The sequence below is a fragment of the Hemitrygon akajei genome, chromosome 1, assembly GCF_048418815.1.
Source record: "Hemitrygon akajei chromosome 1, sHemAka1.3, whole genome shotgun sequence".
Lineage (NCBI taxonomy): Eukaryota > Metazoa > Chordata > Chondrichthyes > Myliobatiformes > Dasyatidae > Hemitrygon > Hemitrygon akajei.
In genome coordinates, this window is record NC_133124.1 from 165,943,891 (window position 1) to 167,064,257 (window position 1,120,367).

Sequence of the window (1,120,367 nt, forward strand, 5' to 3'; positions counted from 1 at the left end):
AGGTGGAGGAGCAGGTAGTGTTGAGGAAGCAGGGAGTCTTCAGAAGAACTGAGACAGATTGTGAGAATGGGTGAATGGAGAGGCATTTGCAATTTTCCAGTCCTCCATAACCACTCTAGAATCTAGTGTTTCTTGACAGATCACGACTAATGCCTCCACAATCTCATCAGGTACCCTTCTTCAGAACCCTGGGCTCCAGTTCATCTGATCTATTTGATTTATCTACCTTTAGACCTTTCCACTCCCCATGCACCATCTCCTTACTAACAGCAACTACACTCTCTCTTAGTCCCTGACACTCTTGAATTTCTGGCACACAGCTAGTGTCTTCCACTGTGAAGAATGATGTAAAATACTAATTCAGTTCATCTTGCGTTTCTGTGTCCCACATTACTACCTCTCCAGCATTATTTTCCAGTGGTCTGATATCCACACTTGGCAGTCTTTGACTCCATGTATCTGAAAAATCTTTTGGTATAACTGTTATATTCTTGGGTAACTTATCCTCAAATTTCATCTTTTCTCTCCTTATTGCTTTTTCAGCCATCTTCAAATGATTTTTAAAATCTTTCCAATCCTCTAACTTCCCACTGTTATTCCTATATTATATGTCCTCTCTTTTGCTTTTCTGCTGACTTTGAATTTCCTTGTCAGTCATGGTTACCTCATTATGCATCCACCACAAACCATTTTTAGAAAGCATCTTCCACATTAGGATGTAACTATCCTGCACCTTTCGAATTTCTCCCAGAATCTCCAGCCATTGCTGTTCTGCTGTCATCACTGCTTGTGTGCCCTTCCAATCAACTTTGGCCAGCTCCTCTCTCATGCCTCTATAATTCCCTTTACTCCACTCTAATACTGATACATCAAATTTTTGTTTCTCTATTCTCAATGTCAGGGTAAATTCAATCATATTATGAACTCTGTCTTTGTATGTGTCATGGTCCCGATCATTCATTCCCTATTTTGCTCCTAATTTCCTTTGATGATGCCTTGATTCCAAACGTTAATTTCCACTTTGATGACAGCACACCTGGTTTCCATCAAGAACTGCAGTATATAAACTCTAGCATCACAGCCACTAGTTGCCAGTTTGTTTATCTTTTTCCTGTGAGTAAACTACGTTTCTCGACTGCTTAGAACCATTTGTTCTAAGTTAGCTCCAGTTTCAAGATTTACCTACAAAACTCCATCTCTCTGAGTCAAGGCTCTGTGTCATGGTGCCGTGTCAAGTTTCTGAGTCCAAGCTCTGTGTCGAGGCTTGATATCAGGACTCCGTATCAAGATCCCTCCTGTTTGATGCTCAGCATTTACGCCCATGTAAGTATCCAAACACAGTCTCTGTGCCTGTGCCCTGCACTTAGGTTTGCTTCCCCCACTCACTGCAACAGAACAAACTGGCCATAATGAAACCAGCGGACATGAAGACCCTGCAAAAAGCCCTCGCCAGCCAGGGCTCCCTATTGGGCCTACCCGATCAACTGCTCCAGGATGTTGTTGAGAACCTCCGTTCCCTGTCTGATAACATAACAAAGATCAGTGACCAGGTGGACTGTGTATCTACTAATCTTACCCCATCCATTCCTGGGACTCTGTCTAACCAGTCCAGACAGTCTGTAGTGGCAACCCCCTATGTGTCAGCAACACCCCCACCAAGAGAGCCACATGTACCTGAATCTGAATACTACGCCGGGGATTTGGGAAGTGCTGGGCTTTCCTTCTGTAATGCTCCTTGGTGTTCGATCAGCAGATATCCACTTACTTCATGGACAAGTCAAAGGTAGCATATCATGGGGTTTTTGCGGGGATGTGCCTTAGTGTGAGCTACAGCTGTCTGGGATAATCAATCGGATTTTTCCCACCTTTATCACAGAAATGAGAAAAATCTTTGACCGCCCCGTCCGTGGTAAGATGCCGCTAAGTGTTTACTCTCTGTCCGTCGGGGCTCATACAGCATTACCGAGTATTCTGTGGAGTTCCGAACGTTAGTGGCCTACTCGGGGTGGAACGACGAGGCACTCCATGGGGTATTTTGGGATGGTCTCAGTGACAGGGTGAAAGGCAAGTTGGTGGCAAGAGATGAAACCAACAGCCTGGATTCATTTATCTCCCCAGCTACCAGGATGGACAATCGTCTCCAAGAATGCCAAAAGGAAAAATCTGGTTGTCTACCACTTTTGGCCACTCCACGGCACTCATTTCCGCCTCCCACAAAATCAAGCCTCTTTCCTCCTCCTGCTCCTAGGGAGGACTTCATCCCTGGTGGTCAACCTAGCTTTGGAGGAATGGAGGCACGGTCTGGAGGGAACAGAACATCTGTTTGTCATCTATACAAGACAGCCGACCTCCTTGTTCATCATGTCTTCTGCCTTCACGGGATTCCTTTGGACATTATTTCTGATCGGGGTCCCCAATTCATCTCTCATGTCTGGAGATCTTTTTGTCAAGCCCTTGAGGCCTCAATAAGTCTGTCATCTGGTTTTCATCCACAGACGAATGGTCAAACAGAACGGGCTGACTAGGATTTGGAAGCAGCACTGCGCTGCGTCACCGTCAGAAACCCGTCTGCCTGGAGCAACCATCTCCTTTTGGTACAGTATGCCCACAACTCCCTCATCAGCACCGCCTCCAGAATGTGTCCCTTTGAATGCTCGCATGGTTACCAACTCCTTCTGTTCTCCACTCATGAAGAGGACATAACATAACCCATTTGTTCAGGACCATCTCCGCCAGTGTTGCAAGAACTGGAAAGACACACGCACGGTCCTGCTCCGCTCGGCCGACCGCAACTGGAGGATTGCTGATCGCCATCGGATTCCTGCACCTGATTATTGGCCTGGGAAAAAGGTTTGGCTCTTTTCTAAAGACATCCCCCTCAAGAACGAGCCCAAGAAACTCGCCCCCCCCCCCACTTCCTGGAACCATTCGAGATTGAGAGTATTGTCAACCCTTCGGCCAAAATCTATGCACATCCATCCTACATTCCACATTTCCCAATTGAAGCCTGTATCTGTCAGCCCTTTGTGCCCTCCTGCCGAACTCTGTCCACCCACCTGAATTACTGACGACCATCCAGCGTACAACGTCCAGCGAGTACTGGATGTGCTCCACTGAGTCAGAGGCCTCCAATACTTGGTCGATTGGGAAGGAAACAGCCCTGAGGAATGCTCCTGGATTCCCTGCTCCTTCATCTTGGATCCTTTCCTTATCCGTGATTTCCATTGGGAGAATCCAGACAAGCCTGGTGGATTGCTTGGAGACTCCCGTTGGGGGGACAGGGGTACTGTCATGGTCCCAATTGTTAATTCCCTACCTTGCTCCTAATTTTCTTTGACTATGCCTTGATTCTGACCGTTAATTTCCCATTTACTGCTAATCTGCTTTGATGACGGCACACCTGGTTTCCATCAAGAACTGCAATACATAAACCCCGGCGTCACAACTACTAGTCGCTAGTTCATTGGTCTTTTTCCTGAGAGTAAATTATCTTTCCTGACCGCTTAGAACCAGTTGTTCTAATTTAGCTCCAGTTTCAAGATTTACCTATGAGATACCATCTCTCTGAGTCAAGGTTCTTTGTCAAGTCTCTGAGTCCAGACTCCATGTCAAGGCTCGATATCGGGACTCCGTGTCGAGATCCCTCCTGTTTGATGTTCGACGTTTACGCGTGTGTAAGCATCCAAACACAGTCTCTATGCTTGTGCCCTGCACTTGGGTTCACTTCCCCTACTCACTGCAACAGAAGGTTCCTTTACCTTAAAACTCCCAAATCAAATCCAGTTTATTTCATAACATCTAATCATGAATGACCTTTTCCCGAGTGGGTTTAACCACAAATTCCTCTAAGAAGCCAAGTTGTAAGCATTCTACAAATTCCCTGTTCCTTTCTCTGCAGATGCTGCCTGATATGCTGAGTACTCTACACGTAACTGCTCTCTCACACCAAGACTGTCCTTTATTAATTTGATTTCTTCGGTGAACTAGAATGTTGTAGTTTGAAAGGGGAATTCAGAGATTTAAACACAGTAATTCAGGTCAACATTGCTGGAGTCAGAATGTCTCTGGGTCTGTATACCAGGGATTCGTCTGCCTTCTCTGGGAAATGTAATCAGTCCCACGACAGCAAGGGAAGCAGAGTTTCCTTGTGTCATGAGACATTATGTAACCGAGAGAAGATCAGGGAGATCTCCCACAGACTGGGATGTCTTATCACTGAATGAAGAGCAAGGAGTCCTCCCGCAGATTGGAATGTCCCATCACTGAGGGAAAAGCAGGGAGTTCTCCTGTGTCCCATTGCACATCCTTAGCCATCCGCCAGCAACACACACCAGATCCTCAGCTGATCACCATTCTACTCTTTATGGGATTTTGGTGTGTAAATACTGTCTGCCTTGTGTTCTACATTACACAGAACTTCACTCTCCATGAAAGGTGTCATACAAAAAAGGTGTCATAAAAGGCCTCAAAGCCCTCTGCTAGTTTCTGGACAATAGACCTCACCAGTTCCCCAACACCACCACACTCCTCAGGTTGGTGGAACTGGTACTCACACTTAATAACTTCTCTTTCGGCCCTTCCCACTTTCTTCAGACCAAGGGTGTAGCTTTGGGCACTCGCATGGGCCCTAGCTATGCCTGACTGTTCGTGGGTTATGTGGAACAGTCTATGCTCCAAATCTATACTGGTAATGCTCCCCAACTTTTCCTTTGATACATTGATGACTACATTGGTGCTGCTTCCTGCACCCATGCTGAACTCGTCAATTTCATAGACTTTGCCTCTAACTTTCACCCAGCCCTCAAATTCACTTGGTCCATTTCGGAAACTTCTCTCCTCTTTCTCGATCTCTCGGTCTCCATCTCTGGAGATAGACTGTCCACTGACATCTTCTATAAACCCACTGACTCCCATAACCACCTTGATTATACCTCTTCCCACCCTGCCAAATGCAAAAATTCTATTCCCTATTCCCAGTTCCTCCGTCTCCACCGCATCTGCTCCAAGGATGAGGCTTTCCATTCCAGGACATCCCAAATGTCCTCTTTCTTTAAGAACCATGATTTCCCTTCTGCCATCATCAATGATGCCCTCACCCGCATCTCCTCCATTTCCCACACTTTGGCCCTCACCCCATCCTCCCATCACCACAACAGGGACTGTGTTCCCCTTGACCTCACTTATCACCCCACCAGCCTTCAGATCCAGCATATTATCCCCCGCAACTTCCGCCACCTTCAACAGGACCCCACCACTAAGCACATCTTTCCCTCTCTACCCCTCTCTGCTTTTCGCAGGGATCATTCCCTCCGCGACTGCCTGGTCCACACATCCGTCCCCACAGATCTCCCACCAGGCACTTATCCCTGCAAGCGTAAGTGCTACACCTGTCCCTATACCTGCTCTCTTACCACCATTCAGGGCCCCAAACAGTCCTTCCAGGTAAGGCAACATTTCACTTGTGAGTCTGTTGGGGTAAGCTATTGCATCCGGTGCTCCCGATGCGGCCTACTCTACATTGGTGAGACCCGACGCAGATTGGGGGACCGCTTCGTCGAGCACCTACGCTCCATCCGCCACAACAGACAGGATCTCCTGTTTGCCACTCACTTCAACTCTCCTTCACTTCCCCATTTGCATATGTCCATACATGGCCTCCTCTACTGCCATGATGAGGCCAAACTTCGGTTGGAGGAGTAACATCTCATATACCGTCTGTGTAGTCTCCAGCCCCTTGGTATGAACATCGAATTTTCCAACTTCCGGTAATTCCCTCCCTCTCCCTTCACCCTTCCCACTTTCACTCTTGTCTCTTCTTCTAGCTGCCTATCACCTCTCTCATGATTCTGCCTTCTTCTACTACCCATAGTGCTTTCCCCTTAGATTCCTTCTTCACCTCTCCTGCCTATCCCCTCCCTGCTTCCCCTCCCCCACCCCTTGATCTTTCCTCTGATTGGTTTTTCACCTGGCACCTTCCCCCCTCCCCCCACCTTCTTTATAGGGCCCCTGCCCCCTCCTGACGAGACAGTGATTAGTCCTGGAGTAACACACAGGAACACAATGACAGTGATTAGTTCTGGACTAACAGATAGGGACACAGTGACAGAGATTAGTCCTGGACTAACAGATAGGGACACAGTGACAGAGATTAGTCCTGGACTAACAGATAGGGACACAGTGACAGAGATTAATCCTGGAGTAACACACAGGGACACAGTGACAGAGGTTAGTCCTGGAGTAACACACAGGGACACAGTGACAGAGATTAGTCCTGGAGTAACAGATAGGGACACGGTGACAGAGATTAGTCCTGGAGTAACACACCGGGACACAGTGACAGAGATTAGTCCTGGAGTAACACAGAGAGAGAGTGACAGAGATTAGTCCTGGAGTAACACACAGGGACACAGTGACAGAGATTAGACCTGGAGTAACACACAGGGACACAGTGACAGAGATTAGTCCTGGAGTAACGCACGGGGACACAGTGACAGTGATTAGTCCTGGAATAACAGATAGGGACACAGTGACAGAGATTAGTCAGGGAATTCCGTACCACTCTCCCTGGTGTTTCACTGTCAGTTGTCCCCACCTCACCTGCCCTCTACACATTGTTGGGGCACGTTGAGCTCTTGTCCAAGTGAAGGAGGACTGAGTGGTGTGCTGACATCCTCCACATGATACAGGTCAGCAGACGGAGCAGTGATGGGGAAATATATCAATACCAGAAACACATGGCCCCAGCATCCGCTCCACTGATAGTGAAGGTCACAGGGTCACCTGCCCCTATGATGGTCAGATCCCTGCTCCAACTCACCTTGTCTCCCACCAGTTGCTAGCATCTCCCACCAGGCTGGCATCCATTATGAGCCAATCTCTCCGCCATGTGGGGTTTGATGTTGGAATTTTGTGTATGGCCAAGAGATCACATCTTACATCTAACTTGATGTGAAAACAGACACTCAGGAGTCAATGGCCATGGGTTAACAGAAGAAGGGTGTTGAACTCCAGGCTAGATCAGTTCTGCTTACTAAATTGGAGGAGATGGCTGGGGTTAGTGGGGGGATGGGTGGGGTGGAGGGGGGTGTTTGCCTTTGTAGGATTTTGTGAGTAAAACATGTGAGAGTCGTTTTATGTACTTAACAAGATTTGCAGTTCTTTACTTTCATTTCAGAAAAAATGAAAACAGTCACATTAAACTAATGTCATTATATCAGACACAATCTCTGAAAGTGAACACTAACTCAATTATGGTGTTTGTGAATCATGTAGAACAGTTTTTATGATAACAATATGTGCCATCTGTCACCCATTACATTCCCCTGCACTCTGTTCCTGTTCCTGTTCTTATCTCTCTTCATTCGTCAAACCCACCATCTCCGGATCAGTCTGGTCAGCCATTGCTGTAATCCTTCCTTGGGTAAGGAATCCTGAACTGTGCATATGCCTCACCGGGACCCGAAAGAATTGGAGCAGGTCGTCTGTACTACTGTGTGACACAGTGATGGAGCAGTTAATAGTGCTGCCTCACAGATCCAGTGATTCCGATTCTATCCCAGCCTCTGGAGCTGTCTGTGTGGTGTTTGCATGCTCTTCCTGTGATGATGTGGGTTTCCTCCCTGATGATCCTGGTTTCCAGCTCCCACATCACAATGACGTGCAGGTCATTGGGTCAGTCTGCTGCTGTCATTTCCAGTGGGTTGTCAGAATGGTGGGGAGTTGATGGGGAGGTGAGAGAAGTGTTAACTGACTAAGGGCTAGCATAGACTAGCCTGGCAGAATGGCTGAAGGGAAATAACTTGAAGAAATGCTTACTAAGTACCTTGGTGTAACCTACTAACCTGGATACAATGCACATGATTGTCTCTCCCATGTCACTGATGGAGACTGAACAGCTCACACTCCTCAGGATTAAATTTCCCATCAGTTTACACACTGACCAAACATCTGTATCATCCTGCAGTGTGAAGGACCAAACAGTTTCTGAATCATCTGCAAACTTTGTTATCACATCCCGACATTTAGGGAAAAATGTTGATACATTATGCAGAGGAAGGGACTGATTATTGAAGAGCTCAGAGCAAATTCTGAAACAGCTCGTGGGGACAGAGGGGACCCACAATGAAAGGAACTGAGAAGTAACAGTGAACTGGACAGAGCAACATTCCCAGCTGGAGATTGTCAGGGGCAGAGACACCCCACTGATCCCTGAAGCAAGAATGAGGTCAGAGCCCATTTGGATCTCAGTAGATCAGTGACTGTGATTTCTGGGCTTTGTCTGATGGGACTGGTCCCTCCAGTCAGTGTTCAACTCAGTGCTGAGTGTTCGTGATCATCGGTGTTTTGCTGCTTCCTCTGTAACCAGTTCTTCATTGTCTCACTTAGTTACACAATTTCAACCCTGACTCAGATGTTTCCAACTATCCTGTTATTCCGGAAATTGGAGTCGCATTCATATTGAGCATCAACACCACAGACTTGATCAGTGACAATAAAATGTTCAAGTTTCAGGAGTTGCAGACTATCATGGCAGAGAAATGTAAGTGCTTTCTTTTGGTCTGTGTAACCATTGTCACCTCAGCATTGCAGCTTCATATTGATATCTGGATCATCTCTCTTTTCCAGATGTTCACAGGGTTGTGATTGGGACCAAGTTTGAATTATTGGGGATGCCAGAGAAACACAGTGCATCGATTTATCAATATAGTCACTGCAGCAGAAGGTAATAATCAGTAGAATTCAGAGAAGTGATATCAATATAGTACAAACTTGTATTTTTACAGTCTAATGGTCCCACTTTGTGAGGGTGCAAACACATCTACCATTTATTATCCATCCATGATCACACTTGGATGGGTAACAGTGAACCATCATTTCCATGTCATTATATTTATAGCCACAGGAGAAACCTTAGTTTAAAGTAAATTATTATCAAATAATATAAATATCACCATATACAACCCTGAGATTGATTTTCCTGTGGGGATATTCAATAATACATAGAATATTAATCATACCAGGATCAGTGAAAGGCAGCACCAACTTGGGTGTTCAACCGGTGGCAAAAGGCCATAAGTATAGTGCCTCCATCAGTCAGAGTTGACCATGGATATTGCGTCCTAGCTGTCCAGATATGCAAGCCTTGACAGTACGATATGGAGAGCAAGCTGTTGCCCGTGTAGCAATCTTCCCCTCTCCATGCAACTAATAAACCCACAGGAATACCAGAGAACAATACAGATAGGTACCAGCAGCATTGCAGGAGTTTCAAATCAGCATTGAACTCAACGTAGGACTTCCTTAGGGACTTCAGCTCCAGATTTTTCACAGGAATTACTCCTGAAGCCTTCCCCGTTAGTGAGTATAGCCTCAAAGCTGTGAAGCTAGAGATCAGAGTTTTCCTTCTTCTAGATGAGTTGCCAGCCATGGCTGATGAGCCCCATCAGCCCAAAGCGACTGGTTTTAAGGTGCCAGTAACCCGCCTTTTTCCCTTATTCTGATAGTAGAAACAGTTCTGCCACTTTACGAGCTAAGCCACATGTGAAAGCCAGGAGCTGGACTTGTTTGTCAGAGGCTACGAGGCACACACCATTAAGAGTATTTGATAGGTAGTGTGAGCCTGGCCCCATTACTACCCCTGGCTATAACAACCTTAAGGAACAAAAGACAACAGACTGTGCAAATACAAAAAGCAAGAAATAATAATTTAAAAAACTAAGCAATAAATATCAAGAACATGAAATAAAGAGTCCCTCAATGAGTCTGGAGGGTATGGGAACATCTCAATGATAGAGGCAGGTGAAGATGAGTGATGTTATCCATTTTGATTCAAGATCTTGATGATTGAGGAGTAAGAACTTCCTGAACATGGTGGTGTGAACCTTGGGGCTCCTGTTCATTCTTTCTGATGGTAGCGACAAGAAGAGAGGGTGTCCTGGGTGGTATGTGTACCTGATGACGGATCCTTCTTTCCAGTGACAGCACTCTACCTAAATTTGAATCAATCTTTTTTACAACTGCAACTCACCGACTGTGTGTCGTTATTTCAGCGCAGTGTGTAGCACACCGCTACAATACTAGCCATTTTCTTTTACTTCCTCTCACCTTCAGTCTTCCTTTCTTCTCATGGATATCTTACAATGGGGAATCTGACTATACACCATAAAGACAGACTAAATACCAGAAGCCTAATCACTTTATATCCTTCACTTAGGTCAGCCTTTACACTTCTGCTCTCCAAGGAAAACAGGTCCACCTCTTCCTATCTCTTCCCATAACTTAATTTGTCTAATTGTGATGATATGAGTGATGAACAGACCTGATGGACAATGGACTACAGTTAACCATCCCCCCCCCCCCGAGAACCATGAACTATCGCTGTTGCTATGCTGCTCATGATAGAGAGAGACGAAACACAGGCATAAACATTTGCTACAGATAAGAGGGAGAGAGAGACTGTTGATTTATTGCATTTTGACTCTTACTGGATTATTTAACCTTTCACTGCAAGGACTTTACTTTGCTCGTTAACATTCCTCAGGAGACAGCAGGAGTGGCCTGATTTGATGGACACTGTCATTTAGAGTTGATGGATAGCTGAGACCCCGTTAGTAGGGATTAAAGACAGGTCTGTGGAGACACCCTTCAGACACACCAGTGGACACTGACTGAGTGGTGTGGAACCCACAGGAAGGTGGGGGCTTCGGAGACCGAATCAGGAGATTGGTCAGTAAAGCTCTCAGTGTAACAGCAGGGCCGGTGGGGACCTGTGTGTGTGTCCACTCATGCCAGAGTGACGAGTCCATCACAGAAGAACAGTCTAGCTGAAGGATGGAGGGGTCGTAACTGAATGACCGCACGAATTACGAACACGATGAATTAAGAAAGCCACAGAAAGGTTTGCCTGCTGCAGCTGTTACATCTCGCTCTCTCTCTCTCTCCAGCGATTACCACACAACAACTATAGCTACCTCAGCACGCATGAACTGAACTGAACTTTATACTCTTCTATGACAATTCATTTACCCTTAGACATCGATAGAGCTTGTTTATTATTGCTTATTATTATTCCTACACTTTTATGTTTGTATTTGCTAACTTGTGTTATATGTATATTTGCATTATTGGTATTGTTTTGCTTATTTTACTAATAAACACCTTTGAATATAGTACCACAAGACGCCAACGGATACTTCTATCTTTGCTGGTCTGACACCCAGTTACTGAGTAAGTAACAAGTTGGGGGCTCATCCGGGATTTGATTACCATATTTGGGGGGTCAGTGAATCGGGCTAAAAGTCCCTTATCTGATCTGGTTGTGTGGATAACCAGATGGGAAACCAGCAGAGATGGAAATTGACACATTTTAAAAAGAACCAACTACGGGGGCATTAGAAGATGCCCGAAAGTTGGAATTGGTGAGTGTTGCGAGATGATTGAATCTCTCGGCGGTGAAACCAGCGATGAGGAAATTGGAAATACAGAGAGCAATAGCTGAGTATTATGCATCCCAAGATGTGTTTCCGTTGGGGGTATTGGACCTGTTCCCTGAGAGGAAACCAGCCGAGGGTGAGGTTCAGTTACAGATAGAAAGTTTAAGGTTGGCTGCAGAAAAGGAGAAAAGGGAGCATGAGTTCTAGATAAGACAGCTGGAGACAGAGAGAGAGAGAGGGAGGTGGCTGCAAGGTGGAAAGAGGAGGCTGAAAGGGAGAAGGAAGAAGCTGAAAGGCAGAGAGCAGAAGCTGATAAGCAGAGGGAGGAAAGAGAGGCATCATGAGCTGGAAATAGAGAAGTTAAAGGCATCGCAGGGAAGAGACCGGGCAGCAGACACAAATGAGGGGTTCAAGATTGGTCCTGAGATCCAGTTGGTACCTTCATTCGAGGAGATGGATGTCAATAAGTTTTTCCTCCATTTTGAGAAAGTGGCTTTGAATCAGAACTGGCCTAAGGAGAAATGGGCTGTTCTGTTACAGAGTGTACTTAGAGGGAAGGCTCAGCAAGCGTATTCGGCATTGTCCATGGATGAGTCTAAGGATTATGAGGAAGTAAAAAGTGCTATACTAAGGAGTTACGAGTTGGTGCCAGGGGCATACCGGCAGAAGTTCCGGAACTTGAGAAAGCCATGGAACCACACGTATTTAGAGTTTGCCCATTAGATGCAAATGTATTGTGAGCATTGGTACACCTCAAAAGGGGTCATTGGAGATTATGACAAACTACTACAGTTAATGCTGATCAAGCAATTTAAAAGTTGTGTCCCTGAAAGTATGAAGATGTACTTGGATGAGAAGGAGACAGTGACTCTGTCTGCAACTGCCAAGTTAGCAGACAAGTATGCTTTAACCCACAAGACAAAGTTTTCCTCAAATAAGAGCTACCAGAGAGGCAGTAGGGACAGTAGAGAAAGCCCACTGGCTAAGGCAGAGAATAAGCAGGGAACTAGTGGAAAAGGTAAGGAGGAGGAAAAGCAGGCTGGCAGGAAGGTTCCTAGCTTTACGTGTTGTAATTGTGGGAAATATGGTCATATAGCATCTAAGTGCTTTGCTCCGAAGAAGGAGACAGGAAAAGGGAAAACAGCAATCCTGACTGGTTGCATTGAGCTGGTCAACAGATCAAAGAGGAAGGCAAAGTTAGATAGAGCGCAAGAGGGGCATGGGAAGTTTATCTCGGAAGGGACGGTGTCTGTGAAAGAGGGTGAAACCCCAGTTCCAGTGTGGATCTGGAGAGATAATGGGTCTGGTCAGTCATTGATTCTAACGAATGTGTTAGATTTTGGTCCTGAGACTGAGACTGGGAAGGCTGTGTTAAGAGGTATCGGAAAAGGGACTGATGCCGTACCTTTGCACAGGATATTTCTGAAATGTGACCTGGTATCTGGACCAGTAGAAATAGGGGTGCAGTCGAAACTACCGATGGACGGCGTGGACATCCTACTCGGTAACGATCTGACAGGTGGTGACGTTTATTCAGCAGTGAAGCTGACAAGCAATCCTGTAAGTGCTGAGGACCCGCCCATAGATTCCAAGATTTATCCCGCATGCGCAGTCACTCAGAGCATGCCTAGAAAGGCGGCTGTAACAGGAACCCGTTTAAATGAGTCCAGTGTTGATTTAGCAGAGACGTTTTTACCGACCCTGTACCAAGAGGGGTTAGAGGATGGTAAAACGGAGGATAGTGGGGTTAAGGAGAGTAAAGGAGAGGAGGTGGATCTATCATTAGCAAGGAGGGAATTTATAAGGGAGCAGAGACGTGATGAGAAGCTTGTGGCGTTGAAAGAATCAGCTCTTTCTGAGGCAGAATTTGATAAGGAACCAGAGGGCTACTACCTGAAGGAGGGAGTGCTAATGAGGAAGTGGAGACTGACCACGGTGCCAGTCATTGAGGACTGGATGGTGGCACACCAGGTGGTGGGTCCGAAGGTTTATCGGGATGAAATTTTGAATTTGGCTCATACGGGACACCTAGGTGGACATTTGGGAGTAAGGAAGACAGTAGATAGGGTTATGAAAGATTTTTACTGGCCAAATATGAGGAAGGATATTGTTGACTATTGTAAAAGGTGCCATACTTGTCAGGTGGTAGGAGAGCCAGATCAGGTTATCCCTAAGGCACCTCTCAGACCAATACCCACCTTTGAGGAGCCTTTTTCCCGAATCATCGTGGATTTTGTGGGTCCTTTGCCTAGAACTGCGATGGGCAGCAGTACGTCATGACCATGATGTGTGCTGCTACTCGATTCCCTGAGGCAGTGCCTCAGTGCCTCAGGGGAGTACATTTACGTCCCGTGCATTTCAGCAAATGTTGGCTCAGATGGAAGTTAAACAAATTCTAGCCTCTGCATACCACCCGGAATCGCAAGGAGCATTGGAGAGATTCCACGCGACTTTAAAGACCATGATTAAAACTTGCTGTCAGGAAAACACTCGAGACTGGGATGATGTATTACCACTTCTGTTATTTGCAGTGAGAGACACGGTTCAGGAATCTCTGGGGTTCAGTCCATTTGAGCTCGTTTTTGGTCACAGGCCCAGGGGACTCTTAACCTTACTCCAAAAAAAATGGTCTAGTCCGAATGTGCAAGTCAATGTGATTGACTATGTTTTAAAGTTCCATGAAAGGCTCCACAAAGTATGCGACCTGCCAAAGCAAAATCTTAAAGACTCACAGACTAAAGTGAAACAATGGTATGATAAACGAGCCCGAGAGCAAAAATTCAAGTGGGTGATTAGGTTTTTGTCCTGTTCCCTGTAGTTACCAACCCCCTACAGGCAAGATTTCAAGGGTCGTACAAAGTGATCAAGAAAATAGACTCTCTAAATTATGCGATCGAAACACCTGATAGACAAAAGCCGAGCCAGTTGGTTCATGTTAACATGCTAAAAGGTTATCATGACATGACCCCCATGGTAGTCGGTGCTGTCACGAAAACTGATGAGGCAGAAAGGATTGATAAGGAGGGGCCCAAGTGTTTTGAAAAGATAAGCACAGTACCCACCAGACTAGAGAACTCTATTATTTTAGCCAACTTTGCTGATAAAGTCAGTCATTTGGAACCTGAACAAAGAGAGCAGTTGACACAGCTAATTAACCGGCATGCAGATTTATGCCCAGATGTTCCAAGGAGGTGCAAAGGAACAGAGCATGATGTTATTGTTACCTCGGCCCAGCCTATTAAGCAATTCCCTTATCGGATGAATTTGGAAAAGAGTAAGCTAGTGGAAAAAGAAATTGAGCATATGCTAGCTGTTGGTGAATCTTCCTCTGCATGGGCATCTCCTTGTATGGTTGTACCGAAGCCGGACGGTAGCATAAGATTCTGTACAGATTACAGAAAGGTGAATGCCGTCACACAAACAGATGCTTATCCTATCCCTAGGGTGGATGATTGTATTGATAAAGTGGGTAAAGCTAGATACATCACCAAGATTGACTTACTCAAAGGATACTGGTGTGTTCCTTTAACTGACAGGGCTCAAGAAATTTCAGTGTCTGTGCGGGCAGCGGAGCGGGAGCAAGGAGTGCTTGAGGTCGACAGATGACTGGAGATCGGAGGATCGGAGGATTAGCCGTTGTAGGTAGGCCGAGACCGTCGGACCTACCTGGACTACCTGAGGAGGAAGGTAAAACTGCACAGGCGCAGGTGATGTCAACGGCGACCGGAGATTAAAAAGAGGCCCACTTTCAGGAGCAGGCAGTGTTGGTGCGGGCAGTGGAGTGCTGGGCTTTGGCTCAGTGGGCTTCAGTGCAAGGGGTCTTCGGTGAGAGGAAATCAGTGAGCCTGAGTACGTGCTTGCTGAGGTAAAAAAGGTAAGGCCGGTAGATACTTTTTCCATTTATTCTGACTAATCTGGGATCAGGTAATGGGGGAGACAGTTAGAGCAGTGGTGTGCTCTGTATGCAGTATGAGGGAGGTCAGAGTCAACACAGTTGTCCCTGATGACTACACCTGCAAAAGGTGCATCCAGCTGCAGCTCCTATCAGACCGAGTTAGGGAATTGGAGCAGGAGCTGGATGAACTACGGATCATTCGGGAGGCAGAGACAGAGATAGATAAGAGTTATCGGGAGGTAGTCACACTGAAAAGACAGGAGGTAGGCAAATGGGTGACAGTCAAGAGAGGCAGGGGGAGCAGACAAAGAGAGAAGAGCACTCCTGTGGCCGTTCCCATCAAAAATAAGTATACCGTTTTGGATACTGTTGGTGGGGATGACCTACCAGGAACAAATTGCAGTGGTTCTGTCTCTGGCACTGAGGTTGGACCCTTAACTAGGAAGGGGAGGAGGGAAGAGAAGAGAGTGGTAGTGATAGGGGATTCTATAGTCAGGGGGGCAGATAGGAGATTTTGTGGGGAAGATCAGGAGTCTCGGATGGTATGTTGCCTCCCTAGTGCCGGGGTCCGGGACATCTCAGATCGGATGCAGGTTATTCTCAAGAGGGAGGGCAAGAACCCAGATGTTCTGGTCCATGTCGGGACCAATGACGTGGGTAGGATGAGTGAGGGGGTCCTGCGTAGTGAGTTCAGGGAGTTAGGTGCGAAGCTGAAGGGCAGGACCTCCAGGGTAACAATCTCAGGATTGCTACCTGTGCCATGTGCGAGTGAGGCAAGGAAAAGAAGGATTATACAGATTAATACGTGGCTGAGAGGATGGTGCAGGAGAGAGGGCTTCAGGGTTTTAGATAATTGGGCTTTGTTCCGGGGAAGGTGGGATCTGTTCCGACGGGATGCTTTACACCTGAACTGGAGCGGTACAAACATTCTTGCAGGAAAGTTTGCTAGTGCTGCTCGGGGGGGGGGGGGGTGGTTTAAACTAAATTTGCTGGGGGCGGGGATCCAGAATGTGAGAGAGGATAACGAGAGGAAGAATAAAGGACAGGTGGGGACTACATGGTTCCGGAATATTAAGTGTGTAGTAGAGAGAGGTGGGGCGGAACAAGTGATAAGGAGGGCACATGTACAGAGGGATGGTCTGACGGAACATGGAGTTAAATGTGCAGAAAGAATAAGTAAATTTAGGAAGGACAACAAAATTCAAGGGGCGTATAGCCCGATGGGAGTTCGGGGAGCTGGGTTAAGCACAATAGGCAGCGATTTAAACAGAGAGAGGAGAAATGGGCTAAAAATTCTATATCTGAATGCACGAAGTGTCAGAAATAAGGTGGATGAGCTTGAAGCTCAGGTGTGAATGGGTAACTATGATGTTGTTGGGATAATGGAGACATGACTGTAGGGAGATCAGACCTGGGAAATGAATGTACAAGGGTATACGTGCTATTGTAGGGACAGAAATGTGGGCAGAGCGGGTGGGGTGGCCCTGTTGGTGAGGAATGAGATTCAGTCCTTTGCAAGGGGGAACATAGGATCAGGAGAAGTAGAGTCTGTGTGGATAAAACTGAGGAACAGTAAAGGCAAAAAGACCCTTATGGGTGTTGTCTACAGGCTCCCAAACAGTAGCATGGATATTGGGTGCAAGTTGAATAGGGAGTTAACATTGGCATGTGGCAAAGGTAATGTCGCAGTAGTTATGGGGGATTTCAACATGCAGGTGAACTGGGAGAATCAGGTTGGTGCTGGACCCCAGGATAGGGAGTTTGTAGGGTGCCTACGGGATGCATTCTTGGAACAGCTTGTACGAGAACCGACCAGGAACAAGGCTATTCTGGATTTAGTGTTGTGTAATGAACAGGATTTGATAAGCGATCTTGAAGTAAAGGAGCCATTAGGAGGTAGTGACCATAATATGATAAGTTTTTATCTGCAATTTGAGAAGGATAAGGGCAGATCAGAGGTGTCAGTGTTGCAGTTGAACAGGGGAAACTATGGAGCCATGAGGGAGGAGCTGGTCAAAGTTGACTGGACGGATATCCTAGCAGAAAGGACAGTGGGACAGCAATGGCAGGTATTCTTGGGAATAATGCACAAGGTGCAAAATCAGTTCATCCCCCGGAGAAGGAAAGATTCAAAGGGGGGAAAGGGGCCCCAGTGGTTGACAAAGGAAGCCAGAGATTGCATAGAATTAAAAAAAAGAAATATGACAGAGCTAAGGTGAGTGGGAAGACAGATGATTGGGAAATTTTTAAGGAACAACAGAACTTAACTAAAAAGGCAATACGGGGAGAAAAAATGAGGTACGAACACAAACTAGCCAGGAATATAAAGGAGGATAGCGAAAGCTTTTTTAGGTATGTGAAGAGAAAGAAGATAGTTAAGAACAATGTTGGGCCCTTGAAGAATGAATTGGGTGAAATTGGTATGGGAAACAGAGAAATGGCAGAAGAATTTAATAAGTACTTTAGATCTGTCTTCACTAGGGAAGACACAAGCAATCTCCCAGATGTATGGATGGGACAAGGACATAGGGTAACAGAGGAAATGAAACAGATTGACATTAGGAAGGAAACGGTGATGAGTAGACTGATGGGACTGAAGGCTCACAAATCCCCAGGTCCAGATGGTCTGCATCCTAGGGTACTAAAGAAGGTGGCTCTGGAAATTGTGGATGCATTGGTAAGCATTTTCCAATGTTCCTTAGATTCAGGATCAGTTCCTGAGGATTGGAGAATGGCTAATGTTATCCCACTTTTTAAGAAAGGAGGGAGGGAGAAAACAGAGAACTATCATCCTGTCAGCCTAACATCAGTAGTGGGGAAGATGCTATAGTCCATTATTAAAGATGAAATAGTGGCATATCTAGATAGCAGTGATAGGATTGGGCTAAGCCAGCATGGATTTACCAAGGGCAAATCATGCTTGACTAATCAATTGGAGTTTTTCGAGGATGTAACCAAGAAGTTAGACAAGGGAGATCCAGTGGATGTAGTATACCTCGATTTTCAGAAGGCATTTGATAAGGTCCCACATAGGAAATTGGTGGGTAAAATCAGAGCTCATGGCATTGGGTGTAAGATATTGACATGGATAAAAAACTGGTTGGCAGATAGAAAGCAAAGGGTAATGGTGAATGGGTGTTTCTTGGAATGGCAGGTGGTGACTAGTGGGGTGCCACAGGGCTCAGTATTGGGACCACAACTGTTTACAATTTACATCAACGATTTAGATGAAGGCATTGAGAATAATATCAGCAAGTTTGCTGATGATACTAAGCTGGGTGGCAGTGTGACATGCGATGAGGATGTTAGGAGAATTCAGGGTGACTTGGATAGGCTGGGTGAGTGGACAGATACTTGGCAGATGACATTTAATGTGAATAAGTGTGAAGTTATCCACTTTGGGAGTAAGGACAGGAAGGCAGATTATTATCTGAATGGTGTAGAATTAGGTAAGGGAGAAACATAAAGAGATCTAGGAGTCCTTGTTCATCAGTCGCTGAAGGTGAATGAGCATGTGCAGCAGGCAGTGAAGAAGGCTAATGGAATGTTGGCCTTTATTACAAAGGGAATTGAGTACAAGAGCAAGGAAATCCTTTTGCATTTGTACAGGACTCTGGTAAGACTACACCTGGAGTATTCTGTACACTTTTGGTCTCCAGGGTTAAGGAAGGACATCCTGGCTGTAGAGGAAGCGCAGAGTAGATTCACAAGGTTAATTCCTGGGATGTCTGGACTGTCTTACGCAGAGAGGTTAGAGAGACTGGGCTTGTACACGCTGGAATTAAGGAGATTGAGAGGGGATCTGATTGCAACATATAAGATTATTAAGGGATTGGACAAGATAGAGGCAGGAAATATGTTCCAGTTGCTGGGAGAGTCCAGTACCAGAGGGCATGGTTTGAGAATAAAGGGTAGGTCATTTAGGACAGAGTTAAGGAAAACCTCCTTCTCCCAGAGAGTTGTGGGGGTGTGGAATGCACTGCCTCGGAAGGTAGTGGAGGCCAATTCTCTGGATGCTTTCAAGAAGGAGCTAGATAGGTATCTTATGGATAGGGGAATCAAGGGATATGGGGACAAGGCAGGAACCGGGTATTGATAGTAGATGATCAGCCATGATCTCAGAATGGTGGTGCAGGCTCGAAGGGCTGAATGGTCTACTTCTGCACCTATTGTCTATTGTCACACCATTAGGGTTCTATGAATACAATGTTTTGCCGTTTGGGATGAAAAATGCTCCAGGGACGTTTCAGAGAATGATTGATGCAGTGATTAGAGAGTTAATGAACACAAAGGCTTATATTGACGATGTAGTGGTCTGGAGTGATACATGGGATGAGCAACTTGAGGCTGTGGAGAAGCTGTTTAAACGAATGTCTGCAGCCCATCTCACAGTGAACCTTGCAAAGAGTGAGTTCGGCCACGCCACAATCACGTACCTGGGGTATGTGGTAGGACAGGGGCAGTTGGCTCCTGTGCAGGCTAAAGTACAGGCTATTTCCAAGGTTCCTGTCCCAACAAATAAGAGGGCATTGAGAAGGTTTTTGGGCATAGTTGGGTACTATCGGAAATTTTGTAAGGTCTTTGCGGATATTGCCCTCCTGCTTACAAAGCTCCTACAGAAGGATGAAAAGTTTGTTTGGAGAAATCTTTGCCAGGAAGCTTTTGAGAAATTGAAAACCATACTGTGCCACCACCCTGTGTTGAAAGCACCTGACTTCTCGAAACCTTTCTCCATGGCAACTGATGCAAGTGATGAGGCTGCGGGGGCAGTCCTATTGCAGAAAGCTGGGGATGGAGTGGAACACCCAGTGGCGTATTTCTCTCGAAAGTTCAATGTGCATCAGAGAAATTATTCCACCATAGGAAAAGAATTGTTGGCACTTATCCTGGCGATACAGCATTTTGAGGTCTACATTTGTTCAGCACAGAGACCCTGAATTGTTTATACTGATCACAACCCCTTGGTATTTTTGGCTAATATGAAGAATAAAAATAGGCGGTTATTAAGTTGGAGTCTGTTGTTACAGGAATTCAATATTAAAATACAACATGTAAAGGGGAGTGACAATGTAATTGCTGATTGTTTATCCAGATGTTAAGTTGAACGTGTATCTGTATTATTCTTGTAGTTAAGACCACTTCCGTATTTTTGTTAAATTCTGTAATTCTGTAATATGCTTTATTAGTTAATTTTCACCTTGGTGAAAATTCCTGGAAGGATGGGGGTGTTATGAGTGATGAACAGACCTGATGGACAATGGGGTGCAGAGTTAACCATCCCCCCCCCCGAGAACCATGAACTATCGCTGTTGCTATGCTGCTCATGATAGAGAGAGACAAAACACAGACACGAACATTTGCTACAGGTAAGAGGGAGAGAGAGACTGTTGATTTATTGTATTTTGACTCTTCCTGGATTATTTACCTTCCACTACAAGGACTTTACTTTGCTCGTTAACATTCCTCAGGAGACAGCAGGAGTGGCCTGATTTGATGGACACAGTCATTCAGAGTTGATCGATAGCTGAGACCCCATTAGTAGGGATAAAAGACAGGTCTGGAGAGACACCCTTCAGACACATCAGTGGACACTGACTGAATGGTGTGGAACCCACAGGAAGGTGGGGGCTTTGGAGACCGAATCAGGAGATCGGTCAGTAAAGCTCTCAGTGTAACAGCAGGGCCGGTGGGGACTTGTGTGTGTGTCCACTCATGCCAGAGTGACGAGTCCACCACAGAAGAACAGTCTAGCTGAAGGATGGAGGGGTCATAACTGAATGGTCGCACGAATTACGAACACGATGAATTAAGAAAGCCACAGAAAGGTTTGCCTGCTGCAGCTGTTACATCTCTCTCTCTCCAACGATTACCACACAACAACTATAGCTACCTCAGCACGCATGAACTGACCTGAACTTTATACTCTTCTATGACAATTCATTTACCCCTATACATCAATAGAGCTTGTTTATTATTGCTTATTATTATTCCTACACTTTTAGGTTTGTTATTGCTGAAAATGAGAAGATTAAGAACTTTCTGAAGATGGAAATCAAGTGTGCAAAGAGAGCTATGAATTGCACCCGGCAGGTAAGGTTAAGAAAGTCCCAAGAGTTTCAAAAGCTGTGTAAACAGTAGAAAGACGAAAGTGAAGAGTGCAGCTTCCTTTGACGAGTACGCTTATCTCTAAAGACATGAGAGATGAGTGTTAGTTTTATCGAATATCTCTTCCAGATGTCCAGTGAGTAAATAATTGTGGTTCTTCAAGGGATAAGAGAAGCAAGTGGAGGTGATCTGGAAGACACTTGTACTTTATGCCTTACTGCGCATTAGGAAGGATAAACCCTCAGAGCCTGGGTGCAGGCAGGGACTTTGTGAGAAACTGGAGAACAAATTGTGGAATTCCATCTGGATATGTTTGCTCTTTTTGTTAGACACTGATGATGTTCCCAACGAATGGAAGGTAGCTAATGCCATTTCATTGACTAGAAAAGGAGCATTAACAAGCCATGGAACTGTTGGGCTTGAAATTCTGCCCTGTGTTCGTTTTGGAAGAGAGACAACCAACACCGGATTGTAATGAAGCGTGGCTTTATTTGCAGAATCGTATCTGGTACAGCGAGTACACGGCGTCGCTGGAGAAGGCGCGTTCTGCCTTCCCCTTACATTCTTCTCTTATTTATACCCCTTTTCCCCAGCCCAACCCCTCGCAACACATATTTGGTAAGGCCGAACTTTGTTGTACATATTAGGTAATATCGGGCACTTGTGTCCTCCTTATTGGCCCGATGCCATTCACTCACGAGTTACCTGTTTCTTTTGTTTACTGAATCGCGTGACACTAGCAGTTTCGGTGCAGCGGAATCCTCAGTTTCGCTCCCTCCCTCCCTTGCACTCCTGTCTCCTAATATCACGTGAGCCACTCCTGACCTGTAGTGGCAGTCTCGAATTAACCCTAACATTAACCCTAACAGAACTAAAGGCCTTTAAGCACGACATCTGCAGGGGGAGAAGTTAATGGAAGCAATTCAAAAAGGCAGGATCTGCCGGAATTTGGACAGATGAAGTTGGATTAGAAAGATCACCATGGGTCTGTATTTTGAAAGTCGTGCTTGTCGTACCTGTTTAGATAATTTTTGAAGACAGCTCATATGTCTAGATGTTGTCTATTTTGAGTTTAGTAAAGCATTTGTCATGGTTCCACATGGTAGGCTGACCTAGTAGGTTAGTTCCCATGGTATCCAGGAAGAATGAGTTAAGTGCATTAAACAATGGTTCTGAGGAAGGGAACAGACCATGTGGGTTGAAGGATTTTTGTAATGGAGGCCAGAGATTTTTGGTATGCCACAGCAATTGGTACTCGTGCCCTTGTTAGTCATTATTGCTATGACAAATTTGGAACATAATGTACGAGATCTGATCAGTAAAGACTTGATGTAGAGATAGGAGGAGGAGCAAGTCATGGTCAGGAAGCAGGAAGTTTGCAAAAGGATCTGGACAAATTAGGAAAATGGGCAAAGAGGTGGTAAATAGAACGCAGCACAAGGAAGTGTATGGTCACATACTTCGGTAGAAGCAATAAAGGAAAATACTGTTTTCTAAATAGCAAGGGAATTTAGAAATCAGAGGTGCAAATGGACTTAGGAGTCCAACTGTAGGATATACTTTCGAGGTTGAATTGGCAGTAAGGATGGCAAATGAAATATTAGGAGACATTTCAAAGGGATTGGAATGTAAACACAAGAATGTAATATTGAAACTTCATAAGACATTATTTAGAACACGTTTGGAGTATTATTACAACAACAACACACACAAAATGCTGGTAGAACACAGCAGGCCAGGCAGCATCTATAGGGAGAAGCGCTACAGCCTGCTGTGTTCTACCAGCATTTTGTGTGTGTTGTTGTTTGAATTTCCAGCATCTGCAGATTTCCTCGTGTTTGGAGTATTACTAGCTGTTTTGGATCCTATATTCCAATATCTAAGTCAGGATGTGCTGGCATTGGAGGGAGTACGGAGAAGATTACATGAATGATCCTGGGAGTGAACATTTGATGTCTCCTATTCTCGCTGGAATTTACAGGAATGACCTACTGAATACGGAAAGGCCCAGACAGAGTGGACGTGCAGAGGATGTTTCCTGTCGTGTGGGAGTCTAGGACTACAGAACAGAGACTGGTAGGAATTTCTTTAGTCAGAGAGTGGTGAATCTGTGGAATCTATTGCCACAGAAGTCTGTGAAAGCCAAGTCACTGGTTTTATTTAAGGCGGATGTTGTAGCAGAAGACCACAAACATACATTCAGGAGGTATATAATAAAGTGGCCACTGAGTTTACATAACAACTAAAATAAAGATAGTAACTCTGTAAAATTAAAGGTGTTGTGGGTGACAGAAATCACAGTATCTTTAAAACTCTGTAGCAGTTACAGAGAACATAGAATACTACAGCACAGTGCAAGCCCTTCGGCCTATTATGATGTGCTGACCTTCTAAATTATTCTAACATCAAGTTAACCTCAGACATAGTGCTCCATTTTTCTTTTTATGTGTGTACCCCACAAACGTGTGAACTCATTCTCTGTTGCCGCAGCTGAAGAGGGTTGTACACTAGTCATTGTATTTATTGTTGGTTTTTATTTTTGTCACATAGACTTCTTACTCTAAACTTCTTGCTTAGAACATTTTTATAACAGCTTCCATACAATAAACTAATCAGACTCTGAATCTGAATCAGTCTGAAGAAGAGTCACCCCCACTCATCCAATCTTCTAACCCTAACTTTATTCTCAGCCGTTTCTTCACCATTCCCTCCAACATTCCCCTCTCTGTGGTGGAGTGTTCTGTCCTCACTAAAGGCCTTACCTTTGTCCCCAACATCTGCACCTCAGTGAGTTCCACACCTGCCATGATGTTAAGATCTTCTTCTGTTGCTTCCATCTCCGAGCCTGTTTCTTTGAGAAAAATTCCCCACTTTGCACCAATAACCTCTTGTCCCAGCTCCAACCCTAATGCTCTTCTTGGACACCCCACACTTGTTCTTTGCCTCCCTGTATCTTTTTGTCTCTAACTGCTGGTGTGATATCAATCAGCTCAATGCCAGCACTCCTCACTCCTCCCCGAATGCACTAGACTCCACTGTTGCCGCATCAACCCAAAGTTACCATCAATTCCACAGACAAAGGGCATGCTAATCTGATGTGGCAGACTGACATTTACCTTACTAAAGCAAGGCAGCAACTCTCAGATACCTCCTCTTAATTACACCTTGGAGAGAACCACACTCTGGATATCACAAAATTGTCTCCCACACTATCAATGAATCAACTCTGGGAAGCCCTCATTCACTGCCACCAAACTCATAGTTCCCTTACTCCACAAAGCTGTCTTCTACATCCTAACCAAGACCCACAAACATGTCTCTTTGGGTAGACCCATTGATTCTGTCTGTTCCTGTCCCACTGAACTTGTGTCCTCATACCCCTTAGTTCTGTCCCTTCCCACCTACATCCCCACTACTTTGGATGATCTCGATCTCTTCACTAACTTTCATTTCCCTGGTCACGACTGTCTGATTTTCACCATGGATGTACGGTAACTATACATTTCCATCCCACATCAAGAAAACCTTAACGCTCTCTGCTTCATTCTAAACAAAAGAACAAACCACCACCACCACTCTCTTCTGTCTGGTAGAATTAGTCCTCAAACTCAAGAATTTCTCCTTCAGCTCCTCATACTTTCCACAGGCTGCATGGGCCCCAGATATGCTTGCCTTTTCTTTAGCTGTGTAGAACAGTCCACATCCCAAGCCTTCCTTAGCAATGCTCTCAACATGTACTTCACTACATTGATGACTGCACTGGCACCTGTACTGAACTCGTCATTGCGAAAATTTGTCTCCAACTTCCACTCTGACCTTAAATTCACATGGTCCATGTCTGACACATCTCTCTCTTTTCTCAAGCTCTCTGCGTCTATGTCTGGAGATAAACATTCTTCCAATGTCTTTTATCAACATACTGATTCTCATGGCTACCTTGACTATACCTCTTCACACCCTGTCTCTTGTAAGATCAAGCCAAGTCAAGTCAAGTCAAGTCACTTTTTTTTTGTAATTTATTTTTTATTGAAGTTCATCAAACAAACATTTCCATAAGATTTATTTCAGACATTGTACATATATATCATATAATCATATATATCACAAAATCTTCACAAAGTATTTATCTGGGGTATACACTTATAGAAAAGAGTGGAAAGAAAAAACAAGCAAAAGGAAAGTACTATGTACAAGTAGATAGATAGATAGATAGATACTTTATTCATCCCCATGGGGAAATTCAACATTTTTTTCCAATGTCCCATACACTTGTTGTAGCAAAAACTAATTACATACAATACTTAACTCAGTAATAATATGATATGCATCTAAATCACTAACTCAAAAGCATTAATAATAACTTTAAAAAAAGTTCTTAAGTCCTGGCAGTTGAATTGTAAAGCCTAATGGCATTGGGGAGTATTGACCTTAAGTAGGCAGTGATCTTTTTTTTTAACCAACAGATTCATTGATCTGTGAGAATAAAATCAGGCCTATGAGGCGTTATGTAGTTAAACCATTTTTCCCAGTATGAATCAAATTGTTCCAGCTTATGATTAACAGATGCTGTTAACTTCTCCATTTTGTAAATGTCCATTGTAATTTCCATCCATGTATTTAAAGTTGGGCTCTCCTGTGATAACCATTTCCTAGTAAGAGTCTTTTTACCAGCCACCAGCAGTATATTCATTAAATATTTATCTCTTTTCAACCATTCTTGAGGTATATATCCAAAATATAGAAGAAAGAACACTGTTCAGTTTTGAAATGCTTAAAGAGAAACATTTATTAGAACAACAAGATTTTTATCGGTATTTACAGATGCGACAATATGTTAATAAGACGCTTAAAATGTAACCAAGGCAAATACATGCTTGATAGAGCTCTTTAGGAAAGCATATAATTCAGATAATAGTAGTAGAATAATTTCAAGCATGTATAAGGGGTTGTCAAATCTTAAAACACATTTGACTTCATACATTAAAAGAAAATGGGAGAAGGAAGGAGGGATAATTATATCTGAGGAAGAATGGACAATATCAATGGAAGTGTACCAGTTCACAGAAATGAAGGGAGTTTAGATGGAAAACCTTGATAAGATATTTTATTACACCCTCTCAGAAATCCCATTATGATAGTAACCTCCCTGTTTGCTTGAGAAATTGTGGAAATCAAAATGCAAATTATTATCATATTTTTTGGGACTGCCCTGTTATCAAAAACTATTGCAGGGGGATACACAATGCCCTACAAGATATCTTTAAATGTGAAATACCCTTGGAGAGTCAAGTCACTTTTTATTGTCATTTCGACCATAAATGCTGGTACAGAACACAGTAAAAATGAGACATTTTTCAGGACCATGGTGCTACATGAAACAATACAAAAGCTACACTGAAACTATGTAAAACAACACAGAAAAAAAATTACACTAGTCTACAGACCTACCCAGGACTGTATAAAGTGTACAAACAGTGCAGGCATTACAATAAATAATAAACAAGACAATAGACTCAGTAGAGGGCAGTAAGTTGGTGTCAGTCTAGACTCTGGGTATTGAGGAGTCTGATAGCTTGGGGGAAAAAACTGTTACATAGTCTGGTCGTGAGAGTCCAAATGCTTCGGTGCCTTTTCCCAGACGACAGGAGGGGGAAGAGTTTGTATGAGGGGTGCATGGTGTCCTTCATAATGCTGTTTACTTTGCGGATGCAGCACGTAGTGTAAATGTCTGTAATGGCGGGAAGAGAGACCCCGATGATCTTCTCAGCTGACCTCACTATCCGCTGCAGGGTCTTGCGATCTAAGATAGTGCAATTTCCAAACCAGGCAGTGATGCAGCTGCTCAGGATGCTCTAAATACAACTCCTGTAGAATGTGATGAAGATGGGGGTGGGAGATAGACTTTTCTCAGCCTTTGCAGAAATTAGAGATGCTGCTGGTCTTTCTTTGCTATGGAGCTGGTGTTGAGGGACCAGATGAGATTCTCCGTCAGGTGAACACCAAGAAATTTGGTGTTCTTAGCGATCTCTACCGAGAAGCCGTCGATGTTCAGTGGAGAGTGGTCATTCTGTGCCCTCCTGAAGTCAACAACAATCTTTTTGCATTGTTCACATTAAGAGACAGGTTGTTGGTTCTGCACCAGTCCGTTAGCCGCTGCACCTCCTCTCTGTATGCTGACTCGTCATTGTTGCTGATGAGACCCACCACAGTCGTGTCATCAGCGAACTTAAGGACATGGTTCGAGCTGTGTGTTCCAGCACAGTCCTGGGTCAGCAGAGTGAACAGCAGTGGACTGAGTATACAGTCCTAGGGGGCCCCATGCTCAGTGTGATGGTGTTGAAGATGCTGCTTCAGATCTGGACTGACTGAGGTCTTCCAGTCAAGGAGTCTATGTTACAGTTGCAGAGGGAGGTGTTCAGGTCCAGTAGGCTCAGCTTTCCAATCAGTTTCTGAGGGATGATTGTGTTGAACGCTGAACTGAAGTCTATGCAGGGTCTTGATGTGCCTCATGATTAGCATCTCGAAACACTTCATGATGATGGATGTAAGTGCAACGCAACAGTAGTCATTGTGGCAGGACACAGAAGACTTCTTCAGCAAGGGGACGATGGTGCCGGCCTTGAAGCAATTTGGAACGATGGCACTGCTCAGGGAGATGTTGAAGATGTCAGTGAGAACATCTGCCAGCTGGTCTGCACATCCTCTATGCACTCTACCAGGAATATTGTCCGGTCCAGCAGCCTTCCATGGGTTCTCCTCACATCGGCCACGGTGAGACAAAGCACTTGGTCATTTGGAGGAGGGGTGGACTTCCACGCTGCCATGTCGCTGAATATGTTCCCAGGATGGGGCTTTCATTTCTAGGCACCAGAGATTTGTTCCCTCTTCAAAGAATGGGTTTTCCCTTTCTCCACCATTGATGCTGCCCTCACCTGCATCTCCTCCATTTTCCAGACAACCACAATTACTCCATCTTCTGCTACTTTAACCAGAATAGAGTTCCTGTTATTCTCACCTATCAGCCCATGACCCATCCCATCCAACATATCATTCACCACAACTTCCGTCACTTGCAACGGGATCCTAACAACAAGCACATCTTTAACACTCTCAGCTTTCCACAGGGGTCACTCTCTCCATGATCCCCCTTGTCCATTTGTCTCTCCCCACTAATTTCACTCCTGCCCAAAGGCGCTACGCCTGCCCATCCACTTCCTCCTTCATGTCTACTCAGGGTCCCAAACCGTCCTTCCAGGTGAGTCTTCACTTGCAAATTTGCTGGTGTCCTTTACTGTATAATGTGCTCCCCATGCAGCTTCCTCTACAGTAGTGAGAGACATCATAAACCACTTTGTCTAAAACCTCAGTACAATCCTCCTAAAGAGGAATTTCCCAGTGGCTAACCATTTTAACTCATACTCATTCCTGTTCCGTCTTGTCTCCTCTTGTGCCATGATGACGCCTCTCTCAGGGTGGAGGAGCAACACCTCATATTCTCTCAAAGCAGCCTTCAACCTGATGGCATGAACACTGATTTCTCCTTCCAGGTAATTTTTCCCTCCCCCTTCTCTCTTGGCTAGCATGGTTTGCAGAGGGATTTGCTGGAAAAACAGGAAGAAAAATGGTAGATGGAATTTAATGCAGGTAAGTGCAAGATTTTGTACCAGGACCAACCGGGATAGGACACTTAGTCCTTGTTTAATGTCATGTAGAAATGCATGCATTAAGAAATGATACAATGTTCCTCCTGAGTGACATCACAAAATAAAAAACAGGACAAACCAAAGATTCACACTGACAAAACACATGATTATAGCATATAGTTACAGCAGTGCAAAGCAATACCATAATTTGATGAAGCAGTCCATGGGCATGGTTTAAAAAAAAAGTCTCAAGTCCCGATCGACACCGATAGTCTCGATATCAGGCAGCAAAAGGAGAAACTCTCCCCGCCATAAACCTCCAGGCACTGACAGCTAATGCCTCAGAAGCACCCAACCACAGCAGATTCTGAGTTCGTCTGAAAACTTCGAGCCTCCAATACAGCCTCCCGAGTGCCATCCTCTGCCAAGCACCTTCAACCATGTCCTGGCCGCCAAAACAAGCAAAGCCGAGGTCTCAGAGGCCTTCTCTCCGGAGATTCCGGACCGCACAGTAGCAGCGGCAGCGAAGCGGGCATTTCAGAAGTTTCTCCAGATGTTCCTCCATGCTCTCACATCAGTCTCCATCAAATCAGGATTGTGCACGGATCCCTACTTAACAAGTAATGGATATCCATTCTCCAGAGAGGCCGCACGCGCTGAGTGGCCGCCATTTTCTCCTCCCTGAACAGTAGTGCACTGAGGAGTGTGGTAGAACAAGGAGGTTTGAGGATACCTACAAATTCATTGAAAGTGGCATCACAGGTAGACAGGTTCCTAAAGAAAGCTTTTGGCACATTGGCCTTCATAAATCAACGTACTGAGTACAGAAGATGAGATGTTATGTTGAAGAAACACACACAAAACGATGGAAGAGCTAAGCAGACCAGACAGCATCTAAGAAAAAGATAAACAGTGAACGTTTTGGGCTGTAAGAAGGTCGGGGAGGGGAGGAAGAAATACAAGGTGGCAGGTGATAGATGAAACCGCGAGAGAGCGAGAGATAAAGAAAAGAGCTGGAAAGTCAACTGATGAAAGATATAAAAAGCTGGAGAAGTGTATCCAGATAGGAGTGGCAGAAGGCCATGGAAGAAAGGGAATGGGAGGAGCATCAGAGGGAGGTGATGGGCAGATAAGGTGAGAGAGAAAAATAGGAATGGGGAATTACCAGATGTTCAAGAAATCAATGTTCATACCATCAGGTTGGAGGCTACCCAGATGGCTTCTTCAGCTGTCCATCGACTTTCGATGATGTCTGAGGCCTGGGCAAGGTTGCATGGAAGACCTACAGTTTCCCATGCTGCAAGTCTCCCCTCTCCATGCCACCGATGTTGTCCAGGGGAAGGGCATTAGGACCAATACAGCTTGGCACTGGTGCCGTTACAGAGCAATGTGTGGTTAAGTGCCTTGCTCAAGGACACAACATGCTGCCTCAGCTAAGGCTCAAAGTAGTGACCTTCAGATCACTAGATCAATACCTTAACCATTTGGCCATGCACCACACTACCCAGATGGAATGGGAATAAAAATGGGAGATCCACTGGGAGATCCCATTTTTTCTGGCAGATGGAGCATAGGTACTTGGAAAAAGAGTCTCCCACTCTACGTTGGGTCTTAGCGAAATACAGGAAGTCATACCGGGAGCACTGGGTACAGTAGATCACCCACAGCAGACTCACAGGTGAAGTGTCTCCTCACCTGGAAGGACTGCTTGAGGCCTTGAATAGTAATGAGGGAGGAGGTGTAGGGACAGGTGTAGCACTTGTTCTGCTTGCAGGCATAAGAGTCAGGAGGGAGATCAGTCAGCAGGGATGAGTGAACAAGGGAGCAATCCCTGCAGAAAGACAGAAGTGGGAGGAGGTGCTTGCTGGTGAGATCCCATTGGAGACGTTACGCTGAAGTTGTATAAGATGTTGGTGAGGCCTAATTCGGAGTATTGTCTGCAGTTTGGTCGCATATCTACAGGAGAAATGTAAACAAGGATGAAAGCATGCAATGAACATTTACAAGGATGTTGCCGGGTCTGGAGGACCTGAGTTATAAGGAAAGATTGAATAGGTTAGGTTTGTATTCTTTAGAATGTAGGAGATTTGATAGAGGTATCCAAGATAATGAGGGATACAGAGAGGGTAAATTCAGGCAGGCTTTTTCCACTGAGGTGGGGTGGGGGCTACAACTAGAGGCCATAGTTAAGAGTGAAAGGTGAGAAGTTTAAGGGGAAGTTGAGGGGAAACTTCTTCAGTCAGAGGGTCTTGAGTGTGTGGACTGAGCTACCACCATGTGGTCCACATGAACTAGATTTCAATCTTTAATTTCCTTTCCTGCTGACTTGGCTTCACCTATCAGCTTCTAGCTATCCTCCTACGCCACCCTCACCTCTTTATTCTGACGTCCTCCTCCTTCCTTCCCAGTCTTAAAGAAGGGTCTCAAGCCAAACATCAACTGATTATGCATTCCCATAGATGCTGAGTTCCTCCAGCACTTCGTGTGTGTGGCTTTGAATTTCCAACCTCTTGTGTTTATAATCTCCAAAATTTATTATGTGTAGAATTTGAATCTGTAATTATTCTGTAAACAGCATTGCACTGGAGGAAATAACTGTCCAGTTAATTTCCAATCATTTTCCAGAAAGTTTTTTTTTGTTAAACTTGGAGTGTTTACTCCCCTGAGGAAAGAATGTTGATCTATCTGATGGATGGGGTGATGCAGCCAGTTGCTGTTTGGCGAAGGCACTGTTCGTGCCAATGTCAACTGATCCATTAGTAGAGGGGTGGTAAAAAAAATTGCAGGCCTTCCACTTTGTTAACTTACACAGAGATAATCCCATCGACAGCACCAACCACATCTGCGATCTCAGAATCAGAATCAGAATTAGGTTTATTATTATCAGCATGTGTTGTGTAATTTGTTAACTTAGCAGCAGCAGCAGTTCAATGCAATACATGATAATATAGAAAGAAAATCAATCAGTTACACTGGACAACAAAGATTTTGCTTCCTGAATACCTTTAGGTGTATCTTATGAACTTTGGGCCACTGATCACGAAAATCACCATGAAATTTCCCTAACATGCACCATTTTTTAATAAACTTATGTTTATTATTTCAATTCATATTTCAAGTCAATTAAAATGTTGCCTACAATGTAAGCTGGAAAGTTTCCCATCTTGTCCAGGCGTGCTTGGGCATGCTTAGGCGGCGTGGCTGCTGCATGGCAGGACAGGTTTCAGTAATAATTATTGGGTTCAGGACTGAAAGGATGGAATTTGCTATCACAGGCACAAAAATTTTGATGAAGGATCTTGATATTTGAGACAGATGCTTCCTAGAATAACTGATGCCAAGATTAAGGAAAGCATTTTTGTTGGCCCACAAATCAAACAGGTCATCAATGACAGGGAATTTGAAGAATTTCTAGTGGGACTGGAGAATCACATGGAAGGCATTCAAGGAAGTTGTTGAAAATTTTCTCGGCATCGACAGAGCACCAAACTACATGCAGCTAGTTGAAAGCATGCTTCAAGCATATAAAACCATGAAATGCAACATGTCACTAAAGATTTATTTTCTGCATTCCTGTTTAGACTTCTTCCCTGCAACTCTTGGTGCTGTTAGTGACAAGCATGGTGAAAGGTTTCACCAGGACATTGTGGTCATGGAGAAAATATACCAGGGCAATTGGAATCCATCAATGCTGGTGAATTATTGTTGGACACTTAAGGAGAAGCCTCAGATACTGAGTACAAATGAAAATCATTAACAAAATATTTTAACTTAGTTGAACTATTGCAAAGCATCAGCACCATTATGCAATTAAACACATTATATTCAATAAAAGTTAATTTGTTGTTTCTCCAAATTCCTACATGATACAAGTAGTCTGAAATTATATTTGTGATAATCTTCAAGCAGTCTATAATAAACAAAAAAAAATTCTGAGGAAGCAACCCCTTTGAAAAAATTTGTTGTCCAGTGCTTACAGTAAGTATAAATATGTATATTGAATAGATTGAAATAGTGCAATACAGAAGTAATATATGTTTTTTTAAAAAAGTGAGGTAGTGTTCACGGGTCCAATGTCCATTTAGAAATCATCTGGCAGAGGGGAAGAAGCTGTTCCTGAATCGCTGAGTCTATGCTTCCTCCCTGACGGTAACAGTGAGAAGAAGTTATGCCTTGGAAGATCGGGGTACTTAATAATGGGCGTCGCCTTTCTGAGGCACCGCTCCTTCAAAATATCTTGGATACTACAGAGGCTAGAATCCAAGATGGAGCAGATTAATTTACAACTTTCGAGATTCTTTCGGTCCTGTGTGGGGCAGGCTCGATGGCCTACTCCTGCTCCTATTTCTTATGTTCGTATGTACCCCCCCCCCCCCCATCCCCATAGCAGACAGTGATACAGCCTGTCAGAATGTTCTCCACGATGCATCTATAGAACTTGCCGAGTGTTTTTAGTTGACAAACCAAATCTCTTCAAACTCCTAATGAAATACAGCCGCTGTCCTGCCTTCCTTTTAGTTGCATTGAGATGTCGGGAGTAAGTTAGTTCCTCAGAGGACTTGACCCCCAGGGACTTGAGATTGCTCACGCTCTCCATTTCTGATCCCTCTACGAGGAATTGGTTCGCATGCATTCCCTCGTATTTACCTTCCTAAAGTCTTTCCTCTCACTGATACTGAGCGCAAGGTTGTTGCTGCGAATCGAATCTGCAGAATCGTTTTTAATATTCATTCTCTCTCTCCCTCTCTCTCTCTCTCTATCTAACACACACACACACACACACACACACACACACACACACACACACACACACACACACACACACACACACACACACACACACACACACACACACACACACCAGGAAGTTCATCCAATCTTCAGCCCAAAAGGACTACCCCTGCGATTTTTATAGTTCGCGGCACCATTGGAGTTTCATGCCTGAGTGGCAGCTGAACTGGCCAATAGGGCCGCAGGACTGCACAGTCTCTTGGGTTCGTCTTTGCAGCCGTTCAGCGGTGTGGTGGTGTGACAGTTGTGAGAATGGAGTCGGTGGAGTCGGCTGATCCCCTCGACCTGAACCACACCGAAACAGGCTCCGGGGATTATTTTCAAGACAATTCTTGGAGATACGCCTTTCTGGTGTTGGCTATCATTCTATTGATCTCACTGCTCCTCAGGTTTTTGTGTCAGATTCGGGTCATCTCCAGACTGCGATCCCTTCTCACCGACCGATTTACACGCTTAATCGGGGCATTCCGGAGGAGCCTGCCCTGCCAAGGTGGGTTACAGCATTACACGGCCGGTGTCAGTCGAATCAGGGGCAACTTTAGTGAAACATCTTGAACACTGAGGGTACAGGTCAGGAGAGATGTGGAGATGTTTCCCTCAGCGGGAGAGTCTCGATCCAAGGGACAGAGCTACAGGACCAGCGCGATGAGAAACTGGGGCAGAAGGAGATGAGATCCGGGGCAGATTTTACTTAATGTTGAGGCAGGTGAGAAGGACGGAAAAGCGACTCGTGTTCTCAAGAAGCGAAAGGTAACAGGAGGACCCCGAACACTAGAAAATCTGCGGGTGCCGGAAACTCAAAACAACACACACACGCAAATGCTAGAGGAAATCAGCAGGTCAGGCAGCATCGACGCAAATGAGCAAACAGTTGACGATTCAGCCCGAGACCCTACATCGGGACTCCAGATGAATGGTCCCGGTCCGAAACGTTGACTGCTTAGTCTTTTCCAGGGACGCTGCCTGGCCTGCTGAGTCCCTCCAGCATTTTATTTCTGTTGTTTAGGAGCTGGACAGTGGCCCAGTCAGAATGGAGGGGATTGGGATGGGGTGATGTGATGTGTATGAAGGTGACTGTTGCACATTTTGTTTTGTACCAGTGGAGTGTTACGGTAAAGGAAACGTCCACCTGTATATTGAGAGAAAACTAAACCTTTCCATTCTCCAAAAACAAGATGCTCCACTTGTCCTCTTTGTCTACAAAGTGACCCGTGAACTTGAGGATCTCCGCAACGCTCTGCAGTGGATTGAAGGTAGGATCTTTATCAGAGCCTTTGGTGATTTCATTGCCTCTTTGTCCTTTTGGTAACAATCATTTGCCATGGAGCATTCCCTGTGCAGCACTGGGATATCCTGCTCTTTTGAGTAGCTGTTTGTTCTCCTGGTTGGAATGAAGATCTCGTTGTTCACATGCAGCTGAGTTATCCCAGGTCTCTCAGGTCAGTGTTTATCCCAGACCCAACACTTCAGAGAGTTGTGGAGTTAATGGTGCAGTCAGACATCCTGAGATGAAGCTGGAGGTACCTTTCCTGGAGACGTAGTCATTGTGGGCCAGATGTCCCACCAGCGATTAAAGTTCCTTTGAACATAGAACAGTATGGCACATGAACAGGCCCTTCGGCCAAGAAGTCTATGTGGATCACAGTGCCAAATTAAACTCCATAAAAACCCAGCCCACACATCCCCTTTAAACGTTACCTCTCTCTCTTTAAAGCTGCATCTTCGACATTTCTACCCTGGTCTCAAGATGATATTTTACTAATTCAAGTTCAAGTTAAAGCTGCAGTTTATTGTCATCAAGCTGTACATAAACACACCCAATCAAAACAACATCCCTCTGGACCACAAACACACACAGCACATAAACCAAACTATTACCATCAATGAGTTAATAAAGACTAATGCAAAATGTATGAGGTGTGTGACACAGGTAAACAGTAAATAGTACAGTCAACAGTAAACAGCTCACTCTCCTGGTGATGAGGCCTTAGTGTTGGCAGGGTATTCATTAGTTTCATAGACTGAGAGAAGAAGCTGTTATCCAGTCTGGCAATCCCAGTCCTGATGCTTCTGCATCTCCTTGCTGATGTTAGTGGGTCAAAGAGATAGTTGATAGGGATCCTCGGCAACTTTTCAGGCCCTTTGTCTAGAACCCTCCCAGTAAATGTCACATATGGGGGGGGGGTAGGGGAGAGGAGACCTAACTATACTACTCATAATTTTCTAAATATTTCCGATCTCCCTGGGCCTCCATCACACCGGGGAAGGCAATCAGAGTTCGCCCAGCCTCTCCTTCTAGCACATATCCTTTATTTCAAGCAGATGACATCCAGAGTGGCTTCACAGGATAGATGTTCAGATGTTTTCACTAGATTGATAGGCTGGTAGGAATGGATTGTGTAAAAATACTTTTCACAGCATTATGTGAATCTCTTTACTTCTCTATACAGAAGGAAAATAGTAATCGATATATATTTGCAAAGAGGATGAATCAGGAAGTACAGGAAAGAGATGCAGAAAGGGAGTTCAGGCCAGCATAGCTCACTCATGACCATATTGAATGACAGGCAAGATTCAGGGTCCTAGAAATCTATTCCTGTTTATACTGCCCTCTGTTTAATGGAGGCTAAAATGCCCAAGGTATTAAAAAGTAGTTTGCCTGCTTTGTTGGGGAAGACAAATCTTATAGAAAATTGTCCACTAGGGGTTTAAATAAACAATGAATTTGAGGGGTGGGGGACTTAGAATCACTTAGGAGATGCTTCAAGAGGAACTCAGAAATCTGAAATCTGAATCAAAATCAGAAACAGGTTTAATTTCATTGACATTTGTCATAAGATTTGTTGCTCTGTGGCCGTAGTAGGGTACAATACATAAAAATAGTACAATACATATATTTCTTTGCCATTAGGAATATAATAAAAATAAATACTGCAAAGATAGCAAGTAGATCCACTCAGATGTTGACGGCAAGAAACATGAAACTCTCCTCATCCTTTCCTCGGCTGGCCCTTTTGATGTGTTCTCCCAACTTCCCATTTCTGAAGTCCACAATCAGTTCCTTGGTCTTGCTGATGTGGAATGTGAAGTTGTTGTTGTGACTCCACTCCATCAGCTGATCTATTTCACTCCTCCTCACCACCATCTGAAATTCTGCAAACCAATTTATTTGTGAAATAACGGATGGCATTTACACTGTGCCTAGCCACACAGTCATGAGTTATGAGAGATTAGAATGGTGCATTAAGCATGCATACTTGAGGTATGTGTTAATTGTGTGCAAGGAGATATTACAACCTATCTGTGTCACACTCTAGGGGGGCAATGGTGCTGGAGGAGGACCCAAATGCAGGACACAAACACAGTTTTGAAGGTTAACTAAAATAGAGTTTATTACTCTTTACAAGGAGAACCATGACGCAAAGATAGAACACAGAGCTTGGACTTGGAGACTTAGGGGAACACAGACCTTGGACTTGGAGACTTAGGGGAACACAGACCTTGGACTTGGAGACTTGGGGGAACACAGACCTTGGACTTGGATACATGGAACACCACAGCCAGGAGTTGGACACTTGGATCACCACAGCCAGGAGTTGGACACTTGGATCGCCACAGCCAGGACTTGGACACTTGGATCCCCACAGCCAGGACTTGGACATTTGGATCGCCACAGCCAGGACTTGGACACTTGGATCCCCACAGCCAGGACTTGGAGACTTGGATCCCCACAGCCAGGACTTGGACATTTGGATCTCCACAGCCAGGACTTGGACATTTGGATCCCCACAGCCAGGACTTGGACATTTGGATCCCCACAGCCAGGACTTGGACACTTGGATCGCCACAGCCAGGACTTGGACATTTGGATCGCCACAGCCAGGACTTGGACACTTGGATCCCCACAGCCAGGACTTGGACACTTGGATCCCCACAGCCAGGACTTGGAGACTTGGATCCCCACAGCCAGGACTTGGACATTTGGATCCCCACAGCCAGGACTTGGACATTTGGATCCCCACAGCCAGGACTTGGACATTTGGATCCCCACAGCCAGGACTTGGACACTTGGATCGCCACAGCCAGGACTTGAAGACGAGGAACACAACAGCCAGGACTTGGACATTTGGATCCCCACAGCCAGGACTTGGACATTTGGATCTCCACAGCCAGGACTTGGACACTTGGATCTCCACAGCCAGGACTTGGAGACTTGGATCCCCACAGCCAGGACTTGGACACTTGGATCGCCACAGCCAGGACTTGGACACTTGGATCGCCACAGCCAGGACTTGGACATTTGGATCCCCACAGCCAGGACTTGGACATTTGGATCGCCACAGCCAGGACTTGAAGACGAGGAACACAACAGCCAGGACTTGGACATTTGGATCCCCACAGCCAGGACTTGGACATTTGGATCTCCACAGCCAGGACTTGGACACTTGGATCTCCACAGCCAGGACTTGGAGACTTGGATCCCCACAGCCAGGACTTGGACACTTGGATCGCCACAGCCAGGACTTGGACACTTGGATCGCCACAGCCAGGACTTGGACATTTGGATCGCCACAGCCAGGACTTGGAGACTTGGATCGCCACAGCCAGGACTTGGAGACTTGGATCGCCACAGCCAGGACTTGGACACTTGGATCGCCACAGCCAGGACTTGGACACTTGGAACGCCACAGCCAGGACTTGGACACTTGGATCGCCACAGCCAGGACTTGGACACTTGGATCGCCACAGCCAGGACTTGGAGACTTGGATCCCCACAGCCAGGACTTGGACATTTGGATCGCCACAGCCAGGACTTGGACACTTGGATCGCCACAGCCAGGACTTGGACACTTGGAACGCCACAGCCAGGGCTTGGAGACTTGGATCCCCATAGCCAGGACTTGGAGACTTGGATCGCCACAGCCAGGGCTTGGACACTTGGAACGCCACAGCCAGGACTTGGCACTTTGGACTTGGAAAACCACGGCCAGGCCTTGATACTCAAACACAGGACATGAAACACTGAGCCAGGACTCCGCCTTCAGACACCAGGCATGGATAAAGGCTGATAATTACATTCCGATAATTTTGCCAAATCTTTTGGCATAATGATGCTCAAATATTTGAAAGACTCTGTGTGCCATGCCCAGGGGTACCGACTTTCAATTTCTCTATGTGGGCTATAGTAATATGAAAGTAATTGGGTTTGATCTATGTTGATCTTGTATACTGATAATTGACCATATTGTCCAAATGATTGCATCAATTAAGGTAAAGAGTATGTTGGTTGCCCTAGATAGATCAAAATGTCATCCACATAACAAGCCAATTTATGCTCTGTCTCTTTAATAGTAATTCCCCTGGTATCTTCATTTTGTCTGATGTATTAAGCTAATGGTTCCAGATATAACACGAAGAGTAGCGGTGACCATGCACAACCCTGTCTCGTGCCCTTTTCTAGGGTAAGACTATTTGATAAATATCCATTGATTTTAATCCTAGCAGTAGGATTGTCATATAGTGTCTGTATAGTTTTAATAATTGTGTCTTGGAAACCAAAACCAAATCTATGTAAAACTCTGTAAAGAAAATTCCAATTAACCGAATCAAATGCTTTTTCAGCGTCCGCGCTTATCACTATTGCTTCGATTTTATTTTTTGTATATGATCCATAATGTGAAGTGTCCTTCATATATTGTCTTGTGTCTGGCATTGTCATATAAAACCTGTCTGATCGTTACGTATCAGTATGGGTAGAAACTCCTTTAATCGTTTGGCCATGATGGAGGTAACTAATCTATAATCTACATTAAGAATGGATATTGGTCTAAATGACCTGCATTCCATTTTATCCTTGCCTTCTTTCGGTATAGCTGAGATTATCGCTTCCTTCCAACTGGGTGGCATCTGTGCCTTTTTTAGAGCCCAGTTCAGTGTGGGGAGTAAAACAGGAATTAACACATTTTTTAAATTCTTTGTACCACTCTGCTGTATACCCATCTGATCCTGGTGACTTGCTTAATTTAAGCCTACTAATTGCAGCTTTTAATTCAACTTCAGTTATGTCAGCAATCATCGTTCTATTGTGTTCTTCGCTTAAAGTGGGTAACTCTAGAGAATTCAAGAAGGTGTCAATTTGGGTTATGCTTCCCCCAGGAACTTTGGAATATAGAGTTTTGTAAAACACTTCAAAAGCTTCTTGAATTTCACTTAGCTTATCTTTTATCGTTTTCGTTCTTGGGTCTCTAATTTTATGAATTGTATTTTCTGCTATCATTTTTTTTCAGTTTGCATGCCAGTATTTTCATAGATTTTGATCCACTTTCATAATGTCTCTGGTTCAGAAACATTAAGTTTTTCCTGATTTCTTGTGTAGCCAAACTATTTATTTCATTCCTAATTCTTTTAATTTCCCCTAATATATCCTGTGCCAAATTCAATTTGTGTTTTTCTCTAGTTCCTTCAGCCTATTTTGTAATTCCTCTAATGTTTTATTTCTTATTTTTTCTTATATGAAGATATTGCTATAATTTTCCCTCTTCAGACCACCTTCAGAGTATCCAATAAAATCGGAGGTGAATCCTCTCCATTATCATTAAATTCTAAGTAGAGACCAATTTCTTTTTAAATTTGTTCCTTAAAGCATGTATCATTGAGTAGACTTGAATTTAGTTTCCAAATAGTATTCTTTGGTTGTAGGTCAAAATCAACAGATAAATATATAGGTGCAGTGTCACTTACATCTATTGTCCCAGTTTCACAGCTGTTTATTTTGTCTTTGTCTTTTTCCAAATGTTATGAAATAGTCTATTCTTGTATATACAGAATGGGGAGCAGAATAATGAGTGTAATCCCTTCTGTCAGGGAAAAGGTCCCTCCATATATCAATTAAACCAACATCCTCAAAAAGTGTATTAACTTTCTTATGTAAAGATTTTGTTTCATAGGCTTTTCTATTGGAAGAATCTAAGTTTGGTTGTAAATTTAAGTCTCCCCCACATATCAGGAGACCTTCTGTTTCTGTTACCATAATAATATCAGTAATTTTCTGAAAGAAACCACTATCACTTCCTGTGGGTGCGTATATATTCAATAGAGTAACTGAATTTCCGTCTATATTCCCCCTTACCAGAATATATCTGCCCTCTTTATCTCCCATTTCGAATACTCTTTCAAAATTTAGCTTACTTCAGATAAGAATAGTAACTCCTCTCCTATGTCCTGATTTATATGAGGAGAGAAACAGACTAGTGAAGCCCATTCTCTTTAGTTTTTTATGCTCATTATCACTTAAATGAGTTTCCTGTAAATATACTACATGGGCTTGTTCTTTCTTCATTCTGGATACAATTCTCTTATGTTTGATTGGATTTAATAGCCCATTGACATTAAAAGAAATGAATTTTACCTTGTCCTTGGCCATCTGTATTTATCTGTCAATGTATCATTGAAATTAGAATAAAACTTAATCGATCTACTCCCTGAACAAATAAGAACCAAGAAACGCAAATAATAACAAAAATGGCAACAAACGTGTGATTCCAAGGCTGAGGTCTCTAGTAGATGACTCTGTGTTGAGCTAGAGAAAATGTCTAGCTGTGGGGGATAACCCCTCCTACTTGTGAGTTGAGGGCCCCCATTGCAGAATTCATAAAAGTCAGTGAACAAATCCATTACACAGAAAAGGTTTCCCTGTGTACCCCTCCTATATATATATATATATATATATATATATATATATATATATATATATATATACACACACACACACATATATTACATACACATATATGCACACATATATTTATTCTCATTTTGGTGGGGGAAAAGGAGTGAGAGAACAAATAAAGAATAACAACTAAGTAATATAAAATCCACATTATAGTCAGTATTTCTCAAGATAGGTATATCACCGTGTACTTTTGCTTCCGTTTAGCTTATCAACATTTTTAAAGTTAGCCAAACCTTATGGCTCTTCTGAAGGGGGTGAGGACTGTCTTTGGGAAACTCCCGGTCTCTTCCTGATATATTTCTCTTGGCCTCCTCCCGTCTCCTGCCTTCTCAATTCTCACACTATTTCCCAAGCGGAGCGGGATAATTCCTCAGCCAGGCTTTCCCTCATTTTGGTCACACTGATAGGAAACTCTCTGGCCTTCATGTCTGTAGTCGCCTCTTCCATTGTCTGGTACAACCATGTCCCGTTGTCATAAAACACTCGTAGTTTAGCAGGGTATAGAGTTTGAAATCTAATCATTTTTGCTTTAGTACTCTTTCTTTTCTTTTTACAATATTTTTATTCAGAAGAAAAAACACAAGATTTACAGAGTGCAACACATAGATACATCTCAACATAACTTGTGTACATTCATATATTGTGATAAAATTGATCAAAATGTTATAGCATAACACATGTATGAGAGGTATACCACTCTGTAATCAGAAATTTAAAGTCATACATCATAAAAAAATTATATATAAAAAAAGTCAACCCCCCTACCAACTACCAAAGAAAAAAGCTGATGGATGATAATGGATAAATTAGAAAAGAAAACATATTCGCTTAAGAAGAGAAGATAAAAATATACATAAAAGTCTGTGCACTGTTAAACTTTATAAATTGGAAAAGTAATTTAGGAAAGGTCCCCAGATATCATAAAAAGATTGTTTCGAATTTAAGAGTGAGCAGCGGATCTTTTCTAAATTTAAATAAGACATAATATCATGCAGCCATTGAAGATGTGTAGGAGGGGTAGACTCCTTCCATTTAAGCAAGATTGCTCTCCTTGCTAAAAGAGAGGTAAAAACTAAAACCTGTAGGTTAGAAGTATTTAAAGTTATATTTTCATCTGCAATAATACCATACAAGGCAGTAAGGGGATTTGGGTCAAATTGGACCCTAAAAAGTTGTGAGAAGGTATGGAATACTTCCCGCCAAAACTTTTCAATTGTAGGGCAAAACCAAAACATATGAATTAAAGAGGCATCAGCAGAGTTGCATTTATTACAAAGTGGAGAAACATTTGGATAGAAACTGGACAGCTTCTGTTTAGAAATGTAAGCTCTATGAACCACTTTAAATTGTAGAAGAGAATGACGAGTACAGAAAGATGATTTAGTAACCCGTTTAAGAATTTTATTCCATCTATCATCAGAAATCTGACAATTTAGGTCATCCTCCCAAGCTTTTTTTATTTTATCTAAAAAGTCTTGTCTAGATTCAATCAACAAGTTATAGATACCACTAATAGAACCATTAACAAAAGGTTTTAAATTTAAAAGATCGTCCAGTAAAGTACTCGCATATTCTTTGCGTTTCTGCAGGACCGCGGTGAGGGGTGGGGGTGGGGTGTAACCGTGGTCGAAATATATTAATTTATTGTCAAAAAACACTCTCTTCTTACCCCAGGCCCTTTGTAGAATCTCCGCCTTGGTGCTGTACCGAAGGAATTTAATTATTATTGAGCGTGGCTTTCTATCCTGGGTTGGTTTCAGGACGAGCACCCGGTGGGCTCTTTCGACTTCCAGCTCCATAGCCGAGGGAAGATCCACTGCGTCCCGCATTAACTTTTCGACAAACTCCATCATAGTTGAACCCTCTGCCCCTTCGGGAACGTTGTAGATTCTGATATTTTTCCGCCGTGATCTTCCCTCCAGATCAAGCAGTTTACCTCCTTGGTGATGTAATATTTTTATTGTCTTACTCAGTATCCGTTCCACGTTTTGAACGCGATCTTCTTCTCAATTCGAGTCTCTGCCACCGCTATTTTTTGATTGACGCTGGTGAGCTCTGACTTAATATCACAGAGCTACTGTTTTATATCTTTCTGGAACTCCATTATTTCTTTCAGGATTTCGATCACATTTGCCGCTTTGCCTGAACAAGGCCCAGCGTCCACCTCGCTAGCACACGGTCGGGTAGGAGAGCCACTCGCTGCACTTCTCTCGGACGCAGGCTCCGCAGTGTCGCTTTTTTAATTCCATTCCTTTTCCCCATTCTTGCCCCTCTTTTCAGTTCAAATATTTTTCAAAAAATATTATATTTGATAGGTTAACAGGGCTTAATACGCATATTTCTGGAGGAGCTAGTGACTTAAGCTGCCATTTTCGACAATGACGTCACCAGAAATTGACTCTTAAAATATGGAAAACTACTATAAAAGAATATAATCTAGAGGGAGATATTGCAATTCTTAAATGGTGTTCATATGACTCGGATTTTACACCAAATAAATTGGATGCTAGATTTAAGGACTGGACAGCTAAAGGAATAACAGTTCTTTGCAACATAATGAAAGAAGGAACACTGTTCAGTTTTGAAATGCTTAAAGAGAAACACTTATTAGAAAAACAAGATTTCTATCGGTATTTACAGATGCGACAATATGTTAATTAGACACTTAAAAATGTAACCAAGGAAAGTACATGCTTGATAGAGCTCTTTAGAAAAGCATATAATTCAGATAATGGTAGTAGAATCATTTCAAGCATGTATAAAGGGTTGTCAAATCTTAAAACACATTTGACTTCATACATTAAAACAAAATGGGAGAAGGAAGGAGGGATAATTATATCTGAGGAAGAATGGACAACAATTTGGAGGTATGAGGACACAAAAATACAACTGCAGATGCTGTGGATCAAAGAATACGAACACAATGCTGGAAGAACTCAGCAGGTCAGGCAGCATCTGTGAGAAAAGTGTAGCCAACGTTTCAGGCCGAGACCCTTCATCAGGAATTGGGGGGGGGGGCGTAGAAGAGAGGACCGAAGCCCAGTAATAGAGATAGGGGAGGGGTAGGGCCTAGAGGCGCCAGGTGGAAAACCAATCAGAGGAAAGATAAAGGGGGGATGGGGAGGGGATAAGCATGAAAGAAATGTAGAGATAAAGATGCAGAAAGTTGAAAGGGGAGAGAGGCAGAGAGGGACCTGGGATACAGGAAGGGGGAGGGGGAGGGGGAGGGAATTACCAGAAATTGGAGAATTCAATATTCATACCACCAGGCTGGAGGCTACCCAGACGGTAGATGAGGTGTTGCTCCTCCAACCTGAGTTTGGCCTCATCATGGCAGTAGAGGAGGCCATGTATGGACATATCTAGATAGGAATGAGAGGCAGAGTTGAAGTGGGTGGCAACTGGCTAATGTTCCATAATGCTCTCACCCCAAACGGCTGAAGCCAGGGGCTTATAAACTGCCAGTTTGGTCGAGAGTAAATTACCTTAATCACCAAGCTTGAGGGACACGTGAAACAGGGAATTAAAGGGGAACAAGGAGTCAATGGTCTGGATCATAACACAACCTAGATAAATTTAAAGGTAAACCGATCTGGACCATGACCATCTGTGCCCTCAGCAGAGGAGAAACCTCCTGGTTCATCCATGGCTTATGGTTTGAATATTTTCTCAAAGGCACACACACACATCCATGCAGTTTCTTTTTAAAGTTGGTGATGACTGTGGTATATTCATTCGTATCCCAAAATGAATCTCTGTATATGATACCGTCGACCAATTCAATGTAGTCATGTAGGCGTTCCTCACCTCCCCGATCACACCTTTGAGGTTTTCACCGGTGTTCCTGTGGCCATCAGTGTCCGCCTGTATGTGGATAAAAGCCTTTGGTCTGCTACCAGTGTTGACTCCAGAAGTCACGCATCCAATAGTGTACCTCAACACTCCACAATTCCGGCAGATTGGAATCTGGCATGTCACATGCTGTTGCTTGAGGAAGCAGAGATGGGGGGAAATGAGAATATCTGGACATTTTCAGACTGAAAGGCTGTTACAATTGGAATAAAATGAAGTTTATTCTAGGGCCATGACCTGATATTGTGGAATGTTCCAGATTACATTTCAGCCATACGTCCAAATTCACTAGAAGAAAGGCCAGCTGAGTTGTGGGATCTGGTGGTGGGGATGACGTTATATGGCAATGTAAGAGGAATGGAGAAGGAGAGAGAGAGAGAAATTCCAGCAGTGAGAAATTGCCCAGTGTTGATACACTGGTGGGGGAATTGGATTGTGAAAGTAACCACAGGTCTAGCAGTCAACCAGTAGGGGGCAGTGTTGCTTCTTATTGCAGAGGGTGTGAAGGACCGGGGGAGAACACCTACCTGTAGCTATTCAGTCTACATATGAAGCACTTCAAAGTTCAACATTCAAAGTGTATTTATTATCAAAGTACATACATGTCAGACACTTTTTAGAATCCTGAGATTCATTTTCTTATGGGCATTCAAATAAAATGCCAGAAAGACAAAAGAGTCAATTAAATCATAGAGTCACACACAATGGGACAGCACTCAGCTGGAACGATGCAATGAACCATTTCCTGGGGTGAGGAGATCTGCCTAGCAGGGACTGAGGAAAATTGACTGGCATATTCTGGAGTTCAGAAGAAAGATATCGTCTTACAGAGAGGTGTTTGGAAATTGGAGATACTCGGAGAAGGTGAAGAACTAGAGGAGTGAGGGGACAGTAGTGGTTGTGGCGAACCAAGAGAAATTGGAGAGATTGTCCACACAGATAGTTTAGTTTCCCGGTATGGCATTGTGCATATGTACAGATTTGGTAGGAATAACTGAAATTGTCTCAAAATGAAGCAATTAAATTGTGTTTAATTTGCACAATAGGTGCTCGAGGGAGGAAAAGAGAAGAAATCTGTGCTGTGATCCTGCTGGAAAAGTCTTTGAACAAATTGAATAAACCTGTGGAAGTTGATCATCAGGGAATATTTGATGACAAATCTGAAGTTGTGCGAATTCTCTGGGATGCACCAAATAGGATTCAGGAGACTCGCAGCAATAAGGAGGCAATGGACAAAGTGGAACGGATCATCAGTGAATGTAATTACGAAGAAAGGGTTCAAAGTAATGCTTAGAGCACTTGTTGCTCCCTGTGTGTGATATGTGTGTGGTGACGATGCCCTCTCCCTGCTGCTCTCGGTCTTCTTGCCATTTTCCTTTGTTATCCTTATCTGCGCTTCTTTTACCTCACTGATTTTACCCCCCATTGCCCTTACCCCCACTGCTCTTGTCCCTATGGGTGATGGAGTTTTGGGTTTGGGAGGTGATGTTGAAAAATGCTTGGTAAACTACAGGAGTTGATCATGCAACCATGAGACTTCTCCACCCCATGGCAATGTGGGTGCAACACAACTCCAAACCCACTCCATCTCGTACCCAAAGGTTAGGTGAATGTACTGGCTGGTGTAGCATATGTTCTGTCATCTCTAATGGAAAGTACACCTGATGACCCCACCTGGTCTGGTCCATAGGTGACTCCACAGATGCAGGGATCAATTATTGTGCTCAGAGGTATGTCTCTGTTTATGCTGTTGCACACTTTGTCCAGTTTCACAGTTTTACCACTAATGCCTGGATACCGACAGAAGAATCACAACCCAGCATGCCTTGACATTCCATTGTTTATGTTCCCAGTTTCAGACTGTACTACGTCTCCCCACACCTGATGTAAAGATCTACAAGCACATGCTGTAATCACTGTGTGTGAATGGATGGACAGGATCGGATGGAGCAAACCCACTGGTCCTAGATGTTCTCTAGCTGTTGGTCATTGCTGATCAACTACCTGAATCTTCAGCGACACAGTCCCACAACCCGCTTTGGAGAGTGTGCAATGGACAGTGTACACAACAGGGAATCAGGACACTACGCCTCACTGGTGTCTCTGTCCAATACCAGCTTCCTCTGTCTCACCCCTCAGTGTATCCTTCTCATCATTTATCCTGCCTCTTCCAATGGGACGGTGTTCTACCTCTCTCCTCTCTCTGAGGAAGAAGTTTCCTTGTCTTCTGTCTGATTTCTCAGTGACTGTTGCATTGAAGAACATGTGCATTTCCAGCCAGGTGGAAACATCCTCCCGTCGAGCCCTTCTGTAATCATGAGAACCACTCCTAAGACATCCCTCAGCCTTCCCTTCCCCAACCTGTTCAGAATTTCTGGGTTGTGACTGCTCCTTGTAAATCTTTAATGTGCCTTCTCCAGAAGTGTGTGCCATTTCACAGTGTGTTCTGACCAAGGCTCCTTACAAGGTTAACATAACCCCTTCTGACTCTTTACTCTGTCCCACTGGACAGAACTTCAGCATCCAGTTTACTTCTGGGTGAGCCTATTAATCTCCAATGGTGTTGGTGTCACTGAACACAGGGGATACAATGGGTAGGCTTGGGATGAGGCTGTGTGCATTATTTCCATGTGCCCACACACCATTGAAGTGTGGTCCCACTCCTGTAAGGTTGAGGGGGGGAGCGGAATATCACTCTATGGACAGCTGATGGAGCCCTTTGTGTTTCCTTTCCAGGGAATCCTGCTGGAGGAGACTGGTGATTTCCTGATCCACCCACCATCTGGGAAACCTGATGTCTCGACCCTGCCTGAAATGCTTTTTCCCCACTTCTGACCTGATCTGCTCCGGATGTTTTCAATGAGAACTGCCTCGGTCTTGAAGAGGTTCCATAAATAACTTCAGACTTCAGATATTCCCTGAGTGTGAGTGAGTTTGAAAGTGAATGTTTCGTGTGTGTGTGTGTGTGTGTGTGTGTGTGTGTGTGTGTGTGTGTGTGTGTGTGTGTGTGTGTGTGTGTGTGTGTGTGTGTGTGTGTGTGTGTGTGTGTGTGTGTGTGTGTGTGTGTTTATACTGATCAAGGGTCAAGGCTTGGCTCTGGTCCTCTGTATGCCTCTCTAATGAATTATTATTAAACACTGCTGAACCTCACATAATGTGTCCTACCTCATTGTCAATACATCCCCGTCTCAGTTGTTATCCAGTCGACTTGGTCTTCCAGTCAACAGGCAAATTCTCATCAATACCGGGGCCCCTTTGGAGTGACCGCAGCTTCCTGTAACTGGCCCCAGCCCGATGTGACATTGTAGGATCTTGTTTCCTCAGAGAAGCTCAGAGGTGAAGAGCCGATTATCGCCGAGCTGCAGCCTGATAAGGTTAAGTAAAGAAACACCCCCTGCTTTATCATCTGGTCTTGCCAGGAGACATTCATCTACTCACATCTTCCCTGCATTCTGAGTGATTGACCTGTCGTCTTCCCCATTCCTACTCCTCAGCGTCATGATGGCTGGGTGAAAATCAGCAACCAATTCAGTCCTGTAGTTACTGCAGACATGATTGGGCTTTGGGACGTGAGTCTAATTGTGTGCACATTACATTAAGCCAACTGCCCACAGACTGCAGATTTGAAGAAGGGAATTTTTTTTGGAGGGTTTTTCCTGTCAGTCTACACATCCCATAATCTTATAAACCTCTGTCAAGTATCCTCTGATCCTCCATCACTCCAAACTTTCCAGAGGAGACATTTTCTCTAATCCAGGTAGCATCCTGGAAAATCTCTAAAGGTGGCCACACCCTTTCTATATTGGAGCAACCGGAGCTGAACACAGTACTTTAAGAAACACAAGAGATGCTGCAGATGTTGGAAATCTTGATAAACATGCACACAATGTTGGAGGAACTGAGCAGATCAAGCAGCATCTTTGGTGAACAGTCGAGGATTTGGACCGAGGAGAACACCCTGGGGTTTTCCTCTGTCTTAGTTGCCAAGGCCTTTTCAGGTACCTTTCTAGCTCTCCTAACAACTGGCAACATCAGACAGCCAAATGTGGCCTCCCAGCAGTCAAATTCCTGTAATGGCCACAACACTTTACTTCTGTCTACCAATCCATGTGTTATATCTGTCACCATTATTCTGAATACTTACAGAATATATTTCAGCCTATCCACCGTAGCGCACACAAAATGCTGAAGAAACACAGCAGGTCAGACAGCATCTACAGAGAACAATAAAGAGTCAATGTTTCACGCTGGGCTGGAAAGAAGGGGATCGATGCCAGAAAAAGTAAGTGGAGGGAGGGGAGGAGTGCATGCTAGATGATGATGTGGGGAGGGGGGGGTGAAGTAAGAAGCTGGGGCATGATAGGTGGAAAAGGGAAAGGGCTTAAAAAGAAATCTGATAGGCAGGGAGAGTGGGCCATGGAAGAAAGTGAAGAAGGAGGGGCACAAGGTGGGGGTGGAAGGGATTGACAAGTGAGGAAAAGAGGAAATATAGGGGATGTCAGAGGTGAGTTTACACACAGAGCGCAGTGGTTGCTTGGAACGTGCTCCGTGGTTTATGGTAGCGAATAGATTAGAGGCATATCAGAAACTCGTAGATAGGCGCATAAATGATAGTAAAATAGAAAGGATGGGTTATATCGAACTTAGAGTAGGTTAAAACATCGAGGGGCAAAGGGCTTGTATGGTGCTGTGATGCTCTAAGTTTCTATCTTCTATACGTAGATCAACTGCATGGAGTATTTATGGACACATTCGATCTCTCCATTCTGTGGCCTGAGTTTCCTACCTGCTTCAAAACAGGCATCAATAGTACCTATGCCCAGGGCTGTCTCCATCAGTACAGGAGAAACAGTAGACTGTTCCTCCTATAAAATGTGGGAAGTTAAGTAATCTCACTGACTCCCCGATGACTACATCTGCAGGAGGTACAGCCACTGACAAACTAGATCAGAACCTGAAGGTGTATTTGGAATCATCTGGATTTGCTGAGAGCACCATAGATGAGACTTTGACTGAAGTTCACAATTAAGATAGACAGACAAAGTGCAGGTGTCTCCCTGTGGCTATTCCCTCAGTAACAGATGATCCCTTGCTATTGTTGAGGAGGAGAACCCTTCACTGGCCAGCAGCTGTATCCCTGCATTCCCTGCCTGTTAGTGTTTGAATAACACCATCTTATACACTACTGTGGCGTCTGCATTCGCTGCCTCTCCTGGCGGTGAATTCTGGGCATCCATCACTTTCTATGCAAAGAATAATTAATTTGAAAAGTAGATACTACTTATCCAATATATCGTGATTAATTATAACTTGTCTCTCCGTAAATGAATGCCCTATACATTTTCCATTTTCACACAGGAAAGGTGACATGGTCTGACTTGTATATCCATCATTCTCATAATTGTCTAAAAAGTCTGACCTGTCTCCCCTCAGCTTCTGGTGCTCCAGGTACAACAACCCAAGTCTGTCCAACTTCTCCAGTAGTATGCTCTCTAATGCAGGCATCATCCTTGTGAAGCTCTTCTACAGAATATCCTCTCCAAAGCTTCAGTATCGTTCCTTCAAACGAGCAGTGTACACAGAGCTCAACAAGTGTCCTGAACACAGTTTTATATAGCTGCAATTTTTACATCATTATATGACGGGAATATTGTAACACGCTCATTTACTACATCGTCAAAGAGTTCTTCAAATTCTGTCTGCAACAACACTCTATAGGAAGCAATGCTCTGTTTGAAAGATCTCCAATGATGGTGAAGGAGGCATCGCTCACCACATTCCTCTGATCCTCCAACCGCATTCCCAACTCGAATCCAAAAGCCGCTGCAATCTTTCCCAATTCCCCTTGGACCAGGAGTCAGTTGGACCCTAGAGCACAAATGCAGAGGAAAGAATTGTGTGAAGGTGACAACAGATAGAAGGAGTAGATCATAATTGGGTATAACTTTGAAGTCTGTGCCAGCACTTACCGATTTGGGTTTAACCAATCAAAGTTCAGCCTCTAGTGTAGGCCACATCTTTACTACTGTCCTGTTGCATGTGCTAGTGAGGCAAATGTCCTCAGCTGCATCTATTTCAATGCAAGTAGTATTGTAGAAAGGTGGATGATAGTCCTGAAGATGAGGTAGCTGGTTTACAAACAGAGGAAAAGTGTACTGAGGAGAGGCTGTTGAGAGGGCAAAATTGCAGTCAACAGGATGAGTTGCCCACATAAAGGATGGACAAAACCAAAAAGGGTGAATACAGAACTGAAAGTGTTATATTTGAATGTGTGCAGAATAAGGAACAAAATGGATGAACTTGCAGCAGAGTTGCAGATTAGCAGGTATGATGTTGTAGGCATCACTGAATCATGGCTGAAAGAAGATTATAATGTCCAAGGGTACACAGTTTATCGAAGGGACAGACAGGAAGGCAGAGGGGTCAGCGTTACTCTGTTGGTAAAAAAAATTATTAGAAAGAGGTGGCACAAGGTCAGATCGTGTTGTATCTTTGAGGATTGAGCTAAGAAACTGCAAGGGTAAAAAGTCCCTGATGGGAGTAGTGTACAGATCCCCAAACAGTAGCAAGGATGTGGCCAACAAATCACAACAGGAGATAGAAAATGCATGCTAAAAAGGCAACGTTACAATAGTCATGGGGGACTTCAATATGCAGGTAGATTGGGAAAATCAGGTTGATGCTGGATGCCTGAATATCTGCTTTTTAGAGCAAGTTATGGTTGAGCCCACAAGAGGATCAGCTATTCTGGATTTCTTGTTGTCAATGAACAATTAGAGAACTTAAGGTAAAAGAACCCTTAGAGTCAAGTGATCATAATATAATTGAATTCACCATGAAACTTGAGAAGAAGCTAAAGTCAGTTGTATCAGTATTACAGTGGAGCAAAGGGAATTACAGAGGGATGAGAGAGGAGTTGGCCAGAATTGATTGGAAAAGATCACTGGCAGGGATGATGGCAGAGCAGCAATGGCTGGAATTTCTGCAAGCAATTTGGAAGGCACAGGCTATATACATCCCAAAGAGGATGAAGTATTCTAAAGGAAAGATGACACAACTGGGTCAAAGCCAACATTAAAACCAAAGGAGGGCATATAATAGTGGGAAGTTAGAGGATTTTGAAGTTTTTAAAAACCAACAGAAAGCAAATAAAAAAAGTAATTAAGAAGGTAAAGATGGAAACTTTAAAAGTAAGCTAGCCATTTTGTTATGTACCTCATAATGGGTTAAGGAACCAGCAGAAATGGAAAACAGCTGGAGTCTGGTATTGCTGTTAACACAAGCTATTTTATTAGTAACTATGCAATATATATAACCAGATAAATTTAACAGGTTAGCAAAGTTCATGCATATATAAGTGTGGAAATATATAAAAGCCAAGCTTCTTCAAGCTTAGGAGATAAATGAATACAGTCTTACGATGATGGGTAAATGAAATCAGTTCGTGTTATTGAGTTGAGTAGTGATGGAGAGAGAGAGAGGTGTGGTGGTTGTCCGAGTAACCTGATGCCGTTGATCCTCTGTTGTCCTCCGAAATCCTTTAAAAGTCACTGAAATAACAGTCTGCTTTAAAAGCAGACTGTCTTCTGTGGTAAAGTTTTCAACCCAGGCAAGGGTTGGAGACACTGATAACTTCCCACCGGTCACACCTTTTCCACACTGCGAGAGCCACTGATCGATTCTCCCAATCGATTCTCCAAAAACTCACCCTTCTGTGGGCACAACAAAGCTCATCCAGTGTCCAAAACCACGTGTGTCCGGCTAACAAACAGCTGACCTTGTATTTATCTCAGCATGCTGAACACCAGCCGTCCATCAAATAACACCCTCGGTTACCATGACGACTCGCGAGCTGCTCATTGCTCTCTCTCTCTCCGTCAGTCGCACACTCTCTCTCTTTTTAAAGGTACATTCCATAAGGATAATTCAGGATCCCATCACAATGTTAAAGAGGATACCAAAAGTTTCTTCAGATACATAAGTGTAAAAGAGAAGCAAGATTGGTATTGGATGACTGGAAAATGATGCTGGAAAGGAAGAAATTGACAAGGAAATGGCGGATGAACAGAATTTCGTATCAGTGGAAGGCACTAGCAGAATGGTGGAAGTTCCAGGTGCTGGGGCTTATGAAGTGTGTTAATTCACCATAAATAGAGAGAAAGTTCTTAGGAAATTGCAAGGTCTGAAGGTAGATAAGTCACTTAGACCAGATGGTGAACAAACCAGAGTTCTGAAAGAGGTAGCCAAAGAGATCTTTCAAGAATCACTTGATTCTGGAATGGTTCCAGAAAAATGGAAAATTGCAAATGTCACTGCACTCTTCAAGAAGGGAGAGAGTCAGAAGAAAGGGAACTATAGACCAATTATTCTCAACTCAGTAGTTGGGAAGATTTTGGAATTGATTTTTTAGGATGAGGTCTTAGGGTACTTGGACGCACATGACAAAATAGGCTGCTGTCAGCATGGTTTCATCAAGGGAAAATTTTGCCTGACAAATCTTTTGGAATTCCTTGAAGAAATAACAAGCAGGATATACAAAGGATAATCCGTTGATATTGTGTACTTAGATTTTCAGGAGGCCTTTGATAATGTGCCACACATGAAATTGCTTAACAAGCTACAAGCCCATGTAGGAAGGAAAGATTCTAGCATGGATAAAGCAGTGGCTGATTGGCAGGAGGCAACAACTGTGAATAAAGGGAGCCTTTTCTAGTTGGCTGCCGGTGACTAGTAGTTTTCCACAGAGCTCTATGTTGAGACTGATTCTTTTTGTGTTATATGTTAATGATTTGTATGATGGAATTGATGGCTTTGTTGCAAAGTTTGCAGATGTTATGAAGATATGTGGAAGGGCAGGTCATTTTGAAGAAGCAGGGAGGCCTCAGAAGGACTCAGACAGATTAAGAGAATGTGCGAATGGAACACAGTGTCAGGAAGTGTATGGCCATGTACTTTGGTAGAAGAAATGAAAGGGAAGACTATTGACTACATGGAGAGAAAATACAAAAATCTGAGGTCAAAAAGGTTTGGAGTCCTTGTGCAGAATACCTTAAGGGTTAATTTGCAGGTTGAGTCTGTGTTGAAGAGGGAAAATGCAATGCTATACTCATTTCAAGAGGACTAGAATATAAAAGCAAGGGTGTAAACAATAATGCTACTGTGGTACTGAGCTCACCAGTCCTCCCATCCCGTGACTGTTCAAAGGACCCTCTCCAATCAATACTAGATGTCATAATCTGTCCCAGACACCTTGAGAAAGGAAATGCAAATGGTCACCAGAGTTAGCTGCACATGGGCAGCAGAGGTACAACACTGTGGAAAAACCATCAGAATGGGTTGGAGCAGAATTGGAGCTAGTGTGTTACGATGTTGAACATTCAGCAGAACAGAATCTGTGATATCTGACTCTGGTACCACTGAAGGCGGGATTGAGACAGCTCACAGTCTCAATTCTCTGCTCCTGTGTAGGGAATAGCTTCACTGCTAAAGGAAAGCCACCACCCTGAAAGAATTCTTCCAAATCCATTTTCAGGACTCCTCCCGTGATAAGCTGTACAGGGTAATACAGGAGTCACATCACTGTTTTATCATCCATTAGTAGGTCTGAGTAGTGAACATAGATACTTCCTGTGCATTAGATGTGAGCAAAAGCCCACATTCATGATGAAGTTCCACAGTTTGTTTCTGGAGTTGGATCTGTTCTGAACAGATTAGGTGTCTTCACTGATAAGTCCAGAGGACGTCAGGGCAGAAGCAGGGAGCAGCATCAACATTTCAGGCTGGGTCTGGGTAGCAGATTCCCCAGACTGTGAGTGGGTTGGGTGATCACTGGCCTCATCCTGCATGACACCCTGGAATGGGAATTACAGAAAGGCTTCGTCAGCTGCATACAGCCCAACATTGATCCTTGCAGGACTGAGAGCACAGTGCAGGAACACTGCAGTGGTGTGTAAGAGGCCCGAATATACTTGACCACTGCTACACAGCAGTCAAGGATGCCTACCATTCTGTCCAACGACCTCACTTAGGAAAATCGGACCATCAGGCCGTACTCCTCCTCCCGGCTTACAAACAGAAACTGAAGCGGGAGGTCATGGTGTCAAAAGTGGTGTCACATTGGACAGAGGAACGGATGAGATCCTCCGTGACCGCTTTGAATCGGTGGACTGGTTATTATTCAAGGACTCGGCAGCTAACATCGATGAGTATACCTTAGCTGTCATACACTTTATCTGGAAATGCACAAAGGACTGTGTGTCTCGCAAGACAATCTGGGTATTCCCTAACTGGAAACCTTAGATGAATTATGAGGTCCAGTCCCTTTTGAAGGCTTGAGCGGTGGCTTTTAGGTCTGGAGATACCAGTCGCTACATGGAATCCAGGCGTGAACTCTGGAAAGCCATTAAGGGTGCCAAGAGGCAATATCTAGCCAAGTTGGAAGCCCAGGCTAACCAGAGGGATGCCAGTAGACTATGGCAGGGTCTAAATGAGATCACTGGGCGCAAAGAAAAGGCTGGGAATTTCAATAACTGTAGCACTTCTCTTCCTGATGAACTTAACTTATTCTATGCAAGATTCGAACAGATGAGAAGCATCCCACCCCCTCTGGATGAACCAGACCTGGTGGCATCAAGATTCATCATCATTGAGGAAGATGTTAGAAGAGCCTTCCTGAAGATAAATCCAAGGAAGGCGATGGGCCCAGATGACGTCCCAGGATGGGTTCTCCAGGCCTGTGCAGGCGAGCTAGCTGGAGTGTTTGCTGACATCTTCAACTGCTTCCTGCTTCAGTCTAAGATCCCCTCTTGTTTTAAGAAGGCAACAATAATCCCGGTGCCGAAGGAAAGCAAGGTGGCATGCCTGAATGACTACCGACCTGTGGCTCTAACATCAATTGCTATGATGTGCTTCGAGCGATTGGTTATGGCACACATCAACCATAACCTACCGGTCAACCTCGACGCTTTGCAATTCGCCTACAGGAGCAACAGGTCAACGGCAGATGCCAACTCTCTGGCACTACATTCTTCTTTAGAACACCTGGAGAATAAAGATGCATATGTAAGACTCCTTTTCATTTACTACAGCTCTGCCTTTAATACCATCATTCCAAATAAACTGATTCCTAAGCTCCGGAACCTGGGTCTTAGCACTCATATCTGCAGCTAGATCTTCAACTTCCTCACAGACAGGACCCAGGCTGTAAAAATAGGGGACAAGCTCTCCTCTACAATCACTCTGAGCACTGGTGCCCCACAAGGCTGTGTACTCAGCCCCCTGCTGTACTCACTACACCCATGATTGTGCAGCCAAGTTTCCATCAAACTCAATATATAAGTTTGTTGATGACACCACAATTGTAGGCCGTTTCTTGGGTAATGATGAGTCTGAGTACAGGGAGGAAATTAAGAACCTGGTGGCATGTTGTGAAGACAATAACCTATCCCTCAACATCAGCAAGATGAAGGAATTGGTTGTTGACTTCAGAAGGAGTAGCGGACTGCACGACCCCATCTACATCGGTGGTGCGCAGGTGGAACAGGTCAAAAGCTTTAAGTTCCTCGGGGTGAATATCACAAGTGACCTGACTTGGTCTAACCAAGCAGAGTCCACTGCCAAGAAGGCCCACTAGCGCCTTTACTTCCTGAGAAAGCTGAAGAAATTTGGCCCATCCCCTAAAACCCACACTAATTTTTATAGGTGCACCATAGAAAGCATTCTTCTAGGGTGCACCACAACCTGGTATGGAAGTTGTCCTGTCCAAGACTGGAAGAAGCTGCAGAAGATTGTGAACATAGCCCAGCACATCACACAAACCAATCTTCCATCCTTGGACTCACTTTACACCGCACGCTGTCGGAGCAGTGCTGCCAGGATAATCAAGGACACGACCCACCCAGCCAACACACTTTTTGTCCCTCTTCCCTCCAGGAGAAGATTAGGGAGCTTGAAGATTTGTATGGCCAGATTTGGGAACAGCTTCTTTCCAACTGTGATAAGACTGCTGAACGGATCCTGACCCGGATCTGGGCCGTACCTTCCAAATATCCGGACCTGACTTGCACTACCTTACTTTCCCTTTTCTATTTTCTAATTATGATTTATAATTTAAATTTTTATTATATTTAATTTGATTTGTACTTCAGGGAGCGCGAAGCGCAGGATCAAATATCGCTGTGATGATTGTATGCTCTAGTATCAATTGTTTGGTGACAGTAAAGTAAGAACACGGGGATGATGCACACTTCTCTACTCTAAGCCTGCCCACTAGGATCCCCTGTGGTCAGTGGACACCAGCACTGATGGAGATTAATAAGACCATAAGACCCCTAGGAGCAGAATTAGGCCATTCAGCCCATCATCTTCTCTGCTATTCTGCCACTTTTACTCTGAATTTCATTCTCCTGCCTTCTCCCGGTAACCTTTTGTCATGGAAACACTAACTAAGAACTCCAGAGTGCCTTCAAGTTTCATTTTAAGAGTATATTAACATGATATCATGGAGAGTCTGCAGCAGTCTCCACTGCCACCAGAACTCTGATCTTTAGGTTATACTGAGCAAGACAAACAACTTCACATACCTTTGTTTGGCATCCCATGGTCAATATATGATCAATCGCTTAAAAGATATGCCAGTCCTCGGAAACCACTCAAAATACAGTGAATCTTGAAAGATCATTACTAATTCCTCCACAATCTCCCCAGCTACCTCTTTTAGAACCCTGGGTTGTAGTTCATCTGATTCAAATGACTTATCTTCCTTCTGACTTGTCAGTTTCACAAGCACCTTCTCCTGATTAATAACAATGACTTTCACTTATGCCCCTGACACTCCTGCATTTCTGGCATTCTCCTTAAGCCTTGCACACAGAAAACTGACTCAAAATACTTATTGTCTATCATCAGTACGTCTCTAGCGTCATCTTCCAATGGTCTGCTGACCATCTCGTCTTTATCTTATTCCTTATATATCTGGAAAAAACTTTTTGTATCCTATTTTAAGTTATCGGCGAGCTTACCTTCATATTTCATCTCATCTCTCTTTATGGCATTTACTTGCCTTCTTTTGGTTTTAAAAATCATCCAAATCCTTTAGCTTATCATTAATTTTGCTCGATTATATGCCCTCTCTTGCACTTTGTGCTGACTTTGACTTCCCTGCTCAGCCGCATCCTCCCTTTAGGATATTTCTTCAGCTTTTTGCATCTATCTTTCCTGTGCCTTCTGAATTCCCCCAGAAACACCAGCTTGTAGCGGTGTGCTACACACAGCACTGAATAACGACAGGGAGTTGGTAAACTGCAGTTAAAAAAGATTTTATTCGAACTTCGCGGCCTCGCTTTAAAGCCTCCCTGATCCCGCCCTCCCCGGGCGCGGATGCTGTAGGGGGCACGTATTCACAGTCCCGCGCGGGCTTTTCCCTTTGTTGGTGAAGCAGACCTGGCGCCCTTTTGGGACTGGCCTTTGTGCCGGCGCGCTGGCTATTTGTGAGCCGGTTCGAGTGCGCTAGGAAGTGGGTCGCCAAATAACCCCCCCCCCCCCAGAATTGGCGATACACCCCCCAACGTCCACAGTCTGGGCCGGACCCTGTTTGAGAGGTCGGCCTCTGCGCCGCGGTGCCGGAAACTCGACCGGTTGCGCCACGTCCACATGGGCCGGTTTGAGTCGGTCCACCGTGAAAACCTCCTCTCTCCCCCCAACGTCCAGCACGAACGTGGACCCGTTGTTCCTGAGCACCGTAAACGGCCCCTCTTAGGGCCGTTGCAGTGGTGCCCAATGTCCGCCCCGTCGTACAAACACAAACTTACAGTTCTGCAGGTCTTTGGGTACGCAGGTCGGGTGCTGCCCATGCTGTGAAGTGGGTATGGGGGCCAGGTTGCCGAGCCTCTCGCGTAGTCTGCCCAGGACTGCTGCGGGTTCCTCGTCGTGCCCCCTTGGGGCTGGTATGAACTCCCCGGGGACGACCAGGGGTGCGTCGTACACCAACTCGGCCGACGAGGCGTGCAGATCGTCTTTGGGCGCCGTGCGGATGCCGAGTAGGACCCAGGGAAGCTCGTCCACCCAGTTAGCTCCTCTCAGGCGGGACATGAGAGCCGACTTTAGGTGACGGTGGAAACGCTCCACCAGTCTGTTCGACTGTGGGTGGTAGGCAGTGGTGTGGTGCAGCTGTGTCCCCAAAAGGCTGGCCATAGCTGACCACAGACCGGAGGTGAACTGGGCGCCTCTGTCGGAGGTAATGTGGGCCGGTACACCAAAGCGGGACACCCAGGTGGCGATCAGTGCCCGGGCGCAAGATTCAGAGGTGGTGTCGGTGAGTGGGACCGCCTCTGGCCATCTTGTGAACCGGTCCACGATAGTCAGGAGGTGCCACGTTCCTCGCGACACTAGTAGGGGGCCCATGATATCCACATGAATGTGGTCGAAACGCCGGTGGGTGGGGTGGAACTGCTGCGGCGGGGCCCTGGTGTGTCGCTGCACCTTGGCCGTCTGGCAGTGCATGCACGTTCTGGCCCATTCACTGACCTGCTTGCGGAGTCCGTGCCAAACGAACCTGCTGGAGACCATCCGGACGGTTGTCCTGATGGAGGGGTGTGCCAAGTTATGAATGGAGTCGAACACATGTCGTTGCCAAGGTGCCGGGACGACGGGACGGGGCTGGCCAGTGGCGACGTCACAGAGTAGGGTCCTCTCACCTGGGCCTACGGGGAGGTCCTGGAGCTGCAAACCGGAGACTGCGGTTCTGTAACTAGGGATCTCCTCGTCTGCCTGCTGTGCTTCTGCCAGCGCCTCAAAGTCTACCCCCTGGGAAAGGGCGTGAATGTTAGGGCGAGAGAGCGCGTCCGCCACGACATTGTCCTTACCCGAGACGTGCCGGACATCCGTCGTGTATTCAGAGATGTAGGACAGATGGCGCTGCTGGCGGGACGACTAGGGATCGGACACCTTCGTGAACGTAAAGGTAAGCGGTTTGTGGTCCGTGAACGCGGTGAAGGGCCTACCTTCTAAGAAGTACCTGAAATGCCGGATTGCCAGGGATAGCGCCAACAGTTCCCGGTCGAAAGCACTGTATTTGAGCTCGGGTGGTCGCAGGTGTTTGCTGAAAAACGCCAGGGGTTGCCAGCGACCCGCGATGAGTTGCTCCAGTACCCCACCGACTGCCGTGTTAGATGCGTCCACTGTGAGGGCGGTAGGGACTTCCGTTCTGGGGTGCACTAGCATCGTGGTGTTTGCCAAGGCTTCTTTGGTTTTAATGAAAGCGGCGGCGGACTCCTCGTCCCAGGTAATGTCCTTGCCCGGACCCGACATCAGGGCGAACAGGGGGCACATGATTTGGGCAGCTGAAGGGAGGAAGCGGTGGTAGAAATTTACCATACCCACGAATTCCTGAAGGCCTTTGATTGCGGTGGGTCGGGGAAAATGGCGGACTGCGTCTACCTCAGCAGGCAGAGGGATTGCCCCGTCTTTAGTAATCCTGTGGCCCAGGAAGTCGATGGTGTCGAGTCCGAACTGGCATTTGACCGGGTTGATTGTCAGGCCGTATTCACTCAGTCGGGCGTAGAGTTGACGGAGGTGGGACAGATGCTCCTGACGACTGCTGCTGGCTATGAGGATGTCGTCCAAATGGATGAATGCGAAGTCCAGGTCGCGTCCCACCGCGTCCATTAACCGCTGGAACGTCTGTGCGGCATTCTTCAGGCCGAACGGCATGTGGAGGAACTCGAAAAGGCCGAACGGGGTGATGAGTGCCGTTTTGGGGACGTCGTCCGGACGCATCGGGATTTGATGGTATCCGCGGACGAGGTCTACCTTGGAGAAGATCCGTGCGCCGGGCAGGTTTGCTGTAAAGTCCTGAATGTGCGGCACAGGGTAGCGGTCCGGTGTTGTATCCTCGTTCAGCCTGCGGTAGTCGCCGCATGGTCTCCAGCCCCCTGTTGCTTTGGGCACCATGTGCAGGGGGGAGGCCTATGGGCTGTCGGACCGCCGTATGATCCCCAATTCCTCCATCCTCTTGAACTCCTCCTTCGCCAGTCGGAGCTTATCCGGGGGAAGCCTTCGAGCACGGGCGTGGAGGGGTTGTCCCTGGGTCGGGATGTGGTGCTGTACGCCGTGTCGGGGCATGACTGCCGTGAACTGTGGTGCCAGAACCGATGGGAAATCCGCCAGGACTCTGGTGAAGTCGTTGTCGGACAGCGTGATGGAGTCTAGGTGTGGGGCCGGCAACTAGGGTTCACCCAGAGAGAACGTTTGAAAGGTCTCGGCATGGACCAGTCTCTGCCTCGGCAGGTCGACCAGCAAGCTGTGAGACCGCAAAAAATCCGCACCCAGAAGCGGTTGGGCTACGGCGGCCAGTGTGAAGTCCCACGTGAACCGGCTGGAGCCGAACTGTAGCTGCACCGTACGGGTGCCGTAGGTCCTTACTGTGCTGCCGTTCGTGGCCCTCAGGGTGGGTCCCGGTGCCCTGTTGCGGGTGTCGTAACTCGTCGGAGGTAAGACGCTGATCTCCGCACTGGTGTCGACCAAAAAAAGGCGACCGGACTGCTTGTCCCAGACATACAGGAGGCTATCCCGATGGCCAGCCGCCGTAGCCATCAGCGGCGGCTGGCCCTGGTGTTTCCCGGGAACTCGCAGGGCGGGCTACAGCGGCGGGCTTCTGCGTCCCACCGCTGGTGGTAGAAACACCATTGTTCGTTGGTCTCCTCACCCCTGCCTCTGGGGTTAGCGGGCTCTGTGGCCGGGCCTGGTCTGGTTTGCTGCTGGGAGCGTGGCTTGGTGATCTCTGAGACGGACGCCCCACTCACCTTCTTGGCGTTCCACAGCACGTCCGCCCGGGCCGCCACCTTCCGGGGGTCGCTGAAATCCGCGTCGGACAGCAGCAGGCTTATGTCCTCGGGCAGCTGCTCCAGGAATGCTTGCTCAAACATGAGGCAGGGCTTGTGTCCTCCGGCCAGAGACAACATCTCATTCATTAAAGCCGATGGAGGTCTGTCCCCCAAACCATCCAGGTGCAGTAAACGGGCAGCCCGCTCGCGCCATGAGAGTCCGAAAGTCCTTATGAGCAGGGTTTTGAATTCCGTGTACTTGCCGTCCGCTGGGGGAGACTATACGAACTCAGCAACCTGGGCCGCTGTGTCCTGGTTGAGGGAGCTCACCACGTAGTAGTAACGTGTGACCTCCGAGGTTATCTGCCGAACGTGGAATTGGGCTTCTGCTTGCTGGAACCATAGGTGAGGTCGCAGCGTCCAGAAGCTTGGCAGTTTCAACGAAACCGCATGAACAGATGCGGCGTCGGTCATCTTCGGCCCAAATATCGTTTGGGCCGTCGGGGTCACCAATTGTGGCGGTGTGCTACACGCAGCGCTGAAATAACGACAGGGAGTTGGTAAACTGCAGTTAAAAAAGATTTTATTCGAACTTCGCGGCCTCGCTTTAAAGCCTCCCTGATCCCGTCCTCCCCGGGCGCGGATGCTGTAGGGGGCACGTATTCACAGTCCCGCGCGGGCTTTTCCCTTTGTTGGTGAAGCAGACCCTTTTGGGACTGGCCTTTGTGCCAGCGCGCTGGCTATTTGTGAGCCGGTTCGAGTGCGCTAGGAAGTGCGTCGCCACAAGCTGGTCGCCACAAGCCAGTCATCCTTGTCTGCTGCTCAGCGCTACCCCGCGTCCAGGAATCAGTTGTTGAGAGATATTCTGCCTTGGAGCATTCCGGATGTGGTAACCCTTGGACCCTCAACAGTTGAGAAGAGACGCCCTCACACTGGTTCTCCCGTCCCCTGCAAGAACGGGTAACACAGCGTCTCCCTGTCTGACTCCCGGATGGACCTGACGTTCGCGTCTTCCAGTACCAGCTCCTGGACAGTCTCCCACCATCGTCAAAACACTGTATTCCCCTCTTCCCGAAGTGAAACCCTCCTGTATACGCAACACACACACAAACTGCTGTAGGAACACAGCGGGCCGGGCAGCATTTATGAAACAAAAATACAGTCACCTTTTCGGCCGAGACCCTTCCGCGGGACTATTCTGACACTATTGGCTGGTCTGTTCTGAGTGGCAGGTTAGCCGCCAAACGGAGACTCCAGTCTCGGGGACTTCCGGGTATGCTCTGCAAACGCTGGCGGTGTGATGGGTGTGGTGCCACGGCAGTTGTCCGGTAACCGGGACTGGACTCCGAATTTGTTCTGGTCCTGGTTCAATGGCATTTACCGGAACCATCCCTGCACCATCTTACTGGTTCCGGGGGTTTGTGTATTAGGATATTATTTTTGTCGGAGGTACAGAGTCTCTCTATTAGACATCTTCAGACAAAATCTTTGTCGGCTGCTTGTCCGACTAAACTATTGCTACCGGTATTTTTACCCGCGGACCCTCTACTGCCAAGGTGAGACACAGCAGGGGAAGTTCAGGAATCAGGGGTGACCTCAGACCCTGAAGACACAGGACAGGGGAGACATGGAGATATTCCCAGCCCACGAGATCGGGGGTCATACCCCGAGGTGGATGGGAACCTGGAAGAGAGTGAGGAATCTCGGGAATTCCGTGCACCCGAGGGAGATAGAGGACGAATCGTGTGTTGGGGGTAGTGGGTCAAAGATCGGGGGATTGAGGCTACTGATACGGAAGATAAGGTTTGGGGAGACCATATTGAATGGTAGAAAAGGTTACTGTCCGACACGTGTTCTTATGACGGGAGAGACAGGATTGGGTTAGGGTGGTGTGTTTCTGGTTCAGTGGCATTTACTGACCATCTCCATCTGCTTCCAGAGGAAGGTATATTGGGATAATATTAGCAGGGGTGTAGAGTCTCTGTGTTGGCGCGTGGCCTAGTGGGCAAGGCATCAGACTAGTAACCTGAAGGTCACTGGTTCGAGCCTCAGCTGAGGCAGTGTGTTTATGTCATTGAGCAAGGCACTTAACAACACATTGCTCTGCGACGTCACTGGTGCCAAACTGCATGGGTCCTAGTGATCGGTGGCGTGGAGAGGGGAAGGCCTGCAGCTTGGGCAACTGCCGGTCTCCCATACAACCTTGCGCCCTGGAAACTCCAGGCGCAGATCCATGGTCTCTGGAGACCGACGGATACCATCACCACCATCACAGAGATTTCGCCAAACTGGCTGTGTGCCTGCCGTTGACAAGATACAGGAACCTGGAGTGCCGGAGGGATAAAGGGTCACTTTACTGACCCATTTCTGACCCTGAGCAGACCAGACAGAGGAGATATGGAGAATCTTACCCAAGTGGGAAAGTGGGAGCATCTAGATCGAGGGAACAGAATTATAGGATTGGGTAGGGCACAGATATTCAACATTGGGGTGGCTGTGAACTTCTGGCAGAGAATGGAGAATCTCTGGAATTCTCTGTCATGGAAAGAGGTAGAAGATGGATTATTGTTGGGGAATGTTAAAGAGGAGGGAGAAGGAGGAGACAAACGTTTGAAAGTTCAGTTGGGCTACATTGTATTATATGATGGGCAGAATAAAGAGGCTAATTGGATAACCTGAGTTGTTGTGAAGCCACAGGTAACAGGAGAAGCTGGGAAGTGTCTGGTCAGGGTGGAGGGGATTGTGATGGGGAATTGTGGATATGAATGGAGGTGATTGATGAACATGATGTGTTTTGTACCAGTGGAGTGTTATGGTCAGGGGAAGATCCACCACGTTATTATGAGACAACTGAACATCACTGAAGGACAAGAGGCCCCACTTGTTCTCTGTCTACAAAGTGTCCCGTGAAACTGAGGATCTCCGCAATGCTCTGCAGTGGATTGAAGGTAGGATTTCATTCGAGCCTCTGCAAATGTCAGTGTTTCTTTAACCCTTTGTGCCAAGGAGCATTCCCGGTACAGCACTGAGGATGCCCGGCTCTGTCACAGAGCTGTCTGCTCTCTCAGTGGGACTGAAAGTCCCATTCTTTCCAGGTAGCTGAGTTTTTCCCATCTTCCAGAGGTGTGTTTATTCCTGATCCAACATTTCAGTGAGTTATGGAGCTAATGTCTCGGGTCAGGCAGCCTAGACGATACCGGAGATTTTGCCTAGAAGCCCAGTCATTATGAACTAAGGTCATTTGAGCAAAGATTTATTTCAAGCAATGAGTTATGATATGGAGTTTGATTTCTGGAAGACAGTGGAAGAAGATTTAACAAAACCTGTTAGAATAATAAGTGTGTATATAGATCTCTTCAAGTCAGAGGGGCTAAACAAAGCAATGAAATTCTTATTCAAGCATAAAAGGTCTGGAGAAGAATTTATTGGTCAGTTGAAATGTTCCACTCACGGGAGGGTCAGCAACAAAGAATGCTTGAGCACAGACTGATACCATGAGTCTGTGCTGGTACGAGATCTCGAAGTCTGGTGATGGTTGTATTTGAGCAGCTCAAGTGCAGTGAACCAGTTACTGGGGTGAAAGATTGTGCTGAGTAGAAGCCGAGGAAGTTCAGCTATTACATACCGGAATTGAAAAGAGAAGAAAGATGTCACTGCAATATCAAAGAGCTGGGAATATCCAAGGCTGGGCGTACAGGGAAGGCAGAGAGAGGAGGGAATGCTGGGAAGGATTGGTGCAGGTTCATACTGCCAAGACAAGATTAGTCTCCTGGTCTATGTTTGTCCTTTTGTAGGAAAGTCTTAGATGAGAGAGTGGGTGATAATATAAGGACTCAAGGCCAAACAATTTAAATGTGGTTTATTTATATTATAGGCAGTCGCGGGAGAAAAAGAGAAAGAATCTGTGCTGTGATCCTGCTGGAAAAGTCATGGAACAAACAGAATAAACAGGTAGAGGTTGCTCACCAGGGAATATTTGATGCTAACTGTTTGGTTGTGCAAATTCTTTGGGAACAGCCATGGAACTCACCTGCCAGTGCTCTGGAAAATCCCAGTAACCGAGAGGTGATGGACAAGGTCAAACAGAGGATTATGGAGTTGCAGAGTGAGTAGTTTCAAAAGAAACCTTAGAACATTTATTATTTGTAGTCCATGCTGTGGAGGTGGTGATGATCCCTTAAGGGTCCCAACACCACCTTTATCCCTCTGGACGATGGAGTAGTGTATTTGGAAGGATATATTGAACATTTTTTGGGGATATGCTGTCAATCATGGCCAGAGCTGATCATGTAATCCTGGATACTTGTGGCATTGTGAGTGGTCCTCCCCTTCCTCTGTCTGATGAGTCTTACTGTAACCCTGAAGTTATCAATTAGTAAAGACTCACCTGGTTCAGTGATGTCCTTCAGAAAGGACAAGTGCTGACCTCACCTGCTGTAGTCTGTAGGTGAACTTTGGTCCACAGGGTTTGAATCCTCACCCTGCTCTGAAGTGCCCATTCAGTTCAGCAGCAGAGAGGGGCACTGTCAGTGCATTGACGATCAAGTTGCATTCCAGCTGTCCCTATGGTGCTGTGGTAGTGAAATCCTCAGGGAACATGTTTAACAAGTAGAGCACTATCCTCTCTCTGGAAAGTGGATGACTTTGTGATCTTATCCTCACAACTAAATCGAGCACTTTCCAGAGAGCTATAATGACAAGGAGTAACCAGAGATTCCCTGTTTCTATTCTTCTTCCACATGCTGTATAGTTCTCAATGGGCAGTACTGCCCCAAGTTCAGGAAATGGTTTGTTCAGTTTGAGACCAGTCTACATTTCTTCAGAGAGGTTGCAAAGCTCTGGATTGTGGACCAACACCCACTCTGTTTCTTTGTACACTTTGCTCTTCCAATCCAACCCTGTTCAGTGTTTCTGTGGGGTGACCACTCATTGTGAATGTTTAATGACCAACCGTGTAGACTCTCAAGAGTTGTCTGACCAAGGTGCTTTACAAGGTTAACGTAACACATCCACTTTCCACTGTTCCACTGGACAGGATCCCAGGGTTCTGTGTATTTCTGTATGACCTTATTAATAGCATGTATTGCATTGAACTGTTGCTGCTAAGTTAACAAATTCCACGATATATGCCGGTGATAACAAATCTGATTCTGATCCTGATCTCCATCGGTGCCAGTGGACAGGTTTGGAGGGAAGTGTGCATTATCTCGGTGTTCTCACACACCACTGCAGTGTCCCTGCACCACACTCTCACTCCTGTATGGGGGAATGTCAGGCTGTGAACTGATGGAGCCCATCTGTGTTTCCCATTCCAGGAAGTCCTGCAGAAGGAGGCCCGTGATCACCTGACCCACCCAGCGTATGGGGAATCTGCTGTCAGACCCAGAGAGAAATGCTGCCTCTGCTCACCTCTTCTGCCCTGGCCTACTCCGGACATCAGTGAAGACAACTGATCAGATTCTGAGAGGCTTAGACAACAGAACCAAACTGTGGACACTCATCCTGAAAAATGGCGTTTGATCACATCTATTGTGCTGAAAGTGTCTTGGGTTCCCTGCTCCAGCCCCTTGCTTCACTACTGATGGATAATGAATAAAAAGTGATGTGACTCCTGTAATGTGTCCTGTCACTGTCGATGAAAATTATCACGTGTAGTCTATCTTAGCAAAGGTCTGGAGAATGATCTTGGTAGGACTCTTTTGTGGCCTATGTTTATCTTTGGCACAAAAAGTATTTCATACACAGCCTCAGAAAATTGAGATGGTGATTTGATAAACCTGTATTGGTACTCCCAAAGGCAAATACACAGGTTTTGGTTGTTTCTGAAAGTCCATCAGCATGACCCACTAGCTCTATCTGGCCTTTCAACTCGACTCTCCATGAACCCCTTTTCAACCCTCATTGTGTCTCAGACAGCCAGTATTGACTCGAGTTGGGGCATTGAACAGTTGACGGAAGGGTGAGCTCAGTGTGACGGTGCTGTTCAATGAATATAACCCTCTGCCTGCCCGCAGCTGAGATTTAGCTAAACGTTCAATAGCGTTACCCAACATTTCTGTTTCAGTCCCTAATAATGCTGAGAATTCCCAGCACCCTCTGCCTTTACCCGCAGCGATTTATTTCTGTTGTCTTCTCCCTGTCTCCATAACCACCTCTAGAATGAAGAACCCACAACCCCATCTCTGTCACCCCTCCTTTAATATCATGCATTCAGCCCCTAAACCATCGACTGTACCTGTGAATTCCACCAACCCCTACACTCCTCCACGTCCTTATGAACCCCCCAGTCCTTTCAGACCTCTTCATCTCTGTGAGCCCCTCCTGCAACGACACACCGAGTCCTTTCAGACCTCTTCATCTCTGTGAGCCCCTCCTGCAACGACACACCGAGTCCTTTCCAGCATCATGGGTCACTTCTTCCAGTGAGTCTATGAATGGAACAGCGTTTCCTCCCAACACGCACCCCGGTCCTGGGCTTTGCTGATCCGAGGTTCTCGTTGTTTCCGCTGCAGAAGCTGAGACTGCAGTGACTGAGGGGACAGCACTGAGGGAATGCCATGCTGGAGGATTGATTTGTTTATTTAGAGATACAGCATGGAAAAGGTCCTTCCGGCCCAGCGAAACACGCTGCCCAGTAACCCTCGATTTCACTCCAGCCTAATCAATTTACTATGACCAATGAACCTAGTAACCTGTACGTCTTTAACTGTGTGAGGAAACAGGGGAACCTGGAGGAAACCACTCGTTCCACCGGAATTTCAGACAAACTTCTTATAGGGGATGCCGGGTTTGAACTGCGAGCTGTAAACACGTCACGCTAAAGCGACGCTACGCTACTGTACTGTTGAACCCTCCGCAGTGGAGACAGGGTTACTGAGGACACCACCGCCATGGTTGGTCAGGGGATTCCGGGATTTCTTTTCACTTTGGGAGGGGTGATGTCTGGGTTTGTCTGGTCTGTGTGAAGGTGGAAGTACTGTTTGATCACCTGTGACTGTGGGTGGGTGGGTGGGCACTTTTATATTCGCTGATTCCAATGTTAGGGGCCACGGAAGAGACGCCAGGACGATGTGTTGCCCTCTGAGCACCAGGGACGAGGATATGTTGGAAAAGCTGCTAAACACTCTCGGGATAGGTAGCCAGAATTTGAGATGAACCAATGACATCAGTTGTTAGGGAGGAAGACGTCCAATGCAGTGAGTATAAGGAGCGAGGAAAGAGGCTGAAAATCAGGACCTCAATGAAAAGACAGAGAGGGAGGTAAGGGGGTGGAATTGCATTATCTGGAAAATATCACAGCAGCAAACAATGGGGGCACAGTAAAGGTCTTTTCCACTGAGTGTGTATCGGTAGAACTCAAAAAGTAAATCAGTCCCACGCGCATCCTGTTCTTGTTCCCACCCAGCTGGGTACTTGTAGCATTTGCGTTTTGATACATTTGCTGCAGATGTGATGGCACCCGATGCTCTTCATTTTCCAATGGGTGGAGAGTGGGGACGGATACATTGGAAGGTGCTTCCACAATGATTTTCCTAGTTTCAGGCTTGCTTAATAGTTTCTATACAGAGCACCAGCCATGGGGACGGTATATCTCGCACACTGTGAAGAGTTGCATTGTCTGTAAGAGACTACATAACAGAACATCTATTTCCCCTGTGTACATCTTCTATAGGTGTATGGTGTAGAGTATATTGACTGGCTGCATCACAGACTAGTATGGAAACACCAATGCCCCTGAATGCAAAGCCATAAAAAAAGTAATTGATACAGCCCAGTCAATCACGGGTAAAGCCCTCCCCATCACTGAGCACATCCACATGGGACACTGTGACAGGAAAGCAACATCCACACCAGGGACACACACCACCCAGGACATGCTCTCCCCTCACTGCCACCATTAGAAAGAAGGAACAAGGGCCTCAGGCCTCAGCCGCCAAGTTCAGACACAGTTATTAAACCTCAAACATCAAACTTCACTCAACTTCATTTGCCCCATCACTGAACTGTTCCCACAAACCATGGACTCACTTTCAAGGACTCTTCATCTCATTTTATTGACATTTATTAGTTACTTATTTATTTTTCCATTTTTCTTTTGTATTTGCACAATTTGTTGTCTTTTACACATTGGTTGTTTGCCTTTCATTAATTGTATCATGGAAATTGGAGTTACTGAGTATGCCCACAAGAATACAAATCTCGGGGTTGTGTAGGGTGACATACAGAGTGTATACTTTGACAATAAATTTACTTTGAACTTTGAACACAAATCTTCTGTACAAGCCTGGGATATTCACATAAAGGTGCTCCGTGAGGGCAATGCTGTTTTGTGTTTCCCGTAGCGGGCAGTACAGGACCAGACGTCCTTTCCGAACAAAGATGAGGAATTTGATTAGCCAGGGATTTGTCAATCTGTGGAATTCATTGCCTCAGATGGTGATGGAATCTAAGTCATTGGGTACATTGATAAGTCAGCCATGATGGAATGACAGAGAAGATTCAACAGGCTGAATGGTTTAATTCTACTATTATGTTTTATGGAATTTTATTCTTATGAGTAGACAGTTAAACTCTTGCTAGAGCTGGTTTGTTCCTGATACCTGGGTGGAATGAAGTTCACTCACCATCAGCTGAGGCCTAAATGTTGGCATATGGGAATGAGCTGTTCCAGTGTCTGAGCAGTTGTAATTGTGAGATGCTGGAAGATGTTGTACAGGAGAACTGAGAGCAATATGCAGTGGGTAGGCAAATGTTCTTTTCACGGTCACTGGGAGAGAATGCCTCATACTTGGTGTAAGTACAATGGGAGAACTATGGACAATTTGACCACGTGACACAAGAAACACAAGAGCTGCTATTGACGAATGCAACAGAATTCAATGGCAGGATTATCATACACAGACGCCTAGTGAGTGAAAGGGGATCTCAACAAGACGTACACAATTCTGACAAAACTCAGCGTACTGGATATGTAGATATTTGTTCTGGCTGGAGAAAGGGTGGCTGCCTAGAACCCATGAGAACAGTGTCAGGAAACGGAGCACATATTTGCAGTACAGCTGACCACCAACTGAGTGGGCAACAGAACTGTGAAATTGCCACCACAGGGGTTACAACAGACATATTTAACGTGGGGAGAGGGTAGAAGATGTCTAAACGCTGTATCATTGACAGATCTGGGGATGGAGAGTATGACACTTGAGATAGAGGATTCACTGTCGTTGTGCTAAATGGATTGGCTTTAATGATCTCACATAGCTCCAGTTTCACTATCTACGTTGTATGTTTATTGTTGAAAACCAATGTTCAGCTTCAGTTTCTGATCCCATTTATGTGCAAAGCAAAAGAAAAAATAAATCAGCCTTTGCTTGTGTCATTTTTAGCCCGCCATCTGCCAATACTGTTCATAAACACAAAGTGCACTGCTGATGCTGGGGTCAAAGCAACACGTACAAACAAGCTGGAGGAATTCAGCAGGTCGGGCAGCATCTGTGGAAACGAGCAGTCGATATTTCGGACCGAGACCCTGTCCTGACGAAGGGTCTCCACCCGAAATGTTGACGGCTTGTTTCCACAGATGCTGTCCGACCTGCTGAGCTTCTCCAGCTTGTTTGTACGTGTTGCCAATACTGTTCACTGCTGCATGATTCTTAGCGTTCAGTCTCGGAGAAAAGTAGTTCTTTTGTTGCTGCTGTTTACGTTGTTTACTTCTCCACAGTGAAGAACGGTTGAGCACTTTGATCTCGGAGCCTCAGCCTGAGTTTTTGCCATTTGAATTCCCTGACTCCCACATCCTGTGCATGAGCATCTTATCCCAGGAAATCTCAGGTGATGTACCTGGGCTTTTCATTCAGTGTTTCTCCTTTTCACCCAGCGCCGGCTTACTGAGAAGCACAATCCCCATCTGTGACAATGCCTTAATGCCCCCACTCAGCTCATCTGCTGAAACCTTCCCCCAACATCTCCCAAAGCACCGTGACACAGTTGCCTCATTACCCCACGTACAGTACATTCAATCTCTTTCAGGTATTCAAACTTGCAGCATGCTGTTCTGCTCAGTCCGAATCCCACCGACTCCTATCCCCATGCTCTGGCGGGGATACTGTACTGTAAAATGGATGGGATGGAAATTTTCAATTATGAATTCTCGGTCAAATTTGGAGACCAGATAAAGGGCAATTAGTAAAGAAATAGTTTTTCATCCTTTGTTAGGAAATGTAACATCGTAGCAGATTTTTGGGGGGAGAAATGTATCAAATTAGAACATAGAACAGTGCAGCACAGTACAAACCCTTCAGCCTACATTGTAGTGCCATCCTATGTAAACATGCTCCATGATTATTTCACCCCTTCTTCTGACACAGCCCACAATCATCTATTTCCATATATCTATGTGCCTATGTGACAGTCATTGCAATAACCCTATTGTTTAATACTCCACCCGCAGCATGCATTCCATGCACCAGCACTGTCTATGCAAGAAAGAAAAGCTACCTTGGACATTTAACCTATACGTACTTCGACTCACATTAAATAGATGTCCTCTTGCATGGTCTATTGCCTCCTTGTTTAAATGGTGCTGACTATCTACTCTCTCTATGCATCTCATGATCTTATACACCTCTATCAAGTAACCTCTCACCCTCCTTTACTCCAAAGATAAAAGCCCTGGCTACGTCAGCCTTTTATCATGAATCATGCTCTCTAATCCTGACAAATTCCTTTTGCACCCTCTCTTAAACTATCACATCCTTCCTGTAACAACTCGACTAGAATTGGATGCAGTACTCCAAACTGACCTTTATAGAACTGCAACATTACCTCATGATTCTTTAACTCAGTCCAGGAATCGTGTTTAGCTCAGTGCTCTACATTCATGATTGTGTGATTGTTTGACATAGCTCAAACACCACTGACAAATTCAGCAATGACAGCATTATTGTTAGTAGAACCTCAAATGGCGACGTGGAGGTATGCAGGAGTGAAGTACATTGTCTGGTTGAACTATGTCACAGCAACAACCTTTCACTCAACGTTAGTAAGACCACTGAACTGATTGTGAACCAGATGAATGGAGAGTTGGGAGAACACACATTGAGGGGTCAGTCGTGGAAAGGATGAGCAGCTGCAAGTTCCTGGATGCCAATATTTCAGAAGATGCTCCATATTGTATCTGGTGCTCTCAGTGCACCATCTTATACTTTAGTGAGACACGGCATAGGTTGGGAGAGTAGAGAATATGTCAAGCATTTTTGCTTTGTCCAATGTCTGGGTAGCCTCCAACCTAATGGCATGAACATCAATTTCTCCAGCTTTCAGTAATTTCTGCCTTTACCCCCACCCTTCTCATTTTCTGTTCCCAATTCTGATTCCCCCACTTACCCCTTCTCTTTTCCTCAATTGTTTATTTCTCCTTCCTGAAGCCCCTGAAAATTTGATATGCCACCAAAAAACTCAAGCAAATTTCTACAGATGTACAACCTAAAATTCTGACTGCATGCATCACTGTAATTGCAAGATCTCGCGACGGTGCAGGCATTGCAGATGAAACCAGTTTTATGGGCTCCAAAGGTTGTCATAGCCGAAGGGTGGTAGTGGGGATGAGTTCCCACTGCTAAACAAATGCTCTTCATGACGTGCATCTCAAACAGCCTATGACATCCAAGTCCAAGTCCTGGCCTTTATGTGTGGCATAGTTCGTAGTGCTGTTCTCACTGACAGGAGAAAGGGCAAAGGCGGGCCACTGGTGCCTTAAAACCAATTGCTCTGGGCAGATGGGGCTCGTTAACCATGGATGGTAGCTCATCCAGGAGAGGGAAAACTATTATTTCAAACCTCAGCTGCCTTGCGGCTATACCCACTCATGGGAGAGGACAAATCCGGAGTCGGAGTCCTGAAGGCAGCAGACTGCTGTACCCATCACCGGCACGGTAACTCCTGCGATGCTACTGGCACCAAACTGTATCGATTTTCTTTGTTCCTTTGGACCTGTCATCAGCATGGAGAGTGGGGTCCCACTGTATGGGCAACAGCTGGATCTCCATATCAACTCTGCCCTGGCTTGTGCCCTGGAGAAGCCACTCCCAGTGACTACCAGAGGCGCAGTACCCATGGTCGACCACGACCAATGGAGGCCACACACACACGGGCATAAACCTCCCCACCATTGAGGACATCTTCAAACATGCTTTCTCAAGTGAGCGGCATCTATCATTAAGACCCTCACATATTCACTACTCTCATTACTACCATCAGGGAGGAAGAACAACAGCCTAACAACGCACACTCAAATGTTTTGGGAACACTAATCAGAGAGTATTGGTGAAAAATCTGTTCCTAAACTTCACCAATTAATTTTTGTTTGTTAAATTATTTATTTGTTAATTTATTTACTTATATATTTATTTGTTTGTTATTGCATGTTTATTGTACTTTTTGATATCTGGCACTGTGCTGCTGCCACAAAATATTTCACAATATATTAGAAGGTACCTAATAAAATGTTTGTAGTCTTGTGCTGCTGTAGTTCATCCACTTCAAGGTTCAATGTTCTAATATACACCACTGTTGTATCATGTGGTTATTTATGTTACTGTTTCCTTCCTATAAGCTTGAACAAGTCTTGCTGATCTCTTCTGTCCCCTCTCATTAACAAGACACTTTTGCCCACAGAACTGCTGCTCACTGGATGTTTTCTTTATCAAACCATTTTTTGTAAACTCGTGAAATTGTTGTGGAGATCAGCAGTCAGAGCTCGTCAAACCCCCCAGTCTGGTGAAAGTTACTTAGATCACATCTATTACCCACTCTGATGTTTGGTCTGAAAAACAAGAGAGGCTCTTGACCATGCCTACATGATTTTATGCATTGAGTTGCTGCCACATGAGTGATTGATGAGATATTTTCATTAATGTGCAGGTATTCAGGTGGAGCTAATAAAGTGACCATCGAGTGTACGTTAGTGAATATACTCCTGATTCTGATTCTAATGAAGATCAGCACAACACCAACTGCCTTAACTATCCCATCCATTTCAGCTTTGCATAGATGCCTCCATGTGAGGGACATGTGGATATGGACATATAGATCCATACTACTGAATATGCTGCTATTAACCTCACAATCTACTTTCACGTTCAACCTTCCAAAGTGGTGTATCGCTATACCCTTCTCTGGAGTGAACTCCAACTCCATCTGGAAATTCTTCGCACAGCTCTCCATCCTGTCTATGACCCGGTGCAACAGATCACAACTCTCTATTCCTTCCACAACAACTTCAACCTTCACATTACCTGCGAAGATAATAATACCCCCCTCCACTTCCTCATCCAAGTTATTTATAAAAATCAGAAAGCACAGGATCAGAACAGACTCCTACACAACACCACTAGTCACTGAACCCCAGGTAGAAGATGCTCAGTTTACTCTCACACAGTTTACTCAGTTTACTCTGTGAGCAACCCAATCCCAAATCCACATAGCCAAGTTTTCATGAGTCCATTGCATCATTATTGTCAAAGGCCAGAATTTGAAGAACAGAGTATACAAGGAAGCAGAATGATCCTTGGTCAACTTCCCAAAGTTTTCTAAGCATCAGTGATTAAATATGAACACGGTCTTAAATAACCATCTCCTTAATTGTTGAATGAGTATTGGGAAGTAGAGTGGAAACAGGGAATTACTGGCTAGTCTGCATCACTCGGCCTCTCAGGGAAACATTGGATCTGTTGTGAAGACAGATGGAATAATGATTGGAAAGAGTCAATATCCAGGTTCAAAAGGTAAGTAATATTTGGGAAGCCAGTCATCTGTGGATATGACCACAGGAACATAAAATGGAGAGCTGGAATGTAACTGGATCTTTAAACACACTGACAGTGTCTCTCTCTACTGAACTAAATGCTTTCCCTAGCCAGTACAGAGCACAGTGACAAATTGATAAGCAATGGTGTGGAGTCACCTATACACCAGATTAAGCGAGGTCCACACTTGTACTTTCCAATGGACATGAATTTTTACACCAATTAATACTTTCATGGTCACCTTTGGAACAATGAGATGGAGGAAGGGGAAGACTACCCACAATGTCACAGGAGGGAGTGGTCACAGGGTCACATGAGTATCCTCTAGGATACTCAACATCACCTGCGAAACCCACAACTACATCACATAGAGGGATGATTGTACACTGAGGGCATCATCACCATCTAGGTTACACATCACACATTGAGATTTAATAATCACTGAGGTTTGCTTTGAAATGTTTTTTTCAACCTTACACTCCATGATCCTCTTTTTGACTTTAGCCATTGCGTCCCTGGTATTGGGACTATGACGAATCTTAGCCAATGAATTCCACTGTTGTTCCCAGAGATTTCGCACAACTACAGTGTTATCAGCAAATGTTCCCTGGTGAGCAACTTCCACCGACACCTTCTGTTTATCCGAAGACTTTTCCAGAAGAATCACAGTACAGATGCCATCTCTTCTCCTCCCTTGACTGCCTATTTGTAAACAAACCACATTTAAATTGTTTGACCTTGAGTTTTTACATATCAACTATCCCTTCTCCTAAATTCGATCCTACAAAAAAAATCAAACCAGGAGACTGACCTTGTTAGCCTGACTGTATTACCCAACTCCAACTTTCCCACTCCTCCCTCAGCTACTGTCTACCAACCTTTAGATACCTCAGCAAGACCTTATCTCTTCCATCTAAACTCCAGTGTGTGCCAAACATTATTCCACAGTTGCTCACCCCAGAAATCAGTTTACTGCACCTGGGCTGCTCAAGGATACCCAACCTTAGATTCTGCTGGTCTGTACTTCCCATAGGCCATTGATTTCCACTGAACTGGAAGGTTCTTTATTCATGTTGGTGGAAATGTCTCAATGCCAAGCCTTCTCAGGATCTTATACCCTCATGGCTCTAAGCTCCACAGAATACAGACCCAGAGGATTATCTCCATAAGCAGCCTGGGAAATCTCCTTTGGATGCCCCAAAATAATTATTTTAGGTGAGGGGACCAAACCTGTGCACAGTGTTGCATGTTTGCCCTGATTAACAGATCTGTACAACTATACACAAGCCTTTTTTTCAATGCACTGTCATTGTAACTACTTCTTTGTGATTCATGCTTAAACATGTCAGCCCTTAAACCTCAAGGAATACAAATACAAGGAGTGCAGGCTCTCTTGACAGGACAACCTACTCATTCTTGCAATGAGATTGATGTCAGGACATGTAGAGGAGGCTTGACTCAAAAGCAGAGTAGCAGAGAAGATTCGGCAGCGAGCAATAAATTAATAACTGAACACAATATCAATCCACGAGGGGCCACAAGGAGAGAACAGAATCTAATCACTATGGGGTAAACTTTCAGCAGGAGGAATGAAATCTAGGATCAACTGTTTGAGACTGGTTTGCTCCAGAGTGAACAAGGACAGTGGATGAGAACTGGGGTTAAATAGGTTGCAGGTGATGAGGGTGGCTCAAGCGGCAGCTGAATCGTATTGGCTGGGTGGAGACTGAACTCTACCTGCATGATTGTTGTCTAAATGGAGTCAGACTGCAAATGAGTGAAGAACAGGAAGACCTCCATTCTAGGGCATGAAACACAAACTTTGGTGGCAAGTGCAACAAGTAATTAAGATGGCAAGAGCTTTATTGGACATTTCTGCAATATTGGATATCTTTGGAGCAGCCCTGACTCTTGGTGAATCTCTTTCTGATGCTACTCTAGTCCTTAGGTTAGGTGGGAGGACCAATCTGTGCAGAATCTAAGTGTGTCCCCCACCAGCACCTTATGAAAAAACAATGAAATCACACTGTTCTTAAACTCCAGCTCATTTGCAGAAATTTCCACTGTAGCACTCTCTGTGCTTCCCTGATTTGGTCACCAGTCTGTGTCCATGCCTCATGTCTCTGGTACATTTTTTCACAAATTTAGCAGTTGCAACAACTGTCCCATCACCTGCTACATCACAACCAACCAGGGACTCACCAACCCCTTCCAGTTGAGAAAGATTCACCTGCACCTACTCCAACCTTGTTTGCTGTCTTTGATGTTCTCCATGTGGCATCCTACAAAAAGGACAGGTTGCACTTGAATCAGGGAGACCAATATCCTGGCTGGGAGGTTTGCTCAGGCAGTTGAGGAGAGGTTAAACTAGAATGGCTGGGGGGTGGGAACCGAACTGAAGAGACGGAGAAAGGGGTGGTTGGCTCACAAATAGAGAAAGCTTGTAGACAGTGCGAGAGGGATGTGCTCAGACCAGTTGTTTCAGATGTGTCTATTTTAATGCAATGAGTATTATGAACAACGTGGATGATCTTAGAGCATGAATTTGGAGCTGTGATGTTGTGGCCATTACAGGGACTTAGATGGTTCATGGGCAGGAATGGTTACTTAGAGTGCAGGCTATAGATGTTTCAGAAAGAACAGGGAGGGAGGCAAAAGAGGTGGGGGCATGGTACTGCTGATCAGAGATAGTGTCATCGCTGCAGAAAAGGACAAAGTCATGGCGGGATTGTCTACTGAGTTTCTGTGGGTGGAAGTTAGGAACAGGATGGGGTCAATAACTCTACTGGGTGTTTTTGATAAAGAACCCAATGGTAACAGGAACATCGATGACCATATTGGGACACAGATTCTGGAATGGTGTAATAATAACAGGGTTTTTGTGATGGTGATTTAAATTTCCCAAATATTGATTGGCATCTCCCTAGATCAGTGAGTTTAGATTGGGTTGAGTTAGGTGTGTTCAGGAAGGTATCTTGACACAATATGTAGATGAGTCTACAAGGGGAGAGGCTGACCTTGATCTGGTATTGGGAAATGAACCTGGTCAGGTGTCAGATCTCTCAGTGGGAGAGCATTTTGGGGATAGTGATCACAGTTCTATCTCCTTTACCATAGCATTGGAGAGGGATAGGAGCAGACAAGTTAGGAAAGTGTTTAATCAGAGTGAGTGGAAATATGAGGCTATCAGGCAGGAACTTGGAAGCACAAATGGGAAACAGGTGTTCTCAGGAAAGCGGCAAAAATGTGGCAAATGTTCAGGGGAAATTTGTGTGGAGTTCTGCAAAGGTACGTTCCAATGAGACAGGGAATGGATGGTAGGGTACAGGAACTGTGGTGTACAAAGACTGTTGTAAATCTAGACAAGAGGAAAAGAGAAGTTTATGAAAGTTTCAAAAAGCTAGATAATGATAAAGATCTAGAAGATTATAAGGGTAGCAGGAAGAAGCTTAAGAATGAAATTAGGAGAGCCAGAAGGGGCCATGAGAAGGCCTTGGCAGACAGGATTAAGGAAAACCCCAAGGCATTCTACACGTATGTGAAGAGAAAGAGGATAAGATGTGAGAGAATAGGACCAATCAACTGTGACAGTGGAAAAGTGTGTATGGAACCAGAGGCGATTACACAGGTACTTAATGAATACTTTGCTTCAGTGTTCACTATGGAAAAGGATCTTGGCGATTGTAGGGATGACTTTCAGCAGACTGAAAAGCTTGGGCATATAGATATTAAGAAAGAGGATGTGTTGGAACATTTGGAAAGCATCAAGTTGGATACGTCACCGGGAACTGACGGGATGTACCCCAGGCTACTGTGGGAGATGAGGGAGAAGATTGCTGAGACTCTTGCAATGATCTTTGCTTCATCAATGGGGACAAGAAAAGTTCTGGAGGATTGGAGGGTTGCAGATGTTGTTCCCTTATTCAAGAAATTGAGTAGAGATAGCCCAGGAAATTATAGACCAGTGAGTCCTACTTCAGTGGTTGGTAAGTTGATGTCAGCAAGGCATTTGATAAGGTACCCCATGCAAGGCTTACTGAGAAAGTAAGGAGGCATGGGATCCAAGGTGACATTGCTTTGTGGATCCAGAACTGGCTTGCCCACAGAAGGCAAAGAGGGGTTGTAGATGAGTCATATTCTGCATGGAGGTCGGTGACCTGTGGTGTGCCTTGGGGATCTGTTCTGAGACCTATTCTCTTTGTGATTTTTATAAATGACCTGGATGAGGAAGTGGAGGGATGAATTAGTAGATTTGCTGATAACAAAAGTTTGGGGATGTTGTGGACAGTATGGAGGGATGTCAGAAGCTACAGCAGCACATCAATAGGATTCAGAGCTGGCTGAGAAGTGGCAGATGGAGTTCAACCCAGATAAGCGTGAAGTGGTTCATTTTGGTAGGTCAAATATGATGGTAGAATATAGTATTAATGGTAAGACTCTTGGCAGTGTGGAGGATCAGAGAGATCTTGGGGTCTGAGTCCATAGGACATTCAAAGCAGCTACACAGGTAGACTCTGTGGTTAAGATGGCATACGGTACATTGGCCATCATCAACCATGTAATTGAATTTAGGAGCTGAGAGGTAATGTTGCAACTATATAGGACCCTGGTCAGACCCCACTTGGAGTACTGTGCTCAGTTCTGGTTGCCTCACTATAGGAAGGATGTGGAAACCATAGAAAAGTGATTTACAAGGATGTTTTGGATCGGGGAGCATGCCTTATGAGAATAGGTTGAGAGAACTTGCCCTTTTCTCCTTGGAGCGATGGAGGATGAGAGGTGACCTGATAGAGGTGTATAAAATGATGAGAGGCATTGATCATGTGGATAGTCAGAGGCCTTTTCCCAGGGCTGAAATGGCTAACACAAGAGGGCACTGTATTAAGGTGCTTGGAAGTAGGTACAGAGATGTCAGGGGAAAGTTTTTTTAGACAGGGAGTGGTGAATGCATGGAATGGGCTGCCGGTGTTGGTGATGGAGACAGATATGATAGGGTATTTTAAGAGACCCCTGGAATGTTAAATGGAGCTTAGGAAAATAGAGGGCTATGGGTAAACCTAGGTAATATCTATGGCAAGGATATGTTCAGCACAGCTTTGTGGGCTGAAAGGCCTGTATTGTGCTCTAGGTTTTCTATGTTCTATCCTCTACAGCGGTGAAACTAGGCCCAGACTACAAAACTACTTTGCTGAGCAGTTGTGCTCTGTCCATAATGACCACATCAATCTCCAGTTGCATTTCACTTCAGCTTCCCTCCTCATTCCAGTACTGACCTCTCTGTCCCCGGACTCCTGCACTGTCAAGGCAAGGTTAGATACAGACCTGCACAGCAGCACCTTGTCCACAAACAAACGGTGTCGGCATTGAATGTTCCCTTATGTTTCTTTTCTACACCCTCCAGTCCAGACCAGTCTCAGTCCTTTTCTCATCTTTTCCAACTCAGCCACCTCGTCACCGGAATCATTACCCCTCTGCCCCTATTTCCATCTGCCCAATGCCCAGTTACCTACCCACCTGTTGCTCACATACTTTGATTCATCTTTCTATGCTCTTCCCTCCTCACACCATCCCCTCAGCTCACCCACTTCCACCTCTTACCTACCTGCCCCTCTCTCACCCCTCCATCTCACCTCTTTGTACCATCTACCTTTCCCTGCACTCCAGTCTTGATACAGGATCTCGAGATGACACCAATAACCTTGAATATAAACTCCTATAAAATATAGTAGATAGAGCCCAATCCACTCAGCTAAAATCCTCCCCACTATTGAGCACATCCATTTGGAACAGGATTCTTGGGAGTGTGGAGGAGCAGAGGGATCTGGGGGTACACATCCACAGATCCCTAAAAGTTGCCTGACAGGTAGATAGGGTAGTTAGGGAAGCTTATGGAGTGTTAGCTTTCATAAGTCGAGGGATAGAGTTTAAGAGATGAGGGGTAATGATGCAGCTCTATAAAACTCTGGTTCGGCCACACTTGGAGTACTGTGTCCAGTTCCGGTCGCCTCACTATAAGAAGGATGTGGAAGCATTGGAAAGGGTACAGAGGAAATTTACCAGGATGCTGCCTGGTTCAGAGAGTATACATTATGATCAGAGATTAAGGGAGCTAGGACTTTATTCTCAGGAGAGGAGGATGAGAGGAGAAATGAGAGAGATATAGAAGAGTTACATACTCCGTGGACTCACTTTCAAAGACTCTACACCTCATGTTCTCGATTGATTGATTGATTGACTATTTCCTTGTCTTTGTATTGCAGGGTTTCTTGTCTTTTTTATACTGGTTATGTGGAATCTTTCACTGATTTCATGATGGGCATTGGAATTATTAAATATGTCCTCAAGAAAATAAATCTCACGTTTTATATGGTGGTATATATCTACTCTGATAAGAGCTCTATCTAACTCTTTCTTGAAAGCATCCAGAGAATTGACCTCCACTGCCTTCTGAGGCAGAGCATTCCGTAGATCCACAACTCTCTGGGTGAAAAAGCTTTTCCTTAACTCAGTTCTAAATGGCCTACCCCTTATTTTTAAATGGTGGCCTCTGGTTCTGGACTCCCCCAACATCGGGAACATGTTTCCTGCCTCTAGTGTGTCCAATCCCTTAATAATCTTATATGTTTCAATCAGATCCCCTCTCATTCTTCTAAATTCCAGTGGAACCAAGCCCAGTCGCTTCAATCTTTCAACATATGACAGTCCCGCCATCCTGGGAATCAACCTCGTGAATCTACACTGCACTCCCTCAATAGCAAGACTGTCCTTCCTCAAATTTGGAGACTAAAACTGAACACAATACTCCAGGTGTCATCTCACCAGGGCCCTGTACAACTACAGAAGGACCTCTTTGCTCCTATACTCAATTCCCCTTGTTATGAAGGCCAACATGCCATTAGCTTTCTTCACTGTCTTCTGTACCTGAATGCTTACTTTCAGTGACTGATGAACAAGGACACTTAGATCCCTTTTTCCTAACTTGACACCATTCAGATAGTAATCTGCCTTCCTGTTCTTGCCACCAAAGTGGATAACCTCAAATTTATCCACATTAAACTGCACCTGCCATGCATCTACCCACTCACCCAACCTGTCCAAGTCACCCTGCATCCTCCTAACATCCTCCTCATATTTCACACAGCCAGCCAGCTTTGTGTCATCTGCAAAGTTGCTAATGTTACTTTTAATCCCTTCATCTAAATCATTAATGTATATTGTAAATAGCTGCAGTCCCAGCACCAAGCCATGCGGTACCCCACTAGTCACTGCCTGCCATTCTGAAAAGGACCCATTAATCCCTACTCTTTGTTTCCTGTCTGCCAACCAATTTTCTATCCAGGTTAGTACCTGGCGGTCTAGTGCAGTGAGGCCATGTAAGTAAGGCTCAGAAAGGTGCAATTATTGTAATGGGATTCACCTCCCCAAGAGCGAGTGAGAGACAGGGGGACAGATATACTGGCATATTATGGAAAGATGTAAATGTATTATCCAAGCACAGCACTTTGATCAGTCACTGAAAATGGCAATTTGTAGTTGAAGTCAGTTTGAATTGTTCACAGTCAGCCAATCTACCACATCATCTGACAGTTCCATTGTGGTCTTGCCTCAACTGGACGTGGGCTGAGTCTATAGCTAGCTACCATTGAGAAGGTCGTGATGTGCTGCCCTTTTAAACTATTTCAGTTCTTGCAGTGCAGGAATACTCATAGTTCTGTTACGGATGGAGTTCAGGGACTAAGTAACAATGTAGGAACAACAATATGTTTCAGAACAGGATAGTGTGAGACTTGGAAGGCAACTTCTAAAGGGTGAGGTGGTACTCCATGTGATCTTGCTACTGTTGTCCTACAGATAGGTAAAGGGAATGAGTTTGGAAGATGCTATCTGAGGAATCTCAGTGAGTTGCTGTAGCGTGTTCTGCAACAACTCATCCAAACACCTCAGACAGGTACAAACTGGTGTTACTGTACATCAGTGGTGGAGTGAGTGAATGGTTATGGATGGGTTGCCTGTCTAGTGGTCTGCTGTGTTCTAGATGACGTTGATATTCCAGATTATAGTTGAAGCCTCGTTCACCCAGTCAAATGAGACATTCCATCATACTCTTGACTCGAGACCTTTAGATGGTGGATAGGCTTTGGGAGATAAGAAGTAGGTTTTACACCACAGGTTTCCCAGTTATGAGTGGAGTTTCTGCCCTGCTCCTGTAGTCATGCTGTGTACACAGATACTCCAGTTTACCTTGTGGTCAGTGTAAACCCAGAATATTTATATTCGTGGATCGTTCCATTGACTGTCAGGGTGTGAGAGTTGGATATGTCATTATCCAGATGACATCGTTATTGTTTTGACACGGGCGGATGATTAGTAGGTGGAAAGTATTATTTGTGTTACTGAGTACACCAAGTCTGGACACTGCTGAGATTTAATACATTTCAATGTGGACTGATTGATGTGATGGGTCACAAATGATGCCAAAAGCATATGGTCCCCTCCCTCATCCAGTTTCATCTGTCCATCATCTTTCCAATTATCACCCATGAGCCTCTGTCTGTACCTCGCCTTCCATTTGCCCACCTAGCCTCATGGGCCCAACATCACCTTCTTTACTTTATCCCACCACTTACCCATCAGCCTCTGTCTCGCCCCTACTTTCAGCTCTGTGTACTGGCTATCAGTCCTCTACACCCTCAGTCCTGATGCAGGATCACCGATCCAAAGCATCAACCAGCCCTTTGCCTTCACAGATGCAGCTTGACCCAGAGTTCCTCCAGCAGTTGGGTGGAGATGGACTAGGATGAACCAGCCAATCAACTTGCCCACTGAAGGAGGCAGGACTGGACAGTAGCACCACTGCTGTACAGAGCTTCTGCTCCTGACTTCTGGAGCTGCAGTGACTACGGTCAGAGGTCAAGGTCAGGGACATGGGGACAGTGCTGTGATTCAGGATAGAGTCGAGGGTAAAAGGACAGGGTCACTGCTCTGGGGCACTGTTAAATTCGGATGTTCTCAGTGTGTTGATGTGAACTGTGAATAATCACAACATGGTTGCTAGGGTTACTTAAAGTTGTTATAGCCAGTGTGTCATGGTCCCGGCCATCCCTCCCATTTATTCCTCATGTTCTGCTAATTCCCTTTTCCCCGTGTTTCTCCTGCTCCCCTGAATCTCATCTAACCTGCAGCATAAGAACCCCGGATTTCCATCCACTCATCGCCAGATCGTTGCTTCAGCCAGTGTGGTAGTTCACGTTCCAGGCTGCTTAGAGTTGTGTATTCAAAGTTTTGTTTCCACTCTGTTGGTTGACTGTGTTAACTCTGTCTCTCCATGTCAGTGTCCTGCATTTGGGTTCACCCGTTCTCCACCACAGCACGATTTGGCCAACATGGACCCAGCGGACACAAACACCATCCTACAAGCCCTCTCCAGCCAGGCTTCCCTACTGGGACAGCACAATCATCTCCTCCTGGAGGTCATGGAGTACCTCCATTCCCTGTCTGCTTACATCACACAGATCAGTAACCAGGTGGACCATGTCTCCATTCATATCATTCAACCAATACCTCCGCCCAGAGAGCCTCATGTACCAGAGCCAGAGCACTAGGCTGGAGACCTCCTTCAGTGCTCCCTGGGGTGTGAGCAGCAGCCATCGACCTACTCCACAGATAAGTCTAAAGTTGCTTACCTCATGGGGTTGCTATGGGGAAGTGCATTAGCATGAGCCACAGCAGTCTGGGACAAACAACCTGATATCCGCTCCTCTTTTGCCAGTTTCATTGCAGAGATGAGAAAGGTCTTTGATCACCCAGTCCAGGGTAAAGACACCACTAAGAGCTTACTCACTCTCTGCCAGGGCTCCCGCAGTGTTGCTGAATATGCAGTGGAGTTCCAGACATTAGCAGCCGACTCAAGGTGGAATGATGAGTTGCTCCGGGAATATTTCTGAACGGACCTAGCGATCTGGTGAAGGATGAGTTGGCGGTGAGAGACGACTCTGACACCCTGGATTCCCTGATCTCCCTGGCCACCAGGTTGGACAGTCGCCTCTGAGAGCACCATTAAGAAAGAACCGGTTGTCCACCACCACTGGCCACTTTTCAGCACTCTTTACTGCCTCCCGCCAGAATAAGCCTCTCGCTCTCTCCCTTCTGCACCTGAAGTGGCTCCCTGCCCTGCCATTTTGACTGCCCTGGGAGAGGAACCCATGCAGCTAGGGTGGGCCCACCTTCCTCCTGCTGAACGACTCCGGAGAATGGGAACGGGTGAGCGTCTATATTGTGGTCAGTCCAGCCACTCCCTTGCCACCTGTCCCCTTCGGCCAAAAGGGGGTGGGCTCACCAGTAGCAGTGGGAACACTTGTGAACCAGACAACCTTCCTTTTCATCCCCCGACCCCAAATGCAGCCTCAAGCCACTCTGTGTCATCAACAGTCCTTGCCTCTGCTAGCACGAGTGGACTCTGGCACAGAGGGAAACTTTCTGGATGAAAACCTAGCCCTCCAAGCTGGTATTTCTCGAGCCTCTGTGTACCCCCCGGGCACCAATACACTGGACAGTGGACTCCTGGCCCATGTCACGCAATGAACGGAACCATTGCTTCTCCTTCTCTCCGGAAACTATCAGGAACAGGTACGGTTCAATCTAATCTCCTCTCCTCAGGACCCTTTAGTTCTCAGCCACCCGTGGCTAAGCCGTCATAACCCCCACATTGACTGGTCCTCCGGGAAGATAGTCAGCTAGAGCTCATTCTGCCATTTCTCTTGCCTACAATCAGCCCTTCCCCCAGTGGAGGTCACTGCTACCTCGTCTGCCACTGAGCCCCTTGACTTGTCCACCATTCCCGTAGAGTATCATGATCTTGGAGAGGTGTTTAGTAAGCCTTTCTCTGCCTCCACATTGCTCTTACGACTGCGCGATTGACCTTCTCCCTGGAGCCTCATTACCCACCAGTCGTCTGTATAGCCTGTCCCACCCAAAAAGAGACGCTATGGAGACGTACATAAATGTTCTGGTTTCTTTTTTGTGGGGAAGAAATATGGCTTACTATGCCCATGCTTTGACTACCGCGGCCTGAACAACATTACCATAAAGAATAAGTATCCCCTGCCCCTGACCAACTCATCATTCGAGCCCCTTCACAGATCCACTGTATTCTCTAAATTGGACTTGCGGTACGCCTATCACTTGGTCAGGATATGGGAGGGAGATGAATGGAAGATGGCCTTCAAACCACCCTCCTTGGCCATTTTGGACACATTGTGATGCCTTTCGGCTTGACCAACACTCCTGCGGTGTTCCAGGCTCTGGTCAATGATGTCCTTAGGTACTTTATCAACCAATTTGTCTTTGTTTATCTGGACGATACCCTAATCTTCTCCCGTAACCTCCAGGAGCACACCCTCCATGTCCACCAGGTTCTTCAGAGGCTCTTGGAAAACAAACTATTTGTTAAGGCTGTGAAATACAAATTCCAAGCCTGTTCCGTCAGTTTCCTGGGGTACATCATTGAGTCTGGGCAGGTGAGGGCGGATCCCGAAAAGATCTGGGCGGTGGCAGAGTGGCCAAGACCCACATCAGTTAAGCAACTCCAGCGATTTCTGTGATTCACCAATTTCTACCGTTACTTTATTAGGGACTAAAGCCGGGTGGCAGCATCCCTTACTCAACTCACCTCTCCTGCGACCCCCTTCCACTGAACTCCCAAAGTGGACTCAGCCTTCTCAGAGCTTAAGAAGCGTTTCACTTCTGCTCCCATCCTGCTCCTGCCCGACCCATCTCGCCAGTTCATAGTGAAAGTGGACACCTCTGACACTGGGGTGGGAGTGGTCCTCTCTCAGCGTTCCATCGTGGATCAAAAGCTCCATCCCTGTGCCTTATTCTCTCGCCGTCTATCCCCACTGAACATAACTATGATGTTGGGAGCTGTGAGTTGCTGGCCATCAATCTTACCTTGGAGGAGTGGAAACACTGGCTGGAGGGAGCAGAACACCCATTCATTGCTTGGATGGACCATAAGAACCTGGCATACATTCATACAGCTAAACGCCTTAACTCCCGCCAAGCCCAACGGGCACTATTTTTTCGCCGTTTTAATTTCACTCTCACCTGGCTGCCCTTGGACCCACATAGCTCTCAATTTCATCACTGGTCTACCCCCTTCACATGATAACACAGCTATACTCGCCGTGGTGGACCGTTTTTCCAAAGCCGTGCATTTCATTGCCCTTCCCAAACTCCCTACAGACTGTGAAACTGCCAAACTCCTTATTTATTTATTTTTTATTAAATATTATTGAAGATTAACAAAAAAAAGATACATTAAGTCAATATGTCATTATGTACAACAAGGAATTAAATCAGCAAATAACTGATTAATGAAGCTAAGCAGTATATACATAATAAGAAGAAAAAATAAAGTGTTAAGAATATTTTTTGAAAGACAAAGAATGAAAAAAGTACCCCTACTAACTAAAACAATTACCCTGACTAACTGAAAAAAAAAACTATTGGGAGCACAACCCCGGAGCTATACATCATAAAAGCTTCCATAGGAAAAAGAAACATCAATCCACCAACTCAAATCCATGTAAAGAAAAATTGGAAGGAAACCATATTAATTCATTCCAATCAGATGATAATAGTGGGTGAAGGAACCCACCTTTTCTCAAAATCAAATCTAGGATCAAAAGTTCGACTTCTGATTTTCTCCAAACTAAGACATAACATCACCTGAGAGAACCATTGTATCAAAGTAGGAGCAGAAGCATCTTTCCATTTCAGCAAAATAGCCCTTCTGGCCAATAATGTAATGAATGCAATTACATGTTGGCCTGATGGAGAAATACCATGAATATACTGAGGGATTATACCAAATAAAACTGTCAATTTATTACGTAGTAAATTAATTTTTAAAACTTTAGAAATTGTAGAGAAAATAGACTTCCAAAAATGTTTTAGTACAGAACACGACCAAAACATATGTGTTAATGTGGCTGTCTCGGTTTTACATCTGTCACACTGACTATCAACATTAGGAAACATTTTACACAGTCTCTCCTTTGTCAAATAGTAACGATGTACAATTTTAAATTGAATTAAAGAGTGATTGGCACAAATCAAAGAAGAGTTAACAACCTTCAAAATCTGCAACCAATCTTCAGTTATCAGGGTTATGTTAAGCTCTCTCTCCCAATCTTGCTTAATCTTAACTGAAGGGTAATTGTGGTGTTGTAACAATAAATTATAAATTCTCCCAATAAAACCCTTCACTAAAGGATTCATTTAAAAAATAATATCTAACAGGTCAGAATCTTGTATATGTGGAAAATTACTTAAGTATTTTTGTAAAAAGTGTCTGACCTGAAGATATTGCAGGAAATGTGAAGAGGAAAGAGAGTACTTAATTACTAATTTCTCAAAAGACATCAATTGGAACAGATACATAAAGGCATATACGCCTCTATTCCTCAAAAGAAGAAAGGTAGGATCACATAATGAAGCTCTAAATAAATAATTTTGATAAATTAAACTAAAAAGTTTAAATTTTTTGAGATTAAAAAAATTACAAAACTGGAACCAAATTCATAATGACTGCTTAATCACAGGATATAAATTTAATTTAGTAATTTTGGCCAGTTGTACAGGTAGAGAAGCTCCTAATAATGAGGTTAAGTGAAACTGTTTCATAGCCTTCAATTCCAAATCAGCCCAAGGTGGTCGTTCATTTCTATCAGCCCAATATAACCAAAAACACATATAACATATATTAAAAGCCCAATAATACATTGTTAAATTAGGCAAAGCAATACCTTAATCTTTTTTTAAATTTTTGTAAATGACATTTACCAATTATACCAAACAAAAGATAAAATAATAGAGTCAACATGATTGAAAAACTTCTAGTTAAAAAAGGGATATTTTGAAATACATAATAGAATTTTGGTAAAATCATCATTTTAAGTGCTTGTATTCTTCTCATTTATAAAAATTCCATGAATATCTTTAGCTTCACGAAGTGCAATAGTCAAGGGATCCAGCACCAAATTAAATAACAAAGGACTTAAAGGACATCCTTATCTCATACCCCATGAAAGCTGAGAAAAGGAGATCTGCAATTATTAGTTAAAAAAGTAGTAATAGGGCTTTTATATATCATTCTAATACACATATTAAAATTAATACCAAAGCCGAATTTCTCTAAAACATTAAATAATTATTTCCATTCAACTCTGTCAAATGCCTTTTCAGCATCAAGAGAGACAAAATTTTGGGGAGTCTTAGAAAAGGATGAATATATAACATTTAACAGTCTCAGAACATTAGAGAAGGAATAACGGCCCCTTACAAAACCTGTTTGGTCTTGAGAGATAATTTTAGCTAGAATGTTCTCCAGCTAAATAACAATTATTTTTGAAAGAATTTTAGCACCCATATTTAATAAAGGAATAGGTCTATATGAAGCACAGTCAGTAGAGTCTTTATCTTTCTTAAGAATTAAAGAAATGGAAGCTTCATAAAATATGGGAGGTAACTCTCCTATCAAAAAAGAATCTTTAAGCATTTCCAACATAGATGAAGAGAGCAATTTTTCAAAATGTTTAATAAAATCCTACAGAATAACCATCCAGTCCAGGAGCTTTACCTGATTGCATTGAAAAAATAGCTTTCTGAATTTCACTTTCAGTAATAGGGGTATCAAGAGTTTGTTGATCTTCAACAGAAAATTGAGGAAAATCGATCTTTAGTAAAAAGACATTCATTTTAGAAGAATCAACTGGAAACTGAGATTTATAACGTTCAATATAAAAGTCTTGAAAAATCTTATTAATATGTTAATAATTACATGCTAAACTACCATCTCCCTTATGAATTTTTAAAATTTATCTTCTAGCTGTAGCTGCTTTTAATTGAAATGCTAATAGCTTATTATTTTTTATCTCCAAACACATAAAACTGACTTTTCAATTTAAGCAAATTTCTTTCAATAGGATGAGTTAATAATAAATTTTCAATAATAAATATTCAAACTTCACTGCACTGGCTATTACGCAGTTCCATTCCCAACCACACCGGGCGGAAATGACATCAGAGGTGTACTACAAAAGTCTTTTCCTGCGTGCGGGCTTTCTCCCCTTGCTGGTGAAGAAGAAGGCCCAGCACTATTTTGGGGCTGGCCTCTCTGTCGACGCTCATGCCATTTTGTGAGCCGGTTCACCTGTGAAAGAAGTGAGTCGCCACATAACCTCCCCCCCCCCCCCCCCCGATCCGGTGATAAACCCCCCAATGTCCACGGTCTGGATCAGTCTCTGTTTGGGCAACCTGCCTCTGCGTCACAGTGCCTGAACCTTGACCGGCTGTGCCCCGTCCACATGGGCTGGATTGAGTCAGTCCACCATGAGAACCTCTTCCCCCCCCAATGTCCAGAACATACGTGGACCCGTTGTTCCTGATTATCTTGAACGGCCCCTTGTACGGCCGCTGTAGCAGTGCCCGGTGTGCGCCCCTTCGTACAAATAGAAACTTACAGTTCTGCAGGTTTTTGGGCACGCAGGTCAGGATCTGTCTGTGCTGTGAGGTTGGTACGGGGGCCAGGTTGCCGAGCCTTTCACACAGTCTGTCCAGGACTACTGCAGGTTCTTCCTTTTGCCCCCTTGAGGCTGATATTCCTGTTAGGGAATGAGATAGGTCAGGTAACGGACATATGTGTTGGGGAGCACTTTGGGTTCAGTGATCACAATACCATTAGTTTCAATATAATTACGGAGAAGGATAGGACTGGACCCAGGGTTGAGATTTTTGATTGGAGAAAGGCTAACTTTGAGGAGATGCGAAAGGACTTAGAAGGAGTGGATTCGGACAATTTGTTTTATGGGAAGGATGTAATAGAGAAATGGAAGTAATTTAAAGATGAAATTTTGAGGGTACAGAATCTTTATGTTTCTGTTAGGTTGAAAGGAAAGGTTAAAAGTTTGAGAGTGCCGTGGTTTTCAAGGGATATTGGAAACTTGGTTTGGAAAAAGAGGGAGATCTATAATAAATATAGGCAGCATGGAGTAAATGTAGTGCTCGAGGAATATAAAGAATTTAAAAAGAATCTTAAGAAAGAAATTAGAAAAGCTAAAAGAATATATGAAGTTGCTTTGGCAAGTAAGGTGAAAATAAATCCAAAGGATTTATTAATATTAATAGCAAAAAGATAGTGAGGGATAAAATTGGTCCCTTAGAGAATCAGAATGGACAGCTATGTGTGGAGCCAAAAGAGATGGGGGAGATTTTGAACAATTTCTTTTCTATGGTATTCACTAAGGAGAAGGATATTGAATTGTGTAAGGTAAGGGAAACAAGTAGGACATACATCGTAAATGGTAGGGCATTGAAGAATGCAGTAGAACAGAGTGATCTAGGAATAATGGTGCATAGTTCCCTGAAGGTGGAATCTCATGTGGATAGGGTGGTGAAGAAAGCTTTTGTATGCTGGTGTTTATAAATCAGATCATTGAGTATAGGAGTTGGGATGTCATGTTAAAATTGTAAAAGGCATTGATAAGGCCGAATTTGGAGTATTGTGTACAGTTCTGGTCACCGCATTATAGGAAAGATATCAACAAAATAGAAAGAGTACAGAGAAGATTTACTATTATGTTACCTGGGTTTCAGCACCTAAGTTACAGGGAAAGGCTGAACAAATTATGTCTTTATTCTTTGGAGCGTAGAAGGTTGAGGGGGGACTTGATAGAGGTATTTAAAATAATGAGGGGGATAGATCGAGTTGACATGGATAGGCTTTTTCCATTGAGAGTAGGGGAAATTTAAACAAGAGGACATCATTTGAGAGTTAGGGGGCAAAAGTTTAAGGGTAACACAAGGGGGAATTTCTTTACTCAGAGAGTGATAGCTGTGTGGAATGAGCTTCCAGTAGAAGTTGTAGAGGCAGATTCAGTATTGTCATTTAAAGTAAAATTGGATAGGTATATGGACAGGAAAGGAATGGAGGGTTACGGGCTGAGTGCGGGTCAGTGGGACGAGGTGAGTGTAAGCATCGGCATGGATTAGAAGGGCTGAGATGGCCTGTTTCCATGCTGTAATTGTTATATGGATATAGATAGATAGATAGATAGATAGATAGATAGATAGATAGATAGATAGATAGATAGATAGATACTTTATTCATCCCCATGGGGAAATTCAACTTTTTTTCCAATGTCCCATACACTTGTTGTAGCAAAACTAATTACATACAATACTTAACTCAGTAAAAAATATGATATGCATCTAAATCACTATCTCAAAAAGCATTAATAATAGCTTTTAAATAGTTCTTAAGTCCTGGCGGTTGAATTGTAAAGCCTAATGGCATTGGGGAGTATTGACCTCTTCATCCTGTCTGAGGAGCATTGCATCGATAGTAACCTGTCGCTGAAACTGCTTCTCTGTCTCTGGATGGTGCTATGTAGAGGATGTTCAGAGTTTTCCATAATTGACCGTAGCCTACTCAGCGCCCTTCGCTCAGCTACCGATGTTAAACTCTCCAGTACTTTGCCCACGACAGATCCCACCTTCCTTACCAGCTTATTAAGATGTGAGGCGTCCCTCTTCTTAATGCTTCCTCCCCAACACGCCACCACAAAGAAGAGGGCGCTCTCCACAACTGACCTATAGAACATCTTCAGCATCTCACTACAGACATTGAATGACGCCAACCTTCTAAGGAAGTACAGTCGACTCTGTGCCATCCTGCACGAGGCATCTGTGTTGGCAGTCCAGTCTAGCTTCTCGTCTAACTGTACTCCCAGATACTTGTAGGTCTTAACCTGCTCCACACATTCTCCATTAATGATCACTGGCTCCATATGAGGCCTAGATCTCCTAAAGTCCACCACCATCTTCTTGGTCTTGGTGATATTGAGACGCAGGTAGTTTGAGTTGCACCATATCACAAAGTCCTGTATCAGTTTCCTATACTCCTCCTCCTGTCCATTCCTGACACACCCCACTATGGCCGTGTCATCAGCGAACTTCTGCACATGGCAGGACTCCGAGTTATATTGGAAGTCTGATGTGTGGGAGGAGCAGGGGTGCGCCGTACACCAGCTCGGCCGACGAGCTGTGCAGATCCTCTTTGGGCGCTGTACGGATTTCAAGCAGGACCCAGGGAAGCTCATCCACCCAGTTAGGCCCTTTCAGGCGGGCCATGAGAGCCAACTTCATTGACGGTGGAAGCGTTCCACTAGTCCATTCGACTGTGGGTGACAGGCAGTTGTGTGGTGTAGCTGTGTTCCCAACAAGCTGGCCACAACCGACCACAGGCTATAGGTAAACTGGGCGCCTCTGTTGAAGATAATGTGGGCTGGTATCCCGAAGCATGCTACCCAGGTTGCAATCAGTTCTCGGGCGCGGGAATCGGCGGTGGTGTCAGTGAGCGGGACCGCCTCTGGTCATCTTGTGAACCGGTCTACCATAGTTAGGAGCTACCTCCTCCGTGCTCCTTGCGACACTGGCACGGGCCCCACGATATCCACATGAATGTGGTTGAACCTCCGGCGGGGCTTTGGTATGCCACTGCACCTTGGCTGTTTGGCACTGCGAGCACGTTTTGGCCCATTCACTGACCTGCTTGCCAAGTCCATGCCACACAAACTTGCTGGAGACCAGCCGGATGGTTGTCCTGATAGATGCGTGCCAAGCCGTGCATGGAGTTGAAATCTCGCCGCTGCCAGGGACAGGGGCATGGGCAGGGCCAGGGGTGTGACAATGGGGCGAGGTTGGCCAGTAGCCACGCCACACAGGAGGGTCCTCTCACCTGGGCCTATGAGGAAGTCTTGCAGCGGCAAACTCAAGACTGCAGTCCTGTAGCTGGGCATCTCGTCGTCTGCCTGCTGCATAGTCCACCCCCAGGGACAGGGACTGAATAGCTGGTCTGGACAGTGCGTCCACCACCACAACGTTGTCCTTTCCCGAGACATGCTGGCTGTCTATTGTGTACTCGGAGATGTAGGACAGATGTTACTGCTGGCGGGCCGACCAGGGATCGGACACCTTCATGATTTGTGGTCCGTGAACACGGTGAACGGCCTGCCTTCTAAGAAGTACCTGAAATGCCGTATTGAAATGATATAGTGCCAACAGCTCCTGGTTGAAGGTACTGTACTTGAGTTTGGGTGGCCGTAGGTGCTTGCTGAAGAACGGCAGGGGTTGCCAGTGCCCCTCGATGAGTTGCTCCAGCACCCCACCGACTGCTGTGTTGGATGTGTCCACCGTGAGGGTGGTTGGAACATCTGTTCTTGGTTGCACCAGCATCGCGGCGTCTGCCAAGGCTTCCTTAGCTTTAACGAAAGTGACCGTGGTCTCTTCATCCCAAGTAATGTCCTTGCTTTTACCCGACATCAGGGTGTACAACGGGTGCATGATACAGGCTGCGGAGTGGAGGAAGTGGGGGTAGAAGTTCACCATACCAACGAACTCCGGCAGGCCTTTGACTGTGTTGGGCCAGGCGAAGGGATGGATCGCGTCTACCTTGGCAGGCAGAGGTGTCGCCCCGTCTTTGGTAATCTTGTGGCCCAGGAAGTCGATGGTGGGGAGCCCGAACTGACATTTGGCTGGGTTGATCGTGAGGCCGAAATCACGCAGGCGGGAGTAGAGCTGGAGGAGGTGGGACAGATGCTCCTGATGACTAATGCTGGCTATGAGGATGTCATCCAAATAGATGAACGCAAAGTCCAGGTCACGTCCCACCGCATCCATTACCCACTGGAATGTCTGTGCAGCATTCTTCAGGCGGAAAGGCATTCGGAGGAATTCGAACAGGACGAATGGGGTGATGAGTGCTGTTTTGGTATCCCCGGACGAGGTCTACTTTGGAAAAGATGCTTGCCCCGTGCAGGTTTGCTGCAAAGTCCTGTATGTGTGGCACGGGATAGCGGTCTGGAGTTGTAGCCTTGTTCAGTCTGCGGTAGTTGCCGCCTGGTCTTACTATCTTTCCTTTCAGTTAGTCTGGACGAAGGGTCTTGGCCTAAAACGTCAATAGTGCTTCTCCTTATAGATGCTGCCTGGCCTGCTGTGTTCCACCAGCATTTTGTGTTGTCACGTACCCCGTGACCGGGTTACTAAACCAGCAGAAATGGAATGATACATTGGAGTCTGGTGGTACTGCAACTAAAGGTGTTTATTAGTAAACTAAGCAATACAGTATCAAAAATGCCAATATACATATAAAACAGGTTAGCAACAATAAAAACAGAAGTGTAGGAATAAGAATGAACAGTAAAAAAAAAAGCTCTATCAAAGTCTAGGGGTAAATGAATTGTCATAAGAGAATATAGAGTTCAGTTCAGTTCATGCTGAGGTAGTGGTTGTATTGCAATGTTGGGGAGAGAGAGAGAGCGAGCTGCAGCAGGCAAACCTTCCATCATCTTGTTCCGTTGTACCGTTGGGGTCACCGGTTATGACCCTTCCGTTCCAGGCTAGACCATTCTTCAGTGATGGACTCATCACCCAGGCAAGGGCGGACACACACACACGTCCCCACTGGTCTGCCTTCATCCACCGTGCTGCGGACCGATTCTCCTGAACTGATCCTCCAGGCCCCCACCTTCCTGTGGGTGCTCAACACTCTTTCAGTGTCCACTGGTGTGTCTGAGGCTGTCTCCCCAGACCCGTCTTTTATCCCCACTGACGGGTTATCAGCCATCCATCAACTCAACATGTCCATGTCCATCAAACTAGGCCACTCCCTGCTGGCCCAGCAAGAATGTTAATGAGCAAAGAAGTGTCCTCGTAGCTAAAAGATTGTTTACCTTTCCATCAGTGAAGAAGCCATAATACTTAAATCAGTTGTCTCTCTCTCTCTGTTATCTGTAGCAGGTGCCTCTACCTCTGTTCTTCATCTCTCTCTCTCTCATTAGCAGCATAGTTCCCGGGGGGGGGGGGGGTGTCAGCACTGGACCCCATTTCCAACTGGTTTGTTCATCACACATAATAGTGTGTGTTGCTTGAATTTGCAGCATCTGCAGATTTCCTCATGTTTGCTCCAGTCCCCGGCCAATTTGGGCACCATGTGCAGTGGGGAGGCCCATGGGCTGTCGGACCCCGCCGTACGATACCCAATTCCTCCGTCCTCTTGAACTTCTCCTTCACTAGGCAGAGCTTGACTGGGGGGAGCCTTCGTACGCAGGCGTGGAGGAATGGTCCCTGGGTCAGAATGTGGTGCTGTACTCCATGTCTGGGCATGGCTGCTGTGAACTGCAGTGCCAGAATCGATGGAAAGTCCAGCAGGATTCTGGTGAATTCGTTATCAGACAGCCTGATGGAGTCCAGGTGTGGAGCCGGCAACTTGGCTTCACCCAGGGAGAACATCTGGAAAGTCTCGGCATGTACCAGTCTTTTCCCTTGCAAGTCGACCAGCAGGCTGTGAGCTCACAAGAAGTCTGTCCCCAGGAGTGGCCACGGCGGCCAGTGTGAAGTCCCACGTGAACCGGCTGGTGCTGAACTGCAGCTGCACTGTGCGGGTGCCGCAGGTCCATATCGTGCTGCCATTTGCGGCCCTCAGGGTGGGTCCTGGCTTCCTGTTGCGGGTATCATACCCCGTCAGGGGTAAGAAGCTGATTTCCGCTCCGGTGTCGACTAAGAAGTTGCGTCCCGACTGTTTGTCTCAGACGTACAAGAGGCTGTCCTGGTGGCCAGCCGCCATAGCCATTAGCAGCGGCTGGCCCTGCCCCTTGCAGGGCGGGCGACAACGACGGGTTTCCGTGCTCCACTGCTGGTGGTAGAAATACCACTGTTCATTGGCCTCCTCACTCCTGCCTCTGGGTTCTGTGCGCTCCGTTGCCAGGCCTGTTCTGGCCAGCTGTTGGGTGCGTGGCTTGGTAATCTGTCCGGTGGACGTTCCGCTCTCCCTCTTGGCTTTCCACAGCATGTCTGCCCAGGCCGCCACCTTCCGGGGGGTCACAGAAATCTGCGTCGGTCAGCAGCAGATGTATGTCCTCGGGCAGTTGCTCTAAGAACGACTGCTCAAACATGAGGCAAGGCTTGTGTCCTTCAGCCAGGGCCAGCATCTCGTTCATTAATGCTGACGGCGGCCTATCTCCCAGGCCGTCCAGGTGCAGCAGGCGGGCACCATGCTCACACCGTGAGAGGCCAAAGGTCCGTATGAGCAGTGCTTTTGAATGCTGCATATTTGCCTTCATCCGGGGTGACTGGATGAAATCCTCAACCTGGGCAGCTGTCTCCTGGCCCAGGGAGCTCACCACATAATATTAACGCGTGGAATCAGAACATTTCTGCTGAATCTGGAACAGGGCTTCTGCTTAGTCAAACAAGACGCGTGGTTGCAGCGTCCAAAAAGTTGGCAGTTTTTTTGAATCTGCGTGAACAGAATTTTTTTAGATTAGATTATGAGGACGCTCAGTCCTTGTTTATTGTCATTTAGTAATGCACGCATTAAGAAATGATACAATGTTCCTCCAGTATGATATCATAAAAACCCAAGACAGACCAAGACTAACTGACAAAAACCACAGAATTATAACATATATTTACAACAGTGCAAAGCAATACCGTAATTTGATAAGAGCAGACATGGACACGGTAAAAAAAAAGTCAAAAAGTCCCCGATAGCCCATCATCTCACGCTGACGGTAGAAGGAAGAAAAACTCTTCCTGCCATGAACCTCCAGTGCCACAACCTTGCTGATCCAGCCCCCTGGAAGCACCCGACCACAGCCAACTCTGAGTCCGTCCGAAACCTTCGAGCCTCTGACACCGAGCACCATCTCTGCCAAGTGCTTCGACCCCGACCCCGGCCGCCAAGCAACAGGCAAAGCCGAGGATTCGGGGGCTTCCTTTCCGGAGACTTTTCGATTGCAGAGTAGCAGTGGCAGCAAAACAGGCATGTCAGTAATTTCACCAGATGTTCCTCCGTGCTTCTCACATCCATCTCCATCAAATCAGGATTGTACACGGCATCCTACTTAACAGATATTCATCCTGAAGTGGCTGCACGCGCTGCCGTCGCGCCGTCATCTTCTCTTTTACTGAAGAGTCGATCATCTTTGGTCCAAATTCCGTTTGAACCATTGTGGTCACCAATGTAGCGATGTGCTACACACAGAGCTAGAAATAACGAATCGCAGTCTGTAAGTTGCACCAGAGACTAGTTTATTCAAACTTCGTGGCATTGGCTTTTACACAGTTCCATTCCTGCCCTCACTAGGTGGAAATGATGTCAGAGGTGCATTACAAAAGTCTCTTCCCGCGCGTTGGCTTTCTCCCCTTGCTGGTGAAGAAGTCCCAGCACCATTTTGGGGCTGGGCTCTCTACCGATACTTGCGCCATTTTGTGAGCTGGTTCGCCTGCGCAGAAAGTGGGTCGCCACATTATATTGTGATTAGAATTGAGCTCTTTGTTTAAATAAATCGATGTTAAAAGAGATTGCATAAATATTATCCAAATCTTTAATTTGTTTAGAAATCTTATCTAACTCTGTTTTTGTCTGTTTCTTAAGCTTAGCTGAATAGGAGATTATCTGACTGCGCAAATATACTCTAAATGTATCCCATATAATCAATTTCAACACTTCTTCCATACTATTAAAAAGAAAAAAAAATATTTCATCTGAATTGCAATAAATTTGACAAAGTCCGGATTTTGTAATGAATTTTCTGGAAAACGCCAAGGCAAATTTGCATTCAATTCAAAAGCTAATCTTAAAGGCGCATGATCCGAGACAGCTATAGCATCATATGCACGTTTCTGGACTTTGGACAAAAATTGTGGATCAGCTATAAAGTAATCGATCCTTGAATATTTTTGTGAACATGCGAAAAAAAGAATAATCTCTATCATTAGGATGTAAATGTCTCCAAATTTCAACCAGGCCAAAATCAATTAAAAAGAGTTAAGTGATGCAGTGCAACTCCTAAGCCACTAATTGGTTGAACTCTTGTCATTCAATGGATTTAAACAACAGTTGAAATCACCACCCATTAACAACATATATTCATTTAAATCCAGCAATAAAGCAAACACATTTTTTAAAAAAGGAAGGATCATCTACATTAGGTCCATATAGGTTAACCAGAACAATTTTTGTATTACAAATTTTTCTTTTTACAATTAAAAATCTACCATTAGTATCTGACACAATGTCTTCTTGGATAAATAAAATATTAGATTTAGTAAAAATAGATACTCTCTTTGTTTTATTTTGACAAGTAGTGTGAAATTGAATGCCCTTCCACATTTTAAAAAATCTATTTTGATCGCCTGTTTTGATATGCGTTTCCTGAGCAAAAATTATATCAGGTTTGGAATCGATTAATGATTTTAAAAGTCTTCTTTAGCTTAATAGGATGATTCTAACCACGTACATTCCAAACTTATAAAGTTTATCTGTTTAATTGCCATAAAAATTTTATTTTATTTAACACATAAATACACGCATACCAGTGCAGGCTAATCAAAACTGGCAATGATAAGTATAGCCATACACAAAATGTGCATGCTCTGGAACTCCGAAATGGGAAAAAAAATACAAAAAAGAAAACGAAAATTAATCTTACAATTAACCTTACAAATCAACCCTAATCCTCCCACCACCCCAAACAGCCCAAACTTCGGCAAAAAAAGCCGAAATGTATCCCTATACAGTAAAAAAAGAGACTCCGCGAGCTGCCCATTTTATAATAGTGGTGTTAAAAAACTTGCCTTAATTCCTCTCCCCAGTTACAAAAAAATCAACATACGGCCCTAAAATAGAAAAGGCATGCAAAGGAAAAAAATATTTTGCTAAATATAAAAAGCCAAACACAGCACCATATCAGGTCATGTTAACTGGTTCTTCTGCCCACTTACAGGCCTTGCTTCTAACTGATATATATGCAATTTAAATAGCAATTTGCTTTGTTGTCTTCCATTACTTTACAGAGTATTATTGTGCAGGAACAATGGACACTGGTGAGGCTGAGTAATCATTAAAACATGGAACAGATTCCCAACTGAAATTGTTAATACAAGAGGGCACAATTTTATGATGATCAGAAGAAAGTATAAGGATCTCAGAGATGTTTTTTTCATAGAGCAGGGGGTATGTGAAAAGATATACCATGGGTGGTCATAGAGGCAGACACAACAAGGACATTTAAGAAACTCCTAGACAGGCTCATAGTGAAAGATGAATAGAATTTTCTAGAGGACAGAAGCATTGGTTTGATCATGAAGTAGATTGAAAGGTGAGCAGAACATCATGGGCCAAAGGGCCTATACTGTGCAGTTTTTTCTCTACAACTTCTGGCTCCCCATATCCAGCATAAAAGTTCAGAGAAAGAAATGTTTATACTTAATCCTTAAAAACACGCTAGGGAATGCAAAAACAATCTCTGAAGACACTAAAAACAATAAAATTAAACAAAGAGAAAAATGCCTATGTAATCTGTAGTGAACTATGGAAACTATCACTTAATTAATAAAAAAAAGAGGATAAAAACAAATAATCAAACAATCTGTTCATTGTGTTAATTCGCTCAGTAGACCAAAGAGATTTTGGAAAAGTCATTCATCATTCACATGAAAAAGTTCACATTGTAGCGGTGTGCTACATGCAGCGCTAAAATAACGACACGGAGTCGGTAAACTGCAGTCAAAGACTAAGTTTATTTCAACTTCACAGTCTTGCTTTAAAGCCTGTCTCCCCCACCGGATACCTCGAGAGGCACGTACTGAAACCTCCTCAGGCTTTCTTCCTTTGTGCCTGCACTCTGGCTAATTGTCAGCCGGTTCGAGTGTGCTAGTAATTGGGTCGCCACATAACCCCCCCCCCCCCCAGAACCGGCGATACACCCCCCAATGTCCACAGTCTGGGCCGGACCCTGTTTGGGAGGTCTGCCTCTGCGCCGCGGTGTCGGAAACTCGACCGGTTGCGCCAAGTCCACATGGGCCGGTTTGAGTCGGTCCACCGTGAAAACCTCCTCTCTCCCCCCAACGTCCAGCACGAACATGGACCTGTCGTTACTGATCACCGTAAACGGCCCCTCGTAGGGCCGTTGCAGCGGTGGCCGATGCCCGCCCCGTCGTACAAATACAAACTTACAGTTCTGCAGGTCTTTGGGTACGCAGGTCGGGTGCTGCCCATGCTGCGAAGTGGGTATGGGGGCCAGGGCACCGAGCCTCTCGCGTAGTCTGCCCAGGACTGCTGCGGGTTCTTCCTCTCGTCCCCTTGGGGCTGGTATGAACTCCCCGGGAACGACCAGGGGTGCGCCGTACACCAACTCGGCCGACGAGGCGTGCAGATCGTCTTTGGGCGCCGTGCGGATGCCGAGTAGGACCCAGGGAAGCTCGTCCGCCCAGTTAGCTCCTCGCAGGCGGGCCATGAGAGCCGACTTCAGGTGACGGTGGAAACGCTCCACCAGTCCGTTCGACTGTGGGTGGTAGGCAGTGGTGTGGTGCAGCTGAGTCCCCAACAGGCTGGCCATCGCTGACCACAGGCTGGAGGTGAACTGGGCGCCTCTGTCGGAGGTAATGTGGGCCGGTACACCAAAGCGGGACACCCAGGTGGCGATCAGAGCCCGGGCGCAAGATTCAGAGGTGGTGTCGGTGAGTGGGACCGCCTCTGGCCATCTGGTGAACCGGTCCACGATAGTCAGGAGGTGCCGCGCCCCGCGCGACACTGGCAGGGGCCCCACGATATCCACATGAATGTGGTCGAAACGCCGGTGGGTGGGGTGGAACTGCTGCGGCGGGGCCCTGGTGTGTCGCTGCACCTTGGCCGTCTGGCAGTGCATGCACGTTCTGGCCCATTCACTGACTTGCTTGCGGAGTCCGTGCCAAACGAACCTGCTGGAGACCATCCGGACGGTTGTCCTGATGGAGGGGTGTGCCAAGTTATGAATGGAGTCGAACACATGTCGTCGCCAAGGTGCCGGGACGACGGGACGGGGCTGGCCAGTGGCGGCGTCACAGAGTAGGGTCCTCTCACCTGGGCCTACGGGGAGGTCCTAGAGCTGCAAACCGGAGACTGCGGTTCTGTAACTAGGGATCTCCTTGTCTGCCTGCTGTGCTTCTGCCAACGCCTCAAAGTCTACCCCCTGGGAAAGGGCGTGAATGTTAGGGCGAGAGAGCGCATCCGCCACGACATTGTCCTTACCCGAGACGTGCCGGACATACGTCGTGTATTCAGAGATGTAGGACAGACGGCGCTGCTGGCGGGACGACTAGGGATCGGACACCTTCGTGAACGTAAAGGTAAGCGGTTTGTGGTCCGTGAATGCGGTGAAGGGCCTACCTTCTAAGAAGTACCTGAAATGCCGGATTGCCAGGCATAGCGCCAACAGTTCCCGGTCGAAAGCACTGTATTTGAGCTCGGGTGGCCGCAGGTGTTTGTTGAAAAACGCCAGGGGTTGCCAGCGGCCCGCGATGAGCTGCTCCAGTACCCCACCGACTGCTGTATTAGATGCATCCACTGTGAGGGCGGTAGGGGCGTCCATTCTGGGGTGCACTAGCACCGCGGCGTTCGCCAAGGCTTCCTTCGTTTGAATGAAAGCGGCGGCGGACTCCTCGTCCCAGGTAATGTCCTTGCCCGGACCGGACAGCAAGGCGAACAGGGGGCGCATGATCCGGGCAGCTGAAGGGAGGAAGCGGTGGTTGAAATTGACCATACCTACGAATTCCTGAAGGCCTTTAATCGTGGTGGGTCGGGGGAAATGGCGGACCGCATCTACCTTAGCAGGCAGAGGGGTTGCCCCGTCTGTGGTAATCCTGTGGCCCAGGAAGTCAATGGTGTTGAGCCCGAACTGGCATTTGGCCAGGTTGATTGTTAGACCGTAGTCACTCAGCCGGGCATAGAGTTGTCGGAGGTGGGACAGATGCTCCTGACGACTGCTGCTGGCTATGAGGATGTCGTCCAAATAGATGAATGCGAAGTCCAGGTCGCGTCCCACCGCGTCCATTAACCGCTGGAACGTCTGTGCGGCATTCTTCAGGCCGAACGGCATGCGGAGGAACTCAAAAAGACCGAACGGGGTGATGAGAGCCATTTTGGGGACGTCGTCCGGATGCATCGGGATTTGATGGTATCCGCGGATGAGGTCTACCTTGGAGAAGATCCGTGCGCCGTGCAGGTTTGCTGCAAAGTCCTGAATGTGCAGCACAGGGTAGCGGTCCGGTGTTGTAGCCTCATTCAGCCTGCGGTAGTCGCCGCACGGTCTCCAGCCCCCTGTCGCTTTGGTCACCATGTGCAGGGGGGAGGCCCATGGGCTGTCAGACCGCCGAATGATCCCCAATTCCTCCATCCTCCTGAACTCCTCCTTCGCCAGTCGGAGCTTGTCCGGGGGAAGCCGCCGAGCACGGGCGTGGAGGGGTGGTCCCTGGGTCAGGATGTGGTGCTGTACGCCATGTCGGGGCATGGCTGCCGCGAACTGCGGTGCCAGAACCGATGGGAAATCTGCCAGGACCCTGGTGAAGTCGTTGTCGGACAGCGTGATGGAGCCGAGGTGAGGGGCTGGCAACTGGGCTGCACCCAGGGAGAACGTCTGAAAGGTCTCGGCGTGAACCAGTCTCTTCCTGGGCAGGTCGACCAGTAGGCTGTGAGCCCGCAAGAAATCCGCACCCAGAAGCGGTTGGGCTACGGCGGCCAGTGTGAAGTCCCACGTAGACTGGCTGGAGTCGATCCGTAGCTGCACCGGACGGGTGCCATAAGTCCTTATAGTGCTGCGGTTCGCGGCCCGCAGGGGGGGACCCGGCGCCCTGCTGCGGGTGTCGTAACTCGTCGGAGGTAAGACGCTGATCTCGGCACCGGTGTCGACCAAAAACCGGCGTCCCGACCTGCTGTCCCACACATACAGGAGGCTATCCCGATGGCCAGCCGCCGTAGCCATCAGCGATGGCTGGCCCTGGTGTTTCCCGGGAACTGGCAGGGCGGGCGACAACGGCGGGCTTCTGCTCGTTGGGCTCCACCCCTGGCCTCTGGGTTTAGCGGGCTCTGCGGCCGGGCCTGGTCTGGTTTGCTGCTGGGAGCGTGGCCGGGTGATCTGTGTGACGGACGCCCCACTCACTTTCTTGGCGTTCCACAGCAAGTCCGCCCGGGCCGCCACCTTCCGGGGGTCGTTGAAATCCGCGTCGGACAGCAGCAGGCGTATGTCCTCGGGCAGCTGCTCCAGGAATGCCTGCTCAAACATGAGGCAGGGTGTGTGTCCGTCGGCCAGAGACAACATCTCATTCATTAAAGCTGATGGAGGCCTGTCTCCCAAGCCATCCAGGTGCAGTAAACGGGCAGCTCGCTCGCGGTGGGAGAGCCCGAAAGTCCCTATGAGCAGGGCTTTGAATGCCGTGTACTTGCCGTCCGCCGGGGGAGACTGTACGAACTCCGCGACCTGGGCCGCTGTGTCCTGGTCGAGGGAGCTCACCACGTGTAGTAGTAACGGGTGTCCTCTGAGGTTATCTGCCGAATGTGGAACTGGGCTTCTGCTTGCTGAAACCATAGGTGAGGTTGTAGCGTCCAGAAGCTTGGCAGTTACAAGAAAACCGCATTAACAGATGCGGCGTCTGTCATCTGCGGTCCAAAACGTTTGGACCGTCGGGGTCACCAATTTTAGCGGTGTGCTACACGCTGCGCTAAAATAACGACACGGAGTCGGTAAACTGCAGTCAAAGACTAAGTTTATTTCAACTTCACAGTCTTGCTTTAAAGCCTGTCTCTCCCACCGGATACCTCGAAAGGCACGTACTGAAACCTCCTCAGGCTTTCTTCCTTTGTGCCTGCACTCTGGCTAATTGTCAGCCGGTTCGAGTGTGCTAGTAATTGGGTCGCCACAACATCTTCTTTAAATGGTCAATCGATCAAAGGACATCTTAAGCAAATCAGGAATATTCGGAGCTTATCTCAAAGCTCGGCTACAACCGGACCAGAGTTACCATAATCCAATGCCTCTTTGGGGTCCAGAAAAACACGTGGAGTCGAATCTTTGGGAAATAATTTTAATCAGACTGGATATTGAAGTGATGGGAGTAATCCCTTATCATAGGCTATCTTCATGTTTGGAACGAATTTAGACTGCATGTCCATAACTTCCCGTGGATGATCTTCATAAAAACAAATCTCGGAACCTTTAAATTTAAAAGCTCTGTGTTTCCTTGCATACTTTCTCATTTGGTCTCTAAAACAAAGGAAGCAGACCAAAACTGACCTTGGTTTATCCCAAAATTTTGCGGTGAAAATTCTATGTGCTCTGTCGATGTCGGGAGGTTGAGGTAAAATACCCGGAAACCGAGATTAAAACAAGTTAGAAAAATAGTCTAATAAATCTCCAGTCTCAGATCCTTCCTTCAATCCAACAATTCGAATATTATTCCGACAAGATCTTGCTTCCAAATCGATAATCTTATGTTGAGTCTTTTCCAAGCGAGCTGAAATCTCCGCAATTTGACGCTTCGCCTCTCTAAGTTCAGAATTCTGAGAAATAATATGTTCCTGCACAAATTGAAAACTCTCTCGTAACGACTTCATCTCAGAAGAGGTAGCATCAAGTTTTACCGTGCTTTTGTCTATCTTATCGAGACCCATCAGTGAATTTTCTAGACGCTCTGCCAAGCTGGTGTTTCCTCCGACTTTTTCCCCTTTCCAATGCTGGATTCAGGAGGCTGCTTTCCACTTCTTAAAGATTGTGACATAGAAACAACTATTCCTCTCTAAGATCCGACAAATAAAAGTTAAAAATTCAAAGTTTAAACTGGGGAAAATGAAGAATTAATTGCAGCCGGACAAATCTGTGTGTCACTCCATTAAAGAGTAGGCGGAGTCTCTCCCTGACCTCCTTGTCCAACACGTCTTCCGCCTACATGGAATCCCCCCCAACATCATTTCTGACTGGGGCCCCCAGTTCATCTCCCGTCTGGAAATCCTGTCAAACCCTCGGAGCTTCAGGAAGTCTGTCTTCCGGTTTCCATCCACAGACTAACGGTAGAAGGTGCGAGCCAATCAGGACCGGGAAGCAGCACTGTGCTGCATTTACACTAGTAACCCATTGTCCTGGAGCACACATCTCACTTGTATTGAGTATGCCCACAACTCCCTGACCAGCACTGCCACCGGAGTGTCCCCTTTCGAGCGTTCCCTAGGCTATCAACCCCCTCAGTTCCCTGCCCACGAGTACGACATCGCTCTGTCTTCAGTTCAGGCCCATCTCCGCTGGTGTCACGAGGTCTGGAGGGATGCTCACTCGGCCCTGCTCCGCTCCGCTGACCGCAACCGGAGTATCGCCGATCACCATCGGATTCCAGCACCCAACTATCAGCCTGGTCTGAAAGTTTGGCTCCCTTCAAGAGACATCTCCCTCAAAACTGAATCCAAGAAACATACCCCTCGTTACATCGGACCATTCGAAATCGAGAGCATCATCAACCCCCCGGTGGTCAAACTCAAGCTACCCCGATCCATGCGCATTCATCCCACGTTCCACGTCTCCCAACTGAAACCTGTGTCTGTCAGCCCTTTGTGCCCTCCCGCTGAACCCCCTCCACCCGTCCAGATCATCGATGATCACCCAGCTTACACCACCCAGCGAATACCGAACGTGCACCGCCGAAGCAGGGGTCTCCAGTGCCTCATCGATTGGGAGGGATACGGTCCTGAGGAGCACACCTGGATCCCCCGCTCCTTCATCTTTGACCCTTCCCTCATTCGAGACTTCCAACACTACAATCCGGGCAAGCCTGGTGGTTTACTTGGAGGCTCCCGTTGGTGGGGGTGGGGGGTGGTATTGTCACTGTCCTGGCTGTTTATTCATTGTGTTCTCCTAATTCCCTTCCCCCCAGGTTTCCCTGTCTGTCTGTCTCTTCCTTTTGTTCTCCCGGGCTTCCCGATTGCGGTGCACCTGAATCTCATCTAACCTGCAGCATAAATACCCTGGCTTTCCATCCACTCATCGCCAGATTGTTTTTTCAGCCAGTGTGGTAGTTCACATTCTAGACTGCTTAGAATTGTGTTATGTTTTGTTTCCGGGCTGTTGTTTGCCTGTGTTAACTCTGTCTCTCCGTGTCAACAGGAGCGTTGCATGCAGCCTGCCTTCCCGTTCATCCTCCTGCCTGTCATTCTGCTCCAGCCACGCTCACACCCTTGTCTGCATCCCTGCTCTGCCTCGTCCCGCCGTCCGCCTATACACTCCGCTGGCTCAGTGGTTAAATGCCGCACTCTCACCGCAGCGATTCGGGTTCGATCCCTGGTCAAACCTCGCTCACTCCTCTGCTTTCCTCCACCTAATCCTTACTCCCCTGCCTCCCCTGCAACCACTAATAAACATTCTTCAGATTACTCTACCTCCGTGTCAGTGTCCTGCGCTTGGGTTCACCCGTTCTTCACAACAAATCTTTTCTGTAATGCAATGTTAAGCAGCCTCATCTGTGGTTCCTTGTCAAAAACCATCTGAAAGGCCAAGTACACAACGTCAACCGATTCTCCTTTGTCTACCCTGCTTGTCATTTCTTCAAAGAATTCCAACAGATTTAACTATGGCCTATTTTATCATGCGCCTCCAAATATCCTGTGACCTTGTCTTTAATAATTGACTCTAACATCTTCCAACCATTGAGGCAGTTTAACGGGGGCACGACTGCAAAAGTGCATGTAAGTCGGACCGTGAGGCAGCGGGAGTATTTAAAGAGAACAGTAGACGGAGCGGGCGACGTTGTAGCGGGTGACGGAGTAGAGGGGGACAGAGTAAGAAGGTTTTGTCTCGAGAGGCTTCTGCGAGCAGAGACTGAGGATGAGCTTCACGCCAAGTGAGCTAAGGCCGGGTAAGTTCCTTTCAAAGGAGAAAGTTTCAAAAGTTGAGGCAAGTATTGGGTAGGTCATGGCAGCTGAGATCAGCCCCGTGGTTTTTTCGTCCTGCAGCATGTGGGAAATCAGGGATACTTCCAGTGTCCCTGACGACTATGTGTGCAGGAAGGGTGTCCAGCTGCAGCTTCTGGCAGACCGCATTGAGCGTCTGGAGCTGCGATTGGATTCATACTGGAGCATCTGCGATGCTGAGAAAGTCGTGAATAGCACGTTCAGTGAGTTGGCCACAAAAGGGAAGGGGTGGCCAGTAGAGGGCATAGCAGTAGGCAGGTAGTGCAGGAGTCCCCTGGGGTCATCTCCCTCCTAAACAGATATACTGTTTTGGATACTGTTGGGGGAGATGTCTCATGAGGGGAAGGCAGCAGCAGCCAAGTTCATTGCACCATGGGTGGCTCTGCGGCACAGGAGGGAAGAAAAAGAGTGAGAGAGCTATAGTGATAGGGGATTCAATTGTAAGGGGAATAGATAGGCGTTTCGGCGGCCACAAACAAGACTCCAGGATGGTATGTTACCTCCCTGGTGCAAGGGTCAAGGATGTCTCTGAGCGGCTGCAGGACATTCTGGAATGGGAGGGTGAACAGCCAGTGGTCGTGGTGCACATAGATACCAACAAAATAGGTAAAAAACGGGATGAGGTCCTACAAGGTGAATTTAGGGAGTTAGGAGATAAACTAAAAAGTAGGACCACAAAGGTAATAATCTCTGGATTACTACCAGTGCTATGTGCTAGTTAGAGTAGAAATAGGAGGATATTTCAGATGAATACATGTCTTGAAAAATGGTGCAAGGGGGAGGGATTCAAATTTCTGGGACATTGCAACCAGTTCTGGGGGAGGTGGCACTGGTATAAACAGGATGGTCTGCACCTGGGCTGGACTGGAACCCATGTCCTAGGGGGAGCGTTTGCTACTGCTGTTCAGTAGGATTTAAACTAAGGTGGCAAGGGGATGGGAACAAGTGCATAGAGACAGAGGGGTGTAAAATGAGGGTAGAAGCAAAAAGTAGTAAGGTGAAAATTAAAAGTGGCAAGCAGGCAAATCCGGGGCAAAAAGCAAATGGCCACTTTTCAACATAATTGTATAAGGGCTAAGAGTGTTGTAAAAACAAGCCAGAAGGCTTTGTGTGTCAATGTGAGGAGCATTTGTAACAAGGTGGATGAATTGAATGTGCAGATAGTTATTAATGAATATGATATAGTTGGGATCACAGAGACATGGCTCCAGGGTGACCAAGGATGGGAGCTCAACATCCAGGGATATTCAATATTCAGGAGGGATAGACAGGAAAGAAAAGGAGGTGGGGTAGCATTGCTGGTTAGAGAGGAGATAAACGCAATGGAAAGGAAGGACATTAGCCTGAAGGATGTGGAATCGATATGGGTAGAGCTGCATAACACTAAAGGGCAGAAAACGCTGGTGGGAGTTGTGTACAGGCCACCTAACAGTAGTAGTGAGGTTGAGGATGGCATTAAACAGGAAATTAGAAACGCCTGCAATAAAGGAACAGTAGTTATAATGGGTGACCTCAATCTACATATAGATTGGGTGAACCAAATTGGTAAGGGTGCTGAGGAAGAGGATTTCTTGGAATGTATGCGGGTTGGTTTTCTGAACCAACATGTCGAGAAACCAACTAGAGAGCAGGCCATTCTAGATTGGGTACTGAGCAATGAGGAAGGGTTAGTTAGCAATCTTGTCATGCGAGGCCCCTTGGGTAAGAGTGACCATAATATGGTGGAATTCTTCATTGAGATGGAGAGTGACATAGCTAATTCAGAAACAAAGGTTCTGAACTTAAAGAAAGGTAACTTGGAAGGTATGAAACGTGAATTAGCTAAGATAGACTGGCAAATGATACTTAAAGGGTTGACAGTGGATATAAGTTGAATATCCTCTTTAATATTATTGGTTTGCTTCATTTTGTATCCCATATTTTCCTTCTGTTGATTTTTAATAGCTTCCCAATCCTCTAACTTCCCACTAATATTAACTCTATTATATGCACTCTCTTTGGCTTTTATATTCTGTCATCTTTCCTTTAGCATACTTCTTCCACATTGGGATTTATATATCCTGTGCCTTCCAAATTGCTTCCAGAAATTCCAGCCATTGCTGCTCTGCCGTCATCCCTGCCAGTGTTCTTTTCCAAACAATTCTGCTCAACTCCTCTCTCATACCTCCTTAATTCCATTTACTCCACTGGCATATCTGACCTTACCTTCTACTTCTCAAATTTTAAGGTGAATTAATCATACAATGATCAATTTCTCCTGTGGGTTCTTTTACCTTATGCTCTATAATCAATGAATTTAGATTGAACTAGATATATAGAGATGAAAGGAGAAGACAGTGTCCACAGATGTAAGAACCACTTCCTACAGTGAACCCATTCTCCTGCCTTCTCCCCATAAACTTTGACACCTTGGCGAATCAAGAACCTATTAATCTCCATTTTAAATATACTGAATGACTTGGTCTCACAGCCATGAGGCAATGATAGCTGGAACATCTTGGACTGTGGGAGGAAACTGGAGAATGAAGAGAAATCCCACACAATCCATGGGGAGGATGTACAGAGTCTCCTCACAGAGGAGGCTTGGAATGAACTCCAAACTGTGTTGACCTGAGTTCTAATGGAGTCACGTTAACCACTATGCTACTGTGGTACCCCAAATAATTTATGATTTCTGGAAGACACATCTTTCGATTCAGCGATATTTGCACTCAATGAGTTCAATAATTTCAGATCATAACACTACCCCAAGCATTGAAGCCACCCTCTCTTTGTTTCCATCAACTCCATGACCACTCCCTATTGCTTTTTGTTTATTACTTTTTCCTGCCTTCCATCTGACCATGTCTTCCCCCCATCCTGCCTTACACCAAGTGTGAGGAACCACTCCGACAGTCTCATTTGATGAAACAGCCCCCTTCTCCCGTCAACCACACTGGACGGTGAAAGGATGAGAAAGAAGACTGTGGCTGATACACTGTGATTGGACGAAAAGGTGAAGAACTGAAGAGGGCCATGGGCATGCTGAAATTTGGCCATAGCCACATGGTCAAGTTCAGGACTGGATCACATCTGGGGTCTGTGTCAGGGACCCAGATCATGGTCAGGATCAGTGTCAGGGGCAGAGAGCACTTCAGGTCCATGTCAGTGAATTGGTCCCTACAATCCTCAACGTACCCTTCATGGTCTTGATCATCCCCTATTTTGCCATAATGAAGCCAGTGGACACAAATCCCATGCAACAAGACCTCAGCAGCGAGGGCTCCCTACTGGGCCTGCATGATCAGCTGCTCCAGGATGTCAGGCAGAACCTCCGTTCCCCGTCAGTGAACAGGTTGACCGAGTATCTGCTCATCTTACCCCGTCCACTCCGGGAACTCTGTCTGACCAGCCCGGACAGCCTGTAGTGGCAATGCCTTACGTGTCAATAACATGACCACTAAGAGAGCCGCATGTACCTGAACCAGAAATCTACACTGGGGATCTGGGGAAGTGCCGCGCCTTTCTGCTGCAGTGCCCCTTGGTGTTTGAGCAGCAGCCATCCAGGTATGCCACTGACAGATCAACCTTAGTTTACATCATGGGGTTGTTGCGATGAAGTGCCTTAGCTTGGGCCACCGCGATTTGGGTTAATCAGCCAGAGACCTGCTCTTCATTCCCCACCTTCATCTCAGAAATGAGGAAGATATTTGACCATCCCTTTCATGGTAAAGATGCCTCTAAGCGTCTATTCACCCTCCATCAGGGCTCATGCAGTGTGGCCGAATACTCTGTAGAGTTCCGGACACTAGCGGCCAACTCAGGGTGGAATGATGAGGAACTACAGGAGGTATTTTGGCAAAGCCTCTGTGACATGATAAAGGATGAGTTGGCAGCTAGGGATGACACTAAAAGCCTGGATTCAGCGATCTCCCTAGCCACCAGGCTGGAGAACCGACTCTGAGAATGTCAGAGGGAGAGGACCGGTCGTCCAACGCCTTTGGTCACCCCACAGTACGCTTTACCATCTTCTCCCAGCCCTAGCCTCTCTCCTCCTCCCGCTCCTAAAATAGCTCCTGCTCTGGCCATTTTCACCACCCCGGGAGAGGAACCAATGCAGCTGGGATGGAACCGTCTTTCTCCCAAAGAGCAACTCCGGAGATTCAGAGCAGAGGATTGTTTCTATTGTGGTCAGTCTGGCCATTTTCATGCTACCTGTTCCCTTCGGCCAAAAGGGAGGGTTCACCAGTAGAAAGGGGGACACTGGTGAGTCAGATTACATTCCCTTCTGTCTCCCAAACCCAGATGCAGATCCAAGCTACCGTAAGCTACCACCAGTCCCTGTCCCTGTCCGCCTTGGTAGTCTCCAGTGCTGAGAGAAATCTATTGGATGAAGACATAGCTTCCCGGGCTGGAATTCCTCAGGAGCCGTTGAGTACCCCTCTGGAAGCCCAGGCACTGGACGGAAGACCTGGTCCGAGTTACTCACTGTACACCACCGCTGTCTTAGATCATTGTAGACCATTGGAAACAGGTTCAATTTAACCTAATTTCCTCTCTTCGAGCTCCTATAGTTCTTGGGTACCCTTGATTAAGTCGCCATAATCCCCACCTTGATTGGTCCTCTGGGAAGATAGCCAGCTGGAGTCCATTTTATCACTTGTCTACAGTCGACCCTTTCCCCTGTAAAAGCCACCATGACCTCGTCTGCAGCTGAAACCCCCTGACTTGAACAGGGTTCCAGTAGAGTACCACGACCTGTGACAAAGGTTTAGTAAACAATACGCCCTTTCCCTGCCTCCACACTGACCGTACGATTGTGGTATTGACCCTGGAGTTCCTCTACCCACCAGTCGGCTGTATAACTTGTCCTGACCAGAGAGAGAAGCAGTGGAGGCTTACATCAGTGAATCTCTCGTGGCAGGCATTATCCGACCCTCATCCTCCCCAGTGGGCGCAGGGTTCTTCTTTGTGGGGAAGAAAATTGGTTCACTATGTCCCTGCATTTACTACTGAGGCCTAAATCATATAACCATAAAGAACAAGTATCCACTATCCCTCATAAACTCCGCTTTCAAACCACTTCACAGAACCAACATCTTCTCCAAGTTGGACCTACGAATCATTCGGCCTCACCAAAACCCCCGCCGTCTTCCAAGTCCTTATTAACGATGTCCTAAGAGGCTTTATTAACTGTTTTGTGTTTGTTTATCTGGATGCCATCCTAATCTTCTCCAACAGTTCCCAGGAACACACCCATCATGTCCGTCAGGTTCTACAGAGGCTTTGGGAGAAAAAATTATTTGTTAAAGCTGAGAAGTGTGAGTTCCTTGTCCCCTCAGTCTGCTTTTTAGGGTACATCATCGAGACTGAGTGAGTGAGAGTGGATCCCAAAAAGATCCGGGTGGTGGCAGAGTGGCCAAGACCCACGATACTCAAGCAACTCCAGCGATTTCTGGGGTTTGCATACTTCTATCGTCGGTTCATCAGGGATTATAGTTGGGTGGCGGTGCCCCTTACCCAATTCACATCACCTATGACCCCTTTTCATTGGGACTTCGAAGCTGACTCAGCATTCTCAGAGCTGAGGAGGTGTTTCCCGTCCGCTCCCATCCTGGTCCAACCAGACTCCTCTTGTCAATTCATTGCGGAAGTCGACACCTGCGACGCCGGGGTGGGAGCAGTCCTCTCCCAATGTTCAGACCCAGATCAGAAACTTCATCCCTGTGTCTTCTTTTCTTGTCGTCAGTCCCCCGCCGAATGTAATTATGATGTAGGGAACCGGGAGTTACTGGTGGTCGAATTTGCTTTGGAGGAGTGGAGACACTGGCTGGAGGAACCGATCACAAGAATCTTGAATATATCCAAACCTTAAAATGCCTGAAATCCCACCAAGCCTGTTTGGCATTATATTTTGGCTGGTTCAGGTTTACACTCACCTATCATCTGGGTCCAAGAACAGGAAGCCCGATGCTTTCTCCTGTTAATACATTTCCGAGGAGAGCCTTCCCAACCCCAAGACTATCTTCCCCATTCCTGTGTGGTGGCTGCCCTCCTGGGAGATCATGGCCATAGTCAAAGAGGCCCAATGGGCCCAACCTGACCCAGGCAACGGACCCTCCGAGCGCCTTTTTGTGTCCGATTCCATTCGACTTCAGGTTCTCCAGTGTGGGCACACGTCTCAGTCTGCCTGTCATCCTGGGATTGATCGGATGCTGTCTCTTCTGAAGAGGCGTTGCTGGTGGCCCTCCATGGATGCTGATACCCATTCCTTTGTCTCTGCCTGTTCTGTCTGTGCCCGTGGAAAAGCCTCCCACCGACCACCTGCTGGTTTGCTTGCCTGTTCCTAGCCGTCCTTGGTCTCACATAGCACTGGATTTTGTGATAGGACTACTTCCTTCAACTGGGAACACTGCCATACTCACCGTGGTGGACTACTTCTCCAAAGCTGTGCATTTCGTAGCCCTTCCCAAACTCCCTACAGCTCAGGAAACAGCCAAACTTCTCGGCCATCACATCTTCCGCCTTCACAGGATTCCTTTGGACATTATTTCTGACTGGGGTCTCTAATTCATCTCTCAAGCCCTCAGTGCCTCAGTAAGTCTGTCATCTGGCTTTCATCCTCAGACAAATGGTCAAACACAATGAGCTAACCAGGATTTGGAAGCAGCACTGCGCTGCGTAACCGTCAAAAACACGTCTGCCTGGAGTACCCATCTCGCTTGGATAGAGTACGCACACAACTCGTTGGGGGACTGCCACCAGAGGGTCTCCCTTTCAATGCTCCCTTGGCTATCACCCCCTCTGTTCCCTGCTCAAGAAGAGGACATCGCTGTGCCTTCTGTTCAGGCCCATCTCCGCCGGTGCTGCAAGATCTGGGAAGACACATGCGCGGCCCTGCTCCACTCAGCTGACCACAACGGGAGGATTGCCGATCGCTACTGGACTCCTGCACCTGATTATCCATGTTCCTGTGTGGTGCCTTAGTGATCCAGATGCTTGACAAAAAGAGTAAGTAGGGTCTTCTCCCCACCAGTGGTTCAAGTTTTGAGGTGTTGGCAGGAGATCATAAGTGGCTCTGATGACAAAACTTAGCCGAGATCCCTCCATCTCCCAGATGTCACACCAACTGAATTTCCTCTTTTCCAGGCTCTCCCAATTAGTCCATTGGCCCTGCTTGGCCATTGAGGGCTCTGGCGTGTCACTCTGCCTCCTCCTGTCTCCTCACTTCCTTCACCATGAGCCGTCTCTTCTGCACTGATGTTGCCTTGTGCCACTGAGGAGCCTTTGGGATGAGCCCGAGACCAGCTCTCCCATGTTGGACTTGGCCAACCACATCCCTGAAGTAAAGAGCAGACTTCGCACTCTGAACGGCTTCAGATGGGGTCCACTTCCTCCCCATTGCCACACGGGGGGGGGGGGGCATTGTTCGAATAACAGTATCTTTGGATTCAGTGAGGGTAATGACCAACCTTGCTTTGGTGCATTTGTATTCTTCCACAAGACTTGTAATTGGTAATTCCAATTTGCCGTTCCTGTACAGTCCAACAGGACTTAAGCATCGTGAAAGTCCAAGCCACTGTTTCACATGTGTGCTGATCACTCTTTCGAGCTTTTACATGTTGCTGATGGGGATTTCATACACTGTTAAAGGCCACATGTTTAACTATGTTAACACCAGCCAGCAAATGATATCATGAATGCTATTGTTTGTTTTGTGCCAGTACTCACGCAAATGAAGAGGGGCCTGGGCATGTTGAATTTCAGCCACAGCTGCATGGTCAAGTTCAGCACTTAATCACGTCTGGGGTCAGTGTCAGGTTCCCTGATCAGAGTCAAGGGACTCAGATCACTTTCAGGGTCCGTGTCAGTGATCCATGGCCCCACAATCATCAACACACCAAGCAGCAACTATGAAATGCAGTTCACAAGTCAGAAAGCCTTTTTAACAATTCTTCCCAAACCCAGAAACACCACACCTTGCAGGTTCAAGAGACTTGTTGACCCATCACAAAAAGATCTTAAATCAGGCAATTCACAACAACTCTGAACTTATAAGTTAATACCAGCCAGCAATTGATGCCATGAATGGTATTGTTTGTTTTGTACCAGTACCCATGCAAACCACAACTCTAATTTATAAAACTGAGAAAGGGGATCTCCCATTGGACAAATGACTAATCCCTCTCCCTGGCTCAGGCATGGGGTGTGGGCTTCCTTGCGATAGTTACTCTCCATGGTTCTTACACCTTGACACCCACACATCCCAATTCCTATTTTCTTTCCTTATTAGCTGACACCGTTGTATTTTGGTGTTGCTGTCCAGGATCTACCTGACTAACAAGTGTCAGATTTTGTTGGCTCTCATCCAAGGCAGCATTATTCTTCTGCCCTTCGTATAAGTAATGACTTATAATTAGTATCTGTTTCTTTGTCCTACCTGAATCAAACTATTTCAAACCAGTTTAACCAGATCATCCAGTTGCTGGGCTCAATTTCTATATTGTTAGGCACTTACCATGAAAGGTGTGAGTCCATGATGGGCTTTCTCTTACTTTGATGGCTGTGTTGGTGATCAGCAATATCTGAACTGGTCCTTCAAACTGAGGCTCCAAAACAGTTCTTTCTATTAGATGTCCACACCACCATACAGTCTCTGGGTTCAATGCTGTATGACTGGTTGCTGGGCTTCTTTTCCCTGTTGATGATAATTAGTGAGGCATTTTGTCAAATCTATACAATAATTCAACATGTTCTCATCCAGGTTGGGAAACTCCACTTGTTTACTTCCTCATGGTGCATCAGATGACAGATACAGTTCCATTATCATTTCATGTGGGGACAGGCCAATGGTCCTATTAGCAGCGGATTGAATTCTCATTAGAACCAAAGGCAGCTCCTGTTTCCACATTAGCCCAATTTCCTCACACATTTTGCTCAGTTCCATTGCATTTGTGATAAAGTTATGATCGGTTTTCTCAAGTACTTATATTTCCATTTTAGACAGGTGGGATTTGACTCACCAACAGAGTATTAACTGGCTTAAGACTCTGGTATCACACAGTATTGAGGAGAGCAGAAGATTGTGTGAAATGTTTGATCCCACAGATCCCACACACACTGAAACATGGTTTCTCAGAAGGATGAAATGAGAATCGGAGAAGGAAGGGAGAAAGGTACAATGGAGGATAAGGGGAACCAGGGTGTTGAGTGGCAGAATGAAGGGAGATGGGTATCTATTAGGGTAAAATGCTGCTACGCTCAACAGCACCACCTATTAGAGGGGGCAGTCAAAATGTTTACTTTGTTCCATTTATAAATACCAGATCCCCATAGAAATATTTCAATTGTGGTCATGAAGGTCATTTTACTAGGGTCTGCCTAAAACCCAGATGGGCTGGGAATGATTAGGATGTATGAAATGCTTCATTATCCCTGGAAAGTCAACTACATTATCCATAATGTAATAATCAGGGTGCAGAGGAGAATCCAGGACTATATCTGGATTTACCTGCAGAGACTTTGGGTGCACTATAACTGTACCAGGTTGTTTCGCTGGAGTTCACTGCAGGGTGGGATGGTGCATGGAGACCCCTGGTGGAAACTAGAGTAGGATACTGCCCCTGTAAAGTTTCGTTGGGACACAGGAGGCTCTTGAAACACCCTAAACACATCCACATTCAGTGCACTATTGGAAAACACAAGATACTCTTATTTTATCTGGATTTAATGAGCATTTACAGTAGGGTGGTTGACTACACCACTGAACATACAGTTGGGAAAACTGAGTGGGACCCAGTTGTGCTAATCAACTTGCCAACCATTCAGGACATATTCTGGGGAATGATTTTATTAGAAAATTAATTTTAATTTGTGAACTGATTAACTATATCCTGTGCAAAGGTACTTGGACCCATAGGAAGACAGTGGGGCAGACTAGGAAAAGGGGATTTTGCTTTACTAAATTCTGAGGCTGTATCATTATATGAATTTCTGAAATCACTTTGATTACTGTATTCTAAAACAGAAGCTTATGAAATTATAATGATGTCATATAATTACAAAAAGGAGGGAATATATTCAAAACATTGAGATATTTTTATGTATTATTTTTAATATGACAGAATTCAACCTGTATAATACCAGAGTCCTTTGCTTTAACCTGTGTGTATGTGACAGGAGGCATGTAATGTCCTGATCATTGGTCATTGTGTAACAAAGGTGATGTTGATATATGATGTAGCCTTGAGTACTCTAACTGCTAAGTGGAGGAGCTGAGATTACAACCACAGAAATACTTGAAATCTTGTTTAAAAATGCACTTTATATGTAGTAAATGTGAAGCAGCTTGTCTTCCATTGAAGGTTAGTGGTGCTTCTCCTTGCAAGTAACAAACATGCTTTGAACAGATCCACTCTTTTTAGGTTCTTTGCTATAGGCTTAGCAAAAGGTACATGGCAGAGATGATCTTTGAGAACACAGCAGCAGAAGATAATTCACAGCTTAGATGACGTAAAGGAACAAAAGATAATCCTTCTGTGTCTAACATCAGTGTTGCACTCAGTCCTGCTGGAAGAATAGGCAGCTGTGATTTACAGGATGCTATATTAAAAGCTGCAGAAGCTCATTGAGGTAACCAGGTGGAGTCTCTGCATTAGTGTAGACAGTTGAAAGGAGAGCATCCCTCTGCATTTGTGATAAGGTTATGGTCAGTTTTCCCGAGTTTACATTCCCATTTTGGACAGGGGGGATTTGACTCAACAACAGAGTATTAACTGGCTGAAGACTCTGGTATCACACAGTACTAAGGAGAGCAGAAGAATATGTGAAATGTTTGATCCCACACACACTGAAACATGGCTTCTCAGAAGGATAAAATGAGAATGGGAGAAGGAAGAAGCATGGAACATGTCCCAACTACATACCCGGAATATTATGCAATATAATTAATACATACTGACTTTGTATGCTAAATAAATTAGCTTTGAACTTAGTAGCTAATAAGCCACTCATGAATTCCAGGACCTGGACTTGGTTGACAGAAGGTGTTTGAGATGCACTCAAAATTGACCATTCCTGAACCTCTTTTATAACCTTTAATTATTTGGATAGAGGAGCGGAGTTATTGACACTGCTGTTCATATCTGTTGTAATATAATAGCCCAGTTTTTTTTTCTCTCAGTTTATTTTCAAGTTAGTTAGTTGCTTTTTTAATTTTTTTTTCAATTTGGGGGTTTTTCTATTCATTATAAATACAGGATGAGTTTGGGAGATTTGGCACATTTGTGTTTCTAATAGTTGTTATTTGTATATACTGTTCTATTAACTTTGTATTCCCAAACTCTCTGCATCTCTATTGTTATTATGTTTTGTTCGAAAATCAATAAAAAGATTTAAAAAGAAAAAAGAGATGCACTCCATTGTGAACATTTAATAGGTAGTGGAAGCTTATCCACATTACGACTCCCAGCTGTAATAACCTTATCAACCACTATGTGGCACTAGATGAATCAATAATAGTACATTTATCATGCAAGAATACCTCACACTTCACTGCAATGTCAAGCAGAGGAGCTGGAAATCCCCTTGAGTGTGTGTGCTGTAACAGGAAATCTGAAATTATTTACATATTGCTGATGAACTTAAACCTTCCGGTTATGAATATAGCTGAAATTCATAAACATCTTACCTATCCTTTCTTATGTGGAAATCATTGGGTGCTGTTCATATCCATGATTAACTCTAAGTTGGAACTGTCTTTTGAAAACAAAATTGTATTTTATTTATTTAGAGATACAGCACAGGTTTGGTTCTTCCAGCCCTTCAGACCACAACACCTAGCAACACCCAATCTACCGTGATTTATCTCTAACCCGATCACGGGACAACATACAATGTCCAAATAATCCACCAATAAGAACATACATCATAGGAGCAGAATTAGGATATTCCGCCCATTGAGTCTGCCATTTTCCATCATGGCTGATTTATTATCTCTCTCAATCGCATTTTCCTGCCTTCTTCCTGTTAAACTTTGACACTGACTAATCAAGAGCCTATCAACCTCCACCTTAAACATACTCAATGACTTGGCCTGCACAGTCATCTGTTGCAATGATGCCTGGTACATTATGGACCTGTGGGAGGAAACTGCAGGATGCAGAGTAAGCTCAAACATTCCATGGGGAAGATGCTGGGATTGAACTCTGAATCCAGCGCCCTGAACTGTAATAGTGTTACACAAAACTTTGTGTCTTACAGAGTGAAGTCTGGTGGAAATTTTTCAATTAATGTAACACACACAAAGTGCTGGAGGAACTCAGCACGTCTGGTAGCATCTATGGAAATGTAGATAGTTGATGTTTCATGCAAATTTCAGGGGAAGGGGGATAATGCCAGAATAAAAAGTTGGGGGGGGGGTGAGGGGAAGGAGGCGATCTGGAAGGTGATAGGTGAAGCCAGGTGGGTGGGAAAGGTCAAGGGTTGGAAAAGAAACAATCTGATAGGAGAGGAGAGTGGACCATAGGAGAATGGAAATGAGGAGGGAACCTAGGGAGAAGTAGTAGGCAGGTGAGAAGAAGTGAAAGGTCAGAGTGGTGAATAAAGGAAGAGACCTGTTGTAAATTGGGGACAATTTCATCAAGCACCTCCACAATATCCACCACAAGTGGGACCTCCTGGTGGCTCAGCATTTTAATTCCAATTCCCATTCCCAACCCAATGTGTTGGTCCATGGCCTTTCATTCTGCTAAGATGAGGCCACCCTCAGGGTGAAGAAGCAACACCTTATATTCCATCCGGGTAGCCTCCGATTTGATGGCATGAATATTAATTTCTCCTGCTGATAGAAACATTTCACCACTTTGACATTTCATTGTTTCTCAGCCTATTACACTCCCCCTGGGTCTCCTCATACTTCCTGTGTCCACATAACATGTCCTTCACAATCCTTGTCAAACATGAATTGCTCCTCTTCCTGTTGGAATCACTCTCTGTGATTGGGATACAATTCTGTCAAGAATTATGGGGCAACTGTCTGAATATCTGTCATTGCCCATCTACTGACCTGCCATTCAGCTGATTTACTCCGTCCCCCTTTGCAACTGGACTGTCACATCATTATCATTGTATTTGTTGTCATTTGTCTTCATCTTGGACCTGAGTTCTCTCTCATCTGGAACTAGAATTCTACCATGTAGCAGTCACTACTTCCTCATGATCCTTTACCACACATTTCAGTTTAATTCTCCCTCAATACACATCGTCTAATGTAAAACAGCCTGTGCCTGATAAGGTTCTGTAATGTTCTGCTTAAGAACCCTGACGGGTATCACACATTCTTCTACTATACTTGCTTGTCCTTTTGCTATAATGTGTATCCTTGGAAATTCAGCTCAACATCATACAAGCCCATCTGAAATGGTGCTACAAGTTCATCAACCTTATTCTGTATACTGCATGCATTCAAATATAACACCTTCAGTCCTGAATTCACCTTATTGATTCTGTTCACCTTTTATTTTACAGCTCATCCTGTTGAGTGCAATTTTGCCCAACAGTCTCTCCGCACTGCCCTTTGCCTCTGTCTGTAAACCTGTTCCCTCAGCTTCAGCACGTTTATCCACTTTTCCCACAACGCTTCTTGCACTGAAATACATGCAGCTCAGGACACTAGTCACACCATCCTCAACCGTTTGATTATAAACTTTGTCTGAGGTCTTACCAACATCTGCCTCCACATCCACTCCACTAACTGTTCTGGCACTCTGGTTCCAATCCCCCTGCATTTCTAATTTAAACCCCACCATGCAGCACTAATGAACATTCCCGCAACATTATTCGTCCCCCTCCAGTTCAGGAGTAAACCATCTATTTCCTACAGGTCACACCTTCACTGGTAGAGAGCCCAATAGTCTAAAAATTTTATGCCCTGCCTCCTACACCAACTCCTTAGGCACATATTAAACTGTATAATCTTCCTAGTCATAGCCTAACTAACAAATATCATGGGTAGCAATCCTGTGATCACTGCCCTTTAACTTGGCAGCTTGCTCACTGTACAGAACCTTGTCACTCATCCTACCCATGTCATTGATACCTACATGGACAGGACTTCCGGCTGTTCACCCTCACACTTCAGAATGCTGAGGACTCAATCAGAGATATCTCAGAACATGACACCCAGGAGGCAACACGTTATCTACGAATCTCATTCTGGCCCACAGAGCCTCTTGTCCATTCCGCTGGCTAATGACTCCCTATCACCACAGTGTACTTTTCCTTCCTCCTTCCCCTCTGAGTCACAGAGGCAGACCCAGTGCCACAGACCCGACCACTGTGCCTTTACTCTGTGAGGTCACCCCCCACAACAGTATCCAAAGTGATATGCTTGTTGTTGTGGGGGTTGGCCACAGGGGTATACTCTGCACTTGTTCCTTGATTCCTTTCCCCTTCCTGACTGTCACCAGCTCTCCTGTGTCCTGCACCTTGGTTGTAACTACCTCTCTCTGTGTCCACTCTATCACCCCTTCAGCCTCCCGAAAGATCTGGAGTTCAGTTCATGCTCCAACTCCTTAAGACAGAGTGCAGCTGAATGCACTTCTTGCAGTTGTAGTTGTCAGGGACACTGGATGGCTCCCTGCCTTCCCACAACACACAATCAACTAGCCAGCCTGTCGTTTCTGATCCTAGCTGAGCAGAAATAAAGAAGGGGAAGAAAATAACCTAACCTAGGGGTTTTATTTTCTTTGATTTCTTGAGCAAAGCTTGTCTTCACTGAAGCCTCAAAGAGCTAAAATGTCTAGCTCGCCACTCTGACTCTGTCCACTCAGACGGCAGCCGCTATGACGATGGCCGCTGCACTTGCCCCTGTCTTCCTTTCATTTGTTCTTGCTAATCAATCCCAAATGTGCCTGGTCACTGGAGAAAACTCTTTCTCGCTGGACCAACCTACTGCAGCCTTTTCTACTCGGGCAGTGGATCTGATCGAAATACACTCCTCTTAAAACTTCCGATGTCCAGACTGGCTGCTGGTCAAAGCTTTTCACATGAGCTCTCACAAACGTGCACTCCTTAGAGGGAACATTGGTTATGGGAACAGTTTGGTGATAGGGCGAATGAAGTTGTCCTCACCAGTTCATGAGCCTGATGGTTGAGGAGTAATAACTCTTGAAACTGGTGGTGTGGGGTCTGAGACCTTTGTACCTTATTCCTGATGGCAACAGCAGGAAGAAAGCATAGGCTGGGTGGTGGGGCCTTGAAATATCATGACCAATGCATCCGTTATCTCTTCAGTGACCTCTCTCAGAACTCTGGATGTAGTCCATCTGGTCTGGTTGACTTATTCACCTTAAGGCCTTTGAGTTTGCCTGGCACTTTTGCCTTTGCAATAGCAACAACACTCACTCCTGCTCCTTGACACTCACGGATCACTGGCCCACTGCTAGTGTCTTCCACAGTCAAGACAGATGCAAACTAACCATTAAATTCATCCGCCATTTCTTGCCCCCATTATTACCTCACCAGCATCATTTTCCAGTGGTCCAGTATTAACTCTGAGCTTCATTTTACTCCTCATATAACTGAAAAGTACTTTTGATATCCTGCTTTATATTGTTGGCTTGTCTGCCCTCATATTTCATCTCTTCCCTTCTTATAGCTTTTTTCATTGCATTTTGGTGGATTTTAAAATCTTCCCGATCATCTAACTTCCCACCCACTTTTGCGACCTTATATGCCCTATCCTTGGCTTTCATGCAGTCCTTAACTTCCTTGTCAGCCATGGTTGCCTACCCCACCATTTGAGAACTACTTCCTCCATGGGACATATCTATCCTGCACCTTGTGAACTATTCCCATCTCTGTCCTGCCGTCATCCCCGGCAGAATTGTCCTCCAATCCACCTGGGCAAGCTCCTCAATGCGGCCTCTGTAATTCCCTTTATTCTGTTACCATACTGATGCATATGAGTTATGTCTCTCCCTCTCAAATTGCAGTATGAATTCAGTCATATTACGATCACTGTCTCCTAAGGGTTCCTTTACATTAAGCTCCCTGATAAGATCTGGGTCATTACACAACACCCAGTCGAAGATAGTTTTTCCCCAAGTAGGCTCAAACACAAGCTGCTCTAAAAAGCCACCTCGTAGGCATTCAACAAATACCCTCTTTTGTGATTTTCCCAATCTCCTTGCATATTGAATTCTTCCATTAAAATTGTGTCATTACACTTATTAAATGCCGTTTCCATCTCACTTTGCAATCTCAACCCCCACATCTTGGCTACCATTTGGAGGCCTGTATATGATTCCCATCATGACTTTTTAATACTTGCAGCTTCATAACTCCACAGATAAAGATTCAACATTCTCTGACCCTACGTCACTTCTTCCTAAAGATGTAATTCCATCTCTTACTAACAGACACACACCACAGCCTGTGCCTTCCTGCCTGTCCTTTTGATACAAAATATATCCTTTGATGTTAAGTTCCCACCTATGGCCTTCTTTCAGCCACAACATCATACCGACCAATCTCTAATTTCACCACGACTTCGTCCAACTTCTTCCGAATGTTACGTGCATTTAAATACAGCACCATCAGTTCTGCATTCTTTGCTCTTTTGAGTATGCCCTCTATGGTTCAATTTAACTCTTTGTTTTGTCTGCATTTGTACCCAATCATTGGCTTTTCCATCCTTAAAATCATATTAGTCCCATCACCTACTTGTAAGCCTGCTGGCTCATCCTCAGCTCCATCATCCTGGTTCCCATCACCTGTCATATTAGTTTAAACCACTCCCAACAGCTCTGGTAAACCAGCCTGCAAGAATATTGGTCAGCTTCAGGTTCAAGTGCAACCAGCCCCTTTCATACAGCTTCCAATTGCCCCAGAAGAGTTCCCAATTCTCCAGAAATCTGAATCCCTGTCCCCTGCTCCAATTCTTCAGCCATACATTTATCTGCCACCTCATTCAATTCCTATCCTCACTGTCACGAGATTTCTACCCTTGAGGTCTGGCTACTCAGCTTCCTTCCTAACTCCCTGCATTCTTTTTTCAGAAGCTCCTTCCTTTTTCTTGCTATGTCACAGGAACCAATACATACCAAGCCTTCCGGCTGCTCAGCCTCCCTTTTCTGGGTATCCAGAAACATCGCGGACCCTGACACCTGGGAAGAAAACTACCATTCGTGTTACCTTTTCCTACCCACAGAATCACCTATCTGACCCCCTGACTATAGAGTCCCCTATTACCATCACCAGTCTCTTCAGTTCCCTACCCTTCTGAGGCACAGGGCTAGGCTTAGTGCCAGAGGCACTGCTGTTGGTGCTACCCCCAGGTAGGATTCTCTCCCCTCCCCCCGTCCAACAGTGCTCAAAATGGAGTACTTACTGTTGAGGGGGGATGGTCACTTGTGCTCTCCACTATCTGATGTTCTCCCTTCCCTCTCCTGACAGTCACCCACTTATCTGTCTTCTGTAGTCTTGGGGTGACTACCTCCCTGCAGCTCCTGTCTATCACTGCTTCACTTTCCCTAACAAGCCAAAGATCATTGAGTTTCATCTCCAGTTCCCTAGTTCGGATTCTGGTGCAGATGTGGCAATTGGGCAGTCTGGGAGTCTCCTGAAATTCTCACATCTGACACCCACAACAGTACACTGGCTCTGTAGACATAACCCCTATTTTGTCTCGAGTTAAATAAGATATAAGGGATGAACTTATCTAGCCTCTGCCCTGTTCTTGTCAAAGCCCTGTTGAGGCAAAGGCTTACCACTCTGACTCAAGACTACTCCGACGACGACCGCTCCCATGATGACCACTCTGCTACGTGGCATCTCTGTCTTATAGAGACCGGGATTTTAAAACATCTTTGTCGGACTTGCACAGGAATGTTGCGAATGCGCTGTACTCTGCTGAGTCTTTATAAGATACTGGTGTAGCATCAGCTTGAGTATGGTGGACAGTTTTGGGCTCCTGATTTAAGAAAAGATGTGCTGGCACTGGAGAGGGTTCAGAAGAGGTTCACAAAGTGATTTGGGACTTAAAGGGTTCTCATAAGTGGAACATTTGATAGCTCTGGGTCGACTCACTGTAATTTAGAAGGATAAGTGGGTCTCTCATTGAAACCTTACAAATGTTGAATGTCCTAGCCAGAGCAGATGTGGAAAGGCTGTTACCCATGGCGAAGAGTCTAGGGCAAGATGCCACAACCTCAGGGTAGAGGGCATCCAATTAAAACAGAGATGCAGAGAAGTTTCTCCAGCCAGAGGGTGGTGAATTAGTTATCACGGGCAGCTGTGCAGGTCAGGTCATTCGGTGTATTTAAGGCAGAGCATGATAGGCTCCTGATTGGACATGGCATATGGTAATAAGAGGGAGCATTATGGACTGTATAATTGAGAATCATTGCTTTCTGAGAGTCGACTCTCACATGGCCAAGGAAATAAAAGACTAATATCTGGGTCAGTGTTATTTTGAATTCCTCGACAATATCAATATTTGATTCTGAATGTTATTTGATTTGCCCTTACAATTGGACATCAGAAGAATGAGGGGTAAACTTATCCTTCCTGCCCACTTACAATCCGGCAGCATGCTGAGTGGCTCCCACTGGAGCCAATGGCATTGAAGCATGGAGAGGTGGGTCCAGCTCCCAAAGGTTCGGAGAACACAGAAATAACAAGAGCAGTTCAGTGAAAGATTGAGAATTGATGGAAAGGTGCGTCCAGGGGCAGAGTAATGAGATAAGATAAGGAAGGATGGAGGGGAAAGATGAGTTGGGAAGGAGAGAGTGGAAGGTAGGTAGGGAGAGGCAAGCAATGTCCTCTTCTCTTCTATATGACCCTTCCGTCTACAACTGTCATGGTCTCGTCCATGAAGTCCGTGTTCCGATTCACGGTCCGGTCCGTGGACTCCGGACTCCGGGTCTTCTGGCTGTCTGTTGTTTCATTTGGGCTTAATCACAGGCACCTGATTCTCATATTAGGGCTGGAATATAAGTGGCCCAGGTTTCGCGTGTGGTTGCTGGTTCATCTCATTCGTATCCTGTCCTTGCCTCTGTGGGGTAAGTCAGGCTGTCTTTGCCATTACCCTGAGGCTGGACTGTTCCCTTCCTGGCCTGTAGCCCTGCCGGCTACCCACTCCTGAAACCTTGCCAGCAACCTCTCCTGCGTCCTCGCCTGCATCGTGGTCACGTTCAGCTGTTGGAGTGAGACCAGTGCCTTGCCACACCAACAGAAGGAACTATCTAACTTTGAGCTTGAAACTGTCTCTTTGTGTCCCTGTGTTTAGTGTCTGTGTATGAGTCCTGGCCCTATGTCCTGTCCCCAAGGAGGGGTCCTGTCTCTGTGTAAAGCCCTGGCCCTATGTCCTGTTCTGAAGTAGGGGTCCCGGCTCTGCATTCCTGTGCTCCTGTGCTCCAGTCCCAGTGTTCCTGTGCTCCAGTCGAAGGCCCCAAGAAGGTTCCAGTCCATGTCCGAGGTGCCGAGGAGGTTCCAGTCCGTGTTCAAGTCCAAGGTGTAGCCTAGGCCTTGAGTCTTGGTCTCGTCCAGGGCTAGGTGTCCAGCTACACCTCTCCCCACTTCTGCTTTGCTCTCCCTCGACCTAGGCTCTGTGTTCCTGCTCTCCCTCGACCTAGGCTCTGCGTTCCTGCTCTCCCTCGACCTAGGCTCTGCATTCCTGCTCTCCCTCGACCTAGGCTCTGCGTTCCTGCTCTCCTTCGATCAAGGTCAAGTCTGAGCTTCATCTCCTCGTCCAGCCCTGGAGTCCCGCGTCCTGCCCCCATGTCCAGTCCTTACCTGGATCCAGAGTCAGAGTCCGAGTCAGAGTCAAGACCCAGGTTCCATGTCCCTGTTCAGTCTCTGGCTCGGAGTCCTTGTCCAGGTTCCCAGTTTCTAGTTCCCAGTTACTAGTACCTCATCCAGGTCCCACTTTCCTACTCTAGTCCTAGCCCATGCCCTGTCTCCTAGTCTTGTCCAGGGCCTATGTCTTGTCCAGTGTCATTTCTTCCCCACTTCCCTTGCTTTCTTGATACACCTAGTTCTGTCCCTAGTACTTCAGTGTCTGTGTCTTTGATTTGGGTCCGTTCCCAATGCCCACCTTATAACAAAAACATTCTCCCTGTTTCTGTCCAAGTGTAGGGAAGGGGAGAGGTTTATGGGACTGGAGCAGGTATGTTGGGTCAGTGTGAGGTGGATCTCTAGGTATCAGTCCCTCCACTCTCTAGACCATACATTGTTAAATACTTGCCCTCAGTCTCCCCAGTGAAACATTGCAAGGTTGTTTCCTGTGGTAAAATCACAATGAACCTGTTATGTTCACATTCCTCGGGATCTCTCGATCCGAGGACAGAGTCTATCGAACCATGATGGTTGCCATCCATCTCCAAGCTCCAGTGGGTCACAGGTCAACACTCTTGTTCTGTCTCTCTCTGACTTGATGACCTTTTCTCATTGGAGGCTGTGCTGAATTTTGCCTCTTCTCTGCTATCATTCAATAACTGTGGAGCAGAAAACAACCTGTGGCGTGTGGAGGAGCTCAGCGGGTCGGGTAGCGTCTGTGGAGGAGAAGGGATGGTCAATATTTGTAAGGATATCCTATTTAGGAATGTGATATGTCACCATCCCTCTATCTGCATAGATCCTGCCTGACCCACTGAGTTGAAAATTAGGTTTATTAGCAATGAGAAGAGGGATTGTATCTTTAATCATGGATGTCAACTTTTTGAGACAATACCTTTTGAAGATGTTCTCAGTGTTGGGGAGGCTCGTGGCCACGATGGAGCTGGCAGAGTTTACAACTTTCTTCAGCTTTTTCCATTTGTGTGCATTGGGTAACTCCATACCAGATGGTCATTCAAAATTCAAGTGCATTTATTATCAAAGAATGTAAAAATTATTCACCTTGAGATTTGTGAGATTACAGGCAGTCACAAAGCAAGAAACCTGAAAAAACAATTTAGAATGAAAACATAAACGAGAAAAAAGAACACATTATACAAACAACAGAAGCAAACAACAGCATCCTGAACCAAACTGAGTCCTTAGATCCACTCCTCAGAGCAGTCGGAGTAGGCCCAAGCCTACTCATAGTAACCGCCTCAGTTCATCATGTCAGCGGGGTAAAAATTCTGCAAAACTCAGAGACAAAAGGTGATTATTTCTAATGCTTTTAGTTGTTCTTCTCACCATCTGAACTACCAGTAAGCTGTTGCACAACTTTGGTTGAGCCATCTTAACATTCTGACTGGACAATCAGTCAGAATACTCTTCACAGCACATCTGCAGGAAATTGCAAGAGTCTTTGGTGACAGTTCAAGTCTCCTTCAAACCCCAAATGAAATCTAGCCACTGGTGTGGCTGCTTCATAACTCCATCAACATATTGGGCTCAGGATAAACCTTATGAAATGCTGACAGACTACCAGCTGTAATAACCTTATCAACCACTATGTAGAACTAAATGAATCAATAATAGTACATTTATCATGCAAGACTACCTCACACTTCACTGCAGTGTCAAGCAGAGGAGCTGGAAATCCCGTTGAATGTGTGTGTTGTAACAGGAAATCTGAAATTATTTACATATTGCTGATAAACTTAACCCTTCCAGTTATGAATATAGCTGAAATTCGTAAACAACTTAAATATCCTTTCTTATGTGGAAATCATTGGGTGCTGTTCATATCCATGTGTAACTCTAAGTTGGGACTGTCTTCTGAAAACAAAATTGTATTTTATTTATTTAGAGATACAGCACAGGTTTGGTTCTTCTGGCCCTTCAAACCACAACGCCTAGCAACACCCTATCTACCATGATTTATCTCTAACCCGATCACGGGACAACATACAAAGTCCAATTAATTCACCAATAAGAACATACATCATAGGAGCAGAATCAGGATATTCCGCCCACTGAGTCTGCCATTTTCCATCATGGCTGATTTATTATCCATCTCAATCGCGTTTTCCTGCCTTCTTCCTGTTAACCTTTGACACTGACTAATCAAGAGCCTATCAACCTCCACCTTAAACATACTCCATGACTTGGCCTGCACAGTCATCTGTTGCAATGATGCCTGGTACATTATGGCCCTGTGGGAGGAAAATGCAGGATGCAGAGTAAGCTCAAACATTCCACGGGGAAGACGCACAGAAACACCTTACAGAAGATGCTGGGATTGAACTCTGAATCCAGCGCCCTGAACTGTAATAGTGTTACACAAAACTTTGTGTCTTACAGAGTGAAGTCTGGTGGAAATTTTTCAATTAATGTAACACACACAAAGTGCTGGAGGAACTCAGCACGTCTGGTAGCATCTATGGAAATGTAGATAGTTGACATTTCATGCAAATTTCAGGGGAAGGGGGAAAATGCCAGAATAAAAAGGTGGGGGGGGTGAGGGGATGGAGGAGATCTGGAAGGTGATAGGTGAAGCCAGGTGGGTGGGAAAGGTCAAGGGTTGGAAAAGAAACAATCTGATAGGAGAGGAGAGTGGACCATAGGAGAATGGGAATGAGGAGGGAACCTAGGTGGAAGTAGTAGGCAGGTAAGAAGAAGTGAAAGGTCAGAGTGGTGAATAAAGGAAGAGACCTGTTGTAAATTGGGGACAATTTCATCAAGCACCTCCACAATATCCACCACAAGTGGACCTCCTGGTGGCTCAGCATTTTAATTCCAATTCCCATTCCCATCCCAACGTGTTGGTCCATGGCCTTTCATTCTGCCAAGATGAGGCCACCCTCAGGGTGAAGAAGCAACACCTTATATTCCATCCGGGTAGCCTCCAATTTGATGGCATGAATATTGATTTCTCCTGCTGATAGAAAAATTTCACCACTTTGACATTTCATTGTTTCTCAGCCTATTACATTCCCCCTGGGTCCCCTCCTACTTCCTGTTTCCACTTAACATGTCCTTGACATTCCTTGTCAAACATGAATTGCTCCTCTTCCTGTTGGAATCACTCTCTGTGATTGGGATACAATTCTGTTGAGAATTATGGGGCAACTGTCTGAATATCTGTCATTGTCCATCTACTGACCTGCCATTCAGCTGATTTACTCCGTCCTCCTTTGCAACTGGATTGTCACATCATTATCATTGTATCTGTTGTCATTTGTCTTCATCTTGGACCTGAGTTCTCTCTCAGCTGGAACTAGAATTCTACCATGTAGCAGTCACTACTTCCTCATGATCCTTTACCAAGTGTTTCTGTTTCATTCTCCCTCAATACACCTCACCTAATATATAACAGCCTGTGCCTGATAAGGTTCTGTAATGTTCTGCTTAAGAACCCTGACGGGTATCACACATTCTTCTACTATACTTGCTTGTCCTTTTGCTATAATGTGTATCCTTGGAAATTCAGCTCAACATCATACAAGCCGATCTGAAATGGTGCTACAAGTTCATCGACCTTATTCTGTATACTGCATGCATTCAAATATAACACCTTCAGTCCTGAATTCACCTTTTTGATTCTGTTCACCTTTTATTTTACAGCTCATCCTGTTGAGTGCAATTTTGCCCAACAGTCTCTCCGCACTGCACTTTGCCTCTGTCTGTAAACCCGTTACCTCAGCTTCAGCACGTTTATCCACTTTTCCTACAACGCTTCTTGCACTGAAATACATGCAGCTGAGGACACTAGTCACACCATTCTCAACCGTTTGATTATAAACTTTGTCTGAGGTCTTACCAACATCTACCTCCACATCCACTGCACTAACTGTTCTGGCACTCTGGTTCCAATCCCCCTGCATTTCTAATTTAAACCCCACCATGCAGCACTAATGAACATTCCCGCGACATTATTCGTCCCCCTCCAGTTCAGCAATAAACCATCTCTTTCGTACAGGTCACACCTTCACTGGCAGAGAGCCCAATAGTCTAAAAATCTTATGCCCTGCCTCCTACACCAACTCCTTAGGCACATATTAAACTGTATAATCTTCCTAGTCATAGCCTAACTAACAAATATCATGGGTAGCAATGATATTTGATAGCAATGTCTCAGAACGTGACACCCAGGAGGCAACACGTTATCTACGAATCTCATTCTGGCCCACAGAGCCTCTTGTCCATTCCGCTGGCTAATGACTCCCTATCACCACAGTGTACCTTTCCTTCCTCCTTCCCCTCTGAGTCACCGAGGCAGGCCCAGTGCCACAGACCTGACCACTGTGCCTTTACTCAGTGAGGTCACCCCCACAACAGTATCCAAAGTGATATGCCTGTTGTTGTGGGGGTTGGCCACAGGGGTATACTCTGCACTGGTTCCTTGATTCCTTTCCCCTTCCTGACTGTCACCAGCTCTCCTGTGTCCTGCACCTTGGTTGTAACTACCTCTCTCTGTGTCCACTCTATCACCCCTTCAGCCTCCCGAAAGATCTGGAGTTCAGTTCATGCTCCAACTCCTTAAGACAGAGTGCAGCTGAATGCACTTCTTGCAGTTGTAGTTGTCAGGGACACTGGATGGCTCCTTGCCTTCCCACAACACACAATCGACTACCCAGCCTGTTGTTTCTGATCCCAGCTGAGCAGAAATAAAGAAGGGGAAGAAAATAACCTAACCTAGGGGTTTTATTTTCTTTGATTTCTTGACCAAAGCTTGTCTTCACCGAAGCCCCAGAGAGCTAAAATGTCCAGCTCACCACTCTGACTCTGTCCACTCAGACGGCAGCCGCTATGACGATGGCCGCTGCACTTGCCCCTGTCTTCCTTTCATTTGTTCTTGCTAATCAATCCCAAATGTGCCTGGTCACTGGAGAAAACTCTTTCTCGCTGGACCAACCTACTGCAGCCTTTTCTACTCGGGCAGTGGACCTGATCGAAATACCCTCCTCTTAAAACTTCCGATGTCCAGATTGGCTGCTGGTCAAAGCTTTTCACATTGGGCTTGTCTGTGGTAAAAACAGGAGGACCAGCATTATGCGGACATGAGTGGCTGAGAAAACTGATACTTAGTTGGAGATGAAATTGGAATTGCATATGAAAGCAAATTAAGAAATACACTGGATAATCTCACAACTGTCCCAACAGAGGGCAATCAGGTGTTGGTGCCAAACTCTGATCCTTTGGTTGGAAAGTATATCAGACAAGGAAAGACCACACCATGCTGCTCAGAGGAAGCGTGGAAGTGTGGAAAGCAGGGGTCTGAGAACAACAGTTCATCAGGCTGCTGCTAGAGAAATGTGGCAATATTTTAAGCAGGAAGAGAGTTCAAAGAGCTTCAGGAAAGCGGCAGGCATTCAGCTTTTGTGAGTATATAGAATCTACTCCACGTGCATTAAGGTTATTGCAAGAACTTCAAGTGGGAGACAAAACTCCTGAACCTCAGGTCAGCAACGCTTGTTTAAATGTACAGAAGGGACAAACAGGGCAGCCGAGGGTTTCTCAGCTTTGCAAGGACACAGAAGTCATATTTTCAGAATATGTATTTAGTGGTTTCATTTTGCATTTTCAACTTTCTTACAATGGAAGAGAGTGTTTAATTTTGAGAAATATTTATCAACAGAAAAGAATTTCACTTATTTGAGAATTTTTGACAGAAAAATGGCATATCTTGGCATCAAAAAAGGATAGCCCTGGGCTTCGGGCTATATAATTTCCACACCCTACACGTACGTGGTGATAGCTGAGAATGTGCAAGGCCTGATACCAGCTGCAGAGTGATATATTATAAGAAGTGAAAGCAGATTAGGTGATAAAATCTGATTAATATGTTGAAACTTGAAATATGACTTGAATGTGTTGAAATATACTTAACGTGCCAATGAGGTAGAGGGTGACAATCTTTTTAGCACCGTTTAAATTCCTTTGTGTGCTCGTAACAAAGGACATGAGCACTCACAAACGTGCACACCTTAGAGGGAACATTGGTTATGGGAACAGTTTGGTGATAGGGCGAGTGAAGTTGTCCTCACCAGTTCATGAGCCTGATGGTTGAGGAGTAATAACTCTTGAAACTGGTGGTGTGGGGTCTGAGACCTTTGTACCTTATTCCTGATGGCAACAGCAGGAAGAAAGCATAGGCTGGGTGGTGGGGCCTTGAAATATCATGACCAATGCATCCGTTATCTCTTCAGTGACCTCTCTCAGAACTCTGGATGTAGTCCATCTGGTCTGGTTGACTTATTCACCTTAAGGCCTTTGAGTTTGCCTGGCACTTTTGCCTTTGCAATAGCAACAACACTCACTCCTGCTCCTTGACACTCACGGATCACTGGCCCACTGCTAGTGTCTTCCACAGTCAAGACAGATGCAAACTAACCATTAAATTCATCCGCCATTTCTTGCCCCCATTATTACCTCACCAGCATCATTTTCCATTTACTCCTCATATAACTGAAAAGTACTTTTGATATCCTGCTTTATATTGTTGGCTTGTCTGCCCTCATATTTCATCTCTTCCCTTCTTATAGCTTTTTTCATTGCATTTTGGTGGATTTTAAAATCTTCCCAATCATCTAACTTCCCACCCACTTTTGCGACCTTATATGCCCTATCCTTGGCTTTCATGCAGTCCTTAACTTCCTTGTCAGCCATGGTTGCCTACCCCACCATTTGAGAACTACTTCCTCCATGGGACATATCTATCCTGCACCTTGTGAACTATTCCCATCTCTGCCCTGCCGTCATCCCCGGCAGAATTGTCCTCCAATCCACCTGGGCAAGCTCCTCAATGCGGCCTCTGTAATTCCCTTTATTCTGTTGCCATACTGATGCATATGAGTTATGCCTCTCCCTCTCAAATTGCAGTATGAATTCAATCATATTATGATCACTGCCTCCTAAGGGTTCCTTTACATTAAGCTCCCTTATAAGATCTGGGTTATTGCACAACACCCAGTTGAAGATAATTTTTCCCCAAGTAGGCTCAAACACAAGCTGCTCTAAAAAGCCACCTCGTAGGCATTCAACAAATACCCTCTTTTGCGATTTTCCCAATCTCCTTGCATATTGAATTCTCCCATTAAAATTGTGTCATTACCCTTATTACATGCCTTTTCCATCTCACTTTGCAATCTCAACCCCCACATCTTGGCTACTATTTGGAGGCCTGTATATGATTCCCATCATGACTTTTTAATACTTGCAGCTTCATAACTCCACAGACAAAGATTCAACATTCTCTGACCCTACGTCACTTCTTCCTAAAGATGTAATTCCATCTCTTACTAACAGAGCCACACCACAGCCTGTGCCTTCCTGCCTGTCCTTTTGATACAAAATATATCCTTTGATGTTAAGCTCCCACCTATGGCCTTCTTTCACCCACAACATCATACCGACCAATCTCTAATTTCACCACGACTTCGTCCAACTTATTCTGAATGTTACATGCTTTTAAATACAGCACCATCAATTCTGCATTCTTTGCTCTTTTGAATTTTCCCTCTGTGGTACAATTTAACTCTTTGTTTTGTCTGCATTTGTACCCAATCATTGGCTTGTCCATCCTTACATTCATGTTACTCCCATCATCTGCTTGTAAACCTGCTAGCTCATCCTCAGCTCTATCATCCTGTTTCCCATCACCTGCCATATTAGTTTAAACCACTCCCAACAGCTCTGGTAAACCAGCCTGCAAGAATATTGGTCAGCTTCAGGTTCACGTGCAACCAGCCCCTTTCACACAGCTTCCAATTGCCCCAGAAGAGTTCCCAATTCTCCAGAAATCTGAATCCCTGTCCCCTGCTCCAATTCTTCAGCCATACATTTATCTGCTACCTCATTCAATTCCTATCCTCACTGTCACGAGATTTCTACCCTTGAGGTCTGGCTACTCTGCTTCCTTCCTAACTCCCTGCATTCTTTTTTCAGAAGCTCCTCCCTTTTTCTTGCTATGTCACAGGAACCAATATGTACCAAGCCTTCCGGCTGCTTAGCCTCCCTTTTCTGGGTATCCAGAAACATCGCGGACCCTGACACCTGGGAAGAAAACTACCATTCGTGTTACCTTTTCCTACCCACAGAATCACCTATCTGTTCCCTTGACTATAGAGTCCCCTATTACTGCCACCAGTCTCTTCAGTTCCCTACCCTTCTGAGGCACAGGGCTAGGCATAGTGCCAGAGGCACTGCTGTTGTTGCTACCCCCAGGTAGGATCCCCCCTCTCCCCCCGCCCAACAGTGCTCAAAATGGAGTACTTACTGTTGAGGGGGGATGGTCACTGGTGCTCTCCACTATCTGATGTTCTCCCTTCCCTCTCCTGACAGTCACCCACTTATCTGTCTTCTGTAGCCTTGATGTGACTACCTCCCTGTAGCTCCTGTCTATCACTGCTTCACTTTCCCTAACAAGCCAAAGATCATTGAGTTTCATCTCCAGTTCCCTAGTTCGGATTCTGGTGCAGATGTGGCAATTGGGCAGTCTGGGAGTCTCCTGAAATTCTCACATCTGACACCCACAACAGAACACTGGCTCTGTAGACATAACCCCTATTTTCTCTCGAGTTAAATAAGATATAAGGGATGAACTTATCTAGCCTCTGCATGTTCTTGTCAAAGCCCTGTTGAGGCAAAGGCTTACCACTCTGACTCAAGACTACTCCGACGACGACCGCTCCCATGATGACCACTCTGCTACGTGGTATCTCTGTCTTATAGAGACCGGGATTTTAAAACATCTTTGTCGGACTTGCACAGGAATGTTGTGAATGCGCTGTACTCTGCTGAGTCTTTATAAGATACTGGTGTAGCATCAGCTTGAGTATGGTGGACAGTTTTGGGCTCCTGTTTTAAGTAAGGATGTGCTGGCACTGGAGAGGGTTCAGAGGAAGTTCACAAGGTGATTCAGAAATTAAAGGGTTCTCATAAGTGGAACATTTGATAGCTCTGGGTCTACTCACTGTAATTTAGATGGGTAAGTGGGCATCTCTTTGAAACTTTTCGAATGTTGAAAGTCCTAGCCAGAGCAGATGTGGAAAGGCTGTTACCCATGGCGAAGAGTCTAGGGCAAGATGCCACAACCTCAGGGTAGAGGGCATCCAATTAAAACAGAGATGCAGAGAAGTTTCTCCAGCCAGAGGGTGGTGAATTAGTTATCACGGTCAGCTGTGCACGTCAGGTCATTCGGTGTATTTAAGGCAGAGCATGATAGGCTCCTGATTGGACATGGCATATGGTAATAAGAGGGAGCATTATGGACTGTATAACTGAGAATAATTGCTTTCTTAGAGTCGACTCTCACATGGCCAAGGAAATAAAAAACAATCAAATATCTGGGTCCGAGTGTTATCTTGAATTCCTCGACAATATCAATATTTGATTCTGAATGTTATTTGATTTGCCCTTACAATTGGACATCAGAAGAATGAGGAGTAAACTTATCCTTCCTGCCCACTTACAATCCGGCAGCATGCTGAGTGGCTCCCACTGGAGCCAATGGCATTGCAGCATGGAGAGGTGGGTTCGGCTCCCAAAGGTTCGGAGAACAAACAAATAACAAGAGCAGTTCAGTGAAAGATTGGGAATTGATGGAAAGGTGCATCCAGGGGCAGAGTAATGAGATGAGATAAGGAAGGATGGAGGGGAAGGATGAGTTGGGAATGAGAGAGTGGAAGGTAGGGAGGGAGAGGCGAGCAATGTCCTCTTCTTTTCTGTATGACCCTTCCGGCTACAACTGTCATGGTCTCGTCCTTGAAGTCCATTTTCCGGTTCACGGTCCGGTCCGTGGACTCTGGACTCCGGGTCTTCTGGCTGTCTGTTGTTTCATTTGGGCTTAATCACAGGCACCTGATTCTCATATTACAGCTGGAATATGTGGCCCAGGATTTGCGTGTGGTTGCTGGTTCGTCTCATTGGTATCCTGTCCTTGCCTCTGTGGGGTAAGTCAGGCAGTTCTTGCTGTTGCTGTACGGTGGGATCTGTCCCTTCCTGTCCTTGCCTCTGTTGGGTAGTCAGGCTGTCTTTGCCATTACCCTGAGACTGGACTGTTCCCTTCCTTCCCTCTGAAGCCTGGCCTGAAGCCCTGCCTGCAACCTATGCCTGTAGCCCTGCCAGCTACCCACTCCTGAAACCTTGCCAGCAACCTCTCCTGCGTCCTCACCTGCATCGTGGTCACGTTCAGCTGTTGGAGTGAGACCAGTGCCTTGCCACGCCAACAGAAGGAACTATCTAACGTTGAGCTTGAAACTGTCTCTTTGTGTCCCTGTGTTTAGTGTCTGTGTATGAGTCCTGGCCGTATGTCCTGTCTCCAAGGAGGGGTCCTGACTCTGTGTAAAGCCACGGTCCTATGTCCTGTTCCAAAGTAGGTGTCCCAGCCTTGTGTTCTGTGCTCCTGTGCTCCATCCAAGGGTCAGTGTTCCTGTGCTCCAGTCGAAGGCCCCGAGAAGGTTCCAGTCCATGTCCGAGGCCCCGAGGAGGTTCTAGTCCATGTCCGAGGCCCCCAGGAGGTTCCAGCCCATGTCCGAGGCCCCCAGGAGGTTCCAGCCCATGTCCGAGGCCCTCAGGAGGTTCCAGTCTGGGTCCAAGTCCAAGTTTTAGCCTCGGCCTTCTGTCTTGGTCTCGACCAGGGCTAGTGTCCATGTCCAGCTACGCCTCTCCCCACTTCTGCTTTGCTCTCCCTCGACCTAGACTCTGCATTCCTGCTCTCCTTCGATCAAGACCAAGTCTGAGCTTCATGTCCTCGTCCAGCCCTGGAGTTCCGTGTCCTGCCCCGCGTCCAGTCCTCGCCTGGATCCGGAGTCCGAGCCCGAGTCAAGACCCAGGTTCTGGGTCCCTGTCGATTCTCTTGCTCGGAGTCCTTGTCCAGGTTCCCAGTTCCTAGTTCCTCATCCAGGTCCCACTTTCCTACTCTAGTCCTAGCCCATGCCCGGTCTCCTAGTCTTCTCCAGGGCCTGTGTCTCATCCAGGGTCTGTGTCTTGTCCAGCATCATTTCTTCCCCACTTCCCTTGCTTTCTTGATACATCTAGTCCTGTCCCTAGTACTTCAGTGTCTGCGTCTTGCATTTGGGTCCGTTCCCAACGCCCACATTATAACAACATCCTCCCTGTTTCTGTCCAAGTGTAGGGAAGGGGAGAGGTTTATGGGACTGGAGCAAGTGGGTTGGCTCAGTGTGAAGAGCGGTCTAATATAGGGTCAAGCCAAAAATTAAAGTCTACACCCATCACTAAGGAATATCGATTCAAATCAGGCAGAAAAGAGAAAAGACGTTCAAAGAACAAGGAGTCATCTGTATTTGGAACGTATACATTCACAAATATGATTAGCTTATTCCCAAGACTACCCGAAACAATAACAAAGCGCCCATTTGTATCCGAAATTACATTATGTTGAATAAAGGATAAATTCTGATCAAACAGGATAGAGACGCCTCTCGATCTAGATTGAGAGGGTGAATGAAAATGTATACACTTCCATCCTTTGAAAGAACGTGAAATATCATCTTTATGAATATAGGTTTCTTGGAGAAAGATTATATGAGTTTTAAGTTTCCGGATATAAGAGAAAGTAAGAGAAAATCTTATTTCGTTTAACAGGGTTATTTAGATCTTTCACATTAAAACTGAGTATATTAATAAAAGAATCCATCAAGTATCCTTTAGTAATGTATAAAAGGTAATCACAGACATGTAGATAGTGAATAAGTAAAACAGTAAAAACATCCAATCAGCTTTATAGAAGAACCCATTTCGCCCCTCCCTCTCCCCAAAGAGAGAAATCAGCCAAGGGAGGCTGGAGACTAATTCTAACGTTCCCAACCCAAAGCTCCGGTGGCTCCAGAAAATATATATGTATAGCTGTGCTGAATAAATGATTGTAAATATATATATACAAAAAAAATCAAAGTAAATAAGTTTGCTAATTACGATTAAAAAAACCATGGGAAAATATAAGTATTAGTCTCGGTAAAAAAAGGAAAGACAGATTAGGAAAATCAAATATGGAAAATCAATAAGTAAAACAACATATACTCGCGGGTGCAAAAAAAGAGTAAAGAAACAAATAGATAATTAAAAAGGGAAGTGGTTTAGATAGCTTCCTACATAACACTGAGAGAATATAAAGTATTGTTTGAAAAGAGCTGCGAAAAACAGCAAAAGAGAAAATGGATGCAGTCTGCCTGCATATTTTGCATAGTTTGAGAGATAACAAGGCACCAGTTACTTAGTCAAACAAATGAATAAAACGTTGTAAAACCAAGAAATCTTGTTATCAACAAAATGCCAATTACTGGATTGAACACCTGAAATTAAAACATTTAACATAAAACAACTCAAAGTTGAATTTAAGGATGGATACTTTGTAAAAGTTTCTTAGCTTCTTCAGGCTTCGTAAACCAAGAAACCTTATTATCAGAAGTAGTAACCTTGAGTTTACACGGATCTCTGAGAGAAAGGCGACAGCCAAGCTTAAAAAGATCAGACATGACCTCTTTAAAAGCCTGACTAGCTCTTAAAACTTCCGGTGGATAATCTTGAACGATCCGAAACTGTTGATCATGAAATTGTAATATACGTTTCTTCCTTGATTCATGAAGGATCTGTTCTTTAATCTGATAGTCATAAAAGCGAATGATAATAGAGCGAGGTTTAGCAGTGTCCCAATTAGGAGGGGTAATTCGGTGAACGCACTCGAATTTTGGTAGTTCCGATAATATATCAGGGAATAAATCTTTCGGCATTTGAGCACAAAAATCGATAGGTTGATTACCCTCCAGTTTTTCAGGAAGTCCAAGAATTCTTATATTACACCTTCGGTTCCTGGTCTCCAGATCTGTAAGTTTCTTCAGTAACGCGTCGTATTTTTTAAGTTGTTCCTTAGAAATTCTCTTGAAACCTTCGATATCCTTCTGCAACACCGGCAGAAATTCTTCGTGTAGCTTAATATGAATTTCGTGGTCATTCACAGTCTGCTGTATACTTCCAAGTTTCCAATTAAGCGTTTTCAGTTCAGATTTAACCAGGTCGAAGGAATTCTGTAACAAGTCAAACTTGGATTCCGAGTCATCCAGTTTATTCAATTTTTCAAGTTTCTCTGACATTTGTTGAATCATTTCAGTCAAAGTCTCTAAAGTAGTCTCTCTTTTTGACAGCTTTCTACTCATGGTGCTCTCACTGAGATAGGTTTAAACAGCAAAGTAAGCAAATAATTTTGGAGCACATAGCTAGTGCAACCTACTCCATTACAGCCACCGGAAGTCTCCCCACAACAGCATCCTGAACCAGACTGAGTCCTTAGATCCACTCCTCAGAGCAGTCGGAGTAGGCCCAAGCCTACTCACATTAACCGCCTCAGTTCATCATGTCAGCGGGGTAAAAATTCTGCAAAACTCAGAGACAAAAGGTGATTATTTCTAATGCTTTTAGTTGTACTTCTCACCATCTGAACTACCAGTAAGCTGTTGCACAACTTTGGTTGAGCCATCTTAACATTCTGACCGGACAATCAGTCAGTATACTCTTCACAGCACATCTGCAGGAAATTGCAAGAGTCTTTGGTGACATATCAAGTCTCCTTCAAACCCCAAATGAAATCTAGCCACTGGTGTGGCTGTTTCATAACTGCATCAAAATATTGGGCTCAGGATAAACCTTATGAAATGCTGACAGAGAGCAATTTGAAACCACTCACCCTATACACAACTGAGCCCTTGATGAGGACTGGTGTGTGTTCCCCAGATTTCCCCTTCCTGAAGTCAACAATCAATTCCTTGGTCTTACTGACATAGAATGCAAGGTTGTTACTATGATACCACTCAACCAGCTGATCTCTCTCAGTCCTGTACATTGCCTCGTCAGCATCTGAGTGTCATCAACAAAATTATAGAAATGGCCTTTTATATATTGGTAATGTAAGTAGAACGATTGCTACACCTGCCCTTACAATTCCTCCCTCACCACCATTCAGGGCCCCAGACAGTCCTTCCAGGTGAGGTGACACTTCACCTGTGAGTCGGCTGGTGTGGTACACTGCGTCTGGTGCTCCCAGTGCAGCCTTTTATATATTGGTGAGACCCAACGCAGATTGGGAGACCGTTTCGCTAAACACCTACACTCTGTCCATCAGAGAAAGCAGGATCTCCCAATGGCCACATATTTTAATTCCACATCCTATTTCCATTCTGATATGTCTATCCATGGCATCCTCTACTCTCAAAATGAAGCCACAATCAGGTTGGAGGAACAACACCTTATATTCCATCTGGGTAGCCTCCAACCTGATTACATGAACATTGATTTCTCTAACTTCCATTAATGCTCCTCCTCTCCTTCTTAATTCATCCCTGATTTATTTATTCCCCCCCTCTTTTTTTTCTACCTTTGCCCATCACTTATTGCCTGTTCTCCATCTCCTTCTTGTGCTCCCCTCCCCCTTTCTTTCTCCCTAGGCCTCCCGTCCCGTGATCCTTTCCCTTCTCCAGCTCTGTATCCCTTTTGCCAATCACCTTTCCTGCTCTCAGCTTCACGCCACCCCATCCTGTCTTCTCCTATCATTTTGGATTTCCCCCTCCACCTCCTACTTTCAAATCTCTTACTATCTTTTCTTTCAGTTAATCCTGATGAAGGGTCTCATCCCAAAACATCGACAGTGCTTCTTCCTATAGATGTTGCCTGGCCTGCTGCATTCCATCAGCAGTTTGTGTGTGTTGCCTGAATTTCTAGCACCTGCAGATTTCCACGTGGAGCCAAAGAAAATATGGTTGAGAGTGAGGACGAGTCCTGTTAGATGGAGGTTGGAGCAGAGTGGCGGTGGAGTGGAATCGAATGGTTCATTTGTTAAAAGAGAAGTGGAGAGTTTTTACGCCTTCTTGATGGGGGTTAGAATTGCATCAGGGCTGAACATCCATGGTGAAGATGAAAATCCTTCTGTATGTCAATGATTTTTGGGGTCCTGTCTACTGTCTCTTTATATTTGACTTCCCAAAGGGCATCAGCTCAGAATTGTCTGGACTAAACTCTGTCTCTAACTGTGACCATTCTAACTGTAACTGGCTCTAAACGTGACTGACTCTAACTGTGCTCACTCTGACTCTGACCTGCTTTAACTGTGACAACTCTATCTGCGACAGGCTCTAACTGTGACCAACTCTAATTATGACCACTCTGACTGTGACCAGCTCTAACTGTGACCAGCTCTAACTGTGACCGGCTCTAACTGTGACCGGCTCTAACTGTGACCGGCTCTGACTGTGACCAGCACTAACTGTGACCAGCTCTAACTGTGACCACTCTAACTGTGACTGGCTCTAACTGTGACCACTCTAACTGTGACCGGCTCTGACTGTGACCGGCTCTAACTGTGACCGGTTCTAACTGTGACCACTCTAACTGTGACCAGCTCTAACTGTGACCACGCTAACTGTGACCGGCTCTAACTGTGACCGGCTCTGACTGTGACCGGCTCTAACTGTGACCACTCTAACTGTGACCGGTTCTAACTGTGACCGGTTCTAACAGTGACCGGCTCTAACTGTGACCGCTCTAACTGTGACCGGCTCTAACTGTGACTGGCTCTAACTGTGACCACTCTAACTGTGACCACTCTAACTGTGACCGGCTCTAACTGTGACCGGCTCTAAGTGTGACAGGCTCTAACTGTGACCGGCTCTAACTGTGACCACTCTAACTGTGACCAGCTCTAACTGTGACCGGCTCTAACTGTGATCTGCTCTCGTGACTACTCTAACTGTGATGGCTCTAACTGTGACCGGCTCTTACTGTGACCACTCTAATTGTGACTGGTTCTAATTGTAACAGACTCTAACTGTGACTGGGACTAACTGTAACCAGGTTCAACTGTGACATGCTCTGACTGTGAATGGCTCTAACTGTGCCGGGCACTCACTGTGACTGACTCTAACTGTGAGCACCCTTACTGCAAACGGCTCTAACTGTGACCGGCTCTGTTGTAATGTGAGTATTATTAAAAGTAAGTTAATTGTTTTCGGGAAGCTGTTGGTAACAAGAGGCTGGTTCTGGGGTTAGCGGCGTTTTACTTTTGGTATGCATTGTATATAGTTCCACCTCCCAGGCCGGGTGAGGTTCCTGAAAGCCTCTGTATAGCAAATATCATTTGTCATCCAAGATAAAGACGTTCTTTTGACAATGAAATTGTGGAGTGGTCCTTTTTTAAAGTAAAAGTTACCACAGGCTCTAATGGTGACTGGCTTTAACTGTGTCAGGCTCTAACTGTGACCACTCTAACTGTGACCAGCTGTAAAAGTTACTGGTTTTAACTGTGACTGCTATAACGGTGACCTGCTTTAGCAGTGACTGACTGTAACTGTGACCACTGTATCTGTGATTGACTGTAACTGTGATTGACAGTAACTGTGATTGGTTGAGAAGTGACCAGCAGTACAAGTGACAGGCTGTAACTGAGGAGCAGTAATTATGACCGCCTGTCACAGTAATTGGCTGTACCAGTGACCGACTGTAACAGTGACCATCTGTAACTGTGACTGACTGTAAATGTGACAAGCTTTAACAATGAATGGCTGTAACTCTGACCACTATAACTGTGACTGTCTGTAACTGTGACCAGTTGTTACTGTGAATGCTGTAACTGTGATTGATTGCAACAGTGACTGGCTGTAATTGTGACTGCTGTAACTGTGACCATCCATAACAGTAACCAGTTGTAACTGTCATGGGCTGTAACTGTGACTGCCTGTAGCAGTAACCGGCTGTAACTATGACTGTCTGTAACTCTGACTAACTCTAACAGTGACTGATAGTAACTAAGGACATGGTTTGCTTTTATTCTGCCAAGTGCTCTGGGCCAGCTATCCACCTTTCAGCTTTACAGGGAAAGAAACTACAGAAGAATGAAACAATTATACAAGTTACTAAAAGTCTACAGACAAACAGGTGATTGTACAAATATATATAAACAAGCATAAAGAATGCTAAAACTACAGGGAAAACAATAAAAACATCAATCCCACAACAGTGTCCATGCTCCTGAAATTGGATTGGATTCACAGCACTGGACAAGGTCATCTGTGATCATTGCACTGTTTTGAGAAATCGGTCAATGTTTCTGACCATATTATCCAGAACATACAGGGCCAGGATGCATCTTATCATCTCGATCTGATCACCTTTCCACTGATTCGAAACCACAAACATGGAAGGCCTGTCCATCCCAGTACTTTCCGCCAACTTCTCAAACTGAGGGAAAGGAAGGAGAGAGAGGGTATTAATGGAATTATAAACTCCACAAGCTTCAGATTCATGGGCAATGGTAGCAGTAACAGAGACGGAGAGAGCTGTTCGATTGGGATGGGCTTCAGCTGAACTGTGTTGTGGCCAGTATCCTGGGGAATGACGTGGATACTGTGTAGACCAGGCTTCAGACTGGATGGAAAGGTGAGGGTTCCAAAGGCAGAATGATTAATAACTGAAGAGGAAGTGAGAGAGCGGTGGCACAGAGGAGTGAGGGGGGATTTGACAAACAAAGTGTGGCAGGAGGGGGCAGAAAATGTCAGTAAAACGAGGCTGCACAAAGTAAAGCCCGAGTAATAGAGTTTAACACGTGGCTAAGGAGATGGTGCAGGAGGAGGAGGGCTTCAGATTATTGGATCATTGGGCTCTCTTCCAGGGAAGGTGGGACCTGTACAGATGGGATGGTTTGCACCTGAACTAGGGGAACGAATATCCCAGCAGGAAGGTTTGCTAGTGCTGCGAGGGGGGTGGGGGTGGTGCTTAAACTAGAACCACACAGGATGGGAACCAGAGCACCTGAACAGATAGTGGAGTGGTTGTGGGGAAAGATGTTGCTGAGCCTACACACAAGGTCAGGAATCAAAAGTTTGACCATGGTGGGACTAATGTTCTGAGTTTTGTATATTTCAATGCAGGGAGTATTGTAGGAAAGGCAGATGAGCTTAGGGCACATTCAAAGTACATTTATTATCAAAGTATGCATAAATTATACAACCCTGAGCACCTGGAGTAGGCCCACAGCCTCGGTCTCAGTTTGTCAGACAGTAGGACAAATCACCGTGAAGCTCGCACACACGAAACGCGAAGCAGCCGGAGCAGTCTCACAGGTTCAGGGTGAGATGTGAAAAGTTTAAGGGAAACATGAGAGGAAACATCTTCACTCAGAGGATCGTGAGAATGTGTGACGAGCTGTCAGCACAAGTGCTGCATGCAAGCTCGATTTCAACATTTAAGAGAAGTTGAAAACAGATGCAGAGGAATTTCTTTAGCCAAAGGGTGGTGAATTTGTTGCCACATGCAGCTGTGGAGGTCAGGTCGTTGGGTGTATTTAAGGCAGAGATTGATAGGTTCATGATTGGACATGGCATCAAGGTTACGGGGAGAAGGCCGGACACTGGGCTTGAGGAGGAGATAGAAAAAAAAAGATCATAGAAAAACATACAAACACAGAAAATCTACAGCACAATACAGTCCCATTAGCCCACAAAGATGTTCTGAACATGTCCCTACCTTAGAAATTACTAGGCTTACCTATAGCCCTCTATTTTTCTAAGCTCCATGTACCTATTTAAAAGCCTCTTAAAAGCCCCTATCATATCCACATCCACCACCATTGTCGGCAGCCTATTCCACGCACTCACCACTCTCTGAGTAAAGAACTTACCCCTGACATCTCCTCGGTAACTACTCCCCAGCACTTTAAATCTGTGTCCTCTTGTGGCAACCATTTCAGCCCTGGGCAAAAGCATCTGACTATCCACACGACCAATGCCTCTCATTATCTTATACACCTCTATCAGGTCACCTCTGATCCTCCTTCGCTCCAAGGAGAAAGGGCCGAGTTCACTCAACCTGTTCTCATAAGGCATGCTCTCCAATCCAGGCAACATCCTTATAAATCTCCTCTGCACCCTTCCTATGGCTTCCACATCCTTCCAGTAGTGAGGCGACCAGAACTGAGCACAGTACTCCAAGTGGGGTCTGACCAGGGTCCTATATAGCTGCAACATTACCTGTCAGCTCCTAAATTCAATTCCACGATTGATGGAGGCCAATACACCATTCACCTTCTTAAGCACAGAGTCAACCTCCCGCAGCTGCTTTGAGTGTCCTATGGTCTTGGACCCCAAGATTCCTCCGATCCTCCATACTGCCAAGAGTCTTACCATTAATACTATATTCTGCCATCATATTTGACCTACCAAAATGAACCACTTCACATTTATCAGGATTGAATTCCATCTGCCACTTCTCTGCCCAGTTTTGCATCCTATCAATGTCCCACTGTAACCTCCGACAGCCCTCCACACTATCCACAACACCTCCAACTTTTGTGTCATGATTGAACAGACTCGATGGGCCAAATGGCCTAATTCTGTTCCTATGTCTTATGGTCTAAGTTTGGATTGGTACATGGGTGGTCAGGGTTTGGAGGGCTATCGTTCAGTTGCAGGTCGATGGGAGTAGGCATTTTAAATGTTTTGCTGCTGATTAGATGGGCTGAAGGGTCTGTTTCTGTGCTGTATTTTTCTATGACTCTTTGAGTCTAAGCCTAATTTGGAGTATTGTCTGCAGTTTTGGTCACCTACCCACTGGATAAGTGTTTGGAAGGTTGGGGTTCAAGAGTGCAGGGATCTGGGACAGAAGGAGATGAGGTCTGAAACACATCAACTGAATTCTAGTGACTGGGACAAGATAGAGAGACCCAGTTCCCTCCTGCTACCTCCCATGTTTACCTTCTGTGTTTACCTCTCTGCTGTCCATGGGATTATCCAATGCACAGATGGGTGCTAAGTTTCCCACACCTACAGTGGCATGCAAAAGTTTGAACTTCCCTGGTCAAATTTCTGTTACTGTGAATAGTTCAGTGAGTAGAAGATAAACTGATCTCCTAAAGTCATAAAGTTAAAGATGAAACATTCTTTTCAAGATGTTAGGCAAGATTAGTGTATTATTTTTGTTTTGTATAATTTTAGAGTTAAAAAAATACACTTTATGCTGTCCAGTGTAGGTCTGTAGTCTAGTGTAGCTTTCTCTGTGTTGTTTTTTTTTATTACGTAGTTCAGTCTAGTCAATACAATGGCATGGAAATGATGGTTCACTGTTACCCATCCGAGTCTGATCAAGGATGGACAATAAATGGTACATGTGTCTGCACACTCACAAAGTTACACTGTAAAAATACCACATTGATATCATTTCTCAGATTCTACAGATTATTACCTTCCTCTGCAGTGGCTTGTATTCATAAATCCATGCATTGTATTTCTCTGGTATCCCTAATAATTCAAACTTGGTCCCAATCATAACCCTGTGAATATCTGGAAAAGAGAGATGATCCAGATATCAATATGAAGCTGCAATGATGTGGTGACAACAGTTACACAGACCAAAAGAAAGCACTTACATTTCTGTGCCACAATCATCTGTAACTCCTGAAACACTTTCATTTTATCGTCACTGATCACGTCTGTGGTGTTGATGTCACATATGAATGCGACTCCATGAATTACATTTTCCAGAATAACAGGATAGTTGGCAACATCCGAGTCAGGATTGAAACTGTGTAACTAAGTGAGACAATGAAGAACTGGTTACAGAGGAAGCAGCAAGAACACCGACGATCACAATCACTCAGCACTGACTGGAGGGACCAGTCCCATCATACAAAGTCCAGTGGTCACGGTCACTGATCTACTGAGATCCGGATGGGCTCTGACCTCACTCTTGCTTCAGGGATCGATGGGATCTCTCTGACCCTGTGAACCTCCATCTGAGAATGTTGCCTCCCCAGTTCACTGCTACTTTTCAGCTGATTTCATTGTGGGTCCCCTCTGTCTGCACGTGCAGTTTCAGAATTTGCTCTCAGCTCTTCAGTACTCAGTCCCTTGCTCTGTTAAATGTCTCAACATTTTTACCTAAATGTCAGGATATGATAACAAAGTTTGCAGATGATTCAGAAACGGTTTGGTCCTTCACACTGCAGGATGATACAGATGGTTGGTCAGTGTGTAAACGGATGGGAAATTTAATCCTGAGTTCAGTCTCCATCAGTAATGTGGGAGAGACAATCGTGTGCTTTGTATCCAGGTTATTGGATGATAGTAAATGATACTTTCAGCAGCTTTTGTTCATGTTATTTTCCTTCAGCCATTCTGCCAGTCTAGTCTATGCTAGCCCTTAGTCAGTTCTCCCTGCTGTCTCATCTCCCCATCAAGTCCCCACCATTCTGACAACCGACTGGAAATGACAGCAGCAGATTGACCCAATGACCTGCACGTCACTGGGATGTGGGAGCCAGAAACCAAGATCATTGGGGAGGAAACCCACATCATCACAGGAATATCAGACTGATCCGGGGATGGTAGGTTTGACGAATGAAGAGAGATAAGAACAGGAACAGAGTGTAGGGGAATGTAATGGGTGACAGATGGCACATATTAATCATCATAGAAACTGTTCTACATGATTCACAAACACCCTCATTGAGTTGTGTTCACTTTAAGAAATGGTGTCTGATATAATGACATCAGTATAAGGTTACTGCTTTTGTTTTTTCCTGTGATGGAAGTAAAAGACTGCAAATCTTATTAAACACATAAAATGTCTTCCAAATGTTTTACTCAGAAAATCCTACAAAAGCAAACACAGCCCACCCCCTCCCATCCATCCTTCCACTAACCCCAGCCTTCTCCTCCAATTCAGTAAGCAGAACTGATCTAGTCTGGACCTCAAAGCCTTCTTCTGTTGGCCCATGGCCATTGACTCCCGAGTGTCTGTTCTCACATCAGTTTGGAAGTAAGACATGATCTCATGGCCACACACAGAATTCCAACATCAAACCCCACACGGTGTCGAAAATGGATGCCAGCAGAAGGCAACTGGTGGGAGACAAGGAGGAGCTGCTCCAGGTGAGTTGGAGCAGGGATCTGACCATCATAGGGGCAGGCAACCCTGTGACCTTCACTAGCAGTGGAGCAGATGCTGGGGCCATGTGTTGCTGGGATTGATCCATTTCCCCATCACTGCTCCGTCTCCTGACCTGTACCACGTGGAGGATGTCAGCACACTGTTCAGTCCTCCCTCACATGGACAAAACTCAACATGTCCCAGCAACGTGCAGAGGACAGGTGAGGTGGGAACTGCTGGGGCTGAGACTCCAAGGAGAGAGATAGGGAACTCGCCAACCAACCTCTGTCACTGTGTCCCACTGTGCTACTCGAGTACTAATATCTGTCACTCTGGCCCTGTGTGTTACTCCATGAATAATATCTGTCACTGTGTTCTCAAGTGTTACTCTTTGTTTGGTGTTTCTGAATAACTTCTTTTACAGAGTGCCACCCTCTCTCAATCTACATTGTAGCTTCATCCCAATTGGAATATGGACCCACTCTTCTGACCATGTCTGTGGCATCAGAAACTTGTATTGGAGCCATTTCTCCCTCTCTCTCTGAAGTTGTTCAGTGTTTACTGGCTTGTGGAAATCAGGAGTGTGAAGTAATGGAGGAAACTCACAATCATTCCTTTGGGAACTCTCCCTTCCAGGATCATCTGTAACACCCTCTTTGTCCGATCGGTGTTCGCCAGAGCATGCCATCCAGCTGAATCCCAAAACTGTAAACACCCTGCTCTGTAGCACCTGAGCTGTAAATTTTCAGAAAGATGTAAATTTCTATGACATCTTTCATGGAAAGAGAAGTTCTGTATAATGTAGAACACAGGACAGACAGTGTTTGCACAGTAAGATCCCATAAACATTAGAATGTTTATCAACAGAACATCTGCTTTGTGTCATTGACTGATGGCTAAAAACATTCACAGGGACATGGCAGAACTCCCTGCTTTTCCCTCAGTGATGTGACATTCCAACCTGCGGGAGATCTCCCTGATCTTCTCTCAGTCACAGGACATCTCATGACAAAAGGAAACTCCACTTCCTTTGCTGCCCTGGGACTGTTTACATTCCCCTGAGAGGGCAGGTGAATCCCTGGTATGCAGACCCAGAGACACTCTGACTGCAGCAATGTTATCCCGAATCTCTGGATTCCCCTTTCAAACTGCAACATTCCAGTTCACTGAGAAAACCAAATTAATAAGGACAGTCTTGTGGTGAGAGAGCAGAAATGTGGAGAGTACAGCATATCAGGCAGCATCCATGGAGAAAAGAACAGGGAATGTTCTCAAGAGAAGGAATTTGTGGTTAAACCCACTAGGGTAAAGGTCATTCTAGATTAGGTGTGGTGAAATAAACTGGATTTGATTTAGGAGTTTGAGGTAAAGGAACCCTTTGGAGGCAGGGTTCATAAGATGATTGAATTCACCTTTAGGCTTAGGAGGGAAAAACAAAAAATGGTGTATCGATTTACAGTGAAATAAAGGGAATCACAGAGGCATGAGAGAGGAGCTGGCCAAAGCTGATTGGAAGTGGACACCAGCAGAAATGGCAGCAGAACAGCAATGGCTGGAGTTTTTGGGAGCAATTCAAAAGGTGTAGCATAGATTCATCCCATAGTGGGAGAAGTATTCTAAAGGGGGTGGAATCGTAATGAAGTAACCATGTCAAAGGAAAGTCAAAATACAACACTAAAACAAAAGAGAGGGGATATAATGAAGCAAAAAGTAGTGGGAATTTAGAGTATTTGGTTTATTTTAAAAACCAGCAGAATGCATCTGAAAAATCCAGAAGCAGAAAAAATATGAAATTTGAGGATAAGCTATCCAAGAATATAAAAATTATACCAAAAGATTTTTCAGATACTGTATATAGAGTCAAAGAGAGGCAAGAGTGGATATCAGCCCATTGGAACATAATGCAGGAGAGGAAGTAATGGGGAACACAGAAATGGCAGATGAACTCAATAAGTAGTCTGTCAGTCTCCACTGTGGAAGACACCAACAGTATGACAGAGAGTCAGGGACTAGGAATGAGTGTAGTTGCTGTTAGTAAGGAGAAGGTGATGGGAAGTGGAAAGATTTGAATTTAGGTAAGTCACCTGGACCAGATGAACTGCAGCCTAGGTTCTGAAAGGGGTTCCTGAAGAGATTGTGGAGGCATCAGTAGTCATCTTTAAATAAGCACTAGATTCTAGATTGGTTCTGAAGGACTGGAAAATTGCAAATGCCATTTCACACAATCATTCTACCAATCCGTCTGTCCTTCTGCAAAATCCCTGCTTCCTCAGGACTACCTTCCCCTCCACCTATCTTCGTATCATCCACAAAACTGGCCACAGAGCAATTAATTCCATCTTCCAAATCTTTGGCATACAATGTGAATAGAAGCATTCCCAATATCAATTGTAATGCAACTAGTCACCAGCAGACAGCCAGGAAAAGCCCCAACTATTTTTACTCTTTGCCTCCTGCCAGTCAGCCAAACTTCTGTCCATGCTAGTAACTCTCCTGTCACCAGCATCATCCATGGGCTCTTAACTTGTTCAGCAGTTTTATGTGTGGCTCCTTGCCTTCTGAAAATCCAAGGAAACAACATCCACTGACTCTACTTTGTCTTTCCTGCCTGTTATTTCGTCAAAGAATTCCAACAGAGTTTTCAGACAAAATTTCCCCTTCAGAAAATCCTGACTTTGGCCTGTTTTGTCATGTGCCTTCAAGTGTATCGAAACCTTATCCTAATCAATGGAGTCTAGCATTTTCCCAACCACTGACCACTGGCCTATAATTTCTTTTGTCTCCTTCCCTTCTTAATACGCCAGCAAATTTTTCACTGATATCAGGGACTTGGATTTAAATGACCTCCTGACTGCTTTCCAGCCAACAGATTGGATTGAGGTGAATTCTCACTGTGTCTGATGTGGACATCAGGAAGACAGAGAAACGGAGGTGAATTCACAGTGAATAGAGCAACGTATACTGTCTGTGTGTTTATATTTAAATGACGACAGTCTGTGTACCTCTAGTGCGAAAGACTGGGGATCCATCCCTGTCGGGACACAGGTCATGGTCACTCCTTGTGGATCCAGAGCCGAGAGGAATGTGTTGATGGTCGATGATTTCCCAGCCCCCACCAGGCCGACCAGCAGGATGTTTATACAGCCTCCACAGCACACAGGAGGGTTGTAGTTACGCAAGTTGTTCCTCAGAGTGTCCAGATTCCTGACAAAGACCAGGGAGACAGACCATCAGCTGACTGGGTAAAACGGGTTAATGAATTAAAACCTTGATTATGGGAACCTACCGCTTATCCATGGTTGGATAGTGAAAACAGCCGTCCTTTGAAAACTCTGAAATGCAATTTGAAAGAATTAATTTCTTTGTTTTTATCTTGAGAATTAGGGGTGGAATGGTCTCAGTAACGGATTGAAGATATAAACTCACTGCTTCCCATGTTTGTCGTTGTGTAAACCCAGTGATCGGTGCTGGTGTGCTGACTGCGCTTTAGCCCGCGGGGATCAAAGTCTGTTTCTTGCTTGTACTTTCACTGTGGCTTGCGGCTGCTCAATATGCGAACTTGGGGAGAGAGATCAAGTGAAACAGGAACCAATAAAGAATTTTACAGTGAGATTACATTCATTCTGCCTTTGCCATCGTCTGGATTCAGCGACTCCACCCAGGATGTAAACGTTAACTCACAAAAAGAGCCCTTCCTGTTTGGAGTACAGTCACCCACAAACAGGAAACATGACGGGACTTTCCACAGGGAAAATTCTGTCGCGTTGTTCCACCAGGGAATGTAGCTGACATCCAGACCCTAAATACCACCAGGTGAATTCCCATTCCTTCACCTTCCTTTTGGGTCTGTGGACATTGTGCTCAGTTCCTTTGAGCCCCTCCCCTTTCCAACACGTTGGCTTCATCTTTGCTCCTTCATCAGCTGATGTTGTCATCGTTTCCCATACCACTCAATTGCAGATGAAGATCCTGCCTTCCCATGGGTGCAGTGGTTTACCAGGATCGTGTGCACATTGCCTGTGAATGGCTTCAGGAAATGGAGGTGTTGCTTCAAATAAGAAGAGGGTGAGGACTGTGGGAATGGACAACTCCAAGGGCTTTGCTCTTGTCTTTTACTGGAAAGAATATGAGATTGTTCTCCAACCTACACTTTGTGAATCATCTTGTTTGAAGCTTTTTCTCAGGAATACATGGAGTACAGCACAAAAATGGGCCCTTCAGCCCATCTAGTCCATGCTGTAACTACCTAAACTGCCTACTCCCATTGACCTGCAGCTGGACCATACCACTACCATCCCTGTACTGATCCAGACTCTCTTAAACTTTCAAATCAGGTTTGCATGCACCACTTGTGCTGGTAGCTCAGTCCACACTCTTACAACCCTCTGAGTGAAGAGGTTTCCCCTCATGTTCCCCTGAAACTTCTCACCTTTCACTTTTAACCTATGACCTTTGGTTGTAGTCCCACCCAACCTCAGTGGAAGAAGCCTGCTTGCACTTAGCCTATATATACCCCTCATAATTCTGTATACCTCCATCAAATCTCCTCTCAATCTTCTACGTTCTAAAGAATTCTGTTCTAACCAATTCAATTTTGGTTATAACTCAGATCCAGCATCATCTAGATTAGTCCATATTCATTCAGCCTTGTTTACATCATTCCATCATCAACATAGTTGACCAAAACAACAAGCAATACTCCAAATTAGTTCTCACCAACACCTTACACAATTTCAACATAATGTCCCATCTCCGGTATTCAATACACTGATTTATGAAGACTAATCTGCCAAAAGCTTTCTTTATGAGCCTATCTACCTGTGATACCACTTTCAATGAATTATGAACCTGTATTCCCAGATCCCTTTGTTCTACCACACTCCTCAATGCCCTACCATTCACTGTGTAGGACCTAGCCTCATTTGTCCTACCAAGATGGAAAACTTCATACTTATCTGTGTTAAATTCTATCTGCCATTTTTCATGAAAGCCTTCCTCACTGTCCACTGGACCTTTGGTGTCTTGAAGTCCTCTGCAAATTTGCTGATCCAGTTAACCCTATGATCATCCAGATCATTGATATCAATGACAAGCAACAAAGGACCCAGCACTGATCCCTGCAGCACACCACCAGTCACAGGTCTCCAGACAGGCACCCTCTACCACCACTCACTGGCTTCTCCCACAAAGACAATGTCCAAGCCAATTTACCACCTCATCCTGAATGCCGAGCAACTAAGCCTTCTTGACCAGCCTCCCAAATGGGACGTTATCAAATGCCTTACTGGAATCCATGTAGACAACATCCACTACCTTGCCTTCATCAACGTCCCTGGTAACTTCCTCAAAAAAACTCTATAAGATTGGTTGGACTTGACCTACCAAGCACAAAGCCAAGCTGATTATCCTTAAGTAAAACATGTCTATCCAAATACCTATCTATCCAGTCCCTTGGAATATCTTCCAATAACTTTTCCACAACTAATGTGAGACTCACTGGCCTATGATTTCCGGGTTTATGTTTAGAGTCTTTTTTTTTAAACAGTGGAACAACATTAGCTATCCTCCAATCCTTTGTTATCTCTCCTGTCACTAAGGATGTTGTAAATATCTCTGCAGAATCAAAAAAAAAACTTTAGGAATAAATATAGGTAAAGATTGAAATAAGTTTAAAAATTTAGGGAGAATATACATTTTAATTACATTAATTCGCCCAATTGAAGACATGGACAGATGTGACCACTGTGCTAATCTCAGTTTTGTAAAATTTAAAAGATTATTGAAATTCTCATTGAACAGTCGATTATAGTTCCTTGTTACAATAATACCAAGATAAGTAAAACAATTGTTTACTACTTTAAAAGGGAGATTGTGAAATTCTAATTCTTGTGCTTCCTTATTTATCGGAAAAAGTTCACTCTTATGTAGATTAATTTTGTATCCAGATAGCTGACTAAATTTATTGAGAAGTGAAAACAACAAAAGTAAGGAGGTGGTCGGGTTTGATATAAAAAGTAACAGATCATCGGCCCCTCCAGATCCCATTCAGTTCAGTACAACTGTGAAATGCAATTGCCAATGGCTCGATAGCCAGATCAAATAACAGAGGGCTTAAGGGGCATCCCTGTTGGGTGCCATGTTTAAGATCAAACGGTTGAGATTGCTGGGAATTAGTCAAAACTGATGCAATTGGATGGGAATATAGTAACTTAATCCACAATAAAATTATATCCAAAATCAAATTTTTCTAAAACCGCAAATAAATAGTGCCACTCCACCCAATCAAATGCCTTTTTGGCATCAAGAGAGATAACACATTCAGGGGTCCCTGATGAAGAGGAATATAGAATATTAAAAAGATGTCTAATATTGAAAAAGGGAAGGCGATTTTTAATAAAGCCAGATTGATCCTCAGAGATAATTAAGGGTAAAATAGTCTCCAGCCTATGGGCCAAAACTTTAGTTAAAATTTTAGCATCTATATTTAATAGAGAAATCGGCCTGTATGAAGCACATTCCAATAGATCCTTACCTTTTTTCACTAAAAGAATGATACAAGCCTCATCAAATGATGCAGGCAATTTATTTTGTTTAAAATAATCAGAAAAAACTAAACTAAGTTGGGATAAGAGAAATGAGGAAAATGATTTATAAAATTCTGTAGAGAACCCATCAGGACCAGGAGATTTACCAGGCTGCAAAGCAGAAATTGCAGAGGATATTTCCTCTAAGGATAATGGATCATTCAATTTATGTTTAAGATCGGAAGAAAGTTTAGGAATATTTAAACTATCTAAAAATTGCATAACAGTAGTATTACCATTAAAGGATTCAGAGGTGTAAAGTTGAGAGAAAAAATTCCTGAATGTATCCTTAATTTCAGACTAGTCCACACTAATATTCCCATTACTCATTTGAATTTTAGTGATGTGGTGTTTTGCTTTTTTTTTGATTCTTTAGATTCTATTATCTCGTCATACCTATGGAAGGGTAAACAGCCCAGATTCAATAAAGCTCATCTCCAAAAACCTAAAAGAGAAGGTGGCTTGGCATTGCCTAATTTTTGTTCATATTATTGGGCAGCCAATATTCATAATATTATCTTTTGGTCCTACTTTTATAATCAGTCTGTTTGTCCAACATGGGTGGCAATGGAATTAAACGCTTATAAGAAATTATCTATTCCAGCTTTACTTGGATTTGTTCTTCCTTGCCAATTGCCAAAATCTATTATTAATCCTGTAATCAGGCATACTCTGAGAATATGGGCTCAATTTAGAAAATACCATGGTCTTTATAGTAGTTCCCTCTCTAGTCCTATTCTATACAATCATTTATTTCAACCGTCTATGCAGGATTCCACATTCCAAGACTGGTATAGGAGAGGTATCAGACATTTTGAAGATCTTTTTATAGACAATCAGTTTGCTTCTTTTGAACAGTTGTCTATAAAGTTTAATTTACTGAATACTCATTTTTTTAGATACCTTCAAATTAGACATTTTATTAGCCCTTTAATACCACATTTTCCTGAACAACCTGATAAAAATGTTGTAGACTTGTTTCTTCAAATGAACCCCTTGGGCAAAGGTGTAATTTCTACTATTCGTGTTAAATTTATGATTCTCAGATGAGCCCCTTGCGATAAAATTAAAACTGCTTGGGAGCATGACTTATGTTTTTCTTTGTCCTACAAGGTTTGGGATTCAATTCTTAAATCCGTCAATTCAATCTCCTTATGTGCTCGTCATTGTCTCCTGCAGTTTAAAGTTGTCCACAGGGCTCATATCTCCAAAACCAAACTGGCGAAGTTCTATCCTGATATTAGTCCCTGGTGTGACAAATGCAAAAGAGGTGAGGCCTCCCTTTTCAATTTGTATTGGGCCTGTCCTACTCTGGAAAAATTTTGGAAAGATGTTTTTTTAACTTTATCTTCTATATTAAATTGTCATTTGGAACCTGATCCTTTGATTGCTCTTTTTGGTATTCTTCGAGACTCTGACAAGCACTTGACCCCAGCTAAACAACGAACATTGTCTTTTGCCTCTCTTCTAGCCAGATGAGCAGTACTCCTTAAATGGAGAGATGTAGTTCCCCCTACCCATGCTCAATGGCTTAGGGATATTATGTCTTGTTTAGATCTCGAAAAGATTCACTATTCACTTTCTAATTCAGACATAAAGTTCCATAGGGTGTGGGGATCTTTTCTCGAATATTTTCATAACTCTCACCTAGATTGACAGGTGTTTCTTCTTTTTTTCCCTTGATAATTGGACACTACATTTCCAGCTTTTTTTTTACTTTTGTTTTTTTCAGATCAGGTAGCAGGCTGCCCCCCACCTTTTTTACTACAATATATAGTTCTTGGGTAATAAAAGTAGATCTCATATAATGGTTGGCTTGGATTTGGATAGGTGATGGATTGGGTGCTTTTCTTTCTTTTTCTCTTTTTTTTCCCTTTTTTACTATGGGTGACTTGCTCATTTGTTAAGACATGTATTATTGTTATTTTTGTTTATATGGCAATGATCCTTCTATATATATTATTGATTTTCCTTTCTTCGTTGTAGTTTGTAGAAAATTATAAATGAAATATTAAAATATATATATATATATATATATATATATATATATATATATATATATATCTGCAAGGGCCCCAGCAATTTCTGCACTAATAGGGGCCAAGGAAACACCTTGTCAGACATTGGGGATTTATCAATCCGATTTGCCTCTGGGTAGCAAACACGTCATTCTCTGTAATTTGTAAAGGCTGCATGAAATTGATGCCTCTTTGCTGCACTTCTATAGACTTTGTCTCCACCTCCTGAGTAAATATAGATGCAAAGAATTTATTTAAGATCTTCCCCAGCTGTTTTGGCTCCACACATCGATTACTATTGTGGACCAGTTTTGTCCCCATGGATAAAGGCCTTAAAGTTGGACACTGTGATCTGCTTGAATGGAGATAAAGATCTGTAAGGTTGATGATCTTGTAGCACAGTGAGAGATTGTTAATTGTGGGCATCACTAAGTCATAGCTGAAAGAAGATCTTAGTAGAGAGGTTAACCATATAACCATATAACAATCACAGCATGGAAACAGGCCATTCCGGCCCTCCTAGTCCGTGCCGAACTCGTAATCTCACCTAGTCCCACCTACCCACACTCAGCCCATAACCCTCCACTCCTTTCCTGTCCATATACCTATCCAATTTTACCTTAAATGACACAACTGAACTGGCCTCTACTACTTCTACAGGAAGCTCATTCCACACAGCTATCACTCTCTGAGTAAAGAAATACCCCCTCGTGTTTCCCTTAAACTTTTGCCCCCTAACTCTCAAATCATGTCCTTTTGTTTGAATCTCCCCTACTCTCAATGGAAACAGCCTATTCACGTCAACTCTATCTATCCCTCTCAACATTTTAAATACCTCGATCAAATCCCCCCTCAACCTTCTACGCTCCAATGAATAGAGACCTAACTTGTTCAACCTTTCTCTGTAACTTAAGTGTTGAAACCCAGGTAACATCCTAGTAAATCGTCTCTGCACTCTCTCTAATTTATTGATATCTTTCCTATAATTCGGTGACCAGAACTGTACACAATATTCCAAATTTGGCCTTACCAATGCCTTGTACAATTTTAACATTACATCCCAACTTCTGTACTCAATGCTCTGATTTATAAAGGCCAGCGTTCAAAAAGCCTTCTTCACCACCCTATCTACATGAGACTCCACCTTCAGGGAACTATGCACTGTTATTCCTAGATCTCTCTGTTCCACTGCATTCCTCAATGCCCTACCATTTACCCTGTATGTTCTATTTGGATTATTCCTGCCAAAATGTAGAACCTCACACTTCTCAGCATTAAACTCCATCTGCCAACGTTCAGCCCATTCTTCTAACCGGCATAAATCTCCCCGTAAGCTTTGAAAACCCACCTCATTATCCACAACACCTCCTACCTTAGTATCATCAGCATACTTACTAATCCAATTTACCACCCCATCATCCAGATCATTTATGTATATTACAAACAACATTGGGCCCAAAACAGATCCCTGAGGCACCCCGCTAGTCACCGGCCTCCATCCCGATAAACAATTATCCACCACTACTCTCTGGCATCTCCCATCTAGCCACTGTTGAATCCATTTTATTACTCCAGCATTAATACCTAACGACTGAACCTTCTTAACTAACCTTTCATGTGGAACTTTGTCAAAGGCCTTGCTGAAGTCCATATAGACTACATCCACTGCCTTACCCTCATCAACATTCCTCGTAACTACTTCAAAAAATTCAATAAGGTTTGTCAAACATGACCTTCCACGCACAAATCCATGCTGGCTACTCCTAATCAGATCCTGTCTATCCAGATAATTATAAATACTATCTCTAAGAATACTTTCCATTAATTTACCCAAGACTGATGTCAAACTGACAGGTCTATAATTGCCAGGCTTACTTCTAGAACCCTTTTTAAACAATGGAACCACATGAGCAATACGCCAATCCTCCGGCACAATCCCTGTTTCTAATGACATCTGAAAGATCTCCATCAGAGCTCCTGCTATCTCTACACAAACTTCCCTCAAGGTCCTGGGGAATATCCGGTCAGGACCCGGAGATTTATCCACTTTTAAATTTCTTAAAAGTGCCAGTACTTCCACCTCTTTAATTGTCATAGATTCCATAACTTCCTTACTTGTTTCCCACACATTACACCATTCAATATCCTTCTCCTTAGTGAATACCGAAGAGAAGAAATCATTCAAAATCTCTCCCATCTCCCTCGGCTCCACACATAGCTGACCACCCTGATTCTCTAAGGGACCAATTTTATCCCTCGCTATCCTCTTGCTTTTAATATAACTGTAGAAGCCTTTCGGATTTACTTCCACCTTATTTGCCAAACCAAACTCGTAACTTCTTTTAGCTTTTCTAATCTCTTTCTTAAGTTTCCTTTTACATTCTTTATAGTCCTCGAGCAATTCCTTTACTCCATGCTGCCTATATCTATTGTAGACATCCCTCTTTTATCGAACCAAGTTTCTAATATCCCTTGAAAACCATGGCGCTTTCAAACCTTTAACCTTTCCTTTCAACCGAACAGGAACATAATGATTCTGTACCCTCATAATTACATACTTCCCATAAAAAAACTTGACCCAATCCACTCTCTCTAAATCCCTGCGCATCTCCTCAAAGTTAGCCTTTCTCCAATCAAAAATCTCAACTCTAGGTCCAGTCCTGTCCTTCTCCATAATTATATTGAAGCTAATGCTATTGTGATCACTGGACCCGAAGTGCTTCCCAACACATACATCTGTCAGCTGACCTATCGCATTCCCTAACAGGAGATCCAACACTGCCCCATCTCTAGTCGGTACTTCTATGTATTGTTGCAAAAAACTATCCTGCACACATTTCACAAACTCTAAACCATCCAGCCCTTTTACAGAATGAGCTTCCCAATCTATGTGTGGAAAATTAAAATCTCCCACAATCACTACCTTGTGTTCACTACAAATATCTGCTATCTCCTTACACATTTGCTCTTCCAACTCACGCTCCCCATTAGGTGGCCTATAATACACTCCTATCAGTGTTACTACACCTTTCCCATTCCTCAATTCCACCCAAAATAGCCTCCCTAGAGGAGCTCTGTAATCTATCCTTCCAAAGCACTGCCATAAGATTTTCTCGGACAAGCAATGCAACACCTCCTCCTCTGGCCCCTCCTACTCTATCACACCTGAAGCAACTAAATCCAGGAATATTTAGTTGCCAATCACACCCTTCCTGCAACCATGTTTCACTAATAGCTACAACATCATAATTCCAGGTATCAATCCACACTTTAAGCTCATCCACCTTTCTTACAATGCTCCTAGCATTAAAATCTAATATCTAAGAATACACATCGTATGGAAAGGACAGGCAGGTAGGTAGAGGGGGTAGTATGAAATGCATTGTAACGTGGAATGCCATGTTGGATTTATGGATTTATTGACGGTGGGCAAGGTCGGGTGGCAGAGGGGATGTGTGGCCTCAGTCATAGCGAGAACTTGGCCTCAAGCCAAGATGTCGCCTGTTCACAGCCGACTGGAGAGAGGCATTGGAGCCATTGCGCTCCACTGGGGGCGCTGTTGTGGTGAAATGCTGGAAGTGGTGCTGCCCCCTCCCCACTCCCCAGTGTTTGCTCAGCAGAAGACAAGCTGTGTTTGTGGATGATGGCAGATTTCAGTGGCTTCAATGGACCCAGAGCTTCAAGCCATGGTGTCACCAGTTTACAACCACCAGGATAGAGGAGTTGGAGCCTGGGTGCCCCACCGAGGGAGAAATGTGGAGGAGCATTCAGGCTGGAGTTGCCCCCACCCCCCCCCCCCAGGTGTTCACTTGGCAATGAACTCAGAGTCAGTACTAAATACATTGCATGGTGATATTCTACTGTGATGCTAAATGTAGTTGCTATCTTGTATGTGCAAAGACTGGGCCTTAGGTCATGGTATCACCTGTTACAGTCACCAGAAGAGAGGTGTTGGAGCCAGTGTGCTCCACCGGGGGCAGTGTCGCGCAGTGTCCATGCTGGAGTCGGTGCTGCTCCCCATCTCACACTCGGTACGAGACACACCCTGTTGTGGTCGTCTGCTGATTGCAGCAGCGTTTGGTGGCTTGAGCTTGGACTCTTTTGTAGAGTGGCTGGATTGTTCTACCCTCTACACGCTACGTGTGCTTTGTGCTGTGAGTGACTGTTGCTGCTGTGTGTTGCACCTTGGCCCTGGAGTAACACTGTCTCATTTGACTGTATTCATGAGTATTCTTATACGTTGAATGACATTTAAACTTGAATTTAATTGAATTGGTTGGGAAAATCAGGTTGGTTCTGCATCTCAAGAGATAGAATTCACAGGATGCATATGATGTGGCTTTTGAGAGCAACGTGGTTAAACCCAGTAGGGAAAACAATATTCCAGATTGGGTGTTGCATAATTAACTGGATTTGATAAGGGAGCTTAAGGGAAAGGGGCCCTTAGGAGGCAGTAATCATACAATGATAGAATTCCCCTGCAATTTGTGATGGAGAAGTTGAAGTCAGATCTGTCAGTATTACAGTGGAGTAAAAGGAATTATAGAGGCATGAGAGAGGAGCTGATTGGAAGCGGACACTACCAGGGCTGATGGCAGAACAAGGACAGCTGGAGTTTTGGGAACATTTAGGAAGGCACACAGTAGATACACAATCTCAGAGAAGAAGTATTATAAAGGCATGATGAAGAAACTGTGGCTGACAAAGAAAGTCAAAGACAACATTAAAAACAAAAGAGAGGACATATAATAGAGAGATATTAGTGGGAATATAATGGATTATGACTCTTTTAAAAGCCAGTGGAAGGCAACTTAGAAAGCCATAAGGATGGAAAAGATGAAAGATGGATTTAATCTGGCCAACAATATCAAAGATGATGCCAAAAGATTTTTCAGATATATAAAGAATAAATTAAAGGTGAGAGTACGCATTAGACCCTGGAAAATAATGCTGAGAGGTAGTAATATGGAGCTAGGAAATGGTAGATGAACTGAATAAGCATTTTGTATCAGTATTCACTGTGAAAGACACTAGCAGTATGCTGGAAATTCGAGAGCATCGGGGGCAAAAGTGAATGTAGTTGCCATTGCTAGGGAGAAGATGCTTCGGAAGATGAAATGTCTGAAGGTAGATAAGTCACCTGGATCAGATGGACTACACCCCAGGGTACTGAAAGAGGTCGCTGAAGAGATTGCGGAGACATTAGAAATGATTTCTCAAGAATCACTAGATTCTGACATGGTGCTGAAGGACTGGAAAATTGGAAATGTCACTCCACTCGTCCAAACGGGAGGGAGGCAGAAGAAAGGAAATGAGAACAACACACAGAGAATGCTGGAGGAACTCAACAGGCCAGGTAGCTTCTATAGAAAAGAGTACAGTAATTGTCTCTGGCCAAGACCCTTCAGCAGGACTGGGGGAGAAAAGTCGAGGAGTAGAGTTAAAAATGGGTGGGGGGGGAGGGGAGAGAGAAACACAAGGTGATGGGTGAAACCGGCAAAGGGAGGTGTGTGTGGCCTCATGGTGACAGTAGAAGAGACCATGGCTTGATCTGTCTGAATGAGAATGGGAAGTGGAATTGAAATGGGTGGCCACTGGGAGATCCCACCTTTACTGGTGGATGGACCACCTACCACTACACCTCCTCCCTCACCACCATTTAGGGCTCCAAAGCAACACTTCATTTGTGAATCTGTTGGGGTCATATACTGTGTCCAGTGCTCCCAGTATGTCCTCCTGGTGTATCTTGCTCCTGTATGCCCTCTCATCTCCATATGAGATTGTGCCAATAATGTTTGCATCATTAGCAAATTTATAGATGGTATTTGTGCTATGCCTAACCAAACAGTTATGGGTAGATGGTAGAGCTGTGTGCTAAGGCACACATCCCTGAGGTGTCCCAGTGTTGATCATCAGCAAGGAGGAGTTACTAATCCCAGTCTTCACAGATTGTGGACTTCCAGTTAGGAAGTCAAGGATCCAATTGCAGAGGGAGGCACAGAGAACCAGGTTTTGTATTTTATCACTTAGGACTGTAGGAGTGATGGTGTTAAATGCTGAGCTACAATCAATAAACAGCGTCCTGACAGAGAAGTGAAAACACCTGTTGACATGGCTCAGTTGAGTGCTGTAACTATGAATATACCAAAGTGCGGGATGGGAGACGATCCTCGAGAACTTGTCCAGCTCACTCAGCGGAACAAGATAATTCACTGTTTAGATGGAGCAAAGGAGCGGAAGTTAACCCCGTCTGTGTCTAACTTCAGTGTTACACTCAGCCCTGACAGAGGAACAGATACAAGGCCAAGGAACACTGTGTGATTTAGCGGGACGCTCTATTAAAAGCTGCAGGAATGCATCGAAGTAACAAAGTGGAGGCTCTGCATAAGTGAAGACAATGAAAAGGAGAGCACCTCACTGCATTTGTGATAAGGTTATGGTCGGTTTTCTCAAATGTTTACGTTCCCATTTTGGACAGGTGGGATTTGACTCAACAACAGAGTATTAACTGGCTGAAGGCTCTGGTATCACACAGTACTGAGGAGAGCAGAAGAGTGTGTGAAATGTTTGATCCCACACACACTGAAACATGGTTTCTCAGAGGGATGAAACAAGAATGGGAGAAGGGAGGGAGAAAGGTACGATGGAGGAAGGGGAAACAGGTTCTAAAATGTCCCCGATAAGAGAACAAGGTGTGTAGTGGCAGAATGAAGGGGGACGGGGTTTCTAACAGGGTATGCCATCGTCACGCTCAGCAGCACCACCTACTGGAAGGGGTGATCGAGGATGCGGTCAGAATGTCTTCATTCCTCCTGTTATGTATACCATGTCCCCATGGAAGTGTTTTGCTGGGGTCTGCCCACAACCCAGACGGGTTGGGGAAGATCAGGATGTAACAAAGGCTTCATTGCCTCTGGAAGATCAACCACATTACCCACAATATAATATCCAGGGTGCCGATTGAAATTGACAAATGTATCCAGAGTTACCTGTGGGGACTCAAGTACACAGTGACGGTGTCAAGCCTCAGTTATATTGGAGTGTATCACAGGGTGGGCTGGTGTGGGTCAACCCCTTGTTGAAGCTCGGGTAGGAGGCTGCCCTGTAAAATTTCTTTGGGATACAGGAGGCTCTTGGTCCACCCTAGTCACATCCACAAACCAATGTTGCAATTTGGGAAACACAAGATACTATTATTTTAACTGGATTTACAGGGTATATCTCAACTGTATACATAGTGTACTATATAATATGTGCCAATTGGGAGGTTAATTGTTCATTGTAAGTTGCTCCATGATTAGGCAATAGTTAAATCAGGGGTTCTTGGTGGTGTGGCTTGAAGGGCTGAAATGGCCCTTTCTGTGCTGTATCTCAGTAAATAATAAACAATGACCACACACACACACACACACACACACACACACACACACACACACACACACACACACACACACACACACACACACACACACACACACACACACACACACACACACACACACACACACACACACACACACACACACTTTAAATTGACCCATTCAGGCTTAAAGATTTAATCACTGTGGAGGCTTTCTTACTCTTCTGAGATAATGTCTTTCCTGACAACGAGGATCACTCTGCTTGGCAGGTGAGTCTTGTCACGGTAAAACAATCTCAGTTTTTGGGGCCTCCTCCATAGTGGTTGTAGGAATTGGCTCTGGGAGTAGGAAGTGGTTACAACATCTCTGGGCACCTTTCTTCTCCTGTTCTCTCGCTGGATCTACTTTGATCCATTGGAGGAATGAAAACAGGTGATATTGTGGAGGAGGAAGCCAAGAGGAGGGATTAGATCACTAGCAGGATTAATAAGAAAATACTCCAGTGAATTGAATGCACCTTTCCAAGATCAAGATGTACAAACTGGAATAAGAAAAGTGGCTACCACAGTCAGAACTACTTCCTGCAGTCTCAGAATCAACTCCCATAACCACCACGGAGGAAGCCCCAGAACCTGAGATTGTTTCACAGTCTCAGTTGCCAGGCAGAGTGATCCACCCTGTCAGGAAAGGTGTTATCCCACAAAAGTAAGAAATCCTCTACAGCGATGAAATCCTTAGGCCTGAAAGGAACAATTTAAAATTTACTAGGCAGAGAATATCCGTATAACATAGTTTATGCAGGGTTTCCCTGAGACCTGAAAAAAAGGTTTCCTCAGGGCAAAAAGGTTCAGAAAGGCTGTTCTAACCTGATCACAATGTACTAACTAATGGTGTCCAAGGTCAAGTTATATCTAAAATTAGCTCCGGCAGCTAGCAAAGTCAAATGGTGGATAGAAGATCCAGTGCATTGGGCTTCTTCAAAGCTCAGTGTCAGGTCTTCTGTATTTGCGATAGATGTTAATGATTTTATTTTAAATGAAAGGTGATTGAAAAGTTTGTGTATAAAGCAAAATGTCTGTGTAGGCTGCAAATAAGTGATAGTAAAGTAGTAAGTGGAATAATCTAGTAAGTGTGGGGAAAGAATGTAACAAGGCAGGTTGTTAACCCAATTAACAAAGCATCCGGGATCTCCATTCAATAGAAAAGGCAAAGAAAACACAGGCAACACACAAGGTGCTGGAGGAACTCAGTAAGTCAGGCAGCATCCATGGAGAGGAACCAACAATCGATTCCTCGGCCCAATATGTCGACGGTGCATTCCTCTCCACGGATGCCCCCTGACCCGTTGAGCCCCTGCAGCATCCCATGTCTGCTACTCAAGATTTCCAGCATCTGCAGAATCCCTGGTGCAAGGAGTTATTGGAAATGGTATAAAAATTAGCTGAGTCACAGCTGGCATACAGCACTAATTCTGCTGACTAAATTACTGCAAGTCACAGTAACAGTGAACACAATTAGAGGAAATCAATATAACGTCTTCAGAATCAGAGCATTTCAATGATGTGGGATTGCTTTCTGTACAGCAGGGAAGGCAGAGCAGATATTCAATGCAGGCTTAAAAATTAATAGGTGAATGGAAAGGATTTATTTCTCTTCATGGAGAGTTTACTGTAAATTAACACTGAATGGATTAAAATACTTTGAGCAAAAATATTTTCTACTGGAAGTTTAGCGTACTCATTTCCTGGAAAGTGAGGAAAAACTCTAATCACATTCAGTGCTTGGATTCAGAATTGAAAGAATTTCCTATATTACACAATTGTCAGTAAGGGAAGTCTCAATTCAGTTATGCCACTGTTTCCATACTGAAACCATTGCCAGAGTCATCCTTACATCTTCATTACACTAATGGTTCATTGATGTTTCAGCTCAGCATGGATCAGAAATATCTTCACCCCTCTTGTACAATAGGTGACATTCTAGCAAAATACACTTCTATAGCTGAAAAGGTACAGTACAATTTGAAAGTCTTACTTTTGTCAATGAGGAAGAGCAAGAAGTTCTGTCTTAGTACTTGCCTCAGTTTAATTGATTGTTTTATTCCTTTGGAGAAATATGAGATAGGTACTCCAAAAAGAAGTCTATAAGCAGGGGAAAGCACATTTGTCTATTTTTCATACGGCAGGGAAACAAGCCATTAGGCTCATAATATCCAATGACCAGTGAGAATCCACTTTGTTTTAATCTCATTTTTCAGCACTGTAGCCTTCTATGTTCAGTGATTTAAGTGTTTCTCTAGTCATGAGTTAAATGTTGTCAGGGACTCTGCTTCTTTTACTTTTACAATAACAGCAAAGTTCACTTCTGATGGTTTGGCTGGAGCAGTCAAACTTCAAAGCAAACTGTCTGCCTGTAAACTAAATGCACTTAGCAAAATTCTCACTGGCTTCTCATTGGCTACTTCACTTGTTTCAAAATATTGTTCCAATAGTTCAGTGTACATGAGCCAGTTACTGTTGTAAAATCAAACTCATCAATCTTTCCATTGTAGCCAGGCATTTCTGATCATTTTCAGTGATTATTATCACCCAGTACTCACAGTTTATTAACCCCGAATTCTTCCATTTTTACCCCTTTTTCTTTAAAAACTTGATCAGGTTTTCCCTTCTGAAGACACAAGCTGCTCTGTTTCGCCGTTCCTCTCTGCAGTCTTTCTTCGTTCGAACATTTCACTCTGCTTTAATACGTCAGTACCATCCTGGATTTGTTTTAAAATTAACTCATCACCGGTGTTATGTTTTGTAACTTCAAAACATTAAAGTAATTCAAGAAAGACACAGGAGTCCGAAATATGACTCTGACTTCGCCTGTACCTTAACCGAGGTGCGCACATATCACATGGTAGAGTGATGACATATGCAACTACACATAACCTATAATTAATTATTTAAATGAACAGGAATGATTAATAGAAACATAGAAAATAGGTGCAGGAGTAGGCCATTCAGCCCTTCGAGCCTGCACCGTCATTCAGTATGATCATGACTGATCATCCAACTCAGAACCCTGTACCTGCTTTCTCTCCATACCCCCTGACCCCTTTAGCCACAAGGGCCATATCTAACTTACTCTTAAATATAGCCAATGAACCAGCCTCAACTGTTTCCTGTGACAGAAGATTCCACAGATTCACCACTCTCTGTGTGAAGATTTTCCTCATCTTGGTCCTAAAAGGCTTCCCATTTATCCTTAAACTGTGACCCTTTGTTATGGATTCCCCCAACATCGGAAACAATCTTCCTGCATCTAGCCTGTCCAATCGCTTTAGAATTTTTTACGTTTCAATAAGATCCCCCGTCCTCCCGCTCAATCTTCTAAATTCCAGCAAGTATAAGCCTAGTCGATCCAGTCCTTCTTCATATGAAAGTCCTGCCATCCCAGGAATCAATCTGGTGAAGCTTCTTTGCACACCCTCTATGGCAAGAATGTCTTTCCTCAGATTAGGGGAAGAAAACTGCACACAATACTCTAGGTGTGGTCTCACCAAGGCCTTGTACAACTGCAGTAGAACCTCCCTGCTCTTGTACTCAAATCCTTTTGCTATGAATGCCAACATACCATTTGCCTTTTTCACCGCCTGCTGCATGCCCACCTTCAATGACTGGTGTACAATGACACCCAGGTCTCGTTGCACCTCCCCTTTTCCTAATCGGCCACCATTCAGATAATAATCTGTTTTCTTGTTCTTGCAACCAAAGTGGATAACCTCACATTTATCCACATTAAATTGCATCTGCCATGAATTTGCCCACTCATCTAACCTATCCAAGTCACCCTGCATCTTCTTGGCATCCTCCTCACAGCTAACACCGCCACCCAGCTTCGTGTCATCCGCAAACTTGGAGATGCTGCATTTAATTCCCTTGTCTAAATCATTAATATATATTGTAAACAACTGGGGTCCCAGCACTGAGCCTTGCAGTACCCCACTAGTCACTGCCTGCCAATCTGAAAAGGTCCCGTTTATTCCCACTCTTTGCTTCCTGTTTGCCAACCAATTCTCTATCTACATCAATACCATACCCCCAATACCGTGTGCTTTAAGTTTGCACACTAATCTTCTGTGTGAGACCTTGTCAAAAGCCTTTTAAAAATCCAAATATACCACATCCACTAGTTCTCCCCTATCCACTCTACTAGTTACTTCCTCAAAAAATTCTGTAAGATTCGTCAGACATGATTTTTCTTTCACAAATCCATGCTGACTTTGTCCGAAGATTTCACCTCTTTCCAAAAGTGCTGTTATCACATCTTTGATAACACTACTCTAGCATTTTCCCAACCACCAATGTCAGGCTAATCGGTCTATTATTCCCCGGTTTCTCTCTTCCTTCTTTTTTATATAGTGGGGTTACATTAGCCACCCTACAATCCTTAGGAACTAATCCAGAATCTAAGGAGTTTTGAAAAATTATCACTAATGCATCCACTATTTCTTGGGCTACTTCTTTAAGCACTCTGGGATGCAGACCATCTGGCCCTGGGGATTTATCTGCCTTTAATCCCTTCAATTTACCTAACACCACTTCCCTACTAACATGTATTTCCCTCAGTTCCTCTATCTCACTAGACCCTCGGTCCCCTACTATTTCCGGAAGATTATTTATGTCCTCCTTAGTGAAGACAGAATCAAATTAGTTAATCAAACAATATATACAAGCTTACTGAACTATCAAATACACAACACACCGGCACTGCGTCTCATGGAGACTCTTGACAAAGGGTGTCAGCTCGAAATATCGACTCTTCATTCCTTTCCACAGACACCACCCGACACACTTGAGTTCTCCCACACCCTGTGTGAGACTGTATCTGTGCCCCTCCAAGTATAATGCTCCTCAACTATGGAGCCTCTTAATCTTAAAGTCATCTATAGCTCTGAATAAGTACACCATGCTCATCACAGACTTTATTAAAACAGTTGTAGATGAGTGTATCCCCTATCACAAGCCCTGGATAAACCTTGTGATCTGCAAACTGCTGAGAGCCAGATCAGAGATCAGAGACATTCAGGTCTGGTGACCAAGAATGTTACAAGACGTCCAAGTACGATCTCTGGACAGCCATTTCTTGGGTGAAGTGGTAATACCAGACTAAACTTGAATCAATGAATGATGCTTGACAATTGTGGCAAGGCTTGAATACTATCACCTCTTATACAGTTAACACAAGTGACATAAGTGACAGCAAGGCTTCACTGCCAGATGAGCTCACTGTCCTCTATGCTTGCTTTGACCATCACAAACTCCCATTGCCCCGATGATCCTGTGATTTTAGTCTCTGTCGCTGATGTGCAAACAGCATTCAGGACAGTGAACCCACAAACAGCATCTCACACAGACAGGATATCTTGCCAAGAAATAAAGACCTGTGCTGATGAACTGGCTAGAGTGTTTACTGGATCTTTAACCTCTCACTTTGGCAGTCTGAGGTACCCGCCTCACTTATAACAGTACGTAAGAAGAACATGGTGACCTGTCTCAATGACCATCATTGAGGAGCACTTACATCCACAGTGATGAAATGTTTTCAGAGGTTGGTGATGAAACATATAACTCCTGCCTGAGAAGCAATGTGGATAAGCTCCAATTTGCCTCCTGAAGCAACAGGCCCAGAACAGACTGACTTTATGAGCAGGAAACCAGAAGTCCATGAGCCAGTCCTCATCAGAGGATCAGAGTTGGTCAACAAATTTAAATTCCTCCATGTTATTACTTTGTAGGACCTGTCCTGGGCCTGGTATGTAAGTGCCATTATGAGAAAGTATGGCAGTTCCTCTACTTTGTTAGGAGATGAGTAGATTCAGCATGATCTCCAAAACTCTGGTAAATGTCTATAGATGTGTAGTACTGAGTATATAGACTGACTGCATCACACCTTTGTTTAGAAACATCAATGCCCTTAAATGGAAATGGAAATAAGTAGTTGATATGGTCTAGTCCATCACGGGTAAAGTCCTCCCCACCATTGAGCACATCTACATGAAGCTTTGTCACTGGAAAGAAGTGTCCATCATTAGAGACACCCACCACCAAAGACAAGCTCTCTTCTCAATGCTGCCATCAAGAATAAGCTATTGGAGTCTCAGGACTCACACCACCAGGTTCAGAAACAGTTATTACCCCTCAGACATCAGGTTCTTGATAACTTCACTTGCCCCATCACTATGATGTTCTCACAATCTATGGATTCAGTTTCAAGGACTCTGCATCTCATTTTTCAAATATTTATTGTTTATTTACTTTTTAATTATTATTTCTTTTTGTATTTACAGTTTACTGTCTTGCACACTGGTTGAATGTCCAATTTGCAGTGGTCATTCATTGATTCTGCTATGGTTATTATTCTGTGGATTTATTGTGTATGCCTACAAGAAAATGAATCTCAGTGTTGTATGTGGTAACATAAATGTACTTTGACAATAAACTTACTTGGAAGTTTGAATTTATAACTCTCTGCTCTTGATAGAAAAAACCGAGGCTCTCTGTTCCATGGTGGAAATGCATGATCTTGGTGTATCTCATCCTTCAACAATGCTACCTCTTTCTCACAGTGTGTTGACACAACTTCATGTCGATCCCCACTTGAAGTTTCATGAGTATCTCAAAACTCAGAGACATAGAGCACTGCAATACAGAAAAAGGCCTTTCAGCCCATCTAGTCCATGTGAACTACGCACCTACCAGGTTCCATCGACTTGCACCTGTGCCATAGACCTTCATACTCCTCCCATTCACATATACATCCAAACTTCTTTAAATGCTGAAATCATCCTTCCACTGGCAGCTCATTCCATACCCTTTGAGTTAAAAAGTCCCCCCTCATGTTCCTCTTAAACATTTGACCTTTCTCCATTAACCCTAGACCTCTAGTCTCTAGTTCTAGTCTCAACCATCCTAACTCAATAAAATGTCATCAGACAGACAGTTAAATTTTCACTTGCCCCAGTTTTGAGTGAAAGATGAAGGAAATATCCAGAGTAAATAAGACAACATGTCTTGCCTGACTTTTTTTTTAAATTTTTCAGCAATTAAGAAAAAGAGCAAACAAGTATTCACACAGAGCTTGGGTTCATAGCAGACAGATGTACAGTCTTTTCCAATTAGATGATTCTTCATGTTTTAGATATTAGCCACAGCAAGTTAAAACACCATAAAAACATTGTTAAACAGACTTCCGGTAAGATGGCGATTGTTTAGCTGCTCCGAACTTTTGTTCCGTTACGGTCGCTATCTTTGCACTAAATGTCTCCATTTTTTAAACCATAATTAGGAACTTTTTCGGTATCTCTTACTTGCCTGTGAACACATCTAACTTACAATGTCTAGCAAGAGTTCTAAATCCGGGAGAAAGGAAGCTATGGCTCCCTCAGACGAGACCTGGGCTGTGCTCGGTCAGCTCCGAGATGAAATTTTAAAGGAATTCAAAACCGCTTTCCAACAGTTGGAAGACAAACTGGATCGGATCAACGATAAAGTGGACAAACATGCTGAACACTTATCTCACATCGATTCGACTTCTGAAGATTTAGAAAGCCGTGTTCGTTACTTGGAGACTCTGTTCCAGCTTAGAGGGAAAATGTAACAAACTCCTTTCCAAAATGGTGGATCTCGAAAATCGCAGCAGACGCTGCAATCTTAGAATTCTTGGATTACCAGAGACCACCGAACAGGGATCAACAGTGAAGTTTTTTCCCAAGTTTCTCTGTGAGATATTCGGGAAAGATTTGCTTCCCAACCCGCCTGAGCTCGAACGGGCACACAGAGTTTACGTTCCCCCCGGAATTCTGGGCTCCCGCCCGCGACCAATAATTTTGTGCTTCCATCAATACCAGGTAAAACACAGTCTGATTGTGGAGGCATGTCGCAGAGGTTCTTTTTCTTTCCAGGATACAACCATTCGCTTTGTGGAAGATTTTGCACCCCAGACCTTAAAGATGCGTGCTGAGTTTAAAGGCGCAATGAAAGTGCTTTTTGATCGTGGATTTAAACCCTCTCTTCGTACTCCTGCTGAGCTACGAATCAAGCTTAATACTGGAAAATACAAGTGGTTTAAATCAGTGAAGGAAGCTGAAGCATTTGTGGCAAGTCTTCCGGCTATCCAGTCATCTTCGGAACCCGATCGGACGTCCTAAAACGGTGGATAAGTACTTCTCATAGTAAAATTACTTTTTCTGGACTCAGACTTTAAGTGAATCATTCAGACATTATTCATTGAAACTCTAAGGGCTGTCGACAATCTCTCCCTGGATTTGGTGTGTGTGTAATCGATTTTATTCTTGTATAACTTTATCTACAGAGTTCTACAACTGACTCTAACTTGTCTTGGAGGTTTGAAGTCTTTAGTGAAGGCCTCCCTGTTTGTTGGTTCACAGTTTAATTGCTGATTTATTTTTCCTTTTTTTATATTTTTTTCTTTCTTTTCTTCACCTTTTTTTCTAATCTCTGAATTTTTTTCTCTCCTCTCTGTAAATGGATGATAAATACTCATCTTGAATTTATAATTTTCCCTTTCTTCTCCTTTTTTTTACCTTTTTTTTTCCTTTCTCTTACTTTATTCTTCTATAATTTTTCGTGGGTAGGTTAGTTTTGATTTTCTCCCTATTTTCTCTGTATTAAGTTTTATATTTCTGCAGAAGGTGTTCTAATCTGTAGTTATGATTTCTAGTGCGTAAACTAGTTACTATTTGCTATAGTATTTATACGGAACTGCTGTTAATGACACAGATCTGGAAGTTGTATTTGGGTTAATTTTTTTGGTAGAGCTAACTACTTGTTTTGGTAGCCATCTAGTTTTGGGTTGTGTGGGCGGGGTGGGGTTTCCAGTTCCAACATCACTCACTGTATTTATTGTTTCTCTTTGTTGCTCAGGACATGTATATGTTTTGATTTTACGAATCTATGTTTATATCTCTGCTCCCAGACTGCTACTGTACTGCTTGACTTTTTATATGCCTGCTGCCTTTTATGCATTAGTAATTGATAATGGCTAGTGCACTTAAATTCGTGAGCTGGAATGTAAAGGGATTGAATCACCCTGTTAAAAGGAGGAAGGTATTCTCACATATCAAACAACTCAAAGCTGACATTGCTTTCTTTCAAGAAACTCATATTCGGTGTGTTGATAACTCCCAGCTTCTGTCAAAGTGGGCGGGCCAGCATTTTCATTCATCCTTTGCCGCTAAAGCTAGGGGATTCTCCATTCTTATTAACTCAAATATTCCTTTTGAACTCCATAATAAAACTTCTGATACAAATGGCCGTTTTATTATTGTTTCTGGTAAAATATATAACACTAAAGTTGCACTAGCAAACCAGTATGCCCCCAACTTTGATGATGTTAACTTTTTTGAATGGTTTTTTCCCTCACTACCAGACTTAAACTCATACTCTCTTATACTGGGTGGTGACTTCAACTGTTGGTTGGATCCTAATCTGGATCGATCGTCCTCTGTTACCAGATCACCTACTAAATCTGCCTTAGCTATCCAATCATTTCTCTCTAATTTTGGTATCTCTGATATATGGCATTTCCTTCATCCTACGGAGAGAGATTATTCTTTTTTCTCACATGTTCACCATACCTTCACTAGAATTGACTATTTCTTACTTGATACCCAACTTATTCCATTTGCCCACTCTTGTGACAATCAGAGTATACTGATTTCTGACCATGCCCCAATTACTCTCTCTCTGAACTTTCCTGGTCTCCCTCAGAGGAATAAACACTGGCGGTTTGATTCAACTTTATTATCGGATGATGATGTTTAAAAATTCATTAAGGATCAGATAACCTTTTATTTTATCACTAATACATCACCTGAAGTGCCATCCCAGATTGTCTGGGATGCCATGAAAGCATATCTGAGGGGTCAAATAATCTCTTACACAGCAAATCTCAACAGAAGATCCCGTGCAGATCGACTAGATGTCATTAACCAGATTAAAGAATTGGATCAAATATACACCCAAACTAAGAACCCTGAATTATACAAGAAGCGCATTGAACTCCAAACTAAATTTAACCTTTTGTCCACTCAACCTATTGAACGCCAACTTCTCGAAAGCAAGAGTCGCTTTTACATTCATGGGGATAAGTCTGGTAAACTCCTAGCCAATCAGCTGAGGCATTCCAAAGCCAAACAACATATTACACAGATCCGGAAGGAGAACGGAGACTTTACATTGGATCATTTAGAAATTAATGACACATTTAAAAATATCTATTCTTAGCTTTATTCCTCTGAATCTCTGAATGACAATATCTCTGTTGATCAATTTTTACAGAATCTGAATATCCCCTCACTTTCATCTGATTTCAAAGCCAAACTCAATGCACCTATATCATCAGAAGAAATATCTTTTGCAATTTCTGCACTGTCCTCAGGGAAATCTCCTGGACCTGATGGGTTCCCTGTAGAATTTTATAAATCATTCTCTTCACTTCTTTCTCCTCAGTTACTTTTAGTATTATCTGACTTGTTTAATTACGGCAAATTGCCACCCTCTTTCAATGAGACATCTATTATTCTTCTTTTAAAAAAGGGCAAAGACCCAACAGAGTGTTCCTCGTATAGGCCGATCTCTCTGCTCAATGTTGATGTAAAGATCTTAGATAAAGTTTTGGCTCATAGACTAGAAACCGTTATTTTCTCCATTATCTCTGATGACCAAACAGGCTTTATTAAAAACCGTCTCCTTTTTTTAACATCAGATGGTTATTCAATATCTTATACTCACCTCCAACTGGGATTCCTGAATGTGTTATTTCCCTCGATGTGGAGAAAGCATTTGACCATATAGAGTGGAACTACCTTTTTGCAGTCTTAGAAAAATTTGACCTCGGCCAAAGTTTCATCTCCTGGATCCAATTGCTGTACCTGTGTCCTACTGCTTCTGTTTTAACTAATTTTCAGAAATCCCAAGTATTTAATCTCAAACGTGGCACCCGTCAGGGATGCCCCTTAAGTCCCTTTCTCTTTGATTTGGCTATAGAACCTCTGGCGATAGCATTTCGAAACAGTCCTGAAATGACCGGGATTTGGAGAGGGGGTGTTGATCATAAAGTTTCTCTCTATGCTGATGACTTATTACTCTTTCTCTCAAAGCCGTCTACATCCTTACCTCTAATGTTTTCACTTCTTGACCAGTTTAGCCAGATCTCTGGCTATACACTCAACTTACATAAGAGTGAACTTTTCCCAATTAATAAAGAAGCACAAGAACTAACATTTTGTGATCTCCCTTTTAAAGTAGTCCATAATCAATTTACTTATCTTGGAATTACAGTCACAAGGAAGTTTAAAGATCTCTTTTGTGAAAACTTTGCCAATCTTTCATATGCTATAAAACAGAATCTGGTACAATGATCACCTCTATCTATGTCTTTGGTAGGTCATATTAATGTTGTTAAAATGTATGTTCTCCCCAAATTGTTATACTTATTTCAATCTATCCCAATTTTTATTCCTAAATCTTTTTTTGATTCCTTAGACTCTATTGTTTTGTCATATTTGTGGCAGAATAAGCATTCTAGAATTAATAAAATACATCTCCAAAAATCTAAAAAAGAGGGTGGCATGGCTTTACCTAACTTTCGCTTATATTATTGGGCAGCTAATATACATTGTACTACCTTTTGGTCTTTCTTCCACAGCCAACCCGAGTGCCCTAACTGGGTGGCAATGGAGTTGAGCTTCACTAAAGAATTATCTATCTCTGCACTTCTTGGCTCTGCATTCCCTAGTAGTCTTCCCAGATCAATAGCTAATCCTCTTGTTAGACACACTTTGCGTATATGGGCTGAGTTCAGGAAACGCTATGGCTTCCAGGGGTTCTCCATTTCCAGCCCTGTCGCACATAATCACCTTTTTTTACCTACTACGTACGATTCAGCATTCCATGTTTGGTATAAGAAGGGCATTAGACATTTTGAAGATCTTTTCATTGATAATCGCTTCGCCTCTTTTCAGCAGCTCTCTGTTAAGTTCAATCTGCCTAATGCTCATTTTTTCAGATATCTCCAAATCCGACACTTTATTGCTCCTTTAATTCCTAACTTTCCTGAAATGCCTGCAAAAAATGCTATGAACCTATTTCTTTCCATCAATCCACTAGGTAAAGGTTTAATATCAATTATCCGAGATAAACTAGCAGCCTTACGATGGGCCCCTGTGGATAAAATTAAAATGGCCTGGGAGCAGGATTTAAATATCTCCTTATCCAAGGAGAGCTGGGACTCAGTTCTCAAATCGGTTAACTCAACCTCTCTTTGTGCTTGCCATTGCCTTTTACAGTTTAAGATTGTTCATAGAGCCCATATGTCTAAATCTAAACTATCTCGATTCTACCCTAGCATTAGTCCGCTCTGTGATAAATGCAAGAGGGGCGTGGCCTCTCTCATCCATATGTACTGGTTCTGTCCTAGTTTGGAGAAATTCTGGAAAGATGTCTTCACTACGTTATTGTGTATTCTGAATCAGCGCCTAGAAGCAAACCCCTTAATTGCTCTGTTCGGTTTTTGGGGCGAGACAGATTTATCTTTGGGTCCGACCAAATGCCGAATATTATCCTTTGCCTCTCTCCTGGCTAGATGCTTGATCCTCCTTAGATAGAGAGATGTTGCCCCACCCACTCATGCGCAATGGCTTAACAACATTATGGCCTGCTTGGACCTCGAAAAAATTCATTATTCAGTTCTGAATTCGGATCTAAAGTTCCATAAGGTCTGGGGACCTTTTATCGAGTACTTTCATAACCTTCCTCTTGACTAGGGGTTTTGTTTTTTTTTCTTCTTCTTTTCGGCCCCTTGCTTTCATGTCCCTTTTTTTCTGGTAGTAGGCATTATTATACTTTGTTGCTAAGTGTATTCACAGTCTGGGAGTTTGACTGTTCTGACTTATACTCTCTATATTGAGTTGCGGTTGGTCTGGAGTTGTTGTTGTTTTTTCTTGTGTTGTGGGGCTTGGGAAGGATACTAAGCTTACTTGTCTTTAATTTAGGTGCTTTTTTGTTAATTCTCTTCCTTTGTAGCATATTGTTATTGTATGCTTAATTTTGCACTGTATTAATGTTCCTCATTGGCATTTGAGGTTTTTAATTTGTGAAATGTTTTGAAAAACTAATAAAAAAAACTAATAAAAAAAACATTGTTAAACATCTAGTTATAAGCAAAGTCAGAAACAACTCAGCTGAACTCAGATATAATCTTTGGCCTTCTGAAATTAACATTGCAGAGATGTGTGAGACCAGGGAGATGATGCACACTTCCCCCTTCCAAATCTGCCCACTCCCACTTGATCAGTCCACAATTGGGAGGAGGCTCACTATATTCTGGTTCCCTGTGGTGGTGAAGAAGATGCATTAAAATTTACAAGGAGTGGTCAACACTGTCCAGTTTGGGAAGAGGAAGTCTGAGGGTCGTCCTGAGGGAGGTGCTCGCTGTTATGGGTTTGTTGGGAGAAAATGCTTCCACTTGTGGCTGGAACGGGACACAGGGTCATTCATATAGGACAATCATTGAGAAATCATAGAACTCATGGGGAACCTTCCGTCAGAGAGAGGAGAGAAGGTGGAACTCCTTCCCACTGGGAGAAACACCAGCATTAACCAATGTGGACAAATGTCCCAAATCCCTGCATAAACACTCTCCATGAAACACTACCCAAAGCAGGATGTAGGACTGTGTCATTGAAGATGCAGGTAAATGAGCAGCAGGGGAATATCTGGGTCCAGGGGATTTGCTCCATCAGCTTTCCCATCTACCCATCCACGTACAGGGACTGCAGCATGTGTGTGTAGAACTGTACATTGAGTGTGGGAGTGACGTTATCCAGTCTGACACTGGGAACTTCAACCATGAACCAGTGAGGTTGGGCAGGTAACATTTCTGTGATTCCTTTCTCAGTTTGTAATTGGGAAAATAAATAGAGTGTAGCATCATAAGGAACAGTAAACTTTTAGTGATCAACCTGTGGGTGTGGAGTTACCTATGGACCAGACAAGGTGTGACGAACACCTGTACTATCCAAAGAACATCACTGAACAGGTGAGTTATTATATGCCACTCAGTACTTCCATGGTGTTACATACCTCATGGGTATCTTGTGACTGTGTTATGACCATGATGTAATTGAGTATCTGGTGAAAATGATATAATGGTCTTGTGATGGTGGGGTGATGTAATTTCCCACCAGTGTGAGGACACATGATGTAATTTTCCCACCAGTGAGAAGTCATATGATGGCCTGTTTCGACAGGTATAAAATGGGAAAGCCTTTCTGTGACATAGGTTAGTTCATGGTTTAATTTGTCAGTTACTCCATTATGCTGCATATTCGTCTCATGACGCAGTTTTATTTTAAAGTGGAGTTTTAATTTCTATCTTAAGTCTCAAAGGTTATTGCCGGCAGTCTCGCCACAACGCTGCCAGTTTTAGTCCATTCAGAGAGTGAAAAATTTACCAAAGTATGGAAAACCGGAATGATTGAGAAAGTTGGTGTTGTCGGCAATAATACATTTTTGAAGCCTCGTGCAAGGAGGTAGTAACCTGCATCCAAGATAGCCCCGGCAATGTGAAAGCAGAAAGGGCTGGGCACAGCATTATTCACCAGGAAAAAGGTTAGTACCTCTAAGCAATTTTTATTTCCTTCATCATAAATCCTTTGGGCAAGGCATATTCCGGCTGGGATCAGCAGTAACGTCATGTCATCAAGGAATTTGTTACTTCAGGGAAGTCTCTCCTAACTGACTGTGTAAATCATTTGGACCTTTGCATTTACCACTTATAAGAACTGTTCTCATTTATCGCTTTAAGAACTGTTCAAGTTGCCATATAGCAGTTAACTTCCGGTTAAGTTAGTCATTTGTTTATTTTCCATTTGTTGTTGAGCTGAGTTAAATGAATGTTTCTTTGTTTATAAAAACCTGTCTCCATTCTATATTCAATGTTTCCGTATTATAACAATGGTCAATGTTAGACCAATGAGATGGAGGAGGGATGGGCCACCCACAATGCCACAGGGTAGAGATGTGCTAGATCACATGACCAGCCCCTGTGCTAATCTGCAACAACTCAGCAAGGATTATTCAACGTCAAGCCCCACCCCACCTCCAAACCCACAACTCAATTGCCCAGAGGGGCAATGGAAGGACAGTCAGGAAAAGGGCATTGTCATCACCAAGAATCTTATCAGGTGAATTCCATCATTGTTGCCAGAGAATTCACACAACCACAGTGTTAGCGTCAAACATTCCCTGGTGAGCAACTTCCACCGGCTTCTTCTGTTCACCCAAATAGTTTTTCAACAGGATCACAGCACAGGTGTCATCTCTTTTCCTCCCTGGATTGCCTGATTTACAAATAACCCATTATTTAAATTGATTAACCCTGGAATATTACAACTTTTCCTCCAGCCCACCACATTCTGATGAAAGCACAATACCACAGCAATCCTGACAGTCGTGACTATATGAATGAGATCCCCAGTTTTCCCTTCTCTCCTATAGCTCTCCATCTTGCATTCTCTGTAGATCTCCAACCTCCATCTGCCTCAGTCCAGGAGTTTGTCTGTTCTGCTCAAGGACACTCTTCATTGGAGTGCTCCAAATGTGGTCTTGCTGGGGCTCTGAACAGCTGCAGATAGGCAATCTTCCCTTTGTCCTTCATGCTCCATGCAAGAAGAGGCAACATTGGATTTCCCTGCCCAACTGCCTGATGGACCTGAGGTTTCTTCATGAACTAACTCTATTAGGTTCTCACCATTTGAAATGTTTCTCTCTCCCCGATCCTCCTACATTCCCATCCAGTAAACTTGGACACATGGCTACAATGTCATCTGAATCATTGGATGGTGACCAGGTCAGGGCGTGAACTAATCCACATGTTATTCCATTTGGAACAGCAGACCAATCAGAAAGCAGTTAGTTGTTTCCCATTTCCCACATCTCTGCTTCCCTGAGCAGCAACACATTACATGCTAGCTTAACATTTGCAGGGACTGTTCCAGAATTACAAAATGTTTGAAAGACATTCCTGGATGTGTTGCCTCCAGAATTATCACTCCTACACATTATTAAAGAACAGGGCTTTTGTCTGCTTTTAGCTCTCCTCCAGAGACATCTCCTAAATGATGCTGATCTTTCCCAAGTTCATTAAATCCCTTGTACCATTTTTTCTGCCATGTTCCTGTGATCCACAAAAGAGCAATGCAAACTGTTTGTTTCATCCCCCAGCTATTCTTAGACAGCATTGAACATAGGACAACATATAGGTCCTGAATTTTCCCCTTCAAACAATATTGCCATGGCCTACCTCAACTCTACTTATGTGTTAGTTTCCGGTACTCCTCAATTCATTATTCTTTCAAATATTTCTCTGCCTCCACCGTCCTCTGCTACAGAGACATCCAGAGATTCACCTCCTTTTGGGAAAAGTCATTTCTATGCAACTCTATTGGCCCAGTATTTTGTAAATACTTGCACTCATTTGAAACTTTCAAAATAGTGAAAACCCCATCATCTATCCTCTAAAGCAGGGATGGCCAACCTATGGTGCATATGGCAAAGGAGGCACATTGGATGATTAGAAGTGGCACATTGCACCCCAGTGATAATAATAAAAAAGTAAGCCTGCTCAAGCAAAAAGTATTAACCAAAAACTGATTTGTAGAATAAAAACTATAACAGGAATTCAAGTAGCTTAGAGCTAGAAATTGGTTTTACTGAGAATAAATCTAAAACTTAGCAATTATTTTCAGCGGTTTTATTGTTTCATGCATACCTTTTGGTTAATGTTATCTTTTTTCACATTAATCTGTTTTCAATTTAAAAAAATGTTCAATGAGTCAAACTAGGAAAGAAGGACTTTTGTTCTTCAGTAGTTCCATAACTGTTTAATACACGTTTGATACTTGTTTGATCCTGAGGCACCAGGTGTCTGCACCAGTGGTGCATCGCAGGTTTTTGCCAGTCAGTTTACAATTGACACTCGTGCGCTACAGCGTTGTGCTTTGTTCATCCTTTGTGAACATTGGCAGTTTCGTACTTTTTCAAAAATTAAGCCCTGTTTTTACATTCAGTTAACCATCACAGTGCAAAAGAAAAGCAGAAAGTAATAGTAAGTGTGAATTCAATGAACAGTGGGAAAATGAGTTCTTATTTATAGCGGGTCCATCAGGAAAACCGTTGTGCATTGTTTGTGAAAACATTTTCTCACTTAATAGAAGACATGATCTTAATAGACACTATAAAACACAACATCAGACTGCATTAGAAGGAAAACTGAAGCTAGTGCTTGGGTCTGAGTAACAGAAAGAATATGTGATTAAGAAAAAGGAAGAAATCAAAAGAAGACAAAATATATAATATGTTAAAAGAAGTTGTGAAAGTTTGGCTATGGCAGAAGCGTCCTACAAAATTGCTTTAGTGTTGGCCAAAAAACGGAAATCTTTCTCTGATAGAGAAGAAATTGTTAAGCCTTGTCTCCAAATATTTGCAAGGTGTCTTGGTGATAAAAAGATCGAAAGGAAAGTAGATGACATTGCTCTGTCAAAGCAAACAGTTATGAGACGCACCGAAGAACTCTCTCATGATGTATCTGAGCAACTGAAAGACCTTGTCCATGCTTGTACTTACTTTTCTTTAACTTTGGATGAACCTGCCAACATATGTGATGTAGCCCAGTTAAGCATTTTTATAAGAGGAATTGATGATAATTTTAGCATTTTTGAAGAACGTATTTGTCTTGAGTGGCTTCATGGAAAAACAAGAGGATCAGACATATTTGACAAAGTAAGATCAGGCCTAGAAAATCTACAACTAGATTCTAGTAATCTCATTGGTGTTTGTACTGATGGAGCACCGTCAATAATAGGTAAAGCCGCTGGGACTACAAATTGCTTGAAAGCTTTTTAGGTTGTCCTCTACTAAAATATCACTGAATTATACACCGATAGTCACTGTGTGGAAAAACTTTAAATTTGCAGCATTGTGTTGCCCTAAGGCATTTGTTTAGCTTTATTACATTTTTGCTTTAGTAATTCATTTGTAATTATTTTCTAGTTAAACTTAAGGTTGTTGAAAGTAAATTCGTTGTCTGTGGTGTATCACGGCATGCGGTGACGTCACACCCGGTTTTGCCGCGTCTTGTGGGAAAATACTGGTTTGGAGAAACGGGAAGGAAGGGGCTTGAGTGTGCGGGATCAGCACGAGAAAAGTTTCCATTCTACGTACTAAGAAACATCATAGAAGCAACACCGAAGTTCTTAAGATAATCAATATGTTGAAGTAGAAATGTTAATGCTGATTCTGTTAAAAGTAATGACAGTTGATACAGTTTATATTCTTTGCTATTGAAAGAGTTGCTAGTTAGTTTGTGTTGAAGTGTATTTAAAGTTAGTCGATGGTGTAGGTAGATTCTGACTGTATGTGGTATTTTAATGTAATATAGTTTGTTGTAGTTTTACTTTTGCAAGTATTTATGATGTAAATGTGATGCCAAGAAGAAAACAAATACTGTATATATTTTGTATTGTTTTATCAACAGTTTTCACCGTACGTTAATGTGGAAGAGTGAACAGTAAACCCTTAATCTTACTGGGATCCTGCTTCATTGACTATGGTTTATCTCGGTGTTTAGTTCTGAGTTCTTACACCTGAATGAGAACACCACAAGCATGTTATGTTACTGGTTGTGAAATGCATGAATAAAATTAGAGCAAGATGATTAAACAGATAAGAATTCAGAAAATATTGTGAAATGTCAGATTTGGAATATGGCACTCTTGTGAGGTACGCTGGCTTTCTAGAGGATAGGTTCTGAGTAGATTTTGGAAACTCAAAAATATTGTTCATAACTTTCTAGAAGAGAAAAATGAGCTGCCTGAGGAAAGAGCCCTTTTATGTGATCACAATTGCCTATTTGATTTAGAATTTTTAGTTGATGTTACCAGCCATCTCAATGATCTAAGGTTGAAACTCCAAGGCAAGAACAAATTGTTTCCTAGCTTAGTAAATGATAGCAATGCATTCAAGATTAAGTGAAAACTGTTCACCTCTCAGTTAGAAAAAGAGGATTTGAGCCCCAGTTTTCGCACTTAAAAGAGCAGAGTGAATGTGCTGAAGATAATAGCAATTTTACAAAATATATTGAAAAAAAAATCAGGTTATTGTAAAAGTCATTTGAAAGTCGTTTTCATGATTTTGCTAAAGAAGAGGACTGCATGCTTGCATTTACAAACCCATTTTCACTTAGTGAACAAAAAATCATGAAGATGCCTAGTAACATACAAATTGAACTTATTTGCTTGAAAACAAATTCATTATTGAACATGAAATTTGATGAGCTTCCCTCAGTCCCAAATGCTTCTGACATGATTAATTTCTAGCGATCATTACCCTGTGAACATTTCTAGAACTAAGAAAATTTGCCCAGAGTTATATCTGTAGTTTTGGAACGATGCACGGATGTGCACAAGCATTTTCAACCATGAAATTGATTAAAAGCAAAACAAGGTCACGATTGACTGATTCAAATTTGAAGAATTCTTTGCTGCTCTCAGTAACTAATTTAACTCCAAACATTAAAAGCTTGGCGAAATCAAAACAGACTCAAAAGTCTCATTAAGATAAGTAATGTTTATCTTATTTTTATATTAAATCAATATATCATGTAAAAATGCTAAATATATCTACATTAACATATTTTTACAAGAATTGAATGGGCATACAATAGTTGTATGGCACACCTGAACTCGTATGTGAAAAAATTGACGCATGGAATGTAAAAGGTTGGCCTCCCCTTCTCTAAAGCCTCTAAGCTATTATGCCTGAATAAAGACGCCACTCAGTCCTCTTTAACATGAAGAAATCCAGGCCCAAAATGCCCAGGTCTTCTCTTTGCTACTGTGCAACACCTCTGTATCTGTAAACTCTGACATTACAATACTGCAGTCTACAATGCAATCTTCCTATTCACTTGCTTGCTAGACCAAACTGCTAATATTTTGTGATTGAAACACCAAGATCATTCTGATTTTCAGTCATTTGCAGTCTGACTCCATTTGGGCAAAAAATTTGTGTATTGTATTAAATATTGCATGCTATGAGATAATGGTGAGTGAGCATTAAAATGTGTAATTGATTTATGTGGGTATGCAGAGTCATTTAATGGACAGATGATGTGTGTTTGATGTAACAATGTATTAACAGAGTGTTTGTTTTTGTGTCTCTGTGTTGTGAAGCTTGTGGATATATTGAGTTCCTCTTTGGATTTTCTTCAGACTTCAAATGGGACTGGAGATTGTGATCAGTGCCTCAGACCCAGGGGTGGTTTCACGAGTGAGTTAGAAATTGCATTTCCTCCAATGATATCAAGTAGTGACTAAGAATTGTGAGCCATGAAATCTTTGTGGAAATCTTGTGACTTGCTATATAGTATTCTGTGTGGTTTATTTGTGCTCTTTATTTTATGAGAATAAATTAGGCTTAAGTTACTTAGATAGATAGATAGATAGATACTTTATTCATCCCCATGGGGAAATTCAACATTTTTTCCAATGTCCCATACACTTATTGTAGCAAAACTAATTACATACAATATTTAAGTCAGTAAAAATATGATATGCATCTAAAATCACCCTCTCAAAAAGCATTAATAATAGCTTTTAAAAAGTTCTTAAGTAGTTTACTTAAATACGTTGAGTCCTAACCCCGGCACTTTAACCTATCTTACTCCTGGCAGTTGAATTGTAAAGCTGAATGGCATTGGGGAGTATTGATCTCTTCATCCTGTCTGAGGAGCATTGCATTGATAGCAACCTGTCGCTGAAACTGCTTCTCTGTCTCTGGATGGTGCTTTGTAGAGGATGTTCAGGGTTTTCCATAATTGACCGTAGCCTACTCAGCGCCCTTCACTCTGCTACCGATGTTATACTCTCCAGTACTTTGCCCACGACAGAGCCCTCCTTCCTTACCAGCTTATTAAGACGTGAGGCGACCCTCTTCTTAATGCTGCCTCCCCAACACGCCACCACAAAGAAGAGGGCGCTCTCCACAACTGACCTATAGAACATCTTCAGCATCTCACTACAAACATTGAATGACGCCAACCTTCTAAGGAAGTACAGTCGACTCTGTGCCTTCCTGCACAAGGCATCTGTGTTGGCAGTCCAGTCTAGCTTCTCGTCTAACTGTACTCCCAGATACTTGTAGGTCTTAACCTGCTCCACACATTCTCCATTAATGATCATTGGCTCCATATGAGGCCTAGATCTCCTAAAGTCCACCACCATCTCCTTGGTCTTGGTGATATTGAGACACAGGTAGTTTGAGTTGCACCATATCACAAAGTCCTGTATCAGTTTCCTATACTCTTCCTCCTGTCCATTCCTGACACACCCCACTATGGCCGTGTCATCAGCAAACTTCTGCACATGGCAGGACTCCGAGTTATATTGGAAGTCTGATGTGTACAGGGTGAACAGGACCGGAGAGAGCATGGTCCCCTGCGGCGCTCCTGTGCTGCTGACCACCATGTCAGACCTACAGTCTCCCAATCGCACATACTGAGGTCTATCTGTCAAGTAGTCCACTATCCAATCCACCATGTGAGAGTCTACTCCCATCTCCGTTAGTTTGTGCCTTAAGATCTTGGGCTGGATGGTGTTAAAGGCACTAGAGAAGTCCAGGAATGTGTCCTTCTAGACTTATTACTACATTGCTTAGACATGAATAGTTTGCTTCTGATCAAAAATCAGAACCCCATCAGTGACCAAACAATGAACCAGTTGAAGATGTTACACACTGTTGTGGCAGAGAAATGTGAGTACTTTCTATTAGTCTGTTTCACCATTGTCACCATTCTGTTGTAACTTATTATTGTATTTACAGCATTTACAGCTACATTGGACTGACTCTTTCCTCTGCTCTCTTCAAATCATGTTCCCTTATCAATAATGCTGATACACTTGGTCCCATTGTATACCTTAGTCTCATCTACCCAAAGGTAATCCCATTTTTCTATCCACCACTCTCCTCAGTGACCCTTCTTACAACCTGAACATTTCCTTCATTTTCAGCTCCACCTGGACCTGAACCATTAACCTGGTCTTCTCTCCACAGATGCTGCCTGACCTGACGAGTGTTCCCAGCATTCCCTGTTATTTGAACAGCCGCCTCAGTGCTGAGTGATTGTGATCATCGGTGTTCCTGCTGCTTCCTCTCTAACCAGTTCTTCATTGTCTCACTTAGTTACACAGTTTCAATCCTGACTCAAATGTAATTCACGGAGTTGCCTTTGTTTCTGACATTAGTTCTGAGGACACCATCAGTGACCACACAATGAACCAGTTGAAGGAGTTACATACTGTCGTGGCACAGAAATGTGAGTCACCATTCTGTTGTAACATTATTCTATTACTGTATTTACAGCTATTTACAGTGTTGTGATTGGGACCAAGTTTGAACAATTAGGGATAGAAAAGAATGACCACGAGTGGATTTATGAATACTGGCCACTGCAGGAGAAAGTAATAATCTGTATTTAGGGGCAGTGATATCAATACAATCCTGTTACAATAGAACCTCAGGAAGTCCCAGAGCATTTCCATCAGTGGTGTATGTCCATGTTGTGGTGTGGGATACAAAGTAGCCAGTCTGTGCACAGCAGGATCCCAAAGAACAGCAGAGAAATTAATGATGAGTAATTGAGTTTCATCTACAGATTAAAGATGTATAATATGTCATCTCCTTGAGTTTACAATTACAGTAATACTTGTCTCTCTCCTTCCTTCAGATTAAGAGGTTGTCAGAATCTTCTGGGCAGGAAATCAGTTCCATGTTTGTGGTTTCGAATCAATGGAGTGATCAGATCAAGAGGACAAAATGCATTCTTGCCCTGTACACTCTGAATAATATGGTCAGAAACATCGACAAGTATCTCACAGTGATGATGTAATGGTCAGACCTGACCTAGTACTAAACTGTAGTACTCTGAGTTCCTCCAGCACTTTATGTGTATTGCCTTGCATTTCCAGCATCTGCAGAATTTTTCATGTTCCTGTACTCAATACATTGGTCTTTAGAGAAACAACCATTTACTTCTACTCTCTGGCTTCTCCCGTGAATCCAATGTCTAATTCAATTTACTATCTCATCCTGAATGCCAAGTTCTTGGATGCACGGCCTTCTCAAAGGCATTACTGAAGTCCATAAAGACAATAAGATTGGTTAGATAAAATCTACCACATGTAAAGTCACATTGATTATCTCTGACTATCCAAATGTTTGGATACCTTCCAATAACCTTACTACTACTTATGTCAGGATTGCTGGCCTGTAATTTCTTTGAGTTTTTCTTAAACAATGAAATAACATTGACTGTCCAACAACTCCAGCACCACACCCATAGCTAAGAATTTTCTATTTATCTCCTCTTAGTCCCTGCAATTTCAGCACTAGCCACCCACAGGGACAAAGGGAATAACCTGTCAGATGCTGAGGATTTATCCACCCTAATTTACCTCAAGATAGCAAACACGTCCTCCTCTGTAATCTGTATAGAGCAAAAGGACAACAAAGGACAAAATTTCTCCACTGGTAGTCTATGCATGGAGCCGAAAGAGATGGGGAAGATCTGCCTCACATTTGTCCAACTCCCGAGTAGATACAGATGCAAAAAATCTTTCTAAGATCTCTCCCATCTCTTCCAGCTCCATGAATAGATTACATTCTGATGTTCCAGAGAACTAATTTTGTCCTATGTTGTCCGTTTGCTCTTAATATATCTCTAGAAGCCCTTTGGATTCTCCTTCAGCTTGTCTGCTGAAGCAACCTCATACCTTCTTTGGTCCCTCCTGATTTCATTCTTAAGTGTTTCTTTGCATTTCTTATACACCTCAAGTACCTCATTTGTTCCTATCTGCCTATATCTGTTATAAACCTTCTTCTTAACCAGGGCCTCAAAATCTCTGGAAAATCAAAGTTCCCTAAATCTGATTTGCTTGGCTTTCACTTTGACAGGAACGTACAAACAGTAAACTCTTAAAACTTCATTTTTGAAAGCCTCCCACTTACAAAGCTCATCTTTGCCAGAAAACAGCCTGCCCCAATCCACATTTGCCAGATTCTTTTGGATACCATCAAACTTGGCCCTTCTCCATCCAATTCACAATCTTAACCTGAAGACCAGACCTACCATTTCCATAATTACCTTATATCTAATGATAGTTCCATCTCCAACTCCTCAGCATGGCCTGATAGAAGTTGCAGCTGGATGTAGGTGTAGTCATGAGGGACACTGGAGTTCTCCCTGCCTCTCCACATCTCACAAGAGGAGCATTCCACTTTGCTACCTGGCATCACTCCTGCTCTGCTGTGAAATAAGAAAGAATAAATAACAAAAAAACCCTACAACTTACGCCTCTCCATGTCAAAGCCTCAACTCTCCATTCCAACACTGGCCCACTCCCACAATGGCCACTCTGCGTAAACCTGATTTCATTTTATTGGACTTTTCCAAAGTTCAAACTAAATTACTTACCTAAGAACCTACAGTATATGTCATCACATAGAATCTTGAGATTCATTTTCTTATGAGCATTCACAATAAATAAAAGAAACACAATAGATTCAATGGAATAAAAAACACAAAATGCTGGCAGAACTCAGCAGGCCAGACAGCATCTATGGGAGGAGGTAATAACGACGTTTCAGGCCGAAACCCTTCATCAGATTCAATGAAAGACTGCATTCCACAGGACAAACAACCAATACAAAAGAAAACAAAGAAATAAATGAACAATAAATATTGAGCACATTAGATGACAAGTCCTTGAAAGTGAGTCCATAGGTTGTGGGAACAGTTCTAGCGATGGGATGAATGAAATTGTCCTCACTAGTTCAATAACCTGATGGTTAAGGAGTAGTAACTGTTCTTGAACCTGGTGGAGTGGGTTCTGAGACCTCTGAACTTTATTCCTGATGGCAGCAGTGAGAAGAAATCATGGCCTGGGTGGTGAGGATCATGATGATGGATGCTGTTTTCCTGTGACGCTAGTGGGGAAGGCTTCACCTGTGATGGATTGGGCCATAACTACTACTTTTTGTAGGATTTTCTATTCAAGGGCATTGGTATTTACATACCAGGTCATGATGCAACCAGTCAATATGTTCTCTACCACACATCCACACTTTTAGATGTCATGACAAATCTTTGCAAAATTTCTCAGGAAGCAGAGGCACTGCTGTCCTTCCTTCGCATTGCGCCTGTTTGCTGAACCCAGGACAGATCCTCTGAAATGATCACACTGAGGAATTTCAAGTTGCTGACCTTCTCCACCTCTGATCCTCCAGTGAGGATTGGCTCTGGTTTATTCCTCCTCAAGTCCATAATCTGCTCCTTGGTCTTGCTGACATTGAATGACAGGTTGTTGTTGTAGCACCACTCAGCCAGACTTTGAATCCTATATGCTGATTCAGCCAGTGACAGTGGTGTCATCAGCAAACTGGAACATGACTTTGGAAATGAGCTTGGCCTCACAGTCATAACTATAAAGCAAGCAGAGCTGAGGACTAAGCACACAGCCGTGTGGTGCACCTTCGCTGATGGAGATTGAGATTATTTTGATTGAGTGAGGAATTCAAGGATCCAATTGCATGCGGAGATATTAAAGCCAGGCTTATTGATTAGTTTTGAGGGGATTATATTATTATTATCATTACTATTGCCGAGTGCTTAATTATGTGCAATCCAATGTTTTGTTGGGAACTGTGGTGCACAAAATGTGCAGAATGCCTCAGCTCGCTGCTCTTAAACTCTCTCTCTTCACACAATCCAATCTCTCCTCAGAGCCTTGTGTGCAAAATGTACCAACTGATCTTGCTTACTTTTTTTAAAAACACTTTCCCTTCACACAATCTGATGTCTCCTCCGGAACTATTGCATACAAAATGTCATATTCATACACACCATGAACAGCTCATGAACGGTTGTCTCAAGAAACAGTCATTTCCAGCAGCTGAAGGGTTTCTCAGCAAGAAGTGTAGCTCCAAGTTTCCGCAAGAATTCCGATGAAAGGGAAAAGCAGAATGCAGGGACCTTATGGTGATGATTTGGTTGAAACCCTACACCTGGGTGGGGAAGGCAGGGAAAAGATTGCCACACAGAAACTGTAGAACAGGAACAGGTCCTTCGCTCCACATTGTTATACAAAACTTGGGGAGGGTTAATTGGAAGCTGGTGGGTGGTAAATTGAACTGAATATGGGGAGGAATGATGGGCAGATGGAGCCAGTTGGGAAAGGGGGAGAGTAAGGTGAACAGAGGAAGAATAAAATGAGGTGTGGAGGAGGGAACTGGAATTGTGGGTTACCTGAAATTGCAAATGTCAATGTTCCAACCATTGGGTTGTAGAGTAACTAAGCAGAATGAGACATTGTCAAAGCAGAAAGCTAGCGATGGGTACTTGATGGATGGCATAACAATGCTGACTCTGTTTCTATGCCATTATGACCCAGACAAAAATACTTCCTATACTCTTTACCCAAATCCCTGCCATGTAGGAATATCAAATAAATATCCTCGTCCACCATAAAAAGTGGAATCTCCCAGTGGCCACCCTTTTTAATTCTACCTCACATTCCCATTCCGATACGTCCATCCATGGCCTCCTCTACTGTCACAATGAAGCCACACTCAGGTTGGAGGAGCAACACTTTACATTTCAACTGGGCAGCCTCCAACCTGATGGCATTGACACGTATTTTCCAAACTTCTGGTAATGTCCCCCCTCCACTATTCCCATTTCCTATTCCCTCTCTCAACTTATCTCCTTGCCTGCCCATCTCCTCCCTCTGGAGCTCCTCCCCACTTTTCTTCCTTTCATGGCTTTCTGTCCTCTCCTACTAGATTCCCCCTTCACCAGCCCTATATCCCTAAATCAACTTCCCAGCTCTTTACTTCATCGCTCCCCCTCCTGGTTTTGTCTATCACCTTGTGTTTTTCCTTTTCCTCCCTCCACTTTTTAACTCTATTCCTCATCTTTTTCTTCTCCAGTCCCGTTGAACGGTCTCAGCCCGAAACATTGACCGTACTCTTTTCCATAAAAGGTGCCTAGCCTGCTGAGTTCCTCCAGCATTTTGTGTGTGTTGCTTGGATTTACAGCATCTGCAGATTCTCTCTTGTTTATATTTTAAATAATATCATCTGTTTTTAACTCTCTCATTCCAATCTGCATTTGGAATGGTGAGGTCTGATTTTGGATAGTCAAAATGGTTTTGTATGTAGGAGGTCACATCTGACAAGCTTGACTGAGTGTATTTTTTTAATAGGAAACCAAGAGGATTGATGAGGGGAGGGCGGCAGATGTTGTCCATGTTGACGTTAACAAGGCCACTGGCAAGATCCCATATAGAACATTTTGTCTGGTAGTTCAGATCATATGGGATCCAGGCAGTGGTGTATCTAAGGTATGGCAGGTATAGCATATGCCCTGGTTGCCACTTGAAGGAGGGCGCCACTGAGCAGTTTCTATTGAAGTCAGACAAGCCATCTTCAGATCGTGAAAAAAGAATTTTCTTCAAATGTATGATCTGTCTTTGATTATCATGGGTGAGAAGCACTAGGATGGCCTTATTTCAGAGCATTGTGTAAGAAGACCATGAAATGTTTCTTCATGAAGTAGAAGGAAGGTGGAGCTGAAGGACGGAAGAGATGAAAATTGGAGGCGGAGGAAGCCAAGAAGTTGAGCAAGATCGACTTGTTCCACGGAGTCGCCTGCACTTGCTACAAGTTTGTTAGAATCCGAAGGTGTATCAAGTACAAATGCATCACAAGCCGAGGAGGAAGTCAAGTCAAATAAATCCGAGTACGACGAGATTAAGTGTGAGCTGCCACAGAGAATATGGACATGACAGGAGGGGAAGACAATGATGGCGGTGGTGATGTTGAGTTTATTGACAAGATTTTAGCTGACGAGCTTGAATTTGAAGACACTGAACTGAAAGCCTCAAACTGTCATACGAGAGGTGATTGAACAGCATGAAATTGGACTTCTGAAGTTTGACAAGTATATTGGAAAAGCAATTTTGCCTGATGCGTTGAGAACAGAAATAATAAAGCTGGGTTTGAAATATTTCCAGAACAGTGAGGGGCCTTTCCTACCAACAAATAACTGCTCAATGAACAAGAGGAAATTGGGAAATGGTCGCAGTGAGGAAGTGACTTGCTTATGGCTGGTCTATTCCCCTTCTAAAATGTCTTCATTTTGTATCTGTTGTCTTCTCTATTCCTGGTCAGATCATCAATCCTCATTGGAGCAGGGAAGTGGATTCAACCAATGGAAAGCACCTGAAAGGATTAGTGCTCATGAAAATGACAAGAATCATTGGGAATGCTTCACACAGTGGAAAGAAATGGAAAGAAATTTAGTTGGAAACAGAGGAGTTATTGACATGGTATTTCAGTCACAGATTGAGAAGGAAAAGCAGAAGTAGCGTGATATCTTGATGAGAATCCTTCATTGCATATAATTCCTTGCGACTCAGAACCTGGCTTTGTGAGGACACAGGGAGCCACTTCAGCTAGACGATGATCCCAGTGTGGGAAATTTCCTTGGCTTAGTGAAACTACTGGCCATCTTTGACCCTGTCATAAAAGAACACCTCACTCATTCGGAAAGTCATCCTGGATCCACGTCTTATCTTTCACTGGGTGTCCAGAACAAATTCATCCACATGATGGCATCCACTGTTCACCAGAGTTTACTGAGAAGCATTCGTAAAGCCAAGTACTATTGTCTCATGTTTGACTCGACTCCTGATCAGGTACACTGTGAGCAGATGTCAGAAGTGGTGAGGTATGTGGAAGTTGACTTTGAGAGGAAAACAGTTTGCATTAGAGAGTCTTTCCTTGGTTTTATTCAGATAAACCAGAAGGATGCTGAGAGCTTGGTTGAAGACATCTTGAAACAGCTAGAGAAGGACGAAATGGAGCTACAAGATTGTCGGTCACAGTACTATGATGGCTGGACACAAAAGTGGTGTTCATCAAAGAATAAGTGAAAAAACAACCTAGCAGTGTTTGTGAATTGTGACAATCACTCATTCAACTTGGTGGATATACATGCAGCCAAGCAGGATACAATGATGTTCACAATTTTTGGAACCATCAAAGCTCTCTACGTGTTTTTCTCTCATTCAACACAGCGCTGGGAAAAACTCAAAAATGCCATGCCTGTAATTGTTAAGTCAGAGTCCAAAACCAGGTGGAGTGCAAGGACAGAAGCAGTGAAGCCCATCAACAAATACCTTGAGGAGATACTTGCTAGGATTTTGGAATAAAGTACTCATTCGCATTGACCATATTCAAAAGAGGCTGCAGGATCCTAGCATGAACTTCCACAATGCTGCCCTGGATTTGAAAGCACTCCAAAATCTTTTTTATGATGAAAGAGAAGTGTTGGTCAGTGAGTCACTCGAAGAAGGAGCTGGTCTCGGTCAAGAATGGAATATTGAAGTTGAATGACATCAGAGATGAAAGAAGTGAATAGCTGATGAGAACCTGAGAGACCCTGGGTTAACAGCGAAGGAGAAAATGGAAAGAGTCATGAACGAAACACTCAACTGTCTTCACAGAAAAATGGGCAAAAGTTTCACTCATTTGCATGACACTGACACCAAGTTTGGGTTCCTTCTCAATGCCGAGAGACTGTGTTTTTGGCACCAACAGTAATGGCCTGAAGAAGAAGTGCAAAAATTTGGTCAAAGTGTACAGCTCTGATGTTGATGGACAGCAGCTATGTGAAGAAATTTTAGATTGCAGAATGTTGCTGTCAAGGCAGGTTAACATGAAAATATCAAGACCTGAAGAGCTTCTTGAATTTGTTGTTCAGTATGGAGATGAGAGCGTCTTCCCCAGTCTTCATGTTTCTATTCAGGTAATGCTAACCATTGCAGTTTCCATCGCCAGCTGTGAGAGATCATTCAGCAAGTTAAACTGAATACTTTTATACTTGAGAGCCTCTATGGCTCAAGGCAGACTCTGTGATCTTGCTCTGGTGAGTGTAGAAAGAGAAGAAACTGAAAAAAACTTCATAGACCAGTTTGCATCAGTGAAAGCAAGGAAGGTGCAGTTATAATTTTCATGTAGTGCCATAATTTGTTAAATAAGAGATTAATGAGCTTGACTTGTATTTTTGAGCTGATATTATGGTAAAGTTATCTAAAAGATGGGTGTCAGACGTTTGGACAGGGGCACAATTTCAGTGCTTGCCATAGACGCTATTTTCCATAGATACGTCCCTGCTAGGAAAAGATTGTATATTAGCTGTCTAGCACATCCCAATACCAAAGACAAAGAAGGAAATTCTGACCTTCTTGGGAATGATTGGGTTCTGTCGACAGTGGAATGCTGTACTCCTGACGGACACCTTGCAGGATCAGCCAGCAACTGTGTGGTGGACTGATGAGAGGGATCAGTCATTCACAGCCCTAAAAGGTGCCCTTGGTGAGGTTCCGGCCCTGGGCCTTCCTAACTCTGAGAAGCCGTTCCTGCTGTACGTTAATGAGAAGCAAGGATTCGCTACCGGAGTGCTGTGTGAAAAATATGGGGGTTGCAAGTGACCAGTGGTCTATTACTCCACCTCCCTACCTGTTGTTGTAAAGGGAATGCCCTCCTGCCTGCGAGCGGTGGCAGCCCCAGTGGAGATCGTCGTAAGATCCATTCCCGTAGTGCTTGATCACCCCTGCGTTGTGTTGGTACCCCATGTCGCAACCCTGCTCCTCAATTCCGCCACCACCCAGCATTTTACTGCCTCCTGCAGGACTGACTATGAGGTAATCTTCTTGTCGTGATCTAACTCTACCTACCAATGGTCGCCTGCCATAAACCCTATGAGTTTTGTGCCACTATCTCCTGCTCAACAACTGAATGAAGATCATGGTTGTGCGGCTGCTGTACAAGCTACAACCTCCCGAGACCTGACCTCTGCAGTGAACCCTTGGATAACCCAGACATTATCCTGTACACCGATGGCTCTTCCCTCAGATGATCCAGATGATTGGCCGGATATGCTGTTGTGATGCCCCATGAGTTGTAGAAGCTTATGCCCTGACAAACGGAATCTCCGAACAGGCAGCTGAATTTATTGGCCTCACTCAGGCACGTGTATTAGCCTCGGGGTCCTACTTCCTCCAAAAACCTATTAAACATTCCTGACTGGTTATTAACTTGCTAGAGGCCATCCAGTTGCCACTGGCCTTAGCCATAGTTAAATGCAAGGCACAACAGGGGAGGGAGAGCTCCTCACTGCCATCAGTATTGACAGATTGCAGCAAGCCCAAGATCTTCCCACACAGCAAGACAATTGCACATGGACAAAAGCCGCTTGCAGCCAATGGGCGGTTTTATGGTGCCACCCAGATGGGCGTGTTGTTTGCCCCTGCAGCTTGTTTTTGCCCCCGGTTTGCTTGGCCCATGGCCAGGCTCACGTGGACAAAGGAGAGATGCAGCATGTGATTGGCCAGCAATGGTATGCCCCTGGGATAACTGTCACAATCGAAAGGGTAGCACGGACATGCTTGATATGTCAGCAGAACAATAAAGGGAAAACTCTGCCAAATTATGATGACTTGCCCCAGCCAGAAATGCTGTTTGAAAACTTGCAGATAGACTTTGTGCATCTGCCAGTGGAGAAAGGCTACAAGTATATATTGGTGGTAATGGACATGCTCTCTAGGTGGGTGGAGGCCTCCCCCCTTTTTGTTCTCTCTCTGTCCATCAGTCTGCCTGTTTTCCATCTCCCTCTGGTGTTCCCCTCCCCCTTTCTTTCTCCCTGGACCTCCCATCCCATGATCCTTTCCCTTCTCCAGCTCTGCATCCCTTTTGCCAATCTCCTTTCCAGCTCTTAGCTTCACCCCACCCCCACCGTTCTTCTCCTATTATTTTGCATTTCCCCCTCACCCTCCTACTTTCAAATCTCTTACTATTCTTTCTTTCAGTTAGTCCTGATGAAGGGTCTCGGCCAGAAACGTCGACAGTGCTTCTCCCTATAGATGCTGCCTGACCTGCTGCGTTCCACCAGCATTTTGTGTGTGTTGCTTGAATTTCCAGCATCTGCAGATTTCTTTATGTGAGTTATTTACAGGGTTGTGATTGGGACCAAGTTTAAACTACGAGGGATACAAGAGAATGACCATAAGCAAATTTATGAATACAAGCCACTGCAGGACAAGGTAATGATCTCACTGATACCTTGTGAGCTGAATTGAATTGACTTTATTGCTTACATCCTTCACATACATGAGGAGTAAAATTCTTTATGTTATGTCTCCATCTAAATATGCAATGCACAATTTATAGTAATTTATAATACAGCAGGACAAGAGGACAGTCAATATAACATAGAAATATAATTGTGTCTGCATAAGTTGATCAGTCCGATGGCCTGGTGGAAGAAGGTCTCCAGGAGCCTGTTGGTCCTGGCTTTTATGCTGTGGTACTGTTTCCCACATGGTAGCAGCTGGAACAGTTTGTGGTTGGAGTGCCTCAGGTCCTCGATGATCCTTTGGACCCTTTTTACACTCCTGTCTTTGTAAATGTCCTGAACAGAGGGAATTTCACAGCAACTGTAACGTGACGTCCCTACTCCTGTACTCAGTGCAATGACTGATGAAGTAAGTGAGGCAAACACCACCTTCTCTATGTATTCCACGTAGTGTGGGAAACACCGCAGCCAGCCCGACTCCACTGATAAGTAATGGCTACACCTGACCTTGTACAGAACTGATCTTGTTCCAGGAGCACAATCAATGTTTTAGCCTGCTTTAGAAGCTCACAACTGTAAATCTGTTGTGTGAAGGAGACGGAAAGCTGATAACTTTTCAATTACATAGATTGAAAGTTTCAAAACATCACACAAATTCCCTGACTCCAAAATAAAGACAGTTTGAAATCAGGTTTACTGTCGTTGATTAATATGATCTGAAATTTGTTGCTTTTTACCAGCAGTTCAATGCAAAGACATAAAGTTACTATAAATGATACAGTACTACAGCTCAGAAACAGGCCTTTCTGCCCATCTAGTCTGTGCTGAAATGTTACTTGCTGACCCAGTTTACCACATTATGAATGAAATTGTTCATATACTGTAGATGACAAACACCAATCCCTGTGGTACACCACTGGTCACAGGCCTCTTGTCAGGGAAGCAAACATCTACTACAAATCTCTGTCTTCTCCCACTAAACCAATGTTGAATCCAATTTACTCCTGAATGCCAAGCAACTGAACCTTCAATAGACAATAGGTGCAGAAGTAGACCATTTGGCCCTTTGAGCCTGCACCGCCATTTTGAGATCATGGCTGATCATCTACTATCAATACCCAGTTCCTGCTTTGTCCCCATATCCCGTGATTCTCCTATCCATAAGATACCTATCTAGCTCCTTCTTGAAAGCATCCAGAGAATTGGCCTCCACTGCCTTCCGAGGCAGTGCATTCCAGACCCCCACAACTCTCTGGGAGAAGAAGTTTTTCCTTAACTCTGTCCTAAATGACCTACCCCTTTTTCTCAAACCATGCCCTCTGGTACTGGACTCTCCCAGCATCTGGAACATATTTCCTGCCTCTATATTGTCCAATCCCTTAATAATCTTATATGTTGCAATCAGATCCCCTCTCAATCTCCTTAATTCCAGCGTGTACAAGCCCAGACTCTCTAACCTCTCTGCGTAAGACAGTCCTGACATCCCAGGAATTAACCTTGTGAATCTACACTGCACTTCCTCTGCAGCCAGGATGTCCTTCCTTAACCCTGGAGACCAAAACTGTACACAATACTCCAGGTGTGGTCTCACCAGAGTCCTTCCATGCAGGACTTTGTCAAAGGCCTTGCTAAAATCCATGTGGACAGTCCATGTTCACTGCCTTTCCTTGTAACCTCCTTGAAAAACTCCGTAAGATTTGTCAGACATAACTCATCACAAACTAAGCCTTGTTGACAAACCCTAATCAGGCCCTGTCTGTCCAAATACTTAAATATCTTGTCAATTAGAATAACTTCCAATAATTTACCTTGACATCAGGCTTATCGGACTATAATTTCCCATCTTATTGTTAGATTAGATTACGAAACTAGATCAAGTGCAAAATAAGAGCAACAAGGTAGTGTACACAGACATTCAGAAATCTGATGGCAGAGTGGAAGAAGCTGTTCCTGAATCATAGAGTGTGGGTTTTGGTCTCCTGTGCCTCCTCCCCTCTGGTAGTAAGGAGAAGAGGGGAAGTTCCAGATGCATCAGAATCGGGTTTCACTCCACTGGCATATGTCGTGAAATTTGTTGTTATGTGGCAGCAGTACATTGCAATAAAAACTGCAAATTATGGTGTTTAAGAAGTTAAATAAATAGTGCAAAGAGAGAAACAAAGTAGTGAGTTGATGTCATGGGTTCAACGTCTATTCAATGTCGGTACCATTGACGGTCCTTCGTGATGGATGCTGCCCTCTTGGAGATGTCCTCAGTGGTGGGGAGTGAGTGTTGTCCTGGTGACAGAGTGGCTGAATCTCCAGCCCTCTGCAACATCTGTGCATCAGAGCCTCCATACTGTAGGGAAAGAGTTACATTTCATTTCTCTGTGAAAGCTTGTAAGACAAAAAGGAGTTAGTCTGGAATGTGGGAATGTTTGGAAAAAGTACAAAGGAACCAGTCCACAGCAAGGTTTTGAGAAGTTAGTGTAAATACCAGTCTACAGCTGTGTGAGTAGGTATAGTGAGAAGCATGTTTGTCTGGTAAAGTATTGGGGTGAAGGGTCTTAAAAGTGTATAAAATGTGGCAAATTCTTTGTGCATGTGGGAATCTGCTCTTGGGCTGGGTCACTCAGAGAGAGAGAGAGAGAAAGAGAGAGAAAGGAAGGAGAGATGTGGGGGAGACAGAGGAAAGAGGGATTGGGAAAGGGGGAGAGAAATAGAGGGGAGAGGTGGGAGAAGAGAGAAAGAGGAGGAGAGAGGGGAGAGGGGAGAGAGAGAGAACACTATAAATTACAAAATGAATAGTGCACACAAAGGAATTGTTAGGTAGTGTTCATGAAACATTCAGAAGTCTGACGGTGGAGGAGAAGAAGCCGTCTCTGAATTGTTATCTTTGGAAATTATATCATCGGCTAAACTTCGCAAAAGTGGGTCTTATGGAAATCAACTAATGGAAAGTTCCAATATATTCAGTGATTGAGTTGCCAAGAAACAATGACACTGTGGGTAGGGTTTAACAAATCTGACAGGGACATTGGAACCGGAGTGATAGGGCAGAGGATGGGGAAGATCATATGCAAGTAGATACAGTGTGTAGTAAGACTGTGAGGAAGGACAGGCAGATGACAGGGGAAATTTACAGTCAGTAGGATGGGTTGAAGTGTGTCTTTAAATGAAAAACAGGTTGAGTACCTCTTGTCTGAAATGCTTGAGCTGGAAGTGTTCTGGATTTTGGATTTCAGAACGTATCATGGGATACCTTAGGACTGTCATCACTTCTGACTGAATTTGTATGCTCCCAGTAAGCAGTCTTTGTCTTACATTTGTTCATCACACATATGTAATCATTTGTACTGTTCAATACAAACCATTCATATAATGAAAATATGATGTGTACGGGGTAACAAAAGCAGCACAGCAGCATTGGGAGAATACCCAAATCAGCTGTTCAATAACAACAAACAATGACAGGCTTTCAGTCTCCATCTACGGAACATGCTTTGATTAAAACGTTGCTATACACTGGATTTGCATTTTAATTTTTATAGATTTTATGCAAGGTATAAACAAACAGTGTTGTAGACTTGTTTTGTTGTTAGATTTTGACAAGGTCCCCTACAAGAGACTCATCCAGAAAGTCATGAGGCATGGGATCAGTGGAACCTTGGCTGTTTGGTTAAAAAGTTGGCTTAAAGGAAGAAAGCAGAGAGCAGTACTGGAAGGAAAATATTCTGCCTGGAAGTCGGTGACTAGCGGAGTGCCACAGGGATCTGCCCTGGGACCTCTGCTCTTTGTGATTTTTATAAATGACCTGAATGAAGAGGTGGAAGGATGGATGAGTAAGTTTGCGGATGACACAAAGATTGGAGGAGCTGTGGATGGAGCTGTAGGTTGTCGAAGTTTACAAGAGGATATACACAGGATGCAGAGTTGGGCAGAAAAATGGCAGATGGAGTTCAATCCGGATAAGTGAGGTGATGCATTTTGGAAGGACAAATTAGAAGGCTGAGTACAGGGTTAATGGTTGATTACTTAATAGCGTGGATGAACAGAGGGACCTTGGGGTTCATCCATACATCTCTCAAGGTCGCTGCACAGGTTAACAGGATAGTTAAGAAGGCCTATGGGATGCTAGGCTTCATTAATAGGGGGATTGAGTTCAAGAGTAGAGAGGTCATGTAGCAACTCTACAAATCTCTGGTGAGACCACACTTAGAGTATTGTGTTCAATTCTGGTCACCTCATTACAGGAAGGATGTGGAAGCTATGGAGAGGGTGCAGAGGAGATTTACCAGGATGTTGCCTGGATTGGAAAACAAGTCATATGAAGCAAGGTTAGCAGAGCTGGGACTTTTCTCTTTGAAGCATAGAAGAATGAGAGGGGACTTGATAGAGGTCTACAAGAGTATGAGAGGCATAGATAGGGTGGATAGCCAGTACCTGTTTCCCAGGGCACCAATAGCAAACACCAGAGGGCATATGTACAAAATTAAGGGAGGGAAGTTTAGGGGAGACATCAGGGGTAAGTTTTTTATACAGAAGGTTGAGGGTGCCTGGAATGACTTGGCAGGGATGGTGGTAGGGTTCAAAACATCAGTGGTATTTAAGAGCTTCTTGGACAGGCACACGGATGAAAGAAAAATAGAGGGTTATGGGGTAGTGTGGGTTTAGTACTTTTTAAAAGGAATATATGGGTCTGCACAACATCGAGGGCTGAAAGGCCTGTACTGTGCTGTAGTATTCGAGTGTTTTTCTAGTGTATGTTCATCAGTGACAACCTTCAGAAACTCGTCAGTTAATTTCTGTGCTACTTCATGATTGAAAGGACAGGCAGGCAGGCAGAACGGGTGGGGTGGCTGTGTTGGCAAAAATGGAGTCAAATCCTTATAAGTAGGTGTCTTAAGATTGGAAGAAATAGTATTCTTGTGGGTAGAGTTAAGAAACTGATGGAAGTTGTGTATAAGCTTCTGAACAGTAGCCACAATGTGGGATACAAATTACAACAGGAGATTGAAAAGTCATGTAATAAGGGAAATGTTATTATAGTCGGGGGGATTTCAATATGCAGGTAGATTGGGAAAATCCGGTTAGTGCTGGATCCTAAGAAAAGGAATTTGTAGAATGCTAAAGAAGTGGCTTTTTAGAGCAGCTTGTGGTTGAGCCCAGTAGCGGCAAGACAATTGTGGATTTTGTGTTGTCTAATGAATCAGATTTGATTAGGAAGCCTAAAGGCACCATTAGGAGACAGTGATCATAATATGATAGAATTCACCTTGCACTTTGGGAGGGAGAAACTAAAATCAGATTTTCAGTATTACAGGGGAGTAAAGTGGCAGGAGAGTGGAGCTGGTCAAAGCTGGTTGGAAGGGGACAAAAGCAGGGATGACTGCAGAGCAGCAATGGCTGGAGACTGTGGAAGGTGCAGGACAGATACAGAAAGGTTGAAGAAAGGGCGAGACAACTATTGCTAACAAGGGAAGCAAAGCCAGCATAAAAGCAAAACAGACGGCATACAATACAGTAAAAATTTGTGTAATACAGTAAAAATCTAGCTGCTTGGGAAGCTATTAAAAAGCACCAGAAGGCAGCTAAGAAAAGTCACAAGGAGAAAAAAGATTAAATATGCTAGTCAATAATATAACCGGGGATCAGAAGTACTGTTACGTATTCGGGCAACAATAATATAGATGAGTTAGGCAAGGGGTTTTATAACGAATAACACGTTTATTAAACACTGATAACAAACCCCCTTCAAATGTAAACAAACCCAAACAATGATCCGAGCTCAGCTGCTCAAACAGTCCTTAATAGCTTTGCAGTCTCAAACAGTCTTTAAAGTAGTATTGAAAAAAACTCAGTTCTCCAAAGCGATATGCCGAATGAAAGCAGTATTTTAAAACGATATGCCGACAGTTCAAAAGCTCACGGTACTTTTAAAAGGAGAGACTTTTTAAAGCGATTTAAATTCTCTTCCACGTTGATGTCCTTCGATTCCCAGCGTCGAACTCCCACGTCGAATTTTATTAAATATAACAACTTAAAGTGACTGACCTCTCTTCCACACTATTCTCAAACCCTTTCTGGTCATCCCAGGGGTCAACAGCGAGAATAGTCAACGAAATCCTTCCGAATGAGGATCAAACAAGGTCGAAGTCAATCCATCGAAAATCAATTCTTCTCGATCTCCATTTTCCAAACTTTTCTTCACTCTCCATCAGCAAAGAAACCGTTGGCTCTGACCTTTTAAACTTTAGGCATTATATAAAACTTCATTTTTAACTAAACTGCGTCATCACATTAAATCACACAGTGATATGAAGTCATCTCGGCAAATCCAGCCACGAACTGCCCCACCTGACAGGGTGGGTCTCCCTTTTATACCCTGTAGAAAAAACCTGTCACATGACCTCTACTGGCGGGAAAATGACATCACTCCACCATTACCTCATGTCCAGTATAACTTCAACCCCAGTCACGTGACAAGGGTACCACTGTCATGTGTCACGGGTACGTAACACCTCCCTCCAAAAAAAAAAACATTTTTGGTCTGTCAAGAACAAAAATTTTTAACAATTACTTACAAGAAAAACAAATGTATAAATCATATAACATACACAATATACAATACAGTAGGAGTGTTACAATAAAAAAAAAACCACTCCAAAAAAAAACATTGTACAGTCAACATCGAGATAGACAATCAGCAACCACATTATCTTTACCTTTAATATGAGTTATCACAATATTGTACTCTTGTAACATCAAACTCCAATTTAACAATCTTCTGTTTTTGTTTTTCATCTTACTCAGAAAAACTAACGGATTATGATCAGTGTAAACAATAAGTGGTTTCTGAGTTGTACCAACATATACCTCAAAATATTCTAAAGCTAAAACAAGAGATAACAATTCTTTTTCTATTGTGGAATAGTTTCTTTGATGCTTATTAAATTTCTTAGAAAAGTAAGCTACTGGATGATCAACCTCATCACCCTCATTCCTTTGCATCAATACTGCTCCCGCAGCTTCATCACTAGCATCTACAGCTAATGAAAAAGGTTTTTCAAAGTCAGGTGCCTTAAGCACAGGTTGTTCACATATCATTGTTTTCAATTTTTCAAATGCTTCCTGACAAAACACTGTCCATACAAACTTTACATTCTTCTGCAGAAGATTAGTTAATGGAAGGGCAACATTAGCAGAATTCTTACAAAATTTTCGATAATATCCTACCATTCCCAAAAACCTTCTGAGAGTTTTTTTCCCCGTTGGAGTGGGAATTTCCAAAATTGCCTGAACTTTTGCCTGAACAGGAGCTACCTTACCTTGACCTACAACATAACCAAGGTAAGTCACAGTAGCATGTCCAAATTCACTCTTGGCTAAATTAATAGTCAAGTTAGCTTTTGAAAGCTTTTCAAACAATTTCTCCACCGCAATAATGTGTGCTTCCCAAGTATCATTTCCTGTCACTAAATCATCAATATAAGCATCAGTATCTTTCAATCCCTGAATCACAGAATTAATCATCCTCTGAAAAGTACCTGGGGCATTCTTCATCCCAAATGGAAGAACATTATACTCATATAACCCAGATGGAGTTACAAATGCAGAAATCTCTCTACCTCTGTCCGTTAATGGAACACACCAATACCCTTTCAATAAATCAATCTTTGTAAGGAACTTTGCTTTTCCAACCTTATCTACACAATCATCTACTCTAGGAATTGGATATGCATCTGTTTTCGTTACAGCATTCACCTTCCTATAGTCCGTACAAAACCTAATACTACCATCAGGTTTTGGCACCATAACACATGGCGAACTCCAATTCGAGTTAGAATGTCTAATAATATCATTCTCTAACATGTATTCAATTTCTTTCTCAGCAAGTTCACATTTTTCCATGTTCATCCTATATGGATGTTGTTTAATAGGTTTGGCATCTCCAACATCTACATCATGTGAAGCTATAGTAGTCCTTCTCGGAACATCTGGAAACAAATCCTTATACTTAAAAATCAATTCCTTCATCTGTTGTTTCTGCTCTAGCTGTAAATGTGCTAATTTCTCATCCATATTTTCCAAAATAGTCGAATTAGGTAACCTAACAGAAACAATGTTAGATTTAGAATGAAAGTCAGATGAATCATCTATCATGTTCCCAGTTAAATCCAACTTATTCTCACTATCCACAACAGTCACAGCATCAGATTGTTTCTCAAAATATGGTTTAATCATATTTATGTGGCAAAGTTGTGTTGACCTTCTACGATCTGGAGTTTTTATTACATAATCCACATCATTAACTCTAGACACAATTTCATAAGGTCCATGAAATCTAGCTTGTAAAGGATTTGTCTGCACTGGGAAAAAAACCAACACCTTATCTCCAGGCTTAAACATCCTCATCCTAGCTTCCTTATCATACCAAGTCTTCATTTTCTCCTGAGCCAACTTCAAATTTTCCTTGGCTAAGCTACAAGCTTTATGTAACCTGTCCTTAAATTTCAAAACATAGTCCAACAAATTAGTATGCACTTCCTTACTAATCCATTGTTCCTTCAATAAAGCTAAAGGTCCTCTAACTCCATGTCCAAACACAAGTTCAAATGGACTAAACCCTAAAGATTCCTGCACCGATTCCCTTACTGCAAATAAAAGTAAGCTTATACTCTCATCCCAGTCACTTTCATTCTCCACACAATATGTCCTAATCATATTCTTGAGAGTAGAATGAAACCTCTCCAAGGCACCTTGCGATTCTGGATGGTATGCAGACGAAGTGATTTGCTTAGCTCCCAATTTATAAACTATCTGTTGAAACAATCCAGACATAAAATTACTACCTTGATCAGTTTGTATTTCCTTAGGCAATCCAAAATAAGTAAAGAATTTAATAAGAGCCTTCGTCACAGTTTTAGCTTTTATATTCCTAAGTGGTACTGCCTCTGGAAACCTAGACGAAGTACACATGATAGTCAACAAATACTGATAACCAGTTTTTGTCTTTGGTAATGGACCAACACAATCTACAATAACTTTAGAAAACGGTTCACCAAATGCTGGAATAGGTTGTAATGGAGCTACTGGTGTAACCTGATTTGGTTTACCCACAATTTGACAAGTATGGCACGTCTTACAAAACATCGCCACATCTTTTCTTAAACCAGGCCAGTAAAAATGTTTTAAAATCTTGTCCACAGTTTTCCTTACCCCTTGATGTCCACCTAAAGGCACACTATGAGCTAAAGTCAAAATCTCATTCCGATAAACTTTAGGAACAACTACCTGGTAAACAACATTCCATTCCTCACTTGCAGGAATTGTAGGCGATCTCCACTTCCTCATCAACACTCCTTTTTCCAAGTAATATCCTACTGACACCTTCTCAATTTCACTACCTAGTAAAGCTTGTTCCCTTAATTTTATAATCTCAGGATCTCTATTCTGCTCTGCTATCATCTCCTTCCGAGACAAAGATAAATCTTCATAGTCAGACTTACTCCCAGAATCTTGTTCAAACAACGAAGGTAAGAAAGTTTCTGACACATCCTCAAAACTCAAATCCTGAGTTGAACAGTCATGAGTAACAACCTCATTCTGCACATCAATCTTTTTAGCCATTGCTCTAGTCACAACACAAGAAAAATCTGTGTTAGAATTCACCTCAGGTACCTCTGACTCCATTGTCAAATGCACTTCAGGAAAAACTTGTCCACCTGCCAAGTCATTACCTAACAATAAAGAAATACCCTTCACAGGTAAGCTATGCTGTAATCCTACCTTAACAAATCCTGTAACTAACCCTGACTTTAAATTTACTTCATGTAAACGTACAGGCATAAAATCACTTCCAACACCTCTTATGTAATTTACCTCACCAGTATCACTCTCTTCATTAAACTTCAACACACTATCTAACATCAGTGATTGAGAAGCTCCAGTATCCCTAAGAATCTTTATTGGCACCAGAGTAGATCCTTCTTTCAAGGATACAAACCCTTCAGTTATAAAATGATCATATCCCTTTCTAACTTTGTCAGACTCTAACAAATCCTCATTTGTGTTTACCAAACCCTGTAACTTTACAGGTGCTTTAGTATGTTGCACACAAGCATCTGGAACTGCTTCCTTCTCTTTCTTTTTCAATTTGAAACAGTTAGCTATTACATGGCCAGGCTTCTTACAATAGTTACAAATAAGACCAAACTGTCTTTCCTTCACAGGTTTTCCTTCCTCCTTACCTCTCTCATTAACCTCTAATTTAATTTCTGATTTACCTTGAGTCTCCATATTATTTTTCCTCTTAAAAATTCTACCCTGAGGAAATTTATTCTTATGGATTAAAACATACTCATCAGCTAATCTAGCACAGTCCTGCAATTTATCAGTATCCCTCTCATTTAAGTAGGTCCTTACTTCAACAGGAATGCTTCTTTTAAATTCCTCCATTAAAATCAGCTCTTTCAATGTATCATAGTTCTCATTTACATTTTTAGAAGAAACCCATCTCTCAAAACACATAGCTTTATCATAGGCAAATTCCACATAAGTCTTTTCCACAGACTTTTTCAAACTCCTGAATCTTTCCCTGTACGCTTCTGGGACCAACTCATACGATTTGAGAATATTTTCTTTCACAATATCATAATCTAATGCTTGCGCAGCAGTTAAAGCTGTGTAAACGTGTCGTGCCTTCCCTTTGATTACACTCTGTAATAACACTGACCATTTATCTTTCGGCCACTCTGACATCCGAGCAATAGTTTCAAAATGTTGAAAATATCTCTCCACTTCTGTTTCACTAAATGGAGGGACCAATTTAATTTCTTGGCTAGCAACAAACGGTTTTTTAGAATCAGCAGACTGTTCTACAGACCTTAATTTCTCCATTGCATATTCAAAATCTCTTTGCTTTTGCTCAGATTCCAATTTACACCTTTCTAACATCATTTGTTCAATTTGCAACTGCATCTCCAGATTACTTATTGGAAACGATTCTAAAATCGATTCTTCAAAATGACCCGAAGCCACAAAATGTGATGCGATCTTTCTCTGTATTACAGCTTTTGATGTAGTTGGCAAGATCCCTTTAAGATGCAACCGATTAGCAAGTTCAGAGACTTCAGTTTTTTTCGCCTTCGCTAACAAATCCACGTCTGGCGAATCCAGAAACTCATCAATATTCATCGTTGCCGAATACCACTCACAAGCCAATCAAACAAAAAGAATCGAGCAATCCCCGTTACCAAAACACCGATTCAAAATTCAAAAAACTTTCCAAACTCAAATAATTCAATTCCGGACGTACCCCCATATTTATGTTACGTATTCGGGCAACAATAATATAGATGAGTTAGGCAAGGGGTTTTATAACGAATAACACGTTTATTAAACACTGATAACAAACCCCCTTCAAATGTAAACAAACCCAAACAATGATCCGAGCTCAGCTGCTCAAACAGTCCTTAATAGCTTTGCAGTCTCAAACAGTCTTTAAAGTAGTATTGAAAAAAACTCAGTTCTCCAAAGCGATATGCCGAATGAAAGCAGTATTTTAAAACGATATGCCGACAGTTCAAAAGCTCACGGTACTTTTAAAAGGAGAGACTTTTTAAAGCGATTTAAATTCTCTTCCACGTTGATGTCCTTCGATTCCCAGCGTCGAACTCCCACGTCGAATTTTATTAAATATAACAACTTAAAGTGACTGACCTCTCTTCCACACTATTCTCAAACCCTTTCTGGTCATCCCAGGGGTCAACAGCGAGAATAGTCAACGAAATCCTTCCGAATGAGGATCAAACAAGGTCGAAGTCAATCCATCGAAAATCAATTCTTCTCGATCTCCATTTTCCAAACTTTTCTTCACTCTCCATCAGCAAAGAAACCGTTGGCTCTGACCTTTTAAACTTTAGGCATTATATAAAACTTCATTTTTAACTAAACTGCGTCATCACATTAAATCACACAGTGATATGAAGTCATCTCGGCAAATCCAGCCACGAACTGCCCCACCTGACAGGGTGGGTCTCCCTTTTATACCCTGTAGAAAAAACCTGTCACATGACCTCTACTGGCGGGAAAATGACATCACTCCACCATTACCTCATGTCCAGTATAACTTCAACCCCAGTCACGTGACAAGGGTACCACTGTCATGTGTCACGGGTACGTAACAGTACTTTCAGTTATATAAAGAGTTAGGGAGCAGTGAGAGTGGCTATCATACTGCTGGAAAATGATGCTGGTGAGGAACAAAGAAACTGTGGACAAAGTCAATAAGCATTTTGTGTCAGTGTTCACTGCACAGCACACCAGCCGCATGCCAGAAATTCGAGAGTGGCGGGGGCAGAAATGCATGTGGTCACTTACTGAAGGGAAGGTGCTTGGGAAGCTGATAGGTCTGAATGTAGAAAATTCACCTGAACTAACCCAAGGTTCTGAAAGAGGCAGCTGAAAAGACTGTGGAGGCATTTGTAGTGATCTTTCAGTAATTACTAGATTCTGCAATAATTACTGGAAAATATAAAAAAGTACTGGAAAATTGCAAATGCCACCCCACTCTATAAGAAGGGAGGGAGGTAGACAGGAAATTATAGGTCAGTTAGTCTGTCTTCAGTGTTGAGTCAGTGGTAAGGAAGGCAAATGCAAAGTTAGCATTCATTTCAAGAGGACAAAAGCAAGGATGTAATGCTGATGCTTTATAAGGCATTGAACAGACCACACTTGGAGTATTGTGATCAGTTTTGGTCCCCTTATCTAAGAAAGGATGTGCTGATAGTGGAGAGGGTTCAAAAGACGTTCTTGAGAATGACTCTGTGAATGAAAGGGTTAACATACAATACATTTACTGCAGATCCTTAATTTTAAGTGATTGCTTGGCAAGAATGACTGCCACCTTGTTTTCTTCAATCTCCACATGGACAGGAGCCCATAGGAAATGTATACACAGGCCTCGACCCTGCAGCCTCGACAGATATTGTCAACTCTCAGGAAGAATGTCTGGCCTACAATTTGAAATGCCTGTTTGAATAGATGTCAAGACCAGGAATGAATCAGAATACAGAAGTACACAATCTGGCATACTTCTTTGACCTGTTCCAAGGCTAAAATGATAGCAACTATCTCAGACATGAAAGCTGATAATCTTTTATAATAGTCACCTGAAACTTTGGAACATAAACAGAAACACCTGTACGACCTGTCACTGGATCTTTTGAACCATCTGTGTAGAATCCTTGCATATACACCTGATCATCCTGTGGAACTGATGAACAACCACTTCTCAATAGACAATAGATAATAGACAGTAGGTGCATGAGTAGGCCATTTGGCCCTTCTAGCCAGCACCACCATTCACTGTGATCATGGCTGGTCATACACAATCAGTTCCCCGTTCCTGCCCTCTCCCCATATCCCTTGACCCTGTGATCTATAACAGCTCTATCTAACTCTCTCTTGAAAGCATCCAGAGACTTGGCCTCCACTGCCTTCTGGGGCAGAGCATTCCACATATCCACCACTCTCTGGGTGAAAAAGTTTTTCCGCATCTCAGTTCTAAATGGCCTACCCCTTATTCTTAAACTGTGGCCTCTAGTTCTGGACTCACCCATCAGTGGGAACATGCTTCCTGCCTCCAGCGTGTCCAATCCCTTAATAATCTTATATATTTCAATCAGATCCCCTCTCATCCTTCTAAATCCCAGAGTATACAAGCCAAGTCGCTCCAATCTTTCAACATATGATAGTCCCGCCATTCCGGGAATTAACCTTGTGAACCTACGCTGCACTCCCTCAATAGCAGGAATGTCCTTCCTCATATTTGGAGACCACAATTGCACACAATACTCCAGGTGGGGTCTCACCAGGGCCCTGTACAGCTGCAGAAGGACCTCTTTACTCCTATACTCAATTCCTCTTGTTATAAAGGCCAGCATGCCATTAGCTTTCTTCACTGCCTGCTGTACCTGCATGCTTGCTTTCATTGACTGATGTACAAGAACACCTAGATCTCGTTGTACTTCCCCTTTTCCTAACTTGACTCCATTTAGATAGTAATCTGCCTTCCTGTTCTTGCCACCAAAGTGGATAACCTCACATTTATCCACATTAAACTGCATCTGCCATGCATTCGCCCACTCACCTAGCCTGTCCAAGTCACCCTGCATTCTCATAACATCCTCCTGACATTTCACACTGCCACCCAGCTTTGTGTCATCAGCAGAGCTGATCCTCTCATCTTGATTTTCTCCTGAAGCCGAAATCACCCACAGGCAAAGGGAAAAACCATGGAGGAATGACAGAAGGGGGAGAACTGGGACCAGAATCCACATTAAACAACACAAGATTTTGTACCTATTCATTTCCCATCCACTCAAAACTGAAGACCTGAAGAACACAGGGCTCATATTCAACACTCTTCTAATGATACCAATACTGGATGATCACCTTTATGTCCTCTTATAAGGAGTTTAGATGGGCAGAATTTGTTAAGTGTATCCAGGAGGGTTTCTTAAATCAATGTATGGACAGTCCAAAGAGAGGAGGGACTGTACTGGACCTGGTGTTGGGTAATGAGCCTGGCCAGGTGTCTGAGCTATCAGTGGGTGAGTAGTTGCAGAATAGTGACCACAACACCTTAACTTTTGAGGATAGCTATAGATAAGGACAGATATAGATTAGGGTAAATTACGGGAGCATTAGGCAGGAACTAGGAAGCGTTAATTGGAAATACATCTTCTTCTGCCAAGTCTACATCAAGCATGTGGAGGGTGTTTAAAGATCAATTGCACAGAGTACAGGAAAGGAATGTTTCTTGAAGGAAGGACAGGAATGGAAATATACGAGAACCTTGGATGTTAGAGGGGTGATTAATTTAATCAAGGAGAAAAAGAAGAAATGTGTAAAGCTTCAGAAGTCTGGATCAAACAGAGCACATAAGGAGTATAAAAAAGCCAGAAAAGAACTAAAGAAAGGAATTAGAAAAGCTAAAAGGGGCCACAAAAAGTCATTGGCTAATACGATCAAGGTGAATCCGACATTCTATACAGATATCAAGAGCAAGAGGATAACAAGTGAGATTGTAAGACCACTCAAGGACAAAGCGGGGAGGAGACATTTGCTTGGAAGTGGAGAGTGTGAGTGAGGAACTTAATGAGTACTTTGCTTCAGTACTTACCAGAGAAAAGGATACAGAGGACCAGGAGATCAGTGCTGAGTGTATAAATATGTTATAATGTTTAACTAGCTGGATAGATAGATACTTTATTGATCTCAAAGGAAATTAGTGTCACAGTTGCCTGACAAGTGCACAAATACACACTTATTGGAGGAGAAGTAAAAAAGAATAAAGAATAATTTACCTCAAACAGTCTAAGAGGTCAAGAAGAGGAAGTGTTGGGCCACCCAAAGAGTATTAAGGCATGACCCAGGGCATGATGGAATTTACCCCAGGTTATTGAAGGAGGCAAGAGACGAGATAGCTGGGACCTTGGCCAGTATCTTCATGTCTGCTCTAGCAACAAGTGAGGTCACAGTGGACAGGCAAGTGATAAATGTTGTACTTCTATTTAAGACGGGGAACAAGGGATAACCCTGGGAACTATGGACCAATAAGTCTCACGTCAGTTGTAGGGAAATTGGTGGAGAAAATGCTCAGGGATAAGATATATGAGCTTTTGGAAAACTATAGCCTAACTAGAGTGAGCCAGGATGGTTTTGTACAGGGCATGTCATGTCTTAGTGGCTTGATTGACTTTTTTGACAAGGTGATGAGAAAGATTGATTAAGGTAGGGCACTGGATGTTGTCTACATAGATCTTAATGAAGTGTTTGACAAAGTTCCTCATGAGAGGCTTATCTGTAAGATGGGGTATGTGGTGAATTGGCTGTTTGGACTCTGAACTGCCTTCAACATAGAAACATAGAAAATAGGTGCAGGAGTAGGCCATTTGGCCCTTCGAGCCTGCACCACCATTCAGTATAATCATAGCTGATCATCCAACTCAGAACCCTGTACCTACTTTCTCTCCATACTCACTGATCCCTTTAGCCACAAGGGCCATATCTAATTTCCTCTTAAATATAGCCAATGAACTGGCCTCAACTATTTCCTGTGGCCGAGAATTCCACAGATTCACCACTCTCTGTGTGAAGAAGTTTCTCCTCATCTGGGTCCTAAAAGGTTTCCCCTTTATCCTTAAACTGTGACCCCTTGCTCTGGACTTCCCCAGCATTGGAAACAATATTCCTGCATCTAGCCTGTCCAATCCCTTTAGAATTTTATATGTTTCAATAAGATACCCCCTCAATCTTCTAAATTCCAGTGAGTATAAGCCTAGTCAATCCAGTCTTTCTTCATATAAAAGTCCTGTCGTCCCAGGAATCAATCTGGTGAAGCTTCTTTGTGCTCCCTCTATGACAAGAATGTCTTTCCTCAGATTAGGGGACCAAAACTGCACACAATACTCTAGGTGCGGTCTCACCAAGGCCTTGTACAACTGCAGTAGAACCTCCCTGCTCTTGTACTCAAATCCTTTTGCTATGAATGCCAACATACCATTTGTCTTTTTCACCGCCTGCTGCATGCCCACCTTCAATGACTGGTGTACAATGACACCCAGGTCTCGTTGCACCTCCCCTTTTCCTAATCGGCCACCATTCAGATAATAATCTGTTTTCTTGTTCTTGCAACCAAAGTGGATAACCTCACATTTATCCACATTAAATTGCATCTGCCATGAATTTGCCCACTCACCTAACCTATCCAAGACACCCTGCATCCTCTTGGCATCCTCCTCACAGCTAACACCGCCGCCCAGCTTCGTGTCATCCGCAAACTTGGAGATGCTGCATTTAATTCCCTGGTCTAAATCATTAATATATATTGTAAACAACTGGGGTCCCAGCACTGAGCCTTGCGGTACCCCACTAGTCACTGCCTGCCATTCTGAAAAGGTTCCGTTTACTCCCACTCTTTGCTTCCTGTCTGCCAACCAATTCTCTATCCACATCAATACCATACCCCCAATACCGTGTGCTTTAAGTTTGCACACTAATCGCCTGTGTGGTACCTTATCAAAAGCCTTTTGAAAATCTAAATATACCACATCCACTGGCTCTCCCCTATCCACTCTACTAGTTACATCTTCAAAAATTTCGATAAGATTCAGCAGACATGATTTCCTTTCACAAATCCATGCTGACTTTGTCCGATGATTTCACCGCTTTCCAAATGTGCTGCTATCACATCTTTGATAACCAACTCTAGCATTTTCCCCACCACCGATGTCAGACTAACCAGTCTATAATTCCCCAGTTTTTCTCTCCCTCCCTTTTTAAAAAGTGGGGGTACATTAGCCACACTCCAATCCTCAGGAACTAAGCCAGAATCTAAGGAGTTTTGGAAAATTATCACTAATGCATCCATTATTTCTTGGGCTACTTCCTTAAGCACTCTGGGGTGCAGACCATCTGGCCCTGGGGATTTATCTGCCTTTAATCCCTTCAATTTACCTAACACCACTTCCCTACTAACATGTATTTCCCTCAGTTCCTCCATTTCACTAGACCCTCGATCCCTTACTATTTCCGGAAGATTATTTATCTTGTTACGTAACCCCGTAACCAGGTAACTTACCAGCAAAGATAGATGGATCAGCTGAGTCGGATGCTACTATTTTCAAACGTTTTATTCAAAAAGGGCACAAACCTATGGTTAATACAAAACATTCAGATCATATGCATCGTCAAAACTCAATCTAAAACACCGGTGTAACCATAATCAATCAGAAATAAGCTCTACAGTTGTCTAGGGGTAATACTGAGTCCAATTGAAATATAAAGAGTCACTCAGAAGTTTGCAGGCTTTTCCCTTTTGGGAACCGCTGGGGGTTTTCACGTTGTAGAGAGAGAGAGATGATTTAGAAAAGATAAACACTTGCCCGTCGTCTTGGCAGAGCAAATCCTTGGAATCAGGGGAGCAGACTTCCCCGTTGTTAGTTAAAAGCAGTCTTTCGTTGGCTCTAGCCACAGATTCAAATTCGGAATCTAACGCACGTGGCTTCCTTCAAAATGGCGTCCCGCTCCCACGGGAATCGATATCGTGTCTCCTGGGTGCGTCTGAGGGTTCCCCCCACCTCAGACCCTCCTTTATACTTCTTCACGGGATCGCAGGTGTCAATCAAGTTGCAGGTAATGCGATCTCTCTCTCAACCAGCCCACTTTGCCCGAGGGCTTTTCACGTGGTCTCCATGAGACAATAGTCAAGGTCACCTTTATTCTGCTTCTTGGAAGAACGTGGTCTCTCTCTCTCTCTCTCTCTCTCTCCCATTTTCCTGTGTCCATTCAGCACGTCTCTTCCTCCTTTGGGTCAGTTGACCCCCCCTTGACTTGGGTTCTTGCGATTCTCACAAAGGAGGGGGCCAACAGCATAACAATGTCCTCTTTAGTGAAGACAGAACCAAAGTAATTGTTCAATTGGTCTAGCATGTCCTTGTTCCCCATGATCAATTCACCTGTTTCTGACTGTAAAGGACCTACATTTGTCTTGACCAATCTTTTCCTTTCCACATATCTATAAAAGCTTTTACAGTCAGTTTTTATGTTCCATGCCAGTTTTCTCTCATAATCTTTTTTTCCCTTTCCTAATTATGCCCTTTGTCCTCCTCTGCCAGACTCTGAATTTCTCCCGGTCCTCAGGTGTGCTGCTTTTTCTGGCTTATTTATATGTTTCTTCTTTGGACTTGATACTATCCCTAATTTCTCTTGTCAGCCACGGGTGCACTACCTTCCCTGGTTTATTCTTTTGCCAAACTGGGATGAACAATTGTTGTAGTTCATTCATGCGATCTTTAAATGCTTGCCATTTCATATCCACCGTCAACCCTTTAAGTATCATTTGCCAGTCAATCTTAGCTAATTCATGTCTCATACCTTCAAAGTTACCCTTCTTTAAGTTCAGAACCTTTGATTCTGAATTAACTATGTCACTCTCCATCTTAATGAAGAATTCCACCATATTATGGTCACTCTTAACCAAGGGGCCTCGCATGACAAGATTGCTAACTAACCCTTCCTAATTACTCAATACCCAGTCCAGAATGGCCTGCTCTCTAGTTGGTTCCTCGACATGTTGGTTCAGAAAACCATCCCGCATACATTCCAAGAAGTCCTCTTCATCAGCACCCTTACCAATTTGGTTCACCCAATCTATATGTAGATTGAAGTCACCCATTATAACTACTGTTCCTTTATTGCACGCATTTCTAATTTCCTGTTTAATGCCATCCCCAACCTCACTATTACTGTTAGGTGGCCTGTACACAACTCCCACCAGCGTTTTCTGCCCCTTAGTGTATGCAGCTCTACCCATATCAATTCCACATCCTCCAAGCTAATGTCCTTCCTTTCTGTTGCGTTAATCTCCTCTCTAACCAGCAATGTTACCCCACCTCCTTTTCTTTCCTGTCTATCCCTCCTGAATATTGAATATCCCCGGATGTTGAGCTCCCATCCTTGGTCACCTTGGAGCCATGTCTCTGTGATCCCAACTATATCATATTCATTAATAACTATCTGCACATTCAATTCATCCACCTTGTTACGAATGCTCCTCGCATTGACACACAAAGCCTTCAGGCTTGTTTTTACAGCACTCTTAGCCCTTATACAATTATGTTGAAAACATAGGAGAGAGAATGTAGTGGTCGAAGGGACATTTGAACTGAAGGTTTGTAATTAGTGGTGTCACAAATAACCGTGGGTCAACTATCTAAGAAGAATAACCTGATGGTTTGAGTCGCAAAAATAGATTGAGGTGTTTTTATTTACAAAAATAGTATAAAATCAAAAACCTGAACGTCCACATCAAAACAAGAAAAAAAAGAAAAAAAAATACAATATGTTTCCAGCTTGCAATTGTGACCTGTCTGGTTAACAGCCACCCTCAGACCAAACAGAAAAAACCCCAAAGCCTCGGTAACCCGAGGCTTATAACTGCTAAGCCCCTCCCCCTAGACCAACCAAAAGCTAATTAACTCAATTATCTTCCATTTCACACAATCTGGAACTCTACTGCCAGTTTTCACAATAAACACATATACCTCATTATAGGATTCACCATTTTGAGGTTAAATAACTTAAATAAACCCCAAAACTTTACCACAAGATGAGTAATTAGGTAACATAACCCTTGACCCAGTTAAAGATGGTATCCTCCACCATCAGCACATCTGTGCAGGTTGCCGCTGTCTCTATATAAGACAGCTCTATACAGCAGCTCTGTGACTGTGGAGGAGAGAAACTTTAGATTATCATGACACTTCGGCAAAACACTTATCAGAAAGATGAATATGAATAAATTGACCTGAGATTATTAAACTGTGACACAGTGTGTTTCTTTTTTTTTATACCTGTTACTGCTGGAAATAAATATAAAATTGTGACTGTTGATTTATTGTGATGCGTGCACTCACCACAATGACAGAGGGGAATAATGTGTGTGGATGACCCTTTGAGTGTGTTGGGCTTGAAATTCTGCCCTGTGTTCGTTTAGGAAGAGAGACAACCAACACCGGAATATTACAAAACTTGGGTTTATTGCAGAATCCGTAACTGGCACAGCAAATCGACGGAGTCGCTGGAGAAGGCGCGTTCCGACCTCCCCTTACAATCTGCTCTTATTTATATCCCTTTTCCCCCCAGCACAACCCCCCGCTACATATTAGGTAATATCGGGCACTTGTGTCCATCTTATTGGCCCGCAGCCATATGCTCACGAGTTACCTGTTTCTTTTGTTTACTGAATCGCGTGACACTAGTAGTTTCGGTGTAGCGGGGTCCCCAGTTTCGCTCCCCCCTCCCTCGCATTCCGGCCTCCTACTATTACATGAGCCACTCCTGACCTGTAATGGCGGTCTCGAATTAACCCTAACATTAACCCTAACACTCCCTCCCCTTGGCCTCCCAGAGGCCACAACCCTTACAAGCTTTTCCGCGGCTGTCGGGATCAGGCAGGGAGGTGAGCGTCCCCCGGCACTCTTTGGCGTGTCCTCCCTCTTTGCATATCCTGATTTGTCTGACCTAGGGTCACAAAATATGGGTAGGGGTTCCCTAAACATCCGCAATTTTTACAAGTAGCATGCAACATTTCAGAAAACTTATTCAAGAACAAATTCACAATCCCCCCCTTGCCATGGTCCATTTCAGTCCGTGTCCTCCCATAGCGCGTCCGCTTTCCGGGAGGGCCGTGTCCTCCCCTTCCACCGGGAACAAGGGTGCCTGGTACGCCGGTGGAGGTCCATCCTTTCTGGTCAAGGCTCGATCTATAGTCCCGCAACAACAACCACACGTAATAAAGATAGCAATTGAAATAGACAGTCCTAGAGCCGACTGTCCCAGAAACGCTCCCCACTTACCAAAGGTCTTATTTAGCCAGTAGAAAATGATGCCAGTTATTGTCCCCCTCCCTTCTTACCTTTTAATGCCCTGTTGGAGACCTCGGTGACAGGGTATGGACCATGCCACCGTTTTCCGTTCCAGGTGAGCTTCCCCGGGCCTCGGAGGAACACTTCCACTCCTACCTTGATGGTGTCCGACCCCTGCGGCTGCTCACTGTTAGATTATTGAACTCGCACAGTTATCAATTTTACCATATTTCTAAAAACTCTCATATACTCTGTTACTCAACACACAAATGTCTGAGTTTTGGTAACTCGAAATTGAAGTGCTCCATGGCTCCCTAGTACACAGAGAGGATCAAATGTGGGACGGTCGCCTTTCAAAACCTGACCTTCGCGTGGGAGATTTCTCCTCTTAACAACCAGTCTAAGGTAGGCGCCGTCAGTATCCCTGTGTACTACGGTGTACCGCGACACTTTTCTCTGCTCCTCCTCACTCCTGAGACTTTTATGCCCTTCGTGGGCGGCGGGTACCCTCACTCAGAAGACTTTTCCACGGGCGGAGGATCTTCCTAAAAACAGATAAGAGTTAGTACTTACCAGTCACGATTCTGCACCGGGAATGATCTCTCCCAGGGTAATTTGGGGTTGGTGAGGATCCGTCAGCAGACAAGATCTAACTCAGTGATTTAACTATCTAGTGGAAGTCTTCGATATAACAGGCACTTCCTGACCTTAGTCGAGCTTGCGGCCGCAAGTTGTCTGCTGTCGGACCCGCCAGCCTGTGTTGTCTCTCCCTCCCCACGTCGGGGTCACCAAATGTTGGGCTTGAAATTCTGCCCTGTGTTCGTTTAGGAAGAGAGACAACCAACACTGGAATATTACAAAACTTGGGTTTATTGCAGAATCCGTAACTGGCACAGCGAATCGACGGAGTCGCTGGAGAAGGCGCGTTCCGACCTCCCCTTACAATCTGCTCTTATTTATATCCCTTTTCCCCCCAGCACAACCCCCCGCTACATATTAGGTAATATCGGGCACTTGTGTCCATCTTATTGGCCCGCAGCCATATGCTCACGAGTTACCTGTTTCTTTTGTTTACTGAATCGCGTGACACTAGTAGTTTCGGTGTAGCGGGGTCCCCAGTTTCGCTCCCCCCTCCCTCGCATTCCGGCCTCCTACTATTACGTGAGCCACTCCTGACCTGTAATGGCGGTCTCGAATTAACCCTAACATTAACCCTAACAAGTGTTTTACTGAATGTGCCACGTGCCATCCGTAATCAGTGACGGGCCTTTGTCACAAGTGGTGTTCCACAGGGATCTGTGCTGGGACCTCTGCTGTTCGTGGTGTATATAAATTACCTGGATGAATATACAGATGGGTGGATTAATACATTTTTGGATGATACCCCAAGATTAGTGGAGCTGTGGGTAGTGTGGGCAGATGCAGTTTAACCCTGATAAATGTGAGGTGTTGAACCTTGGCAGAGCAAATGAAAGGAGACAGTACGCTCTTAAGGGCAAGGTCCTGAACAGTGTTGCTGAGCAGAGAGATCTTAGGATCCAAGAAGGATCATGGAATTCTAAGTTTTTTAGTCGACACATTGAGTTCAAAAGTCAAGAGGTTATGCTGTAACTTTATAAAACCCTGGTAAGACCACATCTGGAGTACTGCATACTCTTCTGGTTGCTCCACTACAGGTAGCATGTTGAGGCTTTGGAGAGGGGGCAGAAGAGGTTTAGCAGGATGCTGCCTGGTTTAAAGGGTGTGTGCTATCATGAGAGGCTGGAAAAACTTGGGTTGTTTTCTCTGATGTGGCAGAGGCTGAGGGGAGATCAGATTGAGGTTTTTAAGATTATGAGAGGCAAGTGCAGACAGAGTAGACAGGGAGCATCTGTTTCCCAGGGTTGAAATGTCTATAATAGAGGGTATGCATTGCAGGTGAGAGGGGGTAGATTCAAGGGGGATGTGAGGGATAAGTTTTTACTCAGAGTGGTGGATCCCTGGAATGTGATACCTGGTATGGTGGTGGATGCAAATACATTAGAGGCTTTGAAGAGATGTTTCGATCGGCACATGAATGTGAGGAGGATGGAGGGATATGGACATAGTGTAAGTAGGAGGGATTAGTGTTTGGGTGTTTTTGATTTGCCTTTTAGCTGGTTCAGCACAACATTGCGGATCAAGATAAAAGAAAATTCCAATTCCTGCTTGGATGTTGAATTTACATTGTCTGAACTTAAACAAGCTATTAAAGGTGCTGATCCGACATCAGCTGGGGAAGATGATATCTGTTATACAATGATTATTCAGTAGGCTCATTTCACTGTCTTCACATGTATGTAAGATGATGGAATGAAGTCAACTCAAGTCACTTTTATTGTTATTTCAACCATAACTGCTGGTACAGTACATAATGAAAATGAGACAATGTTTTTCAGGACCATGGTGTTACATGACACAGTACAAAAACTAGACTGAACTACATAAACAAAAACACAGAGAAAGCTACACTAGTCTACAGACCTACACAGGACTGCATAAAGTGCACAAAAATAGTGCAGGCATTGGTTATAAAGGCTTCCTTACTTTGTGGAGAGTAGCTCACACTTTCCACTGCTGATCTCTCAATGAGAACTGGTGTCTGCTGTCTACTGTTGAGTAATTTGTTGTTTTTCCTCAGCTGTTCAGGGTAAAAACATAAAATTACTATAAATTACAACATAAATAGCATAAAAAAAAGAAATACTGAGACAGTGTTCACAGGTTCATGGTCCAATCAGAAACCTGATGGGAAAGGGGAAGTGGCTTTCCTGAAGAGAAAGAATTAGATATCGTGTTAGGGTTAAAGAACCTGATGGAAGTGGAGAAACTGTTGTGACAACTTTATGTTTGGGTCTTTGTCCTCCTGTACTTCCAGACTGAGGCAGCATTCAGAAGAAGACAAGATCCAGACAGTGGATATCACCTAACTGAATCAGAATCGGGTTAGATATCACTGGGATATATCATGGAAAATGTTGATTTGTGGCAGCAGTACATTGCAATTCATAATATGAAAGTATGTTACAATAAAGAATATATATTATTATTAAATTAATTAAATAAAGCAATAATGATCAACAAAAAAGAAAACAGTGAGGTAGTGCCCATGGGTTCATGGTCCATTCAGAAGTCTGATGTCAGAGGGGAAGAAGCTGTTCTTAAACAATTGAGTGTGTTCCTTCAGACTCCCATAAACCCCTCCCTGGCAGTAGCAATGAGAGGAGGACGTGTCCTGAAAGGTGATGAGGGTCCTTAATGATGAATGGATTCTTTTTGAGGCATTGTCTTTTGATGGAGAGGGCTTCATGCAGCTTTTTCTGATCCTGTGTTCCATTCCAGGCAATGATGCAACCAATTAGAATGCTCTCCATAGTACATTTGTAGATATTTGTTCAAGTCTTCAGCAACATACCAAGTCCCGTCAAACTCCAATGAAATATAACCCCTCTGATACCGCCTTTGTAGTTGCATCAATATGTTGGGCTTAGGATAGATCTTCAGTTGGATGTCTTCAATGGTGTACCGATGATGGTATTGGCTGTCCACCACACTCTACAGCCTCTTGCAATCCTGGGTGTTGGAGTTTCTGTACCATTCTGTGAACCCACTGTACATCTGTAGTACTTTGTCAGAATCTTCAATGACATACTAAACCTTCTTCAAATACAAAGAAAGTAGAGACACTGGCATGCATTCTTTGTAGTTTTATCTGGACCCAAGGCAGTTCAACCTGAGGTGGTATCTTATAAGAATTTAAAGCCACTCACTCTCTCCATCTCTGACCCAACCATGAGAACTGACACCTGGTTCCCCTGATTTGCCCTCCCACTGATTACACTCCTGGTTTTGTTGATGTTTAGTAGGAAGTTGAATTTGTGGCACCACTCAACCAGGCATTCTATCACATTCTTACATGCTGACTCATCACCATCAGTGATTCTGCCAACAACATTGGTGTCATTGCCAGATTTGTAGATGGGATGGAGCTGAGCTTAGCCATACAAATGCTGGTGTAAAGAGAGGTGGAGTAGGGAGCTGAACAGGGAACTAAGCAAGTAGCCCTGATGTACATCCAATCTTCGGCACTGCCATGCATTGACCCTGCTCTTCAATGCTTGCTGCCCGACCTTTGGCAGGCTGGACATCATCTGCAGAGAGAGAAAAACAGGGTCAATATTTATATCCCGGAACCCTGGTCAAAACTGGAAAGGTGAGAAGAAAGTTTCAGGTGCAGTCATGAGTGGAATGAGATGAGGAGAATGTCTCTGATTGGGTGAGGCCAGTGTTGTCCTGGGAAAAAGTTTTGCTGAAATTGTTCAATTGATCAGTTAATATGGTTGCAGAGAGCATGAACACAAATAAGCATTTTACTGAACTTAGAAAATGAAATATTGCTCAGTAGGCCGGATGGTGTCTGTGGAGGGAGAATAATTGAGTTAATGTATCCAGAACTGATATCTAGTTTTGATACAGGTGGTAGAAATGAAACATTTAAAGTGAGAGAAATTGACATCAACTTGTCTGGCAGCAACATGTTCACATAGAACAGTGAGGTGACTCTCACAGAATCATACAGCATGGAAAGAGGACATTTGACCCATCAATCTCCAACTGACCCATGGGCAAACATCCTGTTAAACATTCAGTTCACCAAATACTTTTGACGAGGTTCTGTATGGTGGGCTGGTCCAGCTCCAAACACACCATGGGCCTTGCTGTAACACTCCAGGATGCCACAGATACAAACTGTCAGAGTGGGAGTTAAAGTGGCAGGAAGAGGCTCAGGGTCACCCCTCTGGGCTGGACACGGGTGTCCATGAAGTGTCTTGTTTCTCTAGTGTAGAAGAGAGCACAATGTGACCACTGACAGCAGTTTGCTGTGTAGGAAGAGGTGGAAGTGAATTAATGGAAGAACTGTTCGGGTCTCGGGATGGTGGGTAGGGAAGAGGTGAAAGAATGGGTGATGCATATCAATGGAAAAGTGAGATGACTTGGGGAAGTAATTAGTGTAACAGAAGACTGGGCCAGAGAGTTGAAAAGGCAGGGGAATACATTACTGTCGGCAGTTTTGGAATCTGCCCCACTGTGATCCACACCCTCCAAACTGTTGTTATCTTCCACATAGTCCTGTCCGCAAGGTCAGAGTCCTGGACCAAGTGGACTGAAGAATCCAAGTTCTTTGAAGTTGGAGGATGTGGAGCATAACAGTGGTCAGGCCCATTGTCCCTGGAGGGTTTTACAGGATGTGGGTGCTGCTGGTGAGGACACAATGACTGCTGATCCCAGTGGCCAGCCATATTAATTCCACTTTTCATTCCCAGTCTGACCAGTCAGTCCAAAGCCTCTTCTACTGTCACAATGAGGCCACACTCAGACTGGAGGAGTAACACCTTACATCAATTTCTACAAATTCTGGTAATGCACCCACACCTCCCCACACCCGGCCATTCCCCATTCCCTCTCTCACCGTATCTTCTTGACTGCCCATGGCCTCCCTCTGGTGCTCCACCTCCTTTTCTTTCTTCCATGGCCTTCTGTTCTCTCCTATTAGAATCCCCCATCTCCAGCCATAAGACAAAACAAGACAAAGGAGCAGAAGTCGGCCATTCAGCCCATCGAATCTGCTCCGCCATTTCATCATGAGCTGATCCAATCTCCCCTTTAGTCCCATTCCCCGGCCTTCTCACCATCACCTTTGATGCCCTGACTACTCAGATACCTATCAATCTCTGCCTTAAATACACCCAATGACTTGGCCTCCACTGCCACCCGTGGCAACAAATTCCACAGATTCACCACCCTCTGGCTAAAAAAATTTTTGCATCTCTGTTCTGAATGGGCACCCTGCAATCCTCAAGTCATGTCCTCTCGTACTAGATTCCCCCATCATGGGAAACAACTTTGCCACATCCACTCTGTCCATGCCTTTCAACATTCGAAATGTTTCTATGAGGTCCCCCCCATTCTTCTAAACTCCAAGGAGTACAGTCCAAGAGTGGTCAAACGTTCCTCATATGTTAACCCTCTCATTTCTAGAATCATTCTAGTGAATCTTCTCTGAACCCTCTCCAATGTCAACACATCCTTTCTTAAATAAGGAGCCCAAAACTGCACACGGTATTCCAAGTGAGGTCTTACCAGTGCCTTATAGAGCCTCAACATCACATCCCTGCTCCTATACTCTATTTCTCAAGAAATGAATGCCAACTGTGCATTTGCCTTCTTCACCACCGACTCAACCTGGAGGTTAACCTTAAGGGTATCCTGCACGAGGACTCCCAAGTCCCATTGCATCTCAGAACTTTGAATTCTCTCCCCATTTAAATAATAGTCTGCCCGTTTATTTCTTCTATCAAAGTGCATGACCATACACTTTCTGACATTGTAATTAATTTGCCACTTCTTTGCCCATTCCCCCAATCTATCCAAGTCTCTCTGCAGACTCAGTACTACCGGCCCCTCCACCTATCTTTGTATTATCAGCGAACTTAGCCACGAAGCCATCTATTCCATAATCCAAATCATTGATATACAACGTAAAAAGTATCAGCCCCAACACGGACCGCTGTGGAACACCACTGGTAACTGGCAGCCAACCAGGATGGGATGCCTTTATTCCCACTGTCCATTTTCTGCCAATCAACCAATGTTCTATCCACGTATGTAACTTTCCCATAAGTCCATGGACTCTTATCATGTTTAGCAGCCTCATGTGTGGCACCTTGTCAAAGGCCTTCTGAAAATCCAAATACACAACATCCACTGCAACTCCCTTGCCTAGCCTACTTGTAATTTCCTCAAAAAATTGCACTAGGTTTGTCAGGCAGGATTTTCCTTGAAGGAAACTATGCTGAGTTCTGCCTATCTTGTCATATGCCTCCAACTCCGTAACCTCATCCTTGAAGACTCCAACAACTTCCCAACCACTGATGTCAAGCTAACAGGTCTATAATTTCCTTTTTGCTTCCTTGCCCCCTTCTTAAATAGCAGAGTGACATTTGCAATCTTCCAGTCCTCTGGAACCAGGTCAGAATCTATCAAGTTTTGAAAGATCATTGCTAATGCCTCCACAATCTCCACTGCTACTTCCTTCAGAACACGAAGGTGCATTCCATCTAGTCCAGGAGATTTATCCAGGAATTTATCCAGCTGAATAATCCAGGAGACTATTCAGCTTCCTGAGTACTTTCTCTGTCGCAATTGTGACTACACATATTTCTCTTCCCTGACACCCTTGAATGTTCGGTATATTGCTGATATCTTCCTCAGTGAAAACTGATACAAAATACTCATTCAGTTCCTCCGCCATCTCCTTATTTCCCATTACAATTTCTCCAGCATCATTTTCTATTGATCCTATATCAACTCTCACCTGTCTTTTACTCTTTATATACTTGAAAAAGCTTTTAGTATCCTCTTTGATATTATTTGCTAGCTTCCTTTCATAGTTCATCTTTTCCCTCTTAATGACCTTCTTAGTTTCCTTTTGTAAGCTTTTAAAAACTTCCCAATCCTCTGTCTTCCAACTAATTTTTGCTTCCTTGTATGCCCTCTGCTTTGCTTTTACTTTGACTTCTCTTGTCAGCCACGGTTGCATCGTTTTTCCATTTGAAAATTTCTTCTTCTTTGGAATATATCCGTCTTGCACTTTCCTCACTTCTCGCATAAACTCCAGCCACTGCTGCTGTGCCGTCCTTCCTGCTAGTGTCCCTTTCCAGTCAACCTTGGCCAGTTCCTCTCTCATGCCACTGTAATTTCCTTTACTCCACCGAAATACCAACACATCAGATTTTGGCTTCTCTTTCTCAAATTTCACAGTGAACTCAATGATGTTGTGATCCCTGCCTCCTAAGGGTTCCTTCACTTCCATCTCTCTAATCACCTCTGGTTCATTACACAATACCCAGTCCAGTACAGTCAATCTCCTAGTGGGCTCAACAACAAGCTGTTCTAAAAAGCCATCTCGTAGGCATTCTACGAATTCTCTCTCTTGAAATCCAGTGCTGACCTGATTTTCCTAATCCACTCACATGTTAAAATCCCCTACAATTATCATAACACTGCCCTTCTATTTCCTGTTGTAATTTGTAGACCACATCACTGCAGCTGTTTGTAGGCCTGTAGATAACTGCCATCAGGGTCCTTTTACCCCTGCAATTTCTTAGCTCAACCCATAAATATTCTGTACCTTCTGATCCTATGTCAACTCTTTCTAATGATTTAATATTGTTTCTTACCATTAAAGCCACGCCATGCCAACTACCTACCTGCCTATCCTTCCGATACACTGTGTATCCTTGGACATTCAGCTCCCAGAGACATGCATCCTCTAGCCAGGTCTCAGTGATGGCCACAATATCATACCTGCCAATCTGTAACTGTACAACAAGATCATCCACCTTATTCCTTATCCTGCGTGCATTTAAGTATAACACCTTAAGTCCAGTATTTGGTACTTTTTACATTGATTGCACTGCAACTCATCCCAATGGCTGCAAATTTGCTCCGTCACCTGCCTGTCCTTCCTGACATTGTTACTGCTCACTACCTTAGATCTATTTCTGTTTTCCCTCTCCTCCGCTCCATCATTCCAGTTCCCATCCCCCTGCCAAATTAGTTTAAATCCTCCCTAACAGCTCTATTAAGCCTTCCTGCCAGGATATTGGTGCCCCTAGGATTCAAGTGTAACCCGTCCTTTTTGTACAGGTCACACCCACCCCAAAAGAGGTCCCAATGCTCCAGAAACTTGAATCCCTGCCCCTGCTCCAATCCCTCAGCCACGCATTTATCCTCCACCTCATTCCATTCCTACTCTCACTGTGCTGAGATTACTACCTTTGCGGTCCTTCTTCTCAACTCCCTATATTCTCCTGTCAGGACCTCTTCCCTTTTCCTACCTATGTCACTGGTACCACGACCTATGTACCATGACCTCTGGCTCCTCACCCTCCCACTTCAGGATATCTTGGACACGATCAGAAACATCCCGGACCCTGGCACCTGGGAGGCAAACTACCATCCGGGTCTCCTAACTGCGTCCACAGAATCACCGATCTGACCCCCTAACTATCGAGTCCCCTATTACTACTGCCTTCCTCTTCCTTTCTCTACCCTTCTGAGCTACAGGGCCGGACTCTGTGCCGGAGACACAGCCACTGTTGGTTCCCCCAGGTAGGCTGCCCCCCCCAATAATACTCAAACAGGAGTACTTATTGTCAAGGGGTACAGCCACTGGGGTACTCTTTTGTACCTGACTCTACCCCTTCCTCCTCCTAACCATGACCCACCTGTCTGCCTCCCATGCCCCCAATGTGACCACCTGCCTGTAACTCCTCTCCATCAACTCCTCACTTTCCCTGACCAGACGAAGGTCATCGAGCTGCAGCTCCAGTTCCCTAACACGGTCCCTTTGGATCTGAAGCTCGGTGCACCTGGTGCAGATTTGGACATCCGGGAGGCTGAGAGACTCCAGGAACTCCCACATCTGACACTGAGAACAACAAGCTGCCTGACACTCATACTTCCCCTTTCCTCAAATAACAGGCTCACTCCATTGCCTGCAAATGACACTGCCCGCTGTTTAAGGCTGTGTCCTTTTTAAATCTTCCATGCTTCACTGCCTGACATCACACGCCTGCACAGTCCCGCCTCTCTTAACTCCGATAAGAACAAGAAAAAATCAAAATGGCTCTCGCCGCACTCCCGTTCTGCTTCTCCAACTTCCTTCTCCAAAGGAAGCCCTGTAGCTCTTTGACCAATCAAATTCACAGGTCTTTACTTCACTCCTCCTCCCTCCCAGTTTCACATATCATCTTCTGGTTCTTCCTCCCTTCCTCCCACTTCCTTACTCTGACTCCTAATCTTTTTTTTCCAGTTCCAATGAAGGGTGTCAGCCTGAAACGTTGACTGTTCTGTTTTCCATAGATGCTACCTGATCTGATGAGTTCCTCCAGCATTTTGTGTGTGTTGCTTGGATTTATAGCATCTTCAATTCTTTTAAAAGGCAAACACATGGAAATCTGCAGATGCTGGAAATTCAAGCAACATCCACAAAATGCTGGTGGAACACAGCAGGCCAGGCAGCATCTATAGGGAGAAGCACTGTCGACGTTTCGGGCTGAGACCCTTCGTCAGGATTAACTGAAAGGAAAGTCCTGAAAGTTCAGTTAGTCCTGACGAAGGGTCTCAGTCCAAAACATCGACAGCACTTCGCCCTATAGATGCTGCCTGACCTGCTGCGTTCCACCAGCATTTTGTGTGTATCTACAATTCTTCTCTTGTTTGAAAGAACAAATTTTCTGCCACATGCCAGTGATATTAAACCTGATTCTGATTCTGAATTCTAGTTGAAGGCCAAGAGACAGGAACTGTCTGTAAGTTCTCAAGGTTTCTGATGAATGAAGTTGCAATAGTGTACTTGACTCCGCCTTCCCCTCACGAACATAGTTTCTTTCTGTCCGCCTTTAATCTCTCCCTTTTTCGACTTAAACTTTGAAATTTCAACTTTATTCAGTCATATCTGTAGATCAACAATTACAATTATGGCTACCCTAAAAAGTACCAAAAGGAATCCAGACCCAGGCAACGAAAAGCCTAAAAGGGCTAAAGAGTTCTCGGAGGAACCCTCTTGGGTGAAGAGATAAAGAATCTCAAATCAGCTGTATCGGCACTGAAGTATCTCAACTAAAAGATAAATTTCTTCCTTTTGAGGAAAGAATTGACTCTCTGAGTCTCAATCTTAAAGAAGTTAGTCAAAATGTGGCTAACCTTTCTTCTTGTTTGGAAAAGGCTCAAAAACGAATCATCAACCTGGAAGCTCGGTTACGTCGGAACAATATCCGAATTGTTGGATTAAAAGAGAAATCAGAATCTGCCGACAGACTGGATAATTTTGCTAAAATGTTTCAGTCTTTATTTCCGGAGGCTTGTTCGCAACCCCCGGAGATTTAAATGGCTCACAGAATCGGTGCTTTAAAACTTTTGGACCAAGGTAAAAACAGACGTTTTCTTTGTTTTAGAGACAAAGACTACATTATTAAGCTTGCAAGAAAACAAAGGTTGTTTCAATTTCAAAGTTCGGAGATTCGCTTTTCTGAAGATTTTCCATACGAAATTGTTAAGAAGTGCGCTGGATTCGCCTCGGCCATGTATTTCGCTTCCAAAGGAAACTCTATTCATCGCTTCAATATCCAGCTAAATTAAGGATTTTTATCAAAAATTCTGGCGCTTGTATTTTTGATCACCCAGCCGAAGCATTGCGTTTTATTAACTCGTTGCCTGACGGGTCTGAAGCCTGAAGTTTGAATGATTTACAACTGTTTGATTGTCTCGTGACGTAAGGAGTGATGAAATTGGAAGACTTGATGGTCATAGAAAGTCTTTACCTTAAAATGTATTTTTATCTCTGAAAAAGACTGGTTTGGATAGTTTTAACCTCGGAAGACATAGCGGGAGAACAGTTGAAAGACTGTAGGTAATTTTGAACCATCTAGAATTTTTTCTCTGCAGCAGTTAAATGAACTAATTGTTTTCTTTTTGTTCCGTATGCTTTTGTAAAGATCTTTTAAGTAATTATCTGGATTTTCTTACGTTTTAAAGGTAGATTGGATCATTTAAATGGTGATTTAAATCACCATTTAAAGATGGTGATTGCTTTTCTTTTGTGCAAATATGTCAAGAATTGTTTTGGATGTGTTTTTCTTCACTTATCTAATATTATGAAGGTTACTCTCAAAATTGAAGGTCGTTTTGTTTTACAAACAAAAATACTGTTAGTTCCAACTTTATTATATTGAGTTATATGTTGATTATAACACGTTTTGTTTTCCGTAGAGGGAGACAAAGATTGCTTTTTTCATTTTTTAAAATTTTTATTTAGGTAGGTGGAGTTTATATTTGCTTTCTATGCCTTCTTTGGGGCTTGTGTCGATTGATACCGACTTATTTCTGGGCTTTGTAGTTTGGGAGTTTTTTTTTCTTTTTTTCCTTTTTTTCCCCCTGTTTTTATCCTTATTATGGAATCCCGGAGCATAAGCAAATTGTTATTATTGTTGTTCATCTCCACCATTTTGGACTACCTTATCCTGATATGCGTCTGACTATTCTTTTTAGGTACAAAGTCTCATGCTGATATCAAAACAGTTTAATGTTTTAAGTTGGAATGTCTGTGGTTGGAACCATCCTATTAAGCGTAAGAAAACATTTAAAGCTATTATCAGTTTTATGCAAACTCTCAGAGTAAAATTAGAGGTGTTTCTATTTTTATTGATTCCAATATCCCTTTTAATCAGGAGGATATTATAGCCAATGCTAATGGTAGATTTTTGATTGTTAAGTGAATAATTTATAATAGGAAAATGGTTTTGGTTAATATTTATGGACCAAATGTTGATGATCCCTCAATTTTTAAAGCTGTCTTTGCTCTATTACCAGATTTAAATGAATATATGTTATTAATGGGTGTTGATTTTAACACTTGTTTAAAGCCTTTAATGGATAAGTCATCATCCAAACATCAACCCCCTAATCGTTCTGCATTACATATTAATTCATTTTTAATTGATTATGTCTTAATTGAAATTTGGAGGCATATGCATCCTAGTGATAGAGAATACTCTTTTTTTCTCACATGTTCATAATAAATATTTGAGAATCGACTATTTTATAGTCGACCTCGATTTCTATTTAATGTTCAGAAATGTGAGGATGAAGCAATTGTTATCTCTGATCATGCTCCTTTAAACCTAATATTTGAATTGAAAGATGTTGCCTCTACCAGACCATTTTAGCGTTTTCCAGAACATTTGTTACAAAGTTCAGAATTTGTTGAGTTTATTGAAACTCAGATGAAAGAGTTTTTTTTTCTCTTTAATAATGCAGGAAACGTCTCAAAGTTAGTAAACTGGGATACATTAAAAGCCTATTTACGTGGTCAGATTATTTCATATATAGCTAAACTGAAGAAACAAACAAGAATGGAATTAGATAAAATCTCTAAACAAATTAAAGAATTAGATAACAGCAATGCAACCTCTCCAAATGTTGTTTCATGTAAAAGAAGAGTAGAATTACAATCACAATATAATTTATTATTAACATATCCTATTGAAGGACATTTGCTTAAATTGAAAAGTCAGCTTTATATTTTTGGGGATAAAAATAATAAGCTCTTAGCTTCTCAGTTAAGAGCAGCTAGAGCTAAAAGACAAATTTTAAAGATTCGTAATAATAATGGAGATATAGCAAGTAACCATGAAGATATCAATAATATTTTTCAAGATCTTTATAGATCTCAATTTTCTGCAGATTCCTCCAAAATGAAGGCTTTTTTTACATAAGATTAAATTTCTTCAAATTACTGTTGAAGATCAACAGATGCTTGATGCTCCAATTACTGAGCATGAAATCCAGAAAGCTATTCTATTAATGCAATCAGGTTAAGCTCCTGGATTTGATGGCTATTTGGTAGGATTTTACAAAGAAATTTGAAAGATTACTTACTCCGTATCTTTTGGAAATATTTCATGAATCCTTTGAGAAGGGTAGTTTACCTTCTTCTTTTTATGAAGCATTTATTTCCTTAATCCTTAGGAAAGATAACGATCCTACTGAATGTTCATCATATAGACCTAGTTCGCTATTAAATGTGGATGCAAAAATTCTCTCGAAGATAATGGCTAACCATTTGGAAAATTTTTAACTAAAATCATCTCTGGATCAAACGGGCTTTATTAAAGGCCGTTATGCTTTCTCCAATGTTCGAAGATTGATGAATATTATATATTCATCATTATCTAAGCAACCCCAATGTGTTATCTCTCTCGATGAAGAAAAGGCATTTGATAGAGTTGAGTGGCCATATCTGTTTAAAGTACTAGAAAAAATTGGTTTTGGTAATAATTTCAATACATGGATTCAAATGATTTATAAGAATCCTATTGCCATGGTTATTACTAATAATTTCAGGTCATTTTTTTCACCTTCACGTGGTACTAGACAGGGATGTCCATTAAGTCCTTTATTATTTAATCTTGTATTGGAGCCTTTGGCCATAACACTACGTGAAGCTAAAAATATTCATGGTATTTCTATGAATGGAACCATACATAAGATTTCTCTTTATGCATGTGATCTTTTGGTTTTTATTTCAAATCCTGAGGAATCAATTCCTAATCTTTTGGAAACACTAAAATATTTTGGTAAATTTTCAGGATATAAATTTAACTTGAATAAAAGCGAATTGTTTCCATTAAATACCCCTGTTCTTATATATAATGATATTCCATTTAGAATTGTTAATTCTTTTAAATATTTAGGTATTATAATTACTAAAAAATATAAAGACCTTTATAAAGCTAATATAGTTCCTTTAATGGACTCCATGAAACAACTATTTTCTAGATGGAATCCACTTACTCTTTCTTTAATAGGTCGTATCCATGCTGTGAAAATGATAATTCTACCTAACATTGATATATTTTCCAAAATATACCTATCTTTTTAACAAAATTTATTTGATCAAACTGGCTCTCTTATTTCGTCCTTTATTTGGAACTATAAGAGACCAACAATTAATAAGTATCATTTACAAAAATCTAAAAAAGATAGTGGACTTGCACTTCCTAATTTAAGACTGTATTATTGGGCCATTAATATCAGGCAATTACGTTTTTGGCTATATTGGATCGACAAGAGCCAAAAACCAGTTTGGGTTGATTTGGAATTAAAAGCTGTTAAACAATTTCATTTAACCTCAACATTACGTGCTCCATTACCTTTACAGCCCTCTAAAATTCCATATTTAAATCTTTACCCTGTTATTAAACAATCCTTACAGATTTGGTTTCAGTTTCACAATTTTTAAAATTTTAAACAACTTAAATTTTCTAGTTCTTTATATCAAAACGTTCTATTTAAACCTTCAATAACCGATCCTATTTTTCTCCTATGGGGAAATAAATGGATCCGTTCTTTTACAGATTTATTTTGTGATGGTCGATTAATGACTTTTGAAGACTTAATTAACAAATATTCTCTCACTCATACACACTTCCTGCAATATCTTCAGGTTAGACATTATTTACAATACTTATCTAAGTTTCCATATTTGCAAGAATCTGATTTATTGAATACCATTTTGAAATTAAATCCTTTAGTGAGAGGTTTCATTAGTAGAAATTATAATTTATTTTTACTACAAAAAGAGAACCTCTCACTAAAGATTAAATAAGATTGGGGGAGAGAACTTGATAAGACCTTTGTTAATGAAGCTTGGTTGCGAGTTTTGAAAAAGGTAAATTCTTCTTCTATATGTGCCAATCACTGTTTAATTGAGTTTAAAATTGTTCACCGTTATTATTTAACAAAGCAGAGACTATCTAAAATATTTCCTAGTATAGAAAACTACCGCGATAGGTGTAAAACTGAGGTAGCTACTTTGTCACATGTGTTCTGGTCATGTTCTTCATTAAAATCATTTTGGAAATCTTTATTTTCTACAATTTCTAAAGCTTTGAAAATTAATTTACAACCTAATAGATTGACTGTTCTATTTGGAATAGTTCCGCATCATATTCAGGGTATTTCATCTTCAGATCAACATGTCATTGCACTTGTTAAATTGTTGGCAAGAAAGGCTATTTTATTAAAATGGAAAGATACCTGTGTCTCTACATTAATTGAATGGTTTTCTCAAGTAATGTTATGTCTCAGTTTGGAAAAAATTAGAAGTAGAACTTTTGATCCCCGATTCGATTTTGAGAGAAGATGGTGCTCTTTTGCCAAATATTATCATTTATTTTGAATTATTTTATATTCCTTGCTTCCAATCTTATTCTATATAAACATGAATTCGCGGTTGATGATTCTTTTTCTTTTTATATATAGATGATGGTAAGACGTATTGCTCCAGGGGTTGATTCCTAATGGGTTTTTTCCCCTTTTTTGTAGTCAGTGGGGTTTTTTTTTCTTAGTTAGTTGGGGTTCTTTTTTTCCTTCTTTTCTTTATATAGTTTTTTTTCATTTTCATATATTGCAATCAGCTTTTTTCTCTTCAGCTTTATTAATTGTTTACATATTAATTTGTTGAAGGTTTGTATTATTTTATAGCTGTAGAAGATTATGTACCAATAAAAAGATTCTAAAAATGAAAATGAAAAATGAAGGATATTTTATTACAGTATAATAAATGAATGAAAGATTAATGAAACAATAAATCTAAAGGACAGTGTAAAATGACCCATTGTAGTTGTTGTAGGTTAGAAGACCCCTTCATAGACATAATAGTGAAGTAAATTCAAAGAGATCCATGGCCCAGGATACTTTCTCATATTCAGTATCTTCCTCAAAGCCAAGGAGCCATTAAAATTTCCTGCTGGAATGTGGAAGATTGCCCTCAGAGAAAAAGCACCTTTACCATCAGTGCTGGCATTTGGTAACTGATTAGTTACTTCAAATCCCAAGGACCAGGAAGTTGTCTCCCTGACTCACTGCCAAAAATTCACATCAGATACCCAGTCTGATAGTCTGATCACACCCAAGAGCCGCAAATCCATGTTTTATGCTGTTCCTGGGGTATGTTTGAAAGACACGATATCGGATTTACCATCTGCAATATAGGCTTTACCATCTCTCAGAAGGGGAAAGCAAATTCCTGACCCTGCTGGGTCAGTATACTCTTGACCCACACTTGGAGCTGTAACAGTACAGGCCTTTTGTCCTGTAATGTTGTGCCAACTTTTTAACCCACTCGAATATCAATCTAACCTTTCCCTCCCACACAGCCCTCCATTTTTCTTTCATCCAGTGCTGATCAGAGAGTCTATTGAATGTTCCTAATGTGTCTGCCACAACCACCACCCCTGGCAGTGCATTGCAATCCCACTCTCTTGTAAATAAAATAACATTTGACTGCACTTCTCTCCAATCACCTAAACGTTATGCCCCCTTTTACTGGCTATTTCCACCCTGGCTGTCCACTTCTCTTCATTTTTTCTAATGTCTTTACCAGTGAAACCCCTAAAAAGCATACATTACCCAGTTGCGAACTCCAAAATTCCATGCTTCTTCCATAAGACTGTTAGACATAGGAGCAGAATTAGCCATTTGGCCCATCGAGACTGCTCCACCATTCAATCACAGCAAGCAGGCAGAGGAGTAAGTCGCCGGGTTTTCCGGAAAAAGTTCAGTTTTTTTCAAACTACTTGGGATAAAAGAGGCACAACTGTGCAGGTGTGTGACCTCAGAGCGTGGAAGATTTAAAAAGGGAAGCAAGTTTCAATGGTTTTTCTGAATCACAGCAAGCAGGCAGAGGAGCAAGTCGCTTGTTTTTGGGATCCATTTTGGGGAAGGAATGACTTATACAGAAACGATGGGTTACACCTGAACTCAAAGGGTACTAATATCCTGGTGGGATTGTTTAATATAGTTGTTAGGGAGGGTTTAAACTGAGTTGGCAGGGGGAAGGAAACCAGGGTGTTAGGGTCAAGGAAGAGGAAAATAGAAATAAGTCAAGGAAGTCCTGTTGTTCAGGAGGATTTAAACTAATGTAGCAGGGGGATGGGAACAAGTGCAGAGAGACAGAAGGGGGTAAAATGAGGGTAGAAGCAAAAAGTAGTAAGGTGAAAAGTAAAAGTGGCAGGCAGGCAAATCCAGGGCAAAAATCAAAAAGGGCCACTTTTCAACATAATTGTATAAGGGCTAATAGTATTGTAAAAACAAGCCTGGCTTTGTGTGTCAATGCAAGGAGCATTCGTAACAAGGTGGATGAATTGAATGCGCAGATAGTTATTATTGAATATGATATAGTTGGGATCACAGAGACATGGCTCCAGAGTGACCAAGGATGGGAGATCAAAATCCAGGGATATTCGATATTCAGGAGGGATAGACAGGAAAGAAAAGGAGGTGGGGTAGTATTGCTGGTTAGAGAGGCGATTAACACAATAAAAAGGAAGGACATTATCCTGGAGGATGTGGAATTGATATGGGTAGAGTTGCATAATACTAAGGGGCAGAAAACGCTGGTGGGAGTTGTGTACAGGCCACCTAACAGTAGTAGTAAGGTTGGGGGTGGCATTAAACAGGAAATTAGAAATGCGTGCAATAAAGGAACAGCAGTTATAATGGGTGACTTCAATCTACATATAGATTCGGTGAACCAAATTGATAAGGGTGCTGAGGAAGAGGATTTCTTGGAATGTATGCGGGATGGTTTTCTGAACCAACATGTCGAGGAACCAACTAGAGAGCAGGCCATTCTAGACTGGGTATTGAGTAATGAGGAAGGGTTAGTTAGCAATCTTGTCGTGCGAACTCCTTTGGGTAATAGTAACCATAATATGGTGGAATTCTTCATTAAGATGGAGAGTGACATAGTTAATTCAGAAACAAAGGTTCTGAACTTAAAGAAGAGTAACTTTGAAGGTATGAGATGTGAATTTGCTAAGATAGACTGGCAAATGATACTTAAAGGGTTGATAGAGGATATGCAATGGCAAGCATGTAAAGATCGCATGGATGAACTACAACAATTGTTCATCCCAGTTTGGCAAAAGAATAAACCAGGGAAGGTAGTGCACCCATGGCTGACAAGGGAAATTAGGGATAGTATCAAGTCCAAAGAAGAAACATACAAATTAGTCAGAAAAAGTGGCACACCTGTGGACTGAGAGAAATTCAGAGTCCAGCAGAGGAGGACAAAGGACTTAATTAGGAAAGGGAACAAAGATTATGAGAGAAAGCTGGCAGGGAACATAAAAACTGTCAGTAAAAGCTTTTATAGATATCTGAAAAGAAAAAGATTGGTTAAGACAAATGTAGGTCACTTACAGTCAGAAACAGGTGAATTGATCATGGGGAACAAGGACATGGCAGACCAACTGAATAACTACTTTGGTTCTGTCTTCACTAAGGAGGACATAAATAATCTTCCAGAAATAGTAGGGGACCGAAGGTCTAGTGAGATGGAGGAACTGAAGGAAATACATGTTAGTAGGGAAGTGGTGTTAGGTAAATTAAAGGGATTAAAGGCAGATAAATCCCCAGGGCCAGATGGTCTGCATCCCAGAGTGCTTAAGGAAGTAGCCCAAGAAATCGTGGATGCATTAGTGATAAATTTTCAAAACTCTTTAGATTCTGGATTATTTCCTGAGGATTGAATGGTGGTTAATGTAACCACACTTTTTAAAAAAGGCGGGAGAGAGAAACCAGGGAATTATAGACTGGTTAGCATGACATTGATGGTGGGGAAAATGCTAGAGTCAGTTATCAAAGATGTGATAACAGCACATTTGGAAAGCGGTGAAATCATCGGACAAAGTCAGCATGGATTTGTGAGAGGAAAATCATGTCTGACAAATCTTATAGAATTTTTTGAGGAAGTAACTAGCAGAGTGGATAGGGGAGAACCAGTGGATGTGGTATATTTGGATTTTCAAAAGGCTTTTGACAAGATCCCACACAGGAGATAAGTGTGGAAACTTAAAGCTCACAGTATTAGGGGTATGGTATTGATGTGGATAGAGAATTGGTTGGCAAACAGGAAGCAAAGAGTGGGAATAAACGGGACCTTTTCATAATGGCAGGCAGTGACTAGTGGGGTACTGCAAGGCTCAGTACTGGGACCCCAGTTGTTTACAATATATATTAATGATTTAGACGAGGGAATTAAATGCAGCATCTCCACGTTTGCGGATGACACGATGCTGGGCAGCAGTGTTAGCTGTGAGGAGGATGCTAAGAGGATGCAGGGTGACTTGAATAGGTTAGGTGAGTGGGCAAATTCATGGCAGATGCAATTTAATGTGGATAAATGTGAAGTTATCCACTTTGGTTGCAAGAACAGGAAAACAGATTATTATGTGAATGGTGGCCGATTAGGAAAGGGGAGGTGCAACGAGACCTGGGTGTCATTGTACACCAGTCATTGAAAGTGGGCATGCAGGTGCAGCAGGCAGTGAAAAAGGCAATGGTATGTTGGCATTCATAGCAAGAGGATTTGAGTAGAGGAGCAGGGAGTTTCTACTGCAGTTGTACAAGGCCTTGGTGAGACCACTGCTGGAGTATTGTGTGCAGTTTTGGTCCCCTAATCTGAGGAAAGACATTCTTGCCATAGAGGAAGTACAAAGAAGTTTCACCAGATTGATTCCTGGGATGGCAGGACTTTCATATGAAGGAAGACTGTATCGACTAGGCTTATACTCGCTGGAATTTAGAAGATTGCGGGGGTATCTTATTGAAACATATAAAATTCTAAAGGGACTGGACAGGCTAGATGCAGGAAGATTGTTTCCGATGTTGGGCAAGTCCAGAACGAGGAGTCACAGTTTAAGGATAAAGGGGAAGCCTTTTAGGACCGAGATGAGGAAAAACTTCTTCACACAGAGAGTGGTGAATCTGTGGAATTCTCTGCCACAGGAAACAGTTGAGGCCAGTTCATTGGCTATATTTAAGAGGGAGTTAGATATGGCCCTTGTTGCTAAAGGGATCAGGGGGTATAGAGAGAAGGCAGGTATAGGTTTCTGAGTTAGATGATCAGCCATGATCATACTGAATGGCGGTGCAGGATCGAAGGGCTGAATGGCCTACTCCTGCACCTATTTTCTATGTTTCTATGTTTCAATCATGGCTGATCTTTTTTTTTCCTTCCTCAGCCCCACATCCTGGCTGGTCTTCTCCCCATGACCTTTGATACCCTGTCCAATCAAGAACCTCTGCCTTCTGTACCCAGCAAGCTAGTCTCCACAATTCCTCAAATTCACCACACTTTGGCTAAAGAAATTTCTCCACATCTCTGTTTAAATGGACATCCCTCTATACTGATGATGTGCCCTCTTGTCCTAGACTCAGCCACCATGGGAAACATCCTTTCCACTCTGACTAGGCCTTTCGACATTTGAAAGGTTTCAATGAGATCCCCCTCATCCTTTTAAATTCCAGAGAGTACAGACCCAGAGCTATCAAAAGTTCCTCGCATGACAATTCTTTCATTCCCGGAGTCATCCTTATGTACCTCTTCTGAATCCTCTCCAATGGCAACACATCTTTGATTAGATGAGGAGCCCAAAATTGTTCACAATACTCAAGGTGAGGACTCACCAGTGCCTTATAAAGCATCAGCATCACATCTCTACTCTTGCATTCTATCTCTTGAAAATAATGCGAGCATTGCATTTGCCTTCTTCACCACCGATTTTACATGCAATGGGATAACTTTGCAGGCCACCCTTCAACATCTGTTGGTCTGATAAGTGTTCAAAAATGTTTTTAAAAAAACCTCAGCACAAGGAAGGGGCCTGTATTTTGGTTTAGTTCATGATAATTTGGAGGTGTCTGTAGTTCGGCATAAGTATGACATGTTCCCAGATGTCCTCCCACACTAACCCCTCCCCTTGCGTGGGTTGCTGCACCTCAACATACAGGATTAAACAATAACAGTGATGGTAGAGGGAGTCAGTGGATTGGAGACGTTGGTCAAAGTCTGTGACGTCTTCATCCTTTAAGTATATTTCTGTGTTTACTCTTTGAATGCCCCAGAGAGTTTTCATGTCTCACTATAAAAAATGGAACATCTTTTGGATACAAATCATCATTTAATGAGAAACATAAGAAAATCTACAGATGCTGGAAATCCAAAGCAACACAAAATGCTGGAGGAACTCAGCAGGTCAGGTAGCATCTACGGAAAAGAGTAAATAGTTCATTTCAGGCCCTAGCCACTGGGCCAGCTGGTGGTGTAGTGGCATCAGCACTGGACTTCAGAGTGAAAGCTCCCTGGTTCAAACCCAGCCAGCTCCCTAGGCATGCTTTCCACTCTGGGTTGAGCGTTGAGCTAGCAACTGGACCTCGTTAAAAAAGAAATTGCCTGCTACAGAAACATCAACTTTTAAACTCACTGCAATGTCCTTCCTTCCAAGACCCTTTGTTAGGAATGACGACAGGTAGTTGTGATCTTGTGGTAATAGATGAAGTTCCCCCATACTGGACCTGCCACTCCCTTGTATAGTTTCCCTTGTGTGGGGTGACATTAAAGTCTTTTTCATATATCAATCAAGGTTCTTCAATTGCCCCCCCCCTTTACAGTTTCTATAAGCCCCGAAAAGGTACAAGACCAAGTCCATTCCATGGGATCAGTGTCTTCTCTGTCCTGATCTCTTCTCTGGATATCATACAGGATCTTGTCTAGTTGGGTACGCTTGCCAAAGTAGAACTGCGAGGAAGAGGCCGATTATAAAAGCTTGTCACTGTCTGATACATGAACGTTTTCTGTAAAACAAAATAAGATCTGCTTTTATTTCAGCCAAAATATCTTATTCACATTGTACAGGGCTTCTTGAGTCTAGGTAAAGTGGCACTGATTGTTCCTGTAGGAAGATGCCAAATTGCATTACCTTGGGCATTGCAACGATTTCAGCCGTTTGTGGAGGGGTGTTTGAGTAATGTACCCATACCTTCCCACCCCTGCACATTTTGGAAGGTGTAAGAAGCTTGGTAGTTGGTGTGGGCCTGGGGATGTTACAATTCATTAGGTTTTGTGTGGTAGTAATGGTAATAGTGTGATCACTCAGGAGGAGTATGATGTTCTCCTGAGGGTTATTCCGTTCATAGATAATGCCTGTGTGTGACTTTGTTTAATGCGAGGATATAAAGGCAGCCACCACACAGATCTTGACAGATCAGGGTCAGGGTCCAGTGGCATGAATGCAAGATGGCTGCTGCAGCTTTCCTCCACCTTCACAGCTGTTGTGTCATCATCTTCCACCAGCTCCATGGTCGAAGTCTTGGTTGGATCAATCTTTGTCTGGAACCTTCCGTTGGCCTTACCACCAGGAGCTGATCTCCAGAAGGCATCACACTCTGTATCCGACTGTCAAACAATTGATATCTATTTGACTAGCTGACCCTGGATCTCACATGATCTGAACTTCCAGACCATTGTTCCACATAGGTCTCCATTTGGAGAAGGAAGTCTGAGAATCGGAGTGGGAGTGCTGCGAGAGCCATTTTTGATTTTCTCTTCTCATCAGGGTTAAGAGAGGCGGGACTGCGCAGGCGTGTGATGTTGGGCAGTGAAGCGCAGAAGATTTAAAAAGAACACAGCGGGCAGCGTCGTTCTGCGGGCAGTGGAGTGAGCTAGGAACAGAGTGTAGGCTTAAGGGCTTGGGCTCAATGGGCTTAGGCAGAAACGGGCGAGGCAAGGTAGGTTTAGGTTTCAGTTTTTCCTGTTAACTTGAGGAAAGGGGGAATTATGAGTGTGAGGGCAGCTTGTTGTTCTCTGTGTTGGATGTCGGAGGTCCTGCAGTCTTCTAGCCTCCTGGACATCCATATCTGCGCTAGGTGCACCAAGCTGCAGCTCCTAAGGGACCGTGTTAGGGAACTGGAGCTGCAGCTCAATGACCTTTGTCTGGTCAGGGAGAGTGAGGAGTTGATAGAGAGGAGTTACAGGCAGGTGGTCACTCTGGGGCCACAGGAGGCAGACAGGTGGGTCACAGTTAGCAGGGGGAAGTGGAAGAGTCAGGTATTAGAGAGTACCCCAGTGGCTGTACCCCTTGACAATAAGTACTCCTGTTTGAATACTGTTGGGGGGGGTGGGGAACAGCCTACCTGGGTGAAGCAGCAGTGGCTGTCCCTTCAGCACAGAGTCTGGCACTGTAGCTCAGAAGAGTAGGGAAAGGAAGAGGAAGGAAATAGTAATCGGGGACTCGATAGTTAGGGGGTCAGATCGGTGATTCTGTGGATGCAGTCAGGAGACCCAGATGGTAGTTTGCCTCCCTGGTGCCAGGGTCCGGGATGTTTCTGATCGTGTCCAAGATATCTTGAAGTGGGAGGGTGAGGAGCCAGAGGTCGTGGTACATATCGGTACCAATGACATAGGTAGGAAAAGGGAAGAGGTCCTGAAAGGAGAATATAGGGAGTTGAGAAGAAGGACCGCAAAGGTAGTAATCTTGGGATTACTGCCTGTGCCACGCGACAGCGACAGTAGGAATGGAATGAGGTTGAGGATAAATGTGTAGCTGAGCGATTGGAGCAAGGGGCAGGAATTCAAGTTTCTGGATCACTGGGACCTCTCTTGGGGCAGCTGTGGCCTGTACAAAAAGGACGGGTTGCACTTGAATCCTAGGGGCACCAATATTCTGGTGGGGAGATTTACTAAGGCTGCTAGGGAGACTTTAAACTAAAATGGTTGGGGGGTGGGAATCAAATTGATGAGACTAGGAGAGAGGAGGATAGTTCACAAATACAGGAAGCTTGTAGACAGTGTGAGAGGGAGGATAGGCAGGTGATAGAGAAGGTGAGTGCTCAGACCAAAGATGCAGGGGAGAAGGAAAAAAAATAAGAGAGTAAAGTTGTTTGCAGCATTAGGGATAAACAGAGAGTAAAAGGTGGGGAATTTTTTAAATGCATTTATTTTAATGCAAAGAACATTGTAAGAAGGGTGGATGAGCTTAGAGCATGGATAGATACCTGGAAATATGATGTTGTAGCTATTAGTGAAACATAGTTGCAGGAGGGGTATGATTGGCAGCTAAATATTCCTGGATTTCGTTGCTTCAGGTGTGATAGAATCGGAGGAGCAAAAGCGGGAGGTGTTGCATTGCTTGTCAGAGAAAACATTAAAGTGGTGCTTTGGCAGGATAGATTAGAGGCCTCGTATAGGGAGGCTATTTGGCTGGAACTGAGGAATGGGAAAGGTGTAGTAACACTTACAGGGGTGTATTATAGACTGCCTAATGCAGAGCGAGAATTGGAGGAGCAAGTTTGTAAGGAGATAGCAGATATTTGTAGGAAGCACAAGGTTGTGATTTTGGGAGATTTTAATTTTCCACACATAGACTGGGAAGCCCATTCTGTAAAAGGGCTGGATGGTTTGGAGTTTGTAAAATGTGTGCGGGATAGTTTTTTGCAGCAATACATTTAAGGTACCAACTAGAGAAGGGGCATTGTTGGATCTCCTGTTAGGGAATGAGATATGTCCGGTGACAGAGGTAGTGTTGGGGAGCACTTCGGGTCCAGTGAACACAATGCCATTAGTTTCAATATAATTATGGAGAAGGATAGGTCTGGACCCAGGGTTGCGATTTTTGATTGGAGAAAGGCTAACTTTGAGGAGATGCAAAAGGATTTAGAAGGAGTGGATTGGGACAATTTGTTTTATGGGAAGGATGTAATAGAGAAATGGAGGTCATTTAAATGTGTAAATTTTGAGAGTACAGAATCTTTATGTTCCTGTTAGGTTGAAAGGAAAGGTTAAAAGTTTGAGAGAGCCATGGTTTTCAAGGTATATTTGAAACTTGGTTCAAAAAAAGAGAGAGATCTACAAGAAATATAGGCAGCATGGAGTAAATGAGGTGCTCAAGGAATATAAAGAATGTAAAAAGAATCTTAAGAAGGAAATTAGAAAACCTAAAAGGAGTTATGAGGTTGCTTTGGCAAGTAAGGTGAAAATGAATCCAAAGGGGTTTCTGCAGTTATATTAATAGCAAAAGGATAGTGAGGGATAAAATTGGTCCCTTAGAGAATCAGAGTGGACAGCTATGTGCAGAGCCAAAAGAGATAGGGGAGATTTTGAACAATTTCTTTTCTTCGATATTCACTAAGGAGAAGGATACTGAATTGTGTAAGGTAAGGGAAACAAGTACTGTAGTTATGGAAACTATGATGATTAAAGAAGAGGAACTACTGCCGCTTTTAAAGAATATAAAAGTGGATAAGTCTCCGGATCCTGACAGGATATTCCCTAGGACCTTGAGGGATGTTAGTGTAGAAATAGCAGGGGCTCTGACTGAAATATTTCAAATGTCATTACAAACGAGGATGGTGCCAGAGGATTGGCATATTGCTCATGTGGTTCCATTGTTTAAAAAGGGTTCTAAGAGTAAACCTAGCAATTATAAGCCTGTAAGTTTGATGTCAGTGGTGGGTAAATTAATGGAAAGTATTGTTAGAGATGGTATATATAATTATCTGGATAGACAGGGTCTGATTAGGAACAGTCAACATATATTTGTGCGTGGAAGGTCATGTTTGACAAATCTTATTGAATTTTTGACGAGGGTAAAGCAGTGGATGTTTTCTATATGGATTTCAGTAAGGCCTTTGACAAGATTCCACACGGAAGGTTAGTTAGGAAGGTTCAATTGTTAGGTATTAATATTGATGTAGTAAAATGGATTCAACAGTGGCTGGATGGGAGATGTCAGAGAGTAGTGGTGGATAACTGTCAGGTTGGAGGCCTGTGACTAGTGGTGTGCCTCAGTGATCTGTACTGGGTCCAATGTTGTTTGTTATATACATTAATGATCTGGATGATGGAGTGGTAAATTGGATTAGTAAGTATGCAGATGATTCTAAGATAGGTGGCGTTGTGGATAATGAAGTAGGTTTTCAAAGCTTGCAGAGAGATTTAGGCTAGTTAGAAGAGTGGGTTGAAAGATGGCAGATGGAGTTTAATGCTGATAAGTGTGAAGTGCTACATTTTGGTAGGACTAATCAAAACAGGACATACATGGTAAATGGTAGGGCATTGAGGAATGCAGTAGAACAGAGTGATCTAGGAATAATGGTGCATAGTTCCCTGAAGGTCGCATCTCATGTGGATCGAGTGGTGAAGAAATCTTTTGGTATGCTGGCCTTTATAACTCAGAGCATTGAGTACAGGAGTTGAGATGTAATGTTAAAATTATACAAGGCATTGGGGAGGCCAAATTTGGAGTATTGTACACAGTTTTGTTCACCGAATTATAGGAAAGATGTCAACAAAATAGAGAGTGGACAGAGGAGATTTTCTAGAATGTTACCTGGGTTTCAGCACCTAAGTTACAGAGAAAGGTTGAACAAGTTAGGTCTTTATTCTTCGGAGCGTAGAAGGTTGAGGGGGGACTTGATAGAGGTATTTAAAATTATGAGGGGGATAGATAGAGTTGACGTGGATAGGCTTTTTCCATTGAGAGTAGGGGAGATTCAAACAAGAGGACATGAGTTGAGAGTTAGGGGGCAAAAGTTTATGGGTAACATGAGGGGAAACTTCTTTACTCAGAGAGTGGTAGCTGTATGGAATGAGCTTCCAGTAGAAGTGGTAGAGGCAGGTTCGATATTGTCACTGAAAAAAAATTGATTAGGTATATGGACAGGAAAGGAATGGAGGGTTATGGGCTGAGTGTGGGTCAGTGGAACTAGGTGAGAAAGAGTGTGGCATGGACTAGAAGGGCCGAGATGGCCTGTCTCCACGCTGTAATTGTTATATATGTATATGGGATCTTGCAAATGGCCTTGTTAACATCCACACAGACAACATCTGCCACCCTCCCCTTATCAAACCTCTTGGTCTCCTCTCAGAAAAAAAACACTCAATCAGGCTTGTGGGGCATGACTTCCCACACACAAAGCCATTTTGACTATCCGGAATCAGACCTCGCCATTCCAAATGCAGATTGGAATGAGAGGGTTAAAATCAGATGATATTATTTAAAATGGAATTGTCCAATCCGTCCTCATAATAAGCAGGCACGTTAGTCAAGAATATAAGAAAAAAAAAACAAAGGTTTGGATTCATGGGGTCTGAGGCCTTCAAGTGTGTAGATGTAACACAAAGGAATATGATATGACAACTTTGGAGAGTAGTGAGAATGGTTCTGTTGACAATATATAAACTTGCTTTGAATTTATCTTCAAGGAAAGAAGAATGACTAGTTTGAAAATTCTGACTGACTGGAAAGAAACATGGGCTTTCTTGATCATGTCAGTTTTAGTAGTGAGCAAGCCCATCGGACTTGTCCCGGACAGGAAACATGAGCAATTCCAAGGACCTCTGAGTTCTCCACAGGACCCATCATTAAGTTTGTGTCCTTGACATGACTGTTATTTTATCAATTATTTTATCTGTATTAAATGTTTGGAAAGAGCGGGCTACCCCAAAAAGAAATTGAACCATAGTGCTAAGAATGATATTCTTGGATTTGAAATGGTCAGGATGACAAAGGAATTATCTGCATGAGTCAAACAAAATATCACTTCAGCTGAGGTGAAGACTGTAGAGGAATGGGCAGAAAAGGTGGAGCTGAAACGAATTGATGCCACCTGTAAGTTAGCCACGAGTCAGCAGCAGAAGGGAAGAGTGGCAGGTGGACTCAGCAAAAGTATCACAAGATGACAGGCACCCCAACCATTGGGAGAGAAATTCTGGTACTCAGATGAGCTGATGGGGAAGGAGGTAAATATAGACAGGCAGCAGAGGCTGGAGCCTTGTACCAGACTAAACAGAACAGAGAGGCAATGAACAACTGGTTCCGCTTTGTCCTTTGGTTGTGACCAGAGAAACTACCACCTGGAATTGTAATACAATAGAATTACAGGAATTTGGGAGCAGGATGAAGCAACAACTTGATGAATGTGGAACACAAAACTCTACATTCATAATCAAACAACCAACATTATTATCCCATCTGTCTACACAATGTCCAATGTGGATCAGTACTTGGAGCTATGATGTTGTGGCCATTACAGAGACTTGGATGGTGCGGGGGCAGGAATGGTTACTTCAAGTGCCAGGCTTTAGATGTTTCAGAGAGGACAGTGAGGGAGGTAAAAGAGGTGGGGCATGGCGCTGTTGTTCAGAGATAGTGTCATGGCTGTAGAAAAGTAGGAAGACATGGTGGGATTGTCTACGGAGTCTCTCTGGGTGGAAGTTAGGAATAGGAAGGGGTCAATAACCTTACTGGGTGTTTTTTATAGACCACCCAAAAGTAACAGGGACATCGAGGAGCATATAGGGAGACAGATAATGGAAAGGTGTAATAATAACAAGGTTGTTGTGGTGGGAGATTTTAATTTCCCAAATATAGATTGGCATGTCCCTAGAGCGAAGGGTTTAGATGGGATGGAGTTTATTAAGTGTTTTCAAGAAGATTTATTGTCACAATATGTAGATAAGCTTGCAAGAGGAGAGACGGTACTTGATCTGGTATTGGTAAATGAACCTGATCAGGTGTCAGATCTCTCAGTGGGAGAGCATTTTGGAGATAGTGATCACAACTCTATCATTGGAGACCATAAATCTAGCATTGGAGAGGGATGCCAACAGACAAGTTAGGAAAGCGTTTAATTGAAGTAAGGGGAAATATGATACTACCAGTTAGGAACTTGGCAGCATAAATTGGAAACAGATCTGCTGACAGAAATGTATGGAAGAAATGTGGCAAATGTTCAGGGGATATTTGGGTGGAGTTCTGGACAGGTACATACCAATGAGACAGGAAAATGCTGGCAGAGTACAGGAACCGTGGTATACAAAGTCTGTTGTAAATCTAGTCAAGAAGAAGAGCCTATGAAAGGTTCAAAAACCTAGGTAATGATAGAGAGCTAGAAGATTATAAGGCTAGCAGGAAGGAGCTCAAGAAAAAAATTGGGAGAGCCAGAAGGGGCTATGAGAAGGCCTTGGTGGACAAGGTTAAGGAAAACCCTGAAGGATTCTACAGGTATGTGAAGAGCAAGAGGATAAGATGCTAGAGAACAGGACCAATCAGGTGTGACAGTGGAAAAGTGTGTATGGAACCGGAGGAGACAGCAGAGGTACTTATTGAGTACTTTGCATCAGTATTCACTACGGAAAAGGATCTTGGCAATTGTAGGGATGACTTATAGTGAACTGAAAAGTTTGAGCAAGAAGATATTAAGAAAGAGGACATGCAGGAGCTTTTGGAAAGCATCAAGTTGGATAAGTCACCGGGACCAGACGAGATGTACCCCAGGCTACTGTGGGAGGCAAAGGAGCAGACTGCTGAGCCTCTGGCGATGATCTTTGCATCAATAATGGGGACGGGAGAGGTACTAGAGGATTGGAGGGTTGTGGATGTTGTTCCATTATTCAAGAAGGGGAGTAGAGAGAGCCCAGGAAATTATAGACCACCAAGTCTTGCTTCAGTGGTTGGTAAGATAATGGAGAAGATCCTGAGAGGCAGGATTTATGAACATTTGGAGAGGCAAATGGTTTTGTCAAAGCCATGTTAGCATGGCTTTATCAAAGGCAGGTCATGCCTTAGAAGCCTGATTGAACTTTTTGATGATGTGACTAAACAAATTGATGATGGTAGAGCAGTAGATGTAGTGTATATGGATTTCAGCAAGACATTTGACATGGCACCCCATGCAAGGCTTATTGAGAAAGTAAGGAGGCATAGGATCCTAGAGGAAATTGTTTTTTGGATCCAGCACTGGCTTGCCCACAGAAAACAGAAGTGGTTGTAGTCTGGTCATATTCTGCAGGGAGGTTGGCCACCAGTGGTGTGCCTCAGGGATCTGTTCTGGGACCCCTACTCTTCAATGACCTGGATGAAGAAGAGGAGGGGTGGGTTAGTAAATTTGCTGATGACACAAAGTTCGGGGGTGTTGTGGATAATGTGGAGTGCTGTCAGAGGTTACAGTGGGACATTGATTGGATGCAAAACTAGGCTGAGAAGTGGCAGATGGAGTTCAACCCAGATATGTGTGAGGTGGTTCATTTTGGTAAGTCTAATATTATGGCAAAATATAGTACTAATGGTAAGACTCTTGGCAGTGTGGTAGATCAGAGGGATCTTGGGGTCCGAGTCCATAGGAAGGATGTGGAAACCATAGAAAGGGTGCGGAGGAGATTTACAAGAGTGATGCCTGGATTGGGGTGCATGCCTTATGAGGATAGGTTGAGTGAACTTGGCCTTTTTTCCTTGGAGCGACAGAGAATGAGAGGTGACCTGAAATAGGTATATAAGATGATGAGAGGCATTGGTCATGTGGATAGTTAGAGGCCTTTTCCCAGGGCTGAAATGGCTTGCACGAGAGGGCATAGTTTTAAAGTGCTGGGGAGTACGTACAGAGGAGATATCAGGGGTAAGTTCTTTTACACAGAGAGTGGTGAGTGTGTGGAATGTGCTGCCGGTGACGGTGGTGGAGGCAGATATGATAGGGTCTTTTAAGAGACTCCTGGACAGGTATATGGAGCTCAGAAAAATGGGGAGCTATGGGTAACCCAGATAATTTCTCAGGTAAGGACATGTTCAGCACAGTTTTTTGGGCCAAAGGGCTTGTATTGTGCTTTTGGTTTTCTATGTTTCTGTTTCCTTCACATTCTATTGAATATCTTCCTCCACAACTACCCAGGCAGTGCATCTGGGAATCCACCACCATGTAAAATAAATACTTGCCCTGCACATCTCCGCAGAGTTACTTGCTCTCAACTGCCGTCGGGATTTCAACATTTCAATCCTGGGGGAAAGAAGTAGCTGTCTTTCAATGATCCTCATAATCTTATAAACCTCTATCGGATGTCTTCTCGACCTCTGCCACTCCAGAGAAAACAACACAAGTTTGTCCAACCTCTACACATCCCCTCTAATCCAGGCAGCATCCTAGTGAATCTCTTCAGCAACCTCTCCAAATGTTCAACATCCTTCCTAGAATGAAGCAACCAGAAATGAACACAATACTCCAGGTGCAGCTAATTTGGTCTTTTATAAATCTGCAACATAGTTTCTCCACTCTTGAACTTAATTCCTTGACCATTAACAGCAAACATTCCGTATTCCTTCTATAATACCCTATCAACATGTGCAGTCATTTTCAGGGAGCTATGGGCTTGGGCTCTATGATCCCGCTGCTCATCAACACTGTTAAGAATCCTGCCATTAACAGGGTATTGTTTCCTTTCTTTTACTGTCCCAAAATATAACACATTACATGTGCCCAGACTAAACTCTATCTGCCATTTGTCCGCCTGTATCTGCAATGCTTCTGGTAAGATGGTGGCCCGTTCGATCGCAGCAGCTTCTACGCGATCAAAGGTGTTATTGTCCTTTTTAAATGAATAGTTTTTTAACCATCAGAAGGATCTTCACTTGGAGCAGATCGTGCTGCTGCCTGTGTCAGAGAGGCACAAGAAGAGTTGGAGCACAACAGCAGAGTGTAGTCTAACAACGAGTGATCATCCTAGTCACTTTTCTTGTGTTGGAATCCTGCAAGTCCAATTTCCTGGTTTATTGGCAGATGGTGGGGAGCAGCATGACCTCGGACATCACGAGGACTAGTACTCAAGCTATCGTGTCGCCATGGGAGATGGCAGAGCCAGTTCACTCAAGTGGAGGCAATGTTGCGTGGCGTCTGAGCTGGAGTCAGTGCTGCCCCCAGTGTTCGCTCAGAAGAGAAGCTGTATTGTGTTTGACAGCAGATTTCTGCAGCATTCATGGACAGAGTCTTCAACCTTATCTTTTTCTGTGACTGTATTTTACATATCTTGTGTGTGCTTGGTATCGTACTGCTATCTGTATAACACATAGCCTTGTGCCATGTGTGACTGTTGCTACTGTGTTTTGCACTCTGGCCCCAGAGTAACGCTGTTTCATTTGGCTGTATTTGTGTGTAGTGAATGACAAACCTGAATTTGAATTCAATCTATATCCTGCCGTATCTTTTGGCAGTCTATCCTATTCAGAACACCAAGAATCCTTGTATCATCTGCCAGCTTACTAACCCAATACCTATATACTATATATCACACGTAACAAGACCCAATGCAGATCCCTGTGGAATTCCACTAATCACAAACCTCCCACCAGGATAAGTCTCATCCACTGCTGTACCCTCGTAAATCACTTTTGTGACCATTTTAAAAACACTCAATTACACTCGTAAGACACCACTTGCCCCACACAAAGCCATGGTTCTAAATCAGGCCATGGTTTTGCAAATGCTCATAAATTCTGTCCCTCAGAATCCACTCCAGAAACTTTCCTTCCGCTGACTTGAGACTCACCAGTTTATAGTTTCTAGGATTATCCCTACTTCTCTTGTTGAATAATGGAACAACAATAGCTACTTGCCAGTGACCATGCTTCTGGTTGGAGATGACATGAAGGTATTGGTCAGTGCGCCAGCAATCTCATCTCTTGCTTCTCCTAGTAACATGGGGAATATTCCATTAGGCTTTGTGGACTATTCCACCTTACTGTTCTTCAAGAGACCCAACACTATCTCCTTTCTCTTGAAGTGCTAGAGCCAATCAGCACAAAGATCTCCCTCACCTGTTTGGTAAATACTGATGCAAAGTACTCATTTATAATGAATAAGCTCTTTTTGGGCTTCCTGCCTAGGACAGATATCAGTTATAACTGACGTTCTGATGACAGACTCTGCCATCTTCATCAGGGTTGAGGCCTGGACATGTCGAGTCCAGTGGTATTTATATCCCTGTAGTCAGTTTGTCCTGATTGGTTAGTCCTCATCCAATCAGGTCTTTGTTCCCCCAACTTCTATACAATCAAATTCCAGTTCTTACTTAGAGTGAGACCTTCATCTTTGTTAAAATTCTTTTCCTGTTGGTTTATTTCAATGGCTTCCTTTATTTATCAGGTGATCCTGAAAGCCATTGGCATGTCACAGTAATTTTGTGCCATTGAAGTCAATCCCATGGCCATTGTGAATGCTTTGTTCTGCTACCATTGATGTCTCCGGGTAACCCAAATGGCTACACCTGCTGTCCTCCTCGATGTGGGCGTCCCATCTGGCCAATAAACACTGCTCCACACTCTTTGAGAACCCTGTAATCGCCAATTGACCTGAGTCCTACGTCATCCTTGACCGCAGAAACTGTGATTTGAGCTTCCTTGTTTGTTTGTGGATGGTATTAATCTGGTATTTCTGCAGAATCCTGGTGATCTTTCCTGTCACTGTGGAAATATAGGGAAGACAGGCTACAGCGACATGTTCCTCCTTGTTGTTAGGTTTCCTGGTTTTTCTGTTGGCACTTTTAAGGGCCTGATTGATATCCTTCATCTTGTAGCCATTCTGCAGGAATGACATGCCTAATCATCTTTCTTCCTCGGGGAGATTCTCCAGGTGCAAGATAGTTTTCACATGGGTAATCGAAGTAGAAAGAACTGCTCTACATTGGGAGGCAAGATGGTGGCTGATATAATTGAGGTATAAATCCGTGTGAGTGGGTTTCCAACAGACACCATGCCCAAGGCTACCCTCCGGTTTCCTTCGCATTAGATTGTCCAGGAATGGGAGGCAACCATTCTTCTCCATCTCCACTATAAATTGAATTTTCAAATGGACATCAGATGATCATGGAATTGTTGGAGTGCCTGGAGTCCATGAGGTCACGTTACAAAGGTGTCATTGACGTATCTGAAGAAGCATTTGGTCCGTAAGGGCGATGAACTCATGCAGAAATCAGCAATAGCCAGTGATGAAGGCGACCCCTGGCCATTCCGTCCGTTTGTTCATAGTAGTTCCCCTTATAGAGGAAGTACACCGATGTAAGGGTGTGCTCAAAAAGGTCAGTGGTGCCCTTATCAAACCTTGACTGTCAGAGGACCAAGCTGTCCTTAATGGGAACTCTCATGAACAGGGACACTATGTTGAAACTGATCATTATGTGCTCAGGGTCAGCTGGATGTTAGTTATCATTTTAACAAAGTCGTTTGATTTCGTGATGTGATGCTCATAGCCCCCAACAAAGGGAGACAGCATGGTCATTAAGCATTTAAGCATATATGCCGGGAAAGCACTAGATCCCTTTTTAACCATTTTTGACCTCACCCACATCCTCGCCCTCTAAGCACACGTTCTCTCCTTCATCCTTGGGTGGTCCTGCCCTCTCCCCAGTTATCCTATTGCTCTGGATGTATGTGTAGAATGCCTTGGGATTCCCTTTACTCCTACTTGTAAAGACTTTTCATGGCCCACCTGGCTTTCTTAATTCCTTTCTTGGGTTCTTTTTTGACATCTGTATAATCCTCAAGGGATCTGTTTGATTTTAGCTTCCTGAGCCTTATTTACATTTCCTTTCTTTTCTTGATTAAATTCACCACCTCTCTCGACATCAAAGATTCCCTTGCTGTCCTTGTCCTTCCTTCTCACTGGAACACACCCATCCTGTATTCTGTGTAGTTGGTTTTTAAACAGTTTCCACATGTGAATGTGGACTTGCCCAACATCAGCTGTTCCCAATTAACTCTCCCACTAAATCCATACTTATCATTGTGAATAGCTGTTTTACATGTTAAGAAGTTGTGATCGCTGTTCCATGACTGTTCTCCCATTGAAAGGTCAGCCACCTGGCCAGACTCATTACCCAGTATGGCCAATCCTATCATTGTACTATCTTCATATTGATTTCAGAAACCCTCTTGATGCACCTAACAAATTCTGCCCTGTCTAAACAGTTTGCACTAAGGAGATCCCAGTCTGTATTCGGGAAGTTGAGGTCACCCACTACACCATCTCTGCTGTTTTTACACCTTCCCCTCATCTACCAGTATATCTGTTCCTCGATGTCCCTGCAGCTGGGGGAGGGGGGTGGGTGTTGTGGTGTCTGCAGTATCATCCCAGTGGAGTGAATGCACCTTTCTAGCTTTTGAGTTCTATCCATATAGACATAGTGGCTGAGCTCCATTATGTCCCCTCTGAATCCGACAGCAATATTGTCCCTGATTGATTATGTAACACCCCTCCCCAACCTTTTACCTCACTCCCCATGTTTTCTAAAACATCAAAACTCTGGCACATTAAGTTCTCCTTCCTGTTCCTCCCTCAGCCAAGTCTTATTATTACCAGAACATCATGGTTCTATGTACCATGGTGTAAGTTCATCACCCTTACCCATAATACACCGCACATTAAAATAGACACACTTCAGCCTGTCCATCCCCTGTGTGAAATACCTTGCCACTGCCTATTCTTACTGTCATGAAATCCAACTTCCTCTCAATCCCTCCACCTCCTCATCCTGCCAAGCAAGTTCAAACTGTCCTCAGGAGCACCAGCGAACCCCCAGTTAAGGTGTAACCTGTTCTGCCTGTACAGGTTGTCCCTACCCCAAAAGAGGTTCCAATAATCCAAGGACCTGAAACACTGTATCCTGCACCATTTCCTCAGCAATATCTGTTCTATCTTTCTGTTCCTGCTCTGACGAGAACATGGTGTTACGAAAACCCCGTAACCAGGTAACTTACCAGCAAAGATAGATGGATCAGCTGAGTCGGATGCTACTATTTTCAACTGTTTTATTCAACAAGGGCACAAACGTATGGTTAATACAAAACATTCAGATCATCAAAACTCAATCTAAAACACCGGTGTAATAATAATCATTCAAAACACAAGCTCGATCGTCGTCTAGGGGTAATGTAGATTTTATATCGTTCACTGGATATCTAAAAGTCTTTTAGATCACGGCAGTTTCACTTAGTTGCCGGCGGAAGTGTTGCGTTGGTGCACTTTTAGTTAGAAAGACAGAGAACATGAAGCATTTACCCGACAGGTTTTCCAACCTGTAGGAGGTAGTCGGAAGTCTCGTTGGGGGAATGGACTCTCATCTGTGGCTTCCCCTGTAGCTAGGCCGTCTTCCGTGGTGAAGTCACCAATCCCAGGCAAGGGAAGGACGCACACGAACCCCACCACCGGCTGTAGCTATTAAAACACTGTCGCAGGATTTCTAGCGTTTCTCCTTCGTGTGTTTCCTTGGTGCATCTGAGGGTCCTCCCCTCAGACCCGCCTTTATACTTCTTCACGGGATCGCAGGTGTCAATCAAGTTGCAGGTAATGCGATCTCTCTCTCAACCAGCCCACTTTGCCCGAGGGCTTTTCAGGTGGTCTCCATGAGACAATAGTCAAAGTCACTTTTATTCTGCTTCTTGGGAGAACGTGGTCTTTCGCACGTCTCTCTCTCTTGGGTCAGTTGACCCCCCTTAACTAGAGTTCTTGCGATTTTCACAAAGGAGGGGGCCAACGGCATAACACCTCCCCCCATAATGGGTTTTTAACCAGCGGTTAAAAACAGGTTAACACAATTTTTTTTTTTGAATCTACATACTACACAAGCTTTTCTCTTCACAGAGTACTACTGTTATACATTCAAGTCAGTATCTAAACAGGTAACAAGTACAGTGCCCCTTTTCTTTAATACCTTAACCTCATGTGCCATACTAACGCCTGGTAGCATCAAACTTCAGCTCAATAACCACCTTATTTATTTGCTTTCTTCAGCAACATAACTAAGGAGGTGTGATCTTAGCTTACATACATCTACAAAGGTTCATGCAAAAGACAAATTTTTATGCTACTTTCAAACTTAACAGTCAAGCTTCCATGGGTGTTGTCTTTATTATTCACATACTTTGTCAAAATCCCTTAAAACCGGCTTCTGCTATTTTAAAAATCGCGTCCCCATTAACCCTTGCCTTTTTTCCGGTTAATTCCCTCGTGGCGATCTTGGGCACCCTGGCGAAATAGGCTTTCGCCCGCTCCTTTCGTAGGAGTTATTTTATCAGCGTGTTCCAAACTTAGACCACCCAATTCCTTAATTTTAGGCAATTTGTCGTTTTTCTCTTCAGGACCCGTCATGCTATTAGTTTCCAATTTAAGATCCGCAAGCGATCTCGCTTTGTTCAGACAGCATTTCAAATTCTGCCTTTTCACACCACACTCTGGAATAACAATAGCGTGTGGGGCCCCTTTACCTTCCAACTCAACCTGTAATTGATTCACAGGCTTTGTGGTACCAAGCCATTGTCTCTGTAGCCTGGTTGCTGCTTTTGATATCAATCCAGACATTAAATTTTCTTCCTTCGATTTGGGAATTACAGATTTCCTGTCTCCCTCCACAACAACAGTTATCTCCCCATTCGTAAACTCCACATTAACTCTGAAGACCCCCTTCTGTACAACCCTCTGGGAATTCACACTTCCCAAGGTTAACCCCTTTTTCCCCGAACCAGGTCTATCTGACTCACGAGGACGGCCGCCCCGTTCCCCTGAATCAAATACCTCAGACTTCCCCTGAGCTCCGTTACCAGGGTCAGCACCACGTGCGTCCCCATCTTGGACACACTCAAACGGGACATTGGCCTCTTCCAGGCTTTCAACACCCGTACCTTTTTCAAATTCTAACGTCCCCCGATCCTTCCAGTTACTCTCTAGGCAGCCCCCCGTTGGGGAAGGCGCAACCCTGCGAGCTGAAACAACCTCCTCGGCCATTTCAGCTGACTTCTCCACAGCAAGGATACCCTTCCTCTCTAAGACTGCCCTCACTTCACTCTCGGGACCATCGAGACCACCTTTAGAACTCTCAACTTCTCCAAACAATTCTGCCAAACCAGACAGATCATCCAGGTCCACCTCTGGACCTTTTAACAGCTTTATCCGTTTCTCATCTTTATTTCCTACCTCTAGGACCTTTCTCTTCACTAAGGGGGGAGCTATCTCCTCGCCCTTGCCCCCTTTTACTTTACTACCTTCCGTTTTACCACCCTCTGAACCCTCGTGGTGTAGGGTCGGTAAAAACGTCTGGGCCAATTTCAAACTGCGCGCTGTCCCAGCCGCCGCTCTCGACAGGCTGCGAGTGACCGCGCATGCGCGATAGCTCGGGGACTCCATGGGCGGGGCCTCAACTATCAGGGCGGTTCCCATCTTCCCACCCGCGAGGTCATTACCCAACAGGAGGTCCACGCCCTCCCCCGGTAACTCCGGCAGGACTCCTAGCTCTACAGGTCCCGACACCAACTCGCAATCGAGAAAGACCCTATGCAAAGGCACGACCGCGGTCTGGTTCCCGATTCCTCTCAGGGCAACCTCCCCCATCCGAGGGCCGAAATTTAACACATTACGGCTAATTAACGATAGTTCCGCCCCGTCTCTTCAAATTCGTACGGGGATGGGGGGGTCCCCTTCCCTCAAAGACACGGTTCCTTCGGAACTAAATGTCTCCCGCCCCTCCGGTACTCCATCTACCTGGGGCCCTCTTGTCAACTTCCTGATTACCACTGCACGCCCGATAGGGGTCGCTGCTCTCTCCCTCTCTGGCTCCTTTCTCGGAGCAAAGCATTTTGATGCAATATGTCCCACCTTTCCACAATTAAAACAGTTTAGACCAGGAGATCTCCAGGTTTCCTGTCTGTTATCCTCACTTTTTGTGCTGGCTCCCGGCGGAGTTTCTCCCTTAGCCGGCGGACTTTCCCTACCATTCTGAAGGTCTCTCGGGTAACTTTTTGGCAAGGAAAACTTTGTCTTGTGGGTTAGGGCATATTCATCTGCGAGCCTAGCCATCTCTGAGATGGACTGATTCGTCCTCTCATTTAAATACATTCGGATCTCTTCCGGAACGCAACCTTTAAATTCCTCAATCAAAACTAACTCCCTGAGACGCCCATAGTTCTCGGCCAACTTTTCAGCTGTGCACCAACGGTCCAAGAGCACACCCTTCTCATGGGCTAGCTCGGTATACGTTTGATTCCACCCTCTTTTTAAATTTCGGAACCTTTGTCTATACGCCTCAGGTACTAACTCATAACCTCGGAGAATGGCCTCCTTTACTTGAGCATAATTTTCGTCCCTTTCCGGGGGCAGCGCGGCATATACCTGCTGTGCTTTTCCTCGTAACACACTTTGTAACAACGCCACCCATTGCTCTCTGGGCCACTGCTGATTCCCTGCCACCTTTTCAAAGAGCAAGAAATAACTATCAACATCCGTCTCCTCAAACGGGGGGACCAACCTCAACGCCCAACTAATATCAAACCCCTCCTCTCTCTCTTCCCCTTGAGTTCTTCGCTCTTGCTTTCGCCTGTCCAGCTCCAATTCATGGTTCCTTTGTTTCTCTTTCTCTTCTGCTTCTGCTTCTAGCAGCTTTAGTTTGAACACATGCTCTCTTTCCACAGCCCTTTCCTTTGCGGCTCTCTCAGCTTCTTTTTCCCTCTCAGCTCTCTCGGCTTCTTTTTCCCTCTCAGCTCTCTCGGCTTCTTTTTCCCTCTCAGCTCTCTCGGCTTCTCTCTCTGCAGCCTTCTCAGCTGCTTCTACTTCTAGCTGCTTTATTTTAAACTCATGTTCCAGCCTTGCTTTCTCCAACTCTGCCTGATTTGTCCCACTCACTAATCTCCTTTCGGGAATATTTTCCAAATCCTCAGCTGCAAACACCTTCTTCCCAACGTAATGCTGTTGTATGACCCTTCGCACTTCCTGCTTTTTCATTGCTGGCTTCACCGCTGTGAGGTCTAACGCCTGCGCCAAATTTACCAAGTCTGATTTTGTAGCCTTCCATAGCGCCTCTACCGTCGGGTTTCTCCTAAATTCCTCCACATCCATCTTTGCTGGTTTCCCGTCTGGCTACCTGCGTAACCAGATTTAAGTTTGGACTTACAGCCCGATTCACTGACCCTCCCGTTTGGTTTCAAATCCGGGACGAGAACCCCACTAGTTACGAAAACCCCATAACCAGGTAACTTACCAGCAAAGATAGATGGATCAGCTGAGTCGGATGCTACTATTTTCAACCGTTTTATTCAACAAGGGCACAAACGTATGGTTAATACAAAACATTCAGATCATCAAAACTCAATCTAAAACACCGGTGTAATAATAATCATTCAAAACACAAGCTCGATCGTCGTCTAGGGGTAATGTAGATTTTATATCGTTCACTGGATATCTAAAAGTCCTTTAGATCACGGCAGTTTCACTTAGTTGCCGGCGGAAGTGTTGCGTTGGTGCACTTTTAGTTAGAAAGACAGAGAACATGAGGCATTTACCCGACAGGTTTTCCAACCTGTAGGAGGTAGTCGGAAGTCTCATTGGGGGAATGGACTCTCATCTGTGGCTTCCCCTGTAGCTAGGCCGTCTTCCGTGGTGAAGTCGCCAATCCCAGACAAGGGAAGGACGCACACGAACCCCACCACCGGCTGTAGCTATTAAAACGCTGTCGCAGGATTTCTAGCGTTTCTCCTTCATGTGTTTCCTTGGTGCATTTGAGGGTCCTCCCCTCAGACCCGCCTTTATACTTCTTCACGGGATCGCAGGTGTCAATCAAGTTGCAGGTAATGCGATCTCTCTCTCAACCAGCCCACTTTGCCCGAGGGCTTTTCAGGTGGTCTCCATGAGACAATAGTCAAGGTCACTTTTATTCTGCTTCTTGGGAGAACGTGGTCTTTCGCACGTCTCTCTCTCTTGGGTCAGTTGACCCCCCTTAACTAGAGTTCTTGCGATTTTCACAAAGGAGGGGGCCAACGGCATAACAATGGCAACAGGAGTAATCCAGAGATTATTACTTCTGAGATCATGCTTTCAGCCTCTTTCTCAAATCCCTATTGTCACTGTGGAGGATTCTTCCCCCTTTCTACCATGACCTCTGGCTGCTCATCCTCCTCCTTGATAACGTTCAATAACATCTCCAACTCTGGCAAATAGGATGCAATGAACCATTGAGCTTTGAGAGGAGCTAACCAAGAAAATTAAAGCAGTAGAATTGTGGATGCCATCTACATGGAGATTCATGGGTCTCTCACCCAGAAGATTAAAATACACTGAATCTATGATGAATTGAAGTTTTGAATTCAAAACTGGTTTGTCCAGAGAAGACAGAGGGCAGTTTCATCTGGGACCTCTGCTGTCTGTGAGATATATAAATGACCTTGGTGAAAACGTGGATGGGTGGGTCAGTGAGTTTGCAGACAATGTGATGATTGGTTTTGTTTTAGATTACGTAGAAGACTGCTAAAGGTTACAGCAGGATATCGATAAGTTGCAGGTATGGGAGGAGTAATGGTATATGGAGTTCCATCCATTCCAATTGTGAGGTGATGCTCTTTGGGAGATCCAACATAGAGGGACAGGACAGAGTTCATGGCAGGACCATTATCAGTACTGATATTACAGAAGCACTTTGGAGTCGAAGTCTGTAGATCTCTGAAAGTGGCTGTGCTGGTTGATTGTATGATAAAGAAGGTGTGCTTGCCTTTATTGGTTCATGCAGAGAGTTGAAGAGTTGGGAAGTTTTTTCAGCTTTATCAAACTTGTGAAGGCACGCATAATGTTTCACATTCTATTCAAGTTGCCCCATTACAGGAAGGATGTTGAGGATTTGGAGAGGGTGCAAACGATGATGCTTGGATTAGTGAGTATGTACTTTGAGGAAAAACTGAATAAACAGATGGTTTTCTGTGGAGTGGTGGAGGCAGATAGAGTTTATACGATCACAAGAAGCATGGATAGAGTTGTCAGCAATTCTGTTTTCCATGGATCAACATGTCTAACAGAAAAGGGCATGCATTTCAGGTGGGTGGTGTGGTAAACACAAAGATGTGTGGGGAAATGTTACTTCTTTTTAACAGCATAAAGAGTAATGGGCACCTGGAATGTGCTGCCTGGGTCGGTGGTGGAGGCGGATACAATAGGGGTATTTATGAGGCTCTTCAATAGACACGTGAATATACAGAGAATGGATGGATCTGGACATTGTGCTGGCAGAAGGGACAAGTTTAATTTGACATTTAATGACTAGTTTAATTAGTTCAATACAACATCATGGGCTGAAAGGCCTGTCCCTCTGCTGTATGGTTCCATGTTCCATGCTGGACAGTAGAGAACGTTGTACTGATCCTTGGCAGGTTGTCCACAAATGTGGACAAATGGGAGGTGCATCAGATGGGATGAGAAACAGAAATGTGGTGGGGAGGGATGGAGTGATCTTGGTCCACAACTCAGGCCTAATGAGCAGCTTCAGAGTCACTGAACAAACACAAATTTTCTTTCTCAGTAAGAGAGCCAAGCAGTTCCCCCTCCTCCACCACCCTCCGCTGTCTCCAGAACTCATCCTAACCTTGAACCATTTTCCTTCAGTTCCTTCCACTTTCTCTACATTAGAGAGGTAGCCATGGGCAGCCACATGGTCCCCAGCGATGCCTGCCTCTTCGTTGGCAACGTAATACTCCCCAACTCTTCCTATGCCCCATTGATAACTGCATTGGTGCTGCTTCATGCACCCACACTGATCTCGTCAATTTCACCAACTTTGCCTTCAATTTCCACTTTGTCCTCAAGTTCACTTGGTCCATGCTGAACACCTCTCCCTCCTTTCTTGATCTCTGTGCCTAAACTTGGAGACAAACTGTCTACCGATATCTTTTATAAATGAACAATTCCCACAGTTACCTTGACTCTACCATGTCCCACCCTGTCTCCTGTAAAAATGCTATTTCCTTTTCTCAGTTCCTTCGTCTCTGCTGTGTCTGTTGCCAGGATGCAGTTTTCCTCTCCTGGACAGCAGAGATTTCCTCCTCCTTCAAAGAACGGGGGTTTCTCTTCCTCCACTGTTGATGCTGCCTTCACCTGCATCTCCTCCATTTCCCAAACATCCGTGCTCACCTAGTCTTCCCAGTACCTTCACAATAATAGAGTTCATCTTCTCCTTTTCTACTATCCCATTAGCCTCCATTTCCAAAGTGTCGTTATCCACAACTTCCTCATCTCTAAGGATAACCTACCACCAAACTTATCTTTACCTCCCCCACCCTCTCTCCGCTGTCCACAGAGATCGCTCCCTCCATGATTCTCCTGTTCACTCGTCTGTCCCCTCTAATCTCCCTCCTGGCACATATCCCTGCGAATGGCCAAAGTGCTACGACACCTGTCCATTCACATCCCCCCTCACCTCCAGTCAGGGCCCCAGACAGACCTCTCAGATGAGGTAACACTTCACCTGTGAATCTGCTGTGGTTCTCTATTGTGTCCGGTGCTCCCGATGCGGCCTCCTCTACTCTGGGAAACCAATTGTAAACTGGGGACCGCTTTGTCAGGCACCTCCGCGCCATCCACTAAAGGAGGCATTTCCCAGAGGCTAAACATTTTCATTCCGATTTCCATTCCCATTCCAACACGATGAGGCTGTCCTCAGGGTGGAGGAGCAACTCCTAATATTCCTTCTGGGTGGCCAACCTGATGGCATGAATATTGATTTCACCTTCTGATTAAAAGGTTTTTCTCTCCCCATTCCCTCCTCTTCTACTCCCCACTCTGGCCTCTTACCCCTTCATACCTATCACCTCGCCTGGGTTCCCTCTTCCTTCTCTTTCTCTTATGATCCACTCTTCTCTCCAATCAGGTTCCTTTCTCTGCAGCCCTTTTACCTTTATTATCTACATGGCTTCACTTAATACCGAGCTATCCTCTTGCCCCTCCACCCATATTTCTATTCTGGTGTCCTCCCTCTTCCTTTCCAGTCCTAAGTAAAAGTCTTGGATCAAAATGTCAACTCCTTATTCATTCCCATAGATGCTGCCTGACCTGCTGAGTTCCTCCAGCATTTTGGGTGTGGAACAAACATGATGTTTTGTCTGTCTTTACTATCTCAGGTTTGGAATACCTGAGTCAATAAAACAGAAACAAAGTGCACTGACGAACTCTTGTACCTTCCTGCCCCTATGGATGAGGTCCCAGCTGATCACCAACCTCAGCTCCTCCTTTCCATCCAGTCGTCAGGTCCTGGATACTCATTCCACTGATCTTCCATTGGATATCCCCAACAACTGGGTAAATACACATTCCCAGGGTAGAGATACAATATTTCAAAAATATCTCCTCATCTCAGTGCTCAATGCTCTTTGTCCCAAGGCAATGATCCCTATTCCTAACTAATCAATACAGGGAAGGAGAGTGGAAACAGGGATCCACTGGCTATTTCATCATTCCAGCTCTCAGGAAAACAATAGATTCTATTGTGAGGGTATTCTCCCAGGAAAATCCATGGACAGAGTCCAACACAAGCTTACACATCAAGGATACTGTTCGGTGAACAGATTTTCTGAGCATTTCAAAACCAGGACAGAAAATGGAGGCCAGAATGTTATTTGATCTTTAATCCACAGACAGATGTGAAGTCACTGACAGTCTCCATCTCTGCTACAGAACTGAACGGTTTCCCTGGCCAGTTCAGAGCATGGTGAAGAATCGACCCCTAGTGGTGTTGAGTAACCTACCAACCTGACCAGGTCAGCAGGGGGAAGGGTATCGACACTGTCGGCACATCACACACTGGGATAAACACGTGCAAAACAGGTGACATTGAAACCACTCACCCTAACACTTCTCGAAGGACGCTTTGATTTTCCTCATTGCATTTGAGTTGCTCTTGGGACCCTTCCGAATCTTACTAGCTGAGTTCTTCTGTTTCCAGAGAATTCGGACAACCACAGTTTTATCATCAAACATTCCCTGGTGAGCAACATCCACTGGCTTACCCTCCTTATCCAAAGAGTTTTCCAGCAGGACCACAGCACAGATGTCTTCTCGTCTCACCCCTTGTGTCCCTGTGGTGGAATTACACAAATTTTATTCACCAGGTTGTACCCATCTCTGTTCATTGTGTTTATTCCGACACAACACAGCCAAGTGGAGGGATCTCCAAGCGACCCAGTAAGAGACTGTCCCATCCACCCAGTCCTGTGATCAAACTCCCCAGGAGAAAGTCAGAACTGAAAGTGTCACAGAGAGAGACAGAGGTGAGTCTGGGGACTTGATCTGCCAGTACTCCTGGCACAGTCACTGAACAACTGGATACAGTTCCGACAGTCTCCCAGACACCCATCGGACATGTCCCTGATATTCCATGGGGGCAGTTTACTGTGAAGACTGAGGTGCAGCCTGATACTCAAACAGATTCTGTTTCTCCCATGGAATAAGCCCGGTTCTGTCACCATCGTATTCTCTGATCAACAGACTCACAACACAAATGTCTTCCTTCCACACTGTCCCACCTCCGGAATCAGAGAGTAGCATAGATTCAGAGAGCACTACAGCACAGAAAGATCCACACACACCATTCCAGGCAGAGCAAGGGAGTTTCCAGCTCTACGTGTCACAGGTATTTAGTGGAAACACAGGGGACTGTAGATACCGGAATGTGAAGCAGAAAACAAGCAACTGGAGGAACTGTGTGGGTCAGGTGTGTCATGGTCTGGTCCATGAATCCACATTCGGGTTCCCAGTCCGGTCTGTGTACTCCAGACTCCAGGTTTTCTGGCTGTCCCTTGTTTCAGTTGGGCTTAATCATAGGCACCTGAAGCTCGTCTTGAATTCTGGGAATATAAGTGGCCCTGGGGTTGAGTGTGGGTGCTGGAACTTGGCCAGGCAAGGTGGTAGACATTTGCAAAGGAGTTGTTTTTCATGAGGAGGTTGGCTGGAGTTGGTGCATGTGTGAATGTGGTTTGGAACTTGTTGAGGGAAAGAGAGTGGGGAAGGAGTGGGAATTGCTAGGAGGGGGTTGCCTGGGTCTGGTAATGGAGGACAAGGTGAGAGGAGGGGCTGAGGGAAAGAGAGTGGAGAAGGAGTGGGATAGGGATTTGGGATCAGAGGTAAGCAGCTGTGGAGAAATGGATTATTGTGAAGGGAGAAATAAAGGGAATGAGGAGATAGTGAGGGGATGGATGAATGAAAACAGACAAAGGGAATAAAAGAATAAGAAATGACAGTGGAGAGAGTTCTGAAAGTGAGGAAGTGAGTTCAGAGAGAAAGTGTTGTCATAATTAGGTTTAATGAGAAGGTGCAAGGACACATGAAGAAAATTAACCTGTTTGTGCTAACAACAACTCTGGCAAATAAGATAGGAGAAATTGTATTTGCAAAAGTCCTTAATGATGGCAATCTATTGGTAAGATGTGTGAATGAGGAACAACTTGAGAAAGCACTCAAGCTAAAAGAGATAGGAAAATGCAAGGTGAAATATACAGGGAGGGTGGGAGCATGAAATGGTGGTTGTAAAGGAGTGATCACGGGTGTACTAATGAGTATAAACATGGAGGAGTTAAAGAGGAATATCAAAGGGGGAAAAGTAATTAATGTTCTAAGACTGAAAACAACAAAGGAGGGAATGAAAAAGGAAAGTGAAACAGTATTGATTGAATTTGAAGAAGAAAGAGTTCTAAGGAAAGTGTTTCTGGGTTTCATGAGTTACCCAGTAAGGGTGTATGTGCCAAAGCCATTGAGGTGCTATAATTGTCAAAGGTTTGGACTCATAGCTAAAAACTGTAAAAGACAGAGGAGATGTGCTAGATGTGGGGGTGATCATGAATATGGAAAGTGCGGAACAGGAGTGCAACAAAATGCTGTAATTGTGGAGGAGCTCATAATGTGGTGTATAGTGGGTGTGAGGTTATGAGACAGGAGAATAAAATTCAAGAAATAAGAGTGAAAAGAAAGATCTAAGAATGTCAAGAGAACAGAATAATGCTTCTAATGAACAGGGAGCAATGGGGATGTGAGAGATGCAGCAAAGAACAAATGACAGGATTTATGTAGAAAAAAAAAGCTCTAGTAACATTCATTGCAGGAGTGATTAATAGTATGGCTGAGGTAAAGTCAAAAAGTGACAACATTCAGCTGGTGGTCAAAGCAGCAGTAAACCATTTAGGGTTAGTAGGACTGATATGGGAAGAAGTGAGGGAGAACCTCACTAATCAGTCAAGCTAGGAAGTGTCATAGATTGGTTAGTACTCATTATGGTGATTCTTTTGCAATGGAATGCAAGGAGTTTACTAGCCTATGGCCAGGAATTTAAGGACTTTATTAAGGAAATGGTTGTAAAACCAGATGTAGTGTGTATTCAGGAAACTTTGTTGAAACCAGCTTTAGACTTTGTGGTATATGGGTATATAATGATAAGGAAAGATAGAAATCTAGGGGGAGGAGGGGGTTGTGCTATGTTAATCAAGCAAGGTATACCATATAGGGTACTGAAAAAGGAGACGATCAGGAATACATAGTGGTGGATATGTGGGAGTGAAGGGAGGGAGTGGTTATAATTAACTACTACAATCCATGTAAAAGGTTGGATCTGGACAGCCTATTAAGGATACAAGGACAAAAGAGACATAAAGTAGTGTGGTGTGCAGATTTCAATGCTCACAGCACAATATGGGGGGATCTGATTACAGATTCAAATGGAAAAGTAATTGAAGATTTGATGGAAGAAAGAGATTTGGTGTGTATGAATGATGGTAGAGGAACAAGGATAAACATAACAGGAACTGAGTCGGTATTAGATATTACATTAGTGTCTAATGTCTTGGCTGGCATCAGTAACTGGGGAGTTTGGACTGCTTCAACAGTAGGCAGTGATCACTACCCAGTTTCATGTTCAGTGGGTGAAAGAGTTGAAGTAAGACCAGGTGGTGGAATCCCAAAGTGAGTGTTTAGAAAAGCAGATTGGGGTAAATTCCAGAAGTTAAGTGAAGAAACATTGACAAAGATTGACATTTCTAGAAATATAGATGAATTGAACAGTCAGGTGACTTCAGCAATTATTATGGCAGCAGAAGGATCTATACCCAGGAGTAAAAATAGGATGAATAGAAAACTGGTACCATGGTGGACAGAGGAATGTTGTCAGGCTGTAAAAAACAGAAATAGAGCATTCAGGCTAGTTAAAAGAACCCATAATATGCAGCATTTGATTCAATATACGGAGGCACAGGCAGTGGTGAGAACTATACATCAAGCTAAGAGTAAGTTGGAGGAGTTTTTGTAACAAAATAGGAAGAACAATGCCTGTGGGAGAGGTATGGGGAATGATTAAGAGGATGGGGGGAGATAGAGGGGATTGGGAATATCCAGTAATGATATTTGAGGAGGAAACAGCAGTCTCCAGCAGGGATAAGGCTGAGATCATGGCCAAGTCATTTGTAAAGATACATAGTTCAGAAAATTTTTCTGAAGACGGGAGAAGGAGAAGGGAAAGAACAATGACTCAATACCCAGGTGTGTTAAACAGGAGGGAAGAAACAGATGATATAATTGATGATCCATTTACTTTGGCAGAAATGGTGAGAGGAATAAAGAGATCGAGACCAACCTCCCCAGGGAAAGATCTAATATGTTATGTTATGCTAAAAAATCTAGGAGAAGGCGCGCTCTTGAAGTTACTGCATTTTTATAACAGTGTGGGAGGAGGGAAGATTACCAAGTGCATTTGCATGGAAAGAAGCAGTAGTAATTCCAATAAGGAAACCTGGTAAGGATCCGTCAAAACCCACTAGCTACAGGCCAATAGCACTAACATCAAATATATGTAAGTTAATGGAAAGGATGATAATAGAAATGTTATCGTATGATCTTGAAGAGAGGAATGCTGGCAAGTTATCAGAGTGGTTTTAGGCAGGGAAGGAATTCCATGGACTCAGTGATAAGGTTAGAGACTGAAATAAGAAAGGCCCAGGCAAATAAAGATTCAGTAGTTGCAGTGTTTTTTGACATTGAAAAAGCCTATGATATGATGTGGAAGGAAGGATTATTAATTAAACTGCACAAGATGGGGGTTGGGGGGAGAGTTTTGAATTGGATTAAAGATTTTTTGTTTGGTAGAAAAATTCAAGTTCGGATTGGATCAGAATTATCAAAACAGTACATAGTGGGAAATGGCACACCTCAGGGTAGTGTGATTAGCCTGTTACTTTTCATCATTATGATCAATGATGTCTTCTCAAAGGTACCAGTGGATTATAGGTAGGTCACTGTTTGCAGATGATGGGGCCTTGTGGAAAAGAGGCAGGAACACCGAGCATATAATCAGGAAACTACAAGGAGCAATTGATGAAGTGGCAGAGTGGGGTTATGATTGGGGATGTAGATTTTCAGTACAAAAAACCCAAACTGTATTTTTCACTAGGAAAAGAATTGACGTAGGGAAGAAGTTAAGGATGTATGGGATTGAATTAGAAAGGGTTGGATCATTTAAATTTCTGGGAGTTATATTTGATTCATGATTAACATGGGCAGACCATATCAGGAAAGTTGAGGAGAAATGTAAAAAAGTAATAAACGTGATGAGACATTTGACTGGTAGGGAATGGGGAGCAAGTTGTTCAGCATTGAAGAGAATGTATGTGGCTTTAGTAAGATCTGTGTTGGACTATGGAAGTGTAGCATATGGATCAGCAGCTAGGTCTCTTATCAGGAAACTGGATGTGATTCAGGCTCAGGTTTTGAGAGTGTGCAGTGGGGCTTTTAAAACATCACCAGTATTAGCCCTGCAGGTAGAAATGGGAACAATGCCTTTGGAATTAAGAAGGATGCAATTGATGGCAAATTACTGGGCTAATTTGTAGGGACACAATGATTCTCACCCTGCTAAAGGAGTGTTGTAGGAGTCCTGGGAAAATGGGAGGTTTCAGAGTGAAAACTTTAGTCGGGTAGGGAATGATATTGCTAGATCATGTGGAGTGTTTGATCTAAGGATAAGTCCTTCAGTAGTTTATCCAGTTGTAGCTCCATGGAAGCTTGTATGGCCTGACGTAGACTGGCATTTGTTAGGGGTTAAAAGGAAAGGAAAATATAAAACTGATTTGGTAAGTGCATTTAACTGTCATGTGATGGAAAAGTATAGTGATTATACTCAGGTCTATACAGATAGTGCTAAGGAACCTGAAACAGGAATGACAGGGTTTTGGGGTGGCTATACCAGCAAAAGCAAATGCAATCAGCAGAAGAACATCTGATAAGTTAGCGGTGTATACAGTGGTGACGATGGCAGTGTTGGTTGCGTTGTGTTGGGTGGAGAAAGCTAGACTAGTCAAAGCGTTGATATGCTCAGATTCATCTTCAGTTCTAGCAAGTTTAAGGTCTTCTCACTCAAACAACCGGCAAGATGTACTTCATGAAGTTCTTCAGTCAGTCACAAGAGTTGCAAATCAGGGACGTCAGATAAAATCTCTATGGGTTCCAGCTCATGTAGGGGTGAAGGGGAATGAAAGGGTGGATGAGTTGGCAGAGAGGGCAATAAAGAAAGAAAATATAGAAATCCACATTAGTATCAGTAAAGCAGAGGTTAAGTGTGTAATCTGGGGAAAAAATCAACCAAATGTGGCAAGAAAGATGGGACAGGGAGGGGAAAGGGAGGCATTTATATCAAATACAAAAAAGTGTTGCAGGTACTAGGGTAGGAAATAGATACAGAAGAGAGGAAATTGTGTGGACTAGGTTAAGGCTGGGGCACTGTGCACTTAACCAAACATTGAAATTGATAGGGAAATACCAGACAGGATTGTGTGAGGAATGTCAGGAAGAGGAGTCAGTAGAACATGTAGTTCTGAGTTGCAGGAAATATGGGATACAGACAGAGAGAGAGAGATGATGAGAATTAATCGAAGGGAATTGGGGGTGCAGGAATTCACATTAAAAGGGTTGCTGGGCATGGTTGAGAGAACACAGGTTAGGGTATTTTTAGCATTCTTAAGGGGTACAGGGGTTTTTATAGGATATGATTGATAAACAGGAATAGGGTACTAGGATGGCCAAAGATGGGAGGATAAAGTGTAGGTTGGGGGGGGGGAGGTTGTGTGTGTGAGTGTGTGTGTGCGCGCGAGATAAAGATTGGGTGAAGGGATTTAGGATGTGAGTCTATCGCACACTCCGGAGCAGAAGGTGGCAGTAATGCACCATTAAGCTGGGTGCCAACCACCATAAAACAAGATGGAGAGAGAGTGTGGGTGCTGGTTTGTCTTGTCAGTGTCCCCTTGGAGCAACCTGCTGGTGGAAGGTTAGAGCAGCCATTTGTGATCTCTTGGCCTGGTTGGAGGACCTCTGCTTCATGGAGCCTTGTTGTCTCTAGTCAGAGTAGTCATCGGGGTATGGATTCAGCTGTTTCTGTAGCCAGCCAAGGTTGCTGGCTGCTCCGAGACTCGAAGCCACCCTGGATTGAGCTCCCTTCTTGTCCTTGCCTCTGTGGGGTAAGTCAGGCCATCTTTGCCGTTACCCTGCGGTGGGATCTGTCCCTTCCTGTCCTTGCCTCTGTGAAGTCAGGCCATCCTTGCCGTTATCCTGCAGTTGGATCTGTCCCTTCCTGTCATCGCCTCAGTTGGGTAAGTCTTTGCTGTTACCCTGAGGCTGGTCTGTTCCCTTCCCCTCTCTATCTGAATCCCTGACAGCTTCCTCTGCGGTTTACCTTGGCAGTCATCCCAGTCCCATATCCTAGTAAACATCCCGGCCGGGCATCCAAAGAGGGGGCCCCGCCCTGCGAAAGCATCCCGGCCCTGAGTTCCAAGAAGGAGTACCTCGTCCTGCCCAGGAGTGCCTCGCCTAGTTCCAGGGTTCGAGTCCGAGTCAAGACCCAGGTTCTGGGTCCTTGTCCAGTCTCTGGCTCGGAGTCCTAGTTCCTCACCCTGGTCCCACTTTCCTAGCTGCTTGACCCTGAGTTCCTCCAGGAGATTGTTTTATGTTTCACAATCATTTAACAGCAGGGGAGAAGAGGCAGCAGAAACGCTGAAAGAGAAAACACCGGCTCACTGATAGACGGAGAATGAGAGTATTTACCTGTGACCCACTGCAGAGCGTTGTGGAGATCCTCAGTTTCACAAGACACTTTGTAGACAAAGAGAACAAAGGAAACCCCTGGCCCTCCACACTGCAAGTCATCCAGCTGCTTTACAACCTTCTGATGGATGTCTCCCTGACCATAGCATAGCACTGTAAAACACAAAACTGTGCTCACTCAGCCTGACTCACACAAGGGACATTTCACTCAGGGTAATTCTCAGTAATGGAAAGGAAGGGGGGGGGGGTGATTTAATGTCTGTCTGAGCTCAGAGATGGACACCCACTGGTATATGTGTCCTGGGAACAGGCTTTGTACCAGTGTGAATCAGTCAGTGGAACTGGAGATCCCAAAGGATGTGAGTGCATCAGGCTAATTATGATTTTACCTCAGGGAACTTCCCCGTAATGCTTCACAGGGGTGCCCAAGGACAGGAATCACAGTGTATGGTCAAAACAGTGGAGGGATGGATGCAGATGGGATTGCAGGGAGTAAATCCACCTTCCCATCCTCCCAACACTCTGTTACCCTTCTATGATCCTCTCCCCAGAGTCCACTCCTCCCACTGCACCCCATCACCCACTCACCCTCCACTGGAATCTGCCCTACCACCACAGCTCCCACTAAAACCAACACCTACACCCCTTAACCCCCTCACTACCCCTACCCATGATCCCATCTCTTATACCACAACCATCCCCTCTCAACACACCAATCTCTGCACAAACCCCTCTCTAGTGCTGAGGACAGAAGGGGTTACAGAGATTGCAAGAGATGTAGGGCCGGAGGGTATCACAGAGATGGGGAGGGGAGCAAGGGTAGAAGGCTGTCACAGATGGGTGGGGTTTACAGCGACAGGGAGTGGTTTTGTGGCCAAAGGGGGCACAGAGACAGGGAGGGGAGGTGGGTCCGGTGGGATCACAGGGGTGGGTAGGGCCATTAGGGCTGTAGGACCTCTCAAAGATGGGGAGAGGAGTACAGGTCAGAGGGGGCCACAGAGACAGGGAGAGTTGTAGGGCCCACAGGAGAAGCGAACTCAGACACACCCACAGGACGAGGTACAGACCTGAGGGAGTCAGTGAGAACCCCGATTCTGGAAAGAAAAGGGTCACTGCTGAGAATCCACTGAGCTCAGGCCTGTCACTAGGACCTTATTGGACGAACATCGCAGAGACTCTTCAGCCTATCAGGCTCTCCCTAATACCCCATTCTCTCTCACCTTTACACTGAACCTCCTTTAAGCTCTTGATGCTGTGTAATGGCAAAAACTTGATCATCATTGATGGAATCTCACCACCCTGTGGATCCTTACCCGACCCAAATGGACAACAGATGCACCAGTCAGAAAACTGTTTTCCAGACAACACTGAGGTTTCCTGCCATGATCTCACTCCTGGTCTGACCTCTGACAGGCTGGAGTACAGTTGTGTCAGCCTCCCATCACAGTCAGACATTGGAAGGGACGGAAGCCTGCAGAAATGCAGGGAGTAAGGTGCAGTTTAGCAGTTGGTCACAGAGACATGGACAATTTCAGAAACCAAAGGGGTTTCAGGACAGGGGAAGGCACAGGGCCTAGAGGAGGTGGTTTGGTAACTCATCCAGTCCCTACATCCTCCACCCCCGACCACTCTCCTCCAGAATATCTCAAATCCTTTTCCCATGATTCCCATTTCTCATTCCTCCAAACACCCATCACCTTTATCTCCCGGAACCACTTCCTCTTCTCCTCCATCTCCATTTCTCTGACCTGCTCTGGAACCCAGGGTTGTAGTGATCCCACATCTTCCACCGTCACCCAGGTCTTTCCCCTGCCTGCTCCATTGGACCAACCAGGAATCACTTATGAAGTTGTGGGTTTGTGAGTGGACAGAAAGGAGTGTAGGTCAGCTTGGTGCCTGATCTCTGGAATGTGATCAGCTAAAGTGGGAAGAAGTGGAATGTGGGCAGTGTGGTTCTCAGGTTCGAGTCAAACAGATGGAATGCGGTGGGGGGGGGGGGAGTGCAGGTGACTTGGTGATCAAACCTGCCCTGCTAGTCAGTGGGGTCAGGACTGATCTGTGTTGACCTCCAATTCCTCTTCCATCACCTTTTCCCAGACTCGTCTACTGCTCCATCTGTCAACTGTTCATTCCTCTCCACTTTAACACTATCCCTGTGATTCAGTCTCTTCCAGAAGAAATTCCAATGCATCAGCTTTAAACCAACAACCTGTTATCTGTAGTTACATCTGTTGTTCCAGACACTGATGGAAATGTCCAACGTCTCCCCTCTCAAAGGAGAGTCTTAGAACTTTTAACATGTTCACCTCACCTTCTTTCAAACTCCAAGGTATACAGCTCAAAAAGGTTTATTCTCTGCTGATGGGACAACCCTCTCAATTCAGGAAAGAGCCTGGTGAATCTCCTTTCTACTGTCTCCAGTGTTCTGCAGGTGAGGACACCAGAACTATAGGCATTGTTCTCAGTGAGGCAATTGCAACAAAACCTCTCTATTTTAAAAATCTAAACCCTTGCCAATAAAGGCCAGCATGCTGTTTACATTGTTGCCATCAGTTTATGATTCATGAACCTTGAACATGTTGTAGCCCGGATATTAATGCAGATAATCCAGGTGAGGATCACAGCCCCTGACTTATTCCAACGTTGCAGGGAAAACAGGTTGGGACCTGGCAAGGTGCGATATCAACGCAGGTCCTCGTGTCTTAAATCACATTGGTTCAGGTCCCTGCATCTTTACTTACAACTGGCTTGATGGCAGGAAGCTGCCAGTGATAGTTTCCTGTCTGGAGGCTGGTTATTGATTGATTGATTGAGACACAGCAGGAAGCAGCCGGGGGCGGGGAGATGGATGGATGGATGGATGTTTATTGAGACACAGTGTGGAATAGGCCCTTCTGCCCAGCAACCCCCGATTGAACACTAGCCTAATCACAGGACAGTTTACAGCGACAGATTAACCTTTCAAAGGTACGTCTTTGGACTGTGGGAGGAAACCGGAGCAGCTGGAATAAACCCATGTATTCTATGGGGAGGATGTACAGACTCATTACAGGCGACATTGGAATTGAACTTCAAATTTCAGTGCCCCAAGGTTCAATAGTGTCATTCCAGCCACAGTGCTACCATGGAAACCAACATGATGAAATGATGAACAAACCATGAGAGCAGCTTTATTTTATTCGGAGTTTAAGGAGATTTGGTCAATCACCAAGACTCCAGCAAATTTCTCCAGATGTACTGTGGAGAGTATTCTAACTGGTTACATCACCGTCTGGTATGGCGAGGACATTGCACAGGATTGGACAGAGCAACAGAGAGTTGTAGACTCAGCCGTTCCATCAAGGATACGAGTCTCCTCACCATCCAGGACATCTTCAAAAGGTGATGACTCCAAATGGTGAGATCCATCATTAAGGACCCCATCACACAGGACATGCCCTCTTGCTACCACCAAAGAGGAGATACTGGAGCCTGACAATGCACACTCAATGTTTCAGGAACAACTTCTTCCCTCTGCTATCAGATATCTGAACAGACAATGAACCCATACACTACCTCACCATTTTTGCTCACTTACTGAGCTAGTTATTTATCCCTCTCTAATTTTTTCTTATGATAACTTATAGTATATTTTATTTATTGCATTGTACTGCAGCTGCGAAGGAACAAATTTCATGACTTATGTTACTGATCACAAACCTGATTTTAATTCTGGGAGCTCGTAACGTGACCTGCTCCCCATCAGTGACACTGAGTGCAGATGGGGGCAACTGTTTTGTGGAGCACCTACACTGTCATCTTCAGTTTCCAGTTGTTTGTCAGTTTACCTCTTTTTCTCTCTATCACACTGCTCCATCTCTACTCCAACTTTTCCATCATAACCGAGAGACCAAACACTTCTCCTTGAGAGATCTGCCAAAGTCAAAGAAGAGCCATGGACATCCACACAGTGTCCATGCCCACACAGGCCCCACGGATGCCTGCTTCTTCGGTGGCTAAGGAGAAAAGTCCATGTCCCAAGCCTTCCCCAGTAATGCTCCCCAACTCCTCCTCCGCTACATTGACTGGTTTGGTGCTCTTTCATGCACCCATGCTGAGATCAACAATTTCAAAACTGTGCCTCCAACTACCACCCAACACTTAATTTTATTTGCTCCATTTCTGACACATCCCTCCCCTTTCTTGATCTCTCTGACTCCATCGCTGGAGACAAACTGTCAACTAACATCTTTAATAAACTTATAGAACATAGAATAGTACAGCTCATTACAGGCCCTTCAGCCCACAATGTTGTGCCGACCCTCAAACCCTGCCTCCCATATAACCCCCCACCTTAAATTCCTCCATATACTTGTCTAGTAGTCTCTTAAACTTCACTAGTGTGTCTGCCTCCACCACTGACTCAGGCAGTGCATACCACACACCAACCACTCTGAGTGAAAAACCTTCCTCGAATATCCCCCTTGAACTTCCCTCCCCTTACCTTAAAGCCATGTCCTCTTGTACTGAGCAGTGGTGCCCTGGGGAAGAGGTACTGGCTGTCCACTCTGTCTATTCCTCTTAAAATCTTGTACACCTCAATCATGTCTCCTCTCATCCTCCTTCTCTCCAAAGAGTAAAGCCCCTGCCCCCTTAATCTCTGATCGTAATCCATACTCTCTAAACCAGGCAGCATCCTGGTAAATCTCCTCTGTACCCTTTCCAATGCTTCCACATCCTTCCTATAGTGAGGCAACCAGAACTGGACACAGTACTGCAAGTGTGCCCGAACCAGAGTTTTATAGAGCTGCATCATTACATCGCGACTCTTAATCTCTATCCCTCGACTTAAGAAAGCTAATACCCCATAAGCTTTCTTAACTACCCTATCTACCTGTGAGGCAACTTTCAGGGATCTGTGGACATGTATCTCCAGATCTCTCTGCTCCTCCACACTACCAAGTATCCTGCCATTTACTTTGTAACCTGCCTTGGAATTTGTCCTTCCAAAGTGTACCACCTCACACTTCTCTGGGTTGAACTCCATCTGCCACTTCTCAGCCCACTTCTGCATCCTATTAATGTCTCTCTGCAATCTTCGACAATCCTCTACACTATCTACAGCACCACCAACCTTTGTGTCGTCTGCAAACTTGCCAACCCACCCTTTTACCTCCATACCCAGGTCGATAATAAAAAAAGCACAAAAAGTAGAGCTCCCAGAACAGATCCTTGTGGGACACCACTAGTCACAATCCTCCAATCTGAATGTACTCCCTCCACCACAACTCTCTGCCTTATGCAGGCAAGCCAATTCTGAATCCACCTGGCCAAACTTCCCTGATCCCATGCCTTCTGACTTTCTGAATAAGCCTACCATGAAGAACCTTGTCAAGTGCCTTACTAAAATCCAAGTAGATCACATCCACTGCACTACGCTCATCTATCTGCCTGGTCACCTCCTCAAAGAACTCTATCAGGCATGTTAGGCACAATCTGCCCTTCACAAAGCCATGTTGCCTGTCCCTGATCAGACCATGATTCTCTAAATGCCCATAGATCCTATCTCTAAGAATCTTTTCCAACAGCTTTCCCACCACAGACGTAAGGCTCACTGGTCTGTAATTACCTGGATTATCCCTACTACCTTTTTTGAACAAGGGGACAACATTTGCCTCCCTCCAATCCTCCAGTACCATTCCCATGGACAAGGAGGACATAAAGATCCTAGCCAGAGGCTCACCAATCTCTTCCTTTGCCTCGTGGAGCAGCCTGGGGAATATTCCGTCAGACCCCGGGGACTTATCCGTCCTACTGTATTTTAACAACTCTAACACCTCCTCTCCCTTAATATCAACATGCTTCAGAACATCAACCTCACTCATATTGTCCTCACCATCATCAAGTTCCCTCTCCGTGATGAATACCGAAGAGAAGTATTCATTGAGGACCTTACTCACTTCCACAGCCTCCAGGCACATCTTCCCACTTTTATCTCTAATCGGTCCTACCTTCACTCCAGTCATTCTTTTGTTCTTCACATAATTGAAGAATGCCTTGGGGTTTTCCTTTACCCTACTCGCCAAGGCCTTCTCATGCCCCCTTCTTGCTTTTCTCAGCCCCTTCTTAAGCTCCTTTCTTGCTACCCTATATTCCTCAATAGACCCATCTGCTCCTTGCTTCCTAAACCTCATGTATGCTGCCTTCTTCCACCTGACTAGATTTTCCACTTCACTTGTCACCCATCGTTCCTTCACCCTGCCATTCTTTATCTTCCTCACTGGGACAAATTTATCCCTAACATCCTGCAAGAGATCCTTAAACATCGACCACATGTCCATAGTACATTTCCCTGAAAAAACATCATCCCAGTTCACACCCGCAAGTTCTAGTCTTATAGCCTCATAATTTGCCCTTCCTCAATTAAAAATGTTCCTGTCCTCTCTGATTCCATCCTTTTCCATGATAACGCTAAAGGTCAGGGAGCAGTGATCACTGTCCCCCAGATGCTCACCCACTGACAGATCTGTCACCTGACCCGGTTCATTACCTAATACTAGATCTAGTATAGCATTCCCCCTAGTCAGCCTGTCAACATACTGTGACAGGAATCCATTCTGGACACACTTAACAAACTCTGCCCCATCTAAACCCTTGGAACTAATCAAATGCCAATCAATATTAGGGAAGTTAAAGTCACCAATGATAACAACCCTGTTATTTTTGCACCTTTCCAAAATCTGCCTCCCAATCTGCTCCTTGGTAACTCTGCTGCTACCAGGGGGCCTACAGAATACCCCCAGTAGAGTAACTGCTCCCTTCCTGTTCCTGACTTTCACCCATACTGACTCAAAAGAGGATCCTGCTACATTACCCACCCTTTCTGCAGCTGTAATAGTATCCCTGACCAGTAATGCCACCCCTCCTCCCCTTCCCCCTCTCTATCCCTTTTAAAGGACTGAAATCCAGGAATATTGAAAATCCATTCCCACCCTGGTGCCAGCCAAGTCTCCGTAATGGCCACTACATCATAATTCCATGTATGTATCCAAACTCTCAGTTCATCACCTTTGTTCCTGATGCTTCTTGCATTGGAGTACACACGCTTTTGCCCTTCTACCTTACTACCTTTATACCCTTTATTCTACAGCTCTTTCCTCAAAGCCTCTCTATATGTTAGATCTGGCTTTACTCCATGCACTTCTTTCACTGCTCTATTGCTCCAGGTCCCATCCCCCTTGCAAATTAGTTTAAACCCTCCCGAACCATGCTAGCAAACCTACCAGCAAGGATATTGCTCCCCCTCGAGTTCAGGTGCAACCCATCCAATTTGTACAGGTCCCACCTTCCCCAGAAGAGATCCCAATGATCCACAAATCTAAAACCCTGCCCCCTGCACCAACTCCTCAGCCACGCATTCAACTGCCATCACCTCCAATTCTTACCATCACTATCACGTAGTACTGGCAGCAATCCTGAGAACGTCACCCTCGAGGTCCTGTTTTTCAGCCTTCTGCCTAGTTCCCAAAACTCACACTTCAGGACCTCATCCCTCTTCCTGCCTATGTCATTGGTCCCAACATGTATCACGACTTCTGGTTGCTTTCCCTCTTGTACCAGGATGTCATGCACCTGGTCAGAGACATCCCAGACCCTGGCACCCGGGAGGCAACAAACCATGCGGGTTTCCTTCTCACATCCACAAAATCTCCTGTCTGCTCCCCTGACTATAGATCCCCAATGACGACAGCTCTCCTCTTCTCCATCCCATCGTTCTGCACCACAGGATCAGACTCAGTGTCAGAGGCCCTGCCACCATGGCTCACACCTGATTGGTCGTCCCCACCAACAGCATCCAGGATGGTAAACATTATTCAGGGGAATGGCTACAGGGGTGCTCTGCACTATCTGTCTACTCTCTTTCACTTTCCCCCCCTCGGACTGTCACCCAATGACCTGCTTCCTGCAGCCTAGGTGTGACTACCTCCCTGTAGCTCTCATCTATGACTGCCTCATTCTCCCTTATGAGTCGAAGGTCATCCAGCTGCTGCTCCAGATTCCTCACACAGTCTTCCAGATCGCCCAGCCGCAAGCACTTCTGGCAGATGTGACTCTGCGGGAGAGGGGAGTTCCCCCAAGACTGCCACATCTCACAGGAGAGGCACATCACCGTCTCAGGAGGCATTATAAAGACTAACTGGGAACAAGCTCGTCCTCCGCCTCTTCTCGTCGAAGCCTCTCGAGTCAAAGCCTCAAATCTCCACTCCTTCACTGGCCCGCCAACCCACTCACTGGCCGCTTTCCACAGGCCACTCCGCTTGAGGTAACCCTCTGTTTATTTGTTTGAGCTTCTCAAACTGCTTGGTCACCTGACCTCGAATGCCCAATCAGCTGCTTTCTGCTGAGTCTGAGCTATTCAAATCTTGATTGACTTGATGCACAGTCCAACTGCCAAAACTGCCAGAATCTCTCAAGTCAAAGGCTTGTGGCCAGTGGATTTCACAATTATCTTCACTATACCAATTCCCACCCTGACTCCTGTAAAAACACTATTCCCTTTTCTCAGTTCCTACATCTGCATCACATGTTTTCCCAGGAGTAGGCTTTCCTTTCCAGGACATCAGAGATGTCCTTCTTCTTCATACAGCACAGTTTCTCTTCCTCCACCATTAATTGCTGCCCACATCTCCACTTCATGAAAAGTGGCACTCACTCCACATTCTCACTGCATTAACAGTAATGGAGTTTCTTCTGTCCTTGTATATCATTCCAGGAACCGCCATATCCCACATGTCATCCTCCGCAACTTATGCATATCCAAAGGGATCCTAACAACAATCATATCTATCCTCACCCAACCCCTCCACTTTCATAGGAATCGCTCCCTCCATGATTCACTTGTCCATTTGTCCCTCCTCACTATTGACCCTACTGGCTCGTGGTCACGATGGAGCTGGCAGAGTTTACAACTTTCTTCAGCTTTTTCCACTTGTGTGCATTGGGTCCCTCCATGCCAGATGTTAATTCAAAATTCAAGTTCATTTATTATCAAAGAATGTAAAAATTATACACCTTGAGATTTGTGAGATTACAGGCAGTAACAAAGCAAGAGACCTGAAAAAACAATTTAGAATGAAAACATAAACAAGAAAAAAGAACACATTATACAAACAACAGAAGCAAACAACAACATCCTGAACCAAACTGAGTCCTTAGATCCACTCCTCAGAGCAGTCGGAGTAGGCCCAAGCCTACTCAAAGTAACCGCCTCAGTTCATCATGTCAGCAGGGTAAAAATTCTGCAAAACTCAGAGACAAAAGGTGATTATTTCTAATGCTTTTAGTTGTACTTCTCACCATCTGAACTACCAGTAAGCTGTTGCACAACTTTGGTTGAGCCATCTTAACATTCTGACCGGACAATCAGTCAGTATACTCTTCACAGCACATCTGCAGGAAATTGCAAGAGTCTTTGCTGACAGATCAAGTCTCCTTCAAACCCCAAATGAAATCTAGCCGCTGGTGTGGCTGCTTCATAACTGCATCAAAATATTGGGCTCAGGATAAACCTTATGAAATGCTGACAGAGACTCCCAGCTGTAATAACTTTATCAACCACTATGTAGCACTAGATGAATCAATAATGGTACATTTATCATGCAAGAATACCTCACACTTCACTGTAGTGTTGAGCAGAGAAGCTGGAAATCCTCTTGAGTGTGTGTGTTGTAACAGGAAATCTGAAGTTATTTACATATTGCTGATAAACTTAACCCCTTACGGTTATGAATATAGCTGAAATTCGTAAACATCTTAAATGTCCTTTCTTATGTGGAAATCATTGGGTGCTGTTCATATCCATGTTTAACTCGAAGTTGGGAATGTCTTCTGAAAACAAAATTGTAATTTTATTTATTTTGAGATACAGCACAGGTTTGGTTCTTCTGGCCCTTCAAACCACAACGCCTAGCAACACCCAATCTACCGTGATTTATCTCTAACCCGATCATGGAGCAACATACAAAGTCCAATTAATCCACCAATAAGAACATACATCATAGGAGCAGAATTAGGAAATTCTGCCCATTGAGTCTGCCATTTTCCATCATGGCTGATTTATTATCCATCTCAATTGCATTTTCATCCCTTCTTCCTGTTAACCTTTGACACTGACTAATCAAGAGCCTATCAACCTCCACCTTAAACATACTCAATGACTTGGACTGCACAGTCATCTGTTGCAATGATGCCTGGTACATTATGGACCTGTGGGAGGAAACTGCAGGATGCAGAGTAAGCTCAAACATTCCACGGGGAAGATGCTGGGATTGAACTCTGAATCCAGCGCCCTGAACTGTAATAGTGTTATGCAAAACTTTGTGTCTTACAGAGTGAAGTCTGGTGGAAATTTTTCAATTAATGTAACACACACAAAGTGCTGGAGGAACTCAGCACGTCTGGTAGCATCTATGGAAATGTAGATAGTTGACATTTCATGCAAATTTCAGGGGAAGGGGGAAAATGCCAGAATAAAAAGATGGGGGGGGGGGGTGGGTGAGGGGAAGGACGAGATCTGCAAGGTGATAGGTGAAGCCAGGTGGGTGGGAAAGGTCAAGGGTTGGAAAAGAAACAATCTGATAGGAGAGGAGAGTGGACCATAGGAGAATGGGAATGAGGAGGGAACCTAGGGAGAAGTAGTAGGCAGGTGAGAAGAAGTGAAAGGTCAGAGTGCTGAATAAAGGAAGAGACCTGTTGTAAATTGGGGACAATTTCATCAAGCACCTCCACAGCATCCACCACAAGTGGGACCTCCTGGTGGCTCAGCATTTTAATTCCAATTCCCATTCCCATCCCAACGTGTTGGTTCATGGCCTTTCATTCTGCCAAGATGAGGCCACCCTCAGGGTGAAGGAGCAACACCTTATATTCCATCCGGGTAGCCTCCAATTTGATGGCATGAATATTGATTTCTCCTGCTGATAGAAAAATTTCACCACTTTGACATTTCATTGTTTCTCAGCCTATTACACTCCCACTGGGTCCCCTCCTACTTCCTGTTTCCACTTAACATGTCCTTGACATTCCTTGTCAAACATGAATTGCTCCTCTTCCTGTTGGAATCACTCTCTGTGATTGGGATACAATTCTGTTGAGAATTATGGGGTAACTGTCTGAATATCTGTCATTGTCCATCTACTGACCTGCCTGTCAGCTGATTTACTCATTCCCCTGTTGCAACTGGACTGTCACATCATTATCATTGTATTTGTTGTCATTTGTCTTCATCTTGGACCTGAGTTCCCCCTCAGCTGGAAATAGAATTCTACCATGTTGCAGTCACTACTTACTCATATCCTTTAACAAGTGTTTCTGTTTCATTCTCCCTCAATACACATCACCTAATATAAAACAGCCTGTGTTTGATAATGTTCTGTAATGTTCTGCTTAAGAACCCTGACGGGTATCAGACATTCTTCTATTATACTTACTTGTCCTTTTGCTATAATGTGTATCCTTGGAAATTCAGCTCAACATCATACAAGCCGATCTGAAATGGTGCTACAAGGTCATCGACCTTATTCCGTATACTGCACGCATTCAAATATAACACCTTCAGTCCTGAATTCACCTTTTTGATTCTGTTCACCTTTTATTTTACAGCTCATCCTGTTGAGTGCAATTTTGCCCAACAGTCTCTCCGCACTGCCCTTTGCCTCTGTCTGTAAACCTGTTCCCTCAGCTTCAGCACGTTCATCCACTTTTCCCACAACGCTTCTTGCACTGAAATACATGCAGCTGAGGACACTAGTCACACCATCCTCAACCATTTGATTATAAACTTTGTCTGAGGTCTTACCAACATCTACCTCCACATCCACTCCACTAACTGTTCTGGCACTCTGGTTCCAATCCCCCTGCATTTCTAATTTAAACCCCACCATGCAGCACTAATGAACATTCCCGCGACATTATTCATCCCCCTCCAGTTCAGCAGTAAACCATCTATTTCCTATAGGTCACACCTTTACTGGCAGAGAGCCCAATAGTCTAAAAATTTATGCTCTGCCTCCTACACCAACTCCTTAGGCACATATTAAACTGTATAATCTTCCTAGTCATAGCCTAACTAACAAATATCATGGGTAGCAATCCTGTGATCACTGCCCTTTAACTTGGCAGCTTGCTCACTGTACAGAACCTTGTCACTCATCCTACCCATGTCATTGATACCTACATGGACAGGACTTCCGGCTGTTCACCCTCACACTTCAGAATGCTGAGGACTCGATCAGAGATATCTCAGAACGTGGCACCCAGGAGGCAACACGTTATCTACGAATCTCATTCTGGCCCACAGAGCCTCTTGTCCATTCCACTGGCTAATGACTTCATATCACCACAGTGTACCTTTCCTTCCTCCTTCCCCTCTGAGTCACAGAGGCAGACCCAGTGCCACAGACCCGACCACTGTACCTTTACTCTGTGAGGTCACCCCCCACAACAGTATCCAAAGCGATATGTCTGTTGTTGTGGGGGTTGGCCACAGGGGTATACTCTGCACTGGTTCCTTGATTCCTTTTCCCTTCCTGACTGTCACCAGCTCTCCTGTGTCCTGCACCTTGGTTGTAACTACCTCTCTCTGTGTCCACTCTATCACCCCTTCAGCCTCCCAAAGATCTGGAGTCCTGCAGTTGTAGTTGTCAGGGACACTGGATGGCTCCCTGCCTTCCCATAACACACAATCAACTACCCAGCCTGTCGTTTCTGATTCTAGCTGAGTAGAAATAAAGAAGGGGAAGAAAATAACCTAACCTAGGGGTTTTATCTTCTTTGATTTCTTGAGCAAAGCTTGTCTTCACCGAAGCCCCAGAGAGCTAAAATGTCCAGCTCGCCACTCAGACGGCAGCCGCTATGACGATGGCCGCTGCACTTGCCCGTCTTCCTTTCATTTGTTCTTGCTAATCAATCCCAAATGCGACTGGTCACTGGAGAAAACTCTTTCTCGCTGGACCAACCTACTGCAGCCTTTTCTACTCGGGCAGTGGACCTGATCGAAATACCCTCCTCTTAAAACTTCCGATGTCCAGACTGGCCGCTGGTCAATGCTTTTCACATTGGGCTTGTCTGTGGTAAAAACAGGAGGACCAGCATTATGCGGACATGAGTGGCTGAGAAAACTGATACTTAGTTGGAGATGAAATTGGAATTGCATATGAAAGCGAATTAAGAAATACACTGGATAATCTCACAACTGTCCCAACAGAGGGCAATCAGGTGTTGGTGCCAAACTCTGATCCTTTGGTTGGAAAGTATATCAGACAAGGAAAGACCACACCATGCTGCTCAGAGGAAGAGTTGAAGTGTGGAAAGCAGTGGTCTGAGAACAACAGTTCATCAGGCAGCTGCTAGAGAAATGTGGCAATATTATAAGCAGGAAGAGAGTTCAAAGAGCTTCAGGAAAGCGGCAGGCATTCAGCTTTTGTGAGTATATAGAATCTACTCCACGTGCATTAAGGTTATTGCAAGAACTTCAAGTGGGAGACAAAACTCCTGAACTTCGGGTCAGCAACGCTTGTTTAAATGTACAGAAGGGACAAACAGGGCAGCCGAGGGTTTCTCAGCTTTGCAAGGACACAGAAGTCATATTTTCAGAATATGTATTTAGTGGTTTCATTTTGCATTTTCAACTTTCTTACAATGGAAGAGAGTGTTTAATTTTGAGAAATATTTATCAAGAGAAAAGAATTTCACTTATCTGAGAATTTTTGACAGAAAAATGGCATATCCTGGCATCAAAAAAGGATAGCCCTGGGCTTCGGGCTATATAATTTCCACACCCTACACGTACGTGGTGATAGCTGAGAATGTGCAAGGCCTGATACCAGCTGCAGAGTGATATATTATAAGAAGTGAAAGCAGATTAGGTGATAAAATCTGATTAATATGTTGAAACTTGAAATATGACTTGAATATGTTGAAATATACTTAACGTGCCAATGAGGTAGAGGGTGACAATCTTTTTTGCACCGTTTAAATTCCTTTGTGTGCTCGTAACAAAGAACATGAGCACTCACAAACGTGCACACCTTAGAGGGAACATTGGTTATTGGAACTGTTTGACAAAGATTCAACATTCTCTGACCCTATGTCACTTCTTTCTAAAGATGTAATTCCATCTCTTACTAACAGACACACACCACAGCCTGTGCCTTCCTGCCTGTCCTTTTGATACAAAATATATCCTTTGATGTTAAGCTCCCACCTATGGCCTTCTTTCAGTCACAACATCATACCGACCAATCTCTAATTTCACCACAACTTCGTCCAACTTCTTCCGAATGTTACGTGCATTTAAATACAGCACCATCAGTTCTGCATTCTTTGCTCTTTTGAGTATGCCCTCTATGGTTCAATTTAACTCTTTGTTTTGTCTGCATTTGTACCCAATCATTGGCTTGTCCATCCTTAAAACCATATTAGTCCCATCACCTACTTGTAAGCCTGCTAGCTCATCCTCAGCTCTATCATCCTGGTTCCCATCCCCCTGCCATATTAGTTTAAACCACTCCCAACAGCTCTGGTAAACCAGCCTGCAAGAATATTGGTCAGCTTCAGGTTCAAGTGCAACCAGCCCCTTTCATACAGCTTTCAATTGCCCCAGAAGAGTTCCCAATTCTCCAGAAATCTGAATCCCTGTCCCCTGCTCCAATTCTTCAGCCATACATTTATCTGCTACCTCATTCAATTCCTATCCTCACTGTTATGAGATTTCTACCCTTGAGGTCTGGCTACTCAGCTTCCTTCCTAACTCCCTGCATTCTTTTTTCAGAAGCTCCTCCCTTTTTCTTCCTATGTCATTGGAACCAATATGTACCAAGCCTTCCGGCTGCTTAGCCTCCCTTTTCTGGGTATCCAGAAACATCGCGGACCCTGACACCTGGGAAGAAAACTACCATTCGTGTTACCTTTTCCTACCCACAGAATCACCTATCTGACCCTCTGACTATAGAGTCCCCTATTACCACCACCAGTCTCTTCAGTTCCCTACCCTTCTGAGGCACAGGGCTAGGCTTAGTACCAGAGGCACTGCTGTTGTTGCTACCCCCAGGTAGGATCCCCCCCTCCCCCCGCCCAACAGTGCTCAAAATGGAGTACTTACTGTTGAGGGGGGATGGTCACTGGTGCTCTCCACTATCTGACGTTCTCCCTTCCCTCTCCTGACAGTCACTCACCTATCTGTCTTCTGTAGTCTTGGGGTGACTACCTCCCTGTAGCTCCTGTCTATCACTGCTTCACTTTCCCTAACAAGCCAAAGATCATTGAGTTTCATCTCCAGTTCCCTAGTTCGGATTCTGGTGCAGATGTGGCAATTGGGCAGTCTGGGAGTCTCCTGAAATTCTCACATCTGACACCCACAACAGTACACTGGCTCTGTAGACATAACCCCTATTTTCTCTCGAGTTAAATAAGATAAAAAGGATGAACTTTCCTAGCCTCTGCATGTTCTTGTCAAAGCCCTGTTGAGGCAAAGCCTTACCACTCTGACTCAAGACTACTCCGATGACGACCACTCACATGATGACCGCTCTGCTACGTGGTATCTCTGTCTTATAGAGACCGGGATTTTAAAACATCTTTGTCGGACTTGCACGGGAATGTTGTGAATGCGCTGTACTCTGCTGAGTCTTTATAAGATACTGGTGAAGCCTCAGCTTGAGTATGGTGGACAGTTTTGGGCTCCTGTTTCAAGAAAAGATGTGCTGGCATTGGAGAGGGTTCAGAGGAGGTTCACAAGGTGATTCAGAAATTAAAGGGTTCTCATAAGTGGAACATTTGATAGCTCTGGGTCTACTCGCTGTAATTTAGATGGATAAGTGGGCATTTCTTTGAAACTTTTCGAATGTTGAATGTCCTAGCCAGAGCAGATGTGGAAAGACTGTTACCCATGGCGAAGAGTCTAGGGCAAGATGCCACAACCTCAGGGTAGAGGGCATCCAATTAAAACAGAGATGCAGAGAAGTTTCTCCAGCCAGAGGGTGGTGAATTATTTACCACGGGCAGCTGTCCAGGTCAGGTCTTTCGGTGTATTTAAGGCAGAGCATGCTCCTGATTGGACATTGCATATGGTAATAAGAGGGAACATTATCGACTGTATAATTGAGAATCATTGCTTTCTGAGAGTCGACTCTCACATGGCCAAGGAAATAAAAGACAATCAAATATCTGGGTCCGAGTGTTATCTTGAATTCCTCGACAATATCAATATTTGATTCTGAATGTTATTTGATTTGCCCTTACAATTGGACATCAGAAGAATGAGGAGTAAACTTATCCTTCCTGCCCACTTACAATCCGGCAGCGTGCTGAGTGGCTCCCTCTGGAGCCAATGGCATTGCAGCATGGAGAGTTGGGTCCAGCTCCCAAAGGTTCGGAGAACACAGAAATAACAAGAGCAGTTCAGTGAAAGGTGGAGAATTGATGGAAAGGTGAGTCCCGGGGCAGAGTAATGGGATGAGATAAGGAAAGATGGGTTGGGAAGGAGAGGGTGGAAGGTAGGGAGGGAGAGGTGAGGAATGTCCTCTTCTCTTCTATATGACCCTTCTGGCTACAACTGTCATGGTCTCGTCCATGAAGTCTGTGTTCCAGTTCATGGTCCGGTCCGTGGACTCCGGACTCCGGGTCTTCTGGCTGTCCGTTGTTTCATTTGGACTTAATCACAGGCACCTGATTCTCATATTAGGGCTGGAATATAAGTGGCCCTGGTTTCGCGTGTGGTTGCTGGTTCGTCTCATTGGTATCCTGTCCTTGCCTCTGTGGGGTAAGTCAGGCTGTCTTTGCCATTACCCTGAGGCTGGACTGTTCCGTTCCCTTCCTTCCCTCTGAAGCCTGGCCTGAAGCCCTGCCTGCAACCTATGCCTATAGCCCTGCCGGCTACCCACTCCTGAAACCTTGCCAGCAACCTCTCCTGCGTCCTCACCTGCATCGTGGTCACGTTCAGCTGCCGGAGTGGGACTGGAGCCTTGCCACGCCAACAGAAGGAACTATCTATTGTTGAGCTTGGAAGTGTCTCTTTGTGTCCCTGTGCTTAGCGTCTGTGTATGAGTCCTGGCCCTATGTCCTGTTCCGAAGTAGGTGTCCCAGCTCTGTGTTCTGTGCTCCTGCACTCCAGTCCAAGGCTCAGTGTTCCTGTGCTCCAGTCGAAGGCCCTGAGGAGTTTCCAGCCCATGTCCGAGGCCCCCAGGAGGTTCCAGCCCATGTCCGAGGCCCCCAGGAGGTTCCAGCCCGTGTCCAAGGCCCCCAGGAGGTTCCAGCCCGTGTCCGAGGCCCTCAGGAGGTTCCAGTCTGGGTCCAAGTCCAAGTTGTAGCCTAGGCCTTGAGTCTTGGTCTCGACCAGGGCTAGTGTCCATGTCCAGCTATGCCTCTCTCCACTTCTGCTTTGCTCTCCCTCAACCGAGGCTCTGGGTTCCTGCTCTCCCTTGATCAAGACCAAGTCTGAGCTTCATGTCCTCGTCCATCCCTGGAGTCCCATGTCCTGGCCCGCGTCCAGTCCGAGCCTGGATCTGGAGTCGGAGTCCGAGCCCGAGCCAAGACCCAGGTTCTGAGTCCCTGTCCAGTCTCTGGCTCGGAGTCCTTGTCCAGGTTCCCAGTTTCTAGTTCCCAGTTACTAGTACCTCGTTCAGGTCCCACTTTCCTATTCTAGTCCTAGCCCGGTCTCCTAGTCTTGTCCAGGGCCTGTATCTCGTCCAGGGTCTGTGTCTTGACCAGCGTCATTTCTTCCCTACTTAATTTGCTTTCTTGATACACCTAGTCCTGTCCCTAGTACTTCAGTGTCTGCGTCTTGCATTTGGGTCCGTTTCCAATGCCCACATTATAACAACATCCTCCCTGTTTCTGTCCAAGTGTAGGGAAGGGGAGAGGTTTATGGGTCTGGAGCAGGTGGGTTGGGTCAGTGTGAGGTGGATCTGTAGGTATCAGTCCCTCCACTCTCTAGACCGTACATTGTTACATACTTTCCCTCAGGCTCCCCAGTGAAACATTGCAAGGCTGTTTCCTGTGGTAAAATCACAATGAACCTGTTATGTTCACATTCCTCGGGATCTCTCGATCCGAGGACACAGTCTATCAAACCATGATGGTTGCCATCCATCTCCAAGCTCCAGTGGGTCACAGGTCAACACTCTTGTTCTGTCTCTCTCTGACTTGATGACCTTTTCTCATTGGAGGCTGTGCTGAATTTTGCCTCTTCTCTGCTATCATTCAATAACTGTGGAGCAGAAAACAACCTGTGGCGTGTGGAGGAGCTCAGCGGGTCGGGCAGCGTCTGTGGAGGAGAAGTGATGGTAATATTTGTAAGGAAATCCTGCTTTAGGAATGTGATATGTCACCATCCCTCTATCTGCATAGATCCTGCCTGACCCACTGAGTTGAAAATTAAGTTTATTAGCAATGAGAAGAGGGATTGTCCTGGGTGATGGATATCTTTAATCATGGATGTCAACTTTTTGAGACAATACCTTTTGAAGATGTTCTCGGTGTTGGGAAGGCTCGTGGCCACGATAGAGCTGGCAGAGTTTACAACTTTCTTCAGCTTTTTCCATTTGTGTGCATTGGGTCCCTCCATGCCAGATGTTAATTCAAAATTCAAGTGCATTTATTATCAAAGAATGTAAAAATTATACACCTTGAGATTTGTGAGATTACAGGCAGTCACAAAGCAAGAGACCTGAAAAAACAATTTAGAATGAAAACATAAACGAGAAAAAAGAACACAATATACAAACAACAGAAGCAAACAACAGCATCCTGAAACAAACTGAGTCCTTAGATCCACTCCTCAGAGCAGACGGAGTAGGCCCAAGCCTACTAATAGTAACCGCCTCAGTTCATCATGTCAGCGGGGTAAAAATTCTGCAAAACTCAGAGACAAAAGGTGATTATTTGTAATGCTTTTAGTTGTACTTCTCACCATCTGAACTACCAGTAAGCTGTTGCACAACTTTGGTTGAGCCATCTTAACAGTCTGACCGGACAATCAGTCAGTATACTCTTCACAGCACATCTGCAGGAAATTGTGAGAGTCTTTGGTGACAGTTCAAGTCTCCTTCAAACTCCAAATGAAATCTAGCCGCTGGTGTGGCTTCTTCATAACTGCATCAAAATATTGGGCTCAGGCTAAACCTTATGAAATGCTGACAGACTCCCAGCTGTAATAACTTTATCAACCACTATGTAGCACTAGATGAATCAATAATGGTACATTTATCATGCAAGAGTACCTCACACTTCACTGCAGTGTTGAGCAGAGAAGCTGGAAATCCTCTTGAGTGTGTGTGTTGTAACAGGAAATCTGAAATTATTTACATATTGCTGATAAACTTAACCCTTACGGTTATGAATATAGCAGAAATTCGTAAACATCTTAAATGTCCTTTCTTATGTGGAAATCATTGGGTGCTGTTCATATCCATGTTTAACTCTAAGTTGGGAATGTCTTCTGAAAACAAAATTGTAATTTTATTTATTTTGAGATACAGCACAGGTTTGGTTCTTCCGGCCCTTCAAACCACAATACCTAGCAACACCCAATCTACCGTGATTTATCTCTAACCCGATCACGGAGCAACATACAAAGTCCAATTAATCCACCAATAAGAACATACATCATAGGAGCAGAATTAGGAAATTCCGCCCATTGAGTCTGCCATTTTCCATCATGGCTGATTTATTATCCATCTCAATCGCATTTTCATCCCTTCTTCCTGTTAACCTTTGACACTGACTAATCAAGAGCCTATCAACCTCCACCTTAAACATACTCAATGACTTGGACTGCACAGTTATCTGTTGCAATGATGCCTGGTACATTATGGACCTGTGGGAGGAAACTGCAGGATGCAGAGTAAGCTCAAACATTCCATGGGGAAGATGCTGGGATTGAACTCTGAATCCAGTGCCCTGAACTGTAATAGTGTTATGCGAAACTTTGTGTCTTACAGAGTGAAGTCTGGTGGAAACTTTTTAATTAATGTAACACACACAAAGTGCTGGAGGAACTCAGCACTTCTGGTAGCATCTATGGAAATGTAGATAGTTGACATTTCATGCAAATTTCAGGGGAAGGGGGATAATGCCAGAATAAAAAGATGGGGGGGGGGGGTGGGTGAGGGGAAGGACGAAATCTGCAAGGTGATAGGTGAAGCCAGGTGGGTGGGAAAGGTCAAGGGTTGGAAAAGAAACAATCTGATAGGAGAGGAGAGTGGACCATAGGAGAATGGGAATGAGGAGGGAACCTAGGGAGAAGTAGTAGGCAGGTGAGAAGAAGTGAAAGGTCAGAGTGCTGAATAAAGGAAGAGACCTGTTGTAAATTGGGGACAATTTCATCAAGCACCTCCACAGCATCCACCACAAGTGGGACCTCCTGGTGGCTCAGCATTTTAATTCCAATTCCCATTCCCATCCCAACGTGTTGGTTCATGGCCTTTCATTCTGCCAAGATGAGGCCACCCTCAGGGTGAAGGAGCAACACCTTATATTCCATCCGGGTAGCCTCCAATTTGATGGCATGAATATTGATTTCTCCTGCTGATAGAAAAATTTCACCACTTTGACATTTCATTGTTTCTCAGCCTATTACACTCCCACTGGGTCCCCTCCTACTTCCTGTTTCCACTTAACATGTCCTTGACATTCCTTGTCAAACATGAATTGCTCCTCTTCCTGTTGGAATCACTCTCTGTGATTGGGATACAATTCTGTTGAGAATTATGGGGTAACTGTCTGAATATCTGTCATTGTCCATCTACTGACCTGCCTGTCAGCTGATTTACTCATTCCCCTGTTGCAACTGGACTGTCACATCATTATCATTGTATTTGTTGTCATTTGTCTTCATCTTGGACCTGAGTTCCCCCTCAGCTGGAAATAGAATTCTACCATGTTGCAGTCACTACTTACTCATATCCTTTAACAAGTGTTTCTGTTTCATTCTCCCTCAATACACATCACCTAATATAAAACAGCCTGTGTTTGATAATGTTCTGTAATGTTCTGCTTAAGAACCCTGACGGGTATCAGACATTCTTCTATTATACTTGCTTGTCCTTTTGCTATAATGTGTATCCTTGGAAATTCAGCTCAACATCATACAAGCCGATCTGAAATGGTGCTACAAGTTCATCGACCTTATTCCGTATACTGCACGCATTCAAATATAACACCTTCAGTCCTGAATTCACCTTTTTGATTCTGTCCACCTTTTATTTTACAGCTCATCCTGTTGAGTGCAATTTTGCCCAACAGTCTCTCCGCACTGCCCTTTGCCTCTGTCTGTAAACCTGTTCCCTCAGCTTCAGCACGTTTATCCACTTTTCCTACAACACTTCTTGCACTGAAATACATGCAGCTGAGGACACTAGTCACACCATTCTCAACCGTTTCATTATAAACTTTGAGGTCTTACCAACATCTACCTCCACATCCACTCCACTAACTGTTCTGGCACTCTGGTTCCAATCCCCCTGCATTTCTAATTTAAACCCCACCATGCAGCACTAATGAACATTCCCGCGACATTATTCGTCCCCCTCCGGTGCAGGAGTAAACCATCTCTTTCGTACAGGTCACACCTTTACTGGCAGAGAGCCCAATAGTCTAAAAATCTTATGCCCTGCCTCCTACACCAACTCCTTAGGCACATATTAAACTGTATAATCCTCCTAGTCATAGCCTAACTAACAAATATCATGGGTAGCAATCCTGTGATCACTGCCCTTTAACTTGGCAGCTTGCTCACTGTACAGAATCTTGTCACTCATCCTACCCATGTCATTGATACCTACATGGACAGGACTTCCGGCTGTTCACCCTCACACTTCAGAATGCTGAGGACTCGATCAGAGATATCTCAGAACGTGGCACCCAGGAGGCAACACGTTATCTACGAATCTCATTCTGCCCCACAGAGCCTCTTGTCCATTCCGCTGGCTAATGACTTCCTATCACCACAGTGTACTTTTCCTTCCTCCTTCCCCTCTGAGTCACAGAGGCAGACCCAGTGCCACAGACCCGACCACTGTGCCTTTACTCTGTGAGGTCGCCCCCCACAACAGTATCCAAAGTGATATGCCTGTTGTTGTGGGGGTTGGCCACAGGGGTATACTCTGCACTGGTTCCTTGATTCCTTTCCCCTTCCTGACTGTCACCAGCTCTCCTGTGTCCTGCACCTTGGTTGTAACTACCTCTCTCTGTGTCCACTCTATCACCCCTTCAGCCTCCCGAAAGATCTGGAGTTCAGTTCCTGCTCCAACTCCTTAAGACAGAGTGCAGCTGAATGCACTTCTTGCAGTTGTAGTTGTCAGGGACACTGGATGGCTCCTTGCCTTCCCACAACACACAATCAACTAGCCAGCATGTCGTTTCTGATCCTAGCTGAGCAGAAATAAAGAAGGGGAAGAAAATAACCTAACCTAGGGGTTTTATTTTCTTTGATTTCTTGACCAAAGCTTGTCTTCACCGAAGCCCCAGAGAGCTAAAATGTCCAGCTCACCACTCTGACTCTGTCCACTCAGACGGCAGCCGCCATGACAATGGCTACTGCACTTGCCCCTGTCTTCCTTTCATTTGTTCTTGCTAATCAATCCCAAATGTGACTGGTCACTGGAGAAAACTCTTTCTCGCTGGACCAACCTACTGCAGCCTTTTCTACTCGGGCAGTGGACCTGATCGAAATACCCTCCTCTTAAAACTTCCGATGTCCAGACTGGCTGCTGGTCAAAGCTTTTCACATTGGGCTTGTCTGTGGTAAAAACAGGAGGACCAGCATTATGCGGACATGAGTGGCTGAGAAAACTGATACTTAATTGGAGATGAAATTGGAATTGCATATGAAAGCGAATTAAGAAATACACTGGATAATCTCACAACTGTCCCAACAGAGGGCAATCAGGTGTTGGTGCCAAACTCTGATCCTTTGGTTGGAAAGTATATCAGACAAGGAAAGACCACACCATGCTGCTCAGAGGAAGCGTGGAAGTGTGGAAAGCAGTGGTCTGAGAACAACAGTTCATCAGGCAGCTGCTAGAGAAATGTGGCAATATTATAAGCAGGAAGAGAGTTCAAAGAGCTTCAGGAAAGCGGCAGGCATTCAGCTTTTGTGAGTATATAGAATCTACTCCACGTGCATTAAGGTTATTGCAAGAACTTCAAGTGGGAGACAAAACTCCTGAACCTCAGGTCAGCAACGCTTGTTTAAATGTACAGAAGGGACAAACAGGGCAGCCGAGGGTTTCTCAGCTTTGCAAGGACACAGAAGTCATATTTTCAGAATATGTATTTAGTGGTTTCATTTTGCATTTTCAACTTTCTTACAATGGAAGAGAGTGTTTAATTTTGAGAAATATTTATCAAGAGAAAAGAATTTCACTTATTTGAGAATTTTTGACAGAAAAATGGCATATCCTGGCATCAAAAAAGGATAGCCCTGGGCTTCGGGCTATATAATTTCCACACCCTACACGTACATGGTGATAGCTGAGAATGTGCAAGGCCTGATACCAGCTACAGAATGATATATTATAAGAAGTGAAAACATTGGTTATGGGAACTGTTTGGTGATAGGGCGAGTGAAGTTGTCCTCAGCAGATCATGAGCCTGATGGTTGAGGAGTAATAACTCTTGAAACTGGTGGTGTGGGGTCTGAGACCTTTGTACCTTATTCCTGATGGCAACAGCAGGAAGAAAGCATAGGCTGGGTGGTGGGGCCTTGAAATATCATGACCAATGCATCCGTTATCTCTTCAGTGACCTCTCTCAGAACTCTGGATGTAGTCCATCTGGTCCGATTTACTTATTCATCTTAAGGCCTTTGAGTTTGCCTGGCACTTTTGCCTTTACAATAGCAATAAGACTCACTCCTGCTCCTTGACACTCACGGATCACTGGCCCACTGCTAGTGTCTTCCACAGTCAAGACAGATGCAAACTAACCATTAAATTCATCCGCCATTTCTTGCCCCCATTATTACCTCACCAGCATCATTTTCCAGTGGTCCAGTATTAACTCTGAGCTTCGTTTTACTCCTTATATAACTGAAAAATACTTTTGATATCCTGCTTTATATTGTTGGCTTGTCTGCCCTCATATTTCATCTCTTCCCTTCTTATAGCTTTTTTCATTGCATTTTGGTGGATTTTAAAATCTTCCCGATCATCTAACTTCCCACCCACTTTTGCGACCTTATATGCCCTATCCTTGGCTTTCATGCAGTCCTTAACTTCCTTGTCAGCCATGGTTGCCTACCCCACCATTTGAGAACTACTTCCTCCATGGGACATATCTATCCTGCACCTTGTGAACTATTCCCATCTCTGCCCTGCCGTCATCCCCGGCAGAATTGTCCTCCAATCCACCTGGGCAAGCTCCTCAATGCGGCCTCTGTAATTCCCTTTATTCTGTTGCCATACTGATGCATATGAGTTATGCCTCTCCCTCTCAAATTGCAGTATGAATTCAGTCATATTACGATCACTGCCTCCTAAGGGTTCCTTTACATTAAGCTCCCTTATAAGATCTGGGTTATTACACAACACCCAGTCGAAGATAGTTTTTCCCCAAATAGGCTCAAACACAAGCTGCTCTAAAAAGCCACCTCGTAGGCATTCAACAAATACCCTCTTTTGTGATTTTCCCAATCTCCTTGCATATTGAATTCTTCCATTAAAATTGTGTCATTACACTTATTACATGCCGTTTCCATCTCACTTTGCAATCTCAACCCCCACATCTTGACTACTATTTGGAGGCCTGTATATGATTCCCATCATGACTTTTTAATACTTACAGCTTCATAACTCCACAGACAAAGATTCAACATTCTCTGACCCTATGTCACTTCTTTCTAAAGATGTAATTCCATCTCTTACTAACAGACACACACCACAGCCTGTGCCTTCCTGCCTGTCCTTTTGATACAAAATATATCCTTTGATGTTAAACTCCCACCTATGGCCTTCTTTCACCCACAACATCATACCGACCAATCTCTAATTTCACCACAACTTCGTCCAACTTTTTCCGAATGTTACGTGCATTTAAATACAGCACCATCAGTTCTGCATTCTTTGCTCTTTTGAGTATGCCATCTATGGTACAATTTAACTCTTTGTTTTGTCTACATTTGTACCCAATCATTGGCTTGTCCATCCTTAAAATCAGATTACTCCCATCACCTGCTTGTAAACCTGCTAACTCATCCTCAGCTCTATCATCCTGGTTCCCATCACCTGCCATATTAGTTTAAACCACTCCCAACAGCTCTGGTAAACCAGCCTGCAAGAATATTGGTCAGCTTCAGGTTCAAGTGCAACCAGCCCCTTTCATACAGCTTCCAATTGCCACAGAAGAGTTCCCAATTCTCCAGAAATCTGAATCCCTGTCCCCTGCTCCAATTCTTCAGCCATACATTTATCTGCTACCTCATTCTATTCCTATCCTCACTGTCACGAGATTTCTACCCTTGAGGTCTGGCTACTCAGCTTCCTTCCTAACTCCCTGCATTCTTTTTCAGAAGCTCCTCCCATTTTCTTGCTATGTCATTGGAACCAATACGTACCAAGCCTTCTGGCTGCTCAGCCTCCCTTTTCTGGGTATCCAGAAACATCGCGAACCCTGACACCTGGGAAGAAAACTACCATTCGTGTTACCTTTTCCTACCCACAGAATCACCTATCTGTTCCCTTGACTATAGAGTCCCCTATTACTGCCACCAGTCTCTTCAGTTCCCTACACTTCTGAGGCACAGGGCTAGGCTTAGTGCCAGAGGCACTGCTGTTGTTGCTACCCCCAGGTAGGATTCCCCCCCTCCCCCGCCCAACAGTGCTCAAAATGGTGTACTTATTGTTGAGGGGGGATGGTCACTGGTGCTCTCCACTATCTGATGTTCTCCCTTCCTTCTCCTGACAGTCACCCACTTATCTGTCTTCTGTAGCCTTGGGGTGACTACTTCCCTGTAGCTCCTGTCTATCACTGCTTCACTTTCCCTAACAAGCCAAAGATCATTGAGTTTCATCTCCAGTTCCCTAATACGGTCTCTAAGGAGCTGCATCTTGATGCACCTGGTGCAGATGTGATGATTGGGCAGTTTGGGAGTCTCCTGAAATTCTCACATCTGACACCCACAACAGAACACTAGCTCTGTAGACATAACCCCTATTTTCTCTTGAGTTAAATAATATATAAGGACTGAAGTTATCTGGCCTCTGCATGTTCTTGCCAAAGCCATGTTGAGGCAAAGCCTTACCACTCTGACTCAAGACTACTCCGACGACGACCACTCACATGATGACCACTCTGCTACGTGGTATCTCTGTCTTATCGAGACTGGGTTTCTAAAAGCTTTTTGTTGGACTTGTAGGGGAATGTCACAAATGCGAGTGTGCTGAATCTTTATAAGATACTGGTGAAGCCTCAGCTTGAGTATGGTGGACAGTTTTGGGCTCCTCATTTAAGTGCTGGCACTGGAGAGGGTTCAGAGGAGGTTCACAAGGTGATTCAGGAATTAAAGGGTTCTCATAAGAGGAACGTTTGATAGCTCTGGGTCAACTTGCTGTAATTTAGAAGGATAAGTGGGCATCTCATTCAAACCCTTCGAATGTTGAATGTCCTAGCCAGAGCAGATGTGGAAAGGATGTTTCCCATGGTGAAGAGTCTAGGGCAAGATGCCACAACCTCAGGGTAGAGGGCATCCAATTAAAACAGAGATGCAGAGAAGTTTCTCCAGCCAGAGGGTGGTGAATTATTTACCACGGGCAGCTGTGCAGGTCAGGTCATTCGGTGTATTTAAGGCAGAGCATGATAGGCTGCTGATTGGACATGGCATATGGTAATAAGAGGGAGCATTATGGACTGTATAGCTGAGAATCATTGCTGTCTGCGAGTTGACTCTCACATGGCCAAGGAAATAAAAGACAATCAAATATCTGGGTACAAGTGTTATCTTGAATTCCTCGACAATATCAATATTTGATTCTGAATGTTATTTGATTTGCCCTTACAATTGGACATCAGAAGAATGAGGGGTAAACTTATCCTTCCTGCCCATTCGCAATCTGGCAGCATGCTGAGTGACTCCCACTAGAGCCAATGGCATTGCAGCATGGAGCAGTGGGACCAGCCCCCAAAGGTTCAGAGAGCACAGAAATGACAAGAGCAGTTCAGTGAAAGGTGGAGAATTGATGGAAAGGTGAGTCCCGGGGCAGAGTAATGGGATGAGATAAGAAATGAGGGATGGGAAGGAAGGGTTGGGAAGGAGAGGGTGGAAGGTAGGGAGGGAGAGGTGAGGAATGTCCTCTTCTCTTCTATATGACCCTTCTGGCTACAATTGTCATGGTCTGGTCCGTGAAGATCGTGTTCCGGTTCACGATCCGGTCCGTGGACTCCGGACTCTGGGTCTTCTGGCTGTCCATTGTTTCAGTTGGGCTTAATCACAGGCACCTGATTCTCATATTGGGGCTGGAATATAAGTTGCCCTGGTTTCACGTGTGGTTGCTGGTTCATCTCATTGGTATCCTGTCCTTGCTGTTACTCTACGGTGGGATCTGTCCCTTCCTATCCTTGCCTCTGTTGGGTAGTCAGGCTGTCTTCACCGTTACCCTGAGGCTGGACTGTTCCCTTCCTTCCCTCTGAAGCCTGGCCTAAAGCCCTGCCAGCAACCTATGCCTAAAGCCCTGCCTGCAACCTATGCCTGTAGCCCTGCCGGCTACTCACGCCTGAGGCCTTGCCGGCAACCTCTCCAGCGTCCTCACCTGTATCGCCGTCAAGTTCAGCAGTCGGAGTGAGACCGGAGCCTTGCCACGCCAACAGAAAGAACTATCTATCGTTGAGCTTGAAACTATCTCTTTATGTCCCTGTGTTTAGTGTCCATTTATGAATTCCGGCCCTATGTCCTGTCCCCAGGGAGGGGTCCTGACTCTGTGTAAAGCCCCGACCCTATGTCCTGTTCCCAAGGAGGGGTCCCGGCTCTGTGTTCTGTGCTCCTGTGCTCCGGTCCATGGCTCAGCATTCCTGTGCTCAAGTCCAAGGCTCCGTGGAGGTTCCATTCCGTGATCGAGGCCCAAGGAGGTTCCAGTCCATGTCCAAGTCCAAGTCGTAGCCTAGGCCTTGACTCCTTGTCTCGTCCAGGGCTAGTGTCCATGTCCAGCTACGCCTCTCCCCACTTCTGCTTTGTTCTCCCTCAACCTAGGCTCTGCGTTCCTGCTCTCCATTGACCAAGGCTCTCCATTCCTGCTCTCCCTTGATCAAGACCAAGTCTGAGTTTCATGTCCTCGGCCAAGTCTGAGCTTTATATGCTCGTCCATCCTTGGAGTCCCGCGTCCTGCCCCCCCCGTCCAGTCTTGTTGCTTTGCCGCATCCAGTCCGAGCCCGAGTCAAGACCCAGGTTCCGGGTCCCTGTTCAGTCTCTGGCTCAGAGTCCTTGTCCAGGGTCCTAGTTCCTAGTTCCCAGTTGCTAGTTCCTTGTCCAGGTCCCACTTTCCTACTCTAGTCCTAGCCCATGCCCTGTCTCCTAGTCTTGTCCAGGGCCTATGTCTTGTCCAGCATAGTTTCTTTCCCACTTCCCTTGCTTTCTTGATATACCTAGTTCTGTCCCTAGTACTTCAGTGTCTGTGTCTTTGATTTGGGTCCGTTCCCTGCGCCCACTTATAACAAAAACATTCTCCCTGTTTCTGTCCAAGTGTAGGGAAGGGGAGAGGTTTATGGGACAAGAGCAGGTGGGTTGGGTGAGTGTGAGAAGTAGATCTGTAAGCATCAGTCCCTCCACTCTCTAGACCATACATTGTTAAATACTTTCCCTCAGACTCACCAGTGAAACATTGCAGGGGCGTTTCCTGAGGTAAAATCACAATGAACCTGTTATGTTCACATCCCTTGGGATCTCTCGATCCGAGGACAGAGTCTATTGACCCATGATGGTTGCCATCCATCTCCAAGCTCTAGTGGGTCACAGGTCGACACTCTTGTTCTGTCTCTCTCTGACTTTATGACCTTTTCTCATTGAAGGCTGTGCTGAATTTTGCCTCTTCTCTGCTATCATTCAATAACTGTGGAGCAGAAAACAACCTGTGGAGTGTGGAGGAGCTCAGCGAGTCGGGCAGCGTCTGTGGAGGAGAAGGGATGGTCAATATTTTGTAAGGAAATCCTGCTTTAGGAATGTGATATGTCACCATCCCTCTATCTGCATGGATCCTGCCTGAGCAACTGAGTTAAACATTTGGTTTATTAGCAATGAGAAGAGGGATTGTCCTGGGTGATGGATGTTTTTAATCATGGATGCCAACTTTTTGAGACATTACCTTCTGAAGATGTTCTCCATGTTGGGGAGGCTAGTGGCCACGATGGAGCTGGCTGAGTTTACAACTTTCTGTAGCTTTTTCCATTTCTGTGCATTGGGTCCCTCCATGCCAGATGGTAATTCAAAATTCAAGTGCATTTATTATCAAAGAATGTATAAATTATACACCTTGAGATGTGTGTGCTTACAGGCAGTCACAAAGCAAGAAACCTGAAGAAACCAGTTTAAAATGAAAAGATAAACGAGCAAAAAGAACACATTATACAAACAACAGAAGCAAACAACAGCATCCTGAACCAGACTGAGTCCTTAGATCTGCTCCCTAGAGCAGTTGGAGGTAGGCCCAGGCCTACTTATATTAGACACCACAGTTCATCATATCAATGGGGTAAAAATGCCCCAACACTCAAAGGTGCTAGTTGTAATGCTCTTAGTTGTACTTCTCACCATCTGAACTACCAGTAAGCTGCTGCACAACTTTGGTTGAGCCATCTTAACATTCTGACCAGACAACCAGTTAGAATACTGTTCACAGTAAATCTGCAGGAAATTGCCAGAGTCTTTGTTGACATGTCAAGTCTCCTCAAACCCCAAATGAAATCTAGCCACTGGTGTGGCTGTTTCATAACTGCATCAAAATATTGGGCTCAAGATAAACATTATGAAATGCTGACAGAGAGGAAGTTAAAACCACTTCCCCTTTCAACAACATTCACAGCTCTATTGCCATTGATCACCTCCATCCCCCTGTCAAAAGCTTCAGTTAAATCAATAAGATACAACTTGCCCTGCACAAAGCCTAATTAGACCATGGTTTTCCAATGGATTGTAAATCCTATCCCTAAGAACTCTCTCCAGAAACTTCTTTGTTAATGATGTGAAAATCACCGGCCTATGGTTTCCAGAATTATCCCTGTTTCCCTTAATGAAGAATGGAAAATTATTGCCAGTGCCTCAGACCTTGCCTGTGGCTAGAAAGGACATGAAGATATTGGTTAAGACCCTAGTAATCTCTTCTCTGGTCTCTCTCAATAACCTGCAGTATATTCCATTAGGTACTGGTGACTTATCCAACTTTGTGCTCTTTAGAGGTCAAACACGACCTCCTCCTTTACTTTGAAATGTCCTGCATATTAATACACAGCACAGGAATAGACCTCAGCCACAATTTTGTGCTGAACCAATTAAATTAGTAATCAAATGACCAACAATTAATCTCTTTTGCCTACACGATGTCCATATCCTTCCATTTTCCTCACATTCCTGTCCCAATCTCAATTTCTCTAATGTATCTGCCTCTACCACCACCCCAGGCTCGTTATAGCACATGCCCTCTAATCCAGCATCCTGATAAGCATTATCTGCATCCTCTCCAAAGCCTTGACATGTTTCCTATAGTGGGGGTGATCAGAACTGTATGTGATACTCAACTTGTGGCCAAATTTGAGTTTTATAATGTTGCAACATAATTTCCTTTGAAGAAGAGACTTGGCTCTGAACATTGACTGCTTATTCATTTTGAATTTGTATTGACTTTATTTCTTACATTCTTCACATACATGAGGAGTAAAAATCTTTATGTTACATCTCCATCTAAATGTGCAATGTGAAATAATAGTAGTTTATAATAATTTATAATAAATAGAACAGTCAATGTAATATATAGTACACTCAAATCAGCGTAAGTTTATCATTCTGGTGGCCTGGTAGAAGAAGTTGTCCTGGAGCCTGTTGGACCTGGCTTTTATGCTGTGGTACTGTTTCCCAGATGGTAGCAGTTGAAATAGATTGTAGTTGGGATAACTGGAGTCCCCAATGATCCGATGGGCTCTTTTTGTACACCTGTCCTGATAAATGTCCTGAATCATGGGAGTTTCACAACTATAGATATGCTGGGCTGTCCGCACCACTCTCTGTAGGTTCCAGTGATTAAGGAAGGTACAGTTCTCATACCAGACAGTGATGCAGCCAGTCTGGATGTTCTCAATTATGCCCCTGCAGAAAGTTCTTAGGATTTGAAGGTCCATACTAAACTTCCTCAACTGTCTGAGGTGAAGGAGGTGCTGTTGTGCCTTTTTCACCATACAGCTGGTGTGTAGAGACCTTGTGAGGTTCTCGGTGATGTGGATGCCGAGGAACTTAAAGTTATTTACCCTCTCATCCCCAGGTCCATTGATGTCAATAGAGATTACCCTGTCTTCATTCCTCCTGTAATCCACAAGGAGCTCCTTTGTTTTTGTGACATTGAGAGAGAGGTTGTTTTCCTGTGCTAGAGAGATGACTTCTTCCATGTAATGCCAACTTGTTATTATTTGAGATAAGGCCAATCAATGTAGTGTCATCAGTAAATTTAATTAACAGATTGGAGCTGTGGGTGGCGATACAGTCATGGGTGTATAGGGAGTAAAGGAGGGGTCTCAGTACGTAACCCTGAGGGGCTCCTGTATTGAGATTCAGCATGTTGGAGGTGAGGGAGCCCACTCTTACAACCTGCTGGCGAATTGACAGGACGTTCAGGATCCAGCTGCATAAGGAAGGGTCAAGGTCAAGGTCTCTGAGCTTCTTGTCGAGCCTGGATGGAACTTTGGTGTTGAATGCTGAACTGTAGTCCAAGAACAGCATTCTCACATAAGCATCATTCTTCACCAGATGCGTAAGGATGGCATTTAGAGCAGTGGCTATTGTGTCATCTGTCGATTGGTGGTGTCAATAGGTGAATTGTAAGGGGTCCATTCTGAGTAGTAGCAAACATGCAGATGTATTCCATGACCGGCCTCTCAAAGCATTTGCTTATTATTGAGGTGAGTGCAACAGGATGCCAGTTGTTCAGACATATTATTTTGGTCCTTTTTGGTACAGGGACAATAGTGGATAATTTGAAATAGAAGGGCACTCTACACTGGGAGAGGGAGAGATAAAAATGTCTATCAACACACTTCCCAGTCGTGCTGTACACAACCCAAGTACTCACTCTGCGATGTCATCTGGTCTCGCATCCTTACGAGGGTCCACTTGTTGGAAACATCTGCGTACCTCAGCCTCAGAGATAACCAGGGTGCAGATTGAAGTAGTGGCTTTCCTCGGAGGCTCAGAGTTAGTGACATCAAACCGACCATGAAAGCAATTGAGCTCATCTGGGAGAGAGGTTTTTCAAAGCTGCTGTCTGACCTGCTGAGTTCCTTTAGCATTTTGTGTGTTTTGTTTGGATTTCCAGTATCTGCTGACTTTCTCATGTTGTTACATAACTTCCTGACATTTGAACTCAATGTGTTCCTGTGTAGCCACTTTCAGGGAGCTATGAACTTGGATACCAAGACTTCTCTGTTCATCAACACTGATAAGGGTCTTTACTTAAACAGGGTACTGACTCTGTACATTTGACCTACAACATGCATTTTGCCGGATTAAACTTCATCTGCCATTTCTGTGCCCATTTCTGTAACTGATCTCTATCCTGCTGTATTCTTTGCCAGTCATCCACGATATCACAATACCACCAATCTTTGTATCATCTGCAATCTTACTAACCTGCTCATCTACACATTCATCCAGGTCATTTATATACTTCACAAACAGCAGAGTTCCCAGTACAGATCCCTATGGAACATCACTAATTAAATTCCTCCAGCTCCAACAAGTCCATTCAATCACTACCCTCTGTCTCCTTTGGGCAAGCCAGTTCTGGATCAAAATGTCCAATTCACCGTCGATCCCAGGCATCTTGATCATCTGGATGAGTTTCCCATGAGGGACCTTGTCAAATGTCATAATAAAATCCATGTAGACAACATTCATAGCTCTGCTGTCATCGATCACCCTGTCAGAAACTTCAATTAAGCTGGTAAGACCCAATTTGCCATGTACAAAGCCTAATTAGATCATAGTTTTCCAAATGTTCATAAATCCTATCCCAAAGAATTCTTTTCAGAAACTTCCCTGCTAATGATGTGAGACTCACCAGCCTGTAGTTTCCAGGATTATTCCTGCTTCCCTCATGAAGAATGTAACAACATTAGCAACTTGCCAGTGCTCCAGGACCTCACCTGTGACTGAAATGGACAATGATATTGGTCAAGACCCCTTCTTCTCTTGCCTCTCTGAATGATCTGGAGTATATCCCAAGAGGTCCTGGTGACTGATCCACCTTTGTGCTCTTTAGAGACCACACACTACCTCCTCCTTTACTTCGAAATGCCCTAGAATATTAATACATGTGCCACTGATATCCCTCTTTAAACACTCTCCACATGTCAGATGTGGACTTGTGCAGAAACAGCTGTTCCCAATTAACTCTCACTCATTCTTTCCTCATGCTCTGCTGATTTTCCCTGCTCCAGTTTAACCCTCTCCCACAAGGTCCATACTTATCCTGGTGTATAGCTTGCATAAAGATTATGGAGTTATGGTTACTATTCCCTGCCTGTTCACCTACTGACAGGTTGATCACCTGGACAGTCTCATTATCCAACACCAGGTCCAGCACAGACCCACCTCTTGATGGACGATCTACATTTGATTTAAGAAACCCTCCTGGGCACAGCTAATGAATTCTGCCCTATCTAAACCTCTTGCACTAAGAAAGTCCCAGTTGATATTACAGGAATTGAAGTTCCTCATGACAACAACACTTTTGATTTTACACCTTTCCTCAATCTGTCTGTATATCTGTTCCTCAATGTCCCGATGGCTATTGTGGGATGTGTAGTACAATCCCATCAGAGTAATTACACCCTCCCTACTTTTCAGTTTGACCCAAACAGACTCAGTGGACGAAGACTCCATTATGTCCTTTCTGAGTGAAGATGTGGTAATGCCCCCTCCTTATTTTCCTCTGTATCTTTAGTAAAATATTGAAACACGGGGACATTAAGCACCCATTTCTGTCCCTCTCTAAACCAAGTCTCTGTAATGGGCACAACATCATAGCTCCATGTACTGATCCATGCTCTAAGTTCATCACCTTTACCCATAATAGCATTAAAATACACACACTTCAAATTATCTGTCCTAGTAAATTTATTACCTTGTTCCTACCTGTTTTTACTTTCCTTGACATCTGCATTCCTCTCCATCTCTCCACTTTCTCAATGGTGTACTAGTACCCATCCTCCTGCCAAACTAGATAAATCCTCTGAAGTTGCACCATTGAAACTCCTGGCCAGGATATTGGTTCCCCTCCAGATCAGCTGCAAACCATCCCTCTTGTACAGGTCACCTCTGCCCAGAAGAGGTGCCAATGATCCAAGAATCTCCAACCCTGCCCCTTGCACTAGTTCCTCAGCCACTTATTCCTCTGTACTATCATCCTATTTCTGCTCTGACTAGCATGTGGCACCTGGAGAAATCTACCTTGGAAATCTTGTTCTTCCTAACTCCCTATGTTCACTGCACAGAACCTCTTCCCTCTTTCTAAGTTGTCATTGGTGCCAATATGCACCACAACCTCTTGCTGTTCACCCTCTCCCACGAGAATATTCTGCAGCTGGTCTGAGACATCCTGGATCTCAGCACCTGGAAAGCAACACACCATCCTGGCACCTCTTTCATGACCGCAAAATCTCCAAGATTGAATGAAGTTATCATCCCTGGTTCAAGAGCCAGATGACTATTGTTCCTAAACCTGGTGCTGTGAGTCCTGAGGCTCCTGCATCTTCTTCCCAATGGCAGCAGTCCTGGTTAATGGGGGTCCCTGATGATGGATGCCCTCCAGAGTGATTGCACCCTTCTTATTTTTGAGTTCTTCCCACACCGACACAGTGGATGAGCCTCCATTATGTCCCTCTGAGTGCAGCTGTGATACCGTGATAAATCAGTGATGTAGGTGAGAGAATCGCGTGTACTGTATCCAGGCTAGTGGGCAATACAACATCAAGTAACACCATGAGGAGGGTACTGAGGATTCAGGGATACAGATGGAGAAAGTGAATAGACAAGGATATGTCAGGTGGCATATTTATTTATTTATTTTTCCTCTCTTTTTTTCTTTTTCTCTTTCTGTCCCTCTCACAATCACTCATTGCCTGCTCTCCATCTCCCTCTGGTGATTCCCTCCCCCTTTCTTTCTCCCTAGGCCTCCCGTCCCATGATCCTTTCCCTTCTCCAGCTGTGTATCCCTTTTGCCAATCACCTTTCCAGCTCTCAGTTTCACCCCACCCCCTCCGGTATTCTCCTATCATTTTGGATTTCCCCCTCCCCCTCCCACTTTCAAATCTCTTACTATCTTTCCTTTCAGTTAGTCCTGACGAAGGGTCTCAGCCAGAAACGTCGACTGTACTTCTTCCTATAGATGCAGCCTGGCCTGTTGCATTCCACCAGCATTTTGTGTGTGTAACCCATTATACCTGCCCTGTCTTTGCCCAGTCTCTGAGCTTATCCATATCCCTGTCAAATCTCCCTGCTCACTCCCCACATCTCACACTGTCACATGGCAACGTTTCTCTCTGATTTGATAAAATCAGACTCTCTTTACCTCAAGCTACTGGTGGTCACATACCCAGGGTGGGAGAAGTTGACTGGATGACACCAAGAGACAGAGGAGACTGATTCTGGGATGGGAACACAGCTCTGTGTCATTCTTCTGCTAATCTGTCACAATATCCCTTTTGTATTACTCTGGGACTAATCCCTGTCACTCGGTCTCCATGTGTTATTGTCACGGTGTGGTCCATTGACTCCTCATTTCAGTTAATTTCCTTTTCCCCTTGTTCTACCTGGCTTCTTGATTAAGGCACCTGATTCTCATCTGAACCGGCAGCATAAAAACTCTGGCGTACATCTACTCAGGGCAGGACCATCACCTGAGCCCATGCAGCAATGCACATTCCGGGCCGCTGAAAATAGTGGACTCACAGGAACAGTGAGTTCCTGTAATCCCAGCTACAGTGCCTGTGGTTGCTTTGGGAATTCTGTCGTTTTTATGGCCAGCTGAGAATTGCAGGTCATTTGCTGCTACTCCGAGCCAAGATATGAATTATCTGTCGTTGTGTCGTTTAGTCGCTCCGTGTCCAAGTCCAAGTCCCAGCTCTTTGTCTGAGTCCAAGTCCAGTTTCCATGTCTGAGTCCAAGTCCTGGCTCTGGGTCCAAGTCCAAGTCCTGGGTCTATGATCAAGCTCCGGGTCCAGGGTGTTTCGGTTTGTTGTCTAACACTTACATCCACATTAGAATCTAATCCTGGCTCTCCTTCCTTGCAAGTATTAATAAACACACTTCTGTTAAAGCTGCCTACATGTCGGTGTCCTGCACTTGGGTCCACATCCAGTCGTTCTTTGCAACAGTTACTCCAGGACTAATCTCTGTCACTGTGTCCCCTTGTGTTACTCCAGGACTAATCTCTGTCACTGTGTCCCAGTGTGTTACTCCAGGACTAATCTCTGTCACTTTGCCCCCGAGTGGTACTCCAGGACTAATCTCTGTCACTGGGTCCCCTTGTGTTACTCCAGGACTAATCTCTGTCACTGTGTCCGCGTGTGTTACTCCAGGACTAATCTCTGTCACTGTGTCCCCGTGTGTCACTCCAGGACTAATCTCTGTCACTGTGTCCCCGTGTGTCACTCCAGGACTAATCGCTGTCACTGTATCCCTGTGTGTTACTCCAGGACTAATCTCTGTCACTGTGTCCCCTGTGTGTTACTCCAGGACTAATCTCTGTCACTGTGTCCCTGTGTGTTACTGCAGGACTAATCTCTGTCACTGTGTCCCTGTGTGTTACTGCAGGACTAATCTTTGTCACTGTGTCCCCATGTGTTACTCCAGGACTAATCTCTGTCCCCATGTCCCAGTGTGTTACTCCAGGACTAATCTCATCCGAATGTTCCAGTGTGTTATTCCAGGACTAATCTCTGTCACAGTGTCCCCGTGTGTTACTCCAGGACTAATCTCTGGCAATGTGTCACTGTGTGTTACTCCAGGACTAATCTATGTCACTGTGTCCCCATGAGTTACTCCAGGACTAATCTCTGTCACTGTGTCCCTGTGTGTCACTCTAGGACTAATTTCTGTCACTGTGTCCCTGTGTGTTACTCCAGGACTAATATCTGTCACTGTGTCCCTGTGTGTCACTCCAGGACTAATCTCTGTCACTGTGTCCCTGTGTGTTACTCCAGGACTAATCTCTGTCTCTGTGTCCCTGTGTGTCACTCCAGGACTAATCTCTGTCACTGTGTCCCTGTGTGTTACTCCAGGACTAATATCTGTCACTGTGTCCCTCTGTGTTCCTCCAGGACTAATCTCTGTCACTGTGTCCCTGTGTGTCACTCCAGGACTAATCTCTGTCACTGTGTCCCTGTGTGTTACTCCAGGACTAATCTCTGTCTCTGTGTCCCTGTGTGTTAATCTAGGACTAATCTCTGTCACTGTGTCCCCATGTGTTACTCCAGGACTAATTTCTGTCACTGTGTCCCTGTGTGTCACTACAGGACTAATATCTGTCACTGTGTCCCTCTGTGTTACTCCAGGACTAATCTCTGTCACTGTGACCCTGTGTGTTACTGCAGGACTAATCCCTGTCACTGTGTCCCTGTGTATCACTCCAGGACTAATCTCTGTCACTGTGTCCCTGTGTGTTACTGCAGGACTAATCTCTGTCACTGTGTCCCTGTGTGTTACTCCAGGACTATTCTCTGTCACTGTGTCCCTGTATGTTACTCCAGGACTAATCTCTGTCTCTGTGTCCCTGTGTTTTACTCTAGGACTAATCTCTGTCACTGTGTCCCCATGTGTTACTCCAGGACTAATCACTGTCACGGTGTCCCTGTGTGTTACTCCAGGACTGATCTCTGTCACTGTGTCCCTGTGTGTTACTCCAGGACTAATCTCTGTCTCTGTGTCCCGGTGTGTTACTCTAGGACTAATCTTTGTTGCTGTGTCCCCATGTGTTACTCCCGGACTAATCTCTGTCACTGTGTCCCTGTGTGTTACTCCAGGACTAATCTCTGTCTCTGTGTCCCTGTGTGATACTCTAGGACTAATCTCCGTCACTATGTCCCCATGTGTAACTCCAGGACTAATCTCTGTCACGGTGTCCCTGTGTGTTACTCCAGGACTAATCTCTGTCTCTGTGTCCCTGTGTGTCACTCCAGGACTAATCTCTGTCACTGTGTCCCTGTGTGTCACTCCAGGACTAATCTCTGTCACTGTGTCCCTGTGTGTTACTCCAGGACTAATATCTGTCACTGTGTCCCTCTGTGTTACTCCAGGACTAATCTCTGTCACTGTGTCCCTGTGTGTTACCTCAGGACTAATCTCTGTCACTGTGTCCCTGTGTGTCACTCCAGGACTAATCTCTGTCACTGTGTCCCTGTGTGTTACTGCAGGACTAATCTCTGTCAATGTGTCCCTGTGTATTACTCCAGGACTAATATCTGTCACTGTGTCCCCATGTGTTACTCCAGGACTAATCTCTGTCACTGTGTCCCTGTGTGTCACTCCAGGACTAATCACTGTCACTGTGTCCCCCTGTGTTACTCCAGGACTTATCACTGTCACTGTGTCCCTGTGTGTCACTCCAGGACTAATCTCTGTCACTGTGTCCCTGTGTGTTACTCCAGGACTAATCTCTCTCTCTGTGTCCCTGTGTGTCACTCCAGGACTAATCTCTGTCACTGTGTCCCTGTGTGTCACTCCAGGACTAATCTCTGTCACTGTGTCCGTGTGTGTTACTCCAGGGCTAATATCTGTCACTGTGTCCCCATGTGTTACTCCCGGACTAATCTCTGTCACTGTGTCCCTGTGTGTTACTCCAGGACTAATCTCTGTCTCTGTGTCCCTGTGTGATACTCTAGGACTAATCTCCGTCACTATGTCCCCATGTGTAACTCCAGGACTAATCTCTGTCACGGTGTCCCTGTGTGTTACTCCAGGACTAATCTCTGTCTCTGTGTCCCTGTGTGTCACTCCAGGACTAATCTCTGTCACTGTGTCCCTGTGTGTCACTCCAGGACTAATCTCTGTCACTGTGTCCCTGTGTGTTACTCCAGGACTAATATCTGTCACTGTGTCCCCTTGTGTTACTCCAGGACTAATCTCTGTCACTGTGTCCCAGTGTGTTACTCCAGGACTAATCTCTGTCACTTTGCCCCCGAGTGGTACTCCAGGACTAATCTCTGTCACTGGGTCCCCTTGTGTTACTCCAGGACTAATCTCTGTCACTGTGTCCGCGTGTGTTACTCCAGGACTAATCTCTGTCACTGTGTCCCCGTGTGTCACTCCAGGACTAATCTCTGTCACTGTGTCCCCGTGTGTCACTCCAGGACTAATCGCTGTCACTGTGTCCCTGTGTGTTACTCCAGGACTAATCTCTGTCACTGTGTCCCCTGTGTGTTACTCCAGGACTAATCTCTGTCACTGTGTCCCTGTGTGTTACTGCAGGACTAATCTCTGTCACTGTGTCCCTGTGTGTTACTGCAGGACTAATCTTTGTCACTGTGTCCCCATGTGTTACTCCAGGACTAATCTCTGTCCCCATGTCCCAGTGTGTTACTCCAGGACTAATCTCATCCGAATGTTCCAGTGTGTTATTCCAGGACTAATCTCTGTCACAGTGTCCCCGTGTGTTACTCCAGGACTAATCTCTGGCAATGTGTCACTGTGTGTTACTCCAGGACTAATCTATGTCACTGTGTCCCCATGAGTTACTCCAGGACTAATCTCTGTCACTGTGTCCCTGTGTGTCACTCTAGGACTAATTTCTGTCACTGTGTCCCTGTGTGTTACTCCAGGACTAATATCTGTCACTGTGTCCCTGTGTGTCACTCCAGGACTAATCTCTGTCACTGTGTCCCTGTGTGTTACTCCAGGACTAATCTCTGTCTCTGTGTCGCTGTGTGTCACTCTAGGACTAATCTCTTTCACGGTGTCCCTGTGTGTTACTCCAGGACTAATCTCTGTCTCTGTGTCCCTGTGTGTCACTCCAGGACTAATCTCTGTCACTGTGTCCCTGTGTGTTACTCCAGGACTAATATCTGTCACTGTGTCCCTCTGTGTTCCTCCAGGACTAATCTCTGTCACTGTGTCCCTGTGTGTCACTCCAGGACTAATCTCTGTCACTGTGTCCCTGTGTGTTACTCCAGGACTAATCTCTGTCTCTGTGTCCCTGTGTGTTAATCTAGGACTAATCTCTGTCACTGTGTCCCCATGTGTTACTCCAGGACTAATTTCTGTCACTGTGTCCCTGTGTGTCACTACAGGACTAATATCTGTCACTGTGTCCCTCTGTGTTACTCCAGGACTAATCTCTGTCACTGTGACCCTGTGTGTTACTGCAGGACTAATCCCTGTCACTGTGTCCCTGTGTATCACTCCAGGACTAATCTCTGTCACTGTGTCCCTGTGTGTTACTGCAGGACTAATCTCTGTCACTGTGTCCCTGTGTGTTACTCCAGGACTATTCTCTGTCACTGTGTCCCTGTATGTTACTCCAGGACTAATCTCTGTCTCTGTGTCCCTGTGTTTTACTCTAGGACTAATCTCTGTCACTGTGTCCCCATGTGTTACTCCAGGACTAATCACTGTCACGGTGTCCCTGTGTGTTACTCCAGGACTGATCTCTGTCACTGTGTCCCTGTGTGTTACTCCAGGACGAATCTCTGTCTCTGTGTCCCGGTGTGTTACTCTAGGACTAATCTTTGTTGCTGTGTCCCCATTTGTTACTCCCGGACTAATCTCTGTCACTGTGTCCCTGTGTGTTACTCCAGGACTAATCTCTGTCTCTGTGTCCCTGTGTGATACTCTAGGACTAATCTCCGTCACTATGTCCCCATGTGTAACTCCAGGACTAATCTCTGTCACGGTGTCCCTGTGTGTTACTCCAGGACTAATCTCTGTCTCTGTGTCCCTGTGTGTCACTCCAGGACTAATCTCTGTCACTGTGTCCCTGTGTGTCACTCCAGGACTAATCTCTGTCACTGTGTCCCTGTGTGTTACTCCAGGTCTAATATCTGTCACTGTGTCCCTCTGTGTTACTCCAGGACTAATCTCTGTCACTGTGTCCCTGTGTGTTACCTCAGGACTAATCTCTGTCACTGTGTCCCTGTGTGTCACTCCAGGACTAATCTCTGTCACTGTGTCCCTGTGTGTTACTGCAGGACTAATCTCTGTCAATGTGTCCCTGTGTATTACTCCAGGACTAATATCTGTCACTGTGTCCCCATGTGTTACTCCAGGACTAATCTCTGTCACTGTGTCCCTGTGTGTCACTCCAGGACTAATCACTGTCACTGTGTCCCCCTGTGTTACTCCAGGACTTATCACTGTCACTGTGTCCCTGTGTGTCACTCCAGGACTAATCTCTGTCACTGTGTCCCTGTGTGTTACTCCAGGACTAATCTCTCTCTCTGTGTCCCTGTGTGTCACTCCAGGACTAATCTCTGTCACTGTGTCCCTGTGTGTCACTCCAGGACTAATCTCTGTCACTGTGTCCGTGTGTGTTACTCCAGGGCTAATATCTGTCACTGTGTCCCTGTGTGTCACTCCAGGACTAATCACTGTCACTGTGTCCCCCTGTGTTACTCCAGGACTTATCACTGTCACTGTGTCCCTGTGTGTCACTCCAGGACTAATCTCTGTCACTGTGTCCCTGTGTGTTACTCCAGGACTAATATCTGTCACTGTGTCCCTCTGTGTTACTGCAGGACTAATCTCTGTCACTGTGTCCCTGTGTATCACTCCAGGACTAATCTCTGTCACTGTGTCCCTGTGTGTTACTGCAGGACTAATCTCTGTCACTGTATCCCTGTGTGTTACTCCAGGACTAATCTCTGTCACTGTGTCCCTGTATGTTACTCCAGGACTAATCTCTGTCTCTGTCTCCCTGTGTTTTACTCTAGGACTAATCTCTGTCACTGTGTCCCCATGTGTTACTCCAGGACTAATCTCTGTCACTGTGTCCCTGTGTGTTACTGCAGGACTAATCTTTGTCACTGTGTCCCCGTGTGTTACTCCAGGACTAATCTCTGTCCCCATGTCCCAGTGTGTTACTCCAGGACTAATCTCATCCGAATGTTCCAGTGTGTTATTCCAGGACTAATCTCTGTCACAGTGTCCCCGTGTGTTACTCCAGGACTAATCTCTGGCAATGTGTCACTGTGTGTTACTCCAGGACTAATCTATGTCACTGTGTCCCCATGAGTTACTCCAGGACTAATCTCTGTCACTGTGTCCCTGTGTGTCACTCTAGGACTAATTTCTGTCACTGTGTCCCTGTGTGTTACTCCAGGACTAATATCTGTCACTGTGTCCCTGTGTGTCACTCCAGGACTAATCACTGTCACTGTGTCCCCCTGTGTTACTCCAGGACAAATCTCTGTCACTGTGTCCCTGTGTGTTACTCCAGGACTAATCTCTGTCACTGTGTCCCTGTGTGTTACTCCAGGACTAATCTCTGTCACTGTGTCACTGTGTGTTCCTCCAGGACTAATCTCTGTCACTGTGTCCCTGTGTGTCACTCTAGGACTAATCTCTTTCACGGTGTCCCTGTGTGTTACACCAGGACTAATCTCTGTCTCTGTGTCCCTGTGTGTCACTCCAGGACTAATCTCTGTCACTGTGTCCCTGTGTGTTACTCCAGGACTAATATCTGTCACTGTGTCCCTCTGTGTTACTCCAGGACTAATCTCTGTCACTGTGTCCCTGTGTGTTACTGCAGGACTAATCTCTGTCACTGTGTCCCTGTGTGTCACTCCAGGACTAATCTCTGTCACTGTGTCCCTGTGTGTTACTCCAGGACTAATCTCTGTCTCTGTGTCGCTGTGTGTCACTCTAGGACTAATCTCTTTCACGGTGTCCCTGTGTGTTACTCCAGGACTACTCTCTGTCTCTGTGTCCCTGTGTGTCACTCCAGGACTAATCTCTGTCACTGTGTCCCTGTGTGTTACTCCAGGACTAATATCTGTCACTGTGTCCCTCTGTGTTCCTCCAGGACTAATCTCTGTCACTGTGTCCCTGTGTGTCACTCCAGGACTAATCTCTGTCACTGTGTCCCTGTGTGTTACTCCAGGACTAATCTCTGTCTCTGTGTCCCTGTGTGTTAATCTAGGACTAATCTCTGTCACTGTGTCCCCATGTGTTACTCCAGTACTAATTTCTGTCACTGTGTCCCTGTGTGTCACTACAGGACTAATATCTGTCACTGTGTCCCTCTGTGTTACTCCAGGACTAATCTCTGTCACTGTGACCCTGTGTGTTACTGCAGGACTAATCCCTGTCACTGTGTCCCTGTGTGTCACTCCAGGACTAATCTCTGTCACTGTGTCGCTGTGTGTTACTGCAGGACTAATCTCTGTCACTGTGTCCCTGTGTGTTACTCCAGGACCATTCTCTGACACTGTGTCCCTGTATGTTACTCCAGGACTAATCTTTGTCTCTGTGTTCCTGTGTTTTACTCTAGGACTAATCTCTGTCACTGTGTCCCCATGTGTTACTCCAGGACTAATCACTGTCACGGTGTCCCTGTGTGTTACTCCAGGACTGATCTCTGTCACTGTGTCCCTGTGTGTTACTCCAGGACTAATCTCTGTCTCTGTGTCCCTGTGTGTTACTCTAGGACTAATCTTTGTTGCTGTGTCCCCATGTGTTACTCCAGGACTAATCTCTGTCACTGTGTCCCTGTGTGTTACTCCAGGACTAATCTCTGTCTCTGTGTCCCTGTGTGATACTCTAGGACTAATCTCCGTCACTGTGTCCCCATGTGTAACTCCAGGACTAATCTCTGTCACGGTGTCCCTGTGTGTTACTCCAGGACTAATCTCTGTCTCTGTGTCCCTGTGTGTCACTCCAGGACTAATCTCTGTCACTGTGTCCCTGTGTGTCACTCCAGGACTAATCTCTGTCACTGTGTCCCTGTGTGTTACTCCAGGACTAATATCTGTCACTGTGTCCCTCTGTGTTACTCCAGGACTAATCTCTGTCACTGTGTCCCTGTGTGTTACCTCAGGACTAATCTCTGTCACTGTGTCCCTGTGTGTCACTCCAGGACTAATCTCTGTCACTGTGTCCCTGTGTGTTACTGCAGGACTAATCTCTGTCACTGTGTCCCTGTGTGTTACTCCAGGACTAATCTCTGTCACTGTGTCCCCATGTGTTACTCCAGGACTAATCTCTGTCACGGTGTCCCTGTGTGTTACTCCAGGACTAATCCCTGTCTCTGTGTCCCTGTGTGTCACTCCAGGACTAATCTCTGTCACTGTGTCCCTGTGTGTTACTCCAGGACTAATATCTGTCACTGTGTCCCTCTGTGTTACTGCAGGACTAATCTCTGTCACTGTGTCCCTGTGTATCACTCCAGGACTAATCTCTGTCACTGTGTCCCTGTGTGTTACTGCAGGACTAATCTCTGTCACTGTATCCCTGTGTGTTACTCCAGGACTAATCTCTGTCACTGTGTCCCTGTATGTTTCTCCAGGACTAATCTCTGTCTCTGTCTCCCTGTGTTTTACTCTAGGACTAATCTCTGTCACTGTGTCCCCATGTGTTACTCCAGGACTAATCTCTGTCACGGTGTCCCTGTGTGTTACTCCAGGACTGATCACTGTCACTGTGTCCCTGTGTGTTACTCCAGGACTAATCTCTGTCTCTGTGTCCCTGTGTGTTACTCTAGAACTAATCTTTGTTTCTGTGTCCCCATGTGTTACTCCAGGACTAATCTCTGTCACTGTGTCCCTGTGTGTCACTCCAGGACTAATCTCTGTCACTGTGTCCCTGTGTGTTACTCCAGGACTAATCTCTGTCTCTGTGTCCCTGTGTGTTAATCTAGGACTAATCTCTGTCACTGTGTCCCCATGTGTTACTCCAGGACTAATCTCTGTCACTGTGTCCCTGTGTGTTACTCCAGGACTAATCTCTGTCTCTGTGTCCCTGTGTGTTAATCTAGGACTAATCTCTGTCACTGTGTCCCTGTGTGTTACTCCAGGACTAATCTCTGTCTCTGGTCCCTGTGTGATATTCTAGGACTAATCTCTGTCACTGTGTCCCTCTGTGTTACTCCAGGACTAATCTCTGTCACTGTGTCCCTGTGTGTTACTGCAGGACTAATCTCTGTCACTGTGTCCCTGTGTGTCACTCCAGGACTAATCTCTGTCACTGTGTCCCTGTGTGTTACTCCAGGGCTAATATCTGTCACTGTGTCCCTGTGTGACACTCCAGGACTAATCACTGTCACTGTGTCCCCCTGTGTTACTCCAGGACTTATCACTGTCACTGTGTCCCTGTGTGTCACTCCAGGACTAATATCTGTCACTGTGTCCCTCTGTGTTACTCCAGGACTAATCTCTGTCACTGTGTCCCTGTGTGTTACTGCAGGACTAATCTCTGTCACTGTGTCCCTGTGTGTCACTCCAGGACTAATCTCTGTCACTGTGTCCCTGTGTGTTACTCCAGGGCTAATATCTGTCACTGTGTCCCTGTGTGACACTCCAGGACTAATCACTGTCACTGTGTCCCCCTGTGTTACTCCAGGACTTATCACTGTCACTGTGTCCCTGTGTGTCACTCCAGGACTAATCTCTGTCACTGTGTCCCTGTGTGTTACTCCAGGACTAATATCTGTCACTGTGTTCCTCTGTGTTACTGCAGGACTAATCTCTGACACTGTGTCCCTGTGTATCACTCCAGGACTAATCACTGTCACGGTGTCCCTGTGTGTTACTCCAGGACTGATCTCTGTCACTGTGTCCCTGTGTGTTACTCCAGGACTAATCTCTGTCTCTGTGTCCCTGTGTGTTACTCTAGGACTAATCTTTGTTGCTGTGTCCCCATGTGTTACTCCAGTACTAATCTCTGTCACTGTGTCCCTGTGTGTCACTCCAGGACTAATCTCTGTCACGGTGTCCCTGTGTGTTACTCCAGGACTAATCTCTGTCTCTGTGTCCCTGTGTGTCACTCCAGGACTAATCTCTGTCTCTGTGTCCCTGTGTGTCACTCCAGGACTAATCTCTGTCACTGTGTCCCTGTATGTTACTCCAGGACTAATCTCTGTCTCTGTGTCCCTGTGTTTTACTCTAGGAGTAATCTCTGTCACTGTGTCCCCATGTGTTACTCCAGGACTAATCTCTGTCACTGTGTCCCTGTGTGTTACTGCAGGACTAATCTCTGTCACTGTGTCCCTGTGTGTCACTCCAGGACTAATCTCTGTCACTGTGTCCCTGTGTGTTACTCCAGGGCTAATATCTGTCACTGTGTCCCTGTGTGTCACTCCAGGACTAATCACTGTCACTGTGTCCCCCTGTGTTACTCCAGGACTTATCACTGTCACTGTGTCCCTGTGTGTCACTCCAGGACTAATCTCTGTCACTGTGTCCCTGTGTGTTACTCCAGGACTAATATCTGTCACTGTGTTCCTCTGTGTTACTGCAGGACTAATCTCTGACACTGTGTCCCTGTGTATCACTCCAGGACTAATCACTGTCACGGTGTCCCTGTGTGTTACTCCAGGACTGATCTCTGTCACTGTGTCCCTGTGTGTTACTCCAGGACTAATCTCTGTCTCTGTGTCCCTGTGTGTTACTCTAGGACTAATCTTTGTTGCTGTGTCCCCATGTGTTACTCCAGTACTAATCTCTGTCACTGTGTCCCTGTGTGTCACTCCAGGACTAATCTCTGTCACTGTGTCCCTGTGTGTTACTCCAGGACTAATCTCTGACTCTGTGTCCCTGTGTGTTACTGCAGGACTAATCTCTGTCACGGTGTCCCTGTGTGTTACTCCAGGACTAATCTCTGTCTCTGTGTCCCTGTGTGTCACTCCAGGACTAATCTCTGTCACTGTGTCCCTGTGTGTCACTCCAGGACTAATCTCTGTCACTGTGTCCCTGTGTTTTACTCCAGGACTAATATCTGTCACTGTGTCCCCGTGTGTTACTGCAGGACTAATCTCTGTCACTGTGTCCCTGTGTGTCACTCCAGGACTAATCTCTGTCACTGTGTCCCTGTGTGTTACTGCAGGACTAATCTCTGTCACTGTGTCCCTGTGTGTTACTCCAGGACTAATCTCTGTCTCTGTGTCCCTGTTTGTTACTCCAGGGCTAATATCTGTCACTGTGTCCCTGTGTGTCACTCCAGTACTAATCACTGTCACTGTGTCCCTCTGTGTTACTCCAGGACTAATCACTGTCACTGTGTCCCTGTGTGTCACTCCAGGACTAATCTCTGTCACTGTGTCCCTGTATGTTACTCCAGGACTAATCTCTGTCTCTGTGTCCCTGTGTTTTACTCTAGGAGTAATCTCTGTCACTGTGTCCCCATGTGTTACTCCAGGACTAATCTCTGTCACGGTGTCCCTGTGTGTTACTCCAGGACTGATCTCTGTCACTGTGTCCCTGTGTGTTACTCCAGGACTAATCTCTGTCTCTGTGTCCCTGTGTGTTACTCTAGGTCTAATCTCTGTCGCTGTGTCCCCATGTGTTACTCCAGGCCTAATCTCTGTCACTGTGTCCCTGTGTGTTACTCTAGGACTAATCTCTGTCACTGTGTCCCCGTGTGTTACTCCAGGACTAATCTCTGTCACGTGTCCCCCATGTGTTATTCCAGGACCATTCATTTTCACTATGGCTTCTTCTGTCAGCTAATCACTGTTACAGTGTCCCCTTCAGTTATTCCAGCACTAATCTGCAATGTCGATCCTGCATCAGATGCAGATCTTCTGAACTTATCCCCAGCACCTTAAACCTGTGTCCTCTTGTGGTAACTATTTCAGCCCTTGGAAAAAGCCTGACTATCCACACGATCAATGCCTCTCATCATCTTATTTACATCTATCATGTCACCTCTCATCCTCCGTTGCTCCAAGGAGAAAATGCCGAGTTCACTCAACCACTTCTCATAAGGCATGCTCCCCAATCCAGGCAACAACCTTGTAGATCTCCTCTGCACCCTTTCTATGGCTTCCACATCCTTCCTGTAGTGAGGCAACCAGAACTGAGCACAGAACTCCAAGTGGGATCTGACCAAGGTCATATATAGCTGCTCCATGTCCTGACATTGTGTACTGGGCAAGTGAGATGGGGAATGACTTATACTGAGTCACCAAGTGTGAGCACTGAGACTCAGAGGCGAGAGGTGTGGATCTCCCTAGAAGATGCGTAGCTACATACAACATGATCCAAGTGTCTGTTCACTCAGTCTATGGATACCCTGATTGGTGTAAATGGTGAAATGACCAGAGAACTGCTCACCCCCTGATGTACCTTTTCAGAGCCTTGTCAAACATCCCACATCAACTACACTCCCACTCATCTCCTCCCAGTTTCCTTAAACATCAGCCACACCACCCCTTGTGATAAATCCCACACCCCCACTAATCTCCTCCTTGTCACCTGAACATCAGCCACACCACCCATGGTGGTACATCCCACATCCCCACTAATCTCCTCCCTGTCACCTGAACATCAGCCACACCACCCATAGTGGAGAGGGTGGTACATAGTAAATGATAACAGAAGGTAGTTGTATTGCCCCTGTCTGATCTTGGTCAGTTATTCCAATCTGCTGAGTTCTGCCTGCATTATCTCTGTTTATATCTCCAACACTGGGAGCTTCTCCCTGTACTCCACTGGACACAGAAACCTCAGTCCCAGGACAATATGTAACACTGAGCCGGCTGTGGTGATGTTGAGCAGAGCACATCTCCCTGTCAGGAAAGGTGAGGCTACAAACAAATGTTCACTACAAAATCCAGTGTAGTGACTGTGACAAGTACTACATTGGTCAAACAGGAAGAAAGCTATCAACACCAGGATTAATTTCTGGCTCCGGTTCCTAAGTGTTACTCCAGGACAAATGTCTGTCACTGTATCCTGGTGTGTTCTCTAGACTCTGGATTGGGGATTGCCAAACATTGTGTGGATTTTCCAGTATAGTCTATTTTGTCATGTGCTTTTGTGATATCATTCTGGAGGAACATTGTCTCATTTTTTAACTGCATTGCATTTGTGGTTTCTAAATGACAATAATCTGAATCTGAATCTGAATCTGTTACTTTGGGACTAATCTCTATTACTGAGTCCCTACGTGTTATTTCTGGACTAATCTCTGTCACTGTGTCCCAATCTCCATCTCTGTGTCCTTGTCTGTTACACCAGAACTAATCTCTGTCACTGTGTCCTGGTATTTCCATATAACATTTACAGATTGCAATCCTCCCTCAACTCTGGTTATAGCTTCATCCCCATTGTAACGTGGATGCCAGTCTTCTGAACTATGGTTGTTTTGTAGAATTTTTTTCTTGGAGCCATTTCTCTCTGAGTTTGTTCAGTGTGTAATGAAACTCTAATAATCTGTATCAGAAATGTGAAGTACAGAGGAAACTCACTTTCATTCCCTTGAAAACTCTTCCTTCCAGGATCATCTTTAACAGTCTCTTTGACCAATTCATGTTCTTCAGGCATTTCATCCAGCTGAATCCCAAAAGCTCCCTGCTCAGTAGGACCAAAGCAGTGAATTTTCAAAATGATATAGAGTTGTATGGCACCTTTCATGGAAAGCGAAGTTCTGTTAATGTAGGACATGTGGATGCCAATGTTCACACAGCATGATGCAGAACAGTGAGCAGCACAATATCTGATTCGTGGTGTTGGATGAAGGCTAAAAATGTGCACCAGGACATTGGAGAACTCCCTGATCTTCTGTCAGTGACAGGACGTCCCAGGACACAAGGGAACTCTGCTTCCCTTGCTGCAATGGTACTGTTTACATCTCCGCAGAGGGCAGACAAATCTTTGGTAAACAGACCCTGAGACACTCTGATTGCAGCAACATTATTCTAGATTACTGTGTTTTAATCTCTGGAGTCATCTTTCAATCTGAAACCTTCCAGCTCACTGAGAAAACCAAATTAATAAAGACAGTTTTGGGGTGAGAGAAACAGAGAATGTGGAGTATTACAAATGAGAGAAAATCTGCAGATGCTGGAAATCGAAACAGCACACACAAAATGCTGGAGGAATTTAGCAGGCCAAGCAGCATCTATGGAAAGGAGTAAACTGTTGACATTTCGGGCTGAGACCCTTCATCAGGACCGGAGAGAAGAAAGATGAGAAGTCAGAGTAAGAAGGTGGGAGGAAGGGAGGAAGTGGTACCAGGTAGTAGATGATAGTGAAACCGGGAGAGTGGGAGTATTCACTGTGGAAGACACTGGCAATTCAAGAGTGTCAGGTTGCAGAAGTGAGTGCAGTTTCTATTACTAAGGAGAGGTCCTTCAGAAGCTCAAAGATCTGAAGGTAGATACATCACCTGGATCAAATGGACTACACCCCATCTGAAAAAGGTAACTGTAGAAATTGTCACGCCATCAGTAATAAACTTTCAAGAATCACCACCTTCTGACATGGAGCTGGAGGACTGGAAAATTCCAATTGTCACTCCATTCTTCCAAAAGGGAGGCAGAAATTATAAGCCAGTTAGCCGAACCTAAGTGTTTGGGAAGATGCTTCAGTTCATTATTAAGGATGAGATCTCAGGGTACTTGCACGCACATGATAAAATGGGCCAAAATCAGCATGGTTTACTCAATGAAAATCTTGCCTGACAAATCTGTTGGAATTCTTTGAAGAAACAACAAGCAGGATAGACAAAGGAGAATTTGTTTATGTTGTGTACTTGGATTTTCAGAAGGCCTTTGACAAGGTGCCACATATGAGGTTTCTTAACGAGCTACAAGCCCATATAACCATATAACAATTACAACATGGAAAAAGGCCATCTCAGCCTTTTTAGTTCGTGCTGAACGTTTACTCTCACCTAGTCCCACTGGCCTGCACTCAGCCCATAACCCTCCATTCCTTTCCTGTCCATATACCTATCCAATTTTACTTTAAATGATAATACCGAACTTGTCTCTACCAATTCTACTGGAAGCTCATTCCACACAGCTACCACTTTCTGAGTAAAGAAATTCCCCCTCATGTTACCCTTAAACTTTTCCCCCTAACTCTCAACTCATGTCCTTTTGTTTGAATCTCCCCTACTCTCAATGGAAAAAGCCTATCTGTGTCAACTCTATCTATCCTCCTCATAATTTTAAATATGTCTATCAAGTCCCCCCTCAACCTTCTATGCTCCAAAGAATAAAGACCTAATTTGTTCAACCTTTCCCTGTAACTTAGGTGCTGAAACCCAGGTAACATTCTAGTAAATCTTCTCTGTACTCTCTCTATTTTGTTGACATCTTTCCTATAATTCAGTGACCAGAACTGTACACAATGGCCAGAGGACATGGCCTCAGAATAGAGGGACGTTCATTTAGAATAGAGATGAAGAGGAATTTCTTCAGCCAGAAGATGGTGAATTCATGGACTTCATGGCCACAGGTGGTTGTGGAGGCAAGGTCATTGGATGTATTTAAGGTGGAGGTTGATTTGTTCTTGATTACTCAGGGCATTAAATATTACGAGGAGAAGGCAGGAAAATGGGATTGAGATGAAAAATGGATCAGCCGTGATAAAATGGTGCAGCAGACTCGATGGATCAAATGGCCTAATTCTACTCCTGTGTCTTATGGTCTTATGATTCTGCTGTTGTTGGAGACTGTAATCTCCATTTTGATGTTATAGTTTTGGGCTGATTGAGTGATCTAGCAGTTTGCCCTCTCCAAGGGAGTTCAGTGAGGTTTTGAGCAAAGTGTGCAGCCTGGAGGATAAGAAGCCTGAAGATGGGGTTCAAGCCCATGATCGACTCCATTTATTACCAAACTGATCAATTAAAGCACTGAGAAAGATTGAAATCAACAAAGACGAGATTGGAAGGTGAGCTGGTATTCAGTGCTGTCTGCCTGCATTTGACCAGTCTCTCTCACTGCTACTGGGGAAGGTGCCTGCATTCGATCAGTTTCTCTCTCTCTCTCACTGCTGCTGGAGGAACAACACAGTTTGAACTGAACTGAGCTGAAACTGTTTTCCTGGACTGTTCTGATGATTTTGTGGTTTGCTGTTTTATATTCTGTGTTTTTTACTCATTTTTTTTCTTTCCCTTTGCGCAATTTGTTCTTTTTATTGTGCCTTGGGTTTTGGGTTTTCTTTGAACCAGTTCTGTGGTTTTCTTTGTTTCCTGCCTTTCTCTGGGAGGATGAATCCCAGAGTTGTAAACTGCATACCTACTTTGATAGTAATTGTAACTTTAAACATTTGAATCTTATGATCTTATTTCTAAAGAAGAACTTGATCTCCAGTAAGATAGGACATTTATCCGAGGGCAGTCTGTGTCTGTGATCTGAAGTTATTGAAAATAAATCACAATGGATTAAAAAGCTGTTCCAATGGGATGAATGCAGGGATAACAGCGTATGAAGTGACACACAATAATAGTGAAGATGATTGGGGAAATAAATCTCCTCCCTCTGTAACTTTTCAGAAGGAAGTGGAACCTACATCAGCCGCTGCCCCAGTGGTGCCCATGGTAATGGAGAGAGTTCAGGCGATGCTAGAGCCAGACGGACTGGATGTGACTCAATCCCTTCTGACGTGGCCCATTTGAGTGCTATGAATGTATATACCAAAGTGTGTGCTGGGAGATGATCCTCAAGAACTTGTGCAGCTCACTCAACAACACAAGATAATTCACAGTTTAGATGGAGCAAAGGAGTGGACGTTATCCCTCCTGTGTCTAACTTCAGTGTTACACTCAGTCCTGCCAGAGGAACAGACACAAGGTCAAGGGACACTGTGTGATTTACTGGACTCTATATTAAAAGCTGCAGGGACTAATCAAAGTAACCCAGTGGAGGCTCTACATAAGTGTAGACCATGAGAAGGAGAGCACCATACTGCATTTGTTGAGGGAGGGAGAGAGGGAAGGGAGGGGGAAGGGGGGAGGTGGAAGAGGGAAGAGGAAGCATGAGAGAGGGAAAGGAGGGAGAAGGGGAGAGATGAGGGAGTTGGAAGGAGAAGGGGCAATGGGAGGCAAGAGGGGAGGGAGGGGGAAAGGGGAGTGAGGGGAGAAGGGTGTGGGTCTTATTTCAAGAAACAGGCACAAGGGCAAAGGCCACTGTGAGATGTACATGAGGCTTTATTAAATGCTGCAGGAACTAATCAAAGTAACCCAGTGGAGGCTCTGCATAAGTGAAGACCGTGAAAAGGAGAGCATCCCACTTCATTTGTGATAAGGTTATGTCGGTTTTCTCAAGTGTTTATATTCCCATTTTGGACAGGTGGGATTTGACTCAACAACAGAGTATTAACTGGCTGAAGACTCTGGTATCACACAGTACTGAGGAGAGCAGAAGAGTGTGTGAAATGTTTGATCCCACACACACTGAAACATGGTTTCTCAGAAGGATTAAACGAGAGGGAGAAGGGAGGGAGAAAGGTACAATGGAGGATAAAGGGGAACAGGTTCTAAAATGTCCCCTATAAGAGAACAAGGTGTGTAGTGGCAGAATAAAGGAGACGGAGTGTCTAACAGCGTATGCCATCGTCACACTCAGCAGCACCAGCTACTGGAAGGGGTAATTGAGGACGTGGTCAGAATGTCTACATTCCTCCTATTATGAATACCGGGTCCCCATGGAAGTGTTTTGCTGGGGTCTGCCCACAACCCAGATGGGTTGGGGAAGATCAGGGTGTAACAAAGGCTTCATTGCCCCTGGAAGGTCAACCACATTGTCAGCAACATAATGTCCAGGGTGCTGATGAAAGTCCATCTGGATTTACCTATGGGGATCCTAAGTAACTGATGTCAGGTTACATTGTGGACGACAGCGTGGGGTGGTGCGGGTAGACCCATCAAGCAGTTTTGAGCTGATTTAGCAGTTTAAAGCTGATAGAGGGCAGGTCCCTGTAGATATTCCAAGGGGATGATATGAGGGCAAGATTGTTTTGTTTTATAATTTTAAAACATTAAACTTATTCAAGGGAAGGTGGGTCTAAATTCATGTTTACTTGAAGTGAGGTGTGCACGTATCATGTGGTAGCATGGTAACGTGTGTAATTCATGTAGTTATACAGATAACCCATAATGGATTATTTAAACAAACAAGAATGCCTAATCAACATAATTTTTTTTGACTAATCTTGTGTGTGTGTGTGTATGTGTGTGTGTATATATATATACGCACACAAGATTACTCAAATATAACTGACGTATTAAATACATATCTCTTCTTTGTTTAGCTATAAACACCAACTCACAGAAGAATACATCTCAACTATATACACAGTATAATATATCATGCAACTTCTACATTCAGACAGCCACAGCAGTATAAATTATAAATTGTCCCATTCAGGCCTGAATACTTTATACCACTGGAATATAGCTTGCTCTTGTGGGGTAATGCCTTTCCTGACACAGTGGATCTCTCTGACTGGCAGCTGAGACTCATCGATGTGAAACAATCTCAGGTTCTGGAACTTCCTCCATGGTGGTTTTGGGTGCTGATTCTCAGAATGCAGGAAATGGTTCTGACAGTGGTAAAAACATTTCTTCTTCCTTTTTCTTCTTCTTCGAGTTTGTGCATCTTGATCTTGGGAAGGTGCAGTCAGTTCACGGGAGAGATCTGATCTCTCCTCTTGGCTTCTTCCTGAACATCATGATCTGACAAATCCCCTGTTTTCATATGTCCAGTGACTCATTTCTATTTGGTCTACTATTCATTCAGTTTGGCTTTGTTCTTTGCTTCTACATTTACAAACAGATTTTTGTCTCTCTTCCAGCTAAACCAAACCACATTGACAAAGAACTGCCTAATTAATATATCAGAACCTTTCTCTGATATGTTGCCTTCAAAAACTGTTGTAGTTGGACCTCTACCTTTGTCATTTTCACAATTCCTCTGAGCAGCATGGTCCTTCCTTGATCCAATATGATTTCCTACCAGTGTATATCAGTCTGCACCACAATGGCAACACAGTTGGTTTGACCATGAAGGCCTCCATCTCGATGCTGCAATTCTGATTACATTCACTTTCATTCCTGACCACAACTCAATAGCATCTCTGTCTGCAGTTTCTTTGAAACAGCAATTTCAACTTCTCTTTCAAATGTAAGTTGTGCTTCAGTTCGGAGCCATTTTTGAATGCTTCCCTGTAGGATTCCATAAGCTAAATGATCTCTCAGTGCATCATGAAGACCATCACTGAACTGACAATTCTCAGACAATTTCTTCAATTCAGCCATATATGCTGAAATGGATTCCCCTTCCTTTAGATTCCATTTATGATGCTGAAAGCATTCTGCAATCGGCAATCATTTCAGTTTTAAATGTTTCTTCATTACCTTCACAATATAAGAGTGTCAAAGGTGTGTGTAGCCTTGAGATTTACGATCTGAAAACTAGCAATAGACAAGTGATATGGCTTAAACCAGAAGTAAATGGCAAATTACTTAAAATGGAAATGGACATTGGTTCAGCTGTTTCAGTTATTCCACAAAATGAGCATGACAGGCATTTCAAAGATGCTAAAGTGAAGACTGCAGATACCCAACTATGAACTTGTACTGGTGAAAAGGTAACACCTGTGGGAATGACATTTGTAACAATGAAATACAACCAACAAGCCACATTGAGCTTGTGTGTGGTAAAAACAGGAGGACCAGCACTGTGGGGTTGTTTCTGGCTGAGAGAACTACAACTTGATTGGAGATCCAGCCACCATCTGCCAGCCACGTCCCCTACAATGAAGCCAACAGAAAGTGAATTAAGAAATGTACTGGATGATGCCACAACTGTCTCCATGCTGAACATGATCAACCGTTGCCCAACAGAGGACAACTGGTGTTGGTGCCAACCTCTGTGCCTCTGGCTGGAAAGCATACTGGACCAAGGAATGACCATGGTGCTCAGGGGAACTGGGAAAGTGACGAATGCAATGATCCGTCGACAACAGTTTTTGTAGGCAACATGTCTGAGAAAGCTTCTGATATGTAAATCAGAATCAGTGCCACTATCACTGGCATATGTCATGACATGAAATATGTGTCAGCAGTACCAATACATGGTAATAAAGCTGTGAATTATGTCAGTATATATTTTTTTTTCCTGAAGTTAAATTAAATAATTAGTGCAAAAAAGTAGTGAGTTAGTGTTCATGGATTCAATTTCCATTCAGAAATCTGATGGCAGAGGGGAAGAAGCTGTTCCTGAGTCACTGAATGCGTGTCTTCAGCCTCCTGTACCATCTCCCTGATGGTCAAATGAGAAGAGGGCATGTCCTGGGTGATGGGGGTCCTTATTGAAGAATGGGACAACTTAAAATTTGCTACACTGTGAATATGCATGTACAGTCGTTGTTTATTTATTCAACACAGATATACAACACAGAATGGCCCATTTCGGCCCTTCAAACCACACCACCCCAAAGCCCCGATTTAACCCTTGCCTGATCACAGAGCAAGTTACAGGAAGTTATTAACCTACCAATTGGCACGTATTATGTAGTATGTTGTGTATACAGTTGAGACTCATTCTCTCTTGAGTTGTAGTTTTGTAATATTTGAGTAATCTTGTGTATATATATTGGTTGACAAAGTGTTCTAGTCTGTTTACATAATTCATTATGAGTTGTATGTATAAATTTGTGAATTTCATAGGTCACCACATTACCACGTAATACATGCAAGCCTCATTTACACTAAAACACAAAGTTAGACCCATATCCCCAGACTCCCGTGTCTCCATTGAATTAGTTGAATGTTTTGAAATTACAAGCCATAACAGTTTGAATGTCTCATTGACATTCAGCAGGTTGATAACCATCTCACATTTGTTTCAAAAATACCTCGTCGTCAGTGTTATGTTTTGTAGTTTCAAAATCTTAAACTAATTGAGAGGAAGATTCAGGAATCTGAAATGTGCATCTAACTTTGTGCTGACTTTCAGCAAGGCACACATGTATCATGTGGCAGTGTGATGATTTATGTAATTCATGTATTTATACATATAACCCATAATGATTATTTAAACTAGATTATTTTAACAAGAATGTTTATTCAACCAATATGTATACTATATTACTCAAAAATATTGAATTAAATTGAGTGTAACTGAAATATTAAAAACAAAGATATGTACAGTTGAGGAAATGTGAGTGAAGGCAGCAGATATGACAGCACACTCACCTGACAGAGATATTCTTTTTGATTAGACAACAGGACACAGGAGCAGAATGAGGCCATTCAGCCCATCAAGTCTGCTCTGCCATTCCATCAGCTGATTCATGATCCCTCACAACCCCATTTTCCTACCTTCTCCACACAACCATTGACACCCAACTAATCAAGAACCTGTCAAACTCTAGTTTAAATGTACCCAATGACTTGGTCTCCACACCATCTGTAGCAAAGGATTCCACAGATTCTCCACCTTCTGGCTCAACAAATTCCTCCTCATCTCTGTTCTGTTATGGGACAGTATACTCTGAACCTAGACTCGTTCACAGTAAGAAACATCCTTTCCACATCCATCTATCTCGGCCTTTCAATATTCCATTGGTTGGTATGAGACCTTCCTTCATTCGTCTGAACTCCAGTGAGTACAGGCTCAGAGCCATCAAACACTCCTCATACGTTAACACTTTCATTCCTGGAATCATTCTCATGAACCTCATCTGGGCCCTCTCTAATGCCAGCACATCCTTTGTTAGATAAGGGGCATAACACTGCTCACAATTCTCCAGTGCATTCTGACCAGTGCTTTATCAAGCCTCAGCATTACATCCTTGCTTTTGTATTCTAGTCTTTTTCAAACAAATGCTAACATTGCATTTTCCTTCCTCACAAGCAACTCAGGCTGCAAGTTAACCTTTAGAGAATCCAGGACAATGACTCCCAAAGCCCTTTGCACCTCTGATTTCTGAATTTGCTCTCTCTTTAGAAAGTAATTGATACCTTTATTCCTCCTGCCAAAACGCATAACCATATACTTCCCAGTGCTGTATTCCAACGGTCACTTCTAAATCTTTCTGCACAGTCCCTGCTTCCTCAACACTTCCTGATCCTTCAACTACCTTCATATTGTCTGCAAACTTGGCCACAAAGCCACCAATTCCATTATCCAAATCATTGACACGTAACTTGTGAAAAAAATGGACCCAACTCTGACACTGTGAGACACCACTAGTCACCGGCAGCCAATCAGATAAGATCCCCTTTATTCCCTCTCTGCCTCTTGCCAGTCAGTCAAACTTCTATTCACGTTAGTATCTTTCCTGTAATACCGTCTGATCTTATCTTTTTAGCAGCATCATTTATGGCACTTTCGCAAGCCTTCTGAAATTTCAAGTAAACAAACTCCACTGACTCCCCTTTATCTATCTTGCTTATTATTTCCTCAAAGAACTCCAACAGATTTGTCATAGAAACATAGAAAACCACTTGTGCAATACAGACCCTTCAGCCCACAATGCTGTGCTGAACATATACTTACTTCGGAAATTACCTCAGTTTAGCCACTGCCCTCTCTTTTTCGAAGCTCCATTTACTTATCCAGGAGTCCCTTAAAAGACCCTATCCTATCTGCCTCCACTGTTGCCGGCAGCCCATTCCATGCATTTACCACCCTCTGCGTAAAAAACTTACCCCAGACATCTCCTCTGTACCTACTTCCAGGCACGTTAAAACTGTGCTCTCTTGTGCTAGCTATTTCAACCCTGGGAAAAAGCCTCTGACTATCCACACAATCAATGCCTCTCATCATCTTATACACCTCTATCAGGTCACCCCTCACCCTCCATCGCTCCAAGAAGAAAAAGCCGAGTTCATTCAACCCTATTCTCATAAGGCATGTTCCCCATTCCAGGCAACGTCCTTGTAAATCTCCTCTGCAACCTTTCTATAGATTTCACATCATGCCTGTCGTGTGGAGAACAGAACTGAGCACAGTACTCCAAGTGGGGTCTGATCAGGGTCCTATATAGCTGCAGCATTATCTCTCAGCTCTTAAACTCAGTCCCACAGTTGATGAAGGCTAATGAACCGTATTCCTTCTTAATCACACAGTCAACCTGTGCAGCAGCTTTGAGTGTCCTATGGACTTAGACCCCAAAATTCCTCTGATCCTTCACACTGTCAAGAATCTTACTATTAATACCATATTCTGCCATCATATTTGACATACCAAAATGAACTACCTCATACTTATCTGGGTTGAACTCCATCTGCTACTTCTCATCAGTTTTGCATCTTATTGATGTCCTCTTACAGCCCTCGACACTGTCCATAACACCCCCAACCTTTGTGTCATCAGCAAATTTACTAACCAACCCTTCACTTCCTCATTCAGGTAAATTATAATAATCATGGACAGAAGGGGTGCCAGAACAGATCCCTGAAGCACTCCACTGGTGACTGACCTCCATGGAGAATATGACCCGTCTACAACCACTCTTTGCCTTCTGTGGTCAAGATAGATAGATAGATAGATAGATAGATAGATACTTTATTCTGCCTATCTGTTCTGGATCAGTTCTGGATCCACAAAGCAACTTCCCCTTGGATCACATGCCTCCTTACTTTCTCAATAAGCCTTGCATGAGGTATCTTATCAAATGCCTTGCTGAAATCGATATACACTACTCCTACTGCTCTACCTTCATCAATGTGTATAGTCACATCCTCAAAAAATTCTATCAGGCTCGTAAGGCATGACCTGCCTTTGACTAAGCCATGGTGACTGTTCCTAATCATATTATGCCTCTCCAAATGTTCATAAATCTTGTATCTCAGGGTCTTTTCCATCAATGTACCAACCACTGAAGTAAGACTCACTGGTCTATAATTTCCTGGGCTATCTCTACTCCATTTCTTGAATAAAGGAACAACATCTGCAACCCTCCAATCCTCTGGAACCTCTCCAGTCCCCGTTGATGATGAAGCATCATTGCTAGAGGCTCAGCAATCTCCTCCCTCACCTCCCACAGTCAGCTGAGGTATATCTCGTCTGATCCCAGTGATGTATCCAACTTGATGCTTTCTGAAAGCTACAGCACATCTTCTTTCTTAACATCTATATGCTCAAACTTTTCAGTCTGTTGTAAATCATCCTTACAATCGCCAAGGTCCTTTCCTGTAATGAATACAGCAGCAAAATATCCATTGAGTGCCTCCTTCAATTCCATACACAAGTTTCCACTGTCACACTAGATTGGTCCTATTCTCTCACATTTTATCCTCTGGCTCTTCACATACTTGTAGAATACCTTGGGATTTTCCTTAATCCTGCTCACCACGACATTCTCATGGCCCCTTCTGCCTCTTCTAATTTCATTCTTCAGCTGCTTCCTGTTAGCTTTATGATTTTCTGGATCTTTATCATTATCTAGTTTTTTGAACATTTTATAAACTTTTTTTTTCTTCTTGATGAGATTTTCAACAGTCTTTGTATACCATGGTTCAAGTACCCTACCATCCTTTCGCTGTCTCATTGGAACGTACCTATACAGAATGCTATGCAAATAAACCCCAGGAATTTGCCATATTTCTGCCATACTTTTCCCTGAGAACATCTGTTTCCAATTTATGCTTCCAAGTTACTGCCTGATATTTCCCCCTTACTCCAATTAAATGCTTCTCTAACTTGTCTGGTCCTATCCCTCTCCAATACTATAGTAAAGGAGATGGAATTGTGATCACTCTCTCCAATATGCTCTCCCACAGAGAGACCTGAGCCCTGACCAAGTTCATTTCCCAATATCAAATCAAGTACAGCCTCTCCTCTTGTAGGCTTATCTACATATTATGTCAAGAAACCTTCCTGAACACACCGAACAAACTTCACCCCATCTAAACCCTTTGCTCTAGGGAGATGCCAATCAATATTTGGAAAATTAAAAGCTCCCACCACGACAACCCTGTTATAGAAACATAGAAAACCTACAGCGCAATACAACCCCTTCAGCCCACAAAGTTGTGCTGAGCATGTCCCTATCTTAGAAATTACTAGGCTTACCTATAGCCCTCTATTTTACTAAACTCCATGTATCAATCTAAAAGTCTCTTAAAAGACCCTATCGTATCTATGTCCACCATTGTTGCCGGCAGCCCATTCCACACACTCACCACTCTCTGAATAAAAAACTTACCCCTGACATCTCCTCTGTACCTACTCCCCAGCACCTTAAACCTGTGTCCTCTTGTGGCAACCTTTTCAGCCCTGGGAAAAAGCCTCTGACTATCCACACGATCAATACCTCACATCATCTCATACACCTCTATCAGGTCACATTTCATCCTCTGTCGCTCCAAGGAGAAAAGGCCGAGTTCACTCAACCTATTCTCATAAGGCATGCATCCCAATCCAGGCAACATCCTTGTAGATCTCCTCTGCATCCTTTCTATGGCTTCCACATCCTTCCTGTCGTGAAGCAACCAGAACTGAGCACAGTACTCCAAGTGGGATCTGACCAGGCTCCTATATAGCTGCAACATTACCTCTCGGCTCCTAAATTCAGTTCCACGATTAACGAAGGCCAGTACACTATACGTTATTATTACACCTTTCCAGAATCTATCTTCCTATCTGCTCCTCGATGTCCCTCGTACTATTGGGTGGTCTATGAAAATCACACAGTAGACTTATTGACCCCCATCCTGTTCCTAACTTCCACCCACAGAGATTCAGTAGACAATCCCTGCATGTCTTCCTCCTTTTCGGCAGCCATATCACTATCTCTGATCAGCAGTCCCATGCCCCCACCTCTTCTGCCTCCCTCTCTGTCCTTTCTGAAAAATCTAAAACCTGGCACTTTAAGTAGCCATTCCTGCCCCTGAGCCATCCAAGTCTCTGTAATGGACACAACATCATAGCTCCAAATACTGATCCAGACTAAGCTCATCCGCTTTCTTTGTGATGCTTCTTGCATTAAAATAGACGCATCTCAATCTGTCGGTCTGAGCGCATCCTTTCTCTATCACCTGCCTATCCTTCTTCTGACACTGCCTACAAACTTGCTCGATTTGTGAGCTAACCATTCCTTCCTCTGTCTCCTCAGTTTGGTTCCCAACACCCAGCAATTCTAGTTTAAAATCTCCCCAAAAGCCTCAGCAAATCTCCCCGCCAGGATATTGGTCCCCCTCAGATTCAAGTGCAACTCAGTCCTTTTTGTTCACGTCATGCCTGCTCCAAAAGAGGTCCCAATGATCCTGAAATCTGAAGTCTTGACCCCTGCTCCAATCCCTCAGCCGCACATTTATCCTCCACCACCCTCTATTCCTATACTCACTGTCTCGTGGCACAGGCAGTAATCCGTGCTTACTACCTCTGAGATCCCGCTTCTCAACCTCCTTCTGAAGACCCTGTAGTCTGTTTTCAGGACCTTGTCCCTTTTCCTATTTATGTCATTGGTACCATAATGTACCACGACCTCTGGCTGTTCTCTTTCCCACTTCAGGATATGGTGGACGCAACCAGAAACATCCTGGACCTTGGTACCTGGGAGGCAAACTACCATCCATGTTTCTTTTCTGCGTCCACAGAATCGCCTGTCTGACCCCCTAACTATAGAGTCCCCAAATAAAGAGCCTGCCCTAGCAGGGAGAATGGAGTCAATGAGGTAGATGTAGGTAGATGTACTATGGCTACAGTAACCTAGATAAATAATACATGTTTCCATAGTAGTTACAGTACTTTAGCAGGCTGATGACAACACCTTCATTAGACAAATCAAAGGTGGTAACGAGTCAGCTTATGGCAGAGTGACTGAAAATCTGGCTGAGTTGTGCTACAACAACAACCTGTCAATATCAGCAAGACCAGGGACCTGATTACCGACTGCAGGAGAAGGAAACCAGAGATCCACAAGAGAGACTTCATCAGGGAGTCAGAGGTGGAGATGGTCAGCAACTTTAAATTCCTTGATGTTATCATTTCAGGGGACTTCCCCTAGGTCCAGCACAGAAGTGCAATTATAAAGAAAGTACAACAGTACCTCTACTTCATTAGAAGTTTGCAAAGATTTGGCATGACATTTAAAATATTGACAACTTGTATCGATGTGTAGTGGAGAGTATTTTGACTGGCTGCATCACAGCCTGGTAGGGAAACACCAATTCCCCTGAAAGGAAAATTCTACAAAAGTAAGTGTCTATAGCCCAAGCCTTCACCGGTAAAGGCCTCCCTACCATTGAGCACATCTACATGGAGCACTGTCACAGGAAAACAACATCCATCATCAGGACAATCTGCCTCCCAGGTGATGTTCGCTTCTCACTGTTGCCATCCAGAAGAAGATACAGGAACCTCAGGACTCACAGCACCAGGTTCAGCACCAGTTATTACCTCTCACCATCAGGCTCTTGAACGAGTGGAACGAACTCGCTTGCCCCATCACTGAACTGTTACCACAGCCTATTGCAAACTAGAGAAATCTGCAGGTGCTGGAAATCAAAGCAGCACACACGAGGGTCTCAGACCAAAATGTCAACTGTGCTCTCATCCATAAATGCTGCCTGGCCTGCTGAGTTCATCCAGCATTTTGTGTGTGTTCCACAATCTATGGTCTCACTTTCAAGGACTTTTCATCTCATGTTCTTGATATTTGTTGCTTATTTATCTATTATTATTATGATTATGATGATGATGATGATAATGATAATGATTATTATTATTATTATTATTATCATCATCATCATCATCATCATCATCATCATCATTATTTCTTTATTTCTTTTGTATTGGCACAGATTGTTGTTTTTTTACACACTGTGACAAGAGACCTGCGGCAGGATGGTTCAGACCCAAGTGCTGGAGTATCGGAGACTGGAATCGATACATCATACGAGACTGAAATGAAGACAGGGTTTTCAGCTAGGCGGTAGATGAGGATCCAAAATTGAGCTGATTATTCAGCTCCAAACCTGAGTTCAAATGTTCCTTAAATATTAAATCCTTGCACCAAAACATGCCTGCCAGTCAGCGGGGTGGTCTGCATCTTTAAAAGGGGCTGTGCCAACTATCCATACTCCGGAGAGTTAGAGTGTCTAAACCCCAAAAGCTGGTACGGTTGGGTACGTGTCATAATACACACCGGATGTCCACTCTGTTGGGTGTGGTATTTCATTGATTATATTATGGTTATTGAACTTACCAAGCATGCCCACAACAAATTGAATCTCAAGGTTGCATATGGTAAATAAATTAACTTTGATTGTAGTAGCAATGCCACTTGTGAAGTCCAGGAGCTGGACCTGGTTGTCAGAGGCTATTTGAGATGCATCCCATTAGCAGCATTTAATAGGTAGTGGGAGCTTTTCCACACTACGACTCCCAACTACAATGACCTTATCAACCACTATGTAGCATAGCTGAATCAATAATGGTACTATCGGGAGAAGAAGAATCTCAGAGATATACTGCATGCATATTTTGATAATAAATGACCTTTGAACCTAAAAAAAAAATAATGGTACATTTATCATGCAAGAATATCTCACACTTCACTGCAATGTCGAGCAGAGAAGCTGGAAATCCCCTTGAGTGTGTTGTAACAGGAAATCTGAAACCTGTTCCACATTGCCAATCAACTTAACCCTTCAGGTTATGAATATAACTGAAATTAGTAAACATCTTAAATGTCCTTTCTTATGTGGAAATGATTGGGTATTGTTTATATCCATGGTTAACTCTAAGTTGGGACTGTCTTCTGAAAACAAAATTGTAATTTCATTTATTTAGAGATACAGCACAGAGTCGGTTCTTCCGGCCCTTCAAACCACAATGCCTAGCAACGCCCAATCTACTGTTATTTATCTCTAACCCGATCATGGGACAACATAAAAAGTCCAATTAATCCACCAATAAGAACATATGTCATAGGAGCAGAATTAAGCAATTCGGTCTATCAAGTCACCCCTCAGATTCAAGACCCTATCAGTCTCCACCTTAAACATACTCAATGACTTGACCTGTACAGCCGTCTGTTGCAATGATACCTGGTACGTCATTAGACTGCGGGAGGGAACCGGAGGATGCAGACAAAACCCACACATTCCATGGGGAAGGTGCACAGAGACTGCTTGTAGATAATTCAGGATTGAACTCTAAACTCCAGCACCCCGAGCTGTAATATTGTCACATGAAATGCTACAACACCATGACTCAATGATTCATTATTATTTAATGATTCAAGAATACACAGCTTCTGATGAGGCAATTTCTGCACTGAACCAGTTCAATAATTTCAGATCATAACACCACCCCAGTTATTCCAGACACCAAGCAACGAGGCCACCCACTCTTTGTTTCCCTCAACTCCATGACCAGTCTTAATGCCTTGGACTGTCACCTCTTTTGTTCATTACTCTCTCCTGCCTTCCACCTGGTCATGTCTTCCTCCCTTTCAGCAAGGGTACAGAATCTCTCTGACAACCTCATTTGTCCTGGGTGTCATTTTGCTGTCCGTACGTAGCTGATTTGAATAAGGCTGTGACATTGATGGTGAGACGGTGTGTATCGAGATGGTCAGTTAGACCAGTCTGGGCCCTCGTCACTTCCCACAGCTAACAGGAGATGCTCGAGAACAGTGGCTCATCTTTTTTCCAGATTAATTGATCTATCTATCTATCTATCTATCTATCTGTTTGTTTTTTTGTTTGTTTGTCTATTTATTTAATTATTTAATTATTTATTTATTTATCCATTGAGACACAGCACAGATTAAACCCTTCCAGTCACACTGCTCATCAATCCCCGGTTTAACCACAGGGCAATTTACAAAGACCCATTAACCTACAAACCTACATCTTCGGACTGTGGGAGGAAATTAGAACACCTGGAGGATGCTTTGCAGTCCCAGGGAGAATGTACAAACTCTTAACAGGTAGTGGTGGGGATTAAACCCAGTCCACTGGTACTGAAAGTGTTGTGCTAACCACTACACGACTGTCCAGCCCCAGTCTCATTGCTGATATGAGTGAGCACTGCTGTCTCGGTGGGGATGTCAGACAGGATGACACAGGGCATGTTGTTCCCAGTGGAATGTGTCAATGCTGTAGCTCCTCAGCTGTGTCCTCGGTGAGACCTGAAACCCCTTTCTCCATCCACCATTGATCATTTGCTCAGTCTGCTCTCCATAAAGTCACTATTCCGAAATAATACATTTATTTATCATATGTACATTGAAACATAGTGAAATCATCATTTAGCATGCAAACAAATCATTGAGGAATGCACTGGGCAGTCAGGAAGTGTTGCCCACAACTCACTCACCTGTCAGTCTTTGGAAGGCGGAGGAAACCACAGCACCAGAGGAAAACCAAGTGTTCACGGGGAGAAAGTACAGATTCCTTAAAGGCAGTGATGGAAATCGAACCCAGATCGGTGATCGCTGGTGCTGTTACATGGGCCCTTCAACCCACCATGTCCATGCTGACATTTTATGACCATCTACACCAATCCCAGCTTCTGCAATAGGTCCGTGTCTTTCTCTGAATTGCTGAATTGCCTCACTTAAGTGTCCATCTAGTTGCCTCTGAAATGACATGATTCCAACACCTCTTCTGGTGTAATTTTCTAGATATCAGTGATGTTTTGTATAAAGAAAAACTGTCTTTGTTCCCATTTGAACCCCCTTTACCTTACACACCATTGTTGTTGAGATTGCTCATGGTAAACAGAAACAAAACTGAATTTTTACCCTATCTATCCATCTTATATCCTGTGCAAGACCATAAGACATAGGAACAGAATTAGGCCATTCAGCCCATCGAATCACCCCTCAGATCCTTCACTCCAGGGAAAACAAACCCAGCTATAAGCTCTGCCTTAACTAAAGTGCTCCACTGCAGGCAACATCCTGATGAACCTCCTCTGCACTCTGTCTAGTGGAACTGGACCTTGCTACAGGATGGAGACCAGAAATGCACAGAGCCCTCCAAGAGCAGGATAGCCAGTAGTTTATAATGTTACAACATAATTTCCCAATATTGCTCTTCTATGTACAGACAGACGACAATTGTTCCCAAAGTGCAAAAGCTTTTTTTCAGACATATAAAGAGTAAAAGAGAGGTGAGAGCTCCACTGCCTCAATTGAGCCTGTACATGCCACACTGCAAATATCCTGCAGCTTCAAGACTTCAGTTCACACCAAAAATGACGGGTTGTACAGGCATATCAAAGACATAACTCTGACAGAAAATTACAGGCCATTGATTACAGTGATAATTTTCATTTTTCATTTTCATTTTCAATCTTTTTTATTGATTTATAAAAATTATGAATAGATACAAATCAGAGGAGAAGTTATATGAAATACATAATACAATAAGCGTACAAACAAAGAAAGGAATATACACTGTCAAAATCATGTATAATATAATATTGGGCTAATATATATAAACAGAGAACCACAACTCCTCTTGACAATTCATACAAAAAAAAGACTGGAAATGTTCTATTATTGAGAGGAGAAAAACCCACTAAACTAACCTAAAGCAAAAAAAAAAGACTGGGCAGTCCATTTGAGGATAAAGTTACAAAAAAGAAAGAAAACATCCTTCTGGTCAAATCTGAAAGTTTGCAGAGGGAGACAACAAAATTACCTAAAAAAAAGAAAAGAAAAAAATTAGGTCATATGAAAATATTGAATACAATAAAAGGTCACCAGGTTTGCTCAAATTTGAAAGATGTAACAAGTCCGACTTCTAATTTTCTCCAAGCTTAAACAGGACATAATGGAGGAGAGCCAGAGAAAAACTGTAGGTGGATTAGGATCTTTCCAGTATAACAAAATAGCTCTCCTGGCCAATAAAGTTGAAAAGGCTATCACATGTTGAGCAGAAGCAAGGACAATTCCTGCTTCCTTTGGAGTAATCTCAAAGATTGCCATAAGTGAATTAGGTTGTAAGTCCACACTTACGACTTTTGATAACGTGCGAAAAACATCCTTCCAAAAATCGTTTAACTTTACACAGGACCAAAACATATGACCAAGGAGATGGTGGTGGACTTTAGGAGATCTAGGCCTCATATGGAGCCAGTGATCATTAATGGAGAATGTGTGGAGCAGGTTAAGACCTACAAGTATCTGGGAGTACAGTTAGACGAGAAGCTAGACTGGACTGCCAACACAGATGCCTTGTGCAGGAAGGCACAGAGTCGACTGTACTTCCTAAGAAGGTTGGCGTCATTCAATGTCTGTAGTGAGATGCTGAAGATGTTCTATAGGTCAGTTGTGGAGAGCGCCCTCTTCTTTGTGGTGGCGTGTTGGGGAGGAAGCATTAAGAAGAGGGACGCCTCACGTCTTAATAAGCTGGTAAGGAAGGCGGGCTCTGTCGTGGGCAAATTACTGGAGAGTTTAACATCGGTAGCTGAGCGAAGGGCACTGAGTAGGCTACGGTCAATTATGGATAACTCTGAACATCCTCTACATAGCACCATCCAGAGACAGAGAAGCAGTTTCAGCGACAGGTTACTATCGATGCAATGCTCCTCAGACAGGATGAAGAGGTCAATACTCCCCAATGCCATTAGGCTTTACAATTCTACCGCCAGGACTTAAGAACTTTTTAAAAGCTATTATTAATGCTTTTTGAGATAGTGATTTAGATGCATATCATATTTTTTACTGAGTTAAGTATTGTATGTAATTAGTTTTGCTACAACAAGTGTATGGGACATTGGAAAAAAAGTTGAATTTCCCCATGGGGATGAATAAAGTATCTATCTATCTATCTATCTATCTATCTATCACCTCAGCATTGCATCTATCACAGATGGAGTTTATATTAGGAAAAATATGCGCTAGTTTACCTGTTGACATATGTGACCTGTTGACATTCTTGAACTGAATTACAGAGTGACATGTGCAGATAGATGAATTGTTAACAAAGTAATAAATTTTATTCCATTGATCATGTGAAAGTGACTCCTGAAGTTCCATTTCCCAAGCACGTTTAACCTTATCATTAGGCATCATTTGTAAATTCATTAGCTGTTTATATATAATAGTTGTCAATCCTTTTTGAAATGGTTTAAGCTGATAAATAGCATCTATCATATTTGGCAAATGAGCAAATAGATAATTCAGTAGAAAATCGCGTAAGAAATTCCTAACTTGTAAGTATCTAAAAAATTGTGCATTAGGTATATCATATTATCCACTAAGCTGTGAAAAAGAAATTAAACAATCCTCTAAAAACAAATCTAAAAACGTTTTTATTCCCTTAGTTCTTCATGTTAAAAAAGCCTTACCTGGAATTGGTGGTTTTAAAAAAAAAAGTTAAAATGGATATTACTAGAGAGAACAAAGTTATTTAAGTCAAAAAATCTGCAAAACTGGACTTCCGGTGAGGCACGAGGCAAAATGGCAGCATGGCACTGAGCGCTGACATATAACCCTCCTTTTTCACATTTTAGGGCTCATAGACAGTCTTAATACAAGGTTGGGTTGGAGAAAGATCTTACTAAAGACATGGCCTCAAAAAAAGATTCAAGCTCAACCAGGAAACAAGATATCAGCAGACGACACCAAGCTGGCGATTCATCCGAGGAAATAGCTATGCTAATTAAGCAAACAATGACAACAGCGATGGAATTGCTGCAAGAAGCGGTAGCCCACATGCCAAAGGAGTTGCTAGGAAAGGCTCTCGACCCCATACAGAAGCGTATGGCAGAGAATGGTAACATTCTCCGGTTGTTAAAAGAGCAAACGGACATTCATGTTAAAAAATTTAGCATGGTCTTCAACAAAATAGACAACATTCAGGTTTTCTTAAGCAAGGATGAGAAAGTTGCTAACTCCTGTCTCGCGGAGGTGACTAAGTTATGGAAGAAGCTAAACGGCTTGGAGGACAGATCCAGGAGAAACAATGTGCGGCTGGTCAACCTACCGACAGGCGCTGAGGGCGACGATCCAGGAGGTAACCTCCAGAAGATGCTGCCTAATTCAATTCCAGCGCTCAAGAATTTCCACAGCACTCCATTGGAGATTGATAGAGCACATAGGATCTTTCCCAACAATACCGCAAGACCGCGGACTATGATTTTTAGGCTTCTACGGTACACCGACCAGCTGGCTATCCAGGAGGGCGCGAGGAAAGCCAAACCTACTCTCCCTGATGGCACCTAGCTGCAGTTCTTCACCGACTACAGCCCCAGCACGACGCAGGAACGGCAGAGATACAAGAAGATTCACGCTAAGCTTCGACAGAAGGGGATCGACTCGTTCCTCATATACCTGGTGATTTTGAGACTGAATATCAAGGGCATGAAGATGTCGTTTAACTCGGCAGAGGAAGCGAAAGAAGCTCTGAAATCATCGGGGCTGGAAGATATGGAAGAAGACCCTGGGCAAAGTCCACACACCCCTCGGGAGGAGATGGAACTGCATTAAGAGCTTGGACTACCCTGTATGCGCAATCTAACAGGCACGGGTAAGTTAACGTTCTAGTTGTGAAGTTATTGAAAAGTCATTCGTTGTACTTGTATTTAGTTAATTAAGGGGCCAGTTTGTTTCTGAGTATTGCATGTCAGAGTTTTAAGGTGATATTCAACATACCCAATTGTCATACTTCATCAAGAATGAAGCTGAAAAACAGCAGATTGTTCTGAATAACTTTAGAATGTTATGTCTCCAGTAGACTTGTTTACATTCCTGGGCACCAGATAAGATAGCACTCGAGCCATCGCCAAGCGATGATCTGTTAAAGCGACAGTTTATTGCTAGAGAGCTGTTGTGGTCTTGATAATGTGTTATACTATATTTGAGAAGGAAATGGTTTTAATTATATAGGTTAACGGGTTTGTCCAGATTTTTTTCTTGTCTCTTTGATATGATTGTCTATGAGAACTGCTTTACCTTTCTAATTTGTTGTTGCTAGAGGGGGGCAGTTAATGTCAGTGTTCGGTGTCTGACATTGCTAAGTGACACTCACAGATGTTGCAAAGTAAAGGGTTGAATGTGAGGGGGGATGGGAAGGGTGTAACTCAGGGCTCCAGCACCAACTTACAACAGATCCAGGGGAAGATGAGCAACACAGATAAACTAGAAAATCTTACTATTGTATCATTTAATGTTAGATGATTAAACTCTCCCTACAAGCGTTCAAAGGTTTTGGATTTCTTACGCAGGCAGAAAATAGATATCACGCTGTTACAGGAAACACATCTTAAACCTAATGACATTCCCAGGGTTCAAAACCACTTTTATAAACCCATTGTGGCATCAGTTGATGGTACTCATACCAAAGGAGTTATGATATTAATGAGACGTAATATTAATGTAGCAATTGAAAGGTCTGGCACCGACAATAAAGGACGTCTAGCTTTTTGCTGTACATCCATTCAGGGTAAAAAAGTTGCATTCATTAGCCTATATGCCCCAACTATATTCGAGGTTGATTTTTTTCCCTCAATTACCTCACAATTACTGAAGTTAAGTGACTACCAACTATATGTTGGTTCGGACATGAATGCTTTAGTAAACATTAATCTCAATAAATCTTCCTCAACTATATCATGCTCTCAAGAATCCGCTTCCAAAGTACTTAAACTTTTTCTAACAGATTTAAATTTAACTGATGTGTGGAGGGTGCATAATCCATCTGTTAAAGACTATACCTTCTTCTCCACAAGACATAAAACTTTCTCTCGGATAGATTACATTCTTGTATCCTCCCGTCTGCTGCCTTTAGTACACTCAATAGAATTTTTGCCCAGACATCTATCTGATCACAACCCAGTCATATCTACTTTAAATTATGGCAAAATTAAAAATAAGGCTACTAGGTGGAGGTTTAACTCCACCCTTCTAAAAAACAACAAATTTCTATCACAACTGAGAACAAAACTGATAGAATTTATAAATTTAAATAAAAATAGTGTCTCAGATGTGACAGTGATTTGGGCCTCCATCAAGGGTTTCTTATGAATTAACACCATATGGTTCAGTGTCCATCTACATAAAAACCTGCTTCAAAAGATTTCCACCCTAGAAGAACAATGTAAGGTTTTGGAGAATGATTTCAAAAGGAGATACACCATAACAAAAGGAAACAAGCTCAAAACAAAACAAGCAGAATTAAATGATTTATTAAGAAGCAGGGCAGAATATATGATCCATATAACCAAACATAAGTATTATGCAGAAGGCAGCAGACCGAGCTATCTTTTGGCACTAACGCTCAAACAACAGGAAGCTGAAAGGTCTACACCAGCGATTAGATGTGCTAAATGTGGAGTAGTATCTTCAACAGAGGAAATAAACAAGACATTCAAGAATTACTTTAAAGAATTGTATACAAGTGGCTCAATTCCTTCTGAGAATGACTTCACTGATTTTTTTAGTGGATTAGACCTCCCTACATTGTCATTAGAGGACACCAAAACTCTAGACTCTCCTATTACACTAGATGAGCTACTTAAAGCAGTCAAAGCTACAAATAAGGGCCATACGCCAGGTATAGATGACATACCTGTGGAACTTTACCTAGCACTTTGGGATATTCTTGGACCAGTATGGTTAGAAACATTAAATTATGCTTTTAGAAATGGCACTTTCTATAGAGATCTAAACACAGCCCTGATCACACTTATACCTAAGCCCGGTAAGGACCCCTTGGAGTGTGTCAATTACCATCCAATCTCCTTGATAAATGCCGACCTCAAGATATTTTCCAAAGTCTTAGCCAGTAGACTTGAGACAGTAGTTAGGAAAATAATTAGCCCAGATCAAACGGGCTTTATCAAGGGGGGTCTTGCATCTGATAATATTCGCCAGCTCTTACACATACTGAGTGCAACACATAAAATCCTGCCTGCCTGTGGCCTGCTATTTCTTGATGCTGAAAAAGCATTCAATTGTCTTTGGAGAGTTCTTAAAGAATTTAAGTTCAGCGATAAATTTATCAATATGATTCAAACATTGTATGCTAATCCTTCAGCCCGGGTATGTGTGGGAGGAGGTTTCTCAGAGTTATTTGACATAGGACGGGGCACACAACAAGGGGACCCTTTGTCCCCTTTAATTTTTACTATATCTATTAAACCGCTTGCACAGTTAATTAGAAAATCTCCTCAGATCTCCCCTATTACAATAGGTACAACTTCACATTCGATATCACTTTACGCGGATGACATGCTAGTTTATATGGCAAATGTTCAACATGCCCTCCCCTATGTTTTAAAAACACTGGAGCAATTTGGATTTTTTTCAGGATACAAAGTTAATTTGTCAAAATCGGCACTGATGCTGATTAATACTGATAAAAGTAAGGTGTCTCTCCCTCCCCAAACTACGGTTACAAATGAGGTCCACTACTTGGGTATTAAAGTTAATACTTCCCTATCATCTGTGGCTAGAACAATTTACTCTTTAATTTTGAAAAAAATAGAAGATATTAATAGATGGAGACACCTGCCAGCATCAGTCCCAGCCCGTATATCGGTCATTAAAACGAACATCTTACCCCGCATTAACTTTATTAACTCAATGATCCAACTTGCACCTCCAGCAGGATATTGGCAAAAATTGGACTCCTTACTATGATGCTATGTTTGGAATGGTAAACGACCCAATATAAAGTGATCAACTCTACAATTCAAAAAGTCGGATGGGGGATTGGAATGTCCAAATTTTAAACTATATCACTAGGCATTTGTATTAAAAAAGTCTTAGCTATTGGATGGAGGAGGATAAAGTTTCATTATGGAAAAATATAGAACAAGAGCTAATAGCACCAATAAGTTTGAAGGACTTTCTCCTTATAGGTATGTCTACCAAAAAATGTGATTTGTATTACGGTCCAATTTTAACTCATATGCTATAAGTGTTTAGAGCAGCAGAAAAATTCCTAAAATTTAAAAGCGTATGGTGCAAATCATTTCCATTATGGAATAATAATCATTTTCTATCTGGGGGGAAACAGAACTTGGGAGGTTAAAGGTTTTGCTACTCTTCAAGATATTAATGGGACAAGTACTATCCTTAGCTTTCAAGAACTGATATCTCCATATAATATTGATAAACACTCTCTTTTCTTCTACTTTAGAGTAAGATCAGCTTGTAAAGCCTATGGCATTCCCTGGGGGTCATAATTAAAGGACCATTCCATTTTAAGTTGGATAAAGGGTGCTCCAAGACAGATAGTGTCATATATCTATGATAACTTAAACTCCCAGAAATATATGCCCACATCAGGAATGAAAGCCTGGGATAGGGACATATCTGAATTGGGACAAGATTCAGACTGGGATGCGATTTGGGATAATGCTGCCGGTGCTTCAAAAAACCCAAATCATCGATATATACACTTGAAATTTTGTCATAGAACATATTTATCACCGAGAATTAGACATCAAATGGGATTGGTTCCTGACCCATATTGCTCACTTTGCCCCCACGGAACCATTGGCTCTTTTATACATGTCCAGGGGTTTATGGTTTGTGGGGGAAGGTTATCAGTATCTTACATAACTAATGAGGGTACAATTACCAATGGACCTTGCTGTACATCTTCTAAATGATGACTCCCTTCTTTTCCCTTATGGCAAAAACACACAAAGTCCGGCTGGCAGGCCTGACTGCAGCTACGAAGATTGTAGTCCAGCATTGGAAACCACCCCCATGATATTTCATATATTCACTGGCTTCGGAGCTTTTTGGAAATGTCTTACTTGGAACTTTCATCAGCAAGAGTAAATGATGCATGACCAAACTCAATCATAATGTGGACAAATTTGATATCTAACTTAAAAGATCTTTTGTTCAAATAGGAATGCTTTGTCTGTGTAGGCACTACTATTCAGTTGGTGGAGGGAAGAGGGGTAGAGGGGGGATGGTGAGGAGGTTTGTGGGGTGGCTGGGTTAAACAGTCAAAATGTAATTGGCAACTGGTTGTATTGAATGTAATTTGTTGGTGTTTCAATAAGAAATTGGTAAAAAAAAAATCTCCAAAACGGAAACCAATTTTTTAATGTATGTTTAACAATAGGACTAAGATCTTGTCTACCTATCCTAGAGAACATAAAAGAAAGAGGATCCCCCAGTAAAGAAGCCAAAGAAAACCCCCTTACCGAATTCTCCTCCAGTTCTAACCATGAAGGGCAGTCCTGATTATCTATACTGTAAATCCAAAAGGTGATATAACGAATATTATTTGCCCAATAATAAAATCTAATGTTTGGTAACGCCAGTCCTCCATCTTTTTTTGATTTTTGCAATAAAGATTTATTCAGTCTGGAACTTTTATTTTTCCAAATGTATGACAGGATCATAGAATCTATTCTATCCAAGGAAGTTTTCAGGACAAAGGATGGAACCGCTTGAAACGTATATAAAAATTTCAGTAAAATTACCATTTTTATAGCACTTATTTGACCAATTAATGACATTGTCATAGGCGACCATTTGGAAAACGATTGTTGTGTACATTCAATTAGAAGATGGAAATTATACTTATATAAATCTTTAAAATTTTTAGTAATTTTAATACCAAGATAGGTAAAATAATTTTAGCAATATTAAAGGGTATTTGATCATAATAATCAGAGTAATTATTAATGGGAAATAGTTCACTTTTATGTAAATTTAATTTGTATCCAGAGAAAATGCTAAATTCAGTAAATATGGATAGCATAGAGGGAATAGATTTCCTAGTGTCTGAAATGTAAACTAATAAATCATCTGCATATAACAAAACCTTATGTAATTTATCCCCTCTCTTAAGACCCTAAACAGAGTTAGAATCCCTAGGAGCAATAGCAAGTGGTTTTAAAACCAAATTAAATAATAAAAGACTGAGAGGGAGGACAGCCCTGATGGGTTCCTCTATATAGTTTAAAATAAGGAGATTTTTGATTATTAGTTAAAACCGCAGCCATCAGGGCTTGATAAATCAGTTTGATCCAGGAAATAAATCCCGGACCAAAATTAAACCTCTTCAAAACTTGGAACAAATAAGGCCATTCCAACCTATCAAAAGCTTTCTCTACATCCATAGACACAATACATTCAGATTCTTTAACTGAGGGAGAGTAAATAATATTTAACAATCTTTGAATATTAAAATGTGTATACCTATTTTTAATAAATCCAGTTTGACCATTTGAGATAACAGTAGGCAAATTATTCTCAAGTCTATTGGCTAAAATCTTAAAGAGGATTTTAAACTCAACATTCAATAAGGAGATAGGTCTATAAGAGGCACATTCAGATAGATCTTTTCCTTTTTTAGGAATCATTGAAATTAATGCTTCATAAAAGGTTTTTGGAAGATTCCCAAAGGATATAGAATCAGTGAAAGTTTGCCAAAGATGAGGTGTAAGCATTTCATTGAAGGTCTTATAAAATTTCACTGTATATTCATCTGGTCCCAAAGTTTCCCTAGTTGCATAGAGGATATAGCCCTAGCTATAGCAATTCCCTAGCAATTAGTTTTGCTACAAGTGTATGGGACATTGGAAAAAAATGTTGAATTTCCCCATGGGGATGAATAAAGTATCTATCTATCTATCTATCTATCTATCTATCTATCTATCTATCTATCTTGTTTAATAGGTGCATCTTATTAATTTCATAAAGGTCTAATGTTTCAATTCTATCTGGTCTACGTATTTTCAAAATCTGCCTTCTGACCACATTTGCCTTTAACTGACCCCATCAATTTACCTGATTTATCATCATTGATATAAAAATGACTTAGACTTAAAAATTTGCTGCTGAATGGGAAAGGTCAAAAGCAGATCATGTTGTGTTTGAAGTTCAACCCTTTTCTTATATAGATCTTCAGTAGGTCTTACTGAATATGCTTTATCTATCTCTAATTTTATTAGTAATCACTAAAAGTTCTGATTTGGTTCTCCTTCTTAAAGCTGCTGAATATGAAATTATCTGTCCCAAAAGAAACCATAGAACCAAATTTGATATTCGTTCAGTTGTATTAAGTTCAAAAAATATAGAAATTTGCTCCTTGGTAAAACTAACAAAGGCTGGAACCTGTAACAGTACAGGATTCAATCTCCACTGAGACATTTTCGAAATATTGTGAGAAAGCTTCAGAGTTAATTTCATAGGTGCGTGATCCGACAGCGCAATGATGTCATACGCACAGTCAACAATGGAGCATAACAACTGTGTACCTAGAAAAAAGTAATCAATTCTTGAGTATTTATGATGAACATGTGAAAAAAAAAGAAAAGTCTTTGTATTAGGGTGCTTATATCTCCAGATATCAACTAGGCCATATTCTAGTAGAAAAGAGTTAATACAGGTCACTGCTTTGTTAGGAAGCAACAGATTGGTTGATGACCTATCAATCACCGGGTTTAAACAACAATTAAAATCACCGCCCATGATCAACTTATATTCATTCAGATTTGGTAGCTCAGAAAAAAGCTTATTAAAAAATTCAGGACTGTCTGAATTAGGTGCGTATAAACACACCAAAGCTACCTTTTGACCGCATAATAAACCAGTGACAATTAAATATCTTCCAATCCAATCATTAATAGTATTAAAATGTACAAAAGGGATTTTAGAGTTAACAAAAATAGATACCTTTTTCACTTTATTTGTCGATAATCAGTGATATAAAGGACACTTCCAGAATTTGAAAAAGCAATCTTCATCCTCTTATGATTCTTGTGCAAAAATATCCGCATTAAGTGTTTTTAATTTCTTAAAAAACTTTTTATGCTCAATAGGATGATTCATGCCATTCAGATTCCAAGAGATTATTTTAATTTTATTAGCATCCATGTTTAAGATTTAATTTAAAGTTTTATAAAGAAAATTATTGCGCAAGCGCACACTAATCCAAAAGAAAAAACAGCACTGATTTGACCGGAAGTGATGCCAAAATTCAGAGAAAAAGTAACCTCATTAGAACCGCCCAGTCGAGAAAATAAAACTATTCTCATAGCCCCCCTCCCCCAAAGCCGAAGAAAGAAGCAATCAATCAAATAGTTGCATGCTAAACCTAATGACCCTTGACCCAATCCTCCATTTTGCAGCTATATTTAAAAAAATGTAATGTTTATCCCACCAATTCTAGTCATAATAAAGGAGATAAAGAAATTTCAAATACTGCAGTGTTATGTCTAACAATAATAAAAACGTAACTGGCGACGGCCATCTTAAATTCATCTAAAGTATATTAATCATGTATTCAGAACAGAATAAATCCAAGCAAATAATATCACAACTGAAGTTCTTTTTTAAAAAAAACAGCTTACAAGTCATACAAGAAAATAAGTGAATATATATATCAAACCTAAAGCCATATTAATATCGAGACAAGTGAAATTATAAAGAGAAAATAATTCAAACCAGGTCTTGTGCGGACATCTATAATATGAAACAGAATTCTTTCAAAGCAACTATGAAAATATACTAATTATTAACAAATGAAGAGAAGAATTAAATCAGCCAAGTCCCATATGGACATCCATAAAGCATAGAATAGACTTCCCTCAAGGCATCTATGAACATCTCATAGGCCAGAATTACCTATTCAGGTTACAGTCGACTTAACTTTGAAGTTCTTAATAAACTCCCACCCTTCATCAGGGGAGAAAATCCTCTGTGGCTGAGAATCAGGGGAGAAATTATCAACCGAGCTGGATAGCAAAGCGATGGACGGCATTTTTTAATATACAATTCAATCATCACTTCCTGGTATTTGGCAAAAATCTCAGGAGGAAAATCTTCGACTATACGAAATTTAGTTGAATTGTAGATTAGTTTCCGCCTTCTTCTGGCCTCTCGGAGTATGGCTTCTTTGGTTGTATAATAATCATTGGTTCTTACAATTCTTTGGTTGTATAATAATAGTCAGACTTCCTGACTGGGAGACCTCAGTCAGTCCAGATCGGGAGCAGCATCTCCAACACCATCACACTGAGCACGATGTCTCCCCAGGGTTGCGTGCTCAATCCACTGCTGTTCACTCTGCTGACCCACGACTGTGCTGCAACACACAGCTCGAACCACATCATCAAGTTCACCGATGACACGACCGTGGTGGGTCTCATTATCAAGAACGACGAGTCAGCATACAGAGAGGAGGTGCAGCAGCTAACGGACTGGTGCAGAGCCAACAACCTGTCTCTTAATGTGAACAAAACAAAAGAGATGGTTGTTGACTTCAGGAGGGTACAGAGCGACCACTCCCCACTGAACATCGACAGCTCCTCGATAGAGATGGTTAAGAGCACCAAATTTCTTGGTGTTCACCTTATGGAGAATCTCACCTGGTCCCTCAACACCAGCTCCATAGCAAAGAAAGCTCAGCAACATCTCTGCTTTCTGCGAAGGCTGAGGAAAGTCCATCTCCCACCCCCCATCCTCATCACATTCTACAGGGGTTGTATTGAGAGCATCCTGAGCAGCTGCATCACTGCCTGGTTCGGAAATTGCACCATCTCGGATCTCAAGACCCTGCAGCAGATAGTGAGGTCAGCTGAGAAGATCATCGGGGTCTCTCTTCCCGCCATTACCAACATTTACACTATACGCTGCATCTGCAAAGGAAACAGAATTATGAAGGACCCCATGTTCCCCTCATACAATCTCTTCTCCCTCCTGCCATCTGGGAAAAGGCTCCGAAGCATTCGGGCTCTCATGAACAGACTATGTAACAGTTTCTTCCCCCAAGCTATCAAACTCCTTAATACCCAAAGCCTGGACTGACACCTTGCCCTATTGTCCTGTTTATTATTTATTGTGATGTCTAATTAGCTTTCTCTGTGTTGTTTTTTTTTTACATAGTTCAGTCTAGTTTTTATACTGTGTCATGTAACACCATGGTCCTGAAAAACATTGTCTCATTTTTACTATCCACTGTACCAGCAGTTATGGTCGAAATGACAATAAAAGTGACTTGACTTGACTTGAATGCAAGTGAAGTATAAGTGGTCGGTGGTGTAATTCAGATGAATGCCAAAATCCTGGAATTCTGTGGACACGGTCGAGTAAGGGGCTCATTTCAAGAGTCTCACTAAAAAGTGAATACAGCATACCTGAGAAGAGCTTTAACAGGTCACCAGTTTCAGTATTTTCAGGCAAACCTAATATAAGTAAATTCCTCCGATGTGCTCTGCTGTCTAAATCAATCATTTTTTTCTTCGTTCTTGATAGTTCCAAGGTAATTTCATTAATATTTTTTCCATAGATGACATTTTCAATTCTTGTTCATTGATAGTTTGCCTGAATTGTTCCTGTTCCTTCTCAATTCGATGGGTAGTCTGCTTCAGTGTCTGAAATTGAAAGTCCAAATTCATCAGAGATTCTTGAACATTAAAGATGGATTTTTCGAGCTTCTCATTAGTGTCCATTAGCTTATTAACCTTAGTGTTAAGCGATCCAAATTCAAACTTCATATCTTGTATTGAAGAGAATATTTCTGCTAGAGTAACAGGTTCCTCCGATTTCTTTAATTGTTGAGTTTGTTCCATTTCAGGTAAGGTCTTGCTGCTTCTCAATTGAATACCAGATCAACTTCCGGCCATCGTAATTAAATCATAAATCCTTCAACAAAAGTAATAAATCTTCAGACTTAAAACAAGTCTATCAGTGGAATGTAAAGTATATGAAAAAGTGGAGCCACGATAAAGCACGTCTCACTCCATTTGTTGCAAAATGGAGTCTCGTCCATTTTCAACAAAAAGTGATTAATAAAGTAGTAAATAGTTGTATATGTTGCCAACAAGTCAGCACTGTGCTTCACCAGAACCATATTAAGCTAGAAGATTTGCTGGCATTGGAAAGGACCCAGAGGAGATTAATGAGAATGATTCAAGAAATGAAAGGGTTAATGTATGTGGAGCTGGAAAATCAAATACATAGCTTTGGGCCTGTATTCTCTGGAAATTAGGAGAATGAGGCAATGTGTTTCATTGAGACCTATCAAATATTAAGGGATACATGGAGTGGATGTGGAATGGATGTAGAGAGGTTGTGGAGTTTAGGATCAGAGTGCACAGCCTCGGAATAGAGGAGCATCCCTTTAGAACAGAGATGATCAGGAATTTCTTAAGCTGGAGGGTGGAGAATCTGTGGAATTCATTACCATAAACAACTTTGGATTCCAAGTCACTGAGTATACTTAATATGGAAGTTGATGGGTTCTTGATTAGTCAAGGCATTAAAGTCTACAGGAGACAGCAGACAAATGGGGTTGAGAAGTATCATAATCAGCCATGATGGAATAGTGGAGGAGACTCAATGGGCCGAATGGCCTAATTCTGCTCCTGCGTCTTATGGTCTTAACACATTTGGGAAACTGCACATGCTCCACATCACTGTGATTCTGAGTACTATATTCATCGGACCATTTAATTTCAGGACAAATTACGATGAATTAAGTACTGTAAGGAGATATAGAGCTGAATTACATGGTGTCATGCCTTTCCTCAGTGTCAGCCAAACAGAAGATCATTGAGTTCAGGGAAGGGAAGGGTGCAGAGCATTTGTCCCTACCTACATGAAAGTTTTTGAGGTTCAGAGGGTTGATCATTTCAAGTTCCTCGGATTGAGCATCTTCAAAGCCTGTCGAGGTCCAACCACGCAGACATCACAGGGACGAAAGTTGACCAGTGTCTCTACCTCCTCAGGATATAAAAGAAATTTAGTACGTCCCCCTTGACACTCACCAATTTTATCAATGCACAGCAGAAAGCATCCTATCCACAAGCATCATGGCTTGGTATCTCTGCCCACGACTGAAACAAACTGCAAAGAGTTGTGACACAGCTCAGCACATCAGAGAAACCGATTTCCATCCATTCACTCTGTCTCCCCTTATTGCTGCCTTCAGAAAAACGCCAGCATTTTCAAAGGCCCAGCTACCCTGGACATTTTATCATCTCCTCGCCTCCATATCAGCCTGAAGATAGAAAACCTAAACCCGCGTGCCTCCAGGCTCAAGGGTTATTTCTACCCTGCATTTATGAAGCTGTTAAATGGTGCCCTAGTGTAAAAGGTTGGACTATTGCCTTCACGATCTAACTCGGTTTGACCTTGCACCTTATTGTCTAACTGCTTCTGTTGCTGCCACACTTCACTCTGCATTCTGTTATTGTTTGGCCTTGAACGACCTCAGTGCCCTGTGTAATGAATCTGCTCTGTATGAACATTTGCAAAAATAAGCTTTTGCTCTGTATATTGCTACACGTGACAACAACAAACCAATTCCAATTTATCCACACCTTGCCCCATTAGTGATGACCAGATCCAAGATCCCAGGTTGGTTCCATGAAGCACTGCTCCAGGAAACCATTCAGGAACTGACCTCATAGCTTCCTTCTCCAGTTCTGGCTTGCTGATTCCATTGAAGTGGCACATCATAAGAGGATTTTTCTCATGTCACTTCTAACTCTGTTCCCTTTTATATTTGTGACCTCTGTCCTTGACCCCTCCACCAAAAAAGAACATCAGCCCAATATTCACTACCCTGAGCCCTGTCATGGAACCATAGAACATTAAGCACAGAAACAGGCCTTTTGGCCCTTCTTGGTTGTGCCGAACCATTTTTCTGCCTAGTCCCACTGACCTGCACCCGGCCCATATCCCTCCATACACATCTCATCCATGTACCTGCCCAAGTTTTTCTTAAATGTTAAAAGTGAGCCCACATTTACAACATCATCTGGCAGCTCATTCCACACTCCCACCACTCTCTGTGTGAAGAAGCCCCCTCAATGTTCGCTTAAAACTTTTCCCCCTTCACCCTTAACCCATGTCCTCTGTTTTTTTTCCCCTAGCCTCACTGGAAAAAGCTTGCTTGCATTCACTCTATTGATACCCATCGCAATTTTATATACCTCTATCAAGTCTCCCCTCATTCTTCTACACTCCAGGGAATAAAGTCCTAATCTATTCAACCTTTCTCTGTAACTCAGTTTCTCAAGTCCCAGCAACATCTCTGTAAACCTTCTCTGCACTCTTTCAACCTTATTAATATCCTTCCTGTAATTCAGTGACCAAAACTGTAAATACTCCAAATTCAGCCTCACCAATGCCTTATACAACCTCACCATAACATTCCAACTCTTATAATCAATACATTGATTTATAAAGGCCAATGTACCAAAAGCTCTCTTTACTACCCTATCTATCTGTGACGCCATTTTTAGGGAATTTTGTATCGGTATTCCCAGATCCATGTTCTACTGCACTCCTCAGTGTCCTACCATTTACCTTGTATGTTCTACCTTGGTATTTCCTTCCAAAGTGCAATACCTGTCACTTGTCTGTATTAAACTCCATCTGCCATTCTTCAGCCCATTTTTCCAGCTGGTCCAGATCCCTCTGCAAGCCTTGAAAACCTTCCTCAGTGTCCACTACACCTTCAATCTTCGTATCATCAGCAAATTTGCTGATCCAATTTACCACATTATCATCCAGATCATTGATATAGATGACAACAATGGACCCAGCACTGATCCCTGTGGCACACCACTAGTCACAGGCCTCCATTCAGAGTAACAATCCTCCACTACCACTCTCTGGCTTGTCCCATTGAGCCAATGTATAATCCAGTTTACTACCTCACCATGTACACCTAGTGACTGAATCTTCCCAAACTAACCTCCCATGTGGGACCTTGTCAAAGACCTTCCTGAAGTCCATGTATACAACATCCACTGCCTTCACTTCATCCAGTTTCCTGGTAAACTCCTCGACAAACTCTAATAGATTAATTATACATGACCTACCACACACAAAGCTCTCTTGACTCTCCCTAATGAGTCCCTGTCTACCTAAATACTTGTAGATCCTATCCCTTAGTACTCCTTCCAATATTTTACCTAGTGCTGACGTCAAACTTACCGGCCTATAATTTCCCAGATTACTTTTAGAGCCTTTTTTAAACAGCAGAACAACATGAGCTATCCTCCAATCCTCTGGCACCTCAACCGTAGATACAGGCATTTTAAATATATCCGCCAGGGCCCCTGCAATTTCAACACTAGTCTCCTTCAAGGTCCAAGGGCATACCCTGTCAGGTCCTGGGTATTTATCTACTCTGATTTGCCTCAAGACAGCAAGCACCTCCTCCTCTTCAATCTGTATAGGATTCATTACCTCACTTCCTGTTTGCCTTATTTCCACTGACTCCATGCCAGTTTCCTTAGTTAGTATAGACGCAAAAAACACATCTATGATCTGCCCCATTTCTTTAGGTTCTATACATAGACAACCACTCTGATCTTCAAGAGGACCAACTTTATCCCTTACATCCCTTTTGCTCTCAATATACCTGTAGAAGCTCTTTGGATTAGCCTTCACCTTGACTGCCAAAGCTACTTTTAGCCCTCTTTTTACTTTTAGTCTTTTAGCCCTCCTAATTTCTTTCTTAATTCTTTTTTGCACTTTTTATACTCCTCAAGTACGTTATTTGCTCCATGTTTCCTATATATGTCATACATCTGTCTCTTCTTCTTAATCAGAGTTCCAATATCCCGAGAGAACCAAGGTTCATTATCCTTATTCACGTTGCCTTTAATCCTGACAGGAACGTACAAACTCTGCACTCATTTTCTATTCAACTTCCCTTTGATGTTCCTTGAAGAAAATCCCCCTCCAATCTTTCCTAGAATAATGAGGGCATTTCTCAGAAAGGATAACCAGCATTTAGATTTCCAAATTCTATCTGACAACTTGCCACATAAGAGGAATTGTGTTGGCATGAATGGAAAATTGACTCTTTTATGGAAACTAGAAATGGAGTAAATAGGTCTTTTTCATAAACACAAGAGATTCTGCAGATGTTGGAAATTCAGAACAATAGGCACAAAATGTTGAAGGAACTCAGCAGATCAGACAGCATGTATGAAAATGAATAAACAATCGATTTTGGGGCCATGACCATTCATCAAGACTGGCAAGGAAGAGAAGATGCCAGAATAAAAAAGTGGGAGGGTGGGGAAAAGAGGACAAGTTTTAAGGTGACAGGTGAAGCCAGGTGAGTTGGAAAGGTGGAGGCCTGGAGAAAAAGGAATCTGATAGGATAGGAGAATGGACCATGGGAGAAAGGGAAGAATGGGGCACTAGGTGGAGGTGATAGGCCGATGAGAGCAGGTGAGAATCCAGAGTGGGGAGTAGAAGAAGGGGTAAGGGGAGGGAAAAGAAAAAAGTATATCGGAAGGACAATTCGTTCATTCCATCACAGGTTACCCAGATGGAATATGAGGTGCTGCTCTTCCAGACTGAGAGTAACTTCATTGTGGCAGAAACAACGGCCATGGACCAATGTGTCAGAACAGGACTGGGTTGGAAAATTAAATGGTTGATGACTGGGAAGTTCTGCTTTTGGTGAACAGAGTGGGGAGGGTCTTTTTTAAACTGAGTGGAGGTGAACAGTGGCCTGAAATTGTTTCTATTTACGTTAATGCAGCACACAAGACAATTACTTTGCCTAACAACTATGCATTATCAATTGAGATTTGCTTGAACAATTCAGATATTCCTATCTTGTTTCAAAACATATCCATTCAGAAAGCTCCATCATGGACACAGCCTTCCCCCGCTTCGAGGACGTTCTCGAAAGGCGGTGTCTCAAGCATCCATCATTAAGGACCCTCACCACCGAGGACACTCTCTCTGCTCGGTACTGCTGTCAGGGAGAAGGCACAGGAACTGGAAGACCCACACTCAGCCATTCAGTCACAGCTTCTTCTCCCCGTCATCAGAATTCTGAATGGTCCATGAACCCATGAACACTGCCCCACTATTCCTTCTTTGCACGATGTATTTATTTAGTGTAATTTACAGTAATGTTTGTGTCTTGCATTGTACTGCTGCCACAAAACATCAAATTTCACAACATATGTCAATAATAATAAACACAATGCTGATTAACCCTTTAGTTTCACAATTATTTTCATTGTGTGACTCCTTAGTTTAGTCTCGTAATCCATGATCTGTATTGAGACTCTTGATGAACCCAGCCAGGAATCGATGAGTCAAGATCTTTTTCTGAATCACTGACTCGGGGCTTTCTTTAGTAGTTGCTCTCTGGAGTCTCTGCCATTGGTTACCTTGTAAGGCACATTTTAAAGAGGAGAGCGATAGTGATGGGGCAGTTCATTGGCTGAGGAAACAGACAGAAGATCCTTCAGGCACGGAAGAGACTTGCAAATGGGATGTTGCCACCCAGGGGTCAGATCTCACATCTAGTACAAATTATTCTTGAGTGGAACACTACGAAGAGGGAGGGCACCTTTGAACAGGAGATGCCCCTGGTGCACCTCTTCCCTGTGACAGTAATGTCTAGTGTCCCTGTAAGACAAGTCGGGGAGAAACTCTCGCCGAAAAAGAGAAAGTTGACTGTTGAGTCATTCAACTTTGGAGACTCCCTGGTACTGGAAAGTTGGAAGAGAAGGTTGATAGAGAAAATATTGAAGCTGGAAGGTGTATTTTCTACTGACATGTTTGATATGAGTTGTTCCAAGAGCACTCACCACTCTATCTCGGTGACTGAGGACACCCCGTTCAGGGAAATGTCACGGCGATTGGTCCCTGCAGAGGTGGAAGATGTTTGGCAGCATTTGTGGATTGAAGACACGCTGCCTTGTCTGAAAGGTGAGAAGTTGTTCAGTGTGTTGGACTTGAGGGGTGGGTATCATCAGATCCCCATGAGTGAGGTTAACAATGAGAAGACGGCATTTCTTTGTCCACTCCAACCAAGTAGCTCCAACCTGTAAACCCATCATCTGTTGAGCTGCAATGTGTAGGTGGCGGAATTCTGTATAAAGATTCAAAACATCACCTGAAGGCCTTTTAGCCAAAAAGAGGACAGTTGAGAATGCTGGAAACCCTTGCCTCATGTTCCACTGAAACACTTCACCTTTCACTCTCTGGTTGTAGTCTCACCAAACTTCAGTGGAAAAAGCCTGCTTGCATTTACTCTCTCTCTACCCCTCATAATTTTGTATACCTCTATCAAATCTCCTCTCGATCTTCTACATTCATGGAATATAGTCCTGATTTATACAACCTTTCCATCTCACACAGCTCCTCAAGTCCCGGCAAAATCCGTGTAAATTTTCTCTATATTCTTTCTATCTTATTTACATCTTTCCTGTAGGTGGGTGTCCAGAAATGAACAAGACTCCAAATTACCGATGTCATATAATATTTCACCATAACATCCTAATTTCTGTATTCAGTACATTGGCCTTCAGAGAGGCAACCATTGCTACCTCACTCTGAATGCCAAGCTCTTGAATATGGACCTTGTCAAAGGCCTTCCTCAAGTCCATTTAAACAACATCCACTGCTTTGCCTTCATCAAAATTCCTGGTAACTTACTCAAAAACCTCTAAAATTGATTAGATAAGACCATCCACATACAAAGTCTTGTTGACTATCCCTATCTATCCAAATACTTAGGTATTTTAAATATCTCTGCTAGAATCCCTGCAATTTCTGCATTATCCTCCCACAGGGTCTGAGGGAACACCTTGTCAGGTTCTGGGGATTTATCCACCCTAATTTGCCTCAAGGTAGCAAACAGCTCCTCCTCTGTAATCTGTAGAGTCCATGATTTCGCTGCTGCATTGTCTCACATCTATAGGTTCCAGGTCCATCTTCTGAGTAAATGCAGATGCACAAAAAAAAACCATTTAAGATCTACCCCATATCTTTCAGCTTCATGGATAGATTACCACTCATTTCCAGAGGACCAATTTTATCCTTTGTTGTCCTTTTGCTCTCAGAAGCCCTTAGGATTGGCTTCTACAGATCTTGTCTGCTAGAGCAACCCCATGTCTTCTTTTAGCCCTGCTGATTTAATTCTTAAAGGTTATTTTGCATTTTCTAAACTCCTCAAATGCCTCCTTTGATCCTGCCTGCCTATGTCTGCTATACACCTCTTTCTTTTCTTAACCAGGGCATCATTATCTCTTAAAAAGCAAAGTTTCCTAAAATTGTTATATTTATCTTTTATTCTGACAGAAACATAAAACTCTGTACTCTCAAAATTTCACTTCTGAAGACCTCCCACTTACCATCTGTGCCAGAAAACAACTTGCCCCAGACCACACTTGCTAGGTCCTTTTGGATATCATCAAAATTGGCCTTTCCCCAATTTACAATCTTAGCCCGAGGACCAGAAAAAATAGACACATGGAAACAAATTTACCTAAAGCATAACCTCTCCAAGCTGAAGGCTCGATGAGCCTAAGCCTCACTCCACAATTAACACTGGCCCACTCCCACAATGACCGCTCTGCTTAGATCTGACTTGTTTTTATTGGACCTTGACAAAGTTCAAACTAAATTTATTATAAAAGTATCTATATGTCATATACAACCCTGAGATTCTGTCAGGGTGCTGAAGCAGGGACCCAGTTGTAGACCAGGTACTGTGCACACTGTGATATTTATTGAGTAGCAAATCCAGAGGGGCAACAAAGTTGACTTTAAAGTTTGAGGAGATGAAAAAAATCCAGAGAAATTCAAAAACCAGAATTGGGAAACAGGCAGAGTCGATATTCAGACAGACAGAGTTCAGATATGAATTCTGGAAAGGCTCAGGAAAACTCACTGGCACAATTTAGCAACAAGCAGGTGAAAGCACAGGACTAAAATCCACTGAATAATAAACAGAGAGGCAGATGATACACAATGAGACACAGGTTGCAGCAAAACAGGTAATAATGGGAAACAGGTGAGAAGTGGAGTACTCAGTAATACAGGGGCAGGTGTAGAGCAGGAGCAGGAACGGGAGCAAGTGGGGCATGAAAAAAAGAGCACATGGAAATACAAAACCACAGAATGATGGCTGGGGGAAAACACACAAAAAGACAGAGTTCATCTGGAGGTACTGACAGATTTGTTTTCTTGTGGGCATGCACAGTGACACACAGTTTCAATGAAAGACTGCGTCCCACAGGACTGACAAACAACCAATGTGCAAAAGACAACAAACTGTTCAAATACAAGAGAAAAAAATAACATAAGATGAAAAGTCCTTGAAAGTGAGTCCAGAGGTTGTGGGTAATGTTCCCTCTAATTTGTAATGACCACTTGGTGCAAAAATCTTGTGCTGTGCAATAATGGATGTAAACCTGAAGCTTTTCTAAGGACAATAAACTACCGTCCAGTTTGTTGTTCATTGTTGAGAAGAAATAAAATAATACCTATCAATGAGTCTTATTTCTCATAGACTATGCAACAGCATGTAATCATATCAATCTTTTCACGTTATTAAAGCTGTTTGAAATGGTCCAACAGATCTTATAAAATTACAAAGCTACTTGACAAAATATCCTGATGGGTATTTTATTTGGAAATCAATGCATACAGAACAGATTTTGTAGCTTAATTACATAAGAGACATAGAGTTGTACAAGGTAATGAACATATTTAAGTAGCTCAGTCATTTTTTCTCCCTCCTGTCTTTGGCATTTACCCACTCTTTCTAAATTCTGTCGTCCAAATCCTCTTTCTAACAGGCAACTTTGAGCTCTTATCAGCATATTCAAATATTCACTTCAATAGTCTCTCAGTTTGTTTTTGATTTGATTCATGAGGCTAAGACCTCTTTCACAGGCAGTGCTAGATGCAAGAGAGGTTCTGTCAACTTCCTTCAACTTAGCAAGGACACAGAACACATATTTGTTGATTTCATTCTGCCTTATTGACTATCATACACTGGAAAATAGTGTTTTATTTTGATATATTTTCATCAAAGGAAAAGAATTTCACTTATCTGAGATGCAATAGCCTGTGACTTTTTGACAGAAAATGTCATATGCCGGCATCAAGAAGGGATAGCCCTGGACTTTGGGCTATTTAATTTCCGCAGCCTGCACAGTGAGAAAGTGTAAGGCCTGCTAGCAGAGTGAAATATTATAAGAAGTGAAAGTAGATAAGGTGATGAAATCTGATTAATATGTTGAAACTTAAAATATGACTTTAATATGTTGAAATACACTTAACATATCAATGAGGTAGAGGGTGACAACCTTTTGTGCACAGTTTAAATTTGTTTGTGCGCTAATAGCAAAGGATGTGAGCACTCACATGCGCACACCTCAGAGGCAACATTGGTTATAGGAATAGTTCAGTGATGGGGCGAGTGAAGTTGTCCTCACAAGTTCAAGAGCCTGATGGTTGTGAATTAATAACTGTTCTTGAACCTGTTGGTGTGGGTTCTGACACCTCTGTACCTTATTCATGATGGCAGCAGCCAGAAGAAAGCATAGCCTGGGTGGTGGGGACCATGATGCTGCTTTCCTGTGACAGTGTTCTGTACAGATGTGCTCAATGGTGGGGAGGTCATTCACCGTGATGGACTGGTCTGCATTCATTAACTTTTGTAGGATTTCCGTTCAAAGGCAGAGGTGTTTCCATACCAGGGCATGATGCAACTAGTGAGTATACTCTCCAGAACACATCCATGGAAGTTTGTCAAAGTTTTAGAGCTCATGACAGATCTTTGGCAAACTTCTAAGTTCCAGCTTCTTTTGTTGTTTATGTCTCTTTCCCTTCACGCAATCTGATGTCTTCTCAGGAATTGAAGCGTGCAAAATGTCATATTCATACTCACACCTTGCACAACTCCTGAAAAATTGTCTCAATAAACTGTCACTTCCAGGTTCTGAAGGGTCTCTGAGGAGAAGTGTAACTCCAGGGTTCCCCAACAATTCCCAATAAAGGGAAAATCAGAATACAGGGACAATTCAGCGGGTCACGCAGCTCTGGGGAGTCGTATGATGATAATTTGGTTGAAACACTACACCTGGGTGGGGAAGACAGGGAAAAGATTGCCACACAGAAACTATAGAACAGGAACAGGCCCTTCAGCTCACATTGTTGTAGAGAACTGGGGTTGGGGGAGGGAATTGGAAGCTGGTGGGTGGTAAATTGAACTGGACATGAGGATCATGATGGACAGATGGAGCCAGGTGGGGAAGGGGAAAAGCAAAGTGAATAAAGGAAGGAGAAAACAAGGTGTGGAGTAGAGAACTGGATTTGTGGGTTACCTGAAATTGGAAATGACAATGTTTCAACTGTTGGGTTTCAGAGTAACTAAGCAGAATGAGATATTGCCAAGGCAGAAAGCTAGAGATGAGTACAAGATGATTGGTATCACAATAATGACTCTGTTTCTCTGCCATTATGACCCTTGGACAAAAATCCTTCTAACCCTCTTTACATAAATCCCTGCCATGTAGAAAGCTCAAATAAATATCCACATCCAAACTTTTCCAAAGAAACTAACCCGATTCTAAACAGTCTGTCAACAGCCAAATATCTTCAACACTGGCATCGACCTACATTTCCTCATCCCTTCCCCCGTTAAAACTGTCAGATTGAGGCTGGAATGGAATAACAAGAAACAGACAAAATAAACCCACAGTTAGTGTGACAAAGTTCTAGGAGTACAGTTCTTGTACCTGTTCCTCACACACAGAGTTTATACAGTAATAGTATCTCCTCTTCACACACGGTCAGTGTTTATACAGTTCTAGTATATCCTCCTCACAGACGGTCAGTGTTTATACAGTTCTCGTATCTCCTCCTCCTCACACACAGTCAGAGTTTATACAGTAATAGTATCTCCTCCTTACACAATGTCAGTGTTTATACAGTTCTCGTATCTCCTCTTCACACACGGTCAGTGTTTATACAGTTCTCGTATCTCCTCCTTACACAATGTCAGTGTTTATACAGCTCTAGTATCTCCTCCTCACGCACGGTCAGTGTTTATACAGTTCTAGTATCTCCTCCTCACACACGGTCAGTGTTTATACAGACTAGTAGCTCAACTCACACAGAGTCAGTGTTTATGCAGTTCCAGTATTTTCTCCTCACACACAGTCAGTGTTTATACAATTCTCGTATCTCCAATTAAAAGTCAGTGTTTAAACAGTTCTACTATCTCCTCCAGACACACAATCAGTGTTTATACAGTTTTAGTATCTCCTCCTCACAAATGGTCAGTGTTTATTCAGTTCTACCATGTGCTCCACACACAGTGTTTATACAATTCTAGTTCTGCTTCACACACGGTCAGTGTTTATACAGGTCCAGTATCTCCAGCTCTCACGCAGTCAGTGTTTCCACATTTGTAGTATCTCCTCCCCATAAACGGTCAATGTTTATACAGTTCTAGTATCTTCTCCACACACAAGGTCAGTGTTTCTACAGTTCTAGTATCTCTACCACACACACAGTGTTTATGCAGTTCTATTATCTGCTCCTCAGATATAGTCACTGTTGAAACAGTTTGAGTGTCACTCCTGTCCCTTCTCAGGGCACACCAGCTCAGCCGCCATCAGCATGTATGCTTTGATGAATTTCTCCTCTGAGTATGGCTTCGACGCAGCAGCTATTTTGTTGGCAATAATATAGCTGGCCTTGACAGCTCCATCATGAGTCTCTCAACCTTTGGTGAACAATGATTGCTGTTTTTTCAGAGCTGCTTCAAGCCCTGTCATACTTGTCATATTTTTCTCCGTGACGTCTCATAGTGTCGTTTGATATTGTACTCTTTTGCCAAGGCCACTTGTTGCAAGCCTATCAGGCACACAGGTTTGCCATTGACCTCACAGAAGAAAAAACAATTTTTCCCATTATCGTTGAATATCCGACCTTCGATGTCAACTTTTCTTTTCTTGGAAAGCATTTTGAAGCACAGCAGCAAACAATCTCAGCCTTGCTACAGGTGTTACTTACCTGAGTACTCTGTGTGTTTATACTGCGTTTGACAACGTACATGGGGCCCTAGTGGTCTTCAGTACAGGGTGGTAGGTGCTTATGCACAGCTGGTGGTTAACTGCTGCCTATTGTACGGCTGCCGTACTGATACATAATAAATGGTTGTGAATATACCATTTTTCCCCAAACCATCCCACGGACCGGATGGGATCCCTTCGCAGGCCACATGCTGCCTACGGGCCGATAGTTTGACAGCCCTGCATTACAGCAGTAAGTAACCTTACAGAGAAGCCATTCCATTATAACAATACAAAGAAGCCATTTTGTTAGCCTGAACACAGTTAGTGAACACAGTTGATGTTACTGAGAGCCCTACATTTTCCCCCCCAGTGAACTTAGTCATGCCCTCATGACGCTCAGATAATTTGCCAACACTTCCTGCAAAACACAAGGCCCAACCTAAGAGCAGAAAGCAGTGACATAACTCCGCAAAACAGTGGAGATCACACCCTGTTCCCTGGGTGCTACATAGGCCAACTACCTGGGGAACACCTACTTCTCTGAGACCTCCGCACTCCCTCTTCTGCCTCCTCCACCTCAAAACAGAAGACTTGTGGAAACTGAGGCAAACCCTCCCGCGAGCAGACACCCAAACCCCTCTGCACCTCGGAACCCGCTATCTATTGCTGGGGCCCCACAGCCTCCTCTCCAACACCCTGTGGCACTCCCAACTGCCCATCACTAGCCCCCCTTACCCTGTCTAATCCAGTGGGGGAAGGGCCAGGAGCCTTCCCCTCCATTATGGGGGCATCAGCGAACAGCAGCATGTACCAATCGTCCAAGTCATCATCCTCCGAGTCAGTATCCCTCACAGGGGCTGCGCCCGGGCCCAACTCTCCTGATTTGGGCTCCTCTTCCACCCTGTGTGGAGGCAAAGTCCTGGTACGAGGTGCAGCCGGTACCTCAGGCTCCTGATCTACCTGTACATCTCGCCCCAGAGGCAACAGGTGATTCTGGTGGAGAATCTTGACGGGCCCCTTCACACCTCGGGCTGCACTCAGAGGACCAGAAAGTTGGGCAACTGACTCTCCACACATAGGGCGTGTCTGACCAGCGATCAGCCAGCTTGTGCTTCCCAGGCAATCCCAGATTCCTTATGAGGACTCAATCTCCAGGCTGCAGTTGGGAGAACTTCTCTTTCTGGTCATACCTCTTCTTATTTCCCTGATTCTGCTTGGCGGCCGCCTCCCCAGCCAACTCATAAGCCCTTTGCAGCTCCTTCTTCATGTCAGACACATACTTCAAGTAAGGTTTTGGTGATACTTCACCCGCGGCCGTCCTGAAACAGAGGTCAATGGACAACCTTGCCTTGCGCCCAAACATCAGATAATAGGGTGAATACCCAGTAGCGTAATTGCGTGTACAGTTGTAATAGTGAACCAGATACCCGATATGTTGACTCCATCGACTCTTTTTGCTGATCTCCAGCATCCCGAGCATGGCTAGCAAGGTCTGATTAAGCCTCTCTGGCTGGGGGTCGCCCTGCGGATGATAGGGAATGGTCCTCGATTTCTCAGTTCCCAGCATATCCAGTAACTCATAGATGAGCTTACTCTCGAAGTCCCGTCACTGGTCACTATGTATCTGCCGGGGAAGGCCATAATGCACAAAATACTTCTCCCATAGCACTCTTGCCACTGTAGTCACCTCTGGTCCTTGGTAGGAAAAGCCTGAGCATATCTGGTGTAGTGGTCCGTGATGACTAAGACATTCGCCATGTTGCTGGCATCGGGTTCTATGGCCAGGAAATCCATACCCACCAGGTCCAAAGGCCCCGCACTCTGCAAGTGTGACAATGGAGCAGCCTGCACAAGCAGCATCTTCCAGCATATGCAACGTATGCAGGACTTGCAATACTCGTCGACTTCCGACCGCATTCGGGGCCAATAAAACTGGTCCTTGAGCAACCGATAGGTCTTCTCCACCCCCAAGTGCCCAGAGTCATCACAACCCTCCGATACTGCTCGGGCAGGACCAGCTGCCAACGCCGAGGTTGGTCCGGGGGTGACATCACCCAGTATAACATTTGGTTCGTCAACCTCAACTGAGGCCACTCTCTCAGTAACAGAGACACTGAGCCGTGTTGGGTCTTCTCCGCCCGGGCCACGTCCCTCTTCTCAACTGTGTCCCAAATAGCGCCAATGCCAGGGTCATCTCGCTGAGCAGCTACAAGTTCTTCAGGACTCAACTCTGGCAGCTGCAGCATCTTCAGAGCTGACATGTCACAGTAAACTAGGGGTAGGGCATCATCAGATGCCCCCAATGGGTCCACCGCCTCTCCTTTTCCTCGGCCTGCATGGTGATAGCAAACTGACACATGGCCTTCACCCCGGATGCAGGAACGCTCTCCCACTCCTCGTCTCTCTCCAGGTCCTCATGCCTCCGTCAGGACAGAGTGTCCACATCGACATTCCGGCTCCCCAGCCGGTACCTCAGGCTGAAACCATATACAGACAGGGCGGCCAGCCACCGATGGCCTGGAGCATCCAGTTTCACCGAGGTCAGGATGTAGTTTGTTGTCTGTCTGCACCTCAAACTTGGCCCCATAGAGGTAGTCACTCAGCTTATCCACCACTGCCCATTTCAACGCCAGGAACTCCAACGTGGGTGGAATAGTTTCTCTCAGAGGGCAACAAACTCTGGCTGACAAACGCTACCGGCCTCAGCCCGGCGCCCTGATCCTGATACAAGATGGCCCCTAACCCCTCCCAACTGGCGTTGGTGTGTAACACATAGGGCAATCGGGGATCCGCAAGAACAAGCACTGGTGCCTGAGTCAGCATCTCCCTCAGGGACTGAAAAGCCGCTTCACATTGGTCATCCCATCTTTATCCGAAGGGCTCTGCCGGGTTCAAATATTCTCCAGCATCCCGTTCTCTCCTCCCTTTCCCTTTCTGTCCCAGAGGAGGCTAGCCATGTAGACGCTGGTTCAAGGGATGGCTCACCTTGGTGTAGCCCTTCACGAATCTCCGGTAATATGCACAGAACCCCGAGAACGAGCGCAGAGTGCTCACAGTCTGGGGCCTCAGCCACGTGGTCACTGCTTCTATCTTAGCTGAGTCTGTAGCTACTCCATTCCACGAGATTATATGTCCAACATAACTAACAGATGTCTGGCAGAACTGGCACTTGTCCAAGGAAAGTTTTAACCCTTCATCCTTCAGCCAGTTGAGCATCTTCATTAGCCTCACTTCGTGTTCTTCCAAGTTGATCCAAATACTATCAGGTCGACCAAATATACCAGCACTTGAAGCAGGTTCATATCCCCCACGGTCTTCTCCAAGACCCTGTGGAAGGTGGCAGAGGCCCCCGATATGCCCTGGGGCATCCTTTTGAACTGGTAAAATCCCAGAGGGCATATAAAGGCCACCAAAGGCGAGTAAATAATTGCAACTTTATAGTTATTTCTTTGTGATGGGTTATTGAAACAGATAACCTAAAGGTGCCAAATCTGTAAGTGCATCAGTTTGTGCACATAATATTTTAATACATGGAGCTCACGCCTCCGGTTCCATCCACAACGACATTCCGAGCCTGCGGCCACTGTCCGAACTGCCGACGTCCAGTATCCGCCGCCCGGGAACTGCTGTCCACTCCTCACACATCCATCCTCTTCGCTCACCTCCCGAAAAAGACCACGAACTCCCGCTCAGCTGACACATACAAGATAGCATAACAATTCTCCATTGGGTAGTTCCCCCCTTATATAACCCAAACATTCCAGATACAGAAACCCATTATGGCATTAAATAACATTACGGGGAAGCCATTTCATCATAACAATATAGAGAAGCCATTTCGTTAGCCTGAACAGTTAACACCACAGTTAATGGTACTGAGAGCCCCACATACAGTTCTAGTATATCCTACTCAGGGTCAGTGTTTATACAGTTCTAGTATCTCCTCCTCACTCACAGTCAGTGTTTATACAGTTAAATATCTACCCTCACACACGGTCACTGTATATACAGTTCTAGCAGCTTATCCTGACACAGAGTCAGTGTTTATACAGTTCCTGTGTCTCCTCCTCGCACACTGTCAGTGTTTATACATGTAGTGGTTTCTCTTCCATGTTAACTGCTAAGGCTAATAAAATGGCTTCTCTGTAATGTATAATAAAATGGGGTCTCTGTTGTCCTCTGTAGCAGCTTGTTTTGGTTATAATTACTGATAACGTTTTTTTACTGTCCAATGGGAGAAGTGTTATTCTTTCTTATTTCTGGGAACCTGGCTTTTCGTGGGCTTTCGGTCATGGAAGGATGAGAGGGAGGACATGTGGAGAGCGAGGAGATTATTGGACGGCAGAGATGGAGATCCAATTGTCGGCAGTGTTTTGGCAGAGGTCGACGACGATCGAAGGAGGATCAGTGAAGGAAAATCTGTGAGCTCCAACGATTTGTGCACTGGACTGAATAATATTATTGGTGCCTTTTCTTTTTTTTAATTATGTATGTTGTTTCTCTACTAACCACATAGCCTAAGAAATAATTATAAAGTGTAATCACTTAATTGCATATTGTGTACTGTCTGATATTTTACCTTGTGTGTTTGTACCGGGGTGCATTACACAGTATCTACACCAATGCGATTACACTGTTTGGCAGGGCAAACACCAGCTTCCCCTAGACGAACGTGAGTCAATCGGGCCTGAACATTACATACAGTTCTAGTATCTCCTCCTCACACACAGTCAGTGTTTATACAGTTCTGGTATCTTCTTCTCAAGCACTGTCAGTGTTTACACAGTTCTAGTATCTCCTCCTCACACACGGTCAGTGTTTATACAGTCTAATATCTCCTGTCTCGCATTAATCAGTGTTTATACAGTTTCAGTATCCCCTCTTTACACACAGTCAGTGTTTATACAGTTCTACTATCTTGCCTCGCACATGATCAGTGTTTATACAGTTCTTCTATCTCTTCCTGACAAATGTTCAGTGTTGATACTGTTCTGTAATCTCCTTCTCAGACACAGTCAGTATTTATACAGTTCCAGTAGCTCCTCATCACACATAGTCCGTGTTTATGCAGTTCTACCATCTTGCTTCGCACATGGTCAGTTTGCATACAAAGAAGTAAAAATTAGTGGGAAGACAGAGGATTGGTAAGTTTTTAAAAGCTTACAAAAAGAAACTAAGAAGGTCATTAAGATGGAAAATCTGAACTATGAAAGGAAGCTAGCAAATAATATCGAAGAGGATACTAAAAGCTTTTTCAAGTATATAAAGAGTAAAAGACAGGTGAGAATAGATATAGGACCGATAGAAAATGATGCTGGAGAAATTGCAATGGGAGATAAAGAGATGGCAGAGGAACTGAACAAATATTTTGCATCAGTCTTCACTGAGGAAGACATCAGCAACATACCGGACACCCAAGGGTGTCAGGGAAGAGAAGTGCGCACAGTCACAATTATGACAGAGGAAGTATCAGGAAGCTGAATAGTCTAAGGGTAGATAAATCTCCCAGGCCAGATGGAATGCACCCTCGTGTTCTGAAGGAAGTAGCAGTGGAGATTGCATAGAAACATAGAAAATAGGTGCAGGAGTAGACCATTCGGCCCCTCAAGCCTGCACCGCCATTCAATATGATCATGATTGATCATCTAACTCAGAACCCTGTACCTGCTTTCTCTCCAGACCCCCTGATCCCTTTAGCCACAAGGGCCATATCTAACTTCGTCTTAAATATAGCCAATGAACTGGCCTCAACTGTTTCCTGTGGCAGAGAATTCCACAGATTCACCACTCTCTGTGTGAAGAAGTTTTTCCTCATCTTGGTCCTGAAAGGCTTCCCCTTTATCCTTAAACTGTGACCCCTCGTTCTAGACTTCCCCAACATCAGAAACAATCTTCCTGCATCTAGCCTGTCCAATCCCTTTAGAATTTTATACGTTTCAATAAGATCCCCCCTCAATCTTCTAAATTCCAGTGAGTACAAGCCTAGTCGATCCAGTCTTTCTTCATATGAAAGGATGCGGAGGCATTAGCAATGATCTTTCAAAAGTCAATAGATACTGGCATGGTTCCAGAGGACTGGAAGATTGCAAATGTCACTCCGCTATTTAAGAAGGAGGCAAGGAAGCAAAAAGGAAATTATAGACCTGTTAGCTTGACATCAGTGGTTGAAAAGTTGTTGGAGTCGATTGTCAAGGATGAGGTTACAGATTACCTGGAGGCATATAAGATAGGCCGAACTCAGCATGGTTTCTTTAAAGGAAAATCTTACCTGACAAACCTATTGCAATTTTTTGAGGAAATTACAAATAGGCTAGACAAGGGAGATGCAGTGGATGTTGTGTATTTGGATTTTCAGAAGGCCTTTGACAAGGTGCCACACATGAGGCTGCTAAACAAGATAAGAGCCCATGGAATTACAGGAACGTTACATATGTGGATAGAGCATTGGCTGATTGGTAGGAAACAGAGTGTGGGAATAAAGGAATCCCATTCAGGTTGTCTGCCGGTTACCAGCGGTATTCCACAGGGGTCTGTATTGGGGCCGCTTCTTTTTACGTTGTATATCAACGATTTGGATTATGGAATAGAGGGCTTTGTGGCTAAGTTTGCTGATGATACAAAGATAGGTGGAGGGACCGGTAGTGCTGAGGAAACAGAGAGTCTGCAGAGAGACTTGGATAGATTGGGAGAATGGGCAAAGATGTGGCAAATGAACTACAATTTCGGAAAGTGTACAGTCATGCACTTTGGTAGAAGAAATAAACGGGCAGACTATTATTTAAATGGGGAGAGAATTCAAAGTTCTGAGATGCAACGGGACTTAGGAGTCCTCGTGCAGGATTCCCTTAAGGTTAACCTCCAGGTTGAGTCGATGGTGAAGAAGGCGAATGCAATGTTGGCATTCATTTCTAGAGGAATAGAGTATAGCAGCAGGGATGTGATGTTGAGGCTCTATAAGGCACTGGTAAGACCTCACTTGGAGTACTGTGTGCAGTTTTGGTCTCCTTATTTAAGAAAGGATGTGCTGACATTGGAGAGGGTTCAGAGATGATTCACTCGAATGATTCCAGGAATGAGAGGGTTAACATATGAGGAACATTTGACCACTCTTGGACTGTACTCCTTGGAGTTTAGAAGAATGAGGAGGGACCTCATAGAAACATTTCGAATGTTGAAAGGCATGGACAGAGTGGATGTGGCAACGTTGTTTCCCATGGTGGGGGAGTCTAGCACGAGAGGACATGACTTAAGGATTGAGGGGCGCCCATTCAGAACAGAGATGCAAAGAAATTTTTTTAGCTAGAAGGTGGTGAATCTGTGGAATCTGTTGCCACGGGCGGTAATAGAGGCCAAGTCATTGGGTGTTTTTAAGGCAGTGGTTGATAGGTTTCTGAGTAGCCATGGCATCAAAGGTTATGGTGAGAAGGTGGGGGAATGGGACTAAATGAAGAATGGATCAGCTCATGATGAAATGGCAGAGCAGACTCAATGGGCTGAATGGCCGACTTCTGCTCCTTTGTCTTATGGTCTTATGGTCTTATACCATTCTAGTATCTCCTCCTGACACACGCTCTGTGTTCATACAGTTATCATATCTCCACCTCATAAACTGTCTGTGTTTATACAGCTGTTGTATCTCCTTCTCACACAGTGTTTCTACAGTTCAAGAATCTCCTTCAGACACACGGTGAGAGTTTATACCGTTCTATTATCTCCCCTCATACACAGTCAGTGTTTATACAGTTCTAGTATCTCCTCGCCAGCTGGTGGCATAGTGGCATCAGTGCTGGACTTCGGAGCGAAGGCTCCTGAGTTCAAATCAAGCCAGCTCCCTTGCACACTTTCCATCTGTACTGGGTCGAGCACTGAGCTAGCAACTCGACCTCATAAAAATAAGAAAGCCTGCGAACAAAACACTGTCATAACAGCATCCTGATAACTCCACTCAGAGTTAACAGCTTTCTTCTTCATTATCTCCTCCTCACTCACAGTCAGTGTCTATACCGTGAGTATGAGGCCATATTACCTGCCTCGAGAATTTGCAAGCGTCATTGTGGTGAATGTGTATGTCCTGCCGCGTACCAACGCAACGGTAGCGTGTGATGTCATCAGCTCGGCTGTTGCTAGGATTCAGACACAACACCCTGAGGCACTGGTGTTAATTACAGGAGACTTCAACCATGTGACTTTGGACAAGACACTACCTGCTTTCTCCCAGTACGTGGATTGTTACACCAGGGGTAATAGGACTATTGACCTACTGTATGCAAACGTACAGGATGCATATAGTGCATCCCCGCTGCCTGCACTGGGGAAAGCTGATCACAACCTGGTTTTGTTACAGCCCAGATATAAATCAATTGTGATGAGGCATCCCACTACCACACGCTCTTTTAGAAAGTGGACTACTGAAGCTGAACAGGCCCTGAGAGACTGCTTCGGTACTACTAACTGGGATGTACTGCAAGGGGGGCTCTGTGGGGGCGTTGAGGAGGTCACTGAATGCACAACGGACTATATTAATTTTTGTGTGGATGCCGTTGTTCCTGTTAGAACTGTTCGCTGCTATCCCAATAATAAGCCCTGGATCACTAGTCACATCAAAGGCCTCCTAAACCAGAAGAAGAGGGCCTTTAAAGATGGTGATCGGTTGGAGCTTAAAAGAGTTCAGAAGGAACTCAGAGTACAGATAAGGGGGGCAAAGGAGCAGTATAGGAGGAAGCTAGAACAAAAGCTGCAGAAAAAAAGCATGAAGGAGGTGTGGGATGGGATGAAGATCATCACCGGATGCGGTGCAAAGCGGGGGGCAAACATAAGTGGAGATGTGGAGAAAGCGAACCAGCTGAACAACTTCTTCAATAGGTTCGACAGCACAATCTCATCCTCACCGCAGAACTCCACACCAGGCTTACTTCCCTCACAGGAAAATAGCCACTCACAGGAGACCTTGCCCACGCCCAGGATTACGGCTGCACAGGTGGAAGGTCAACTGAGGAAGATCTGTACCAGCAAGGCGGCTGGACCGGATGGAGTTTCCCCACGATTACTGAGGGCCTGTGCGACTGAGCTGGGAGAACCACTACAGCGCATCTTCAACATGAGCCTAGATCAGAGAAGAGTACCCAGACAGTGGAAAACATCCTGTATTGTCCCGGTACCGAAGAAACCACAACCAAAGGAGTTGAATGACTTCAGACCTGTTGCCTTGACGTCGCACGTGATGAAGACCATGGAGCGGCTGATAATACAGAATCTGAGGCCACAAACCAGGCACGCCCGGGATCCACTTCAGTTTGCGTATAAGGAGAAGGTGGGAGTGGAGGATGCTATCACGTATTTGCTGCACAAATCACTCTCTCACCTAGATGGGGTCAGTTGTGCTGTGAGGATCACATTCCTTGACTTCTCTAGTGCCTTTAACACCATCCAGCCCAAGATCTTAAGGCACAAACTAACGGAGATGGGAGTAGACTCTCACATGGTGGATTGGATAGTGGACTACTTGACAGAGAGACCTCAGTATGTGCGGTTGGGAGACTGTATGTCTGACACGGTGGTCAGCAGCACAGGAGCGCCGCAGGGAACCGTACTCTCTCCGGTCCTGTTCACCCTGTACACATCAGACTTCCAATACAACTCGGAGTCCTGCCATGTGCAGAAGTTCGCTGATGACACGGCCATAGTGGGGTGTGTCAGGAATGGACAGGAGGAGGAGTATAGGAAACTGATACAGGACTTTGTGATATGGTGCAACTCAAACTACCTGCGTCTCAATATCACCAAGACCAAGGAGATGGTGGTGGACTTTAGGAGATCTAGGCCTCATATGGAGCCAGTGATCATTAATGGAGAATGTGTGGAGCAGGTTAAGACCTACAAGTATCTGGGAGTACAGTTAGACGAGAAGCTAGACTGGACTGCCAACACAGATGCCTTGTGCAGGAAGGCACAGAGTCGACTGTACTTCCTTAGAAGGTTGGCGTCATTCAATGTCTGCAGTGAGATGCTGAAGATGTTCTATAGGTCAGTTGTGGAGAGCGCCCTCTTCTTTGTGGTGGCGTGTTGGGGAGGAAGCATTAAGAAGAGGGATGCCTCACGTCTTAATAAGCTGGTAAGGAAGGCGGGCTCTGTCGTGGGCAAAGTACTGGAGAGTTTAACATCGGTGGCTGAGCGAAGGGCGCTGAGTAGGCTACGGTCAATTATGGAAAACCCTGAACATCCTCTACATAGCACCATCCAGAGACAGAGAAGCAGTTTCAGCGACAGGTTACTATCGATGCAATGCTCCTCAGACAGGATGAAGAGGTCAATACTCCCCAATGCCATTAGGCTTTACAATTCAACTGCCAGGACTTAAGAACTTTTTTTAAGCTATTATTAATGCTTTTTGAGTTCGTTCTTACTGAGTTAAGTATTGTATGTAATTAGTTTTTTTTGCTACAACAAGTGTATGGGACATTGGAAAAAAGGTTGAATTTCCCCATGGGGATGAATAAAGTATCTATCTATCTATCTATACAAATCTAGTATCTTCTCCTCACAAAGGGTCAGTGTTTATACCATTCTTGTAACTCCCCTCACACACAGTCTGCATTTAAACCCTTCTTGTATTACCCCTCACTCACTGTCAGTGTTTGTACAGTTCCAGTATCTCCTCCTCACAGACAGTCAGTGTTTGTACAATGCTTGTGTCTCCTCCACAGACAGTCAGTGTTTGTACGGTCCTACACGTACAAACACGCTGGATGAACTCAGCAGGTCAGGCAGCATCCATGGAAATGAGCAGTCAACGTTTCGGGCCGAGACCCTTTGTCAGGACTGAAGAGGGAGGCAGGGGCCCCATGAAGAAGGTGGGGGGAGGGTGGAAAACCAATCAGAGGAAAGATCAAGTGGTGGGGGAGGGGGAGCAGGGAGGGAATAGGCCAGAGAGGTGAAGAAGGAATCTAAGGGGAGGGTCAGCAGGAGACGCTCATGGAGTGAGCACTGTTTCAGATTCGCTCCATAACCGTTACTTTTTTTAACCTATGATCACCCTTATTTAACTTACTTTTACCTACACCAAAAGATTCTTGCTACTTTTTTGGACTTATCTTTAAAAGTTTATTGTGAATTTTGAAGAAATGAGTACAGAAATGGCTTTGAGATCTAAAGGGCGAGACCCTGGGAAAGATTCTAACGGGAACGAGAAGAAGAAAAAGACTGATCCTAAGCGCACTGAATTGACTTATGAAATATTATTGGAGGTTTTAAATGAAAAATTTGAAGAACAACGACAAATTTTCAAACAAGATATAAAGGCTTTTCAGGATTATATGGATAAGACTGATTCAGTAGTTAACCAACAGCAAGCTCTAATCGCAACTTTGCAAGATGACGCTCGGAAGCGAGAATTGATAATCGAAAAACTGGAGCAGAAATTATCTTCGACGATTAAACAGATGGAAACACTTAAAGCCAAGAATGTCGACTTTGAAAATCGGTCCAGAAGACAGAACTTACGCATACTTGGTCTCCCGGAAGATATTGAACAAGGGGACCCCTCGAAGTATTTTGCTCAACTTTTAAAGGATGTGTTCCCTTCTGTATTCGCAGACAGTCCTCCGTTACCTGATCGCGCTCACAGAATTATGCGTCGATCACCAAGTGCTTCAGCTAAACCACCGGTTGTAATTGTCCGATTTCACTATGTGCATGTTAAAGAGCAACTTATTTGTGTGGCTCGGCGTGTAGGGATGGTCAAATTTCAAGAATTCGATTTTCGATTAGTGGAGGATTTTAGTCCAGAAGTAATGAAGGCAAGGCTTCTTTTTAAACCTCTGATGTCCGAATGTTATGAGAAAAATCTAAAACCTGCGCTCTTATACCCTGCGAAGCTCAGAATCTCGCCTCCCAATGCATCATAGTGTGTTTTCCTTTCTACATCTGAAGCTCGAAGCTTTCTGAATGAGAACTTCCCTACTGCTGCGGATTCTCGTCTCTAAAAAATGAGTGATTTTGATCGTTGCAAGATGGTTTTTGTTTCCAAAACCAGATTTGGTTTCTGGCTATTGGTGTAGGTTTACTCTATATTTTATACTCTAGTTAAAGTTTTTTTTTGACGTACTAATCTTTTTATTTTACTTACTTCAATCACTGTACTTTATCTTTGGTCATTATTATTAATCTTTCAAAGGCAAATTTTTTTTTACTAAGATGGTGGTTTCTTCTCTAAAATATTTTTGGCTTTTTTTTCAGAGTACAGATAAGGGGGGCAAAGGAGCAGTATAGGAGGAAGCTAGAACAAAAGCTGCAGAAAAAAAGCATGAAGGAGGTGTGGGATGGGATGAAGATCATCACTGGATGTGGTGCAAAGCGGGGGGCGAACATAAGTGGAGATGTGGAGAAAGCGAACCAGCTGAACAACTTCTTCAATAGGTTCGACAGCACAATCCCACCCTCACCGCAGAACTCCACACCAGGCTTACTTCCCTCACAGGAAAATAGCCACTCACAGGAGACCTGGCCCACGCCCAGGTTTACGGCTGCACAGGTGGAAAGTCAACTGAGGAAGATCTGTACCAGCAAGGCGGCTGGACCGGATGGAGTTTCCCCACGAGTACTGAGGGCCTGTGCGACTGAACTGGGAGAACCACTACAGCGCATCTTCAACATGAGTCTAGATCAGAGAAGAGTACCCAGACAGTGGAAAACATCCTGTATTGTCCCGGTACCGAAGAAACCACAACCAAAGGAGTTGAATGACTTCAGACCTGTTGCCTTGACGTCGCACGTGATGAAGACCATGGAGCGGCTGATAATACAGAATCTGAGGCCACAAACCAGGCACGCCCAGGATCCGCTTCAGTTTGCATATAAGGAGAAGGTGGGAGTGGAGGATGCTATCACGTATTTGCTGCACAAATCACTCTCTCACCTAGATGGGGTCAGTTGTGCTGTGAGGATTACATTCCTTGACTTCTCTAGTGCCTTTAACACCATCCAGCCCAAGATCTTAAAGCACAAACTAACGGAGATGGGAGTAGACGCTCACATGGTGGATTGGATAGTGGACTACTTGACAGAGAGACCTCAGTATGTGCGGTTGGGAGACTGTAGGTCTGACACGGTGGTCAGCAGCACAGGAGCGCCACAGGGAACCGTACTCTCTCCGGTCCTGTTCACCCTGTACACATCAGAATTCCAATATAACTCGGAGGCCTGCCATGTGCAGAAGTTCGCTGATGACATGGCCATAGTGGGGTGTGTCAGGAATGGACAGGAGGAGGAGTATAGGAAACTGATACAGGACTTTGTGATATGGTGCAACTCAAACTACCTGCGTCTCAATATCACCAAGACCAAGGAGATGGTGGTGGACTTTAGGAGATCTAGGCCTCATATGGAGCCAGTGATCATTAATGGAGAATGTGTGGAGCAGGTTAAGACCTACAAGTATCTGGGAGTACAGTTAGATGAGAAGCTAGACTGGACTGCCAACACAGATGCCTTGTGCAGGAAGGCACAGAGTCGACTGTACTTCCTTAGAAGGTTGGCGTCATTCAATGTCTGCAGTGAGATGCTGAAGATGTTCTATAGGTCAGTTGTTGAGAGCGCCCTCTTCTTTGTGGTGGCGTGTTGGGGAGGAAGCATTAAGAAGAAGGACGCCTCACGTCTTAATAAGCTGGTAAGGAGGGCGGGCTCTGTCGTGGGCAAAGTACTGGAGAGTTTAACATCGGTAGCTGAGCGAAGGGCGCTGAGTAGGCTACGGTCAATTATGGAAAACCCTGAACATCCTCTACATAGCACCATCCAGAGACAGAGAAGCAGTTTCAGTGACAGGTTACTGTCGATGCAATGCTCCTCAGACAGGATGAAGAGGTCAATACTCCCCAATGCCATTAGGCTTTACAATTCAACTGCCAGGACTTAAGAACTTTTTTTTAAAGCTATTATTAATGCTTTTTTTGAGTTAGTGATTTAGATGCATATCATATTATTACTGAGTTAAGTATTGTATGTAATGTGTTTTTGCTACAACAAGTGTATGGGACATTGGAAAAAATGTTGAATTTCCCCATGGGGATGAATAAAGTATCTATCTATCTATCTATCTATTTCGCCATTTTTATTTCTCTCGTCTTCCTATAATGCATTTCTTATCACAGTTTAAATTTTTTTGGTTTGTTTGGGTTTTAACACGATTTATAAGTTACTAGTGATTATATTCTTTTTGTTTTTTTTACTAGCAATTATATTAAAAAATTTGGTTTTAGTATAGTGATCATTATTTCTTTAGAGTTTGTGTGGATCTTTTTTTTTCCTTTATATACGGAGTTGCCTTCTGCTGATATGAGGATAGATTTAGTTTCATTTCTCTTTCTTCCCAGCTTTCTCCTGGCTGGGGGGGGGGGAGCTTTCTCCTCTTGGGTGGGAGTTGGGTTTTTTTTTCTAAATCTTATGTTCTTTATATCAGTTTTTTTTAGTTTTTTCATTTGGGCTGATTTTAAACTACTAAAATGTCCGTGATGTTGTCACTTCTGGGTCCACCCCTTATTTTTGTTCCTCTTCCGGGTGCATGAGTTCGTAATTTGGTTAACCCTTTATATACCAAATGGTTGATTTCAGAAATATGGATCAGACCATTAATTTTGTCTCTTGGAATACTAATGGCTTAAACCATACGATTAAATGGAAAAAGATTTTCAAAGTATTCCAAAGACTGAATGCACATATTATTTTTGTACAAGAAACTCATGTGAGGAAAGAGGGTAATCATTGTTTTTTAGGTTTTGGAGGGGGTCAACAGTACCATTCGCATTTGAATGCTAAAGTAAAGGGAGTTTCAATTTTTATTGACTCCTCTATTGCATTTGTCCAACACGATATTTTTTCAGATCCGAATGGTAAATTTTTGTTAATTACTGGGTTACTTTTTAACAAAAAGGTTGTTATAGTTAATGTATATGCTCCAAATGTGGATTATCCCAATTTCTTTAAGTCCTTATTTACTTCTCTACCTAATCTAAATGAATATAGGTTCATAATGGGTGGTGACTTTAATTGTTGTTTAAATCCTTTGTTGGACAGATCTATATCTACTCAGACTTTACCTAATAAGTTGGCCACTTATATTAAATCTTTTTTGAATGATAATAGAATTTTTGATATTTGGAGATTTTGGCATTCTAAAGACAAAGAGTTTTCATTTTTCTCACATGTTTATCATTCTTACTCGAGAATTGATTACTTTTTATTGACTCTTGTTTTATTCCATCAGTAATTGGTTGTAATTATGATATTATAGCCATCTCTGACCATGCTCCATTAAAACTTTCTATTAAATTTATGGATACAGCTTCTAGTGCTAGACAATGGCGATTTGATTCTACCTGACTGCAAGATCAGGATTTTATTAAATTTATGAAGGAACAGATCGATTTCTTCCTTCCAACTAATTCCACGGATGATATTTCTTGCGGAACACTTTGGGACACTTTTAAAGCATATATACGTGGACAGATTATCTCCTACTCCATTGGTTTGAGAAAACACATTAAGAAGGAAACACTTTTATTGGTTGATAAAATTAAAGAGATTGTCAAGAAATATTCGACTGCTCCAAGTAAGGAGCTTTACAAACAAAGAGTTGAACTTCAAATGGAACATAGTTTATTACTTACATCTTCGATTGAAAATCAATTAATGAAAACCAGATCTGATTTTTATATACATAGTGATAAATCGGGTAAACTGTTAGCTAGTCAATTGAAGAATACTTTGGTTAAACGCCAAATTACTAAGATTTGTAAGCAGGATGGGGATCTGACAGTTAACCATGATGAGATAAACAAATCTTTTCAAGATTTTTATACCTCCCTGTATCATTCTGAATTCCCTCATGATTATAATACCATGTGTGATTTTCTTGGGAAATTGAAATTTTCCAAAATTATCATCAGATGATCTTTCAATATTAGAAACTCCTATTACGGATACAGAAATTAAAGGGGTTATTTCCTCTATGAATTCTGGGAAAGCACCAGGTCCAGATGGGTATACAGTAGAATTTTTAAAATGTTTTTCCTCTACTCTTTCTCCTTGGTTATGCAGGGTTTTTGAAGAAGCAATTAGATTGGGTCATCTGCCACAATCTTTTTATAGAGCTTCCATTTCTTTGATATTGAAGAAAGATAAAGACCCTACTGACTGTGCATCCTATAGACCAATATCCTTATTGAATGTAGATTCCAAGATCTTTTCCAAGTTACTAGCATCCAGGCTGGAGAAGGTATTACCTCAAATTATCTCGGAAGATCAAACTGGTTTTATTAAAAATTGCTATTCTTTTTTCAATATTAGGAGATTATTGAATATTGTTTATACTCCTTCACATAGTACTTCAGAATGTGTCATTTCATTAGATGCGGAGAAAGCATTTGAGAGAGTTGAATGGCCATACTTATTTACTGTGCTTGAGAAGTTTAATTTTAGTCCGACATTCATTTCCTGGATTAAACTGATATATCATACTCCAGTAGCCTCGGTGTTTACTAACAATCAAAGATCTCCCTTTTTTCGTTTATTTTGTGGTACTAGACAAGGCTGTCCTCTTAGTCCATTATTATTTGATATTGCTTTAGAACCCTTGGCAATTGCTATCAGAGAATCACAGAACATTTTTGGCATTAATCGTGGGATGGATATACATAAGCTATCATTATATGCAGATGATTTATTATTATTTATTTCTGATCCTGAGAAATCCATTCCTGCAGTTATATCATTGTTGGCTCAATTTAGTAATTTTTCCGGGTATAAATTAAATCTTAATAAGAGTGAATTGTTTCCTTTAAATAGACAGGTTCCAATTTATGGAAATTTACCTTTTAAATTAGTTAATGACTCTTTTATTTACTTAGGGATTAAAATCACAAAAAACTATAAGGACTTATTTAAGGTTAATTTTTTACCCCTAATCGATCAGATTAAATGTTTGTTTACTAAATGGTCACCAGTATGATTATCTCTGATAGGTCGGATTAATGCTATTAAGATGGTTATTTTACCTAAGTTTTGATATATATTTCAAGCGGTACCAATTTTTATTCCGAAATCTTTTTTTGCTAATGTTGATTCAAAAATTTCCTCATATATATGGCAGAATAAAAATCCTAGATTAGGTAAAAAATATTTACAGAAGGCAAGGAAGGAAGGTGGATTAGCATTGCCTAATTTTAGATTTTATTATTGGGCAGTTAATATCCGATATTTGATATGTTGGTTAAAGGATTGGGATTTATCTTTTAGCCCTCATTGGGTGAACCTGGAAATTAAATCTGTACAAGGATTTTCATTGGGTTCTATTTTAGGGTCTTCTCTTCCCTTTGCTCTTTCTAAATTGCCGAAACGAATTGACAATCCGATAGTTAAACATACTTATATGGTTTCAATTTCGGAAATTTTTTGGGTTGACTCAGTTTGTTTTACATATTCCTATTGTATCCAATTGCTTTTTTTATCCTTCTATTATAGACCAAGCTTATTCAGCTTGGAAGACTAAAGGATTACTATGATTTTCCGATTTATTTTTGGATAATTGTTTTATGTCTTTTGAACAATTATCTAATAAATATAATTTGCCTAGATTTCATTTTTTTAGATATTTACAGATTAGGAATTTCTTAAATACTGTACTTCCTACCTTTCCAAATCTTGTGCCTTCTGGTATTTTGGAGAATTTGTTTGAACTAAATCCTTCTCAGAAAGGGCTAATATCAAAACTCTACAATATAATTATGAAGATATGTTCAGAGCCCTTCTATAAGATTAAAAATGATTGGGAAAGAGAACTTAACCTTACTATCCCTATTGAGAATTGGGATAAAATTCTTCAATTAGTTAATTCATCATCTATATGTGCTAAACATTCATTAATACAGTTTAAAGTTGTGCATAGGGCTAATATGTCCAAGGATAAATTGGCTCACTTTTATTCCTATATAAATCCTATTTGTGACAGATGTCATTCTGCGATAGCGTCTTTAACTCATATGTTTTGGTCTTATCCGCTTTTGAAAAAATATTGGAAAGACATTTTTGATATTATTTCCACGGTATTGAACATTGATTTACAACCTCATCCTATTACTGCAATTTTTGGTTTACCAATGATGGACTCAGTCCATTTATCCTCTTCTGCTTGTCGAATGATTGCATTTCTTACATTAATGGCTAGAAGATCTATTTTGTTGAATTGGAAATAAATTAATCCTCCTACCATATTTCATTGGTTTTCTCAAACTATGTTCTGTCTAAATTTAGAAAAAATTAGAAGTGTTGTATTTGATACTTCTATTAAATTTGAAAAGATATGGAGACCATTTATTCAATATTTTCATATGATGTAATGTGACCCTGTTCCAAGCCTATTTGTTTTTCCAGTTTTGATTTTACATATGTTGAGAGGATCGGAGTTGACGACACTGATGATTTTGTATTTTTGTTAGATATTATAAACAGCCCTTTTTTTCATTATTTTTTTCCTTTTTTTCTTTTTTCATTTTTTTCCTTATTAGTTATTAGATTGTTAGATTAGTTTTTCTTGCATAATTTTTTTTTCTTTTTCTCTTTTCTGTTTTTTTTAATATATATTATGATATACCTAGGTTTGCTTTGTTTATATGTTACTTGTATCGTCCATGATTTGGGAAGACTCATTTATATTGTAACTATTGCTTATGTATTCTTTCATGTTCAGTTGAAATGTGTATGTTTGTAATCCCATTATCTATGTATTAATCTTATTATGTTGATATTATTAATAATAATAAAAAGATTGAAAAAAGGAATCTAAGGGATCTATGTGTAGTAGAAGAAAGCAGAATCATGAGAGAGGTGATAGGCAGCTAGAAGAGGAGACAGAGTGAAAGTGGGATGGGGGAAGGGAGAGGGAAGGAGTTACCGGAAGTAATTTTTGAGTTTATACAGTTCTAGTATCTCCTCCGCTACACAGTCAGTGTTTATGCAGTTCTACTCTCTCCTCCTCACACACAATCACTATTTAGACAGTTCCAGTATCTCCTGTTAAAAAACTGCCAGTGTTTACACAGTTCTAGTATTTCCCCCTCACAAACAGTTAGTGTTTATTGCTATGAAGGATGAACAGCTCTGATGGGCGGAAGGGTACAGAGTTGCCCATATTCCCCCTCGGACAGAATCACAAACTGTTACTGCTGCCATGCTGCTAATGCGAGAGAAAGAGAGACAAAGGGAAAACAAAAACATGCCAGAACATCTGCTACTGATAAGAGAGGGGAGAGAGACTTGTTGTTCCACCATATTATGACCTCGATTTTCAGAAGGCATTTGATAAGGTCCCACATAGAAGATTGGTGGGTAAAATCAAAGCTCAGGGCATTGGGGGGAAGGCATTGACATGGATAGAAAACTGGTTGGCAGATAGAAAGCAAAGGGTAGCGGTGAATGGGTGTTTCTCGGAATGGCAGGTGGTGACTAGTGGGGTGCCACAGGGCTCGGTATTGGGACCACAGCTGTTTACACATTTACGTTAACGATTTGGATGAAGGCATAGAAAATAACATCAGCAAATTTGCTGATGATACTAAGCTGGGTGGCAGTGTGACATGTGATGAGGATGTTAGGAGAATTCAGGGTGACTTGGATAGGCTGGGTGAGTGGGCAGATACTTGGCAGATGACGTTTAATGTGAACAAGTGTGAGGTTATCCACTTTGGGAGTAAGAACAGGAAGGCAGATTATTATCTGAACGGTGTAGAGTTGGGTAAGGGAGAAATGCAAAGAGATCTCGGAGTCCTTGTTCATCAGTCACTGAAGGTGAATGAGCAAGTGCAGCAGGCAGTGAAGAAGGCTAATGGAATGTTGGCCTTTATTACAAAGGGAATTGAGTACAAGAGCAAGGAAATCCTCTTGCATTTGTACAGAGCCCTGGTGAGACCACACCTAGAGTATTGTGTACAGTTTTGGTCTCCAGGGTTAAGGAAGGACATCCTGGCTGTAGAGGAAGTGCAGCGTAGATTCACGAGGTTAATTCCTGGGATGTCTGGACTGTCTTACGCAGAGAGGTTAGAGAGACTGGGCTTGTACACGCTGGAATTAAGGAGATTGAGAGGGGATCTGATTGAAACATATAAGATTTTTAAGGGATTGGACAAGATAGAGGCAGGAAATATGTTCCAGATGCTGGGAGAGTCCAGTACCAGAGGGCATGGTTTGAGAATAAGGGGTAGATCATTTAGGACAGAGTTAAGGAAAAACTTCTTCTCCCAGAGAGTTGTGGGGGTCTGGAATGCACTGCCTCGGAAGGTAGTGGAGGCCAATTCTCTGGATGCTTTCAAGAAGGAGCTAGATAGGTATCTTATGGATAGGGGAATCAAGGGATATGAGGACAAGGCAGGAACCGGGTATTGATAGTAATTGATCAGCCATGATCTCAAAATGGCGGTGCAGGCTCGAAGGGCCGAATAGTCTACTTCTGCACCTATTGTCTATTGACTCCTGAAAGATGTATGGCTTCTGAGAAGGATTGTTTACTTGGTCCCATTCTGTTCATTAAAATTCCTCAGTGGACAGCCGGAGTGGGCTGGTTTGATGGACTAAGCCATTCAAAACTGATTGACACCTGAGACCCCATGAGTAGGGATAAAAGAGAGATCTGGGGGAGATACCCCTCAGACACACCAGGAGACACACTAGTGAGCACTGCTTGAGTGTTGGAACCCACGAGAAGGTGTGGGGCATCGGGGACCGAACAAAGGATCGGTCAGTTTAACTCAGTGTTTATAGCAGGGCCGGTGGGGGCTTGTGTGTGTGTCTGCCCTTGCCTGGGTGACGAGTCCACCACAGAAGAACGGTCTAGCTGAAGGACAGAGGGGTCATAACTGAATGGCCACAACACATCAACAGATCAAGAACGTAAAGGAAGGTTTGACTGACTGTAGCTGTCACTGTTCGCTCGCTCTCTCTCTCTCTCTCTCTGTCTCCAACGATTAAAACACAAGAACCAACAACTACCTCAGCACGTATGAACTGAACTGAACTTTATATTCACATATGACAATTCATTATCCCCTAGACATCGATAGAGCTTGTTTATTATTGATTATTATTATACCCACACTTTTAGGTTTAGTATTGCTAATGTGTATTATCTATATATTTGCATTGTTGATATTGGTTTGTATATTTTACTAATAAACACTGTTTGAAAATAGTACCACCAGACTCCAACGGATTCTTCTATCTTTGCTAGTCAGACACTTAGTTACTGGGTATGTAACATTATACATTTCTTGTATATCCTCACCAACGGTCAGTGTTTATACCAGTCTAGTATCTCCCCTCACACATAGCCAGTGTTTATACTGTTCTGGTATCTCCTCCTCACAGACAGTCGGTGTCTCTACAGTTCTAGAAGTCACGTTAACTGACCTATCATTTTGTTTCTTTACCTCCCTTCCTTCTTAAAGAGTGGAGTGACTTTTCCAGTCCTCGAACTATTCCAGAATTGAGTTTTTACTGAAAGGTCACTACAAATGCCTCCACAGTCTCTTCAGCTGCCTCTTTCAGAACCCTGGGCTAGTCCAGGTGAATTTTCTACCATCAGGTCTATCAGCTTCCCAAGCACCTTCTCTTCAGTAAGTGACCACATGCATTTCTGCCCCCTGACACTCTCAAACTTCTGGCATGCTGCTGGTGTGTTGCACAGTGAACACTACGCAAAATGCTTATTGACTTTGTCCACAATTTCTTTGCCCCACAAAGACCTCAGCAGTGTCAAATTGATATGCACTTTCGCCAATCTTTAACTCTTTATATAACTGTAAATACTTCTGATACACATTTATATTGTTGGTTAGTTCATTTAATAGAAGCATAGAAAACACTACAGCACAATACAGGCACTTCGGCCCACACAAAGTTGTGCCGAACATGTTCTTACCTTAGGAAATACTAGGCTTACCTATAGCCTTCTATTTTACTAAGCTCCATGTACCTATCTAAAAGCCTCTTAAAAGACCCTATCATATCCGCCTCCACCACCATTGCTGGCTGTTCATTCCATGCACTCACCACTGTCTGAGGAAAACACTTACCCCTAACATTTCCTCTGTACCTACTCCCCAGCACCTTAAACCTGTGTCCTCATGTCAACCATTTCAGCCCTTGGAAAAAGCCTCTGACTATCCACACGATCAATGCCTCTCATCATCTTGTATACCTCCATTAGGTCACATCTCATCCTCCATCGCTCCAAGGAGAAAAGGCCGTGTTCACTCTTTTCTCCCTCTCTCTCTGCATCTCACTCTCTCCTCCCTTTCCTCTCATCACTCTCTCTGTCTCTCTCTCCCCACTCAGCCCCCTCTCTCACTTCCCCCTCTCTCTCACACACTCACTCTCACCCCCACTCTTCTCCCCCTCTAATCCCTTCCCAACTCTCTCTCTCTCTCCCTCCTTTCTCCCTATCTTTCTCTGTCTCTCTCAGCACTAGTTGTAAGCCAGCCCAAGAAATGCTTCCCACATGCACAAAGAATTTGCCACATTTTATATCCTTTAAGACCCTTCATCTCAATACGTCCCCAGACAAACATGCTTCTCACCATTTCTACTCTTACGGCTATTGACTGGTATTCACACTAACTTTTCAAAGCCTTGCTGTGGACTGGTTCCCTTGTACTTAACCAAAACATTCCAGATGAACTCCTTTTTGTCTTACAACCTTTCAAAGAGGAATGAAATGTAACTATTTCCCTACAGTAGGGAGGCTCTGATGCACAGATGCTGCAGAGGGCTGGAGATTCATTCACTCTGTCACCGGGACAACACTCCCCACCACTGAGGACATCTCCAAGAGGGTGGCATCCATCATGAAGGACCGTCAACGATATTGATGCACCATCAATAACTCTAGGAGACTGGAAGTGAACAATAGGCTTTTATTAGCAGTGAATATTAGCTTTTATTAGCGGAGATGGGAGTAGACTCTCACATGGTGGATTGGATAGTGGACTACTTGACAGAGAGACCTCAGTATGTGCGGTTGGGAGACTGTAGGTCTGACACGGTGGTCAGCAGCACAGGAGCGCCACAGGGAACTCTCTCCGGTCCTGTTCACCCTGTACACATCAGACTTCCAATATAACTCGGAGTCCTGCCATGTGTAGAAGTTCGCTGATGACACGGCCATAGTGGGGTGTGTTAGGAATGGACAGGAGGAGGAGTATAGGAAACTGATACAGGACTTTGTGATATGGTGCAACTCAAACTACCTGCGTCTCAATATCACCAAGACCAAGGAGATGGTGGTGGACTTTAGGAGATCTAGGCCTCATATGGAGCCAGTGATCATTAATGGAGAATGTGTGGAGCAGGTTAAGACCTACAAGTATCTGGGAGTACAGTTAGATGAGAAGCTAGACTGGACTGCCAACACAGATGCCTTGTGCAGGAAGGCACAGAGTCGACTGTACTTCCTTAGAAGGTTGGCGTCATTCAACGTCTGCAGTGAGATGCTGAAGATGTTCTATAGGTCAGTTTTTGAGAGCGCCCTCTTCTTTGTGGTGGCGTGTTGGGGAGGAAGCATTAAGAAGAAGGACGCCTCACGTCTTAATAAGCTGGTAAGGAGGGCGGGCTCTGTCGTGGGCAAAGTGCTGGAGAGTTTAACATCGGTAGCTGAGCGAAGGGCGCTGAGTAGGCTACGGTCAATTATGGAAAACCCTGAACATCCTCTACATAGCACCATCCAGAGACAGAGAAGCAGTTTCAGTGACAGGTTACTGTCGATGCAATGCTCCTCAGACAGGATGAAGAGGTCAATACTCCCCAATGCCATTAGGCTTTACAATTCAACTGCCAGGACTTAAGAACTTTTTTTAAAGCTATTATTAATGCTTTTTTGAGTTAGTGATTTTAGATGCATATCATATTATTACTGAGTTAAGTATTGTATGTAATGAGTTTTTGCTACAACAAGTGTATGGGACATTGGAAAAAAATGTTGAATTTCCCCATGGGGATGAATAAAGTATCTATCTATCTATCTATCTATCTAAAAGGGAGCACGACATGTCGGAGACTGAGGGAGGAGCAGTGCCCCAATCGCCTTTATACAGGGGGTCTGTGGGAGGAGCCACAGGAGCAGTCAGCAGAGGGGCGTGTCCAGACAGGTCTACATAGTTTACCACAGATATTGACATTGAATAGACCCATGACATCACCTCACTACTTTGCTTCTCTCTTGGTACTGCTTATTTAACTTCAGGAACAGCTTCTGCTCTACCTTATTGCTTTTATTTTGCACTTAATCTATTTTTGCAATTTAATCTAACAATAAGATGGGAAATTATAGGTCAATAAGCTTGATGCCAAGATAAGTTATTGGAAGCTATTCTAATTGACAAGATATTTAAGTATTTGGACAGACAGGGCCTGATTAGGGTTTGTCAACAAGGCTTAGTGTGTTGTGAGTCATTTCTCACAAATCTTACAGAGTTTTTCAGGGAGGTTACAAGGAAAGGCAGTGATCATGGACAGTCCACATGGACTTTAGCAAGGCCTTTGACAAAGTCCTGCATGGGAGACTGGTCCAGAAGGTTCAGTTGCTTGGCATTCAGTAGTAAATTGGATTCAACATTAGTTAGCGGGAGAAGACAGAGATTTGTAGTGGTCACTTTCCTGACAGGAGGCCTGTGACTGGTGGTGTACCGTAGGGATCAGTGTAGGGTCGATTATTGTTTGTCATCTACAGTATATTAACAGTTCCATTCATAATGTGGTAAACTGGATCAGCAAATATCAGTTCAGCACAGACTAGATGGGCAGAAGGGCCTGTTTCTGAGCTGTAGTACTGTATCATTTATAGTAACTTTACATCTTTGCATTCCACTGCTACTGCAAAACAATAAATTTCAGGTCATATTAATCAATGACAGTAAACCTGATTTCAAACTGTCTTTATTTTGGAGTCAGCGAATTTGTGTGATGTTTTGAAAATTTCTATCTCTATAATTGAAAAATCTCAGCTTTCAGTCTCCTTCACACAGCAGGTTTACAGATAACAGCTTCTAAATCAGGCTAAAACATTGGCTGTGCTCCTGAAACAGGATCAATTCAACAATTCTGTACAAGGTCAGGTATAGCCATTACTTATTCACTTTGAGAAACTTGTCGATGTTTCTGATCATATTCTCCAGAGCGTACAGAGCAAGGATGCATTTGATCGTCTCGATCTGATCACCTCTCCATTGATTTGAAACCACAAACATGGAACGCTTCTCCATCCCATTGAATTCTGACAACATCCTAAACTGAGAGAGAGGAAGGACATGGGTATTAATGAACTTATAAACTCCTCAGGGAGATGACAAGTTATGCATCAAATTCTGGATTAATAAGTAGAGAAACAGTTCCTTGTCATTTATCAGTAGAATCTTGCTGTGCACAGTTTGGCTGCTGTGTTTCCCACACCACAACATGGAAAACACATCACTGACGGGAGAACAGAGAGACCGAGGGTAGAAGGTCATGATTCCCTGAAAGTGGTGACACAGATAGAGAGGCCGGTGAAGGTGGTGTTTGTCTCACTTACTTCATCAGTCAGGGCACTGAGTACAGGAGTTGGGACGTCACATTACAGATGCACAAGACATCGGTGAGATCATTACCTTGTCCTGCAGTGGCTTGTATTCATAAATTCTCTTATGGTCATTCTCTTTTATCCCTAATCATTCAAACTTGGTCCCAATCACAACCCTGTAAATATCTGGAAGAGAAAGGTAATCAAGATATCATTATCAATCTACCACATCATGGTGACAATGGTTACACAGAGCAAAAGAAAGCACTTACATTTCTGTGCTACGATCATCTGTACCTTCTTAAACAGGTTCTTTTGTTCCTCACTGATGTTGTCTATTATGTTGATGTCAAATATGAATGCGACTCCATGCATTACATTTTCTGGCATAATGGGATAGTTGGCAAAATCCGAGTCAGTTTTCAAACTGTGTAACTAAGTGAGACAATGAAGAACTGGTTACAGAGGAAGCAGCAAGAACACCAATTATCACAATCACTCAGAACTGAGGTGAACACTGACTGGAGGGACCAGTCCCATCAGACAAAGTCCAGTGGTCACGGTCACTGATCTACTGAGAACCAGATGGGCTCTGACCTCACTCTTGCTTCAGGGATCAGTGGGATCTCTCTGTCCCTGACAATCTCCAGCTGGAAATGTTGCTCTGTCCAGTTCACTGTTACTTCTCAGTTCCTTTCATTGTGGGTCCCCTCTGTCCCCATGAGCTGTTTAGAATTTGCTCTGAGCTCCTCAATACTCAGACCTTTGCTCTGTCTAACGTCTCAACATCTTTTACCAAAATATCGGGATGTGATAACAAAGTTTGCAGATGATTCAGAAACTGTTTGTTCCTTCACACTGCAGGATGATACAGATGGTTGGTCAGTGTGTAAACTGATGGGAAATTTAATCCTGAGGAGTGTGAGCTGTTCAGTCTCCATCAGTAATGTGGGAGAGACAATTGTGTGTTTTGTATCCAGGTTACTGGGTGATAGGAAGGTAAATGTTGAGTTCAGCAGCTATTGTTCATGTTTGTATCATTAGGTCATTCAGCCAGTCTAGTCTATGCTAGCCCCTAGTCAGTTCACACTTCTCTCATCTCCCCATCAACTCCCCACCATTCTGACAACCCACTGGAAATGACAGCAGCAGATTGACCCAATGGCCTGCACATCATTGTGATGTGGGAGCCAGAAACCAGGATCATCAGGGAGAAACCCACATCATCACAGGAAGAGTGTGCAAACACCACACAGACAGCTCCGGAGGCTGGGATGGAATCGGTATCACTGGATCTGTGAAGCAGCACTACTAACTGCTCCATCACTGTGTCACACAGTAGTACAGACGACCTGCTCCAATTATATCGGGTCCTGGTGAGGCTTGTGCACAGTTCAGGATTCCTGACCCAAGGAAGGATTAGAGCAATGGCTGACCAGACTGATCCGGGGATGGTGGGATTGACAAATGAAGAGAGATAAGAACAGGAACAGGAACAGAGTGTAATGGGTGACAGATGGCACATATTGTTCATCATAGAAACAGTTCTACATGATTCACAAACACCATCATTGAGTTGTTGTGTTCACTGTAAGAGATACTGTCTGACGTAATGATACCAGTTTAAGGTGACTGCTTTTGGTTTTTCTGTAACGGAAGTAAAGGTCACAAAATCCTACAGGAGCAAACACCCCCCACCCCACCGTCCCTCCACTAACCCCAACCTTCTCCTCCAATTCAGTAAGGAGAACTAATCTAGTTTGGACTTCAACACCCTTCTTCTGTTGGCCCATGGCTATTGACTCCTGAGTGTCTGTTCTTCATCAGTTTGGAAGTAAAACATGTTCTCTTGGCCACACACAAATTCCCAACACCAAACCCCACACGGTGGAGAGGTTGGACCATAATGGATGCCAGCAGAAGGCAACATGAGAGACAAGGAGGAGCTGCTCCAGGTGAGTTGGAGCAGGGGTCGGACCATCATAGGGGCAGGTGACCCTGTGACCTTCACTAGCAGTGGAGCGGATGCTGGGGTCATGTGTTTCTGGGATTGATCCATTTCCCCATCACTGCTCCGTCTCCTGACCTGTATCATGTGGAGGATGTCAGCACACCACTCAGTCCTCCTTCACGTGGACAAGAGCTCAATGTGTCCCAACAATGTGTGGAGGACAGGTGAAGTGGGGACGGCTGGCAGTGAGACACCGAGGAGAGAGTGGTGTGGAACTCCCTGACCAATCTCTGTCACTGTGTCCCTGTGTGTTACTCCAGGACTAATCTCTGTCACCGTGTCCCTGTGTGTTACTCCAGGACTAATCTCTGTCACTGTGTCCCCGTGTGTTACTCCAGGACTAATCTCTGTCACTGTGTCTCTGTGTGTTACTCCAGGACTAATCTCTGTCACCGTGTCCCTGTGTGTTACTCCAGGACTAATCTCTGTCACCGTGCCCCTGTGTATTCCTCCAGGACTAATCTCTGTCACTGTGTCCCTGTGTGTTACTCCAGGACTAATCTCTGTCACCGTGTCCCTGTGTGTTACTCCAGGACTAATCTCTGTCACTGTGTCCCTGTGTGCTACTCCAGGACTAATCTCTGTCACCGTGCCCCTGTGTATTCCTCCAGGACTAATCTCTGTCACTGTGTCCCTGTGTGTTACTCCAGGACTAATCTCTGTCACCGTGTCCCTGTGTGTTACTCCAGGACTAATCTCTGTCACTATGTTCTCGGGTGTTACTCTTTGTTTGGTATTTCTGTAGAACTTCTTTTACAGAGTGCCATCTTCTCTCAGCCTAGGTTATAGCTTCATCCCGAATGGAACATGGACCCAGTCTTCAGAACCATGGCAGTTTTGTCGGAAACTTTTCTTGGGGCCATTTCTCCCTTCTCTCTCTGAGGCTGTTCAGTGTTTAATTGGTTGTGGAAATCAGGAGAATGAAGTAACGGAGGAAACTCACCTTTGTTCCTCTGGGAACTCTCCCTTCCAGGATCATCTGTAACACTCTCTGTGTCTGATCAGGTTTCTCCAGAGCGTTCCATCCAGCTGAATCCCAAAACTTTAAACTCCCTTCTTTGTAGGACCTGAGCTGTAAATTTTGAAAAAGATGTACATTTCTATGTCACCTTTCATGGAGAGTGATGTTCTGTGTAATGTAGAACACAGGGCAGACAGTGTTTACACAGCAAGATCCCATAAACAGTAGAATGGTGATCAACTGAAGAGTGCTTTGTGTCATTGACTGATGGCTAAAAATGTGCACTAGGACACAGGAGAACTTTCTTTTCCCTCAGTGATGGGACATCCCAATCTGCGGGAGATCTCCCTGATCTTCTCTTGGTCACATGATGTCTCATGACACAAGGAAACTCCACTTCCCTTGCTGCCCTGGGACTGTTTACATTCCCCTGAGAGGGCAGGTGAATCCCTGGTATACAGACCCAAAGACACTCAATTTCTAGAAACATAGAAAACCTACAGCACAATACAGGCCCTTCGGCCCACAAAGCTGTGCCAAACACATCCATACCTTAGAACAACCTAGGCTTTACCCATAGCCCTCTATTTTACTAAGCTCATGTAGTACTCTCTCCGGTCCTGTTCACCCTGTACACATCAGACTTCCAATATAACTCGGAGTCCTGCCATGTGCAGAAGTTCGCTGATGACACGGCCATAGTGGGGTGTGTCAGGAATGGACAGGAGGAAGAGTATAGGAAACTGATACAGGACTTTGTGATATGGTGCAACTCAAACTACCTGCGTCTCAATATCACCAAGACCAAGGAGATAGTGGTGGACTTTAGGAGATCTAGGCCTCATATGGAGCCAGTGATCATTAATGGAGAATGTGTGGAGCAGGTTAAGACCTACAAGTATCTGGGAGTACAGTTAGACGAGAAGCTAGACTGGACTGCCAACACAGATGCCTTGTGCAGGAAGGCACAGAGTCGACTGTACTTCCTTAGAAGGTTGGCGTCATTCAATGTCTGCAGTGAGATGCTGAAGATGTTCTATAGGTCAGTTGTTGAGAGCGCCCTCTTCTTTGTGGTGGCGTGTTGGGGAGGAAGCATTAAGAAGAAGGACGCCTCACGTCTTAATAAGCTGGTAAGGAAGGCGGGCTCTGTCGTGGGCAAAGTACTGGAGAGTTTAACATCGGTAGCTGAGCGAAGGGCGCTGAGTAGGCTACGGTCAATTATGGAAAACCCTGAACATCCTCTACATAGCACCATCCAGAGACAGAGAAGCAGTTTCAGCGACAGGTTACTATCGATGCAATGCTCCTCAGACAGGATGAAGAGGTCAATACTCCCCAATGCCATTAGGCTTTACAATTCAACTGCCAGGACTTAAGAACTTTTTTTTAAAGCTATTATTAATGCTTTTTTGAGTTAGTGATTTAGATGCATATCATATTATTACTGAGTTAAGTATTGTATGTAATTAGTTTTTGCTACAACAAGTGTATGGGACATTGGAAAAAATGTTGAATTTCCCCATGGGGATGAGTAAAGTATCTATCTATCTATCTATCTATCTATCTAGTCATCCAGGAAGTCTCTTAAAAGACCCTATCATTTCCACCTCCACCACCACTGCTGACAGCCCAATTCCATGCACTCACAACTCTGCTTTAAAAACTTACCCCTGACATCTCCTCCCCAAGCAGCTTAAAACTGTGCCCTCTTATGTTAGCCATTAGAGACTCTGTGTTTTAATCTCTTGATTCCCCTTTCAAACGGCAACATTCCAGTTCACCGAGAAAACCAAATTAATAAGGACAGTCTTGGAGTGAGAGAGCAGAAATGTGGAGAATACTCAGCATATCAGGCAGCATCCATGGAGAAAGGAACAGGGAATGTTCTCAAGAGAAGGGATTTGTGGTTACGCCCTTTCAAGAAAAGGTCATTCTGGATTAGGTGTTGTGAAATAAACTGGTTCTGATTTGGGAGTTTAAGGTAAAGAAACCCTTAGAGACAGGGTTCATAATATGATTGAATTCACCCTGAAGTCTGAGAGGGAGAAACAAAAAAATATGTATCAATACTATAGTGCTTTAAAGGGAATTTACAGTGGGATGAGAGGGGAGCTGGCCAAAGTTGTTTGGAAGGAGACACCAGCCCGGATGATAGCAGAACAGCAAAGGATGGAGTTTCTGGGAGCAATTCATAAGGTGCAGGATAGATTCATCCCAAAGTGGAAGAAGCATTCTCAAGCTGGGGGGGGGGGGGTGTGTAATAAGGTAACCATGACTGCAAGACTGACAAGGAAAGTCAAAAGCAGAAAATCCAAAGAGAGAGCATATAATGTACCAAAAACTAGTGGGAAGTTAGAGGATTGGGAATATTTCAAAACCAATAGAAGGCAACTGAAAAAGCCGTAAAGAGAGAAAAGATTAAATTTGAGGATAAGCTCTCCAAGAATATAAAAATTATACCAACAGACTTTTCAGATATATAGAGCCAAAGATATATATATCCTAGCAGAAAAGACAGTGGAACAGCAATGGCAGGTATTCTTGGGAATAATGCACAAGGTGCAAAATCAGTTCATCCCCGGAGAAGGAAGGATTCAAAGGGGGGAAAGGGGCCACAGTGGTTGACAAAGGAAGTCAGAGATTGCATAGCATTAAAAAAAAAGGAGTATGACAGAGCTAAGGTGAGTGGGAGGACAGATGATTGGGAAGTTTTTAAGGAACAACAGAACGTAACTAAAAAGGCAATATGGGGAGAAAAAATGAGGTACGAACGTAAGCTAGCCAGGAATATAAAGGAGGATAGCAAAAGCTTTTTTAGTTATGTGAAGAGAAAGAAGATAGTTAAGAACAATGTTGGGCCCTTGAAGAATGAATTGGTGAAATTGTTATGGGAAACAGAGAAATGGCAGAAGAATTTAATGAGTACTTTAGATCTGTCTTCACTAAGGAAGACACAAGCAATCTCCCAGATGTATGGATGGGCCAAGGACATAGGGTAACAGAGGAAATGAAACAGATTGACATTAGGAAGGAAACGGTAATGAGTAGACTGATGGGACTGAAGGCTGACAAATCCCTAGGTCCAGATGGTCTGCATCCCAGGGTACTAAAGGAGGTGGCCCTGGAAATTGCGGATGCATTGGTAATCATTTTCCAATGTTCCTTAGATTCAGGATCAGGTCCTGAGGATTGGAGAATGGCTAATGTTATCCCACTTTTTAAGAAAGGAGGGAGGGAGAAAACAGAGTACTATCGACCTGTCAGCCTGACATTGGTGGTGGGGAAGATGCTAGAGTCCATTATTAAGAATGAAATAGTAGCATATCTAGATAGCAGTGATAGGATTGGGCCGAGCCAGCATGGATTTACCAAGGGTAAATCATGCTTGACTAATCTGTTGGAGTTTTTCGAGGATGTAACCAGGAAGTTAGACGGGGGAGATCCAGTGGATGTAGTGTACCTCGATTTTCAGAAGGCATTTGATAAGGTCCCACATAGAAGATTGGTGGGTAAAATCAAAGCTCAGGGCATCGGGGGGAAGGCATTGACATGGATAGAAAACTGGTTGGCAGATAGAAAGCAAAGGGTAGCGGTGAATGGGTGTTTCTCGGAATGGCAGGTGGTGACTAGTGGGGTGCCACAGGGCTCGGTATTGGGACCACAGCTGTTTACAATTTATGTCAACGATTTAGATGAAGGCAATGAGGATAGAGGGATGCTTCACGTCTTAATAAGCTGGTAAGGAAGGCGGGCTCAGTTGTGGGCAAAGTACTGGAGAGTTTAACATCGGTAGCTGAACGAAGGGCGCTGAGTAGGCTACGGTCAATTATGGAAAACCCTGAACATCCTCTACATAGCACAATCCAGAGACAGAGAAGCAGTTTCAGCGACAGGTTACTATCGATGCAATGCTCCTCAGACAGGATGAAGAGGTCAATACTCCCCAGTGCCATTAGGCTTTACAATTCAACCGCCAGGACTTAAGAACTTTTTTTTAAAGCTATTATTAATGCTTTTTGAGTTAGTGATTTAGATGCATATCATATTTTTACTGAGTTAAGTATTGTATGTAATTAGTTTTTGCTACAACAAGTGTATGGGACATTGGAAAAAAGGTTGAATTTCCCCATGGGGATGAATAAAGTATCTATCTATCTATCTATCTATTTATCTAACATCAGCAAATTTGCTGATGATACTAAGCTGGGTGGCAGTATGACGTGATGAGGATGTTAGGAGAATTCAGGGTGACTTGGATAGGCTGGGTGAGTGGGCAGATACTTGGCAGATGACGTTTAATGTGAATAAGTGTAAGGTTATCCACTTTGGGAGTAAGAACAGGAAGGCAGATTACTATCTGAACGGTGTAGAGTTAGGTAAGGGAGAAATACAAAGAGATCTAGGAGTCCTTGTTCATCAGTCACTGAAGGTGAATGAGCAAGTGCAGCAGGCAGTGAAGAAGGCTAATGTAATGTTGGCCTTTATTACAAAGGGAATTGAGTACAAGAGCAAGGAAATCCTCTTGCATTTGTACAGGGCCCTGGTGAGACCACACCTGGAGTATTGTGTACAGTTTTGTTCTCCAGGGTTAAGGAAGGACATCCTGGCTGTAGAGGAAGTGCAGCGTAGATTCATGAGGTTAATTCCTGGGATGTCTGGACTGTCTTACGCAGAGTGGTTAGAGAGACTGGGCTTGTACACACTGGAATTAAGGAGAGTGAGAGGGGATCTGATTGAAACATATAAGATTATTAAGGGATTGGACAAGATAGAGGCAGGAAATATGTTCCCGATGCTGGGAGAGTCCAGTACCAGAGGGCATGGTTTGAGAATAAAGGGTAGGTCATTTAGGACAGAGTTAAGGAAAAATTTTTTCTCCCAGAGAGTTGTGGGGGTCTGGAATGCACTGCTTTGGAACGTAGTGGAGGCCAATTCTCTGGATGCTTTCAAGAAGGAGCTAGATAGGTATCTTATGGATAGGGGAATCAAGGGATATGGGGACAAGGCAGGAACCGGGTATTGATAGTAGATGATCAGCCATGATCTCAAAATGGTGGTGCAGGCTCGAAGGGCCGAATGGTCTACTTCTGCACCTATTGTCTATAAAGAGAGGCAAGAGTGGATATTAGACTACTGGAAAATAATGCAGGAGAGGTAGTAATGGGGAACACAGAAATGGTTGATGAACTCAATAATTATTCTGTATCAGTTTTCACTGTGGAAGTCACCAGCTGTATGACAGAGAGTCAGGGACTAGGAGTGAGTGTAGCTGCTGTTAGTAAGGAGAAGGTGATGGGACATGGAAAGGTTTGAATGTAGATAAGTCACTGAAACCTGATGAGCTGCAGCCCAGGCTCTGAAAGGGGTTCCCACAGACAGCCAGGAAAAGCTATTCCTACTCTTTGCCTCCTGCCAGTCAGCTAATCTTCTATCTGTGCTAGTAACTCTCCTGTAATACCATGGGCTCTTAACTTCTTCAGCAGCTTCATGTGTGGCTCTTTGTCAAAGGCCTTCTGAAAATCCAAGTAAACAACATCTGCTGACTCTGCTTTGTCTTTCCTTCCTGCTATTTCTTCAAAGTATTCCAACAGATTTTTCAGATAAAATTTCCCCTTCAGGAAACCATGCTGACTTTGGCCTATTTTGTCATGTGCCTCCAAGTGTATGGAAACCTTATCCTAATCAATGGAGTCTAGCATTTTCCCAACCACTGACCTGCAGCTTATTGGCTGAATATTTCTTTCCCCTCTCTCCCTTCCCCAGCAAATTGTTCACTGATATCAGGGACTTTGTTTAAATACACTTTTCCCAGCCCGGGACCTCCCAAGGTGCTTTCAAGCAAAAGATCGGAGTGAGGTGACCTCTCACGACCTCTGATGTGGACATCAGGGAGACACACAAAGGACGGTGAATTCACAGTGAATCGAGCAACATATACCGCCTGTGCGTTGATATTAAATTGACAGCAGTGTGTGTACCTCTGGTGTGAGAGACCTGGGATTGTCTCCTGTCGGGACACAGGTTATGGTCGCTCCTTGTGGATCCAGAGCCGAGAGGAATGTATTGATGATCGATGATTTCCCAGCCCTCACCATGCCGACCAACAGGATGTTTATACAGCTTGCGCAGCCCACAGGAGGGTTGTAGTTACACAAGTAGTTCCTCAACGTGCTTAGATTCCTGAGAAAGACCAGGGAGACAGAGCATCAGCCGTCTGGGTGAAACCGGTTAATAAAATCATCACATTGATCTCTGCCTGGTCGGGATGACTCAGTCTGATTATGGGAACCACCCGCTCGTTCATGGTTGGAAAGTGAAAACAGTCCTCCTTTGAAAAATCTGAAATGCAATGTGAAAGTATTAATTTCTTTGTTTTTAACTCGGGGTTGGGGGGGAGGGTTCTCAGTAACGGATTGAAGATATAAACTCACCGCTTCCCATGTTTGTCGTCGTGTAAACCCAGTGATCAGCGCCGGTGTGCTGACTGCGCTTTAGCCCGCGGGGATCCAAGTCTGTTTCTTGCTTGTACTTTCACTTTGGCTCGCGGCTGCTCAATGTGCGAACTCGGGGAGGGAGATCAAGTGAAACAGGAACCAATAAAGAATTTTACAGTGAGACTACATTCATTCTGCCTTTGCTGTCGTCCGGATTCAGCGACTCCACCCAGGGCGGACATGTTAACGAAAAGAGCCCTTCCTGTTTACAGTACTATCACCCACGAACAGGAAACATGACGGGACTTTCCACCGGGAAAATTCCATCGCGTTGTTCCACCGGTGAATGTTGCTGACCTCCAGACCCTACATACCACTGGGTGAATTCCCATTCCTTCACCTTCCCTGTGAGTCTGTGGACATTGTGCTCAGTCTCCTCGCGCCCCTCCCCTGTCCAACACATTGGCTTCATCTTTGCTCCTTCATCAGCTGATGTTGTCATCGTTTCCCATATCACTCAATCCCAGATGGTGGTCCTGCCTTCCCATGGGAACAGTGGTTTCCCAGGATCATGTGCACCTAGCCTGCGAATGGCTTCAGGAAATGGAGGAGTCACTTCAAATACGAAGTGGGTGATGACTGTGGAAATAGACAACTCCATTGACTTTGTTCTTGCCTTTTACTGGAAGGAATGTGAGATTGTTCTCCAACCTACGTTTTGTGAACCATCTCTTGAGCAGATTTGAGTACATGGAGTCATCGAGAGGTACAGTACAGGAACGGGGCCTTCATCCCATCTAGTCCATGCTGTAACTATTTAAACTGCCTACTCCCTTTGACCTGCTCCTAGACCATAGCGCTCCATACCCCTACCATCCATGTACCGATCCAAACTTCCCTTAAACATTGAAATCAAACTCACATGCACCACTTGTGCTGGCCCCTCATTCCACACTCTCACAACCCTCCGAGAGAAGAGGTTTCCCTTCATGTTCCCCTTAATCTTCTCATTTTTCACCCTTAACCCATGATCTCTGGTTTGTAGTCACACCCAACCTCAATGGAGGAAGCCTGCTTGCATTTACCCTATATATACCCCTCATAATTCTGTATACCTCCATCAAATCTCCTCTCAATCATCTCCTTTCTAAAGAATTTTGTCCTAACCTATTCAATTTTTCGTATAACTCAGGTCCTCCAGACCCAGCAACACTTGTTTTTCTCCATTCTCTTTCAGCCTAGTTTACATCGTTTCCTGAAGAGGGGTGACCAAGTCAACAAACAATACTCCAGATTAGGCCTCACCAACATCTTACACAACTTCAACATAACATCCCACCTCCTGTACCCAATACATCGAGATGACACTTCAACTAAGAGTCTGTTGGGTCATATTACTGTGTCCAGTGCTCCTGGTGTGGCCTCCTGTATATTGATTAGACCCAACGTAGATTGGGAGACAGCGTTGCCGAACACCTGGGTTCCATCCACCAGAAAAAGTGGAATCTCCAGTGACCACCTATTTTAATTCCACTTCACATTCCCATTCCCATATGTGTATCCATGTCCTCCTTGTCAGAAACGAGCCACGCTCCCGAATAATGGCTTCAAGACAAATTCAAGGAAACAAAGTTTATTAACAGTTCTGCAGAGCTGGGCCCCTTCAGAGAAGGGAACCCTGAACCTTACAGGGCAGCAGGTTTTATCCTTCTTCCTTACCACCCCTCCTCCCTGACTCGGGAGGTACATAGTCTTATCCCATTCCATATTTGGAGTTGTTTTTTTACACATTTCTGTAAAACAATAGTCCATATCTCAGGACTTCAATGATTCCACAAACAGTTAATTTTGTCAAGGCTTCTGCATTCATAATTAGATCACACTTGTTTACAGACTTTAACCCAGACATAATTAAATCACATTTGTCCCTAAACATAATTAAATCACATTTGTCTTTTGACTTTAACCCGGACCTGTCAGAAACGCACATCTTAATTTTGAATCTTATAATACCACCCTTTTTCTTTTTAAGATGTGCGTTTCAGCTAGCATTTCTCTCACTCCCAGGGGGCCCACCACCCTTCCTCCGCCACCCCGTGAGGGTCAACTTTCTTCTTTAATAGCATAATCTTTAGCTCATTCGTCCCATGTTGGGATATCGCTACTGCCTGGAGCTGGGACACGTTACGCCTGACCAGTGCCTGTATACAAGGAATCAAGCACGGCAGGATCAAGAGAATCATTAGACCCCCGCCTGCTACGAGGAGAGCAGTACGCCACCAGCTCCCTCCTAGTAGCCCGTCTAGCCAACTCATGTTCCCCAGGGATCTCCAGGTTTGTACTGGCACGTGGGCCAGCTTCCGAATTTTGTCGGATATTTTTAACACGGCCTTTCCACTGTCGTCTATCTTAAGGCAACAGTTTGTAAGATTGAACTTCCCACATACCCCGCCTTCAGAGGCCAATAGGTAATCCACAGCCAGCCTGTTCTGGTATATTGCTGTTCGCATCTGGCTCTGCTGTTTGGCCAACAGCTCCAATGCCAGTGCCGTTTGATTGGTTATCACTCCCACCACCGCCTGCAGTCTAATAATTCGGTTTAACATATAGATCGGTGTACGATATCCCCATGACCCATCCTGGGCCCAGGTTGCTGGTCCATAGTATTCAATGATGCGAGCCGGTGGCCACTCATCACCCCACTCGCCCACCTTTATCTCCCGTGTTTCTCTCCTTAATGAATCAAACAGCTTAATTCCCAGCTTCCGGTCACCCTCCTGAGGCAGGAGGAAGAACTCCGGTCTTATGAGACCCAGGAAGCAAACACCCGCCCAATCCCACGGTAGTTTGGTATACGCCTGATTACCGCAGATCCAGAATAACCCCTCCGGGGCAAATCCTCCTTTCTTTGCTTCCTTCCATACTTCCCTGACCCTGGGGACCCCTTCGTACGGATTCGTTCCGCTGCACTTCCAGAATTTAGAGCCGTTTCCTACGGCCTCGCAACTGCCATTCGGTTCTCTGGTTATGTACCATGCTGGCTCCTCTGGCCACCAGGTAACATTACCTTCCCTCTTTGCTAATTTAATGCTTCGACAGGGACTTTCTCCCACCTTTACTTTCCCCTTCCTTTCAACACATACTTGTCCCTCCGGGTAATTGGTCAATTTCCACCTTTGCTTCTTCCGGTCTGGGACATTTGTCCAATTGTGCGCAAGCAATTCCCACACACTCAAGCTCTCACCCCTCCACGGCCACTGTTCACTCATGTGTGGTCCTCCACAGACCCAACAACCACTCACATTTAGGCTCGTGGCAATCCGAGTCGCTAAGTCTATAAAGAGGTTCTCTTTAACACCGGGGAGGACTATATCTTTCTCTATCTCCTGATATATAGACGGGTCCGTGGAGACCACTGCCGCCTTCCTTTGCTCGCGCTCTTCCGCCTCCTTTTTCTTCTCATCCTGTATTATAATCTCCTTTACCTTATCTGCATGTTCCTTAACCAGTGTAGATGGGATGTCCCACTGCCCTCCCTTGTTTATACACAACCACCGGTCTTTCCTGGGACAGCTGAGACTTCTCATGGTCCCCCCCTGTCCCATGTATCCTTTATTATAGACTTGGTAATAAGGTTTACTGTTCTCCCAACATGTTTCTCTCTTGCTTAGATCATAGCATCGATCATTCACATGCGAGTGGGACACAAATGATCCAGGGAACACCCTCTGCCCCACTTGTACCACGGTTCTGCACTTGTCACATTTCCCTTCAATTTCCCCGACATATAGAATCAAATATATTACAGTCAATAATGTTACAGTCCACATAGAGTTCATTTTTGCTGCCTTTTTAGCCTCACCACCAACGGTTCTTCACCGGGAACACAGGTCCACTCAGTGTGGCTTTCGGGCTTCACCGGTCCTTTTACCCTGGATGCGTGTGTCCACCCTTTTTCTTTTGTCCATACAGCCACCTCTGTTGTTAGCAGGACCTGGAAAGGGCCTTCCCACTGTGGCTGTAACTTCTCCGGCTTCCAGGTCCTTACCAGAACCCAATCTCCAGGCACGATCTGATGTAAAGCAAAGTCGAGCGGCGGAGTCTGGGCCAAGAGACCCTTTTTCCGCAGTTCATCAGCGTCTTTCCGGGCTCCTAGTTGGTTCATGTTGTCAATCTCCATTTGAGTAAACACAGGCAGTTTAGTAAGTCCTTCTCTCACTGGTATCAAAGTCAGGAGTTGCACCGGTTCTTCAACTGCTGCCCGTTTGGCCTCCTCGTCCACCAGACGGTTCCCCACAGCATCAGGTGTTGACCCTTTTTGGTGTCCGGGTACATGCACTACCGCAATTTCAGTCGGTAAGGCCAGGGCTTCCAATCATACTTATCATTTGTTCATGTGCCAGTCCTTTTCCCCTGGCCGTTATCAGTCCTCTTTCTTTCCATATCTTCCCAAATGTATGTACTATCCCATAGGCGTATTTGGAGTCAGTGTATACAGTTCCGACTCTCTTTTCCAATATTATCAGAGCCCTTTGGAGCGCGTATAACTCACAGGACTGAGCCGACCATGAAGGTTGTGCCACACCCTTGGGGACCTAATTTCAAGTTTACCAGGGGTTCCTGCCGATGATTTTTCTTCCCCAAGGGTTGGAACCCCCGACCCCCCTAGTACTCTTCTTCCATCATGGCGTACGAGCGCACTTCCCGTCGGTATCTGGGGCACTCGCGCTTGAAGTGTCCCTCTTCGTTGCAGTGAAAACATCTAGGGGCCCTCCTGGGTCCCCTACTTCGATCTTGGCTGCCACTTCGTCCCGGCCATGGGTCTCTTCTTTCTCTTTTGTCTGCGGTCACCTGTTGGACCGTCTGGACCATTATCCTGACTGCTTTCTTTTGTTTCTCCTCGTCTCTTCTAACAAAGACCTTCTGTGCCTCACGGAGTAATTCACTCAAGGGCTTGCTATTCCAATCTTCTATTTTCTCCAACTTTTTCCTAATGTCTGGCCAGGCTTTAGACACAAACTCCACTCGTATTAACTGTTGTCCCACCTCTGTCTCTGGGTCTACCCTGGCATATTGTTGCATATTTTTCCGAATCCTATCCAGGAAATCGGTCGGGGTCTCATCGTGGTTCTGGTGGTTCCCGAAGGCTTTGGTGAAATTGTGTCCTTTGGGGACCGCCTGCCTTTCCCCTTTTTCAGGAATTCTCGCATATCCCTCATATTTTTCCGGCCCCCCTCCGTTTGCTTATCCCAGCCTGGGTCCACAAGAGGGAATTTCTGTTGTGGCTCTGCTTTGTTTGGCCTTTCCTTTTCCCACGTTACTATGGTCGCCTGTCTTATCATTTGTCTTTCTTGGGTGGAAAACAAGGTTCCCATAATTGAGTACATTTCATCCCAGGTATAAATGTTGGGTCCTAAGAATTGATCCAACTGTTCGGCCAGGCCCATGGGGTCTTCTAATAGGCCTTTCATTTCCTTTTTAAAATTCCGTACCTCAGCGCTAGACAGGGGAACATTAACATACCCTGTCCCTCCAATTGCTCCTCCCATAGGCACTTCTCTCAGAGGATATAGTCTGGCGGTCTGTTCGACTTCCTCTTTGTGATTTTTAGCTGTTTGTGACCTGGTTTGCACCCTCCTAGCTTCTACACCCTGCGGTTTTGCACGCTCCGTTCCCTCTTCACCCTGGTCTGCATTTTCTCCAGCTGCCGCTGCCGATTCATTTTCACTTTCCCTTGCCTCAAGGTCATCGATTTGAGGAGCGGTAGGGGGCACATATGGGGGCGGCAGGTGCTCGAGCACCTCCCATGTATTCTTTTTCTGTTCCCCTTCCTTTATCGTTTTCAACTTATAACTATTTGTCGTTGGTAACCAGCATAGGGCATAATCACTTTCTTCGGGTTTAACGTTAGGTTTTGAATTCACGTACAGATTAAGGGCTTGTTGTACCCAATCCTCGCTAGACCCGAACTTAGGCCACCACACAGCCGACCCTTGGATCGGTTGGCGGGACCAGAATTCACAGTACTGTATCATCTTTTTCTTTGACTTCCCTTTTCGCCTCCCGTAATCCCAATTTTCTAGCATCCGTCCCAACGGACAATCAGGGGGTACCCCGGCATATTTTTCATCATTGGCGCCTGGATTTCCTTTACCCTTGTCTCTCTTAGACCCCTTATTCCCCATCTCGAGGACTTGCTCGGTTCCAATCCACCCGCAGGCACCCCGTGGTTCCACAATTCTCGTGCACTACGTCTCTGCAGGATTCACCTGCAGGGTAACCCCGTAGTTCCACAATTCTTGTGCACTATGTCTCTGCAGGATCCACCTGCAGGGTAACCCCGTGGTTCCACAATTCTCGTGCACTATGTCTCTGCAGGATCCACCTGCAGGGTAACCCCGTAGTTCCACAATTCTCGTGCACTACGTCTCTGCAGGATCCACCTGCAGGGTAACCCCGTAGTTCCACAATTCTCGTGTACCACGTCACTGCAGGATCTCTTACCTGGGTCCTGTGCACAGAAATTACTCGATCGCTCACTGTCTCGACTGCCTCGACAACCCCTCTTTGTTTCCTTGAGTCCGCCGGATATCACTCGCTCAAGCCGCGCGGGGCGATGAGCAAGGAATCAGGGACTGCCGAACTCGGCAGGGTGCACCTTCTCCGATGTCCCTCCTTGCCCCCCTCACGGCCGGAGTGTGGATCCCGGACGAGCCCCCAAGTTGTCAGAAACGAGCCACGCTCCCAAATAATGGCTTCAAGACAAATTCAAGGAAACAAAGTTTATTAACAGTTCTGCAGAGCTGGGCCCCCTCAGAGAAGGGAACCCTGAACCTTACAGGGCAGCAGGTTTTATCCTTCTTCCTTACCCCTCCCCTCCCTGACTCGGGAGGTACACAGTGTTTTCCCATTCCTTATTTGGAGTTGTTTTTTTACACATTTCTGTAAAACAATAGTCCATATCTCAGGACTTCAATGATTCCACAAACAGTTAATTTTGTCAAGGCTTCTGCATTCATAATTAGATCACACTTGTTTACAGACTTTAACCCAGACATAATTAAATCACATTTGTCCCTAAACATAATTAAATCACATTTGTCTTTTGACTTTAACCCGGACCTGTCAGAAACGCACATCTTAATTTTGAATCTTATACTCCTCTACTGTCACAATGATACGACACTCAGGTTAGAGGAACAAAACTTTATCTGGGTAGCCTCCAACCTCATGGCATGAACATCGATTTCTTGAACTTCTGATAATGCCCTATTCCTCCTCCTTCACCATTCCCCATCACCTTTTCCTTATCTCCTTGCCTGCCCATTGCCTCCCTCTGGAGCTCCTCTCCCCTTTACTTTCCTCCGATCAGACTCATCCTTCTCTGGCCTTGTATCTCTTTGATCAATCAACTTCTTAGCTCTTTACTTCATTCCTCCCCCTCCCAGTTTCATCTGTAACACTTACCCAACAGGCTGGTATATGTCTAGGGGAAAAGGAGATCCAGCCACTCACCAACCCCACCTCCCGTACACGCAGGTGCTGTGAGAATCACGTTTATGCCTCGCGGCCGCCAACAGTATCAAACCCACAACAAATACCGGTATGAAATACACTTTAAAGAGTTTACTAAAATTAAAAGAGTATTAGGCAATACAATATGTATATATATACAAGAAAAAAACAAAAGGCACCAACTTATCAAAGTTCAGTCAGTTTAGTGCATATCGGTGGAGCTCATCCAGCGAACCATTCGACTCCTCGGTGGTCGTCCTCCCGAAACTCCCACTTCGGACTTCCTGGTGGTCGTCCGAGCGCACGTCCTCCTTCCTCGGCGTCTTCCTCCGGACTCCCCAAGCCCGCGCAACCCCTCCCCCAAGTTCCCAGCCTCACAAAACACAATAACATTCCCCATTGATTAACAAATGAATACAATTACCATATCAGCCATTCTAAAGCGAAACAACAGCAAGAGAAACTTTTAACAGACAAAGAAGCATTCCTACTCGTAACAAACCAAAGAAGCCCTTTTTAGTAACATACACAGGACATTGTACACATCTGTCACGCTATGTTTGTCTCCCTCCCATCCCCTCTTTTAAATCTACCCCTCATCTTTTTTTCTCCAGTCCAGCTGAAGGGTCTTGGCCCAAAATGTACTCCTTTCCACAGCTGCTGCATAACCTGCTGAGTTCCTCCAGCATTTTGTGGGTGTTGCTTGGATTCCCAGCATCTGCAGATTTTCTCTTGTTTGTGAAAGGAAATTATACACCAATTAGTCCAACCTCAATGAATGAGAGATGTTAGAGTCCATTATTAAGAATGAATTCTCAGGGTAGTAGGAGGCACATGTTAAAATGGGCTGTAGTCAGCAGGGTTTCTTTTAAAGAAAATTTTGCCCAACAATTCTGTTGGAATTCTTTGAAGAAATATCAAGCAGGATAAAAGAAGTAACAATGAAGAGCGACAACATTGGTGGATGTTGTGTACTTGGAATTTCTGAAGAATTTTGGCAAGGTGCTACACATGAGGTTGCTTTCCAAGATAAGAGCTGCTGGTATTACAGGAAAGACACCAGCATGGATGGAGGATTGGCTGATTGTCAGGAGGCAAAGAGTGGGGATAAAAGGAGACTTTTTCTGTTGGCTACCAGTGGTGAGCAACTTTGCAGGTGATTCAAAGATAGGCGCAGGGGCATGTAGTGTTGAGGAAGCAGGGAGGCTGTAGTAGGACTTAGACAGATGAGGAGAATGGGCAAAGAAGCAGAGGAAGTGTATGGTTATGGACTTTCTTGGAAGAAATAAAAGCAGAGACTATTTTCTAACCAGGGAGAAAATTTAAAAAGGTGCAAAGGGACTGGGACTCCTCATTGGGGATTCCCGAAAGATTAACTTACAGGTTGAGTCAGTAGTGAGGAAGGGAAATGCAATGAAGGATGTGTTGATATTGGAGAGGGCTCAAAGGAGGTTCATGAGAATGATTCCAGAATGAAAGGGTTATCGTATGAGAATCGTTTGACATCTCTGGACCTTTACTCATTGGAATTCAGAAGAATGAGGGGAGATCTCAATGAAACCTATCGAATGTTGAAAGGCCTAGATTGAGTGGAGAGGAGATTTCTTATAGAATAGAGAGATGTCCATTTAGAACGGAGATGATGGGGATTTCTTTAGTCAGAGGGTGGTGAATCTGTGGAATTCATTGCCACAGGTAACTGTGGATGCAAGATCTTTGGGTGCATTTATGGTGGAGGTTGATATGTTCCTGATTAGTTAGGGTATGAAAGATTATGGGGAGAAGACCGGAAAATGGGATTGAGATGAAAAATGGATCAGCAGTAGAATTGATGGACCAAATGGCCTTATTCTACTCTCATCTGTTATGGTTTTAAATATGATTCTGCTACAGTTTGAGCCTGTAATCTATGCTTTGATGGCATGTTGTTTGGACAATTGAGCTTTGCTGTCGCAAGGCAGTTCGGTGAGGTTTTGAACAAAGTGGGTGACCAGGAGGTCAAGAAGCGTGGAGATGACACAGAAACCCATGATTGACTCCATTTATTGCCAAGTTCATGAGGAAGATTGAAATCAACAAGGATGAGGGTGGAATGTGAGTGGGTATTCAGTGCTGTCTGTCTGCATTTGACCAGTCTCTCTCACTGCTGCCAGAGTACTTTGTACTTTGAACTTTTGAACTAGTTGGTCTTATTTCTGAAGAAGAAGTTGTTTCTTAGATGTTCTATGATAAGATAGAACACTTACAAAGAGGGCAGTCTGTGTTTGTGATCTGAAGTTACTGAAAATAAATTACAATAGATTAAAAAGCTGTTACAATTGGATGTATGCTGGAAGATATAATTGAAGTGAAAATAAAAAACCAGAAACTAATCAAATTAATCCAGTGGAAGCTCTGCGTAAGTGAAGACCGTGAAAAGGAGACCATCACACTGCATTTGTGATAAAGTAATGGTTGGTTTTCTCAAGTGTTTATATTTCCATTTTGGACAGGTGGGATTTGACTCAACAACAGAGTATTAACTGGCTGAAGACTCTGGTATCACACAGTACTGAGGAGAGCAGAAGAGTGTGTGAAATGTTTGTCCCCACACACACTGAAACATGGTTTCTCAGAAGGATGAAACGAGAATGGGAGAAGGGAGGGAGAAAGGTACGATGGAGGATAAGGGGAAACAGGTTCTAAAATGTCCCCTATAAGAGAACAAGGTGTGTAGTGGCAGAATGAAGGGGGATGGGGTGTCTAACAGGGTATGCCATCGTCACACTCAGCAGCACCAGCTACTGGAAGGGGTAATTGAGGACGTGGTCAGAATGTCTACATTGCTCCTGTTATGAATACCATGTCCCCATGGAAGTGTTTTGCTGGGGTCTGCCCACAACCCAGACGGGTTGGGGAAGATCAGGATGAAACAAAGGCTTCATTGCCCCTGGAAGGTCAACCACATTACCGCAATATAATGTCCAGGTGCCGATTGAAACTGACAAATGTATCCAGAGTTACCTGTGGGGTCACAAGTACACAGTGACGGTGTCAGGCCTCAGTTACATTGGAGAGCACCACAGGGGTGGGCTGGTGCGGGTCGACCCCTTGTAGAAGCTCGGGTAGGAGGCTGCCATATAAAATGTTTTGGGACACCAGAGGCTCTTGAACCACCCTAAACAAATCCACAGTCAGTGAACCATTGGGAAATGTAAGATAATATTACTTTATCTGGATTTACAGTACATTCACAGCAGGGCAGCTGACTACACCACTGAAATACCATCGGGATTTTTCAGTGTGTTTCAGCAGTTTACTGTTGATGGATAGATAGATAGATAGATAGATACTTTATTCATCCCCATGGGGAAATTCAACATTTTTTCCAATGTCCCATACACTTGTTGTAGCAAAAACTAATTACATACAATACTTAACTCAGTAATAATATGATATGCATCTAAATCACTAACTCAAAAAGCATTAATAATAGCTTTAAAAAAAAAGTTCTTAAGTCCTGGCAGTTGTATTGTAAAGCCTAATGGCATTGGGGAGTATTGACCTCTTCATCCTGTCTGAGGAGCATTGCATCGATAGTAACCTGTGGCTGAAACTGCTTCTCTGTCTCTGGATGGTGCTACGTAGAGGATGTTCAGAGTTTTCCATAATTGACCGTAGCCTACTCAGCGCCCTTCGCTCTGCTACCGATGTTAAACTCTCCAGTACTTTGCCCACAACAGAGCCCGCCTTCCTTACCAGCTTATTAAGACGTGAGGTGTCCCTCTTCTTAATGCTTCCTCCCCAACACGCCACCACAAAGAAGAGGGCGCTCTCAACAACTGAGCAGGTCCCTAAAGATATTCCAGTAGAATGATGTGAGAACAAGATTATAATGCTTTGTAATTTCAAACATTAAAATAACTCAAAGTAAGACTGTAAAATGCACATTTCTCCCTGCTTAGCTGTAAACCAGCTGAATAGAGAATGCATCTCAACTGTATACGCAGTATACTCTATAATATGTACCGGCTGGTAGTTAATTGTAAATTGTTCTGTGATCAGGTAAGGGTTAACTTGGGGGTTCTGAAGGGCTGAAATGGCCCATTCTGTGCCGTATCTCAATAAATAAACAATGACCACACACACACATCCACAGCATAGCAAATTTTAAATTGTCCCAATCAGGCCTAAAGATTTAATTGCTGTGGGACAATGTCTTTCCTGAATATGGGTGTTATTCTGCTTTCCAGGTGAGTCTTGTCACTATAAAATAATCTCTGTTTTTGGGGCCTCCTCCGTGGTGGTTGTAGGAATTGGCTCTGAGACAGTAGGAAGTGGTTGTGACATCTCTGGGCACCTTTCTTCTCCTGTTCTCTCCCTGGATCTACTTTGATCCATTGGAAGGATGAAAACAGGTGATGTTGTGGAGCAGGAAGCCAAGAGGAGGGATTAGATCATAAAGGGGTCACTAGGAGGATTAGTAAGAAAATACACCAGTGAACTGAATGCACATTCCCAAGATCAAGATGCACAAACTGGAATAAGAAAGGTGGCTACCACAGTCAGAACTACTTCCTGCAGTCTCAGAATCAACTCCCATAACCACCACGGAGGAAGCCCCAGAACCTGAGATTGTTTCACAGTCTCAGCTGCCAGGCAGAGTGATCCACCTTGTCAGGAAAGACATTTTCCCACAAGAGTAAGAAATCCTCCACAGAAATTAAATCTTTTGGCCCGAATGTGACAATTTAATATTTACTGGGCTGTGAATATCCGTATTATATAGAATATGTCTTATATAGTTGAGATGCATTCTCTATTGAATTGACATTTATCACTAAGCAGGGAGGAATATTGAATATTATATATTTAATATTTCAGTTATGTTTGAGTAATCTACATATATATAGGATGATTAAACATTCTTGTTCATTTCAATAATCATGACGGGTTGTATGTACAAATACATGAATTACATACATCATCACACTGCCATGTGATATATGCATGCCTCACTTAAACTAAAACACAAAGTTAGACCCACATCCTGAGACTCTATGTCTTTCTTTGAATTAGTAGAATGTTTTGAAATTACAAAACATAACAGTTTGAATGTCTTGCTACAATTCAACAGGTTGGTAGCCATCTCACTTTTGTATTAAAAATACCTCATCTCCAATGTTAATTTTGTAACTTCAAAACCTTAAACACATTCAAATGAAGGCACAGGAGTCTCACTTTGTGCTGACTTTAAACGAGGCCCATGCATATCACATGGTAGCGTGATGATGTATATAATTCACATATCTATACATATAATCCATGACGGATTATTAAAATGAACAAGAATGCTTAATCAACCAATATATATAGACAAATTACTCAAGTATAACAGAAATATGAAATACACAACAAAGATATGTACCATTAAGGAGACATGGGGGAAGGCAAAATATATGATGGAACTCTCACAGGCCAGACATATTCTTTTAGATCAGACAACAGGACGCAGGAGCAGAATGAGGTCTATCGGCCCATCGAGTCTGCTCTGCCATTACATCGGCTGATTCATGATCCCTCACAACTCTATTCTCCTACCTTCTCCACATAACCATTTACACCCTTACTAATCAAGAACCTGACAAAATGCGATATAAATACCCAATGATTTGGCCTCCACATCCTCTGTATCAAAGAATTCCACAGATTCTCCACCCTCTGGCTCAACCTTCACATCTCTGTTCTGTTTTGAGACTGTGTGTTCTTGTCCTAGATTCACTCACTATAGGAAACATCCTTTCCACATGCACTACTCAATAGAGGCCTTTGAATATTCCATAGGTTGAAATGAGATCCACCCTTGTTCTTCTAGACTCCAGTGGGTACAGGCCCAGAGCCATCAAACACTCCTTGTACATTATCACTTTCATTCCTGGAATCATTCTCTGAACCTCCTCTTGACCCTCTCTAATGCCAGCACATCCGTTCTTAGATCTGGGGCATAAAACTGCTCACAATTCTCCAGTGCGGTCTGACCAGTGCTATATAAAGCATCAGCTTTACATCCTTGTTTTTATGTTCTAGTCCTCTCAGATCAAATACTAACATTGCATTTGCCTTCCTTACCACCTGCAAGTTGCAAGTTCACCTTCAGGGAAACCAGCACGATGACTCCCAAGTCCTTTTGCACCTCTGGTTTTTGAATTTTCTCCCTGCTTAGAAAATAGTCTATAGCCTTATCCCTTCTACCAAAGTGTATGTCCATACACCTCCCTACAGTATTCCATCATCCATTTCATTGTTCATTCTCTTAATCTGTCTAAATCTTTCTGAATAGTCCCCACTTTCTCAACACTCCCTGGCCCTGCAACTATCTTCATATCAACCATAAACATGGCCACAAAGCCATCAATTCCATCATCCAAATCATATAACTTGAAAAGAAATGGTCCCAACACTGACACTGTGAGATACCACTAACCACTGGCAGCCAATCAGAAAAGGCCCACTTTATTCCCACATGGCCTCTTGCCAATCAGCCAATCTTCTATCCGTGCTAGTACCTCACCTGTAATACCTTACAATAATATATTTTTAGTAGCTTCACGTATGACTTCAAGCCTTCTGAAAATCCAAGTAAACACCTCCACTGATCTGTCCTTTATCTGTCTTGCCAGTTATTTCCTCAAAGAATTCCAACAGATTTCCAAGGCAAGATTTCACCTTAAGGAAACCATGCTGACTTTGGCCTATTTTATCATGTGCCTCCTAGTACCCCAAAAGTACATCCTTGATAATGGACTCCAGGCGGATGAGGCATCAGGTATGTTTGGCAGCTCATCTGGGAGAAGGAATCCGCTAATCTGAACTGGTTCCTGCCTCACAACTATGCTCACACATGGGGAAAGCTTCAGGAGTAAACCCTGAGGAAAAATCCGGAGCTTTAGTCCCCAAGGCGGTCACATGTTGAGTTCTGACATCTCCCCTAAAGTTCTTCCACACACCTTAAATGGATGTCCTCTGGTATTGGCCATTGTCACCCTGGGAAACAGGTGCTGACTCTCCACTCTATCTGTGCCTGTCTGTCTTATACACCTCTATCAACTCATCTCCCATTCCTCATTCCTTCCGACGAGAAAAACTCAAGCTCACTCAACCTTTCCTCATAAAACATGTTCTCCATTCCAGGCAGCATCCTGGTCAATCTCCCTTCTACCCTCTCTAAAGCTTCCACATCCTTCCTATAATGAGGTGACCAGAAATGAACACAAAACTCCAGGTGTGGTCTGAACAGAGCTGCAATATTAATGAAATATATGATAAATATAGGGAAAAAACTGAATTATATTTGTAGTAACCGGGGGAGTGAAATAGTGAGGTAGTGTTCATGATCTCATGGATTGTTGACAAATCTGATGGTAGAGATGAAGAAACTGTTCCTAAAATGTTGAGTGTGTGCCTTCAGATGCCTGTGCCTCCTTCCTGATGATAGCAATGAGAAGAGGGCATGTCCTGGGAAGTGCGGTCTTTAATCATGGATGTCATCTTTTTAAGGCATCACTTTTGAAGATGTTCTCGATGTTGGGGAGGCTAGATCCCATGATGGAGCTGGCTGAGTTTGCAACTTTCTTCAGCTTTTTCCATTCCTGTGCATTGGGCCCCTCCATACCAGATGGTCATTCAAGATCTAAGTACATTTATTATCAAAGAATGTAAAAGTTATACCCCTTGAGATGTGTGTGCTTACAGGCAGCCACAAAGCAAGGAACCTGGAGACCAATTTTCAAAAAACCTATAAATAACACATGATACAAACAACTGCATTCTGAATCAGATTAAGTCCTTAGTCTGAGCAGGCAAGGAGATAAGGTGAGAGAGGGAAAAGTGGGGGGGGGGGTGGAATGGTGAAGGAGGGGGTCCATTTCCAGAAGTTCAAGGAATCGACGTTCCTGCCACCAGATTGGAGGCTACCCAGATGGAATATAAGGTGCTGTTTCTCCAACCTGAGTGTGTTCTCATCACGACTATACAGGAGGCCATGGATGGACAGATTGGAATGACAATGGGAAGTGGAATTCAATGGGTGGCCAGTGGGAGATCCTGCTTCTTCTGGTGGGTGGTGTGCATGTGTTCAGTGAAATGGTCTCCCAATCTCCATTGGGTCTCACCAATTAAACAGGAGGTCACACCAGGAGCACCAGACACAGTATATGACCCCAACAGACTCACAGGTGAAGTCTCATTGCACCTGGAAGGACTGTTTGGGGCCCTGAATGGTAGTGAGGGAGGAGGTATAGTGACAGCTGTAGCACTTGTTCCGCTTGCAAGTATAAGTGCCAGAAGGGAGATCAATGGGGAAGAATAAATACATGAGGGAGTTGCATAGGGAGCTATCTTCGATGACATTTACTGGAATGTCTTTCAGAATGTGGATGTCTCCAAGTTCACCGATGAAGTCACGTGCTTCATCCAGAAGTGCATCAACGATGTTGTCCCCCAGAAGTTGGCCAGGGTCTTCCCAAACCAGAAACCGTGGATCAATATTTCCGTGCAAGCAGCACTTACAGCGAGACATCAAGCTGACATCACTGGAGATCAACAAGAACTCAAGAAGTGTAGCTATGATCTGCGTAAAGCTATCAAGGCTGCAAAACAACAATATAGGGAAAAGATTCAGTCAAGATTCACAATGAATAGCACACGTGACTTGTGGCGAGGGCTGCATACCATCGCAGACTTCAAAGCCAAACGTTGTGATGCCGCCAACATCACGGCCTCTCTCCCAGACGAGTTCAATTGCCTTCGTGCTCGGTTCAATGTCACTAACTCTGAGTCTCCAAGGAAAACCACCGCTACAACCTGCAACTTGGTCATCTTTGAGGCTGAGGTACACAGATGTTTCCAATGAGTGGACAGTTGCAAAGGCTGTGGGACCAGACGGCATCCCAGGGCGACTATTCAGGATGTGTGCAGCACACCTGCAGGTGTGTTTACTGACATTTTTAATCTTTCCCTCTACCAGTGTAGAGTGCTCTCCTGCTTCAATTATCCACCATTGTCCCTGTGCCAAAAAAGACCAAGGTAACATGCCTGAACGACTGGCGTCCTGTCACACTCGCCTTGATAATAAGCAAATGCTTTGAGAGGCTGGTCAAGGATTACATCTGCAGCAGGCTACTACCCACACTGGACCCCTACAATTCACCTACTGACGCAGCCAATCAACAGATGACACAATAGCCACTGCTCTACATACCGTCCTTACACATCTGGAGAAGGAGGATGCTTATGTGAGAATGCTGTTCTTCAAGTCAAGTCAAGTCAAGTCAACTTTTATTGTCATTTCGGCCATAACTGCTGGTACAGTACATAGTAAAAATGAGACAACGTTTTTCAGGACCATGGTGTTACATGACACAGTACAAAAACTAGACTGAACTACGTAATAAAATTTTTAAAAAACAACACAGAGAAAGCTACACTAGACTACAGACCTATCCAGGACTGCATAAAGTGCACAAAAACAGTGTAGGCATTACAATAAATAATAAACAGGACAGTAGGGCAAGGTGTCAGTCCAGGCTTCGGGTATTGAGGAGTCTGATAACTTGGAGGAAGAAACTGTTACATAATCTGTTCGTGAGAGCCCGAATGCTTCGGAGCCTTTTCCCAGACAGCAGGAGGGAGAAGAGATTGTATGAGGGGTGCATGGGGTCCTTCATAATGCTGTTTCCTTTGCAGATGCAGCGTGTAGTGTAAATGTCCATGAGGCAGGAAGAGAGACCCCGATGATCTTCTCAGCTGACCTCACTATCCGCTGCAGGGTCTTGCGATCCGAGATGGTGCAATTTCCAAACCAGGCAGTGATGCAGCTGCTCAGGATGCTCTCAATACAACCCCTGTAGAATGTGATGAGGATGGGGGGTGGGAGATGGACTTTCCTCAGCCTTCACAAAAAGTAGAGACACTGCTGGGCTTTCTTTGCTATGGAGATGGTGTTGAGGGACCAGGTGAGATTCTTGGACTACAGTTCAGCATTTAACACAATAATTCCATCCAGGCTCAACTCGAAGCTCAGAGACCTCAGCCTTGACCCTGCCTTGTGCAGCTGGATCCTGGACTTCCTGTCAGTTCATCAGCAGGTTATAAGAGTGGGCTCCCTCACCTCCAGCCCTCTAACTCTCAATACAGGTGCCCTTCAGGGCCTGCGTAATGAGTCCCCTCCTTTACTCCCTGTACACCATGACTGTATCCCCACCCACAGCTCTAATCTGTTAATTAAATTTGCTAACAACACTGCATTGATTGGCCTAATCTCAAGCAATAACAAGGTGGCCTACAGGGAAGAAGTCATCTCTCTGACACAGTGATGTCAAGAAAACAACCTCTCCCTCAATGTCACAGAAACAAAGGAGCTCGTTGTGGATTACAGGAGGAATGGAGACGGGCTAACCCCTATTGACAGCAATGGATCTATGGTTGAGAGGGTAAACACTTCAAGTTCTTCGGCATCCACATCACTGAGGACCTCACGTGGTCTGTACACACCAGCTGTGTGGTGAAAAAGGCACAACAACACCTCTTTCACCTCAGACAGTTGAGGAAGTTTGGTCTGGACCCCCAAATCCTAAGAACTTTCTACAGGGGCACAATTGAGAGCATCCTGCCTTGTATAGGAACTATATCTCCCTTAAACTCAGGACTCTGCAGAGAGTGCTGCAGACAGCCCAGTGCATCTGTAGTTGTGAACTTCCCATGATTCAGGACCTTTACAAGGGCAGGTGTGTGAAAAGGGGCCGGAAGTTCCTTGGGGACCCAAACTATCCCAACCACAATCTATTCCAACTGCTACCATCTGGGAAACGGTACCGCAGCGTAAAAGCCAGGACCAACAGGCTCTGAGACAGCTTCATCCACCAGGCCATCAGACTGATGAATTCACGTTGATTTGAGTGTACTCTGACTGTTCCATTTATTATAAATTACTATGATTGCACATTGCACATTTAGACAGAGACATAATGTAAAGATTTTTACTCCTTGTGTATGTGGAGGATGTAAGAAACAAAGTCAATTCAATTCAATTCAACCCCTGCAGAAAGCAGAAAGTGGGGGAGGGAAAGATATGCTTGGCAATGGGATCCCATTAGAAATGGCATAAATTTTGGAGAATTACGTATTGGATGCAGACGCTGGTGGGGTAGTACATGAAGACAAGAGGAACCCTATCGCTGGTAGGGTGACAGGTGGATGGGGTAAGAGCAGATGTGCATGAAATGGAAGAGATCGATTGAGAGCAGAGTTGATGGTGCAGGAAGAGAAGCCCCTTTCTTTGGAAAAGGAAGACATCTCCATTGTTGTAGAATGAAAAGCCTCATCCTGATAGTAGATGCCATGGAGATGGAGGAATTGAGAGAAGGGGATGATGTTTTTACAAGTAACATTGTGTGAAGAGGTATAGTCCAGGTAGCTGTGAAAGTCCGTGGGTTTAAAATAGACATCAGTAGATAAGCTGTCTCCAGAGAGAATGAAATCGAGAAAGGGGAGGAAGGTGTCAGAAATGGGCCAGGTAAATTTGAGGTCGGGGTGGAAATTGGAGGCAAAGTTGATGAAGTCGTCAATGTAGCGTAGTTGCACCTCTGTTGATTGTCAGTCACAATGCTGTCTACAGTACATATGTAGGCATTTACTGGTCTTTGGTGACATGTCAAGTCTCCTCAATCCCCAAATGAAATCTAACCACTGGTGTGGCTTCTTCATAACTCTATCAAAATATCGGGCCCAGGTTAAACCTAATGAAATGTTGACAGCCTGGAACTTAAAAATGCTCCCCCTATACACAGCTGAGCCCTTGATGAGGACGAGTGCGTGTTTCCCTGATTTCCCCTTCTTGAAGTCGACAATCAATTCCTTGCTTTTACTGACATAGAGTTCAAGGTTGTTGCTATGACACCACTCAACCAGCTGATCCACCGGCTCGTCATCATCTGAGTGTCATCAACAAGATTATAGATGGTGTTTGAGTTGTACTTAACTACACAATCATAGGTTTATGGAGAGTAGAGCAGCGGGCTAAGCACACATCCTTGATGTGCTCCGGTGTTGATTGTCAGTGAGGAGGAGATGTTATTATTGATCCATACTGATTGTTGTCTCCTAATGAGGGAGGCACAGAGGTCCGGGATTTTATTCTTGCTGATTAGTGCTGACATGTTGAATGCTGAGCTGTCATCAATAAACAGCAGCCTGATGTAGGTACTGATGTAGGTAAAACCCCATTCTTTGAAGAAGACCATCTCTCACATCCTGGGTTACCGTACGAGGAACTTCTAATGGCTCTGGGCCTGTATTTGCTGGAATTTAGAAGGATGAGTGGGGGAATCTCATTGAAACCTTTTGAATGTTGAAAGGCCTAGACAGAGTAGATGTTGGAAAAGATGTTTCCCATGGTGGGAGAGACTAGGACAAGAGGGCACAGCCTCAGGATAGAGGGCTGTCCATTCAAAACAGAGATGCAGAGAAATTTCTTTAGCCAGAGAGTGGTGAATTTGTGGAACTTGTTGCCACGTGCAGCTGTGGAGGCCAGGTCATTGAGCATATTTAAGGCAGAGATTGATAGGTTCTCGATTGGACATGGCATCAAAGGTTACAGGGAGAGGGCCGGGAGATGAGGTTGACGAGGAGAAAAAAAAAAGTATCAGCCATGATTGAATGGCGGAGCAGACTTGATGGGTCAAAGGGCCTAATTCTGCTCTTATGTCTTAAGGTCTTATGTTCCACTCAGCAGGAAGGACCAGGATGGCAAGGTAAGAGAACCTTGGATGTTGAAAGAGGTGGTGAATTTACTCAAGAAGGTAAGGGAAAACTATTTAAAGTCGAGGAAGCTAAAATCAAACAGAGTCCCTGAAGCCAGAAAAGAACTGAAGAAGGGAATTAGGAAAGCCAGGAGGGGCTACAAAAAGTCTTGGAAAGTAGGATTGAAGAGAATCCCAAGGCATCGATACATACATTAAGGCAAGATAGTAACTAGGGAGAGGAATGAACCCTTTAAGGATAAAATGGGCGAGCATTTACTTGGATGCAGAGGATGTGGTGAGGTCCTCCATGAGTACTTTACATCAATACTTACCAAGGAGAAGGACTTGGAGGCCGAGGAGATCAGTGCTGAGCATATTAATATTCTAGGGCATTTTGGCATAGAGCAGGAAGCTTCAACATGATGCCTTTTAAGAGACCCAACACTATATCCCAGGGCCTGATGGGATATACCCCAGTTTATTGAGAGAGGGGAAAGAGATGAAATAACTGGGGCTTTGACCAATATCTGTGTCAATATCAAGCTATGGGAAGTGTGCTGGAGGACTGGTGAGTAGCTAATTTTGTTCCATATTTCAAGACAGGAACTAGTGATTATTCTGGAAACTATAGACCAGTGAGTCTCTTATCAGTGACAGGGAAGTTTCTGGAGAGAATTCTTAGGGATAGGAAAACCATGGCCTAATTAGGGAGAGCTACCAAGGGTTTGAGCCGAGCAAGTCATGCCTGACTAACTTGATTGCATTTTTTGATGAGATGACCAGAGTGGTAGATGAATGTAGAGCTGTGGTTGCTGTCTGCATGGTGTTTGACAAGTTCCCTCATGGGAGGCCCATACAGAAGATTAAGATGCATGGGATCCATGGTGAATTGGTTGTTTGGATTCAAAGCTGGCTGCCCATAAAAGACAGAAGGACATATTCTACTTGGAGGTCTGTGATTAGTGGTGTTCAGCAGGGATCTGTCTGTGATATGGATGAAAATGTAGATGGGTGGGTTAGTAAGTTTTCAGATGATAAGAAGATTGGTGGTGGTGTTGTGTAGACTGGGGAATAAATAATTTGCAGATATGGGTGGAGAATTGGCAGATGGAGTTTTAAGAAAAAAAGTCATGATAGGTCCCTCTTTGACCAAAGTGGACATCACTATGCGGAGTTGCAGAAGATGGGCAAAGTCCACAATGGACATTCCCCTCTGTTTTCACTGTGGAAAAAGACATGAAGACTCTGCCAAATTTCTTTAGCATCCTGAGAAGGTAGAGATGATGGCGAACTTTCATGGTCATGCCACCTTTGTGGTTGGACCAGGACAGGATTTGGTGATGAATCTGAGCTCTCAACCATCTCAATCTCAGCACCATTGATGTAAACAGGAGGATGATGTAAACAGGAGGATGTGTACAACCTCCCTTCCTAATGTCAATCACCAGCTCTTTTGTTTTGCTGACATTGAAGGAAAGATGATTATCATGACCCCATGTCACTAAGCTCTCTTTCCCTTGCTGTACACCAACTCTACATTATTTGAGATACATAATGTTTTCAACTTGCATTTCAAGTTCTTCACAAGACTCTGAAGACTGTGCAACATCAAAGCGTGGATAGGTTTTATCCGCCCAGTGTTGACTACGGTGCACACCCAACTAATCCTAATTTCCTGTGTTGACATATATCGCTCCAAGCCCCACCTCTTCAGTCATAGTATCAGCCTTTTGGCACAACTTGTCCATGCTGACCAAGATTGGGGGGGTGGGGGGAGGGTGGGCAGGGAACTTAGAACTGGGTAGGCTCAACTGTTTAAACACTTTAGTGGAGAATAACATATTTGGACATAAATCGATTATAAGCTTCAAAAATAGAAAATTGGATCGGATTAGTTTGAAAAGCATCAGAACTAGACTAAGGATGGCCTGTATAAATGCAACAAGTATTAAGAATAAAATAAATGAGCTGGAATCATATGCATGTATAAGTATGATATAATACCAATAACTAAAACCATCAAAGGATTGTTATGAATATAATATTAATGGATATACTTTACTTAGGAAAGATAGGCAAGCTTGTAAAGGTGGGGGAGTAGCCATATACATGAGAGAGTTTAAGTGTGACTCTGCTTATCATAGATGAATTGGGACTTAGTGAAGATATCTGGGTGAGAATTGTAAGCTATAAGGATGAAGGAATAGACCCCCTAATGCTGATAGTGATTTCAATAAACAATATCAGAATATTAAAAAAAGCAAGCTCTGAGGGTAATGTTATAGATACAGGTGACTTTAATTCCACAAATATTGAGTGGAAGAACCCAGTGACTAATGTATTACAGGAAAGAGAACTTACTGAGGTTTTGAATGATTGTTTCTTGATCCAGTATCTTAATGTACCAACAAGAGGGGAGGCCTGTGTAGATTTGATATTCTGTAACAATCAGAATCGAATTTTGAGTAAGTTGTTGAGCCTTTAGGAACAGTGATCATAACATTGTTAGTCTCAAAGTTTTTTTGGGAGAGTATATCAATAAAAGCCAAAGCCATTGAATTGAATTTCAGAAAGGTGAAGTTTGAGCAGATGTAACGAAGACTTTAGAAAGTAACTGGAAGGAAATGCTTGATGTTGAGTCAATTGAGGAAGAATGGAGTCAGTTTAAGGAGGTAATACACACAGTGCAGGAAATGTTCATACCCAAGGTCAGGAGAAGCAACAAAAACAATAGATCATAGAATATATAGAAACAATAGAACATGGATGAATACACGTTAAAGATTATTGAATAAAAGACAGCTAATAAGACAGCTAATAAGGAATACAGAAAAATTAGAAATGATACTAGAGACTGCCCCTGTGGCTGTCTCCCTTAACAATATGTACTCCTGCTTGAGTACCTTTGGGGGGGAACGGCCTACCTGGGGGAAGCCGTCTGGCCCTGTGGCTCAGAAAGATAGGGAAAGGAAGAGGTAGGGGACTCTACAGTTAGGGGGTCAGACAGGTGATTCTGTGGGTACAAGAATGGCAGGTTGCCTCCTTGGTGCCAGGGTCTAGGATGTTTCTGATTGTGTCCACGATATCCTGAAGTGGGAAGGAGAACAGCCAGAGGTTGTGGTACATACAATGACATTGGTAGGAAAATGGAGGATGTCCTGAAAACAGACTACAGGGATTTAGGAAGGAAGTTGAGAAGCAGGACCACAAGGGTAGAAATCTCGGGATTTCAGGATCTCGGGGTGCCACGCAACAGTGAGTATATGAATAGAATGAGGTGGAGGATAAATGCATGGCTGAGAGTTTGGAGCAGAGGGGAGGGATTCAGATTTCTGGATCATTGGGATCTCTTTTGGGACAAGTGTGACCCATACGAAAAGGAAGGGTTTCACTTGAATCACAGGGGGCCAATATCCTGGAGAAGAGGTTTGCAAAAGCTATTGGGGAGAGTTTAAACTAGAATTGCTGGGGGGTGGGAGTGAACTGAAGAGACGGAGGAAGAGGCAGTTGGCTCACAAATAGAGAAAACTTGGAGACAGTGCGAGAGGGAGGATAGGCAGGTGATAGAGAAGGGATGCGATTAGACCGATGGTTTGAGATGTGTCTATTTTAATGCAAGGATGAGCTTAGAGTGTGGATCAGTACTTAGAGTTATGATGTGGTGGCCATTACAGAGACTTGGATGGCTCAGGGGCAGGAATGGTTACTTCGAGTGCCAGGCTTTAGATGTTTCACAAAGGACAGTGAGGGAGGCAAAAGAGGTGCGGGCATGGCACTGTTGATCAGAGATAGTGTCACAGCCGTAGAAATGGAGGAAGACATAGATGGATTGCCTACGGAGTCAATAACTCTACTGGGTGTTTTTTATAGACCGTCCAATAGTAACACAGGGACATCGAGGAGCAAATAGGGAGACAGATTCTGAAAAGGTGTAATAATAGCATGGTTGTCATGGTGGGAGATTTTAATTTCCCAAATATTGATTTGCACATCCTGAGGGTGAGGGGTTTAAATGGGGTGGAGTTTGTTAGGGGTGTTCAAGAAGGTTTCTTGACACAATATGTAGATAAGCCTACAAGAGGAGAGGAAATGAACCTGTTCAGGTGTCAGATCTCTCAGTGGGAGAGCATTTTGGAGATAATGAACATAATTCCATCTCCTTTACAATAGCATTGGAGAGAGATAGGAACAGACAAGTTAGGAAAGCATTTAATTGGAGTAAGGGGACTATGAGGCTATCAGGCAGGAACGCAGAAGCATAAATTAGGAACAGATGTTCTCAGGGAAATGTACAGAAGAAATGTGGCAAATGTTCAGGGGATATTTGCGTAGAGTTCTCCATCGGTACATTCCAATGAGATGGAAAAGATGGTAGGGTACAAGAACCATGTGGTACAAAAGCTGCTGTAAATCTAGTCAAGAAGAAAAGAGGAACTTATGAAAGGTTCAAAAAGCTCGGTAATGATAGAGATCTAGAAGATTATAAGGCTAGCAGGAAGGAGCTTAAGAAGGAAATTAGGAGAGCCAGAAGGGGCCATGAGAAGGCCTTGGTGGACTGAATAGAGGAAAACCCCAAGACATTCTACAAGTATGTGAAGAGCAAGTGGCTTAAGACGTGAGAGAATAGGACTGATCAAGTGTGACAGTGGAAAATTGTGTATGGAACTGGAGGAGATTACAAATGTACTTAGTGAATACTTTGCTCAGTATTCACTATGAAAAAGAACCTTGGTGATTGTAGGGATGACTTACAGCAGACTGAAAAGCTTGAGCATATAAGTATTAAGGAAGAGGATGTGCTGGAGCTTTTGGAAAGCATCATGTTAGGTAAGTCACCTGGACTGGATGAGATAGATAGATAGATAGATAGATAGATACTTTATTCATCCCCATGGGGAAATTCAACATTTTTTCCAATGTCCCATACACTTGTTGTAGCAAAAAAAACTCATTACATTCAATACTTAACTCAGTAATAATATGATATGCATCTAAATCACTAACTCAAAAAGCATTAATAATAGCTTTAAAAAAAAGTTCTTAAGTCCTGGCAGTTGAATTGTAAAGCCTAATGGCATTGGAGAGTATTGACCTCTTCATCCTGTCTGAGGAGCATTGCATCGACAGTAACCTGTCACTGAAACTGCTTCTCTGTCTCTGGATGGTGCTATGTAGAGGATGTTCAGGGTTTTCCATAATTGACCGTAGCCTACTCAGCGCCCTTCGCTCAGCTACCGATGTTAAACTCTCCAGTACTTTGCCCACGACAGAACCCGCCCTCCTTACCAGCTTATTAAGACGTGAGGCGTCCTTCTTCTTAATGCTTCCTCCCCAACACGCCACCACAAAGAAGAGGGCGCTCTCAACAACTGACCTATAGAACATCTTCAGCATCTCACTGCAGACATTGAATGACGCCAACCTTCTAAGGAAGTACAGTCGACTCTGTGCCTTCCTGCACAAGGCATCTGTGTTGGCAGTCCAGTCTAGCTTCTCGTCTAACTGTACTCCCAGATACTTGTAGGTCTTAACCTGCTCCACACATTCTCCATTAATGATCACTGGCTCCATATGAGGCCTAGATCTCCTAAAGTCCACCACCATCTCCTTGGTCTTGGTGATATTGAGATGCAGGTAGTTTGAGTTGCACCATATCACAAAGTCCTGTATCAGTTTCCTATACTCCTCCTCCTGTCCATTCCTGACACACCCCACTATGGCCGTGTCATCAGCGAACTTCTGCACATGGCAGGACTCCGAGTTATATTGGAAGTCTGATGTGTACAGGGTGAACAGGACCGGAGAGAGTACGGTTCCCTGTGGCGCTCCTGTGCTGCTGACCACCGTGTCAGACCTACAGTCTCCCAACCGCACATACTGAGGTCTATCTGTCAAGTAGTCCACTATCCAATCCACCATGTGAGAGTCTACTCCCATCTCCGTTAGTTTGTGCTTTAAGATCTTGGGCTGGATGGTGTTAAAGGCACTAGAGAGCACCCCAGGCTCCTGTGGGAGGCGAGGGAAGAGATTACTGAGCCTCTGGCGATGATCTTTGCATCATCAATGTGGATGGGAGAGGTTCTGGAGGATTGGAGGGTTGCAGATGTTATTCCCTTATTCAAGAAAGGAAGTAGAGATAGCCCAGGAATTTAAAGACCAGTGAGTCTTATTTCAGAGGTTGGTAATTTGATGGAGAAGATTCTGAGAGGTAGGATTTATGAACATTTGGAGAGGCAAAATATCATTAGGAATAGTCAGCATGGCTTTGTCAAAGGCAGGTCGTGCCTTACGAGCCTGATTAAATTTTTTGAGGCTGTGACTAAACACTTTGATGAAGGTAGAGCAGTTGATGTAGTGCATATGGATTTCAGCAAGGCTTATTGAGAAAGTAAGGCGGCATGGGATCCAAGAGGCATTGCTTTGTGGAGCAGTGGAGTGCCTCAGGGATCTGTTCTGGGAGCCCTACTCTTCATGATTTTTATAAATGACCTGGATCTGGAAATGGAGGGATGGGTTAATAAATCTGACACAAAGGTTGGGGGTGTTGTGGATAGTGTGGAGGGTTGTCAGAGGTTACAGCGGGACATTGATAGGATGCAAAAGTGGGCTAAGAAGTGGCAGATGGAGTTCAACCCACATAAGTATGAGGTGTTTCATTTTGGTAGGTCAATATAATGGCAGAATATTGTATTAATGGTAAGACTCTTGGCAGTGTGGAGGATCAAAGGGATCTTGGGGTCCGAGTCCATAGGGCACTCAAAGCTGCTAAGCAGGTTGACTCTGTGGTTAAGAAGGCATACAGTGCATTGGCCTTCATCAACCGTGGGATTGAGTTTAATTACCCACAGGTAATGTTGCAGCTATATAGTACCCTGGTCAGACCTCACTTGGAGTACTGTGGTTAGTTCTGGTAGCCTAACTACAAGAAGGATGTGAAACCATAGAAAGGGTGCAGAGGAGATTTGCAAGTATGTTGCCTAGATTGGGGAGCATGCTATATGAGAATAGTTTGAGTGAACTTGGCCTTTCCTCCTTGGAGCGACGGAGGATGAAGGTGACCTGATGGAGGTGTACAAGACGATGAGAGGCATTGATCGTGTGGATAGTTGGAAACTTTTTCCCAGGGCTGAGATGGCTAGCTTGAAAAGGCACAGTTTTAAGTTGCTTGGAAGCGAGTACAGAACAGGTGTCAGTGGTAAGCTTTTTACGCAGAGAGAGGTAAGTGCGTGGAATGAGCAGCGAGCAATGGTGGTGGAGACAGATATGATAGGGTCTTTTAAGAGACTCCTGGATGGGTATATGGAGTTTAGAAAAATAGATGGCTATGGGTATCCTAGGTAATTTCATGTTCAGAAGAGCTTTGTGGGCTGAAGGGCCTGTATTGTGCTGTAGGTTTTCTATATTTCTATGTTGATAACAGTAGGGCATATGAAAATATGACAGCAATAATCAAGAGAGAAATTTAGATTGCCAAAAGGCAGATTGAGAAGGGTATTGCTGATAATGCTAAGATTGACCCCAAGAGATATTTTTCATATGTAACCCCCTGGGTCGCCTCAGGCTCGCTCAGCTCGTTCTCGTCTAGGGGGAGCAGCCTTCGGCTCCGCCAAACTGGATAATCAGCTGGTGTGGATGCTGTGTGATGTCCCCGCCTCGCCCAAAAACAGACAGTACACCATATGCGATTAAATGATTACAATTTATAAAGATACTATAACTGATTAATAACCATACAGTATATATGAAGGAAAAGAAAATAAAGAAAAGGCACCAAACTTATCAAAGTCCAAACCACTTCGTGCACAACCGTTGGAGCTCAATTACTGAAGTCTTCTGGCCACCATTCCATCCCCTCCGAACTCCTCGACTCGCAGCTCAGGACCACCCGAAGTGGTCAACCAAGCATATCTATCCTCGTCTCCTCTCCTCAGGGTACCTCCTGGCCTCGGACCCCCGCTCGGGGTCCATTCCTCACCCAGTTTACAACATCACGTCCTCTCTCTCTCACCCCCTCGCGCCGATCTCCCCAAAAGCCCGCCAACAATAGCTTACAGACTCAGAAGAAAGAACAACATTAATCCCAATTGGTTTACAAAGGAATACAATTCTCGTTTTCAGTAAATTTTAACCCAAACATGCTTCCAGCACTCTCTCGCAACAAAGAAGCATTCCTACTTTTAACAAAACAAAGAAGCCATTTTGATTACATACACAGTAACAAAGAAAAAGAAGAAACCCATACTTTAGTTGTGAAAGAAAAGTCAAGGAGGAAGTTAAGTGTATTAGGAATAATAGTGGGGTACTAAATTATGCAGAGAAGGACATAGTGGATACTCGTAGCTCAGATTTTGCTTAAGTATTCACCTGCGAAGATGTTAGCCATATCCCAGTAAGTGTAGAGAAATAAGGTTGTTTTAAGTGACTTAGAGATCTTAGAAAGTAAGGTCCTGCTTCAGATGAAAAGACTGAAAGTTAATATATCTCCCGGGCCAGACAACATATATCCAAGGGTACTTAAAGAACAGACAAGAGAAAATCTGCAGATGCTGGAAATCCGAGTAACACACACAAGATGCTGGAGGATCTCAGCAGTCCTGCCAAAGGGTTTCGGCCCAAAACATCGACTGTACTTTTTTCATAGATGCTGCTTGGCCTGTTGAGTTTCTCCAGCATTTTGTGTGTGTACTTGAAGAGATCTCTGATTTATATATACAAACCCCTAACATGTATTTTTCAAAAGTCAATGAAGACTGGAGAAATCCCTAAGTACTGGAAATGGGCTAACATTGTCCCAGTATATAAGAAGGGTGACCACTCTGACCCTGGTAACTGTAGACCAGTAAACTTAACGTGTATTGCAGGCAAGGTAATGGAAACAACAATAAAGAATGAGAGGGAAAAGCAGTTGATGAGAACGGGTATGTTAGCAGAAAGCCAGCATGGGTTCAGAAAGGGGAAATCATGTTTTACTAATATGCATGAGTTTTATGATGAGGCAACTAAAATTTATAAAACTAGAGTGGTTGATATCATATGCTTGGACTTTCAGAAGGTTTTTGACAAGGTAGCCCACGTGAAGTTAATTATTGAATTATAAAAGGTACAGATTCAGGATAAGGTGTGCAAAGGAATGCAGAATTGGGAGAATCGTTTTCACACCTAGAAGATGTTAAAAGTGGGTTTCCACAGGGATCAGTTTTAGGGCTGCTGCTTTCTTTAATTTACATTAATGATTTGGATAAACACTTAACAAATAAGCTAGTAAAGTTTGCTGATGACACAAAATTAGGAGGATGGGCTGATAACATTCAGGTAGAAGAATCAATACAGTTAGAGCTAAACAAAATCCAAATGTGGGCAGATAAACAGCAGATGAAATTTAATGCAAATGTAAAATATTACATAGAGGAGGTAGAAATATTAGATGTAAATATATAATGGGGGAGGGGTGTCTTGAATTAGAAAGTGCACTGTTGAGAAGGGTTTGGATTTCCTGGTAAACTCATCACTGTCAACATCTGGACAATGCACAGAAGCAATTAGGAAGGCTAACAGAATGTTGAGCTATATAATGCACTCAGAGGAGTTGAAGTCTAGAGATATTCTCCTTAAGCTGTATAATGTGCTTGCAAAGCCTCACCGAGTACTGTGTACATTTTTTGGCATCAAAATTGTATGAGGGATGTGAAGGCACTGGAGAGAGTTTAGAGAAGCGTGACTATACACATTCCAGGAGCTACGAAAAAAGGTTGAAATAATTAAATCTTATTAGCCTAAGTAGACATGATAGAAGTTTTCAAAATAATTTAGGGTGTAAGTAAGATGGATGCCAGCTGCTACTTCAAAATTAATCTATCATCAAGGACAGGGGGCCATAGATGGAGATTGGTTAAAGGGAGATTTCAGACTAACATCAGGAAATATTTCTTTACACAGTTGTGTACTTGAGAGTTCCACTTTAGATCTTAACTCAATAGTTATTTCAATACACTATGTGAATAGGGATTTGGCAAGCTTTGTTGGGCCAGATAGTCTGTTCTTGTCAAAAACTTTCAAATGTTCAGTGTTCAACACAATTCTCAAAGAACGACCTCACCAATGCCGTGTGCAACATGTGCACTCAATGCCTGAGACCGTATAAAGCATTGGTAATACCACACTTGTATTGTGATCAGTTATTGCCATTGATGAGGGTCCAGTGGAGGCTCATGGGAATGAGCCCAGGAATGAAAGTGTTAATGTATAATGAGCATTTTATTGCTCTGGGTCTGTACTGCCTGGAGTTTAAAATAACAAAGTGGGATCTCATTGAACCCTATTGGAAGTTTAAAGGCCCAAATAGAGTGGACGTGGAGAGGATGTTTCCTATAGTCGTGGAGTCTAGGACCAGAGGGCACAGCTTTAGAACAGGAGATGAAGGGGGATTTCTTCAGCCGGACGATAGTTGTGGAGGATCTTGGCCAACGGGGCTCAGGTAAATACCTTTGCAAGACTATAGAATTGTGTGTCTGTATTGCTTAATGCCTGGAACAGCAGAATATGGTAGAGCTGCTCTCTTCCCTGCTGCTCTAGACATAAGATAAAGTGGTGTTGCCTTTTAGCTTCTGCTGTAGATATGAGATTGTGTGGTATTTTTCCTAGCTTGCAGCTGCACACCACAAAGCTACACGATTTGAGTGTTTTTCCCTCTAGCTTGCTTAGGACAATACCAATACGGAACTGTTGAACAAACCATACCCACTAGAATCTGCCATAAAGGCAGATCGTACTGATCGTAAGCGGAGTCATTGCTTCTCATGTTACATAAATAAAGAATCTTCTAATGAATACCTGGTCCTGATTCTTGTGTGTAAAAGGAAATTCCCTAACAATGGTGAATCTGTGGAAGTCATTGCTACTGACATCTGTGCAGGCCAAGTCATTGGGAATATTTAAAGTGGAGGTTGATAGGTTCTTGGTTAGTGAGGCATCAAAGTTTCAGGGGAAAAGTCAAGAGAAAGGGGTTGAGAGTGATAGTAAATCAGCCATAGTGGAATTGATGGGCCAAATTGCCTAATTCTGCTCCCATGTCTTATCATCTGACTGATGAAGGTCAGCATGCTGAAAGCTGTCTCAATGACCCTGTCTATCTGTAACTAAACTTCCAGTGAGTCATGTCCTTGCACTCAAATCAAGTCAAGTTTATTGTCTTTTAACTATGTACATACAGTATATATAAAACATGTACAACCACATGATATAAATAGAAAGGAGACAATGTTTCTCTGAGCTAGGGTGTAAAGCACACAATAACTTATGAAATTAATGATAAAATATAAAGATGAATCACTTAAATAACAAAGTGCATTAATATTAAATATTGTAAGGAACAGAACAGATCAACCAGTGCCAACGAATACGATGCAGCAGGGAGACAGAAACCTAAGGGAGGACGTAACTGTTTATCATCCTGACTGTTCTTGTCTTTATGCATCGGAAACTATTGACTGATGGTAGATAGTCCAAGGTCCCTCTCTTCCACAATTCTCCCCAGGATCCCACTGTTCACTGTGAAAGCCCTCCCTGGATTTGACTTTCCAAAGTGCAAAACTTCACACTTCTCCATGTTAAACTCCAAATGCCATTCCTTCTGTAATTTTTCATAACCATGTTCCTTGTCCACTGTACCAAGTACTTTTGTGCTATTTATAAACTAATCATTTTCATCTAAATCAATGATATGTATAACAAACAACAGTGGGTTCAGCACCAACCCCTGGGGAACACCACTAGTCATGGTCTTCAGTCCGAGGATCAACCTTCCATCATCACTCTTAGATTCCTATTGATTGTGTATCCAATTATCTACATCTCCATGGATTCCATGTGATGTAACTTTCTGGAGCAGCCAACGTGTGGAACCTTATTGAAGGCCTGACTGAAGTCCATATAAACCATATCTACTGCCCTGCCCTCATCAAATGATCACTTCATCAGAAAACTTATTATTCTGTAAAGTTTTGTAATACATGATCTCCTGTGCACAAAACCATGCTGAGTACCCTTAATCAACTCTGTCCTTCCAAAAAACTTCACAATAACTTACTCACACAGATATTAGGTTCACTGGTCTTTATTTCCCAGGTTTTCCTTTGCCACCTATATTAAATAAAGGCACAACATTTTCCACTCTACAGTCTTCTGAAACTTCAAACATGGCTGTGGTATGAGATGCAGATACCATGGCCAGGTCTCCCATTATTTCTTTACTAGCCTCCCACAGAGTTAGACTATTAGACCATAAGATACCTGGTCACACTCTGAAGGCTTGTCACCTTCATCCCTTAACACATCCAGAAAGTATTCTCCCTGTGGTTACTCTTACTTTTCATATACTTATAAATGTCAAGAAAAATCCGAAGTTACCTCATGTGCCCCTTTTTCCCACCTGATTTCCTAGTGGAGTACACTCCTGCATCCCCTCTTTTACTTGAGGGATTCACTTGATCCAGCTGCTCCATGCCTCCTTTTTCTTGGCCAACAACATAATGTCCATCATCATCAATTTTCCTTCCTCCTACCAGTCTTGCCCTTCACTACATTCAGACCTTGAGCTCCTTCAGCTTCAAAAGTCACTAACTCACCTCTGGTCCCTTTGCCTGCAATCAACTCCAATCAATCTCTCCGAGCTCTTATCTCATACCATCAAAATTCAGAATTTGTGTGCATGAATATGTGGCGACACTTGCAGGCTGCCCCCAGAACATCCTTGGATATATTGGTTGTTAATGGAAATAACAAATTTTACTGCATGTTTCAATGCACATGTGATAAATAAATCTAAATGTAAAATTCACCTCCCTCTAATTTTGAGCATGAACCTGTGTACCCAATCTGTCCCCGTCCATAACCAGATGAAAAATACTAAGTGTGGATCGGGACAGCTGCTTTCTGGCCAAGTTTACTTAGTAAGTGGGAGAGCTTCAAAAGTGAATTTTTGAGAGTATGCGGCCTCCGTCGGTCGTGGTTAACCATGGGTACTGCGCTTCTGGTAGTCACCGAGAGTGGCTTCTCCGGGGCACAAACCAGGGCAGAGTTGATATGGAGATCCGTCTGTCGCCCATACGGTGGGAGCCCCCTCTCCATGCTGATGACAGGTCCAAAGGAATAACAAAAGTCAGATTGTTGCCAGCAGCATTGCAGGTACAGCAGTCAGCCGCCTTCAACTCTGACTCTGGATTTTTCCTCGGGGTTTACTCCACAAGGCAGCAGAGGTTTGAAATCAGAGTTTTCTGTCTCCAAGATGAGCTACCATCCTTGGTTAACGAGCCCCATCTGCCCAGAGCAACTGGTTTTAAGGAGCCAATGAGCCGCCTTTGCCCCTTTTCCTGTCAATAAGAACAGTTCTGCCGGGCATAAGGACTATGCCAAATGTGAAGGCCAGGAGTTGGACTTGTTTGTCAGAGGCTGTTTGAGACGCATGCCATGAAGCGCATTTGTTTAGCAGTGGGAGCTCATTCCCACTACCACCCTTTGGCTATGAGTACCTTTGGAGCTAAAGCTTGTATGTACCTGACAGAATAAAAGACAAGCAGAACAGGTTTGGATAATGTTGGTTTTGAAGAAATGCTGCGGCCCTGGTTCAGAAAAAAAAGGAGGCGCTGGGCAAATGAGACACATGAGGAAAATAAGAAATGCAAGAGAACAATTCTGAAAGAAAACTGGAGGGCTGAAAGAAGGCATGAGGTTGCTCTAGCAGACAAAGTGAATGGAACGCTAAGGGATTCCACAGATATTTAAGAACAAAAGGATTGCAAGGGACAGTATTGGTCCTCTGGAAGATCAGAATGTTAATCTATGCATGGACCCAAAAGTGATTGGGGAGATCTTAAATGGATTTTTTTACATTTGTATTTACTCGGGAGATGGACACAAAGTTAATAGAAAAGTGACAAGTCAGCAATGAGATTATGGACCATATACAGATTACAAAGGAGGCGGTGTTTGCTGTCTTGAGGCAAATTATGGTGGACAAATCCCCAGGGCCTGGATATATGAGTATTTGGATAGACAGTATGCTTTGTGCATTGTAGGTCATGTCTAACCAAGTGTTGGTCGAGGAGGTTACCAGAAAAGTCATTGAAAGCAAGACAGTGGATGTTGTTTATATAGAATTTAGGAAGGCATTTAACAAGTTTCCACATGGGAGGCTGGTCAAGAAATTTCAGTTGTTTAGCATTCAAGATGAGATAGTAAATTGGATTAGACATTGGCTTAGTGGGAGAAGCCAGAGAGAGGTAGTAGATGGTTGCCTCTCTGACTGGAGGCCTGTGACTAGTGGAGTGCCCCAGGGATTGGTGCTGGGTCTGTTGGTTTTTCTCATCTGGATGATAATGCAGTTAACTGGATCGGCAAATTTGGGGATGTCACCAAGATTGGGGCTGTAGTGCATATCGAGTTGACTATCAGAGACTGTAGCGCGATCCGGACCAGCTAGAAAAATGGGATGAAATATTGCAGATGGAACTTAATGCAGGCAAATGTGAGGTGTTGCATTTACACAACCTTACACAAAGATTCTAGAAACACAGGTCTATAATTCATTGAAAGTAGTGAAAAGGTAGATATGGTCATTAGGAACGCTTTTGGTGCATTGGCCTTCATAGATCAAAGTAGTAAGTACAGGAGTTGGGATATTATGTTGAAGTTGTAAAAGACATTGGTGAAGCCTCATTTGGAGTACTGTGTGCAGTTTTGTTCACCTGCCTACAGGAAAGATGTAAACCAGGTGCAAAGAGTACAGAGAACATTTATAAGGATGTTGCCGGGACTGGAGGATCTGAGTTATAAGGAAAGATTGAATAGGTTAGGACTTTATTCCTTGGATTGTAGAAGACTGAGGGGAGATTTGATAGAGATAAACAAAATTATGAGGAGTATAGATAGGGTTAACTCAAGCAGGCTTTTTCCACTGAGGTTGGGTGAGACTACAACTAGAGGTCATAAGTTAAGGGTGAAAGGTGAAGTGTTTCAGGGGAACACCAGGAGGGAATTTCTTCACTCAGGGTGATGAGGGAGTGAAACGAGTTGCCAGTGCAGGTGGTGGATGTGATTTTGATTTCAAGGTTTAAGAGAAGTTTGGATCGCTACATGGATGGTACGGGTATGGAGGGCTATGGTCCGGGTGCAGGTCAGTAAGACTGGGATGGCACAAACTAGATGGATTGTTTCTGTGCTGTAGTTTTCTGTGTTTCTTTCATGAATATACATAACAAATTTCACCCATCTCAGTTCATAACTGTACAGCAGTCCCGTACATGTTAGGGAAGATAACGTGCCTGACTATTAAAACTGTATTATTCGTACAACACTCCATATTTGTTTTTCTCATTCCATTCACTGTTTGGAAGATCTATAGTACAATCCCGACAATGTAAATCATCATCTTCTTATTTCTCAGCTCCATCCAGAAATCTTCACTGGATGATCCTTCAGGAAATTCATTTCTAAATGCTGTCAAGATATCCTCTAATACCTCTTTGGAATTTGCAGTGGGGTCTTCAAGACAAGAACAGAGAAGCTGTGAGTTTATATCTTCAAGCTCTCATTGAGAACTTGGTCTTGAAATGCAAAATGATTAATGACTCTTTTTAACCTTCCATTTCAGAATTTTCAAAGGATGGCTGCTTTCACCAGCCAACGATGGATGAGAGGTAGACTCCCTTAATTGTGGTGTGTGATCCCAACTGGACAGAGAGAAATGTTGTAGCGGTGTGTTACACGCAGCGCTGCAATAAACGACACGTAGTCAGTGAGCTGCAGTTGCAAAAAGAGGTTTATTCAAACTTCGCAGCCCCGCTTTAAAGCCTTCCTGATCCCGCCCTCCCTGGGCGGGAATGCTGTAGGGGGCGAATATGCACAGTCCCGTACCGCGCGCGGGCTTTTCCCCTTGCTGGTGAAGAAGGCCTGGCGCCCTTTTTGGGACCGGCCTCAATGCCAGCGCGCGCCGCTTTGTGAGCCGGTTCGAGTGCGCTGGAAGTGGGTTGCCACATATCCTCCCCCCCACAAAATCGGTGATACACCTCCCAATGTCCACAGTCTGGGTCGGACTCTGTTTGGGAGGTCTGCCTCTGCGCCACGGTGCCTGAATCTCGACCGGCTGTGCCAAGTCCCTGTGGGCTGGTTTGAGTCGATCCACCGTGAAAACCTCCTCTGTCCAGAACGTACGTGGACCCATTGTTTCTGATCACCGTAAACGGCCCCTCGTAAGACCGCTGTAGCGGTGCCCAATGACCACCCCGTCGTACAAAAACGAACTTACAGTTTTGCAGGTCTTTGGGTATGCAGGTCGGGTTCTGCCCATGCTGTGAAGTGGGTATGGGGGCCAGGTTACCGAGCATCTCGCGTAGTCTGCCCAGGACTGCTGCGGGTTCTTCCTCTTGTCCCCTTGGGGCTGGTATGAACACTCCTGGGACGACCAGGGGTGCGCCGGACACCAACTCGGCTGACGAGGTGTGCAGATCGTCTTTGGGCGCCATGCGGATTCCGAGCAGGACCCAGGGAAGCTCGTCCACCCAGTGAGGCCCTTTGAGGCGGGCCATGAGAGCCGACTTCAGGTGATGGTGGAAACGCTCCACTGTCGACTGTGGGTGGTAGGCAGTTGTGTGGTGCAGCTGTGTCCCCAAATGGCTGGCCATAGCTGACCACAGGCTGGAGGTGAACTGGGCGCCTCTATCGGAGGTAATGTGGGCCGGTACACCAAAGCGAGATACCCAGGTGGCAATCAGTGCCCGGGCGCAGGATTTGGAGGTGGTGTCGGTGAGCGGGACTGCCTCTGGCCATCTTGTGAACCGGTCCACGATAGTCAGGAGGTGCCGCGCCCCGCGTGACACTGGCAGGGGGCCCACGATATCCACATGAATGTGGTCGAAATGCCGGCGGGTGGGGTGGAACTGCTGCAGCAGAGCTTTGGTGTGCCGCTGCATTTTGGCTGTTTGGCACTGCATGCATGTTTTGGCCCATTCACTGACCTGCTTGCGGAGTCCGTGCCAAACAAACCTGTTGGAGACCATCTGGATGGTTGTCCTGATGGAGGGGTGCGCTAAGTTGTGAATGGAGTCAAAAACGCGCCGCCGCCAGGCTGCCGGGACGACGGGGCGGGGTTGGCCAGTGGTTACGTCACAGAGTAGGGTCCTCTCACCTGGGCCTACGGGGAGGTCCTGGAGCTGCAAACCGGAGACTGTGGTTCTGTAACTAGGGATTTCCTCGTCTGCCTGCTGCGCCTCCGCCAGTGCTTCATAGTCTACCCCCTGGGACAGGGCTTGGATGTTAGGGCGGGAGAGCGCGTCCGCCACGATATTCTCCTTTCCCGAGACATGCCGGACATCCGTCGTGTATTCAGAGATGTAGGACAGATGTCGCTGCTGGCGGGACGACCAGGGTCGGATGCTTTCGTGAACGCAAAGGTAAGAGGTTTGTGGTCCATGAACGTGGTGAAAGGCTTACCTAAGAAGTACCTGAAATGCCGGATTGCCAGGTATAGCGCCAACAGTTCCCAGTCGAAAGCACTGTATTTGAGCTCGGTGGCCGTAGGTGTTTGCTGAAAAACGCCGGGGTTGCCAGCGACCCGCGATGAGTTGCTCCAGTACCCCACCGACTGCCGTGTTAGATGCGTCCACTGTGAGGGCGGTAGGGACGTCCATTCTGGGGTGCACTAGCATCACAGCGTTTGCCAAGGCTTCTTTGGTTTTAATGAAAGCGGTGGCGGACTCCTCGTCCCAGGTAATGTCCTTGCCCTTACCCGAACAGGGGGCACATGATTCAGACTGCTGAGGGGAGGAAGCGGAGGTAGAAATTCACCATACCCACAAATTCCTGCAGGCCTTTGATTGTGTTGGATCGGGGGAAATGGCGGACTACGTCTACCTTAGCGGGCAGAGGGGTTGCCCCATCTTTAGTAATCCTGTGGCCCAGGAAGTCGATGGTGTCGAGCCCGAACTGGCATTTGGCCGGGTTGATTGTCAGACCGTATTCACTCAGGCGGGCGTAGAGTTGACGGAGGTGGGACAGATGCTGCTGGCGATGAGGATGTCGTCCAAATAGATGAAAGTGAAGTCCAAGTCGCGTCCCACCACGTCCATTAGCCGCTGAAACGTCTGCGCGGCATTCTTTAGGCCGAACGGCATGCGGAGGAACTCGAAAAGGCCGAACGGAGTTATGAGTGCCGTTTTGGGGACGTCGTCTGGATGCATCGGGATTTGATGGTATCCCCGGACGAGGTCTACCTTGGAGAAGATCCGTGCGCCCGTGCAGGTTTGCTGCAAAGTCCTGAATGTGCGGCACAGGGTAGCGGTTCGGTGTTGTAGCCTCGTTCAGCCTGCGGTAGTCGCCGCATGGTCTCCAGCCCCCTGTTGCTTTGGGCACCATGTGCAGGGGGGAGGCCCATGGGCTGTCGGACCGCTGTATGATCCCCAATTCCTCCATCCTCTTGAACTCCTTCGCCAGTCGGAGCTTGTCCGGGGGAAGCCGCTGAGCACAGGCGTGGAGGGGTGGTCCCTGGGCCGGGATGTGGTACTGTACGCCGTGTCTGGGCATGGCTGCCGTGAACTGCGGTGCCAGAACCGATGGGAAATCCGCCAGGACTCTGGTGAAGTCGTTGTCGGACAGCGCGATGGAGTCTAAGTGTGGGGCCGGCAACTGGGCTGCACCCAGGGAGAACGTCTGAAAGGTCTCGGCATGGACCAGTCTCTTCCTGGGCAGCTCGACCAGTAGGCTGTGAGACTACAAAAAATCCGCTCCCAGGAGCGGTTGGGCTACGGCGGCCAGTGTGAAGTCCCACGTGAACCGGCTGGAGCCGAACTGTAGCTGCACCGTACGGGTGCCGTAGGTCCTTACCGTGCTGCCGTTCGCGGCCCTCAGGGGGGGAGCTGAGGACTTGTTGCGGGTGTCGTAACTCGTCGGAGGTAAGACGCTAATCTTAGCTTCAGTGTCGACCAAAATGCGGCGTCCCGACTGCTTGTCCCACATGTACAGGAGGCTATCCCGATGGCCAGCCACCGTAGCCATCAGCGGCGGCTGGCCCTGGCGTTTCCCGGGAACTTGCAGGGCGGGCGACAGCGGCGGGCTTCTGCGCCCCACCGCTGGTGGTAGAAGCACCATTGTTCGTTGGTCTCCTCACCCCTGCCTCTGGGTTTAGCGGGCTCTGTGGCTGGGCCTGGTCTGGTTTGCTGCTGGGAGCGTGGCTTGGTGATGTGTGCGACGGACGCCCCACTCTCCTTCTTGGCTTTCCACAGCAAGTCCGCCCGGGCCGCCACCTTCCGGGGGTCGCTGAAATCCGGGTCGGACAGCAGCAGGCGTATGTCCTCGGGCAGCTGCTCCAGGAATGCTTGCTCAAACATGAGGCAGGGTGTGTGACCTCCGGCCAGGGACAGCATCTCGTTCATCAAAGCCGATGACGGCCTGTCTCCCAAACCGTCCAGGTGCAGTAAGCGGGCAGCTCGCTCGCACCGTGAGAGTCCGAAAGTCCTTATGAGCAAGGCTTTGAATTCCGTGGGGGAGACTGTACGAACTCCGCAACCTGGGTCACTGTTTCCTCGTCGAGGGAGCTCACCACGTAGTAGTAACGTGTGTCATCCGAGGTTATCTGCCGAATGTGGAATTGGGCTTCTGCTTGCTGGAACCATAGGTGAGGTCGCAGCGTCCAGAAGCTTGGCAGTTTTAACGAAACTGCATGAACAGATGCAGCATCATTCATCTCCGGTCCAAATATCATATGGGCCGTCGGGGTCACCAATTGTAGCAGTGTGCTACACGCAGCGCTACAATGAACGACACGGAGTCGGTGAGCTGCAGTTGCAAAAGAGATTTATTCAAACTTCGCGGCCTCGCTTTAAAGCCTTCCTGATCCCGCCCTCCCCGGGCGGGAATACTATAGGGGGTGCATATTCACAGTCCTGTCCCACTCGCGGGCTTTTCCCCTTGCTGGTGAAGAAGGCCTGGCGCCCTTTTTGGGACCTGCCTCAATGCCGGCGTGCGCCGCTTTGTGAGCCGTTTCGAGTGCGCTGGGAAGTGGGTCGCCACAATGTGATGATTTCTTTAACCTGTTTCACTGAGGCAGCTGATGCTCTCCCTCCCTGGTCTTTGGCAGGAACATCGAGACTCTGAGGAACTTCCTAGTGAACTACAACCCTCCCAAGAGCTGTTTGGACAGTATAAACATCCTGTTGTTCAGCTTGCTGGGGTCTGAGGAATCATCTGTTATCAATGCTTTCTTCTCAGCTCTGGATGTACATTCATCACCCAGTACTGGTGTCCGGATGGGAGACAATCCCAATTTTCCCTGAACAATAGGTATCCACACTATTGTTCATTTAATATAAACTCACAAACTTTATATGTTGCTGGCCAGGCTGTGTTCACTGACCATTCCCTGTCTCCCTGATGTACCCGAACGGTACCATAAACCTCACTCCAATCTATTGTCGGGAAAACATCTCAGGACGTCCTAAGACTGAGAAAGTTGACAGTTAAATGCAAGTCCCTCATATCAGTGATCAGTTAGCTGGGACTCATGGGGTCTGACTGGGTGAGGACAGCAGGTTTCACTCACAAATGGACAGAACTGGACAGTTTGGATATCTATACTGAACAACAGCCTCACACTCACTCTCACTGAGTCCAGATAGAACAAGGAACATGGAACAGTATAGCACAGGAACAGGTCCTTTGGCCCACACTGTTGTGCTGAACTAATTAAATTAGTAATCAAATGGTCAACTAAACTCATCACTTCTGCCGACACAATTTCCATATCCTTCCATTTCCCTCACATTCTTGTGCCTATCTAAATGTCCCCAATGTATCTGCCTCTACAACCACCCCAGACAGTGCAGTCCTCGTTATAGCACATGCCCTCTAATCATAAGACCATAAGAGATAGGAGCAGAAGTAAGCCATTCGGCCTATCAAGTCCGCTCTGCCATTCAATCATAGGCTGATCCAATTCTTCCAGTCATCCCCATTCCCCTGCTTTCACCCCATACCCTTTGATGCCCTGGCTAATCAAGAACCCATCTATCTCTGCCTTAAATACACCCAATGACTTGGCCTCCACAGCCGCTCATGGTAACAAGTTCCACAGATTCACTGCCATCTGACGAAAGTAATTTCTCCGCATCTCAGTTCTAAATGGACGTCCTTTATTCTTGAAGTCATGGCCTCTTGTCCTAGAATCCACTACCACGGGAAATAACTTTGCCCGTTCCCCTAAACTATCTAAATCTCTCAGCAGGCTCTCTGTTTCCTCAACACTACCTGCTCCTCAACATATCATTGCATCATCAGCAGAATTGGCCACAAATGAATGCCGCTGGTAACTGGCAGCCAGCCAGAATAGGATCCTGTTATTCTCACTCTCTGTTTCCTGCCAACCAACAATGCTCCACACAATCTCGTAACTTTCCTGTAATTCTTATCTTGCTCAGCAGGTCAGGCAGCATCCGTGAGAAAAGAGTAGCCAACGTTTCAGGCCGAGACCCTTCATCAAGAATGGAGGGGAAGAGAGGGCCGAAGCCCAGTAATAGATATAGGGGCGGGGGTAGGGCCTAGAGGCGCCAGCTGGAAAACCAATCAGAGGAAAGATAAAGGGGGGAGGGGATAAGCATGAAAGAACTGTAGAGATAAAGAAGCAGAAAGTGACCTGGGATAGGAGAAGGGGGAGGGGGAGGGAATTACTGGAAATTGGAGAATTCAATGTTCATACCACCGGGCTACCCAGACGGTAGATGAGGTGATGCTCCTCCAACCTGAGTTTGGCCTCATCATGGCAGTAGAGGAGGCCATGTATGGACATATCTAGATGGGAATGAGAGGCAGAGTTGAAGTGGGTGGCAACCGGGAGGTCCTGTCTATTGTGATGGACAGAGCGTGGGTGCTCGACGAAGCGGTCCTCCAGTCTTGCCAATGTAGAGGAGGCCGCACCGGGAGCACCGGATGCAATAGACAATTCCAGCAGACTCGCAGGTGAAGTGTGGAAGGACTGTCTGGGGCCCGGAATGGTGGTAAGGAGAGAGGTGTGGGGACAGGTGTAGCATTTGCGCTCGCAGGGATAAGTGCCAGGTGGAAGTTCTGTGGGGAGGGACGTGTGGACCAGGTAGTCGTGGATGGAACGATCCCTGCGAAAAGCTGAGAGGGGTAGGGAAGGAAAGATGTGCTTGGTGGTGGGGTCCTGTTGAAGGTGGTGGAAGCTGTGGAAGATAATATGCTGGATCCGGAGGCTGGTGGGGTGGTAGGTGAGGACAAGGGGAACCCTGTCCCTGTTGTGGTGATGGGAGGATGGGTTAAGGGCTGAAGTGCGGAAGTGGAGGAGATGTGGGTGAGGGCATCTTTCATGACGCCAGAAGGGAAACCACGGTCCTGAAAGAAAGAGGCCATTTGAGAAGTCCTGGAACAGAAAGCCTCATCCTGGGAGCAGATGCGGCGGAGACGGAGGAACTGGGAATAGGGAATGGCATTTTTGCATTGGGCAGGGTAGGAAGAGGTATAGTCAAGATAGTTATGGGAGTCAGTGGGTTTGTAGAAGATGTCAGTGGATAGTCTGTCTCCAGAGATGGAGACCGAGAGATCAGGAAAGGGGAGAGAAGTGTCCGAGATGGACCAAGTGAATTTAAAGGCTGGGTGAAAGTTAGAGGCAAAGTTGATGAAATTGACAAGCTCAACATGGGTGCAGGAAGCAGCACCAATGTAGTCGTCGATGTAGCGGAGGAAAAGTTGGGGAGTGGTGCCAGTATAGATTTGGAGCATAGACTGTTCCACACAACCCACCAAGAGGGAGGCATAACTGGGGCCCATGTGAGTGCCCATGGCTACACCCTTGATCTGGAGAAAGTGGGAAGAACCAAAGGAGAAGTTATTAAGAGTTAGAACAAGCTCTGCCAACCGGAGGAGTGTGGTGGTGCTGGGGAACTGGTGGGGTCTGTTATCCAAAAAGTAGCGGAGGGCTTTGAGGGGGATTCTTGATGGGGGATGGAAGTGTATAAGGATTGAACATCCATGGTAAAAATGAAGCGGTCGGGGCTGGGGAATTGGAAGTTATTGAAGAGGTGAAGGGCATGGGATGTATCCTGGATGTAGGTGGGGAGAGACTGAACTATGGGGGATAAAATGGAGTCCAGGTAGGCAGACACAAGTTCAGTGGGGCAGGAGCAGGCTGAAACTATGGGTCTGCCGGGACAGTCAGGCTTGTGGATCTTGGGGAGGAGGTAAAACCGAGCTGTGCGGGGTGTGGGAATTATGAGTTTTTTGGCTGAGGGAGGAAGGTGTCCAGAGTTGATAAGGACAGTGATGGTACGGGAGACAATGGTTTGATGTTTTTTGGTGGGGTCCTGTGGCAGTGTTAAGTACGAGGAGGTGTCAGAGAGCTGCCGTTTGGCCTCAGTGAGGTAGAGGTCCGTCCGCCAGTCTACTACAGCATCACCTTTGTCTGCAGATTTGATGGTGAGGTTGGGGTTAGTGCGGACTTCCTTGTCAAAGGCCTTCTGAAAATCCAAATACACCACGTCTACTGCATCTCCTTTGTCTATCCTGCTTGTAATTTCCTCAAAGAATTGCAGGGGGGTTTTCAGACAGGATTTTCCTTTCAGGAAACCATGCTGGCTTTGGCGTATCTTGTCATGTGCCTCCAGGTACTCTGTAATCTCATCCCTAACAATCAATTCCAACAACTTTCCAACCACTGATGTCAGGCTAACAGGTCTATAGTTTCCTTTCTGCTGCCTCCCACCCTTCTTAAATAGTGGAGTAACATTTGCAATTTGCCAGTCATCCAGTACAATGCCAGAATCTATCGATTCTTGAAAGATCATTGTTAATGCCTCCACAATCTCTCCAGCTACTTCCTTCAGAACCCAAAGCTACACTCCATCAGGTCCAGGAGATTTATCCACCCTCAGACCATTAAACTTCTTGAGCACCTTCTTAGTCATAATTTTCACTGCACAAACTTCACTTCTCTGACACTCTTGAATGTCTGGTATACTGCAGATATCTTCCACTGTGAAGACTGAAGCAAAATACACATTCAGTTCCTCTGCCACCTCTGCATCTCTCATTACAATATCTCCAGCATTATTTTGTATTGGTCCTATATTTACCCTCGACTCTCTTTTACCCCTTATATACTTAAAAATGCTTTTCGTATCTTCTTTGATATTAGTCACCAGCTTCCTCGCGTAGTTCATTTTTCCTTCTGAATAACCGTCTTAGTTTCCTTCTGCAAGTTTTTGAAAACTTCCCAATTCTCTATCTTCCCACTAGCTCTGGCTTCCTTGTATGCCCTCTCTTTTGATTTTACTTTGACTTCACTTATCGGCCATGGTGGTGTCCTTCTTCCCTTTGAAAATTTCTTCTTATTTGGAATATATCTGTCTTGCACTTCCCTCATTTTTTTGCAGAAACTCCAGCCATTGCAGCGTTGTTCTTCCTGCAAGTGTCTCTTTCCAGTCAATTTCGGCCAGTTCCCCTCTCATGCCATTTTAATTTCCTTTATTCCACTGAAATACCGACACATTGGATTTTATTTTTTCCCTCTCAAATTTTAGTGTGAACTCGATCATATTGTGATTACTATTCCCTGAGGGTTCCTTAACCTTAAGCTCTCTTATCACCCCCGGATCATTGCACAACACCCAATCCAGCACAGCCAATCCCCTAGTGGGCTCAACAATAAGCTGTTCTTAAAAGCCATCCCTTAGACGTTCTACAAATTCTCTCTCTTGAGGTCCAGTACTGACCTGGTTTTCCCAATCCACTTTCATGTTAAAATCTCCAATGATTATCTTGATATTGCCTTTCTGACACACCTTTTCTATCTCCTGCTGTAATTTGTAATCCACATCCCAGCTGTTGTTTGGAGGCTTGTATACACCTGTCCTTTTACCCTTGCTATTTCTTAACTCATCCCATAGAGACTACACCTTCCAATCCTATGTCATCCCTTTCTAATGATTTAGTATTATTTCTTATACACAGGGCTACACCACCCCCTCGCCTACTATCCTATCTTTCCGATACACCGTATATCCTTGGACATTCAGCTCCGAGCAGCAGCCATCTTTTAGCCAAGTTTCAGAGATGGCCACAATGTTATTTACTTGCCAATCTATAGCTGAATTTCAAGATTATCCATTTAATTCCTTATGCTGTGTGCATTCAAATACCACACTCTCAATCCAGTATTTGTTTTAACTGCATCATGCCTCCATTGCCCTGTAACTCATGCCAGGACAGGTTCTGGTCATGAGGAGCACACAACCATTGTCTGCTGTGGGGACAAAGCCAGGAGACCTTCCAGTTGTGCAGCTCCATTGGATCATTCAGCTGCCATTCAGGCACAAACTGCCAAAGGTGTCATAAAATATAATATTCCAAATCGAGGATTGAATAGGAGGTGAGGAGAGGAGGCAGTGGGGGGAAGGTGGGGCAGGTGCGAAGGTGGAAGGGGCAATGGGAAAAGGGAAAGGAAAGAGGGAAAAGAGAAGAGTGGGTGGGGATGGGAGGAGGTGTAAGGGTACTGAGCCAAATCCACTAACTTTTGTAGGAATATCCACTCAAAGGCATTGGTGTTCCCACACCAGGCCATAGTGCAGCCAGTGAAAACACTGTCCACCACACATCTGTTGAAGTTTGTCAAGGTTTTTGATGACAAGCCAAATCTCCACAGACTCCCAAGGAAATATTGGCACTGTTGTGCTTTCTTTGCAATTATATTTATACAATGGGTCCTCTGAGGTACCCACAAATTTAAAGTTACTAACCCTCTCCACCTCTGATGATTACTGGCTCATGGACCTCTGGTTTCCCTCTCCTGAAGTCAACATTCACTTCCTTGGTCTTACTGACATTGTGTGAGAGGTTGTTGTTATGACACCACTCAGCCAAATTTTCACTCTCCCTCCTGTGTGCTGATTCATCACCACCTTTGATATGGTTCACTACAGTGGTGTCAGCAGCTAACTTGTACATGGCATTGGAGCTGTACTCAGCCACATAGTCATAGGTGAAGAGAGAGAAAGTGAGAGATTGGTGGCAAAGAGTAGTTGGGGGGGGGGGTGGAATTGGCAAACCAAGTGTGGCAGAAATGGGTAGAAACAGGTAAAATGCAGAACAAAGTAAATTCAGACTGATTAAAATTGTAAAAATTCAAAGTTTACTGTTCTTTACTTGAATTCACAAAACAATTTCAACAGAATAAATGAATTCATGGCACCGGCAGCAACATATCAGCATGAACTAAATACTGTTACAGTGACATGACTGTTGGGTGACCAGCACTGGGAGCTCAATATTCCAGTTTAACCTTCCCAAAGAACTGGTCAAAGGGAAAGGGAAAGGAGGCAGGGGAGAGCTGTTGATCTCTGAACAGGTGGGCCAAATGGAGAGAGAGAGAGCAGACAGCAACAGGGGATCTGTTGCAGAGTAAATAATGAGCAGTAAATAGTGAGAACACAGATGGGACAGGTCCATAGACCCTTAAAATGAGGCTTCTTTATGAGACAAAAATAAATCAGGAAAATATGAATGCTGTGTTTGAAGAGACACTGATTATTATGGGAGGATTTAATCCATGTACTGACTGGACAAACCAGACACACCAGGGTGTTGTCGAGGAATGTGTGGCACGTGTCAGGCTTCTTAGAGCAGTTATCTCACAGAACCTACTCAACAACAACACACACAAATGTTGATGGAACTCAGCAGGTCAGACAGCATCAAATGAAAAGAGTAAACAGTTGATGTATTCGACCAAGCCCCTTCTTCAGGACTGAGAAGGAAGGGAGAAGATGCCAGGATAGAAAGGTGGGTGGAGGGGAAAGAGGCTAGTTGGAAGGTAACAAGTGAAGCCAGGTGGGTGGGAAAGGTCGAGGGCTGGAGAAGAAGGAATCTGAAAAGAGAGGAGAGTAGACAATAAGAGAAAGGGAAAGAAGAGGGGACCCAGGCGGGTGAGAAGTGAAAGGTCAGTGGGGAATAGAGAAGTGGGGTGGAATTTTTTCACCGCAATGAGAAATGGACATTCATGATGGGTGCCCAGATGCGGAAGGAAGTATTTGGGAGGTGAGAAGTGAAAGATCAATGGGGAATAGAGGAAGGGGCTGGAATTTGTTCACCAGAAGTGGAAATGGATATTCATGCTATCAGTTGGGAGAATATCCAGACAGAATATAAAATGTTGCTTCTCCACCCTGAGAGTGTCCTCATCTTGGCACAAGAGGAGGCCATGGATTGACCTGTTGGAAAGGGAATGAGAAGTGGAATTAAAATGTTTGGCCACCAGAAAGTCATGCTTATGGCGGATAGTGTGGAGGTGCTTGATGAAGTGGTCCCTAATTTACGACGGGTCTCACCAATGTAGAGGAGGCTGCATAGTTCACTGTACCACAGTACATCCAACAATAATAAATCAATCCCAATTGGAGATGCAGGGACCCTCACTGAGGATGGAGGGACCTGTACTGGTTGATTCAAAGTGCAGAGACCTGCACTGATGTGACACCTTTCTGGGTCTTGCCGGGTCTCAACACGTTTTCCTGCAATGTTGGAGGCTGTCAGCACCAGGCTGGGGTTGTGAACCTCGCCCAGACCAGCCCCATCACAAACCGGCTACAAGATATTCTGAGAATAATAATGGCTAGATAAAACGTTAGCAGGTAGGTTCAACAGACACTGCAGTCAAATAGCAGGATGACCTTGACTCGCAAGGTTTCAGAGTTTAATATAGAGAGGTTTTGCTGCAATTACATAATCTAGAACAGCGCCGACAGTTCTGGTGCCCTGAGCAACAGGAACATTGGAGACAGTGTAAAGGAGATTCGCCAGGCTAATTCCTGACATGAGAGGGCTGTCCCACAGACAGACAGTAAATAGATTGTGGTTGCATTGACTGGACTTTCAAAGAATGAGGGGTAAACTTATCCTTCTTGGCCATTTACAATCCGGCAGCGTGCTGAGTGGCTCCCACTGGATCCAATGGTATCTGAGTACGGAGCGAAGGCTCCGCCCCCAAAGGTTTGGAGAACACGGAAATAACAAGAGCAGTTCAGAGAGTTGTCAGAGAAAAATGGCGAATCGGTGGAAAGGTGGGTACCGTGCGGAGGATTGGGATGAGGAATGAGGGAAGGGAGGGGAGTGAAAGGGAGAGGTGAGGGATGACATATCCTCTTATATGGGACCCTTTCAGCTCCAACACCTCTCTCTGTTTTTGTTCAGGAATGGGCAAGGGGAGAGGTTTATGGGACTGCGGGCAGGTGGGTGGGGTGTGGGAGGTGGGTCCACTCCACTCTGTGGACTGCGTTGAGTCGGGATCTCTCGTTCCCGGAACACGGTCTATTGACCCATGACAGTTAGCGCCCATCTCCGAGCTCAGAGGAACGTTAAATCAACCCCAGTCCCTTCCATTAATCAGAATCAGGTTTAATGTTCCGGCATGTGACGTGAATATTGTTTACTTCACGGCGGCAGTGCAATGAAATATATGATAAATATCGAGAAAGAACTGAAATATATATATAAATACCCTAACCACATATATAAAGTAATCGGGGGAGTGTGGTCGGCCCCCGCCCCTGCATTTCGAATCACCAGCACTATTTATTGTTGTTGGGTTAAAATGCTTTTGTGGGATTATGGTGGAAAGTTCCAATTCATTTATTGTTACATTTTAGCTTGGGTTATAAAGTTATTCGCTTGTGTATTTGTGGGTCACCCTAACTGTAACTGGGGAACCGGGGTGTGTGATGGTCACCTCCCCCGTCTGTCCGAGACTGATTGGGTTCACTCTCCGCGTCATGGTGCCTGGACTGTACATGTCTATCACAATAAAACATTTGTTGAGGTTAATGAGCTCCCTCGTGTCAAATGCTCAACGTAGAGAAGTTAAAATAAGTATTGCAAAAAAAAATTAAAAAGTAGTGAGATGTCTTGGATAAAATGGCCAGTAACCATGATGGAGCAGACTAATTTTACAGGTTTCTGCAAATTACTTTGTTGTTGTACACCAGACGGTGATGCAGCCACTCAGAGTGCTCTCAAGGATACATTTGTAGAGGTTTTCGCGTGTTTTAATTGACATCCAAATCTCCACAAACTCCGAATGAAATATAGCCACTGGTTTGCCTTCTTTATAGCCGCATCGATAAGTTATAAAATGAGAATCACCCTGAGTGAACTGTGCCTGCTGTGAGGCAGGCTGACTGAGCACAGGTTCTGTGTTTTACAGTGCAGTGTTACGGTCGAGGAGATGTCCATGAGAAGATTGTGAAGGAACTGCACATTTCCCCATGTGAAGGGCCAGGAGTTCCCTGTCTTCTGTTTGTTTATGAAGTGTCTTGTCAAGATGAGGATCTTCGAAATGCCCTCCAGTGGGTCACAGGTCGATACTCTCGTTCTCTGTCTCTCTCTGACTTGTGACATTTCTCATTGGTGGTTGTGCTGACTTTTCCCTCTTCTCTCCCGTCACTCAATAATTGTGGAGCATAAAACAATCTGCTGGAGGAGCTCAGCGGGTCAGGCAGCATCTGTGGAGGTGAAGGGATGGTCGATGTTTCATATGGAAATCCTGCATCAGGTTTGTGAAATGTCACCATCCCTCCATCTGCACAGACCCTGCCTGACCCACTGTGTCCAGAATCAGGTTTGTTATCACTGACATAAGGAGTGAAATGTATCAGCAGCACAGTATAAAACATAAATACTGTCAGAAATATGAAAACGATAAATAGTGTAAAAACAGAGTGAAATAGTGAAGTAGTGCTCATGGTCTCATCAACTGTTCACAGGGTCAGGCAGAGGTGAAGAAGAATAGAAAACAATGGAAGCAAACAACAGCATTCTGAATCAGACTGAGTCCTTAGTCCACTCCCCGGAGCACCCCGAGTGGGCCCAAGCCTCCTCACATGAGCCACCTCAGTTCATCATGTTAACTGGGGGGAAATGCCGCAAAACTCACAGAGACAAAAGGTGTCTGTAGGAATGTTTTTACTCACATTTCCTGCCACCTGAACTACCAGTAAGCTGTTGCACAACTTCAGGAGAGCAATCTTAAACTGGACAGTCAGTCAGAATCAAAAACAAGAGAAAATCCACATATGCTGGAAATCCGAGCAACACACACAAAATGCTGGAGGAGCTCAGCAGGCCAGGCAGCATCTGTGGAAAAATGTACAGTCAATGTTTTGGGCCGAAACACTTCAGCAGGACTGGAGAGAAAAAGATGAGGAGTAGATTTAAAAGCTGGGAGAGAGGTGAAACCAGGAGGGGTGGAATGAAGTAAAGAGCTGGGAAGTTGAAAGAGATACAGAGCTGGAGAAGGGAGAGTTCGATAGGAGAGGACAGAAGACCATGGAAGAAAAAAAAGAGGGGAAGAGCACCAGGGGGAGGCAATGAGCAGACAAGGAGATAAGGTGAGAGAGGGAACGGTGGGGGGGGGTGTTGGTTGGGAAAGGAGGGGTCCATTTCCAGAAGTTCAAGGAATCGACATTCATGCCATCAGATTGGAGGCCACCCAGATGGAATATAAGGTGCTGTTCCTCCAACCTGAGTGTGTTCTCATCACCATGGATGGACAGATTGGAATGACAAAGGGAAGTGGAATTAAATGGGTGGCCAGTGGGAGATCCCGCTTCTTCTGGTGGATGGTGTGCAGGTGCTCAGCAAAATCGTCTCCCAATTTATGCCTAGTCTTAGCAATTATACAGGAGGCCATACCAGGAGCACCAGATATAGTATCTGACCTGAACAGACTCACAGGTGAAGTGTCACCCCACCTGGAAGGACTATTTGGAGCCCTGAATAGTGGTGAGGAGGAGGTGTAGCACTTGTTCAGCTTGCAAGGATAAGTGCCAGGAGGGACATCAGTGGGGAGGGATAAATAGATCTCATATGAAGCGATATCTGCAGAAAGCAGAAATTGGGGGAGGGTAGGATGTGTTTGGTGTTGGGATCCCATTAGAGATTTTGGAAATTTCAGGGAATTGTGTGCTGGACGTGGAGGCTGATAGGGTGGTATGTGAGGACAAGAGGAACCCTATCCCTGGTAGGGTGGCTGGAGGATGGGGTAAGTGCACATGTGCATGAAATTGGAGAGATTGGTTGAGGGCAGCATTGATGATGGAGGAAGAAAAGCCCCTTTGAAAAAGGAGGAAATCTCTTTCGTTCTAGAATAAAAAGCCTCATTCTGAGAGCAGATGCCGCGGAGATGGAGGAATTGAGAGAAGGGGATGGTATTTTTACAAGTAACAGTGTGGGAAGAGGTATAGTCCAGGTAGCTGTGAAAGTCCGTGGGTTTAAAATAGACATCAGTAGATAAGCTGTCTCCAGACAGAGTGAAATCGAGAAAGGGGAGGAAAGTGTCGGAAATGGACCAGGTAAATTTGAGGTCAGGGTGGAAATTGGAGGCAAAGTTGATGAAGTCGTCAATATAGCGTAGTTGCACCTCTGTTGATTGTCAGTCAGTCACAATGCTGTCCACAGTACATATGTAGACATTTACTGGTCTTTGGTGACATGTCAAGTCTCCTCAAACCCCAAATGAAATGTAGCCGCTGGTGTGGCTTCTTCATAACTCCATTAAATATCGGGCCCAAGCTAAACCTAATGAAACGTTGACAGCCGGGTTCTTAAAAATGCTCCCCTATACACAGCTGAGCCCTCGATGAAGACGAGTGTGTGTTTCCCTGATTTCCTCCTCCTGAAGTCCACAATCAATTCCTTGCTCTTAGTGACATAGAGTGCAAGGTTGTTACTATGACACCACTCAACCAGCTGATCTCTCACTCCTGTACATTGCCTCAGAATCATCTGAGTGTCATCAACAGAATTATAGATGGTGTTTGAGGTTTACCTAGCTACACAATCATGGGTTTATGGAGAGTAGAGCAGTGGGCTAAGCACACATCCTTGAGGTGCTCCTGCATTGATTGTCAGTGAGGAGGAGATGTTATTATCAATCCATATTGACTGTTGTCTCCTGACGAGGGAGGCACAGAGGTCCAAGTTTTCATTCTTCCTGATCAGTGCTGAGGGTAAGATGGTGTTGAACGCTGAGCTGTCATCAATAAACAGCAGCCTGGTGTAGGTATTGCTGTTGTCCAGGTGATACAAGGGCAAGTGGAGAGCCAGTGAGGTTGCATCCACTCTAGACCTATTGTCGCGATAGGCAAATACAGCAGGTCTGTGTTATTGCTCAGACAGGAGTTAATTCTGGCCACAACCAACCTCTCAAAGCACTTCACCACAGTAGCTGTGAGTACCAGTGGGTGATAGTTGTCGATGCAGAGACAGGTAAACCCTGGTGAATGAGATCTGTGTAATTCCACCACAGGGAAACAAGGGGTGCAAAGAGAAGACATCAGTGTTGTGATCCTGCTGGAAAAATGTTTGGATAAAGGGTATAAACCGGAGGAAGTTGCTCACCAGGGAATGTTTGATGCCAACACTGTTGTTGTACGGATTCTTTGGAAGTCGCGGTGGAATTCACCTGTTAAGATTCAGGAAAGTCGCAGCAACAAGGAGGCGATGGACAAAGTGAAAAGGATCATCAACAAGTGTCAGGGTGAGTAAAGGTTTCAACACAGACGTTTTTGCGCTTGTTTATGGGACGGCGAGCAGGAGGGTGGATGGGGTGCGGGAGGTGGATCTACTCCCAGTTCTGAACTCTACACTGTGCAATACTTGCCCTCAGACACCCCAGTGGAGCGTCACAGAGATGTGTCCTGTGGGGAGATAACAGTTAACCTGTTGAGTCAGGATCTCTCGTTCCCGGAACACGGTCTATTGACCCATGACAGTTGGCGCCCGCCTCCGAGCTCAGAGGAACGTTAAATCAACCCAGTTCCCTTCCGTTAATCAGAATCAGGTTTGATGTTACCAGCATGTGACATGAAAATTGTAAACTTCATGGCGGCAGTGCAATGAAATATATGATAAATATCGAGGGGAAAAAAACAATTATATATATAAATACCTTAACCATATATATAAAGTAATCGGGGGAGCGTGGTCGGCCCCTGCCCCTGCATTTTGAATCACCAGAACTGTTTATTGTTGCTGGGTTAAAATGTTTTTGTGGGATTATGATGGGAAGTTCCAGTTCATTTATAGTTGCATTTTAGCTTGGATTATACAGTTATTCGCTTGTGTATTTGTGGGTCACCCTGACTGTAACCGGGGTGTGTGATGGTCACCTCCCTCATCTGTCTGAGACTGATTGGGTTCACTCTCCGGGTCATAGTGCCCGGTCTGTACGTGTCTATCACAATAAAACATTTGTTGAGGTTAATGAGCTCCCTCGACTGTCATTATGGACCAAATGCTCAATATAGATAAGTTAAAATAAGTATTGAAAAAAAGAAATTAAAAAGCAGAGAGATGTCTTCAATAATATGGCCAGTACGCATGATGGAGCAAACTAATTTTACAGGTTTCTGCAAATTTCTTTGTTCTTGTGCAGTGGCCACCCCACCCCACACCAGAGAGTGATGTAGCAACTCAGAATGCTCCTGAGGGTACATTTGTAGAGGTTTACGAGTGTTTTATTTGACACCCAAATTTCCTTAAACGCCTAATGAAATATAACCACCGTCTTGCCTTCTTTATAGCCGCATCGATAAGCTACAAAATGAGAATCACCCTGAGTGAAATGTACACATGGTGTGAGGCAGACTGAGTGAGCACAGGTTCTGTGTTTTACAGTGCAGTGTTACGGTCGAGGAGACGTCAATGAGAAGATTGTGAAGGAGCTGGACATTTCCCCATGTGAAGGGCCAGGAGTTCCCTGTCTTCTGTTTGTCTACAATGTGTCTCGTGAAATTGAGGATCTTCGAAATGCCCTCCAGTGGGTCACAGGTCGATACTCTCGTTCTCTGTCTCTCTCTGACTTGTGACATTTCTCATTGGTGGCTGTGCTGACTTTTTCCTCTTCTCTCCCATCATTCAATAATCGTGGAGCATAAAACAATCTGCTGGAGGAGCTCAGCGGGTCAGGCAGCATCTGAGGAGGTGAAGGGATGGTCGATGTTTCATATGCAAATCCTGCATCAGGATTGTGAAATGTCACCATCCCTCCATCTGCACAGACCCTGCCTGACCCACTGTGTCCAGAATCAGGTTTGTTATCACTGACATAAGGAGTGAAATGTGTTGTTTAGTAGCAGCAGCACAGTATAAAACATAAATACCATCAGAAAAATGAAAACAATAAATAGTGTAAAAAGAGAGTGAAATATTGAGGTAGTGTTCATGGTCTCATGAACTGTTCACAAATCTTGTGGCAGAGATGATGAAGAATAGAATTCAGAATAGCATTCTGAATCAGACTGAGTCCTTAGTCCACTCCCCGGAGCACCCCGAGTGGGCCCAAGCCTCCTCACATGAGCCACCTCAGTTCATCATGTTAACAGGGGGAAAAATACTGCAAAGCTCACAGAGACAAAAGGTGTCTGTAGGCAAACACGAGGAAATCTGCAAATGCTGGAAATCTGAGCAACACACACAAAATACTGGTGGAACACAGCAGGCCAGGCAGCATCTATAAGGAGAAGCACTGTTGATGTTTCAGGCCGAGACCCTTTGTCAGGACTAATTGAAAGGAAAGATAGTAAGAAATTTGAAAGTAAGAGGGGGAGGGGAAAAAGCAAAATGACAGGAGAAGACCGGGGGGGGGGGGGGGGGTGGAGATGAGAGCCGGAAAGGTGATTGGGAAAAGGGATACAGAGCTGGAGAAGGGAAAGGATCATGGGATGGGAGGCCGAGGGAGAAAGAAAGGGGGAGGGGAGCACCAAAGGGAGATGGAGAACAAGCAGAGTGATGGGAAGAAAGAGAGAAAAAAAGGGAGGGGTGAGAAAATTAAATATGTCAGGGATGGGGTAAGAAGGGGAGGAGGGGCATTAACGGAAGTTAGAGAAGTCAATGTTCACACCATCAGGTTGGAGGCTACCCAACCGATACATATGGAGTCGCATATGGAGCAATCCCTGCAGAAAGCTGAAGTTGGGGGAGGGAAAGATGTGTTTGGTGGTGGGATCCCGTTAGAGATGGCAGAAATTTCAGAGGATTGTGTGCTGGATGTGGAGGCTGGTAGGGTGGTATGTGAGGACAAGAGGAACCCTATCCCTGGTAGGGTGGCTGGAGGATGGGGTAAGTGCAGATGTGCATGAAATGGGAGAGATCGGTTGAGGGCAGCATGGATGGTGGTGGAAGAAAAGCCCCTTTCTTTGAAAAACGAGGACATCTCCTTCGTTCTGGAATGAAAAGCCTCATTCTGAGAGCAGATGCCGTGGAGATGGAGGAATTGAGAGAAGGGCATGGTGGTTTTACAAGTAACATTGTGGGAAGAGGTATAGTCCAGGTAGCTGTGAAAGTCCGTGGGTTTAAAATAGACATCAGTAGATAAGCTGTCTCCAGAGAGAGTGAAATCGAGAAAGGGAAGGGAGGTGTCAGAAATGGACCAGCTAAACTTGAGGTCAGGGTGGAAATTGGAGGCAAATTTGATGAAGTCGTCAATGTAGCGTAGTTGCCCCTCTGTTGATTGTCAGTCAGTCACAATGCTGTCTACAGTACATATGTAGACATTTACTGGTCTTTGGTGACATGTCAAGTCTCCTCAATCCCCAAATGAAATGTAGCCGCTGGTGTGGCTTCTTCATAACTCCATCAAAATATCGGGACCAGGCTAAACCTAATGAAACGTTGACAGCTGGGTTCTTAAAAATGCTCCCCCTATACACAGCTGAGCCCTTGATGAGGACGAGTGTGAGTTTCCCTGATTTCCCCTTCCTGAATTCCACAATTCAGATTGTTACTATGACACCACTCAACCAGCTGATCTCTCACTCCTGTACATTGCCTCAGAATCACCTGAGTGTCATCAACAGAATTATAGATGGTGTTTGAGGTGCACCTAGCTACACAATCATGGGTTTATGGAGAGTAGAGCAGCGGGATAAGCACACATTCTTGAAGTGCCCCGGTGTTGATTGTCAGTGAGGAGGAGATGTTATTATCAATCCATACTGACTGTCGTCTCCTGACAAGGGAGATATAGAGGTCCAGGTTTCATTCTTCCTGATCAGTGCTGAGGGTATGATAATGTTGAACGCTGAGCTGTCATCAATAAACAGCAGCCTGGTGTAGGTATTGCTGTTGTCCAGGTGATACAAGGTCAAGTGGAGAGCCAGTGAGATTGCATCCACTGTTGACCTATTGTCACAACAGGCAAATGCAGCAGGTCCAGGTTATTGCTCAGACAGGAGTTAATTCTGGCCACAACCAACCTCTCAAAGCACTTCATCACAGTAGCTGTGAGTACCACTGGGTGATAGTTGTCGACGCAGTGACAGGTAAACCTGGTGAATGAAATCTATGTAATTCCACCACAGAGAAACAAGGAGTGAAAAGAGAAGACATCGGTGTTGTGATCCTGCTGGAAAAGTGTTGGGATAAAGTGTATAAACCGGAGGAAGTTGCTCACCAGGGAATATTTGATGCCAAAACTGTTGTTTTGCGAATTCTCTGGGAGCAGCTGCGGTGGAATTCACCTGTTAAGATTCAGGAAAGTCGCAGCAACAAGGAGGCGATGGACAAAGTGAAAAGGAGCATCAACAAGTGTCAGGGTGAGTAAAGGTTTCAACACAGACGTTTTTGCGCTTGTTTATGGGACGGCGAGCAGGAGGGTGGGTGGGGTGCGGGAGGTGGATCTACTCCCAGTTCTGAACTCTACACTGTGCAATACTTGCCCTCAGACACCCCAGTGGAGCGTCACAGAGATGTGTCCCGTGGGGAGATAACAGTTAACCTGTTGAGTCGGGAACTCTCGTTCCCGGAACACGGTCTATTGACCCATGACAGTTGACGCCCATCACCGAGCTCAGAGGAACGTTAAATCAACCCCAGTCCCTTCCATTAATCAGAATCAGGTTTGATGTTACCGGCATGTGACATGAAAATTGTTAACTTCATGGCGGTAGTGCAATGAAATATATGATAAATATCAAGGGGAAAAAAACAATTATATATATATAAATACCTTAACCATATATATAAAGTAATCGGGGGAGCGTGGTCGGCCCCTGCCCCTGCATTTCAAATCACCAGCACTGTTTATTGTTGCTGGGTTAAAATGTTTTTGTGGGATTATGGTGGGAAGTTCCAGTTCATTTATTGTTACATTTTAGCTTGGATTATACAGTTATTCGTTCGTGTATTTGTGGGTCACCCTGACTGTAACCGGGGAACCGGGGTGTGTGATGGTCACCTCCCCCGTCTGTCCGAGACCGATTGGGTTCACTCTCCGGGTCATAGTATCTATCGTGTCTATCAGAATAAAACATTTGTTGAGGTTAATGAGCTCCCTCGACTGTCATTATGGACCAAATGCTCAATATAGGTAAGTTAAAATAAGTAATGCAAAAAAAAGAAAGTAAAAATTAGTGAGGTATTTTGGATAATATGGCCAGTACGCATGATGGAGCAGGCTAATTTTACAGGTTTCTGCAAATTACTTTGTTCTTGTGCAGTGGCCACCCCACCCCACACCAGAGAGTGATGTAGCAACTCAGAATGCTCCTGAGGGTACATTTGTAGAGGTTTACGAGTGTTTTAATTGACACCCAAATTTCCTTAAACTCCGAATGAAATATAGCCACTGGCTTGCCTTCTTTATAGCCGCATCGATAAGTTATAAAATGAGAATCACCCTGAGTGAAATGTACACATAGTGTGAGGCAGACTGAGTGTGCACAGGTTCTGTGTTTTACAGTACAGTGTTACGGTCGAGGAGACGTCCATGAGAAGATTGTAAAGGAACTGCACATTTCCCCATGTGAAGGGCCAGGAGTTCCCTGTCTTCTGTTTGTTTATGAAGCGTCTTGTCAAGATGAGGATCTTCGAAATGCCCTCCAGTGGGTCACAGGTCGATACTCTTGTTTTCTGTCTCTCTCTGACTTGTGACATTTCTCATTGGTGGTTGTGCTGACTTTTCCCTCTTCTCTCCCGTCATTCAATAATTGTGGAGCATAAAACAGTCTGCTGGAGGAGCTCAGCGGGTCAGGCAGCATCTGTGGAGGTGAAGGGATGGTCGGTGTTTCATATGGAAATCCTGCATCAGGATTGTGAAATGTCACCATCCCTCCATCTGCACAGACCCTGCCTGACCCACTGTGTTCAGAATCACGTTTATTATCACTGATGTAAGGAGTGAAATGTGTTGATTTGTAGCAGCAGCACAGTATAAAACATAAATCAGAAAAATGAAAACAATTTAAAAAGTAGTGTAAAAAGAGAGTGAAATAGTGAGGTAGTGTTCATGGTCTCATGAACTGTTCATAAATCTTGTGGCAGAGATGATGAAGAATAGAATTCAGAACAGCATTCTGAATCAGATTGAGTCCTTAGTCCACTCCCCGCAGCAGCCGAAGTAGGCCCAAGCCTGCTCACATTAGCCATCTGTTCTTCATGTTAACGGTGTAAAAATCCTGCAAAACTCACAGAGACAAATGGTGTCAGTAGGCAAACACGAGGAAATCTGCAGATGCTGGAAATCCGAGCAACACACACAAAATGCTGGAGGAACTCAGCAGGCCAGGCAGCATCTGTGGAAAAATGTACAATCAACGTTTTGGGCCGAAACACTTCAGCAGGACTGGAGACAAAAAGATGAGGAGTAGATTTCAAAGCTGGGAGAGGGGAGAGGTGAAACCAGGAGGGGTGGGATGAAGTAAAGAGCTGAGAAGTTGATTGGTGAAAGAGATACAGAGCTGGAGAAGGGAGAGTTCGATAGGAGAGAACAGAAGACCATGGAAGAAAGAAAAGATGGGAAGAGCACCAGGGAGAGGCAATGAGCAGGCAAGGAGATCAGGTGAGAGAGGGAAAAGGGGAGGGGGAATGGTGAAGGACGAGGTCCATTTCCAGAAGTTCAAGGAATCGACGTTCAAGCCATCAGATTGGAGGCCACCCAGATGGAATATAAGGTGCTGTTCCTCCAACCTGCTTGTGTTCTCATCGCGACTGTAGAGGAGGCAATGGATGAACAGATTGGAATGACAATGGGAAGTGGAATTAAATGGGTGGCCAGTGGGAGATCTTGCTTCTTCTGGTGGGTGGTGTTCAGGTGCTCGGCAAAATAGTCTCCCAATTTACACCTGGTCTCACCAATTATACAGGAGACCATACCGGGAGCACCAGATATACAAACATTTGTAGTATATGACCCCAACAGACTTACAGGTGAAGTGTCACCTCATCTGGAAGGACTATTTGGGGCCCTGAATGGTGGTGAGATAGGAGGTGCAGGGCCAGGTGTAGCACTTGTTCCGCTTGCAAGGATAAGTGCCAGAAGGGAGATTAGTGGGGAGGGATAAATAGACGAGGGATTTACATATGGAGCGATCCCTGCGGAAAGCAGAAGTTGAGGGATGGAAATATGTGTTTGGTGTGGGATCCCGTTAGAGATTTCGGAAATTTCAGAGAATTCTGTGCTGGACGTGGAGGCTGGTAGGGTGGTATGTGAGGACAAGAGGAACCCTATCCCTGTTAGGGTGACTGGAGGATGGGGTAAGTGCAGATGTGCATGAAATGGGAGAGATCGGTTGAGGGCAGCATTGATGGTGGAGGAAGAAAAGCCCCTTTCTTTGAAAAAGGAGGGCATCCCCTTCATTCTAGAATGAAAAGCCTCATTCTGAGAGCAGATGCCGTGGAGATGGAGGAATTGAGAGAAGGGGATGGTATTTTTACAAGTAACAGTGTGGGAAGAGGTATAGTCCAGGTAGCTGTGAAAGTCCGTGGGTTTAAAATAGACATCAGTAGATAAGCTGTCTCCAGAGATAGTGAAATTGAGAAAGGGGAGGGATGTGTCGAAAATGGACCAGGTAAATTTGAGGTCAGGGTGGAAATTGGAGGCAAAGTTGATGAAGTTGTCATGTAGCGTAGTTGCCCCTCTGTTGATTGTCAGTCACAATGCTGTCTACAGTACATATGTAGACATTTACTGGTCTTTGGTGACAAATCAAGTCTCCTCAATCCCCAAATGAAATGTAGCCGCTGGTGTGGCTTCTTCATAACTCCATCAAAATATCGGGCCCAGGCTAAACCTAATGAAACGTTGACAGCTGGGTTCTTAAAAATGCTCCCCCTATACACAGCTGAGCCCTTGATGAGGACGAGTGTGTGTTTCCCTGATTTCCTCTTCCTGAAGTCCACAATCAATTCCTTGCTCTTAGTGACATAGAGTGCAAGGTTGTTGCTATGACACCACTCAACCAGCTGATCTCTCACTCCTGTACATTGCCTCAGAATCATCTGAGTGTCATCAACAGAATTATAGATGGTGTTTGAGGTGTACCTAGCTACACAATCATAGGTTTATGGAGAGTAGAGCAGCGGGATAAGCACACATCCTTGAGGTGCCCCGGTGTTGATTGTCAGTGAGGCGGAGATGTTATTATCGATCCATACTGATTGTTGTCTCCTGACGAGGGAGGCACAGATGTCCAGGTTTTCATTCTTGCTGATCAGTGCTGAGGGTATGATAATGATGAACACTGAGCCGTAATCAATAAACAGCAGCCTGGTGTAGGTATTGCTGTTGTCCAGGTGTTCCAAGGCCAAGTGGAGAACCAATGTGATTGCATCCACTCTAGACCTATTGTCACGATAGGCAAATACAGCAGGTCCATGTTATTGCTCAGACAGGAGTTAATTCTGGCCACAACCAACCTTTCAAAGCACTTCATCACAGTAGCTGTGAGTACCACTGGGTGATAGTTGTCGATGCAGAGACAGGTAAACCCTGGTGAATGAGATCTGTGTAATTCCACCACAGGGAAACAAGAGGTGAAAAGAGAAGACATCAGTGTTGTGATCCTGCTGGAAAAGTGTTTGGATGAAGTGTCTAAACCGGAGAAAGTTGCTCACCAGGAAATGTTTGATGCCAACACTGTTGTTGTACGGATTCTTTGGAAGTCGCGGTGGAATTCACCTGTTAAAGTTCAGGAAAGTCGCAGCAACAAGGAGGCGATGGACAAAGTGAAAAGGAGCATCAACAAGTGTCAGGGTGAGTAAAGGTTTCAACACAGACGTTTTTGCACTTGTTAATGTCAGTGTCTGATGTACAGAGGGTGACAATCTCCTTTCCTCCTGCTGACCTACTGTTGGTCAGAGGTAACTCCACACCCACAGGGGACAATTCCTCACTCTGCTCTGAACTGGCCAGGAGGACCATTCAGTTCAGTAGCAGAGAGAGACACTGTCAGTGACTGTCACATCTGTCAGTGTGTTAAAGAGCAAATTACATTCCGGTTCCTCTTTACTGCCTTGGTGGTGAAACCCTCAAATACTATTTTTCTGGGTCAAATAAGTTTCCCAGGGAAGGTGGGACCTGTTCCGGTGGGACAATTTACATCTGAACTGGAGGGGGACAAATATTCTTGCAGGTAGATTTGCTAGAGAGGCTCCAGTGGATTTAAACTAGAGACAAGGGGGGAGAGAAAAAACAGTATAAGAACAGATGTATGGGAAAAGGAAGAAAAAGAAGATAGTAAAATTGTAAGAAAGAGCATTGTAAGAAAGGTGGATGAGCTTAGAGCATGGATTGATACCTGAAAATATGATGTTGTAGCTATTAGTGAAACATGGTTGCAAGAGGGGTGTGATTGGCAACAAAATATTCCTGGATTCCGTTGCTTCAGGTGTGATAGAATCAGAGGGACAAGAGGGGGAGGTGTTGCGTTGCTTGTCAGGGAAAATATTACAGCGGTGCTCTGGCAGGACAGATTGGAGGGCTCATCTAGGGAGACTGTTTGGGTGGAATTGAGGAATGGGAAGTTGTAGTTACACTTATAGGGGTGTATTATACACCACCTAATGTGGAGATAGACTTGGAGGAGCAAGCTTGTAAGGAGATAGCAGATATTTGTAGTAAGCACAAGGTTGGAGTTTGTAAAATGTGTGCAGGATAGTTTTTTGCAGCAATACATAGAGGTACCAACTAGAGAAAGGGCAGCATTGGATCTCCTGTTAGGGAATGAGATAGGTCAGGTGATGGAGGTATGTGTTGGGGAGCACTTTGAGTCCAGTGATCACAATGCCGTTAGTTTCAATATAATTATGGAGAAAGATAGGACTGGACCCAGGGTTGAGATTTTTGATTGGAGTAAGGCTAACTTTGAGGAAATCCAAAAGGATTTAGAAGGAGTGGATTGGGACAATTTGTTTTATGGGAAGGATGTAATAGAGGAATGGAGGTCATTTAAAGGTGAAATTTTGAGGGTACAGAATCTTTATGTTCCTGTTAGGTTGAAAGGGAAGGTTAAAAGTTTGAGAGAGCCATGGTTTTCAAGTGATATTGGAAACATGGTTCGGAAAAAGAGAGAGATCTGCAAGAAATACAGGCAGCATGGAGTAAATGAGGTGCTTGAGGTATATAAAGAATGTAAAACGAATCTTAAGAAAGAAATGAGAAAAGATAAAAGAAGATACGAGGTTGCTTTGGCAACTAAGGTGAAAATAAATCCAAAGAGTTTCTACGGTTATATTAATAGCAAAACAATAGTGAAGGGTAAAATTGATCCTTTAGTGAATCAGAGTGGACAGCTATGATAGATAGATAGATAGATAGATAGATACTTTATTCATCCCCATGGGGAAATTCAACATTTTTTCCAATGTCCCATACACTTGTTGTAGCAAAACTAATTACATACAATACTTAACTCAGTAAAAATATGATATGCATCTAAATCACTATCTCAAAAAGCATTAATAATAGCTTTTAAAAAGTTCTTAAGTCCTGGCGGTTGAATTGTAAAGCCTAATGGCATTGGGGAGTATTGACCTCTTCATCCTGTCTGAGGAGCATTGCATCGATAGTAACCTGTCGCTGAAACTGCTTCTCTGTCTCTGGATGGTGCTATGTAGAGGATGTTCAGAGTTTTCCATAATTGACCGTAGCCTACTCAGCGCCCTTCGCTCAGCTACCGATGTTAAACTCTCCAGTACTTTGCCCACGACAGAGCCCGCCTTCCTTACCAGCTTATTAAGACGTGAGGCGTCCCTCTTCTTAATGCTTCCTCCCCAACACGCCACCACAAAGAAGAGGGCGCTCTCCACAACTGACCTATAGAACATCTTCAGCATCTCACTACAGACATTGAATGATGCCAACCTTCTAAGGAAGTACAGTCGACTCTGTGCCTTCCTGCACAAGGCATCTGTGTTTGCAGTCCAGTCTAGCTTCTCGTCTAACTGTACTCCCAGATACTTGTAGGTCGTAACCTGCTCCACACATTCTCCATTAATGATCACTAATCATCATTAATGATGTGTGGAGCCAAAAGAGATGGGAGAGATTTTGAACAATTTTTTTCTTCGGTATTCACTCAGGAGAAGGATATTGAATTGGGTAAGGTAAGGGAAACAAGTAGGGAAGTTGTGGAAGCTATGATGATTAAATAAGAGGAAGTCCTAGCGCTTTTAAGGAATATAAAAGACGATAAGTCTCCGGGTCCTGACAGGGTATTCCCTAGGACCTTGAGGGAAGTTAGTGTAGAAACAGCAGTGACTCTGACGGAAATATTTCAGATGTCATTAGAAACGGGGATGGTGCCAGAGGATTGGCAAATTGCTCATGTGGTTCCATTGTTTAAAAAGGGTTCTAAGAGTAAACCTAACAATTATCGGCATGTATGTTTGACGTCAGTGGTGGGTAAATTAATGGAAAGTATTCTTAGAGATGGTATATATAATTATCTGGATAGACAGGGTCTCATTAGGAACAGTCAACATAGATTTGTGCGTGGAAGGTCATGTTTGACAAACCTTATTGAATTTTTTGAAGGGGTTACTAGGAAAGTTGACAAGGGTAAAGCAGTGGATGTTGTCTATATGGACTTCAGTAAGGCCTTTGACAAGGTTCCACATAGAAGGTTAATTAGGAAGGTTCAATGGTTAGGTATTAATATTGAAGTAATAACATGGATTCAATATTGGCTGGATGCAAGATGCCAGAGAGTAGTGGTGGATAACTGTTTGTCAGGTTGGAGGCCGGTGACTAGTGGTGTGCCTCGGGGATCTGTACTGGGTCCAGTGTTGTTTGTCACATACATTAATGATCTGGATGATGGAGTGGTAAATTGGATTAGTAAGTATGCAGATGATACTAAGATAGGTGGTGTTGAGGTTAATGAAGTAGGTTTTCAAAGCTGGCAGAGAGATTTAGGCCAGTTAGAAGAGTGGGTTGAAAGATGGCAGATGGAGTTTAATGCTGATAAGTGTGAGGTGCTACATTTTGGTAGGACTAATCAAAATAGAACATACATGGTAAATGGTAGGGCATTGAGGAATGTAGTAGAACAGAGTGGTCTAGGAATAATGGTGCATAGTTCCCTGAAGGTGGAATCTCATGTGGATAGGGTGGTGAAGAAATCTTTTGGTATGCTGGCCTTTATAAATCAGAGCATTTGGGATGTAATGTTAAAATTGTACAAGGCATTGGTAAGACCAAATTTGGAATATTGTGTACAGTCTGGTCACCAAATTATAGGAAAGATGTCAACAAAACAGAGAGAGTACAGAGAAGATTTACTAGAATGTTACCTGGGTTTCAGCACCTAAGTTACAGAGAAAGGTTGAACAAGTTAGGTCTTTATTCTTTGGAGCGTAGAAGGTTGAGGGGGTGACTTGATAGAGGTATTTAAAATGATGAGGAGGATAGGCAGGGTTGACGTGGTTAGGCTTTTTCCGTTGAGAGTAGGGGAGATTCAGACATGAGTTGAGAGTTAGGGGGCAAAAGTTTAGGGGTAACACGAGGGGGGACTTCTTTACTCAGAGGGTGGTAGCTGTGTGGAACGAGCTTCCAATAGAAGTGGTAGAGGCAGGTTCGATATTGCCCTTTAAAGTATCAATTGGATAGGTAAATGGAAAGGAAAGGAATAGAGGGTTATGGGTTGAGTGCAGGTCAGTGAGACTAGGTGAGTGTAAGTGTTCGGCATGGACTGGAAGGGCCGAGATGTTCTGTTTCCGTGCTGTAATTGTTATATAGTTATATTTTCCTTTTGGGCCTGGATATCGAGTCTATCCAATAAGTTTTACTGGTCACATATTCAGAATGGATTCCAGCATTTTCCTGAGAGCTGGAATGATGCAGATTAGCCAGTTTCCACTCTCCTTCCCTGTATTGAACAGTTGGGAATGGGGATCCCTGTCTTAGGACAAAGATCATTGAGCACTGAGATGAGAAATATTTCTGAAGTCTTGGATCTCTGCTCTGGGAAGGTGTCATTATCCACTTTCTGGGGATATCTGATAGGAAATCAGTGGAAAGGGTATCAAGGACCTGGGGACTGGATGGGAAGGTGGAGCTGAGGTTGATGATAATTCAGTGGGGCAGGGAGGTACAAGAGAATATGAGCCCTCTCCTGTTTCTATTTTCCTGGTTCCGGTATTCCAAACCTGTGATATAAAGACAGGCAAAGCATCCTTGTTGTTCATTGACTCTGAACCTGCTCATTAAGCCTGAGTTATGGACCAAGATCACTCTGTCCCTCCCCAGCACATTTCTGTTACCCATCCAATGGAATTCCCATTTCTCCACTGTAATTATCACCTGCTGAGGAAAGGGTTATTAAAGAAATCTGCTGACTGGGGTGGGGAGGTAGAGGTAAGTATGATTTTAGTGGTAGAATCCCTTTGGAGATGGTGGGCATTGCAGGGGATAGTGTGTGGGATGTGAAAGCTGATGGTGTGTTAGGGAAGGACAAGGAGACTTTTATCACTGTTAAAGATGGTGGGAAGATGGGTTGAGATCTGATGTTCTGGAAATGGCAGAGATGCGGCTGAGGGCAGCGTCGATAGTAAAGGGACAGAAACCCCATCCTTTGAAGAAGGAGGACATCTCTGATATCCTGGAAAACAAAGCCACATCCTGGGAACAGATGTGGTGGAGGCCAAGGAGCTGAGAAAATGGAACAGCATTTTTACATGAGGTGGATGGGGAGAGGGATAGTTGAGGTAATCGTGGGAATCAGTAGGTTTATAAAAGATGTCGGTTGACAGTTGGTCTCCAGACATGTAGACAGTGAGATTGAGAAAAGGGAGGGAGGAGTCAGAATGGGCCGAGTGAAATTAATGACAGGGTGTAAATTAGAGGCAAAGTTGATGACATTGACAAGTTCAGCATGGGTGCAGGAAGCAGCAGCAATGCAGTGAACAATGTAGTGGAGAAAGAGTTGGGGAGTATTCCTGGGGAAGGCTTAGTGCATGGACTGTTCTACATAATCACTGAAGAGGCAGGCATGGCTAGCACCCCTATGAGACTCATGGCTATCCCTCTAGTCTGGAGAAAGTGAGAGGAGGTGAAGGAAAATTGTTGAGAGTGAGGACCAGTCCTGCCAGATGGAGGTTGGAGCAGGGTGGTGGTGAAGTGGAATTAATTGGTTGTTTTGTTAAGAAAGAATTGGAGAGTTCTAACGCCTTCTTGATAGGGGATAGAAGTGACCAACCATGATGATGATGAAGATCCTCCTGTCTGTCAATACTGTTAAGGGTCCTGGCATTAACTATGTACTGACTCTTTATATTTGACCTCCCAAAGGGTATCAGCTCAGAACATGCCTGGATTAGACTCTACTTGCCATTTCTCCACCCATATCTGGAACTGACAATCTCTACACTATCAACACCAACAATCTTTGTATCTTCTGCGATCTTACTGATGCATAAAAGGCACAGGTCCCAGTATAGACCAGCACAACACCACTAGTCACAGACCTCAAGCCAGAGAAAGTCCCATTGACCATCACCCTCTCATTCATAGCCAAACCAATTCTGAATCCAAACAGCCAAGTCACTGTGGATCCTGTGCATTCTAATGGGGCAGTGGGGGCCCATTCAAGAAGGTCAGGTTGCATCTTTACTGCAGGCAAGCAATATCCTGGGCAGGATGTTCACCAGAACTATTCAGGAGGGTTTCAACGATTTTGGTAGGGGGACGGGAACCAGTCCCTTGGATAACAGAGTGGAGGGATTGAGAGGAAAGTATATGTCATGACCAGTAACAGGCAGGGCAAAGTAATTGAAACAATGGAAGGCATGTGTTGAAGTGTGTTTATTTTAATGCTGGGAGTATTATGGGTAAGAGTGATGAACTTAGAGCACAGACAGATAAATATATGGAACTGTGATGTTGTGGTCACCACAAAGACTTGATTGTGAGAGGGACTGGACTGGATGTTTAATATTACAGGATTCAGTGGGTTAGAACAGGTAGCGTGCAGGTAGAGTTGTTGGGGGGAGGTGCACTACTATTCAGGGTCATTCAGGTTGTATTGAGAGCATCCTGAACAGCTGCATCACTGCCTGGTTCAGAAAGTGCACCATCTTGGATCGTAGTACCCTGCAGCGGACAGTGAGGTCAGCTGAGAAGATCATCGGGGTCTCTCTTCCTGCCATTACAGACATTTACACCACATGCTATATTTGCAAAGCAAACAGCATTATGAAAGACCCCATGCACCCCTCATACGAACTCTTCTCCCTCCTGCCATCTAGTAAATGGCCCCAAAGCATTCAGGCTCTCACGACCAGACTACGTAACAGTTTCTTCCCCCAAGCTATCAGACTCCTCAATATGCAGAGCCTAGACTGACACCAACCTACTGCCCTCTACTGTGCCCATTGTTTTTGTTGTACTGCTATTATTTATTGTACTGCCTGCACTGTTTTGTGCACTTTATGCAGTCCTGTGTAGGTCTGTAGTCTAGTGTAGTTTTTGTGTTGTTTTATGTAGTTTCAGTGTAGTTCTTGTATTGTTTCATGTAGCACCATGGCCCTGGAAAACATCTCATTTTTACTGTGTACTGTACCAGCAGTTATGCTCAAAATGACAATAAAAAGTGACTTGACGAGCAGCACTCAGAGGCAACATGGGGGTGGGGGGGGCTCGACCACTGAGTCTCTATGGGTAGAACTCAAAAATAAGAAGGGTGGAATCTCTCTGATGGAATTGTAGTGCAGACAACACCCCCCCCCCCCCCCCACAATAGTCACTGGGACATTGAGGAATAGATCTGCAGGCTGACTAAGGAAAGGTGTAAAAATCAATAGGATTGTTGTCATGGGGATCTTCAACTTCCTTAATATAAACTGGAACCTTCTTAGTGGAAGAGGTTTAGATGGGGCAGAATTGGCATCCAGAAGGGTTTCTTAAATCAACATGTAGATCGTCCAACAAGAGAAGGGGCTGAACTGAACCTGGTGTTGTGCAACGAGCTTGACCAGGTGACCAACCAGTCAACAGGTGAGCAGACAGGGAACAGTGACCAGAACTCTTTAGTTTGAAGATGGCTACAGATAAGGATACGTATGGACCTTGTGGGAGAGGGTTAAATTGGAGCAGGGCAAATTACCGGAGCGTGAGGCAGGAACTAGTGAGATTTAATTGGGAACAGCTGTTATTGGGCAAGTCCACATCTGACACATGGAGAGTGTTTAAAGACCAGCAGCACAATACTGGACAGGTATGTTCCACTCTGAAGGAAGGACAAGGATGGCAAGGTAGGTGAACCTTGGATGTTGAGAGAAGGGATGGATTTAGTCAAGAAGGTTAGGGAAAGGTATATGAAGCTGAGGAAGCCAGAATCAAACAGGGCATCTGAAGGGAGGGATTAGGAAAGCAGGAGGGGCCCTTGGCAAGTAGGATTAAAGAGAATCCCAAGACATTCTATACAAGAGAATAAATGGGGAGAGGGTTGGACCCTTCAAGGAGAAGGGGAGTGGACACTTGCCTGGATGTGGGTGAGGTCCTCCATGAGTAAACATAGAAACATGGAAAATAGGTGCAGGAGTAGGACATTTGGCCCTTCGATCCTGCACCACCATTCAGTATGATCATGGCTGATCATCCAATTCAGAACCCTGTACCTGCTTTCTCTCCATACCCCTGATCCCTTTAGCCACAAGGGTCATATCTAACTCCCTTTTAAATATAGCCAACGAACTGGCCTCAACTGTTTCCTGTGGCAGAGAATTCCACAGATTCACCACTCTCTGTGTGAAGAAGTTTTTCCTCATCTCGGTCCTAAAAGGCTTCCCCTTTATCCTTAAACTGTGACCCCTCGTTCTGGACTTCCCCAACATCGGGAACAATCTTCCTGCATCTAGCCTGTCCAATTCCTTTAGAATTTTATTTGTTTCAATAAGATCCCCCCCCTCAATCTTCTAAATTCCAGCGAGTATAAGCCTAGTCGATCCAGTCTTTCTTCATATGAAAGTCCTGCCATCCCAGGAATCAATCTGGTGAACCTTCTTTGTACTCCTTCTAAGACAAGAATGTCTTTCCTCAGATTAGGGGATCAAAACTGCACACAATACTCCAGCTGTGGTCTCACCAAGGCCTTGTACAACTGCAGTAGAACGTCCCTGCTCCTGTACTCAAATCCTCTTGCTATGAATGCCAACATACCATTCACCTTTTTCACCACCTGCTGCACCTGCATGCCCACTTTCAATGACTGGTGTACAATGATGCCCAGGTCTCGTTGCACCTCCCCTTTTCCTAATCAGCCACCATTCAGATAATAATCTGTTTTCCTGTTCTTGCAACTAAAGTGGATAACCTCACATTTAACCACATTAAATTGCATCTGCCATGAATTTACCCACTCACCTAACCTATCCAAGTCACCCTGCATCCTCTTAGCATCCTCCTCACAGCTAAAACTGCCACGCAGCTTTGTGTCATCCGCAAACTTGGAGATGCTGCATTCAATTCCCTCGTCTAAATCATTAATATATATTGTAAACAACTGGGGTCCCAGCACTGAGCCTTGCGGTACCCCACCAGTCACTGCCTGCCATTCTGAAAAGGTCCCATTTATTCCCACTCTTTGCTTTCTGTCTGCCAACCAATTCTCTATCCACATCAATACCATACCCCCAATACCGTGTGCTTTAAGTTTGCACACTAATCTCCTGTGTGGGACCTTGTCAAAAGCCTTTTGAAAATCCAAATATACCACATCCACTGGTTCTCCCCTATCCACTCTACTAGTTACATCCTCAAAAAATTCTATAAGATTCGTTAGACATGATTTTCCTTTCATAAATCCATGCTGACTTTGTCCAATGATTTCACGGCTTTCCAAATGTGCTGTTATCACATTTTTGACAACTGATTCTAGCATTTTCCCCACCACCGATGTCAGGCTAACCAGTCTATAATTCCCCGGTTTCTCTCTCCCTTTTTTAAAAAGTGGGGTTACATTAGCCACCCTCCAATCCTCAGGAACTAATCCAGAATCTAAAGAGTTTTGAAAAATTATCACTAATGCATCCACTATTTCTTGGGCTACTTCCTTAAGCACTCTGGGATGCAGACCATCTGGCCCTGGGGATTTATCTACCTTTAATCCCTTCAATTTACCTAACACCACTTCCCTTCTAACATGTATTTCCCTCCATCTCACTAGACCCTCGGTCCCCTACTATTTCCCAAAGATTATTTATATACTCCTTAGTGAAGACAGAACCGAAGTAGTTGTTCAACTGGTCTGCCATGTCCTTGTTCCCTATGATCAATTCACCTGTTTCTGACTGTAAGTGACCTACATTTGTCTTAACCAATCTTTTTTCTTTTCACATATCTATAAATGCTTTTACAGTCAGTTTTTATGTTCCCTGCCAGCTTTCTCTCATAATATTTTTTCCCTTTCCTAATTAAGCCCTTTATCCTCCTTTGCTGAATTCTGAATTTCTCCCAGTCCTCAGGTGTGCCGCTTTTTCTGGCTAATTTGTATGTTTCTTCTTTGGTCTTGATACTATCCCTAATTTCCGTTGTCAGCCACAGGTGCACTACCTTCCCTGGTTTATTATTTTGCCAAACTGGGATGAACACTTGTTGTAGTTCATCCATGTGATCTTTAAATGCTTGCCATTGCATATCCACCATCAACCCTTCAAGTATCATTTGCCAGTCTATCTTGCTAATTCACGTCTCATACCTTCAAAGTTACCCTTCTTTAAGTTCAGAACCTTTGTTCCTGAATTAACTATGTCACTCTCCATGTTAATGAAGAATTCCACCATATTATGGTCACTCTTACCCAAGGGGCCTTGCACAAGATTGCTAACTAACCCTTCCTCATTGCTCAATACCCAGTCTAGAATCGCCTGCTCTCTGGTTGGATCCTCGACATGTTGGTTCAGAAAACCATCCCGTATACATTCCAAGAAATCCTCTTCCTCAGCACCCTTACCAATTTAGTTCACTCAATCTATATGTAGATTGAAGTCACCATCATAACTGCTGTTCCTTTATTGCACGCATTTCTAATTTCCTGTTTAACACCATCCCCAACCTCACTACTACTGTTAGGTGGCCTGTACACAACTCCCACCAGCATTTTCTGTCCCTTAGTGTTATGCACCTCTACCGATATCGATTCCACATCCTCCAGGCTGATGCCCTTCCTTTCTATTGTGTTAATCTCCTCTCGAACCAGCAGAGCTACCCTACCTCCTTTTCTTTCCTGTCTATCCCTCCTGAATATTGAATATCCTTAGATGTTGAGCTCCCATCCTTGGTCACCCTGGAGCCATGTCTCTGTGATCCCAACTATATCATATTCATTCATAACTATCTGCACATTCAATTCATCCACCTTGTTATGAATGCTCCTTGCATTGACATACAAAGCCTACAGGCTTGTTTTTACAACACTCTTAGCCCTTATACAATTATGTTGAAAAGTGGCCCTTTTTGCTTTTTGCCCTGGATTTGCCTGCCGGCTACTTTTACTTTTCACTTTACTACTTTTTGCTTCTACCCTCATTTTACACCCCTCTGTCTCTCTGCACTTGTTCCCATCCCTCTAAGACATTAGTTTAAATCCTCCTGAATATCAGTAGCAAACACTCCTCCTGGGACATTGGTTCCAGTCCAGCCTAGGTGCAGACCATCCTGTTTGTACCGGTCCCACCTCCCCCAGAACTGTTTTACCCTTGACAACTTTCCTAGTAACCTCTTCAAAAAATTCAATAAGATTTTTCAAACATGACCTTCCACGCACAAATCCATGTTGACTGTTCCTAATCAGATAGATAGATAGATAGATACTTTATTCATCCCCATGGGGAAATTCAACATTTTTTCCAATGTCCCATACACTTGTTGTAGCAAAAAAAAAACTAATTACATACATACTTCACTCAGTAATAATATGATATGCATCTAAATCACTACTCAAAAAGCATTAATAAAAAGTTCTTAATTCCTGGCAGTTGAATTGTAAAGCCTAATTGCATTGGGGAGTATTGACCTCTTCATCCTGTCTGAGGAGCATTGCATCGATAGTAACCTGTCGCTGAAACTGCTTCTCTGTCTCTGGATGGTGCTATGTAGAGGATGTTCAGGGTTTTCCATAATTGACCGTAGCCTACTCAGCGCCCTTCGCTCAGCTACCGATGTTAAACTCTCCAGTACTTTGCCCACGACAGAGCCCGCCTTCCTTACCAGCTTATTAAGACGTGAGGCGTCCTTCTTCTTAATGCTTCCTCCCCAACACGCCACCACAAAGAAGAGGGCGCTCTCAACAACTGACCTATAGAACATCTTCAGCATCTCACTGCAGACATTGAATGACGCCAACCTTCTAAGGAAGTACAGTCGACTCTGTGCCTTCCTGCACAAGGCATCTGTGTTGGCAGTCCAGTCTAGCTTTTCGTCTAACTGTACTCCCAGATACTTGTAGGTCTTAACCTGCTCCACACATTCTCCATTAATGATCACTGGCTCCATATGAGGCCTAGATCTCCTAAAGTCCACCACCATCTCCTTGGTCTTGGTGATATTGAGACGCAGGTAGTTTGAGTTGCACCATATCACAAAGTCCTGTATCAGTTTCCTATACTCCTCCTCCTGTCCATTCCTGACACACCCCACTATGGCCGTGTCATCAGCGAACTTCTGCACATGGCAGGACTCCGAGTTATATTGGAAGTCTGATGTGTACAGGGTGAACAGGACCGGAGAGAGTACGGTTCCCTGTGGCGCTCCCGTGCTACTGATCACCGTGTCAGACCTACAGTCTCCCAACCGCACATACTGAGGTCTCTCTGTCAAGTAGTCCACTATCCAATCCACCATGTGAGAGTCTACTCCCATCTCCGTTAGTTTGTGCTTTAAGATCTTGGGCTGGATGGTGTTAAAGGCACTAGAGAAGTCAAGGAATGTAATCCTCACAGCACAACTGACCCCATCTAGGTGAGAGAGAGATTTGTGCATCAAATACGTGATAGCATCCTCCACTCCCACCTTCTCCTTATATGCAAACTGAAGCGGATCCCGGGCATGCCTGGTTTGTGGCCTCAGATTCTGTATTATCAGCCGCTCCATGGTCTTCATCACGTGCGACGTCAAGGCAACAGGTCTGAAGTCATTCAACTCCTTTGGTTGTGGTTTCTTCGGTACCGGGACAATCCACTGTCTGGGTACTCTTCTCTGATCTAGACTCATGTTGAAGATGCGCTGTAGTGGTTCTCCCAGTTCAGTCGCACAGGCCCTCAGTACTCGTGGGGAAACTCCATCCGGTCCAGCCGCCTTGCTGGTACAGATCTTCCTCAGTTGACCTTGTCTATCGAGGTAATTATATATACCATCTCTAAGAATACTTTCCATTAACTTACCCACCACTGACATCAAACTTACAGGCCAATAATTGCTAGGTTTACTCTTAGAACCCTTTTTAAACAATGGAACATCATGAGCAATACGCCAATCCTCCGGCACCATCCCCGTTTCTAACGACATTTGAAATATTTGTCAGAGCCCCTGCTATTTCTACACTAACTTCCCTCAAGGTCCTAGGGAATATCCTGTCAGGACACAGAGACTTATCCACTTTTATATTTCTTAAAAGCACCAGCACTTCCTCTTCTTTAATCATCATAACTTCCCTACTTGTTTCCCTTACCTTACACAATTCAATATCCTTCTCCTTAGTGAATACCAGAGAAAAGAAATTGTTCAAAATCTCCCCAGTCTCTTTTGGCTCCACACGTAGCTGTCCACTCTGATTCTTTAAGGGATCAATTTTATCCCTCACTATCATTTTGCTATTAATGTAACTGTAGAAACCCTTTGGATTTATTCTCACCTTACTTGCCAAAGCAACCTCGTATCTTGTTTAGCTTTTCTCATTTTGTTCTTAAGGTTCATTTTACATTCTTTATATTCCTCGAGCACCTCATTTCCTCCATGCTGCCGATATTTCTTGTAAATTTCTCTCTTTTTCCAAACCAAGTTTCCAATATCCTTTGAAAACCATGGCTCTCTCAAACTTTCAAACTTTCCTTTCAACCTACCAGGAACATAAAGATTCCGTACCCTCAAATTTTCACCTTTAAATTACCTCCATTTCTCTATTACATCCTTCCCATAAAACAAATTGTCGCAATCCACTCCTTCTAAATCCTTTCGCATCTCCTCAAAGTTAGCCTTTCTCCAATCAAAAATCTCAACCTTTGGTCCAGACCTATCCATCTCCATAATTATATTGAAACTAATGGCATTGTGATCACTGGACCCGAAGTGCTCCCCAACACTACCTCCGTCACCTGACCTATCTCATTCCCTAACAGGAGATCCAAAGCTGCCCCTTCTCTAGTTGATACCTCTATGTATTGCTGCAAAAGACTATCATGAACACATTTTACAAACTCCAAACCATCCAGCCCTTTTCCAGAATGGGCTTCCCAGTCTATGTGTGGAAAATTAAAATCTCCCACAATCACAACCTTGTGCTTACTATCAATATCTGCTATCTCCTTACAAACTTGCGCCTCCAATTCTCGCTCCACATTAGGCAGTCTATAATACACCCCTGTAAGTGTTACTACACCTTTCCCATTCCTCAATTCCACCCAAATAGCCTCCCTAGACGAGCCCTCTAATCTATCCTGCCAGATCACTGCTGTAATATTTTCTCTGGCAAGCAATGTAACACCTCCCCCTCTTGACCCTCTGATTCTATCACACCTGAAGCAGTAAAATCCAGGAATATCATGTGGGAGGTTCATCAGGAAAGTTAATTTCCTTGGCATTCAACCTGAGACAGTACATTGGATTAGACATGGGCTTTGTGGGAGAAGTTAGAGATTGGTAGTGGATGCCAGCCTCTCCAACTAAAGGCCTGTGACTAGCGGTGTGCTGCAGAGAGCGGCACTGAGTCTGTTGTTCTTTGTCATCTATGTTAACGATATAGTTAATTCGATCAGCAAATTTGGGATGACACCAAGCTTGGGGGTGTAGTAGACAGTGACGTATACTATCAGAGGTTGCAGTGGGATCTGGATGATCTGGATAAATGGGATGAAAATGTCAGATTGAATTTAATGCAGACATGTGTGAGGGTAGATCTTAAGCAGTGAGCAGTAGGGCACTGAGGAGTGGGGTAGAACAAAGTTTCTAGGAATACAGGTCCATAATTCATTGAAAGTGGTTTTACAGGTAGATAGCATTGTAAAGGAAGCTTTTGGCGCATTGGCCTTCATAGATCAAATTATTGAACACAGAAGTTGGGATGTCGTGTTGAAGTTGTATAAGATGCTGCTGAGGCCTGATTTGGAGTATTGTGTGCAGTTTTGGTCATCTACCTACAGCAAGGATGTGAATAATATTGAAAAAGTACAGAGAAAATTTACAAGGATTTTGCTTGGACTGTGAGTTATAAGGAGAGATTGAATAGATTAGACTTTATTCCTCGGAATGTAGAGGACTGAAGGAAGATTTGATAGAGGTGTACAAAATTATGAGGGTCTGGATAGGGTAAATGCAAGCAGACATTGTGCACTGAGGTTATGTGAGACAACAACCAGAGGTCATGAGTTAAGGGTGAAAGGTGAAATGTTTAAGGGGAACATGGGGGGGAAGCTTCTTCACTCAGAGTGGTGAGACTGTGAAACGAGCTGCCAGCACAAGTGGTGGATACATTTTCTGTGACTCCTTCATGAATACACACAACAGATTCCACCCCATCTCCCCATCTAAACCTTTAACAGCACGGCAGTCTCAGTCCATGTTAGGGAAGATAAAATCCCTGACTGTGACAACAGCATTATTCGTACAACTCTCCATAATCTCCCTGCATATTTGTTTTTCTCATTCCAGTCACTGTTTAGAAGACCTATAGTGCAATCCCGACAATGTAAATCGTCCTCTTCTTATTTCTCAGACCCACCCAGAAATCTTCACAAGATGATCCTCCAGGAAATTCATCTCAGGCTGTTTTCTCAATATCCTCAAAGAAAAATAGAATTTTCTCTTGGATATCCTCTAATACCTCTGGGAAATTTGCAGTGGGGTCATCTCAGACTGTTGCTGTGATATCCTCATTCACAAATACAATTCCCTCCAGGGCTTTGAGACAAGAACACAACAGCCATGAGTTTATATCTTCAAGCTGTCATTGAGAATTTGATCTTGAAATGCAAAAAGATTAATGAGTGTTTTTAACCTTCCATTTCAGAATTTTCAAAGGATGTCTGCTTTCACCAGCCAAGGATGGATGAGAGGTAGGCTCCCATAATTGTTGTGTGTGATCCCAACTGGACAGAGAGAAATGTGATGATTTCTTTAACCCGTTTCACAGAGACAGCTGATGCTCTCCCTCCCTGGTCTTTGGCAGGAACATGGAGTCTCTGAAGAACTTCCTTGCGAACTACAAACCTCCCAAGAGTGGTGTGGACAGGATAAACATCCTGTTGTTCAACTTACGGGGGTCTGAGGAACTATCTGTTATCAATGCTTTCTTCTCGGCTCTGTATGGACATTCATCAACCAGCACCGATGTCCTGATGGGAGACAGTACCGATTTTCCGGAACAACAGGTATCCGCACTATTGTTCATTTAATATGAACTCACAAACTTTATATGCTGCTGGCCAGGCTGTGTTCATGTCTACTCCCCGTCTCCCTGATGTACCTGAACGGTACCATAACCTTCACTCCAATCTATTGTCGGGAAAACATCTCAGGACGTCCTGAGACTGGGAAAGTTGGCAGTTAAATGCAAGTTCCTGATATCAGTGATCAATTAGCTGGGAGTCATGGGGTCTGACTGGGTGAGGACAGCAGGTTTCACTCACAAATGGACAGAACTGGACGGTTTGGATATTTACACTGAACAACAGCCTCACACTCACTCTCACTGAGTCCAGATAGAACAAGGAACATGGAACAATACAGCACAGGAATAGGTCCTTCGGCCCACACTGTTGTGCTGAACCAGTTAAATAAGTAATCAAATGGCCAACAACTATTCCCTGGAGTTCAGGAGAATGAGGGGGGATCTCATAGCAACATTCCGAAAGTTAAATGGCCTGAAAAGACTAGAGATTGCAAAGTTATTCCCCATGGTAGAGGATTCTAGGACAAGAGGGCACAACTTCAGGATTGAAGGATGTACTTTTAGAACTGAGATGCAGAGAAATTTCTTTAGTCAGAGGGTGGTAAATCTGTGGAACTTTTTGCCATGAGCGGCTGTACAGGCCAAGTCTTTGAGTGTGTAACATTCTGGCTCGATTAACTCATGGTCATCTACGGAACGCTGCTGTCTGCCCCTCGAAACGGTGTAATCATGTTTGTGTGGATGCTGTGTAATGTATTCTGGTACAAACCCACAACATAGTATATCAGACAGTACACAATATGGAATATAATGATTACACTTCATAACTGTTACTTTGGCTAAATGGTTAACAGAGAAACAGAATATAAAAGGAAAAGGCGCTGCTTTTAATAAAATAGTTTGTGCACAAATAAACCGTTGGAGTTCACGCAGCAGGTAGTCCTCCACCAAGCAATCTCTTCCGAACTCCTCGACCCTCGGACTGGGACCAACCACAGTGGTCTACCAGAGCACTTCCCGCACGTCCTTCCACTTTGCTTCTCCCGAATCTCCTGCGCACCAACCCCGTTTCCCACACCTAAAGATAGAATAACAAGACTCCCATTGGTTAATTCCCCCATTATTAGTAGTTATAACCCAAACATTTCAGCTACAGATAACATTACCTCATAGTTAACATTACAGAAAAGCCATTTCATTATTAGCAGTGAATATTACAGTTATTATTACTGAGAACCCTACATTCTCCCCTTGACGAATTTAGTCATGCCCTCATGACGTTCAGATAATTCGCCAACCCTTCCTGCAAAACACAGAGCCCAATCCAAGTACAGAAAGCAGTGGCATAACTTCCCAAAACAGTAGAGATCACACCCTGTTCCCTGGGTGCTATCTAGGGAGGGTTCCTACTTCTCTGAGACCTGCATACCCCCTCTTCTAACTCTTCCACCTCAGCCACTACGGGGGACCCTTTGGAGCTATGGGGCGAACCCTCCCATGAGAGGTCACTCAAACCCCTCTGCACCCCGGAATCCTCTGTCTCTTGTTCAGGCACCACTTCCTCTCTACTAGAGTCCTGCTGCACTTCCTGCTGGCCACCCATAGCTCCCCTCGCCTCACCTGACGCAGTGGGAGAAGGGCCTGGAGTCTCTTCCTCCATCACGAGGGAGCTAATGAATGGCAGCATGTACAATCCAAGTTATCATCGACCGAATCCGTATCCTTTTCAGGGTCCGGGCCGGTGCAGGCTCTTTCACGGTGCACCTCTTGTCCTGATGGAGAATCTTGACAGGCCCCTTCTCGTCCTCGGGCCTCACCCGGAAAACCAGTAGGTTTGGCACCTGGCTTTCCACATACATATGGTGTGGCCACCCAGCAGTTACCCAACTTGTGCTTTCCAGGTAAACCCAAATTCCATATGAGGTCTCGGTCTCCTGGCAGGAGTTGGAAGAACTTCACTTTCTGGTCACACCTCCTCTTATTTTCTTGATTCTGCTTGGCGGTCTCCACCCCCATCAATTTATATGCCCTTTTCAACTCTCTCCTCATATCAGATACCTACTTCAGATCATGCTTAGGCGGTACGTCACCTGCATCAGTCCCGAAACAGAGGTCAGAGGTCAAAGGGCAATCTCGCCTCATGCCCAAACATCAGATAATAGGGCGAATATCCAGCAGCTTCACTGTGTATGCAGTTAGAAACATAGAAACCATATAAAACCTACAGCACAATACAGGCCCTTTGACCCACAAGGTTGTGCCGAACTTATCCCTGCATTAGAAATTACTAAGCTTACCTATAGCCCTCAATTTTACTAAGCTCCATGTGCCTATCTAAATATCTCTTAAAAGACCCTATCGTATCCGCCTCTACCACCATTGCCGGCAGCCCATTCCATGCACTCACCACTCTCTGAGTAAAAAACTTAACCTCTGACATCTCCTCTGTACCTACTCCCCAGCACCTTAAACCTGTGTCCTTTTGTGGCAACCATTTTAGCCCTGGGAAGAAGCCTCTGACTATCCATACAATTAATGCCTCTCATCATTTTATACACCTCTATCAGGTCACCTCTTATCCTCCATCACACCAAGGAGAAAAAGGCCGAGTTCACTCAACCTATTTTCATAAGGCATGCTCCCCAATCCAGGCAACATCCTTGTAAATCTCCTCTGCACCCTTTCTATGGCTTCCACATCCTTCCTGTAGTGAGGCGACCAGAACTGAGCACAGTACTCCAAGTGGGGTCTGACCAGGGTCCTATATAGCTGCAACATTACCTCTCTGCTCCTAAATTCAATTCCACATTTGATGAAGGTCAATACATCGTATGCTTTCTTAACCACAGAGTCAACCTGCGTAGCAGCTTTGAGCGTCCTATGGACTCGGACCCCAAGATCCCTCTGATCCTCCACACTGCCAAGAGTCTTACCGTTAATACTATATTCTGCCATCATATTTGACCTACCAAAATGAACCACTTCACGTTTATCTGGGTTTAAATCCATCTGCCACTTCTCAACCCAGTTTTGAATCTTATCAATGTCCCGCTGTAACCTCTGACAGCCCTCCACAGTATCCACAACACCTCCAACCTTTGTGTCATCAGCAAACTTACTAACCCATCCCTCCACTTCCTCATCCAGGTCATTTATAAAAATCACGGAGAGTAAGGGTCCCAGAACAGATCCTTGAGGCACCCGACTGGTGACCGACCTCCATGTGGAATGTAACAGTAAACCAGATGCCCAATATGTTGACTCCATCTGCTCTTTTTGCTGATCTCCGGAGTCCCAAGCATGTTCAACAAAGTCTGATTAAACCTCTCAGGTTGGGGGTTGCCCTGCGGATGATAGGACGTGGTCCTCGATTTCTCAACTCCCAGCATGCCCAATAACTTATAGATGAGCCTACTCTCAAAATCCCATCCCTGGTTACTGTGTATCCACCGGGGAAGGCCATAATCCACAAAATACTTCTCACACTTTTGCCACCATAGCAACCCTCTGGTCTTTGGTAGGGAAAACCTGAGCATATCTGGTGTGGTGGTCCGTGATGACTAAGACATTCGCCGTGTTGTTGGCATGGGGTTCTATGGACAGAAAATCCATACACACCAGATCCAGGGGCCCTGTACTCTGGAAGTGTGACAGTGGAGCGGCCTGCACAGGCAGTGTCTTCCGGCGTATGCAGTGAATGCACAACTTGCGGTACTCTTCAACCTCCCACTTCATTCGGAGCCAGTAAAACCTGTCTTTGAGCGATCCATAGGTCTTCTCTACCCCCAAATGTCCAGAATCATCGTGCAGTGACTTCAACACAACCCTCCGATACTGCTCGGGCAGGACCAGCTGCCAACACCGAGGTCGGTCCAGGGGTGACGTTACCCGTTATAAGCAACACACACAAAATGCTGGTGGATCACAGCAGGCCAGGCAGCATCTATAAGGAAAAGCACTTTCGACGTTTCGGACCGAGACCCTTCATCAGGACTAACTTGTTATAAAATTTGTTTCCTCAATTTTAACCAAGGTCATTCCCTCAGTAATGGAGGCAGTGAAGTGTGTTTCACCTTCTCTGGCCACGCCATATCCCCCTTCTCTACCATGCTCCAAACAGTGACAATAATCAGAAACCCCCCAATGGATCCACTGCACAATCCGACATCTTCTTTTCCTCCGCTTTCACAGTGATAGCAAGCTGACAAATGGCCTTCACCCCAGAGGCAGGAACGCTCTTCCACTCCTCATCCATCTCCTGTTGGAACCATAGAACATTACAGCACAGAAACAGGCCTTTTGGCCCTTGGCTGTGCCGAACCATTTTTCTGCCTAGTCCCACTGACCTGCACCTGGGCCATATCCCTCCATACACCTCTCATCCATGTACCTGTCCAAGTTTTTCTTAAATGTTAAAAGTGAGCCCACATTTACCACTTCATCTGGCAGCTCATTCCACACTCCCACCAATCTCTATGTGAAGAAGCCCACCCTAATGTTCCCTTTAAACTTTTCCCCCTTCACCCTTAATCCATGTTCTCTGGTCTTTTTCTCCCCTAGCCTCAGTGGAAAAAGTCCACTTGCATTCACTCTGTCTATATCCATCATAATTTTATATACCTCTATCAAATCTCCCCTCATTCTTCTACGCTCCAGGGAATAAAGTCCTAACCTATTCAACCTTTTTCTGTAACTCAGTTTATCAAGTCCCAGTAACATCCTTGTAAACATTCTCTGCACTCTTTCAACCTTATTAATATCCTTCCTGTAATTCGGTGACCAAAACTGCACACAATACTCCAAATTCAGTCTCACCAATGCCTTATACAACCTCACCATAACATTCCAACTCTTATACTCCTAGATCCCTCTGTTCTACTCTACACCTCAGTGCCCTACCATTTACCTTGTATGTTCTACCTTGTTTTTTCCTTCCAAAGTGCAATACCTCACACTTGTCTGCATTAAACTCCATCTGCCATTTTTCAGCCCATTTTTCCAACTGGTCCAAATCCCTCTACAAGCTTTGAACACCTGCCTCACTGTCCACTACACCTCCAATCTTTGTATCATCTGCAAATTTGTTGATCAAATTTACCATATTATCATCCAGATCATTGATATAGATGACAAATAACAATGGACCCAGCACTGATCCCTGTGGCACACCACTAGTCACAGGCCTCCACTCAGAGAAGTAATCCTCCACTACCACTCTCTGACTTCTCCCATTGAGCCAATGTCTAATCCAAATTACTACCTCTCCATGTATACCTAGCGACTGAATCTTCCTAACTAACCTCCCATGCGGGACCTTGTCAAAGGCCTTAGTGAAGTCCATGTAGACAACATCTACTGCTTTCCCTTCATCCACTTTCCTTGTAACCTCATCGAAAAACTCTAATAGATTTGTTAAACATGACCTACCACGCACAAAGCCATGTTGACTCTCCCTAATAAGTCCCTGTCTATCTAAATACTTGTAGATCCTATCTCTTAGTACTCCTTTCAATAACTTACCTACTACCGATGTCAAACTTACCTGCCTATAATTTCTCAGATTACTTTTAGAGCTTTTATAAAAAATCTTTTTTTACTAATTGTTATTAAAGATTGACAAAAAAGATACATTAAGTCAATATGTCATTATGTGCAATAAGAAATTAAATTAGCAAGTAACTGATTAACAAAGCTAAGCAGTATATAAATAATAATATAAAAGTAAACTGTTAAGAAATTTTTGAAAAAAAAGGAAAAAAAAAACAAACCCCTACTAACTTAAAAAAACCCTACTAACTAAAAAACGCAACAAAAAAAAACATTGGGAGCACAACTGCGGAGCTATACATCATGCAAACTTCCATTTAAAAAAAACATCAATCCACCAACTCAAATCCATTTAAAGGAAAATGGGAAGGAAACCATATTAATTAACTCAAATCAGATGATAGTAGCGGGCGAATAAACCCCACCTTTTCTCAAAATCAAATCGAGGATCAAAAGTTTGACTTCGGATTTTCTCCAAACTAAGACATACGTCAGCTGAGAAAACCATTGTATCAAAGTAGGAGCAGAAGCATCTTTCCATTTCAACAAAATAGCCCTTCAGGCCAATAATGTAACAAATGCAATTACATGTTGGTCCAATGGAGAAATACCATGAATATATTGAGGGCTTATACCAACTAAAACTGTCAATTTATTAGGTTGTAAATTAATTTTTAAAGCTTTAGAAATTGTAGAGAAAATAGACTTCCAAAAATGTTTCAATACAGAACACGACCAAAGCATATGTGTCAATGTGGCTGTCTCAATTTTACATCTGTCACACTGACTATCAACATTAGGAAACATTTTAGACAGTCTCTCCTTTGTCAAATAGCAACAATGTACAATTTTAAATTGAATTAAAGAGTGATTGGCACAAATCAAAGAAGAATTGACCAACTTCAAAATCCTTAACCAATCTTCTGTTATCAAGGTCATATTAAGCTCTCTCTCCCAATCTTGCTTAATCTTAAGTGAAGGATAATTGTGCTGTTGTAACAATAAATTTTAAATTTTCCCAATAAAACTAAAGGATTCATTTTTGAAATAATATCTAACAGGTGAGAATCTTGTATATATGGAAAATTACTTAAGTATTTTTGTAAGAAGTGTCTGACCTGAAGATATTGCAGGAAATGTGAATACGAGAGAGAGTATTTAGTTACTAATTTCTCAAAAGACATCAATTGGCCATTTTGGAACAAATCCATGAAGGAATAAACCCCTTTATTCCTCCAAAGAAGAAAAGTGGGATCACCTAATGGAGGTTTAAATAAAGAATTTCAATAAATTAAACTAAAAAGTTTGAATTTTTTAAGATTAAAAAAATTACGAAACTGGAGCCAAATTTGTAATGACTGGTTAATCACAGGATATAAATTTAAATGAGTACCGGTAATTCTGGCCAGTTGTACAGGCAGAGAAGCTCCTAATAATGAGGTTAAGTGAAACTGTTTCACAGGATTCAATTCCAAATCGGCCCAAGGTGGTCGTTCATCTCTATCAGCCCAACATAACCAAAAACACATATAACATATTTTAACAGCCCAATAATACATTCTTAAATTAGGCAAAGCAAGACCTCCAACTTTAAAAAATTTTTTGTAAATGATATTTAACAACTCCTGGTCTTTTATTATTCCAAACAAATGATGAAATAATGGAGTCGAAGAACTTCTTAGTTTAAAAAAAAGGGATATTTTGAAATACATATAAAAATTTTGGTAAGATCATCATTTTAACTGCATGAATTTGGCCGACTAATGAAAGTGTAAGTGAATTCCATCTACAAAATAATTGCTTCATAAAATCCACTAAAGGAACCAAATTAGCTTTATAAAGATCTGTATGATTTTTAGTGATAATAATACCTGAATATTTAAATGAGTCCGTAACTCTAAAAGGAAAGTAATCATATATAGAAGCAGAGTCATTCAGGGGAAATAATTCACTTTTATGAAGTTTTAGTTTATATCCCAAAAATGTTCCAAAATCATTTAATACTTTCAATAAATTAGGAATCTTCAGGATTTGAAAGATAAACTAAAAGATTGTTAGCATAAAGAGAGATCTTATGAACAGTCCCATTTATAAAAATCCCATGAATATCTTTAGCTTCATGAAGTGCAATACCCAAGGGTTTCAGCACCAAATTAAATAACAAAGGACTTAACGGACATCCTTGTCTCGTACCCCGTGAAAGCTGAAAAAAGGAGATCTGCAATTGTTAGTAATAACAGTAGCAATAGGGCTTTTATATATCATTCTAATCCACTTATTAAAATTAATACCAAAGCCGAATTTCTCTAAAACACTAAATAAGTATTTATATTCAACTCTGTCAAATGCTTTTTCAGCATCAAGAGAGATGACACATTGGGGAGCATTAGAAAAGGATGAATATATAACATTTAACAGACTTGGAACATTAGAAAAGGAATAATGGCCCTTTAAAAAACTTGTTTGATCTTGAGAAATAATTTTAGCTAAAATGTTCTCCAGCAGATTAGCCATTATTTTTTAGAGAATTTTAGCATCCACATTTAATAATGAGGAAAGACATTCTTGCCATAGAGGGAGTACAAAGAAGGTTCACCAGATTGATTCCTGGGATGGCAGGAGTTTCATATGAAGAAAGACTGGATCGACTAGGCTTATACTCACTGGAATTTAGAAGATTGAGGGGGGGATCTTATTGAAACGTATAAAATTCTAAAGGGATTGGACAGGCTAGATGCAGGAAGATTGTTTCCGATGTTGGGGAGGTCCAGAATGAGGGGTCACAGTTTAAGGATAAACGGGAAGCCTTTTAGGACCGAGATGAGGAAAAACTTCTTCACACAGAGAGTGGTGAATCTGTGGAATTCTCTGCCACAGGAAACAGTTGAGGCTGGTTCATTGGCTATACTTAAGAGGAAGTTAGATATGGCCCTTGTGGCTAAAGGGATCAGGGGGTATGGAGAGAAAGCAGGTACAGGGTTCTGAGTTGGATGATCAGCCATGATCATACTGAATGGCGGTGCAGGCTCAAAGGGCCGAATGGCCTACTCCTGCACCTATCTTCTATGTTTCTATGTTTCTATAATGAAATAGGTCTATATGAAGCAGTCAGTAGAATCTTTATCTTTGTTAAGAATTAAAGAAATAGAAGCTTCATAAAATGGGGGAGGTAACTCTCCTATCAAAAAAGGAATCTTTAAGCGTTTCCAACATATATGAAGAGAGCAATTCTTTAATTTTTTAATAAAATCATACAGAATAACCATCCAGTCCAGGAGCTTTACCAGATTGTATTGAAAAAATAGCTTTCTGAATTTCACTTTCAGTTAAAGGGGCATCAAGAGTTTGTTGATCTTCAACAGAAAATTCGAGGAAAATTGATCTTTTGTAAAAAGGCATTCATTTTAGAAGAATCAACTGGAAACTGAGATTTATAAAGTTCAATTTAAAAGTCTTGAAAATTTTTATTAATATCTTCATAATTGCATGCTAAACTACCATCTCCCTTACAAATTTTTTTAATTTGTCTTTTAGCTCTAGCTGCTTATAATTGAAATGCTAATAGCTTATAATTTTTATCCCCAAATACATAAAATTGACTTTTCAATTTAAGCAAATTTCTTTCAATAGGATAATTTAATAATAAATTATATTGTGATTGGAGTTCAACTCTTTGTTTAAGTAAATCAATAATAGGAGAGATTGCATAAATATGATCCAGGTCTTTAATTTGTTTGGAAATCTTATGTAACTCTGTTTTTGTCTGTTTCTTAAGCTTAGCTGAATAGGAGATTATCTGACCGCACAAATATGCTTTAAATGTATCCCATATAATCAATTTTGATACATCTCCCATATTGTTAAAAAAAATTTTTTATCTGAGTCTCAATAAATTTGACAAATCCAGACTTTGTAATAAATTTTCTGGAAAACACCAAGGCAAATGTGTAATAGCGACATCATTCAATTCAAAAGTTAAACTTAAAGGCGCATGATCCGAAAGAACTATAACATCATATTCACATTTCTGGACTTTGGACAAAAATCAGGGATGAACTATAAAGTAATCGATCCTCGAATTTTTTTTGTGAGCGTTTGAAAAAAAGAATAATCTCTATCATTAGGATGTAAATGTCTCCAAATTTCAACCAGGCCAAAATCAATTAGAAAAGAGCTAATAAGTGATGCAGAACAAATCGGAAGCAGCTGATTGGTTGAACTCTTGTCAATCAAAGGGTTTAAACAATGGTTAAAATCACCACCCATTAACAACATATATTCATTTAAGTCCGGCAATAATGCAAATACATTTTTTTTTTAAATCAGGATCATCTACATTAGGTCCGTTTAGGTTAACCAGAACAATTTTTCTATTACAAATTGTTCCTTAAACAATTAAAAATCTACCAGTAATATCTGACACAATATCTTCTTGGATAAATGAAATATTAGATTTAATAAAAATAGATACTTCCTTTGTTTTATTTTGACAAGTAGCGTGTAGAGCCTTTTTTAAACAATGGAACAACATGAGCTATCCTCCAATCCTCCAGCACTTCACCCGTAGATACCGACATTTTAAATATATCTGTCAGGGCCCCTGCAATTTCAACACTAGTCTCCTTCAAGGTCCGAGGGAATACCTTATCAGGTCCTGGGGATTTATCTACTCTGATTTGCCTCAAGATAGCAAGTACCTCCTCCTCTTCAATCTGTATAGGATCCATCACCTCACTGCCTGTTTGCCTTATTTCCATTCCCCCATTTCTTTTGGTTCCATACATAGCTGACCATTCTGATCTTCAAGAGGACCAATTTTATCCCTTACTATCCTTTTGCTCTTAATATACCTGTAGAAGCTCTTTGAGTTATCCTTAACCTTGACTGCCAAAGCTACCTCATGTCTTCTTTTAGCCCTCCTGATTTCTTTAAGTTTTTTTTTGCACTTTTTATACTCCAAGTAACTTATTTGCTCCCTTTTTCCTAAACATGTCATACATCTCTCTTTTCTTCTTTATCAGAGTTCCAATATCCCTAGAGAACCAAGTTTCCTTATCCTTATTCACTTTGCCATTAATCCTGACAGGAACATACAAACTCTGTAATCTCAAAATTTTTCTTTTGAAGGCCTCCCACTTACCAATCACATCCTTGCCAGAGAACAACCTGTCCCAATCCATGCTTTTTAGGTCCTTCCTCATTTCTTTAAATTTGGCCTTTTTCCAGTTTAGAACCTCAACCCGAGGACCAGATCTATCTTTATCCATGATCAAGTTGAAACTACTGGAGTTACGATCACTGGAACAAAAGTGTTCCCCTACACACACTTCCGTCACCTGTCCTAACTCGTTTCCTAATAGGAGTCTAATATTGCATCCTCTCTAGTCGATACCTCTGCATATTCATTTAGAAAACTTTCCTGAACACATTTTACAAATTCTAACCCGTCTTGACCTTTAACAGTATGGGAGTCCCAATCAATACATGGAAATTTAAAATCCCCTACTATCACAACTTAATGTTTCCTGCAGTTGTCTGCTATCTCTCTGCAGATTTGCTCCTCCAATTTTCACTGACTGTTGGGTGGTCTATAATACAACCCTATTAATGTGGTCATACCTTTCCTGTTTCTCAGCTCCACCCATATGGCCTCAGTAGACAAGCCCTCTAATCTGTCCTACTGAAGCACTGATGTAACATTTTCCATGACTAGCAATGCCACCCCACCCCACCCTTCATCCCTCTGCCTCTATCATGTCTGAAACATCGGAACCCTGGAACATTGAGCTGCCAGTCCTGCCCCTCCTGTAGCCAAGTTTCACTAATGGCTACAATGTCATAATTCCACATGTGAATCCACACCCTCAGCTCATCTGCCTTCCCCACAATACCCCTCGCATTGAAGTAGACACACCTCAGAAGATTATTACCACACACAACCCTTCTATTTGTGTTTTTGCATGAAACTTTAACATTATTTATTTCCCTCCCGCTCCACTATCTACTCTGGTACTCTGGTTTCCATCCCCCTGCAAATCTAGTTTAACCCCCCCCCCCCCACCCCGCAATAGCACAAACAAACCTCCCTGCAAGGATACTGGTTCCCCTGTAGTTTTTGTGTAACCCGTCTCTCTTGTACAGGTCCCACCTGCCCCAGAAGAGGTCCCAATGATCCTGAAATCTGAAACCCTGCCCCCTACACCAGTTCCTCAGCCACGTGTTCATCCTCCAGAGCATCCTATTCTTACCCTCACTGACACGTGGCACAGGTAGTAATCCTGAGATTACCACCCTCGAGGTCCTGCTTTTTAACTTCCTACCACGCTCTCTATACTCATTCTTCAGGACCTCCTCACTCTTTCTTCCGATGTCATTGGTATCGATGTGTACCATGACATCCGACTGCTCACCCTCCCATGTCAGAAAGCTGTGCACGTGATCAGAGACATCCCTGACCCTGGCACCCAGGAGGCAACAAACCATCTGGGCGTCTCTGTCATGACCACAGAACCTCCTGTTTGTACCTCTAACTATAGAGTCCCCTTTCACTACCACTGTCCTCTTCTTCCCCCCCCTCCCTTCTGCACCGCAGAACCAGACTCAGTGCCAGAGACCCGGCTTCTGCAGCTTGTCCCAGGTAAGTCATCCCCCCCAACAGTATCCAAATCGGTGTACTTGTTGAGGGGAATGGCCACAGGAGAGCCCTGCTCTGCCTGCCCTTTCCCCTTCCCTCGCCTCATTCATCCTCATTGACTTTCCAGCTCCCCGGCCAGTACTTCAGGCTGAAATCATAGGCCGACAAGGGCACCAACTACCGATGGCCTGTAGCATCCAGTTTCGCCGAAGTCAGGATATAAATAAGTGGATTGTTGTCCGTCTTCACCTCAAACTTGGCCCCGTAGAAATTGTCACTCAGCTTATCCATCACCGCCTATTTCAATGCTAGGACCTTCAACTTATGGGTGGGATTGTTTCTCTCGGAGGGTGACAAACTCCGGCTGACAAAGGCTAGAGATCTCAACACAGTGCCCTGATGTTGATACAAGACGGCCCCTAATCCCTCTCGGCTGCCGTCAGTGTGTAGTACATAGGACAATTGCAAAAGCCAGCGCTGGTGCCCGGGTCAGCAACTCTTTCAGAGATTTAAAAGCCTCCTCACATTTTACATCCCACCTCTGTCTGAAGGACTCTGGTGGATTGAGATTGTCTCCAACCTCCCGTCCCCTTTTCCCTTTCTTCCCCAAGGGAGGGTAACCAGACAGAAACTGGTTCAAGGGGTGACTCACTTTGGCGTAGTCCTTCAAGAATCTCTGATAATAACCACAGAACCCCATGAATGAATGCAGAGCGCTCACAGTACGGGGCCTCGGCCACGTGGTCACTGCTTCTATCTTAGTGGGGTCTGTAGCTACTCCATCCTGTGAGATTAAGTGCCCAACATGGCTAACAGACATCTTGTAGAACTGGCACTTGTTCAGGGAGAGTTTTAACCCTTCCTCCTTCAGTCGGCTTAGCACCTTCAGTAGCCTCGCTTCGTGTTCTTCCAAGATGGCCCCAAATCTAATAAATCATCCAAATACACCAACACTTCAAGCAAATTCATATCGCCCACTGTCTTCTCCATGACCCTGGAATGTAGCAAGGGCTCCTGCTATACCCTAGGGCATTCTTTTGAACTGGAAAAATCCAAGAGGGCATATAAATGTTGTCTTCTCTTTGTCGGCATCACTCATCGGGATCTGGTAATATTCACTCCACAACTCCAGCACACTGAACCAGTTCGCCCAACTCAGACAGGCCAGTGCGTCTTCCACCCTCAGGACTGTACGCTGATCAGGGATATTGCGCTGGTTCAAAGTCCTATAGACCACACACCTTTCCGTTCTTCTTCTGGGCCACTACTATTGGGGACGCATAAGGGTTTTGGGATTCAGAGATGATCTCAGCTTCCTTCAACTTGTGCAAGTGCTGCCGCACATCTTCCACATCTGCAGGGGCCATTCGCCACGACCTCTCTGTAAACTCGGATGTTATGGCGAGTTCTCTTCGAACAACTCACATCAAACTTGCCAAGGGAAAAAACATCTTCCAGCTTCAACATCTTCTCCACCATCCTGCGTTTCCACTCCAGCGGCACAGGAGAGTCCCCAAAGTTAGAGGCCTGATCAGTCAGCATTCCTCTATTTTCCAATCCTTCCCCCCCCAGTGGCCTCAGAGGGGCGTTAGACATTACAGTCACCAGGAACAAAAACGCCAGCGGCATCCCTCTCTTAAAGGTGATTCCTCTCTTTGTAGTGTTCATGACAATCACAGCCATCCTTCTCCCCTGGACCACCGAGGGCCTCTGCACTTCGGGCCTCACCAGCACACCAGCCAGAAATCCCAACTCTGGAGGTCTTCCAGAGCGTCTAAATGGGCCTCGCCATCAGGCACTCCAGGAAATCTGAGGGTTCCCATCACTCTTGCTACTTCCCCGAGCCTTATTATCTTAGGCTTCGACTGGGTGCACCACGTAGTCCCTCGTTTCAATTCAGTATCCGGCCCAGTGCGGCTCTGCACTTCCTCAAAAGCAGCTCAAAACACTGGGTGCACAGCCGGGTCTCCAAACAGTTCTCACCCGCCCTCTCCTGGCAGGCCCCCATGAGTCTCTGCACCACAGGGGTGTTGGTCTCCACCAGAAATGAAGAACCTTCCCCTTCCCCGTCTTAACCAGGTCCGGACAAACCCGCACTAACATCTCCAGAGCTTCAGACACTCCCACATCGGCTTCTGAAAACTCCTGTTTCACTGACAAATACCCGCCATATGTATAATCCCCAGCACTAACACCCCAAATCTGCAGTGCACTGAATGGGGTCAAGGGTAAGTGCTTCAAATACTGGTTGTAAAATGAACAGTATAGTAAGGTGACCTGCGACCCGATGTTTATAGCGACACGCTGGGGTGGGGTTCCACTAATCCTTCTGGAATCGAGTCTTTTGCTTTCAGGAGTTCCTTGGTACATTGCTGGGAACGTGCTCCCCTAGAGACACCAGGCCGTTCCCTCACTGGGTCTCCTGTAAGTTTCCCAACACCTCCCCCTGCCTGGATGCCTGGGGACTCACCCCCCGAGGGGCTTCTGGCTGCTCACATTCCCGCCAGAAGTGGCCCACTTCCCCACAGTTATAGCACACGCTACCGGCCACCCCGCCACTCGCAGCCCTCTGCGCTTTCCGTCCCGTGGGGGATGGGGGAGACCTTCCTACCGACCCCTCAGCCCTCAGCTCGGCCACCAACTCCGTTATCAATTTCTGGGTGGAGCTGGTTCCACTCACTTCACTACACTGGAGGATTTCACCCTACTGACAGAGTCCTCCCGCGGCCTCAACACGCGCTCATCCCCCCTCACATCTCTGATCAGCTGAACGAACATCAGAGGAGGGTGTGTTTTATAAGACTGCCGGAGACTCCAGGCAATCTTGTCCTCAGCCTGGGCACCCCGAAATATCTGATACAGTCTTAACTGATCCACCTGTTGAACCCGAATGACCCCTGGCACCGCAATCCATTAAGCTGTCTATCTCGTTGAAAAAGGTACGCAGAGAGCTTCTCACCCTGCTCCTGACGCATGTTTTGAAACTCCGCGAGGAGTTCCCAGTCAACCCAAAAGCACTTTCCAAGGCCTCCAGATAGTCCTTCAGAGTAGCCAAAGGCTGGTTATCCTTCACACCGCGCGCTACCCCAGCCGCCACTCCCCGCAAACTGTCAATCAATGGCTGTCCTTCTCCTCCTCTGAGCACTGCCACTAACTTAACAGCTGTGACGTTTGCTCTACCCATGTCTCATAATCCTCTTCACCTTCAGGGGGGTGGGTGTTATCCCTGAGAAAATTCTTATCCTCTGGCGGGGCCCCTCTGACTTTCTCGCCAGGGAGGTAATGGCAGGTGCCAACTCGGAACTCTCGCCTTTCGCTAAGGGGTGGGAACTAACCAAATTCTCCAAATCTGACCACTCCTTCCCTTCATCTTTCAGTAGTGAAAGAATTCGTTCCCTAAGATCTCCTCCTCCCCTCTGCTGGTGACTCAGCTCGCTGAGCTCCAGCCCCTCCTTCCCCGACAGTTTTACAGATGCCATGGTCCCGCCTCCCCTAGGACGCCAATCCTCTCCGGCAACTCTGCCCCTCGTAATCTTCGCTTGCCTGCCCCAACACTAGGCCTGTGCCCGTCTCAAAATCAAAGTTTTGCGACACAATTTCCACTTTGCCAACAGCTTTAACCGTACTCAAACCTTGGAGTATCACTTCATCTGATACATTTGTCTGCACCCCCCTCAACGCATTGTTTACTGGCACCCCCACAGCCACACACCATCGCTGAAAGACGGCTGTCGTCATCACAACTGTACTTTAAACAGCATCTACAGAATTCAATCCCGGACGAGGGCCCCACAAATATAACACTCAGGCTTGATTAACTCATGTGTGTCTAGGGAAAGCTGACATCTGCTGCTGGAAACGGTGAATCACGTTTGTGTGGATGCAGTGTAATGTACTCCGGTACAAACCCCAACATAAAATATCAGACAGTACACAATATGCGATTAAATGGTTACACTTTATAACTGTTGCTTTGGCTAAACAGAGAAACAGAACATAAAAGGGAAAGGAAAAGGCACCACTTTTAATAAAATAGCTTCTGCACAAATAAATCATTGGAGTTATGCAGCCGATAGTCCTCCACCGAACAATCTCCTCCGAACTCCTCGACCCTCGGACTGGGACCAACCACGGTGGTCTACCAGAGCACTTCCTGCACATCCTTCCTCTTCGTTTCTCCTCCCGAATCTCCCGCACACCAACCCCGATTCCCAGACATGCAGATAGAATAACACTCCCATTGGTTAATTCCCCCATTATTAATAGTTATAACCCAAAATTTTCAGCTACAGATAACATTACCTCATAGTTAATATCACAGAGAAGCCATTTCATTATCAGCAGTGAATGTTACTGAGAACCCTACAGGTGTACTTAAGGCAGAGATAGATGGGCTCTTGATCAGCCAGGGCATCAAACGGTATGCGGTGAAAGCAGGGGAATGGGGATGACTGGAAGAATTGGATCAGCCCATGATTGAATGGTGAAGCAGACTCAATGGGCCAAATAGCCTACTTTTGCTCCTATATCTTATGGTCTTCTGGTTTAAATAATCTCCTCTGCCTACACAATGTCCATATCCTTCCATGTCCCTCACGTTCATGTGCATATCTAAATTTCCCTAATGTCTACCACCACCCCAGGCAGTGCAGGCCTCATTATAACACATGCCCTCTAATCCAGGCAGCATCCTGGTAAACATTGTCTGCACCCTCTCCAAAGCCTTGACATGCTTCCTATAGCGTAGTGACCAGAACTGTATGTAATACTCAACTTGTGGACAAAGCTGAGTTTCATAAAGTTGCAACATATCCTCAGTCCTAAACTTTAACTGCTTATTCATTTCCAAAGCTGCTGTCTGACCTGCTGAGCTCCTCCAGCATTTTGTGTGTGTTGTTTGGATTTCCAGTATCTGCTGACTTTCTCATGTTGTTACATAACTTCCTGACATTTGAACTCAATGTGTTCCTGTGTAGCCACCTTCAGGGAGCTATGAACTTGGATACCAAGATTTCTCTGCACACCAGCACTGATAAGGGTCTTTACTTAAACAGGGTACTGACTCTGTACATTTGACCTACCAACATGCATTTTTGCCAGTTTAAACTCCATCTGCCATTTCTCTGCCCATTTCTGTAACTGATCTCTATCCTGCTGTATTCTTTGCCAGTCATCCACGATATCCACAACACCACCAATCTTTGTATCATCTGTAATCTTACTAACCTGCTCATCTACACGTTCATCCAGGTCACAAACAGCAGAGTTCCCAGTACAGATCCCTATGGAACATCACTAATTAAATTCCTCCAGCTCCAACAAGTCCATTCAATCACTACCCTTTGTCTCCTTTGGGCAAGTCAGTTCTGGATCAAAATGTCCAATTCACTGTCGATCCCAGGCATCTTAATCATCTGGATGAGTTTCCCATGAGGGACCTTGTCAAATATCATAATAAAATCCATGTAGACAACATTCACCTGTGAACCATCCCTCTTGTACAGGTCACCTCTGCCCCAGAAGGGTTTTCAATGATCCAAGAATCTACAACCCTGCCCCCTGCACCAGTTCCTCAGTCACTCATTCATCTATACTATCATCTTACTATATTTCCACTCTGACTAGCACGTGGCCCCTGGAGAAATCTACCTTGGAGATCTTGTTCTTCAGACTCTTTCCTAACTCACTGAACAGGGCCCCTTCCCTCTTTCTACATTGTCATTGGTGCCTATTTACACCATGACCTCTGGCTGTTCACCCTCATGAGAATATTCTGCAGTTGGTCTGAGACATCCTGGAACTCAGCACCCGGAAAGCAACTCACCATCCTGGCATCTCTTTCATGACCGCAGAATCTCCGAGTGAAGTTATCCTTGGTTCAAGAGCCTGATGGTTGAGGGGTAGTCATTGTTCTGGAACCTGATGCTGTGAGTCCTGAGGCTCCTGTACCTTCTTCCCACTGACAGCAGTCCTTGGTGTGGGGGTCCCTGCTGATGGATGCTGCTTTCCTGTGACAGTGCTTCATGTAGATGCGCTCACTTTAAACACCCTTTTCAACTACATACCAACCCTGCAGTGCCAAGGATGACTGACCAAAACATTTAATTTCGAACATCCAGCATTTTCCACAAAATGGCAGCCTCCATCTCCAAGCACCTGGCAAGAACAAAGACAATTGGTCTGTCTGCTTGACTGGTGTTGATCCATTCAAGTTCACCAATTCCTTCTATATTTGAGTTCCACCATGGCTAACACAACATCACACAGAACTTCACTCTCCATGAAAAGTGCTAAACAATGTACGTCTTTCTGAAAATTCACAGCTCAGATCCTACAGAGCAGGGAAGATAATGTTTTGGGGTACATCTGGATGGAATGCTCCGGAGAACATGGATCGGACAAAGAGAGTGTTGTGCATGATCCTGGAAGGAAGGGTTTCTGCTGGAACAGACGTGAGTCTCCTCCGCAATGTCACGTTTCTGATACACACTTAATGAGTCTCATTAAGCACAGAAAAACCTCAGAGAGAGAAAGCAGGGATTGCTCTGGGAAAAGGCTTACTACATTTCAGCAGATGATGTGGTTACAAGTCTTAATGAAAATGAACCTGTGACCTGGGCTGAGGGGACGGTGCATCAGGTAAACGATCCGAACCAAAATGCAACACACAGGGACACAGTGACAGAGATTAGTCCTGGAGGAACACATGGGGACACAGTGACAGAGATTAGTCCTGGAGTAACACACAGGGACACAGTGACAGAGATTAGTCCTGGAGTAACACACAGGGACACAGTGACAGAGATTAGTCCTGGAGTAACACACAGGGACACAGTGACAGAGATTAGTCCTGGAGTAACACACTGGGACACAGTGACAGAGATTAGTCCTGGAGTAACACACAGGGGCACAGTGACAGAGATTAGTCCTGGAGTAACACACAGGGACACAGTGACAGAGATTAGTCCTGGAGTAACACACAGGCACACAGTGACAGAGATTAGTCCTGGAGTAACACACAGGGACACAGTGACAGAGATTAGTCCTGGAGGAACACATGGGGACAGTGACAGAGATTAGTCCTGGAGTAACACACAGGGACAGTGACAGTGATTAGTCCTGGAGTAACACACGGGGACAGTGACAGAGATTAGTCCTGGAGGAACACACAGGGACACAGTGACAGAGATTAGTCCTGGAGGAACACACGGGGACAGTGACAGAGATTAGTCCCAGTGTAACACACAGGGACACAGTGACAGAGATTAGTCCTGGAGTAACACACAGGGACACAATGACAGAGATTAGTCCTGGAGTAACACACAGGGACACACTGACAGAGATTAGTCCTGGAGTAACACACAGGGACACAGTGACAGAGATTAGTCCTGGAGTAACACACAGGGACACAGTGACAGAGATTAGTTCTGGAGTAACACACAGGGACACAGTGACAGAGATTAGTCCTGGAGTAACACAATGGGACACAGTGACAGTGATTAGTCCTGGAGTAACACACAGGGACACAATGACAGAGATTAGTCCTGGAGTAACACACAGGGATGCAGTGACAGTGATTCATCCCGGAGTAACACAATGGGACACAGTGACAGTGATTAGTCCTGGAGTAACACACAGGGACACAATGACAGAGATTAGTCCTGGAGTAACACACAGGGACACAATGACAGAGATTAGTCCTGGAGTAACACACAGAGACGCAGTGACAGTGATTCATCCCGGAGTAACACAATGGGACACAGTGACAGATTAGTCCTGGAGTAACATATGGGGAAACAACGACACAGATTACTGCCAGATTGACACATGCGGACACGTTGAAAGAAATTAGTCATGGAGTAACACGCAGGGGCAATGAAACAGATTTCTGCCAGAGTAGCAGATCTAGATGCAGTGACAGAGATTAGTCCTGGAAAGATACATGAGGTCAACTGAACAGAACATTCACTGCAGTCTCTCTAGTGTTTGTCCATCCTTCTTTAGGTTGGGAGAGAAGATCTGTATGCAATATTCTAGGAGCAATCTCATGGTACAATTGGAACATTGTGTCGTTATTCTTGTGCAATGATCCTCCTGCAGTCAAGATGTGGAGACACAAGACACTGCAGTTGTTGTAGAACAGAACACAAAACAATCTGTTGGGGGAACTCATCATTTGGGCACATCTGGTGAGGCAAAGGATGGTTGACATTTTGTAACAAGATCCTTCACCAGGATTTTTCATATTATAATCGGTTGTGGAGTCTGTGTGTTCACTTTCAATGATCCATGTACACGGATGCCCTGACCCCACTGTTTAAATATCCTCCAGCTTCCTGTAGTTCCCACCAAGGCCGACACGTCAGAGTATCAGAACCAGATTCAGCTTTAATATCACCAACGTATGTTGTAAAATCTGTTGACTTTTGCCTGCAGCTGTACAATGCAATACTTAAAAGAAAAAATTATGAATTACTGTTATATATAGTTAAATTAAATAAGTAGTTCAAAAATAGAAATAAAAACGTAGTGAGGTTGTGTTCATGGATTTGATGTTCATTCAGAAAATGGATGGCAGGATGATAAAGCTATTCAGAATCATTGTGTGTGATTCATGCTCCTGTACCTCCTTTCTGATGAGAACAAGGCATGACATGGGTGACTGGGGGGGTGTCCATAATGATGGATGTGAACCATTTCTGAGGCAATGCTGTTTGAAGATGTCCTGGAAATGACTACAGACCCTGTGCAGTAGCCACTGACAAACTCAACCCTCCCTCCCCCCATTCCAGACAGTGATGCACCCACCCAGTCAAAATGCTCCCCATGGTACATTTGTTACAAATTGTGAGTGCTTTTGTCGACCTACCAAATCTCCTCACTCCTCATGAAATATAGTAACTGTTGTGTGTTCTGTGTGGCTGCATTGATATGTTGGATCCAGTTAGATCCTTAGATATTGACAACCAGAAACTTGACATTGCTCACTCTTTCCGCTTCTGATCCCTCTATGAGGTCTGGTGTGAGTTCCCTTATCTTACCCTTTCTGAAGTTCACAATCAGTTCCTTGATTTTAGTGACATTGAGTGCAAGGTTGTTGCTGTGACTCATCCAGCTGGTATATCTCACTCCTGTATGCCCTCTCATGACCATCTGAAATTCTGCCAACATGGTATTATTGATGTTACATTTCACCTGTCATGTCTGTACTCACTGAAACCTCTCTGCATCCCACACTGCTATCACGAAACTTGCATACGATGTACTTGATCCTTTCATCCAAGTGATTGGGGTAGATTGTGAAGACCTGGGACACAAGCCCTCATCTCTGAATGAAAATCAGAAACCTGCAGGTGTAGGAAACCTGAAATAAAAACAGAATGCTGGAAATACTCAGCAGGTCAGGTAGCATCTGTGGAGAGAGAACTGGAGTTAATGTTTCATGTTCAGATTTATTTATTAATCACACGTACATCAAAACATACAGTGAAATGTGTCATTTGTGGTAAAAACCAATAAAACTTGAAGGTATCCAGGATTAACACCCTTCAACAGCACTGATCTCTGTTTGGTTTCCCACCCAAAATTGAGCTGTGTATTCCTGATCTGTTAGATTCCATTCACTAATCCTCTGTTCACATTAGTCTATTACTCACTAAATCCCAGGCATTCTGATTTTGCTCACAATCTGTGTGTGTGTGTGGCACATTATGGGACCACTGTAAGAACAAGTACACCACATTAACTGGCTCTCCCTAATCTACACTGCCAGTTAGATGCCACAAATCTCTTAGCACACTGTCAGAATTCCTTTCTAAAATCTACGTTCTCCTCCCAAACCTTCTGTTGTTTCCAAGTACCCTGTTCCCACTTCCTGTACAGTAGATCCAGCATTTTCCCCTCTACCAATGTCTGTGGCTCCACTGTCCTCTTTGCCTGTCTCAAACACTGATCTCACATTTACGCTCTTTGCCTCTGTGGGATGGTGTGGAATAAACAGAAATTGTGAAGATGATGAACTCTGCATCCCCTTCCTCCATCAACACCTCACTGAAATCACAGGATACAGGTAATGCAGGGGCTGGGAGTTTATTCTCTTTCCAAATCATGTTCATTTATCAATAATGATGCTGCATTTTTTCCCATTGTATACTCTGCTCTCATCTACCCAAAGGTATTCCCATTTTCCTAACCGTCACTCCCCTCAGTCACCCTTCTTACAACCTGAACATTTCCTTCATTTTCTGCTCCACCTGGACCTGAACCATTGACCTGGTCTTCTCTCCACAGATGCTGCCTGACCTCATGCGTGTTCCCAGCATTCCCTGTTATTTGAACAGCCGCCTCAGTGCTGAGTGATTGTGATCAACGGTGTTCTTGCTGCTTCCTCTCTAACCAGTTCTTCATTGTCTCACTTAGTTACACAGATTCAATCCCGACTCGGATGTTGCTGAGTATCCAGTTATTCCGGAAAATGTAATTCACGGAGTTGCCTTCGTTTCTGATATTAGCTCTGAGGACCCCATCAGTGACGACACAATGAACCAGTTGAAGGAGTTACACGCTGTTGTGGCAGAGAAATGTGAGTACTTTCTGTTAGTCTGTTTCACCATTGTCACCATTCTGTTGTAACTTATTATTGTATTTACAGCTATTTACAGCATTGTGATTGGGACCAAGTTTGAACAATCAGGGATACAAGAGAATGACCATGAGCGGATTTATGAATACAAGCCGCTGCAGGACAAGGTAATAATTCAGGGTTTCTCAGCAGGGATTTTAAAAAACAATACATCAGTTATTGAACTTTGCACGATACAGTCCATCTCAGTCCAGTATGGCAGTGCACAGTAGGACCGTGTTTATTTTCCTGAGTCCATTCGCAACATTTGACGCAGGATAGGGGTTGATAATTGGTATTGCACAGAAGGGAGGATGGTAGGCTGTTGATGAGCGTGAAGAGTCTTTTCCAAGCATTGAATGGACTTGGGCTATGATGTCAGCCTCTTCCTCCCAATTTCCTTTTATTTGCCACTGACTGACTTATGGGAGCAAGAAAACTACTGGTGTAGTAGAAAACCGGAGGGAAATTTTTATTCTAAAATGATCCATAGTGGTGATTTTTGAAGAGGTGTGAGATGGAAGAGGAGGAGTCTAGGCCTAGGCCTATGGACAATTCTGATAGGTTAATGATAAAGTATTACAATCTTCTAAGTCATTTCACTACACTAGTGCAAAGATGGACACAAAAAAAGTCTGTCTTTACAAAGAAAGCTACTTATCAATAGGTTTTACGTCGGCTGGTGATCCAAGTTGTCCTATTCCATTGTGTTTTGGCTGTGGCAAGTAACTTACAAATGTCACAACGGTTCCAGCAAAGTTGAAAGGATATTTAACTGAAAATCACGGTCATATGACATGTAAAAGTGCTGATTATTTTAAACAATGATTGGAATCTCAAAACAAACAGATTAAAGTTTTTTGAAAATAAAGTCACAGTCAGTAAAAGGATTCAGGAAGCAAGTTAGCTTTAAGACCTGATCACTCAAGAATGTTTAAGAAACTGTGAAAACCTGGACAACGAGCCCGCCAATCTCCTACTACATGCAGTTGAATGTGAAATCTATGTGTGTTTATCTTGTTTGACTCAAAATTGAAAAACTTTTTATCTTTACCTTCTTTAACATTTATGAAAGGGAAAGAAAGATTAATTTCAAGACCATAAAACCATAAAACCATGTATCTGGGAGTACAGTTAGACGAGAAGCTAGACTGGACTGCCAACACAGATGCCTTGTGCAGGAAGGCACAGAGTCGACTGTACTTCCTTAGAAGGTTGGCGTCATTCAATGTCTGCAGTGAGATGCTGAAGATGTTCTATAGGTCAGTTGTTGAGAGCACCCTCTTCTTTGTGGTGGCGTGTTGGGGAGGAAGCATTAAGAAGAAGGACGCCTCACGTCTTAATAAGCTGGTAAGGAGGGCGGGCTCTGTCGTGGGCAAAGTACTGGAGAGTTTAACATCGGTAGCTGAGCGAAGGGCGCTGAGTAGGCTACGGTCAATTATGGAAAACCCTGAACATCCTCTACATAGCACCATCCAGAGACAGAGAAGCAGTTTCAGCGACAGGTTACTGTCGATGCAATGCTCCTCAGACAGGATGAAGAGGTCAATACTCCCCAATGCCATTAGGCTTTACAATTCAACTGCCAGGACTTAAGAACTTTTTTTAAAGCTATTATTAATGCTTTTTGAGTTAGTGATTTAGATGCATATCATATTATTACTGAGTTAAGTATTGAATGTAATGAGTTTTTTTTTGCTACAACAAGTGTATGGGACATTGGAAAAATGTTGAATTTCCCCATGGGGATGAATAAAGTATCTATCTATCTATCTATCTATCTATCTATCTAAGTTGGCCGTTCGGCCCATCGAGTCTGCTCCACCATTTTATCATGAGCTGATCCATTCTCCCATTTAGTCCCATTCCCCCGCCTTCTCACCATAACCTTTGATGCCCTGGCTACTCAGACACCTATCAATCTCTGCCTTAAATACACAAATCGCTGCCGTAAATATGCCTTAAAGAAAGGTAAGCTAAGCGTAACTATTTGTTACTTTTTCAAGAAAGGTTGGCTGAAAATTCATTCTCTACTTAAAAGAGAACAGACAATTATTTTTGATTATTATATCTACTTACTGATCATGCTAACATACTGTGAGCTGTAGACATCATAATTTTATGCAGGGGTTTCCATGAGACCTGAAAATTATTTCAAGCATTCCTCCAGGGCAAAAAGGTTGAGAAAGGCAGTGATAATCTGTAATCAGGGGCAGTGATATCAATACAATGCTGTTAGAATAGAACCTCAGTAAGCCCGGAGTATTTCCATCATGGAGTGTGTCTGTGTTGTGGTGTGGAAAACAAAATAGCCAGTATGTGCACAGCAGGATCTCAAAGAACAGCAGAGAGATTAATGAGGAGTAATTGTGTTTCATCTACAGATTAAAGATGTATAATGTGTAATCTCCTTGAGCTTATAATTACAGTAACACTTGTCTCTCTCCTTCCTTCAGTTTAAGAAGTTGTCAGAATCTACTGGGATGGAAATGCGTTCCATGTTTGTGGTTTCGAATCAATGCATTCATGCCCTGTACGCTCTGAATAATATGGTCAGAAACATCGAGAAGTGATGATGTAACAGTCAAACATGATCTTGTATTGAAATTCTATTTCCCTACATGCAATCTGATGTCTCCTCAGGAACTGGTGTGTGCAAAATGTCATATTCATACTCATACCTTGCACAACTCCTGAAACGTTGCCTCAATAAACGGTCATTTCCAGCTGCTGAAGAGTTTCTCAGCAAGAAGTGTAACTCCAGGTTTCCCCAGCAATCCCCATTAAAGGGAACAGCAGAATGCAGGGACAATTCAGCGGGTCACACAGCTCTGGGGAGCCGTATGATGATGATTTGGTTGAAACCCTACCAAATCCTGCATGGAGAATGCAGGGAAAAGATTGCCACACAGAAACAATGTTCCAACTGTTGGGTTTCAGAGTAACCAAGCAGAATGAGATATTGCCAAGGCAGAAAACCAGAGATGGGTACTTGATGGTTGGCATCACAATGCTGACTCTGTTTCTCTGCCATTATGAACCTTGGACAAAAATCCTTCTTACCCTTTTTACACAAATCCCTGTCGTGTAGGCAGCTCAAATATATATCCTCATCCAAACTTTTCCAAAGAAACTATCCCATTGTAACTGATATGTCCACAGCCAAATTTCACCAATAGTAGCATCAACTGCCTTTTCTCATTCATTCCCCCATTAAAACTGTCAGATCCTTGCTGGAATGGGATAACCAGAAATGGACAGACTTGACACACATTTAGTGTTACAAAGTTCTAATATCTCCTCTTCAGTTCTCCTTGCTCTTACTTTCATTGTCTTGGTGAATTAAGAGTGCTGGACGGTAGCGTAATGGTTTGCGAAACACTATGACAGACCCAGTGACCCAGGATCAATCCCACAGCTGTTTTTAAGAGTTTGAATATTCTGCCTATGAGATTAACACAAGAAATTCTGCAGATGCTGGAAATCCAAAGCAACACACACAATCCCTGGAGGAACACAGTAATTATGGAAATGAATAAACTGTCAACATTTCAGTCCAAGACCCTCTTCAGGACTGGAAATGAGGAAGCAGATGCAAGAATAAAAAGGTGGGGGGAAGGGATGGAGTATAGCTAGAAGCTGAAAGGTGAAGTCATGGGTCGGAAAGATAAAAGGCTGGTAAGGAAGGAATCTAATCGGAGAGGATCGTGGAGCATAGGAGAAAGGGAAGGAGGAGGGGACCGGGGGAGGTGATTGGCAGGTGAGAAGAGCTGAGAGCCCAGATTGGGGGATAAATGGAGGGGAGAGGAGAGAAGGGGAGGGATCTTTTTTCCAGAATGAATGGAGAAGTGAATCACGGAGAGAAGAATTCCTGCAGAAAGTGGAGAGAGGTGGGAGGTAGAGATATGATTATTGGTAGGATCTCTTTGGAGATGCAGAAATTGTAGAAGATGATGTGTTGAATGTGGAAGTGATGGGGTGGTGGGTAAGGATGAGAGGAACTCTATCACTGTTATGCGGAGAGAAGGTGGGGTGAGTGCGGATGTCCAGGAAGTGGAGGAGACATAGCTCAGGGCAGCATCATTGGTGGAGGAAGGGAAACACCGTTCTATGAAGAAGGAGGACATCACTGATGTCCAGGAAAGGAAAGCCACATCCTGGGTAGGGATGAGGCAGAGACGAAGGAAGAGAGGAAAAGAACAAACAAGAAAAAATCTGCAGCCGCTGAAAATCCGCACAGCACACACAAAATGCTGGAAGAACTCAGCAGGCCTGGCAGCATCTATGGAAAAAAGTACAGCTGATGTTTCAGGCCGAGACCCTTCAGCAGGACTGGAGAAAACAAAACTGAGGAGTGGATTTGAAAGGTGGGGGGAGAAGAGAGAGAAACACCAGGCGGTGGGTGAAATTTGGAGGGGAGGGATGAAGCAGAGAGTGTGGAAGTTGATTGGGAAAGAGTCAGAAGGCCATGGAAGGAAGAGCAGCAGAGGTGGTGATGGGCAGGGAGGAGATGACATGAGAGAGGGACAAGGGGATGGGAAATGGTGAAGGGGTGGGAGGAGGTATTACTGAAAGTTTGAGAAATCAATGTTTATGCCATCAGATTGCAGGATATCCAAACGGAATAAAAGGTAATGTTCAGCCAACCAAAGTGTCGCCTATCCCAACAGTGGAGAAGGCTATTGATGGACATATTGGAATGAGAATGGGAAGTGTAATTAAAATGGGTGGCCACTGGGAGATCCCACTTGTTCTGGCGGACGGAGCATAGATGCTCGGTGAAGCGGTCTCCCAATCTACGTCAGATCTGACTGATATACCAGGGGCCCCACCGAGAGTACTGAACACAGTACGTGTTCCCAACAGACTCACAGGTGAAGTGCCGCCTCACCTGGAAGGACTGTTTGGAACCCTGGATGGTAGTGAGAGAGGAGGTGTGGGGCAGGAGTAGCTCTTGTTCTGCTTGCAAGGAGAAGTGCCAGGAGGGAGATCAGTGGGAAAGGATGAATGGACAAGGGAGTGATCCCTGTGGATAGCAGAAAGTGGTGGGGGGGGGGAAGGGAAATATGTGTTTGGTGGTGGGATCCAGTTAGAATGGCGGACGTTTTGGAGATTATGCACTGGATTCGGATTCTGGTGTGGTGGTGGGTGAGGACAAGAAGAACCCGATCCCTGGTAGTGAGGCAGGGGATGGGGTAACAGCAGATGTGTATGAAATGGAAGAAATGAGGTTGAGGGGAACATTCATGGTGGAGGAAGGGAAGCCATTTTCTTTGAAAAAGGAGGACATCTCCTTCATCCTGGAATGAAAAGCCTCATCCTGAGAGCAGATGCAGCAGAGCCAGAGGAATTGAGAGAAGAGGATGGTGTTTTAACAAGTAGCAGGGTGGGACGAGGTACAGTCCAGGTAGCTGTGAGAGTCCATTGCTTTATAATAGACATCGGTGGACAAGCTGTCTCAGGAGATAGAGGCAGTGAGATCACGAAAGGGAAGTGTCAGAAATCGAGAGAGAAGGGATTAGTTGGAAATTGAGAAAGGGAAGGGAAGAGTCAGAAATCAGGAAAGGGGAGGGAAGAGTCGGAAGTCGAGAAAGGGAAGGAAGAGGCAGAGGTCGAGAAAGGGAAGGAAGAGGCAGAGGTCGAGAAAGGGAAGGAAGAGGCAGAGGTCGAGAAAGGGAAGCATCAGAAATCAAGAAAGTGAAGGAGAGCATCAGAAGTCGAGAAAGGGAAGAGACAAGTCAGAAATTGAAAAACTGAAGGGAAAGTCGGAAATTGAGAAAGGGAAGAGTTGGAAGTCGAGAAAGGGGAGGGAAGAGTCGGAAAACAAGAAAGAAAAGAGGTGGGTCAGAAGTAGAGAAAGGAAGGGAAGAGTTGGAAATCGAGAAAGGGAAGGGACGAGTAGTGTCAAGAAAGAGATGAGAAGAGTTGGAAGTAAAGAAAGGGAAAGGAAGCATAGGAAATCGATGAAGGGAACTGTCGGAAATCGGGGAAGTGAAAGGACTAGTTGGAAGTCAAGGAAGGGAAGAGTCAGAAGTTGACAAAGAGAATGGAAGATTCTGAAATCGAGAAAGGAAAGGAACGTGTCAGAAATCGAAAAAGGGAAGGGAAGAGTCGGAAATCGAAAAAGGGAAGGGAAGAGTCGGAACTCGGGCTAGGGAAGAGTCAGAAGTGGAGAAAGGGTAGGAAAGAGTCAGAAGTTGAGAAAGGGAAGGGACAAGTAGGAAGTCGAGAAAGGGATGAGAAGAGTTGGAAGTCCAGAAAGGGAAAGGAAGCGTCAGAAGTCAAGGAAGGGAAGGGAAGTGTCAGAGGTCAAGGAAGGGAAGGGAAGAGTCAGAGGTCAAGGAAGGGAAGGAAAGAGTCAGAAGTTGAGAAAGAGAATGGAAGAGTCGGAAATCAAGAAAGGGAAGGGAAGCGTCAGAAATCGAGAAAGGGAAGGAACGTATCAGAAATCGAGAAGGGAAGGGAAGAGTCGGTAGTTGAGAAAGGGAAGGGAAGAGTCAGAGGTCAAGGAAGGGAAGAGTCAGAAATTGAGAAAGAGAATGGAAGTGGGGTAGAGATTGTGGGAAGCAATGGAGGTAGTGAAAGGGAAGTGGAATTGAGTGAAAGGAGTTGTTTGGTGGATGGTGAATTGCAGATGAGAAAATAAGCAGCCAATTGAAGATTGTACTGGCTTATCGTCCAGTGGTGAAGGCAGTAGACAGAATTGAAATAAAAGGAAGAGGAGGAAGAGTTTAAGACAACACACATGCACAAAATGTTGAAGGAATTCAGCAAGTCAGGCAGTATCTATGGAAATGAATAGAGACATTCACTCAACGTTTTGGGCCGAGACTGTTCATCAAGACTGGAAAGGAAGGGGGAAGATGCCAGAATAAAAAGTGGGGAAAGGGGAAGGAGGTGAGCTGGAGGGTGATCTGGGGAAGCCAGATGGCTGTTTTAAGGTTTTGTTGTGTTTTGAATTTGGTCCTGTTTCTGATATCAATCCAATTAGATTAACTAAAGATTTGAAAAGAAAAGTATTAAGATATATTGTGGGTGCAAAACCTTTAAGAGATTTTGTAAAGATAGTAAGCAAAGTAAGGAAGCTTTGGGGTTAAAAGATGTGGGAGGAAGGAAAGTAACACCAAGAAATTATATTGAATGACAGTAGCTTTGGAGAGTAATCTCCGGATGTATAGATGACCATGTTAAAAATAATTTAGTTAAAGGAAACGTTGTATTTTAAAAGCTGCAGAAAAATATCTGGAGATAAAAGACTTGACTCCAGAATTTGTTAATGATGCCTTACAGGAGGAATAAACAATGTTCAGGGGTCAAAGGTTTTGTTTCTAATCTTACAAAGGAATGCTAGAAGCCTGCTAGCTAATGGTCAAGAGTTTAAGAAATGTATTTGTATATGGGAAACCTGGTTAAATTTGAGTCTTAAGTTTTACCATACAAGGTTTTGTTAATATAGGATGCTGTCAGAAAATGGACAATGGAGGAGGAGTGGGTACCTTGGTCAAAAACAGGGTAATGCAGCGTTCTGGAAATAGGGGTTGTTTATGGGTCAATTGTGGTAACTTGGGGAAAGATAGTAAAGTTCAGATAATAATTTCTTATAACCCTTGTGAAAGGTTAGCACCTGATATATTTGGAAAGTGTTGGGTGGAAATGGAAAAATAAGGTTATATGGTGTGGGGATTTTAATGCCCATAGTACTGTGTGGGGTTGCAGTGACACAAATGTGAATGAGACAATGGTGGGAGACATCCTGGAAGGAAAGTGTTCAGTGTGCTTCAGTGATGGCAGGAGTACAAGGATAAATCTATTTAACAACACTGTTTCTGCTATAGAACTCACACTTGTATCTGAGGATATAGCAAATCTGTGTATCCAGCAAGTGTATAACGATACAACAGTGAGAGGGGATCATTTTTCCAACATCTGTACAATGTTTCTGTGTATCAGAAGAAAAGATCTCATATCCCCAGATGGAATTTTTACTAAGGCAAATTGGAAAGTTTTGGTGATCTATGTAAAAGTACATTTCCAGATCACTCGGTTTTGGAGAACGTCGAGCTGAGTAATAATAACTTGTGCTCTGTACTCAACTCGATAGCTAAGGAATCAACCCATATTGCTGGGAAATAATAAAAGGAGAGCTCTTCACTAGTGGATGGATGAATGTAAAAGGGCTGTGAAGGAGCGAAATACAGTGTTTAGGAAAGTTAGACAATGTTGTGGTTAAGAAGGCATACGGTGATTATCCTTCATCAATCGTGGGATTGAGTTTAAGAGCCGAGAGATAATGTTGCAGCTATATAGGACCTTGGTCAGACCCCACTTGGAGTACTGGGCTCAGTTCTGGTCGCCTCACTATAGGAAGGACGTGGAAACCATAGAAAGGGTGCAGAGGAGATCTACAAGGATGTTGCCTGGATTGGGGAGCATGCCTTATGAGAATAGGTTGAGTGAACTTGGCTTTTTCTCCTTGGAGCGACGGAGGATGAGAGGTGACTTGATAGAGGTGCACAAGATAATGAAAGGCATTGATCGTGTGGATAGTCAGAGGCTTTTCCCCAGGGCTGAAATGGTTAGCGTGAGAGGGCATAGTTTTAAGGTGCTTGGAAGTAGGTACAGAGGAGATGTCAGGGGTAGGTTTTTTACACAGAGAGTGGTGAGTGCGTGGAATGGGCTGCCGGTGATGGTGGTGGAGGCAGAAACGATAGGGTCTTTTAAGAGACTCCTGGATGGCTATATGGAGCTTAGAAAAATAGAGGGCTATGGGGTAAAGCCTGGGTAGTTCTAAGCTAGGGACATGTTTGGCACAGCTTTGTATTGTGCTGTCTGTTTTCTATGTTACTCCTATTCATCTTTCATACAATAGAAAAGAGCTCAAGCTATAGTTCTAAAGTACTGAGAAGGGCAAAGAAATTGTATTGGATAATGTACTGTGATGGTGTTGGGAAGAGATCCATGTAGGGGGAAGTTTGAGGTCTGATACAAAAATGGGGAGAGAGAGAAAACTTGATGCATTACGGGTTTTGTATGGTGGGGAGAAGGTTGCAGTTACCGACTCGGAAAAAGCAGAGTCTTCAGCAAAAGCATATATCAGTGTACATAGTTCAGCCAATTCAAGTAAAGAGGTCTTATAGAGAAACTGTTTTGACAATCAATTGCCGGATTGCAGAGAAAAAAAGGATGTTCTAATTCTTGCTTGGATGTTGAATTTACATTGTCTGAACTTAAACAGACTATTAGCAGTGCAGATCTGACTGGGGAAGATGATGTCTGCTATACGATGTTGCACTAACTTCACATGTATGTAAGATTTTGGAATGAATGGTTATAGCAAGGCTTCCTCACTTTGTGGAGAGTCGTGGGAAAATTAGTTGGACACCAATCTGGATTTTGTAAAGGGAGGATGACCATGGACTCAGTGTTAAGATTGGAATCTGATATTTGTTAGGCTCAAGTGAAAGAATCAATGGTGACAGTTGGATCTGGAGAACAGTTATGATATGTTATGGACACAGGAATACTGCTTAAACTGGAAAAGATGGGAATAGGTGGTAGAATGTTCAATTGCATTCAAGATTTTTATGTGATAAGAGAACACTCTGGAAGGAGTATGAGACAGAGATTGGGACTCCACAGGGGAGTGTGTGAAACCGCTCCTTTTAATATTATGATCAATTATATTTTCTGAAATGTTCACTTACATTTACAAATCATTTGTGGTGCACTGTGGAAGAGAGGCAGGAATATAAATTATAAAGTTAAAAATGCAGGCAGCGGTTCTTGACGCTGGGCAATGGGAATGTCAGTGGGGGTTTACATTTTCTGTTGCAAAGTCTCAAGTTATTTTTTTCTAAAAGGAACTTTACACCCACAATTAATTACAAGTTATATGGTAAATCTCTGTGGTGAACTACATATACCTGTCTGGACATGCCCCCTGCTGACTGCTCCTATGGCTCCTCCCACAGACCTCTGTATAAAGGTGATTGAGGTCTGAGCCCGGCCTCTCTGTCTCCAGGATGTAGTATGGTGGTCACTCACTGCTTGTTCCTTCTTCCAGTCAATAAAAGCCAATACCTCGCCTTTACGTCTCAGAGAGAGTTATTGATGGTGCATCAATTTTATTGACTGGAAGTTTTAAAACATGGAAACCGTTTTACATCCGGAAAGATTGGATTTGGACCCCCAAGACCCTGAAGCAGCTCTTGCCTTTGAACTCTGGCTTGCATGCTTCCAATCATACTTGGAGGAGGTTCGTGCAACTGACCCCGCTGTTATGCACCGAAATCTCCTCTCGAGGATCACCCCAAAAGTTTACTCATTTATCAGGGACCTGTCGACCTACGAAGGGGCACTGGACGCCCTCAAAAGACAGTACCTGCGGCTGGTGAACACCGTCTATGCAAGACATCGCTTAGCTACGCGACGACAGCGGCCTGCAGAGTCGAGCGCCCAATTTCTCCGAGCCCTACAGACACTCGTCCGAACTTGTGACTGCAAAACACTCACGGCGGAACAGCATGCGGAGCTGCTGTTACGAGACGCCTTCGTTACAGGAATTTGGTCAGTGTATGTGCGCCAGCGGCTGCTGGAAAATGCCGATCATACCTTACGCTCGGCAATCGAGACGGTCGACACGCTGGAGGCTGCTCTGCACAACGCTGACGCTGTCCAGCCGCGCAATTCCCCGCCGGTTCCGTGGACATCTCAGACCCTGCCGCCGCCGGTTCCCGCAAGCGAATTCGCCAACGCTGCTGCCATTCGCAATTCCACAAACTCCCCGAACCCGACCACGGCTGCGGCCAGGCGAAAGTCCAAACTGTGTTACTTCCGCGGACTCAAAAAGCACCCCCAAAAACGCTGCCCGGAACGAGAAGCGACCTGCTCCAGCTGCGGGAAGAAGGGCCATTTCGCCAAGGTCTGTAAGTCTGAACCACGAGCGGGGTCGAGCAGCGAGACATGGGGGCTGCCATCTTGCATGCCCGGATGTGGGCGGCCATCTTTGTCGGCGTCAACATGCCACGTCCCCTACCCGTGTGAGACATGGGGGCCAGCATCTTGCATGCCCGGATGTGGGCGGCCATCTTTGTCAGTGTCAACATGCCCCGCCCCCTACCCGTGTGAGACATGGGGGCCGCCATCTTGCATGCCCGGATGTGGGCGGCCATCTTTGTCGGCGTCAACATGCCCCGCCCCCGACCCGCCGGTGTTTACCGGGCACCAAGACGGCAGTTCAACTCTGGCCACCGTAACCCTCGACCAAAGCGCCCCACACCAGCTTGCAAGGTCAATGATGGACATCCTGGTGGAGGGGCACAGGACTCGCTGCCTGTTTGACACAGGCAGCACTGAGAGTTTTATTGACCCGGAAACAGTGCAACGCTGCGGACTCGTGACACAGCCGGGAAGTCAGAGGATCACCTTGGCTTCTGGATCGCATTCCACAGACATCTGGGTGGGTTGTGTAGTGACATTGGTGGTGCAGGGCACAGAATATCGGGACTTTGCGCTACTGGTCATGCCTCAACTGTGCGCACCTGTGCTATTGGGGCTGGAGTTCCAGAGCCACCTCGAAAGTGTGACTATGGCATATGACGGGCCCCTCCCACCACTCACTGTCAGGAATCCTCAGTTTTGTGGGACTTCGTCCTATACCCCGCTACTGACCACACACACACACACACCAAACCACACATCCCGCCCAGCCCCATGCCGACAGCTGCGCTATCGACACCACCTGCAGCCGCTCCACCCTCAAGATCCCTCCCCCACCGCTATTTGCCAACCTGACCCCCGACTGTAAACCTGTGGCAACTAAAAGCAGGAGGTACAGCGCGGGGGACAGGGCCTTCATTCAGTCAGAGGTGCAGCGGCTGCTCGGGGAGGGGATCATTGAGCCAAGCACAAGCCCTTGGAGATCCCAGGTGGTTGTTGTTCGGACTGGGCAGAAAAATAGGATGGTCGTGGACTATAGTCAAACCATCAATAGGTTCATGCAGCTTGACGCGTACCCCCTACCCGGCATCGCGGATATGGTCAATCAGATAGCTCAGTACAAGGTGTACTCGACAATAGATCTGAAATCCGCTTATCCCCAGCTCCCCATCCGCCCAGAGAAACGCCCGTACACCGCCTTCGAGGCGGGCGGCAGGCTTTATCACTTCCTGGTGTCACAAATGGTGTCTCGGTCTTCCAGAGGGAAATGGACCGGATGGTGGACCAGTGCCAACTGAAGGCCACATTTCCCTATCTGGATAACATCACCATCTGCGGTCATGACTGGCCGGATCACAACGCCAACCTCCAACGATTTTTCCAAGTGGCCGAAGTCCTGAACCTTACTTATAACAGGGACAAATGTGTGTTCGGAACCACCCGACTTGTTATCCTTGGGTATCTCGTGGAAAACGGGGTCATTGGCTCTGATCCCGACCGTATGCGCCCCCTGTTAGAACTCCCTCTTCCCACCACTCTCAAAGCCCTCAGACGGTGCCTGGGCTTCTTTTCCTATTACGCCCAATGGGTCCCCCATTACGCAGACAAGGCCCGCCCCCTGGTCAAGTCTACCACTTTTCCCCTCTCTACTTAGGCCTGCGCGACCTTCAGCCGCATTAAAGGGGACATTGTCAAAGCAACTATGCATGCGGTGGACGAGACCATTCCCTTCCAAGTAGAGAGTGACGCCTCCGATTTTGCGCTTGCTGCTACCCTCAATCAGGCAGGCAGGCCAGTAGCATTCTTTTCTCGTACCCTTCAAGGCTCTGAAATTCGGCACTGCGCGGTGGAGAAAGAAGCCCAGGCCATAGTGGAAGCTATTAGGCACTGGAGGCACTATCTTGCCGGCAAAAGGTTCACCTTGCTGACCGACCAGCGCTCGGTTGCGTTCATGTTCAGCAACCAACAGCGGAGCAAAATCAAAAATGATAAAATTTTGTGGTGTATTGGAGTATAAAAGTTGCATTGTTTGCTGTGTAACCAAAACTATGTAGTCAGCTTTGAACTTGCTATTTGCTAGAGAATGAAATCTTAAGAATGTAGAAGACAATGGTGTGTTAATGAGAGGTAGCTAAGAGATGTGGATTATGTAGTCTGAGTTTGCTATTTGCTATGCATGTACCCAATTGAATGTCCAAGACAATGGTGTGTTAATAAGAGGTAGCTAAGAGATGTAGATCAGAACGTGATTAAGTCAATAGGTAGAAACAATAGTGGCGGATGTACTTGTGATACGCAACTATAGACCGATTGGATATGCTAATGCAACTAAACCAGGAGACTGCTATAAAAAATGCTATGTACAAGGATCGGTGGGCAATCAGCGACTAGCTCAATGACTGTCTCAGCTTTGATTTGCAAATTAAAGTTTAATACTTCTTGAAGAATCTTCTGCGTCTCCTGGTCGTTTGTGGGGCACAAGAAACCACGACAGGTGGAGAATAGAACTCTCCACCTACAACTATGATATCCTGTACCGGCCTGGCAGACTCAATGAGCCCCCTGATGCCCTATCCCGGGGAACGTGTGCTAGCGCACAGCTCAACCAGCTATACGCCCTTCATGCACATCTTTGCCATCCGGGGGTCACCCGATTTTACCATTTTGTGAAAGCCCGGAACCTACCGTACTCCCTGGAGGACATCAGGACGATGACCAGGGACTGCCAAATCTGCGCTGAGTGCAAACCGCACTTCTACCGTCCTGACACGGCGCAACTTGTCAAGGCCACCCGCCCTTTTGAGCGACTGAGTGTTGACTTTAAGGACCCCCTTCCCTCCACCAACCGCAATGTCTATTTTCTCAATATTATCGACGAGTACTCGCGGTTCCCCTTTGTAATTCCCTGCCCCGACACCACTACCACGTCCGTCATAAAAGCCCTGCGCCAGCTCTTCACTCTGTTCGGATATCCCTGCTATATCCACAGTGATAGAGGGTCCTCCTTTATGAGTGATGAGCTGCGCTGGTACCTGCTAGCTAGGGGCATTGCTACTAGTCGGACCACGATGGAGAGGGAGAATGCCACAGTGTGGAAGGCCACACTTTTAGCCCTTAAGTCAAAAGGGTTGCCGGTCTCTCGATGGCAGGAGGTCCTCCCTGAGGCACTCCACTCTATACGCTCCCTGTTACGTACGTCCACCAATGCCACCCCTCACGAGCGCCTATTCTCTTTTCCCAGGAAGTCTGTCACTGGGACCACCCTACCAGTTTGGCTGATGTCCCCGGGGCCAGTGCTGCTCCAGAAACATGTGAGGAGTAATAAATACTCCCCGCTGGTTGAGAGGGTTCACCTTCTACATGCGAATCCCCAGTATGCCAACGTGGTCTTACCTGATGGGCGGGAGGACACGGTCTCCGTCCGCGACCTGGCGCCCGCAGGAGCAGCAGACCACTACCCCAAACACTCCACGGTAACTATGAACCCCGTACCCGAGGTGACACCGCGCACACCAAGCCCTACACAGACTCCTCACGACACTCATATACCGGGCATCTCGTACGCGTATATTCCAGGCGCCTCGCACACGCGTGAGGGATCACTGACGCCTAGTGGGCTGACACCTCCAGTTAGGCCGAAACCAGCACAACCACCGTCTCCGGTGCAAACACCATCGGCACCTGTGCAATCACCACCACTGGCACCTGTGCAATCACCACCACCGGCACCTGTGCAATCACCACCATCGGCACCTGTGCAATCACCACCACCGGCATCTGTGCAATCACCACCATCGGCACCTGTGCAATCACCACCACCAGCATCTGTGCAATCACCACCACCGGCACCTGTGCAATCACCACCACTGGCATCTGTGCAATCACCACCATCGGCACCTGTGCAATCACCACCACCGGCACCTGTGCAATCACCACCGGCACCTGTGGAATCACCACCACTGGCACCTGTGCAATCACCACCACCGGCACCTGTGCAATCACCACCTCCGGCACCTGTGCAATCACCACCGGCACCTGTGCAATCACCACCACCGGCACCTGTGCAATCACCACCGGCACCTGTGCAAACACCACCACCGGCATCTGTGCAATCACCACCACTGGCACCTGTGCAATCACCACCACCGGCACCTGTGCAATCACCACCACTGGCATCTGTGCAATCACCACCACCGGCACCTGTGCAATCACCACCACCGGCATCTGTGCAATCACCACCACTGGCACCTGTGCAATCACCACCACCGGCACCTGTGCAATCACCACCACCGGCATCTGTGCAATCACCACCACCGGCACCTGTGCAATCACCACCACCGGCATCTGTGTAATCACCACCACCGGCACCTGTGCAATCACCACCACCGGCACCTGTGCAATCACCACCACCGGCATCTGTGCAATCACCACCACCGGCACCTGTGCAATCACCACCACCGGCACCTGTGCAACCACCACCACCGGCACCTGTGCAATCACCACCACCGGCACCTGTGCAATCACCACCACCGGCATCTGTGCAATCACCACCGGCACCTGTGCAATCACCACCACCGGCATCTGTGCAATCACCACCATCGGCATCTGTGCAATCACCACCGGCACCTGTGCAATCACCACCACCGGCATCTGTGCAATCACCACCACCGGCATCTGTGCAATCACCACCGGCATCTGTGCAATCACCACCACCGGCACCTGTGCAATCACCACCTCCGGGACCTGTGCAATCACCACCACTGGCACCTGTGCAATCACCACCACCGGCACCTGTGCAATCACCACCACCGGCATCTGTGTAATCACCACCACCGGCACCTGTGCAATCACCACCACCGGCACCTGTGTAATCACCACCACCAGCACCTGTGCAATCACCACCACCGGCACCTGTGCAATCACCACCACCAGCACCTGTGCAATCACCACCACCGGCACCTGTGCAATCACCACCACCGGCATCTGTGCAATCACCACCATCGGCATCTGTGCAATCACCACCGGCATCTGTGCAATCACCACCACCGGCACCTGTGCAATCACCACCACCGGCACCTGTGCAATCACCACCACCGGCACCTGTGCAATCACCACCACCAGCACCTGTGCAATCACCACCACCGGCACCTGTGCAATCACCACCACCGGCATCTGTGCAATCACCACCATCGGCATCTGTGCAATCACCACCGGCATCTGTGCAATCACCACCACTGGCACCTGTGCAATCACCACCACCGGCACCTGTGCAATCACCACCACTGGCATCTGTGCAATCACCACCACCGGCATCTGTGCAATCACCACCACTGGCACCTGTGCGATCACCACCACCGGCACCTGTGTAATCACCACCACCGGCACCTGTGCAATCACCACCACCGGCATCTGTGCAATCACCACCACTGGCACCTGTGCAATCACCACCACCGGCACCTGTGCAATCACCACCACTGGCATCTGTGCAATCACCACCACCGGCATCTGTGCAATCACCACCACCGGCACCTGTGCAATCACCACCACCGGCACCTGTGCAATCACCACCACTGGCATCTGTGCAATCACCACCACCGGCATCTGTGCAATCACCACCACTGGCACCTGTGCGATCACCACCACCGGCACCTGTGCAATCACCACCACCGGCACCTGTGCAATCACCACCACCGGCATCTGTGCAATCACCACCACTGGCACCTGTGCAATCACCACCACCGGCACCTGTGCAATCACCACCACCGGCATCTGTGCAATCACCACCACCGGCATCTGTGCAATCACCACCATCGGCATCTGTGCAATCACCACCACCGGCACCTGTGCGATCACCACCACCACCGGCACCTGTGCGATCACCACCACCGGCATCTGTGCAATCACCACCACCGGCACCTGTGCAACCACCACCACCGGCAACTGTGCAATCACCACCACCGGCATCTGTGCAATCACCACCACCGGCACCTGTGCAATCACCACCACCGGCACCTGTGCAATCACCACCACCGGCATCTGTGCAATCACCACCACTGGCACCTGTGCAATCACCACCGGCACCTGTGCAATCACCACCACCGGCATCTGTGCAATCACCACCACTGGCACCTGTGCAATCACCACCACCGGCACCTGTGCAATCACCACCATCGGCATCTGTGCAATCACCACCGGCACCTGTGCAATCACCACCACCGGCACCTGTGCAATCACCACCTCCGGGACCTGTGCAATCACCACCACTGGCACCTGTGCAATCACCACCATCGGCATCTGTGCAATCACCACCGGCACCGGCACCTGTGCGATCACCACCACCAGCATCTGTGCAATCACCACCACCGGCACCTGTGCAACCACCACCACCGGCACCTGTGCAATCACCACCACCGGCACCTGTGCAATCACCACCACCGGCATCTGTGCAATCACCACCGGCACCTGTGCAATCACCACCACCGGCATCTGTGCAATCACCACCATCGGCATCTGTGCAATCACCACCGGCACCTGTGCAATCACCACCACCGGCACCTGTGCAATCACCACCTCCGGGACCTGTGCAATCACCACCATCGGCATCTGTGCAATCACCACCACCACCGGCACCTGTGCGATCACCACCACCAGCATCTGTGCAATCACCACCACCGGCACCTATGCAACCACCACCACCGGCACCTGTGCAATCACCACCACCGGCACCTGTGCAATCACCACCACCGGCATCTGTGCAATCACCACCGGCACCTGTGCAATCACCACCACCGGCACCTGTGCAATCACCACCATCGGCACCTGTGCAATCACCACCACCGGCATCTGTGCAATCACCACCATCGGCACCTGTGCAATCACCACCACCGGCATCTGTGCAATCACCACCACCGGCACCTGTGCAATCACCACCACTGGCATCTGTGCAATCACCACCATCGGCACCTGTGCAATCACCACCACCGGCACCTGTGCAATCACCACCGGCACCTGTGGAATCACCACCACTGGCACCTGTGCAATCACCACCACCGGCACCTGTGCAATCACCACCTCCGGCACCTGTGCAATCACCACCGGCACCTGTGCAATCACCACCACCGGCACCTGTGCAATCACCACCGGCACCTGTGCAAACACCACCACCGGCATCTGTGCAATCACCACCACTGGCACCTGTGCAATCACCACCACCGGCACCTGTGCAATCACCACCACTGGCATCTGTGCAATCACCACCACCGGCACCTGTGCAATCACCACCACCGGCATCTGTGCAATCACCACCACTGGCACCTGTGCAATCACCACCACCGGCACCTGTGCAATCACCACCACCGGCATCTGTGCAATCACCACCACCGGCACCTGTGCAATCACCACCACCGGCATCTGTGTAATCACCACCACCGGCACCTGTGCAATCACCACCACCGGCACCTGTGCAATCACCACCACCGGCATCTGTGCAATCACCACCACCGGCACCTGTGCAATCACCACCACCGGCACCTGTGCAACCACCACCACCGGCACCTGTGCAATCACCACCACCGGCATCTGTGCAATCACCACCGGCACCTGTGCAATCACCACCACCGGCATCTGTGCAATCACCACCATCGGCATCTGTGCAATCACCACCGGCACCTGTGCAATCACCACCACCGGCATCTGTGCAATCACCACCACCGGCATCTGTGCAATCACCACCGGCATCTGTGCAATCACCACCACCGGCACCTGTGCAATCACCACCTCCGGGACCTGTGCAATCACCACCACTGGCACCTGTGCAATCACCACCACCGGCACCTGTGCAATCACCACCACCGGCATCTGTGTAACCACCACCACCGGCACCTGTGCAATCACCACCACCGGCACCTGTGTAATCACCACCACCAGCACCTGTGCAATCACCACCACCGGCACCTGTGCAATCACCACCACCAGCACCTGTGCAATCACCACCACCGGCACCTGTGCAATCACCACCACCGGCATCTGTGCAATCACCACCATCGGCATCTGTGCAATCACCACCGGCATCTGTGCAATCACCACCACCGGCACCTGTGCAATCACCACCACCGGCACCTGTGCAATCACCACCACCGGCATCTGTGCAATCACCACCACTGGCACCTGTGCAATCACCACCGGCACCTGTGCAATCACCACCACCGGCATCTGTGCAATCACCACCACTGGCACCTGTGCAATCACCACCACCGGCACCTGTGCAATCACCACCACTGGCATCTGTGCAATCACCACCACCGGCATCTGTGCAATCACCACCACTGGCACCTGTGCGATCACCACCACCGGCACCTGTGCAATCACCACCACCGGCACCTGTGCAATCACCACCACCGGCATCTGTGCAATCACCACCACTGGCACCTGTGCAATCACCACCACCGGCACCTGTGCAATCACCACCACCGGCATCTGTGCAATCACCACCACCGGCATCTGTGCAATCACCACCATCGGCATCTGTGCAATCACCACCACCGGCACCTGTGCGATCACCACCACCACCGGCACCTGTGCGATCACCACCACCGGCATCTGTGCAATCACCACCACCGGCACCTGTGCAACCACCACCACCGGCAACTGTGCAATCACCACCACCGGCATCTGTGCAATCACCACCACCGGCACCTGTGCAATCACCACCACCGGCACCTGTGCAATCACCACCACCGGCATCTGTGCAATCACCACCACTGGCACCTGTGCAATCACCACCGGCACCTGTGCAATCACCACCACCGGCATCTGTGCAATCACCACCACTGGCACCTGTGCAATCACCACCACCGGCACCTGTGCAATCACCACCATCGGCATCTGTGCAATCACCACCGGCACCTGTGCAATCACCACCACCGGCACCTGTGCAATCACCACCTCCGGGACCTGTGCAATCACCACCACTGGCACCTGTGCAATCACCACCACCGGCACCTGTGCAATCACCACCGGCACCGGCACCTGTGCGATCACCACCACCAGCATCTGTGCAATCACCACCACCGGCACCTGTGCAACCACCACCACCGGCACCTGTGCAATCACCACCACCGGCACCTGTGCAATCACCACCACCGGCATCTATGCAATCACCACCGGCACCTGTGCAATCACCACCACCGGCATCTGTGCAATCACCACCATCGGCATCTGTGCAATCACCACCGGCACCTGTGCAATCACCACCTCCGGGACCTGTGCAATCACCACCACTGGCACCTGTGCAATCACCACCACCGGCACCTGTGCAATCACCACCACCGGCATCTGTGTAATCACCACCACCGGCACCTGTGCAATCACCACCACCGGCACCTGTGTAATCACCACCACCAGCACCTGTGCAATCACCACCACCGGCACCTGTGCAATCACCACCACCAGCACCTGTGCAATCACCACCACCGGCACCTGTGCAATCACCACCACCGGCATCTGTGCAATCACCACCATCGGCATCTGTGCAATCACCACCGGCATCTGTGCAATCACCACCACCGGCACCTGTGCAATCACCACCACCGGCACCTGTGCAATCACCACCACCGGCATCTGTGCAATCACCACCACTGGCACCTGTGCAATCACCACCGGCACCTGTGCAATCACCACCACCGGCATCTGTGCAATCACCACCACTGGCACCTGTGCAATCACCACCACCGGCACCTGTGCAATCACCACCACTGGCATCTGTGCAATCACCACCACCGGCATCTGTGCAATCAACACCACTGGCACCTGTGCGATCACCACCACCGGCACCTGTGCAATCACCACCACCGGCACCTGTGCAATCACCACCACCGGCATCTGTGCAATCAACACCACTGGCACCTGTGCAATCACCACCACCGGCACCTGTGCAATCACCACCACCGGCATCTGTGCAATCACCACCACCGGCATCTGTGCAATCACCACCATCGGCATCTGTGCAATCACCACCACCGGCACCTGTGCGATCACCACCACCACCGGCACCTGTGCGATCACCACCACCGGCATCTGTGCAATCACCACCACCGGCACCTGTGCAACCACCACCACCGGCAACTGTGCAATCACCACCACCGGCATCTGTGCAATCACCACCACCGGCACCTGTGCAATCACCACCACCGGCACCTGTGCAATCACCACCACCGGCATCTGTGCAATCACCACCACTGGCACCTGTGCAATCACCACCGGCACCTGTGCAATCACCACCACCGGCATCTGTGCAATCACCACCACTGGCACCTGTGCAATCACCACCACCGGCACCTGTGCAATCACCACCATCGGCATCTGTGCAATCACCACCGGCACCTGTGCAATCACCACCACCGGCACCTGTGCAATCACCACCTCCGGGACCTGTGCAATCACCACCACTGGCACCTGTGCAATCACCACCATCGGCATCTGTGCAATCACCACCGGCACCGGCACCTGTGCGATCACCACCACCAGCATCTGTGCAATCACCACCACCGGCACCTGTGCAACCACCACCACCGGCACCTGTGCAATCACCACCACCGGCACCTGTGCAATCACCACCACCGGCATCTGTGCAATCACCACCGGCACCTGTGCAATCACCACCACCGGCATCTGTGCAATCACCACCATCGGCATCTGTGCAATCACCACCGGCACCTGTGCAATCACCACCACCGGCACCTGTGCAATCACCACCTCCGGGACCTGTGCAATCACCACCATCGGCATCTGTGCAATCACCACCACCACCGGCACCTGTGCGATCACCACCACCAGCATCTGTGCAATCACCACCACCGGCACCTATGCAACCACCACCACCGGCACCTGTGCAATCACCACCACCGGCACCTGTGCAATCACCACCACCGGCATCTGTGCAATCACCACCGGCACCTGTGCAATCACCACCACCGGCATCTGTGCAATCACCACCATCGGCATCTGTGCAATCACCACCGGCACCTGTGCAATCACCACCACCGGCACCTGTGCAACCACCACCACCGGCACCTGTGCAATCACCACCACCGGCACCTGTGCAATCACCACCCCCGGCATCTGTGCAATCACCACCATCGGCATCTGTGCAATCACCACCGGCACCTGTGCAATCACCACCATCGGCACCTGTGCAATCACCACCACCGGCATCTGTGCAATCACCACCATCGGCACCTGTGCAATCACCACCACCGGCATCTGTGCAATCACCACCACCGGCACCTGTGCAATCACCACCACTGGCATCTGTGCAATCACCACCATCGGCACCTGTGCAATCACCACCACCGGCACCTGTGCAATCACCACCGGCACCTGTGGAATCACCACCACTGGCACCTGTGCAATCACCACCACCGGCACCTGTGCAATCACCACCTCCGGCACCTGTGCAATCACCACCGGCACCTGTGCAATCACCACCACCGGCACCTGTGCAATCACCACCGGCACCTGTGCAAACACCACCACCGGCATCTGTGCAAACACCACCACTGGCACCTGTGCAATCACCACCACCGGCACCTGTGCAATCACCACCACTGGCATCTGTGCAATCACCACCACCGGCACCTGTGCAATCACCACCACCGGCATCTGTGCAATCACCACCACCGGCACCTGTGCAATCACCACCATCGGCATCTGTGCAATCACCACCGGCACCGGCACCTGTGCGATCACCACCACCAGCATCTGTGCAATCACCACCACCGGCACCTGTGCAATCACCACCACCGGCACCTGTGCAATCACCACCACCGGCACCTGTGCAATCACCACCACCGGCATCTGTGCAATCACCACCGGCACCTGTGCAATCACCACCACCGGCATCTGTGCAATCACCACCATCGGCATCTGTGCAATCACCACAGGCACCTGTGCAATCACCACCACCGGCACCTGTGCAATCACCACCTCCGGGACCTGTGCAATCACCACCACTGGCACCTGTGCAATCACCACCATCGGCATCTGTGCAATCACCACCACCACCGGCACCTGTGCGATCACCACCACCAGCATCTGTGCAATCACCACCACCGGCACCTGTGCAATCACCACCACCGGCATCTGTGCAATCACCACCGGCACCTGTGCAATCACCACCACCGGCATCTGTGCAATCACCACCATCGGCATCTGTGCAATCAACACCGGCACCTGTGCAATCACCACCACCGGCACCTGTGCAATCACCACCTCCGGGACCTGTGCAATCACCACCACTGGCACCTGTGCAATCACCACCACCGGCACCTGTGCAATCACCACCACCGGCATCTGTGTAATCACCACCACCGGCACCTGTGCAATCACCACCACCGGCACCTGTGTAATCACCACCACCAGCACCTGTGCAATCACCACCACCGGCACCTGTGCAATCACCACCACCAGCACCTGTGCAATCAACACCACCGGCACCTGTGCAATCACCACCACCGGCATCTGTGCAATCACCACCATCGGCATCTGTGCAATCACCACCGGCATCTGTGCAATCACCACCACCGGCACCTGTGCAATCACCACCACCGGCACCTGTGCAATCACCACCACCGGCATCTGTGCAATCACCACCACTGGCACCTGTGCAATCACCACCGGCACCTGTGCAATCACCACCACCGGCACCTGTGCAATCACCACCTCCGGCACCTGTGCAATCACCACCACCGGCACCTGTGCAATCACCACCACCGGCATCTGTGCAATCACCACCACTGGCACCTGTGCAATCACCACCACCGGCACCTGTGCAATCACCACCACTGGCATCTGTGCAATCACCACCACCGGCACCTGTGCAATCACCACCACCGGCACCTGTGCGATCACCACCACCAGCATCTGTGCAATCACCACCACCGGCACCTGTGCAACCACCACCACCGGCACCTATGCGATCACCACCACCGGCACCTGTGCAATCACCACCACCGGCATCTGTGCAATCACCACCGGCACCTGTGCAATCACCACCACCGGCATCTGTGCAATCACCACCATCGGCATCTGTGCAATCAACACCGGCACCTGTGCAATCACCACCACCGGCACCTGTGCAATCACCACCTCCGGGACCTGTGCAATCACCACCACTGGCACCTGTGCAATCACCACCACCGGCACCTGTGCAATCACCACCACCGGCATCTGTGTAATCACCACCACCGGCACCTGTGCAATCACCACCACCGGCATCTGTGTAATCACCACCACCGGCACCTGTGCAATCACCACCACCGGCACCTGTGTAATCACCACCACCATCACCTGTGCAATCACCACCACCGGCACCTGTGCAATCACCACCACCGGCACCTGTGCAATCAACACCACCGGCACCTGTGCAATCACCACCACCGGCATCTGTGCAATCACCACCATCGGCATCTGTGCAATCACCACCGGCATCTGTGCAATCACCACCACCGGCACCTGTGCAATCACCACCACCGGCATCTGTGCAATCACCACCACTGGCACCTGTGCAATCACCACCGGCACCTGTGCAATCACCACCACCGGCACCTGTGCAATCACCACCTCCGGCACCTGTGCAATCACCACCACCGGCACCTGTGCAATCACCACCACCGGCACCTGTGCAATCACCACCACCGGCACCTGTGCAATCACCACCACAGGCATCTGTGCAATCACCACCACTGGCACCTGTGCAATCACCACCACCGGCACCTGTGCAATCACCACCACTGGCATCTGTGCAATCACCACCACCGGCACCTGTGCAATCACCACCACCGGCATCTGTGCAATCACCACCACTGGCACCTGTGCAATCACCACCACCGGCACCTGTGCAATCAACACCACCGGCATCTGTGCAATCACCACCACCGGCATCTGTGCAATCACCACCATCGGCATCTGTGCAATCACCACCACCGGCACCTGTGCAATCACCACCACCGGCATCTGTGCAATCTCCACCACTGGCACCTGTGCAATCACCACCACCGGCATCTGTACAATCACCACCACCGGCACCTGTGTAATCACCACCACCACCGGCACCTGTGCGATCACCACCACCAGCATCTGTGCAATCACCACCACCGGCACCTGTGCAACCACCACCACCGGCACCTGTGCAATCACCACCACCGGCACCTGTGCAATCACCACCACCGGCATCTGTGCAATCACCACCGGCACCTGTGCAATCACCACCACCGGCATCTGTGCAATCACCACCATCGGCATCTGTGCAATCACCACCGGCACCTGTGCAATCACCACCACCGGCACCTGTGCAATCACCACCTCCGGGACCTGTGCAATCACCACCACTGGCACCTGTGCAATCACCACCACCGGCATCTGTGCAATCACCACCATCGGCATCTGTGCAATCACCACCGGCACCTGTGCAATCACCACCACCGGCACCTGTGCAATCACCACCACCGGCATCTGTGCAATCACCACCGGCACCTGTGCAATCACCACCACCGGCATCTGTGCAATCACCACCATCGGCATCTGTGCAATCACCACCGGCACCTGTGCAATCACCACCACCGGCACCTGTGCAATCACCACCTCCGGGACCTGTGCAATCACCACCATCGGCATCTGTGCAATCACCACCACCACCGGCACCTGTGCGATCACCACCACCAGCATCTGTGCAATCACCACCACTGGCACCTATGCAACCACCACCACCGGCACCTGTGCAATCACCACCACCGGCACCTGTGCAATCACCACCACCGGCATCTGTGCAATCACCACCGGCACCTGTGCAATCACCACCACCGGCATCTGTGCAATCACCACCATCGGCATCTGTGCAATCACCACCGGCACCTGTGCAATCACCACCACCGGCACCTGTGCAACCACCACCACCGGCACCTGTGCAATCACCACCACCGGCACCTGTGCAATCACCACCCCCGGCATCTGTGCAATCACCACCATCGGCATCTGTGCAATCACCACCGGCACCTGTGCAATCACCACCATCGGCACCTGTGCAATCACCACCACCGGCATCTGTGCAATCACCACCATCGGCACCTGTGCAATCACCACCACCGGCATCTGTGCAATCACCACCACCGGCACCTGTGCAATCACCACCACTGGCATCTGTGCAATCACCACCATCGTGACCTGTGCAATCACCACCACCGGCACCTGTGCAATCACCACCGGCACCTGTGGAATCACCACCACTGGCACCTGAGCAATCACCACCACCGGCACCTGTGCAATCACCACCTCCGGCACCTGTGCAATCACCACCGGCACCTGTGCAATCACCACCACCGGCACCTGTGCAATCACCACCGGCACCTGTGCAAACACCACCACCGGCATCTGTGCAATCACCACCACTGGCACCTGTGCAATCACCACCACCGGCACCTGTGCAATCACCACCACTGGCATCTGTGCAATCACCACCACCGGCACCTGTGCAATCACCACCACCGGCATCTGTGCAATCACCACCACTGGCACCTGTGCAATCACCACCACCGGCACCTGTGCAATCACCACCACCGGCATCTGTGCAATCACCACCACCGGCACCTGTGCAATCACCACCTCCGGGACCTGTGCAATCACCACCACTGGCACCTGTGCAATCACCACCATCGGCATCTGTGCAATCACCACCGGCACCGGCACCTGTGCGATCACCACCACCAGCATCTGTGCAATCACCACCACCGGCACCTGTGCAATCACCACCACCGGCACCTGTGCAATCACCACCACCGGCACCTGTGCATTCACCACCACCGGCATCTGTGCAATCACCACCGGCACCTGTGCAATCACCACCACCGGCATCTGTGCAATCACCACCATCGGCATCTGTGCAATCACCACCGGCACCTGTGCAATCACCACCACCGGCACCTGTGCAATCACCACCTCCGGGACCTGTGCAATCACCACCACTGGCACCTGTGTAATCACCACCATCGGCATCTGTGCAATCACCACCACCACCGGCACCTGTGCGATCACCACCACCAGCATCTGTGCAATCACCACCACCGGCACCTGTGCAACCACCACCACCGGCACCTGTGCAATCACCACCACCGGCACCTGTGCAATCACCACCACCGGCATCTGTGCAATCACCACCGGCACCTGTGCAATCACCACCACCGGCATCTGTGCAATCACCACCATCGGCATCTGTGCAATCAACACCGGCACCTGTGCAATCACCACCACCGGCACCTGTGCAATCACCACCTCCGGGACCTGTGCAATCACCACCACCGGCACCTGTGCAACCACCACCACCGGCACCTGTGCAATCACCACCACCGGCACCTGTGCAATCACCACCACCGGCATCTGTGCAATCACCACCGGCACCTGTGCAATCACCACCACCGGCATCTGTGCAATCACCACCATCGGCATCTGTGCAATCAACACCGGCACCTGTGCAATCACCACCACCGGCACCTGTGCAATCACCACCTCCGGGACCTGTGCAATCACCACCACTGGCACCTGTGCAATCACCACCACCGGCACCTGTGCAATCACCACCACCGGCATCTGTGTAATCACCACCACCGGCACCTGTGCAATCACCACCACCGGCACCTGTGTAATCACCAGCACCAGCACCTGTGCAATCACCACCACCGGCACCTGTGCAATCACCACCACCAGCACCTGTGCAATCAACACCACCGGCACCTGTGCAATCACCACCACCGGCATCTGTGCAATCACCACCATCGGCATCTGTGCAATCACCACCGGCATCTGTGCAATCACCACCACCGGCACCTGTGCAATCACCACCACCGGCACCTGTGCAATCACCACCACCGGCATCTGTGCAATCACGACCACTGGCACCTGTGCAATCACCACCGGCACCTGTGCAATCACCACCACCGGCACCTGTGCAATCACCACCTCCGGCACCTGTGCAATCACCACCACCGGCACCTGTGCAATCACCACCACCGGCACCTGTGCAATCACCACCACCGGCATCTGTGCAATCACCACCACTGGCACCTGTGCAATCACCACCACCGGCACCTGTGCAATCACCACCACTGGCATCTGTGCAATCACCACCACCGGCACCTGTGCAATCACCACCACCGGCACCTGTGCGATCACCACCACCAGCATCTGTGCAATCACCACCACCGGCACCTGTGCAACCACCACCACCGGCACCTATGCGATCACCACCACCGGCATCTGTGCAATCACCACCATCGGCATCTGTGCAATCAACACCGGCACCTGTGCAATCACCACCACCGGCACCTGTGCAATCACCACCTCCGGGACCTGTGCAATCACCACCACTGGCACCTGTGCAATCACCACCACCGGCACCTGTGCAATCACCACCACCGGCATCTGTGCAATCACCACCGGCACCTGTGCAATCACCACCACCGGCATCTGTGCAATCACCACCATCGGCATCTGTGCAATCACCACCGGCACCTGTGCAATCACCACCACCGGCATCTGTGCAATCACCACCACCGGCATCTGTGCAATCACCACCGGCATCTGTGCAATCACCACCACCGGCACCTGTGCAATCACCACCTCCGGGACCTGTGCAATCACCACCACTGGCACCTGTGCAATCACCACCACTGGCACCTGTGCAATCACCACCACCGGCATCTGTGTAATCACCACCACCGTCACCTGTGCAATCACCACCACCGGCACCTGTGTAATCACCACCACCAGCACCTGTGCAATCACCACCACCGGCACCTGTGCAATCACCACCACCAGCACCTGTGCAATCACCACCACCGGCACCTGTGCAATCACCACCACCGGCATCTGTGCAATCTCCACCATCGGCATCTGTGCAATCACCACCGGCATCTGTGCAATCACCACCACCGGCACCTGTGCAATCACCACCACCGGCACCTGTGCAATCACCACCACCGGCATCTGTGCAATCACCACCACTGGCACCTGTGCAATCACCACCGGCACCTGTGCAATCACCACCACCGGCATCTGTGCAATCACCACCACTGGCACCTGTGCAATCACCACCACCGGCACCTGTGCAATCACCACCACTGGCATCTGTGCAATCACCACCACCGGCATCTGTGCAATCACCACCACTGGCACCTGTGCGATCACCACCACCGGCACCTGTGCAATCACCACCACCGGCACCTGTGCAATCACCACCACCGGCATCTGTGCAATCACCACCACTGGCACCTGTGCAATCACCACCACCGGCACCTGTGCAATCACCACCACCGGCATCTGTGCAATCACCACCACCGGCATCTGTGCAATCACCACCATCGGCATCTGTGCAATCACCACCACCGGCACCTGTGCGATCACCACCACCACCGGCACCTGTGCGATCACCACCACCGGCATCTGTGCAATCACCACCACCGGCACCTGTGCAACCACCACCACCGGCAACTGTGCAATCACCACCACCGGCATCTGTGCAATCACCACCACCGGCACCTGTGCAATCACCACCACCGGCACCTGTGCAATCACCACCACCGGCATCTGTGCAATCACCACCACTGGCACCTGTGCAATCACCACCGGCACCTGTGCAATCACCACCACCGGCATCTGTGCAATCACCACCACTGGCACCTGTGCAATCACCACCACCGGCACCTGTGCAATCACCACCATCGGCATCTGTGCAATCACCACCGGCACCTGTGCAATCACCACCACCGGCACCTGTGCAATCACCACCTCCGGGACCTGTGCAATCACCACCACTGGCACCTGTGCAATCACCACCATCGGCATCTGTGCAATCACCACCGGCACCGGCACCTGTGCGATCACCACCACCAGCATCTGTGCAATCACCACCACCGGCACCTGTGCAACCACCACCACCGGCACCTGTGCAATCACCACCACCGGCACCTGTGCAATCACCACCACCGGCATCTGTGCAATCACCACCGGCACCTGTGCAATCACCACCACCGGCATCTGTGCAATCACCACCATCGGCATCTGTGCAATCACCACCGGCACCTGTGCAATCACCACCTCCGGGACCTGTGCAATCACCACCACTGGCACCTGTGCAATCACCACCACCGGCACCTGTGCAATCACCACCACCGGCATCTGTGTAATCACCACCACCGGCACCTGTGCAATCACCACCACCGGCACCTGTGTAATCACCACCACCAGCACCTGTGCAATCACCACCACCGGCACCTGTGCAATCACCACCACCAGCACCTGTGCAATCACCACCACCGGCACCTGTGCAATCACCACCACCGGCATCTGTGCAATCACCACCATCGGCATCTGTGCAATCACCACCGGCATCTGTGCAATCACCACCACCGGCACCTGTGCAATCACCACCACCGGCACCTGTGCAATCACCACCACCGGCATCTGTGCAATCACCACCACTGGCACCTGTGCAATCACCACCGGCAACTGTGCAATCACCACCACCGGCATCTGTGCAATCACCACCACTGGCACCTGTGCAATCACCACCACCGGCACCTGTGCAATCACCACCACTGGCATCTGTGCAATCACCACCACCGGAATCTGTGCAATCACCACCACTGGCACCTGTGCGATCACCACCACCGGCACCTGTGCAATCACCACCACCGGCACCTGTGCAATCACCACCACCGGCATCTGTGCAATCAACACCACTGGCACCTGTGCAATCACCACCACCGGCACCTGTGCAATCACCACCACCGGCATCTGTGCAATCACCACCACCGGCATCTGTGCAATCACCACCATCGGCATCTGTGCAATCACCACCACCGGCACCTGTGCGATCACCACCACCACCGGCACCTGTGCGATCACCACCACCGGCATCTGTGCAATCACCACCACCGGCACCTGTGCAACCACCACCACCGGCAACTGTGCAATCACCACCACCGGCATCTGTGCAATCACCACCACCGGCACCTGTGCAATCACCACCACCGGCACCTGTGCAATCACCACCACCGGCATCTGTGCAATCACCACCACTGGCACCTGTGCAATCACCACCGGCACCTGTGCAATCACCACCACCGGCATCTGTGCAATCACCACCACTGGCACCTGTGCAATCACCACCACCGGCACCTGTGCAATCACCACCATCGGCATCTGTGCAATCACCACCGGCACCTGTGCAATCACCACCACCGGCACCTGTGCAATCACCACCTCCGGGACCTGTGCAATCACCACCACTGGCACCTGTGCAATCACCACCATCGGCATCTGTGCAATCACCACCGGCACCGGCACCTGTGCGATCACCACCACCAGCATCTGTGCAATCACCACCACCGGCACCTGTGCAACCACCACCACCGGCACCTGTGCAATCACCACCACCGGCACCTGTGCAATCACCACCACCGGCATCTGTGCAATCACCACCGGCACCTGTGCAATCACCACCACCGGCATCTGTGCAATCACCACCATCGGCATCTGTGCAATCACCACCGGCACCTGTGCAATCACCACCACCGGCACCTGTGCAATCACCACCTCCGGGACCTGTGCAATCACCACCATCGGCATCTGTGCAATCACCACCACCACCGGCACCTGTGCGATCACCACCACCAGCATCTGTGCAATCACCACCACCGACACCTATGCAACCACCACCACCGGCACCTGTGCAATCACCACCACCGGCACCTGTGCAATCACCACCACCGGCATCTGTGCAATCACCACCGGCACCTGTGCAATCACCACCACCGGCATCTGTGCAATCACCACCATCGGCATCTGTGCAATCACCACCGGCACCTGTGCAATCACCACCACCGGCACCTGTGCAACCACCACCACCGGCACCTGTGCAATCACCACCACCGGCACCTGTGCAATCACCACCCCCGGCATCTGTGCAATCACCACCATCGGCATCTGTGCAATCACCACCGGCACCTGTGCAATCACCACCATCGGCACCTGTGCAATCACCACCACCGGCATCTGTGCAATCACCACCATCGGCACCTGTGCAATCACCACCACCGGCATCTGTGCAATCACCACCACCGGCACCTGTGCAATCACCACCACTGGCATCTGTGCAATCACCACCATCGGCACCTGTGCAATCACCACCACCGGCACCTGTGCAATCACCACCGGCACCTGTGGAATCACCACCACTGGCACCTGTGCAATCACCACCACCGGCACCTGTGCAATCACCACCTCCAGCACCTGTGCAATCACCACCGGCACCTGTGCAATCACCACCACCGGCACCTGTGCAATCACCACCGGCACCTGTGCAAACACCACCACCGGCATCTGTGCAAACACCACCACTGGCACCTGTGCAATCACCACCACCGGCACCTGTGCAATCACCACCACTGGCATCTGTGCAATCACCACCACCGGCACCTGTGCAATCACCACCACCGGCATCTGTGCAATCACCACCACCGGCACCTGTGCAATCACCACCATCGGCATCTGTGCAATCACCACCGGCACCGGCACCTGTGCGATCACCACCACCAGCATCTGTGCAATCACCACCACCGGCACCTGTGCAATCACCACCACCGGCACCTGTGCAATCACCACCACCGGCACCTGTGCAATCACCACCACCGGCATCTGTGCAATCACCACCGGCACCTGTGCAATCACCACCACCGGCATCTGTGCAATCACCACCATCGGCATCTGTGCAATCACCACAGGCACCTGTGCAATCACCACCACCGGCACCTGTGCAATCACCACCTCCGGGACCTGTGCAATCACCACCACTGGCACCTGTGCAATCACCACCATCGGCATCTGTGCAATCACCACCACCACCGGCAACTGTGCGATCACCACCACCAGCATCTGTGCAATCACCACCACCGGCACCTGTGCAATCACCACCACCGGCATCTGTGCAATCACCACCGGCACCTGTGCAATCACCACCACCGGCATCTGTGCAATCACCACCATCGGCATCTGTGCAATCAACACCGGCACCTGTGCAATCACCACCACCGGCACCTGTGCAATCACCACCTCCGGGACCTGTGCAATCACCACCACTGGCACCTGTGCAATCACCACCACCGGCACCTGTGCAATCACCACCACCGGCATCTGTGTAATCACCACCACCGGCACCTGTGCAATCACCACCACCGGCACCTGTGTAATCACCACCACCAGCACCTGTGCAATCACCACCACCGGCACCTGTGCAATCACCACCACCAGCACCTGTGCAATCAACACCACCGGCACCTGTGCAATCACCACCACCGGCATCTGTGCAATCACCACCATCGGCATCTGTGCAATCACCACCGGCATCTGTGCAATCACCACCACCGGCACCTGTGCAATCACCACCACCGGCACCTGTGCAATCACCACCACCGGCATCTGTGCAATCACCACCACTGGCACCTGTGCAATCACCACCGGCACCTGTGCAATCACCACCACCGGCACCTGTGCAATCACCACCTCCGGCACCTGTGCAATCACCACCACCGGCACCTGTGCAATCACCACCACCGGCATCTGTGCAATCACCACCACTGGCACCTGTGCAATCACCACCACCGGCACCTGTGCAATCACCACCACTGGCATCTGTGCAATCACCACCACCGGCACCTGTGCAATCACCACCACCGGCACCTGTGCGATCACCACCACCAGCATCTGTGCAATCACCACCACCGGCACCTGTGCAACCACCACCACCGGCACCTATGCGATCACCACCACCGGCACCTGTGCAATCACCACCACCGGCATCTGTGCAATCACCACCGGCACCTGTGCAATCACCACCACCGGCATCTGTGCAATCACCACCATCGGCATCTGTGCAATCAACACCGGCACCTGTGCAATCACCACCACCGGCACCTGTGCAATCACCACCTCCGGGACCTGTGCAATCACCACCACTGGCACCTGTGCAATCACCACCACCGGCACCTGTGCAATCACCACCACCGGCATCTGTGTAATCACCACCACCGGCACCTGTGCAATCACCACCACCGGCATCTGTGTAATCACCACCACCGGCACCTGTGCAATCACCACCACCGGCACCTGTGTAATCACCACCACCATCACCTGTGCAATCACCACCACCGGCACCTGTGCAATCACCACCACCGGCACCTGTGCAATCAACACCACCGGCACCTGTGCAATCACCACCACCGGCATCTGTGCAATCACCACCATCGGCATCTGTGCAATCACCACCGGCATCTGTGCAATCACCACCACCGGCACCTGTGCAATCACCACCACCGGCATCTGTGCAATCACCACCACTGGCACCTGTGCAATCACCACCGGCACCTGTGCAATCACCACCACCGGCACCTGTGCAATCACCACCTCCGGCACCTGTGCAATCACCACCACCGGCACCTGTGCAATCACCACCACCGGCACCTGTGCAATCACCACCACCGGCACCTGTGCAATCACCACCACCGGCATCTGTGCAATCACCACCACTGGCACCTGTGCAATCACCACCACCGGCACCTGTGCAATCACCACCACTGGCATCTGTGCAATCACCACCACCGGCACCTGTGCAATCACCACCACCGGCATCTGTGCAATCACCACCACTGGCACCTGTGCAATCACCACCACCGGCACCTGTGCAATCAACACCACCGGCATCTGTGCAATCACCACCACCGGCATCTGTGCAATCACCACCATCGGCATCTGTGCAATCACCACCACCGGCACCTGTGCAATCACCACCACCGGCATCTGTGCAATCTCCACCACTGGCACCTGTGCAATCACCACCACCGGCATCTGTACAATCACCACCACCGGCACCTGTGTAATCACCACCACCACCGGCACCTGTGCGATCACCACCACCAGCATCTGTGCAATCACCACCACCGGCACCTGTGCAACCACCACCACCGGCACCTGTGCAATCACCACCACCGGCACCTGTGCAATCACCACCACCGGCATCTGTGCAATCACCACCGGCACCTGTGCAATCACCACCACCGGCATCTGTGCAATCACCACCATCGGCATCTGTGCAATCACCACCGGCACCTGTGCAATCACCACCACCGGCACCTGTGCAATCACCACCTCCGGGACCTGTGCAATCACCACCACTGGCACCTGTGCAATCACCACCACCGGCATCTGTGCAATCACCACCATCGGCATCTGTGCAATCACCACCGGCACCTGTGCAATCACCACCACCGGCACCTGTGCAATCACCACCACCGGCATCTGTGCAATCACCACCGGCACCTGTGCAATCACCACCACCGGCATCTGTGCAATCACCACCATCGGCATCTGTGCAATCACCACCGGCACCTGTGCAATCACCACCACCGGCACCTGTGCAATCACCACCTCCGGGACCTGTGCAATCACCACCATCGGCATCTGTGCAATCACCACCACCACCGGCACCTGTGCGATCACCACCACCAGCATCTGTGCAATCACCACCACTGGCACCTATGCAACCACCACCACCGGCACCTGTGCAATCACCACCACCGGCACCTGTGCAATCACCACCACCGGCATCTGTGCAATCACCACCGGCACCTGTGCAATCACCACCACCGGCATCTGTGCAATCACCACCATCGGCATCTGTGCAATCACCACCGGCACCTGTGCAATCACCACCACCGGCACCTGTGCAACCACCACCACCGGCACCTGTGCAATCACCACCACCGGCACCTGTGCAATCACCACCCCCGGCATCTGTGCAATCACCACCATCGGCATCTGTGCAATCACCACCGGCACCTGTGCAATCACCACCATCGGCACCTGTGCAATCACCACCACCGGCATCTGTGCAATCACCACCATCGGCACCTGTGCAATCACCACCACCGGCATCTGTGCAATCACCACCACCGGCACCTGTGCAATCACCACCACTGGCATCTGTGCAATCACCACCATCGTGACCTGTGCAATCACCACCACCGGCACCTGTGCAATCACCACCGGCACCTGTGGAATCACCACCACTGGCACCTGAGCAATCACCACCACCGGCACCTGTGCAATCACCACCTCCGGCACCTGTGCAATCACCACCGGCACCTGTGCAATCACCACCACCGGCACCTGTGCAATCACCACCGGCACCTGTGCAAACACCACCACCGGCATCTGTGCAATCACCACCACTGGCACCTGTGCAATCACCACCACCGGCACCTGTGCAATCACCACCACTGGCATCTGTGCAATCACCACCACCGGCACCTGTGCAATCACCACCACCGGCATCTGTGCAATCACCACCACTGGCACCTGTGCAATCACCACCACCGGCACCTGTGCAATCACCACCACCGGCATCTGTGCAATCACCACCACCGGCACCTGTGCAATCACCACCTCCGGGACCTGTGCAATCACCACCACTGGCACCTGTGCAATCACCACCATCGGCATCTGTGCAATCACCACCGGCACCGGCACCTGTGCGATCACCACCACCAGCATCTGTGCAATCACCACCACCGGCACCTGTGCAATCACCACCACCGGCACCTGTGCAATCACCACCACCGGCACCTGTGCATTCACCACCACCGGCATCTGTGCAATCACCACCGGCACCTGTGCAATCACCACCACCGGCATCTGTGCAATCACCACCATCGGCATCTGTGCAATCACCACCGGCACCTGTGCAATCACCACCACCGGCACCTGTGCAATCACCACCTCCGGGACCTGTGCAATCACCACCACTGGCACCTGTGTAATCACCACCATCGGCATCTGTGCAATCACCACCACCACCGGCACCTGTGCGATCACCACCACCAGCATCTGTGCAATCACCACCACCGGCACCTGTGCAACCACCACCACCGGCACCTGTGCAATCACCACCACCGGCACCTGTGCAATCACCACCACCGGCATCTGTGCAATCACCACCGGCACCTGTGCAATCACCACCACCGGCATCTGTGCAATCACCACCATCGGCATCTGTGCAATCAACACCGGCACCTGTGCAATCACCACCACCGGCACCTGTGCAATCACCACCTCCGGGACCTGTGCAATCACCACCACCGGCACCTGTGCAACCACCACCACCGGCACCTGTGCAATCACCACCACCGGCACCTGTGCAATCACCACCACCGGCATCTGTGCAATCACCACCGGCACCTGTGCAATCACCACCACCGGCATCTGTGCAATCACCACCATCGGCATCTGTGCAATCAACACCGGCACCTGTGCAATCACCACCACCGGCACCTGTGCAATCACCACCTCCGGGACCTGTGCAATCACCACCACTGGCACCTGTGCAATCACCACCACCGGCACCTGTGCAATCACCACCACCGGCATCTGTGTAATCACCACCACCGGCACCTGTGCAATCACCACCACCGGCACCTGTGTAATCACCAGCACCAGCACCTGTGCAATCACCACCACCGGCACCTGTGCAATCACCACCACCAGCACCTGTGCAATCAACACCACCGGCACCTGTGCAATCACCACCACCGGCATCTGTGCAATCACCACCATCGGCATCTGTGCAATCACCACCGGCATCTGTGCAATCACCACCACCGGCACCTGTGCAATCACCACCACCGGCACCTGTGCAATCACCACCACCGGCATCTGTGCAATCACGACCACTGGCACCTGTGCAATCACCACCGGCACCTGTGCAATCACCACCACCGGCACCTGTGCAATCACCACCTCCGGCACCTGTGCAATCACCACCACCGGCACCTGTGCAATCACCACCACCGGCACCTGTGCGATCACCACCACCAGCATCTGTGCAATCACCACCACCGGCACCTGTGCAACCACCACCACCGGCACCTATGCGATCACCACCACCGGCATCTGTGCAATCACCACCATCGGCATCTGTGCAATCAACACCGGCACCTGTGCAATCACCACCACCGGCACCTGTGCAATCACCACCTCCGGGACCTGTGCAATCACCACCACTGGCACCTGTGCAATCACCACCACCGGCACCTGTGCAATCACCACCACCGGCATCTGTGTAATCACCACCACCGGCACCTGTGCAATTAACACCACCGGCATCTGTGTAATCACCACCACCGGCACCTGTGCAATCACCACCACCGGCACCTGTGTAATCACCACCACCATCACCTGTGCAATCACCACCACCGGCACCTGTGCAATCACCACCACCGGCACCTGTGCAATCAACACCACCGGCACCTGTGCAATCACCACCACCGGCATCTGTGCAATCACCACCATCGGCATCTGTGCAATCACCACCGGCATCTGTGCAATCACCACCACCGGCACCTGTGCAATCACCACCACCGGCATCTGTGCAATCACCACCACTGGCACCTGTGCAATCACCACCGGCACCTGTGCAATCACCACCACCGGCACCTGTGCAATCACCACCTCCGGCACCTGTGCAATCACCACCACCGGCACCTGTGCAATCACCACCACCGGCACCTGTGCAATCACCACCACCGGCACCTGTGCAATCACCACCACCGGCATCTGTGCAATCACCACCACTGGCACCTGTGCAATCACCACCACCGGCACCTGTGCAATCACCACCACTGGCATCTGTGCAATCACCACCACCGGCACCTGTGCAATCACCACCACCGGCATCTGTGCAATCACCACCACTGGCACCTGTGCAATCACCACCACCGGCACCTGTGCAATCACCACCACCGGCATCTGTGCAATCACCACCACCGGCACCTGTGCAATCACCACCACCGGCATCTGTGCAATCACCACCACCGGCATCTGTGCAATCACCACCATCGGCATCTGTGCAATCACCACCACCGGCACCTGTGCAATCACCACCACCGGCATCTGTGCAATCTCCACCACTGGCACCTGTGCAATCACCACCACCGGCATCTGTACAATCACCACCACCGGCACCTGTGTAATCACCACCACCACCGGCACCTGTGCGATCACCACCACCAGCATCTGTGCAATCACCACCACCGGCACCTGTTCAACCACCACCACCGGCACCTGTGCAATCACCACCACCGGCACCTGTGCAATCACCACCACCGGCATCTGTGCAATCTCCACCGGCACCTGTGCAATCACCACCACCGGCATCTGTGCAATCACCACCATCGGCATCTGTGCAATCACCACCGGCACCTGTGCAATCACCACCACCGGCACCTGTGCAATCACCACCTCCGGGACCTGTGCAATCACCACCACTGGCACCTGTGCAATCACCACCACCGGCATCTGTGCAATCACCACCATCGGCATCTGTGCAATCACCACCGGCACCTGTGCAATCACCACCACCGGCACCTGTGCAATCACCACCTCCGGGACCTGTGCAATCACCACCACCGGCATCTGTGCAATCACCACCATCGGCATCTGTGCAATCACCACCGGCACCTGTGCAATCACCACCACCGGCACCTGTGCAATCACCACCTCCGGGACCTGTGCAATCACCACCACTGGCACCTGTGCAATCACCACCACCGGCATCTGTGCAATCACCACCACCGGCACCTGTGCAATCACCACCACCGGCACCTGTGCAATCACCACCACCGGCACCTGTGCAACCACCACCACCGGCACCTGTGCAATCACCACCACCGGCACCTGTGCAATCACCACCACCGGCATCTGTGTAATCACCACCACCGGCACCTGTGCAATCACCACCACCGGCACCTGTGTAATCACCACCACCAGCACCTGTGCAATCACCACCGGCACCTGTGCAATCACCACCACCGGCATCTGTGCAATCACCACCACTGGCACCTGTGCAATCACCACCACCGGCACCTGTGCAATCACCACCACTGGCATCTGTGCAATCACCACCACCGGCACCTGTGCAATCATCACCACCGGCACCTGTGCAATCACCACCACCGGCACCTGTGCAATCACCACCACCGGCATCTGTGCAATCACCACCGGCACCTGTGCAATCACCACCACCGGCATCTGTGCAATCACCACCATCGGCATCTGTGCAATCACCACCGGCACCTGTGCAATCACCACCACCGGCACCTGTGCAATCACCACCTCCGGGACCTGTGCAATCACCACCACTGGCACCTGTGCAATCACCACCATCGGCATCTGTGCAATCACCACCGGCACCGGCACCTGTGCGATCACCACCACCAGCATCTGTGCAATCACCACCACCGGCACCTGTGCAACCACCACCACCGGCACCTGTGCAATCACCACCACCGGCACCTGTGCAATCACCACCACCGGCATCTGTGCAATCACCACCGGCACCTGTGCAATCACCACCACCGGCATCTGTGCAATCACCACCATCGGCATCTGTGCAATCACCACCGGCACCTGTGCAATCACCACCACCGGCACCTGTGCAATCACCACCTCCGGGACCTGTGCAATCACCACCACCGGCACCTGTGCAATCACCACCTCTGGCACCTGTGCAATCACCACCACCGGCACCTGTGCAATCACCACCTCCGGGACCTGTGCAATCACCACCATCGGCATCTGTGCAATCACCACCACCACCGGCACCTGTGCGATCACCACCACCAGCATCTGTGCAATCACCACCACCGGCACCTGTGCAACCACCACCACCGGCACCTGTGCAATCACCACCACCGGCACCTGTGCAATCACCACCACCGGCATCTGTGCAATCACCACCGGCACCTGTGCAATCACCACCACCGGCATCTGTGCAATCACCACCATCGGCATCTGTGCAATCACCACCACCGGCACCTGTGCAATCACCACCTCCGGGACCTGTGCAATCACCACCACTGGCACCTGTGCAATCACCACCACCGGCATCTGTGCAATCACCACCACCGGCACCTGTGCAATCACCACCACCGGCACCTGTGCAATCACCACCACCGGCACCTGTGCAATCACCACCACCGGCATCTGTGCAATCACCACCATCGGCATCTGTGCAATCACCACCGGCACCTGTGCAATCACCACCACCGGCACCTGTGCAATCACCACCACTGGCACCTGTGCAATCACCACCATCGGCATCTGTGCAATCACCACCGGCACCGGCACCTGTGCGATCACCACCACCAGCATCTGTGCAATCACCACCACCGGCACCTGTGCAACCACCACCACCGGCACCTGTGCAATCACCACCACCGGCACCTGTGCAATCACCACCACCGGCATCTGTGCAATCACCACCGGCACCTGTGCAATCACCACCACCGGCATCTGTGCAATCACCACCATCGGCATCTGTGCAATCACCACCGGCACCTGTGCAATCACCACCACCGGCACCTGTGCAATCACCACCTCCGGGACCTGTGCAATCACCACCACCGGCACCTGTGCAATCACCACCTCTGGCACCTGTGCAATCACCACCACCGGCACCTGTGCAATCACCACCTCCGGGACCTGTGCAATCACCACCATCGGCATCTGTGCAATCACCACCACCACCGGCACCTGTGCGATCACCACCACCAGCATCTGTGCAATCACCACCACCGGCACCTGTGCAACCACCACCACCGGCACCTGTGCAATCACCACCACCGGCACCTGTGCAATCACCACCACCGGCATCTGTGCAATCACCACCGGCACCTGTGCAATCACCACCACCGGCATCTGTGCAATCACCACCATCGGCATCTGTGCAATCACCACCACCGGCACCTGTGCAATCACCACCTCCGGGACCTGTGCAATCACCACCACTGGCACCTGTGCAATCACCACCACCGGCATCTGTGCAATCACCACCACCGGCACCTGTGCAATCACCACCACCGGCACCTGTGCAATCACCACCACCGGCACCTGTGCAACCACCACCACCGGCACCTGTGCAATCACCACCACCGGCACCTGTGCAATCACCACCACCGGCATCTGTGTAATCACCACCACCGGCACCTGTGCAATCACCACCACCGGCACCTGTGTAATCACCACCACCAGCACCTGTGCAATCACCACCACCGGCACCTGTGCAATCACCACCACCAGCACCTGTGCAATCACCACCACCGGCACCTGTGCAATCACCACCACCGGCATCTGTGCAATCACCACCATCGGCATCTGTGCAATCACCACCACCGGCACCTGTGCAATCACCACCGGCACCTGTGGAATCACCACCACTGGCACCTGTGCAATCACCACCACCGGGACCTGTGCAATCACCACCACTGGCACCTGTGCAATCACCACCATCGGCACCTGTGCAATCACCACCACTGGCACCTGTGCAATCACCACCACTGGCACCTGTGCAATCACCACCGGCATCTGTGCAATCACCACCACCGGCACCTGTGCAATCACCACCACCGGCACCTGTGCAATCACCACCACCGGCATCTGTGCAATCACCACCACTGGCACCTGTGAAATCACCACCACCGGCATCTGTGCAATCACCACCACCGGCACCTGTGCAATCACCACCACCGGCATCTGTGTAATCACCACCACCGGCACCTGTGCAATCACCACCACCGGCACCTGTGCAATCACCACCACCAGCACCTGTGCAATCACCACCACCGGCATCTGTGCAATCACCACCACCGGCATCTGTGCAATCACCACCGGCACCTGTGCAATCACCACCACCGGCACCTGTGCAATCACCACCACTGGCACCTGTGCAATCACCACCACCGGCACCTGTGTAATCACCACCACCAGCACCTGTGCAATCACCACCACCGGCACCTGTGTAATCACCACCACCGGCACCTGTGTAATCACCACCACCGGCACCTGTGCAATCACCACCACCGGCATCTGTGCAATCACCACCACCGGCATCTGTGCAATCACCACCACCGGCACCTGTGCAATCACCACCACCGGCATCTGTGCAATCACCACCGGCACCTGTGCAATCACCACCACCGGCATCTGTGCAATCACCACCACCGGCACCTGTGCAATCACCACCACCGGCACCTGTGCAATCTCCACCACCCGCTCCTGTGCAATCACCACCACCGGCATCTGTGTAATCACCACCACCGGCATCTGTGCAATCACCACCACCGGCATCTGTGCAATCATCACCACCGGCACCTGTGCAATCACCACCACCGGCATCTGTGCAATCACCACCACCGGCACCTGTGCAATCACCACCACCGGCATCTGTGCAATCACCACCACCGGCATCTGTGCAATCACCACCACCGGCATCTGTGCAATCACCACCACCGGCACCTGTGCAATCACCACCACCGGCACCTGTGTAATCACCACCACCAGCACCTGTGCAATCACCACCACCGGCACCTGTGTAATCACCACCACCGGCACCTGTGCAATCACCACCACCGGCACCTGTGCAATCTCCACCACCCGCTCCTGTGCAATCACCACCACCGGCATCTGTGTAATCACCACCACCGGCATCTGTGCAATCACCACCACCGGCATCTGTGCAATCATCACCACCGGCACCTGTGCAATCACCACCACCGGCATCTGTGCAATCACCACCACCGGCACCTGTGCAATCACCACCACCGGCATCTGTGCAATCACCACCACCGGCATCTGTGCAATCACAGCCGGTGCTACGTAGATCGCAGCGACAGATTCGACCACCTGATAGACTTAACCTGTAAATATACTTGTAAGAAACTTCGCCACATGGGGACTCTTCTTAAAACAAAGGGGGGGTGAATGTGGTGAACTACATATACCTGTCTGGACACGCCCCCTGCTGACTGCTCCTGTGGCTCCTCCCACTGACCCCTGTATAAAGGTGATTGAGGTCTGAGCCCGGTCTCTCTGTCTCCAGGATGTAGTATGGTGGTCAATCACTGCTTGTTCCTTCTTCCAGTCAATAAAAGCCAATACCTCACCTTTACGTCTCAGAGAAGAGTTATTGATGGTGCATCAATCTCGTAAACGAGAATCATTAACTTTCTAGAAATGTGAATGGACACAGGCTATCATGGAAGGTACAAGTGAATAAAAGCCGAGAGTGTGAAAAAAAAGCTTAATGTGTTCCGGTGCTTAGCTGGGTGTGATTGAGGTGTGAGCAGGAAGTCATTTAAACAAACGTAGTTTGCTTTAATCAGATCTGCCTTTGATTATGCATGTGTTCCTAATGGGACATCCTCATCAGCCGTCACAATGCCACTAGTTTAAGTTCAAGTCCAAGCATTGAGATGATGTTGTGGTGTTAGTAAATCATCCCCAGTTTCAGCATTTCTGGGAGAAATGGGTGAAGTACCTTTATATCAAAAGCATAGAATAGTATAGCACAGAACAGGCCCTTTGGCCCACAATGTTGTGCTGAACCACTAGAAAATAAATCAAAATCACTCAAACATTAATCTCTCCCATCTATACAATGTTCATATCCCTCCATCTTCCTTGCATTCACAGAAACATAGAAACATAGAAAACCGACAGCACAATACAGGCCTTTCGCCCCACAAAGTTGTGCCCAACATGTCCCTAGCTTAGAACTACCTAGGCTTTACCGATAGCCCTCTATTTTTCTAAGCTCCATGTAGCCATCCAGGAGTCTCTTAAAAGACCCTATCGTTTCTGCCTCCACCACCACCGCCGGCAGCCCATTCCACGCACTTACCACTCTCTGCATAAAAAACTTATCCCTGACGTCTCCTCTGTACCTACTTCCAAGCAACTTAAAACTGTGCCCTCTTGTGCTAGTCATTTCCACCCTGGGGAAAAGCCTCTGACTATCCACACGATCAAGGCCTCTCATTATCTTGTACACCTCGATCAAGTCACCTCTCATTCTCCATCACTCCAAGGAGAAAAAGCCGAGTTCACTTAACCTATTCTCCAGGCAACATCCTTGTAAATCTCCTCTGCACCCTTTCTATGGTTTCCACATCTTTCCTGTAGTGAGGCGACCAGAATTGAGGACAGTACTCCATGGGGTCTGACCAGGGTCCTATATAGCTGCAACATTATCTCTAGGCTCTTAAACTCAATCCCACGTTCACGTACCGATCTAAACATCTCTTAAAAGCCTCTCATGTATTTGCCTCCAGCACCATACCAGAGAGCACCTTTCAGGCATCCACCACTCTCTGAGTAAAAACTTGTCCTTCACATCCCCTTGAACCTCCCCCTCTCACCTGCAATGCATTCCCTCTGTTATTAGACATTTCCACCTTGGGAAACAGATACTCACTGCCTACTTGATCTACTCCTTGCCTCGCGTAATCTTATAAACTTCTATCAGATCTCACCTCTGTCTCCACCACACCAGAGAAAACAACCCAAGATTATCCAGCCTCTCATGATAGCACGTGCTCTCTAAACCAGGCAGCATCCTGGTAAACCTCTTCTGCTCCCTCTCCAAAGCCTCAATATGCTAGCTATAGTGGGGTGACCAGAACTGTCTGCAGATGTGGCCTAACAGAGTTTTGTAAGTTGCAACAGAATCTCTTCACTTTTGAATTCAATGCCTTGACTAATTAAAAGCAAGCATTCCACAAGCCTCCTTGGATTCCAAGATCTCTCTGCTTGGCAACGCTGTTAAGGATCTTGCCCTTTAACACTGTACTGTCTCCTTGCATTTGCACAACCAAGGTGCAACACCTCACATTTATCTAGGTTAAACTTCATCTGCCATTTCCCTGCCCAAATCTGCAACTGATCTACATCACACAATATTCTTTCCCAGCCATCTACACTATCCAGAACTCCACCAGTCTTGGTGTCATCTGCAAATTTACTACATTTTCATCCAGCTTGTTTTTATACATCACAAACAGCAGAGGTCCCAGCACAGATCCCAGTGGAACACCACTAATTACAGACCTCCAGATCAAATATCCCTACAGCCACGACCCTCTCTGTCTTTTACCAGCAAACCAGTTCTGAATCCAAACAGCCAATTCACTGCGGACTCCATGCATCTTAATCTTCTGGATTAGCCTCCCAAGAGGGACTTTGTCAAACGCCTTACTAAAATCCATGCAGACACCATCGACTGCCCTACCTTAATCAATCTTTCTTGTAAAAAAAATCAAGCTAGTAAGACATGACACACCCTACACAAAGCCATGCTAGCTCCATCTGGTTAGGCTATGATCAGATATCCTACCCTAAAGATTTTCTCCAGCAATTTCCTTGCAGCTGCTGTGAGAGTCACTGGTCTATAGTTCCTAGGATTTTCCCTTATTCCCGTCGTACTTAGAGGTACAACATTAGTGACCCGCCAGTCCACCGGGACCTCGCCTGTGGCTAGAGAGGACACAAAGATACTGGCCAAGCCCCCAGAAATCTCGTCTCCTACCCCTTCAATAACCTTGGGTAAATCCCATCACGGCCTGGGGACATTCACCTTAATATTCATTAGGATGCCAACACTTCCTCCTCCTTGACCTCTAAACAACCGAACATATTTATACACTCAGCACTGATCCTCTGGTCCTCCATGTCCTTTTCCTTGGTAAATACTGAAGCAGAGTACTCACTGATATTCTCTACTTCCAAGCAAATGATTCCCTCCCCCACCTTTGTCCTTGATTATGGACATCATAGCCTCACATCTGCTGGAAAGCACTGAGGGATAAGATGTACTTTCATTTGGAAAGGTGATCATGTGGAGTGAGCATGGCTTCATACCAAAGTGAGATTCCTTGATGAAATTGTGAGTAATTTTGATGAGGAGAGGAGTGAGGCAAGGTAATGTCCAGAGAAGGATAGTTGAAAGGTTGTGTGCAGACAAGCCAAACAAGACAAATCTCTGAAGAAACCATGAGGCTCAGGAGCAGTGAGTGTGAGGCTATTATTCCCTGTAAATGTCCAATGCCAGAACCACAAGAGGACCATTAGACATAGGAACATAATTGGGCCATTCAGCCCATTGAGTCTGCTCTGCCATTCGATCATGAGTGATTTATTTTCCCTCTCAAATCCATGCCCTTCCTTCTCCCCATGATCCTTACTGATCAAGAATATATCAATATTCGCTTTAACTGTACCCAATGTCATGGCCTCTACAGCCATCTATGGCAATGAATTCCACAGATTCACCACCCTCTAGCCAATGAAATTCTTTCTCATCTCAGTTCTAAATGGGTGTCACTCTATTCTGAAGCCATGTCCTCTGCTCCTAGACTCCACCACTATAGGAGTCACGCTCTTCTCTATCCAGGTCTTTCCATACTTGATAGACTTCAATAGATGCCCTCATTCTTCTGAGATCCAGTGAGTAAAGGCCCAGACCATCAAACGGTCCACATACGGTCAAACGGTCCACATCAAACAGTCCACATAGCCCTTTCATTCACAGAGTCATTCTCATGAACGTCCTGTGAACCCTCTCCAATCTCAGCACATCTTTTCTTAAATAAGGGGACCAAAACTGATCCCAATACTGCAAGTGCGGTCTGTTCAATGTCTTATAAAGCATCAGCATTACAGCCCTGCTTTTGTGTTTCAGTCCTCTCAAAATGAATGCTAACTTTGCATTTGCCTTCCTTTATGGAAGCCTGCACAAGCACAGGCAAGTTCTTTTGCACTTCTGATTTCTGAATTTTCTCCGTGTAGAAAATCATCCGCACCTTAATTCCTTCTACCAAAGTGCATGGCCATATATTTCCCGACACTATATTAGAGCGAGGATCAGTGCTTGGAGCTATGATGTTGTTGCCATTACAGAGACTTGGATGACTCAGGGACAGGAATGGTTACTTCAAGTGCCGGGTTTTAGATGTTTTAGAAAGGACAGGGAGGGAGGCAAAAGAGGTGGGGGTATGGAACTGTTGATCAGAGATAGTGTCACGGCTGCAGAAAAGGTGGACGTCATGGAGGGATTGTCTATGGTGTCTCTGTGGGTGGAGATTAGAAACAGGAAGGGGTTAATAACTTTACTGGGTGTTTTTCATAGACCACCCAATGGTAACAGGGATATAGAGGAGCAGATAGGGAAACAGATTCGGGAAAGGTGTAATAACAACAGAGTTGTCATGATTTCCCAAATATCGATTGGCATCTCCCTAGAACAAGGGGTTTAGATGGGGTGGAGTTTGTTAGGTGTGTTCAGGAAGTTTTCTTGACAGGATATGTAGATAAGCCTACAAGAGGAGAGACTGAACTTGATTTGGTATTGGTAAATGAACCTGGTCAGGTGTCAGATCTCTCAGTGGGAGAGCATTTTGGAGATAGTGATCGTAATTCTATCTCCTTTACAATAGCATTGGAGAGAGATAGAAACAGACAAGTTAGAAAAGTGTTTAATTGAAGTAAGGGGAATTATGAGGCTATAAGGCAGAAAACTTAAATTGGGACCAGATGTTCTCAGGGAAAGGTACGGAAGGAATGTAGCAAATGTTAAGTGGATATTTGTGTGAAATTCTGCGTAGGTATGTTCCAATGAGACAGGGAAGTTATGGTAGGGTACAGGGACTGTGGTGTGTACAAAGGCTGTAGTAAATCTAGTCAAGAAGAAACAAAAAGCTTATGAAATGTTCAGAGAGCTAGGTAACGTTAGAGATCTAGAAGATTATAGGGATAGCAGGATGGAGTTTAAGACAGAAATTAGGAGAGCCAGAAAGGGCCATGAGAAGGCCTTGGTGGGCGGGATTAAGGAAAACCCCAAAGCATTCTACAAGTATGTGAAGAGCAAGAGGATAGGATGTGAGAGAATAGGACCAATCAAGTGTGACAGTGGGAAAGTGTGTACGGAAGCGGAGCAAATAGAAGAGGTACTTAATGAATACTTTACTTCAGTATTCACTATGGAAAAGGATCTTGGTGATTTTAGTGATGACTTGCAGCGGACTGAAAAGCTTAAGTATGCAGATATTAAGAAAGAGGATGTGCTGGAGCTCTTGGAAAGCATCAAGTTGGATAAGTCACTGGGAATGGATGAGATGTTGCCCAGGCTACTGTGGGAAGTGAGGGAGGAGATTGCTGAGCATCTAGCAATGATCTTTGCATCACCAATTGGAGGGTTGCGGATGTTGTTCCCTTATTCAAGAAAGGGAGTAGAGATAGCCCTGGAAATTATTGACAAATTAGTCTTAGTTCAGAGGTTGGTAAGTTGATGGAGAAGGTCCTGAGAGGCAGAATTTATGAACATTTGGAGAGGCAAAATATGATTAGGAATAGTTGGCATAGCTTTGTGAAATGTTGGCCGTGCCTTATGAGCCTGATTGAATTTTTTGAGGATGTGACTAAACACATTGCTGAAGGAAGAGCAGTAGATGTACTATGTATGGATTTCAACAAGGCATTTGATAATGTACCCCATCAAGGCTTATTGAGAAAGTAAGGAGGCATGGGATCCAAGGGGACATCCCTCAGAAACTGATTGGAAAGCTGAGCCTACTGAGCCAGAACAACTCCCTCTGCAACTGGATCCTAGACTTCCTAACTGGGAGACATCAGTCAGACACCGAGGAGCAGATAAGCCGGCAGATTTTAGAATGGTGCAGGAAATACAGGGTAGTAGTTATGGGTGATTTCAACTTCCCTCATATTGACTGGCACCTCCTGAGTGCAAGGGGGATAGACGGGGCTGAATTTGTCAGGTGTGTTCAAGAAGGATTCCTGACACAGTATGTGGAGCAGCCAACAAGAGGAGAGGCTATACTGGATCTAGTTCTGGGTAATGAACCTGGTCAGGTGACAGACCTCTTGGTGGGGGAACATTTTGGTGAGAGTGACCACAACTCGCTTAGCTTCAGCATAGCTATGGAAAGGGATAAAATCAGACAAAATGGTAAAGTGCTTAACTGGGGAAGGGCTAACTTTGAAGGGATGAGGCAGGATCTAGTGAGAGTAAATTGGAAACAGATGTTCAAAGTGGAAAGCACAGAAGTAATGCGGGAGAAGTTTAGGGACCACTTGAGCTGGGTTCAGGATAGGTTTGTCCCACTGAGGCAAGGAAAAAATGGTAGGAAAAGGGAACCATGGCTGATGAAACATGTGAGGCAACTTGTCAAGAGGAAAAAGGAAGTGTATGTTAGATATAAGAAGCAGGAAGAAGGAGGGGCTTATGAGAAATATAGGGGAACCAGGAAAGAGCTAAAGAAAGGACCTAGGAGAGCTCGAAGGGGCCTTGAGAAGGCCTTGGCATGTAGGATTAAGGAGAACCCCAAGGCGTTCTATGTGTATGTGAAGAACAGGAGGATGACAAGAATGAAGGTGGGACCACTAAAGGATAAAGAGGGCAACATGTGCCTGGAGGCGGAGGAGGTTGGGGAGGTCCTAAATGAATACTTTACTTCAGTATTCACAAGTGAATAGGATCTTGATCAGGATGAGGTCGAAGTAGAGTGGGCCTGTGTGCTGGACAATGTGGAGATTAAGGAAGAAGTGCTGGATCTTCTTAAAAACATTAAGATTGATAAATCCCCAGGACCAGATATGATACACCCCAGGTTGTTGTGGGAATTGAGAGAAGAGATTGCAGGAGCATTAGCAATGATCTTTGAATCCTCTTTGGCTGCAGGGGATGTGCCGGAGGACTGGAGAATGGCAAATGTAGTTCCCTTTTTTAAAAAAGGTAATAGGGAGAAACCTGGGAACTATAGACTGGTGCGTCTTACGTCGGTGGTATGCAAACTACTGGAAAGGATTCTTAAGGATAGGATCTACGAGCATTTGGAGAAGTACAGTCTACTCATTGATAGTCAACATGGCTTTGAAGAGAAGATCGTGCTTTACAAGCCTGATTGAGTTTTTTGAAGAGGTAACAGAAGAAATTGATGAGGGTAGGGTAGTGGATGTGGTCTTTAGCAAAGCATTTGACAAGGTCCCTCATGAGAGAGTCATCCAGAAAGTCATGAGGCATGGGATAAGTGGAACCTTGGCTGTTTGGATAAAAAATTGGCTTAAAGGAAGAAAGCAGTGGGTAGTTGTGGAAGGAAAGTATTCTGCCTGGAGGTTGGTGATTAGTGAAGTGCCACAGGGATCTGTCCTGTGGCCCTGCTTATTGTGATTTTTATAAATGACCTGGATATAGAGGCGGAAGGATGGGTGAGTAAGTTTGCGGATGACACGAAGATTGCAGGAGTTGTGGATGGAGCTGTAGGTTGTGGAAGGTTACAAACTAACGGAGATGGGAGTAGACTCTCACATGGTGGATTGGATAGTGGACTACTTGACAGATAGACCTCAGTATGTGCGGTTGGGAGACTGTAGGTCTGACACGGTGGTCAGCAGCACAGGAGCGCCACAGGGAACCGTACTCTCTCCGGTCCTGTTCACCCTGTACACATCAGACTTCCAATATAACTCGGAGTCCTGCCATGTGCAGAAGTTCGCTGATGACACGGCCATAGTGGGGTGTGTCAGGAATGGACAGGAGGAGGAGTATAGGAAACTGATACAGGACTTTGTGATATGGTGCAACTCAAACTACCTGCGTCTCAATATCACCAAGACCAAGGAGATGGTGGTGGACTTTAGGAGATCTAGGCCTCATATGGAGCCAGTGATCATTAATGGAGAATGTGTGGAGCAGGTTAAGACCTACAAGTATCTGGGAGTACAGTTAGACGAGAAGCTAGACTGGACTGCCAACACAGATGCCTTGTGCAGGAAGGCACAGAGTCGACTGTACTTCCTTAGAAGGTTGGCGTCATTCAATGTCTGCAGTGAGATGCTGAAGATGTTCTATAGGTCAGTTGTTGAGAGCGCCCTCTTCTTTGTGGTGGCGTGTTGGGGAGGAAGCATTAAGAAGAAGGACGCCTCACGTCTTAATAAGCTGGTAAGGAAGGCGGGCTCTGTCGTGGGCAAAGTACTGGAGAGTTTAACATCGGTAGCTGAGCGAAGGGCGCTGAGTAGGCTATGGTCAATTATGGAAAACCCTGAACATCCTCTACATAGCACCATCCAGAGACAGAGAAGCAGTTTCAGCGACAGGTTACTATCGATGCAATGCTCCTCAGACAGGATGAAGAGGTCAATACTCCCCAATGCCATTAGGCTTTACAATTCAACTGCCAGGACTTAAGAACTTTTTTTTAAAGCTATTATTAATGCTTTTTGAGTTAGTGATTTAGATGCATATCATATTATTACTGAGTTAAGTATTGTATGTAATGAGTTTTTGCTACAACAAGTGTATGGGACATTGGAAAAAATGTTGAATTTCCCCATGGGGATGAATAAAGTATCTATCTATCTATCTATCTATCTATCTAAGAGGATATAGACAGGCTGCAGAGTTGGGCAGAAAAATGGCAGATGGAGTTCAATCTGGACAAGTGTGTGGTGATGCATTTTGGAAGGACAAACCAGAAGACTGAGTACAGGATTAATGGTCAGTTACTTAAGAGTGTGAATGAACAAAGGGACCTTGGGGTTCAAATCCATACATCTGTTAAGGTCGCTGCACAAGTTGATAGGGTAGATAAGAAGGCCTATCGGATGCTAGGCTTCATTAACAGGGGGATTGAGTTCAAGAGTAGAGAAGTCATGTTGCAACTCTACAAATCTCTGGTGAGACCGCACTTAGAATATTGTGTTCAATTCTGGTCACCTCATTATAGGAAGGATGTGAAAGCTATGGAGAGGGTGCAGAGGAGATTTACCAGGATGTTGCCTGGATTGGAAAACAAGTCTTATGAAGCAAGGTTAGCAGAGCTGGGACTTTTCTCTTTGGAGCGTAGAAGAATGAGAGGGGACTTGATAGAGGTCTACAAGATTATGAGAGGCATAGATAGGTTGGATAGTCAGTACCTGTTTCCCTGGGCACCAATAACAAACACCAGAGGGCACATGTACAAAATTAAGGGAGGGAAGACTCAGCAAAAAGCAGCTGATTGGGCAATCGAGGTCAGGTGACCAAGCAGTTTGAAAAGCTCAAACAAATAAATAGAGGGTTACCTCAAGCGGAACGGCCTGTGGAAATCGGCCAGTGAGTGAGTGGGTCAGTGAAGGAGTGGAGATTTGAGGCTTTGACTCGAGAGCCTTCATCAAGAAGAGGTGGAGGACGGGCTTGTTCCCAGTTAGTCTTTGCAACGCCTCCTGAGACGGTGATGTGCCTCTCCTGTGAGATGTGGCAGTCTTAGGGGAACCCCCCTCTCCCACAGTCACATCTGCCAGAAGTGTTTGCGGCTGGGCGATCTGGAAGACCGTGTGAGGAATCTGGAGCAGCAGCTGGATGACCTTCGACTCATAAGGGAGAATGAGGCAGTCATAGATGAGAGCTACAGGGAGGGATCACACCTAGGCTGCTGGAAGCAGGTCGTTGGGTGACAGTCCGAGGGGGGAAAGCGAAGGAGAGTAGACAGATAGTGCAGAGCACCCCTGTAGCCATTCCCCTGAATAATAAGTTTACCGTCCTGGATGCTGTTGGTGAGAACAACCGACCAGGTGTGAGCCACGGTGGCAGGGCCTCTGGCACTGAGTCTGACCCTGTGGTGCAGAAGGGTGGGACGGAGAACTGTCATCATTGGAGACTCTATAGTCAGGGGAGCAGACAGGAGATTTTGTGGATGTGCGAAGGACACTGGCATGGTTTGTTGCCTCCCGGGTGCCAGGGTCCGGGATATCTCTGACTGGGTGCACGACATCCTGGTACAAGAGGGAAAGCAACCAGAAGTCATGATACATGTTGGAACCAACGACATAGGCAGGAAGAGGGATGAAGTCCTGAAGTGTGAGTTTTGGGAACTAGGCAGAAGGCTGAAAAACAGGGCCTCGAGGGTGGCGTTCTCAGGATTGCTGCCAGTACTACGTGATAGTGATGGTAAGAATTGGAGGAGATGGCAGTTGAATACGTGGCTGAGGAGTTGGTGCAGGGGGCAGGGTTTTAGATTTTTGGACCATTGGGATCTCTGCTGGGGAAGGTGGGACCTGTACAGATTGGATGGGTTGCACCTGAACTCGAGGGGGAGCAATATCCTTGCAGGTAGGTTTGCTAGCATGGTATGGGAGGGTTTAGACTAATTTGCAAGGGGGATGGGACCCAGAGCGATAGAGCAGTGAAAGAATTGCATGGAGTAAAGCCAGATCTAACATATAGAGAGGCTTTGAGGAAAGAGCAGCAGAATAAAGGGTATAAAGGTAGTAAGGTAGAAGGACAAAAATGTGTGTACTTCAATGCAAGAAGCATCAGGAACAAAGGTGATGAACTGAGAGCTTGGATACATACATGGAATTATGATGTAGTGGCCATTACGGAGACTTGGCTGGCACCAGGGCAGGAATGGATTCTCAATATTCCTGGATTTCAGTGCTTTAAAAGGGATGGAGAAGGGGGTAAAAGGGGAGGAGGGGTGGCATTACTGGTCAGGGATACTATTACAGCTGCAGAAAGGGTGGGTAATGTAGCAGGATCCTCTTTTGAGTCAGTATGGGTGGAAGTCAGGAACAGGAAGGGAGCAGTTACTCTACTGGGGGTATTCTATAGGCCCCCTGGTAGCAGCAGAGATACCGAGGAGCATATTAGGAGACAGATTTTGGAAAGGTGCAAAAATAACAGGGTTGTTATCATGGGTGACTTTAACTTCCCTAATATTGATTGGCGCCTGATTAGTTCCAAGGGTTTAGACAGGGCAGAGTTTTTTAAGTGTGTCCCGGATGGATTCCTGTCACAGTATGTTGACAGGCTGACTAGGGGGAATGCCATACTAGATCTAGTATTAGGTAATGAACCGGGTCAGGTCACAGATCTGTCAGTGGGTGAGCATCTGGGGGACAGTGATCACTGCTCCCTGACCTTTAGCATTATCATGGAAAAGGATAGAATCAGAGAGGACAGGAAAATTTTTAATTGGGGAAGGGCAAATTATGAGGCTATAAGACTAGAACTTGCCGGTGTGAATTGGGATGTTGTTTTTTCAGGGAAATGTACTATGGACATGTGGTCGATGTTTAAGGATCTCTTGCAGGATGTTAAGGATAAATTTATCCCGGTGAGGAAGATAAAGAATGGTAGGATGAAGGAACCATGGGTGACAAGTGAAGTGGAAAGTCTAGTCAGGTGGAAGAAGGCAGCATACATGAGGTTTAGGAAGCAAGGATCAGATGGGTCTATTGAGGAATATAGGGTAACAAGAAAGGAGCTTAAGAAGGGGCTGAGAAGAGCAAGAAGGGGGCATGAGAAAGCCTTGGCAAGTAGGGTAAAGGAAAACCCCAAGGCATTCTTCAATTATGTGAAGAACAAAAGGATGACAGGAGTGAAGGTAGGACCGATTAGAGATAAAAGTGAGAAGATGTGCCTGGAGACTGTGGAAGTGAGCGAGGTCCTCAATGAATACTTCTCATCGGTATTCACCACTGAGAGGGAACTTGATGACGATGAGGACAATATGAGTGAGGTTGATGTTCTGGAGCATGTTGATATTAAGGGAGAGGAGGTGTTGGAGTTGTTAAAATACATTAGGACGGATAAGTCCCCGGGGCATGACGGAATATTCTCCAGGCTGCTCCACGAGGCAAGGGAAGAGATTGCTGAACCTCTGGCTAGGATCTTTATGTCCTCGCTGTCCACGGGAATGGTACTGGAGAATTGGAGGGAGGCAAATGTTGTCCCCTTGTTCAAAAAAGGTAGTAGGGATAGTCCAGGTAATTATAGACCAGTGAGCCTTACACCTGTGGTGGGAAAGCTGTTGGAAAAGATTCTTAGAGATAGGAGCTATGGGCATTTAGAGAATCACGGTCTGATCAGGGACAGTCAGCATGGCTTTATGAAGGGCAGATCATGCCTAACAAGCCTGATAGAGTTCTTTGAGGAGGTGACTAGGCATATAGATGAGGGTAATGCAGTGGATGTGATCTTCATGGATTTTAGTAAGGCATTTGACAAGGTTCCACACGGTAGGCTTATTCAGAAAGTCAGAAGGCATGGGATCCAGGTAAGTTTGGCCAGTTGGTTCAGAATTGGCTTGCCTGCAGAAGGCAGAGGGTCATGGTGGAGGGAGTACATTCAGATTGGAGGGTTGTGACTAGTGGAGTCCCACAAGGATTCCACAAGGATGTTCTGGGACCTCAACTTTTTGTGATTTTTATTAATGACTTGGATGTGGGGGTAGAAGGATGGGTTGGCAAGTTTGCAGATGACACAAAGGTTGATGGTGTTGTAGATAGTGTAGAGGATTGTCAAAGATTGCAGAGAGGCATTGATAGGATGCAGAAGTGGGCTGAGAAGTGGCAGATGGAGTTCAACCCGGAGAAGTGTGAAGTGGTACACTTTGGAAGGACAAACTCCAAGGCAGAGTACAAAGTAAATGGCAGGATACTTGGTAGTGTAGAGGAGCAGAGGGATCTGGGGGTGCATGTCCACATATCCCTGAAAGTTGCCTCACAGGTAGATAGGGTAGTTAAGAAAGCTTATTGGGGTGTTAGTCAAGGGATAGAGTTTAAGAGACACGATGTAATGATGCAGCTCTATAAAACTCTAGTTAGGCCACACTTGGAGTACTGTGTCCAGTTCTGGTCATCTCAGTATAGGAAGGATGTGGAAGCATTGGAAAGGGTACAGAAGAGATTTACCAGGATGCTGCCTGGTTTAGAGAGTATGGATTATGATCAGAGATTAAAGGAGCTAGGGCTTTACTCTTTGGAGAGAAGGAGGATGAGAGGAGACATGATAGAGCTGTACAAGATATAAAGAGGAATAGATAGAGTGGACAGTCAGCACCTCTTCCCCAGGGCACCACTGCTCAGTACAAGAGGATGTGGCTTTAAGGTAAGGGGAGGGAAGTTCAAGGGGGATATTAGAGGAAGGTTTTTCACTCAGAGAGTGGTTGGTGCGTGGAATGCTCTGCCTGAGTCAGTGGTGGAGGCAGATACATTAATGAAGTTTAAGAGACTACTAGACAGGTATATGGAGGAATTTAAGGTGGGGGGTTATATGGGAGGCAGGGTTTGAGGGTCAGTACAACATTGTGGGCCGAAGGGCCTGCAATGTGCTGCACTATTCTATGTTCTATGTTCCATGGAACTTTAGGGGAGACATGAGGGGTAAGTTTTATACACAGAGGGTTGTGAGTGCCTGGAATGACTTGCCAGGGATGGTGGCGGAGGCTAAAACATTAGGGGTATTTAATAGCCTCTTGGACAGGCACATAGATGAAAGAAAAATGGAGGGTCATGGGGTAGTGTGGGTTTAGTACATTTTTAAGGATTATATGGGTCTGCACAACATGGAGGGCTGAAGGGCCTGTACTGTGCTGTATTGTTCTGTGGTTCTATCTCCTACCCCCGATTCTCATCACATTCTACAGGGGTTATATTGAGAGCATCCTGAGCAGCTGCATCACTGCCTGGTTCAGAAATTGCTCCATCTCGGATCACAAGACCGTGCAGCGGGTAGTGAGGTCAGCTGAGAAGATCATCGGGGTCTCTCTTCCCGCCGTCACAGACATTTACACTACACACTGTATCCGCGAAGCAAACAGCATTATGAAGGATGCCATGCACCCCTCATACAAACTCTTCTCCCTCCTGCTGTCTGGGAAAAGGCACTGAAGCATTTGGGACTATGTAACAATTTCTTCCCCCAAGCTATCAGACCCCTCAATACCCAGAGCTTGGACTGACACCTTGCTGCCCTATTGTCCTGTTTATTATTTATTGTAATGTCTGCACTGAGGATCAGAGGGTTCTTGGAGTCCGAGTCCATAGGACGCTCAAAGCAGCTGTGCAGGTTGACGCTGTGGTTAAGAAGGCCTTCAAAGGTGATTGGCCTTCATCAATAGTGGAATTGAATTTAAGAGCCGAGAGGTAATGTTGCAGCTATATAGGACCCTGGTCAGACCCCACTTGGAGTACTGTGCTCACTTCTGGTCGCCTCACTACAGGAAGGATGTGGAAAACATAGAAAGGGTGCAGAGGAGATTTACAAGGATGTCACCTGGATTGGGGAGCATGTCTTATAAAAACAAGAAGAGTGAACTCGGCCTTTTCTCGTTGGAGCGATAGAGGATGAGAGGTGACGTGATAGAGGTGTATAAGATGATGAGAGGCATTGATCGTGTGGATAGTCAGAGGCTTTTTCCCAGGGCTCAAATGGCTGCCACAAGGGGGCACAGGTTTTAGGTGCTTGGCAATATGTACAGAAGAGATGTCAGGGGTAATTTTTTTTTCAGAGAGTGGTGAGTGAATGATAGATAGATAGATAGATAGATAGATAGATAGATAGATAGATAGATAGATAGATAGATAGATAGATACTTTATTCATCCCCATGGGGAAATTCAACATTTTTTCCAATGTCCCATACAATGATATGAGCTGCCGGCAACAGTGGCAGAGGTGGATACGATAGGGTCTTTTAAGGGACTTCTGGCTAGGTACGTGGAGCTTAGAAATATAGAGGGCAACGGGTAACCCTAGTAATTTCTAAGGTAGGGACAGGTACGGCACAACTTTGTGGGCTGAAGGGCCTGTATGGTACTGTAGGTTTTCTATGTTTCTGTTTCTATATTATATCTTCCAGTTTTTCACCTATTTTCCTAATTTGCGTAAATCCTTCTGCAGATTCCCTACAGTAAAAAAACACCTGCTTTTCCACTAGCTTTGTATTTTCTGCAAATTTGGCCACAAAGGCATCCATTCTGTCATTCATATCATTGGCATATAACGTGAAAAGAAGCTGTCCGGACACCGACCCCTGTGGAACACCACTAGTCACTGGCAGCAACCAGAATGGGCTCCTTTATTCCCATTCTTTGCCTCCTGCCAGTCAGCCAATCTTCAATCCATGCTAGTATCGTTCCACCCTCATGTACAGCTCATTGTCAAGTGGCTTCTGAAAACCTGAGTAAACAACATCCACTGACTCTCCTTTGTCTATCTTGCCTGTTATTTCCTCAAAGAATTCCAATGGATTTGACAGGTAAGATTCTCTCTGCTGACTTCATCTGATTTTATCATGTTCCTTCAAGTACCACAAAACCTCATCCTTAATAATGGACTGTAACATCTTCCCAACCAGGTACTTTCGATCGCAGTGGCTCCTACCCCATCAGTGAGTTGCTTGTTGCCGGGGAAACTGAAGGAGCAGGACATGCTGCTGCTGTGTCAGAGAGGCATTGGTGTGTGAAGGTGGTGTACAGTCTAACAGCGAGTAATAATCTTAGTTGCTTTTCTTGTGACCACAAGACCCTGTTGACCATTGTAGATGTGGAATACTGCTGGTGCAGTTTACTGATTTATTGGTGAACGGTGCGGGAGCTGTGTGGCCTCGGTCATAGCGAGGACTAGGCCTCAAGCCGCAGTGTTGCCTATCCACAGCTGCTCAGGAGAAAGGCTTTGGAGACGGTGTGGCGTGGTGTCCAAGCTGGAGTCATGCTGCCCCTCAGTGTTCATTCAGCAACAGACAAGCTGTAGTGTGTTTGATTGCAGACTGTTGCAACATTCATGGACTCAGAACCTATCAGCTTCTGAAGCACCTTCTCCTCAGTAAGTGACCACATGCATTTCTGCCCCCTGACACTCTTGAATTTCTAACATGCTGCTGTTGTGTTGCACAGTGAACACTGACCAAAATGCTTATTGTCTTTCTTCCCCATTGCTACCTCTCCAGCATCATTATCCAGTAATACAATATCAACTCTCACTGCTCCTTAACTCTTTATATAACTGAAAACATTTTTGATACCCTTCTTATCTTGTTGGCTAGTATACCTTCAGATTTAATCTTTCCCCTCCTTAGACTTTTCAGTTGTCTTCTATTGGTGTTTAACAGCTTCCCACTAAGTTTTGCCGTTGGTTTTGTCTTTATGATGGCTTTGACTTCCCTTGGTAGCCATGGTTGCCTCACTCCCTCTTCAGCAAACTAGTTATTTTGGATGTTCCCATTCTATGCCTTCCAAATTGCTCCCATCATCTCCAGCCTTTGCTGCTCTGCCATCATCCCTGCTAGTGGGCCCTTCCAATCAACTTAGGCAGCTCTTTTCTCCTACCTCTGTAATTCCTTTTACTTTTCTGTAATACAGATACATCAGATTGTAGCTTCTCCCTCCCAAAGTGCAGGGTGAATTCTACCATGTTCTGATCATGTCGTCCTGATGGTGCCTTTACTTTTAGCTCTCTAATCAGTGCTCTCTTACTTCAGTGGTTGAGAAGTAGATGGAAAAAATCCTGAGAGGCAGGATGTATGGACATTTGGAGACGTATCTAGTGTTCATCCAGCATCATCGATGAAGACCTCGACACCATTAGTACTTTTTTTTTAATGAGGTGAAGTTGCTAGATCAACATTCAACCCAGCATGGATTGAGAGTGTTCAAGGGAGCCAGCCGGATTCGAACTCGGGACCTTTCGTCCGGAAGTCCAGTGATGATGGCGTTGAGACTAGTGCGTGATTTGGATTACGTGAGGGAGAGTTGCATAGCGTCAGCCTCACTCTCTCGTCCCAATTCCCATCTGGACCCAGTGGCAAGACGAGAGTCGAGACAGCTGGAGATGGGACTAGGCACAGTAGATGACCAGGACATCTTCTGTGTGTTGTTGTGTTCTACACGTTCCATGACACTTGCAGCAGCCTCCTTCTTGACCATTGGACCTTCCATTGGTCTCGTCCACTCAATCCGCCAGAGTCTGTCTTCACATGCTGGGATAGACAACTCCCTATCTCACCGAGGGTTTGAGACGCATCGGCTACCCTCACCTGGTTTAGCTGGCTTGTTGAGGCCGTTGCCCTGGGTGTGGCCACTGTCACATGCAAACAGCTATGGGAAGCCACAGGTGAGAGCTGAGTGCCAGGTAGGGACCAAAGGTGGACAAGCTGCCTGAAAAGGATGCGACATGTTCCCCCACCAGAGGTGCTACAACTTCCTGACACTCCGTACACTCTATGTATAATACGGAGACATATAATATGATTAGGAATAGTCAGCATGGCTTTGTCAAAGGCAGGTCGTGCCTTACGAACCTGATTGAATTTTTTGAGGATGTGACTGAACACATTGATGAAGATAGGGCGTAGATGTAGTACATATGGATTTCAGCAAGGCATTTGATAAGATACCCTATGCATGGCTTATTGAGAAAGTAAGGAGGCATGGGGTCCAAGGGGACATTGCTTTGTGGATCCAGAATTAGCTTGCCCACAAAAGGCAAAGAGTGGTTGTAGATTGGTCATATTCTACATGGAGGCGGGTGACTAGTGTTGTGCCTCAGGGATCTGTTCTGGGACCCCTAATCTTCATGATTTTTATAAATGACCTGGATGAGGAAGTGGAGTGTTAGGTTAGTAAATTTGCTGATGACACAAAGGTTGGAGGTGTTGTGGATAGTGTGGAGGGCTGTCAGAGGTTACAGTGGGACAATGTTAACTGGGATGAAAAGTGGCAGATGGAGTTCAACCCAGGTAAGTGCAAGGTGGTTCATTTTTGGAGGTCAAATAGAATGACAGAATATAGTATTAATGGTAATACTCTTGGGAGTGTGAAGGATCAGAGGCGATCTTGGGTACGAGATCAAAGGACACTCAAAGCTGCTGCGCAGGTTGACTCTGTGGTTAAAAAGGCATACGGTGCAATAGCCTTCATCGATCATGGGATTGAGTTTAGCCATGAGGTAACCTTGCAGCTATATAGGACCCTGGTCAGGCCCCACTTGGAGTACTGTGCTCAGTTCTGGTCACCTCACTACAGGAAGGATGTGGAAACCATAGAAAGGGTGCAGAGGAGATTTACAAAGATGATACCTGATTTGGAGGGCATGCCTTATGAGAATAAGTTGAGTGAACTCGGCCTTTTCTCCTTGGAGCGATAGAGGTTGAGAGGTGAGTTGATAGAGGTGTACAAGATGATGAGAGGCATTGATCATTTAGATAGTCAGAGGCTTTTTCCAAGGGCTGAAATGTCTAACACGAGAGGGCACAGTTTTAGGGTGCTTGGAAGTAGGTACAGAGGAGATGTCAGGGGTAAGTTCTTTACGCACAGAGTGGTGAATGCATGGAATGGGCTGCCAGCAGTGGTGGTAGAGGCGGAAACAATAGGGTCTTTTAAAAGTCTTCTGAATAGGAACATGGAGCTTAGAAACATAGAGGGCAATAGGTAACCCTTGGTAAATTGTAAGGTAAGGACTTGTGCGGCACAGCTTTGTGGGCCGAAGGGCAGGTACTGTGCTGTAGACTTTCTATGTTTCTATGTTTCTGATCAAATCTGATTCATTATACAACACCCGATGCAGAATTGCCTTTCTCTTTCTGTGCTCAACTACAAGCTGCTCTAAATAGGCACTTCGTTAGCATTCTTCGAATTCCTTTCCTTGGGGTCCAGTACCAACCGGATTTTCCCAATATACCTCCATGACGATTGTAACATTCTCCTTTTTACATGACTTTTCTATCTCCTATTGTAATTTGTATTTCAAATCCTGGCTACTCTCCAGAGGCCTGTAGATAATTCCTATCAAGATCTTTTTACCCTTGCAGTTTCTTAACTCTGCCCCTAAGGATTCTACACCTTCTGATCCTATGCCACCTGTTTATAAGGAATTGATTTAATTTTTACCAACAGAGACACCCCACGCCTTCTGCCTACCTGCCTGTTCTTTCGATAGAATATTTTCTTCTTTTAGCCACAACTCGGAGATGCCCACAACGTCATACCTGCCAATCTCTAACTGTGCCATAAGGTCATCGATCTTATTCCGTGTGATGCATGCATTCAAATATAACACCTTCAGTCCTGTGTTCATCACCCTTTACAATCTTGCCCCTATTTTACCAGAAGTTAAATCATATTTATTTCTAAACATTTTACTTTTATATTTATTCTGGAGATGTTTGTTATTTCTCTTGCACTCTGCTTCTCTTTTACTTCATCCTCACTTTTCCAAACTGTTGAACAGATGACAGGTTGAATAGCTCTCATCCGAAATTCCAAAGTCCCACAAACTGAGAACTTTGAATTTTCTTTTTAGTGTCAATGTGACATCATGAATGGAAAACTCCACAGGACACTGGGAGGTCTCCCAAGTGATGAACAGGTCTCTGCCCTACAGACACCCAGAAGATCTCTGAATCGTGTCTTGAAGAATGGTTCATCAGTGTCAGAGTGAACATATGCCGCATAATGGTCTGCGGATCATGAAGCAAGCAAAGATCTGTTACAACAAACTGAAAATTGAAGGTACTTGTGAATATTCAACAGGTTGGCATAAAAAAATCTAAAGATAAAGCGTCTGCTGATCACAAAGTAGCAGAGAAATTAACTGACGAGTTTGTGAATATCGTCACTAATGAAAATCTAACAACAGAACAAGTCTACGATACTGACTGTTTATACCTTACATAAAATCTATAGAAATTAAAATGCAAATACAGTGTAGAAAAACAAAGAAACATATAAAACCTACAGCGCAATACAGGCCCTTCGGTCCACAAAGCTGTGCTGAACATGTCCTTTCCTGAGAAATTACCTAGGGTTACCCATAACCCTCTATTTCTCTGAGCTCCATATACCTGTCCATCAGTCTCTTAAAAGACCCTATCATATCTGCCTCCACCACGGTCGCCAGCAGCCCGTTCCATGCACTCACCACTCTCTGCGTAAAAAACTTATCCCTGATATCTCCTCCGTACCTTCTTCCAAGCACCTTAAAACTGTGCCCTCTAGTGCTAGCCATTTCTGCCCTGAGAAAAAGCTTCTGACCATCCACACGATCAATTTCTCTCATCTTCTTATACACCACTATCAGGTCACCTCTCATCCCCTATCACTCCAAGGAAAAAAGACTGAGTTCACTCAACCTAATCTCAAAAGACATGCCCCCCAATCCAAGCAATATCCTTGTAAATCTCCTCTGCACCCTTTCTTTGGTTTCCACATCTTTCCTATTGTGAGGCGACCAGAACTGAGCACAGTACTCAAAGTGGGGTCTGACCAGGGTCCTATATAGATGCAACATTATCTCTCAGCTCCTAAACTTAATCCCAGCATTGATGAATGCCAATGCACCGTATGCTTTCTTAACCACAGAGTCAACCTGCGCAGCAGCCTTGAGTATCCTATGGACTTGGGCCCCAAGATCCTTCTGATCCTCCACATTGCCAGGAGTCTTACCATTAATGCTATATTCTGCCATTATATTTGACCTACCAAAATGAACCACCTCACATTTATCTGGGTTGAACTCCATCTGCCACTTCTCAGCCCATTTTTGCATCCTATCAATGTTCCGCTGTAAACTCTCACAACCCTCAACACTATCCACAACACCTCCAACCTTTCTGTCATGAGCTAATTTACTAACCCATCCCCCAACTTCCTCATCCAGGTCATTTATAAAAATCACAAAGAGTAGGGGTCCTAGAACAGATCTCTGAGGCACTCCACTGGTCACCGGCCTCCATGCAGAATATGACCCTTCGACAACCAACCTTTGCCTTCTGGATCCACAAAAGAATTTCCCCTTGGATCCCATGCCTCCTTACTTTCTCAATAAGCCTTGCATGGGGTACCTTGTCAAATGCCTTGCTGAAATCCATATACACTGCATCTACTGCTCTACAATCATCAATGTGTTTTGTCACATCCTCAAAAATTTCAATCAGGTGCTTAAGGCATGACCTGCCTTTCACAAAGCCATGCTGACTATTTCTAATCATATTATGCCTCTTCAAATGTTGATAAATCTTGCCTCTCAGAATCTTTTCCATCAAATTACCATCCACTGAAATAAGACTCACTGGTCTATAATTTCCTGGGCTATCTCTACTCCCTTTCTTGAATAAGGGAATAACATCTGCAACCCTCCAATCCTCCGGAACCTCTCCCATCCACATTTATGATGCAAAGATCATCGCCAGAGGCTCAGTAATTTCCTCCCTCGCCTCCCTCAGGAGCCTGGGGTACATCTCATCCAGTCCAGTTGACTTATCTAACATGATGCTTTCCAAAAGCTCCAGCACATCCTCTTCCTTAATACTTATATGCTCAAGCTTTTCAGTCTGCTGTAAGTCATCCCTACAATCAACAAGGTTCTTTTTCGTAGTGAATACTGAGCAAAGTATTCACTAAGTACATTTGTAATCTCCTCCAGTTCCATACACAATTTTCCACTGTCACACTTGATTGGTCCTATTCTCTCACGTCTTATCCTCTTGCTCTTCACATACTTGTAGAATGCCTTGGGGCTTTCCTTAATCCTGTCTGCCAAGACTTCTCATGGCCCCTTCTGGTGCTCCTAATTTCTTTCTTGAGCTTCTTCCTGAGAGCCTTATAATCTTCTAGCTCTCTATCATCACCTAGCTTTTTGAAACTTTTGTAAGCTCTTCTTTTCTTCTTGACTAGATTTACAACAGCCTTTGTACACCACCCTTCCTGTACCCCACCATCCTTTCCCTGTCTCATTGGAACATACCTATGCAGAACTCCACGCAAATATCCCCTGTACATTTTCCACATTTCTTCCATACATTTCCCTGAGAACATCTTTTTCCAATTTATGCTTCCAAGTTTCTGCCTGATAGCCTCATATTTCCCCTTACTCCAATAAAATGTTTCCCTAATTCGTCTGTTGCTTTCCCTCTCTAATGCTATGGTAAAGGAGATAGAGTTGTGATCACTATCTCCATAATGCTCTCCCACTGAGAGACCTGTCACCTGACCAGGTTCATTGCCCAATACCAGATCAAGTACAGCCTCTCCTCTTGTAGGCTTATCTACATACTGTGTCAAGAAACTTTCCTGAACACACCTAACAAACTCCACCCCATCTAAACCCCTCACTCCAGGGGTATGCAAATCAATATATGGCAAATTAAAACCTCCCACCATGCCAACCCTGTTATTATTATACCTTCCCAGAATCTGTCTCCCTATCTGCTACTCAGTGTCCCTGTTACTATTGGGTGGTCAATAAAAGCAGCCAGTTGAGTTATTGACCCCTTCCTGTTCCTAACTTCCACCCAAGAGACTCCGTAGGCAATCCCTCTATGTCTTTTTCCTTTTCTATGACTCTGACACTGTCTCTGATCAACAGTGCCACGCCCCCACCTCTTTTGCCTCCCTCCCTGCCCTTTCTGAAACATCTAAAGCCTGGCACTCGAAGTAACCATTCCTGCCCCTGAGCCATCCAAGTCTCTAGAATGGCCACAACATCATAGATCCAAGCACTAATCCATGCTTTAAGCTCATCCACTTTGTTCATAATACTCCTTGCATTAAAATAGACACATCTCAAACCATCGGTCTGAGCATGTCCCTTCTCTATCACCTGCCTATCCTCCCTCTCGCACTGTCTCTAATTTTTCTCTATTTGTGAGCCAACGGCCTCTTCCTCCGTCTCTTCAGTTTGGTTTCCACCTCCCAGCTACCCTAGTTTAAACTCTCCCCAATAGCCTTATCAAACCTCCCCACCAGGATATTGGTCCCCCTCAGATTCAAGTGTAACCTGTCCTTTTTGTACAGGTCACTCCTGCCCCAGAAGAGGACCCAATGATCCAGAAATCTGAATTCCTGCCCCCTGCTCCAATCCCTCAGCCACGCATTTATCCTCCACCTCATCCTATTCCTATAATCACTGTCACATGGCACAGGCAGTAATCCCGAGATTACTACCTTTGTGGTCCTGCTTCACAACCTCCTTCCTAACTCCCTGTAGTCTGTTTTTGGGACATCCTCCCTTTTCCTGCCTATATCTTTGGTACCAATATGTACCATGACCTCTGGCTGTTCTCCTTCCCACTTCAGGATATCATGCACGCAATCAGAAACATCCACTGGCACCTAGGAGGCACTTGGGAGGCAAACTACCATCCATGCTTCTTTCCTGCATCCACAGTATCGCCTGTCTGACCCCCTAGCTGTCACTGCTGCCATCCTCTTCCTGTCCGTACCCTTCTGGCCACAGGGCCAGACTGTGTCAGAGGTGCAGCCACTGTTGCTTTCCCCAGGTAGGCCATCTCCCCTAATGGTACTCAAGCAGGAGTACTTATTGTCAAGGGTACGGTCACAGGGGTGCTCTCTAGTCTCTGACTCCTGCCCTTCCCTCTCCTGACTGTTACCCATTTATCTGTCTCCCCAGGCCCCGGTGTGACTACCTGCCTATAACTCCTCTCTATCACCTCTTCACTCTCCCTGACCAGACGAAAGTCATCGAGCTGCATCTTCAGTTCCCTAATACGGTCCCTAAGGAGCTGCAGCTCGATGCATCTGGCTTAGATGTGTCCATCCGGGAGTCTGGGAGTCTCCAGGACTTCCCACATCTGACTCCCAAGCACAGAACACCGGCCTCACACACATTCTTCCTGTCTGTACTCTACACAGATAGCCTACCTGGCCTCAACCCGTTATCTCCGAAGCCCCATTGAGCCAAAGCCTTCCTACTCTGTCGCCCGCTCCTCCAACAGCCGCTGTATACGGCTGTCTCCTTTTATACTCTTCTCTCTGTTCTCACTGGCTGATGTCCACGTTCTTGTGCACTCATGCCCCAATCAAACCTTTTTATCAAAATATGTTCCGTAGATGGAAACTGAAAGCCTGTCATTGGCTGTTGTTATTGAACAGCTGATTCAGGCATTCTCCTGATGCTACTGTGCTGCTTTTGTTAACCCATACGCATTATATTTTCATTATATTAATGGTTTGTACTGAACAGTACAAATAGATAGATAGATAGATAGATAGATAGATAGATAGATAGATAGATAGATAGATAGATACTTTATTCATCCCCATGGGGAAATTCAACATTTTTTTCCAATGTCCCATACACTAGTTGTAGCAAAACTAATTACATACAATACTTAACTCAGTAAAAATATGATATGCATCTAAATCACTCTCTCAAAAAGCATTAATAATAGCTGATTATTAATAGCTAATTATAGCTAATAATTAATAATTAATAAGATTAATAGCTAATAATAAATGATTACATATGTGTGATGAACAAGTGTAATACAAAGACTGCTTACTGGGAGCGCACAAATTCAGTGATGACAATCCCAAGGTATCTCATGATAACCATGTAACATATAACCAGATAACAATTACAGCAGGAAAAAAGGCCGTCTTGGCCCTTCTAGTCCGTGCTGAACGCTTACACTCACCTAGTCCCACCGAGCTGCACTCAGCCCATAACCCTCCATTCCTTTCCTGTCCATATACCTATCCAATTTTCTTTTAAATAACAAAATCAAACCTGCCTCTACCACTTCTACTGGAAGCTCGTTCCACACAGCTACCACTCTCTGAGTAAAGAAGTTCCTCCTCATTTTACCCCTAAACTTTCGCCCCTTAACTCTCAGATATGTTTTCAGATATATTCAGTTTTCAGATATATTCTAAAATCTGAAAACCAGAACACTTCCAGCTCAAGCATTTCAGATAAGGGTACTCAACCTGTATTTAGTTTAAAGACAAACTTCAACACATCCTACTGACTGCAATTTTCCCCTGTCATCTGCCTGTCCTTCCTCATCAAACCTGCACACATGGGGCAAAGCAGAGTCATCAGCGTGCCCACTGTGTTCCAAGTGAGGAACCCTGGAGCACATCCTCAGTGGCTGCACAAGGGCACTTGGTGCGGGACGGTACCGATGGAGGCATGATCAGATCCTGAAGACCATCGCTGAAGCCATCAGCGTAGGAATGGAGTGGGCGAAGTGGTCCCGACCCTCCAAGCAGACCATTGCCTTTGGCAGAGCTGGGGAGCAGCCAATACCCACCAAAGGAACATCTGCAGGTATCCTGACCTCTGCGAGAGACTGGCAGCTGTTGGTGGACCTCGAAAGGCAGTTGAGGTTCCCCGACCATATCGCAGCCACCACCCTGAGACCAGACATTGTCCTTGTGTCTGAGTCTACGAAGCAGGTGGTGATGCTGGAGCTGACAGTCCCATGGGAAGATCACTTGGAAGAGGCCTTTGAAAGGAAGCTCTCAAGTACGCAGGACTGGTCAGCAACTGCCAGCAGGCTGGATGGAAAGCGAGGTGTCTCCCAGCGGAAGTTGGTTGTAGGGGATTCGCAGCCCATTCCTTAGCCAGAGCCTACAGCAATTTGGACATCGTGGGAGAGAGGGAGAGGAGAGCCATCCGCAGTACCACCGATACGGCAGAGAGGGCCTCAAGGTGGCTGTGGCTCAAGAGAGGGGAGCCATGGAGTCATGTGTAGCTAGCCATCTGGACACAAGCTGGGGTCTGATCAGCCCCGGCTGGGTCACCTGGAGAAGGGTGGATGATGTTGAAAGACCCAAAACATCCGATGATTCCAGGAACATCACTGATGATGTGTCCAGAAGCATCAGTAGATGTATGCACACAGCAACTTGCATATGATCTTCCCCATCCTCGCTCTGTCACTCCGGTTCCAATGTCTCTGTCAGATTATTTAAACCCTTCCCACTAGGTGTCATTGTCTCTTGGCAACTCAATCACTGAATATATTGGATATTTCCATTAGTTGAATTACCTAAGACCAACTTTTGCAAAGTTTACCTGATGATATAATTTCTAAAGGTAACAATTCAGAGAATGCTTCTTCCCCTTCACCATCAGACTTTTGAACGTTTCATGAACACTACCTCATGATTCCTTTGTTTGCACTATTTATTTTGTAATTTATAGTATTTTTTTGTATTTGTATTACTGTGTTACTGCAGGATAACAAATTTCACATTAGAAGACAGAATAATAAGCCTGATTTCAATTGTTGTTACATCACAGCCTGGAGGGTGTAATGAAAATATTTAAAATTCTGTTTCTTCTTCTTTTCTGATTCACAGCAAGGCATACCACACTATTAAAGTCAGTTAAAGAATACAAGAAAATGAAAGAACATGCTGCTAGCAGGAATTATCTCTATCTCTCTATCTGTCTCTGTCTCTCTTCCCCCTCCCCTGCTCTGTCTCTCTTTCCCCCCGCCCTCCACACACTCTCTGTCTCTGCCTCTCTCTCACATCACTTCAACCCCCTCTCTCCTCCTCCTATTCCCCCCCGCCTCTCTCTCTCTCTCTCTCTGATTCCCACATGCACAAAGAATTTGCCACATTTTATACCCTTTAGGAGCCTTCACCTCAATACTTTCCCAGACAAATATGTTTCTCACCATTTCTACCCTTACAGCTGTTGACTGGTATTGACACTACCTTCTCAAAGCCTTGCTGTGGACTGGTACCCTTGTACTTAACCAAAACATTCCAGACAAACTCCTTTTTGTCTTACAAACTTTCACAGAGGAATGAAATGTAACTCTGTGCATACAGTATGGAGGCTCTGATGCACAGACGCTGCAGAGGGCTGGAGATTCATTCACTCTGTCACCGGGACAACACTCACTCCCCACCACTGAGGACATCTCCAAGAGGGTGGCATCCATCACGAAGGACCGTCAATGGTACCGACATTAAATAGACATTGAACCCATGACATCAGCTCACTACTTTGTTTCTCTCTTTGCACTATTTATTTAACATCTTTAATATACTTAAACACCATAATTTGCAGTTTTTATTGCAATGTACTGCTGCCACATAACAACAAATTCCACGACATATGCCAGTGGAGTGAAACCCGATTCTGATGCATCTGGAACTTCCCCTCTTCTCCTTACTACCAGAGGGGAGGAGGCACAGGAGACCAAAACCCACACTCAATGATTCAGGAACAGCTTCTTCCCTTCTGTCACAGATTTCTGAATGTCCACGAACACGACCTCATTGCTTTTATTTTGCACTTGATCTATTTTCGTAATCAAATCTAACAAAAAGATGGGAAATAATAGGCCAATAAGCCTGATGTCAAGGTAAATCATTGGAAGCTATTTTAATTGACAAGATATTTAAATATTTGGACAGACAGGGCCTGTTTAGGGTTTGTCAACAAGGATTAGTGTGTTGTGAGTCAAGTCTCACAAATCTTACAGAGTTTTTCAAGGAGCTACAAGGAAAGGCAATGAACGTGGACTGTCCACATGGACTTTAGCAAGGCCTTTGACAAAGTCCTGCATGGGAGGCTGGTCCAGAAGGTTCAGTTGCTTGGCATTCAGTAGTAAATTGGATTCAACATTAGTTTAGCTGGAGAAGACAGAGATTTGTAGTAGATGGCTGTTTCCCTGACAGGGGGCCTGTGACTGGTGGTGTACCGTAGGGATCAGTGTAGTATTCATTGTTGTTTTTCATCTACCGTATATGAACAATTTCATTCATAATGTGGTAAACTGGGTCAGCAAATAACCATTCAGCACAGACTAGATGGGCAGAAGGGCCTGTTTCTGAGCTATAGTACTGTATCATTTATAGTAACTTTACATCTTTACATTCCACTGCTGGTGAAAAACAATAAATTTCAGGTCATATTAATCAACAACAGTAAACCTGATTTCAAACTGTCTTTATTTTGGAGTCAGGGAATTTGTGTGATGTTTTGAAACTTTCTATCTACATAATTGAAAAATCCTCAGCTTTCAGTCTCCTTCACACAACAGATTTACAGATGTGAGCTTCTAAATCAGGCTAAAACATTGACTGTGCTCCTGAAATAGGATCAGTTAGATAGATAGATAGATAGATAGATAGATAGATACTTTATTCATCCCCGTGGGGAAATTCAACATTTTTTCCAATGTCCCATACACTTGTTGTAGCAAAAACTAATTACATACATACTTAACTCAGTAATAATATGATATGCATCTAAATCACTAACTCAAAAAGCATTAATAATAGCTTAAAAAAAAGTTCTTAAGTCCTGGCAGTTGAATTGTAAAGCCTAATGGCATTGGGGAGTATTGACCTCTTCATCCTGTCTGAGGAGCATTGCATCGATAGTAACCTGTCACTGAAACTGCTTCTCTGTCTCTGGATGGTGCTATGTAGAGGATGTTCAGGGTTTTCCATAATTGACCGTAGCCTACTCAGCGCCCTTCGCTCAGCTACCGATGTTAAACTCTCCAGTACTTTGCCCACGACAGAGCCCGCCTTCCTTACCAGCTTATTAAGACGTGAGGCGTCCTTCTTCTTAATGCTTCCTCCCCAACACGCCACCACAAAGAAGAGGGCGCTCTCAACAACTGACCTATAGAACATCTTCAGCATCTCACTGCAGACATTGAATGACGCCAACCTTCTAAGGAAGTACAGTCGACTCTGTGCCTTCCTGCACAAGGCATCTGTGTTGGCAGTCCAGTCTAGCTTCTCGTCTAACTGTACTCCCAGATACTTGTAGGTCTTAACCTGCTCCACACATTCTCCATTAATGATCACTGGCTCCATATGAGGCCTAGATCTCCTAAAGTCCACCACCATCTCCTTGGTCTTGGTGATATTGAGACGCAGGTAGTTTGAGTTGCACCATATCACAAAGTCCTGTATCAGTTTCCTATACTCCTCCTCCTGTCCATTCCTGACACACCCCACTATGGCCGTGTCATCAGCGAACTTCTGCACATGGCAGGACTCCGAGTTATATTGGAAGTCTGATGTGTACAGGGTGAACAGGACCGGAGAGAGTACGGTTCCCTGTGGCGCTCCTGTGCTGCTGACCACCGTGTCAGACCTACAGTCTCCCAACCGCACATACTGAGGTCTATCTGTCAAGTAGTCCACTATCCAATCCACCATGTGAGAGTCTACTCCCATCTCCGTTAGTTTGTGCTTTAAGATCTTGGGCTGGATGGTGTTAAAGGCACTAGAGAAGTCAAGGAATGTAATCCTCACAGCACAACTGACCCCATCTAGGTGAGAGAGTGATTTGTGCAGCAAATACGTGATAGCATCCTCCACTCCCACCTTCTCCTTATATGCAAACTGAAGTTCAACAGTTCTGTACAAGGTCAGGTGTAGCCATTACTTTGTCACTTTGAGAAACTTGTCGATGTTTCTGATCATATTCTCCAGAGCGTACAGAGCAAGGATGCATTTGATCATCTCGATCTGATCACCTCTCCATTGATTCAAAACCACAAACATGGAACACTTCTCCATCCCAGTCCAGTCTGACAACATCGTAAACTGAGAGAGAGGAAGCACACAGGTATTAATGTACTTACAAACTCCTCAGAGAGATGACAAATTATGCATCAAATTCTGGATTAATAAGTAGAGAAACAGTTCCTTGTCATTTATCAGTGGAATCTTGCTGTGCACAGTTTGGCTGCTGTGTTTCCCACACCACAACATGGAAAACACATCACTGACGGGAGAACAGAGGGACCGAGGGTAGAAGGTCATGATTCCCTGAAAGTGGTGACACAGAAAGAGAGGCCGGTGAAGGTGGTGTTTGTCTCACTTACTCCATCAGTCAGGGCACTGAGTACAGGAGTTGGGATGTCACATTACTGATGCACAAGACATCAGTGAGATCATTACCTTGTCCTGCAGTGGCTTGTATTCATAAATTCACTCATGGTCTTTCTCTTTTATCCCTAGTAGTTCAAACTTGGTCCCAATCACAACCCTGTAAATATCTGGAAGAGAAAGGTAATCAAGATATCATCATCAATCTACCACATCATGGTGACAATGGTTACACAGAGCAAAAGAAAGCACTTACATTTCTGTGCTACGATCATCTGTAAATCCTTAAACAGGTTCTTTTGTTCCTCACTGATGCTGTCTATAGTGTTCATGTCAAAAATGAATGTGACTCTATGTATTACATTTTTCGGAATAACAGGATAGTTGGCAAAATCCGAGTCAGGATTGAAACTGTGTAACTAAGTGAGACAATGAAGAACTAGTTACAGAGGAAGCAGCAAGAACACCGATGATCACGAACACTCAGCACTGAGGTGAACACTGACTGGAGGGACCAGTCCCATCAGACAAAATCCAATAGTCACGGTCACTGATCTACTGAAATCCAGATGGGCCCCGATCACACTCAGTGGGGTCCCTCTGTCCCTGTCAATGTTGCTCTCCCCAGTTCACTGTTACTGTTCAGTTCCTTTCATTGCGGGTCCCCTCTGTCCCCATGGGCTGTTTAGAATTTGCTCTGAGCTCTTCAATACTCAGTCCCCTGCTCAGTCTAATGTATCAACATTTTTGACCTAAATATCAGGAAATGATAACGAAGTTTTCAGATGATTCAGAAACGGTTTGTTCCTTCACACTGCAGGATGATACAGATGGTTGGTCAGTGTGTAAACTGATGGGAAATTTAATCCTGAGGAGTGTGAGCTGTTCAGTCTCCATCAGTAATGTGGGAGAGACAATCGTGTGTTTTCTATCCAGGTTACCAGGTGATAGGAAGGTAAATGGTGAGTTCAGCAGCCTTTGTTCATGTTTGTTTACTTAGGCCATTCAGCCAGTCTAGTCTATGCTAGCTCTCTCATCTCCCCATCAACTCCCCAGTATTCTGACAACCCACTGGAAATGACAGCAGCAGATTGACCCTATGACCTGCACGTCATTGGGATGTGGGAGCCAGAAACGAGGAACATCAGGGGGGAAACCCACATCATCACAGGAAGAACGTGCAAACACCACACAGACAGCTCCAGAGGCTGGGATGGAATCGGAATCACTGGATCTGTGAGGCAGCACTACTAACTGCTCCATCACTGTGTCACACAGTAGTACAGACAACCTGCTCCAATTATATCGGGTCCTGGTGAGGCTTGTGCACAGTTCAGGATTCCTGACCCAAGGAAGCATTACAGCAATGGCTGACCAGACTGATCCGGGGATGGTGGGTTTGACGAATGAAGAGAGATAAGAACAGGAACAGGAACAGAGGGTAGGGGAATGTAATGGGTGACAGATGGCTCATATTGTTATCATAAAAACTGTTCTACATGATTCACAAACACCATCATTGAGTTGTTGTGTTCACTGTAAGAGATACTGTCTGACGTAATGATATCAGTTTAAGGTGACTACTTTGGGTTTTTCTGTAATGGAAGTAAAGGTCTCAAAATCCTGCAGGAGCAAACACTCCCCACCCCACCGTCCCTCTACTAACCCCAGCCTTCTCCTCCAATTCAGTACGCAGAACTGATCTAGTCTGGGCCTCAACACCCTTCTTCTGTTGGCCCATGGCTATTGACTCCTGAGTGTCTGTTCTCACATCAGTTTGGAAGTAAGACATGATCTCATGGCCACACACAGAATTCCAACACCAAACCCCACATGGTGGAGAGGTTGGTCCATAATGGATGCCAGCAGAAGGCAACATGGGAGAGAAGGAGGAGCTGCTCCAGGTGAGTTGGAGCAGGGATCTGACCATCATAGGGGCAGGTGACTTTGTGACCTTCACTAGCAGTGGAGCGGATGCTGGGGTCATGTGTTGCTGGGATTGATCCATTTCCCCATCACTGCTCCGTCTCCTGACCTGTGTCATGTGGAGGATGTCAGCACAATACTCAGTCCTCCCTCACAGGGACAAGAGCTTAACATGTCCCAACAATGTGTAGAGGGCAAGTGAGGTGGGGACAGCCAGCTGTGAGACTGCAGGAAGAGTGGTGTAGAATTCCCTGAACAATCACTGTCACTGTGTCCCTGTGTGTTACTCCAGGACTAATCTCTGTCACCAGGTTCCCCTGTGTTACTCCAGGACAAATCTCTGTCACTGTGTCCCCCTGGGTTGCCCCAGGACTAATCTCTGTCACTGTGTCCTCATGTGTTACTTTGGGACTAATCTCTGACACTGTGTTCCTGTGTATTACTCTTGGACCAATCATTTCACCTTGACATCTGGTATCACCCAGGGACTAATCACTGTAACATTGTCCTCTTGTGTTAATGTGTAACTGATCTTGCATCAGATGCAGACCTCCTGAACTGTGGCTGATGTTTTCAAAGACTTTCCCCAGACAGATCGCTCTTTTCTGTCTCCGTTGATTCCATGTTTAATGAGATTCCAGTGGAAGGGCCTATTCCACATTGTATCTATAAATTAAATCAATGTCAGGACCCTCCCTTCCTATAACTGCTGGTGAGCACTTACCCAGGGTGGGAAAATTCTGGTGCAATTACCAGGAGACAGGTGTTTCATTCACAGACCGTCGTCCAGGGGACAGTGCTAATGGTGGAGGGAGAGAAGTTCTGTCTGATAGGATGGAGGGAGGAGTTTGTCTTTGGGGTCAGTACTGATAGAGAAACAGAGAGAGAGAGAGTTTGACTGATTTCACGGGTTCATGGTCAGGACTCATGACAACATCACAGCATCAGCACCACTGGCCTCACACAGTGTGCACACCCCCATCACTCAGCAAAGCATCTCTGTCATCACCCAACTGTCACAGCCCTATCACACATCCCACTCCTACCATACCCTCCCCACAACTCACCCAGTCACAAACACCACACCTTGGTTAGAGGGTGACCCATCATGGATGCCAGAAGAAGGGAGCTGGTGGGAGACAAGGAGAAGCTGCTCTCCGTGAGCTGGAGCAGAGGATTTGACAATGGAAGCAGCAGGTGACCCCGTGGCCTTCACCAGCAGCAGGGTGGATGCTGTGGTTACACGATGCTGAGGTTGACCCATTTCCATATCACTGCCCCCACTCCTGACCGGCACCTTGTGGAGAATTCCAAACCACGGCCTCCCCAAGCCTCCGTTCACATGACCAATAGCTGATCCATGTCCCGGCATTGTGTACTGGGCAAGTGAGATGGGGAATGGCTGAGAAACATAGAAACATAGAAAACCTACAGCACAATGCAGGCCCTTCGGCCTACAAAGTTGTGCCGAACATGTCCCTACCTTAGAAATTACTAGGCTTACCTATAGCCCTCTATTGTGATGGAGTTTCCCCACGATTACTGAGGGCCTGTGCGACTGAGCTGGGAGAACCACTACAGCGCATCTTCAACATGAGCCTAGATCAGAGAAGAGTACCCAGACAGTGGAAAACATCCTGTATTGTCCCGGTACCGAAGAAACCACAACCAAAGGAGTTGAATGACTTCAGACCTGTTGCCTTGACGTCGCACGTGATGAAGACCATGGAGCGGCTGATAATACAGAATCTGAGGCCACAAACCAGGCACGCCTGGGATCCGCTTCAGTTTGCGTATAAGGAGAAGGTGGGAGTGGAGGATGCTATCACGTATTTGCTGCACAAATTGGAAAAAAGGTTGAATTTCCCCATGGGGATGAATAAAGTATCTATCTATCTATCTATTTTACTAAGCTCCATGTACCTATCTGGAAGTCTCTTAAAAGACCCTATTCTATCTGCCTCCAACACCGTTGCTGGCAGCCTATTCCACACACTCACCACTCTCTGAGTAAAAAACTTACCCCTGACATCTCCTCTGTACCTACTCCTCAGCACCTTAAACCTGTGTCCTCTTGTGACAACCATTTCTTCGCTCACCTCCCGCCATAGCCTGGGGAACATTCAGTATTCAGTATTCAGTATGACTTAACCAACCTGATGCTTTACAAAAGCTCCAGCACATCCCCTTTCTTAGTACCTATATGCTCAAGCTTTTCAGTCTGCTGTAAGTCATCCCTACTGTCGCCTAGATCCTTTTCCATAGTAAGTACTGAAGCAAAGTATTCATTAAGTACCTCTGCTCTCTCCTTCGGTTTCATACACACTTTCTCACTGTCACACTTGATTGGTCCTATTCTCTCACATCTTACACTCTTTGCCCTTCACATACTTATAGAATGCCTTGGGGTTTTCCTTAATCCTGTCTGCCAAGGCCTTCTCATCACCCCTTCTGGCTCTCCTAATTTCATTCTTAAGCTCCTTCCTGCTCAGTTTATAAGCTTCAAGATCTTTATCATTATCTAGTTTTTTTGAACTTTTCATAAGCTTTTCTTTTCTTGTTGATGAAATTTCAACAGCCTTTGTACACCATGGTTCCTGAACCCTACCATGTTTCCCTGTCTCATTGGAACGTACCTATGCAGAACTCCACGCAAATATCCCCTGAACATTTGCCACATTTCTGCCGTACAATTCCCTGAGAATATCTGTTCCTAATCTATGCTTCCAAGATCCTGCCTCATATTTCCCCTTACTCCAATTAAACACTTTCTTAGCTTGCCTGTTCCTATCCCTCTCCAAAGCTATTGTAAAGGAAATAGAATTATGATCACCGTCTCCAAAATGCTCTCCCGCTGAGAGATCTGACACCTGACCAGTTTCATTTCCCAATACCAGACCAAGTACAGCCTTGTAGTCTTATTGACAAATTGTGTCAAGAAACCTTCCTGAACACTTGGGAGATATAAATCAATATTTGTGAAATTAAAATCTCCCACCATGACAACCCTAAACCCAACAGAGTTCTTGTGGTGGGAGATTTTAATTTCCCAAATATCGATTGGCATCTCCCTGGAGCAAGGGGTTTAGATGGGGTGGAGTTTGTTAGGTGTATTCAGGAAGGTTTCTTGACACAGTATGTAGATAAGCCTACAAGAGAAGAGGCTGTACTTGATCTGGTTTTGGGAAATGAACCTGGTCAGGTGTCAGATCTCTCAGTTTGAGAGCTTTTTGGAGATAGTGATTACAATTCTATCTCCTTTCCAATAGCATTGGAGAGAGAGAGGAACACAGAAGTTAGAAATGTGTTTAATTGGAGTAAGAGGAATTATGAGGCTATCAGACAGGATATTGAAAGCTTAAATTGAGAACAGATGTTCTCAGGGAAAAGTATGGAAGAAATGAGGCAAATGTTCAGGGGATATTTGTGTGGAGTTCTACACAGGTACGTTCCAATGAGACAGGGAAGTTATTGTAGGGTACAGGAACTGTGGTGTACAAAGGCTGTAATAAATCTAGTCAAGGAGAAAAGAAAAGCTTACAAAAAGTTCAGAGAGCTAGGTAATGATAGATAGATAGATAGATAGATAGATAGATAGATAGATAGATAGATAGATAGATAGATAGATAGATAGATAGATAGATAGATAGATAGATAGATAGATAGATAGATACTTTATTCATCCCCATGGGGAAATTCAACCTTTTTTCCAATGTCCCATACACTTGTTGTAGCAAAACTAATTACATACAATACTTAACTCAGTAAAAAAAATATGATATGCATCTAAATCACTATCTCAAAAAGCATTAATAATAGCTTTTAAAAAGTTCTTAAGTCCTGGCGGTTGAATTGTAAAGCCTAATGGCATTGGGGAGTATTGACCTCTTCATCCTGTCTGAGGAGCATTGCATCGATAGTAACCTGTCGCTGAAACTGCTTCTCTGTCTCTGGATGGTGCTATGTAGAGGATGTTCAGAGTTTTCCATAATTGACCATAGCCTACTCAGCGCCCTTCGCTCAGCTACCAATGTTAAACTCTCCAGTACTTTGCCCACGACAGAGCCCGCCTTCCTTACCAGGAAGGAGCTTAAAGAGGAAATTAGGAGAGCCAGAAGGGGCAATGAGAAGTCCTTGTCAGGCAGGATAAAGGAAAACCCCAAAGCATTCTACAAGTATCTGAAGAACAAGAGGATAAGATGCGAAAGAATAGGACCTACCAAGTGTGACAGTGGGAAAGTGTGTATGGAACCGGAGGAAATAGAGGAGGCATTTAATGAATACTTTACTTCAGCATTCACTATAGAAAAGGATCATGGTGATTGTAGTGCTGACTCACAGCAGACTGAAAAGCTTGAGGATGGAGGTATTAAGAAAGAGTATGTGCTGGAGCTTTTGGAAAGCATCAAGTTGGATAAATAGCTGGGACTGGATGTGATGTACCACAGGCCAGGGAGGCATGGGAGGAGATTGCTGAGCCTCTGGCGATGATCTTTGCACTACCAATGGGTATGGGAGAGGTTCTGGAGGATTGGAGGTTTGTGGATGTTTTTCCCTTATACAAGAGAATTGGTAGAGATAGCCCAGGAAATTATAGACCAGTCAGTCTTACTCCAGTGGTTGGTAAGTTGATGGAGAAGATCCTGAGAGGCAGGATTTATGAACATTTGGAGAGGTATAATAAGATTAAGAATAGTCAGCATGGCTTTGTCAATGGCAGGTTGTGCCTTATGAGCCTGATTGAATTTTTTGAGGATGTGACTAAACAGATTGATGAAGGAAGAGCAGTAGGTGTAGTGTATATGGATTTCAGCAAGGCATTTGATAAGGTACCCCATGCAAAGCTTATTGAGAAAGTAAGGAGGCATGGGGTCTAAGGGGACATTGCTTTGTGGATCCAGAACTGGCTTGCCCACAGATGAGTGACTGTAGATCATATATGTCAAACTCAAGGCCCGTGGGCCAAATCCGGCCCGTGGTGGAATTATCTTTGGCCCGCGAGATAATATCTAATTACTATTAAAGCTGGCCCCAGTAATCGAAGCGCCTATGGCGTATGATATGGCTAATGCTGAGTTTATTCAGGTACCAGGTTTTCAGGGTTTTTAGTGTTTATTCGGCAGTCTTGCTTGGCAGTCTTCTTCATAAGAAACGGAATTTGTAAAGTGAATCACTTTGTAGTTATAGCAGAGACTGAGACACATGAGAGCAGGCTGAAAAAACGGAGGCAACGAAAGCTGCGTTCTCACGCGTCCGACTGATCCGGCCCGCATGAAGCTGCATTTTGCTCAATCCGGCCCGTGACCTAAAATGAGTTTGACACCCCTGCTGTAGATGGTTGTCAGTGACCAGTGTTGTGCCTCAGGGATCCGTTCTGGGACCCTTACTCTTCATGATCTTTATAAATGACCTGGATGAGGAAGTGGAGGGATGGGTTAGTAAGTTTGCTGATGACACAACGGTTGGAGGTATTGTGGATAGTGTGGAGGGCTGTCAGAGGTTACAGTGGGACATTGATAGGATAGAAAGTGACAGATAAGAGTTCAACCCAGATAAATGTGAAGTGGTTCATTTTTGTAGGTCAAATATGGTGGCAGAATATAGTATCAATGGTAAGACTCTTGGCAGTGTGGAGGATCAGAGGGATCTTGGGGTCCACGTCCATAGGACACTCAATGCAGCTGAGCAAATTGACTCTGTGGTTAAGAAGGCATAGGGTGCATTGGCCTTCATTAATTGTGGAATTGAATTTAGGAGCCGAGAGGTAATGTTGCAGCTATATAGGACCCTGGTCAGACCCCATTTGGAGTACTGTGCTCAATTCTGGTCGCCTCACTACAGGAAGGATGTGGAAGCCATAGAAAGGGTGCAGAGGAGATTTACAAGGATGTTGCCTGGATTGGGGAGCATGCCTTATGAAAACAGGTTGAGTGAACTCGGCAATTTCTCCTTGGAGCGACGGACGATGAGAGGTGATCTGATAGAGGTGTATAAGATGATGAGAGGCATTGATTGTGTGGATAGTCAGAGGCTTTTTCCCAGAGCTGAAATGGTTGCCATAAGAACACACAGGTTTAAGGTGCTGGGGAGTAGGTACAGAGGAGATATCAGGGGTAAATCTTTTACTCAGAGAGTGGTGAGTACGTGGAATGGGCTGCTGGCAACAGTGGTGGAGGCAGATACAATAGGGTCTTTTAAGGGACTTTTGTATCGGCACGGAGCTTAGAAAAATAGAGGGCTATGGGTAAGCCTAGTAATTTCAAAGGTAAGGACATGTTTGGCACAACTTTGTGGGCTGAAGGGCCTGCATTGTGCTGTAGGTTTTCTATGTTTTAAAACTTTAAGCTCCCTGCTCTGTAGGACCTGAGCTGTGAATTTTTAAACAGTTGTAGTTGTGTGGCACCTTTCATGGAAAGTGAAGTTCCGTGTAATGTAGGACACAAGGCAGACAGTGTTTACCAGCAAGATCCCACAATCTGCAGCATCATGAGCAGCAGAATCTCTGCTTTGTGGTGCTGGATGATGGCTAAATTGTGCACCAGGACATTGGAGAACTCCCTGATCTTCCATCAGTGACAGGACATCCCAGGACACAAGGGAACTCTGCTTCCCTTGCTGACATGGTACTGTTTACATCCCTGTCCAAGGGCTTTCAATCTGAAACCCTGAGTTTCACTGAGAAAACCAAATTAATTATGACACTTTCTGGGTGAGAATGACAAACAAGAGAAAATCTGCAGATGTTGGAATGCCAAGCAACACACACAAAAAGCTGGAGGAACTCAGCAGGCCGGGCAGCATTTATGGATAAGAGTAAACAGTCAACATTTCAGGAAGAAACCCTTCATCAGGACTGGTGAAAAAAAGATAGGGTCAGAGTGAGAAGATGGGGGGAGTGGAGGAAACAGTGATTGATGAAACCGGGATAGTAGAGGGGTAAAGTAAAGAGCTGGGAAATCGATTTGTGAAAGGGAGAAAGGGCTGGAGAAGGTGGAATCTGATATGAGAGGACAGAAGGACATGGAAGAATGGAAAAGGGGAGGAGCACCAGAGACAGGTGATGGGCAGGTAAGAAGATAAGATGAGGGAAATGGGAATGGGGAATGATGAAGGGAAGGTTGAGGACAATTACAGGAAGGGTGTTCAAACTGTTACGTACACGTGACACGTGACGGTGGTACCCTTGTCACGTGACTGGGGTTGAAGTTATACTGGACATGAGGTAATGGTGGAGTGATGTCATTTTCCCGCCAGTAGAGGTCATGTGACAGGTTTTTTCTACAGGTTATAAAAGGAAGACCCACCCTGTCAGGTGGGGCAGTTCGTGGCTGGATTTGCCAAGATGACTTCATATTACTGTGTGATTTAATGTGATGACGCAGTTTAGTTAAAAATGAAGTTTTATATAATGCCTGAAGTTTAAAAGTTCAGAGCCAACGGTTTCTTTGCTAATGGAGAGTGAAGAGAAGTTTGGAAAATGGAGATCGAGAAAAATCGATTTTCGATGGATTGACTTCGACCTTGTGTGATCCTCATTCGAAAGGATTTCGTTGATTATTCTCAGTGTTAATCCCTGGGTTGACCAGAAAGGATTTGAGAATAGTGTGGAAGAGGTCAGTACCTTTAACCGTTATATTTAATAAAATTTGACGTGGGAGATCAACGCTGGGAATCGAAGGACATCGACGTGGAAGAGAATTTACATCGCTTTAAAAAAGTCTCTCCTTTTAAAAGTACCGTGAGGTTTTGAACTGTCGGCATATCGTTTTAAAGAACTGTGTTCTTTTCAATACTGCTTTAAAGACTGTTTGGGACTGCAAAGCTATTAAGAACTGTTTGATCAGCTGCCAGCAGCTGAGCTCGGATCATTGTTTGAGTTTGTTTACTTTTGAAGGGGGTTTGTTATCAGTGTTTAATAAACGTGTTATTTGTTATAAAAACCCTTCATCTAACTCATCTATAATTATTGTTGCCTGAATACGTAACAAAACACTCAGCAAATCAGGCAGCATCCATGAAGAAAGGAACAGGAAATGTTCTCAGCAGAAGGAATTTGTAGAATGTCATTCTGGATTAGGTGTTGTGAAATAAACTGGATTTTATTATGGAGCTTAAGGTAAAGGAACACATTGGGTTCATTGTATTATCGAATATACCCTGAGGTTTGAGAGGGAGAAGCTAAAATAAGATATATATGTATTATAGTGAAGTCAAGGGAATTATTGAGGTATGAGACAGGAGCTGGCCAAGGGTTCTGAAAAGGACACCTGAAGAGATTGTGGAGGCATTAGTAGTGATTGTTCAAGGAACACTAGATTCTAGAATGGTTCTGGAGGACTGATTCCCTATGATTCCATACACTGATTCCCCCAATCTGTCTAAGATTTTCTGCATACACCCTGCTTCCTGAACACTACCTGCCCCACCACCAATCTTTGCCCACAAAGTCATCAATTCCATCTTCCAAATCATTGGCATATAATGTGAAAAGAAGCAATCCCAGTATTGATCCCTGTGTAACACCACTAGTCACCAGCAGACAGCCAGGAAAAGCCCCACCTATTCCCACTCTTTGCCTCCTGCCAATCAGCCAGTCTTCTGTCCAGGCTCATAACTTTCCTGTAATATAAAAGGCTCTTACCTGTTTAATGGTTTCATATGTAGCTCCTTGTTAAAGACCTTCTGAAAATCCAAGTAAACAACATCCACTGACTCTACTTTGTCTACCCTGCCTTTGATTTCCTCAAATAATTCCAAATTTGTGAGGGAAATTTTCCCCTGAAGTAAACCAGGCTGCCTTTGGCTGATTTTACCATGTGCTTCCAAGTACAGTGAAACATCCTTAATAATGGACTCCAACACCTTCCCAGTCACTAAAGTCTGGATAATTGGCCTATAATTATATAATCACCCCTCCACCTACCCCTCCTTAATTTCCCAGCAAGTTGTTCACTGATATCAGGAACTTGAATTTACAAAAGCACCTTTCCTAGCCTCAGGACCTCCCGAGGTGCTTTCCACACAATAGGTTGGAGTGGGGATTATTGGACCGTTCACTGCCTCCGATGTGGACGCTCCGGTACATCAGGGAGACAGAGAATGACAGACAGTGAATGGAGCAACGAGTGCAGTCTGTGGGTTTATATTAAATCGACAGCAGTGTGTGTACCTCTGGTGTGAGAGAACCGGGATTGTCTCCTGTCGGGACACAGGTGATGGTCGTTCCTTGTGGATACAGAGCCAAGAGGAATTATTTGATGACGGATGATTTCCCAGTCCCCAACATGCTGAAGAGCAGGATGTTTGTCCCATCTACACAGCCCACAGGGGAGCAGTAATTATGCAAATCGTTTCTCAGAGTGCCCAACTTCCTGCCAGAAAATAGTGAGTCAGAGCATTAGCTGACTAGGTGAAATCACCACATTTAGCTCTGTCTGATAGGGATGAAACACTGATTATGGGAACCTACCACTCATCCATGGTTGGGTAGAGAAAAGAGGCGTCCTTTGAAAACTGAAATGCAATGTGAAAGTATTAATTTCATTGTTTTTATCTTGGGGGGGTATCTCAGTAACTTCGGCAGGATGATCAAAGTGAGGCAGGAACCGATGAAGAATTTTATTATGACATCACATTCATTCCACTTTTGCTATTCATCAGGATTCAGTGACTACACTTGGGTGGCCAAGTTAAATCACAAAAAGCATCCTTTATGTTTACAATACTATCAGCCATGATCAGGAAATATAACCAGATTTTCCATCGGGAAACCCCTGTCGCATTGTTCCACCTGGGAATGTTGTTGACCTCCAGACCCTATGGTACCACCGAGTGAATTCCCATTCCTTCACCTTCCCTGTGGGTCTGGTGATCAGTCTGCTCACCTCCCTCACCTTTGTCCAATACATCAGCTTCATCTTTGCTCATGGATCAGCCAATATTGCTATGGTTTTCCACATCACTCAATTCCAGACGGAGATCCTGCTGTCCCATGGGAGCAGTGGTTTCTCAGTGTCATGTGGAACTAGTCTGGGAGTGGCTTCAGGAAATGTGGGGTTCACTACAAGTAAAAAGTGAATAAAGATTGTGGAAATAAACAAATCAAATGACTTCGTTCTTGCTTTGTAGAGGAAGGAATGGAGGTGGCCATTTTGTGAGATGTTTCTCCAACCATTTTGTGAGCAACTTTTTTTCTCAGGAATATATGGATCAAAGCACTTAACAGTGGACATGGTGAGGCTCCTATGGTTGATGTGCTGAGATGCAGATTAGGATGAAGATCTATAGTGGTGTGTGGAGCAGGTTAAGACCTACAAGTATCTGGGAGTACAGTTAGACGAGAAGCTAGACTGGACTGCCAACACAGATGCCTTGTGCAGGAAGGCACAGAGTCGACTGTACTTCCTTAGAAGGTTGGCGTCATTCAATGTCTGCAGTGAGATGCTGAAGATGTTCTATAGGTCAGTTGTGGAGAGCGCCCTCTTCTTTGTGGTGGCGTGTTGGGGAGGAAGCATTAAGAAGAGGGACGCCTCACGTCTTAATAAGCTGGTAAGGAAGGCGGGCTCTGTCGTGGGCAAAGTACTGGAGAGTTTAACATCGGTAGCAGAGCGAAGGGCGCTGAGTAGGCTACGGTCAATTATGGAAAACCCTGAACATCCTCTACATAGCACCATCCAGAGACAGAGAAGCAGTTTCAGCGACAGGTTACTATCGATGCAATGCTCCTCAGACAGGATGAAGAGGTCAATACTCCCCAATGCCATTAGGCTTTACAATTCAACTGCCAGGACTTAAGAACTTTTTTTTTAAGCTATTATTAATGCTTTTTGAGTTAGTGATTTAGATGCATATCATATTCTTACTGAGTTAAGTATTGTATGTAATTAGTTTTTGCTACAACAAGTGTATGGGACATTGGAAAAAAGGTTGAATTTCCCCATGGGGATGAATAAAGTATCTATCTATCTATCTATCTATCTATAAGGCAGATGATCTTGTAGAGCAGTTAGAGATTGTTGGGTATGACATCGTGGGCATCACTAAGTCATGTCTAAAGGAAGATCATAGTTGATAGCTTAACATCCAAGAATACACATTGTATCAAAATGACAAGCAGGTAGGCAGAGGGCGTAGTTGGTTCTGTTGGTTAAAAACTGAAATCAAATCCTCAGAAAGAGGTGACAAAGGATCAGAAGATGCAGAATTTTTGTGTGTGGAGTTAAGAAACTGTAAGGGTGAAAAGACACAGTGGGGCATTACATAAATGCCTCTGAACATACCACAAATTTGTGGGGTACAAATTACAATGGGAGGTGAAAAAAGCAAGTCAAAAGACCAATGTTGTGATAGTCATTGGGGATTTCAATATGCGAGGTACAATGGGAAAATCAGGTTGGTTCTGGATCCCAAGAGAAAGTATTCGTGGAATGCCTACAAGATGAATTTTTAGAGCAGATTGTAGTTGAACCCACTAGTGGAAAGGCTATTCTGGATTAGGTGTTGTGTAATGAACCAGATTGGATTAGGGAGCTTAAGGTAAAGGAACCTTTAGGGTACATTTGATCAAAAATGATAAAATTCACCCTGCAATTTTTGTGAAACAAGCTCGGTAATACAGTGGAGTAAAGGGAATTACAGAGGCATGAGAGAGGAGCTGGCCAAAGTTGATTGGAAGCGACACTACCAGGGTTGATGGCAGAACTACAATGGCTGGAATTTTTGGAAACATTTGGGAACACACAGGACAGATATGACTCAAAGAAGAAGTATTCTAAAGGCAGGATAAAGCAACTGTAGCTGACAACAGAAGTCAAAGTCAACATAAAAGTACAAGAGAGGACACATCATAGAGAAATATCAGTGGGAAGATAATGGATTGAGACGCTTTTTAAACATAAAGAAGGCAACTAAAAACAGCCATTAGGTAGGAAATAATGAGATATGAAGGTAAATTAACCAATAATATCAAAGAGGATACCAAAAGATTTTTCAGATATATAAAAAGTAAAAGAAAGGTGTGAGGAGATATGAAACCCCTGGAAAATAATGCTGGAGAGGTGATAATGTGGGAGAAGAAAATGGCAGACAAACTAAATAAGTATTTTGCATCAATATTCACTGTAGAATGCACTAGCAGTCTGCAGCAAATTCAAGATGTCAGGGGGCTGCAAGTTGCCATTTCAAGGGTGTAGGTGCTTGGGAAGCTAAAAAGACTGAAGGTAGATACAAACGTGTAGTTACCTACAAAGGAAGGACAGCACCCCAGCGTTCTGAAGGAAGTACAGTGCCTATAAAATGTATTCAACCCTCCCCCTTCTTGAAGGTTTTCATGTTTTATTGTTTTACAACATTGAACCAAAGAGAATTTAATTTGGCATTTTTTGACACTGATCAACAAAAAAAGATTCTTTTATGTCAAAGTAAAGACAAATCCCTACGAAGTGATCTAAATTAATTACAAATTTAAAACACAAAATATTTGCATTAGTATTTACGCCCTTTAATGTGACACACCAAGTCATCACTGGTGCAGTCAGTAAAGAAGAATTGAATTGAAATGAATTGACTTTATTTCTTACATGCTTCATGTACATAGGTAAAAATCTTAATGTTATATCTCCATCTAAATGTGTAATGTGCAATCATAGTAATTTATAATAAATAGAACAGTCAATGTAACATTGAAATACACTCAGATCAGTGTGAATTAAGCAGTCTGATGGCCTGGTGGAAGAAGCTGTCCCAGAGCCTGTTGGTCCTGGCTTTTATGCTGAGGTACCACTTCCCAGATGGCAGCAGCTGGAATAGATTGTGGTTGGGGTCACTCTGGTCCCATATGATCCCTCAGGCCCTTTTATTTGCACCTGTCTTTGCAAATGTCCTGAGTCATGGGATGTTCACAACTACAGATGTGCTGGGCTGTCTGCAGCACTCTCTTCAGAAATCCTGTGATTATAGTTCCCATAACAGGCAGTGATGCAGCCAGTCAGGATGCTCTCAATTGTGCCCCTGTAAAAAAATTTGGGGATTTTGGGGGTCCAGCCAAACTTCCTCAACCGTCTGAAATGAAAGAGGTGCTGTTGTGCCTTTTTCATCACACAGCTGGTGTGTACAGACCACGTGAACATCCTCCCTGTGATTTGAATGCTGAGGAACTTGAACCTATTCACCCTCTCAACCCCAGGTCCATTGATGTCAATAGGGGTTAGCCCATCTCCATTCCTCCTGTAATCCACAACCAGCTCATTTGCTTTTGTGACATTGAGGGAGAGGTTGTTTTCTTGACACCACTGGGTCAGAGAGATGACTTCTTCCCTATAGGCTTCATTATTGTTTAGGATTAGGCCAATCTATGTAGTATCGCTGGCAAATTTAATTAGCAGATTAAAGCTGTGGGTGATGACACAGTCATGGGTATACAGGGAATAAAAGAGGGGGTTTAGTACACAGCCCAGAGGGGCTCCTATGTTGAGAGTCAGAGGGGTGGAGGTGAGGGAGCCCACTCTTACCATCTGCCACTGATCTGACAGGAAATCCAGGATCCAGCTGCACAAGGCAGGGTCAAGGCCGAGGTCTCTGAGCTTCTAGTTGAGCCTGGATGGAACTATGGTGTTGAATGCTGAACTGTCGTCCAAGAACAGCATTCTCACATAAGCATCCTTCTCCAAATGTGTAAGGACGGCATGTAGAGCAATGTCGATCTGTTGTATCGGACAGCGAATTGTAGAGGTTCAGTTTGGTTGGTAGCAAGCTGCAGATAGAATCCTTGACCAGCCTCTCAAAGTATTTACTTACTACTGAGGTGAGTGCGACAGGACACCAGTCATTCAGGCATGTTACCTTGGTCTTTTTGATACAGGGACAATGATGGATAACTTGAAGCCAAGCAACTTGAAACTGTCAGAGATGATCAGGTTGCAGGTTGAAGAAGTTGTTTGGGAAATTTTCTCTGGTAAGACTGAATATTTATGAAGAGGGCAGTCTGTGTCTGTGATCTGAAGTTAGTGAAAATAACTTACAATGGATTAAAAACTGTTACAAAGGGATGTATGCTGGAAGATATAATTGAAGTGAAAATAGAAAACCAGAAACTGACTGAGGAATTGTGCAAGAGAGAGGAAAAGAAGATCTGGAGAGAGAGGATAGAAAATGGCATTCTGAGCAATCAGGGTCGGGTGAATCTGATACATGAGTCAGATTCAGACTGAGTGAATGTGTGACAAGGGAAAAAGAAAGTGGAGTGTAAAAGGCAAATATGAAAGCAGAGGAATGGAAAAGTCAGTGTCAGGATTTACAGAATGTTACTAACGTCATTCAGAAATTGGCAGCACAGAAGAAAGGCAGCCTTGATCACACCGAGTGTTGAAAACAGATTGAAAAGCTGCAGAGTTCACTCTCAGCTCAGAGGGAAGTGATACGAGCATTTGAGGTGAGGACTGACGATGATGGTGATATTGATTGGTGTGACAGTGTATGAGGTGACACACGATAATAGTGAGGATGATTGGGGAAGTGATCCTCCTCCCTCTGGATCTTTCCAGGAGAAAGGGGAACCTACAGCACCCACTGCCCCAATGTAAATATAAAATAGTTAAATCAAACATAGTACAAGAGAAATAATAAAAGTGAGGTCGTGTTCATGGGTTCAAAGTCCATTCAGGAATTGGATGGACGATAGAGGGGAAGAAGTTGATCCTGAATCACTGACTGAGTCTGTACCTCCTTCCTGACAGTAGCAATGAAAAAAAAGCATATTCTGGTTGATGGGGGTCCTTAATGATGGACACCACCTTTCAGAAAAACTGTTCCTTGAAGATATCTTGTATACAATGTACTGTGTATGTTAATCAAAATGGCTTCTTTGGTTTGCTACAGTAGGAATGCTTTTATGTTTGATAAGTGTTTTCTCTCACAGTTGTTTAGCTTTGGACTTGCTGATATGGGGATTGTATTCAATTTTTAAGCAATGGGGAATGTTCTTTTGTCTTGTGGGGCTGGGAGCTTGGGGGTTTCGCGGTCTTTTGAGGGGAGGCGGGAAGGAGACACGGAGGAAGGTGGATGTGCGCTGCACAGCTCAGTTGACCACCGGGGGTGGTCCCAGGTGTGAGGACGTGGAGGTCGGAGGAAAGTGACGAGGGGTCGAATGGTTCGATGGTTGAGCTCCAACGATGTGCACTAAACAGACTGAACTTTGATAAGTTGGCGCCTTTTACTTTATTTTCTTTTCCTTCATATATACTGTATTGCATAGTACTCTTTTAGTTTTAGTAAAATCTTTAAAGTGTATTCCATAACGGTATGTGCTGTGAGTTTGATGTGTGTGTGCGCGCGGCATAAACTTGATTCTCATAGCACCAGCATGTACGGGAGGTGGGGTTGGTGAGTGGCTGGATCTCCTTTTCCCCTAGACATATACCAGCCTGTTGGGTAAGTGTTACATTTGTGGGGGCTCATCCGGGATTGGATTAACAGGGGCTGTGGAATCGCGCAGGCAGTAGTGCGGAGATGGACAGAGATAAGATTATTAACTGGTGCAAGTTGGAAGATGTACTGTTGCAGTATGCCTGTGTAGTGAGTGGAGTGGATTTTCGAGTTTCGGAAGACACGTTAGTGCTGGGGTTAAGTTTGGTAAACGGTATTGGGCAGGTAGAATTGTTAGCTAGATGGTGTGGCAAAGAGGTGGAGTCTAGCTGGGTGTTGGTTCGTACGAGTGCTGGCATCATGACGTTGGAACTGCCAGCGACGGTCAGTGTTCCGGGGGAGGCGGGGCCGTGGGGGCTCCACACTCTCTCCGAGGATGAGGATGATGAGACACCGGAAGAGGAGCTAGAGCTAGAGGTGGCACCAGAGAGGTGCCCGTCACTAGTAAAGGGGGGTCGGAGGGGGAAGGTGTGACTAGGCCCCACCCCCCAGGTAGGGGGGAAGCCTCGGAGCTGGCAGCTGCACTTAACTCCCTGGTGGGAGTGGCTGAGAGGCCACGGCTGAAGCTGGGGGTGTTCTCCGGAGCCAAGCCTACCCCGGATGGGGAGGTGGACTATGATACCTGGATCGAGCATATGTCTTTGATGTTAGAGGAGTGGCCAGGCTCGGAGGAGGAGAAGAGGCAGTGATTGGTGGGAAGTTTGAGGGGTTCGGCAGCCAAAACAGTCCGGGAGTTGAAAGCTGAAAAGCCTGGGGCTTCAGTGGAGGAATGCATAGAGATTTTGGAGGGAGCGTTTGGGTTGTCAGGGGAAGCCTGGCTGTTTTTAGCAGAGTTCCAACGCCTGGAACAATGGAGAGGGGAAAAGCTCTCCGAGTACATATTTAGGATGGAGGGGATGCTCTCGGGGCTGCGGCGCCGGGGGGTAGTGAAGACGTCTGATGTGGCTAACGTGAGGATGAGTCAGATATTCAGTGGCTCTCTAGAGGAGGACAAGGTGGCGTGGACTATCCAGCAGGCTTATAGGAAGGGCCCCCCTCCATCCTTCGGGCAACTGATCAGAGAGGTGCGGGAGGAAGAGAGAGCGTTGGGGCAGAAAAGGGGCTCGGGCCACTGGGAGCGATCCTCAGCGATACACGAAGTGGTGGCTGGGTGGAGGACTGAAAACCCCCAGGGGAGTAGGGACCCCCCCTCTGGAGGGGAAGAACAGGGAAGGTACTCCCTCCTGGGGGCGGCCCGTGCAGTGGGTTGGGAGCGGGGGCCGTCCTGGGAGAGGAGGGGCAGTGGGCAGCGTGTGCTTTAACTGTGGGAAAGAGGGGCATTTCAGGCGGGACTGTGGGTGGCCGAGGGTGTGCTATAGCTGTGGAGAGGAGGGACACTTTAGGTGGGATTGTGAGAGACAAGGAGTCCCGCGGAGGGCAAGCCCCCCTGCAACTAAGAAGGGAGAGGGGTCAGGAAACTTAGGAGAGGCTCAGTGAGGGAACGGACTGGAGCCGCTGGAGGAACACGTTCCCAGAGATCAGCCAGGGGACCGCCGGGTGCCCACGCCTCTATTCCGGATGGGCTGGTAGGATCCCATGCCAGTGTGTGTCTACGGATAGAGGGAGTTTACGCAAAAGCCATTCTTGATACGGGATCGCAGGTGACCTTATCGTACCGGTCTTTCTACAACAAATATCTAAAGGATTTGCCCGTAACCCCATTTGACACCCTACAGATTTAGGGTGAGAGCGAGGGTGATTACCCGTATGATGGGTACCTATCGGTGAGATTGGAGTTCTCAGAGGGCGATGTGGGAGTGTCCGAAGCTATTGAGACGTTGGTGTTGGTGTGTCCTGACCCAGTGGTGCTGCCCTCCTGGCGGGGACTAACTCCCCCGTTGTGCAATGGCTCCTGGGAGCTTGTAAGGAGAAAGGGGGGGGGAACACTTTCTGGAGACCCTCTCGGTGCATCCAGTGTTTTGAGTGGTATTCGAAGAAGGGGTTACCCCCCAAGGGCTGGACCCAGAGTGTAAACGAGGGACGGTGTGGTGTACACAGACGGGGCCCAAGGTGATCCGACCAGGGGAGGTAGCACTCGTGATGGGGACCCCCAGATTCCCAGGAGTGCTGCCGAGTGAAGCCCCATTAGTAGACGCCCCGGACGATCTTGAAAGAGAGACACGATTTCCGGCTGGGGTGCTGGTGAGGCCCAAAGTCCAGTAGACCTGGGGTGTCCGACGCAGAGGGTTCACAGGTGAAGAGGGAACCCACTGAGGTGGAAGGGTCGGCAGAAGGGGTACAGAGATCTCAGAGGAGTAGGCGCCCCCCAGAGCGGTTGACATATGTGGTGCCAGGAGAACCGAGTGTGATTTCTACCGCTCTGGGTAGTTATGTCGCTGCTTTCTGCACCTGGGTTGGGTTTTGTGTGTTGCAAGAAGCCTTGGGGAACTCTGGTAATGTCATGAGGGCATGACATTTGCTGGTGGGGGGAGAATGTACAATGTACTGTGTATGTTAATCAAAATGGCTTCTTTGGTTTGCTAGAGTAGGAATGCTTTTATGTTTGATAAGTGTTTTCTCTCACAGTTGTTTAGCTTTGGACTTGCTGATATGGGGATTGTATTCATTTTTTAAGCAATGGGGAATGTTCTTTTGTCTTGTGGGGCTGGGAGCTTGGGGGTTTCACGGTCTTTTGAGGGGAGGCGGGAAGGAGACACCGAGGAAGGTGGACGTGCGCTGCACTGCTCGGTCGACCACCGGGGGTGGTCCCAGGTGCGAAGACGTGGAGGTCGGAGGAAAGTGACGAGGGGTCGAATGGTTCGATGGTTGAGCTCCAACGATGTGCACTAAACAGACTGAACTTTGATAAGTTGGCGCCTTTTACTTTATTTTCTTTTCCTTCATATATACTGTATTGCATAGTAGTCTTTTAGTTTTAGTAAAATCTTTAAAGTGTATTCCATAACGGTATGTGGTGTGAGTTTGATATTGTGTGTGTGCGCGCGGCATAAACTTGATTCTCACAGCACCTGCGTGTACGGGACGTGGGGTTGGTGAGTGGCTGGATCTCCTTTTCCCCTAGACATATACCAGCCTGTTGGGTAAGTGTTACAATTGTATACTATGGAGACAAGGTATTACAGATTGTTAGGTATAATGTTGTGGCCATCCCTGAATCGTGACTCAAGGATGGTTGTCATTGAAGCTGTATGTCCAAGGTTACACACTGTATCGGAGGGATAAGAAGGTATGCAGAGGGGGTGGTGTGGCTCTACTGGTAAAGAATGGCATCAAATCAGTAGAAAGATGTGACATAGGATTGGAAGATGTTAAATCTTGTGGGTTGCATTAAGAAATTGCAAGGGCAAACGGACATCGATGCCAGTTAGATACAGACCTCCCGACACTGACTGGGAGGTGGAAGGCAGGTTACAATAGGAAATAGAAAAGGCGAGTCAAAAGGACAATGTTATGGTACTCATGGGAGATTTTGATATGCAGGTCGATTGGGAAAATCAGGTTGGTAATGGATCTCAGGAGAGTGAGTTTGTTGAATGCCTAAGAGATTGCTTTTTTGAGCAGTTTATCATTGAGTGTACTAGGGGATCAGCTATACTAGATTGGGTGTTATGTAATGAATCGGAGGTGATTAGGGAGCTTAAGGTAAAAGAACCCTTAGGAACCAGTGATCGCAGTATGATTGTGTTCAACCTGAAATTTGATTGGGAGGAAGTAAAGTCTGGTGCAACAGTATTTCAGTGGAGTAAGGAAAATTACAGTGGCATGAGAGAGGAATTGGCAAAGTAAATTGGAAGGAGCTGCTGGCAGGGATGTCAGCAGCACAGGAATGACGTGTGTTTCTGGGGAAAATGAGGAAGGTGCAGGACATATGTATTCCAAAAATGAAGAATTATTCATATGGTAAAATAGTACAACCGTGGCTGACAAGGGAAGTCAAAGCTATTGTAAGAAAGGGCATACAACAAAGCAAAGATTAGTGGAGAGATAAAGGATTGGGAAGTTTTAAAAAATCTACAGAAAGAAATTAAAAACAAAATCATTAGAAGGGAAAAGATGAAAAATGAAAGCAAGCTCGCAAATAATATCGAAGTGGATAGTAAATGTTTTTTTCAAGTATGTTAAAAATAAGAGAAATGAGATTGGATATAGGACTTCTAGTAAAAGAGGCTGGAGAAATAATAACAAGAGACAAGGAGATGGCTGATAAACTAAATATTTTGTGTTGATCTTCACTGTGGAAGACACTAGCAGTGTACCTGATGTAGTGTGTGAAGGGAGAGAAGTGCGTGTAGTTACTGTTACAAGGGCGAAGCTGCTCAAAATGCTGAAAGACCTGAAGGTACATAAGTCACCCAGACCAAAGGAACTGTACCCTGGAGTTCTGAAAGAGCTAGTGTTAGAGATAGTGGTGGCATTAGAAATGATCTTTCAAAACTCATTGGACTCTGGCATGATGGCAGTGGACTGGAAATTTGCAATTATTACTTCACACGTTAAGAAAGGATGAAGGCAGCAGAAAGGAAATTCTAGACCAGTTAGCCTGACCTCAGTGGTTGGGAAGATGTTGAAATCAATTGTTAAGGATGAGGTGATGGTCTGACTGCAACAGTAACTGGCTGCAACACTGACTGTCTGTATCTGTGACCGCTATAACTGTGTCAGGTTGCAAATTTGAGTAGCAGTAACTGTGACAGGTTGTAGCAGTGACTGGCTGGAAATGTGACTGGCTATAACAGTGACAGCTGTGACTATGACCATTGTAACTGTTGTTACGAACCCTGTAACTGGGTTACTTACCAGCAAAGATAGAGGCGTCCGTTGGAGTCTGGTGATAGTATTTTTAACAGTATTTATTAATAAAAATACAGAAAAATAATATTAATGCAAATATACAGATAATATACGTCGTCAATACTAAACCTAAAAGTGCGGGTATAATAATAATCAATAAGAAATAAACTCTATCGTTGTCTAGGGGATAATGAATTGTCCGATGGAAATATAAAGTTCGTTTCAGTTCACACAGGCTCCAGTGTTTGTTTGTCAGTGTGTTGCAATTGTTGGAGAGAGAGAGAGATAGAAGAATGGGAACAGTTACCGCTATTGTTTTTGCCAACTTTCCTTTATGATTTCGATCCGTCGGTGTCTCATTGTTGTGGTCGTTCAAGTATGACCTCTCCTTTAGCTAAACCATTCTTCTGTGATGAGCCCGCCACCCAGGCAAGGGAGGACGCACACGAGCTCTCACCGGCTTTTGCTATAAAACGCTGTCACTGGATTTGTAGCGTTTCTCCTGGTGTGTCTAAGGGGTGTTCCCCAGACCCGTCTTTTATCCTCACTCACGGGGTCTCAGATGTCAATCAGGTTGGGATGATGCAATCCCTCAACCAGACCACTCTGGTTGTCCCCTGAGGGGTTTCAATGAATAGTACAGTACTCAATACACATTTCCTTCTCCAAGAGACAATAGCAGTAATCAGTGGTTCTGTTCCGCTTTTGTTAGGAGACATTCCACCTTGTTGTGTATTCCGCATTGTCTATAACAACTGCCTTTGCTGTGATCCTGCGTCTCGCTCTCTCATTACTGACATGATGTGTATCTCTCTCATTTCCTGGGTCTCAGACCCAAAATAATAGCAATCTTGCGATTCTCAAAAAGGGCGGGGGGGCGACTTTGCTCCCTTCATTCGTAACACTGTGATTGGCTGTAAAAGTGATAGGTTGTAGCAGTTATTGGCTGTAACAGTGACCATCTGTAATTGTCTCTGGCTGTAACTGTGATTGACTGTAGTGGTTACCATCTGTAAAGTCACAGTCTGTAATTGTGACTAGCTATAACTGTGACTGGCTGCAACAGTGACTGCTGTATCTGAAACTGGCTGTACCTGTGAGTGATTTTAACTATGACTGGCTTTAATTGTGACTGGCTGTAACTGTTGTCGGCTGTAAAAGTGACCATCTATAACTGTGACCAAATGAGAAGTGACCGGCAGTAACAGTGATGGGCTGTAACTGTGACCGACTGTAAGAGTGACCCACTATAATTATGACTGGCTCTAACTGAAACTAGCTATAACTATGACTGGCTATAGCAGTGGCCAGCTATGACAGTGACCATCAGTAATTGTGACTGACTGAAAGCAGTGACCGGCTTTAAGAGTGACCATCCATAACTGTGACCGGTTGTAACAGTGATCATCCTCAACTGTGACTGGCTATAATGATGACCATCCATAACAGTGACCAGCTGTAACGGTGACCAGTTGTTATAGTGACCATCCATAACAGTGACCAGCTGTAACGGTGACCAGTTGTTACAGTGACCATCCATAACTGTGACCAGCTGTAACGGTGACCAGTTGTTACAGTGACCATCCATAACTGTGAATGTGCCAACTGTAGCAATGAATGGCTCTACCTCTGACCACTGTAACTCTAAATGTCTGTAAATTTGATGAGTTGTAACTGTGACAGACTGTAGCAGTGAATAGCCATAATAGTGAATGTCTGTAATTGTGACTGTTTGTAACAGTGACCAACTGTAATAGTGACTGTCTGTAACTGTAACTGGCTTTAACTGTGTGTGGTTGTAATGGAAACTTCTGCAACAGTGACTGGACTGTGACAAAGACCAGCTATAACTGTGATTGTAACAGTCTGTAATTATGATTGGCTGCAACTGTGACAAGCTTTAGCAGTGACAAGCTATAACTCCGACAGGCTGCAGCAGTGACAGGCTGTAACTGTCTGTGGCTGTAACAGTGTCTGGCTGTTACTTTGTCAGGCTGTAAAGGTGACCATCCATAACAGTGACCATACGTAACTATAAATGGCTGTAAATGTACCAACTGTAATAATGAATGGCTGTACCTCTGACTACTGGAACTGTAACTTGAACCAGTTGTAACTGTAGCCAGCTGTAACTGTGACCGGCTGTAACTGTGACTGTCTGTAACTATGACTGGCTCTAACTGTCTGTGTCTGTACCTGTGACTGGCTGTAACTGTGACCATCCGTAACAGTAACCATCTGTAAGTGTCACTGGCTGGCTGTAGCAATAAGCAGTTGTAACAGTGACCTTCTGTAACTGTGACTGTCTGTAACATTGACCGACTGTAACTGTGACCGACTGTAACTATGACCACTGTAACTCTGACCATCCATAACATAAGCCATTCATAAGTGTCGCAGGCGTAGCAATAAGCAGTTGTAACAGTGACCATCCGTAACTGTGACTGGCTGTAACTGTGACCGACTGTAACAGTGACTGTCTGTAACTGTGACTGACTGACTGGCTGTAAAAGTGGCCACTGCCTCTGTGACTGGCTGTAACTGTGATCAGCTGAGCAGTGACCAGCAGTAAGAGTGATGGGCTGTAACTGACCGGCTGTAATTATTACCAGCTGTCACACTAAGTGGCTGTACCAGTGACTGGCTGTAACGTGACCGACTGTAACAGTGACCTTCCGTAACTGTGACTGACTGTAAATGTGACAAGCTTTAACAATGAATGGCTGTAACTCTGACCACTATAACTGTGACCAGCTGTTAGTGTGACTGCTGTAACTGTAACCATCTCTAACAGTGACCCACTGTAACAAAGGACCATGAGTACACGGTTTGCCTTTATCCTGCCAAGTGGTCTGGGCCAGTTTATTTGAGAAACCGATTCACCCTTCCGCTTTGCAGGAAAAGAAACTAAAGAAAAATAGAACCAATTATACAACAAGTTACTAAAAAGTCTACAGACAAACAGGTGATTGTACAAATATATAAGCAAGCAAAAGAATGCTAAAACTACAGAGAAAACAAAGAAACATCAATCCCACAGCAGTGTCCATGCTCTTGAAAATGGATTGGTTTCACAATGCTGTACAAGGTAAATTGTGGCCATTGCTTTGAGAAATCGGTCAATGTTTCTGACCATATTATCCAGAACATACAGGGCCAGGATGCATCTTATCATCTCGATCTGACCACCTCTCCACCGATTCGAAACCACAAACATGGACCACCTTTCCATCCCAGTATATGCTGCCAACGTCTCAAACTGAGGGAAAGGAAGGCGAGAGAGGATATTAATGGAATTATAAACTCCACAGGCTTCAGATTCATGGGCAATGGTAGCAATAACAGAGACAGAAAGAGCTGTTCCAATGGGATGAGCTTCAGCTGAACTGTGTTGTGGCCAGTGTCCTGGGGAATCACGTGAATACTGTGTAGACCAGGCTTCAGACTGGACAGAAAGGGGAGGGTTCCAAGGGCAGAATGATTAATAACTGAAGAGGAAGTGAGAGAGCGGTGGCACAGAGGAGTGAGGGGGGATTTGACAAACAAAGTGTGGCAGGAGGGGGCAGAAAATATCAGTAAAATGAGGCAGCACAAAGTAAAGCCCGAGTAATAGAGTTTAACACGTGGCTAAGGAGATGGTGCAGGAGGAGGAGGGCTTCAGATTATTGGATCATTGGGCTCTCTTCCAGGGAAGGTGGGACCTGTACAGACAGGATGGTTTGCATCTGAACTGGAGTGGAACGAATATCCCAGCAGGAAGGTTTGCTGGTGCTGCAAGGGTGGTGGGGGTGGTGTTTAAACTAGAACTATACAGGATGGGAACCAGAGCGCCTGAACAGAGAGTCGTGTGGTTGTGGGGAAAGATCTTGCTGAGCCTACACACAAGGTCAGGAATCAAAAGTTTGAGCATGGTGGGTCTAATGTTCTGAGTTTTGTATATTTCAGTGCAGGGAGTGTTGTAGGAAAGGCAGACGAGCTTAGGGCATTCAAAGTACATTTATTATCAAAGTATGCATAAATTATACAACCCTGAGCACCTGGAGTAGGCCCACAGCCTCAGTCTCAGTTCATCATAGAGCGGGATAAATCACCGTGAAGCTCGCAGACATGAAACATGAAGCAGCCGGAGCAGTCTCACAGGTTCAGGGTGAAATGTGAAAAGTTTAAGGGGAAAATGAGGGGAAACATTTTCACTCAGAGGGTTGTGAGAATGTGTGATGAGCTGCCCGTGCAAGTAATGCATGCAAGCTGGATTTCAGCATTTAAGAGAAGTTTGGATCGGTACATGGGCGGTAGGGGTATGGAGGGCCATGGTTCAGGTGCAGGTCGATGGGAGTAGGCAGTTTAAATGGTTTGGCACAGATTAGATGGGCTGAAGGGTCTGTTTCTGTGCTGTACTTTTCTATGACTACATCACTGTAAGCCTAATTTGTATTCTGTCAAGTTTTGGCTACCTACCCACTGGATAGTTTGAAAGGTTGGGGGATCAAGGGTGCCAGTAACTGGGACAGAAGGAGATGAGGTCTGAGACAGATCAGCCAAATCACAATGAATGGGGCAGGATAGAGTGGCCCAGTGTCCTCCTACTACCCCCTGTGTTTAGATCTCTGCTGTCAGTGGGATCATCCTGTGCAGAGATGGATGCTATGTTTCCCACACCTATGTCAGCAACAACAAGGAACTGATTCAGAGAAAATGCTGGAGGAACTCAGCAGGCCGGGAAGCAGTTATGGAAAAAAGTATAATTGACGTTTTGAGCTGAGACCCTTCAGCAGGACCGGAGAAAAAATGATGAGGAATACATTTAAAAGGTGGGGGGAGTGGAGAGAGAAACACAAGGTGATAGGTGAAACCGGGAAGGGAAGGATGAAGTAAAGTGTTGGGAAGTTGATTGGTGAGAGAGATACAGGGCTGGAGAAAAGGAGTCTGACAGTTGGGGATAGAAGACCATAGAAGAAAGAAAAGGGGGGAGAAGCACCAGAGGGAGGTGTTGTGCAGGCAAGGAAATAAGATGAGAGAAGTAAAAGGGAATGGGACTGGTGAAGGAGGGGGCGGGGGTGGTAGTAGGGCCATTACCAGAAGTTGAAGAAGTCAATGTTCATGCGAGGTTGCAGGTTACCCAGATGGAATGTAAGGAGTTATTCCTCCAACCTGGGTGTAGCCTCATGGGGACAGTACAGGAGGCCATGTATTAATGAATTGGAATCAAAATGGGCGGCCATTGGGAGATCCCGCTTCTTCCGGTGGATGGAGTGCAGGTGCTCAGTGAAATGGTCTCCCAATCTACGTTGGGTAATCCTAATATACAGGAGCCCACACCAGGAGCACCAGATACAGTGGACAACCCCAACAGACTTGCAGGTGGTGTCACCTGACCTGAGAGGACTGTTTTGGGTCCTAAATACAATGAAAAGCCTCATCCTGAGAGTAGATGCAGGGGAGACGGAGGAATTGAGAGAAGGGGATGACATCTTTAAAAGGTAGGAAAAGGTACAGTCAAGGTAGCTGTGAAAGTCTGTGGATTAAAATAGGGTTTAAAATAGACATCAGTAGATAAGCTGTTTCCAGACATTGAGAAAGGGGAGAGAGGTGTGGAAGTGGGCCAGGAAAATTTGAGGGCAGGGTGGAATTTGTGCAGGAAGATATTGTTTCCCTGAATTCTGAACAAAGAGGCGAAGCATCAAATCACGGAGATTTCAACTCACTTGGAAAAGTCTCAACATAAGATTATCGATTTGGAAGCAAGATCCCTTCAGAATAATATTCAAATTGTTGGATTGAAGGAAGGATCTGAGACTGGAGATTTATTAGACTGTTTTGCTAACTTGTTTCAATCTCTGTTTCTGGATATTTTATGCCTTCTGACATTGAAAGAGCGAATAGAATTTTCACTGCAAAGTCTTGGGATAAACCAAGGTCAGTTTTGGTCTGCTTCCTTCGTTTTAATGTTATAGACCAAATCATAAAATATGCAAGGAATCACAGAGTTTTTAAATCTAAAGGTTCCGGGATTCATTTTTATGAAGATTAATCACGGGAAGTTATGGACCTGCAGTCTAAACTCATTCCGACAATGAGGATAGCCTATGATAAGGGATTATTCCCATCACTTCAGTATCCAGCCCAATTAAAATTATTTCCCAAAGATTCAACTCCATGTGTTTTTCTGGACCCCAAAGAGGCATTGGATTATGGTAACTCTATTCTGGTTGTAGCTGAGGTTTGAATGGTTTTAGGACTGCTGAATAATTGTTCTTTCGGAAAGAAGATAAGCTTTGAATATTTCTGTTTGCTTAAGATGCTTAGGAGTGCTTAGTCAATAGATAATTAGTTTTTTTTTAAAAAAACAGTTTTCATTGGGCGTGTCAGTTAAATGGAAAATGGTGCTGATTTTTCTTCACTGAGATTACAGAGGCATTTTTCTCTTTGTTTAATTTTATTGTTTTGGCATCTTTGGAGATTGTTTTTGCATTCCCCAGATTGTTTTTAAGGATTAAGTATAAACAATTCTTTCTCTGAACCTTTATGCTGGATATGGGGAGCAAGATGTTGCAGAGAAAACTTGCACATTACAGGCCCTTTGGCCCATGATGTTCCGCTCACCTTTCAATCTACTCCATGATTAATCTAATGCTTCTGTCCTGTTGAGAATTCTATTCATCTTTCACCATGAGCCTACCCAGGAGTTTACTAAATGTCCTTGTTGTGTCTGCCTTTATGACTACCCATGACGGATCTTTTCACGTACCCACTGGTCTATGAAAAAAACATCTCTGAGATCCCTAAACTTTCTTCTGATCATCATAAAATTGTGCCCTCTTGTATTAACTATTTCAGCTGGGAATCTGTTCCATGTTTTAATGATTACTCAGCCTCACCGGTGTCCATTGTTCCTGCACAATAATACTCTGTAAAGTAATAGAAGGCATCAAAGCAAATTGATATTTAGTTGCATATATATCAGTTAGAAGCAAGGCCTGTAAGTGGGCAGAAGAACCAGTTAACATGACTTGATATGGTGGTGTGTTGCTTTGTAGTGTTTGGCTTTTTATATTTAGCAAAATATTTTATTCCTTTGAAGGTCTTTTCTACCTTAGGGCTGTATGTTGTCTTTTTTTGTAACTGGGGGGAGGAATTAAGGCAAGCTTTTTAAAACCACTATTATAAAATGGGCAGCTCGTGGAGTCTCTCTCTTTTTGACTCTATGGGGAGGCATTTCGGCTTTTGTTTTTGCTGAATTTTGGGGGTAGTGGGAGGATTGGGGTTAGTTTTTATTTATAGGATTAACTGTAAGATTAATTTTAGTTTTATTTTTGTATTTTTTTCCCATTACGGAGTTCTGGAGCATGCATATTTTGTGTATGATTATACTTATCACCACTAGTTTTGATTGGCCTGCACTGGTATGCGTGTATTTATGTTTTAAATAAAATAATGGCAACTTAACATTGGAATGTACGTGGTTGGAATCATCCTATTAAGCAAAAGAAGACTTTTAAAATCATTAATCGATTCCAATCAGATATAATTTTTGCTCAAGAAACGCATATCAAAACGGGCGATTAAAATAGATTTTTTAAAATGCGGAAGGGCCTTCAATTTTACGCTACTTGTCAAAATAAAACAAAGGGAGTATCTATTTTTATTAAATCTAATATTTTATTTATAGAAGAAGACATTGTATCAGATATTAATGGTAGATTTTTAATTGCTAAAGGAACAATTTGTAATAGAAAAATTGTTCTTGTTAACCTATATGGACCAAATGTAGATGATCCTTCTTTTTAAAAAAATGTATTTGCTTTATTGCTGGATTTAAATAAATATATGTTGTTAATGGGTGGTGATTTCAACTGTTGTTTAAATCCATTGATTGACAAGAGTTCAACTAATCAGCGGCTTCCAAGTTGTTCTGCATCACTTATTAACTCTTTTTTAATTGATTTTGGCCTGGTTGAAGTTTGGAGACATTTATATCATAATGACAGAGATTATTCTTTTTTTTCACATGTTCACAAAAAATATTCGAGAATCGATTACTTTATAGCTGATCCCCAATTTTTGTCCAAAGTCCAGAAATGTGAATATGATGCTATAACTCTCCAGGATCATGCGCCTTTAAGCTTAGCTTTTGAATTGAATGATGTTATTGCAAATTTGCCTTGGGGTTTTCCAGAAAATTTATTACAAAGTCCAGACTTTGTCAACTTTATTGAGACTCAGATTAAAGATTTTTTTCTTTTTAATAATACGGGAGATGTGTCGAAATTGATTATATGGGATACACTTAAAGCATATTTGCTCAGCCAGATAATTTCCTATTCAGCTAAGCTTAAGAAACAGACAAAAACAGAGTTAGATAAGATTTCCAAACAAATTAAAGACTTGGATAATATTTATGCAATCTCTCCTAACATTGATTTACTTAAACAAAGAGTTGAACTCCAATCACAATATAATTTATTATTAACTTACCCTATTGAAAGAAATTTGCTTAAATTGAAAAGTCAATTTTGTGTGTTTGGAGATAAAAATTATAAGCTATTAACATCTCAATTAAAAGCAGCTAGAGCTAAAAGACAAATATTAAAAATTTGTAAGGAGATGGTAGTTTAGCATGCAATTATGAAGATATTGATAAAATTTTCAAGACTTTTATATGGAACTTTATAAATCTCAGTTTCCAGTTGATTCTTCTAAAATGAATGTCTTTTTATTAAAGATCGATTTTCCTCGAATTTCTGTTGAAGATCGACAAACTCTTGATGCCCCTTTAACTGAAAGCGAAATTCTGAAAGCTATTTTTTCAATGCAATCTGGTAAAGCTCCTGGACTCGATGGTTATTCTGTAGGATTTTATTTAAAAAAATTGAAGAATTGCTCTCTTCATATATGTTGGAAATGCTTAAAGATTCTTTTTTGATAGGAGAGTTACCACCCACATTTTATGAAGCTTCTATTTCTTTAATTCTTAAGAAAGATAAAGACCCTACTGACTGTGCTTCATATAGACCTATTTCATTATTAAATATGGATGCTAAGATTCTTTCAAAAATAATGGCTAATCGGCTGGAGAATTTTCTAGCTAAAATTATCTCTCAATACCAAACAGGTTTTGTAAAGGGCCGTCATTCCTTCTCTAATGTTTGGAGACTGTTAAATGTTATATAAGACTCCCCAATGTGTTGTCTCTCTTGATGCTGAAAAGGCATTTGATAGAGTTGAATGGAAATACTTATTTAATGTTTTAGAGAAATTTGGCTTTGGTATTAATTTTAATAAGTGGATTGGAATGATATATAAAAGCCCTATTGCTACTGTTATTGCTAATAATCTCTGTTCATGGAGCGTAGGAAAAGTAGGGGATGAACACCAGTGTAGATTTGGAACATGGACTGTTCCATGTAGCCAGCAAAAAGGCTGGGATCCATACAAGAGCCCATGGTTACACCCTTTGTTTGGAGGAAGTGGGAGGAGCCAAAGGAGGAATTATTAAGAGTGAAGACAAGTTTCACTAGACGGAGGAGAATGGTGGTAGAAGGGAACTCGCCGGGACTGGTGCCCAGAACTAAATGGAGAGCTTTGAGGCCTTCTTGGTGGGGTATAGAGGTGCATAGGGACTGGACATCCATTGTAAAAATAAGTTGCTCAGGGCCAGGGAACTTGAAATCATCAAAAAAATCCAGAGCATGTGAGGTGTTATGGATGTAGGTAGGAAGGGACTGAACTAGAGGGGATAAGACAGAGGCCAGGTATGCAGATATGAGTTCAGTGGGGCAGGAACAAGCTGAATCAATGGGTCTACTTGGGCAAGCGGATTTCTTGGATTTCCAGCATCAGCAGATTCTCTCGTTTGTGACAAGGAACTGATTATTAACTTCAAGAGGAGGAAACCAGAAGTCCATTAGCCAGTCTTCATTGTGGCTTAGAGTTGGAGATTATCTGCAAATTGAAATTACTCAATGTTACTATTTCAGAGGACCTATTCTAGATCCAAAAGTTATGTGCAAATACGAGCAAAGCACCTCTACTTCCTTAGAAATTTGCAAACATTTGGGATGATATCAAAAACTTTGACAAACTTCTATAGTTGTGTAGTGGCAAGTGTACTGACTGGCTGCATCATAGCCTGGTGTGGAAACACCAACGCCCTTGAATGAAAAATCCTTCAAAACTAGCAAAGATAGCTCAGTCCATCATGGGTAAAGCCCTCCCCCCCACTGAGCACATCTATATGGAGCATTGTTGCTGGAAAGCAGGATCCATCATCTGGGACACATACCACCCGGGACAGGCTCACTTTCTGCTGCTGCCATCAGAAAGAAGGTAAGAGAGCCCCAAGACTCACTCCACCAGGTTCAGGAAGTTGTTACCCCGTAATCAGCAGGCTCTTGAATTAAAGTGGATAACTTCACTCAATTTCACTTGCCCCCTTCATTGAGATGTTCCCACACACTCCGGATTCACTTTTAGAGACTCTTTATCTCATGTTAAAATGGAGTTAAGGATGATTTTTTTTTAGCCAGGGATTATTGAATCTGTGGTTAGAGAGCTGTGGAGGCCAAGTCTGTGGGTATATTTAAAGCAAAAGTTGATAGTTTCCTGATTGGTCAGGGCATCAAAAGTTATGGCAAGAAGGTAGGTGTATGAAGTTGAGTGGAATCCGGGATCAGCCATGATGGAATGGCAGAACAGACTCAGTGGGCTGAATGGTCTAATTCTGCTCTTTCGTCAAATGGTCTTGTGGTCTAATGTTCTTGATATTTATTGGTTGGTTATTTATTTTATTATTATTTCTTTCTTTTTGTATTTGCACAGTTTGTTCAATTTTGCACACTGGTTGAACACCCAAGTTGGTGCTGCCTTTCATTGATCCGGTTATGGTTAATATTCTATGGATTATTGAATATGCCCACAGGAAAATGGTTGTATATGGTGGCATTTATATTCTCTGATAATAGACTTACTTTGAACTGATATTTCTCCTGTGGTTCACTGTTACCCATCTGATTCTGATCAAGGATGGACAATAAATGGTAGCTGTGTCTGCACACTCAGAAAGTAGGACCATTACACTGTAAAAATACCACTTCTCCAATTCTACAGATTATTACCTTCCTCTGCAGTGGCTTGTATTCATAAATCCATACATTGTGTTTCTCTAGTATCCCAAATAATTCAAACTTGGTCCCAATCACAACCCTGTGAACATCTGGAAAAGAGAGATGATCCAGATATCAATATGAAGCTGCAATGCTGAGGTGACAATAGTTACACAGACCAAAAGAAAGCACTTACACTTCTGTGCCACGATCGTCTGTAGCTCCTGAAACTCTTCCATTTTATAATCAGGGATGCAGTCTATGGTGTTCATGTCACATATGAATGCAACTCCATGGGTTACATTTTCCAGAATAACGGGATAGTTGGCAAAATCCGAGTCAGGATTGAAACTGTGTAACTAAGTGAGACAATGAAGAAATGGTTACAGAGGAAGCAGCAAGAACACCGATGATCACAATCACTCAGCACTGAGGTGAACACTGACTGGAGGGACAAAGCCCAGTGGTCACGGTCACTGAGATCCGGATGGGCCCTATCACACTCAGTGGGGTCTCTCTGTCCCTGTCAATGTTGCTCTCCCCAGTTCACTGTTACTTTACAGTTCCTTTCATTGTGGGTACCCTCTGTCCCCACGAGCTGTTTAGAATTTGCTCTGAGCTCTTCAGTACTTAGTCAATACTCAGTCACTTGCTCAGTCTAAATATCGGAACATGATAACAAAGTTTGCAGATGATTCAGAAACTGTTTGGTCCTTCACACTGCAGGATGATACAGATGGTTGGTCAGTGTGTAAACTGATGGGAAATTTAATCCTGAGGAGTGTGAGCTGTTCAGTCTCCATCAGTAATGTGGGAGAGACAATCGTGTGTTTTGTATCCAGGTTACTGGGTGATAGGAAGGTAAATGGTGAGTTCAGCAGCTTTTGTTCATGTTTGTTTCCTTTGGCCATTCAGCCAGTCTAGTCTATGGTAGCCCCTAGTCGGTTCACAATTCTCTCATCTCCCCATCAACTCCCCACCATTCTGACAACCCACTGGAAATGACAGCAGCAGACTGACCCAATGACCTGCACGTCATTGGGATGTGGGAGCCGGAAACCAGGATCATCGAGGGGAAACCCACATCATCACAGGAAGAGTGTGCAAACACCACACAGACAGCTCTAGAGGCTGGGATGGAATCGGAATCACTGGATCTGCGAGGAAGCACTACTAACTGCTCCATCACTGTGTCACACAGTAGTACAGACGACCTGCTCCAATTATATCGGGTCCCGGTGAGGCTTGTGCACAGTTCAGGATTCCTGACCCAAGGAAGGATTACAGCAATGGCTGACCAGACTGATCCGGGGATGGTGGGTTTGACGAATGAAGAGAGATAAGAACAGGAACAGGAACAGAGGGTAGGGGAATGTAATGGGTGACAGATGGCCCATATTGTTATCATAAAAACTGTTCCACATGATTCACAAACACCATCATTGAGTTGTTGTGTTCACTGTAAGAGACGCTGTCTGATGTAATAACATCAGTATAAGGTGACTGCTTGTTGGTTTTCTGTAATGGAGGTAAAGGACTTCAGATTTTGTTAAGCACGTAAAACGACTCTCAAATGTTTTACTCACAAAATCCTACAAGGACAAACACATCCCAAACCACCCCCCCTCCCCACCTCCCGTCATCTCTCCACTAACCCCAGCCTTCTCCAGTTCAGTAAGCTGAACTGATCTAGTCTGGACCTCAACACCCTTCTTCTGTTGGCCCATGGCCATTGACTCCTGAGTGTCTGTTCTCACATCAGTTTGGAAGTAACACATGATCCCATGGCCACACACAGAATTCCAACACCAAACCCCACATGGTAGAGAGATTCTCCATAATGGACGCCAGCAGAAGGCAACTGGTAGGAGACAAGGAAGAGCTGCTCCAGGTGAGTTGGAGCAGGAGTTGGACCATCATAGGGGCAGGTGACCCTGTGACGTTCACTAGCAGTGGAGCGGATGCTGGGGTCATGTGTTTCTGGGATTGATCCATTTCCCCATCACTGCTCCGTCTCCTGACCTGTGTCATGTGGAGGATGTCAGCACACCGCTCAGTCCTCCCTCACGTGGACAAGAGCTCAACGTGGCCCAACAATGTGTAGAGGGCAGGTGAGGTGGGAACGGCTGGTGGTGAGATGCCAGGGAGAATGATGTGTAACTCCCTGACCAATATTTGTCACTATGTCCCTGTGTGTTACTCCAGGACTAATCTCTGTCACTGTGTCCCTGTGTGTTACTCCAGGACTAATCTCTGTCACTGTGTACTGTGTGTTACTCCAGGACTAATCTCTGTCACTGTGTCCCCGTGTGTTACTCCAGGACTAATCTCTGTCACTGTGTCCCTGTGTGTTACTCCAGGACTAATCTCTGTCACTGTGTCCCTGTGTGTTACTCCAGGACTAATCTCTGTCACTCTCCCTGTGTGTTACTCCAGGACTAATCTCTGTCACTGTGTACTGTGTGTTATCAAGGACTAATCTCTGTCACTGTGTCCCTGTGTTACTCCAGGACTAATCTCTGTCACTGTGTCCCCCTGTGTTACTCCAGGACTAATCTCTGTCACTGTGTCCCTGTGTGTTACTCCAGGACTAATCTCTGTCACTGTGTCCCCGTGTGTTACTCCAGAACTAATCTCTGTCACTGTGTACTGTGTGTTACTCCAGGACTAATCTCTGTCACTGTGTCCCCATGTGTTACTCCAGAACTAATCTCTGTCACTGTGTACTGTGTGTTACTCCGGGACTAATCTCTGTCACTGTGTCCCTGTGTGTTACTCCAGGACTAATCTCTGTCACTATGTCCTCGTGTGTTACTCTTTGTTTGGTATTTCTCTATAAATTCTTTTACAGAGTGCCACCCACCCTCAGCCGAGGTTATATCTTCATCCTGATCGGATCGTGGATCCAGTCTTCTGAACCATGGCTGTTTTGTTGGAAACATTTCTTGGAGCCATTTCTCCCTTTTCTCTCTGAGGTTGTTCAGTGTGTAATAAGAGATGAAAATCAGAAATGTGAAGTAATGGAGGAAATTCACATTTGTTCCTTTGGGAACTCGCCTTTCCAGGATCATCTGTAACAGTCTCTTTGTCCGATCAGTGTCCTCCAGAGCTTTCCTTCCAGATGAATCCCAGAACTTTAAACTCCCTGCTCTGTAGGACCTGAGCTGTAAATTTTCAAAAGGTTGTACATTTCTATGACATCTTTCATGGAGATGAAGTTCTGTGTAATGTAGAACACAGGGCAGATAGTGTTTACACAGCAAGATCCCATAAAATACAGAATGGGGATCAACTGAATATCTGCTTTGTGTCATTGGCTGATGGCAAAAAATGTGCAGAACTCTTTTCCCTCAGTTATGGGACATTTCAATCTGCTGTAGAACTCTTTGCTCTTCCCTCAGTAACAGGGCATTCCAGTCTGTGGGAGAACTTCCTGATCTTCTCTCAGTCACAAAATGTCTCACAAGGCAAGGATACACTGTTTCCCTTGCTGCCCTGGGACTGTTTACATTCCCCTGAGAGGGCAGATGAATCTCTAGTATACAGACCCAGAGACACTCTGACTGCAGCAATTTTATCCTGAATCTTTGGATTCCCCTTTCAAACTGCAACATTCCAGTTCACTGAGAAAAAAAATTAATAAGTCTTGGAGTAAGAGAAGCAAAAAATGTAGAGAATATTTGGCATATTAGGCAACATCCACAGAGAAAAGAACAGGGAGTGTTCTCTCAAGAGAAGGAATTTGCAGAATGCCTTTTTGGCCAAAAGAAACTGCAAGGACAACTGCAAGGATCAAGGACAGGGGAAGCAGATAAACCAGTTGTCTTTGTTTCCCCCATTTTGTGGACTCTGAACAGATTCTTGCTCTTGGATAATCTAATCAGCAACTGAATATGGACACAGGAAGCTTCAGGTGATGATCTGCTAAACCTGAGACCATTCTCAAACAAGTAGCCATTTGTAAAGGGCGTGGACTCTGCACTGATTCTTGACTCTGGGTCTCTCAGAGCAATAAACCTGAAACCATTCTCAGAGGAGTAGCTATTTGTTATGTAAAATGCCTATCAAAGAAACAATCTGGAATCTTGTTAGACTCTGTCTGGGTTGCCTCATTTGACTGGTTTGGACCAGCCAGAGTGTAAAGGCACAAATACACAAGGCTGGGGTGGGCAGAACCATGAAAGAATGTTGGTCATAGCCCTGTACAATGACCAGTAAGAAGGTGACCCAGGTAGGTCAGGTGACCTTGAGCCAATGGGATGGAGATCCAATGGTTCAATTGAAGAGGAACTGTATAAGACTCAGGAGCTCCAAATACACAGGGGTGATAACTCTCTAGCAGGCAGAGACCAACCATCGCAGATAAGGAGGACCCTACGGACACGTGGAGATCAAGACCACGAGGAACTCCTGGCCAGCAGACTCCTTTTCTCTTCATGGACTGTCAGGAATTCTAGTAGGGTGCACACGGAGACAGTTTGTGAACACACATGCTTTTAGTTCACACAATAGAAGTTACTTGTCAGTAAATACAGATTTTCTGTGCCTCACTGATCATTATTACAAGGGTGATTCTCGTAACAGCCTACAACTTGGCCTTTCAGAGCAATTTGAGGTTAAACCCACTCAGGAAAAGTTTCATTCTGGATTAGGTGTTGTAAAATAAATGGGATTTGATAAGGGAGCTGGAGGTAAAAGAACCCTTTGGAGGAATGCTGGAGAGCTGGTAATGGGGGAACACAGAAATGGAAGATGAATTCAATTATATTTTATGTCAGTCTTCACTATGGAAGACATCAGCAGAATGCCAGAAAGTCAAGAGTGTCGGGGACTACGAGTGAGTGTAGTACGGGGAAGATGATGGAAAGTGGTAAGGTTTGAATATAGCTAAGTCACCAAAGCCTGATGAACTGCAGCCCAGGTTCTGAAAGGAGTACCTGAAGAGATTGCGGAGGCATTAGTAGTCATCTTAAACACTAGATTCCAGAATGGTTCTGAAGAACTGGAAAATTGAAAATGCCACTACATACACCCATTCTCCCAAACTGTCTCACTTCTTTTGCAGATTCCCTGCTTCCTCAAAACTATCTCCCCCTGCACCTATCTTCATATAATCCACAAAATTGGCCACAAAGCAATCAGTTCCAAATCTTTGGCATGTAACATGAAAACAAGCAGACCCAATCACAAAAGGTTGGTTTGCAGGTGCAGCAGGCTACCAAGAAGGCAAATGGAATGTTGGCCTTCATTACCAGAGGGACTGAATTTAAGAGCAGGGAGGTTATGGTGCAACTGAAAGGGTACTGGTGAGGCTACATCTGGAGTACTGCATGCAGTTCAGGTCTCCGTACTTGAGGTAGGATATACTGGCATTAGAGGTGGTGCAGAAGAGGTTCACCAGGTTGATTCCAGAGATAAGGGGGTTAGTCTATGAGGAGAGATTGAGTCGGCTGTGACTGTACTCCATGGAATTCAGAAGGATGAGAGGAGATCTTGTAAAACCATAAAATATGGAAGGGATAAATAAGATAGAGGCAGGAAAATCGTTTCCACTGGTAGGTGAGACCAGAACTAGGGGTCATAGCCTCAAGATTTGGAGGAGTAGATTTAGGATGGAGATGAAAAGGAACTGCTTTTCCCAGAGAATGGTGAATCTGTGGAATTCTCTGCCCAATGAAGCAGTGGAGGCTTCCCCAGTAAGTGTATTTTAGAAAAAGTTGGATGGATCTTTGCATAGTCGGGGAATTAAGGGTTATGAGGAAAAGGCAGGTAGGTGGAGGTGAGTCCATGGCCAGATCAGCCATGATCTTATTGAATGGTGGAGCAGGCTCGACGAGCCAGATGGCCCACTCCTGCTCCTATTTCTTATGTTCAATATCACTCCTTTTGTCATGTGCTTCAAGTGTATTGAAACCTTATCCGAAATAATGGAGTCCAGCATTTCCCACCACTGATCATGGGCCAATTAGCCTTTAATTTCCTTTGTGTCCCTTTCTTCTTAAATCCCAGCAAATTGTTCACTGATATCAGGGACTTGGATTTAAATATAGTCGGTCCTCCTAATCTACGGGGATTGGTTCTGGGATCCCCTGCGGATACCAAAAAACCCAGATGCTCACGTCAGTGGACTTTAGGACCCAGCGGAGCTCTGGACCTTATTTAATCTGTCTCAGTGCAGTGGACCTCAGAACTGGTGGAGCTTGGGACCCACCGCCCGCAGTGTTTCTATTCCAGAAAACAATTACGATTGAAAATAAAGTGGATATAATAAGGTGATCAGAAAGAGGTGAAATGCCATCGGTCATTGGAAAATTGTTAGGCTACAGTCACTCAATGATTGGAACAATTTTAATCGATAAAGTGAGAATAATGGAGCATGTGAAGGCCCTGCCCTAATGAAAGCTACAATTATTACTAAGCAACGCAGTGGTTTAATTATTGAAAAACATATGTTTCTTAAGTGTTTTATATGCATAGAAAAGTAAAATATATACTATATACTAAGACAAACATTTGACTAACTGATGCTAAATAATACCAGATGTACCTGTTCTGACTTAGAGAACTTCGGTTTTTTCCGATTCCTGATCTGCAGTAACCTATGCACATCCTCCCGCATACTTATCTCTAGATTACTTATAATACCCAATACAATGTAAATGATATGTAAATAGTTGTTATAATGTATTGTTTAGGGAATAATGACAAGAAAAAAGTCTGTACATGCTCAAAAAAACAAGTGCTGGAGAGAAAACTTCCGAGTTTTCCGCGGATAAGGAGGGCCGACTGTACATCTTTTTCAGCCTCCCGAGGTGCTTCCCAGCTGATAGATTGAAGTGAGATGACCTTTCACTACCTCTGATGTGGATATCAGAGAGACAGTGAAAGGCAGTCAATTCACAGTGAATAGAGAAAAGTATACCGCCTGTGTATTTATATTAAACTGACGGCAGTGCATGTACCTTACCTCTGTGGTGAGAACGTAGAGGTTCATCCCCGTCAGACAGGTTATGGTCGTTCCTTGTGAATCCAGAGCCGAGAGGAATGTGTTGATGATGGGTAATTTCCACCCTCCACCATGCTGAAGAGCAGGATGTTTATCCCCCCTACACAACCCACAGGGGGTTTGTAGTTACGCAAGTATTTCCTCATCATGCTCAGATTCCTACCAAAGACCAAGGAGACAGAGCATCAGCAGTTTGGGTAAACCGGGTTAACGAAACCATCACATTGACTTCAGTCCTGTCGGGATTACATGCCCTGATTATGGGAACCTACCGCTTGTCCATGGTTGGGAAGTGAAAACAGCCGTCCTTTGAAAAATCTGAAATGCAACGTGAAAATATTAACTTCTTTGTTTTTATCTGGGGGGGGGGGTGTCTCAGTAACGGATTGAAGATATAAACTCACCGCTTCCCATGTTTATCATTGTGTAAACCCAGTGATCCACACCGGTGTGTTGACTGCGCTTCTGCCTGCGGGGATCCAAGTCTATTTCTTGCTTGTATTTTCACTTTCGCTTGCGACTGGTCGATACGCAAACTTGGGCAGGATGATCAAAGTAAAGCAGGAACCAATAAGGAATTTTACAGCGACATCACATTCATTCCGCTTTTGCTATTCGTTCGGATTCAGCGACTCCACGCACTGCGTGCACTTTAACTCACAACAAGATACCATTCCGTTTACAGTACAATCGCCCACGAACAGGAAATATGACGGGACTTTCGACCGGGAAAACTCTTGTCACATTGTTCCACCAGGGAATGTTACTGACCTCCAGACCCTACATACCACCGGGTGAATTCCCATTCCTTCACCTTCCCTATGAGTCTATGGACATTGTACTCAGTCTCCTCACGCCCCTCCCCTGTCCAACACGTTGGCTTCCTCTTTGCTCCTTCATCAGCTGATGTTGTCATCGTTTCCCATATCACTCAATCCCAGATGGAGGTCCTGCATTCCCATGGGAACAGTGGTTTCCCAGGATCATGTGCACCTTGCCTGTGAATGGCTTCAGGAAATGGAGGAGTCAGTTCAAATAAGAAGTGGGTGAGAACTGTGGAATTGGACAACTCCAAGGACTTTGTTCTTGGCTTTTACTGGAAGGAATGTGAGATTGCTCTCCAACCTACATTTTGTGAACCATCTGTGAGCAGCTTTTTCTCAGGAATGCATGGAGTCATCGAGAGGTACAGTACAGAAACAGGCCCTTCAGCTCATCTAGTCCATGCTGAAAACTTTTAAATTGTCTACTCCCAGTCATTTACACCAGGTCTATAGCCCTCCAAATCTCCGCTATCCATGTACCTAACCAAACTTCTCTTAAACCTTGAAATTAAGTTTGCATGCATGTATCACTTGTGCTGGCAGATCAGTCCACCCTCACACAAACCTCAGAGTGAGTAAGTTTCCCCTCCAATCTTCCCCTTTAATCTTCTCAACTTTCATCCTTAACCTATGACCACCTTATCCCATTTTCACCCAACCTCAGTGGAAAAAACCTATCGACACCCCTCATAATTTTGTATACTTTCATCAAATCTCCTCTCAATTCTAAAGAAAGAGTTCTGTCTTAATCTATTCAATTGTCCTTATAACCCAGGTTCTCCAGACCCGGTAATATCCTTGTAAAATTTTCTGTACTCTTCCAGCCTTGATTACATCTTTACCTGAAGATAGATGACCAAAATTGTGAACAATACTCCAAATTAGGCCTCACCAACATCTTGCACAATTTCAACATAACATCCCATCTCCTGTACTCAATACATTGATTTATGAAGGTCAATGTGCCAAAAGCTTTCTTTATGACCCTATTTACCAGTAACACCACTTTTAATAAATTATGCACCTGTATTCCCAGATCACTTTGTTCTACCACACTCCACAATGCCCTACCATTCACTGTGTCAGACGTACCCTGCTATGTCCTACTGAAGTGGAAAAGCTCACACTATCTGCTTTAAATTCCATCTGACATTTTTCAGTTCATTGCTCTGCAAGCCATGATAGCCTTCCTTGTTGTCCACTGCACCCCCAATCTCAGTGTCATCTGCAAATTTGCTGATCCAGTTACAATCCAGATCATTGATATAGATGGCAAGCAACAAAGAACCCAGCACCGATCCCTGCAGCACACCACTGGTCAGAGGCCACCAGAGAGGCATTCAGCTACAGCCACACTCTGGATTCTCCCACAAAGCCAATGTCCAATCCAATTTACTACCTCATCCTGAAAGCCAAGCTACTGATCCTTCTTGACCAGCCTCACATGTGGGACCTTGTCAAGTGCCTTACTGAAGTCCATGTAGACAACCTGCACTGCCTTACCTTCATCAAATTACCAGGTAACCTCCTCAAAAAACTCTATGAGATTGGTTAGACATGACCTACCACACATGAAGCCATGCTGACTATCCTTAATCAGCCTATGTCTATCCAAATACCTATTTATCTAGTCCCTTACAATACCTTCCAATAACTTTCCCACAAATGAAGTCAGACTCACCAGTCTTGCCTATAACTTCCTGGTTTATGTTCAGAGCCTTTTTTAAAATAGTGGAACAACATTGGCTATCCTCCAGTCCTTTGGTACCTCTCCTCTCATTAAGGATGTTTTAAATATCTCTGCTGGGGCCCTGACAATTTTTGCACCTGTAGGGGCCTTCAGGCCCTGGGAATATATCCACCTTGATTTGCCTCAAGGTAGCAAATACATCCTCCTCTGTAACCTGTAGGATCCATGAAGTTGATGCTGCCTTGCCTCACTTCTATAGACTCTGTATCCATCTCCCAGGTAAATGCAGATGCAAAAATTTATTTAAGATCTCTCTCATCTGTTTTGGCTGCACACACGGATTACCATTCTGGTCTTCCAGAGGAGCAGTTTTGTCTCCATGGATCAAAGCACTTGATAGTGGACACAGTGAGACCCCTGCCATTGATCTGCTTGAATGCAGATCCAGATCTGTAAGGTCAATGATCTAGTAGCACAGTTGGAGATTGTTAGGTATGACACTACGGGCTTCACTAAGTCATGGCTGAAAGAAGATCCCAATCCATTAATCTTTCCACTGATATTTCTCTTGTATGTCCAGTCTTTTGTTTTTATGTTGTCTTTGATTTTCTTTGTTTGCCACGGTTTCTTCATCCTGCCTTTATAATACTTATTCTCTGAGATGTATCTACCCTGTGCCTTCCTAAATCTTCCCAAAATCTCCAGCTATCATGGTTCTGTCCCTTTCCAATCAATTTAGGCCAGCTCCTCACTCATGCCTCTATAATTCATTTTACTCTACTGTAATACAGGCAGATCTGACATTAACTTCTCCCTCACAAATTGCAAGGTGAATTCTATTATTTTATGATTACTGACTCCTAATAGTTCTTTTACCTTAAGCTCCCCAATGAAATCCAGTTTATTATGCAACACCAAATCCAGAACAGCCTTTCTCCCAGTGGATTCAATCACAAGCTGCTCTAAAAAGCCATCCTGAAGCATACTTCAAATTCTCTCTCTTGGTATCCAGAACCAACCTGATTTTCTCAATCAATTCAATTCATTTCAAAGTTAAATTGTCATTCCATCATATATGAATACAGTCAAATGAGATGGTGTTACTCCAGGGCCAAGATGCAAAACACAGCACCAACAGTCATACACAGCATAAAGCACACATAGCATGTAAAGTATAGAATGATGCAGCCACTCATTAAAAGTCCAAACTTAACCATCAAATGCCACCACAATTTGCAGACAACCACAACAGAGCTTGTCTACTGCTGAGTGAACACCGGGGGAGGTGGGGAGCTGCAGCACACTGGCTCCAACACATCTCTTCGGACAGTTGTAAACAGGAAACAGTCCTTGCACATATAAGATACAAGTCATCGTTAGGTCGTATCTGGAATTTCCAGTTGGTGGATGATTTCTCTCCATGCCGCTCTGTCCCGACACTTGTCCGCAACATCCTTAGTCTTGTCCAGCTTGCTCCAATCCTTGATGTTATCCAGCCACGTTGTTCTTTCCCTTCCTCTTCCTTTCTTTCCCTCCACCTTTCCATATAGCAAGTCCAACAAGATCTTATCTCTCCGCGTAACATATCCACAATAAGCAAAAGCATTATCTTCTCCAGCAATATCCGTGGTCTACCAACTCAGACAAAACCCTCTCATTTGAAACTTTCTCTACCCAGGTAATCTTCAACATTCGTCCATAGCACCACATTTCAGAAGCATTCATTTGTTTCATGTCATCCTTCTTCAGGGTCCATGTTTCTGATCCATACCGCAGCACTGACCATACGTAACACTCGAGGAAGTGGATTCTACTTTGGATATCTACCTTCCAATTGCATAGTAGATCTTTTAGCTTCATGAACTGGGTCTTAGCCATACCTATTCTCCTTCTAATCTCAACTTCACATCTCCCGTCATCTGTCAGACAATTGCCAAGATATTCAAACTTTCGCACCTGTTCAATGTCTTGTCCTTTCATTTTCAACGATACCCTCATGAATGAGTCTTTAGTTTTGGTTTTGCTTACCACCATCGATTTTATTTTCTTAGGGTTGATTTTACGTTGTAGTCAAGGCTTTTCTCATTCACTTTATTCAGCATAATTTGCAGTTCACATTCGCTGTCAGCTAACAACGCAGTATTGTCCGCATACCTGATGCTATCCACCTTCTGGCCTCCGATTGGAATACCTGTCTCCTGATGGTCGCATTCCTGAAAAATCCATTCTCCATAGAGGTTGAACAAATCCGGCGATCCAACACAACCTTGCCTTATGCCTCATTAATACATGCCCATGGTGACAGCTCATTTTCTACCCTGACCACTGCTTTCTGTTTCCAACACAAGTTCCTTATTACCTGGACCTTCTCCCATCCCAGGTCATACTTGTTCAATGTCTCTATCACTTCCTTGGGTTTTACATTATCAAAAGCCTCTTCATAGTCAATAAGCATAAGTAGATGCTCTTTTGTGCCTCAATGCATCTCTCCATGACGTTTCTCATTGCAAATTCTCCAACTTCATTGCTGATTGTACCTTTCATTCTGCCGAACACTATTTTCAACAGTAGCTTAACGCAGTGAGACATTATGCTTATCATCCTGTGTTCATTAACATTTTATCGTCCTTGGCTCTTTTGGTAATGCGATAAATACCAATTTGAGAAAGTCCCCAGGAAGATTTCCTGTCATATAACTGTTGTTTAATATGGCTAAAAGGTTTTTCCCTTCGGGCCAAGTGATTTCAGAATTTCAGTGGAAAGCTTATCTTCACCGGCCTCCTTTCTGACTTTCAGACTCCAAATCGCACTTACCATTTCTGACATCAATATTTTAGGTTGATTGGTCATTTGATTTAATTCTGGTAAATCCTCAATCCTGCTATTTTCAAATAATTCCGAGATGTACTCAACCCATCTGTCCATGATCTCTTCTTTTTCATTGCATGGATTACCACTACCGTCTTCAATACACCCAGCTGATGTCTCAGTCCTCTTTAATTTTGTCATATCCTTTACCTTTTGGTGAAGGCCTCTATAATAATAACTTTGTTGATACTGTTCAATTTCTTCGTACTGTTCATTCATCCAATTCTCTTCCACTTCCTTGCATTTTATTTGAATCAAGCAGTGTAGGGCTTTTTACCGTTCATTATCCCGATGTTTTACCTTTCTTCTTTCTTCAGTTAACTTTCTCAGCTCATCGGTGAGCCAAGGGTTATGTCTTTCACTCTTTTTCTGATAACCCAAAGACTTTTCTGCAACTTCTGTCACTGTTGTTTCAAACTCTTCCCAGATGTTCTCCACTGCCATGTTGATACCCTCGTTATCTAAGACTGAAATCGATTCTCTGTTTCGACCAAATATTTGATCTTTTTTGCTTCATCCGTAATGAGTAAATCAAAGTCTGTCTTATTTGATGTTTGGCCTTTCTCATCTTCTTCAAACATCCACTTATGTCCAATACCACAGGGCTGTGATCTGTTTAACAGTCAGCACCAGGGTATGTTTTCACCTGCTTCACTCTATTCCTGAACCGATTGGGTACTAAAATATAGTCAATTTGGTTTTTTACTGAACAATCAGGACTGATCCATACATACAGTCTCTGTTTTGGCAGATTGTACCAGGTGTTTGCAATCATTAGTTTGTTAGTTTTTGCAAATTCAACCAGTCTTTCTCCGCGGTCGTTTCTTTCCCCAAGACCGAAGGGTCCTACAGTCAAACCCTCCCTTGCACTGCCAACTTTGGCATTAAAATCACCAAGAATCACAATCACCTTGTTGTTTTTAATTTTTTTCATTAGCTTTTCAACTTCTCCATAGACCATATTGACTTCATCATTGTCATCGTCCGTGGTTGGCATATAGACCTGTATAACATTAATGTCAAATGGTTTAGCTGAGATTTTAATCATCATCGCTCTTTCATTAACGGATACACTGCCTTTGATACTTCTCGCTGTTTCCTTGTTTACCGAGATTCCAACTCTGTGCTTGTATTCACTTCCTCCTGAAGAGATCAGTTGGTATCCGTCATCCCTTTTGATTCATCCCCCTCCTGTTCATCTTGTTTCACATAGTCCCAGTATGTTTATCTTCAGTCTTTTCATTTCCATAACCACATTTTCTAGTTTACCTTGCATAATAAGAGATCTAATATTCCACGTAGCTATCCTGACATGAGGTTTTCGCTTGGTAACGACCCTGGTAGCCTCATTCCTACCGTTGCCGGACGTGACTCCACTACTGTTATTTGTGGCTCCATTAATGTCATTGTTTTGATCCTTTATTGAGACTGACGTATTGGGAAATCATGGACTCGGCAGGTTACAGCAGTGGTTTGCCTTTGCCCTCTGCCAGGTGAGCTTAAAGAGATCACCACCTCTCTTCTTGTTAGATCATCTGCTTGCAAAGCAACCATTGTCTTCCAAGGTCGTAGCTCCTCAGCTTCCCCACCAGTCTCCTGCTGGGTCCGCCACTGGCCAAGATACAAGTACCTATAGAAAAGCAGTAAAATACAACATTGCAGATATATATATATATAATATCTCTCTCTCTCTCTCTCTCTCTCTCTCTCTCTCTCTCTCTCTCTCTCTCTCTCTCTCTCTCTCTCTCTCTCTCTCTCTACACACACACACACACACACACACACACACACACACACACACACACACACACACACACACACACACACACACACACACACACACACACACACACGTCATTGCTAAGCAAACACTGGGGGTGGGGGGGGCAGCACCAACTCACTGCCCCCAGTGGAGTGCTCCGGCCAAATGCCTCTCTCCTGGTGGTTGTAAACAGATGACGCCATAGCTTGTGTCCCTGGGTACACTTAATGCCACCAAAATCGGCCGTCACCCACAACACAGCTTGTCCTCTGCTGACTGAACACTGGAGGGTGGGGGGTGTCTGTTTGCAGCAGCAAACTCCACCATATCGGCACGCAACCCCCCCCCCCCCCCGGGGGAGCGCAATGGCCCCGATGCCTCTCTCGTGGTGGCTGTAAAAGGCAACACATTGGTTTGAGGCCGTCCTCACTTCGACTGAGGCCACACGGCTCTTCTGCTGTCCGACCCTGCATATCGCCTATAAATCTGCAAATCGAAAAGCCATTCCACGTTAGCAATGTCCAAGAGGGTCTTGTCATCACAAGGAAAGTGAAGAAGACAGTCACTCTCTATTAGACTCTACACCTCCTCCGACGCAGGCAGCAACAGATTGCACAACTCCTTCATTTCCTCCGACTTGCTCACTGAAGGGAGCAACAGAAGGATTAATAAAAGAATACTCCAGTGAACTGAATGAACTTTCCCAAAATCAAGATGCCCAAACTAGACAGAAAAGGAAGAAGAAGAAAGGTGGCTTTCTAGAAAAGAAATCCTCCACAGCAATGAAATCTTTCAGCCCCAATGTGACAATTTAATATTTACTGGGCTGTGAATATCTGTATTATATAGAATATGTCTTATATAGTTGAGATGCATTCTCTATTGAGTTGGCATTTTTTAATAACAGGGAGGAATCTTGTGCATTTAATATTTCAGTTATATTTGAGTCATCTTGTATATATACTGGATGATTAAACATTCTTGTTCATTTCAATAATCAATGACGGGTTATATGTATAAATACATGAATTACATACATCATCACACTGCCACATGATACACGTGTGCCTCACTTAAACTAAAAAACGAAATTAGACCCACATCCCCAGACTCCTTGCCTTCCTTTGAATTAGTTGAATGTTTTGAAATTATAAAACAGTTTGAATGTCTCACTGCAGTTCATTCAGTTCACTGCCATCTCACGTTTGTTTCGAAAATACCTCATCTCCAATGTTAATTTTTGTAACTTCAAAACTTTAAGCTAATTCAAAGAAAGGCACAGGAGTCTAACTTTGTGCTGACTTTAAACGAAGCACATGCATATCACATGGTAGCATGATGATGTATGTAATTCACGTATTTATACATGTAATCCAAGACGGATTATTGAAATGAACAAGAGTGCTTAATCAACCAATATATATATAGACAAGATTACTCAAATATAACAGAAATATTAAATACACAACAAAGATATGTACAATCAAGGAAATGTGGGTGAAGGCAGAAGTTATGATGGAACTCTCACAAGCCAGATATATTCTTTCAGATTAGAATATAAGACATTGGAGCAGAATAAGGTCATCTGACCCATCGAGTCTGCTTTGCCATATTCATTATCCCTCACAACTTTATTCTCCTACTTCTCCCCATAACCTTTGACACCATTACTAATCAAGAACCTGACAAACTGCAAAGTAAATATACCCTTAGCTGTGGAGGCCAAGTCTTCTATAGCAAAGAATTCCACAGACCCTCCACCCTCTGGCTCAATAAATTCCGCCTCAGCTCTGTTCTGACATGAGGCTGTGTGCTCTTGCACTAGACACACTCACTATAGGAAACATCCTTTCCACATCCACTCTATCGAGGCCTTTGAATATTCGGTAGATTGAAATAAGATCCCACCTTGTGCTTCTAAACTCCAGTGGGTACAGGCCCAGAGCCATCAAACACTCCTTGTACCTTAACATTTTCCTTCCTGGAGCCATTCTCATGAACCTCCTCTTGACCGTCTCTAATGCCAGCACATCCATTCTTAGATCCGGGGCATAAAACTGCTCACAATTCTCCAGTACGGTCTGACCAGTGCTTTATAGAGCATCAGAATTACATCCTTGTTTTTGTGTTCTAGTCCTCTCAAAACAATTACTAACATTGCATTTGCCTTCCTTACCACCGGCGCGATGACTCCCAAGTTCCTTTACATGTCTGACTTTTGAATTTTCTCCCTGTTTAGCAAATAGTCTATGGTTTTATTCCTTCAACCAAAGTGCATGTCCATACACTTCCCTACACTCTATTCCATCAGCCATTTCATTGTTCAATCTCCTAATCTGTCTAAATCTTTCTGAACTGTCCCTGCTTGCTCAACACTCCCTGCCCCTTCAACTATCTTCATATCTACTGCAAACATGGCCACAAAGCCATCAATTCCACCATCCAAATCATATAACTTGAAAAGAAATGGTCCCAGCACTGACTCTGTGAGACACCACTAGTCACTGGCAGCCGATCAGAAAAGGCCCACTTCACTCCCACATATCCAGCTAGTATTACACCTGTAATATCTTTTTAGCAGCATTATGTATGGCACCTTGCCAAGCCTTCTGAAAATCCAAGATAACAACCTCCTCTGATTCCTGACGAAGGGTCTCAGCCCGAAACGTCGACAGTGTTTCTCCTATAGATGCTGCCTGGCCTGCTGTGTTCCTCCAGCATTTTGTGTGTGTTGCTTGAATTTACAGCATCTGCAGATTTCCTCATGTTTCCTCTGATTCCTTTATCTGTTTTGCCAATTATTTCCTCAAAAGAATTCCAAAAGATTTCCCAGGCAAGATTTCACCGTAAGGTGACTTTGGCCTACTTTATCATGTGCCTCTGAGTACCCCAAAACCTAACCCTTGATAATGGACTCCAGACAGATGAGGCAAGTCAGCTGTGTTTGGCAGCTTATCCGGGAAAAGGAATCCATTGATAGATAGATAGATAGATAGATAGATAGATAGATAGATAGATAGATAGATAGATAGATAGATAGATAGATAGATAGATAGATAGATAGATACTTTATTCATCCCCATGGGGAAATTCAACCTTTTTTCCAATGTCCCATACACTTGTTGTAGCAAAAACTAATTACATACAGTACTTAACTCAGTAAAAATATGATATGCATCTAAATCACTATCTCAAAAAGCATTAATAATAACTTTTAAAAAGTTCTTAAGTCCTGGCGGTTGAATTGTAAAGCCTAATGGCATTGGGGAGTATTGACCTCTTCATCCTGTCTGAGGAGCATTGCATCAATAGTAACCTGTGGCTGAAACTGCTTCTCTGTCTCTGGATGGTGCTATGTAGAGGATGTTCAGGGTTTTCCATAATTGACCGTAGCCTACTCAGCGCCCTTCGCTCAGCTACCGATGTTAAACTCTCCAGTACTTTGCCCACGACAGAGCCCGCCTTCCTTACCAGCTTATTAAGACGTGAGGCGTCCCTCTTCTTAATGCTTCCTCCCCAACACGCCACCACAAAGAAGAGGGCGCTCTCCACAACTGAACTATAGAACATCTTCAGCATCTCACTACAGACATTGAATGACGCCAACCTTCTAAGGAAGTACAGTCGACTCTGTGCCTTCCTGCACAATGCATCTGTGTTGGCAGTCCAGTCTAGCTTCTCGTCTAACTGTACTCCCAGATACTTGTAGGTCTTAACCTGCTCCACACATTCTCCATTAATGATCACTGGCTCCATATGAGGCCTAGATCTCCTAAAGTCCACCACCATCTCCTTGGTCTTGGTGATATTGAGACGCAGGTAGTTTGAGTTGCACCATATCACAAAGTCCTGTATCAGTTTCCTATACTCCTCCTCCTGTCCATTCCTGACACACCCCACTATGGCCGTGTCATCAGCGAACTTCTGCACATGGCAAATGGCTGCTGCCTCACAGCTATTCCCACACATGGGGAAAGCTTCAGGAGTAAACCCTGAGGAAAAATCAGGAGCTTTAGTCCCCAAGGCAGTCACATGTTGAGTTCTGACATCTCACATAAAGTTCTTCCACACACCTTAAATGGATGTCCTCTGGTATTGGCCATTGTCACCCTGGGAAACAGGTGCTGACTCTCCACTCTATCTGTGCCTGTCTGTCTTATACACCTCTATCAACTCATCTCCCATTCCTCATTCCTTCCGACGAGAAAAACTCGAGCTCACTCAACCTTTCCTCATAAAACATGTTCTCCATTCCAGGCAGCATCCTGGTCAATCTCCCTTGTACCCTCTCTAAAGCTTCCACATCCTTCCTATAATGAGGTGACCAAAACTGAACACAAAACTCCAAGTGTGGTCTAAACAGAGTTTGATGGAGCTGCAACACTACCATATGGCTCTTGAACACATCCCCCTGACTGATTAAGGCCAACACACATACGCCTTCTTAACCACCCTATCAACGTGCAGCAAATTTGAGGGATGCATGGAGAGAAAGCCCAAGAACCCCCTGTTCCTCTAAGCTGCTGATAATCCTGCCAGTAATCCTGTACACTGCCTCCATGTTCAACCTTCCAAACTGTATCAGGTTTTAGATGTTTCAGAAAGGACAGGGAGGGAGGCAAAAGAGGTGGGGGCGTGGCACGGTTAATCAGAGATAGTGTCACAGCTTCAGAAAAGGTGGACATCATGGAGGGATTGTCTATGGAGTCTCTGTGGATGGAGGTTAGGAACAGGAAGGGGTCAATAACTTTACTGAGTGATTTTTATAGGCTGCTCAATAGTAACAGGGATATCAAGGAGCGATAGGGAAACAGAACCTGGAAAGGTGTAATAATAAGAGTTGTTGTGATGGGAGATCTTAAGTTCCCAAATATTGACTGGAATCTCCCTAGAGCAAGGGGTTTAGATGAGGAGGAGTTTGTTAGGTGTGTTCAGGAAGCTTTCTTGGCACAATATGTAGATAAGCTTACAGGAGGAGAGACTGTACTTGATTTGGTATTGGGAAATGAACCTGTTCATATCTCTCAGTCGGAGAGCATTTTGGAGATAGTGATCATAATTCTATCTCCCTTCCAACAGCATCGGAGAGAGATAGGAACAGACAAGTTAGAAAAGCTTTTAATTGGAGTAAGGAGAATTATGAGGCTATCAGGCTAGAAATTGGTAGCTTAAATTGGGAGCAGATGTTGTTAGGGAAAAGTACGGAAGAAATGTAGCAAATGTTCAGGGGATATTTGTGTGGAGTTCTGCATAGGTATGTTCCAATGAGACAGAGAAGTTATGGTAGGGTACAGGAACCGTGCTGTACAAAGGCTGTAATAAATCTATTCAAGAAGAAAAGAAAAGCTTACGAAAGGTTCAGAGAGTTAGGTAATGTTAGGGACCTAGAAGATTATAAGGCTAATAGGAAGGAATTAAAAAAGAAAATTAGGAGAGCCAGAAGGGGCCATGAGAAGGCCTTGGCAGGTAGGATTAAAGAAAACTCCAAGGCGTTCTATGAGTATGCGAAGAGCAGGAGGATAAGACGTGAAAGTATAGGACCTATCAAGTTGACAGTGGGAAAGTGTGTATGGAATCAGAGGAAATAGCAGGGGTACTTAATGAAGATTTTACTTCAGCATTCACTATGGAGAAGGATCTTGGTGATTGTAGTGCTGACTTGCAGCAGACGGAAAAGCTTGAGCATGTAGATATTAAGAAAGAGGGTGTGCTAGAGCTTTTGGAAAGCATTAAATTGGATAAGTCGCTGGGATTAGATGAGATGTACCCCAGGCTACTGTGGGAGGTGAGGGAGGAGATTGCTGAGCCTCTGGCGAAGATCTTTGAATCCTTAACTGAGACGGAGAGGTTCCAGAAGATTGGAGGGTTGTGGATGTTGTTCCTTTATTCAAGAAAGAGAGTAGAGGTAGGCCTGGAAATTATAGATCAGTGAGTCTTACTTCAGTGGTTGGTAAGTTGATGGAGAAGATCCTGAGAGGCAGGATCTATGAACATTTGGAGAGGTATAATATGATTAGGAATAGTCAGCATAGCTTTGTTAAGGACAGGCCGTGCCTTACGAGGCAGATTGAATTTTTTGAGGATATGACTACACACATTGATGAAGGAAGAGCAGTAGATGTAGTGCATATGGATTTCAGCAAGGCATTTGATAAGGTACCCCATGCAAGGCTTATTGAGAAAGTAAGGAGGCATGGTATCCAAGGGGACATTGCTTTGTGGATCCAGAACTGGCTTGCCCACAGAAGGTAAAGTGTGGTTGTAGAGGGGTCATATTCTGCATGGAGGTAGGTGACCAGTGGTGTGCCTCAGGGATCTGTTCTGGGACCCTTACTCTTCGTGATTTTTATAAATGATCTGGATGAGGAAGTGGAGGGATGGATTAGTAAGTTTTCTGACAACACAAAAGTTGGAGGTGTTGTGGATAGTGTGGAGGTCTATCAGAGGTTACAGCCAGACATTGATAGGATGCAAAACTGGGCTGAGATGTAGCAGATGGAGTTCAACCCAGATAAGTGTGAGGTGGTTCATTTTGGTAGGTCAAATATGATGACAGAGTATAGTATTAATGGTAAGACTCTTGGCAGTGTGGAGGATCAGAGGGATCTTGGGGTCTGAGTCCATAGGACGCTGAAAGCAGCTGTGCAGGTTGACACTGTGCTTATGAAGGCATACAGTGTATTGGCCATCATTAATCCTGAAATTGAATTTAGGAGCAGAGAGGTAATATTGCAGCTATCTAGGACCCTGGTCAGACCCCACTTGGAGTATTGTGCTCAGTTCTGGTCGCCTCACTACAGGAAGGATGTGGAAGCCATAGAAAGGGTGCAGAAGAGATTTGCAAGGATGTTGCCTAGATTGGGGAGCATGCCTTATGAGAATAGGTTGCATGAACTCGGCCTTTTCTCCTTGGAGCAACGGAGGATGAGTGGAGGTGACCTAATAGGGGTGTATAAGATGATGAGAGGCATTGATTGTGTGGATAGTCAAAGACTTTTCCCCAGGGCTGAAATGGTTGCTACAAGAGGGCACCGTTTTAAGGTGCTGGGGAGTAGGTACAGAGGAGATGTCAGGGATTAGCTTTTTACTCAGAGGGTAGTGAGTGCGTGGAATGGGCTGCCAGCAATGGTGGTGGAGGCGGATACGATAGGGTCTTTTAAGAGACTTTTAGACAAGTACATGGAGCTTAGAAAAATAGAGGGCTATGGGAAAGTCTAATAATTTCTAAGGTAGGGACTTGTTCGGCACAACTTTGTGGGCTGAAGGGCCTGTATTGTGCTGTAGGTTTTCTATGTTTCTATGTTTCTATGTATCACTTCACACTTTCCTGAATTGAACTCCACCTACCACTTCACAGCCCATCCTATCAATATCCCATTTTAACCCGCAACTATGTTCTATGCTATTCACAACCTTTGTGTAAATTCCAAATTACCAACACACTTTTCCACTTCCTCACCCAAATTATTTATAAAAAATCATAAGAGCAGGGGTCCCAGAACAGATCCCTGTGGAACACCAATAGTCATAGATCTCATGCAAAATACTTCTCAGCTTGGTAGAAGAGGTGACCATGGACAGATAGACAGATGTGATGTGTTGTGAAGGAGACAGATAAATGGATGACTGTCAAAAGAAACACGGATGGCAGTTTGCCTTCCAGGTGCCACGGTCTTAATGTTTCTGAATGTGTCCACAATATCCTGAAAAGGGAGGGTGAGCAGCCAGAAGTCACCATACATATTGGTACCAACGATATAGGTAGAAACATAGAAACATAGAAAATAGGTGCAGGAGTAGGCCATTCGGCCCTTCGAGCTTGTACCGCCATTCAATATGATCATGGCTGATCATCCAACTCAGAACCCTGTACCTACTTTCTCTCCATACCCCCTGATCCCTTTAGCCACAAGGGCCATATCTAACTCCCTCTGAAATATAGCCAATGAACTGGCCTCAACTGTTTACTGTGGCAGAGAATTCGACAGATTCACCACTCTCTGTGTGAAGAAGTTTTTCCTCATCTCGGTCCTAAAAGGCTTCCCCTTTATCCTTAAACTGTGACCCCTCGATCTGGACTCCCCCAACATCGGAAACAATCTTCCTGCATCTAGCCTGTCCAATCCCTTTAGAGTTTTATACGTTTCAATAAGATCCCCCCTCAATCTTCTAAATTCCACCAAGTATACGCCTAGTTGATCCAGTCTTTCTTCATATGAAAGTCCTGCCATCCCAGGAATCAATCTGGTGAACCTTCTGTGTACTCCCTCTATGGCAAGAATGTCTTTCCTCAGATTAGGGGACCAAAACTGCACACAATACTCCAGCTGTGGTCTCACCAAGGCCTTGTACAACTGCAGTAGAACATCCCTGCTCCTGCACTCGAATCCTCTTGCTATGAATACCAACATACCATTTGCCTTTTTCACCACCTGCTGTACCTGCATGCCCACTTTCAATGACTGGTGTACAATGACACCCAGGTCTTGTTGCACCTCCCCTTTTCCTAATCGGTCACCATTCAGATAATAATCTGTTTTCCTGTTCTTGCAACCAAAGTGGATAACCTCACATTTATCCACATTAAATTGCATCTGCCATGAATTTGCCCACTCACCTAACCTATCCAAGTCACCCTGCATCCTCTTAGCATCCTCCTCACAGCTAACACTGCCACCCAGCTTTGTGTCATCCGCAAACTTGGAGATGCTGCATTTAATTCCCTCCTCTAAATCATTAATATATATTGTAAACAACTGTGCTCCCAGCACTGAGCCTTGTGGTACCCCACTAGTCACTGCCTGCCAATCTGAAAAGGTCCCATTTATTCCCACTCTTTGCTTCCTGTTTGCCAACCAATTCTCTATCCACATCATTAGCATACACCCAATACAGTGTGCTTTAAGTTTGTACACTAATCTCCAGTGTGGGACGTTGTCAAAAGCCTTTTGAAAATCCAAATATACCACATCCACTGGTTCTCCCCTATCCATTCTACTAGTTACATCCTCAGAAAATTCTATAAGATTCGTCAGACATGATTTTCCTTTCACAAATCCATGCTGACTTTGTCCGATGATTTCACCTCTTTCCAAATGTGCTGTTATCTCATCTTTGATAACCAACTCTAGCATTTTCCCCACCTCCGATGTCAGGCTAACCGGCCTATAATTTCTCGGTTTCTCTCTCCCTCCTTTTTTAAAAAGTGGGGTTACATTAGCCACCCTCCAATCCTCAGGAACTAATCCAGAATCTAAGGAGTTTTGAAAAATTATCACTAATGCATCCATTATTTCTTGGGCTACTTCCTTAAGCACTCTGGGATGCAGACCATCTGGCCCTGGGGATTTATCTGCCTTTAATCCCTTCAATTTACCTAACACCACTTCCTTACTAACATGTATTTCCCTCAGTTCCTCCATCTCAATACACCCTCGGTCCCCTACTATTTCTGGAAGGTTATTTATGTCCTCCTTAGTGAAGACAGAACCAAAGTAGTTATTCAATTGGTCTGCCATGTCCTTGTTCCCCATGATCAATTTACCTGTTTCTGACTGTAAGGGACCTACATTTATCTTAACCAATCTTTTTCTTTTCACATATCTATAAAAGCTTTTACAGTCAGTTTTTATGTTCCCTGCCAGCTTTCTCTCAATCTTTTTTCCCTTTCCTAATTAAGCCCTTTGTCCTCCTCTGCTGGACTCTGAATTTCTCCCGGTCCTCAGGTATGCCGCTTTTTCTGGCTAATTTATATGTTTCTTCCTTGGAATTGATACTATCCTTAATTTCCCTTGTCAGCCATGGGTGCACTACATTCCCAGGTTTATTCTTTTGCCAAACTGGGATGAACACTTGTTGTATTTCATCCATGCGATCTTTAAATGCTTGCCATTGCATATCCACCGTCAACCCTTTAAGTATCATTTGCCGGCCTATGTTAGCTAATTCACATCTCATACCTTCAAAGTTACCCTTCTTTAAGTTCAGAACCTTTGTTTCTGAATTAACTATGTCACTCTCCATCTTAATGAAGAATTCCACCATATTATGGTCACTCTTACCCAAGGGGCCTCGCACGACAAGATTGCTAACTAACCCTTCCTCATTGCTCAATACCCAATCTAGAATGGCCTGCTCTCTAGTTGGTTCCTCGACATGTTGGTTCAGAAAACCATCCCGCATACATTCCAAGAAATCCTCTTCCTCAGCACCCTTACCAATTTGTTTGAACATGCAGAATATGTAGAATATGAATTTGTTTGAATATTAGTTTGAATATGTAGAATATGTAGAAAAATATGTAGAATATGTAGAAAAATATGTAAAATATGTAGAAAAAGGGAGGAGATCCTAAAAACAGAATATAAGGAGTTTGGAAGGAAGCTGAGAAGGTGGACTTCAAGGGTAGTAATCTTGGGACTGATGCTTGTGCCACATGACAGCGAGGATAAGAATATAATGAGGTGGCAGATAAATGTGTGGCTGAAAAATTGGAGCTGGGGATTCAGATTTCTGGATAATTCCAACCTCTTCTGGGGCAGGTGTGACCTGTACAAAATGGATGGGTTGCACTTGAATTTGATAGAGACCAATATTCTTGTGGACAAGTTTATTAGAGCTATTGGGAGTGGTTTTTACCAGTACAGCAGGGGGATGGGGATGGGGATGGGGATGGGGATGGGGATGGGAACCCCCCCCCCCCCACCCCTCCCGGAGGATAGAGCTGAGAATGAGCCAGCAGGTTTACAAGTAGATGATGGGTGTAACATGAATGTAAGGAAGGACAAGCCAATGATTGGGTACAAATGCAGAAAGAGTAAAGGGTTAAATGATACTGCAGAGTGAAAATTCAAAAGGGTGAAGAATGCAGCACATAGCATTCTGAATAAGGTGGACAAATTTGTGTTGTAATTAGAACTTGGTCAGTATGTCGTTGCGGACTTTACTGAGTTGTGCCTGAAAGAAGGTCATAGTTGGGAGCTTAACATCAAAGGATATACTTTGTATCAAAATGGATGGACAGGAAGGCACAGGCAGTGGTGTGCCTCTGTTGGTCAGAGATGGCATTACATCTTTAGAAAGAGTTGACATAGGGTCAGAGAATGTTGAATCTATGTGACTGGAGTTAAGAAACTGCAACAGTTAAACAAATTAGAGTCATATATATAGGTCTCTAAATAGTTGCCAGGATGTGGGGTTGAGATCGCAAAGACAGCTGGAAAGGACATGTAAAAAGGGTGATGACACAATTTTAATATGGGATTTCAATATGCAAGGAGATTGGGAAAATCAGGTTGGTGTTGAATTGCAAGAGAGGGAATTTGTTGAATGCCGACAAGATGGCTTTTTAGAGCAACTTGCGCTTAAGCTTACTCGAGGAAAGGCTATCTCAGATTGGGTGCTGTGTAATAATCCAGATCTTATTCGGGATCTTAATGTAAAGGAACCCAGTAGAAAGCAGTGATCATAATATGATTGAATTCATGCTGCAATTTGAGAGGGAGATGCTTAAGTCACATGTGTCAGTATCGCAATGGAATAAAGGGAATTACAGAGGCTCGAGAGAGGTGCTTGCCCAGGTGTATATGAGGAAGATACTGGCAGGGATGATGGCAAGGTGAGCCCAAGGTGGCTAAAGTTTCTGGGAAGAGTTCACAAAGCGCAGGATAGATACATCCCACAGAAGAAGTGGGATGTTGCAAATGGCAAGGGTACAAAACCATGGCTGATAGGGAAGTTAAGGACTGCATAAAAAGCCAAGGAAAGGGTATATAAGGTACCAGGAGTGAGTGGGAAGTTGGATGATTGGGAAGCTTTTAAAATGCAACAAGAGGCAACTAAGAGCTACAAGAAGGGAGAAAATGAAATATGAGGGCAAACTAATCAATCATATAAAGCAGGACACCAAAAGGTTTTTTCAGTTATATAAAGAGTAAAAGGGAGGTGAGGTAGTAATGGGTGACAAAGAAATGGCAGATGAACTTAATGGTTACTTTGCTTCATCCTTCACTGTGGAAGACACCAGCAGTGTACTATAGGTCCATGAGTGTCAGGCAGCAGGAGTGAGTGTCATTGCTATTACAAAGGAAAATGTGCTAGGCCAACTCAAAGGTCTTAAGGTGGATAAGTCATGTGGTTCAGATGGACTACATCCTGGAGACCTGAAAGTGGTTGCTGAGGAGGTAACAGATGCATTAGTCATGATCTTTCAAGAATCACTTGATTCTGGCATGGTCCCAGAGAACTGTAAGTTTGCAAATGCCACTCCACTCTTTAAGAAGTGAAGAAAGCAAAATAAAAATGAAATTATAGCCCAGTTAGCCTAACCTCAGTCACCGGGAAAGTGTTGGAGTCAATTATTAAGAGGTTTCAGGATACTTGGTGACTAATGATAAAATAATTTAAAGTCTGCATGGTTTATGTCAAGGGAAATCTTGCCTGAATAATCTGTTAAAGTTCTTCAAGGAAGTAACAAGCAGGGTGGACAAGGAAGAGGCAGTGGATGTCATTTACTTGGATTTTCAAAAGGCATTTGATACAGTGGCACACCTGAAGCTGCTTAACAAGATAAAAGCCTTTGATGTTATAGGAAAGATACTGGCACGGATAGAGGAATGTCTGACAGGTAGGAGGCAGCAAGTGGGAATAAAGAGGGCCATTTCTGGTTGGTTGCCAGTAACTAGTGGTGTTCCTCAGGCGTCAGTATTGGGGCCGCTACTTTTCACATTGTTTGTCAAAGATTTAAATAATGGTTTTGGCTTTGTGGCAAAGTTTGCAGATGGTTTTGTGGCAAAGTTTGCAGATGCTAAGAAGATAGGTGGAGGGGTAGATAGAGCTGAGGAAGCAATGTGATTGCAGCAAGACTTGGTCAAATTGCAAATAGAAGAATGGGCAAAAATGTGGCAGATGGATCTAGTGTTGGGAAATGTATGACAATGCATTTTGATAAAAGGAGCAATATTGCAGACTATTCTCTAAACAGGGAGAAAATTCAAACAGAGTTGCAGAGGGACTTGGCAGTCCTCGTGCAAGATTCCCAGAAGGTTAATTTACAGGTTGAGTCTGTGGTAAAGGCGACAAATGAATGTTGGCATTTATTTTAAGGGGAATAGCAGATAACAGCAAGGAGATAACGCTGAGTGTTTGTGAGACACTAGTCAAGCCGCACTTGGAGAAGTATCAACCGTTTTGGGCCACATATCTCAGAAACAATGTGTTGTCATTGGAGAGAGTCCAGAGGACGTTCACAAGGATGATTCCGGGAATGAAGGAGTTAACATATGTTCCTCCAGCATTTTGTGTGCGTTGCTTGGATTTCCAGCATCTGCAGATTCTCTCTTGTCAGTGAATAGAAAGGATTTATTTCTCTTAGAAGAGACCTTTATGTAAATTGCAGCTGAATCGATAAAAATACTTTGAGTGAAAACGTTTCCTCCTGAAAGTTTAGCACAGGTCAGATACTCATTGCCTGGAAAGTGTTTGAGAAAAACTCTGATCAGATTCAGCACTTGGAATCAGAATTGAAAGAGTTTCCTATATTACACAATTGTCAGTAAGGGAAATATGCAATTCAGTCATGCCACTGTTTCCATACTGAAACCATTGCCAGAGTCATCCTTACATCTTCATTACACTAATGGTTCATTAACGTTTCAGCTCAGCATGGATCAGAAATATCTTCACTCCTCTTGTACAATAGGTGACATTCTACAAAAATACACTTCTAAAGCTGAAAATGTACAGTACAATTTGAAAGTCTTACTTTTGTCAGTGAGGAGGAACAAGAAATTCTCTCTTAGTACTTGCTTCAGATAATTGATAGTTTTATTCCTTTGGAGAACTATGAGACAGGTACTTCCAAAAGAAGTTTATAAACAAGGGAAAGCAGATCTGTATATTTGTCATAGAGTCACACAGCAGGGAAACAGGCCATTCAGTTCATGACATACAAATTGTTTTAATCCCATCTCTCAGCCCTGTATGTAACCTTCTATGCTCAGCAATTTAAGTTTTTTTTAGACACAACTTAAATGTTGTCAGGGACTCAGCTTCCACCAATCTCTACAGAAATACATTAACCACTCACAGTGTAAAGAGTCACCATCAGACTCACTCCAAATCTGGATATTCTCAGGTTTAATTCCCTTCTAGTAAGGGGAAATTTTCCGGAAGTCTACTTTATCCATAAACACAGGAGATTCTGCTGATGCTGGAAATCCAGAGCTGGAGGAACTCAGCAGGTCAGGCAGTATCCATGGAGAGGAACAGAGCTGATATCCCGGGCAGAGAGGCTTCACCGTGTTATTTTTGTAACTTCAAAGAATTAAAGTAATTCAAGAAGGACATGGGAGTCCAAAATAAGGTTCTGACTTTGTCTTTAGTTTGAGCGAGGCTCGCACACATCATATGGTAGCGTGATGACATGTGCAATCAATGTAGTTTTACATATAATTATTTAAACAAACAGGAATGCTTATTCAAACAATATATACAAGATTATTGAAAGGCTGCTGAAATGTTACTGAAATATCAAATACACAACACTCCTTCCTGCTTAGCTATAAACTCCAACTCAATAAAGAACTCATGTCAACACTGTGCACCATATAAAGCAATTACACACATCCACAGAGCAGTAAACGTTAAATTGTTCTGTACAGGCCTGAAGAATTAATCACTGTGGAGGATTTCTTACTCTTGTGGGAAAATGTCTTTCCTGACAAGGGGGATCTCTCGACTTGGCAGATGAGTTTGTGGCTGTGAAAACAAACTCAAGGTCATGGGGCCTCCTCATGGTGGTTGTAGGAGTTGATTCTGAGACTGTAGGAAATGGTTCTGACAGTGGTAAACACCTTTCTTCTTTTTTCTTCTAGTTTGTGCATCTTGATCTCAGGAAGGTGCATTTAATTCACTGGGGTATTCCCTTATTAATCCTTCTATTGCTCCCTTTACAATCTGATTTCTCCTCGGTTTCCTCATCAATAGCATCATCTGACGAATCTTCTGTTTTCATATCTCTGTCGGCTCCATTCTTTTTGAGCTTTCATTCATCCAGCTGGGCTTTGGTCTTTGTATCTGCTTTTACCAGCAGCTTTTTGTCTCCCACTTGAAATTCATGCAATAACTTTAATGTACACAGTGTAGGTTTTGATTCTTTACACTCTCAAATACTGAATGCCTCCAACTTTCCTGAAGCTCCTTGAACTCTTATCCTAAATCCTAGTCTTGATTTACATTTAGCTGCCTGATTAACATATCAGAAGCTTTCACAGATCCATTGCCTATCAAAACTGTTGTAGTCGGATCACCATTTTCATGCTTCCTCTGAGTGGCATTGTCCTTCCTTGGTCCAATATGTTTTCCAACCTGAGGCAGGAAGGTTGCACCAACTCCTGTTTATCCGCTGATGAGCAACGGTTCATGGTGTTCAGCACGGAGACAGTATTGCCATCATCTACACCTTTATTAATTCATTTCCAGTTGGCTTCATTGCAGGGAATGTGGCTGGCAAATTTGGAGGGATCTCCAAACGAGTTGTAGTTGTCTCAGCCAGTCATGCCCCCACAATGCTGCCCCCCCTGTTTTTACCACATATGAGCTTAATGTGGCTTGTTGGTTGTCGTCTTTCACAGTTACGGATTTCATTCCCACAGGAATTACCTCTTCTCCAGTATGTTTTTAGTTGGATATCTGCAGACTTCAGTTTGGTATTTTGAAAGGCCATTCAAACATATTTTGCGGAATGACTGGAAGAACCAAACCAAACCAAATCATTCTGATTAGATTGCCATTTTCTTCTGGGGTAAGCCATGTTGCATGTCTGTTGTTAATTTTCACTCTATGACTCTCAACTCTACACAACCCTGTGGAAGTGAGGGGAAGGGGAAGAGGGGAGTGGTAAGAGGGGGAATGGGGAGAGGGAGTAGGAGGGGGAAGGAATTGGGGGAGTAGGAAGAGCAGGGAAGAGTAGGAGGGGGGAGTGTAGGAGGGGTGAGAATAGGGGGCAAGAGTAGGAAGGGAGAGAAAGAGGGAGAGTAGGAGAAGGGAGCAGAGGGGACAAGAGTAGGAGGGGGAGAGTAGGAGGTGGGGAGAGTAGGGAGGAGAGTAGGGGACAGAGTAGAGGGAGAGAAGAAGGGGGAGTAAAAGGGGGGAGCAGGATGAGAGGGTAGGAGGGGGCATAGGAAAGGGGAGGAGGAAGGGGGAAAGGAGGTGGGGGAGATGGGGAGGGAAGGGGTGGGGCTACAGGGAAGAGGGAGGGGGAAGAGGGAGTGAGGGCAGGGGAAGAGGGAGGAGAAATGGAGAGGGGGAAAGGAGAAGGAGAGAGAGGGGAGGAGATGGAGCGGGGGAAGGGTTTGAAAGGGGTGAGAGAAGGGATGGAGAGGGTAGTGGGAGGTGTTAGGGGAGGAGAGGGGAGAAAATTAAGAAGGAAAGTAGTGAGAGGAGATGGTGGAGAAAATATCGAGGATGAGGGGTGAGTATAAGGGGAGGAAGGTGAGATAACAGGGGGAAAGGCAGAGCTTTCAGACAGGAAAGGGTTGAAGGGAGATGGGAGGACCGGGTGAGAAGGGGGAAGTGGAGAGAGGGAGCGAAAGAATTAGGGAAAGGGAGTGGTTAAGGGGCGAGGGAGGATGAGAGGAGGAGTGTGTGACAGCAGGAAAGGGGGAATGGATGGAAAGGGGGAGGAGAGGTGAAGAGAGAGGAAGAAGGAGAGGGGGGTCAAGGCGAGGATAGAGGGGCAGTAAGAGGACGGCGAGATGGAGAGAGAGGGGGAGAGGGAGAGAATTAAGAGGGAAAGGGGTGAGGAAAGAAGGAATCAGAGGGGGAAGAAGGTGGGAGAAGGGAAGTGGAAAGAATGGAGAAGCGTAGAGCAGTAGAGCTAGGGAGGGGGGGAAGTGAGGAGTAGAGCTGGGGGATAGGGTATGGAGATTGTAGAGGGCTGAGGGAGGGGGTCGAAGATAGCTTTTGTTTGTTCAAATTCCCTTTAACTAATTTTCCCTCATACTTCAGACTCAGTTTCCAACCTATAATATGTTTTACTTTGAAATTTTTACTGTTCCAATTCATTCATTCTAAAATTGGACCTCACCCCCAGAGTACATACATGTCACCACATACAGCCCTGAGATTCTTTTTCCTGTGGGAATATACAGCAAATCTTTCGAATAGGATCAATGAAAGAGCAAGAGCACAGAAGACAACTGTGACAACGCAAATATAAATAAATAGCAATAAATGATGAGAGTATGAAATAACAAGATAAAGAGCCCTTAAAACAAGATCATTGGCTGTGGGATCATCTCAGTAGATGTGTAGTTATCCTCTTTTGTTCAAAAGCCTGATGATTGAGGGGTAGGAAATGTTCTTGAACCTGGTGGTGTGAGTCCTGAGGCTCTTGTATCTTCTGCCTGATGACAGCAATGAGAAAGGAGCAAGGCCCGGGTAGTGAGGAGTGTTGATGATGGATGCTGATTTTCTACAACATTTCATGTAGATGTGCTCAACGGTTGGGAGGGCTTTACCCATGATGTATTGGTTTGAATCCATTACCTTTGGTATGATTTTCTGCTCAAAGGGATTGGTGTTCCCATACCAGGCTATAATGCAGCTAGTTAACACACTTCCCACCACACTTTGTCAAGGTTTTTGATAACATGCTGAATCTCCGCAGACTCCTGAGGAAGTAGAGGAACTGTCAGGCCTTCTTTGCAAATATATTTATACTGCCTGTGTCATGCGACAGTGAGAGTAGGAATGGAATGAGGTGGAGGATAAATGCGTGGCTGAGGGATTGGAGCAAGGGGCAGGGATTCAAGTTTCTGGATCATTAGGACCTCTTTTGGGGCAGGTGTGACCTGTCCAAAAAGAATGGGTTGCACTTGAATCCTAGGGGACCAGTATCCTGGCAGGCAGATTTGCTAAGGCTACTGGGGAGACTTTAAACTAGAATGGTTGGGGGGGGGGGGGTGGGAATCAAATTGAAGAGACTAGGAGAGAGGAGGTTAGTTCAAAAATAGAGAAAACTTGTAGACAGTGTGTGAGGAAGGATAGGCAGGTGTTAGAGAAGGGGACCACTCAGACCGAAGATGTAGGGGAGAAAAAGTATATAGCAAAGTTGTTTGCACCGTTAGGGATAAACAGAGAGGAAGAGGTGGAGAATTTCTTCAATGCATTTATTTTAATGCTAGGAGCATTCTAAGAATGGTGGATGAGCTTAAAGCATGGATTGATACCTGGAAATATGATGTTGTAGCTGTTAGTGAAACATGGTTGCAGGTGGGGTGTGATTGGCAACTAAATATTCCTGGATTTCGTTGCTTCAGGTGTGATAGAATTGGAAGGACAAGAGGAGGAGGTGTTGCATTGCTTGTCAGAGAAAATATTACAGCAGTGCTCTGGCAGGATAGATTAGAGGGCTTGTCTAGGGAGACTATTTGGGTGGAACTGAGGAATGGGAAAGGTATAGTAACACTTACAGGGGTGTATTATAGACCACCTAATGGGAAGCGAGAATTGGAGGTGCAAATTTGTAAGAAGATAGCAGATATTTGTAGTAACCACAAGGTTGTGATTGTGGAAGATTTTAATTTTCCACACATAGACGAGGAAGCCCATTCTGTAAAAGGGGTGGATGGTTTGGAGTTTGTAAAATGTGTGCAGGATAGTTTTTTGCAGCAATACATAGAGGTACCAACTAGAGAAGGGGCAATGTTGGATCTCCTGTTAGGGAATGAGATAGGTTAGGTGACGGAGGTATGTGTTGGGGAGCACTGCGGGTCCAGTGATCACAATGTCATTAGTTTCAATATAATTATGGACAAGGATAGGTCTGGACCCAGGGTTGAGATTTTTGCTTGGAGAAAGGCTAACTTTGAGGAGATGCGAAAGGATTTAGAAAGTGTGGATTGGGACAATTTGTTTTATGGGAAGGATGTAATAGAGAAATGGAGGTCATTTAAAGATGAAATTTTGAGGGTACAAAATCTTTATATTCCTGTCAGGTTGAAAGGAAAGGTTAAAAGTTTGAGAAAGCCATGGTTTTCAAGGGATATTGGAAACTTGGTTTAGAAAAAGAGACAGATCTACAAGGCAGCACGGAGTAAATGAGTTACTCGAGGAATATAAAGAATCTTAAGAAAGAAATTAGAAAAGCTAAAAGAAGATACAAGGTTGCTTTGGCAAGTAAGGTGAAAATAAATCCAAAGGATTTCTACAGTTATATTAATAGTAAAAGGATAGTGAGGGATAAAATTGGTCCCTTAGAGAATCAGAGTGGATAGCTATGTGTGGAGCCAAAAGAGATGGGGGAGATTTTGAACAATTTCTTTTCTTCGGTATTCACTAAGGAGAAGGATATTGAATTGTGTAAGGTGAGGGAAACAAGTAGGGAAGTTGTGGAAACTATGATGATTAAAGAAGAGGAAGTACTCGTGCTTTTAAAGAATATAAAAGTGGATAAGTCTCCAGGTCCTGACAGGATATTCCCGAGGACCTTGTGGGAAGTTAGTGTAGAAATGACAGGGGTTCTGACAGAAATATTTCAAATGTCATTAGAAACAGGGTTGGTGCTGGAGGATCGGTGTATTGCTCATGTGGTTCCATTGTTTAAAAAGGGTTCAAAGCGTAAACCTAGCAATTATCAGCCTGTAAGTTTGACGTCAGTGGTGGGTAAATTAATGGAAAGTATTATTAGAAATGATATATATATAATTATCTGGATACACAGGGTCTGATTAGGAACAGGCAACATGGATTTGTGCATGGAAGGTCATGTTTGACAAATCTTATTGAATTTTTTGAAGAGGTTACTAGGAAAGTTGATGAGGGTAAAGCAGTGGATGTTGTCTATATAGACTTCAGTAAGGCCTTTGACAAGGTTCCACACGGAAGGTTAGTTAGGAAGGTTCAATCGTTAGGTATTAATATTTTAATAGTAAAATGGATTCAACAGTGGCTGGATGGGAGATGCCAGAGAGTAGTGGTGGATAACTGTTTGTCAGGTTGGAGGCTGGTGACTAGTGGTGTGCCTCAGGGATCTGCACTGGGTCCAGTGTTGTTTGTTATATACATTAATGATGGGGTAGTAAATTGGATTAGTAAGTATGCAGATGATACTAAGATAGGTGGCATTGTGGATAATGAAGTAGGTTTTCAAAGCTTGCAGAGAGATTTAGGCCAGTTAGAAGAGTGGGCTGAAAGATGGCGGATGGAGTTTAATGCTGATGTGTGAGGTGTTACATTTTGGTAGGACTAATCAAAATAGGACATACATGGTAAATGGTAGGGCATTGAGGAATGCAGTAGAACAGAGTGATCTAGGAATAATGGCTCCTAGTTCCCTGAAGGTGGAATCTCATGTGGATAGGGTGGTGATGAAAGCTTTTGGTATGCTGGCATTTATAAATCAGAGCATTGAGTATAGGAGTTGGGATTTAATGTTGAAATTGTACAAGGCATTGGTGAGGCCAAATTTGGAGTATTGTGCACGGTTCTGGTCATCAAATTATAGGAAAGATGTCAACAAAATAGAGAGTACAGAGGAGATTTACTAGAATGTTACCTGGGTTTTAGAACCTAAGTTACAGAGAAAGGTTGAACAAGTTAGGTCTTTATTCTTTGGTGTGTAGAAAGTTAAGGGGGGACTTGATAGAGGTATTTAAAATTATGAGGGGGATAGATAGAGTTGATGTGAATAGGCTTTTTCCATTGAGAGTAGGGGAGATTCAAACAAGAGTACATGAGTTGAGAGTTTGAGGGCAAAAATTTAGGGGTAACACGAGGGGGAACTTCTTTACTCAGAGAGTGGTAGCTGTGTGGAACAAGTTTCCAGTAGAAATGGTATTCAATATTGTCATTTTTAAAAAATGGATAGGTATATGGACAGGAAAGGAATGGAGGGTTATGGGCAGAGTGCAAGTCGGTGGGACTAGGTGAGAGTAAGTGTTTGGCACGGACTAGTAGGGCAGAGATGGCCTGTTTCTGTGCTGTAAGTGTTATATGCTGGGTCCAGGACAGGTCCTCTGACATAGTGATATACAGGAATTTAAAGTTACTTACCTTCTCTATCTCTGATCCTCCAATGAGTACTGGCTCATGGCCTTTGGTTTCCCCCTTCTGAAGTCTACAGTCCGTTCCTTGGTCTTACTGATGTTGAGTGAGAGAGTCTTGCTACTACACCACTCAGCCAAATTTTCAATCTCCGTCCTGTATGTCGATTAATCATCACCTTTGATATGCAAACTTGAACATGGTATTGGAGCTGTACTGAGCCACACAGTTGTAGGTGTAGAGAGAGGCAGTGAGAGATGGGTGGCACAGAGTAAAGTGAGGGGGCGGAATTGGCAAACCAAGTGTGACAGGAACAGGTAGAAACGGGTAAAATACAGCACAGGATAAATTCAGACTAAATTAAAAATGTAAAAATTTAAAGTTTACCATTCTTTACATGAACTCACAGAACAGCTGCAACAGAATAGGTGTATTCATGGCACAGACAGCAACATATCAGCATGAACTAAATACTGTAACAGTGACATGACTGTTGGGTGACCAGCACCGGGAGAGCAATATTCCAGTTTAACCTTCCCAAAGAACAGGTCAAAGGGAAAGGAGGCAGGGGAGAGCTGTTGTCTCTGAATAGACCAAAGGGGAAAAGAGGCAGCAGAGAGCTGTTAAGTGATGAACCGGCTAAAATGGAAAGGAGGCAGGCAGGGGAAAGCTGTTGATATCTGAACAGGTGAAAAGGGAAAGGTGGCAAGGGAGAGTTGTCGATGAATGGAAATATCAAAGCTGGGCTGAATGGAGAGAGAGACACAGCAGACAGTGATGGGGATCTATTGTGGAGGAAATAATAAGAGTGGGGAGAGACACAGATGGGAGGGGTCCATAGACCCTCAAAGTGTGGCACCTCAATGAGCCAGAACATAAACCAGGAAAATATGAAAGGTGTGTCTGAAAAGCCTCTGATTATCATGGAAGGATTTAATCCACACACTGATTGGCAAACCAGAGGCACCAGGGTGTTGTCAAGGAATGTGTGGCATGTGTGAAGCTCCTTAGGGCAGTTATCTCATAGAACCTACTCAACAACAACACACACAAAATGTTGAATGGACTCAGCAGGTCAGACAGCACCTATGGAAAAGAGTAAATAGTCAACGTCTTGGACCGAGACCCTTCTTCAGAACTGAGAAGGAAGGGGGAAAATGCCAGGATAGAAAGGTTGGGGAAGGGGAAAGAGGTTAGCTGGTAGGTGATTGAGGAAGCCAGGTTGGTGGGAAAGGTTGAGGGCTGGAGAAGAAGGAATCTGATGGGAGAGAAGCGTGGACGATAGGAGAAAGGGAAAGAGCTGGGGACACGGGCAGATGAGATGAAGTGAAAGGTCCCAGTGAGAGGCCAGAGGAGAAGGGGGGGAAATGGATATTCATGTCATCATGTTGGAGGGTACCCAGATGGAATAGAAAGTGTTACTCCAGCACTCTGAGGGAGGCCTCATCTTGGCACAAGAGGAGGCCATGAATTGACACGTCAGAAAGGGAATGGAAAGCAGAATTACAATGTTTGGCCACCAGGAATTCATGCTTGTGTTGGCCCCCCAATTTACAATGGGTCTTGTCAAAGTAGAGGAGGCCACATAGGGAGCACAGATACAATAAACAACCTCAGCAGGTTCGCAGGTGAGGTGTTGCCTCACCTGGAAGGACTGATTGGGACACTGAATGGAGGTGAGGAAGGAGGTCAGACAGACGGACATACTTTATTGATCCTGAGGGAAATTGGGTTTTGTTACAGCCACACCACCAAGAATAGTGAAGAAATATAGCAATATAAAACCATAAATAATTAAATAATAATAAGTTAATCATGCCAAGTGGAAAAATAAGTACAGGACCAGCCTATTGGCTCAGGGTGTCTGACACGCTGAGGGAGGAGTTGTAAAGTTTGATGGCCACAGGTAAGAATGACTTCCTATGATGCTCAGTGTTACATCTCGGTGGAATGAGTCTCTGGCTGAATGTACTCCTGTGCCTAACCAGTACATTATGGAGTGGATGGGAGTCATTGTCCAAGATGGCATGCAACTTGGACAGCATCCTCTTTTCAGACACCACCATCAGAGAGTCCAGTTCCACCACCACAACATCACTGGCCTTACAAATGAGTTTGTTGATTCTGTTGGTGTCTGCTACCCTCAGCCTGCTGCCCCAGCACACAACAACAAACATGATAGCAGTGGCCACCACAGACTCATAGAATATCCTCAGCATCGTCCGGCAGATGTTAAAGGACCTCAGTCTCCTCAGGAAATAGAGACGGCTCTGACCCTTCTTGTAGATAGCCTCGGTGTTCTTTGACCAGTCCAGTTTATTGTTAATTCGTATCCCCAGGTATTTGTAATCCTCCACCATGTCCACACTGACCCCTTGGATGGAAACAGGGGTCACCGGTGCCTTAGCCCTCCTCAGGTCCACCACCAGCTCCTTAGCCTTTTTCATATTAAGCTGCAGATGATTCTGCTTGCACCATGTGACAAAGTTTCCCACCGTAGCCCTGTACTCAGCCTCATCTCCCTTGCTGATGCATCCAACTATGGCAGAGTCATCAGAAAACTTCTGAAGATGGCAAGACTCTGTGTTTAGTTGAAGTCCGAGGTGTAGATGGTGAAGAGAAAGGGAGACAGGACAGACCCCTGTGGAGCACCAGTGCTGCTGAGCACTCTGTCTGACACACAGTGTTGCAAGTGCACGTACTGTGGTCTGCCAGTCAGGTAATCAATAAACCATGACACCAGGGAAGCATCCACCTGCATCACTGTCAGCTTCTCACCCAGCAGAGCAGGGCGGATGGTGTTGAACGCACTGGAGAAGTCAAAAAACATGACCCTCACAGTGCTCTGTGACTTGTCCAGGTGGGCGTAGACACGGTTCAGCAGGTAGACGATGGCATCCTCAACTCCTAGTCGGGGCTGATAGGTGAACTGGAGGGGGTCTAAGTGTGGCCTAACCATAGGCCGGAGCTGCTCTAGAACAAGTCTCTCCAGGTGTATGGGCAGGTGTGGCACACATATCAAATATCAAAGTCAAACATTTAACTACCTGCACTCAATGTCAGGACTCAAGGGTCAGCTGTTTATCTACCCTAGACTTCTGGGTTTATAATCTCTTTCATTGTGTAAAGCACTAAGATAATCAGACTGTTGTATTTTCTCAAAATAATAAATACAGGAAAAGCTTTCACTGATAAAATATTTCATTTAGATTGTAAAGCAATTCATCTGAATAAAACATTAGTTGTACTTGTTTAGCAACAGTAAGTTGAAGAGATATATACATTCTTCTGGAAGGAAAGGTAAACATCTTGTTATAAGCAGAATCAGAAACAATCGAGCTGAACTCAGATATAATACTCAGCCTTCTGAAATGAACACTGCAGTGGTGGGTGAGAACAGGGAGATGATGCACACTTCCTCACTCCAAGTCTGCCCACTCCCACTGGATCCCCTGTGCTCAGTGACACCGGTACCAATGGAGATGATTAAATTCACAGAGAAGTAACTGGAACACTGTAAACAGAGTGCAGAGTGGAGGGGTTATGTTAACCTTCAAAGGAGCCTTGATCAGACCACACTTGTCTGCACATGTTCAGGTGACCATGGTGCTAGAGAAGATGCATTAAGGTTGACAAAGTGTGGTCAACACTGACCTGGTAGGGAGAAGGAAGGCTGAGGGTTGTCCTGAAGGAGGTTCTCATTGTTAGATGAGAACCTAACAGTTATAGGAGAAGATGCTTCCACTTGTGACTGGACTGGATAGGGACATTAATACAGGACAGTCACTGAGAAATCAGACAGAACTCATGGGAAATTTCTCCCCCTAGAGAGAGGAGAGAAGGTGGAACTCCCTCCCACTGGGAGAAGCTCAATGATCAGACAGTAGGGAAAGGATTGGAAGGATACACTGAGGGGTAAGATGGAGGGAGGAAGCTGGGATTTGACAGAAACACCAGCATTAACCAGTGTGGACAATTCCCTGCTGTAAACACTCTTCATGAAACACTGTCCAAAGCAGGATGAGGGACTATGCCACTGAAGATGCTGGTAAATGAGCAGCTGGAGAATATCTGGGTCCAGGGGATTTGCTCCATCCACCCATCCACGTACAGTGGCTGCAGCATGTGTTTGTGGACCTGTACACTGAGTGTGGGAGTGACGTTGTCTGGTCTGACACTGCGAACTTCAACCATGGACCAGTGAGGTTCGGCAGGTAAAATTTCTGTGATTCATTTCTCAGTTTGCAATTGGGAAAATAAAGTGTGTAACAACATAAAGAGCAGGAAACTTTCAGCGATCAATGCCATGGGTGTGGAGTAACCTATGGGCCAGACAAGCTGAGGTCAGCACTTGTACTTTCCATCACTGAACCAATCAATACTTCCATGGTTACTGTCAGACCAATGAGATGGAGGAGGGCTGGGCAACCCGCAATGCCACAGGGCAGAGTTGCCAGGTCACATGACCACCCCTGTGCTAATCTGCAGCAACTCAGCAAGGATTACTCAACATCAAACCCCCTCCCCTGCAAACCCTCAACTCGATTGTCCAGAGGGACAAGGGAAGGACAGTGAGGAAAAGGGCATCATCATCACCTATACATCACACTCGGGGATCAGTAAATGCTCTAAGCGTTACTTTGCAGCTTTCTTTCCTATTGACACTTGATGATGATCTGTTTGACTTTCTCCATCGCCTCCTTGTTACTAGGACCACCGAGAATCTTGTCAGGTGATTTCTGCTGTTGTTGCCAGAGAATTCGCACAACCACAGTGTTAGCGCCAAACATTCCCTGATGAGCAACTTCCACCGGCTTCTTCTGATTATCCATAGACATTTCCAGAAGGATCACAGCACAGATGTCATCTCTGTTCCTCCCTCGATTGCCTGATGTACAAATAAACCATATTTAAATCAGTTGACCTTGAAATATTTCAATTTTTCCTACACCTTCCATATTCCTACAAAAGCACAAAACCACAGAAGGAGACTAACCTGGCAGTCGTGACTGAATGAATGAGCTCCCCAATTCTTCCTGTCTCCACACCTGATATCATCCCTCTCTCCTCCAGCTCTCCACCCTGCATTCTCTGTGGATCTTCAGCCTCTGTCATCCAGACATTGCATGGTGACCAGGTCAGGGTTCTGGACTAATCCACATTTTATTCCACTTGCAACAGGCAACCAATCAGAAACCATCCAGCTCTTCCCCATTTCCCACTTCTCTGCTTCTGTGAGAGGCAGCATGTTTCATTCTGGTTTACAATCTGCAGGGTCTGTTGCAGAATAATGAAATGTTTGAAAACTACTCCTAGATGTGTTGTCTCTGAAGTTATGATTCCTACAAATTATCAAAGTCCAGGCCTTTTGTCTGCTTTCAGCTTGACCACCAGAGACATCTCTTTGGTGATGCTGATCTCTCCCAAGTTCCTCACTGTCGTTAAATCCCTGGTCCCAATTCTTTTGCTATGTTCCTGTCTTCCACAAAAAAAAGCATGCAAATCGTTTGTTTAATCCCCCAGCCATTTTTAAGACTGCAGTGAACACTGGATAACAAAAAGGTCAGTTGGCTCCTGAGTCTTCCCCTTCATCCATGACAATATATTTTGACCTGAACTCCACTTCTATTTCAGTTTCCTGTACTCCTCAATTCATCATTCTTTCAACTATTGATCTGTCTCACTGTCCCCCTGTACAGAGACATCCAGAGAGTCACCTCATTATGGGAGAAGTGATTTCCACAAATCTTTGTCCTAAATGACCAGCCTCTTATTTTGTAACTATGTTCCCTCATTGGAGACTTTCAAAATAGTGAAAACATCACATTATGCATCCTCTAATGCCTCTCAAGGTATTATGCCTGAATAAAGTCACCCCTCATTCCTCTTTAACACCAAGGAAATGCCCAGGCCTTCTCTTTGCAACTGTGCAACACCTCTATATCGTTAAGGTTTGCAATAATGCCCAGAATCCAACCTTCCTTTTTATCTGTTTGCTGGACATATCTGCTAATATTTTGTGATTTAAAACATACAGGACAATACAGGCCCTTTGGCCCACAAAGTTGTGCCAAACATATCCCTACCTTAGAATTAATAGGGTTACCCATAGCCCTCTAAGCTCCATGTAGCTATCCAAATGTCTCTTATCGGATCTGCCTCCACCATCCTTGTTGGCAGCCTATTCCACACACTCACCACTCTCTGTGTAAAAAAACTACCCCTGATATCTCCTCTGTACCTACTCCCAAGCACCTTAAACCTGTGCCCTCTCATGGCAGCCATTTCAGCCCTGGGAAAAAGCCTCTGATTATCCACACGATCAATACATCTCATCATCTTATACACCTCTATCAGGTCACCTCTCATCCTCCGTTACTCCAAGGAGATAAGGCCGAGTTTACTCAATCTATTCTCATAAGGTATACTCCACAATCCCAGGCGACATCCTTGTAAATCTCCTCTGCACTCTTTCTATGATTTCCGCATCCTTCCTATAGTGAGGCGACCAGAACTGAGCACAGTATTCCAAGTGGGGTCTGACCATGGTCCTATATAGCTGCAATATTACCTCTCGGCTCCTAAATTCAATTCCACAATTGATTAAGGCCAATACACCGTATGCCTTCTTAACCACAGAGCCAACCTGTGCAACTGCTTTGAGTGTCCTATTGACTCGGATCCCAAGACCCCTCTGATCCTCCACACTGCTAAGAGTCTTACCATTAATACTGTATTCTACCATCAAATTTGACCTACCAAAATGAACCACTTCACACTTATCTGGGTTGAACTCCATCTGCCACTTCTCAGCCCAGTTTTGCATCCTATCAATGTCCCACTATAACCTCTGACAGCCCTTCACACTATGAACAACACCCCCAACTTTTGTGTCATCAGCAAACTCTCTAACCAAACCCTCCACTTCCTCATCCAGGTCATTCATAAAAATCACGAAGATTAGGAGTCCCAGAACAGATCACTGAAGCACACCACTGGTCACCAGCCTCCATGCAGAATATGACCCGTCTACAACCACTCTTTGCCTTCTGTGGGCAAACCAGTTCTGGATCCACAAAGCAATGTCTCCTTGGATCCCATGCCTCCTTACTTTCTCAATCAGCCTTGCATGGGGTACCTTATCAAATGCTTTGCTGAAATCCATTTACACTACGTCTACTGCTCTTCCTTCATCAAAGTGTTTAGTCACATCCTCAAAAAATTCAATCATGCTCATATGGCATGACCTGCCCTTGACAAAGCCATGCTGAATATTCCAAATCATATTAGATCTCTCCAAATGTTATAAATCCTGACTCTCAGGATCTTCTCCATCAACTTACCAACCACTGAAGTAAGACATTGGTCTATAATTTCCTGGGCTATCTCTACTCCCTTTCTTGAATAAGGGAACAACATCTGCAACCCTCCAATCCTCCGGAACCTCTCCCATCCCCATTAATGATGCAAAGATCATTTCCAGAGACTCAACAATCTCCCCCCCTCACCTCCCACAGTAGCCTGGGGTACATTGCATCTGGTCCCGGTGACTTATCCAACTCGATGCTTTCCAAAAGCTCTAGCACATCCTCTTTCTTAATATCTACATGCTCAAGCCTTTCTGTCCACTGCAAGTCATCACTACAATCACCAAGAACCTTTTCCATAGTGAATTCTGAAGTAACGTATTATTAAGTACCTCTGTTATTTCCTCCGGTTCCATACATACTTTCCCACTGTCACACTTGATAGGTCCTATTCTTTCACCTATTATCCTCTTGCTCTTCACATACTTGTAGAATGCCTTGGGGTTTTCCTTAATCCTGCCTGCCAAGGCCTTCTCATGGTCTCTTCTGGCTCTCCTAATTTCATTCTTAAACTCCTTCATAAGCTTGTTTCGTACCCCGTAAGAGGTTAAAAAGGACCAGCAGAAATGGAACCACCTGGAGTCTGAGTCTTCTATTACAAACTCTATTTTATTAGTAACTACATGATAAAGTAATATAAAACAAGATGAGGCAAAACAGGCTAGCAGAATATATGCATATATAAGTGAGTAAATGAAGTTCCCAAGCTTCCCCAGCTCAGGTGATTAGACGATACAGTCTTATGGTGGTATGGTAAGAATTCAGTTCAGTTCTGGAATTTGAATTGAGTAGGTTGAAGAGAGAGAGAGAGTAATGATTTGTCTTCCCAGTGCCGACGCCGACGAATCTTCTACGTTGTCCTCCTGCTCCCGAAACTTAGGGTCACCGACTGTGACCACAAAAAGAGGATGCCGTATTCACGTGGTACCGCTATCAACCCAGACCAGGGTTAAACACACTGATAGCTTTCCACCAGTCACCCCTTTGTCCACACTGTGAGCAAAAACCCCACCTTTCCCGTGGGCACACAAAGCTCAACCAGTGTTTTCCTTGGTGTCTGGCGTGTCTGATTACAAAGCCTGCTGACCTTGTATATATCCCACAAGTGCGGAACACCAGCTGTCCATCATATAGTTCCGCCTTTCAGTTTCTAAGGCAATTCACAGACTTCCTGTTTCTCTCTCTCCCTGAAATAGCACACACGTTGTCCGCTCCCTCTCTCATCTTTTTAAAGGAACAGTCCACTTTGGATAATCCTTCAGATCTCATCACACCTGTTAGCCTTATAATCTTCGAGATCTCTAACATTACCTAGCTCTCTGAACCTTTTGTAAGCTTTTCTTTTCTGCTTGATTAGATTTACTACAGCCATTGTACACCACGGTTCCTGTACCCTACCATTAATTCCCTGTTTCGTTGGAACGTACCTCTGCAGAACTCCACACAAATATCCCCTGAATATTTGCCACATTTCTTCTGTACTTTTCCGACAACATATGTTCGCAATTTAAGCTTCCAAGTTCCTGCCTGATAGCCTCCTAATTCCCCTTACTCTAATTAAATGTTTTTCTAACTTGTCTGTTCCTTCCTCTTTCCAATGTTATGGTAAAGGAGATAGAATTGTGATCACTATCTCCAAAATGCTTTTCGAATGAGAGATCTGACACCTGACCAGGTTCATTTCCCAATACCAAATCAAGTACAGCCTCTTCTCTTGTAGGCTTATCTACATACTGTGTCAAGAAACCTTCCTGAACACACTTAACAAACTCCACCCCATCTAAACTGCTTGCTCTAGGGAGATGCCAATTGATATTTGGGAAATTAAAATCTCCCACCACAACACTGTTATTATTATACCTTTCCAGAATCTGTTTCCCTATTTGCTCCTCGATATCCCTGTTACTTTTGGGCGGCCTATAAAAAACACCCAGTAGAGTTATTGACCCTTTCCTGTTCCTAACATCCACCCATAGAAACTTGGTAGAAATCCCTCCATGGCGTCCACCTTTTCTGCAGCCGTGACACAATTTCTAATTAACAGTGCCACACCCTCATCTCTTTTGCCTCCATCCCTGTCCTTTCTGTAATATCTAAAACCCAGCACAAGTAACCATTCCTGTCCCCTGAGCCATCCAAGTCTCTGTAATGGCGACAACATCATAGCTCCATGTACTGATCCATGCTCTAAGCTCATCCGCTTTGTTCACAATACTCCTTGCATTAAAATAGACACATCTCAAACCACCGGTCTGAGCTCATCCCTTCTCTATCATGTGCCTATCCTCCCTCACACACTATCCCCAAGCTTTCTCTATTTGTGAGCCAACCGCCTCTTCCCCAGTCTCTTCAATTCGGTTCCAACCACCCTCCCAACTATTCTAATTTAAACTCTCCCCAGTAGCCTTAGCTACCCTCCCCGCCAGGATATTGGTCCCCCTGGGATTCAAGCGCAACCCACCTTTTTTGTACAGGTCACACCTGCCCCAAAAGAGGCCCCAATGATCCAGAAATTTGAATCCCTGCCCCCTGCTCCAATCCCTCAACCACGCATTTATCCTCCACCTCACTCTGTTCCTATTCTCACTGTCACATGGCACAAGCAGTAATCCAGAGATTACTACCTTTGCGGTCCTGCTTCTCAACTTCATTCCTAACTCCCTGTAGTCTGTTTTCAGGACCTCTTCTCTTTTCCTACCTATGTCATTGGTACCAATATGTACCACCACTTCTGGGAGAACAGTCAAATATCATGGACTCGATCTGAAACATCCCGGACCCTGGCACCTGGGAGGCAAACGACTATCCAAGTTTCTTTCCTGCGTCCACAGAATTGCCTGTCTGACCCCCTAACTATAGAGAGTCCCCCATCAATACTGCCTTTCTCTTCCTTTCCCGACCCTTCTGAGCCACAGGACCAGACTCTGTGCCAGAGGCACAGTCACTGTTGCTTTCCCCAGGTAGGCTTTACTTCCCAACAGTACTCAAACAGGAGTCCTGACTGTTACCCACTTGTCTGTCTCCTGTGGCCCCGGTGTGACCACCTGCCTATAGCTCCTCTCTATCACCTCCTCGCTCTCCCTGACCAGACGAAGTTCATCAAGCTGCATCTCCAGTTCGCTAACGCGGTCCCTTAGGAGCTACAGCTCGACACACCGGCTGCAGATATGGTCATCCGGGAGACTGGGAGACTCCAGGACTTCCCATATCTGACACCGAGCACAGAACACCAGCCTCACACACATACTTCCTTTCTGCAATTAACACAGTTTCCACAATTTATAGACTGGAACACCAAGGATTTCTAGCATCTGCACATTTTGTCCTCTTGTTCTGATCTTCACTCATTTACAGCCTGACTCCATTGAGGCAACACTTTGTCTTTGATTGTGTGTTATAATAAACATTTTAAATCATTGGATGGATGTCTGGAGGGTCAAAATGACAATTTAGCTCTTTCTGATCTTATAACGTGTGAAGTGTTATTGTCTGTAGAATGTCACGTTGAGATGAATGGATTATTTCTTAGTGTCTGCATTGAGGCTTATTGTTAATATGTGTGTGGCCTCCTTCAGTCATGGTCGACCGTGGGTACTGTGCCTCTGGTAGTCACTGAAGTGAAGCTGTAGTGGCCTCTCCAGGGTGCAAGCCAGGGCAGAGTTGAAATGCAGATCCGTCTGTTGTCCATGCAGTGGGACCCCCATCTCCATTCTGATGACGGTTGCAAAGGAATGACGAAAGTTGATACAATTTGGTGCCAACAGCATCGCAGGAGTTGCCGTGCCAGTGATGAGTACAGCAATCAGCCGCCTCCGGGATGCCGACTCCAGATTTTTCCTCAGGGTTTGCTCCCAAAGCCTTTCCCGTAAGTGGGTATAGCCACAAGGCAGCAGAGGTTTGAAATCTGACTTTTCCCTCTCCTAGATGAGCTAACATCCGTGGTTAATGGTTAACGAGCCTCATCTGCCCAGAGCAACTGGTTTTAAGGCGCCAGTGGCCCGCCTTTGCCCCTTCTCATATTATCATAGTGCATATATGTGTGTGTACATATATACACACACACACACACATTAATGCAGTTTTGTAAGCCCAAGGAATATTGTCTGCTATAACAATGAGTAATGATTAAAATGTCTAATTGATTTATGAGGGTATACTGAGCACTGCACTAATGGACAGACAATGTGTGTTTAGTGTAAACAGGCTAAGTTAATGTAATAACAAAGGGTTTGTCCGTATCTGGGTGAATCTGCCTTGTGAAGCTTGTGGAACTCTGTCCCTTTATTAGGGAGAGAGAGAAAACCTGTGATATGTTGAATTGTCAGGAGAATGATTAGATTTTGTTGTACTGCAAATCATTGTCCTTGGGGGTGGTGCTTGCTTGGTGGGTGGAGAGTGCTGATGCTTTTTTGCTGAATGAGTGGGGGTGGGGGAATGGAGAGAGTCATTTGCTGCTGCTTGTGTGCGGGAGTGGGGAGTAGAGGGCTTTGGAGTTTTAATGTTGTTACTGTCACTCATTGTTTGGGGCACTTTTCTGTTTTCATGGATGTCTGTGAAGAACAAGAATTTCAGGTTGTATATCATATATATTCCCTGATACTAAAATGGAAATATTGAACAATTGACCTGTTGATATAGTGACCTGCTCTTTGGATTCTCTTTGGACTTCAACTTGGCCTGGAGGTTGCGATCAGTGCCTCAGACCCAGGGTGGTTTCACGAGTTGGAAATCAGAGTTCCTCTAACAATGATATCAAGTGGTGACTAAGAATTGTGAGCCCCAGAATCTTTTTGGAAATCTTTGTGACTTGCTATGTAGTATTCTGTGTGGTTTATTTGTACTTCATTTTTTATGATAAAAAAATTAGGCTTAAATCACTTACTCATACTTGTACACTTATTACCATAATGTCCCAGACACTCAAATAGTTTGGGTCTAGTCAACCCATCCCATTACATTTTGGACTGTCTCTTCCCTCTGCCTCCATGAGACCAACTTGTGCACTTTGTTATTCTGTCAGATTTTGTTAAATCTGCTTCCCCTGTCCTTCCTGGTGACACCTCCACATCATAACTCACTGCCAAGAATCAATCCCTCCTCAAGTTAAGGTTCAGCTCTAAAGTTGAAAGATAGTTATAAATAAGGGGAGGTATTAAACCGGAGTAAGCAAATTATTGCATTATTCAGCAGGAACCTCAGAGAGTAAATTAGAGCAGTTGCTATTGGATAAATCTACATCTGACATATGTGAGTCATTTAAACACCAAATTATCAGAGTTCAGGATAGGCATGTTCCAGTACCAAGGAAGGACTAATGGTAAGGGAACTTTACGGTTGTAAATTTAGTCAAAAAGGAACGGGAAGCATGATTAATATTTCGGAAGCTGAAATCCGATAAGAACATTCTGGAACATAAGGAGAGCAGGAGGGAACGTAAACAAGGAATTGAAAGTGCAAAAAGGGCACATACAAAGTCTTTGGCAAGTGGCATTGAAGAGAATCCGAACACATTTGTTTGGAGATTTAGAATAAGGTAATAACTAATCAGAAGACATGACCCACTCAAGGACAAAGTTGTTAATTTATGCTTGAATTCAAATAATGTTGCTGAAGCACCTCACGTCAGTATTCACGGAGGAGAAGGAAGAGGGGAACAGTGAATCAGTGTGGGGTATTTTTAATATGTTATTGAATGTTGAGATCAAGAAGTAGATGGTACTGAGTATCGAAGAGCATTAAGGTGGATAAATCTCAAGGACCTGATGGGATCTATCCCAGGTTATTGTGACAAGGAAGAGACAACTCCTGGGGCTTTGACAAAGATCTCATTCTCCCAACAGGCAGAAGATACAAAAGCCTGAAAGCATGTATGAGACCGAAGGACAGATTCTACCTTGCTCTTCTGGTTCTGTTCTGCTCACTGGAATGGTTCTCTGGTACGATGTTGGACTCTTTCACTGAAATGGTTCTCTGGTACGATGTTGGACACTTTCACTGAAATGGTTCTCTGGTATGATGTTGGACTCTTTCACTGAAATGGTTCTCCGGTACGATGTCGGACTCTTTCACTGAAATGGTTCTCTGGCATGATGTTGGACTCTTTCACTGAAATGGTTCTCTGGTATGATGTTGGACTCTTTCACTGAAATGGTTCTCTGGTATGATGTTGGACTCTTTCACTGAAATGGTTCTCCGGTACGATGTTGGACACTTTCACTGAAATGGTTCTCTGGCACGATGTTGGACTCTTTCACTGAAATGGTTCTCTGGTATGATGTTGGACTCTTTCACTGAAATGGTTCTCTGGTATGATGTTGGACTCTTTCACTGAAATGGTTCTCCGGTACGATGTCGGACTCTTTCACTGAAATGGTTCTCTGGTACGATGTCGGACTCTTTCACTGAAATGGTTCTCTGGTATGATGTTGGACTCTTTCACTGAAATGGTTCTCTGGTATGATGTTGGACTCTTTCACTGAAATGGTTCTTTGGTATGATGTTGGACTCTTTCACTGAAATGGTTCTCTGGCACGATGTTGGACTCTTTCACTGAAATGGTTCTCTGGTATGATGGTGGACTCTTTCACTGAAATGGTTCTCTGGTATGATGTTGGACTCTTTCACTGAAATGGTTCTCTGGTATGATGTTGGACTCTTTCACTGAAATGGTTCTCTGGCACGATGTTGGACTCTTTCACTGAAATGGTTCTCTGGTATGATGTCAGACACTTTCACTGAAATGGTTCTCTGGTACGATGTTGGACTCTTTCACTGAAATGGTTCTCTGGTACGATGTTGGACTCTTTCACTGAAATGGTTCTCTGGTACGATGTTGGACTCTTTCACTGAAATGGTTCTCTGGTACGATGTTGGACCCTTTCACTGAAATGGTTCTCTGGTACGATGTTGGACTCTTTCACTGAAATGGTTCTCTGGTACGATGTTGGACTCTTTCACTGAAATGGTTCTCTGGTACGATGTTGGACCCTTTCACTGAAATGGTTCTCTGGTACGATGTTGGACCCTTTCACTGAAATGGTTCTCTGGTACGATGTTGGACTCTTTCACTGAAATGGTTCTCTGGTACGATGTTGGACTCTTTCACTGAAATGGTGCTCTGGTACGATGTTGGACTCTTTCACTGAAATGGTTCTCTGGTACGATGTTGGACTCTTTACCTCACAATCTACTTCAGTATGACCATGCACATTATTGTTTACCTTTTGCACTGAGCTCCATAGCTGTGACACTTTATTCTGCACTCTATTATTGGTTTTATCTTGTACTCTGTCAATGCACTGTATAATAAATTCATATGTACAATACACAAGACAAGCTTGTCACTGTGCTTCAGTACATGTGACAATAAAATATAATACTAATAACAAGAACAATAATAAGAATAATCTTTATATTCTCTCCTGCAGGGCAGACAGTAGGCAATACCATCCCTTTGATCCCTTTGAGAGGGGATCTCATAGAAACATTTCGAATGTTGAAAGGGCTGGACAGAGTAAATATGGAAAGGCTGTTTCCCTTGGTGGGTGAGTCCAGGACAAGAGGTTATAGTCTTAGAATTAGAGGGTACCTATTTAGAACAGGGATGAGGAGAAATTTTTTTAGCCAGAGGGTCGTGGATTTATGGAATTTGTTGCCACATACAGCTGTGGAGGCCCAATCATTGAGGGTTTTTAAGGAGGAGATTGATAGGTATCTAATTAGTCAGGGTATCAAGGAATATGGGGAAAAAAGCTGGAAATTGGAACTAGACGGGAGAATAGTTTTACTCATGGTGGAGTGGCGGAGCAGACTCAATGGGCCAAATGGCCTACTTCTGCTCCTTCGTCTTGTGATCTTGTGAGGATTTATGAACATTTGGAGAGGTATAATAAGATTAAGAATAGTCAGCATGGCTTTTTCAAGGGCAGGTTGTGCCTTACCAGCCTGATTGAATTTTTTGAGGATGTGACTAAACACATTCATGAAGAAAGAGCAGTAGATGTCATGTATATGGATTTCAGCAAGGCATTTGATAAGGTACCCCATGCAAGGCTTATTGAGAAAGTAAGGAGGCATGGGATCCAAGGGGACATTGCTTTGTGGATCCAGAACTGGCTTGCCCACAGAAGGCAAAGAGTGGTTGTAGACGGGTCATATTCTGCATGGAGGTCGGTGACCAGTGGTGTGCCTCAGTGATCTGTTTTGGGACTCCTACTCTTCGTGATTTTTATCAATGACCTAGATGAGGAAGTGGAGGGATGGGGTAGTAAGTTTGCTGATGACACAAAGGTTGGGGGTGTTGTGGATAGTATGGAGGGCTGTCAGGGATTACAGCAGGACATTGATAGGATGCAAAACTGGGCTGAGAAGTGGCAGATGCAGTTCAACCCAGATAAGTGTGAAATGGTTCATTTTGGTAGGTCAAATATGATGGCTGAATGTAGTATTAATGGCAAGACTCTTGGCAGTGTGGAGGATCAGAGGGATCTTGGGGTCCGAGTCTATAGGATGCTCAAAGCAGTTGCGCAGGTTGACTCTGTGGTTAAGAAAGCATACGGTGTATTGGCCTTCATCAATTGTGGAATTGAATTTAGGAGCCAAGAGGTAATATTGCAGGTATATAGGACCCTGGTCAGATCCCACTTGGAGTACTGTGCTCAGTTCTGGTTGCCTCACTATAGGAAGGATGTGGAAACCATAGAAAGGGTGCAGAGGAGATTTACAAGGATGTCACCTGGGATTGGGGAGCATGCCTTATGAGAATAGGTTGAGGCCTTTTCTCCTTGGAGCAACGGAGGATGAGGGGTGATCTGATAGAGGTGCATAAGATGATGAGATGCATTGACTGTGTGGATAGTCAGAGGCTTTTTCTCAGGGCTGAAATGGCTGCCACGAGAGGGCATGGGTTTAAGGTGTTTGGGAGTAGGTACAGAGGAGATGTCAGGGGTAAGTGTTTTACTCAGAGAGTGGTCAGTGTGTGGAATGGGCTGCCGGCAACGGTGGTGAAGGCAGATACGATAGGGTCTTTTAAGAGACATTTGGATAGGTACATGGAGCTTAGAAAAATAGAGGGTTATGGGAAAGCCTAGTCATTTTTAAGGTAGGGACATGTGGGTCGAATGGCCTGTATGGTGTTGTAGGTTTTCTATGTTTCTACAATAAATTTACAGTGAACTTTGAACTTTGATTCTGATTCACAAGTTACTAACATTTACTGACCAATTTGTCTTTAGAATGTGGGAGGAAACCCGAGCACTTGAAGGAAACCCATGCAGTCACAGAGAACGTAGAAACTCCCTACAGGTGACAGTGGAATTGAATCTGGCTCACTGGTGTTGTAAAGCATTGTACTAACCACTAAGCTACCACGCTGAAGAGAGAGAGGTAAAGTTTTAAGTGGATGTGTGGCTGAGACAAGGTTTTATAGAGAGAGTTTAATTTGCATCATACCTCCGGATGACCTCCAGATCATTCGAGAGAATGAGCAGTTTCTCGATAGTAGCTTCTGGGAGGTAGTTACACCTAAGGAACAGGGCACAGGTAATTGGGTTACCGTCAGGCGAGGGAAGGGGAAAGGGCAGGTAGTGCAGGGTTCCCCTGTGGCCATTCCCCTCCAAAACAGGTATACCGATTTGGATACTGTTGGGGGGGGATGGCTTACCTGGGACAAGCTGCGGCAGCCAGATCTCTGGCACTGAGTCTGGTTCTGCAGTGCAGAAGGGAGGGAGGAAGAAGAGGAGAGCGGTAGTGATAAGGGACTCTATAGTCAGGAGTACAGACAGGAGATTCTGTGGTCGTGACAGAGACGCCCGGATGGTGTGTTGCCTCCCGGGTGCCAGGGTCAGGGATGTATCTGATTGTGTGCACAGCATTCTGTGGTGGGAGGGTGATCAGCCAGATGTCGTGGTACACATCGGTACCAATGATATAGGTAGAAAGAGTCAGGAGGTCCTGAAGAGTGAGTACAGAGAGCTTGGTAGGAAGTTGAAAAACAGGACCTCGAGGGTAGTAATCTCTGGATTGCTGCCTGTGCCACGTGCCAGTGAGGGTAAGAGTAGGATGCTCTAGCAGATGAACATGTGGCTGAGAAACTGGTGTAGGGGGCAGGGTTTCAAATTTCTAGATCATTGGGACCTCTTCTGGGGCAGGTGGGACCTGTACAAGAGAGACGGGTTGCACCTGAACTACAAGGGGACCAATATACTTGCAGGGAGGTTTGCTTGTGTTATTGAGGAGGGTTTAAACTAGATTTGCAGGGGGATGGGAACCAGAGTGCCAGAGTAGATAGTGGAATGGGGGTAAAAATAAATGATGTTAGTAATTCATGCAAAGTCACCAATAGTAAGGTTGTGTGTGTGGTGGTAATAATCTTCTGAGGTGTGTAAGTTTCAATGAGAGTATTGTTGGAAAGGCAGACAAGCTGAGGGCCTGGATTGACACATGGAATTATGACATCATAGCTATTACTGAAACTTGGCTACAGGAGGGGCAGGACTGGCAGCTCAATGTTCCAGGGTTCCGATGTTTCAGACGCGTTAGAGGCAGAGGGATGAAGGGTGGGGTGGGGTGGCTTTGCTAGTCAGGGAAAATATTACAGCAGTGCTTCGGCAGGACAGATTAGAGGGCTTGTCTACTGAGGCCATATGGGTGGAGCTGAGAAACAGGAAAGGTATGACCACATTAATAGGGTTGTATTATAGACCACCCAATAGTCAGCGAGAATTGGAGGAGCAAATCTGCAGAGAGATAACAGACAACTGCAGGAGACAGAAAGTTGTGATAGTAGGGGATTTTAATTTTCCACACATTGATTGGGACTCCCATACCGTTAAAGGTCTAGATGGGTTATAGTTTGTTTAACGTGTTCAGGGAAGTTTTCTAAATCAATATATAGATGTACCAACTAGGGAGGAAGCAATATTAGATCTCCTATTAGGAAATGAGTTAGGGCAGGTGACGGAAGTGTGTGTAGGGGAACACTTTGGTTCCAGTGATCATAACGTCATTAGTTTCAAATTGATCATGGATAAAAATAGATCTGGTCCTCAGGTTGAAGTACTAAACTAGAAAAAGGCCAAGTTTGAAGAAATGAGAAAAGGATCTAAAAAACGTAGATTGGAACAGGTTGTCCTCTGGCAAGGATGTGATTGGTAAGTGGGAGGCCTTCAAAGGAGAAATTTTGAGAGTGCAGAGTTTGTATGTTCCTGTCAGGGCTAAAGGCAAAATGAACAAGAATAAGGAACCTTGGTTCTCGAGGGATATTGGAATTATGATAAAGAAGAAGAGAGAGATGTATAACATGTATAGGCAACAGGGAGAAAAAAAGATGCTTGAGGAGTATAAAAAGAGTAAGAAAATACTTAAGAAAGAAATCAGGAAAGCTAAAAGAAGACATGAGGTTGCTTTGGCAGTAAGGGTGAAGGATAATCCTAAGAACTTCTACAGGTATGACAAGAGCAACAGGATAGTAAGGGATAAAATTGGTCCTCTTGAAGATCAGAGTGGTCGGCTATGTATGGAGTGAAAAGAAATGGGAGAGATATTAAATGGGTTTTTAGCATCTGTATTTACTAAGGAAACTGGAATGGAGTCGTATGGAAACAAGGCAAACAAGTAGGGAGGTCATGGAATTTATACAGATTAAAGAGGAGGAGGTGCTTGCTGTCTTGAGACAAATCAGAGTAGATAAATCCCCTGGTCCTGACAGGGTATTCCCTCGAACCTTGAAGGAGACTAGTGTTGTAATTGCAGGGCCCTGGCAGAAATATTTAAAATGTCGATATCCACGGGTCAGGTGCCAGAGGATTGGAGGATAGCTCATGTAGTTCCGTTGTTTAAAAAAGGATAAAAAAATAAGCCGGGAAATTATAGGCTGGTAAATTTGACATCGGTAGTAGGTAAACTATTGGAAGGAATACTAAGAGATAGGATCTACAAGTATTTGGATAGACAGGGACTTATTAGAAACAGCCAGCATGGCTTTGTGCATGGTAGGTCATGTTTAACCAATCTATTAGAGTTTTTCGAGGAAGTTACCAGGAAAGTGGATGAAGGGAATGCAGTGGATGTTGTATACATGGACTTCAGTAAGGCCTTTGACAAGGTCCCGCATGGGAGGTTAGTTAGGAAGATTCAGTCGCTAGGTATACATGGAGAGGTAGTAAATTGGATTAGACATTGGCTCAATGGAAGATGCCAGAGAGTGGTAGTGGAGGATTGCTACTCTGAGTGGAGGCCTCTGACTAGTGGTGTGCCACAGGGATCAGTGCTGGGTCCATTGTTATTTGTCATCTATATCAATGATCTGGATGATAATGTGGTAAATTGGATCAGCAAATTTGCTGATGATACAAAGATTGGAGGTGTAGTGGACAGTGAGGAAGGTTTTCAAAGCTTGCAGAGGGATTTGGACCAGTTGGAGGAATGGGCAGAAAAATGGCAGATGGAGTTTAATGTGGACAAGTGTGAGGTATTGCACTTCAGAAGGTCAAACCAAGGTAGAACATATGAGGTAAATGGTAGGACACTGAGGAGTGCAGTAGAACAGAGGGATCTGGGAGTACAGATACATAATTCCCTAAAAGTGGCGTCACAGGTAGATAGGGTTGTCAAGAGAGCTTTTGGTACATTGGCCTTTATAAATCAAAGTATTGAGTATAAGAGTTGGAATGTAATGGTGAGGTTGTATAAGTCATTGGTGAGACCAAATTTGGAGTAATGTATGCAATTTTGGTCACCTAATTACAGGAAGGATATTAATAAGGTTGAAAGAGTGCAGAGAAGGTTTACAAGGATGTTACCGGGACTTGAGAAATTGAGTTACAGAGAAAGGTTGAATAGGTTAGGACTTTATTCCCTGGAGCGTAGGAGAATGAGGGGTGATTTGATAGAGGTGTGTAAAATTATGATGGGTATAGATAGAGTGAATGCAAGCAGGCTTTTTCCACTGAGGCTAGGGGAGAAAAAAAAGAGGTCATGGGTTAAGGGTGAAGGGGGAAAAGTTTAAAGGGAACATTGGGGGGAGCTTCTTCACACAGAGAGTGGTGGGAGTGTGGAATGAGCTGCCAGATGAAGTGGTGAATGCGAGCTCACTTTTGACATTTAAGAAAAGCTTGGACAGGTATATGAATGAGACGGGTTTGGAGGGATATGGCCCGGGTGCAGGTCAGTGGGACTAGGCAGAAAAATGGTTTGGTACAGCAAAGAAGGGTCAAAAGTCCTGTTTCTGTGCTGTAATGTTCTATGGTTCATACATGACCCAGACATCATGAGCTGAATACTGTCCCTATTCAAAACGACTTTCCATTACAGATGGAGACATTTGGTCTATGTGACTGCCTTCAGTAAGGGTCCTTCCAGTTGCATCTAGATTGTCTGACCCGGAGCATCAGTTCAATAACTCACTGTAGTGTTGGTTCAGGAATAAACAATGGCTTGGGAGATCTGGAATAACTACCTAGAAACAATGGGATCTTCAGTTCAACCCAGAGAGCAGACAATCCCAGAACAGAACAGGGTAATCCTAGAGCTGAACTGGGAATGTTCCTTGTACATGCTTGTTACAACAGCTGCAAAAGTACACTGAAATCTCCAGAGGCTGCAATGAAATCCTACCTTCAATCCACTGCAGAGCGTTGCGGAGATCCTCAGTTTCACGGGTCACTTTGTAGACAAAGAGAACAAGTGGAGCCCCTGGTTTTGCGGTAATGTTCAGTTTTTTCACAATATCGTGGTGGATTTGCCCGTGACCGTAACACTCCACTGGTACAAAACACAACATGTCCATCGTCACCTTCTTTCATATCCACAGCTCCCCCATCACAACCCCCTCCACCCTGACCGGACCCTGTTCAGCTCCTCCTGTGCCTTTCCCTACCCTTGACCTGCCGCCCAGCCAATCCCTCTAAACAGTCCCACCTCACCTCAACACCACAGATCATTAACAGTGATCATTAATGGAGAATGTGTGGAGCAGGATAAGACCTACAAGTATCTGGGAGTACAGTTAGACGAGAAGCTAGACTGGACTGCCAACACAGATGCCTTGTGCAGGAAGGCACAGAGTCGACTGTACTTCCTTAGAAGGTTGGCGTCATTCAATGTCTGTAGTGAGATGCTGAAGATGTTCTATAGGTCAGTTGTGGAGAGCGCCCTCTTCTTTGTGGTGGCGTGTTGGGGAGGAAGCATTAAGAAGAGGGACGCCTCACGTCTTAATAAGCTGGTAAGGAAGGCGGGCTCTGTCGTGGGCAAAGTACTGGAGAGTTTAACATCGGTAGCTGAGCGAAGGGCGCTGAGTAGGCTACGGTTAATTATGGAAAACCCTGAACATCCTCTACATAGCACCATCCAGAGACAGAGAAGCAGTTTCAGCGACAGGTTACTATCGATGCAATGCTCCTCAGACAGGATGAAGAGGTCAATACTCCCCAATGCCATTAGGCTTTACAATTCAACCGCCAGGACTTAAGAACTTTTTTTTTAAGCTATTATTAATGCTTTTTGAGTTAGTGATTTAGATGCATATCATATTTTTACTGAGTTAAGTATTGTATGTAATTAGTTTTTGCTACAACAGGTGTATGGGACATTGGAAAAAAGGTTGAATTTCCCCATGGGGATGAATAAAGTATCTATCTATCTATCTATCTATCTATCTATCTCTTTCTGTCCCAGTTACCCATCAGCCGCAATTCCCCGGTTGTCCAGAGGGAGAATTCCCGCGATTCCCCGCCCTCTGCTGGAATTTTCCACGTGCCTCGGTATTAAATGACACCCTCCCTTGGATCGAGACTCTCCCACTGGGAGACAAGTCCCCTGTCCTGTGCCGGGGTCTCAGATGTTCCAGTAAGATCTCTCTCTGTTCCTCTCATACCCCAGTTTCCAGTGCCGTGTCCCACCTTGGCAAAGGAGAGCCTGAGGGAGCAGCACGTAACGGACTCCGCGGATGTCTTGGAGACATTGGTAACAGCAGAGGCAGAGTGCGATCAAAAGGATGACCCCTAATAGCGGGACGACCCACAACCAGGGCCACGGGAAGTTCCAGTCGAGGGAGGCAAGCGACCCGCTCGACCCTATCCTCACAGCTTCCGCAAAACCGAGCGGCTGCACCGGGAAACACGTGGGTTTTCCCAGTCAAGGGGCTCCATTGGATCGTCCACCTGCCACTCAAACATGAGCAGGCGTTGCGTCAAGAAATACCGTGTCGACATTGGCGGAGGAAAGAAAGGAAGAAAGAGAGAGCAGGAAAGCGGATTGAAGGAAGGAGGGTGGGAGGGGGAGAGGGGACGGGAAGAGGGAGGGGATAAGGATGGGAGGAGGGAGTGGAGGGGATGAGGGAGGAAGGTTGGGATGAGGGAGGGGAGGTGGGTGGAGGGGGAGGAAGGAGGGAGGGGAGGTGGGTGGAGGGGGAGGAAAGAGAGAAGAGATGGGAGTGGAGGGGATGGAGGGGGAGGGTGGAAGGAGGAGGGTGGGGGAACAGGTAGAGGGAGGAGAAAGGGGTAAGAGGAGGGGTGGTGGAGGAGGGGATAGAGGGAAGGAGATAGGAAGAAGGCAAAGTGGGGAGAGGGTGAAGAGGTAGGGAAAGAAGAGGGAGATGGGAAAGGCAAGGGGGAGAGTGGTAGGGTGCAGGATTGAAAGGAGGGGGGAGGCAAGAAGGAGGGAGAGAGGGAGGAAAGGGTGGGTAAGTGAGAAGGAGGGGAATAGAAGAGGGAGGGAGAGTGGGACAGAGGGGGAGAGGGGTTGGAAGGGGAGGGTGGTGGATATAGGAGGGAAGGGGAGGGACAGTGGAGATGGGAGGGAAGAGGAGAGGGAGGGAGGGGGTAGGGGAGTGAAGGGAGAGGGGGGTCAGAATGCTGGAGGAGGGGGAGGGTGCAGGGTAGAGAGGAGGTGAAGGGGCAGGGGAATGGGAAGGGAGGGATGGGAGAGGAGACAGAAGGAGGGAGGGAGGAGAGAGGAGTGAAGAAGTAGGAGGAGTGGAGAGGGTAGGGAAGAGTGAGAGGGAGGGGAAGGAGAGGAGGTAAGAGAATCAGAAAGTAGAGAGGAAAGAGAGAGAGGGATAAGGAAGGGGAAGAGGGAGGGAAAAAGTGGAGGGAGAGAGGAAGGGGAGAAGAGAGGGAGGGGAAGAGGGAAAGGGATGAAGGAAGGGGAAGTGGGTAGGGAAGAGATAGTGGAAGGGGATAAGGGAGTGGGAGGAGATTAAAAAAAGGGAAGGGTAATGGGGAGGGGAGGAGGGAGAAGGGGAGAGGAGAAAGGGGAAGAGGTAGTGGGAGTGGGAAGTGGAGGGGGAAGAGGGAGTGGAGATGGGAAGAGGGATGGGAAAGGGGAGTGGTGAAGAGGCAGAGGGACAGAGAGAGGAATGGGAAGAGAGAAGGGGAGAGGAGAATGGTGGGATGAGGAAGGGTGAGAGGGGGTGGAGGGTAAAGGGACTGGGAGCGGGAAGGTAGGGAGAGGTGGAAGGGGAGGGGCGTGAGGGAGGGAAGGAGAAAGGGAGAGGCGAGAGGGAAAGTATTGAGGGGAAGAGGGATCGGGGAGTAGGAAGGGGGAAGGGGAGAATGGGAGGGGAAGCGGCAGTCGAAAGCACTAGAAGGGAAAGGGAAGAGAGCAGGAGAAAGGGGAGAGGGAAAGGAAGAGGGATGTGGAAAGATGGGGAAGGGACAAATGGAGGGAAGGGAAAGGGAGTTTTGGAGAGGTGGAGGAGAAGGAGAGAGAGGGTCAGAAGGTGTAAGTGGGAGGAGGGGTGAGAGGGTAGAGTGGAAAGAGGGGGGATGAGGGACAGAAGGGGAAGTGTGGTAGGGAGGGGATAGTGGAGTGAGGGGAAGTGGAGAGGCAGGGAGTGGATGTGGGTTTTGAGGGGATGTGGAGAGGGTGGGGAGGGGGGTTCGGATGTTGGGAGATTGGGGAGAAGGGAGAAAGGGCATAGGAGGGGAGGGGTTAGTGGGGATGCGATGGGGAGAGGGCGGAGGGGGAGTGGATGTTGAGGGGGAGCAGAGGGAAGGGTGAGGGTAGGTGTGTAGAGGTGAGTGAGAAGTATTGGGGAGGAGAGGGATGGTGAGGGATTCAGCAAGTAGACGGAAGGAGAGGGGCAAGAGGTCAAAAGGGGGAAGACAAGGAAGGAGAGAGGGGAAGCAGGCAGAGGGGGTCAGGCAAGGTGAAAGAGGGAGGTTAGGACAATGAGATGGAGGGACAGAGAAGGAAGGGAAGAAAGGGGGAGAGGGAGAAAACTGGGAAGAGAAAGTATTGAGGGGGAGATGGGGAGAGAAATTGTCAAAGGGGCAAGGTAGGGTAGAGGAGGAATATAAGAGGAGGAAGGTGAGATGAGAAGTGATGGGAAGAGAGGCAGAAGAGGGAAAGGAGAGAATTGAGAGGAGAGAAGGGCAAGGCAGGGATGGTAAGAGGAGGAGAGTGAGACGGAGAATTCAGAGGGAAAGGGGTGAGGAGAGAAAATCAGAGTGGAGGGGAGGAAGGTGGGAAGGGGAAAGAAGGGTAAAGGGGGTAGAGCGAGGGAGGTTTTTGATGACAAATCTCTGCAGGCTCTGAAGGAAGTAGAGGCGCTGTCACGCTTTCTGTGAATTATATCTCTATGTTGGGTCCAGGACGGATCCTCTGAGGTAGTGACACACAGGAGTTTAAAGTTACTGACCCTCTCCACCTCTGATGCTCCAATGAGTGCTGGCTCATGAACCTCTGGTTCCCTCTCCTGAACTCTACAATCAGTTCCTTTGTCTTACTGACATTGAGTGAAGGGTTGTTTTTACGACACCACTCAGCCTAATTTTCACTCTCCCTCCTGTATGCTGATTCATCACCACCTCTGATGTGGCCCACAACAGCAAACTTGAACGTAGTGTTAGAGCTGTACTCAGCCACACAGACAGGTGTAGGGAGAGGAAATGAGAGACGGGTGGCACAGATTAGTGGCGGGGGGAAGGAATTGACAAAACAAGTGTGGCAGGAATGGGTAAAATATAAATTCAGACTGATTAAAAATTTAAGGTTTACCGTTCTTTATTTGAATTCACAAAGCAGTTGCAACAGAACAGATGTATTCATGGCACAGACAGCAACATCAGCATGAACTAAATACTGTTACAGTGACATGACTGATGGGTGAGCAGAACTGGGAGAGCAATATTCCAGTTTAATTACAGATTTCAGATCTGTACAATATTCTAGATCACAATTAACCTGTTGTGTTCACGTCCCTCGGACACGGTCTATTGACCCACGACAGTTGGCGCCCATCACCAAGCCCAGAGGAACGTTAAATCAACACCACTCCTTTCCGTTAATCAGAATCAGGTTTAATGTTACCGACATGTGACGTGAAAATTGTTAACTTCACGGCGGCAGTGCGATGAAATATAAATATCGAGAAAGAAATGAATTATATATATATATAGTGTTTGGATTAGGGTTACTCTAACCCTAACCCTAAATATATAGTAATAGGCGCTGCGTGGTAGACAGCCCGTCCCTGCATTTCTAATGACCAGCACTGTTTATTGTTCTGGGTTAAAATGTTTTTGTGGGATTATAGTGGGAAATTCCAGTTCATTTGTTGTATTTTAGCTTGGATTATACAGTTACTCACTTGTGTATTTGTGGGTCAGCCTAACTGTAACTGGGGTGAGTGATGGTCACCTCCCCCATTTGTCCGAGACTGATTGGGTTCACTCTATAGTGCCTGGATTGTTATGTGTCCATCATGATAAAACAGTTGTTGAGGTTCATTAGCTTCTTCATCTATCATTATGGACCAAATGCTCAATGTAGAAAAGTTAAAATAATTAGTGCAAAAAAAAAGAAATTAAAATGCAGAGAGATGTCTTCAATAATATGGCCAGTACGCATGATGGAGCAGACTAATTTTACAGGTTTCTGCAAATTACTTTGTTCTTGTGCAGTAGCCACCCCACCCCACCCCACGGAGTGATGCAGCTAAGGAGCAACAGCTCATATACCGTCTGGGTAGCCTTCAGCCCCTTGGCATGAACATTGAATTCTCCAATTTCCTGTAATTCTCTCCCCTTCCCTTCCCCCATCACAGTTTCACTCTGCCTCCTCTTCCAGCTGCCTATCACCTCCCTCATGTTCCACCTTCTTCTACTACCCATAGTGCTTTCCCCTTACATTCCTTCTTCACCTTTCCTACCTATCCCCTCCCTGCCTCCCCTCTCCCACCCCTTGATCTTTCCCCTTACTGGTTTTTCACCTGGCACCTACCAACCTTCTGCTTCCCACCCTCCCCCCACCTTCTTTATAGGGCCCCTGCCCCCTCCCTCTTCAGTCCTGATGAAGGGTCTCGGCCCAAAACGTTGACTGCTCGTTTCCATGGATGCTGCCTGACCTGCTGAGTTCCTCCAGCATGTTGTGCGTTGTGGATGCAGCTATTCAGAAAGCTTTCGAGGGTACATTTGAAGAAGTTTTCAAGTGTTTTAATTGACAAACCAAATCTCCTCAAACTCCGAATGAAATATAGCCACCGTCTTGCCTTCTTTATAGCTGCATCGATAAGTTACAAAATGAGAATCACCCTGAGTGAAACGTGCCTGGTGTGAGTCAGGTTGAGTGAGCACAGGTTCTGTGTTTTACAGTGCAGTGTTACAGTCGAGGAGATGTCCATGAGAAGATTGTGAAGGAACTGTGCATCTTCTGGTGCGAAGAGCCAGGAGTTCCTTGTGTTCTGTTTGTCTACAAAGTGTCTTGTCAAGATGAGGATCTTCGAAATGCCCTCCAGTGGGTCACAGGTCGATACTCTCGTTCTCTGTCTCTCTCTGACTTGTGACATTTCTCACTGGTGGCTCTGCTGACTTTTCCCTCTTCTCTCCCGTCATTCAATAATTGTGGAGCATAAAACAATCTGCTGGAGGAGCTCAGCGGGTCAGGCAGCATCTGTGGAGGTGAAGGGATGGTCGATGTTTCATATGCAAATCCTGCATCAGGATTGTGAAATGTCACCATCCCTCCATCTACACAGACCCTGCCTGACCCACTGTGTTCAGAATCATGTTTATTAACACTGACATAAGGAGTGAAATGTATCAGCAGCACAGTATAAAACATAAATACTGTCAGAAATATGAAAACAATAAATCAGTAGTGCAAAGAGAGAGTGAAATAGTGAGGTAGTGTTCATGGTCTCATGGACTGTTCGCAAATCTGATGGCAGAGGTGAAATAGCTGTTCCAATAATGACCCTTTAGTGTCAGACGTTTGACCCTGGGAGAAAGATACTGCGCTGTTTACCTTATCTGCAGTGTGTTTCTCATGATCTCTGTAAGGTCTCTGTCACTCCAGAGGAAATAACCCAAGTTTGCCCAACCTCTCCTTATAGCTCACACTTCCTCATCCAGGCAGTATCCTGGTGAATCTCTTCAGCGTCCTCTCCAAAGTACCCACATCATTCCTGTAATGGGGGACCAGAACTGAAAGCAGAACTCAGATGTGGCCTCACTAGAGCTTTTATAAAGCCAGTACACTGTTAGTCAAACTTAATGCTCAATGCAAGCATGCCACACACATTCTTCAACTCTCTGTCAATTTCTCCTATAGCTCACACCCTCTTATACAGAGAGAATCCTCCGGAACATCAGCAGCCTCTTTCCAGGAGCTATGAAGTTATACCCTTACAACACACTCAAAATGCTGGAATAACTCATCAAGTTAGGCAGAAACTATGGAAATGAATGGAAGTTGAGCGTTTTGGGCCAAGATCTTTCTTCAGGACTGAAAAGGAATGGGGATGACACCAGAAAAAAAAGGTGGGGGGGGGCGAGGAAGTAGGCAAGCTAGAAGGTGTTACCTCACCGGAGAGGACTGTTTGAGGTCCCTGCATGGAGGTGAGGGAGGAGGTGAGTGGGCAAGTGGGTGGGAAAGGTAAAGGGCTGGAAAAGAAGGAATCTGATAGGAGAGGAGAGTAGACCATAGGAGAAAGAGAAGAAAATGGCGACCCAAGACAGGTGTTAGAAAGGTCAAAAGTGGTAAAAGGCCAGAATGGGGAATAGACAAACACTGGAGGGTGAGGGAAGACATTTTTTGCCAGAAGGAGAAATCGACTTTCATGCCATCAGGTTGGAGACTACCCAGACGGAATATGAGGTGTCACTTCTCCATCCTGAGTGTGGCTTCATCGTGGCCCAAGAGGAGGCCATGCACTGACATGTCAGGACAGGAACAGTAATGGGAATTGGAAAATTAAAATTCTAGGCCACTGGGAAGTCCCACTTGTGGTGGATAGTGCACAGGTGCTCAATGAAGAGGTTCTCTAATTTACAACAGATCTCACCAATGTAGAGGAACCCACATCAGGAGTACTGAACACAATAGACTACCGCAGCCGATTCATAGGTGAAGTGTTGTCTCACCTGGAAGGACTGTTTGAGGCCCCTGAAAGGAGGTGAGGGAGGAGCTGAATGGGCAGGTATACCACTTAGGTACTTGCTGTGGTAAGTACCCAGAGGGAGATCAGTGGGGAGGGATGAATGGACAAGGGAATTAAGGAGGGAGCATTCCCTGCTGAGGTGGTGGAGGAGGATATTTAGTTATGAGATCCCATTGGAGATGGTGGAAGTTGTGGAGGATGATCGGCAGGATATGGAGGCTGATGGGGTGGTAGTTAAGGACAAGAAGACCTCTATCAATGTTAAGGTGGTGGGAAGTTGAGGTCAGTTGAACGTAGCCAATGAAGAGACAGGCAAAGTTGGAACCCATCTGAGTGCCAATGGCTCCCCTTGGGTCTGGAGAAAGTGGGAGGAGCTGAAGAAAAATGTGTTGAGGTTGAGGACCAGTTCTGCCAGATATAGGAAAGTGGTGGAGGAGTGGAATTAATCAGTTGTTTTGTTGAGAAAGAAGAGGAGAGCTTGGAGGCTTCTTCATGAGGGGTAGAAGGGCACAGGGACTGAATATACATGGTGAAGATGAAGATCCTTCTGTACGTCAATGCTGTTGAGGGCTTGACATTAACTCTCCACTGTCTCTTTATATTTGACCTCTTTGTATTAGACTCTTGCACCATAGATAAGGGGCTCAAAACTGCTCACAATGCTCTGTGACATCTCACCAGTGCCGCTTACTTTTGTATTCCATCTTTTACTTCTTCATGACATTTTAGTTGCCTTCTGTTGGATTTTAGAAGCTTACCAATCATTTAACTTTCCAGTATGTTTGCTCTATCGTATGTCCTCTCTTTGGCTTTGACTGCTCTTGTTAGCCCTATGCTGATTACAGAGGAGGGGGTGTTTACTGTGTTGAGGCAAATTAGGGTGGACAAATCCCCAGGGCCTGACAAGGTGTTCCCTCAGGCACTCTGGGAGGGAAGTGGAGATTTTGCTGGGGGTCTAGCACAGATATTTAAAGAATACTTAGCAACAGTGAGGTTCTGCAGGATTGGAGGAGAGCTGGTGTTGTTCCAGTGTATGAGAAAGGCCACAAGAATAAACAAAGAAATTATAGGCAGGTGAGCCTGACATCAGTGGTGGGAATGTTATTGGAAGGTATTTTATGAGTATTTGGATAGATGGAGACTAATTAGGGATAGACAGCGTGCTTTGTTCTTGATAGGTTGTGTCTAACCAATCTTATTTTTTGAGGAAATTTCCAGGAAAGTTAATGAAGGCAAGTCAGTGGATGTAATTTACATGGACTTTAGCAAGGCATGTGACAGCGTCCTGCATGGGACGTTCGTCAAGAGGTTTCAGTTGTTCAGCATTCAAGATGTATTTGTAAATTGTATTTGACATTATCTTTCTGGGAGAAGCCAGAGTGGTAGATGGTTGCATCTCTGACTGAAGGCTGTGACTAGTGGTGTGCCACGGGGATCAGTGCTGAGTCCATTGTTGTTTGTCATCTATATCAATGATCTGGATGATAATACTGTTAACTGAATCAGCAGATTTGGGGATGACACCAAGACTGGGTGTGTAGTGGACAGTGAGGGAGACTATCAGAGGTTGTAGAGGGATCTGGACATGCTGGAAAAGTGGGAGGTAAGTTAATCCTGACGTGAGAGGTGTTGCATTTTGGGAGGAACAACAAGGGTAGATCGAGGTAGTGAGTGGTAGGGCACTGAGGAATGTGGTAAAACAAAGGTTCTGGGAGTACAGGTCCATAATTCATTGAAAGTGGTTTTACAGGTAGATAGGGTCGTAAAGAAAACTTTTGGCACATTGGTCTTCATAAATCAAAGTATTGAGTAAAGGAGATGGGATGTCATGTTGAAGTTGTATAACACTTTGGTGAAGCCTATTTTGGAGTACTGTGTGCAGTTTTGGTCACCTGCCTACAGAAAAGATGTTAATAAGGTTGAAAGAGTACAGAGAAAATTTACAATGATGTTGCTGGGACTGGGGGATCTGAGTTAAAAGGAAAGATTGAATAGGTTAGGACTTTATTCCTTGGAACATGAAAGACTGAGGGGAGATTTGATAGACATATGCAAACATATGAGGGGCACAGATGGGGTAAATGCAAGCAGACATTTTCCTTTGAGGCTGTGAGACTACAACACAAGATCATGTGATAAGGTGAAAGGTGAAATGTTTAAGGGGACTTCAGTCAGGGTGGTGAGAGGGTGAAATGAGCTATCAATGCAAATGGTGGATGCGATTTTTTTTCAACGTGTAAGAGAAGTTTGGATAGGTACATGGAAAGAAGGGGTATGGAGCAGGTCAATGGGACTGGACAGATTAAATGGTTTGGCACAGAATAGATGGGTTAAAGGGCTTGTTTCTGTGCTGTAGTTTTCAACTACTCTTTCATTAATATACATAACAAATTTCACCCATCTAAGCCCTTAACCATACTGCAGTCTCAGTTCATATTAAGGCAGATCAAATCCCTGGCTATGACAACCGCATTATTCGTACAACTCTCCACAATTTCTCTGCACATTTGTTTTTTCTCATTCCATTCACCTTTTGGAAGACCTATAGTACAATCCCAACAAGGTAAATCATCCTCTTTTTATTTCTCTGCTCCACCCAGAAAGCTTCACTAGATGATCCTTAAGGTAATTCGTCTCGGATTGCTGTTGCAATCAAAAGAATTCCTTGTTTGGAATTTGCAGTGGGGTCCTTGAGGCCTGCAAAACAAGAACGGAGCATCTGTGAGTTTAATTCTTCATGGTGTCATTGCGACCTTGTTTTTGAAATGCATGAAGACCAAATCATATTTTTAAATTTTTATTTCAGATTTTTCAAAAGACGGCTGCTTTCATCACCCAATGATTGATGAGAGGTAAGCTTTCTTAATTGTGGTGTGTGATCCCAATGGGACAGAGTGAAATGTGATGATTTCATTAACCTGTTTCAATTGTGCAGCTAATGCTCCCCTCTCTCTGGTCTTTGGCAGGAAGACAGAGACTCTGAGGAATTACTTTGTGGACTACAACCCTCCCAAGGCCTCTGTGGACTGCATAAACATCCTATTGTTCAGCATGCTGAGGCCTGAGGAACTATCTGTCATCGATGCATTCTCTTCAGCTCTGGATGCACGTTCACTGAGCAGAATTGGTGTCCTGATGGAAAACAATCCCAATTCTCTGACACCTCAGGTATCCACAGGGTTGTTCTTTAATATAAACTCACAGACTGCATATGTTCCTGGCCAGGCTGTGGTCACAGACTAACCCCTGTTTTACTGATATACCTATCAGAGGCAGGGAACAATCCAATAAATATCATTGGAAAGCATCGCAAGAGGCTGGGAATGGTGTAACTGCAATGCAAGCTCCTGATATCAGTGAACAATTTGCTGGGACTTGGGGTCTCATATGAACACTGACTGGGTGAGGACAACAGGTTTCACTCACAATGGACAGAACTGGACAGGCTGGATATTTACAGGAAACAACAGCCTCACTCTCACTGAGTCCAGATACACTATAACATTGTCCATGGAACAGTATAGCACAGGAACAGGCCATTCAGCCCACAATGTTGTGCTGAACCAATTAAATTAGTAACCAAATAGCCAGCAACTAATCTCTTCTGCCTACACAATGTCCGTATCCTTCCATTTTTCTCACATTCACGTGCCCGTTTAAATTTCCCTAGTGTACCTGCATCTACCACCACCCTGGCAGTGCATTTCTCATTATAACTGTAACATGCTGTAAGGCTTCACTGATAACGTAATGGTTTCTCTGTAGCAGCAATGTTTGGATTATGACTAGAGATAACAGGGTTAGGAATGCTGTTGTTCCTTTTTGTGAGCTGGAAGAGAGATTTTCACGGTCTTTTGGCTGGGGAGAGATGAGGAGAGAAGATGCGAATGGAGAGAGTTGGTAGACCGCCGGACGGGGTGGACTTGGAGTGAGGGTCTGAAGGGCAGCGATGATCAGGGGAGGTCGATGGTGGATGAACGGCTGTATTTGTGAACTCCAACATTGTGCAACAGACTGTTTAATGAGATTGGCCCCTTTTTTCCCCCTTTTTTCATTTCTTTCCTAACCATATAGTCAAAGTAAGAATTATAAAGCTTAATCATTTAATCGCATATTGTGTATTGTTTGTTCTTTTGGGATACTGATTTGTAACAGGGGACACATCACGCAGCATCCACCCAAATGAGATTTTTTTAAGTTTGGCTGGACCAGGGGCTATCACCCCCTGTATTAAGCCGCCAGCCGAAGTGAGAGTTACAATTGTGGGGCTACATTCGGGATTGATCTGGTTGGACGCTGTGTGATTACCCTGAGCAATGAACCAGTGGGGCAGATATTTGTACTCCGGATGAATTGTTAATTCCACTGTTAAGTACTGTTGAAGTTGCAATTGCGGCGGTTTGATAAAATGGTGGGCGCAGCTCTCGTTTTAATGCATACCAGCGCTGAGGTAGCGCTAGCTGGGGGCGGGGATTTCAAAGACAGGGTTCTCTCGTTTCTGAGGAGTGAGCGGAAAGAATGGTCGGATTTGGAATGTCTATTTAGCCCACGTCCCCCAGGGAAGAGTGAGAGTTCTGAGTTAGTATCCGCCCTTACTTCTCTGGTGAATAAATGGGAAATCAGATTCAAAGTCCCAGCTATGGCAGCCTCTGCCTATTCTCTGGAATAACGCCCACCCCTAAAGGGGAGGAGGAGTATGAGACTTGGGCGGAGCGGACCTCTCAATCGTTAGATGAGTGGCAGTGCTCTCATGATGAAAAACAACAGTGTTTGGTTGAAAGTTTGAATGGCCGGGTTGCTGACATTGTGAGAACTCTCAGGTTGAAATCTCCTGCAGTGACAGCTGCCAATTATCTGTAAGCACTGGAATATGCATTTGGCCTGACCGGAAGCCCAATGGAGCTGAAGGTGAGGTTTCAGAACATGCATCAGGAGAAGGGGGAGAAGCTTTCTGATTTTATTTTTTGGCTAGAGAGGCAGCTAAATTGCTTGCAGCGCAGAGGGGTCAGTCAGGTGGCTGAGGTGGCTCAGATCAGAATGGACCAGATAGCCGGGGGCATCCAGTCCCATGACCTGATTTCTTGGGGTCTCTGACAGTCTCATAAACCACCACCCCCATCTTTTGTTGAGCTGAAAAGAGAGGTACGGGAAGAGGAGATTGCGGCGAAGGCATGGGAGGACTCAGTCAGTAGGGTACAGTCCTCAGTAGTAGTCCCCTGTGGTGAAGCGACAACAGATAGCCTACCCCGGGGAGTGGTAGAGGAGATTGTGGCAGAGATGAGAACGGAGATATGTCAGATGTTATCAGTGGGTGTGAACTCCCCCCATATGATGGAACTGATGGGGGGGCGGTGGACAATGCGAAGGGCTGCTGGCAGCAGGTGTCACGCCAGAAGGAGGGTGATCCCCTAGGAACCTCAGCAGGGAGAGTTGCTGGGAAAACCTAGAGGAGACCCAGTGAGGGGATGGCCTGGTGTCTCTGGGGGAACACGTTCCCAGCAATGTACCAAGGAAACCCTGAAAGCGAAAGGCCCAATTCCTGAAGGCTTAGAGAGTCCATGCTCCAGTGTGTCGCTATGAATAGAGGGTATTTATTGCTAAAGCCATACTTGACACCAGGTCACAGGTCACGTTGTTGTACTGTTTGTTTTACAACCAGTATCTGAAGCATTTACCATTGGACACCATTTAGGGCACTGGAGATCTGGGGGCTTTGTGCTAGCGATGATCCATATGATGGTTACTTGTCAGTGAAGCTGGAGTTCTTGGAGGCTGATGTGGGAGTGTCTGAGATCCCTGATACATTAGTGCTGGTTTGTCTGGACTCTGTTGAGAAGGGCGGCGTTTCAATTCTGGTGGGGACTAACACCCCTCTTGTGAGGAGGCTCATGGGGGCCTGCAAGGAGAAGGTGGGTGAGAGCTTTCTGGGAACATTGTCCATGCACCTGGTGTTTCGAGCTGCTTTTGAGGAAGTGCGTGGCAGCATTGGGCCGGATACCAAATTTAAACGAGGGACTGTGTGGTTCACTCAGTTGAAGCCAATGGTGGTATGGCCCGGATATGTAGCAATAGTGCTGGGAACCCGCAAATTTCCTGGAGTGCCTGAGGGCGAAGCCCCCTGAGTGGACGCTCTGGAAGACACGAGGGAGAGTCGGGATTTCCTGCTGGGGTATTGGTGAGGCCTGAATTGCAGAAGCCCTCAGTTGTACAGGAACGCAGGATGGCAGTGATTGTCAGGAACACTACGAAGAGGAAAGTCACCTTCAAGCGCATTTGTTCCCGGTGAGAGTGATGTCTCATGCCCTTGTGAGACATGCCAGGGAGAAACTATTGGAAAAGGGGGAAACGTTGACCGCTGGGTCATTCAATTTCGGGGACTTCCCATTTCCTGCGGGTTAGAGGAGGAGGCTGGTAAAGAAGATGTTGAAGCTGGAAGGTGTCTTTTCCTCTGGCAAGTTTGAAGTGGGTTGTTCCTAGAGCACTCATCACACATATCCAGGTGACAGAGGACACCCTGTTTAGAGGGAGGTCGTGGCAACTGGCCCCTGCAGAGATGCAGAACATTTGGCAGCATTTGTGTAATTTGAAGGAAGCTGGGATCATCACCAAGTCCTGAAACCCTTATCTGTCCCCAACAGTAGTGGTCCAAAAGAAGAACGGGAAGGTACGGATGTGTGTGGACTACAGGAGTCTGAACAGGCGCACCATCCCTGATCAGTGTACTGTCCCGAGGATTGAAGATACGCTGGCCTGCCTGAGTGGAGCGAAGTGGTTCAGTGTGCTGGACTTGAGGAGTGGATATTACCAGATCCCCATGAGTAATGCCGACGAAGAGAAAACAACATTTATTTCTCCCCTGGGATTTTTCCAGTTCAAAAGGATGCCCCAGGGCATCTCGGGAGCTCCTGCAACCTTCCAGCAGGTCATAGAGAAGACGGAGGGGGATATGAACTCGCTTGAGCTGTTGGTATATCTGGATGACCTCATAGTATTTGGATCCACCTTGGAAGAACATGAATCGAGGCTGCTTAGTCTGGATCAGGATCAGGGCTCCGGGTTGAGGCCCATTACGTTTGTCAGCCAGAGTCTGTTGCCCTCTGAGAAAAACCATCACACGCACAAGCTGGAATTTCTGGTGTTGAAATGGGCGGTGGTAGATAAGCTGAGTGACTACCTCCACGGGGCCAAGTTTGAGGTGAGGACAGACAACAACCTCCTGACTTATGTCCTGATCTCGGCAAAACTGGATGCCACAGGCCATCGGTGGTTGGCAGCGTTGTCTACCTATGATTTCAGCCTGAAGTACCGGCTGGGAAGCAGGAACATTGATGTTGATGCTTTGTCCCAATGGACATGAGGGACTGGTCAGAGATGAGGAGTGGGAGAGGGTTTCTGCCCCGGGGATGAAGGCCCTGTGTCAGTTTGCCATCATCGTGAAGGCAGAGGAAAAGGAGGGGCAGGAGCAAAAGGTGGATCAATTGGAAGCTTCTGATGATGCCATCCCCCAAGTTTACTGTAACCTGACTGCTCTGAAGACAAATCAGCTGCCGGAATTGAGTTCTGGGGAAGTGGCTGCTGCTCAGCGAGATGACCCGGCCGTTGGTACCATTTGGTTGGCGGTCGAAAAGGGAGACATGGCTCAGGCGGAGAGGACGAAATACTGTCGGTGCCTCCATTACTACAAGAATGGCCTCGGCTGGAGTTGAAGAACCAGATCATTTACCGGGTCACGTCACCCCCAGAGTGACCCTGGTGTTGCCAGCTGGTTCTGCCCTAGAAGCATTGGAGGATGACGTTGAAATCAGTTCATGATGATTCTGGATATCTGGGGGCGGAAAAGACCTATGGATTGCTCAGAATCCGGTTTTACTGGCCTGAATGAAGTCAGAAGTCAAAGAATACTGCAAGTCCCACCTTCAGAGTGCAGGCCTCTGGACCTGGTGTGTATGGATTTCCTATCAATAGAACCCGATGCCATCAACATGGTGAGCATCTTAGTCATCACGAATCACCACACCAGATATGCTCAGGCTTTTCCTACCAAGGACCAGAGGGCATCTATGTTGTCAATGTTGTTATTGGAGAAGTATTTCATTTATTATTGCCTTCCCAGGTGAATATATAGTGATCATGGTCAGGATTTTGAGAGCAGACTCGTCTGTGAGTTACAGGGCATGCGGAGTCGAGAACTTGAGGACCATGCTCTATCACCCACAGGGTGATCACCAGCCAGAGAGGTTAACCTTGCTGGACTGCTCGGGACCCTGAAGATCAGCACAAAGAGCAGGTGGAGTCAACATATTGGGCATCTGGTTCACGGTTATAATTGTACGCAAAATGAAGCTACTGGGTACTCGCCATATTATCTGATGTTTGAGCGCAAGGCAAGGTTGCCCATTGACCTTTGTTTAGGGACTGACGAGGGTGACTTACCACCAAAGACCTATCTGAAGTCTGTGTCTGACATGAGAAGAGAGTTGAAAAGGGCTTATGAATTAGCTGGGGTCAGGGCTGCCCAGCAGAATAAAGGGAATAAGAGAAGGTATAATCAAAAGGTGACGTTCTCCCAACTCCTGCTGGGAGACAGAGTCCTCATAAGGAACAACACACACAAAATGCTGGTGGAACGCAGCAGGCCAGGCAGCATTTACAAGGAGAAACACTGTCGACGTTTCGGGCCGAGACCCTTCGTCAGGACAGCACCTTGGTAAACATCATCTGCACCCTCTCCAAAGCCTTGACATCCTTCCTATAATGGGGTGATTAGATCTGTATGCAGTACTTCAAAAATTGTACTCGGACTTGACTGGACTGGAACACAGAGCTTGAACTTGGACTTGACTGGACAGGAACACAGAGCCTGGACTCGGACTTGACTGGACAGGAACACAGAGCCTGGACTCGGACTTGACTGGACAGGAACACAGAGCCTGTACTCGGACTTGACTGGACTGGAACACAGAGCCTGTACTCGGACTTGACTGGACTGGAACACAGAGCTTGAACTTGGACTTGACTGGACAGGAACACAGAGCCTGGACTCGGACTTGACTGGACAGGAACACAGAGCCTGGACTCGGACTTGACTGGACTGGAACACAGAGCCTGGACTCGGACTTGACTGGACTGGAACACAGAGCCTGGACTCGGACTTGACTGGACAGGAACGCAGAGCCTGGACTCGGACTTGACTGGACTGGAACACAGAGCTTGAACTTGGACTTGACTGGACTGGAACACAGAGCCTGTACTCGGACTTGACTGGACTGGAACACAGAGTCTGGACTCGGACTTGACTGGACTGGAACACAGAGCCTGGACTCGGACTTGACTGGACTGGAACACAGAGCCTGGACTCGGACCTGACTGGACTGGAACACAGAGCCTGGACTCGGACTTGACTGGACAGGAACACAGAGCCTGTACTCGGACTTGACTGGACAGGAACACAGAGCCTGGACTCGGACTTGACTGGACAGGAACACAGAGCCTGGACTTGGACTTGACTGGACAGGAACACAGAGCCTGGACTCAGACTTGACTGGACTGGAACACAGAGCCTGGACTCAGACCTGACTGGACAGGAACACAGAGCCTGGACTTGGACTTGACTGGACTGGAACACAGAGCCTGGACTCGAACTTGACTGACAGGAACACAGAGCCTGGACTTGGACTTGACTGGACAGGAACACAGAGCCTGAACTTGGACTTGACTGGACAGGAACACAGAGCCTGGACTCGAACTTGACTGACAGGAACACAGAGCCTGGACTTGGACTTGACTGGACAGGAACACAGAGCCTGGACTCGAACTTGACTGACAGGAACACAGAGCCTGGACTTGGACTTGACTGGACAGGAACACAGAGCCTGGACTTGGACTTGACTGGACAGGAACACAGAGCCTGGACTCGAACTTGACTGACAGGAACACAGAGCCTGTACTCGGACTTGACTGGACTGGAACACAGAGCCTGTACTCGGACTTGACTGGACTGGAACACAGAGCTTGAACTTGGACTTGACTGGACAGGAACACAGAGCCTGGACTCGGACTTGACTGGACAGGAACACAGAGCCTGGACTCGGACTTGACTGGACTGGAACACAGAGCCTGGACTCGGACTTGACTGGACTGGAACACAGAGCTTGAACTTGGACTTGACTGGACAGGAACACAGAGCCTGGACTCGGACTTGACTGGACAGGAACACAGAGCCTGGACTCGGACTTGACTGGACTGGAACACAGAGCCTGGACTCGGACTTGACTGGACTGGAACACAGAGCCTGGACTCGGACTTGACTGGACTGGAACACAGAGCCTGGACTCGGACTTGACTGGACAGGAACGCAGAGCCTGGACTCGGACTTGACTGGACTGGAACACAGAGCTTGAACTTGGACTTGACTGGACTGGAACACAGAGCCTGTACTCGGACTTGACTGGACTGGAACACAGAGTCTGGACTCGGACTTGACTGGACTGGAACACAGAGCCTGGACTCGGACTTGACTGGACAGGAACACAGAGCCTGGACTATATAAATAAACGCTGTATGTTAAAAAAAGGAAGACGGTTTTTAATAAAACCAGTTTGATCATCAGAAATAATAGAGTGTATAACAGTTTCTAATCTATGAGCCAAGACTTTGGCCAAGATTGTAACATCAACATTAAGCAAAGAGATCGGCCTGTACGAGGAACACTCTGTTGGGTCTTTACCCTTTTTTAATAAAAGAATAATACATGCCTCATTAAATGAGGTTGGCAATTTACCATTGTTAAATGAGTCAGATAGTACTGAGAGTAACTGAGGAGAAAGGAGTGAAGAGAATGATTTATAAAATTCTACGGGGAACCCATCAGGTCCAGGAGATTTGCCTGAAGACAGTGCAAAAATTGCAAAAGATATTTCTTCTAATGATATAGGCTCATTAAGCTTTGCTTTAAAATCAGATGAAAGCGAAGAAATATTCAGAGTATTTTAAAAAAGATCAACAGAAATATTCTCATTCAGAGATTCAGAGGAATAAAGCCGAGAGTAAAAAATTTTAAATACGTCATTGATTTCTGAGTGATTCGATGTAATATCCCCATTCTCCTTCCGGATCTTTGTGATATGTTGTTTAGCTTTAGAATGCCTCAACTGATTAACTAGAAATTTACCAGATTTGTCACCGTGAATATAAAAGCGACTCTTACTTTCAAGAAGTTGACGTTCAACAGGTTGAGTAGAGAGAAGGTCAAATTTAGTTTGAAGTTCTACATGCTTCTTATATAATTCAGGGTTATTAGTTTGAGCATATAATTGATCTAATTCTTTAATCTGATTAATTACGTCTAATCAATCTATACAGGACTTTCTATTAAGATTTGCTGTATATGAGATTATTTGACCCCTCAAATATGCTTTCATGGCATCCCAGACAATCTGGGATGGCATTTCAGATGACGTATTAGTGTTTAAATAAAAAGTCATCTGATCCTTAATAAATTTTAGAAAATCATCATCTGATAATAAAGTCAGGTTAAAACGCCAATGTTTATTCCTCTGAGGGAGACCAGGAAAATTTAGAGACAAAGTAATTGGAGCATGATCAGAAATCAGTATACTCTGATAGTCACAAGAATTGACAAATGAAATAAGTTGATTATCAATTAAAAAGTAGTCAATTCTAGTAAAGGTACGGTGAACATGTGAAAAAAAGGAATGATCTCTCTCAGTAGGATGAAGGAAACGCCATATATCAGAGATACCATAGTTAGAAAGAAAAGAGTGAATCGCTAAAGCAGATTTAGTAGGTGATCTAGTAACAGGGGACGATCGATCCAAATTGGGATCTAACCAGCGATTAAAGTCGCCACCCAATATAAGAGAATATGAATTTAAATCTGGTAATGAGGAGAAAAAACGTTCAAAAAAATTAACATCGTCAGAATTGGGAGCATACAGGTTTGCTAGTACAGCTTTAGTATTATATAATTTACCAGAAACGATAATAAAATGGCCATTTTTGTCAGATATCTTATTATGGAGTTCAAAAGGAATATTTGAGTTAATAAGGATGGAAACCCCCCTAGCTTTGGCCGGGAAGGATGAATAAAAATGCTGACCCACCCACTTTGACAAAACCCAAGAATTATCAAAACTACGAATATGAGTTTCTTGAAGGAAAGCAATGTCAGCTTTGAGTTGTTTAATATGGGAGAAGACCTTCCTTCTTTTAACAGGATGATTCAATCCCTTTACATTCCAGCTCACAAATTTCAGTGTATTAACCATTATCAATTGTTAATACATAAAAGGTAGTAGGCATATATAAAATGAAACATTGCAATAACAGTCTGGGAGCAAAAATATAATCATAAATCAGTAAAATCAGGACAGAAACATGTCCTGAATAACAAGGGAAAACAGAAAAAACAGTAAATAGTGTTGGAACTGGAGAGCCCACCCCACCTTCACAACCCAAAACTAGATGGCTACCCAAAAAAGCAGCTAGGTCTACAAAAAAATGTTACCCCGAAAATAACTTCCAGTTCCGTACAATTGACATAGGCTCCGTATAGATAATATAGCAAATACTAGCTAATTTATGCACTAGAGAGCAAAATTACAAATAGGAAGAACTTTGTCAGAAAAGATATAAAACTTAATACAATTTTTTTTTTTTAAAACTAACCTACCCACGGGAAACTATGAAAAATTGAAAGAAAAAGATAAAAGGGGGGAGGGGGAAATTATAAATTTAAAGAGAGTACATATCAGCTGTTTAAAAAAAAGGCAAATCTTATACCATAAATCAACACGGAGGCCTTCAATAAGAAACTCCAAGCCTCCAAAACAAATTAAGACCAATTGTAGTTCTCTATAGTTAAAGTTATTCAGAAGTAGAATAAATTACACAAGTAAAATCTAAAGACTGTAGGGAAACATTAAATTTAAATCATCTATTTAAGAAAATCGCACCAAGTCCAGGGAGAGACTAAGTAGAACCCTTAGAATCTCAGTAGTTAATGTCTGAATTATTCAAGTAGAGTCTGAGTTCGCAAAAAAAACTTTAATTCAAGAAGTACTTATCAGCCATTTTAGAAAATCAAACCGGGTCCGAAGAAGTCAAGATGGCTGGAAGATTTCCAACAAACAACTCAGCCTCCTTCACTGATTTAAACCACTTATATTCTCCAGTAGTAAGCGTAATTCGAAGATCGGCTGGGTTATGAAGAGAAGGTTTGAATCCACGATCAAAAAGCACTTTCATTACTCCTTTGAACTCAGCACACATCTTCAGAACCTGGGGGGCATAACCTTCCACGATACGAATAGTGGTATTTTGGAAAGTCAGAGTACCTCTTCGGCGTGCCTCCATAATCAAACGGTTTTTCACCTGATATCGATAAAAAAACACAGGCTAATTGGCCATGGTCTAGAACCCAAAATAGCACGAGGAACATAAATCCTGTGAGCCCTTTCTAGCTCAGATGGAGTCGGCAGAAATTCTTTCCCGAAAATCTCACAGAGAAAAGAAGAGAAAAATTCAACGGAAGAGCCCTTTTCGGTGGCCTCCGGCAAACTGAGAATTCGCAGATTGCAGCGTCTGCTCCAATTTTCAAGATCCGCCATTTTGGAAGTAAGTTTACTGTTTTTTTCTGTTAGGTTGGAGCAGAGAATTTCCAGATGTTGAACACAGAGTTCTAAACCTTCAGAGGTTAGGTCGATGCGAGACAGATGTTCAGCATGGTCATCCACTCTGGCATTAATCTGATCCAATTTTGACTCCAGCAGACTGATAGAAGCTCTAAATTCAGTCTTGATATCCATTAGAGCATCTTGTTGATGCTGTTCCAGGATAGCGAGAATCTCGGCCGACAGAGACATGGAAGTTTCTTTTTTCCCGAGTTTAGTATTTTTGTAGCCATTATAAGATAGACGTATTCGCAGGCAGATAAAAGAAAGCAAATAAAATAATGAACTAAGGTTTAAAAAGGGAGACACATAGTGCGAAAATAGGAAGTATAACGGAGCAAAAGTTTGAAGCGACTAAACAATCGCCATCTTACCGGAAGTCCCCGTCCTTGCTCTTGATGTTTATTAAACAAGAAAAAGCTTGCTCACACATGTAAGAAGTTAAAAAAAACTGCAGCAAAATGTTCATTACTTTTTGATGAATGGCAGGATACTCTTTTTTTACAGAAATCCAGGACTTGTCCAGGGGCAGGTCAGTAAATCTCACCCTGAGTGCATGATCAGAGTACAGCACACTAAGTTCTTCCTCTTCTCTCAAAGTCAAGTTCTCAAGCTCAGCAGAAGATTCAGAGATAGGATCCCTCACCCAATCATATGGATGTGTTAAAAGAGAGAAAAAATACTGTTCAATGTTGGGGGAGATAGTTCGGAAGGGAAAGATAGCACAGCCCAAGTTCAGAAAATGCACTTGGCACTCCTTATCAGCCTACTGTCCTCCCTCCTGTTTATTACAGCACTTGCCAATTATCAATGACAACCGCTATCTCACATTGAAAACCAAGAATGGACTCAACAAAGTAAACACAGTCCTACCATGCACTGCCATACTGGACTGATGGACCTCTAACGAGATTGCTAACAAGGCTGCTCAGTTACTGCCCAGCACTGTGAGCACTGGAATCACATGTGGCGTGAAGTTCAAAAAATGATGTTTGTATTTTTAAATTATGACCTCGTAAGGTCGAGAAACCTTGGTTCAGAAATTGGTGAGAAACATGAGATTCCCTGAAGGCATGGGTCAAGAAAACCTGCACTGTAACAGCCCTGAATCTGAAGCTTGGAATTTTCCATTGGTTATTGATTGTCAAGGGCTGAAAAAAAAACCAATTCCAGTTTCTTTCCTCTCTGATGGAATTAAAATTGAAACATTCATTAAAATTTTGATTTGGATTATAAAACCCAATTCAACAGTAATTCTCATTACTTGCAGTTTGAAATAATATTTTGTCTTCAACCTTCTTCAAATTCAAATATTGATAGTTACTATGTAAAATGTAATTTAGATGCACATATATTCAATGACAAATTATAACCTAATACCATCAAACCAAAACTTGAACCCAGGAAGGTTAACATTGGGGCAGCATGGCAGCTGCTCCAGTATTAGAGATACCATAATAATGCTTCACCATGTTGGTCTGCAAATTGTTTTTCACACAGTATCCCAGAAGTTGCTCCCTTATTCCATAGGGTACATGGTAGATAAATTGCCAGTTAGTGGGATAGGTTTGTTTACCAACAAGTGTTGGAGTAGTAAATAAATTTGGGCAGGATGACCAAGTGCTCAGATTGTTATGTTAATTCATGCACCAATTACCTAAAAATGTCTTTGTGGCATCTACATTTCAGAGGAAATTGTAATGAACGCAGAGTCCTCAGGAGAATGGACTTGGTCTCCTGCAGCCTCAGCTTATGTTTAGTAATGAAACTATTCTGTACACAGCCACAGAGACCTGAGATGGAGACTTGATAAACCTACCTTCAGTGGTGCCAGAGTCCGATATCGGTGGTTCCTTTCTGTTGAAAGTTCAGCAGCGTCCCTTGTTACATCAGTTTGTGTCTCCACACATGCCGAGTACTTCCAACACTCTCTGCCTTTACCCCAGTGACTTACCTCTGTTCTCTATGTACCTCCTCCTCCAGTGAGTACCCTTCCAGCCCTCCAGGTGTCTAGGGCAGATTGGGGCAGCCAGGATTAATGGGAGAGGAGACTATTAACAGTCTAGCAAAGGGGAGTTGGTGCTGGAAATTTAAATGTTATGCAGATCACAGTGTAGATCCCTCAAAGCTGCTACACGTTGATGGGATGGTGAAGATGTATGATGTGTTGGCCTTAATCAGTTGGGGGAATGAGTTCAAGAGCTGTACAATAATGTTGCAGCTCCATCACACTCTGTTCAGACCACACCTGGAGTATTGTGTTCAGTTCTGGTCACCTCATTATAGGAAGGATGTGGAAGCTTTAGCGAGGGTAGAAGGGAGATTTACCAGGATGCTGCCTGGAATGGAGAACATGTTTTCTGAGGAAAGGTTGAGTGAGCTCAGGTTTTTCTCTTTGGAAGGAATGAGGAATGGCAGATGAGTTGATAGAGGTGTATAAGACTGAGAGGCACAGATAGAGTGGAGAGTCAGCACCTGTTTCCCAGGGTGACAATGGCCAATACCGGAGGACATCCATTTAAGGTGTGTGGAAAAACTTCAGGAGAGAACTTTTTTCCATAGATGTTGCCTGGTCAGTTGAGTTCCTCCAGCATTTTGTGTGTTGCTGTTCGGATTTACAGCATTTGCAAATTTTCTCTTGTTTGTGGATGACAGAAATGATGGCTTTGTGGTCGTGTTTGTAGACAATATGAAGATGGTCAAAGTGGCAGGGAGGGTTGAGGAAGCAGGGACTGATTTAGTTGTATTAGAAGAATAAACAATGAAATGGCTGATGCAATACAGTGTAGGGAAGTGTATGTTCCTGCACTTTAGTAGAAGGGACTCAGGAACTCAGCAGGTCACGCAGCAGCTGTGGAAAGGAGTACATTTTGGGCCAAGACCCTTCAGCTGAACTGGAGAAAAAAAGATGAGGGGTAGATTTAAAAGTGGGGGGGAAGAGGAGAAAGAAACATAATGTTGAAAGGCATGGACGGAGTGGATGTGGCAAAGTTGTTTCCCATGGTGGGGGAGTCTAGTACGAGAGGACATGACTTGAGGATTGCAGGGCACCCATTCAGAATGGAGATGTGAAAAATTCTTTTCAGCCAAAGGGTGGTGAGTCTGTTGAATTTGTTGCCACGAGCGGCTGTGGAGGACAAGTCATTGGGTATATTTAAGGCAGAGATTGATATGTATCTGAGTATTCAAGGCATTAAAGATTATGGTGAGAAGGCGGGGGAATGGGACTAAAGGGGAGATTGGATCAGCTCATGATGAAATGGCGGAGCAGACTTGATGGGCCGAATGGCCGACTTCTACTCCTTTGTCTTATGGTCTTATAACATGATTGGTGATACTGGGAGGGGGAGGAATGAAGTAAAACACTGAGAAGTTGAATGGTCAAAGAGATACAAGGCTGGAGAAGGATGAGTCTGATCGGAAGAAGGTAAACGTGAGAGGAGCTCCAGAGGGAGACAATCGGCAGGCAAGGAGATAAGGAAAAAATGATGGGGAATGGTGAAAGAGGGGGAGTAGGGCATTATCAGAAGTTTGAGAAATCGTTGGAGGCAACGCAGATGAAGTGTTGTTCCTCCAACCTGAGTGTGGTCTCATCACAACAGTAGAGGAGGCCAAAGACAGACATATCAGAATGGGAATGGGAAGTGGAATTAAAATGGGTGGCTAAAGCAGATCCCACTTTATCTGTTAGATGGAGCATAGGTGCTTGGTGACACAGTCTCCCAATCTACACTGGGTCTAATCAATATACAGGAGGCCACACCGGGAGCACCGGACACAGTATATGACCCAACAGACTCATAGGTGAAGTGTCACCTCACCTGGAAGGACCATTTGGGGCCCTGAATGGTCATGAGGGAGGTCTGGGGGCAGGTGGTCCCTCCGCCAGAGAAAGCTGGATCTCCCAGTGGCCACTGGCATCTCCTGGCATCTCCTCTGTACCTACCTTCAAGCACCTTAAAACTGTACCCTATTATGCCAGCCATTTCAGCTCTGGGAAAAAGCCTCTGACTATCCACACGATCAATGCCTCTCATCATCTTATACACCTCTATCAGGTCACCTCTCACCCTCCGCCGCTCTAAGGAGAAAAGGCCAAGTTCACTCAACCAGTGAGGTAGAACAAAGGGATCTGGGAACACAGGTCTATAATTCATTGAAAGTGGTATCACAAGTGGGTAGCATCATAAAGAAATCTTTTGGCACACTGGCCTTCATAAATTAATATACTGAGAACAGGAGGCGTAATTTTGAAGTTGGATAAGATCTAGGTGAGGACTACTTTGGAGTATTGTTTGCAGTTTTGGTCACCTATCTTCTGGGAATGACATAAACAATGCTGAGAGAGTACAGTGAAAGTTTACGAGGATGTTGCCAGATTTGGAGGACCTGAGTTATACTGAAAATTGAATAGGTTAGGGAACAGAGGAGATTTGATGGAGTTATACAAAATTATGAGGGGTATATATAGGGTAAATGCAAGCAGGCTTTCTCCATTGAGGTTGGTTAGGACAACAAACCAGAGGTCATGGGTTAAGGGTGAAAGGTGCAAAGATTAAGGGGAACATGAGGGGAAGCCTCTTCACTTGGGGGTTATGAGAGTGTGGAATGAGTTGCTACCACAAGTGGTACATGCAAACATGATTTCAATGTTTAAGAGAAGTTTGGATCAGTACATGGATGGTAGGGGTATGGAGGGCTATGGTCCAAGAGCAGGTCAATAGGAGTAGGCAGTTTAAATCGATTGGCATGGACTAGATGGGCTGAAGGGCTCATTTCTGTGCTGTACCTTTCGATGACTCCATGTATTCCCGAGAAAAAGCTGCTCACGAGATGGTTCACAAAATGTAGGTTGGAGAACAATCTCACATTCCTTCAGCAAACGCAGAACAAAGTCATTGGAGATGTCCATTTCCACAGTCCTCACCTTCTCCTTATTTGAATTGACTTGTCCATTTCCTGAAGCCATTCCCAGGCAAATGCACATGACCCTAGGAAATCACTGTTCCCATGGGAAGGCAGGACCCCCATCAGGGATTGAGTGATATGGAAAATGATGACATCAGCTGATGAAGGAGCAAAGATGAAGCTGATGTGTTGGACCAGGGAGGGACACGAGGAGACTGAGCACAATGTCCACAGACTCACAGGGAAGGTGAGGGAATGGGAATTCACTCAGTGGTATGTAGGGTCTGGAGGTCAGCACCATTCCCTGGTGGAATAATGCGACAGAATTTTCCTGACGAGACAATACAACAGAATTTTCTTGATGGAATAATGCAACAGGTTGTTCCCAGTGGAAAGTCCCATAATTTTTCCTTTTTGTGGGTGATAGTATTATAAACAGAAAGGGCTTTTTTTTTTGGTGAGTTAACGTGCACACCGAGTGGAGTCGCTGAATCTGGACGAATAGTAAAATCGGAATGGATGTAATGTCACTGTAAAATTACTTATTGGCTCCAGCCTCACTTTGATCATCCTGCACAAGTTCGCTCATCAACTGGTCGCGAGCGAAAGTGAAAGTGCAAGCAGGAAACAGACGTGGATCCCGCAGGCAGAAGCGCAGTCAGCACACCACTGGGTTTACACAACGCCAAACATGGGAAGCAGTGAGTTTATATCTTCAATCCGTTGCTGAGACCCCTGCCCTCGAGATAAAAACAAAGAAATTAATACTTTCACATTGCATTTCAGATTTTTCAAAGGACGGCTGTTTTCACTTCCCAACCATGGAGAGCGGTAGGTTTGCATAATCAGGGTCTGTCATCCTGAGCTCAATATGAAGATTTTGTTAACCTGTTTTACTCAGACAGCTGATGCTCTGTCTCCCTGGTCCTTGGCAGGAATCTGGGCACTTTGAGGAACTACTTGTGTAACTACAACCCTCCTGAGGGCTGTGGAGGCTGTATAAACATCCTACTCTTCGGCATGATGAGGGCTGGTAAATCATCGATCATCAACACATTCCTCTCAGCTCTGGATCCACAAGGAGCGACCATAACCCTTGTCCCAACAGGAGACAATCCCGGGTCTCTCACACCAGAGGTACACACACTGCTGTCGATTTAATATCAACGCACAGGCGGTATATGTTGCTTGATTAACTGTGAATTCAGCGTCCTTTATGCGTCTCCCTGATGTCCACATCAGAGGTCGTGAGAGGTCACCTCACTCCAATCTTTTGCTGGAAAGCACCTCGGCAGGTCCCGAGGCTGGGAAAGTGTATTTAAATCCAAGTCCCTGATATCAATTAGCTGGGGAAAGCACCTCAGCAGGTATTTAAATCCAAGTCCCTGATATCAGTGAACAATTTGCTGGGGAAGGGAGAGAGGCGAAAGAAATATTCAGCCAATAAGCTGCAGGTCAGTGGTTGGGAAACTGCTAGACTCCATTGATTAGGTTAAGGTTTCCATACACTTGGAGGCACATGACCAAATAGGCCAAAGTCAGCATGGTTTCCTGAAGGGGAAATTTTACCTGAAAAATCTGTTGGAATTCTTTGAGGAAATAGCAGGCAGGAAAGACAAAACAGAGTCAGCAGATGTTGTTCACTTGGATTTTCGGAAGGTCCTTGACAAGGAGCCGCACATGAAACCGCTAAACAAGTTAACAGCCCATGGTATTAGAGGAGAGTTACTAGCACAGATAGAAGATTGGCTGACTGGTAGGAGGCAAAGAGCAGGAATCAATGATGCTGGTTGACTGCTGGTGACTAATGGTGTTACACAGGGATCGATATTGGAACTGTTTTTATTTACGTTATATGCCAAAGATTTGGAAGATGGAACTGGTGGCTTTGTGGCCAATTTTGTGGATGGTATGAAGATAGGAGGAATGTATGTAGATTTTAGGAAGCAGGGAATCTGCAAGAGATCTGAGACAATTTGGGAGAATGGGTGTATGAAGTGGCATTTGCAATTTCCAGTCCTTCAGAACCAATCTAGGATCTAGTGTTTCTTCAAAGATGACTACTGAATCCTCCACAGTCTCTTCAGGAACCCTTTTCAGAACCTAGGCTGCAGTTCATCAGGTTTCAGTGACTTATCTACATTCAAAGCTTTCCACTTCCCATCACCTTCTCCTTACTAACAGCAGCTACACTCACTCCTAGTCCCTGACTCTCTTGTGTCTTCCACAGTGAAAACTGACACAGAATAATTATTGAGTTCATCAGCCATTTCTGTGTCCCCCAATACCACCTCTCCAGCATTATTGTCCAGCGATCTGACATCCACACTCAGCTTTCTTTGACTTTTAAATCTGAAAAATCTTTTGGTATCCTTTGTATATTCTTGGAGAGCTTATCCTCATCTTTTCAGATCATCTTTTCTCTCTTTATGGCTTTTCCATTGCCTTCTATTGGTTTTTGAAATATTCCCAATCCTATAACTTCCCACCAGTTTTTGCAAGCATTATATGTCCTCTCTTCCCTTTATTTCACTGTAAATTCAATTATATTATGAACCCTGCCTCCAAAGATTTCTTTACCTTAAACTTCCAAATCAAATCCAGTTTATTTCACACCTAATCCAGAATTGCCTTCTCTTGAGAACATTCCCTGTTCCTTTCTCCGTGGATGCTGCCTGATATGCTGAGTATTCTCCACATTTCTGTTCTCTCACTCCAAGACTGTCCTTATTAATTTGTTTTTCTCGGTGAACTGGAACGTTGCAGTTTGAAAGGGGAATACAGAGATTCAGGATAACATTGCTGCAGTCAGAGTGTCTCTGGGTCTGTATACCAAGGATTCACCTGCCCTCTCAGGGGAATGTAAACAGTCCCAGGGCAGCAAGGGAAGCGGAGTTTCCTTGTGTCATGAGACATCATGTGACCGAGAGAAGATCAGGGAGATCTCCCACAGACTGGGATGTCCTGTCACTGAGGGAGTTCACCCACAGATTTTAATATCCCATCATTGAGGGAAAAGCAGGGTCCCGTGTCCCGATGCACATTTTTAGCCATCAGCCAATGACACAGAGTAGATCTTCAGTTGATCACCATTCTACTGTTTATGGGATCTTGCTGTGTAAACACTGCCTGCCCTGTGTTCTACGTTAAACAGAACTTCACTCTCCATGAAAGGTGCCATTGAAATGTACATCTTTTTTGAAAATTTACAGCTCAGGTCCTACAGAACAGGGCGTTTAAAGTTTTGGGATTCAACTGGATGGAACGCTCTGGTGAACACTGATCAGAGACAGAGAGTGTTACAGATGATCCTGGAAGGAAGAGTTCCCAAAGGAACAAACATGAGTTTCCTCCATTACTTCATACTCCTGATTTCCACAACCCATTAAACACTGAACAACCTCAGAGGGAGAGAGAGGGGAAATGGCCCCAAGAAAAGTTTCCAACAAAACAGCCATAGTTCTGAAGACAGGGTCCATGTTCCAATCGGGATTAAACTATAACCTAGGCTGAGAGAAGGTGGCAATCTGTAAAAGAAGTTATAGAGAAATAGCAAACAAAGAGTAACACTCGAGAACATAGTGACAGAGTAACTCACTGGGACACGTTGACAGAGATTCATGGAGGACTTCCGGTGGCTGTAATAGAGTAGGTTGCAGTAGCTACGTGCTCCGAAATTATTTGCTTACTTTGCTGTTTAAACCTATCTCAGTGAGAGCACCATGAATAGAAAGCTATCAAAAAAGAGACTACTTTAGAGACTTTGACTGAAATGACTCAACAAATGTCAGAGAAACTCGAAAAATTGGATAAACTGGATGACTTGGAATCCAAGTTTGATTTGTTACAGAATTCCTTCGACCTGGTTAAATCTGAACTGAAAACACTTAATCGGAAACTTGGAAGTATACAATAGACTGTGAATGACCACGAAATTCGTATTAAGCTACATGAAGAATCTCTGCCGGTGTTGCAGAAGGATATCGAAGGTTTCAAGAGAATTTCTAAGGAACAACTTAAAAAATACAACATGTTACTGAGGAAACTTACAGATTTGGAGACCAGGAACCGAAGGTGCAATATCAGAATTCTTGGGCTTCCTAAAAAACTGGAGGGTAATCAACCTATCGATTTTTGTGCTCAAATGCTGAAAGATTTATTCCCTGATATATTATCGGAACTACCAAATTTTGAGCGCGTTCACCGAGTTACCCCGCCTAATTGGGATCCTGCCAAACCTCGCTCTATTATCATTCGCTTTTATGACTATCAGATTAAAGAACAGATCCTTCATGAATCAAGGAAGAAACGCATATTACAATTTCGTGATCAACAGTTTCGGATCATTCAAGATTATCCACCGGAAGTTCTAAGAGCTAGACAGGCTTTTAAAGAGGTCATGTCTGATCTTTTTAAGCTTGGCTGTCGCCTTTCTCTCAGAGATCTGTGTAAATTCAAGGTTACTACTTCTGATAATAAAGTTTCTTCTTTTACGAAGCCTGAAGAAGCTAAGAAACTTTTACAAAGTCTCCATCCTTAAATTCAACTTTGAGTTGTTTTATGTTAAATGTTTTAATTTCAGGTGTTCAATCAAGTAATTGGGGTTTTGTTGATAACAAGGTTTCTTGGTTTTACGAAGTCTTAATCATTTGTTTGACTAAGTAACTGGTGCCTTGTTATCTCTCAAACTATGCAAAATATACAGGCAGACTGCATCCATTTTCTCTTTTGCTGTTTTTTACAGCTCTTTTTAAACAATACGTTATATTCTCTCAGTGTTATGTAGGAAGCTATCTAAACCACTTCCCTTTTTAATTATCTATTTGTTTCTTTACTCTTTTTTGCACCCGTGAATATATGTTGTTTTACTTATTGATTTTCCATATTTGATTTTCCTTATCTGTCTTTCCTTTTTTTACCGAGACTAATACTTATATTTTCCCATGGTTTTTTTTTATTGTAATTAGCAAACTTATTTACTTTGATTTTTTTTGTATATATATATTTACAATCGTTTATTCAGTGCAGCTATACATATATATTTTCTGGAGCCACCGGAGTTTTGGGTTGGGAACGTTAGAATTAGTCTCCAGCCTCCCTTGGCTGATTTCTCTCTTTGGGGGGAGGGAGGGGGGAAATGGGTTCTTCTATAAAGCTGATTGGATGTTTTTACTGTTTTACTTATTCACTATCTATATGTCTGTGATTACCTTTTATACATTACTAAAGGATACTTGATGGATTCTTTTATTAATATACTCAGTTTCAATGTGAAAGGTCTAAATAACCCTGTTAAACAAAATAAGATTTTCTCTTATGTCCGGAATCTTAAAACTCATATAATCTTTCTCCAAGAAACCTATATTTGTAAAGATGATATTTCACGTTCTTTCAAAGGATGGAAGGATATACATTTTCACTCACCCTCTCAATCTAGATCGAGAGGCGTCTCTATCCTGTTTGATCAGAATTTATCCTTTATTCAACATAATGTAATTTCTGATACAAATGGGCACTTTGTTATTGTTTCGGTTAGTCTTGGGAATAAACTAATCGTATTTGTGAATGTATACGCTCCAAATACAGATGACTCCTTGTTCTTTGAACGTCTTTTCTCTTTTCTGCCTGATTTGAATCGGTATTCCTTAGTGATGGGTGGAAATTTTAATTTTTGGCTTGACCCTATATTAGACCGCTCTTCAAGTAAAACCCCTGTCACTAATAAATCAGTCTTACTTTTAAAATCTTTTTTATCTCAATGTGGCATTCTTGACGTGTGGCGTGTTTTACACCCCCAAGAAAAGGAATATTCATATTTCTCTCAGGTTCATCATATGTAATCTCGGATTGATTATTTTTTTATAGATAGAAACTTGCTTCCACTGGTACGATCCTGTGATTATAAGGAGATTGCTTTGTCTGATCATGCACCTATGCTTCTGGCTTTAAGATTACCTGTTTACTCTGTACCAAATAGAAGTTGGCGTTTTAACTTATCATTGTTATCTGATAAAAATTTTCTAAAGTTTTTGGAAAACCATATTACTTTTTTCTTTAAAGAAAATTTTAAAGGAGATACTGCTGGTAATATAGTCTGGGATACTTTTAAAGCATATATTTGTGAGGAAATTATCTCTTACTCTACCTATATAAAGAAAAAAGCTGACAAAGAAAGGTCTGTCCTAGCAGCGATATTAAAAGATCTTGATCAAAAGTATGCCCAATCTCTAGATCCAAGTATATATAATAAGCGTATTGAAATCCAATCCAAGTATAATCTTCTGCTGACTTACCCAATTGAACGAGAGCTGTTGAGAGATAAAACTCAATTTTACATTCACGGGGATAGAACTGGTAGTTTATTAGCCAATCGCTTAAAATCTTTTACAGTTAATCGTCAAATCACAGAAATTTTTAAAGATAATGGAACTAAGACATCCGACCATTCTGAAATTAACAATGTATTTAAAGACTTTTACCTTAAGTTGTATCAGTCTGACTCTTCTTCAGATGATACCTATATGAATGCTTTTTTCAGTAATATCAACATTCCTACATTGTCTGCCGATAGTCTAACACAGTTAGATCAGCCTATTTCCAATGAAGAAGTGACTGAGGCTATACGTGCTTTACATTCTGGTAAGACCCCAGGACCTGATGGCTTTCCTGGGGAGTTTTATAAAACTTTCACTACGTTACTTACACCTTATTCATCCTCTGTTTTATCAGAGTCCTTTAAATCAAGTAAACACCCTCAATCTTTTTATGAAGATTTTATTTCTCTTATTCTTAAAAAAAATAAAAATCCAGCTGAATGTTCTTCATACAGACCGATTTCTTTATTAAATGTTGATGCAAAAATTTTAGCCAAAATCTTAGCTCGAAAACTTGAAAATATTCTACCATCAATTATATCACATGACCAGACAGGATTTATTAAAAATCATTACACACATTTTAATATACGTCGGTTATTGAATGTGATATATTCACCATCCAAAAAAATATCAGAGTGTATGTTATCCCTAGATGCAGAAAAAGCCTTTGATAGGATTGAGTGGAATTATCTTTTTAAGACCTTAGAAAAGTTTAATTTTGGGCCTAATTTTATTTGTTGGGTTAAATTAATCTACTTGTCTCCTACCGCTCAGGTTATTACTAACTCCCAAATTTCTAAGCCCTTTAAATTACAGCGGGGAACTCGACAAGGATGTCCTCTTAGTCCTTTACTTTTTGCTTTAGCTATAGAACCCTTAGCAATAGCTCTTCGAGAAGCTAAGGACATTTCTGTTATACTAAGGGAAGGTATGTCTCATAAAATTTCATTATATGCTGATGATATTTTACTTTTTATCTCTAACACTGAAACTTCTTTACCTTTGGTTCTTTCTTTAATCTCCCAGTTTAGTTCTTTTTCAGGATATAAGCTGAACCTACATAAAACTGAGCTATTTCCTTTAAATGACCTAATGTCATCAAATGCCAAATTTCCGTTCAAAGTTGTTACAAGTCAATTTACATATTTAGGTGTAACAATTATTAAAAACTTCAAGAATTTATTCAAAGAAAACTTAAACCCCTTATTGAATTATGTGAAAAAGACACTTTCTAAATGGTCCCCTCTTTCTTTATCCCTAATTGGCCGAATTAATTCAATTAAAATGAAGATTCTTCCTAAATTTTTATATCTTTTCCAGGCCTTACCTATTTTTATTCCTAAGACGTACTTTGATTCTTTAGATTCAATTTTAACCTCTTATATTTGGAATAATAAACAAGCTCATTTAAGTAAAGTTTACTTACAAAGAAATAAAGAGATGGGTGGACTAGCCCTACCCAATTTTAGGTTTTACTATTGGGCTGCCAATATAAGGAATATTACTTTCTGGTCCTATTATATTTATCGTAAAGATTGCCCATCATAGGTCTCCTTAGAAATTAATTCTGTAAAAAATTCCTCTATTGTCTCTCTTCTTGGATCATACTCTTCTTTTTCAGCAAATAAAACAACAGGTAACATAATTGTTAAACAAACTTTAAGGATCTGGTCTCAATTTAGAAAATTTTTTGGTTTAGCGAATTTTTCATTATAATCTCCCATTCTCCTTAATTATTTTTTTATCCCTTCCATGACTGATAAAGTCTTTAAAGATTGGGATGAATTAGGTATTAAGTGTTTTTGGGACCTGTTTATCTCAGGATCTCTTGCTTCATTTGACCAATTGTCACATAAATTTGCACTCCCAAAATCACATTTTTACAGATACCTTCAAATTAGAGATTTTCTATGTTTCCAATTAGCTACTTTTCCTATAGGTCCTGATAAAAATTTACTGGACGATCTTTTAAATTTAAAACCTTTTGTTAATGGTTCTATTACCAGTATCTATAACTTGTTGATTGATTCTAGACGACTTTTTAGATAAAATAAAAAAAGCTTGGGAGGATGACCTAAATTGTCAGATTTCTGATGATAGATGGAATAAAATTCTTAAACGGGTTAATAAATCATCTTTCTCTGCTCGTCATTCTCTTCTACAATTTAAAGTGGTTCATAGAGCTTACATTTCTAAACAGAAGCTCTCCAGTTTTTACCCGAATGTTTCTCCACTTTGTAATAAATGCAACTCTGCTGATGCCTCTTTAATTCATATGTTTTGGTTTTGCCCTACAATTGAAAAGTTTTGGCGGGAACTATTTCATACCTTCTCTCAACTTCTTAGGGTCCAATTTGACCCAAATCCCCTTACTGCCTTGTTTGGTATTATTGCAAATGAAGATATAACTTTAAATACTCCTAACCTACAGGTTTTAGTTTTTACCTCACTTTTAGCAAGAAGAGCAATCTTGCTTAAATGGAAGGAGTCTACCCCTCCTACACATCTTCAATGGCTACGTGATATTATGTTGTATTTAAATTTAGAAAAGATCCGCTGCTCAGTCTTAAATTCGAAACAATCTTTTTATGATAGTTGGGGACCTTTCCTAAATTACTTTTCCAATTTATAAAGTTTATCAGTGCACAGACTTTATATGTATATTTTTATCTTCTCTTCTTAAGTGAATATGTTTTTTTTCTAATTATCCATTATCATCCATCAGCTTTTTTCTTTGGTAGTTGGTAGGGGGTTGACTTTTTTATATATAAAAAAATTATTTTATGATGTATGACCTATCTTTAAATTTTTGATTACAGAGTGGTATACCTTTATGTGTTATGCTGTAACATTTTGATCAATTTTATTACAATATATGAATGTACACAAGTTATGTTGAGATGTATCTATGTGTGGTACTCTGTAAATCTTTTTTTTTCTTCTGAATAAAAATATTGTAAAAAGAAAAAAAGACAGAGATTCATCAGGCAGTTACACACCACTCTCCTTGGTATCTCACCACCAGCTGTTCCCACCTCACCTGCCCTCTACATATTATTGGGACAAGTTGAGCTCTTGTCCATGTGAGGGAGGACTGAGTGATGTGCTGACATCCTCCACATGATACAGGTCAGGAGACGGAGCAGTGATGGGGAAATGGATCAATCCCAGCAACACATGACCCCAGCATCCGCTCCACTGCTAGTGAAGGTCACAGGGTCACCTGCCCCTATGATGGTCAGATCCCTGCTCCAACTCACCTGGAGCAGCTCCTCCTTGTCTCCCACATTGCCTTCTGCTGGTATCCATTTTGGACACTGTGGGGTCAGTCTGCTGTTGTAAGTTCCAGTGGGTTGTTAGAATGGTGGGGAGTTGATGGGGAGATGAGAGAAGTGTGAACTGACAGAGAGCTAGCATAGACTAGACTGGCTGAATGGCCAAAGGAAACAAACATGAACAAAAGGAATTAAAAAGTAACAGTGAACTGGGGAGAGCCATATTCCCAGCTGGAAATTGTCAGGGACAGATGGACTCCACTGATTCCTGAGGAAAGAGTGATTTTGGGGCCCATCTGGATCTCAGTAGATGAGTGTTTGTGACCACTGGGCTTTGTCTGATGGGACTGGTCCCTCCAGTCAGTGTTCACCTCAGTGCTGAGTGATTGTGATCATTGGTGTTCTTGCTGCTTCCTCTGTAACCAGTTCCTCATTGTCTCACTTAGTTACACAGTTTCAATCCTGACTCAGATGTTTCCAACTATCCTGTTATTCTGGAAAATGTAATTCATGATGTTGCATTCATTTTTGACACTATATACTGCATCAGTATGGTACAAATGAACCTGTTTCAGGAGTGACAGACGATTGTGGCACAGAATTGTAAGTGTTTTCTTTTGCTCTGATGTTTTCCAGATGTTCACAGGGTTGTGATTGGGACCATGTTTGAATTGTTAGGGATACCAGAGAAACACAATGCAAGGATGTATGAATACAAGCCACTGCAGCAGAAGGTAGAATCAGAGAAGTGACATTAATGAGGGAAACATAGCACCCAATCTGTGAATAGCATGATCCCACTGACAGTAGAGAGGTAAATACAGGAGGTATTTGCTTTGTGGCTCCCGGTAAGCAGACAAATCTCAAGCTTCTATAATTTATGCATACTTTGATAATAAACATACTTTGAATTCTTTGAATGCCCTAAACTGATTCACCTTTCCTACAATACTCCCTGCATTGAAATATACAAAACTCAGAACATTAGACCCACCATGGTCAACTTTTTGATTCCTGACCTTGTGTGTAGGCTCAGCAACATCTTTCCCCACAACCACTCTGCTATCTGTTCAGGCGCTCTGGTTCCCATCCTGTGTATTTCTAGTTTAAACATCACCCCCCACCCCCTTGCAGCACTAGCAAACCTTCCTGCTAGGATATTCATTCCCCTAGTTCAGGTGCAAACCATCCCGTCTGTACAGGTCCCACCTTCCCTGGAAGAGAGCCCAATGATCCAATAATCTGAAGCCCTCCTCCTCCTGCACCATCTCCTTAGCCACATGTTAAACTGTATTACTCAGGCTTTACTTTGTGCTGCCTCATTTTACTGATATTTTCTGCCCCCTTCTGCCACACTTCGTTTGTCAAATCCCCCCTCACTCCTCTGTGCCAACGCTCTCTCACTTCCTCTTCAGTTATTAATCATTCTGCCCTTGGAACACTCCCCTTTCTGTCCAGTCTGAAGCCTGGTCTACACAGTATTCACATAATTCCCCAGGACACTGGCCACAACACAGTTCAGCTGAAGCCCATCCCAATGGAACAGCTCTCTCCGTCTCTGTTACTGCTACCATTGCCCATGAATCTGAAGCCTGTGGAGTTTATAATTCCATTACTACCCTCTCTCTCCTTCCTTTCCCTCAGTTTGAGAAGTTGGCAGAACATACTGGGATGGAAAGGCGTTCCATGTTTGTGGTTTCGAATCAGTGGAGAGGTGGGCAGATTGAGATGATAAGATGCATCCTGGCCCTGTATGTTCTGGATAATATGGTCAGAAACATTGACCAATTTCTCAGTGCAATGGTCACAGCTGACCTTGTCCAGCAGTGTAAAACCAATCGATTTTCAATACTTACTTTAGAAATGACCTAGAGTGACCCATAGCCTCTATTTTTCTGAGTTCCATTTAGCTATCTGGGTATCCATGTACCTAAGTTCCATGTTCCTATCATAGCCACCCCCACCACAACACCGGATGTCCGTTCAACACACTCATCACCCTTTGCGTAAAAAACTTACCCCTGACATCTCCTCTGTACCTACATCCAAGCACCTTACAATTGTACCCCCTCACGATAGCCATTTCAGTCCTGGGAAAAAGCCTCTGACTATCCACATGATCAATGCCTCTCAACATCTTATACACCTCTATCAGGACACCTCTCATCCTCCGTCGCTCCAAGGCGAAAAGGCCGAGTTCTCTCAACCTTTTCTCATAAGGCATGCTTCCCAATCCAGACAACATGCTTGTAAATCTCCTCTGCACCCTTTCTATGGTTTCCACATCTTTCCTGTAGTGAGGTGACCAGAATTGAGCACAGTACTCCAAGTGGGGTCTGATCAGGGTCCTATATAGCTGTCATATTAACTCTCGGCTCTTAAACTCAATCCATCGGTTGTTTAAGGCCAATGTACCGTATGCCTTCTTAACCACAGATTCAAGCTGCGCAGCAGCTTTGAGTGTTCTATAGACTCGAACCCCAAGATCCCCCTGGTCTTCCACATTGTCAAGAGTCTTACCATTAATACTATATTCTGCCATCATACTTGACCACCAAAATGAACCACTTCACACTTAGCTGGGTTGAACTCCATCTGCCACTTCTCAGCCCAGTTTTGCATCCTATCAATGTCCCATTGTAACCTCTGACAACCCTCCACACTATCCACAACACCCCCAACCTTTGTGTCATCAGCCAATTTACTAACCCATCCTTCCATTTCCTCATCCAGGTCATTTATAAAAATCATAAAGAGTAGGGATTCCAGAACAGATCCCTGAGGCTCAACACTGGTTTCCAACCTCCATGCAGAATATGACCCATTTACAACCACTCTTTGCCTTCTGTGCGCAAGCCAATTCTGGATCCACAAACCAATGTCCCCTTGGATCCCATGCCTCCTTACTTTCTTAATAAGCCTTGCTTGGGGTACCTTATGAAATGCCTTGCTGAAATCCATATACACTACATCTACTGCTCGACCTTCATTAATGTGTTTAGTCACATCCTCAAAAATTCCAATCGGGCTTGTAAGGCACGAACTGCCTTTGAAAAAAGCATGCTGACTATTCCTAGTCATATTATGCCTCTCCAAATGTTCATAAATCCTGCTTCTCAGGATCTTTTCCATCAACTTACCAACCACTGAAGTAAGACTCACTGGTCTATAATTTCCTGGGCTATCTCTATTCCCTTTCTTGAAAAAGGGAAAAACACCTGCAAGTGTTCAATCCTCCAGAACCTCTCCCATCCCCATTGATGATGCAAAGATCATTGCCAGAGGCTCAGCAATCTCCTCTGTCTTCTCCTACAGTAGTCTGTGGTATATCTCAAGCTGTCCCAGAGACTTATCCAACTTGATGATAAGCTCTATCACATCCTCTTTGTTAATGTCTATATGCTCAAGGATTTCAATCCGCTGTAAGTCATTCCTACAATCACCAAGATACTTTTCCATAGTGAATACTGAAACAAGGTATTCATTAACACTCTTTGCTATCTCCTCCAGTTCCGTACACGCTTTTCCACTGTCACACTTGATTCATCCTACTCTCTCACGTCTTATCCTCTTGCTCTTCACATATTTGTAGAATGCCTTGGGGTTTTCTTTAATCCTGTCTGCCAATGCCTTCTCATGGCCCCTTCTGGCTCTCATAATTTCATTCTTAAACTCCTCCTGCTAGCCATATGGTCTTCCAGATCTCTATCATTATCTAGTTTTTTGAACCATTCATAAGCTTTTATCCTCTTGAGGAGATCTTTCAAATGGCTTTGTACACCCCGGTTCCTGTACTCTACCATCCTTTCCCTGTCTCATTGGATCATACCTATGTAGAACACCACAGAAATATCCCCTGAACTTTTGCAACATTTCTGCCGTACATTTCCCGGAGAACATTCATTCCTAATTTATGCTTCCAAGTTCCTGCCTGATGGCTTCATATTTCCCCTTACACCAATTCAACACTTTCTTAACTTGTCTGTTCCTATTCTCCAATGCTATGGTAAAGGAGATAGAATTGTGATCACTATCTCCAAAATGCTCTCCCACTGAGAGACCTGACACCTGACCAGGTTCATTTCCCAATACCAGATCAAGTACATAAGGCTTATCTACATATTGTGTCAGGAAACCTTCGAGAATACGCCTAACAAACTTTACCTCAACTAAACCCTTTGCTCTAGGGAGATGCCAACTAATATTAGGGAAATTAATCCCCCCCCCCCCCACCACAACAACCTTGTTATTATAACACCTTTCCAGAATCTGTCTCCGGATCTGCTCCTTGATGTCCCAGTTACTATTGGGTGGTCTATATAAAACACCCAGTAGAGTTATTGGCCCCTTCTTGTTTCTAACATAAAGCAGCTCACATTATTCTCCTTAGGCACTGGTATAATTATTGCCTTTTTGAAGCAAGTGGGAACTTCCGCCCATAGCAGTGAGAGGTTGATAATGTCTTTGTATACTCCCGCTAGTTGGTTAACATAGGTTTTCAGAGCCTTACCAGGTACTCCATCGCGACCTTCTGCCTTGCGAGGGTTCACTCTTTTTAAAGACAGCCTAATATCGGCCTCTGAGACAGAGATCACAGGGTTATCAGGTGCAGCAGGGATCTTCACAGCTGTAGTTGTGTTCTCCCTTTCAAAGCAGGCATAGGAGGCATTGAGTTCATCTGGTTGTGAAGCATCGCTGCCATCCATGCCCTTAGGTTTCGCTTTGTAATGTCTTGCAAACTATGCCAGAATTGCCGTGCATCCGACGGCACCTCCAACCTCATTCAAAAATGTCTCTTCACCCTTGATATAGCACTCCACAAATCATACCTGGTATTCTGGTACAGGCCTGGGTCACCAACTTAGATGCCATAGATTTAGCATTCAGCAGACGACATACCTCCTGGTTCTCCACGGCTTTTTGTTTGGGAATGTTCAGTAAGTCTTTGTCGGCACACACTCATCCACACAGGTTTTAATGTATTCAGTAACAACTGTGGCATACTCATCCAGGTTCAAAGATGAATCCCTGAATACGGTCCAGCCAACCCATTCAAAGCAATCCTGCAGGCGCTCCTGTGCTTCCCTTGTCCAAATCTTCTTGGTCCTCACTACTGGCGCTGCAGTCTTCAGTCTCTGCCATACTCAGGGAGTGAAAATACAGCCAGGTGGTCAGACTTCCCGAAGTGAGGGCATAGGGCATAACATTGTAGGCATTCTTGATGGTGGTGTAACAATGGTCCAGTGTGTTATTTCCTGTAGTGTTGCAAGTGATCAGTTGATGGTAATCACTTAGTGATTTTTTTCAGATTGGTCTGGTTATAATCTCTCAGAACGATGGTGAGGGCATTAGAATGCGCTGTTTGTGCATGTTGATCCCATTGCTCAGATCACCTAAAGCCCGAGTGATATTGGCCTGAGGTGGAATGTACACCACTAGCAAAATGACCCCAGGGAACTACCACGGTAGGTAAAAAGGATGGTAGTTAACTGCTAGAGGTTCCAGGTCTGGTGAGCAGAATTGGGACAGCATTGTGCAACAAGAAGAGTTGATCATGAGGCATACTCTGCACCTCACTTTTGAGAGACTCTACAGATTTATCCTGATAGTGAACCTATCGATCTGAATCGCTGCATCTGGTATGGAAACAAAGGACACACGCAGTCCTAATGTTCCTCTGATTCAGCACCCTGGCTCTAAGATCATCGATTTTATTTACCAGAGACTGCATGTTTGCCAGCAAGATAGTCAGTTTAGGGAGTTTAAAACCCCGTTTCCTTATACGCACTTGTAACCCCACTGTACCGCCACACTTCCTCTGTTTAACATTTATTTATCTGTTTGTATTTTAAATATGCACATAACATTTTAATATGTCTCTAGTGGATATGCAGAGTATATTCCTGGAAAACTCAGAAAGCTTCTTTGTTCTGCTTTACTTGAATGAGTGCTTTCTCATTGGTTATCTTGGTGGTGGAGTATTGAACAATAACTTTCTATTTGATGAACTCTTATCTATAGATTTGAATGGAATTTTCATTGTCAGTGAGGCCAGGCTCTCTGTTGGTTGGGTCGACCATGGACGTTGCATCCTAGCTGTCTATGTGATACACAAGCTGGGACAGTATGATCTGGAGAGCAGGCTGTTCCACGTGCAGCAGGACCCCCTCTCCACACAGCAGATGAATCCAGAGGAGCAGCAGAAACAGATACAGTTTGGCACCAGTGGCGTCACAGGAGTTGCAGTCAGCATTGAGCTCAACGTTTGACTGCCTCAGGATCTCCAGCTCCAGATTTTATCCTCGGGTTTCCTTCCAAAGCCTTCCCATCAATGGCTATACTGCAAGGCATCAGATGTTTTAGATCAGAGTTTTCTTTCTATGGGTGAGTTGGCAACCATGGCTGATGAGTCCCATCTGCCCAGAGTGACTGGTTCTAAGGCACTAGTAACCCAGCTTTGTCCCTTCTCCTGTCACAGTCATAGAGTCATCTGGTCTGTACTGAACCATTTAGCCTGCCTAGTCTCGCCAACCTACACCCAGACTATAGTCCTCCCATCCATGTACATATCCAAACCTCTCTTCAATATCACAATCACTCCAGGTGAGTGAGTTGTGATCAACACTTGCCAGCTGCCCAGCATGTTCCTGGTTGATTTGATTGCATGCCAAATGATGATTTCACTGTATGTTTCAATGTACACATGATAAATAAATTTATTATTGAATTGAATTGACCTTATTACCTATATTCTTCATGTACATGAGGAGTAAAAATCTTTACGTTACATCTCTGTCTAAATGTGCAATGTGCAATTTATAATAATTTGTAATAATTAGTATGTACAACATAGAAATACATGAATTAATCAGTCTGATTGCCTGGTGGAAGAAACTGTCCCGGAGCCTGTTGGTCCAGGCTTTTATGCTGCGGTACCACTTCCCAGTTGGTAGCAGCTGGAACAGTTTGTGGTTGGGGTGATTCAGGTCTCTTATGATCCTTCAAGCCCTTTTTACACACACGTCTTTGTAAATGTCCTGAATAATGAGATGTTCACATCAACAGATGCGCTGGGCTGTCCATGAGTGCTGCAATTGAGGGATGTACAGTTCCTATACCAGGCAGTAATGCAGCTAGTCGGAATGCTCTCAATTGTGTCCCTGTAGAAAGTTCTTAGGATTTGGGGGCCCACACCAAACTTCATCAACCGTCTGAGGTGAACGAGGCACTGTTGTGTCTTTTTCACCACACAGCCGGTATGTACTGACCACGTGAGATTCTTGGTGATATTAATGCTAAGGAACATAAAGCTGTTCATCCTCTCAATCCCAGATCCATTGATGTCAATGGGGGTTAGCCTGTCTCCATTCCTTTTGTAGTGCCATGGTCCCATCTGGCTATCTCCCATCTCACTCCTACCTCCTTGATGGTGCCTTAATTCCCATCATCTGATTCCCATTTGCGGCTAGTTCAATTAATTACAACACACCTGGTTCCCATCAGAGACTGCAGGATAAGAACTCTGGCATCACAACCACGGGTTGCCAGTTCGTTGGTCGATTTTAGTGTGTGTAAACCTCATTTTCTGATCCCTTGGGACTGTTAGTTCTAAGCTCTGCTCCATTCCCTGGATACTCTACGTAAACCTTGTCTCTGAGTCAAGATTCCCCTGGTACCGGTTCCATGTTTGCGACTGTGCTACTGCCTCTCGACCCTGCCTTCGTGCCTGTCCTGCACTTGGGTTCGTCCCCAGTCACTCCTTGCAACAGAACGAACTGTCCAAGAATGAACCCAGTGAAAACGAACCTCCTACAACAGGCCCTCACCAGCCAGGGCTCCCTACTAGGCTTCCACAATCAACCACTCAGAGAGGTCACGGAAAACCTTTGTGCTCTGTCCAAGAATGTAAAGAAGGTCAGTGAGCAGGTTGACCAGATATTCGCTCCCCTTACTCCGTCCCTTCCAAGAACGCAGTCTGAGCAAACCGCACAGCCTGGGATGACAACACAATCACCAAGAGAGCTGCACATACCCGAACCGGAACCCTATACTAGGGGCCTAGGGAAATGCCGGGCTTTCTTATTTCAATGCTCCTTAGTTTTTGAGCAAACACCATGTACGTACTCCACCTACAGATTGAAGATAGCGTACATCATGGGGTTGTTACGAGGGGATGCCTTAGCATGGGCCACTGTGATTTTGACAACCAGCCAGCAATCTGATCCTCCTTCTCCACCTTCACCTCCAAAATTAGGAAGGTCTTTGAAAAGCCCATTCGCAGGAAGGACGCTGCTAAGCACTTCCTAACTCTCTGTCTGTCACAGTGTGGGGGCAAGGATACTGGGGGAGGACCCAAATACAGGACACAAAACACTGTTTTGTGGGCTTAACTAAATAGAGTTTATTACTAGTTACAAGGAGAGCTGTGACGCAAGTATAGACCAGAGAGAAATCAAGGAGAGCCAAGTGGAAATGGGAATAGATGTAATGGACAAGGACTCAGGCCCTGGACCAGACCGGGACTCAGGGTCTGGACTAGGACTTGGAGCTCGGGGATCGGAGCCAGGATTCGGAGCTTGATGATTGGAGCCAGGAATTGGAACACGGACCTTGGAGCTTGGACTTGATACTCAAACACAGGACATAGAACACTGAGCCAGGACTCCTCCTTAGATGCAGGGCATGGAGCCAGGACTCTTCTTATTCATGGGACAGAGTCAGACACAGGGCATAGAACACTGAGCCGGGAATCCTCCTTAGACACAGGACGGAGTTGGGACTCTTCTTATTCACAGGGTCGGGACCTTTCTAGGGTACAGGGCCAGGACCCCTTTTAAACACAGGACACAGATACAGAGACCACACAATGATAGACAGTACTATAATTGGGCACAAGTTTGCTCCAAGCAGCGGTGAGCTCCTGACTCACCCTGGCGGGTTAACCTTGCCAGACCTGCTCTGGCAAGGGAAGGCAGCTTGCTGGCACTTGCTTCGGGAGAAGACTTGGCAAGAAACTTCGTTGGCTCCGGCTAGATGACTTTGGCTCACACTAGCTTCGGTGACTTCGTTAACTCTCCATAACGCTATCGCCCCAAACGGCTGAAGCCGGAGACTTATAAACTGCCAGTTCGGTCGAGAGTAAATTGCCTTTAATCACCAAGCCTGACGAACATGGGAAAACAGGGAAATAAGGGAAACAAGGTGTCAATGGTCCGGATCATAAAACAAACAAGGTAAATTTAAAGGGAACCCAATCCAGACCATGACACTGTCAGGGCTCGTGAAGCATAGCGAAATACTTCACAGAGTTCTGAACATCAGCAGTCAACTCGGCGTGGAATGATGAGGCACGACGGGAAGTATTTTGACAGAGTCTCTTTGACAAGAAAAAACAAGTACCCACTAGCCCTCTTAAACTCAGCATCTGAACCACTTCATGGAGCCACCATCTTCTCGAAGTTGGACCTTTGAAGCACCTACCATCTGGTCAGAATTAGGGAGGGAGACAAGTGGAAGACGGCATTTAGTATCCCACTAGTCCACTTTGAATACTTGGTCATGCCGTTTAGCCTCATCAATGCCCTTGCCATTTTCCAAGCTCCGATTAATGATGTGCTGAGAGACTTTATTAACTGCTTTGTGTTTGTCTATCTAGATGACATCTTGATATTCTCCAGCAGCCTCCAGAACCACATTCATCATGTCTGTCAAGTCCTACATAACAAGTTATTTGTGAAGGCAGAGAAGCGTGAATTCCACATCCCCTCTGTCAGCTTCCTGGGCTACATCATCAAGAGCGGGCAAGTGACGGCAGATCCCAAGAATATTCGCACGTTGGAAGAATGGCCTAGACCCACAACTCGCAAGCAACTTCAGCGGTTCCTGGGGTTTGCAAACTTTTATCGCTGATTTATCAGGGATTACAGTTGGGTGGTGGCACCCCTTACCCGACTTACCTCTTCTACAACAGCCTTTCTTTGGGACTCCGAGGCTGATTCGGCATTCACTGACCTGAAGAAGCGTTTCACAGCTGCTCCCATCTTGGTCCAACCAGACCCCTCCTATCAATTCGTTGTGGAGGTCGACGCCTCGGACTCCGGGGTGGGAGTAGTTCTGTCCCAACATTCAAGTTCTGACCAGAAGCTTCATCCCTGTGGCTTCTTTTCTCGTCGGCTGTCTCTCACTGAATGAAATTACGAAGTGGGGAACCAGGAGCTACTGGCGGACAAACTGGCGTTGGAAGAATGGAGGCACTGGCTTGAGGGGGCGGAACACCCGTTTATTGTCTGGACCGACCACAAGAACCTCGCATATATCCAAACCGCCAAACACCTGAATTCCCACCAGGCCCATTGGGCATTATTTTTTGGTCGGTTCAGATTTAAACTCACCTATCATCCGCGGTCCAAGAACGGGAAATCTGAAGCGCTCTCCCACCGATACAATTCCAAGGAGGACATTTCCAGCCCAGAGACTATCCTCCCAACATACTGTGTGGTGGCAGCCCTCACTTGGGAAATCGAGTCTATTGTACAAGTGGCCCAACGGGATGACCCTGACCCTGGCAATGAACCCGTCAATCGCCTGTTTGTGCCTGATTCCGTCAGGTCTCAGGTTCTCCAGTGGGGCACGCATCTCAGTTCACCTGCCATCCTGGGAGTGACCGAACACTGTCTGTCCTGAAAAGACACTTCTTGTGCCCTTCCATGGATGCAGATACACGTTCCTATGTCTCTGCATGTTCCGTCTGTGCCCACAGGAAAGCCTCCCACCAGCCACCTGTCCCTAGTCATCCTTGATCGCACATAGCCCTGGATTTCATCACAGGATTACCCCCTTCATGCGGAAACAACACCGTACTCACCGTAATAGACCGTTTTTCCAAGACAGTGCACTTTGTAGTCCTCCCTAAACTCCCTTCTGCTCAGGAGACTGCAGACCTTTTCGTCCACCACGTCTTCCGCCTCCACGGAATTTCTGCAGATATTGTCTCCAATTGGCGTCTCCTATTCGTCTCGCAGGTATGGAAGGCCTTCTGTCAAGCCCTGGGTGCCTCCATTAGCCTATCATCTGGCTTCCATCAACAGACAAATGGGCAAATGGAATGGGCCAAACAGGATTTGGAGGCGGCACTACATTGCATCACAACCAACAACCTGTCTACCTGGAGGACCCACCTCACAGGGGTAGAGTACGCCCACAACTCTCTGGTTAGTATTGCCACCGGAAGATCTCTTTTTGAATGCTCTCTTGGGTACCAACCCCCACTGTTCCCATTCAAGAAGAGGAGATTGCGGTGCCACCTGTTCAGGCCCATATCGATCGGTGCCGTAAGGTTAAGAGGGCACACGCACAGCCCTGCTCCGATCAGCGGATCGTAACCTGAGGATTGTCGATCACCATCGGACTCCAGCACCTGAATATCGACCTGGACAGATGTGGCTCTCATCCACGGACACTCCTCTCAAGAACAAGTCTTAGAAACTCGCCCCTCGCTTCCTGGGACCTTTCGAGGTCGAAAGTGTCATCAACCCCGGCTCGACTTCCGGGTCATCAAGGGAATGGCGGTGTAGGGAGAGGTCTCTTGACAAAAAAGGTCAACTGCCCCAAAGCTGAAATTAGACAAATATTTAAAATTGAACAACTATATTAATAAAAGGGGCAAGGATGTTGTCTAAGAACAAGAGTAAAAAGTCCACTCAGAAGGTTGATAAGAACAAAGAGACGCAGCGAGACGACAGGCCTAGCTCCCCCACGGCTAGCCTAGATGGAGATAATGAGGAAGAATCTGTGAATTTGACTTTGATTCTCAGAGAGATTTGCGAGTTCCGACAAGATAACAGCAAACAGTTGGAAGATCTTAAAGGAGAAATAGTAAACACTAATTTGAGGTTAGACGAAGCCGAAGCGAGGATTGTAGTGACTGAGGAGAGGCTGCAAAAAGCAGAGGAAGTGATAGAAATAATGCTAAAGCTGCAGGAGCAGGTCCAGTGTAAGCTAATAGACCAAGATGGCCGCTCAAGAAGGGAAACTGTGAGGATGTATGGAGTTCCTGAAGGAGCTGAAGGTAAACCCGGATTGGTGATTCCCTTCGTGGAGAAGCTGCTTAGAGAGAATCTTGATATACCGGATGCAAAAGACCTACAGATACAAAGGGCTCACCATGCGTTACCTCCTCTGCCCCCGGCAGGCACCCATCCCAGATCAATTGTAGTCAGATTCCTCAGCTACAGAATGAAGGAAGAGGTGCTTAAACGTGCATGGCAAAAGAAAGGTTTCATGTTGAACAACTGTAAAATCAGTTTAGACCACGATTACGCACCGGAGATCCTTACCAGACGGAAGGAATATGCAGAAACACGGAGAGTCCTGAAGGAAAACAATATCAGATTCCAGACCCTGCATCCAGCTCGGTTAAGAGTCTTTTACAACGAAGGGATAAAAACCTACACTACAGTAGAAGAGGCAACGTTGGACATGGCGGACCGAGGTCTACCTATAAAAGTTATCACCCAACCGGAGTTGTTACTGGAGAGGATTCGGCAAAAGTTATGGCAGCCAGCGCGGGGAGGATGCTACACGAGAACCAGTGTTTCAAATTACAAGGAAAAGATGCAAGTATTCAGCCACGAACGTACAGAGAATATAGATTACCGGTAATTAGGAGAAATAACTGGAAGGAGTAAATCGGACTTGAAGGTAAAATGAAAGTTGGTAACTGAAAATAAACTAGACGGAATAACTTGAATATAGCAATATGGTCAAGACATAAAAAGGAGAGAATTCTCTATGATTATTCACACTGCGATGGGCCCTCTAACACAGGGTAAAGATAGAGGTATTCCCTCTGAACTGAGGCGGGTTGGTGCTCAGGCCTCATTGTTGGAAGTCGGGAAAAATTTTCAAATGTTATTTGTTCAAAAATGTCTAGGGTGTGGTTGTATGTTGAGAAGGGATTGCTTACTGTTTGGTTAGAAAAGGAGAGCGTTTTTTTTTTATTAGAGAAAAATGCAAACTGAACTGGTAAAAATAATTTCCTATAATGTTAATGGGGTTTTGAATCCAATTAAGAGAAATAAGATTATGTCTAAATTGAAAGAGAGGGCACAAATAGTTTTCCTTCAGGAAACACACATGAGCCAATCTGAACATGTAAAATTAAAAAGAATGGGTTTTAAGCATGTATTTTATTCATCATATAAATTAAGCCACAAGAGAGGGGTAGCAACTTTAATATCAAGTGCTCTTAATTATGAACATATTTAAGAGACTAAAGACAAGGATGGACAATTTGTAAAAATTACAGGAAGAATAGAAGATACAGAAATAACATTGCTGAATCTTTATGCTCCACCAGGTCACAGCCATTATAAATGCACGACCACTCCTACCCGTGTCTCCCGACCCGAAAAACCCCTTCATACTCTCACCATCAATGATCCTTACGCAGAAGGCAGGAGCCCCCCCTCCACCAGGGGACTTCTCTGATAAGGATTTGTACACAAAGCAATGGAGACAGGTCCAGGCTCTGGCAAATCGGTTCTGGTCTCGTTGGAGACAGGAATATCTACCTTTGTTGCAACACAGACAAAAGTGGACAGAACCCGGCAGGAATCTTCAAGTTGGAGATTTAGTCCCACTCAGGGACAAGCAAATCGCCCGCAACAGCTGGCCAATGGCCAGAATCACTGCCACATTCCCTAGTAGGGATGGACATGTCAGGAAGGTCGAGTTGAAAACTACCGACCAAGGCGATGTGAAAATTTACCAAAGGCCAGCTACAGAAGTCATTCTACTTCTACCTAATGACTGATTTAGAGACTGAAGTTTTGTATTATGTTCATTGTGACCTTACGAAGGTCAAGCGGGGAGTGTGTTGCCTTTATGGCAGTTATTTAGTTTATAATATTTTCGCTTAGTAATTCGTTTGTTAGCATTTTTTAGTTAAAGTTAGGATTGTTTAAGTAAATTCGTTGTCTATGATATATCGCGGCATGCGATAACGTCACATCCGGTTTCACCGCGTCTTGTGGGAAAATACCAGTTTGGAGAAACGGGAAGGTGGGGGCTCACATGTGTGAGTCCAGCGCAAGAAAAGTTGTCTCTCTACGCATTAGAAACACAGTGAAACAATGCTGTAAGTTCACGAGATAATCGATATGTTGAATTAAAATGTTAACGCTGATTCTGTTAAAAGTAACAACGGTCGATAAGGTTTATGTTTTCGTTAGTTAAAGAGTTGCGGATAGTTGTGTTGAAGTGTATTTAAAGCAGTCAATGGCGTAGGTAGATTCTGACTGTATGCTGCACTTTAATGTAATGTAGTTGTTGTAGTTTACTTTTGCAAGTATTTACGATGTAAATGTGATATCTAGAAGGAAACAAATACTGTACAAATCTTGTATTGTTTTATCAACAGTTTTCACCATACGTTAATATGGAAGAGTGAACAGTAAATGGTTAATCTTACTGTGATTCTGTCTTCATTGACAACGGTTTACCTCAGTGTTTAGTTCGGCGTTCCGTTACACCCGAGCGAGAACACTACAATTCCCCATTGGTCAACAAATGATTACAGTCCCGATATCTGCAAGTCTAAAGCTAAACAACTGCGAGAGAAAGCACTTATCATACAAAGAAGCATTCCCACTCTTAACAAAACAAAGAAGCCATTTTGATTAACATACGCAGTACATTGTACAATTGTTTACTGTTTTTTCTTTTTGAAAATAGGGAATTAACACAAGTAAAGCAAAAGATTTGGGAAAGGGGAAAAATATGAAAAAATTAAGTAAATATGTACATAGGGATTGGATAATTATGTTTGGGTGTAGGAGCAAACATGAACGAGTTAGGATATAAAATCCTACAATGGTAGTTACATAGGGTTACATATAATACTTTGGACCAGAAGTAATGATTCAGAAGAGAAACATGGAAATTATTATTAATCCACTATTATTACTATTTTTCTTAACAATCACGTCTTAATAAGCTGATAAGGAAGGCGGGCTCTGTCGTGGGCAAAGTACTGGAGAGTTTAACATCGGTAGCTGAGCGAAGGGCGCTGAGTAGGCTACGGTCAATTATGGAAAACCCTGAACATCCTCTACATAGCACCATCCAGAGACAGAGAAGCAGTTTCAGCGACAGGTTACTGTCGATGCAATGCTCCTCAGACAGGATGAAGAGGTCAATACTCCCCAATGCCATTAGGCTTTACAATTCAACTGCCAGGACTTAAGAACTTTTTTTAAAGCTATTATTAATGCTTTTTGAGTTAGTGATTTAGATGCATATCATATTATTACTGAGTTAAGTATTGTATGTAATGAGTTTTTGCTACAACAAGTGTATGGGACATTGGAAAAAATGTTGAATTTCCCCATGGGGATGAATAAAGTATCTATCTATCTATCTATCTATCTATCATTCCTTAGTCTAATAGGGTGAAATTACAACTGCACATAATTATCTATTTGAGTGCCTTATCACTTTTTATATTATCTCAATGTGTACTTATGAATGTATAAAAAATTATAGATTGAAATTAAATTAAAAAAATCTAAAAAAAGAAAGTATCATCAACCCCACAGTAGTACGACTTAAACTACCTAAATAGATGCACATCCAACCTACATTTCACGTTTCCCAATTAAAACCAGTTTCCGTCAGCCCTTTGTGTCCTCCGACCGAAACTCCTCCACCTGCCCGAATCATCGACAACCACCTGGTATACACTGTCCGGCAGCTACTGGATGTACGCAGTCGAGGTAGGGGCCTCCAATACCTGGTCGACTGCGAGGAGTACGGCCCAGAGTAATGTTCCTGGTTTCCCTGCTCCTTCATCCTGGACCCTTCTCTCAACTGTGACCTCCATTGGGACCATCCAGACAAGCCTGGAGGTTAGTCTGGAGGCTCCTGTTGAGCAGAGGGGAGTATTGTCAAAGTCCTGTCTGGCTACCCCCATCTCACTCCTATCTCCTTGATGGTGCCTTAATTCCTGTTGACTGATTCCCATTTGCGGCTAGTTCAATTAATTACAGCACAGCTGGTTCTCATTAGAGACAGCAGGATAAGAACTCTGGCGTCACAACCACGGGTTGCCAGTTCGTTGGTCGATTCTAGTGTATGTAAACCTCGTTTCCTGATCCCTTAGGACTGTTAGTTCTAAGCTCTGCTCCATTCCCTGGATACTCTACATAAACCGTGTCTCCGAGTCAAGCTACCCTTGCTACCGGTTCCACGTTTGTGACTGTGCTGTTGCCTCTCGACCCTGCCTCTGTGCATGTGTCCTGCACTTAGGTTCATCCCCAGTCACTCCCTTGCAACATGTTGTCCACAAGCAGCTCTTTTGTTTCTGTGACATTGAGGAAGAGGTTGTTTTCTTGACACCACTTCTTCTTTGTAGGCTGCCTCATTATTATTTGAGGTTAGTCCAAACAGAGTCATATCGTCAGCAAATTTAATTAGCAGATTGGAGCTGTGGGCGGAGACACAGACATGGGTATACAGAGAGTAAAGGATGGGGCTTAGGACACAGCCCAGAGGGGTACCTGTGCTGAGGGTCAGAGGGGCAGAGGTGAGGGAGCCAACTCTTACCACCTAACAGCGATCTGACAGGAAGTCCAGGATCCAGCTACAGAGGGAGGGTGAAGGCCGAGGTCTCTGAGCTTCTTGTTGAGGCTGGCAGGAACTATGGTGTTGAATGCTGAACTGTAGTCCAAAAACAGCATTCTTACATAAGTGTCCTTCCTCTCCAGATGTGTAAGGATGATGTGTAGAGCTGTGGTTATAGTGTCACTATGGTGTCATCTGTCAATTGGTTGTGTCGGTAGGTGAATTGTAGGGAGTCCGGTGTGGGTGGTAGGTCGCTGCAGATGTAGTCCTTGACCAGCCTCTCAAAGCATCTGCTGATTATTGAGGTCAGTGTGACCAGTGCCAGCTGTTCAGACATGTTACCTTGAAATCTTGTTAGCTTTGAATTTTCTGATGATGCGCAGACTTTGCCATAAACTGTGTGTGCTGTTGGTGGAGAGTTGTGTCTGAATCTTGTCCCTGTATTGCTGTTCTGCTGCCTTGATGACTTTGCACAGATTGTAGTTGCATTTCTTGAGCTCCTGCTGATCACTGGCAACGTAAGCTCTGTGTCGCACGGTAAGTGCTGTTTGCACCAAAATGTTAATCCAGAGTTTCTGGTTTAGATAGACCGTCTCCGATTTCTGGGCAACAACATCCTTGATGCACTTCTGGATGAAACTCGTAACCCCATCCGTGAACTCGGAGACATCCTCATTGAAACATAGAAAACCTACAGCACAATGCAGGCCCTTCTCATCATGGAAGACATCAAAGCAGTCCTGTCACATGGAGACCGATTGGTTGGACCAGCAGTGGATGGATTTAACTGTGGCCACCTCTTGTTTCAGCTCTGCCTGTACATCGGCAGCAGCACTTTTATTTCAGAATAGTGACTTTATGGAGAGCAGACTGAGCAAATGATCAATGGTGGATGGAGAAAGGGGTTTCAGGTCTCACCGCGAACACAGCTGAGGAGCTACAGCATTGACACATTCCACTGGGAAGAACAAGCTCTGTGTCATCCTGTCTGACCTCCCCACCGAGAAAGCAGTGCTCACTCGTATCAGCAATGAGACTGGGGCTGGACAGTCGTGTAGTGGTTAGCACAACGCTTTACAGTACCAGTGGACTGGGTTTAATCCCCACCACTGCCTGTTAAGAGTTTGTACGTTCTCCCTAGTGGATTTGAAAGCAGTAATAAATCAGTACAGATTCGATAGGTCAAACAGCCTAATTCTGCTCCTATAACTTATGTTCTTATTGGTGGATTAATTGGGCATTGTATGTTGTCGTGTGATCGGGTTGGAGATAAATCGCAGTAGATTGTGTGTTGCTCGGCGTTGTGGTTTGAAGGGCTGGAAGAACCGAGTCTGTGCTGTATCTCTAAATAAATAAAATTACAATTTTCTTTTCAGAAGACAGTCCCTACTTAGAGTTAACCATGGATATGAACAATACCCAATCATTTCCACATAAGAAAGGACATTTAAGATGTTTACCAATTTCAGCTATATTCATAACCTGAGGGGTTAAGGTTATCAGCAACGTGGAACAGGTTTCAAATTTCCTGTTACAACACACTCAAGGGGATTTCCAGCTTCTCTGCTCGACATCGCAGTGAAGTATGAGATATTCTTGCGTGATAAATGTACCATTTTTGATTCATCTAGTGCTACATAGTGGTTGATAAGGTTGTTATAGCTGGGAGTTGTAGTGTGGATAATAAGCTCCCACTACCTATGCTGCTAATGGGGTGCATCTCAAATAGCTTCTGACAACCAAGTCCAGCTCCTGGACTTCACGAGTGGCTTTGCTACTAAGTTCAAAGTTAATTTATTCACATATTCAACCCTGAGATTCAGTTACTTGCCGGCATACTCGGTAAGTTGAATAACCATAATATAATCAATGAAAGACCACACCCAACAGAACAGACAACAACTGTGTATGACGGCATGCACCCAACCAGGCCCGCCTCCGGGATTCAGATGCACTAAGTCACCAGAGTACGTCTAGCTGACACAGCCCCTTTAAAGATTCAGACCACCATGCGATTTGGCAGCCATGTTTTGGCGCCAGAACTTAATATTTAAAGAGCACTTGAACTGAGGTTTGGTACTCAATTGTCAGCTCAATTTTGGATTGTGTCTTGCACGTAGCTGAAAACCCTGCCTTCATTTCAGTCCGGTATCATGTCTCAATTCCAGTCTCCGATACTCCAGCACTTGGGTCCAAACCATCCTCCCGTTGGTCTCTTGTCACAGTGTGTAGAAAACAACACTCTGTGTCAATACAAAAGACGTAAAGAAGTAATAATAATAATTATAGATAAATAAGAAACAAATATCAAGAACATGAAATGAAGAGTCATTGAAAGTGAATCCATAGATTGAGATAACAGTTCAGTGATGAGGTAAGTTAAGTTGAGTGAAGTTGTCCCACGAGATCAAGAATCTGATGGTTGAGAGGTAATAACTGTTGCTGAAGCTGGTAGTGTTTGTCCTGAGGCTCTTGTACCTTCTGGATGGCAGCAGTGAGAAGTGAACATGATCTGCGTGGTGAAGGAATCCTGATGGTGAATGTTGTTTTCCTCTGACAACCCTCCATGTAGATGTGCTCAATGGTAGGGAGGGCTTTACTGGTGAAGGATTGGGCTGTAGACACTTACTTTTGTAGAATTTTCCTTTCAAGGGCATTGGTGTTTCCTTACCAGGCTGTGATGCAGCCAGTCAATATACTCTCCACTACACATTGATACAAGTTTGTCAATGTTTTAGATGTCATGCCAAATCTTTGCAAACTTCTAACAAAGAATTACTGTTGTACTGTCTTAATAATTGCACTTATGTGCTGGAACCAGGGGAAATCCACTGAAGAATTTCAAGTTGTTGACCCTCTCCATGTCTGATTCCCTGATGAAGTCTATCTTGTGGATTTCAGGCTTCCTTCTCCTGCAGTCAGTAATCAGTTCCCTGGTCATGCTGATCTTGACAGGTTGTTGTTGTAGTACCACTCAGCCAGATTTTCAATCACTCCCCTATATGCTGACTCGTCACCACCTTTGATTCATCTAATGACATGTGTCATCAGCAAATTTAAATAAGACATTGGAGCTGTGCTTAGGCTCACAGTCATACGTGTAAAGTGAGAAGAGCAATGGGCTAAGCACACAGCCTTATGGTGTGCAGTAGATACGAGTGTCACTGGATGATAGTTACTGTGGCAGCCCACCCTGCTCTTCTCAGGCCCTGGTATGGTATGATCAATGCCCTTTTGAAGCAGGTGGGCACCTCTGTCTGCAACGGTGAGAGACCAAATGTGTCCTTGAACACTCCCGCCGGTTGGTTGGCAGAGGTTTTCGGTGCCCCGCCAGGTTCAGCATTGGCACCCGAAGCCTGAGAGTGTTCACACTCTTGAAAGATGTTCAGGTATTGTTCTCTGAGCCACTTATCACAGGGTCACCAGATGCTGCAGAGATTCACACAGGTACAGTTTTATCCTCTTTTCAAAGTGTATAAAAGGCATTTAGCTCCCTGCGGAGTGAAGTGTCACAGCCACATCCCAATTTGGAAGGCAAAGAAAAGATACATCCCAAAGGTGAAGAGATATTCTAAAGAGAGGATGAGGCAACCATTGCTGACAAGGGAAGTCAAAGGCAGCATAAAAGCATGAGAGAGGGCATATAATATAGCAAAGATTAGTGGGAAGCTAGACAATTATGAAACTTTTATAAAACAACAGAAGGCAACTAAAAAAGCGAAAAGAGAAAATATGAAGGTGCACTAGCTAATATAAAGAGGCAAGAGTGGGTAACTGAATGCTGGAAAATGACACTGAGGAAATAGTAATAGAGGAACAAGAAATGGGGAATGAACTTGCTTCAGTCTTCACCAGCAGTGTGTCAGAAATTGGGTCTGTTTTTTTTCCCCCTAAGTTACATGCTAATGATTTGGATGATGGAATTGATGGTTTTGCGATCAAATTTGCAGACAATATGAAGATAGTTGGAGGGTTAGAGCGTGTTGAGGAAGCAGGGACTGTGCAGGAAGATTGAGACCTATTAGGAGAATGAACAATGAAGAGGCTGATGGAATACAATGTAGGGAAGTGTATGGTTATGCATTTAAGCAGAAGGAATAAAACCAGAGATTACTTTCTAAAGAGGGAGCAAATTCAGAAGTCAGAGGTGCAAAGGGCTTTGGGAATCATTGTGCTGAGTTCTCTAAAGGTTAACTTGCAGGTTGGTGGTAAGGAAGGCAAATGCAATGTTAGCATTTGTTTCAAAGAACTAGAATACAAAAGCAAGGATGTAATGCTGATGCTTGATAAAGCACTGGTCAGACCACACTGGAGAATTGTGAGCTGTTTTATGCCCCTTATATAACAAAGGATGGGCTGGCATTAGAAAGGGCCCAGATGAGGTTCATGAGAATGATTCCTGGAATGAAAGTGTTAATGTATGAGGAGTGTTTGATGTATCTGGGGCCTGTACCCACTGGAGTTTAGACGAATGAAGGAGGATCTCATTTCAGGCAATGGAATATTGAAAGGACTAGACAGAGTGGATGTGGAAAGGATGTTTCCTATTGTGAATAAGTCTTGGACCAGAGCACACAGAACAGAGATGAGGAGGAATTTGTTGAGCCAGAAGGTGGTGAATCTATGGAATCCTTTGCTACAGATGGTATGGAGACCAAGTCATTGGGTACATTTAAAGTGGAGCTTGACAGGTTCTTGATTAGTAGGGTGTCAATGGTTGTGTGGAAATGATAGGAGAATGGAGTTGTGAGGGATAACGAATCAGCTGATAGATTGGCAGAGCAGACTCGATGGGCTGAATAACCTCATCTGGCTCCTGTGTCCTGTTGTCTAATCTAAAAGAATATCTCTGTCAGGTGAATGTTATGTCATATCTTCTGCCTTCACTCACATTTCCTCAACTGTACATATCTTACTTGTGTATTTAATGTTATACTCAATTCAATTCAGTATATTTGAGTAATCTAGTACATACATATATTGGTTGATTAAGCATTCTTGTTCATTTAAATAATCAATCATGGGTTATATGTATAAATACATGAATTACATGCATCATCACGCTACCAAATGATACGTGGGGGCCTTGCTCAAAGTCAACACGAAGGTACTGTTATGATACAGCAACAATGAATATAGAATTGAGACAGTTTTTTTATAAACAAATTAAACATTTATTTAAACTCAGCTCAACAACAAATGAAAATTAAACAAACAACTAACTTAACCGGAAGTTAACTGCTATACGGCAACTCGAACAGTTCTTAAAGCGATAAATGTGAACACAGTTCTTAAAAGCGATAAATGCAGAAGTCCAGATGATTTACACAGTCAATTAGGAGAGACTTTCCTGAAGTAATGAATTCCTCGACAACATGATGTTACTGCTGATCCCAGCCAAAATATGCCTTGCCTGAAGGATTTACGACAAAGGAAATAAAAACGGCTTAAAGGAACTGACCTTCTTCCTTGGCAAATAACACTGCCCCAATCCTTTCTGCTCTTATAGCAGGGATTATCTCGGATGCAGGTTACTATCTCTTTGAATGAGGGTACAATAAGGGCGATCCTGTATTACCACTGACAACACCAACTTTACTCAATCCTTCGGGTTTTCCGTACTTTGGTAAATTCTTCACTCTCCGACTGAACTAAATCTGGCAGTATTGTGGCAAGACTGCCGGCAATAACTTTTGAGACTTAAGATAGAAAGTAAAACTCTAAAACAAAACTACGCCATGAGATGAATATGCTGCATAACAGAGTAACTGACAAATTAAACCACAAATTAACCTGTGTTATAGGCTTTCCCGTTTTATACCAGTTGGAACAGGCCATCACATGATCTCTCATTGGCGGAAAAATGACATCATGTGACTTCACACTGGCGGAAAATTACATCACCCTACCATCACAAGACCATTACATGATGCTCACCAGATACTCAATTACATCATGGTCATAAGACAGTCACAAGATACCCACGGTGTATGTAACAGGTACATGCTCATTTTGGACTCACATATCTTCTTCTAAGTTAGTTTAAGATTCTGCAGCAACAAAACACAACATAGCAAGGGGCTATTTTAAAAAGAAACTCTACCAACCTGTTGAATAGCAGCAAGGCATTCAAACTGTTATAGTTTGCAATTTCAAAACATTCAACTAATTCAAAGGGAGACACGGGAGTCTGGGAATGTGGATCTAAGTTCGTGTTTTAGTTTAAGTGAGGCACGCATGTATCACGTGGTAACATGGTGACCTATGAAATTCACATATTAATACATATAACATAATGAATTATATAAACAGAGAAAACTGCTTCATCAGCCAATATATATACGATTACTCAAATATTACTGAAATATTGAATATGCAACACTCCTCCCTGCTTAGTTATAAACAACTCAAGAGAGAATGTGTCTCAACTGTATACATAGTATACTATATAATATGTATCAATTGGGAGGTTAATTGTTTATTGTCAATTGTTCTGTGATCAGGCATCAGGGAAGGGTTAAATAGTCCATGAGCTAGCACCCCAAATTAGGGCCACCAATACCATCTGGGGGGAATAATTCTTATACTGATTTTTGGCAAGGTATTGTTACATACCTCGTTGGTATCATGTGACTGTCAAATGACCATGATGTAATTGATTCTCTGCTGGGCATGATGTAATGGTATTGTGATGGTGGAGTGATGTAATTTTCCCGCCAGTGAGAGGTCATGTGATGGCCTGTTTCAACAGGTATAAAAGGAGCATGCCTTGCTGTGACACTGGTCAGTTCATGGCTTAATTCGTCAGTGACTCCGTTATGTTGCGTATTTGATTTTAAGACACAGCTTCTTCTAAAAGCGAAGTTTTAATTTCTACTGTAAGAATCGTTGTGCCGGCTGTTCTGAAAATCGCTGCCAGTTAAAGTCCAGTCGGAGAGTGAAGAATTATTGAACTTCGGGAAGCTGAAGGATCGAGTAAAGCTGGTGTAGGTGGCAATACAGGATTGACCTTATGAAATCTTCATTCAGAAGGTGGTGATCTGCACCCACGATAGTCCCTGCTGTAAGAGCAGAAAAGACTGGGGCAGTGAGCTATTCACCAAAAAGAAAAGGTCAGTCCATTTAAGCCATTTTTATTTCCTTCATCGTAAATCCTTTGGGCAAGGAATATTTCGGCTGGGATCAGCAGTAACGTCGTGACATCGAGGAATTTGTTACTTCTGGGAAAATCTCCTAATTGACAGTGTAAATCATTTGGACTTTTGCATTTACTACTTTTAAGAACTGTGTTCGCATTTCTCATTTTAAGAACTGTTGGAGCTGTCGTATAGCAGCTAACTTCCGGTTAAGTTAGTCATTTGTTTACTTTTGTTTTTTTATTGAGCAATGTTTAATAAATGTTTTATTTGTTTATAAAAACCTGTCTCAATTATATATTCATTGTTGCTGAATCGTAACAGTATACTCCCCTAGTGCTAGAAAATATGTGATAGAATTGCAGCGGTGGTAGCTTTCTTGGCTGCAACAAGAACCTGGTGTGGATACTTGCAAGGCAAACAGATCCAGAGTCAGACAATCCCAAGCTGGACTGGTTTTAATATCAGCACTAGGGACCAAGAACCAATCTCACAAGATATTAACAACACAAAATACACTGCAGATGCTGGGGTCAGAATATCACAAGATATTGTTAGGTATCTGCCAACCATCAATTCACCAGCCACAGAGTTGACCACAGTATTTGAAATCCTGAACCAATCAGAGCTAATCAGGAAGGAACTTCGTCACGAAACAATTGTGGTAGTCATTGATCGCTCTATTCAAAAGCCACTGAAATTACCTGGAAGCACAAAGAGCGCTTCTCCAATATTCTTCTCAGGATGAGGACATTCTATACCATATGTAATGCCTTAGCCAACCTAGGAAACAACCTAGGATTTTGGGATGCTGGTCTAAAGCATCTCCACTGACTCAGTGGTTCAACACCGCGCTCTCACTGCAGCAACCGAGGTTCGATCCCCGGTCAAGCCTCGCTCACTCCCCTGCAACCATTAATAAACCCTCTTCAGATTACTCTACATCCGTTTCAGTGTCCTTCCTGCATTTGAGTTCACCCGTTCTCAGGAAAACAGTCAGCTCCTCCAGGGTTATTGGCTGGTCCAGACTCCCCCGCTTGCTGTCCAACACCCCAATGACTGAGAGCAGAAAGTGAGAGGTAAGATGAGGAACCCACACTTCAATCATCCCCTCCTCCACCCCCCGTGCTCCCAGTCCCGGTGGAAAACCCCAGCTGGACATGATAGGGTTCTTTTGGGAGCTAACGTGCGCATCCTGAGATGTGTACTAGGAAGGTGACGTCAAAGTAAAATTACTGATTGGTTCTTACGCAGATTGCCCAATCACAAGCTGCCGCAAAGCGAAAGTGGGAGCGACAAATACACTTGGATTTCCGTAGCTTAAATGTAATACATTTGCGGCCGCTAATTACTAGATTTTAACAGTCCCAAGCATGGGAGGTGGTGAGTTTTTATCTCTAGTCTGTTCTCGAGATGCAAACACTAATTCTTTCAACTCCTGTGTGGTGGTCTCCTACGATGACAGGAAACGTGCGGGAGGTTTTTTTTTAAAGTGGAAAAGTCGTTGCGTTGGGGCAGTTCCACTTTTTCAACCTCAGACGCCCGGGTCCAGGGGGATAAAAATGCGTCATAAATTGGGGTCTAGCTTGGTTGCAGTTGATGTCCATGACGTCCTCGGTGCCCTTTCACCTATGATTAGCTCTCATATGCTCCAGCATCTGCCTGAGCCCGTCCTAAGCAGTAGTTTGAGTTTCATAATAAGGCCTGGAAGCAAGGAATGCTGACAGGAAGCAGGAAAAGGGCTGTGGTGTTGCCTATTGTTAAACCTGGGAAGGACCTGACACTGCCAAGTAGCTACAGTTGTATTGTTCTCACTATTCACTATGTAAAATGGAGAAAATGATAGAAATAAGGCCGATGTTTGCTTTGGAGAAAAGAGAATTACTTAGTCGCTACCATTGTGGGTTTTGGAAAGAGAGAACTGCATATGATGCCCTTGTACTACTGGGAATTTGTTATTCAGTAAGCTTTTATGGTAAAAGAATCAGTAGGAACTGTGTTTCTGGACATAGAAAAAGCTTATGATGTGCTATGGAGGGAGGGGCTTTTGATTAAACCAATTAAGCTTGGTATTGGTGTGAGGCTTTACAACTGGGTTTAGGATGGAAGCAAGGCTGGTACAGAGTGTGGGTGGGTGAAGAAGAGTCACTGATGGATAATGGGACCCTCCAGGGTAGTGCCATTTGTCCAATATGGTTTAATCTGATGATTAATGATATTTTTGATGGTGTTGGGCCTGGCTTTGGATTGGCTTTATGTGCTGCTGATGTGGCTCTGTGGAAAAGGGACTGCAATACTGCCTCTGTGGTAAGGTCTGTGCAGACAGCGTTATCAGCTATGGAAGAATGGCCTTTGAACTGGGCTTTTAAATTCTCTGTTTCTAAGTCAAAATATATGGTTTTACTCAGAACCATGGGTTGGATAATATTCACTTTACTCTGTATGGGTATTTGTTGTCTTGGGTTATCGTGTTTAAATATTGGGGTTATAGCTGGGTGCAAGACTGACTCGGAGAACACATATAAAGTTTTTAGAGGAAAATGTAAGCAGGTCATTAACTTTATGCGCTGTGTGGCTGAGTATGTCTGGGGAGCTTCTGAGGGTGAGCTATTGACAATTTATCGTGCTTTCATACACTCTTGTCTGGACTATGGTTGTATGATTTATCGAGAGGCAGCTCATTCAGTTTTATGTAAGTTGGATGTCCTACAGGCCAGGGCACTTAGTGGTGGAGCATTCCAGACCACACCAATAGATACATTGGGGATTGAACTAGTTAGGTGCCTCTTGTCCTGTGGAGAGAAAAAATGAGCCATGCATACTGGATTTCCGTAATGGGGTGGGGGAATTCAGCTTTAATGGATTGCTGGGAATAGACCTACAGAGTTGGTAGAAACTTTGGCTGGATAATTAGGGAGTACTGCAGGAGTATGGTGTTGGGGATTTGCAGATTAGCCCAACAGCAGACTGGCTGGGAGTTCCACCTTGGAAGTTTCCAGATGTGGGAATGGATTTGTCGTTACTGGGGGACAGACAGGGTCTTGTGGGTGTTGAGAGGGTGTCTGGTCATCTACAGCAGAAGTACTTTTCTTTTTGCTTATCTTTACAGATGGTTCTAAAGACCTAGTTAGTAACCGGAGCTGGGACGGGGGCTCTGGTATATTTATCCCCTTGTTTAATGTTGACCTGGGTAAAAGGCTGACAGATCTGTGCAGCAGAATTTATGGCCGTTATCATCAGTCTACAATGGGTCGAACAAGTTCAGCCAAACAGAGTGCTCGGGTTCTGCTTCAGAACTGAAGTGTTTAAGGAGACCGGACCTGTTGATGGAAGTGCATTATAATCTATATGTTTGGGAGAGTGTGGGAGTAGTAGCTCAGTCTAGTTGGGTATCTGCACACGTGGGTGTATCAGGTAATGAAAGGGCAGATGTTACAGCAAAGCAAGCACTTGTTAAGTGTGAGGTAGATATCATAGTCAATATTGGAAAGTATGAAGCCAAGTCTTGTATTGGTCTGGCTGGGATTAGAAAATAGCAGAATATGTGAGATAGGAGTGGGACAGGAAGGTGCCATCACAATTCGGTTTCAGTAATTCGGGGAACAGCCTTTTGGGAAGGAATAGGAGGGGAGATGTGTGGTTGATGAGACTGAGGTTTGGACATATGAGTTTGCACTTTACTTTGGCACTTGTGGGTGAACGAGGGAATGGATGGTGTAACTTGTAAGGGACCAGGGATGGTGGAACATATGTTCATGCTGTGCCACAGATATTTGTTAGAATGTCTGAAGCTGTTTACACAATTACTGGGTCAACCTGGGGTGCCTGGGCTGCAGGATGTTCTGCCACCTGAAACAGGGATGGTTAAGTCCCGCAGGGCCCTGATGAACTTTTTAATGAAAACAGATTTGGTTGTTAAGTTGATGGAGAAGATCCTGAGAGGCAGCATTTATGAACATTTGGAGAGGCATAATATGATTAGGAATAGTCAGCATGGCTTTGTCAAGGGCAGGTCATGCCTTATGAGCGTGACTGAATTTTTTGAGGATGTGATGAAACACATTGATGAAGGAAGAGCAGTAGATGTAGTGTATATGCATTTCAGCAAGGCATTTGATAAGGTACCCCATGCAAGGCTCGTTGAGAAAGTAAGGAGGCATGGGATCTAAAGGAACCTTGCTTTGTGGATCCAGAATTGGCTTGCCCAATAAAGGCAAAGAGTGGTTGTAGATGGGTTATATTCTGCATGGAGGTCAGTGACCAGTGGTGTGTCCCAGGGATCTGTTCTGGTACCACTGCTCTTTGTGATTTTTATAAATGAACTGGATAAGGAAGTGGAGGGTTTGGTTAGTAAATATGCTGATGACACAAAGGTTGGAGGTGTTGTGGATAGTGTGGAGGGCTGTCAGAGGTTACAGCAGGACATTGATAGGATGCAAAACTGGCTGAAAAGTGGCAGATGGAGTTCAACCCAGTTAAGTGTGAGATGGCAGAATATAGTATTAATGGTAAGACTGTTGGCAGTGTGGAGGATCAAAATGATCTTGTGGACCGAGACCATAAGGACACTCAAAGCTGCTGTGCAGATTGACTGTGTGGTTAAGAAAGCATGTGGTGTATTGGCCTTCATCAGCCGTGGGATTGAGTTCAAGAGCCGAGAGGTAATATTACAGCTATATAGGATGTTGGTCAGACCCCACTAGGAGTACTGTGCTGGTTTCTGGTCACTTCACTACAGGAAGGTTGTGGAAAGTATAGAAAGGGCGTGGGGAGATTTACAAGGATGAATGCTTGGATTGGGGAGCATGCCTTATGAGAATAGGTTGAGAGAACTTGACTTTACTCCTTAGAGCGACGGAGGATGAGAGATGACCTGAAAGAGGTGTACAAGATGATGAGAGGCATTGATCATGTGGATAGTCTGAGGCTTTTTCCCAGGGCTGAAATGGTTAATAGAGGGCACAGTTTTAAGGTGGTTGGAAGTAGGTACAGAGGAGATGTCAGGGGGAAGTATTTTAAGCAGAGTGGTGAGTGTGTGGAATGGGCTGCCGGTGATGATGGTGGAGGCGGATACAATAGGGTCTTTTACGAGACCTCTTAGATAGGTACCTGGAGCTTAGAAATATAGAGGGCTGGTAATTCCTAGGTAACTTATAAAATAAGTACATGTTTGGCACAGCACTGTGGGCCAAAGTGCCTGCATTGTTGTCTAGGTTTTCTACGTTTCTAGATTTGAGAGGCAGGAGCTGAACCCCATCATGGCTCCTGTCACATTCTGTTACAGTACGTGGCTGTAACACATTTTCCTCATGGGTGTGAGCCGCCATTAGCACAAAAGGAGACGAAGAACACCTTTTATTCTCCACAGAGTGTTGCTGAACCACCTTCCCAGCCATTGGATCTCACTCTTAATCTCTTCTGCCCAGTTCGCTGGAGCTGACTTTGCGTGCAAGGATAGACATGTCCCTGTCTCACCAGGGTGTGAGCCTGTCCTCACCTGGTTTAGCCTGCCTGTCCAAGCGGTGTAATGGGATGTGGACACTGTCACAGGCAAACAGTTACTGGGACCCCCAGTGAGGCTGAGCATCCAGTGGGGCCCATAGGTGAGTGATCTGCCTGGGGGTTAACTCCCTCATCAGGCTTTACAAAGGACAACTGCCCTTATCAGCCAGCGACACAGTAGCAGGGCATTCCCTGAATCAGGGGTGTGTTCCCAACGGTGAACTGTGAATAGCTGATTTCAGAACTTTCCCATCTCCTTCATTCACTCCCTCCTTTCTCTTTGACAGGTTATGGGGATCTCAGATTCACATGTGAGAGACAAGGTGTTTATACCTTCCTGCTGTCCTACTCAGAATAACGATGTTTTCAACTTCCATTTCAGGGTCTTCAAAGGCTACCAGTGACTCTGCAACATCAAACCAATGGTAGGTTGGGTCAGTCAGAGTGGGCACTGTGAAATGTGATGATAAATTCCAACTATTTCATCTAAATGCTTAATGCTCTCCCTCCCTGTTCTTTGGCAGGCTTCCACAAAAGAGCAAAGGTAAGTTTTGCTTTGTTTCTTTTGTGCTGTTCCTAAGATGCCTTTCTTGCCAACAGTGAACTGTGAATAGCTGATTTCAGAACTTGCATAGAAACACTTTAATTATTTCAACTTCCATTTTAGAGTTTTCGGAGGTCAGCTGTATTCATTTTCCAACAATGGATATGCGGTAGGTTCCCTTTATCAGGGTTTATATGGGGAAATGTGATGATTTTATTAACCTGATTCACCCAGGCAGCTGATGCTCTGTCTCCTGGTCTTTGTTAGGAACTTGAATACTCTGAGGAGCTCTTTGCGTAACTACAACCCGCCCAGTGGCTGTATGAACTGCATAAACATCCTACTCGTCGGCATGGTGGGGTCTGGGAAATCATCGACCATCAATACGTTCTTCTCGGCTCTAGATCCACAGGGAATGACCATAACCTGTGTCCCAATAGGGAAGAATCCCGAGTCTCTCTCAACAAAGGTAGCAACATTGCAGTTAGTTTAAATGCATAGGCTGTATATTGTTACAATAATGATCACAGGGAATCTGTATCTACCGACAAGTAACTTTTATTATCTCAACTAAAAAATACATGGGTTCACAAACTAATTACCTGTGTGCACCATACTAGTGTGCCTGGCCCTCCACGAACAGTCAATAAAGAGAAAAGGAGTCTACACTGGGCAGGCATTCTTTGTCGTCCCAATTTCCACATGTCTGTGGAGGTCATTCTTATCCATGATGGTTGGTCTCTGGTTGCTGGAGCTATCGTCCCCGCGCTTTGGAGCTCCTGACTCTTATAGTCATCCTCATCTCTAACCCATTGGCTCAAGGTCACCTGACCTACCTGGGTCACCTTCTTACTGGTTCTTGTACAGGGCTGCAATCAACATTATTTCATGGTTCTGCCCACTACAGCCTTGTGTATTTGTGTCTCTCAACTCTGACTGGTCTAAATCAGTTAAATGAGCTGGCCCAGACCGAGTCTAAAGAGATTCCAGATTGCTTCTTTGGTAGACCTGGCATGTTACATAATAAGCAACTACTCATCTGAGAATGGTCTCTGGTTTAGCAGGTGCTCTTATCTTCCACAGTGATTGGTGGACAAAAAAAGGGCAGATGAACTTAATGGGTATTTTGCATCTGTCTTCACTGTGGAAGACACTAGCAGTGTGCCAGAGGTCCGTGAGTGTCAGGAAGCAGGAGTGAGTGCCATTGCTATTGCAAAGGAAAAAGTGCTCGGCAAACTGAGAGGTCTTAAGGTGAATAAGTCACCTGAACCAGATGGACTACATCCCAGAGTCCTGAGAGAGGTTGCTGAAGAGATAACAGCTGCATGGTTCATGATCTCTCAGGAATCACTTGATTCTGGCATGGTCCTAGAGGACTGGAAGATTGCAAATGTCATTTCACTCTTTAAGAAGGGAGGAAGGCAAATGAAAGGAAATTATCGGCCGGTTAGCCTAACCTCAGTGGTTGGGAAAGTGTTTGAGTCTATTAATAAGGATGAGGTTTTGGAGTACTTGGAAACTAATAATAAAATACGTCAGTCAACATGGTTTCTGTGAAGGGAAATCTTGCCTGACCAATCTTTTAAAGTTCTTTGAGGAAGTAACAAGCAGGATGGACAAAGGAGGGGCTGAGGATGTCATTTACTTGGATTTTTAGAGGCGTTTGATAAGGTGCCACACATGAGGCTGTTTAATGAGATAAAATCCTATGGGGTTACTGGAGAGACACTAGCATAGATAGTGGAATGGCTGACAGGCAGGAGGCAGTGAGTGGGAATAAAGGGGGCCTTTTCTGGTTGGCTGCCAGTGACTAGTGGTGTTCCTCAGGGGTCAGTATTGGGACTGCTACTTTTCACATCATTTGTCAATGATTTAGATAATGGAATTGCTGGCTTTGTGGCATAGTTTGCAGATGATATGAAGATAGGTGGAGGGGTAGGTAGTGCTCAGGAAGCAATGCAATTGCAGTAGGACTTAAAAAATTGGAAGGATGGGCAAAAAAGTGGCAGATGGAATATCAGTGTTGAAATGTATGATAATGCATTTTGGTTAAAGCAACAATAGTGCAGGCTATTATCTAAATGGGGAGAAGGTTCAAACACCAGAGGTGCAGAAGGACTTAGGAGTCCTCATGCAAGACTCCCAGAAGGTTAATTTACCGGCTGAGTCTAAAGAAGGCAAATGCAATGTTAGCATTTATTTCAAGGGAACAGAACATAAAAGCAAGGAGAAAAGGCTAAGGCTTTATAAGACACTGGCCAGGCTGCATTTGGAGTCTTGTCAGCAGGTCCCGTATCTCAGAAAGGATGTGTTGTCATTGGAGAGAGTCCAGATGAGGTTCACAAGAATGATTCCAGGAATGAAGGGGTTAATGTATGAGGAATGTTTGGTAGCTTTGGGCCTGTACTCACTCGAATTTAGAGGGATGAGAGTGGGAGGGAATCTTATTAAACCTACCAAATATTGAAAGGACCAGTTAAGATGGATGTGGAGAGGATGTTTCCTGTGGTAGGGTATCTAGAACTGGAAGGCACGGCCTCAGATTTGAGGGGCTTCCTTTCAGCCAGAGAGCAGTGAGTCTGTGGAATGCTCTGCCACAGACTGTGCTGGAGACGAGGTCCATGGGTATATTTAATGTGGAAGTTGATAGTTTCCTGATCAGTGAGGGCATCAAAGGATATGGAGAAAAAGGAAGGTGTATGTGGTTGAGTGGGATCTGGGATCAGCCGTGATGGAATGTCAGAGCAGACTCAATGGGCTGAATGGCCTAATTCTGCTCCTATAACTTATGGTCTAAAACTTAAAACTGCAGAAGCTGGAATGTGAAATAGAGACGGGGAATGTTGGAAATACTCTGCAGATCAGGCAGTGTCAGTGGGGAAGAAGCACACAAGATTAATGGGTGAACTGGAATGTTGCAGACTGAAAGGTGAATCCAGAGATTTAAACATGGTAATCCAGGGTAACATTGTTGTAGTCGGAGTGTCTCAGGGTCTGTACACCTTCCTTCTTAGGGAGATGTAAACGGTCCCTTGGCAGCAGGTCAAAAGGGGCAGGGAAGTTTGCTTGTGGCCTTGGATAAACCATTATGGGAAGAGCAGAGAGTTCTGTGTCCTGGGAGATCCTATCACTGAGGGAAGAGCAGGGACTACTATGTTGCCAATTTTTAGCCAACAACCTAAATGCAGAAATTCTATTGCTCACTATTTTGCAGTTTCCGGGATCTTGCTGTGTGTCCTACGTTACACAAGACTTTACTCTTCCTGAACGGTGACATACACACATATGTATCTTTTTGAAAATTCACAGCTCAAATCCTACGAAGAAGGGAAGATAATGTTTTGGGATACATCTGGATGGAATGCATGGGGAAACATTAATCGGACAAAGAGAGTGTTACACATGATCCTGGATGGACGAGTTCCTGAAGGAACAGATGTGAGTTCCCTCAGTTACTTCACAATTCCGATATACACCACTGTAGTATCAATAAACATTGAACAACCTTGGAGAGAGAAAGGGGAAATTGCTTTGGGTAAAGGCTTCCTGCTCATTAACCACGATACAGGAATTTATATTTAATTTATCTGCAGACACAGCACGGAAAAAGGCATTGCAACTCATTGAGCATGTACTGCCCAATTACAAACATGTGACCAATTAACCTATTAACCCATAATTTTTTTTTTGAAATGGAGCATACTAGGGCAGCCATTTAAAAAAAAAAAATCAATAAAGCCACAGAGAGGAGTGGAGCTGAACCTGGGTTACTGGAGCAGAAAATGCCTCATGCTAACTACCACACTACAGTAATTGTGGCATACTAACTACCATGCTACTGAGCCGTCCCTTTGTGGTTTCAAACTCTGTTTGGCATGAACTTGAAATTTAATCGAGTGTGGATGGTAACAGATGGGGACACAGTGACAGAGATTAGTCCTGGAGTAACAGACGGGGACACAGTGACAGAGATTAGTCCTGGACGAACCAACAGGGACACAGTGACAGAGATTAGTCGTGGAGTAACACATGGGGACATAGTGACAGAGATTAGTCCAGGAGTAACAGACGGGGACACAGTGACAGAGATTAGTCCTGGAGTAACAAACAGGGACAGTGACAGAGATTATTCCCGGAGTGACACACGGAGACAGTGACAGATTAGTCTTGGAGAAACACACAGGGTTACAGTGACAGATTATTCAGGGAGTAACAGAGGGGGGCATGGATCATTCCTTGAGTAACCACTAATACAGGGTGAAAGCTTAGACCTGGTGAAACACACAGGGTCACAGTGACAGAGATTAGTCCTGGAGGAAGACACTGGGACACAGTGACAGAGATTAGTCCCAGAGTAACACACTGGAACAGTGACAGAGATTAGACCTGGAATAACACACTTTGACATGGAAACAGAGATTAGTCCTGGAGTAACACGCGGAGATACAGTGAAAGAGATTAGTCCCAGATTAACATATAAGCATATAGTGACAGAGATTAGTCCTAGAGCAACAAATCGTGACCAGTGGCAGGGATTAGCCCTGGAGTAAAACAAGGGGACACAGTTACAGAGAATAGTCCTAGATTAACACACAAGGACAGTGATCGAGATTAGTCCTGGAGTAATACACGGTGACGGGGATTAGTCCCGGAATTACACACGAGGACACAGTGACAGAATTGAACCCCAGAGTAACACCCTTAGGAAGGGGACAGAGATTAGTCCTGGAGTAACACACGGGGACACAGTGACAGAATTGAACCCCAGAGTAACACCCTTAGGAAGGGGACAGAGATTAGTCCTGGTGTAACACACGGGGACACAGTGACAGAATTGAACCCCAGAGTAACACCCTTAGGAAGGGGACAGAGATTAGTCCTGGTGTAACACACGGGGACACAGTGACAGAATTGAACCCCAGAGTAACACCCTTAGGAAGGGGACAGAGATTAGTCCTGGTGTAACACACGGGGACACAGTGACAGAGATTAGTCCCGGAGTAACACACGGGGACAGTGACAGAGATTAGTCCTGGTGTAACACACGGGGACACAGTGACAGAGATTAGTCCTGGAGTAACACACTGGGACACAGTGACAGAGATTAGTCCTGGTGTAACACACGGGGACACAGTGACAGAGATTAGTCCTGGTGTAACACACGGGGACACAGTGACAGAGATTAGTCCTGGAGTAACACACTGGGACACAGTGACAGAGATTAGTCCTGGTGTAACACACGGGGACACAGTGACAGAGATTAGTCCTGGAGTAACACACAGGGACACAGTGACAGAGATTAGTCCTGGAGTAACACATTGGGACACAGTGACAGAGATTAATCCTGAAGTAACACACTGGGACACAGTGACAGAGATTAGTCCTGGAGTAACACACTGGGACACAGTGACAGAGATTAATCCTGAAGTAACACACTGGGACACAATGACAGAGATTAGTCCTGGAGTGACACATGGGGACAGTGACATAAATTTGTGCTGGATTACCTCAAGGGGACAGTGACAGAAATTAGTCCTGGTGTAGCTGTCAGGAGCGGGACAGGAAAGGACCCAAGTGCAGGACGCAGGCACTGAAGTACTAGGGGCAGGACAGGACGGGGATGCCATGGCATACAAGGGATAAGGCAGGGGTTCAGGCAGACAGAGAGTCTTAGTCGGGCGAGGCGGAGCAGGATCCTGGAGTTCAGGTGGGCAGAGCAGGATTCCAGAGTCAGGCAGGGCAGAAGGTGGGGTCTTGAGGTACATGGCTTGGCTGGAGGAGACCCCCCCCCCCCCACTGGGCGGGCCGCATATATCCCGGGTAGGGCCGCCTCCCAGGCGGAAACATGGAGGCCTGGGCAAGACGCGGACTCCTAGGCAGGTGCGGGGCACAACCCATCAGAAGCGGGGCGGAGGGGGAAGGGACAGAACACCCCGTCGGGCAGCGGCAGTCCGGCCAGACCTGCCAGACAGAGGCAACGGATAGGAAAGAGTAGAATGCCCCACCGGGCAGCAGCAGTCCGGCCAGACCTGCCCGACAGAGGCAAAGGGGTAGAATGGAGACTAGGTCCAGGGTGACCAGCATGACAGCCATGATCCCCAGGTAACTCGGGAGAGGCCGGCAGACAGCGCAACAGCGCGAGTAAGGCTAAACGGGCGGAGCAGTGGACCAGTGCATGCGAGAAAAAGCAGGGGAACAAGACCAACCTGGACAGAACAAATACAGAGCAGGTCGGAACCTGGGCAGGGTAACAGGATGCAGAGCAGGTCAGAACCCGGGCAGGGTAAACAGGATGCGGAGCAAAGTACGGAGCCGGCAGTGAGCAGGATACAGAACAAACGACCACTCGCCTGGTCTCAGTCCCAAGGCCCCTTATAAACACCTGCAGCTCAATTGGCCACAGGTTTGCCTCCTTCAGCCAGGAGGATCCTAACTGCCTCAAGGGTGATGGGAGGGACAGCTGCAAGACCCGGAGTCTGGAGTCCGCGGACCGGATCAAGACCCGGAACGCGGTCTCTGGACTGGACCGGACCCCAACAGTAGCACACGTAGAAACATAGAAAACCTACAGCACAATATAGGCCTTTGTCCCACAAAGTTGTGCTGAACATGTCCCAACCTTAGAAATTACTAGGCTTACCTATAGCCCTCTATTTTACTAAGCTCCATGTACCTATCCAAAAGTCTCTTAAAAGATCCTATCGTATCCGCCTTCTCCACCGTTGCCAGCAGCCCATTCCATGCACTCATCACTTTCTGAGTAAAAATACTTACCCCTGACATCTCCTCTGTACCTACTCCCCAGCACCTTAAACCTGTGTCCTCTTGTGGCAACCATTTCAACCCTGGGAAAAAGCCTCTGACTCTCCACATGATCAATGGCTCTCATAATCTTATACACCTCTGTCAGGTCACCTCTCATCCTCCGCCGCTTCAAGGAGAAAAGGCCGAGTTCACTCAAACTATTCTCATAAGGCATGCTCCCCAAACCAGGCAATGTCCTTGTATATCTCCTCTGCACCCTTTCTATGGCTTCCACATCCTTCCTGTAGTGAGGCGACCAGAACTGAGCACAGTACTCCAAGTGGGGTCTGACCAGGGTCCTATATAGCTGCAACATTACCTCTCAGCTCCTAAACTCAATTTCAAGATTGATGAAGGCCAATGTACCATTCGCCTTCTTAACTACAGAGTCAACCTGCACAGCTGCTTTGAGCATCCTATGGACTTGGACCCCAAGATCCCTCTGATCCTCCACACTGCCAGGAGTCTTACCATTAATACTATATTCTGCCATCATATTTGACCTACCAAAATGAACCACTTCACATTTATCTGGGTTGAGCTCCATCTGCCACTTCTCAGCCCAGTTTTTTATCCTATTAATATCCCGCTGTTACCTCTTACAGCCCTCCACACTATCCACAAAACCCCCAACCTTTGTGTCATCAGCAAACTTACTAACAAATCCTTCCACTTCCTCATCCAGATCATTTATAAAAATCACGAAGTGTAAGGGTCCCAGAACAGATCACTGAGGCACACCACTGGTGACCAACCTCCATGCAGAATATGACCCGTCTACAACCACACTTTGCCTTCTGTGGGCAAGCCAGTTCTTGATTCATAAAGCAATGTCCCCTGGGATCCCATGCCTCCTTATTTTCTAAATAAACCTTGCAATGGGTAGTTTATCAAATGCCTTGCTGAAATCCATATACACTACATCTACTGCTCTTCCTTCATCAATGTGTTAAGTCATATCCTCAAAAAATTCAACCGGGCTCATAAGGCACGACCTGCCCTTGAGGTAGCCTTTGCTGACTATTCCTAATCATATTATGCTCCTCAAAATGTTCACAAATTGTGCGTCTCAGGATCTTCTCCATCAACTTACCAACCACTGAAGTAAGACTCACTGGTCTATAATTTCCTGGGATATCCCTTTTCCCTTACTTGAATAAGGGAACAACATCTGCAACCCTCCAATCCTCTGGAACCTCTCCTGTCCTCATTGATGATGCAAAGATCATCACCAGAGTCTCAGCAATCTCATCTCTCGCCTCTCACAGTAGCCTAGCAGTAGCCTAGGGTACATCTCATCCGGTCCTGGCAACTAATCCAACTTGATGCTTTCCAAAAGCTCCAGCACATCCTCTTTCTTAATATCTACATGCTCAAGCTCTTCAGTCTGCTGCAAGTCATCACTACAATCACTAAGATCCTTTTCCATCGTGAATACTGAAGTAAAGTATTCATTAAGTGTCTCTGCTATTTCCTCTGGTTCCATACACACTTCCACACTATCACACTTGATAGGTCCTATTCTTTCACATCCTGTCCTCTTGCTCTTCACATACTTGTAGATTACCTTGGAGTTTTCCTTAATCCTGCCCACCAAGGCCTTCTCATGGCCCTTTCTGGCTCTCCTAATTTCCTTCTTAAGCTCCTTATAGTCTTCTAGATCTCTGACATTACCTAGCTCTCTGCTTTTCGAAGCTTTTCTTCTTGACTAGATTTATTACAGCCTTTGTACACCACAGTCCCTGTTCCCAACCATACCATCCTTGTCTTATTGGAACGTACCTATGCAGAACTCCACACAAATATCCCCTGAATGTTTGCCACATTTCTTCCGTACTTTTTCCTGACTACATCCGCTCCAAATTTAAGCTTCCAATTTCCTGCCTGGTCTCCTATTAATTACCCTTACTCCAATTAAACGCTTTTCCTAACTTGGGAGAAGCGCTGTCAACGTTTTGGGTTGAAGGGTCTCGCCTGAAACGTCGACAGCGCTTCTCCCTATAGATGCTGCCTGGTCTGCTGTGTTCCACCAGCATTTTGTGTATGTTGTTGTTTGAATTTCAAGCATCTGCAGATTTCCTCGTGTTTGCTTTTTCTAACTTGTCTGTTCCTATCTCTCTCCGATGCTATTGTAAAGGAGATAGAATTATGATCACTGTTTCCAAAATGCCCTCCCACTGAGAGATCTGACATCTGACCAGGTTCATTTCCCAATATCAAATCAGGTACAGCCTCTCCTCTTGTAGGCTTATCTACATAATGTGTCAAGAAACCTTCCTGATCATACCTAACAAACTCCACCCCATCTAAACCCCTTGCTCTAAGGAGATGCCAATCGATATTTGGGAAATTAAAATCTCCCATGACGACCACTCTGTTATTATTACACCTTTCCAGTATCTGTTTCCCTATCTGCTCCTCGATATCCCTGTTACTATTGGGCGGCCGATTAAAAACCACCCAGTAAAATTATTGACCCCTTCCTGTTCCTAACCTCCACCCACAGAGACTCCGCAGACTTTTCTGCAGCCATGACACTATCTCTGATCAACAGTGCCACACCCCCACCTCTTTTGCCTCCCTCCCTGTACTTTCTGAAACATCTAAAACCCAGCACTTGAAGTACCAAGTCTCTGTAATGGCCATCACATCATATCTCCAAGTACTGATCCACACTCTAAGCTCAACCGCTTTGTTCACAGTATTCATTGCGTTAAAATAGACACATCTCAAAACTTTGGTCTGAGTGCCTATCCTTCCTTCCACACCCTCTACAAGCTTTCTCTATTTGTGAGCCAACTTCCTCTTCCCTAGTCTCTTCAGTTTGGTTCCCACCCCAACAATTCTAGTTTAAACACTGTCCAGTAGCCTTAGCAAACCAGGATATTGGTCCCCTTGAGATTCAATGCAACCCATCCTTTTTGTACAGGTCACTCCTGCCCCAAAAGAGGTCCCAATGATCCAGAAAGCTGAATTCCTGCCCCCTGCTCCAATCCCTCAGCCAAGCATTTATCCTCCACCTCACTCTGTTCCTATTCTCACTGTCACGTGGCACAGGCAGTAATCCTGAGATTATTATATACCACAACCGCTGGCTGTTCTCCATCCCACTGCAGGATATCTTGGACACAATCTGAAGCATCCCAGACCCTGGCACCTGGGAGGCAAGCTACCATCCAAATTTTGTTCCTGTGTCCACAGAATCGCCTGTCTGACCCACTAACTATAGAGCCCCCTATCACTACTTCCTTCCTCTTCACTTCCCTACCCTCCTGAGCCACAGGGCCGGCCTCTGTTGCTTCCCCCAGGTAGGCTGTCGCCCCCAAGAGTACTCAAACAGAAGTACTTATTGTCAAGGGGTACAGCCACAGGGGTACTCTCTAGTACCTGACTCTTCCCCTTCTCCCTCCTGACTGTGACCCACTTGTCTGTCTCCCGTGGCCCCAGTGTGACAACCTGCCTGTAACTCCTCTCTGTCACCTCCTCGCTGTCCCTGACCAGATGAAGGTCATCGAGCTGCAGCTCCAGTTCCCTAACTCGATCCCTTAGGAGCTGCAGCTCGACACACCTGCTGCAGATATGGCTGTCCGGGAGGTTGGGAGACTCCAGGACCTCCCACATCTGACAGCGAGCACAGAAAACTGGCCTCATACACATACTTACTCATTTCCGCATATTACACAGTTAAACATACCTCGCCTCTTCCGGTTACCGCCTAAGCCTGTTGAGCCAAAGCCCTATCACTCTGCTGCCTCTCACTCCGCTGCCCGCTCCGATGCTGCTCACTGATATGTTGGTCTTTTTAAACCTTCACGCTCTACTGGCTGACGTCACGTGCCTGCACAGTCTTGCCTGTCTTTTACTCCCTGTAGTTAAAAAACCGCCTTTGCTCCAGAAATCAGCTGTTTGCTTGCAGCCTTCTTGCTCAGAATCAAAAATGGTTGAAGATTCCTTGCCTTTTTAAACCTCTCGTGCTCTACTGGCTGATGTTATGCGCTTCCGCAGTCTTGTCTCTCTTTTACTCTGAGTAGTGAAAAAAAACACACGGGGAAACAGTGACAGAGATTACTCCTGGAGTAACACACGGAGGACAGTGAAAGAGATTCGTCCTGGAGTAACACACGGGGACACAGTGACAGAGATTAGTCCTGGAGTAACACAGTGGGACATGGGGACAGAGATTAGTCCTGGAGTAACACACAGGGACACAGTGACAGTGATTAGTCCTGGAGTAACACACAGGGCACAGTGACAAAGATTAGTCCTGGAGTAACACACGGGGACACAGTGACAGAGGTTAGTCCTGGAGTAACACACAGGGCACAGTGACAAAGATTAGTCCTGGAGTAACACACGGGGACACAGTGACAGAGATTAGTCCTGGAGTAACGCACGGGGACACAGTGACAGAGATTAGTCCTGGAGTAACACACAGGGCACAGTGACAAAGATTAGTCCTGGAGTAACACACGGGGACACAGTGACAGAGATTAGTCCTGGAGTAACACACAGGGCACAGTTACAGAGATTAGTCCTGGAGTTGCACATTGTGACACAGTATATAGATTACCCTTGGAGTAATACACAAAGACACAGTGGCACAGATTAGTCTTGGACACGCCTATTAGTCAAAGACACACAGGCACAGTGACAAAGATTACTTCTGGACTAACTCATAGGGACACAGTGATAAAGATTAGTCCTGGAATAACACATGGGGACAGAGTGATGGAGATTAGTCCTTGATAACACACAGGGACACAGTGACAGAGATTAGTCCTGGAGTAACACACTGGGACACAGTGACAGAAATTAGTCCTGGAGTAACACACTGGGACACAGTGACAGAGATTAGTCCTGGAGTAACACACTGGGACACAGTGACAGAGATTAGTCCTGGAGTAACACACAGGGACACAGAGACAGAGATTAGTCCTGGAGTAACATACAGGGACACAGTGACAGAGATTAGTCCTGGAGTAACACACAGGGACACAGTGACAGAGATTAGTCCTGGAGTAACACACAGGGACACAGTGACAGAGATTAGTCCTGGAGTAACACAGTGGGACATGGTGACAGAGATTAGTCCTGGAGTAACACACTGGGACACAGTGCCAGAGATTAGTCCTGGAGTAACAAACTGGGACACAGTGACAGAAATTAGTCCTGGAGTAACACACTAGGACAGTGACAATGATTTGTTCAGGAGTAACACACAGGGAAACTGTGACAGAGATTAGTCCTGGCGTAACACACGGGGACACACTGACAGAGATTAGTCCTGGAGTAACACACAGGGACACAGTGACAGAGATTAGTCCTGGAGTAACACACTGGGACACAGTGCCAGAGATTAGTCCTGGAGTAACACACTGGGACACAGTGCCAGAGATTAGTCCTGGCGTAACATATGGGGACACAGTGACATAGATTGGTCCTGGAGTGGCACTGAGGAACACAGTGACCAATATAAGTGCTGGAGTTGCATACTGCAACACAGCACTGAGATTAGTCCTGGAGTAACAGACAGGAACAGTGACGGAGTTTAGTCCCGAAATAACACAAGGGGACTTTGACAGAGATTAGTCCTGGAGTACACACAGGGACACAGTGACAGAGATTAGTCCTGGAGTAACACACAGTGACACAGTGCCAGAGATTAGTCCTGGAGTAACACACGGGGACACAGTGACAGAGATTAGTCCTGGAGTAACACACAGTGACACAGTGCCAGAGATTAGTCCTGGAGTAACACACGGGGACACAGGGACAGAGATTAGTCCTGGAGTAACACACTGGAACATTCGGATGAGATTAGTCCTGGAGTAACACACTGGGACATGGGGACAGAGATTAGTCCTGGAGTAACATACAGGGACACAGTGACAGAAATTAGTCCTGGAGTAACACACTAGGACAGTGACAATGATTAGTTCAGGAGTAACACGCAGGGAAACTGTGACAGAGATTAGTCCTGGAGTAACACACAGGGACACAATGACAGAGATTAGTCCTGGATTAACACACAGGGTCACAGTGACAGAGATTAGTCCTGGAGTAACACACAGGGACACAGTGCCAGAGATTAGTCCTGGAGTAACACACGGGGACACAGTGCCAGAGATTAGTCCTGGAGTAACACATGGGGACACTGACAGAGATTAGTCCTGGAGTAACACACGGGGACACAGTGCCAGAGATTAGTCCTGGAGTAACACATGGGGACACTGACAGAGATTAATCCTGGAGTAACACACTGGGAAACAGTGACAGAAATTAGTCCTGGAGTAACACACTGGGACACAGTGCCAGAGATTAGTCCTGGAGTAACACACTGGGACATGGGGACAGAGATTAGTCCTGGAGTAACATACGGGGACACAATGACAGAGATTAGTCCTGGAGTAACACACGGGGACTCAGTGCCAGAGATTAGTCCTGGAGTAACACACTGGGACACAGTGCCAGAGATTAGTCCTGGAGTAACACACTGGGACACAGTGCCAGAGATTACTCCTAGAGTAACACACTGGGACACAGTGACAGAGATTAGTCCTGGAGTAACACACTGGGACACAGTGCCAGAGATTAGTCCTGGAGTACACACTGGGACACAGTGCCAGAGATTAGTCCTGGAATAACACACTGGGACACAGTGACAGAGATTAGTCCTGGAGTAACACACTGCGAAACAGTGACAGAGATTAGTCCTGGAGTAACACACTGGGACACAGTGACAGAGATTAGTCCTGGAATAACACAGTGGGACATGGGGACAAAGATTAGTCCTGGAGTAACATATGGGGACACAGTGACAGAAATTAGTCCTGGAGTAACACACTAGGACAGTGACAATGATTAGTTCAGGAGTAACACGCAGGGAAACTGTGACAGAGATTAGTCCTGGAGTAACACACAGGGACACAGTGCCAGAGATTAGTCCTGGAGTAACACACGGGGACACAGTGCCAGAGATTAGTCCTGGAGTAACACATGGGGACACTGACAGAGATTAGTCCTGGAGTAACACACTGGGACACAGTGACAGAAATTAGTCCTGGAGTAACACAGTGGGACATGGGGACAGAGATTAGTCCTGGAGTAACATATGGGGACACAGTGACAGAGATTAGTCCTGGAGTAACACACTGGGACACAGTGACAGAGATTAGTCCTGGAGTAACACACTGGGACACAGTGACAGAGATTAGTCCTGGAGTAACACAGTGAGACATGGGGACAGAGATTAGTCCTGGAGTAACATATGGGGACACAGTGACAGAGATTAGTCCTGGAGTAACACACTGGGACACAGTGACAGAGATTAGTCCTGGAGTAACACACAGGGACACAGTGACAGAGATTAGTCCTGGAGTAACACACAGGGACACAGTGACAGAGATTAGTCCTGGAGTAACACAGTGGGACATGGGGACAGAGATTAGTCCTGGAGTAACACACTGGGACACAGTGCCAGAGATTAGTCCTGGAGTAACAAACTGGGACACAGTGACAGAAATTAGTCCTGGAGTAACACACTGGGACAGTGACAATGATTTGTTCAGGAGTAACACACAGGGAAACTGTGACAGAGATTAGTCCTGGCGTAACACACGGGGACACACTGATAGAGATTAGTCCTGGAGTAACATACAGGGACACAGTGACAGAGATTAGTCCTGGAGTAACACACTGGGACACAGTGCCAGAGATTAGTCCTGGAGTAACATATGGGGACACAGTGACATAGATTGGTCCTGGAGTGACACTGAGGAACACAGTGACCAATATAAGTGCTGGAGTTGCATACTGCAACACAGCACTGAGATTAGTCTTGGAGTAACAGACAGGAACAGTGACGGAGTTTAGTCCCGAAATAACACAAGGGGACTTTGACAGAGATTAGTCCTGGAGTACACACAGGGACACAGTGACAGAGATTAGTCCTGGAGTAACACACAGTGACACAGTGACAGAGATTAGTCCTGGAGTAACACACAGGGACACAGTGACAGAGATTAGTCCTGGAGTAACACACAGTGACACAGTGCCAGAGATTAGTCCTGGAGTAACACACGGGGACACAGGGACAGAGATTAGTCCTGGAGTAACACACAGGGACACAGTGACAGAGATTAGTCCTGGAGTAACACACAGGGACACAGTGCCAGAGATTAGTCCTGGAGTAACACATGGGGACACTGACAGAGATTAGTCCTGGAGTAACACACTGGGAAACAGTGACAGAAATTAGTCCTGGAGTAACACACTGGGACACAGTGCCAGAGATTAGTCCTGGAGTAACACACTGGGACATGGGGACAGAGATTAGTCCTGGAGTAACATACGGGGACACAATGACAGAGATTAGTCCTGGAGTAACACACGGGGACTCAGTGCCAGAGATTAGTCCTGGAGTAACACACTGGGACACAGTGCCAGAGATTAGTCCTGGAGTAACACACTGGGACACAGTGCCAGAGATTACTCCTAGAGTAACACACTGGGACACAGTGACAGAGATTAGTCCTGGAGTAACACACTGGGACACAGTGCCAGAGATTAGTCCTGGAGTACACACTGGGACACAGTGCCAGAGATTAGTCCTGGAATAACACACTGGGACACAGTGACAGAGATTAGTCCTGGAGTAACACACTGCGAAACAGTGACAGAGATTAGTCCTGGAGTAACACACTGGGACACAGTGACAGAGATTAGTCCTGGAATAACACAGTGGGACATGGGGACAAAGATTAGTCCTAGAGTAACATATGGGGACACAGTGACAGAAATTAGTCCTGGAGTAACACACTAGGACAGTGACAATGATTAGTTCAGGAGTAACACGCAGGGAAACTGTGACAGAGATTAGTCCTGGAGTAACACACAGGGACACAGTGCCAGAGATTAGTCCTGGAGTAACACACGGGGACACAGTGCCAGAGATTAGTCCTGGAGTAACACATGGGGACACTGACAGAGATTAGTCCTGGAGTAACACACTGGGACACAGTGACAGAAATTAGTCCTGGAGTAACACAGTGGGACATGGGGACAGAGATTAGTCCTGGAGTAACATATGGGGACACAGTGACAGAGATTAGTCCTGGAGTAACACACTGGGACACAGTGACAGAGATTAGTCTTGGAGTAACACACAGGGACACAGTGACAGAGATTAGTCCTGGAGTAACACAGTGAGACATGGGGACAGAGATTAGTACTGGAGTAACATATGGGGACACAGTGACAGAGATTAGTCCTGGAGTAACACACTGGGACACAGTGACAGAGATTAGTCCTGGAGTAACACACAGGGACACAGTGACAGAGATTAGTCCTGGAGTAACACACAGGGACACAGTGACAGAGATTAGTCCTGGAGTAACACAGTGGGACATGGGGACAGAGATTAGTCCTGGAGTAACACACTGGGACACAGTGCCAGAGATTAGTCCTGGAGTAACAAACTGGGACACAGTGACAGAAATAAGTCCTGGAGTAACACACTGGGACAGTGACAATGATTTGTTCAGGAGTAACACACAGGGAAACTGTGACAGAGATTAGTCCTGGCGTAACACACGGGGACACACTGATAGAGATTAGTCCTGGAGTAACATACAGGGACACAGTGACAGAGATTAGTCCTGGAGTAACACACTGGGACACAGTGCCAGAGATTAGTCCTGGAGTAACATATGGGGACACAGTGACATAGATTGGTCCTGGAGTGACACTGAGGAACACAGTGACCAATATAAGTGCTGGAGTTGCATACTGCAACACAGCACTGAGATTAGTCTTGGAGTAACAGACAGGAACAGTGACGGAGTTTAGTCCCGAAATAACACAAGGGGACTTTGACAGAGATTAGTCCTGGAGTACACACAGGGACACAGTGACAGAGATTAGTCCTGGAGTAACACACAGTGACACAGTGACAGAGATTAGTCCTGGAGTAACACACAGGGACACAGTGACAGAGATTAGTCCTGGAGTAACACACAGTGACACAGTGCCAGAGATTAGTCCTGGAGTAACACACGGGGACACAGGGACAGAGATTAGTCCTGGAGTAACACACAGGGACACAGTGACAGAGATTAGTCCTGGAGTAACACACAGGGACACAGTGACAGAGATTAGTCCTGGAGTAACACACTGGGACACAGTGCCAGAGATTAGTCCTGGAGTAACAAACTGGGACACAGTGACAGAAATTAGTCCTGGAGTAACACACTGGGACAGTGACAATGATTTGTTCAGGAGTAACACACAGGGAAACTGTGACAGAGATTAGTCCTGGCGTAACACACGGGGACACACTGATAGAGATTAGTCCTGGAGTAACATACAGGGACACAGTGACAGAGATTAGTCCTGGAGTAACACACTGGGACACAGTGCCAGAGATTAGTCCTGGAGTAACATATGGGGACACAGTGACATAGATTGGTCCTGGAGTGACACTGAGGAACACAGTGACCAATATAAGTGCTGGAGTTGCATACTGCAACACAGCACTGAGATTAGTCTTGGAGTAACAGACAGGAACAGTGACGGAGTTTAGTCCCGAAATAACACAAGGGGACTTTGACAGAGATTAGTCCTGGAGTACACACAGGGACACAGTGACAGAGATTAGTCCTGGAGTAACACACAGTGACACAGTGACAGAGATTAGTCCTGGAGTAACACACAGGGACACAGTGACAGAGATTAGTCCTGGAGTAACACACAGTGACACAGTGCCAGAGATTAGTCCTGGAGTAACACACGGGGACACAGGGACAGAGATTAGTCCTGGAGTAACACACAGGGACACAGTGACAGAGATTAGTCCTGGAGTAACACACAGGGACACAGTGACAGAGATTAGTCCTGGAGTAACACACAGGGACACAGTGACAGAGATTAGTCCTGGAGTAACACACTGGGACACAGTGACAGAGATTAGTCCTGGAGTAACACAGTGGGACATGGGGACAGAGATTAGTCCTGGAGTAACACACTGGGACACAGTGCCAGAGATTAGTCCTGGAGAAACACACTGGGACACAGTGACAGAAATTAGTCCTGGAGTAACACACTAGGACAGTGACAATGATTTGTTCAGGAGTAACACACAGGGAAACTGTGACAGAGATTAGTCCTGGCGTAACACACGGGGACACACTGACAGAGATTAGTCCTGGAGTAACACACAGGGACACAGTGACAGAGATTAGTCCTGGAGTAACACACTGGGACACAGTGCCAGAGATTAGTCCTGGAGTAACACACTGGGACACAGTGCCAGAGATTAGTCCTGGCGTAACATATGGGGACACAGTGACATAGATTGGTCCTGGAGTGACACTGAGGAACACAGTGACCAATATAAGTGCTGGAGTTGCATACTGCAACACAGCACTGAGATTAGTCCTGGAGTAACAGACAGGAACAGTGACGGAGTTTAGTCCCGAAATAACACAAGGGGACTTTGACAGAGATTAGTCCTGGAGTACACACAGGGACACAGTGACAGAGATTAGTCCTGGAGTAACACACAGTGACACAGTGACAGAGATTAGTCCTGGAGTAACACACAGGGACACAGTGACAGAGATTAGTCCTGGAGTAACACACAGTGACACAGTGCCAGAGATTAGTCCTGGAGTAACACACGGGGACACAGGGACGGAGATTAGTCCTGGAGTAACACACTGGAACATTCGGATGAGATTAGTCCTGGAGTAACACACTGGGACATGGGGACAGAGATTAGTCCTGGAGTAACATACAGGGACACAGTGACAGAAATTAGTCCTGGAGTAACACACTAGGACAGTGACAATGATTAGTTCAGGAGTAACACGCAGGGAAACTGTGACAGAGATTAGTCCTGGAGTAACACACGGGGACACAGTGACAGAGATTAGTCCTGGATTAACACACAGGGTCTAAGTGACAGAGATTAGTCCTGGAGTAACACACAGGGACACAGTGCCAGAGATTAGTCCTGGAGTAACACACGGGGACACAGTGCCAGAGATTAGTCCTGGAGTAACACATGGGGACACTGACAGAGATTAGTCCTGGAGTAACACACTGGGACATGGGGACAGAGATTAGTCCTGGAGTAACATACGGGGACACAATGACAGAGATTAGTCCTGGAGTAACACACGGGGACACAGTGCCAGAGATTAGTCCTGGAGTAACACACTGGGACACAGTGCCAGAAATTAGTCCTGGAGTAACACACTGGGACACAGTGCCAGAGATTACTCCTAGAGTAACACACTGGGACACAGTGACAGAGATTAGTCCTGGAGTAACACACTGGGACACAGTGCCAGAGATTAGTCCTGGAGTACACACTGGGACACAGTGCCAGAGATTAGTCCTGGAGTAACACACTGGGACACAGTGACAGAGATTAGTCCTGGAGTAACACACGGCGAAACAGTGACAGAGATTAGTCCTGGAGTAACACACTGGGACACAGTGACAGAGACTAGTCCTGGAATAACACAGTGGGACATGGGGACAGAGATTAGTCCTGGAGTAACACACTGGGACACAGTGACAGAGATTAGTCCTGGAGTAACACACTGGGACACAGTGACAGAGATTAGTCCTGGAGTAACACACTGGGACACAGTGACAGAGAGTAGTCCTGGAGTAGCACAGTGGGACATGGGGACAGAGATTAGTCCTGGAGTAACATATGGGGACACAGTGACATAGATTGGTCCTGGAGTGACACCTAGGAACACAGTGACCAATATAAGTGCTGGAGTTGCACACTGCAACACAGCACAGAGATTAGTCCTGGAGTAACAGACAGGAACAGTGATGGAGATTAGTCCCGAAGTAACACAAGGGGACTTTGACAGAGATAAGTCCTGGAATAACAGACAGACACAGAGTGACAGAGATTAGTCCTGGAGTAACACACAGGGACACAGAGACAGAGATTAGTCCTGGAGTAACACACTGGGACACAGTGACAGAGATAAGTCCTGGAGTAACATACGGGGACACAGTGACATAGATTGGTCCTGGAGTAACACACGGGGACACAGTGACAGAGATTAGTCCTGGAGTAACACAGTGGGACATGGGGACAGAGATTAGTCCTGGAATAACACACAGGGACGCAGTGACAGAGATTAGTCCTGGAGTAACACACTGGGACACAGTGACAGAGATTAGTCCTGGAGTAACACACAGTGACACAGTGACAGAGATTAGTCCTGGAGTAACACACAGGGACACAGTGACAGAGATTAGTCCTGGAGTAACACACAGTGACACAGTGCCAGAGATTAGTCCTGGAGTAACACACGGGGACACAGGGACAGAGATTAGTCCTGGAGTAACACACTGGAACATTCGGATGAGATTAGTCCTGGAGTAACACACTGGGACATGGGGACAGAGATTAGTCCTGGAGTAACATACAGGGACACAGTGACAGAAATTAGTCCTGGAGTAACACACTAGGACAGTGACAATGATTAGTTCAGGAGTAACACGCAGGGAAACTGTGACAGAGTTTAGTCCTGGAGTAACACACGGGGACACAGTGACAGAGATTAGTCCTGGATTAACACACAGGGTCACAGTGACAGAGATTAGTCCTGGAGTAACACACAGGGACACAGTGCCAGAGATTAGTCCTGGAGTAACACACGGGGACACAGTGCCAGAGATTAGTCCTGGAGTAACACATGGGGACACTGACAGAGATTAGTCCTGGAGTAACACACTGGGACACAGTGCCAGAGATTAGTCCTGGAGTAACACACTGGGACATGGGGACAGAGATTAGTCCTGGAGTAACATACGGGGACACAATGACAGAGATTAGTCCTGGAGTAACACACGGGGACACAGTGCCAGAGATTAGTCCTGGAGTAACACACTGGGACACAGTGCCAGAAATTAGTCCTGGAGTAACACACTGGGACACAGTGCCAGAGATTACTCCTAGAGTAACACACTGGGACACAGTGACAGAGATTAGTCCTGGAGTAACACACTGGGACACAGTGCCAGAGATTAGTCCTGGATTAACACACAGGGTCTAAGTGACAGAGATTAGTCCTGGAGTAACACACAGGGACACAGTGCCAGAGATTAGTCCTGGAGTAACACACGGGGACACAGTGCCAGAGATTAGTCCTGGAGTAACACATGGGGACACTGACAGAGATTAGTCCTGGAGTAACACACGGGGACACAGTGCCAGAGATTAGTCCTGGAGTAACACATGGGGACACTGACAGAGATTAGTCCTGGAGTAACACACTGGGACACAGTGCCAGAGATTAGTCCTGGAGTAACACACTGGGACATGGGGACAGAGATTAGTCCTGGAGTAACATACGGGGACACAATGACAGATATTAGTCCTGGAGTAACACACGGGGACACAGTGCCAGAGATTAGTCCTGGAGTAACACACTGGGACACAGTGCCAGAAATTAGTCCTGGAGTAACACACTGGGACACAGTGCCAGAGATTACTCCTAGAGTAACACACTGGGACACAGTGACAGAGATTAGTCCTGGAGTAACACACTGGGACACAGTGCCAGAGATTAGTCCTGGAGTACACACTGGGACACAGTGCCAGAGATTAGTCCTGGAGTAACACACTGGGACACAGTGACAGAGATTAGTCCTGGAGTAACACACGGCGAAACAGTGACAGAGATTAGTCCTGGAGTAACACACTGGGACACAGTGACAGAGATTAGTCCTGGAATAACACAGTGGGACATGGGGACAGAGATTAGTCCTGGAGTACCATATGGGGACACAGTGACAGAGATTAGTCCTGGAGTAACACACTGGGACACAGTGACAGAGATTAGTCCTGGAGTAACACACTGGGACACAGTGACAGAGATTAGTCCTGGAGTAACACACTGGGACACAGTGACAGAGAGTAGTCCTGGAGTAGCACTGTGGGACATGGGGACAGAGATTAGTCCTGGAGTAACATATGGGGACACAGTGACATAGATTGGTCCTGGAGTGACACCTAGGAACACAGTGACCAATATAAGTGCTGGAGTTGCACACTGCAACACAGCACAGAGATTAGTCCTGGAGTAACAGACAGGAACAGTGATGGAGATTAGTCCCGAAGTAACACAAGGGGACTTTGACAGAGATAAGTCCTGGAATAACAGACAGACACACAGTGACAGAGATTAGTCCTGGAGTAACACACAGGGACACAGAGACAGAGATTAGTCCTGGAGTAACACACTGGGACACAGTGACAGAGATAAGTCCTGGAGTAACATACGGGGACACAGTGACATAGATTGGTCCTGGAGTAACACACGGGGACACAGTGACAGAGATTTGTCCTGGAGTAACACAGTGGAACATGGGGACAGAGATTAGTCCTGGAATAACACACAGGGACACAGTGACAGAGATTAGTCCTGGAGTAACACACTGCGACACAGTGACAGAGATTAGTCCTGGAGTAACACACAGTGACACAGTGACAGAGATTAGTCCTGGAGTAACACACAGGGACACAGTGACAGAGATTAGTCCTGGAGTAACACACAGTGACACAGTGCCAGAGATTAGTCCTGGAGTAACACACGGGGACACAGGGACAGAGATTAGTCCTGGAGTAACACACTGGAACATTCGGATGAGATTAGTCCTGGAGTAACACACTGGGACATGGGGACAGAGATTAGTCCTGGAGTAACATACAGGGACACAGTGACAGAAATTAGTCCTGGAGTAACACACTAGGACAGTGACAATGATTAGTTCAGGAGTAACACGCAGGGAAACTGTGACAGAGATTAGTCCTGGAGTAACACACGGGGACACAGTGACAGAGATTAGTCCTGGATTAACACACAGGGTCACAGTGACAGAGATTAGTCCTGGAGTAACACACAGGGACACAGTGCCAGAGATTAGTCCTGGAGTAACACACGGGGACACAGTGCCAGAGATTAGTCCTGGAGTAACACATGGGGACACTGACAGAGATTAGTCCTGGAGTAACACACTGGGACACAGTGCCAGAGATTAGTCCTGGAGTAACACACTGGGACATGGGGACAGAGATTAGTCCTGGAGTAACATACGGGGACACAATGACAGAGATTAGTCCTGGAGTAACACATGGGGACACAGTGCCAGAGATTAGTCCTGGAGTAACACACTGGGACACAGTGCCAGAAATTAGTCCTGGAGTAACACACTGGGACACAGTGCCAGAGATTACTCCTAGAGTAACACACTGGGACACAGTGACAGAGATTAGTCCTGGAGTAACACACTGGGACACAGTGCCAGAGATTAGTCCTGGAGTACACACTGGGACACAGTGCCAGAGATTAGTCCTGGAGTAACACACTGGGACACAGTGACAGAGATTAGTCCTGGAGTAACACACGGCGAAACAGTGACAGAGATTAGTCCTGGAGTAACACACTGGGACACAGTGACAGAGATTAGTCCTGGAATAACACAGTGGGACATGGGGACAGAGATTAGTCCTGGAGTAACATATGGGGACACAGTGACAGAGATTAGTCCTGGAGTAACACACTGGGACACAGTGACAGAGATTAGTCCTGGAGTAACACACTGGGACACAGTGACAGAGATTAGTCCTGGAGTAACACACTTGGACACAGTGACAGAGAGTAGTCCTGGAGTAGCACAGTGGGACATGGGGACAGAGATTAGTCCTGGAGTAACATATGGGGACACAGTGACATAGATTGGTCCTGGAGTAACACACAGGGACACAGAGACAGAGATTAGTCCTGGAGTAACACACTGGGACACAGTGACAGAGATAAGTCCTGGAGTAACATACGGGGACACAGTGACATAGATTGGTCCTGGAGTAACACACAGGGACACAGTGACAGAGATTAGTCCTGGAGTAACACAGTGGGACATGGGGACAGAGATTAGTCCTGGTGTAACACACGGGGACACAGTGACATAGATTGGTCCTGGAGTAACATACGGGGACACAGTGACAGAGATTAGTCCTGGAGTACCACACGGGGACACATTGGCAGAGATTAGTCCTGGAATAACACACAGGGACACAGTGACAGAGATTAGTCCTGGAGTAACACACTGGGACACAGTGACAGAGATTAGTCCTGGTGTAACAAATGGGGACACAGTGACATAGATTGGTCCTGGAGTAACACACGGGGACACAGTGACAGAGATTAGTCCTGGAGTAACATACGGGGACACAGTGACATAGATTGGTCCTGGAGTGACACTAAGGAACACAGTGACCAATATAACTGCTGGAGTTGCATACTGAAACACAGCACAGAGATTAGTCCTGGAGTAACACACAGGGACACGGTGACAGCGATTAGTCCTGGAGTATCACATGGGGACACAGTGACAGAGATTAGTCCTGGAGTAACAGACAGGAACAGTGACGGAGATTAGTCCCGAAGTAACACAAGGGGACTTTGACAGAGATTAGTCCTGGAGTAACACACAGGGACACAATGACAGAGATTAGTCCTGGAGTAACACACAGGGACACAGTGACAGAGATTAGTCCTGGAGTAACACACAGGGTCACAGTGACAGAGATTAGTCCTGGAGTAACACACAGGGACACAATGCCAGAGATTAGTCCTGGAGTAACACACTGGGACACAGTGACAGAAATTAGTCTTGGAGTAACACACTGGGACATGGGGACAGAGATTAGTCCTGGAGTAACACACGGGGACACAATGACAGAGATTAGTCCTGGAGTAACACACAGGGACACAGTGCCAGAGATTACTCCTGGAGAAACACACTGGGACACAGTGCCAGAGATTAGTCCTGGAGTAACACACAGGGGCACAGTGACAGAGATTAGTCCTGGAGTAACACACAGGGACACAGTGACAGAGATTAGTCCTGCAGTAACACACAGGGACACAGTGACAGAGATTAGTCCTGGAGTAACACACAGGGACACAGTGACAGAGATTAGTCCTGGAGTAATACACAGGGACACAGTGACAGAAATTAGTCCTGGAGTAACAAAAAGGGACACAGTGACAGAGATTAGTCCTGGAGTAACACACGGGGACACAGTGACAGAGATTAGTCCTGGAGTAACACACGGGGACACAGTGACAGAGATTAGTCTTGGAGTAACACACGGGGACACAGTGACAGAGATTAGTCCTGGAGTAACACACGGCAACACAGTGCCAGAGATTAGTCCTGGAGTAACACACGGGGACACAGTGCCAGAGATTAGTCCTGGAGTAACACACTGGGACACAGTGCCAGAGATTAGTCCTGGAGTAACAATCTGGGACACAGTGCCAGAGATTAGTCCTGGAGTAACACACTGGGACACAGTGACAGAGATTAGTCCTGGAGTAACACACTGGGACACAGTGACAGAGATTAGTCCTGGAGTAACACAGTGGGACATGGGGACAGAGATTAGTCCTGGAGTAACACACTGGGACACAGTGCCAGAGATTAGTCCTGGAGTAACACACTGGGACACAGTGACAGAGATTAGTCCTGGAGTAACACACTGGGACACAGTGCCAGAGATTAGTCCTGGAGTAACATATGGGGACACAGTGACATAGATTGGTCCTGGAGTGACACTGAGGAACACAGTGACCAATATAAGTGCTGGAGTTGCATACTGCAACACGGCACTGAGATTAGTCCTGGAGTAACAGACAGGAACAGTGACGGAGTTTAGTCCCGAAATAACACAAGGGGACTTTGACAGAGATTAGTCCTGGAGTACACACAGGGACACAGTGACAGAGATTAGTCCTGGAGTAACACACAGTGACACAGTGACAGAGATTAGTCCTGGAGTAACACACGGGGATACAGTGACAGAGATTAGTCCTGGAGTAACACACAGGGACACAGTGACAGAGATTAGTCCTGGAGTAACACACAGTGACACAGTGCCAGAGATTAGTCCTGGAGTATCACACGGGTACACAGGGACAGAGATTAGTCCTGGAGTAACACACTGGAACATTCAGATGAGATTAGTCCTGGAGTAACACACTGGGACATGGGGACAGAGATTAGTCCTGGAGTAACATACAGGGACACAGTGACAGAAATTAGTCCTGGAGTAACACACTAGGACAGTGACAATGATTAGTTCAGGAGTAACACGCAGGGAAACTGTGACAGAGATTAGTCCTGGAGTAACACACGGGGACACAGTGACAGAGATTAGTCCTGGATTAACACACAGGGTCACAGTGACAGAGATTAGTCCTGGAGTAACACACAGGGACACAGTGCCAGAGATTAGTCCCGGAGTAACACACGGGGACACAGTGCCAGAGATTAGTCCTGGAGTAACACATGGGGACACTGACAGAGATTAGTCCTGGAGTAACACACTGGGACACAGTGACAGAAATTAGTCCTGGAGTAACACACTGGGACACAGTGCCAGAGATTAGTCCTGGAGTAACACACTGGGACATGGGGACAGAGATTAGTCCTGGAGTAACATACGGGGACACAATGACAGAGATTAGTCCTGGAGTAACACACGGGGACACAGTGCCAGAGATTAGTCCTGGAGTAACACACTGGGACACAGTGCCAGAGATTAGTCCTGGAGTAACACACTGGGACACAGTGCCAGAGATTACTCCTGGAGTAACACACTGGGACACAGTGACAGAGATTAGTCCTGGAGTAACACACTGGGACACAGTGCCAGAGATTAGTCCTGGAGTAACACACAGGGACACAGTGACAGAGATTAGTCCTGGAGTAACACACAGGGACACGGTGACAGAGATTAGTCCTGGAGTAACCCACAGGGACACAGTGACAGAGATTAGTCCTGGAGTAACACACAGGGACACGGTGACAGAGATTAGTCCTGGAGTCACACACAGGGACACAGTGCCAGAGATTACTCCTGGAGTAACACACTGGGACACAGTGACAGAGATTAGTCCTGGAGTAACACACTGGGACACAGTGCCAGAGATTAGTCCTGGAGTACACACTGGGACACAGTGCCAGAGATTAGTCCTGGAGTAACACACTGGGACACAGTGACAGAGATTAGTCCTGGAGTAACACACTGTGAAACAGTGACAGAGATTAGTCCTGGAGTAACACACTGGGACACAGTGACAGAGATTAGTCCTGGAGTAACACAGTGGGACATGGGGACAGAGATTAGTCCTGGAGTAACATATGGGGACACAATGACAGAGATTAGTCCTGGAGTAACACACGGGGACACAGTGCCAGAGATTAGTCCTGGAGTAACACACTGGGACACAGTGCCAGAGATTAGTCCTGGAGTAACACACTGGGACACAGTGCCAGAGATTACTCCTGGAGTAACACACTGGGACACAGTGACAGAGATTAGTCCTGGAGTAACACACTGGGACACAGTGCCAGAGATTAGTCCTGGAGTAACACACAGGGACACAGTGACAGAGATTAGTCCTGGAGTAACACACAGGGACACGGTGACAGAGATTAGTCCTGGAGTAACCCACAGGGACACAGTGACAGAGATTAGTCCTGGAGTAACACACAGGGACACGGTGACAGAGATTAGTCCTGGAGTCACACACAGGGACACAGTGCCAGAGATTACTCCTGGAGTAACACACTGGGACACAGTGACAGAGATTAGTCCTGGAGTAACACACTGGGACACAGTGCCAGAGATTAGTCCTGGAGTACACACTGGGACACAGTGCCAGAGATTAGTCCTGGAGTAACACACTGGGACACAGTGACAGAGATTAGTCCTGGAGTAACACACTGTGAAACAGTGACAGAGATTAGTCCTGGAGTAACACACTGGGACACAGTGACAGAGATTAGTCCTGGAGTAACACAGTGGGACATGGGGACAGAGATTAGTCCTGGAGTAACATATGGGGACACAGTGACAGAGATTTGTCCTGGAGTAACACACTGGGACACAGTGACAGAGATTAGTCCTGGAGTAACACACTGGGACACAGTGACAGATATTAGTCCTGGAGTAACACATGGGAACACAGTGACATAGATTGGTCCTGGAGTAACACACGGGGACACAGTGACAGAGATTAGTCCTGGAGTAACATACGGGGACACAGTGACAGAGATTAGTCCTGGAGTAACACACGGGGACACAGTGACATAGATTGGTCCTGGAGTGACACTGAGGAACACAGTGACCAATATAACTGCTGGAGTTGCATACTGAAACACAGCACAGAGATTAGTCCTGGAGTAACACTCAGGGACACGGTGACAGCGATTAGTCCTGGAGTATCACATGGGGACACAGTGACAGAGATTAGTCCCGGAGTAACAGACAGGAACAGTGACGGAGATTAGTCCCGAAGTAACACAAGGGGACTTTGACAGAGATTAGTCCTGGAGTAACACACAGGGACACAATGACAGAGATTAGTCCTGGAGTAACACACAGGGACACAGTGACAGAGATTAGTCCTGGAGTAACACACAGGGTCACAGTGACAGAGATTAGTCCTGGAGTAACACACGGGGACACAATGCCAGAGATTAGTCCTGGAGTAACACACTGGGACACAGTGACAGAAATTAGTCCTGGAGTAACACACTGGGACATGGGGACAGAGATTAGTCCTGGAGTAACACACGGGGACACAATGACAGAGATTAGTCCTGGAGTAACACATGGGGACACAGTGCCATAGATTACTCCTGGAGAAACACACTGGGACACAGTGCCAGAGATTAGTCCTGGAGTCACACACAGGGGCACAGTGACAGAGATTAGTCCTGGAGTAACACACAGGGACCCAGTGACAGAGATTAGTCCTGGAGTAACACACGGAGACACAGTGACAGAGATTAGTCCTGGAGTAACACACGGGGACACAGTGACAGAGGTTAGTCCTGGAGTAACACACGGGGACACAGTGACAGAGGTTAGTCCTGGAGTAACACACAGGGACACAGTGACAGTGATTAGTTCAGGAGTAACACACAGGGACACAGTGACAGTGATTAGTTCAGGAGTAACACACAGGGACAGTGACAGTGATTAGTCCTGGAGTAACACACGGAGACACAGTGACAGAGATTAGTCCTGGAGTAACACACGGGGACACAGTGACAGAGATTAGTCCTGGAGTAACACACAGGGACATTGACAGTGATTAGTCCTGGAGTAACACATGGGGACACAGTGACAGAGATTAGTTCTGGAGTAACACACAAGATCATGGTGACAGATTTTAGTTGGGGAGTTCCACACCATTTTCACTGCTGTCTCACCGTGGCTGCCACCCATTACATTCCCCTACACTCTGTTCCTGATCCTGTTCTTATCTCTCTTCACTGGTCAAACCCACCATCCCCGGATCAGTCTGGTCAGCCATTGCTGTAATCCTTCCTTGGGTAAGGAATCCTGAACTGTGCACAATCCTCACCAGGACCCGATATAATTGGAGCAGGTCGTCTGTACTACTGTGTGACACAGTGATGGAGCAGTTAGTAGTGCTGCCTCACAGATCCAGTGATTCCTATTCCATCCCAGCCTCTGGAGCTGTCTGTGTGGTGTTTGCACACTCTTCCTGTGATGATGTGGGTTTCTCCCCGATGATCCTGGTTTCCGGCTCCCACATCCCAGTGATGTGCAGGTCATTGGGTCAGTCTGCTGCTGTCATTTCCAGTGGGTTGTCAGAATGGTGGGGAGTTGATGGGAGATGTGAGAAGTGTGAACTGATTAAGGACTAGCATAGACTAGACTGGCTGAATGGCCTAAGGAAACAAACATGAACAAAAGCTGCTGAACTCACCATTTACCTTCCTATCACCCAGTAACCTGGATACAAAACACACGATTGTCTCTCCCACATTACTGATGGAGACTGAACAGCTCACACTCCTCAGGATTAAATTTCCCATCAGTTTACACACTGACCAATCATCTGTATCATCCTGCAGTGTGAAGGACCAAACGGTTTCTGAATCATCTGCAAACTGTATTATCATGCTCTGACACTTAAGTAAAAATGTTGAGACATGAATCAGAGCAAGGGACAGAGTACTGAAGAGCTCAGAGCAAATTCCGAAGCAGCTCGTGGGGACAGAGGGGAGCCACAATGAAAGGAAAGGAGAACAACGTTCCCAGCTGGTGGTTAACAGGGACAGAGAGACCCCACTGATCCATGAAGCAAGATTGAGTCAGAGCCCACCTGGATCTCAGTAGATCAGTGACCGTGACCAGTATTGTTGCTACTTCCTCTAACCTGTTCTTCCTTGTTTCTTAGTTGCTTAGTCTCAGTCCTGACTCGGATGTTGCAAACCATGATGTAATCCCAGAAAATGTAATTCATGGAGTCGCATTTGTTTTTGACATGAGCATCATCAACAATGTCAGTGAGGATCAAATGAAGTTATTTCAGGAATTGCAGACCATTGTGGCACAGAAACGTAAGTGCTTTCTTTCTGTGTAACCACTGTCACCCTGGTGTGGTAGATTGATAATGACATCCTGATTACCCTTCTCTTCCAGATATTTACAGGGTTGTGTTTGGGACCAAGTCTGAACTTCTAGGGATACAAGAGAAAGACTATGAGTTGATTTATGAATACAGGCCACTGCAGGAAAAGGTAATGATCTGCAGAATCAGCAGTAGTGATGTGACAGTAAAGTTCCGATAATCTATCGTTCTTGGGGCAGTGATTGCACTGAACTAATAGATATTCTGGTCTGATAGACCTTCCTCCTATTAATAGCCAGACTAACTGTTATTGTACCTAGTTATACAGTGACAGATCCACCATTTATTGTCCATCCTTGATCAACCTTGGGCACGCAGCAGTGAGTCACTATCTTCAACCACTGGTTCACTGTAATGTGGCAAAAGCTATTCCTTTGTTCATGAAAGTTACTAAGTGATTATAGACCAGTGAATCTTATGTTGGTTGGGTAAACTATTGGAGAGGGTTCTTAGGGACAGGATTTATGAATGTAACCCTCATATCAATCTTAAGAAATCTTGTTTGGGTGGATGCTACGTGATGTGTCCCCTGTTACAAACCAGTACCACAAAATTACAAACAGTACACAATACACAATTAAATTCTTAATTTGACTATATGGTTAGAACAGTAACCATACCACTACAGTACTTAGAATTGCAGTCCCTAAAGTTAATCAATGGATGCATCCCACAGTGTATGCTGCCGTGTTCTTTTGATTGACTGAAAGTGAACAAAGTCAGTGCAAAAAACCTAGTGCAGATAATGCACTGCCTGTGTACAATGTGTTTGATGATGGCATCCTATACTGTCCAATTTCTAATTGTGCCTCAAGTTCCTCCACCTTATTCCAAATGCTGCACACATTTAAATATAGCACCTTCAGTCCTGCATTCTTTGCCATTTGAATTCTGTCTCTGTGTTACAGTTTAACTCTTTACTCTTTCTGCATTTGTACCCAATCATTGGCTTGTCCTTCCTTACATTCATGTTACTCCCATCACCTACTTGTAAACCTGCTGGCTCATCCTCAACCCTATGATACTGGTTCCCATCACCTGCTGTATTAGATTGAACCACTCCCAATGGCTCTAGTAAACCTACTGACAAGAATATTGGTCCCCCTCAGATTCAAGTGCAACCCATCCCAATTATCCAGAAATCTGAATCCCTGCCCCCTGCTCCAATTTTTCAGTCATGCATTTATCTGCCACCTCATTCTATTCCTATCCTCACTGTCGTGTGGCACAGGCAGCAATCCTGAGGCTGCTACCCTTGAAGTCTAGCTTCTCCAGATCCTTCCTAACTCCCTGTATTACTTTTTTCAGGACCTTCTCACTTTTTCTACCTTGCTCACTGGTACCAATATGTACCATGACTTCTGGCTGCTCACCCTCCCTTTTCATGATATTGTGGATGTTCAGAAACATCACAGACCCTAGCAGCTGGTAGGCAATCTACCATTCGTGTTTTCTTTTCTTGTCCACAGAATCCCCTGTCCATTGAATCCCTTATTACAGCTGCCATCACCTTCAGTTCCCTACCCTTCTGAGCCACAGGCCAGACTCAGTGCCAGAGGCACAGCCGTTGTTGCTTCCCCCAAGTAAATGTCCCCCAACAGTACTCAAAATTAAGTATTTATTGTTGAGGGAGACGGCCACAGGGGTGCTCTCCACTATCTTATCTCCCTTCCCTCTCCTGAGAGACACCCTTTTATCTGTATCCTGTAGTCCTGGGGTGTCTACCTCTCTGTAGCTCCTGTCTATCACTGCTTCACTTTCCCTAATAAGCTGAAGGTCATGGAACTACAGCTCTAGTTCCCTCACATGGTCTCTAAGGAGCTACAGCTTGTTGCACCTGGTGAAGATGCGGCCACTGGGGAGGCTGGGAGTCTCCTGGAAATCCCACATCTGACACCCTGAACAGAGACTGGCTCTGTATACATACTCCCTATCCTCTCAAGAGTTAATTCAGAAAAAAAGAAAAGAAATAAGGAATGAACTTGCCTTCTTACCTTGCCTCTGGCTGTTCTTGCCAAAGCCTTGTTGAGCCAAAGGTCTCAGAATTAGTAGAATTCTGCAGGGATCTGTGCTGGGACCTCTGCTGTTTGTAATGTAAATAAATGACCTGGATGAGAATGTAAATGGGTGGGTTCATAAATTTGCAGCTGATATCAATACTGGTAGAGTTGTGGATAGTGTACAAGACTGGCAAAGAATACTATATAGACCAGTTGAAGATATGGGCAGAGAAATGGCAGGTGGAGTTTAACCCAGATAAATGTGAGGTGAGGCACCTTGGAAGGGCAAATGCAAGGAAACAATGTACTGTTAAGGGCAAAATCCTTCACAGTGTTGCTGAGCAGAGAGATCTTTGGATCCAAGTTCATAGCTCCTTTAGCTATACAGGTCGATAAGGTGCTTATGGAAAGCTTGCTTTTTTTAGTCGTATCATTGAGTTAAGAAATTAGGAGATTACGTACCATCTTTATAAAACTCTGGTTAAGCCACATTCGGAATATTGCATACAGTTCTGGTCACCCCACTATAGGAAGGATGTAGAGGATTTGGAAATGGTAGAAGAGTTTTATCAGAATGCTGCCTGATTTGGAGAACATGTGCTATCACAAGAGTCTGGATAAACTTGGGTTGTTTTCTGTGGAACACAGGAGGTCTAATAGACGTTTACAAGAATATGAGATGCAGACAGAGTAGATAGAGAGTTTACAGGCTGAAACATACAGACAGACAGACATACTTTATTGATCCCAAGGGAAATTGGGTTTCGTTACAGTCGCACCAACCAAGAATAGTGTAGAAATATAGCAATATAAAACCATAAATAATTAAATAATAATAATTGAATTATGCCGTGGAAATAAGTCTGAGACCAGCCTATTGGCTCTGGGTGTCTGATACTCCGAGGGAGGAGTTGTAAAGTTCGATGGCCACAAGCAGGAATGACTTCCTATGACGCACAGTGTTACATCTGGGTGGAATGAGTCTCTGGCTGAATGTACTCCTGTGCCTAACCAGTACATTATGGAGTGGATGGGAGACATTGTCCAAGATGGCATGCAACTTGGACAGCATCCTCTTTTCAGACACCACCGTCAGAGAGTCCAGTTCCACTCCCACAACATCACTGGCCTTACGAATGAGTTTGTTGATTCTGTTGGTGTCTGCTGCCCTCAGCCTGCTGCCCCAGCACACAACAACAAACATGATAGCAATGGCCACCACAGACTCGTAGAACATTCTCAGCATCGTCCGGCAGATGTTAAAGGACCTCAGTCTCCTCAGGAAATAGAGACGGCTCTGACCCTTCTTGTAGACAGCCTCAGTGTTCTTTGACCAGTCCAGTTTATTGTCAAGTCATATCTGATACAAGTCATCAAGCATTGTAGGTGAGGGGTAAGGGTCTTACTCAGTGTGGTGGATGCCTGGAATGGTGGTAGAGCAAATACGTTTGAAGCTTTTAAGAGACTTTTGGATACAAGGAAGATGGAGGGACATGGACAAGGTATACGTAAGAGGGATTAGTGTTTGGGTGATTTTGATTTGCTATATAGCTGGTCATACAACATAGAGGGCCAAATGGCCTGCTCCTGGGCTGTACTCTTGTACCTCGGCTGTGTTCTGTGTTCAGTTCTGATCACTTCATTATAGGAAGGATGTAAAAAAGTTCAGAGAGGGTGTCGAGGAGATTTACCAGGATGCTGCTCAGATTAGGTTGCATGTCTTAGGAGGAGCGTTTGAGTAAGCTGGGGCTTTTCTCTTTAGACGAAATGAAGTGGCTGGATATTGGTCCACAAGATGAGATGTTTGATGCATTGACAGAGTGGCCCATATGCCTATAAAATTTGCATATGCATGTGGCAGTTCAACAATCTTGATAATTGTACACATCTCTACCATTTCCCCTGGCAGCTCTTTCCAAGTATACGCCTCCACCTTCTGGGTGAAAAACATCCCTAAGGTCCCTTTCAACCTTGCCTCTCTCACCTCAAACCTCTGCCCTCTAGCTTTAGACCCTCTAACCTGGGAAACACTGACCATTGACCTTATCTAATGCCATCATTACACCCTCAGCCTCCTTCACTCCAGGGAAAACAGTCCCAGTCTGTCCAGCCTCTCCTCATAACTCAAACCCTCCAGTCCCAGTAACATCCTCATGAATCTTTCCTGCACCCTCTCCAGCTTAATGGCATCCTTCCTACAGCTGGGTGACCAGAGCTACACATAATACCCCAAGTGGAGTCTCACCAACGTCTTGTGCAACAGTAACAGGATGTCCCAGCCACAAACAAGAGATGCTGGTAATCCAAGCAACACACACAAAATGCTGAAGGAACTCAGTAGGCCAGCCAGCCTCTATGGAAAAGAGGAAACAGTTTTAGGCTGAGACCCTCCAGAGGGCTGGAGGAAAAAGAAACGACCCCTGATGTCCCAACTCCTGTACTCAGTGCCCTGACTGATGGAGTAAGTGAGGCAGACACCACCTTCACCGGCCTCTCTATCTGTGTCACCACTTTCAGGGAATCATGATCTTCTACCCTCGGTCCCTCTGTTCTCCAGTCAGTGATGTGTTTTCCATGTTGTGGTGTGGGAAACACAGCAGCCAAACTGTGCACAGCGAGACTGCACTGATAACTGACAAGGAACTGTTTCTCTACTTATTAATCCAGAATTTGATGCATAACTTGTCATCTTCCTGAGGAGTTTATAAGTACATTAATACCCATGTGCTTCCTCGCTCTCAGTTTAAGATGTTGTCAGACTTGACTGGGATGGAGAAGCGTTCCATGTTTGTGCTTTCGAATGAATGGAGAGGTGATCAGATCGAGAAGATCAAATGCATCCTTGCTCTGTACGCTCTGGAGAATATGATCAGAAACATCGACAAGTTTCTCAAAGTGACGAAGTAATGGCTACACCTGACCTTGTACAGAACTGTTGAACGGATCCTGTTTCTGGAGCACAGTCAATGTTTTAGCCTGCTTTAGAAGCTCGCATCTGTAAGCCTGCTGTGTGAAGGAGACTGAAAGCTTAGGATTTTTCAATTATATAGACAGAAAGTTTCAAAATGACCCTGACTCCAAAATGAAGACAGTTTGAAATCAGTTTTACTGTCATTGATTAATATGACCTGATATTTATTGTTTTACAGTAGCAGTGCAATGGAAAGACATAAATTACTATAAATTACAGAGTATTATAGCTCAGAAACAGACCCTTCTGCCCATCTAGTCTATGCTGAACTGTTATTTGCTGATCCAGTTTATCACATCATCAAACAACAATGGACCCAACACTGATCCCTGTGGTACACCACCAGTCACAGGTCTCCTGTCAGGGAAGCAACCATCTACTACAAATCTCTGTCTTCTCCTGCTAAACCAATGTTGAATCCAATTTACTAATGAATGCCAAGCAGCTGAACCTTCTGAACCAGCCTCCCATGCAGGACTTTATCAAAGGCCTTGCTAAAGTCCATGTGGACAGTCCATGATCACTGCTTTTCCTTTTAACCTCACTGAAAATCTCTGTAAGATTTGTGAGACATGACTCGCCCAAACTAAGCCTTGTTGACAAACCCAAATCAGGCCCTGTCTGTCCAAATATTTAAATATCCTGTCCCTTAAAATAGCTTACAATAATTTACCTTAACATCAGGCTTATTGGCCTATAATTCCCAATTTATTGTTAGATTAAATTATGAAAATAGTACAGATCATTAATATAATGAATATATAGTGTGTACGGGGTAACAAAAGCAGCACAGTAGCGTTGGGAGAATACCCGAATCAGCTGTTCAATAACAACAAACAATGACAGGCTTTCAGTCTCCATCTACAGAACATGTATTGATTAAAAGTATGCGGTATATGCATTTTAATTTTTATAGATTTTATTTAAGGTATAAACAATCAATATTGTAGACTTGCTGTTAGATGTTCATCAGCAATGATATTCACAAACTCATCAGTTGATTTCTCTGCTACTTTGTGATCAGCACATGCTTTATCTTTAAAAAAATTTAAAACTTAAAAAGATGAATGCCACGCCTTTTATTAAAATTTTGTAACCAGCCGGTTGATTATTCACAAGTACCTTCAATTTTCAGTTTGTTGTAACAGATCTTTGCTTGTTTCATGATCCGCAGACTGTCATGCAGCATATGTTCACTCTGATGCTGATGAACCATACTTTCAATACACAATTCAGAGACCTTCTGTGTCTATGAGGCAGAGACCTGTGCATCACCTGGGAGACCTCCCGGTGTCCTGTGGAATTTTGCATTGGTGATGCAACATGACACTAAAAACAAAGTTTGGATTTCTTAGGTTGTGGGATTTTGGAATTTCAGATGAGGTCAATTCAACCTGTCGTCTGTTCAACAATTTGGAAAAGTGAGGATGAAGTAAAAGAGGAGAGTGCAAGAGAAATAACAAACATCTCCAGAATAAATATAAAAGTAAAATGTTTAGAAACAAATATGAATTTAACTTCTGGTAGAATAGGGGCAAGATTGTAAAGGGTGATGAACACAGGACTGAAGGTGTTACATTTGAATGCACGCAGTATACGGAATAAGGTCGATTACCTTGTGGCACAGTTAGAGATTAGCGGGTATGACGTTGTGGACTTCTCCGAGTTGTGGCTAAAAGAAGAACATATTCTATCGAAAGGATAGGCAGGTAAGCAGAGAGTGCAGGGTGTCTCTGTTGGTAAAAATTAATCAAATCCTTATAAATAGGAGGCATTGGATAGGAAAATGTAGAATCCTTGTGGGTAGAGTTAAGAAACTGCAAGGGTAAAAAGACCCTGATAGGAATTATGTACAGGTCTTTGAACAGTAGCCAGGATTTGAGATACAAATTACAACAGGAGATAGAAAAGTCATGTAAGAAGGGGAATGTTACAATAGTCATGGAGGTATATTGGGAAAATCCGGTTGGTACTGGACTCCAAGGAAAGGAATTTGAAGAATGCTAACGAAGTGCCTATTTAGAGCAACTTGTTGTTGAGCCCAGAAAGAGAAAGGCAATTCTGTACAGGGTGTTGTGTAATGAATCGGATTTGATTAGAGAGCTAAAAGTAAAGGCATCGTTGGGAGAGAGTGATGAGAACATGATAGAATTCACCCTGCACTTTGGGGGGGAGAAGCTACAATCAGATGTATCAGTATTACAGAAGAGTAAAAGGAATTACAGAGGGAGGAGAGAGGAGCTGCCAAAGCTGATTGGAAGGGGCCACTAGCAGGGATGATGGCAGAGCAGCAATGGCTGGAGACTATGGGAGCAATTTGGAAGGCATAGGATAGGAACATCCGAAAGAACTAGTTTGCTGAAGAGGGAGTGAGGCAACCGTGGCTACCAAGGGAAGTCAAAGCCATCATAAAGACAAAACCAACGGCAAAACTTAGTGGGAAGCTATTAAAAGCCAGTACAAGGCAACTAAAAAAGACAAAGGATGGAAAAGATTAAATCTGAAGGTACACTAACTAACAATATAAAAGGGGTATTGGAAAATGTTTTCAGTTATATAAAGAGTTAAGGAGCAGCAAGAGTGGAGATTATACCGCTGGAAATGATGCTGGAGAGGTAGTAGTGGGAGACAAAGAAATTGTGGACAAAGTCAATAAGCATTTTGCGTCAGTGTTCACTGTGCAACACACCAGCAGCATGCCGGAAGTTCGAGAGATTCAGGGAGCAGAAATGCATGTGGTCACTTACTGAGGAAAAGGTGCTTGGGAAGCTGATAGGTCTGAAGGTAGAAAATTCACCTGCACTAACCCAGGGTTCTGAGGCAGCTGAGGAGACTGTGGAGACATTTGAAGAGATCTTTCAGTAATTACTAGATTCTGCAACAGTTCTAGAGTACTGGAAAATTGCAAATGCCACTCCACTCTTTAAGAAGGGAGGGAGGAAAAGACAGGAAATTATAGGTCAGTGGTTCAAAGTTTAAGGTTCAAGTTTAAGTGTCATTCAACCATACATGAAGCTCATGAATACTGTCAAACGAAACAGTATTACTCCTGGGCCAAGGTGAACAGCACAGCACCAAGAGTCACACACAGCACAGTAAGATACATTCACACAAAAATAATATAGTCCAAGATCTTGAGTCCATGAATGTTGCAGCAGTCTGCAATCAAACACAATACAGCTTGTCTGTTGCTGAATGAACACTGGGGTCAGCACAACTCCAGCTTGGACACCACACCACACCGCCTCCAAAGCCTTTCTCCTGTGCAGCTGTAGATAGGCGATGCTGCGGCTTGAGGCCTAGTCCTCACTATGACCGAGGTCACGCAGCTCCCCCACCATCCACTAATAAATCAGTAAATTGCACCAGCAGTATTCCACAGTTACAGTGGTCAATAGGGTCTTGTGGTCACAAGAAAAGCAACTAAGATTATCACTTGCTGTTTGACTGTACACCACCTTCACACACCAACGCCCCTCTGACACAGCAGCAGCACGATCCACACCATGTCCTGCTCCTTCAGTTTCAATGAGCAACTCACTGATGGGGTAGGAGCCACTGCGATCGAAAGTACCTGGTTGGGAAGATGTTACAGTCCATTATTAAGGATGAGGTTTTGGAGTACTTGAAGGAACATGATAAAATAGAATGAAGTCAGCAGACAGAATCTTACCTGACAAATCTGTTGGAATTTTGAGGGAATAACAGGCAAGATAGACAAAGGAGAGTCAGTTGATGCTGTTTATTTGGGTTTTCAGAAGCCATTTGACAAAGTGCTGTACACGAGGCTGGAATGATATTAGCACAGATAGAAGTTTCCCACACCACAACATGGATTGAAGTTAATAACGCATCTCCTTCTACCTTAGGCCACAAACTTATCAATCACCTATGTTGTGGACACTTTCTGGAGGTCCAAGATCCGTATGCTCCACGACCGCTGGACTAAGTGTGTAAATGTAGGAGGGCACTTTCTTGAAAAATAAATGTGCTAGGTTTTTTAAAATTGACTCATTCTACCTCAGGCCACAAACTTATTAATCACCCTCGTAGAGTGATGTCCATTTAGAACTGAGATGAGGAATTCCTTCAACCAGACAGTGGTGAATCTGTGCATTTCATTGCCACAGAGGGCTGTGGAGCCCAAGTCACTTGGTATATTTAAAGTGAATGTTGATAGATTCTTGATTAGTAAGGGTGCCAAAGATCATGGATTTGAGAGGGAAAATAAATCACTCATGATCGAATGGCAGAGCAGACTCGATGGGCTGAATCGCCCAATTCTGTTCCTATGTCTAATGGTCTTATGGTTCTGGCGTTGGATATTTACAGGGAATAACAGCCTCACACTCACTGTTCCTGAGCCTTATGGTCTCTTCAGAGATTTGTCTTGTTTGGCTTGTCTGCACACCACCTGCCAACTATCCTTGTCTGGACATTACCTTGCCTCATTCCTCTCCTCATTAAAATTACTCACAATTTCATCAAGGAATCTCACTTTGGTATGAAGCCATGCTCACTCCACATGATCACCTTTCCAAATGAAAGTACATCTTATCCCTCAGTGCTTTCCAGCAGATGTGAGGCTATGATGTCTATAATCAAGGACAGTGGGGGGGGGGGGGGGGGAACATTTGCTCGGAAGTGGAGAATGTAAGTGAGGTACCTAATGAGTACTTTCTTCAGTATTTACCAAGGAAAAGGACATGGACCAGAAGATCAGTCCTGAGTGTATAAATATGTTAAGGTTGTTCAGGGTCAAGGAGGAGTAAGCATTGGGCATCCTAATGAATATTAAGGTGAATGTCCCCAGGCCTTGATGGGATTTACCCAAGGTTATTGAAGGAGGTAGGAGCCGAGATTGCTGGGGGCTTGGCCAGTAACTTTGTGTCTTCTCTAGCCACAGTGAGGTCCTGGTGGACTGGCAAGTCACTAATGTTGTACCTCTATTTACGAAGGGAATAAAGGAAAATCCTAGGATCTATAGACTGGTGAGTCTCACACCAGCTGCAAGGAAATTGCTGGAGAAAATTTAACTTAATTAACAGCTGCTTGTATTTTTAACTTTATAACTTATATTCCTGCCTCTCTTCCACAGTGCACTATATAATGATTTGTAAATGTAAGTGAACATTTCAGAAAATATCATTGATCATAATATTAAAATGAGTGAGTTCACACACTCCCTGTGGAGTCCCAGTCTCTATCTCATACTCCTTCCAGAGCATCTTCTTATCACTTTTAAAATCTTGAATGCAATTAAACATTCTATCACCTATTCCCATCTTTTCCAGTTTGAGCAGTATTCCTGTGTCCATAACATATCATAACTGTTCTCCAGATCCAACTGTCACCACAAATATCAGATTCCAAACTTAACACTGAGTCCATGGTCATTTTCCCTTTACAAAATCCAGATTAGTTTCCAACTAATTTTCCAACTACTCTCCACAAAGCGAGGAAGCCTTGCTGTAACCATTTATTACAAAACCTTACATACATGTGAAATTAATGAAACATCGTACAGCAGACATCATCTTCCCCAGTCGGATCTGCACCACTAATAGCCTGTTTAATTTCAGACAATGTAAATTCAACATCCAAGCAAGAATTAGAACATCCTCTTTTCTCTTTGCAATCTGGCAATTGATTGTCAAAACTGTTTCTCTATAAGACCTCTTTACTTAAACTGGCTGAACTATGTACACTGATATATGTTTTCACTAATAACTCTGCTTTTTCAGAGTCAGTAACTGCAACCTTCTCCCAGGGGCATATCTACGGAAAATAGTGCCTATTGCAAGCACTGAAATTGCGCCCCTGTCCAAACATCTGACACCCATCTTTTAGATAACTTTACCATAATATCAGCTTAAAAATACAAGTCAAGGTCTTTAATCTTTTAATTAACAAACTATGGCACTACATGAAAATTATAACTACACCTTCCTTGCTTTCACTGATGCAAATTGATCTATGATGTGATCAAAGTCAGTTTCTTCAATTTCTTATCTTTCCACACTCAGCAGAGCAAGATCACAGAGTCTGCCTTGACCCATGGAGGCTCTCAAATACAGAAGTATTAGTTTTAACTTGCTGAATGATCTCTCACAGCTGGCAATGGAAACAGCGATGGTTAGCATTATCTGAATAGCAATGCGAAGATTGGGAAAGACACTCTCATCTCCATACTGAACAATAAATTCAAGAAGATCTTCAGGTCTTCATATTTTCATGTTCACCCACCTTGATAGAAACATTCTGCAATTGAAAATTTCTTCATATAGCTGCTGCCCATCAACATCAGAGCTGTACAATTCTCCCAAATTTTTGCATTTCTTCTTTAGGTCGTTACTCTTGGCGCCGTATCACAGTCCCTCAATATCGAGAAGGAACCCAAACTCAGCATCAATGTTGTGAAAATGAGTGAACCTTTCGTCCATTTCTCTGTGAAGGCAGTCGAGTGTCCCGTCATGACTCTTTCCATTTCCTCCTTAGCTGTTATCCCAGCGTCTCTTGCGCTCTCATCAGCCATTTGTATCTTTCGTCTCTGACATCTTTCAACTTCGATATTCCATTCTTGACAGAGACTGACTCCTTCTTCGAGTAACTCACTGACCAACACTTCTCTTTCATCATAAAAATGATCTTGGAGGGCTTTCAAATCCAGGGTAGCATCATGGAAGTTCATGCTAGGATCCTGCAGACTCTTTTGAATACAGTCAATGCGAATGAGTGCTTTGTTCCAAAAACCTAGCAAAATCAGAAAATCATAACTCAACATACAGTTTTACAGCTGCCTTGCGTCACTTGTTGTTTCATTGGTCTTGTTTTCGTTGTCTACCATGTCCTGGAGAACTTGAAGTATCTCCTCAAGTTACTTGTTGACGGGTTTCACTGCTTCTGTCCTTGCACTCCACCTGGTTTTGTACTCCGACTTAACAACCACAGGCACGGCGTTTTTGAGTTTTCCCCTGCCCTGTGTTGAATGAGAGAAAAACACATGGAGAACTTCGATGGTTCCAAAAAACATGAGCATCATTGTATCCTGCTTGACTGCATGTACACCCACCAAGCTGAGTGAGTGATTGTTGCAATTCACGAACACTGCCAGGTTGTTTTTCTCACTTATTCTTTGATGAACACCACTTCAGTGTCCAGCCATCACAGCAGCGTTGTCATAACACTGTGACCGACAATCATGTACCTCCATTTCTTCCTTCTCTAGCTGTTTCAAAATGTCTTCAACCAAGCTCTCAGCATCCTTCTGGCTTATCTGGATAAAACCAAGGAAAGACTCTCTAACACGGACTGTTTTCCTCTCAAAATCAACTTCCACAACCCTCACTACTTCTGACATCTGCCAAAATGAGACTTTACATGGCTTTACAAATGTTTCTCAGTAAACTCTGGTGAACAGTGGATGCCATCATGTGGATGAATTCGTTCTGGACACCCAGTGAAAGATAAGACGTGGATCCAGGATGACTTTCCAAATGAGTGAGGTGTTCTTTTATGACAGGGTCAAAGATGGCCAGTTGTTTCAGTAAGCCAAGAAAATTTCCCACATTGGAGTCATCGTCTAGCTGAAGTGACTCCCTGTGTCCTCGCCAACCCAGGTTCTGAGTCACAAGGAATTTTATGCAGTGAAGGATTCTTGGCATGAGATTGAGAAGGAAAAGCAGAACTGGCGAGATATCTTGCCAAGAATCCTTCACTGAAATACTGAGTCAATAACTCCTCTGTTTCCACCTAAATTTCTTTCCATTTCTTTCCACTGTGTGTAGCATTCCCGATGATTCTTGGCATTTTCATGAAGACTAATCCTTTCAATTGCTTTTCACCAGTTGAATCCACTTTCCTGCTCCAATGAGAATTGATGGTCTGACTGGGAATAGAGAAGACAACAGATACAAAATGCAGACTTTAGACCAGCCATGAGCGAGTCACTTCCTCAACATGACCATTTCCCAATTTCCTCTTGAACCAAGTTTTGTTCATTGAGTGGTTATTTGTTGGTAGGAAATGCCCCTCACTTTTCTGGTAATACTTCAAACCCAGCTTTATTATTTCTGTTCTCGACGCGTCAGGCAGAATTGCTTTTCCAGTATCCTTGTTGAACTTCAGAAGTCCAATGTCATGCTGTTCAATCACTTCTGGTCTGACAGTTCGAGGCTCTTTGACACCATCCAGTTCACTAGGTTCAGTGTCGTCAGGTTCAATCTCGTCAGGTAAAATCTCGTCAATAAACTCAACATCATCACCACTTCCACCATCGTCTTCCCCTCCAGTTACGTCCACGTTCTCTGTGGCAGCCTCACTCTTAATCTCGTCATACTTGGATTTATCTGACTTGACTTCCTCCTCGGCTTGTGACGCATTTGTACTTGATCCACCTTCGGATTCCAACAAACTTGTAGCAGGTGCAGGGGACTCCAAGGAATATGTTGAACTACTTGTTCCGGGCTTTTCAAAGAAGGGCATGAAGAACTTGCTTGACTTCTTGGCTTCCTCAGCCTCCAACTTTCGTTTCTTCCGTCCTTCAGCTCCACTTTCCTTCTTCTTTGTGAAGAAACGTTTCATGGTCTTCTTACACAATGCTCTGAAATAAGGCCATCTTAGTGCTTCTCACCCATGATAATCAAAGACAGATCATACACCTGAAGAAAGTTCTTCTTTCACTATCCGAGGATGTATTGTCCGACTTTAATAGAAACTGCTCAGTGGCGCCCCCCTTTAAGTGGTGCCCAGGGCACGTGCCATACCTGCCTTACCTTAGATATGCCGCTGACTTCTCCCCACCATACAAAACCAGTAATGCATCAAGTTTTCTATCTCTCCCCTTTTTTGTATCAGACTTCAAACTTCCCCCTACATGGATCTCTTCCCAGCCATCACAGTACATTATCCAATGCAATTTCTATGCCCTTCTCACTACTTTTAGAACTATAACTTGAGCTCTTTTATATTGTATGAAAGATGAATAGGAGTGACATTGTCTAACTTTCCTAAACACTTTATTCCGCTCCTTCACAGCCCTTTTACATTCATTCATCCACTAGGGAACAGCTCTCCTTTTATTATCTCCCAGCGATATGGGTTGATTCCTTAGCTATCGAGTTGAGTACAGAGCACAAGTCATTATTACTCAGCTCGACATTCTCCAAAACCAAGTGATCAGGAAATACACTGTTTCAGAACATCCCAATTTGCCTTATTAAAAGTTGCATCTGAGGATATGAGATCTTTTCTTCTGTTACACATCTGTTCCCATTGTACAGATATTGGAAAACTGATCCCCTCCCACTGTTGTATCATTATACACTTCCCAGATACACAGATTTGCTACATCCTCAGATACAAGTGTGAGTTCTATAGCAGAAACAGTGTTGTTAAATAGATTTATCCTTGTACTCCTGCCATGACTGAAGCACACCAAACACTTTCCTTCCAGGAAGTCTCCCACCATTGTCCCATTCGCATTTGTGTCACTACAACCCCACACAGTACTATGGGCATTAAAATCCCCACACCATATAACCTTATTTTTCCATCTCCACCCAACACATTCCAAATATATCAGGTGCTAACCTTTCACAAGGGTTATAAGAAATTATTATCTGAACTTTACTATCTTTCCCCAAGTTACCACAATTGATCCATAAACAACCCCTATTTCCAGAACAAACACAAGGTAATCTGCAGATGCTGGAAATTCAAACAACACACACAAAATGCTGGTGGAACACAGCAGGCCAGGCAGCATCTATAGGGAGAAGCACTGTCGACGTTTCGGGCCGAGACCCTTCGTCAGGACTAACTGAAAAGAGAGATACTAAGAGATTTGAAAGTAGTGGGGGGAGGGGGAAATGCAAAAATCTATCTCCAGAACTCTGTGTTACCCTGATTTTGACCAACGTACCCACACCTCCTCCATTGCCCATTTTCTGATAGCATCTTATATTAACAAAGCCTTGTCTGGTAAAACTTAAGACTCAAAAACTTAAGAAACAAAACCTTCGACCCGTGAACATTATTTACTCCTCCTGTGAGGCATCATTACAAGTGTTCCATTGTTGAGGTCAAGATCAAGTTTATTATCATAGGAACATGTATCCAGGGTATAAATGCTACGGAAACTGGCTTTTGCAGAAGCAGCACAGTACATTGGAAACAAGTTGGCTTAATTATAATTAATTTACTGGACATGTATAATGAAGAGAAAGAAATAGAATTAGAATCACTGTTTGTAATTGCATTGATATGCTGGGCCCAGGATAGACCTTCAGAGATATCAACACCCAGGAATTTGAAACTGCTCACACTTTCCACTGCTGATCCCTCGATGAGAACTGGTATCTACTGTCAGCTGTTGAGTAATTTGTTGTTTTTCAGCAGCTGTTCAGGGTAAAAACATAAAATTACTATAAATTACAACATAAATAGTGTCAAAAAAATGAATACTGATTCATGGTCCAATCAGAAACCTGATGGGAGAGGGGAAGAGGCTTTCCTGAATTGTCGAGAAGAGGAAGAGTTAGGGGTCATGTTAGTGTTAAAGAACCTGATGGGAGTGAAGAAGCTGTTGTGGAAACTTTATATTTGGGTCTTTGTCCCCCTGTACTTCCTGACTGAGGCAGCATTCAGAAGAAGACAAGGTCCAGACGGTGATATCACCTAACTGAATCAGAATTGGGTTAGATATCACTGGCATATATCGTGAAAAATGTTGTTTTGTGGCAGCAGTACATTGCAATTCATAACAAATTATAAATTACAATAAAGAATATATATTAAATAAAGTAAGTGGAGCAAAAATGAGTAAAAAAGCTAAAGAAAAGAGTGAGGTAGTATACATGGGTTCATGTTCCATTCAGAAATCTGACGTCAGAGGGGAAGAAGCTGTTCCTAAACCATTGAGTGTGTTCCTTCAGACTCCCATAACTCCTCCCTGACGGTAGTAATGAGAAGAGATCATGTCCTGAATGGTGATGAGGGTCCTTAATGATGGATGCAGCCTTTTTGAGGCATTGACTTTTGAAGGTGTCCTTGATGCTGGGGAGGCTAGTGCCCATGATGGCGCTGGCTAATTTTGCAACTTGGTGCAGTTTTTACTGATTCTGTGCAGTAACCCCTCCATACCAGACAGTGATGCAACCAATTAGAATGCCCTCCATAGTACATCTGTAGAAATTTGCTTGAATCTTTGGTGACATACCAAGTCCCCTCAATCTCTCATGCTTTCTTAGATCTGGTCCTGTGCAATGAAACAGGTAAAATTAGCGAGGTTGTAGTTAGGAATCCTCTTGGAAAGAGTGATCACAGTATGATTGAGTTTCTCATACAAATGGAGGGTGTAATAGTTCAATCTAAAACCAGTGTATTATGCCTAAACAATGAGTCTACAATGGTTGAGGGAGGATTTGGCTAGTGTAGACTGGGAACACAGGCTATATGGTGGGACAATTAAGGAACAGTGGAAGACTTTCAAAGAGATTTTTCACAATGCTCAACAGAAGTATATTCCAGTGAAAAGCAAGGACAATAAAGGCATGGAGAGCCAGCCTTGGATAACTAGGGAGCTAATAGACAGTATTAATACTGATTCATGGTCCAATCAGAAACCTGAATGGAGAGGGGAAGAGGCTTTCCTGGCAATATATTTATTTATCTATCAATCTATTTATTGATTGAGACACAGTATGGAATGAGCCCTTCCACCCCTTGAGCTGTGCTACCCAGCAATCCCTGATTTAACCCCAGCTTAATCACAGGACAATTTACAATGACTGATTAACCTTTCAAAGGTATGGTTTTGGACTGTGAGAGGAAACCGGAGCAGCTGGAGAAAACCCATGTATTCTATGGGGAGGACGTACAGACTCCTTACAGGTGACATTGGAATTGAACTCCCAACTTCAGTGCTCCAAGGTGTAATCGTGTCATTCCAACCACAGTGCTACCATGGAAACCAACATATTGATGAAATGATGAGGAAGACACAACAGCAGCTTTATTTTATTCAGAGTTTAAGGAGATTTGGTCAGTCACCAAGACTCTAGCAAATTTCTCCAGATGTACTGTGTTGAGTATTCTAACTGGTTACATCACCATCTGGTATGGAGAGGACACTGCACAGGATTAGACAGGGCTACAGAGAGTTGCAGACACAGCCACTCCATCAAGGACACGAGTCTCCTCACCATCGAGGACAACTTCAAAAGATGATGATTCAAAATGGTGAGATCCATCATTAAGGACCCCATCACACAGGACATGCCCTCTTGCTACCACCAAAATGGAGATACTGGAGCCTGACAATGCACACTCAATGTTTCAGGAACAACTTCCCCTCTGCTATCAGAGTTCTGAACAGACAATGAACACTACCACAACAGTTTTGCTCACTTTTTGAACTAAGTAACAAATTTCATGACATATGTTCCTGATCACAAACCTGATTTTAATTCTGGGAGCTCATAACGTGGCCTGCTCCCCAGCAGTGACACAAAATGTAGATGGGGCAACTGTTTTCTGCTTTCTGTCATCTTCAGTTTCCCGTTGCTTGTCAGTTTACACATCTTTCTAGCTCCCACACTGCCCCGTCTCTCCTCCATCTTTTCCATTATAACCAAGAGGCCAAACACTAACTGGAAGACCCACATCTTATTGAAAGTTGTTCCAGACTCTAGGAGTAGCCATGGACACCCACATGGGCCCCATCTATGCCTGCCTCTTCATTGGCTACGAATGCCTTCCCAGTTAATGCTCCCCAACTCTTCCTCCACTACATGGACTGGTTTGGTGCTGCTTCATGCACCCTTGCTGAGCTCATCAATTTCATCAACTGTGCCTCTGACTTCCAGCCTGCTCTTAAATTGACCTGGTCCATTTCTGACACCTCTCTCCCCCTTCTCATTTCTCTGTCTCCACTTTCCCATTTCTCATCTCTCTGTCTCCATCACTGAGGATCTCACGTGGTCTGTACATATTGGCTGTGTGGTGAAAAAGGCACAAAGCGCCTCTTTCACCTCAGACAGTTTTGAGAAGTTTGGTAGATAGATAGATAGATAGATAGATAGATAGATAGATAGATAGATAGATAGATAGATAGATAGATAGATAGATAGATAGATAGATAGATACTTTATTCATCCCCATGGGGAAATTCAACATTTTTTCCAATGTCCCATACACTTGTTGTAGCAACAAAAAACTAATTACATACATACTTCACTCAGTAATAATATGATATGCATCTAAATCACTACTCAAAAAGCATTAATAAAAAGTTCTTAATTCCTGGCAGTTGAATTGTAAAGCCTAATGGCATTGGGGAGTATTGACCTCTTCATCCTGTCTGAGGAGCATTGCATCGATAGTAACCTGTCGGTGAAACTGCTTCTCTGTCTCTGGATGCTGCTATGTAGAGGATGTTCAGGGTTTTCCATAATTGACCGTAGCCTACTCAGCGCCCTTCGCTCAGCTACCGATGTTAAACTCTCCAGTACTTTGCCCACGACAGAGCCCGCCTTCCTTACCAGCTTATTAAGACGTGAGGCGTCCCTCTTCTTAATGCTTCCTCCCCAACACGCCACCACAAAGAAGAGGGTGCACTCCACAACTGACCTATAGAACATCTTCAGCATCTCACTGCAGACATTGAATGACGCCAACCTTCTAAGGAAGTACAGTCGACTCTGTGCCTTCCTGCACAAGGCATCTGTGTTGGCAGTCCAGTCTAGCTTTTCGTCTAACTGTACTCCCAGATACTTGTAGGTCTTAACCTGCTCCACACATTCTCCATTAATGATCACTGGCTCCATATGAGGCCTAGATCTCCTAAAGTCCACCACCATCTCCTTGGTCTTGGTGATATTGAGACGCAGGTAGTTTGAGTTGCACCATATCACAAAGTCCTGTATCAGTTTCCTATACTCCTCCTCCTGTCCATTCCTGACACACCCCACTATGGCCGTGTCATCAGCGAACTTCTGCACATGGCAGGACTCCGAGTTATATTGGAAGTCTGATGTGTACAGGGTGAACAGGACCGGAGAGAGTACGGTTCCCTGTGGCGCTCCCGTGCTACTGATCACCGTGTCAGACCTACAGTCTCCCAACCGCACATACTGAGGTCTCTCTGTCAAGTAGTCCACTATCCAATCCACCATGTGAGAGTCTACTCCCATCTCCGTTAGTTTGTGCTTTAAGATCTTGGGCTGGATGGTGTTAAAGGCACTAGAGAAGTCAAGGAATGTAATCCTCACAGCACAACTGACCCCATCTAGGTGAGAGAGAGATTTGTGCAACAAATACGTGATAGCATCCTCCTATGTCCCCCAAATTCTAAGAACTTCCTATAAGGGCATGATTGAGAGCATCCTGACTGGCTGCATCTCTGCCTGGTATGGGAACTGCACTTCCCTCAATTGCAGGACTCTGTAGAGAGTGATATGGACAAGCCAGTGCATCTGTAGTTGTTAACTTTACACTATTCAGGACATTTACAAAGACTGGTGTGTAAAAAGGGCTCGGAGGATCATTGGAGACCCGAGTCACCCCAACCACAAACTGTTCCAGTTGCTACCATATGGGAAACAGAGCTGCAGCATAAAAGCCAGGATTAACAGGCTCCGGGACAGATTCTTCCACCAGACCATCAGACTGATTAATTCATGCTGATGCAACTGTATTTTTATGTTATATTGACCGTCCTGTTGTACCTGTTATTTATTATAAATTACTATAAATTGCACATTACAAATTTGAACGGAGATGTAACATAAAAATATTTACTCCTCATGTATATGAAGGATGTAAGTAATAAAGTCAATTCAATTCAATTAATTCCTGGATCCAAACTCCAACTGACATATTTTATAAACCACCTAATTTCCATGGTTATCTTGACTATACCTCTCCTCTCTCTGTCTCTTGTAAAACTGCTATTCCCATTTTATTCTGAAACTTTCCTTCCCTTTCTCGACTTCCGACTCTTTCCTTCCCTTTCTCGACTTCAGATGCTTCTCTTCCCTTTCTTAATATCACTGTCTCTGTCTCTGGAGACATCTTGTCCTCCGATGTCCATTGTAAACAAACAGACTCTCACAGCTACCTGGACTGTACCTCATCCCACCCTGCTACTTGTGAAAACACTATCCTCTTCTCTCAATTTCTCTGTCTCTGCCGCATCTGCTCTCAGGATGAGGCTTTTCATTCCAGGATGAAGGAGATGTCCTCAGAGAAGAAAAGGGCTTCCCTTCCTCCACCATCAGTGCTGCCCTCATTTCCATTTCATGCATGTCTGTTATTAGCCCATCCCCATGCCACACTATCAGGGATAGGGTTCCTCTTGCCTTTACCTACCATTCCACCAGAAACCACGTCCAGCGCATAATTCTCCAAAATTTCCACCACCTCCAACTGGATCCCACCTCCAAACACATCTTTCCCTTTCTTCCCACTTTTTGCTTTCCACAGGGATTGCTCCCTATGCAACTCCCTTGTCCGTTCATCCTTTCCCACTGATCTCCTTCCTGGAACTTATCCTTACAAGCAGAACAAGAGCTACTCCTGCCCCACACCTCCTCCCTCACTACCATCCAGGCTCCCAAAACAGTCCTTCCAAGTGAAGCAGCACTTCACCTGTGAGTCTGTTGGGAACACATACTGTATTCTGTACTCTCGGTGGGGCCCCTGGTACGTCAGACCTGACGTAGATTAGGAGACCGCTTCACCGAGCATCTATGCTCCATCCGCCAGAACGTGGGATCTCCCAGTGGCCACCCATTTTAATTCCACTTCCATTCTCATTCCAATATGTCCATCCATAGCCTTCTGCACTGTTGGGATAGGCCACACTTTGGTTGGATGACAAACACCTTTTATTCCGTTCAGGTAGCCTGCAACCTGGTGGCATAAATATTGATTTCTCAAACTTTCAGTAATGCCTCCTCCCACCCATTCACCATTTCCCATCCACTTGTTCCTCTCTCATATCATCTCCTCCCTGCCCATCACCACCTCTGCTGCTCTTCCTTCCATGGCCTTCTGACTCTTTCCCAATCAACTTCCACACTCTCTGCTTCATCCCTCCCCTCCAAGTTTCACCCATCATCTGGTGTTTCTCTCTCTCCTCCCCCCAATCTTTCAAATCTACTCCTCAGTTTTGTTTTCTCCAGTCCTGCTGAAGGGTCTTGGCCTAAAACGTCAGCTGTACTTTTTTCCAGAGATGCTGCCTGGCCTGCTGAGTTCCTCCAACATTTGGTGTGTGTTGCTCAGATTTCCAGCATCTGCAGGTTTCCTCTTGCTTGTTCCTTTCCTCTCTTCCTTCGTCTCAGCCACATCCCTACCCAGGATTCGGCTTTCCTTTCCTGGAAATCAGAGATGTCCTCCTTCTTCATAGAATGGTGTTTCCTTTCCTCCACCAATGATGGTGCCCTGAGCTGTATCTGCTCCACTTCCTGGACATCCACACTCACCCCATGTTCTCTCCACTAACAGTGATAGCGTTCCTCTCGTCCTTACCCACCACGCCATCCAACACATCATCCTCCAATTTCTGCATCTCCAAAGAGATCCTACCAATAATCATGTCTGTACCTCCCACCTCCCTCTGTTTTCTGCAGGAATTGTTCTCTCCATGACTCATGTCCATTCATTCTAGAAAAAAAAATCCCTCCCCCTCCTCTCCATCTATCCCCCAATCTGGCCCCTCACATCTTACCAGCCAGTCACCTCCCCCTGGGTGCCCTCCTCTTTCCCTTTTTCCTATGCTCCACTCTGATTCCTTCCTTATCAGCCCTTAATCTTTCCGACCCACATGACATCACCTTTCACCTTCCAGCTACCCTCCATCCCCTTCCTCACCTTTTTATTCTTCCATCTGCTTCTTCATTTCCAGTCCTGAAGAAGGGTCTTGGACTGAAATGTCAACAGTTTATTCATTTCCATAGATGCTGTGTTCCTCTAGGAATTGTGTGTGTTGCTTTGGAGTTTCAGCATCTGCAGAATTTCTTGTGTTTATCTCATGGGGAGAATGTTCAAACTCTTTACAGATAGCTGTAGGATTGATCCTGGGACACTGGCTCTGTCATAGTGTTTCGCTAACAGCTATCCAGCATTCTTAATTCACCAAGACAATGAAAATGAGCAAGGAGAACTGAGGATGAGAGACTAGAACTGTGTGAACACTGTCTCTGTGTGAGGAGGAGATACTAGAACTGTATAAGCACTTTTTTTCTTTTTCAATATTTTTATTAATTTTCTACATAGGAGAATACAGAGTTCAAGAAAAAAGAAAAAATGACCCATAGATTATACTGAATCGCACATACAAACTCCTTACTCTATATTTATACAAATTGATTAATTCATAATATTGAAATATAGTAAATTAATTTTATGGAAAAAAATCTAACCCACTACCAAGACCGAAGCTGAATAGTTAAGAAGAAAAAAAGTATATTATTGGCTATCATCTGTGCTTTAGTGGCAAATCAAAGGTTTTAAAAATAGTTCAAAAAACGGTGCCACGATGTTTGAAAGTCTTGATTAGATTCAGAAAATAGTATCCAAAATAATATCCTTTCCTCCAACAATACCAAATAAAGCAGTCAAAGTATTAGGCTTAAGATTTACTTTAAAAAGTACCGAGAAGGTTTGAAATGCTTCTTTCCAATGTTTTTCAAGACTCGGACATGTCCAAAACATATGGATGAGTGAAGCTTCTCCATTATTACATTTATTACAATAAGCAGCTATATCTAGATAAAAGCGAGACAACTTATCCTTGGTCATGTGGGCCCTATGGGCCACACTACATTGTAGAGAGAGTGGTGAGCGCAAACGATGAAGTGTTAACCAATTTAAGAATTTCATTCCAAATTTCCTCAGAAATTGAAGTCTGTAAGTCTTGTTCCCAAAGATTTTTAATTTTATCTAAAGGAACACTTCTCATTCAAGATATTAAGAGGAATAGATAGAGTGGACAGTCAGCACCTCTTCCCCAGGGCACCACTGCTCGGTACAAGAGGACGTGGCTTTAAGGTAAGGGGAGGGAAGTTCCAGGGGGATATTAGAGGAAGGTTTTTTACTCAGAGAGTGGTTGGTGCGTGGAATGCACTGCCTGAGTCAGTGGTGGAGGCAGATACACCTGTGAAATTTAAGAGACTACTAGACAGGTATATGGTGGAATTTAAGGTGCAGGGTTATATGGGAGGCACGGTTTAAGGTCGACACAACATTATAGGCAAAATGGCCTGTAATGTACTGTATTGTTCTTTGTTCATTCCCAGCAACATATTATAAATATTAGATATAGATCCATTATAAAAGGTTTCAAATTAAAAATTACATCCAGTAGATACTTATTAGGACTTAGGAAATGTACATATTTGAGACTGTAAAACAGTCTCTTATTTCTAGGTATCAAATAAAGTGAGTTTTGGGTAAGCTATATTTAGCTGACAGTTGCTCAAATGAATGGAGACTTCCCTCCACAAACAAATCCTGGAAGCATTTAATACCTAAGCTATCCCATTCTTTAAAAGCTACATCTATCATAGAAGGCTTTAAAAAATAGAACTTGAAAGAGAAAATCTCAATAGGTCAAAGTATTTTCAGAATTGTACCCAAATTCTCATAGTATGTTTAACTACCAAATTGTCAGTAAACTTACTTAGGGATAAAGAAAGTGAGGATCCAAGAAGAAAATTTATTAAAGAGTTAGCTTCTAAAGAAACCCACATCAGACAATCCTCACGATTAATGTAATATAACCAAAATGTAAGATTACATATATTAACTGCCCAATAATAAAACCTAAAGTTTGGTAAAGCTAGCCCTCCATTATTTTTAGCTTTCTGAAAATAAATTTTGTTTAGTCTGTGTTCCCTTGTCTTACCCTTTCTGAAGTTCACAATCAGTTCTTTGGTCTTACTGACATAGAGTGCGAGGTTGTTACTGTGACACCACTCATCTAGCTGGTATATCTCACTCCTGTACGCCCTCTCATGACCATCTGAAATTCTGCCAACAATGGCACATTATTAATCATGTTATATTTCACCCGTCATGTCTGTACCACTGAAACCTCTCCACTCCACATCCTTCTCGCAGCCCACACTGCATCACGAAGCTTGCATACGGTGGACTCGATCCTTTCATCCAAATGATTGGGGTCGATTGTGAACAGTTGGGACACAAGCCTTCATCTCTGAATGAAAATCAGAAACCTATTGGTGTAGGAAACCTGAAATAAAAACTGAATGCTGGAAACACTCAGCAGATTAGGTAGCACCTGTGGAGAGAGAACTAGAGTTAATGTTTCATGTTCAGATTCATTTATTAATCACACATGCATCAAAACATACAGTGACATGTATCATTTGTGTTAACAACTGTTATGTACCCATGGGTATCTTGTACCTGTCACATGACCGTGATGTAATTGAAGTTAGGCTGGAGATGATGTAATAGTCTTATGATGGTGGAGTGACGTCATTTTCCCGCCAGTGAGAGGTCATGTGATAGTTTTTTTCAACCGGGTATAAAAGGAGAACGCCACCCTGTGACGTGGGCAGTTCGTGGCTGAATTCGCTACTGACTCCATGCTGCTGCGTATTCCAATATTATGACTCAGTTTTATTTAAAAGTGGAGTTTTACTTTCTCTTTTAAGTCTCAAAGGTTATTGCCGGCAGTTTCGCTATAATACTGCCAGTTTAGTCTGTGGAGAGTGAAGATTTTAAAGGAGTTTGGAAATTCTGAAGGATTGGAAAAGTTGGTGTCGACGGCGAAACAGATTCGACCTTTGTTTAATCTTCGCATGAGGAATTAGTAACGAGTATCCATGATAACTTCTGCTTTGCCAAAAGAGCAGTGAGTTGGATGCAAAGTTTCGTCAAAGAAAGGTCAGTGCCTTTAAGCCGTTTTATTTCCTTTGATCGTAAATCCTCCGGGGAATAACATACTTCGGCTGGGATCAGCAGTAACTCCACAAAAGAGGATTTAAATCATTTTAAGAAGCCACTCCTTTAGCGGACTGTGAAATCATTTTGGACTTTCGCACTTACTACTTCTAAGAACTGTTTTTGCATTATCGCTTTAAGAACTGTTCAAGCTGCCGCACAGCAACCAACTTCCGTTTAAGTTAGTCTTTTGTTTACTTTTGGGTTTTTTTTTACTGTGTTTAATAAATGTTTTATTTGTTATAAAAACCTGTTGCAATTATATATTCATTGTTGCTGATTTGTAACAAATGGGGGCTCGTGGGATGAACCATTTTGAGTTTAAATGCTTGTTTGATTTTGGATCAGTGTTTTGGAAAAGGAAAATACTCAACTCTTTTGTGTGATTGCCTTGTGAGTGGTATTCTGCAACAATGAGTATTGAAGAATTCCTGGTTTAGCCAGACGCGGAGTTGTTAGCAAAGGCAAAAAGAAATGATGTATTGGAGATTGCTAGCAGGTTGGAACTTAAAGGTATTTTGAAAGATACAACAAAGCCTGTAATTCAGAGAAAAATCATGGAACACTATATAGATTTGGGTGTGTTTGATGTATCAGGTTTAGATCAGTTTCCTGTAGGTAAAGCAGCAATTCAGTTACAGGCAGAACAATTAGTGTTGGAAAAGTTAAAAATAGAAGCTGAATTAAAACAGAAGGAATTGCAAGCTAAATTGGAATTAAGTCAAATAGAAGCTGAAAATTTTAAAAAAAAGCAGTTGGAAGCTAACTTGGAATTATGTAGGCTAGAAGCTGAGGATAAACAGAAGGAATTTGAACTTAAGATAGTGGAATTAAGGTCTGAGAATCAATTTCCTGGCTCTAGAATAACGTTTGTTGTTAGTCAGGAAATTAAATTGGTTCCTCTATTTAGTGAAACAGAAGTAGAAAAATATTTCCAACATTTTGAAATGATTGCTCTGATTTCAGAGTGGCCGAAAGAGAAATGGTCAGTGTTGTTGCAGAGTGTAATTAAAGGCAAAGCACAACAGATTTATACAGCTTTAACTGCTGGGCAAGCACTTGATTATGATATTGTGAAGCAGCAGATATTGAGTGCATATGAATTGGTCCCAGAAGCTTATAGAGAAAGATTCAGAAATTTGAAGAAGTCTGTGGAAAAAACATATGTGGAATTTGCCTATGATAAAGCTGTGTGTTTTGAGAGTTGGGTTTCCTCTAAAACTGTAAATGGGGACTATAATAAATTGAAAGAGCTGATTTTAATGGAGGAATTTAAAAGAAGCATTCCTGTTGAAGTAAGGACATACTTAAATGAGAGAGACACTGATACATTGTAGGATGCTGCTAAATTAGCTGATGAGTATGCTTTAAATGCATAAGAATAGATCTCCTCAGGGTAGAACTGATAAAAGGAAAAATAACATAGAGACTCAAGGTAAATCAGAAGTTATATCAGAAGTTAGTGAGAAAGGTAAGGAGGAAGGAAAACTTGTGAAGGAAAGACAATTTGGTCCCATTTGTAATTATTGTAAGAAACCTGGTCACATAATAGCAAACTGTTTCCGATTGAAAAAGAAAGAGAAGGAAGCAGTCCCAGATGCTTGTGTGCAACATAATGAAACACCTATAAATCCACAAGGTTTGATTAACACAATTCAGGTTTTGTTAGACCAAGTTAAAAAGGGATATGATCATTTTATAACTGAAGGGTTTGTATCCTTGGAAGAAGGATCTACTCTGGTGCCAATAAAAATCCTTAGGGATACTGGAGCTTCTCAATCACTGATGTTAGACAGTGTGTTAAAGTTTAATGAAAAGTCTGATACTGGTGAGGTAAATTATATACGAGGTGTTGTGTGTGCCTTTATGTCTGTATATTTGCATAAAGTGAATTTAAAGTCAGGGTTAGTTACAGAACCTGTTAAAGTAGGATTACAGCATAGCTTACCTGTGAAGGATATTTCTTTATTGTTAGGTAATGATTTGGCAGGAGGACAAGTTTTCCCTGAAGAGCATTTGACAATAGAGTCAGAGGAACCACGAATGGATTCTAACACAGATTCTTCCTGTGTTATAACTCAGGCTATGGCTAAAAAGATTGATGTGTAGAATAAGGTTGTTACTCATGACTGTTCAACTCAGGATTCGAGTTTTGAGGATGTGTCAGAAACTTTCTTACCTTCTTTGTTTGAACAAGAGTATTGGAGTAATTCTGACTATAAAGATTTGTCTCTGTCCAGAAAGGAGATGATAGCAGAGCAGAGTAGAGACCCTGAGATTATAAAATTAAAAGAACAAACTCTTCCAGATAGTGAAATTGCTAAGGTGCCAGTAGGATATTATTTTGAAAAAGGAGTGTTTATGAGGAAGTGGAGATCACCTACAATTCCTGCAAGCGATGAATGGAATGTTGTTTACCAGGTAATTGTCCCTAAAGTTTATTGAAATGAGATTTTGACTTTAGCTCATAGTGTGCCCTTAGGTGGACATCAAGGGGTAAGGAAAACTGTGGACAAGATTTTAAAACATTTTTACTGGCCTGGTTTAAGAAAAGATGTGGTGATGTTTTGTAGAACATGCTATACTTGTCAAATTGTGGGTAAACCAAATCAAATTACACCAGTGGCTCCATTGCAACCTATTCCAGTATTTGGTGAACCGTTTTCTAAAATTATTATAGATTGTGTAGGTCCATTACCAAAAACAAAAACTGGTTATCAGTACTTGTTGACTATCATGTGCACTGCGTCTAGGTTTCCAGAGGCAGTACCACTTAGGAATATAACAGCTAAAATGGTAACAAAGGATCTTATAAAATTCTTTACTTATTTTAGGTTGCCTAAGGAAATACAATCTGATCAAGGCAGTAATTTTATGTCTGGATTGTTTCAACAGATAGTTTATAAACTGGGAGCTAGGCAAATCACTTCATCTGCATACCATCCAGAATCGCAACGTGACTTGGAGAAGTTTCATTCTACCCTCAAGAATATGATTAGGACGTATTGTGTGGAAAATGAAAGTGATTGGGATGAGGGTATAAACTTTCTTCTATTTGCAGTAAGGGAATCGGTACAAGAATCCTTCGGTCTCAGTCTATTTGAACTTGTATTTGGGCATAGAGTTAGAGGACCTTTAGCTTTATTAAAAGAACAATGGATTAATAAAGAGGTACACACTAATTTGTTATACTATGTTTTGAAATTTAAGGACAGATTACATAAAGCTTGTAGCTTAGCTGGGGAAAATTTAAAATTGGCTCAGGAGAAAATGAAAACCCGGTACGATAAAGAAGCTAGGATGAGGATGTTTAAACCTGGAGATAAGGTGCTGGTTCTTTTCCCAGTGCAAATGAATCCTTTACAAGCTAGAATTCATGGTCCTTATGAAATTGTGTCTAAAATCAATTATGTGGATTATGTGAGGAAAAACTCCAGATCGTAGAAGGCCAACAAAACTTTGCCACATAAATATGATAAAGCCATATTATGAGAAACAGTCTGCTACTATGACTGTTGTGGTTAATGATAATGAATCTGATCTCACTAGGAACATAATAGATGATTCATCTGAAACTCATTCTAAACCAAACACTGTTTCTGTCAGATTACCAAACTCAACCATTCTGGAAAATATTGATGAGAAATTAGCATATTCACAGCCAGAGCATAAGCAGCAAATGAAACAATTAATTTTTAAATATAAGGATTTGTTTCCAGATGTTCCTAGAAGGACCACTGTAGCTTCACATGATGTAGATGTTGGAGATGCCAAATTCATTAAACAACATTCATATAGGATGGACATGGAAAAATGTGAACTTGCTGAGAAAGAAATTAAATATATGCTAGAGAATAATATTATTTGACCTTCTAATTCGAATTGGTGTTCACCTTGTGTTATGGTGCCAAAACCAGACAGTAGTATTAGGTTTTGTACAGATTATAAGAAAGTGAATGCTGTTACAAAAACAGATGCATATCCCATTCCCAGAATAGATGATTGTGTAGATAAAGTTGGAAAAGCAAAGTTCCTTACAAAGATTGAGTTATTGAAAGGGTATTGGTGTGTTCTGTTAACGGATAGAGATAGAGAGATTTCTGCATTTGTAACTCCATCTGGGCTATATGAATATAATGTTCTTCCATTTGGGATGAAGAATGCCCCAGGTACTTTCCAGTGGATGATTAACTCTGTGATTCAGGGATTGAAAGATACAGATGCTTATATTGACGATTTAGTGACAGGAAATGATACTTGGGAAGCACACATTATTGCAGTGGAGAAATTGTTTGAAAGGCTTTCCAAAGCTAACTTAACTATTAACTTAGCTAAAAGTGAATTCAGACATGCCACTGTAACTTACCTTGGTTATGTTTTGGGTCAAGGTAAGGTAGCTCCTGTTCAGGCAAAAGTTCTGGCAATTTTAGAGATTCCCACTCCAACTGGGAAAAAAAACTCTCAGAAGATTTCTGGGAATGGTAGGATATTACTGAAAATTCTGTAAGGATTTTGCTAATGTTGCCCTTCCATTAACTAACCTCTTGAAGAAGAATGAAAAGTTTGTGTGGACAGTGCCTTGTCACGAAGCATTTGAGATATTGAAAACTATGATATGTCAACAACCTGTGTTCAAGGCACTTGACTATGAAAAACCTTTTTTGTTAGCTGTAGATGCTAGTGATGAGGCTCCAGGAGCAGTATTAATGCAAAGAGATGAGGGTGATGAGGTTGATCATCTAGTAGCTTACTTTTCTAAGAAATTTAATAAGCATCAAAGGAACTATTCGACAATAGAGAAGGAATTGCTATCTCTTGTTTTAGCCTTAGAACATTTTGATGTGTATGTTGGTACAACTCAAAACCACTTATCGTCTACACTGATCATAATCCACTAGTGTTTCTAATTAAGAAGAAAAATAAAAACAAGAAGTTATTAAATTGGAATTTAATGTTACAAGAGTACAATATTTTGATAACGCATATTAAAGGTAAAGATAATGTGATTGGTGATTGTCTATCTCGATGTTGAATGTACAATGTATTTTTTATGGAGTGATATTTTAACATTAGTGTAACGGGGGTTTTTTCTTTTTCTTTGTTACTGTGTATGTAATCAAAATGGCGTCTTTGTTTTGTTACACGTAGGAATGCTGGCGCCTGTGTTAATAGTAGGAATGCTAGGTTCTTTGTTATGATAAGTGCTGGAAGCTTGTTTGGGACTGTAAACTGTTTGTTGGCGGGGCTTTTGGGGAGTCGGCGCGATGGAGTGAGAGAGAGAGGACGGAGTGCTGGAAGCCGGGCGACGGAATGGACCCCGAGCGGGGGTCCCCGGCCCAAGGTTTTCGATGAGGAGAGGAGAGGGAGACAGAGGAGTGTGGAGCGTCTGGTCGACCACCGTGGGGGTCCCAGGAGGCGGGTCGAGGAATTCGGAGGGGATCGAATGGCCAGAAGACTTCAGTAATTGAGCTCAAACGATTGTGCACGAAGTGGTTTGGACTTTGATAAGTTTGGCGCCTTTTCTTTTTTTCTCTTATTCATATACACTGTATCGTTAGTAATCGCTTAGTTATAGTAATCTTTATAAATTGTACTCATTTAATCGCATAAGGTGTACTGTGTGTTTTTTTTGGGCGAAGCGGGGACATCACACAGCATCCACACCAGCTGATTACCCAGCTTGGCGGGGTCGAAGGCTGCTCCCCCTAGACTAGAACGAGTTTGAGCGATGCCTGAGGTGACCCAGGGGTTACATTGTGGGGGTACTCGTCTGGGATTGATTTCTGTGGAAGCTGTGTGATCGCCCTCTTTGAATTGTGTCTGCGGCGAAGAGCTGGTGTGCCTTTGTGGGTGTGCGATTGCCGGTTGTCTCTGTATGTGTGTTGGGTGGGGTGGCTGCTGTTGGCAGCCCGGGGGTCGTTGTTCGAGTTCCGACTAGCGCTGACGAAATGGTGGTGGTACCATGGGTTGTCCGTACTGTTTGGAGAGTGAGGAGTGACAGGTTGTGATGTTTCAGCTATGGTGGGCTCCGCCCGGTTGTTGGAATAATGTCCAGCCCTAAAGGGGCGGAGACGTGGGCGGAGCAGACCTCTCAGTTGTTGGGTGAGTGGCAGTGCTTGGCTGAGGGAAAGCGACAGGGATTGGCTGAAAGTTTGAGTAGGCGGGCTGGTAGCGTTGTTAGAACTGTCGGGCGCAATTACCTCGAAGTGACAGCTGCCAGTTCTGGGAAAGTGTGGGAAAATGCGTGTGGTTCGACTGGAAGTCAAATACCGCAGCTGGGGGACTTATCATATCCGTGGCAGGAGATTGGTGGGAAGTTTTTAGGGTATCCCTTTTGGTTAGGAGGGCAGATAATTTGCTTGCGGAGCCAGGGGGATCTGTCAAGGGGATCAGTTGTTCCGTTGATCCGAGAGGTGTCGGGAAACTTAGAGGAGGCCCAGTGGGGGAACGGCTTGGGGTCTCTGGGGGAGCACATTCCCAGCAATGTACCAAGGAACTCCCGCAAGGAACAGACCCTATTCCTGAAGGCTTAGAGGGACCACGCACTCAGGTGTTGTTACGGATGGATGGAAGTCAAGTTAAAGCCATCCTCGGCACCGGGGCACCGGTTAAGTTGCTGTACAGTTTGTTTTATAACCGTTATTGGAAACCTTTACCCTTGATGACATTGACGGCACTGGAGATTTGGGGTACCAGTGCCGGTGATTATAAAGACGATGGTTGTTGGTCAGTGAAAATGGAGTTCTTAGAGGCAAATGTGGAGGTGACTGAGGTTCGTGAATCGTTAATGCTGATGTGTCCGGACCCTGTTGAGACGGGCAGCGTTTCGGTTATGGAGAGAACCAATATCCTGTTGGTGCGCTTGGGGGCCTGCCCGGAGGAGGCGGGTGAGAGCTGTTTGGAGGCATTATCGATGCACCAAGAGTTTCGAGCTGCTTGTGCGGACGTGTGTAGCAGCATTGGGCCGATACCGAATTCAAACCAGAGCCGGTGGTGGTATGGCCTGGAGGAGTATCTGAGGGTGAGACCCTCTTAGTGGACACTGCGAAATACCACCAGGGAGGGGAGTTGACTGCTGAAGACACCTCGGTGAGGCAGAGGTTGCGGCGACTGGCCCCTACAGCGTGGCAGATGTAGGCAGCGTGTGTGTGGATTATATTGGGCCGTAGAGGCGATGGCCTATCTGAGTGGTGCGAAGAGGTTTAAGGTGCTGGATCTGAGGAGTGGATGTTGCCAGATCCCGATGAGTGAGGCCGCCAAGGAGAAGACGGCGGTTAAAAGTTCCCTAGGAGTCTTTCCGGTCCGAAAAGATACCACAGGGTATCTCCGGAGCCCTTGCAACCTTCCTGCAGGGCATGTGGAAGACCATCGGGTGTGGAGGCGTTTGGAATTTTGACGTATGTGGATGATCTCCTGGTATTTGGATTTGCCTCAGGAGAATATGAAGTGAGGTCGTTGCCTGAGCGGCTGAGAACTACAGAGTTAAAGTGTTTTCTGGACACGTGCCAGGGCTGGCGAAGGTCGCAGCTCGTGAGTGTCTGTTTCTATGGAATCAAGTTTGAAATGAAGACTGAGAGACCGGAGAGAGTGATCTGGAACCATTTGAAAGACTTACAAGTTGGAGAGAACGAAGAAAGTTGTTTGACTGAGAGCCACAGCAAACTGAGAGCCTGGAGAAGGTAGTTTGCGGAGGTGAAGAAATTGCGGACAAATCTTGGAAGGGGGAAGCGGTAGCTTGAAGGGAACCTGAAGATGACCATCGACAGTTCAAATGAAGTGCAACACCTGAAGGTTGATTTGGAAGAAGTCATGAGGAGAAAAAAGAATCTGGAGAGAAGTGCAGTGAATACTGAACTGGAGGGTGACCAATCTTTAACTGCTGCTTTTCAGGTCGGGGTGGAAGAAGCTGTTGGAGTAACTGCATTCCAGATTGAGATGGTCGGGATGCAGGAGTCAGAACTGCTGAGCCAGGGGCCAGAGAAGATGATAATCTCAATTGCAGGAGGCTGAAGAGACTGCAGGAGCAGTGCAGGTCACGTGTTTCCGTTTGGAGAAGATCAAACAGCAGCTACCGATCAAAGAAATGAGGAAGAATACGGATTCAAAGGCTGATGTGCTGGACGTGTGGTACATGCTGCCTTTTGCTGACTTTCCCTCGATTGAGGAAGAGACCTTTGGCCCTTCTTCCACTGAGTCAGGTGTAGTGGGGAGGGTTAGCTGTGTGCAGTGTAGGGTATGAGTGAGAGGTTGAAAGAGGAGTTGGTAGTGGACCCAAGGTATCCCCAGCTGTGTCCTAGCCTAAGGGTTTAGGTGAGGGGGGTACGGAGGTCTCAGAAGGGTTAGGGAACGCCCAGATAGTTGGCCTATATAGCGCCTAAGGAACAGGGCGTGAGGTTTACTGTGTGGGGAGGAGATGTCACTGCTTGTGCTTGGGTTACGGTGTGTTGGCAGGAAAGGTGACGAGTTATCTAATAGTCATGAGGACATGACTTTTATTTGGTGGGGGGAGAGTGTAGCGGGGGTTTTTTCTTTTTCTTTGTTACTGTGTATGTAATCAAAATGGCGTCTTTGTTTTGTTACACGTAGGAATGCTGGCGCCTGTGTTAATAGTAGGAATGCTAGGTTCTTTGTTATGATAAGTGCTGGAAGCTTGTTTGGGACTGTAAACTGTTTGTTGGCGGGGCTTTTGGGGAGTCGGCGCGATGGAGTGAGAGAGAGAGGACAGAGTGCTGGAAGCCGGGCGACGGAATGGACCCCGAGCGGGGGTCCCCGGCCCAAGGTTTTCGATGAGGAGAGGAGAGGGAGACAGAGGAGTGTGGAGCGTCTGGTCGACCACCGTGGGGGTCCCAGGAGGCGGGTCGAGGAATTCGGAGGGGATCGAATGGCCAGAAGACTTCAGTAATTGAGCTCCAACGATTGTGCACGAAGTGGTTTGGACTTTGATAAGTTTGGCGCCTTTTCTTTTTTTCTCTTATTCATATACACTGTATCGTTAGTAATCGCTTAGTTATAGTAATCTTTATAAATTGTACTCATTTAATCGCATAAGGTGTACTGTGTGTTTTTTTTGGGCGAAGCGGGGACATCACACAGCATCCACACCAGCTGATTACCCAGTTTGGCGGGGTCGAAGGCTGCTCCCCCTAGACTAGAACGAGTTTGAGCGATGCCTGAGGTGACCCAGGGGTTACATTGGTAACACTCCTGTGTAATAATTTGTCAGTTGATGTATGATAATACTATGTATACTGTGTATATTATAAATCTTGTATGTTGATATTCTACTGTAAATAGTTAATTGTTATAATTTTGTTCTTGACAGATCAATTTTTTTTGGAGGGAGGTGTTATGTACCCGTGGGTATCTTGTACCTGTCACGTGACCGTGATGTAATTGAAGCTAAGCTGGAAATGAGGTAATGGTCTTGTGATGGAGGAGTGACGTCATTTTCACACCAGTAAGTGGTCATATGATAATTTTTTTCAACCGGGTATAAAAGGAGAACCCCACCCTGTGACGTGGGCAGTTCGTGGCTGAATTCGCTACTGACTCCATGTTGCTGCGTATTCCGATGTTATGACGCAGTTTCATTTTCAAGTGGAGTTTTACTCTCTGCCTTAAGTCAAAAGTTGTTGCCGGCAGTTTTGCTACAATACTGCCAGTTAAAATCAAGTTGGAGAGTAAAGATTCATCAAAGTTTGGGAAGCTGAAAGGTCAAGGAAAGTTGACTTTGACAGTGAAACAAGTTCGACCTTGTTTGATCCTCATTCGGAAGGAATTCGTCAGCTGTGCCAATGTTAGTCCCTGCTGTAAGAGCAGAAAGGGCTGGGTGCAAATTTTTGCCAAAGAAAGGTCAGTGCCTTTAAGCCGTTTTATTTCCTTCGATCGTAAATCCTCCGGGGAATAACATACTTTGACTGGGAACAGCAGTAATGCCACGAAAAAGAATTTATTATCAAGGAAAGCCTCTCCTTTAGCGGACTGTAAATCATTTTGGACTTTCACATTACTACTTCTGAGAACTGTTTTTGCATTCTCGCTTTAAGAACTGTTTGAGCTGCCGCCCAGCAGCCAACTTCCGGTTACGTTATTCGTTTGTTTACTTTTTGGGGGTTTTTTTTAACAGTGTTTAATAAATGTTTTATTTGTTATAAAAACCCTGTCTCAATCATATATTCATTGTTGCTCATTTGTAACACAGGAAACATTGCTTTTGTAGAAAACTTCTAAAATAAAATACCTCACAGCATAGCAAGAGAAAATCTTAACCAGGGTATTACATATATTATATACAACCTTGAGATTCATCAGCTTGCAGGCAGCCACAAAACAAAGAAATACCCTGAAATGCATTTGAAGAGAAATCTTACACAACAAGACCATCAAACACCCAGTGTCTGAAAAAGGGAAAAGGAAGTTTCGGAGATGGACCAAATTATTTTGAGGGCCGGGTGGAAGCTGGAGACAAGGATTCTGAAATTGATGAGATCAGCATGGGTGAAGGAAGCTGCATCAATGCGGTCAGCAATGTAGTGGAGTAAGATTCTGGGAGTGTTACTGGCTTGAGCATTGAATGTGGAATCTTCCATGGAATCAATGAAGTCAAAGTCGTGCCCCTGGAAACACATTTGACATGTACAAGAGCTGGATGAACTCAGCAGGTCGGGCAGCATCCATTGAAAGGACCAGTCAAAGTTTCGGGCCGAGACCCTTCGTCAGGACTGAAGAAGGAGGGGGCAGGGGCCCTATAAAGAAGATGGGGGAGGGTGGAAGGTGCCAGGTGAAAAACCAATCAGAAGAAAGATCAAGGGGTGTGGGAGGGGAAGCAGGGAGGGGATAGGCAGGAAAGGTGAAGAAGGAATGTAAGGGGAAAGCACTATGGGTAGTAGAAGAGGACAGAATCATGAGAGAGGTGATAGGCAGCTAGAAGAGGAGGTAGAGTGAAAATGGCATGATGGAAGGGAGAGGGAGGGAATTCCCTCCTTCTTCAGTCCTGACGAAGGGTCTCGGCCCGAAACGTTGACTGCTCATTTCAACGGATGCTGCCCGACCTGCTGAGTTCCTCCAGCTTTTGTACGTGTTGATTTGACCCCAGCATCTGCAGTGTACTTTGTGGAAACACATTTAGTTTACTCCTCCCCTGTCCACCTCCTTATTCTGGATCTGCCCTCTTCCTTCCCTTTCCTGATGATGGGTCTTTCCCAAGAACCTGACTGATTAAATCGATTGATGGATGCTGCCTCATCTGATGAGTGTGACCAGCATTTTGAGTATGTTCCCCTCCTCCCCCACTCCCCATGTTGGCTGATCATCAGCAGATGGGCTGTTGAGGGTAATTTTCATCACTGACAGAGGGTAGTACACATCACAGGGGTCACATCACTATCACTCTTTTATTGACCATCAGTGGGGCAGACAGAGGGTCTGAACAGGCAACACAAGACATTTTCAGTATGATAACTGTGATCAAACACCCTTGTTCAGGATTAGGGGCTGCAGTTTGTTTCTGGAGTCAGAGCTTCTCAGAACCGGATGAGTTGTATTCAGTGACGTGTTCAGAGCAGGTCAGGGCAGACGTGGGGAGCAGCAGCATTTCAGACTGGGTCTGGGCAGCAGATTCCCCAGACGATGGGTGTGTCAGGTGATCACCGGCCTCCTCCGGCAGGGCTTCCTGGAACAGGAAATACAGACGGTCTCTATCAGTTGTACACTAACTGACATTCCTCCCTGCAGGAGTGGGAGGACAGTGCAGGAACACTGCACAGTGTGAGAACACGGAGATGATACACACTTCCCCACTCCAAGCCTACCCACTGGACCCGCTGTGCTCAGTGACACCGGCACTGACGGAGATTAATAAGGTCACACAGAAGTCAGCAGAACCCTAGGATCCTGTCCAGTGGGACAGAATGGAAAGTGGAGAGATTATGTCGACTTTGTAAAGAGCATTGTTCAGACAATCCTTGGGAGACTACACATGGTTCTGGTCACCATGGTGAATTAAAGTTTCACACTGAATAGTCACAGATCAGAATCACAGCACCGGATGGGAAAGGGAAGTCTCAGGGTTGTCCTGCAGGACAGAAGGTTACAGACGTGTTTGATGTGGAGAAGATACCTCCACATGTGTCTGGAACTGGACACAGGGTCATTAATACAGGGTAATCACTGAAAGATCAGAAAGAACTCAGGGGAAACTTCTCCCCCAGAGAGAGAGAGAGAAGAAGGTGGAACTAACCCCAGCCCCACTGGGAACGGCTCGATAATCAGATATGGAGCAATTAGAAGGATAGTGAGCGGTGTGATGGACGGGGTGGGAGAAAGCTGGTGTTGCACAGAAACACCAGCATTAACCAGCGAGGATAATTGTCCCGATTCCCTGCTCTAAATACCATTGAACACTGTCTAGTGCAGAATGTGGGACTGAGTCACTGAAGATACAGGTAGATGAGCAGCAGTGACCAGCAACTGGAGAACATCTGGACTCTCCTGCCCTGGGAAAAGGCTGTCCCATTGTTGCCCTCTCGTGATTTTATATACCACTGTATGATCACTGCCATTAAATTCCAAGGAATATAAGTTCTATTATATACTATTAAGTTCCAAGGAATGCTTGCCTGTCCAATCTCTCGCTATTAACTCAGGCCTTCCAGACCTGGCAATATGCTTGTAAATCTTCACTGCACTCTTTCCAGTCTGAGCAAACCTTTCCTATAATAAGGTGACCTAAACTCCACACAGTACTTCAAATGCAGCCTTACCATTGACTTACAGAACTTCAACATAATGTCCCCAATCCCCATACTCAGCACACTGGTTGAAGCAGGCCAGTATGCTAAAAGCCCCTTTCCACACCATCTCTATCTGTGATGCTCCTTTCAATAAACTGTGTACCGATACTCTGTTCCATTACACTCCCTAATGCCCAACCACCCATAGTACATGCCATATGCTCAGCCTGCGTCCAACCATCCTCAGCCTGTTTACAAATCCAATCAAAACTCCCCTGTAATCTACGTCAAACTTCTTCACTACCAACACTTCCTCTGAATTTGTGTCCTCCACAAACTTAGTAATCAAGACTTGTGCATCCTCGTTCGAATTATCTATATAAAATAAATCATTATTAACAAAAGCCCCAACACTGATCTTGCAGCACACCACAGGTCACCGGAGACATTCTGAGAAACCACATTCAACCATCTCCCTGCTTCCTACCTCCGAGTCAATTTTGAATCCACATAACTGTCTCTCCAGGATTTCATGAGACCTTTCCTACCAGACCAGCTCACCATGTGAGGTTTTAACATAGGCCCTGGTAAATTGACAACATTCTCTGCCCAAAACTCATCTACAAATTTTGTATAATTTAAGCCATTGAACAAACAGAACTCCTGCTAATCAGACTCTGTCTATCCAAATGCTGGGACATTCTATCCCTCCGATTGCCCACCAGTAACATCCCCACAATTGAAGTCAGATTCACTGATCTGTCATTCCTTTGCTTATCTCCTCCATCGTTCTTAAACTTTGGAACAACATTCCTCTCATTCCATTCTTCAGTAGCATCATTTTCCAGTGACAAACGATGAAGCAAATATCTCCGTAAGGGCCTCCACTGTTTCCTCTCCAGCCTCCCACGGAGTCCCATGAAGCACTTTGTAAGACCCTGGGGTTTTATCCACTAGAAATCACTGTAAGGCTGCAAATACCTTATCCCTGGGAATATGAAGGTCCCCCAATCCGTCTTCACCTGCTTCCCTCATCTCTTGAGCTATCATGATTTTCAGTAAATCAGATCAGCAATCAGTAAACAATGAGGAGAATTATTTGTTATAATTTCAACCTATCTGCTCCGTCTCAAACTACAGACAGTCCAGCCGATCCCTAACAGGAACTCCTCTCTGGCAAATGATCTTTTTAATCTTTATTTAGCTGTAGAATCCCCTGGGATTTTCCTTAATCTTATCTGTCAGATCCATCTCATACCCTCACTTTGCCCTCCAGATTTCCCTCAAGTGCATTCTTGATATTTTTATAGTCAGCATGAGGTTCACTTGTCCCCAACAATGTAGTACACACAAAATGCTGGAGGAACTCAGCAGGCCGGGCAGCATCTGTGCAAGAGTAAAAAGTTTTGGGCCGAGACCTTTCATCAGGGCTCCTGTTTGTAAACACAATGTACGCTTGCTTCTCCTCTCAACAAGATCTTCAAAATCTCTCATCAGTCAGGGCTCCCTAAATCTTCCAGATACTGGACACAAGAGGATCAAAAGGCATCTACACCCTTGATATGCCACGAGTCGTGCCCCAATCCTTGCTTCTCACCGTTACACTGAAGCTTCTCTGAGCTCTTCTTCACTCTTCTCTTGTGTGCAGGTTGAAGATATCAAAGGACCTGGCTGTTTACTGCACATCGAGGGGGTCTCAGTGCCCACCAAGAGGGTCTCACTGCACACCGATTGGGCTCACTGCACTCCGAGGGAGTCTCACTGCTCATCGAGGGAGTCTCACTGCACACCGAGGGGTCTCACTGCACTCCGAGGGAGTCTCACTGCACACCGAGTGGGCTCACTGCACTCCGAGGGAGTCTCACTGCTCATCGAGGGAGTCTCACTGCTCACCGAGGGAGTCTCACTGCTCACCAAGGGAGTCTCACTGCTCACCGAGGGAGTCTCACTGCTCACCAAGGGAGTCTCACACACATCAATCAGAAACCTGTAACCTGGGAGTTAGTGTTGAGGTTACGTTAGAACCGATGGGGATTTTCTGTTCTGACCCTCACTCCCTCCCAGACCCTCCATCCCAGTGTGTCACTGACTGACTGGGGTACAGTTCTGACAGTCTCCATCACTCCCACCCCAGACACACACGTTCCATATGGGGAGTTTACAGTGAAACGTGACATGCGGCCGGGGAGAGGCAGGTTTTACCCACCGGGACAGGACACTCCTCTGGATTCTGTTTTGTTGACGAGACTCTGTCTGACGGTCTGAATCACTGCGTGGCCTTCATCAGTACTTGTCCACGTAACACTTGCTTCTGTCCAAAATATCTGAAAAACATTGGCTCCCTCATGGAATAACCCTGGATCAGTCGTCATCTTGTTTACTCTGAAATCTCCAGATTTCTGCAACAGAATCACAGAGCAAACGTCTTCCTTCCGCACTGTCCTGTCTCCTGAAACACAGAGTAACAGAGTGATTTAGGTACTGCTGTGGAAGGGGTGTGTGTCCCCCCCACTGCAGGAACCCACAGGGTTCATCATCCCTGGGCTCAGGTGTGTGTGTGTGTGTGTGTGTGTGTGTGTGTGTGTGTGTGTGTGTGTGTGTGTGTGTGTGTGTGTGTGTGTGTGTGTGTGTGTGTGTGTTTACAAGTCAGTGTTCCCACCCCCTCTCCTGGTACTCAGGTACAGCACTGAAAGAGGCAACACGTCTCCACTGGGACATTAGATCAGGTCTCCACTCAGGTGGACAGAAAGATCCACAAACATCATTTTGAACAGAGACAAGGGAACCCCACCATGACCCAGAGAATTTTGCAACAGGATCCCCAGTTCATCGCCTCTCTGCTGTTTGTGGGAGCTTGCTGTGCACCAATTTCCCATCACAATGAAAACTCTTGTGTACTGTTGAGGTCAAACCGGGTTAAAAAATGCACGTGCCTTCCACTACAATGAAGAGATACACAGGGTCACTCACAATAATTATTGTGCCTCAGGGAGAGGGAAGAGGCAGCGGTCATAAGTCACCAAAAGACAAGAGGACTCTAGGGTAAGGTTTCATTAGGTGGGGTCACAGACTGACAGACGACGAGTGTACTTACCTGTGACCCACTGCAGGGTAGCTCGAAGATCCTGATTTTCATGAGACACTACATACACAAACAGAACACAGGGAACTAACATCTCACTCACTTTCTCTCTCTCTCTCTCTCCAACGTCACAACAACAACTACTTCGACCTAAGCTAAACTGAACTGAACTGAACTTTCATTATCTCTTAAGACTATTCATTTACCCCTAGACTTTGGAAGAGCTGGGTTTTTGATTCCTTTTACCACACTTCTGTGTGTGTGTGTATATATATATATATAAAATTGCTAACCTGTTTTATATGTATATTTGCATTTTTGATACTGTATTGCTTAGTTTACAAATAAACACCTTTAGTTCCAGTACCACCAGACTCCAACATATCATTCCATTTCTGCTGGTTTGGCAACCCAGTTACAGGGTTCGTAACACAGGAGATTCAGTGGGAAGTGAAAGTAAAGAGTTGGTTGTGGTTTACAGTGACAGGAAGTGGTGTAGGAGCGGTTGGGAGTCAAAGGGACAGGGAGTGGTGCGGCGGTTGGCGGACGGCCCCAGGGAGTTTAAACGCTGTATGGGTCAGGGGTGAAAACAATACAGCTACAAGTGACATATGGAACTTGGGGAAGACAGTTAGTACCTCAACCCACACAGTCCACAGAATACTTGGATACTCCACCACTTTCTTGGAAAGATATACACGGTCACACATAATAATTACTGTGCCCCAGAAAGAGGAAAGAGGCAGTGGTCCATAAAAGTTGGCAAAAGACAAGAGGACTCTAGGGTAAGGTTTCATTAGGTGGAATCAGAGACTGACAGAAGACGAGTGTATTTATCTGTGACTTTCTGCAGGGCAGCTCGAAGATCCTGATTTTCATGAGACACTTTGTAAACAAACAGAACACAGGGAACCCCCGGCCCTTCACACTGGCAGATTTTCAGATCCATCAGAATCTTCTCATGGACGTCTCCTTGACTGTAACATTCAGCTAATTGTTTAATACAGCAAGATAGAGGCCATTCAGTCAAACGAGTCTGGGATGAGCAGTCTGCCCACCCAGATCATCCTAATTTCCTGCAGTCAGCTTTATCTGCTTCAACCTCACCCATCCAGGTGCCCCTTCAATGATACCATTTACCTGCTGCTCCCACTTTCTCTGGGAGCTACTTACTACCCTATGGGTGAAAGAATTGCTTCTCATGTCTTATTCAGATCCTTCCTCTTCACCCTAAGCATATGCCCCAAGCTTTGTGCTCTCCTGAACTGTGGAAAGACTGTTGGCATCTACATTATCCTTGCCACATGATGATTTTATATATTTCTATATCACCACCTCCTGCGTTACAAGAAAAAATGACCTAGAGTGGAAAACCTCTGTCCATTACTCAGTACTGGCAACAGTCTTGCAATTCGCTGCCCAATTTCCAGTTTAATCACATCTTTCCTATAAAAGGGTGACTGAAACTCTACACCATGTTCCAAATGCAGCCTCACCAATGACCTATTCAACAGCAACATAAAGCCCTAGTTCTGTACTCAACTAATGAATGTCAACATGCTAAATCTTCTTTTCTTCCAAACTATTCCTGCAGCTCAAGACATAAGCAGATCTTCTGAGCTTCTGAAGTGAGCTATTCATTCCTTGACTACCACTTCACTCTAATATAGTGAAATATAAAACTAATCTTATGTGCCACATTGAATCATTGAAACATTCAGTGAAATGCATCGTTTGTCTCGATGAACAACACAGTACAAGGATGTTCTGGGGGCAGCCCGTAAGTGTCACCCTGCTTCTGGTTCCAATGTAGCACGACCTTAACTTACTAACACTAATGCTTCGGCAGTATGGCAGGAAACCGGAATACCCAGTGGAAACTCACTGCGGTTATGGGGAGACAGAACAAACTCCTTAAAGAAAGTGTGGGAATTGAACACACATGCCTGCCACTGTAAAGTTACACTATAGAACTTCTTTGGAATTTCTTTAACCAGGCAGATGCATCTCACAACTTCTCTCTTTGCCCTTCTGATTTCACTCTTGATTGTATTCTTAGTCATTTGATATTGAGATTCACTGACAAATTACCTAACTGAGCAATGTACTTCCATATTTTCTTTTTTCTTTTATGTTTTTCTTGACTGAAGGTTGACTCCACTGGACTGTCTCTCCAGGATTCATGGGAACTTTCCTACCAGAACACCCAACCACGTGAGGTCTTATCATAGGCCCAGCTAAATAGACAACATTCTCTGCTTAAACCTCATCAAAAATTTTGGTCATTCTTCAAACAGCTCTAAAGTGGTTCAACAAGCACAACTTTCCACTCACAACACCATGCAAACACCTTCTAATCAGACTCTGTCTATCCAAATGCTGGGCATCCAATCCCTCTGATTGCTCACCAGTAATTTCCCCATGAAGAATACGTACACAATGCTGGAAGAACTCAGCAGGTCAGGCAGCATCCGTGAGAAAAGAGTAGCCAACGTTTCAGGCCGAGACCCTTCATCAGGAAGCATTGTAATTTCCCCACAATTGACATCAGATTCACTGGCCTATCATTCCTTGGCTTATCCCTTCTATCGTTCTTAAACTACGGAACAACATTGACCTCATTCCATTCTTCAGTGGCATCATTTCCCAGTCAAAAAACGATGAAGCAAATATCTCCGTAAGGGACTCCGCTGTTTCCCCTCTAGCCTCCCACAGAGTCCCAGGAAGCACTGGGGATTTATACACTGGAATTCACTGTAAGGCTGCAAATCCCTTCTCCCTGGGAATGTGAATGTCCCCCAGTCCGTCTTCACCTGTTTCCCTCATCTGAAGCAATTGTGATTTTCAGTAAAGCAGATCAGCAATCATTGAGGAGAAATATTTGTTACAATTTCAACCTATCTGTTCCATCTCAACCTGCTGATCCCCAAAAGGGACTCCTCTCTTGCCAGCGATCCTTTTAATCTTTACGTAGCTATAGAATCTCCTGGGAATCTTCTCAAAAATTATCTGTCAGGTCCTTCTCATACCCACACTTTGCCCTCCAGATTTCCCTAAAGTGCATTCTTGATATTTTTAAAGTCAGCATGAGGTTAACTTGTTCCCAAATTAAACACAATGTATTACACACAAAATGCTGCAGCAACTCAGCAGGCCAGGCAGCTTCTGTGAAAAAGAGCAAACAGTTGGTGTTTTGGGCCGAGACCCTTCATCAGGACTGGTGGCAAAAGATGGCAGCAAATGCACATTCCCAGAAAGGTTACACAGCTGTGGTAACGGGTCTGGGTGATCACACAGCCAAAGAATCGGATGGCAGCAGAGATCACAGAGGGGGAGCAGTCACAGAGGGTTTTACTGAACTCCTGTTGAAGGGAGGATTTGAACTTCCTCAGGGGAGGCATCCCTGGAGGAAACTTTGCAGTGTAGTAGACAAATCACAAGCAAGAGAAATATGAGGATGCTGAAAATCAAAGTAATATACACAAAATGCTGGAGGAACTTCACAAGCCAGACAGCATCACTGGAAAAGAGGAAACAGTCAATGTTTCGGGTTGAGACCCTTCTTTAGGACTCCTGTTTGTGAACACAATGTATGCTTGTTTCTCCTCTTGACTGGAACTTCAATCTCTCTCATCAGCCAGGGTTCCTAAACCCTCCAGGCTCTGTACACAAGAGGAACATAATACATCTACACCCTTGATGTGCCACGAGTCGTGCCCCAATCCTTGCTTCTCACCGTTACACCGAAGCTTCTCTGAGCTCTTTTCGCTCTTCTCTTGCGTGCAGGTTGAAGATGTCGAATGATCTGGTTGCTCACTGCACATCGAGGTGGACGTACTGTACAATGAGGGAAACTCACTGCCCTGTGGATCCTCGCTCGACCCTAGGGCACAACACACATGTCAATCAGAAACCTGTAACCTGGGAGATAGTGTTGAGCTTACCTTAGAACCCATGGGGATTTTCTGTTCTGACCCTCCTTTCCACACACACCCCCATCACGGTGTGACACCGGGATACAATTCTGACAGTTTCCCATCATGCTCACCCCAGACACACATGCCCTGGGGCATGTAATTAGATACAGAGGGATGTATAGAATGCAGGATATTCAGCTAATCATTTAATACAGGAAGAACGAGGTTATTCACCCAGTGAGTCTGTGATGACCTCACGTCTTAATAAGCTGGTAAGGAAGGTGGGCTCTGTCGTGGGCAAAGTACTGGAGAGTTTAACATCGGTAGCTGAGCGAAGGGCGCTGAGTAGGCTACGGTCAATTATGGAAAACTCTGAACATCCTCTACATAGCACCATCCAGAGACAGAGAAGCAGTTTCAGCGACAGGTTACTATCGATGCAATGCTCCTCAGACAGGATGAAGAGGTCAATACTCCCCAATGCCATTAGGCTTTACAATTCAACCACCAGGACTTAAGAACTTTTTAAAAGCTATTATTAATGCTTTTTGAGATAGTGATTTAGATGCATATCATATTTTTTTTACTGAGTTAAGTATTGTATGTAATTAGTTTTGCTACAACAAGTGTATGGGACATTGGAAAAAAGGTTGAATTTCCCCATGGGGATGAATAAAGTATCTATCTATCTATCTATCTATCTATCATCTATGACCAATATCCCAGCTGGATAAACCCAATTTCCTGCAGTCAACTTTATCCGTTCTAACCATGCCTTTCCATGCATCTATCCAGGTGCCCCTTCAATGATACCATTGTACCTGCTGCACCCATTTTCTCTGGCAGCTTGGATTGTATACTCAGCACCCTATGGGTGAAGGAATTGCCCCTCAAGTCCTATTTTATCCTTTCCTCTTCACCCAAAGCATATGCCCCAAGCTTTGGACTCTCCTAAACTGTGGGAAAGACTGTTGGCATCCACCTTATCCTTGCCACATGATGATTTGAGGTACTTCTATATCGTCGCCACCTCCTGTGTTACAAGAAATAATGACCTAGAGTGGAAAACCCCTCCCTATTACTCAGCACTGGCAACATTCTTGCAATTCTTTGCCCAGTTTTTCCAGTTTAACCACATATTTCCGATCAAAGGGTGACTGAAACTCTACACTGTATTCCAGCTGCAGTCTCACCAATAACTTATTCATAGGCAACATAATGCCTGAGTTTTGTACGCAACTGATGAATGTCACCGTGCTAAATGTTATTTTCTCCCACCATGTTCCTGCAGCTCAGGACATAAACAGACTTTCTTAGCTTCCAAAGTAAGCTATTTCTCCTTAGTTATCATCTTAATCTTAAAATAGCGACAGATCAGATTAAAGATTTAGTTTTTGTGTTACATCTACACTGAATCATTGAAACATTCAGTGAAATGCTCGTTTGCCTCGATGAACAACACAGTACAAGGATGAGCTGGGGGCAGCCGTGAGTGTCACCTCACCTCCAGTGCCAATGTAGCATGCCCACAACTTACTGTGCTGTGGCAGGAAATCTACTGTTTGGAGAATACCCAGTGGAAACCCACTGCAGTCACTGAGAGGAAGTACAGACTCTTTAAAGACAGCAGAAGGAATTGAACGCACATGGCTGCTGCTGTAAAGTTTATGCTAACCGCTGCAGAACTTCTTGAGATTTCCCTTAACCTTACCTTCCAGATCCATCTCACACCCTCTCTATCTGCCCTCCAAATTTGCCTCCTGATAGTATTCTTAGTCATTTGACATTAAGGGATTCACTGGTAAATGACCTAATTGCACCTTGTCCTTCCATATTTTCCTTGACCAAAGCTGGAATATCTCTTGTCTTGCCAGGTTTACCCTCCACTTCGACAGGAACATACTGCCTCTGCAGACTGGATACTTCTCAGCTCCTGCCCCAATCTCTCGGGTCGAGCCCCAAGCCTGCATTCTCACCGTTACACTGAAGCCTCTCCGAGTTCCAGCTGTTCTTCCTTTGGCTGCATCCTGAAGAAATCGAACAATCCAATTGTTCACTCACCACCAAAGTCTCGCTCTGCCCTTCTGGGAAGCACACACATCATTCTGAAGCACGGAAACTGGGAATTGTTGCTAAATTGGCCTCAGGACCCAAGGGCATAAAACTCTGTCCCTCATTCTCTCCCACAGCAGTCACTGACTGACCGGCTATAGTTCCAACAATTTCCCAGACAAGACACACATCGGACACAACCCTCACATTCCATGTGGGAAGGTTACAGTGAAACATGAGGCGTGACAGGGAGAGGCAGGTTTTCCCCTTTGGGAAACAAACGTCTTCTGGACCTGGTTCTGTCACTGAGACTGTCTGATGACCAGAATGGCATTTGGGGACTGGTAGTCAGCTGAGGTCCATTTCATAATATCACTGATTCCTTCAGAATCTTCTCATAGACGTCCCTTCGATTGCAACATTGCATTGTAAAACACAGAACCTGTACTCACATCCTGCCACACACCAGGCACAGTTCACTCAGAGTGATTCTCCATAACGGAAAGGAAGGGAGGTGATTTAATGTTCCTCTGAGCTCAGAGATGGACACCCTCCGGCATGGATATCCTGTGTCCCGAGAGCAGGCTATGAATGAGTGAGGATCGCAGATCCAGAGGGAAGTTAAAGCAAAGAGTTAGTTGTGGTTCACAGTGGCAGGGAGTGGTATAGGAGTGGTTAGGAGTCAAAGAGACGGGGAGGAGTGTCGGGGTTGCGGGGGGGGGGGGGCAGTTCCTGAGAGTTTAAAGGCCGTAAGGGTCAGAGGTGAAACTGACAAAGCTACAAATGAGGGATGGACCTCAGGGAAGAGAGTTAGAACTTCAGCTCACATTCCACAGAATCCCCTCCCTGGAAGTGATGGGGACTCTAATTATGAGGCCACACCCAGGGAACTAGGGAATGTCATTCAGAGACAGAGGAATGTACGTAATGCAGGCCATTCAGCCCATCACTTAATACAGCAAGATTTAGGACATTCATTCCAAAGAGTCTGTGATAATCTCTATACCCAGCTGGATTATCTCAATTTTTTGCGGTTCAAATTATCCATTCTAACCCTGCCTTTCCATACAGTGTCCCTTCAATGATACCATTGCACCTGCTGCTCCCACTTTCTCTGGGAGCTCGGTCTAGAGACTCACCACCCCATGGGTGAAAGAATTGCCTCTCATGTCCTATTTAGATCCTTCCTCTTCACCTTAAACATATGCCCCAAGCTTTGGGCTCTCCTGAACTGTGGGAAAGACATCCTCATTATCCTTGCCACACTATGATTATATATTGTCATGGTCCGGTCCGAGATCTGCATTCCGGTTCACAGTCCGGTCCGCAGACTCCAGACTCCGGGTCTTTCGACTGTCCCTCGTTTCGGCTTGGGCTCAAGCAGTTGCACCTGATGCTCATCAGGGCTGTGAATATAAGGGGCTCTGGGATTGTGTGAAGTTGGGGTTGTCCTGTCAGTCTCTGCTCGGAGTAACCCATTGGTGGAAGGGGATGCTGTTCTGTAGCCTGCCCAAGTCTACTGGCTGCCTCGAGTCTTGTAGCCACCCCAGACTGAGCTCCCTTCCTGTCCCTTGCCTCGATTGAGTAAGCCAGGCCAGATTGCCATTGCCCTGCGGTTGGTTCTGTCCCCTCCTGTCCCTCACCTCTGTTGGGTAAGCCAGGCCAAATAGCTGTTGCCCTGTGGTTGGTTCTGTCCCTTCCTGTCCCTTTCTTCCGTCGGGGAAGCCAGGCCGTCTGCCGTTCCCTGGCAGGGGGACTTGGACCCTTCCTACCCCTCACCTCAGATTGGTTGTGTCCTGCACCTGCCCAGGCTTCCGTGTCTCCGCCTGGGAGGCGGCCCTGCCCAGGAGTTATGCGCCCGCCCCAGGGGGCTCTTCTGCCTGCCTGAACTCTGGGATCCTCCTGCCCTGCCTGAACTCTGGAATCCTGCTCTGCCTCGCCTGCTCCGCCTGCCTGGCCGGAACTCTGGAATCCTGCCCTGCCCGCCTGCAGTCTGGGATCCTGCTCTGCCCCGCCCATCTGCAGTCTGGGATCCTCCTGTCTGCCACGAACTCTGGGATCCTGCCCCGCCCGCCTGCAGTCTGGGATCCTGCTCTGCCCCGCCCGCCTGCAGTCTGGGATCCTGCTCTGCCCCGCCTGCCTGCAGTCTGGGATCCTGCTCTGCCCCGCCCGCCTGCAGTCTGGGATCCTGCTCTGCCCCGCCTGCCTGCAGTCTGGGATCCTGCTCTGCCCCGCTCACCTGCACTCTGGGATCCTCCTGTCTGCCATGAACTCTGGGATCCTGCCCCGCCTGCATTACCCCTTGCATGCCATGGCATCCCCATCATGTCCTACCCCTAGTACTTCAGTGCCTGCGTCCTGCACTTGGGTCCTGTCCCCGTTCCTGTCAGACTCGCAGTGGTGGCTTGTGTGTTTACATCAACACGGAATGGTGTAAGAACTCTGTGCTGGTTTCCAGATACTGCTCATCGCTAGTGGAGTTTGTGGCTGTTAGACGCAGACCATTTTGTTTGCCACGGGAATTCACCTCTGTCTTTATATTTGGTGTGTACATAGGCAGGCAGGCCAGTAGCATTCTTCTCTCGTACCCTTCAAGGCCCTGAAATTCAGCACTCCGCAGTGGAGAAAGAAGCCCAGGCCATAGTGGAAGCTATTAGGCACTGGAGGCACTATCTCGCCGGCAAAAGGTTCACCTTGCTGACCAACCAGTGCTCAGTTGTGTTCATGTTCAGCAACCAACAGCGGGGCAAAATCAAAAATGATAAAATTTTGCGGTGAAGAATAGAACTCTCCACCTACAACTATGATATCCTGTACCGGCCTGGAAGGCTCAATGAGCCCCCTGATGCCCTATCCCGGGGAGCGTGTGCCAGCGCACAGCTCAACCAGCTATACGCCCTCCATGCACATCTTTGCCACCCGGGGTTTACCCGATTTTACCAGTTCGTGAAAGCCCGGAACCTGCCTTACTCCCTTGAGGACATCAGGACGATGACCAGGGACTGCCAAGTCTGCGCTGAGTGAAAACCGCATTTCTACCGTCCTGAAAAGGTGCAACTTATCAAGGCCACCCGCCCCTTTGAGCGACTGAGTGTTGACTTTAAGGGCCCCCTTCCCTCCACCGATCGCAATGTCTACTTTCTCAACATTATCGACGAGTACTCGCGGTTCCCCTTTGCCATCCCCTGCCCCGACACCAATGCCACGTCCCTCATAAAAGCCCTGCGCCAGCTCTTCACTCTGTTCGGATATCCCTGCTATATCCACAGTGATAGAGGGTCCTCCTTTATGAGTGACGAGCTGCGCCAGTACCTGCTAGCTAGGGACATTGCTACTAGTAGGACCATGAGCTATAATCCCCGGGGAAATGGACAGGTGGAGACGGAGAATGCCACAGTGTGGAAGGCCACACTTTTAGCCCTTAAGTCAAAAGGGTTGCCGGTCTCCCGATAGCAGGAGGTTCTCCCCGAGGCACTCCACTCTATCCGCTCCCTGTTATGTACGTCCACCAATGCCACCCCTCACGAGCGCCTATTTTCTTTTCCCAGGAAGTCTGCCACTGGGACCACCCTACTGGTTTGGCTGACGTCCCCAGGGCCAGTGCTGCTCCGGAAACATGTGAGGAGCAATAAATACTCCCCGCTGGTCGAGAGGGTTCACCTTCTACATGCGAACCCCCAGTATGCCTACGTGGTCTTAGCTGATGGGCGAGAGGACACGGTCTCCGTCCGCGACCTGGCGCCCGCAGGAGCAGCAGACCACTACCCCGAACACTCCACGGTAACTATGAACCCTGTACCCAAGGTGACACCGCGCACACCAAGCCCTACACAGACTCCTCACGACACTCCTATACCGAGCGTCTTGCACACGCATATACCTGGCGCCTCGCACATGCGTGAGGGATCACTGACGCCTAGTGGGCTGACACCTCCAGTTAGGCCGGAAACAGCACAACCACCGTCTCCGGTGCAATCACCACCGGCACCTGTGCAATCACAGCCGGTGCTACGTAGATCGCAGCAACAGATTCGACCACCTGATAGACTTAACCTGTAAATATACTTGTAAGAAACTTCGCCCCATGGGGACTCTCTTTTAAAACAAAGGGGGGGGTGAATGTGGTGAACTACATATACCTGTCTGGACACGCCCCCTGCTGACTGCTCCTGTGGCTCCTCCCACTGACCATGGCTCCTCCCACAGACCCCGGTATAAAGGCGATTGGAGCCTGAGCCCTGCCCTCAGTCTCCAGGATGTAGTGTAGTGGTCAATTGCTGCTTGTTCTTTCTTCCAGCCAATAAAAGCCTGTATCTCGCCTCACGTCTCAGAGAGTTATTGATGGTGCATCAGAGGGGGGTGAATGTGTTGGACCTTGTTAACATAAACATTCCCGACGCGTACTGGTGAAGCCCTGCCCCCACCTCAGATACTCAGACCACATCTCTGTTATACTAATCACAGCATACAATCCGCTCGTCAGGCACTCCAGACCAGTTCAGAAGCAGGTGAAAACCTGGCCAGCAGGAGCCATCTCTGCTCTTCAAGACTGCTTTGAGGACACTGACTGGCACATGTTCAGGGAGGCTGCAACTGATGGTGACTCCACCAACTTAGAGGAGTACACAGCATCAGTGACCAGCTACATCAGCAAGTGCGTCGATGACGTCACTGTGTCCAAGACCATCACTATACGCGCTAACCAAAAGCCATAAGGTGACCGCCGAGGTGCGTGCGCTGCTGAGGTCCCGTGACTCCACCTTCAGAGCAGGCGACAAGGCAGCTTTAACAACAGCAAGGGCCAAACTGTCCCAGGCCATCAGAGGGGCAAAGCGTGCACATGCCCAGTGAATCCACAGCCACTTTGTGGCAACACGCGGCGCATGTGGAAGGGCATCCATGACATCACCAGTTACAGGACAACATCACCTGACTGTGCGGGTGATGCCTCCCTCCCAGATGTGCTGAATAACTTCTACGCCCAGTTTGAGGTGGAAAATGACGTGGCGGCGAGGAAGTCCACCCCTCCTACAAATGATCAGGTGCTGTGTCTCACTGTGGCCGATCCCAGAGTTCAGGCATGTAGGGTGAACCCACGGAATGCTGCTGGACCAGACAACATTCCTGGTAGAGTGCTCAGAGGATGTGCAGACCAGCTAGCAGATATTCTCACTGACATCTTCAACATCTCCCTGAGCAGCGCCACCATTCCAACGTGCTTTAAGGCCGCCACCATCGTCCCCCCGTGCCGAAGAAGTCTTCGGTGCCCTGCCTAAATGACTACCGTCCCGTTGCACTTACATCCATCATCATGAAGTGTTTTGAGAGGCTCGTCATGAGGCACATCATGACCCTGCTGCCCCCCTCACTGGACCCCCTGCAGTATGCGTATCATCCCAACCACTCAACAGACAATGCCATTGTTATTGCCCTCCACCTGGCCCTAACCCACCTGGATAAAAAAGACATATACATTTGAATGCTGTTCATAGACTTCAGTTCAGCATTCAACATAATCATCCCTCAGAAACTGATTGAAAAGCTGAGCCTACTGGGCCTGAACACCTCCCTCTGCAACTGGATCCTAGACTTCCTGACTGGGAGATCTCAGTCAGTCCGGATCGGGAGCAGCATCTCCAACACCATCACACCGAGCATGGGGGCCCTCCAGGGCTGTGTGCTCAGTCCACTGCTGTTCACTCTGCTGAACCACGACTGTGCTGCAACACACAGCTCGAACCACATTATTAAGTTCGCCGATGACACGTCTGTGGTGGGTCTCATCAGCAAGAACGACGAGTCAGCTCACAGAGAGGAGGTGCAGTGGCTAACAGACTGGTGCAGAGCCAACAACCTGTCTCTTAATGTGAACAAAACAAAAGAGATGGTTGTTGACTTTAGGAGGGCACGGAGCGACCACTCCCCGCTGAACATCGATGGCTCCTCGATAGAGATCGTTAAGAGCACCAAATTTCTTGGTGTTCACCTGGTGGAGAATCTCACCTCGTCCCTCAACACCAGCTCCATAGCAAAGAAAGCTTAGCAACATCTCTGCTTCTGCGAAGGCTGAGGAAAGTCCATCTCCCACCCCCCATCCTCACCACATTCTACAGGGGTTGTATTGAGAGCATCCTGAGCAGCTGCATCACTGCCTGGTTCGGGAATTGCACCATCTCAGATCCCAAGACACTGCAGCGGATAGTCAGGTCAACTGAGAAGATCATCGGGGTCTCTCTTCCAGCCACTACGGACATTTACACTACATGCTGCATCCGCAAAGCAAACAGCATTATGAAGGACCCCATGCACCCCTGATACAAACTTTTCTCCCTCTTGCCATCTTGGAAAAGGCACCAAAGCATTCGGGCTCTCACGACCAGACTATGTAACAGTTTCTTCCCCCAAGCTATCAGACTCCTTGTAAGATTCAAAATTAAGATGTGCGTTTCTGAAAGAGGTCTGATTTAAAGTCAAAGGACAAATGTGGGTTAAAGTCAAAGGACAAATGTGATTTAATTATGTCTGATAAGCAGGAATGCAGAAGCCCTGACGAGATTACTTGCTTGTGGAATCATTGAAGTCCTGAGATATGGACTATTGTTTTACAGAAATGTGTAAAAAACAACTCCAAATATGGAATGGGATAAGACTATGTACCTCCCGAGTCAGGGAGGGGGGTGGTAAGGAAGAAGGATAAAACCTGCTGCCCTGTAAGGTTCAGGGTTCCCTTCTCTGAGGGGGCCCAGCTCTGCAGAACTGTTAATAAACTTTGTTTCCTTGAATTTGTCTTGAAGCCATTATTCGGGAGCGTGTCTCATTTCTGACAACTTGGGGTGCTCGTCCGGGATCCACACTCCAGCCGTGAGGGGGGCAAGGAAGGACATCGGAGAAGGTGCACCCTGCCGAGTTCGGCAGTCCCTGATTCCTTGCTCGTCGCCCCGCGCGGCTTGAGCGAGTGATATCCGGCGGACTCAAGGAAACAAAGAGGGGTTGTCGAGGCAGTTGAGACAGTGAGCGATCGAGTAATTTCTGTGCACAGGACCCAGGTAAGAAATTGAATTCCTGTAGAGACGTAGTACACAAGAATCGTGGAGCTGCGGGGTTCCTGCAGGTGGATCCTCCTGTAGAGACGTAGTACATGAGAATCGTGGAGCTGCGGGGTTCCTGCAGGTGGATCCTCCTGTAGAGACGTAGTACACGAGAATCGTGGAGCTGCGGGGTTCCTGCAGGTGGATCCTCCTGTAGAGACGTAGTACACGAGAATTGTGGAACTGCGGGGTTCCTGCAGGTGGATCCTCCTGTAGAGACGTAGTACACGAGAATTGTGGAACTGCGGGGTGCCTGCAGGTGAATTCCTGGGCGATCGCGGGAATACAGGTTCCGGAATTGGACAGGAGTGACCGAGCTAGGTGGGTCACATTCAAATTAAATTCCTGCAGAGACGTAGTGCACAAGAATTGTGGAATTACGGGGTGCCTGTGGGTGGATTGGAACCGAGCAAGTCCTCGAGATGGGGAATAAGGGGTCTAAGAGAGAAAAGGGTAAAGGAATCCAGGCGCCAATGATGAAAAATACCCCGGGGTACCCCCTGATAGTCCGTTGGGATGGATGTTAGAAAATTGGGATTATGGGAGGCGAAAAGGGAAGTCAAAGAAAAAATGATACAGTACTGTGAATTCTGGTCCCGCCAGCCGATCCAAGGGTCGGCTGTGTGGTGGCCTAAGTTCGGGTCTAGCGAGGATTGGGTACAACAAGCCCTTAATCTGTACGTGAATTCAAAACCTAACGTTAAACCCGAAGAAAGTGATTATGCCCTATGCTGGTTACCAATGACAAATAGTTATAAGTTGAAAACGATAAAGGAAGGGGAACAGAAAAAGAATACATGGGAGGTGCTCGAGCACCTGCCGCCCCCATATGTGCCCCCTACCGCTCCACAAATCGATGACCTTGAGGAAAAGGAAAGAAAACCAAGAGATGAAGAAAGAGGGCGAAGAAACAAAAATGTGTCCCCTCCGAGAAGTCCCAATGGGAGGGGCACAAGGGGGAACAGGTTACGTAAATGTTCCCCTGACGAGCACAGAGGTTCGGACCTTTAAGAAAGAGATGAAAAATCTGTTAGAAGATCCTATGGGCCTTGCGGAACAATTGGACCAATTCCTGGGACCAAATACCTACACCTGGGATGAAATGTACTCAATAATGGGGACCCTATTCTCCCCACAAGAAAGGCAAATGATAAGACAAGCTGCAATAGCAGTCTGGGAAAGGGAGAAGCCCCAGGATGGACCAGGTGAACAAAAATTCCCATTAGTAGACCCACAATGGGATAAGCAATCGGAGGATGGAAGGAGGAATATGCGATATGTACGCGAATACATGATAAAAGGGATACAACTTCACTAAGGCCTTTGGAAGTCACCAGAACCCCGATGAAACCCCATCAGATTTCCTGGATAGGATTCGGAAAAATATGCAACAATACGCAGGAGTAGACCCAGAGACAGAGGTGGGACAACAACTAATTCGAGTAGAGCTTGTGTCCAAAGCCTGGCCGGACATTAGGACAAAGCTGGAGAAAATGTAGGATTGGAACAGCAAGCCCTTGAGTGAATTACTCCGTGAGGCTCAGAAGGTCTTTGTAAGAAGGGACGAAGAGAAACAAAAGAAGACAGCGAGGATAATGGTCCAGACAGTGCGACAAGTAACCGCAGATAGTAGAGAGAGACAGGGACCATGGTTGGATCGAGGTAGTAGCCAGGAGCAAGGAGGAGGGCTAAGGAAGGCTTTAAGATGTTTTCACTGCAATGAAGAGGGACACTTCAGGCGCGAGTGCCCCAGATACCGACGGGAAGTGCGCTGGTACGCTATGATGGAAGATGAAGACTAGGGAGGTCGGGGATTCCACCCCTTGGGGAAGAAAAATCATCGGCAGGAGCCCCTGGTAAACTTGAAATTAGGTCCCCAAGGGTGTGACACAACCTTCATGGTCGGCTCAGTCCTGTGAGTTATACGCGCTCCAAAGGGCTCTGATAATATTGGAAAAGAGAGTCGGAACTGTATACACTGACTCCAAATACGCCTATGGGATAGTACATACATTTGGGAAGATATGGAAAGAAAGAGGACTGATAACGGCAAGGGGAAAAGGACTGGCACATGAACAAATGATAAGTATGATTGGAAGCCCTGGCCTTACCGACTGAAATTGCAGTAGAGCATGTACTCGGACACCAAAAAGGATCGACACCTGATGCTGTGGGGAACCGTCTGGTGGATGAGGAGGCCAAACGGGCAGCAGTTGAAGAACCGGTGCAACTCCTGACTTTGATACCAGTGAGAGAAGGACTTACTAAACAACCTGTGTTTACTCGAATGGAGATTGATAGCATGAACCAACTAGGAGCCCGGAAAGACGCTGATGGTAAATGGAGAATCCCTGATGGGAGACAGGTACTAAATAAGGAAGTAACCCGCAACATCCTCCTACAGTTGCACCATCAAACCCACTGGGGAGTACAGGCCATGTGTGATACAATTCTGAGGGACTATGTATGCAAAGGAATATACACACTGGCCCAGCAAGAGGTAACTGGATGTCCGACATGCCAGCGGATAAACAAGAAAGTGATGCGATCTACTCCAAAAGGTGGCCAGCCACTGGCCATGAGACCGTTCCATAGAGTCCAAATCGACTTTACCGAGCTACCCCCAGTGCAGAGATGGAAGTACCTGTTAGTAATAGCGGATCACTTTACCCACTGGGTGGAAGCATACCCGACTACCAAAGCTGATGCGCCTACGGTAGCCCGAATACTACTTGAGAACATAATCCCCAGATATGGGATCATGGGGTCCATAGACTCGGACAGAGGGACACACTTTGCCTCCAGGACGCACCAGTTAATTTGTGATGCACTGAGTATCCGATGGAAATACCATACCCCGTGGCATCCCCAGAGTTCGGGACGAGTAGAAAGAATGAACAGCACCCTAAAGGCACAACTGACCAAGTTGATGTTAGAAACCAAACTACCATGGACTAAGTGTCTCCCTATTGCCCTTTTAAGAATACGAACAGCGCCCCGCAAGGACATAGGAATATCCCCATATGAGATGTTGTTCGGACTCCCGTATTGGAATAAGGTGGAAGGGTACCCCACGCTACAAGGGGGTGATATCTTTGTAAGGGACTATTTACTGGCACTATCTCGTTCCTTTGCAGAACTGCGGAAAAAGGGTCTCTTGGCCCAGACTCCGCCGCTCGACTTTGCTTTACATCAGATCGTGCCTGGAGATTGGGTTCTGGTAAGGACCTGGAAGCCGGAGAAGTTACAGCCACAGTGGGAAGGCCCTTTCCAGGTCCTGCTAACAACAGAGGCGGCTGTACGGACAAAAGAAAAAGGGTGGACACACGCATCCAGGGTAAAAGGACCGGTGAAGCCCGAAAGCCGCACTGAGTGGACCTGTGTTCCCGGTGAAGAACCGTTGGTGGTGAGGCTAAAAAGGCAGCAAAAATGAACTCTATGTGGACTGTAACATTATTGACTGTAATATATTTGATTCTATATGTCGGGGAAATTGAAGGGAAATGTGACAAGTGCAGAACCGTGGTACGAGTGGGGCAGAGGGTGTTCCCAGGATCATTTGTATCCCACTCGCATGTGAATGATCGATGCTATGATCTAAGCAAGAGAGAAACATGTTGGGAGAACAGTAAACCTTATTACCAAGTCTATAATAAAGGATACATGGGACAGGGGGGGACCATGAGAAGTCTCAGCTGTCCCAGGAAAGACCGGTGGTTGTGTATAAACAAGGGAGGGCAGTGGGACATCCCATCTACACTGGTTAAGGAACATGCAGATAAGGTAAAGGAGATTATAATACAAGATGAGAAGAAAAAGGAGGTGGAAGAGCGCGAGCAAAGGAAGGCGGCAGTGGTCTCCACGGACCCGTCTATATATCAGGAGATAGAGAAAGATATAGTCCTCCCCGATGTTAAAGAGAACCTCTTTATAGACTTAGCGACTGGGATTGTCACGAGCCTAAATGTGAGTGGTTGTTGGGTCTGTGGAGGACCGCACATGAGTGAACAGTGGCCGTGGAGGGGTGAGAGCTTGAGTGTGTGGGAATTGCTTGCGCACAATTGGACAAATGTCCCAGACTGGAAGAAGGAAAGGTGGAAATTGACCAATTACCCGGAGGGACAAGTATGTGTTGAAAGGAAGGGGAAAGTAAAGGTGGGAGAAAGTCCCTGTCGAAGCATTAAATTAGCAAAGAGGGAAGGTAATGTTACCTGGTGGCCAGAGGAGCCAGCATGGTACATAACCAGAGAACCGAATGGCAGTTGCGAGGCCGTAGGAAACGGCTCTAAATTCTGGAAGTGCAGCGGAACGAATCCATACGAAGGGGTCCCCAGGGTCAGGGAAGTATGGAAGGAAGCAAAGAAAGGAGGATTTGCCCCGGAGGGGTTATTCTGGATCTGCGGTAATCAGGCGTATACCAAACTACCGTGGGACTGGGCGGGTGTTTGCTTCCTGGGTCTCATAAGACCGGAGTTCTTCCTCCTGCCTCAGGAGGGTCACCGGAAGCTGGGAATTAAGCTGTTTGATTCATTAAGGAGAGAAACATGGGAGATAAAGGTGGGCGAGTGGGGTGATGAGTGGCCACCGGCTCGCATCATTGAATACTATGGACCAGCGACCTGGGCCCAGGATGGGTCATGGGGATATCGTACACTGATCTATATGTTAAACCGAATTATTAGACTGCAGGCGGTGGTGGAAGTGAAAACCAATCAAACGGCACTGGCATTGGAGCTGTTGGCAAAACAGCAGAGCCAGATGCGAACAGCAATATACCAGAACAGGCTGGCTGTGGATTACCTATTGGCCTCTGAAGGCGGTGTATGTGGGAAGTTCAATCTTACAAACTGTTGCCTTAAGATAGACGACAGTGGAAAGGCCGTGTTAAAAATATCCGACAAAATTCGGAAGCTGGCCCACGTGCCAGTACAAACCTGGAGATCCCTGGGGAACATGAGTTGGCTAGACGGGCTACTAGGAGGGAGCTGGTGGCGTACTGCTCTCCTCGTAGCAGGCGGGGGTCTAATGATTCTCTTGATCCTGCCGTGCTTGATTCCTTGTATACAGGCACTGGTCAGGCGTAACGTGTCCCAGCTCCAGGCAGTAGCAATATCCCAACATGGGACGAATGAGCTAAAGATTATGCTATTAAAGAAGAAAGTTGACCCTCACGGGGGGGGCGGAGGAAGGGTGGTGGGCCCCCTGGGAGTGAGAGAAATGCTAGCTGAAACGCACATCTTAAAAAGAAAAAGGGTGGTATTGTAAGATTCAAAATTAAGATGTGCGTTTCTGAAAGAGGTCTGATTTAAAGTCAAAGGACAAATGTGATTTAATTATGTCTAGGGACAAATGTGATTTAATTATGTCTGATAAGCAGGAATGCAGAAGCCCTGACGAGATTACTTGCTTGTGGAATCATTGAAGTCCTGAGATATGGACTATTGTTTTACAGAAATGTGTAAAAAACAACTCCAAATATGGAATGGGATAAGACTATGTACCTCCCGAGTCAGGGAGGGGAGGGGTAAGGAAGAAGGATAAAACCTGCTGCCCTGTAAGGTTCAGGGTTCCCTTCTCTGAGGGGGCCCAGCTCTGCAGAACTGTTAATAAACTTTGTTTCCTTGAATTTGTCTTGAAGCTATTATTCGGGAGCGTGGCTCGTTTCTGACACTCCTCAATACCCAGAGCTTGGACTGACACCTTGCCCTATTGTCCTGTTTATTATTTATTGTAATGCCTGCACTGTTTTGTGCATTTTATGCAGTCCTGGGTAGGTCTGTAGTCTAGTGTAGTTTTTTCTCTGTATTGTTTTTTATGTAGTTCAGTCTAGTTTTTGTCCTGTGTCATGTAACACCATGGTCCTGAAAAACGTTGTCTCATTTTTACTATGTACAGTCCCAGCAGCTATGGTCGAAATGAGAATAAAATTGACTTGACTTGACTTGAATCTGCTCCAGTTTGTCTACCGGAACAACAGGTCTGCAGTAGATGCCATTTTATTGGCTCTTCACTCAACCCTGGAATATCTGAACAGCAAAAATGTATACACTGAGATGTTCTTTATTGACTGCATTCAGTACTATCATCCCATCAAAACATAGCAATAAGCTTCAAGACCTTGGTTTCAATACATACTTGTGTACGGTAATTGGAACTTTGATTTGGGTAAGACGAGGGAACACATACCTATCCTCAATGAGGGATCAGGAATGGACAGAGTGAGCTATTTATTCCTGCGTGTCAATATCTCTGAGGACCTAAATGACCCGAAGATATTGATACAGCTACAAAGAAGGCACGATAGTGGCTATACTTCATTTGGAGTTTGTGGAGATTTGGTATGCCGCCAAAAACATTTTCAAATTTATACAATGTATAATGGAGAGTGTTATAACTGGCTGCATCACCCTCTGGTGTGGTGGTGAGAGTGCTACTGCACAGGTTCAAAGTAAGCTGCTAATAAACTGTAAACTTAGTCAGCTCCATCATGAGCGCTAGCCTTTGTTGTAACCAGGACCTCTTCAATGAGCAATGCCTCAAAAAGGTGGTGTCGATAATTATGGATCCTGATCACCCAGATCATGACTTGTTCTCATGGCTACTGTAAGGCGGTTTCTTCTTTTGTAGTGTTTTTTGTGTGTAAGGGGGTTCTTTTGTTACTGCGTATGTTAATCAAAATGGCTTCTTTGTTCTGTTAAGAGTGGGAATGCTTCTTTGTTATGATAAGTGCTTTCTCTCGCAGTTTGTTTGGGTTAAAATTACTGATAACGAGAATTGTATTCATTTGTTAACCAATTGGGATTAATGTTATTCTCTCTCTTCTGTGTCTGTAAATTATTGTTGGTGGGCTTTTGGGCAGTCAGCGCGAGGGGGTGACAGAGAGAGGACGCGATGCCGTAAGCTGGGTGATGGAAGGGACCCCGAGTGGGCTCCGAGGCCAGGGTTGTCGGCAAGGAGACGAAGACAGGTGTGCTGGGGGTGCTTGGTTGATTACTTCAGCTGGTCCTGAGCTACGAGTCATGGAGGAGTTCCGAGGGGATCGAATGGTGGCCAGAAGACTTCGGTAATTGAGCTCCAACGGTTGTGCACGAAGTGGTTTGGACTTTGATAAGTTTTGGCGCCTTTTCTTTATTTTCTTTCCCTTCATATATACTGTATCATTATTAATCACTTAGTTCTAGTAAGATCTATAAAGTGTGATCATTTAATCGCACATGGTGTACTGTCTGTTATTTGGAGGGGTGGGGACATCACACAGCATCCACACAAGCTGATTATCCAGTTTGGCGGGGCCGAAGGCTGCTCCCCTTAGACGGAAGTGAGCTGAGTGAGCCTGAGGCGAGCCAGGGGCTACACTACAATGAGGAAGGAGATACAGAAGCCTGAAGGTACACACTCAACAGTTCAGGAACAGCTTATTCCTCCCTGCCATCCAATTTTGGAATGGACATCCCATGAACATTAACTCACTTCTTTTTTATTTCTATTTTTGGACTTCTTATTTAATCTAACTATTTAATATATAATTACTGTAATTCACATTTTTTCTCGATAATTAGGTATTGCATTGTACTGCTGCCACAAAGACAATAAATCTCATGACATATGCCGGTGATATTAAACCTGATTCAGATTCTCACTTGCAGACCCCAGTTAGTTTAGATTGGCAACAACATCTCCTCCACGGTCTCCATCAGCACAGCTGCACCACAAGGCTGTGTGCTTAGCTCCCTGCTCTACTCGCTTTATACATATGAGTGTGAGGAACAGCTCCAATGCCAAATTTAACTGTGCTTACTGTTGTTGGCCAAATCAAAAGGTAGGAGAGAGATTGAAAATCTGGCTGAGTGGTGCCACAACAACACCTCTCACTCAATATCAGCAGGAACAGGGAGCTGATTATTGACTGCAGGAGGAGGAAACTGAAGGCAGTCCTCATCGGAGGATCAGAGATGGAGAGGGTCAGCAACTTTAAATTCCTTGGTGTTATCCTTTCAGAGGAAGTGACCGGCATCCAGCATGTAAGTACAATTATGAAGAGAGCACAACAATGCCTCTACTTCCTTAGATGTTTGCAGGGATTTTGCCTGACAGCAAAAACTTTGACAATCTTCGACAGAGAGTACATCGACTGGTTGTACCGCAGCTTGCTGTGGACGCACCAATACGCTTGAAGGTAAAATCCTACAAAAATTAATGGATTCAACTCATTTTATCAAGGGTAAAGCCCTTCCCACGACTGAGCACATCTACATGAGGCACTGATGCAGGAACACAGCATCTACATCAAGGACCTCCACCGCACAGGCCATGCTCCCTTCTTGCTGCTGTCATCAGGACTCACGCCACCAGGTTCAGGAACAGTTATTACTCCTCAAATACCAAGCTCTTTCCATTCTATTGAACTGGAGAGAGATTAGTCCTCCTACTGCATTCCAATGGTTTTCCCAAACTATATCTTGTTTAAATCTAGAAAAAATCAGATGTGTCACTTTTGACCCTTCGGTTAAATTCGAAAAAACTTGGAGACCATTTATTCAACATTTTCATATGATGTAACTTGACCTTTTCTGAATCCTTTTTATTATCCTTAAATATCTGGATAGAGAGTGGAGTTATTGACATTATTGATTGTATCCATTGTAATATAATAGCCCAGCTTTGTTTAGTTTAGTTTATTTTTGGTTTCTGCTCTGGGGTTTTTTTGATGTTTTTTCTATCATGTTAAATATATCAAGAATTTGGGAGGCTTAGTACATTTGTGTTATCTATAGCTTATACTTGTATATCCTGTTTACTAACTATGTATTCCCAATCTCTGTATTACTATTGTTATTATGCCTATATGAAAATTAATAAAAAGATTTAAAAAGAAAGAACTACCAAGCTATTAAACCAGTGTGGATAACTTCACTCAATACCACTCATTTTCACTCATCCCATCACTAAACTGTTTCCACAACTATGGACTCACTTTGAAAGAATCTTCATCTCATGTTCTTCACATTTGAGGCTTTTTTTAATTATTAGTTCTTTTTTTCTTCAATTTGTATTTGCACAGTTTGCACATTTGTGTTTGTCCATTTATTTGGATGCAGTCTTTTATTGATTTTATTATATTTCTTGGATTTATTGAGTATGTCCACAAGAAAATGAATGTCAAGGTGGTATACGGTGGCATATATGTACTTTGATAATAAATTTACTTTGAACTTTAAAGTTCAAGTCTCCCATGACAACCCTTCATGTTCATCCACGCTCACACCAAACCAAAATCTGCCTACTTCTCTGCTCTTCAGTGTCCTTGTTGCTTTTGAGGGGGAAGGGTCTGTAGGATGCCTCCAATTGAGTGATGCCTCCCATTCTTTTTCTGATTTCCACCCACACTGTCTCACTTGGACTTCTGGTAAGATGGCAGAGCGTTTGGATACAATGGCCTCTTGGGGACCAACCAAAGTCTTTTTTTTCTTTGTTAAATCAAAGGTGGTTTGTTTTTCTGTTTTCATTTTTATGTGTAACCCCCTAGGTTGCCTCACTGGGTAATCAGCTGGCGTGGATGCTGTGTAATGTCCCCGCCTCGCCAAAGAACAGACAGGACACCACATGCGATTAAATGATTACAGTTTATAAAGACTACTATAACTAAGTAATTAATAACAATACAGTATACATGAAGGAAAAGAAAATAAAGAAAAGGCGCCAAACTTATCAAAGTCCAAACCACTTCATGCACAACTGTTGGAGCTCAATTACTGAAGTCTTCTGGCCACCATTCGATCCCCTCCGAACTCCTCGACTCGCAGCTCAGGACCACCCGAAGTGGTCAACCAAGCACATCTATCTTCGTCTCCTCTCCTCGGGGTACCTCCTGGCCTTGGACCCCCACTTGGGGTCCGTTCCTCACCCAGCTTACAGCATCGCGTCCTCTCTCTCTCACCCCCTTGCGCCGATCTCCCCAAAATGCCCGCCAACAATAATTCACAGAATCAGAAGAAAGAACAACATTAATCCCAATTGGTTTACAAAGGAATACAATTCTCGTTATCAGTAAATTTTAACCCTAACAAGCTTCCAGCACTCTCTCGCAACAAAGAAGCATTCCTACTTTTAACAAAACAAAGAAGCCATTTTGATTAACATATGCAGTAACAAAGAAAAAGTAACCCCCCTTTATACTCTCCCCCCACCAAATAAAAGTCATGTCCTCATGACTATTAAATAACTCACCCACTCTTCCTGCCAACACAAACCCTAACCCAGGCACAAACAGTGACATTGCTTCCCATACAGTAAACCTCACGCGCTGTTCCTCAGGCGCTACATAGACCCACTTATCTGGGAGTTTCCTAACCCTCCGACACATCCGTACCCCCTCACCTAAACCCTTCAGGCTCGGACACAACTGGGGATACCTCGGGCCCTCTACCAACTCCTCTCTCAACCTCTCACTCATGCCCCCACTGCAACTCTGAGCCCCCTGCTGCCCACAGCTAACCCTCCCCACTACACCTGACTCAGTGGGAGAAGGACCAAGGGTCTCTTTCTCAATCGAGGGGAAGTCAGCAAAAGGCAGCATGTACCACACATCCAGCACATCATCCTTCGAATCCGTATTCTTCCTCATTTCTGCGATCGGTAGCTGCTGTTTGATCTTCTCCAAATGGAAACACGCGGCCTGCACTGCTCCTGCAGTCTCTTCAGCCTCCTGCAATCGAGAGATCAGCTTCTTCTCTGGGCCCTGCAACTCTCGCCACAGGCTCAGCAGTTCTGACTCACACATCCCAGCCCTCTCAATCTGGGACGCAGTTACTCCAGCAGCTTCTTCCACCCCGACCTGAAAAGCAGCAGTTAAAGATCGGTCAGTCTCCAGTTCAGTATTCACTGCACTTATCTCCAGCTTTTTCTTCATCATGATTTCTTCCAGATCGACTTTTAGGCTTTGCACTTCATTTGAACTGTCGATGGTCATCTTCAGGTTCCCTTCAAGCATCCGCTTCCCTCTTCCGAGATTTGTCCGCAATTTCTTCACCTCTGCAAACTACCCTCTCCAGGCTCTCAGTTTGCTGTTGCCCTCAGTCAGACAACTTTCTTCATTTTCTCTAACTTGTAAGTCCTCCCACTGGTTCCAGATCACTCTCTCCAGTCTCTCCGTCTTCATTTCAAACTTGATTCCGTAGAGACAGTCACTCACGAGCTGCGACCTTCGCCAGCCCTGGCACGTGTCCAGAAAACACTTTAACTCTGTAGTTCTCAGCCGCACCTGCAACGACCTCACTTCATATTCTCCTGAGGCAAATCCAAATACCAAGAGATCATCCACATCTGCCAAAACTCCAAACACCTCCACATCCCCCATGGTCTTCCACATGCCCTGCGGGAAAGTTGCAAGGGCTCCGGATATGCCCTGTGGCATCTTTTCGGACGGGAAGACTCCTAGGGAATTTATAACGGCCGTCTTCTCCTTGTCGACCCCACTCATCGGGATCTGGCAACATCCACTCCTCAGATCCAGCACCTTAAACCACTTCGCACCACTCAGACAGGCCATCGCCTCTTCGGCCCTTGGGGCCATATTCTGGTCACTGACAGTGCGCCTCTTCAGCGCAATATAATCCACACACACGCTGCCTACGTCTTCCACGGCTGTAGGGGCCAGTCGCCACAACCTCTCTCTCACCAAGGTGACTTCAGCGGTCAACTCCCCTCCCCTGTGGTATTTCGCAGCGTCCACTAAGAGAGTCTCACCCTCAGATACTTCCTCCAGGCCGTACCACCACCGGCTCTTGTTTGAATTCGGTATCGGCCCAATGCTGCTACACACGTCCGCACAAGCAGCTCGAAACTCTGGGTGCATCGACAATGTCTCCAAACAACGCTCACCCGCCTCCTCCGGGCAGGCCCCCAAACACACCAGCAGGATATTGGTTCTCTCCAGAACCGAAACGCTGCCCGTCTCAACAGGGTCCGGACACATCAGCATTAACGATTCACAAACCTCAGTCACCCCCACACTGGCCTCCAAGAACTCCATTTTCACTGACCAACAACCGTCGTCTGGATAATCACTGGCACTGGTACCCCAAATCTCCAGTGCCCTCAATGTCATCAAGGGTAAATGCTTCCAATAACAGTTATAAAACAAACTGTACAGCAACTTAACCGGCACCCTGGTGTTGAGGATGGCTTTAACTTGGCTTCCATCCATCCGTAATGACACCCGAGTGTGTGGTCCCTTTAAGCCTTCAGGAATAGGGTCTGTTCCTTTCGGGAGTTCCTTGGTACATTGCTGGGAACATGCTCTCCCAGAGACCCCAAGCCGTTCCCCCACTGGGCCTCCTCTAAGTTTCCCGACACCTCTCGGATCCACTGAACAACTGAGGGAGGAGCTGATCCCCTTGACAGATCCCCCTGACACCGCAAGCAATTTATCTGCCCCCCTAGCCAAAAGGGATACCCTAAAAACTTTCCACCAATCTCCTGCCACAGATATGGCAAGCCCCCAGCTGTGTCATTTGACTTGTAGTCAAACCAAATGCATTTTCCCACACTTTCCCAGAACTGGCAGCTGACACTTCGAGATAATTGTACCCAACAGTTCTAACAACGTCACCAGCCCGCCTACTCAAACTTTCAAACAATTCCTGTCACTTTTCCTCAGCCCAGCACTGGCACTCACCCAACAACTGAGAGGTCCGCTCCGCCCACGCCACCACCCCTTTAGGGCTGGACATTATTCCAACAACCGGGCGGAGCCCACCATAGCTGGAACATACCCGCCAGTTCTTCCCTGCTCCATTAACAGCATGGACAGCCCATGGCCCCACCACCATTTCGTCAATGCTAGTCCGAACTCGAATGCCCTCCGGGGCACCAACAGCCACCCCACCCAACACACATGCAGAGATAACCAGCAATCGCACACCTGCAAAGGCACACCAGCTCTTCACCGCAGACATAATTAAAGAGGGCGATCACACAGCTTCCACAGAAATCAATCCCAGACGAGCACCCCACAATGTAACCCCCTGGGTCGCCTCAGGCTCGCTCAGCTCATTCTCATCCAGGGGGAGCAGCCTTCAGCCCCGCCAAACTGGGTAATCAGCTCGTGTGGATGCTGTGTGATGTCCCCACCCCGCCAAATAACAGACAGTGCACCATATGCCATTAAATGATTACAGTTTATAAAGATTACTATAACTAAGTAATTAATAATGATACAGTATACATGAAGGAAAAGAAAATAAAGAAAAGGCGCCAAACTTATCAAAGTCCAAACCACTTCATGCACAACCTTTGGAGCTCAATTACTGAAGTCTTCCGGTCACCATTCGATCCCCTCCGAACTCCTCGACTCGCAGCTCAGGACCACCCAAAGTTGTCAACCAAGCACATCTATCTTCGTCTCCTCTCCTCGGGGTACCTCCTGGCCTTGGACCCCCGCTTGGGGTCCGTTCCTCACCCAGCTTACAGCATTGTGTCCTCTCTCTCTCACCCCTTCACGCTGATCTCCCCAAAAGCCCGCCAACAATAGCTTACAGACTCAGAAGAAAGAACAACATTAATCCCAATTGGTTTACAAAGGAATACAATTCTCGTTATCAGTGTGGTGAACTACATATACCTGTCTGGACTGCTCCTGTGGCTCCTCCCACAGACCCCTGTATAAAGGCGATTGAGGCCTGAGCCCGGCCTCATTCTCCAGGATGTAGTGTTGTTCATTCTTCCAGTCAATAAAAGCCGATATCTTGCTTCTTACGTCTCAGAGTGAGTTATTGATGGTGCATCAATTTTATTGACTGGAAGTTAAAACATGGAAACCGTTTTACGTCCGGAAAGATTGGATTTGGACCCCCAAGACCCTGAAGCAGCTCTTGCCTTTGAACTCTGGCTTGCATGCTTCCAATCATACTTGGAGGAGGTTTGTGCACAGAATTCTCCTCTCGAGAGTCGCCCCAAAAGTTTATTCATTCATCAGGGACCTCTCGACCTACGAAGGGGCGCTTGATGCCCTCAAAAGACAGTACCTGCGGCCAGTGAACGCCGTCTATGCCAGACATCGCTTGGCCATGCGCAGACAGCGCCCTGCGGAGTCGTCCGCCGAATTTCTCCGAGCTCTACAGGCACTCGTGCGGACTTGTGACTGCAAAACGCTCACGGCGGAACAGCATGTGGAACTCTTGGTACGAGACGCCTTTGTGACCGGAATTAGGTCAGTATGTGCGCCAGCGGCTGCTGGAAGATGCCGATCTTACCTTACACTCGGCGATCAAGACGGCCGACACGCTGGAGGCTGCTCTGCACAACACTGACGCTGTCCAGCCGCGCGATTCCCCGCCAGTTCCGTGGACACCTCCGACTCCGCCGCCACCAGTTCCCACGAGCGAATTCGCCAACGCCGCTGCCAGTCGCGGTTCCACACACTCCCCGAACCCGACCAAGCGAAAGCTGTGTTATTTCTGTGGGCTTGAGAAACATCCTCAAAACCATTGCCCAGCTCGAGAAGCGACCTGCTCCAGCTGCAGAAAACCGGGCCATTTTGCCAGAGCCTGTAAGTCTAAACCGCGCGCGGGGTCGAGCAGCACTGCGTTTGAGACATGGGGGCCGCCATCTTCCATGCCCGGATGTGGGTGGCCATCTTTGCCGGCGTCACCATGCCCCGCCCCTACCTACCCGTGTGCGACCTGGGGGCTGCCATCTTGCATGCCCGGATGTGGGCGGCCATCTTTGCCGGCGTCTCCATGCCCTGCCCCCGACTCGCCGGTGTTTACCGGGCACCAAGACGGCATTTCAACTCTGGCCACCATAACCCTCGACCAAAGCACTCCACACCAGCTCACAAGGTCAATGATGGACATCCTGGTGGAGGGACACAGGACTAGCTGCCTGTTTGACACAGGCAGCACTGAGAGTTTTATTGACCCGGCCACAGTGCAACGCTGTGGACTCGTGACACGGCCGGTAAGTCACAGGATCACCTTGGCTTCTGGGTCGCATTCCGCAGACATCCGGGTGGGTTGTGTAGCGACATTGGTGGTGCAGGGCACAGAATATCGGAACTTTGCGCTACTGGTCATGCCTCGACTGTGCACACCTGTGCTATTGGGGTTGGACTTCCAGAGCCACTTCGAAAGTGTGACTATGGCATATGACGGGCCCCTCCCACCGCTCACTGTCAGGAATCCTCAGTTTGGTGGGACTTCGCCATATACCCCGTTACCGCACACACATACACACCGAACCACACGTCCGGCCCAGCACCATACCGATAGCTGTGCTACTGACACTACTTGCAGCCTCTCCACCCTCAAGATCCCTCCCCCATCGCTGTTCGCCAACTTGACCCCCGACTGTAAACCAGTGGCGACTAAAAGCAGGAGGTACAGCGCGGGGGACAGGGCCTTCATTCAGTCAGAGGTGCAGCGGCTGCTCGGGGAGGGGATCATCGAGCCAAGCACAAGCCCTTGGCGGTCCCAGATGGTTGTTGTTCGGACTGGGCAGAAAAATAGGATGGTTGTGGACTATAGTCAGACCATCAATAGGTTCACGCAGCTTGACGCGTACCCCCTACCCCGCATCGCGGATATGGTCAACCAGATAGCTCAGTACAAGGTGTACTCGACAATAGATCTGAAATCCGCTTATCACCAGCTCACCATCCGCCCAGAGGACCGCCCCTACACTGCCTTCGAGGCGGGCGGCAGGCTCTATCACTTCTTGCGCGTCCCATTTGGTGTCACCAATGGTGTTTCAGTCTTCCAGAGGGAAATGGACCGGATGGTGGACCAGTACAACCTGAAGGCCCCATTTCCCTATCTAGATAACATCACCATCTGTGGTCGCGACTGGTCGGATCACGATGCCAACCTCCAATGATTTTTCCAAGTGGCTGAAGCTCTGAACCTTACTTATAACAGGGACAAGTGTGTGTTCAGAACCACCCGACTTGCTATCCTTGGGTATCTCATGGAAAACGGGGTCATTGGCCCTGACCCCGACCGTATGCGCCCCCTGTTAGAACTCCCTCTTCCCACCACTCTCAAAGCCCTCAGACGGTGCCTGGGTTTTTTTTCCTATTACGCAGACAAGGCCCGCCCCTTGGTCAAGTCTACCACTTTTCCCCTCTCTGCCGAGGCCTGCGCGGCCTTCAGCTGCATTAAAGGGGACATTGCCAAAGCAACGATGCATGCGGTGGACGAGACCATTCCCTTCCAAGTAGAGTGTGACGCCTCCGATTTCGCGCTTGCCGCTACCCTCAATCAGGAAGGCAGGCCAGTAGCGTTCTTCTCTCGTACCCTTCAAGGCTCTGAACTTCGGCACTGCGCGGTGGAGAAAGAAGCCCAGGTCATAGTGGAAGCTATTAGGCACTGGAGGCACTATCTCGCCGGCAAAAGGTTCACCTTGCTGACCGACCAGCGCTCGGTTGCATTCATGTTCAGCAACCAACAGCGAGGCAAAATCAAAAATGATAGAATTTTGCGGTGGAGAATAGAACTCTCCACCTACAATTATGATATCCTGTACCGGCCTGGCAGACTCAATGAGCCCCCTGATGCCCTATCCTGGGGAACGTGTGCTAGCGCACAGCTCGACCAGCTGTATGCCCTTCATGCACATCTTTGCCATCTGGGGGTCACCCGATTTTACCATTTTGTTAAAGCCCGGAACCTGCCGTACTCCCTGGAGGACATCAGGACGATGACCAGGGACTGCCAGATCTGCGCTGAGTGCAAACCGCACTTATACCATCCTGACATGGCGCAACTTGTCAAGGCCACCCGCTCTTTTGAGCGACTGAGTGTTGACTTTAAGGGCCCCCTTCCCTCCATCGACCGCAATGTCTATTTTCTCAATATTATTGATGAGTACTCGCGATTCCCCTTTGCCATTCCCTGCCCCGACACCACTACCACGTCCGCCATAAAAGCTCTGCACTAGCTCTTCACTCTGTTCGGATATCCCTGCTATATCCACAGTGATAGAGGGTCCTCCTTTATGAGTGACGAGCTGCGCCAGTACCTGCTAGCTAGGGGCATTGCTACTAGTAGGACCACGAGCTATAATCCCCGGGGAAATGGACAGGTGGAGAGGGAGAATGCCACAGTGTGGAAGGCCACACATTTAGCCCTTAAGTCAAAAGGGTTGCCGGTCTCTCGATGGCAGGAGGTCCTCCCTGAAGCACTCCACTCTATCCGCTCCCTGTTATGTACGTCTACCGCATTAGGGTACCCAAACAAGCTTCCAGCACTCTCTCGCAACAAAGAAGCATTCCTACTTTTAACAAAACAAAGAAGCCATTTTGATTAACATACGCAGTAACAAAGAAAAAGAAGAAACCCCCCTTTACAAATGATTGCAAGACAATGTTGGACTCCAAGAACTTCAGGTTCTGCAGGTTTACCCTACCAGTGACAGAGGAGATGGACCGGATGCAGACCGTGTTGGTTCCTGCTACAGGAAGGCATCAAAGGCATCAGAGTTAGTGCACAAAGGTGGCATGCATTGTAGCTGTATGTGATTGCCCTGAACATTTCTATTGCAATCGCAAGACCCCGTTGGTCACAGATACTGTAAGATGCCACAGGCCTATTTCCCTTGTTTGGTGGTATAACAGATGGCAGGGGAGCTGTGTGGCCTTGGTTGTAGCAAGGACTAGGCCTCAAGCCACGAACTTTCCTGCTGCTGCAGTCCAAGAGAGAAGACACTGGAGGCGGAGAGGCATGGCATCCATGTTCATTTGGGGGCTGGCCTCTCCCAGTGGTACTGCCCTGCAGAGTTTGATCAGTACAATGACAAGCTGGATTGCATGCATGTGTTTGTCTGTGGACTGCCGAGAACTGCACCATCAATTTGAGGACATGTTACGCAGGGACAGGCTACCTTTATATATATTTTTGCATGATTCTATATATGCCCACTATCTTGAATGTGCCAGGTATGTTTTGTAACTTGGTCCAGGAGAATGTTCTTTCATTTGACTGTATTCATGTATGGTTGAATGATAATTAAACTTGAATTTGAATTTGATTGAATTTGATTCCTCCACAACATGCTCTCTTTCAGTAGCTGTATTCCTATCACTGATTAGCAATGACTTTGCTCCACATACTTCCACCTATTTTACCTTCCCTTTGAATCATCTAAACTCTGGAACAATCAACCAATTGAGTCCTTGTGACAGCCAAATCTCTGTAATAGCCTCAGCATCGTGGATTGATCCAAGCTCTAAGCTTATCAGTTTTGTTCCTAATTCTTCTTGCATTAAACACATTTAATCTCATCCACATGACTGTATTTATGCCCTTTCCACTGGCTAGCCTTCCTCACAGTCTCACTGCACAAGGCATCTCTCTTCACAACTGCACCAGCATCTGACCTGACACTTTGGTTTCCCTGATAATCTTGTTTAAACCATCCAGCAAACTGGCTCACAAGGACATTTGTCCCTTCGACTTCAGGTGTAAATAACTTTTTTGTGAAGGTCATACTTTCCCCAGAGATCCCAGTGATCTACAAATCTGAAACCATGACTCCGATATTAATTCCTCTAGCACACACTCACCTATCAGATCATCCTACTCTTACTATCACTGGTGTGTGGAACAGGCAGCAATCCAGTTAGAGTAAAAAATACTACACTTGAAATTATGCATTGGGGATTCCATCCTAACTCTCTATATTCAGTTTTCAGGACCTCATCTCTTTTCCTATCTATGGTGTTGGTACCAAAGTGTATGAATTCTTCTGTCTAGTCACCCTTCCACGTAGAAATATTTTGTACTAGATGTGAGATCTGACCCCTGGGTGGTAACATACCATTTGCAAGTTTCTTCCGTGTCTGCAGAATCTTCTGTCTGCTTCCTCAGGCAATGAACTGCCCCATTGCTATCACTCTCCTCCTTAAAAAGCTGCCTTACACGGTAACCAATGGCAGAGACTCCAGAGAGCAACTACTGAAGAAAACCCCGAGTCAGTGATTCAGAAAAATATCTTGACACATCGATTCCTGGCCGGGTTCATCAAGAGTCTCAATACAGATCGTGGATTACGAGACCAAACTAAGGAGTTACAGAATGAAAATAATTGTGAAACTAAAGGGTTAATCAGAATTGGGTTTATTATTACTGACATATGTTGTGACATTTGTTGCTTTGTGGCAGCAGTACAATGCAAGATACAAACATTACTGTAAATTGCACTAAATAAATACATCGTGTAAAAAAGGAATAGTGGGGCAGTGTTCATGGGTTCATGGACCATTCAGAATTCTGATGACAGGGGAGAAGCTGTTACTGAATGGCTGAGTGTGGGTCTTCCAGTTCCTGTACCTTCTCCCTGACAGCAGTACCGAGCAGAGAGAGTGTCCTGGGTGGTGAGGGTCCTTAATGATAGATGCTTGAGACACCGCCTTTCGAGAACATCCTCGAAGCTGGGGAAGGTTGTCCCATGATGCAGCTGGGTGAATGAGTCTGTTTTGAGACTAGACAGGGAATATCTGAATTGTTTAGCCAAATCTCAATTAATAAGGTATAGTTGTCAGGCAAAGTAATTGTCTTGTTGTGCTGCATTAATGTAAATAACAATTTCAGGCCACTAGTCACCTCCACCCAGTTTGAAAAAGACCCTCCACTCTGTCCACTGAAAGCTGAATTTCCCGTGGCCAAATATTTTAACTTCCATCCCAAGTTCTGTTCCGACATGTTGGTTCACAGTCTCCACTTCTGCCACAATGAGGTAACCTCCAACCTAATGGCATGAGCATGGATTTCTCCTTCCAATAATCATTTTTCTCTTTTTCCCTAGGATTGGGAAGCATGCCTTATGAGAATAGGTTGAGTGAACTCAGCTTTTTCTCCTTGGAGTGACGGAGGATGAGGGGTGACCTGATAGAGGTGTATAAGATGATGAGAGGCATTGATCGTGTGGATAGTCAGAGGCATTTTCACAGGACTGAAATGTTTAACACAAGAGGGCACAGTTTTAAGATACTTGGAAGTAGGTACAGAGGAGATGTCAGGAGTAAGTTTTTTATGCAGAGAGTGCTGAGTGCATGGAATGTGCTGCTAGCGATGGTGGTGGAGGTGGATACGATAGGGTCTTTCAAGAGACTCTTGGATAAGTATATGGAGCTTAGAAAAACAGAGGGCTATGGGTAACCTTAGGTAATTTCTAAGTAAGTACATGTTAGGCACAACAATGTGGGCCAAAGGGCCTGTATTGTCCTGCAGGTTTTCTATGATTCTATGTTTCTCTGTTACCATTCTCCCCATCCCCATTCTTCTATTCCCCACTCTGGTTTCTACCTGTTCTCGTCTGCCTACCACCTGCCTCTGGTGCTCTGTTCTTCCCTTTCTCCCATGGTCCACTCTGCTGTCCTATCAGATTTGTTTTTCCTTAGCCCTTTACCTTTCTGACTCAACTGGCATCACCTGTCACCTTCAAATTTGTCCTCCCACCACCTTTCAATTCTCTCATCTTCCCCCACTTACTTTATTTTCATTTTTATACATAGTGCTTAACCTGCTTATTTCCTCTAATATTTTGTGCATATTGCTCTGGATTTCCAGCATCTGCAGAATCTCTTGTGTTTATGAAAAGACCCATTTATTCCATGTCTCTGGTTTCCACAAAGGATCCAATTTTCCATCCATGCCAACACAATTCCTCTGATGTGTCAACCTGTCAGATAGCCTTTGGAAATCTAAATGCTGGTTATGCTTTCTGAGAAACACTCTCATTATTCCAGGAGAGATTGGAGAGGGGGATTTTCTTCGGGGAAAGTCAAAGGGAAGTTGAATAGAAGTTGACAAAGCTCTGGGTAGTGAATATTAGGCTGGTGTTCTTTTTTGGTGGAGGGGTCAAGGACAGAGGTCACAAATGTAAAAGGGAACAGAGTTAGAGGTGACTTGAGAAAAATCCTCTTATGATGTGTCACTTCAGTGGAATCAGCAATCCACAACTGGCAAAGGAAGCTATGAGAACATTTCCTGAATGGTTTCCTGGAGCAGTGCTTCATGGAGCCAACCCGGGATCTTGGATCTGGTCATCACTGATGGGGCATACCAAGCAATGATGCCTGTGGATAGGAAGCATTCTGCTGTACGTTGATAAACTTGGTAAACATCCAGGGGGATATGCTAAATTTCTTTTACCTCCCAAGGAAGTTGAGGCACTGGTGAACTTCGCTGTGATGTCTGTATGGTCAGACCTCGACAGGCTTTTGAAGATGTTGAGTCCTAGGAATGACGTATCAATCCTCTGAACCTCAAAAACTTTCATGTAGACAGGGACACTTGCACTGCACCCTCCCCGGTCCTGAACTCAATGGTCATTGACACTGGGGAAAGGTCGTTGTCATGACAGCATGTAATAAAGCTGTATTACTGTCTCCTTACTGTACTGCAATTCATCATAATTTGTCCTCAAGTTAAATGGTCCCATTGTATATGATACTCAGAACCACAGTGACCTGGAACATGTGCAGTTTCCCCTGTGTGTTAACACCATAAGACATAGGAGCAGAATTAGGCCATTCGGCCCATTGAGTCTCCTCTGCTATTCCATCATGGCTGATTATGATACTTCTCAACCCCATTCTTCCGCTGTCTCCTGTAGCCTTTAATGCCCTGACTAATCAAGAACCCATCAACTTCCACTTTAAGTATACCCAATGACTTGGAATCCAGAACCGCCTATGGCAATGAATTCCACAGATTCACCACCCTCTAGCTTAAGAAATTCCTGATCATCTCTGTTCTGAAGCGATGTCCGTCAATTCCAAGTTTGTGCACTATGGTCCTAAACTCCACCACAATAGGAAGCATTCTCTCCACATCTATTCTATCCAGCCTTTAAAATACTCAATAGATTTGAATGAGACACCCCACTTCATTCTTCTACATTCCAGGGAATACAGGCCCAGAGGTATCAAATGCTCCTCATACATTAACCCTTTCATTCCCTGAATCATTCTCGTGCACCTCCTCTGGATCATTTCCAATGCTAACAAATCTTCCAGCTGAAGCTGGTGCCGGTGAAGCACAGTGCTGACTTGTTGGCAGCATACATTAACTACATTGCTAGTCACATTTTTTCTTGAAAATGATCACTGCAATCAATAGCCTGTAACCTCTCTGCCAGAGTTGAGGTTTTGAAATGGCGTTGTGAACTGAAGTCCTGAAGATGCATAACGGTTGCAGTTTGACAAGTACAGACTGAATTGAGGCGACGGGGCTAGGGGTGATGGGGTGGAGGAATGCGCCAATATTTGGTTGCTGGAGTAGACCGATGCAATTTGAAATGGCAGAACTGAGTTTGATATCCACTTTCACCTCTGTTTACTCTTTTTATATTTGAAAAAAACCCTCTGGTTTCCCCTTTTATACTACTGTCTAGCTTACCTTCATATTTCATCTTTTTTCTCTATATGGCTTTTTTTAGTTCCCTTCTGCTTAATTTTAAAAACTTTCTAATTCTCTAACCTCCCACTGATTGTTGCTATATTATGTGACCTCTCTTTTGCTTTTATGCAGTCTCTGACATCCATTGACAGTCATGGCTGCAACAGTCTCCCTTTAGTTCTTCATCTTTACAATGTATCAATCTTGCTACTTCCGAATTGCTCCCAGAAACTCCAGTCATTGCTGTTCTGCTGTCATCCCTGCTAGTGTTTCCTTCCAATTAACTCTGGCCAGCTCTTCTCTCACGCCTCTGTAATTCTTTTTACTCCACTGTAACACCGATACATCTGACTTTATCTTTTCCCTCTCAGACTGCAGGATGAGTTCTTGCATATTGTGATCACTGTCTCCAAAGTGTTGGCGCGTGGCTAAGAGGGTAAGGCATTGGACTAGTGATCTGAACGTCACGAGTTCGAGCCTCAGCTGAGGCGGCATGTTGTGTCCTTGAGCAAGGCACTTAACCATACATTGCTCCTACACGTTTATAGCCAAGAGGCAGTGGTTGGTGCAGTATGAACAAGACAAGACAAAACAAAGTGTTCATTTACCTTAAGCTTCCTAAACAAATTTGGTTTATTACACAAAACCCAATCCAAAATTGTCTTCCCCTTACTGCGGGGTTTCTTAACCGGGGTTCCACAAGAGATTGCTAGGGGTTCCCTTAGAGATCAGGGTTAAAAATAAAAGTTTTTTGAACTTAACACAATGTGTGATGCTAGTGCTGACAGAGGAGGGCAGTGACCAAGCAGCCCGGTTAGCAATCTCGTTAGAGGTCTCTCACCCCAGTATTACAGTTTTGTCATAAGATAGGGAGGCTGTTGATAATTAATGAGAACTTTATTGCACAGAACAGAGGATGACAGGTGCTGAGGAGTGTGAAGTGTGTTTTCTGAGCCTTGAATGGACTAGCCCAGCTTGGGCTGTGATGTCAGCCTCTCCCTCCTGAATTACATAGAAAACACAGAAAAACATACAGCATAATACACGCCCTTTGTCACAAAAAGCTGTGCTGAACATGTCCCTACCTTAGAACTACCCAGGCTTTACCGATAGCCCTCTATTTCTCTAAGCTCCATGTAGCCATCCAGGAGTCTCTTAAATGACTGTATCAGTTCCGCCTCCACCACTGCTGCTGACAGCCCATTCCACACACTCACTACACTCCGCGTAAAAAACTTAGCCCTGACATCTCCTCTGTCCCTACTTCCAAGCACCTTAAACTTATGGTCTCTCATGCTAGCCCTTGGGAAAAACCTCTGACTAACCACCAACCAATGCCTCTCATTATCTTCTACACCTCTATCAAGTCACCTCTCATCCTCTGTCGCTCCAAGGAGAAAAGGCCGAGTTCACTCAACATATTCTCATAAGGCATGCTCCCCAATCCAGGTAACATCCTTGAAAATCTCCTCTGCACCCTTTCTATGGTTTCCACGTCCTTCCTATAGTGAGGCGACCAGAATTGAGCACAGTACTCCAAGTGGGGTATGACCAGGTTCCTATATAGCTGCAACATTACCTCTCGGCTCTTATAAACTCAATCCCACAATTGATGAAGACCAATGCACCGTATGCCTTCGTAAGCACAGAGTCAACCTACCCAGCAGCTTTGAGTGTCCTATGGACTCGGACCCCAAGATCCCTCTGAACTCTTACCATTAATGCTATATTCTGCCATCATATTTGGCCTACCAAAATGAACCACCTCACACTTATCCGGGTTGAACTCCATCTGCCGCTTCTCAGCCCAGATTTGCACCCTATCAATGTCCCGTTGTAACCTCTGACAGCTATCCACACTATCTGTAACACACCCAACCTTTGTGTCATCAGCAAATTTACTAACCATCTCTCCACTTCCTCATCCAGGTCATTTATAAAAATCACAAAGAGTAGGGGTCCCAGAACAGATCCCTAAGGCACTCCACTGGTCACTGACCTCCATGCAGAATATGACCCATCTATAACCACTGGCTCAAGGACAAGCTGCTTTAAAAAGCCATTTACAAATTCCATCTCTTGGGATCCAGCAATCTACCTGCATATTGAAATACCGCATGACTATTGTAACCCTATTGCCATTTTTACATGCTTTTACTATCTCCCGTTGTAATTTGTACCCCACACTTCTGACTAAGGCCCTGTGGAAGGTTAATTTATCTGCTGCATATCCTACTGTGCCCTTTGGGACAGGGACACATGAACCACGAGATCTCTTGCTGTGACTCCAGAAAGATTAACCGTGTTCCTGTCTATCTGGAGATGATGTTGCACAGAAGGATTTTTAGAAGTCAAGAATGAGGCACCTATTACAATTCCAGCTGGTTCATTGAAGGAATGTATGGTACAGGACAGACAGGGTCAGTTTGCACTGACAAGCAAGGCAGAGAAGGAACAAATAGTGACCGGCTGTAACTAGGAAACGTAAGCACGTGGTTTGCTTTCATACCATCAGCCAGTCCAGGCCAGTTTAGATAAGGAATGTGTTCAGTGCAGGCTGATTGATTGAGCCTTCAACTTTGCAGGGAAAGGAAAGGCAGAAATATAGAACCAAATATAGTTTAAGTTACAAATGTTTATTGACAACAGATGATTATACAAATATGTGAATGAGAGTAAGGAATACTAAAACTACAAGGAATACCAATCCAACAGTAGTGATTGGGGTTCTGAGACTGGGACAGTTCCACACTCTGTAGAAGGTCAGATGCGGCAATTACAAAGTCACTCTGAGATTATAAACTCTGCAAGCTTCAGTTTCACAGGGCAGTGGCAGCAGTGATGGAGAGATGCTCCTGTGCTGGGATCGGTGTCCAGGGAAAATCCCAGAAAAAGGGTGTAGACTGGATCGAAAATGAAACAGGCAGTGGGAAGGACCCCAGAGAGAGATGTGTTATAGTGGAAATGAGAGAGTGGGGACACAGAATTGAGAAAGAGGGGCGGGATTTACAATACTGTGTGACAGGAAGTGGTTGAGAAATACACACAATTTTAGAGCAGATTAAAGCCACATTAATTGTCAAAACAAAAACTAAGGTTAAAGTAACATGGCTGCAGGGTGTCCAGAACTGGGTGCTTCACATTTAAAAGTTATCAATTCCCACAGAATAAGTCAAAAGGAGGCAAGAGAGTGCTTTTGATCAGAGTCGTGCTCTCTGGAGATATAGATGCATTAGTCACTGATGCGGCTTCTGTTGAAGAGGAAATAATGAACACGAGGACACGGGGGGTGGGGAGGAAGGAATAGGTGGGGCTGGTCTATAGACTTCAGACTGTGTTTGAATGTACAGCTCTTAAGCAGAACTTTACAGAACCTAATCAGAGATAGGCTGTTTTTTATTAGGTGATGTGTATCGAGGGAGAATTAAACAGAGACACTTGGTAAAGGATATGAGGAAGTAGTGACTGCAACATGGTAGAATTCTAGTTCGAGCTGAGGGGGAACTCAGGTCCAAGATGAAGACAATGACAACAAATACAATGATAATGATGTGACACTCCAGTTGCAAAGGGGGACCAAACAAATCAGCTGACAGTCAGGTCAGTAGATGGACAATGACAGATAGACAGTTGCCCCATAATTCTCAACAGAATTGTACCCCAATCACAGACAGCGATTCCATCGGGAAGAGGAACAATCCATGGTTGACAAGGAATGTCAAGGACATGTTAAACAGGAATGGGAAGTAGGAGGGGACATGGAGGGAAGGAATAGGCAGGGGAGAAGAAGGACCAGAGTGGGGATAAGAGGAAGTGGGGGAGGGGAAATAAATTTGTTTACCAGCAGAGAAATCAATATTCATGCCATTAAATTGAAGGCTTTCCAGATGGAATATGAGGTGTTGCTCCTCCACCCTGAGGTTGGCACAAGGGGAGGCCATGCACCAACATGTTGCAAGGGGAATGGGAAGTGGCATTAAAATGTTGAGCTACTGGGAAGTCCCACTTGTAGTGGATGGTGCAGGGTGCTCGATGAAATTGTCCCCCAATTTACGATGGGTCTCTTCCTTTATTTCCCACTCTGACATTTTATTTCTTTTCACCTGCCTCTCATTTCACTGAGTTCCCTCGTCCTTCCCTTTCTCCTATGGTCCACTCTCCTCTTCCATCAGATTGCTTCTTCTGCAGCCCATGAACTTTCCCATGCTCCTGGCTTCACATATCACCTTCCAGAAAGCCTCTTGCTCCTTCCCCCACCCCCACACCATTTTGTTCTGGCACTTCCCCTTTCCTTCTCAGTCCTGAAGAAGAATCTTGGCCTGGGGTGAAGGAGTCTGAGGGGTGACTCGATGGGCTGAATGGCCTAATTCTGCTCCTATTTCTTATGGTATACAGGATTATAAGAGGGATAGGTCAGGTAAAAACAATTTTGTTCCTGTTTACCATGAGGAATCTCAACAACAATGGTGTATAAAGCAAAGGGGGTTTAAAAGGGAACAAATAAACAGGTTTTCTTTATTCAAATAGTCACTGATATCTAGAAAATTACACCAGAAGAGGTGTTGGAATCACTTCATTTCAGAGGCATCTAGATGGACAACTAAATGAGGAAATTTATCAAGACAGAGAAAGACACGGACATATTGCAGAAGCTGGGATTAGTGTGGATGGTCATAAAATGTCAGCATGGGTGTGGTGGGTTGAAGGACCCATGTTACAGCGCCAGTGATCACCGATCTGGGTTCGATTCCCATCACTGCCTGTAAGGAATCTGTACTTTCTCCCCGTGAACACTTGGTTTTCCTCCGGATGCTGCGGTTTCCTCCACCTTCCAAAGACAGACAGGTGAGTGGGTTGTGGGCAACACTGCCTGGCTGCCCAGCATGTAGTATATAGTGATGGCTTCACTATATGTTTCAACGTACACGTGATAAATAAATGTATTATTTCAGAATAGTGACTTTATGGAGAGCAGACTGAGCAAATGATCAATGGTGGATGGAGAAAGGGGTTTCAGGTCTCACCGAGGACACAGCTGAGGAGCTACAGCATTGACACATTCCACTGGGAACAACATGCCCTGTGTCATCCTGTCTGACCTCCCCACCGAGACAGCAGTGCTCACTCGTATCAGCAATGAGACTGGGGCTGGACAGTCGTGTAGTGGTTAGCACAACACGTTACAGTACCAGTGAAATGGGCTCAATTCCCATCACTGCCTGTTAGGAGTTTGTATGTTCTCCCCGTGACTGTATGGGTTTCCTCCAGGTCTTCTGGTTTCCTCCCACAGTCCGAAGATGTAGGTTTGTAGGTTAATCGGTCTTTGTAAATTGTCCTGTGATTAAATCAGGGGATTGCCGGGTGTGCATTTGGGAGGGGTCATTCCACGCTGTGTTTCAATGAATAAATAAATAAATGGGGATCTGGAAAATGGTAAACCACTGTTACCCAAATATCTCCATACCCCATTAGCTGTGTGAAGGAAAGAGGGCCCAGACTGGTCTAACTGGCCATTTCCATCTCTACATACACTGTCTCACCATCTTACACAAGTGAGCAACAAACAACAAAAGGACACCCAGGACAAACTTCTCATTTCCCTGCTGTCCGTGGAATGCTGTCCAATGCCAGATGTGGGACTGTGCCACTGAAGATGCAGGTAGATGAGCAGCTGGAGAATATCTGGGTCCAGGGGATTTGCTCCATCAGCTCCCGACCCCCATGCATGTACAGTGGCTGCAGCATGTGTTTGTGGACCTGTACACTGAGTGTGGGAGTGACGTTGTCCAGTCTGACACTGGGGTCTGATGCAAAGTTCATAGAATTGTGAAGCATGCTGGACTAGATCAAGTTCTACCTGCTCCTCCCACCTTAATTAAATTTCATCCTTCTTTACAATCCATAAATACTCTGGTAGTTTTTAGCCTCTCAAAGCTTACAGGAACTTCCTTTTCCTTTGTGACTGAATTCATTTCTCTTCTTATCCAAGGATCCCTTACTTTGCTGTCCCCAATCCTTCCTTCTTACCAGAGAATCCTGTCCTAAACTGTGCAGTCGGTCTTTAAACACTCAACATGTCAGGTGTAGACTTGTCCAAAATCACCTGACCCTAATTGACTTTCCTTAGTTTCTGCCTAATATCATAAATAGTCCTGATTCTTATACTTATTTTTAGCTATCTTAAAATCTAAGAGGTTGTGGTCACTATTCTCTGATTGTTAACTTGAAATTTTGTCGAAGTTTTTAGAAGGTCCATCAACTGTGGATTTAGCCACCAGGGCTGAAAATATGGATCAAGAATGTAATTTGTACTTTCACAGACTGACAGACATGACAGTCACTGACCATGACCTTCTCGACCTCCGTATGTAACAGTGCCCACGGCCATTTCAGAGCACAGTGCAGAATTGACCCCTGTGGGTGTGGAGTCACCTCTGGACCAGTCCAGGTCAGCAGGGTCACCATCTGCACATCACACACTGGGATTAACAAGTGCAGACAATGTAGCTTTGAAATATTTACTCACCATGACACCTCCTGATGCTCTGTTTGACTTTGTTCATCGCTTCCACGTTGCTGGGAACCTCCTGAATCTCATCAGGAGAATTGCAGAGAATTCGCACAATCACGGTGTTGGCATCAAACATTCCCTGGTGAGCAACTTCGACTGGTTTATACAGATTATCCAAAGATTTTTCTGACAGGATCACAATCCAGTTGTCCTTTTTCACCCTTTGTTTCTCTGTGGTGGAATTACACAGATTTCATTCCCCAGGTTCTGTTTATTACATTTATTCCTGGACAACACAATCGGGAGGAGAAACGTCCGAGTGACCCAGTAGGAGACTGTGCTACCCAACCAGTTATGTGATCAGACTTTCCAATGGATCCCTGAACGTTCAGTAGCCACCGTGAACTTTCCTCCATGGCTCACTCATGATTCTGTATGATGAGGTCTCTTTCTTCTGATCTTCTTCAGTCATAAGATTCAGTAAGCTAGTCTCCACTGTGTGACCTCCATGACACTTTATGATCAATTTTCCACTTACTCAATCAGGAGCTGTGGATATCACTGATCCAAGTTACTCACCTTTGGTGCTGCTCCCCAGTGTTCACTTAGAGGTGAAAGAACAACTTGGACCAGGACAATCTACAGTAATGCTACTCATGGTCTTGGGCTATATTATTTCTTTTCTTCATTCCTATGCGTTTCTGAAATCAGAACCATATTTAGCAATACAGTGCAGAAAAGGCCCTTTGGGCTCCTTGAGCCACGTCACCCAGTAACCCTGAATAAACCCACTTAACCCTACCCTGATCCCAGGAGAGCTTACAATGACCAATTAACCTACTCAGTAGGTGTTTGGTCTGAGGGAGGGCACAAGATGACCTGAACATTCCACAGGGAGGAAGTACAGAGACTCCGATTAGAACAGGACCAGAATTGAACTCCAAACTTAAGAACGAATTCAGCAGGGCTAACGAAAAGCACAAAGTTGTCCTAGCAGACAAGCTGAAGGAGAATCTTAAGGGATTCTACTGATATGTACGTACAGTGTAAAAGGATTGCAAGGGACAAAATTCATCTCCTGCTTGATCAGAATGGTAATCTACGCATGCAGACAAGAGAGATGGAGGAAATCCGAAATAGATTGTTCGCATCTGTATTTACTTGGGCGATGGACATAGAATCTGCAGGAGTGAGGCAAAGCAGCAGCGAGATCATAAATCCTATAAAGATTACAGAGAAGGGGTTTTCTGTCTTGAGGCAAATTAGGGTGGATAAATCCCCAGGGCCTGTCAATGTGTTTTCTCGGACTCTGTGAGGGGGCAAGCGTAGAAACTGCAGGGGCCCTGGCAGAGACTCTTAAATGACCCTTCGCTACAGGTGAGGTAGCAGAGGATTCTATGATAACTAATGTTGTTCTGCTGTTTAAAAATGCTCTCAGAATAAACCATGAAATTGTAAGCCAGTGAGTCTGACATCAGTAGTGGGATAGTTATTGCTAGGTATTCTAAGGGACAGGATATAAGAGTATTTGGATAGACAGATACTGATTAGGGTTAGTCAGCATTGCTTTGTGGGTGGGTGGTCATGACTAACCAATCTTCGAGTTTTTCAAGGAAGTTACCAGGCAAGTGGATGAAGGCAAGGCAGTGAATGTTCTCTACGTGGACTTCAGTCAGGCTTTTGATGAGGTTCCCCATGGGAGGTTAGCTAAGAAGGTTCAGTCACTTGGCATTCAAGATGAGATGGTAAATAGGATTGAAGATTGGCTTTGCAGGAGAAACTGGAAAGTGATATTAGATGGTTGTGTCTCTGAGTGGAGGCTTGTGACTACTGGAGTGCTGCAAGGATCAGTGCTGGGTCCATTGTTTGTCATCAATATCAATGATCAGGATGATAATATGGTTAACCGGATCAGCAAATTTACAGATAAGACCAAGACTGGGAGAAAAGTGGACAGCAAGGAAAACTGACACAGCCTGCAGTGGGCTCTGGATCAGCCGCACAAGTGCTGAGAAACGGTGAATGGAGCTTAGTGCAGACAAGTGTGAGTGTTGCACTTTTACTCCTCACAATTATGAGTACAGATAGGGTAACTGCAAGCAGGCTTTTTCCACTGAGGTTGAGGGACTACAACTAGAGGTTATGGAGCAAGGGTGAAAGGTGAAATATATAATGGGAACATGAGGGAAAACTTCACTCAGAAGGGCAAGGGCGTATGAAACCAGCTGCCAGATCAAGAGGTGGATGTGAGCTCAACTTCAGCTTTTAATTCAAGTGTTGATAGGTACATGGATGCCAGTGGTATGGTATGCCAGTGGGTGCAGTCTGATGGGATTAAGCAGGTTAAATGTATCAGAATGGACTAGATGGGACAAAGGGCCTGTTTCTGTACTCTAGTTTGCTATGACTCCAGCTGCTACGCTACCGATTTGTGCTATGTACTATTCGCAGTGTCCTGGGTGCCACTAGCAATGTGTTTTGCACTTTGACACAAGAGGTATGCTGTTTTGTTTGACTTCATTCATGTATGGCTGAAATGTGAACTTATCTCTTATACTCCTAGAATGAAGATAAAACACACTTCACCACACCATCCCATTGTGTCAATTACCTTGCTTACAAACTTATTGGTCATGACATCTACATTACTCTCAATTCCTCTACTTTCTGACCCAGTGCACTAGCTCCCAGCCTCCTGCCAAACTCGTTTAAACCCACCTGCTCAGCACCTTAGTACTCCATTGTGAGGATATGCAATCCGTTTCTCTCGTATAGTTTGTCCCTGCCAGAGAAGAGGTTTGAGCTATCCAAGAACTTAACACCCTGCCTGTGCACCAGTTCCCCAGCCACTCATTAATTTCTTCTTTCTGGATTAGCACCAGGCACTCTATAATCTAGAAACCAAAACCCTGGAGGTCCAAATTTTCAGCCTCTTTCCTAACTCACTGTCTCACTCTATGGGACTTCTTCCTCATTCCTATCTATGTCATTGTGCACTATGACCATTGGCTGCTCACCCTCTCCACTCATGAATATTCTGCATCTGCCTGAAGCCATCATTAATCCTGGCTTATGGAGGCAACACATCATTGACCGAGTTGTTCAAGGAGGTGAGGAAGATGACTAGTGAGGGCAGGGCTGTGAATGTTGTCTACATGAAGTTCAGTAAGCCATTTGACAAGGTCTCTCGTGGGAGATTCACCCTGAAGATTAAAGTGCATGGGATCCACAGTGATGAAACCATTTGTATTCTGCAGATGCTGGAGATGTTGAGCAACACACACAAAATGTTGGAGGATCTCAGCAGGTCAGGCAGAGTCCCAGACGAATAGGTAGTTGATGTTTTGGGCCAAAACCTCTCATCAGGACTTTGGCCCAATACCTCATCTGCTTGGTCTCTTGTATAGATGCTACCTGGGTTGCTGAGCTCCTCCAGCATTTTGTATACACTGGGTGAAAATGTAGATGGATGGGTTGATACATAAATATGTGGTGTATCGGATGGTGCAGAGTGCCGAAGGATATAATTGAGTTGTGGTAGAATGTGAGATGGAGTTTAATCCAGCCAGTTGCGGTGCATTGCTGTTTGGGATGACAAACCTATAGCAGCAGTATACTTGTAGCAACAGAACCCTCAACAGTGTTGATGCACATTGACATCTTGGGGTCCAAGTTCATCACTCCTTGAAGCTGGCTGCAGAAGTTGATATGGTAGTAAAAAAGGCCTTTAGCGTGCTTGCCTTTACTATTTGTTGAACTGAGTTCAAGAGTCATGAAAAATCACAAATAAGAGAAAATCTGAAGATGCTGGAAATCCAAGCAATACACACAAAATGCTGGAGGAACTCAGCAGGCCAGGTCCTGCTGAAAGGTCTCGGGCTGAAAAGTCGACTGAACTCCTTTCCATAGACGCTGCCTGGTCTGCAGAGTTCCTCCAGCATTTTGTGTGTGTTGTCAAGAATCGGGAAGTTTTGATGCAATTTTATAAAACTCTGGTAAAGATGAATGTAGACTCCAGAGATGTATCTAGTTTCTAGAGTATTGCATTCCTTTCTGGTCACACCATTGCAGGAAGGGTGTGGAGGCTTTGGAGAGGGTGTAGAAGTAGTTTGCCAGGATGCTGTCTGGATTAGGGTGCATGTGTTATGAAGTGAGTTTCGACAACCTAGATCTGGTTTATCTGGAGCAGTGGTGATCTGATCGAGATTTTTAAATCTTGAGATGAAGAGAAAGGGTAGAAAGGGGTATGGTTCTTTCCTCATGGACAAAATGTCTTCTATAGGAGATCATGCATTGCACGAGAGTGCGGCCAGTCAAACGTACTATAGTAGAAACCATGCATTTCAGGTGAGATGTGCAGAGTAAGTTTAAAAACACAGAGTGGTGGGTACCTGGAATGTGTTGTCAGTAGGGGCAGCGGAGGCAAACGTTGTCGAGGTGTTTAAGAGTTTTTACATGGACACATGCAGGTGCAGGGAATGGAGAAATATGGACAATGTGTAGGAAGGATGGATTTGTTTAGCAAGTGCTTATATACCAATTTAAATAGTTCAGCACAACGGAATTGTTTTTATTAATGCACATCACAATAAATGGGAAGTCCATCGGATAGGACAGGAAACTGAAATGTGATGGTGAGAGACGGAGTGATCTTGGACAACAATTGAGGCCCAATGAGCAGCTTCAGAGTCACTGAGCAACAACAATGCCTCATTGAAGGAGAGTGGAAACAGGGAATTACTGGCTACTTCATCACTCCACTATATTCCACTCCACAGTAAAACACTGAGGACATGGTTGTGGGGAAATGATTGGGCACACATGATCGCCAGGTCTGAAACAAAAATAGTATTTGGCAAGCCCATTGTCTGTTTCATCAGCAGGACAGTTGGAGGAAGTGGAATGTAACTTTATCTTTGAAACACTGACAGTGTTGCTCTCTACAGCTGAACTGAGTGGGGTCCCTGGCCAGTTCAGGGCAGCACGAAACTGATATTATGGATGTGGAGTCACCTTCAGACCAGACAATGGCAGTAGAGGGAAGGATATTGTCACATCACACATTGGGATAAACAAGTGCAAAAATACTTAGCTTTGTAACTGTTACTCTGACAATCCATGATACTCTGTTTAATTCTTTCCTTCGCCTCCCCATTGTTGGGACCCTCCTGAATGCTGTTAATTCGCACAACCACAGTATTATCATCAAACACTCCTTGGTGAGCAAATTCCACTGGCTTATTCCATTTATCCAAACCCCGTTCCAGAAAGATCACAGCACAGATGTCTTCACTTTTCACGCTTTGGCTCTCTGTGGTGGAATTACACAAATTTCATTCACCAGGTTGTACCCGTCTCTGTTTGTTGTGTTTATTCCTACACAACACAGTTGAGTGGAGGGACCTCCGAGTGACCCAGTAGGAGAATATCCTGTCCACCCACTTCTGTGATCAAACTCTCTAACTGGTCCAGGAACCCTCAGCATCCACCTTGACAATGCCCTCCTGGCTCCCCCTTGTTTTCACAGGATCGCGTCTCTCTTGCGGTCTTCCTCCATCACTCTCATGGCATTCAATGAGCTTGGCTCCCTCAGGTGATCTCAGGGGTAAGTGTATTTACCCTAAGCTTTCCATGTACTTGGTCAGCGTTGCAAGCATCACTGGCAATATTGATGGATATCATCCACGTCTAATGCCCCAGAACTACAGAGGGGGTTACATGACTCACAGTGAAGGATGTGGCTCAGATCCCTTTCACACCTGGTGATGGTCACAGAGACAGGGGAGGAGTGTGGGGACAAGGGGAGTTACAAAAACGGTGGGAGGTGCAGGGTTAACAGAGTTATGAAAATGGAGTTGGGTTTACGTGCTGGAGGGGATTACTGAGATAGAGAGGGGTGTAGAGCTTGGTGTCAGTTACAGAGATAGGGAAGGGTATAAGTGTGGCAGGAGTTACACATGTTGTGCAGGAGGGGCTTGCAGAGACGGTGAGGGTTGTCAGTGTGGATGGTGGTCACAGAGGTAGGGACAGATGTAGAGCCATAGTAGTTACAGTGAGAGGGAGGGCTATATGGGCTGGAGGGGGTCACGGAGTTAACAGTCCTGGAATGCCTGAGAGAAAATTTTGCAATGTACAGTGTGATGGAGATGGAAAATATTTACCTGTGACCCACTGGAGGGCATTTTGAAAATCCTGAATTTCACGAGACACTTTGTAGACAAACAGAACACAGGGATCTCTGGACCTTCACACTAATAGATGTCCAGCTCCTTCACAATCTTCTCATGGACGTCACCTCAACCGTACCTCTGCACTGTAAAACACAGAACCTGTGCTCACTCAGCCTGCCTCACACCAGGCACATTTCACTCAGGGTGATTCTCAGTAGTGGAAGGGAAGGGTGCTGATTTAATGTCCCTCTGAGCTCAGAGGTGGACAACCAGCAGCACTGGTCAACATCCTGTGTCATGAGAACGTGCATTGTACCAGTGTGGATCAGTCTGTGGTACAGGAGATCCCAAGTGATGTGAATGTCACGTGTTAAATATGTTGGTTTACAGAGACGGGGAAGGGCAAGAGCCAGGAGGGGGTTACAGTGATGTGAGGAGCTGTAGGGGCCAGAGGGTAGCAGAGATGTGGTGTACATTGTGGTTGGAGGAGAGTTTCAGCTATGAAAGGGTTGTAGTGGCCTGAGGTCAGATAGATGGGGAGTGGTGTAGAGGTCGTCGGGCGGGGGGGTGGTGGTCACAGAGACCTGGCAGCATGTAAAGGCGAGAGGTAGTCACACAGATGGGGAGGGTATCGATGCTGAGGACCCCAATCACTTGCCACAGAATCCCCTCCCTGGAAGCATGGGGCCACTGCTAAGCTCTAGGAGTCTATCATTAGGAGGTTGTGGCAAGTACATTCAGCCCATTGAGTTCAGTCCCTTGACTGCCACTCTGTCCTCTCACCGTTACACCGAAGCCTCTCCGAGCTTCCTCCCCCTTGGTTCAAGTCTGAAGTACCCTCGCTCGATACTGATGGGCTCACACCGTCCTGTGGATCCTTGACTGATCCTATTGAACAGCATACATGGCGATGAGAAACAAGCCTTTTGGCTCAGACCTAGACAAATGGTGAGCTCAGTTCCCGAGGGAGTTTTCCTGTTCTGGCCCTCCCATCATCCCTCACAGTGCGGTTAATGACTTACTGGAGCACAGTTACGTCAGTCTCCCACTCTGGACACGGATAAGACATGTCCCTGAACTCCACATGGAAACTTTACAGTACACAGTGATGTGTGGCCAGGGAAAGGTCGTTTTTACCAGCGGAGACAGGAAACTCCTCTGGATCTGGTCCAGTCGATGCCACTCTGATGGATTGAATGCCTCAGGGAGATTGCTGTCATTGGTGTAAGGACTCAACACACCCCAACAGTCATTCGTACCTGGATTAGTCACGGACATAACTTCTGTTCCTTCAGGAAATGACTCCGGATCTGTTCTCTTCATCTCCTCTGCCACATCTCTGGTGCTGACCAACAGAATCACGGCACAAATGTCTTCCTTTCGTGCTCTCCTCTCTCCTGAAACACAGTATTAAAGTGATCCGTGAGAGGGGTGTGTGCCCTACCCACAGGGTACATCCACTCTTCCACTTGAGGCTCTGTTCATCTTCCTGCCTTGTATGTGTCTGGGTATTGTGGGGGTATTGTGGGGGCAATGTGGGGGCAATGTGGCGGTATTGTGGGGGTAATTGGGGGTAATGTACAAGGCATTACTCCCACCCCACTGCTGGCACTCATGCCTACATAGAAGGTACAGCACTGCTGGTAACTGCTGCTTCCTGTGTTGTGTCAACGCGGATTAGTAATGCTGGAGTGTCCTCTCCAGGGCACAAGCCTGGGTGGAAAATCTGAAAAACCGGCTGCTGCCCCTGCAGCGGGATTCCCCTCTCCATATCACTGATGTAGTTGATGAGAAGAGCAAGCACCGATAGAGCTTGGCATCAGTACATCTCAGAGGTTGCCAGAGTGAAGTTGTAAACTACATCAAACTGCCTTAGGGACCCAGGCTCCGGATTTCTTCCTCGGGATTTACTCCAAAACCTTTCCCATGGGTGGGTACGGCCACGGGCAGCAGAGGTTTGAAATCAGAGATTTCCTTCTCCAAAGTGGGCTGCAGTCCAAGGCTGACGGGCCCCACTTGCCCCCAGCAGCTGGTTTTGAAGCGTCAGTGGTTCACCTTTGCTCTGCTCTTGTCAGTAGAAACACTGGGCCTAGTCACTAGTCACTAAGCCACACGTTAAGGCCAAGAGTTGGGATGACAGTGCCACAGGCACCACTTTTCTCTGGGCATTCCACCCCCAGTTTCCCCACTCAGGTGCACAGAAACTGTCGACAACGGTCTCGGTCGCTCGGGGACACCGTAACCACAACCATCTGGTTACTTATTTTTGTTTAATCATTGTTGGTTCCTCTCCTCCAAACTCCCTCTCGAATTCACCGTACATCCCCTAACTTCCAATCTCTATTCGCTTCATCCTCCACTGCAACTACTTCCCACCCTCTAATGAAACCTCGGTTTCCACTTCTACATCATCCTTCTCCCTCTAGTCCTCCCGCCCGTACCAACTGACCATTTCCCGGACTCTCAAACTTCTTCCATCGCCGGTAAATGTGCAATATCTTTTTCCTGTTCCCCCGTGGTTTTGAGGGCGGGCCCTCTGCCTTGAATTACTCCTCCAATCAGGAGGCAATCATCACGCCGCCGGGTTGTGTGTGGGTGGGGCAGAAAGTGAGACAGATTGATACCAGAGCTCGGACTGCAATTGGCCGAAGCTGGAGAAGGGCGGGATGTAAGCTGTTGCTCTTCCCAGCGTTGAGGCTGTAATTCAGTCCTCTGGTTTCTACTATCCCACTGGTGGAAACATTCCACCAAATTGCAAGAGGGCTGGGCTGTAGGGAAAGCTGAAATATCTTGGGCCTAGGTTTAGATTATGAGGACTCTCAATCCTTGTTTATTGTCATTTAGTAATGCACACATTAAGAGATGATACAATGTTCCTCCGGTATGATATCACAAAAACACAAGACAGACCAAGACTAACTGACAAAAACCACATAATTTTAACATATAGTTACAACAGTGCAAAGCAATACCGTAATTTGATAAGAGCAGGCCATGGGCATGGTAAAAAAAAAGTCTCAAAGTCCCCAACAGCCCATCATCTCACGCAGATGGTAGAAGGAAGAAAATCTCTGCCTGCCATGAACCTCCAGTGCAGCAAAACTTCCCTATGCAGCCTCTGGAAGCACCCGACCACAGCCAACTCTGAGTCCATCCGAAAACTTCGAGCCTCCGACCAACCCCCCGACACCGAGCACTGAGCACCATCTCTGCCGAGTGCTTTGACCCCGGTCCCGGCCACCAAGCATCAGGCAAAGCCGAGGATTTGGGGCCTTCCTCTCCAGAGATTATTTGATCGCACAGTAGCAGCGGCAGCGAAACAGGCATGTCAGAAATTTCACCAGATGTTCCTCCTTGCTTCTCACGTCCGTCCCCATCAAATCAGGATTGTACACTGCATCCTACTTGACAGATAACAGATATTCATCCTGGAGTGGCCGCTGCACGTTGTGTCGCGCCGCCATCTTCTTCATCTTATTCATGAGAATGATTCCATATGAGGAACGTCTGGCAGCTCTTGGTCTAAGAACCCCTCCCAGCATACTGCTGGTGACGGCCAAGCCATCAAGGACAAAGTTGATGAACTCAGTACGAGACTGACCTCCCAGAAATAAACTGAGGGACTGTTGTAAGACCATAAGATATAGGAGCAGAGGGAGACCATTCGACCCATCGAGTCTGCTCCGCAATTCAATCATGGGCTTATCCACTTTATCCAGTTATCCCCACTCCCCTGCTTTCACCCCATACCCTTTGATGCCCTGGCTAATCAAGAGCCTATCTATCTCTGCCTTAAATACACTCAATGACTTGGCCTCCACAGCCGCTCGTGGCATCAAATTCCACAGATTTATCACCCTCTAACTAAAGTAATTTCTCTTCATCTCAATTCTAAAAGGACATCCTTCGATCCTGAAGACATGCACTCTTGTCTTAGACTCCCCTGCCATGGGAAATAACTTTGTCATATCTAATCTGTTCAGGCCTTTTAACATTCGGAATGTTTTTATAAGATCCGCCCTTATTCTCCTGAACTCCAGGGAATACAGCCCAAGAGCTGCCAGACATTCCTCATATGGTAACCCTTTCATTCCTGGAATCATTCTCATGAATCTTCTCTGAACCTTCTCCAATGTCAGTATATCCTTTCTAAAATAAGGAGCCCAAAACTGCACACAATACGCCAAGTGTGGTCTCGCGAGTGCCTTATAGAGCCTCAACATCACATCCCTGCTCTTATATTCCATACCTCTAGAAATGAATGCCAACATTGCATTCACCTTCTTCACAACTGACTCAACCTGAAGGTTAACCTTTAGGGTATCTTGCACATGGACTCCCAAATCTCTTTGCATCTCTGCATTTTGAATTCTCTCCCATCTAATTAATAGTCTGCCCATTTATTTTTTCCACCAAAGTGTATGACCATACAATTTCCAACATTGTGTTTCATTTGTGTGTTCTGTCTTACTGAACCATGGCTTAACTCTGCTCGACCTGGCTACATTATTCATCCTGAGGGCTCCTCAATTCATTGGATGGACCATCGGCGTCCTTGGGTGTAGTTATGTGCAGAGAGTCTGTTTCCTAATCAACTCCTCGTGCTGTTTGGACATGGTGGTTGTGGCAAGCTCCTGCTCACCCATCCTGGAATATCTAATGGTGAAGTGTGGCCCACCCTACCTGCCACGGGAGTGCACATCAGCTATCCTGACGGCAGCTTACACCCCACCTCAGATGGATACGATGCCAGTCGTCAGCAATCTGTCTGTACTCTGAGGCAACAGCTTTCAAACAGGATACCAAGAAGCCCTTTTCATCATCGCTGGTGATTTCAATAGGGGAACTTTGAGAGTGTGATACTATAATATCAGCAACAACTCACCAGGGACCCAAACACCCTCAATCATTGCTATACAATAATCAAGAATGCCTAGCCAGATATCCCTCAACCACACTTTGGTAAATCAGACCACCAGCTTGTGCTTCTACTCCCTGTATACAAACAGAAGCTGAAGTGGGTTGATCAGTACAGAAAGTCGTACAGTGCTGCTCTGAAGAAACAAATGACCTTTACACGACGGCTTTGAGTCAGTAGAATGGTCCATGGCGAAAGATTCAGTTCCCAGACAAGATGAGACTGTCGTTAGCATCAGAAAATTTACCATCAACTGTGTTGAGGATGGTTTATCAGAGGACAATTTGGGTTTTTCCAAACCGGAACCGTGATCCATTCTCTTCTGAAGTCCAGGACTGCAATGTTCAAATCTGATTACCTTGACCCTTACATATCTTGATCGACACATGACGTATGGAAAGCTATCAGTAATTCTAAGAGACAGTCCAAGTATAGTGGACAACTGTGGTATCGTTTATATACTATAAGGGGTAACAAACTAAGTCAAGCAAGCAGCATCACCAATATCAGCACATCCCTTCCCAACAGATTCTAGGCACATTTTCAACAGAAGGGAACAGATATGGCAACAGCCAGACTCCAGTGCATCTGAGTCTACTGTCACTATTCAGAATGCAAGATCAGTTCTCTGGAGAGTAAATTGCGGAAAGCAATGTGTCACTGTGTGGTCCATGAAATCCGCATTCCAGTTCCTGGTCCACTCCATGTATTCCGTACTCCAGTTATTTTCTCTTGCTCCGCTGGGTGCCTTAATTGGGGCACCTGATTCTTGTTTAGGGCTGGCAACATAAATAGCTCTGGGGACCAGTGATTCCTTGCTGGACTGTTCCCGTCAGAATCTCTTCAAGTTAACCTGCTGGAGTGAGACTAGAGCCCTGTCTGTTGTTCCTGGGCCGCTTCGTGGGCTTGCCGCTACCTGGAGCCTTTTCGTGTCAAGATAAAGAACAGTCTATTGTTGTGTAGTTTTGTCTCTCCATGTTATCGTTTCTGCTGGGTAGGTCCAGCCATTTGCCGCTACCCTGAGTGGAATATGCTGTCAGTGTTTTGTGTCCTGTGTCTAAGGAGAGTCCCGGCTCTATGTCCTGTGTCCCAAGGAGGAGCCCCTGGCTCAGTGTTCTGTGAACTGTGTCTAAGTCAAGTCTGTTCCAGGTCCAAGTCCAGAGTCAAGTTCCAAGTCTGAGTCCCCAGAGTCAAGCTCCAAGTCCAGGCCCCAGAGTCAAGTTCCAAGTCCGGGCCCAGAGTCAAATTCCAAGTCCAGGCCCAGAGTCAAGTTCCAAGTCCAGGCCCAGAGTCAAGTTCCAAGTCCAGGCCCAGAGTCAAGTTCCAAGTCCAGGCCCAGAGTCAAGTCCCAAGTCTGAGTCACGTCCAAGCCAGGCCCGAGTTTTAGTCAAGAGCCAAGTCTAGACCCAGGTACCGAGTCCTTGCCAAGACCCGAGTTCCAAGTCATGACCTGAATTCCCTGTCAAGTTCAAATCCCAAGTCCAAGTTTTCTGGTTTGTCACTCTACGTCTACCTTCGTGTTATCATTTTGTCCTCGCTCCTTGGCTTACCTAGCATTCTTAATAAACATAGTCCAGTTCCTAGTACTTCAGTGTCTGTGTCTTGCATTTGGGTCTGCTACCATCACCCTCTTGCAAAACAATGAGGCCTGTATGATGTCCATGGCCTTGGCCTGAGTTGAATGATGGTATTGAATGCCGAACTGCATTCAGTAAAGAGCATCCTGATGTACAGATATTTGCTGTCCAGATGTTCTGGGGCTGAGTGAGGAGTCAATGAGATGACATCACCCATGAACCTGTTGCACAGGTAAGATCTAAGTTGCTTCTCAGCCAGGAGTTAATATATTTCATCACCAACCTCTCAAAACACTTCATCACTGTAGATATAAGTGCTACTAGGTGCTAGTCATTGAGGCAGATCACCACGTTCTTCTTGGGCACTGGTACAATTGATGCCTGCTTGAAGTAGGTGGGTGCCACACACTGCTGAAGTGAGAGTTTAAAGATCTCAGTGAACACACCAGCCAGATGATCAGCATAACCCTTTAGCACTTGGCCAGGTACCCCGTCTGGGCCAGATATCTTTCGCGTGTTCACCCTCCTGAAGGCTTCTTGCACATCGGCTTCAGAGACTGAGATTATAGGATCGTTAGGGGATGTGGGAGTCTGGAATGGCTCCTCCATGCTTTGATGGTCAAAGCGAGCATAGAAAGCATTGAGCTCATCAGGAAGCGAAGCCCTGTGGTCTCCTAGGCCATCTGGTTTAACTTTCTTGCCTAAACAGGTATACAGTGTATGCCATATTCCTGGCCCCACATTGCACCGTAGAATACATTCTATCTTAATGTACAAAAGGCTTGGTAAGGCAACTCTTCTACACATGACTGCATGAAAATGCAGAATCATGGGTACATTACAGGAATTAGCCTCCTATTTATGGAGTCTGCCTGCACTTCTCCCTGCCTTAGTAAAGCATCCAGCATTATCAAAGACCTGCCCACCACAGACGTTCTCTCTTTCCGATGTGTAGAAGGATTTTTTAAAAACTGAAAGAACGTTCCACCAAGCTCAACGACAGATTCTATCTTACTGTTAACAGACATTGGAATGTACATTTTGTATGATAATGTGGTCTCATGGCCCAGTAATCTACCTCCCTCTGACTTTATCGCTTACCTGCATGCACATTTTACACTGCATTCTGCATTCAGTTATTATTTTACCTAGTTCTATCTTAATACACTGGGTAAAGATTTGACCTGTATGAACAGAATGCAAGACGACCTCTCACCAATCTTGGCATATAAGATAATAATAAAACACTATCAATATCAAATTCCAACCTCTACCCCGCCAAAGTGTCTGAATATGGTCACAATTATAAATTCTTAGGAATTCATGTCCAAACTATTTAGTCTCTCTTGGTGGTATAATACTCTCATACCAGGAGTTAGCCTGGAGAACCTGCTCGATGCAGGTTGGTCCAATACGTTGATCATTTCCATAGATGCTGCCTGAGCTGCTGAGTTTGGCTAGGATTTTGTGTGTAGCCCTTGAATCTGTAAGCGTGCCTCCAGGTGAAGCCCCGCCCTCCAATGGATGATCATCCAACTAGCAGCAACAGGATTGGCCTGTCCAATCATCACAATCGAAATTTTTGGTCTTTTCATGATACGTGACACCATTGGTTGGTCAGTCCTGATTGGCATGTAAGTAATCCAATGGAAGCGCCAGTCTGCTGGAGCTTCTGTGATTCTCTTCTGCATCCTCTGGTGGTGTGAAGTGGATGAGACGTGGAAACACTGTGAGGATCTCTGGCCCTAATCTACTGTTACGTACCGGAGATGGTCCACATGAGGTACAACAGAAGCAAACTAATTCCAGGCTATCTATTGTGCATGAAGTATTGGTTGTATTGAATCCCTTGCGGAAACTTTCTGTTCAACTCTGTCACATCTGTTGACAAAACCAATGTTGCCAAGATGGGAAACACCAGAAGACAAAGACGGCAGTGGGGTGGGGCGGTATCAGAATGATGCAGAGATGACCTTACTGAAGCTTTGTCTGACTCGATGTCTGACCCACCGAGCTCTTCCAGTGCTTTGTGATTTATTCAGTAAGCTCGCTCGTTTCACTAGATAGAGGTGCTTCATCTTGTAAACACCCCAGGCCATACAGGAATCGCTGTGGCAGCACACATCTCAACAGCCACCCCACACTTACGTCCACCCACCCCATTCCACCATGGAATCCTTGAGGCCCTTTGTTGTTCGCGGTCGACCATAGAAGTTACATTGCTGCTGTCTGCATGATATGCAAGGCAGTAAGACATGGAGAGCAAACTGTGCCCGTGTATCAGGCTCCCCATCTCCATGCAGCTGATGAAAGTTCAAAGTATGCATGCAGTATATGACCTTGATATTCATCTTCCTGCAAGCAGCCATAAAGCAAAGAGAGACCATAGACCCCGTTTAAAGAAACCTGACATAACAGTCATCAAACGCCTGAAAAAAATAACAAATCGAGCAAACAAAAAAAATGAACAAGTAACATGGAGAACATGATACATCAAACAATGGATTTCCCAACTGTGATTCCGCAGCCACGAGCCACCGAGGCGAGTGAAACCAGTCCCGGGGCCGATGCCCGCGGCCGCAGCCGACAAGATAGTCAGTTCAGCGCTGTGTTCGAAGGCTACAGATCACCAATGACCAACTTTTCTGTGCCGAAGCACCTCGATCCAATCGTGCAAATAGTAAAGTGCTCTCAGCGCTGTGGACGTTAAACATCAAACCGCAAATACTCCAAAAAGACAGTCCACAGCCATGATCCACCGAGGCGACCGAACCTTGCAGTGTAGGACCCAAGACTCCTGTACCTTCTGCCAGCAGCAGCGAGAGGAGAGTGGTCAAACACAGGCAGACAGCAATGACCACCCGATTGTATTCCGCTCTCCACTCACTGATTTTAATCTACTTTGGCACTTTCATCGGCGGGGAGTAATTCAGCCAGCCATGGGTTTGCGTTCCACCATTAGGAATCGATGCATCATACAGCCCCAGCTTCGGCCGTTCTGCACCCCACCCTGAATCCTGCAGGAGATCACAGAAGCGTGAGATTGTTCAATAAAGGGGGAATTACAAGAAGATGAAGAAAGAGTTAACCTACTACCGCCACCAGCTATAACAGCTTTGAGGAACCCTAGCAACCATGTTGTGATTATTCACAGCTCACATCAACACACTGAGAACACCTGAATTTAACAGTGCCCCAGTCCTTTTACCCTTGCCTCTATCCTGAATCACAGCACTGTCCCCATGTCCCTGACTTTGACCTCTGACCGTAGTCACTGCAGCTCCAGAAGTCAGGAGCAGAAGCTCTGTACGGCAGTGGTGCCACTGTCCAGCCCTGCCTCCTTCAGTGGGCAAGTTGACTGGTTGGTTCATCCTAGTCCATCTCCAACCAACTGCTGGAGGAACTCTGGGTCAAGCTGTATCTGTGAAGGCAAAGGGCTGGTTGATGCTTTGGATCGGCGATCCTGCATCAGGACTGATAGCCAGTACACAGAGCTGAAAGTAGGGGCGAGACAGAGGCTGATGGGTAAGTGGTGGAATAAAGTGAAGAAGGTGATGCTGGGCCCATGAGGCTAGGTGGGCAAATGGAAGGCGAGGTACAGACAGAGGCTCATGGGTGATAATTGGAAAGATGATGGACAGATGAAACTGGATGAGGGAGGGGACCATCTGCTTTTAGCATCATTTGCGACCCATCACGTAATGCATCAGTCCACATTGAAATGTATTGAATCTCAGCAGTGTCCAGACTTGGTGTACTCAGTGACACAAATGGTACTTTCCACCTACTAATAATCCACCCGTGTCAAGAAAATAACGATGTCATCCAACAAGATTATATCCAACTCTCACACCCTGACAGTCGATAGAACGATCCACAAATATCAGTATTCTGAGTTTGCACTGACCATGGGCTAAACTGGAGTGTCTGTGTACATAGCATAACTACAGGAGCAGGGCAGAAACTCCACCCATAACTGGGAAACCTGTGGTGTAAAACCTACTTCTTAACTCCCAAAGCCTGTCCACCATCTACAGGTCTCGAGTCAAGAGTATGATGGAATATCTCATTTGACTGGGTGAACGAGGCTTCAACAATAATCTAGAATATCAACGTCATCTAGAACACAGCAGACCACTAGACAGGCAACCCATCCATAACCATTCACTCATTCCACCACTGATGTACAGTAACACCAGTTTGTACCTGTCTGAGAGGTTTGGGTGACACCAAAGGGCCTATATTGTGCTTTAGGTTTTCTATGTTCTACCCTCTACAACAGTGAAACTATGCGCAGATTACAAATCTACTTTTCTGAGAATTTGTGCTTTGTCCATAATAACTACATCAATCTCCAGTTGCATTTCACTTCAGCTTCCCTCCTCATTCCAGTACTGACCTCTCTGTCCCCGGCCTCCTGCACTGTCAAGGCAAGGTTAGATACAAACCTGCACAGCAGCACCTTGTCCACAAACCAACGGTGTTGGCATTGAATGTTCCCTTATGTTTCTTTTCCACATCCTCCAGTCCAGACCAGTCTCAGTCCTTTTCTCATCTTTTCCAACTCAGCCACCTCGTCACCGGAATCATTACCCCTCTGCACCTATTTCCATCTGCCCAATGCCCACTTACCCACCTGTTGCTTACATACTTTGATTCATCTTTCTATGCTCTTCCCTCCTCACACCATCCCCTCAGCTCACCCGCTTCCACCTCTTACCTACCTGCCCCTCTCTCACCCCTCCATCTCACCTCTTTGTACCATCTACCTTTCCCTGCACTCCAGTCTTGATACAGGATCTTGAGATGACACCAATAACCACAGAGTCAGCCTGTGTAACTGCTTTGAGTGTTCTATGGACTCGGAGCCCAAGATCCCTCTGATCCTCCACACTGCCAGGATTCTTGCCATTAATACTATATTCTACCATCATATCTGACTTAACAAAATGAACCACCTCACACTTATCTGGGTTAAACTCCATCTGCCACTTCTCAGCCTAGCTTTGCATTCTATCGATGTGCCGCTGTAACCTCTGACAACCCTCCACACTATCGACAACATCCCCAACCTTTTTGTCATCAGCAAATCTACTAATCCATCCCTCCACTTCCTCATCCAGGACATTTATAAAAATCACAAGGAGATTGGGTCCCAGAACAGATCCCTGAGGCACACCACAGGTCACCAACTTCCAAGCAGAATATGACCCATCTACAACCACTGCCTTCTGTGGGCAAGCCAATTCTGAAACGACAAAGCAACGTCCCCTTGGATCCCATGCCTCCTTACTTTCCCAATAAGCCTTGCATGGGGTACTTCACCATCAAATGACTTGCTGAAAACCATATACACTACATCTACTGCTCTTTCTTCATCAATGTGTTCAGTCACATCCTCAAAAAATTTAATCTGGCTCATAAGGCACGACCTGCCTTTGACAAAGCCATGCTGACTATTCCTAATCATATTATGCCTCTACAAATATTCATAAATCCTGCCTCTCAGGATCTTCTCCATCAACTTACCAACCACTGAAGTAGGACTCACTGGTCTATAATTTCCTGGGCTACCCCTACTCCCTTTCTTGAATAAGGGAACAACACCCACAACCCTCCAATCCTCCGGAACTTCTCTCATCCCCATTAATGATGCAAAGATCATTGCCAGAGTCTCAGTAAACTCCTCCCTCATCTCCCACAGTAGCCTGGGGTACATCTCATCTGGTCCCGGTGACATATCCAACTTGATGCTTTCCAGCACATCCTTTCTTAATATCTATATGCACAAGCACTTCAGTTCACTGTAAGTCATTCCTGCAATCGCCAAGATCCTTTTCCATGGTGAATACTGAAGCAAAGTATTCATTAAGTACCTCTGTAAGCTCCTCCGGTTCCATACACATTTTTCCACTGTCACATTTGTTTGGTCCTATTCTCTCACGTCTTATCCTCTTGCTCTTCACATACTTGTAGAATGCCTTGGGGTTTCCTTAATCCTGTCCGCCAAGGCCTTCTCATGGCCCCTTCTGGCTTTCCTAATTTAATTCTTATGCTTCTTCCTGCTAGCCTTAAAATCTTCTAGATCTCTATCATTATCTGCAATTTAGAAAGAGCAAAGGGAAGAGAAGACCCTAAAATAGAAAATCCTTGTACATATTTAGTTTCCAAGTTCACCCAATGAGGGCTAAAAGATAAATCCCAATCCTTTAACCAACATATCAAATATCGGATATTAACTGCCCAATAATAAAATCTAAAATTAGGCAATGCCAATCCACCTTCCTTCCTTGCCTTCTGTAAATATTTTTTACCTAATCTAGGATTTTTATTCTACCATATATATAAAGAAATTTTTGAATCAACATTAGCAAAAAAAAGATTTCGGAATAAAAATTAGTATCGCTTGAAATATATATAAAAACGGGTAAAATAATCATCTTAATAGCATTAATCCAACCTATCAGAGATAAAGATAATGGTGACCATTTAGTGAACAAACATTTAATCTGATCAATTATGGGTAAAAAATTAACCTTAAATAACTCCTTATAATTTTTAGTAATTTTAATCCCTAAGTATATAAAAGAGTCATTAACTAATTTAAAAGGTAAATTTCCATAAATTGGAACCTGCCTATTTAAAGGAAACAATTCACTCTTATTAAGATTTAAGTTATACCCGGAAAAATTACTAAATTGAGCCAACAATGATATAACTGCAGGAATGGATTCTTCAGGATCAGAAATAAATAATAATAAATCAATTTAATCTTTCTAAATTGCAGAAATGAATTGACAATCCGATAGTTAAACTTACTTTACGTATATGGTCTCAATTTTGGAAATTTTTTGGGTTGAATCAGTTTGTTTTAAATATTCCTATTGTATCCAATTTCTTTTTTTATCCTTCTATTATAGACCAAGCTTATTCAGCTTGGAAGACTAAAGGATTACTACGATTTTCTGATTTATTTTTGGATAATTGTTTTATGTCTTTTGAACAATTATCTAATAAATATAATTTGCCTAGATTTCATTTTTTTAGATATTTACAGATTAGGAATTTCTTAAATACTGTACTTCCTATCTTTCCAAATCTTGAGTCTTCGGGTATTTTGGAGAATTTGTTAGAACTAAATCCTTTTCAGAAAGGTGTAATATCAAAACTCTACAATATAATTATGAAAATACGTTCAGAGCCCTTCTGTAAGATTAAAAATGATTGGGAAAGAGAACTTAACCTTATTATCCCTATTGAGAATTGGGATAAAATTCTTCAATTAGTCAATTTATCATCTATATGTGCTAAACATTCATTAATACAGTTTAAAGTTGTGCATAGGGCTCATATGTCTAAGGATAAATTGGCTCATTTTTATTCCTATATAAATCCTATTTGTGACAGATGTCATTCTGAGATAGCGTCTTTAACTCATATGTTTTGGTTATGTCCGCTTTTGAAAAAATATTGGAAAGACATTTTTTATATTATTTCCACGGTATTGAACATTGATTTACAACCTCATCCTATTACTGCAATTTTTGGTTTACCAATGATGGACTCAATCCATTTATCTTCTTCTGCTTGTCGAATGATTGCATTTCTTACATTAATGGCTAGAAGATCTATTTTGTTGAATTGGAAAGAAATTAATCCCCCTACCATATTTTATTGGCTTTCTCAAACTATGTTATGTCTAAATTTGGAGAAAATTAGAAGTGTTGTATTTGACCCTTCTATTACATTTGAAAAGACATGGAGACCATTTATTCAATATTTTCATTTGATGTAATGACACCCTGTTCCAAACCTATTCGTTTTTCCAGTTTTGATTATACATATGTTGAGAGGATTGGAGTTGGTGAAACTGATGATTTTGTATTTTTCTTTATAGATATTATAAACAGTCCATTTTTAAAAAATTATTTTTTTCTCTTTTTTTTCTTCTTTTTTTCTCTTTATTAGTTATTAGGTTGTTAGATTAGTTTTTTCTAGCATAATTTTTTTTCTTTTTCTCTTTTCTGGTTTTTTTAAATATATATTATGATATAACCTAGTTTTGCTTTGTTTATATGTTATTTGTATCATTCATGATTTGGGAAGACTTAATTATATTGTAACTATTGCTTGTGTATCCTTTCATGTTTAGTATAAATTTGTAAGTTTGTAATCCCAATATATATTGATAATAATAATAAAAAGATTGAAAAAGAAAGATCTCTATCATTATCTAGTTTTATGAAATTTTCGTAAACTTTTCTTTTCTTCTTGACTAGATTTACAACAGCCTTTGTACACGACAGTTCCTGTACCCTACCATCCTTTCCCTGTCTCATTGGAACATACATTTGCAGAACTCCACGCAAATAACTCCAGAACATTTGCCACATTTCTGCCGTACATTTTCCTGAGAACATCTGTCTCCAATTTATGCTTCCAAGTTTCTGCCTGATAGCCTCATATTTCCCCTAACTACAATTAAACACTTTCCTAACTTAACTGTACTAATCCCTCTCCATTGCCATGGTAAAGCAGATAGAATTGTGATCACTATCTCCAAAGAGCTCTCCTACTGAGAGATCTGACACTTGACCAGGTTCATTTCTCAATATCAGATCAAGTACAGCCTCTCCTCTTGTAGGCTCATCTACATGTAGCCCCCTGGCACACCTCAGGCTCGCTCAGCTCACTTCCGTCTCAGGGGAGCAGCCTTCGGCCCCGCCAAACTGGATAATCAGCTTGTGTGGATGCTGTGTGATGTCCCCACCCCGCCAAATAACAGACAGTGCACCATATGCAATTAAATTATTACACTTCATAGATCTTACTAGAACTAAGTGATTAATAATGATACAGTATATATGAAAGAAAAGAAAATTTTAAAAAGGCACCAAAACTTATCAAAGTCCAAACCACTTCATGCACAACCGTTGGAGCTCAATTAACAAAGTCTTCTGGCCACCATTCGATCCCCTCAGACCTCCTCGACTCATAGCTCAGGACCACCCAAAGTGATCAACCAAGCACCCCCGGCACGTCTGTCTCCATCTCCTCTCCTCGCCGAAAATCCTGGCCTTGGACCCCCACTTGGGGTCCGTTCTGTTGCCCAGCTTACAGCATCACATCCTCTCTCTCACCCCCTCATGCCAACTCCTCAAATGCCCACCAACAATAGCTTACAAACCCAGAAGAGAGAATAACATTAATTCCAATTGGTTAATAAATTAATACAATCCCCGTTATCAGCAACTCTAAACCCAAACAAACTGCCAGAGAAAGCACTTATCATAACAAAGAAGCATTCCTACTTTTAACAGAACAAAGAAGCCATTTTGATAAACATACACAGAAACAAAGAAAAAGAAGAAACCCCCTTACTCTCTGCCCCCACCAAACTGTCATGTGCTCATGACTACTAAATAACTCACCAACCCTTCCTGCCAACACACACCCTAACCCAGGCACAAACAGTGGCATTGCTCCCCAAACAGTAGAGCTCATGTTCTGTTCCTCAGGCGCTACATAGGTCAACTTATCTGGGAGTTTCCTAACCCTCCAAGATCTCCGTACCCCCTCACCTAAACCCTTCAGGCTCAGACACAACCAGGGACACCTCGGGTCTGCTTGCCAACTCCTCTCTCAACCTCTCACTTGTGCCCTCACTGCAATTCGAAGCCCCCTGTCCCATGACCCGGGCCCCGCTGTAACCCAGGTTGCCCACAGCTAGCCCTACCAACTACATCTGACTCAGTGGGAGAAGGGCTAAAAGTCTCTTCCTCAATCAAGGGGAAGTTAGCAAAAGGCAGCATGTACCACACATCCAGCACTTCACCCCTCAAATCCGTATTTGTCCTCATTTCCACGATCGGTAGCTGCTGTTTGATTTTCTCTGAAATGAAACTCGTGGCCTGCACTGCTCCTGCAGTCTCTTCAGCCTCCTGCAATTGAGACGTCAGCTTCTCCTCTGGCTCCTCCAACTCTCACCACAGGCTCAGCAGCTCTGACTCATGCTTCATGTTCATCTCCATTTGGGACGCAGTTACTCCACCAGCTTCTTGCACCCTGACAGGGAAAGCAGCAGTTAAAGATAGGTCAGCCTCCAGTTCAATGTTCACTGAACTTATCTCCAGTCTTTTCTTCCTAATGACTTCTTCCAGGTCAACTTTCAGGTTTTTCACTTCATTTGGACTGTCGATTGTCATCTTCAGGTTCCCTTCAAGCTTCCGCCTCCCTCTTCCGAGATCTGTCCGCAATTCCTTCACCTCCGCAAACTCCCTTCTGTTTGCTGTTGCCCTCAGTCAGACAACTTCCTTCGTCTTCCCCAACTTGCAAGTCTTCCAACTGGTTCCCAATCACTTTCCTCAATCTCTCCGTCGTCATTTCAAACTTGATCCCGTAGAGACAGACACTCACGAGCTGCGACCTTCACCAGACCTGGCCCGTGTCCAGAGAAAGCTTTAACTCTTTAGTTCTCAGCCACTCCTGCTTCATATTCTCCCAAGGCAAATCCAAATACATCCACATCCCCCATGGTCTTCCACATGCCCCACGGGAATGTTGTAAGGGCTCCGGATATGCCCTGTGGCATCTTTTTGGACCGGAAGAATCCTAGGGGACCTATAACAGCCGTCTTCTCTTTGTCAGCCCCACTCATCGGGATCCGGCAACATCCACTCCTCAGATCCAGCACCTTAAACCACTTTGCACCACTCAGACAGGACATCGCCTCTTCGGCCCTCGGGGCCGTATTCTGGTCACTGACAGTGCACCTCTTTAGCGCAATATAATCCACACACACGCTGCCTATGTCTTCCATGGCTGTAGGGGCCACTCACCGCGACCTCTCTCTCACCGAGGTGTCTTCAGCGGTCAACTCCCCTCCCCTGTGGTATTTCGGAGCGTCCACTAAGAGGGTCTCACTCTCAGATACTTCCCCCAGGCCGTACCACCACCGGCTCTCGTTTGAATTCGGTATCGGCCCAAAGCTGCTACACACGTCCACACAAGCAGCTCGAAACTCTGGGTGCATCGACAATGCCTCCAAACAACGCTCACCCGCCTCCTCCGGGCAGGCCCCCAGGCGCACCAACAGGGTATTGGTTCTCTCCAGAATCGAAAAGCTGCCCGTCTCAACTGTGTCCGGACACATCAGCATTAACAATTCACAATCCTCAGCCACCCCCACACTGGCCTCTAAGAACTCCATTTTCACTGACCAATAACTGTCGTCTGGATAATCACCGGCACTGGTACCCCGAATCGCCAGTGCTGTTAATGTCATCAAGGGTAAATGCTTCCAATACCGGTTGTAAAACGAACTGTACAGCAACTTAACCAGCCCCCCCGGTGTCGAGGATGGCTTTAACTTTGCTTCCATCCATCCGTAACAACACCTGTGCGCTTGGTCCCTCTAAGCCTTCAGGAATAGGATCTGTTCCTCTCAGGAGTTCCTTGGTACATTGCTGGGAATGTGATCCCCCAGAGACCCCAAGCCGTTCCTCCACTGAGCCTCCTCTAAGTTTCCCGACACCTCTCGGATCAGCTGAACAACTGAGGGAGGAGCTGATCACCTTGACAGATCCCCCTGACACCGCAAGCAATTTATCTGCCCCCCTAGCCAAAGAAGATACCCTGAAAACTTTCCACCCATCCCCTGCCACAGATATGGTAAGCCCCCCAGCTGCAGCATTTGACTTCCAGTCGAACCAAACGCATTTTCCCACACTTTCCCATAACTGGCAGCTGTCGCCTCGAAGTAATTGGACCAGACAGTTCTAACAACGTCACCTGCCCGCCTACTCAAACTTCCAACCAATCCCTGTCGCTTTCCCTCAGCCTAGCACTGCCACTCGCCTAACAGAGAGGTCTGCTCCATCCATGCCTCTGCCCCTTTAGGGCTGGACATTATTCCAACAACCAGGCGGAGCCTCCCACAGCTGATCCATCCCGACCTGTCATTCCTCACTCTCCTAACCGTATGGACAGCCCATGTCCCATCACCATTTCGTCAGCGCTAGTCTGAACTCGAACAATGACCTCCGGGCTACCAACAGCCACCCCACCCAACATGCATGCAGTGATAACCAGTAATCACACACCAGCATTCCATCCCCACAGCATGCATAACTTAAAGAGCGCGATCACACAGAATTCCACAGAATGCAATCCCGGACAGAGCACCCCACAATGTAGCCCCCTGACACGCCTCAGGCTCGCTCAGCTCGCTTCCGTCTAGGGGGAACAGCCTTCGGCCCCGCCAAACTGGATAATCAGCTTGTGTGGATGCTGTGTGATGTCCCCACCCCGCCAAATAACAGACAGTACACCATATGCGATTAAATGATTACTCTTCATAGATCTGACTGGAATTAAGTGAATAATAATGATACAGTATATATGAAGGAAAAGAAAATTTTAAAAAGTGCCAAAACTTATCAAAGTCCAAACCACTTCGTGCACAACAGTTGGAGCTCAATTAGCGAAGTCTTCTGGCCACCATTCGATCCCCTCAGACCTCCTCCACTCATAGCTCAGGACCACCCGAAGTGATCAACCAAGCACCCCCGGCACGTCTGTTTCTGTCTCCTCTCCTCGCCGAAAATCCTGGCCTCGGGCCCCCGTTTCGTTGCCCAGGTTATAGCATCGTGTCCTCTCTCTCTCTCTCTCTCCCCCTTGCGCTGACTCCCCAAATGCCCGCCAACAATAGCTTACAAACCCAGAAGAGAGAATAACATTAATCCCAATTGGTTAACAAATGAATACAATCCCCATTATCACCAACTCTAAACCCAAACAAACTGTGAGAGACAGCACTTATCATATCAAAGAAGCATTCCTACTTTTAACAAAACAAAGAAGCCATTTTGATTAGCATACGCAGAAACAAAGAAAAAGAAGAAACCCCCTTACATACATATTGTGTCAGGAAACATTCCTGAACACACCTCACAAACTCCACCCAATCTAAACCCCCTGCTCTAGACAGATGCTAATCAATATTTGGGAAATTAAAATCTCCCACCACGACAACCCTGTTACTATTACACCTTTCCAGAATCTGTCTCCTAATATGCTCCTCAATGTTCCTGTTACTATTGGGTAGTCTATAAATAAAAACACCCAGTAGAGTTATTGACCCCTTCCTGTTCTTGACTTCCACCCACAGAGACTCAGTAGACAATCCCTCCATGACTTCCTCCTTTTCTGTAGCCATGTCACTATCTCTGATCAGCACCTCTTTTGCCTTCCTCCCTGTCCTTTCTGAAACATCTATAGCCTGGCACTCTAAGTAATCATTGCGGCCCCTAAACCACCCAAGTCCCTGTAATGGCCACAACATCACAGCTCCAGGTACTGATCCATGCTCTAAGCTCATCCACATTGTTCATAATACAGCTTGCATTTAAATAGACACATCTCAAACCATTGGTCTGAGCGCATCCTTTCACTATCACCTGCCTCTTTCCTCTTGCATCGTCTACAAGCTTTCTCAATTTGTGAGTGAACCGCCCTTTCCTCCATTTTGGTTTCCTCCCCCCAGCCATTCTAGTTTAAACTCTCCTCAATTGCCTGAGCAAACCTCCCAGCCAGGATATTGGTCCCCCTGATTCAAGGGCAACCTGTCCATTTTGTAGGATGTCACATGGAGAACATCAAAGATAGCAAACAAGGTTGGAGTAGGTGCAGGTGAATCTTTCTCAACTGGAAAGGGTTGGTGAGTCCCTGGTTGGTTGTGATGTAGCAGGTGATGGGACAGTTGTTGCACCTGCTACAGTTGTGGAATAATGTACCAGGGACATGAGGCATGGACGCGGACTGGTGACCAAATCAGGGAGGCACAGAGAGTTTCCACTGCAAAGGTGGATGACTGATTGTGGAATTGCATTGGAGTTGTTGGAAATGGTGATGGAACTCTCTGTGTTATGGGGCAGGGATGGAGGGACATAACATGGAGGTAACACTTGGATTTCTGTGTCTCTGGAACTATGGGCCAGCAACTTTAGATAGATCATTGGGAAGAGGTTGGAGTCAATAATCAAAGAGGAAAGAGGAAATGTATGAAGGCTGAATATAATGAAAACCTGTCAGAGTGGTTTCATGAAAGGTGAATCAGGCTTGACGAATTTCCTCAATGCAAATGGGTAGTCTATAGAGGGAAACCTGCAGATGTAGTGTATTCCGATTTCCAAAAAAGAGTATTTGACAAGTTGTGTACATTAAAACCCCATGGTGTCAGAGAGAATCCATTAGAATGGATTGAAAACTAACCATCACATGGAAAACAGCCAGCTGATGTAATGGGCCTTCTTCAGACTGGAAAGGGTTAACAACGGGCTCATTTCATGGCCTAAAATGATTCATTATTATCGAATGGGAGAGAGTGGTGAGTGAAGAACCAGCGGGATCGGCGTGTTCTACTGTATGAATCACAAAGTAGTGAGCACCTCCAACGGTAGTTAAGGAAATAAACAGCACATTAGCCATTTCTTTTGTATAAGGGTTAGAGTTCAAAAATAGGGTGGTTGTCTTGCAACTACAGAATTTATAACCCTGCCTACTGTTTGACCTGACACTGCCAAGTGGAGAATGACTGCGTCAACAAAGGCTGACTGGCCAGAGAGATCTCACCTTCAGCTATCCCTCAATGTGGCCACAAAAGTAGTCGTCGCAGTGGAGGTAGTAATGTGTGAGGGTTTGCATTTTTGAAAGAGGGGCTGCAAATAAAATAAGTAACATATGCAAAATTCACTGAGGGGAATAGTCAAGGATTGAAATGGATGGTGGAGAAGCCAGATTAAGATGATTGGCGGGAATAGGGCAGGAGGTGTGGCATAGTTCAAGTTGGCAGGTAATATGTAACACTAGATGAGAGAAGAAGATGGGTGGGAGAAAGGTTGAAATTAAAAGCTGTGAAGTGATAAATGGAACAGGTAAAGGGTTAAAAACCAACAATCTAATTGGAGGGGGCAGTGGAGCATGGAAGAAAGGGAATTAGGAGTGAAACTGAAGGAGGTGATGGGTAACTGAGTAGAAGTCAAGTGTTGAGAGGGTAACCAGAGCGGGCATTGGAACAAAAAGGAAAGAAGGGGGAGAAGAAAATTTCCATAAGGCAGAAGAATCGATGTTCATGCCATCGGGTTGTGCATATCTGTACAGTATCGTAGTCAACAAGGTAGTTTTGTGCAGTACGTTTCTGAATCCTCCCAACACTCTGAGGCCACAGTGAGATCACATCACTTTCTTACGAACCCACCTTCCCCAGCCTCTCCCTGCCACAACCCTTCACCCCAGGAATCACTTCTTTGCTTTGAATTGTGCTGCTGAGAGGTACCTTCCTAGGGGTGTTCCAGGTGTGGCCATCCTCGGCCCCTGAACAGCTGCAGACAAACCGCAGGTCCTTCTCGCCCTTCAATAAGGGGCAGCACAGTGTTTCGCTGCCTGACTTCCCGCTGGACCAGAGATTTGCTTTATGAACCAGTTCTCCCAATTCCAGCAACACAGCATCATTGACCAGTTTTTCACCGTCTGAAACGTATTTTCGTTCTTATTTCTGCTCCCGGGGTAAAAACATGCATGCGCACACACCCCTATATTCAACCATGGAGACGGACAACGTCGCCCTCGCCTGGCGGACCACGCTCACTAAGAGATGAGGGCTAGCCCTCCGATTGACAGCTGCGCGGACCAATGGATGCGCCAGTTAGAGCTTCCTGGTTTGTCTGCGCAACTGCGGGTAGTGTGGAGGAATTTAAGTAGGAACCTCCATGAGGGGTCCAGAAGAAGTGTCTTAGCCGGAAACTTTGATGTCGCTTGACCTGTTGAGTTTCTCCGGCATTCTGTGTGTGTTGCGTTGGAGGATATGGAACCGCTGAAGTTGCCCGGTTCTCGGCTTTTGCGGTCCGCTGTCAGTTCTTTCAGAAGCTGTTTCAGTGCTATTTACCGCGTGTGTCTCTGCATTGTTAGGGTATTTTCTGCGATCTTGTGCTTCTGTTCTACAGTTGTTGGTCTGGTTTTCCGACCAATCTTCTGTGTCTACCAGTGGTTCTTCTCGCAAACCCTCTACTGCCAAGGTGGGACATAGTACTGGAAGGTGGGGCGGGAGTAATGTCAATGAGGGGTGACCTCACTGAAGAATCACAAGCCGTTGGAGCACAGGACAGGGGGCATGTGATGATTATTCCTTCAATGGAAGAATTACGCGGTCAGGGGAGGGGTGTGTCGTTCGACACAGATGGGTGAGAAAATCTGGCGGAGGGCGTGGAATTCTAGAAATACTCCCGAATGAAAGGTGGGGGATGAATCATCATGGTGTTTAAAGAGGAGGGAGGTGAATGTTCGGAACATTCGGGGGATGAACGTGACGAGGACCTGGGACGGAAGGACAGGAGACTGGGTGAAATGGATGGCGAGTCGGGTTAGAGAGACTGAGTTCTCGTATGGCTTTCTCGTGTTTTTATCAAGTGAGAGGGCACAGGGGGAGCTGGGTTGTTATTGGTCAGGTGAAGAGGAGTGTGATTTCAAAATCAGAATCGGGTTTATTATCACCGGCATATGAGGTGAAATCTATTAAATTAGCAGTAGCAGTTCAATGCAATACATGATCTAGCAGAGAAAAATAATAATAATAAATATAATTATTACCATCCAGAGACAGAGAAGCAGTTTCAGCGACAGGTTGCTATCGATGCAATGCTCCTCAGACAGGATGAAGAGGTCAATACTCCCCAATGCCATTAGGCTTTACAATTCAACCGCCAGGAGTAAGATATGTTAAAGTGCCGGGGTTGATTGTATTTAATGTATTTAAGTAAACTACTTAAGAACTTTTTAAAAGCTATTATTAATGCTTTTTGAGAGAGTGATTTAGATGCATATCATATTTTTACTGAGTTAAGTATTGTATGTAATTAGTTTTGCTACAACAAGTGTATGGGACATTGGAAAAAATGTTGAATTTCCCCATGGGGATGAATAAAGTATCTATCTATCTATCTATCTAATAATAAATAAAATAGTAGTGTATGAAAGAAGGTGACAGACATCTTGTTTTTTTTTACCAGTGGAGTGTTACGGTCAGGGGCAAATCCATCACAATATTATGAAAAAACTGAACATTATTGAAAAGCCAGGGGCTCCACTTGTTCTCTTTGTCTACAAAGTGTCCCGTGAAACTGAGGATCTCCGGAATGCTCTGCAGTGGATTAAAGGTAGGATTTCATTCGAGCCTCTGGAGATTCCAGTGTCTCTTTGCCCTATAGTGACATTCATGTGCCAACGAGCATTCCCAATGCAGCACTGGGATGCCCTGTTCTCTTCTCTCTTGATTGAACTGAATGCCCCAGTGTTTATAGCCAGCTGAGTTATTCCGGGTCTACCTGGCCAGTGGTTATCCCAGATCCAACACTTCAGTGAATTTTGGTCAGACATTCTGGGATGAAGCTGGAGAGACCTTTACCAGGGGTACAGTCACGATAGACCAAATATGTCAGTGTCTGGTGGAAGATACTTTGAGACAAGATTCATTCCCAGCAGTGAATAATGATCTAGAATGTGCTTTCTGGAAGGACAGTGGGAGGATATTTAACAGAAACTGCTAGAATTACAAGTGCATATGATGAACTCTTGGAGGCAGAGGGAAGAGACAGTCCAATCAAAGGCAGATTGGTGTCTAAATGGAGTCATACAGCAAATGAGTGAAGAACAGAATGACCTCTGTACTCTAGTGCATGGAACATAGACATTAGTGGTGGGTCCAACAGGTAGTTAAGATGGCAAGTGCTACATTGGACACTTCTGCAAATGAGCTGGAGTTTAAGAACAGTGTGGTTTCATTGTTTTTTCATAGGGCGCTAGTGGGGACACACTTAATCATTCTGCACGGATTGGTCCTCCCACCTAACTTAAGAACTAGAGTAGTATCAGAAAGAGATTTACCAAGTGTCAGGGCTGCTCCAAAAATGTTCAATATTGCAAAAATGCCCAATAAAGCACTTGTCATCTTAATTACTTGTTGGACTTGCCACCTAAGTTTGTGTTTCATTCCCTAGAATGGAGGTCTTCCTGTTCTTCACTCATTTTCAGTCTGACTCCATTTAGACAACAATCATGCAGGTAGAGTTCAGTCTCCACCCAGCCAATACGATTCAGCTGCCGCTTGAGCCACCCTCATCACCTGCAACCTATTTAACCCCAGTTCTCATCCACTGTCCTTGTTCACTCTTGAGGAAGCCAGTCTCAAACAGTTGATCCTAGATTTCATTCCTCCTGCTGAAAGTTTACCCTGTAGCCTGTTGTGATTAGTTTCTGTTCTCTCCTTGTGGATTGATATTTTGTGTTCTGTTATTAAATTATTGTTCACCACTGAATCTTCTCTGCTACTCTGCTTTTGAGTCAAGCCTCCTCTACATGTCCTGAAATCAAGCTTATTACAAGAATGAGTAGGTTATCCTGTCAAGAGAGCCTGCACTCTTTATGTTTGTATTCCTTGAGGTCTAAGGGCTGACATGTTTAAGCAGGAGTCACAAAGAAGTAGTTACGATGACAGTGCTTTGCAAAAAGGCTTGTGTACAGTTGTACAGGTCTGTTAATCAGGGCAAACCTGCAACACTCTGCACAGGTTTGGTCCCCTCACCTAAAATAATGATTTTGGGACATCCAAAGGAGATTTCCCAGACTGCTATGGAGATAATCCTCTGGGTCTGTATTCTGTGAAGTTTAAAGCCGTGAGGGTATAAGATCCTGAGAAGGCCTGGCATTGACACATTTCCACCAACAGCAGTGTAATGAATAACAAACCTTCCAGCTCAGGGGAAATCAATGTTCAGTGGGAAGTACAGACCAGCAGAATCTAAGGTTGGGTATCCTTGAGCAGCCCAGGTGCAGTAAACTGATTTCTGGGGTGAGCAACTGTGGAATAATGTTTGGCACACACTGGAGTTTAGATGAAAGAGTTAAAGTCTCATTGAGATATCTGAAGGTTGGTAGACAGTAGGTGAGGGAGGAGTGGGTTGGAGGGTGCGGAAGCTGAAGTTGGGTAATACAGTCGGGGCAACAAGATCAGTCTCCTGGTTTGATTTTTTTTTGTAGGATTGAATTTGGATGAAGAGATAGTTGATGTATAAAAACTCAAGGTCAAACAATTTAAATGTGGTTTGTTTACAAATAGGCAGTCAGAGGAGAAGAGATGACATCTGTACTGTGATTCTTCTGGAAAAGTCTTCGGATAAACAGAAGGTGTCGGTGGAAGTTGCTCACCAGGGAACATTTTCTGATAACACTGTAGTTGTGCGAATTCTCTGGGAACAACAATGGAATTCATCGGCTAAGATTCATCATAGTCCCAATAACAGGGTCGCAATGGCCAAAGTCAAAAAGAGGATTATGGAGTGTAAGGTTGAAAAAACATTTCAAAGCAAACCTCAGAGATTATTAAATCCCAATGTGTGATGTGTACCGTAGATGGTGATGATGCCCTTAGCGTCCTGCATTGTCCCTCTGAGCAATATAGTTGTAGGTTTGGCAGGTGATGAGTATCCTAGAGGAATTGCTGCAGATCAGAGCACGGGCTGGTCATGTGACCCTGTGACCACTCCCTCCTGTGGCATTGTGGGTAGTCTTCCCCTTCCTCCATCTCATTGTTCTAAAGGTGACCGTGAAAGTACTGATTAGTATAAAAATTCATGTCCATTGGAAACTACAAGTGTGGACCTCACTTGATCTGATCTATAGGTGACTCCACACTGTTGATTGCCGATTCTTTACTGTGCTCTGTACTGGCTAGGGAAAGCATTTAGTTCAATAGAGAGAGACACTGTCAGTGACTGTCACATCTGTCAGCATGTTTAAAGATCCAGTTACATTCCAGCTCTTTGTTTTATGTTCCTGGCTTCCCAAATATTACTTTCCTTTTGGACCTGGATATTGACTCTGTCCAATCATTATTCCAATATCATGCCTTCACAACAGATCCAATGTTTCCCTGAGGTCGAGTGATGCAGACTAGCCAGTGATTCACTGTTTCCACTCTTCAATACTCAACCAACAAATGAGAGCACCATTTAACTAAGGGGGCAATAGATCATACAAGAGGACATCCATTTTATGTGAGTGTAAGAACGTATAGGTTAAATGTCCAAGGTAGCTTTTCTTTCTTACATAGACAGTGCTGGTGCATGGGATGCATGTAGCGGGTGGCACATTAAACAATGGGGATATTGAAATGACTCTCACATAGGCACATAGATATATGGAAATAGATGATTGTGGGCTGTGTCAGAAGAAAGGGTTAGATAATCATGGGGTATGTTTACATAGGATGACACTACAATGTAGGCAGAAGGGTTTGTACTGTGCTGCACTGTTCTATGTTCTAATTTGATACATTTCTCCCTAAAAAAAATCTGCTACAATGTTACATTTCCTAATAAAGGATGGAAAAACTATTACTTTACTAATTGTCGCTCCCATACCATTGCCCTTTGTCTGGTCTCCAAATTTGACCTAGAAATCAATAATTGTAAATTTCCATCCCATCCATTTTACAGTACAGTATCCCCGCCAGAGCATGGGGATAGGAGTCGGTGGGATTCGGACTGAGCAGAACAGCATGCTGCAAGTTTGAATACCTGAAAGAGATTGAATGTACTGTACGCAGGGGAATGAGGCAACTGTGTCACGGTGCTTTGGGAGGGGTTGGGGGAGGGTTTCAGCAGATGAGCTGAGTGAGGGCATTAAGGCATTGTCACAGATGGGGATTGTGCTTCTCAGTAAGCCGGCGCTGGGTGAAAAGGAGAAACACTGAATGAAAAGCCCAGGTACATCACCTGAGATTTCCTGGGATAAGATGCTCATGCACAGGATGTGGGAGTCAGGGAATTCAAATGGCAAAAACTCAGGCTGAGGCTCCGAGATCAAAGTGCCCAACCATTGTTCACTGTGGAGAAGTAAACAATGTAAACAGCAGCAACAAAAGAACTACTTTTCTCCGAGACTGAACGCTACGAATCATGCAGCAGTGAACAGTATTGGCAACACGTACAAACAAGATGGAGGAGCTCAGCAGGTCGGGCAGCATCTGTGGAAACGAGCCGTCAACGTTTCAGGTGGAGACCCTTCGTAAGGACAGGGTCTCCACCCGGAACGCTGACTGCTCGTTTCCACGGATGTTGCCCGACCTGCTGAGTTCCTCCAGCTTGTTTGTACGTGTTGCTTTGACCCCAGCATCTGCAGTGTACTTTGTGTTTATGAACAGTATTGGCAGCTGACGGGCTAAAAACGACACAAGCAAAGGCTGAAATGTTTTTTTCTTTCACTTCACACACAAGTGGGTCAGAGAAATGAAGCTGGACATGGTTTCCAACAATAAACATACAACGTAGATAGTGAAACTGGAGCTATGTGAGATCATTAAAGCCAATCGAGACTGCTAATCCATTTAGCACGACAGTGAATCCTCTATCTCAAGCATCATACTCTCCATCCCCAGATCTGCCAATGATACTGTGTTTAGACATGTTCTACCCTCTCCCCCACGTTAAATATGTCTCTTGTCACCCCTGTGGTGACAATTTCACAGTTCTGTTGCCCATTCAGTTGGTGGTCAGCTGTACTGTAAATATGTGCTCCGTTTCCTGACACTGTTCTCATGGGTTCTAGGCAGCCACCCTTTCTCCAGCCAGAACAAATATCTACATATCCAGTACGCCGAGTTTTGTCAGAATTTTGTACGTCTCGTTGAGATCCCCTTTCACTCACTAGGCATCTGTGTATGAAAATCCTGCCATTGAATGGTGTTGTATTCATCAATAACAGCTATAGTGTTTCTTGTGTCACGTGGTCAAAATTGTCGACAGTTCTCCCATTGTCCTTACACCAAGGACCTATATAACAGTAATGAGGCATTCTCTCCCAGTGACCATGAAAAGAACATTTGCCTACCCTCTGCATATTGCTCTCAGTTCCACACCTTCCAGCATCTCACAATTACAACTGCTCAGACACTGGAACAGCTCATTCCCATACGCCAACATTCAGACCTTGGCTGATGATGAGTAAACTTCATTCCACCCAGGTATCAGGAACAAACCAGCTCTAGCAAGAGTTCAACTGTCTGCCCATAAGACCAAAATTCCATGACATGGTAGTAGAATTAAACCTTTCGGCCTGTCAAGTCTTTCCTGTCATTCCACCATGGCTGACTTACCAATGTACCCAATGACTTCGATTCCATCACCATCTGAAGCAATGAATTCCATAGATTGACAATTCTCTGTCTAAACAAATTTCTCATCTTTGTTCAGAAAGGACGTCTGGTCCTGTACAACCCCCATATGGGAAACACGAAACAGCATTGTCCTCACGGAGCACCTTTATGTGAATATCCTAGGCTTGTACAAAAGATTTGTGTTCAAAGTTCAAAGTAAATTTATTGTCAAAGTATACACTCTGTATGTCACCATACACAACCCTGAGATTTGTTTTCTTGTGGGCATACTCAGTAAATCCAATTTCCATGATACAATTAATAAAAGACAACCAATGTGTAAAAGACAACAAATTGTGCAAATACAAAAGAAAAATGGAAAAATAAATAAGTAACCAATAAATGTCAATAAAATGAGATAAAGAGTCCTTGAAAGTGAGTCCATGGGTTGTGGGAACAGTTCAGTGATGGGGCAAATGAAGTTGGGTGAAGTTATCCCCACTGATGTTTGAGGGTTAATAACTGTGTCTGAACTTGGTGGTGTGTGTCCTGAGGCCCTTGTACCTTCTTTCTAATGGTGGCAGTGAGGGGAGAACATGTCCTGGGTGGTGTGTGTCCCTGGTGATGGATGTTGCTTTCCAGCCACAGTGTCCCATGTGGATGTGCTCAGTGATGGGGAGGATTTTACCTGTGATTGACTGAGCCATATCAATTACTGTTTGTAGGGCTTCCCATTCAAGGGCATTGGTGTTTCCGTACTAGTCTGTGATGCAGCCAGTCAATATACTCTACACCATACACCTATAGAAGTTGTACACAGGGGAAATAGATGTTGTGTTATGTAGTTTCTCACAGACAACGTAACTCTTCACGGTGTGCGAGATATACCGTCCCCATGGCTGGTGCACTGCATAGAAACTATTAAGGAAACCTGCAACTTCCAAAATCATTGTAGAAGCGCCTTCCAATACAACGCTCCCCGCTCTCCACCCATTGGAAAGTGAAGAGCATCGGGTGCATCACATCTGCAGTAAATGTATCAAAACACAAAATGCTACAAATACCCAGCTGGGTGGGAACAGGAACAGGCTGCGTGTGGGACTGATTTACTTTTTGAGTTCTACTGATACACACTCATTGTGCCCCCATTGTTTGCTGCTGTGATAGTTCCCAGATTAATAATGCAATTCCAACCCCTTACCTCCCTCTCCGTCTTTTCGTTGAGGCCCCAATTTTCAGCCTCTTTCTTCGCTCCTTATACTCACTGCATTGGACGCCTTCCTCCCTATCAACCAATGTCATTGGTGCCAAAGTTCATCCCAAATTCCGGGTACCTACCCCAAGAGTGTTTAGCAGCTTTTCCGACCCATCCTCGGCTTTGGTGCTCAGAGGGCAACACATCATCCTGGCATCTCTTCTGCGGCCCCTAACATTGGAATCAGGTAATATAAAAGTGCCCACCCACCCACCCACAGTCACAAGTGATCAAACAGTACTCCCACCTTCACACAGACCAGACAAACCCAGACATCACCCCTCCCAAAGTGAAAAGAAATCCCGGAATCCCCTGACCAACCATGGCAGTGGTGTCCTCAGTAACCCTGTCTCCACTGCGGAGGGTTCAACAGTACAGTAGCGTAGCGTCGCTTTAGCGTGACGTGATTACAGCTCGCAGTTCAAACCTGGCATCCCCTATAAGAAGTTTGTATGACATTCCCATGGAATGAATGGTTTCCTCCAGGTTCCCCTGTTTCCTCACACAGTTAAAGACGTACAGGTTACTAGGTTCATTGGTCATAGTAAATTAATTAGGCTGGAGTGAAATCGAGGGTTCCTGGGCAGCGTGTTTCGCTGGGCCGGAAGGACCTTTTCCACACTGTATCTCTAAATAAACAAATCAATCCTCCAGCATGGCATTCCCTCGGTGCTGTCCCCTCAGTCACTGCAGTCTCGGCTTCTGCAGCAGAAACAACGAGAACCTCGGATCAGCAAAGCCCAGGACCGGCGTGTTTGTTGGGAGGAAACGCTGTTCCATTCATAGACTCACTGGAAGAAGTGACCCATGATGCTGGAAAGGACTCGGTGTGTTGTTGCAGGAGGGGCTCACAGAGATGAAGAGGTCTGAAAGGACTGGGTGTGTCGTTGCAGGAGGGGCTCACAGAGATGAAGAGTTCTGAAAGGACTGGGTGTGTCGTTGCAGGAGGGGCTCACAGAGATGAAGAGGTCTGAAAGGACTGGGTGTGTCGTTGCAGGAGGGGCTCACAGAGATGAAGAGGTCTGAAAGGACTCGGTGTGTTGTTGCAGGAGGGGCTCACAGAGATGAAGAGGTCTGAAAGGACTGGGTGTGTCGTTGCAGGAGGGGCTCACAGAGATGAAGAGGTCTGAAAGGACTGGGTGTGTCGTTGCAGGAGGGGCTCACAGAGATGAAGAGTTCTGAAAGGACTGGGTGTGTCGTTGCAGGAGGGGCTCACAGAGATGAAGAGGTCTGAAAGGACTGGGTGTGTTGTTGCAGGAGGGGCTCACAGAGATGAAGAGGTCTGAAAGGACTGGGTGTGTCGTTGCAGGAGGGGCTCACAGAGATGAAGAGGTCTGAAAGGACTGGGGGGTTCATAAGGACGTGGAGGAGTGTAGGGGTTGGTGGAATTCACAGGTACAGGCGATGGTTTAGGGGCCGAATGCATGATATTAAAGGAGAGGTGTAGAGGCTAGTAGGGGTGATGGAGATGGAATTGGGGGTTCTTCATTCTAGAGGGGGTTATGGAGACAGGGAGGGGACAACAGAAATAAATCGCTGCTGGTAAAGGCAGAGGGCTGGGAATTCTCAGTGTTATTGGGGACAGAAACAGAAGCATTGGGTTACGCTATTGAACTTTTAGCAAAACCTCAACTGCGGGCAGGCAGAGGGTCATATTCATCGAACAGCACCGTCACACTGAGCTCACCATTCCCTTAACTCTTCAATGCCCCAAATCCAGTCAATACTGGCTGTCGGAGACACATTGAGGGCTGAAAAGGGGTTCATGGAGAGCCGAGTTCAGTCACTATTGGCAAAGACAGACAGTGCTAGGAATCGTCAAATGGATGGGTAGACCCAGTGGGTCATGCTGATGGACTTTCAGAAACAAACAGAACTAATGTATTTGTCTTTAGGAGTACCGATACAGGTTTATCAAATCACCATCTCAATTTTCTGATGCTGTGCATGGAATACTTTTCGTGCCAAAGATAAACATAGGCCGCAAAAGAGTTCTACCAAGATCATTCTCTGGACTAATGTTCCCTCTAATTTTTAGTAGTCAGTGTGCGCAAAAATCTTATGTTGTGCAAATTTTTTTCCTGTGACAAAAGTATGTGCGCACTGAATGCACACATGGCACAGGTTATGTAGGTTTACAAAATATTTGACATAAAACTGCACAGAATAACATACATTTTTAAGTCACTCAGTTATTTTTTCTCTCTCCTTCCTTTGGCATTCACCCATTCTTTGTAAACTCTATCTAGACTAATAGAACTTCCATCCAATTGATAGCTTTTGATTCTCATTAACATTTCCAAATCACATTCACTTAAATGGTTTCTCAGGTTTTTTGGATTGATTCATTAGGCTAAAACCTCACTCACAGTCTGCACTAGATGCAAGAAAGGTTCCCCCAATGTCCATCAGCTGTGCAAGGTCACAAAACTGGTAATTTTTAAGTACAAATGTCACCATTTGAGCAAAGTTTGAAATCAGTTTGGATTTAATTTTTTCTTGCATGGAAAATTTGAAATCATTAAACTGTCTAACTATTACAATATTTTCACAATCTGCAATTGGGGAGAAATCAAAAGCTGACCATTCCTGTACCTCATCTTCAGGAAACCTTTCTTCTAAATGAACACAAAGACTATTTATAAAAGTCAACAGCGAACTTGTATCTACTGTGACTTTTGCTTCACGTTGTTGGCTTAGCAAAACTTTGTCACTCCACGAAACATTGTCTCCCAGATACTGCTTCCCTACCTTGTTAATATTGCCTCGTGCAAAATGAAGTGAATCAATTGGTGTCAGGCCACTATTTTGCAGAATCTTGCACAGTGCAGCCAGATCATCAAAGACATCACTTAAAACCTGTGAAGTTCTTTTGCACTTCACAGCCTTCGCTTCTTTTCAATTCCACATGGTGAATCAGTACTTTTTTCAATAAAAACTTAGTAAGCTATCTACAGGATTTGAAACAGATCTTTGTGAACTTTATGATATGAACACTGTCCACCAAAGATGGCTACTGCCGTGATGCAGCTGTACAAACCGGAACAGGAAAGGGGAGGTGACGTAAATTAGTGACGTTCATTCTGGTACAAACTAACTAGTTAACAGATAAATTTAGCTAAAAGATTATTTTCAGTAAGTATAATTATTAATTACTACATTATTTTAAGTAACTGACTTTTTGTGTGCACATTAATTTCCTTTGTGTACACACACACACACACACACACACACACACACACACACACACACACACACACACACACACACACACACACACACACACACACACACACACACACACACACACACACACACACACACACCCCTACCAACCTTAGCTCTGGACCTTCCCTGAGATAGACTACACGTGATAATTTTCATTGACAGAGACAGGGGAAATTACAGGAGTCACATCACTTTTTATTCATTATCCATCAGTAGTGAAGCAAGGGGCTGGAGCAGGGAACCCAAGACACTTTCAGCACAATAGATGTGATCAAACGCCACTTTTCAGGATGAGCGTCCACAGTTTGGTTCTGTTGTCTAAGCCTCTCAGAATCTGATCAGTTGTCTTCACTGATGTCCGGAGTAGGCCAGGGCAGAAGAGGTGAGCAGAGGCAGCATTTCTCTCTGGGTCTGACAGCAGATTCCCCATACACTGGGTGGGTCAGGTGATCACAGGCCTCCTTCTGCAGGACTTCCTGGAATGGGAAACACAGATGGGCTCCATCAATTGTTCACAGCCTGACATTCCCCCGTGCAGGAGTGAGAGCGTGGTGCAGGGACACTGCAGTGGTGTGTGAGAACACCGAGATCCTCCAAACACTTCCCTCCAAACCTGCCCACCGGCACCGATGGAGATCAGGATCAGAATCAGGTTTGTTATCATTGGCATGAGTTGTGGAATTTGTTAACTTAGCAGCAACAGTTCAATCCAACACATGATATTAATAAGGTCATAGAGAAATACACAGAACCCTGGGATCCTGTCCAGTGGGACAGTGGAAAGTGGATGTGTTATGTTAACCTTGTAAAACACCCTAGTCAGACAACTCTTGAGAGAGTACACGGTTGGCCATTAAAAATTCACAATGAGTAGTCACCCCACAGAAACACTGAACAGGGTTGGATTGGAAGAGCAAAGTGTACAAGGAAACAGAGTAGGTGTTGATTCACAACCCAGAACTTTGTAACCTCTCTGAAGAAATGTAGACTGGTCCCAACCTGAACAAACCATCTCCTGAACTGGCCCGTTGAGAACTTTTTAGCTTGTGGAAGGAGAATGGAGACAGGAAATCTCTGGTTACTCCGTGTCATTATAGCTCTCAGGAAAGTGCTCGATTTAGTTGTGAGGACAAGATCACAAAGTCACCCACTTTCCAGAGGGAGGATAGTGCTCTACTTGTAAACATGTTCCCTGAGGATTTCACTACCACAGCACCATAGGGACAGCTGGAATACAACTTGATCTTTAATGCACTGACAGTGCCCCTCTCCGCTGCTGAACTGAATGGGCACTTCAGAGCACGGTGAGGATTCGAACCCTGTGGACCAGAGAAAGAGGACCACTCACAATGTCACAAGACGTCGAATATCCAGGATTACATGTCAAACTCTGGCCCTGATTGGCAGTATATCCCCAAAAAATGTTCAATATATCCTTCCAAATACACAACTCCATCACCCAGAAGGACAAAGGTGGTGCAGGGGGCCTTAAGGGATCATCACCACCTCCACAGCACGCACTGCAAATAATAAATGTTCTGAGGTTTCTTTTGAAACTACTCACTCTGCAACTCCATAATCCTCTGTTTGACCTTGTCCATCGCCTCTCGGTTACTGGGATTGTTCTGAGCCCTGGCAGGTGAATTCCATGGCTGTTCCCAAAGAATTCGCACAACCAAACAGTTCGCATCAAATATTCCCTGGTGAGCAACCTCTACCGGTTTATTCTGATTGTTCCATGACTTTTCCAGCAGGATCACAGCACAGATTCCTTCTCTTTTTCTCCCGCGACTGCCTATAATATAAATAAACCACATTTAAATTGTTTGACCTTGAGTCCTTATATTATCACCCACTCTCTCATCTAAGACTTTCCTACAAAAGGACAAACATAGACCAGGAGACTAATCTTGTCTTGGCAGTATGAACCTGCACCAATCCTTCCCAGCATTCCCTCCTCTCTCTGCCTTCCCTGTACACCCAGCCTTGGATATTCCCAGCTCTTTGATATTGCAGTGACATCTTTGACACTGTTCTCTTTTCAATTCCGGTATGTACTAGCTGAACTTCCTCGGCTTCTACTCAGCACAGTCTTTTACCCTGGTAATTGGTTCACTGCACTTGAGCTGCTCAAGTACAACCATCACCAGACTCCTCGAGGTCTCGTGCCAACACAGACTCATGGAATCGGTCTGTGCTCGAGCATTCTTTGTTGCTGACCCTCCTGTGAGTGGAACATTTCAAATGACCAATAAATACTACTCCGGACCTTTTATGCTTGAATAAGAATTTCATTGCTTTGTTTAGCCCCTCTGACTTGAAGAGATCTACATACACACTTATTACTGTAACAGGTTTTGTTAAATCTTCTTCCACTGTCTCCCAGAAAGCAAACTCCATATCATAACTCATTGCTTGAAATAAATCTTTGAAAAAATGACCTTCTGCCACAGATGGAGACATTTAGTCCATTCATGACTGGGCTTCTAGGAAAAATCTCTCTAGTATCATCTAGGCTGCCTGACCCAAGGTATTAGCTCCATAACTCACTGAAATGTTGGATCAGGAATAAACACACCTCCAGGACACTAGTAAAACTCAGCTACCTGGAGTGAATGGGACTTTCAGTCCCACTGAGAGAGCAGACAGCTCTGTAACAGAGCCAGGCATCCTCAGTGCTGTACCGGGAATGCTCCTTGGCACAAAGGGGTAAAGAAACACTGACATTTGCAGAAGCTCGATGAAATCCTACCTTCAATCCACTGCAGAGCATTGCGGAGATCCTCAATTTCACGGGACACTTTGTAGACAAAGAGAACAAGTGGGACCTCTTGTCCTTCAGTGATGTTCAGCTGTCTCATAATAACGTGGTGGATCTTCCCCTGACCATAACACTCCACTGGTACAAAACACATCATGTTCATCAGTCACCTCCATTCATATCCACAGCTCCCCATCACAATCCCCTCCACCCTGATCAGACACTTCCCAGCTTCTCCCGTTACCTGTGGCTTCACAACAACTCAGGTTATCCAATTAGCCTCTTTAATCTGCCCCACCATATAATACAATGTAGCCCAGCTGAACTTTCAAACGTTTGTCTCCTCCTTCTCCCTCCCCTCTAACATTCCCCAACAATAATCCATCTTCTACCTCTTTCCATGACAGAGAATTCCAGAGATTCTCCATTCTCTGCCAGAAGTTCACAGCCACCCCAATGTTGAATATCTGTGCCCTGCCCAATCCTATAATTCTGTTCCCTAGATTGAGATGCTCCCACTTGAGTAAGTATCTCCATATCTCCTCTGTCTGGTCTGCTCAGGGTCAGAGATGGGTCAATAAAGTCACCCTTTATTCCTCCGGCACTCCAGGTTCCAGTGACTTGTCCCACCAAGGTAGCAACGGCGGGCACACAGCCAGTGAGGTGTTTGGCGAAATCTACAAGAGAATCTCTACACCTCCGCTAATATTATCCCAATACATCAACCACTGGAACCAGATGGATTATCCACAGATGGTGCCGGTAAATGCCACTGAACCAGAAACACACCTCCCTAACCCAATCCTGTCTCTCCCTTCATAAGAACGTGTCGGCCAGTAACCTTTCCTTTGAAATACGGTCTCCCCAAACCTTAACATCCGTATCAGTATCCTACCCCCTACCCACAACACACGCCCCAACAATTCGTGCTCCATCTCCCTCCGGTGCACGGAATTCCCGAGATTCCTCGCTCCCATCCACCTTGGGGTTTGACCCCCCAACTCGTAACTCTGTCCACTGAATCGATTCTCCCGCCCGTGGGCTGGGAATATCTCCATGTCTCCAGTCCCCTGTGTTTTCAGGGTCTGAGGTCACCCCTGATTCCTGAACTTCCCCTGCTGTGTCGCACCTTGACAATAGAGGGTCCGCGGGTAAAAATACCGGTAGCAATAGTTTAGTAGGACATGCAGCTGGCGAAGATTTTGTCTGAAGATGTCTAATAGAGAGACTCTAAACCTCCGACAAAAATAACATCCTAATGCACAAACTCCCGGAAGAAGTAAGAATCTCCAGGGACGGTTCCGGTAAATGCCATTGAACCAGGACCAGAACAAATTCGGAGTCCAGTCCCGGTTACCGGACAACTGCGGCGGCTCCATACCCATCACGCCGCCAGCGTTTGCGGCGCAAACCCGGAAGTCCCCGAGACTGGAGTCTCCGTTTGGCGGCTAACCTGCCACTCAGAACAGACCAGCCAATAGTGTCAGAATAGTCCTGCGGAAGGGTCTCGGCCGAAACGGTGACTGTATTTTTGTTTCATAAATGCTGCCTGGCCCGCTGTGTTCCTACAGCAGTTTGTGTGTGTGTTGCGTATACAGGAAGGTTTCACGTCGGGAAGAGGGGAATACAGTGTTTTGACGATGGTGGGAGACTGTCCAGGAGCTGGTACTGGAAGACGCGAATGTCAGGTCCATCCGGGAGTCAGACAGGGAGACGCTGTGTTACCCGTTCTTGCAGGGGACGGGAGAACCAGTGTGAGGGCGTCTCTTCTCAACTGTTGAGGGTCCAAAGGTTACCACATCCGGAATGCTCCAAGGCAGAGTATCTGTCAACAGCACAAGTACAAGTAACTGATTCCCGGAAGCCGGGTAGCGCTGAGGAGCAGATGAGGTTGACTGGGGTATATGTCGGGGTTCAGAAGAAAATGATGTAATCCCTTACAGCATCAAAAGGTTAGAAGGAATCAGAAACGCACCGCACGGAAAATGTACCCTTGAGCCTGAGCCGCCCATACTGACTACAATACAATGTTCCTACTTTGTCACATATCCCGCTAAACCGTTCCTATCCAAATGCCTTTGAAATGTTGTAGCTAAACCCGTCTCTACTACTTCCACTGACTCTATTCCACATACGCAGCACACTGTGTGTGGGAAAAGTTGCTCCCCGTGTCTCCTTTACATTTCTGATCCTGTCACCTTGATCTTGTGTCCCAACGATGCTAGACTTCCCCAGCCTTGGTGGGGGGGGGGGGGGGGGCTTCTGACCATATGGAGACCCTTGGACTCCAGTGAGAATAGCCGTCTTAAGCTCTCCTTCCTCACCATCCCGTTCCCACCCCCTGCAAACAGGGCAACAGAGTATCTCCCAGCCTGAGGGCCAACTGGACCTGATGTTTGCGTCATTAGTGAATTTTCCCAGACCAGACCCAGCAACACATCTCTGAGCATTTCATTTACTATTGCTGTTCCCAGTGTGTGAAGCCCTCTCACGTTACTGTCTCCGCACCCCTGAGCATTTCTGTGGGTATACTAAAGAGCAGATAGAGACATCCCTACTCAACAATGCAGAAGGCTCCTCAGCCCCACCAGATACCCTTTGGCCCTGTTCGGTGGGCCTTGAGCTTTCCCGTCCATCAGTTGATGAAACCCCGCCTATTGATAAATGATTATCCAATCAGAAGCGACAGCGACGCCTGGTTCTCTGACAAATGATGGGCGGAGAACAGTTCCAACCGCCAGCAGCGAAGTTACACAACTATTAGTACTAACAAAACAACACACACAAGATGCTGGGGGATCTCAGCTGCCCCGAGGCAACATCTTTTGAAAAAAGTAAACAGTCGATGTTTCGGGTCGAGACCCTTCTTCGGGAATTCTCGGCCCGAAACGTCGAGTGTTTACTCGTTCCCATAGATGCTGCCTGACCTGCTGAGTTCCCCCAGCACCTTGTGTGCGTGGGTTTGCTTCGATTTACAGCTTCTGCAGATTTTCTCGTGTTTCTATATTATTACTACTACCCGCCCTCTGAAAAATGATGGACCAGGAGATAATCCAATTATCACTAATGATAGACAAAGAAATGATGGAGGAACTTAAGTATTTTGAGTCAATTTTCTGTGCGCAAGGCTTAAGGAGAACGCCAGAAATGCAGGAGTGTCATTGCAGAAGGTCTTGTGAAACTCTCAAGTCAGAAGGAACATAAGTCAATTGAATCAGGGGAGATTCAAATGAATTATAGCTTATGGCTTATAGCTGGGAAGATTGTGGAGGCATTAGTAATGATCTTTCAGGATTCACTGTATTTTGAATGGTTTATGAGGTCTGGCAAATTGCAAACGTCACTCCACTCTTTATGAGAGAAAATTTCCTTTCGCCCAAGGGTGGTGAATCTGAGGAACTCGTTACCACAGACCACTGTGCAGGCTAAGTGGTCTAAGTGGTATTTTAAGGTAGAGGTTGATATGTTCTTGATTAATCATGGCATCAAAGGTGTGGTAGAGATGGTTACAACTACTGTATGATGGGATACTTGACCATTCTGGAGCAGCTGGGCTTAACAGACAGACAGACATACTTTATTGATCCCAAGGGAAATTGGGTTTCATTACAGTCACACCAGCCAAGAATAGTGTAGAAATATAGCAATATAAAACCATAAATAATTGAATAATATTAAGTAAATTATGCCAAGTGGATATAAGTCCAGGACCAGCCTATTGGCTCAGGGTGTCTGACACTCTGAGGGAGGAGTTGTAAAGTTTGATGGCTATAGGCAGGAATGACTTCCTATGACGCTCAGTGTTACATGTGGGTGGAATGAGTCTCTGGCTAAATGTACTCCTGTGCCTAACCAGTACATTATGGAGTGGATGGGAGTCATTGTCTAAGATGGCATGCAACTTGGACAGCATCCTCTTTTCAGACACCACCATCAGAGAGTCCAGTTCCACCCCCACAACATCACTGGCCTTACGAATGAGTTCGTTGATTCTGTTGGTGTCAGCTACCCTCAGCCTACTGCCCCAGCGCACAACAGCAAACATGATAGCTGTGGCCACCACAGACTCGTAGAACATCCTCAGCATTGTCCGGCAGATATTAAATGATCTCAGTCTCCTCAGGAAGTAGAGACGACTCTGACCCTTCTTGTAGACAGCCTCAGTGTTCTTTGCCCAGTCTAGTTTATTGTCAATTCTTATCCACAGGTACCAGCTCCTTAGTCTTTTTCATATTAAGCTGCAGATGATTCTGCTCACACCATGTGACAAAGTTTCCCACCGTAGCCCTGTACTCAACCTCATCTCCCTTGCTGATGCATCCAACTATGGCAGAGTCATCAGAAAACTTCTGAAGATGGCAAGACTCTGTGCAGTAGTTGAAGTCTGAGGTGTAGATGGTGAAGAGAAAGGGAAACAGGACAGTCCCCTGTGGAGCCCCAGTGCTGCTGACCACTCTGTCTGACACACAGTGTTGCAAGCGCACGTACTGTGGTCTGCCAGTCAGGTAATCAATAATCCATGACACCAGGGAAGCATCCACCTGCATCACTGTCAGCTTCTCACCCAGCAGAGGAGGGCAGATGGTGTTGAACACACTGGAGAAGTCAAAAAACATGACCCTCACAGTGCTCATCGGCTTGTCCAGGTGGGCGTAGACACGGTTCAGCAGGTAGACGATGGCATCCTCAACTCCTAGTCGGGGCTGATAGGCGAACTGGAGAGGGGTCTAAGTGTGGCCTAACCATAGGCTGGAGCTGCTCTAGAACAAGTCTCTCCAGGGTCTTCATAATGTGGGAGGTCAATGCCACTGTTCTGTAGCCATTGGAGCCACTGGGGCGCGGCATCTTTGGTACAGGGATGAGGCAGGACGTCTTCCACAGCACAGGAACCCTCTGGAGACTCAGGCTCAGGTTGAAGACATGGTGAAGTACTCCACATAGCTGGGGGGCACAGGCTTTGAGCACACTGGGGCTGACACCATCCGGGCTTGGGTGGAGACGTTTCAGCTGTCTTCTCATCTGTTCAGCTGTGAAACCCACAGTGGTGGATCCAGGTGAGGAAGGGTGTAGTCATGAGAGCAGGGTGGGGGGCTTAAGACTGCTGATGTGTGTTGAAAATAACTTTGGATGAGGAGCAGAGTACCAGGCCCTTGGAGCCAGGAGGGAGGATGCATCTGGGGGTAAATTGTGAGTCCAGATAACAGGAAGCAGGAAGAACTGTTAGTCTGGCACTGAGAGATAATTGACATGTCTTTCAAGCGATTGATCATATACTGACCATAGGATGCCAAACAAAGTTATGTGAAGTTGTTTGTCTTGCTCGGTATAACCTAAAGATCAGATTCTGGTGGCAGTGGAGACTGCCGCAGACTCTCCATGATATCATATTTATAAACTCTTAGAATGAAACCCGAAGTCACTCTGGCGTTCTTAATTAGTATTTCCATGACAAAAGGTTACACGGAGAAGGCAGGAGAATGAGATTCAGAGTAAAAGTGATGGAATAGCAGAGAAGTTGATGGGTTGAATGGCCTAATTTTGCTCCTAGGGATCTTATGGTCTTATTAATCTCCATCAGTGCTGGTGTGCACTGACCACAGAGGATCCCAGTGCACCGGCTGAGAGTGGAGAAGTGTGCATCACCTCCATGTTCTTACACACCACTGCAGTGTTCCTGCACTGTGCTCTCAGTCCTGCAAGGATTAATGTTGGGCTGTATGCAGCTGACGAAGCCTTTCTGTAATTCCCATTCCAGGGTGCCATGCAGGATGAGGCCAGTGATCACCCGACCCACTCACAGTCTGGGGAATCTGCTACCCAGACCCAGCCTGAAATGTTGATGCTGCTCCCTGCTTCTGCCCTGACGTCCTCTGGACTTATCAGTGAAGAAAACCTAATCTGTTCAGAAAAGATCCGACTCCAGAAACAAACTGTGGAACTTCATCATGAACGTGGGCTTTTGCTCACATCTAATGCACAGGAAGTATCTATGTTCACTACTCTGACCTACTGATGGATGATAAAACAGTGATGTGATTCCTGTATTACCCTGTACAGCTTATCACGGGAGGAGTCCTGAAAATGGATTTGGTAGAATTCTTTCAGGGTGGTGGCTTTCCTTTAGCAGTGAAGCTATTCCCTACACAGGAGCAGAGAATTGAGATGGTGGGTTGTCTCAATCCCTCCTTCAGTGGTACCAGAGTCAGATATCACGGATTCTGTTCTGCTGAATGTTCAACATCATAACACACTAGCTCCAACTCTGTTCTGACCCATTCTGATGGTTTTTCCACAGTGTTGTACCTCTGCTGCCCATGTGCAGCTAACTCTGGTGACCATTTGCCTTTCCTTTCTCAAGGTATCTGGGACAGGTTATGACATCTAGTATTGATTGGAGAGAGTCGTTTGAATGGTCACGAGATGGGAGGACTGGTGAGCTCAGTACCACAGTAGCATTATTGATTACACCCTTGCTTTTATATTCTAGTCCTCTTGAAATGAGTATAACATTGCATTTTCCCTCTTCAACACAGACTCAACCTGCAAATTAACCCTTAAGGTATTCTGCACAAGGACTCCAAACCTTTTTGACCTCAGATTTTTGTATTTTCTGTTCATGTAGTCAATAGTCTTCCCTTTCATTTCTTCTACCAAAGTGCATGGCCATAAACATCCCGACACTGTGTTCCATCTGCTACTTCTTCACACATTCTCTTAATCTGTCTGAGTCCTTCTGTAGCCTCCCTACTTCCTCAAAACGACCTGCCCTTCCACATATCTTCATAACATCTGCAAACTTTGCAACAAAGCCATCAATTCCATCATACAAATCATTAACATATAACGTAAAAAGAATCGGCCCCACCACAGAGCTCTGTGGAACACTACTAGTTACTGGCAGCCAACTAGAAAAGGCTCCCTTTATTCCCAAATGTTGCCTCCTGCCAATCAGCCACTGCTTTATCCATGCTAGAATCTTTCCTGTATTTACATGGGCTTGTAGCTTGTTAAGCAAATTCATGTGTGTCACCTTGTCAAAGGCCTTCTGAAAATCTTAGTGTACAATATCAACCGATTATTCTTTGTCAATCCTGCTTGTTACTTCTTCAAGGAATTCCAACAGATTTGTCAGGCAAAATTTTCCCTTGATGAAACCATGCTGACAGTGGCCTGTTTTATCATGTGTTTCATCCTTAATAATCAATTCCAAAATCTTCCCAAGTACTGAGTTCAGACTAACTGGTCTATAGTTTCATTTTTTCTGCCTCTCTCCTGTCTTGAAAACTGAAGTGATATTTGTAATTTTCCAGTTTTCTGGAACCATTCCAGAATCAAGTGATTCTTAAAAGATCTTTTTGGCTACCTTTATCAGAACTCTGGTGTGTACACCATCTGGTATAAGTAATTTATCTACCTTCAGACCATTCAATTTCCTAAGAACCTTTTCTCTAGTTATGGTGAATTAACACACTTCATGAGCCTGGAACTTCCACCATTCTGCTAGTGTCTTCCACTGATATGAAATTCTGTTCATCCACCATTTCCTTGTCAATTACTACCTCTCCAGCATCATTTTCCAGTGATCCAATACCACTCTTGCTTCCCTTTTACACTTATGTTTCTGAAGAAACTTTTGGTATCCTCTTTAATATAGCTAGCTTACTTTTAAAGTTTTTTTAATGAATTTTTTTATTTGCCTTCTGTTGGTTTTTAAAAGCTTCTAAATCCTCTAACTTCCCACTATTGTATGCCCTCCTTTGGATTTTATGTTGGCTTTGACCCAGTTGCATTGTCTTTCCTTTAGAATACTTCATCATCTTTGGGCATCTTCATCATCTACTTCCAAATTGCTTGCAGAAATTCCAGCTCTGCCATCATCCCTGCCAGTGATCTTTTCCAATCAATTCTGGCCAACTCCTCGCTCATACCTCTGTAATTCCCTTTACTCCACTGTAATACTGAGACATCTGACTTTAGCTTCTTCTCAAATTTCATGGTGAATTCGATTATATTATGATCACTTGACTCTAAGGGTTCTTTTACCTTAAGTTCTCTAATTGATTCTTGTTCATTGACAACACCAAATCCAGGATAGCTGATCCTCTTGTGGGCTCAACCATAACTTGCTCTAAAAAGCAGACATTCAGGCATCCAGCATCAACCTGATTTTCCCAATCTACCTGCATATTGAAGTCCCCCATGACTATTGTAACATTGCCTTTTTAGCATGCATTTTCTATCTCCTGTTGTGATTTGTTGGCCACATCCTTGCTACTGTTTAGGGATCTGTACCCTACTCCCATCAGGGAATTTTACCCTTGCAGTTTCTTAGCTCAATCCTCAATGATTCAACACGTTCTGACCTTATGTCACCTCTTTCTAATGATTTTTTTTTTTACCAACAGAGTAACACTGCCCCCTCTGCCTTCCTGCCTGTCCCTTCGATAAAATGTGTACCCTTGGACATTATAATCTTCTTTCAGCCATGATTCAGTGATGCCTACAACATCATACCTGCTAATCTGCAACTCTGCTGCAAGTTCATCCATTTTGTTCCTTATTCTGCACACATTCGAATATAACACCTTCAGTTCTGTATTCACCCTTTTTGGTTTTGTCCATCCTTTATGTTGCAACTCATCCTGTTGACTGCAATTTTGCCCTCTCAACAGCCTCTCCTCAGTACACTTTTCCTCTGTTTGTAAACCAGCTACCTCATCTTCAGGACTATCATCCACCTTTCTACAATACTTCTTGCATTGAAATAGATGCAGCTGAGGACATTTGCCTCACTAGCACATGGCACAGGACAGTAGTAAAGATGTGGCCTACACTAGAGGCTGAAAATTGATTGGTTAAACCCAAATCAGTAAGTGCTGGCACAGACTTCAAAGTTGTACCCAATTATGATCCACACCATTCTATTGTCACCTTCACACAATTCTTTCCTTTGCACTTGTGCTCCAGGGTCCAACTGACTCCTGGTCCAAGGGGAATTGGGAAAGATTGCAGCGGCTTTTGGATTCGAGTTGGGAATGCGGTTGGAGGATCAGAGGAATGTGGTGAGCGATGCCTCCTTCACCATCATTGGAGATCTTTCAAATAGAGCATTGCTCCCTATAGAGTGTTGTTGCAGACAGAATTTGGGGAACTCTTTATCTCTTTGTAAGAGAGCGTGTTACAATATTCACGTCATATAATGATGTAAATATTGCAGCTATATAAAACTGTGTTCAGGACACATGTTGAGCTCTGTGTACACTGCTCGTTTGAAGAAACGATATTGAAGCTTTGGAGAGGATATTCTGTAGAAGAGTTTCACAAGGATGATGCCTGCATTAGAGAGCATACTATTGGAGATGTTGGACAAACTTGGGTTGTACCTGGAGCACCAGAAGCTGATGGGAGACAGGTCAGACTTTTTAGACAATTATGAGAATCGTGGATAGGCGAGTCAGACCATGTCACTTTCCCTGTGTGAAAATGGAGAATGTATAGGGCATTCGTTTAAGGAGAGACAAGTTATAATTAATCATGATATATTGGATAATTATGAAGCAAAGTATCTACTTTTCAAATTAATTATTCTTTACATAGAAAGTGATGGATGCCCAGAATTCACCGCCAGGAGAGGCAGCGAATGCAGACGCCACAGTAGTGTATAAGATGGTGTTATTCAAACACTAACAGGCAGGGAATGCAGGGATACAGCTGCTGGCCAGTGAAGGGTTCTCCTCCTCAACAATAACAAGGGATCATCTGTTACTGAGGGAATAGCCACAGGGAGACACCTGCACTTTGTCTGTCTATCTTAATTGTGAACTTCAGTCAAAGTCTCATCTATGGTGCTCTCAGCAATTCCAGATGATTCCAAATACACCTTCAGGTTCTGATCTAGTTTGTCAGTCACTGTATCTCCTGCAGATGTAGTCATCAGGGAGTCGGCGAGGTTACTTAACTTTTCACATTTTATAGGAGGAACAGTCTACTGTTTCTCCTGTACTGATGGAGACAGCCCTGGGCATAGGTACTATTGATGCCTGTTTTGAAGCAGGCAGGAAACTCAGGCCACAGAATGGAGAGATCGAATGTGTCCATAAATACTCCATGCAGTTGATCTACGTATAGAAGATAGAAACTTAGAGCATCACAGCACCATACAAGCCCTTTGCCCCTCGATGTTTTAACCTACTCTAAGTTCGATATAACCCATCCTTTCTATTTTACTATCATTTATGCACCTATCTACAAGTTTCTGATATGCCTCTAATCTATTTGCTACCATAAACCACGGAGCACGTTCCAAGCAACCACTGCGCTCTGTGTGTAAACTCACCTCAGATGTCCCCTATATTTCCTCTTCTCCTCACTTGTCTATCCCTTCCACCCCCACCTCGTGCACCTCCTTCTTCACTTTCTTCCATGGTCCACTCTCCCTGCCTATCAGATTCCTTCTTCAGCCCTTTCTCTTTTCCACCTATCATGCCCCAGCTTCTTACTTCACCCACCCCCCCCCCAACATCATCTAGCGTGCACTCCTCCCCTCCCTCCACTCTCTTCTTCTGGCATCTATCCCCTTCTTTCCAGCCCAGATGAAGGGTCTCGGCATGAAACATTGACTCTTTATTGTTCTCTGTAGATGCTGTCTGACCTGCTGTGTTTCTTCAGCATTTTGTGTGCGCTACGGTGGATAGGCTGAAATATATTCTGTAAGTATTCAGAATAATGGTGACAGATATAACACATGGATTGGTAGACAGAAGTAAAGTGTTGTGGCCATTACAGAAACCTGACTGCTGGAAGGCCACGTTTGGCTGTCTGATGTTGCCAGTTGTTAGGAGAGCTAGAAAGGTACCTGAAAAGGCCTTGGCAACTAAGACAGAGGAAAACCCCAGGGTGTTCTCCTCGGTCCAAAACCTCGACTGTTCACCAAAGATGCTGCTTGATCTGCTCAGTTCCTCCAACATTTTGTGCATGTTTATCAAGATTTCCAACATCTGCAGCATCTCTTGTGTTTCTTAAAGTACTGTGTTCAGTTCCGGTTGCTCCAATATAGAAAGGGTGTGGCCACCTTTAGAGATTTTCCAGGATGCTACCTGGATTAGAGAAAATGTCTCTTCTGGAAAGTTTGGAGTGATGGAGGATGAGAGGATACTTGACAGAGGTTTATAAGATTATGGGATGTGTAGACTGAGAGGAGAAACTAAGAGTGGTAATGGCCAAACCCAGAGGATATCTGTCGAAGGTAGGGAAGGAATGTTGAGGGGAAATGTCAGAGGTAGGCTGTTTACATAAAGTGAAAAGTGTCTGGTACACACTGCCAAGGGTTTTGGGAGAGGCTGATATATTAGGGCAAATTAAGAGACTCTTCGCTAGATATGTGAAGGAAGATTAGATGGATATGGGCTGTGTAGAATGGAAGATTTCAGTTGATCAAGGAGTGGCTTTATGAATGAGGAACCAGGACATTGTGGGCCAGAGGCCTGTACTGTGCTGTACTGTTCTATGCATAACTCATTCAGAAAGTAAGGAGGCATGGAATCCAAGGAGACCTTGTTTTGTGGGTCTAGAATTGGTTTGCTCACAGCAAGCAAATGGCGGATGTAGATGGTTCGTATTCTGCATGGATGTTGGTGACCAGTGGTGTTCTGTAGGGACCCCTCGTCTTTGTGATTTTCATAAATGACCTGAATGAGGAAGTAGAAGGGTGGGTTAGTAAGTTTGCTGATGACACAAAAGTTAGGGGTCTTATGGATAGTCTAGGTGGTTGTCAGAGGTTACAGCAGGACATTGATAGTATGCAGAACTGGGTTGAGAAGTGGCACCTAGATATGTATGTAGTTCAGCTTGGTAGGTCAAATATTATAATAAATTGTAAGACCCTTGGCAATGTGGAGAATCAGAGAGATCCATGTTCATAGGGCACTCAAAGCTGTTGTGCAGGTTCACAGTGTTGTTAAGAAGGTGTATGGTGTGTTGGCCTTCATCAACCATGGCACTGAGTTCAAGACCTATGAGGTAATGTTGCAGCTATATAGGACATCGGTCAGACCCCACTTGGAGTACTGTGCTGAGTTCTGGTCACCTCACTACAGGAAGGATGTGGATACGATAGAGAGAGTGCAGAGCAGATTTACAATGATGTTGCCTGGATTTGAGAGCATACCTTAAGAGTTGAGTGAACTTGGCCTTTTCTCCAACAATGGAGTATGAGAGATAACCTGATAGAGGTGTATAAGATAATCAGAGGCATTGATCATGTAGATAGCCAGAGACTTCTTCCCAGGGCTGAAATGGCTAACATAAGGGGACATAGTTTTAAGGTGCTTGGAAACAGGTATGGGGAGATGTCAGAAGTAAGTTTTTCACACAGAGAGTTGTGGGGGCATGGAATGCACTGCCAGTGACAGTGGCAGTAGAAGCTGATACAATGGGGTCTTTAAAGAGACTCTTAGATAGGTACATGCAGCTTAGCAAAAAAGGTTATACGGTAGAGAAATTCTAGGCAGTTTCTATAGTAGATTACAAGGTCAGCACAACATTGTGTGCCAAAGGGCCTGTAGTATGCTGTAGATTTTTATGTTCTATGTTAACTCTGATGCTAAAACAAGGCTATTAAGGACATGGTGGTATTGTACCTGGAACATTATTATATAGAGTTCTGATTCCTTATTAACCAAGACCAATTGTGAACCAACTGGTGGGTTTACTGTATGAATACCAAAGTGGACCAAACACAGTCAAAATCAGCACAACACTACTCCAGCTGGCACTAGCCTATTGCACCTCTGGAAAGGATCAAGCTCTGATCTTATTCTGGGTGTAAGTGACGTGCTTATGAGGCTGTTATTTGGATTCTCTGTGAAGCCCCCATTCGAAAAGAGCCCTTCCACCAAAGATGTGAAGAGGTGATAAAGACATGTTATTCAAAGCTCAGATAGGTTGCGATAAATGGTTTTACTCCAAAACATCCCCTTCATTCATTCCCTTCTAAAGATGCTGCCTGAGTCTACATCATTTTGTGTTGGGTATTCAAAGTCCATTTTCTGGACTTGGCCCAGGGTTGGGCAGTTTGGTGGAATGTTCATCCTCTTCACCTGTGCATTCCCTTCTCCAACTCTGCGGCCAGTGGGCAGTTGGCCGAATGTAACGTGCGCACAATTAGACTCACGTCCCAAAGCCCAATTACGTCTGCAGTAACTGCAGGACTGAATTTGTTGCTGATTTTCACCCAGCCGTCATGACACTGAGGTGTAGGGATGGGGAAGACGACAGGTCAATCACTCAGAATGCAGGGAAGATGTGAGTAGATGAATGTCTCCTGGCAAGATGAATGTCCCCCAGATGATAAATCAGGGGGAGTTTCTTTACTTAACCTTATCGGGCTGCAGCTCGGCAATAATTGACCCTTTGCCCCCGAGCTTCTCCACAGAAACGAGATCCTACAATGTCATATCATGCTAGGGCCAGTTACAGGAAGATGTGACCATTTCCAAGGGGCCCTGATATTGATGGGAATTTGCCTGGTGACTGGAAGACCAAGTTGACTGGATAACAACTGAGTAAGGAGGAGAAGGGGATGCCAGGACAATGGCTACAGAGTAAGGTATTTCTACACACATGGGTTACACAACAGTTAGGTTGATGAGTGTGTAGATTAAAGACCTGTGAGAGTGCAGGTTTACCAGGGACACTGAGGAAGGCTGAGAAAGGAAGTATGAATTTGACAAGAGTATCTTCATCTTTCCTTACTCTCACACATCCAGGAGAATGGTTGAGGAGTGGAAGTATGTAAAGGGTTGGCACTGCTTTAAAGTAGGAGGTGTCACAACAAAAATGCACATTGCAGAATCACACGAACAGTGTGAAAACTACACTGTTAAAATTCGGTCTCCCATTCCCAAGGAAATAGGAATAGTGGCATCTGATGCATTTACATAGGGGATCAATTAATCGAAAATACTACTGCTGGTGCTATCATCGTTACTTTGCTCTGCCCTCTGTTTCCAGAGTCAACAAGATTGGTGCTCACTGATTTCTTGACAATGAGGTAGGACAGATTATGTGAGGTTCAGCAGTATTTAATAATTCAGGGCCACCATTCAGGGCCCCAAACAGTCCTTCCAGGTGAGGCAACACTTCACTTGTGAGTCTGTTGGGGTCATCTATTGCATCCGGTGCTCCCAGTGCGGCTTCCTCTACATCGGCGAGACCAGACGCAGACTGGGGGACCACTTCGTCGAGCACCTATGCTCCATCCGCCACAACAGACAGGATCTCCCGGTTGCCACTCACTTCAACTCTGCTTCACATTCTCATTCAGATATTCCATACATGGCCTCCTCTACTGCCATGATGAGGCTAAACTTCGGTTGGAGGAACAACATCTCATATAGCCTCTGGGTAGGCGCCAGCCTCTTGGTATGAATATCGAATTCTCCAACTTCCGGTAATTCCCTCCCTCTCCCTTCCCCCATCCCACCTGCACTCTGTCTCCTAGATGCCTATCACCTCTCATGACTCTGCCTTCTTCTACTACCCATAGTGCTTTCCCCTTACATTCCTTCTTCATCTCTCCAGCCTATCCCCTCCCTGCTTCCCCTCCCCCACCCCTTGATCTTTCCTCTGATTGGTTTTCCACCCTCCCCCCACCTTCTTTATAGGGCCCATGTCCCCCCCTTCTTTAGTCCTGACGAAGGGTCTCGGCCCGAAACGTTGACTGCTCCTTTCAACGGATGCTGCCCAACCTGCTGAGTTCATCCAGCTTGTTTGTATGTCTTGATTTGACCACAGCATCTGCAGTATACTTTGTGTTTAATAATTCATTAGTGGGGCATACAGAGGACCAGTATATGTTAGAAACCCTTGATCAGTATAAACATCCTCCAACACACACACACACACACACACACACAATCTGAAGTCTGAGGTTACTTATGGAAACTGGGGCAGTTCTCATCAAATACAGAGCAGATCAGGTCAGAAGTGGGGAAAAAACATTTCAGGCCGGGTCGAGACATCAGGTTTCCCAGATGGTGGGTGGATCAGGAAATCACCGGTCTCCTCCAGCAGGATTCCCTGGAAAGGAAACACAAAGGGTTCAATCAGCTGTCCATAGAGTGATATTCCACTCCCCCCCTCAACCTTACAGGAGTGGGACCACACTTCAATGGTGTGTGGGCACATGGAAATAATGCACACAGCCTCATCCCAAGCCTGCCCATTGTATCCCCTGTGTTCAGTGACACCAACACCATTGGAGATTAATAGGCTCACCCAGAAGTAAACTGGATGCTGAAGTTCTGTCCAGTGGGACAGAGTAGAGAGTCAGAAGGGGTTATGTTAACCTTGTAAGGAGCCTTGGTCAGAACACACTGAAATGGCACACACTTCTGGAGAAGGCACATTAAAGATTTACAAGGAGCAGTCACAACCCAGAAATTCTGAACAGGTTGGGGAAGGGAAGGCTGAGGGATGTCTTAGGAGTGGTTCTCATGATTACAGAAGGGCTCGACGGGAGGATGTTTCTACCTGGCTGGAAATGCACATGTTCTTCAATACAACAGTCACTGAGAAATTAAACAGAAGACAAGGGAAACTTCTTCCTCAGAGAGAGGAGAGAGGTAGAACACCGTCCCATTGGAAGAGGCAGGATAAATGATGAGAAGGATACACTGAGGGGTGAGACAGAGGAGGCTGGTATTGGACAGAGACACCAGTGAGGAGTAGTGTCCTGATTCCCTGTTGTGTACACTGTCCAATGCACACTCTCCAAAGCAGGTTGTGGGACTGTGTCGCTGAAGATTCAGGTAGTTGATCAGCAATGACCAACAGCTAGAGAACATCTAGGACCCACTGTGTGTGACTCTTTGATTTAATTGACTCTATTGTCTTTCTGGCATTTAATTTGAATGGCCACAAGAAAATGAATCTCAGGGTCCATACATGTATGTACTTTGATAATAAATATACCGTACTATGAATGTTCAACTTTGAAGTGCTTCATATGTAGACTGAATAGTTTCTCACCCTGGTCCTTCACACCCTCTGCAATAAGAAGCAACACTGCCCCCTATTGGTTGACTGATAGACCTGCGGTTTCTTTCACATTCTAATTCCTCCACCAGTGTATCAACACTGGGCAATTTCTCACTGCTTGAACTTCTCTCTCTCCCTCTCCACTCCTCTTACATTGCCATATAACGTCATTCCCACCACCAGATCCCACAACTCATCTGGCCTTTCTTCTAGTGAATTTGGACGTATGGCTGAAATGTCATCTGAAACATTCCACAATATCAGGTCATGGCCCTAGAATAAACTTCATTTTATTCCACTTGTAACAACCTTTCAGTCTGAAAATGTCCAGATATTCTTATTTCCCCCCATCTCTGCTTCCTCAAGCAACAGCATGTGACATGCCAGATTCCAATCTGCCGGAATTGTGGAGTGTTGAGGTACGCTATTGGATGCGTGACCTTTGGAGTCAACACTGGTAGCAGACCAAGTGCTTTTATCAGCATACAGGCGGACACTGATGGCCACAGGAGCCGCAGTGAAGACCTGGAAGGTGTGAACGAGGGAGAGGAGGAACGCCTACATGACTACATTGGGATTGCCAGACTGGATAACAGCTTCTTCTCTCAGTCTATGAAACTAATGAATACCCCACCAACACTAAGGCCTCATCACCAGGAGAGCGAGCTGTTTACTGTTGACTGTACTATTTACTGTTTACCCGTGTCACACATCTCATACATTCCGAATTAGTCTTTATTAACTTGTTTATGGTGATATTTTGGTATGTGTGCTGTATGTGATATATGTTTTTGGGTGCATTGTGGTCCCGAGGGATGTAGTTTTGTTTGGGTGTATTTGTGTACAGTTAGGTGAAAATAAACTGCAACTTTAAATTGAACTTGAAAAATATCATCTTGAGACCAGGGTAGAAAAGTTGAAGACTTTAAGGCACAGCTTTAAAGAGAGAGAAGTACAGTTTAAGGGGGATGCATGTGGTAAGTTTTTATGGAATTTAATTTGGCACTGTGATCAACATAGACATCTTGGCCGAAGAGCCTGTTCGTGTGCTATACTGTTCTATGTTCAAAGGAACTTTTATCGCTGGTGGGACATCTGGCCCACCATGACTACGTCTCCAGGAAAGTTACCTCCAGCTTCATCTCAGGATGTCTGACCGAAGCCATTAACTCCACAACTCTCTGAAGTGTTGGTTCGAGACCCAAGAGACCTGGAATAACTCCGCTGCATGTGAACAATGAGATCTTCATTCCAACCCAGAGAACAAACAGCTACTCAAAAGAGCAGGATATCCCACTGCTGCACAGGGAATGCTCCATGGCAATTGATTGTTACCAAAAGGACAAAGAGGCAATGAAATCACCAAAGGCTCTGATAAAGATCCTACCTTCAATCCACTGCAGAGCGTTTTGGAGATCCTCAGTTTCACGGGACACTTTGTAGACAAAGAGAACAAGTGGAGCATCTTGTTTTTCGAGAATGGAAAGGTTTAGTTTTCTCTCATATACAGGTGGACGTTTCCTTTACCGTAACACTCCACTGGTACAAAACAAAATGTGCAACAGTCACCTTCATACACATCCACATCACCCCATCCCAATCCCCTCCATTCTGACTGGGCCACTGTCCAGCTCCTAAACAACACAAATAAAATGCTGGAGGGACTCAGCAGGCCAGGCAGCGTCCATGGAGTCCCGATGAAGGGTCTCGGCCTGAAACATCAACTGTTTGCTCATTTGTGTCGATGCTGCCTGACCTGCTGATTTCCTCTAGCATTTGTGTGTGTGTTGTTTTGAATTTCCGGCATCCGCAGATTTTCTAGTGTTCGTGGTCCTCCTGTTACCTTTCGCTTCACGAGAACACGGGTCACTTTTCCGTCCTCTCCTGCCTCAACATTCAGTAAAATCTGCCCCAGATCTCATCTCCTTCTGCCCCAGTTTCTCATCTCACTGGTCCTGTAACTCTATCCCTTGGATCGAGACTCTCCCGCTGAGGGAAACATCTCCACGTCTCTCCTGACCTGTGCCCTCAGTGTTCAAGATGTTTCACTAAAGTTGCCCCTGATTCAATTGACACCGGCGTGTAATGTTGTAACCCACCTTGGCAGGGCAGGTTCCTCCGGAATGCCCCGTTTGACCATGTAAGTCGGTCGGTGAGAAGGAATCGCAGTCTGGAGATGAGCGGAGTATGGACCCGACTCTGACACAAAAACCTGAGGCGGCGAAAGACTCACAGTGAGATCAGCAGAATGATAGCCAACACCAGAAAGGCGCTTCTCCAAGAATTGTCCTGGAAATAATCCCCGGAGCCTGTTTCGGTGTGGTTCAGGACGAGGGGATCAGCCGACTCCACCGACTCCATTCTCACAACTGTCACACCACCACACCGCTGAATGGCTGCAACGAAGATGAGTACAAGAGGCTGATGAAGACTCCTTCATCTCTTCATGATGAAGAGATTCCTGATGAAGGGTTTCAACCCGAAACGTCGTTATTACCTCCTCCCATAGATGCTGTCTGGCCTGCTGAGTTCTGCCAGCATTTTGTGTTTTTAACAAGAGACTGTGCAGTCCTGCGGCCCTATTGGTCAGTTTAACTGTCACTCAATGGTGCCGCAAAATATAAAAATTGCAGCTGTAGTCCTTTTGGACTGAAGATTGGATGAACTTCCTGGCGCGCGCGCGCGCGTGTGTGTGTGTGTGTGTGTGTGTGTGTGTGTGTGTGTGTGTGTGTGTGTGTGTGTGTGTGTGTGTGTGTGTGTGTGTGTGTGTGTGTGTGTGTGTGTGTGTGTGTGTGTGTGTGTGTGTGTGTGTGTGAGAGAGAGAGAGAGAGAGAGAGAGAGAACATGTAGAACGGATTCTGCAGATTCGATTCGCAGCAACAACCTTGCGCTCAGTATCAGTGAGAAGAAAGACTTTAGGAAGGTAAAGACGAGGGAATGCATGCGAACCAATTTTCATAGAGGGATCAGAAATGGAGAGCGTGAGCAATCTCAAGTTCCTGGGGGTCAAGTCCTCTGAGGGTCTAACTTGGTCCCGACATCTCAATGCAACTATAAGGAAGGCAGGACAGCGGCTGTATTTCATTAGGAGTTTGAAGAGATTTGGTTTGTCAACTAAAAACACTCGGGAAGTTCTATTGCGGCATCGTGAAGAACAATCTGACAGGCTGTATCACTGTCCGCTATGGGGATGGGGGATACATTTCCCCTATCCATCAGACAGATCAACATTCTTTCCTCAGGGGAGTGAACACTCCAAATTTAACAAAAAAAAAATCTGGAAAATGATTGGAAATTAACTGGACAGTTATTTTCTCGGGTACAATGCTATTTACAGAATAATTACAGATTCAAATTCCTCACATAATAAATTTTGGAGATTATAAAATCAAGTTGGAAATCCAAAGCAACACACACGAAGTGCTGGAGGAACTCAGCATCTATGTGAATGCATAATCAGTTGACGTTTGGGTTGGGACTCTTCTTTAAGACTGGGAAGGAAGGAGGAGGACGTCAGAATAAAGAGGTGAGGGTGGTGTAGGAGGATAGCTAGAAGCTGATAGGTGAAGCCACGTCAGCAGGAAAGGTAATCAGCTGCAGAGGAGGGAATCTGATAGGAGAGGAGTATGAACCAGGAGAAAGGGAAAAAGGAGGGGCGCCGGGTTGAGGTGATAGGCAGGTGAGAAGAGGCAAAAGGACAGAGTGAGAAATAAAGGAAGAGTCGTAGAGAAGTACAGGACAGAAACACGCCTTTCATTGCATTTTGTACATGCAGAAACCCATTTAAACTACGTATTCCCAATGACGTGCACCAGGACCGTAGCCCCCCATATCCCTACTATCCATGTAGATATCCATACTTCTCTCAAACATTGAAATCTAATTTACATGGACCACGTGGTGGCAGCTCACCCAACACACTTAAGACTGAAGAAGTTTCCCCTCAACTTTCCCTTAAACTTCTCACCTTTCACTCTTAAGCATAACCTCTGGTTGTAGCCCCCACCCCACCTCAGTGGAAAAAGCCTGCCTGAATTTACTCTCTCTAGACCCCTCATTATTTTGTATATCTCTATCAAATCTCCTCTCAATCTTCTACATTCTAAAGAATACAAACCTAACCTATTTGATCTTTCACTAGATCCTATTCAGTCTCTCCTTATAACTCAGGTCCTCCAGACCCGGCAACATCCTTGTAAATGTTCATTGCACTCTTACATCCTTGTTTACATTTTTCCTGTAGATATGTGACCAAACTGCAGACAATACTCCAAATTAGGCTTCACCAACATCTTGTGCAACTTCAGCATAACATCGCCAATGGGATCTCACCACCAAGCACCTCCTCCCACTTCTGGCTTTCTGCAGGGATTGCTCGCTATATGACTTCCTTGTTCATTCTTTCTTGCTGAATGATCTCCCTCCTGGCTCTTATGCCTGCAAGCAGAACAAGTTCTACACCTGTCCCTACACCTCCTCCCTCAGTACTGTTCAAGGCCTCAAACTGTCCTTCCAGGTGAGTCTGCTGTGTGTCATCGACTGTACCCAGTGCTCCCAGTATGACTTCCTGTATATCGTTGTGACCTGACATAGAGTGGGAGACTCTTTTGCCAGAAAAAATGGGATCTCCCAGTGGCCACCCATTGTTGTGTCCTTGTGCAAGACATGTAACCACACATTGCTCTGCAATAACACTGGTTCCAAGCTGTGTGGGTCCTAATGCCCTTCCCTTGGACAACATTGGTGGTGTGGAGAAAGGAGACTTGCAGCATGGGCAACTGCAGGTCTTCCATACAACCTTGCCCAGGCCTAAGTCATTATTGAAAATTGATGGATAGCTGAAGAAGCCATCTGGGTAGTCTCCAACCTAATGGCATGAACATCGATTTCTTGAACTTTTGGTAATAAATTCCTATTTTTTTCTCTTTCACCTTACTTACCCATCACTTCTCCCTGGTACTCCTCCCCTTCCCATTCTTTCATAGTCTTCTGCCACTCCTATCTGGATCCCTTTCTCCAGCTTTTTATATATCTTTCACCAATTGACTTCCCAGCTCCTTTCTTCACCTCTTGCTCTCTCCCAGTTCCATCTATCACCTGCTACCCTGTATTTCTTCCTCCCCTCCCCCACCTTCTTATGCTGACTTCTCATCTTTTACCTGCCATCCTGATGAAGGTCTCGGCCCAAAACGTTCACTGTTTATCTTTTACTTAGATGCTGCCTGGTCTGCTTAGCTCCTCCAGCATTGTGTGTGTGTTTCTTCAACATAACATCCCATCTCCTGTACTCAGTACATTGATTTATGAAGGCCAATGTGCCAAAAGCTTTCTTTAGGAATCTATCTACCTGTGATGCCGCTTTCAATGAATTATGTAGGTACCTGTATCCTCAGACCTCTTTGTTCTACCACACTCCTCAGTGCACTACTGTCCTATCCCGGTTGTTCCTGGTACCTGGTACAAAATCTCCAACCTATCTGCATTAAATTCCATCTACCATTTTTCTGCCCATTTTTCCAGCGAGTCCCTCTGCAAACCATGTTAGCCAAGAGAGAAGGGGGAGGGAAAAATTACCTGGAAGGAGAAATCAGTGTTCATGCCATCAGGTTGAAGGCTGCTTTGAAAGAACATGAGCTGTTGCTCCTCCACCCTGAGAGAGGCCTCATCATGGCACATGAGGAGACAAGACGGAACAGGAATGAGTATGAGTTAAAATGGTTAGCCACTGGGAAATTCCACTTTAGGAGGATTGTACTGAGGTTTTAGACAAAGTGGTTTATGATGTCTCTCACTACTGTAGAGGAAGCTGCATGGGGAGCACATTATACAGTAAAGGACACCAGCAAATTTGCAAGTGAAGACTCACCTGGAAGGACGGTTTGGGACCCTGAGTAGACATGAAGGAGGAGGTGGCACCTTTGGGCAGGAGTGAAATTAGTGGGGAGGGGCAAATGGACAAGGGGGATCATGGAGAGAGTGACCCCTGTGGAAAGCTGAGAGTGTTAAAGATGTGTTTGTTGTTAGGATCCCGTTGCAGGTGGTGGAAGTTGAGGTGAATGATGTGCTGGATGGGATGGCTCATGGGTTGATAGGTGAGGACAACAAGAACTCTATTCCTGTTAAAGTAGCGGAGGGTGGAGTGAATGTGGTTGCCTGGAAAATGGAGGAGATGCAGGTGAGGGCAGCATTAATGATGGAGAAAGGGAAAAGCCATTCTTTGAAGAAGGAAAAATCCTCTGGTGACCTAGAAATTAAAGCCTCATCCTGGGAACATACGCCGCTTGACGAACAAGCTGAGAAAAATCTTACAAGAGACAGGGTGTGAAGAGGTATAGTCAAGGTAGCCATGAGAATCAGCATGTTGACAAAAGACATTGGAACAATGATTATCTCCAGACATGGATGCAGAGAGCTTGAGAAAAGAGAGAGAGGTGTCGGACTTGGACCATGTGAATTCAAGGGCAGAGTGGAAGTTGGAGACAAATTTTGGCAATTGACGAGTTCAGCACAGGTGCCAGTGCAGTCATCAATGTAGCGAAGGGCATGTTGGGAGCATTGCTTAGGAAGGTTTGGGATATGGAGTGTTCTGGGGCTCATGCAGTTGCCCTTGGCTATCCCCTGAGTCTGTAGAAAGTGTGAGGAGCTGAAGGAGAAATTTTTGAGTTTGAGGACCGATTTTATCAGACTGAGGAGAGTGGTGGTGGAGGAACACTGGTCGGTTCTTTTGTTTAGAATGAAGATGAGAGCTTTAAGACTTTCTTGATGTGGGATGGAAATGTATAGTTACTGTACATCCATGGTGAAAATCAGACAGCTGTGACCAGGGAAATGAAAGTTAGTGAAGAGATCGAGAGCATCCAAAGTAGTGAAGATGCAGGTGGGAAGAGACAGAACTGATGGGTATGAGGACACAAGTTCAGTGAGACAGGAACAGGCAGAATCAAGGGGTCTACCCAAAGAGACATGTTTGTGGATCTTGGGTAGGATGTAGAAGACAGCTTTGTGGAGTAAGGGAACTATGAGTTTGGTGGCAGTGAATGAGGGCTTCCCAGAGTGGATTCATTGATGATATCGGAGACAATTTTGTGATATCCAGAGTGTGGTTCTCTCCAAGGTGTAATTAAGAGGAGGTATCTGAGAGTTGCTGCCTTGCTTCAGTAAGGTAGATGTCAGTCTGCCACATCAGATTAGCATGCCCTTTGTCTGTGGAATTGATGGTAACTTTGGGTTGATGTGGCAACAGTAGAGTCCAATGCGTTCGAGGAGGACTGAGGAGTGCTGACGGTGAGCTGGTTGATGTCTGGCCAGCACTTACATTCGAAAGATCTAGGGAGGCAAAGAACAAGTGCGGCGTGTCCAAGAAGAGCATTAGGGTTGGAGCTGGGAGAAGAGGTTATTGGTGCAAAGTGGGGAATTCTTCCCAAAGAAACAGGCTCGGAGATGGAAACGATGGAAGAAGATCTTAGCATCATGGCAGGCGTGGAACTCACTGAGGTGCAGATGTGGGGGGGGGGGTCAAAGATAAGGCCTTTGCTGAGGACAGAACACTCCACCACAGAGGGGGGAATGTTGGAGGGAATGGTGAAGAAACGGCTGAGAATAAAGTTAGGGTTAGAAGATTGGGTGAGTAGGGGGTGACTCTTCTTCAGACTGATTCAGATTCAGAGTCTGTTTAGTTTATTGCATGGAACCTATTATGAAAATGCTCTAAGCAAGAAGTTTAGAGTAAGAAGTCTATGTGACAAAAATAAAAATCAACAATAAATACAATGACTAGTGTACAACCCTCTTCAGCTCTGGCAACGGAGAATGAGTTCACACGTTTATGGGGCACACACGTAAAAGAAAAATGGAGCGCTATGTCTGAGGTTAACTTGTTGTTAGAGTAATTTGGAAGGTCAGCACAACATAGTGGGCTGAAGGGCCTGCACTGTGCTGTAGTATTCTATGCTCTTTGTAACAGCTACAGAGTTTTACGCATACTGTGATTTCTGTCACCCACAACACCTTTAATTTTACAGACTTACTATCTTTATTTTTGTTGTTATGTAAGCTCAGTGGCCACTTTATTATGTACCTCCTGAATGTACGTTTGTGGTCTTCTGCTACTGTTGTCCATCAACATCGGCTTTGAATATACCCAGTGACTTGGCTTTCACTGACTTCTGTGGCAATAGCTTCCACAGATTCACCACTCTCTGACTAAAGAAATTCCTACCAGTCTCTGTTCTGTCGTCCTAGACTCCCACACGACAGGAAACATCCTCTGCACGTCCACTCTATCTGGGCCTTTCCATATTCGGTAGGTTTAATTGAGATCCCCCCTCATTCCTGTAAATTCCATCAAGAATAGGAGACATCAAATGTTCACTCCCAGGATCATTCATGTGAACTTCTCTGGATTCCCTCCAATGCCAGCACGTCCTGACTTAGATATAGGAATATAGGATCCAAAACAGCTAATAATACTCCAACGTGTTCTGAATAACGTCTTATGAAGTTTCAGTATTACATTCTGGTGTTGACATTCCAATCCCTTTGAAATGACTCCTAACATTGCATTTGCCACCGTTGGGCTTTAAATTCTGCCCTGTGTTCGTTTAGGAAGAGAGACAACCAACACCGGAATATTACAAAACTTGGCTTTAATGCAGAAGCGTAACTGGCACAGCGAGGAGACAAGACCCCCGCTGGGGAAGGCGCGTTCTCCCCTCCCTTTACATTCTTTTCTTATTTATACCCTTTTTTCCCTTAGCCCAACCCCCACTACACATATCTGATAATGCTGAACTTTGTTATACATATTTGGTAATATTGGACACTTTTGCCCTTCTAATTGGTCTGATATCAATTTTTTCACGAATTCCCAGTTTTACTGAATCACGTGACACTAGCAGTTTAGAGACAAAGGATCCCTTGTTTCGCTCCCTCCCTTGTATTTCTGTCTGCTAATATCACGCTGACCTGAACTGGCAGTCGCAAATTAACCCTAACACCACCGTTACTACCAATTCAACCTCAAAAGTATATCCTACAGTTGGACTCCCAAGTCTGTTTGCACCTCTGATTTCTAAATTCCCTTGCCATTTAGAAAACAGTATTTTCCTTTATTGCTTCTACCAAAGTGTGTGACCATACATTTCCCTGTGCCACTTTCTATTTGCCACCTCTTCGCTCATTCTCCTAATTTGTCCAGATCCTTTTGCAGACTTCCTGTTTCCTGACCATGACTTGCTCCTCCTATCTTTACATCAAGCCTTTACTGATCAGATCTCAGACATTATCCTCCAAATTTGTCACATAAATAATGACTAACAAAGGCACGAGTACCAATTGCTGTGGCATACCAACAATCATTGGCCTTTATTACAAAAATCCTTCAACCCACACTGTGTGTTCCCTTCCTCAAAACCGTTTTTTAATGCACTTAACTCATTCTTCCTGGATACCATGGGAACTAACCTACTAGGTCAGCCTACCATGTGGAACCATGACAAATGCTTTACTAATGTCAAAACAGACAACATCTAGACAAATAATTTACCTTCAAAAATTATCTAAACAGGTACAACAAGCACGACTTTCAAAGCACTGACCCATGGTGATCTTTCTAATCCAACTTCATCTGTCCAAATTCTGGCAGATCCTGCCATTTACAATTGCTTCCAGTAACTTCTCCCCCTGCAGATGTCGTGCTTAAAGGCCTTTAGTTCCATGGCTTGTTATTGCTCCTTTACTAGTCAATGAAATGGCTTTAGCTACCTTCCATTCGTTGGGAATGTCATCAGTGTCTATCAAAAAGAGCAAACATATCCAGATGGAATTCCACAATTTGTTCTCCAGTTTCTCACAAAGTCCCAGGCTCTGAGGGTTTATCCTTCTTAATGCGCGGTAAGGCATAAAATACAAGTGTCTTCCAGATCACCTCCACTTGCTTCTCTTATCACTCGAAGAACCACAATTATTTACTCACTGGACATCTGGAAGAGATATTCGATAAAACTCTCACTCATCTCTCATGTCTTTAGAGATAAGCGTAGCTGTGAAAGGAAGCTGCACTCTTCCCTCTCCTCTTTTTACTGTTTACACAGCATTCAAAACTCTTGAGACTTTCCTTAACCTCACCTGCCAGGTGCATTTCATAGCTCTCTTTGCACACTTGATTTCCATCTTCAGAATGTTCTTAATCTTCTCATTATCATTGCGTGATGCTATTCCCCAGACCCACAAACCTCTCTAATTGGTAGTTTTTTCTGGAGAGCCACAATCCCTCTCGTGTCAAGGGGGTAATGGTGGGGAGGGATTTTTTTTTATAATTTGAGGTCTGTGACCAGTAGTGTACCACAGCAACTGACGCTAATACTTTTGCTATTTGTGGTTTATATGATTACTTTGGGAGGTTATATGGGAGGTTTGATTAGTAAATTTGTGAATGACATGCAAAATGATATGAATGCTGGTGGTGTTCTGGTTCGCAAGCATGGTTGTCTAAGGTTGCAGAAATTTATAGAACAAATAGAAACATGGGCAGCTCATGGGGAGATGCAGTTTAATTCACACATTCGTGATGCATTTTGTTAATTCATATGCAGTAAGTGACCAGGTACTATGGGATGTTGCTGATGACAAAGAACTGGAGGTCTATATCCACAGCTTCCTGAGAGTGACAAAGCCAGGCTGTAGGGGGTAAAGATGACATAAAGCATGCTTGCCTGTGCAGATCTAGGCATGGAATATATGAAAGAGTTGCAGCTTCCTATAGTGTATTGTGTGCAGTTCTGGTTGCCAAATAATAGGAAGGATGAAACTGTACTGGATAGAATGCAGAGAAGATTCACAATAAAGGCTGAATTAGACAAGCTGAGTTATGGGGAGAGATAGGAAGAGGTGGACCTGTTTTCCTTGGAGAGCAGAAGTGTAAAGGCTGACCTAAGTGAAGAATATTGTTATGTATTCAGACAACAATAAATATATGAGTTAGGCAAGGGTTTTTATAACAAATAACATGTTTATTAAACACTGAAAACAAACCCCCCCCAAAAGTAAACAAAACACTAACGTAACCGGAAATCAACTGCTGTGCGGCAGCTTAAACAGTTCTTAAAGCAATGAAGCTTACAGTCCTTAAAGCGATGTTGCAAGAACAGTTCTTTAAAGTAGTATTGCCAAAAGTTTGAAATGCTCACAGTCCATTTAAAAGGAGAGACATTTTTAAGATGATTTAAATTCTCTTTCACGTCGTTTTGTTTCAGTTCCCAAAGTCGAACTTTTCCCACGAAGAATTTTATGAAACGAAATGGCTTAAAGGCACTGACCTTTCCTTTACCGCACTGTCCTCAATCCTTTCTGGAATACCAGGGATTAACACGAGAATAGTCAACGAAATCCTTCCGAATAAGGATCAAACAAGGTCGAACCCGTTTCACCGTCGAAAATCGATTCTCCTCGATCTTTAACTCCCAAACTCCGATCTTCACTCTCCACTGATTCTCAACTAGCAGTATTTGTAAAGAAACTGCTGGCAATGACCTTTTAAACTTTAGGCAGTAGATAAAACTTCATCTTTCAACTAAACTGCGTCATAACATTAAATCACGCAGTGGCATGAAGTCAACATGGCAAATCCAGCCACGAACTGCCCCTCCTCACAGGGAGAGGTCCTCCTTTTATACCCTGTAAAAAAAAAACTGTCACATGATCTCTACTGGCGGGAAAATGACATCACTCCACCATCACAAGACCATTACCCCAAATCCAGTATAGCTTCAACCCCAGTCACGTGACAAGGGTACCACTGTCACGTGTCACGGGTACGTAACAATATAAAGTGATCAGGCTTCTGTCATTCAGTCTGTCTTTACGGTATATAGTCAGATCTTCATTCCTCATTGTAGGATATCCATGAGAAGCAGGGAAGACTGAAGGTGAGAGGAAGTACAAGTGTAACACTCAGGCTCACCCAGCTCACGTTCATCTAGGGAATCAGCCTTAGCCCTGCGTAATCACGTTTGTGTGGATGCTGTGTAATGCAGCCCCAGTTAAAAACCCACAACGCAAAATATCAGACAGTACACCATATGCAATTAAATGATAGAGTCTATGAAACTTAATCTGAATATAAGGTTAGTAATGAAAATAAAAAAGTGACCAAAGGCAAGTCAAAGTCATGTTGGAGCTCACTCAGTTGTCATTCTTCCACTATTGGTCTCCTTCTAATGTTCCCAAACTTTAGACACTCCGATCCCAGTCCACTCTGTCCGGTGGTCTACCAGCTCTCTCCACATGTGACTTCCCTCTTCATCTCTCCTCAACAAAAGACCATGAAAAACACCATCCTTCCAGCTACACAAGACAAAACACTAATCCTCGGTACCCAGGTGTTCCTCGTGCAGTTCCTCCAGCAATCTGGTGCGTAGCTTGGAAGGAATCACAACTCATGAACCACACATTAGTGTTCCCCGACACATTGACAACTGCTCCTTCCTCTCTCAGAAGGCTGGAAACAGTGTGTTACCCCACACTGGCCACCCCTTTACCGTGATGTCATACACTTTTGACAAAATAGGGTCATTACGTGTTTCCCTTTCACTGAGGCTGTTTGCTGCTGGTAACTGTTCAACTATTGTTGTGTAAAAGACCTCTGCTGAATCTATTTGCGTAGTTACCTCGGAAGTGGGCAATGGTAAACGTGACAAACCATCTGTGTTGCTGTGTTGCTTGGTGCCCTTGTGTTCAATGTCATACATGTGACCTCCTAAGAAAAGAGACCATCACTGCAGCCTTTGTGCTGTCATCACTGGAATGCCTTTTCTTGCAGAGGCTGATGGCCAGTCAACAGAGTAAACTTTTGGCCATACAGGTAGTGAATAAATTTCTTCAGTCCCCACATGAGGCTTAGGACATCCTTGTCAATCCGTGTGTAGCTGCATTCAGCTGAAGTTAGCGTTCTTGAGGCAAAGGCTATTGGTCTTCCAGAGCCATCTGGAAACTTGTGCAATAACACAGCTCCTACCCATGGGGCGAGGCATCACAAGCTAGTCAGATAGGTAAGGAGGGGTCAAAGTGCGCGAGCTCCACTTCTGAAGTTATGAGTCTTTTAGTTTCTTGAAATGCTTTCTCACAGCTCTCAGTCCATTTTCATTGTGTCCTTGTCTGTAATAGTGCATTTAGTGGGTGTAGGACTGTGGATAGGTTAGGCAAGAACTTGTGGTAATAGTTCACTAGACAAAGATATGCTCTCAGCTGAGACACATTTTCAGGTGGTGGTGCCTTAAGCACCACTTCTATCTTGTCTTGAGACATGTGTATGCCATCCTTGTTGATCACATGCCCACAGTATGAGATTTCCTTTTTGAAAAACTCACATTTGTCGATCAGCTTTGAACCCATATACTCATAACCTGGTGAGCAATTGTTTTAGGTTAGAAAGATATTTGTCATCATTTTTGCCGGTGACAATAATGTCATCCAGGTAACACTGAGTCCCTGGATTCCCCTGCAGGACCTGGTCCATTGCCCTTTGCTAGATTGTAGGAGCTGATGCTATCCCAAACACCAACCTATTGTACTGTAAAGTCCTTTGTGTGTATTTATTGTCAGGTATTTCTTTGATGCTTCCTCGATTTCCATTTGGAGGTAAGCCTGGGCCAAATCTATTTTTGTGAAATATTCCCTCCTGACAGGGAAGCAAAAATGTCCTCAATATGGGGTAGGGGTTACTGTACTCTGTGGAGAACTGGGTTAACAGTCACTTTAAAGTCTCCACATATGCACACCTTGCTTAGTTTTTCTGGTTTTATGCTGGAGGTCTTCTTCATCACTGGAACAATAGGCGTGGCCCATTCACTCCAATCCACCTTGACAGGACCCCAGTCTGCTCCAGATTTTTCAGCTCTGCCTCTATTGTAGGACGGATTGCATATGGCACTGGTCAGGCTTGTGAAATTTTGGACATGCATTTTCCTCAATCTCTCTTTGCCTTCATGCCCTGAACTGTTCCTATTCCTTTCATGAGCACTTCCTCAGAGTCAGCAAGTATTTGTGACAGTCTCTCAGATGTAGTCTTGCTGCCCTCCTTCGTGGACGCATGTAGTGCCTTGATGGTGTGCCAATCCAACTGGATTTTCCTGAGCCATTCACATCCCAGCAATGGTGGTCCTCCATTTTTCAGTATATAGAGGTTCAGCTGCTGTGTTTTGTCTCCGTAGGTCACTGTCACTTTAATTTTGCCTTTGGGATGCACTTTTTGCCCTGTGTAAGTTTTTAGCAGCAGTTTAGTTTGTTTCGGAGGTATGTGAGAAAACAGTCATTTGTAGTCATGTACAGGGATCATTGTTAAAGCTGAGCCTGTGTCCAACTCCATTTTCAGTCTCACGCCTGCCACTTGTGGAGTGATCCATATTACTCCACAATATTTTTGCAGTTTTGCAGTTTTGGTCTCCAAATTTGAGGAAGGACATTCTTGCTATTGAGGGAGTGCAGCGTAGGTTCACAAGGTTAATTCCCGGAATGGCGGGACTGTCATATGTTGAAAGATTGGAGCAACTGGGCTTGTATACACTGGAATTTAGAAGGATGAGAGGGGATCTGATTGAAACATATAAGATTATTAAGGGATTGGACACACTGGAGGCAGGAAGCATGTTCCCGCTGATGGGTGAGTCCAGAACTAAAGGCCGCAGTTTAAGAACAAGGGGTAGGCCATTTAGAACAGAGATGTGGAAAAACTTTTTCACCCAGAGAGTGGTGGATATGTGGAATGCTCTGCCCCAGAAGGCAGTGGAGGCCAAGTCTCTGGATGCATTCAAGAGAGAGTTAGATAGAGCTCTTATAGATAGCGGGGTGAAGGGATATGGGGAGAGGGCAGGAACGGGGTACTGATTGTGTATGATCAGCCATGATCACAGTGAATGGTGGTGCTGGCTAGAAGGGCCGAATGGCCTACTCCTGCACCTACTGTCTATTGTCTATTGTCTACTTTTCGATCATCTGTCTCTTTCATGCTGTGAAGTTGCAGACAAGACAATTCACTTTTGTCTGAGTCGTTTTCATCAGAACTGCTTTCTTTCATTTTGTGTACATTATTGTTCCTTTCTGGGGTCTCTTGTATTTTGTCCTTTTCCTGCTGTTTACTAGCTTTGCACACTCTGCCAATGTAGCCCTGTTTGCCACAGTTTCTGCATTCTTTATCTTTAAACCAACGGTCATCAGGGTCATGTGACCCGTTCCCACAACTGTAGTGTTTCTTTCCTTCATTTCTGTTCAGTGACATTTTATTTGTAGCATATTCCAGAGAGGTTTTGTTGTATTTCTGAAGCACCCCGTGCTGCTGTTTCCTATGATATTGCAATGTTCAGCACAAGGTAAGGTCTTTTTCACACAGGAGTTTCTTTTGTGTGGTTTCACAGTGCAAGCCACACTCTAACCTGTCCTTAAATACGTCCAATAGACCAGCTCCAAATTGACAATGTTCTGATAATTTGCACAATTCAGCACAGTATTCCAAAATGCTTTTCATTTTTGCTCTGATTCTGATTGTGAAATTTAATTCTTTAAGCAATGACCAGTGGTTTGGGGTTTAAATGCTGTTGGAGAGTGTCTATTATTGGTTTTCTTTTCATCCTTAACACCATTTGCATGGCCCCATCTGGCAATTCCCCATTATCTCTTTAATTGAGCCTTAAATCCCCTTACTTGATTTCCAATCATTCCCAATTCAGCAAATTACACACACCTGCTTTCTGTCAGTAAATGCAGGATAAAAACCCTGGAATCACAACGAGGAACTGCCAGTTTGTTGATCAACTCTTGTATGAGTAACCTTGTTTCATGGTTATTTAGGACTGTCAGTTCTAAGTTCTGCATCGTCTCCTGGATTCTCTACATGAATGTTGTCTCTGTATAAAGACTCTCCTGGATACTGGCTCTCCGTTTGCAGTGGTGCTAATGCCTAATGACTCTGCCTCAGTGCCTGTGTCCTGCACATGGTTTTGTCCCCAGCCACGTCCTTGCAACAGAACGAACCAAGAATGAACACAGACTGAACCTAGCGGACACGGACCCCATACTACAGGCCCTTGTCAGCCAGAGCTACTTACTTGGTGACCACAACCAGCTGCTCAGCGAGTCATGGAAAACCTTCGTGCACTATCCACGAATGTGAGGAAGGTCAGTGAACAGGTGGACCAGGTGTCCGCTTCCCTTACTCCGCCCCCTCCAAGAACCCTGATGACCGAACCCCAGAGTCTGGGATGGCTACACCCCTGGGATCGGCAATACATTCCCCTCGAGAGCTGTATGTACCCGAGCCGGAACCCTACGCCGGGGACTAGGAAGGTGCCGGGCCTTCCTATTACAATGCTCCTTGGTCTTCGAGCTACAGCCACGTACGTACACTTCGAATAGATCAAGGATTGCGTATATCATGGGGCTGTTATGAGGGGATGCCTTGGCCTAGGCCACCGCGATATGGGATAACCGACCAGAGGTTTGTTCTTCCTTCCCCTCCTTTGTCGCTAAAATGCGGAAGGTCTTCGAATAGTCCATTTGTGGTAAGGACCCTGCTAAACACTTGCTGACTCTTTGTCAGGGTTCACGGAGCGTAGTGAAGTGCTCCATGGAGTTTCGAACCTTCGCAGCTGACTTGGTGGAATGATGAGGCCCTATGGGAGGTATTCTGACAGGGCCTCTCAGATAAGATAAAAGATGAACTGGCAGTGAGGGATGACACGGACAGCCTGTACTCTCTGATCTCTCTAGCCACCAGGCTAGATAATCGACTTCAGGAGTGTCTGAGAGAAAAGACCAGTTGCCCTGCTCCTGGGGTCAGCCCATGTCCCACCTTACCATCTTCAACCAGCCCTAGCCTTTCTCTACCCTCTGTTCCTCACAGAGCTCCCACTCCTGCTGTTCTGGTGAGTCAGACGACACTCCCTTCAGTTCCTCGAACCTGGACGCAGGTTCCGGCTACCATGTATTATCAACAGCAATCCCTGTCCCTATCCGCCTTGGTGGACTCTGGTGCCCAAAGGCAACCTAGTGGATGAGGACATAGCCTCCCAGGTCAGAATACCTTGGGAGCCATTAAATACCCCTCTGGAGGCCTGTGCACTGGATGGAAAACTGCTGGCACGGGAGACCCACTGTATGCTGCCCCTGACATTGATTCTAACGGGAAACCATCAGGAGGAGGTAGGATTCAATCTCATCCATTCGTCTCAAGCCCCTGTACTTCTAGACACCCATGGCTAAAATACCACAATCCCCACATTGACTGGTCTACTGGGAAGATAGCCAGCTGGAGTCCGTTTTGCCACGCCAACTGTCTGTGGTGGGCCCCATCTCCCAGGGAGACTACAGTGACCCTGCCAGCCTTGGAACCCCTCAACTTGTCCAGAGTCCCCACCAAATACCATGACCTGGGGCAGGTATTCAGAAAACAACTGGCTCATTCTCTGCCTCTGCACCGCTCGTATGATTGTGCCATCGACCTCTTCCCCGAGGCCTCACTACCCACCAGTCGTCTCTATAACCTATCCCAACTGGAGAGGGAGGCCATGGAAAAATATATTAGCGAGTCTCTCGCGGCAGGCATTATTAGACATTCGTCGTCACCAGTAGGCGCCAGTTTCTTCTTTGTAGAAAAGAAGGATGGGTTGCTTCCTCCTTGTATTGATTACAGAGACCTAAACAGTATAACAGTTAAAAATAAGTACCCACTACCCCTCATTAGTTCGGCATTTGAACTACTTCACGGAGCCACCATCTTCTCGAAGTTGGACCTTGGTAACGCATACCATCTAGCCTGGATGAGGAAGCCGGACGAGTGGAAGACGGCATTTAATACACCTCTGGGCCACTTCGAGTACTTGGTCATGCCGTTTGGCCTCACCAATATTCCCGTCATTTTTCAAGCCCTAATCAACAGTGTGCTGAGGGACTTTATCAACTGCTTCATATTCATTTACCTCAATGATATCTTAATATTTTCTAGCAGCCCCCAGGATCACACTCACCATGTCTGTCTAGTCCTCCAGAGACTGTGGGAAAACCAGTTATTTGTGAAGGTGGAAAAATGCAAGTTCCACGTTCCTTCGGTCAGCTTCCTGGGTTATATCATTGAGAGCGGGCAGGTGAGAGCAGACCCCGAGAAGATCCGGGCGGCGGAAGAATGGTCTAGACCCACGACCCGCAAGCAACTTCAGTGGTTCCTGGGGTTTGCGAACTTCTACCACCGATTTATCAGGGACTACAGTCAAGTGGCGGCCCCCCTTACCCAACTTACCTCGCCTACCATACCCTTTTGTTGGGACTCTGAAGCTGACTCTGCATTCACTGACCTGAAGAGATGTTTCACAACTGCTCCCATCCTGGTCCATCCGGACCTAGCCCATTAATTCATTGTCGAGGTGGATGTCTCTGAGTCGGGGATAGGAGCAGTCCTGTCCCCAACGATCAAGTTCGGACAAAAGATTCACCCCTGTGCCTTCTATTCCAGCCAAATGGAATTACAGTGTGGGGAATTGGCAGAACACCCGTTTATTGTTTGGACGGATCATAAGAATTTGGGATATATTCAGACCACCAAACTTTTGAACTCCCGCCAGACCCATTGGGCATTATTTTCTGGACGGTTCAAGTTTTTTCTCACATACCCTCCAGGGTCCAAGAACGGGAAGCCGGATGTGCTCTCCCACCAATACGACTCCAATGAGGACAATTCCAGCCCAGAGACTATCCTCCCACCATCCTGCGTGGTGGCCACCCTCACTTGGGAGATCAAATCCAAAGTAAAGGAAGTACAATGGGATGACCCTGACCCCGGCAATGGACCCGGCGGTTGCCTGTATGTGCCCGATTCTGTCAGGTCCCAGGTTCTGCGGTGGGGGAACACATCCCAGTTCGCCTGCCACCCCGGGAGTGATCGGTCCCTGGGCCTCCTGAAAAGACACTTTTGGTGGCTTTCCTTGGAGGTGGATACCCATTCCTATGTCTCTGCCTGTTCCATCTGTGCCCGTGGAATAGCCTCCCATCGGCCACCTGCAGGATTACTTCATACTCTACCTGTCCCTGGTCACGCACTGCCCTAGACTTCATCACCAGTCTACCCCCTTCCCAAGGAAGCACCACTGTCCTCACCGTGGTAGACCAGTTCTCCAAGACAGTGCACTTTGTAGCCCTCCCAAAACTCAGGAAACTGCATACTTTCTCGTCTGCCATGTCTTCCGCCTCCATGGAATCCCCGTAGACATCGTCTTTGATCGAGGTCCCCAATTAATCTCGCAGGTTTGGAAGACCTTCTGTCAAGCCTTAGGTGCATTGGTCAGCCTGTCATCCAGCTTCCACCCCCAGACAAGCGGGCAAACAGAATGGGTCAACCAGGACTTGGAGGTGATGCTATGTAGTGTAACAGCAAACAACTCGTCTAACTGTAGCGACAACCTTCCGTGGGTTGAGTACGCCCACAGCTCTTTAGTGAGCTCTGCAATTGGGAGGTCTCCCTTCAAGTGCTCTCTTGGGTACCAACCCCCGCTGTTCCCCGCACACGAAGAGGAAATTGCAGTACCATCTGTTCAGGACCACATCGATCGGTGCCTTAAGGTGTGGGAAGAGACACACAGGATCCTACTCAGATCAGCAAATCGCAATAAGAAAACTACCGACCAACATCGGACTCCGGCACCTGAGTACCAACCGGGGCAGATGGTGTGGCTTTCATCCAAGGACATCCCGCTCAAAAACAAGCCTAGGAAACTCACCTTAACTTCCTGGTACCGTTCAAGGTCGAAAGGGTCATCAATCCCACAGTAATCCGGCTTAAACTCCCAAGTCTATGCACATCCACCCTACATTTTATGTTTCTCAAGTAAAACCAGTTTCTGTCAGCCCTTTGTGTCCTCCGACCAAAACCCCTCCACCCACCCAGATCATCAACAGACATCCAGAATACACCATTCATTGGCTACTGGATGTGCACCGTTGGGGCAGGGGCCTCCAATACCTGGTTGACTGGGAAGGGTATGGCCCAGAAGAACGTTCCTGGGTTCCCTGCTCCTTCATCTTGGACCCCTCCCTCATCCAAGACTTACATCGGGACCATCCAGACAAGTCTGGAGCATTGCCTGGAGGCTCCCGTTGAAGGGGGGGGGGGAGTTAGTATTTTCATGGTCTTTAATTGAACCTTAAATCCCCTTGCCAATCATTCTCAATTCAACAAATTACACACACCTGCTTTCCATCAGTAAATGCAGGATAAAAACCCTGAAATCACAACAAGGAACTGCCAGTTTGTTGATCAACTCTTGTATGAGTAACCTTGTTTCATGGTTATTTAGGACTGTCAGTTCTAAGTTCTACATTGTCTCCTGGATTCTCTATGTGAACGTTGTCTCTGTATAAAGACTCTCCTGGATGCCGACTCTCCTATTGCAGTAGTGCTATCGCCTAACAACTCTGTCTCAGTGCCTGTGTCCTGCACCTGGGTTCATCCCCATCCATGTCCTGGCAACACCGTTAGCCTCACAATACAACTCCACTCTTTCAAGGTAAGTTGCCCAGTCTTCATGCCACTATCAAATGCTGTAATGGTTCCAATCATTGCCATCTTCGTTATGTTAATTTAGCCCATTTTCCTCTTGTTTTCTTTTTGACTCACTTAACCCTTTTGCCTGCACCATGAGCGCTCTCTGTCTAGCTATGTGTGTTGCTTCTTTTTATCTCCCTTCTGGGGCAGGCAGACCCTCAGCCCCTGTGGGTCAGCGCTGGCTGTGGTCTCGCCTGGACATCCTGCAGCTCCGACTGTGTTCTTGTCTCCCAACGTTCCCGACCCCAGCTGTGCTCCTGTTTCCTTTCGGACTTGCGGTCTCGCTCGGCCTCCTTTTGCCGCTCCTTGGCTTGTTCCTTGTGCTCTTCCACCGAGTGTCTTTATCATCTAAAACACGGCGTTCCAATATGATGTAGGTTCGTTTACCTTGTCACCAATTTGTTGTGTATGTGGCCTGGTTACACAACAATGTTATTAATGAAAATGCTGGAGACGGGAGCTAAGTTTCATGGTTCTTTACTGGCAGAAATCCGAGCTGGACACACACGTAGAGATCAATACTCCACTTTTACCCGCTCAAAATCTGAACCACCCATGCTCCTTCCCTCTCTCCTGCTCTCACCTATTACCTGCTAACTTGTATTTTATAAATACCCCACCCCACCATCATCCTCTCTGCTCATCACCATCTCAGTCCTGTCTCTGTTTCCCCTCCTTTCCAGTCCTGATAGAGAGTCTCAGCCCAAAACCTTGACTCCTTGTTACCTCCATAGATGCTGCCTGACCCACTAAGTTCCTCAGCGTTTTGTGTATGGTTATAAAAATAATGGTGGTTTCCCATAAGAAAACAGACATGGGGAAATGTGTTGGTCTGCAGTGATATGTATTACAAGAATCAATCACGTATTGTGCTGTTCATGGTGTGCTGGGACCGTACAATGATGAAGAAGAGGTCACATCGGACTGGTCTGTGCTGAGATAAGCCGTGAGTCTGGTTTCTCCTTCTCTCCTCCTAGCTATGTGTGATGATCCATTGTGTGATTTTATGTACCTTCTGCAGGGATTCAGACTTACCCATGGCTTAATCACATCCTTAAGGGTAACAGGGTGACCAGCAACTGCACACGATTCTCCACATGTAGTCTCAGAAATGTCACATACACTTCTCATATCACATCTCAACTCTTATCCTCATTGCTCTGACTGTTGTGTCAAATGTGGCCAATATGTGAAATACCTTCTTCACCGCTCTGTCTATGTGTGCAAATACTGCTATACTGCTGTGTAGCTGAATCGAATTATGCTGTGAAAATCAGTGTAGCAGCTTGTGTAATGCTATGACAGTGACAGTGACTGGGGTTCAATCCCAGCGACTGAGGTTCAATTTCAGCTGCTGTCTTGAAGGAGTTTGTTGGCTTGTCCCGTGAATGAGTGGGTTTCCACTGAGTGATCAAGTTTCCTCCCACCTTCCAAAAACATGTGTTAGTAGCTTAATTCATCACTTGGTGTAGGGAATATACCCCCCCCATAACTCAGCATGGTTGCAGTGGAGTCACCGTAAAAGTGAATGGATAGTCTTTAACTGTAATAAGGACAGCCTGCAGCAGGCGGCAGTGGTACAGCACAGTGCCACGGAGACTGGACTCTGTCACCAGTTTAATGTTAGATGGGGGAAGAGTTGAGCATTAAACAGCTTAACAGGTAAATCAGGAGGGTAAAAAGATATTTGTTAGCTTTGGCAGACAAAGTGAAGGAGAATCCCAAGGGCTTCTATAGAAATACTGAGTAAAAGAGTAGCAAGTTGGTGTGTCTGAGAATCAGCATGGTTATCTATGCATGGATCCTCAACAGATGAGGATGATCTAAAACCTTTTCTTTTGCCATCTTCTTTTATATGGGAAATACATACAATAAATATGGAAACAGTAGTGAGCTCATGGACTGCATCCAGATTACCTAAGGTGAGGTGCTCTTTGAAGCAAATTAGAATTGGTTAGTTCCCAAGACCCGACAAGATGTGTCTTTGGATGTTGTGGGACGCTAGTGAAGGAAATGACTGGACATTGGCAGAAGCATGTAAAACATCCTGAAGCAAAGGTGAGGTGCTAGAGGTCTGGAGGATGGCTAATCTTGTTCTATTGTTCAAGAAAGCCTGTAAGGACAAGCCTGGAAATTATAGGATGGTGTTGGTCATTGCTAAGTTAGTGGAAATATTCTAACAGCAGGATATATTAATATAGGAGTAGAAAGTTCTAATTAGTGATTGTTAACATGCCTTTGTGCATGGTAGGTTGTGAGTAGCCAGTCCTCTAGAGCATTTCAAGGAAGTTACCAGGAACATTAATGAAGGAAATGTAGTGGATATAGATAACATGTTCTTTAGTAAAGCATTTGACAACGTCTTACATGGGAAGCCTGGTCAAGAAGGTTCAATCACTTAGCCTTCAGGGTGAGATGGCAAATTGGATTCAGATTTGACTTACCAGAAGAAGCCAGAGTGTATTGTAATGATTGTCTCTTTTACTGAAGGCCAGAAACTTCTGGAGTGTTGCAGGGTTTGCTGCTATGTCTGTTATTACTTGTCATCTAAAATGCCAATGATCTGGATGATAATGTGGTAAAATGTGTGGATGGCACTGTCATTGGTGTGTAGCGGACATGGAAGAAGGGTATCAAAGGCTATATTGGGAAGTGGACTCATTGGAAATATGGGATGAAAAATGGTAGATGGGATGCAGTGCAGAAAAGTGTTAGATGCCAAACTTGAGGAAAAACTAGGGAATATATACACAGTAAATGATAAGGCATTGAGGACTGCAAAGAACAAATTGAACTGGAAATTCTTGAAAGTAAAATCACAGGTAGATAATTTCCTAAAGACAGTTGTTGGCACATTTGCATTCACAAATCAGAGTACTGAGTGAAAAGATCAGGATCATGAGTGTTAGGAAATACACACAAAAATTTCTATAGATGTACTCTGGAGAGCATTCTGACAGGCTGCATCACTGTCTGGTATGGGGTGGGGGTGGGGGGTTACGGCACAGGACCGAAAGAAGCTGCAAAAGGGTGTAAATCTAGTCAGCTCCATCTTGGGTACTAGTCTACAATTTACCCAAGACATCTTCAGGGAGTGGTGTCTCAGAAAGGCAGCATCCATTATTAAGGACCACCAGCACCCAGGGCATGCCCTTTTCTCATTGTTACCATCAGGTAGGAGGTACAGAAGCCTGAAGGCACACACTCAGTGATTCAGGAACAGCTTCTTCCCCTCTGCCATCCAATTCCTAGATGGACATTGAATCCTTGGACGCTACCTCACCTGTTTTTAATATGCAGTATTTCTGTTTTTGCACTATTTTTAATCTATTCCATATATGTATACTGTAATTGATTTACTTATTTTTTATTATTATTATTTTCTTCCATATTATGTATCGCATTGAACTGCTGCAGCTAAGTTAACAAATTTCATGTCACATGCTGCTGAGCCTCTGGCGATGATCTTTGCATCATCAATGGGGATGGGAGAGGTTCTGGAGGATTGGAGGGTTGTGGATGTTGTTCCCTTGTTCAAGGAAGGGAGCAGAGATAGCCCCAGGATATTATAGACCAGTGAATCTTACTACAGTGGTTGGTAAGTTGATGGAGAAAATCTAGTGAGACAGGATTTATAAACATTTGGAGAGGAATAATATGATTAGGAATAGTCACCATGGCTTTATCAAAGGCAGGTTGTGCCTTACGAGCCTGATTGAAGTTTTTGAGGATGTGACTAAACACATTATTTAAGGTAGAGCAATAGATGTAGTGTATATGGATTTCAGCAAGGCATTTGATAAGGTACCCCATGCAAGGATTATTGGGAAAGTCAGGAGGCATGGATCCAAGGGGATATTGCTTTGTGGATCCAGAACTAGCTTGCCCACAGAAGGCAAAGAGTAGTTGTAGACGGGTCATATTCTGCTTGGAGGACAGTCACGAGTGGTGTCCCTCAGGCATCTGTTCTGGGATCCCTACTCTTTGTGATTTTTATAAATGACCTGGATGAGGAAGTGAAGGGATGGGTTAGTAAACTTGCTGATGACACAAAGGTTGGGGGTGTTGTGGCTAGAGTGGAACGCTGTCAGAGGTTATAGCAGGACATTGATATGATGCAAAACTGTGCTGAGAAGTGACAGATGGAGTTCAACCCAGAGAAGTGTGAGGTGTTTCATTTTGGTAGGTCAAATATGATGGCAGAATATAGTATTAATGGTAAGACTCTTGGCAGTGTGGAGGATCAGAGGGAACTTGGGGTCTGAGTCCAAAGGACACTCAAAGCTGCTGCGCAGTTTGACTCTGGTTAAGTAGACATATGGTGCATTGGCCTTCCTGAATCGTGGGATTGAGCTTAGGAGCCGAAAGATATCGTTGCAGCTAGATCGGGCCCTTGTCACACTCCATGGTTCTGGTCACCTCACTACAGGAAGGGTGTGGAAACCATAGAAAGGGTACAAGAGGAGATTGACAAGGATGTTGCCTGGATTTGGGAGCATGCCTTATGAGAATAGGTTGAGTGAACTCGGCCTTTTTTCCTCAGAGCAATGGAGGATGAGAGGTGACCTGATAGAGGTGTATAAAGTGATGAGACACATTGATCGTGTGGATAGTCAGAGGCTTTTTTCCAGGGCTGAAATGGCTAGCACAAGAGGGCAGAATTTTAAGGTGCTTGGAAGTAGGTACAAAAGCAGCATCAGGGGTAAGTTTTTTACATAGCGAGTGGTGTGTGCGTGGAATGGTCTGCGGTGATGGTCATGGAAGCAGATAATCATATCTGCTTCCTGGATAGCTGCATGGAGCTTAGAAAAATAGAGGGCTAAGGGTAACCTTAGGTAATTTCTAAGGTTCGGCACAGCTTTGTGGGCCGAAGGGCGTGTATTCTGCTGTGGATTTTCTATGTTTCTAATAAACCTGATTCTGATTCTGTTGGAGTTGAATATGATGGTACTGAGTTCATATTTATTGTGTGTAGTTCTGATTAGCTATCTACAGGAAAGCAATGAATAATATTGAAAGAGTACGGGGAATACATACAAGGATGTAGCTGAGAACTGAGGTGTAGAGAATGAAGGCTGATTTGATAGAGGTATGCAAATCTATGAGGATTTGGCAGGGGAACTGCATTGATCTGTTGCTGGTAAATTAACAAATTTCACGGCATGAAATTTCACGACATGACATAATAATGAACCTGATTGTGATTCTGATTGTGAAGTGCAAGCAGGATTATACCACTAACGTTATGAAATGGAGTTCATAGTTTAGGGGTCAAAGGTGAAACTTTTAAAGGAATCTGTGTGAGAACTTCTTTGCTCAGAAGGAAATGTGAGTGTTCACCGAGCTGCCAGTAGAGCTGGTGGATGTGGATTTGATTGCAGTGTTTAAAAATAAAAGCTTGGATAAGGGCATGGATGGGAAAGGGTATGGTGGCCTATGATTCTAGACGATGGGACTAGTCAGAATAAATTTTATGCACGGACTAGTATTGCTGAAGAGCCTGTTTCTGTGTCATAGTGAGTCACTGTAATCATTGTTTTCACTACTTCATCCCCATTTGGATTTGTTGGAATAAAATATACCTGTTCAAGTGGGAGAGCATTTTGTTTGCAAAGACAACAAGAAGGACAATGATAACCAGCATGTATCAGGAAGGGACAGGGTCTGTCCACAAGTGTACCAACAAATTAATTCAGGGGAAGAACTCATAAACAAAATTAAAGACACGTGTAAGAGGAAAAGTGAGGGCACTTTAGATTAGGCCTGGTTAGGGATTTCAATAGTAGTGGAAGCAGTTACAGTTGAAGTCACAAGTTTACTTACACTTAGGTTGAAGTCATTAAAACTCATTGTTTAACCACTCCACTGATGTCATATTAGAAAACTATAGTTTCAGCAAGACATTGAGGACATCTACTTTTTTCATGACATGAGTAATTTTTCTAACAATTGTTTACTGACAGATTATTTCACCTTTAATTCACTGTATCACAATTCCAGTGGGTCAGAAGATTACAAACAAAGTCAAAAGAAATCAGCCAAGACCTCGGGGGGGGGGGGGGGTGGGGGGGGGGGATTGTAGACTGCCACAATCTGGTTCATCCTTGGGAGAAATTTCCAAATGTCTGATGGTACCACATTCATCTGTACAAACAATAGTATGCAAGTATAAACACCATGGGCCCATGCAGGCATCATACAGCTCAGGAAGGAGACACATTCTGTCTCCCAGAGAAGAACATACTTTGGCGCGAAATGTGCAAATCAATCCCAGAACAATAGCAAAGGACCTTGTGAAGATGCTGGAGGAAACAGGTAGACAAGTATCTATATCCACAGGAAAACAAGTCCTATATCAACATAACCTGAAAGGCTGCTCAGCAAGGAAGAAGCCACTGCTCCAAAACCACAATTAAAAAGCCAGACTGCAGTTTGCAAATGCACATGGGGACAAAGATTTTACTTTTTGGAGAAATGTCCTCTGATCTGATGAAACAAAAATTGAGCTGTTTGGCCATTGTTATGTTTGGAGGAAAGAGGGTGAGGCTTCCAAGCCGAAGAACACCATCCCAACCGTGAAGCACACGGATGGCAGCATCATGTTGTGGGGGTGCTTTGCTGCAGGAGGGACTGGTGCACTGCACAAAATAGATGGTATCATGAGGAAGGAAAATTATGTGGATATATTGAAGCAACATCTCAAGACATCAGCCAGGAAGTTAAAGCTTGGTTGCAAATGGATCTTCCAAATGGATAATGATCTCAAGCATACTTCCAAAGTTGTGGCAAAATTGCTTAAGGACAACAAGGCCAAGATATTGGAGTGGCAATCACAAAGCCCTGACCTCAATCTGACAAAAAATTTGTAAGCAGAATTGAAAAGGCATGTGTGAGCAAGGAGGCCTACAATCCTGACTAAGTTACACCAGTTCTGTCTGTAGGAATGGAACAAAATTCCAGCAACTTATTGTGAGAAGCTTGTGGAAAGCCACCCAAAACGTTTGACCCAAGTTAAACAATTTAAAGGCAATGATACCAAATACTAACAAAGTGTATGTAAACTTCTGACCCACTGGGAATGTGATGAAAGAAATAAAAGCTGAAATAAATCATTCTCTCTACTATTATTCTGACATTTCACATTCTTAAAATAAAGCTATGATCCTAACTGACCTAAGACAGGGAATGTTTTCTAGGATTAAATGTCAGGAATTATGAAAAACTGAGTTTAAATATATTTGGCTAAGGTGTATGCAAACTTCTGACTTCAACTGTATATGGAACATGTAGTGTTAGTGTGATAAGTATAAGTATCAGAATCAGGTTTATTATCACTGGCATGTGACATGAAATTTGTTAACTAGCAGTAGCAGTTCAATGAAATACATAATATGGCAGAGAAAAATAATAAAAAAGATAAATAAATACTATATATTTAAAAAATATTTTTAAATAGTGAAGTAGTGTCCAACTATTCAAGGTTTATTTAGGAATAGGATGGCAGAGAGGAAGAAGCTGTTCCTGAATCACTGAATGTGTGCCTTCAGGCTTCTGTACCTCCTACCTGATGGTAACAGTGAGAAAAGGTCATGCCCTGGGTGCTGGATGTCCTTAATAATGGATGCTGCCTTTCTGAGACACCACTCCCTAAAGAAGTCCCGGGTACTTTGTAGGTTAGTACCCAAGATGAAGCCGACTAGATTTGCAACCTTTTGCAGCTTATTTTGGTCCTGTGCAGTAGCCCCCCTCCCCCCATACCAGACAGTGATGCAGCCCATCAGAATGCTCTCCACAGTACAGTTCGAAGTGTTGACTGTTTACTTTGTCATAGATGTTGCCTGGCCTGCAGAGTTCCTCCTCTTTTTTGTGTGTATTGCTTTAGATTTCCAGCATCTTCAGATTATCTTGTGTTTTTGGTACTGTAATTCACTCTTTTCTATTATTATATATAGCTTTGTACAGCCGCCCTAAAATTAACACATTTCACAACACATACCACTGATATTGAATCTGATTCTGATTTGAGATGCACACATGGATATAATGGGAATGGTGATATGCAGGAGAAGGACAGTCAGTATGAATTACATTCAAATCAGCACAACATCCGGTAGGAATTGCCAGACAAGTGCTGTATTTTTGTCTTGACTATGGTATATTTCAGGGTACTATGCATTCAGGAAGTGGAAAAACAAGCGATGTTAGTTGAAGGGGATATTGTGGTGAAGGGAGAGAATAGTAAAGAGGGATTAAAGACAGAATTAATTTGCTTCAAGCTCAGAAACAGTAGATGGACATTAAAACTGTCATAGTGTGCAAACCTTGTAAAATGTTTCTAGGATAATTGTTTGGAGCAGCATGTTTCCCCTGCAGAGAAGAAAGAGGCTGATTGTGTGGAATGGGGTGGGTATATGCACTGAGATTTAGTGAGGTGGCGTTTTGGAGATAATAGCAACAGCATTGATTTTTAGCATATGTGGAGGAAAAGACATGTAATCCTATATATTAAAAAAATGATTAAAGGCAGGATGATTTCAGTTGGGTGTGTGTGGATCTGTAGCAGGTAAATTAGAAGCAAATCATGCCAGGCAAATGAAGGAAGAGATAGTTACAGAGTAATACAGCACAAAAAGTGACTGATCGCAGCATCCTCCCTGTAAGTCGCAGTTGCCAATGTTCTTCTGATAACATTCTAAGCTGCTCTTGTACACACCCCGATCTAAATGCCCCTCCAGGTTTTCATTTGTACCCCATTGACCACCTACTCTCTTACTCTGTCAGCTCATTCGTTTGAAGGAGTTTCCCCTCGGGTTTCTTATACCCAACATCCCCCCCACCCCATCATGTATCAGTGCCCTCTAGCTGTGGCATCACCAACTCTGTGCAAAAGACTCTGACTGTCTATTTTATCTAAACCTCTCATTAATTCATAAATTTACTTGAATTCACTTTCACTCTCCTGTTCTCCAGCTGATTTAAAAAATCAAGCAACACACACAAAATGCTGGAGGAACTCAGCAGGCCGAGCAGCATCTATGGAAAAAAGTACGGTCGATGCTTCGGACTGAGATCTTTCAGTAGGACTGGAGTAAAAAAGATGAGAAATAGATTTAAGAGGTATGGGGAGGGGAGAGAGAAATACCAGGTGACAGGTGAAACTGGGAGGGGTGGAATGAAGTAAAGAGCTGGGAAGCTGCTTGGTGAAAGAGATACAGGGCTGGAGAATGGGGAGTCTGATAGGAGAGAACAGAAGTCAATGGAAGAAAGAAAAGTGGGTGCAGCACCAGAAGGGTGGCAATGGGCAGGCAAGAAGATAAAGTGAGAGGGCAAAAAGGGGATGGGGAATGGTGAAGGGTGGAGTGGGGTTCTGTACTGGAAGTTCAATTGGAAGTATCGACATATCAATCCATGACCTCGTCTACTGTTACGATGAGGCCACACTCAGGTTGGAGGAACAACACCTTATATTCCGTCTGGGTAGCCTCTAGCCTGATGGTATGAACATCCATTTCTTAAACTTCCGGTGATGGCCCACCCACCCTTCACCTTTCCCCATCCCACTTACCCTCCGTTACCTTATCTCCTAGCCTGCCCAAACCTCAGGAAGGGATGAGTACCTTTAAATTCCCGGGCGTTATCAGATCAGAGGATTTGTCCTGAGATCAGAACTTAACTGCCATCACAGAAAAGGTCAAAGGACAACACCTCGTCAATTTTTTTAAAAGAAATTTGCATTAATTTGGTCTGTTACTAAAAAAAGGATCCCCTTATTTAGGTGTATTTGCACACATGCTAGCCGCAGAATGTACATTCACATCCAAATCATTTACGTGAATAGTTCATAACAGAGATTCCAGTACTGATCCCTGGGTTCTTCAATCTTCACAGGCCTCCAGTCGGAAAATCAGCCGGCAGCCATCACTCTTTGCTTCCTATCAGCAAGCGAATTCCAAATTCACCTCATTATATCCCCCAGAATCCTATTCATTCCAGTCTTCGAGATAAACTTGCCTCGTGGGTCCTTGACAAGGGTCTTACTAAAGTCCATATACTAGCCAGTATCCACTATCCTATCATAATCTGCTGTTTCCATACTTATCTCCTCAAAAATAAGCCCAACAGTTAATCAGCCATGACTTCCCACCCACAAAACTCACTGACTATTTGATGCTGGATATTAACTCTCAAAATTACCTCCAGTAAGTTCTGTACAACAGAAGTCAGGCTCACTGGCCTGCCATTGTAACCTTCTTGAGCAGTGTAACATCATTAGCCACCATCCAGCCTTAATTTAATGGTGAATACTCAAAATGTGGTTTTGTGATTTGTTCCCCACCTCCTTGAAGTGCAGGTTGCAATTTGTCATCCCCGGTGTTTTGTCACCTGAATATGCTTCAAAGTTGTAAATAAGTCCTGATGAAGGGTCTTGACCCGAAATGCCAACTGTTTACCTTTTTCCATTGAAGCTGCCTGGCCGGCTGAGTTCTTCCAGCATTCTGTGTGTTGTACATATTCAGAACTGTGTGTTCCACAAGTAATGTCGCCAGTTTTGAGTAAAATGTTGTGTATGTTACCTGATAAGCCATTTTCTAAGGGTTGCTGGAATTCTGAACCATCATCTTTTTAAATAAAGAAAAGTCACACGATTTATTTAAACTTTATATATTTTTGACAAATTCTAAACATTCAATTTCCTGCACACTGCAGCTCAGCAGGTTTATACATTGGATTTCCAAGGATTACAAACATTAACTGTCCTCCTTTATACCACGGCCGATTTATGTGATTTATTGAAAGTATCTTCCCATATATTTTTTTACATTCGCAAATTTCAGCTACCATCAGAATACCCATCCGTAGACGGCAGGATTACAGGCTGAGGCAGTACATGGCTCCATAGATCAGCACATTTAAGATGTAACTATGAGATATTTGTCAATATTTCTGACCATATTATCCAAAGCATACAGGGCAAGAATACATTTTGCCTTCTTGATATTATCACTTCTCCATTGATTTGACACCACAAACATGAAGCGCTCGTCTATCTGAGTAGATTCTGACAATTTCTGAAACTGAGGAAAAGAAGTAGAGAGGTAAATATTAATGCAATTATAACCTCCTCAGGATAGTTACACATTTTGCATCATGAACCTGAATATGAGAACCAGTTCCTCCACAATTATTCCAAAGCAGTTATGGGATCTTGCTCTGCACAGATTTGGTGCTGTCTTCCCATGCCTTATAACAGGGTAAACATAACTGACTGAAGTTCTATGGGACCCCCTTAATCCATAAATAAAATGGCATGGAAACAGTGGCTCACTTTTATCCATCAAAGGTTTTGAGCACATTTGCTCCATCCACAAATAACAGGATTTCCCACTGGCCAATCATTTTAATTCCTATCTTCATTTCAATTCTGACATATCAGTCCATGGCTTCCTCTACATCCCCGATTACCAGAAGCTGGAGTAACTTTTTTCCTACCTACCTTTGTCTTCAATTCCCCAACTTTTTTTTTTCTTCTCCTCATTTGCCTATCACCTCCTCTTTCTCTTTCCCCAACATATTCTGTCTCCAGCCTTTACTATTTCCACCTACTGTATCAACTATCAGCTTCTTACTTCATACCGCCACCCCCTCCCATCCTCCAACCTGTGCTTCACCTATGACCTTCTAGCTTGCAATCCTTCTCCTATTACACATCCTTATCTGGTTTTGTCTCTTGTCTTTTTTAGTCCTGATGAATGGTGCTGGCTCAAAATGTGGACAATTGCTTCACTTCCATCAATGGCACCCCATCAGCAGAGTTCTTCCTGGATTTTGTCTGTATTGCCATGCATTTACAGCTTCTGCAGAATTTTTGTTCTCACTGTTAACTGTCTGAATCTGATCAAGAATGGACAAGAAACGATGGCTGTTTCAGCACACCCGCACAGCAGGAGTGGTACGTGCTGAAAACGTTGCACTAATATCATTGCTTCCAATTCTACTGATTATTACCTTTTCCTGCAGTGGTCTGTATTCATAAATCCGCTCATGGTCGCTCTCATCTATATCTAATAGGTCAAACTTGGTCCCAATGACAATGCTGTAAACACCTGGAAAAGATATTGATCAAAGTACCAATAATAGTTTATTACAGAATGGTGGCAATGGTGACACGTGCCTGCAAAAAGTACTTACATTTTTGTGCCGCGAGCTTCTGTATTTCCTGAAACTGGTTAGTTGTGTCGTCACTGATGTCCTCAGTGCTGACGTCAAAAATTAATGCGACTCCATGAATAACATTTTCCGGATTTTCTGGATGATCATTAACATTACAGTCACGTTCCAAGTGATACAACTACATGTGACAAGGAGAAATGGTTACAGTGAAATCTGAAAAGCACCGATCATCATATTCACTTCACACTAAGGCTGAAATAACAACTGGGACTATTGGGAAGACATGTCAGAATAGGCAGCATCTGTGGAGAGGTCAATGCCGCAGATCCAAAAGCATTCGATAGAATTAGAAACATAGGAATGTTCAGTTTACAAGAAGGATCAATGGGGCGTGTCGGTTAGGCTAAAGAGAATACCTTTGATAAGGTGAGACCAGTGCACATGAGGCACTGCCTTGCCGTGTTAAGCTCCTCTGCAAGCTCCTTCAAAAAGTTAATCAAGTTTGTAACGTATAACCTGCCCTGCAGAAAATCACAATCTTCTGGATGAGCAGTATCTACAGTGAGTAAGAAACTGCCAATATTTTGGGTCAAACCCCTCTATTCAAGCTGCAGAAAGACATGCTGACTGTCCTTAAACAGGACACAGCTTTCTAAATGCGTATCAGTCCTACTCCTCAGTATCCTCTGCAGTAGCTTCCCCTCCATTAAGGTGAGGCTCACAATTGTAAAGCTTTATGGATAGAACTGAAGAATATAAAAAGTGTGACCATGTTAATTGGGCTATAGTATCCAATCAATAGTCAGTGGGATATAGAAGAACAATTTGTGGAGAGTCTGTTTTAAGAAACATAAGGGTGTTAAACTATGTGATTTTACCTTTCCACATATTGACTGAGACTCCCATACTGTAATAGGACTAGATGGGATAGAGTTTGTCAAATTTGTTTAGGGAAATTTTTTTAATCAGTACATAGAAGTCCCAACAAAAGAGTTGGCAATACTTGAACTCTTATTTGGGAAGAATCAGTGCTCGTGGCGGAAGCTTGCATATTAGGAACATGTTGCATCTAGTGATCATAGTGCCATTACTTTCAATTTTAATCTGGAAAGACTTCAGTGGCTGAGATTCAAAATTGGTTAAAGGCCTATTTTGATGATATCAGAAAGGATCTGGTAAGTGTAGATTGGGACAGGCTGTCTTCTGGCAAAGGTGTACTTGGTAAGTTGGAGACATTCAAACTGAATTTTGACAGTACAAAAAATTGTATGTGCTTGTCAGAATGAAAAGTAAACACAGCAGGTTTTAGGAACCTTGGTTTTCAAGAGATATTGATGCCCTAGCTTAAAAGAAAGAGGAGCTTAATAAATAAAATAAAGTAAGTAAAATAAAGGCAGGCAGGAACTAATAAAGTATTTATTAAGTATAAGAAAAGAAGGAGAACACATAAGAAATAAATCAGGAGGGCTAGAATAAGGCATGAGGTTGCCTGAGCAGACAAAGTGAGGGAAAATCGAAGGATTCTACAGACATGTCAATGGCAACACCACACCGGATGAAACTGCTCCTCTGAAAGATCAGAATGGTAATGTATGCATGGATTCAAAAGAGATGGGGCAGATAATGAATGCTTTGCATCTGTAGTTACTTGGGAGATGGACAGAGTCTGTAGCAAGGAGGCAAAGTAACAGTGAGATTGTGCACCCTGTATAGATTACAGAGGAGAAAGTCTTTGCTGACATGAAGCAAATTAGGGTTGATAAATCCCCAGGACCTGACAAGGTGTTCGCTCGGACCCTGTCAGAAGCAAGTGCAGGAAAAGCAGGCAACTTAGCAGAAATATTTAAATCATAATTAGTGACAGGTGAGCTCCAGAGGAATGGAGGATAGCTAATACTGATCTGCTGTTGAAGAAATGCTCTAAATATAAACCAGGAAATTATAGGCCAGTCATTCTGATATCATTAGTGGGATAGATATTGGAAGGTATTGTAAGAGACTGGATAATTTGTATTTGGATAGACGAGGGCTGGTTAGGGATATCAGAATGGCTTTGTGCATAGTATTTATGTCTAAGCAATCTGATAGAGCTTTTCAAGGAAGTTGCCAGAAAAGTAGATGAAAGCAAGCAGTGGATGTTGAAGCCCACAGACTTCAGCAAGGCATTTGGCAGGTTCTTGCGTGGGGAACAATCCAGTTGAGGTAATAAACTGGATGAGACATTGGCTTTGTGGAAAATGCCAGAGAGCAGTAGCAGATGGTTGCCTTTTTGACTTGAGGCTTGTACCAGCGGAGTACAGCAGGGATCGGTACTGGTCCTTTGTTTGTTACCTGTATACATGATCTGTAGAATAATGTGGTCAACTGGATCAGCAAATTTGCGAAAGACACTAAGATTGGGAGTGTCGTGGACTGCGAGGAAGACTGTCAATGCTTGCAGTACTATTTGAACTAGCTGTAAAAACTGGGCAGGGAAATGGCAAGTGGAATTTAATGCAGACAAGTGCGAGGTGTTGCACTTCAGGAGGACCAACCCGGTAGTTCTTACACAGTGAACAGTAGGGCACTGAGCAGTGTAGTAGAACAAAGGGATCTGGGAATACAGCTCCATTGAAAGTGATGTCATAGGTAGATGGGGTCAAGAAACCTTTTGGCACATTGACCTTTGTATATTAAACATTGAGTACAGGAGATGGGATGTTATGTGGAAGTTGTATAACACATTGTTGAAGCCTGAATTGGAGTATTGTGTGTAGTTTTGGTCACAAATCTGCAGGAAAAATGTAAATAAAGTAGAAAGAGTACTGGGAAAACTTACAAGGATCCTGCTAGGACTAGAGGACCTGAGTGAAAAGTAAGGATTGAATAGGTTAGAACTTTATTCAGTGGAAAGTAGAAGAGGGGAGATTTGATAAAGATACGTACACAAAATCAGGAAGTGTACAGATAGGGTAAATGCAAGGAGGCTTTTTCCACTGAAGTTGTGTGACACTAAAACTAGTGGTCATGGGTTAAGAGTGAAATGGGAAAAGTTTAAGGGGAACATGAGGAGAAACTCCTTCACTCTGAGGGTTGTGAGAGTGTGGAATGAGCTGCCAGTGCAAGAAGTGCATGCAAGCTTGATTACAGCGTTTAAGAGATGTCTGGATAGACAGATGAATGTTTGGGGTATGGAGGGCTGTGGCCAGGGTGCAGATCAATGCTGTTTAAGTGGGTAAGCATGCACTAGATGGGCCTAAGGTATTGTTTCTGTGTTGTATTTTCTGATGATGAAAACATGCCCACTCTGCTTTTGCTGATTCTCACAGCACCTCTGCTCTGCCCCAGAATTACCAATTCAAAGTCTTCCTTTACTACCTCAGTCTCTTGCTCTAGTTCCAAGCTGAAATCCCTTCCTTGACCCCCGGAGACATACTATCTCCTAGATACATATAAACTGCCTTGTGATTCTCTTTAATCCTACCCAGCAAAGACAGACTCAGAATCAGAATCAGGCATATTTGTTAAAATTTGTGGTTTTGTGCAGCAGTACAGTATAATACACAATAAACCACAATGAATTATAACACACAGAACATATAATGGTGCAGCACAGGGATAGAACATTTGGCCCATGATGTTATGCCAAACCATCTAAATAGAAAGTCAAAACACCCGAACACTATTATCTGCAACTTACACCATGTCCATATCCCTCCATCTTCCTTATATTCATGTGCCTATCCAAACATTTTTAAAAAGCCTCTAATGTATTTGCCTCCACCACCATACCACACAGCGTTTTTGAAGCATCCACCACTCTGTGAGTAAATAGTAGTCCAACATTAACCTTTTGCCAGTCCTCCGGGACCTCATCTGTGGCTAGAGCTATCTAAGTCAAACCAGACATGCAAAAACAGTGAAAAATATCGAAGGAGTGTTCATGGACTGATTGTCCATTCAGAAATCTAACTTTGGAGAGGAAGAAGCTGCTGCTAAACTCTGTGTATTCATCCTCACAGTCCTTTGCTTTCTCCCAGATGCTAGCAATGTAAAGAAGACATGACCTGGATGATAGGGGTCTTTAATGATGATTGAGGTATTGTCTTTCAAAGATATCCTTGATTCTGAGGAGGGTAATGCCAATAGTGGATCCGCACGAGTTTTCAAGTTTCTGCAGGGTCTCCCTAGTTATTTCTTTTTGCTTAGGATACCTATGAACTACATTGTGATCCTGTGCTGATATCATAAACCTGCCCCACCCCTTCTAATTTAGTACCTCCCCTCAGGATCGAATATTGTCCTTGCTGATAACTATTTTAAAAGAATGAGATTTGGTTACTATTTCCAAACTTTTTATCCATTGTTACTTGTGCTGTCACCCAGTCTGGCATACTTCCGAAAACTTGGCATAATATAATTTCTTCTCTAGCTGGGCTCTCACAGACTGTTGTAAGAAAACCTCTTTTTTTTTCTTCTGAAGACATACCCATCTGTGCTTCTTGTATTAAGAATGGTCTGATCATTTAGGGACAAGATGAAGTCTTCCACTATGATAACCCCGTGCCTATTTTTCTGCAGCTATCAATAATCTGTTGGCAGATCTATTCCTCCAAATCTTGGTGGCTATTAGAAGATATATAGCATGATCCCATCAATGTACTTGTACATTCCTTACTTCTGATCTCCACGCAAATTTCCTGTTTGTCTTCCAGTTTGTCTTGCTTGAGTACTGCTCTGTCTTTCTGCCTTATGAGTAGTGCAAACACTTCAATATTTATTTTGCCCCTCCCTCTATCATGTCTAAAATAATGAAACCCAGGAATATTGAGTTACTTGTCCTGTTCCACATTCTTTCTGAAAAGGCAGCAGCATTGCAATCCAGGTTCTAAGTTTACCCACTTTCGTCATCATATCCCTAGCATTGAAATAAACATGGTTCAGCCCATCAGTCCACCATGTTTATTGGCATTCCCTTATATTCATTCACTCTTGCTTATCATTCTATCTTTCCTGCCCTTAACCAGACCTCCTGTTGCCCGACTGCTATGATTACCATCGCCCTGTCACTCTAGCTTAAACTGCCTCGAGTAGCATTATCAAAGCCCCTGAAGTTCAGATGCAAGTTGTCCTGATTCTATAGGTCCCAGTTGCCCTGAATGATCCTTAAATAAGAAGAATACCCTCCCACCTGAAGCAGTTCCTTAGTCACATATTGAACTGTCACTTCACTGGTGGATGGCATGGGTAGTAATCCTGAGTTTGCAACCCAGAAGTACTGCTTCATAATTTTCTAACTACTTCTGATGACTTCAGCCTTCCCTCCTTTGTCTCAGAGATGGGTACAATGACATTGACCTGAACACAGCTGCTGCACACTGTACAGTCATAACCACAATAATATCCAAGGAGGTACACCTGTTACTGAAGCGATTTGCAACTAGGAAAACCTGCACTCTCTGCATACTCCCATAACTTCTTGTTTGGTGGTTACCAATCTAACAGTAGCCTGCATCATAGTTGTGACCCCTTCAGTCTTCTATCCTTAGCCTCCCGATTGTCCTGTCAACATTCCACTGAACCTCAAATTACTTGGCTCAGTTTGTCAGGAGCTGCACCTGCATGAACTTCCCACAAATCTACTCATGATGATTCTAGACTTCTCATTTCTTGCAGGAGGAGCATTCCAAGGCCATGGCATCCATTTGCCCACAGTAAGTCATAGCACAAGGGTAAACAAAAAAATAAAAGCTTTATCTGTTCTTACCTGAAACTCACCTGTTTCTCAACCCACTTTCAAATAGAGAAAGCTATTCACCTGAACTTGCTTTTATAAGCTGAATGACAACACAATAAGCCAATTGGGGAAAAAAAAGTTGAAAAAGCTGGTGTCACTACCTCCCTCTGCTGCAACTAAAAGTAAACGAGCTCCATCCCCACATCTTACTGTAGAACCAAACGCAGATGCTGAGCCCCTGAGATTCTTACTTGTATATGGAAACATACTGTGAAATAAGTTTGCATGGGTCAACCTCCAACAGAGTCGGAATGTGTGCGAGGGACAGACCAGAAGTGTCTCCAAGTTCCAGTGCCAAAATAAAATGCCCTCAACTTACTAACCCTAACCCCGGCGTCTTAGCAATTTTGGAGAAAACTGGAACACTTGCAGGGAACCAGTGCAGTCACGTGGCAAATGTACAAACCGCTTTCACACAGCAGCATGAATTGATGATCAATCACTAATCGTTCACGCTGAAACGTACTACGCTAACTGCTACATTACCTTTCATTCCACTTAAATTAATCTCTCCCCATGTGTCCTAGTGTGCTGTTCCAAAGGCAGTCTCCATTAATATTTCTTTGCATATTACCTTTTGGTCTGTGTGATACTATTATTTATCTTTAATGTATTTTACACAGTGCACCACCCCATGAACCAAGATCGTAAGTTCAACTCCAACATAGCTGGTAACCACACCTTCTGACCTGTGGGTGATGTGAAATAAAAAATGCCAGGGAAGATTGCTTCTTTCTCTCTCCTTTAGGTTGCTCAGTGTTTATTGAGACTCCAGTGGTGTGTATCCAAATTATTAAGTAATGTAGAAAACTCACATCTGTTCCAAGGGGAACTCTTCCTTCCAGGATCATCTGTAACACTCTCTTTCTCTGATCTGTGTTCTTCAGTGCACTCAATCCAGGTAGCTCCCAAAACTGTAAATTCTCTTTTCTGTAGGATCTGAACTGTGAATTTTCAAACATACATATATTTGTATGGCACTTTCATCAAGATCATTTAAACAGTACAATAGTAACCAGCAGAATATCTGCCATTTTGTTTTGAACATAGAACAATACAGCACAGTACAGGCCATTCGGCTCACAACATTGTGCCGACCCTTATACCCTGCCTCCCATATAACCCTCCACCTTAAATTCCTCCATATACCTGTGAGTAGTCTCTTAAATTTCACTAGTGTATCTGCCTCCACCACTGACTCAGGCAGTGCATTCAAGGCACCAACCACTTTCGGGGTAAAATACCTTCCTCTAATATCCCGCTTGAACTTTCCTCCCCTTACCTTAAAGCCATGCCCTCTTGTATTGAGCAGTGGTGCCCTGGGGAAGAGGCACTGGCAGTCCACTATATCTATTCCTCTTAATATCTTGTATATCTCTCATGTCTCCTCTCATCCTCCTTCTCTCCAGAGAGTAAAGCCCTAGCTCCCTTAATCTCTGATCATAATCCATACTCTCCAAACCAGGCAGCATCCTGGTAAAGTCTCCTCTGCAGCCTTTCACATACTTCCTATAGTGAGGCAACCAGAACTCGACACAGTACTCCAAGTGTGGCCTAACCAGAGTTTTATAGAGCTGCATCGTTGCCCCACGACTCTTAAACTCTATCCCTCGACTTATGAAAGCTAACACTCCATAAGCTTTCTTAACTGCCCTATCTACTTGTGAGGCAACTTTCAGGGATCTGGAGACATGTACCCCGAGATCCCTCTGCTCCTCCACACTCCCAAGTATCCTGTCATTTACTTTGTACTCTGCCTTGGAGTTTGTCCTTCCAAAGTATACCACCTCACACTTCTCCAGTTTGAACTCCATCTGCCGCTTTTCAGCCCACTTCTGCATGCTATCAATGTCTCTCCGCAATCTTCGACAATCTTCAACTCTATCCACAACACCACCAACCTTTGTGTCACCTGAAAACTTGCCAACCCATCCTTCCACCCCCACATCCAGGACGTTAATAAAAATCATGCAAAGTAGAGGTCCCAGAACCGATCCTTCTGGGACACCACTAGTCCCAATCCTCCATTCTGAATGTACTCCCTCCACCATGACCCTCTGCTTTCTACAAGCAAGCCAATTCTGAATCCACCTGGCCAACCTTCCCTGGATCGTATGCCTTCTGACTTTCTGAATAAGTCTACCATGTTGTACAGTGTCAAATGCCTTACTAAAATCCATGTAGATCACATCCACTGCACTACCCTCATCTATATGCCTGGTCACCTCCTCAAAGAACTCTATCAGACTTGTTGGACATGATCTGCACTTCAGAAAGCCATGCTGACTGTCCCTGATCAGATCATGATTCTCTAAATGCCCATAGATCCTATCTCTAGGAATCTTTACCAACAGCTTTCCCACCACAGACCCCTGTGCAAAACCGCTAGTCATCAGCAACCTAGCAGAGAAGGCTCCTTTCATTCTCACTCTGTCTCCTACCAATCAGCCACTGTTTTATCCATGCTAGAATCTTTCCTGTAAAACCATGGCTTGTTAAGCAGCCTAATTTGTGGCACCTTGTCAAAGGGTTCTGAAAACATCAACCGATTCTCCTTTGTCTCTCCTGCTTGTTATTTCTTCAAAGAATTCAACAGATTTGTCAGGCAAGATTTTACCCTCAGGAAACCATGACGATTACAGCCTATTTTATCATGTGCCTCCAAGTAGCATGAGACCTCATCCTTAATAAGGGTCTCCAACATTTTCCCAACCTCTGAGGTCAGTCTAACTGATTTATGAGTTTCCTTTCTACTGAAGAGTGGAACAACATTTGCAAGTTTCCAATCTCTTGAAACCATTCCAGGAGAGAGTGATTCTTAAAAGAGCATTACTAATGCTATTTTGATTTATTCAGCTAGCTCTTTCAGAACTCTGGGGTGTAAACCATCTGGTTCAGATGACTTATCTACCTTCAGACCTTTCAGTTTCCCAAGAGCCTTCTCACTAGTCATGACAACCTCACACCTGGAACTTCCACCATACTGATCATGTTTTTGACAGTGAAGATTGATGCAAAATATTTATTCAATTCTTTAGCCACTTAGTTGTCCCCCATTACTAACTCTCCAATAGAGTTTTCCAGCGGTCTGATGTCCACTCTGGTCTCTTTTTTAATCTTCCAGCTCCCATTGTAATTTGTTAGTCACATCCTCGCTATTGCTTGGGGTCTGTACACAACACCCGTCAGAGTCTTTTTACTCATGCAGTTCCTTAGCTCTATCTACAAAGATTCAACACCCACTGAACCTATGTCACCTCTTTCTAATAATTTGATGTCATTGTTTTACCAATAGAGCAAAGCCGCGACCACCCCTTCTGCCTTCATGTCCGGCCTTTCCATCCAATTCAGTATCCTTGGACATTAACCTCCCATCAATAATCTTCTTTCAGTCATGATTCTGTGATGCCTACAGCATCATATCTGCCGATCTGCAACTGTTTACAGCTCCATTCCGGCCCAGTAACCGAGAGACCGAGAATTCACTTCGCATCGCAGTGACTGAGACCTGGAGTTTATTTAAAAATCTATCAGTGATCACGGAAATCAGTGAGAGTGATTTTCAGATGTTGCTTGCTGTAAACATGAAACTCTTCCAGTTCTGTCCATTAATGAATGAAACCTGCTGTCCTCACACAGTCAGGGTCCAAATGAATCCCAGCAGCTTCACTGATATTAGGGACTTGTATTTAACTGGCCCTTTTCCTACCATCAGAACCTCGCCGGGTGCTTTGCGGCCAATAGGTAGAGTGAGGTTTATTGTATGTGAACTACTTCTTATGTGAACATTAGGGTACACCAGGGAGATAGAGAGTGGGAAATAAATACAACGATATATATTGCTCGTTTGTTTCAATTAAAATAACGGCAGTGCGTATACCTGCTTTGATCGAGACCCGGAATTGTCTCTGGTCAGGACCTGGGTTATGGTTCTACTATCCGCAGACAGAGCACCGAGGAATGTGTTGATGACAGATGTTGTTCCAGACCCCTCCGTGCCGAACAACAAGATGTTTATACAGTCTGCACGGCCCACGGGAGGGTTGTATTTACACAGGTCACTCCTAAGCGTCTTCAGAGTCCTGTTAAAGTACAGGAAGGGAAAGTTTAGCTACTTGGAAAAAAAAACAGGTTAACGAAATGATCATATTTCACTCAGTCTGGTTGGGAAAACATACCCTGCTTAAAGGAACCCACCTAAGGTCCATTTTTGGGCAGTGAAAGCAATCCTCCTTTGAGAACTCTGAAATTGAAAGTAAAAGAAGTAAGGTGCACATTTCATCATGGCAGAACAGGGCAGACCAACAGAAATAAGATTAACCAGAAAATAAATAAATGAAACGATTGAGAAAGGAACAGGCAGAATAGAATTGGAATCTTGTACATGGGAATTAATGAAGTATGGCCAGTCAAAGAGCAATAATGATAACATGTAGACGTAACACAAGGATACAAACTTCCATCTTCATACAATCTGCTTGTGTGCATAAAAATCAGGCTAAATGGTTTGACTTGGAACAGATAAGGCAGAGCAAAACCGTATACAAATGAGACGAAAAGGATCGCGGTAGAAATGTTTACCATGGCACTATGTAACACATGGCGCAGCGTAACCTGCTCCCAAACCCGGAAAACTGCAGTACTTGAATGAAAAAGGCATGCCGGGGGTAGAAACGGTCATCGTCTAAATATGAGAAAGTTCTTATCTAGTGTAGCTTTAGTATGGGAGCCAGACAACCTGCAAAAGGCAGAGCTAACCTATCTTGCAGCCAAGAGATCATATCAAATTTCTCCAGCCCGACTAATTCTGGTTCTGTACTGGGGTAATGAACTGCAACAGGGGCGAGTGGATCCCTAAATTTCCTCATTATTATTAATGACAGTGTCCTTCGAATGATGCTGAAGAAAAGGATGGAACATTTACAACCACAGTAATTGCCAAACTGAATATCAATCTTTGCAGAAGCCAGTCGTCATACCAGCTTATTTTCTCCACGTGATATCATGAAATTTCCAAGACCACTACATGTGCCAAAGGTCATGGGGCTGGGTAATATCCCAGTTGTAGAATTGAGGGCTGTTCTTCGGTACCAACTGTGCACCTAGCCCAAAACTTCGACTGCTTATTCATTTCCATAGACATGCTTAGTTGCTCTGGCATTTTGTGTCTGTTTTGTTTCAGGCATCTGCAAACTTTCTCATGTTTATGGATTTCCACTCATTCAGTCTAGTCTCAAGATGGTGTAAGCTGTTATGCACAGAGCTAACAAGCACTGTTTTTGCATCGATAATCCACTCATTGATGCCCAGTTTGGAACCCGCCAGGACAACAATCATATTTGCTCAGAGCCTCGCCCCGAGTATCAACCGAAGTTCCGTGAGAATAACTGCAATCAGCATGAATACAATTTAATCCAGCGTGCAGTCCTAGTAAGACTGGTCAAGGTCGACAGTGAGGGCATTCGCTGATGATTGCACCATGAAGCATGTCCATGCATAACTCAGCAAATAAAACAGTGCTTGGGTGCATGCAACAAGATGAGGTATGAGATGATAAGTAACATTTGTAGCACAAAAGCTGAACAAATGCCAGAATGATAATCTCCAGTGACAGAATCCAAGCATCTATCCTTGGCATTCATAGTATTCCCTTCACGTTCAGCTTGGTTGAACAATGCATCTTCTTGAAGGTGATTGTGAATGGAGGATGCGTGCTGGACTTGCCAGCATTGGCCCGAGCCTCCACCAGACCAGCCACAGAAACACGGTGGCATCAAAATCAGATCAGAGACTGGCTATCTTGCAAATACCTGCTTACCTCCTAACACATCATCACTTTTTCCAACCTACAAATCACAAGTTCGATACTTTCCATTGTTTGGCTGAAAGCAGCTCCAACGAACCTTGAGATACTCGACGCTGCCCAGATCCAGCCTGCTAGATCGGCACCCAATCTACACCCACCCCACCACTGCCCAAACACACCCTTTCTCTTTCCACCAATCATGTCCGGTGGCTGCAGTGCGCATCGTCTACAGAACACACTGCAGTAACTTGCCTGAGCTACTCTAATAGCCCCTCCTGAATCCTGAAATCCTCCACTAAGAAGGATGAGGGCAACTAGAGAACTCTGCAGGTTGAGGCTGCTGTGTATTGGCTATAGCTCAGCGGTCAACACAATCATAACCTCAGTTCCAACTAGCATCCTCCCAAGCCGGAGCCTTTGATGCTCCTTCTGCAGCTTCCTCATCGGGAACCATCATCCGCATGGACGGGAAATAGGATCTCGACCTCGCAGACCATCAGCACGGTGCACCCCAGTAATGCGTGTTTAGCCCACAGCTCTACTTTCTTTATACCACAACTGTGTAGCCAGGCACAACTCAAACACCTTCTATAAATTTGCCGACGAAACAACTATTGTTGGCAGAATTTCAGAGGGTGACAAGGGGCGAGATAGATAAGCTGGCTGAGTGCTCACGACGTCAGTAATAACAGCAAAAAAGTATGTAGACTTGAGGAAGGGTAAGTCAAGGAACCCATACAACAGTCCTGATCGAGAGAGAAGAGGAAAAGGTGAGCAGTTTCAAATTCCTTTGTGTCAACATCTCTGAGGAACTATACTGTGCCTAGCATATTAAATGAATAACAAGGAAGGCAGGAGAGGGGCAAGGTTTTATAAGGAATTTGAGGAGAATCTGTATATCACCATAGACCCTTGCAAATTTCTACAGATATATAGTGCAGAGCATTTTAAGTGGTTGTATCACCTTCCGGTATGGAGGTCCCATTCTATAGGATCAGAAAACACTGCAAAAAATTGTAAAGAGCCAGCTCGATCATGGGCACTGGCCTCCCCAGAATCCAGAACACCTACATATGGCAATGCCTGAAAAAGGCTGCCTCCATCATTAAGTACCTCATTCACCCAGGACATGCCTCTTATCATTGCAACCATCAAGGAGGAGGTACAAAACCCTGAAGACACAAACGCAAAGTTTCAAAATCAGCTTTTCCCCTCCGCCATCGGATTTCTGAATTGACAATGGACCTGTGAACGTTATCAATATTTTCACCCTTTCTGCATTGCTTAATATCTATATATATGGTAATTAATTGTTTTATTACTAAGTATTGTAATGCACCGCTGTCATAAAACAACAAATTTGACAACATAGGCCAGTGATGTTAAAACTGATTCTAATTCCGGTTCCCCCCTCCGCTGTCAACTTCCCCACATGGACCGCAGGGTTCGAAGGGCTGATGATCGATGGGTGATAAGTACTGGTCTGGTAAATGAGACCCAGATCCTGAGCTGCGAATAGTCAAAATGAAACTTCCCGTCACGGACATAAATAAGGGGTGACAATGTACAAGAATTATCACCCTTCACCCTGCCTTTTTACTTTCACTTGTATATTCTGCTCTGCCTGGAAGAAACTGCGCAAGATTACGCAGACTTTATAACATCGGTGATGCATTACACAGAGATTCACATCCCCAAAAAATCCATTATTTCACCCTGGAGAAGGCGTTCCCTCTGTTCTTGCCAACCGCCCATCCTACCAAGACTAGCACGTTTCTTTTTCAGTTTTGACGAACGGTCTTCGACTTTATCCGTTACTTCTTTCTCTGCCCACACATCTTGCCAGGCCTGCCGAGCACCTGCAGCATTTTTGTAGAAATTTTCGTATTCCATGAATCTCTGTCCTCACTTTCAGTAACTGTCCACACAACATAAGGCCTTTCAAAGTGCAGACACTGACCAGATTCAGTATGTTGCAGTAATATTTTGTGTTGGGCTGGGATTTCCTGGAGCTATGGGCAGTTCACAATGGGATTCCCCTTTGATACTGCAGAAAGACGACCAAATACATTACAAATTGGCGCTCCAGCCACCTCACAACAATCCCCACCCACTCCAGGCCCAGAACACAGAGGAGTGCAGGGCAACTCAGGGGCAGTAGTCTGGTTCCTGTTCTGAAGTAGGCATTAGTTTCTCTGCAGCTCAAAGGGGAACAGCTCCCTCATTATCCAAGGATTCGAGTTTAAATCCCATTTCAGGAAATAATCGAGTTTACTACCATTGAACGTTGAATGAGGAGTGTAGTGTCAGATTCATAGAGGACCATCCACCCGAACTGCACAGTCTCCCTCTTGCTCTAAGTGCCTTAACCTGAGTTGCTGAGGGGACTAAATCTGTTTTTGATACCGCCATCGCCAGTACCACGCAAGAACACAACTATTTCATCACAGAAGGGAAAGAGAGGCCAGGGGAAATTTCACATGTCAGTCAGTGACACTGTGTTCAACTCCGAGTCACTTTAGAACTGTTTAAGGTAATGAATGAGTAAACATAGAGCCCCTACTGCCTCCACTCAAGGAATTTGCATCTCCGTTATTGGCATGTTCCTGAAGCATGACATTGTATTGTAAAACAAAGAACAAGAATGTTCCCGGGAGAACAAGGCAGATATGTTCTTGATAGGGTTGGGCCACAGCAAAAGGTGCGTTCTGTTAATGGGGATTTCTACCGATGCAGATCAATGCGGCGAATGGAGACAGCAAAGCTGACATTCAATTCCTTTGTTAGGATATACTATTTAAGGGATAACACAACGGAAGAAGATAAGAGTTTACAACCCAAGTGTGCAACAGGCACAGATAGAAAGAAATGATGGGCCCAAAGGAGAAACGTTGGAAAGATAGGGAAGAGGGGAACAGGAATGGCGAGTGTTGTTTAGGCTACAGGGATACTAAGAGTAATAGCGAAAAAAAAGGTCATTCGATCCACTCCATCCATGTTGAACAAGGTATCCGTATAAACTAATTCAGCGTTGGTGTATTTGACTCATAATCCTTTAAAACGTGCCTGTCCAAGTGACGGTGCTGTGTTTCCACTATCTGATAGCTCACGCTATAAGTGAACTATCATATGTGGAAGAATTCGTCCCATCGGGTCCCTTTTAAATCTACCCGTTTCATTACTGAGACAGTACCTGAGGAGGAAGGTAAAACTGCGCAGGCGCGGGTGACGTCAGCAGCGAGTGCGGGGTTTAAAAAGAGGCCTACTTTTAGGAGCTGGCAGTGTCGATGCGGGCAGCGGAGTGCTGGGCTTTGGCGCAAGGGGACTTCGGTGAGAGGAAATCAGTGAGCCTGAGTACGTGCTTGCTGAGGTAAAAAAGGTAAGGTCAGTAGGTACTTTTTCCATTGATTCTGACGAATCTGGGATCAGGTAATGGGGGAGACAGTTAGAGCAGTGGTGTGCTCCGTATGCAGTATGTGGGAGGTCAGGGTCAACACAGTTGTCCCTGATGACTACACCTGCAATAGGTGCATCCAGCTGCAGCTCCTATCAGACCGAGTTTTGGAATTGGAGCAGGAGCTGGATGAACTACGGATCATTCGGGAGGTAGAGGCAGAGATAGATAAGAGTTATCGGGAGGTAGTCACACCAAAAAGACAGGAGGTAGACAAATGGGTGATAGTCAAGAGAGGCAGGGGGAGCAGACAGAGAGAGCAGAGCATCCCTGTGGCCGTTCCCGTCAACAATAAGTATACCGTTTTGAATACTGTTGGTAGGGATGACCTACCAGGAACAAATTGCAGTGGTCCTGTCTCTGGCACTGAGGCTGGACCCGCGACTAGGAAGGGGAGGAGGGAAGAGGAGAGCGGTGGTGATAGGGGATTCTATAGTCGGGGGCAGATAGGAGATTTTGTGGGGAAGATCAGGAGTCTCGGATGGTATGTTGCCTCCCTGGTGCCGGGGTCTGGGACATCTCAGATCGGGTGCAGGTTATTCTCAAGAGGGAGGGCAAGAATCCAGATGTTGTGGTCCATGTAGGGACCAACAACATGAGTAGGATGAGTGAGGGGGTCCTGCGTAGTGAGTTCAGGGAGTTAGGTGCGAAGCTGAAGGGCAGGACCTCCAGGGTAACAATCTCAGGATTGCTACCTGTGCCACGTGCGAGTGAGGCAAGGAACAGAAGGATTATATGGATTAATATGTGGCTGAGAGGATGGTGCAGGAGGGAGGGCTTCAGGTTTTTATATAATTGGGCTTTGTTCCAGGGAAGGTGGGATCTGTTCCAACGGGATAGTTTACACCTGAACTGGAGCGGTACTAACATTCTTGCAGGAAAGTTTGCTAGTGCTTCTCGGGGGGGGGCGGGGGGTTTAAACTAAATTTGCAGGGGGCAGGGATCCAGAATGCGAGAGAGGATAGCGAATAAAGGACAGGTGGGGACTACACGGTTCCGGAATATTCAAGTGTGTAGTAGAGAAAGGTGAGGTGGAACAAGTGATAAGGAGGACACATGTACAGAGGGATGGTCTGACGGAACATGGAGTTAAATGTGCAGAAAGAATAAGTAAATTTAGGAAGGACAACAAAATTCAAGGGGCATATAGCCTGATGGGAGTTCGGGGAGCTGGGTTAAGCACAATAGACAGCGATTTAGGCAGCGAGAGGAGAAATGGGCTAAAAATTCTATATCTGAATGCACGATGTGTCAGAAATAAGGCGGATGAAGCTCAGGTGCGAATGGGTAACTATGATGTTGTTGGGATAATGGAGACATGGCTGCAGGGAGATCAGACCTGGGAAATGAATGTACAAGGGTATACGTGCTATCGTAGGGACAGAAATGTGGGCAGAGGGGGTGGGGTGGCCCTGTTGGTGAGGAATGAGATTCAGTCCTTTGCAAAGGGGGACATAGGATCAGGAGAAGTAGAGTCTGTGTGGATAGAACTGAGGAACAGTAAGGGCAAAAGGATCCTAATGGGTGTTGTCTACAAGCCACCAAACAGTAGCATGGATATTGGGTGCAAGTTGATTAGGGAGTTAACATTGGCATGTGGCAAAGGTAATGTCGCAGAAGTTATGGGGGATTTCAACATGCAGGTGAACTGGGAGAATCAGGTTGGTACTGGACCCCAGGATAGGGAGTTTGTAGAGTGCCTACGGGATGCATTCTTGGAACAGCTTGTACGAGAGCCGACCAGGGACAAGGCAATTCTGGATTTAGGGTTGTGTAATGAACAGGATTTGATAAGCGATCTTGAAGTAAAGGAGCCATTAGGAGGTAGTGACCATAATATGATAAGTTTTTATCTGCAATTTGAGAAGGATAAGGGCAGATGGGAGGCATCAGTGTTGCTGCTGAACAAAGGAGATTATGGAGCCATGAGGGAGGAGCTGGCCAAAGTTAACTGGACAGATATCCTAACAGAAAAGACAGTGGAACAGCAATGACAGGTATTCTTGGGAATAATGCACAAGGTGCAAAATCAGTTCATCCCCGGAGAAGGAAGGATTCAAAGGGGGGAAAGGGGCCACAGTGGTTGACAAAGGAAGTCAGAGATTGCATAGCATTCAAAAAAAGGAAATATGACAAAGCTAATGTGAGTGGAAGGACAGATGATTGGGAAATTTTTAAGGAACAACAGAACTTAACTAAAAAGGTAATATGGGGACAAAAAATGAGGTACGAACGCAAGCTAGCCAGGAATATAAAGGAGGATAGCAAAAGCTTTTTTAGGTGTGTGAAGAGAAAGAAGATAGTTAAGAATAATGTTGGGCTCTTGAAGAATGAATTGAGTGAAATTGTTATGGGAAACAGAGAAATGGCAGAAGAATTTAATAAGTACTTTAGATCTGTCTTCACTAGGGAAGACACAAGCAATCTCCCAGATGTATGGATGGGTCAAGGACATAGGGTAACAGAGGAAATGAAACAGATTGACATTAGGAATGAAACAGTGATGAGTAAACTGATGGGACTGAAGGCTGACAAATCCCCAGGTCCAGATGGTCTGCATCCTAGGGTACTAAAGGAGGTGGCCCTGGAAATTGCAGATGCATTGGTAATTATTTTCCAATGTTCCTTAGATTCAGGATCAGTTCCTGAGGATTGGAGAATGGCTAATGTTATCCCACTTTTTAAGAAAGGAGGGAGGGAGAAAACAGAGAACTATCGTCCTGTCAGCCTAACATCAGTAGTGGGGAAGATGCTAGAGTCCATTATTAAAGATGAAATAGTGGCATATCTAGATAGCAGTGATAGGATTGGGCCGAGCCAGCATGGATTTACCAAGGGGAAATCATGCTTGACTAATCTATTGGAGTTTTTCGAGGATGTAACCAGGAAGTTAGACAAGGGAGATCCAGGGGATGTAGTGTACCTTGATTTTCAGAAGGCATTTGATAAGGTCCCACATAGGAGATTGGTGGGTAAAATCAGAGCTCATGGCATTGGGGGGAAGATATTGACATGGATAGAAAACTGGTTGGCAAATAGAAAGCAAATGGTAACGGTGAATGGGTGTTTCTCAGAATGGCAGGTGGTGACTAGTGGGGTGCCACAGGGCTCATTATTGGGTCCACAGCTGTTTACGATTTACATCAACGATTTAGATGACGGCCTTGAGAATAACATCAGCAAGTTTGCTGATGACACTAAGCTGGGTGGTAGTGTGACATGTGATGAGGATGTTAGAATTCAGGGTGACTTGGATAGGCTGGGTGAGTGGGCAAATACTTGGCAGATGACGTTTAATGTGAATAAGTGTGAGGTTATCCACTTTGGGAGTAAGAACAGGAAGGCAGATTATTATCTGAATGGTTTAGAGTTAGGTAAGGGAGAAATACAAAGAGATCTAGGAGTCCTTGTTCATCAGTCACTGCAGGTGAATGAGCAAGTGCAGCAGGCAGTGAAGAAGGCTAATGGAATGATGGCCTTTATTACAAAGGGAATTGAGTACAAGAGCAAGGAAATCCTTTTGCATTTGTACGGGGCCCTGGTGAGACCACACCTGGAGTATTCTGTACAGTTTTGGTCTCCAGGGTTAAGGAAGGACATCCTGGCAATAGAGTAAGTGCAGTGTAGATTCACGAGGTTAATTTCTGGGATGTCCGAACTGTCTTACGCAGAGAGGTTAGAGAGACTGGGCTTGTACATGCTGGAATTAAGGAGATTGAAATGGGATCTGATTGCAACATATAAGATTATTAAGGGATTGGACAAGATAGAGGCAGGAAATATGTTCCAGATGCTGGGAGAGTCCAGTACCAGAGGGCATGGTTTGAGAATAAGGGGTAGGTCATTTAAGACAGAGTTAAGGAAAAACTTCTTCTCCCAGAGAGTTGTGGGGGTCTGGAATGCACTGCCTCGGAAGGTAGTGGAGGCCAATTCTCTGGATGCTTTCAAGAAGGAGCTAGATAGGTATCTTATGGATAGGGGAATCAAGGGATATGGGGACAAGGCAGGAACCGGGTATTGATAGTAGATGATCAGCCATGATCTCAGAATGGCGCTGCAGGCTCGAGGGGCCGAATGGTCTACTTCTGCACCTATTGTCTATTGTCTATAAAACTTTTCCATCCAGACTTTGATTCCCTTTCTCAATGTAAAGGAACTCTTTGCATTCACCCCATCTATGTGTTTGATAATTTGTAAAGCAAGGTCACCCCACAGTCTTTTCTGCTCTGAGGAATGAAGCCTTAAACTGCTCAACCTTTCCCTTTTCTTTACAAAACTATAAAAGTTTATTTACAACACATATACACTAAAGGACAATCAGTATTTACAAAGACAGTAAATATACTCAAATTAAAATATTATTACTGGCGTCAATAAAACAGTCTATACCGCTGGGGGGGTGCGTGTGTTCGCGGACACTGCTCCCGGAAGTCCCCTAATATGTCCGCCGCGATAGCGTTCTCCGTCTCCAAGGACAGCCCGGCACGGACGTATCCTCGGAAAGGGGGAAGGCAGTTGGCCCAGGCAACGCACTCCAACTTCCGCCGCCTGGACCCATAAATAGCCATCTTGGCCAGGCCCAGGACCAAGGCCACCAAGAGATCCCTCTTTCGCCCCGCCCCCTTCCAAACTGGGTGCCCGTACCTGAGGAGTGCCAGAACCACAGCCACAGCTCTCTGAGGAACTAAAAGAGCGGCTACAACCTCTCACATTCCGTGTTTGCGTGGTACACCGACTCCTCCCGCCCACAGAATGGACAGCTGGACAGGCTGTCAGTGAACCTGCTCAAGAATCAGTTGTACAGTACAGCCCGATGCAACACCTTCCACCCCAGGTCCCCAATGTACAATGGAAGCACCCCTGCTTGAAGAGACTTCCTCTGCTGCCAGACGGTAACACGGACTGCCAAGGCGAGTCCGGTAGGCAGACGCAGACAAGGAAGTGAAAGGTGTTCAGGAGCAGCCCGTACGAGAAACGCTTCGGAGCGTCATGGAACGCAACCCCACGTGTCGGCTCACGTTGTCCGGGACCCTCTCCCTCGTGGTCTCCCGAGGCCTGAGTCCGTTGAGCACATCGTTGGTGGTGCAGTCGGAATCCCTCCACTACCCCACGTCTTCCCGACACCCACCGTAATAGGGTCGGGACCAGAGACCACCGCCCCCCCCACCCCCCCCAACCTTCAGCAGCCAGAACACCGTTCCCCAACAGCTCAGGAGTACCGTGCCCGGATGAAAGCAGACCCCATACCCTCTACCGTTCCCGGTGGAACTCAGAGCGGCACGGCTGACGCCGTCCCAAACCTTTCCTGTAGCAGGCCCTCGTGTCCTGGCAACTTCCTTGTAAATACTTATGCGCTCCTTTTAACTTCACTGCATTTTCAACAGGATTATCCAACGTTCACAAAATATCTCATATGTCACCTGACGGACTTTTTGTAAAATTGCAAGATAGGTATATAGGCCAGAAGGCATTACAGAGAAGGGAATGGCAACAGACGGTAAAAAGATATGCAATGGTTGGAGGACATGAAACACGGGAAAGGTAGGAGGCAGAGGAGTATAGAAACGGAGAGATGGTGTAGGCAGAGCGATTTAGGAGCCGGTGGGGGGGGGGGGGGGTGTGGTGGAGAGCACGCCTATAGCATGATATATCGATCCTAAAAGAGATAGTAAGAACCCGACTAACGTCCCTTAGTCTCCCCTCCACTCCCTAGAAGCTGTAGGACCGCTGCTGAGAAGCCACAGTTGAGCTCAGAGGGACTGGCTTTAGGATGTACAGTGAAGGGTCATTCCAGCCTAACCTCCGCAATTCTGATTTCTCACTATAACTTTGAGAGTCCTTCTGAGTCCTGCTCTTCTTCACCTTGTCGCAGTCCATGCCCCATAGGAAAAGGGGAAATGAGTCCTTCGCTCGGTCTTGACCGGATCTCACTTCTCTGTAGCATCTTCCAGGGCCCTATTGACGACACATACATGATGCACCATCAATAACTCTCGGAGACTGAGGGGGGAACAGTGCCTCCACACGCCTTTATACAGGGGTGTGTGGGAGGAGCCACTGGAGCAGTCAGCAGAGGGGCTTGTCCAGACAGGTATACATAGTTTACCACAACACGTCAGCCACAAACTTTAAGATTGGGAATTAGTGACAAACTGACATCAGCCCATGTAGGAGCCCAGCGGTCTCCGGTTCTGTCAATATCCCACTATTCCCGCCCTGGAGACATTGGATGCGTGGATGACTTTCCACGCGGGAATTTTACAACACTCTGTGACGTGCGGCTAGGGAGAGTGGATTGTACCCACCATAGCGGTTAACTTGGCTGGATATCGCCCTGTTGCTCTGGTGAGCGGATGATCGCTGGGGACTCCACTTGCAACCGGTGTCTGCCCAAAGTATGCGGAAACATTTTGTTCCTTCATGGAATAACTCCGAATCAATCATTTCATTTTTTGCTGTATTCGGAGATCCATAGAAAATCATTTCCAACAGAATCACAACACAAATATCTTCCTTCCGTGCTCTATTATATCCTGAAATACAGAGTAACAGAGTGATCTTGGTGAGGCTGTGGGAGGGGCATATGTCCCACCCACTGCAGGAACCCGCGGGGTACATCAGTCATGGGCTCAGCATCTTCCACCTTTGTCCTAAATTTCTTCCCTAACGCGTGACCGAGTGGTGTACGGGCGATGCTGTCCTTCCACCTCTACTACTGGAACTCAGGAGGCGAAGCACTGTCAGAGGCACCGTTTCTACTCATAAACTTTCAGTCCATTCCCTATGTCGCCTCTCAGGTACACATAAAAATTGCACACCGAGCAAGGGGCCTCACCCGTGCCTCTGTGCCTCTGACTGTATTGCAGCGGGATCCCTAGTTGACTGACTCACTGATGTTTCTGGCAGCTTGCTGTGCACCAAAGCACACCTCCCATCACAGTTAAGTACTGTAGAGTTTAGCGTTAAATAGGGCAGCATGTTGCAAGAACTGGGAAGACGCTAACTCGATGCAGACCCTTCCTCTTAAATGAACAAATCCCCGGGATCATACCTACTCAGGATTATTTAGGAGGAAAGACGCAACAGTCAACAGAAATCCTCAAAGGTGACGAGGACTAGAGATAAATTCTACAGGTAATGACATGGACTGGCAGACAGCGAGAGTATTTCGGATTCAGATTCAGTTTATTGTCATTCAATAAACCACAAATACAATGCAGTTAAAAAGTGAGACGATGTTCTCCGGAATGATCGACTGGAGGGTACCCGGAGACAGGAAGGGGTATCGGTCTGGAAGGACTCACGAAGCTGTGGATGGATGAAGGGCCGGAGCAGGTTCAAGGTGGTTATACGGTTCGGAAGGGAATGAAAAACTAACATAAGTACGTGGGGCACCGTTGATACGGGAGAAAGTGTGGAGCCCGACTCAGGCATGCAACAGAATCCACTCCTTCGAACTGGAGGGGCCTCTGCCGAAAATGATTTACCTGTGACCCAGTGAAGGGCATTTCGAAGATCTTCAACTTCACGAGACACTTTGTAGACAAACAGAATACAGGGAAAATCAGTCCCTTCACGCTGAGAGATGCCAAGATCTTTCACAATCTCCGTATGAATATCTCCACGACCGTAGCATTGCACTGTAAAACACAGAACCTCTGCTCACTCAGCCCGCCTCACATGAGAGACATTTCACCCAGGGAGATTCTCAGTAACGGAAGTAAAGTGCGTTGTATTCATTATTCCTCTGAACTCAGATGGACACCCACCGGCACGCGTTAATAGTCCGTGGCAGAGATGGAGGCTGAGTGATCTTAGTGACTGGAGGTTACCCGGAGAAAGGGAAGGGTATCGGTCGGGAAGGACTGTCGAAACTGGATGGGTGAAGGACCGGAGCAGGTTCAAGGTGGTTATACGGTTCTGAAGGGAATGAAAAACTAACATAAGTACGTGAGGCACCGATGATACAGGAGAAAGTGTGGAGCCTGACTCAGGCATGCCACAGAATCCCCTCCTTGGAGGGGATTCTGCTGAGAAGCCAAAGCTCAGCTCCTGGCTACGGCATCGGGAGACAGCGGCCTGTACACTGAGGAAACATTGCACCCAGCCCCACTTCCACAGCCCTCTTATCTCACCATTACACTGAAGATTCTCCGAGCTCCGCACGTTCTTTTCTTGGCTGCAGGTGGACGGCACAGTCAATCCCTCGCTCAGTACAGACGGGCTCTCACTGCCCTGCAGGATATTCCCCTGTCCGACTGGAGAACATGGACTTCAGTCAGAGCCTTGTTAACTGGGTATCGGTGACAAACTGACATCTGAGCCCAGGGGTGTTCCTTCTCTACTGCTGCTCTCGGTGCTGTCACTGACTGACTGGATACAGTTCCATCAGTCTACGCCCCACAAGCTATCCCCCACCCTTAACTGCCACCCCAGGAACACCTCAGACACGTCACTGATTTTACTGGTTAGAAATTTACAATGAAGTGTGATGTGCGAACAGCGAGAGAACGATTATACCCACCGGAGCAGGAACCTCCTCTGGATCTGATCCTGTCAATAAGAATCTCTCTAATCTTCTGAAGCACATCAGAACACGAATTCGTGTCGAGTCGATCCATCGTCGGTCTGTCTGCAAAATACGTGATTAGATTGCATTACGTAACACAAATTTTGTTCTTAAAGTTTGCGACGAGGTGTGGTATGCAAGCACCTTCTGTCCATGGAGTAACCTCGGTTCAGTCACCAACTCCTCTCTCGCAATCTTCCATCTGTGCGGTTCCACCTTCTAAATGGCTGAGTATCAGCTGTTAGGGCATTGCTGTAGAAGGTGTGTCTGTCCCGCCCACTGGACGGAACCACGGGTGTATCAGCTCTGTGTTCAGCACTTTCCACTTCGTACTGTGCCTACCTTCCTGTCCCATGTGTGTCTGGTGGATTTGGATGTATTTCTGCCCGTGTACCGTGTCCGTGTACCCGTGTAACGTGTCTCTAAACCCTGCTAGTTGCATTTACGTCCCCACAGGAAGAGCAGCATTGCAGTGGCACGGGTTCTCCGCCAGGACTTTCATCCCAGTCCCGAGCTCCTACTCACCATTTCAGACAGAGGAAGAATTCCCAACATGTCCCGGACTATGTTGTAATAGGGACCCCAGCTTGTTGCCTCACAGGAGTTTGAACAAGGTAACCACACGTCATCTAAACTTCAATCACAGAAAAATGGTTTAGTCTCTGTTGTGGGGCAGAGACCCTCTCATCCCAGGAATTAGTCTCATGGTTCTCCTTTCCACTCTCTCCAATGTTTCTGCAGGTTTGGCTGCTGACACTCTACTCACTGTTCTAGATGAAGTAATTGCAACATGGAGTCACAATACCAATATTTTTAAACTTTGAACCATTTGCAATAAAGAGAAATTGTTGTTTACATTCTTACATACTTGTTTGCATGTCAACTTCTTGGTGAAACACCAACATCTTTCTGAACATTACTCACGTTCATTCTCCATAGCTATCAACATCTGTCTGTTGTTTTCCCTTACCAATGTGAATACCCCTAACTCCCCCACATTACACTCTGTTTGCATGTCTTTTGCCCACTCAGTCTATGATGCCATCTTTACCCAGTTGCAGAAAAACACCTTTTTGTCTATACTGTATGTAAATTTAGAAATTTTACATACGGTTCCTTCTCAGAATCAGATTTAATATCACTTACATATGTATTGGCTGCTTTGTGGCGGTAATGCATGCAAGGAATAAAACATTGCCATAGTTATAATAAGAAATAAAATATTTACAGGTTCATTGACCATTCAGAAATCTGATGGTGAAGGGGAGGAAATTATTTATTAAATGTTGAATTAAGCCATGAACACTCACTCAATGCATGTTGTCACAGTAGACATGAGAGCTCCAGGTCACAACTGTAGCTACTGCAGCAATGTCTAGACCCCTTTTAGCTAGGGAGAAATGCTAGGGGCCAGTAACAGAAAGGTACATTGAGGGATGGAGGGTGGCAAAATTCTTATATGTGAGAAGCAAAGGGAGCTGGAAATCATAGTGCTGGATTGACTTCAGGTTAACTTGCAGGCTGAATCAATAGTAAGGAAGAGAACTTTATGTTAGTATTAAATTAAAGAGTATTGTATATATATATATATATATATATATAAAAATACAGGGATATAGCTGCATTTGGAAGAGAAAAGAGGCATTGCATCAATGTCAGTAATTCTCTTTGCAAGAGTCTCCTTCTGCAAGCCTGCTAATCTGAACATTATGAATCATTAATTTCCCCTCACAATTATTTAGCATTCCCCTTCAATGCAACTCTGCTCATCAGCTCAGCGCCACCCACCACCCAATGATGTTGAGGTCCACATTTACACCAAATTCCAGATAAAGAGATAACTATCCCCCTGAATTCTTGATTAGACATACCTTCTTCAAATCTACTCTCTGAAACACCTTCTGAATTTGATGAAATGTAATATTCACTGATAGTGTCATCTCCAAAGGTAAAAACTCCAGCAAATTTCCACAGATGGGCAGCGGACTTCGCAGAATAAATCTCTAAATTTATATTTGAAACTCTGGGGTGACTTGCCATGCATAGAACTGTGGTGTTCAGGACAGTAAGCACAGACTAACACACTCAAAAATTCTGCAGGAACTATGCAGGGCAGTTGGCATCTGCCGAGGTGAATAAACGGCTGAGACTTTCATCAGGTTTGGCTAGGAAATGGATGAAAGCCAAAATAAGAAGGTAGATAGATAGATAGATAGATACTTTATTCATCCCCATGGGGAAATTCAACTTTTTTTCCAATGTCCCATACACTTGTTATAGCAAAACTAATTACATACAATACTTAACTCAGTAAAAGATATGATAAGCATCTAAATCACTATCTCAAAAAGCATTAATAATAGCTTTTAAAAAGTTCTTAAGTCCTGGCGGTAGAATTGTAAAGCCTAATGGCATTGGGGAGTATTGGCAATGGCAATGCTCATCCTGTCTGAGGAGCATTGCATCGATAGTAACCTGTCACTGAAACTGCTTCTCTGTCTCTGGATGGTGCTATGTAGAGGATGTTCAGAGTTATCCATAATTGACCGTAGCCTACTCAGCGCCCTTCGCTCAGCTACCGATGTTAAACACTCCAGTACTTTGCCCGCGACAGAGCCCGCCTTCCTTACCAGCTTATTAAGACGTGAGGCGTCCCTCTTCTTAATGCTTCCTCCCCAACACGCCACCACAAAGAAGAGGGCGCTCTCCACAACTGACCTATAGAACATCTTCAGCATCTCACTGCAGACATTGAATGACGCCAACCTTCTTAGGAAGTACAGTCGACTCTGTGCCTTCCTGCACAAGGCATCTGTGTTGGCAGTCCAGTCTAGCTTCTCGTCTAACTGTACTCCCAGATACTCCCAGATGGGGGAAGAGGGAACATTTTGTTGTGATGTGAGATCAAAAGAGTGTTGGTTGGGGGAAGAGGAGTGAAGCCAGAAGCTGGGAACTGGTAGGGTGAGGAAATAAAGACTGAAGATAAAGGAATATAATATAAGATGTGAAGGGATTGATAAGGTGGATGCTGTTTGGATGCAACCGAGCTCCTGCCTTGGACAATTTTCTGACACCGGGGTTCGCTGTCTCAGGTTCAGCAACCAAGTCATTGGGACTGGGGTTGTGACCTTAGTTATTCTCTCACCCTACAGAGCCACAACTGCTCCGGCAACATGTAGGGAATAGATGAGACAAGACTTTCTTCACAGCTTCTCTATCACCTCCTATTAGATTCCATCTTCTTGAGCACATTACCTAGTCCACATATCCCCTACCAACTTCTAACTACTTCACCCCCTCACCAGCTCCCAGCTCACCTGATCCAACTTATCACTATCTGCGTTGGAAAACCGCTCACTCAACCAGCTTGCTACTCTGGCTTCTGCCTGTTCCTTTCCAGTCTTTTTGAAAGAAAGGAAGGACTGTTGTTCATTAACCTCCACAGATGTTTTCTGACTTGCAGATTTCCGACAGCATTTTGTGTATGTTGATCAAGCCTTTCAATATCTTCAGGATCTCTTGTGCAGGCTTGAATACCATATCTATTAAAACTTGTCTTACCTGATCGGGGAATAAAAGAATTCCACGTGAACTGGCTCGCGAAGAATGCAGAAAACACATCATCCATGGCCCAGGCAGTAAACATTGCAGATACTGCTCTAAGACAAATTCTGCAGCTCCATGCAAATCATTCTTTGTGTCATACCCTTTCTGCTTATTTCAAGTATTCTTTCTGGGAAACATGTCTGTGCAGATGCTTTCATTCGAGGATACCTGATCTATTTTGGGGAGTTGTGGACTTTGGAGGTTTTATAAGGAAGTCGTAGCTCGAACACAAAGTTTATCTCCCTAGCATCCAACCCTTTCTCTGTGACCACTTCAATCCACTAAACAACATTAACGTAATCTCCTCCCAACTAACACCATTCCATGTCTCCTTAGACACTCAGTTCTACCATTTAAAGCTCCCCTGTATTGTCAGACTCAGCCAACACACAATTTCCTTAATACCTTCTGTCCCTACACCACTTCACATCTCAAAAAACACCATTATAAAGTGTTAGGAGATAAGAGTGGAATTAGGTCATCAAACTGATGGGGTCTTTCTGTCATTCAATCATGGCTGATTTATTAGCCTCTCTCAACTCCATTCTCCTGGCTTCCTCCATCCCGCATAACCTTTGTCACACTTTCTGTGGTGATGCTGACTGGCATCTGTCAATGGACAGTGGGAGAATGGGTGATGATGATCATCATCATAATCCTGGGCAGAAGTTATGGAAATCCTGAGATGCACAGTCATCAAGATCCCTGTATCAGCCTCACCAGTGTAGTGCAAAGGAAAGCTTGTAAAGCTATGTGTTTGGCACTTGCTTGGCTGCAGGAGTCACTGGAAGGATATTGAATGACGTTCAGCCACCTTAAGGTGGATGTAGTGTACCTCGATTTTCAGAAGGCATTTGATAAGGTCCCACATAGGAGATTGGTGGGTAAAATCAAAGCTCAGGGCATCGGGGGGAAGACATTGACATGGATAGAAAACTGATTGGCAGATAGAAAGCAAAGGGTAATGGTGAATGGGTGTTTCTCGGAATGGCAGGTGGTGACTAGTGGGGTGCCACAGGGCTCGGTATTGGGACCACAGCTGTTTACGATTTACATCAACGATTTAGATGAAGGCATTGAGAATAACATCAGCAAGTTTGCTGATGATACTAAGCTGGGTGGCAGTGTGATATGTGATGAGGATGTCGGGAGTATTCAGGGTGACTTGGATAGGCTGAGTGAGTGGGCAGATACATGGCAGATGAAGTTTAATGTGAATAAGTGTGAGGTTATCCACTTTGGGAGTAAGAACAGGAAGGCAGATTATTATCTGAATGGTCTAGAGTTAGGTAAGGGAGAAATACAAAGAGGTCTAGGAGCCCTTGTTCACCAGTCACTGAAGGTGAATAAGTAAGTAAAGAAGGCTAATGGAATGTTGGCCTTTATTACAAAGGGAATTGAGTACAAGAGCAAGGAAATCCTTTTGCATTTGTACGGGGCCCTGGTGAGACCACACCTGGAGTATTGTGTACAGTTTTGGTCTCCAGGGTTAAGGAAGGACATCCTGGCTATAGAGGAAGTGCAGCGTAGATTCACGAGGTTAATTCCTGGGATGTCCGGACTGTCTTACGCAGAGAGGTTAGAGAGACTGGGCTTGTACACGCTGGAATTAAGGAGATTGAGAGGGGATCTGATTGCAACATATAAGATTATTAAGGGATTGGACAAGATAGAGGCAGGAAATATGTTCCAGATGCTGGGAGAGTCCAGTACCAGAGGCCGTGGTATGAGAATAAGGGGTAGGTCATTTAGGACAGAGTTAAGGAAAAACTTCTTCTCCCAGAGAGTTGTGGTGGTCTAGAATGCACTGCCTCGGAAGGCAGTGGAGGCCAATTCTCTGGATGCTTTCAAGAAGGAGCTAGATAGGTATGTTATTGATAGGGGAATCAAGGGATATGGGGACAAGGCAGGAACCGGGTATTGATAGTAGATGATCAGCCATGATCTCAGAATGGCGCTGCAGGCTCGAGGGGCCGAATGGTCTACTTCTGCACCTATTGTCTATTGTCCATAAAACTTTTCCGTCCAGACTTTGATTCCCTTTCTCAATGTAAAGGAACTCTTTGCATTCACCCCATCTATGTGTTTGATAATTTGTAAAGCAAGGTCACCCCACAGTATTTTCTGCTCCGAGGAATGAAGCCCTAAACTGCTCAACCTTTCCCTTTTCTTTACAAAGCTATAAAAGTTTATTTACAACACATATACACTAAAGGACAATCAGTATTTACAAAGACAGTAAATATACTCAAATTAAAATATTATTACTGGCGTCAATAAAACAGTCTATACCGCTGGGGGGGTGCGTGTGTTCGCGGACACTGCTCCCGGAAGTCCCCTAATATGTCCGCCGCGATAGCGTTCTCCGTCTCCAAGGACAGCCCGGCACGGACGTATCCTCGGAAAGGGGGACGGCAGTTGGCCCAGGCAACGCACTCCAACTTCCGCCGCCTGGACCCATAAATAGCCATCTTGGCCAGGCCCAGGACCAAGGCCACCAAGAGATCCCTCTTTCGCCCCGCCCCCTTCCAAACTGGGTGCCCGTACCTGAGGAGTGCCAGAACCACAGCCACAGCTCTCTGAGGAACTAAAAGAGCGGCTACAACCTCTCACATTCCGTGTTTGCGTGGTACACCGACTCCTCCCGCCCACAGAATGGACAGCTGGACAGGCTGTCAGTGAACCTGCTCAAGAATCAGTTGTACAGTACAGCCCGATGCAACACCTTCCACCCCAGGTCCCCAATGTACAATGGAAGCACCCCTGCTTGAAGAGACTTCCTCTGCTGCCAGACGGTAACACGGACTGCCAAGGCGAGTCCGGTAGGCAGACGCAGACAAGGAAGTGAAAGGTGTTCAGGAGCAGCCCGTACGAGAAACGCTTCGGAGCGTCATGGAACGCAACCCCGCGAATCGGCTCACGTTGTCCGGGACCCTCTCCCTCGTGGTCTCCCGAGGCCTGAGTCCGTTGAGCACATCGTTGGTGGTGCAGTCGGAATCCCTCCACTACCCCACGTCTTCCCGACACCCACCGTAATAGGGTCGGGACCAGAGACCACCGCCCCCCCACCCCCCCCAACCTTCAGCAGCCAGAACACCGTTCCCCAACAGCTCAGGAGTACCGTGCCCGGATGAAAGCAGACCCCATACCCTCTACCGTTCCCGGTGGAACTCAAAGCGGCACGGCTGACCCCGTCCCAAACCTTTCCTGTAGCAGGCCCTCGTGTCCTGGCAACTTCCTTGTAAATACTTATGCGCTCCTTTTAACTTCACTGCATTTTCAACAGGATTATCCAACGTTCACAAAATATTTCATATGTCACCTGACGGACTTCTTGTAAAATTGCAAGATAGGTATATAGGCCAGAAGGCATTACAGAGAAGGGAATAGCAACAGACGGTAAAAAGATATGCAAAGGTTAGAGGACATGAAACACGGGAAAGGTAGTATAGAAACGGAGAGATGGTGTAGGCAGAGCGATTTAGGAGCCGGTGGGGGGGGGGGGGGTGTGCTGGAGAGCACGCCTATAGCATGTTATATCGACCCTAAAAGAGATGGTAAGAACCCGACTAACGTCCCTTAGTCTCCCCTCCACTCCTAGGAGCTGTAAGACCGCTGCTGAGAAGTCACAGTTGATCTCAGAGGGACTGGCTTTAGGATGTACAGTGAAGGGTCATTCCAGCCTAACCTCCGCAATTCTGATTTCTCACCATAACTTTGAGAGTCCTTCCGAGTCCTGCTCTTCTTCACCCTGTTGCAGTCCATAGAAAAACAGGAAATGAGTCCTTCGCTCGGTCTTGACCGGATCTCACTTCTCTGTAGCATCTTCCGGGGCCCTATTGACAACACACATGTGATGCACCATCAATAACTCTCGGAGACGGGAGGTGAACGATAGGCTTTTTTAACAGCAAAATAGAGCACGGCATCTTGGAGACTGAGGGGGGAGCAGTGTTTCCAATCGCCTTTATACAGGGGTCTGTGGGAGGAGCCACTGGAGCAGTCAGCAGAGGGGCTTGTCCACACAGGTATGCATAGTTTACCACAACACGTTAGCCACAAGCTTGATGATTGGGAATTAGTGACAAACTGATGTAGGCCCATGTAGGAGCCCAGCGGTGTACGGTTCTATCAGTCTCCCACTATTCCCGCCCTGGAGATATTGGATGCGTGGAAGACTTTCCATGCGGGAACTTTACAACACTCTGTGACGTGCGGCTAGGGAGAGCGGAATGTACCCACCATAGCGGTTAACTTGGCTGAATATCGCCCTGTCGCTCGGGTGAGCGGATGATCGCTGGGGACTCCACTTGCAACCGGTGTCTGCCCAAAGTATGCGGAAACATTTTGTTCCTTCATGGAATAACTCCGAATCAATCATTTCATTTTTTGCTATATTCGGAGATCCATAGAAAATCATTTCCAACAGAATCACGACACAAATATCTTCCTTCCGTGCTCTATTATCTCCTGAAATACAGAGTAACAGAGTGATCTTGGTGAGGCTGTGGGAGGGGTGTATGTCCCACCCACTGCAGGAACCCGCGGGGTACATCAGTCATGGGCTCAGCATCTTCCACATTTGTCCTAAATTTCTGCCCTAACGCGTGTCCGACTGGTGTACGGGAGATGCTGTCCTTCCAACTCTACTACTGGAACTCAGGAGGCAAAGCACTGTCAGAGGTGCCGTTTCTACTCATAAACTTTCAGTCCATTCCCTATGTCGCCTCTCAGGTACACATAAAAATCCCACACCCCATTGCACACCGAGCAAGGGACCTCACCTGTGCCTCTGACTGTATTGCAGCGGGATCCCTAGTTGACTGACTCACTGATGTTTCTGGCAGCTTGCTGTGCACCAAAGCACACCTCCCATCACAGTTAAGTACTGTAGAGTTTAGCGTTAAATAGGGCAGCATGTTGCAAGAACTGGGAAGACGCTAACTCGATGCAGACCCTTCCTCTTAAATGAACAAATCCCCGGGATCATACCTACTCAGGATTATTTAGGAGGAAAGACGCAACAGTCAACAGAAATCCTCAAAGGTGACGAGGACTAGAGATAAATTCTACAGGTAACGACATGGACTGGCAGACAGCGAGAGTATTTCGGATTCAGATTCAGTTTATTGTCATTCAATAAACCACAAATACAATGCAGTTAAAAAGTGAGACGATGTTCTCCGGAATGATCGACTGGAGGGTACCCGGAGACAGGAAGGGGTATCGGTCTGGAAGGACTCACGAAGCTGTGGATGGATGAAGGGCCGGAGCAGGTTCAAGGTGGTTATACGGTTCGGAAGGGAATGAAAAACTAACATAAGTACGTGGGGCACCGTTGATACGGGAGAAAGTGTGGAGCCCGACTCAGGCATGCAACAGAATCCACTCCTTCGAACTGGAGGGGCCTCTGCCGAAAATGATTTACCTGTGACCCAGTAAAGGGCATTTCGAAGATCTTCAACTTCACGAGACACTTTGTAGACAAACAGAATACAGGGAAAATCAGTCCCTTCACGCTGAGAGATGCCAAGATCTTTCACAATCTCCGTATGAATATCTCCACGACCGTAGCATTGCACTGTAAAACACAGAACCTCTGCTCACTCAGCCCGCCTCACATGAGAGACATTTCACCCAGGGAGATTCTCAGTAACGGAAGTAAAGTGCGTTGTATTCATTATTCCTCTGAACTCAGATGGACACCCACCGGCACGCGTTAATAGCCCGTAGCAGAGATGGAGGCGGAGTTGTCTTAGTGACTGGGGGATACCCGGAGACAGGGAAGGGTATCGGTCGGGAAGGACTGTCGAAACTGGATGGGTGAAGGACCGGAGCAGGTTCAAGGTGGTTATACGGTTCTGAAGGGAATGAAAAACTAACATAAGTACGTGAGGCACCGATGATACGGGAGAAAGTGTGGAGCCCGACTCAGGCATGCCACAGAATCCCCTCCTTAGAGGGGATTCTGCTGAGAAGCCAAAGCTCAGCTCCTGGCTACGGCATCGGGAGACAGCGGCCTGTACACTGAGGAAACAGTGCACCCAGCCCCACTTCCACAGCCCTCTTATCTCACCATTACACTGAAGTTTCTCCGAGCTCCGCGCGTTCGTTTCTTGGCTGCAGATGGACGGCACAGTCGATCCCTCGCTCGGTACTGACGGGCTCTCACCGCCCTGCGGGATATTCCCCTGTCCGACTGGAGAACACGCACTTCAGTCAGAGCCTTGTTAACTGGGTATCGGTGACAAACTGACATCTGAGCCCAGGGGTGTTCCTTCTCTGCTGCTGCTCTCGGTGCTGTCACTGACTGACTGGATACAGTTCCGTCAGTCTACGCCCCACAAGCTATCCCCGACCCTTAACTGCCACCCCAGGAACACATCAGACACAACACTGATTTTACTGGTTAGAAGTTGCTCAGATGTCATTCTGCGATAGCGTCTTTAACTCATATGTTTTAGTCATGTCCACTTTTGAAAAAATATTGGGAAGATATTTTCGATATTATTTCCACGGTAGTGAAAATTGATTTACAACCTCATCCTATTACTGCAATTTTTGGTTTACCGATGATGGACTCAATCCATTTATCTTCTTCTGCTTGTCGAATGCTTGCATTTCTTACATTAATGTCTAGAAGATCAATTTTGTTGAATTGGAAAGAAATTAATCTGCCTACCATATTTCTTTGGCTTTCTCAACCTATGTTATGTCTAAATTTGGAGAAAATTAGAAGTGTTCTATTTGACCTTTCTATTAAATTTGAAAAGACATGGAGACCATTTATTCAATATTTTCATATGATGTAATTTGACCCTGTTCCAAAACTATTCGTTTTTCCAGTTTTGATTATACATATGTTGAGAGGATCGGAGTTGGTGACACTGATGATGTTGTATTTTTTTTATATAGATAATATGAACAGCCCATTATTCATTATATTTTTTTTCTTCTTTTTCTTCCTTTTTTTTTACTTTATTAGTTATTAGGTTGTTCGATTAGTTTTTCTTAGGGTTAAATTTTTTTCTTTTTTTCTTTTTCTCTTTTCTGTTTTTTTTTACATATATGTGATATACCTAGTTTTGCTTTGTTTAAATGATATTTGTATCATTCATGATTTGGGAAGACTTAGCTATATTGTAACTATTGCTTGTGTATCCCTTCAGTTTAAATTTGTAAGTTTGTAATCCCGCTATCTATGTATTAATCTTATCATGTTGGGATTAATAATAATAATAATAAAAAGATTGAAAAAGAAGTTTACAATGAAGTGTGATGTGCGAACAGCGAGAGGAAGATTATACCCACCGGAGCTTATCTTACCATTACACTGAAGTTTCTCCGGGCTCCTCGCGTTCTTTTCTTGGCTGCAGGTGGACGGCACAGTCAATCCCTCGCTCGGTACTGACGGGCTCTCACCGCCCTGCAGGATATTCCCCTGTCCAACTGGAGAACACGCACTTCAGTCAGAGCCTTGTTAACTGGGTATCGGTAACAAACTGACATCTGAGCCCTGGGGTGTTCCTTCTCTGCTGCTGCTCTCGGTGCTGTCACTGACTGACCGGATACAGTTCCATCAGTCTACGCCCCAGAAGCTATCCCCCACCCTTAACTGCCACCCCAGGAACACATCAGACACGTCACTGATTTTACTGGTTAGAATTCTACAATGAAGTGTGATGTGCGAACAGCGAGAGAACGATTATACCCACCGGAGCAGGAACCTCCTCTGGATCTGATCCTGTCAATAAGAATCTCTCTAATCTTCTGAAGCACATCAGAACACGAATTCGTGTCGAGTCGATCCATCGTCGGTCTGTCTGCAAAATACGTGATTAGATTGCATTACGTAACACAAATTTTGTTCTTAAAGTTTGCGACGAGGTGTGGTATGCAAGCACCTTCTGTCCATGGAGTAACCTCGGTTCAGTCACCAACTCCTCTCTCGCAATCTTCCATCTGTGCGGTTCCACCTTCTAAATGGCTGAGTATCAGCTGTTAGGGCATTGCTGTAGAAGGTGTGTCTGTCCCGCCCACTGGACGGAACCACGGGTGTATCAGCTCTGTGTTCAGCACTTTCCACTTCGTACTGTGCCTACCTTCCTGTCCCATGTGTGTCTGGTGGATTTGGATGTATTTCTGCCCGTGTACCGTGTCCGTGTACCCGTGTAACGTGTCTCTAAACCCTGCTAGTTGCATTTACGTCCCCACAGGAAGAGCAGCATTGCAGTGGCACGGGTTCTCCGCCAGGACTTTCATCCCAGTCCCGAGCTCCTACTCACCATTTCAGACAGAGGAAGAATTCCCAACATGTCCCGGACTATGTTGTAATAGGGACCCCAGCTTGTTGCCTCACAGGAGTTTGAACAAGGTAACCACACGTCATCTAAACTTCAATCACAGAAAAATGGTTTAGTCTCTGTTGTGGGGCAGAGACCCTCTCATCCCAGGAATTAGTCTCATGGTTCTCCTTTCCACTCTCTCCAATGTTTCTGCAGGTTTGGCTGCTAACACTCTACTCATTGTTCTAGATGAAGTAATTGCAACATGGAGTCACAATACCAATATTTTTAAACTTTGAACCATTTGCAATAAAGAGAAATTGTTGTTTACATTCTTACATACTTGTTTGCATGTCAACATCTTGGCGAAACACCAACATCTTTTGAACATTACTCACGTTCATTCTCCATAGCTATCAAAATCTGTCTGTTGTTTTCCCTTACCAATGTGCATACCCCTAACTCCCCCACATTACGCTGTGTTTGCATGTCTTTTGCCCACTCAGTCTATCATGCCATCTTTACCCAGTTGCAGAAAAACACCTTTTTGTCTATACTGTATGTAAATTTGGAAATTTTACATATGGTTCCTTCTCAGAATCAGATTTAATATCACTTACATATGTATTGGCTGCTTTGTGGCGGTAATGCATGCAAGGAATAAAACATTGCCGTAGTTATAATAAGAAATAAAATATTTACAGTTTCATTGACCATTCAGAAATCTGATGGTGAAGGGGAGGAAGTTATTTATTAAATGTTGAATTAAGCCATGAACACTCACTCAATGCATGTTGTCACAGTAGACATGAGAGCTCCAGGTCACAACTGTAGCTACTGCAGCAATGTCTAGACCTCTTTTAGCTAGGGAGAAATGCTAGGGGCCAATAACAGAAAGGTACATTGAGGGATGGAGGGTGGCAAAATTCTTATATGTGAGAAGCAAAGGGAGCTGGAAATCATAGTGCTGGATTGCCTTCAGGTTAACTAGCAGGCTGAATTAATAGTAAGGAAGACAACCTTAATGTTAGTATTAAATGAAAGAGTATTGTATATATTTTAAAAATTCAGGGATATAAACTGCATTTGGAAGAGAAAAGAGGCATTGCATCAATGTTGGTATATCTCTTTGAAAGAGTCTCCTTCTGCAAGCCTGCTAATCTGAACGTTATGAATCATTAATTTCCCCTCACAATTATTTAGCATTCCCCTTCAATGCAGTTCTGCTCATCAGCTCAGCGCCACCCACCACCCAATGATGTTGAGGTCCACATTTACACCAAATTCCAGATAAAGAGATATCTATCCCTGAATTCTTGATTAGACATACCTTCTTCAAAACTACTCTCTGAAACACCTTCTGAATTTGAAGAAATGTAATATTCACTGCTGGTTAGTGTCATCTCCAAAGGTAAAAACTCCAGCAAATTTCCACAGATGGGCAGTGGACTTCGCAGAATAAACCTCTAAATTTATATATGAAACTCTGGGGTGACTTGCCATGCATAAAACTGTGGTGTTCAGGACAGTAGGCACAGACTAACACACTCAAAACTTCTGCAGGAACTATGCAGGGCAGTTGGCATCTGCCGAGGTGAATAAACAGTTGAGACTTTCCTCAGTATTGGCTAGGAAGCGGATGAAAGCCAAAATAAGAAGTTGGGGGAAGAGGGAACATTTTGTTGTGATGTGAGATCAAAAGAGTGTTGGTTGGGGGAAGAGGAGTGAAGCAAAAAGCTGGGAACTGGTAGGGTGAAGAAATAAAGACTGAAGATAAAGGAATATAATATAAGATGTGAAAGGATTGATAAGGTGGATGCTGTTTGGATGCAAACGAGCTTCTGCCTTGGACAATTTCCTGACACCGGGGTTCGTTGTCTCAGGTTCAGCAACCAAGTCATTGGGACTGGGGTTGTGACCTTAGTTGTTCTCTCACCCTACAGAGCCACAACTGCTCGGGCAACATGTAGGGAATAGATGAGACAAGACTTTCTTCACAGCTTCTCTATCACCTCCTATTAGATTCCATCTTCTTGAGCACATTACCTAGTCCACATATCCCCTACCAACTTCTAACTACTTCACCCCCTCACCAGCACCCAGCTCACCTGATCCAACTTATCACTATCTGCGTTGGAAAACCCCTCGCTCAACCAGCTTGCTACTCTGGCTTCTGCCTGTTCCTTTCTAGTCTTTTTGAAAGTAAGGAAGGACTGTTGTTTATTAACCTCCACAAATGTTTTTTGACTTGCAGATTTCCGTCAGCATTTTGTGTATGTTGATCAAGTCTTTCAATATCTTCAGGATCTCTTGTGCAGGCTTGAATACCATATCTATTAAAACTTGCTATACCTGATCTGGGAATAAAACAATCCCACATGAACTGGCTCGTGAAGAATGCAGAAAACACACATTCCATGGCCCAGGATATAAACATTGCAGATACTGCTCTAAGACAAATTCTGCAGCTCCACGCAAATCATTATTTGTGTCATACCCTTTCTGCTTATTTCAAGTATTCTTTCTAGGAAACATGTCTATGCAGATGCTTTTATTCGAGGACACCTGATCTATTTTGGGGAGCTGTGGACTTTGGAGGTTTTGTAAGGAAGTTGTAGCTCGAACACAAAGTTTATCTCCCTAGCTTCCAACCCTTTCTCTGTGACCACTTCAATCCACTAAACAACATTAATGTAATCTCCTCCCAACTAACTCCATTCCATGTCTCCTTAGACACTCAGTTCTACCACTTCAAGCTTCCCTGTATTGTCAGACTCAGCCAACACACAATTTCCATAATACCTTCCGTCCCTACACCACTTAACATCTCGAAAAACACCATTATAAAGTGTTAGGAGATAAGAGTGGAATTAGGTCATCAAACTCATGGAGTCTTTCTGTCATTCAATCATGGCTGATATATTAACTACTCTCAACTCCATTCTCCTGGCTTCCTCCATCCCGCATAACCTTTGTCACACTTTCTGTGGTGATGCTGACTGGCATCTGTCAATGGACAGTTGGAGAATGGGTGATGATGATCATCATCATAATCCTGGGCAGAAGTTATGGAGATCCTGAGATGCACAGTCATCAAGATCCCTGTATCAGCCTCACCAGTGTAGTGCAAAGGAAAGCTTGTAAAGCTATGTGTTTGGCACTTGCTTGGCTGCAGGAGTCACTGGAAGGATATTCAATGACGTTCAGCCACCTTAAGGTCTCAACTCTGGATTTGCCATCTGGGTTTACGTCTCTTACGAGGCTGCCCACAAGGCAGTGTGTCTATTTACCCACAACCAGGCATCCGGTTCACTAGCACCAGGGCATATCCATGCACCCATGGGCCTGTGTGCTACATGTGCAGGGCCTGGGCATCCTTGCCATTCTCTGTTGTTCAGCCTGAGTCCAAAAGGAGTTCAGATCTGTGTGTCGCCAGCGAGGAGGCATGACATGAGGCTTGCTGTTCTGAAAGTGAGAACAATAGACGCTACCCCACTAAGCCACAGCACTGCCTTAATACACGCGTCACAACAACCATTTTGATCCCTTACTAATCAAGAGTTTATCAACCTCTGCTGTAAGTATATCCAATGACATGGTCCCACAGTAGTCTATGGCAATGAGTTTCACAAATTCACCACTATTGGGCTAAATAAATTTCTTATTCCACTCGGTTCTCAAGGGGCATCATATTCAGCAGCTTTGTCTTCTGATCCTAGGATCCCCACTATAGCAAATAGTTTTTCAATGTAACACACACAAAATGCTGGAGGCACTCAACAGGCCAGGTAGCCTCTATGGTTAAAAGTACAGTCGATGTTTCAGGCCAAAATGTCAACTGTGCTTTTTCCATAGGTGCTGCCTGGCCCTCTGAGTTTCTCAAGGGTTTTGCATGTGGTGTTTGTATTTCTAGCAGTGCTGATTTTCTCTTGGTTGTCATCCATTCCACGTCCAGTCTACCTAGGACTTTCAATTTTCAGTAGGTTTCTATGTTATCTTCCCCCTCCCACCCCCACACTCAACATTCTTTTGAACTCCACGGAGTATGGGCAGAGAGCTATAAAAAATTCACCTCAAGTGTTATACCTCTTATACCCAGCATCGTTCTAGCGAAAATTATCGAGGCCTTCTCCAATGCAAGCACATAATTTCTGAGATAAGTTGCCCAAAATTTGCTCACAATTCTCAAAGTACAGTTTGATTAATCATTTATAAACCCTCCATATTACTTTCTGTCTATCTTGTTCTGGTCAAATCAATATCAATGCTAACATTGCATTTGCCTTCCATATCACTAACTTAACCTATAATGAGGACACACATCCATTTGCAGTTCTTTCTGAAATTTCACCACCTTTAGAAAGGACTCTGTATGGTTACTTCTTCACTAAAGTCCATGGCTATATACTTCTCCAAACTGTATTCCGGCAGTCAATTTCTTACCAATGCACCTGTATTCCCATAAAAAAAAACACCACCCTAAATCTGTAGCCACCTCCTGCACACAAACAACTTGCAATCTAAATGACTCCCTGCAGCCTCTGTATCCACCCGTCTCTGTGACCTTCTCCAATCCTAGCATATCTCACTTTCTGTGTATTACCCTCAAGCCGCTGCACCACTCTGTCTATGTAACTCGATGCTCTGTAGATCCCCCTCACTTATGTAAAGTCCTCTGAACACTGCAGCCCTCTTTGTCTCCATAAGCAACTCTGGCCCCAATACAGGTCACTACATGTGTAAATACCTCCTTTCCTGTCACCTCTCCTATCTCTACACCCCATTTCAATCCTTACATCCAGCAAAGGCATGCCTCTCTATTTCTGTAGCCTCTGTTTGCTCCTATATCTCTCCTCATCTATGTAACAGCCACTAAACCACGTGCAGAGTCTGGCAGTGAGTGAGTTGGTCTGCTTTAATCTCAAATCCTATCATTGATGTCAATGGGCAAAGCCACATTTGTTCCAAGAACAACAGCAACTAACCAAATAATTCCCAATTGTTGACAAAGACCACCTTTAGTACAGACTATTTTTTTGTATTGCACTCTCAATATTATTTAGCCAATTCATGTGACTAAGAACCAGCTTCTAAGAACAAGATCACCAACACTTTCAGGTAGTCAGGCCTGATGCTAATGTTGAATGGAACATTAGATTTGTCTGGCCATTACTGAAGAGTATAGTCTTACTCCGGTAGGTGTTGATTCTAGTCCTTGACAACAACGCAAACTGGTTGCAGTTATTCGTCAGTCCAAAAACTAAGCCTGGGTCTGTGCAGATGATGGTGATGTCATTCATGTACAGGAGAGACTGAAATGGCCCGGGCTATACGTGGCAACATCACCCCTTTTATGATCTTGTCCTTCTGATGCATTCTGCAAGAATCTGTCTGAAACACACAGTTAAGACTTGGAGAGAAGATAGCCAGTCTGATTCCAGAGTTGACGGTGAAGTTATCTGTCTTGCACCCACTGATCTGGTTTACACTACAGAGAATTGTGTTGAGCAGCTGGATCCAGTTTCTGTTTCCTTCCCCACCTACCACCTTGAGGAGCAAGTCCATTTTGTATCTGGATTGTATTACGATTACATTAGTATTATTTTCACATTACTGAGCTGCAAAGGAAAACATAACTTTCATATTGTTCTTGAAGACTCATAACTTCAACTTGAATAAAATTCCAAAAAGGACAGTCTACTGGCTATATTCAGTTCTGTGAGACAGGATGGGCCAGGAGTGCTGGAAGTGTACTTGAAGATATGGGCTTGGCTGGCCTTCACCATTCACAGGCCATCCCTACTATCCACCTCCTCAACTGCAAAAAGAGTTTTCTACAACTCTGTGTGAAGATTGTACAATTCCATCTGGTCCTTCATGGCTTTCTGAACTTCTTTGTAGATGAAGGAACTCTTTATGTTTTCTCCTTGATTGCTTCCCACCAGGGAAATTGAGAGTCAGTGAAGGCTTTCATACTTCTCCACCACAATGTTCTCTCATGACAGCAGCTTGACATTCAAATTCCACGTCCCCCTGACTTCTTTCCAGTCATTTTGTGTGTGACAGGAGGCTCAATAGGAGGCAGTGGTCAGTGAAGAACAACCAGCATGACTTTGTGGATCTGACCATGACTGCCTTTGATGAGAAGAGTTGTATCTGCAACTGTTCTGAGTTGTCCAATCACATGCAGGTAGGTTGTGGCTGTAATCCTCCTGCAGAAGTGCAGAATAAGTAACTCAATGAAGCATTGTTGCTGCTTGCTCTCTTGTGGGCACAGCCATGTTGTTGAATCACATTGATAATGCAGTTGAAGTTACCATAAGAACTGGTGTTCAATTAAAACTTTGATTTCGGTGATTGAGAATTTACCCACCAGCAGCGTCTCCATGCGAGATGCATGACTATTGAACATTGCTGACCATATATAGAACCCCCGGGGCCACCATTGTGCCATTGACTCCTTTGCAAATTGTTACAGAGTTAGAAAAATCACATCGGCCTTGACCCTGGTAAGGTATTGCAAGGGATTAACTCTCCACAGTAACATTTGTATTTTCCTTTCTGCCATCATTTTGCGATTCTTATATAAATCCATGTGTTTTCCCCAAATAACCAATTAAATTTTTGTACACAATTTTCAGCGTTTGAACTTCCAGTTTTATATTATTCCAGCACCTTTTGCAATTCTCTCTTCTTTCTCCAATGGTGAGCCCTTGATATTTGACTTGATTCCCTTTACTCCTGCCTGAACTCTCAACGTCATCAACATCCATGGTTTCTGTATTTGGGGGCTTTTAACTTTGTTCATTCATAAACTATCTGTCCAAACCATATTGTCACCTCTGTAAAAACCAGCCAATGCTCTACCGCACCATTGAAACATAGACCTTCCTACGTTGAAGTAACTATGATCAGACAGGATATCATAACAAATGTAGAGGAATGCAAAAGCAAGCACGAGATTTAGACTCAACTTCTTCCATCATGGCCACAACCAACCTCACTATTATTTAGCATCCCCCTTCAATGCAGCTCTGCTCTTCAGCTCATCACCACCACCACCCAATGAGTTCCACAATTACACCAAATTCCAGATAAAGAGGCATATTTCTCTAAATACTTGATTAGAGATATGTTCTTCAAATCTACTCTCTGAAACACCTACTGAATTAGAAGAAATTTAATATTCACTCTTGATTAGTGTCATCTCCAGAGATAAAAACTCCACAGTCTTTTTGAAGTAAATCTTTGAATTTCAATATGTACCTATAGAAAATCTGTTGTGACTTGCCACGCATACAACTGCGGTGTTTGGGAATGTTGGGACTAACACACTCCAAATGTTGCAGGAACTCTGCAGGTCAGTTGGCATCTACCAAAGTGAATAAACGGTTGATACTTTAGGCTGAGACTTTCATCCGGATTGGCTAGGAAGGAGATGAAAGCAAAAATAAGGAGTTGGGGAAGAGGGAACACTTCATTGTGAATGTGAGAACAGAACTGGGAGGATCGTGTGTTGTTGGGGGTGAGGAATGAAGCAAGAAGCTGAGAACTGATAGATTGAAGAGACAAAGACTGACGATAAAGGAGTATAATATGAAGGAACATAATATAAGATGGGAAGAGATTGATAGGGTTGATGCTGGTTGGATGCAACCCAGCTTCTGCCTCGGACAGGTTCCTGACATCGGGGTTTGCTGTCTCAGGGTCAGCACTAGGTCGTGGGGACTGGGGTCGTGACCTTAGTTGTTCTCTTACCCCACCATTGCTCAGGCAACATGAAGGTGATAGGTGAGTTCAGTCTTTCTACAAAGGTTCTCTATATCCCCTATTAGAGTCCATCTTCTTGAGCCCATTATCTCATCCTCATAGAACATAGAACATAGAACAGTACAGCACATTACAGGCCCTTCGGCCCACAATGATGTGCTGACCCTCAAACCCCACCTCCCATATAACCCCCCCCACCTTAAATTCCTCCATATACCTGTCTAGTAGTCTCTTAAGTTTCACTAGTGTATATGCCTCCACCACTGACTCAGGCAGTGCATTCCACGCACCAACCACTCTCTGAGTGAAAAACCTTCCTCTAATATCCCCCTTGAATTTCCCTCCCCTTACCTTAAAGCCATGTCCTCTTGTACTGAGCATTGGTGCCCTGGGGAAGAGGCACTGGCTGCCCACTCTGTCTATTCCTTTTAATATCTTGTACACCTCTATCATGTCTCCTCTCATCCTCCTTCTCTCCAAAGAGTAAAGTCCTAGCTCCCTTAATCTCTGATCATAATCTATACTCTCTAAACCAGGCAGCATCCTGATAAATCGCCTCTGTACCCTTTCCAATGCTTCCACATCCTTCCTACAGTGAGGCGACCAGAACTGGACACGGTACTCCAAGGGTGGCCTAACTAGAGTTTTATAGAGCTGCATCATTAGATCGCATCTCTTAAATTCTATCCCTTGACTTATGAAACCTAACACCCCATAAGCTTTCTTAACTACCCTATCTACCTGTGAGGCAACTTTCAATGATCTGTGGACATGTACCCCGAGATCCCTCTGCTCCTCCACACTACCAAGTATCCTGCCGTTTACTTTGTACTCTGCCTTGGAGTTTGTCCTTCTAAAGTGTACCACCTCACACTTCTCCGGGTTGAACTCCATCTGCCACTTCTCAGCCCACTTCTGCATCCTATCAATGTCTCTCTGCAATCTTCGACAATCCTCTGCACTATCTACAACACCACCAACCTTTGTGTCATCTGCAAACTTGCCAACCCCCTTTTCTCCCCCACATCCAGCTCGTTAATAAAAATCACAAAAAGTAGAGGTCCCAGAACATACCCTTGTGGGACACCACTAGTCACAACCCTCCAATCTGAATGGACTCCCTCCACCATGACCCTCTGCCTTCTGCAGGCAAGCCAATTCTGAATCCACCAGGCCAAACTTCCCTGGAACCCATGCCTACTGACTTTCTGAATAAGCCTACCGTGTGGAACCTTGTCAAATGCCTTACTAAAATCCATGTAGATCACATCCGTTGCACTACCCTCATCTATATGCCTGGTCACCTCCTCAAAGAACTCTATCAGGCTTGTTAGGCACGATCTGCCCTTCAGAAAGCCATGCTGACTGGCCCTGATTAGACCATGATTCTCTAAATGCCCATAGATCCCATCTCTAAGAATCTTTTCCAACAGCTTTCCCACCACAGACGTAAGGCTCACTGGTCTATAATTACCTGGACTATCCCTACTACCTTTTTTGAACGAGGGGACAACATTTGCCTCACTCCAATCCTCTAGTACCATCCCCGTGGACAACGAGGACATAAAGATCCTAGCCAGAGGTTCAGCAATCTCTTCCCTTGCCTCGTGGAGCAGCCTGGGGAATATTCCGTCAGCCCCGGGGACTTATCCATCCTAATGTATTTTAACAACTCCAACACCTCCTCTCCCTTAATATCAACATGCTCCAGAACATCAGCCTCACTCATATTGTCCTCACCGTCATCAATTTCCCTCTCTGTGGTGAATACCAAAGAGACGTATTCACTGAGGAACTCGCTCACTTCCACAGCCTCCAGGCACATCTTCCCACTTTTATCTCTAATCAGTCCTACATTTACTCCTGTCATCCTTTTGTTCTTCACATAATTGAAGAACATCTTGGGGTTTTCCTTTACCCTACTCACCAAGGCCTTTTCCTGCCCTCTTCTTGCTCTTCACAGCCCCTTCTTAAGCTCCCTTCTTGCTACCCTATATTCCTCAATAGACCCATCTGATCCTTGCTTCCTAAACCTCATGTATGCTGCCTTCTTCCACCTGACTAGATTTTCCACTTCACTTGTCACCCATGGTTCCTTCACCCTACCATTCTTTATCTTCCTCACCGGGACAAATTTATCGCTAACATCCTGCAAGAGATCCTTAAACATCGACCACATGCCCATAGTGCATTTCCCTGCAAAAACATCATCCCAATTCACACCCACAGGTTCTAGCCTTATAGCCTCATAATTTGCCCTTCCCCAATTAAAAATTTTCCTGTCCTCTCTGATTCTATCCTTTTCCATGATAATGCTAAAGGCCAGGGAGCGGTGATCACTGTCCCCCAGATGCTCACCCACTGACAGATCTATGACCTGACCCAGTTTGTTACCTAATACTAGATCTAGTATGGCATTCCCCCTAGTCGGTCTGTCAACATACTGTGACAGGAATCCATCCTGGACACACTTAACAAACTCTGCCCCATCTAAACCCTTGGAACTAGTCAAGTGCCAATCAATATTAGGGAAGTTAAAGTCACCCATGATAACTACCCAGTTATTTTTGCACCTTTCCAAAATCTGCCTCCCAATCTGCTCCTCGGTATCTCTGCTGCTACCAGGGGGCCTATAGAATAGCCCCAATAGAGTAATTGCTCCCTTCCTGTTCCTGACTTCCACCCATACTGACTTAAAAGAGGATCCTGCTACATTACCCACCCTTTCTGCAGCTGTAATAGTATCCCTGACCGGTAATGCCTCCCCTCCCCCCCCTCCCCCCCTCCCCCCCCCCCTCTCTGTCTCATTTAAAGCACTAAAATCCAGGAATCTTAACAATCCATTCCTGCCCTGGTGCCAGCCTAGTCTCCGTGATGGCCACTACATCATAATTCCATGTATGTATCCAAGCTCTCAGTTCATCACCTTTGTTCCTGATGCTTCTTGCATTGAAGTACATGCACGTTAGCCCTTCTACCTTACTATCTTTATACCCTTTATTCTACTGCTCTTTCCTCAAAGCCTCTCTATATGTTAGATCTGGCTCATTTCCCCTACCAACTTTTTACTTCATCCCCCCTCACTCACCCACCCAGCTCACCTGATTTCTGAGGTGTAGTACCCCTCCCTTAATCATCTTAATATTCTGACTTCTGCCTCTTCCTTTCCAGTGCTGATGAATGTAAGAAAGGACTGTTGTTCATTACCCTCCAGAGATGTTGTCTGACTTGCTGATTTCCTGCAGCATTTTGTGTATGTTGATCAAGCTTTTCAATATCTTCAGAATCTCTTGTGCAGGTTTGAATACCATGTCTTTGAAAACTTGTTTTACCTCATGTGGCAATAGAACAACTCCACCCGAGCTGGCTCACAAGAATGCAGAAAACATGTTATTTGTAGCCCAAGAGATAGACATTGCAGATACAGCTCTGAGACAGATACTTCAGCTCCATGCAAAACATTTTTTGTGCCCTACCCTGGCTGCTTACTTCAAGTATTCTTTCTGGGAAAAATGTATGTGCAGATGCTTTCATTTGCGGATACCTGATTTATTTTGCTTTCCTGGTGGGGGGATTTGTGCACTTTGGGGGTTGTATAAGTAAATCGTAGGTGAACCAAAAGGTTTTTCTCCCTAGCCTCCAACCCTGTCTCTGTGACCACTTCAGTTAATGTAATCTCCCAGCTAACACCGTTCATTGTCCCCTTAAGTACTCAGTTCCACCACTTAAAATGTCCCTGTATCGTCACACTCCGCCAAAACACAGTTTCCATAATTCCCTCCAGCCCTACACCACTCCAATTCTCTAAAAACACCATTATAAAGTGTTAGGAGCTAAGAGTGTAATTAGGTCATCAAACTCATGGAGTCTTTCTGTCATTCAATCGTGGCTGATATATTAACTTCTCTCAACCCCATTCTCCTGGCTTCCTCCATCCCACATAACCTTTGTCACACTTTCTGTGGTGATGCTTTTTTCGCATCTGTCAATGGATGGAGGAATGGGTGATGATCAACATCATGATCCTGGGCAGAAGTTATGGAGATCCTGAGATGCACAGTCATCAAGATCCCTGTCTCAGCCTTACCTGAGTAGTGAAAAGGAAAGCTTGTAAAGCAATGTGTTTGGCATCAGCTTGGCTGCAGGAGTCACTGGATGGATTCTCAATGACGTTTAGCCACCTTAAGGTCTCAACTCTGGATTTGCTGTCTGGGTTTACGTCTCTCCTGATGCTGCCCACAAGGCAGTGTGTCTATTTACCCACAACTGTGCATCCAGTTCACTAGCACCAGGGCATATCCATGCACCCATGGGCCTGCCTGCTACGTGTGCAGGGCCTGGACTTCCTTCCCGATCTCTATCGTTCAGCCTGAGTCCGAAAGGAGTTCAGTGTCTGGGTTTTGCCAGCGAGGAGGCATTACATGACGCTTGCTGTTGGAGAGGTTATGTACTGGCAGGGTTGGTCTTAACCATTCAGCTCTCTTTTCACAAGAGTCCTAGCCAGCGGTGGAAGTGGGAAGTGAAAACAACCAACAATACCCTACTACCCATTGTATTGCCACACTGGACATGTCACAAATGCCATTTTGATCAATCAAGAGGCTATTCACCTCTGTTGCAAGTATCTCCAATGACATGGTCTCCACAGTGATCTATGGCCATCAGTTTCAGAAATTCACCACCACTGGGTTAAATAAATTCCTATTCCTCTCTGTTCTCAAGGGACGTCCTATTCAGCAGCTTTGTCTTCTGATCCTAGGATCCCCTCTATAGCAAACATCTTTTCAATGAAACACACACAAAATGCTGGAGGCACTCAGCATGCCACGCAGCCTCTTTAGAGAAAAGTACAGTCGACATTTCAGGCCAAAACTGCACTTTTTCCATAGATGCTGTCTGGCCCGCTGCACTTCTCAAGGATTTTGTGTGTGTTGCTTGAATTTCCAGGATCTGCAGATTTACTCTTGGTTGTCATCCGCTCCATGTCCAGTCTATCTAGTACTTTCCATTTTCAATAGGTTTTTTTTTTATCTTACCCTGCCCCCTCCCTCATGCACAACATTCTTTTGAACTCCAGGATGACAGCAGGTAGCTGTAAAAAAAGCCTCATGTGTTAACCCTTTTATTCCCAGGATCATTCTAGTGACAATTATCGGTCCGTCTCCAATGCCAGCACATCATTTCAGAGAAAAGTTACCCAAAATTGCTTGCAACACTCAATGTGCAGTTTGATTAATGATTTATAAAGCTGCTGTATTACTTTCTATCGTACTCAAGTTTAATCGAAATCAATGCTATCATTGCGTTTGCCTTCAATATCACTGACATAACCTAAAATAAGGACACCCGTTCATTTGCATCTCTTTCTGAAACTTCTCCACCTTTAGAAAATAGTCTGCATGTTTACTTCTTCACTAAAGTCCATAGCCATATACTTCTGTACACTATATTCCAGCAGTCACTTATTTGCCCATTCACCTGCATTCCCAAAAACTTCACACCACCCTAAATCTGCAGTTACCTCCTGTACTTAATCAACTTACAATCTAATTGACTCCCTGCAGCTTCTGCACCCATCCCTGCCTCTGTGACCTTCTCTGGTCCCAGCGCATCTCACTTTCTGTGTAGTACCCTCAAGCCACTGCACCCATCTGTCCACGTAACTCAAAGTTCTGTAGATTCCCCTCACTTATGTAATGTCCTCTGAAAAATGCAGCCCTTGTTGTCCCCAAAAACAACTCTGGCCCCAATACAACTCATCACATGTATAAATACATCCTTTCCTGTAGCCTTTCCTATCTCTATACCCCATTTCAATCCTTACATGCAGCCAAAGCATTCCTCTCTAATTCTGTAGCCTCTGTTTCCCCTATACCTCTCCTAATCTATGGAACAGCCAGTAAACCATGTGCAGAGTCTCAATGTGAGTTGATCTGCGTTACTCTCAAATCCTGCTCATTGATGTTGTTGGGCAAAGCCACGCTTTTGCCAAGAATCGCCAAGTGATAACCAAGTTATTCCCAATTGTTGACAAAGACCACTATTAACACAGTCTAATTCTTTTTGTGCTTTCCACTCTCAATATTCTCCATTCTATTCATGTTACTAAGAACCAGATCACCAGCACTTTCAGGTAGTCTGGCCTGATGGAAATGGTGAAGGGGACATTAGATTTATCTGGCCATTACTGAAGAGCATAGCCTGACTCTAATTGCAGTTGATTCTAGTCCTTAACAACAATTCAATTTGGTTGCAGTTATTCGTCATTCCCAAATCCAAGCCTGAATCTGTGCAGAAGATGGTGAAGTCATACATGTACAGGAGATATTGAACTGGCTCCTGTCTCTATGTGGCAACATCACCCCTTTTATGGACTTGTCCTTCTGATGTATTCTGCAAGAGTCTGTCTGAAGCACACAGTTAAGAGTTGGAGAGAAGATAGTCAGTCTGATTCCAGAGTTGACGGGGAAGTTATCTGTCTTGCACCCACTGATCTGGTTTACACTACAGAGAATTGTGTTGAGCAGCTGGATCCAGTTTCTGTTTCCTTCCCCACCTACCACCTTGAGGAGCAAGTCCATTTTGTATCTGGATTGTATTACAATTACATTAGTATTATTTTCACATTACTGAGCTGCAAAGGAAAACATAACTTTCATATTGTTCTTGAAGATTAATAACTTCAACTTGAATAAAATTCTAAAAAGGACAGTCTACTGGCTATATTCAGTTCTGTGAGACAGGATGGGCCAGGAGTGCTGGAAATGTACTTGAAGATATGGGCTTGGCTGGCCTTCACCATTCACAGGCCATCCCTACTATCCACCTCCTCAACTGCACAAGGAGAGTTTCCTACAACTCTGTGAGAATTTTGTACAATTCCATTTGGTCCTGCATGGCTTTCCAAACCCATTTGTAGTTGAAGAAACACTTTATGTTTTCTCCTTGATTGCTTCCCACCAGGGAAATTGAGAGTCAGTGAAGGCTTTCATACTTCTCCACCACAATGTTCTCTCGTGACAGCAGCTTGACATTCAAATTCCACATCCCCCCGACTTTTTTCCAATCATTTTGTGTGTGACAGGAGGCTCAATAGGAGGCAGTGGTCAGTGAAGAACACTAGTATGACTTTGTGGATCTGACTGTGACTGCCTTTGATGAGAAGAGTTGTATCTGCAACTGTTCTGAGTTGTCCATTCATGTGCAGGTAGGTTGTGGCTGTAATCCTCCTGCAGAAGTGCAGAATAAGTCACTCAACGTGGCATCTTTGCTGCTCGATCTCTTGTGGGCACTGCCATGCTGTTGAATCACATTGATAATGCAGTTGAAGTTGCCAGTCATAAGAATTGGTACTCAGTTAACACTTTGCTTTTAGTGTATGAGGAGTTATCCACCTGCAGTGTCTCCACGCGAGATGTATGACTATTGAACACTGCTGACCATATAGAGAACCCCTGGGACCACCATTGTGCCATTGCCTTCTTTGCAAATTTTTACAGAGTTAGAAAAATCACATCATCCTTGACCCTGGTAATGTATTCAGATGGATTAACTCTCCACAGTAGCACCTGTTATTTTCCTTTCTGCCATCTTTTTGTGATTCTTATATCAATCCTGGTGTTTTCCTCAAATAACCAATTAAATTTTTGTACTCTCTTTTCAGCTTTTCAGCTTGCTGTTTTATATTACTCCAGCATCTTTTGAAATACTCTGCAGGTCAGTCGCCATCTTCTGAGGTGAATAAACGGTTGATACTTTAGGCTGAGGCTTTCATCAGGATTGGCTAGGAAGGGGATGAAAGCAAAAATAAGGAGGTGGGGGAAGTGGGAACATTTCATTGTGATGTGAGACCAGGACTGGAGGGAACGTGTATGGTTGGGGGTGAGGAATGAAGCAAGAAGCCGGGAACTGATAGGTTGAAGAGACGAAGACTGATGATAAAGGAGTAAAATATGAAGGAATATAATATAAGATGGGAAGGGATTGACATTGTGGTTGCTGGTTGGATACAACACAGCTTCTGCCTCGGACAGGTTCCTGACATCGTGTTTCGCTGTCTCAGGTTCAGCAAAAAGGTCGCGGGGACTGGGGTCGTGAGACTTAGTTATTCTCTCACTCCACAACTGCTCAGGCGACATGTAGGTGGTAGGTGAGTACAGTCTTTCTTCGAGGGTTCTCTGTATCCCCTATTCTTGAGCCCATTCCCACATCGTCATGTGCCCTACCAACTTTTTAATTTGTCCCTCCTCACTCACCCACCCAGCTCACCTGTTCTATGAGGTGTAACCATATTAATATTCTGGCTTCTGCCTCTTCCTTTCCAGTGCTGTTGAATGTAAGAAAGGACTGTTGTTCATTTCCCTCCAGAGATGTTGTCTGACTTGCTGATTTCCTGCAGCATTTTGTGTATGTTGATCAAGCTTTTCAATATCTTCAGAGTCTCTTGTACAAGCTTGAATACCGTGTCTTTGAAAAGTTGTTTTACCTGATGTGGGAATAGAACAACTCCAACTGAGCTAGCTGATAGGAATGCAAAAAACATGTCATTCATGGCCCAAGGGATAGACATTGCAGATACTGCTCTAAGACAAATTCTTCAGCTCCACACAAACCATTCTTTGTGTCCTACCCTTGCTGCTTATTTCAACTATTTGTTTTGGGAATAATGTATGTGCAGATGCTTTCATTCGGAAATACCTGATCTATTTCCCTTTCCTGTTGGGGGTTTTCTGGATCTTGGAGGTTTTATAAGGAAGTCGTAGCTCAAGCTCAAAGTTTTTCTCCCTAGCCTCCAACCCTGTCTCTGTGACCACTTCAGTTCACTAAACATCATTAATGTAATCTCCCAGCTAACACCGTTCCTTGTCTCCTTAAGCACACCGTTCTGCCACTAAAACTTTCCTGTATTGTTACATTCACCCAACACACAGTTTTCATAATTCCCTCTAGCCCTACACCACTCGAAGTCTCTAAAAGCACCATTATAAAGTGTTAGGAGATAAGAGTGGAATTAGGTCATCAAACTCATGGAGTCTGTCTATCATTCAATCATGGCTGATTTATTAACTTCTCTGAACCACATTCTCTTGGCTTCCACTACCCTGCATAACCTTTGACATAATTTCTGAGATAAAAGTATGAGATGAGATGTCAATGGACAGAAGGACACTGCGTGATGATGATCATCACAAGGCTAGGCATTAGGTATTGTGATCCTGAGATGCACAGTCATTAAGATCCCTGTCTCAGCCTCACCAGTGTAGTGCAATGGAAAGGTTATCAAGCAATGTGGTTGGCACCAGCTTGGCTGCAGGAGGCACCAGAAGGATATTCAATGACATTTAGCGGCCTTATGGTCTCAACTCTGGATTTGTTGTCTGGGTTTATGTCTCTCCTGAGGCTGCCCACAAGGCAGTCTGTCTATTTACCCACAACTGGGGATCTGGTTCACTAGCACCAGGGAATATCCATGCACCCATGGGCCTGTGTGCTATGTGTGCAGGGCCTGGACATCTTTCCCGTTCACTGTCGTTCAGCCTGAGTCTGAAAGGAGTTCAGTTTCTGTGTGTCGCCAGTGAGGAGGCATTACATGAGGTTTGCTGTTGGAGAGATTATATACTGGCAAGTAGAAACTTAACCTTTCATCTTTTTGCAGGAGTCCTATCCAGCAGTGAAAGTGAGCTGAAAGTGAGAACGACAAACACTACCCCACTACCCACTGCACTGCTACACTGGACATGTCACAACCATTTTGATCACTTACTAATCAAGCAAGAGTTTATCAAACTCTGCTTTAAATATATCCAATGTCATGGCCTCCACAATAGTCTATGGCAATAAGTTCCACAAATTTACCACCATTGGGTGAAATAAATTCCTATTCCTCTCTGTCTTAAACGGGCATCCTTCTATTCAAAAGGCTGTAGCCTTTCCTATCTGTACACCCCATTTCAATCCTTACATACAACCAATGCACTTCTCTCTAATTTTGTTGCCTCCAGTTGCACCTATATCTTTGCTCATATAATCCATGTGTAGAGTCTGACAGTGAGTTGATCTGCTTTGCCCCTTACTCTCAAATCCTGTCATTGGTACTGATGTGAAAACCACGCTTCCACCAAGAACAACATCAAGTGATAGCCAAATTATTCCCAATTGTTGAGAAGAACGCCTCAGTATGCTCCAACCTACTCATGTTACTAAGAACTGGCCTCTAAGAACCAAATTGTCAGCACTTTGATATAGTCAGGCCTGATTCTGATGATGAAGGGAACATTAGATTTGTCTGGCCATTACTGAAGAGTATGGCCTTACTCTAAGTGCTGCTGATGCTAGTCCTTGACAACAGTGCAAAGTGGTTGCAGTTATTTGTCAATTTGCAAAGTCAGCGTGGATCCATGCAGAAGATGGTAATGTCATTCATATACAGGAGATATTGAACTGGCTTGTGTCGCTATGTAGCAACATCACTCCTTTTATGGTCTTGTCCTTCTGATGTATTCTGCAAGAGTCTGTCTGAAGCACACAGTTAAGACTTGGAGAGAAGATAGCCAGTCTGATTCCAGAGTTGACAGGGAAGTTATCTGTCTTGCACCCACTGCTTTGGTTTGCAGGACAGAGAATTGTGTTGAGCAGTTGGATCCAGTTTCTGTTTCCTTCCCGCTCCTTGGTAGGCACGTCAATTTTGCATCTGGATTTTATTAGAATTACATTATTATTATTTTTACATTTAAAGAAAAAAGAATAAAAATAAAAATATAAGACTAGCACTCGATGCACAAGAGAAAAAAAAAGCACAAATCCTCCAAACAATGGAAGTGAACAATAGTGTTCTGAGGCCAAAAAGAGTCATTGGATCTGAACCCCGGAGCAGTACATAGTAGGCCCAATGCTTCACTGTCAGCAATTACTCATAGTCAACTATGACTTTTCTCCTGGTCGTCAATCTGGTCACTTGTGGGTCTTGAGATGACTGAAGAGGCCAATCCCTGATCCTAAGGTTCTATTGCAGTGTTGGCAGGTGTAGTTTATTGAAGTGGTGGTGGATGTAGCTGGCTGGGACTTTTCCAGCCTCTCCTTACATTGAAGCCGCTTTGTCTCAGCAGCATGGTGCAGGTATTCTTCGAGCTGTGCAGTCTCCTCATAGACAGTCCTTCTCCAGCTTTTCCTGTCCTGTGCTAATTTCTTCCATCCATTCATGTTGATGTAGCACTTCCTCAGCTTTGTCTTGATATTGACTTTGAACTGCTTTTTCTGCCCTCCAGGACAAATCTGCCATCCTTGAGTTGGCTGAACAGGAGTTGTTTAGGGAAACAGGAGTCAGACATATGGTTGATTCGTCTGACCCATCACAATTGGTGTTGAGCCATGACTGTGGCTATGGAGTTAGTGGTAGCTTCATTCAGGATGCTGGAGTTAGTAGATCTGTGTTTCCAGCTAACTCTCAGAATCTGCGGAGGCATCTTTGATGGGAAGTTTCTGGGGATTTTATGTGCATGCTGTTTCTTGTCCATGACTCCTTTCCATATAGCTAGGAGGAGAAGACAATAGCTTTTAGACCAGAAGCATAGTGTTGGTCTTGATATCCTGATCTTGTAAAAAACCTCTTTCTCAGCCTGGCAAAAGCTTCACTCGCACAGTCTATTCTGCAATTTATTTAAAGCTCAATGTTGGCTCTTGAGGAAGGAAGACTGCCAAGATATGGAAAATAGTCAGTGTTCTCCAGAGGGATGTTGTTAACTTTGATGGCAGGAGGTTTAGGAGTTTGAACAGGAGCAGGCTGATGCTGGTCTTGGGATTTCTTGATCAAGTCCCAAGAGCTTGTGTGCTCATAATCTTTCTTAATGTCTATATGCTCAAGCGTCTCAGTTCTCTCAGTCATCCCCACAATTGCCAAGGTCTTTTTTTCTGGTGAATACTGAAGCAAAGTGTTCATTATGTACCTCCACTACCTCCTCCAACTCCACGCACACGTTTCCACTATCGCACCTGATTGGTCCTGTTCTAACACGGCTGATCAATTGGAGTATTGTGCATAGTTTCAGCTTCCCCCACAATAGGGAAGACATGACACTAACAGAAAGGGTGCAGAAAGCAGATTGGAATATCAAGTTTTCGTTTAGAGTGAGGCTGGCATGATTGGGAGAAATTTTAATGAGCTCAAATGGGTATGTGTTTCCAGATGGAAGGTAGTGAGAATCTGGAGTGAATTCTCAGGTAGGAAAGGAGTGGAAGTTCTATGGATCTAATTGTTTTTGCATAAATAGAGACAGGTAGATGATTCTGTGGACATGATAACCACATGGTATTTTGCCTGAAGATGTCAGGGTTGTCTCAGATGAGGACCACAGCATTCTAATGGGGTAGGGTGAGTTACCAAGTAGATGTGATACATATTGGTACGAACGACATAGATAGGGAAAGGGAGGAGTCCTGAAAAGGGAATATAGGGAGCTAGGTAGAGAACAGAAAAGCAAAACGTCCAGGGTATCATCTCTGGATTGCTGCCTCTGTTACGTGGCAGTGAGGGTAAGAACAAGATGACTTTGCTGATCAATGTCTGACTGAAGAATGGATACAGGCATAGTGTTACAGATTTTTAGATCATTGGAATATCCTCTGTGGAATAGATGACCTGTACAAAAAAGGATGGGTTGTGCCTGAACCCGAGGGGCAACCAATATCCATGCAGGCAGGTTTTCTCAAACTGATGGGGAGGAAGTAGACTAATTTAGCAGGGGGATGGAGAGTGGAGTGATAGGGCTGAGGATGGGGCAGTAGGTATTCAAGTAAAGACAGTGTGTAGTGAGACTGTGAGGAAGAATAGGCAGATGATACGGACACTCAATGGCTGTGCTGGTGGTGTAGTGGTATCTGCACCAGGACTTCAGAACAAAGCATCCTGGGTTCGAATCCAGACGTTATTCTTACATGCTTTCCATAGGTGTAGCGTTGAGCATCAATATAGAACCTTAACATCGTAAAACAGACGAGCACTAAAGAAGTGGCAGTGTTGCCACCCTGTGCACCAAACAAGCACGGTGAGGAACTTTGCAGTCAGTGGGATGGGTTGAAATACAACATGGGGCATAATTGTAAAGGATGAAGAATACAGGACTGAAGGTCTTCTATTTGAATGCACTCAGTAGGAAATAAAGTGGATGATCTTGTAGCACGGTTAGAGATTGGCAGGTATAAATTTGTGGCCGTCACTGAATTGTAGCTAAGGAAGATCATGGTTGTCATCTTAACATCCAAGGATACAGATTATACTAAATAGGTGACTCTTTAGGTAAAAATGAAATTGAATCTTTATAAAGAAGTGACATAGCATAAGAAGATGTAGAGATGAAAAAGTACAAGGGTAAAAAAGACCATGATGGGTGTTACATAGGGGCTTCTGAGTCATAGCCAGGATGTAGGATACAAGGTCCATATGGAAAAGTCATGTAAAAAGGGCGATGTTAACAATCAATGTGGGATTTCCATATGCAGGTAGATTGTGCAAATCAGGTTGGTGCTTCATCCCAAGAGAAGCAATTTATAGAATGCCTTTGAGATCGCTTTCTAACACAGGCTGTGCTTGAGCCCATTATGGGGAAAGCCAGTTCTGGATTCGGTGTTCTGTGATGAACCAAAGGAAAATTCAGGAAGCATTAATCATAATATGATAAAATTTACCCTGTAGTTCCAGAGGGAGAAGATAAAGTCAGATGTATTAGTATTCCAGTAGAGTTAAGGGAATTACAGGGGCACGAGAGAGGAGCTGGCCAAAGTTTATTGGAAAGGGACACTAGCAGGAAAGACGGCAGAACAACAATGGCTGGAATATCTGGGAGCAACTGAAGATGCAGGAAATATACATCACAAAGTTGAAGTAGCATGCTAAAAGGGGTATAAAGGCAATGTACCTGACAAGGGAAGTCAAAGCAAATATAAACGTAAAAGAGAGATAGCATAGCAGAAATTAGGAGGAAATCAGATTGGTAAGTTCTTTTAAAAAAAACCAACAGAATATAACTAAAAAGCCATATGGACAGAACCAATGAAATACGAAAGTAAGCTAGCCAATAGTATAGAGAACCATTTTTTTATTCAGATACAGTATACAGAGAGTAAAACATAGGCTAGGGTAAATATCAGAATGCTGGAAAATAGCAGTGGATATGTTGTAATGGATTTCAAGGAAATGGTGGATGAATCGACTAAGTATTTTTGCATCAGTCTTCACTGCGGAAGACACCAGCCTTATACTAGAAATTTGAGAGTGTTAGTGGGCAGAAAGAAGTGTAGCTACTATTACTATGGAATTATGTTTGGGAATATATATAAGTCAACTGGAGTAAATGAGCTAAACACCAGGGTTCTGAAAGAGAAAGCTGAAAATCTTTCTGGAGGGCTTCATAATGATCTTCCAAGAATCACTACATTTTGAAATGGTTCTTGAGGTCTGGAAAATTTCAAATGTCACTCTACACCTAAGGAGGGGAGGGAGGAAGAAGGAAAGACATTCTGAGGCAGTTAGTGGTTGGGAAGATGTTGGAGTCCATTAATAAAAATAAGATTTTGGTGTACTTGGAAGCACCTGATGAAATAAGCCAGTCAGGATGGTTTCCTTAAAGGATATCTTGCCTAACAGATCTCTGGAATTCTTTGAGGAAATAACAAACAGGATACAAAGGAGGTTCATTCCATGATATCTACTTGGATTTTCAGAAGGCCTTTTTTGACAACATGCCACATGCGAGGCTGTTTAACATGATAAAACCCAGAGTATCAATGGAAACAGATATTAGCATGGATGGAAGATTGCCTAACTGGCAGGACAAAAAGTGAGAATAAAGGGTATTTTTTCTGGTTGCCTGATGAGTGGGGCCAGTGTTGCTTCTTTTCAACTTGTATGATTTAGATAATGAATTTATGCCTTTATGGTAAAGGTTGCAGATGATATGGAAGTAGATGGAAGGGCAGGGAGTGTTGAAGAAGCATGGATTCTACAGAAGTACCTGAACAATCTGGGAGAAATGGCAAAGTAGCACATGGAATACAGTGTTTAGACTTCTGTAGAAGAAACAAGAGCATAGATTATTTCCCAAATGGAGAGAAAATTCAAATATCAGTGGTGCATAGGAACTGGGGAGTCATCCTGCCAGATTCCCTGAAGGTTAATTTGCAGATTGAATTGTTACAAAATTAGGTAAAATCAGGATTTGGTTTCATTTTGGGAGGACTAGAATATAAGGGTAAAAATATAATGCTGACACTGGTGATACAACATTTGAAGTATTGTGAGCAGCTTTGGGACATTATATAAGTAAAGGTGTGCTGGCATTGGAGACTTTCAGAGAATGATTCCTGGAATGTAAGGGGAGTGTTTGATTGCTGTAAGCCTGTACCGCTGGAGTTTAAAAGAAAGGTGTAGGACTCAATGTAATCTGTCAAATATTGAACAGCCTAGATAGTGCACGGGCAGCATGTTTTCTGTAGTGTAGTCTAGGACCGGCTTCAGAATAGAGGGATGTACATTTAGAATAAAGACAAATCAGAATTTCTTCAGCAATAATGCAGTGAATCTGTGTAATTTATTTTGACAGAATGCTATGGAGGCTTAGTCATTGAATATATTTAATTGAATGTTTATAGTTCTTGATTAGTCAAGTTGTGTCAAATGGTACAGAGAGAAGGCAGAAGAGTGGGATTGAGCAAAGTCCATGGTGGATCAGACTAACTGGGATGAATGACCTAATTTTGCTTCTTGGTCTTATGATATTATGGTCCTAGATAAATACCACAGTCCACAGTAACCAGATGTGCCCAGGGGTCCTTTTCTGTGCTATACATTTCATTGATTACAGCTTTGTTTTTAGGTTCAATCAACTTTCCTGAGTGAAATTCACCCATGTCATAGCTGATTTTGTAAACTCAGCCAGCTACGTGTCTCTGGAGCTTTGTAAGTTCAAGTCTCCATGACCAATTTTAAGTCATGCCAAATTTCTATGTATTACAAATATAAACTCTCTTCATTTGAAGTACTGCAGATTTCTGATTTATTGAAAGTTTCCATCCATAGAATTCTTACATCCTTAGTGTTCACAATAGGCAGCAGCTTTACAGGGGAGAGGGCAGGAACGGGGTACTGATTGTGTATGATGAGCCATGATCACAGTGAATGGCGTGCTGGCTAGAAGGGCCAAATGGCCTACTCCTGCAGCTACTGTCTATTGTCTATTGCCTTTACAGGTTACGTCAGTGACTGGTCCAGTGAGGACATAATTTCCACTGTTCTGTACAAGCTCATGTCTAGTCATTACACGTCACTGTGAGATACTTGTCAATGTTTCTGACCATACTATCTGGAGCATACAGGGCAAGGATGCATTTTGTGTCGCAATCCGATCATCTTTCCACTGATTCGACACCACAATCATGCAGCACTGGTCTATCCCAGTAATGTGTGATAACCTGGCAAACCGAGAAAAAGGAAGAGAGAGGAATGCATTAGTGCAACAATAAACCCTTCAGGGTGATGATGTATTTTGCGTCAAAAGCTGAATCAACATGGATAAATTCTTTAATGCCTGGTTGGAAGGTGATGGATACCTCCTCTGTGGTGGAGAGGAACTTATTGAGGGAAGGGCAAATCCAATTCTAGTGGTCCACACAAACTAATGAAATTGAGATGACACAAGTAATCCTGCTGAGGGACACTGAGCTGCTATGGGTAAGATTATAAAGTAAAATCTCAAGGGTGACAATGTTAAGATGATAACACATGTGATGTGCAAATCGGTAGAAGGTAAATAATATGAGATGAGGGAAAGTGTCCCAAAGCTTGGCATGGGTGAGATAGGTTCTGATGTACAAGGCAGGTGCAGCAGGTCATGTGAATGAGATAGCTTTTCCCATGGGGTGGGCTTCAGCTGAACTGTCCAGGGATCTGTGACCACAAGACCAAGACAAGTAACAAAATAAAAGGAGATGGCCTCCAAGTGTGGAATGTGTAATAAAAGAAAAGGAGGTGAGAGAGTTGTGACACAATATCATGGCAGGGATCTGAGAAAGTGTGATGGGAAGGCGACAACAAATATATAAAATTATGCTGTAAAGCCAGAGTTACCAATTTTGTAAAATAATCAACGCTTAAAGTTTGTTTCCTGAAAAGACAACAATTCAAGAAAAAAAATTGATGGCAGAGACAGCTATGGTAAGAATAACCATGATCCATATGGCATTATGGTGACATGGTTGTCCGTTGACAAGGAATAGGAGCTCAAAATTTCTGGGTTATCAACATACCCAGAGAAAAGGGACAAGAGGCAGGGGAGTGTTGTTAATCAAGATGTCAACGTTGTGGTGACTGGAGATGCAGAGGCAGCTGCAGTGAAGGGGAATCCTTTGGGTGGGCGAGAGGATAAGTAACAGCATGGAATAGATAGATAGATAGATAGATAGATACTTTATTCATCCCCATGGGGAAATTCTACAGACTCTTAAAGTTAGGAGTCATAATTGGAGTAAACAGAAAGGGGAAGTGTGACTGGTGTATTTGCTGGGGTTGCCTTTATCATGAGACACTTTAATACACACATTAATTAGACAAACCAAACTGACAAGGCCATGGTAGCAGAATAATGTTCGGTACCCAGGTTTCAGCTTTCCTTGACGTTATTTTGCATGCTAAGTCAGTGGTGAAGAAGCCAACTATATTGTTATTGTTTATTTTGAGGGCGCAAGAATATTACAGCAAAGGCATGTCGCCATGGTTCGGACAAGGCCCAAGTGCAGAGTGAGAGACACTGAAGCGGGTCGAGAGTTAACAAAACTTTAATGCGAACAGTGTTCAAATGAAAATCAAACAATAAACACAAGGCCAAAACAGGGCCATTAACTAAAACTCTCAAATGGGAAACAAAGCCTACACTGCACGGAAAAGAACATCTAATTATTAAATAAATACCACGAGTCTTCAGAGTCAGTTGACTCCACAGTCCAAGTTCTCAGGCAAGGCCGATGCAAAACAAAAGCAAAGCGTTGCTGTGCTCTGTCCACGTCTTGACAAGCACTACGACGACAAGTATGGATTTAAATGCTATCACGATTAAATAATAATCAGCTGACATGTGCAAATTCACAAGCTCCATTGCCGAATCTACTGCACTGTCAAATCCATGGTTGTGACAGGGCATTCCTCTGACAGTATTTAGATTATCGCAAGCAATTTTGGGCCCATATCAAGGAACATGTGCCGCAGCTGGTAAGTGGATAGAGGAGGCTGATCTCACTGAATGTTGGAGCAGGCTGAATGCTGTGTCCTGGTACTCCTACACCTTCTCTTATCATTGGAGAAATGGAAACAATATAGGGAAAATAATAAAACATGACATGTTGAAATACTTCAACAGTTCACTGATAGAATTAATCCAGAGTCATATTCTTTCACTTACTGTGCCTGAAAGAGGGAATGTCCAACTTAACTATGGCCAGATGAACAGACTGCAATAAATGCACAGGATGGCAAAGGACTGCAGGGTGTTTTAGACTCAGCAAATTCCATCACAGACACAACCAGCCTCGCCTTCGAGGACCTCTTCAAGAGGCAGTTGTTTAAAAAGCTGGAGCTGATGCATGCCCATGACCAGCCTCTCAAATGATGGTAGATTTCAGAAGCACTGGGAGGTAGTTGGTAAGGTATGTTTGCTAGTTTATCTATCTTAGTTGTTTGGAGCCTAAGAGCCTTGTTATCTCCAGTGAAGCTCATGTTATAGAAGTTAAAGCACAGAATGAGGGATTTGCCAAAATACTTCCCAAAGTATTTTTCCCTAAATCCTTGATTATAAATATTTCTTCAAATCTTCTCTCAGAAACATGTGAATTTGAACAGTTAGAATATTCACTGCTGGTTAGTGTCCTCGGCAGAGGTAAAGACCAGCATTTTTCATGCTCATTGGGCTTGCTGCCTTATCAGCAAATATCACCATCTCTTTGGGCTTGCAAAGTTTCAAAGTTACTAGCATTTTCAGATGTGGTATGTCATCAAAGAGTCAAGCAAATTGTGACTGACATGCAGAGTAAATCTGTAAATCTCAGTGTTACACTTTAGTGTGACATCTCATGCATACATCTGCCTTGTTAGAAGCACAACAGTAGATACTGACTAACACACTCAAAATGCTGCAGGGACTCTGCAGGTCAGTCAGCTTCTAATGAGGGGAATAAAAGTTCAGGCTTAAGGCTGAGACCTACATCAAGACTGGCTAGGAAGGGGACAGGAGCCAAAATAAGAAGTTAAGAGAAGTCAGAGCATTGCAAAATGGCTGCTGATGTGAGACCAATAGAGGCAGGCTGTGTGCACATGTTGGGGGGGGGGGGGGGGATGAAGTGAGAACCTGGGAACTGATAGGTTGAGGAGGTAAAGGACTCAAATGAAGAAATATGAACAAACAAGACCTTGGAAGAAAGGGAAGGAGAAGGAGAACAAGAGGGAGGTGATGGGCCGTGAGGAGAGGACAACGGGTGAGAAAGTAGCCAGAATGGGAAAATGATTGAAGGGAGTGGGAATAATTGCTGAATGTTGGAGAAATCAAACTTCATGCCATCATGTTGGAGGTACACATGGAATTGTTGATGTTGCTCCTCCAAACTGAGTTTGATTTCATCATGGCAATAGAGGAGGACAATGGCAGACATGAATTGAAATGGGTGGTAAGGAGATCTGCCTTTTGGCTTTGCACCCTTTCATCTCGGGCACATCTTTTGTGTAACTGAGTGATTGAAGCAGTGCATGATACTGCAGGTATGATGTCACAAACCTCACAACTCTTTGATCCATATCCCTCCCCTCTCACACTCGACATATTCTCAGACAGCATGAGGGAACATGCAAAAAACAGTGCTGGTTCAAGGCCACACTACAAGGCAGATGCACCGAGGCCAGAGGAATAGTTTAGGAGGCAGAAACGATCTTGTGAAAGGATTGATAGGATGGATTCTGGTTAGATGCCACCCAGGTTTCAACATCGGACCGTTTGCTAGCAGGGTGGTTCACTCTTTCAGGTAATGGTCCTGTGGCTGTGACATTCTCTCACCCTGCAGAACCACAGCTGCCCAGACATGCAGCTGATAGATGAGACCAGTCTTTGCTTAATGTTCTCTGCCATTTCCAATCAGATCCCATCTTCTTAAGCCAATTAACTCTTCCTCGTATCCCCTCCCATCTTCTTTCTTCATCACCTCTCACCCACCCATCCAGCTTTCCAGTCACCTGAACTCACTTACCGCTCTCCAGGTTTTAATAACCTCCAACCAGCTTATTATTCTGGTTTCCGCCCCTTCCTTTCCAGTCCTGTCTCAAGCAGAAATGTCAGTTATTTATTACCCTCCTTAGATGTTGCTGACTTGCTGAGTTCCTATGGCATTTTGTGATTGTTGCTCAATATTTTCAATATCTTTAGAATCTCTTATGCAGATTTAAATACCATGTCTTTATTACCAATTCTTACCTGATGTGGGAATAAAACAATTCCACCTGAGCTGGCTCACAAAGAATGCAGAAAGCACATCATCACTGGCCTAGAGATAAACATCAAAAATATGACAAATCCTTCAGCTCCACACGCACAATTCTTTCTGTCACTACCCTTGCTGCTTATTTCAAGTATGTTTTTTTCTGGGAAACATGTTCAGACAAACACTGCCACTCTGACATATTTGATATATTTCCCTTTCATTGTGGGGAGTCTGGGGACTTCAGAGGTTCTATAAGGATGTCTCCAGCTCAAACAGAACTTCCCACCTCCCTAGCCTCCATCAGTGCCTACACCCCTCCCTTTATCTCTGACCCCTTCAGTCCAGTAAACACACTGCCAATGTAATCTCCTCCCTCCCAACAGCCTTCCTTGTCTCATTAAGCCCCCTCACTTCTGCCACTAAACGTTTTCCTGTATCGTCAACTCCACCTGGCCCTCAGCACACAGGTTCCATTGTTCCCTCTGCCCCCACACCCCCAGAGTTTCTTTAAACAACATTATAAAGCCTGAAGATATAGGAGCGGAATTAGTCCATCCAGACCATGGCGTCTGCTCTGCCATTCAGTCATGGCTGATTTATTAATCCTTCTCTACCCTATTCTCCTGCATTCTCCACAAAACCTTGTTGCTCTTACCAATCAAGAGCCTATCAACCTCCACTTTAAATACTGTATATCCAATGGCTTGGCCTCCACCAGATTCAACACCAGCTGTCTAAATAAATTCCCATTTATCTCTGTTCTAAAGGGCCATCGTTCTGTATTGACGCTATTCTGATTCTAGGCTCTCTCATGATAAAAAAAAACATTCTCTCCATGTCCAGTCTATTTAAGCCTTTCAATTTTTAATATGTTTCTATGAGATCTTCCACCTCTCACTCCCAAACACCATTCTTCTGAACCCCAGCATGTAGAGGCACAGAGCCATCAAATGCTACTCATGTGTTCACCATTTCATTCCGGGATCATTCTCGTGAAACTTACCTGGACCCTCTCCAATGCCAGTACATCATTTCTGAGATAAGTGACTGAAATTTGCTTACAATACTCCAAGTATGGCTTGATTAATGCCTTATAAATCTTCCATTTTACATTCTATCTTTTATATTCTAATCAAATAATGCATTTGCCTTCCATATCAGTGACTCAGCTTGGAAGTTAACCTTTAAAGAGCCCTGCATGAGAGCACCCATCCATTTACAGCTCTGATTTCTGAAATTTCTCTATATTTAGAAAATAGCCTACTCCTTTACTTCTCCTACTAAAGTGCATGGCCATATATGTCTCTACACTATATTCTAGCTGCCAATTCTTGGCCCATGCCTCTACACACCCTCTGCAACTACTGACAACAACTTCCAATCTATGTAACTCCCTCCCTCCTCTACATTCCTCCCTGCGTCTGTGACCTTCTCTGACCCCAGCACATCTCAATGTCTGTGGAACCACTGCACCTCTGCTATGTAACTCGAAGTGGCCCAAATATCCCCCTCATTTATGTAACCTCCTCTGAAAACTGTGGTTCATGTTTCTAGGACAACTCCAGCCATAATATGACTCTGCACATCTGTAAAAACATTCTCCTGCAGCTATTCTTATCTCTGCAGCCCCTTCCACTTCAATACACGGAAGTCCTCACTAATTCTGTGACATTAGCCATCCTGTACACCCCTCCTCATCTATGTAACTGCCACAAAATCACTTCCAAAGGCTGACAATGACTGTGAATTGATGCGCTTTACCACTAACTCACAAATCCTCTTAATTGGCATTGATGGGCAAGGCCATACATGGCAAGACCAGCAGCACTGAGAGCGCATCGCAACTGATAACCAAGTTCTACCCAGTTGTGGACTGAAAGCGCCTTTACCAGAAATCCAATTTTTGTTTTACATTCCCAACATGCTGCAAATTATTCATGTTACACAGCTCAGCACGTAGGAACCAGATAGCCAACACTTTCAGGTAGTCAGGCCTGATGCTGATGGTGAAGGGGACATTAAATTTGTCTGGCCAGTTACTGAAGAACATGGCCTTGCTCTTACTGCTGTTGACTCTGGTCCCTAATGACAACACAAACCAGTTGCAGTTGCTTGTCAACCCACAAGCGTATTGTCAATCAATGGGTTTCAATAGGTACATTTAATGTCAGACATTAAATCCAAGCAGAAGAAGCTAACTTCCATAAGACCATTAGGTATAGGACCAGAATTAGGCTACTTGACCCATTGCATTTGCTTCGCTTTTCTTCATGCTGATTCAATTTTCCTCTCAGCCCCAGTCGCCGGCCTTCTCCCTGTTTCCTTTCATGCTCTGACCAATCAGGAATCTAACAATCTCTGCTTTAGATATACATAAACACTTGGCTCTCACAGCTGCCTGTGGCAAGCATTTCCACAGCTTCACTACCCTCAAGTGGAGGAAATTCCTCCTCATCTCTATTCTAAAAGAATACTGCTCTATTCTGGGGCTGTGTCCCCTGAACCTACACTCTCCCACCATAGTAAACACCCTCTCCACTCTATCAAGGCCTTTCACCATTCTTCTGAATTCTTGTGAATACAGGCCAGAGCCATCAAATACTCTTCCTGTGACAAATCATTCAAACCAGAGATCATTTTCACAAATCCTCTCCAGTTTCAGCACATCCTTTCTTAGATAAAGGGCCCAAACCTGCTCACAATACTCCAAGTGAGGCCTCACCAGTGCTTTAAAGTCACAACATTACATCCTTACTTTTATATTCTAGTCCTCTTGAAATGAATGCTAACGTTGCACATGCTTTCTTCACCACGGACTCGACCTGCAAATTAACCTTCAGGGAATCCTGCACTGTGACTCCCAAGTCCCTTTGCACCACAGATTTATTTATTTGCTCTCCATTTAGAAAATAGTCAACTCTTTTATTTCTTCTACCAATCTGCATGACCAACACTATATTCCATCTGCCTTTTTCCCCATTCTCCTAATCTATCCAAGTCCTTCTGTAGCCTCTCTACTTCCTCAAAACTTCCTGTCCCCCCACCTATCTTCATATCATCTACAAACATTTCAACAAAGCTATCAATTCCATTATTCAAATCATTAACATATAATGAAAAAAGAATAAATCTCACAGACCCCTATAGCACACCATTAGTCACTGGCTGCTAGCCTGGAAAGGCTCCCTTTATTGCTACTCTTTGCCTCCTGCCAATTAGCCACTGCTTTATCCTAACTAGGATCTTTCCTGGAATACCATGGGCTTGTAACTTGTTAAGCAGCCTTGTGTGGCACCTTCCCAAACACCTTCTGAAAATCAAAGTACACAACATCAGCCAATTCTCCTTTGTCTTTCCTACTTATTATTTCTTCAAGGAATTCCAACAGATTTGTCAGGCATGATTTTCTCTTGAAGAAACCATGCTGACTATGGCCTATTTTATCACATGCCTCCAAGTATCCTGAGACCTCATCCTTAATAATCGACTCCAACATTTTCTGATCCACTGGTCAGACTAACAGACCTATAGTTTCCTTCATCTACTGCCTCTCTCCCTTCTTGAAGGGTGGAATTACATTTGAAATTTTCCAGTCTTTCGAAATTATTCCAGAATTTAGTGATTCTTGGAAGATCATTACTTCTGTCTCCACAATCTCTTCAGCGCTATCTTTCAAAACTCTGGGAGGTACACCATTTCATCCAGGTGACTTACCTAACTACAGACCTTTCAGTTTCCCAAGAACCTTCTGTCTAGTTATGATATCTTCACACACTTCATGCCCCGACACTCTGGAACTCCCACCATTCTGCCAGTGTTTTCCATAGTGAAGATTGATGCAAAACACTTATTCAGTTTGTTTGGCATTTTGTTGTCTCCCATTACTACCTCTCCAGTGATCTGATATCTACTCTTGCCTCTCTTTTACATTTTATGACTCTGAAGAAACCTGTTATCCTCTTTAAAATTATTGGCTAGCTTAGTTTTTCCTTCTTTACATTTTTAACAACTTCTTAGTTGCCTTCTTGTTGGCTTTTAAAAGCTTCCCAATCCCTTACATTCTCACCTTTTTTTGCTCTAATATATGTCCTCTCTTTGACTTATGTTGGTTTTAACTTCTCTTTTTAGCCATGGTTTGTCATAGGGTGGGCATTGGAAAGTAGACCCAAATGTGAGACACAGACACTGAAGTACTAGGGAAAGGACTAGGTGCATCAAGAAAGCAAGGAAACTGGGGAGGAAATGACACTGGACAAGATACAGGATCTGGACAAGATTAGGATACAGGGCCTGGGCTAGGACTAGACTAGGAAAGTAGGACGTGGACGAGGAACCAGGAACTAGGAACCTGGACAAGGACTCCAAGCCAAAGACTGGACAGGGACCCAAAACCTGGGTCTTGACTCAGTCTCAGACTCCAGATCTAGGCAAGGACAAGACGTGGCAAGGCAACAGAACTGGATGTGGGAACAGGACGTGGGACTCCAGGGCTGGATGTGGACATGAAGTTCAGACTTGGTCTTGGGAGATGGGAGAGCAGGAACGCAGAGCCTCGGTCGAGGGAGAGCAGGAGCGCAGAGCCTCGGTCGAGGCAGAGCAGGAATGCAGAACACAGAGCCAGGGCCCCTCCTTGGGAACACGATGTAGGGCCTGGACTCATACACAGAAAGCTGAATATAACAAGTCAGTTTCCAGCACTAGGATAGTGGCAAACAGCCAGACCTTCCTAGCAAAGGTGTGGACACAAAGAGACAGTTCCAAACAAGGCAAGTCTCCAGACACAGGTTGCAGGGCAAGGCTCTAGCCAAGGGCTACAGAAAGAAGGGGAAGGGAAGGGAACAGTCCAGCCTCAGGGTAACAGCAAAGCCAGCCTGACCTGTCTCACAGAAGCAAGGACAGGATACTGACAAGAGAAACCAGCACCTACACTCAAACCTAAGGCCACTTAAATTCCCAGTCACAAGATGAGAATCAGGTGCCTATGATTAAGCCCAACTGAAACAAGGGACAGACAGAAGACCCGGAGTCCAGAGCCCACGGACCAGACCGTGAACCAGAACGCAGACTTCACGAACCGGGCAGTGAAATGGTGATGTCATCTTTCTTCAGGATACTTACAAATTGCTTCCAAAAAGTCAGGCATTGCTGCTCTACTGTCATCCCTGCCAGTGTACTTTTCCAATCAATTCTGGCCTACTCTCTTTCTCATGCCTCTGCCATTGCACTTACACCACTGTAATATCGATACATCTGAATTTAGCTTCTCAACATAGTGAATTTTCTCCCTCCTCTGCACGGCAATGTCACCCCCCTTATATTATTATCGCTCCTGGTGGACTCTGGAAGGAGTTCTCTACAGTACAGCCACCCACCAGGGAAATGGATAGTCAAAGAAGGGCTTCACATTTCTTCTCCCTCTGTAATCTTTCATTAGGTCCCCACTGACAGCCTTCTACATCCCTACTGACTGTCTTTTGTTATTCATGTAAGTCACAGAAAGCTCAAAAGGAGACAGCAGTCAGAGAAGAAAACCGGTGTGACTGTGACTGCCTTTGTTGTGATCAGCAATTATATTCACAACTGTAGTGAGCTGCCTGTCCAGGTCCAGGTATGTAGTGACTGTGCACCTCCTGCATGGGGCTATGAATACGTCACTCAGTTTGGCATCTTTTCTGCTCAAGCTCTTGATGCTGATGCCTTTTTTGACCAGTCATATTGATAATGCGATTGAAGTTGCTGATCAGAACAATTGGTACTCAGTTAACCCGAGCAGAGAGGTATCATGTGTACATCTCGCCTACAGGCCCTGCACCATTAGCACTTTGATTTCAGTGATTGTGAACCCAGGCCAGATACATGACTATTGAACACCACCGACCACATAGTGAAACCCAGAGACCAACATTGTGACCTGCTCAAGTAGGTGGAAAGGTAGACAGGTAACATTAGCCTTGACCTTCACAAGTTATTGCAAGGGATTAACTCATTGCACACTGCTATTCACATCACATACATTTTGAGATACTATTTTTATCTTTGTAGTTATTCTTCTTTGAGATCATTGATCACAAATTCATTCCATTCTCAGCCGAATGAGCCCTCATGCTCACAGCTTTGGTGAATTCACTCACTGTTTTGAGGCTCAGTGGCCCTCTCCAGTGGTGATGCTAGTGGTCTCAATGGGAGAAGGGCACACATTGTTCCTGTTCCTTACAAGATTAACAAACTCCTTCATTTTCAACTCTGTCCTACTGGACAGCACCCAGGGTCCCATTTACTTCTATGTGACCTTATTGATTTCCATCGGTGCCAGTATCACTGAGCTCAGTGGATCCAGTGGACAGGGTGAAGTGAGAAAGTTTATATTCCTTTTTTCTGCACTGTGTTCTCACTCCTGCAAGGGGAAATGTTGGTCCTTTTACAGCTAATGGAGCCTATCTGTGTTTACTGTTCCAGGGAGTCTTGCAAGAGGATGTCGATGATCACCTGACACACACATCCCCTGGAAACCTGTCACCTAAACCCAACATGAAATGCTGTTGCTGCTCCCCCTTTCTGCCCTACCTGCTCAGGATATTTTCAATGAGAACTGTCACAGCACTGAGGAGAGCCCATTCTGGAACCTGCACTTCTCCATCAACTAAAGCACTTAAGTCACTGAGGCTTGCTCTGCCTCCAGAGAGATTAACCAGTGAACAGCCCCATTCCTACAACTCAGCTGTGGGTTGAGGGTCAGAAAGATTGATGAACATCAGCATTAAATTCAGTACCATAGTTACCACATAATGGGAGGTCAACCTGTAATTTTGTGTGATTATCATTCGGGTGACGTACGTCTCATAGGCTGCACTTTACACGTTGAATGACAAGTTTATATTTTCTGGCTGATCAGAGATGTGACTGAAACAATTCCAGTTAGCTGGCTCACAAAGTACACAGGCTCAATAGTTATGCTATTAAAGGGCCCAGAAAAACATACAGTATCACTCTGCTGAGACAAATTCTTCAACTACTCTCAAAAACTTGTTTCTATTTCCAGTATTTTTCTATTGTAAGACAACTCCTGGCAGATATTTGTTATTCTGAAACCACCTGGTGCTCTAGTCTTTCCCATTGGCTGATTATGGATTTGGGAGGTTCTGACAGAAAATCTCTGCAAGTTACTGGAGTGATTTTTCTTTGCTCACATACGTTGCATTACTGCATTCCAGTATACTGGAGAAACGGTGGTGAAAGTCCTCCGATGGTGAATGGGCTGGGGAGTGTTTTGGGGATCGGATGGTCACTCCACTGAATGGGGGCAAAGTTCAGCAAATCAACCTCTCAGGCATGCCTCACAAGTTAATATCATCATTGCAGAGTTGCCCCAGACCTCCTCTGATTCTCCCCCAGTTCTCCTCTCCATCAGTCCCCTCTTTCGATCTTTCAAGCAAGTCCCTTCTCTGGTCCCAGACCACTCTCTCCTTGGCCACTCAGATGAACACCCAGATGCATTGCAGCATCAATAAGCTCTTCCACTACTCTCTTCATTCTATTCGCCCAATTTCTGGGCCACATTTCATCATGAATCAAGCCAACTTTTCAATATATGCTGTCTAGTTCATTACCCAGAGTCCCCCGAGCTCAAGAAGTATACAGTACCAGACTCTACAAGCCCAACACTCTGAGACAGCTTTGCCATGTTTCATTGATGCAGCAATGAGCTGGAGAAGCAGCTTGATAACAATCAATTAGAAGTGTGAAGCTTTTTTTTATATCTACCTCTGATGTAGGGAGAAATTTCCTAGAGTCTACCCGGTCAATGCACCTCTTAATTTCACATGTCCCCTGTTAATCTCTCTCACTCCGGTGAGTACAGAGCCAGACTCTATGGTCTCTTCTTGTAAATTAAAAACTCTATTAGGCAACATTTTGGGAAATCTCCTCTGTATGCATTCGAACCATCTTATATATCCAAGTGTGGAGGCTATTTCCTCCATATTTATTTTGTATTTCTAGCATTTGTAATATTTTGTTTTTGATTTAATAGGAAGTAAATGGGGCCTTGTCAGTGTTGTTCATATGTTAAATATGGATTAAAAATAAAATTATTTCTCCAGGTGTCAGTTACACAGGAAGAGACTTTTCTTTGTTTAACAAAGTGGCCATGGTTAAAGGTTGTGCTTCAGGGTCTAGTGGGATGATACAGCTGGATATGTGAATTTCTAATTTGCTGACCCTCTCAGATCATCCAGGTTACAGAGCAAAGAATTGGCCACTACTGGTAACACCCTCCGGGCTGTCCTATCATGAGTGCACAGGACGTTCACTAGCGGGGTTTCCAGACATTGTTTGCAGAGTAAGGCACTGCTGGCTCTTTTCATCAAAACTGAGAAGCTGAATCAAAGATTTAATGGAGGCAGTAAAGATCAGAGAAATGAGGAGAAATTGGTTCCAACAGCAGGGACATTAGGAGATGACAGACAAATGCTGGGAATCAACAGCAAGAAAATATGAGCGTATTGATGTGTGGCTACACCAGACAGTGGAAGCAAACTTGGTGATCGTGTCTGAAAGGGAAGGAGAAGTTTAGATGAAAAAGCAAAGTCAGCTATAAAAAAAAACCAGCAGAATGCAGCTAAAAATCCATAAAGAGAGAAAAGATGAAATATGAAGTTCGTCTAGCCCATAATATAAAAGTGGATTCTGAAGGATTTCTTATTCAGATATGTAAAGTGTAAAGGACAGACGAAAGTAGATATCGGAATGCTGAAATATGACACTGGGGATGTAGAAATGGGTAACAAGGAACTGATGGACCAACTGATTAGAGATTTTGTGTTAATTTTAACTGTGGAGGCTACTAGTCTTATGCTAGAAATTTGACAATGTCAGGGGGTAGAAAGTAGAGAAGTTGTTTGGGAAGATGAGAGATCTAAAATCCATTGTCACTGGGACCAGGTGGGCTGCACAGATGGGAGTCCTTGGTAAAGAATGAATAGATTCTGAAAGGGTTTAGGAGGACTGGAAAATTGCAAATGCTACTCAACTTTTTAGGAAGAAAGGGAGGCAGAAGAAAGAAAACTATAAGACAGTTAACCTGACTTCCGTAGTTATGAAGATGTTGGTGTCCATTAATAAATACGAGGTTGCAGGGTAATTGGAAGCACCTGATAAAATAGACCAAAGTCAGCATGGTTTCCTTAAAGGGCAATCTTGTCTGACAGATATGTTGGAATTCTTTGAGGAAATTTCAGACAGGATACAAAGCAGTGTCAGTCGAAGCTGTCTACATGGATTTTCAAAAGGCCTTTTTGACAAGTGTCATAGGGGAAGTCTACAGCTTCCTGGAGATGTTCATACAGGAAGAGAGAGATTGAACAAGCTGTTGGGCTTTGGTGTATGTGCTTCATAGGCTGAGGGATTGAGAAGATAGCTTGGGACATGTTCCTTCAATACAATGCTTTGGTCAGGGCACACTGAAGAGTGCTGTGCATAGTTTTGGCTTCCACCTCAACAGTGGGTGCAAAAGGTTGCTTGGAATGCCTGGTTTTTGCTTAGAGTGAGACTGGAAAGCTAGGTTTATTCTCACTGGAGTGTAGGAGGCTGAGGAATAAGCTCAGAGTTTTATGAAATTATTAAGAGCGCAGACATATAGATTATCAGATTTTGTTTTCATAGCAATGGAGTCTGTGATTAGAAGGCATAGGTTTAACATGAAAGGGAGACATGAGTTCTAATGGCTATGTGTGTCCACACGGAACGTAGTGACTATCTAGAATGAATTCTTAGATAGGAAAGGAGAAGAAAGATAAGAACCTATTTGTATCTGGATAAATAGGGGCATGTAAGTGATTCTGTGGTCGTGATACCCGAAAGCAAATCTGTGATGCCAAAAGTCCAGGGTCAGCAACGTCTCTGATCAGGTCCATAATATGCTAATGGGGGAGGGTGAGCAGACAGAAGTTGTGGTACAAATTGGTACCAACAACATAGGTAGGGAGAGGGTGGCGTTCCTGAAAAGGGAGTATGGGTATAATCTCTGGATTGCTGCCTGTGCCATGCACTAATGAGGGCAAGAACAGAGTGATTTGGTAGATGGATCTATGGCTGAGGAATTCATGCAGGGGTGTGGGCATCATTGGAATCTCCTCTGAGAATCGTTGACTTCTATATCTGAACCAGAGGGGGAGCAACATTCCATGTGGGCAGGTTTACTAGAACTTTTGGGGAAGGTCTAAACTAACTTTGCAGGGGAATGGATATCAAAGTGATAGGTCTGAGCATGGGGCAATAGGTAATTAAGTCGACACAGTTTTTAGTGAGAACACCAGGAACAGACAGAGACAAATTCCAGCCAGTGGGATGGGTTGAAGTGTATCTTAGGGGCAAAATGGAAAAGAATGAGGAATACAGTACTGAATGTCTTTTAAGCTGAATGCATACAGTATAGGATTTTGGAAGAAAATGAAGTTTATGAAAATTAAATTTTGCTATCTAGCTTGACTAACTATTAGCAGGGTCATCATGGTGACAAGATAAGGAGACAGGTCTGTCCTGCTTGTGCTAACTAACAATTGATTGTGGCAATAATGAGGTATTGTTGACCTTTGTCCGAGCAACAAAGTAATTGACAACCTGTCTCTCTGGCTAATAGAGGAACCAAATATGGATGTGCAGTTCTAATTTTGTGTAGCGCGCAGAGGCATTCACAAGCTGACTGATACTTAACAAGTGCTTTGTGAATTTGCTGACCAAGTAAGTTCAGCTGTTTGCTTTGGCCCAAAATTTACTATATAAATTTAAGATGTAACCTGGCATTGGCAGAGTCATAAAACAGCTCTCCATGATCACGTATTAAAGGGTAAACTCTCTCTTTATTTCTGTTAGGTAACAGAGTAAATTCTCTAACAAGGATATCATTCTGTAGCACAGTTACAGATTGACAGGTACTACGCTATGGGCATCACTGAGTCATGGGTGAAAGATAGGCATAGTTGGAAGCTAACATCCAAGGATACAGATTGTATTATGAAGGACAAGCAGACAGGAAGAGAGGGTGGTTGCTTCTTTTAGTAAAAAATGGAATCAAATCTTTAGAAAGAAGTGACATTGGATAGCAAGATGTATTTTCTTCTGGGTAGAGTTGATAAACTTCAACAGGAAAAAAGAGCATGACGGGTGTTACTCAGAGGCCTCCAAGCAATAGCTAGGATGTGGGATAAATTAGATAGAAAATGCATGTAAAAGAGCAATGTTATGAGAATGATGGGAGATTTTAATCTGCAGATAGATTTCAAAAATCAGGTTGGTGTTGCATCCTAAAACAGGGAATTAGTAGGATGCCTACGAGATGGCTTTTTTAGCACAAGATGTGCTTGAGTCCATAAGGAGAAACACAATTCTAGACTGGATGTTGTGTAATGAATCAGATTCAATTAGGGAGCTAAAGCAAAGGAAAGTCAAGGAAACAATAATTATAACCTGATATAATTCACTCTGTAGTTTGAGGGGAAGAAAATAAACCTGGACCTATCTGTATTCCAGTGGAGTAGAGATAAGCTGATCAAAGTTGATTGGAAAGGGACGCTTGCAAGGATGATGGTAGAACAGCAATGGCTAGAATTTCTGGGAGCCATTCGAAGGATAGATACATGACAAAGATGAAGAAGTATTCTCAGGGGTGGATGGGACAACTGCGGCTAACAAGAGAAGTCAATGAAAGCATAAAAGGAGAAAAATTAGTTGGAAGTTAGCCGATTGATAAGTTTCTTTTTAAAAACAGTAGAAAGCAACAAAAAATCTATAATGAGAGAAAAGGTGAAATATGAAGGTAAGCTAGCCAGTAATATAAAAGTTACTCCCGAAAGATCTTTGTCGGATATATAATGAGGAAAATAGTGGTGAGAACACTGGACATGACACTGTGGTTGTAGGAAATGGCGGGCAAACTGATTAGATATTTTGCATCATTTGTAACTGTGGAAGACACCAGCCAGATGTTAGTAATTCAACAGTGTCAGGGAGTTGAAAGGAGTGTAGCTGCTATTGCAAAGGAGAAGGTGTTTATAAAATATGTGAAATTAGATGAGTAACTTGGTCCAGATGGTCTACACCCCAGTGTTCGGAAAGAGGTAACTGACGATGTTGTGGAATACTTGGTAATGATCTTTCAAGAATCACCAGAATTTGAAATGGTTCCGGAGGACGGGTAAATTACAAATGCCACTCCACTCTTCAGGAAGGGAGGGCAGGGGGGTGAGGGAGTGGGGAGAGGACGAAGAGAGGAAATTATAAAGCAGGTAGTTTGACTTCAGTGGTTGGAAAGGTGTGAGAGGCCATTAATAAAGATGAAATTTCGGGTTAATTGGAAGGACCCGATAAAGTAGGCTGAAGTCAGCATAGTTTCTTTAAAAGGAAATCTCATCTGACAAATCTGTTGGACTTCCTTGAGGACTGGATACAAAGAAGGGTCAGTCGATGTTGTTTACTTGGATTTTCAGAAGACCTTTTTGACAAGGTGCCAAACATGAGGCTGCTTATCAAGACAAAAGCCCATTGTATTATAGAAAATATAGTAGCATGGATATAAGATTGCTTGACCAGCAGAACTAAAAGAGTGGGATTAAAGGGGTCTTTTCAGGTTGGCTGCCACAAGAAAGGCATTGGTTTTTTTTACTATATATATATATCAATGATTTGGATAATGGAAAAAATATCTTTGCACCCTTGTTTGCAGATGATATGAAGATAGGTGGAGGAGCAGGTAGTACTAAAGAAGGAGTCTCCAAAAGGACTTGGAGAAATTCAGAGAACGGACAAGTACGTGGCAGTTTGGATATAGTGCATGGAAGTGTATGTCCATGTTCTTTTGTGGAAGAAATAAAGGCTATTGTCTAAACGGGGAGTGAACTCAAAGATCAGATGTGCACAGGAAGTTGGGAGTCATCGTGCAGGATTCTCTGAAGGGTGATTTGCCAGGTTAAGTGGTTGGTAAGTTAGGCAAATGCAAAGTTCACTCTCATTTCGAGAGGACTAGAATATAAAGCATGAATGTAATCAACACACACAAAATGCTGGTGGAACACAGCAGGCCAGGCAGCATCTATAGGGAGAAGCACTGTCGACGTTTCGGGCCGAGACCCTTCATCAGGACTAACTGAAAGGAAAGATAGTAAGAGATTTGAAAGTATTGGGGGGAGGGGGAAATGCAAAATGATAGGAGAAGACCGGAGGGGGTGGGATGAAGCCAAGATCTGGAAAGGTGATTGGTGAAAGTGATACAGAGCTGGAGAAGGGAAAGGATCATGGGATGGGAGGCCTCGGGAGAAAGAAAGGGGTGGGGGTGGTTCTCCTTATAGATGCTGCCTGGCCTGCTGTGTTCCACCAGCATTTTGTGTGTGTTGTTTGAATTTCCAACATCTGCAGATTTCCTCGTGTTTGCAACATGAATGTAATGCTAGGTTTTTATACAATATTGGTCAGACCACCCTTGGAGGATTGTAAGCAATTCTGGGACATTATGTACAGTAAGTAAAGATGTGCTGGTATTGGAGTCGTTGACGAGAATGATTCTGGGAATGAAAGGCAAGCGTTTTTGATGGCTATGGGCCTTTCTTCACTGTGGTTTAAAAGAAAAGATGAGACCATTTTAACTCTTTTGAATATTAAACAGCCTCAATCACTTGGCTATGGAGAGAATATTTTCTGTAGGGGGGTGTCTAGGACCACTTTCCAAACAAAGGGACCTCCATTTTTATTAGAGATGAATATAAATTTCTTCACCCAGAACTTAGTTAATCTGTGAAATCCATTGCCATGGACAGATCTGGATGCATAGTGATTGAATATATTTAACTGTAAGTTGTTAAGTTATACTGGTTATTCAAATTGTGCCAAATGTTATGGAGAGAGGACACATGAATGGGATTGAAAGGAATAATAAATCAACCATTATCGAATGGCAGAGCAGAATCAATGGGATGAATGGCCTAATGTTGCTCCTCGGTCTTATGGTATTATAGATACCACAGGCTGTAGAGACCAGATATGCCTATTTTCTGTACCGGACATTTCATTAATTACAGTTTTGTTTTTGGGTTCAGTCAACTATTCCAGAGTGTACTCCACTCATGTCATAGCTGATTTTGTCAATCCCATCAGCTAATTGTCTCTGGGCCTTTGTATGTTCAAGTTTTTATGAACCAATTTTATCTTGTGCTGAATTTTCTTGTGTTACAAACATAAACTCTCTTCATTTAAAGTATGCAGATTTTTGATTTATTGAAAGATTCCATCCATAGAACACTTACATCCTCAGCTTTCATCTGTGTTTACTATAGGCAGTGGCTTTACAGGTTAATCCAGTGAGGACATAATTTCCACAGTTCTATACAAGCTCATGTCTAACCATTAAATGTTACTCTGAGATACTGGTCGATGTTTCTGACAATATTATCTAGAACATACAGGGCAAGGATGCATTTTTTCTTCTCGATCCAATTATCTTTCCACTGATTCGACACCACAAACATGCAGCGCAGGTCTATCCCGGTAAGGTCTGATAACCTGGCAAACTGAAAGAAAGGAAGAGAGAGGAATGCATTAGTGCAACAATAAACCCCTCATGGTGGTGATACATTTTGCATCAAAATCTGAATCAACATGAATAAGTTCTGTATTCCCTGTTTGGAGGATTAAGGATATTTTCTTTGGGCTGGACTGGAACTTTGTGTAGGATGGGAGGATCCAAATATAGTGGTCCAATGGAAACTAATGAAATTGAGACAAGACTGGCAGTCCTGCTGAGGGTTGATGAGCAGCTAGGGACAAGATTATGAAACAAAATCTTAATGTTGACAACAGCAGGATGAAAACGTGTGATTTGCAAATTGGCAGTGGATAAATAAGAGTAGGGAGAATGTCGCCAAGTTTGGTGTAGGTGATGTGGATTCCGATGCTTAGGACAGGTGCAACTGAATCAAGAGGAGAGCTATTCAGACATAATGGGCTTCAGCTGAACTGATCAGGGATCAGTGACCTGCAGAACCACAAGAATAAAGTTCATGACTAAATAGAAGGAAATGGCCTCCAAGTGCAGAATATGTAATAAAGGAAGCAGAACTATAGAGTGGTGACACATAACAGTGAGTGGCCTCTAACAAAGTGTGACCAGAAAGCAGGAACAAGTAGACATAATTATGCACTAAAGCCAAAGTAACTAAGATTGTTAAAAATATCAAGGCTTTAGGTTTGTTATTTGAGAAGACATAACATAGTCAAGAAAAAAAGAATCGACGTCAGAGGCAGATATAGCATGTATGAGATTACATATACGGTATTATGGTGACATTGTTGTTGGTTGACAAGGTCTATGAGCTCAAATTTTTGGATTATTAACATTCCCAAAGCAGAGGCCAAAAGGGAAATGAGACAGATGAGTGCTTTTAATAGAGTAAAATATCAAAATTGTGGCGATTTGAGGTGCAGAGGCAGTGGACATAATGGAATAATGAACAGCAGGGTATGAAAACATTGGCGGGGCTGATCTATAGTCTCTCTTTGTCACACCTCTTGATTGGGAAAAGCTTGGAATGAGGAAACAGTGACAGGAGAATTTGCAGGGGTTGGAGTTATGATAGGATACTTTAATCCACATGTTAATTAAATAGACCAAACTGGTAACGGTGTGGTAGTAGAATAATGTTGGGTGTCCCAGTTTAGGATTTCCTTGATGGTATGTTGAAGGTTAAGTCAGTAGTGAAGAAGTCAACTATAATGCTAGCATTTATTTCAGGGGCACTAGAATATAAAAGCATGGATGTTTGCTGTGTCCTGATGAGGTGTTGCTCAGACAACATTTGGACCATTGTGAGCAATTTTGGGCCCCTGTCTAAGGAACATGAGCCGCGCTGGCAAGTGCACAGAGGAGTTCCACAAGAATGAACTTGTGAAATATGGTTAGCTTATAAGGATTGTTTAACGTCTCCATGCCTGCAACCATGGAGTTTTGAAGGATGAAGTGGATTTCAGTGAATACTCTCATATATTGAAATGCCTGGATAGAGTAAACATTGTGTGGATCCTTTCACCAGTCTAGTGTCTGAGATCATGGCATCAGAATAAAATGACATCCCTATAGAACTGAGTAAAATAAGAACTTCTTCATTCAGAAGGTGATGAATCTGTGGAATTGGTTGCCACAGACTGCTGTTGAACCCGTAATTGTAGACATGTCAGGCATTGTAGGTTATTGATTGGTGATATCATTAAGGGTTATGTGGAGAATGCAGGAGAATAGGGCTAAGAAAAAAAAATATCAGTGATTGAATGGGAAGCAGGCTGGAATGGCCAAATAGCCTAATTCTCTTTCTTCATTTTTATTTATCGATTTGTTCACACTTACTGAACTCATTGAGAGATACTGTGCAGAACAAGCCATTCTAACATAGAGAACGCACTGTCCAGCAACCCACCTATCTAACCCTAGCCTAACTGCAGGACCATTTACGATGATCAATTAACCTACTAGCTGGTATATCTTTAGGGTGTGGGAGGAAACTGGAGCACCCAGAGGAAACCGGTGCAGTCATGGGAAGAATGCACAAGCAACTTACAGAGAGCACTGGAAATGAGCTTGGATCAATGACACCCTAAGCTAAAATAGTGATGACTGTCACAGATATCTGGAATCAGAAGTCATTTCAAGAAACACAGAGGGAATATCAGGGGCAGCAATGCAGCAAGGAAAAGTGGAGGTCTCCTTCAGAATCAAAATAGTCACCTAGGTGTAGAGTCCATATTAAAGTACTAAATGAATACATCTCGTATGTATTAACTGGATACTACATAGTTTTGGATGGGAGAAATTCTACCTCACTAAGGTGATTGAGCTTTTTAAGGAGGTAACCAAGAAAAAACATGAAGGCACTGCAGCAGGTGTTATCTATAAGGACTTCAATAGAGCATTTGACACAGTAGTTTAGACCACATGTTTAAGGTACATTGTATCCAAATCAAGCTACCTAATGGTGTGATGTGGTCCTGAGAGGCAGCAAGCCGTGGAGGAAGGGTGCCTTTCCTGACAAGAGTGTATCCCAGGATTTAGAGCTATGATCCATGCTGTATGTGATATATATTAATGGCTTGGTGTGAAAAGGGCACTATTATTAGTAAGTCTATGTGGAAGTTGGTAGTATTGAGTATAGTGCCAAAGATTGTCTAAGACAACATTAGGAGTGTGATCAATTAGAAAGTTGGGTGGATAATTGCAGGTGGAATTTGATCCATGTCAGATGATGTATTTTAGTAGTCAAATGGTGTTAAGACATTTGCAGTGAGTGGGAAATGTGTTAGGAACATTGATAAACAGAAAATCTATTGTTGCCTGATAGTACTAAAATGTGGTGCCTTTATATGTCTGGACAGATTATATAAACGTTGCATACACTGTGTTGTATTGTTCTAAACCACTGACACATTTGAAATATACTGCCCACCATGCTACAGGACATATGTGATTGTGCTGTAGAGAGTGCAGAGGAGATGTACTAGGGTGCTGTGTGGATTTTAGGACTTCAATTTTGGGATGTGATAGGACAGACTGTGCTTGTTTTCCCTTGAGTGATCTAAATAGAGGGTGACCTGCTGGAGATATACAAAATAATGAGATGCATTGAAGGGTGGAGAATTAGATTTTCTCCCCATGGTTGTCCTTTTGTTTAATAAGGGAAGCATGGGCAAACCAGGAAATTCTAGCCCATGAGCTTTATGTAAGTGGTAGTAATTGGAGATAAATTGTAGGGTTAGGATTTACTCATGTCTGGAAAAGCATGGACATTAGGGGGAGGTAGCATAGATCTGTGCAGAGCAGGTCATATCTTTGGAAGCTGATTGAAATTTTTAGGAGGATGTGACAAAAGATAATTGATGCCAGGTGCCTGTGAATTTTGTTCACATGGATTGAAGTAAAGCATTCTAAAATTTCCTCATGGTCATCTAAGTCAGCAGTATATGAATGTTAGTGGGATAGATGGAAACAAGAACAGTGAGTTCAGAATCATTTTAATCATAGAATATAGAATGTGATGCTAGAGGGTTGTTATTCAAATTGGAGGTCTGTGACTAGTGGAGCTTTGGAGATATGTGTGCTGGCCCATCTGTTGTTTGTAATGCATACAAGATTAATTGATGAGCATATGGAGTCAACCAGTAGTACGAATGCCATTGGCATAAATGTTGAAAAGGATTCAGCATGATATAAACAAGTTGCAGGCATATGCAGAAAAATGGTAGGTATTGTTTAGTCCAGACAAGGGTGAGGGGCTGCACTTAGGGAGGTTATTTACAAGGGGAATGTGCACAGGATCCTGGGGTGCCAGTTGCTAGCTCCCTGAAAGTGGCAATAAAGGTAGACTAAAAGGTAGGGAAAGTGTACATCATTGAATATAAAATTTTGGAGATTATGTTGCAAATGTATAATGCAGTTATGCCACATTTAGATCAGCATGTGCAATTGGTCAACCCGTTACTGCAATGGTCTGGACGCTTTGGAAAGGATGCAGAAGAGGTTCATCAGAAGCTGTCATTAAAGCAAATGAACTGCAAGGAGGAGGAGGACGAATTTGGATGTTTTCAGAGGAGCATCAGACGCTGAGGGGAACATAATAGGCAAATAAATTGAAGAGAGGCGTGTCTATCCCAAATAGAGTCCCTTTTCCAGGGTGAAATGACAAAAACTAGCGGGATTACGTTTAAAGTTGGGGGAGAAATTACATATACGAGGCACTTTTAATACAAAGAGTAGTGGATGCTGGAACGTGCAGACAGGGGTGATATAAGTAGCTATGGACAGCAATATTTAAGAGGCGTTAAGAAAGAGATGTGGACAGGCAAGGGATGCAGGAGTATGCAAGCAGATCGGACTAGTTTAAGTTCTCAGATATCGTTGGCCGAGGGTTCTGTTCATCGAGGTACTGTGCCATATTCTGTTGCATATTCCTTAATGTCATATTGAAAATGAAGCTGCCTACAGTGGCGGAATAAATACAAAATTTTCTCTCTTCTTGTCACATCTCACTACTAGACTGGGCGTTGTGTTGCTCACCACATTACATGGTGTACTCTGCACTGACGAGTTCTGGGAGTTCCTGAATAAAAAAAATACAATGGCATGGGATTGGTGGTGTTCACTAATAAGGCTGATAAAGGACAGGTAAGAAATGGTGAATACCTCACTACACCCATGCGGTGAAGCTGGTACTCGTGCAAAACTCCCATAATCCATACATACACAATGCTGGAAGAACACAGCAGGTCAGGCAGTATCTGTGAAAGAAGAGTAGCCAACGTTTCAGGCCGAGACCCTTCATCAGGAATGGGGGGGGGAAGAGAGGGCCGAAGCTCTGCCGTCTCTTCCCCCCCATTCCGGATGAAGGGTCTCGGCCCGAAATGTTGGCTACTCTTTTCTCATGGATGCTGCCTGGCCTGCTGAGTTCTTCCAGCGTTGTGTACGTATTCTTTGATCCACAGCATCTGCAGTTGTATTTTTGGGTTCCCATAATCCATATCCGGTTGTCTGCAAATCCCATTGTTCAGCAGGTGATTAGGAAGTCCGGAGTATGAACCCAAACTCATGGTGCAAGTGAAACATGCCCAGAACGGGAAAAGAGGACTGGAGTACTTACATATTTCCTGCAAACTTTCAACGCCCCAGTTTTAATGGAATTTTATACCATTGCATGACACGTCGAATAAATTCAACAGATTACCTGGGTATTAATTCAACAGACCAGTGAATCTGCTTGTCCGACCCCATTAAAGTTCCAACACTAGCAGTTTAACAGAAGTTCACTTTAAAGATGTTATTTTGCGGGGTTCTGCAGACTGTTACCTTCTCCTGCAGTGGCCTATATTCATAAATCCGGTGATGATGCAATTCTTTTATTGCCATTTGGTCAAACTTGGTCCCAATCACAACCCTGTAAATATCTGGGATATACAGAATGTCAATATATCAATATTAAACTACACATAATGGTCACAACTGCTAAACAGAGTGAAAGAATGCACTTACATTTCTGTGCCACTATCGCCTGTAACTCGTGAAAAAATTTCATCTTGTCCTCAGGGATACTGTCCATGGTGGTCATGTCAAAAATAAATGCGACTCCGTGGATTACATTTTCCTCAATAACTGGATACTTGGCAACATTCAAGTCAGGATTGAAACTCTGCAGCTACGTGACACAAAGAAGAACTGGTTACAGAGGAAGCAGCAAGAACACTGACATTCACAATCACTCAGCACTGAGGTGAACATCAACTGGAGGGACCAGTCCCATCAGACAAAGCCCAGCTCCTTTGTCCGTCTAAAGGAACATAACAGACCTAACTGTCGGGCATGATAGCAAAGGTTGCAGATGCCTAGAAAATGTTTATGTCTTTCATGCTGCAGGACGATGCAGATGATCGTTCAGTTTGTAAAATGATGGCAAATTTAATTCTGAGGACTGTGAGCTGTTTAATCTCTACCAGTAATTTGGGTGAGTGAATCGTGTATATTGTATACAGGTTAGTGGGTGAGATATCAGCAGGTGACACGGTGGGCTGTGAGGAGAGTGCAGACGATTCAGGGGTGTGGATAGTGAAAAAAAATGCCTAGACCTTCACTGTGGCAAAAAAAGAACCTGAGTAATTTATTTAAATGGTGAGATCAGGCGGCCCATGAACATGGTGAACATGCAACTGCAGGCAGGTGACCAGGAAGGTAAATGTTGTGTTCAGTAAGACTTGTTCATGTTTGCCCCATTTACTGTGTGTGTCCATTCTGCCAATGAAGACAACACTAGCTGTCAGTCAATACCCCCATTTGCTCATGAAAGCCTATTCTCTTTCATCTCCTCATCAACTGATATCGCAGGAAGATCATACACATTCTATAGGCACACATAGACACAGAGAGAGATATGCAGACAGAAAGACAAACAGGCGGAAGCTAGTGTACACAAAGAAAACCCAAAATGGTTGAAGGCAAGAATGAGTGCCAAGTTTTAGATGTTTCAGAAAGGATAGGGAGGGAGGCAAAAAAGGTGGGGACATGGATCAGAGGTAGTGTGACCGCTGCAGAAAAGGAGGAAATTATGGAGGGATTGTCCACTGAGTTTCTGTGGGTGGAAGTTAGGAACAAGAAGAGGTCAATAACTCTACTGGGTGTTTTTTATAGACCACCCAATAGTAGCAGGGACATTGAGGAGCAGATACGGAGACAGATTCTGGAAAGTTGTAATGATAACAGGGTTGTCGTAGTGGGAGATTTTAATTTTCCAAATATTGATTGGCATCTCCATACAGCAAGGGGTTTAGTTGGGGTGGAGTTTGTTAGGTGTGTTCAGGAAGGTTTCCTGATACAACATGTAGATAAGCCTAAAAGAGGAGAAGCTGTACTTGATCTGGTATTGTGAAATGAAACTGGTCAGGTGACAGATCTCTCAGTGGGAGAGCATTATGGAGATAGTGATCATAATTCTATCTCCTTTACCATAGCATTGGAGAGACATAAGAACAGGCAAGTTAGGAAAGCATTTAATTGGAGTAAGGGGAAACATGAGGCTATCAGGCAGGATCTTGCAAGAATAAATTGGGAACAGATGTTCTTAGGGAAATGTACAGCAGAAATGTGGCAAATGTTCAGGGGATATTTATGTGGCATTCTGCATAGGTACGTTCCAGTGAGACAGGGAAAGTATGATAGGGTACAGGAACAGAGATGTAAAAAGGTGTTGAAAATCTAGTCAAGAAGAAAAGTTTACGAAATGTTCAAAAAATGAGGTAATGATGGAGATTTAGAAGATTATAAGGCTAGCAGGAAGGAGTTTAAGAATGACATTAGGAGAGCCAGAAGGGGCCATGAGGAGGCCTTGACGGACAGGATTAAGGAAAACCCCAAGGCATTCTACAAGTATGTGAAGAGTGAGAGAATAAGACATGAGGGAATAGGACCAATCAAGTGTGACAGTGGAAAAGTGTGTATGAAACCGGAGGAGATAGTTGAGGAAACTAATGAATACATTGCTTCAGTATTCACTGCTGAGAAGGACCTTGACGAATGTAGGGATGACTTACAGCCGATTGAAAAGAATGACATTATAAACATTAAGAAAGAGGATGTGCTGGAGCTTTTGGAAATCATCAAGTTGGATAAGTCTCCGGGACAGGACGAGATGTACCTGAGGTTACTGTGAGAGGCAAGGGAGGAGATTGCTGAGCCTCTGGCAATGATCTTCGCATCAGCAATGGGACGGGGAAGGTTCTGGAGGATTGGAAGGTTGCAGATTCAAGAAAGTGAGTAGAGATAGCCCAGGAAATTATAGACCAGTGAGTTGTACTTCAGTGATTGGTAAGTTGATGGAAAAGATCCTGAGAGGCAGGACTTGTGAACATTTGGAGAGGCATAATATGATTAGGAATAATCAGCGTGGTTTTGTCAAAGGCAACACGTGCCTTACGAGACCGATTGAATTTTTTGAGGATGTGACTAAACACGTTGATGATGGTAGAATAGTTGATGTACTGTATATGTATTTCAGCAAGGCATTTGATAAGGTAAACCATGCAAAGCTTATTGAGAAAGTAAGGAGGCATGGGGACCATGCTTTGTGGATCCATATTTGGCTTGCCACAGAAGGCAAAGAGTGGTTGTAGACAGGTCATTTTCTGTATGAAGGCCGGTGACCAGTGGTGTGCCTCAGGGATCTGTTCTGGGACCCCTTTTCTTCGTGATTTTTTATAAAAGACCTGGATGAGGAAGTGGAAGGATGGGTTAGTAAGTTTGTTGATGATACAAAGGTTTGGGGTGTTGTGGATAGTGTGGAGGGATGTCAGAGGTTACAGTGAAACATCGATAGGATGCAAAACTGAACTGAGAAGTGGCAGATGGAATTCAACCCAGATAAGTGTGAGTTAGTTCATTTTGGTAGATCAAATATGCTGGCAGAATATAGTATTAATGGTAAGACTCTTGGCAGTGTGGTGGATGACAGGGTTCCTGGGGTTTGAGTCCATAGGACACTCAAAGCTGATATGCAGGTTGATTCTGTGCTTAAAGGGGCATACAGTGCATTGGCCTTCTTCAACTGTGGCATTGAGTTTAAGAGCCGAATGGTAATGATGCAGCTATATAGGACCCTGGTCAGACCCCACTTGGAGTACTCTGCTCAGTTCTGGTCACAACACTACAGAAAGGATGTGGAAACTATAGTAAGGGTTCAGAGGAAATTTACAAGGATGGTGCCTGGATTAGGGAACATGCCTTACGAGAATAGCTCGAGCGAACTTGGTCTTTTCTCCTTGGAGTGATGGAGGATGAGAGGTGAACTGATAGAGGTGTGTAAGATGATGACAGGCATTGATCGTGTGGATAGTCAGAGGCTTTTTTTCCCAGGGCTGAAATGCCTAACATGAGGGGACATAATTTTAAGATGCTTGGAAGTAGGTACAGAGTTGATGTCAGGGGTAAGTTTTTTTTTTACGCAGAGAATGGTGAGTACATGGAATGGGCTGCCAGGGATGGTGGTGGAACTGGATACTGTAGGGTCTTTTAAGAGATTCCTGGATAGGTACATGGAGCTTAGAACAATAGAGGGCTATATGTAATCCTAGGTAATTTTTAAAGTAAGTACATGTTCGACACAGCATTGTGGCCGAAGGGCCTGTATTGTGCTCTAGCTTTTCTGTGTTTCTAAGTCTCTGGCAGTTTGTGAACGTCAGCACTAATGGTTGGGATTGAAACAGAGTCTCCGGAGGTGGGAAGTTCTGGCGCCACTTACTTCTCCAAGAACAATCACTGTCACCGTGTCTCTTTTTGTTACTGCAGGACTAATCTTCATGTCGATGTAAGTAATGACACCAGTCCGAACGACTGTTTTATCGCCCACAGGGCTTGAATCTCTATCCTCTGAACCCTGGCTGACGAGTAGGGAGCTTTTTTCTAGATGCCATGTTACCTTCTCTCGCCAAGGTTTTCGGTTATTAATCTGTCGGAAGACTGAAGTTACTAAGGAAACTCACCTCTGTTCCATGGCGAACTCTTCCTTCGAGGATCATCTGTAGCACTTTCTTTGTCCTATCTGGATCCTCCAATGAGTTCCATCCAGCTGTATCCCAAAAATATATTTTTCCTTGCCTGTAGGACCTGAGCTGCGAATTTTCAAAACAGGTTTTGACTTGTATGACACTGTTCAAAGACAACGAAACTTTGTATAATGTAGGACGCACGGCAGCTAAAGATCACACTGCACTTCCTCATAAGTTTTTGTTCTTCGTAGACGGTTATAAATTGGCACCGGAACACAGGAGATCTCCCCTCTCTTCTTTCAGTAACAGGACTTTCCAGGACACGGAAGAACTCTCTGATCTTCCCTCAATGAGGGGACATCCAGTACACGGGAGTACTCCCCCTGCCTTTCTTGCCTTGCTGCTGTGGGAGCTTTAATAACACCTATTATTAGTACTGGAGAGTTTAACATCGGTAGCTGAGCGAAGGGCGCTGAGTAGGCTACAGTCGATTATGGAAAACTCTGAACATCCTCTACATAGCACCATCCAGAGACAGAGAAGCAGTTTCAGCGACAGGTTACTATCGATGCAATGCTCCTCAGACAGGATGAAGAGGTCAATACTCCCCAATGCCATTAGGCTTTACAATTCAACCGCCAGGACTTAAGAACTTTTTAAAAGCTATTATTAATGCTTTTTGAGATAGTGATTTAGATGCATATCATATTTTTTACTGAGTTAAGTATTGTATGTAATTAGTTTTGCTACAACAAGTGTATGGGACATTGGAAAAAAAGTTGAATTTCCCCATGGGGATGAATAAAGTATCTATCTATCTATCTATTCCGAAATGGCAGAAGGACGCTTGCGGAGCAGGCTCTGAGACACCCTGTCTGCAGCGTCACCTACCTGAATAAACGTGTTTTAACTTCTGGATTTATCTTTCAAGCTACAACATTCGTGTTCAGACAGGGAATCAAATTAACAGGAACAAAACAGATTTAGGATGAGAGAAACAGAGAACAGAGAGAATGCAAAGCAGATCAGGCAGCATCCTTTGGAGAAGGAAGCACGGAATGTTTCGATCGTAATCCAATATCGTGCATTTCTCTCCCCGCTGACAGTGCCTGACCTGCTGAGTGTTTCCAACATTCTTCATCTCTATTTCACGTTACAACTTCTTCAGTTTTCTGCTTTCCAGCTGCCTGACAAATCTGAATGTCTGCGGAGGCTTGAGCGACACAGCTGCTGGAAAGCGGTCGAACAGAATCTTCCATAGCGAGGACTGACACAAGGAACAGTCGACCTTTCTGGTCATGGACCTTTGTTTCAGAGTGGTTAAGTACGACAGGTCATAATAGATCTATGAGATTAGGGTTGAAGGACTGATGGAACCAGAACCATAGGGGATTCCAGTGAGTGAATGATGGTCTTGGCTGGAAAGACACAGGACAGAGGTGAGGGGAAATTGGTGATGACGGGGGTGGGTTGGTGGCTCAGGAGTGTATGTGACGAAAACGGGAACGGAGGACGATGAGTAAAATAGAGAGGCGGATTTTTTTCTTTTCTGTAGGTCACTTGAAATTAGAAAACACGGTGTTCATCTAGTTTAGATGTGGAGTACCCCAGGATGTTTGTGTCCATCCATTTTGTACTGGAGGATGCTAAGAGAATGGAAAGTTGGGGGTGTTGTGTGACATGCAACTGAGAACTCCGGATGTCCAGTGTGGATGGAGCGCAGGTTTCTCATCTAAACGGTCACTTAATTCGCGCTGCGTCTCGTTGATATAGGGGAGTTTATATCCAGGCCAACAATATGTAACACTTGTCCCTATAACTTGATCCCTTGCATGTTTCTCTACACCCGCAGGGTGTCTAACACATATCCCAACACCTCCTCCTTCATCACAATTCTGGGATATAGCCAAACCTTTAAACTAACTTCATATTACCATTGTCCTTCAGCTTTCTTCGTTTTTGTCTACCACCATCCACTATGTCTCTCAACGGCACACACTCCTCCCCGATATGGCTTGATTTGACAATGTCCTTCCATACTTCTCCCCCTCCCCCCGCACACGCACACACGCCACACACACACACACACACACACACACACACACACACACACACACACACACACACACACACACACACACACACACACACACACACACACACACACAGTCTGTGATATTATTGAAAGTACTGTTCGCGAGCTCCAGCTGAAATCAAGACATTAATGAAATCAAGACATGGATGAGAGGGGTTTGGAGGGATATGGCCCGGGTGCAGGTCAGTAGGACTAGGCAGAAAAATGGTTCGGCACAGCCAAGAAGGGCCAAAAGGCCTGTTTCTGTGCTGTAATGTTCTATGGTTCTATTAAGCCATATTTGATTTACTAGTAACTTCATTTAGGTATATTGCACCGTATCAACTACACTTCGATGACTAGTATACTGTACTACTTAGTCGCCACTGAAAGATCTAGCTATCAATATCTATTTTGGGCGGTGGCTCCCCCAGACTACGAAAGATGACATGGAGGCAGAAAACAGAGGGTTGAATTTTGTTCAGTGGTACGCATTTAATTTTGATGAATACGTTTTGACGTGGGCATAAAACATACTACCGATGTCTAACTTACTGTATAGAATATGTTTAATATGGAAAGGATTTCCAAATCTCAAAGTGTCTCCAAAGGGTTTCCAAACACAGATGTAGTTCATAAAAACTTAAACAACATATCAACAAGTTGCAGACGCACTGATGTTCTTTCGCTGAAACGCAAGTCTGGGGAATGCTTTCTAAATCTTCTTGTTGTGGCCCCTCCTCCTGTCATTCCTAACAATTGAGGCTACTTTCTAAAATTTATACTGGTTTCCTTGACATAATCTGCATGTGATATGTTTTCAGTTACGTTCTTCAGGTCGGTGAATGTAATGCTTAATTAGGCCAACGGGAACCTATTATTCTCTTGTTTATATCAAGAGACTGAGCAAGGAACGTTGCTTAAACGGTCAACAGCATCTTTTTGACCAATTGAAAGGTCATGCTGCTGTGTTAGAAAGCTGAGGATAAGGCACTTAGAAAGTGAATGTACGTCACCAGTCTAGCAATCTAGGGATTATTACTTCCCGTTTCCCCTCTATGCTGGCTGCCTTGTCCATTCACTGTTAGTCCTAATTCAATGTATATTGTACCGTCCACGGCCTTTGGATATACGAATATATCAAGGAGACAGAGAATGGACAGCAAATACTGCCTGGCCAGCTAGGTATGCAGTCTGTATGTTTATATGAAAGTAAAACTAGTGTGTGTACCTCTGGTGTGAGTGATGCGAAATTCCATCCAGTTGGGACGCAGTTTATGGTTCTTCCTTGTGCATCCAGAGCCGAGAGGAATGTGTTGATGACAGATGATTTCCCAGCGGCCACTAAGCCGAACAGCAGGATGTTTATACGATCCACAGATCCCTCTGGAGGTCTGTAGGCACACAAGTAGTTCCTCAGAGTATCCAGGGTCCTGAAAAAAAAACCAACAACAAGAATGGAGAGCATTAGCTGTCTGGGAGAAACAGAATAATGGAATTAACACATTTCACTGCGTATGGTCAGGAACACACTTCCTCTTTCGGTTACGTACCGCTTGGTCATTGATGGATTGTGAAAGCGATTACCTGTAGAAAATTCTGAAATAGAAGTTCTAAGAATTAATATGCTTGTTTTATCACGAGAACATGATCTCAGTAACAGCATGAAGATGTAAGCTCACCGTTACTCCCTGCCCTGCAAAAGAACGGAGATAGAGAGCATTAGATATCAGGTGAAGTAGTTGTAACTAATCATTACATTTCACTGAAATAGGCTCTCTGATTGAAGCATCTTACCATGAAGTTGTTGCGGCGTGGTAATAATGTCCTGAAAGGGAAGTTGAAAGAATTAGTGATCATCTTTAGTCATCCCAAAGGTTCCCTCTAATAGACTGAAGGTAGCACTCACTGTTTTCCATGTCTGATGCCGTGTATATCCAGTCGCTTGTTGCGGTGAATTATCCGTGCTAATTCTCTGGTAATGCAAATTTATTTCATGTCTCCACTTTCGCTTAGAGCGTGCCTTGTGACTGGTCGACGAGTGAACTAGGGCAGGTTGATCAGGGTGAGGCAGGAACAAATAAAGATTTTTTTTAATGTGACATCACCTTCATTCTACAGTTACTGTTCCCCGCACCAAGCGTCACTACCCACGACGCACAAGATAACTGTCAAAGGATCCCAACACCCAAGGTCAGTGAAATCTCTGGGATTTTCCACCGGCAGTGGTAGCAGAGTGGATAAGAGGGGTATGGTTGGACTGTGGATTCTTCGCCCTCTCTTCTTTCCTTCTCACTTTCACATGCCAGCCCGTCTATGAGCAACTAACACATGATGGAAAAGGTTATTATTTTTACCCTTTCGATCCGAGTCAGAGCTCAATAATCATTCAGGGCTTCGCCTACAGAAATTTCATTTCAGTTCCCCTCCTACTCAAGAAAATAAAATCCGCTGACTTCTTAACGATCCTGAACTTCTTAACAGGAAGTCTGTATAGGCAGTAACGTCTGTAGTCCCAGTAAGCTGAACAGTGGCGCTTCCCGCTCAGCCCGCTGTTGTTTTCACTGCTGACGCATAGCTCTGTCGCAGAATTCATCTCAAACCGTGTCAGCAAGTTTACAATGACAGAACAGTGGTTGGCCTCATCAACAACGATGATGAGTGGGAATACAGAAATGAAGAAGAGCAGTGATTGACTGGTGCGGCACCAGCAACCTAAGTGTGAACGTGAAGAAAATCAAGGAGATGATTGTGGACTTTAGGAAGGTATGGATGAATCATCTCCCTCTGCATACACATGGCTCCTCTGTAGAGAGAGTTAAGTGCACCAAGCTCCAGGGAGTGCACATCACGTATAACCGCAAGGATCCCAACCATCCAGCCAACATCCTCTCCGACTTTCTACCAGGCGACTCCAATGTATTGAGAAGAATGGTCAGGATAGGAAACAGTTTCTTCCCTCAAGCCATTAGGCTTCTGAATTCCCTGCCAAATCGTATTCAAAGTATCACCAGTTAATTTGATCTGTACACGACAATATATAATTTATGCACTTTATTTATGCGTAATTCATTTGTAGATTTTATTCTTATTTTCTTAAGTTATTGGGTGTTATATATGTGTCATGTATACTACTCTCTTTTACATCCCGGCCCGAAGCAACCTTGTCATGTTTGACAGTATACAGTAAAATGACAATAAACTTGACTTGACGACCTTTCAGAAGCTTATGCATCACCTTGACAGGTGGTACCCATATCTGGGCAATCTCCGGGTGAAAACTTGCCTCCTCATCTTTGGTTATCTTCATCTTTCTAGGTCCATTACAGCTGTGCTCTTTGATAATGGTTCATGTGTCTGGAGAAAGGAATTCTCTACCCAAATCTGTCCTCATTCGGATCATATGCAAAGTCATCCAGTAATTCACCTGTGATGCGAGAACGGATGAGAAGAATACAAAAGGGTGGGAGAAAACCGGGGTTGGACAACAATATTATACACGGACGTTGGGGCCAGAGAATCGTCACAGAGACGGGGTGTGGTCCGGAACCGCGTTCCGGGTTTTGATCCGGTCCGGGGGCTCCGGACTCCGGGTCCTGCGGTTGTCCCTCCCGTCACCCGTGATCTAGTTAGGACCCTCCTGGTTCAAGGAGGCACACCTGTAACTCATTGAGCTGCAGGTGTTTATAAGGGGCCTTGCGACTGTGACCAGGTGGGTGGTCGTTTTGTTCTGTTTCCCGTTTCTCCGAACTCTGCTTTGCATTCTGTGATCCTGCCTGGGCTCAGATCTTCTTCTCATCGTGCTTCTCTGCCCCGTGCCAGTACTACCAGGTTGGTCCGCTCCCCCACCTTTCTTCCCATGCACTGGTCCCGCGTCTCCACTTGTTTGTTTTGTTCGCGCGGTCGCGCTGTCTGCCGGCCGTTTTCCGATTTTCCCGTTGTCATGACTGTTGTGTTGGTCACCCTGGACCTATGCCTGCTCCTACCCCTTGCCTCCGTAGGGCAGGTCCGGCCGACCTGCTGCTACCTGGTAGTCGTTCTCCCCGTCCTTCTCTTCCGCCCGAACCCTGGGATAGTGCCCCGCACCCGCCTAGGGGTTCGCGCCTTGCCCAGGCCTCCGGTGTTTCCACCTGGGGGGCATCCCTACCCGGGATATATGCGGCCCACCCAGGGAAGGCTCTCCGCCAGCACATCTAGCCTGGCTGCCTGAACGCCCGGGAGCCCGCTCCGCTCTGGCTGCCTGAACGCCCGGGAGCCCGCTCCGCTCTGGCTGCCTGAACGCCCGGGAGCCCGCTCCGCTCTGGCTGCCTGAACGCCCGCTAACTGAACCCCAGCTCTACCCTTTTGTGCCATGGCATTCCCATCCTGTCCGCCCCCTAGTACTTCAGTGTCTGCGTCCTGCGTTTGGGTCCATCCGGCCTCTCCTGACAGGCGTGTGTGAAAGAGGGGCTCTCAGACATGGGGTGTACGGGGCGGAGTAGGTTACATAGACCTGTAGGCACAGGAGTGGTTTACAAAGACGGGGAGAGCTATGGTGCTATGAGAGGTTACATATGCGGGAGAGTAATCTAGAGACCGCAGTCGGTCACAGACGAGGAGACATTCAGTGACTGGACGGGTTACAGAGACGGGGGTTTTGGTTACCTCGAAGGACGGGTTGCAGGGGCCGGAGGGAAATGTATATGACGGGGATGGTTTCAGCGACCAGCGGAATCAGAAACGGGGAAGGATGTGGTGAACGGAAGGGGAATGCAGAGATGGGGAGCATGAAAGCATTAGTGGATGTAATGAATATCGGTTCCAGCCATGAACGTAAATCTGGCTTATGGAGGTAGTCCGGTTTCTCCATGAGCACTCCATAATGGTAGCCACTCCAGCCCCAAGGCCCCAACCTGGCTGCTCAAATACCCCATTCTGATGAACTTCTTGCAGGACAGCGCCAGTGATATCTATATCCGGGACCACTGAAAGCAGTTTATTTCCCCATTATTTCGTTTCGATACCTCGTGACAATTTGGATGGGAGTGCTTCATTATCAATAAGGTCGAGAAAAGAATCAAATCAAATGAAATCAAATACAAGTTTTTGATTACTTAACCGTACAATGCAGCTGAACGAAATACCGTTCCGCTGGGCCCAATGTGCAAAACTTACATAGCATATGCATCAAAATAGCAAACAAACAAAAAGCATAGTCACGCAAAAAAAACGTAGATATAGTCCAAGACTCTGAGCTACAAGTCCCGCATTCCACCATCGTACACCGGAAGCTGGAGGGCAGCACCGACGCCATGTTCACTTTCTAGTCTCTGCTCTAAACTGGCTGTTTTGGGTAATTTTCATTCTGTTCTCCTGAACGTCCATCTTCCATCATTATGAATTGTTGGCTTTACAAAGGAGACAGCTGCTATCAGTAATATACATATCTTTACAGGTTGCCCTCCGAAATATTGACAGCCCACTAAAATGCTGTACTAAGGGAATTCTTCACTCTAACCACGATGCCCTATTTTGTGGAGAGCTCTACCCTGGATGTTGGCAATCCCCGTCCTATTGTATCAGCCAGGGAAGGAGAGGGTCTCCCCACCCTGGCCCTTACTCCGCAGGAACAAGATCTTATAACGTCATTCCCCGTCAGGGCCAGTCAGTGGCAGATCCGGATATTGAGCATCCAAAAGCACCACGTTGATCAGTGATTTGACTAGACTGACTGAGCAGAAACGAGTGATGAGATCAAAGGTGGTCCCAAGTTAATGACATGCGAAGTATTGAAGCTTGTTCAAACGAGAGCCCTGTAGAATAGAGTGGTTCGGCACGATCAAACGTAATAGAAGTTGGAACTGGGCTCATGTAAACATGTTCTAAACAACACTCAGCAATGAATCTAAAGGACGTGGAGCGCGTAGGATTACCAAAGGCAACGACACAAGCCGAAGGTGGAAACCTGTGTACGACATTTATAGCATCCCCTTCCAAAGAGCTCGGGTCTCTCGGGGCATTTATGAGGAATGAATTATTTCCTACGAGTAACCGCGGTTGGAAAGTGAGGAAAGACTAAGGAAATGTCGGCACTGTAAGATCCCACATAAAGGAGGTGACAACGTCCTAGTTATTCTCAAAGCTTTCGTGCCCTCCGAAGGATCTGCAGATTTGTCTTACGGGTTTAAAGACAGCACAGATAATAGAAGTCACTTCAGATTCTTTTTGATCCGAGATACAAAAAGGGATTTTAACGGAGATCGAAAAGAATTGTCACATAATAATAACGTTGTCTCCCTAACTCATTGATTAGGTACGTCATTGAGTACGTGCAGATAAAGCTTGAAGGGAGAAGGGTGGGTGTTCTGAGGTCGTGGTGGAAGATGTGGAAAGAACATAAAAAGTGACCCTATCTGAGAAATTTTAATTTAGGCGAGATATTCAGAAGCAGTGTTTCTGCTATTGTAATCTCACTCAAGAAAGGGAGAGCTCTAGGAACTGATCACAAATCCTTGTTTGAACAAAATTCTTAACTGTCTAGAATTAATTCTTCAAGATTCAAAGTTGTGTAATGTCATTTGCAGTGTGCAATTGTAAAGGAGAATAGAATGATTATTATAAAGACAATAAAAAGTGAACAAATTATGAAACACAATACATGTAAATACACAGATAGTTTTTATACATTGATTGTATAGGCAGAGGAGTATCTGTACATAATGTAACCGACAGGAAATGACAAAATAGTACCGTTGGGGCTTGTGGAGGATTGGGTTAGTGGTGGTGTTGATCAGCATTACTGCTGGGGGAAAGTAACGTCCTTTGTTATTGCTAGTCCTGGCATGGATATTACATAATCTCCTCCCTGATGGGAGTGGGACGACAAAACCACCTGATAACCATGCCTTGTACACTCATGTCTAAATTGTTTGTATAAATAACCAACAAAATAAAGAACAATATCGACCTCTGTGGCACACTAGTACTCATAGGCCTCTAGTCCAAGAAACAAACTCTGATCTTCATTTTCCGTTTCCTACCATTGTGCCTTTACTAATCCACTTAGCTATCACTCTCTGGGTCCATGCAATTTAACGTTGCAAGCTGGCTTGACAGATGAGTCCTTATCATCAGTCTTGATAAAGCCCAGAAAGACAAAATCTACTGGCCAAATATCCTCTTGAATATTTTTTATGTAACGCATTAAAAGATTTGTCAGACACAATTTCCCAGACACAGAGCCACCCTGACAAGCCCAAACTAGACCTTCTCTTCCCAAGTGTAATAAATCCTGTCCCCCAGAATTCGCTCCAGTAACTTACCCAGACTCGTCAACGTACAGTTCCCAGGTTTGTCCTTGCTGATCATCATAAATCTTCATACAACATTCCTCATACTCCAGTCTTCCATATCTTAACCTGTGGCTAAACTTGAATTAAGTATCTATGCAAGGGCAGCCACAATTCTTCGCCTTGTTGCCACATGTGTTTAAGATAAACTAAGTCAAACTCTGGAGATTTGTCCAATTTAATATACATTAAAAAGGCCAACATCTCCACGTTGATAATTTGTTTGTCGTGCAAGGCATTATCGTTCATTTCCATAATTTCTTCAGCATCAGTCATTTCCACTAACATCAAAACTGATGAGAAATGTGCATTAACATTCTCACCCATCCTCTGTGCCTCCGCTCAGAGATGACTATTCGGATCTTTCGGGCGGCCTGTTGTTTCTTGAGATGCACATGGGGTTTCCTTAATTCTACTTGCCAGATCCGTTTCATGCCCTCTTTTTCCCTCAAGATTTCCATCTCGTTTTTCTACTCCTTTATGATAAACGAGGTATTTACTTGCTCAAAGTTCAAAGTACATCTTACTATCAAAGTATGTATCAATTATACAACCTCGAGATTTGTCTGCTTACAGGCAGCCACAAAGCAAGAAACTCGAAAGAACACAATTAAAAAAAATAAAGACCAACACCCAATGTGCAGAAAAAAAGAAAAAGAAACAGAAATCATGCAAACAATAGACGAGCAACAGCATTCCAAACGAAACTTAGTCAATAGACAATAGACAGTAGGTGTAGGAGTAGGCAATTCGGCCCTTCTAGCCAGCATCGCCATTCACTGTGATCATGGCTGATCATACACAATCAGTAACCATTCCTGCCCTCTCCCCATATCCCTTGACCCCACTATCTGTAAGAGCTCTATCGAACTCTCTCTTGAAAGCATCCAGAGACTTGGCCTCCACAGCCTTCAGGGGCAGAGCATTCCACATATCCACCACTCTCTGGGTGAAAAAGTTTTTCTGCATCTCTGTTCTAAATGGCCTACCCCTTATTCTTAAACTGTGACCTCTAGTTCTGGACTCAGCTATCAGCGGGAACATGCTTCCTGCCTCCAGCGTGTCCAATCCCTTAATAATCTTATATGTTTCAATCAGATCCCCTCTCATTCTTCTAAATTCCAGTGTATACAAGCCCAGTCGCTCCAAACTTTCAACATATGACAGTCCCGCCATTCCAGAAATTAACCTTGTGAACCTACGCTGCACTCCCTCAATAGCAAGAATGGCCTTCCTCAAATTTGGAGACCAAAACTGCACACAATACTCCAGGTGGAATCTCAACAGGGCCCTATACAGCTGCAGAAGGACCTCTTTACTCCTATACTCAATTACTCTTGTTATAAAAGCCAACATGCCATTAGCTTTCTTCACTGCCTGTTGTACCTGCAATGCTTGCTTTCATTGACTGATGCACAAGAACACCTAGATCTCGTTATACTTCCCCTTTTCCTAACTTGACTCCATTTAGATAGTAATCTGCCTTCCTGTTCTTTCCACCAAAGTGAATAACCTCACACTTATCCACATTATACTGCATCTGCCATACATTTGCCCACTCACCTAACCTGTCCAGGTTACCCTGCATTCTCATAACATCCTCCTGACATTTCAAACTGCCACCCAGCTTTGTGTTATTGGCAAATTTGCTAATGTTACTTTTAATCCCTTCATCTAAATCATTAATGTATATTGTAAACAGCTGCGGTCCCAGCACCGAACCTTGTGGTACCCCACTGGTCACAGCCTGCCATTCAGAAAGGGACCCGTTAATCGATACTCTTTGTTTCCTGTCAGCCAGCCAATTTTCAATCCACGTCAGTACTCTGCCCCCAATACTATGTGCCCTAATTTTGCCCACTAATCTCCAATGTGGGACTTTATGAAAAGCTTTCTGGATGTCCAGGTACACTACATCCACTGGCTTTCTCTTGTCCATTTTCATAGTTACATTCTCAAAAAACTCCAGAAGATTAGTAAAGCATGATTTTCCCTTCGTAAATCCATGCTGACTCGGACTGATCCTTCTACTGCTATCCAAATGTGTTGTAATTTCCTTTTTTATAATTGTCTCCAGCATCTTTCCCACCACTGACGTCAGGCTAACTGGTCTATAATTCCTTGTTTTCTCTCTCCCTCCTTTCTTGAAAAGTGCGACAACATTAGCCACCCTCCAATCAGCATGAACTGTTCCTGAATCTATAGAACATTGGAAAATGATTACCAATGCATCCACGATTTCTAGAGCCCCCTCTTTAAGTACCCTGGGATGCAGACCATCAGGTCCCGGGGACTTATCAGCCTTCAGACTCAACAGTCTATCCAACATCGTTTCTTGCCTAATATAAATTTCCTTTAATTCATCCATTACCCTAGTTCCTTTGGCCACTATTAGATCTGGGAGATTGTTTGTGTCTTCCCTAATGAAGACAGATCCTATGTACCTGCCATTTCCTTGTTCCCCATAATAAATTCACCCGTTTCTGTCTTCAATGGCCCAATTTTGGTCTTAACTATTTTTTTGCTATTCACATACCTAAAGAAGCTTTTACTATCCTCCTTTATATTCTTGGCTAGTTTACCTTCGTACCTCAGTTTTTTCTTTGCGTATTGCCTTTTTTGTTATCTTCTGTTGCTCTTTAAAAGCTTCCAGTCTTCCGGTTTCCCGCTCATCTTTGCTGTGTTATACTTCTCTTTTATTTTTTATACAGTCCTTTACTTCCCTCGTCAGCCACGGCCGCCCCTTACTCCCCTTAGGATCTTTCTTCCTCTTTGGAATAAACCGATCCTGCACCTTCTGCATTGTTCCCAGAAATACCTGCCATTGTTGTTCCACTGTTTTCACTGCTAGGGTATTGTTCCATTGAACTTCGGCCAGCTCCTCCCTCATAGCTCCATAGTTCCCTTTGTTCAACTGTAATACTGACACATCCGATTTTCCCTTCTCCTTCTCAAATTGTAGGTTAAAACAATCCTGTCTTTAGATCCGAGTCCCCGAAGCAGCCCCGTGTAGGCTCAAGGCCGCGGTCTCTGTTTATCATATTAGCAGGACGAAATGCCGCGGAATTATAGTCATATTTCCATGACTATAGGTCAGTTGTGGAGAGCGCCCTCTTCTTTGTGGTGGCGTGTTGGGGAGGAAGCATTAAGAAGAGGGACGCCTCACGTCTTAATAAGCTGGTAAGGAAGGCGGGCTCTGTCGTGGGCAAAGTACTGGAGAGTTTAACATCGGTAGCTGAGCGAAGGGCGCTGAGTAGGCTACGGTCAATTATGGATAACTCTGAACATCCTCTACATAGCACCATCCAGAGACAGAGAAGCAGTTTCAGCGACAGGTTACTATCGATGCAATGCTCCTCAGACAGGATGAAGATCCCCAATGCCATTAGGCTTTACAATTCTACCGCCAGGACTTAAGAACTTTTTAAAAGCTATTATTAATGCTTTTTGAGATAGTGATTTAGATGTATATCATATTTTTTACTGAGTTAAGTATTGTATGTAATTAGTTTTGCTACAACAAGTGTATGGGACATTGGGAAAAAAAGTTGAATTTCCCCATGGGGATGAATAAAGTATCTATCTATCTATCTATCTATCTATCTATCTATCTATGAATGATAATGCCTTGCACGACAAACAAATTATCAACGTGGAGATATTGGCCGTTTTAACGTGTATTAAACTAGACAAATCTCCAGCCGGGACGGTCACGATCTCTGTGTCGCGGAGAGAGGAGTGAACTTGCGGGAGAGTGAGCGAAATCAGTCCCACCCTCGCTTCCGGTCCCCACACCCTTCCTTTCTAGTCTATCTATGCTGCGTTTAAATTGTCCAAACAGCGGATCGTGCCACGCATTTGGACACGGGCCCCGCCTCAGTGATATTTTCTGGACTTCGCCGCCCAGCCTGAAGCCGTTCTTGACCTCTCCAAATCGGTTCTGCGCTTAGAGCCATCCAGCCTAGCACCTGGGTTAGTTGGATGGGCATCGTAATTTCTCCGCCTCGACTCCTCCTCTTCAAATTATTCACTCCAAATCCATCTGTTGACCCGTGTCGAGCACGTTACGCCTGGACACTGCAATGCACTATCACAGCCAATCTCTCCAATCAGCTTCTCCTTTGCTTGCGTCTTCATTATTTGCGGTGATAGCACTTCAGGAAACGTGTCAGTGGTAATTCTTTTAGACGAGTTTCTTGCCTTTCAAACTCCCAGTACGCTGTCGCTCGCCTTGAGTAAGTACATCTTAAGCCAGTTCCTATTCGCATATAACGGCTGCATGCCCCCACCCTTTTCCTGTCTCACTATTTGTCATCAGCCACTGTTCCACAAGTTGCAAGCCTTGCCCTTCACCCTGTCTGGAACACGCTGACTATTTATTCTTGATATCACAGTTTTAAACACTGCCCGCTTTCCCAGCCGCTCCTTTACCGGCAAGCATTCTCACCCAAACGACCTCTACAAATCCCTATTTATTCGTTCCGAAACCAGCCCTGATTAAGTTTACGAACTTAACCTGTGTACCTATAGAGCACAGATCAGTCAGCATTGAACAGGCTATAAACCCACGATGTTGTGCTGAACTTGTCACCAATTTATACCGAATGTCTTCTCCTTCTTTTTGTGTATCATCTATGTCCCCTATTTCATTCAATTTCATGTGGCTAACTAAAAGCCTCATAAACTCACTAAACCGCCTGCTTCCGCTATAAAACCTGTTAACCCATTCCTGGGACCTACCATTGAAAGCGTAAAAAAAACGTTCCCTTCACTTCGCCTTTAAACTGTCATCACGCTCACCCTAACCTTAAAAGCATGTATTCTTGTGTTTGACTTGTTTCAACTCCGAGGAAACGATTCTGAACGTCTGCCTAATCTATGTCTCACATAGTTTTGAAAATCTGTATCATTACTTGGTTGAAAACAGTCCAACTCTTTCGAAACTTCTTATACAGCTCACACCTTCTTTAAACGGGTTTCTTTAAATGATTCAGCATGAACTGGATCGGCCGAATGGCCTTTTTGTGCTGTAACTTTCTGTGGATCCATGACCTCGTGCGTCTCTTCTCCAACCTCTCCACGTTTTCACATTGTCCCTGTTGTGGAATGACGAGAGTATTCCGAGTAAAGTTTTGCCCATTTGTCTACTGTGCGACCTGACATATCGTGCCTTTCTCCGTGACTATATAATATCGAAGACAATCATGGTCACTTGACCTAAAGCAATCAATGAATGGCACTTCAGCTGCTTACTATATGGAATATGAACTGCAGAGTGCCCAGAGTGAGTTCACCGCCGGGGTTCCACGCTAACTACATCAAACAGCAACGTGCCCCGAATGCTGAGCCCACAACCTCGATCCGTCGAGAACATCGTGGGACTCAAGACAGCTTAACCGAGACCAGTCAAAACGTCAGACGGTGCTGAACACTCCGTCCATTTTCCGCAAGCGTCCTCGTCCAATTAATCTTGCTCAATGCTTTGACCGGAAAACAATCTTTAAAATGTAAATTGCAGGCTGTAGTCGATCATAATTTAGGACAAGTGTATTTAAAATAAGAAGGGTATCTAGCAGTTTCGTGAGCTGTCTGCAGGATGTCGCCTTTGGTCGCCAGCGCCATCTTGCCCGAAGTTTTTTTGGATATATTTAAAAAGCTCTTTTTCATTCAGGCTATTTGCAACTAAAGACCTTCTGCAGAGTCTGTTGCATCCCTGAGAACACTGCAGGAGTACAGGTGGCCTGTACAGGAGATCCGACATCTACGACACCTGACGTTATCGATCCCCTCGGTAACATTTATTCCCTCGCTCTAACCGCACAACTTTCATCATGTGTGTTCACTCCTTTCACACTTCTATGCCCCATCAAGAAGGGCTGAAAGTTAACCTCTTTCTTCTCAGCTAGTTCCCTCCACCATCACCCCCATCCTGTGGCTTTCTGAGAGACTAAGAGGACAGGAAGGAGGCTAAATTTGTTCCATTGTTTAAGGGTAGAAAGTCAAAGTCAGTGGACAACATAGTGGTCAGTGTAAAATCAGTAGGAGGAACTTATCTCAGAAAATCTGAGGGACAAGGTTGACCAACATTTAGTAGACCTGGACCAATTCTGAGACAGTTTTGTGTGTGGTAACTCATGCCTGTTGAAATGTTCAAATAGATGATAAAAGAGGTAGATGTGGCTGGGGTAGTGGATTATGTATTTTGTAGTTCAGCAAGGAATTTGACAAAGCTTTGTTTTACTGTGCAATGGTACATTCAAGGAGACATCCATGCCAAGGTTGTGAAGGAGCTGAACAGCTCCTTCACGTGTGTAATTGTTGCCATTTGACTTGATCGTAATTTTACACCATGGGTGTTTCTCTAAAATGAAGTCTCTGTATATGTTACGAACCTTCATCTAGTTAGTGTTATAGTCTTATTGCTGTCACTTAGGGTTGAGCAAGGATCCACTGGATGGTCTTACCCTGTCAGTCAGAATCTCATTGACAGGACTACATCCAGGGGAGTTCCCAGACCCGGTAAAACCTGCTCTCGCCAGCTCCACCTCACAATGTACTGTAAAGTTCCCACATGGAACATCAGAGACATTTCCGGGGTAGGACTGGTGGGAGACTGATGGAACTGTATCCCAGTCAGTCAGTCAGTGCAACAGAAGGGAGGGAAAGATGGTTATAGGAGAAATACACATTGGTCCTCAGGTCATCTCACGTCTGTGGTTTGGTGACAAGACTGACTGCCATATGTGTTGTCCAAATGTGTTACAAAAGATGGACCCCAAGGAAAGTGAAATGCAGGCAGTGTAGGGCATGAACTGTAATGCTGATTCAAAGGTACCGCATACTGGGACAATCTGCCCACAGAAGAGAGTATGGAGTGGAAGCAGTCGGTGCCATGGTGAGAGGGAACAGCTGGGGCTTTGCGGCAATATATACCGTTGAGACTTAATCCTGTCCTTCCTATCACTGTGCTCCCCTTTGAACCCTGAATCCAACCCCTTCTCTGTCAAACCCTCCCTCCTTACCTGTCCCCTCCTCATCCCTGTGAAGCCTCTGCCCTCTACACCCCTCCTAGTCTCTGTAAACATCTGGCTCTTACACCCCTCCTGTCCCTATGACACCTTCAGCAGCTATATCCTGTCCTGTCTGTGATCCCCTCCAGCCACTACAGCTCTCCCCAGTTTTGAGACTCCCTACTGTCTGTAACTCTCCATCTCTATGACCTGCTCTACACCATTTCCCTTATCTGTGACTACTCCATCCCCTACACCCGTCCCCACTCTCTGTGACCATCTGGGCCTATATCCCTCCCCGTCTCTATGACCTGCTCTGGCTTGCTCATTGAATCCTTCGAAATTGATTAAGGAAAATCTGAATAAAGGACACGATCATGTGGAAACTTGAACGAGTTGGGAGGGGTTTATCGGGTTGGGTACGGAGGGTACATTGACCAGTTGGAGAGTTTGTTTACAGAACCAGATGGGCAGGATGGTGTCCTACTGGGTCAGTCGGACTTCACTCAGTTGTGTTGTGAGGAGATAAAGGCAAAAAACCAGAGCAAGTCCATCCTGATATAACAGGACTTAATCAGGACTGTCACAGCAACAGGAAGGCATTGGGCAAAGTCAACCGGAGCAACACAAATTGGTGGGTGAATAAAGTTTCAAAACAATGTATTTTCATTTGTTAATGCAAGAGCATTATGTGCAAACGATGTTGTCGTTGCCATCCTTCTAACCTGTCTGGTCCACAGGTGACTCCACACCCATAGAGGCTGATTCTACACCATTCTCTGAACTCACCAGGAAACCATTTATTTCAACAGAAGGGATAGATATTATCAGTGACTGTCACAATCGTCAGTGTATTAAAGATCAAATTACATTCAAGCTCATCATATTGTGCCCTGGTGGTGAAATACTCAGGAACATGTCGACCAAATACTATTTTCTGTTTGGACCTGTTTATTTTCTTCCTGCTTTACTGTTAGAGACATGAGGTGATGATTGTGACTTTTTGGAGAAAACTTTCTCTTGCTCTTCGTCTAATTTTACTTTGGCTGCTATACCTTCACGTCTGAAGAACATCCTTCCTGTTAAATTCAACCTTTTTCTCCTTCCAGGAAGCTCATCTGGTTTCAGTATTGATCATTGGGATCAGGATCTCTAAAAGCGGCAGTGCAATTCCATGCAGTTAATTTTTTGCATGTTCCAATCGAATGGTTTAAAAATTCCCCCTTTTGGTATAGGACTTCAGTAACGAATATTAATAATTTAGGCTTCCCCAGCTATATAGTACAGCACTCTCTGTACCTCCTGCAATTTTTCTGATCATCATAGTGTGAAGCTCAGCCGGCCTGTCTGTCGGAAGTTTTAAGAATAACTCTTCAGGTGAGCAATGTATAATCACTTTCAAATTTGCATAGAGCCTGTTGGCTTAGCAGGTTTACTGAGGAATTTTCCGCTTTCACAGACTCATATATTGAATTTTCTCCTATTCTTACATCGACGGGTTTAGATAAAGGGTCTATCACAGGAACTCTGGCAATTCCTACAGATCTAATGGTTCCCTTTCCTTCGGGTATCACCTCAGAGGGGTACATGGACAATATAGTAGCGCCGGAATTATTCGAGACTGGTATCTCTTTATTATCTACCTCTATACTCATTAAAGGATCCTCCAAGGGATTAATAGAAAGTCTTATCATTGCAGCCTGCATCACCCATCCCTTGTGACCTCCCTGTTGGACATTCCTGGGCTCCTTCATAGAGTAGGGAGCTGTTCCATAGGTCCTATATCCAGGGGTATTCTGCCAGGGTCCTTCCTTAAGGTTAAAGGGAAAAGAGCACTTCATTGCCCAATGCCCTCTCCTACCATAGTTTCTACAAACTTCCTGGTCTCTCTTTCTCTCTTCATCTTGGACATTCTTGGCAGGAATGGATTCCAAATATGCCTGGATTTCAATGCTTTAAAAGGGATAGAGAGGGGGGAAAAGGGGGAGGAGGGGTGGTATTACTGGTCAAGGATACTATTACAGCTGCAGAAAGGGCAAGTAATGTAGCAGGATCCTCTTTTGAGTCAGTATGGGTCGAAGTCAGGAACAGGAAGGGAGCAGTTACTCTACTGGGGGTATACTATATGCCCCCTGGTAGCAGCAGAGGTACCGAGGAGCAGATTGGGAGGCAGCTTTTGGAGAGGTGCAAAAATAACAGGGTTGTTATCGTGGGTGACTTTAACTTCCCTAATATTGATTGGCACTTGATTAGTTCCAAGGGTTTAGATGGGGCAGAGTTTGTTAAGTGCATCCAGAATGGATTCCTGTCACAGTATGTTGACAGACCAACTAGGGGGAATGCCATACTAGATCTAATATTAGGTAATGAACTGGGTCAGGTCATAGATCTGTCAATGGGTGAGCATCTGGAGGACAGTGATCACCTCTCCCTGACCTTTAGCATTATCATGGAAAAGGATAGAATCAGAGAGGATAGGAAAATTTTTAATTGGGGAAGGGCAAATTATGAGGCTATAAGGCTAGAACTTGTGGGTGTGAATTGGAATGATTTTTTGCAGGGAAATGTACTATGGACATCTGGTCGATGTTTAAGGACCTTTTGCAGGATGTTAGGGATAAATTTGTCCTGGTGAGGAAGATAAAGAATGGTAGGGTGTAGGAACCATGGGTGACAAGTGAAGTGGAAAAACTAGTCAGGTGGAAGAAGGCAGCATACATGAGGTTTAGGAAGCAAGGATCAGATGGTTCTATTGAGGAATATAGGGTAGCAAGCAAGGAGCTTAAGAAGGGGGCATGAGAAGGCCTTGGTGAGTAAGATAAAGGAAAACCCCAAGGCATTCTTCAATTATGTGAAGAACAAAAGGATGACAGGAGTGAAGGTAGGACTGATTAGAAATAAAAGTGGGAAGATGTGCCTGGAGGCTGTGGAAGTGAGCGAGGTCCTCAATGAATACTTTTCTTTGATATTCACCACTGAGAGATAACTTGATGACGGTGAGGACAATATGAGTGAGGTTGATGTTCTGGAGCATGTTGATATTAAGGGAGAGGAGGTGTTGGAGTTGTTAAAATACATTAGGACGGATAAGTCCCCGGGGCCTGATGGAATATTCCCCAGGCTGCTCCACGAGTCAAGGGAAGAGATTGCTGAACCTCTGGCTAGGATCTTTATGTCCTCGTAGTCCACGGGAATGGTACTGGAGGATTGGAGGGAGGCCAACGTTGTCCCCTTGTTCAAAAAAGGTAGTAGGGATAGTCCAGGTAATTATAGACCAGTGAGCCTTATGTCTGCGGTGGAAAAGCTGTTGGAAAAGATTCTTAGAGATAGAATCTATGGGCATTTAGAGAATCATGGTCTGATCAGGGACAGTCAGCTTGGCTTTGTGGAGGGCAGATCATGCCTAACAAGCCTGATAGAGTTCTTTGAGGAGGTGACCAGGCATATAGATGACAAGGTTCCACACGGTAGGCTTATTCAGAAAGTCAGAAGGCATGGGATCCAGGGAAGCTTGACCAGGTGGATTCAGAATTGGCTTGCCTGCAGAAGGCAGAGGGTCGTTGTGGAGGGAGTACATTCAGATTGGAGGTTTGTAGCTAGTGGTGTCCCAAAGGATCTGTTCTGGGACCTCTACTTTTTGTGATTTTTATTAATGACCTGGATGTGCAGGGAGAAGAATAGGTTGGCAAGTTTGCAGATGACACAAAAGTTGGTGGTGTTGTAGATAGTGTAGAGGATTGTTAAAGATTGCAGAGAGACATTGACAGGATGCAGACGTGGGCTGAGAAGTGGCAGATGGAGTTCAACCCGGAGAAGTGTGAGGTGGTACACTTTGGAAGGACAAACTCCAAGGCAGAAAGTAAATGGCAGGATACTTGGTAGTGTGGAGAAGCAGAGGGATCTGGGGGTACATGTCCACAGATCCTGGAAAGTTGCCTCACAGGTAGATAGGGTAGTTAAGAAAGCTTATGGAATGTTAGCTTTCATAAGTCGAGGGATAGAGTTTAAGAGACGCGATGTAATGATGCAGCTCTATAAAACTCTAGTTAGGAGTTGGAGTACACTTGGAGTACTGTGTCCAGTTCTGGTCGCCTCACTATAGGAAGGATGTGGAAGCATTGGAAAGGGTACAGAGGAGATTTACCAGGATGCTGCCTGGTTTAGAGAGTATGGATTATGATCAGAGATTAAGGGAGCTAGGGCTTTACTCTTTGGAGAGAAGGAGGATGAGATGAGACATGATAGAGGTGTACAAGATATTAAGAGGAATAGACAGAGTGAACAGCCAGCACCTCTTCCCCAGGGCACCACTGCTCAGTACAAGAGGATATGGCTTTAAGGTAAGGGGAGAGAAGTTCAAGGGGGATATTAGAGGAAGGTTTTTCACTCAGAGAGTGGTTAGTGCATGGAATGCACTGCCTGAGTCAGTGGTGGAGGCAAATACACTAGTCAAGAGACCACTAGACAGGTATATGGAGGAATTTAAGGTGGGTGTTTATTGAGGAGACAGGTTTTGAGAGTCGGCTCAACATTTTGGGCCGAAGGGCCTGTAATGTGCCGTACTATTCTATGTTCTATGTTCTATACTCTCATTCCATATTCCCAGCCACTCTGTATCACTTACCCCTTTCTCCATGGCTCATTGGCAGACCATTACATTCCATATTTATCAGCCCTTTCATGCACTCCCTCCAGTCTTGTGCTTGCAATTCAAATTTGTTAATTTGTAGGAGTGGGTCACCTCCAGTCAAGGGCAATTTAGCAACATTTACACTGCCAATGGGTTGTTATTTTGTAAAGGAATTACTTCATTAGATTCCCAAGTAGCTGAAAATCTAGCAATAAAGTTCCTAATTGTCGCTCCCTTCATTTGCACACATCTGGCAACTTCCCCAAAATCACTGTGTTGTTTAGCTACCTCTGTAGCAGGTTGTTTATAATTTTTTAGCCACTGTACCATTGCATTCCATGATGATGCTGATCCATCTTCTGTCCAGTCCCTTGATGGATGTATTCTTATTTCAGGGATTTTCTCTTCTGCTGTCTGCCACGAGGCTCCATATATTATTCTAAGTAGGGCTCGCACATCTCCTGCCAAGGGGGTAAAAATTTTGCAGGTCTGGATCAACCACTTGTGGAATGCCAGAGGTTTTTATGTTGGATCAGGTCCATCATGTATCATAATACAAACCTCAGCCGGGGTCTGAGGTTTTAAAATGGCCATACCTCACACTAAGATATGGGGATGCCGACCCAGCCCCTTTCCTGTGAAGCTAGCAGGCCCTGTATCCTGTTCCACCCTGGATTGAGTTCTGCTGGCGAGACCATCCCCTGCCACCATTGAAGAATCTGGATCCTGCCTGTTGTCACAAGGTCCAGTAGTTCTGACCTCTGCTCCCGTTCCAAGCCACACACCCCCAGCCCAAGTAATTGTTCCCTCTGCTACTGGCAGTCCCAAACTGGAGACACACCCACAACCACTTCTATATGGTATGGGATTCTACGACAAGAGGGCACAAATTCAGAATTGAAGGGTGTCCTTTTAGAATTGAGATTCAGAGAAATTACTTTAGTCAGAGGGTGGTAATTCTGTGGAATTTGTTGCCAGGAGCGGCTAAGCCATTGGTTGTATTTAAGGCAGAGATCGATAGGTGCTTGGTTAGCCATGGCATCAAAGGGTATGGGGTGAAAGCAGGGAAGCAGAGATGAATGGAAGAATTGGATCAGCCTATGATTGAATGGCAGAATAGACTCAATGGGCCGAATGGCCTCCTTCTAATATATCTTATGGTCTTATACTTTGATATAATTGGGGACTTCCGGATAAGGAAGCAGGGGAGCAACTTATGGGTACAGTCCAGTGCCCGGGGCTGTCAGCACAGAGGGACCCAATACACTTTCGAGGGTCTGGTTTCTTGTTTCTTAGGTCAGGCTTTTGGCAGCTGATGCCATCCTGCCACCTCTTCCCATTTATTAAAACACCATGTCATATATTGTAAGTTGCCATTTGGATCCCCATTCCTAGCATTCGTCTTTCCAGTTCTGAATTCTCTTTAGAACAAAGGTCCCACTATACGACCAATCACCACAACTCCACCCATACAAATCACCAGAGAATGTTACAGAACACCTGTTGTCCTCTGTTTCCAGCCAAACCTTGTCAGCGGGTGAACCCAGGGGAAGCAAGGGGTCGCCCATGATCTGTTTTGTCTTCTCATACTTTTCCCTTGTGCACTCTTATTCATTGGTGCCTTGTCACCTCTTGCTCGAGCGAGTCTAACGGGGAAGCTCAAGCTAATCCAGTTTCGACTTCTATCCTTTCGAGCAAGTCTTCAGATAGGCACACCCCAGTCCGGTCTTAACTCCTCTTCCTTGAGTGAGTCTCACGGATAGGTTCATTTAAGATCCCTTGTCATAGGGCTCCCATCCTTGTTGCTAAATTACGGTTGTTGAATTTACCCTGATTTACCGTATGTAAGGGGATTTCTTCTTTCTTTATGTTACTGCGTGTGTTAATCAAAATGGCTTATTTGTTTTGTTAAAAGTAGGAATGCTTCTTTGTTATGATAAGTGATTTCTCTCGTAGCTTGGGTTAAAATTTACTGATAATGAGAATTGTATTCGTTTGTTAATCAATTGGGATTGAGGTTATTCCTTCTTGTGCGTCTGTAAACTAGTGTTGGCGGGCTTTTGGGGAGTCGGCGGAGTAAGAGAGAGAGGACACGATGCTATAAACTCCGTGACTGAACGGACCCTGAGCGGGGGTCCAAGGCCAGGGTTTTCAGCGAGGAGAGGCGAGCATACAGACGTGCCAGGGGTTTCCTTGGTTGATCACTTCGGGTGGTCCGGAGCTACGAGACGAGGAGGTCTGAGGGGATCGAATGGTGGCCAGAAGACTTCGTTAATTGAGCTCCAACGGTTGTGCCCGCAGTGGTTTGGACTTTGATAAGTTTGCCGTCTTTTTATTTTATTTTCCTTCATATATACTGTATCATTATTAATCACTTAGTTCTAGTAATATCTATGAAGTGTAATCATTTAATCGCATATGGTGTCCTGTCTGTTATTTGGCTGGGTGGGGACATCACACAACATCCACACAAGCTGATTATCCAGTCTGGCAGAGCCGAAGGCTGCTCCCCCTAGACGGAAACGAGCTGAGCGACCCTGAGGCTAGCCAGGGGGTTACACGTCTATTACTGTAAAAGAATTTTGATCCCAATTGCTGTGAGAGACATTACTCTGCCAGGGAACAGAAATAAAGACACAGAACTCGGTATAAGGTTATCTTTTAATACATGATCATGGGCAGTGTTACGTACTCGTGACGTGACAGTGGTACCCTTGTCACGTGTCTGGGGTTGAAGTTATACTGGACTTGAGGTAATGGTCTTGTGATGGTGGAGTGACGTCATTTTCCCGCCAGTAGAGGTCATGTGACAGGTTTTTTTTACAGGTTATAAAAGGAAGACCCACCCTGTCAGATGGGGCAGTTCGTGGCTGGATTTGCGTGATTTAATATGATGACGCAGTTTCGTTAAAAGATGAAGTTTTATCTAATGCCTAAAGTTTAAAAGGTCATTGCCAGCAGTTTCTTTACTGTGGAGAGTGAAGATAAAAGTTCGGAAGTTAAAGATCGAGGAGAATCGATTTTCGACGGTGGATTGGGTTCGACCTTGTGTGATCCTCATTCGGAAGGATTTCGTTGACTGTTCTCGTGTTAATCTCTGCGGGAGAAAAGCAGGAGATTGAGGACAGAGTGTGGAAGTCAGTGCCTTTAAACCGTTACGTTTCATAAAATTCTACGTGGGAAGAGTTCGACGCCGGGGATCGAAGGAAAACGACGTGGAAGAGAATTTAAATCACCTTAAAAGTCTCTCCTTTTAAATGGACTGAGCATTTTGAAGTTTTGGCAATATAGCTTTAAACAACTGTTTTTGCAACATCACTTTAAGAACTGTTTGAGCTGCATCGCTTTAAGAGCTATTTTCTGGTTACGTTAGTGTTTGTTTACTTTTGGGGGGTTTCTTTTCAGTGTTTAATAAACATGTTATTTGTTGTAAAAACCCTTGCCTAACTCACATATATTTATTGTTGCCTGAATACGTAACAGCAGCCATTCCCTTACAATCCGATCAATGTCAAATTACATCTTAACTTTATACAGTAAATTTAGGGCAATAGCCAACAGCTAAACATACTTTACAAGCGATTTCAAGATTTACTTGTTAGGTATCAGCAAGTCTGCCAATGTCCCCATGTGAGTCACAAAATTAGAATTGCACATCTACAGCCAGTTCCTCTATCAGCGAGACAATCTCAGAAAAAAAACTAACAATACCTCATCACTGGCATGATCTATTTCTAGCTATTGTTAGCTGGTACAAACAAGGCAGTGTCTGCATCTTATCCTGTCACCCTCATCACCAAAGTCTTAAGCAATGCTTGAAAACAAATTTTAATTTTCTTCTTAGTATTCTTCTGCACCAGGGAAACAGAGCATCAGCTGACTGGATGAAATGGTTTAATGAAATCATCACATTTACTTATGTCCAGTCAGGAACACACCTGATTAAGGGAACCTACCACTGGTCTATTACTGGGTGGTGAAAGCAGAGTTATCCGTTGAATAATCTGAAATGTAAAGTGAAAACATGAATTGCTATGTTTTCATCTTGAAAGAATGTATACAGCATCCACTGGACTACCCTCATCAATAATCATCATATAATTATTTCAGTGAACTCATAAGATATGACATTCCCTGCACAAAACCATGTTGATTATCTGTAACAAAATTAAATCCCATTCCTAATAAACATCTCCAATAATTTCTTTGGCCTGCAACTTGCTGGATGATCCTCATCATGTGGAGGAACAACATAGGGATTTTCCTCTCCTCTGGGACTTCAGTGGTGACTAGACAGGAGAGGAAGATTGTCAAGGCCCCTCTTTTGGCTCTCTCAATAATCTGAGATAGGTCCCATCAGGCCCTGGGGACGTCCGCCTTCAAAAGAACGAACATCTCTTTCTTGATATCAACATGCCCAAGATACCAGCAATCCACACCACATCATTAATGTTCTCCACGTCCCCCTCCTTGTTGAATACTGATGCCAAGTACTCATTTAGTCTGTCCACTCCCTCCAGCTCCGGGAACAAATCCACTTCCATATCCCTAAGTATTCTTCCACTCTCCCAAGAAACCCTCTTATTTTTATTGTGTGAACAAAATGCCCTGGAAATAAGAGTCTATTTCTTGCTTCCCATTGCACTTTGAATGCGGCTTGTGACTGGTCAATGAGTTAAGTTTGGCAGTTTGGTAAAAGTGAGGCAGGAACAGATAAAGAACTTTACTGTGACATCACCTTCATTCTGCTGTTACTGTTCATCCATATCAGCGACTCTACACAGGACATAAACATTAACTCACAGAAGGAACCCATTCCTTTTACAATACCATGACCCCTCCCTCCATGGTCAGTAAACTGTCTGGGATGTTCCACCGACATTGGGAGCACAGTGATTAGAGGAGGGGGATGAGTCAAACATAGGTTCCTCGCCTCCCCATCTTCCCTCCCTCCAACCCAGCTGTGAGCGACCAACGCATGATCGGAGGAGATGATCATTTTCACCCTGCTGATACGAGTCAGAGCCCAGTAAGAAGCCATTCAACCTGTCAGCCTGCTGCAGGTCCATTTCAGTTCCCCACATCCCAAACCACCCACTCCAGGTCCACTAAATTATTGCATCATCCTGGCAGGTCATGTCCCCACATCTGGATCATTTCCAGCAAAAACTTGCTTCCTCATCTCTTCCTCTCATGTATTTGCTTTATCTCTGTGCTTTTGGTAACGGATCATTTGTCCGATGGATTTTCCACCATGACCTGTCCTCACTAGGATTCCCTGAATCAGTCTTCTCTTTGTCCCTGTGATGCTCCCATTCCCTGCTGGGTGTGAAATCATTCCACAGACAGTGAGAGTAGCCATGGTGTGTTCCATAGACGGAGCACACCGCAGCCATAGGTGAGGGAGGATGCAACATTTAGCAGGTGTGGGTACAGTGTCAATTGAGTGGGAGCTTTGTCCCAGACAGCATCCAATGTTGGAGCCACAATTACACAGGGGGTAGGGAAATTCCTGGCACCGTCCTATATGCTCCTTCAGTAGTAAACATCACACACCTTATCAGGACTCTCTTCAGACACAGTTACATGAGCGGGATACAGATACTTATACCATCAGATCTCTATACCAATCAAGTCTGTCATCTAATCTTTTCCTGTCTGTCACACCCTTCGAGACATTCCCCATGCATAATCACCTGTCCAACTACCTTTTGCATATTATTCTACCTGCCTCAAATACTACCCCTGGTAGCTTCATCATCCTCTGGCTGAAGAAGGTGCCTCTCATGCTCCAATTACATCTCTTCCCTCTTACCGCAAACTTATGCCTCTCGATTTCCCAATCAGAGATATGGATGACAAAGAAGCAATGGGCCAGATGAACCTCACGGAGCAGCGAGCTGAGCACCAGCCCTCCCCTCGCCTCTGCCCCAACACCCTGACCTTTTCAATCTAGTCCGGTGCTTAACTCATCCAAACCTCAGGCTGTTCCTCACTCTTGGACCCAGCCCTGCCACTTTGAAATACTTCAGGTCTAGGACCCACCGCCACTATTCGGCATGTACCCGACCTTTCCAATTTGACCTGGCCCCTAAATTGTCCAAACACTGTCTCATTCCCCACACTCTGGCCTGGGGCCCACCACCTCAACCTGGCCCGCACATGCCATGCCACAACTGTCCTGCTCCTCCGAGACATCAGTTCATATTGCAGAAATGCAGTTGTACAGGATCATCTCTGAAAGGGAAGTTACTGGCTATTGATTGGAGTGATCATTTACCAAAAGGAGTGTCATTATTCATGTATTTAATAGTTTTCATTGCTTTGTTTACTGCAGGCAAGTAGTCGCTGTGCTCACCAGCGCCATCTTAAACCAGAACCATTTTGAGATAATCAAACTACCCTGTCTAGCAGCAACAATCATTTAAAGTCACTTTAATCACATTTCTTCACTATTTTCACATTTGGTATGTACAACAGCTGAACCACTTAATCAAACCAGAGAAATTCTGCAGATGCTGGAAATCAAAGTAATCATCTGTCCTGATGAAGGCTCTCAACCTGAAATGTCGTCTATTTACTCTTTTCCATCGATGCTGTCTGGCTGCTGAGTTCCTCCAGAGTTTAGTGTGGTATGTTGTTCCAAGCGTGTGTGTGTGTGTGTGTGTGTGTGTGTGTGTGTGTGTGTGTGTGTGTGTGTGTGTGTGTGTGTGTGTGTGTGTGTGTGTGTGTGTGTGTGTGTGTGTGTGTGTATATGCACCTGCATGTGTATGTGCATGTGTGCCTGAATATGAGTGTGTACACCTGCATCTGTGTGTGTATGTGTGTGCATGCGCATCTGTATGTCTGTGTCTATGCACGCCTGCATGTGTGTTTGTGTGCACCCGTATGTGGGTGTGTGCACGCCTGCATGTATATCTGTGTGTGTGCATTCACCTGCATATTTGTGTGAGTGTGCATGCATGTCGTGTGTGCATATTTTGCACCTCTGATTTCTTGTAAAGGTCAACATCACCAGATTTGTATGTGGCAGATCCGGACTTCATGGATTGTACATCCTGGCGTGTCCAATCGTTTTTGGTTTGGTAACACTCAGATTAATCTCTTTAGTACACAATCTCTGCACATTTGCTGAAAAAGTCCATAATGTTGGTGACATAATATTCCAAGTTGTCTGAGCCTTTGAACATGGACATATATCTCAAAGCATTGTACAGGACTGCATGTATATCCTCAGTTCGCACTGTATGACTCTCTGTACTGGATCCTTTGTTTATATGCAGGGTGAAGGAGCAAAACCTGGTGGTGGATAGGGGCTGGGATTGACTCAGTGTAGCAATGGTTGAGGGTGTTTGGAACCCCAGTGTGACAAGTGATGTGTTGATTGTATTTTGGTAATAATAATAAATGTTGGTTCTTTTTTAATTGCTGAGGTTGAAGTTATTGGCAATGAGAAAGAGGTCTTTTGGGTAATCCATTTCACAGCTGTTAACAACAGAGTATAGTTTATGAGTGCAGGCTTCATATCTGCCTGGGATCAGAGGTAGAACTGCCCGAAGGATAGCTGAAATGAACTCCCAAGGCAAGTACATATCTGGCCAACACTTAACCATTAGATGTTCCAGGTCTGTTGTGCAGGAATCAAAGGGACTTTCATGTCTGAGCGCCCTGAATAATTGACAAGGAAGCTGACTTCTATCCTAACGACACCATTTTGCCTATCCAATGAAATGAGAAATCCTGAACCTGGATGGCACAATTTTGAGTCAAGACCCTTCATCTGCACATTGATGATGAAGTCAACAATAGAACAGGAAAATCCGGATCTGATTTTGGAAGAACTATGGATCAAAGAGGTTCAGCCACAGACCAAGTCAAAGGTGTATCATGCTGTTGTCACTCCCACTCCAGTCTCTCCTAGAACATGGATGAGAAGCAATAGCACTGATACATTCCACTGGAACCGGCTCCTCCTGTCTGATGGGCCGGCAGAGAAAGCAGTTCTCACTCATATATTATGAGACGAGAATAGGGCAGCAAAGAGGAAACGAGATCTGGAAAATGATGAACCACTGATGCTACAGCATCCCCACACCTGTCAGCTGTGTGTAGGGAGCATGAGAATGTCGATACATACTACCTCACCATAGATGTCACTGTCTAACACGGCAGTAAACGGCACCAAAAGAAAATCTGGGACCAGAGTTTTGCTCCACTGGCTCTCGTTCACCAATCCACACTCAGTGGCTGCAGCGTGTGTCTGTAGAAATGTACACCATGTGGGGTGATGTTCTCCAGTCTGATATTGAGGTCTGTAGTAAACTGTGAAGGCTTGAGCAGTGTGCTGGACTCAGTAAAGTCCAACTGTTCACGGCACTTCCTGGTTCTCGTAATTCCCTTCAGTTACTTTTAAGTTTCTTCATTCTCCTCAATGGCTCCCCTTGAATTTAGCTTCCTCAATCTTACATACATTTCCTTTTCCTGCTTGACTAAATCCATCACACCTCTCAGTAACCAAAGTTTCCAATACCTCCTCCTGATTGGAACATTCCTATCCTGTACTTTGTGCCATTGATTTTTAACACCGTCCATGTGCCAAACGTGGACTTGCACAAAAACAGCTGTCCCCAGTTAACCCTCACCACTTCCTGCCGAATTCTCTGATATGTTCTGCTCCAATCTGATGCTCTCCTGCAAGGTCCATCCTTATCCTTATCTGTAAGTATCTTCAAACTTAAGGTGCAGTGGTCACTGTTCCCTAACAATTCTCGTTAGGGATCAGTCACCTGGAAAAGAGCTTTATTTTGAAACCTTTACTCACCCTGCCACGTCCTGATGCTCTGTTTGACTTTGTCCACTGCTTCCTTGTAGCAGGGCTGCTCCTGAATCTTCTCCAGTGAATCCCAAAGCATTCTCACAACCACGGTTTTAGGATTAAGCATTGCCTGATAAACAACATCCACCAGTTTATACAGATTATCCAATGTTTCTGCTGTGTGGATCACAGTCCAGTTGTCTTCTGTGATTAAATTAAACAGATTTCATTCACCAGGCTGTACCAATCTCTGTTTATTGCATTTATTCCTACACAACACAACTGAGTGGATGGACCTCCGAGTGACCCAGTAGGGGACTGTCCCCTTCACACAATTCTGTGATCAACCTCTCCAACTGGTCCCCAGACTCTCAGCTTTAACCCTGAACATCCCCTCCTGACTCCCTCATTTTCCAGAGGATTGCACCCTTTCTTCTGAGCTTCCTTGATCACTTTCAGAGGATTCAGTGAGATTGTCTGCCCTGCATGATCTCTGGAGTAGGGATATTTACCTTCAGTTTTCCATTTGCTGAGTCAGGACTGTAGACACACTGACCCATGTTCCTCATCATTATCCGTTAGACCTCAGCATTAACATAACCACCCTTCACTCTGTGCATCCCATCATACCCATTACCTTCCTCCTGCCTGTCTGCCCCCTGCCAAAGTTGTATAAACACCCACGTCCCCCCACCCCTCCAATCAGCACAAGTGAACCTCCAGTCTGGAGATTGGTTGGTTTTCAGTTTAGATGTAAGCTCTTCCTCTACTACTAGTCACCCCTTCCCCAGGAATGTTCCACTGATGTGAAATCCTGAAACACTGGCCCCTGCACAACTTCCTCAGCCACTCGTTCATCTGATCCATTTCTCTCGGATGTGGCACTGAGAATATTCCCGAGATTATTACTTTTGAGAATCTGTTTCACAGCTTCTTTTCTAACTGCCTCTGGTTACTGCTCTGGGTCTTTTCTCCCTGTCTACCTCTGTCACTGTCATCTCCTGCTGCTCACCCTCCCTTCTGAGGATGTTCCACAGCCGATCTCTGACACATCCCTGACCCTGGCACCTTGGAGGCAACTCAAGCACCAGGGACTGATTTTTGTTTTTTTTTTCAGGTGGTGATGAAGGCCACGGATGAAAGCAGTGCTATGGATGTTTTATACATGGAAACTAATGTTCCATATTGGAAGAACACACACAAAATGCTGGTGGAACGCAGCAGGACGGGCCTCATCTATTGGAAGAGGTACAGTCAACGTTTCGGGCCAAGACCCTTTGTTAGGACTAACTGAAAGAAGAGATAGTAAAAGATTTGTAAGTGTGAGGGGGAGTGGTGAGATCCGAAATGATAGGAGAAGACAGGAGGGGAAGGGATGGAACTAAGAGCTGGATATAACACACAAAATGCTGGTGGAACATCATGCCAGGCAACATCTATTGGAAGAGGTACAGTTGACGTATAACACACAAAATTCCACATTGGAATCTCATTCAGGTGAATAAAATATGTGATCCATGGTTAATAAGCCATTTATTCCACTGAGACCGGCACTGTTCCTGAATATAGTTCCTATTTACATTTTTATCCAAGTAATTTATGTACACTACATTACAAGCAACAAATATATGTAGTATTGTGGATAGATAGATAGATAGATAGATAGATAGATAGATAGATAGATACTTTATTCATCCCCATGGGGTTGTCAAAGAATATATTGGTATATAGATTAGTTGTAGATATGGGCAGAAAAATGGCAGATGGAGTTTAACCAGCCAAATGTTGTATCTTGGGCGATCGCTTAACAAGATGATCTGCAAATGAAACATGGTGTCGAAGTTCACAGATTCCCCAAGGAATCTGTCGCTAGACAGTGATCCCCATTACCAACTGTTCACTGCAGGGAAGGAGAGTGGACTGGGAATTGCTGCTACTCTGCATCATTCCAGCTCTTGTGAGAGAGCTAGTTTCCAGGTCCAATAGGAAAATGGAATTCAGTCAGCCAGCTGTCTGAGGTTTTCACCACAAGGGCACAATATGGGAAGCTGGAATGTAATTTTAATACTCTGACACAGGTAATAGTCACTGACATTGACCCTCTCACCAGATAAACTGAATGATTTCCCTGGCCAGTTGATCTCTGTGAGTGTGGATTCACCTATCTTCTTTTTCGGTTGTCCATCAAAATCTGATGACGATGTCCACTGCTTTAACAGTGAGATCTTTAATGACTATACAGTCCTATCCTGGACCCACAAGCTCTATTGCAGGTGGGACATGTATATGTGGTAGTGGTGTTGGTCAGAGGTGGAGACCTGCTCAAGGAAAATTTTACAGTGCCACAGGGTGTACGCCATCCCCAGTAGCACAATCTTCACCAAGGTAAGGTAAATCCCGGTGGCAAGGGTGCTCTCAGGACAACCGATCCCACATCTTGGCTGCAGAAGGCTGCCAGGTCCTTGGTATGTTAAGGCCCGACTATTGCACGCCCCCAGTGCATTGCTTTTCTGTCAGGGTGTGTTCCCTTAGCCTTGTCTCAACAGACTTACCACAAGGCAGTGGGGCTATTTACCCATATCTGGGACAGTGGTTGATGGGCACCAGGGCATGTCCACATGGTGGTGGGCCTGCACGCCACGTCTGTGGGGCCCACTGCTGCTCCGAGATCCCCTGTAGTTTACCCTGGGACTGTAAGAAACCCGGTTTCTGTGTGTGGCTCCGAGGAGGCACTGCAGGAGTCTTGGTGATGGAGAGGCTCTGTACTGGCAGGAGGAGGCTTACACACTCGGCTCCTCTTTTCACCCTCTGTTGAGAAGGCTAGCCAGTGGCAATAGCTGTAATCAGAGAGTAGCAAGCAGAGAGCATCATGCGGCATACAGCATGCAACATGCACTAACTACAAGCACTACTGCACTACTGCACCAGATGCTTCACACCCATTCTGTGAGCAAATACTCACACCCACACAAATAGAGCGGACAGGTCTCCAGAGTGAAGGGTCTCCTCACTGCCTGTGCATCACACACGAGGATTAGCAAGAGCAAAACAAGCTGTGTTGAAACATTTACTCACCCCACCACCTCCTGATGCTCTGCTTCACTTTGTCCATCGCTTCGTGAATCTGCTCAGGGGAATCCCAGAGAATTCGCACGACAACAGTGTCGGTATCAAATGTTCCCTGGTGATCAACTTCCACTGGCATTTTCCACTTATGCAAACACTTTTCCAGCAGGATCACAGCACAGATGTTTCTGCGTTTCATCCCTTGTTTCTCTGTGGTGGAATTACAGAGGTTTTATTCATCACGTTGTACTTGTCTGTTTATTGTATTTATTCCCACACCACAAAATGGAGTGGAAGGACCTCTGAGTGACAAATAGGAGACTGTCCTAGTCAGATAGTTCTGTGATCAAACTCTCCAGCTGGTCTCTGAGCCCTTAGCATCCACCCTGACAACCTTCTCACAACTTCCACATCTTTCCACAGGATCATATCTCTTCCTTCTGATCTTCCTAGATTACCTTCACGGTTTCAGTCAGCCTGTCTCCCCTGCATAATCTCGGTGACAAGTATATTTACCCTCAGTTTCCCAAGTAATCGATCAAGGACTGTGGACATCATTAGCAGGTATTGACCAAAAGCTAAAGCCAGTGAAGCGATGAGACAAGCACTTCAATCACAGTGAGGGTTGTAGAGACAGATAAGTGTCAGACCTGTGAAAGGACACGGAAACATGGAGGGCTCTGGGGGCTGAGGGAACTACAGAGACAGAGAGAGGCATAGTGGCTAGAGGCGTCATGTAGATTCAAAGGGTGCGCACTCCAGCATTTGGTTTTGGTAACTCATGTGGATGTTGTTAACTGAGTCAACAAAGATATTTGTCAGCAAATACAGATTCTCTCTGGGCCTAAACTGATGACTATTGTTGAAGGTTGATAGCAGTAACAGAGTCTTGCAGAGAAGAGGATGGGGTGGAGGGTCAGGAGAGGGTTTCAGTAATGGGGTGAGGTATACAGGCTGCGAGGAGGCGTGAAGAGGCTGGAAGGGAGTAACAGAGATAACTGGTATCGGGGTGGAGGAAGTTACAGAAAGGGGAAATGAAGGAGGTTATAGAGATGGGGAAGAATGTAGGGGCTGGAGGGATTTACAGAAATAAAAGCCCAGATGGAGAGCTTTACCAGGAAACATCATCGATCCCTCTGCATCCACAGATGCTGCCTGAATCCCCAGCAGATTGTTTGAGGCTCCACATTTGACTTAGTGAGAGGAGACGAGAGACAGAAATCAGCGGAACCCCTAAAGGTAAAAATTCAGGTCACTTAGAGATAGAAAATGAGAGTATCTACCTGTGACCCACTGTAAGGAATTTTGAAGATCAGCAATTTCTTGAGACACTTTTTTTTTCCCTTCCCCAGACCGCCCATCGCTCCCTCCCCTTCAATATCATCACCGTCGATCTCTTCTTCACCTGAAAGTTCAACAAATTCCACATCTTCCACTTTCATCGCCACCGAAATACATTACATTACTTCCGTGTTACCCGATTCATGGGGGCGGGCTATCGTCTCCCTCTGCCAATTCCATTGGTCCTAGTGGCAACTACTCAGTACGTTCTTCTTCCAACTTTTTATGGTGTTTGGCAGTCAAACTTAAAGGTGCATTACCGCCCCCAACTGGACTGCAGTGTGGTGCAGATTTGGGAAATAAAAGCTGTACTAGTTCTTTATCAAATGAAAACTAAATTACCCCAAAAAGCCCTCTAGATTAGAAATAATGAAAGACAATATTGTGAATAAAATTAGTCACTTCCATAACTTAGTAAAGTTTTTAAGTGAAAACTGTCAAACCCCAAAGCTAGTAGTGCATCCTGCATTTGCTTTCTTTCAGCCTTGTATGCTTCACATTGAAAAAGAATGTGTTCAACTGTTTCATAATTATGACAAAACCTACACACCCCGAAGTGTTTTCCAACAAGATGCAAGGAATAATTAAGCATAGTATGCTGAATTCTAATTCGAGTCAAGTCAATTTAATTCCTTCCCTTCTTGCCTTACTCCCTTCTCCCATCGATCTAACAGCTTTACGCATTCTGTAAAGGTGTCTCTCCTTTGCCCATCATCCCACAAGTTTTGCCATAATCCACTAATTCTTAGTCCCGCCAAACCCTTAGCTTCTAATTTGCTAATTGGAAGGTCTATATCCACAGATGAATTTTAGTAGCCCTTTTTGGCCAAACGATCAACCTGCTCATTCCCGTCAACACCTTCATGCACACTCAGTACAATGCCAGATTGTGAGTGAACTGGCAGAAAGACAAGGCAGGTATGAGGAATCTCATACTCTGGTTAGATGAGGTTGAATGTGGGCGGCTATAAGGAATTGGGTACAGGTCAGACAGACAGGACAGGAGGAGAATTGACTCTGAGCTCAAACCTGCCCGCCAGACAGTCAAGCCGGGGCTGGTCTGTGCTTCTCTCAACACCTCTTCTGTCATCTTTCTCCAGGCTCCATCCAACAAATGGTTATTCCCCTGCGTGATCCATTCTCCATGTCTAGACCATCATTTCCCGCTTCCAACACATCAGTTTTAAACCACTGGACCATTATCTGTAGTTAAATCCTTTGTTCCAGATACTGATGAAAACATTCCAACATCTCTCTTGTCAAACCAGTGTCTTATGTGTTTGAATAAGATGACCCCACTTTCTTCTAAACTCCAAGTTATACAGCCCAAAATGGTTGCTGGCAAAACCCTCTGATTCCAAGATAAACTTCAAGAAGCTTCCAAATCTTAACCTCAATAGCTCCCTGAATAGCTCTACTCTCTTTATACTTTTGACTGTGGGGCTAAGCACAGCTCCAATGCCATATATAACTTCACTGATAACACCACTTACATTGGCCAAATCAAAGGTGGTGACAATCAGCATATAGGAGGGAGGCTGCAAGCCTAGCCGAGTGGTACCACAACAGCAGCCTCTCACTCAATGTCAGCAGGACCAAGGAGCTGATGATTGACTTCAGGAAGAGGAAGCCTGAGGTCTATGAGGCTATCCTCATCCGGGGATCAGTGGTGGAGAGGGTCATCAACTTTAAACTCTTCAGTGTTATAATTTCAGAGGACCTGTCCTGGGCAGATATGAAGAAAGCATATCTTCTATTGAGCACCTCTATTTCCTCAGGAGTTAGTGCATATTCAGAATGACATCTAAACTCTGACACACTTCAGCAGATGTGCAGTGATTAGTTGCAATATGGCCTTGTATGGAAACACCAATAGCCTTGAATAGAAAAATCCTGCAAAAAGTAGACAACACTGCCCAGTTCATTACAGGTAAAGAACTGCCACCATTGAGCAAATCTACATGGAGCACTATTGCCAGAAAGCTGCATCCATCATCAAGGACACTCACCACCCTGATCATGTTTTCTTCTCGATGCTGCCATCAGGAAGCTTTTGGACCCACACCACGGAATTTGGGTACAGTTATTACCCTTCAACCGTCAGGTTCCTGGACTTCTGTTCTGTTTCTTTGATTTACTGTGCATGCTTGCAAGAAAATGAATCTCAAGGCTGTATATGATGACATTTACATACTTTGTTAATAAATTTACTTTGAACTTTGTAAAGCTGTTCATTGACTTCTCGAAGCGGGTGATGCATTATTGTTTTCCCTTGTATTTCAGACTAACACCAGCACACTAGAGGAGGTCAATATGAACACCATTTCCACCATGATAAAGGACACAACTCTGATGGATAGGTCAGGCATTCCAATGACTAACGCACGTCTCCCCAAACAGATCCTTTACTCACAGTTGAATGAAGGTCAAAGAGCCCCTTGTAGGCAATGGAAATGCTTCAAAAATAACATCAAAATCAGCTGAATAAGTTCATCTAAAATCTGGAAAGACATTGCACACAAGAGATGTACCTGGAGAAAATCTTTTGAAGAGGGAGTGCGCTACATGGGAATGACTGGCACTGTATGGCCAAGAGTATGTTACAAAAACAGAGACTGAACGCCCAGAAGACCCAAACATTAACCACAGCCGCCACTTACTCCTGCCCACACTGCACCGGAATGTGTTGATCCCGGATTGGGCTCCACAGCCGCCAGAGGGCCCACCAACAGACAACCCCTTAGGAGAACATCAAACTCAACTTGAGTGATTGCACTACAACTACAACTACTGCGTGGGCTGCCTTGTGCAGAAGTCCAGAGACGGGGCCATGATTGACTCCGTTTCGAAGTGTTAAGGAAGACTGAGGCATCAAGGTGAATGCAGAGAAGGTCAATGGTCGCTCTCCACTGAGGCAATGGGTCGACAGCAGTTGGTAGTCGGGTGGGCGGTGTTCAGGCTGCAGGTTGGCGGTATGGCTGTCACTCTTCATGGAATGTCTGAGTTCAAACGGCTGCTCTCCTTGGTTATGGCGAGAGAATGTTTTTGAAATTCTGAGATTTATGTGATTATTGAGCTGTGGTTTATATTGCTCCCATTCAGCTTTCCGTGTTTTCTTTATGAGTGACGATAGTGGGTTGGGTTTCAGGGTGGGCAATGTGTTGGTTTTTGTGTGAAGGAGGAGTTGGGGATTTGGGTTCTGATGTTTTATAGGTTTTAGTGTGTGTGCGATTTGGGATTTTAGATGCTCTGACTGTGATCTTCTAGGTGGGTGATCTGCTGGATTTTGTGTGAAGGAGGGGTTGGGATGTTAGTGGTTTGGTTTTTTATAGCTTTTCATTTGGGGAAGGGGTGGTTGATGACTTTTCTTTCAATGAGTCCCGTGGTTTTTCTGTGTTTCATGGCTAGCTGGAGAAGACAAATGTCAGGGTTTTATTGTACGTGCGTACATTGAAAATAAAATGAACCTGTGAACCACTACTACAAACTCAATGCACCAAAGGCATGCAAAACAAAACATTTCACTGTGCCTCGCTACATTTGACCATAATAAATCTATTTACCAATTTAGATTGAAACTATTGATGATTTTAGGGTTGAGGATTGATGAACTCTGGGATACCATGATAGGCCGGGAATTGACATCCTCCATATCCCACTACAGATGGCAAAACGTTCAGCCACATAGGGTTCGACAAAGAAACCATGAGGGACCTTATTTCACTGCTGGCATGCAGAACAATGTCTTACACTGTGTCTTGCTAGAGTTGACCATAATAAACATGTTTACCAAGTAAGAATTAAACTATATGGGATAGAGTTTGTCAAATGTGTTCAGGAAAATTTTCTTAATCAGTACGTAAAAGTACCATCGAGAGAGCATGCGATACTGGGTCTGCAAAATGGGAATGAGACAGGCTAAATGAGGGAAGTTTGTGTTGAGGAGCAGTTTGCACCTAGTGATTACAATGCCATTAGTTTCAAAGTAAATCTGCAGAAAGGTAGGTCTGGTCCACAGCTTGGGATTCCAAGTAGGAGAAAGGCCAATTATAATGGTATCAGAAATGATCCGGCAGCTGTGGACTGGGACAGGCTGCTTTCTGGCAAAGGTGTACTTGGTAATTGGGAGGCTTTCAAAAGTGACATTTTGAGAGAACAAATCTTGTAAGTGCCATTTGGAATAAAACATAGGGAACCTTGGTTTTCAAGAGATATTGGGGCCCTTGTTAAGAGAGAAAAAGAAGAGGTGCACAGCAGGTCAGAACAGGTAGAGAAAAAATTAGGTGCATATCAAGTGTAAGAAATGCCACCAAATACTTAAGAAAAATCAGGAGGGTTAAAAGAAAGCATAAATTGCCCTTGTAACCTAGCCTGGTTTGTCCGATTAAAGTGCAACACCTCACTCTTGATTGTGTTCAATTCCATCTGCCACTTTTCCAGCTGATCCAGATCCCTTGGCAAGCCATGATAGCCTTCCTTGCTGTGCACTACACCCCCAGTCTTGGTGTCATCCAGTTAACAGCATTATCATCCAGATTTTTGATATAGATGAAAAACAACAACAAGCCCAGCACCAATCTGTGTGGCACTCCACTAGTCACAGGCTTCCTGTTCGAAAGGCAACCATCTATCACCACTCACTGGCTTTTCCCTCAAAGCCAATCTCCAATCCAGTGTATTAGCTCATCTTGACTACTGAGTGACTGACCCTTAACCAGCATCCCATGCGGGACCTTGTTAAATACCTTGCTAAAGTCCATGTAGGCAATGTCCACTGCCTTGCCTTCAAACACTTTCCTGATAACTTCCTTAAAAAACTCTGTTAAGATTGGTTAGACATGACCTACCACACATGAAGCCATGCTGGCTATCCTTAATCAGTCTACACCTATCCAATTACTTATACAATATATCCAGTCCCTCAGACTGTCTTTCCCACTACTGATATCAGGGTTACTGACCTATTGTTTCCTGGTTTATTTTTAGAGCCTTTTTTGAACAGTGGAATACCACTGGCTTTCCTGCAATCCTCTGGTACCTCTCCTGTCTCAAGGATGTTTTAAATATCTGTTAAAGCCCCAACAATTTCTGCACTGGCCTCCCACACGGTCCAAGGGGCATATTGTCAGGCCCTGGGGATTTATCCACCTTAATTTGCCTCAGGACAGCAAACACCTCCTCCTCTGTAATCTGTAATTTGGAAATGATCTCCAGTTCAGCAGATTGTCAGTAGGGGCCTCACTACCTCGTAGTGCCCACAGTTAAGTGCTTTTATGCAGCTCGTAAGACAGTCTCACAAAATATAGGTTTCAGAACAGTCTCACAAAATGGCCACATCTTTTTAGTTACTTGTTGGACATCACCTTTCACCTCATTCATGACCAGTGCAAAGGAACTTGACAAGTTGAGACTTAAAATATAGCAGTCACTCTGCACTTCCTTTTTGCAGTTGTCACCATTCTTTCTTTATAATAAAATTTGGCATTGAAATTCGGTGTCCTGCTTTTTCCTTTCATTGTCATTAATTAACTGTGAAACATAACTAGAATTGTCTGTAGTGCTGTAACAATTATTGTCATCTCCAAGGAGGGAACATTACAACACATAAACTACAGGGGAACCTTCATCACCAAGTGACAGAACCAGGGTTCAGACCCATGGGCAGAGACTCACAACCCTCTTCACCCGGTCAACTGTGGGTCAGGGATCATTGTGTCCTCAGCAGCAGCACCCCCAGACTGTAACGTGAATATAAAAGCCTTCCAGGGACAATAGAACTTCATCATGTCTGCATGAGAGTAAGAAAATCAGAAACACAAGAAAATCTGCAAATACTAGAACTCCAAAGCAACACTCCCAAAAAGCTGGAAGAACTCAGCAGGCCAGGAAGCATCCATGAAAAAGAGTAAACATGAAATGTTTTGAGGCAAGACCATAAATGGGAATTGGAAAGGAAGGGGAGAAGTCAGAGTAAGAAGGTCAGGGGCACAGATCACAGAAATGGTCAGTGCCAGGGATACCGATCACAGTCAGGGTCAGTGCCAGGGACATAGATCACAGTCAGGGTCAGTGTCAGGGACACCGATCACAGTCAGGGTCAGTGCCAGGGACATAGATCACAGTCAGGGTTAGTGTCAGGGACACCAATCACAGTCAGGGTCAGTGTCAGGGAAACAGGTCACAGTCAGGGTCAATGTCAGGGACACAGATCACAGTCAGGGTCAGTGCCAGGGACATAGATCACAGTCAGGGTCAGTGTCAGGGACACCGATCACAGTCAGGGTCAGTGCCAGGGACATAGATCACAGTCAGGGTCAGTGTCAGGGACACCAATCACAGTCAGGGTCAGTGTCAGGGAAACAGGTCACAGTCAGGGTCAATGTCAGGGACACAGATCACAGTCAGGGTCAGTGCCAGGGTCACAGATCACAGTCAGGGTCAGTGTCAGGGACACCGATCACAGTCAGGGTCATTGTCAGGGACATAGATCACAGTCAGGGTCAGTGTCAGGGACACCAATCACAGTCAGGGTCAGTGTCAGGGAAACAGGTCACAGTCAGGGTCAATGTCAGGGACACCAATCACAGTCAGGGTCAGTGCCAGGGATACAGATCACAGTCAGTGTCAGTGTCACAGATCACAGTCAGGGTCAGTGTCAGGGACTCCAATCACAGTCAGTGTCAGTGTCAGGGACACAGATCACAGTCAGGGTCAGTGTCAGGGGTACAGATCACAGTCAGGGTCAGTGTCCGGGACTCCAATCACAGTCAGGGTCAGTGTCAGGGGTACAGATCACAGTCAGGGTCAGTCACAGGGTCACAGATCACAGTCAGGGTCAGTGTCAGGGACTCCAATCACAGTCAGGGTCAGTGTCAGGGACACAGATCACAGTCAGGGACACCAATCACAGTCAGGGACACCAATCACAGTCAGGATCAGTGTCAGGGACACAGATCACAGTCAGGATCAGTGTCAGGGGTACAGATCACAGTCAGGGTCAGTGTCAGGGAAACAGGTCACAGTCAGGGTCAATGTCAGGGACACCAATCACAGTCAGGGTCAGTGCCAGGGACATAGATCACAGTCAGGGTCAGTGTCAGGGTAACAGGTCACAGTCAGGGTCAATGTCAGGGACACCAATCACAGTCAGGATCAGTGTCAGGGACACAGATCACTGTCAGGGTCTATGTCAGTGATCCAGGTCCCCACAATCATCAACACACCAACAGCAGCTATGAAATGCATTTCAGCAAGTCAGAAAAACTTTTGAACAACTCCCAGTCCCACAAACACTACAGTTTGCAGATTCAACAACATTATTGATCAATCACAAACTATCCTTGAAATCAGGCAATTCATGACACAACTCGGAACAGATTGAAAGTTTGTCTCTGCACAAACATCACTATGTTAATACCGGCCAGCAATTGACATCATTAATGCTTTTGTTCTTTTTGTGCCAGTACACACGCAAACCACAACTCCAAATTATAAAACTGAGGTAGAGGATCTCCTGTTGGATAAATTCTTTTTCTCCCTGCCTCTGGCATTTGGCAGGATGGGTGTGTGTGGGGGCTTCCTGGTGGCTGTTAGTCTCTGGAGTTCCTACATCTGAAACCCACCCCCACCTCTATTCTTATTTTCTTTCCTCATCGGTTGTGTTACGTATTCAGGCAACAATAAATATATGTGAGTTAGGCAAGGGTTTTTATAACAAATAACACATTTATTAAACACTGAAAACAAACCCCCCAAAAGTAAACAAATCACTAACATAACCGGAAATCAGTTGCTGTGCGGCACCTTAAACAGTCCTTAAAGCGATGTTGCAGAAACAGTTCTTTAAAGTGGTGTTGCCAAAAGTTCAAAATGCTCACAGTCCATTTAAGGGAGAGACTTTTAAAAATGATTTAAATTCTCTTTCACGTCGTTTTGTTTCAGTTTCCAAAGTCGAACTTTTCCCACGAAGAATTTTATGAAACAAAACGGCTTAAAGGCACTGACCTTTTCTTCCACACTATTCTCAATCCTTTCTGGAATCCCAGGGATTAACACGAGAATAGTCAACGAAATCCTTCCGAATAAGGATCAAACAAGGTCGAATCCGTTCCACCGTCGAAAATCGATTCTCCTCGATCTTTAACTCCCGAACTCCGATCTTCACTCTCCACTGATTCTCAACTAGCAGTATTGTAAAGAAACTGCTGGCAATGACCTTTTAAACTTTAGGCATTAAATAAAACTTCATCTTTCAACTAAACTGCGTCATCACATTAAATCACGCAGCGGCATGAAGTCAACATGGCAAATCCAGCCACGATCTGCCCCTCCTCACAGGGAGGGGTCCTCCTTTTATACCCTGTAAATAAAACCTGTCACATGATCTCTACTGGCGGGAAAATGACATCACTCCACCATCACAAGACCATTACCTCACGTCCAGTATAGCTTCAAACCCAGTCACGTGACAAGGGTACCACTGTCACGTGTCACGAGTACGTAACAGTTGATACAGTTGTGCTTCGATGTTGTTGCCTTGAGCTACCTGGCTAACATGTGTCAGATTTTGTTGGCTCCCGTCCAAAGCAGCATCATTTCATTCCTCTTTCTGCTAGAAATGACGTATAATTAGCTCCTCTTTCTTTGTGTTCCCTGAATCAGACCATCTGAAAGCACTTTAACCAGATTAGCCAGTTAAAAGGCTTGAGTTACCTCAGATCACAGACATGGGCTGCCCTTTTCATAATTTAAGTGCTCTGTCTTACCAGAGAACATCTCATATACAACTTTATATTTGGAAAATATCCCCAGCTCAGCCAATTGTCAGTAGGGGCCTCACTGTGCCCACTGTTAAGTGTTTTTATCCAGCTGTTCTTGAACAAAACCTGTTCATAAGACAGACTGACAAAATGAAGGTTTCAGAATAGTCGCACCGAATTGTTCTTTACTTGGAGATAGAGCACAGAATAGACCCTTCCAGCCCTTCAAGCTGTAATGTGTAGCAACCCCCCAACCACCTCCAATTTAATTTAACTCCAACCTAGTCATGAGATCAATTACCCTACCCATAAGAACATAAGACATAGGAGCAGAGTTAGGCCATTCGGCTCAGAGTCTGCTCTGCCATTCCATCATGGTAGGTTTATTATCCCTTTCAACCCTGTCCTCCTGCATTCTCTCCATAACCTCTGACACCCTGATTTGTCAAGAAGACATCAACCTCCATCATAAATACACTCAACGACTCGGCCTGAACAGCCGTCTGTGGCAGTGATACCCGGTGCATCGTTAGACTGAGGGAGGAAACCGGAGGATCCGGGGAAAGCACACCCATATTCCACGGGAAGGATGTACAAAGACTCCTTACAAAGGATGCCATGATTGAAATCCAAACTCCAGTGCCCTGAGCTGTAATACTGTCACGTTGACCACTATGGCACTGTGGTGCCCCAAATTAGTTAATGATTTAATGAATACATACCTTTTGATTGGACAATTTCTATACTCTGCATGTTCAAAGACTACAGATCATAACAAGACAGCAAGCAGCGAGGCCACCCATCCTTTATTTCCCTCAACTCCATGACCACTCCATAATCTCTTTTGTTCATTACTCTCTCCTGCCTTCCCCCCAACACAATTTTCAGCAGGGGTAAGGAATCTCACTTGATGGAACAGCGTCACCACACAGAATGGTGAAAGGACAGAGAAGAGGACTGTGGCTGACTCATTGCAAATGGCTGAAATGCTCAGGAACTGAAGAGAGCTCTGGGCATGTTGAATTTCAGTCTCGGCTGCTTCGTGAAGTTCAAGTCCCTGGATCACATTTGGGGTCGCTGTCAGTGACTGATTTCAGAGTCAGGATTAGCGTCTGGCACAGATCCCTGTCAGGGTCTGTGTCAGTGACCCAGGTCCCCACAATCCTCAACACAATCGAAGCAAGAGGCTGAGAGTGGAAGACTGAAGGCATCATGGAGAGAAGGTTGTTTTTCTTTTCTTTGACAGCTCCGGAAAAAGAGGTTACACTGCGCAGGCGCGTAACGTAGCGCGCCAAGGTTTAAAAGAAAGTCCACCATATACAGTGGCCATCATCGTAGCTGCCATTGTTGGAGTGGACCGAGTCAGAGTGGGACGGTTTTGGCTCAATCAGGCCTTGGCGAGAAACAGGCAGAGGTGAGGGTAGGTTCCGGCAAGTTTCTGTTTTCTTCTTCTTTTGTTCAGACTAGAGAATATGCCAGGCAGGATGTTGGAATGCTCCTCTTGCAGGATGTGGGAAGTCAGAGACCTCTGGTCTTCCTGACAATAATACCTGCAAGAGGTGCATCCAGCTGCAGCTCCTAACGGACCACGTTAGGGAGCTGGAGCAGGAGCTGGATGACCTCCGGATCATTCGGGAGACAGTTTATAGATAGTAGCTTCCGGGAGGTAGTTACACCTAAAAAACAGGGCACAGGTAATTGGGTTACCGTCAGGCGAGGGAAGGGGAAAGGGCAGGTAGTGCAGGGTTCCCCAGTGACCATTCCCCTCCAAAGCAGGTATACTGATTTGGATACTGTTGGGTGGGGATGGCTTACCTGGGACAAGCTGCGGCAGCCGGATCTCTGGCACTGAGTCTGGTTCTGCGGTGCAGAAGGCAGGGAGGAAGAAGAGGAGAGCGGTAGTGATAAGGGACTCTATAGTCAGAAGTACAGACAGGAGATTCTGTGGTCGTGACAGAGACTCCTGGATGGTTTGTTGCCTCCTGGGTACCAGGGTCAGGGATGTCTCTGATCACGTGCACAGCATTCTGAAATGGGAGGGTGATCAGCCAGATGTCATGGTACACATTGGTACCAATGATATAGCTAGAAAGAGTCAGGAGGTCCTGAAGACTGAATACAGAGAGCTTGGTAGGAAGTTGAAAAACAGGACCTCGAGGGTAGTAATCTCCGGATTGCTACCTGTGCCATGTGTCAGTGGGGGTAAGAGTAGGATGCTCTGGCAGATGAACACGTGGCTGAAGAACTGGTGTAAGGGGCAGGGTTTCAAATTTCTAGATCATTGGGACCTCTTCTGGGGCAGGTGGGACCTGTACAAGAGAGACGGGTTATACCTGAACTACAAGGGGACCAATATACTTGCAGTGAGTTTTGCTAGTGTTATTGGGGAGGGTTTAAACTAGATTTGCAGGGGGATGGGAACCAGGGTGGCAAAATAGATAATGAAATGGAGATAAAAATAAATGATGTTACTAGTTCATGCAAAGTCACAAATAGTAAGGTTGTGTGCGGTGGTAACAATCTTCTGAGGTGTGTATATTTCAATGTGAGGAGTATTGTGGGAAAGGCAGACAAGCTGAGGGCCTGGATTGACACATGGAATTATGACAGCATAGCCATTACTGAAACTTGGCTACAGGAGGGGCAGGACTGGCAACTCAATGTTCCAGGGTTCCAATGTTTCAGACGTGATAGAGGCAGAGGAAAGAAGGGTGGGGGGGTGGGTGGCTTTGTTAGTAAGGGAAAATATTACAGCAGTGCTTCGGCAAGACAGATTAGAGGGCTTGTCTACTGAAGCCATATGGGTGGAGCTGAGAAACAGGAAAGGTATGACCACATTAATAGGGTTGTATTATAGACCACCTAATAGTCAGTGAGAATTGGAGGAACAAATCTGCAGAGAGATAACAGACAACTGCAGGAGACAGAAAGTTGTGATTGTAGGGGATTTTAATTTTCCACACATCGATTGGGACTCCCATACCGTTAAAGGTCTAGATGGGTTGGAGTTTGTGAAATGTGTTCAGGAAAGTTTTCTAAATCAATATATAGATGTACCAACTAGAAAGGATGCAATATTAGATTTCCTATTAGGAAATGAGTTAGGGCAGGTGACAGAAGTGTATGTAGGGGAACACTTTGGTTCCACTGATCATAACATCATTAGTTTCAACTTGATCATGGATAAAGATAGTTCTGGTCCTCAGGTTGAAGTACTAAACTGGAAAAAGGCCAAATTTGAAGAAATGAGAAAAGGATCTAAAAAACGTAGATTGAGACAGGTTGTTCTCTGGCAAGGATCTGATTGGTAAGTGGGAGGCCTTCAAAGGAGAAATTTTGAGAATGCAGAGTTTGTATGCTCCTGTCAGGGTTAAAGGCAAAATGAATAAGAATAAGGAACCTTGGTTATCGAGGGATAATGGAACTCTGATAAAGAAGAAGAGAGATGTATAACAGGTATAGGCAACAGGGAGAAAAAAAGATGCTTGAGGGGTATAAAAAGATTAAGAAAATACTTAAGAAAGAAATCAGGAAAGCTAAAAGAAGACATGAGGTTGCTTTGGCAGTCAGGGTGAAGGATAATCCTAAGAGCTTCTACAGGTATGTTAAGAGCAAAAAGATAGTAAGGGATAAAATTGGTCCTCTTGAAGATCAGAGTGGTCGGCTATGAATGGAACCAAAAGAAATGGGAGAGATATTAATGGGTTTTTTTCATCTGTATTTACTAAGGAAACTAGAATGGAGTCTATGGAAACAAGGCAAACAAGTAGGGAGGTCATGGAACTTATACAGATTAAAGAGGAGGTGGTGCTTGCTGTCTTGAGGCAAATCAGAATAGATAAATCCCCAGGACCTGACAGGGTATTCCCTCGGACCTAGAAGGAGACTAGTGTTGAAATTGCAGGGGCCCTGGCAGAAATATTCAAAATGTTGATATCCACAGGTCAGGTGCCAGAGGATTGGAGGATAGCTCAAGTAGTTCCGTTGTTTAAAAGAGGCTCAAAAAGTAAGCTGGAAAATTATAGGCTGGTAAGTTTGACATTGGTAGTAGGTAAATTATTGGAAGAAATACTAAGAGATAGGATCTACAAGTATTTGGATAGACAGGGACTTATTAGAAGAAGTCAGCATGGCTTTGTGCATGTTAGGTCATGTTTAACCAATCTATTAGAGTTTTTTGAGGAAGTTACCAGGAAAGTGGATGAAGGGAAGGCAGTGGATGTTGTATACATGGACTTCAGGAAGGTCTTTGACAAGGTCCGGCATGGGAGGTTAGTTAGAAAGATTCAGTCGCTAGGTATACATGGAGAGGTAGTAAATTGGATTAGACATTGGCTCAATGGAAGAAGCCAGAGAGTGGTAGTGGAGGATTGCTTCTCTGAGTGGAGGCCTGAGACTAGTGGTGTGCCACAGGGATCAGTGCTGGGTCCATCGTTATTTGTCATCTATATCAATGATCTGGATGATAATATGGCAAATTTGATCAGCAAATTTGCTGATGATACAAAGATTGGGGGTGTAGTGGACAGCGAGGAAGGTTTTCAAAGCTTGCAGAGGGATTTGGACCAGTTGGAGGAATGAGCTGAAAAATGGTAGATGGAGTTTAATGCGGACAAGTGTGAGGTATTGCACTTTGGAAGGTCAAACCAAGGTAAAACATACAAGGTAAATGGTAAGACACTGAGGAGTGCAGTAGAACAGAGGGATCAGGGAGTACAGATACATAATTCCCTAAAAGTGGCATCACAAGTACATAGGGTGTAAAGAGAGCTTTGGGTACATTGGCCTTTATAAATCAAAGTATTGAGTATAAGGGTTGGAATGTAATGGTGAGCTTGTATAAGACATTGGTGAGGCCGAATTTGGAGTATTGTGTGCAGTTTTGGTCACCTAATTACAGGAAGGATTTTAATAAAGTTGAAAGAGTGCAGAGAAGGTTTACAAGGATGTTGCCGGGACTTGAGAAACGAGTTACAGAAAAAGGTTCAATAGGTTAGGACTTTATTCCCTGGAGCATAGGAGAATGAGCGGTGATTTGATAGAGGTATATAAAATTATGATGGGTATAGAAAGAGTGAATGCAAGCAGGATTTTTCCACTGAGGCCAGGGGAGAAAAAAACCAGAGGTCATGGGTTAAGGGTGAAAGGTGAAAAGTTTAAAGGGAACATTGGGGGGGGGGCTTCTTCACGCAGAAAGTGGTGGGAGTGTTACTGATTACTTAAGACCAACACACACAGGCTTTCTAAACTACCCCATCAACACGCAACAACTCTGAGGGATTTATGGACATAAACGTCAAGATCCCTCTGTTCCTCCAATCTGCTAAGTCCTGCCATGAATCTTGTAATGTACCTTCAAGTTTGACCTTCTAAGATGCATCACTTCACAGTTTTCTGAATTGACTTCCATCTGCTACATCACTATCAATGTGACAACATTCTATACTGTGAAACACAATCAGCTTTTGTGATATTTGCAACTTACCAACCAATCCTTCCAGTTCCTCACCCAAATTGTTTATAACAATTAAAAACAGCAGGAGCCACAGATTCGATCCATCTGGATCGCCACTAATCACAGACACCAGATGAAGTGCTTCAACTTGGTAACAGAGGAGACCATGGACAACTATGTTCTGATGGGAATGGGAAGTTTAACTGAAATAGGTGGCCATCGGGTGATCTAGCTGGTGCAATGGATGGAGTGAGTGTTTTCAACAAATCAATCCTATGATTGAGTCTCAGTGATAAAGAGCAGGAGTGTTGAATGCAGTGAATGACATCATCAGATTCACAGGTGAAGGACTGACTCACCTGCAAGTATTTCTAAGTGTTGTCAGTGGGTCAAACGTCTGGCAATTCTGACCTACCGGCAGTGTTACATCTAATCATCTTGAAGCTCAGCCCTGAGTGTGAGTGAACATCAGAAATCTAGGCTTCACATAACGTCACTGAGCTCTCCATAACATTGAGTATTCCAGCACAATCTCCTCTTCTCTGGAATGTTCATAGCCCCCACTCCCATCAATCTGTCCCACATATCTCAAGGACTGGATGGGCACGTGGTCACCAGAGGAAGAGTTACAGGGAAAGCAGGTGGCAAATTGCTGGTGGTGAAGGCAGCCAAGCACTGGGAGAAACTCAGCATGGGTGGAGTCAGAGGCAGAGGAAGTGGGTCACGCTGTTGAACTTTTAGCAGATTGGTACTGGTGATATCTGACTCTGGCACCACTGAAAGCAGGTTTATCAGGTCACTATCTCAGTTTCCTTATGCAGTGTAGGGAATAGTTTCTTTGCCAAAGATAAGCATAGCTGGTGAATGAGCTCTACCACATGCACTCCCAGGACTCTGTCCTGACATAAGGTAAACAGTACATAGTACCCATTACAGGAGTCACATCAATCTTTTATTGATCGTCACTAGAGCAGGAAAAGGTTATTAACAGGGAGCATGGGGCACTTTCAGTATAATAGTTGTGATGAAATGCCCCTGCTCTGGATGAATAGCCACAGTTGTGATTTATTTCTGGAGTCAGAGCTTCTCAGAGCCAGATCTATTGTCTTCACTGGTAAGTCCAGAGCAGGTCAGCATTTCAGGCTGGGTCTGGGCAGTAGACACTGGGTCAGGCCATCACCAGCCTCCTCCTGCAACTCTCCCTAGAACAGGAAATACAGATGGACTACATCAGCGCAACATTTCCCCTTGCAGGAATGAGAGCACAGTGGTGGTGATGATACACGCTTCCCCGTGCCAAGTCAGCCCACTGGATGTCCTGTGCTCAGTGCCATCAGCACCAACAGGGATTAAGGTCTCAGAGAAGGAACCAGATCCCTCTGGTCCTCTCCAGTGGGACAGAGTAGATACTGCAGGTGTTATGTTAACCTTGTAAGGAGCATTGTTCAGACCACAATTGGGAGACTGCACATGGTTCTGGAGAATATGCATTAACAGTTTACCAGGAGGGGTCACAACCCAGAAACACTAACCAGACTGGGAAAAGGAAAGCTGAGGGTCTTCTGAGGGAAGGTTCTTATAATTACCGATGGGCCTGATGGGGAGAAGAGTGTATGAGTGATGATGTCCAGACTGACATTAGCAGCCTAAACTTTGAACATGAAGTACGTAGGTAGGTAATGATTTAGTTTTTGTTCTTTTCTCGGTATCTGTTCATTCTTGCCAAAACCAACATGGAAATTAGATAGAGTGTGGTGGAAAACCTCTCAGTAATTGACCTCGTGGGTTTGGAGTCACCTGAGGACCAGACCCAGTGAGGACAGCATTTGTGCTTGTTAAAGGACGTCTCTGAACCAGATGAGCTTTTACCACCAATCAGGACCTTCACAGTCACTGTTAAACCAATGAGATAGAGGAGGGAGTTGGGGCCACCCACAATGCCCCAGGCCAGAGCGGTCCCAGGTCACATGACCAGTCCTTGCTGCAATATGCAACAATTTCGAAGGTTCGAAGATTAAATTTAAGGTCAGAGAAATGTATACAATATACATCCTGCTTTTTCTTCGCAAAACATCCATGAAAACAGAGAAGCCCCAAAGAATGAACGACAGTTAAATGTGAGAACCCCAAAGTCCCCCCCAGCTCCCCCATCCTGCGTGTAAGTGGCAGCAAGGCAATGATACCCCACTCCCCCCACCAACAAAACAAAAAGTGCATCTGCTATCGAGCACAAGCGTGAGCTAAGCAATAGCAAAGACACAGACCTTGCAGTTACCCCAAAGACTATTGCATTTCATCAACAAAGCACAGGTTTTCTCTCTCTCCCTAGTATGGGAGAGGGCGGTGTCCCCCATTTTCACAGCGAGCAGGAGACATAACAAAAACCCACTAGTTTACCATATTAAAAAGTCCATTTTATCGCTTCTTATGAGCTCCATGCCCGAAGGTGGCAAAGATCTCAGGTCTTCAGGCCCACAGCTCAAAGATTTTCTGGCCTCTTTCTTTCTTTATCAATCTTTTTATGAATTTCTGGCCTCCCTGACGACACGAGTCTCCTGCCATGAAACCGACCTTCGATCCACCCGTCTAAAGAGCCCCAAGATCGTAGGCTTCCAAACACTAGGTCACCTCTCAGGCCAAACCCTTGGTATGCCGAACAACGATTGGTCCTGAAACCCCGAGAACAGATCTCATTCTCGCAAAGAACCAGAATCTGCGTGTAACTCCAGGTCAGGGTCTTTAAAAGAACCCTGAAAGGGAAAAATAAAGATACTAAAGATGGAATCCCAAGGATTCTTCAACATCCCCTCCGAAATCCAAATCTCCAATCCCCAGAGGGAGATGGGCAGGCATAATAAGGGCTGTTGGGTAAATGAAGTGGGGGTAAGGACAGCAGAGGAACAAGGGCAGGAAGAGTCAGAGTAGCAGGATTTAAGGGCATCATCATCATCTACACATCACACAGTATTAGTAAATGCTCTAAGATCAGGATTACGTGTGTTTAAGGAAAAGGGGTTTTAAACTCCCTATACCAACAATGTTGCTGGAGAACGTGCAGTCTCTGGTGAATAAAATCGATGATGTCAGAGCCAGGGTGCTGAATCAGAGGGAGATTAGGATCATGTCTGTCCTTTGTTTCACAGAATCCAGGTTAACCCCTTCCATACCAGATGCAGTGATTCAGATCGACAGGTTTACTGTACACCGTCAGGATAGATCTATAGAGTCTCTCAAAAGCAGAGGTGGAGGAGTATGCCTCATGGAATGAATCAGTGCTGTCCCAATTCTGCTCACCAGACCTGGAATATCTAGCAGTAAAGTGTCGTGCTTTTCACTTACCACGGGAATTCTCTGGGGTCATTCTGGTAGCAGTTTACATTCCACCTCAGGCCAATGTCAAGCAGGCTTTAGATGATCTGAGCAATGGGATCAACATGCATGAAACAGTGCACCCTAAATCCTTCACCATCGTTTTGGGAGATTTTTAACAAGGCCAGTCTGAAAAAATCATTCAGCAATTAGCATCAACAGATAACTTACAATACCAGAGGAAACAACACACTGGACTACTGTTACACCACCATCAAGAATGCCTACTGTGCTATTCCACGCCCTCCCTTCGGGAAGTCTGATCACCTGGCTGTACTTCTACTCCCCGAGTAAAGGCAGAGACTGAAGACTGTAGCACCAGCAGTGAGGATCAATAAGGTTTGGACAAGGGAAGCACAGGAGCGCCTGCAGGATTGCTTTGAATCAGTGGACTGGACTGTATTCAGGGATTCATATTTGAATCTGGATGAGCATGCTGCAGTTGTTACCGACTTCAGTAAAACCTGTGTGGATGAGCGTGTGCCTACAAAGACTTACTGTACATTCCCAAACCAAAAGCCGTGGATGAACCAGGAGGTACATCGTCTGCTGAAGGCTAGATCCGTGGCATTAAGTCTGGCAACCCAGGCCTGAAACATAAAACCAGTTATGATTTGCGAAGGGCTATTTCAAGGGTGAAGGCACAATTTTAAATGAGGTTGGAAGTGATATCAGATGCACAGCAACTCTAGCAGGGTCTGCAAGACATTACTTCCTAAAAAGCGAAACAGAAGAGCAGCGAAGCTTCACTACCAGATGAACTCAACACCTTCTATGCCCGCTTTGAAAGGCACAATTACAGATCCCTACTGCACCTGATGACCCTATGATCTCTGTCTCAGAGGCCGATGTTAGACTGTCTTTAAAGAGTGAACCCTCGCAAGGGAGAAGGTCCTGATGGAACCAGGAACTTGAAGCTGTTCACTCTCTCCACTTCTGATCCCTCTATGAGGATTGGTACATGTTCCTTTGTCTTACCATTCCTGAGGTCCACAATCAACTCTGTTGTCTTACTGATGTTGAGTACCAGGTTGTTGCTGGCCCACCACTCCACTAGTTGCCATATTTCTCTCTTGTATGCCCTCTTGTCACCACGTGAGATTCTACCAACAATGGTTGTATTATCAGCAAATTTATAGATGGTATTTGAGCTATGCCTAGCCACACAGACATGTGTATATAGAAAGTGGGATCAGCGCACAGCCCTGAGGTGCACCAGAGTTGATTGACAGTGAGGAGGAGATGTTATCACCAATCCACACAGATTGTGGTCTTCCAGTTAGGAAGTCAAGGATCCAATTGCAGAGGGAGGTTCAGAGGCCCAGGTTCTGCAACTTCTCAATCAGGATTGTGGGAATGATGGTATTAAATGCTGAGCTATAGTTGATGAACAGCATCCAAATGCATCCTAATGATTTGACTTCATTTTTTACCAAGTCCCCTGTGCCTTCCTGTTTATCCTTTCAAGTCAATGTGTATCTTTGGACATTAAGCTCCCAGCTATAATCTTTCATTCAAAATCATTTAAATCATTGCATGATGCCCAATGTCCTGGACTAATCCATATTTTATTCCATTTGGAACAGCCCACCAATCAGAAAGCATCCAGCTGATCCCCTTTTCCCACAAGTCTGGTTACTTCAGCAGCAGCGCATTACAAGCAAGCTTGCAACTTGCAGTGACTGTTCCACAACTGCAGAATGCTGGTGGGCCACTCCTGGATATGTTACCTCTGGAAGTGCAGGCGCTGTCGTGCTCTCCTTGCAATTATATGTATATGCTGGGTCCAGGACAGGTCCTCTGAGATAGCGACATCCAGGAATTTAAATTACTGACCTTCTCAACCTTTGATCCTCCAATGAGTACTGGCTCATGGACCTCTGGTTTCCCTCTGCTGAAGCTGAGAGTCTGTTCCTTGGTCTTACTGACGTTGAGTGAGAGAGTCTTGCTACTACAACACTCAGCCAAATTTTCAATCTCCGTCCTGTATGTTGATTAATCACCACCTTTGATATGGCCCACAACTTTGGGCCTTATGCAAACTTGAACATAGTGTTAGAGCTGTACTGAGCCAAACAGTTATAGGTGTAGAGAGAGGCAGTGAGAGATGGGTGGCACAGAGTAGTGAAGTGGGTGGGGGGAACTGGCAAACCAAGTGTGACAGGAAAGGTAGAAATGGGTAAAATACAGCACAAGTTAAATTCAGGCTAAATTTAAAGTTTACCATTCTTTACATGAACTCACAGAACAGCTGCAACAGAATAGGTGTATTCATGGCACTGGCAGCAACATATCAGCATGAACTAAATACTGTAACAGTGACATGACTGTTGGGTGAGCAGCACCGGGAGAGCAATATTCTAGTTTATCAATACTCCCAAAGAACAGGTCAAAGGGAAAGGAGTTGTTGATCTCTGAACAGTCGAAAAGGGAGAGGAGGTAGGGGAGAGCTGTTGATCTCTGAACAGTCGAAAAGGGAGAGGAGGTAGGGGAGAGCTGTTGATCTCTGACTAGGCTAAAAGGGAGAGGAGGTAGGGGAGAGCTGTTGATCTCTGACTAGGCTAAAAGGGAGAGGAGGTAGGGGAGAGCTGTTGATCTCTGACTAGGCTAAAAGGGAGAGGAGGTAGGGGAGAGCTGTTGATCTCTGACTAGGCTAAAAGGGAAAGGAGGCAGGGGAGGGCTGTTGATGAATGGAAATATCAGAGCCGGGCTCAATGGAGAGAGAGCGACACAGCAGATGGTGATGATGATCTGTTATGGAGGAAATAATGAACATTGGGGAGGAAAGACACAGATGGGAGCGGTCCATAGACCCTCAAAGTGTGACCTCTCAATGAGCCAGTACATAAATCAGGAAAATATGACAGGAGTGTTTGAGAAGACTGTGAATATCATGGGAGGATTTTATCCACATAATAACCCACACACAAAAATTGCAGAACGAACTTAATGGGTCAGACAGCATCTAAGGAAAAGAGTAAATAGTCAACGTCTTGGACCAAGAACCTTCTTCAGGACTGAGAAGGAAGGGGGAAGATGCCAGGATTGAAAGGTTGGGGGAGGGGAAAGAGGTTAGCTGATAGGTGATTGAGGAAGCCAGGTGGGTGGGAAAGGTCGAGGGATGGAGAAGAAGGAATCTGATAGGAAAGGAGAGTGGACAACAGGAAAAGGGGAAAGAGGTGGGGACATAGGCAGATGAGATGAAGTGAAAGGTCCCAGTGAGAGAACAGAGGAGAAGGGGGGGGAAATGGATATTCATGTCATCAGGTTGGAGGGTACCAGATGGAATAGAAAGTGTTACTCCAGCACTCTGAGGGAGGCCTCATCTTGGCACAAGAGGAGGCCATGAATTGACACGTCAGAAAGGGAATGGAAAGCAGAATTACAATGTTTGGCCACCAAGAATTCATGCTTGTGTTGGCCCCCCAATTTACAATGGGTCTTGTCAAAGTAGAGGAGGCCACATAGGGAGCCTGCATACAGTAAACAACCTCAGCAAGTTCGCAGGTGAGGTGTTGCCTCACCTGGAAGGACTGTTTGGGGCACTGAATGGAGGTGAGGGAGGAGGTGTATGGGCAGGTGTAGCACACATATCAAATATCAAGGTCAAAGATTTAACTACCTGCACTCAATGTCAGGACCCAAGGGTCAGCTGTTTATCTACCCTAGACTTCTGGGTTTATAATCTCTTTTATTGTGTAAAACACTAAGGTAATCAGACTGTTGTATTTTCTCAAAATAATAAACACAGGAAAAGCTTTCACTGACAAAATATTTCATTTAGATTGTAAAGCAATTCATCTGAATAAAACATTAGTTGTACTTGTTTAGCAACAGTAAGTTGAAGAAATATATACATTCTTCTGGAAGGAAAGGTAAACATCTTGTTATAAGCAGAATCAGAAACAATCGAGCTGAACTCAGATATAATACTCAGCCTTCTGAAATGAACACTGCAGTGGTGGGTGAGAACAGGGAGATGATGCACACTTCCTCACTCCAAGTCTGCCCACTCCCACTGGATCCCCTGTGCTCAGTGACACCGGTACCAATGGAGATGATTAAATTCACAGAGAAGTAACTGGAACACTGTAAACAGAGTGCAGAGTGGAGGGGTTATGTTAACCTTCAAAGGAGCCTTGATCAGACCACACTTGTCTGCACATGTTCAGGTGACCATGGTGCTAGAGAAGATGCATTAAGGTTTACAAAGTGTGGTCAACACTGACCAGGTTGGGATAGGGAAGGCTGAGGATTGGCCTGAGCAAGGTTCTCACTGTTAGATGAGAACCTAACAGTTAAAGAAGATGCTTCTACTTGTGGCTGGTCTGGATAGGGACATTAATACAGGACAGTCACTGAGAAATCAGACAGAACTCATGGGAAACCTTCCCCCAAAGAGAGGAGAGAAGGTGGAACTCCTTCCCACTGGGGGAAGCTCGATGATCTGGCAGTAGGAAAAGGATAGGAAGGATACACTGAGGGGTGAGATGGAGGGAGGAAGCTGGGATTTGACAGAAACACCAGCATTAACCAGTGTGGACAATTCCCTGCTGTAAACACTCTTCATGAAACACTGTCCAAAGCTGGATGAGGGACTGTGCCACTGAAGATGCAGGTAAATGAGCAGCTGGAGAATATCCGGGTCCAGGGGATTTGCTCCATCAGCTCCCATTCACCCCCATCCACGTACAGTGGCTGCAGCATGTGTTTGTGGAACTGTACACTGAGTGTGGGAGTGACGTTGTCCAGTCTGACACTGGGAACATGAACCAGTGAGGTTTGGTAGGTAAAATTTCTGAGATTCATTTCTAAATTTGCAATTGGGAAAATAAATAGTGTAGCAACATAAACAGCAGTAAACTTTCAGCCATCATTGCCATGGATGTGGAGTAACCTATGGACCAGACAAGCTGAGGTCAGCACTGAACCAATCAGTATTTCCATGGTTACTGTTAGACCAATGAGATGGAGGAGGGTTGGACTACCCACAATACCATAGGGCAAAGCGGTGTCAGGTCACATGACCAGCCTCTGCACTAATCTGCAGCAAATCCCCAAGGATTCTCCAAAATCACATCCTCCCCCCAAACCCACAACTCTGTCACCCAGAGGGACAAGGGAAGGACAGTGAGGAAAAGGGCATCATCATCACCGATACATCATACTTGGGGATCAGTAAATGCTCTAAGCATTACCTTGCAACCTTTCTTCCTATTGACACTGGAGAATGCTCTGTTTTACTTTCTCCATCGCCTCCTTGTTACTAGGATCATCAAGAATCTTATCAGGTGAATTCCACCATTGTTGCCAGAGAATTCGCACAACCACAGTGTTAGCGCCAAACATTCCCTGGTGAAAAACTTCCACCGGCTTCTTCTGTTTATCCACAGACTTTTCCAGAAGGATCACAGCACAGATGTCATCTCTGTTCCTCCCTCGATTGCCTGATGTACAAATAAACCATATTTAAATCAGTTGACCTTGAAATATTTCAATTTTTCCTACATCTTCCACATTCCTACAAAAGCACAAAACCACAGAAGGAGACTAACCTGGCAGTCGTGACTGAATGAATGAGCTCCCCAATTCTTCCTGTCTCCACACCTGATATCATCCCTCTCTCCTCCAGCTCTCCACACTGCATTCTCTGTGGATCTCCAGCCTCTGTCATCCAGACATTGCCTGGTGACCAGGTCAGGGTTCTGGACTAATCCACATTTTATTCCACTTGCAACAGGCAACCAATCAGAAACCATCCAGCTCTTCCCCATTTCCCACTTCTCTGCTACTGTGAGAGGCAGCATGATTCATTCTGGTTTACAATCTGCAGGGTCTGTTGCAGAATAGTGAAATGTTTGAAAACTACTCCCAGATGTGTTGACTCTGCAATTACGATTCCTACAAATTATCGAAGTCCAGGCTTTTTGTCTGCTTTCAGCTTGACCACCAGAGACGTCTCTTTGGTGATGCTGATCTCTCCCAAGTTCCTCACTGTCGTTAAATCCCTGGTCCCAATTCTTTTGGTATATTCTTGTCTTGTCTTCCAACAATGTGTGCTTGTTGTAAACGGGCTAAGTTAATGTAATAACAAAGCGTTTGTCTGTATCTGGGTGTCTCTGCATTGTGAAACTTGTGGAGCTCCGTCCCTTTATTAGGGAGAGAGAGAACCTGTGATATGTCGAAATGACAGGCGAATGAGTAGATTTTGTGTACTGCAGATCATTGTCCTTGCGGCTGGTGCCTACTTGCTTGGTGAATGGAGGGTGGTGATCCTTTTTTGCTGAATGAGTGGGGGTGGGGGAATGGAGAGAGTCATTTGCTGCTGCTTGTGTGCGGAAGTGGGGAGTAGAGGGCTTTGGGGTTTTAATGCTATTACTGTCACTCATTGTTTGGGGCACTTTTCTGTTTTCATGGATATCTGTGAAGAACAAGAATTTCAGGTTGTACTTCATATATATTCCCTGATCTTAAAATGGAAATATTGAACAATTGACCTGTTGATATAGTGACCTGCTCTTTGGATTTTCTTTAGACTTCAATTTGGCCTGGAGGTTGCGAATGGTGCCACAGATCCAGGGTGGTTTCATGAGTTGGAAATCAGAGTTCCTCCAACAATGATATCAAGTCGTGACGAAGAACTGTGAGCCCCAGAATCTTTGTGGAAATCTGTGTGACTTATAACCATATAACCATATAACAATCACAGCACAGAAACAGGCCATTCTGGCCCTCCTAGTCCATGCCGAACTCCTAATCTCACCTAGTCCCACCTACCCGCACTCAGCCCATAACCCTTGCTATGCGGTTTATTTGCACTTTATTTTTATGATAAAAAATTAGGCTTAAGTTACTTTCTTGTGCTTGTAAGTTTATCACCACATGTCCTGGACACTCGAGTATTTTGGGTCTGATCAACCCAGCCCATTACACTTTGGACTGTCCCTTCCCTCTGCCTCCATGAGACCAACATGTGCACTTTGTTATTCTGTCAGGTTTTGTTCAATCTGCTTCCACTGTCCTTCCGGATGGCACCTCCACATCATAACTCACTGCCAAGAATCAATCCCTCCTCAAGTGAAGTTTCAACTCGAAAGTTGAAAGATAACTATCAATAAGGGGAGGTAATAAACTAGGGTCAGCAAATTATTGCATTATTCAGCTAGAGCCTTAGAGAGTAAATTGGAGCAGTTGTTTTTGGAAAAATCTACATCTGCAGAAGTCACTTAAACACCAGCTTATCAGAGTTCAGGATAGGAGTGTTCCAGTATCGAGGAAGGATTAATATTAAGGGAACTTTATGGTTGTAAATTTCTTTCTTTTTAAATCTTTTTATTAATTTTAAACAAACATAAATGAAACATGAATACAGAGAGATTGAAAGTACATAATTAATAGGTTAAGTATACATTCATTTAGGTGATAATCCATATATAATAACCTCCCAAACTCATAGTAATTATGAAATAAAGGAGTAAATAAGAAGGAAAAAAAATCCCCAAAAAAGAAAAGAAAAAAAAACCTAACCAACATGGGCCATTGCATTATGTCAAATATACACAGTAGCGTCAATAACTCCGCACCTCCATCCAAATAATTAAGGATAATAGAAGCAGGGTTTAGGAAAAGTCAGTTTAACTGATATGAAAATGTTGGATAAATGGTCTCCATGTTTCTTCAAATTTAACTGAAGAACCAAAGACAACACCTCTAATTTTTTCTAAGCTCAAACAAGAGATAGTTTGAGAAAACCACTGAAATATAGTTGGAGGATTAATTTCTTTCCAGTTCAATAGGATAGATCTTCTAGCCATTAATGTAACAAATGCAATCAACCGTTGAGCTGAGGGGGATAAACAAATATTATCCACCATTGGTAAACCGAAAATTGCAGTAATAGGATGCGGTTGCAATTTGATATTCAGAACTGTTGAAATAATACCAAAAATATCTTTCCAATAATTTTGCAAACAAGGGCAAGACCAAAGCATGTGGGTCAATTAAGCTACTTCAGAATGACATCTGTCACAGGTTGGATTAACATGAGAGTAAAATTGAGCAAGTTTATCCTTGGACATGTGAGCTCTATGTACAACCTTAAATTGTATTAGGGCATGTTTATCACAAATAGAAGAGGAATTGACTAATTTTACGGTTGTAAATTTAGTCAAAAAGAAAAGGGAAGCATGATTAACATTTCAGAAGCTGAAATCAGATAAGGCCTTTCTGGAACATAAAGAGAGCAGGAGGGAACTTAAACAAGGAACTGAAAGTGCAAAAAGAGCACGTACAGAGTATTTGGCAAGTGGCATTGAAGAGAATCCAAATACATCTGTATGCACATTTAGAATAAGATAATAACTAGTCAGTAGATAGAACCCACTCAAGGATACAGGAGTGAATTTATGCTTGAATTCAATTAATGTTGCTGAAGCACCTCACATCAGTATTCACTGAGGAGAAGGAAGAGGGGAACTGTGAATCAGTGTGGCATATTTTTAATATGTTAGTGAATGTTGAGATCAAGAAGAAGATAGCACTGAGTCTAGAAGAGCATTAAGGTGGATAAATCCCAAGGACCTGATGGGATCATTCCCAGGTTATTGTGACGAGGAAGAGACAACTCCTGGGGCTTTGACAAAGATCTCATTCTCCAAACAGGCAGAAGATACAAAAGGCTGAAAGCATGTACGAGGCTGAAAGACAGATTCTACCTTGCTCTTCTGGTTCTGTTCTGCTCACTGGAATGGTTCTCTGGTACGATGTCGGACACTTTCACTGGAATGGTTCTCCGGTATGATGTTGGACTCTTTCACTGAAATGGTTCTCCGGTACGATGTCGGACTCTTTCACTGAAATGGTTCTCCGGTACGATGTTGGACTCTTTCACTGAAATGGTTCTCCGGTATGATGTTGGACTCTTTCACTGAAATGGTTCTCTGGTACGATGTCGGACTCTTTCACTGAAATGGTTCTCTGGTACGATGTTGGACTCTTTCACTGGAATGGTTCTCTGGTACGATGTTGGACTCTTTCACTAAAATGGTTCTCTGGTACCATTTTGGACTCTTTCACTGAAATGGTTCTCTGGTACGATTTTGGACTCTTTCACTGAAAGGGTTCTCCGGTACGATGTTGGACTCTTTCACTGAAATGGTTCTCTGGTACAATTTTGGACTCTTTCACTGAAATGGTTCTCCGGTACGATGTTGGACACTTTCACTGAAATGGTTCTCCGGTACGATGTTGGACTCTTTCACTGAAATGGTTCTCCGGTACGATGTTGGACTCTTTCACTGAAATGGTTCTCTGGTACAATTTTGGACTCTTTCACTGAAATGGTTCTCCGGTACGATGTTGGACACTTTCACTGAAATGGTTCTCCGGTACGATGTTGGACTCTTTCACTGAAATGGTTCTCCGGTACGATGTTGGACTCTTTCACTGAAATGGTTCTCTGGTACGATTTTGGACTCTTTCACTGAAAGGGTTCTCCGGTACGATGTTGGACTCTTTCACTGAAATGGTTCTCTGGTACAATTTTGGACTCTTTCACTGAAATGGTTCTCCGGTACGATGTTGGACACTTTCACTGAAATGGTTCTCCGGTATGATGTTGGACTCTTTCACTGAAATGGTTCTCCGGTACGATGTTGGACTCTTTCACTGAAATGGTTCTCTGGTACAATTTTGGACTCTTTCACTGAAATGGTTCTCCGGTACGATGTTGGACTCTTTCACTGAAATGGTTCTCCGGTACGGAGTTGGACTCTTTCACTGAAATGGTTCTCTGGTACGATGTCGGACTCTTTCACTGAAATGGTTCTCTGGTACGATGTTGGACTCTTTACCTCTCAATCAACTTCAGTATGATTATGTAAATTATTGTTTACCTTTTGCACTGAGCTCCATAGCTGTGACACTTAATTCTGCACTCTATTATTGGTTTTATCTTGTACTCTGTCAATGCACTGTATAATAAATTCATGTGTATGTACAGTACACATGACAAGCTTTTCACGAATCCTCGGTGCATTTGATTATAAAATATATTAATAATAATAAGAAGAAGACGAATAGGAATAATCTTTGTATCCTCTCCTGCAGGACTGGAGTGTAGCCAATACCGTCCCTTTGATCAGTGAGAAAAGCAGGGATAAAGCAGGATTTCTAGGCTGGGGAATCTCACATCAGTAGTGTGGATGCTGTTTGAGAGGAATCCTAATATTACTACACTGAGACTGGGGACCAGATAAGGACAGTCAGAATGGCTGCGACAGAGCATCGTTCAATGTTTTAGCAACGGCTGTACACTTAGTGGCCTCTTTATTAGGTACATCCACTCAGTAATGCAAATATCTAATCAGTCAATTGTGGCACGAACTCTACGCATAAAAAATGGTAGAAGGATTCTTTATTGTTCAGACCATATATCAGAATGGAGAAGAAATGTGATCTAAGTGACTTTGATCGTGGAATGGTTGTTGGTACCATATGGGGTGGTTTGAGTATCTCAGAAACTACTGATCTCCTGGGATTTCCAAGCACATCAGTCTCTAGAGTTTACAGAAAATGGTGCAACTGACACACACACACACAAAACACACACACACGCACCACACAAATCCAGAAAGCAGGAGTCATGTGGATGAAAATGCCTTCTTAATGAGAGAGGATCAAGGTAACAGGAATGGGACAGTTACAAAACAGTGGTGTGCAGAACAGCATCTCTGACAACACAACGTGTTGCACCTTAAACGAGATGCACTGCAGCAACAGAAGACCATGAGCATTTACTCAGTGGCCACTTTATTAGGTACAGGAATATATACTGATCTTAAGTACTTCATGTATTGTTCTGCACTCCTGAAGCAAAACAAGAAATTTCATGACGTATGATCAGTGATAATAAACCTGACTGCCCACAAGAAAACAAATATTCAGGTAGTATATGGTAACATATGCACTTTGACAATAATTTCACTTTGGCCTTTGAACATTCGATTCTACAACTTTCTACTTTTACAAACCCGTACGTCTTTAGTATGTGTGAGAAACCCAGAGGAAATGGATGCGGTCACTTCGACAACATGCAGACTCTGAGGTCACTAGCATGCTGAGGTGAGAGGGGTAAACATTTAAAGGGGAGGTATGGGTGAGGCAAGGTTCTTCAGCAGAGTTTGGCTTGCATCGTACATGGCCCAGACATCATAAGCCTGTTCGTGCTGTACTGTTCCGTGTTCAAAGAATCTTCCATCACAGATGGGGACGTTCCTCTGGACTCTCTCCATGTTCAGCCTGGGCTGTGCGACCCGACGCTCAGTCTGGTAACTCACAGAGGCATTGCATCAGGTCCAGGAGACCTGAAATAACTCAACTACTCAATAGGTAGAAGCAATTAAACCTTCAGTCCAACCGAGAGATCAGACAGTCTCTGAACAGAACAGGGTAACGCCAGTGCTGCACCAAGAATTTTCCTTGGTCCATGATTGTTACTAAAGGGGCAAAGAGACACTGAAATCTCCAGAGGCTCGAATGAAATCCTATCTTCAATCCACTGCAGAGCGTTGCGGAGATCCTCAGTTTCACGGGACACTTGGTAGACAAAGAGAACAAGTGGAGCCCCTGGTTCTGCGGTAATGTTCAGTTTTTTCACAATATCGTGGTGGATTTGCCCGTGACCGTAACACTCCACTGGTACAAAACACAACATGTCCATCGTCACCTTTTTTTCATATCCACAGCTCCCTCTTCACAATCCGCTCCACCCTGACCGGACCCTGTTCAGCTCCTCCTGTGGCTTTCCCTACCCTTGACCTGCCGCCCAGTCAATCCTTCTAAACATTTCCAACTCACCCCAACACCACAGATCTCCTTCCGTCCCAGTTACCCATCACCCGCAATCCCTCGATTGTCCAGGGGGAAAATTCCCGCAATGCCCCCCCCACCGCCATAATTTTCCATGAACCTCAGTTTTAAATGACACCCTCCCTTTCGATACCATAATTCTGTCCCTTGGATCGAGACTCTCCCACTGGGAGAAACATCCTCCACATCACCCCTGTCCTGTGCCAGGGTCTAAGATGTTCCAGTAAGATCTTCCTCCATTCCTCTGATACCCCAATTTCCAGTGCCGTGTCCCACCTTGGCAAAGGAGAGTCCGCGGGAGCGTCCCATAAGATAGAACGGAGCTAACTCCGGGGATGTCTTGAAGACGGAAACTACTCTTACGACAACAGCAGAGGCAGAGTGCGATCAAAAGTATGGCCCCGAATAGCAGGACGATCCAGAACCAGGACCAGTCGAGGGAAGCGTGCGACTCGCTCGACCCCATCCTTGGCAAAACTGAACCGCTGCGCCGATAAACACGGGAGTTTGCCCAGTCAAGGGGCTCCATTGGATCGTCCACCTGCCACTCAAACATGAACAGGCGTTGCGTCATGAAAAACCGTATCGAAATTGGCGGGGGAAGGGGATGGGGGGGAGAACTCCATCCGCACAACTGAACCTCTGGGGAGACAAACTAAGAAACCCTACAGACCTGCGGTTCCATTGGATCGTTTATATGCCACTCAGGTGTGCACAGCCAATGGGGGAGAGAAGGGGAGCGATGAGGAGGAAAAGGAGGGAATTGGGAGGGCGAAGGAGAAGAGGGAAGGGAAGGGAGCGTAAGGGGAGGAGATGGGGAGGAAGAAGAGGGGAGGTGCAGGGGAAAGGTGGGGAGGGGGTGAAAGGAGTGTAAGGGGTTGGGACGGAGAGGAGAGTAGAGGAGAGGGAGAGGGGAGGACTGTAAGGGAAGAGGAGGGAGGGGGACAGAGAGTGGGTGGGAGGGAGAGAGAAGGGAAGTGGAGTGAGAGTGGGAGGATGGGGAGGAAGAGGGAGAGAGGTGGGGTATAGGGAGAAGGAGGTGAGGGAGAAGGGGAATGAAAGGTAGAAGGAAGGGAGAGTAGTGTGAGGGAGAAGGATATGAGGGCAGGGGAGAGAAAGGGGTAGACAATAGACAGTAAGTGCAGGAGTAGGCCATTCGGCTCTTCTAACCAGCACCACCATTCACTGTGATCATGGTTGATCATACACAATCAATACCCCGTTCCTGCCCTCTCCCCATATCCCTTAACCCTGCTATCTATAAGAGCTCTATCTAATTCTCTCTTGAAAGCATCCAGAGACTTGGCCTCCACTGCCTTCTGGGGCAGAGCATTCCACATATCCACCACTATCTGGGTGAAAAAGTTTTTCCGCGTCTCTGTTCTAAATGGCCTACCCATTATTCTTAAACTGTGGCCTCTAGTTCTGGACTCACCTATCAGCGGGAACATGCCTCCTGCCTCCAGCGTGTCCAATCCCTTAATAATCTTATATGTTTCAATCAGATCCCCTCTCATTCTTCTAAATTCCAGTGTATACAAGCCCAGTCGCTCCAATCTTTCAACATATGACAGTCCCGCCATTCCAGGAATTAACCTTGTGAACCTACTCCCTCAATAGCAAGAATGTCCTTCCTCAAATTTGGAGACCAAAACTGCACACAATACTCCAGGTGGGGTCTCACCAGGGCCCTGTACAACTGCAGAAGGACCTCTTTACTCCTATACTCAATTCCTCTTGTTATAAAGGCCAGCATGCCATTAGCTTTCTTCACTGCCTGCTGTACCTGCATGCTTGCTTTCACTGATTGATGTACAAGAACACCTAGATCTCATTGTACTTCCCCTTTTCCTAACTTGACTCCATTTAGATAGTAATCTGCCTTCCTGTTCTTGCCACCAAAGTGGATAACCTCACATTTATCCACATTAAACTGCATCTGCCATACATTCACCCACTCACCTAGCCTGTCCAAGTCACCCTGCATTCTTATAACATCCTCCTGACATTTCACACTGCCACCCAGCTTTGTGTCATCAGCAGATTTGCTAATGTTACTTTTAATCCCTTCATCTAAATCATTAATGTATATTGTAAACAGCTGCGGTCCCAGAACCGAACCTTGCGATACCCCACTGGTCACAGCCTGCCATTCCGAAAGGGACCCGTTAATCACTACTCTTTGTTTCCTGTCAGCCAGCCAATTTTCAATCCATGTCAGTACTCTGCCCCCAATACCATGTGCCCTAATTTTGACCACTAATCTCCAATGTGGGACTTTATCAAAGGCTTTCTGAACGTCCAGGTACACGACATCCACTGGCTCTCCCTTGTCCATTTTGATAGTTACATCCTCAAAAAACTCCAGAAGATTATTCAAGCATGATTTTCCCCTCATAAATCTATGCTGACTCGGACTGATCCTTCTACTGCTATCCAAATATGTCGTAATTTCCTCTTTTATAATTGACTCCAGCATCTTTCCCACTACTGACGTCAGGCTAACTGGTTTATAATTCCCTGTTCTCTCTCTCCCTCCTTTCTTGAAAAGTGGGTCAACATTAGCCACCCTCCAATCCTCAGGAACTGATCCTGAATCTATAGAACATTGGAAAATGATTACCAATGTGTCCACGATTTCTAGAGCCACCTCCTTAAGTACCCTGGGATGCAGACCATCAGGTTCCGGGGACTTATCAGCCTTCAGACCCAACAGTCTATCCAACACCGTTTCTTGCCTAATATAAATTTCATTCAGTTCATCCATTACCCTAGTTCCTTTGGCCACTATTACATTTGGGAGATTGTTTGGGTCTTTGTTAGTGAAGACGGATCCAAAGTACCTGTTCAACTCATCTGCCATTTCCTTGTTCCCCATAATAAATTCACCCATTTCTGACTTCAATGGCCCAATGTTGGTCTTAACTACTTTTTTTGCTTTTCACATACCTAAAGAAGCTTTTACTATCCTCCTTTATATTCTTGGCTAATTTACCTTCGTACCTCATTTTTTCTCTGCATATTGCCTTTTTCGTTACCTTCTGTTGCTCTTTAAAAGCTACCCAGTCCTCCGGCTTCCCGCTCATCTTTGCTATGTTATACTTCTCTTTTATTTTTATACTGTCCTTTATTTCCCTCGTCAGCCACGGCTGCCCCTTACTCCCCTTCAGATCTTTCTTCCTCTTTGGAATGAACTGATCCTGCACCTTCTGCATTATTCCCAGAAATACCTGCCATTGTTGTTCCACTGTCTTCCCTGCTAGGGTATTGTTCCATTGAACTTTGGCCAGCTCCTCCCTCATAGCTCCATAGTTCCCTTTGTTCAACTGTAATACTGACACATCCGATTTTCCCTTCTCCTTCTCAAATTGTAGGTTAAAACATATCATATTATGGTCACTACCTCCTAATGGCTCCTTTACCTCCAGGTCCCTGATCAAATCCGGTTCATTGCACAACACTAAATCTAGAATTGCCTTCTCCCTGGTAGGCTCCAGTGCAAGCTGTTCTAAGAACTTCCCTCTGCTGTTCCTTTCCTTTCCCTTTCTTCCATCCTATCAGAGTCCCCCTTCTCCAACTCATTATCTCTTTCACCAATCAACTTCCCACCTGTTTACTTCAGCCCGCCCCCCCCCAGTTTCACCTATCACCTACCATCTTGTCCTTCTTCCCCTCCCCCACCTTCTTAATTTGATTTCTCTTTTTTTTTTCCAGTCCTGATGAAGGGTCTCAGCCTGAGATGTCGACGGTTTACTCTTTTCCATAGATGCTGCCTGGCCTGCTGAGTTCCTCCAGCATTCTGTGTGTGTTGCTTTGATTCCCAGCATCTGCAGACTTTCTCTTGTTTGTGGTTCCCTGAGATTGCTTTGATTTCTCTGTGAGTTGCACTGTATTAATAAAGAGCTACAGTGGAAAACAGGCCTTTCAGCCCATATGGTCTGGTGAAATGTGTTTCTGGCTAGTCCAGTCGACCTGCACCTGTAAATTTTTTCTCTATGTTTTCAGCCTTATTGATAATTTTCCCCTAGTTATCCCATCCGCACTCTACACAATACTCCAAATTAGACCACCTTCTAGATCTTCAATGCAGCATCCCACCTCCTACTCAGTACTTTGAATGATGAAGGCCAATATGCCAAAATCCCTCTTTATGAACTTACCTATCTGTGATGCCACGTTCATTGAAGTGTGGATCTATACTCCCAGATTCTTCTGTTCAGACATACTCTGGTGCCCTGTAGTTCACTGTTCATGACTGAGTTGCTATCTGCTTCTGAGGAAGGGATGTTATAAAGGTAGGGGAAGTGGTCTGCACTTTCAAGGGTGTTATCATTAAATTTTGGGGAGGGCTGGATAAATACCCGGTTAGGCTGTGGATGACATAGGCTGAAGGAATTGCTGCAAATCACTGATAGGGGAAAGAACCACTTCAACGGTAATATCAGAACATCAGCCTTTGGAAATTCGAAGAACTGGGAAGACATAGCAATCAAGAGATACACCTGGAGGATATCTGCTCAAGATGGAAGTGGGCTGCTGAAATAACATCCACTGTGCCGCAGAAAACAAGTGGCAGCAGTGTAAGGAGACACTAAACAACCAGTTGACCCAGCCACCAACAGCAGTCAACACTTACTCCTGCCCGTACTTTAGCAGAATATGAGCATCCTGGATCAGCCTCTACAGCCACGTGAGAAACCAATAATATACAACTCCTTAGGAGAACATCATACTCAAGTTGAATTGACTTACTACAGTACTAGTACATTCACTAAGAACATCCTACACTGGCTTGTCCTCCCAAAGTGCAACACCTCATACTTCTCTGCATTAAAATCCACCTGCCATTTTCAGGCATGTCCAGGTTCTGCTGCAAGCCTTGATAACCTTCCTCACTGTCCAATAACCAACCCCACATTCGTGGTTCTTTCTGTAAATTTGCTGATCCGCTTGACTGCATTATCATGCACATTTTTGATATAGATGACAAATTGCACCAACTCCTGTGACACACCACAAATCTCAGGCCTCCAATCAGAAAGCCAATCATTTATTACCACTCGCTGACTCCTCCCACTAAACCAGTGTTGGATATAATTTGAGACTTCGCCTGAATGCTCAGGGGCCAGCCTTCCATGCGAAATTATTCAAATGCTCTATGTGAACACCGTCCCCTGACTTTCCTTTCTCAATTTTCATGGTAACCCCCAGAAAAGCTTCATAAATTTTGTTAGGCACGACCTACCAAGCACAAGGAAGTATTGACTATCCCCGATCAGACCTGTTATATCCGAGTACTTACATATCCTGACCACTAGCATACCTCACGATCATTTGCTCACCACAAACGTCAGGCTCATCAGCCTACATTTTCTGAGCTTATTCCTTGAGCCTTTCTTGAACACAGAACAAAATTAGCAATCCCACAGATGCCAGCAATGTACATGTGGTTAAGAAAGTTGTAAATATTTCTGCCGGGGCCTATATAATTTCCACACTACATTCCACATCTAGTCCTGGAGGTTTATTCACTATACTTGCCTGAAGACAGCAGACCCGTCCTTTTCCATAATCTGTACATGGCCGATGACCTCACTGCTGTTTTGTCTCAGTAATGTCGGCCCTGTGTCCGTATTCCAAATATCTAAATCTCGGAGCTCTCCCCCACGACCACTGTTGGAGAACGTCCCTGCACATGGACGGCAGCTTTTGAAAGAGGGGCTTACCAGCACCTTCTCAAGGGTTGGACAGTGACGGAAAATATCTGATGACTTTGTACACAAATTAAAATCATTCACCACTAATTCAGTACCACTCCCAGCCTAAATTCTACTCCTGGCCACAGAATACAATTCAGGCAGATATATTTGGTTCTGCACTCTAGCATGTCTATTTATTTGTTTATCTGTTTATTCATGTTTGTTTGTTGTATTTGTGTATCTCTTTATTGATTTAGATACAGTGTGGAGTAACCGCGCTGCCCCAAACCCCACTTTAACCCCAGCCTAATCACAGGAGAAGTTTCAATTACCAATTAACCTACCAACTGATATATCTTTCAGTTATGGAGGAAAGCCGAGCATCCAGAGGAAACCCACCCGCTCACGGGAAGAACATGCAAACTGCTTTCACGCTGTGAGGGGAATTGACCCTGGGCTGACGTTACTGTACTAACCACCAGTCTATCCATCCTTCCCCACATCTACCTGTGCCTTGTGGTATTTGGACCCCATGAGGCAGAATGTTCTCTCCGTCTATCTCACTCCTTCTTCTCTCCTCTTAGACACTTCTCAATGTTCCTGCTTGGCCCACTGCTCACCTAATACTTCCTCTTGAAATTCTGTGTCAATGATTCATGGATATGTGGATATGTTTCTAATCAAGCCTCTTACCACGTTAAAGGCACACTGTTGCTGTTGATGGGCATGCGGACTGTGATTTGTAAATGGAGAAATATCCTGAAAACTGTCCCCTGACTTTCTTTCATCAAACCTTCCTGGTAACCCCCCCCCCCCCCGAAAAGCTCCATAAATTTGGGTAGGCATGACCAACATGCACAAGTCATGACCAGATCCAGCATATCCTGATACATCCATATTCCCACAATCCCAATAACTTGCTCACTACTGATGTAAGGCTCATCGGCCTATAGTTTCTGAGCTAATTCTTCAAGTGGTCCACGACCTGACTGCTGAAATGCCACTGCTCCCTTCTTCCACCCTGACCTGTGCTGGGTTGTCAATGGGAAATGTCCTGGGACAGGTGGGTCTCCGGAAATGAGCTCATTTCATGAAGTCTCTGGTGTGTGAGTATGTGTGCGTGTGTGCATGTAGCTGAGAGAGAATGTGTAAGAGAGTGTGTGTAAGTGAGAGAGAAGAGGAGAGCGAGAGAGAAATTGAGAAAGAGCGATCCTTTTTACAGAGGGATGATCAGTTAGCAGGCAAGTACATTATCTCAGAGAATTTAACGCCAGGAGAATAAACAGTCACATTTAATTTGAGTTTATGTTCCTGAGCCTTGAGTCGCTGATTATCAGTGTTATTGGTGTTGGGGAATAAGACCTTGGAATCTGCGGTCACATTGCGGCTCGGGGATAGTCCGAAATCTACCCCGCTTAACGCACAGTGGAGGTGGGGGTACCTACTGGCGGCCTGCAGCATTGTATGAACACAGATTTCTGTAAACTTCCAGTAATTCTCACACACACACACACACACACACACACACACACACACACACACACACACACACACACACACACACACACACACACACACACACACACACACACACACACACACACACACACACACACACACACACACCATTTGATTGTTCTCGTTCTCTACATTTCCGTTCCACAATCTGTTTACCCGCTCAATATCTCATCTCTCTTCTTCTTCTCATGATTACCTGCCTTTCCTCCATCCCTCTATTTGTGGTACGATATCCTTTGCTATTAGATCCTTTTCCCTCAGCCCTTCACCTCGTCCACCTATCATTTCCCAGGTTCTCACATCACTGCCCTTTCCCCTCGCACCCACAACCTCCCCCCCTCCCCCACCCGCCCACGTTCTCACATATCACCGGCGGGCTGGGACTCCTCCCCTCCCCCATTTCGTTATTCTGGCTTTGCCTCACTTCTTCTGATGAAGGGTCTCGGCCCGAAACGTCGATTGTTTGTTCACTCCATACTTGCTACCAAACTTGCTGAATTCATCCAGCTTTTTGTGTGTGCTGCTCAAGATTTCCATCATCTGCAGAATGTCTGATGTTCGTGAGAACAATCACTGGTGCAGAATTAAATGTAACAGTTACGGAGAAAGTGCAATGCCATGGGATACATTATCATAACGAGGTAGACTGAGAAGGCAAGAGCCCAGCTATCTTACTGGCGAGCCGTTTTATAACGGGGTAGAAGCTGTTCTTGGTGGGACATACGTTCAGATTTTTGTATCGTTATAGACATTACGCAGCGCTGAAACAGGCACTTCGGCCCAACGGCTCCATGCTGACTACGCTGCAGATCTTAGCTCGTCCGGTTTGCCTGCTTGCTGAACGGAGGGAGAAGACGATATACGGTGGGCTTTCACGGTTGCCAGAGGTTGGAGCTTAGAAAACGTACAGATTCCAGAGTGTCAGGGAACAGCTTCGGTAAAGGCACGGCTCTTCCGAGACCTGCACTGAAAGGAGTCTCCAGCAGGTGGCAGCTCTGCACCACAGATGCGACAACCAGTACTCACGCTCTGTGCCCGCTCTCACTTCGGCAGGGGAGTGAATCAGTTAACATTGCGGCGCTCTGACAGCATTCGTAATAACCAGCGCTATTTATTGTTCTAGTGTTAAAATGCTTTCGTGGGATTATGATGGGATGTTGAAGTCATTTATTGTTACATTTTAACTTGGTTTATACAGTTATTCGCATGTGTGTTTGTGGCTCACTCTGACAGTAAAAATAGTGTTTCATAATAACCTCCGTCTGTTCGTGGCAGAGTGGGTTCTCCCCCTGGTCATAGCGCCCGTGCTTGTCGCAATAAAACCAGCAGATGAGCTGAACGAACTTCTCTGGTCTGTCATCATAGACCGAATGTTCGCCACAATATTAAAGTCATGTAACCGGCGGGAATCAGTGCTCCCAAAGCACAGGCAACGCTGGGCTCTGGTGTAAACCCACCTTTCCCCGTGAGATAGCTCCGTATCCACCCCAACACCGGAGATTCTGCTGATGATGAGAATCTTGAGCAACACACACAGACAGTACTGAAGAACCCCAGCAAGTCAGGCAGCAACTATAGAGAGGAAACGTTTTGGGCCGAGGTCGTGATGAACGATGGACAGTGGTCCGAGCCCGGACTCTGACTCCGGACACTCCGCTGCTCAACGGCTAGTTCCGGACTCTGGATACTCTCGTGACACTGGTTTCAGCCTCTGGATACTCTCGTGACACTGGTTTCAGCCTCTGGACACTCCTTGTCCTGGTCACTGGCTCCGGACACACCCTGGTCCCAGGCTTGGACACTCCCCGCTGTGAATAGAAAGCCCGGAACGGATCCGCACAGGGTCGGACTGTAAACTGTTATTCGGATAATCCAGTCTGGAGTCGAGGACTTCGTAGTCATGCCAGCATTAATGTTTTAATGTGTTTGTGTCCTTGAGCAAGGCACTTAACAACACATTGCTCTGTGACGTCACCGGTGCCAAGTTGCATGGGTCCTAGTGCCCTTCCCTTGTTCAACAAGGACGGTGGCGTGGAGAGGGGAAGGTCTGCAGCTTGGGCAACTGCCGGTCTCCCACATAACCCTGCCCAGGCCTGCGCCCTGGAAACTCCAGGCACAGATCCATGGTCTCTGGAGACCGATGGATGCCACACACATATAATTAATATGTGTTAATCCAAGTGGTTAAGGTGTTGCTCTAGTGATCTGAAGGTTATTAGTTCAAGCCTCAGCTGAGGCAGCGTGTTGTGTCCTTGAGCAAGACACTTAACCACACATTACTCTGCGATGACACCAGTGCCAAGCTGTATCGGCCCTTGCCCTTCCCTTGGACAACATTGGTGGCGTGGCGAGGGGAGACTTGCAGCTTGGGCAACTGCCGGTCTCCCATACAACCCTGCCCAGGCCCGACAGAACGTGCAACACCATTACATGCAAGGTCAGTTTACTGGTAACTTATGGTTAAAACCATCACAATGAAGTCTAATCTGGAATATTGTGTGCAGTTCTAGTGATATACCTACATGAAAGATATTAATGCAATTGAAAGAACACAGAGAAAGTTTACAAGGATGTTGCTGGAACAGGAGGACCTGAGTTATAGACAAAGTTTGAATTGGATAGGACATTGGCAGGAGGCAAAGAGTGGGAATACAGGGGGCCTTTTCTGTTTGGTTGCCAGTGACTACAGCGGTATGTGTTGGGACTTCATCTTCTTACGTATTATGCCAATGACTTGGAAGAAGGTATTGATGGATTTTTTTGACCAAGTTTGCGGATGATATGAAGATAGGTGGAGGGGCAGGCTCCAAAAGGACTTAGAGAGATTAGGAGATTGGACAAAGAAGTAACGGATGGAATACAGTGTCAGGAAGTGTACAGCCATGCACTTTGGAAGAAGAAATAAAAGAGTAGATTATTTTTTAAATGGAGGTAAATTTAAAAAATATGAGGTGCAAAAGGACTTGGGAGACCTCGTGCAGAATTCCCTAAAAGTTGATTTTCAGGCTGAGTGTGTGGTGAGGAAGATAAATGAGATTTTAGCATTAATTTTGAGAGGATGAGAATATAAAAGCAGGGATGTAATATTGAGATTTTATAAAGCACTGGTGAGGCCTCCTTGGAGTATTGTGAGCAGTTCTGGGCCCTCTATCTAAGACAGGAAGGGCTGACACTGGAGAAGGTTCAAAGGAAGTTTACAAAATGATTCCGCGATTGAACAGCTTATCATAAGCAGAGTGCTTCATGGCTCTGGACCTCTACTCAATGGAATTCAGAAAAATGAGGGACGGCCTCATTGACACCTATGGAAAGACCTCGACAGACTGGGTGTGGAGAGCATGTTTCCTATGGTGAGGGAGTCTAAGACCAGAGGACACCGCCTCAAAATGGATTCTAGATTAGTCAGGGTACAGGGGCTGAGAGGGGGAATGGATCAGCCATGATGGGCCAAATGGCCTAATTCTGCTCCTGTAGATTATGGACTCAATTCCCCAAAGCATAGGAGAATGAGGGGAGATTTAATTAAAGTTCAAAGTATATTTATTAGAAAAGTATATATAACTTATACGAATGTGAGATTCAACTTGTTGCAGGCCATCAAACATCCAACGTGTGTAAAGAGAACAAATTGTACAAACAATAACAAAGTGACAAACACACAGATCGTGAATTGTGGAGACGAGTGCCGATGGCTGCAGGCTGTAGCTGCAGAGTCAGTTCAGTGCTGGGGCGAGAAAACCTCACAGAGTTCATCCTTCGCCCTTCCCTTTGAATCTTCGATCTTTTTAATCCGGTTCAGCACTTAGATGGGCCAAACATCAGTTCGTTAACTGCTCTTGGGTTTGGGACCTGCCGCTGGAGGAAAACAAAATCCCATTGATAGAGAAACTGCAAGCAGGCTTTTCCCACTAAGTTTGGGTGAGACCAGAACTAAAGGCTATACTTTGAGAGTAAAAGGTGAAATACTTAAAGAAAACCTGAAGGGGAACTTCTTTACTCGGACGTTGGAGAGAGTGTGGAAGTGCTGATGCAGGTTCCATTGCAACACTTAAGAGAAGTTTGGTTAAGTACATGGACAGCAGGGTATGGCGGGCTATGGTACGGATGCAGGTCGATAGGACTAGGCAGATTACTAGTTACAGCAGATGGGTCAAAGGGCTTCTTTAATGACGCTGATGTTTTCGGTATTTAACTACATGATCCCCAATTACCCTTGAGATGACAAGCAAGAGAGAATCTGCAGATGCTGGACATCTAAACAACACACACAAAATGCTGGAGGAACTCAGCAGGCCAGGCAGCATCTATGGAAAAAAGTACAGTTGACATTTCAGGCCGAACCCCTTCGGCAGGACTGGAGCAAAGAAAGCTGAGGACATTTAAGAGGTGGGAGGGGTGCTCCCTTGAGATGGTGTTGGTGAGTTGCCTTACACAGCAAAGGTCTCTGAAGTGCAGGGACTATTACAATGTTGTTTGTGAGGGAGTTCCAGGGCTTTAACTCAACAACGTTGAAGGAACAGTGATACGCTTCCAAGTGCAGATGGTGTGCAGTTGGAGGATGACACCTGGGCAGTTGTGCCCTGGTCCTTGTAGTTGGTGATGTTACTGGGTTTGGAGGGAGCTGCCCAAGGAATCTCAGTGAGTTGTTGCAGTCGGTGCAGACTGTTGTTCCTGTACAACGGTGAGTCAATGGTGTGCCTGTCGAGAGGGCTGCATGCTGTCACACTCAAGATTCAGGATGGTTTTATGTCATTTCCTGTACATGTGAATGTAAAGGAGAATAAACTGATTGTGACTCCTGATCCAGTGCAGCCACAGTAGCATAGCGGTCAGTGTGACAGTATTGTCGCTCAAGGTGTTCCGCAGTTCGGAGTTCAATTCTGCCACCTTAAGGAATCTGTATGCTCTCCCTGTGGAATGTATGGGTTTTCCCTGGGTGCTCCGCTTTCCCCTGAGTCCAAAGACAAACCGAGTAGGTACATCGGTCATTGTAACTTGTCCTGTGATCAGGGCTAATCGGCTTTGTTGGGGGTTGCTGGGGAAATGTGGCTCCCAGTTCTGTCCTGTATCACTACAATCAATTTAGAAAGCACAGCAATAATAAAAACACAATCAATATAAATGGAGAAGGTAGCTGATATGCCTAGGTTGTATGTGCATCATTTGGCATCAGGTACAGGTGACAGGATATGATCAAGTGGTGTTGGTTGTGGCGTAACAGGGTGGGTGGCATTGTGTTTGTTGGGCTGCGCTCATCGAAGCAGGAGCTGAGAATGCTGTCACATTATCCTTGTTAGTTCTGTATTCTGATAGTCTCTCGGTTTTCATGCTCTCACGCAGGCCGCCTCCCTCTGACTGCATTTGCAGACAATGCTCATTGCGAGAGTGAGAGCATCCCTACCGGATGCTGCTGCCTGTCGGCGGGGTGGGGAGATGTATTGTTCCTGTCCTCAGACCCTGTTTTGTGTCTGGACGTTGTTGGGTGGGGTTGGGGGGGGGGGGTGTGTGAGGCAGAGTTGTTTGAAAGTAAATGTTCTGAAGTAACGACAGGAATCTGGCTGTCCGTTTGACAAAGTGCTGCCACCTGTTGGGGACGGCCATCATTGCAGTTCAACAGTGGTTTTGTCCGAAGGAGGCCAGGGCAATAGACATTGTCTCCATGGAATTTCATAAGGCCCATAAGACACAGGAAACCACTACACCCATCAAGGGCTCCCCATTCAATCACGACTAATTTAGTTCCCCCCCCCCAACCCCATTCTCCAGCCTTCTGTTCATAACCTTTGAAGCTCTGACTAATGAGGAATCTTGCAACGGCCATTTTAAATATACTGAATGACTTGGCCTCTACTGCCATCCGAGGCAATGAATTCCGCAAAACCACACCAGGCTTACTTCCCTCACAGGAAAATAGCCACTCACAGGAGACCTTGCCCACGCTCAGGATTACGGCTGCACAGGTGGAAGGTCAACTGAGGAAGATCTGTACCAGCAAGGCGGCTGGACCGGATGGAGTTTCCCCACGATTACTGAGGGCCTGTGCGACTGAGCTGGGAGAACCACTACAGCGCATCTTCAACATGAGCCTGGAGCAGAGAAGAGTACCCAGACAGTGGAAAACATCCTGTATTGTCCCAGTACCGAAGAAACCACAACCAAAGGAGTTGAATGACTTCAGACCTGTTGCCTTGACGTCGCACGTGATGAAGACCATGGAGCGTCTGATAATACAGAATCTGAGGCCACAAACCAGGCACGCCCGGGATCCTCTTCAGTTTGCGTATAAGGAGAAGGTGGGAGTGGAGGATGCTATCACGTATTTGCTGCACAAATCACTCTCTCACCTAGATGGGGTCAGTTGTGCTGTGAGGATTACATTCCTTGACTTCTCTAGTGCCTTTAACACCATCCAGCCCAAGATCTTAAGGCACAAACTAACGGAGATGGGAGTAGACTCGCACATGGTGGATTGGATAGTGGACTACTTGACAGATAGACCTCAGTATGTGCGGTTGGGAGACTGTAGGTCTGACACGGTGGTCAGCAGCACAGGGGCGCCGCAGGGAACCGTACTCTCTCCGGTCCTGTTCACCCTGTACACATCAGACTTCCAATATAACTCGGAGTCCTGCCATGTGCAGAAGTTCGCTGATGACACGGCCATAGTGGGGTGTGTCAGGAATGGACAGGAGGAGGAGTATAGGAAACTGATACAGGACTTTGTGATATGGTGCAACTCAAACTACCTGCGTCTCAATATCACCAAGACCAAGGAGATGGTGGTGGACTTTAGGAGATCTAGGCCTCATATGGAGCCAGTGATCATTAATGGAGAATGTGTGGAGCAGGTTAAGACCTACAAGTATCTGGGAGTACAGTTAGACGAGAAGCTAGACTGGACTGCCAACACAGATGCCTTGTGCAGGAAGGCACAGAGTCGACTGTACTTCCTTAGAAGGTTGGCGTCATTCAATGTCTGTAGTGAGATGCTGAAGATGTTCTATAGGTCAGTTGTGGAGAGCGCCCTCTTCTTTGTGGTGGCGTGTTGGGGAGGAAGCATTAAGAAGAGGGACGCCTCACGTCTTAATAAGCTGGTAAGGAAGGCGGGCTCTGTCGTGGGCAAAGTACTGGAGAGTTTAACATCGGTAGCTGAGCGAAGGGCGCTGAGTAGGCTACGGTCAATTATGGAAAACTCTGAACATCCTCTACATAGCACCATCCAGAGACAGAGAAGCAGTTTCAGCGACAGGTTACTATCGATGCAATGCTCCTCAGACAGGATGAAGAGGTCAATACTCCCCAATGCCATTAGGCTTTACAATTCAACCGCCAGGACTTAAGAACTTTTAAAAGCTATTATTAATGCTTTTTGAGATAGTGATTTAGATGCATATCATATTTTTACTGAGTTAAGTATTGTATGTAATTAGTTTTGCTACAACAAGTGTATGGGACATTGGAAAAAAATGTTGAATTTCCCCATGGGGATGAATAAAGTATCTATCTATCTATCTATCTAAAGGGAAGTCCTTCAACTATGAGACTCCGTCCTCTGCTCCTAAACTCTCCCACTATTGGAAACATCCCCATCCACATCACTCCATCGAGGCCTTTCAGCATTTGATAGGTGTCAATGTGATTTGCTCTCATTCTTCTGAATTCCATTGAGTACAGGCCTAGGGTCATCAAATGTGTCTCACATATTAACCCTTTCACTCCCAGAATCATTCTTGTTAACCTCCTCCGGAGGCTCTTCAACACCAGCACATTCTTCCTCAGATATGAGTCCCTAAACCACTCATAAAACTCTAAACATGGTCAGACAAATGCCTTATAAATGGTAAGCATTTTATCCTTGCTTTTATAGTCTAGTCATCTCAAATTAGATGCTAACATTGCATTTGCCTTCCTTACCACTGTCTCAACCTACAAGTCAACCTGCACGTGGACTCCTAAGTCCCTTTGCATCTTAAATTTCTGAATTTGCTTCCTGTTCAGAGAATAGTCTATGCCATTATTACCTCTACCAAAATGCATTACCATACACTTCCCTGCTGAATCCTTTTACCCTTGCTCCTCATCTTTCCAAGTCCTTCAGCAGAGACCAAACTTCCACAACACTATCAAACCCTCCACCCATCTTTGTGTTGTCTGCAAACCAGAGCATAAAGGCATCAATCCCATCATCCAGATCACTGACGTATAATGTGAAAAGACCCAACCCCTGCAAAATGCTAAAAGTCACTGGCAGTCAATCAGAAAAGGCCCCATTTATTCAGAATCCTTGCCTCTTACCAGATAGTCAATCTTCTATCCATGGTGGTATCTTTCTTGTAATACCATGGGCTGAAACCTTGTCTAGCACCCTCATGTTTAACACCTTGTCAAAGACCTTCTGAAAATCTAAGTAAACAACATCCACTGACTTTGCTTTGTCTATCCTCCCTGTTATTTCCTCAAATAATTCCAACAGATTTGTCAGGCAAGATTTCCCCCAAAGGGAACAATGCTGTCTTTGGGCTCCAAGTACCCCAACATCTCATCCCTAATAATGGACTCTAGCATCTAATGCTTCCATGATCTCTTCAGATCCCTGGGGTGTAGTCCATCTGCTCCTGCAGGGTCTACAAGGGTTGGGTAAGCTGGGGCTTTTCCCTTTGACGTAACAGAGGATGAGAGGCTACTTGATGGAGGTGCACAAGATGATAAAAGGCACAGATTAACTGAAAGACAAGAGACTGATTTTTTTTCCCCCTGCCAAGACAGCAATCGCCAATACCAGAGACGTCTTGTTAAAATGATTGGAGGAAAGTTTAGGGGGGATGTTAGAGGTAGAATTGTACTTTTACACAGAGGGTGGTAAGTGCATGTAATGCATTGGTGCTGGTAGAGGCTGGTACATTAGGGGTATTTCAGAGGTTCTCAGATTGGCACACTGATGAAAGAAACGTGAAGTTATGTGGGATGAGAGAGTTAGATTCATCTTAGAGTCGGTTAAAAGCTCAGCATAGAGTGTGAGCTGAAAGACCTTTGTGGTTCTGTACTGTTCTGTGTTGTCTTCTCACCGCAGTGAGGGAGGCTGACTGGTGACTTGTGCAAGTTTCTAAAATGGTAAGAGTTGCAGATAAGTTGTTTAGTCAGTCTTTTTTGTAGGGAAAGGGAGTTCAAAACTTGGGGAAATAGTTTTAAGCTGAGTGGAGAAGAAATTTAAAGGGGATCTACTTGGTAAGTTTTCCACAAATGGGGTTTATGGAATGGGCTTCCGGAAGAAATGGTAGAGGTAGGTACAGTTACAACCTCTAAAAGGCAACTGGACTGGTAGAGGAAAGTTGAAGATGGGTAAGGGCCAAGTGCAGGAAAATGGGTATCTTGGTCATATTGAATGGGACGGACCGAGGGACCTGTTTCTGTGCTGTACATTGTGTGATTCTATTCTGAGAATGAGGGGGAACCACTCACAGCAGGCAACCAAACCTGCGGAGCTTCTCCAGTTGCAATGAAGGCAGAGCCCAGCAGGTGGCAGCATTGACCAGCCGGTTCGGGAGCAGAACCTGTTCAAAGTTCAAAATGAATTTATTATGAAAGTACATATACTGTACGTCACTATATACAACCTTAATATTCTCTTTCTTGTGGGCATTCACAGTAAATCCTAGAAGCACTATAGAATCAATGAAAGACAATAGCCAACATGAATCTGTGTAGATGTGCTTAATGGTGGGGAGGGCTTTACCCATGCTGGACTGGGTCATATCCACTACTTTTTGTAGGCTTTTCCATTCAAGGACATTGGTGTTTCCATACTCGGATGCGATGCAGCTGGTCAATAAACTTTTTTCTTCCCATAACTCTAAACCCGCTCACCGATCAAGAATCCATCAATCTCTGCCTTAAGTATATGTAATGACATGCCCTCCACCACCCTCTGGCTGAATAGTTCCTTCTGATCTCATTTCTAAAGGGGCAGCCCTCTATTCTGAGACTGCGCCCTTAGTTCATAGATTATCCCACTGATGGAAACATCGTCACCACATTTGCTCTATCCAGGAGATTTCAATGAGATACCCTATCCACCCCACCCTTCCAAACTCCATCGAGTACAAGCCCAGAGACGTCAAATGCTTTTCACATGTCAGACTTCTAATTCCCAGAATTGTTTATGTGAAATTTCTCTGGGCCCTCTCCAAAAGAGCACATTCTTTCCAAGACAACTCGCAATATTCCAAATATGGTCTGACCTGTAAAGGCTTCGCAGGGCATCCCTGCTGTTATATTCGAGTGCTTGCGAAATGAAAGCTAATGGTGTTGGGTCATTTCTGGAGGAGACTTGCTGGGGGGGGGAGTAAAAGCAGGAACACAGGCTTACACAATTTAAAAAACAGTGCCACCGACTGACAGTCAGTGACTGTGATCACTCTGAGGGAGGAGTATTTTAACATTAACCTGACTTAAACCATTAGGGAGGACTGTTTCCAGCACACGACCACTTCTATAGTCTTAGGGAAAAAAGTGCAAAGCCTGTTGAGAGGCCTGAGTTACAGGGAGCTGTTGGACAGGTGAGGATTTTATTCCCTGGAGTGTAGGGCTCGTCACATGAATATGCCTAAAATCATGAGGGCTACAGAGAGGGAGGAAGGTCAGTCTTTCCCCATGGGTAGCAGGAGTCTAAACCGAGAGGGCAGAGGTTTAAGGTGAGAGGGGAAATGTTTCAGAAGGGTCTGAGCGTGGTACATAGCATAGCAGTTAGCGTAGTGGTTTGCAATGCCTGCAATCGGGATTCAATTGCTACCGCTGTCTGTAAGGAATTTGTATATCTGGTTCTCCTCCAGGTGCTCCGGTTTCCACCTAAACGTTTAGAGCCAGTAGTGGTTGGACATTACCTGTTGATGCCAGAAGCACGGTGACACGTGCAGGCTGTCTCCTGCACAACTCTGGACTGCCTTGGTCGTTGTTGCATCTCGCTGTACGTTTCAACGTACATGTGACACATACAGCCCATCTTTCTCTTTACCCGCAAAGGTGCAAGTTTTCCATAGCAGGGCGGGTATGGAACAAACTTCGGGCAGTTTCACTTACATTTCAAAAATATTTGGACAGATGCGTGGATAGGAAAGGCTTATGGGCAAAAGAGAGTCCCGTAGATGGGCATCCTTGTTAACATGCCTGATTTGGGCTGAAGGGCCTGTTTCTGTGCTACGTTCATTTCGCTCTCCTTGCTGTTTGTTTGACCCTGTGAAATGTTCTACTTTCTGGATAAGTCCCACTCTAGGTAAGGTTGGGAACCTATCCCTGAGTGGTATGATTACTGAACCTCGTCTGTCCGCAGACCACAAATCTAGAGATGCTCTGACCCTACAACAAAGGACAGTATAGCACAATATATATAGAGAGCCCCTTGGCCAACGATTTTGTCCCAACCCTTTGGTATAAGGACCGTCCAGTTCTTTTCCATTAAAGTGGGTATTTTACTGACTTTAATCCAGGAGGTAGACACATTGGACAGCTCATTAGAACTGCTGCTGGCTTGTTCTTGCAGAGATACGACTCCAAGACAACAGCCCAAGCAGCATCAATTTGCAGGCCATGATTCTCAGGGGCTTGAACTGTATTAGTTTTTGTGTGGCTGTGGTTTTCTGCTTTTGTACTCATGTTTTGTGCAGTGTGCAGTTGGTCTGTGTTTTGCACCTTTGCCCCACAGGAATGCTAGTTCAGTTGGCTGTATTTACCTATAGTTGAATTCATGTAAACTTGAACTTGATTGATGTACATTTGGCAAACCTTAGCCAAGCTAATGCTGTGCAGGATGGCTGCAGTCACCTTTCTAAAGCCATCATTTCTGTTACAGCTTAAATGAGTATCATCCACTGTTGTATTTATGAACTAAAAACTTTAACCTACTCCAAGGTCAATCTAACCCTTCTCTCCCACGTTGCCCTCTCTTTTCCTTTCATCCATGTGTCCAGTAAGCAGTCGAGGGCAGCATGGGAGGAGGGTAAGGAACAGTTGGCAGAGGCTTTGGCTGAAGAAACGTGTGACTCAGATGCCGAGACTCTGAATGTCCCTGGGGAGATAGGATCTCCTGCAGACCATAAATGGGTGAAAAGTTCCAACTCCCAACTGTTCTCGGCTCTTTAACCTCCTCAGTGCAGTACTCAGTCTGCGTGAGGGCCTGGGTGGGGGGCAGGGTGGCAACGGGACGCTGTTGTTGTTCCTTGAGTGGCTGTGCTGACAATCGTGGGCACGTGTTGCAGGTGGCGACCCGTGCAGGCTGCCCCCAACACATCCTTATGTGGCTCGGTTGGTCATTCATTGATTTATTTTTACTGAGTACAGCAGGGAGAGGCCTTCCTTGCACTGTGAGCTGCTCAGGCTAGAAATCACTGTGATTACTTCCAATCTACAGCCCTCCCGATCTCCGTCAGCCCCCTCGGAAACCTGCACCAAGACTGTGACCCCCCCCCCTCCGCTTCCAGTCCCTACATACTTTCTGCGACCTCCTCCAGCCACTACACCCATCCCCATCTCTGTGAAACCCCCTCCAGCCCTTACACCTCACACAGATGCTGTAACACCCTCCAAGCCCTAGACTCCTCCCAGTCTCGGTGAAAACCTCCTCAACTCCCACACATTGCTACATTTGTGTCTCCACCCTCCAGCTCCTACTGCCCTCACCATCTGTGACCCTACACACTCCCCCACCTATCTGTGACTCCCACTGACCCCTACACCCCTCCCTGTCTCTGTAACCACCTCCGGCCCCCACAACCCCTCCCCCACCCGTCTCCGTGAGTCCCTCCAGTCCCTGCACCCCTCCCTGTCCCTGTAAACACCCTACAACCCCTCTGCGTCTCTAAAACCCCCTCTGGACCCTACAGCTGTCTCCATATTTATAACCTCATCAGCCCTATACTCTGCCCTGTCTCTGTGAGCCCCCCCAGCCCCTACACCCCTTCCCCTCTCTTTGATCCCACCCTGGCACTTCAACACTCCCCGTCTCTGTGACGCTGTGAAAGAAAATGAAGAGGGGGAAATTAGAGTTTAAATTAAATATTGTTGTCAAGCTTGACTAACTAAGAACCGAGGTGATGAGGGTGACAGGATAAGACGCAGACACGGCCTTGCTTGTGCGAGCTAACAGTAGCTAGCAATAGATTATGCCAGTCATGAGGTTTTGTTAACCTTTTCCCAAGATTGTCTGGCTACTGGAGGAAATGACTGCAGATGTGCAATTCTGTGTATCAAACAGGAACACTGGTAGAGTTGCTGATATCTGAAAAATGCTTCTTGAAATTGCTGACCAAATATGTTTGGCTGTTAGCCAATTTACTGTATAAATTTGAAGTGTGACTCGGCATTGGCAACAGCTCCCCGTATTAAAGTGTTAACCTTATATCGAGGTCTGTGTCCTTCTTTCTGTTCCCTAACAGAGTAAAGTTTCTGACAGTAAATTTGGAGACAAAATTCTTTTACAGCAAAATACGATAAATCAGGGTAAATTCTTCCACGTCTCCATGATGTACTCTGGCCCTGTGAACCTCTCTAGCCCCAAGAGTCCACCCCATCTCAGAGACCCATCTAACCCCTACACCCTTCCCCATCTCTGTGACCCCCATTGGACTCTACACTCTTACCTGTCTTTCTGATCCCCTCTGGCCCCTGCATCCCTCCAGGTCTGTGACTGCGATGACCCCTACACCACTCCCTATCTCTGTGACCTTTACGCCCATCCCCACCTCTGTGACACCTATGACTGCTACACCACTCCCCGTTTCTGCCTGAGACACCCTCCAGCCCAACAACCATCACCATCTCCGTGACCCCTGCCAATCCCTAAACCCCTCCCCATGTCCGTGAAACACTCCAGCTCATAAACCCCTTCCACTCTCTGTGACCCACACCAGCGTCTACACCCCTCCCTGTCTCAGTGAACACCTCCAGACCTACATCTGTGATCCCCTCCCTCTGAGCCCTACGCACCTCCCAATCTCTGCGAGCCCTCCAACCCATCCATTCCTTCCTGAATGTGTTTACTACTTTCAACCCTTACGTCCTCCCCGGCTCTGTGACTCCTCTGGCCTCTGCACCACTCCCCATATCTGTGACACCTCTAGCCTCTGTGACCCCATCAATCACTACACCCCTCATCAGGGGACCAGTGTCTGGGATCAGCGCGCAAAGGAGCGGGAATTGTCTGAGCGGTGGGGGTGGGGGTGGAAGTGGATAGGTGGTGTGTGGATGTGGGTTGAGGCAGAGCGAGAGACAGAACATGGTGTTTAAGTTGTCTTGGCAAGTTGCTGCAGTGGAAAGAGGAGGTTGCCAAGATGGGGAAGGGCTGTGACGAAACGTGAAAGGGTCCCAGGGTCTGTCCTTACTCGGGACAGTGAGGACAAGGAGGGCGAGGGGAGGAGATTCTGGTAGTCAATGCCTACCCAGCACCGTGAGGTTGGTAGTTGCCTCCTGGTTGCCCTTGGGGTAGGTGGCAAACTCACAGCTGTAGATGTTGTCGTTGGACATGAGGTGACGCCAGTCAGGCTGGCATTCCGGAAGTGGATGCAGTGGTTGGTATCTACTGGGTAAATGGTGCTGAGCTTGAGGTTGTGCACGGCCAGGTTCTGTTTGGCCCCGGTGGCTCCTTCACCCAGGTCACCTGGTAACTACCACCATGGCCTGAGGGTCCATGAACTGACAGCGCAGCACCACCTGGTTCCCCCTGAAGCCAAAGACAGCGGGCTCCACCTTCACATGCCTGGCAATAGCAACTGGGGAGGATGGGAGGGGGAAGAACAGAGCGGCATCTATCAGTGCCCAGTCCAAGGTCAAACATGGCATGCAACAGCCAACGCCAAGTTCAAACCCAACACCACACCCAAAACACAATATCCTCCATCTCCTCCCAAAGCCCCAACTTTCAATGTCACTCCCACATTCTGTGACCAAACCCAATGTCACCCCAAACTTAGTGCTCGACATCACTCAATGTCACTGACAAACCCACCATCATCCCCTGACCCAGCTTTCAAAGTTACCCCCAAACCCAATATTCAACGTCCCTCAGCATCAGCCCCAACTTGAATGTTCAATGTCACTCAACGACAAACCTAATATTCAATTTCACACAACACCGTAGCCAAACCCAAGCCATCAATGTAGAGCATGTCATCCAACTCCAACATTGAATGTTATTCAACATCACCCCCAAATCCCACAACCAATCCAAACGTTACTCCAAAACTCAACATCATCCACCATCACTCAATGTTCAACGTCACTCAACATCACTCCCAAAGACAGCATTCAATGTAAGAGCCACAGAAAATTACAGCAGAGAAACAGAGCCCTTGGCCCATCTAGTACATAAACACAAATGCAAAAATATCCATTGACAATCTCCATAGATACCTCATTTGTTCCTACCTGCCTTTTGCCAGTATGCACCTCCATTAACCAGGGACTCAAAACATCTCTTTAAACACCAAGGTTCCCTGAACCTGTTATCTTTACCTTTTATTCTAAAAGGCATATTGTCGTCTGAACCCTTAGTGCCTAGGTGGCACATGGAGCCACCACAAGGGTCTTTCATTTCGATCTGCTGCTCGCCGCTACCCAGTTCATGCCTGCTTCTTTCAGTTCTGCTTCCACAGATCTTTGCCACATCATTTTGGGCCTGCCCCCACTTCGCTTTCCCTTTGGGGTCCACCTTACTGCTACTTTTGCGAGTTGATCATTTGGCATTCACATTACGCTCAACAGATGACACCATTGCCACCACCCTCCACCTGGCCCTAACCCACCAGGACAAAAAAGACACATATGTTCGGATACTGTTCATAGACTTCAGTTCAGAATTCAACACAATCATCCCTCAGAAACTGATTGGAAAGCTGAGCCTACTGGGCCTGAACACATCCCTCCGCAACTGGATCCTAGACTTCCTGACTGGGAGACCTCAGTCAGTCTGGATCGGGAGCAGCATCTCCAACACCATCACACTGAGCACGGGGGCTCCCCAGGGCTGTGTGCTCAGTCCACTGCTGTTCACTCTGCTGACTCACAACTGTGCTGCAACACACAGCTCGAACCACATCATCAAGTTCGCTGATGAAACGACCGTGGTGGGTCTCATCAGCAAGAACGACAAGTCAGCTTACAGAGAGGAGGTGCAGCTGCTAACAGACTGGTGCAGAGCCAACAACTTCTCTCTGAAATGTAAGCAAAACAAAAGAGATGGTTGTTGACTTCAGGAATGCATTGAGTGACCACTCTCCACTGAACATCGACAGCTCCTCGGTAGAGATCGTAAAGAGCACCAAATTTCTTGGTGTTCACCTGACGGAGAATCTCACCTGGTCCCTCAACACCAGATCCATTGTAAAGAAAGCCCAGCAGCGTCCCTACTTTTTGTGAAGGCTGAGGAAAGTCCATCTCCCACCCCCCATCCTCATCACATTCTACAAGGGTTGTATTGAGTGTCCTGAGCAGCTGCATCACTGCCTGGTTCGGAAATTGCACCATCTCGGATCGCAGGACCCTGCAGCGGATAGTGAGGTCAGCTGAGAAGATCATCGGGGTCTATCTTCCTGCCATCATGGATATTTACACTACACACTGTATCCGCAAAGGAAACATTATGAAGGACCCCTCATACAATCTCTTCTCCCTCCTGCCATCTGGGAAAAGGCTCCGAAGCATTCGGGCTGTCATGATCAGACTACGTAACAGTTTCTTCCCCCAAGCTATCAGACTCCTCAATACCCGAAGCCTGGAATGACACCTTGCCCTACTGTCCTGTTTATTACTTATTGTAAATGCCTGCACCTTTTTTGTACACTTTATGTAGTCCAGTGTAGATCTGTAGTCTAGTGTAGCTTTCTCTGTGTTTTTTTTTATTCGTAGTTCAGTCTAGTTTTTTGTACTGTGTCATGTAACACAGGTCCTGAAAAACGTTGTCTCATTTTTACTATGCACTGTACCAGCAGTTATGGTCAAAATGGCAATAAAAGTGACTTGACTTGACTTGTCTTGACTTGACGTGGCCCAGCCATCTCCATCGTCTTCTTTTCACACAAACTGAGATTGATCCCATATTGCAAGAGGTAAGCAAGTCTTGGTTTCTGATTTTCTCAGGCCAGAAGATCTTCTTGATATGTCATAGACATTTTGTCTGGAGCGTGTCAAGTTTCTTGCAGATGTCTTTTGTCATTTTCCAACGTTCACCTCCATAAAGTAGCACGCTTAGGACGTTGCTTTTAAAAACTTTGATTTTGATGTTAAGTTTGAGTTGTGGATTTCCAAACTGCATTGAGGCTGCCAAAAGCTTGATATGCTTTAGATAGTCTTGGTAATACATCCTTACCACTATCTCCATCTTGCTGATTATTGATGATTACAATAAGGACAATCATCATTTACAAGGTTTGGCACTCATCATGGACAGGGATGCCTCGAGGGCCTTATTAGAATGGAACACCATCTACGAAAGACTCCTGTATGCTCACTTAAATCCTAAGTTCTCTAAACTGTCCATAATAGTGGTATATGCACCTACTGAGGATGTGGAAGAAGAAACTAAAGATGAGTTTATAACAGCCTTCAAGCTGCCATGGAAAAGATCCCGAAACATGATGTGCTCTTTATAATGGGGGACCTCAATCAAGTGTTGCGAGTGAAAACAGCAATCGCCGAAGAACTATTGGAAGGCATGTTGTTGGGAGTCATGAATGACAATGGTGAAAGACTTTGTGACTTTTGTGAAATGAACCATCTTACAGTAGGTGGCACCATTTTCCATAAACATGTGTAAATCCCCAGATGGGAAAGCAGACAGCCAGATTGACCATATCATTATCAACAACAAATGGAAGCGATCACTCAATGATGTTCGGGTAAAAAGCCTAGTGGATGTTGCCAGCGATCACCATCTCCTTGTAACAAAAAGGAAACTAAAATTGAGAAAGTGAGAATGGGTTTAGGCAGAGGCCAACGCTTCGATTCCAGCAAACTTCAAAACTTCGATATACAGAGAAAATTTACACTCAAACTTACAAACAGATTTAGCATACTCGGCAAAGATACTGACATGACAATCCACGACTTTATTAATGTGATGAAGGAGACAAGTAAAGAGATTCTGGGATACCAAAAGAAACGGAAAGAAGAACGGATTAGTGAGACAACCTGGATGAAAATAACGAAAAGGAAGGAAACCAAGAAAAGAATGCTGAGCACAACTTCCTGAAAGAGAGACTTGCTGCTGAATGTGCCGAGAAGGACAAGGATGTTAAACGAAGCTGCAGAAAGGACAAGCGACAGTATTTTGAGACACTTGCCTCAAAAGCTGAAGAAGCTAAAAGGCATATACACCCTCAAAATTTCAATTTTGATGGCCTCCTATTTGTGAAGTACACTTTTGCCAGAAGCAGACTGTCTAGTCCACACTTGCCTGATCCTTTCTGATGCTATCAAAGTTGGCCTTTCTCCAATTTAGAACCTCAGTCCATGGACAAGACCAATCTTTTTGAATAGTTACCTGGCAAGCTAACAGCATTTATGATCACTAGATGCAATGTGTGCCCCTACACAAGCTCCATCACCTGCCTTAATCTCATTCCCTAATTGCAGGTCAAGTATCACCCGCTCTCTCATTGCGACTTCCACGTACTCATGAAGGAAATGTTCCTGAACACAGTTGACAAACTATTCCATCTCATCCTTTTGCAGTATGGGAGTCCCAGTCAATACGTGGAAAGTTAAAATCATGTTCTATAACAACCTAAGGTTTGTTACATCAGTCTGCAATCTTTCTACAAATTTGTTCCTCTAAATCTTGTGGACTGTTGGGTTGTCTGTAATATAGCCCCATTAACATAGTGATACCTTTCGTACTTTTCAGTTCCACCCATGATGCCTCGCTAGACAATAGTTCTCTGTGTTGTTCTGACTGAGTACTGCGGTGACATTTTCCCGACTGTTCATGCCCCCCCCCCCCACTCCTTTGATGTGTCCTGCTCTGTTGAGTCTAAAATAACTGATCTCCAGGATATTGAGCTGCCAGTCCTGCCCCTCCTGCAACCAAGTCTCACTAATGAACACAATATCACAATTTCATATGTTGATCAATGCATTCAGCTCATCTGCCCTTCCTGCCATACTTCTTGCATTTAAATATATTCAGTATGTTAGTCGCACTGCGCTCAATCTTCTGTTTCTTGACTTCGCCTGAGGTCTCCACAATCTATTCTGGTGCTCTGGATCCCATGCCCATGTAACACCAGCCTAATCCCCACCACCCCCCTCACATCCCCGGCAAATCTTCCAGCTCAGATATCAGCGTCTTTCAGTTCAAGTGCAAACTAACTCATCCGTACAGATCCCATCTTCCCTGGAAAAGAGTTCGGTGATTCAAATATCCAACATTCTCATATTGTACTCTCTTAATGTAATTTACAAAGAAATTCATGACATATGCCAGTGATATTGAACCTGATTCTGAATATTGTTGCATCTACTGAAATTACAGTGAAAAGTTGACTTGTGGACTGTTCATACAGATCAAATCATTACACGATGCACTGAGGTAGAACAAGGTAAACAGTAATGGAATTCCGAACAAAGTGAAGTACAGAGCACGTAAAACAAAATGCGAGATTACGGGGAGGTAGATTGTGAAGTCAAGAGTCCATCCGCTCTAACTCAGTCAGTAGCCTTACAACAGTGGGGTAGAAACTGTCCAAGCCTGGTGGGATGTGCTTTCAGGCTTTTGTATTTTCTGGAAATATGCCCACCTACAGGAGTCCAATTGGCCTGAGCTTGGGCCAGGTCCATGTAAACTTTTCCTATCCGTGTACTGTACCCGTCTAGATGTGTTATAAGAGGTTTACTTGCAGCTTGAGTTAAAGAAGACAAACACAATGTTAGCATTCCTTACAAGAGGACTGGAGTACAAGGCAAGGATGTAATGCTGAGGCTTTACAAGGCATTGTTCAGACCACACTTGTAGTATTGTGTACTGTGCTGGGCCTCCTTACCAGAGAAAAGATGAGCCGGCATTGGACAGGGTCCAGAGGAGTTTCACTAGAATTATTCTGGGTGAACATATGAAGAGCGTTTGATAGCTCTGGGTCTGTACTTACTGGAGTTTAGAAGAATGGGAGTAGAATTGTTAAATTCTTGATTGAATTACAGAGAGAAAGTTGGGTATGTGGTTGGGGGAAATTCTGATCCTATATTTTATAAATCTTGTCATTGTTCCTTACCTCTGCAACTTCTGCTGTCAACTCATTCCATACACCCACCATTCTCGAAGTGAAATATCTGACTCCCTGGTGTCACCTTTAAATCTTTCCCCTCCTTTTTTAAACCTGTGCCCTCTAGTTTTAGATACCCAACCCTGAGGAAAAACTGTAACTATTCACCCTATTTCACCCCTCATGATTTCACACGTCATAAGGACACCACACAGTCGACTAGAGAGCAGGGAGTAAACTCCTTGCCTATTAGCTTATTTTCTAGGAAGTCCCTTGCCCATGTGGAGTGACAGCAGGGGGCTGGGGGAAGAATTCTCAGGATATTGGTGCTGTCCCCAGAAATCAGCAGAGGCTCCAGCACTGGAAGCCGGGAAAATGAGGATCCACGTGGACCACAGGTCTGACAGCCAGACAGGCACCACTGGATCAGGCTCTTCGACCCACCGACTACATGGCGCAGGAAGGTATAGGAGCAGATTTAGGCCATTCTACCCATCGAGGCCGTCCTGCCACTCAATAAGGGCTGATTTTTATCCCAACAACATTCTCCCGCTTTCTTCCTGCAATACTTGAACCCCTCACCTATCAAGAATTTAACAATCTTTGCCTTAAATATACCTAGTGTCTGGTCCTAGACTTTGCCACTATAGGAAACATCTTCTCACTCCGCTCCATCAGGCCTTTTAGAATCCAGGAAGTGACAGTGAATTTCCCCAACCCCGCCCGCCAGACCCCCCCCACCCCATTCTACCAAACTGCACTAAGTACAGGCTGAGACATGAAATGCTCCCTACCCCTTAAACTGTGTCCCTGTTGACCCAGTTACTAGTCCATTCTCCCCAGACTCTACCCCTCAACCACATGAGCAGGATTCACCAACTGACCTTGGCCGTTGCTGGGTTGCAGGACGGAACAGAAGACGAGGAATAGGCACCTTCCTGTGACTGGGCGGGTCCACGTGCAGAGGACAGCAGCCTGCTCCTGAGAGATCCCTCCCCTCTCCACTGAAGCCAGCCCAACACTGCTGCCTCCCAAATTCCGCATTCCTGGAATCTGTCACTGTAGCCTCGAGATCTGCAGGAGCTCGGGGATTGAGCTGTGTGACGGTGGGCAGTAAAATATTACCGCTCCTGGGTGGAGGATTCTGTAAGTGTATACGGGGGGTGGGGGGGAAGTATGGAAAGGGTGAGGAGTGAGGAGAGGCGAGGATGGAAGAGAGCAGCAGAATGATTCACCCTCCAGGAATTCTAGGAATGTAGAGCAATGTGTCCAAGTCAGGGGAAGGTCTCTCGAGAACCTGAGGCTCAGAGAGCTGACGTGGATAGCTGCAGGGCTACGGATGGGGTGGTCAGACGGGAGGGGTGTAGATGCTTCAGGAGGGTGGGGGCAACAGACCTAGGGAGGGGTACAGGGCCAGGAAAGGTGTCGCGGAAACTGTGAGAGGTGTAGGTATGGAGGGTTCACAGAGATGAGGAGCTAAACGCAAGCCCACACAGATCAAGTGTGGAGGAAGATCACTTCCTGCTGCATGTCATTGCAGGGGAGCAGGGGTTGTCTGCCGCTTTCCACAATTCCACACTCACCCCCCCTCCCAACATCACCCCAAACCAAGTGCCTGGCTCACCATCAAACAGAGGTTCAAAGTTTAAAGTAAAATTTTCTTTCAAAGTACCAACACTGTCACCATATACCAACCCTAAGATTCCTTTTTTTTAAAACAGGCACTTAAAAAGAAAAAATAGAATTTTACAAAGAAACCTACACGTTAATACTAACACAACAATCTATATGAAAAGGAACACAAACTGTGCAAGTAAATATAATCTTGAGGATTTGCGATCCCATCAGAAGAGGGGGACAAGGGATAGGCGACGGTGGGGTTCACTGCAGAGAAATTGGCACTTCACTGCGGAAGAGCCGACATTGACATCCACACTGATGTCTTGATGCAACTCACTCCGTAGCTCCACCCCACCAACCAATCTGTGCTCCCATCACCCAGCACCCCACACACAAGCCATGAAATCTGAACTAACCACAAGTGAAATTGCCGTATTTCCTCCTATGGTTACACCTTCTCACGAGGGCGTACAAACTGGCAGAAACATACACACACACGTTGACAGCAGGTTCAAGGTGGCCTGCTTGCTCGGGTAATGTTACAGGAAGTGGTCAGGAGCTGGGCCCAGAGTTGTGGTGTAACTCCAAACAAGACAGAGACCGAGAGAGGCTAACAGAGGCTGGGAAGTAGAGAGAGCCACACACAGACAACTAACAACCAGACTACACCATATGGGTGCAAATTCAAAGTCATATACACCTACACACAGGCCCCCTCAAAGGTCAATACTAAGGCCATTCTGCCCTTTGGCAATGAACCAACCCCATCTACCAGCTGACAGCAGAGGAACCCCTGGTGGGAAGATCCTAAGGGAGCAGCTCCCCTTCTGGACTGGGATCCCAACCCCAACTCCACACAGGACAGAGACCATCCCCACCAACACAGAGGCCTTTCTGTCCACCACCCTCTGCCCAATCTCACAGTGGTGGAGTCCGAGTGATCCGTCAACACCAACTCCCAGCCCCTGATCCAGCGTCTGCAGGCAGACAAGATAGTACAGATGGGCAAAGAGGTCGGCACCGACACAATGAGCCAAAGTATCCCTGTCCAGTGCTGTGGGATTTTCAATAGAGTCTTGTCTGAGCAAGCTGTATGTGACAGGTTCGGTGCTATACACCTTTCCCCCCACCGAGACCACAGAACCGATCCCTGGAATTCCTCACATCTCCTTTAAAAATATTTCCTCAATCATGGAAAAAATAAACTGGCCGTCTAATCTGTCTGTGCCTCTCATACTCCCATAAACCTCCATCAGGTCTTCCCTCAGTCTCCACCACTCCAGTGAAAACCCACGTTTGTCCAACCTCCCCAAGGTGCATGTCCTGTAACACAGGCAGCATGCCGGGAAACCTCGTGTGCACCCTCGCCAGAGAGCCCACATCCTTCCTGTAATGGGGTGACCATTACAGCATGCAGCACTCCAGCTGCAGCCTGGCCAAAGATTTATACATTTGCACCACTCACAGAGGCAACTGTGCTGTCTGCCTTCCCGACCCCTGTTGAATTGTTGTGTACAATTGCTTTTTTTTTGTTTTCTGGCAGTATAACTTCCCAATGCTTGTTTAAAATGTTTGCTTATATTTTTATATAATCATCAATAAGTCTGTGATTGTTCAGTGAATCAGTAATAGCATAGTGTAATGCCCTGGTTCATATTTTTACTGTTACACTGTATGTATTTCATTTAGCAGTTCTGTAAGAGCAGTCTGTTCTGCTGTCAGCCTGTTTGGGTTGTTGTGGAAGATGAGGGATGATGAGGAATGTGGGCCATCCAATTAGGGGGAGCTTTTCTTGTTGAAGGACACTATGGCTGGTCTTGGGATTTTCTTGGTTCGGCGGGAGATGGAGAGAGAAGATGCAGGGGAGACCCAGTTGTAGGATATGACCTGGAGGGAGACCAGTTTGCTCCAGATGGATTGTGAGCGATGTTCGGAAGCTGGTGTGTGCTTTCACATTAACTGAAGGCCCAGTGCATGAGTGACAGAAAAGTTCAAGATGAGCTCCAACTTGTGCACATCTAATTAGACTTTTCTTCTCTCATTCCTCCTTTTCTCTCTCCTTTACAGTTGACTGTTTATCTTTTTATTGTCATTAACACCTAATAAAGCAGCTCTAATTGTATGATTCACATCGCATTCCTGAGTACAGAATCTCTGAAACAACATCGCCAGACCCAACACCACCCTGTCTACTTGTGCGACCGCTTTCAACCCCCAACATCAACACCGTTCAATGTACTGCCATTCTTAGAATAGTACAGCACAGTACAGACCCTTCAGCTGAACTGTCCTTTCACCCTATTCTAAGGTCAATCTAACCCCTCCCTCCCACAGAGCCCTCTGTTGTTCGACCATACATGTGACTGTCCAAGAAACTCAACCATCCCCAATGTATCTGCCTCTATCACAACCCCTAGCAGTGTGTTCCAGGCACTTATCTAATCAATCTTTGTACATATTCTATGTTATGTATTTATACTTAATGTGTTTTTATGATTAATATATTCTTTATTTTATCATGTTTTTTTAATGTTGCATCAGATCCACAGTAACAATTATTTAGTTCTCCTTTACACTTTTGTTCAGGAAGTGGTAGTAAACAATCTTGAATCTCACTTGCTATGTTTAAATAAACTACCTCTGAAATCACCCTATGCTCCTATCATCTTGAAAGTATGCACTGTCATATTAGCCATTTCTGCCTTCTGGGAAAAAGTCCCTGGCTATCCACTCTATCAATGCCACTCACATCTAGCATCACCCTAGTAAATATCTCTGCGCAGTTCACTATATACACCTATTTACTTATGACCTCCCAAAGTGCACTGCTTCAGACTCGCCCGGATTAAAGTCTGTCAGCCACTTCTCTGTCCATGCCTGTAAATGATCTACATCATGCAGATATTGGAGAGATTGCAAAGAGAAACCTCTAGTGGAAGAGACTAATTGCAATGCCTCCTTTGTAGAATGGATATGGCTTTGATGCGGATTTCAGATGTGTGAGATAACATTAACAGTCTGAGCTAGTGAAACTGTGGGTGGTGATATTACAATCGCGACAGATAACCATCCTCCCCGCAGTCAGCAAACACCCACTGTTGTTGCCTGAAGGCTGGGTGAAGGGGCCAGCACAGGCCATGGGAAAGGGGCTCTCTCCTGCAGCAGAAGGGGAGGAACTTCTATGACAAGCCCATTTCTATGCACTTCATAACTTCTATGCACAAGGCACGTGTCCTCTGTGATGGGTCCAGCTCATGGCTTGCTAAGCAGAGGGACAACAGTGGGGGACAGAATAACAGTACTCTTGCCACTGGATCTGCAATCAGGGGTCTTAAGGTCGTCTATTTCACCCGTGAAGACTATCCTGACCCTCAATCACAACCCCTCCTCACTTTTGACAGTTTTGCATCTCATTTAGACCTCCTGTCATTCTCCTAACCTCCTGAGAATACCCGTCCTTACTGCTTAATCTCTCCTCACAAGTATAAGGCTGATCTCATTGAAACCTACCAAATATTGAAAGTAGCACACACAATAACTGGAGGAATTCACCAGGTCAGGCAGCATCTATGTAAGTTAATAAACAGTCAACCTTTCTGGATGCAATGGGAATGGAGGGCCGGAAGGTCTGTACTATACTGTCTTAACACTCATCAGATGACCGGTGGGTTTTGGTGAGAGGTTGGACTGTGAGGGCTTGTGTGGCCAGAAGGGCCTGTTACAGTGCTGAATCTCAAATAAACAAATAAATTCCTTTTGCCTTTTCAATAACCTGTTGCACCTGACAATCAAATTTCAATGATTTTCTCATGACTGGCACACTGACTGAAATGTTAGCTCAATCCGAGAAATGTCGGCTGGTGCTGAGGTTCGATCAGATACTTTCTGTTCAGACATATCACTCGGCAGAAGAATAGGGAGGCCCAACATGGGCAGGGAGTGTTGCTGCACTGATTGTTCTGAAAAACAGACCAACAGATCTGCCTACAAACAGGCAGACCACTCGACCACACACAAAGGAAAACCTTTCCAGCTGGTAATCCCTTCCTACAAAAAAAACACACTTCTCCTTGTCTATAATCTGTTACAGCAAGGCCCATAACAACCTTCGACAACAACACCTCCACACTGCGTCTGGGCAAGTCCTAGTCTTGACGGCAAATTCTGTGAGCTGAGGCAGAATTTTCTTTCTCTCCTTTGCCTGTGTGTTAGATCAGCCACTTACTCTCCCCACATTTGTAGATAGATAGATAGATAGATAGATAGATAGATAGATAGATAGATAGATAGATAGATACTTTATTCATCCCCATGGGGAAATTCAACTTTTTTCCAATGTCCCATACACTTGTTGTAGCAAAACTAATTACATACAATACTTAACTCAGTAAAAAATATGATATGCATCTAAATCACTATCTCAAAAAGCATTAATAATAGCTTTTAAAAAGTTCTTAAGTCCTGGCGGTAGAATTGTAAAGCCTAATGGCATTGGGGAGTATTGACCTCTTCATCCTGTCTGAGGAGCATTGCATCAATAGTAATCTGTCGCTGAAACTGCTTCTCTGTCTCTGGATGGTGCCATGTAGAGGATGTTCAGAGTTTTCCATAATTGACCGTAGCCTACTCAGCGCCCTTCGCTCAGCTACCGATGTTAAACTCTCCAGTACTTTGCCCACGACAGAGCCCACCTTCCTTACCAGCTTATTAAGACGTGAGGCGTCCCTCTTCTTAATGCTTCCTCCCCAGCACGCCACCACAAAGAAGAGGGCGCTCTCCACAACTGACCTATAGAACATCTTCAGCATCTCACTACAGACATTGAATGACGCCAACCTTCTTAGGAAGTACAGTCGACTCTGTGCCTTCCTGCACAAGGCATCTGTGTTGGCAGTCCAGTCTAGCTTCTCGTCTAACTGTACTCCCAGATACTTGTAGGTCTTAACCTGCTCCACACATTCTCCATTAATGATCACTGGCTCCATATGAGGCCTAGATCTCCTAAAGTCCACCACCATCTCCTTGGTCTTGGTGATATTGAGACGCAGGTAGTTTGAGTTGCACCATATCACAAAGTCCTGTATCAGTTTCCTATACTCCTCCTCCTGTCCATTCCTGACACACCCCACTATGGCCGTGTCATCAGCGAACTTCTGCACATGGCAGGACTCCGAGTTATATTGGAAGTCTGATGTGTACAGGGTGAACAGGACCGGAGAGACTCCCAACCGCACATACTGAGGTCTATCTGTCAAGTAGTCCACTATCCAATCCACCATGTGAGAGTCAACTCCCATCTCCGTTAGTTTGTGCCTTAAGATCTTGGGTTCACCCACCAGTCACATCCCACAGCCCTGCCCGTCAGCAGTACAATGCAGACTGAGTTGTCTCAGCTGCCTTTTAATGCATGTTAACACATTTGGTCCCACCCTACTGGAGATATTTTCCCTCAATTTTCCCTCTCTACCCCACCACCTCTATAACTGCAAACAAGCTAATTTGATTCCTTTCTCAGAGCTGATGAATGAATTTGTACTCAGACCGGTGACCTCTCCTTTCACCACAAATACCACAGATCCTGAGTATCCCCAGCATTTTCTGAACTTCTAGCAACTCCCGGAAAATTTATTGCAACTTTAACCTTACTATGGGGAGGCCCCCCCCCCCCCCACACACACCCCACCACCACCACGAGTTAAGGATCCAATCTTGCTCAAGAGAACTGGGAAGAAGTGCCTCTACCTGCTGTGCCACTGAGCACCCCTTCCCCAACTACTGCATGTCTTTTTTCTCCAAGGTTTGTTCTGTGACAGTAGTAATAAAATAGGTAAACATCAGCTGAGTGAAACAATCCATCCCTTAGCCTGTTGTTGTCGGTAGAAGATGCTGCAGCTGACATTCACAAGTCAGGTTTCTGACGTGCTCTCATATTGATGCAGGAGGCCATTACTCACTCCCCACAACTCCCTTTGCTCACTTATTCAGCTTCTCTCTCACCAGCCCATCCAAAAGGAACCCGTTGCTCATCAGCAGCATATCTCTGGCCACTGTCAGTTCCAGGTGCAATCGGTCTGGCGAAGCTCAGCAGTCCTGCTGGTTGTATTGTGACCTGCTACAACTCTAATGCACCAGTCTCTCAGCCCAATTCATCTCGGGCTCATTCCTCCCTACCTTAAGAAGCACTTATAGGAGGTATTGCCTCAAGAAGGTTACTTCCATTTTGATAAGATTCCCATCATCTGGGTTATGGCATCTTCTCGCAGGAGGTCCCACACCACCAGTTTCAAGTACAGGCCACTTCCCTTTGAACTATCCAGTTCGTCAACCTCAAATACAGAGCACTACAGACCCACCATGCACCTGTCATGAGTTTAAACACCTGTATCCAGTCAACCCTACTTTGCACCAGGGACAACAGGCACAGCCTATATGGTCTCTCCTTGTGTCAACCTGAAATTATTAACCTGCTCAGTTGAGGAAAAACACCAGAGACGTGAAATTACCTCTGAAATGGTTTTTATTCAGAGAGGAGTTCGCAGCCCCACGCACATTGGGTGTAAGGTAGCCAACTCCCAATTTGTCGGTTTACAAAGGTCATACTTATACCCAAAAGCAGGGTACTACATTCGCAAATATGGTTACTGATTTAAATTCATCAATTGATTGACTGTTGCATAGCTAAGCACACGAAATACTCAGAATAAGCATAGACGCAAGCATAATACTTGGAATGGGTATGGATGTAAGCAAAACACTCGAAATAGGTATATAGCTCAAAATACTTTGCCGACCACATTGTCTTGTGGTCGCAAGGTTCCTCTTCTTTGTGGTTGCCACATGCTGTTTGGGATCTGATTTC

The 1,120,367-nt window shown here is 44.8% G+C and overlaps 5 protein-coding genes and 3 long non-coding RNA genes across 13 annotated transcripts; 5 read left to right on the top strand and 3 right to left on the bottom strand.

Moving 5' to 3' along the window:
- The first annotated feature begins 34,081 nt into the window (after positions 1-34,081).
- Positions 34,082-877,284, top strand: LOC140732106 (uncharacterized). 6 transcript variants are annotated; one of them, XM_073054269.1, is made up of 4 exons: positions 34,082-34,356; positions 34,967-35,119; positions 46,497-46,709; positions 48,187-48,553. In XM_073054269.1, the coding sequence occupies exons 1-4, from the start codon at positions 34,119-34,121 to the stop codon at positions 48,210-48,212; spliced, it is 630 nt and encodes a 209-aa protein (XP_072910370.1). In that variant the 5' UTR covers positions 34,082-34,118; the 3' UTR covers positions 48,213-48,553. The 6 variants fall into 6 exon arrangements, 3 of the variants coding, with proteins under 3 accessions (XP_072910370.1, XP_072910385.1, XP_072910379.1); XM_073054284.1 differs by lacking the exons at positions 46,497-46,709; positions 48,187-48,553 and adding an exon at positions 876,955-877,284; XR_012099984.1 differs by lacking the exons at positions 34,082-34,356; positions 34,967-35,119; positions 46,497-46,709; positions 48,187-48,553 and adding exons at positions 870,380-870,726; positions 871,717-871,863; positions 873,822-877,284.
- LOC140735613 (uncharacterized) lies at positions 63,732-66,264 on the top strand. The gene is made up of 3 exons (XR_012100786.1): positions 63,732-63,826; positions 65,074-65,218; positions 66,145-66,264. It is a non-coding gene; the product is annotated as an uncharacterized lncRNA (long non-coding RNA).
- LOC140735651 (uncharacterized) lies at positions 66,311-67,887 on the top strand. The gene is made up of 2 exons (XR_012100791.1): positions 66,311-66,375; positions 67,586-67,887. It is a non-coding gene; the product is annotated as an uncharacterized lncRNA (long non-coding RNA).
- On the bottom strand, positions 145,030-154,317 carry LOC140735686 (interferon-induced protein 44-like). The gene is made up of 7 exons (XM_073061085.1): positions 154,110-154,317; positions 153,970-154,015; positions 153,686-153,887; positions 151,290-151,418; positions 149,182-149,344; positions 148,998-149,095; positions 145,030-146,000 (listed from the first exon to the last, which is right to left on the bottom strand). Exons 1-7 carry the CDS (start codon positions 154,117-154,119, stop codon positions 145,836-145,838), a joined length of 813 nt encoding a protein of 270 aa, XP_072917186.1. The 5' UTR covers positions 154,120-154,317; the 3' UTR covers positions 145,030-145,835.
- On the top strand, positions 448,696-502,936 carry LOC140736261 (uncharacterized). Its single transcript, XM_073062205.1, has 12 exons — positions 448,696-448,752; positions 449,892-450,044; positions 454,364-454,516; positions 457,048-457,281; positions 458,427-458,579; positions 461,487-461,717; positions 477,181-477,226; positions 477,340-477,541; positions 496,066-496,194; positions 500,162-500,324; positions 500,394-500,491; positions 502,820-502,936. The coding sequence occupies exons 1-12, from the start codon at positions 448,734-448,736 to the stop codon at positions 502,934-502,936; spliced, it is 1,698 nt and encodes a 565-aa protein (XP_072918306.1). The 5' UTR covers positions 448,696-448,733.
- LOC140736269 (uncharacterized) lies at positions 795,600-856,946 on the bottom strand. Its single transcript, XM_073062217.1, has 7 exons — positions 856,802-856,946; positions 849,418-849,555; positions 847,096-847,299; positions 842,004-842,219; positions 803,760-803,906; positions 799,148-799,390; positions 795,600-795,881 (listed from the first exon to the last, which is right to left on the bottom strand). Exons 1-7 carry the CDS (start codon positions 856,944-856,946, stop codon positions 795,856-795,858), a joined length of 1,119 nt encoding a protein of 372 aa, XP_072918318.1. The 3' UTR covers positions 795,600-795,855.
- Positions 877,285-881,514: 4,230 nt separating the features above from the next.
- On the bottom strand, positions 881,515-885,514 carry LOC140732130 (uncharacterized). The gene is made up of 4 exons (XM_073054322.1): positions 885,231-885,514; positions 884,093-884,239; positions 882,905-883,135; positions 881,515-881,816 (listed from the first exon to the last, which is right to left on the bottom strand). The coding sequence occupies exons 1-4, from the start codon at positions 885,484-885,486 to the stop codon at positions 881,791-881,793; spliced, it is 660 nt and encodes a 219-aa protein (XP_072910423.1). The 5' UTR covers positions 885,487-885,514; the 3' UTR covers positions 881,515-881,790.
- A 62,235-nt stretch (positions 885,515-947,749) lies between these two features.
- Positions 947,750-957,302, top strand: LOC140735863 (uncharacterized). Its single transcript, XR_012100827.1, has 3 exons — positions 947,750-947,852; positions 956,953-957,110; positions 957,238-957,302. It is a non-coding gene; the product is annotated as an uncharacterized lncRNA (long non-coding RNA).
- Positions 957,303-1,120,367: the final 163,065 nt, after the last annotated feature.

Excerpts from the sequence above, each read along its gene's own strand:
- LOC140732106 (XM_073054269.1), top strand. The coding sequence starts at position 34,119 with ATGGAGTCGGTGGAGTCGGCTGATCCCCTCGACCTGAACCACACCGAA. Across the intron at positions 34,357-34,966 it reads GAGGAGCCTGCCCTGCCAAG|TGGAGTGTTACGGTAAAGGA; the intron begins GTGGGTTACAGC and ends GTTTTGTACCAG. Across the intron at positions 35,120-46,496 it reads CGCTCTGCAGTGGATTGAAG|GTGCTCGAGGGAGGAAAAGA; the intron begins GTAGGATCTTTA and ends TTTGCACAATAG.
- LOC140735686 (XM_073061085.1), bottom strand. Across the intron at positions 151,419-153,685 it reads CCCAGTCTTTCGCACTAGAG|CTCAGGTGCTACAGAGCAGG; the intron begins GTACACAGACTG and ends GAAAATTTACAG. Across the intron at positions 149,096-149,181 it reads GATGATTGTGGCACAGAAAT|ATATTCACAGGGTTATGATT; the intron begins GTAAGTGCTTTC and ends TCTCTTTTCCAG.
- LOC140736261 (XM_073062205.1), top strand. Across the intron at positions 450,045-454,363 it reads TGCCCTCCAGTGGGTCACAG|TGCAGTGTTACGGTCGAGGA; the intron begins GTCGATACTCTC and ends TGTGTTTTACAG. Across the intron at positions 477,542-496,065 it reads CCGATTTTCCGGAACAACAG|CTCAGATCCTACAGAGCAGG; the intron begins GTATCCGCACTA and ends GAAAATTCACAG.
- LOC140736269 (XM_073062217.1), bottom strand. The coding sequence starts at position 856,946 with ATGGGGAGCCTGATACACGGGCACAGTTTGCTCTCCATGTCTTACTGC. Across the intron at positions 847,300-849,417 it reads TATGTCCGTGACTAATCCAG|AGAGCCAAAGCGTGAAAAGT; the intron begins GTACGAATGACT and ends ATTCCACCACAG. Across the intron at positions 799,391-803,759 it reads AGAGAAGCTTCGGTGTAACG|GAGACAGGACAGTGCGGAAG; the intron begins GTGAGAAGCAAG and ends TCTGTGTTTCAG.
- LOC140732130 (XM_073054322.1), bottom strand. The coding sequence starts at position 885,486 with ATGGGTATGGAGCCGCCGCAGTTGTCCGGTAACCGGGACTGGACTCCG. Across the intron at positions 884,240-885,230 it reads GCGGACCCTCTATTGTCAAG|TGGAGTGTTATGGTCAGGGG; the intron begins GTGCGACACAGC and ends GTTTTGTACCAG. Across the intron at positions 881,817-882,904 it reads GAGGATTATGGAGTTGCAGA|GAAGTCCTGCAGAAGGAGGC; the intron begins GTGAGTAGTTTC and ends TTCCCATTCCAG.